This window comes from Pleurodeles waltl, chromosome 6, assembly GCF_031143425.1.
Source record: "Pleurodeles waltl isolate 20211129_DDA chromosome 6, aPleWal1.hap1.20221129, whole genome shotgun sequence".
Classification (NCBI taxonomy): domain Eukaryota; kingdom Metazoa; phylum Chordata; class Amphibia; order Caudata; family Salamandridae; genus Pleurodeles; species Pleurodeles waltl.
Window position 1 is genome coordinate 250,823,308 of NC_090445.1, and position 1,153,433 is coordinate 251,976,740.

At 45.8% G+C, this 1,153,433-nt stretch overlaps 1 protein-coding gene and 1 long non-coding RNA gene across 8 annotated transcripts; one reads left to right on the plus strand and one right to left on the minus strand.

Annotated features, from left to right (window-relative positions):
- Positions 1 to 21,568: 21,568 nt before the first annotated feature.
- Positions 21,569 to 839,183, minus strand: KANSL1 (KAT8 regulatory NSL complex subunit 1). Of its 5 annotated transcripts, XM_069238046.1 has the most exons (16): positions 839,112 to 839,183; positions 802,983 to 803,099; positions 636,737 to 638,120; positions 447,899 to 448,040; positions 380,820 to 380,942; positions 370,216 to 370,313; positions 369,106 to 369,301; positions 346,411 to 346,576; positions 331,332 to 331,517; positions 282,215 to 282,400; positions 245,412 to 245,563; positions 231,787 to 231,908; positions 171,535 to 171,592; positions 139,591 to 139,703; positions 48,054 to 48,306; positions 21,569 to 24,747 (listed from the first exon to the last, which is right to left on the minus strand). In XM_069238046.1, exons 3-16 carry the CDS (start codon positions 638,035 to 638,037, stop codon positions 24,532 to 24,534), a joined length of 3,312 nt encoding a protein of 1,103 aa, XP_069094147.1. In that variant the 5' UTR covers positions 638,038 to 638,120; positions 802,983 to 803,099; positions 839,112 to 839,183; the 3' UTR covers positions 21,569 to 24,531. The 5 variants fall into 5 exon arrangements, with proteins under 5 accessions (XP_069094147.1, XP_069094148.1, XP_069094150.1 ...); XM_069238047.1 differs by lacking the exons at positions 802,983 to 803,099; positions 839,112 to 839,183 and adding an exon at positions 713,050 to 713,069; XM_069238049.1 differs by lacking the exons at positions 802,983 to 803,099; positions 839,112 to 839,183 and adding an exon at positions 654,593 to 655,300 and having other exon boundaries at positions 139,636 to 139,703.
- LOC138299620 (uncharacterized) lies at positions 655,809 to 777,429 on the plus strand. 3 transcript variants are annotated; one of them, XR_011204792.1, is made up of 5 exons: positions 655,809 to 656,097; positions 708,721 to 708,810; positions 711,006 to 711,046; positions 729,991 to 730,151; positions 771,805 to 777,429. It is a non-coding gene; the product is annotated as an uncharacterized lncRNA (long non-coding RNA). The 3 variants fall into 3 exon arrangements; XR_011204794.1 differs by having other exon boundaries at positions 655,809 to 656,035; XR_011204793.1 differs by lacking the exon at positions 711,006 to 711,046.
- Positions 839,184 to 1,153,433: the final 314,250 nt, after the last annotated feature.

Sequence of the window (1,153,433 nt, forward strand, 5' to 3'; positions counted from 1 at the left end):
ACACGCAGCTGGCATTTCCTGGGCATCTGCCCATCTCCGACTTGCTTGTGACTTTTGGACTTGGTCCCCTTGTTCCACAGGTACCCTAGATTGGAAATCCACAGTTGTTGCATTGCTGGTTTGTGTCTTTCCTGCATTATTCCTCTAACACGACTATTTTGTCCTTAGGGGAACTTTAGTGCACTTTGCACTCACTTTTCAGGGTCTTGGGGAGGGTTATTTTGCTAACTCTCACTATTTTCTAATAGTCCCAGCGACCCTCTACAAGGTCACATAGGTTTGGGGTCCATTCGTGGTTCACATTCCACTTTTGGAGTATATGGTTTGTGTTGCCCCTATCCCTATGTTTCCCCATTGCATCCTATTGTAACTATACATTGTTTGCACTGTTTTCTAAGACTATACTGCATATTTTTGCTATTGTGTATATATATATCTTGTGTATATTTCCTATCCTCTCACTGAGGGTACACTCTAAGATACTTTGGCATATTGTCATAAAAATAAAGTACCTTTATTTTTAGTATAACTGTGTATTGTGTTTTCTTATGATATTGTGCATATGACACTAAGTGGTACTGTAGTAGCTTCACACGTCTCCTAGTTCAGCCTAAGCTGCTCTGCTAAGCTACCATTATCTATCAGCCTAAGCTGCTAGACACCCTATACACTAATAAGGGATAACTGGGCCTGGTGCAAGGTGCAAGTACCCCTTGGTACTCACTACAAGCCAGTCCAGCCTCCTACAGAGACCAATAGGGATAGGAATGTGCTCCCCTCCCAAAAGGGAGTGGGCACAAGGAGAGTGTAGCCACCCTCAGGGACAGTAGCCATTGGCTACTGCCCCTGACCCCAACACGCCCCTAAATCTAGAATTTAACCCCGTCGCTGCCAGGCCTTTTCCCCTCCTGTGCCGAGCCTTTTTTTTGGTTATTTCGGGCAGTTTGCACTTAGGCCCTCATAACTTTTTGTTCACATAAGCTAGCCAAGCCAAATTTGCATCCTTTTTTCCCAACATTCTAGGGATTCTAGAGTACCAAGACTTTGTAGGTTCCCCTGAAGGAGACCAAGAAATTAGCCAAAATACAGCAAAAGTTTTGTTTTTTTTAAAACAAATGGGAAAAAAGGGCTGCAGAAGAAGGCTCGTGGTTTTTTCCATGAAAATGGCATCAACAAAGGGTTTCTAGTGGTAAAATCACCATCTTCCCAGCTTTCAGGAACAGGCAGACTTGAATTAGAAAACCCACTTTTTCAACACAATTTTGACATTTCACTGGGACATACCCCATTTTTACTATTTTTGTGCTTTTAGGCTCCTTCCAGTTAGTGACTGAAATGGGTGATAAACCATTGCTGGATCCCAGAAAGCTAAACATTTCTGAAAAGTAGACAAAATTCTGAATTCAGCAAGGGGTCATTTGTGTAGATCCTACAAGTGTTTCCTACAGAAAATAACAGCTGAAATAAAAGAATATTCAAATTGAGGAGCCATTTTTCTCCACGTTTTACTCTAACTTTTTCCTGTGATGTCACATTTTTGAAAGCAATATACCGTTACGTCAGCTGGACTCTTCCGGTTGCGGGTATATATAAGGCTTGTAGGTTCATCAAGAACCCTAGGTACCCAGAGCCAATAAATGAGCTGCACCTTGCAGTGGGTTTTCATTCTATACCGGGTATACAGCAATTCATTTGCTGAAATATAAAAAATGAAAACTAGGTATCAAGAAAACCTTTGTATTTCCAAAACGGCCACAAGATAAGATGTTGAGAAGCAGTGATTATTTGCACATCTCTGAATTCTGGGGTGTCTATTCTAGCATGTGAATTACAGGGCATTTCTCAAATAGATGTCTTTTTTACACACCGTCTTACATTTGGAAGGAAAAAAATGTAGCGAAAGACAAGGGGCAATAACACTTGTTTTGCTATATGTGTTCCCCCATGTCTGCTGATAAAAATAGTACCTCACTTGCATGGGTAGGCCTAGCGCCCGCGACAGGAAAAGCCCCAAAACAACGTGGACACATCACATTTTCACAAAGAAAACAGAGCTGTTTTTTGCAAAGTGCCTAGCTGTGGATTTTGGCCTCTAGCTCAGCCGGCACCTAGGGAAACCTAGCAAACCTGCGCAGTTTTGAAAACTAGACACCTAGGGGAATCCAAGATGGGGTGACTTGTGGAGCTCTGACCAAGTTCTGTTACCCAGAATCCTTTGCAAACCTCAAAATTTGGCCAAAAAAACACTTTTTCCTCTCATTTCGGTGACAGAAAGTTCTGGAATCAGAGAGGAGCCACAAATTTCCTTCCACCCAGCGTTCCCCAAGTCTCCCAATAAAAATGGTACCTCACTTTTGTGGGTGGGCCTACTGCCCGCGAAAGGAAATGCCCCAAAACACGATCTGGACACATCAAAATGATCAAATACAAAACTACCTGTTTTTGCGGGGGGGGGAACCTGCGTTTTTGGACCTGGGCTCAGCAGCCTTCTAGGGAAACCTACCAAACCCAGACATTTCTGAAAACTAGACACCCGAGGGAGTCCAGGGAGGTGTGACTTGCGTGGATCCCCCAATGTTTTCTTACCCAGAATCCTCAGCAAACCTCAAATTTAGCTAAAAATATCACATTTTTCCAACATTTCTGTGTGGGATCATCGCACTGGGACAAAGTTCATACCACCTAATGTTCCCCTCAGTCTCCCGGTAAAAATGATACCTCATTTGTGTAGGTGGGCCAAGTGCTTGTGAAAGGGAAGGGCCAAAAACATGTCGATATTGAGGGGGAACCAAAGGGGGTCCTAACATTTTTAGGCTGACAAGTGCGGCAGAATTTTTATCGGTATAGATGAGACAATGCTGGGTGGTAGGAATTTTGTGGATTCCTGCAGATTCTGGAAGGTTCCATCACAAAAACGTGGGAAAAATGTGTGATTTCTAGCAAAGTTGGAGGTTTGCAGGGGGGAGAACTGAAAGACGATTACCCCTTTCAGTTGGGGTGGGGGCATAACCAGGCCCATACTGTTTGGTAGCCACCACCCCAATATTTTTTTGTTTTTTTTAAATTCCCTGGCATCTAGTAGTATTTCTGCCCCCCGGGGTGTGGATCACGGTTAATTGCCTCATCTGCCCACTGGTGGACAGAACAACTTTAGCCCCATTTATTTGGGGTGGGGGTATGGCCATACCCCCACCCTCTTATTTTTGAAAAAAAAACTTCCCTGGCCTCTGGTGGGCTTTCTGCCCCCCCTTGGGGACAGATGGGGCTTCCAAAAATAGGCCCATCTGCCCCCAAGGGGGGCATATATGGCCAACAGTAATGTGCCCCATGGGGAGCGACCCTTACCTAAGGGGCTGCCCCCCTAAAGAAAAAACACGCATACACACACACCAATCCCTGGTGCCCAAGTGGTTTTGGCCAAACAATAATAGGCCGAAATGGTCTAAATACAATTTGACCCCCAGGGGAGCGACCCTTGATTAAGGGGTAGCTCCCCACCTCAAAAAAAAAAAAAAAAAAAAAAAAAAGAAAAAAAAGAAAAGAAAAACCCATTTTTTTTTTTATTCCTGACGCCTAGAGGTTTTTGCCGCACCTGGGGGCAGAAAAGGGCTAAAATAAATTAATCCCTCCTCCCCCGGTGGGCGACCCTTGCCTAAGGGGTCGCTCCCCTTGCGTGAAATTGACGCAAAAAAAAGATCCCCAGTGCCTTGTGGTTTCTGCCCCCCTTGTGGGCAGATTGGCCTAACAAAAATCGCCGATCTGCTGCCAAGGGGGGCAGAAATGGCCTAAATACAATGTGCCCCTTAGGGGAGCGACCCTTGCCTAAGGGGTCGCTCTCCACCTATAAAAAACAAGAACCCCCCCTAAAAAACATTTCCCTGGCGCCTAGAGGTTTCTGCCCCACCCTGGGGGCAGATCGGCCTAGTAACCATAGGCCGATCTGCCCCCCAGGGGGGCAGAATTGGCCTAAAATACATTTCCTCCCTGAGGAGCGACCCTTGCCTAAGGGGACGCTCCCCTTCTGTGAATTTGGCGTAAAAAAAAAAAACTCCCTGGTATCTAGTGGTTTCTGCAGACTGGCCTCATAAAAATAGGCAAATCTGCCCCAAGGAGGACATAAATGGCCTAAATATAATTTGCCCCCTTAGGCCTAAGGGGTCGCTCCCCAACAAAAAAAAAAAAAAAAAAAAAAGGATCCCTGGCGCCTAGTGGATCGGCCTAACAATAGGGGGGGGGGGGGGGGGAATAGGTGGGGAGAAAAGGCCTTGAAAAATATTGCCCCCCTGGGGTCGCTCCCATTGTGCCAGTTTCCTTTTTATAAAACATCCCTGGTGTCTAGTGGGCATTTCAAAAGCCGGATCACTTTACGATCCGGCTTTTGAAATGCTCTGAGAGACTTCAAAGGGAAGGAAATGCTTTGCATTTCTCTTCCAATCGCGATGGGGAAGTGGCCTCTGATAAGGTCAGCGCGCAAATGTGCGCTGATGTCATCAGACGTCACTGGGGGGGGGGGGGTCAGGGGTAGGGCTTCCTCTTCCATCCCTGCTTCGGGGGGGAGGGGGTGGGAGGGAAGCCCACGGAGGGAGCACTAGCGCTCCCTCCGAGCTCCAGGCCGAGGACGTAATGGTTACGTCCTCGGCACAGGAGCACTGTGCCGCAGGACGTAACCATTACGTCCGCGGCACAGAAGGGGTTAAGGGCCTCCCTGACCCTAGCTCACCAGATTACTTGCAACCTCTAAAGAAGGAGGAGTGCTAAGCTGAAACGCCAGAAGGAAGACAACTGCGCTGGCCCGAGGCCTACAGGCCTGTCTCCTGCTTCAAAGGACCAGCAAGAAAACCAGTGACGCGTCCAGCGGGCCCAGCAACCTCTGCCAACTCCAGAGGACTACCCTGCACCCAAAAGGACCAAGAACTCCTGAGACAGCGGCTCTGTCCCAAATAAATTTTCTACCAAGGACTCACTGCGGATACTTGAGTCCTGACCCCTGTGCACCCGAAGCCTATGGCCCGTGTCCAGGTGGTCCACCCAGCAAGAAAGAGCCCCCAGGCGATTGGGAACAAGAGCCCCCTCTGTGTTGACGTCCTCCAAGCCCCCACAACGACGCCAGCAGAGAGAATCCAGGAGACCCCCCTGACCGCGAGCTCGACGAAGATATCCGACGCTTAAAGGACACACTGCACCTGCAGCCCCCAGGCCTTGGAGAACCTGACCCCCGGTGCAGCAGCGACCAGCTGAGGGCCCTCTGCCCTATCCGAACAGATTTGTGCCCAAGACACCCCCACCCCACCCCACCCCACCCCACCCGCCCCGCCGGACCTCACCTGAAGCCTCTGAGTGACCCTCGGGTCTCCCCATAGACTAGCATTGAAAACTAGATGTCATGTTTCCACCCTGACGCACTTGTGCTGCGGACGGTGTGTGATTGGTGCCTACTTGTGGCACCTACAGTGCTCTTCTAACCCTCCCCTGGTCTGACCTCTGAGTTGGGGGTACTTACCTGCTGGCTGACAATTTCGAGCACCCCCATCTCCATAGGAGCCCATGTTAACTTGGCTCACCTTTGACCTCTGCACCCGACTGGCCCCGTGTTGCTGGTGGTGGGTGTTTGGGGTTATCTTGAGCTGACTACCTAAAACCCAGAGATAGGAACTGTAAGTGGTGTACTTACCTGTTCAATCTTTTCTTCCCCCAGGAACTGTTGAAAATTGCAGTGTCCACTTTTAAAAACTGTATACATTGTTGATTCCTTTCAAAGTTCTGATTACAACTATGCAAAGTACCTTACATTTTATGTACTTACCTGCTAACTGAATCTTGTGGTTCTAGAAATAAATTAACAAAAGATATTTTTCTATATAAAATCCTATTGGTCTGGAGTTGTCATTGAGTGTGTGTTTCTTCTGTTGCTGAGGTGTGTACAACAAATGCTTTACACTACCCTCTGATAAGCCTAACTGCTCAACCACATTACCACAAATAGAGCATTAGTATTATCTATTATTGCCTCTGGGGAACCCCTGGACTCTGTGCACCCTATCTCACTTTGATATAATATCTACAGAGCCAGCTTCCTACATATATTGAGTATGTTGTTGACAATTTTGAATTGTACTGGCTTTTATAAGCCAGTTGTCCTGATATGGGAAGACATGTATATGCTTTCTTCTGAGGAATGCTGCAACTGCCACAAAGCATTTGGTGAATGGCCTTGGTGCTGCTGTTACCCCGAATGGCAGCACCTTGAATTGGTAGTGGTTTCCTGCTATAACAAATCTTAGATACTTTAGATGTGCTGGATGGCTGGGAATATGATAATAAGCATCTTTGAGCTCTAATGCTGTCATGTAATCCTGTTTTCGTAGTAGGGGAATGATGTCTTGTAGAGTGACCATATGAAAGTGTTCTGAAAGGATGTATAGATTGAGGGGGCTGAGATCTAAAATTGGTCTCAGAGTACCATCTTTCTTTGGTATGAGGAAGTATAGGGAATATACTCCGTATCCTTGTTGGGATATAGGCACTATCTCTATGGCTCCTTTCAGTAGTATTGATAGTACCTCCTGTTTTAATAAAGTGAGATGTTACTGAGTAAGTATGCGTGAACGCGGGGAATGTTTGGTTGAATAGAGGAGAGTTCTAGGCAATAGCCATGTTGGATAATTGATAGAACCCATTGATCTTTGGTGATGTACCATTGAAGGTAAAAAAAAATACCAGTCTTCCTCCCACAGAAGATGTATGCTCTGTGGGGATTTGTAAGAAGTCACTGCTTTGGGAGGAAGAGGAACATCTGGGAGTGGCTGATGTACCTCTTTCTCTAGAACTAGAACCTTTATAAGAGCCTCTGAATTAACCTCTGTTATAGAATTGTGGGTCTTGTGTTTGTTGTGAGCCTACGAAAAGTGTCTCTAGTGGGTGTGGTGAATAAGTTTATCTATTGTGATATCAACCTCTGGCCCAAATAAATGTTTATCGAAAGGCATATTTAATATGACTTGCTGGATTTTTGGCTTGAATCCGGAAGCTCTTGTCCATGCATGTCTCCTAAGGATTATGCTGTGTTGACTCTCCTTGCAGCTGTATCAGTTGCATCAGTAGCACATTTAATTGGGTTATTGAAAATAGCCTGCCCTTCTGCAACTATTTGTTGCCCCTTTTTTTTAGATCTTGTGGTGGAAGATATTGTAACACGTCTTCTGTCTGGTCCCAATGAGCCCTATCATATCTTGCTGGGAGTGCTTGTGAATTTGCAATCCTGCAGTGGTTGGCAGCTTGAGTAGCCAACCTTTTGTCTGCTGCATCACATTTTTCACTTTGGAGGAGGAGCATCTCCTGTAGATTGGCTACTGGCTCGTTTTTTAGCTGTACTTACCACTATAGAGTCAGGTGTTAATTGTGCCCTATTAAAAACTGGATCAGAGGGTGCAGGTTTGTATTTGTTTATTAATATATATATATTTTTTTTAAATCAACCCTGGGTGTAATGGTCCTTGCTTTTACAGGCTCTTTAAAAATTTATTCAGCATGTCTACGCGTGCCTGGAAGCATAGGGAGACACTGGTACTTTTTGTGAGAAGATATTAAAGTAGTAATCAAAAAATCCTCAATAGGATCTGTATGTAACTGTGCCCTGGCTATAACCTGATTATAAGCAGTGGTATCTTCAGGCAGAGATGGTCTTGCTGGGTATAAATGTGGGTCATTAGGGAGAATGGGATCTGTGTCATATATATCCCATGGGTCTACCTCTTCTTGAGGATCAGTTAAATTATCCCTATGTGGTGATGTAGATGAGGCCTGTGGAGAGAACTGTTGAATGTGTAGGTGGAGGTGGTGATGGGGTAGAAGAAAGGGAAGGAGAATGTGAAGGCTGAGGTTGTTGCATCACCTTTTGTTTCTCCTTCTGTTTAAGGACTTTGAAAAGTGGAGGCCCAGCATCTAATGACTCTTGAAAAATGTGTTTCCTTTTAATTGTTGCGAGGAAGTGAGGCTATGATCCTTCCTGTTTCTTTGTGTATATGAATTTTTCGCTGTTTAGTGTCCATAACCTCTAAAATAGGTTGCATTTCTGATGACTTCTCAGTAGCTGGGGAGTGTTTACTACTGGCAGCTTTCGACTCCAAAGGTTTGGATACAGAATGCTTGGCTCAAACCGAAAATGCAGGCTCCAAAAGTGCTGTTAATTTTTTCGGTTCCAAGGTGGAAAAGTCAGATTTTCGGCTCTGTACCGAAACAGATGTGGCAGGCTGTTTGGTATATGCCGAAAGCACTTTGGTCTATTGTTTCGGTGTCGTACCCGAGGGTTGGACATCTGAAGATAATTTTTGGGTCTGACCATGGCCAAAAGGCAGTGGAGTACCGAAGACAGATGCAGGACTCTTTTTAATAGTGTCTGTTTGGTGTGATGGGGCTGGTGTACTCACGTACTGCGCTGGTGGTATGGATTAGCTGTCGACATCAGAGTCTCGATCCGAAGCTGCAATGGAAATGGCTACACGCTGTCCTACTTCTTGCGTGTGTTCATCTCCGAAGATGTCTGGTGTGTGTTCTAACGACTTGGACGCCATCTCCATTCGACACGCCCTTCGGTCCAGAAGAGTTTTTTTGGATCAAAATGAGCTACAAGTGTCGCAGTTTTCTTCTCGGTGTTCGGGAGACAGGCAGAGATTACACACCAAATACTGATTGGTGTAGGGAATTTTGGTGTGACACCAAGGACAGAACCGAAATGGAGTCAGTTCCATCAGCTTAACATTGATCGACTACGACGTGTCTAAGTAGGCCCCAAAAGGGCGAGGTCGCCCCTAAGGGCTTGTAATCGAGCCCGACAACTGCAATCAGATCGACTATAAGAGTGGAAAAGCACAATCAAAACTCTATTGGCGTTTATAGAAAATTAGAGGAAAGTTCAGAAGATACCGCACCGAGATGTACCAGAGCGAGAGGGAACATGTCCAAACCAGACGGCGGAAAGAAAACAATCTAACAAAGGACTCGATGCCCATGCGCACTATCACCAAGAGGAGTCACTCGATCTTGTGACTCGAAAAGCTTCTTTGAAGAAAAACAACTGATAACACTAGATGGCGGACTTATGCAAAGCATGTGTATCTACAGCTACACATGCCATCGAACACATACATATGGAAAATGCCACTTACCCAGTGTACAGCTGTTCGTGGCATGTAGTGCTGCAGATTTACATGCTATGCATATCCATTCTGACATCTAGTGTTGGGCTCAGAATGTTACAAGTTGTTTTTGTTTGAAGAAGTCTTTTCGGAGTCACGGGATCGAGTGGTGGCTCCTTTCGGTTCCATTGCGCATGGGCATCGACTCCATTGTTAGATTGTTTTCCCGCAGAGGGTGAAGAAAGGAGTGAGTATGTAAGAGGAAAGAGATGTCCATGTAAATGTATATACAGGGAGTGCAGAATTATTAGGCAAATTAGTATTTTGACCACATCATCCTCTTTATGCATGTTGTCTTACTCCAAGCTGTATAGGCTCGAAAGCCTACTACCAATTAAGCATATTAGGTGATGTGCATCTCTGTAATGAGAAGGGGTGTGGTCTAATGACATCAACACCCTATATCAGGTGTGCATAATTATTAGGCAACTTCCTTTCCTTTGGCAAAATGGGTCAAAAGAAGGACTTGACAGGCTCAGAAAAGTCAAAAATAGTGAGATATCTTGCAGAGGGATGCAGCACTCTTAAAATTGCAAAGCTTCTGAAGCGTGATCATCGAACAATCAAGCGTTTCATTCAAAATAGTCAACAGGGTCGCAAGAAGCGTGTGGAAAAACCAAGGCGCAAAATAACTGCCCATGAACTGAGAAAAGTCAAGCGTGCAGCTGCCACGATGCCACTTGCCACCAGTTTGGCCATATTTCAGAGCTGCAACATCACTGGAGTGCCCAAAAGCACAAGGTGTGCAATACTCAGAGACATGGCCAAGGTAAGAAAGGCTGAAAGACGACCACCACTGAACAAGACACACAAGCTGAAACGTCAAGACTGGGCCAAGAAATATCTCAAGACTGATTTTTCTAAGGTTTATGGACTGATGAAATGAGAGTGAGTCTTGATGGGCCAGATGGATGGGCCCGTGGCTGGATTGGTAAAGGGCAGAGAGCTCCAGTCCGACTCAGACGCCAGCAAGGTGGAGGTGGAGTACTGGTTTGGGCTGGTATCATCAAAGATGAGCTTGTGGGGCCTTTTCGGGTTGAGGATGGAGTCAAGCTCAACTCCCAGTCCTACTGCCAGTTCCTGGAAGACACCTTCTTCAAGCAGTGGTACAGGAAGAAGTCTGCATCCTTCAAGAAAAACATGATTTTCATGCAGGACAATGCTCCATCACACGCGTCCAAGTACTCCACAGCGTGGCTGGCAAGAAAGGGTATAAAAGAAGGAAATCTAATGACATGGCCTCCTTGTTCACCTGATCTGAACCCCATTGAGAACCTGTGGTCCATCATCAAATGTGAGATGTACAAGGAGGGAAAACAGTACACCTCTCTGAACAGTGTCTGGGAGGCTGTGGTTGCTGCTGCACGCAATGTTGATGGTGAACAGATCAAAACACTGACAGAATCCATGGATGGCAGGCTTTTGAGTGTCCTTGCAAAGAAAGGTGGCTATATTGGTCACTGATTTGTTTTTGTTTTGTTTTTGAATGTCAGAAATGTATATTTGTGAATGTTGAGATGTTATATTGGTTTCACTGGTAATAATAAATAATTGAAATGGGTATATATTTGTTTTTTGTTAAGTTGCCTAATAATTATGCACACCTGATATAGGGTGTTGATGTCATTAGACCACACCCCTTCTCATTACAGAGATGCACATCACCTAATATGCTTAATTGGTAGTAGGCTTTCGAGCCTATACAGCTTGGAGTAAGACAACATGCATAAAGAGGATGATGTGGTCAAAATACTCATTTGCCTAATAATTCTGCACTCCCTGTATATGTACAAATGTTAGTAAACAAACGACTATAGGCTCCTGGGGAGGTGGGAGGGTGCATGTGAATCTGTAGCACTACATGCCACAAACAGATGTACACTGGTTAAGTGACATTTTCCGTTCAATGGGATGTGTAGCTGCAGATACACATGCTGTGCAGAGACTACAAAGCAGTAATCCTCCCCAAAGCGGTGGTTAGCCTGTAGGAGTTGAAGTTGTTTGAAATAATCTTCTTAGTACAGCCTGTCCTACTGTGGCTTGTTGTGTTGCTAACACATCTACACAGTAATGTTTGGTAAACGTATGAGGTGTAGACCAAGTGGCTGCCTTACAAATCTGTCATTGGTATGTTACCTAGAAAGGCCATTGTTGCTCCTTTCTTTCTAGTGGAATGAGCCTTTGGTGTAATGGGTAGCTCTCTTTTAGCTTTGAGGTAACAGGTCTGTATGTATTTGACTATCCATCTACCTATGCCCTGTGTGGGGTTTTTGGAAATCAACGAACAATTGCTTAGTTTTACGAAATTATTTTGTTCTGTCCATGTAATACATTAACGCTCTTTTTATGTCTAATGTATGCAGTGCTCTTTCTGCTACAGAGTCTGGCTGTGGAAAGAAGACTGGGAGCTCTACGGTTTGGTTTAGATGAAACGGTGAAATGACTTTTGGTAGAAATTTTTGATTTGCGCGGAGAACCATTTTATGTTTGTTTTCTTGTATAAATGGTTCTTCGATAGTGAATGCCTGTATTTCGCTAACTCTTCGTAGTGAAGTGATGGCTATTAGAAAAGCTACCTTCCAAGTTAAGAATTGGATCTGTCAAGAATGCATGGGTTCAAAAGGTGGGCCCATGAGTCGTGTAAGTACAATATTAAGATTCCACGAGGGTACTGGTGGGGTTCTTGGAGGTATGATCCTTTTTAGTCCTTCCATAAAGGCTTTAATAACTGGGATTCTAAAAAGTGACTTTGTATGTATAATCTGCAGATAAGCAGAGATTGCAGTAAGATGAATTTTGATGGAAGAAAAAGCTAGATTTGCTTTTTGTATGTGTAGTAACTCACTCACAATGTTTTGTATGGAGGCATCTAACGGTGTGATTTGATTTGCTTGGCAGTAGGAAACAAATCTTTTCAATTTATTAGCATAACAGTGCCTAGTTGTCGGTTTTCTTGCCTGTTTAATGACTTCCATACACTCATTTGAAAGGTTTAGATAGCCAAATTCTAAGACTTCAGGAGCCAGATTGCTAGGTTTAGCAATGCTGGATTGGGGTGTCTGATCTGTTGTTTGTGTTGTGTTAACAGATCTGGTCTGTTTGGGAGCTTGATGTGAGGTACTACATAGAAATCCAACAGTGTGGTGTACCACGGTTGGCGGGCCCACGTTGGTGCTATGAGTATTAGTTTGAGTTTGTTTTGACTCAGTTTGTTGACTAGGAAAGGAATGAGTGGGAGAGGGGGAAAAGCGTAAGCAAATATCCCTGACCAATTGATCCATAGAGCATTGCCCTTGGACTGAGGGTGTGGGTACCTGGATGCAAAGTTTTGGTATTTTGCATTTTGTTTTGTTGCAAACATATTAATGTCTGGTGTCCCTCGGCGGTGGAAGTAATCCTGTAGAATCTGGAGATGAATTTCCCACTCATGAGTTTGTTGGTGATCCCGACTGAGATTGTCGGCTTACTGATTGTGAATGCCTGGTATATATTGCGCTATCAGACGAATGTTGTTGTGAATTGCCCAATGCCAAATCTTTTGTTCTAGGAGGCATAGTTGTGACGAGTGTGTACCCCCCCATTTGTTTAGATAATACATTGTTGTCATATTGTCTGTTTTGACAAGAATGTGTTTGTGGACTAGAAGGGGTTGAAAAGCTTTTAGTGCTAGGGAGACCGCTAATAGTTCTAAGTGATTTATGTGAAGTTGTTTTTGTTGATTGTCCCATTGACCTTGTATATTGTGATTGTTGAGGTGTGCTCCCCACCCAATCATGGAAGCGCCTGTTGTAATAATGGCGTGAGGCACTGGGACTTGAATTGGCCGCCCTTTGTTTAAATTTACAGGGTTCCACCATTGAAGCGAAGAGTGTGTTTGGCGGTCTATCAACACTAGATCTTGAAGTTGAGCCTGTGCCTGCGTCCATTGTTTTGCTAGGCACTGTTGTAAGGGCCGGATGTGTAGCCGTGCGTTTGGGACAATAGCGATGCATGAGGACATCATGCCTAGTAGTTTCATTACAAACCTAACAGTGTACTGATGATTTGGTTGTATGCTTGCTTGCTATATTTTGAAACGATTGAACTCTTTGTGGGCTTGGAGTGGCAATTGCTCTTTGCGTGTTGAGTGTGGCTCCCAAGTATTGTTGTACTTGGGATGGTTGCAAGTGAGATTTTTGGTAATTTATAGAAAACCCTAGTTTGTGTAGAGTATCTATTACATATTGCGTGTGGCTTTGGCACCGGTGTTGATTGTTGGGTTTTATTAGCCAATCGTCGAGATATGGGAATACGTGCATGGATGTCTCCTTATATGAGCTGCTACTACAACGAGGCATTTTGTAAATACTCTGGGAGCTGTTGTTATCCCGAAGGGCAATACTTTGAATTGGTAATGTTTGCCCTGTATGACAAATCTGAGGTATTTCCTGTGAGATGGATGGATGGGTATGTGGAAATACGCATCCTTTAAATACAGTGTTGCCATGTATTCTTCCTGTTTTAGCAAGGGAACTACATCTTGTAGTGTGACCATGTGGAAATGATCTGATTTGATGAAGAGGTTTAACGTCCTGAGATCTAAAATTGGTCTTAGTGTTTTGTCTTTTTTGGGAATAAGGAAGTATAGGGAGTAAATCCCTGTTCATTTTTGATGGTGTGGTACTAGTTCTATGGCCTGTTTTGTTAATAGTGATAGCACCTCTATTTGTAGGTCTAGATGTTGTGCTGACAGTTTGTGTGTCCTTGGGGGAACATCTGGAGGGAAATGTGTGAATTCTATGCAGTAAACATGTTGGATAATTGATAGAACCCATGTGTCCGTGGTTATGTCTGACCAATGTTTGTGGTATTTTGATAATCTTCCCCCCACTGGTGATGTGTGTTGGGGAAGTGTGACATTGAAGTCACTGCTTGTTACTGGGGGTCTGCTTGGCAGGCTGAAATTTTCCCCTTGCTCTTGGGTATTGTCCCCTGAATGAACCACGAACCCCCCCTCTGTGGTATTGTGACTGGTAGGTGGGTTTTGTTTGGGAAGTGAATGGCTCTGAGGGTTGCTGTCTAAACCCTCCCCTAAACTGTGGCTTCCTAAATGTTCCCCTATACTGGGAAGAGTAGAGCGCGCCCAGGGCTTTGGACGTGTCTGTGTCCTTCTTCATTTTTTCTATTGCAGTGTCCACCTCCGGGCCAAATAGTTGCTGCTGGTTGAACGGCATGTTTAACACCGCTTGCTGTATTTCTGGTTTGAAACCAGAACTGCGTAGCCATGCATGCCTCCTGATGGTAACTCCTGTGTTTACAGTTCTTGCTGCTGTATCGGCAGAGTCCAGTGCAGAATTTATTTGGTTGTTGGAGATGGCCTGTCCCTCTTCAACCACCTGTTGAGCCTGTTTTTGATGTTCTTTTGGTAAATGCTGAATAATATCATGCATTTCGTCCCAATGGGCTCGGTTGTAACAGGCGAGGAGGTCCTGTGAATTGGCGATACGCCACTGGTTGACCGCTTACGACGCCACACTCTTCCCTGCTGCGTCGAATTTGCGGCTTTCTTTATCAGGAGGTGGCACATCTCCTGATGATTGTGTATTTGCCTGCTTTCTTGCAGCTCCCACTACTACAGAGCCCGGGGGAGCTGCTGTGTAATAAACACAGGGTGCGATGGGGGTGCTTTATATTTTTTCTCCACCCGCAGTGTAATGGCCCTTCCCTTGACCGGCTCTTGGAAGACTTGTTGTGCATGCTTTAGCATGCCTGGCAGCATGGGCAGGCTTTGATATGACGCATGCGTGAACGCCAGAGTATTGAACAGAAAGTCATCCTCCAATGGCTCTGAGTGCATAGTGACATTATGGAATGTTGCAGCCCTGGCTATCACTTATGTGTAGGATGTGCTATCCTCTGGAGGAGATGGCTTCGAGGGATAGCAGTCAGGACTGTTGTCTGAAACCGGTGATCCCAGGGATCTGCATCGTCCTGTGTTTGCACAGTATGTGTGGTTGACTGTGCAGCTGGGGTGCCAAATGGTGACCTTGCCCTTGGCGAATGTGGAGGCGATATTTCTGGTGAGAAATGTGGAGGTCGTGTTTTTTCTCCAGCCACCTTTGCTCTTGGCTGCTCAGTTTGTCTCTGTTTGAAAAGCCAATTTCCTTTTAAATTTAAGAGGATGGATAGTTTGTGTTTTCCCAGTATCCTTCTGGATGTGTAATCTTGGTTGACTTTGGTCAAACTCCTCCACATCCAGCTCCTGCTCAAACCTGGTCCTCTCTGAGTTGTTGGGAGAGCCCATGTTCTTCTGTATAAAAAGTCTTTTTCGGCTCCAAAGCCGTTTTTTTCGGTACCAAAATACCCATGGTCACAGTTGGTCTCTGCTCCGAAAGGCTCTTTGGATTCAACCAGTCGGTGTTGACTCTTTTCAATGCCGGTTTCTTGACTTGAGTCGGAAGACCTCGGCACAATCTTGGCCTTTTTCGGTGCAAAAGATGGTACTTGGTCACCGCTTTTCTTATGGGTCGAGCCATGGCCCTCCGGCAGTGGCGTCCCCAAGGTCTTTTGTTTTTTGGACTGACTTTGGGGCTGGGTTGGGGCAGGAGTACTCACTTTTTGGCCCGCCGTCGGTGGTCTGTCTCTGTCGGAGTCATCCGATTCCGAATCCTGGATCGAGATAGCCATCTCTTCCTCCTCGACGACGAGTTGTGTCGATTTCGATGCCATCTGCAAGCATCTTGCTCGCCGACCTTCGACCGAAAAGCCTTGCAGGCCTCACAGGTATCCTCTGTGTTCCGGTGACAAACACTGATTACAGACCCAATGCTGGTCTGAATAAGGATACTTGCCGTGGCACGCCGGACAGAAACGGAAGGGGGTCCGGTCCATGAGGCTTCGACGATGGGTGTGGTCGGGCCGACCTGGCCTCGGTTGTGTGTGGAAGCCCCGAAGGACCGCCGAAGCAGTTGTCTCGTCGGTGCCGATGTAACTATAGGAAAACCGATCCCGAACGCAACAATACCAACGGATTTTCGATGATTTCTTAAACTTTCCCGATTCGAATCACGGAGCGAAGAGGAACCCGTCCGAACCCGATGGCAGAAAGAAAACAATCTAAGATGGAGTTGATGCCCATACGCAATGGAGCCGAAAGGGAGGAGTCACTCAGTCCCATGACTCAAAAAGACTTCTTAGAAGAAAAACAACTTGTAACACTCCGAGCCCAACACTAGATGGCAGGAACAGTGCACAGCATGTGTATCTGCCGCTACTTATGCCATTGAACATACATATTTACATAAGAAAGTACCACAACGGCTACAGGCTTCCAAGTAGGAAGGAGGGTGCATGTAAATCTGCAGCACTACATACCATGAACAGATGTGCCATATTCTGTTCAATGGCATGTGTAGCTGCAGATGAATATGCTTTGCATTGACTGAAAAGCAGTCCCCTCCTAAAATAAGCATTGGCTAGTCTGTAAGAGTTGGAGTAGTTTGAAATAGTGTTTTAAGTACTGCTTGACCGACATTTGCCTGTTGGTGAGAGAGCACATCCACAAATGTGTGTGGTGTAGTCCATGTGGCTGCTTTGCATATGTCTGCCATTGGTATATTTCCTAAGAATGTCATTGAAGCACCTTCCTTTCTAGTAGAATATGCTTTAGGAGTTACTAACAGTTGCCTTTTAGCTTTAAGATAGCAAGTTTGAATACACTTTACTATCCATCTGACCAATCCTTGTTTGGAAATAGGATTCCATTTATGAGGCTGTTGAAAAGCCACAAAAAGTTGTTTAGATTTTCTAAAATCTTTTGTTCTGTCTATATAATACATGAGAGCTCTTTTGAGATCAAGAGTGTGGCGAGCTCTTTCAATAACTGAATCTGGCTGTGGAAATAAGACTGGCAATTCCACTGACTGATTGATGTGAAATGGTGAAACCACTTTGGGTAGAAATTTTGGATTTGTCCTAAGTACTATTTTGTGTTTGTGACTTTGGAAGAAAGGTTATTCTAAAGTGAATGCTTGAATTTCACTAACTCTTACTAAGGAATTAATTGCTACCAGGAAAGCAACTTTCCACGAGAGAAATTGAAGAGCGCAAGAATGCATGGGTTCAAATGGTGGACCCATAAGCCTTGTGAGTACAATGTTAAGATTCCAGGCAGGAGCTAGTGGAGCTCTAGGCGGAATAACTCTTAAGGCCTTCCATAAAAGCTTTTATGACAAAGAGGTATGCTGTCTGTTTTGGAGCTAGGCTGACATTGCTGTTAAATTAATTTTAATAGATGAATATGCAAGATTAGCTTTTTGCAAGTAAAGCAAGTAACATACAATATCCAGTACCAATGCTTTAAGTGGATCAAAGTTTTTGGGTTGACAGTAAAATACAAAATGTTTCCAATTAGCTACATAACATTGCCTGGTTGTAGGTTTATGTGCTTCTTTTAGAATGTCCATACATTCTGATGGAAGCTGCAGATATCCATTCTTTATGACCTCTGGAGACAAATCACCAGGTTGAGTATACTAGGATTGGGATGCCTGATCTGACCTTTGTTTTGAGTCAATAGGTCTGCTCTTTTTGGGGGCTTGTGATGTGGTACTACAGATAGATCCAACAATGTTGTGTACCAGTGTTGATGTGCCCACGTGGGAGCTATGAGTATCATAGGGAGGGAGGTGTGACTTATTATATTGACCAGAAATTAAATTAGTGGGAGATGGGGAAAAGTGTAAGCAAATATCCCTTACCAATTGATCCATAGAGCATTGCCTTTGGATTGAGGTTGTGGGTACCCGGATGCCATGTTTGGGCATTTTGCGTTTGCTTGTCGCGAAAAGGTCTATGTCTGGTGTTCCCCCAAATGTGAAAGTACCTTTGAATTACTTGTGGATGAATCTTCCACTCCTGTATTTGATGCTGTGTCCTGCTTAGGAGGACCGCTAGCTGGTTGTGAGATGGGCTCACCAACCCATCATGGATGCATCTGTTGTGATTATGGTCTGTGGCACAGGGTCCTGAAAGAGCTGCCCTTTCAATAAGATGGTTTGATTCCACTATTGCAGAGTGTGATAAAACTAGATCTTGAATATGACCCTGTGCCTGAGACCATTGTTGAGAGAGAGACTGATGTAGTGGTCTCATGTTTAGGCGTGCAATGGGTACTATTGCTATGCATGATGCCTTCATTCACCATAGTTTCATGATGAACTTCACTGTGTAAGCGTGGTTGTATTGCAGATGAGATATGAGATTGTGAAAAGCTTAAATTCTCACTGTGTTTGGGTACGCTAATGCAGATTGAGTTTTCAGAATTGCTTCTAGATATGGTTGTATTTGTGCTAGCTGCAGGTGAGATTTTTGATAACTGATTGAGAATCCTATGTTTTGTAGGGTGTCCACTATATACTGTGTGCTGTTGACAGGTTTGAATTGTACTGGCTTTTAGGAGCCAGTTGTTCAGATACGGAAAGACGTATGTGTTTTCTGAGGAATGTTGCAACTACTGCCAGGCATTTGGTGAATACCCTTGGTGCTGTTATCACTCAAAAGTGTAGTACTTTGAATTGGTAGTGCTTCCCTGCTATAACAAATCTTAGACATTTCCGATATGCTGGATGTATGGGAATGTGGAAATAAGCATCTTTTAAATCTAATGCTGTCATGTAATCTTGTTTCTGTAGAAGGGGATTGATGTCCTGTAGAGTGACCATGTGAAAATGTTCTGACAGCATGAACTGATTGAGGGGTCTGAGATCTAAGATTGGTCTGAGAGTACCAGCTTTCTTTGGTATGAGGAAGTATAGTAAATACACTCCCAACCCTTGTTGGGATATAGGTACCATCTGTATGGCACCTTTGAGTAGAAGTGATTGTACCGCCTGTTTTAATAAATTGAGATGTTCCAGAGTAAGTTTGTGAGAGCAAGGGGGAATGTTTGGTGGAGTAGAGATAAGTTCTAGGCAATAACCATGTTGGATAATTGATAGAACCCACTGGGAGGGAATCTGTAAAAAGTCACTGTTTGGTTGAGGTGGAGGAACCTCTTGGGCTGGTTGATATACCTTTCCCTCTATAATTATTTTCTTTGTAATGAGTCTCTGTTGTAAAAGTGTGACCCTTGTTTATGTTGGGATGTGGATGGCTCCGAGGTTGATGGTTTGAAACCACCCCTAAATCTCGATGCCCATGCTCATTATCACTGAGAGTCACTCGATCTTGTGACTCTAAAACCTTCTTCGAAGAAAAACAACCTGTAACATTTTGAGCCCAACACTACATGGTGGACTTATGCAAAGCATCTGTATCTGCAGCTACACATGCCATCGAACATAGGTTTCCTTGAAGCCTATTTTTAATTCTTTATATTTTACCAAACAAATTGCTGTCTACCCGGTTCACAATGAAAAACTGTTGCAAGGAGAAGCCCAATTATTGGCTCTGGATACCTCAGGTGCTTGGTGAACCTTCAAGCCCATATATCCCCACAACCAGAAAGGTCCAGCAGACTTAACGGTATATTGTTTTTGAAATTCTGCCATAGTTAGAAGTTAAATATGAAAACAGACACAAATGGCTGTTTTCACCACAATTTCAATTTTTTTTTTATTTCAACTGTTACTTTCTGTAGGAAAACCTTGAAGGATCTACACGAATGACCCCTTGCTGAATTCAAAATTGTGTCTACTTTTCAGAAATGTATAGCTTTCCGAATCCACCATTGGTCTCATACCTCTTTCTACCACCAACTGGAAGGAGGGTTGAAGCACAAAAATTAGGAAAAATGGGTTATGTCCCAATAAAATGCCAATACTGTGTTGAAGAAATTGTTTTTCTGATTCAAGTCTGCCTGTTCCTTAAAGCTGGGAAGATGGTGACCCACAGACACTGGGTATCTTTAGAATCTCCAGGATGTCGGGAGAAAAAAGGATGCAAATTTGACATGGTTACCTTATGTGGACAAAAAGTAACGGGATCCTAAGCCTAAACTACCTCAAATATGCAAAAAAAAGTATTAGCATTGGGGTGGGGTTGAGGGAAAGTAACAGGATCCTAAGTGTGAACTACACCAAATAGCCCCATAAAGTTTTTTGTGTGTGTGTGTGGGGGGGGGGGGGGGGGGGGGGGGATGGAAGAGAAAAGATGAGGCCCAGCAGCAAAGGGTTCAAGTCTGCCTCCAATGGATTGCTTCACTGTCACTCCTGAGCAGTCATTTGTTACTCTTGGTAGGCTCACTTAATACTCCATTGTTTAATAGTGCCACAATGGGTTGCTCATCTGTAGGTCCTGGGCTGACTTCAAATAATGCTTGATGGTGTTTATAATATATATTAAAAAAAAAAAAGACTTGGCTTTGGAAATGCCATTGGCCGAGTTGCACATACCACAATCAACCTGACAGTTACACATCAAGGTTTCTATGTATGATACTGCTCACCCAAAAAATGTTACATACCTGAATCTCAGGTTTCACTCACGCACTGCATAACCCACGCTTATACGCCACGAAAAAGTGTACAACTACCACATCGACCTTCACTCAACTTATCAACAAGTCCCATACCCGCAAACCACAAAAACCCATTCAACCATGCATTCTGAAGGGCAGCAAGAACCCAATGGAAATCTGAGCACTTGACCTTGCCAGAAGCTAACAGACAACCCAGAAAATTGTTTTGGCCTGTCTGGACATCAAAACTCTCAGCATTAAACTCAAAGGAATCCTTCTCTAATGAGCCAGAAAAGTCAAACTTGCTTGACTGACCATGAACTGCATGATGGGAAGGATGGCAATCTCAGGAATTCTTAAAGGTGCTCGGCTTATCAGAGGCTACATCTTTACTTTACTTAGGAGTATTAATAGGGGTTCAGAACAGTAGTATTTTCAGAAAAATGTACTATAGTTGGCTAATCTGACTTATTTAAAATAAAAGAAAAAGCTTCATTTAGGCATGTTGTTTCAGGGATCATGTGTGTGTGCAGAGATTCATTTAATTCAAGATTAAAGCAATCTAGGCTACCTAGATTGAGGATTGGATGAGCCTCCTCAAATAAAACGGTGAAGTCTTTGCTGACCAGAGCACCAAGCCACCTTTGACACTGGTGGTAAGGCACCAATAACTAAAGGTGTTCATATTAAATAAAAGGGATGCAGTGAGGAAAATAATACCTAAAAAAAACAGAGCATGTAAGTACTACGTGGTCAACACAAAAGAACTGTGGCAGAGGCAAAACAGCAATGGTGTTTACTTACGGTGTACACAAAGCCTCCTAGTAACTACCCATTAAGCACTCATTTCACAATTTTTCTTCCATTCAAAATCCCTTTGTAATACTGACACTCAAAAATCTAATTACAATTTAAAGAAAAGGGAACTTCTATAACGTTCTTTAACATTTTTTAATTTTTTTTAAGTTGTATGTTTCTTTTTATAAGCACCTATTTGTGCTTGCCAACAGAATCAGGACAGGAACAAAGAGCTGCTCTGCACAGAGGAGAAAAACATGTTCATCCACGCAGAGGGGCGCTACAGCTCTTGTCATCGTAACAGTTCAGAGGAAGGTGAGGAAATATTTACAAAATACAGGGATTTCCTTTACAACGCTAAAAGGATGATTCATAATTTTCAACGTTTTAAATTAAAAAGCACTTAATGCATAGAGATATGGTACGCATCTTTTTGTTTAAGTAACAAGAAGGCGAATAAACCACTTAAACTCTCAGTACAGAAAAAAAAAAATCCCTCGCAAAATGTTTAAAGTTGTGAAAAAAAACCCTGACCATTAAGCAGTTTAGCGACTATTTTTATACGATTATAAAATGAAAAAATACAATTAAACTTCTCGCTTTTTGGTGATGTGAATATACAGAAGACAGGCACACTGCTAACAATGAGGCAAGAATGCTCAACATATCTTCAAGGACATTACCGAGGATACAAAACCAGAGAACAATGTGAGAACAGGCTTGGTTTTCTTTTTTCCTCTTTATTGATTTTTTTCTTGAAATTTTAAAGGCCCGTCAGAATGAAGGATTGCCGTCAAACACGGCCTTAAAACTATTAATTTGTTATATAACTGTCTTCATATTGTTACAGAAGTGGAGATTAATCTGTGGTGAAAAGAATTAAACCATAGTCCAATTGGGTGGGGGCAGCTGTTACAGTGCACCACGAAGTAGCCTGAAGGGTATGATGGTAGTTGAAGATCGCCTAGTAACGCCTGTACTAAAAAGCCAGAAGTAAAATTAAATCACTCGAGAGAGAAAACGGCTTCTGAAGCACAGACTATGATGTATTTTGAACATCAGATAGGCCTTGTGAATCATGTTGAATGATGAAAAATGGGCATAAACTAAAACAATGTGAAATGGCACCCTCAAACAAAACCTTACAGGGAGTCAGCTTATAGTTCTAGGGCTGTAACATGATGCCAGGAGAGGTAGAATTGAGGAAAGAAAAGAAAGAATGTATTTAAAATGCCACACAAGTACTGCTCTCAATTAATCTATGCATTTCTTTACCAATGATGCACAAAATCAGGACAATAGGTATTAGGGTAAAATAAATCTCTTAATTTCTTCTTTACACATGTGAAATAAAGGCTAAAGCCACCTGTAGTGCACAGATTTGGTAAGAAGCTTTTCACAAGTATACCATGGATTTAATTAAGTGCTGCCCAAATGAAATTCTGAAGGGGGTATAAGGGATACTGAAGAGGACAAAGGCAAGCAGAAAGCACAGAAAGCCACGATGTGCATGGTACATTGTTAGGTTGGTTACCTAATGCAGACTAGCTATCACCTAATTTAATAATCGAATATCAATATGTAAAGTAATACTGCCTAGATGTACTAAAAAGGTTCACCTTCTAGCATGATGGAAATTTACATCACATAAGCGTGTGGCCAGGACAGTATGGTATTGTCCACAAACCTGGAAGATTTTAAAAACAGTTTAAATTTTTTTTTTTATTTTACCAACTATGTATGTGCAAGTCATTATGAGAAACTTTGCTACCAGGGGATATTTTTATATATTGTGGTACCCTTTGCTGCTCCTTCGATGTACCATAAAATATGCTAAAGCAAATGCGCAACTGATCCTACTAGTAGCAGGCATATATGTGCTGTATAGATTAGGTGAACTGAACACTAAGAGGCATAAATAAAATGCAGATTATGGTTTGCATGGCTATTTATCAATGCAAATCAACAAACTCCATTAAGTATTCCTTTCTAAAGGATTCAATGTCACTAGCCGTACTACACTTTGACAAAGGGTTTTATTACACACCTTTGCCATCTGAAGATGAACCGGTGGTGCTGTTTGAGGTAAGGAGGAGCAGGTTCATCACTAGTGATGTGCTACAGGAATGGAGTCCTGGCTATGTGCACCTACTGATAGCATAAGCTGCACACAAGGTGGCCATTTAACACAAGTCTGCATAGGTTGCTACAGCGATGTCCTCCTTATGTATAAAAAATAGAATACAAATATATCTAAGCTGTGGTCAGCCATGAAACGGTTATGGAAACCGTCACACATCCTGCTATGTACACCTCTTCCTTCTCATTATTTGGAATAAGTAAGCAATAGCACAATATGAACATTATTTTGGAAATCAGGCACTAGCTGTTAGTTTATTAGGCAACAAATATACAACAAAGTTAAACCATTGTTAATGGCTCCTTTTTTGTTTAACTTCCGAGTCAAATAAGCTTGTTTGTGAACATACTGTCTTGCCTGCCCAAACCGTGACTGATAATGTCTCTTTTGACCATCGATTTTGTGGCTGCTGTGCTTTCTATAGCTTTGGACCTCAGAACTAACACAAATGATTATGACTAACAGTAGGGTAACCATACACATAGCAAATGTTGGGGAGCAAAAGGGTGTGTAACAAATTGAGGACAAAACACTAGGAACATTTTGAAAATTCCTTTTCACCACTAATTTCACTCCATTAAAACCTTAATCAAGGAAAAGGGAACAGGAATACAAAATGCCCAACCCTTTTCGATAAAAAAAAATCTCGAAGACTTTAAGTCTGCTAGACTGCTCAACTCCTCCAAGCTAGTCATATGCCTGCACATACGAACAGGGGGAATAGCTCATTGTATCCGTAATTGGTAGTTTTCATCCGTTGATAACTTGGGAGTTTCTTATAAATTTAATTTAAAGGGGCACATGGTGGGTGATTAAGACAAAAAAACAAAACTTGGAACAAAAAACAAAACAGCTTCTAAACTCCTTAAATTCACTAAAAACTGTGAAATATTTTCTCTGAAGGATGTTTGAATATCAAACGACAACTCTCTGAAGCTTTAATGCCAATGTTCATTTTCTTTTTATCTGTGTGCCGGTCGCGGAGTTGCTGGATTTCTACCCTTGGTGTCGGAGATGAGGGGCGAGGTTGGCGAATTCTCCAATTCCTTTGTTGTCTTACTTCCAGATGTGCGGCGCGAGCTTCGGAACATCCTTTCCTGCACATCCAATTGGTCTTCACTTTCTGTTTTGGGGTCATAAGGAAGGGGGAAGTATCTCCTTTCCCACGGCTGTACAGTCTGGAAAAGAAAGGAATTTCCAATGTAAACGACCATCTTTATAAATGCTACTTGTGCTTCTTAATATCAACACTACTAACTATAACACCCGCTGCTGAAAACATCCAGCATTTCTTCACAATAGGTAAAGAGAAAGGATAAACATGGAACAAAGCCAAAAAGTTCAAAAAAATGGGTGCTCATGATTATTAACAGCACTGCATAAGGTCACCTCACATTTGTTGGAAGCCCATTACAAATTCTGCAGCACTTGCACGCTTTAAGACCCATTTGTGATTTTATATTGCGTCACTTACACACCATAGCAGTCCAAAGAAGTGCCAGACTGAATGCAAGGGGCCATAGATACCCTGCGGACCGTGGGTGGAGGCCAAGCAAACCAGGTCAACCTTCCTATCGTGAGTGAAAGAGGAAAGCATGATCCATCTCCTTATTTAAGTACATTCAGCCCATATATAGAAAACGTCACTTACGCAGTGTACATCTGTTCGTGGCATGAGACGCTGCAGATTCACATGCTTTGCACATCCCGCCATCAAGTGTTGGGCTCGGAGTGTTACAAGTTGTTTTTCTTCGAAGAAGTTTTTTCGAGTCACGAGATCGAGGGACTCCTCCCCTTTCGGCTCCATTGCGCATGGGCGTCGACTCCATCTTAGATTGTTTTCCCCGCAGAGGGTGAGGTAGGAGTTGTGTATTATAGTAATAGTGCCCATGCAATGGAGTAAATATGTATGTACATAATGTGGTTTAAAGTGATATTTACAAATTTTCAAGATCAACTTCGAAACGGCTATAGGCTCCCGGGGAGGCGGGTGGGCGCATGTGAATCTGCAGCGTCTCATGCCACGAACAGATGTACATTGGATAAGTGACATTTTCCGTTCGATGGCATGTGTAGCTGCAGATACACATGCTTTGCATAGACTATTAAGCAGTTATCTCCACAAAAGCGGTGGCTCAGCCTGTAGGAGTTGAAGTTGTTTGAAATAAAGTTCGTAGTACTGCTTGTCCTACTGTGGCTTGTTGTGTTGTTAACACATCCACGCAGTAATGTTTGGCTGCCTTACATATTTCAGTCATTGGAATGTTTCCTAGAAAGGCCATAGTAGCACCTTTCTTCCTAGTTGAATGTGCCTTTGGTGTTATAGGCAGTTCTCTTTTTGCTTTGAGATAACAGGTTTGAATACATTTAACTATCCATCTGGCAATGCCTTGTTTGGATATTGGATTCCACGTATGAGGTTTTTGAAAAGCAACGAACAGTTGTTTTGTTTTTCGTATTTGTTTTGCTCTATCAATGTAGTACATTAAAGCTCTTTTGATGTCTAATGTATGTAGTGCTCTTTCAGCTACAGAATCTGGTTCTGGAAAGAACACGGGTAGTTCTACTGTTTGATTTAAGTGAAACGGTGATATGACCGTTGGTAAGAACTTTGGGTTAGTTCGTAAAACTATTTTATGCTTGTGTATCTGAATAAAGGGTTCTTGTATGGTAATGAAAATGTCACTTACCCAGTGTACATCTGTTCGTGGCATTAGTCGCTGCAGATTCACATGTTTAGCACAGTCCGCTGCCTGGTGTTGGGCTCGGAGTATTACAAGTTGTTTTTCTTCAAAGAAGTCTTTTTTGGTCACGGGACCGAAGGACTCCTCCCTCTTCGGCTCCATTGCGCATCGACTCCATCTTAGATTGTTTTCCCCGCAGAGGGTGAGGCTGGAGTTGTTGGCTATAAATAGTGCCCATGCAATGGAGTGAATACGTATGTACATAAAAAAGTTTATAATAATTATTTACAAATGTTTAAGATTTAAGATTTACTTCTAAACGGCTACAGGCTTCCCGGGGAGGCGGGAGGGCACATGTGAATCTGCAGCGACTAATGCCACGAACAGATGTACACTGGGTAAGTGACATTTTCAGTTCGATGGCATATGTTGCTGCAGATACACAGGTTTAGCATAGACTATAAAGCAGTTACCTCCCCTAAAAGCGGTGGTTTAGCCTGTAGGAGTTGAAGTAGTTTGGAATAATGTTCTTAGTACAGCTTGGCCTACTGTAGCTTGTTGTGCATTTAGTACATCTACACAGTAGTGTTTAGTAAATGTATGAGGCGTAGACCACGTTGCAGCCTTACATATTTCGCTCATAGGAATGTTTCCTAGAAAGGCCATTGTAGCACCTTTCTTTCTGGTTGAGTGTGCCTTTGGTGTAATAGGCAATTCTCTCTTGGCTTTAAGATAGCATGTTTGAATACATCTGACTATCCATCTAGCAATGCCTTGTTTAGAGATTGGATTTCCTATGTGTGGTTTTTGAAAAGCTATGAACAGTTGTTTTGTTTTCCTGATTAGCTTTGTTCTGTCAATGTAGTACATTAGTGCTCTTTTGATGTCTAATGTATGTAGTGCCCTTTCAGCCACGGAATCTGGCTGTGGGAAGAACACTGGTAATTCTACTGTTTGATTTAAATGGAATTGTGAGATTACTTTTGGTAGAAATTTTGGATTTGTTCTTAGAACTATTTTATTTTTGTGTATTTGAATAAATGGTTCTTGTATGGTAAATGCCTGTATTTCACTTACTCTTCTGAGGGATGTGATTGCAATGAGAAATGCGACTTTCCACGTTAGATATTGCATTTCACAGGAATGCATGGGTTCAAAAGGTGGACCCATGAGTCTTGTTAAGACGATGTTAAGGTTCCATGAAGGAACTGGTGGTGTTCTTGGTATAATTCTTTTTAGCCCTTCCATGAATGCTTTAATAACTGGTATTCTAAATAGAGACGATGAATGAGTAGTTTGTAGGTAAGCAGATATTGCTGCGAGGTGTATTTTTATAGATGAAAAAGCAAGGTTTGCTTTTTGCAAATGTAGTAAGTATCCCACTATGTCCTTTGTAGAGGCATGCAATGGTTGGATTTGATTGGTATGGCAGTAGCAAACAAATCTTTTCCACTTAGATGCATAGCAGTGTCTAGTGGAAGCTTTTCTAGCTTGTTTTATGACCTCCATACATTCTTGTGTGAGGTCTAAGTGTCCGAATTCTAGGATTTCAGGAGCCAAATTGCTAGATTCAATGATGCTGGGTTTGGATGCCTGATCTGTTGTTTGTGTTGTGTTAACAGATCTGGTCTGTTGGGTAGTTTGACATGCGGTACTAGTGAAAGGTCTAGTAGAGTTGTATACCAAGGTTGTCTTGCCCATGTGGGTGCTATCAGTATGAGTTTGAGTTGGTTTTGACTCAATTTGTTTACTAGATATGGAAGGAGAGGGAGAGGGGGAAAAGCGTATGCAAATATCCCTGACCAACTCATCCATAGAGCATTGCCTTGTGACTCGCGGTGTGGGTACCTGGATGCGAAGTTTTGGCATTTTGCGTTTTCTTTTGTTTCGAACAAATCTATCTGGGGTGTTCCCCAAATTTGAAAGTAATTGTCCAGAACTTGGGGGTGAATTTCCCATTCGTGGACTTGTTGGTGATCTCGCGAAAGGTTGTCTGCTAGTTGGTTTTGGATCCCTGGAATAAATTGTGCTATTAGGCGAATGTGGTTGTGAATCGCCCATTGCCATATCTTTTGTGTTAGGAGACACAATTGTGTTGAGTGTGTTCCTCCTTGTTTGTTTAAATAATACATTGTTGTCATGTTGTCTGTTTTGACAAGAATGTATTTATGTGTTATTATGGGTTGAAAGGCTTTTAACGCTAGAAATACTGCTAACAGTTCTAGGTAATTTATATGAAATTTTGTTTGGTGTACGTCCCATTGTCCTTGAATGCTGTGGTGATTGAGGTGTGCTCCCCACCCTGTCATGGAAGCATCTGTTGTTATAACGTATTGAGGCACTGGGTCCTGAAATGTCCGCCCTTTGTTTAAATTGTTGCTGTTCCACCATAGAAGCGAGAGGTATGTTTGGCGGTCTACCAACACCAGATCTAGAAGTTGACCCTGTGCTTGTGACCATTGTGATGCTAGGCACTGTTGCAAGGGTCGCATGTGTAGTCTTGCGTTTGGGACAATTGCTATGCATGATGACATCATGCCTAGAAGTTTTATCACCAGTTTTGCTTGTATCTTTTGGTTTGGAAACATAGCACTTATTACCTTGTGGAATGCTTGAACTCTTTGTGGACTTGGAGTGGCAATTCCTTTTGATGTGTTGATGGTTGCCCCTAGATATTGTTGTGTCTGACACGGTTCGAGGTGTGACTTTGTATAGTTGATGGAGAAACCCAGTTTGTGAAGGGTTTGTATGACATATGTGGTGTTGTTTGTGCACTTTTTTACTGTGTTGGTCTTGATTAGCCAATCGTCTAGGTAAGGAAACACATGTATTTGTTGTCTCCTGATATGTGCTGCTACTACTGCTAGACATTTTGTGAATACTCTTGGTGCAGTTGTTATTCCGAATGGCAACACCTTGAATTGGTAATGTATTCCTTTGAATACGAACCTTAGGTACTTTCTGTGAGAAGGGTGTATCGGTATATGAAAGTACGCATCTTTTAGGTCTAATGTGGTCATGTAATCTTGCTGTTTGAGCAGTGGAATGATGTCTTGTAGTGTGACCATGTGAAAGTGGTCCGATATGATGTATGTATTTAGTGTCCTGAGATCTAATATTGGTCTTAATGTTTTGTCTTTTTTTGGAATTAGGAAGTACAGGGAGTAAACTCCTGTGTTTTTTTGTTGTACTGGTACCAACTCTATTGCATCCTTTTGCAGTAGTGCTTGAACCTCTAGTCCTAAAAGTTCTAAATGTTGGGGTGACATTTTGCGTGTTTTTGGAGGGATGTTTGGTGGGAAATTGTGGAATTCTATGCAATAGCCATGTTGGATTATTGCTAATACCCAATTGTCTGTTGTAATCTGCTGCCAAGATTGGTAGAATTGGCTTAGTCTTCCCCCCACTGGTGTTGAGTGAAGGGGTTGTGTGACTTGAAAGTCACTGTTTAGGTGGAGGTGTTTTTGGAGTCTGGAATCTTCCCCTACTCCTTGGGAATTGACCCCCTCTATATCCCCTGAAACCTCCCCTTTGGAATGAACCCTGATATGGTGTGGTTCTTGTTTGTTGGCTGGTGGTGTCTGTGGGTTGGCCACGAAACCCCCCTCTAAATGGAGTTTTTCTAAAAGAGCCTCTGCTCTGCGGGGAGTAGAGTGCGCCCATGGCTTTGGCCGTGTCTGTGTCCTTTTTAAGTTTTTCAATGGCTGTGTCCACTTCAGGGCCAAAAAGTTGTTTCTCGTTGAAGGGCATATTAAGGACAGCCTGCTGGATTTCAGGTTTGAACCCTGAAGTGCGGAGCCAAGCGTGTCTCCTTATGGTGACAGCAGTGTTGACTGTTCTCGCTGCAGTATCGGCTGCGTCCATTGAAGAGCGGATTTGATTGTTTGAGATCGTTTGTCCCTCTTCAACGATTTGCTGCGCCCTTTTTTGGTATTCCTGGGGAAGATGGTCTATGAGAAGTTGCATCTCATCCCAGTGTGCGCGGTCATATCGGGCTAGCAGCGCTTGAGAATTTGCGATGCGCCACTGGTTGGCTGCCTGTGATGCTACTCTTTTTCCTGCCGCATCAAATTTTCGGCTTTCTTTGTCCGGAGGTGGGGCGTCGCCAGATGTATGAGAATTTGCTCTTTTGCGAGCTGCCCCTACTACTACGGAGTCAGGTGGTAACTGCGAAGTAATAAACACTGGGTCTGTGGGTGGTGGTTTGTATTTCTTATCCACCCTTGGGGTGATGGCTCTTGATTTTACGGGCTCTTCAAAAATTTGTTTTGCGTGCCGTAACATCCCTGGTAGCATTGGGAGACATTGATATTGGCTATGTGTAGCCGAGAGGGTGTTAAATAAAAAATCATCCTCTATAGGATCGGAATGCAGTTGGACATTGTGGAATTCTGCTGCCCTAGCCAATAGTTGCGAGTATGAGGTACTGTCCTCTGGCGGTGACGGCTTTGTGGGGTATGAATCGGGATCATTGTCCGGCACTGGGGTGTCGTATAGGTCCCAAGCGTCTTGATCCTGATTATCTTGACTTACAGTAGTTTGCGCTGGTGAGTGCATTTGTGGCGGAGTTTGTTCCGGCGATGCCTGTTGTGGTGGAGAGGGGGGAGGCGTGACTTTTTTAACCACTTTGGCTTGTGCGTCATCCTTGAGAAATCCGATCCTTCTTTTTCTCATTATTGGGGGAAGAGTTGATATCTTCCCTGTGTCTTGTTGGATGTACAGTCTCTTTTGTGTGTAGTCTGATTCTACACTTTGGAGCTCTTGTCCAAATCTGTGCATCTGGCCACTTATCCCTTGTTCCTCTGTGTAGGAAGGAGGTGTGGAACTTTTCGGCGCTGAGAGAGAATCTTTTTTCGGCTTCGGTACAGACTGAATTTTTGTGGCTTTCGGCAGTGTGTCTCGGTGCCGATGTTTTTCGGTGCCGGCATCTTGTTTTTGCTTCTCGGAGCCGCTATCTCGGCTCCGAGGTTGCTCCATGGCGGTCCCTCGACCGGAGTCGGGTGTCTTCCCTATGGGCGTGCCCTTTTTCGGCGCCTTCGATGGCTCGCCGGTTTTATGGGTCGAGCCATGGCCTGTTGGCAGTGGCGTCCCCTGGGCTTTTGTTTTTTCGATGGTTTTTGTTTTCGACGTCTTACTCACTGTTTGTTGTTGTTGTTCGACGTCGGAGTCTCCGGATTCTGATTCCGGAACCGAGAATGTTTCCTCTTCGTCGTCGAAACGTTGTTTTGTCGGCGTGGACGCCATTTGTAGACGCCTGTGTATAAGGATACTTACTGTGACATTTTGGGCAGAAACGGAACGGGGTCCGTTCCATCGGCTTCGATGTCGCACGCGGTCGGGCCGACCAGGCCCCGATGGGGGATCGAAGCTACCCCAAAAGTCTTCCGATGATCGGTGTCGATGTACCTAACTATCCCGATACCGAACGGAACAATACCGACGCTTTCTTCCGAGATTCTGACTAACTTTCTGAACCGAAACACGGAGCGAAAAGGAATACGTCCGAACCCGACAGCGGAAAAAAAACAATCTAAGATGGAGTCGACGCCCATGCGCAATGGAGCCGAAGAGGGAGGAGTCCTTCGGTCCCGTGACCAAAAAAGACTTCTTCGAAGAAAAACAACTTGTAATACTCCGAGCCCAACACCAGGCAGCGGACTGTGCTAAACATGTGTATCTGCAGCAACATATGCCATCAAACATGCCTGTATTTCACTTACTCTTCTTAGAGATGTGATGGCAATGAGAAACGCTACTTTCCATGTTAATGAAAATGTCACTTACCCAGTGTACATCTGTTCGTGGCATCAGTCGCAGTAGATTCGCATGTTCTGCAATAGCTCGCCATCTGGTGTTGGGCCGGAGTGTTACAAGTTGTTTTTCTTCGAAGAAGTCTTTCGAGTCACGGGACCGAGTGACTCCTCCTTTTGTCTCCATTGCGCATGGGCGTCGACTCCATCTTCGATTGTTTTTCCCCGCAGAGGGTGAGGTAGGAGTTGAATTGTAGTAATAGTGCCCATGCAATGGAGTGACTAAGTATGCACCTATTTAAGGTTGAGATGATACATATATAAATAATTGAAGGTAACTTCCAAACTGCTACAGGCTCCCGGGGAGGCGGGTGGGCACATGCGAATCTACTGCGACTGATGCCACGAACAGATGTACACTGGGTAAGTGACATTTTCAGTTCGATGGCATCTGTCGCTGTAGATACGCATGTTCTGCATAGACTAGTAAGCAGTTATTTCCCCAAAAGCGGTGGATCAGCCTGTAGGAGTGGAAGTAGTGTGAAATAATGTTCTTAATACGGCTTGACCTACTGTGGCTTGTTGTGCGGATAACACGTCTACACAGTAGTGCTTGGTGAATGTGTGAGGCGTAGACCATGTGGCTGCCTTACATATTTCTTGCATTGGGATGTTTCCTAGAAAGGCCATGGTAGCACCTTTCTTTCTGGTTGAGTGTGCCCTTGGTGTAATGGGCAGCTGTCGTTTAGCTTTAAGGTAGCAGATTTGGATGCATTTAACTATCCATCTGGCTATACCTTGTTTATATATTGGGTTTCCTGCATGAGGTTTTTGAAATGCAATAAATAGTTGTTTAGTCTTTCTGATGTTTTTTGTTCTGTCAATGTAATACATCAATGCTCTTTTGACATCTAATGTATGTAGTGCCCTTTCAGCTACGGTATCTGGCTGTGGAAAAAACACTGGAAGTTCCACTGTTTGATTTCGATGGAACGGTGAAATAACCTTTGGCAAAAATTTAGGATTGGTCCTTAGGACGACTTTATTTTTGTGTAGTTGTATAAAAGGTTCCTGTATTGTAAACGCCTGAATCTCGCTTACTCTTCTTAGGGAAGTAATGGCGATGAGAAATGCCACCTTCCAGGTTAGGAACTGTATGTCGCAGGAGTGCATGGGTTCAAAAGGTGGACCCATAAGTCTAGTTAGGACAACATTTAGGTTCCATGAAGGAACAGGTGGTGTTCTTGGTGGTATAATTCTCCTAAGGCCCTGCATGAATGCTTTAATGACTGGTATCTTATATAGGGAAGTTGAATAGGTAGTCTGCAGGTATGCAGATATTGCTGCAAGGTGTATTTTAATGGAAGAGAAAGCCAGGTTAGATTTTTGTAAGTGAAGCAAGTAACCCACTACATGTTCTGGAGTTGTGTGTAATGGTTGTATTTGATTAAAATGGCAGTAGCAAACAAACCTCTTCCATTTACTTGCATAGCAGTGCCTGGTGGATGGCCTTCTAGCTTGTTTTATGACTTCCATACATTCCTGGGTAAGTTGTAAGTGCCCGAATTCTAGGATTTCAGGAGCCAGATTGCTAGATTCAGCGATGCTGGATCTGGGTGTCTGATCTTTTGGTTGTGCTGTGTCAACAGATCTGGCCTGTTGGGCAATTTGATGCAGGGTACCACTGATAGGTCTAGCAGCGTTGTGTACCAGGGTTGCCTTGCCCAAGTTGGTGCTATCAATATGAGTTTGAGTTTGCTTTGACTGAGTTTGTTTACCAGGTAAGGAAGGAGAGGGAGAGGAGGAAAAGCGTAAGCAAATATCCCTGACCAGTTCATCCATAGGGCATTGCCTTGGGATTGTTCGTGTGGGTATCTGGATGCGAAGTTTTGGCATTTTGCGTTCTCCCTTGTCGCAAACAAGTCTATCTGAGGTGTTCCCCAGAGTTTGAAATAAGTGTTCAGAATTTGGGGGTGAATCTCCCATTCGTGGACCTGTTGGTGATCTCGAGAGAGATTGTCTGCGAGTTGATTTTGGATCCCTGGTATAAATTGTGCTATTAGGCGAATTTGGTTGTGAATTGCCCAACGCCAAATCTTTTGTGCTAGCAGGCTTAACTGCGTGGAGTGCGTCCCCCCCTGCTTGTTTAGATAATACATTGTTGTCATGTTGTCTGTTTTGACGAGAATGTATTTGTGAACTATTATTGGTTGGAAAGCTTTTAGTGCTTGAAAAACTGCTAGAAGTTCTAGGTGATTGATATGCAGTTTTGATTGATGTACGTTCCATTGTCCTTGTATGCTGTGTTGATCGAGGTGTGCTCCCCACCCTGTCATGGAAGCATCTGTTGTTATTACGTATTGTGGCACTGGGTCTTGGAAAGGCCGCCCCTTGTTTAAATTTATGTTGTTCCACCACAGAAGCGAGAGGTAAGTTTGGCGGTCTATTAACACCAGATCTAGAAGGTGACCCTGTGCTTGAGACCACTGTGAAGCTAGGCATTGTTGTAAGGGCCTCATGTGCAGTCTTGCGTTTGGGACAATGGCTATGCATGAAGACATCATGCCTAGGAGTTGTAATACCATCTTTGCTTGTATCTTTTGTGTTGGATACATGCGTTGTATGATGGTGTTGAAATTTAGAATTCTTTGTGGACTTGGAGTGGCTACTCCCTTTGATGTGTCTATTATGGCTCCTAGGTATTGTTGTACCTTGCGCGGCAGAATGTTGGATTTTGTAAAGTTGACGGTGAACCCGAGTTTGAAGAGGGTTTGTATGATTTGATTTGTGTGATTTGAGCACTCTATGAACGAATGGGCCTTGATTAGCCAGTCGTCCAAATATGGGAACACATGTATTTGCTGCCTTCTTATGTGTGCAGCGACTACCGCTAGGCATTTGGTAAAGACTCTTGGTGCGGTTGTTAATCCGAAAGGCAGTACCTTGAATTGGTAATGTATTCCTTTGAATACAAACCTTAGGTATTTCCTGTGCGATGGGTGTATTGGTATATGGAAATAAGCGTCCTTGAGGTCTAGAGTTGCCATGTAGTGGTGTAGTTTTAGCAATGGCAATACTTGTTGTAGTGTGACCATGTGGAAGTGGTCCGATTTGATGAAAGTGTTCACTACTCTGAGGTCTAGGATTGGTCTCAGCGTTTTGTCCTTCTTTGGTATCAGAAAGTACAGTGAGTAAACTCCTGTGTTTATTTGTGTGTTTGGCACTAATTCGATTGCATTCTTTTGCAATAGTGCCTGCACTTCTATCTCCAGGAGATTGGAGTGGTGTGTTGTTAAATTTTGTGCTTTTGGTGGTATGTTTGGAGGGAATTGTAGAAATTCTATGCAATAACCATGCTGGATAATTGCTAGAACCCAAGTGTCTGTAGTGATTTCCTCCCATGCTTTGTAATAATGACCTATTCTTCCCCCCACTGGTGTTGTGTGGAGGGGGTGAGTGACATGTGAGTCACTGTTTAGTAGTAAGGGTTTTGGGGCTTTGAAATCTTCCTCTATTTCTAGGGAATTGCCCTCCTCTATATTGTCCCCGAAAACCTCCTCTATACTGTCCCTGGTAACTGGACGGTGTTGCTTGTGAGGTGCTGGCTTGTGTGCTCTGACCCCGAAACCCCCCTCGAAAGGGCGTTTTACGGAATGTGCTGTAATTCCCTCTGCTCTGCGGGGAGTAGAGTGCGCCCATGGCTTTGGCAGTGTCCGTATCCTTTTTGAGTTTCTCAATCGCTGTGTCCACTTCTGGACCGAACAGTTCTTTTTCATTAAAAGGCATATTGAGAACTGCTTGTTGAATCTCTGGTTTAAATCCAGACGTTCGGAGCCATGCATGCCTTCTGATAGTTACAGATGTATTAATTGTTCGTGCAGCTGTATCTGCAGCGTCCATGGAGGAGCGGATCTGGTTGTTGGAAATGGCCTGTCCCTCCTCAACCACTTGTTTTGCCCTATTTTGTAAGTCCTTGGGCAGATGTTCAATGAGATGTTGCATCTCGTCCCAGTGGGCTCTGTCATAGCGCGCAAGTAGTGCCTGGGAGTTCGCGATGCGCCACTGGTTTGCAGCTTGTGCTGCGACTCTTACCAGCTGCATCGAACTTGCGGCTTTCTTTATCTGGGGGTGGTGCATCTCCAGATGTGTGAGAGTTGGCCCTTTTCCTAGCTGCTCCTACAACGACAGTCTGGTGGCAGCTGTGTAGTGATGAAAATTGGGTCTGTAGGAGGCGCCTTATACTTTTTTTCCACCCTTGGTGTGATTGACCTGCTTTTGACCGGCTCCTTAAAGATGTCTTTTGCGTGCCGGAGCATACCAGGGAGCATAGGCAGGCTTTGATACGAGCTGTGGGTGGAGGAGAGTGTGTTGAATAAAAAATCATCCTCGACCTGTTCTGAGTGGAGGCTTACGTTGTGAAATTGTGCTGCTCTAGCCACCACTTGAGAATACGCGGTGCTGTCCTCTGGTGGAGATGGCTTCGTAGGGTATGCCTCCGGACTATTATCTGACACTGGGGCGTCGTATAGGTCCCATGCGTCCTGATCTTGGTCACCCTGGCTCATGGTGGTGTGAGCTGGGGAGAGTGATGGAGTTTGTGCTGGTGAGACGTGAATCACGGGCGGAGGAGAGGGTGGTGGGGTAACTCTTTTCACCACTTTTGGTTGTGGTGTTTGTTCAGTCTGGAACTCCAACCTTCTCTTTCTCCTAATAGGGGGAAGGGTGCTTATCTTTCCTGTCCCCTGCTGTATGAAGATACGCTTTTGCGTATGGTCCACATCAGTTGCTTGTAGCTCTTCCTCAAACCTATGCTTTTGCATTTGGGAGGTTAGCGAGTGCTCTTCTGTATAAGAGCCTGAAGCTGGGTCGCTTGCAGTTTGTTTCGGCATCGAAACCCTGTCTGCGTGTTTTTTCGGCTCCGAGGTGACTTTTTTCTTTTTCGGGGCCGAAACCTCTCGGCGTCGATGCCGCTGTCTCGGCGTGGAGCCGTGTCCACACCGGCATCTCGGTGTCGAGGCTTGTCTCCAGCACTTTCTCGGTCCCGAGAAGGCTGCGTGCCGGTGTCTCGACCGGAGTCGGACGATCTCGGCACTGTGTGGGCCTTTTTCGGTGCCGACGGTCGGTCACCGAATTTATGGGTGGAGCCATGGCCGGATGGCAGTGGGGTCCCCTGGGCCTTGTAAATGTGTCTCTGTGTGGTTTTCGACGTCTTACTCACGGTTTGTGTATCGTCGAATCCTTCGGAGTCTGAGTCTTGGATCGAGAAGGTACCTTCCTCTTCCTGTTCCTCGAACTCCTGTTGGGCTGTCGGTGCGGACGCCATCTGAAGTCTTCTGGCTCGACGGTCTCGGAGTGTTTTTCGGGACCGGAACGCACGACAGGCCTCGCAGGTGTCTTCGCTGTGCTCAGGTGACAGGCACAGGTTGCAGACCAAGTGTTGGTCTGTGTAGGGGTATTTATTGTGGCATTTGGGGCAGAAACGGAACGGGGTCCGTTCCATCGGCGTTCTTCAGCACGCGGTCGGGCCGACCAGGCCCCGACGGGGGATCGAAAAACTACCCTGAAGGGCACCGGAGCTCTTCGATCTTCGATGCGGTGTGGAATCTAAGTACGCCGATCCCGAACGCAACAATACCGACGAAAATCTTCCGAAATTAGCTAATCTTCCGTTCCGAAACTCGGAGCGACAGGAACACGTCCGAACCCGATGGCGGAAAAAAAACAATCGAAGATGGAGTCGACGCCCATGCGCAATGGAGACAAAAGGAGGAGTCACTCGGTCCCGTGACTCGAAAGACTTCTTCGAAGAAAAACAACTTGTAACACTCCGGCCCAACACCAGATGGCGAGCTATTGCAGAACATGCGTATCTACAGCGACAGATGCCATCGAACATATTGTATCTCACATGAGTGCATGGGTTCAAAAGGTGGACCCATGAGTCGTGTTAAGACAATGATAAGGTTCCACGAAGGAACTGGTGGCGTTCTTGGTGGAATAATTCTCTTTAGGCCCTCCATAAATGCTTTTATGACTGGGATCCTAAATAATGAAGTTGAGTGCGTAATTTGCAGATAAGCTGAAATTACGGTAAGATGTATTTTAATGGATGAAAAAGCTAGCTTTGACTTTTGTAAATGCAGTAAGTAGCTTACGATGTCTTTAGCAGATGCGTGTAATGGTTGAATTTGATTATTATGGCAATAATAAACAAATCTTTTCCACTTATTTGCATAGCAATGTCTTGTGGTTGGTTTCCTTGCTTGTTTTATGACCTCCATACATTCCTGTGTAAGGTCTAGATGTCCGAATTCTAAGACTTCAGGAGCTAAATTGCTAGATTCAGTGATGCTGGATTTGGATGCCTGATCTGTTGTTTGTGTTGAGTTAACAGATCTGGTCTGTTTGGAAGCCTGATATGAGGCACTACTGAGAGGTCTAGTGGTGTTGTGTACCAAGGTTGTCTTGCCCAGGTTGGTGCTATTAGTGTGAGTTTGAGTTTGTTTTGACTCAATATATTTACTAGATACGGAAGGAGTGGGAGAGGGGGAAAAGCGTATGCAAATATCCCTGACCAGCTCATCCATAACGCATTGCCCTGAGATTGATCTTGTGGGTACCTGGATGCGAAGTTTTGGCATTTTGCGTTTTCTTTTGTTGCAAATAGGTCTATTTGTGGTGTTCCCCATCTTTGGAAGTAAGTGTTTAGTATTTGGGGGTGAATCTCCCATTCATGGATCTGTTGGTGATCCCGAGAGAGATTGTCTGCTAACTGATTCTGAATCCCTGGAATAAACTGTGCTATTAGGCAAATGTGGTTGTGAATCGGCCAATGCCATATTCTTTGTGCCAGGAGACACAACTGTGTCGAGTGTGTTCCTCCCTGTTTGTTCAGATAATACATCGTTGTCATGTTGTCTGTTTTGACAAGAATGTGTTTGTGGCTTATTATGGGTTGAAATGCTTTCAACGCTAGAAATACTGCCAGTAGTTCTAAGTGATTTATGTGAAACTGTCTTTGCTGAGTATCCCATTGTCCTTGGATGCTGTGTTGATTAAGGTGTGCTCCCCACCCTATCATAGAGGCATCTGTGGTTATTACGTATTGAGGCACTGGGTCTTGGAAAGGCCGCCCTTGGTTTAAATTTATATTGTTCCACCATTGAAGCGAGGTGTATGTTTGGCGGTTTATCAACACTAGACCTAGAAGTTGACCCTGTGCCTGTGACCATTGTGATGCTAGGCACTGTTGTAAGGGCCGCATGTGCAACCTTGCGTTTGGGACAATGGCTATGCATGAGGACATCATGCCTAGTAGTTTCATCACCATCTTGACTTGTATCTTCTGTTTTGGATACATGGCCTGTATTACATTGTGAAATGCCTGTACCCTTTGTGGACTTGGAGTGGCAATCCCTTTTGTTGTGTTGATTGTTGCTCCTAAGTATTGCTGTGTTTGACACGGCTGAAGGTGTGACTTTGTGTAATTGAGTGAGAAACCTAGTTTGTGGAGGGTTTCTATGACATACTTTGTGTGTTGTGAACACCGTTCTTGCGTGTTGGTTTTGATTAACCAATCGTCTAGGTACGGGAACACATGTATTTGCTGCCTCCTGATATGTGCAGCCACTACTGCCAGGCATTTTGTAAAAACTCTTGGCGCAGTTGTTATCCCGAATGGCAACACTTTGAATTGGTAATGTACCCCTTGGAATACAAACCTTAAGTACTTTCTGTGTGAAGGATGTATTGGTATATGGAAGTATGCATCCTTTAAGTCTAGTGTTGTCATGTAGTCTTGTTGTTTGAGCAATGGGATTACATCCTGTAATGTCATCATGTGAAAGTGATCTGATTTGATGTAGGTATTTAATGTTCTGAGATCTAATATAGGTCTTAGAGTTTTGTCCTTTTTGGGTATGAGAAAGTACAGCGAGTAAACTCCTGTTCCTCTTTGATGAATTGGTACCAGTTCTATTGCATCTTTTTGTAACAAGGCTCGGATTTCTAGTTCTAGAAGATCCATGTGTTGTTTTGACATATTGTGTGTTTTCGGTGGGACATTTGGAGGGAATTTGAGAAATTCCATGCAATAACCATGCTGGATAATTGCTAGGACCCAAGTGTCTGTTGTTATTTCCTCCCAATGTTTGTAGAACTTGGTTAGTCTCCCCCCCACAGGTGTTGTGTTGGGATTTGTGACGTGGAAGTCACTCCTTGTTTTGAGGAGTTTTGGGACTTTGGAACTTCCCTCTACTCTTTTGGAATTGGTCCCCTCTATATTGTCCCCGAAAACTTCCCTGCTGATATTGGCTCTGATAAGTGGGCCTTGTTTGTGAGGTTGATGGTTCTGTGCTTTGTCCTCGAAACCCCCCTCAAAATTGTGTTTTACGAAATGTGCCTCTGCTCTGTGGGGAGTAGAGTGCGCCCATGGCTTTGGCAGTATCAGTGTCCTTTTTAAGTTTTTCGATAGCAGTGTCCACCTCCGGCCCAAACAACGGTTGTCCGTTAAATGGCATATTCAGCACCTCTTGTTGTATTTCCGGCTTGAATCCTGATGTACGCAGCCATGCGTGTCTCCTTATGGTCACTGCTGTATTTACTGTCCTAGCAGCTGTATCCGCTGCATCCATTGCAAAGCGTATTTGATTGTTCGAAATGCTCTGTCCTTCCTCCACCACCTGTTGTGCCCTTTTTTGGAACTCTTTGGGTAAGTGTTCAATGAAATGTTGCATTTCGTCCCAATGAGCCCTATCCTATCTCGCCAGCAATGCCTGTGAGTTGGCAATGCGCCATTGGTTGGCCGCTTGTGCTGCAACCCTTTTCCCCGCAGCGTCAAACTTGCAACTCTCCTTGTCTGGAGGTGGTGCGTCTCCCGAGGTGTGTGAGTTCGCTCTCTTGCGAGCTGCCCCTACTACCACAGAGTCTGGTGTTAATTGCTGCGTTATGTATACAGGGTCTGTTGGCGGTGGCTTGTATTTCTTCTCCACCCTTGGAGTTATAGCCCTGCCCTTCACAGGCTCCTGAAACACCTGTTTGGAGTGTTTTAGCATTCCAGGTAGCATAGGGAGACTTTGGTATTGGCTATGTGTGGAGGATAGTGTGTTGAATAAAAAGTAATCCTCAATAGGCTCTGCATGCAGGGTGACATTATGAAACGCCGCTGCTCTTGACACCACCTGTGTGTAGGCTGTACTGTCCTCAGGTGGCGACGGCCTCGCTGGATAACAGTCTGGGCTGTTATCTGATACTGGCGCATCATAAAGATCCCATGCGTCGGGATCATCCCGACTCATTCCAGTATGAGTTGGGGACTGCATCAGTGGTGGAGTGGCTACCGGTGATGTGTGCGTTGAGTGTGGTGGAGATGGTGGCGGTGTTACTTGTCTTGCCACCTTTGCCTGTGGCTGCTTGTCTTTCTTGAAAGGCAAGTCTTCTTTTCATCCTAATTGGGGGAAGAGTACTTATCTTCCCTGTGTCTTTCTGGATGTGGAGCCTTCTTTGAGTGTAGTCTGGCTCCATTGACTCTAGTTCTTGTCCGAACCTATGTCCTTGCATTTGTGAGGACAGTCCCTGTTCCTCTGTGTAGGAACCTGTTTTCGGTTCCGAGGCCGGATGTTTCGGAATGGAAACTTTTTCGGCTCCGACGACACTTTTTTAATTTTTGGCGTTCCGGTCTCTCGGTGCCACATCGTTTCGGTGCCGCCCTCTCGGTGCCGAACTTGCTCTGACCCGCTGTCGCGGGGTCAAGTCTGCTCTGTGCCGGTATCTCGACCGGAGTCGGATGTCTTCGACACATGCGTGCCCTTTTTCGGTGCCGATGATCGGTCACCTATTTTTCGGGTTAAGCCATGGCCTGCTGGCGGTGGCGTCCCCTGGGCTTTAGTGGTCTTTCCGTGAGTTTTGTGTGTCGACGTCTTACTCACGGTTTTCGGCGTCTGTTCGGGATCGACCTCGTCCGAGTCCTCGATGGAGAAGGTTTCTTCTTCCTCCTCCAAGTGTTTTTGCCCTGTCGGCGCCGACGCCATTTGTAGTCTTCTCGCTCTTCGGTCTCTTAATGTCTTCCTCGACCGAAACGCTCAACAGGCTTCAAAAGTATCTTCTTTGTGTTCTGGAGACAAACACAAGTTACAGACCAGATGCTGATCTGTATAAGGATACTTGTTGTGACATTTGGGGCAGAAGCGGAATGGGGTCCATTCCATTAGCCTTGAAGAGACACGCGGTCGGGCCGACCAGGCCACGACGGGGGATCGAAAACCCCGAAGGGCCACCGGAGCTCTTCAAAATTCGGTGTCGATCTGTTGTAACTAACCCGATACCGAACGTAAACAAAACCGACGATTTTTCCGAGATTCTAACCCTCTTTCTGAACCGAAACGCGGAGCGAAAAGGAACAAGTCCGAACCCAATGGCGGAAAAAACCCCATCTATGATGGAGTCGACGCCCATGCGCAATGGAGCCGAAAGGGGAGGAGTCCCTCGATCTCGTGACTCGAAAAGACTTCTTCGAAGAAAAACAACTTGTAACACTCCGAGCCCAACACTAGATGGCGGGATGTGCAAAGCATGTGTATCTGCAGCTACACATGCCATCGAACATATGCCCTCCCCGCAACTCAGCCTTGTTACTCGGAAAGAGGTCTCTTGAGGCCGCTATCAGCCGTCTCTGCTGCCTTTGACAACGTTCATTGGACCTTGAAGTAAGCCACCTAGCCACTACTATACAATGTAAGGTACACTCATTCCAAGGGGTGGATGTGGCCGAGGTGATAAGTGACCGCACCGCTCTAGGGGACTCTGTATTGGTGTTTATGCAACCACGAGGACTCTGTATCATTTAGCCTCTCCACAGTGGTGATGAGGCGTGTGAACCTGCTGCAGATCATCACCTCCTCCAGAGTGTATAGTCTCGTGGTGTGGGATCCCGATTGTGGCCAACAGTGAAAGGGTGCGTGTTCGCGTTGAGATGTGTGGAGCAACGGGAGAGCGTTATCTAGCTGATGTGAGGGCCGCTGCCGTGCGCAACGCTGTCACGACATGTGGCAAGTTGGGAGGTGAAAGCTTCAGGAAAAGGAGCTTTGGATTGTCGGCGCCGCGGAAGAGCAGTGAGTGGAACGGTACAAGTGAGGGGCACTCGCGAGAAGCGAGCATCGTGGGGAGGGGGAGGCCTTCAACAGACTTGACGAGGTGCTCAGACGCCCCAGGGAAAAGAAAAGGAGGAAAAGAATAAAGGAAGTGAGAGCGGAAAGGGGAAAGAAGTAATCAAGCCAACACCACACAAAAATAAGAAACAGAAAGAAATACATAGGAGAGAGAGCGAGCAAACAAGCAGCAACCTGGCAGCAATTACTCTTCTAACGATAGCCCCACCCTTGCTAGCATAAAAAGGAAGGACAATACTGAAGTCCAAGTTGCTGACCCCACAGAAAGAAAAGAGGCAGCACAGTGCAAAGCGGGAAGGCGGGCAGAGAACAAGCACCAGCGAAAGGGCTCATCACCATGTTGGCGGCAGACCAGGGTGCAGGGAACTCAGACACGTGGCACCCAGTGCTTAATTTGTGCTCGTTGTTTCCGGTGCTGAGCACCAGCACTTATTTTTGAGGGCCGGGGCTTGCTCTTCTGCCACAAGCATTTGCTGCGAGCAAAAGACACAAATGGGAAAGGAGGAGGAAGGGACAAACGAAAAAGCGTCACAAAGGGATTAAACAGCTGCAAGAGTGAGCTGAAAGGGCAGGGAGTGGCTTTATATGGATTGAAGAGGCCCGAGATGGCTTCAGGATTAGGCTGTCTCAGTATTCCGTGTTCACACATTTAATTGCAGCAGCCGTGAGTTTAAGAGGAGGGCTTTGGGCACCGGCACCTTTTTATTTACAAATTAAGCACTGGTGGCACCAATGCGTCAGTCAATTCATTACAACGGTTTAAACAATGCGACGACACAGCCACAGCTGTGCTGCCACTTATAGGCAAGATGTCACTACTTTTGCACAAGAGAAAATGATGGTGCTGTCATGAGGTCAATGATACTGTACATAGGCGGTGAAGAGCTATATGACCTACCAAACGTCAGAGCGGATGATTTCAATGCTGTTGTGGCAGCGCTGAACTGACATTTTGATCCTCAACTTAATCCAGACTATGAAAGGGTCAAGCACCGTCAAGCAGAAGGGGAGTCAGTCAACACGTTTTTTTACATGTCTTAGAAGTTGGCAGGCAAGTGTTCCTGCATCAACAAACATGATGAGATAAGGATGCAGTTGATTTAAGAATGCAGATCCTCCAATCTTCGGAAGTTAATCCTCAGGCAACCTGGCATTTTCCTTGATGATATCCTCATCCTAGCAAGGTCGCCTACACTGGCAGACGCAGAGCAGGGGCCATGGAGTAAGTGTTGACCCGCAGCTTGTCAGGAGTGAAGATCAAGGTGGAGCGAGTGGATACTGTGCAACGACAGCCAGTAAGGACCGTAAGGGTCCCCCTCACAACAAGACTTTTGTTTGGCATGGTTACCCCCACTTTTTGCCTGCTGTCAGTGTGTTTTGACTATATTCACTGGGATCCTGCTATCCAGGACCCCAGGGACTGTGCTCTCTCCCTTCAGACTTGTTTGCTTAGACCACAAACACACCAAATTTGGCATGGGGGGGTGGGGGGGGGGGGGGGGGTGTTTAGGGGGGGGGAGGTGTCTGCCTTTCGCATTCCTTTTTTTTAGTATATGGTTTGGTCCCCCTTAGTGTCTCTGCTGGTATCTGTTATTTCACTGTTTTCTATTGCTTCCTATGCCCATTCCTGATTACTAAGGTGTATATAATAGTGTGTTTACTCACCTGCTAGTAGAGTATTGCTTATACAGTATTTTGGTATTTGTGTCACTAAAATAAAGTACCTTCATTTTTCTAACACTGTGTGGTTCTTTCACGTGTTTAAGTGCTGTGTGATATTGCATAAGCTTTGCATGTCTCCTGGATAAGTCTACCTCTAGAGAGCTTGGTTTTCTAGACACTGACTACACCTCACTAATAAGGGATACCAGTGCTTAATTTGTAAATAAAAAGGTGCCGGTGCCCAAAGCACTCCTCTCAAACATGCGGCTGCTGCAATTAAATGTGTGAACACGGAATACTGAGGCAGCGTTATCCTGAAGCCATCTCGGGCCTCTTCAATCCATAAAAAGCCACTCGCTGCCTTGTGACGCTTTTTGGTTTTCCCCCCTTCATCTGTCTTTCCTATATGTGTCTTTTGCTCGCAGAGAATGCTTGAGGCAGAAGAATAAGCCTCGGCCCTCAAAAATAAGTGCCGGTGCTCAGCACCGGAAACAACTAGCACAAATTAAGCACTGGGGGGATACCTGCACCTGGTATACGGTGATAACACCACAGGTGCTTGCCACACACAGGCCAGCTTCCTACAGTCACCCTGCTAGGTGACCAATCCCCCTTCTTGGGCTATTTAGGGTCTCCCTCTTGGGTGGGTCCTCAGATTCAACGTGCAAGATTCCAGCAGGAATTCTCTCCATCATTTACTTCATCTACTGGTCACCAGGAATGCAACTGGACCCTCAAAGAACCGACAATCTGCAACTCCAGTGACGACTCCACTTGGCAACATTGTTTCTTCGGCTCCTTTCAGCAACTGTAACATTTCCCTGCCTGTGCATTCTCGAAGGGCGAGGAGTCTCCAGCCTGAACAAGAAGGAATCTCCCTTGAAGTGAAGGAGTCACTCCCCTGCATCTGCAGGCACTAACTGCAACGATGACTGGCTGCGTGGATTCTCTCCTCCGGACCTGTGTGGATCCTGCATCACGTGGTCTGGAGTGGTCCCCTTGGCCCTCTCTACCAGCTGACCAACTTGGGAGATGGTGAGCCCTTGCCTTTCCTTGCAGGACAGTAAACCTGTGCACCACAACTCTTGCAGCTACCAAGGCTTGCATATTTCTCCAAGGGATCTTCAGGCTCTGTGTAGTCCTGGCCTCCAGCACTCTTTCCGGCAAAGCACAGACTCCTGCCTGCTGCTCCAGTGACACGGGAATCCTCTCCAGGTGTGCTGAGTGGGCTTCCCTGAAACTCCTGTTCCTGCTGCCTGTGAGTTGCCTGTGGGGGCTGCATCCTCGTCTTCCAATTCTTCTCACTGCTGAGGGTCACTTGGGACTCCCCTCCGTGGGTTGAGTCTCCCTAGACCTTGCTGGTCCCTGGTAGCTCTGCAACTATTCATCTGCGACTTTTGCCTTTGCCAAGGCTTGTTGGTGGTTTTCCAACACCACTGACTGCAACTCTTCTTTTGTCCTGGGACATCGCCTGCATCACTTCTGGAACTCTTCTCCTGCCCCAGTGCTGTACAGAAGACTCTTAGTCTTCCCCGTTGACCTGGTCCTGCATCTCCAGAAGGATGGGTACTAGCTCCTGCCCCAACTGGACCTGGACTTGGTCCCCTTAATTTGCCGGTCGTCTTCTGTCAGGTCTCTCTTCTATTTCTTCCAGTCTTGCACAGTCATTCTACAAAGTATACCTGTGGGTTTGGGGGAAAAGCCAGGTACTTACCACTTCTCTCCTGGTCGCTGGGACGGAACACGGGTACTTACCTTTTGGGGTTCCTAGTTCCTCCAGCTCCCCTCTAGAGATTCCACTTCCTTGGGTGGGGGACTGCCTGTCACATTCTATGTACTTAGTATATGGTTTGGTCTCTCCCAGGGCCTCCATTATTTTCTGTAATTTCACTGTTTTCTATTGCTTTCTATGCCAATTCCGGACTTCTAATGTGTATATAATAGTGTGTTCACTCCTCTTCTAGTAGAGTATTACCTAGACAGTATTTAATATTTGTCTTACCATAGTAAAGTACCTTTATTTTTGTAATTCTGTGGTTCTTTCATCTGTCTAACTGCTGTGTGACTATAGTGGTATTGCATAAGCTTTGCATGTCTCCTAGTTAAGTCTTGGCTGCTCATCCACAGCTACCTCTAGAGAACCCTGGATTCCTAGGCACTGTCTACAACTCTCTAATAGGGGATACCTGGACCTGGTATAAGGTGATAACACCATAGGTGCTCACCACATACCAGGCCAGCTTCCTACAAGGATCACTGGGAACAATTGGCTGTTCTGTGAAGGCAGAGTAACCCAGCGTCTTCCTCCTCTAGCTGCACACCATAGGTCTCTGACTCCCTTTCTTTTAATCAGTGCTTTGCACAGTGATTGGTCATCTGAGGGCGAATGCGTTGATAGGTAGGAGCCAAACCCTTTGTCAGAAGAGTCAGTGTCCAAGTCCTGCCATATGCCCTTATCACCGTCTGGTGACTATCATGGGTTCACCAAATAGTACCTCCTCACCAGAAAGTTCCTTGTGATTCTCTTTCTGTGGTTCTGGAACTGCTGGTGGTTTCCAATCAATCTAGGCCTTCTCTGTCCTACACTCTACTGGCTTCCTAGGAATCCTGAAAGGCTTAAGGGATTTATCTATTTTTTTCTTTTGAGCCCAGCTGACATTTCTGCTCTGAATCACTGTGACTTTGTTAGTGTGTATCTTTTTCACATCAAAGTGGATTTCCTCTTGTTGTTGAAATGTCCTTCCTCTTTTTCTTTCCTCTGACCCCCCTTTTTTGGAGTGCAGTTTGCGTTTGAAGGTCTGCCCTCTTCTGTATCTTTCAGCTTTGATCCGTGGCTCCTTAGTTTTTTTTTCTTCATTCAACTACTTGGTGGTTCTCGTCTAGGACTGTTTGGGGCCTTTTCTGGGGTATTCTGGGGTATTGTGAGCCTAAGCCTGGCATCAGTGGGGATGGAACTACCCACCTACTGACTGGAACCCAAAAGAGAGAGGCGGTGGGGGTAGGGAGGTATAGTGCACAGCATATAAATCCAGAAAAGGAAAAAAATAAACCTTTGCCATAGTTCAAAACAATATTTCAAGTCATAATGGTGTTTCATGGCCTTACAAAGCAACTTTGCTCCTCTATATGGACACCAAACTATGTAGTGACTTGTAAAACCCTTTTTACATACATGTGATGGTAGTGCATTTCGGTAGCGTCCATATTTTTAGAGAGCACTCACCAGTTCGTCTTGGCCCATTTCTGGCGTGGAGCACCTTGTGTCCTCGTTGGAGAGTAGCCTATGGGAGTCGCGGGAAGCTGGGGTTAGGGGAGCTGAGAGGGCATCAGGGCTTATTGGGCTTCGTGGTGACTGGCCGTGCGAAAACTCAGAGAGGCTGTGGCAGTGTCCACCATCTGGAGATGCTGGCTGTGGGGTAGATGGGTTTGCGTTACCTAATTGAGGTGTGGTTCGCCCGTCTGATGATCTGTAGGACCTACAAGTCAAGAGTGAAAAAAAAAAAAAAAAAGGCAAACTTGTATAAAAACAGATTTCAGTGACAATTATTCAGTAAAGTATATTCAAAAGAAAAACCTCCAAGTGATTAGACTCTTAACACATTCAAGTCTACACGTTTGTCAGCTTTACATCATTTCAAGTGTTATTTATTTAATTCTTAGACACTATAATACAACCCCATTCCATGGGAATAGTGCACATAAAGTAAAATCATTCTACTTACAATATTGACCAACAGTATCTGCATCCCAATAGCGATAAAAGAGTAAATTAATTACTATTAAAATTCAATATAACTGTCAAAGGCCTGTCCTTCCATTGCGAGCTATGACCCAAAGTTGGCAGGCGGCCAATGTCAGCAGCACAAAATCTGCAACATAGGTCATGGTGGGTAGCAATGCCACAACCAGCTTTTTCTGCTATCATTTCCAGTCGTTTCTAATGTGCTTTAAGATGGTGGAACCACCAGGATATGTGCGGCAGATTTAGGGAAAACAGACAGTTTTAACGGTGCTGGCAAAACATTTCAGCACCCCGAAGTACATTTCTTCATCCGTTAAACTTTACAGATACCAGATTCTCCATCCAATAAGAAACTGAGGGAAATTCCACTAAGTATATCCCTTTCATTTCCAGATGTATGCTCAACAAACAATGCAATGCTCCTTTTTCAAGAGAAAAATATCAAGGGTTATGGCGACAACAGAATGAATCACACCAAATGTAACCAAAACTCTGCATTCTAATATTGTATTTTTCAAGCGTTGTCATTGAATTTAGCATGCTCCAATCACATGCACCTTTGTTGTAGAACATCATGCAATGACATATCACTCAAACATTGCAACCGGTCTAGTCTTCAAAAGAATGCCGACCTATTGCCTTTGGCTTGCTTTTTTTTTTAATACTTTACAATTCTAAAACGAATCAGATTTGTTTGGAAGGGTAAAGTAAATAAATCATACAAAATGCCAACTGGTGAATAATGAGATGCACAAGTAACAGGCATCTTGAAATGACTTATCCGTTCCAAAACTGCTGCTGTAGGTGTGCATTTACTATGACATATGTGTACACATGGTGACCATCTTGAAATCATTCTTAATGCCAATGTGTGGTAATATAGAAGTAAGAGGCCAACTTTTTATAGGTGTCGAGACTTCGATTAACAAAAACACAGGCGCAGGTCACAACTGTTAAAGGCAGGGCTATTAGCTTTTACACTGCCTTTTTGCAATTGCATGAGCACACAAGAAAACTCGTTCTAAGATTCTGCTGATACTTATACATGACGAAATGTTTAGGTTACTATTGTATTAACACCTAAAAAAAAAAATCAGAAGTGTGCATAAAGTGCAAAAAAGCGAGCGACGGAGCAGCAGTCTAGCTGTCGGGTACAGCTAAACACAAACTAAAAGCAATGACGGAGCGAGATTGGTAGCATTGGATAGTACGGAAGGAGGAATTAAAACTTGAGGGACATAAAACAGGCATGATTTTGACTTAGAGCAGGTTGGACAATAGCAGGCACTAAGAATGAAAAGAAAGCACACTAAGGAAAGTCCTCAAGTATGCAGTGGAAAGAGGTGCTCCTGACTGGTATGTATTTAATACAAATGACCTGCCTTCCATACAGCTAAGACTGTCAGTTGCTGAGACTTATGTAAAAAAAAACAAAAAAAACAAATAGAGGGATGGGAGGAGTGTGTGTAAAGACGGTGGGGGAGAAGGGAGTATACTGTTAGCCAATGCTGGAAGCAAGCTGAACCACAATACCCAATCACTGGAAAAGGCTGTCCAAAATCCTGTTTGCATATCTAAATGTAGGCGTGTGTTGCGTGATGAAATAGATCTCGCCAGACAGCTGCCTGGTCTGTAGGGAAGTTCTAAAATGTGATATTATCAATAAAAGAATATAGCATGGAAGGAGACAAAAGAAGTACCAGAAATACATGTGGAGCACGGCTCCTCAAGTCGAAAAAACATAATAGGCACAATATTATTATTATTGCTTTAAAAAAAATAAAAAATAAATGAACGGGTGAAGGAAACCTCCAAAATGAGGAATAGACCGATTTAAGGGACAGCAACAGCAAATAATTAGTGATATTTGCTCTTCTACCCAAGTGTCAGTTGAGATTCAAGGTCGAAATTAGTTCACAATTTAAAGCTTTATTGTTAAAGTTTTTTGTTTGGGGGGGGGGGGTTGGAGATTTTAACTTGTACATCCAATAAACAAGCAATCACTCTATCAGGGCAAGTTGGTGATTTTGATTTTTAATAACTTGAGCCATTCTTTACATTATTTTTGACTCAGCTAAAAAAAAAAAAAGTACAACAAACAACAAAACAACAACAACAAAACAACAAAAATAAACCGTGATTTCACACATTAATTCATAATAACGGTGAAATGTTAAAATGTTATCAATGGCTGCTGGCTGGAATCATGATTGACTGTTTGCCCTGCAGACCAGATATACGCTAATACAGCTAGAAGGAAAATGTCACTTACCCAGTGTACATCTGTCCGTGGCATTAGTCGCTGCAGATTCACATGCTGTGCATAGTCCGCCGTCTGGTGTTGGGTCGGAGTGTTACAAGTTGTTTTTCTTCGAAGAAGTCTTTTCGAGTCACGAGACCGAGGGACTCCTCCCACTTCGGTTCCATTGCGCATGGGCGTCGACTCCATCTTAGATTGTTTTCCCCGCAGAGGGTGAGGTAGGAGTTGTGTATGCTAATAATAGTGCCCATGCAATGGAATAAATACGTATGTACAAAATGAATAATGTAATATATTTACAAATGTACAAATGTTCAAGATCTACTTCTAAACGGCTACAGGCTCCCGGGGAGGAGGGTGGGCGCATGTGAATCTGCAGCGACTAATGCCACGAACAGATGTACACTGGGTAAGTGACATTTTCCGTTCGGTGGCATGTGTAGCTGCAGATACACATGCTGTGCATAGACTAGTAAGCAGTTATCTCCCCAAAAGCGGTGGTTCAGCCTGTAGGAGTGGAAGTAGTTTGAAATAAAGTTCTTAGTACGGCTTGACCTACTGTGGCCTGTTGTGCAGATAACACATCTACACAGTAGTGTCTAGTAAATGTATGAGGCGTAGACCATGTTGCTGCCTTACATATTTCGGTCATTGGAATATTTCCTAGAAAGGCCATAGTAGCACCTTTCTTTCTGGTTGAGTGTGCCTTTGGTGTAATAGGCAGTTCTCTCTTTGCTTTAAGATAGCAGGTTTGGATGCACTTTACTATCCATCTGGCGATACCTTGTTTTGAAATTGGATTTCCTGTATGAGGTTTTTGGAAGGCAATAAATAGTTGTTTTGTCTTCCTAATGTCTTTTGTCCTGTCAATGTAGTACATTAGTGCTCTTTTGATGTCTAATGTATGTAGTGCTCTTTCAGCTATTGAATCTGGCTGTGGGAAGAACACTGGTAATTCCACTGTTTGGTTTAAGTGGAACGGTGAGATAACCTTTGGTAAGAATTTTGGATTTGTTCTTCGAACGACCTTATTTTTGTGTATTTGAATAAATGGTTCTTGTATGGTAAACGCCTGTATTTCACTTACTCTTCTTAGAGATGTGATGGCAATGAGAAATGCAACTTTCCACGTTAAGTATTGCATTTCACAAGAATGCATGGGTTCGAAAGGTGGACCCATGAGCCTTGTCAAGACAATGTTGAGGTTCCATGAAGGAACAGGTGGTGTCCTTGGTGGTATAATTCTCTTTAGGCCCTCCATAAACGCTTTAATGACAGGTATTCTAAATAGGGAAGTTGAATGAGTAATCTGCAGGTAAGCAGATATTGCTGCGAGATGTATTTTTATGGAAGAGAAAGCTAGATTTGATTTTTGTAAATGTAGTAAATATCCTACTACATCTTTTGGAGATGCATGCAATGGTTGGACTTGATTATTATGGCAGTAACAAACAAATCTTTTCCATTTACTTGCATAGCAGTGTCTAGTGGATGGTCTTCTAGCTTGTTTTATGACCTCCATACACTCTTGTGTGAGGTTTAAGTGTCCAAATTCTAGGATTTCAGGAGCCAAATTGCTAGATTCAGCGATGCTGGGTTTGGATGCCTGATCTGTTGTTTGTGTTGTGTCAACAGATCTGGCCTGTTGGGTAGTTTGACATGAGGTACTACTGACAGGTCTAGTAGTGTGGTATACCAAGGTTGTCTTGCCCATGTTGGTGCTTTTAGTATGAGTTTGAGTTTGTTTTGACTCAATCTGTTTACTAGATGTGGAAGGAGAGGGAGAGGGGGAAAAGCGTACGCAAATATCCCTGACCAATTCATCCATAGAGCATTGCCTTGAGATTGCCGGTGTGGGTACCTGGATGCGAAGTTTTGGCATTTTGTGTTTTCTTTTGTTGCAAATAGATCTATTTGAGGTGTTCCCCAAATTTGGAAGTAAGTGTTCAGGATTTGGGGGTGAATTTCCCATTCGTGGACCTGTTGGTGATCCCGAGAGAGATTGTCTGCTAGCTGGTTCTGGATCCCTGGAATAAACTGTGCTATTAGGCGAATGTGGTTGTGAATTGCCCAATGCCATATTTTTTGTGTGAGGAGACAACTGTGTCGAGTGTGTTCCCCCCTGTTTGTTTAAATAATACATTTTCGTCATGTTGTCTGTTTTGACAAGAATGTATTTGTGGGTTATCATTGGTTGGAATGCTTTCAACGCTAGAAATACTGCTAACAATTCTAGGTGATTTATATGAAACTTTCTTTGATGTACGTCCCATTGTCCTTGGATGCTGTGTTGATTGAGGTGTGCTCCCCACCCTGTCATGGAAGCATCTGTTGTTATCACGTATTGTGGCACTGGGTCTTGGAAAGGCCGCCCTTTGTTTAAATTTGTACTGTTCCACCATAGAAGCGAGATGTATGTTTGGCGGTCTATCAACACCAGATCTAGAAGTTGACCCTGTGCATGTGACCATTGTGATGCTAGGCACTGTTGTAAGGGCCGCATGTGCAATCTTGCGTTTGGGACAATGGCTATGCATGAGGACATCATGCCTAGGAGTTTTAATACCATCTTTGCGTGTATCTTTTGTGTTGGATACATAGCTTGTATCACCTTGTGAAAATTTTGAACCCTTTGTGGACTTGGAGTGGCTATCCCTTTTGTTGTGTTGATTGTGGCTCCTAAGTATTGCTGTGTTTGACACGGCAAAAGGTGTGACTTTGCATAGTTGATGGAGAAACCCAGTTTGTAAAGGGTTTGTATAACAATCTGTGTGGTGTGAACACTTTGTTAGCGAGTTGGTTTTGATTAACCAATCGTCTAGGTACGGGAACACGTGTATTTGCTGCCTCCTGATATGTGCAGCTACTACTGCTAGACATTTTGTAAACACTCTTGGTGCAGTTGTTATTCCGAATGGCAACACTTTGAATTGGTAATGTATTCCTTTGAATACGAACCTTGGGTATTTCCTGTGCGAGGGATGTATCGGTATATGGAAATACGCGTCTTTTAGATCTAAAGTTGTCATGTAGTCTTGCTGTTTCAGTAGTGGTATTACGTCTTGTAACGTGACCATGTGAAAGTGGTCTGATTTGATGTAGGTGTTTAGTGTTCTGAGATCTAATATTGATCTCAGACTTTTGTCCTTTTTCGGTATTAGAAAGTACAGTGAGTAAACTCCTGTGTTCTTTTGTGTTTTTGGCACTAATTCTATTGCGTCTTTTTGCAGTAATGCTTGAACTTCTAGTCCTAGAAGGTCTATATGCTGTTTTGACATATTGTGTGTTTTCGGTGGGACGTTTGGAGGGAGTTGGAGAAATTCTATGCAATAACCATGTTGGATAATTGCGAAGACCCAAGTGTCTGTTGTTATTTCTTCCCATGATCTGTGGAACTGGCTTAGTCTTCCCCCCACTGGTGTTGTGTGAAGGGGTTGTGTGACCTGTGAGTCACTGTTTATTTTGAGGGGTTTTGGGACCTTGAAACTTTCCCCGGTTTCTTGGGAATTGGCCCCCTCTGTATTGGCCTCGAAAGCCACCCCTTTGATATTGTCCCTGGTAGGTAGGTGGTCTTGTTTGTGAGGTGCTGGCTTCTGTGGCTTGACCTCGAAACCCTCCTCTGAAAGTTGTTTTGCGAAATGTGCCAAATGTGCCTCTGCCCTGCGGGGAATAGAGTGCACCCATGGCTTTGGCTGTGTCAGTGTCCTTCTTTAATTTTTCAATTGCAGTGTCCACTTCTGGGACAAACAATTGCTGTTCATTGAACGGCATATTGAGCACTGCCTGTTGTATCTCAGGTTTGAAGCCAGATGTGCGCAGCCATGCGTGCCTCCTTATTGTCACAGCAGTATTTATTGTTCTTGCAGCTGTATCTGCTGCATCCATAGAAGAACGTATTTGGTTGTTGGAGATATTTTGCCCCTCTTCAACCACTTGTTTCGCTCGTTTCTGGAATTCTTTGGGGAGGTGCTCGATGAGATGCTGCATCTCGTCCCAATGGGCCCTGTCGTATCGCGCTAGGAGTGCTTGCGAGTTGGCGATGCGCCACTGATTTGCAGCTTGTGCTGCAACCCTTTTCCCAGCTGCATCAAACTTGCGGCTCTCCTTGTCCGGAGGTGGTGCGTCGCCTGATGTATGCGAGTTGGCTCTTTTACGAGCTGCTCCTACGACTACTGAATCTGGTGTCAGTTGTGATGTAATAAAAGCAGGGTCTGTGGGCGGTGCCTTGTATTTTTTCTCCACCCTTGGAGTTATTGCTCTGCTTTTAACAGGCTCCTTGAAAATCTGTTTAGCATGCCTTAGCATTCCCGGGAGCATGGGAAGGCTTTGATAATGGCTGTGGGTGGAGGACAGGGTGTTAAAGAGGAAGTCATCCTCAATAGGCTCCGAATGTAGAGATCCATTATGAAATTCGGCTGCCCTAGCTACCACCTGTGCATATGCTGTACTGTCCTCAGGTGGCGAGGGTTTAGTTGGGTACGACTCTGGACTATTGTCCGATACTGGAGCATCATAGAGGTCCCATGCTTCCTGATCATCCTGGCTCATGGTGGTATGAGCTGGTGATTGTGGTGGAGTCCGTGCCGGTGATACATGAGTTGACTGTGGTGGAGAGGGTGGTGGAGTTACCCTCTTTACCACCTTTGCTTGTGGTGGCTTGTCTTGTTGTTGGAAGTCAAGTTTCCTTTTCCTTCTGATTGGGGGAAGAGTGCTGATTTTCCCTGTACCCCTTTGGATAAAGATTCGCTTTTGCGTGTGATCTACCTCTGTAGTTTGTAATTCCTCCTCAAATCGGTGTCTTTTTAGTTGGGAGGACAGTGATTGTTCCTCTGAGTAGGAACTGGTTTTTGGTTCGGTTGCCGGGTGTTTTGGCATCGAAATCGTGTCTTTAGTTGTTTTCGGCTCCGACGAGATCTTTCTCTTTTTCAGTGTCTTGGCCTCTCGGTGCCGACCATCTTCGGTGCCGCTATCTCTGTGCCGAGCAGCTTCGGTGCCGCTGTCTCTGTGTCGAGTAGCTTCGGTGCCGCTGTCTCTGTGTCGAGCCTTTTCTGCACCACTCTCTCGGTCCCGAGAGTGTTGCGTGCCTGTGTCTCGACCTGAGTCGGACGACTTCGGCACCAGCTCGCCCTTTTTCGGTGCCGATGGACGGTCACCTACTTCATGGGTTATGCCATGGCCTGTTGGCAGTGGCGTCCCCTGGGCTTTGTCTGTTTTTTCGTGTGATCTTTCTTTCGACGTCTTACTCACGGTTGGTTGCTCGTCGACGTCGAATTCTTCGGAATCCGATTCGCGGATGGAGAAAGTTTCTTCTTCTTCATCCTCCTCGAACCCTTGTTGTCCTGTCGGCGTGGAAGCCATCTGCAACCTCCTGGCTCTTCGGTCCCTGAGCGTTTTTCTCGACCGAAACGCGCGACAGGCCTCACACGACTCTTCATTGTGCTCGGGGGACAAGCACAAGTTACAGACCAAATGTTGGTCTGTATAAGGATATTTACTGTGGCATTTAGGACAGAATCGGAACGGGGTCCGTTCCATCAGTCTCGATGTTGCACGCGGTCAGGCCGACCAGGCCCCGACGGGGGATCGAAAATACCCCGAAGGGTTACCGGAGCTCTTTAAGGCTCGGTGTCGATTTGCCCTAACTATCCCGATACCGAACGAAACAATACCGACGAATTTTCCGTTGATTCTGACTAACTTTCCGACCCGAAACACGGAGCGAAAAGGAACACGTCCGAACCCGATGGCGGAAAGAAAACAATCTAAGATGGAGTCGACGCCCATGCGCAATGGAACCGAAGTGGGAGGAGTCCCTCGGTCTCGTGACTCGAAAAGACTTCTTCGAAGAAAAACAACTTGTAACACTCCGACCCAACACCAGACGGCGGACTATGCACAGCATGTGTATCTGCAGCTACACATGCCACCGAACATAAGTAATTTCTGTCTGGTGGCATTCAAAGACGGTGTCTCTAGAACAACTAAAACAGTATTTAGCAAATGTCGGTGCCCAAGAAAGTATACGATGAGTCAGGACAACTACAGAGCCAGCCGCCAGAGTTAGAAAACAGGCCTGCTTTGTATAGTCTGCTGGACGACAAGTACCAACTGTGTATAATCATGAAAAATCAATATTTCAATCTGGTTTCTCTTAGGGACATGCCATGCCCAAAAAGTTCAGCTCTCTGTAGGATCGTGTTGGAGAAAAGCTCTCTGCAAGTACAATGCATATACCAGCCACAAGCCCACAGTTTTTAACCCAGATTGTAAGATATATCTCATCTTTGGTGTCTAACAGGGTCTGAGCCTGCAACCTGGTACATCCGAGGAGAATGTGAAATTGCTGATGCTGCCAATAAAGATCTAGTCTAGGGCAAACTCACACCTAGGGCATCAACGACCTTCCAGTTTAACAGCTTTCCCCTGACCCCGGCATTGTGTCACGAGTGCACGTAAGGGTTGAGTATCATCTTTTTGTAAACATTTTGTAAATACTCAGGGTGCCAGGGATAACCGTGTTTAGCTGTTGTCTGTGTTGAGTAAGGAGCTTACACTGTGGCCATGCCACACAAGTTAGAAAACTTTGGTGGAATAACACCTGCTCTAGGGATGTGGCACAGAAGTTGGGACAAATTATGAGCTAGGTAGTGAGTGCATATGGACCAATCTCTAGCTCGCTTCTTCACTACATTGACTCTACCCTGGGTGCAAGTCTCTGTCGCCTTAGGATATCGTTTTGGATCCTACCTATAAGGGTGTTAAGACCAATTCCATTATAAGGTCCAATCTCTGCTGAGACGCACACCTAAGTATTTAAGCACCGTTTTCATGCATTTTAACTGGGTGTGCTCAGAGAGGAGCCCTTGCAGTAGTTTGGGACATTGGTAGAGCTTCCCCTTTGCCCCATTTGATTTTATATAAAAATAAAAGCCCCAAACTACATAATTATAGATGTCAAGAAAGTGAGATGCCTTGGGGTGGAGACTTGTTTCAACCAGCCTGCCACCACAGATATGCTTCTGACCCCCAGGAGGTGAGAGCCCGTGCTATTAGAGACCAGAAACAATGCCTGCTCCTGAGAAATGTGTTATCACCTGCTCCAGCATGATGGTTAGTGAATATGCATACCATGGCCAGGGACTTCAAAGACCCTACAGCCTTTTGGTATGCAACCCCCAGCTTACCCATAATGTGAGTTGCTGCCACTCCCCTGCCTTGAGACCCACTTGACACCAGGACAGGCAGAAAAATTAGTTAGGGCATAGGCATTTCCCACCTTTGGGCTAGCCACTCCCCTATGTTGGGCTACCTGAAGTGGACACTTGACGAAGGGTTCCACCATCTTGATTTTGCTGGAACTAGGAATTCTGGGGCAGGGTTATGCCCATTTCCCACAGGAAGCGGTCATACAGAGGGTGTAGTCACCCCAAGGACAAGTAGCCCATTGGAGGCCCATTAGTTACTACTCTAGACTCACCGAATCCCCCCTAAATTGAGTCTTTAGGTGGCCCTTAAACACCAGAAGAACAGATTCATCTGACCCAAGAAGAAGAGGACAAAGAATCGAGAACTGTGGACGACTTGTGGACTTTTGGCACAAAACCCTGCTTGCCCATTTGCTTCTGTCCCGACCATCTCAACATCCCAACACAACCTGAAGCTGTGGGGATCCAAAAGCCTATGAGTTTATCCATCTCTTCGCCAACCTGTCAGCGTCTCTTTCGGAGTGGAGGAGCCACTTTTCTTCCTGCATGCACCAACCGCAATGTTTGGCCCACTGATCTGCTGAGCACCGGGTCCACCAACACAACAGCCACCCACAAGGAGGTCAACATGCTCCGTCCAGTCTCCCAACCAAGAGGATAGACCCCAGGACTAACTGGAGCTGAGCTGCACCAATACTTGGGGTACAGGACCCCTTGCAGTAGTCAAGACTTGTCGGAGTCCAATCTGGATTCAAACAGCACATCCAAAGACCAGTAGTCGAGGGCCATCAGCATCACGGTGGACATCGTCCAGCTGCCTTGCCGTTCTTTTTGCAGGTCCACCAAAGAACAGTGGGCGCCTTCACACAGAAGCACCAATGACAAAGAAGCGCTGCACTGCCCAGGTGCACAACAACAGACGGTGTTCCCATGCTCCCAGGGCCCCCACTGTGCAAGTCCCCCTTTGCAGGATCTTTTTAGAATTGCAACATCTACACATTTAGATACAGGGCTATCACTGCTGCAGTCAAGGGGAGGGGGCTAAAACCTCGTCCCCAACCACTACGGGAGTACTGCATGCTGTAGGAAGCTGGCCTGGTGTGTGGTGAGCACCTGTGGTGTTACCACCTTATACCAGTTATCCCCTACTAGTGAGGTCTAGACTGTCTAGGAAGCCAGGGCTCTCTAGACGTAGCTGTGTATGAGCAGCCAAGACATATCTAGGAGACATGCAAAGCTTATGCATCACAACTACAGTCACACAGCACTTGCACACATGAAAGAACCACACTGTTACAAAAATAAAGGTACTTTATTATCGTAACACAAATACCAAAATACTGTACAGGCAATACTCCACTAGGAGGTGCATAAACACACTAATATATACACATTATAATTCAGAGATTAGCATAGAAAGCAATAGCAAATAGTAAAACAATAGAAAATAGTGAAGACCCTAGGGGGAGACCAAACCATATACTAAGTAAGTGGGATGTAAAAGGCAGTCCCCCATCCAAGAAGGAGAAATCTGTAGAGGGGCATTAGAGGAAGTAGGAATCCCAAAAGGTAAGTACCAGGGTACCCCTCAGCAACCAGGAGAGCAGAGACAAGTACCTGGTGTTTCCCCAAACACACAGGTAAACTTTGGAAAAGGACTGTGCCAGACCCACGCAAGACTGGAAAAAACCAAAGGTGGATCCTGACAGAAGAGGACCTGTAAAAGATGGGACCAAGTTCAGTTCAAGATGAAGTGTCCAGATGGGAAAGGAGCCACTACCCACCTTTCTGGGGGATGCAGGACCAGGTCGACAGTGGAGACAAGGAGTCAGCTGTGCAGCGCAGGAGAAGAGTCCCAGAAGTGAAGCAGGTGATGTCCCACGACGGAAGAAGAGTTGTAGTCAGTCAGTGGTGTTGGAAAACCACCAACAAGCTTTGGCAAAGGCAAAAGTAGCAGATGAAGTGTTGCAGAGCTACCAGGGACCAGCAAGGTCCAGGGGGACTCAACCCAAGGAGTGGAGTCCCAGGTGACCCTCAGCAGTGAAGAGAGTCGGAAGACGGGCATGTAGCCCCCACAGGTACCTCACAGGCAGCAGGCACAGGAGTCGCAGTAAGCCCTACTCAGCACACCTGGAGAGGTGCCCCACGTCGCTGGAGCAGCAGGTAGGAGACTGTGCTTTGCAGGATAGAGTGCTGGAGGCCTGGGCTACACGGAGCCTGAAGATCCCTTGGAGGAGGAACAAACAAGCCTTGGTAGCTGCAAGAGTTGCAGTGCACAGGGGTACTGCCCTGCAAGGAGAGGCAAGGGCTCATCATTTCCCAAGATGGACAGCTGGTAGACAGGACAGAGGGGACCACTCCAGACCACCACCTGTTTTGCAGGCTCCACGCAGGAGATGATCCAAGCAGCCGGACGTTGTTGCAGTTGGTGCCTGCGGATGCAGGGGTATGATTCCTTCACTCCAAGGAAGATTCCTTCCTGCTTTTTGTGCAGGCTGAAGACTCGTCCACTGAGAGGAGGCACAGCCAGGGAAATGTTGCAGTTGCTGGAAGGAACCAGGGAAACAATGTTGCAGAGAGGAGTTGTCGCTGGAGTTGGATTGTTGGATCCTGGAGGGTCCAGCTGCACCCCAAGTGGCCAGAAGATGAAGTAAACGATGCAGATGAGTCCTGATGGAATCTTGCACGTTGAATTTGAAGACCGACCCTGGAGGGAGACCCTAAACAGCCCAGGAAGAGGGGATGGTCACCTTGCATGGTGACCATTTATCAGGAGGGGGCTGTGAAGTCCCATGCCAGACGTGGCCACTCAGATGCTCCCAGGGGCCTCTGCCCACCTTGGATTCAAGATGGCAGAATCAAGTGGCCCCCTGGAAGATCTCTTGGTACCACCCGTGGGGTGGTGATGGACAGGGGAGTGGCCACTTCCCTTTCCATTGTCCAGTTTCGCACCACAGCAGGGGCCAGAGGTTCCTGGACTGGTGCAAACCAGTTTATGGAAACATGGCACCAAATGTGCCCTTCAAAGTATACCAGTAGCTTGGAGAGACTACCCCTCCCAAAGGAAATCCACTGTTCTGCCTACCTATGCTTAAGCTGGTCAAGCAGCACAAGGGCAGAAACCTGTCTGTGGGGTGTCAGCAGCATAGGCTGCCCAGAAAACCGCAGAAAGCTGGCAGAAGCAATGCTGTGGGTCCTCTACGGAGCCCGCAGAGTGCATGGAATCATAACAATACTGGCAATAGCCTTGGGATAGGATTCCGACATGCTGATACCAAACATGCCTAGGCTCAGGGTTACCATTATGCAGCTGGACACAGGTAGTGACCTATATCCAGTACACAGGTAAAATGGCTTACCCACATTTACGAAGTCCAAGAAAATGGAGCTGGAGTCGTAGGGGCACCTCTGCTTATGCAGGGGTGCCCTCACACACAGGTACCTGCACCCTGCCCTCTGGGCTAGGAAGGCCTACCATAGAGGTGACTTACAGTGACCTGGTGCAGTGACAGGTAGTGAAAGGGTGCATGCACCTTTTCACACAGGCTGCAGACACATTTTGCATGGGCTCCCATGGGTGTCACAATGCATGCTGCAGCCCATGGGGAAACCCTGGTGCCTCAATGACCTGAGTACCCATGTGCCATATACTAGGGACTTATATGGGGCACCAGTATGCCAATTGTGAGGTATGCTAAGTCCTAAGCAACCACATTTAGAGGGAGACAGGGGGATCCTGGTTAGCAGGATTCCAGTGAACAGTCAAAACACACTGACAGTAGGCAAAAAGTAGGGGGTAACCATGGCAAAAAGAGGCTACATTTCTACACATGCCACACAGCGTTAATTACACCCTCCACTGACTAAAGAATGACCTGCTATGTACTTCGGTTACTGATGTGCATCACTTCTGTACGCTGATCTCTGCCAGACAATGATTTTGAGATTGCACCCTCAAATTATCAGGCATATCTGTAACAGGCACTCTTGATCACTGTGGTGTAATAGGTGCCATCTGTTTGAAAACTCACAGTCCAACAATGTGTCCCGCAACAGTGCAAGGGGGGGGGGGGGGGGGGGGGGAAATCAAGTGGTAAGGGCTAGCTAATTTGGGGTGGTTGAGTTGAGTGAAAGGAAGGCCTGTCTAGCTGAGAAAATAGCACTGTAGCAGGTCAGCATGGATGAACTATAGGTATGTGTGAATCACAAGTATGGCCAAAATGTATACTGTGGTCTGGATCTCGGCTTCACTAGTTGGGCATCCCTTGCCCACTTAATATTGTTTAAACATCAGGGGGAAGCACCATATATTTAGGACTGTCTCGCCATTGAAGAGGAGACACCAAGCCAGCCAATACTGACTCTTGGCAGTAGGGTGAATGGTTGATTAGGCCCAGGAAAGGAAGGCGGTTTACGCAAGATGTGATTTGCAACTGCCCAGGAGTGAAGTTCGCCCTAGGGTGAGAATGAAATGACGATGGGAGGGAAGCAAAGAAGCAGCAATAACCAGTCAACAAACTGCATGGTTTATATCCATCATTGCGATTGGGCCACTGTATAAGAACCTTGGAAAGGCAGGCCACTTTGAAAGGCATGTGGGGAACATCCCAAGAGAGGAAGGTATTTGTGGCTTTGTCCCTTATTACATACATTAGATAAGTAGGTTGTTGTGTTTCAGAGATCATGAAAAGGGATTTTTCCGGAAAGATCTAGATTTGTCTCTCTCCACTGACATATACAATATCATATGTCAGACCCCTTCTTCTGCGGTTGGATCTTCTCTGACTGAGTCTTGTGTATTTCAACGTCCAAGTCTCCCCCTCTCAGGGTTTCGGCCTCCTCCATATCCTTCTCGTAGTCGCTCAAGAGACGTAGGTGTTGGAGTGATTCCTGTTTTTGGGACATGGCGTGGAGTTCCAGCCTTTGCCTGCATCTTGCCTTTAAAGTCTTTGGCATGAATTCCACACAGGCCTCGCCAGTCTTCATTGTCCTGGTAGGCAGAGGTTGCAGATCTAATGGGGGTCCCTTTTTGCAAACTTGTGGTGGCACTTCTGGCAAAACTTAAAAGGGGTATTTTCCATGGCCCTTACTTGCCTGACCTACCTTAAATTCTCCGAGGGTGGTGGATTCAATCTCCTCCTTCGATTGTTCAGAGTAGTTTTATGGCTTCTTTGTTCTGTCCTCCTACGGCACATGCTTGATTACCTGGTGGCTTCCCCCCGGTAGGAAGCAGCAAGGTCTCCCTTCTTCTCTTGTTGTCTCCTTCAACGTTCTTTGTTGAAGAAAAACTTTATATCTTTTAAAAATGTTTAAAATTCTACGGCACTTCTCCGTCGTGCTTGCAGACCCAATGGCAGAAAAAAGAATCTGAAGATGGAAGCCATGCACAGGAACTTTTGGGGCGCGGTCTGATGTCACAAGGATGGTTGATCAGGCAACCACAAAACAAAACAAAAAAAATATGGCAGGCAGATAACCTTTGAAAGTGCCCATAGCAGTGCCCCGCTAGGTCAGAGAAGGGATAAACAATAGGACCTCAGGGAGAGGGGCAGAAAGGGGGTCTACAGACTTGTTTGTGCACCATGACACTATTTTTCTCCAACAACAGGCTTATCCCGTTGAGGTGGAGGGACGCCTGGCTGCCAAGATCACGTCACACATTTCAGGCAGAAGGGCAAAAGCTTTCACTAACAGCTCAATATCTGCACAAGAAGGCAGAGACAGGACAAGTTCAGGTGGAGAACCCTCCTTTGCTATTGCAACAGAAGATCCTCCCAAAGGGGCAGTCTGATCAGAGGATCAATGACCATGCTTAGTAGCTCAGGAAACCAGACTCTTCATGCCCTGTCCGAAGCCACAAGGATTACTTGACCTCGATCATTCTTGATCGTCTTGAGAACTCTGGGCAGAAAGGCATAAAGTAGGTCTGAGTTCCACTCAACACAAAGTGCTGTTGAGCAATTGCCGCCTTGGAAACTCAAACGTGCAATACTGCTGACATTACATGTTTTCTGCGAAAGGCGAACAGATCTAAGGCCCTCCCCACTGCTGAAAGTGACCTTGCGCCACCTCCAGATGGGGACGGCATTCGTGATCAACTAAGCATTGTCAGCTGAGTTTGTCTGCTCTCTAGTTCAGAGAGCTCGCCAGATGTTGAACCACCTGGAAAATGCCCTGATGTTTCAGCCAAGTCCAGAGTCGCAGAGCCTCCTAACAAAGGGTCCACAAACCCACCAACCCTGCTTATTACAGTACTACACGAGTGTTGTCCGTCAACACCCGCACTAACTTCCCCTTGATAGAGGGAAGAAATGCTTCAATGCTAGTTGGATCGCACAAGCTCCAAAAGGTTGATGTGTAGGCCTGGACTAACCAGCCAGATGCTCCCATTGGCCTTTGCTCATCTTATTTTAAAGATGGCAGAATCAAGTGGCCACCTGGCAGAGCTCTGTGCACCTCCCTAGGGGAGGAGCTGGACAGGAGGGTGGTCACTCCACTGTCCTTTGTGTGGTTTTACGCCAGAGCGGGAATGGGGAGTTCCTGCACTGGTGCAAACCGGTTTATGCAAGGAGAGATCCAAATGTGCCCTTCACACCAGTCTGGTGGGGCTCAGAGGAAACCGCATCCCAGCAACACCTATTTCTATGGGAGAGGTGGTAACAAATCTCCTTTACAGGAAATCCTCTGTTTCTCCTTCCCCTGCTCGAGTTAGGCTCAGCAGCAGGAGGGCAGAACAGTTTCTGGTGTGAGCAGCAGCACAGGCTGGCATGCAGACCCTGCAAGGCTATACAGGCAGACATGAGGGATTCCCTATGGAACCCCTAGAGTACATGGAATCAGTGTGGAGGCATGTTTCCAACATGTTTGATACCAAACATGCCTAGGTTTGGTGAAGCCATTATATAGTTGGCCATCTCGTATTGACCAGTGTCCACTACATGTCTTAAGATGGCTTCCCCGCACTTACAAAGCCCAGAAAATGAGGTCTAGGGTTTGTAGGGACACCTCTGCCCATGCAGGGGTGCCCTCACACTGAGAACCATGCACCCTGCATCCCTTGGGTTGAAGGGCCTATCTTAGGGGTGCCTTATAGGGTCAAAGTGCAGTGACCGTGATAGAAGGTAAACCTTACATCTGGGGTAAAAGGTACACGCACAATTTCACACAGGCTGCAATGGCAGGCCAGTAGTCACAGTTTGCAGGGGCCCCGTGGGTGGCACGATACATGCTGCAACCCATGGGGGACACCTGGTGTACCAATGCCCATGGTACCCAAGTATAATATACTAGGGACTTACATGGGTGCACCAGTATGCCACTTGTGGGGGGTGTGTTACTACTAACAAAATTTAGGGGAGAGAGAGCACTGACACTGGGGTCCTGGTAAGCCGATCCCAGTGTACTAGTTTAAACACTTTGACACCAGGCACAACAAGGGGGTAACTGACAGAAATGTGCTACTTTCTTACAGGGAATATGGAAATAGGCATCCTGCGAGTCCAATGCTACCATCAAGTTTCTTGGGTCTAGGGAAAATAGAACCTGAGCCAGAGTGAGCATTTTGAACTCCTTCCTGAGGAAGAGATTGAGGGACCAAAGGTCTAGGATAGGGTGGAGGCCCTTGTCATTTTTGGTTACCAGAAAGTAGCAGGAATAGCAAACATGACATACTTCTGGCACGGGAACCCTCTCTATGGCTCCCTTAGCCAACAGAGCAATAACTATCTTGGAGAAGCGCCAAGTGATCCTTCGTCATCTGATCATATGATGATGGCATGGATGTAGGTGTAGTCTTGAAGGCGAAGTAGCCGCCCCTTCGGACTATCTGCAAAACCCACGTCTGACGTGATGGATTGCCAGTAGAATTGGTGAAGGTGGATCCTGCATCGGACTGTTGGGGAAGAGTCAGACCAGGAAGGTTTGGAGGTACCTGCAGACTGGTGGTGGACTGGCCGGACCACTGGCTCCCTGATCCACACAGTCACTGGACCACACATCCTCAGCCACGGAGAGGTTGTGGAGCATGCACGGCGGCTGGACAGGAACGGACACAGGAGGGCACCCCTTCCGTATCAACAAAAAGGGTGGAAAGCAGACGGGGGTGGGGGGGGGGGGGGTGGTTGTGTGTGCTGCCACAAGCCCCTAAGACCTGGCTGTAGCACGAGGGCCAAGTCTGCTTTTTCCCTGAAGAGAGGTGCTGTGGGAAGCTGGCTTGCTATATTGTGCGCTAAAAAGAAGTACACATGCAGATTCCGATGGATACCAAATTGTTTGACAGAGGAGAAAGTAGTTAATACGGACGCCTACTTTTGCAGTAATGTGGGCGAGCAGTTAGGCTTATCAGAAGACAGTAAAAAACATTTGTTGTACTTACAAAAGCAATAAACACGCACACACACACACTCAAAGAATAAATCCGAGACCAATTTAGAAAAATAACAGTTCTTTTTAAATAGGTTTTGAAACGAAGAACTCAACAAAAGACTAAGCATATCTTTCAGTATTAATTCTTACAGATAAGTAAAGAGTTCTAACCTGTACGCCTTTAAGCACAATGCAGTCCTATGGAAGGAAAAGTCAATTATGCATAAAGGTAAGTACAGTCTGTTTCAGGAGAAGGAGTGCCCCAAATTCCACCGGGAGCAAGGTGCTGTTAAGGTTGTAGTGGGGCGAACTATGGAGAAAGGGAGTCCAACAGCTCCCAAACGGAGGATGTAGGTCGCAAGGGGTGTTAGAGCTGGCTTTTTGGTTCCGTGGCTTGGATCTGTGCGCAAAGATGCTCCTTGTGGTTAGCAGCCAAAAGCTGGCAGGGACAAAATCAAGAATGCTGGGCCACTCACAAAAGGGGTTCTCAGTGGTGCCAACATCCCTCGACGGCTGCTTGGTCCTGGTGCAGTGGGAATCCAGAACGGACTCTCACTGTTGGTGCTTGTTGTAGGGCGTTCAGTACCCCGGGATTGGTGCTGCATACCTTTAATTGGTCCTAATGTCATCACACTCGTTGGGGAGACTGTCCAGGTTCTCCAGAGCCCGGGTACATCCTCCTGGTCATGTGTGGCATTGGTTGGGCCAGGTAGCTGCAAGACAGTGGACCGCACTCTGTTTTTTAGTGCCAGCAGGGAAGTAGCTCCTCTACTGCAAGGGAAACTGGCGGCGATTTTCGAGATGCTGGAAGGGTACTCCAGGCTTTAATAGTTCTCCAGCTATGCAGGATGAGTCACTCTGTCGCGAATGCAGAGAGAGTTGCGAGCAGGCAGTGACTTCTGTTTTTTTCTCTTGATCTGTTGAATCTGAGTTCTTGCTTTCAGGGTGGGGTCCCCTGAATGCTCAATTTAGAAGCGTTACAGGGAGGGCCAGGCAGCAGCCAATGGGTTGCTTACCTTTAGGGTAACTATACACTCTATATGACCATTTCGGCAGGGAAATGGGCATAACCCTGACAATAGAATACTAATTCTGTTCAAAACAAGTTGGATGAATTTGAAAAGTGGTGTCTGTAGTAAGTTGAGTTCTGATTGTATAACCACCCCGCTTTTTTTTTTTTTTTCATGGTGTCCATATGTCTTGGACTGTAGTGCACTTCGATCCTCCTAGTGCCAGTGCCCTCTGCCCAAATTAGGTTGCTTTGTAACTTTTTACACCCACAATTGGCATACTGGTGCCCCCATGTAAGTCCCTAGTATATGGTACTTGTGTATCTAGGGCATTAGTACACTGCCCCCCCCCCCCCCCCACTCACCCAAATAGGCTGCAGCACATATTGTGCCACCCCTGGGAGCCCATGCAAACTGTGTCTGCAGGCCTGCCATTGCAGCCTGTGTAAAATTGTGCATGCACCCTTTCACCACAGATATAAAGCTTGCCTTATATTCAGGTCACTGCACTTCAACACTATGAGTCACCCCTGTGATAGGCCCTTCAGACCAAGGGAAGGGTACATGTCCCCAAGTGTGAGGGTACCCCAGCATGAGCAGGGTGCCCCTACAGACCCTGACTCCATTCACTGGATTTGTAAGTGAGGGGAAGCCATATTAAGGTATTTAGTGTACACTGGTCAACACGAGTGGTCCAACTGCATAATGGCTTCTCCGAGCCTAGGCATGTTTGGTATCAAACATGCTGGAATTATGCAACTATACCGATTCCAGTGCTCGTTGCATGATACTATGTACTCGGGGTTCCTTAGAGGATTCCCCCAGGTCTACCTGTGCAGCCTTACACTGTCCAGCTGCCAGCCCACTCTGCCGCTGACCCCAGATACTGTTCTGCACTCCTCCTGTGAAGCCTGGCTCTGGCCAGAGAGGCAGAACAAAGGATTTCATGCAACGGAGAGGTGTGTCCACCTCTTCCTGTGTATTAGGTGTCTAAGGGCTTGGGTGGCCTCTGAGCACCACCAGACTTGCTTTGAAGGGCACATTTGGTGCCCTTCTTGCATAATCCTGTTTCCACCAGTTCAGGAACCCCAGATTTGCATTTGGGTGGCGCAAAACTGCACAAAGGACAGGGGAGTGACCACCCCCCTTGTCCTGCTCCTCCCATAGGGAGGTGCACAGAGATCTGCCAGGTGGCTACTTAATTCTGTCATCTTGAAAACAAGATGGACAGAGGCCCCTGGAAGCATCTGACTGGTTAGGCTAGGTGGGTCACTTCAGACTATTACCAACCCCTTTTAGGGTTACTTAAGGGCTCCCTCGCAGGTGGGTCCTCAGATTTGTCGAGCAAGACCCTCCAAGGAACTCTCTGCAAAACATCTTCTGCTCCTGGCCTCTGGGGCTGCTGCTGATCTTGGTTGGAACCAAACATGTCTGCTTCTGACGGAAAGGCTCCCATTCCAGCAATTATTCAGCAACATCCAAGGCTGTGCACCTGGAAGCACAGAGGAATCGCCCTTGGAGTAAAGGAGTCACTCCCCTGCACCTTCAGGCACCTCAAGGCAATGTCTACCGGCTGATGGGATCTGCTGTTCCAAGGACACCGAAAGGCTATGCTTCACAGGTCGCGGGTCTGTGGCTTCCTTTGGGTCCTGCTTTGAGACTGTGGGCCCCTGCTCCTGCCACTGGACTGGAACCCCTGTGCACCGAGCCTGTTGCTCTTGCCAAGGATTGGTGACTCTTCCTCCAGGAGATCTGCAGGCGCTATCAAGCCCTGGCTTCCAGCACTCCGCAACTCAAACACCAGCCCCTGTCCTGCAACTCCTGCGACGTGGGACTTATGTTTTGTTGTGCTGCTGAGGCCTCCTTCTGTCCATCGCCTTTGGATCACTCGTGGGGGCTCCAACAACTTCTGCTGGCCTTCCTGCGAGCAGAGGGCCAGCCCTGACTCCCCCTCAAGGATTGAGTCTCCTGGACCTTGCTGGCCCTCAAAACTCTGCAAATTCCACTGCAGGCCCTGCTTGCATTTTTCAGTTACTGTTGGTGACCTGAGTGGTCACCGAACCACAAGCAATCTGGCAACCGTCGAGGGACAGCTTGTAGGTGTCCCCTGGGATCTTCTGCAGCTCGGGGACCCCACAGCTGGTCTTCTTCCTCCACCGACTTGTAGGAACTTCACCACTAGGATGGATAGTACACCTGGGAACCTTTAAGGGTCCTGGACTCTGCCCCCTTCCTTTTCAGGTCCTCCACGTCCTGAATCCGTCCATGGGTTCCACCAGCCTGGTCCATGGGTCGTGACAGCAGCTGGACAATCCAAGGCTTCCCCTGACTTCAGAGAGGGTCCCTTCTCCCCTCTGCATTGGGTTCCCTGGTACAGGTACTCCTGTCTTCTGGGTATCTTCCGGTGAGGAAACTCTCCAACCTTCCTCGTCTGTTGGCTTCCTCGGGGTCCACTGGGAAGGGTCCTGAATGCCACGAACTCCAACCACTCAGTCTACGGGATGAATGGGTGGGTAACTACCTTGCACCTGGTCGCAAAGTACACTACCCGTACTTACCTCTGGTGTTTCCATCTACCCCCAACCCCTAGCAAACTACCACACTTATCTTGGTTGGGTTCATTTTTTCGCATTCCACTTTTAGTATATGGTTTGGCCCCACAGGGCCCTGTACATGCTGTTTCTGTTGGTTATTTTGTGCATATATTATGTGTAGGTATCACCAAAGGGAGATATACCAATGCTAGTCTAGTAGTAGTGCTGTAATACAGAATCCTTTACTTCTTCAACATTGGTGTGGTTCTTTCTTTGTGAGTAAGTTACTGTTTGACTGTTGATACTGCAAGTGCTTTACACTCCCTCCTGGATAAGCTTCAGCTGCTCACCTCGGCTACCCCTAGAGAGCTTTGGCTATCAGGACACCTATTCACTATCACTAAGGGTTGCCTGGACTCGGTGTAGGGTGCCACACCATAAATTGAGTCAGCCTCCTACAGTGTCCACTTCAGCTGGTCCACCAAGGGGTAGGACTGGCATCAAGTGGGCACACCTCCTAATCTTACTAATTTTCCAGCCTGTCTTGCCACCAAAACGTGGGCTCAAGTCAGGGGGGTAGTCTTCTCCGCCATCTGGAGAGCCCTGGTTCGCATAACAAAGGCAGCTGGTCCTTTAAAGCTTCCTGCCCTGGAATGCCCAACCTGCCTGGACGAGGTAATGATACTTGTGCTCTGAGCAGTCTTTGTGCCTGGCCTCCAAAGGCGCAGAATCTCACCTCAAGAGGTCAGACATCTGTGTAGGGTGGCTGTGCTTGTTTAGACCAGTTAGTCAACACACTAGCAGTCAGTAAGGTTTTCAGAGCCACATATAAGGTGCCCTCAGGGTGGGGCACATCTAAGGTGCCCTCTGGGTCCATGTATTGCACTCTTTTGAGTGAGGGTTTATTAATACGTGATGTTTGATACCAAACAGCCCTGTGTTCAGAGAAGCCATCACGTAGTTGGGAACTCGTATTGATCAGTGTCCGGCACATGTATTTAAAATGGCTTCCCTATCCACTTACTAGGTCTAAGAATCAAGAGACGGGTAAATCTGCTCATGTAGATATGTCCTCACATGTGATATAATGCACCCTGCCTTAGGGCTATAGGCCTGTTGTAGGAGTGACTTACAATTATCACATACAGTGGTAGAGACCTGGCAAACGGGGTTGTTTGACAGGTGGTGTTTTCACTTTTGTCTGCACCAGGACAAGCAGCCTGGGATGGCAGTACTGTGTGCGTTTGGTGAGGGGTGCCTGAGGGTGGAACAATTTGTGCTGCAGCCCTTAGGGACCTTCTTTAGTGCCCCAAGTACAGTTTACTAGGGACTTGCAGAGGGTGCTAAAGGTTGTGCCAATGGGGAGAAAACTGTCAAATTTAGGGAATGAGATCTGGCAGTGGGGACCTGGTTAGCAGGAACCCAGTGCACTTTCAGTCAAAATCACTTCAGATATCAAGCAAAAAGTGGGGGGTAATGATGCCAAAAAGGGTGCTTTCCTGTAGGCGCCATTGAAGGGTATGTCCATATTACTGGCTTGTCGTCCCCCAAAAACCCAGACGTCCTCAACCAGGTGTGGTGCCTGAGGGCCACGGTTGATGAAACCGCCCTGCCCAGTGAGTCAGTCGTGTCCAGTCCACATTTTGGATTGCAAACTTTGCTGACCTGGCCTCCTCCAGGGCCAGAGCCAGCACTTGAGCAACCGTATCCCATAGCTTGTGGGTATAACAGCCCAAAAGGCATGTGGTGTTCACGGACTGCAATGCTAGGCTGGTGGAAGAAAACATCTTCCCAAGTGCAACCTGCCTTTTGGATGCCCTATCCGCCGGTGCGGACGGGAATGTGCCATGAGAAGTGGAGGCATGAATGACAGTTTTCAAGGGTGGGGTGTCACATAAGGAAAATTGGATAGCCTGGAGCAAGGTGATGGCGGTGGGTAATTGTCCTGTTCACAGGAGCTCATGTGCTAGGTTTGGACCAGGTATCCAGTAGGATATCTGTAAGGACTTCATTGAAGGAGAGCAGGGGTTTGGAGGAAGAAGCTTGATGTTGAAACACCTCTGTCAGGAGGTCAGTCCTGACTGCCACACCACCATAAAAAAGAAGCCCCCTCACCAAGGGTGGGGGAGAAACCACACCAGTATCTGGGGAGGTATCCAGTCCACTGGCTTCACCCAAGTTCAAACACCAGTCCACAGGACCCTGGAGCTGGTATTCTTAAGGGTCCAGCGACCCCTACCATTCCTCAGCGTAACCTAGCCCATAAGAAAGGGTTCAGGATCCGACATAGAAGGCAAGGCTCCGGTCGGAGTTAGCTTTGTACAACGTCCATCTGGCGCTGTGTTGAAGTTGGCAAGGAGGATGGGAACGGTGCTGCCCAGGGGTGCCGGCCGTCCTGGATCAAACCATGGGGGCCCCTTTCCAAGGCCGAAGCCACGGGTGCGGAACTTGAAGGGGCCCTTTTTCGACTTTGCAGGGTACGGAGGTGAGCCAGCAGTGTCACGACTGCTCAAAAATGAGGCACATGGCCTCATGGAACTCCCTAAGTTGGGCAGGGGTTGCTCCAGCTCCCAGAAACTCTGGGACGCACAGAGTCGGCCCAGACTCAGGCTACATACGAGGCCTAAAACAACACTCCATCGACCCATAGCCTGATCGGAAGTTGAAGAAAGTTTCTATTTCTTAAACGTCTTCTAGTGCCTCAACTTAGCTGATAGTCCAGAGGACTTGGAGTGGGATGACAATGATGGAGTACTCTGCATCCGATCTCGGGACCTTTCTCTCGACCAGGACCGCGACTTGCGGAGTCAAGAGTCAGGCTGATTCAGGGACAGCTCCTTCAAAGCCTTTGGATGCATTGCCTGACACGGAGCACAACCTCTGGTCGTTCTTCAAACACCAAAGGAACAGAAGGTGCAGCTCCTTCATGGACAATGACAGGATCCACAGGCCTGGAACCCTGTCTTCCTAGATGACATCCTCGATGCACCAGAAGTTAACTCAAAAAAACTTTGACAAAAAGTCTAAAAAGGTAAGCCAAGAAATTACTGCGTAGCAGCTCTCTTTGGATCAGCACTGGCTGACATGGAAAGATACAAACTGACATCATGGTGTGGTGCTCAAATAAGAGCTGCAACAACAATTCTGGCATGGATGCTGCCACCAGACGCAGAAATGATCGACACCACCTAACAGCACACAGGGGTACTGCTTGAGAAAATTCTCTGGATCCAGACTTACGCCTGGGGCAAATTCTATGGTAAAGAATCTGCAATTAGACGTCACTATCAGATTGGGTTGTTATTCTGTAGACACAAACTATTTAATAGACCCTTTTTGGAAAACAAGCTTACTAAATACCTTCTTGAATCTAACTAGTTATTTTACAAAGTAAGTTACCTTGAGATTAGAAAGGAACTGTTTCCAGAAGAAGAAATGCACTAGTCCTGGAAACATCTAGACCCAAACAATTGGTGTAGGTTCTGCAATTACAAGCAGGAGTCCGTTATACACATGTACTGATACCGCCCAGCTTTTAATATTGAACACATTATATTTGAAACCCTCCTTTCTTAGACTACAAGCTGCTCCTCAGTTAAAACAAGCCTGTATTTCAGTGACATAGCTACTGTGTGGTTTCAGCAAATTCATTGCTGTAGTTAATAAGCTTATGACTTTTCTATGCTGATCCACTACAATACATTTATTATGTTGCATACAATGTCATGGATTAGGAGAACTGCCTGAGCTCTCCTGTGACTAACTTTGCTTTTAGGTTGTGTCCGGAGACCAAGACATACTCAGCGGGAAAATACTCTTACTAGGGGACCTCACAGACAGAATTACTCTCTTTAGTCTCTATATCAATGGAGCAGGGCAATGTCAATGTAGACATGATGCCCCCAAGACTGCAGGTGTTCCTATACCGTTATTGTTTGTAGAGGATACCTTAGAACCCACTCAGGCTTACAGTCAGAACTGAATGCTTTTGAAGCCTTTTGTGTTAACAGGAGACGTAGGAAGCTGGCTCTCTATATTGTGCACTAAAATGGTACATTGTGCAGAGTCCAGTGGATCCTTACTTGGTATTGCAGAGGCAAAAGTAGATAAGACAAATTCTCTATTTTGTGGTAGTGTGGGCGAACAGTTATGCTTATCAGAGGGTAGTGTTAAGCATTTGTTGTACCCACAGAGGGAATATTACGAGGCACACACTCCAAGAATAAATCTGAGACCAATTAAGAAAAATAACTGTTAGACCTGGCATCCTTAGGGTGGTCTTACCCCCAGACTTTTTGCCTTTACCTCCTGTTTTATTGCTGTGTCTTTGTTGGCCTTAGGACTGCTAACCAGTGCTAAAGTGCATGTGCTTCTCCCCCTAAAAAACGATGACATTGGGGTATCCCAATTGGCATATTTAATTCACCTGTAAGACCTTGTAAAGAGGTATACCATATGCCCAAAGCCTGTAAATTAAATGTTAGTAAAATGCCTGCAGCACGGATTGTGCCCCCCCACTGAAGTGGGCCTTGTAAACATCTCAGGCCTGCCACTGCAGTGCCTAGGTGCAGTTCCACTGCCACCCGAACTTGCCATTTACTTGCAAACATCTCAGGCCTGCCACGGAAGAGCCTGTGTGCAGTTCCATTGCCACCCCGACTAGGCATTTAAACCCTCTTGCCAAGACCTACACTACCTTTTTCTTACATATAAGTCACCCCTCAAGCAGCCCTAGGGAGCCCATAGGGCAGGGTGCTATGTATGTACAAAGGGAGGACACATACTTTCCAGTTTCCATGTCCTGGTAATGAAAAACCCCTCAAGTGTTTTCATCTCAGTGAAGCCTAACCCTCTCATAGTTCAGCATTGGGAAATTCCTTATAATGCCATTAAGTTGTAATTCCTGATCTGAGAGGAGTGTCTGAGTCATGTTTATTGTAGGCGCTCGCTCTGTATATACTATACCAAAGTAAGGTATAGTGTGCACAGAGTCCAGTGGATCCCCAGAGGATTTACAGACGCTAAAGTAGATGTGCACACAGTACAGAAATGACACTAACTCCAGGCCAATGTTTTACGTATAAAAAATATACTTTGTTATTTTATTTCTAGAACCAAAAGGATCTTTGTTGCAGGTAAGTACAGTTTCAAGAATATATCACTTTCAAGTATCAAAGGCACTTTGTTTAGAATTCACAAGTAAAACAGTTTACAGGAAAGTAATACTTTTCGGTTTCAAAAGTGGACAGTGCAATTTTTCACAGAAAGCAATGCAATCCTAGGGGAGGAAAAGTAACAATTCACAGGTAAGTACTTGACTTATGATCCCCATCTTTGGACGTTAAGGTGTCCACAGGGCAAAGATTAGACAGACACCTAGAGTGCACCACCAGCAACACTGGGGCAGTCACGTGCAGAGGTCAAAGTTGGTGTCGGGCACCCAGCAGAATCCTATGGGGACAGTGGGCACTCTCAAAGAAAACTGCTTTCAGCCAAGTACCCGCAACTTCAGAGCACAGTCCTGGGGGTTATAGATCAGCACTTGGTGGGAGGAGGGACCACAGATCAGCACCAAACACACCCTTGGCGACTGGGTGCAAACAGTGTCTGACCCTCCCCGGCCAAAGAGCCCTTGGTACCACTGGTACCTTTTTCAAGGAACTTAGATGTGTGCCAAATGAGGAAGCAATGGTAGTTGCTGGGGGGCCTGGTTAGCAGGATCCTAACACATACTCAGTCAACCTGGTACTAGATATCAGGCAAAAGGTGTGTGTGTTGGGTAACCATGCCAGAAAGGGGCACTTTCCTACAATTAGTGCCACTGGAATAGTACTAATAAATCTTCTTTACTAGTAAGGTCAGATTTATTATTACTATTTTAGAAATACCACTTTTAGCTAGTGAAACAATTTTCTGCACTCACTGCCCTGTGAGCCTACAACCTCTAATACACATCTGGCTTGGGTTGGGTGACAGTTCCACTTGTGCATTCCCCTTCAGATACACACAACACAGGGTACTTAGCCATATCTGCATAGTGATGGGTATTTTCCTGGGGAAGATCTCACACTTACATCTTAAAGGATAAGAACTGTTTCACACCAGAGGGCTGATTACCTCCCACTGGCAGTCTGGAGCCGAGACTGACTTGAAAGAAGGACCTGTGCGCTTCACAAGAATTCTTTATTGGTCATCCCTCACATCAAAAGCACTGGACTCAGGGGAACCTCTGCTCCAGAGACGCCACTCTTGGTGGGAAACCCGCACTGCACTGCTGCCGCCTCCCTCTTTGGACGAAGTTGCTGCACGGGATTAACCCCGGCCCGGAGGACTTGTTAACACCGCTGCACCTGGTGTCTTATTCAGAGATGACGACACGGGCCCCGCAGAGGCTACCGGTGTACAAGCTGCACCCAGAGCCTGCCTAAGCCATACAGCTAACCTACTCCCGCCTATATCAGAAGCGCTCCCAGGAGTTGCTCCCCTATCCAGCAGCATGATGCGCCTGGGGCCAACTACATTGGGAAGCCGCCGCTATCCTCGTCAGTGACTAATCCCACAACTGGCACCTCCTCCAACACCCCCCCCCCCCCCCCCCCCCCCCCCCCCACAAAACCCCCAACCCCGGTTTCATCTGCCACTCACCTGACCCGAGTCTGAGGAATGGATTCCTTAAAGGAGCCCTTCCTCGATTCCTGCCTCCCTGCAGCCTCACCTGCACCAGCCTTTTCTTCCTGCGGCGCAGGGGAGTGCAGGGCTTCATCCAAGACAACATTCCCAGCCTCAAGTGTAGAGAACACGACCGGATACTACCGTATTAATCTGAGGCAACACGCCTCAACCCATCTCAAATCGTGTGAGTGTGCTGAATGAACGCTGCTTATGACAATAGTACCGAGTTACATATTCTAATACTTAATAATTGGATTACTGCCATTTTTCAGCTTGTTTAAACCTATAAAATATTCTCTTTTTTTCCAACCACTGGAGACTTTTTATGTGGCTTACATTGGGTTACTGTGTGTGGGGGACTGAACAACTACTTTACACATTGCCTTCTAAGTTAAGCCCGCCTGCTCTGTGCCAAGCTACCGGAGGCGGAGCACAGGTTAGTTTAGGTTGCGTATCTGACTTGCCCTGACTAGAAAGGGGGGGGGGGGGGGGGGGGGGGGCTAGGAAGCCAATGCAGGACAACAAGCAGGTATGTGGTAGACTTGGGGTGCTCAGGGATGTGGGTGCACCTTTGTTACTCTTCTCCTGTGCCCAGGGGTGACTTTAGGCATCTGGCTTTTTTGTCCAGGAGCACTCGAAGTTAGGAGTCCGGCGTGCTGAAGCTGCAGGCATCTTTGGGGAGTCCAGCAGGTGTGGATCCGAGCTCAGGGGAGCCAGGGAACATCATTGGCACTAGTGGTCAATTCTGGTGTCGGATTTCCTGGGTCCAGCAGCTGTAGAGGCTTCTTGGAATTTCTTGTTGCAGAGCAGGTCTGCTGCTCACGGGAGACCAGAGTCTTTGTTCAAGGATGGATGAGTTGGCTTCTTGGCCAGAGTCCTTAGACGTCAGCAAGTAGTTCGGCGTGGTCAGCTGCTGCTTCTTTCTCCTATTCTGCGGGTGCAACTCTTCTTTGTCCTCGTAGGTTGTTAGAATATGAGTTCTAGGGTGCCACCAAAAATACTTAATTTAGGGGTGTTACAGGGACTGGCAGGCAGTAGCTAACGGGCTGACCCCCTTTCGGGTGACTACACCCTTCTTATGACCACTTCCGCTGAGAAGTGGACATAACCCTAACGCTAGTGGCCTAGTTTCTTCAATGTAAGATGGAGGAATTTGCAAAGTACTGTCCACTTCAGCTCCCCCACCTTAGGGGTGTGACTGGGACGAAGTGGGCACTCCTCCTAATTCAACTAATTTTCCCACCTGTGCTGCCGTCAAAAGTGGGGTCAGGACAGTGGGGTTGGTCATCTCTGCCACTTCCCATCCTGTCCATTCTGCCTGCGTGAAGTGGTACTGTAGGAAGCTGGCTCGGTCTATACTATGCCAAAATGAGGTGTAGTTGGCATTGAGTCCAGAGGTTCCCCAGAGGCTAGAGTAGATCAAATTAATGTTCTCTTTTATGGTAGTGTGGCAGAGCAGTTAGGCTTATCAGAGGTTAGTGCAAAGGATTTGTTGTACACACACAGTCAAGAAATGAGTAACTCCAGGCCAATGTTTTATATAGCAGAAATATATTTTTGTTACTTTATTACTAGAACCAAAAGGTCTTTGTTGCAGGTAAGTAGAGTTGTAAGTAGGTATCAAGCATATGTGTCAAATGTAAATTGCTTAGTTTTGCAGATAGAACAGTTTACAAGTACATTCAATTTTAAAAGTTGACACTTAGTGCAAGTTCTCATAGGAACCAATGCAATCCTAGGGGAGGAAAAGTGTTAGCACATTTAACATGCAAGTACTCCACTTACGATTACAGTCTTGGGGGGGTTAGGATGTCCACAGGTCAAAGGTCAAGTTGACCCCACGAGTGCAAAACACAGTGCTGACTCCAGACAGCACAAAGGCTCTCACCCCATGGGGTCAGAATCTTGTCTGTTGGTGGCAGGCTGGCACGGACCAGTCAGTTCTACACTAGAGGGTTGAGTAAAATACAGGAAGCATCTCTAAGATGCCCTCTGTGTGCTTTTTACAATAAATCCAACACTGACATCAGTGTGGGTTTATTGTGCTGAGAAGTTCCATACCAAACCGCCATGGAGCTGTGGAGTCCATAACGACAAACTGTCAGCCCATGTACTTAATATGGCCACACAGCACTTACAATGTCTAACAATGGACTTGGACAGTGTAGAGGCATATTGCTCATGCAGCTATGCCCTCACCTGTGGTATGTGCACCGTGTCTTAGGACTGAGGCCTGCTAGAGGAGTGACTTACCTATGCCACAGGTAGTGGTTTGTGGACATGGCACCCTCGGAGGGATGCTATGTCGACTTTACCTTTTTCTCCCCGCCAACACACAATCTGCAATCATAGTGTGCATGTGTTTGGTGAGGGGTCCCTTAGGGTGCACAATACATGCTGCAGCCCTTAGGGATCCTCCCTGGCCACATGGCCCTTGGTACCACTGGCACCTTTTACAAGGGACTTAGCTGTGTGCCAGGGATGTGCCAATGGTGGAAACACTGGTGCTGGGGCCTGGTTAGCAGGATCCCATCACACACACTCAGTCAAGTTCGCATCAGACATGAGGCAAAAAGTGTGTGTCCTGGGGTTGGGTGCGGTTTCTTACAGGTAACATCTCTAAGATGCCCTCGGGGTGCAGTTATTAATAAATCCATCACTGGCGTCAGGGAGGATGTATTAATCTGAGATGTTTGATACCAAACATCCCAGGATTCAAAGAAGCCATCACGTAAGCTGGAGAACTTGTAATGACCAGTGTCCAGCACATGCATTTCAAATATATTCCCTGTCCACTTACTATGTTTCAGAATTGACAGACATAGCAGGGGGATATCTGCTCAAACACCTATGCCCACACATGTGCCTTGATGCACCCCACCTTAGAGGTAACTTACACCTGGCACATGCAGTGATAAGGACCTGGCACGTAGGGGTGTATGGCAGGTTGTGTTTTAAGTTGAGCCTGCACCAACACACGCAGTCTGCAATGGCAGCCCTCTGTAGGTTTGTAAGGGGTATCTTGGTGCTGCAGCCATCAGAGACCTTCCTTAGTATCCCAAGCCCTAGGTACCAGGGTTACCATTTACTAGGGACTTACAGTGGTAGCTAGAGAAATTGTAAATTGTGCAAAAGTACTGTGATGTTTTGGGGGGGAATGAGATCTGGCACTGGGGACCTGGTTAGCAGGGACCCAGTGCACTAACAGAAAAATACACATCAGAAACTAGGTAAAGGGTGGGGTTAAACCATGTCAAAGTGTTCTTTCCTACAGGGGCCTAGAACTTAATTCATCCAAATCAAAGTCTGTGTCACTTAACCCTCACTTGTCTTTTGTTTTGCTGGAAAGATGACAATAGACGGGGCTCCCCTCCCTACAACAGGTTACAAACTTTGATTACCTAGGAGTTAGATTGGCTGCTAACCTGACATGGGGGGTTCAAATGTTAAATAAAATAAAATAATTATATTCTTCATTAGAAGACATCTGCAATTGGGATGAAATATAACCTCTAGGGGATCTGTGTCACCTGCCTCCATGGTATACAGAGCTTCACCGGTGGCAGCAACTATCTAAGGAGCTGAAATATGGGACTATGTAGATGCATTAACTCCCAAAAACTGAGAAAAAATTTATTAGGGCCCTTTTTAATCTTCCTGTGAGTACACCTCTTAAACCCCTGAGATCTGACCTGGCGTTAAACTCCATTCACTTGGTAATTCTGTTCAAACCTTTAATATATTGGGTCTGGTTATTGTCAACTGTAGAGCTAACACCGTATCAGATGATATTAGTGGAGTTAACTGCCTGTGACAAAGATGTATGCACTCCCTGACTGAGGCACATTAAGAAACTGTCCGTTAGTGTGGGATTGGGTGAATTATGGAGTGCCCCAGGTGAAACAGTTAAAGCTGATGCCCAGAAAGTGCAAAAACTGTTTTGGGAAAGTGTTATGCAACATATTTGGAAAGACCACCCAGAAGGGAGTTTAACAGGGCAGTTTATGGACAACAAATGCCTACCCCTGTTTTGAACTATACACAGACAGACTATTTCCCTTTTAAGCAAAATGTTTATATGTTTTGTTCAGATGTGGTGCTCTCCTACAAAAAGCAGGCTGTCTTTCAAACCGCTGCCCACAGGATGAGGAGACAGACACATTTTTGACACCATTAGCTACCCGCTGTAAGAATTTGATTATGGCTGCATGAAAACTTATCGGTGCAAGACATTATTGGGAGGCATTAAGAATTTCAAAAAGTGAATCAAAATAAAGTGTTTGCCGCTTCTTGCTTTCTATACTGGGCATGGAACATTTGAGCGAAAGTCGCCCTATGGACATGAATATTAACTGAAAATGGATGGGCAAATGTACTTTGAGGACTGGGACTGTTCTTAATATGGTTCACTGGAAGGCACACAGGCTTTTATAGGTTGTTAAACATGTCTGAGAGGTTTCATAATCCTGTATCCTAAGGACTGTGCAATGACACCTGCAATAAAGTTGGAACCCTGAGATTTATTATCACTTGTTTAATCCTTTTATGTACGTGTTTTTTTTAACTAGATTTTTACTTGATCATATTTATATCTTTTAATTAATGTGTCTAAGAGATTGATTGTACGACTTATGGCTTTGCACTGAAAAAGTTATAACTACTACTATTTTTTTTTTTTTTAAATCACACATTGATTTTGTCACCATTAGATGCTTGCAGTTTAATATTTTCTTTAAACTGTTTGCATTCTGGGATTTTTATTAACTATTAAATTAAATGAACTTGAATACTGAATTGACATACTGGTGGTGAAGAAGATGGATTATAACCAGTGTGAAACACCACCAACAACAACGTGGTGAATGTAATGTAGTTGTTAGGACATGGTCGGGTAGTATTTAAGACAGGATGGGGTAGGTTTTAGGGTTCATGGTGGGGGGTGGGAGGAGAGGGATGGGTCCGATTTTTACGTTAGGGTAGGTTTTACGGTGGGGGTAGGTTTTAGGACGGGGTAGGGTAATTTTTAGGGTTTAAGATGAATGGTTGGGGTAGTTTAAGACAGTGGGTTATAGGGTGGGGGGGGTTGAGGTAGTTTTTAGGGTAGGCTAGGTTTTAGCATTTAGGGTTGGGGGATCATGGTAGTTTTTAGTACAGGGCTGGGCACGTTTTAGGGTTGATTTGGTGGGTGAGGGGGTGGGGTGTAGGTGGTCAGGGTTGTTTTTAGGACAGGGGCGGGTAGGTTTTAGGTTGGGGTAGGTTTTAGAGCAGGGCAGGGAGCTTGGAGGGTGGGATAGTTTTTAGGAGAGGGCAGGATATGTTTTAGGGCAGGGTAATTTTTAGGACAGGGTAGGTTTTAGGGTTTAGTGCAGGGTCAAGGTAGTTTTTAGGACAGGGCGGGGGAATTAGGGCTCAAGGCAGGAGGTGGAAGGGGTAGTTTTACAGGCTCGGGTGGGTGGAGCATGGTGTCTGGTGTAGGGGGCAGGGCGAGGAAGAATTCCCCACATGTTCCTTTACTAAATATCCCTTTACAATGAAATTTGCTGTAAAAGCATGCGTGGAGAACGTGCAGTCATTGTAGAGACAGTTGTAAATGCATGCGTTGTTCCATCATACATCCATAATCAGTAAGGTTGCCCCAGATCTTGATGCATTCCTAAGGCACATCCTGTGTTGGAAGAGTTCTTTTATGATAAAGTCAGTCATACCATCCACTGTTTTAGGCATCGTTGTGAGCCCAAAGACAGATTTAGTTCTCACCAGGTCCCTGGAAAAAACATAATAATAGTCTTCAGATTGAGTTAAGCATCTGGTTATACTGGAAGTCAAGAAAGCAGATGCACTGGACTCAAGGATGGGGTTTCACACGGAGTTTACTCATCATCAGCACCAAGGGAAGAAGACCTTGCACCAAGCGAGGCAGTAGGTGGACATTACTATGAGGTGTGGCTGCTAGCCATGTGAACTCCCCAAGGGTAAGACAGAGAAGGAGTAGATTCCAGAGAACTACAACAGCAGAAGTCTAGTAGTAGTAGTAGGTGTCATGCATTCTGTTACATAACACTGCCATGGGCTTCAGCAAATGACCGAGGAATACCCTGTCAGCAAATGACAGCGCTCCAAAAGACAACAGCTGCTCAAGCGGTGGGTAGCAGCACATGGGAAGGACCACATCTGATTTGGCAGATACCTGTCAGCAATCAACGTCTAGGATCACTGTGGGGTTGATGGACAATCCTTTCTGCACTCACCAACCCTCCTGTAGCACAAGTCAAAATTCAGTGGACGACTAGACCTACAGTGAGTGCAGCAGGAAGGGTTCATCTAGACTGGCTGCATAAAGAGCCAGGGACCCAGATTTACTGTTAGCTAGAAATTCTGGCCTGTGGGCTATATGACGATGACAGGGCTGCATGAACATCAGAGGTCAGTCTCCTAAATCGAGTTGACTGCCTATATCACTGTTGACACTAAGCATTCCCACATCTCAATCGTATAACTGCATCAATTAGTCTCCAAGATCATCAGCAAGGACCATGGGCAACAAGGAGCAGTATATTGAGGTCATGCAATTGCTGATTCTTGGGGGGGGGGGGCGTGCCACGTATCGGGCAGATGGGTGACAGGACCAAGTTCTGTTACTCCTCTAGAAATGAGCAATGGGTATGTGTGGCATCATTGGCTTAAATTATTTCCCTGGCTGATGACTGCCGGGGACTGGGGCTGGTTGCAGTGCAGGTTATGAAAACCTCTAGGAGTACTAGCCAAGAGCAGCCACCTTGTGTATGGCCAAGCTCCACCTCCCCTTCTAGTTCATTTTATCCTACCAATGAATGCTCCCTTAAGCCTATAATACCACCCCCCATCTTCTTCCATTCACTAATGAACACGCAACTCTACAGCCTTCTATTAAGTTTGAATTCCCTTACCCCTACATGTTTGATCAATTTGCCTTCTACAGTAAGTCCTCTTTTGCCTCACTCTTGCAACCATTGAACTCTTGCTTCCATCTAATCTCTCCCTCAAACACCTATTTTACTAATCCGTGCTTTACTCCTTTCTCCAACCGCAGCTACTTCCCCACCTCTTTCCAACACTTTTGTTTTCTATTCCAACTAACCAACTGTCCTACTAATCTACCACCTACGACTACTCTCTACAAAATCATTCTCAGGAGGAACTGTCCCACCAAGACTACCCACAATATTCACTGTAAATTATAATACATCCAAACACTAGTCTATGGTTCTCCAATGATCTTCCCCGTGCTTCACTTTTTCATTTCTTCTGTCTACGTAGAATCCTGTATTTAAGAACATCAAATTCTGTCACAGAGAATCACTTAAAAGCCTTTTTTTTTTATTAAAAACATTATTTGTAGTTGAAGAACATACACAAATTATTCAACTTATAAACACTGCAGTGATGCCTGGTGTGCTGCTCCCTCATCGCCCTAACCAACCTGATGGCCAGCATGCTAGTACATGGATATAAGTCTTGTCACTGTAACATCATGCCGAGGTGAAAAAAGCCTAACTTTTGCATACTTGAGACTTCATTAACTAGTTTGACAAACCAGATTTATCCATAACCAAATGCCTGCTGCCAACCTCGGAAATGTTAACCTTGTTCAATGGATCTCAGGTCATAGATAACAGTGATGCAATGTTTTCTGCTACTTCATGAGACCCTCAAGAGTTCATGCAGTAACAAAAAAAAAAAAAAACAAAAAAAAAAAAAAAAGACATCACCAAGACTAATTGTTCAACCTACAAAATCTTTCACCAAAGCAACCCACTGCCACAAGTTCCTAAAGAACTATAAGGGAATGAATGAACTGGACCTTCCCAGACAACTACAGTTCACTAGTTCGCCTCCTTGACATTATGCCAACAGACCCCCACAACTTACCAGCATAATCAAATAGTACAAACCTACCAGATCCCTACGATCTGGCACCAGTTCCTTTTAACCATACACACCTATGGTGACCGATCCTTCAATGTGCCATAAAGACATAAAATACCCTTATGTCCCAATTCATGAAACTACTCAATTTAATACTCTCCTTATTTCGTCTACAACATTCAATATAATTTGTATCTTTAGTCCTCATCAGTCTTGCACCTCTGGGCTAGGGGGACCTGCCATAGGGGTGACTTAGTGACCTGCTGCAGTGACCTGTAATAAAAGTGTGCATGCACCTTTTCACGCAGGCTGCAATGGCATGCCTTCTGACGCATTTTGCACGGGCTCCCATGGGTGGCATTATACATGCTGCAGCCCATGGGAAACCCCTGGTGCCAATGTCCCAATGCCCTGGGTACCCACATACCATATATACTAGGGACTTGTATGGGGAAGAAGCCCATGCAAACTGTATCTTCATGCCTGCCACTGCAGCCTGCGTGAAAGGGTGCATGCATCCTTTTCACTACAGGTCACTAAGTCACCCCTATGGTAGGTCCCTCCCCAATAGACCAGAGGGCAGGGTGCAGGTACCTGTGTGTGAGGTTGCAGAGGTGCCCCCACAAACTCCAGCTCCATTTCCTGGACTTTGTGAGTGTGGGGACGCCATTTTACCCATGTACTTGGCATATGTCACTACCTATGCCCAGCTACATAAAGGTAACTCCAAACCTGGGCATGTTTGGTATCAAACAAGTTGGAATCATACCCCAATACTGTTGCCAGTACTGGTTGAATGATCCCACGCACTTTGGGGGCTCTTTAGAGGACCACCAGCATTGCTACCACAAGTCTCGTAGGGTTTTCCGGGCAGCCCAGCTGCTGCCACCCCTCATGCAGGTTTCTGCCCTCCTGCTGCTTGATCTGATCAAGCCCAGGAAGGCAGAACAAAGGATTTCATTTGGGAGAGGGAGGTAACACCCTCTCCCTTTGGAAATAGGTGTGACTGGCTTGGCAGGGGTAGCCTCCCCAAGCCACTGGTTTGCTTTGAAGGGCACATATGGTGTCCACCGTAAATAAACCAGTCCATACTGCTGCAGGGACCCCCCCAGTCCCTGCTCTGGCACAAAACTAGACTTCGGAAATTGGAGTGACCACCCCCCTGTCCATCACCACTGCGGCGGTGCTTGGGTTTGCCATCTTGTTTCCAAGGTTGGCAGGGAACTCGGGGAGCATCTGAGTGGCCAAGCCAGGCAGGTGATGTCCGAGCCCCCTCCTGATAGGTGCTTACCTGGTTAGGTGACTAATCCCTCTCTCAGAGCTATTTAGGGCCTCTCTTTTAGGTGGGTCATCAGATTTGGCTTGCAAGATTCCAGCAGGACTCCTCTGCAACCTCTACTTTGACGTCTGGCCTCTGGAACTGTGACTGGAACCTCCAGGTCCTGACAAACTGCCTCCAAGAAAAAGGGACTCTACTACAACATTGTTTCCAGGGCTCCTGCCAGCTTTGCAACATTTCTCTCGCCGTGCATCCTCAGAAGATTGCAACTCTTCAGCCTCCACAAGAAGAAGAAAGAATCTCCCTAGGAGTGAAGGAGTCACTCCGCTGCAACCGCAGGCACCCAGAGCAACCGACGACCAGCTGCGTGGATCGTGCGTCACAGGTGGTGGTCTGGAGTGGTCCCCTTGGTTCTCTCTACCAGCTGTCCAACTTTGATGGAGGCAAGTCCATGCCTTCCGACGGAGGACAGTACCTCCGTACACCACGTCTCTTGCAGCTTCCAAGGCTTGTTGGCATCTCCTCCAAGGGATTTTCAGGCTCCGTGTAACCCCGGCCCCCAGCACTCTTCCCTGCGAAGCACAGCCCTCTGCATGCTTCTCCTGCAGAATGGGACCCTTCTCAAGTTGTGCTGCGTGGGCGCCTCTGCGACTCCTGGTTCTTCGCCCAGTGAGTCTTCTGTTGGCTGCCTTTTCTTCTGAGGAACTCTCTGCCTTGGGGAGGTTACCCTCCCCCCCCCCCAAACCTAATCTGGATATGAAAGTAGGCATTCTTCAGGTTGAGGGTGGTCATGAGGTCGCCTTACTGGAGTAGGGAGATGGCATCCAGTAGTATGACCCTGTGGAAGTGTTCTGACCGGATCTATCATTTGAACAGAGGTCAACAACTGGCCTGAGGGACCAACACTTTTTGGGAATGAGGAAGCATAGGGAGTAGATGCATCTGCCATGGCTGGCAGGCAGCACTGGCTCTATGGCTCCTTTGGGCAGGAGCACATGAACATTACGTAGGAATGTGAGATGTTCTGGGTTGAGGGTGTGGGTACGAGGGAGAAAGTTTGGTAGGGGTGGTAACAAGTTCTAAGCAATAACTGATCAATGATGGACAAGACCCACCAGTGATCTCCCAGCAGTTAAGAAACCCCTGAAATCTCCCCTAAACAGGTGTGCAAGTAGGTTCTTTGGGACAGAGGCTCCCTTACTGGGGGGCCTGTGCCCCTAGAGCTAATTCCCTTAAAGGAGCCTCACATGAAATCCCTACTACCCTGCTAATGATAGCCTGTTGCTCCCTTTGGTAGGATTGGGGAGTGGCTTGAGTCCCCTCTGGATTGTTGCCTCTGAAAGGTGTTCACTTCCTTTGCAGCAGTATCAGCAACATCTAAATCACATTTAATGTTCGCATTAGAGATGGTCTTGCCTCCCTCAACCAGATCTCTTCCCCTTCTTACGGTACTGATCAGGGAGGTGCTGCAAAAGTCCTTTCGTATTCTTCCAGAGGTCTCTTTTGTACCTAAAAGGCCAACCTAGTTGGTGATGAGTCAATGGGTAGGCGCATCTACCAAAACTTTCCAGCAGCATTGACCTGCTTTCCTACCTTGTCAGGTCAGGAGGCAGAGCATTCCAAGCGACCTGTAACTTTTCTTTAAAAAAAACGTAGTTTAGATGTTTTCTAATCAAGAAGGTAAGGTATGGAAGTATAGTTCTTGACATCTGGTTGGACTGATTTTCCTTGAGGCACCAGAAACAGAAAATCTTCTATGTAAAAGAATATTAAGTTCCAGTGGAAGGATGTCCGGCTTCCCTTAGAATATTCACACAATCTTGTGGAATGACAGTAATGCAGAGTTCATAAGCCAATCTGCAAGTTCAACAATGGAAGGTAGGGATGCAAGATCGGCCCCCTGAATTTACAAAGGAGAGCCGGTCTGCAAGGCAGTTTCTTTTGTGCCCGTTATGAAAGTTGCAGGTCGGTATACTGCCACTGTCATGAAACTCTGGAGTTGAGGACAATCCTTGTCTGATCTTTCACTAATTTGATGAGAACAGATTTAGTAAGACTGTGTGAAAAGCATGGATAAACTTCTTGAATGAACTTCTAAAAAGAGTTCCCCACCTCGCCTGGTTGGTAATACTTTTTACATCTGGCAAATCTCATGTGCAGGAATGTTGCCATTTTGCATCCAATCACGATTCTGTTTAAGAATCCACTTCCGCCTTTTGAATGGCAGGTAGATGGACTCTAGTGATGCGCTCGTTCCTCGCAATCAGCCATGACCAAATCGCTTGGTCATCCAGAGATAGTGTGCTGGGCCACGGACCTCCAAGCATGTTGACGCAGTGCATTGTGTGTTGTACTGTCTGCCTGAACAAGCAGGGATACTGCTCTGAAGCTTGGAAGGAGCAACTTGAGTGCAAGAGGTTAATGTGGTCTTTTCTTTCACAAACTACGTTCTATTGACCTTGGTCTTCTTGCTTCTCCAAGTACAGCCATAATCTTTTCAGATAGCTTTAGGTGTCCGAATTCTATGTCTTCAGGAGCCAGGCTGCTAAGCTTAGTTTTTCTGGTTCTGGATGTAGGACTCTTCTCTTGTCCACAGATAACAGATCTTGTTGTTTTGGTAACCTTTGAATTTTTCTCTTTGCCAACTGGATTAGTTCAGAAACACAAGTTTGCCTTGCCCATCATGGGGCAATTATCTGTTATCCTACTCCTCTTGCATTTGCTGATCACCCTGTGCAAAAGTGGTACTGGGGAGAAGTGTAAGCATATGTCCCTGACCAATTTATCAACAGTGCATTCTCCAGGGACTGGTGGTGGTGATGTCTGAACACGTAATGGCATTTTGCGTTCTCTGGTGTTGCATACAGGTTGATTTGTGGTGTTCCACACTTCTGAAAGATTCTTTTGAGTACTTTCTGATTCAACTCCCATTCGTGTGAGCAGAATGCTTGCCTGCTGAGTTTGTCTGCCTCCACATTGACCTTCCCAGACAGATGTATTGCTGTTAAAGATATTGTCCTTTGTATGGTGCAGTTTCACAGTTCCTGGGCTAATCTTGATAACATCAGGGATTCAGGAACCCCCCCCACCTCCCGGTTGTTGATGTGGAACATTGTGGTCTGTTTGAACTAACACTAATGGACCTGACAACTGCCTCTGAAATGCTTTTACAGCAAGGAACACCATTTTCAATTCTAGGATGTTGATGTGTTGCACTGCTTTCTCCTCCTTTCAAAGTCCTCTCACTTTTAGTGAGTTCATGTGTGCTCTCCAATCCCATATGTGGGACATCTGTTGTTACTGAAGGAGTTGGCTGTTGAAATTTAATTCCCCGTGTTATATCTGATCTGTTCCAACATCTCTGTTTCTACTTTTTCCATGGCAACCACTAGATCTTCCCAGCTCCCTGTTGCTTGTGACCACTGAGTTTTCAACCATTCCTGTAATGGTCTCACGTATTGTATTAAGGAAATGCATGATGCCATTTTTTCTAGTAACTTCCCACATCGTCTTCACTGTCTGAGCTTACCCCTTCCGGTATTGATGAGTCTACGCAATCAATGTTTCTCTATGTTTATTGAGAATTCCAAGGAGAATAGTGTCTTTATTACTTGTTGCAAGTGATTCTTGCATTTTTCGTAAGAGTTTGCTCTCACCAGCCAATCATCCAAGTAAGGGTAGATGGGAATACCCATTCTTCTCAGGTGAGCTGATGGCAGGCATTTTGGGAACACCCTTGGTGCGCTGATGCCAGGCATTCTGGGAACTCCCTTGGTGTGGATTTTATTCCAAATGCCAGTACTGAGAACCGATAGTGAATCTTGTTCACCAATAAGTGTAGAAATCTTTTGTGATGTGCATCTTAAGTCTCTAGGTGCCATGCGGTCTCCCTCTTGTAGTTGAGGGATGACGCCTTGAATTTCTGAGTCTTTATGAACTTATTTATGAACCGTAAATCGAAAATTGGACATAGTGAGGAATCTACCTTGGGAATAAGGTAATACATTGAATAGTTTCCCTTGCTGATTACCTGTTTTGGAACCTTTTCCGTTTCATTTTTTGCTAGCGATTCTTTCACTTCCTCGAGGAGCCGTGTTGTTTCCTCTTTGGTATGTATTTTTCTCCTTGGACTCTTTACCAGTGGATTTTTTAAAACAAAATCTATGCAATATCCAAATTAAATCAAGTGTAAAATCAATTTGCCTGAAGTTAATTTCCTCCGCTCCGAAAGGAATTTTTTAATCTGCCCCTACTTGTGCTGTATGTAGGTAGGACTGTTTGCTGCTTTTTGCCTCGCCTTTATGGTATTTGTGAGAGGCTTCCTGATTAGGCAGAGACTCATGTCTGGAGTATGTCACTCCCCTGTGGGGCTGACCCCTTCCTCTTCAACTAAAAGGCTGTCTCTGCCCTGTCGTCTGACTGGCTCCCTGAAAACTGTGCTGTGCGCATTTTTCCATCTGAAAGCTTCCCCTTCCAACAGGTCTTCGTAATGGTGGTGTTCCGCTATGCACTCCACCCCAAAACTGCAGGGCGTCCATCGATTTTGCTGTCTCGTTATCTGTCTTTAATTGGTTCAGCTTGTCATCCACTGAGCTGCCAAAAAGGTGTTCCCAAGTGAAAGGGCTAGTGAGGATGTTGGACTGTAACCCTGGTTTAAATCCTGAGATTCTTAGCCACGAGTGCCTTCTGAGCGTTACCCCCATCATCTGACAGCTGGATGTATCGGCTGCGCAGAGAGTTGACTTCAGACATATGTTGGCAATGTTTTTGCCATTATCCACCAAGTGTGCAGCCCTCTTTTTGTATTGTTCCAGTAGGTGCTTCATTAACTCTCCAACTTCCTCCCAATGCTGGTGTGCATGGTGGTTGCTAAAATCAATGCTTTTGTGAATGTGCCACTGGTTAGCAGCAATGCTTTCCACTTTCTTCCCCAAGAGCTCTATCTTTTTGCTTTCCTTTTCAGGAGAGGGACCCACTGTTGTTGGTACATTGGCTCTTTTCCTTACTGTTGGGACGATGATAGAGTCTACTGGTACTGATTCTTTAATATAAGCTGGATCCTTTGAGGTCTCGTATTTTTTCTCTCATGTCTTGGGGTTACCCCTCTGCATGTGGCAGGCCCCTGAAATGCTTCCCTTCCCCATAACACTAGGTTTCTAGTCTGTGTTTGTATTAATGTTTCCAAGTAAAGCATGATTGTGGTTTTTCTTCCTCTCCAACTGAACCCCAGATGTATCAGCAGCCTGTTTAATGACTTGGTTGTACAAGCCTATATCATCAGGAGGTGAAGGCTTCAATGGATAAGAGCCTACTCCCTCCTACGGGGAAGTCCGCTTTTAACTCCTGCCACTGATTCATTCACTCAGCTTCCGAACCTTGGAAACTTCCCATGAGTTGGTCTTCCTCTTCTAAAAAAGAAAGATTCTTTCTCCTCTTCTAGAGTGTAGGACGTTGGCCCTGTATGTGCTATTTCAAAGTAAGGAATAGCATGCACAGAGTCCAAGGGTTCCCCTTAGAGGTAAAATAGTGGTAAAAATAGATAATACTAATGCTCTATTTTGTGGTAGTGTGGTCGAGCAGTAGGCTTATCCAAGGAGTAGTGTTAAGCATTTGTTGTACATACACATAGACAATAAATGAGGTACACACACTCAGAGACAAATCCAGCCAATAGGTTTTTATATAGAAAAATATCTTTTCTTAGTTTATTTTAAGAACCACAGGTTCAAATTCTACATGTAATATCTCATTCGAAAGGTATTGCAGGTAAGTACTTTAGGAACTTCAAATCATCAAAATTGCATGTACACTTTTCAAGTTATTCACAAATAGCTGTTTTAAAAATGGACACTTAGTGCAATTTTCACAGTTCCTAGGGGAGGTAAGTATTTGTTAGGTTAACCAGGTAAGTAAGACACTTACAGGGCTTAGTTCTTGGTCCAAGGTAGCCCACCGTTGGGGGTCCAGAGCAACCCCAAAGTCACCACACCAGCAGCTCAGGGCCGGTCAGGTGCAGAGTTCAAAGTGGCGCCCAAAACACATAGGCTAGAATGGAGAGAAGGGGGTGCCCCGGTTCCGGTCTGCTTGCAGGTAAGTACCCGCGTCTTCGGAGGGCAGACCAGGGGGGTTTTGTAGGGCACCGGGGGGGACACAAGCCCACACAGAAATTTCACCCTCAGCAGCGCGGGGGCGGCCGGGTGCAGTGTAGAAACAAGCGTCGGGTTTGTAATGGAAGTCTATGAGAGATCTCGGGATCTCTTCAGCGCTGCAGGCAGGCAAGGGGGGGATTCCTCGGGGAAACCTCCACTTGGGCAAGGGAGAGGGACTCCTGGGGGTCACTCCTCCAGTGAAAGTCCGGTCCTTCAGGTCCTGGGGGCTGCGGGTGCAGGGTCTCTCCCAGGCGTCGGGACTTTAGGTTCAAAGAGTCGCGGTCAGGGGAAGCCTCGGGATTCCCTCTGCAGGCGGCGCTGTGGGGGCTCAGGGGGGACAGGTTTTGGTACTCACAGTATCAGAGTAGTCCTGGGGTCCCTCCTGAGGCGTCGGATCTCCACCAGCCGAGTCGGGGTCGCCGGGTGCAGTGTTGCAAGTCTCACGCTTCTTGCGGGGAGCTTGCAGGGTTCTTTAAAGCTGCTGGAAACAAAGTTGCAGCTTTTCTTGGAGCAGGTCCGCTGTCCTCGGGAGTTTCTTGTCTTTTCGAAGCAGGGGCAGTCCTCAGAGGATGTCGAGGTCGCTGGTCCCTTTGGAAGGCGTCGCTGGAGCAGGATCTTTGGAAGGCAGGAGACAGGCCGGTGAGTTTCTGGAGCCAAGGCAGTTGTCGTCTTCTGGTCTTCCGCTGCAGGGGTTTTCAGCTGGGCAGTCCTTCTTCTTGTAGTTGCAGGAATCTAATTTTCTAGGGTTCAGGGTAGCCCTTAAATACTAAATTTAAGGGCGTGTTTAGGTCTGGGGGGTTAGTAGCCAATGGCTACTAGCCCTGAGGGTGGGTACACCCTCTTCGTGCCTCCTCCCAAGGGGAGGGGGTCACAATCCTAACCCTATTGGGGGAATCCTCCATCTGCAAGATGGAGGATTTCTAAAAGTTAGAGTCACCTCAGGACACCTTAGGGGCTGTCCTGACTGGCCAGTGACTCCTCCTTGTTATTCTCATTATTTTCTCCGGCCTTGCCGCCAAAATTGGGGCCTGGCCGGAGGGGGCGGGCAACTCCACTAGCTGGAGTGTCCTGCTGGGTTGGCACAAAGGAGGTGAGCCTTTGAGGCTCACCGCCAGGTGTGACAATTCCTGCCTGGGGGAGGTGTTAGCATCTCCACCCAGTGCAGGCTTTGTTACTGGCCTCAGAGTGACAAAGGCACTCTCCCCATGGGGCCAGCAACATGTCTCGGTTTGTGGCAGGCTGCTAAAACTAGTCAGCCTACACAGATAGTCGGTTAAGTTTCAGGGGGCACCTCTAAGGTGCCCTCTGGGGTGTATTTTACAATAAAATGTACACTGGCATCAGTGTGCATTTATTGTGCTGAGAAGTTTGATACCAAACTTCCCAGTTTTCAGTGTAGCCATTATGGTGCTGTGGAGTTCGTGTTTGACAGACTCCCAGACCATATACTCTTATGGCTACCCTGCACTTACAATGTCTAAGGTTTTGTTTAGACACTGTAGGGGTACCATGCTCATGCACTGGTACCCTCACCTATGGTATAGTGCACCCTGCCTTAGGGCTGTAAGGCCTGCTAGAGGGGTGTCTTACCTATACTGCATAGGCAGTGAGAGGCTGGCATGGCACCCTGAGGGGAGTGCCATGTCGACTTACTCGTTTTGTCCTCACTAGCACACACAAGCTGGCAAGCAGTGTGTCTGTGCTGAGTGAGAGGTCTCCAGGGTGGCATAAGACATGCTGCAGCCCTTAGAGACCTTCCTTGGCATCAGGGCCCTTGGTACTAGAAGTACCAGTTACGAGGGACTTATCTGGATGCCAGGGTCTGCCAATTGTGGATACAAAAGTACAGGTTAGGGAAAGAACACTGGTGCTGGGGCCTGGTTAGCAGGCCTCAGCACACTTTCAATTGTAAACATAGCATCAGCAAAGGCAAAAAGTCAGGGGGCAACCATGCCAAGGAGGCATTTCCTTACATAGAGGTTCAGGACTCTGTGGGGGTTCCTTTTGCTCGATCCCTTTGTCCCCAAAGTCCGTATGTGTCAAAGCACTTGGTAGGACCCTTAAACCCCAGAAACTAAACTGTAGCTAAACTCCTCCTTTCTTTTTTGTAGGAGTGCTGACATCTTGGCCTACAGTCTTCTTTGCTTCCTCTAGATTGTGGCAACCCGTTCTTTCGGAGTCGAGGCCGGGAGTCTTCCTCTTGTGATCGGAAGAGTCTTTTGATGATAGAGCTTTGGTGGTCCTGTTTTGACCCACTTCTTTTCATTCAAGTGCCTTTATACAGTACGTCTTTCGATGCCTTGTTTTTTTCTGGAATTTTCCCTCCACCTGATTCCACCTCGAGGGATCTGTGGGACTCCTCTCAGGGCATGTCTGCTGGCGGTGCATGTTGGAGATGGCGGCTCCCCTAGACATCTGCGAGTCAAAATTCTTTAACTGGGATGATTTTTTAACGTCTGAACTCCATTATCTCTCTTGTTCTTCGCCGCCTGTTCCTCAAGGTCTATGAACTTCACCTCCGCGTCCGATGTCTCTTCTCCCGCTTACTTGGCAACATTATTCTCTTCTTTGCTAGAGAGGCCCAGGTCTCTCAATGATGGTGTAGTCTGTTGGTGTTGCATGCTGTGGTGGGCCCTTCTCAGTCTCTTCCTTGCCCTCAGCGTTTTTGGAGGTAAACGCAGAGCAAGCGTTGCAGTCCTCGTTTCGGTGATCCACAGAGAGAAAAAGGTTGCAGACTGGGTGCGTACCCTTTTGAGAAAACTTGTGGTAGCAGTTCTTACAAAACCAAAATGTTTTCTCCACCTAGGCCACTTCAGGGAGCCCCCTGAACAGGCATTCACCAAAGTTCTTCTCGAGCTGCTGAACTTTTCTCCCTTAATCTTCCTCTCGGGGTACCGCGCTGGTGTTGAAGGCAAATCCGGTAACCTTTTTCTGTGTTTTTCACCACTTTTTCAACGTAATCTTCAGCAGGCTTCCAGACCTGACAGTGGGAAAAAAATCTGAAGATGGCATCCAAAGGTAGGAGCTGCCGGAGGAAGCACGAGGTAACATTGACGTGCACCAACAAACAAATCAAAGAGGAAGGACTACGCAAACAAAAAGAAATAATAATGAACAGCATATAAATACAGAAAAGATTCAACACTGCAAAAGGTAATTATGTTCATAGCTGTTGGTATTCTGTTGAGATTAAGGATGAAACTACCACTGGTACCTAGTAAAAAAAAATGAATATGCAGTGATCGACGCTGGTTGAGCCAAAGTCTCCTGTAGGCGCCACCAACTGGTAGCTTCTTAATAACAGGCCCCAAAAGAAACAAGGTGCCCTATGACCAGCCTAGTGAATAGTAACTCACTAGTCTAACACATCTTACGTAGACCAGAACAGTTAAATCCTAAGGTGGCAGTTACTTAAAACTTTGGGTTGTGTTTCTAACCAGATACCTGTGACTTGATGCTGGTTTAGTGGTTTGCAATGTGGATTTTACTTTTCTGTGGAGGTAGCATTCACTCATTTTTCCACTTCTGAGCTATTCTGGCACTTGGTCTACAGTTGTGTCCAGAATACCCACATCTATATGCCTTGACTAACTTTCAGACACTCATGCAGGAGTTCAGCTCTCACTATGAACTAGAGAACCTACTTTTCTCTGAACTTCTCCAAGTAGCTCAAACCAAGCTCCATGGGATAACTCTTAAGCTAGGTTTGCACTATTCAATTACAACTGGATACATGCACTGTTATCTCAAATCTAGAGCCCAGCGTTGACAGTATGTGAGTCTCAGAACGTACTATTGCCTACTGTGTATATGTTCATTTTGACTAACTTACTTATTACACAAAGTCCATGCCTACTTCTGAAGTCCTAGGGAATGTGACATTTTTATCCACTCACAGGAATATGCCTTAACAATTCATCACTTCAACCCTAAGAGAGTCAACTGCTTAAAGAGGATCAATTTGGCTATCCTACTGAAGTGCACCATTGCTCTGGCCTTGTGAAACCGGCAAGGGCAGACACACACAGGATACTACCCAGTAAATGAAAATCAGTAAAAGGCCTTACAGACTGAATAAGAAACCACTTTTACATGTAATTATGGTTTTGCAGCTCAAAACTCTTTTAGATGTGCAATCTTTGCACAATTCGATTTACCATCGTTGTAGACAGTGACTTAGTTGTTTTATGGTTGGACCACTTTTAGTGGGGATTGGGCCACTGGAAGTTTAGCGTCAATGTTTAGAACCTTAATTGAGTCTTTCAGGTCAAAGTATATGTTCCCCTGAACTTCCTCTGCCTTGATGCCATCAGAGACACCAATCTCTTCTATAAACTGAGCACTCTTCTTCTGCTTCTCTAACTCAGCCAACCCCGCCATGTCTGTTGTAGCCCAATGTGCTCAAAGGATTTGGGTTAGTGCACAAGGGGTTTTTGTTTTAAAAAGTAAGCATTTGAAACAATCCTCTGAGTAACGGTGTCTAGAGAGGCAAAACATCCAGACAGGGTGTGAGTCTTTTTGGGCGAATTTTGTTTCCGTTCGGGCATAATTGAGATGTTGTGCTCATTCTCTAATATGGCACTGATTAACCTCAGGGATTCCACGTGGAATTAACATTCTTTGACTACATTGAAAAAAGCGCCAAAACCCTGAACAGAAGCATCAATCTTTCTTGAGAGCTTTCTGTGTCTTCCTCAAGGTATTACATTATAAAAGAGGCCCAGCCAAAAGAACTACCACAGGATGGATAAGGAAAAAGGATTTTCCTGTTAGAAAAACCCTCACCCTCCAGGGTTACCCCTCGGTGGCATACTTCATCATTGGGTTTTTTCCCATTCCGCTACGGAGCAGGGTGTGTTACAACCGACGGGATGCGTGGGAGCACTGATGTAGTCTTGTCAATATGAATTACAGGAGGGATAGAAGTTGTGAGGCCGAGTTAGATAAAAATACCGGTCTCCTAGTGATTTCAATGATTTAATAGATCTCTTGGAGGCGGTACGAATTAAAAAGGGGGCTACGGAAGTGGGGTATATAATGTACCTTACTTCCTAGCCTACATGTTTGAGCCTTACCCCTAGGCTCCTCTTCAGGACCAAGGTTGGCTCCCTGGTGCCACTCCACACCCACTAATAAAAGCATTAATACATGTTATGTGATATGGTGCAATTCACCTAACTAATATGGTGTCATGAGATGATACCCATCATTTATGGTGTCCAACAATAAAGCTCAGTAGTATTTGGACTCTCATATCACAGACCCTCCAGGAGGGTGTGCATGGTTGTAGTCATACCTTCCTCAAATAACACTCCCGGCTCAGTACCTAAGGCTCACCCTCCCTGGGTTTTTCAAGGTATTCTCAACGATTTTTGACAAAAAAATTGAATCTTGATAGATGCACAATCATACCAAATGGAAGAAAAAAAGAACCTAACATGTTGGGAATGCATAGGGACACTGGAATTGGGGTAGAAGACATACAGGGACTCCACCAAGGACTCATCCCCTACTCACTAACCAAGCAAAGTATAACTAAACAAAACACTTTTGGACCCAACCATTAGTGTCCTTGTGCAAAGCATGCATATTTAGATTTTTTTATGCTGCAAAAGCATATTGCTAGTCATTGCTTTCGGAGCACATACATATTTTTAGCGAAACCACTATGTAAACAGTTCCATTTAGATCCAGTGTACTTAAATGTATCTTAGTGGGGTATCCTGAATATCTAGCATAGTTCTGGTCCTCCTGGACCTATATCGGACATTTGTGGTCTAGAAGAGCTACCACTGTGCAGCATGGCATGGTTACTCTGAGTTCCTTGGCTGAAAATAAAAAGTTATCTTTATTAATACTGTTTTTGGTGGATACAGAATCTTCAGACAAATTCCTCATCGTATGAATATCCTCCAGGCACCAGATTGGATCTGGAAACTCTTCCCCAACAGCAGCTGCCTAGAGTTGCCAGGCGGTGCCATACAGCCTTAGCTGTGCTTTCCATACGTAGAATGTGGCATCAGGATATATAGGGCACACAGAAGGCTTGGAGACTGAACCAGAAGTCATCCCTCAGCCAACAAGTCATAGGACACTGTATGGTGTGGAGTGCAGACTCGTATCTTTTAGAAAGAGGAAACTCAGAGCTGCTATACGGAAGATTGCACATCACTATGCCCACCACCAAAGTCAACTCATCTTCCAACCAATGAATCACATACTACAATTCCTATTGACATAATGGGTGGCGGTGTTCGGCAATGTTTCCTTATCCACCAAACGGAGTGCCATACCAGCAACAAACACAAGGCCAGGACGTCAAGCAGATTCAGGATCTGTAGAACAAAGATCCCAGTCTGAAAAATCTGAATCATCTCTTAATATCAGCGATCCTCTAAGAACAAAGAAAAGCCTTTCTGCAGGTCGTGTCCATGACTGCCTAAATAAAGGTCAGTCTCTGTGTGACAGAGGACTGCAGGCGCGGACAGTAAAGCCCAAATCATGGAGGTGGGTCAAAGTGCGCTAAATATGTTTATTGAGCAGCAGCACCAACTCGTCCTTGGCTAGCAACTTGTTTACGTATGGACCACATGGATCCAGAAATTTTGTGTGACCGCTATAACTGGCAGCACTTTCGTGAAAAAGTTGGTTAAGGTGTGGTCATCAGTCCACATAACGAAAGTGGTCAGCACTGCCAGCACAGGCAATTTTGTTTGAGGAGTGGCCCAGAAGGCTGACTAAATTCAGCATGATGAGCAAGAAATACTCTGATGGAAGGATGCTGTAAGGAAATGCCTCCTTGGCATGGTTGCCCCCTGACTTTTTGCCTTTGCTGATGCTATGTTTACAATTGAAAGTGTGCTGAGGCCTGCTAACCAGGCCCCAGCACCAGTGTTCTTTCCCTAACCTGTACTTTTGTATCCACAATTGGCAGACCCTGGCATCCAGATAAGTCCCTTGTAACTGGTACTTCTAGTACCAAGGGCCCTGATGCCAAGGAAGGTCTCTAAGGGCTGCAGCATGTCTTATGCCACCCTGGAGACCTCTCACTCAGCACAGACACACTGCTTGTCAGCTTGTGTGTGCTAGTGAGGACAAAACGAGTAAGTCGACATGGCACTCCCCTCAGGGTGCCATGCCAGCCTCTCACTGCCTATGCAGTATAGGTAAGACACCCCTCTAGCAGGCCTTACAGCCCTAAGGCAGGGTGCACTATACCATAGGTGAGGGTACCAGTGCATGAGCATGGTACCCCTACAGTGTCTAAACAAAACCTTAGACATTGTAAGTGCAGGGTAGCCATAAGAGTATATGGTCTGGGAGTCTGTCAAACACGAACTCCACAGCACCATAATGGCTACACTGAAAACTGGGAAGTTTGGTATCAAACTTCTCAGCACAATAAATGCACACTGATGCCAGTGTACATTTTATTGTAAAATACACCACAGAGGGCACCTTAGAGGTGCCCCCTGAAACCTTAACCGACTGTCTGTGTAGGCTGACTAGTTCCAGCAGCCTGCCACACCAGAGACATGTTGCTGGCCCCATGGGGAGAGTGCCTTTGTCACTCTGAGGCCAGTAACAAAGCCTGCACTGGGTGGAGATGCTAACACCTCCCCCAGGCAGGAGCTGTGACACCTGGCGGTGAGCCTCAAAGGCTCACCCCTTTGTCACAGCCCAGCAGGGCACTCCAGCTTAGTGGAGTTGCCCGCCCCCTCCGGCCACGGCCCCCACTTTTGGCGGCAAGGCTGGAGGGAACAAAGAAAGCAACAAGGAGGAGTCACCGGCCAGTCAGGACAGCCCCTAAGGTGTCCTGAGCTGAGGTGACACTGACTTTTAGAAATCCTCCATCTTGCAGATGGAGGATTCCCCCAATAGGGTTAGGATTGTGACCCCCTCCCCTTGGGAGGAGGCACAAAGAGGGTGTACCCACCCTCAGGGCTAGTAGCCATTGGCTACTAACCCCCCAGACCTAAACATGCCCTTAAATTTAGTATTTAAGGGCTACCCTGAACCCTAGAAAATTAGATTCCAGCAACTACAAGAAGAAGGACTGCCTAGCTGAAAACCCCTGCAGAGGAAGACCAGAAGACGACAACTGCCTTGGCTCCAGAAACTCACCGGCCTGTCTCCTGCCTTCCAAAGATCCTGCTCCAGCGACGCCTTCCAAAGGGACCAGCGACCTCGACATCCTCTGAGGACTGCCCCTGCTTCGAAAAGACAAGAAACTCCCGAGGACAGCGGACCTGCTCCAAGAAAGGCTGCAACTTTGTTTCCAGCAGCCTTGAAAGAACCCTGCAAGCTCCCCGCAAGAAGCGTGAGACTTGCAACACTGCACCCGGCGACCCCGACTCGGCTGGTGGAGATCCAACACCTCAGGAGGGACCCCAGGACTACTCTGATACTGTGAGTACCAAAACCTGTCCCCCCTGAGCCCCCACAGCGCCGCCTGCAGAGGGAATCCCGAGGCTTCCCCTGACCGCGACTCTTTGAATCCAAAGTCCCGACGCCTGGGAGAGACCCTGCACCCGCAGCCCCCAGGACCTGAAGGACCGGACTTTCACTGGAGAAGTGACCCCCAGGAGTCCCTCTCCCTTGCCCAAGTGGAGGTTTCCCCGAGGAATCCCCCCCTTGCCTGCCTGCAGCGCTGAAGAGATCCCGAGATCTCTCATAGACTAACATTGCGAACCCGACGCCTGTTTCTACACTGCACCCGGCCGCCCCCGCGCTGCTGAGGGTGAAATTTCTGTGTGGGCTTGTGTCCCCCCCGGTGCCCTACAAAACCCCCCTGGTCTGCCCTCCGAAGACGCGGGTACTTACCTGCAAGCAGACCGGAACCGGGGCACCCCCTTCTCTCCATTCTAGCCTATGTGTTTTGGGCACCACTTTGAACTCTGCACCTGACCGGCCCTGAGCTGCTGGTGTGGTGACTTTGGGGTTGCTCTGAACCCCCAACGGTGGGCTACCTTGGACCAAGAACTAAGCCCTGTAAGTGCCTTACTTACCTGGTTAACCTAACAAATACTTACCTCCCCTAGGAACTGTGAAAATTGCACTAAGTGTCCACTTTTAAAACAGCTATTTGTGAATAACTTGAAAAGTATACATGCAATTTTGATGATTTGAAGTTCCTAAAGTACTTACCTGCAATACCTTTCGAATGAGATATTACATGTAGAATTTGAACCTGTGGTTCTTAAAATAAACTAAGAAAAGATATTTTTCTATATAAAAACCTATTGGCTGGATTTGTCTCTGAGTGTGTGTACCTCATTTATTGTCTGTGTATGTACGACAAATGCTTAACACTACTCCTTGGATAAGCCTACTGCTCGACCACACTACCACAAAATAGAGCATTAGTATTATCTATTTTTACCACTATTTTACCTCTAAGGGGAACCCTTGGACTCTGTGCATGCTATTCCTTACTTTGAAATAGCACATACAGAGCCAACCTCCTACAGATGCCCAGTGTAGTCAGGAGCTTGGGCTTAAACTTTTTTGATCCATGCATTTTCTCCAACAAGTGAAAAGGAGAGGCACTATTCCTGAAGGAAGACTACGATTTCTCATTCTCAAGGTGCATTTTATGTTTTGAGTGGGAAGGTATTTTGGGAGATCATTTGCTGTCAGGATACCAACCTGAAGGGAAAAAGTGAACACTTCAGCATGTCCTGCTGCGTTCCTCAAAAATTGCTTGGCCTTCTATCCTCGGATGCATCAATGAATAATAGTCTTATACCATGGAGTCATGGTTTGAGGACAGACACCACATATACATCTAACGAGCACATCTTTAGGCATTTGAATCAAGATTTAAACCTTGAAATCTTTAAACCCTTGACAGTGATCTGGCTGCTGTTAAAAAAAAAATAATAGAAGAAAAGACTTGGAATTTCACTGATAAAGCACTAGCAGAACTCTGCACTGAAGTACAGAAAAACAGGAACTGACGCTAGTTATCATCTTGGATCTCCTCATGTCACATACTAGGCCAGCCTACATATGGCTGAAGTCACATGGTGCCACACGGCAGCACTGGAGATCTGTTACTGGGGAAATGTTTCTATAGCCAGTCAGGCACTTGGAAGGTATTCATAAGGGGCAGAAAATGTAATAAGTTGTGTCTCAGAAAGTGACATGATAAGGAGCCTAAGTGAACAGTTTCCTTTAAACATTTTCTTCTCTCTGGTAAAACGGTAAGGAAACTTTATTGGAGCATCTTCGCTGTTCCATTTACCTTAAGCCTTACTTTATGCTATTACAACTTTATAAGAATGTATTTGTAAACTTATGTTGCCATGCCCCGTTTTTTTATGTTTTGCCTTATATTTCCTTTAAGTGAACTCTGCAATCCCACTGAAACTGATCCTCCTATTACCAAACTGGTCAGATTTTCTGAAATCCCTGTTCTATCCAGATGGAACTTCTAGCATCTCATGGTCTATAACATACAAAGTTGTTTTGGTAATATATAGAGACACAGGAATAATGTCTTTAGTATAACTGGTTAGTTCAATTTAAAATCTGAAGAGACTTGGGTATGAAGTTTGGGTTAATTGTTAAACTGCCTGTTGCTGCAGCATTCAGGTATAGGCTTGACTCTCACTACCTCTTCTTGCTGACGTTAAGGCTAGAAGTAGAGCAACCTTCTAGGATATTAAATATTTGATTTATGGTTTATGAATAAGCTCACAAAGACTGCATGTTCTGGGAAAGGACCATGTCAGACTAAGACTAGAGGCCTTACTACAGTAGGCAAAGTATGGAATTGTCCTTTCACAAGTTATTTTATTAGTCTACGTGTACAAAGAGATGGTTTAAGTTCTCTTCTGAAACGATAAAGAACAGTTACAGGACCCTTGAATGAAGCATATAAGGCCAGACCGCAAACAGGAAAAAAAAATGAAGTTGCACTGCTGACACTGGATGAAGATTTTGTTGTCCATACCATACACAGAACCACCTCCATTCAGCACAATAAATTGTATTGACTGATAGAAATCTGCTTGCGCTGAAATTGCTTTACAATTAGCTGAAATGTCCCAATGATAATATTCATTGTGTTCAGGAGCCAGGTGTGCTATTTCATTGATGCTGGGTCTTAATGGGGAATCTCATTGAATCTGGTCAGCAGGTGAGTATGTTAGCTGTATCTGGGGCTTTTCAACAGTAGTATGATTTCTATGAACCAAAATTTCCTGGCCCTGTCAGAGATATTAAAATTATGTGGTATGGCTCTTCTCATTTTTTCAATACTTTTGGAATGAGAAGGAAGGGGGAAAACATGTAGGCAAAGGTCTCAGTCCACACTACTGAATGTAACAAAAAGTGGGATGAAGGAATGCATCCCCTCTTTTTTTGCCCACCATGCCACCTAAGATTTGACCCAGACATGTGCAAATCAGTCTTGGCCCTGCTCTAATAGGAACAGTCCGGCCTGAATTGCCCAACTACCTTCTCTCTGTCATACCTTGAGTTTGAAAGACATGCAGTTAAGCCACCTTTGTGCTTCTACACTGCTGCTTCAGTCTACTGTACGAAACCTGTGGTTGCACAATCCACAGATGCATCTATTGCTGCAGAGGCAATTTCCTTCTCACAGAATGGTCTTCGCTTCGATTTTGAATTTAGCCAAATATTCTAGGAGAGGTGTCTGACCACATCTGCCTACCATATAGGCTTAATACTGCAAGTGAGCTGGTTGCTCCGACAGACTGCAGCCATCGCTAAAACTCTCCTAAGTATTAGCCAGGTGTCTAACTGATGGATCAGTACAAGGAGCTGAAATATTTCTCAAACTTTGTGCAGGATGTGTTGCAATTGACTAAAGGTGTGGATGTCCTATTAGGCAAGCTGGCATGTTCTCAAGGGCTTTATTTTTCTGATCTGGTGGAGGGACCACAACTTAAGCTCTTCTCTTTCCATATATGATCAATAATGGGGATGGCCCTAATCATTTTCTAAGCAGCAGCTTTAGAAATCATAGAGAAAGCAATTAATGTTTCAAGGGAATGGGTAACAAAATTGCTTGGACAAACCCTCTATGTAATCTGGTAGAGAATCAGGAGGTAACAGCATAGGGCAGTGGTTCCCAACCTGTGGTCCGGGGACCCCTGGGGGTCCGCAAAGCCTTCTCAGGGGGTCCGTAGCTGCTTAAAAAAATTAACAGATTAGTTCCTCAGGTTTAAGTAATGACTCGTTGGGGGGGTCCCCAGATTCCAATAATGATTAAGTGGGGGTCCCCGGGCTCCAGTTCTGATAATGTGGGGGTCCACAGAAGTCAAAAGGTTGGGAACCACTGGCGTAGGGGATTCCAGGGGTGGTGCTATGCAGTCATCCCATTCAGGAACTCATGGCTTGGTCGAATACTTGTAATTTCTCTCTACTCCTGGTCATCATCAGTCATATGCCCAGCTTTTGCTGGTGATACCGATTGTACTAATTTGAAGTATATTACTGTGGCTACTGTAGGGGAAAGTGTTTTTCCTAAGACGTTTTTGGGCTTGGTGCTGCTATCTGTTGATGTTTCCCCAGAAAGCTTTTGTAATAGTCAGTCTTCATTCTCAAGTCATGAACTAACACAATTGGGATTATCATTGACCGGTAAGAATATTAATCTTCATCGTAGTAGGACTTGTAGGTATCCTGCCACTTATGATGGGAGGGTGGATCTGGGTCTTGGAAAACATCATACAATTTTCTCTGTTCTGGAACAGCTCATGAGCCTTCCACTGGCCTTGTGATGGGATACACCTAACAAGATGACATATGGTGTAGAAGCACTGTGGATAGGACTTCGATTTCACAAATCAACACCGCATGTGATGTCAAGGGTATTTCTGCCATTAACGACAATCGAGTTGACAGTAATCTTGTTGACTGTCATTGATGGAAACTTCCTCGTAGATGCGGATGCTGGTGACTTGAATTTGGTGACTGCTTTTTTGTTACAGATTTTGGAAGTGGTCTGGTTGTTGATGAGGGTTTAAATGGATAGACATTTACTTGAAGATGTTGAGTAGCCAACTATTTCTTGACCATTTACAGTGCTGACATTGATGTTTGCCTGGCCTATGTCGGAGCTAAAATTAGGTGGCATCAACGCTGTCATCAATGACCGAGTGCAGCAAGAGGAAAACGGACAGTGACTTTTGCAGAGATTATGGCACCAGCTATTGACATGGCTATTTAACTACACTGGTTGCATCAGGATATTGACTACATTAACTGATAGAATGCCTTTCCACTTTACTTGTGTTTTCTAGATGGCTCATTAAAAGTAGATAGTTCTTTCCTTTCAGAATCCATTACAGAGGATTTTGTCTTAATGAGTGCAGCATTTCTGTGAGTCAAACAGGAATCGGATTCTTTTGAAGAAACATTACACAGTCTGCAGTCTATGTTTGTGGCCAGGACACAAGCAATGGATGCAGTCTTTACGAGGGTCTTCAGGGAAAAGTCTTTTTCTACAAGGCCCAAAAAGCTCATTTTTGTAGACTCCGACAGATCAGAAAGTCAGTCTGAAGCAAATCATTCAAAGGAAAGTCTGGTGATGCTTTAAACAAAGATGAAAAAAAGACTTGTCTGAGGTAATTTAGCAGAGCGCAAGAGGACTCCCTTCATACACAATAGGTGGTACACATTTGAGGGATGGTTGCTCTTGGAGAGGGTGCTCTTCAGTCTGTTTCAATGATGTGGTTATTCTAGCCAAATGAGTATTTATAGTGCTTGGGCTACATTTATCATCAGGGTGCTAGTACAGTGGCACTATGATCAAAACAGTCTGGATAGAATCTGCTTAGCACCTTGACTAGAAGACCTATGGCCTCCCTCTGGTTTAGTCCAGCAAAGGGGGCATGGGAGAAAAGGAAGTTTCTTACCTGTAATCGTCATCAAAGTCATAAGCACCGAATTGTTCCTTCCATGCGCAGGATCCTGTAGCACTTTACAATATATGTAAATATATGCGTCCATATCTATAGTCTGAAAAGATGGAAAATGTCACTTACCTACTGTACATCTATTTGTAGCATGTAGTGCTGCAGATTCACAAGCTGTGCATAGTCTGCCATCTAGTGTTGGGCTCGGAGTGTTACAAGTTCTTTTCCTTCGAAGAAGCTTTTTCGAGTCACGAGATCGAGTGACTCCTCCTCTTGGTGATAGTGCACATGGGCATCAAGTCCTTTGTTAGATTGTTTTCCCGCAGGAGGGTGAAGTAAGGAGTAAAGAGTTGTATATGTACATATATATATATAGTAAGTAAAGAAGATGTTCATGCGATATATATGGAAAATGTCACTTACCCAGTGTGCATCTGTTCGTGGCATGTTCCGCTGCAAATTCACATGCTATGCACTGTTCCTGCCATCTAGTGTTGAGCTCGGAGTGTTACAAGTTGTTTTTCTTTGAAGAAGTCTTTTCGAGTCACGGGCCGAGTGACTCCTCCCTTTAGGCTCCATTGCGCATGGGCATCGACTCCATCTTAGATTGTTTTCCCGCATAGGGTGAGGTAGAATGAGAATAGTAGAGATGTCCATGCAATGGAATAGATATGTATGTACATTGTGCTAAAGGAATGTTTATTTACATATATATAATTTTTAATTGCAGCTTAAACGGCTACAGGCTCCCGGGGAGGTGGGAGGGCGCATGTGAATCTGCAGCGGAACATGCCACGAACAGATGTACACTGGGTAAGTGACATTTTCGGTTCGATGGCATGTGTACCTGCAGATACACATGCTGTGCATAGACTACAAAGCAGTAATCCTCCCAAAAGCGGTGGCCAGCCTGTAGGAGTTGAAGCGGTTTGAAATAATGTTCTTAGTACACCCTGTCCTCCTGTGGCTTGTTGTGTTGCTAACACATCTACACAGTAGTGTTTGGTAAACGTATGAGGTGTGGACCAAGTGGCTGCCTTACAAATCTCTGTCATTGGTATGTTACCTAAAAAGGCCATTGTTGCTCCTTTCTTCCTAGTGGAGTGTGCCTTTGGTGTAATGAGTAGCTCTCTTCTTTTAGCTTTTAGGTAACAAGTTTGTATGCATTTGACTATCCATCTGGCTATGCCCTGTTTGGATATAGGGTTACCAGCATGGGGTTTTTGGAAAGCGACGAACAATTGTTTAGTTTTACTAAATGGTTTTGTTCTGTCTATATAAGACATTAGTGCTCTTTTTATGTCTAATGTATGCTTTCTGCTACTGAGTCTGGCTGTGGGAAGAAGACTGGGAGCTCCACAGTTTGGTTTAAATGAAACAGTGAGATGACTTTTGGCAAAAATTTTGGATTTGTGTGGAGAACTATTTTATGTTTGTGTACTTGTATAAAGGGCTTTTCGATAGTGAACGCTTGCATTTCACTAACTCTTCGTAGTGAAGTGAAGGCTACTAGAAATGCTACCTTCCAAGTTAAGAATTGGATTTGGCAAGAAAGCATGGGTTCTAAAGGTGGACCCGAGAGTCGTTTAAGTACAATATTAAGGTTCAACGAGGGTACTGGTGGGGTTCTTGGAGGTATGATCCTTTTTAGTCCTTCCATAAAAGCTTTAATAACTGGTATTCTAAATAGTGATTTTGCCTGTTTAATCTGCAAGTAAGCAGAAATTGCAGTGAGGTGAATTTTAATGGAAGAAAAAGCGAGATTTGCTTTTTGTAGGTATAGTAAGTAACCCACAATGTCTTGTATGGAGGCATCTAACGGTGCAATTTTGTTTGCTTGGCAGTAGAAAACAAACCTTTTCCCTTTATTAGCATAGCAATGCTTGGTGGTAGGTTTTACCTGTTTAATGACTTCCATACACTCATTTGGAAGATCCCAAACTCTAAGACTTCAGGAGCCAGATTGCTAGGTTGAGCGTTGCTGGATTGGGGTGCCTGATTTGTTTGTGTTGTGTTAACAGATCTGGTCTGTTTGGAAGTTTGATGTGAGGTACTAAAGAGAGGTCCAACAGTGTGGTGTACCACGGCTGCCGTGCCCACGTTGGTGCTATGAGTATTAGTCTGAGTTTGTTTTGACTCAGTTTGTTGACTAGAAAAGGAATGAGTGGGAGAGGGGGAAAAGCTTAACCAAATATCCCTGACCAATTGATCCATAGAACATTGCCCTTGGACTGAGGGTGTGGGTACCTGGATGCAAAGTTTTGGCATTTTGTTTTGTGGCGAACAGATCTATGTCTGGTGTCCCCCACTGGTGAAAGTATTCTTGTAGTATCTGGGGATGTATTTCCCACTCGTGAATTTGCTGGTGATCTCGACTGAGATTGTCCGCTAATTGATTGCGAATGCCTGGAATATATTGCGCTATTAGGCGAATGTTGTTGTGAATTGCCCAATCTTTTGTGCTATGAGGCATAGTTGTGATGAGTGTGTTCCCCTTGTTTGTTTAGGTAGTACATTGTTGTCATATTGTCTGTTTTGACAAGAATGTGTTTGTCAGCTGGAAGAGGTTGAAATGCTTTTAGTGCTAGGAAGACTGCCAGCAGCTCTAAGTGACTTATGTGTAGTTGTTTCTGTTGACTGCCCCATTGTCCTTGTATATTGTGATTGTTGAGGTGTGCTCCCCACCCAATCATTGATGCATCTGTTGTGAGAATGGCGTGAGGCACAGGGTCTTGAAAAGGCCGACCTTTGTTTAATTTTACAGGGTTCTACCATTGAAACGAATAGTTTGTTTGGTGGTCTATCAACACTAGATCTTGGAGTTGACCCTGTGCCTGCGTCCATTGTTTTGCAAGGCACTGCTGTAAGAGCCACATGTGTAGCCGCGCGTTTGGAACAATTGCGATGCATGATGCCATCATGCCTAGGAGTTTCATGACAAATCTGACTGTGTAGTGCTGATTTGGTTGTATGTTCGGTACCATGGTTTGGAATAATTGTACCCTTTGTGGGCTAGTGTGTGTAGGGTATCTATTACGTACTGTGTGTGATTCTGACACTGCTGAGTGTTGGCTTTTATTAGCCAATCGTCGAGATATGGGAATACGTGCATGTGTTGTCTTCTTATATGGGCCGCTACTACTGCGAGGCATTTTGTAAATACTCTGGGGGCTGTTGTTATCCCGAAGGGTAATACTTTGAATTGGTAATGTTTTCCCTGTATGACAAACCTGAGGTATTTTCTGTAAGATGGATGGATGGGTATGGAAAATGTCACTTACCCAGTGTACATCTGTTCGTGGCATTAGTCGCTACAGATTCACATGCTGTGCCCATTCCGCCATCTAGTGTTGGGCTCGGAGTGTTACAAGTTGTTTTTCTTTGAAGAAGTCTTTTTTCGAGTCACGAGACCGAGGGACTCCTCCCATTTAGACTCCATTGCGCATGGGCGTTGACTCCATCTTAGATTGTTTTCCCCGCAGAGGGTGAGGTAGGAGTTGTGTATGCTAGTAATAGTGCCCATGCAATGGAGTGAATAAGTATGTACATAATGAAGTTTAAAGTAATATATTTACAAATTTACAAATGTTCAAGATCAACTTCTAAACGGCTACAGGCTCCTGGGGAGGCGGGTGGGCGCATGTGAATCTGCAGCGACTAATGCCACGAACAGATGTACACTGGGTAAGTGACATTTTCCGTTCGATGGCATGTGTAGCTGCAGATACACATGCTGTGCATAGACTAGTAAGCAGTTATCTCCCCAAAAGCGGTGGTTCAGCCTGTAGGAGTTGAATTTGTTTGAAATAATGTTCGTAGTACAGCTTGACCTACTGTGGCCTGTTGTGCAGTTAACACATCTACACAGTAGTGTTTGGTAAATGTATGAGGCGTAGACCATGTTGCTGCCTTACATATTTCGTTCATTGGAATATTTCCTAGAAAGGCCATGGTAGCACCTTTTTTTCTGGTTGAGTGTGCCTTTGGTGTAATAGGTAGCTCTCTCTTTGCTTTAAGATAGCAGGTTTGAATACACTTAACTATCCATCTAGCAATGCCTTGTTTAGAAATTGGATCCCTGTATGAGGTTTTTGGAAAGCAATAAATAGTTGTTTTGTTTTTCGAATTAGTTTTGTTCTGTCAATGTAGTACATTAGCGCTCTTTTGATGTCTAATGTATGCAGTGCTCTTTCAGCTACAGAATCTGGCTGTGGGAAGAACACTGGTAATTCTACCGTTTGATTCAAGTGGAACGGTGAGATCACTTTTGGTAAAAAATTTGGATTTGTCCGTAGAACTACTTTATGCTTGTGTATTTGAATAAATGGTTCTTGTATGGTAAATGCTTGAATTTCACTCACTCTTCTTAGAGATGTGATGGCAATCAAAAATGCAACTTTCCATGTTAAGTATTGCATTTCGCAAGAGTGCATGGGCTCAAAAGGTGACCCATGAGTCGTGTTAAGACAATGTTGAGGTTCCATGAAGGAACTGGTGGTGTTCGTGGTGGTATAATTCTCTTTAGGCCTTCCACAAATGCTTTTATGACTGGTATCCTAAATAATGAAGTTGAGTGCGTAATTTGCAGGTAGGCTGAAATTGCGGTAAGATGTATCTTTATTGAAGAGAAAGCTAGCTTTGACTTTTGCAATTGTATTAAGTGTCCTACTATATCTTTGGCAGATGCTTATAAGGGTTGAATTAGATTATTATAGCAGTAATAAACAAATCTTTTCCACTTATTTGCATAGCAGTGTCTAGTGGTAGGTTTCCTAGCTTGTCTTATGACCTCCATACATTCTTGTGTGAGGTCTAAGTGTCCGAATTCTAGGATTTCAGGAGCCAAATTGCTAGATTCAGCGATGCTGGATTTGGATGTCTGATTTGTTGTTTGTGTTGTGTTAACAGATCTGGTCTGTTTGGTAGTTTGACATGAGGTACTACTGAGAGGTCTAGTAGTGTTGTGTACCAAGGTTGTCTTGCCCATGTCGGTGCTATTAGTATGAGTTTGAGTTTGTTTTGACTCAATTTGTTTACTAGATATGGAAGGAGTGTGAGAGGGGGAAAAGCGTAAGCAAATATCCCTGACCAGCTCATCCATAACACATTGCCCTGAGACTGATCTTGTGGGTACCTGGATGCGAAGTTTTGGCATTTTGAGTTTTCCTTTGTTGCAAATAGATCTTCTTTACTTTCGGTGTCGTGCTCTCTCGGTGCCGACCCGTTTCGGTGCCGCTGTCTCGGTGCCGAATCTTCTCTGAGCCACTATCTCGGGCCCGAGATTGCTGTGTGCCGGTATCTCGACCGGAGTCTGATGACTTCGACACCAGCTCGCCCTTTTTCGGTGCCGATGAACGGTCACCTATTTTTCGGGTTAAGCCACGGCCTGTTGGCGGTGGCGTCCCCTGGGCTTTAGCGCTTTTCTCGTGAGTTCTTGGTTTCGACGTCTTACTCACGGTTTTCGGCGTTTCCTCGGGAACGATCTCCTCAGAGTCCGAATCCTGGGTGGAGAATGTTTCTTCCTCCTCCTCGAAACGCTCTTGTCCTGTCGGCGCCGACGCCATTTGCAGTCTTCTTGCTCTTCGGTCCCCGAGTGTCTTCCTGGACCGAAACGCTCGACAGGCCTCACAAGTATCCTCCTTGTGTTCTGGTGACAAACACAAGTTACAGACCAGATGTTGATCTGTATATGGATACTTGTTATGGCATTTTGGACAGAAGCGGAATGGCGTCTGTTCCATCAGCCTTGAAGAGACACGTGGCCGGGCCGACCAGGCCCCGACGGGGATGGAAAAAAACCCCGAAGGGCCACCGGAGCTCTTCTTAATTCGGTGTCGATCTGTTGTAACTAACCCGATACCGAACGCAAACAATACAGACGATTTGTCCGAGATTCTAACTAACTTTCCGACCCGAAACGGAGCGAAAAGGAACACGTCCGAACCCGATGGCAGAAAAAAAACAATCTAAGATGGAGTCGACGCCCATGCGCAATGGAGTCGAAATGGGAGGAGTCCCTCGGTCTCGTGATTTGAAAAAAGACTTCTTCGAAGAAAAACAACTTGTAACACTCCGAGCCCAACACTAGACGGCGGGATGTGCACAGCATGTGTATCTGCAGCTACACATGCCATCGAACATGAAAATACGCATCTTTTAAATCCATTGTTGACATGTATTCTCTGTGTTTTAGTAAGGGGACTACATCTTGTAGTGTGACCATGTGAAAGCGTTCTGATTTGATGAATAGGTTGAGAGTCCTGCGATCTAAAATTGGTTTTAGTGTTTTGTCCTTTTTGGGAATAAGGAAATATAGGGAATAAACCCCTGTTCCTTTTTGTTGGTGAGGTACTAGTTCTATGGCTTGTTTTGTTAATAGTGCCTGCACTTCTGTTTGTAACATTTCTAGATGTTGCGCCGACAGTTTGTGCGCTCTTGGGGGGATATCTGGAGGAAAATGTGTGAATTCTATACAGTAACCATGTTGGATAATTGACAGGACCCATGTGTCCGTGGTTATGTCTGACCAATGTTTGTAGTAAAATCTCGGTCTTCCTCCCACAGGTGATGTGTGTTGGGGGAGGGTGATGGGCAAGTCACTGTTTATTAGTGGCCTGCTTAGTGGGCTGAAATTTCCCCTTGACCTTGGGAATTGTCCCCTGAAGGACCCGCAAACCCCCCCTCTCTGGTATTGGGATTGGTAGGTGGGTTTTGTTTGAGAGGTGGATGCCTCTGAAGGCTGTTGTCTGAAACCTCCCCTATATTGCAGTTTCCCTGAATGTCCCTCTATATTGGGACGAGTAGAGTGCGCCCATGGCTTTGGCCGTATCAGTGTCCTCCTTCATCTTCTCGATGGCTGTGTCCACTTGTGGTCCAAACAGTTGTTGTTGATTGAATGGCATGTTAAGTACTGCCTGTTGTATCTCTGGTTTGAACCCTGAGGATCTTAGCCAAGCGTGTCGTCTAATTGTGACTGCCGTGTTCACTGTTCTTGCGGCAGTGTCAGTGGAATCTAATGCCGAACGTATCTGATTGTTCGATATTGCCTGTCCCTCCTCTACCACTTGCTGAGCCTGTTTCTGGAATTCCTTGGGGAGATGTTGGATGATATCGCTCATCTCGTCCCAATGAGCTCGATCATAACGTGCGAGGAGGGCTTGAGAATTTGCAATGTGCCACTGATTGGCAGCCTGTGACGCTACCCTCTTTCCTGCCGCGTCGAACTTCCGACTCCTTGTCTGGAGGTGGTGCATCACCAGATGATTGTGAGTTGGCTCTCTTTCTTGCAGCTCCAACCAGTACAGAGTCCGGGGGCAACTGTTGTGTGATGAACACTGGGTCCGACGGTGGTGGCTTGTACTTCTTTTCCACCCGCGGTGTGACGGCTCTCCCTTTCACAGGCTCTTGAAAAACTTGTTGGGCATGTTTAAGCATGCCTGGGAGCATAGGCAGGCTTTGGTAGGAAGCATGCATGGAGGCCAAGGTATTAAAGAGAAAATCTCCTCCAATGGCTCTGAGTGCATGCTTACATTATGGAATGCAGCAGCCCTGGCCAAGACTTGGGTGTATGAGGTGCTATCCTCAGGAGGAGAGGGTTTTGAAAGGTAGCACTCAGGGCTATTGTCCGACACAGGGGGATCGTAGAGGTCCCAAGGGTCTGCATCGTCTTGCAACTGCACAGTGTGTGTGGGTGCCTGCAGTGGGCTTGGCAGGAGGTGACTGTTCTTTGTTGTGAATGTGGAGGAGAAAGTTCTGGTGAAAAATGGCGAGTTGGCGATTTTTCCCTGGGCACTTTAGCTTTTGGCTGTTTAGTCTCTGATCGTTCTTAGAAAGCCAGTTTTCTTTTGAATTTGAGAGGAGGGGCAGTTTGGATCTTCCCAGTATCCTTATGGCTCTGTAGCCTTGCCTGCGTTTCATCAAACTCCTCCATTTGAAGTTTCCTCCTCAAATCTGTGCCTCTCTTAGCTGCTTAGAGAGCCCATGTTCCTCGGTATACGAGGCTTTTTTCGGCTCCGAAGCCGTTTTGTTCGGCACCGAAATGCCCATGCTGATGGAAGGCCTTGGCTCCGAAAGGCTCTTTCGAGGCTTTGTCGACGGGTTCTCGACTCCGAAGACTTTGGCACGATTTTGGCCTTTTTCGGTGCCGAAGGTGTTGCTTGGTCACTGCTTTGTTTATGGGTCGAGCCATGGCCTTCAGACAGTGGGGTCCCCGAGGCCTTATGCTTCTTAGGCTGACCGTCGGCTTGGGTCGGGGCAGGTGTACTCACGTGTTGGCCTGCTGTAGGTGGTTGGTCTCCGTCGGAATCGATCCTTGGATGGAGATAGCCATCTCCTGTTCTTCGACGTCGAGGTGCTCTGAACTTTGACGCCATTTGCATCCGTCTCGCTCTCCGATCCCTCAAGGTCTTCTTTGATCGAAAGGACTTGCAGGCCTCGCAAGTATCTTCCCTGTGCTCCGGTGACAAACACAGATTACAGACCCGACGTTGGTCTGTATAGGGATACTTAGCGTGGCACTGTGGGCAGAAACGGAAAGGGATCCGGTCCATTAGGCTTCGACGACGTCTACGGTCGGGCTGACCAGCCCCGTCTGGGCGCGGAAGCTCGGAAGGGCCACCGAAGCTGTGTTTTGTCTGTGTCGATGCAAGATGTTTCCCGATCGCAAACAATACCGACGCTTTGAGGATTTTTTTGTCTTTTTCCGATTCGAATAACGGAGCGAAGAGGAACACGTCTGAACCTGATGGCGGAAAGAAAACAATCTAAGATGGAGTCGACGCAGAGGTGCAATGGAGCCGAAAGGGAGGAGTCACTTGGTCCTGTGACTCAAAGACTTCTTCGAAGATAAACAACTTGTAACACTACGAGCCCAACACTAGATGGCAGGAACAGTGCACAGCATGTGTATCTGCAGCTACACATGCCATCGAACACATTTACATAATAGTACCACAACTGCTACAGACTTCAGGGGAGGGCGCATGTAAACCTGCAGCACTACATGCCACAAACAGATTATAAACTGTGTAAGTAACATTTTCAGTTCGAGGGCATGTGTAGCTGCAGATACACATGCTGTGCAGACACTGAAAAGCAGTCCCCTCCTAGAATAAGCAGTGACTAGCCTGTAGGAGTTGTAGTTTGAAATAGTGTTTAAAGCACTGCTTGACTAACATTTGCTTTTCGGCGAGACAACACATCCACACAACAGTGTTTTGTAAATGTGTGTGGTGTAAGCCATATGGCTGCTTTGCATATGTCTGCCATTGGTATATTTCCTAAGAATGCTATTGAAGCTCCTTTCTTCCTAGTAGAATGTGCTTTAGGAGTTACAGGTAGTTGTCTTTTGGCTTTAGGATAACCAGTTTGAATACACTTTACTATCCATCTGGCTAATCCTTGTTTGGAAATGGGACTACCTTGATGAGGCTGTTGAAAAGCCACAAAAAGTTGTTTAGATTTTCTAAAATCTTTTATTCTGTCTATAATACATAAGAGCTCTTTTGAGATCAAGAGTGTGGAGAGCTCTTTCAGCAACTGAATCTGGCTGTGGAAAGAAGACTGGCAATTCCACTGTTTGTTTGATGTGAAAAGGAGATACTACTTTTGGTAGAAATTTTGGATTTGTTCGTAGTATAACCTTATGTTTGTGGACTTGGAAAAAAGGTTCCTCAAGAGTGAATGCTTGTATTTCACCAACTCTTCTAAAAAGTAATAGCTACAAGGAAGGCGACCTTCCATGTTAAAAATTGAATTTGGCAAGAGTGCATGGGTTCAATAGGTGGTCCCATGAGTCTGGTAAGTACAATATTTAAATTCCTTGAAGAAACAGGTGGTGTTCTGAGTGGAATAATGTTTTAATCCTTCCATGAAGGCTTTGATAACTGGAACTCTGAATAGAGAAGTATGTTGAATAGTTTGTAAGTATGTAGTTATTACAGTAAGGTGTATTTTAATGGATGAATAAGCCAAATTTGATCTTTGTAAATGAAGCAAATAGCATACAATAATTTGTATAGATGCTGTAAGTGGATCAATGGTTTTAGATTGACAACAGTAGACAAATCGTTTCCACTTATTTGCGTAGCACTGTCTAGTAGAAGGTTTTCGTGCTTGTTTAATTACTTCCATACATTCTGATTGAAGATTTAAATAACCAAATTCTCTGATTTCCGGAGCCAAATCGCTAGATTGAGAGCATTGGAGTTTGGATGCCTTATTTGACCTTTGTTTTGTGTTAACAAATCTAGTCTGTTTGGGAGTTTGGAGTAAGGTACTACAGATAGGTCTAATAGTGTTGTGTACCAAGGTTGGCGTGCCATTGTTGGTGCAATGAGTATCATGTTGAGACGTTTTACTTAATTTGTTGACTAGAAATGGGAGTGGGAAAGGGGGGAAAGCTTAAGCAAATATCCCTGACCAATTGTTCTATAGAGCATTGCCCTTGGATTGAGGGTGTGGGTACCTGGATGTGAAGTTTGGGCATTTTGCATTTGCTTGTTGCGAAAAGGTCTATGTTTGGTGTTCCCCACATGTGACAGTAATATTACTTGTGGGCGAATCTCCCATTCGTGTATTTGTTGCTGTGTCCTGCTTAAGAGGCCCACTAGTTGGTTGTGTATCCCTGGGATGTACTCTACTAGTAGGTGAATGCAATTGTGAATTGCCCACTTCCAAATTGTTTGTGCTAGAAGGGACAATTGGGATGAGTGCCCCCCACCCGTTTTTGCAGATAATACATTGTTGTGATGGGTCTGTCCTTATTAAAACTGTCTTGTGTGTGATCTGTGCTAGAATGCTTTGATTGCTAATAACACTGCCAGCAATTCCAAGTGGTTTATGTGGTAAGTCTGCTGGATTGAGTCCCATTCTCCCTGTATTGTAAGGTTGTTGAGATAGGCTCCCCAACCTGTCATTGATGCATCTGTGGTGATTATGGTCTGTGGCACTGGGTCTTGAAATGGCCGACCTTTTGATAAGATGGTGTTATTCCACCCTTGCAGAGAGTTGCAAGTCTGGCAGTCTAACAACACTAGATCGTGAAGTTGAGCCTGTGCCTGAGACCACTGCTGCAGGGGTCTCACATTTAGACATGCATTGGGTACTATTGATATGCATAATGCCATCATTTCCAAGAGTTTCATGATAAATCTTACTTTGTAAGTTTGATTGTATTGGAGTTGCCTTATGAGACTGTGGAACGCTTGAATTCTTTGTGGGTTTGGATAAGCTAAAGCTGACAGTGTTCAGAACTGCTCCCAGATATGCTTGTATTTGGGCTGGCTGAAGGTGAGACTTCTGGTAATTGACTGTGAACCCTAGACTGTGTAGGGTATTGATTGTGTATTGTTCACAAGTTTGAATGGTACTGGCTTTTATTAGCCAGTCTTCTAGATAGGGAAAGACATTTAAGCACCGTCTTCTGAGATATGCTGCAACCACTGCTAGGCATTTGGTAAATACTCTTGATGCTGTTGTTACTCCAAAGGGTAGCACTTTGAACTGGTAGAGCTTGCCTGCTATTACTATCCTTAGGTACTTGCGGTGTGCTGGATGTAAAGGAATATGGAAGTTGGCATCTTTTAGATCTAATGCGGTCATGTAGTCTTGTTTTTGTAACAAAGGGATGACATCCTGAAGAGAGACCACGTGGAAATGCTTTGAGAGAATATATTGATTGTGAGGTCTGAGATCGAGGATTGGTCTCAGAGTGCCATCCCTTTTTGGTATGAGGAAGTACAGAGTATACACTCCTGTTTCTCGAATGACTGATAGGCACTACCTCTATTGCACCTTTGAGTAGAAGAGATTCTACCTCTTGTTTTAACAGAACAATGTTTGGGAGAAAGCCTGCGTGAACGAGAGGGAATGTTTGATGGAGTGGAGATGATTTCCTGGCAATAACCATTGAGGATAATTGACAGTACCCACTGATCTGATGTAATTTGTTGCCAATGATGGTGGAAATATTGCAGTCTTCCTTCCACAGGAGATGTGCACTGTGTGGGGATGGATAGAAAGTCACTGCTTTGATGAGGTGGAGGCAGCCTGTTGAATTTCTGGTTTAAAACCAGAGGAGCACAGCCATGTATGTCTTCTGATTGTGAATGCAGTGTTTACGCTCCTTGCAGCTGTATCAGCAGCATCAAGGGCAGATCTTATTTGATTATTACTAATGGCTTGCCCCTCCTCTACCACTTGCTGTGCCCTTTTCTGGTGTTCTTTTGGGAGATGCTGTATAATATCCTGCTTTTCATCCAAATGGGCCCTATCATAGTGGGCTAGCAGTGCTTGGGAAATGGCAATTCTCTGTTGATTTGCTGCCTGTGAAGCAGCTCTTTTCCCCGTTGCGTCAAATTTTCTGCTATCAGGAGGAGGTGCATCTCCTGAAGACTGGCTATTTGCCCTCTTTCGGGCTGCACTGACTACCACTGAATCTGAAGGCACCCGATGAGTAATATAATATGGGTCAGAAGGTGAAGGCTTATATATTTTTTCTATTCTAGGTGTGATAGTCCTAGATTTTACAGGCTCGCTAAAAATGTTGTCTGCGTGTTTTACCATGCCTGGTAACATTGGGAGACACCGGTACTTGGAATGTGTTGAAGACAGTGTATTAAATAAACAAATCTTCTTCCAATGGCTCTGAATGCATTGTTGCCCCATAGTAAGCTGCAGCCCTGGATATGACCTGGTTGTATGCCGTGGTATCTTCTTGGAGGAGATGGTTTTGATGGGTAAGTATCTGGGTCATTATCTGGGATGGGATCAGGTTCATAAAGATCCCATGGGTCTGCCATATTTCCTTGTGAATGAAATGAGTGTTGGAGAAGGCATGGGTGGAGGGCTGGTGTGAGGTGAGACAGATAATTGTGGACAATGAGAAGTATGAAGAGGTATTGGCTTCTTTTGTTTTTCAACCTTTGCTGGTGGCTGTACAGTGTCCAGTTCCTCTTGGAAAGCCAGCTTTTTTTGTTTTTAAAGGAGGTGCAGTAACAATCCTTCCTGTGTCTTTATGGATGTGTATCCTGCATTGTCTCATCCATCATTTGCAAAGCGGGCTCGATGTCAGACTCTTCCTCAGAGGTTTTATGGGTTTCTCTCAATTTTTTTTTAAGGTCCTTGTTCCTCTGTATATGAGTATTTTTCCGGTTCCAAAGTTTGCTGTTTTTTCGATGCTGAAAATGTTGTGTAAGGTCTTGGCTCCGGAGCCGACTGCTGAATTTTCGACTCCGAAGATTGTTTTTTTTTTTACTGGAGTCTGAAATGGATCCTTTGATAGATTTACTCGACTCCGAAGTCAAAGGAGGAGTGGCCTTTTTCAGCACCAACCCCGAAGGACGGTTGCCGACAGTCTTTTTCGGGCCAAACCATGGCCTTCCGGCAGTGGTGTACCCAAGGCCTTAGAATGTTTTTTGTGCAGGGGTGTAGGGGCAGACATACTTGTATGCTGGCCAGCTGTGATGGGTCTGTCATCCTCTGATTCCTGATTGGAGTCCGTGTCTCGGATGGAGACTGCTGTCTGCGCCTGCTCTTCTTCAGCAATGTCGAGATGTTCACTGCTTTTCAACGCCATTTCGAGTCTTCAGGCTCTGCGATCTCAGAGTCTTTTTTGAACGAAACGATCGACAGGCCTCACAGTTTGGATCCCGATGTTCTGGAGAAAGGCACAAGGTACAAAGCAAGTGCTGGTCTGTATAGGGATACCTCACGTGGCACAGAGGGCAGAATCAGAATGGAGTCTGATCCATCAGGCTTTCCACGCTGGGGAAAGGTGAAAAAAGTAAGTTTCCGACGGTACTACTGGTTCGATGCTAGATGATGAACGCGATCGAACCAATACCGATGAAAAGGAAGGTTTTCCGAATCGAAATCTCAGAGCTAGAGGAACCAGTCACACACCTCTCCTAAACTAAAAGAAACGCAGGCCAATTGTAAATCTCAGGCTATACAGTCAGAGCATTAAACTAACACTATAAAGCTGGTTTCCGATGTGTCATAGTGCAACAGAGGTGACTTAGGTCAGTTCATTTTTAGCACAGAATCACAAACAAATGTAAAAGTAACCATTGTCCAGGGAGGTTGGAGGGTTACATATGACCTTGATGAGGATTACCCTGGATGAGAATCAGGATTACAAGTAAAACTTCCTTCTCTTCCAGGCCACTCTCACCAATAGTCATAAGCACTGAATAGAACAGCAAGCCCTGTCAGACAAGACTAAATACAGATGATTTCACATATCATGCAAAATGATTCTTTGAAGTGGCTTGACCTACTTGTGCATCAGCTCTTGAATCGGAATCCAGACAATGTCTAATAAACGTATGTGCTGATCTCTATGCAGCAGCTTTACATGTTTTTGAAATAGTAATGTTTCTTAAATGAGCCATAGTTGCTGCTTTTCCTCTAGTTGAATGTGCCTTAGGGTAGCCAGTGAGGTGTTTGTTCGCTAATTGGCAATCAAGAGTTATACAAGAAACAATCCATCTAGAAATAGATTGTTTAGAAGGAGAAAAACATTTCTAAAAAGACCACAGTTCACAAGAAGGTGATCAGATTGTCTAACTTACTTTGTGTTATCCAAATAGAATTTTAGTACCCTTTTTACATCCAAATAATGCAGTCTTTTCCGCTGGATTAGAGGGGTTTGGTAAGAAAGCTGGCAGGAAATTGTCTGATATGAAAATATGACATTACCTTTGGAAGTAAAGAAGGAAGAGTTCTCATTACAACCCTGTTTTTATGAAAAATAGTCTAAGGCTCTTTTGCGCATAAAGCTTGAATTTTGCTAGCTTTGTAAATGGAAGTAATAGCTACTAAAAAGGAAGTCTTGTCTTCCATGATAAATGCTGTAGAGTAGCTTTGTGAAATGGTTCAGACTGAGGTCCCAATCTCGAAAGGGGTATGTTTAGCTCCCAAGGAGGAAAAAACTTTTTAATTCCCTTCTAAGAAATCCTTTACTACAGGTATTTTAAAGAAAGGGGTTTGTGAAAGAGCTATGTGCAATCACTGCTGCAAGATGAACTTTTATTAAAGAAGATGAGGCCAGACTTTGCCTAAAGAAGAAGGTATGAAACAAATGCCTCCTCTTGGCAGAAAATGGGTTAATTATAACGAATGAACAATATGCAAAATCTCTTCCACTTGAAAGAATATGATGCTCTAATGGATTGTCTCTTAAAATGTTCATGCAATCTTGTGGATGATGTAAAACAACTATTTTGTAGGAATTCAAGAGCTAAGCTGTTAAGTTCAACGATGGTAGGCTGGGATGTAGGATCTGGCCACACAATTTCTAGAGAAGGTCCAGTCTACATGGCAATTTCCTGTGTGGTCTCTCCGAGCGGGTAAAGATCTCCGAACCACCATTGCAGAAGCCACTTCGGAGCTATTGGGATCATTCTTGTCTTGGAATGCCTAAGTTTGATCAACACTGTTGGAATCAGAGGGATAGGAGAAAAATGTTGAGAAGTTTCCCTGACTATTATCAAAAGGCCATTCCCTATGGATCCTGGTTGGCCATATCTTGAGGCGACATTTGGGCACTTTATCTTGTGTGCATCAGCGAAAATGTCTAACTCCGGGTACTCCCATTCTTTAAATATGTTGTGCAGAATTTTGTCGTTTAGAATCCAATGGTGATTAACCTGGATTATTCAATTTACCGCATCTGCTTGCTGTTGTGCACTCCTGGAAGATGCATTGCTGTAATTGTTAAATTCACTGATAGAAGACATTTCTGTATGGTCTGAGCTTACACTGATAACTGCCTCGAATGTGTTCCCCTGTGTTTGTTATGATAATACATTGTTGTATTGTCCTGTCTGAGGATTGAGGTTATCTTGAATGAAGGGATAAATTATCTTAGAGCAAGATGACCAGCTCTCAATTCCAACAGGTTGATGCTGTAGTAAGCCGGGTTCTGGTTGTAGTACCCCATGGTTTTTGCATGGTGTCAGTATGTTTTTGACTGTGGCATACTGGGAGCTTGCTAACCAGGACCACAGTGCCAGTGTTCCCTCCCCTAAATTTGGTTGCTGATAACCTTTTACATCCACAATTGGCATACAGGCGCACCTATGTAAGTACTTAGTATATGGTACTTACTTGCCCAAGACATTAGTACTCCAGGGGTCCCCCACGGGCTGCAGCATGTATTATGCCACCCATGGGAGGCCATGCAAACTGACTGCAGGTCTACCATTGCAGCCTGTGTGAAATGGTGCATGCACCCTTTCACCACCAAACCTGACCGCTGCACTTAAATCACCACTTAAGTAGGCTCTTCAGCCAAAGGGCAGGGTGCATGTCCCCAAGTAAGAGGGTAACCTTGCATGAGCAGGGTACCCTTGCAAACCTCAGACCTCAATCCCTGGGCTTTGTAAGTGCAGGAAACCATCTTAAGGTATGTAGTGGACAGTGATCAACACAAGTTGAACAACTACATAATGGCTCCTCCGAACCCAAGTATGTTTGGTATCAAGCATGTTGGAATCATTCAACTACACTGAATCCAGTGTTAGTTGCCTGATAAGATGTCCTCTGGGGATTCCCTAGAGGATACCCTAGTTCTGCCTGTGCAGCCTTACGAGGTCTAGCTGCCAGCCCATGCTGCTGACCCCAGACACTGTTCTGCCCTCTTGCTGGAGAGCCACGCTCAGGCCGGAGAAGCAGAACAAAGGAATTCCTGCAAGGGAGAGGTGTGACCACCCCTCCGTGTGTATTAGGTGTCTAATAGGTGGAGTGGCCTAGGAGCTCCACCAGACTGCTTTGAAGGGCACATTTGGTGCCCTCCTTGCTTACTCTGGTTTGCACCAGTTAAGGAACCCCTGGTACCCGCTCTGGTGAGAAACAACAAACAGAGGAGTGACCACCCCCCTGTCCAGCTCCTCCCTTAGGGAGGAGCACAGAGCTCTGCCAGGTGGCCACTTGTTTCTGCTATCTTGGAAATACGATGTACAGAGGCCTCTTGAAGCATCGGATTGGTTAGGCCAGGTAGATGACGTCCCTGACCCTTTCTGATAAGTGGGTCACTGCATAGTGTGATTAAACCCCTTTCTTCTGTTACTTAAGTGCTCCCTCGCGGGTGGGTCCTCAGATTCATTGAGCAAGACTCTCTAAGCAACTCTCTGCAAGACATCTTCTGCGTCTGGCCTCTGGAACATCTGCTGATCTTTGTTCGAACCGATCAAGTCTGCTTCTGGTGGGAAGGCTCCAATTGCAACATTGTTGCTCAGGATCATGCAAGAAGGGGTCAGAAGGACTGTTTGCATGAGGAAGCACAAAGGAATCTCCCTTGGAGTGAAGAAGTCGCTACCCTGCAAAAGCAGGCACCTCAAGACAACATAGACCGGTTGGCAGGGTCTGCTGTCCACGGACATCTAAATATCCTGCAACACGGGTGGCGAGTCTGTGGCCTCCCTCTGGGTCCTGCTGGTCTTCTAACCAACGTGGGAGACTGTGGGCCCCTGCTCCTGCCACTGGACTGGAACCCCTGTCCACCGCAACTGTTGCACTTGCCAAGGCTTGTTGACTCTTCCTCTGGGAGATGTCAAGCTCCAAGAAGCCTCAGCCTCCAGCACTCTGCAAACCAAAGGTCAGACCCTGTTCTAGAACACCTACGTGGGACTTTGGTCTTGTTGGGCTGGTAAGGCCTCCTTGTGACTCCCTGTGTCCAGCGCCTGTGGGTCACTCATTGGGGCTCCATAGATTTCTTTTGGCCTTCCTGTGTGCTGAGGGCCAGCTTTGACTCCGCCCTTCTGGGTAGAGTCTCCTGGACCTTGCTGGTCCCAAACCTTTGCAAACTCTTCTTTAGCTCCTGTTGCATTTGCCAGTGCTTGTTGGTGACCTGGCTGGTCACTGAACTTCCTGCAATCTGTCAAAGGACAACTTGTAAGAGACTCCTGGGATCTTCTGCCCTCCTGGACCCCACAGCTGGGGTACTTCTTTCACCAAATGCAGGAACCTCATCTTCAGGAGAGGGTGTTGCCCACTGCACCACCTGGGCATCTCCAAGGGTGCTGGACTCTGTCCCCTTCCTTTGCAGATCCTCCAAGTCTGGAATCCGTCCCTGGGTTCCACAAGTCATGGCAGCAGTTGGACAATCCGGGGCATCCACTGACTTCAGAGAGTCCTTTCTTCCCTCTGCAACCTGATGTAGGCACTCTTCTCTTCTGGGTATCCTGGGGTAGGGGCACTCTTCAGCTATCCTCTTGTCTGCTGGTTTCCTCGGGGTCCATTGGGAAGGGTCCTGAATTCCACGAACTCCAACCACTACACTATGTGTTAGGTTATGGGACAACTGTGTGGGTAACTATCTTACTCCTTGGTGGCTGGGAGTCACTTACTGTACTTACCTCTGGTGTTACTAACAGCCCCCAGCTAACTACCACACTTACCTTGGTTGGGGGCACTGTTTCACATTAAACGAATTTAGTATATGTTTTGACCACCCATAGGGCCCTGTGTATTTTTATGCTATTTCTGCTGATTATTTTGTGTATATATCTCCAAAGGGCGACATACCAACGCTAGTCTAGTAGTAGTGCTGTAATAAAGTATACTTTATTTTTGCCTGTGTGGTTCCTTCATTTGAGTGAGTTATTGTCTGACTACTGTTGTACTGCAAGTGATTTACACTCCTCCTAGACAAGTTTTAGCTGCTCGCCTCAGCTACCCCTAGAGAGTTTTGGCCATCTGAAAACCTATTCAATATCACTAAGGGTTGCCTGGACTCAGTATAGGGTGCCACACCATAGGTGTGCAACCTCTTACAGATGTGTTAAGATTGTTATTTCAGTCCCTTCAATTTGAAGGCGTTCTATATAAGCACACCATCCCAGGAGAAAAGAGGTTGTTACTAGTTTTAGTAGGAATGTCTTAGTGGAAAGGAACTCCTCTCAGCAAATTAGTCACCTTGCACCACCAAGGGCATGACTGGATTGCTTGCTGGGTAAGCGTCTAGTCCAACTCCGCAATTATTTTTATGGCTTTTAACTAGTTGCAATAAGAAAAACAAACGTACAATCATACAAGCATTTTGATATTAAATATTAATTACCATCAGCAGCATCACTTTTGACATAAGTATGATCAGATGTGAATTGGCAAGTCATGCCTTTCACCGACATATCACAGTTTAATTCAGATATTGCATGCAGCCACTGCCAGAGCAATCTACCAGTTTGCATCTAACTTTCTCAGCATCCTGGAGTTGATCACATAGGTCTCCCGTAATAGAGAAGTTTGAAAAGCAGCCAAAGCATCAAGATGCTGTCCAGTTCTCTTACAGAGCTACCCAGTTTTACAGTACTTAGTCTCCCCCGTCCATCATGCCCAGCACAGCATCAGTGTTGAATTGTTTACAGGGACTGGAAGTTGGTCATCAGTGGGATTGAGGGGTCATCCAAATGTGCGGACAGATAGTTGTGCAATGGTCCCCAAATGTCTTGTGGCCTGGATCCTCCAGGCATTGATGCAATGGTCTCATGTGAAGCATGCAATCTGTGTCAGAAAAATGAATTATGGCATTGATCCCAGCAACAATGAAATTTGTTGCACTGTTGCATGGGGAGTTGTTTTGACATTTCTGTTGGATAAATAAGAGTCTCTCCTCCAAAAGAAACACTTTTGGTGTCTAATATTTCTCCCAAATAGTGAATCCTTTGAACTGGTACGATTTGATTTCTAAAAGTTGATTTTCAGACCTAGGTTAGATATGCACTTCTGTTTGAAAGTGCTCCTTTGCTATGACCGGAAACTATGCCTTTATAACCAGTTGTCCAGAATAGGTATACATAAAGCCACACACAAGGTGTGAGGAGCAGACCTGAGGCCTAAGAGAAGAATTTTGAATTGGTAGTGATGACTTCTTACCATAAATCTTAGGAACTTCCTGTGTTTAGATAGTTTTTGGAATATGGAAAAAGGTGTCCTGCAAGTCTATTGCACAAATTCAATCTCCTTGACGTAACTGAGGTTATGTTTGATATAACACTATTATCCTCTATCAGTCTTTGTTTACACATTTGCTCATAAACTTTAAGTCGAGAATGGGTCTGAACTTTCGTTTTGGAGCTTTTTTTTTCTGAACGAGGAAACAGCAGGAATAAGGAAAATGTTACTTACCCAGGGGACGTTTGTGGCATGTAGTGCTGTAGATTCACATGCTCTGTGTAATTCTGCCATCTAGTGTTGGACCTTCAAAGAAGTCCTTTGAGTCATAAGGTTCGGTGACTCCTCTTGCTGGTACTGCACATGGACATTGACTCAACTGTTAGACTCTTTTCTCCCATAAATCAGTTGAGGATGGAGTGATTTGTAAAGCTATGCAGAGATGGATGCCCATGTGAAAGAGAAAAGTAGAAAAGAATAGAAAGTTTACTGCAACAACCACAACTCTCCGTTGAGGAAGGTGGGCGCATGTGAATCTACAGCACTACATGCCAAAAACCAATGTCTACTGGGTAGATAACATTTGTGGCTGTAGATACACATGCTGTGCTTGGCGGTAAAGCAATCCTCTATAATGCGGTGGGTAACCTGTGGGTGTTGCAGTAGATTGCAAATGTGTACGGAGTACTGCCTGACCAACTCTGGCCTGTTGGTGGGCTAGCACATCCACAGGGTAGTGTTTTGTGAAGGTGTGTGGTGTGGGTTGATAAAGGAATAAAAGAGTAGGGCGGGGGGGGGGGGCAGGGGGGGGTCTGGGATTAACACTTGATGAACATATCACTGTGACTGATATCCAGGTATGAACTTTGGTCACTCCCATGAATTGTGGACAATCAGCTTTGGAGTCATGCCTGCTGTGACGGACACAAGAGAAGAAGTCGTCTCCACTTAAAAAAAAATGCAGCACCCCAACATAAAAAACTTAGAAGACCCAGACCCTGAATCACATTTGGTGTTCGAAAAAAAGACTATAAAAAGGAGAGGTTGAGCCCCCAAAAATGTGCCCTCTACCAAACAGCCAGATGGTTTGTGTGATAAAGGGGAGCTCTGCAAAACTTCTAAACTTCTGCCTGTGTTCAGGACTACCTGCCCCAGAACCTCAATAATCAGCGCCTGCCTGCTTGCCAAGACCAGTGTGCCCTGTGAGTAAGGGGAGAGCACTGGAGGGGACAAGGTCCAGTGAGGAACACAACCATGTGGACTCCTTGTACGAGGTATGAGGATTCGGCTGTGCACCGATTAGGCAATCTTGTTTGTCCAGGATTGTTTTTGGTAACCCCTGTATGACAAGAGAGGGTTATCATAGACTGAGTGGTGTGTTGAGTCGCGTGCAGGTTTTGCTATGCCCATACTGCTGCGGTGTCCCCCCTATACCAGAGGGGGCCATACCAAGACTGGTGACTGTCTAGGCCGGGCGCTTGTGCTGAACGAGCCTGCATAACCATGTACCACGGCCACCCTGTGTGCCAAGAGGGGCTGCTGGAACTAACATTGCAAAATTATTTAGGCTGCTGCCTGAAGGAGAGAATTAAGCTAGGATCTGCTCCCGATTCACCGTAGAAGACTGTTGGAGGTGCCGTGGACAACGCTGCATCCTCACTGGCTCCAGTCAGAAGCTGAATAAAGTATCCAACAAAATCCTTCCACCAGCAAAGTCAGCTTACCACGTCTTCATGCGCAGGGAGCTGCTCTGACATCAGAGTGTGTTCCGGGAGCACCACTCATATGAGAGAGAGAGAGCCTTCACAGCTGGGTGCTGCCGCGAGCAGTCAGACTGATCTGAGGACTTGCAGGTTTGCAAAGAATCAGCCTGCTGCATTGCTGAACTCTTCCTTGCTGAAAGAGCCTGTAAGACAAGACCTGGGCCTGGAATCTGAGAAAGGAGGTAGCAAAGGACAAAACCCCTACAAATTTCCAAGGTAATGCCATAGCTCAGAAAGCTATATATATTTATTTAATTCAAAGTTTTCAGCTCAAAAACTGTACAATCCTTGCACAGAGTAGCGTCATGATCATGAACAGAAATATCCATACCACTTGTTAATTTACTTGCAAGAATGAAGGATTAATACTTGTGGCAAAACCTGAAGTTTTTTCAGTGAAACAATTATGAAAAAAAAAAAAAAAAACTTCATGACTGAGTGAAGGATGGCGAGTTTCCGAAGAAAACATTACTTAACCTCGGTAATTAACTTTTCGATGGATATTCTATCCACATGCAGGTTCCTCTACTTTGAATATCCTCTGCAATGGTAGCTCACTAGCACGTTTAGGTTGGGGCAGTCTCCAAATAGACGTCAGAAGTGGTCCCCGAGACATCACTTGAGCCATAGAGCACAAATCCTGGTGCTCTGACGCCAGCTCTTTTTACCTTAACTTTTAAGGTGGGGATGAGAAAAACTACTATGAGGGATAGTTACAACAGGCAACTATCTTGCAATCCTTTTAGGAGTGGGTGAAATATTCTATTCCACTGGAGGAGTTAGTGGAATTTTGGCAAATTTGTGTTAATCTTATGGCTCAGAGTTCTAGTTAAATTCTGCAAAACATGTGGTGGATTTTTTTTCTCGTGCACGTCTCCAAAACAGTGGATTTTTTTCTTGTGCACGCCTCCAAAACAGTAAGTTGGCGAGTACGATTTGGCGTCCCCTAGTGCGACTTCAAGTTGCTAGGAAGACATCAGACGAGAATTTTCTAACACGGGTGATCACAGGTAATTGTGACGGTCTGTGGTCAGAAGGCTGCCACTTGAGAAGAAAATATGGTCGGGGGCAGCAAAATCAACTCTAGTAGCTGCGCTCTCTGGCGCATCGCATGGGGCCATTTGTGCAGATTTTTCAGGCAGATCGAGCTCCTGTCGCTGAATCACAGCACAACATGTCTAATTCTGCCCAATGGCAAACTCCACAGAATCTCAAGAGGTTTTATGTACCTCTGTGGAATTCTACGGAATCAAATTCTGTGAGCTCTGCCCACCCCTACTTATTAAGGAGTATGAAATGTCCTCAGAACGCAGAGGCAGGAAGGGCTGGTAAGAAATCTGCAATAGAGTTTTGTTAAGTTTTTCAGGTAAGTAAAGCACTTACACAGTCAGTCTCCTGGGCATAGGCAGCCCACCATTGGGGGTTCAAGGCAACCCCAAAGCCACAGCACGAGCAACACAGGGCCAGTCAGGTGTAGAGGTCAAAGGAGGGCCCAAAACACATAGGTGCCTATGGAGAACAGGGGTGCTCCGGTTCCAGTCTGCTAGCAGGTAATTACCTGCGTCCTCGCGGAGCAGACCAGGTGGGTTTTGTAGAGCACTTGGGGGGTGGGGAGGGGGAGACACACAAGTACACAAAACACCCTCGACGGCACAGGGCCGGCAGTGTGCAGTGCGCTAAGTAGGTGTCGGGTTGCTGTAGAAATCAAAGGAGGGACCTGGGGGTCACTCTGGCGACGCAGAGGAGCTTCTCGGGCCAGCCACTGACTGGGCTAGGATGAGGGCCCCCTGCTGGTCACTCCTGTACTGGTAGGTGGTTTCTCTCGGCTCTGGGGGCTGCAGGTGCAGTACTTGGTCCAGGCGTCCGGTTTCTTTGTTACCAGGCAGTCGCGGTCAGGGGGAGCCTCTGGATCCTCTATGCAGACGTCACCGTGGGGGTTCAGGGAGGTCGACTCAGGGTGTCCATGTCGTTGGAGTCGCCTGGGAGACCTTTTTGCGGTGTTGATTTCTCCAAACTCGAGCCGGGGGCTTTGGTGCAGAGTGTGAAGAGCCGCTGTCCTCGGGAGGTTCCTGGTCCTTCAGGTGCAGGTCAGACCTTTGAGTCCTCAGAGGTCGCTGGTCCTGCTGGATGCGTCGTTGTACAGGTTCTTTGAGTCTGGAGACAGGACAATAGGGCTGGGTCCAAGTCAGTTGTCATCTCCGTCGTCTCTGTAGGGCTTTCAGGTCAGCAGTCCTTGTTGTAGGTTGCAGGCATCCGATTTCCTGGGTTCAGGGTCACCCCTAAATACTCAATTTAGGGGGCTGTTTAGGTCTGGGGGACATAAGTCAATGGCTACTTTCCCTGAGGGTGGCTACACCCTCCTTGTGCCTCCTCCCAGAGGGGAGGGGGGCACATCCTATTCCTATTGGGGAATCCTCCAAAACCAAGATGGAGGACTTCTAAAGGCAGGGATCACCTCAGCTCAGGGCACCTTAGGGCCTGTCCTGACTGGTAGGTGACTCCTCCTTGTTTTTCTCATTATCTCCTCTGGACTTGCCGCCAAAAGTGGGGGCTGTGTCCATGGGGCAGGCATCTCCACTAGATGGAGTGCCCTGGGGCATTGTAACAAAAAGCCTGAACCTTTGAGGCTCACTGCTAGGAGTTACAGTTCCTGCAGGGGGGAGGCGTTAAGCACCTCCACCCAGTGCAGGCTTTGTTTCTGGCCTCAGAGAGCACAAAGGCTCTCACCCCATGGGGTCAGAAACTTGTCTCAGTGGCAGGCTGGCACAGACCACTCAGTCCTGCACTGAAGGATTGGGAAAAATACAAGGGGCATCTATAAGATGCCCTCTGTATGCATTTTGTTAATAAATCCAGGACTGCCATCAGTGTGGGTTTATTTTTCTGAGAAGTTCGATAGTAAACTTCCCAGTATCCAGTGTAGCCTTTATGGAGCTGTGGAGTTCGTTTAGGCAAACTCCCGGACCATATACTTAATATGGCCACACTGTACTTACAATGTCTAAGAATGAACTTAGACACTGTAGGAGCATATTGCTCATGCAGCTATGCCCTCACCTGTGGTATAGTGCACCCTGCCTTAGGGCTGTAAGGCCTGCTAGAGGGGTGACTTACCTATGCCACAGGCAGTATTTTGTGTGCATAGCATCCTGAGGGGGCTGCCATGCCGACTTTGCCTTTTTCTCCCCACCAACACACACAATCTGCAATGGCAGTGTGCATGTGTTAGGTGAGAGGTCCCTTAGGGTGGCCCAACACATTCTCCAGCCCTTAGGGACCGTCCCTGGTCACAGAGCCCTTGGTACCTTTTACAAGGGACTTAGTGTGCCAGGGGTGTGCCAATTGTGGAAACAAAGGTACATTTTTAGTGAAAGAACACTGGTGCTGGGGCCTGGTTAGTAGGGTCCCAGCACACTTCTTAGTCAAGTCAGCATCAATATCAGGCAAACGTGTGTGTGTGTGGAGGGGGGTAACTGCAACAGGGAGCTATTTTCCTACAAAAGGGCAACAGGTAGCAAAAATGTCCATCAAAATCTCAATGGAAATGACACCCATGATCAGCGAGATGATTGAGGCGGATGTCCCTTATGCTCCATGAACCAACCAAGTGGATTGTAACCAGCAAAGGTCCATGTTAATTAACAGAGTACGGATCCTTATTGGTTCTTGATCGAGAAGACAAGTCCCTACTATTGTTGATATACCACATTACAGTCACATTGTATGTCAAGATCAGAATGGACTGACCTCGCAGGGCTGGGTGAAAGGCATTGATCCCCAACCAAATATAAATTAGTTCCAGCAGGTGTATGTGCAATCACTGCTCATCTGGTGACCATTGTTCTCAGCTCCAGCTCTTCCAGATATGTACTCCACCCAAAAGACACTTCTGTCACCACCATGGCCAATGCCAGTGGGGGACAAAATTATTCGCTAGAGCCACGCTCTCCCCTGTAGACCATCAAATCAAGTCCACTGCAGTGTCCACAGTGGAATATGCCAACTCTCCCTGATGCTGGAACCACTACTAGCAAAGGCACCAGCAGAGGGCTCTTGTGAATGGGTGACCAGGAGGACGAAAGTAGCCAATTGACTGAGCAGGTGTAATGTCATGACTGGAATCCGACCTTCAGCCTAAACATCAACCACATTCTGAATACTCTGACAGTGAAAAGTGTAGTGGCACCTAGTAAGGTCCCTATGATCAGGAGGCGCCAAAAGGTTCCTGTTGAGATTTGGGGTCTTGGCTTCCTAGACACTGCCTACACTTCAATAATAGGGGATCCCTGGACCTGGTATAAGGTGATAACACCACAGGTGCTCACCACACCAGGCTAGCTTCCTACATTGGTGTCAGCGATTGGATAAGACACTTGCAATTGTCTTACTACTTTTGTCACTGGTGACTTTCCACAGGAAAGCCCACTACTAGTTATTAGGAACACAATGCACTTAGTGATCCGGATCACTAGTCTCAGTTTGGGTAAGTTGTTGGCGTGGTATAGCCCTTTCTCCAAACTCTCATGGAGTCTAGTTGTTAGAGTAGTGAGGTGCATCCACAACACTCTAGCAAGATGTCTTCAGTGGAAAACAACTCCGGTCCCAGACTCTAAATATGTGAGATGTTCTTCTCAAGAGTTGAGGGAGCTGTGTGCTTCCAGGAAGCTGAAGACATCCCAAAAAGTCTAGTTCTGTGGTTACTCCTCCAGGTAGACCAGGACAACTCAGGAAGCCAGGGAGAGGAGGAAGTACAGGATGACACCACAACCTTAGAAAGGGCAGATTTAGTCTGCACTGGGGAGGGTCAGGAAGAATCTGGGGTACACCACACTCCTGTTGGGAGCACTGCAGGTTGTGACGGGGGGGTTGTCACTCAATTAGGCCAACCTTTACTAGTCGAGGGCTGGTTCAGAGTCTCTAGTAGAAGGGATAGGTCCTCCTCTGTCAACATCTGTGTCTCAAGAGTATCTGATGAGATCCTCAGCTCCATCTCAGGGGAAGATTCTCTAGCTAGGGGACTCGGGAAACTGAGGATGGAGGAGGCCAGGCTCAGACTGCAGCAGCAGCAGCTAGCCCTAGATAGAAATGCCTTAGCAGTGGAGAGGGATGTAGGAAGCTGGCCTGGTGTGTGGTGAGCACCTATGGTGTCATCACCTTATACCAGGTATCCCCTATAAGTGAGGTGTAGATAGTGTATAGGAAGCCAGGGTTCTCTTGAGGTAGCTGTGGATGAGTCAAGACTTATCTAGGAGACATGCAAAGCTTATGCAATACCAGACATGAAAGAACCACACAGTGGTGCATAAATAAAGGCATTTTATTATAATAACAAAACACTAAATACTTAGTTCCTCCCAACTGGAGGTAAGTTCACACTAATTATATAAACATTAACAATCAGTAAATAGCATAGAAACAAGCATTGACAGTACTTAGTGAAAATAGTGAGGGCCCTAGGGAAGGGGTCAAACCATATGCTAAGAAAGTGGAATGCAAGATAGTTTCCCACCCAAGGATGTGGAGTTGTTAGAAGGGAGCTGGAGGAACTAGGAACCCTAAGAGGTGAGTACCAGGGTGACCCCCCTGCGACCAGAGGTAAATACCTCGTCTCCCCAAGGAATAAGAGGAGGACTTAGAAAAAGGAGTGTACGAGAACAGGACCAGACGAGAAGAAACCAAAGGTGGATTCCAGTAAAGAAGGACCTGCAAACGGGGACAGAGTCCAGTCCACAATGGAGTTTCCAGTGGGGGCAGGAGCCAATTCCCACCCCTGTGTGGGTGCAGAACAAGGTCTACGAGGGGAGAAGATCATCAGCTGTGAAGCTCAGGATCTGAAGAGGAGTCCTTGAAGAGGTGCAGATGGTGTCCCATGTCAGTTGTTGGGTCACAGATGGTCAATGGTGCAGGAAAACAACCAACAAGCATTGGCAAATGCAAGAGGTGCAAAAGAAGAGTCGCAAGGCTGAAAAGGGACCAGCAGGGTCCAGGGGACTCAAACCAGAGAGCGAAGTCCAAGGAGGCCTTCAGCATTTGGGAGAGCCAACAGAAGCAGTTGCAGCCCCCACAGGCAACCCACTGACAGCAGGAGCCTGAAGATCCCTTGGAGGAGGAGCAAAAAACCCTTGGTAGCTGCAAGAGTTGCAGTGCAAAGGGGTACTGTCCTGGCAGGGGCTTACCGTCTCCCAAGTAGGACAGCTAGCAGAGAGGACCAAGGGGACCTGAGATGCAGGATTCACGCAGTTCCAAAGGAGAGCAGACCCACGCAGCCCGTCGTCGCTGCGGATGCAGGGGAGTGACTCCTTCACTACAAGGGAGATTCCTTCTTGCTTCTTGTGCAGGCTGAAGACTCGTCGCCCACAGATGATGCACAGCCAGGGAAATGTTGCAGTTGTTGGAAGGAGCCAGATAAACAATGTTGCAAAGCGGAGTTGCTGCTGATGTTGCAGAATGTCTCTGAAAAGTCCAGTTGCGGTTTCAGTGGCCAGAAGTAAAAGTAAACGATGCAGAGGAGTCCTGGCGGAATCTTACATGTCAAATCTGGAGACCCACCCTCAAATGAGTCTCTAAATGGCCCTAAAAGGGGGCTTGGTCAGCTAGTAAGAGGACCACCTATCAGGAGGGGCTGTGATGTCACCTGCCTGACCTGGCCACTCAGATGTGCCTGCGGCCCTCTGCACATATTGGTTTCAAGATGGCAGAAAAAAATGGCCACCTAGGGGAGCTCTGGGCATCACCCCTGGGGTGGTGATGGACAGGGGAGTGGTCACTCCTTTCGTCCAGTTTCGACCCAGAACAGGGACCGGTGCAAACCGATTTATACAAGGAGGGCACCAAATGTGCCCTTCAAAGCAAACCGGTGGATTGGGGAGGCTTCCCCTCCAAAGCCTTGTAACACCAATTTTCAAGGGAGAGGATGTTACTTCTCTCCCACAGGAAATCTTTTGTTCCAATTTCCTCTGCCAGAGCTGGTCAAGCAGCAGGAGGGCAGAAACCGGACTGAGGGGTGGCAGCAGTCAGCTGGAGACTGCCAGGAAAACCCTAGAAAATGGGTAGGAGCAATACTGGGGGTCCTCTAAGGAGCCCCCAGAGTGCATGGAATCATACAACTATTACTAGTAACAGTACTGGGGTATGATTCCGACATGTTTGATACCAAACATGCCCAGGTTTGGCATTACCATTGTGTAGCTGGACACAGGTAGTGACTTGTGTCCAGTACAGGGGTAAAATGATTTCCCCGCACTTACGAAGATCAGTGCAATGGATCTGGAGTTCGTAGGGGCACCTCTGCTCATGCAGGGGTGCCCTCACAAACAGGGACCTGCACCCTGCCCTCTGGGCTAGGAGGGTCTACCATAGGGGTGACTTACAGTGACCCAGTGCAGTGACCTGTGGTGAAAGGATGCATGCACCTTTTCACAAAGGCTGCAATGGCAAGACTGCAGACACATTATGCATGAGCTCCCATGGGTGGCTCAATACATGCTGCAGCCCATGGGGAGCCCGTGGTGCCCCAATGCCCTAGCTACCTAAGTACCATATGCTAGGGACTTATATGGGGGCACAAGTATGCCAATTAAGCACATTTTTTTTTAACTGTGTGGTTCTTTTATGTGTGATAAGTTGCTGTGTGACTGTAGTGGTATTGCATTAGCATGTCTCCTAGATAAGTCTTGGCTGCTCATCCACAGTTACCTCTCGTCAGCCCCATCCTCTAGCGCAGGAGAGGTCTCTATCGCTTATGGCTTAGAGAATGACAGGAAGCGCTGGAAAGTCCCAGGAATTTCAGGACACACTGCAGCACTCCTCTCCAAGGCACAGGTGGATAACACCATTAAACGCTACCTATCATCATGGTCTCAATGGTTGGACTGGTGTCACAAGCGACACTTGGATCTGGTGGGGCATAAGTTGTCCATGTTCTGAATTTTATGGACCATCTAGCTTCAGACGGTCTCGCCTATAGATCAATTAACACCTTTTGGTCTGCGATTTTGATAGCCCATACGCCAGTGGGTGATCATCCAGTGGGAGAACATCCTCCTGTGAGGAAACTTGAGAGGTATCTGCTTATCCCTGCCTCCGGGACCCAGATACTCGGAATTGTGGGATGTCAACCAGGTACTTAATCTATCGGTGTCATAGCCAGCCAACAACTATCTTTTCAGGAAGGAACTTTCAGCCAGTGAGGCCACTCTGCTGTGCCTCATCTCTTGCAGAAGAGTATCGGATGTTCTGGCCCTAGACATTACTGGTAGAGTATTCACCACAGACATGGGTTACGTTCCACATTCTGAGACAGACAAAATTCACAGGTGGCATCTTATTCTTCTTTTCCAGGTTCTCCGAAATGGTTTGTGATGTATTAAATGTTATAAAGCTATAACAGTCGATATCCGCCCCCATGGGGAGAGACACTTGTTGACCACTCAAGAAACCCTTTGGGCAGTCTCCGCACCAAAGATTGCTAGATAGGTATGATGGGTGATGCAAGAAGCAGGCATTGAAACAAAACTTTTGAGGCCCATTTGGCCAGGGGGGCATGGCCTCAAAGGTGTTCTCTAGGGGCTCGCCTGGAGAATCTATTCAATGGGACGGACTCATCTTTGGACTTTTCCCCTCAAAAGGTTTTACTTTAAACCAGTTCTTAATATGGCATGGCTAATGGTGGGGAAGTTTTAAACTTGCATAATCCTCGCCTCCGGTCCTGACATGGAATGAAAAATTACCTAGCTATTGTAACAGAAAGTTTCAATTCTATTTAAGGACATGGAGGCAAAGGTTAACTCACCCATTCTGGAATGCCTAGACCTGTACTGAGGGACGTTCTTAGCAACAGTGAGGATAAATTGCATGGTAGTTTTTCATAATAAGTGCCTTTATTCGACTACTGTTTCTTTGCTTGATGATGGTTGGCTGTATTTCTCATATCCTTGTATGTTGTTGAGAGTATGTAAAGTCAATAGAGAAAGTTTTTTTTTCTTCCTTTCACTCAGGATCTGATGGGTCCAAGAAAGAATGAAGACGTGGTTGGTCGATTTCGGTCAAAGGAAGAAAAGGGAGGTGGAAACAGTGACGAAAGACTATCTGAGGGCCATGTAATATTGATTGCCTGTTTTACTGTTGACTGTTTGCTTACCCTATTGGTTATGGGAAATGTTGCTGTTACTGTAATAAAGTGGTGAAGAACAGATAAGCATAATCCTTGCCTGCAGGAAGTTGGCTCTGTATATACTATCTCAAAGTGAGAGATAGTGTGCACAGAGTCCAAGGGTTCCCCTTACAGGTTGATAGTGGCAAAAATTAGATAATTCTTATACTCTATTTTGTGGTAGTGTGGTCGAGCAGTAGGCTTATTAGAGGGTAGTGTTAAGCATTTGTTGTACGCAAACAGGCAATAAATGAGGAACACACACTTAGACTTAACTCCAGGCCAATAGGTTTTATATGGAAAAATATATTTTCTTAATTTATTTTAGAACCACAAGATTCGAGGTAAGTATATAAAATGCAAGGTACTTCACACCGGTAAGTATGGGACTTTGAATTAAAACAGTAGTACACACAAAAAAGGTTAAATGGCAATAAGCTATTTCAAAAGTGGACAGTGCAAAAATCAACAGTTCCTGGGGGAGGTAAGTTTTGTTAAGTTTCTCAGGTAAGTAAAGCATTTACACAGTCAGTCTCCTGGGCATAGGAAGCCCATCATTGGGGGTTCAAGGCAACCCCAAAGCCACCGCACCAGCAACACAGGGCCGGTCAGGTGCAGAGGTCAAAGGAGGGCCCAAAACACATAGGCGCCTATGGAGAACAGGGGGTGCTCAGGTTCCAGTCTGCTGGCAGATAAGTACCTGCGTCCTCGGGGAGCAGAACAGGGGCTGTTTGTAGAGCGCTGGAGGTGGGGGTTGGGCACAAATAGGCACACAAAACACACCCTCAGTGGCACAGGGGAGGCTGGGTGCAGTGTGCTAAGTAGGCGTTGGGTTTGCTATCGGAAGCAATGGAGGGACTCGGGGTCACTTAGGCAATGCAGGCAGGGCACAGGGGAGCTTCTCGGGCCAGCCACCGACTGGGCTAGGAAGAGGTTACTCACGCCGTCGCAGTCGTCTGGGAGTCCTCTCTGCGGTGTTTGTTCTCTGGAGTTCGAGCCGGGGGCGTCGGGTGCAGATGTGTGAAGTCTCACGCTTCCGGTGGGAAGAGAAAGTTCTTTGAAAGTAGCAAAGTTGTTCCTGTTTTTGAACAGTGCTGCTGTTCTCTGGAGTTTCTTGGTCCTTCGGGTTCAGGGAAGTCCTCTGAATTCTCAGAGGTCGCTGGTCCCTGTCGGATGCGTCGCTGTGCAGGTTCTTTGAGTCTGGAGACAGGCTGGAGCCAAGTCAGTTGGTGTCTCAGTCGTCCCTGCGGGGCTTTCAGGTCAGCAATCCTTTCTCCAGGTTGCAGGAATTTGATTTCCTGGGCCCAAGGTTCCTCCTGGGGGAGGGGGGAGGGGGGGAGGGGGAGGGGTTCATCCGTATTCCAATTGGGGAAATCCTCCAATTTCAAGATGGAGGATTTCTAAAGGCAGGCGTCACCTAAGCTCAGGGTATCTTAGCTGCTGTCCTGACTGGTGGGTGGCTCCTCCTGGTTTCCCACATTATCTCCTCGAGCCTTGCCGCCAAAAGTGGGGGTAGTGGCCGGAGGGGCGGGCATCTCCACTAGCTGGGATGCCTTGGGGTGCTGTAACCAAAGTCATGAGCCCTTGAGGCTCACTGCCAGGTGTTACAGTTCCTGCAGGGGGAGGTGAGAAGCACCTCCACCCAGTACAGGCTTTGTTCCTGGCCACAGAGTGACAAAGACACTCTCCCCATGTGGCCAAAAACTCGCCTGGTTGTGGCAGGCTGCCAGAAACTGGTCAGCTTAGCACTAGGAGTCAGACTGGATTTCAGGGGGCATCTCTAAGATGCACTCTGGGTGTATTTTGCAATAAATCCCACACTGGCATCAGTGTGCATTTATTGTGCTGAGAAGTTTGATACCAAACTTTCCAGATTTCAGTGTAGCCATTATGGAACTGTGGAGTTCTTATTTCACAAAGTCCCAGACCATATACTCATTATGGCTACCCTGCACTTACAATGTCTAGGGTTTTGCTTAGACACTGTAGGGGCATAGTGCTCATGCACATATGCCCTCACCTGTGGTATAGTGCACCCTGCCTTAGGGCTGTAAGGATTGCTAGAGGGGTGACTTACCTATGCCACAGGCAGTGAGAGGTGGGCATGGCACTCTGAGGGGAGCGCCATGTCGACTTAGTCATTTTCTCCCCACCAGCACACACAAGCTGAGAGGCAGTGTGCATGTGCTGATTGAGGGTCCCCAGGGTAGCATAAGACATGCTGCAGCCCTTAGAGACCTTCCCTGGCATCAAGGCCCTTGGTTCCAGGGGTACCATTTACAAGGGACTTATCCGTGTGCCAGGGCTGTGCCAATTGTGGGAACAAAGGTACAGTTTAGGGAAAGAACACTGGTGCTGGGGCCTGGTTAGCAGGTCCCAGCACACTTTCAATCATAACTGGCATCAACAAAAGGCAAAAAGTCAGGGGGTAACCATGCCAAGGAAGGCATTTCCTTACATTGTCTTTGTGCCTTTAATAACTGAAACTTTCGGTTACGATAGCTAGGAAATATTTAATTCCCGTTCTCTATTACCACCTAGTGCAAGCTTAAACTACACTATGTATTCTGTGTGGCAACACCCCAAACAAAATAACTTGCTTACAAAATATTGTTTCCTGGAAAGACGTGATACAAGACAGCACCAGCTGCAAATGTTTACCAGTAAATACTTACCACTGCAGGCCCCAAGAAAAGTATCACAAATTCAGTTCTATTACAAATGAACTGTTACCTTTTAGAGAGACACTTTTTTTTTTAATTGCAAATGCACTTACTTTGGTATATTGTGACAGTATCCAGAAGAGATACTGAGTGTTAACGAATAATAAGGAACATCCCATGATTGCAATACAACTTTTTCTCGGGTTCATCAGTGAATGGATCGGATTTTGTGAATGAAAAAAGGTTTGCGGCATACAATACAAGGTCTAGGACCTTACCTGCTCCCTCGTCTCTGAGGGGGCATGCTGGATGTGGACACCCACCTCGCCCGTTCTATTTCTTCACACTTCGCATGGAGGGCAGTAAATGCAGCATCCGACAGATCTTCAATCTGAAAGAAAATAGAATGTACTCCTCAATTCAAGCTCAATATACAATACTGTCAAAAGTAAAGGTGTTTCTCATTCCTAATCCATGCCAAACTGACTGAAGATTCCAGGAGATCTTCTAAAAGCATTCTGCCTTAATGACAATTTTACTGACACATCTGCAGTAAGTAATAGTTACTTTCCTCTAATCGTAGATCTCTTTCAGGGGACCTTCCATTGAAATCAAACACTGAACCACCCCACCAATATGCAGAATCCTGGAATACTTTTTCTAAGACAAAATAATTTGCTTTCACTTTCTTAAAAATGCCACATCTTCTCATTAAAAGTAAAATAATTTAGCAGACTATAAAAAGACTAAACTGGTCAAACCCATTTATTTTTTATTTTTAATTCAATACATAGGCACAAAGGGAACCAGGTGACAAAGAAAAAACATAACAACCAAACAATGTTAAAAGAAACACAGAAATAATTGATAGGGCAATGTGGCCATATAGGCGAAAGACTCAATCCCCAAGCATCCCATCATGCTGCTTCAGTGGCAGGTGTTTGTGTTTTTTTTCTTCTTTTTTTAATGGAGATAGTAGATACTGAAGCTTGCAGCTTCCTTTATTCCTTCCACTGGGAAGGAGCGTGGGTTGTTTACCATTTCAATGAATTACCCTGAAGAATAATCAGCATTACTGATGAGTGACTATTCTTTCTCCCTCAGGGTATTTCCAGTAGTAATCCTAAGCACTGAATATAGTAACAAGCCGATCCCTACTAAATGCTGTGGAATGGAAAAAAGGAAAATAATTCATTGTGCAAAGGTTCAATGGGGCTAGCCCTATTTGGCATCTGCTCTACATTCAAATATCCCCATATCTCTTCCACATAGGCTGCGCTCACCTCCAACAGTACAGAGTTGGGTTTCCACCAGAGACCAGAATCCTCTGATCTCCACCTCTCCTGATGGTCTTCCAAACCCAGCAGTGATTCATCACCGCTACTGTAGGAAAGTAGCATCTTTGACAGTTACCCTCACTTTTTGCCTGGTGTCAGTGTGCTTTGACTGTGGTGCACTAGGATCCTAACCAGGACCCCAGTGTCGGTGCTTTCACCTCTAAAATTTGTTGCTGGTACACGTTTACACCCCACAATTGGCATACTGGTGCACACTAAGTCATCGGTACATGTTACTTAGGTACCCAGGGCATTAGCACACCAGGGGTCTCCCATAGGCTACACCATGTATTAGCCACCCATGGAAGCCCATGCAAGCTGTGTCTGCAGGCCTGCCATTGAATCCTGCGTGAAATGGTGCATGCATCTTTTACTTCAGACATAATACTTGCCTTATATCAGTCACTGCACCTGGACACTAAGTCACCCCTCTGGTAGACCCTTCAGCGGAAGGACAGGGTGCATGTCCCTAAGTGTGAGGGTACTCCTGCATGGGCAGGGTACCCCTACAAACCTAAGACTCCTTTCCCTGGGCTTTGTAAGTGCGGGGAATCCATCTTAAGGTATGTAGTGGATACTGTTGAACAAAAGGGGTCCAACTATATAATGGCTTCTCTGACCGTGGGCATGTTTGGTATCAAACATGTTGGAATCATGCAACTACACTGATTCCAGTGCTAGTGTCATGATCCTGTGCACTCTGGGGGTGACTTAGATGATTCTTCCCCCCCACCACCCACCAGCTCTGTCTGTGCAACCATACATGGTCTGGCTGCCAGCTGACGCTGCTGCTGACCGCAGACACTGTTCTGTCCTCCTGTTGATGATCCTAACTGAAGCAGGAGAAGGCAGAACAAAGTATTTCCTGCAAATAGATGTCTCTGGACTGGGGTGGGTTGGCCTCTGAGCGTCACCAGACTTCTTTGAAGGGCACATGTGGTACCCTCCTTGCATAAACTGGTTTGCACCAGGTTACCGCTCTGGCTGAAAATACACACAAAGGATGTGGAAGTGACCACCCCCCTGTCCAGCTCCTCACCTAGGGAGATGCAGAGCTCTGCCAGGCGGCCAGATGATTCTGCCATCTTGGAAACAAGGTGGCCAGCGGACCTTGGGAGCATCTGAATGGTCAGGCCAGGTAGATGACATCCTTGAGCCCCACTACAGAGAGTGACCAACACCCTTTTAGGGTTACTTAAGGGTTCCCCTGAGGGTGGGTCCTGAGATTCATCACACAAGACTCTACAAGGAACTCCATGCAAGACATCTGCTCCTGGCCTCTCAAACTGCTGCTGGTCTGCTTCTGGAACTGAAACAAGACTGTATCCAGTTGGAAAGGCTTCCACTGCAACATTATTTTTCCAGCTCCTGCAAGATTTCTACAACATCCAAGGCTGTGCATCCTCCAGGGTCACCAGGACTCTGTATACATCCAAGAAGCAAGAAGGAATCTTCCTTGGAGTGAAGGAGTCACTCCCCTGCATCCCCAGGCACCTCAAGACGACAACAACCAGCTGGTGGATCCTTCTGTCCTACGGACCACAAACAGGCTCTGTTCACAGTTGGCAGTTCTGTGGTCCTCTCTGGTTTCAACTTGTCCTCTCACCAACTTGGGAGTCTGTGGACCCCTGCTGCAGCCACTGGAACGTAACCCCTATGCACTGCAACTGCTGCCAAGGGTTGTTGGCTCTTCCTCCAAGAGATCTTCGAGCTCCAAAGAGTCCCAGCCTCCTCCTGCTTTGTTATGCTGCTTAAGCCTCCCTGTGACTCCCTGCTGCCACTGGATAACTCGTGGGGGCTCCTCCGGCTCAGTCTGGCTTTCCTCGCTGCTGAAGGCCTGCCCTGACTCCCTTCCAAGTGGCTAGTACCTTGTGGATCCTCAAAAACTTAAAATCTTCATTGCATCAGCTACTTGAATTTGCCAAGGCTTGTTGGTGGTCCTGCTGGCCACTGACCCTCCCTGCAATCCGTCGACCGAAGTAGGACAGCTTGTGGGTGACTCAAAGATCTTCTGCTTCCCCTGGACTCCGCAGTTGGACTTCTTTCACCATTCTGCAGGAACTTCACCTCCAAGAGGGGTGGGGCTTTGCCTACCTGCACCACCTGGACATCGTGAAGTGGTCTCGACACTGTCCCCTTCTTTTTCAGGTTCTTCACATCCAGAATCCACTTTTGGGTTCCACTGGCCTGGTCCACAGATCACGACAGCAGCAGGACAACCTAGGCTTCCACTGACTCCAACAAGGGTTTCCGATGCCAATTCACCCCTATGCACCTGGGCTCCCTGGTGTAGGTACTGTAGTCTTCTGGGTATCAACGGGTGGAGCACTCTCCAACCTTCTCTGTGCTAACTGGTTTCCACGGGGTCCACTGGGAAGGGTCATGAATCCATAAGAATCCAACCATGACGGTCCTATGTTAGCCTATGGGACACCTGCCTTGAGAACATCTCTGCACCCAGGCGTCTGTGGGATTTCTGGTACTTACCTTAGGTAGTTTTTTTCATCTCCCCAGTCCCTGGGATTCTAACACTTCCCTTGGTTAGGAACCTTCATTCTTATACCACTTCCTTAGTATATGATTCTCTCCCCCCCCCCCCCCCCCCAAATAAGGACCCATGTATTTCTATGCTTTTCCTGCTTCTTGCTAAGCATATATTTTGTGTACAGATATATCTAAGGAGAGATATACCAATGTTAGTTTAGTCTTAGTTTTCCAATAAAGGTTACTTTATTTTTGCAACACCCACACACGCAAACACACACGTAGAAGATGTAGAAGGTGCTCTGGTATCCCAAAGCATAGGCTGGGCTTTAAAGCGCTAATGATTACTGATGATTATACTATGGAAAAGAGCCCCAAATGCAGAAGATGTGCAGAATGCTGCTGTTTAGGATACACTCTGTTTTCTTCTAAGATCCCGCTTTCCTGTTTAACTTAATCATTTTGAATGTCCGATAGGTCAACTGCAGAGACCAAAAGGTTACTGGTTATGATCCACTTCTAGAGCAACTGCGCTTCCCGTGACAGTATTCTGGACTGTGCTTGTTCAAACAGTGCATAGTCGTAATGCCGGTTTCAAAAACAACGGACATGGTAAAAAAATACATGGCAAAAGTGCTTCTTCTTGACAGGCAGCAGGAATTAACTTTTTCTGAATACACCATATGCAAAATCTTTTTTTCATCTGAATAAACATTATGTTCTACAGGATGGAAGTTTAGCTTCTTCTAGTGGGTCCATAAGCTCTCCTTAGGGAGGTGCAAGAGCCCCTAGGATACAGAGTTAGCTTTGAAGGCAGGATGAAATACCTTTAGATCTTTAACGTGATAGGAAATTTCCTGGTAGGACCAAGTCCCTTGAATCTGCAGAAGGCCCATATGAGTAATCCAATCTGTCTCAAGAGCAGCACCACCAATGTAGAGAGTGGGCTGTGAGAAGAGACGGGGCAAGTCTCCCCTCACATATGTCTCAGTACTGGCACAATTTACCCCTTCGTCCAGTGGTTCTTAACCTGTGGTCCAAGGAACCCTGGGTATCCGTGAGGCCTACTCAGTGGGGTCTTTGGCAGTTTTACAAAATTACATAATTACAATGAATACATTAAACTTAATAAAGTACGCACAAATAAAGAAAAACATTTTCTATATTTGACAATTAAACAAAATATTTCACTACTTGAGAATTTGTGTGGTGTATACTTGTTTCTATATTTTTGTATAAACCGGAGATGGTTTTCAATGACGACTCAGTGGGGAGTCTCAAAAGTCAAAAAAGGTAAGAACTGCTGCTTTAAGCACCACTACTATGGTCTCATATAAAGACGGGCATATGGAATCCAGAGTATGCAGTATGCCAGGGAACCCAGAATTCTGCCTCCCCATCAGGTAGACTGTTTTCAGAAGATTGCAACATTTATTAAGTATAGAAAGCAGACTCTCCACTTAAGGATACACGTATGCATTTAGGTTAGAGCATGGACTACACTGTGATTAATGCTGACTTTTTGTGACTGACATATAGCCCATCAACAGGAATGCTAAAGAGCTTCTTCTGGAGCTGGGTCTTTGATCAACCCGCATTTTGATATGGCTATATGAAGAGTTTCTATATCCAGAGATGTGGTACTGTCAAGCATAAAAGCTCCTTGTGCTGACTAGACTGAGTGGATGGATTGATCTTGGTCTGGGAATGTTTGTTTCCTCCAATGAACCTCCCGGGACCTCCAATGTTTCTTTGGAATAGGAGTGTGAAATAAGCAGTCTAATGATTAATGGCACATAGCCACCCTTGCCATCAGAACTGCGAGTAGAGCTGATTGAGTGTTTGCATCCTGAACTTGTCTCCTTTTACATTTATTTCCAGTTTTGGGATCTAGAATGGGTCTGAATTTGTGTTGAGGTTCTTTTTTTTTCTTCACAGAAAGCAGCATGAATAGATTCCCAATACTGTCTGTGGAAACTGAACCAAGAATGCTGGCCTCCTACTGAAAATTGTTCAGAAGGTATTGCTGTGACTTTTGCAAGCACTACCAACAGCGGGGTTGGGATCCTAAGAGCAGTTATTTGGCACAAAATTAAGTAGCCATCAGTCTTTTGAAATTCCCTTCCACTTTTCCAGGTAGTTTGAAACGTTAACTCCCCCCCCCCGCACTGATGACCATGTTGCTGCCATGCCACATTTCTGGCAATGTTGTATTTGCCAGGAAGGCAATCGTTGCTCCTTTTGTGTTGAATGTTCCTTTGGTGCCCCAGTTAAAGGTTCTCCTGCGCAAGATTGGCATAATTAAATTTTTTGGGCAATTCATTTGCAATTGTGTTTTAAGCAACTGGTCTTCCTAAGAAACTATCTGCCAATGATACAAATAGTTATTGAGTTCGTCGTCTTGCCTTTGTCCTTTTTCTGACATACATTCTTGCGCCTAATGTATGCAGAGCTCTTTCAATGTAAGTCTTTGGGTCTTGGGAAAAAACTTTGGATTCGTATACTTTGAATTATGTGAAATGGCAAAATGATCTTTGGTAAGAACTGTGGGTCTGTTCTTCAGACAATTCTGTCTTTGTGAATTTAAAAATAGGGTTCTTGTATTTTAAGTGCCTGCAACTCACTCTACGAAGTGACTAGGAAGGCGGTCTTAAAGGTTAGCATTTGTAAATTAGCTGTGTGCAAAGGTTCGAAAGGATTTTTATTAGTTGAGTACCATATTTAGATTCCATGTGAGGAGCTGGCACCTTTCCTGGTGGTGCTATTCTCTTTGCTCCTTCCAAGAGTTGTTTTATTACCAGCAATGTGTAAAACGTCATCTGAAATGTTCTCTTATATACACCACTAGAGTTGCTGGATGAATCTTTAAGGATGCACAAGTCCCTCTTCTAGAAGGTAAGTTAAATATTTCACTACAGGTTTGTCCTTTGTATTTTTTCTCCATATTCGCTCTTCTAGTTGGGGTATGCTTTCCCTTGAATGAAGTTGATTCTTGGCTTTCCCTTGAATGAAGTTGATTCTTGCTCCCAAGAAAACCTTCTCTTGCTCGGGTTCTGGAGAGGACTTTTCTAGATTCAAAAAGAAACCTAGCATGTAAAGGATCCCTAGTACTTCCTGAATGTCCTGTTTGGACTTGAGGTTGGAGTTTGTTCTTACTAACCAATTGTCGAGGTACGTGTATAAATGTATTCCTTTCCTTTTTACGTTTGCCGCCAGACACTTTGAGAGCACTCTTGGTACAACTTAGATATTTCTTGTGCCTTGCATTCATTGGAAAGGGCAAGTAGGCATCTTTTAAGTCAATTGTTGCCATGTAATCTCCTTGCTGAACCTGCGGTATGACCGCTTGTAAGGCTGTCATCTTGAATCACTGAGTTTTTATATTTATATTAGATCTAGGATCGAAAGCCGTGAATTCTCCACCTTTGAGATCAAGAAATATGTTGAGTAATTTCCCTTGTTGATTTCTTGTTTGGGTCTGTTTGATCAGTAAATCTTTTACCTCTATTAGGAGTCGAGCTGTTTCTTTTTTTGGATAGACCTTTGTCCTTGGTTCTCTCGCTGAAGGAAACTGGTTACTTCTATGCAATATCAGAATTGAATTGTGTTTAGTATCCATTAGTCTTAAGTTATCTTTCCCCACTTCTGGAGAAAGTTTTTTTTATCCTTCCACCTCCAGGTGTTTTGTGTAGGAATGTCGATTGTTCGTCTCTGACTCCTAATGATGAAATCTGTGAGGGTAACATTGTTATTGAAGAGTCGCTTGTCTGTGGGAGCTCAGCCTTCTCTGTGTTTAAGCCCTCTTCCCTTGACTCTACCTCAAAAGGGCTGGCGTCCCTGTTGATGCTGCCAGCTTTGTTTTTTTTGTGATGTTGCAGACTGATTGGTGTCTTGGAATGCTTGATGTGGCTTCCAGCCTGGGAACTTCATCTGATTGCAGGCTTTCTTGATGCAAAGGTGCCCCTTCGCATGGCACACTGAAATTGCAGTGCGCCCACAGACTTTGCTGTTTTGTTGTCTTTCTTCCAGTGATTGAGGCTTTCATCTATGGCGCTCCCAAACAACTGTTCGGCATTGCAGGGACCGTTTAAGATGTTTGCTTGGACTTCCTGCTTAAAGAATGAAGTTCTCAACCATGAATGGTGCCTCAGTGTGAAGCCCATCACCATCTGGTGGCTTGGTGTGTCTGCCGTGTCCAAAGCCGATTTTAAACAAGTATTTGCAATGTTTTTGCCACTGTCAACTAGATGTGCTCTTTCTGTACTGCTCAGGGAGATGCTTCATTAGTTCTCATCTCCTCTCAGTGCTGGTGCGCCCGTCTGCTCAATAACGCAATTGAATTTGCAATTCTCCACTAGTTGGCAGCACCATGTTTAACTCTGTGACCCATTGGGTCCATCCTCTTGCTTCCTTTCCCGGCGGTGGGCCGGAGGTTGAGGGAATGTTGGCCCTTTTCTTGGCTGCAGATTTAATTATTGAATCTGCAGGGACAGTACCATTTATGAAGGTCAGACCCTTTAAGTACTTGTATTTGTTTTTCAGGCCGTGGAGTAACAGCTCTGCAAGTGGCTGGCTCTTTGAATGCCTCCTTACCTTGGTCGAGGACACAAGAAAGCATAGGTAAAAAATGACTCCTTGCCTGGCTGGCCAGCAAAGTCTCCAACAGGATACAAGATTTTGGCTTGTCCTCTTCTAGCTTTCTCAATTTGTCAGCTGCATGCCTGATGACCCAATTATACATTGCAATGCCATCCGGACACGAAGGCCTTGACAGGCGACTCTCGACCCCCTCCTCAGGTGAATCTGTCTTGATGTCTTGACCACTGTGCCTCGATGTCTCCACGCTTGAAACATCCATTCTTGTTATTCCTCTTCTGGAGGAGTGAGCAGGGTTGGCATTCTTTGTCCTCTTCGTCAGTAGCCTCCTTTGTCGAAGTCTTTATCAGGATCCTGAATAACCTCAGACTTTCATCAAACTACTCCTTTTGTAGAAGGTCAGACATTTCGGCCTCCAGTTGCGTCACTTCTTTGCATTTTCTCGAGTCGCTTCTTCTCAATTTCGGTGAGCCGTTCTTCAGGAGAGAGGCTCAGGGCCTTCCTTTTATATGCTGGAAGATTCTTTTGACGACAAATCGGTTGTCAAGCTTCGGTGTTCAGCTCTTGACCTGTCCTTTTTCGACATTCAAGCATCTTTCCCCTTACACCCTTCCATGCCCTGGGTTTTTCTGAAGCTTTCACTCCGCTGGAGTCCCCCTCGAGGGAACCGTGGGGCACCTTTTCTGAGAGCATACCTACAGTCTGCAATTGTTTCGATGCTGAGACCCCCTTCGACGTCCTTGAGTCAGGTCTTTCCGACTTGGATGATTTTTACCTGGTCTCTTTTTTGTCACCTCTTCCTCGACGTTGGTGATTTTGACCTCTTCAGCCAAAGTCTTTCCCCCTACTTCTTCGCCAACATTATCTTTGCTCCTCACTTGAGAGGCCTAGATCCCTCAAGGATGGTGGTGTTTACTGGCTATTCACGCTGTAGTGTGCCCGTCTGTCCCTCCCTTACGCTCAGCGTCTTCGGCCTGGAGGTCAAACAGGCGTTTCAGTCCTCCCTCGGATGTTCGGGAGAAAGAGGTTGCAGACTGCGTGTTTGTCCTTCAGAAAGAACTAACAGTGGCAGTTCTAGCAAAACTAGAAAGGTGTCTTCTCCATCTAGGCCCTTCCGGGAGCCCTGTGAACGGGCATTCTTGAAATGTCCTCCTTTCTTTTCCCAATATTCCTCCGGATGTTCTCTGACAGTGATGTTAACAATGATGATGAACTTTTCGGCGATATCTTGGAACAAAGTTTCTTACCTGTAGGTTTGCAGCTTTAAGATTTTCTGGTTTCATTTACTGTGCATTATTCTGCCATCTCGTGGTTGGGTCTTATTCACACACTAAAGTGTCAATCTTTACCATTTTGCCACATAACATATCCTTGAAACAGGTTTTCTGGCTTCTCTTAGAACAGCCATTGTGTTTTCTGGCAATTTCAAGTGTCCCAATTTTAAGTCGTCAGGAGCCATGCCGTTAATTTGAAATATTCTGGGTGCAGTACTTTTCCATAGACAGCAAATCTTGTCTTCTCGGCAGACACTGGAAATTTCCGTGGGCTAATTCTGTCAGTTATGAGTAACATGTTTGTCTCGCCCATTGTGGCGCTGTTAATATTAGTGTAATCTGGTTTCTCTAGCATTTGTTGATTACTTTGTGTAATAAGGGTACCAGTGGAAAAGTGCATGTAAATGTCCCTGACCAGTCTATCGAAAGGGCATTCCATTCCCCTGAGACTGAAGGTGTGGTTGTCTGGAGGCAAGGTTTTGGCATTTTGTGTTCCAAGGTGCTGCAAAAAATAATTTCTTGAAAATCTTTTGCACTACCTTTTGTTTAAGCTTCCATTCATGTGAGCATGAGGCATGTCAGCCTTGCAATTCTCCTTCCTCTGTAGATAAATTGCTTGACTATATATGCCTCTCTGAACCGCCCATCTCCAAAGTTATTGGGCCAACTTTGAAAGGGGTGGCGATGGAGCCCCTCCCTGTTAACTGATGGAGAACATTGTTCTATTTTCTGAATTAATAATGTATTTCCATGAATGTTCTTTTGTGGCAAGCCAAACCATCTTTAATTCCAGCCAATTGATGTGTTGGACTGCAGCCTGCTTGGTTCATATCCCTCTTACTTATAGTGAGCCCATCTGAGCTCTCCAACTCATATGTGAGGCATCTGTGGTTATGGTTACTGTTGGAGTAGGTTGCAGAAACGTCTTCCCCGAGTAATTGTCTTCCTGTTCAACCATGCCATTTCTTCTTAAACCCTCTGCGTGACAACCACCAGATCTTCCTAACTTCCCGACGCTTAAGACCATGGATTCAGAAGCCATTTCTGGATTGGTCTCATGGGTAGTCTCACATATGGAATGCATGATATCTTACCCAACAATTTAACCAGCGTCCTCACGGTCAGAGCTTGCCAATTCTTTTACAGGAGCATCTCCTTTAACAGGGACCATGTTATTTTCTTGCTGGGAAAGGCTTTTAATTGAATTGAGTTAACTTTTGCTCCCAAGAACACTTTCTCCTGTTCTGGTGAGGACTTCTCTATGTTTAAGGAGAAACCTAAAGTGTGAGTTTCCATCACATCTGAAATATCCTGTCTGCATTTTTTGTAAGTGTAAGAAAATGCCTCCCTTGGCGTGGTTAGCCCCTAACCTTTTGCCTTTTGTTGATGCTAGTTATGACTGAAAGTGTACTGGGGCCCTGCTAACCTGGCCCCAGCACCAGTGTTCTTTCCCTAAACTGTACCTTTGTTCCCACAAATGGCACAGCCCTGGCACACAGATAAGTCCCTTGTAAATGGTACCCCTGGTACCAAGGGCCCTGTGGCCAGGGAAGGTCTGCAGCATGTACTATGCCACCCTGGTGGCCCCTCACTCAGCACATGCACACTGCCTCACAGCTTGTGTGTGCGCTGGTGGGGAGAAAATGACTAAGTCAACATGGCACTCCCCTGTTGGCCCATAGCTGCGATTTTTTTGCATTTCCAAAATTGCGATTTCTGAACCAGAAATCGCAATTTTGGAAATGCAAAAGGCCAGGGTGCTGGGGGCGTAAGGCCCCCTCTCCTGCACCCCAAAAACTTTTTTTTCCAACATGTAAGGTACACACATGCCAAAAGGGCATGTATGCTTTACATGTTAAATTAAAAAATGCAGTTTAACTGCATTTTTTAATTTTGCACCAGGTTACCACCTGGTTGCAAATCACGGTATTTTGCAAGTGCAAAATGCCATTTTTGGAAAAATCGCAATTTGCGATTTTTTCCAGCATAGCCTTGCGACCTGGAATTTGCAAATCGCAAATTGCGACTCGCAATTTCCAGGTCGCAACGCAAAAAATCGAAATTTTAGCGATTTCTTATTTGTGGTCTGCGAATGAATTTCAGTCATCGCAGACCACTGTTTTGCACTCGCAAACGGCCGAATTTACCGATTCGCACCGTTTGCGAGTGCAAAACTTTTTCGTACATCTGGCCCAAAGTCTCTTTCAAGCACAAAGTACCTGGTTCGTGTGAAAAAAAATCTCCACAAAGGGCCGCAGAGGAGGAGAAGCGTGGAAACAAAGGGGAGGGCGTTGATTTCTCGGTCCGCACACAGCCGATGCTTCGTTTAGTTTCCACGCAGGGACAGCTGTGCGTCGATTTCGGGCGCTCGGACGTGGATCCTCTTCGGGTTGCGGGGTTTTCAGACGCCCCGAGGTCTGTGCGTGGAATCCTGGGCTTGTGACAAGCTCTGCGTCGTTCCGGTGGGCCGCGCGGGGAAATTTGTCCCGCATGGCAGGCGCTGCGCTGGTTTCTCTTCTGGAGATCGGGCTGCGTCGTCCCAGGTTGGCTGTGCGTCGATCTGGTGGGCCGTGCATCAAAGTTCTGGGCGCGCCGCAGGCGCCGCGTCGTTCCGGTTCAGTGTGCAGTGAATTTTTCACTGCGGGACAGGCTGTGCGGCTTTTTTAGCAAGCTGTGCGTCAAATTTTCGCTGCACAAGGAGTCCAGATGCAGAAGAGAAGTCTTTTTGGTCCTGAGACTTCAGGGAACAGGACGCAAGCTCTAGCCAAGCCCTTGGAGAGCACTTCTTCACCACAGCCAGGGAGCAGCAAGGCGGCAGGGCAACAGCAAGGCAGCAGTCCTTCACAGAAAGCAGTCAGGTTAGTCCTTTGGGCAGCCAGGCAGTTGTTCTTGGCAGGATGCAGGTTCTGGTTACAGTTTCTTCTCCAGGAAGTGTCTGAGGTGGTAGGGCAGAGGCATTTCTAAAATAGTAATTTAAAAATCCAACTTCACCAGTCAGCAGGATTTTGTATTACCATTCTGGCCATACTAAATAGGACCTTCCTACTCCTTTCAGATCAGCAGCTACCACTCCAACAACGTATGAGGGCAGCCCCAATGTTAGCCTATGAAGGGAGCAGGCCTCACAGTAGTGTAAAAACGAATTTAGGAGTTTTACACTACCAGGACATGTAACTACACAGGTACTTGTCCTGCCTTTTACCCACACAGCACCCTGCCCTAGGGGTTACCTAGGTTTTTTTTGGTATCAAAAGTCTCAGCACAATAAATCCACACTGATGCCATTGTGGGATTTATTGAAAAATGCACACAGAGGGCATCTTTGAGATGCCCCCTGAATACCAGTCCAAACACCAGTGTTAGGCTGACCAGTTCCTGCCACAACCAGATGGGTTTCTGGTCACATGGGGTGAGTGCCTTTGTCACTCGGTGGCCAGGAACAATGCCTGCACTGGGTGGAGGTGCTTCTCATCTCCCCCTGCAGGAACTGTAACACCTGGAGGTGAGCCTCAAAGGCTCATGCCTATTACAGCGCCCCACGGCATCCCAGCTAGTGGAGATGGCCACCCCTCTGGACACAGCCTTCACTTTTGGCGGGAAGTCCAGAGGAGATAATTAGAAAAGCAATGGCGAGTCACCCATCAGTCAGGACAGCCCCTAAGGTGTCCTGAGCGGAGGTGACCCTGCCTTAAGATATCCTCCATCTTGCTTTTGGAGGATTCCCCCCAATAGGAATAGGGCTGTGGCCCCCTGTAAGGAAATGCCTCCTTGGCATGGTTACCCCCTGACTTTTTGCCTTTGCTGATGCTAAGTTATGATTTGAAAGTGTGCTGAGGACTGCTAACCAGGCCCCAGCACCAGTGTTCTTTCCCTAACCTGTACCTTTGACTCCACAATTGGCACACCCTGGCATCCAGGTAAGTCCCTTGTAACTGGTACCCCTGGTACCAAGGGCCCTGATGCCAGGGAAGGTCTCTAAGGGCTGCAGCATGTCTTATGCCACCCTGGGGACCCCTCACTCAGCACAGACACACTGCTTGCCAGCTTGTGTGTGTTGGTGGGGAGAAAATGACTAAGTCGACATGGCACTCTCCTCAGAGTGCCATGCCAAACTCACACTGCCTATGGCATAGGTAAGTCACCCATCTATCAGGCCTTACAGCCCTAAGGCAGGGTGCACTACACCACAGGTGAGGGCATAGGTGCATGAGCACTATGCCCTTACAGGGTCTAAGCAAAACCTTAGACATTGTAAGTGCAGGGTAGCCATAAGAGTATATGGTCTGGGAGTCTGTCATACATGAACTCCACAGCACCATAATGGCTACACTGAAAACTGGGAAGTTTGGTATCAAACTTCTCAGCACAATAAATGCACACTGATGCCAGTGTACATTTTATTGTGAAATACACCCAGAGGGCATCTTAGAGATGCCCCCTGAAAACATACCCGACTTCCAGTGTGGGCTGACTAGTTTTTGCCAGCCTGCCACACACCAGACATGTTGCTGGCCACATGGGGAGAGTGCCTTTGTCACTCTGTTGCCAGTAACAAAGCCTGTACTGGGTGGAGGTGCTTCTCACCTCCCCCTGCAGGAACTGTAACACCTGGCGGTGAGCCTCAAAGGGTCACCCCTTTTGTTACAGCACCATAGGGCATCCCAGCTAGTGGAGATGCCTGCCCCTCTGGCCACAGCCCCCACTTTTGGCGGCAAGGCCGGAGGAGATAATGAGAAAAACAAGGAGGAGTCACTGGCCAGTCAGGACAACCCCAAAGGTGTCCTGAGCTGAGGTGACTGACTTTTAGAAATTCTCCATCTTGCAGATGGAGGATTCCCCCAATAGGATTAGGGATGTGCCCCCCTCCCCACCGGGAGGAGGCACAAAGAGGGTGTAGCCACCCTCCGGGCTTGTAGCCATTGGCTAATAACCTCCCAGACCTAAACACACCCCTAAACTGAGTATTTAGGGGCCCCCAGAACCAAGTAAGATAGATTCCTGCAACCTGAAGACAAAGAAGGACTGCTGACCTGAAGCCCTGCAGAGAAGACGGAGACACCAACTGCTTTGGCCCCAGCCCTACCGGCCTGTCTCCCCACTTCAAGAAAAACTGCAACAGCGACATCCTCCAGGGTCCAGCGACCTCTGAAGCCTCAGAGGACTACCCTGCATCTAAAAGGACCAAGAACTCCCGTGGACAGCGGCCCTGTTCCAAAGAAACTGCAAGTTCGCAACAAAGAAGCAACTTTTAAAGACAACATGTTTCCCGCCGGAAGCTTGAGACTTTCCACTCTGCCCCCGACCCCCCCCGCCTCGACCTGCAGAAAACCAACACTACATTGAGGACTCCTCAGCGACTGCAAGCCCGTGAGTAGCCAGAGTTGACCCCCCTGAGCCCCACAGCGACACCTGCAGAGGGAATCTAGAGGCTCCCCCTGACCGCGACTGCCTGCTTCAAAGAACTCGACGAATGGGAAACACTGCACCAGCAGCCCCCAGGACCTAAAGGATCCGACCTCCAGTGCAGGAGTGACCTCCAGGTGGCCCTCTCCCTTGCCCAGGTGGTGGCTACCCCAAGGAGCCCCCCACCCTGCCTGCATCGCTGAAGAGACCCCTGGGTCTCCTACTGAAACCTATTGCGAACCCGACGCCTGTTTGCACTCTGCACCCGGCTGCCCCCGTGCCGCTGAGGGTGTACATTTTGTGCTGACTTGTGTCCCCCCCCCCCAGTGCCCTACAAAACCCCTCTGGTCTGCCCTCCAAATTCGCGGGTACCTACCTGCTGGCAGACTAGAACCGGGGCACCCCTATCTCCATTGAAGCCTATGCGTTTTGGGCACCACTTTGACCTCTGCACCTGACTGTGTCTGAGCTGCTGGTGTGGTAACCTTGGGGTGGCCCTGAACCCCCAACAGTGGGCTACCTTGGACCCAACTTTGAAACCTGTAAGTGCTTTATTTACCTGAAAAACTAACAAATTCTTACCTCCCCCAGGAACTGTTGATTTTTGCACTGTGTCCAATTTTAAAATAGCTTATTGCCATTTTTGCTAAAACTGTACATGCTATTGTGTTGATTCAAAATTCCTAAGATACCTGAGTGAAATACCTTTCATTTTAAGTATTGTTTGTAAATCTTGAACCTGTGGTTCTTAAAATAAAATAAGAAAATATATGTTTCTATATAAAAACCTATTGGCCTGGAATTGTCTTTTGAGTGTGTGTTCCTCATTTATTGCCTGTGTGTGTACAACAAATGCTTAACACTACCCTCTGATAAGCCTGCTGCTCGACCACACTACCAAAAAATAGAGCATTAGAATTATCTCTTTTTGCCACTATCTTACCTCTAAGGGAAACCCTTGGACACTGTGCATGCTATTTCTTACTTTGAAATAGTACATACAGAGGCAACTTCCTACATCTCCTCCCCTTAGGGAGGAGGCACAAAGAGGGTGTAGCCACCCTCCAGGACAGTATCCATTGGCTACTGCCCCCCCAGACCTAGACACACCCCTAAACTGAGTATCTAGGGGCGACCCTGAACCCAGGAAATCATATTCCTGCAACCTAAAGAAAGAAGGACTGCAGACATGAAAGCCCCTCAGAGAAGACTGAGACAACAGATTTGGCCCAGCTCTACCAGTCTGTCTCCAGACTCAAAGAACCTGCACAGCAACGCATCCAGCGGGACCAGTGACCTGAGGACTGACCTGCACCTAAAGGCCTAAGAACCTCCAATGGACAGTGGCTCTGTCCAGAAACAACAACAAAGAAAATAACTTTAAAGAGAATCTAACTTCCCGCCAGAAATGTGAGTCTTCACACACTGCACCTGTTGAGAAGTGTGGCACAATGGTTAGAGCGGCAGACCCTGATGCAGAGATTTGGCCCGGGACAAGGGTTCAATTCCCGCCTCGGTGGGTTTTGGGCTCAATTCCCTTGGACCAGATAATTCTCGCTTCAGTGCCTAATCTAATTAATGGGTCCCACTTTGTAACTCTGGGCAATAGCTTGCTTAATCTCCACAAAGTCCCTGACAGCGCTTGGGTGCCTGGCTTCACCCTGGGGGTTGTCCAGGAGTGGGTGCCTCACAGGGAAAAGCCAGGAGGGGTTCCACAGAGGTATGCGTACAGCGCCTTGAGACCCTAACGGGTGAGTAGAGCGCTATACAAGTGCAAAATTTACATTTTTCACCCGACGCCCCCGGCTCGAGTTCAGGACAACCAACACTGCAGAGAGGACTCTCAGGCGACTCAGACGTGGACACCCTGAGTTAGCCTCCCTGCACCCCGCCACAGCAATGCCTGCAGAGAGGATCCAGAGGCTCCCCTGACCGCAACTGCCTGGTAACAAAGGGCCAAGCACTGCACCCGCAGCCACCAGGACCAAAAGGAACCACCTACCAGTGCAGGAGTGACCATCAAGCGGCCTTGATCCTAGCCCAGTCGGTGGCTGGCCTGAAAAGCACCCCTGTTGTCCTGCTTGCATTGCCAGAGTGACACCCAGGTCCCTCCATTGTTTTCAACAACAAACCAGACACCTACTTTGCACAATGCACCCAGCCACCTGTGCAGCTGAGGGTGTGTTATGTGTGCCTGCCCCCCCCAAGCCATTAAGTGCTCTAGAAAACCCCCCTGGACTGCTCCCAGATGACACAGGTACTTACCTGCTAGCAGACTGGAACCAGAGCACCTGTTCTCCATAGGCACCTATGTGTTTTGGGCCCTCCTTTGACCTCTGCACCTGACTGGCCCTGTGTTGCTGGTGCGGTGGCTTTGGGGTTGCCTTGAACCCCCAACGGTGGGCTGCCCATGACCAGGAGAATGAACTTGTAAGTGCTTTTCTTACCAGAGAAACTAACCAATACTTAACTCCCCCAGGAACTGTTGATTTTGGCACTGTGTCCACTTTTAAAATAGCTATTTGCCATTTTTATCAACTGTGCATAATACTGTTTTAAATCAAAGTTCTATACTTACCTGTGTGAAGTACCTTACAAATTATGTATTGTGGTTCTAAAATTAAGAAAATAATATTTTTCTATATAAAAAAACTACTGACCTGGAGTTAAGTCAGTTAAGTTAATTAAGTTAAGAGTGTGTGTTCTCATTTATTGTCTGTGTGTGTAGAACAAATGCTTAACACTACCCTCTGATAAGCCTACTGCTCTACCACAAAATAGAGCATTCGTATTCTCATTTTGCCACTATCAATCTCTAAGGGGAACCCTTGGACTCTGTGCACGCACACACTTTGAGATAGTATATTCAGAGCCAACTTCCTACAGTAAGTGTGTGCTCTCACTAGCGATTCGTCCAGGTACTGATACACATATATCCCTTTACTTTTGAGGTGTGCTGCAACCACTGCTAAATCCTCTGTGAACACTCTTTGTGCTGATTTTATTCCAAAAGCCAAAACTCTGAACTGGTAATGCTTTTTGTCAACCGCAAACCTTAGATATTTCTTGTGCTTTGCATTCATCGGGCTGTGCAAGTAACCATCAGTTAAGTCCATAGTTGCCATGTAATCCCCTTTTTGAAGTTGAGATATCACTTCCTGTAAAGTTGTCATTTTGAGTCTTTATGAATTTGATGATGTACCTGAGGTCTAAAATTGGTCGAAGAGACCCGTCCACCTTTGGTATTAGAAAATATGTTGAGTAATTTCCTTATTCCCTTTGTTGATATGTTCCCATGGTACTCTTTCTATAGCTTGTTTGTCTAGCAACCCTAAGACCTCTTTTATAAGGCAATTTGTTTCTTTTCTTTGCCCTCCTTGCAGGTGGAAATTCAATTAATTCTATACAATATTCATGGTTTTATATGTTTAGTACGCATTTGTTTGAAGTTATTCTCCTCCACTCCTGGAGAAATGTTTTTATTCTTCCACCTACTGGTGAGTTGTGATGGAAGTTTCTTGTCTTGTGCTGCACTGCAGTCACTGCTGCATTGAACTTCCTCTTGAAGTTTGACCTCTGCCTCTTGCTCTACATTGAAAGGTATTCCTTCCTTGCTGGTTGTACTGCCAGTTTTGCTGTGAAGCTGCTGGTTGCTTGCTAGCCTGGAACCCCTGGTGTTTACTCCCTGAGTGAAAGGAAACTCTGGAGGGTGGTCTGTTGATGGTAAGGTTCCTCTTCGAAATCTCCCTCGAAACTGAAATGCTCCCATTGAGTTTTGTTGTCTTTCTTCAATTGGTTCATCCACTTGGTTCCCAAGTAATTGCTGCGCACTGAAAGGGGGGTTTACTGTGTTTGTCTGAACCTCTGGTTTGAACCCAGAGATTCTTAACTAAGAGTGCAGCCTTAATGTGACCCCCATCATTACTGGACGTCTGCTGCATCTAAGGCTGATGTTAGGCAATGTTTTTACCACTGTCCACTAAATATGCAGCTCTAATGCGCCATTGGTTTGCTGCACTGCACTCAAAACTTCTGCTCCGTTTTCTTGCTCTCCCTGTCCAGGGGTGGTCCCGATGTTGAAAGGAACACTTGCTCTCTTCCTAGCTTGCCGTTAAAATAGAGTCTGCTGGGTCTGTTCCCTTTATAAACAGAGGACCTTCTGAGAAGAACTTGCATTTCTTCTCTGCTCTGGGAGCTGTTGCCCTACAGGCTGTCAGCTCTTTAAATGCCTCCCTGCCCCGGTCCAGAACACTTGGAAGCATGGGAAAATATGGAATCTTTGCTTGAGTTGGCAGTAGTGTCTCTAAGAGGAAACATGACTGTGGTTTGTCCTCTTCTAACTGCACACTGAAAAGACCGGCTGCATTCTTTTTGATCAGATTGTACATTCCTACGTCATCCAGGGAAGATGGTTTAGAAAGATAATACTCAATATGCTCCACAGAAGAGTCCGCTTCCAGATCTTCCCAATGAGTGCCTGTGCTCTCCTTCCTCTGAAGGTTGAAAATAACTTTGCCCTTCCTCCTCGTCATAATACATATCTTCATCTTCTTGAGGCTCCGGGTGTCAAATTTCTTCTTCCTCTGGCTTGTGGATATCTTTCGACGTCAAGGATTTTTGAGGCATCCTGAATGCTCTCCGACTTTTGTCGAACTCTCTTCTCTTTTGGATTAATGCGGACATCTTGGCTTCGAGCCTTTCCTCTCCATTTTGACCGCCCTGGTCTTCGGGGCTCGTAATAGGTTTCCTTGTCAATCAAGTCAAAGCCTAGTTTGCTGTGCCTTAGAGCTTCTTGGCTTGTGGGTCAAAGGTCATGAATGGGGATGCAGCGTCTTTTGCCTTCCTGTCTTTTGACGACTCAGATTTTTTTCAAGGTCTTCTCTCCTTCAGAAACCCATTCGAGGGCTCTGTAGGATTCTTTTTAGTGGTTTCTGCCTGCGGACGGCAAGCGTTTCGACACCAAGACCCCCTTTTGTTGTCACTAAAAAGATTTCTTAGACTCAAGAGGTTTTACAGAGGTCTGTCTCTCTTACATCCTTGTGGATCTTTTTTGGCACCTCCTCTCCGACCTCCATGACGTCCTGGTCACCCTCCGAAGTACCATTCTCTATTTTTCAATGTCTTTGATGCAAAAACCGAGCAGGCGAGGGTGTCCTCACTCCGCTGGTTGACTGGAAGACAAAGATTGCACATGGGATGTTTGTCTTTCTGTGCATATTAATGGTAGCAATTCTTACAAAATTGAAATGGTCTCTTTTTCATCATGCCACACGGGAGCTCCTCGACCGTGCATACACGACGATCTGTTGGTGAAACAAAAATAAAAGCAGCTGCAGCTCACTTCACCCGCTCTGCGATAGAATTTTTTGCAGGAATTCTCCACCTGTCGACTTCCTTCACAGTCTTTTCGCAATGGATCAAAGATACTCGCTTACTTGAAGACGTCTCAACGAAAAAATCCAGAACCAACAATGGAAAAAAAAAAAAGCTGGAGATGACTAAGTGGGGTGGAGACTATCAGAAGAAGTGGCTCAATGTCACAAGGAAACACCAAATTGAGGTTCTGTTGACTCCTACCAAACAAGTGTCGAGAGAGAAGGACTAAAAACATTTAAGGAAAATAGGAGAAAATCCGGACCCAACCACTAAATGGTGGAATAATGCGCAGCATGTGAATCCAGAAAAGATTCACACTGTAAAATTTTAATCCCAAACTTCTCTGCATTGGAGATCCCTCGATAGGCTTTCAGATCGAACATAAAAAAAAAACCATTTAATTGGACGACCAAAGGTGGAAGCTTCCAGAGGAAGCAGGATGACATCACAGAGGATACCAAATGGAGGTGCAGTCAACACCCACCAACAAACAAAAAACTCTTAAAGAGAAGAATCATATAATAGTGAAGAATTCCGGACACAACCATTAGATGACAGAATAACGCACTTACCCAGTGTACATCTGTTCGTGGCATCAGTCGCTGAGATTCACATGGTATGCATGAGCTCGCCATCTGGTGTTGGGTCGGAGTGTTACAAGTTGTTTTTCTTCGAAGAAGTGTTTTCGAGTCACGGGACCGAGTGACTCCTCCTTCTGTGCTCATTGCGCATGGGCGTCGACTCCATCTTCGATTGTTTTCCCCGCAGAGGGTGAGGTAGGAGTTGTACTATAGTAATAGTGCCCGCGCAATGAAAAATGTAAGTATGTACCTATTAAAGGATTAAGTAATATATATACAAATGTACAAAATTGAAGGTAACTTCTGAACTGCTTACAGGCTTCCGGGGAGGTGGGTGGGTCCATGTGAATCTCAGCGACTGATGCCACGAACAGATGTACACTGGGTAAGTGACATTTTCAGTTCGATGGCATCTGTCGCTGTAGATACACATGGTATGCATAGACTAGTAAGCAGTTAGTTCCCCATAAGCGGTGGTTTAGCCTGTAGGAGTAGAAGTTGTCTGAAATAGAGTTCTTAATACAGCTTGACCTACTGTAGCTTGTTGTGCGGATAGCACATCTATACAGTAGTGTTTGGTGAATGTGTGAGGCGTAGACCAAGTGGCTGCCTTACATATTTCCTGCATTGGGATGTTTCCTAAAAAGGCCATTGAAGCACCTTTTTTCCTTGTTGAATGTGCCCTGGGAGTAATGGGCAGTTGTCTTTTTGCTTTAAGGTAGCAGATTTGGATGCATTTAACTATCCATCTGGCTATACCTTGTTTTGATATTGGGTTACCTGCATGAGGTTTTTGGAATGCAATAAATAGCTGTTTAGTTTTTCTGATGTTCTTTGTTCTGTCAATGTAGTACATTAATGCTCTTTTGACATCTAATGTATGTAGTGCTCTTTCAGCCACAGAATCTGGCTGTGGGAAAAATACTGGTAGTTCTACCGTTTGATTTAGATGGAATGGTGAAATAACTTTTGGTAAAAATGTTGGATTAGGTCGTAGGACGACCTTATTTTTATGTATTTGTATAAAAGGCTCTTGTGTTGTGAACGCTTGAATTTCACTTACTCTTCTTAGAGATGTAATGGCGATGAGAAAGGCAACTTTCCAGGTTAGGAATTGTATTCCGCAAGAGTGCATGGGTTCAAAAGGTGGGCCCATGAGTCTTGTTAGAACCACGTTTAGGTTCCATGAAGGAACAGGTGGTGTTCTTGGTGGTATAATTCTTTTAAGCCCTTCTATAAATGCTTTGATAACTGGTATCCTATACAAGGAAGTTGAATAGGTAGTTTGCAGGTATGCAGATATTGCTGCAAGGTGTATTTTAATAGAAGAGAAGGCTAGCTTTGCTTTTTGTAAATGGAGCAAGTAATTTACTATATGTTTTGGAGTTGCATCTAGTGGTTGTATCTGATTATGATGGCAGTACCAAACAAATCTTTTCCACTTACTTGCGTAGCAGTGTCTAGTGGATGGCCTTCTGGCCTGCTTTATGACTTCCATACACTCTTGGCTAAGTTGTAAGTGTCCGAATTCTAGGATTTCAGGAGCCAGATTGCTAGATTCAGCGATGCTGGGTCTGGGTGTCTGATCTGTTGGTTGTGTTGCGTTAACAGATCTGGTTTGTTGGGTAGTTTGATGTGTGGTACTACAGACAGATCTAGCAGTGTTGTGTACCAGGGTTGTCTTGCCCACGTTGGTGCTATTAAAATGAGTTTGAGTTTGTTTTGACTCAATTTGTTTACTAGGTAAGGAAGGAGAGGGAGAGGAGGAAAAGCGTAAGCAAATATTCCTGACCAGTTCATCCATAGGGCATTGCCTTGGGATTGCTTGTGTGGGTATCTGGACGCGAAGTTTTGGCATTTTGCGTTCTCTTTTGTTGCAAATAAGTCTATTTGTGGTGTTCCCCAGAGTGTGAAGTAGTTGTTCAGAATCTGTGGGTGGATTTCCCATTCGTGGACTTGCTGGTGATCTCGAGAGAGATTGTCTGCCAGCTGATTCTGGATCCCCGGAATAAACTGTGCTATTAGACCAATTTGATGGTGGATTGCCCACTTCCATATTTTTTGAGCTAACAAGCTTAACTGCGTTGAATGTGTTCCTCCTTGTTTGTTTAGATAATACATCGTTGTCATGTTGTCTGGTTTGACAAGGATGTATTTGTGGGTTATGATTGGTTGGAAAGCTTTTAGTGCTTGAAAAACTGCTAATAATTCTAGATGATTTATATGCAGTTTTGTTTGATGTATGTTCCATTGTCCTCTTATGTTGTGTTGATTGAGATGTGCTCCCCACCCTGTCATGGAAGCATCTGTTGTTATTACGTACTGTGGCACTGGGTCTTGGAAAGGCCGCCCTATGTTTAAATTTATACTGTTCCACCATAGAAGCGAGAGGTAAGTTTGGCGGTCTAGCAACACCAGATCTAGAAGGTGACCCTGTGCTTGAGACCACTGTGAGGCTAGGCACTGTTGTAAGGGCCTCATGTGCAGTCTTGCGTTTGGGACAATGGCTATGCATGAGGACGTCATGCCTAGGAGCTGTAGTATTGTTCTTGCTTGTATTGTTTGATTTGGAGACATGTGTTGAATGACTCTGTTGAAATTGTGAATTCTTTGTGGAGTTGGCGTTGCTACTCCTTTTGTCGTGTCTATTATGGCTCCTAGATATTGCTGTACTTTGCTTGGCTGAATGTTGGATTTTGCAAAGTTGACGGTGAACCCTAGTTTGTAGAGGGTTTGTATGACTTGATTTGTGTGGTTTGAGCATTGTGTGAGCGAACTGGTTTTGATTAGCCAGTCGTCTAGATACGGGAACACATGTATTTGCTGCCTTCTGATGTGTGCAGCGACTACTGCTAGGCATTTTGTGAATACTCTTGGAGCGGTTGTTAAACCAAAAGGCAATACTTTGAATTGGTAATGTATTCCTTTGAATACAAACCTTAGATATTTCCTGTGTGATTGATGTATTGGTATATGGAAATATGCGTCCTTGAGGTCTAGGGTTGTCATGTAGTTGTGTTTTTTGAGCAATGGTAACACTTCTTGTAGTGTGACCATGTGAAAGTGGTCTGATTTGATGAATGTGTTTACTACTCTGAGGTCTAGAATTGGTCTCAGTGTTTCGTCCTTTTTTGGTATCAAGAAGTACAGTGAATAAACTCCTGTGTTTATTTGTGTGCTTGGTACTAATTCTATTGCATTTTTTTGCAGTAGTGCTTGAACTTCTATCTCTAGAAGCTGTGAATGGTATTTTGATAAATTTTGTGATTTTGGTGGTATGTCTGGGGGGAATTGCAGGAATTCTATGCAATAACCATGTTGGATAATTGCTAGGACCCATGTGTCTGTAGTTATTTTGTCCCATGCTTCGTAATATTGACGTATCCTCCCCCCCACTGGTGTTGTGTGGGAGGGGTGAGTGACGTGTGAGTCACTGCTTGTTGGTAGTGGTTTTGGGGCTTTGAAATCTTCCTCTATTCCTAGGGAATTGCCCCCCTCTATACTGGCCCCGAAAACCTCCCCTGTACTGACCCTGGTAGGTGGGCGGTGCGGACTGTGAGGTGCTAGCTTGTGTGGCCTGACCCCGAAACCCTCCTCTAAAAGGTGTTTTGCGGAAGGTGTTATAAGATCCTCTGCTCTGCGGGGAGTAGAGTGCGCCCATGGCCTTGGCAGTGTCAGTGTCCTTCTTGAGCTTTTCTATGGCTGTGTCGACCTCCGGACCGAACAGAAGTTTTTCGTTGACTGGCATGTTAAGCACTGCCTGCTGAATTTCTGGCTTGAATCCAGACGTTCTGAGCCATGCGTGCCTACGGATGGTAACCGACGTATTAATGGTCCTTGCGGCTGTGTCTGCTGCATCCATGGAGGAGCGTATTTGATTGTTGGAAATGTTTTGACCCTCCTCAACAACCTGTTTTGCTCTTTTTTGCAGATCTTTTGGGAGATGTTCAATGAGATGCTGCATCTCATCCCAGTGGGCTCTGTCGTATCGCGCTAGCAGCGCTTGTGAATTTGCGATGCGCCACTGGTTTGCTGCTTGGACAGCAACCCTCTTCCCGGCTGCATCGAACTTCCTGCTTTCTTTATCTGGGGGAGGTGCATCCCCAGAAGTGTGTGAATTTGCCCGTTTTCTGGCAGCCCCTACCACCACAGAATCTGGTGGCAGCTGAGAGGTGATGAATACAGGGTCCGTAGGAGGCGCCTTATACTTTTTGTCCACCCTAGGCGTTACTGCCCTACTTTTAACTGGCTCCTTGAAAATGTCCTTTGCATGGCGTAGCATGCCTGGGAGCATCGGCAGGCTTTGGTAGGAGCTGTGGGTTGAAGAGAGGGTGTTAAATAAAAAATCATCCTCTACTTGTTCCGAGTGGAGTTCCACATTATGGAATAGTGCTGCTCTAGCCACCACTTGTGAGTAGGCTGTGCTGTCTTCCGGTGGTGATGGCCTAGTTGGGTATGTGTCTGGGCTGTTATCAGACACTGGTGCGTCGTACAAGTCCCACGCATCCTGATCTTGGTCATCGTGGCTCATGGCGGTGTGAACTGGCCAATGTGACGGGGTGTAAGTTGGCGAAGCTGGAGTTACAGGTGGAGGTGAGGGAGGAGGTGTTACCTTTTGTGCTGTTTGTTGCTGAGAAGTAAACTGAAGCGTTCTCTTTCGTTTGACAGGTGGAAGGGTACTGATCTTCCCAGTCCCCTGCTGAATAAAGATACGCTTTTGCGTGTGATCCACGTCAGTGGATTGCAGTTCTTGTTCAAATCTATGTTTCTTCATTTGAGAAGACATAGAATGCTCTTCAGTATAGGAGCCAGAAACAGGGTCTGATGTCGCTTTTTTCGGCTCCGAAAACCCTGTTGATTGTTTTTTCGGCTCCGAGGTAACCTTCCTCTTTTTCTGTGCCGAAAATTCTTGGCCTCTATGGTCTTCAGCGCCACTGTCTCGGCGTCGATCCGTGTCGACACCGAACTCTCGGTGTCGATGCTTCTGTTTAGCACTCTCTCGGTCCCGAGGAGGCTGCGTGCCGGTGTCTCGACCGGAGTCGGACGATCTCGACACTGAATGGGCCTTTTTCGGTGCCGATTGTTGGTCACCGAGAATTTGGGTGGAGCCATGGCCGGTTGGCAGTGGCGTCCCCTGGGCCTTCTTTCCTTTTTTAAGGTCTGATCTCGACGTCTTACTCACAGTTTTTGTAGAGTCTATCTCGTCGGAGTCTGAATCCTGGATGGAAAAGGATTCCTCCTGTTCCTCTTCTGTCTCGAACTGTCGACGCTCCTTTGGCGTGGACGCCATCTGCAGTCTTCTCGCTCGACGGTCGCGCAGAGTTTTTCGGGACCGGAACGCCCGACAGGCCTCACAGGATTCTTCGCTGTGCTCGGGTGACAGGCACAGGTTACAGACCGAGTGTAGGTCCGTATAAGGATATTTGTTGTGGCATTCGGGGCAGAATCGAAACGGGGTCCGTTCCATCGGCGTTGTTCTCCACGCGGTCGGGCCGACTAGGCCCCGACGGGGTGCCGAAATCTACCCCGAAGGGCACCGAAGCGCTTCGATGTTCCACGCGTCGTTGTATGTGTCTATCTCGAACCGGATCGCAACGATACCGTCGAAAATCTTCCGTTTTCAGCTATCTTTCCGTTCCGAAACTCGGAGCGACAGGAACACGTCCGAACCCGATGGCGGAAAGAAAACAATCGAAGATGGAGTCGACGCCCATGCGCAATGAGCACAGAAGGAGGAGTCACTCGGTCCCGTGACTCGAAAACACTTCTTCGAAGAAAAACAACTTGTAACACTCCGACCCAACACCAGATGGCGAGCTCATGCATACCATGTGTATCTACAGCGACAGATGCCATCGAACACAGGGTTTCCTCAGTGAGTGTACGGGTAAAAGCTGACCCCATAACTGTGCTAATTCTTGAACGGCGTGACCAATGATATTCCAAGCTATCAAGTTGCATTAACTCAGACATGATTTTCAAATCAAAATTAATTTAGCATGTTTTGGTGTGCAACATTTACAAAGTTGCCACTTTGTTACCTTTAGTTTCTTGTGCTCTTAAAGGTTGCACAAAGATCCAGTCTACCGTGACAGCTTTCTGCCCTCCTTGGGGGACATGCTAATGACTTCCAGGAAAGAAGACAATAGAATCCCGGCGTGGTGCTGGAGAGAAGTGTAACCTCTCGCCTGCAAGAAGGCACCTGGGTGATAGCCCTAAACGCACGCCTCAAAGGAGAAGTTGCCTTTGAAGGGCAAATGGTAAACACTTGTGAGAGGGGCTGCTCTATAGTATAGTTAGACAGGCTGGCACTAGGAACAGGGAAGAGGAAACCAGTTGTCAAACCAGTTTCTCAGGGGCATGTAGGCCCTTTGGAGTCACACCTCTGGGTTGGGCTAGGAAGCTCTGGATGCAGAGAGAGAGGGATTCTGCCAGGTTTGAAGTGGGCAGAATAGTGTATCTTGGGATAGCCGGATTCCGCACTTCACAGGACGTGCTCATCGGGGAAGGGCACCTAGTAGTCCATTGGCTACCAACAGCATCCTATCCAGAGGACATTTTCTGACCATAACAGTCCCTTTTGCACCCCAAACTCAGACCTCGACTGGAGTGGAAGGACCAAAGGAGGACTGCTCTGCTGCACTGTGGAACCAATAAAGAGGCTGCACCAACATGGATAGAACCTGCTGATCCTTGTGGCTAGCAAAGGAGAGGGACTATGACTGCTATGCCCTGGTGTAGTCGTTGTCTCCGGAGCCCAGCTGAAGAAAGACACCCAAGTGTCAGATGGTTGACCTGTTTGCAGCACATGGCCAAAACAGCTGAAGAGGCTAGCTGGGACAAGTTGGTAGCCTCATCAAAATGCTGTTTCTCATCGCCATGTAGCACCAGAGACCAGGGTATCCCAAGTTGCACTCACGTCCGCTATACCTGGGAGAGTCATTGCATACAGCTAGGTCGCCCCAATGCCAAGTTATGGCCCAGGAAAGATATGGCTGCTAAAGCGATGTCAGGTGACTGGTAGCCCAGTGGTGACTGGACTTCTGCCAGAATCAATAGGACTTTGACCTCTGTGGCCATGACCATGCTAATGAGTACGTGTACCAAGGAAGACATCCATTGACCACATAGCATCCTACAACATCTCTTATCTTGTATCACTTGCATCAGGACAACTTCAATAGGAACCTACAGTAAAGGGATAAAAGTGCCTGAAACTGACTTAAGACTGTACTTTCAACCATGTGTCAACCTTGCTGGTCCCCATGATGGTAGCCTAAAGAAACTTTAAATAACAGCATTTACAATTGTCCAAAGCTTTTCTTGAAAAAGTTTTTTAAGTGTGAAATTTGTCAAATGTGCCATTGCTTGTTCATGGTTAGGTGAAAAGTAAATATTTACAATAATTTGTAAAATCTATATCTCCAGAACACTCTGATCGATCTTTTTCATTGTGGTGTCTAAAAACACTCAAATTTTACAAATTGCTGCCAGATTTGAGTGTTTTGTGTATTTCTTATTCAATTGTTTTGGTGCGGTTTAAATGCTTGTTCCTTTGTGTAAGCCTTGTTGCTCAGAGCCACAGCTACCTAGGGTAGAACTGAAGGTTTGACAAGAACTACTGGGCTTACAGGAGTTGGAAAGAATGTTACACAGTGAGGTCACACAACCACACCATGTAACACTCCCCATTTCCTCACAGCCATCAATCTGGGGATCATGATAGCAAACATCCTTTCACCCCCAAAAAAATATTAGCTGTCTCTTGTCCCCAGTCAATTTCAATGAGTGGGACCCCGACCACTTGGCCACAGATGACATAAAGCTAAGAAACTGTCTAGGCATTTCAAAGTCCCACAAAACTACAATGTGTGTGTTGTCCACATTAAGACTTTAGCGCAAATCCAAAAGAACAAATAAGCTCAGGTACATTAGATTTAAATAAGTCCGGGCATCCCATCAGGACAGGAAGCATTGTACTTGGGCAACACAATAATATCATCTCTATCCTCTTAACCCTGAAAGGTGATTGCTTTTGAGCCCTGTCACTATCCTTTGTATGCAGATACCACTGCAGAGTTGGGTGCATTGCAAATACCTTTAATGTCACTAAACCATAAGTCATGCAGAATACTAGAAAACAGTGAAGGCCCTGCTTGCATTTTGAATAAAGGGCAGTTGACAGCCTCACAAAACAGAGCTATCCCTGGAGCTACTTGCCTAAATAGGCTGATCCAATGCCTCACACTGCAAAAAAATAGTTAACGGTTTGAGACCTTTTTTATATGCAGTGCAGCAAATGCCAACCCCTGATTGGCTCCTCAGTTTCTAGTTCTTGACCCTGGAGCACAAGTTATCAAATCATTTGAAGGCCTGACTCGTGAAGATTTCGCCATGCTGGCCAACAATGATCTAACAGTCACAAACAGATGGGAACTAACAATACACAGCTTAATACCATGGGAGTTTTTCCTTACGGGCCCTGTCAAATGCTGAGCTTAATTCCATAAAGACCATATGTAAGGCATCTTGCTTGGCAGCTGTATTTGTTTGACAACGAGGTAAAGATTAAGGCATTGGTCAACAGTCCCTAAACAAAAAATGTATTGAACATTAGAGAAAATATTACCTTCTTTGGCCCATATCACCAGCCTAATCAGTACCATCCACCCAATTAGCTTTAGTACAGAACACATCAAACGTATGGAGCGGTAACATCCAGGGTCAGATCTGTTACCCTTCTTAAATACTGGCAATATCACTGATGTTGACTAAGTTTTAGGTAGTGTCATATACATGGGTAATCATTGGGTCCAGAGCAGTACATTAGATTTAAATGAATTCAAGGGCACCCCATCAGGACCAGGAGCTCAGTTATAGATGTAATTTAGATATAATGGACCTGGATTCGAGGTTGAGCCCTGAGGGCTCCAAAGCTTAGCATCTTGTCACTAAATGTGAACAGTTTTAAGAACACTACCTGTGATCCATTACTTCAAAATGATGTAAGCCATCTTAGTTCTAAGTCTTTCACACAGTGAGTGATGCAAAATGGTATCAAAAGCAGAAGTTAGATCTAATAATATCAAAACTATTGCTGCCTAAAATCATGTGCATGTCATCAATGACAGCTAGCACAGCAGCCTTGGTGGTGTGTAATTGTTGGAATGCAATTTGGTTAACGTACAAATGACTGTTGGACTTAATGTAGAAAGATAGGTTTCTGCAGGGGGTTCATCCCCTTCTCCATTATCTGACCTGGAAATGGTTGGAGAAACACCTTTGCATCAGCTGCTGGCTTTTTTTTTTTTTTTTAAGTATGGAACCACCCAAGCTTACTTTTATCCCTGCAGTACTATTATTGATATAAGGGCACAATTGCGTAAGGCGAAGGGCTATTAGCTCCCTTGCCAACTTCAATGCAAGATAAGGGTCATCAGAGGAGCCAAATAAAATCATGTCCATGTAAGGTATAACCTCTTCTAAACTGAAAGCTGAAAAAGGCTCATAGTTTGCGAGTTTTGAGAAGGCTTGCAGAGTTACTAAGATAGCACCATCTCATTGTAGGCCTTAAATGACAATGAAAGTAAAATGGAGCCACCTTTAATCAAAGAACCATGAATATTTTATAGTTTAACACTCAAAGAGGGTGAAAATAGACTCAGGAAAACTAAGACGGCAGCTCAAGTGGTTTTAAACCTTGAAACTTACCCGTGAGTGGTTACTGTTGGATCGGATGGTTATTTATCTTCGCTGACTTACAGGACGTTTTGTACAGCTTCAGTTCAGTGAGATACATCCGTTTTGTCTTTAATCAATAATCCACCCTCAAGCACCCTTCTTATACTTCGCAGTGGTCTTTAGAAACCGTCAATTCTGCAGAGTACTATGGGGCAGAAGTCATTCTCTTAAGAAATGTCAGTTTCTCATGCACCACGGAGCCTAAAGCCATGTTAACTGCATTACCAAATTGCATAACCATGGACTCGCCATCCTCTGGTGGTCCTTCACTAAGCATGTCTGTCTTAAGGCTATCTTTAATCAACCAACACCAAGAGTGAGAGATTAATGGTCTATCCTTAGCAAGGGTCTGAGAACTATTGTTGACTACCATAAAAAGAGAAGTGGAGCCCAAAATGGTCTGTCAAAGAGAAATGTATTAGATGTAATAGAACACAAGTATCAAGTGTTAAGAAAATCCCGTCAGGTAAATGACTCACTTGGTGCGTGAGTAACAAGACCAGTTGTTTTATCCTAAAGGAGTTTAAAGAGCTGAATAGGGCACACACTTTAACAGACTCAAACTCCAGTCAAAGGTTAAAATCACCTAGTAAAATACATTTACTCAATTTATAGAAATAATGCACCCCCAGATCGCCTAAATCTTCGCAAACAATCACAGCAGATCATGGAGGCAATAGACTAAGAAAGGTCATTATAGAGGGGCGGTCACCTGAAGATGGAACTTGAGCATTACAGATGCCTCTGACATGGGGCCCTCAGTCATGCTTAGCTTCACACAAGCTCTTGCGATAATCACCATGTCCTACCGGTTTTCCCCTTAATAATCATAATAATGTTTCCAGCTCTGTCTTCATGTTGCCATTTCCCCATGTGCATGGGAGCTAAACAAAGTGCTGTCTGAAAAAGGAAGACTCAGTATCCTAGGTTGAGCCTATGGCTTGAGGAGTGTAAGACTTAGGAAAGATGATGAACAAAAAGAAACGGAATTGGCCAACATAGCCTTTTGTAGGCTGTTTATTACACATTAAATAAGATATGGCTTTTCTCTGGATCCTACGTTTGGGTAAGACAATTCAGTGCCCGTGATTATCAATGGTGATCCCCAGAAGATTAAGTTTTACAGATATTAAAGAATTCCAAGATTTTTTTTCCAGTTGCAGTGCTCTAAATATTTCACTACTTAAACTAGAAAACACAAGTTATGTAGATGGGAGAGCAACAAAGCAAACAGGATTAAACCAAAAATACCGGCATTTTCTCATGCTTGCTCCAAACATTCACATTTGGTATCATAATAAACACAACATGTGATCACATTTGTACCTGAAATAAAGGAAGTTGCCATCTACTCTGGCTCTTAACAAGACCCATCTGTTATTGGTTTGCAAAAATATTCTACATTTAAAAATCAAGACAAAGAGCATTACCTCTTCATGGTCTTCCTCAGGATCTCCACTGAGAGGGCTAATGTCTACTTCACGCCAGCTGGAACAAACATAATAAATGCATCAGAAAGAGAATCAGAAACAAATATGATTAGGTAACATCCCAGTCTAAAATGGCATGCCTGTTAGCCACAAAGTAGGAACACCACCGAAAGGTGGAGCATTAGAAAATCTCAATGACCAAAGCATTATACAGATATTACTGTTAGATGTTTACTTCTTAAAGGCAAATAGCGAGCAACTTGTTTCTAGGCTTGTACTCCTGAACTTCAATCACCTGAATGTGACCTTATTTTTAGCTGGAGAATGTAAAAATGAGGGCTACTAGAGCCACATCAAAGTAAACAGGAAGAAGACAAATATAGTGGCTTAAAGGGGAGTGAATAAACCCCCAAAGGATGCGGTCTTGAGAAATTAGCTACAATAAACAGTGATGTCTTGGCCAGTCTCAAAAGGTACATTCCTAAACTTAAATCCTGCCCATCTCCATCCTCCTGCGATCCCTGAAATGAAATCTAAAATATCACCGATTGCCACACCAGTCAGAATCCCTAAGTGCTTCTATCTGAAAATCTAGCAGTTATTGAGGCCACTCAACTCTCTTCTGAAGCGAGTCATTGTTGATATTTTAATACCACCGTCTCATTCCAAGTAGACAATCGGGAGCAGTTCTAACTTTCAACAACATAAGATTTGGGTGTTTTCTGCTTTGTCCTTAATAGACTTTCAAGAGGCGCTGTAGTTGGTGACTGAAGGAAGCCAAATATTCTTCCAGAGGCTCCTCTCCAGAAGACCAATGTGACAAGTTGATTTAAGTGCCCTAAACATTTGCTTCACAGCAAAAGATTATTTCCACATTTGTCTGTACAACTGATTTTAGACACTTTATAACTGTGTTACCATGTCATTTTGAAAAGTGGCAAAAAATGAAAAATTCAATGTCATCCCAAGGAATTTGAAAGCTATGGTTATTTCCAAGGTCTGTTTTTCTAGCATCCATGGACTACACATAGTTGTTTGGGGGAAAAAGAAAAAATAAGACTATCTTAGATTTTGTTGTGTTAATTTGCATATTTTGTGCACAGTACTTGTTCACAATTTAACTGTAAGCCCATGATGCTTTTACTTCTTGCAATGATGGAATTGTTCACATTTGGAAGCACAGGAATGTTAGTTTGATTCAATCATTGCATGTAGGTTGAGGCTGACGTTATTGTATCAGACATTTTTACTCATCTATAGACTGAATAACAAGAGCCATAATGCAACTTTGTTTAGTTCCTCTGTTTGCATTAAATGGTTTACTTCTTGTGTCTTAGATGCCTACTCTGACCTGTAATGAAAATGTCACTTACCCAGTGTACATCTGTTCGTGGCATCAGTCGCTGGAGATTCACATGTTCTGCATAGCTCGCCATCTGGTGTTGGGTCGGAGTGTTACAAGTTGTTTTTCTTCGAAGAAGTCTTTCGAGTCACGGGACCGAGTGACTCCTCCTTCTGTCTCCATTGCGCATGGGCGTCGACTCCATCTTCGATTGTTTTCCCCGCAGAGGGTGAGGTAGGAGTTGTGTTGTAGTAATAGTGCCCATGCAATGGAGTGACTAAGTATGTACCTATTTAAGGTTAAAATAATATATATACAAATGTACAAAGTTGAAGCTAACTTCCAAACTGCTACAGGCTCCCGGGGAGGTGGGTGGGCACATGTGAATCTCCAGCGACTGATGCCACGAACAGATGTACACTGGGTAAGTGACATTTTCAGTTCGATGGCATCTGTCGCTGTAGATACACATGTTCTGCATAGACTAGTAAGCAGTTATCTCCCCAAAAGCGGTGGCTCAGCCTGTAGGAATGGAAGTGGTTTGAAATAATGTTCTTAACACGGCTTGACCTACTGTGGCTTGCTGTGCGGATAACACGTCTACACAGTAGTGCTTGGTGAACGTGTGTGGCGTAGACCATGTGGCTGCCTTACATATTTCTTGCATTGGGATGTTTCCTAGAAAGGCCATGGTAGCACCTTTTTTTCTGGTTGAGTGTGCCCTTGGTGTAATGGGCAGTTGTCGTTTTGCTTTAAGGTAGCAGATTTGGATGCATTTAACTATCCATCTGGCTATACCTTGTTTTGATATTGGGTTTCCTGCATGAGGTTTTTGGAATGCAATAAATAGTTGTTTAGTCTTTCTGATGTTTTTCGTTCTGTCAATGTAGTACATTAATGCTCTTTTGACATCTAATGTATGTAGTGCCCTCTCAGCTACGGAATCTGGCTGTGGGAAGAACACTGGTAGTTCCACTGTTTGATTTAGGTGGAACGGTGAAATAACCTTTGGTAAAAATTTAGGATTAGTCCTTAGGACGACTTTATTTTTGTGTAGTTGTATAAAAGGTTCTTGTATTGTAAACGCCTGAATTTCGCTTACTCTTCTTAGAGATGTAATGGCGATGAGAAATGCAACCTTCCAGGTTAGGAACTGTATTTCGCAAGAGTGCATGGGTTCAAAAGGTGGACCCATGAGTCTTGTTAAGACAACATTTAAGTTCCATGAAGGAACAGGTGGTGTTCTTGGTGGTATAATTGTTTTAAGGCCTTCCATGAATGCTTTAATGACTGGTATCCTATATAGGGAAGTTGAATAGGTAGTCTGCAGGTATGCAGATATTGCCGCAATGTGTATTTTAATGGGAGAGAAGGCTAGGTTAGATTTTTGTAAGTGAAGCAAGTAACCCACTACGTCCTTTGGAGTTGCGTGTAAAGGTTGGATCTGATTATGATGGCAGTAGCAGACAAACCTCTTCCATTTACTTGCATAGCAGTGCCTAGTGGACGGCCTTCTGGCTTGCTTTATGACGTCCATACATTCTTGGGTAAGTTGTAAGTGTCTGAATTCTAGGATTTCAGGAGCCAGATTGCTAGATTCAGCGATGCTGGATCTGGATGTCTGATCTGTTGGTTGTGTTGTGTTAACAGATCCGGCCTGTTGGGCAATTTGATGTGGGGTACTACTGATAGGTCTAGCAGTGTTGTGTACCAGGGTTGCCTTGCCCAAGTTGGTGCTATTAAAATTAGTTTGAGTTTGTTTTGACTCAATTTGTTTACCAGATAAGGAAGGAGAGGGAGAGGAGGAAAAGCGTAGGCAAATATCCCTGACCAGTTCATCCATAGGGCATTGCCTTGGGACTGCCTGTGTGAGTATCTGGATGCGAAGTTTTGGCATTTTGCGTTCTCTCTTGTTGCAAACAAGTCTACTTGAGGTGTTCCCCAGAGTCTGAAGTAAGTGTTTAGAATTTGGGGGTGAATTTCCCATTCGTGGACCTGTTGGTGATCTCGAGAGATTGTCTGCAAGTTGATTCTGGATCCCTGGAATAAACTGCGCTATTAGGCGAATGTGGTTGTGAATTGCCCATCGCCATATCTTCTGTGCTAGAAGGCTCAACTGCGTTGTGTGTCCCCCCCCTGTTTGTTTAGATAATACATTGTTGTCATGTTGTCCGTTTTGACAAGAATGTATTTGTGAGTTATAATTGGTTGGAAAGCCCTTAATGCTTGAAAAACTGCTAGCATTTCTAGGTGATTTATATGCAGTTTTGTTTGATGTACGTTCCACTGTCCTTGTATGCTGTGTTGATCGAGGTGTGCTCCCCACCCCGTCATGGAAGCATCTGTTGTTATTACGTATTGTGGCACTGGGTCTTGGAATGGCTGCCCTTTGTTTAAATTTATACTGTTCCACCATAGAAGCGAGAGGTAAGTTTGGCGGTCTATCAACACCAGATCTAGAAGGTGACCCTGTGCTTGTGACCATTGTGATGCTAGGCACTGTTGTAAGGGCCTCATGTGTAGTCTTGCGTTCGGGACAATGGCTATGCATGAAGACATCATGCCTAGGAGTTGTAATATCAACTTTGCCTGTATTGTTTGTGTTGGATACATGCGTTGTATGATCTTGTTGAAATTTTGAATTCTTTGAGGACTTGGAGTGGCTACTCCTTTTGTTGTGTCTATTATGGCTCCCAGGTATTGTTGTACTTTGCACGGCAAAATGTTGGATTTTGCAAAGTTGACGGTGAAACCTAGTTTGTAGAGGGTTTGTATGATTTGATTTGTGTGTTGTAAGCACTTTGTTAGTGAATTGGTTTTGATTAGCCAGTCGTCTAGATACGGGAATACATGTATTTGCTGCCTTCTGATGTGTGCAGCCACTACTGCTAGACATTTTGTAAAGACTCTTGGTGCGGTTGTTAAACCAAAAGGCAATACTTTGAATTGGTAATGTATTCCTTTGAATACGAAATGTAGGTATTTCCTGTGCGACGGATGTATTGGTATATGGAAATACGCGTCTTTGAGGTCTAAGGTTGTCATGTAGTCCTGCAGTTTTAGCAATGGTAACACTTCTTGTAGCGTGACCATGTGAAAGTGGTCTGATTTGATGTAGGTGTTTAGTATTCTGAGGTCTAGGATTGGTCTCAGTGTTTTGTCCTTTTTTGGTATTAAGAAGTACAGTGAATAGACTCCTGTGTTTGTTTGTGTGTTTGGTACTAATTCGATTGCATTCTTTTGCAATAGTGCTTGAACTTCTATTTCCAGAAGTTCGGAATGTTGTTTTGATAAATTCTGTGCTTTTGGTGGTATGTTTGGAGGGAATTGTAGGAATTCTATGCAATAACCATGTTGGATAATTGCTAAGACCCAAGTGTCTGTAGTTATTTCCTCCCATGCTTTGTAATAATGACCTATTCTTCCCCCCACTGGTGTTGAGTGGAGGGGGTGAGTGACATCTGAGTCACTGCTTGGTTGTAGGGGTTTTGGGGCTTTGAAATTTTCCTCTATTCCTAGGTAATTGCCCTCCTCTGTATTGGCCCCGAAAGCCTCCCCTGTACTGTCCCTGGTAGCTGGACGGTGTTGCCTGCGAGGTGCTGGCTTGTGTGGCCTGACCCCGAAACCCCCCTCTAAAGGGTGTCTTGCGGAAGGTGCTGTAGGTTCCTCTGCTCTGCGGGGAGTAGAGTGCGCCCATGGCTTTAGCAGTGTCAGTGTCTTTTTTAAGTTTTTCGATTGCCGTGTCCACTTCTGGTCCGAACAGTTGTTTTTCGTTGAATGGCATATTGAGCACTGCCTGCTGTATCTCTGGTTTGAACCCAGACGTTCTTAGCCATGCGTGCCTTCTAATGGTCACAGATGTATTAATTGTTCTTGCAGCTGTGTCTGCTGCGTCCATAGAAGATCGTATCTGGTTATTTGATATGTTCTGTCCTTCCTCAACCACCTGCTTTGCCCTCTTTTGTAGTTCCTTGGGAAGATGCTCGATGAGGTGTTGCATCTCATCCCAATGGGCTCTGTCCTAGCGCGCAAGTAGTGCTTGAGAGTTAGCGATGCGCCACTGGTTTGCAGCTTGTACTGCGACTCTTTTCCCAGCTGCATCGAACTTGCGGCTCTCTTTATCTGGGGGTGGTGCATCCCCAGATGTGTGGGAGTTGGCTCTTTTCTGAGCTGCTACTACTACGACGGAATCTGGTGGCAGCTGTGTGGTGATGAAAACAGGGTCTGTAGGAGGTGCCTTATACTTCTTTTCCACCCTTGGCGTTATTGCCCTACTTTTGACCGGCTCCTTGAATATTTCCTTTGCGTGCCGAAGCATACCTGGCAGCATAGGCAGGCTTTGGTAGGAGCTGTGGGTGGAGGAGAGGGTGTTGAATAAAAAGTCATCCTCGACTTGTTCTGAGTGGAGGTTTACGTTGTGGAATTGTGCTGCTCTAGCCACCACTTGAGAGTATGCTGAGCTGTCTTCTGGTGGTGAGGGCTTTGTTGGATATGCCTCCGGACTGTTGTCCGACACTGGGGCGTCATATAAGTCCCAAGCGTCTTGATCCTGGTCACCTTGGCTCATGGTGGTGTGAGCCGGGGAATGTGACGGAGTTTGCGCTGGTGAGACGTTAATTACAGGTGGAGGAGAGGGTGGCGGAGTCACCTTTTTCACCATTTTTGTTTGTGGCGCCTGGTCTGTTTGAAACTCCAGTCTCCTTTTTCTCCTAATAGGGGGAAGGGTGCTTATTCTTCCCGTTCCCTGCTGTATGAAAATACGTTTTTGCGTATGGTCCACTTCGGTGGATTGCAGCTCTTCCTCAAACCTATGCTTTCGCATCTGAGAGGACAGTGATTGTTCCTCTGTATAAGAGCCTGGACCTGGGTCGGTTACGGGTTGTTTCGGCACCGAAACCCTGCCTGTATCTCTTTTCAGCTCCGAGGTGGCTTTTTTCTTTTTTGGAGTCGAGACCTCTCGGCGTCGATCTTCGTCGGTGCCGCTGTCTCGGCGTCGAGCCGCTTCTACACCGCTATCTCGTTGTCTCGACCGGAGTCGGACAATCTCGGCACTGTTTTGGCCTTTTTCGGTGCCAATGGTCGGTCACCGAATTTATGGGTGGAGCCATGGCCTGGTGGCAGTGGCGTCCCCTGGGCCTTGTCACTTTTCTTCTGTGTTGTTTTCGACGTCTTACTCACGGTTCTTTGATCGTCGAATTCCTCGGAGTCCGATTCGTGGATCGAAAAGGTTTCTTCTTCCTCTTGTTCCTCGAACTCTCGGTGCGCTGTCGGCGTGGACGCCATCTGAAGTCTCCTGGCTCGACGGTCACGGAGTGTCTTTCGGGACCGGAACGCACGACAGGCCTCGCAAGTCTCTTCACTGTGCTCAGGTGACAGGCACAGGTTACAGACCAAATGTTGGTCTGTATACGGGTATTTGTTGTGGCATTTGGGACAAAAACGGAACGGGGTCCGTTCCATCGACGTTGTTCGACACGCGGTCGGGCCGACCAGGCCCCGACGGGGGATCGAAAACTACCCCGAAGGGCACCGGAGCGCGTCGATCTTCGATGCGGTGTTGAATCTAACTACGCCGATCCCGAACGCAACAATACCGACGAAAATCTTCCGATATTAACTAACTTTCCGTTCCGAAACTCGGAGCGACAGGAACACGTCCGAACCCGATGGCGGAAAGAAAACAATCGAAGATGGAGTCGACGCCCATGCGCAATAGAGACAGAAGGAGGAGTCACTTGGTCCCGTGACTCGAAAGACTTCTTCGAAGAAAAACAACTTGTAACACTCCGACACAACACCAGATGGCGAGCTATGCAGAACATGTGTATCTACAGCGACAGATGCCATCGAACCTTAGAGTCCAAGTAAAGCATAACCATGATTTAAAGGAGGGGAGAGCGGCAACCCTATGTTTCTCTGTTGGGACCAAAGGGGTTACCTATTAACCAGATTGAAAGTTTGTGAGAAGTCATGAAAAGCTGCAAACGGGGATCTCAGAACAAAAAAAACAATGACAAAGACAATATATGGTAGATGGTAATGAGGTCGCACCTAAAGCCTCTCTAAATCAGGCTCATAATGCTGTCAGCTGTTCCAAGATTATTTTAGCGAAGCTTATTTTCCCCATGTCAATAAAGCTTATGGGCAGTAAAGAATGGGATCTGACATCTTGTATTTCTTGCAGAGTGGCACTATTACGCTGGTCTTCCAGGACTCTGGAAATGAAACGTTGTTGGTTATTTAAAAAAAAAAAAAAAAATCATAATCCCTTAGAGGGAAAGGGTGATCACCAGTCTGCATTATGAATGAAGCACTCAGACGAGACCTTATTTGGTAGTGGCGCTTTGTTTTAAAAAAAAAGTGTTTATACCCCCCCCCCCTGTAACCTTTCTATTTTGAACGAGGTGATTACGTTTGCTTGTCTGTCGGTGAGACTGTCAGTGTAAAATTTTGTGCTGAAATACTGTCCATTTCACCACTGGGATACTGCTGTTCACTTGAGAGTGCAATTAGAGACTACAACACCTTAGAATCATTAGGAGCTCTGGCATCCCTGAACAGCAACCATTATCACCCATCACATATTTTACTTGATTTGTTTTTCTCATTATTTCACAAACCACTGAGCTGTTTGATGCCTTTTGCATTACCTATCCTCAGGGCTTATTGCAGAACTGATTTTGCTAGTTGCTACTCTGATCAGCAAGGGTATGAAGCTTTCAAATACCTCAGACTGTAATGACTGCTGTGGATGATGCGACGCAAGGAGTTTATTTACTGCAAGGTTAAACAAATGAACCTGATTGTCTAACAGAAACCTTTACAGAACATTCTGTTTAATAGATTCTCAAAGTAGCCTACTTTTATTTATTATTTAGATGTCTGCCCAGCTTGGATATGCAGCTTGTGTCTCTTTCATGAAGTTTAGAAATAGCCAATTATGGTTGCCCTCTAGATGACAAGGTATGGGTTGGGTCCTCACGGCAGCTGCATTACAATTCATCACCAAACAAGGTTGGGGCTACAGAGGCATGTGCTGGATCTGTATTTGCATTAGACACCAAACAATTCTTGAAAAGGGATTTTTTCAGCACTGGCTCGGAAACCGATGAGGGGGGTAATTGTGACACCCCATGCTCTCCTGGCTTCATCATACTTCTATCCCTGCCCTCTACCTGTTCCTTGTTGTGCATACAATTGCATTGCAGAAGTTTGTCAAAGCTCAAGCGGGATGAACTGCTTGCAGACGTCAATCTTGCAGCTGATCTGCAAGCCTCAGGAGTTTCTCTGAGATACTTGGTGAAGTTTGTATTGCTGAAGAGGCATTGCCCAGAGGCTCCTAGGATGACATGACTCTAGGCTCATGAACGGCAAGGATTTGGACATAAAATAAATGATTAGGTCACCACCCTCTATTTTGCAATCACTGCCAATAATGTTCCTGAAGATTAGGAACCATGCTTTTGCAGTTATCTATTTCTCCCAGAATTTTATATCTTAGTGTCCTAGTCAGGAAGAGACTTTGTAAGTGGGAGAATGCCTTGTTTATCTGGAGAGGGTCTTGGTAGTGGCTCTCTAATGTTTACCATGAAGGCTGGTTGGTTCCTGGGTACATACATTATTTTGTGAGCTTGTCAACTGTGGATTAATAACGGATAGCTGCTGGTTAAACCTGTTGGTGCAGGCTGCTAATTTGCTTGTGGTGCCTCATTACCCTGCAGTATACTACAATTCAATCTTGGATTGTGTTTGAGGAATTGTAATTCTGCTTTGTGAAAGTGTGTTCTGTGATAATGTAGTGGTGGTCATTTAACCGATTGCTTATGTTGGGCTTAAAGATTCAGGTCCCTAATTCTGCTCACTTCCATTATAGCAGTGAAATTAACTGCAGTAGTTCTTTTACAACTTTGTGGGTCCACTACTCGCTTTCTTGGGCTTTAACGACTTGCACCTATGGGCTTCTGCAGGGAGACTGTGCATTTCCTGTCAATTTCTTGTTTAGTCAGACACCTGATTTTGAGCAGGTTTTGAAACTATTATCTGAAAATGGGCAAGAGAGACGCCAGGTCTTCTTCACAAAGCTAATGGGTAAACACTGGCCTTTGCCTACTAGGAAGCAATCTTTTTTGGTGGTCCACTCAGGTATCTGAATTTCATTTACTATTTTTATGTTTTTCCTTAAGAATGTTACTTCTCCAGTTTTTTTGTTAAGCAAATCTAACACTTCTTAATTATTTTGCGAGTCCAAGCTTTCAGGCGTTTTGTTTTTTTAACACTGGTGATATTTAAGTTCCTCTCTGCTTAGAAAGTTGACTTTTAGCAGTGAGTTGGCTGGGCTCCAGAGTTCAGCCCGGGCTGCAGAATTCAGCCCAGTATAAGGTCAGTGTTGTGCCTTAACCACACTGGAGACCACAAAGTTAGGTTCAAAAGAATAAGTTACTTACCTTCAGTAACGCATTATCCGATAGAGACTAGCTGCAGATTCCTTACCTTTGATTTTGCCAGCCGTCAGACTGGATCCGGAAACTTTTGCTGAGCAACAACCCTTGTGGCTCCATTCGTCTCTGCGAGGCATTGTAATTTATGTCACGGCCGCCTATATAGGCACCACTCAGGCGTCAGTTACTTTTACCACAACTTTCCATGCCAGAAGCGCAGAGCCGTGATGTAGGAAGCTGGCTTGGTGTTTTGTGGACACCTATGGTGCTGGCATCTTATAACCGATCCAGGGAACCCCTATTAATGAATATAGGCAATGTCTAGGAAGCCAGGGCTCTCAAGAGGTAGCTGTGGATGAGCAGCCAAGCCTTATCTAGGAGACATGCAAAGCTTATGTAATACCACAGTGTTACAAAAATAAAGGGACTTTATTACAAAGACACTACACTAAAGTACTTATAGGCAGTCCCTTAACTGGAGGTACGTACACACTATGGAAAATGTCACTTACCCAGTGTACATCTGTTCGTGGCATGAGACGCTGCAGATTCACATGCTGTGCATTATCCTGCCATCTAGTGTTGGGCTCGGAGTGTTACAAGTTGTTTTTCTTTGAAGAAGTCTTTTCGAGTCACGAGACCGAGGGACTCCTCCCTTTCGGCTCCATTGTGCATGGGCGTTGACTCCATCTTAGATTGTTTTTCCCGCAGAGGGTGAGGTAGGAGTTGTGTATATAGTAAAGGTGCCCATGCAATGGAGTAAGTATGTATGTACATAATGTGATTAAAAGTGATATATATTTACAAATTTACAAGTTTTATCAACATATAATATATAGTTTTCATCAACTTAAAACGGCTACAGGCTCCCGGGGAGGCGGGAGGGCGCATGTGAATCTGCAGCGTCTCATGCCACGAACAGATGTACACTGGGTAAGTGACATTTTTGCGTTCGATGGTATGTGTAGCTGCAGATACACATGCTGTGCATAGACTAGTAAGCAGTTACTCCCCAAAAGCGGTGGCTTAGCCTGTAGGAGTTGAAGTTGTTTGAAATAACGTTTGTAATACTGCCTGTTCTACTGTGGCTTGTTGTGTTGATAACACATCTACACAGTAGTGTTTTGTGACTGTATGAGGCGTAGACCATGTGGCTGCCTTACATATTTCAGTCATAGGTAAATTTCCTAGAAAGGCCATTATGGCGCCTTTCTTTCTAGTGGAGTGTGCCTTTGGGGTAATAGGCAGTTCTCTCTTTGCTTTAATATAGCAGGCTTGAATACATTTCACTATCCATCTGGCAATGCCTTGTTTGGATATTGGATTTCCTGCATGAGGTTTTTGTAAGGCTACAAACAATTGTTTTGTCTTGCAAAATTGTTTTGTTCTATCAATGTAATACATTAGTGCTCTTTTAATGTCTAATGTATGTATTTCGGCTACTGAGTCTGGCTGTGGAAAAAAGACTGGGAGTTCCACTGTTTGGTTTAGGTGGAACGGTGATATAACTTTTGGTAAAAAGTTTGGATTTGTGCGTAGAACCACTTTATGTTTGTGTATTTGTATAAAGGGTTCTTGTATAGTAAATGCTTGTATTTCACTTACTCTTCTAAGAGATGTGATAGCTATTAGGAAGGCAACTTTCCAGGTTAAGTACTGCATTTCACAAGAGTGCATGGGTTCAAATGGTGGACCCATGAGTTGTGTTAATACAATATTAAGGCTCCATGAGGGAACTGGTGGTGTTCATGGGGGTAAGATTCTCTTTAGACCCTCCATAAATGCTTCGATGACTGGGATTCTAAAGAGTGATGTTGAATGTGTAATCTGCAGATAAGCAGATATTGCTAAGAGATGTATTTTAATGGACGAAAAAGCTAGATTTTACTTTTGTAAGTGTAATAGGTAGCTTACAATGTTTTTTTGCGGACGCATGTAGTGGTTGAATTTGATTATTATGGCAGTAATAAACAAATCTTTTCCATTTATTTGCGTAACAATGTCTTGTAGTAGGTTTTCTTGCTTGTTTAATGACCTCCATACATTCTTGTGTAAGGTCTAGATGTCCAAATTCAAAGATTTCAGGAGCCAGATTGCTAAATTGAGCGATGCTGGGCTCGGGTGTGTGATCTGTTGTTTGTGTTGAGTTAACAGATCTGGCCTGTTTGGTAGTTTAATATGAGGTACTACTGACAGATCTAGTAGTGTTGTGTACCATGGCTGGCGAGCCTAAGTTGGTGCTATTAGTATTAGTTTGAGTTTGTTTTGACTCAATTTGTTTACTAGATACGGAAGGAGTGGGAGAGGGGGAAAAGCGTAAGCAAATATCCCTGACCAACTCATCCATAACGCATTGCCCTTGGAGTGAGGGTGCGGATACCTGGACGTGAAGTTTTGGCATTTTGCGTTTTCTTTTGTTGGGAATAGGTCTATTCGTGGTGTTCCCCAGCTTTGAAAGTAAGTTTGTAGTACCTGGGGATGAATTTCCCATTCGTGGGTTTGTTGGTGATCTCGACTGAGATTGTCGGCCAACTGGTTTTGAATTCCTGGGATGTATTGTGCTATTAGGCGAATGTGATTGTGAATCGCCCAATGCCAAATCTTTTGTGCTAAGAGACACAGCTGTGATGAGTGTGTCCCTCCCTGTTTGTTTAGGTAATACATTGTTGTCATGTTGTCTGTTTTGACAAGAATGTGTTTGTGGGCTATTATCGGTTGAAATGCTTTCAATGCTAGAAATACTGCTAGCAGTTCCAGATGATTTATATGAAGTTGGCTTTGTTGAGCATCCCATTGTCCCGGAATGCTGTGCTGGTTGAGGTGTGCTCCCCACCCTACCATGGAAGCATCTGTTGTGATCACGTATTGAGGCACAGGGTCTTGGAATGGCCGCCCTTGGTTTAAATTTATAGGATTCCACCATTGAAGCGAGGATTGTGTTTGGCGGTCTATCAACACTAGATCTTGAAGTTGACCCTGTGCTTGTGTCCATTGTGTTGCTAGGCACTGTTGTAAGGGCTGCATGTGTAGTCTTGCGTTTGGGACAATGGCTATGCATGAAGACATCATGCCTAGAAGTTTCATCACAAACCTCTTGATAGTGTTGGTTTGGGTGCATGTTTAGTATTACATTTTGGAATGCTTGTACCCTTTGTGGACTTGGAGTGGCAATCCCTTTTTGTGTGTTGATTGTTGCTCCTAAGTATTGTTGTGTTTGACACGGTTGTAGATGTGATTTTTGGTAGTTTATAGAGAACCCTAGCTTGTGAAGGTTTTCTATGACGTATTTTGTGTGTTGAATACATTGTTGCTGAGGGCTGGTTTTTATTAACCAATCGTCTAAGTAAGGGAATACGTGCATGTGCTGCCTCCTGATATGAGCAGCTACTACCGCAAGGCATTTTGTGAATACTCTTGGTGCTGTTGTTATCCCGAACTGTAACACTTTGAATTGGTAATGCACACCTTGGATTACAAACCTTAAGTATCCTTGAGATCTAATGTTGACATGTAGTCCTGTTGTTTGAGTAAGGGAATCACATCTTGAAGTGTCACCATGTGAAAGTGATCTGATTTGATGTAAAGATTTAGTGTTCTGAGGTCTAATATGGGTCTCAGTGTTTTGTCCTTTTTTGGAATTAGGAAATACAGGGAGTAAACACCTGTTCCTTTTTGATGATTGGGTACTAGTTCTATTGCTTCTTTTTGTAACAACGCTTGGACTTCTAGTTGTAACACATCTAAGTGTTGTTTGGACATGTTGTGTGCTCTTGGAGGCACATTTGGTGGTATTTGTAGGAATTCTATGCAATAACCATGTTGGATAATGGCTAGGACCCACGAGTCTGCAGTTGTGTTTCCAATTTTGGTAATAATCTGTGAGTCTCCCCCCCCCCCCACTGGTGGTGTGTGTTGGGGGTTTGTGACGTTGGAGTCACTGTTTAGTTTGTGGTGTTTTGGGGCTTTGGAATTTCCCTGTTGTTTTAGGGAACTGTCCACCCCTATATTGTCCCCTGAAGTCTCCTCTTTGGTATTGGCCCTGGTATGTGGGACTGGCCTGTGAGGTGGAGGGTTCTGTGCTTTGGGCCCGAAACCCCCATCTAAAGTATGGCTTCCTAAAACTGCCTCTGCTCTGTGGGGAGTAGAGCGCTCCCATGGCTTTGGCCGTGTCAGTGTCTTTCTTTAGTTTGTCTATTGCTGTATCCGCCTCCGGTCCAAACAACTGTTGTCCGTTGAATGGCATATTCAGCCCAGCCTGCTGGATCTCTGGCTTAAATCCGGAGGTCCGTAGCCACGCGTGTCTCCGAATGGTGACCGCCGTGTTTACAGTTCTGGCCGCCGTGTCTGCTGCGTCCACAGCCGACCTTATTTGATTGTTGGAGATGGTTTGGCCCTCCTCTACAACCTGTTGGGCACGCTTTTGGAACTCTTTGGGAAGGTGTTCAATGAAATGTTGCATTTCGTCCCAATGTGCCCTGTCTTATCTTGCCAATAGGGCCTGCGAATTGGCAATTCGCCATTGATTGGCTGCCTGTGCTGCCACCCTTTTGCCTACAGCATCGAATTTCTGACTTTCTTTGTCGGTGGTGGTGCATCCCCAGAAGTTTGTGAGTTTGCCCTTTTCCGGGCTGCTCCCACTACCACTGAATAAGGAGTCAGCTGTTGCGTAATGTATACAGGGTCCGTAGGGGGAGGTTTATATTTCTTTTCCACCCTAGGTGTTATGGCTCTGCTCTTGACTGGGTCTTGAAACACCTGTTTGGCATGTTTTAACATGCCTGGTAACATTGGCAAACTTTGGTATTGGTTATGTGTTGATGACAGTGTATTGAACAAGAAGTCATCTTCTATAGGTTCTGAATGCAATGCTACATTATGAAAAGTAGCCGCCCTGGAAACCACCTGCATGTAAGCAGTACTGTCTTCTGGTGGTGATGGCCTTGCCGGGTAGCAATCCGGACTATTAGAGACTGCTGCATCGTACAGATCCCATGCATCTGGATCATACTGGCTCATCCCTGTGTGCGTTGGTGACTGCACCATCGGTGGTGTTGCTACTGGGGACAGATGTGGTGAAGCCGGTGGCTGTGGAGAAAACTGTGGTGGTGTTTTTTTCTTTAGTCACTTTTGCTTTTGGCTGCATTTCTGCCTCATGGAATGCGAGCTTCCGCTTCATCTTATTGGGGGGAAGTGTACTTATTTTTCCCGTGTCCTTCTGTATATGGAGCCTCCTCTGTGTATGGTCTGGCTCTCCCATCCCAAGTTCTTGTTCAAACCTGTGGCCCTGTAATTATGAGGAAAGGTCCTGTTCGTCCGTATAGGAGCTTTGTTTCGGCTCCGAAACTTTTTCTGTAGTCTTTTTCGGTTCCGAAGAAACCTTTTTGGCTTTCGGGGTACCGATTTCTCTGTGACAAGTATATTCGGAGCCGGTATCTCGACCGGAGTCTTATGTCTTCGGCTGCTGTGAAGCCTTTTTCAGTGCCGATGCTTGTCACCGTGCTTTCGGGTAAAGCCATGGCCTGTCGGCGGTGGCGTCCCCTTGGCTTTCATGATTTTCGAGTGAGTTTTTGCCGGGGCTGGTTTACTCGCGGTTTGTTGCCTCGTCGGCTGCTCACTCTCGGGCTCGTCCGAGTCTGGAATGGAGAATGTCTCCTCTTCTTCAATGTCGGGTTGTCCGGCTGGTGTCGACGCCATTTGAAGTCTTCGAGCTCTCCGGTCCCGCAGCGCCTTCTTCGACCGAAATGCCAGACAGGCCTCGCACGTATCCTCTTTGTGTTCGGGGGACAAACACAGATTACAGACCAAATGTTGGTCTGTATAAGGATACTTAGCGTGGCATTTGGGGCAGAAGTGGAATGGGGTCCGACCAGGCCCCGCCGAGGAGTGGAAGCCCCGAAGGGCTGCCGGAGCTTTTCTTTTCTTTGGTATCGATGTGCTATCACTAACCAGATACCGAGCGCAAACAATACCGTCAAATTTTCCGATTGTTAACTAACTTTTCAGAACCGAAACACGGAGCGAAGAGGAACACGTCCGAACCCGATGGCGGAAAAAAAACTATCTAAGATGGAGTCGACGCCCATGCGCAATGGAGTCGAAAGGGAGGAGTCCCTCTGTCTCGTGACTCGAAAAGACTTCTTCAAAGAAAAACAACTTGTAACACTCCGAGCCCAACACTAGATGGCAGGATAATGCACAGCATGTGTATCTGCAGCTACACATGCCATCGAACATATATTGTTTTCCCTGACAGTACTGCTGTGTCGATGGAAGATATAAATCCAATCGAGACAATACCGACGAAAATAGATTTTTACAGAGTTTTCCGAATTGAAATCTCGGAGCGAGAGGAAACCCTTCCGAACCCGAGGGCGGAAATAAAACAATCTAACAATGGAGTTGATGCCCATGCGCACTGGAATTGAAGAGGTGTCACTCGATCCTGTGCCTCAAACACTTCTTCTAAGAAAAACAACTTGTAACACTCCGAGCCCACCACTAGATGGCAGGATAAATGCACAGCATAGCATGTGTATCTGCAGCTACACATGCCATCGGACATATATACACACACATGCAGTAATAATTAGTAACTGGCACAAGAAACAACAAACATTGGTAAGAATTAGTGAAAAATAGTTAGGGCCCTAGGGGAGGAACAAACCATACACTATAATAGTGGAATGTGAAGTGAAGTCCCCCACCCAAGGATATGGAGACGTTCGAGGGAAGCTGGAAGGACTAGCGACAGCAAAAGGTGAGTATCTAATTGACCCCCAGTGACCAGGAGAGCAGAGGTAAGTACCTGGTCTTCCCAAGGGCTAACAAGAGTACTTAGAAAAGGGATTGTGCAAGAACAGAACCAGACTAGAAGAAACCAAAGGTGGATTCTGGAAGCAGAGGACCTGCAAACGAAGGGGTCAGAGTCCAGTCCACAATGGAGTGTCCAGTGGTGGCAGGAGCCACTACCCACCCTTTTAAGGATGAAGATTTGGGCCAACGGGGGAAAAAGACCAGCTGTGGAGCCCCAGGAGCTTAAGAAGAGTCCTTGGAGTGGTGCAGATGGTGTTACGTCGGTCATCAGGTTGCGGATGATCATTGGTTTAGAAAAAGTGGTATAGGCGGAAAGCAGGAGAGTTCCACCTTGGAAACTCCAACGTGCAAAACAGCTGACATTGTGCATCGTCTGCAGAGGTGAACCGATCTAACGAAGTCTTTCCCCACTGCTGAGAGAGACCTTGCGCTACCTCCAGATGGAGACACCATTCGTGATTGGCTGTGCATTGACGGCTGAGTTTGTCCGCTCTGGCGTTGAGAGAACCTGCCAGATGATGAATCACCACTGTAATGCCCTGATGTTCCAGCCATGTCCAGAGGCATAGTGCCTCCTGACAAAAGGTCCAGGACCTTACCCCGTCCTGTTTGTTGCAGTACCACATGGCGGTAGTATTGTCCGTGAACACTTGCACTACTTTCCCTTTGAGAGAGGGAAGTTTTGCTTTCAACGCAAGCCTGATCGCCCTGAGCTCTAGAAGATTGATATGGAGCCCAGACTCCGCCTGAGACCAGAGGCCTCTGATCTCCGCCTCTCCCATGTGGCCACCCCAATCCAGAAACAACACATCTGTTACTATGGATAGATCTGGCTTGGGAAGGGAGAGGGATCTGCCGTGGACCCAATGTTGATTCGAAAGCCACCACTGCAGGTCTTTCGCAAGCCCCTCTGAGATCTGGATCATGTCGGGGAGATTCCCCTGATGCTGCGCCCACTGGAACTTCAAGTTCCACTGCAGAGTCTGCATATGCCATCTGGCATGTGTCACTGACAGGACGCAGGATACCATGAGGCCTAGCAGCCTCAGGGTCATTCTCACCGAAACCCAAGACAGAGGCTGAAAGATCAGAATCATAGCCTAAATATCTCAGACTTGCTTGTTGGGAGGATACGCCAGAAACTGCTCTGTGTCCAGAACAGCTCTGATGAAAGGGAGCCTCTGAGATGGAGTCAGCTGTGACTTCAGCACATTGATAGTGAACCCCAGCATGTGCAGGAGGCTCGCCGTAGCCTGAAGGAGGGAGACTGCTTTCTGGGGCAAGTCTGCCTACAACAGCCGAGGTAGGGGAAGACTGCGAACCCAAACCTGTGCAGGTGAGCTGCAACCACCGTCGTCACTTTCATGAACACCTGAGGGGTGCTGGTAAGGCCGAAGGGGAGCACGGTAAACTGACAGTGCTTGAGACCTACCACGAATCGCAGGTAACGTCTGTGGGAAGGCAGGATGGGAATGTGGAAATTAACCTGCAAGTCCAACGCTACCATCATCCATTCTCCTTGGTCTAAGGCAGACAGGACCTGAGCCAGGGTAAGCATTTTGAATTTCTCCTTCTTGAGGAAGTAGTTGAGGTCCCGAAGGTCTAGGATAGGACGTAAGCCCTTGTCCTTTTTTGGCACCAGAAAGCAGCGGGAATAACAACCACGACCCACTTCTGGCACAGGGACCTTCCCTATGACTTCCTTGGCCAAGAGAGCCGTGGCTTCCTGGCAGAGAAATGCCAAATGATCCTCTGGAAGTTGGTTGTAGGAAGTTGGCTCTGTATATACTATCTCAAAGTGAGAGATAGTGTGCACATAGTCCAAGGGTTCCCCTTAGAGGTTGATAGTGGCAAAATTAGATAATTCTAATGCTCTATTTTGAGGGAGTGTGATCGAGCAGTAGGCTTAGAGGTTAGGGTTAAGAATTTGCTGTACACACACAGGCAATAAATGAGGAACACACACACTCAGACTTAACTCCAGGCCAACAGTTTTTATATAGAAAAATATATTTTCTTAATTTTGGAACCACAGGATTCAAGATTTGAGGTAAGTACATAAAATGCAAGGTACTTCACACAGGTAAGTAAGGAACTTTGACTTAAAACAGTAGTACACACAGTTTAGGTTAAAATGACAATAAGCTATTTTAAAAGTGGACAGTGCAATAATCAGCAGTTCAGGGGGAAGGTAAGTTTGGTTAAGTTTCTCAGGTAAGTAAAGCACTTACACAGTCAGCCTCCTGGGCATTGGCAGCCCATCGCTGGGGGGTTCGAGGCAACCCCAAAGTCACCGCACCAGCAACACAGGGCCAGTCAGGTGCAGAGGTCAAAGGAGGGGCCCAAAACACATAGGCGCCTATGGAGAACAGGGGTGCTCCGATTCCAGTCTGCTAGCAAGCACCTGTGTCCTCGGGGAGCAGACCATGAGGGTTCTGGGGATAAACACAGAGACACACAAAACACACCCTCAGCGGCACAGGGGCGGCCGGGTGCAGAGTGCAAAGTAGGCATCGGGTTTGCTAAAGGAAGCAATGGAGGGACCCGGAGTTCACTTAGGTGATGCAGGCAGGCCACGGGGGGCTTCTCGGGCCAGCCACCGACTGGGCTAGGAAGAGGGCTGCCTGCTAGTCACTCCTGCACTGGTGGGTGGTTCCTCTAAGTCTTAGGGGCTGCGGATGCAGTGCTTGGGTTCCTTTTTTTTCCAGTCAGTTACGGTCAGGGGGAGCTTTTGAGTCCTCTCTGCGGTGTAAGTTCTCTGGCGCTTGAGTCGGTGTGTCGGGTGCAGCGTGAGAAGTCTCACACTTCCAGCAGGAAGGGAGAGTTCTTTTAAAGTTGCAAAATTGTTGGTGTTTTTGAACAGTTTGAACAGCTGTTCTCTGCAGTTTCTTGGTTCTTTGGGTTCAGGGCAGTCCTCAGAGTCCTCAGAGGTCGCTAGCCCCTGTCGTATGTATAGCTGTGCAGGTTCTTTGAGTCTGGAGACAGGCCGGTAGGGGTGAGGCCAAGTCAGTTGGCGTCTGTCGACTCTGCAGGGCTTTCAGGTCAGCATTCCTTCTTTCTTCAGGTTGCAGCAATCTGATTCCCTGGGTTCAGGCTTGCCCCTAAATACTAAATTTAGGGGTGTGTTTAGGTCAGGGGGGCAGTAGCCAATGGCTACTGTCCTGGAGTGTGGCTACACCCTCTTTGTGCCTCCTCCCTGAGGGGAGGGGGGCACATCCCTATTCCTAATGGGGGAATCCTCCAATCTCAAGATGGAGGATTTCTAAAGGCAGGAGTCACCTCAGCTCAGGGCACTTTAGGGGCTGTGCTGACTGGTTGGTGGCTCCTCCTTGTTTTCCTCATTATCTTCTCCAGCCTTGCTGCCAAAAGTGGAGGCAGTGGCTAGAGGGGTGGGCATCTCCACTAGCTGGGATGCCTCTGGGTGCTGTAACAAAAGGCATGAGCCTTTGAGGCTCACCGCCAGGTGTTACAGTTCCTGCAGGGGGAGGTGAGAAGCACCTCCACCCAGTGCAGGCTTTGTTCCTGGCCACAGAGTGGCCAACTCGTCTGGTTGTGGCAGGATGGCAGAAACTGGTCAGCCTAGCACTAGGAGTCGGACTGGTATTCAGGGGGCATCTTTAAGATGCCCTCTGGGTGTATTTTACAATAAATCCCACACTGGCATCAGTGTGCATTTATTGTGCTGAGAAGTTTGATACCAAACTTCCCAGATTTCAGTGTAGCCATTATGAACTGTGTAGTTCGTGTTTGAGAAACTCCCGGGCCATATACTCTTTAGGCTACCCTGCACTTACAATGATCAAAGTTTTGCTTAGACACTAGGGGCAAAGTGCTCATGCACTTATTCCCTCACCTGTGGTATAGTGTACCCTGCCTTAGGGCTGTAGGGCCTGCTAGAGGGGTGACTTACCTATGCCACAGGCAGTGAGAGGTGGGCATGGCACTCTGAGGGGAGCACCATGTCGACTTAGTAATTTTCTCCCCACCAGCACACATAAGCTGTGAGGCAGTGTGCATGTGCTGAGTGAGGGGTCCCCGGGGTGGCATAAGACATGCTGCAGCCCTTAGAAACCTCCCATGCTAACAGGGCCTTTGGTACCAGTGGTACCATTTACAAGGGACTTATCTGTGTGCCAGGGTTGTGCCAATTGTGGGAACAAAGGTACAGTTTAGGGAAAGAACATTTGTGCTGGGGCCTGGTTAGCAGGGTCCCAGCACACTTTCAATCATAACTGGCATCAACAAAAGGCAAAAAGTCAGGGGGTAACCATGCCAAAGAAGGCATTTCCTTACATTGGCTGATTGATAGAGGCATGGCTGGTGGAGTAGATTAGAAGGGGAGGGAACATCCCTTTCGAACTATCTGTAAAACCCACCTATCTGTAGTGATGGATTCCCAGTGGGGCAGGTGTTGGCGAATCCTGCTGCCAACTGGATTGGAGTGAGGGGACGGACTAGGAGGGTTTGAAGGCTGCAGTGGGGGCAGGGATGGACTGGGCAGACCCTGGTTCCCTGTCCCAAGCGGGATTCCGTTTCAACGGCCACGCAGTGGTTGAACAGCATGGGTGGCATGGTGGCTGGGTGGGGGATGCAACAGGGAGCCCCTTCCGTGGCCATGAAAGGCTGACTGTTGGGGGTGAGAGGCAGCGTTAAGGCCAAGGGACCGAGTCATATCCCGGGAGTCCTTGAATCTTTCCGAGGCAGAGTCCGCATTGTCTCCAAAGAGACAGGAGCTATCAAAGAGCATGTGCATAAGAGACTGTTGGGCATCTCCCAAAAAAAACAGAAGTATGCAACCAGGCGTGGCGTCTCAAGGCCACTGTCATAGCAACTGATATGCACAGTCGGTGTTATCCAGCTCACATAGGATCTTGAACTTAGCTACATCTCTCCCATCGTTGACAGCTTGGGAGACGATAGCACGGGCCTCCTTTGGTATCTGCGGCAGAACTTGTGCGACCGTATCCCACAGAGAGTAGGTATACTGACCTAAAAGGCATGCGGTGTTCACGGACCGCAGCGCAAGACTGGAGAAAGAAAACATCTTCTTCCCAAATTGTTCCAGCCTTTCTGATTCCCTATACGGGGGTGCGGAAGCGAATGCCCCTGAGTAAGAGGAAGCCTGGATGACAGGACTCTCAGGAATGGGGTTTTGGGACAGGAATTTAGGGTCATTCGGGGTGGGCTGATGGCGGTGTGCGATAGTTCTGTTCACAGGAGCCCCTGTGTTGGGTTTGGACCAAGTACCCAAGAGGACATCAGTGAGGGCTTCATTGAATGGCAAAAGGGGCTCAGATGTGGAAGCCCCTGGCTGAAGCACCTCAGTCAGGAAACTGGACCTGACCTGTACAGTAGGTAGCACAAGGCCAAGGACCTCAGCCGCTCTACTGACCACCATAGCATAAGTCGCTCCCTCTGCCGTAGCCACAGTAGGAAGAGACAGCATGCCAGCAACCATTGGTCTCACCCAATTCCTTTGCCCAGTCCAAAGATGGGTCACCCCGGTACTCTCATATGGGTCCAGGGACCCCGCCAATCCTTCCCAAATTCGTACCCAGAAGGAAAAGGGTCCAAATCCGACCTGGGGTGAGTAGGGCCCGAAGACACAGCTGGAATAAGAATTAGATCAGCGTCAATGGTGGGCACCACAGACGTCAGGAGCGTCGACAATCGAACCGGGGTAGGTCTCAGTGGTACGATCGATGTTGGTGCGGATCCGTGAGCAGACCCGGAGGGGACCTCAGTGGCTGGAGCTGAAGCTGCTGGCACAGAACCCGAAGGCCCCTCGACCAAACTTCTTGGGCCCGAAGGCACCGTATCAGGGGTCGGTCTGCCAAAATTGAGACACATGGCCTCAAAACTCCTTTAATTGTGCAGGGGTCACTCCGGCTCCTGGAAATTCAGGGAAGCACGGAGGGGACCCAGCAGCAGGCTCCGAAGATGGAGGCCTCGAGTGTCAATGCTCCTCCAGCGTCGCATCAGCTGAGCGACAGGGTGAAGTTGAAGGGCAACGGGACCGCATCGATGACTTTGTCTTACCTGCACCTGAAGACTTGGAGGAAGAGGAACGGTAGTGGCACCACAAACGGTTTTAAGACCTTCCCCTCAAGCGAGACTGGGACCTACGTGAAGTCGAGCGTCGGGCCGACATGAGCTTGAGGGACTGCTCCCTCAAGGTCTTCGGGTCATGGCCCGGCACTAGGAGAACGACTTCAGGTTGTGATCGCGCTCCAAGCACCACAAACAGACCTGATGTGGATCTGTCACCAACATCATGTGGGGAGTTTGCACAGGGCTTGAAACCGGTCTTTGGGGACATCTCGACACACCAAAAAACTCGACAAAATGGTTCAACTACGTCAAAAAGAGACTGGGGTAGCTCTCTCCGGATCAGTGCGTGGCACGGAAAGAAAATCATTGACGTCACTGAGGCAGCGGCTATGTACTACTACCGACATCACGCCATCTACCGACACGCAAGGGGATTGCTCGAAGAAAAAAAACTCTGGATGCAGTCTGACGCCTGGGGGAAAATTCTAAGGTAAGGAATCTGCAACTAGAAGTCTCTATCAGACGTAGAAGTAAATGATGCAGGAGTCCTGGTGGAGTCTTGCATGTCGGATCTGGGGGACCCACCAGCAAAGGAGTCCCTAAATAGCACTAAAAGAGGGTTTGGTGATGTCACCTAACTGACCTGGCAAGTAAGAATCCCCAGGGGCCTCTGCTCATCTTGGTTTCAAGATGGCAGAATCAAGTGGCCATCTGGAGGAGCTCTGGGCACCATCCCTGGAGTGGTGATGGACAGAGGAGTGGTCCCTCCCCTTTCCTTTCTTCAGTTTTGTGCCAGAACAGGGACCTAAAGGTGCCCTTCAAAGCAAATCGGTGGCTTGGGGAGGCTACCCCTCCAAAGCCTTGTAACACCTATTTCCAAGGGAGAGGGTGTTGCCTCCCTCTCCCATAGGAAATCCTTTGTTCTGCCTTCCCCTGCCTGAGCTGGTTAAGCAGCAGGAGGGCAGAAACCTGTCTAAAGGGTGGCAGCAGTGCAGGCTGCCTGGAAAACCTTAGAAGACTGGTTGAAGCAATACTGGGGGGTCCTGTAAGGAGCCCCTAGAGTGTCTGGACTCATAACCACAACTGGCATTAGTATAGGTTTTTCATGATTCCAACATATTTGATATCAAACATGCCCAGGCTCGGAGTTACCATTATGTAGCTGGACACAGTGTTAAGTACACGGGTAAAAGTGCAACTGGAGTACACAGGCACACCTCTGCTCATGCAGGGGTGCCCTCACAGGGACTTGCACCTCTGGGCTAGGAGGGTCTACCACAGGGGTGACTTAGTGACCTGGTGCAGAGACTTGTGGTGAATGGGTGCATGCACCTTTTCACGCAGGCTGCAATGGCAGGCCTGCAGACACATTTTGCATGGGCCCCCATGGGTGGCACAATACATGCTGTAGCCCCTGGGGGACCCTAGTGCCCCAATGCACCATAAACTAGGAACTTATAAAGAGGCACCAGTATACCAATTGTGGAGTGTACAAAACTACCAGGCAATCAAATTCAGAGGAAGAGAGCACAATTACTGGGGTCCTGCTTAGCAGGATCCCAGTAAAGAGTCTAAGCATACTGATAAGCAGGCAAATATTGGGGTTAACAAAGCCAAAAATAGGGTACTTTCCTACACTTGAGAACTGGAGCCTTGTGTGACAACTAGGGCCCTGAAAAGGGGATCACCCTAACCCTAGTAACAAGTGCGCAAAGCGGGAAGGCATGGGTGGGTGTAAGGAATCTGGAGCTAGATAGTTTCTACCAGGTTATGCGTTACTGAAGAGAAGTCACTTGTTCATTTGATAGAGAGTTCCAGCTGCAGATTCCGTACCTTTGATTAGCTACCCAAGCCACATCCTCCTGGCGGTGGGCTGTGGACTCTGTCTTATGCTATAAAGTCCTGCAGTGCCGAACAGGCGCAATGCCCATCCCTGTGGACTTGACTGCCAGGCAGTAGTTCTTTGCAAACGTGTGCAGTGAAGTCCAGGTAGATGCTTGGCAGATTTCCAGGACAGGGACTCCACATGCTACTGCCGTGGTTGCAGCTTTTCATCTGGCAGAATGGGCCCGTAAAGCCCTCGGAAGAAGCTTATTAGTAAGGGTTTATCAGATCTCGATACAGAGAACGACCCAGCACAAAATGGCCCCCTTTTGTACTATCCGTCCCTTCTTTGCTCCAATATACCCCACAAAGAATTAGTTGTTCGCCCGGAACTCTTTTGTGCGGTTAAGGTAGAGAGACCACGCTCTTTTTGGATCCAGCCGGTGGAGTTGCTCCTCTTTCTTAGAGGAATGTGGGGGAGCAAAGAAGGTGGGCAAGGTGATAGTTTGACTCAGATGGAAAGGTGTAACAACCTCGGAAAGGAAAGAGGCACGGGTACGCAACACCACTTTTTCAGGAAATACAGTGAGATACAGCGGTTTACAAGATTAGGCCTGTGTATCATTCACCCTCCGGGCAGATGTTATTGCCACTCAGAAGGCTGTCTTGATGGTGAGCAGCCGGAGGGGACAATTGTGTAATGGCTAGAAAGGAGCACACAAGGTATGTGAGAACCAGACTGACATCCCACTGAGGCATTACAAAGTGGGTAGGTGGAAACATATTTAAAACTCCTTTAGGAAACCCATATACAATTGGGGTTTTGAAAAAAAGAGGGTTGATCAGGAGGCCACAAAAAGGCTGATACAGCAGAAAGATCGCTTTTCAGTGTGCTCAGAGAGGAACCCTGTTGAGCTAGAGAAAATAAGAATATTAGATAGAGAAGCAGAAAGAGGATAAGAAGCAGAAAGACTTCTCCGTGCAATATTTTGCCAAAGGCAGGCGTATACCGTCCTTGTGGAGGAATGCCTGGGTGCGAAGATAAAGTTACAGACTTTGGGAGGAAGGTGAAAGCTGTCAACCTCTGCTGCTCAATCTCCACGCATAAAGGCACAGAGTTGACAGGTTCGGATGGAGAACCCGCCCCTGCTGAAGCAACAGAAGGTCCTCCTCAAGGGGCAGCCTGACTGGAGGATCAATGCTCATATTCAGAAGCAGAGGATACCAAACCATCTGTACCCAATCCAGAGCCACGAAGATTACTTGGGCCCGGTTATTCTTGAAAACTCTAGGCAGAAAGGGGTACTGGAGGCCTGAGCTCTACTCGCAATGAAAAGATGCTGAGCAAGTGCCACTTGAAAGACTCCTACGCACAATATTGCTGACATTGCGAATCCTCTTCTGAGACAAAGAGAACCAACCAAGGCTCTTCACACTGCTGAAAGAGTCCTTGCGCCACCTCAGAGTGGAGACACCACTAATGATCCACTATGCATCGACGGCTGAGAATTTTCAGGCTCTGAGTAGTCTCAGCCCCCAGCACTCATTCCTGACAAGCACAGTCTCCTCTCTGCTAATCCAGCGATGTGGGACTCCTCTCCCTTTGTGCTGACTGGGCCTCACTGCGCCTTACTGTGCCTGTTGCCTGTGGGGGCTGCGGCTGCTTCTGTTGACTCTCCCGACTGCTGAGGGACACCCCGGACCCAACTTCAGGGGTCGAAACCCCTGGGCCTTGTTGGTCCTCTTCAGCCTTGCAACTTTTCTTTTTCTCCTCTTGTATTTGCCAAGGCTTGTTGGTGGTCCTCCAACTCCACTGACCATCTGCAACATGACAACTGACCTGGGACACCATCTGCACGGCTCCAAGTATTCTTCAGCTCCTGGGCTCTACTGCTGGTCTTCTCCTTCCCCTGGAAGAAGGGTGGGTAGTAGCTCCAGCCCTCACTGGACACTCCATAGTGGACTGGACTTTGTCCCCTTCTTTTGCAGGTCCTCTTTTATCGGAATCCGCCTTTGGTTTCTTCTAGTCTGGTCCTGGTTTTGTACAATCCTTTTTCCAAGTCCTCCTGTCAGTCCTTGGGGAGACCAGGTACTTACCTCTGCTCTCCTGGTCGCTGGGGGTCACTCAGGTACTCACTTCTTGGGATCTCTAGTTGCTCCAGCTCCCCTATAACAACTCCACATCTTTGAGTGGGGGACTATAGCTTGCATTCCACTTTTAGTATATGGTTTGGCCCTCCCCTAGGACCCCCCCTCCCTTTTTTTTTTTTTTGCAAAGTATTGCCAATGCTTGTTGTTTCTATGCTAATTGCGTATATAATTAGTGTGTACTTACCTCCAGTTTGGGGGGTGGGGGGGAGAGAGAGAGGGAGAACGGGACACGACTGCCTATAAGTATTCTAGTGTTGTGCTGCTATAATAAACTATAGTTATTTTTGTAACACTTTGTGGTTCTTTCATGTGTGATAAGTTGCTGTGTGACTATTGTGGTATTGCATAAGCTTTGCATGTCTCCTAGATATGTCTTGGCTGCTCATCCACAGCTACCTCTAGAGAGCCCTGGCTTCCTAGACACTGCCTACATATCTGGTATACTTGGTATAAGGAGACAACACCATCGGGGTCCACCACACAACAGGTCAGGTTCCTACAGTGTTGTCCGTGAACACTTGCACTAACTTCACACCTTGACAGAGAGAAGAAATGCCTTCAATGGCAGTTGGATTGCACCGATCTCTAGCATGCTAATGTTGAGCCTGGATTCTGATGAAGACCCGAGCCCTCTGATCTCCATCTCTCCCACACGGCTGCCTCATCCCAGAAGTGACGCATCTGTCACTACTGTGAGATCTGGTTGGGGAAGGAAGAGGAGTCTGCCTCTGACCCTCACAGTTTGTTCACCACCACTGCAGGCAGAGATATTTCCCTGATGCTGCGCCCACTGAAACGTCAGGTCCCACTGCAGAGCCCGCATATGCCATCTGGCACGTTTTACCAACAGGATGTAAGAGGCCACAAGTCCCAGCAGTCTGTCATCACCGAAATCCAGGGCAGAGGCTGAAACATTGGTATCACAGCCTGAATATCCTGGACTAGCTGTGTGGAGGATAAGCCCAGAACAGCATTGTGTCCAGAACTGCTCCGATAAAATGGAGCATCTGGGAAGGAATCAGGTGTGACTTTGGCACATTTATAGCGAACCCCAGGAAAAGCACGAGGTTTGTCGAAGTCTGAAGGAAGTCGACAACCTTGGGCAAACTTGCCTTCAACAGCCAGTCGTCAAGGTAGGGTAAGACAAAGCCCTAACCTGCACAAATGAGCTACGACAACCACCATCACTTCAGTGAACACCCGAGGGGCACTGGTAAGGCCAAATGACAGCACGGTGAACTGAAAGTGTGTGTGGCCTACCATGAACCACAGGTAGCACAGAATTGGGATATGGGAGTACGCACCCTGCAAGTCTAGTGCTACCAACCAGTCTTCTGGGTCTAGGGAAGACAAGACCTAAGCCAACATAAGTATCTTAAATATTTTCTTCTTGAGGAAGAGATTCATGGTCCACAAGTCTAGAAAAAGTCTAGAATATGGTGAAGACCCTTTTTTTTGGCATCATAAAGTAGTTGTAATAACAACCACTGCCTACTTCTGACATCAGGACTTTTTCCATGGCTCTCTTGGCCAAAAGAGCTGAGACTCCCAGAGAAGATTTAAATTATCCTCTGTCAGCCGTATGAACTAAGGGGGGATAGGAAGAGGAAAGGATTGAAAATGCCTCCCTTGGCATGGTTACCCCTTAACCTTTTGCCTTTTGTTGATGCTAGTTATGATTGAAAGTGTGCTGGGATTCTGCTAACCAGGCCCCAGCATCAGTGTTCTTTCCCTAAACTGTACATTTGTTCCCACAATTGGCACAGCCCTGGCACACAGGTATGTCCCTTGTAACTGGTATCCCTGGTACCAAGGGCCCTGTGGCCAGGGAAGGTCTCTAAGGGCTGCAGCATCTATTATGCCACCCTGGGGACCCCTCACCCAGGAGATGCACACTGCTTCACAGCTTGTGTGTGCTGGTGGGAAGAAAATGACTAAGTCGACATGGCACTCCCCCCACTGCCTGTGGCAGAGTTAAGTCACCCCTCTAGCAGGCCTTACAGCCCCCAAAGCAGGGTGCATGAACCATTAGGCGAGGGAATAGTTGCATGAGCACTATGCCCCTGCTTCACACCTCCCCCTGCAGGAACTTTAAAACCTGGCGCTGAGCCTCAAAGGCGCATGCCTGTTACAGCACCCCAGGGAATCTTAGATATTGGAGTTCCACGACCCTCCGGACACAGCCCCCACTTTTGATGGCAAGTCCAGAGGAGATGAGAAAAACAAGGAGGAGTCACCCACCAGTCAGGACAGCCCCTAAGGTGTCCTGAGCTGAGTTGACCCCTGCGTTAAGAAATCCTCCATCTTGGTTTTGGAGGATTCCCCCAATAGGAATAGGTGTGTGCCCCCCCTCCCCTCAGGGAAGGGGCACAAGGAGGATGTAGCCACCCTCAAGGACAGTAGCTGTTGGCTACTGCCCTCCAGACCTAAACACACCCCTAAATTTAGTATTTAGGGGCGACCCTGAACCCAGGAAATCAGATTCCTGCAACCTGAAGAAAGAAGGACTGCTGACCTGAAAGCCCCGCAGAGACGAAGGAGACAACAACTGACTTGCTCCCAGCCCTACCGGCCTGTCTCCAGACTCAAAAAACCTGCACAGCGAAGCATCCAGCGGGACCAGCGACCTCTGAGGACTCAGAGAACTGACCTGCATCTAAAGGACCAAGAACCTCCCGAGGACAGCGGCTCTGTCCAGAAACAACAGAAAAACAAGCGAATTTAAAGAGACTCCAACTTCCCGCCAGAAGCGGGAGTCTTCACACTCTGCAACAGACGCCCCAGGCTCCAGTTCAGGACAACCAACACCGCAGAGAGGACTCCCAGGTGACTCCAACAACGTGGACCCCGAGTCGACCACCCTGCACCCCCACAGCGACGCCTGCAGAGAGAATCCAGAGGCTCCCCCTGACCGCGACTGCCTGGTAATGAAGGAACCAGACGCCTGGACCAAGCACTGCACCCGCAGCCCCCAGGACCGAGAGGGACCACCTACCAGTGCAGGAGTGACCAGCAGGCAGCCCACATCCTAGCCCAGTCAGTGGCTGGCCCGAGAAGCCCCCCTGTGCCCTGCCTACATCACCAGAGACACCCCGGGTCCCTCCATTGTTTTCTACGGCAACCCAGGCACCTACTTTGCACACTGCCCCTGGCCACCACTGTTCCGCTGAGGGTGTGTTGTGTGTGCTTGTGTGGGTCACCCCTAGTGCTCTACAAAACCCCCTTGGTCTGCTACCTGAGGACGAAGGTACTTACCTGCTAGCAGACTTGAACCGGAGCACCCCTGTTCTCCATAGGCGCCTATATTATTTGGGCCCCCCCCCCCCCCCCCCTTTGACCTCTGCACCTGACCAGGCCATGTGTTGCTGGTGCTGTGGCTTTGGGCTTGGTGCTGCCTATGCCCAGGGGACTGAACTTGCAAGTGCTTTACTTACCTGAGAAATTAACCAATACTTACCTCCCCCAGGAACTGTTGATTTTCGCACAGTGTCCACTTTTAAAATAGCTTATTGCCATTTTTGCCAAAACTGTGTGTACTACTGTTTTAAATCAAAGTTCTATACTTACATGTGTGAAGTACCTTACAATTTATGTACTTATCTAAAATGTGAATCTTTTGGTTCTAAAAGTAAATTAAGAAAATATATTTTTTCTTAATAGAAACTATTGGCCTGGAGTTAAGTCGTTGAGTGTATGTTCTCATTTATTGCCTGTGTGTGTACAACAAATGCTTAACACTACCCTCTGGATAAGCCTACTGTTCGACCACACTACCACAAAATAGAACATTAGTATTATTTAATTTTGCCACTATCAACCTCTAAGGGGAACCCTTGGACTCTGTACACACTATCTCTCACTTTGAGATAGTATATACAGAGCTAACTTCCTACAAGTGCAAAGTGGGATGACGCAGCAAGTAACTGGTGAAACTCTGGGGCAAAAGGAAAGTGAGAAATGTATGAAATCGAGAATAGGCTGAATTTGGGAGAAAAAAAAACAATGTGAGAATGAGCCACAATTAAATGAAGCTTTTCAAATCTGAAAAATAGCTGTTGAATCAACTGAAGCAGTCCGTATTAAGATATTAAGATTCAAACAAAAGCCAGCATTGAGGAAAAGAACCAGAGGCTGGAACCTCCTGCCTACACAGAAATCAACTGCATCCAAAAAAGGACTCCGTGGCCAAGCTGGCCCACCACTAACCTAATCAGAAAAGTAATGCTTCACCACTCTCAAAGTACAACCTAAATCAGCAGGTGCCTCAAGTTGACGAAAACCTAACACCCGCAAATGCGCCCTTAGGACTCGAGAGAAAACTAAAATCCCAGAGAAAAAGACCCTGGGTAGCCTGGGGTAAGGCCATACGCACTGAAGGGAGAAAACCTACTCAGTGCACCAACACCCTGAAAAAGCAAGAGACAATCTCACCGTCTCCAGCAGCCGCAGGGGGACCAAACCTCCAACTCCTTCAGAAATCACCAAAGCACCAAGATGCCAGACCCTCAGCGGGCGCTACACCTTCCTTTTGCAAGCAAACCTGGACCACTTCTCTCAAAGCTTGGACATTAACATAGTACTGAGGAAGACAGTGAGCCTTCGAAAGCCTGAGAAAGAGAGACCTATCAACGGGCATAAGTGCAAGACCACAGTCTTATAGGAGGGGGACATACTGGTATGTGTCCAAAAAGGACAGTTCAAGAAGAGAGGATGGAAGAGGCGGCTGGAAGGGTACCTGGTGCACTTGAAGATAACAGCTAGTGAGATCTTGGTAAAGCAACAATTCCAGAAGGCCACACAGCTTCCCTCACTTCACCGGACTTATCAAAATTGTATGTCTGTCTCCTAACCTTAAACCAGAGACCCCTTTTCAGCTATGTCCCTTCACAAACACTTTACAAAACCTATTTTAAATACAAAAAGGTTTAATATGGACTGCTTCAGTTAATTCAACAGCTATATTTCATATTTGAAAAGCTTCAGAAGATTGTGGACCTTTCACATGTATTGAGCTTTTTTATAAATGCAGACTATTATTCTTGATTTTGTGTTTCTCATTTTTGCATTGCACCAATTTTTCACAAATTACTCTACACACTTTTTGCACTGTGTTCTTGTAATTTATTGCAATTTATAAAGTCTCAATTTATGCATTTAACTTTGTGATTGTACTCAAACCCTAATTTATGTACTTACTTGTTTGGTAATACACTATTATAAGGCACTGCATTGTTAGATCCTTGGACCTCACACAATATGCAGATCTTGGCAAATGTGCGATGAGGCTTACATTAGTCACACTACCACACTCCCTCAATTCACTTGTTCAGGAACCTTAAGGCCATTTGCCCCTAGCACATTTTAAGAGGCCCAGTGAGGGTTTTACAACCTGATTCACATTGGTGCACTAGGAAAAAGGGGGAGAAAGATTTATTTAACTCTCACCCTAGCCGAAAGCCACAGCAGGACAGTTTAGAGAGATGAAGACCCACAGGATTACAGCAAACTAACCAGACGTGAGTGATGCGCCTATACTCAATAAACACTATCCATATCAATTATGAGTAGAAATGTGACAACAGAACCAGCAGTAAGAAAGGATGAGGAAAAGCTGCTCAAGGACCTATATGGTCTCGTCCAGAAGATGGTGCAGGCAGTGAAAACTTCTGCCAAGCTACAACAATCAGAGAATCAATATGTGGAACTCCAGTCTTTCCCGAGTACTAAGTCTAATGTTGACAAAAATGTTAAGGTAAAAGAAATATTTTCAGTGAGTACAGTAGTGCTGAGCTTATGAAAAAAAAAAAAAAAAAAAACACCAACAGCTGACCAGGCATGTACGTCCCTTATCAAAGCTCTCACAACCCTACTCCTCCCTTACTCCAGGCATCTGACCAGAAGCTCTCAAAACAGGCCTGATCGCCGCTCTTAAAGAAGTTTATACTATACCCTGTTGACCTTGCTGTAGGAAGTTGGCTCTGTATGTGCTATTTCAAAGTAAGGAATAGCATGCACAGAGTCCAAGGGTTCCCCTTAGAGGTAAAATAGTGGTAAAAATAGATAATACTAATGCTCTATTTTGTGGTAGTGTGGTCGAGCAGTAGGCTTATCCAAGGAGTAGTGTTAAGCATTTGTTGTACATACACATAGACAATAAATGAGGTACACACACTCGGAGACAAATCCAGCCAATAGGTTTTGTTATAGAAAAATATCTTTTCTTAGTTTATTTTAAGAACCACAGGTTCAAATTTAACATGTAATATCTTGTTTGAAAGGTATTGCAGGTAAGTACATTAGGAACTTTGAATCATTTCAATTGCATGTATACTTTTCAAGTTATTCACAAATAGCTACTTTAAAAGTGGACACTTAGTGCAATTTTCACAGTTCCTGGGGGAGGTAAGTTTTGGTTAGGTTTACCAGGTAAGACAGACACTTACAGGGTTTAGTTCTTGGTCCAAGGTAGCCCACCGTTGGGGGTTCAGAGCAACCCCAAAGTTACCACACCAGCAGCTCAGGGCCGGTCAGGTGCAGAGTTCAAAGTGGTGCCCAAAACGCATAGGCTAGAATGGAGAGAAGGGGGTGCCCCGGTTCCGGTCTGCTTGCAGGTAAGTACCCGCGTCTTCGGAGGGCAGACCAGGGGGGTTTTGTAGGGCACCGGGGGGGGACACAAGCCCACACAGAAATTTCACCCTCAGCGGCGCGGGGGCGGCCGGGTGCAGTGTTAGAACAAGCGTCGGGTTCGCAATGTAAGTCAATGAGAGATCACGGGATCTCTTCAGCGCTGCAGGCAGGCAAGGGGGGGGCTTCCTCGGGGAAACTTCCACTTGGGCAAGGGAGAGGGACTCCTGGGGGTCACTTCTGCAGTGAAAGTCCGGTCCTTCAGGTCCTGGGGGCTGCGGGTGCAGGGTCCTTTCCAGGCGTCGGGACTTAGGTTTCAGAGAGTCGCGGTCAGGGGAAGCCTCGGGATTCCCTCTGCAGGCGGCGCTGTGGGGGCTCAGGGGGGACAGGTTTTGGTACTCACAGTCGTAGAGTAGTCCGGGGGTCCTCCCTGAGGTGTTGGTTCTCCACCAGCCGAGTCGGGGTCGCCGGGTGCAGTGTTGCAAGTCTCACGCTTCTTGCGGGGAGATTGCAGGGTCTTTAAAGCTGCTCCTTTGGATAAAGTTGCAGTCTTTTTGGAGCAGGTCCGCTGTCCTCGGGAGTTTCTTGTCGTCGTCGAAGCAGGGCAGTCCTCAGAGGATTCAGAGGTCGCTGGTCCCTTTGGAAGGCGTCGCTGGAGCAGAGTTCTTTGGAAGGCAGGAGACAGCCCGGTGAGTTTCTGGAGCCAAGGCAGTGGTTGTCTTCTGGTCTTCCTCTGCAGGGGTTTTCAGCTGGGCAGTCCTTCTTGTTGTCGCAGGAATCTGATTTTCTAGGGTTCAGGGTAGCCCTTAAATACTAAATTTAAGGGCGTGTTTAGGTCTGGGGGGTTAGTAGCCAATGGCTACTAGCCCTGAGGGTGGGTACACCCTCTTTGTGCCTCCTCCCAAGGGGAGGGGGTCACAATCCTAACCCTATTGGGGGAATCCTCCATCTGCAAGATGGAGGATTTCTAAAAGTTAGAGTCACCTCAGCTCAGGACACCTTAGGGGCTGTCCTGACTGGCCAGTGACTCCTCCTTGTTATTCTCATTATTTTCTCCGGCCTTGCCGCCAAAAGTGGGGGCCGGGCCGGAGGGGGCGGGCAACTCCACTAGCTGGAGTGTCCTGCGGTGCTGTGACAAAGGGGTGAGCCTTTGAGGCTCACCGCCAGGTGTTACAGCTCCTCCCTGGGGGAGGTGTTAGCATCTCCACCCAGTGCAGGCTTTGTTACTGGCCTCAGAGTGACAAAGGCACTCTCCCCATGGGGCCAGCAACATGTCTCTAGTGTGGCAGGCTGCTGGAACTAGTCAGCCTACACAGATAGTCGGTTAAGTTTCAGGGGGCACCTCTAAGGTGCCCTCTGGGGTGTATTTTGCAATAAAATGTACACTGGCATCAGTGTGCATTTATTGTGCTGAGAAGTTTGATACCAAACTTCCCAGTTTTCAGTGTAGCCATTATGGTGCTGTGGAGTTCGTGTTTGACAGACTCCCAGACCATATACTCTTATGGCTACCCTGCACTTACAATGTCTAAGGTTTTGTTTAGACACTGTAGGGGTACCATGCTCATGCACTGGTACCCTCACCTATGGTATAGTGCACCCTGCCTTAGGGCTGTAAGGCCTGCTAGAGGGGTGACTGACCTATACTTGCATAGGCAGTGAGAGGCTGGCATGGCACCCTGAGGGGAGTGCCATGTCGACTTACTCGCTTTGTTCTCACTAGCACACACAAGCTGGCAAGCAGTGTGTCTGTGCTGAGTGAGAGGTCTCCAGGGTGGCATAAGACATGCTGCAGCCCTTAGAGACCTTCCTTGGCATCAGGGCCCTTGGTACTAGAAGTACCAGTTACAAGGGACTTATCTGGATGCCAGGGTCTGCCAATTGTGGATACAAAAGTACAGGTTAGGGAAAGAACACTGGTGCTGGGGCCTGGTTAGCAGGCCTCAGCACACTTTCAATTGTAAACATAGCATCAGCAAAGGCAAAAAGTCAGGGGGCAACCATGCCAAGGAGGCATTTCCTTACACAACCCCCCCCCCCAAACGAAAGAGGATGAGACTAACCTTTCCCAAGAGAGTCTTCATTTTCTAAGTGGAAGAACCTGGAAAGGCCATCTGCATTGGCATGGGCAGTCCCAGGTCTGTGTTCCACTATAAAGTCCATTCCCTGTAGGGAGATGGACCACCTCAACAGTTTAGGATTTTCACCTTTCATTTGCATCAGCCATTTGAGAGGTCTGTGGTCAGTTTGAACTAGGAAGTGAGTCCCAAAGAGGTATGGTCTCAGCTTCTTCAGGGACCAAACCACAGCAAAGGCCTCCCTCTCAATGGCACTCAAACGCTGCTCCCTGGGGAGTAACCTCCTGCTAATGAAAGCAACAGGCTGGTCAAGGCCATCATCATTTGTTTGGGACAAAACTGCCCCTATCCCATGTTCAGAGGCATCTGTCTGCACAATGAACTGCTTAGAATAATCTGGAGCTTTTAGAACTGGTGCTGAGCACATTGCTTGTTTCAGGGTGTCAAAGGCCTGTTGGCATTCCACAGTCCAGTTCACTTTCTTGGGCATTTTCTTGGAGGTGAGTTCAGTGAGGGCTGTCACAATGGATCCATATCCCTTCACAAACCTCCTGTAGTACCCAGTCAAGCCAAGGAATGCCCTGACTTGAGTCTGGGTTGTTGGAGCTACCCAATCCAGAATAGTCTGGATCTTGGGTTGGAGTGGCTGAACTTGGCCTCCACCTACAAGGTGGCCCAAGTAAACCACAGTTCCCTGCCCTATCTGGCATTTGGATGCCTTGATAGAGAGGCCTGCAGATTGCAGAGCCTTCAAAACCTTCTTCAGGTGGACCAGGTGATCCTGCCAGGTGGAGCTAAAGACAGCAATATCATCAAGATAAGCTGTGCTAAAGGACTCCAAACCAGCAAGGACTTGATTCACCAACCTTTGGAAGGTGGCAGGGGCATTCTTTAAACCAAAGGGCATAACAGTAAACTGATAATGCCCATCAGGTGTGGAGAATGCGGTTTTCTCTTTCGCTCCAGGTGCCATTTTTATTTGCCAGTACCCTGCTGTCAAGTCAAAGGTACTTAAGAATTTGGCAGCACCTAATTTGTCTATGAGCTCATCAGCTCTAGGAATTGGATGAGCATCTGTCTTGGTGACAGAGTTGAGCCCTCTGTAGTCCACACAAAACCTCATCTCTTTCTTTCCATCTTTGGTGTGAGGTTTGGGGACTAAGACCACTGGGCTAGCCCAGGGGCTGTCAGAGCGCTCAATTACTCCCAATTCCAGCATCTTGTGGACTTCCACCTTGATGCTTTCCTTAACATGGTCAGACTGTCTAAAAATTTTGTTTTTGACAGGCATGCTGTCTCCTGTGTCCACATCATGGGTACACAGGTGTGTCTGACCAGGGGTTAGGGAGAAGAGTTCAGGAAACTGTTGTAGGACTCTCCTACAATCAGCTTGCTGTTGGCCAGAGAGGGTGTCTGAGTAGATCACTCCATCTACTGATCCATCTTTTGGGTCTGATGACAGAAGATCAGGGAGAGGTTCACTCTCTGCCTCCTGATCCTCATCTGTTACCATCAACAGATTTACATCAGCCCTGTCATGGAAGAGCTTAAGGCGGTTCACATGGATCACCCTCTTGGGGCTCCTGCTTGTGCCCAGGTCCACCAGGTAGGTGACCTGACTCTTCCTTTCTAGCACTGGGTAAGGGCCACTCCATTTGTCCTGGAGTGCCCTGGGAGCCACAGGCTCCAGAACCCAGACTTTCTGCCCTGGTTGGAACTCAACCATTGCAGCCTTTTGGTCATACCAAAACTTCTGGAGCTGTTGGCTGGCCTCAAGGTTTTTGGTTGCCTTTTCCATGTACTCTGCCATTCTAGAGCGAAGGCCAAGTACATAGTCCACTATGTCTTGTTTAGGCTCATGAAGAGGTCTCTCCCAGCCTTCTTTAACAAGAGCAAGTGGTCCCCTTACAGGGTGGCCAAACAGAAGTTCAAAGGGTGAGAATCCTACTCCCTTCTGTGGTACCTCTCTGTAAGCAAAAAGCAGACATGGCAAGAGGACATCCCATCTCCTTTTGAGTTTTTCTGGGAGCCCCATGATCATGCCTTTTAATGTCTTGTTGAATCTCTCAACTAAGCCATTAGTTTGTGGATGGTATGGTGTAGTGAATTTGTAAGTCACTCCACACTCATTCCACATGTGTTTTAGGTATGCTGACATGAAGTTGGTACCTCTGTCAGACACCACCTCCTTAGGGAAACCCACTCTGGTAAAGATACCAATGAGGGCCTTGGCTACTGCAGGGGCAGTAGTCGACCTAAGGGGAATAGCTTCAGGATACCTAGTAGCATGATCCACTACTACTAGGATGTACATATTTCCTGAGGCTGTGGGAGGTTCCAGTGGACCAACTATGTCCACACCCACTCTTTCAAAGGGGACCCCCACCACTGGAAGTGGAATGAGGGGGGCCTTTGGGTGCCCACCTGTCTTACCACTGGATTGACAGGTGGGGCAGGAGAGGCAAAACTCCTTAACCTTCTGGGACATATTGGGCCAGTAGAAGTGGTTGACTAACCTCTCCCACGTCTTGGTTTGTCCCAAATGCCCAGCAAGGGGAATATCATGGGCTAAGGTCAGAATAAACTCTCTGAACGACTGAGGCACTACCACTCTCCTAGTGGCACCAGGTTTGGGGTCTCTGGCCTCAGTGTACAGGAGTCCATCTTCCCAATAGACCCTATGTGTTCCATTTTTCTTGCCCTTGGACTCTTCAGCAGCTTGCTGCCTAAGGCCTTCAAGAGAGGGACAGGTTTCTTGTCCCTTACACAGCTCCTCCCTTGAGGGTCCCCCTGGGCCTAAGAGCTCAACCTGATAAGGTTCAAGCTCCAAAGGCTCAGTTCCCTCAGAGGGCAGAACTTTTTCCTGAGAAGAGAGGTTCTCTTTTTCTGACTGTGTTGCAGTTGGTTTCCCAACTGACTTTCCTTTTCTCTTGGTAGGCTGGGCCATTTTTCCAGACTCCAGCTCTACTTTTTCACCCTGTGCCTTGCATTGTGCTCTTGTTTTTACACACACCAGTTCAGGGATACCCAGCATGGCTGCATGGGTTTTTAGTTCTACCTCAGCCCATGCTGAGGACTCCAGGTCATTTCCAAGCAGACAGTCTACTGGGATGTTTGAGGAGACCACCACCTGTTTCAGGCCATTGACCCCTCCCCATTCTAAAGTTACCATTGCCATGGGATGTGCTTTAGTCTGATTGTCAGCGTTGGTGACTGTATAAGTTTTTCCAGTCAGGTATTGGCCAGGGGAAACCAGTTTCTCTGTCACCATGGTGACACTGGCACCTGTATCCCTCAGGCCCTCTACACTTGTCCCATTAATAAAGAGCTGCTGCCTGTATTTTTGCATGTTAGGGGGCCAGGCAGCTAGTGTGGCTAAATCCACCCCACCCTCAGAAACTAGAATAGCTTCAGTGTGGACCCTGATTTGCTCTGGGCACACTGTTGATCCCACTTGGAGACTAGCCATTCCAGTGTTACCTGGATTGGAGTTTGGAGTGGAACTTTTCTTGGGACAGGCCTTGTCTCCAGTTTGGTGTCCAGACTGACTACAGTTTCGACACCAGGCCTTTTTGGGATCAAAGTTTTTACCCTTGTACCCAGGATTGTTTTGTGAAGAGGCTCTGGGCCCACCCTCCTGTGCAGGTTTTTGGGGGCCTGTAGAAGACTCTTGACTATTTTTATTTTTGGCTGTCTCACCACCTTTCCCCTGGGGAGGTTTTGTGACCCCTTTCTTTTGGTCACCCCCTGTGGAAGTTTTGGACACCCTTGTCTTGACCCAATGGTCCGCCTTCTTTCCCAATTCTTGGGGAGAAATTGGTCCTAGGTCTACCAGATGCTGATGCAGTTTATCATTGAAACAATTACTTAACAGGTGTTCTTTCACAAATAAATTGTACAGCCCATCATAATTACTTACACCACTGCCTTGAATCCAACCATCTAGTGTTTTTACTGAGTAGTCTACAAAGTCAACCCAGGTCTGGCTCGAGGATTTTTGAGCCCCCCTGAATCTAATCCTATACTCCTCAGTGGAGAATCCAAAGCCCTCAATCAGGGTACCCTTCATGAGGTCATAAGATTCTGCATCTTTTCCAGAGAGTGTGAGGAGTCTATCCCTACACTTTCCTGTGAACATTTCCCAAAGGAGAGCACCCCAGTGAGATTTGTTCACTTTTCTGGTTACACAAGCCCTCTCAAAAGCTGTGAACCATTTGGTGATGTCATCACCATCTTCATATTTAGTTACAATCCCTTTAGGGATTTTCAACATGTCAGGAGAATCTCTGACCCTATTTATGTTGCTGCCACCATTGATGGGTCCTAGGTCCATCTCTTGTCTTTCCCTCTCTATGGCTAGGATCTGTCTTTCCAAAGCCAATCTTTTGGCCATCCTGGCTAACTGGATGTCCTCTTCACTGGAGTTATCCTCAGTGATTTCAGAGTTGTTGGTCCCTCCTGTGAGGGAACCAGCATCTCTGACTATTATTTGTGGAGTCAGGGCTTGAGAAGCCCTGCTCTCCCTAAGTAGGACTGGAGGGGGGGAATTTCCCTCCAAGTCACTATCTTCATCCTCTGAGTTGCCACCCTCAGAGGGGTTGGCCTTTTCAAACTCTGCCAAAAGCTCCTGGAGCTGTACTTTGGTAGGTTTGGGGCCCATTGCTATTTTCTTTAGTTTACAGAGTGACCTTAGCTCTCATCTGTAGATGGAGGTAAGGTGTGGTGTCGAGTTCCACCACAGCCACATCTGTGCTAGACATTTTGCTTCTAAAAGTTGGAATACTTTTTAAGAATCTACAACTAGTTCTAGGTTCTAATTCAAACTTTTACAAACTTTTAAACTCTAAAAGAAATGCTTAACAGGATCTAACACAAGGCCCTAGCAGGTCTTTTAAGAATTTAGAAAACTTTTCAAATTGCAAAAATCAATTTCTAATGACAATTTTGGAATTTGTCGTGTGATCAGGTATTGGCTGAGTAGTCCAGCAAATGCAAAGTCTTGTACCCCACCGCTGATCCACCAATGTAGGAAGTTGGCTCTGTATGTGCTATTTCAAAGTAAGGAATAGCATGCACAGAGTCCAAGGGTTCCCCTTAGAGGTAAAATAGTGGTAAAAATAGATAATACTAATGCTCTATTTTGTGGTAGTGTGGTCGAGCAGTAGGCTTATCCAAGGAGTAGTGTTAAGCATTTGTTGTACATACACATAGACAATAAATGAGGTACACACACTCAGAGACAAATCCAGCCAATAGGTTTTGTTATAGAAAAATATCTTTTCTTAGTTTATTTTAAGAACCACAGGTTCAAATTTAACATGTAATATCTTGTTTGAAAGGTATTGCAGGTAAGTACATTAGGAACTTTGAATCATTTCAATTGCATGTATACTTTTCAAGTTATTCACAAATAGGTACTTTAAAAGTGGACACTTAGTGCAATTTTCACAGTTCCTGGGGGAGGTAAGTTTTGGTTAGGTTTACCAGGTAAGACAGACACTTACAGGGTTTAGTTCTTGGTCCAAGGTAGCCCACCGTTGGGGGTTCAGAGCAACCCCAAAGTTACCACACCAGCAGCTCAGGGCCGGTCAGGTGCAGAGTTCAAAGTGGTGCCCAAAACGCATAGGCTAGAATGGAGAGAAGGGGGTGCCCCGGTTCCGGTCTGCTTGCAGGTAAGTACCCGCGTCTTCGGAGGGCAGACCAGGGGGGTTTTGTAGGGCACCGGGGGGGGACACAAGCCCACACAGAAATTTCACCCTCAGCGGCGCGGGGGCGGCCGGGTGCAGTGTTAGAACAAGCGTCGGGTTTGCAATGTAAGTCAATGAGAGATCACGGGATCTCTTCAGCGCTGCAGGCAGGCAAGGGGGGGGCTTCCTCGGGGAAACCTCCACTTGGGCAAGGGAGAGGGACTCCTGGGGGTCACTTCTGCAGTGAAAGTCCGGTCCTTCAGGTCCTGGGGGCTGCGGGTGCAGGGTCCTTTCCAGGCGTCGGGACTTAGGTTTCAGAGAGTCGCGGTCAGGGGAAGCCTCGGGATTCCCTCTGCAGGCGGCGCTGTGGGGGCTCAGGGGGGACAGGTTTTGGTACTCACAGTCGTAGAGTAGTCCGGGGGTCCTCCCTGAGGTGTTGGTTCTCCACCAGCCGAGTCGGGGTCGCCGGGTGCAGTGTTGCAAGTCTCACGCTTCTTGCGGGGAGATTGCAGGGTCTTTAAAGCTGCTCCTTTGGATAAAGTTGCAGTCTTTTTGGAGCAGGTCCGCTGTCCTCGGGAGTTTCTTGTCGTCGAAGCAGGGCAGTCCTCAGAGGATTCAGAGGTCGCTGGTCCCTTTGGAAGGCGTCGCTGGAGCAGAGTTCTTTGGAAGGCAGGAGACAGGCCGGTGAGTTTCTGGAGCCAAGGCAGTGGTTGTCTTCTGGTCTTCCTCTGCAGGGGTTTTCAGCTGGGCAGTCCTTCTTCTTGTTGTCGCAGGAATCTGATTTTCTAGGGTTCAGGGTAGCCCTTAAATACTAAATTTAAGGGCGTGTTTAGGTCTGGGGGGTTAGTAGCCAATGGCTACTAGCCCTGAGGGTGGGTACACCCTCTTTGTGCCTCCTCCCAAGGGGAGGGGGTCACAATCCTAACCCTATTGGGGGAATCCTCCATCTGCAAGATGGAGGATTTCTAAAAGTTAGAGTCACCTCAGCTCAGGACACCTTAGGGGCTGTCCTGACTGGCCAGTGACTCCTCCTTGTTATTCTCATTATTTTCTCCGGCCTTGCCGCCAAAAGTGGGGGCCGGGCCGGAGGGGGCGGGCAACTCCACTAGCTGGAGTGTCCTGCGGTGCTGTGACAAAGGGGTGAGCCTTTGAGGCTCACCGCCAGGTGTTACAGCTCCTGCCTGGGGGAGGTGTTAGCATCTCCACCCAGTGCAGGCTTTGTTACTGGCCTCAGAGTGACAAAGGCACTCTCCCCATGGGGCCAGCAACATGTCTCTAGTGTGGCAGGCTGCTGGAACTAGTCAGCCTACACAGATAGTCGGTTAAGTTTCAGGGGGCACCTTTAAGGTGCCCTCTGGGGTGTATTTTGCAATAAAATGTACACTGGCATCAGTGTGCATTTATTGTGCTGAGAAGTTTGATACCAAACTTCCCAGTTTTCAGTGTAGCCATTATGGTGCTGTGGAGTTCGTGTTTGACAGACTCCCAGACCATATACTCTTATGGCTACCCTGCACTTACAATGTCTAAGGTTTTGTTTAGACACTGTAGGGGTACCATGCTCATGCACTGGTACCCTCACCTATGGTATAGTGCACCCTGCCTTAGGGCTGTAAGGCCTGCTAGAGGGGTGACTGACCTATACTTGCATAGGCAGTGAGAGGCTGGCATGGCACCCTGAGGGGAGTGCCATGTCGACTTACTCGTTTTGTTCTCACTAGCACACACAAGCTGGCAAGCAGTGTGTCTGTGCTGAGTGAGAGGTCTCCAGGGTGGCATAAGACATGCTGCAGCCCTTAGAGACCTTCCTTGGCATCAGGGCCCTTGGTACTAGAAGTACCAGTTACAAGGGACTTATCTGGATGCCAGGGTCTGCCAATTGTGGATACAAAAGTACAGGTTAGGGAAAGAACACTGGTGCTGGGGCCTGGTTAGCAGGCCTCAGCACACTTTCAATTGTAAACATAGCATCAGCAAAGGCAAAAAGTCAGGGGGCAACCATGCCAAGGAGGCATTTCCTTACACTTGCCAACTACAGATTAATCACTCACCTAGCTTTCATCTGCAAAATCACTGTAAAAGCAGTTTATGGTCAACTCCAATATCACATGAATGCTAACCATCACCTGCACAACTACCAGATCACGCTGCAGCACAGAGCTTTCTTCAACATCATACACTATGCCCTCTTAACTACAGATGAAGATGACCCTGCCTCCCGTTATTGCTGACCTCCCCAGCTGCCTTTGACACAGTCGACCCCATCCCACCCTTATTCACACTCAAGCATCTTAACTAGGATTCACAGGCGATGCCCTTCATTCGCTCTCCTATCTTTCCAACCAACACCAGTTTGTTCACAGGAGCACCTCCAGGTTCCACAAGATCCTTACCACCTGCAGAGTCCCCCATGATTCACATTTGTCATCATAAACCTCTGCATGGAGTTGCTTGGTGCTGTCCTCTCAGATAACAAACAGCAACAAGATTCACCAATATGATGATACATAGATCTACTTGAAAGCCTCCTCTCCCACACATCCATCATCTCAACTATTGTCTGCACATCATTCAGACTAGATGTCCAGTGCCTAACCAAAGCTCATTAAAGACAGAATGTCATTTGCCAAGAAACAGTACAAACATGGCTCAATGACATGAAGCAGTCATTTGGATTCAGCCTGGACATAGAAACACACAATTCACTGAAACACACAAACCTGACATTGTGTTTCTAGGGGAACTTGAGCTGACACTGTAGAAAAGTGACCCTTTTGGCATGGGTAGCCCCTCACTTTTTGCTTGAGATCTGATGCTAACTTAACTAAGTGGGTGCTGGGATCCTGCTAACCAGGCCCCAGCACCTGTGTTTTTTCCCTAAAGTGTACCATTGCTTCCAAAACTGGCACACCCCTGACACACAGCAAAGTCCCTTGTAAAAGTTACCAGTGGACCAAAGGCCCTGTGGTCAGGGAGGGGCTCTAAGGGCCGCAGCATGTATTATGCCACACTAAGGGACCCTTCACCAAACACATGCACACTGCCATTGCAAGTTGTGTGTGTTGGTGGGAATAAAAAAGGTTAAGTCGACATGGCATCCCTCTCCCGGTAGCATGCCCACAAACTACTGCATGTGTGCATATGTGCCACCCCCCTAGCAGTCTTTACAGCCCTAAGGCAGGGTGCACTATACCCCAGAGGAGGGCACAGCTGTATGAGCAATGCCCCACTACAATGTCTAAGTCCATTCTTAGACACTAAATGCAGTGTGGCCATACTGAGTACATGGGCTGGGAGTTCGTCATTACGAACTCCACAGCTCTATGGTGGCTTCACCAAGTTTGGTATCAAACTTCTCAGCTCAATAAACCCACACTCATGCCAGTGTGAGATTTATAGAAAAATGCACGTAGAGGGCATCTTAGAGATGCCCTGGGTATTTCACTCAACCCTCCAGTGTAAGGCTAACCAGTCTGCCAATAAAAGACAAGTTTCTGACCCCATTGGGTGAGAGCCTTTGTACTCTCTGGGTTCAGGGACAAAGCCTGCTTCACTCCTCTCCTCTTCCCCCCCCCCCCTTTCAGGAACTGCAACACTTGGCGGTAAGTCTTCAAGGCTCCTGCCTTCTGTTACACTGACTGGGTATCCTACCAACACCTCTAAGAAAGACTCCACGAGTCCTGTCCACTTTGCACCAGATACCCATGGCCTGTGTCTAGGTGGTCCACCGGTCCAAAAAAAAGCCCCCCAGGCAATGCAGGCCTTGAGTCTACCCTGGGTTGACCCAGCTTGACCAACACGACGACACCTGCAGCTTAAATCCAGAGGACCCCCTTAACCGCTACAGTGAATGTTTCTTGACGTCTAAAGGTACCCCTGCACTCACAGCCCCCTGGGCCTTGAGGAACCCAACTGACGGTCCAACAACGTCCAGTGGGCTCTCTATTTACCTGCCCAGCCGGTGGTCTTCAGCCGACTCCCTGGACCAAGCATGCAGCGCCTCTGTGACCCCCGGAGTCCTCCCCATTGAAAAGCATTGGGCGCCTGGGATTGTTTGCACCCTGCCCCCCACCCCCCTGTGCAGATCTAAACCCCCCACCGCCCCCTCCTCCCCCCATCTGTGCCTTGAAGTCACAGGTACTTACCTGCAAGCTGTTTCTTTTTAAGTGCCTCCAGTTTCCATAGGATTCAACTGAGCACCCAATACCAACTTTGACCTCTGCACCTGGCTGGCCCCATATTGCTGGTGGTGCACTCTTGGTGTCTTCCTAAAAACTTTCCGCACGTGGCCACTCTAACCCCGGAAGACTGGGATTGTAAGTCAAGGACTTAACTGCAAAGTGTGGCATTACTTTTCCTCCCCTAGGACTGCATTACTTTCTATGAGAAATTGCACTGTCTACTTTTGAAAGTGAAAAGTATTACTTACCTGAAAACTGTTTTATCTGTGAATTCTAAACAAACCACATTTGATACCTGAAAGTGATACATTCTTGAAACTGTACTTACCTGCAACAAAGATCCTTTTGGTTCTAGAAATAAAGTAACATATAAAAAACATTGGCCTGGAGTTAGTCATCGAGTATGCACCTCATTTCTTGACTGTGTGTGTACAACAAATGCTTAGCATTACCCTCTAATAAGCCGAACTGCTCGACTAGACTACCACAAAAGAGAACATTAGTATTATCTACTTTAGTCTCTGTAAAGCCTCTTGGGATTCATTGGACTTTCTAGACACTATAACTTACTTTGGTATGGTATATACAGAGCCAGCTTACTACAGACACTTCTTCTGGCCCTGATATGGTTCTGGCTATTCCAGCAGGATTCTCCAATTTCAGAGCAGACAGAGTATGCACATGGGAATTATTGCCAATTACTAGTGATTATTTACCCCAACCAAATCCCTGCTTCTATCTCAACAGTACCCACTAACCCGGAGTGCGAAGCAATTCTTTTAAACTAGAATTAAGTAAAAAATTATACTTTTAGAGGATTGTTTTCTTTCTCCCCACCAAATGTCCTCCTTTGTGCTTCCACTGCTGGAAACAAGTCCACCTTCACAGTTTTAAGGACTAATTTATCTAGAATACACTGCTGATTAAGAAACAGAACTTCTAGTCAACACTATGGCCAGTCTTGGTCTTCTCCAGCAGGTGAATATACCTACATATGTTGAGGCCATTTTTACAGTTCAATGGCTCATTACTCCTAACATGTTTGGATCATAGAGCAGTTATTTGACATTAAGTTACCTTGTTCATCTTTGAGAGGCACAAACTTAATTTAAGAATTCAACATGGCACTGGCTAGCTCTAAGCCAACTGATGTAAAGGATTTTAAATTGGCCATCTCAACCTACTCCTTAAGGGTAGGTTCGGCTGAAAAGGTGTATACGAATCAGAGAAGCACACCATCAGAACCTTCGTTCTCAGACAAACGTAGAGCACAGAAACCGCTCTGCAGGAGACATGATCTTAAGTGATTCTAGAGCAAAGATTCTTCCAAAGACCTTTTCAGCACAATAAAAAACTGTCCAACTTGCCAGAGAAATGCAACAAGTATTGTAGCCAAGATTTTGGTACTACTTTAGCAGGACTGTTCATGCTATGGTGAGTGGCATTTTTGATGAGTTTGGGGCTAATAAACATCAAACCTTGGATTTGCAAGAAGAGAAGGGTCTCCATGCAAGCCGGGCAATCCTTAATACTTTTCCCACCTCTCACTACTGAGCAAGTATTAAGCCTAATTAAGCTCACTAATTCTAGTTCCCACTTGGACCTGTTTCCACCAAAGATCTTTCATCTTGCCCCGGAGACCATAAGCACACACCTTGTAAAGAAATGGCTCCCTGTTGCAGTTACCCCCCACTTTTTGCCTGATACTGATGCTGACTTGACTGAGAAGTGTGCTGGGACCCTGCTAACCAGGCCCCAGCACCAGTGTTCCTTCCCCTAAAATGTACCATTGTATCCACAATTGGCACACCCTGGCATTCAGATAAGTCCCTTGTAACTGGTACTTCTAGTACCAAGGGCCCTGATGCCAAGAAAGGTCTCTAAGGGCTGCAGCATGTCTTATGCCACCCTAGAGACCCCTCACTCAGCACAGACACACTGCTTACAAGCCTGTGTGTGCTAGTGAGAACAAAATGAGTAAGTCGACATGGCACTCCCCTCAGGGTGCCATGCCAGCCTCTCACTGCCTAGGCAGTATAGGTAAGACACCCCTCTAGCAGGCCTTACAGCCCTAAGGCAGGGTGCACTATACCATAGGTGAGGGTACCAGTGCATGAGCACTGTGCCCCTACAGTGTCTAAACAAAACCTTAGACATTGTAAGTGCAGGGTAGCCATAAGAGTATATGGTCTGGGAGTCTGTCAAACACGAACTCCACAGCACCATAATGGCTACACTGAAAACTGGGAAGTTTGGTATCAAACTTCTCAGCACAATAAATGCACACTGATGCCAGTGTACATTTTATTGTAAAATACACCCCAGAGGGCACCTTAGAGGTGCCCCCTGAAACTTAACCGACTATCTGTGTAGGCTGACTAGTTTTAGCAGCCTGCCACAAACCGAGACATGTTGCTGGCCCCATGGGGAGAGTGCCTTTGTCACTCTGAGGCCAGTAACAAAGCCTGCACTGGGTGGAGATGCTAACACCTCTCCCAGGCAGGAATTGTCACACCTGGCGGTGAGCCTCAAAGGCTCACCTCCTTTGTGCCAACCCAGCAGGACACTCCAGCTAGTGGAGTTGCCCGCCCCCTCCGGCCAGGCCCCACTTTTGGCGGCAAGGCCGGAGAAAATAATGAGAATAACAAGGAGGAGTCACTGGCCAGTCAGGACAGCCCCTAAGGTGTCCTGAGCTGAGGTGACTAACTTTTAGAAATCCTCCATCTTGCAGATGGAGGATTCCCCCAATAGGGTTAGGATTGTGACCCCCTCCCCTTGGGAGGAGGCACAAAGAGGGTGTACCCACCCTCAGGGCTAAGTAGCCATTGGCTACTAACCCCCCAGACCTAAACACGCCCTTAAATTTAGTATTTAAGGGCTACCCTGAACCCTAGAAAATTAGATTCCTGCAACAAGAAGAAGGACTGCCCAGCTGAAAACCCCTGCAGCGGAAGACCAGAAGACGACAACTGCCTTGGCTCCAGAAACTCACCGGCCTGTCTCCTGCCTTCCAAAGATCCTGCTCCAGCGACGCCTTCCGAAGGGACCAGCGACCTCGACATCCTCTGAGGACTGCCCCTGCTTCGAAAAGACAAGAAACTCCCGAGGACAGCGGACCTGCTCCAAGAAAAGCTGCAACTTTGTTTCCAGCAGCTTTAAAGAACCCTGCAAGCTCCCCGCAAGAAGCGTGAGACTTGCAACACTGCACCCGGCGACCCCGACTCGGCTGGTGGCGATCCAACACCTCAGGAGGGACCCCAGGACTATTCTGATACTGTGAGTACCAAAACCTGTCCCCCCTGAGCCCCCACAGCGCCGCCTGCAGAGGGAATCCCGAGGCTTCCCCTGACCGCGACTCTTGGAATCCCAAGTCCCGACGCCTGGGAGAGACCCTGCACCCGCAGCCCCCAGGACCTGAAGGACCGGACTTTCACTGGAGAAGTGACCCCCAGGAGTCCCTCTCCCTTGCCCAAGTGGAGGTTTCCCCGAGGAACCCCCCCCTTGCCTGCCTGCAGCGCTGAAGAGATCCCGAGATCTCTCATTGACTTCCATTACGAACCCGACGCTTGTTTCTACACTGCACCCGGCCGCCCCCGCGCCGCTGAGGGAGAAATTTCTGTGTGGACTCGTGTCCCCCCCGGTGCCCTACAAAACCCCCCTGGTCTGCCCTCCGAAGACGCGGGTACTTACCTGCACGCAGACCGGAACCGGGGCACCCCCTTCTCTCCATTCTAGCCTATGTGTTTTGGGCACCGCTTTGAACTCTGCACCTGACCGGCCCTGAGCTGCTGGTGTGGTGACTTTGGGGTTGCTCTGAACCCCCAACGGTGGGCTACCTTGGACCAAGAACTGAACCCTGTAAGTGTCTTACTTACCTGGTAAAACTAATCAAAACTTACCTCCCCTAGGAACTGTGAAAATTGCACTAAGTGTCCACTTTTAAAACAGCTATTTGTCAATAACTTGAACAGTATACATGCAATTTTGATGATTTGAAGTTCCTAAAGTACTTACCTGCAATACCTTTCGAATGAGATATTACATGTAGAATTTGAACTTGTGGTTCTTAAAATAAACTAAGAAAAGATATTTTTCTATATAAAAACCTATTGGCTGGATTTGTCTCTGAGTGTGTGTACCTCATTTATTGTCTATGTGTATGTACAACAAATGCTTAACACTACTCCTTGGATAAGCCTACTGCTCGACCACACTACCACAAAATAGAGCATTAGTATTATCTATTTTTACCACTATTTTACCTCTAAGGGGAACCCTTGGACTCTGTGCATGCTATTCCTTACTTTGAAATAGCACATACAGAGCCAACTTCCTACATTGGTGGATCAGCGGTGGGGTACAAGACTTTGCATTTGCTGGACTACTCAGCCAATACCTGATCACACGACAAATTCCAAAATTGTCATTAGAAATTGATTTTTGCAATTTGAAAAGTTTTCTAAATTCTTAAAAGACCTGCTAGGGCCTTGTGTTAGATCCTGTTTAGCATTTCTTTTAGAGTTTAAAAGTTTGTAAAAGTTTGAATTAGATTCTAGAACCAGTTTTAGTTTCTTAAAAAGTATTCCAACTTTTAGAAGCATAATGTCTAGCACAGATGTGAATGTGGTGGAACTCGACACCACACCTTACCTCCATCTACAGATGAGAGAGCTAAGGTCACTCTGTAAACTAAAGAAAATAGCAATGGGCCCCAAACCTACCAAAGTACAGCTCCAGGAGCTTTTGGCAGAGTTTGAAAAGGCCAACCCCTCTGAGGATGGCAACTCAGAGGATGAAGATAGTGACTTGGAGGGAAATTCCCCCCCTCCAGTCCTACTTAGGGAGAGCAGGGCTTCTCAAGCCCTGACTCCACAAATAATAGTCAGAGATGCTGGTTCCCTCACAGGAGGGACCAACAACTCTGAAATCACTGAGGATAACTCCAGTGAAGAGGACATCCAGTTAGCCAGGATGGCCAAAAGATTGGCTTTGGAAAGACAGATCCTAGCCATAGAGAGGGAAAGACAAGAGATGGGCCTAGGACCCATCAATGGTGGCAGCAACTTAAATAGGGTCAGAGATTCTCCTGACATCCTAAAAATCCCCAAAGGGATTGTAACAAAATATGAAGATGGTGATGACATCACCAAATGGTTCACAGCTTTTGAGAGGGCTTGTGTAACCAGAAAAGTAAACAGATCTCACTGGGGTGCTCTCCTTTGGGAAATGTTCACTGGAAAGTGTAGGGATAGACTCCTCACACTCTCTGGAAAAGATGCAGAATCTTATGACCTCATGAAGGGTACCCTGATTGAGGGCTTTGGATTCTCCACTGAGGAGTATAGAATTAGGTTCAGGGGGGCTCAAAAATCCTCGAGCCAGACCTGGGTTGATTTTGTAGACTACTCAGTAAAAACACTAGATGGTTGGTTAACTGGAAATGAAGTGTGTGACTATGTTGGGCTTTATAATCTGTTTATGAAAGAACACATTTTAAGTAACTGCTTCAATGAAAAGTTGCATCAGTATCTGGTAGACCTAGGTCCAATTTCTCCCCAAGAATTGGGAAAGAAGGCAGACCACTGGGTCAAGACTAGGGTAACCAAAACTTCCACTGGGGGTGACCAAAAGAAAGGGGTTACAAAAACTCCCCAGGAGAAAGTGGGTGACACTAGAAACAAAGAAAAAGAGTCCTCTGTAGGCCCCCAAAAACCAGAACAGGTGGGTGGGCCCCAAGACACAACCCAAAACAAAGGTGGGTACCAGGGTAAGAACTGGGATGCCACTAAGGCATGGTGCCACAACTGTAAACAGTCTGGGCACCACACCAAGGACACTTCTTGTCCCAAAAACAAACCCCAGAACAAGATTCCAGGGGTAACCAGTGTAGCCATGGGAGATGACTCCTCAGATGAGGAGGTCTTCATAGCCTTCAACTGGAAACAGGGCCCAACAGGTGAGTTGGAGATTCCAGAGGGAAGTAGACACTTCCACCACCTAATGGTGAATGGAATCCCAACCACTGCCCTGAGGGACACTTGTGCCAGTCACACTATTGTGCATGACAGGCTGGTGCTCTCAAACCAGTACATCCCAGGTGAGACTGCCAGGGTAAGAGTTAGCCTAGACAGGGTCACTAAGAGGCCTGTGGCTTTAGTGCCCATAGAAGTGGGTGGCACTCTTAGCTGGAGAAGGGTAGTAGTCAGTACAGACCTCCCCCTTGATTGTCTCCTTGGAAATGACTACCCAGAGGTTAGTCAGAGCCTAAGAGAAGAACTGGTCCAGGGCCAGTCCTCTCCCAAGGATTCTGGAGTGCCTGCCTCTGCAGTAAATGCAAGCAGACCCCAGAAGAAGAAGAAAAGAAAACAGAGTAGGAAGGGTGGACAACCTTTAGCCAAGGTTACAGCAAGCCAAGGAGATTCTGCTCCAGTAGGGGAGAACTCCAAAAATGGCCCTGATAAAGTCCAACCTGACCCACAAGAAGTCCTGGCTAGTCAGGCAACTGTTAAACCTGAGTGGGTGGCTCCTCAGCTAACAGAAGAAAGAGTGGAAGAAGGGTGTTTACTACAAGATGTGGTAACCCCCCACTCTAATACAGCAGACAGGCAACCTGAACCCAAAGAAGCCTGTAACTTAGCCCCTTCCCTTTTAGGTGAAGAGCTAAAGGTGTGGTTCTGGGCACTGACAGCTGTCAGTGGCCTCTGCTGGGTGTTAGCCTTTATGGCTGCACTATCCTTGGCATGGTGGTCTGACCCCATGCCAAATAACAAGTTAGGCCCCCTGACCCTGTTGGTCATGGTGGGGTTACTCCAGCTCTGGGTAACCTCTTTGGGTAAGCTAGGGGTGACCCTGGCTAAGATAAGATTAGCAGAGGTGGATACCTCTGACCTCAAAATAGAGAGAATGGGTGAAGACATAAAAAGCACAGACAAGAGGCAGTTCAGACTAGGTCCTATCACTGTGGAAGTGGGTCAGTTCCCCAGAGGGAATGACCTGAACAGGAGGATGTAAGGCAGAGTAGGCCCTGCAACAAACCAGCCATTTCCTCTACTCTTCCTCGCCTGACAGACTAGGAAGACTCTTCCAGCGTTGGCTGAGTCTCCTGGCCTGTGGGCTGGGGGGGGCTTGTGTAAAGAAATGGCTCCCTGTTGCAGTTACCCCCCACTTTTTGCCTGATACTGATGCTGACTTGACTGAGAAGTGTGCTGGGACCCTGCTAACCAGGCCCCAGCACCAGTGTTCCTTCCCCTAAAATGTACCATTGTATCCACAATTGGCACACCCTGGCATTCAGATAAGTCCCTTGTAACTGGTACTTCTAGTACCAAGGGCCCTGATGCCAAGAAAGGTCTCTAAGGGCTGCAGCATGTCTTATGCCACCCTAGAGACCCCTCACTCAGCACAGACACACTGCTTACAAGCCTGTGTGTGCTAGTGAGAACAAAATGAGTAAGTCGACATGGCACTCCCCTCAGGGTGCCATGCCAGCCTCTCACTGCCTAGGCAGTATAGGTAAGACACCCCTCTAGCAGGCCTTACAGCCCTAAGGCAGGGTGCACTATACCATAGGTGAGGGTACCAGTGCATGAGCACTGTGCCCCTACAGTGTCTAAACAAAACCTTAGACATTGTAAGTGCAGGGTAGCCATAAGAGTATATGGTCTGGGAGTCTGTCAAACACGAACTCCACAGCACCATAATGGCTACACTGAAAACTGGGAAGTTTGGTATCAAACTTCTCAGCACAATAAATGCACACTGATGCCAGTGTACATTTTATTGTAAAATACACCCCAGAGGGCACCTTAGAGGAGCCCCCTGAAACTTAACCGACTATCTGTGTAGGCTGACTAGTTTTAGCAGCCTGCCACAAACCGAGACATGTTGCTGGCCCCATGGGGAGAGTGCCTTTGTCACTCTGAGGCCAGTAACAAAGCCTGCACTGGGTGGAGATGCTAACACCTCTCCCAGGCAGGAATTGTCACACCTGGCGGTGAGCCTCAAAGGCTCACCTCCTTTGTGCCAACCCAGCAGGACACTCCAGCTAGTGGAGTTGCCCGCCCCCTCCGGCCAGGCCCCACTTTTGGCGGCAAGGCCGGAGAAAATAATGAGAATAACAAGGAGGAGTCACTGGCCAGTCAGGACAGCCCCTAAGGTGTCCTGAGCTGAAGTGACTCTAACTTTTAGAAATCCTCCATCTTGCAGATGGAGGATTCCCCCAATAGGGTTAGGATTGTGACCCCCTCCCCTTGGGAGGAGGCACAAAGAGGGTGTACCCACCCTCAGGGCTAAGTAGCCATTGGCTACTAACCCCCCAGACCTAAACACGCCCTTAAATTTAGTATTTAAGGGCTACCCTGAACCCTAGAAAATTAGATTCCTGCAACAAGAAGAAGGACTGCCCAGCTGAAAACCCCTGCAGCGGAAGACCAGAAGACGACAACTGCCTTGGCTCCAGAAACTCACCGGCCTGTCTCCTGCCTTCCAAAGATCCTGCTCCAGCGACGCCTTCCGAAGGGACCAGCGACCTCGACATCCTCTGAGGACTGCCCCTGCTTCGAAAAGACAAGAAACTCCCGAGGACAGCGGACCTGCTCCAAGAAAAGCTGCAACTTTGTTTCCAGCAGCTTTAAAGAACCCTGCAAGCTCCCCGCAAGAAGCGTGAGACTTGCAACACTGCACCCGGCGACCCCGACTCGGCTGGTGGCGATCCAACACCTCAGGAGGGACCCCAGGACTATTCTGATACTGTGAGTACCAAAACCTGTCCCCCCTGAGCCCCCACAGCGCCGCCTGCAGAGGGAATCCCGAGGCTTCCCCTGACCGCGACTCTTGGAATCCCAAGTCCCGACGCCTGGGAGAGACCCTGCACCCGCAGCCCCCAGGACCTGAAGGACCGGACTTTCACTGGAGAAGTGACCCCCAGGAGTCCCTCTCCCTTGCCCAAGTGGAGGTTTCCCCGAGGAACCCCCCCCTTGCCTGCCTGCAGCGCTGAAGAGATCCCGAGATCTCTCATTGACTTCCATTACGAACCCGACGCTTGTTTCTACACTGCACCCGGCCGCCCCCGCGCCGCTGAGGGAGAAATTTCTGTGTGGACTCGTGTCCCCCCCGGTGCCCTACAAAACCCCCCTGGTCTGCCCTCCGAAGACGCGGGTACTTACCTGCACGCAGACCGGAACCGGGGCACCCCCTTCTCTCCATTCTAGCCTATGTGTTTTGGGCACCGCTTTGAACTCTGCACCTGACCGGCCCTGAGCTGCTGGTGTGGTGACTTTGGGGTTGCTCTGAACCCCCAACGGTGGGCTACCTTGGACCAAGAACTGAACCCTGTAAGTGTCTTACTTACCTGGTAAAACTAATCAAAACTTACCTCCCCTAGGAACTGTGAAAATTGCACTAAGTGTCCACTTTTAAAACAGCTATTTGTCAATAACTTGAAAAGTATACATGCAATTTTGATGATTTGAAGTTCCTAAAGTACTTACCTGCAATACCTTTCGAATGAGATATTACATGTAGAATTTGAACCTGTGGTTCTTAAAATAAACTAAGAAAAGATATTTTTCTATATAAAAACCTATTGGCTGGATTTGTCTCTGAGTGTGTGTACCTCATTTATTGTCTATGTGTATGTACAACAAATGCTTAACACTACTCCTTGGATAAGCCTACTGCTCGACCACACTACCACAAAATAGAGCATTAGTATTATCTATTTTTACCACTATTTTACCTCTAAGGGGAACCCTTGGACTCTGTGCATGCTATTCCTTACTTTGAAATAGCACATACAGAGCCAACTTCCTACACACCTGGTCAAAAGTTTCAAGGAGCCTATTTTCCTGTAGGATGGAAAAGAGCCTCCCTTCTCTATAAAAGAAACCTAGTCTTAATCCACAGGATCCTTGTATTTACAGACCTATATGCCGCCTGCCCTTTCCAACAAATATTGTAGCGAAGAAGATTCATCTTGAAGTAACTTCATTTATAGATGTTAGCAATCTTTTGGATTCTACACAATTTGGTTTTAGAGGTGCTCATAGTACCGAATCGGCTGTAATCATGGACTCAGAAGAACTAAGGGCCACACTGGATAAGGGAAGAAAGTCACTTTGTTCTTGTCGGATCTTCCTGCAGCCTTTGGCACGGTCAATCATGACATTGATTGACAGTCTTTTCAACCTAGGTACAAGAGATACCGCTCTCACACTATTAAAATCTTTCCTTCTAAGAGGGAACAATTCGCAGCCATGGGTGAATTTCTTTCAGATGTATTTCAACTGTCAAGCGGGGTGCCACAGGGCTCTTCTTTGAGCCCTACCCTGTTCAATTTATGTCACCCCACTGATTAGGCTCATCAAATCCTTCTGCTTCGCAGTCATCTCTAATACCAACTATACACAAATTGTAGTGTCACTACATAGCAATCCAGACGATACAGCGATCAATTTAATAGCTGCATGAAGCCAATGGATAACTGGATGATAACCAATTACCTCAAATTAAACTCTGGGAAAACAGAGGTTCTTTTGGTCACCTAAATGGTGGTCGCAAGGCCTAGGCCCACTGTCAACCACAGTGAACTAAGTGAGGAATTTAGGAACAACTTCCTGACAATAAGGTGACTTTTGGAGACCAGGCCAGTAACCTGACCATGTCAGTTTTCTTCACCTTGAAGATCATCAGGAAATTCTATCCTTTTATTTCTGAGTATCTTTAAAAAGCTCTAGTGATATCACTAGCCATATCTAAATTTGATTACTGCAATGCTCTCTTCTTGAATTGACAGCATAGATGTCTCTGAAAACTACAAATATTGCAAAATGACTGATCGTCTGCTACTGGGGATTCTCAAGTTCAAATCTGCATCTCAGACATTAGGTAAGTGTCGCTGGTTGCCTATAAAGAAGCGGATAGAATTTAATGAACTTTGCTTGACCTTTAAGGCGTTACGTAATGTTGGTCCAGAATATTTGAGGCATAAGATTGCATGGCATACCTCTCCCAGAACACTCCACGTTTCCTCTGCCTAACTGATGGCGGTTCCCAATTTAAACAAGCCTCTTTTTAAAATTATTTTTATTTTGGGTGGGATGGGAGGGAAGTGCTTAATAACGAGCACCGCTAAACTGTGAAATGCTCTTCCTCAAGAACTGAGGGAAAGCTCTAATATCCTTTCTTTGAGGAGATCCCTAAAAACCTAGCTTTTTACTCAGTAACTTTCAGCTTCACTTTAAAAAATAGCAGCGCCTAGACGCCTCCGGACAGTAGAGCTTTACAAACTACAATTACAACCTCAAGGAACATACAGCCAAAAATACCAAGACGGACGGTACCAACTATCTTCCGAAGAAAGTGAAACCATTTCTTCTACAAGCGATTCTGAACTGCTGTTCAAGTCCTCATACTGTTGCATCTGGATAGTGGTAACACTTTGCACTATTACCTCCCTAGCTCCACACTGGTACCCTTAAGAACACATCCTACATTCCACAGCACGCCTAATTTCTAGGGTCTAAAGAAATCACATCACAGCCATCCTGATGAACCTCCACTGGCTCCTCTTGCTGGCCCACACTATCTTCAAAACCAACTGCATCATTTTCAAAGCCATCACAACTGGCACCACCAATTATCGGGCAGACAAGTTCATCTCAGGTGGTTTTTGGTACACTTGCAGCCAGGACCACATCAGTCTGCAGACTAAGAAGAATACAAAATAAAACACACAAGGCAGACGTCTTAGGAAAAAGCTGAAGATTCAGCTCACTTGTTGTCTTTATGCAGGTCTTTGGCTGTAGAGCGCTCCACTACCTTTTGGCTAAGTTCACATCACAGAAGTACCATATACATACAGGGAGACACTACTTGTCAAAAGCCATACCAGGGATGTTTTTTTTAATCATTTGGGCCATTCACCAATTTTCACAATCAACTGAACAAGCTAGAAATGTGTTATGTTTAAATAGTCCCAAGATGTTATGTCTAGTAGCTGAATTTCCCTTGCTACACTTTCCCTACAATTACAAACATCACCTTTGTTGAACACTATGTTGGCATCTTCCACTCAGAAGAGACTTTCTGATGCACTGGTGAAGACTGAAACTCTATATTTTCAATCAATTGTAGGGATTAGTATACAATGTCCTGCAGTGCATCCTTTCCGACCACAAAGCAATTTGAATCAGTCAACAAGCTTTGATTTGACTCTGAAGCAACCAATATTAATAATGTGGTCAGATTTAGTGAGGAGGTTCATTAATCTTGGCATATTCCATTTCTAGGACCTTTACTGGACAGTTTTTCATCCGGCTCTAGCAATCTTGACAGAAATTGGTTGGTATGCTAGACAAACCAGACACAAATAGCACAGAGTGCTAACAGGTGTGAAAGGAATATGGCAATGCATGATAAACCACCTTCAGAGACTGTGAAATGTTAACACCAAACAGTATGTACTACTGCCTCATTAGCAACACCTGTGAACTGTGTCAGTTTGTGAATTTTCACAGAACTGGAGGAACAGTACTTGAAAACCTGCAGTTATAACATGGGGCAAAAACGCTGACAAAATCAAACTAACAGCCGACAGTGCCTGAACTCCATTATGTACAGGTAGCAACTTACAGTCTGAGAAGGAATTGAAAGACCTTCGCTTAGACTAGTCCTTTGACATTAACTGTATGAAGATGTCTTCAATATAATATCTAGATACCCTGGTGTAGAACAGACAACAGCTGGTATGCCTGAACACGACCATCTTGTTAAACCCACCACCTTTATTAAATTAATTAATAATGGTATGGGCAGCTGGCTGAAGCCGCTGTTTTTGTCTACCCAAACATAGTATTGGAGACCCAAGTTTCAATTGTAATTATTATAAGTTAACACCAAAATATGAAAAAATGTAACTTTTTTTGAACAGGTTAATTACATTTGTTTTTCACACCCACTTTCCCTCAAACCATAATCCTCATATGTCATGTTTGTACAAAACCCTCTTCTGTCTTTGTAAAGGAAGGCTCCTAAGTTTTCATAGGATATCAAAAACAGTCATGTCACAAAACGTGCAGGAATCCCTAAAGAAAATTAGAAATACATCTATAACTTTCTCTACAGACTCTCACTATTTCATGTCTGGAGAGCAGCTGCTGTGTCCATAGTTAGTAAGCTTCCATACCACTACTAGTCACTTGCCATCACTGCATTGTGGCTCAAGACACTGCTGGCCAATCAAAGTTTGGCAATAGTAAGTACATCATAAACAGCTGATGAGCTGAAGTCCCTCACACTTTCTTAAAGTTATATCACTAAATTGGTTCATGTGGTTTAGACACAGATTTCTTCTGTTTGCTTGACAACATTTTTGGGATGCAAACATTGCAACTTTCAGACCCGGATTTTTGACAGAATTCACTGTGGCATGCGCTAGTACGCTTGAAGGACCACCAAAGGAGGATGGTTTCACGGGCATAGGTGGCAAAAGACGAGACTTTGCATTCATTACATGGGCTTACAAATAAACTAAAGCTCTAAGACGTACACTGCTTGCAGAGAGCCTAATTTGCCATCCCTGTATGAAAAGCGGAAGGAGCAACATCATTTAAGCGCTACGGAAAATATAAGGAAAAAGCTTAATGCATGGTTGCCGTCCAACAGAATTTGATACCTACATCAGCAATGTCCCAACCTAAAAGGATATACTTCAGTTGTTTATACTTGGCATACCAACCCAAGACCTATCAAGACACTAACAGGTAACTTATTTCAGATGAGCTATATTACAGGGTGGTGTTCCAATTTTGTGACACGTGGCATAATACAACGTTCAATCTATAACTTGTAGACTGCTCTCTGAATAGCTTCTGGTAATAAAAAAGGGAAATGGGCAACACACTTGACATCAAAATAGGTGTGATAGTAAATCAAGATTGTTTATAGGGGAAAGAAATCATGCCAACTAAACTGGTACTTCAGTACACTCCTAAGTGATGCAAGAGAATTCCTGGTAGGTGAGGGACGCATTTGGTTCCAACAAAAAGATCCGGCAGTGCAGAAATATGGCAGGATTTAAAACTGCTGGGTGGAAGGTGAGCTCGGAAGTGGTAACAGATGGACAATGGTTGCGGTTTGGGACTTAAATCCTGAGAAATACTGAAGAATGAAAGACCCTGTCTTAAAGACCTTATGTCTCAAGTTGGACTGTTTAAAAGTTACTAAGCAATATGAAAATCTATCACTGAAAGCTGGGGTACCAAAGGAGACAGAGGACCTGCTAATAAGGTGAGTTTTGTTACTGCTGTCATTATCTGTAACTCCTCATACCCTTGACAAAGTTTGAAGGTAATCTAGAGAATGTCTAATAAAATACTTATAGTTCACAGCTTAAAAAAACACACGTTACTCCAGTTAAGGAGAGACCAGCAAGTAAGCATACAAATGCTTAAAAGAAAAGCCTTATGAAAAGGTAAGCATTACTCTGCAAACGAGTTTGCGTTGTGAATAGTAAGCAGCACAGAAGTAAAATAAGAAAAAACGTATGGAAATAGTATACCTATTAAAGAAGTGATGAGCTATGGATGGATTAATCTGCAGTGGAAGCCCTTGAGATTGTGGAGGGGAAAAGGAGAACGGATGAACTTGGTTGTACTTACATGCCTTAAAGTTGCTATATAAAGCAATTAAGAATTACTGTCCTGAGAAAGCTATAACAAAGCGTATGGATGCTGTTAAACATACAACATCCAAGGTCAAATATCAATTCAATCTATCAATGAAACCTGTGTGACATAGTACTCTATGCTGTAATCAAATAGTCAATAGAACAATATAGTATGTCTTGGACCAGGATATTGACAGGGTGAACAGGCGCTATTAGCAGGCTTTTTTAAATTATTCCAAATGTTGTTTGCCACTCAAGTTCAATATTCGGTATTACGAAAGTCCTACCAGAACAAGTGAAATTCACTTGTATTTCTAAAACGGCTTAGCTGATGAAATGTTTTTGAAAACAAATATTATATATTAGTATTTGTAGTCAATGACTGAGCAAAACAGTACCTCGGGGTGAGAATCTCCTTATACTGCAGCTTCTCCACACGAGTAGTGGCAGCAACAGACATAGGGATGACAATGTTATTAATATCGAAGGAACATTCTGGCCGCCGTCTCCTCATTGCCTGCTGGAAATACAAAAGATTGACAACTTGTGAAACTGATGCTTTATAAAGAATACTAAAACAACCAGTAGCACCATCAACATTGACAGGTTAAAGAATCTAGGGTAAAGTAGTAACACGTGCAGACAAAACGTTACATCAATAGAACAACACTGGCCTAGGTTACTTTATGACAGTTTCTATAAGTGGGAGTGGCAGGTTTACCGGAGTAGCGTTTCAGGTACCCTCTTTGGTCATGCAGAGGTCACAAATACTTGATAACACAAGTAACAAACCACAATTAATACATGTTTTCATCTCTATGCAGGGCATTTTTGAGGACAACCTATATAGCACATCAACACTTCAGCACACTGTGGAAAATGCTGTTTGCTAAATGTAACGCACTCACTTATTTTTAAACCATGTCACTTGAGTCCGTTTCAATACGAGCCATCAGAGGCAGTTGTATGTGAGAAAACAACGCTACAAAATACCATTTCACTGGTGAGACATAACTAGAAAACCAGAACTATAATTAAGGGAAAATTATTTATGTGCTCAAATGTGTTTTCATAATTTTGTAAATGAGATGCCGCCATGCATCTTTTTGCACTTAGTGCCAAATTCAGACTTGATTTTATACCATTACATACGTGTGTGTTTTCTGCGCATCGTCATTATTTTGTTCGCAGGAAGAGTCCAGACTGAATGTGTGTGGATTTTGACCACCTCAAGCTACATAGTCAGAGGTAACTGCTTTAGAAACATGATTCTTATAAAGATTCACATGATGTTCATAACGTAACATGTATTAAAAATGTGAGTACAAAACTGAAGCAGTTTTGAATCCTTTTTCAAACTTCACTGTAGGTCTTCCTAGTATCAGCTCCGTTCCTTAACACTAGATGTATACTGTGAGGCTATATAGTGAGACTCAGTGGCAGTGACCAGGGAGCTTGCTTTGCCCTACTCCAATGAAATAAGGTTGTTCGCCACCAGTGTTGCATGACCACAATACTCTTGCATTTAATCTGAAAAGCCCAAGTACTCACTTTTAGCACTAACTCCCTCTTAGAATAGCAAGACAAACTGTCAAGGCTTATTCTAAGAGATTAAGCAGTTTACACAATCGCATGTAACCAAATAAATGGAATATCTCACTGGTAAGACCACTCTGGAATCAGAAAAGCAAATAGTACACTGAAGCTTATGTAACTGTAGCCGCTATATGCTAGAACTCTATTTCGCACTGATCCCTATGGCCATGCTGTGCTCTAGGTGCCTGCCTGACAAAGACGCAATGTTTCAAATCTGTAGGACATAACACATCTAGGGCAATGACAGACTGAAGGCTGCAGAACTTAGGGAAAGTAAACCTACCACTGAAGAAGAGCAGAATCACACTCTTAGAAAAGGTTTTTCTAAAAAAACAAGGGGTGCTGCGGTGTGGGTGCAAGAAAAATGGCAGCTCATGAGCTCTGACACCTCCATCACATCTCAGTGTTTTCCTGGAAGCAAACAAGATCATTTCACCATTCCTGTATCATGCATATGATACCACGGTGAAAAACGGGAGCATGCTTCGGCCCCCCGCCATATGGTAATGAATGGGACCACATAAAATTATGATCTACTGAACAGCGTGGGTTCACAAAATGGCATCAATCACTTCTCTCTATGCTCCTACCCTCACACCCACGATTTTTCACATGGGTGACTGCACAGTGACACAGTGGAGCTGTGCAAATAACTGGAGGTATATCGGATGAGAGAACATTTGGTGGTGACAAAGGGACTCACCTACCAAGCAGCACGGAGCTTTGAAAGCCATTAAGGGTCATGGCACCGTCTGAGATCCAGTGTGGCAAATTTTAAGGGTTGCAAGAAACAACCAACTGTCATCTAGCCCCACCCGCTTCCCATGGTGCTCTCGTAGTGCGTCCATTAACGTGGGCTCTATCACCAGTCACTACAGTTTGATCATAGACGCATTATGATAAGACCCACCAACAGTAAAGCCACTCCACGTGCTTCCCTAAATTTCTTGATTACTCTCCCTCGTGTGACTTTGGTGCCATAGTCCAAATCATTATGAACCCCTGCATAAGGTACCGACTATAGGGCATCAAGGTTCATGTTAGGATGCTTAAATGTGGTAAGTGCTGCAAAAAGCTTCGGAGACGCTCTACCATACCTTCTGTGATCACTGCAAGTGTGGCTAATCTGTGTATACTGTAATCTAAAACTCTTCCCTGTGCTACAAAACATTTACTGAGTAACTGCAAAGTAATACATCTGTGTAGAGGTGTATCTACTCTAGAAGTTGTCTCATGTTTGGCTACACTACTTTACTGCAAAATTGAGTCGTTTTAAGGTGGTGCTTTCTAACACTAAGTCTGTCTGGTTCTAAGCAGTGCTGTAGGCCGGCTGATCACGGCTTAACTGCAAGCCTGATTATAGCACCTAACATACAGTCTTGTGCGGCACTCACATATCAGTGCAAGCACCTAATTGATATAGCTATCTTTTGGGGACACAATACCATTGTTTACATGCAGTGTTTTACCCAGCAAATACGATCAACTGACCCCTTCTGGGGCAATCTGCTGCTTACACACAGCTATCTGTATTCTGTCAAGATGGTGGAATTGAAAGAGGCTAAAGATTAAGAACCCAAATCTGATCTGAAGCAGAACAGATACGAGCCACTTAGTGCACCCTGCCTTAGGGCTGTAAGGCCTGCTAGAGGGGTGACTTCTCTATACTTCATAGGCAGTGTGAGGTTGGCATGGCACCCTGAGGGGAGTGCCATGTCGACTTAGTCTTTTTATCCCCACTAGCACACACAACGCTGGCAAGCAGTGTGTCTGTGCTGAGTGAGGGGTCCCTAGGGTGGCATAAGACATGCTGCAGCCCTTAGAGACCTTTCCTGGCATCAGGGCCCTTGGTACCAGGGGTACCAGTTACAAGGGACTTACCTGGATGCCAGGGTGTGCCAATTGTGGAAACAAAGGTACAGGTTAGGGAAAGAACACTGGTGCTGGGGCCTGGTTAGCAGGCCTCAGCACACTTTCAAATCAAAACTTAGCATCAGCAAAGGCAAAAAGTCAGGGGGTAACCATGCCAAGGAGGCATTTCCTTACAAGGACTGACTGGTCTGTGCCAGCCTGCTGCTGAGAGATGAGTTTCTGACCCCATGTGGTGAGGGCCTTTGTGCTCTCTGAGGACAGAAACAAAAGCCTGCTCTGGGTGAGGTGCTTCACACCTCCCCCCTGCAGGAACTGTAACACCTAGCAGTGAGCTTCAAAGGCTCAGGCTTCGTGTTACAATGCCCCAGGGAACTCCAGCTAGTGGAGATGCCCGCCCCCTGCACACAGCCCCCACTTTTGGCGGCAAGTCCAGAGGAGATAATGAGAAAAACAAGGAGGAGTCACCCACCAGTCAGGACAGCCCCTAAGGTGTCCTGAGCTGAGGTGACCCCTGCCTTTAGAAATCCTCCATCTTGATTTTGGAGGATTCCCCCAATAGGAATAGGGATGTGCCCCCCTCCCCTCAGGGAGGAGGCACAAAGAGGGTGTAGCCACCCTCAAGGACGGTAGCCATTGGCTACTGCCCTCCCAGACCTAAACACACCCCTAAATTCAGTATTTAGGGGCTCCCCAGAACCTAGGAAACTAGATTCCTGCAACCTAAGAAGAAGAGGACTGCTGAACTGAAAAACCTGCAGAGAAGACGAAGACACCAACTGCTTTGGGCCCAGCTCTACCGGCCTGTCTCCCCCCTTCTAAAGACACTGCTCCAGCGACGCGTTCCCAGGGTCCAACAACCTCTGAAGCCTCAGAGGACTACCCTGCATCTATAAGGACCAAGAACTCCCGAGGACAGCGACTCTGTTCACCAAAGACTGCAACTTTGCAACAAAGAAGCAACTTTGAAACAACAGAACGTTTCCCGCCGGAAGCGTGAGACTTTGCACTCTGCACCCGACACCCCCGGCTCGACTTGTGGAGAACAAACACCACAGGGAGGACTCCCCGGCGACTACGAGACCGTGAGTAGCCAGAGTTGACCCCCCTGAGCCCCCACAGCGACGCCTGCAGAGGGAATCCCGAGGCTCCCCCTGACCGCGACTGCCTGCTTCAAAGACCCGACGCCTGGTAAAGACACTGGACCCGCAGCCCCCAGGACCTGAAGGATCCGACCTCCAGTGCAGGAGTGACCCCCAGGTGGCCCTCTCCCTTGCCCAAGTTGTGGCTACCCCTAGGAGCCCCCCCCCCCCTTGCCTGCATCGGTGAAGAGACCCCTTGGTCTCCCATTGATTTCTATGGCAAACCCGACACTTGTTTGCACACTGCACCCGGCCGCCCCGTGCCGCTGAGGGTGTACTTTCTGTGCTGACTTGTGTCCCCCCCCCGGTGCCCTACAAAACCCCCCTGGTCTGCCCTCCGAAGACGCGGGTACTTACCTGCTGGCAGACTGGAAGCGGGGCACCCCCTTCTCCATTGAAGCCTATGCGTTTTGGGCACCACTTTGACCTCTGCACCTGACCGGCCCTGAGCTGCTGGTGTGGTAACTTTGGGGTTGCCCTGAACCCCCAACGGTGGGCTACCTTGGACCCAAACTTGAACCCCGTAGGTGGTTTACTTACCTGCAAAAACTAACAAACACTTACCTCCCCCCAGGAACTGTGGAAAATTGCACTGTCTAGTTTTAAAATAGCTATATGTCATTTATGTGAAAACTGTATATGCTATTTTGCTAATTCAAAGTTCCTAAAGTACCTACCTGAAATACCTTCCATTTGAAGTATTACTTGTAAATCCTGAACCTGTGGTTCTTAAAATAAACTAGGAAAATATATTTTTCTATAACAAAACCTATTGGCCTGGAATTGTCTCTGAGTGTGTGTTCCTCATTTATTGCCTGTGTGTATGTACAACAAATGCTTAACACTACTCCTTTGATAAGCCTACTGCTCGACCACACTACCACAAAATAGAGCATTAGTATTATCTCTTTTTGCCGCTATTAACCTCTAAGGTAAACCCTTGGACTATGTGCACTCTCTCACTTTGAGATATTTACAAAGCCAACTTCCTAAAGATGTGCATTGGGTACTATTGCTATGCACAATGCCATCATGTCCAACAATTTCATATTAAACCTTACTGTGCAAGTGTGATTGTATTGTAGCTGAGATATGAGATTGTGGAAAGCTTAAATTCTTTGTGGGTTCAAGTCCGCTAATGCTGATGACTGAGTGTTGAGAACTGCTCCCAGACACATATAGGATGCTTTCTGAGTTATGCTGCAACCAGTGCTAGGCATTTGGTGAATACCCTTGGAGCTGTTACCACGAAGGGTAGCACTCTGAACTGGTAGTGCTTGCCTGTATCACAAATCTTAGGTATTGCGATGTGCTGGATGTATGGGAATGTGGAAAAAAGCATCTGTTAGATCTAATGCGGTTTTCTAGTCCTGTTCTTGTAGTAGGGGAATGACATCCTGTGACCATGTGGAACTGAGAGAATGTATGACTGAGGGGTCTGAGATCCAGGATTGGTCTGAGTGTACCATCCTTTTTTGATAAAAGGAAGTATAGAGACTATATACTCCTGTCCCTTGTTGAGGTATTAGTACCATCTCTATTGCACTTTTGAGTAGAAGTGATTGTACTTCTTGTTTTAACAAATTGAGGTGTTCTAGAGAAAGCCTGTGTGAGCGGGGGAAATGTCTGGTGGAGCAGAGATGAGTTCTAGGCAATACCCATTTTGGATAACTGACAGCACCCATTGATCTGATGTAATGTTGTGCCATTGTTGGTAGAAAGTTTGCAGTCTTCCTCCCACATAAGATGTATAATTTGTAGGGATGTGCACAAAGTCACTGTCTAGTTGAGGTGCAGGCACCTCTTGTGGTGGTAGACTACCGCTACATCTACATTTTTTTCCCTTGTAGGATCCTCTGAAAAAACCTCTGGTGTAATATTCTTGTCCCTGCTTTTGCTGGGATGTAGAGGGCTCTGATGTAGATGGTTTAACACCACCTCTGAACTGGGGCTTACCCCGAGCAGGTGTAGTACAAAGGGCACCCATAGCCTTAGCTGTCTGATTCTTTTTTCAATTTTTCTATGGTGGTATCCACCTCTGGGCCAAATAAGTGCTGAAGTTCGCAACCATCCATGCCTTCCGATGACCACACTAGTGTTAAATGCCCTCTGCTGCGGTGTCTGCTGCGGATGTAATTTGGTTGTTGAAGCTAGCCTGGCCCTATGTAACTATCTGCTGTGCCCTTTTTTGGTGTTCTTGTGGAAGGTATTGTAAGAACTCTTCCATCTCATCTCTATGAGCTCTATCACATCTGGCTAAAACAGCCAGAGAGTTGAATTCTCCAGAGATTAGCAGCTTGAGTTGCTACTCTTTTCCCTGCTGCATTAAACTTGCGGCTTTCTTTATCTGGGGGAGGAGCACCACAATGGACTGACTATTTGCCCTTTTCTTGGCAGCACTAAAAACAGTAGAGTAAGGTAGCAATTGTTGTGTGATAGTGTGGGGATCTGAAGGTGCAGCTTTGTATTTTGTGCCCACCCTTGATGTTATAACCCTAGCCTTTACTGGCTCCTTAAAAATGTCATCTGCATATTTAAGCATGCCTGGTAGCATTGGTAGGCATTGATACTCCTTGTGCGCAGAGGATAGTGTGTTAAATAAAAACATCATCCTCTACGGGATCTGAATGCAACTGCACATTGCGACATGCAGCTGCCCTAGCAATGACCTGATTATAGGCAGTGGTGTCTTCAGGTGGAGATGGCCTAATGGGGATTAAATCAGGATCATAAGATGGAATAGGGTCTGGGTCATACAAATCCCATGGGTCTACATTGTAAGGAGTGTTACCCAACTCATCCCCATGTGAAGAAACGGGGGATTGAGGAGAAAACTGCAGGTGAAGGTGGTGGAGTATTAGGTGGTGGAGAAGCAGGAAGCAAAGGAGAATGTAGTGGTGAAAGACTATGTACTGCCTTTGGTTTCTCCTTGTGCTCGAATATTTTTGCAGGTTGAGATCCAGCTTCTAAAGTCTCTTAGAAAGAGAATTTCCTTTTTTGCTGTAGGAGGCAAAGCAATAATCCTTCCAGTATCTTTATGGATTTGGATTTTGAGCTGCTTAGTATCCATCACTTCAAGTATGGGCCTGATTTCTGAAGATTCCTCTGTAGTTGGAGCATATTTCCCTCCCACAGGTTTTAGCTCCGAAAGTTTGGAGACCAAATGTTTTAATCAGGCCGAGAATATTGGCTCTGAAATGGATGGTAGTTTTTTTCTGCTTCAAAATGGATGATGGATGTTTTGGCTCCAAGGTGGAAGATGGGTGTTTCGGCTTTGATGCCATCTCTAACCGAAGCGCTCTTCGATCCCAGAGTTTTCTTGGATTGGAAGGATTGACACGCTTCAAAGCTTTCCTCCTTGTGATCGAGAGAGAGGCAGATGTTGCACACCAGTGTTGGTCAGTGTGTGGGAACTTGGCGTGACACCAAGGGCAAAAGCAAAACGGAGTCCAATCCATCAGCCTGACATCATTCGACAACCACAAGTCGAAGTAGGCCCAAGAAGGGCGCGGTCACCCGAAAGTGTGTTTAATCGACCCGGACGATACAATCGGATTGCATATAAGTGAGAAAACGCGATCAAAAAATGATACAGATGTTTAGAGAAAACCAGAGAAGTTCAGTTAGGTCCAAACTGAGATCTGCCAGAGCAAGAGCAAACAAGTCTGAACCCGAAGGCGGAAAGAAAACAATCTAACAAAGGACTCAATGCCCATGCGCAAGAGGAGTCACCACTCGATCTCGTGACTCGAAAAAGCTTCGAAGAAAAACAACTTTTAACACTCCGAGCCCACCACTAGATGGCACACTTGTGAAAAGCATGTGTATCTGCAGCAACACATGCCATCAAACACTAAAATACTAGATAGTCAACTCTCCAATAGGAGGTAAGTAAACACTATTGTATGTACAAAAGCAATCAGAAATTGCCATAAAAATCAACTGAAAACAGTGAAAAGCAATAGGCAATACTGAAGGCCTAGGGGGGAGAACAAACCATATACTAAACAAATGGAATGCAAATGTCGAGTCTCCACCCAAGAAAGTGGAACCGGTAGAGGGGAGCTGGAGGTACTAGGAAACCCCAAAAGTACTAGAGTGCCTCCCATCGACCAGGTGGAAAGAGGTAAGTTACTGGCTCTACCCAAACCAACCCACGTCTTCAGAGAAGGATACTGCAAGACCTAGACAGGAATGCAAGAAACCAAAGGTGGATCCTAGAAGAGGAAGCCCTGGAAAAGAAGGGTACCAAGTCCAGTTCACGTTGGAGTGTCCGGTGGTGGCACAAGCCACAACCCACCAGTCTGGATACAGGAGTTGGTCGACAGTGAGACGAAGACAAGTCAGCAATGCAGCACTGGAGCAGATGAAGAGTTCCTGGGTGATGAGGTCGACGTCCCACGCTGGATGAAGGATTGCAGTCAATCTGTGGTGTAGAAAAACCACCAACCAGCCTTGGCAAAGGTCACGGTTGGTGGAAAAGTGGAGCTGCTGGGGACCAGGGGACCAGCAAGGTCCAGAGGGACTCAACCCACGGGAGAGTCCCAGGCGACCCTCAGCAGTGTAGAGAGTCCGAAGATGATAAGGCAGCCCCCAAAAGCAAGGAGCCCGGGAGTCACAGAAAGGCCCAAAAACCACACCTGAGGAGAGGCCCCACATCACAGGAGAAGCACGCTGAGGTCTGTGTGTCAAAGGAAGGAGTGCTGGGGCTGCACAGAGCCTGAAGATTCCTTGGAGGAGATGCCAACAACCCTTGGAAGCTTGAAGAGACATGGTGCACGGGGGTACTGTCCTGCGTGAGAAGGCAAGAGTTTACCTCCACCAAAGTTGGATAGATGGTACAGAGGACCAAGAGGACTACTCCAGACCACCAACCGTGATGCAGGAACCACGGGAGGTCCAGGAGATTCACGCAGCCAGTTGTCGTTGCAGTTGGCGCCTGCAGATGCAGGGGAGTGATCCTTCACTCCAAGGGAGATTCCTTCTTCCTTCTTGTGCAGACAGAACACTTGCCGCCCTCAGAAGATGTACAGCCGGGAAAATGTTGCATAAGCTGGAGGGAGCAATGTTGCAGAGTCTTCTTCATGGATGCAGATTGTCGGTTCCTGGAGGGTCCAGTCACGGCTCCTGTGATTAGAAGTTGAAGCAGAGATTGCAGAGGAGTCCTGCAAGCTGAAACTGAGGACCCACCCCAAAGAAAGACCCTAAATAGCTCTGAAGGGAGGATTGGTCACCTCGCCAGGTGACCAACTATCAGGAGGGGACTATTATGTCACCTGCTTGACCTGGCCATTGAGATGCTCCCAGAGGCTTCCGACCATCTTCGATTCAAGATGGCAGAATCAAGGGGCCATTTGGAGGTGCCCTGGCACCACCCCTAGGGTGCTGATGGGACTGGGGGATGGGGTGCTGGTCACGCCCCTTTCCATTGTGCAGTTTCGTGCCAGAGCAGGGACTGGAGGTCACTGAACTGGTGCAGACTGGTTTATGCAAGGGGGCACAAAATGTGCCCTTCAAAGCATACCAGTATCTTGGGGAGGCTACCCCTCCCAAGCTATAACACCTATTTCTAAAGGTATATGTTATTACCCCCTCTCCGAAAGGAAATCCTATGTTCTGCCTTCCTGGGCTTGAGCTAGTCAAGCAGCAGGAGGGCAGAAAGCCGTCAGATGACAGCAACGTGGGCTGCCCGGAAAACCCCAGAAAGCTGGTAGGAGCAATGCTGGGTGTTCTCTAAGGAGCCCCCAGAGCGTATGGAATCATACAACCAAAACTGGCATCAGTACTGGGGTAGGATTCTGACATGTTTGATACCAAATATGCCCAGGTTAGGATTACCATTATGTAGCTGGACATAGGTAGCGACCTATGTCCAGAACACGTGTAAAATGGAATCCACACACTCGCAAAGTCCAGGAAAATAAAGCTGGAGTTCATGGCGGCACCTCTGCTCATGCAGGGGTGCCCTCACACACAGGTACCTGCACTCTGCCCTCTGGGCTAGGAGGACCTACCATAGGGGTGACTTAGTCACCAGGTGCAGTGACCCGAAGTGAAAAGGGTGCATGCACATTTACACGCAGGCCTGCAGACGTTTTACATGGGTTCCCGTGGGTGGCATAATACATGATGCAGCCCATGGGAAACCCCGGTTTCCCCAATGCCCTAGGTACCATATACTGGGGCCTTATAAGGGGTCACCAGTATGCCAAATGTGGGGTGTTTGTGGTCTAAGCAACCAAGTGTAAAGGGAGAGAGCAGAGTCACTGGGGTCCTGGTTAGCAGGATCACAGTGCACTCACTCAAAACATACTGGCAACAGGCAAAAAAGTGGGGTAACCATGCCAAACAGAAAGAGGGTACTTTCCTACACTTAAATTCTCTAATCGCAAAGGGTGTCAGATTTAGGGAAAGACCTGGCGCTCTGAGATCTTGAGGAAAGTAAAAGAACAGACGCAGTGTCACACATGGTGCACTCCTGGGGGGCTACACCCCTAACCCTTTAACTAAGATAAACAAACAGAAAATTTGCATCCAAAATAGGAGGCACTCAGTGAATATTATAATAGTAATTCAATGAATATAAACGTATTCTATATAGTCTCTGTAGTTTTCTTTAGAGGAAGACAAACACCAAACTTAAGTATCATTGGATGGTGTAACACGTAATCCAAAATTGAAGAGGCGTGGCAGTCTCCAACGTAGTTCCAACAATCTAAGTATTATTTTTTTTTATAGATGTTCAAATCCAATCAATCAGTAGTAAATCTGTCAATCATCTTGTCCACGATGTCCATAATTATGTTCAAACCCCACAGCCAACACCTGTTTCGTCCAGGTACCACCCCATCGACTTCATCAGGGCTGCAAGTTTAATCTACCCTCAATCCTTAATTTTAATTATTATATTCAGTAAGTCTCCTATTCGTGCGTCATTTTAGTATTTCAATCAAACATCGTGTTGGAGGATGACACCCAAATCTGGGATGTGAGTCTGTGAAGAACGCCACCGTAGTGGCGTGTGTATCTGAAATATTCTCCAGTCGCGAGTACGCCTACACTTGCCTACTGCGGTGAATGGAAGGGAATACTTGCAGCTGGAAGCCCCTTTCGTGGCCACGAAAGGCAGATTGAGGATGACGAGGGGCCATGAAAAGGCTCATGGACCTGGGTGTAGCCTTGCTGGCTCTGAATCCGCATTGTCTACAAAGAGACAGGAGACATCAAAGGGCATGTCCATGAGACACATCTGGATATCCGCAAAAAAGTTCTCCTCAATTAGGTGTGGTGCTGTAAGGCCACTGTTGATGAAAGGTCTCAGAGTCAATGGTATCCAGTCCTCAGTTATTTGTCACCTTAGCTGCATCTCCCCCGTTGGCAACAGCATGGTAGAGTAAGGTCCTGGCCTCCTCAGAAACTGCTGGCAGCAACTGCGCAGCCATATCCCACAGAGCCTGGGAACAGCGGCCCAAAAGGCATGCTGTGTTCATGGATCACAGTGCCAGACTAGTGGAAGAATACATCATCTTTCCCTAAGTGTTCAGCCTCTTGGTTTGCCTGTCCATTGGTGCAGTAGGTGATGGCCAGAATTTACATGGGAGGTAGAGGCTTGAACCACCAAGCTCTCCAGTGTAGGGTGCTGTGTGAGGAAGCTAGGGGTCTCTGGGGGTGGGGGTGAGGATCAAATCATCCTGTGCATAGGAGCCCCTGTGCTGGGCTTGGACCACATCCCAAGCACAATATCTTTAATAGCTTTATTAAATAGGAGAAGACGTTCTGAGAGTGGATTGTACCGGCTGAAGCCCTTCTTTTAAGATGTTTGTCTTGACAACCACTGAAGGCAAGCTAAGGTCCAGGACCTCAGCTGCCCTACTCACCATTATTGCAAATGACAGTCCCTCCTCCAGAGTCACAGTATGGAAAGAAAGCATACCAGTATCTGGAGCTGTTCAGTAAGCTGACTTTAGCCAGATCCTCAAATGAGTCCACAATTGTGTCATAAGGCTGGTATTCTTCAGGGTCCAGTGACCCCTCCCAATACTCCTGAATCCTAGCCCATAAGAAGAGGGTTCAGGCACGAGCCTAAAAGGCATGGCTCTAGTTGGTGCTGAAGATGATGGCAGATAATGCCCCTCCAGCTCCATGTCGGAGATCAGAAAGGGGATACCGTCACCAGTGGATGCCAGGAGCATTGACATCGGGATCAGTGCTGGGGAAGGTCAAGTGGGAACGATCGGCATCGGACCGGAACCACAATAGGATCTGAGGAGCCTGCTTGGCGCTGCTGCTGGAGCCACCGGTGAGGATCCATTGTGGACACCTCTTGAATCCTTGGGCTCCTAAGGTGCATCAGAGGGAACACGCCATCCTAATATGAGGTGAATGGCCTCATAAAATTATTTTAGTTGGGCGGGGGTCGCTCAAGCTCCAGGAAACTCGTGGAGGAGCAGAAACTGCACAGGTGCCAGCTTTACCATGGATGTGGACACTCCCTCATCTCATCACCCAACACGATAAGGTGAAGTCAAAGATGTCTCAGATGACTTCATGTGGTGGGACATCCCTGAACAACCCGCATGACTGAGTGTGCAAAGGATCTCGGATTCCTTGATTGCACCAGGGACCATCCTCTCAAATGGGATCTTGATCGTCGCAGTGTAGCACGTCGATCCGGCAGGACCTTGGAGAATCACTCCCTCAAAGCATTTGGGGTCATAGAGCAACAACTGGAATAGGCCTTCAGATTGCGGTTGCACTTGAGGCAACAAAGCCATATAAAATGTGAGTCCGTCAGTGACGGAGCAGTCACAGGCGCCGCAGGGTTTGAAGCAGGCCTTCCGAAATAACATCCCCGCCGCACCAGGAGGAAAACCTCAAAAAGACTTCCACAAAAAGTTGAAAAAAGTTCAGTCACAAAGTGACTAAAAGGTAACTCTTCTCCGGATCTGTGTTGGCATGAGAGGAAAAAAAAAAGAACTGACATCAGCGCGCTAGTGTGCCACCTATATAGACACCAAGTGGAGTTTAATACGACCACCTACAGGCATGCAGGGGGTACTGCTCGCAACTAACTTCCAGATTCAGTCTCACGCCTGGAGATAATTCAAACAAAAACTAATCTGAGGCTAGAAGTGTATCAGATACGATGAATCATTACTGTCAAGAGACTTGTTGTGGCATGTGCTGTAAAAATATTTATTTGTAAAAATGTGTGCTTTTATGTGCTTACACAATGCAGATTAAACCATGGCAACCATCAGCAAATTAATCTTTGTTACCCACAAATGCAACTTTTGGTATTGGCAAGCTGTCTGACAGCATGTTCTATTTCATATCATTTCCCACACGAGACACAACCAGGTGCAAACATTTTCAAGCTTACAAGAGTGAGAAAATGAACAGTTTAAATAACTCACCAAAATACTGTATGCACTCTGCACACCAGTGTTTGCCTGAAGGGAATTTTCTGAAGCTGTTGAGTGCTGTCGAACAAGAGGACTGTGGGAGGAGGGGTGTGAACTGGCCGAAAGGAAGCACTGAGTCCCAACATCGCTGTGATGCTTTGACACTGCAAACCCACAAAAATATAAAATGCTTAGATTTAGAAAATCAAGTGCTATAAATGGGCTACATAGTGGCTTCTGTAATGTTGCCAGACTTATCTAGTAGTCATGTTTGCGCATCACTGACATCCACTGCCATACAGTAAAATGTAATTTCCAATTAACTGCTAAAATTCATTTTTCTTTGTGTAGTGCCTTAACGTTTACTCTCAACAATATCAATTCTGATACAAATTTGAATAGGCAGATCCTGTTTGTTAATTGATAATTAACTACTAGACTATCTGATCATGGAATTAGTACATATCAGATTACATGAAGAGGACACCTGCAACAGATTTTCAACATTAAACAAGTTGCATTTATTTTTCTGAGAAGCTGCATTCTTAAGGCTCCCTAGGTCTATTAACACCTTTAATGAGTGAGAATTATCGTACTCCATGTGGTCAAGGAATTTTGGTTTCATTCTATGGCCAGAAGACATTGCCAAGATAATACTTAACACATGGTTGCCACTCTAGACTGAGTGATCCAAAAGGGAACATTTCTTGTGACCCCCAAGTCTCCATCAAGGGTATTTTCATTGAGTTAATGTGCCTCATTGCATGAACGTGCAACTCTTCACAAGCAGGCAAAAGACACTGTATTGACCTTTAGTCCTACAGATTGCAATTGTATCATAGGAAAATTAAAGTCCTAAACACATGATGTAGGAAGCTGGTCTGGTTTGTGGTGGGTACCTAAGGTACTTACACCTTCTACCAGGTCCAGGTATCCCCTATTAATGTAGTGTAGGCAGTGTCTAGAAGCCAGACTCTCTAGAGGTATCTGTGGATGAGCAGCCAGGGCTTATCTAGGAGACATGCAAAGCTCATGCAATACCAATGTAGCCACAAAGCACTTACACATATGGAAGTAAACTCAGTGTTACAAAAATAAAGGATCTTTTAGTGACAATTACCAAACCATGCTAGAAAGGCAATCCTCCAATAGGAGGTAGGTAAAACACTAGATAGGCACACTAGTAATCAGAAATAGGCAGAAAAAAAGATAGAAAAATGTGCAATTGGCGAACAGGCAATAGTGACCCTAGGGGGAGCCCAAACCATACACAAAAAAAAAAAAAAAAGGAAGGCAAATGCAGGCCCTCCCCTCCTAGGTAAATGGGATGTGTACAGGGGAGCTGGAGGAACTAGGAATCCCCAAAGGTAAGTACCACAGTGCCCCCCAGCGACTAGGAAGAAAGGAGTAAGTTACTGGACCCAAAACAGCTAAAAGGAAGAAAATGCAACACCCAGACAAGACTGGAAGAAACCAGCGGTGGTTTCCTGAAGAGGAAGACCTGTGGAAGAAGGGGACCAAGTCCAGAAGTCACAGAAGAGTCCGGTGGTGACAGGAGCCACTGCTCACCAGTCTGTGGATGCAGGAGTTTGCCGACAGCAGGATGAAGACTGTTTTTAATGCAGCCCTGGAGCCAGAGAAGAGTTCCTGGAGGATGTAGTCTACATACCACACAGGATGGATGTTTGCAGTAGTCAGTGGTGTGGAAAAGGCACAGAGAAACCTTGGCACAGGCAAAAGTTGTGGTGAGGTAAAATTGGAACTGCCGGGGGCCAGCAAGGTCCATGAGGACTCAACCTATGGGGGGGGGGGGGGGGGGAGCTTCACAGAGCCTGACGATCCTTTGGAGGAGATTCCAACAAGCCTTGGTAGCTGGAAGAGACACAGTGCACAGGGGTACTGTCCTGCGTGAGAAGGCAAGAGCTTACCTCCACCAAAGTTGGATAGCTGGTACAGAGGGGGGGGGGGGGGGGGGGGGGGGGGGGGGGGGGAGCTTCACAGAGCCTGACGATCCTTTGGAGGAGATTCCAACAAGCCTTGGTAGCTGGAAGAGACACAGTGCACAGGGGTACTGTCCTGCGTGAGAAGGCAAGAGCTTACCTCCACCAAAGTTGGATAGCTGGTACAGAGGACCAAGAGGACTACTCCGGACCACCAACTATGATACAGGTGCCAGGCAGCTCAGGATGAGAGGAGATCCACGCAGATAGTCGTCGTTGCAGTTGGTGCCTGCAGATGTAGGGGAGTGACTCATTCACTCAAAGGGAGATTCTTTCTTCCTTCTCGTGCAGACAGAACACTTGCCACCCTCAAAGAATCCACAGCTGGGGAAATGTTGCATAAACAGGAAGGAGCCGTGGAAACAATGTTGCAAGCAGAGTCTTCATTGTGGATGCAGATTATCTGTTCCTGGAGGATCCAGTCGCGGCTCCAGTGGTTAGAAGTTGAAGCAAAAGAGTCCTGCTGGAATCTTGCAAGCTGAATCCGAGGACCCACCCCAGAGGAAGACCCTAAATAGCCCTGAAAGGGGGATTGGTCACCTTGCCAGGTGACCACCTATAAGGAGGGGGCTCTGACGTCAAATGCCTGACAGGGCAACCCGGATGCTCCTGTCCACCTTGGATTCAAGATAGCAGAACATAGGGACCCTCTGGAGGAACTCTGGGCACTAGCCCTAAGGTGGTGATGGACAGGGGAGTGGTGCCTCCCTTTTCCATTGTCCAGTTTCACATCAGAGCAGGTGATGGGGGTGTAGACTGGTTTATGCATGGAGGGGACCAAATGTGCCCTTCAAAGCATACCAGTAGCTTGTGGAGGCTACCCCTCCCAAGCCATGTAACACCTATTTTTAAAGGGAAAGGTAGTTACCCTTCTCTCCCAAAGGAAATCCTTTGTTCTGCCTTCCTGGGCATGAGCTGATCAAGCAGGAGGGCAGAAACCTGTCCGAGGGGTGGCAGCAGCTTGGGCTGCTTGGAAAGCCCCAGATGGCTGGTAGGAGCAATGCTGGGGGTCCTCTAAGGAGCCCCTAGAGAGCATGGAATCATACTTGCAGTACTGGCAACAGTATTGGGGTATGGCTGTGACATGTTTGATGCCAAACATGCCTAAGTTCGGAGTTACAATTATGGTGACCTATTAGGTGGTGACCTATGTCCAGTTTACGTGTAAAATGGCCTCTGCAATCACGAAGTCCATGAAAATGGAGCTGGAGTTCATGGGGGCACCTCTGCTCATACAGGGGTGCACACACACACACACACACTTGCACCCTGCCCTCTGGGAAAGGAGGGCCTACCATAGGGGTTACTTACAGTGACCTGGTGCAGTGAAAAAGGTGCATGCACCCTTTCACGCAGGCTGCAATGGCAGGCCCGCAGATACACTTTGCATGAGCCCCGCATGGGTAGCATAATACATGCTGCATGCAGCCCATGGGGATCCCCCTGGTACTCCAATGCCCTGGGTACCAAATACTAGGGATTTACATGGGGGCACCAGTATGCCAAATGTGGAGTGTATGTGGTTCAATTAACTAAGTTGAAAGGGAGAGAGCATAATCACTGGGCTTCTGGTTAGCAGGATCCCAGTGAATACAGTCAAACACACTGACAACAGGCAGAAGAAAACAAGTTACTTACCTGTAACTACAGTTATCCAGTATTGGTATCTTTCATAAATTCACATGCTTAAATCATCCCCGTCGAAGTGGGAGTCCCACGGTACATAAAATAGCAATAAATAATATTTTTTTTTTGCCATAGGCTATAATGGAGTCAGAGCTTGCTCATATAGCCTATCCATGTCCTTTTGTGAAAGGACCCAAACCTGCCTGCTGTCCAATCAGGCACCATCACCCTCTAGAACCTTCTCCAGAGAAGCTCCCTTCCTCAGATTTTCCAGCACGAGACTGAAAAATTAAAACCTGAGAGGAATGCGAGCATCAAAGGGGAGGCGGGTGGGTCGCATGTGAATTTATGAAAGATACCAATACTGGATAACTGTAGTTACAGGTAAGTAACTTGTTTTCTTATCCAGTATTGGATCTTTCATAAATTCACATGCTTGAATCTGAATAGACAGCAGTATGGTTGATAAACATTGTATCCAGCGTGGGTGGAGGGTGCGAGCATGAAGACCCTCTATCTCAATTATAGTTAATAATAATCATAATAATAATAACATTTATAGAAAACTCATATATTTCTGAGCGTGAGTTACGAAGGAATACAGATACATACACTTTAGATGTTTCACCAGGAAGCACAATAGAATGAAAATGTCACTTACCCAGTGTACATCTGTTCGTGGCATCAGTCGCAGTAGATTCGCATGTTCTGCAATAGCTCGCCATCTGGTGTTGGGCCGGAGTGTTACAAGTTGTTTTTCTTCGAAGAAGTCTTTCGAGTCACGGGACCGAGTGACTCCTCCTTTTGTCTCCATTGCGCATGGGCGTCGACTCCATCTTCGATTGTTTTTCCCCACAGAGGGTGAGGTAGGAGTTGAATTGTAGTAATAGTGCCCATGCAATGGAGTGACTAAGTATGCACCTATTTAAGGTTGAGATGATACATATATAAATAATTGAAGGTAACTTCCAAACTGCTACAGGCTCCCGAGGAGGCGGGTGGGCACATGCGAATCTACTGCGACTGATGCCACGAACAGATGTACACTGGGTAAGTGACATTTTCAGTTCGATGGCATCTGTCGCTGTAGATACGCATGTTCTGCAATAGACTAGTAAGCAGTTATTTCCCCAAAAGCGGTGGATCAGCCTGTAGGAGTGGAAGTAGTCTGAAATAATGTCCTTAATACAGCTTGACCTACTGTGGCTTGTTGTGCGGATAACACGTCTACACAGTAGTGCTTGGTGAATGTGTGAGGCGTAGACCATGTGGCTGCCTTACATATTTCTTGCATTGGGATGTTTCCTAGAAAGGCCATGGTAGCACCTTTCTTTCTGGTTGAGTGTGCCCTTGGTGTAATGGGCAGCTGTCGTTTAGCTTTAAGGTAGCAGATTTGGATGCATTTAACTATCCATCTGGCTATACCTTGTTTTGAAATTGGGTTTCCTGCGTGAGGTTTTTGAAATGCAATAAAGAGTTGTTTAGTCTTTCTGATGTTTTTTGTTCTGTCAATGTAATACATTAATGCTCTTTTGACATCTAATGTATGTAGTGCCCTTTCAGCTACGGTATCTGGCTGTGGAAAGAACACTGGAAGTTCCACTGTTTGATTTAGATGGAACGGTGAAATAACCTTTGGCAAAAATTTAGGATTGGTCCTTAGGACGACTTTATTTTTGTGTAGTTGTATAAAAGGTTCCTGTATAGTAAACGCCTGAATCTCGCTTACTCTTCTCAGGGAAGTAATGGCGATGAGAAATGCCACCTTCCAGGTTAGGAACTGTATGTCGCAGGAGTGCATGGGTTCAAAAGGTGGACCCATAAGTCTAGTTAGGACAACATTTAGGTTCCATGAAGGAACAGGTGGTGTTCTTGGTGGTATAATTCTCCTAAGGCCCTCCATGAATGCTTTAATGACTGGTATTTTATATAGGGAAGTTGAATAGGTAGTTTGCAGGTATGCAGATATTGCTGCAAGGTGTATTTTAATGGAAGAGAAAGCCAGGTTAGATTTTTGTAAGTGAAGCAAGTAACCCACTACATGTTCTGGAGTTGTGTGTAATGGTTGTATTTGATTAATATGGCAGTAGCAAACAAACCTCTTCCATTTACTTGCATAGCAGTGCCTGGTGGATGGCCTTCTTGCTTGTTTTATGACTTCCATACATTCTTGGGTAAGTTGTAAGTGCCCGAATTCTAGGATTTCAGGAGCCAGATTGCTAGATTCAGCGATGCTGGATCTGGGTGTCTGATCTTTTGGTTGTGCTGTGTCAACAGATCTGGCCTGTTGGGCAATTTGATGCAGGGTACCACTGATAGGTCTAGCAGCGTTGTGTACCAGGGTTGCCTTGCCCAAGTTGGTGCTATCAATATGAGTTTGAGTTTGCTTTGACTGAGTTTGTTTACCAGGTAAGGAAGGAGAGGGAGAGGAGGAAAAGCGTAAGCAAATATCCCTGACCAGTTCATCCATAGGGCATTGCCTTGGGATTGTTTGTGTGGGTACCTGGATGCGAAGTTTTGGCATTTTGCGTTCTCCCTTGTCGCAAACAAGTCTATCTGAGGTGTTCCCCAGAGTTTGAAATAAGTGTTCAGAATTTGGGGGTGAATTTCCCATTCGTGGACCTGTTGGTGATCTCGAGAGAGATTGTCTGCGAGTTGATTTTGTATCCCTGGTATAAACTGTGCAATTAGGCGAATTTGGTTGTGAATTGCCCAATGCCAAATTTTTTGTGCTAGCAGGCTTAACTGCGTGGAGTGCGTCCCTCCCTGCTTGTTTAGATAATACATTGTTGTCATGTTGTCTGTTTTGACGAGAATGTATTTGTGAACTATTATTGGTTGGAAAGCTTTTAGTGCTTGAAAAACTGCTAGCAGTTCTAGGTGATTGATATGCAGTTTTGTTTGATGTACGTTCCATTGTCCTTGTATGCTGTGTTGATTGAGGTGTGCTCCCCACCCTGTCATGGAAGCATCTGTTGTTATTACGTATTGTGGCACTGGGTCTTGGAAAGGCCGCCCCTTGTTTAAATTTATGTTGTTCCACCATAGAAGCGAGAGGTAAGTTTGGCGGTCTATTAACACCAGATCTAGAAGGTGACCCTGTGCTTGAGACCACTGTGATGCTAGGCATTGTTGTAAGGGCCTCATGTGCAGTCTTGCGTTTGGGACAATGGCTATGCATGATGACATCATGCCTAGGAGTTGTAATACCATCTTTGCCTGTATCTTTTGTGTTGGATACATGCGTTGTATGATGGTGTTGAAATTTTGAATTCTTTGTGGAGTTGGAGTGGCTACTCCCTTTGATGTGTCTATTATGGCTCCCAGGTATTGTTGTACCTTGCGTGGCAGAATTTTGGATTTTGTGAAATTGACGGTGAACCCGAGTTTGAAGAGGGTTTGTATGATCTGATTTGTGTGATTTGAGCACTGTATGAACGAATGGGCCTTGATTAGCCAGTCGTCCAAATATGGGAACACATGTATTTGCTGCCTTCTTATGTGTGCAGCGACTACCGCTAGACATTTGGTAAAGACTCTTGGTGCGGTTGTTAATCCGAAAGGCAGTACCTTGAATTGGTAATGTATTCCTTTGAATACGAACCTTAGGTATTTCCTGTGAGATGGGTGTATTGGTATATGGAAATAAGCATCATTGAGGTCTAAAGTTGCCATGTAGTCGTGTAGTTTTAGCAATGGCAATACTTCTTGTAGTGTGACCATGTGGAAGTGGTCTGATTTGATGAAAGTGTTCACTACTCTGAGGTCTAGGATTGGTCTCAGCGTTTTGTCCTTCTTTGGTATCAGAAAGTACAGTGAGTAAACTCCTGTGTTTATTTGTGTGTTTGGCACTAATTCGATTGCATTCTTTTGCAATAGTGCCTGCACTTCTATCTCCAGGAGATTGGAATGGTGTGTTGTTAAATTTTGTGCTTTTGGTGGTATGTTTGGAGGGAATTGTAGAAATTCTATGCAATAACCATGTTGGATAATTGCTAGAACCCAAGTGTCTGTAGTGATTTCCTCCCATGCTTTGTAATAATGACCTATTCTTCCCCCCACTGGTGTTGTGTGGAGGGGGTGAGTGACATGTGAGTCATTGTTTAGTAGTAGGGGTTTTGGGGGTTTGAAATCTCCCTCTATTTCTAGGGAATTGCCCTCCTCTATATTGTCCCCGAAAACCTCCTCTATACTGTCCCTGGTAAGTGGACGGTGTTGCTTGTGAGGTGCTGGCTTGTGTGCTTTGACCCCGAAACCCCCCTCGAAAGGGCGTTTTACGGAATGTGCTGTAATTCCCTCTGCTCTGCGGGGAGTAGAGTGCGCCCATGGCTTTGGCAGTGTCCGTATCTTTTTTGAGTTTCTCAATCGCTGTGTCCACTTCTGGACCGAACAGTTCTTTTTCATTAAAAGGCATATTGAGAACTGCTTGTTGAATCTCTGGTTTAAATCCAGACGTTCGGAGCCATGCATGCCGTCTGATAGTTACAGATGTATTAATTGTCCGTGCAGCTGTATCTGCAGCGTCCATGGAGGAACGTATCTGGTTGTTGGAGATGGTCTGTCCCTCCTCAACCACTTGTTTCGCCCTATTTTGGAAGTCCTTGGGCAGATGTTCAATGAGATGTTGCATCTCGTCCCAGTGGGCTCTGTCATAGCGCGCAAGTAGTGCCTGGGAGTTCGCGATGCGCCACTGGTTTGCAGCTTGTGCTGCGACTCTTTTACCAGCTGCATCGAACTTGCGGCTTTCTTTATCTGGGGGTGGTGCATCTCCAGATGTGTGAGAGTTGGCCCTTTTCCTAGCTGCTCCTACAACAACAGAGTCTGGTGGCAGCTGTGTAGTGATGAAAACCGGGTCCGTAGGAGGCGGCTTATACTTCTTTTCCACCCGTGGTGTGATTGCCCTACTTTTGACCGGCTCCTTAAATATGTCTTTTGCGTGCCGGAGCATACCAGGGAGCATAGGCAGGCTTTGGTAGGAGCTGTGGGTGGAGGAGAGTGTGTTGAACAAGAAATCATCCTCGACCTGTTCTGAGTGGAGGCTTACGTTATGAAATTGTGCTGCTCTAGCCACCACCTGAGAGTACGCGGTGCTGTCTTCTGGTGGAGATGGCTTTGTAGGGTAGGCCTCCGGGCTGTTATCTGACACTGGGGCGTCGTATAGGTCCCATGCGTCCTGATCTTGGTCACCCTGGCTCCTGGTGGTGTGAGCTGGGGAGTGAGATGGAGTTTGTGCTGGTGAAGCGTTAATCACGGGCGGAGGAGAGGGTGGTGGTGTAATTCTTTTAACCACTTTTGGTTGTGGTGCTTGTTCCGTCTGGAACTCCAACCTTCTCTTTCTCCTAATGGGGGGAAGGGTGCTTATTTTTCCTGTCCCCTGCTGAATGAAGATACGCTTTTGCGTATGGTCCACATCAGTTGCTTGTAGCTCTTCCTCAAACCTATGCTTTTGCATTTGGGAGGTTAGCGAGTGCTCTTCTGTATAAGAGCCTGAAGCTGGGTCGCTTGCAGTTTGTTTCGGCGTCGAAACTTTGTCTGCGTGTTTTTTCGGCTCCGAGGTGACTTTTTTCCTTTTCGGGGCCGAAACCTCTCGGCGTCGATCTGTTTCGGTGCCGCTGTCTCGGCGTCGAGCCGTGTCCACACCGGTATCTCGGTGTCGAGGCTTGTCTCCAGCACTTTCTCGGTCCCGAGAAGGCTGCGTGCCGGTGTCTCGACCGGAGTCGGACGATCTCGGCACTGTTTTGGCCTTTTTCGGTGCCGACGGTCGGTCACCGAATTTATGGGTCGAGCCATGGCCTGGTGGCAGTGGCGTCCCCTGGGCCTTGTAAATGTTTCTCTGTGTGTTTTTCGACGTCTTACTCACGGTTTGTGTATCGTCGAATCCTTCGGAGTCTGAGTCTTGGATCGAGAAGGTACCTTCCTCCTCCTGTTCCTCGAACTCCCGTCGGGCTGTCGGTGCGGACGCCATTTGAAGTCTTCTGGCTCGACGGTCTCGGAGTGTTTTTCGGGACCGGAACGCACGACAGGCCTCGCAGGTGTCTTCGCTGTGCTCAGGTGACAGGCACAGGTTGCAGACCAAGTGTTGGTCTGTGTAGGGGTATTTATTGTGGCATTTGGGGCAGAAACGGAACGGGGTCCGTTCCATCGGCGTTCCTCAGCACGCGGTCGGGCCGACCAGGCCCCGACGGAGGATCGAAAAACTACCCCGAAGGGCACCGGAGCTCTTCGATCTTCGATGCGGTGTTGAATCTAAGTACGCCGATCCCGAACGCAACAATACCGACGAAAATCTTCCGAAATTAACTATTTTGTCCGTTCCGAAACTCGGAGCGACAGGAACACGTCCGAACCCGATGGCGGAAAAAAAACAATCGAAGATGGAGTCGACGCCCATGCGCAATGGAGACAAAAGGAGGAGTCACTCGGTCCCGTGACTCGAAAGACTTCTTCGAAGAAAAACAACTTGTAACACTCCGGCCCAACACCAGATGGCGAGCTATTGCAGAACATGCGTATCTACAGCGACAGATGCCATCGAACACATGGTTATCTGCATCTTAAACCATATGACAATAACTAAGGAAAGGTCTCACCTTAATGAAAGAGATGGCGTAGCACAGCTTGTCCTACTAGAGAGTCTGTTCTTTGTGATGACTCCAAACAATAGTGCTGCGTAAAGGAGTGTGTGGTTTTCCATGTTGCAGCCTGGCAAATTTTTTCCAAGGGCAATACCTTGGAACAAAGCAGCCGATGTGGAGACAGCTCTTGTAGAGTGCGCTCTCGGGCGTCTAATCAATGGTTTTCCTGCCTTGGTCTGACAAAATTGGATTGTGGAAGAAATCCATCGGGCTATAGTGGCCTTGGTTACTCCTGTTCCCTGACGTCCCAGAGAATAAGATACTAGGAGTTGGTCTGATTTCCTGATGTTCTTGGTACTTTGCAGGTAAAATTTTAGGCATCGTTTAATGTCCAAAGAATGGAGAGTTCTCTCTATCGTAGTAGGGTTCGGAAAAAAGGTTCGTAGAATAACTGGTTCATTGAGGTGGAACGAAGAAGGAACTTTGGGAATATATCTGGGATTGGTTCGGAGCATAACGAAATCCTCAGAAAAAACTAGAAAGGGTTCTTTAGTAGTGAACGCTTGTATATCACTGACTTCTGGTAGAGGTGAGAGCCAGCAATGTTGACACTTTCCAGGTGATGTACTTGAGTTCAGCTCTATGGATGGGTTCAAAAGGGGCTTTCATGAGCTGGGAGAGAACAATATTAAGGTGCCACTCTGGCGGAGGTAAGCGAACTGGAGGAAAGGTGCGGAACAGCCCTTTCATAAACTGTTTGATGACTCTGGTTGAACCAATAGACGGCATGTTAGCTGATCGTCTGTAAGAGGCTATAGCTGCTAGGTGAATCTTGACTGATGCATAGGAAAGACCAGCTTTGGAAAGGGAGAGCAGGTAAGGAAGAATTTGCTCAGGATTGATTTGAAATGGGTGAAAATTGTTCTGAGAACACCAAACACAGAACCTCTTCCATTTTAATTTGTATGTCTTATTCGTGCTCTCCGCACGCGCTTTAGATAATATGAGCCTACATTCTTGGTCGATGTTCATATCTTGGAACTCTCCGAACTCAGGAGCCAAGCATGCAAGTGCAGTGAAGTTGGGTCGGGATGTAAGATGAGACCCTGATTCTTCGATAGAAGATTGTGGTTGCAAGGGAGACGGACTGGATTGGCTATTGACCGGAGGAGGAGCTCCGTGTACCAGTACTGCCTCGGCCACTTGGGGGCTATGAGAATGATCTTGCAGCTTTCGGTCTTCATTTTCCTGAGGATTCTGGGAATCAGTGGAATGGGGGGAAAAGCGTATGGAAAGATCCCGGACCATCTTATCAAAAAAGCATTACCCCACGACCCTGGGAGTGGGTATCGACTGGCATAAAACTGGCATTTGGCGTTCAGGTTGGTGGCGAACAGGTCTAGGATCGGCCGACCCCATCGTTGAAAAATGCTCTCGAGTATGGTCTGGTTGAGTTCCCACTCGTGACAGTTGTCGTCTGTCCTGCTGAGAGAGTCCGCTAGAGCATTGTTGACCCCCGCCAGGTGCTCTGCCCTGAGGCGGACGTTGTTCCGTGTGAGCCAGTTCCAGAGAGACTGAGCTTCCCTTGAGGGGGAGAGGGATCTTGTTCCTCCCTGCTTGTTGATGTAGAACATGCTTGTTGTGTTGTCTGTTCTGACTAACACTGATGATCCTGCGATGCGTGGCAGAAAAGCTGAGCGTAAGATGAATCGCCTTCAGTTCTAACAGATTTATGTGCATCTCTTTTTGGAGCTTGGACCATCTGCCTTGAATGCGCATGTCCTGTAAGTGGCCTCCCCATCCTTCCAGGGAGGCGTCCGTGGTGATAACGAAATCTGCTATTGGTGCCAGAAAGGTTAGACCGTGGGAGAGGTGGTTGATGTGGGACCACCATTCTAACGTCTGCCGAATCCTTGGTGTGATAGTTATTAAATCGTCGAAGGATCCTTGTGACTGGGTCCATTGGAGTTGTAGTTCTTCTTGTAGAGGTCTCATCTTGAGTCTTGCCAGCGGTACTAGGACTATGGCTGAGGAAATCATGCCCAGAAGCGATTTGAATAGTCGTACTGAAACGAAATTTCTTGCGGAGATTGTGACAGCCAATTGGGTCAGCTTCTGCTGCCTTGCTAGGGTAAGATATGCCTTGTTTTGGATAGTGTCCAATTCTGCTCCCAGGAAAACTCTCCTGCGTGCGGGGAACACGACTGACTTTTGTAGGTTCACTGTTAGACCCAAACTGTTGAATAGTCTTAGGCAGGCATCGGTGGCCTTTGAGGCTAGTAGAGATGACGGAGCTTTTATGAGCCAGTCGTCCAGGTAAGGGAACACCTGGAAACCCTTGCTTCTGACGGAGGCTGCGACTGGGGCAAGGCATTTCGTGAAGATTCTCGGAGCTGATCTGAGGCCAAATGGCAGGACTCTGAATTGATAATGGGCACCGGCTACTGTAAAACGGAGATATTTACGATGTTTTTGGTGTATTGGAACGTGGAAGTAGGCGTCCTGGAGATCTAAGGTTGTCATAAAATCTCCAGGATTCAAGAGGTGCAAGATATCTGACAATGTGATCATCCTGAAGGATTGTTTCCGAAGGAACTTGTTGAGCTTCCCGAGGTCTAATATAGGACGCCACTCTCCAGACTTCTTCCTTATGAGGAAAAAACGGGAGTAGAATCCGAGACCTCGTTGCTGCAGAGGAACTACCTCTATAGCCCCTTTGGCCAGAAGGCTGAAGACTTCCGCTTGAAGCAGACGAAGGTGGAGAGATCTGCCTGATGTTGGTGGGTGAAGCGGGGGCTTTTCTGTGAACTCCAGGGTATGACCTCTTGTCACTATATCTAGCACCCACTTGTCCGATGTTATCTTCTTCCACTCTTGGATGAAGTTGGAAATGTTTGCTCCTATTTGTTGATGTTGCGGGCATTGAGGGAGCATAGCCGGTGCCTGTGGAAAATCATTGCTTTCTGGGTTGATCTCTGGATTGTGAACCCTGTCTTCGTTTCCCTCCCTGTCTGGTATAGGAGGCAGTCGATGATTGCCTGTACTGCTGATGGTATGAAGGCCTGTACTGGGATTGCTGGTACTGTCTATGAAAGGAACCTCGAAATGAGGTGAAACCTCTCCCTCTAGCCCCTCGAAAGGGCTGCTTCCTGTACTGTAGGGTACCCAGGGACTTGGCCGTGTCTGTGTCCGTCTTAATGGTTTGAAGTGCGTCATCCACATGTTTGCCAAACAAAGATTCCCCATCGTAAGGCATGTCTAGAATTCGGGACTGCACTTCTGGTCTGAAGGATGTGGCCTTGAGCCAACCTTGTCGTCGTAAGACAGCGGCGCCCGCTAGTTGGCGGAAACCAGTAGAGGCTATGTCCAGTGCGCAGTCAATAATCTCTTCCGACGCACGCTCACCTTCCTGTAGGATCTTTCGTGCCTCTTCTTGCTCATTTTCTGGGATGAGGTCCAGGAAAGGTTGCATGTCGGACCACATTTGACGATCATATCGGCCTAAAATTGCTAATGAATTCGCTGCCCTGACAGTGATTGCAGACATTGAGGAGAATCTGTTGCCTATATTATCCAGTCTGCGACCTTCTTTGTCTGGAGGAGTGGAGATAGGCGTTGATGGATTTTTGGAGCGCCTTTGAGCAGCCTGTGAGATGACCGAATCAGGCTTTGGATGGCCAGTAAGGCATGCCGGAGAATCTTGGGTCGCCTTATATTTTTTATCTAGTTTTTGTGGAACTGGAGGAACAGTAGCCGGATTCCGCATAATCTTTGTGCCCTCGCTCCAAATGTAATCAATAATCGGAATGGACCGTATCGACTTCCGTGATTGCTCTTTGAAATCATGCAGGAAACATTCCGATTGGGAGACCGATGTTGGTAGGTGGAAACGTACTGCGGCTCTGTCCATAAGATTATGGAAACCACCCATGTCCTCGGGCGGAGAATCAGAGGGGCGAGGAGGTGGTGGAGAAGGAGTGGGGGCCAAATAATCATCCCATTCCTCTGTAGGATGTTGTGGAGTAGAAATTTCTCCTTCTTGTTCTTCTTCCCCTGAAGTGGAACCTTCATCTCTGGGGGGTGCAGCTAACACCGAGTGTGATGTTGATCTTGGAGTAGCTGGAGGAGGAGGAGCATTACCTGGCGTCACCGTAGGGACCGGCGCCGGTGGTTGACCTTCCGCTGGAAACCTTCTCCTATAATCCTGAAGCATGGATTGTAAATCCTGGATTAAGGAGGAAGGCATTTCTACGGTGTCTGTGTTGAGGCTCCCGTGTTTCATAGTATTGGTCCTGATGAGTAGTATGGTTGATACTGTTCATACTCATTCTCTTCATCGTCGTCTTGATATTTGACATGGAGCTGCGATGGGCTATGTGCATCTCCAAAAGGGCCTTCGTCCGATTCCTCCCAGTCAAGAAGATGACTGGGTAGTAAAGCCGACACCTTGTTTGGAGATGTGTCGGTTGGATAAACGTCCTGTGCAGGTAGACTTCTGATGCTGACCATGGCTCGGAGAGCTGGAGACCTGGAAGAGGTAGGAATGGCCTCAACGTGTCCACTAGGCATCACTGCTGTCGATGGCGTGAAAGTTGATGCAGCCGTGGATGGTGCAGATTTTTCCGTCGACGGTGGTCTCGTCGACGGTGGAGTCACCGACGAGGGTTTAGTCGACGATGATGATCTCGCCGACGATAATGTTGTCGACGGTAGTTTCTTTGACCCCGTTGATGGCGATAGCGCCGATGAGAATGACGTCGCTGAGGTTATAGTCGACGGGGCAGTCGTCGACGGTGCCGATGGAGTCTGGAGAGAAGAGATCGGACCCCTTACCGTCGATGTTAGGGTCGTCGACGCTGACGACGGTCTCGTCGACGATGAAGTGGAGACGGAAAATGTAGATACCGTCGTCGTCGTCACGGTCGTCAACGGTGTTGTCGTCGTTGTTCTAATTCTCAGTCATTTTTCCAGAAGTGGGAGGCTCTGAAGAAGGAGATAGATGGTAAGACTCCTTCTTTTGAAGAGGAGAGGAAGGCTCAGAGGAGACTGAAGTCTGTAAGCCCTTCCCATGATGAGATTTCTGCCTCTTTCTGGATTTCTCTATGTGGCCTAGGTCCTCAGATCTGGACCTTTTATGTGGCCTCTCTGACCCACTCTCCTCACCTGAAGTACAGGATTTGGCCTGTAACCATTTCAGGAGTCTGCCCTCCCGGTCTCTGAGGGTCTTTGTGGAGAAGGTGCAACATATTTTGCAGTCCTTAACCTGATGTTGTGGGTAGAGACAGTACAGACATTCTTTATGTGGGTCATCCACATGGAGCCTTTTCTTCCCACAGGTCTTGCAAGGGCGGAAAAGGCCTTTTCTAGAAGAATCTGACATATTTGAAGCTTTCTTGAGAGAAAAATCTCTGAAGTAGAAGAAAAAACTGAGCAGAGCTCAGGGAGACTCCCTTCACACGACGTGCGGTAGAAAATCTGAGGAAGGGAGCTTCTCTGGAGAAGGTTCTAGAGGGTGATGGTGCCTGATTGGACAGCAGGCAGGTTTGGGTCCTTTCACAAAAGGACATGGATAGGCTATATGAGCAAGCTCTGACTCCATTATAGCCTATGGCAAAAAAAAATGTTTTTATTATTTATTGCTATTTTATGTACCGTGGGACTCCCACTTCGACGACTGGGATTATTCAAGCATGTGAATTTATGAAAGATCCAATACTGGATAAAATTAAGGTAACCATGTGAAGAAAGAAGGTACTTTCCTACAGATGAACAGTCTGTTTGGAGCATGAACCTTAACTTTGATGTCTTCAGCACAGGAGAACAAGAGAACTGTAGCTGGATAGGCAGAAACAATAGAAAGCAGACATTTCTTGCTCTTTCAAGAAGCAGCCAGCTTTCATATTCACCTTGCTTTGTACTAGCACATGATTCAGTTCCTTTTGAGAAGGGCTAATAGATACTCACCATAAATCTTATCTGTTGCAAGCTGTCACCGGGGAGGGGGTGGTAGCTTGATTGGGACTTCAATGAAAATACTTATTATGTATATCTAGTATGTCAACAGCATATCTAGTGCATGTATTAATAAATCCATCACTGGATTCAGTGAGGTTTGGTAATACAAGAGAAGACACCCATTTGGTTATCAGCTTTGGAGTCTACGCAGTAACGTTTGGTCACAATATAATCCAATCTCCATACAGGTACTTTGAAGAAAAAAAAAATTCAATGATTGCACCATTCTTTAGTAAATCTTAAATGACTCCTTTACCTTTTGCTGGCTAAGCATTTGGCTTACATATCATCCACAACACTCTGATAACATAGCATTAGATATTATATAGTTTGACTCAAAATGGTTTAGACAGACATGCCATTTGTAATGGAACCATAAATTATAGGATTTCCTGAGACACCACTATTACGGGTGTTAAGATGTTCTATATCACATCACTCAAATGTTGAAAGTACTACACTAGCTCCCTATCCAGGCCCTATCATCTTTGAGACCAGCTGCATTACGTACAAAACTATCTGAAATTATACCCTGACATACCTGACAAAGAGGCTATCAACCTCCGGTGCACTACACCACATCAGGAAACAGGTCATTGCAAGACCAATTTGGAGATAAAAAGGGGCAAAAAAAGAAAATTAAACATAAGGTAGGTCCTTCCCCATCTATACATCAAGGACATGAAACAATATCCCTATGGACATCAGAATGGCCCAAACCTTCCAGTATTTCAGGAAGAAACCTAAATGCTCCTTTCGAAAGAGCAATACCCACTCCCCAAAAATCAGATGGTAATATCTGTTGTCTGTCATTAGTTATGAAATTTATTATTACCTAGCCTCACGCCCTTGCTCAGCACTTTGTTGCTTTCCAAGCAAGGGTTGCACTTTAAAATACCCCCTACAAACACCAGGAGTACCTAAACAACTTTTCTGCTGGAGAGGTTCGATTAAAAATAATACTGGTAAGTAAATATTTTATTCACATAAAACGTTTGGGGGGGTGGGGGGTGGGGGGGGGGGTGGGGGGGAAGGGCGCAACTACTAAAAAACTGTTTTCCAAGACATATGCTATGTGGCTTTGTGCAAAAGCTCACAATGGGGATCAATTACATTTAGCTCCTAAGGAGGAGGGGAGGTGCTGTTGGTGACACTAACCTTCTAAATAAGAGGAACAGTATAAAATAAAAAAAATTAAAAAATCTAAGAAGGACTGTGTGCAACAATCCCTTCAATGATACCCTGAGAAATGAACAGTCAAACAGACTGCGCCTAGTTGTAAATATGGGAATATTACCTCTTCCTAGTAAAAAAGAAAAAAAAAAATCTTTGGAATTCCTTTGCTGACAACACATGTACGATCACTTTAATTTGAAAGCACAGGAAGATATGGTACATTTGTTTTGTTCTCCTTTAAATAGCTGGATAGCAAGGATACAGGAGTCATGGATAGTAGGCTGAGGTGGTATATATAGCCTTGCAACATGCAAAACTAACAGTAACTGAAATGCCTTGTTTGGTGTGATGTGAAGATCCATGTATTTTGCCACTCCCTTCTCCATTCTGAAACAATAAGTCATAATGCCTCAGCATGATCGAGGTAGTTGGAATTACAGGGAGTGTAAAGAAGCATACGAAATGTTCCTGATTCATTCATCAAAAAAAGCAATGTCTATTACTTCCAATTCTTGCAATCTGATTACATTTTTGGAGCATGCAAAATTTGAAGAAATCCCGATTCGTGAAGGACACTGGTTTAATAGTGACTCATTCAATATCACGGCATCCACTCGAACTTTGTCAGTGCATTGTAGGTGTATGGCTTTTATTAACTAGTTTCCTGGAATAAGAGGCTTCCATATTTATTGAATTTTCTGCAACAGTTTCTGATCCGGTCTCCCTTATTTGTTCAAAACATACCTGGTGGTGATATTGCCCACTTTAATCAGTACCTGTTTCATCTTCATAAATTGTAGAAAAGCCAAGGTGCCCTCCCCAACCGGTACACTGTTTCACTGGAAATATACTGGTGAACAGAACACCCCTTAAGAGATTGATCTGAAGGCATGACGATGGAATATACATTAGTCTGTCTTCCTAGTTGCCTTTCAATTGCCTCCACTGTTCAAAGCCTTTCCAACGAGGTTTCTGTAGGGAGCTGTTCTCTATACAGTGCTGTAGGAAGTTGGCTCTGTATGCACTATTTCAAAGTAAGGAATAGTATGCACAGAGTCCAAGGGTTCCCCTTAGAGGTAAGATAGTGGCAAAAAGAGATAATACTAATGCTCTATTTTGTGGTAGTATGGTCGAGCAGTAGGCTTATCCAAGGAGTAGTGTTAAGCATTTGTTGTACACACACAGGCAATAAATGAGGAACACACACTCAGACAATCCCAGGCCAATAGGTTTTTGTATAGAAAAATATATTTTCTTAATTTATTTTAAGAACCACAGGTTCAAATTTTATATGTAATACTTCAAATGAAAGGTATTGCAGGTAGGTACTTTAGGAACTTTGAATAATCCAAATAGCATACACAGTTTTCAAATAAATCACATATAGCTCTTTTAAAACTAGACACTTAGTGCAATTTTCAACAGTTCCTGGGGGGGAGTAAGAGTTAGTTAGTTTTTGCAGGTAAGTAAACCACCTACGGAGTTCAAGTTTGGGTCCAAGGTAGCCCACCGTTGGGGGTTCAGAGCAACCCCAAAGTTAACACACCAGCAGCTCAGGGCCGGTCAGGTGCAGAGGTCAAAGTGGTGCCCAAAACCCATAGGCTTCAATGGAGAAGGGGATGCCCTGGTTCCGGTCTGCCAGCAGGTAAGTACCCGCGTCTTCGGAGGGCAGACCAGGGGGGTTTTGTAGGGCACCGGGGGGGGGGACACACACAAGTTAGCACAGAAAGTACACCCTCAGCAGCACGGGGGCGGCCGGGTGCAGTGTGCAAACACACGTCGGGTTTCCAATGTAAATCAATGGGAGACCAAGGTGTCTCTTCAGCGATGCAGGCAGGCAAGGGGGGGCTCCTCGGGGTAGCCACCACCTGGGCAAGGGAGAGGGCCTCCTGGGGGTCACTCCTGCACTGGAGTTCCGATCTTTCAGGTCCTGGGGGCTGCGGGTGCAGAGTCTTTACCAGGCGTCGGGATCTGGGAGTCAGGCAGTCGCGGTCAGGGGGAGCCTCGGGATTCCCTCTGCAGGCGTCGCTGTGGGGGCTCAGGGGGGACAACTCTGGCTACTCATGGTCTCGCAGTCGCCTGGGAGTCCTCCCTGAAGTGTTGTTTCTCCACAAGTCGAGCAGGGGGCGTCGGGTGCAGAGTAGCAAGTCTCACGCTTCCAGCGGGAAACGCAGTTGTTTTAAAGTTGCCCCTTTGAAACAAAGTTGCAGTCTTGGGTGAACAGGGCCGCTGTCCTCGGGAGTTTCTTGGTCCTTCTAGAGCAGGGCAGTCCTCTGAGGATTCAGAGGTCGCTGGTCCCTGGGGAGAGCGTCACTGGAGCAGTGTCTTTAGAAGGGGGGGAGACAGGCCGGTAGAGCTGGGGCCAAAACAGTTGGTGTCTCCGTCTTCTCTGCAGGGTTTTTCAGCTTAGCATTCCTCTTCTTCTTAGGTTGCAGGAATCTGAGTTCCTAGGTTCTGGGGAGCCCTTAAATACTAAATTTAAGGGCGTGTTTAGGCCTGGGGGATTAGTAGCCAATGGCTACTAGCCCTGAGGGTAGGTACACCCTCTTTGTGCCTCCTCCCTGAGGGGAGGGGGGCACATCGCTAATCCTATTGGGGGAATCCTCCAGCTGCAAGATGGAGGATTTCTAAAAGTAAGAGTCACCTCAGCTCAGGACACTTTAGGGGCTGTCCTGACTGGCCAGTGACGACTCCTTGTTTTTCTCATTATCTCTCCTGGACTTGCCGCCAAAAGTGGGGGCTGTGTCCAGGGGGCGGGCATCTCCACTAGCTGGAGTCCCCTGGGGCATTGTAACACGAAGCCTGAGCCTTTGAAGCTCACTGCTAGGTGTTACAGTTCCTGCAGGGGGGAGGTGTGAAGCACCTCCACCCAGAGCAGGCTTTTGTTTCTGTCCTCAGAGAGCACAAAGGCCCTCACCACATGGGGTCAGAAACTCGTCTCTCAGCAGCAGGCTGGCACAGACCAGTCAGTCCTGCACCGAACAATTGGGTAAAATACAGGGGGCATCTCTAAGATGCCCTCTGTGTGCATTTTTTAATAAATCCAACACTGGCATCAGTGTGGGTTTATTGTTCAGAGAAGTTTGATACTAAACTTCCCAGTATTCAGTGTAGCCATTATGGAGCTGTGGAGTTCGTTTTTGACAGACTCCCAGACCATATACTCTTATGGCTACCCTGCACTTACAATGTCTAAGGTTTTGCTTAGACACTGTAGGGGCATAGTGCTCATGCACCTATGCCCTCACCTGTGGTATAGTGCACCCTGCCTTAGGGCTGTAAGGCCTGCTAGAGGGGTGACTTACCTATGCCACAGGCAGTGTGAGGTTGGCATGGCACCCTGAGGGGAGTGTCATGTTGACTTAGTCATTTTCTCCCCACCAGCACACACAAGCTGGCAAGCAGTGTGTCTGTGCTGAGTGAGGGGTCCCTAGGGTGGCATAAGACATGCAGCCCTTAGAGACCTTCCCTGGCATCAGGGCCCTTGGTACCAGGGGTACCAGTTACAAGGGACTTACCTGGGTGCCAGGGTTGTGCCAATTGTGGAGACAATGGTACATTTTAGGTGAAAGAACACTGGTGCTGGGGCCTGGTTAGCAGGGTCCCAGCACACTTCTCAGTCAAGTCAGCGTCAGTATCAGGCAAAAAGTGGGGGGTAACTGCAACAGGAAGCCATTTCTTTACAAGTGCACTAAAATAAAGCACACTGTAGGGGGTCCAGTGGATCCCCAAAGTTTTTCAGAGGTACAAATAGACAGATCTAATGTTCAATTTGTGGTAGTGTGGGCGAGCAGTTAGGGGGGGTTTGTCACAAGGCAGCACCCAAAACTTACACTGTCAACGGCACAGGGGTGGCCAGGTGCCGAGTGGCAACACAGCGTTGGGAGTCCAATGTTATCCAAAGTAGATCAGTTCAAAAACTGTCTGCAGGTTCTGGCAGAAGGCTAGGCGAGGGCAACCTACAGCTACCTAGGTAAGTAAAGATGCCAGGGTCGGAGGGGCATCGACGGTCGAGCTACCCAAGGCCCAGGGGCTCCAGGTGCAGGGGTGTCTTAGCATCAGAAAGAGCTTACCGGGCAGGTCGCGATCAGAGAGACACTTCGGATTTATGCTGCTGGCGTCGCTGTGAGGTCCAGCAGGGATCAGCTCACGGTGGATCCTTGTTCAGATGCACTGGACAACCTTCACCGGACTGGTGGGTCACCTGGACCTAGTCATGGGTGTCGAGTGCAGAGGTGGTTCCAGAGACCGTTTTGCAGTTTCTCTGGCAGGCAAATTCTTTGAAATTTGTTTCTTTTGGACAGGCCCACTGTCCACAGGGGTTCTTGGTCTCTATCGAAGGCAGGCAGGCCTCCCAAGGAATTGGAGGTTGCTAGGCTGCGGGACAAGTCTTTTGAGAGCAGGTTCATCAAGGGCTGTAGACAGGATAGTCAGTTGGTGTCTTGAATGAACTCTGATGGTGTCACTGTGGTGTCTGGATCTTCTTAGGGCAAAAGGAATCAGTTCTAAGGTTCAGGGGTGCCACGAAAATACTGAATTTAGGGGCATTATAGGGAGTGCCATTTGGCAGATAATGGGCTACTCGCCTTTAAGGTGACTACACCATTATTATGACCACTTCATTTAGGAAATGGGCACAGCCCTAACACTACTAGCCTAATTCCTTTCAAACAAGATGGAGGCATTTAAAAAGGAGTGTGCACTTCAGCTCGTTCATCCTAGGGGTGGGATTGGCTGGAGGCAGGCACTCCTAATTTAACTAATTTTCGTTCCAGTCCTGCTGCCAAAGGTGGGGTCAGCCTCCTCTACCATTTCGAAAGGCCTGGGTCGCATTTCAAAGATGGCAAAGCCTTTGTCCATTCTGCCTGGGAGATGTCACACCTCTGCCCAGAGCAGGCCTTTGTTCTGAACCCCAGACCTTTGTTCTGAACTCTAAGGTGGCTGCACTGGTTTTGACCAGCCAGTGAACATGCTATGAGTTGGTAGGTTTTAAGGGGGCACCTCTAAGGTGCCCTCCTAGTGCATGTATTAATAAATCTATCACTGGATTCAGTGAGGTTTAGTAATTGTAGGAAGTTGGCTCTGTATGTGCTATTTCAAAGTAAGGAATAGCATGCACAGAGTCCAAGGGTTCCCCTTAGAGGTAAGATAGTGGCAAAAAGAGATAATACTAATGCTCTATTTTGTGGTAGTGTGGTCGAGCAGTAGGCTTATCCAAGGAGTAGTGTTAAGCATTTGTTGTACATACACAGACAATAAATGAGGTACACACACTCAGAGACAAATCCAGCCAATAGGTTTTTGTATAGAAAAATATCTTTTCTTAGTTTATTTTAAGAACCACAGGTTCAAATTTTACATGTAATATCTCATTCGAAAGGTATTGCAGGTAAGTACTTTAGGAACTTCAAATCATCAAAATTGCATGTATACTTTTGAAGTTATTCATAAATAGCTGTTTTAAAAGTGAACACTTAGTGCAATTTTCACAGTTCCTAGGGGAGGTAAGTTTTGGTTAGTTTTACCAGGTAAGTAAGACACTTACAGGGTTCAGTTCTTGGTCCAAGGTAGCCCACCGTTGGGGGTTCAGAGCAACCCCAAAGTCACCACACCAGCAGCTCAGGGCCGGTCAGGTGCAGAGTTCAAAGTGGTGCCCAAAACACATAGGCTAGAATGGAGAGAAGGGGGTGCCCCGGTTCCGGTCTGCTTGCAGGTAAGTACCCGCGTCTTCGGAGGGCAGACCAGGGGGGTTTTGTAGGGCACCGGGGGGGACACAAGTCCACACAGAAATTTCACCCTCAGCGGCGCGGGGGCGGCCGGGTGCAGTGTAGAAACAAGCGTCGGGTTCGCAATGTTAGTCTATGAGAGATCTCGGGATCTCTTCAGCGCTGCAGGCAGGCAAGGGGGGGGTTCCTCGGGGAAACCTCCACTTGGGCAAGGGAGAGGGACTCCTGGGGGTCACTTCTCCAGTGAAAGTCCGGTCCTTCAGGTCCTGGGGGCTGCGGGTGCAGGGTCTCTCCCAGGCGTCGGGACTTTGGATTCAAAGAGTCGCGGTCAGGGGAAGCCTCGGGATTCCCTCTGCAGGCGGCGCTGTGGGGGCTCAGGGGGGACAGGTTTTGGTACTCACAGTATCAGAGTAGTCCTGGGGTCCCTCCTGAGGTGTCGGGTCTCCACCAGCCGAGTCGGGGTCGCCGGGTGCAGTGTTGCAAGTCTCACGCTTCTTGCGGGGAGCTTGCAGGGTTCTTTAAAGCTGCTGGAAACAAAGTTGCAGCCTTTCTTGGAGCAGGTCCGCTGTCCTCGGGAGTTTCTTGTCTTTTCGAAGTAGGGGCAGTCCTCAGAGGATGTCGAGGTCGCTGGTCCCTTCGGAAGGCGTCGCTGGAGCAGGATCTTTGGAAGGCAGGAGACAGGCCGGTGAGTTTCTGGAGCCAAGGCAGTTGTCGTCTTCTGGTCTTCCGCTGCAGGGGTTTTCAGCTGGGCAGTCCTTCTTCTTGTAGTTGCAGGAATCTAATTTTCTAGGGTTCAGGGTAGCCCTTAAATACTAAATTTAAGGGCGTGTTTAGGTCTGGGGGGTTAGTAGCCAATGGCTACTAGCCCTGAGGGTGGGTACACCCTCTTTGTGCCTCCTCCCAAGGGGAGGGGGTCACAATCCTAACCCTATTGGGGGAATCCTCCATCTGCAAGATGGAGGATTTCTAAAAGTCAGAGTCACCTCAGCTCAGGACACCTTAGGGGCTGTCCTGACTGGCCAGTGACTCCTCCTTGTTTTTCTCATTATCTTCTCCGGCCTTGCCGCCAAAAGTGGGGCCTGGCCGGAGGGGGCGGGCAACTCCACTAGCTGGAGTGTCCTGCTGGGTTGGCACAAAGGAGGTGAGCCTTTGAGGCTCACCGCCAGGTGTGACAATTCCTGCCTGGGGGAGGTGTTAGCATCTCCACCCAGTGCAGGCTTTGTTACTGGCCTCAGAGTGACAAAGGCACTCTCCCCATGGGGCCAGCAACATGTCTCGGTTTGTGGCAGGCTGCTAAAACTAGTCAGCCTACACGGATAGTCGGTTAAGTTTCAGGGGGCACCTCTAAGGTGCCCTCTGGGGTGTATGTTACAATAAAATGTACACTGGCATCAGTGTGCATTTATTGTGCTGAGAAGTTTGATACCAAACTTCCCAGTTTTCAGTGTAGCCATTATGGTGCTGTGGAGTTCGTGTTTGACAAACTCCCAGACCATATACTCTTATGGCTACCCTGCACTTACAATGTCTAAGGTTTTTGTTTAGACACTGTAGGGGTACCATGCTCATGCACTGGTACCCTCACCTATGGTATAGTGCACCCTGCCTTAGGGCTGTAAGGCCTGCTAGAGGGGTGTCTTACCTATACTGCATAGGCAGTGAGAGGCTGGCATGGCACCCTGAGGGGAGTGCCATGTCGACTTACTCGTTTTGTCCTCACTAGCACACACAAGCTGGCAAGCAGGGTGTCTGTGCTGAGTGAGAGGTCTCCAGGGTGGCATAAGACATGCTGCAGCCCTTCGAGACCTTCCTTGGCATCAGGGCCCTTGGTACTAGAAGTACCAGTTACAAGGGACTTATCTGGATGCCAGGGTCTGCCAATCGTGGATACAAAAGTACAGGTTAGGGAAAGAACACTGGTGCTGGGGCCTGGTTAGCAGGCCTCAGCACACTTTCAATTGTAAACATAGCATCAGCAAAGGCAAAAAAGTCAGGGGGCAACCATGCCAAGGAGGCATTTCCTTACACAACCCCCCCCCCAAACGAAAGAGGATGAGACTAACCTTTCCCAAGAGAGTCTTCATTTTCTAAGTGGAAGAACCTGGAAAGGCCATCTGCATTGGCATGGGCAGTCCCAGGTCTGTGTTCCACTATAAAGTCCATTCCCTGTAGGGAGATGGACCACCTCAACAGTTTAGGATTTTCACCTTTCATTTGCATCAGCCATTTGAGAGGTCTGTGGTCAGTTTGAACTAGGAAGTGAGTCCCAAAGAGGTATGGTCTCAGCTTCCTCAGGGACCAAACCACAGCAAAGGCCTCCCTCTCAATGGCACTCCAACGCTGCTCCCTGGGGAGTAACCTCCTGCTAATGAAAGCAACAGGCTGGTCAAGGCCATCATCATTTGTTTGGGACAAAACTGCCCCTATCCCATGTTCAGAGGCATCAGTCTGCACAATGAACTGCTTAGAATAATCTGGAGCTTTTAGAACTGGTGCTGAGCACATTGCTTGTTTCAGGGTGTCAAAGGCCTGTTGGCATTCCACAGTCCAGTTCACTTTCTTGGGCATTTTCTTGGAGGTGAGTTCAGTGAGGGCTGTCACAATGGATCCATACCCCTTCACAAACCTCCTATAGTACCCAGTCAAGCCAAGGAATGCCCTGACTTGAGTCTGGGTTTTTGGAGCTACCCAGTCCAGAATAGTCTGGATCTTAGGTTGGAGTGGCTGGACTTGGCCTCCACCTACAAGGTGGCCCAAGTAAACCACAGTTCCCTGCCCTATCTGGCATTTGGATGCCTTGATAGAGAGGCCTGCAGATTGCAGAGCCTTCAAAACCTTCTTCAGGTGGACCAGGTGATCCTGCCAGGTGGAGCTAAAGACAGCAATATCATCAAGATAAGCTGTGCTAAAGGACTCCAAGCCAGCAAGGACTTGATTCACCAACCTTTGGAAGGTGGCAGGGGCATTCTTTAAACCAAAGGGCATAACAGTAAACTGATAATGCCCATCAGGTGTGGAGAATGCTGTTTTCTCTTTTGCTCCAGGTGCCATTTTTATTTGCCAGTACCCTGCTGTCAGGTCAAAGGTACTTAAGAATTTGGCAGCACCTAATTTGTCTATGAGCTCATCAGCTCTTGGAATTGGATGAGCATCTGTCTTGGTGACAGAATTGAGCCCTCTGTAGTCCACACAAAACCTCATCTCTTTCTTTCCATCTTTGGTGTGAGGTTTGGGGACTAAGACCACTGGGCTAGCCCAGGGGCTGTCAGAGCGCTCAATTACTCCCAATTCCAGCATCTTGTGGACTTCCACCTTGATGCTTTCCTTAACATGGTCAGACTGTCTAAAGATTTTGTTCTTGACAGGCATGCTGTCTCCTGTGTCCACATCATGGGTACACAGGTGTGTCTGACCAGGGGTTAAGGAGAAGAGTTCAGGAAACTGTTGTAGGACTCTCCTACAATCAGCTTGCTGTTGGCCAGAGAGGGTGTCTGAGTAGATCACTCTATCTACTGTGCCATCTTTTGGGTCTGATGATAGAAGATCAGGGAGAGGTTCACTCTCTGCCTCCTGATCCTCATCTGTTACCATCAACAGATTGACATCAGCCCTGTCATGGAAGAGCTTAAGGCGGTTCACATGGATCACCCTCTTGGGGCTCCTGCTTGTGCCCAGGTCCACCAGGTAGGTGACCTGACTCTTCCTTTCTAGTACTGGGTAAGGGCCACTCCATTTGTCCTGGAGTGCCCTGGGAGCCACAGGCTCCAGAACCCAGACTTTCTGCCCTGGTTGGAACTCAACCAGTGCAGCCTTTTGGTCATACCAAAACTTCTGGAGCTGTTGGCTGGCCTCAAGGTTTTTGGTTGCCTTTTCCATGTACTCTGCCATTCTAGAGCGAAGGCCAAGTACATAGTCCACTATGTCCTGTTTAGGCTCATGGAGAGGTCTCTCCCAGCCTTCTTTAACAAGGGCAAGTGGTCCCCTTACAGGATGACCAAACAGAAGTTCAAAGGGTGAGAATCCTACTCCCTTCTGTGGTACCTCTCTGTAAGCGAAAAGCAGGCATGGCAAGAGGACATCCCATCTCCTTTTGAGTTTTTCTGGGAGCCCCATGATCATGCCTTTTAATGTCTTGTTGAATCTCTCAACCAAGCCATTAGTTTGTGGATGGTATGGTGTAGTGAATTTATAAGTCACTCCACACTCATTCCACATGTGCTTTAGGTATGCTGACATGAAGTTGGTACCTCTGTCAGACACCACCTCCTTAGGGAAACCCACTCTGGTAAAGATACCAATGAGGGCCTTGGCTACTGCAGGGGCAGTAGTCGACCTAAGGGGGATAGCTTCAGGATACCTGGTAGCATGATCCACTACTACCAGGATATACATATTTCCTGAGGCTGTGGGAGGTTCCAGTGGACCAACTATGTCCACACCCACTCTTTCAAAGGGAACCCCCACCACTGGAAGTGGAATGAGGGGGGCCTTTGGATGTCCACCTGTCTTACCACTGGCTTGACAGGTGGGGCAGGAGAGGCAAAACTCCTTAACCATGTTGGACATATTGGGCCAGTAGAAGTGGTTGACTAACCTCTCCCACGTCTTGGTTTGTCCCAAATGTCCAGCAAGGGGAATGTCATGGGCCAATGTTAGGATGAACTTCCTGAACAGCTGAGGCACTACCACTCTCCTAGTGGCACCAGGTTTGGGGTCTCTGGCCTCAGTGTACAGGAGTCCATCTTCCCAATAGACCCTATGCGTTCCATTTTTCTTGCCTTTGGACTCTTCAGCAGCTTGCTGCCTAAGGCCTTCAAGAGAGGGACAGGTTTCTTGTCCCTTACACAGCTCCTCCCTTGAGGGTCCCCCTGGGCCTAAGAGCTCAACCTGATAAGGTTCAAGCTCCAAAGGCTCAGTTCCCTCAGAGGGCAGAACTTCTTCCTGAGAAGAGAGGTTCCCTTTCTTTTGCTGTGTTGTAGTTGGTTTCCCAACTGACTTTCCTGTTCTCTTGGTAGGCTGGGCCATTCTTCCAGACTCCAGCTCTACTTGTTCACCCTGTGCCTTGCATTGTGCTCTTGTTTTCACACACACCAGTTCAGGGATACCCAGCATTGCTGCATGGGTTTTTAGTTCTACCTCAGCCCATGCTGAGGACTCCAGGTCATTTCCAAGCAGACAGTCCACTGGGATATTTGAGGAGACCACCACCTGTTTCAGGCCATTGACCCCTCCCCATTCTAAAGTAACCATTGCCATGGGATGTACTTTTCTCTGATTGTCAGCGTTGGTGACTGTGTAAGTTTTTCCAGTCAGGTATTGGCCAGGGGAAACCAGTTTCTCTGTCACCATGGTGACACTGGCACCTGTATCCCTCAGGCCCTCTATTCTAGTCCCATTAATTAAGAGTTGCTGTCTGTATTTTTGCATGTTAGGCGGCCAGACAGCTAGTGTGGCTAAATCCACCCCACCCTCAGAAACTAGAATAGCTTCAGTGTGGACCCTGATTTGCTCTGGGCACACTGTTGATCCCACTTGGAGACTAGCCATTCCAGTGTTACCTGGATGGGAGTTTGGAGTGGAACCTTTCTTGGGACAGGCCGTGTCTCCAGTTTGGTGTCCATGCTGTTTACAGCTATGACACCAGGCCTTTTTGGGATCAAAGTTTTTACCCTTGTACCCATTGTTTTGTGAAGAGGCTCTGGGCCCACCCTCCTGTGCAGGTTTTTGGGGGCCTGTAGAAGACTCTTTACTATTTGTAGTTTTGGCTGTCTCATCACCCTTCCCCTGGGGAGTCTTTGTGACCCCTTTCTTTTGGTCACCCCCTGTTGAAGTCTTGGACACCCTTGTCTTGACCCAATGGTCCGCCTTCTTTCCCAATTCTTGGGGAGAAATTGGTCCTAGGTCTACCAGATGCTGATGCAGTTTATCATTGAAACAATTACTTAACAGGTGTTCTTTCACAAATAAATTGTACAGCCCATCATAATTACTTACACCACTGCCTTGAATCCAACCATCTAGTGTTTTCACTGAGTAGTCAACAAAGTCAACCCAGGTCTGGCTCGAGGATTTTTGAGCCCCCCTGAACCTAATCCTGTACTCCTCAGTGGAGAATCCAAAGCCCTCAATCAGGGTACCCTTCATGAGGTCATAAGATTCTGCATCTTTTCCAGAGAGTGTGAGGAGTCTATCCCTACACTTTCCAGTGAACATTTCCCAAAGGAGAGCACCCCAGTGAGATCTGTTCACTTTTCTGGTTACACAAGCCCTCTCAAAAGCTGTGAACCATTTGGTGATGTCATCACCATCTTCATATTTTGTCACAATCCCTTTGGGGATTTTTAACATGTCAGGAGAATCTCTGACCCTATTTATATTGCTGCCACCATTGATGGGTCCTAGGCCCATCTCTTGTCTTTCCCTTTCTATGGCTAGGAGCTGTCTCTCTCTAAAGCCAATCTTTTGGCCATCCTGGCTAACAGGAGGTCATCTTCACTGAGAGCATCCTCAGTGATTTCAGAAATGTGGGACCCTCCTGTGAGGGACTCACTATTTCTGACTAACACAGTTGGAGACAGGACTTGAGGGGTCCTGTTCTCCCTATTTAGGACTGGAGGAGGGACATTGGCCTCCAAGTCACTAATTTCTTCCTCTGTGAGGTCATCATCAGAGGGGTTGGCTTTTTCAAACTCTGCCAACAGCTCCTGGAGCTGAATTTTGGTAGGTCTGGAGCCAATGGTTATTTTTTTGATATTACAGAGAGACCTTAGCTCCCTCATCTTAAGATGGAGGTAAGGTGTGGTGTCGAGTTCCACCACATTCATCTCTGTATCAGACATTATTTTGCTAAAAGTTGGAAGACTTTTTAAAGAATCTAAAACTGTTTCTAGAATCTAATTTCAAACCTTTAACAAACTTTTAAACTCTAAAAGACAATGCTAAACAGGGACTTAACACACAAGGCCCTAGCAGGACTTTTAAGAATTTAGAAAAATTTCAAATTGCAAAAATCAATTTCTAATGACAATTTTGGAATTTGTCGTGTGATCAGGTATTGGCTGAGTAGTCCAGCAAATGCAAAGTCTTGTACCCCACCGCTGATCCACCAATGTAGGAAGTTGGCTCTGTATGTGCTATTTCAAAGTAAGGAATAGCATGCACAGAGTCCAAGGGTTCCCCTTAGAGGTAAGATAGTGGCAAAAAGAGATAATACTAATGCTCTATTTTGTGGTAGTGTGGTCGAGCAGTAGGCTTATCCAAGGAGTAGTGTTAAGCATTTGTTGTACATACACATAGACAATAAATGAGGTACACACACTCAGAGACAAATCCAGCCAATAGGTTTTTGTATAGAAAAATATCTTTTCTTAGTTTATTTTAAGAACCACAGGTTCAAATTTTACATGTAATATCTCATTCGAAAGGTATTGCAGGTAAGTACTTTAGGAACTTCAAATCATCAAAATTGCATGTATACTTTTGAAGTTATTCATAAATAGCTGTTTTAAAAGTGGACACTTAGTGCAATTTTCACAGTTCCTAGGGGAGGTAAGTTTTGGTTAGTTTTACCAGGTAAGTAAGACACTTACAGGGTTCAGTTCTTGGTCCAAGGTAGCCCAGCGTTGGGGGTTCAGAGCAACCCCAAAGTCACCACACCAGCAGCTCAGGGCCGGTCAGGTGCAGAGTTCAAAGTGGTGCCCAAAACACATAGGCTAGAATGGAGAGAAGGGGGTGCCCCGGTTCCGGTCTGCTTGCAGGTAAGTACCCGCGTCTTCGGAGGGCAGACCAGGGGGGTTTTGTAGGGCACCGGGGGGGGACACAAGTCCACACAGAAATTTCACCCTCAGCGGCGCGGGGGCGGCCGGGTGCAGTGTAGAAACAAGCGTCGGGTTCGCAATGTTAGTCTATGAGAGATCTCGGGATCTCTTCAGCGCTGCAGGCAGGCAAGGGGGGGGGGTTCCTCGGGGAAACCTCCACTTGGGCAAGGGAGAGGGACTCCTGGGGGTCACTTCTCCAGTGAAAGTCCGGTCCTTCAGGTCCTGGGGGCTGCGGGTGCAGGGTCTCTCCCAGGCGTCGGGACTTTGGATTCAAAGAGTCGCGGTCAGGGGAAGCCTCGGGATTCCCTCTGCAGGCGGCGCTGTGGGGGCTCAGGGGGGACAGGTTTTGGTACTCACAGTATCAGAGTAGTCCTGGGGTCCCTCCTGAGGTGTCGGGTCTCCACCAGCCGAGTCGGGGTCGCCGGGTGCAGTGTTGCAAGTCTCACGCTTCTTGCGGGGAGCTTGCAGGGTTCTTTAAAGCTGCTGGAAACAAAGTTGCAGCCTTTCTTGGAGCAGGTCCGCTGTCCTCGGGAGTTTCTTGTCTTTTCGAAGTAGGGGCAGTCCTCAGAGGATGTCGAGGTCGCTGGTCCCTTCGGAAGGCGTCGCTGGAGCAGGATCTTTGGAAGGCAGGAGACAGGCCGGTGAGTTTCTGGAGCCAAGGCAGTTGTCGTCTTCTGGTCTTCCGCTGCAGGGGTTTTCAGCTGGGCAGTCCTTCTTCTTGTAGTTGCAGGAATCTAATTTTCTAGGGTTCAGGGTAGCCCTTAAATACTAAATTTAAGGGCGTGTTTAGGTCTGGGGGGTTAGTAGCCAATGGCTACTAGCCCTGAGGGTGGGTACACCCTCTTTGTGCCTCCTCCCAAGGGGAGGGGGTCACAATCCTAACCCTATTGGGGGAATCCTCCATCTGCAAGATGGAGGATTTCTAAAAGTCAGAGTCACCTCAGCTCAGGACACCTTAGGGGCTGTCCTGACTGGCCAGTGACTCCTCCTTGTTTTTCTCATTATCTTCTCCGGCCTTGCCGCCAAAAGTGGGGCCTGGCCGGAGGGGGCGGGCAACTCCACTAGCTGGAGTGTCCTGCTGGGTTGGCACAAAGGAGGTGAGCCTTTGAGGCTCACCGCCAGGTGTGACAATTCCTGCCTGGGGGAGGTGTTAGCATCTCCACCCAGTGCAGGCTTTGTTACTGGCCTCAGAGTGACAAAGGCACTCTCCCCATGGGGCCAGCAACATGTCTCGGTTTGTGGCAGGCTGCTAAAACTAGTCAGCCTACACGGATAGTCGGTTAAGTTTCAGGGGGCACCTCTAAGGTGCCCTCTGGGGTGTATGTTACAATAAAATGTACACTGGCATCAGTGTGCATTTATTGTGCTGAGAAGTTTGATACCAAACTTCCCAGTTTTCAGTGTAGCCATTATGGTGCTGTGGAGTTCGTGTTTGACAAACTCCCAGACCATATACTCTTATGGCTACCCTGCACTTACAATGTCTAAGGTTTTTGTTTAGACACTGTAGGGGTACCATGCTCATGCACTGGTACCCTCACCTATGGTATAGTGCACCCTGCCTTAGGGCTGTAAGGCCTGCTAGAGGGGTGTCTTACCTATACTGCATAGGCAGTGAGAGGCTGGCATGGCACCCTGAGGGGAGTGCCATGTCGACTTACTCGTTTTGTCCTCACTAGCACACACAAGCTGGCAAGCAGTGTGTCTGTGCTGAGTGAGAGGTCTCCAGGGTGGCATAAGACATGCTGCAGCCCTTCGAGACCTTCCTTGGCATCAGGGCCCTTGGTACTAGAAGTACCAGTTACAAGGGACTTATCTGGATGCCAGGGTCTGCCAATCGTGGATACAAAAGTACAGGTTAGGGAAAGAACACTGGTGCTGGGGCCTGGTTAGCAGGCCTCAGCACACTTTCAATTGTAAACATAGCATCAGCAAAGGCAAAAAAGTCAGGGGGCAACCATGCCAAGGAGGCATTTCCTTACAGTAATACAAGAGGATTGATACCAAACATCCCTATTTTCATTGAAGCCATCATGTAGCTGGGAAACTCGTAGTGACCAGTGTCCAGCACATGTACTTAAAATGGCTTCGCTGTTCACTTACTATGTCAGACTCGACAAAGATCTAGCAGGGGAATATCTGTTCATGCAGGTATGCCCTTACATGTAATATAATGCACCCTGCCTTTCGGGATGAAAGGCCTGCTAGAGGGGTGACTTACATATTTGCATGCATGCAGTGTAAAGGGGACAGGACATACAGGCTGTGTGCCATGTCCTGCTTCGATTTTAGTTCTGCACAAAGACACGCAGCCTGTGAAAGCAGCACTGGGTTAGAGGGTCCCCGAGGGTGGCAAAATTTGTGCTGCAGACCTCAGGGGTTTTCATTTAATACCCCATGCCCTAGGTACCAGGGGTACCATTTACTAGGGACCAACAGTCGTAGCTAAAGGATTGGCAATTTGGAAAAATGACTACACAGTTTTGAGGAAACATCTGGCACTGGGGACCCGTTTGGCAGGGACCCAGTGCACTTTCAGTCGAAATTGCATCAGAAACCTGGCAAAAAGGGGTGTGTGTGGAGGAGTGTGGGACATGTCAAAAAAAGAACTTTCCTACAGCTTGATTCATTTTATGCTTTGAGCTAAGATACATGACGACCTGAAGCCTTAATTTTAGGAAAATAGCAAATTTCTGACAAGTCACCCCCACTTTTTGCCTGGTGTCAGTATGTTTAGACAGTAGTGCACTGGGATCCTGCTAACCAGGACCCCACTGGGTACCTAGGTACCATATACTAAGGACTTACATGGGGGGAGCAGTATGCCAATTGTGGGAAGAAAAAGGTAGAGTTTAGAGGAGAGAGCAAAACTACTGGGGTCCTGGTTAGCAGGAACCCAATATACAGTCAAACATACAGACAACAGGCAGAAAAATGGGGGTAACTATGCTAAGAAAGAGGGTACTTTCCTACAGTCCCCTTCCTTTGTAGGTCCTCTTCTGCCAGAATCCACCTTTGGGTTCCTCCAGTCTTGTCTGAGTCTTACACAATCCTTTTCGAAGGTCCTCCTGTTGGTTTTGGGGGAAACCAGGTACTTAACTGCTCTCCTGGTTGCTGGGGGTCACCCTAATACTCACCTCTTGGGGTTCCTAGTTCCTCCAGCTCCCCTCTAACAATTCCACATCCTTGGGTAAGGGGCTGTTTCTCGCGTTCCACTTTAGTACACGGTTTGGCCCTCCCCTAGGGCCTGCACTAATTACTGTTGCTTTTACCAATGCCTATTCTTTTTATGCGCTTTACTGATTGCTAATGTGTATATAATAATGTGTTTACTTACCTCCAGTTTGGGGTAGGAGGGCTGCCTAACAGCATTCTAGTGTTTGTGTTACTATAATAACGTACCTTTATAATTCAGTGTGGTTCTTTCATGTGTGATAGTGCTGAGTGACTTTATGGTATTGCATAAGCTTGGCATGTCTCCTAAATAAATCTTGGCTGCTCATCCACAGCTACCTCTAGAGAGCCCTGGCTTACTAAACACTGCCTACACTTCATTAAAATGGGATGCCTAGACCTGATATAAGGTGATAACACCATAGATGCTCCCCACACACCAGACAGTTTTGCATGGGCCCCAATGGGTGGTACAATACATGCTGCATCCCAAGGAGGGCCCCTAGTGTACCAATGCCTAGGTTCCCCAAGTACTAAACACTAGGGACTTACATAGGTGCACCAGTATGCCAATTGTGGGTGTTAACATATTACCAGAACCAAACTTAGAGGAGAGAGCACATACACTGTGGTCCTGATTAATAGGATCCCAGTTTACTACAGTCTATACACACTGACATCAGGCAAAAAGTGGGGGTACCCCTTGCTAGAAAGGTGGCACACTTCTACAGGCGGGTCCTGTGAGTTGAGGATGCAGTGGTCATGGGGGAGTTCGGCAGGGGTGGACTTGAGATCTCATGAGTCGGGGGCGTAGTTGGCACCCATGACCCAAATCAGCTGGGGTCCGGGATCACAGGTGCAGTGGTTGCTGTAGGTGTTGCGTTTTCTCTCACTATCAGGCTGTGGGAGAGGGGGCCTCCGTGCAGGGGCTACAGGCAACTTGGGTGAGTCCAAGAGGAGTCACATACGGGTGGACTCTGGCTCAGGACAGCTGGGGACACTGGCTGGCACAGTCGGTGGGCTTCTCACTGGGTAAAGGTCGTAAGGTGCAGAGATCACTTCAGGTGTCGGGTTTCCAGGTTGCAGAGTCCTTGTTGGATACTTTGTTGCTGAGCAGGTCCGCAGCTCAAGGGAGTCCGAGTCTTTTTAAAAGGCCGTCCGGATTCCTGGATTTCTTGACGCTGCGAGACAAGTGTTTTTGTGCAATCTGGTGAGGTTAGCAGGCAGGCCTGAAGGGCTGGTACCAGGTCAGCTGCTTCTCCTTCCTCTTCTTCTGTGGGGTCGACTCTTTGTCCTTTTTTTAAGGTAGTCAGCATCCGAGATCTAGGGTTCAGGGGTGCCACCTAAATACACAGAGTGCCAGGCGGTAGCCACTGACTGACCACCTTTAGGGTGACTACACCCTTATGACCACTTCCGCTGGGAAGTGGGCATGGGCATAACCCTAACCCTAACCCTAGTGGTTTAATTCCTTTGAAACAAAATGGAGGAATTTGAAAAGTAGTGTCCACTTCGGCTCGTCCACCATAGGGGTGGGACTGGCATGAAGTTGGTACTCCTAGTTTAACTAATATTCCGGCCTGTGCTGCCCCCAAAAGCCCTGCTCGTCAAGGGAAAAATGAATAGAACCTCAGAAAGCGGCAGCATGCCAGAAATCTTTACTAACAGGCATATAACATTTTAGTGGAGGGACCCCAGGCTGCCAAGATTATATTACAGACTTCAGAAGGAAGGTCAAAAGCTGTCAACTGCCACTGCTAAATCCCCACTCAAGAATGCGGGGAGTGGACAGGTTCGGGAGAAGAACCCTCCCCTTCTGACAGAAGATGCTCCTGAAGGGGCAGTCTGACTGGGGGATAGATGGACATGCTCAGCAGCTCGGGATACCAGAGTCTCCATGTCCAGTCTGGAGACACAAGGATCTCTTGGACCTTTTCTTTATTGATCTTCTTTAGAACTCTGGGCAGAAGTGGTATGGGCAGAAAGGCGTACAGGAGGCCTGAATTCCACTTGGGACGAAAAGCGTATCTCAGCGATTGCCACCTCTGAATCTCAAAAGCGCACAACTGCTGACATTACGCATTCTAGGCAGAGGCGAACAGCTCAATTTAAGGCTCTCTCCACTGCTGAAAGACCTTTACGGTACCGCCAGATGGTGAGGCAATTTGTGGTCCACTAGGCCTTTTTGGCTGAGTTCATCCGGTCTGGCATTCAGAGCTTGCCAGATGTTGAACCACTAGTGAACCCCTGTGAAGGAAAGCACTCTTGGACATGGTCAGCCTCCACTTTTTGCCTATCTGATGTGATTTCAGCTGAAAGGGCACTGGGTCCCAGATAACCAGGTCGTCAGAGCTCTTTCCCAAAACTGCACAGTTCTCCACAAATGACACAATCTTTAGCACCCACTGTAAGTCCCTAGTAAACAGAAGTCCTGGAACGGCGAACCACACTGTAAAATTAACCATCTGCACCTAGCATTAAAGCAGATTTCAAAGAAGGCGGCAGTATATTCTAATTAAATATTCTTGAGCAGACCAAGTCTTTCAAGTAATGTTTTACTGCAGTTTGGGGGAGAGGGCTTTTCCTATCGAGAACTTTTCTCATTAAGGTGCAGGTTAAGTGTGGCTATATAAACTACTGTATAGGTATTTCAATGCTGGTACTCCAGATTTATTAAAGGAATCTGGGATACTACTGGTCTCCTACCTTCACTTCTCTCCACCGAGTGCTCCCGCTGTCGCTTCTTACTGAAGTTCCGGTCGTGAGCTGAAGAAGGGATGACTGCCCGCTCCGGCCTTAGTGCTGGTGTTCGTTCAACTTTGGACACAGTCACTAAATCGTCTAAGTGCTGTCTTGGTGACTTGTCTGGGCGAATCTTGTGATGAGATAATTCTGAAAATGGATAAGCCGGTGGAAAAGGAGAAAAATGTGAGAAGGGGAGCAGAAGGCAAGATAAACAGAACAGATAAAGTTTGAAAAACATTACATATTAACATGCTGCATGAATGCCTTTACAATATTAATATACAATATGGGAATTAACATGCTACAAACACACAAACTTTTACAATCTGCTGATGCACAATGCCCTGTACTGACATGCTGTCCAACAGACTCCTGCCTTCATGTCAGCTGACCGCTTATGCTGTAAACACCGAGTTCGTAAAGTCTTTCCACTTAATCTTTAGTTTACGCCCTTGCACAGCGAAGTAAATTCACAGTGCAAAATGTGTAATTTTAGGGCTTCCCTGAACGAAGCACAATTCAAATTCCACAGCAAGAACATCCCTTTTCAGCAGGAAACTGGTCTTGACAGACAAAATTTGAAATGACAACCTATGTTGCAAACCAGTCTTCTATTTAGTTTCTTTATACTTATGTAAAGTAAAAAACGTTAAAATTTTGACAAAATTGATGGCAGCACTTAAATGAAGGTAACAGTTGTCTAAAGCCTCCTAACCCAGTTTTCTCCCCTTAGGCTTTACTCAGTGCCTTCAATATACTGACTGAAGCACTTATGAATGAATGAAGTTTGCTTATATAGCACACAGCTACTCATTGTGTCCCGGTGCTCAAGGTATGATCACAGGGAAGTCGTAACAGCCAGGCCGGTTTACTCAAGCTTAAACAAAAATGTCTTCAGTTTTTTCCAAAATTTCACCAGAAAGTGACTCGAACAAACTAACGTACATACATTGGCAATTGGTTCCATGCCTTTGTCGACCAGTACCATGAAGAAAGGACGTCCACTACGCTGTTTTTTTTTTTTTTTTAAAGCTTGGGACCATCAATAAGCTTGCAGTATTAGAACGAAGAGGACGTGCTGGACAGTAGTCCAACAGCCTCTCGTTAAAAACGTTGGGCCCGGTTTGCGAAACGCCTGATGTGCCAGTGTCAGTGCCTTAAACAATGCGTTGCGGCACCAGTAGATGTCATGGTCAAGGGTATTGAAAGCAACTGACCGGTCCAACAGCACCATGGCAGCATTAAGTTTGTGGAGGGAAGTCCAAGACAGCCACCTTCATTTTGTGAGCCCTGCATTTTCCCTGTGCCCTAATACAGCCCAGTGATCAAGGATTCCTAAAACACCTAGGTAAAGAGCCCCAGAATTCTGGAAAATCTTGTTATTTCTTTAAAAGTGTTTTTTTACTGCTACCCGTGCCTGTTTACCGTGTTTCAGGAAGCTTGGCCTTTTAAAGAGGTGTTTTTTTTTTTTTGCTGTGACTGTGTGAAATTTCCCATCCAGTTTGTGGCACAAGACTGCATGAAAGCCCCCCTCTTCTTTCTACGTAAAAAGGATACATACATCTTGCAGAGTGTGTTTAGGAGACCGCGTAATCGGTTTCTGTGATTTGAATTGTGTTTAGAAATTGTCTGCATCCTGTTTTTTGCCTTAAAAAAGCCACACGAGTGTGCGACAAGCAGTATTTTAGTGTGTTTTTAACAATCTCTCCCTTATCTGGAAAATAGACTCTGCTAGTTTGGAAGTGTGGATTCAGTCTGTTCTGTATCCAAAGAGATTCCAAATAGAGGAGCAGCTACCTCATCCGTTCCCACAGGGACTGGCCTTCAGTTTACTTAGCCCTTATATAAGTTTCTATTGGTTGTTGCATACGGTGTTGATAGGTTGTTGGGGGCTGGTCTTTCTACTGGCTTAAGGATTAGAGCTGGGCTTGTGACTGGTAGTAGGGCTGAGAATCTGATTGGTTCCTGGTTCTTGGGACTGGGCTTGTGATTGGTAGTAGGGCTGGGCTTGTGATTGGTTCCTGGTTTTTAGGGCTGGGCTTGTGATTGGTTGTCAGGATTAGAGGTATGATTGGTGATTAGGTCTGGGTATCCCATTGGTTGTTTGAAATAGGGTTATAAATCTGATTGGTTAAGACTATGTTTCTATTGGCCAATAGAGCTATTTAAGCCTAGGGCTCAGGGCGTCTCAGCCCAGGCGTCGTGGTTAAGTGCTGAGAGGACAAGGGCAGTTGCCTGCTTGGGCCTGTTCGGGACTGGTAGAGCCTAGGGCCAGAATTACTGCCCAATTACCCATTTACCAAAAAGGACTTTACACCCTACACATCCATCAACATGCAAACACACTATCTACAAAGACATCCAACTCCTGTATCACAAACTGACCACATACAGATTGCAATGTCCCATCATCCAACACAATACCCCATTTACAACACCTATACACATATCTACCACAACTACAACAGTAAAATACCTTCACTTTCACAGCAAACACTACTCTGTCCACTAACACAACCTGCCATCACCCACACAACACAAAACCACACTATACATTACTTTCAGCCTTCCAGATACACACTCCCTGTTCATACAAGCCAACAACACTATCCTCTATTTGCTACACACATACCACCTTTCATCATGACAATTCGTAAACCCAGCCTTCCAACACACCATCTACAAACGCCCTTCCCCTCTCCATCAATTACGCTCAACCATACTATCCTCACACTCCACTACACATTACCTCTTCAGTCACAACACAAGCTCCCCTGACACACATCCATCCCCTCTTACACAACTCATACATTCATCTCCAAAACACATCAACACCCCTGTAATACTTTAATTCCACTCACCAGCACTAACTCACATACAAATCTCTCACCGAAAACAACTACATCAATATCCCCTCTTGCTATTGCACAAAAACAATACAGACCACACACATCATCACATCCAGTCAACACAAACTTTCATTATACTTCTCGTCACACCCACTCCCACCCTCATGACTACACAAAGAATACATATCCCCTCCAATCTTTACCCCTACATTCTCACTCTTCACAAACATCTACCACAATCACCCCAACCCAGCAGCTTTCACTCACCCGCCTCTCAACCATTGCACAATTTAGAGCCTTACATCATGATCCACATGCTCCTCCACCACCCCAACCCATACTCCATCCAAACTAAACATACGCAAACAAAAACAATATGCCACTCTTAACTTTGCATCCCCTTGTCTATTACATAATAAGGCTACCCTACAAAAAACAGTACATTCTGCATGTCTCTCTCAGCCACCAAGTCCACCACCCACACACACACACACACACCCAACAAAATGCCTCCTTAACCTGCTGGAAGAGGAACACTTTATTGAAAAACAAGACTATTGTGACCCTCACACAGTAATCACTACTAACACACCTGCTACAAGCTCAAAATATACTGCTTCCCCTTCTCCTAAGCAAAACACCGCCACTAACACTTTTTCTAAACTGCCAGCTCATAAATGCTCGGTCACTCTAAAAATACAAGCACCACATCTACGACCTATTCACAGACACACAACCTGACTTACTATTCATAACAGAATCATGTTTGGGAGATGACATGGCCCCAGTGTTGCATGAAGCCCTTCCTCCGGACTATCAAACCATCACACAAAACCGTATAGGTAAGAGAGGAGGTGGACTAGCTATTATATTCAAACAGGCAATAAACCTCAGAAAAACAGACATTTCCATACAAGGTTGTGAAGCCCTCCTCACCAGATGCCACCCTACTCCAGCTTCCTCCTGTAACTTTCTCCTCCTTTACAGACCTCCACCTAACAACTCCACATTCCCAGACGCTTTTCTAGATACAGTCACAAACCTCATTACATTATACTCAAACCTATACATTCTTGGTGACCTAAACATTTGGTTTGACAAACCCAATATGCCCCATCCAAAAGCTATCACCACTGGCCTAGTCACATTGAACCTACATCAGATTGTACACAATCCCACACACATCGCTGGACACATCCTAGGTGTCATTTTTCCTAAGCCTGAACTAGTTACTGTTCATAGCATCACATCAATCACATGGTCAGACCACCATTTGATAACTTTTCAACATAAAACTCCACAAATCAACACACCCCACAACTACTTACATACATGCACCTATCGACCTTGAAGCAAACTCAATTTTGATAACTTAAGAAACAAAACTAACAGCCAACACAGATCTAGATACAATTAATTCTGTGCCAAAACTTTATGAGTGCCTACAGGAAGCTTTTGATACCCTAATACCACTCAGAAAAACTAAACATGACAAAATAAAAACAACACCTTGGAAAAAAACACAGAACTTAAAAAGATAAAGCAACAAATCAGAAAGTTGCAGCGGACCTGGGTCAAAACACCCAACAGTCAATACAAACTGTAGCTACACAAATTTAACAGAATACACAAATCATCAATCAAAAAAAGCTAAAAAAAGGTACTACTCAGACAGAATTCAAAATGCTAAATCTGCAGCCAAAGAAATGTATAAAATTCTCAATGAATTAAGAAAACCTACATGCATGGAAGGAAGTCAACTCACTACTCAAGATTTCACAAACAAACTGGCAACTCATTACACAACCAAGGCAGACACATTGGACTCCCTATTTAAAACAGAAGAAAACCATCAGCACCAACCCCTTTCCTAAAATACCCTCTAAGAATAAACCAACCCAGCCTCTACAGTCCATCAAACAAATATCACCTTTCGGTTGCCCTTCTTACCCTTGCCCACCACACATCTTCAAGAACATTCTTTTATCTACTTCTGATGCCACACCTGTAAGAAGAATCAACAACTAACTACAGGAACTTTTCCTGAAGACCTGAAAAAGGCATACATACAACCGTTATTAAAGAAAACAAACCTAGACCCGCAAGGCCCAAACAACTGCAGACCAATCACAAATGGCCCTTTCCTGGGCAAACTGATAGAAAGAGCATCATTCACCCAGATGTCACAATTCATTGAAGACAATTCCATACTTTCAGACTTCCAAACTGGATTCTGCCCAGGAAGAGGCACCGAATCGGCACTCATAACAATCTGGGATAATCTTAAAAACAGTCGACCGCAATGGAGTTGCTGCACTATTTCTCTTGGACCTCTCGGCTGCCTTGGATACGGTTGACAATGACACCCTAATGCAAAGGCTCCACAAAGCCGGCATAGAAGGGACTGCTCTCGACTGGATTACATCTTACCTTCAAAAAAGAACTAATCATCTATTTGCCCACCTTCTCATCCAAATCCTAACTCACAAAAGCAAGGGTCCCAAGGATCAATCATCTCACCTTTGCTTTTCAACATCTACATGATATCATTACCAGAACTGATCAATGATTTTCATCTCACATGATACAACTATGCAGATGACACAAATACTACTTAAATTAGAATGCCTCAAAAACATTCAAAACTCACCAATCTTCAGTTGCCTCAGAGCCGTTGATCAGTGGTTGACTTGGAGCCATCTCAAACTAAATGCCTCCAAAACAGACATACTCATATGCGGTGACTAGAAAAATTATGATCCATTGTGCGCCTGGCCTGACTATCTCGGACCACCTCTTCAATTATCCAAGGAAGTTAAAAACCTTGAACTCACCATGGACGCCAAGTTAACAATGAATGCTCAAGTGGACAAATTAGCACAATCAAACTTCATCACCTTGAAGACTCTACGACACATCTTCCCCGCACCTCGGATTTCCACACAAGGTGAAGCTACTATCTCGCTTGTACTATCTAAACTAGATTATGCCAATGGTCTCTACTATGGATCTTCTCTATCTATTATGAAAAAACCAACGTATTCAGAACTCTGCAGCCAGGCTACTATTACATGTAAAGCCACAAGCCCATATCTTCCCTGCCTTGAGAGCACTACACTGGTAACCCGTTGCCAGAAGATGCTCCTTCAAGCTGCTCTGTGTGAACCACAAAGCTATACATGGAACAGGACCGCTTTTTATCAGAAACAAAATAACCAAATACATTCAACAAAGAAACCTCCTCTCAAGATTGGCACCCTGCCTTAGAACACCACCATACATGAAAAAGACTATAGGTGGTACAGCCTTCTCTGTTCAAGCAGCCAAACTATGGAATTCATTACCCCCAACTATAAGAGCCACAGATAACTACCATGTCTTCAGAAAACTACTCAAGAGTAGGCTCTTTCATTCATAACCACCATATTGAAACAGCTATGGACTGCATATGCCTATGTTGATAAATATTTTTTATCTGTTGGTGTATAGTCTAGTTATATATAGTTCTTTAGAAAATATGTATCGCTACTATGTCATAACAATAAACTACATACATACTCTTTAAACCTGTTTAACTAATGTATATTTACTCATGGTTTAAATGGAAAATGTCACTTACCCAGTGTACATCTGTTCGTGGCATTAGTCGCTGCAGATTCACATGCTGTGCACATCCCGCCATCTGGTGTTGGGCTCGGAGTGTTACAAGTTGTTTTTCTTCGAAGAAGTCTTTTCGAGTCACGAGACCGAGGGACTCCTCCCATTTCGACTCCATTGCGCATGGGCGTCGACTCCATCTTAGATTGTTTTGCCCGCAGAGGGTGAGGTAGGAGTTGTGTATGCTAGCAATAGTGCCCATGCAATGGAGTGAATGCGTATGTACATAATAAAGTTTTAAGTAATATATTTACAAATGTACAAATGTTTAAGATCTACTTCTAAACGGCTACAGGCTTCCGGTGAGGCGGGTGGGCGCATGTGAATATGCAGCGACTAATGCCACGAACAGATGTACACTGGGTAAGTGACATTTTCCGTTCGGTGGCATGTGTAGATGCAGATACACATGCTGTGCATAGACTAGTAAGCAGTTATCTCCCCAAAAGCGGTGGTTCAGCCTGTAGGAGTTGAATTTGTCTGAAGCAATGTTCGTAGTACTGCTTGGCCTACTGTGGCTTGCTGTGTTGTTAGCACATCTACACAGTAGTGTTTGGTAAATGTATGGGCGTAGACCCTGTAGCTGCCTTACATATTTCTGTCATTGGAATATTTCCTAGAAAGGCCATGGTAGCACCTTTCTTTCTAGTTGAGTGTGCCCTTGGTGTAATATGCAGTTCTCTTTTAGCTTTAAGATAACAGGTTTGAATGCACTTAACTATCCATCTAGCAATGCCTTGCTTAGAAATTGGATTTCCTGTATGAGGTTTTTGGAAAGCAATAAATAATTGTTTTGTTTTGCGAATTAGTTTTGTTCTGTCAATGTAGTACATTAACGCTCTTTTGATGTCCAATGTATGTAGTGCTCTTTCCGCTACAGAGTCTGGCTGTGGTAAGAACACTGGTAATTCTACAGTTTGATTTAAGTGGAACGGTGATATGACTTTTGGTCAAAATTTAGGATTTGTTCGTAGAACTACTTTATTTTTGTGTATTTGAATAAATGGTTCTTGTATGGTAAATGCTTGAATCTCACTCACTCTTCTTAGAGATGTGATGGCAGTTAAAAATGCCACTTTCCACGTTAAGTATTGCATTTCACAAGAGTGCATGGGCTCAAAAGGTGGACCCATGAGTCGTGTTAGGACAATGTTGAGGTTCCATGAAGGAACTGGTGGTGTTCTTGGTGGTATAATTCTCTTTAGGCCTTCCATAAACGCCTTTATGACTGGTATCTTAAACAATGAAATTGAGTGCGTAATTTGTAGGTAAGCAGAAATTGCCGTAAGATGTATTTTAATGGAAGAGAAAGCTAGGTTAGATTTTTGCAAATGTAGTAAGTATCCTACTATTTCTTTTGCAGATGCGTGTAAAGGTTGAATTTGATTATTATGGCAGTAATAAACAAATCTTTTCCACTTATTTGCATAGCAGTGTCTAGTGGTAGGTTTTCTAGCTTGTTTTATGACCTCCATACATTCCTGTGTGAGGTCTAAGTGCCCGAATTCTAGGATTTCAGGAGCCAAATTGCTAGATTCAACGATGCTGGATTTGGATGTCTGATCTATTGTTTGTGTTGTGTTAACAGATCTGGCCTGTTTGGCAGTTTGACATGAGGTACTACTGAAAGGTCTAGTAGCGTTGAGTACCAAGGTTGCCTTGCCCATGTTGGTGCTATTAGTATGAGTTTGAGTTTGTTTTGACTCAACTTGTTTACTAGATATGGAAGAAGTGGGAGAGGGGGAAAAGCGTACGCAAATATCCCTGACCAGTTCATCCATAGTGCATTGCCCTGAGACTGATGTTGTGGGTACCTGGATGCGAAGTTTTGGCATTTTGAGTTTTCTTTTGTTGCAAATAGATCTATTTGTGGTATTCCCCACATTTGGAAGTAAGTGTTTAGTATTTGGGGGTGAATCTCCCATTCGTGGATCTGTTGGTGATCCCGAGAGAGATTGTCTGCTAACTGGTTCTGAATTCCTGGAATAAATTGTGCTATTAGGCGAATGTGGTTGTGAATCGCCCAATGCCATATTTTCTGTGTTAGGAGACACAACTGTGTTGAGTGTGTGCCTCCCTGTTTGTTTAGGTAATACATTGTTGTCATGTTGTCTGTTTTGACAAGAATGTGTTTGTGTCTTATTATGGGTTGAAATGCTTTGAGCCGCCCTTGGTTTAAATTTATACTGTTCCACCATTGAAGCGAGGTGTATGTTTGGCGGTCTACCAACACCAGATCTAGAATTTGACCCTGTGCCTGTGACCACTGTGATGCTAGGCACTGTTGTAAGGGCCGCATGTGCAACCTTGCGTTTGGGACAATGGCTATGCATGAGGACATCATGCCTAGGAGTTTCATTACCTTTTTGACTTGTATTTTTTGATTTGATTACATTGTGAAATGCCTGAACCCTTTGTGGGCTTGGCATGGCAATCCCTTTTGCTGTGTTGATTGTCGCTCCTAAGTATTGCTGTGTTTGACGCGGCAGAAGGTGTGACTTTGTGTAGTTGATTGAGAAACCTAGTTTGTGGAGGGTTTGTATGACATACTTTGTGTGTTGTGAACACCGTTCTAGCGTGTTTGTTTTGATTAACCAATCGTCAAGGTACAAGAACACATGTATTTGCTGCCTTCTGATATGTGCAGCTACGACTGCTAGGCATTTTGTAAAAACTCTTGGCGCAGTTGTTATTCCGAACGGCAACACCTTGAATTGGTAGTGTACTCCTTGGAATACAAACCTTAAGTACTTTCTGTGTGAAGGATGTATCGGTATATGGAAATATGCATCCTTTAGGTCTAGTGTTGTCATGTAGTCTTGTTGTTTGAGCAGTGGGATTACGTCTTGTAATGTCACCATGTGAAAGTGATCTGATTTGATGTAGGTATTTAATGTTCTGAGATCTAATATAGGTCTCAGACTCTTGTCTTTTTTGGGTATGAGAAAGTACAGAGAGTAAACTCCTGTTCCTTTCTGTTGGTTTGGTACTAATTCTATTGCTTCTTTTTGTAGCAACGCCTGAACTTCTAGTCCTAGAAGATCTATATGTTGTTTTGACATATTTTGTGTTTTCGGTGGGACGTTTGGAGGGAATTTGAGAAATTCTATGCAATAACCATGCTGGATAATTGCCAGGACCCAAGTATCTGTTATTTCCTCCCAATGTTTGTAAAACTTGCTTAGTCTCCCCCCCACAGGTGTTATGTGTTGGGGATGTGTGACTTGTAAGTTACTGCTTATTTAGAGGAGTTTTGGGACTTTGGAACTGTCCCCCTCTATATTGTCCCCGAAAACGTCCACGCAGATATTGGCTCTGATAAGTGGGCCTTGTTTGTGAGGTCGTGGGTTCTGTGCTTTGCCCTCGAAATTGTTTTTCTAAATGTGCCTCTGCTCTGTGGGGAGTAGAGTGCGCCCATGACTTTGGCCGTGTCAGTGTCCTCCTTAAGTTTTTCGATAGCAGTGTCCACCTCCGGCCCAAACAACTGCTGTCCGTTAAATGGCATATTGAGCACAGCTTGCTGTATTTCTGGTTTAAATCCTGATGTACGCAGCCATGCATGTCTCCTTATGGTCACTGCTGTGTTGACAGTTCTAGCAGCTGTGTCTGCAGCATCCATAGCTGACCGTATCTGATTGTTGGAGATACTCTGTCCTTCTTTAACTACTTGCTGTGCTCTTTTGTGGAACTCCTTGGGCAAATGTTCTATTAAATGTTGCATTTCGTCCCAATGAGCCCTATCATATCTGGCCAAAAAAGCCTGTGAATTTGCAATACGCCACTGGTTTGCTGCCTGTGCCGCCACCCTTTTGCCTGCTGCGTCGAATTTGCGACTTTCCTTATCTGGAGGTGGTGCATCTCCTGAAGTATGCGAGTTTGCTCTTTTGCGAGCTGCCCCTACCACAACTGAGTCCGGTGTTAGCTGTTGTGTGATGTACACGGGGTCTGTTGGTGGCGGTTTATATTTTTTCTCCACTCTTGGAGTAATGGTCCTTCCTTTTACATGCTCCTGAAACACTTGTTTGGAGTGTTTGAGCATCCCAGGTAGCATGGGAAGACTCTGGTACTGGCTGTGTGTGGACGACAGTGTATTAAATAGGAAGTCGTCTTCAATGGCTCTGCATGTAGGCTGACATTATGAAATGCCGCTGCCCTCGACACCACTTGTGCGTAGGCTGTACTATCTTCTGGTGGCGACGGTCTAGCTGGATAACAGTCAGGACTATTATCGGACACTGGTGCATCATAAAGGTCCCATGCGTCAGGGTCATCTTGACTCATCCCTGTGTGGGTCGGGGATTGCATCATAGGTGGAGTGGCTACCGGTGATGGTTGCGGAGAGCATTGTGGAGATGGTGGCGGGGTTACTTGTTTAGCCACCTTTGCCTGTGGCTGCTTGTCTTTCTCCTGAAAGGCAAGTTTGCGTTTCATCCTAATAGGAGGGAGAGTGCTGATCTTTCCCGTTTCTTTTTGGATGTGGAGCTGTCTTTGTGTGTAGTCCGGCTCCACTGCCTCTAATTCCTGTCCAAATGTATGTTTTTTCATTTGTGAGGACAGTCCTTGTTCCTCTGTGTAGGAACTTGATTTCGGTTCCGAAGCCGGATGTTTCTGTATCGAAACCTTTTCGGCTACTTTTTTTGGTTCCGACAAAACCTTTTTTGTTTTCGGCGTCGTGGTCTCTCGGTGCAGACTCATTTCGGTGCCGCTGTCTCAGTGCCGAACCTGCTCGGAGCCACTATCTCGAGCCCGAGATTGCTGTGTGGCGGTATCTCGACCGGAGTCGGATGACTTTGCCACCAGCGTGCCCTTTTTCGGTGCCGATGATCGGTCACCTATTTTTCGGGTTAAGCCATGGCCTGTTGGCGGTGGCGTCCCCTGGGCTTTTGTTGTCTTCTCGTGAGTTTTATGTTTCGACGTCTTACTCACGGTTTTCGGCGTTTCCTCGGGATCGAGCTCGTCCGAGTCCGATTCATGGATGGAAAAGCGTTCTTCTTCCGCCTGGAAACGCCCTTGTCCTGTCGGCGCCGATGCTATCTGCAGTCTTCTTGCTCTTCGGTCTCTTAATGTCTTCCTCGACCGAAACGCTCGACAGGCTTCACAGGTATCCTCCTTGTGCTCTGGTGACAGACACAAGTTACAGACCAGATGCTGATCTGTATATGGATACTTGTTATGGCATTTTGGGCAGAAGCGGAATGGGGTCCGTTCCATCAGCCTTGAAGAGACACGTGGCCGGGCCGAACAGGCCCCGACGGGAGGTTAGAAAAAACCCCAAAGGGCCACCGGAGCTCTTCAAAAGTCGGTGTCGATCTGTTATAACTAACCCGATACCGAACGCAAACAATACCGACGATTTTTCAGAGATTCTAACTAACTTTCCGACCCGAAACACGGAGCGAAAAGGAACACGTCCGAACCTGATGGCGGAAAAAAACAATCTAAGATGGAGTCGACGCCCATGCGCAATGGAGCCGAAATGGGAGGAGTCCCTCGATCTCGTGACTCGAAAAGACTTCTTCGAAGAAAAACAACTTGTAACACTCCGAGCCCAACACCAGATGGCGGGATGTGCACAGGATGTGTATCTGCAGCTACACATGCCACCGAACATATATATATATATATATATATGTGTATGTATGTTATTCTATGCTTAACATGTTCATAGGTCATTGCATAACTCCTAGATAAGTTGTTATAGTAGATACTTCTGAATCCCTGCTCTGATTTTATATCACACTTTGTCTACCCATCACCATAAATCATGTCTAACAATCTATCCTCCATTCCCACTCTGACTCATCCCAAATCCATTCTACTACTTTCATCTCCTAAATAACCCTGCCTAAGCTTTTCCCTCCTCTTCCACGTCTAACTCAACCAAAACCTCACTTTACTACCATGATCTCCCAATCAACCCTACTTAATTCTCCCTCATTTAGCTCACTCTGCTACTATGATCTCCCCAATCCTTTACACAGACTCTTCCCTCCTCCATTCCCCCCATTACTCATCCCAAGCCTAAATCCTATTACCATAAACTCCCAATTAACACTTTTGGATTCTTCCCTCCTCCACCCCTCATTACTCCAGTCAATCCAACTAACAAACTCACATATCCGCAGCTCAAATTAACTCTTAATAATACTAAAACTGTACTTGGGTTCCGGAGTAGCGTGCTACTCGCCAAAACGCGCTTTGACGCCAACTCGGGGGTAGTAAGCGCTATATAAATACTATTACAATACAGTTAAGGCCAGAGTCCAAACAATCTGATGAACTCGGAGATCTCAAGTAAGGCTGCCTCAGTGCTGTGCCTGGCTCTAACTCCCAGATTGTGAAGGGTGAAGCAAGCTATCTTCCAGAAGTGGTTAGCTGCTAATTCACCAGTCTTTCCAGGATCATAGCCCACCACTGGCAGTCGGGACAGGTCTAAAATTTGACAGTGAATCAGGGTCGGCATTGGCCTTTTTAAGAAGAGGGATGACATTCGCCTGTTTCCAGTTCTATAGGAATATCCCATCCCAGAGAGAGGCATTAAATAGCTCATGAAAGTCCAGGCCAGTAGTATCTGTTACAGATTTTGAAACATGTTGTATAATGGTAACAAAAGGTTTCAATAAAAGGTTACTTCAATCTGTGTCCAGAGATTATCAGGTAATAAAGCTCAGGACTTAGCTGCATGATTAGACAACCTAGTAGTGTCCCATTTTTCATGTGACTTCACACATAGCAAACATTTTATCTGATCCAATATGAGCTTGTTAAATTACATTTGTTGTGTGTAAAGATCATAATAAATCTTTCCCTACGCCACTGAAGAAGTTCCATCCTCGGGTTGAAATACCCAACGAATGCATCCAATAACATTATCACAAGCCTGCAGCCCCCTACCCACACCTCTTAAAACTACAATTACCACTGGGCAGGCCCCCAGGAGGTGGATCGCACCACAATCAAACTGCCCACGAGTTTTCCCAAACTCTATTTATGTTACATTGATTAGCACTGCCCCACTATAGGAACTTAAGAGGATCTTCTAAAGTAAGGTCAGAAACAAGGCAGAGTAAGCCCAGATCAACAGATTTCAGACATGCAAAGCAAAGTTAGCAGTTATAAAAGGCCATCACAAGGACGAAAAAAAAAAAAGAATTCTACTCAAAGCCTGCAATGACACTTGTAGCTCAGGTTTAGCTGTCAGAATAAGCAGAGCATCACATGCCTTCTTAGTACCTTCCTACAGCACTGTAAAAATTAACTGAGCAAAATATTTTTATTAAAGGGGCTACGGGATGGATCATGTCATGTATCAAAACGAAAGAAGACAATCAAAAAGATAAACAGTTTAGAATGCTAATTGTTGGCGATTGTTGCCAATGCAGGATTTGGAGAATAGAAATGTTCCTTTCTCTACACAGGATGGTTCCTTTAGCAGTTCTCTTTAACAAGTTCTTCATTACTAACAATTCTCAACAGTAAGCAGTCTTGAATCTTTGTTTGATATCTTCTTGAGGTACAATATCAGATAGCCTCATTAAGCAAATCAGAAAAGGCAAAATGTCTGTTTTTAACTAAACATATCTACTGGACAAATAGATGCATCGTTTGACAACTTTAAACTCTCACAAGGCTATATATATTAATTGTACCCTAGGGATAAGTACCCGAGTCATTCAAACACGAAGTGCCCATGTCACCACAACTCATACTGATCCATGTAAGCCACATTCTGAATTTTTCTTTGGGTTTTTAAATTAATGGATCTCGCAGTGGAATATTTAACCTAACATGTAATCTGCAGTGGACAAGATGCATCATCAGATCCTGCTCCCTGGGGAAGATAACAAAATGGTTACTTACCAGTTGGAGTAGTTTTGCAGCCTGAAGAGTTTTCTGGATTCACATGCTGTGCATTATTCCGCCGTGTAGTGGCTGGATCCGGAATTGTCTTTTTTCCTCTTTTTTTTCCTCTCTTTTTGGGTGTCGTCCACCACCATATGGTGCTTGGTCTGTACCCTATATGACATCAGACGGCACCTAGGAAGTCAATATACGAGGTAGCCATCTCAGATTGTTTCCATGATCCATCGTATGACAGTCCCCTTTGTGATAGGGGATCCTTTACTGGATTTGGCATACGAAACAGTTGGATTCCTTTGCAGAGCAGTTTGAACTCCTCCAATGAGACCAATGTATGTGGTCTTCTTTCCAGTTGTGTTTGTGGGTTCTCAAAGAAGACTGGCAACTGTATTGTTTGGTTGACATGGAATTTGCTCACCTCTTGAGGTAGGAATTGGGTGTTTGCTCAAATAACTTCCTTGTCCTTTGCATGTATGGTTCCTGTATTGTTAGTGCTTGAAATTCACTTACCCTTCGTAGTGATGTGATAGCTATGAGGAAGGCAGTCTTTAGTGTAGCAAACCGGAGTTCTGCTTTGTGCATGGTTTCAAATGGCTTTGACACAAGTTGTGTTAACACTGTGTTTAGGCTCCACATCGGGGCTGGTGCCCTTCCTGGGCTGGCAATTCGTTTGGATCCTTCCAGAAACCTTTTTGTAACAGGTGTTGAAGAAATCTTTATACAACGCTCCTCTGGTGTAAGCCACGACTGCTGCCAAGTGTACTTTGAGAGATGAGTAGTTGCTCCGCTGTCTAGCAAGTGTGTGAGATAGGTATTCACTGTTTCCTACATGAACGTTGCTTCTAGGGTATTAGTTCCTGTGCACCATATGTGTATCTCTTCCATTTTGATGTGTAGCATCTTCTTGTTGTTGGTTTTGTTCTGCGGGGTAGATTTAAGTGTCCGAATTCTATGTATTCAAGCACTATGTTGCTAGGTTGAGTGTTGCTGGTTCTGGGTGGAGTACTAAACCCTTCTGCATTGCGAGTAGGTCCTGTTTCCACTTTGATCTTGATCTGTCCCTCGGACAGCTCGAGGAGGTTGGAATACCATGCTGGTCTGGCCAGCTGAGGGGCTATGAGGATGTTTGTCCCTGGTTTCCTGACCTTCTCTACTCTTTGCTATTAGGTGAATCAGCGGAAAGACGTAGGTGAATCTCCCTGACCAGTTTGGTGACAAGGCACTCCCCTTCTGACTGGTGGTGTGGAAACCTGGTGTGTGATGTTTTCCTGTCTGCTCAATCTGTGCCTCTATGTTGTCCTTCCCTGGTAGGTGGACTGACTGTCATTGATCCCCTGTGGTATTGGCCAATTCCATATTTCCTGGGCAAGCTTGCTTAAGGTGAATGACTTAGTACTCCCTTGTTTGTTCAAATAAAACATTGTTGCTGTATTGTCTGTTTGGATTCGTACTGTCTTTCCTAATATATGCATGTGAAATGGTTTCAGGGAAAGTAACACTATTTTCAGCTCTAAGAAATTGATGTGTTCGATCACATCTGTCTTGTTCCATTGGCCCGATTCTTAATTTGCCTGTGTGCTCCCCATCCCTTGTGGGATGCGTCTGTTGTGAGGGTCACTGAGGGATTTGCGGTCTTGAAAGGTCTTCCCCTGGTTATGTGTTTGGATGTTCACCATTGTGTCTCCTGCATTTGTTCTGTTACAACCACTTGCTCCTCCCAACTCCCAGTGGTTTGTGACCAGCTGTTGGTCAGCCATTCCTGGAACAGTCGCATGTGGAGTCACATGGGGTTTGAAGGAAATGCAGGATTCCATTATGTACATCAACTTCATTATTGTCCTCACTATCAGAGATTGGCCCTTCTGGTAAAGGCAGGTTTGCTCTGTGATCGTTTGCATTCTTGTCTGGACAGGGTAACCGGGTTCTTTCCTTGCATCGAGTCTCCTAGGCTCCTACAAAGATCTTTTCCTGCTGTGGTTATGGGAATGATTTTTTGTGACTTATGCTGAACCCTAACTATTGTAGGGTTGGGATCACTGTTTTCGTATCCCTTTGAAATTTCTCCTTTGACTGTGCCTTTATAAGCCAGTCATCCAGGTAAGGGAATATACGTGAACTCCCTTCCTTCTTCGGAATGCTGCGAATGTCGCTAGGCATTTTGTGAAAAACTTGGTGCTGACTTTACTCCGAAAGGTAGGACCTAGCACTGGAAGTGAGCTCCTTCGAGTACAAACCTGAGGTATCTTGTGTGCCTAGATCTTCGGTGTAGAAAAGTGACACTATTCATATGGTCAACCCTCTTCTCCCCCCCCCCCCCCCCCCAATCCCTTCCCCCCTTTGACATTTTTGCCTAGTGTTGATGCCAACTTTGATTTGATCGAAAGTGTGCTGGGATCCTGCTAACCAGGACCCAGCACCAGTGCTCTTTCCCAAGATCTGTACCTTTGTTTCCACAACTGGCACACCCTTGGCACACAGTTAAGTCCCTTGTAAAAGGTACCCACGGTACAAAGGGCCCAGTGGCCAGGGAAGGTCCCCAAGGGCTGCAACATGTATTATGCCACCCTAGGGGACCCCTCACCAAGCACATCTACACTGCCTTTGCAGCTTGTGTGCGCCTCCAGGGAGGAAAAGGCAAAGTCGACATGGCACCCCCCTCAGGGTGCCATGCCCACAAACCAATGCCTGTGGCATAGGTAAGACACCCCTCTAGCAGGCCTTATAGCCCTAAGGTAGGGTGCACTATATCACAAGTAAGGGCACAGCTGCATGAGCAATATGCCCCTTCAATGTCTAAGTGCATTCTTAGCCATTGTAAGTGTAGTGTAGCCACATTGAGTATATGGTCTTGGAGTTTGACATTACCAACTCCACAGCTCCATAATGGCTTCACTCAATACTGGGAAGTTTGATATCAAACTTTTCAGCACAATAAACCCCCACTGATGCCAGTGTGGGACTTCTTGAAAAATGCACAAATAGGGCACCTTAGAGATGCCCCCTGTACGTTAGCCAAACTCCTAGTATAGGACTCACCTGTCTGTGCCAGCCTGCCACTTTCAGACAAGTTTCTGACCACATGGAGTGAGAGCCTTTGTGCCGTTGGTGGTCAGAAACAAAGCTTGTCCTGGGTGGTGGTGCTTCACACCTTCCCCCTACAGTAACTACACCTGACGGTAAGCCTCAAAGGCTCAATCCTCAGATTACAGTGCCACGGGGCACTCCAGCTAGTTGCAACTGTCCTTTGACCCCTAAAATGCCCCTAAATCTAGGATTTAAGGGCCTCCCTGAACCCAGCCCACCTGATTCCTGGCGACCTGACAAGAAGGACTGCATAGCTGAAACCCCAGCAGAGAAAAAGGAAGAAGACAACTGATTTGGCCAAAGCCCTACCGGCCTGTCTCCTGCTTTAAAGAACCTGCAAAAGAACAGCAACACATCCACTCTAAAGGACCGAGAACTCCTGTGGACAAGGGCCCTGTCCAAGAAGAAAACTACTAAGGACTCCCATCTCACTCTGAATGCGCGAGTCCTAACCATTCTGCACCCAATGCCCACGGCCCGTGCCCAGGTGGCCCAACCAGCTAGAGGATCCCCAGAGAATTCTGAGCAAGTGCTCACCCTGGGTTGAGCTCACCAAGATGACACCTGTAGAGGGAATCCTGAGGACCCCCCCACCCCCCGACTGCGAAAGCTCTGGACGAACATATCCGATGCCTAAAGACACTGCACCCGCAGACCCCAGGGCTAGGCGAACACGACCTCCAGTGCAGCAGGGTTCAGCAGCAAGCTCTCCTCTCTGTTCAGCCTGTGGTTTGACTGAAACGACCCCCTAAGACCTCGCCTGCAGCCTCTGAGTGACCCTCAGGGTCACCTCAGAGAATCATAGGAGACCCAACATCTTGTTTGTATCCTGCACCCAGCCGCCACAATGACACTGAGGGTGTATGTTTGGTGCCTACATGTGGCCCCCTTAGTGCTCCTCTAAACCCCCCAGATCTGCCCTCCGAAGACACGGATACTACCTGCCTGCAGATCTGAAACAGAGCGCCCCCAGTCTCCATAAGAGCCCACGTTAATGTTGCCTACACTTTGACCTCTGCAACCGGCCGGCCCCTTGTTGCTGGGTGTTTGGGGTTAGCTTGAACCCTGACCTGTGGACTACCTAAACCCCGGAGACTGGAACTTAAGTGTTGTACTTACCTGTAAAACGATCTAACTTTTCTTCCTCCAGGAACTGTTTCTGAAAATTGCACTGTCAAGTTTTAAAACAGATTATTGCCAATATTTAAAAAACTGTATAACTTATAGATTTCAAACAAAGTACTATTGATAAATGTGTGAAGTATGAATCTATTAAAGTACTTACCTGCAACTTGTATCTTGTGGTTCTAAAAATAAATTGAGAAAATATATTTTTGCTATATAAAAAACATTAGTCTGGAGTTAAATCATTGAGTGTGTGCTTCTTCTATTGTCTGTATGTGTACAACAAATGCTTTGCACTAACCTCTGATAAGTCCAACTGTGCGCCCACACTACCACAAAATAGAGCATTAGTCCCATCTACTTTTGCCTCTTCAATACGAATTGGGGATCCACTGGACTCTCTGCATAACGCACCTTTTAGAACACCATACAGAGAGCCTGCTTCCTACATGGTGGAACTGAGGCAGGGTCTGCAACTTTGCATTTGCTTATACTGCCTAGTCAATAAGAGACTACACAAGTTAATCCTGAAATTGCCTTTAGATAAATTGCTTTTTTTTTTTAATTGGGTACTTTTTCCCCAATTTCTTAAACATAACTGTTAGGGCCCTGGTTAGGTCCCTGTAGCTTAGCAGTTTACAAATCTTAAAAAGGTTATTTGATTAAGAATGTAAAATCTGTGTTGTTTTTTTTTCTAGCTCCAAAAAGGTCCCAACTTTAGTGTATTAATAAGTACCTCAGAGAGTGAGGATAAGGAGCTCGACCTTACCCTTTACCTCCAACTTTCTCATAAGCAGGTAAGGGCCCTCTGCAAAGGGTACAAAGTTGAAACAGGAACAAATCCTACCATTGTAAAGCTCCAGAAACTATTGGCAGGGTATGGGCAGGCCCATCCCACTGACAGGACCACTTACCCTGTAGATCAGGGCAGCTCAATTGAGGAGGAGGAGGAGGATCTGGACTCTCCACCATTTGAAAGAGAGGAACCTTCACCCTACAACCCGAGGTGTCTAGAACACTCCCCTCTAGTAAGGATGGCTCAGGTTCCTCAAGGTCCAGAGAAGAACTCTCTTAAGAGGAGATTATTTTAGAAAGATTTGATCGAAGAATTGCCCTGGAGGACATGATACTGACCATAGAAAGGGAAAGAGCAGAGATCAGTTTAGCACCCATTAATGGTGCAGCAGCTTTGTAACTAGGGCCAGGGTAGGGCGCTCAGACCCTAAAATCCCTAAAGGGACTATTCTCAAATATAAGGCTGGTGATGATATCACCAAGTGGCTTTTAAGAGGGCCTGTGTTTCCAGAGAACTTAGAAAACACCGGGGCTCCGATGCTAGGTCCTAATACCTCATGAAGGACACCATGAATGAAGCCTTTCGGCTTACTCCTGAAGAGTACAGAATCAAAGTCATGGAGACTCAAAAAATGCGGTCAGTCCTCGGTATATATTGTGGACTTTTCAGGAAAACAAAAAAACACTAGGTGGCTTGTTAAAGGTTAACACTGTGCCAGATTATGAGGGGCTTTACAATTTATTGATGAAAGAACATCTGATGAGTAACTGTACAGGAGAAGTTACATCAGTACCTGGTAGACCAAGGTCCATTTTCTCCTCAAGAGTTGGGGAAGACAGCAGAACTTGGGTCATGACAAGGGTGACCAAAACTTCAAGTGGAGGCCAAAAACGGAAAGAGGGTAACCAGAACAAGGATATAAGCAAAGACTCTTACAAAGGCCCATAAAAACCTGCACAGGATGTTGGGGCCCCATGACTCTTCACAATCCAAGGGTGGGTACTAAGGGAAAAACTGGGATCCCTAAAAGGTTTGGTGCCATGACTGCATGGCTCTTGGACACCAAACCTGAGATCCTGCCTGTACCCACAAAAAGAATGCCTCTAGTGCACCTGCAGTAAATGCAGTGATAAATCTCCAGAAGGGTTTCCAGGTAGGCCCTGCCCATGTCAGTAAAGCACCTCTGGTCTCTGAGAGTGGAGTGGATATAGCTGCCCTGGCTGTCTGACCCAGTAATCTGGGGAGAGACAGACACCCACATATTTATGGGATTAGGGTTAAAGCACTGAGAGACACTGGTGCCAGTGTCACCATGGTGACTGAGCAACTGGTGTCCTCAGATCAATACTTGACTGACGAGACATATACAGTCCTCAATGCTGATAATCAGGCTAAGGTACATCCCATTGCAATGGTATTCTTAGAATGGGGAGGGGTTACTGGCCAGAAGAAAGTTGTGGTATCTCCTGCAATACCTGTATAATGTCTGCTAGGCAATGATTTGGAGTCCTCTGCATGGGCAGAGGTCGAAAGCAAGACCCTTGCAGCTATGCTGGGTATACCTGAATGGGTGTGCATCAAAACCAGAGCACAGTGCAAAGCCCAGGGTGAAAGAGTAGAGTTAGAGTCTGGAATAATGGCCCAACCTACCTCGATAACGGGCAAGAAGTATGGGAAACTAGCTTCCAAACAGATGCCAGATCAGGTCCCCTATCCGCAAGGTGAAGACCTGTCCGCCCCAGAGGTAACTAAGCCCAAGTAACTTGGGCCTTACACAGCTTACGGCCTTCGGCTTAGTGCAATTTCAGAGTTCTTCAATGTTGGCCTAGGGAACGAAAAAATATTCAGCAAACAAACACTTTACGCCAACTCACAAGACCAACCTTGTAGACTTAAGGGGAGTACTGGGGAAGGGTCAGGACCACACCAACAGTTGCTGGGGAAAGAGGTGCACCTTTGGTCCTCTTCAACAGGGCTCTGGGCGATGGATGTACTGGTGTCCTTTGGAGTCAGGTTTCCTGGTCCTGGAGCACTCACAGATGGGAGGTCCTGTGGTCTGTGGCTGCAGGCGTTGTTGTGCAGTCCAGGAGGGATAAAACCACAGTGCACTCGAGCCAAGGACAGCTAGGAGACCTTGCTGGCACCAGAGGTCCACTCCCACTCGAGTCAGTGACAAAAGGTGCAGTGGTGACTTCAGGCGATGGGTCTTGGTGGCTCTGGAGGCTGCAGAGTCCTTTTCTGTTTGGAGAGCAGATCCGCTGCTCACGGGAGACTTCAATCTTTTTCGAAGGAAGGCAGTCCTCCCAGGATTTTGGAGGTTCAGCTGAAGGATGTGGTGTCTTCTTGCACAGAGAGACCGGCAGGGTTGATACCATGTCAGCTGCTGCTGCTTCTCCTCCTCTTAGGGTGCATCCCCTCTTTGTCCTTTTCTTGTTAGGTCTGCAGGTTCTGAATTCTGGGGTTCAGGGGTGCCACCTAAAAACTCAGTTTAGGGGCGAAAGGGAGTGCCAAGTGGCAGCTAATGTGTTGCCCACCTTTAGGGTGACTACAGTCTATGAATACTTCTATTGAGAAGTGGACATAACCCTAACCCTGGTGTCCTAATTCCTGCCAAACCAAGATGGAGGAATTTAAAAAGTGATGTCCACTTCAACTTGTCCACCTTGGGGGTGGGACAGGCAAGTGGGCACACCACCTAATCTACTTAATTTTCCCACCTGTCTTGCTGTCAAAAGTGGGGTCAGGACAGGGGTGTTAGTCATCTTTGCCATTTAGAGAGACCTGTTTTGCATAACAAAGGCGGCTAGATCTTTGAAGCCTCCAGCCCTGGAAAGTCTATTCTGCCTGCAAGAGGTGTAAACACCCCTGGCCAGTGCAGGCTTTTGTCTCTGGACTCCTAAAGCTCTCACCTCAGGGGGTGGTGGTGTGGTGGTGGTGGTGGTGGGGGAAGGAGTTAGATCAGAAACATGGCTAAGATGGCTGAACTGGTTAGGACAACTCAGTTAAAACACTAGCAGTTGGTAGGTTTTCAGGGGGCACCCCTAAGGTGCATGCTGAGTGCATGTACAGGGAGTGCAGAATTATTAGGCAAATTAGTATTTTGACCACATCATCCTCTTTATGCATGTTGTCTTACTCCAAGCTGTATAGGCTCGAAAGCCTACTACCAATTAAGCATATTAGGTGATGTGCATCTCTGTAATGAGAAGGGGTGCGGTCTAATGACATCAACACCCTATATCAGGTGTGCATAATTATTAGGCAACTTCCTTTCCTTTGGCAAAATGGGTCAAAAGAAGGACTTGACAGGCTCAGAAAAGTCAAAAATAGTGAGATATCTTGCAGAGGGATGCAGCACTCTTAAAATTGCAAAGCTTCTGAAGCGTGATCATCGAACAATCAAGCGTTTCATTCAAAATAGTCAACAGGGTCGCAAGAAGCGTGTGGAAAAACCAAGGCGCAAAATAACTGCCCATGAACTGAGAAAAGTCAAGCGTGCAGCTGCCACGATGCCACTTGCCACCAGTTTGGCCATATTTCAGAGCTGCAACATCACTGGAGTGCCCAAAAGCACAAGGTGTGCAATACTCAGAGACATGGCCAAGGTAAGAAAGGCTGAAAGACGACCACCATTGAACAAGACACACAAGCTGAAACGTCAAGACTGGGCCAAGAAATATCTCAAGACTGATTTTTCTAAGGTTTTATGGACTGATGAAATGAGAGTGAGTCTTGATGGGCCAGATGGATGGGCCCGTGGCTGGATTGGTAAAGGGCAGAGAGCTCCAGTCCGACTCAGACGCCAGCAAGGTGGAGGTGGAGTACTGGTTTGGGCTGGTATCATCAAAGATGAGCTTGTGGGGCCTTTTCGGGTTGAGGATGGAGTCAAGCTCAACTCCCAGTCCTACTGCCAGTTCCTGGAAGACACCTTCTTCAAGCAGTGGTACAGGAAGAAGTCTGCATCCTTCAAGAAAAACATGATTTTCATGCAGGACAATGCTCCATCACACGCGTCCAAGTACTCCACAGCGTGGCTGGCAAGAAAGGGTATAAAAGAAGGAAATCTAATGACATGGCCTCCTTGTTCACCTGATCTGAACCCCATTGAGAACCTGTGGTCCATCATCAAATGTGAGATTTACAAGGAGGGAAAACAGTACACCTCTCTGAACAGTGTCTGGGAGGCTGTGGTTGCTGCTGCACGCAATGTCGATGGTGAACAGATCAAAACACTGACAGAATCCATGGATGGCAGGCTTTTGAGTGTCCTTGCAAAGAAAGGTGGCTATATTGGTCACTGATTTGTTTTTGTTTTGTTTTTGAATGTCAGAAATGTATATTTGTGAATGTTGAGATGTTATATTGGTTTCACTGGTAATAATAAATAATTGAAATGGGTTTATATTTTTTTTTGTTAAGTTGCCTAATAATTATGCACAGTGATCGTCACCTGCACACACAGATATCGCCCTAACATAGCTAAAACTAAAAACAAACTAAAAACTACTTCCAAAAATATTCAGCTTTGATATTAATGAGTTTTTTGGGTTCATTGAGAACATGGTTGTTGTTCAATAATAAAATTAATCCTCAAAAATACAACTTGCCTAATAATTCTGCACTCCCTGTATTTGTGAATCCAACACTGGCATCAGTGTGGGTTCACCAATAAAAGATGTTTGATACCAAACATCCCTATCTTCAGTGAAGCCATCATAAAGCTGGGGATCTCATAGTGACCAGTTTCCAGTAATGCATTTAAAGTAGTTTCCTTGGTCAGTTACTATGTCTGAGAATCGACAAAGGTATAGCAGGGGTCCTTCACATGTAATATAATGCACCCTGCCTTAGGGCTTTAAGGCATGCTAGAAGGGGTGATTTACATATATTACATGCAATGTTAGGTGACATGGCACACAGGCTCTGTGACATGTTGGGTTTTCACTTTTGTCTGCACCGAGACGCGTAACCTGCAATGACAGCCTGCCATGTGCTTGGTGAGGGGACCCTTAGAGTGGCACAATTCGCCCTGCAGCCCTTAGGGACCTTCTTTAGTACCCCAAACCCTCTGTACTATGGGTACCATTGACTAGGGACTTAGAGAGGGTGCTAAAAGCATTTCCGATTGGGGGAAATGGCTGTGCAGTTTTAGGGGAAAGATCTGCACTGGGGACCTGGTTAGCAGGAACGCAGTACGGCTTCAGCCAAAATTAAATCCGCTACCAAGCAAAAAGTGGGGGCTAACCATGCCAAAAACAGGTGCTTATCTACACACCATGAATGCCACTTCTGGCGTGGATGCCGACAACGTCACAGAGCAGAACGGCACATACCAGTACACAGGGGTACTGTTCAGGAAAAAAAATCCAGATCTAGTATGACACCTGGGTACCATTCTGAGGTAAGTAATCGGAGGCTAGAAGTCTCTATCTATAAAATATTTGGCAAAACGCTCCTTTAAAACCACTTTTTAGTGATAGCCTAACAAGTGTCCAGAAGCAGCCCAACACAGCATGAGGTGCTCTCCGTTAACAGCATAAACCCTGTTAAAAGTATGTACTTGTCAAATTACATTTAATACGACACGTGTAGAAATCTGTAGCAAAAGTCCTTCAACTCCAATTTTCATATTACCTCATTACTAGACATTTTGATAACGAGAAGTACAAAATCAGGACTATACAGATTTTAGTGGCCATGTTACTGTCAACAATCTAAACCACAAGCCTATACCTTTATGAGCAAGTTGATATGTCTGATGTAATTAAGATCATTCTGGAGTGTGTCAATAAGGTCATTCTATGCCGCAGCCATTCGACGTTTTGCGTAGACCTTGAATTTCCTCTTGGCGCAGTGCCACTAATTCCGCCACAGCCAACTGAAGCAGTACAGCCTGCCAGTGCAGAGCTTCCTACTTCATCACAATTACTCATTGGGGAAATGTGTGTCAAATCAATACATCTTGTGATGGCTCCCCTGGCCCATCGCCTTTTTGTAAAGACCCAGAACAGCCATCTACACTGTTCAGTTCTTATCAATCAGTGACTTGAGAGAGTATCTCGCAAATAGTCCCAAAAGGCTTTAGCAAACAGGCAACTTCAGAACATGTGTAGATCAGCTTGCGGAGCATGGCAGTGAGGGTATCCAGGTGTCCCCGTGGGGTATCTTCTGTGGAGTCTAGTTGGTCTCAGATAGGCCCTAGCAAGGATTTTATGCTGTATATATTGGAATCCGGCATTGTGAGAGATTTTACTTGGGTATATTAGTGTTCTTTGCTAGTCTTTATTGGTCATACGTCGTCCTAGGTCTTGCCCCCATTGCCAGTGTAAGCCAACAAGGGAGCCCGTGGTCTTCAAGAATGGCTTTCGCTATTCAGGACATGAGTCTATGCCCTAATTAGGTATACAGTGCTTGGGTTAGTGGGTGTGCGGGCAGTTCTATTGTAATGCCCCAGTGGGTGTCCAGTGCGAGGACCAAATGTTGATGTGTTAAGAACTACCCTGCCGGGAGGCCTATCTTCTCCAACAGAATCAGGTTGCCTTCTTGGAATAGGTCATTCAGTATGCCTATTACCAGGTACTCCCACAGCTATGCTCCCTCCTGACCAGTCATCGCCCGGAACTCCACCACTGACTATTAGAGGAGATTTATGGCATATTAGTCACCACATCTGGAGAAATACGCAGAGCTTGCTGGTGGCTCGTGAGCACCACTTAGAGTAGGGTGATGGTGGCCTTAAGCAATGCCATCCCGGGGAGACACAAGGCATGTATACTTTTCAGTGGATCTTGGTAGACCGCAGCCAACACCTCTAGAAAAGTTGAATCCGCTAACCAACAATGCTGCCCATTGCAGCTGGGCTGCAAGATTGCATTGTTCAAAAATCGGAGCTCCCAGTCCACCGCTCTGTGGGCAACTGCATTTTGGAGATAGCAAATGTCTGCTCGTATTCCAAATCAAGTTATCCAGCATGCAGAACACTGAGGGGGACGGGGATGGATATCTTCGCAAAGTAACAGTGTAATCACGGGACCACCAAATCCTGGTGAGCGTGCGGCCCAACCCTGAACAGAAAGAGGCAACGATGTCCAAAATACAATTTGAGGGGAGATGGCTCTCATCAGATTGCCCCCAAGGAGATCATAAGTGGAGTGGTCATTTACCCCCAGGTATTGGAATGTGTGGTCTTTCCATTTGATGTGATGGGTATCCACCATGATGGGATAGGCGAGGCACACTTACAGCGCAATGGAAACAAGTTCTAGACGAGTTGACCCCTAGACCTGACATGGTCTTGAAAGCTCTCAGTTCATGCACGATATCATCCACACCACTGCAGACATGCTGGAAATAAAAGCACAATGGCGTATAATGACACCAAATGTGTTTTGCCCTACAGGGGTTCCCTTTTAGCATCAGAAAAAGTGGTCTAGAGTAGAAATGCATCACTAGGTTCCAATCCACAATGGTCGGCAGGGAAAAGGACCCAGTAACTGTGCTTAAGTGTAAAGTTCTGTTGTAACACATACACAGATGCATGCATATAGTGTGCAGGCACACAAAGCAGATTTAATGGACATCAGTCCTTCATTACATGCTGATCTTAACAAGGAAGAAGGAATGACCATATGGGAATCAACAGTAAATCCAGAACAAAAAAACATTCTGCAGCAGAACTATATTTGATCCAAAGGTTGTGTGCAGACCAATTGGTTCTACATTGACTTGAGCAATTTTACTTCGCATTAGTATTAATTTGTTTTTCTTTATTATTTCAGTCTTTACTTAATTTGTGTACGTTTTGAATCTTTGCCAAGATAGTCCTTTCCCCCCCCCCCCTTACTGGGTTCTTTACTATTTTAAATTTACTTTTTACTTCCTTTTGTCTTATCACCCTTTCACCCACTTTGCTCAAATTTTGCACTCTGTTTCCTCTTCTTGTCCCCAAACCACCCCCAATCTTTTCCCCCTTGTATTTTCTTGGTTTGATTCCTATTTTGTTTTTCAACTTCTCAAATGCATACTGTATGGATTCTTTCTGTGGGGTCAGGGGGAATAAAATGTAATCTAATTTCGGTGGTGTGGCCTGGCAAGATGGCCATAGAGTTTGGCTTCCAATCCGTCCAGCCTAATTCCTGTGGAGTCCTACTTGTAGGAAGGAGCCCTCTTTCTTGGCATGGTTGCCTCCATCTTCTGCCTGACAGTGTGTCTGAATGTGTCTACTGGATTCCTGCTAACCAGGACACCAGTAGTTTTGCTCTCTCCTCTAAATTGTACCTTTTTCTTCCCACAATTGACATACTGGTCCCCCCATGTAATTCCCTAGTATATAGTACCTAGGTAGCCAGGGCATTGGGGTTCCAGGGGATCCCTATGGGCTGCAGTAGTTATTCTGCCATGCATACACAGCCCATGCTAAGGGTGCTGCAGGCCTGCCATTGTAGCCTGTGTGAAACGGGTGCATGCACCACGTTTCACTACAGGTCACTGCACCAGGTCACTAAGTCAGCCCAGAGGGCAGGGTGCAGGCACCGGTGCGTGAAGGCACGACTGCAATAGCTGAGGTGCCCCCACGAACCTTAGCCCCATTTTACTGGACTTCGTGAGTGCAGGACATACGTACTGGACATAGGTCAGTACCTATGTCCAGCTACATAATGCTAACTCTGGGCATATTTGGTATCAAGCGTGTCGGACTCACACCCCAATACTGTTGCATGTACTGGAAGTATGATTCCATGCACTCTGCGGGCTCCTTAGAGGACCCCCAGCATTGCTACCACCAGTCTTACAGGGTTTTTCCGGGCAGCCCAGCTGCTGCCACCCCCTCAGACAGGTTTCTGCCCTCCTGTTGCTTGAGAAGCTCAAGCCCAGGAAGGCAGAACAAAGGATTTTCTATGGGAGAGGGGTGTTACACCTTCCCATTTGGAATGAAAATGTCACTTACCCAGTGTACATCTGTTCGTGGCATCAGTCGCTGGAGATTCACATGTTCTGCATAGCTCGCCATCTGGTGTTGGGTCGGAGTGTTACAAGTTGTTTTTCTTCGAAGAAGTCTTTCGAGTCACGGGACCGAGTGACTCCTCCTTCTGTCTCCATTGCGCATGGGCGTCGACTCCATCTTCGATTGTTTTCCCCGCAGAGGGTGAGGTAGGAGTTGTGTTGTAGTAATAGTGCCCATGCAATGGAGTGACTAAGTATGTACCTATTTAAGGTTAAAATAATATATATACAAATGTACAAAGTTGAAGCTAACTTCCAAACTGCTACAGGCTCCCGGGGAGGTGGGTGGGCACATGTGAATCTCCAGCGACTGATGCCACGAACAGATGTACACTGGGTAAGTGACATTTTCAGTTCGATGGCATCTGTCGCTGTAGATACACATGTTCTGCATAGACTAGTAAGCAGTTATCTCCCCAAAAGCGGTGGCTCAGCCTGTAGGAATGGAAGTGGTTTGAAATAATGTTCTTAACACGGCTTGACCTACTGTGGCTTGCTGTGCGGATAACACGTCTACACAGTAGTGCTTGGTGAACGTGTGTGGCGTAGACCATGTGGCTGCCTTACATATTTCTTGCATTGGGATGTTTCCTAGAAAGGCCATGGTAGCACCTTTTTTTCTGGTTGAGTGTGCCCTTGGTGTAATGGGCAGTTGTCGTTTTACTTTAAGGTAGCAGATTTGGATGCATTTAACTATCCATCTGGCTATACCTTGTTTTGATATTGGGTTTCCTGCATGAGGTTTTTGGAATGCAATAAATAGTTGTTTAGTCTTTCTGATGTTTTTCGTTCTGTCAACGTAGTACATTAATGCTCTTTTGACATCTAATGTATGTAGTGCCCTCTCAGCTACGGAATCTGGCTGTGGGAAGAACACTGGTAGTTCCACAGTTTGATTTAGGTGGAACGGTGAAATAACCTTTGGTAAAAATTTAGGATTAGTCCTTAGGACGACTTTATTTTTGTGTAGTTGTATAAAAGGTTCTTGTATTGTAAACGCCTGAATTTCGCTTACTCTTCTTAGAGATGTAATGGCGATGAGAAATGCAACCTTCCAGGTTAGGAACTGTATTTCGCAAGAGTGCATGGGTTCAAAAGGTGGACCCATGAGTCTTGTTAAGACAACATTTAAGTTCCATGAAGGAACAGGTGGTGTTCTTGGTGGTATAATTCTTTTAAGGCCTTCCATGAATGCTTTAATGACTGGTATCCTTTATAGGGAAGTTGAATAGGTAGTCTGCAGGTATGCAGATATTGCCGCAAGGTGTATTTTAATGGAAGAGAAGGCCAGGTTAGATTTTTGTAAGTGAAGCAAGTAACCCACTACGTCCTTTGGAGTTGCGTGTAAAGGTTGGATCTGATTATGATGGCAGTAGCAGACAAACCTCTTCCATTTACTTGCATAGCAGTGCCTAGTGGACGGCCTTCTGGCTTGCTTTATGACGTCCATACATTCTTGGGTAAGTTGTAAGTGTCCGAATTCTAGGATTTCAGGAGCCAGATTGCTAGATTCAGCGATGCTGGATCTGGATGTCTGATCTGTTGGTTGTGTTGTGTTAACAGATCCGGCCTGTTGGGCAATTTGATGTGGGGTACTACTGATAGGTCTAGCAGTGTTGTGTACCAGGTTGCCTTGCCCAAGTTGGTGCTATTAAAATTAGTTTGAGTTTGTTTTGACTCAATTTGTTTACCAGATAAGGAAGGAGAGGGAGAGGAGGAAAAGCGTAGGCAAATATCCCTGACCAGTTCATCCATAGGGCATTGCCTTGGGACTGCCTGTGTGGGTATCTGGATGCGAAGTTTTGGCATTTTGCGTTTTCTTTTGTTGCGAACAAGTCTATTTGAGGTGTTCCCCAGAGTCTGAAGTAAGTGTTTAGAATTTGGGGGTGAATTTCCCATTCGTGGACCTGTTGGTGATCTCGAGAGAGATTGTCTGCAAGTTGATTCTGGATCCCTGGAATAAACTGCACTATTAGGCGAATGTGGTTGTGAATTGCCCATCGCCATATCTTCTGTGCTAGAAGGCTCAACTGCGTTGAGTGTGTCCCCCCCTATTTGTTTAGATAATACATTGTTGTCATGTTGTCTGTTTTGACAAGAATGTATTTGTGAGTTATAATTGGTTCGAAAGCCCTTAATGCTTGAAAAACTGCTAGCATTTCTAGGTGATTTATATGCAGTTTTGTTTGATGTACGTTCCATTGTCCTTGTATGCTGTGTTGATCGAGGTATGCACCCCACCCTGTCATGGAAGCATCTGTTGTTATTACGCATTGTGGCACTGGGTCTTGGAATGGCCGCCTTTTGTTTAAATTTATACTGTTCCACCATAGAAGCGAGAGGTAAGTTTGGCGGTCTATCAACACCAGATCTAGAAGGTGACCCTGTGCTTGTGACCATTGTGATGCTAGGCACTGTTGTAAGGGCCTCATGTGTAGTCTTGCGTTCGGGACAATGGCTATGCATGAAGACATCATGCCTAGGAGTTGTAATATCATCTTTGCTTGTATTGTTTGTGTTGGATACATGCGTTGTATGATCTTGTTGAAATTTTGAATTCTTTGTGGACTTGGAGTGGCTACTCCTTTTGTTGTGTCTATTATGGCTCCCAGGTATTGTTGTACTTTGCATGGCAAAATGTTGGATTTTGCAAAGTTGACGGTGAAACCTAGTTTGTAGAGGGTTTGTATGATTTGATTTGTGTGTTGTAAGCACTTTGTTAGTGAATTGGTTTTGATTAGCCAGTCGTCTAGATACGGGAATACATGTATTTGCTGCCTTCTGATGTGTGCAGCCACTACTGCTAGACATTTTGTAAAGACTCTTGGTGCGGTTGTTAAACCAAAAGGCAATACTTTGAATTGGTAATGTATTCCTTTGAATACGAACCGTAGGTATTTCCTGTGCGACGGATGTATTGGTATATGGAAATACGCGTCTTTGAGGTCTAAGGTTGTCATGTAGTCCTGTAGTCTTAGCAATGGTAACACTTCTTGTAGCGTGACCATGTGAAAGTGGTCTGATTTGATGTAGGTGTTTAGTATTCTGAGGTCTAGGATTGGTCTCAGTGTTTTGTCCTTTTTTGGTATTAAGAAGTACAGTGAATAGACTCCTGTGTTTGTTTGTGTGTTTGGTACTAATTCGATTGCATTCTTTTGCAATAGTGCTTGAACTTCTATTTCCAGAAGTTCGGAATGTTGTTTTGATAAATTCTGTGCTTTTGGTGGTATGTTTGGAGGGAATCGTAGGAATTCTATGCAATAACCATGTTGGATAATTGCTAAGACCCAAGTGTCTGTAGTTATTTCCTCCCATCCTTTGTAATAATGACCTATTCTTCCCCCCACTGGTGTTGTGTGGAGGGGGTGAGTGACATCTGAGTCACTGCTTGGTTGTAGGGGTTTTGGGGCTTTGAAATTTTCCTCTATTCCTAGGGAATTGCCCTCCTCTGTATTGGCCCCGAAAGCCTCCCCTGTACTGTCCCTGGTAGCTGGACGGTGTTGCCTGCGAGGTGCTGGCTTGTGTGGCCTGACCCCGAAACCCCCCTCTAAAGGGTGTCTTGCGAAAGGTGCTGTAGGTTCCTCTGCTCTGCGGGGAGTAGAGTGCGCCCATGGCTTTAGCAGTGTCAGTGTCTTTTTTAAGTTTTTCGATTGGCGTGTCCACTTCTGGTCCGAACAGTTGTTTTTCGTTGAATGGCATATTGAGCACTGCCTGCTGTATCTCTGGTTTGAACCCAGACGTTCTTAGCCATGCGTGCCTTCTAATGGTCACAGATGTATTAATTGTTCTTGCAGCTGTGTCTGCTGCGTCCATAGAAGATCGTATCTTGTTATTTGATATGTTCTGTCCTTCCTCAACCACCTGCTTTGCCCTCTTTTGTAGTTCCTTGGGAAGATGCTCGATGAGGTGTTGCATCTCATCCCAATGGGCTCTGTCATAGCGCGCAAGTAGTGCTTGAGAGTTAGCGATGCGCCACTGGTTTGCAGCTTGTACTGCGACTCTTATCCCAGCTGCATCGAACTTGCGGCTCTCTTTATCTGGGGGTGGTGCATCCCCAGATGTGTGGGAGTTGGCTCTTTTCCGAGCTGCTCCTACTACGACGGAATCTGGTGGCAGCTGTGTGGTGATGAAAACAGGGTCTGTAGGAGGTGCCTTATACTTCTTTTCCACCCTTGGCGTTATTGCCCTACTTTTGACCGGCTCCTTGAAGATTTCCTTTGCGTGCCGAAGCATACCTGGCAGCATAGGCAGGCTTTGGTAGGAGCTGTGGGTGGAGGAGAGGGTGTTGAATAAAAAGTCATCCTCGACTTGTTCTGAGTGGAGGTTTACGTTGTGGAATTGTGCTGCTCTAGCCACCACTTGAGAGTATGCTGAGCTGTCTTCTGGTGGTGAGGGCTTTGTTGGATATGCCTCCGGACTGTTGTCCGACACTGGGGCGTCATATAAGTCCCAAGCGTCTTGATCCTGGTCACCTTGGCTCATGGTGGTGTGAGCCGGGGAATGTGACGGAGTTTGCGCTGGTGAGACGTTAATTATAGGTGGAGGAGAGGGTGGCGGAGTCACCTTTTTCACCATGTTTGTTTGTGGCGCCTGGTCTGTTTGAAACTCCAGTCTCCTTTTTCTCCTAATAGGGGGAAGGGTGCTTATTCTTCCCGTTCCCTGCTGTATGAAAATACGTTTTTGCGTATGGTCCACTTCGGTGCATTGCAGCTCTTCCTCAAACCTATGCTTTCGCATCTGAGAGGACAGTGATTGTTCCTCTGTATAAGAGCCTGGACCTGGGTCGGCTACGGGTTGTTTCGGCACCGAAACCCTGCCTGTATCTCTTTTCGGCTCCGAGGTGGCTTTTTTCTTTTTTGGCGTCGAAACCTCTCGGCGTCTATCTTCGTCGGTGCCGCTGTCTCGGCGTCAAGCCGCTTCTACACCGCTATCTCGGTGTCGTTGCTTTTCTCCAGCACTTTCTCGATCCCGAGAAGGCTGCGTGCCGGTGTCTCGACCGGAGTCGGACAATCTCGGCACTGTTTTGGCCTTTTTCGGTGCCGATGGTCGGTCACCGAATTTATGGGTGGAGCCATGGCCTGGTGGCAGTGGCGTCCCCTGGGCCTTGTCACTTTTCTTCTGTGTTGTTTTCGACGTCTTACTCACGGTTCTTGGATTGTCGAATTCCTCGGAGTCCGATTCGTGGATCGAAAAGGTTTCTTCTTCCTCTTGTTCCTCGAACTCTCGGTGCGCTGTCGGCGTGGACGCCATCTGAAGTCTCCTGGCTCGACGGTCACGGAGTGTCTTTCGGGACCGGAACGCACGACAGGCCTCGCAAGTCTCTTCACTGTGCTCAGGCGACAGGCACAGGTTACAGACCAAATGTTGGTCTGTATACGGGTATTTGTTGTGGCATTTGGGACTAAAACGGAACGGGGTCCGTTCCATCGACGTTGTTCGACACGCGGTCGGGCCGACCAGGCCCCGACGGGGGATCGAAAACTACCCCGAAGGGCACCGGAGCGCGTCGATCTTCGATGCGGTGTTGACTCTAACTACGCCGATCCCGAACGCAACAATACCAACGAAAATCTTCCGATATTAACTAACTTTCCGTTCCGAAACTCGGAGCGACAGGAACACGTCCGAACCCGATGGCGGAAAGAAAACAATCGAAGATGGAGTCGACGTCCATGCGCAATGGAGACAGAAGGAGGAGTCACTCGGTCCCGTGACTCGAAAGACTTCTTCGAAGAAAAACAACTTGTAACACTCCGATCCAACACCAGATGGCGAGCTATGCAGAACATGTGTATCTACAGCGACAGATGCCATCGAACATACGTATTACAGGCTTGGGAAGGGTAGCCTCCCCAAGCCACTGGTAATGCTTTGAAGGGCACATTTGGTGCCCTCCTTGCATAAACCAGTCTACATCAGTTCAGGGACCCACAGTCCCTGATATGGCGCAAAACTGGACAATGCAAAGGGGAGTCACCACCCCCTATCCATCACCACCCCAGGGGTGGTGCTCAGAGCTCCTCTAGAGGGTCCCTGGGGTCTACCACCTTGATTCCAAGGTTGGCAGGGAACTCGGGGAGCATCTGAGTGGCCAGGCCAGGCAGGTGACATCAGAGGCACCATCTGATAGGCAGTTACCTGGTTAGGTGACCAAGCCCCCTCTTTGGGCAATATAGGGTCTTCCTCTGGGGTGGGTCCTCAGATTCGGGTTGTAAGATTCCAGAAGGACTTCTCTGCAACCCCTTCTTCGACTTCTGGCCTTTGGAACTGCGACTGGACCCTCTAAGAACCTACAAGCTACAGATCCATGATTTCCTGCCAGCTTTGCAACATTTCCCCGGCCGTGCATCCTCAGAAGACTGCAACTCTTCAGCCTGCACAAAAAGAAGGAATCTCCCTTGGGGTGAAGGCATCCCTCCCCTGTATTTGCAGATACCTGGCTACATCGACGACCGGCTGCGTTGATCCTGAGTGGCGTAGGTCCTGCATCACAGGTGGTGGTCTGGAAAGCTCCCCTTGGTCCTCTCTACCAGCTGTCGCACGTTGGTGGTGGTAAGTCCTTTCTACCACACTCAAGACAGCACCCCCCCAGAACAACGTCGTTCGCAGCTGCCAAGGCTTGTCTGCTTCACCTCGAAGGGGAACTTCAAGAGACGTGTAGCTCCAGCCCCCAGCATTCCTTCCCCCCCAACCCCCTGTAAATATTGGGCCTCTGCGTGGTCCTCTGCGTGGCCTCCAGTGACGTGGGAGCAACTTCTGTGGTGATACGTGGGCTGCTTCAGCGACTTGTGTCCCTGTCTTGTGGGGCACTTGTGGGTGCTGCCTCTGCTCCTGTGGGCCTTCTGTGACGCAGAGGGTCCCCTGTGACTCCCTTTTCTGGGTAGAGTCCTCCTGGGCATTGATGTTCCCCGGCAGCACATCTTCAACCTCAAATTTGCCTGTGCCAAGGCTTGCTGGTGGAAATCCTTCAGACACCAGTCTGCAATCCAGCTTCCAGCATTGGACACCTTCTGCACGCCTCAGGAACTCTTCTCTAGCTTCTTTGCTGCAGTGCTGACCTGTGTTCCTTCTTCGTCGACCAACTCCAAAAGGTACCAGTGGGTAGTATCTCCTACTCCCCCTCGACTCCACAGACACTTTTGTACTTGGTCCCCTCTCGTCACAGGTCTTCATCTTAAGTAATCCATCGCTGATTTCTTGCAGGCTGTTCTGGGTGTCTTTCTTCTTTTCATCCTCTGGGGTGGTTTTGGGGAAATCCATTGTTATACTCCTTTATTCCTGGTTGCTGGGAGGCACTACATTACTTACCTGTGTGGTTTCCTGGTACTCCCAGCTCCCCTCTACAGAATTTACTTACCTAGGTGGGGACCCTGTGTTCATATTCCATTTTCTTAGTATATGGTTTCGGCCCCCCCCGGGCTACTAGTGCTTATTGCTAATTTACACTGTTTTCTAACCTTTTTATGTCTCTTACTGTTTATTAGTGTATATATAGTGTTTACTTAGCTCCTATTGGAGGGTTGTCTCTCTAATATTTTCCGATACTTTTTTGGTGATCCCAAAAATAGTACCTTTATTTTTGTACAACCAAGTGTTTTCTTTCTTGTGTGTAAGCACTGTGTCACTGTAGCAGTATTGCAAGAGCTTTGCATGTCTCCTAGATAAGCCTTGGCTGCTCATCCACAGCTACCTCAAGAAAGACACTGCCTACACTTTAATGAGAGGGGATACCTGGTATAAGGTGCAATTACAATAGGTACCCACCACATACCAAGCCAGCTACCCACACTACTGCTTTGCTGCCTCTAGCCAGAGGCGATCATTATCCTGTGCCCTGTAATCCTGGCTGCCAGCAGACATGGAGATAGTGCCCGCTGGGGAGGCTGTGGATGCTCTTTCTAGTAAGGCCTTGGGGTGAATTAGGACAGCTTTACAGGCCTGCACGGTGCGAGCGGGTGCCATGAGCAGCCTGTGTCGTGAGCCTGGTCTGGCATTGGGAGCAGTGCAGCGCAAGGGGGTCTCGCTGGAGGTGTGCCACAGCTTATTGAGGCAGAAAATTTTGAGCAGGATACCACCACAGTGTGCTGCCGAACACACTGGGGACATGTGAAGGTTGTAGTGTCCTGCTGGACACGTTCTAGTGTTCCCATCAACCACTCTGCTGAGGGCGGGCTTCTACACTCACCCCACACCCATCCATCAAACAATCACAGACGTCACCAGTCATTTGACCCTGCTAATATATAAAAAGCCAGGTCCATGTGTCAGGGGCCAGATTTACATGCACCCTCACTATGTGTCTGTCACCTCATTTAAGAGCATGAGGGACCAGGGTCCCCAACACTACAGAGGCATCAGGACTTCCGCTGCCCGGCCTTGGAGGAATAGCTGCCTGGCTGATAAGTCAGAGTGCCTCCTGGACATTGGAGGGCTGGGGTGACTTCACTGTAAGAAGCTGCAGTGGAATTTGGTCATTGTGGGCCAGTGGACTTGGGTAACTAAACTGCTTCTGGGATCCTCTGAGAAGAGGGAGACTACTGGAATATCTGGACTTGTGGTCCCTGATTCATTGGAGGGGCCTGGCAAAGAAAAGTGTGCAGTAGTGATCCTGCTGACAACTGGACAGTGCACCGGAGAGCCTGAGGCCTGTGAGCATAGGGGTCTTCTTACGGACTTGGAGATAGATGTGTCCAGGCAAGATACCGCTACCACCATAGCTAAGGCATTAGAAAAGCAGTAACCATCGACTGTGTGATTCTGGCTGGGTAGGGCCTGCCTAACAGAGCAATGCGCCACGGGCCCTTAGGAATCTAACCAACCTGGGTCCCGTTGCTTGCCCTGTGCCTCCGAGAGGATTTGGGCCATTGAACAGACGACAGACACACCAGCTTAACTCGTGCCTGCTGGATCCTTTGCAGATGCCCCACACTTTTTGCCTCTTTTTAGAACTACTAGATGCCGACTGTCGATTTTGACAGTGCACTGAGGCCTCCTAAACAGCTCAGTGCCAGTATGTCTAATTGCTCGCAACTGGCACAGGACTTTAGCATCTCTGTAAGTCTCTAGTAAATGATATCCCCGATACCCACGGCATGGGTACTAAAGAGGGTAAGTAAGGGCAGCAGCATATCTTTTGCCACCCTAAGAGACCCACCGACAAATTGCTTTCTGCCTGCATCCCAAACTGTGTGCAGAACCTGAGTGAAAACACATTTGATTTTTGGTTTTATATAACGCTCAAATGCCCTGGGTGTATTGGTGCACCTGCTGTCATAGGTAGAAGCAGTGGCAAAAAAGAAAGAATTCCTATAGGACAAGAGATCTGGGCAGATCTTTAGATTCATGGGGAGACACTTCCACAATTTAGCCGTCCTCAAGAAGAAACTCCTACCTCCCCATGATTCTCGTTTGGCCCTGGCCAGCACTTGTTCTGCAAGTTTGTTTGCTTCCAGAATGGGGTGTACCAGATAATTCTGTCCTGAAGATAGCCTGGGCCAATGTTGTGCAGTGCTTTAAAAGCTATACATAGCTTTAAATTCTATTCTCTTTGCCACTGTAATCAACTGTAGCTTAATCAAGGCTTGACAGACTAATATTTTGGAACTCTAAACAGGAGCCGGGCAGATGCATTCTGTAGAATCTGAAATGGACAGAGAAGTAGTTTCTGGGTCCCATAAACAGGGCATTACTGTAGTACACTATGGCAGGAGTGGTTACCACTATTTTTTGGAGGTCTGGGGAATGGACAGATTTTCCTAATAATTTGTGAGGTAAAAAACTGATTAAACCAGGGTATTAACCTGATCTTCATATTTAAGTTAATTGCAAAAGACAATCCCCAGGTCTTCTCTTTCTGAAATGGAAAAGGAAGTGCCCCCATTTCCTGAGGCCACCAACCTGGAGACCAAAGTGAGTTGTCTTTGCCTAGGACCTCCGTTTTAAGCTTTAAACAGTTTAGCCTTATCCACCTGCCTATCCACATACAGAAACTAAATCTTGAGGCAGTGTACTCCGGATTACTGGATACTGATACCACTATTTGAATAACACTGGCATATGACACAACAGAAAATCCAAAAGATTTGAGGAGTCTTGTCAGTAGGCTGACGTAAAACTTTAAGTGAGTAGGGGTCAGCGAAGAACCCTGTGGCACCCAGCACATCAGCCAAAATTGGTCAGAAATGAAATCACCAATGGCCACATGTTGCACTCTTACCGTTAGGAAGGATTTTATCAAAATGAGAGCAAGACTACCTATTCCCAGCACAGCGAGCCAGTCAATCAGGATAGTTTGATTGACTGTATTAAAAGTCACCGAGAGAACCAGTAATATCAGTGTGGCTTTGCTACCTCCATCTAAAATGGACCTCAGCTCCTGTGATGCGGCCACCAGTGCTGCCTCCGTACTGTGTGCCCTTCTAAATCCATATTGTGTGCAGTCCAGCAGGTTGCTGGTATCAATGAATGACATAAGTTCAAATTAAACACCCGCCTTATATAATAACTTAGCTGGAAAAGGTAACCTAAGAATTGTCCTGTAACTACTAGGCTCTTGTAGATCCAAATTGGCTTTTTTTAATTAATTTTTTAATAAAGATAGAACGGAGGCCGCCTTCCAATGGAAAGGGAAGTAACCAGTATTCATTATTTCCTAATCCTGTCGATTGAAATCTTAAAAATCATGGGACAAGATGCACAATTTTTGGAGGACAGGAGTCCAAAGGAGATCCAGATTTGGTAGATTTCATTAAGTTAGACTCCTGCTCTGTACTGAGCAATAAAACCGTATCAAAGATAGCAGGTGAAGGTCATAAGCCACTGGGTGCCAGATATATACGCAATGTTTGATTGTTAGTTACAAAAGGTGTCTAAAACTTCCTTTACTTTAGAAAAACTCTTTTGCAGAGTTATTAGACTGTAGCATCTTCTTGGAAAAGTATTTGTTTTTTCCTCTGATATAAGCTTTTTTATACTCTGCAATGGATTGCTCGTAAATATTTGTCCTGAAGATCTCATTGTGTGTCATAGTAAAGTCATTGCATATATTATATTTAAGTCAAACCCTACAGCAGGCCTTAAGAGCCCTAAAGCAGGGTGCATTATAATACATCTGAGGGCATGTCTGCGTGAGTAGATATGCCCCTGTGATGTCTAGTTCTATTACTAGATACTGCAAGTAACCAGGCAGCCATACAAAATCCATATTGATTGGAGTATTGGATTAATTATGACATGCACACAGAGGGCAAAGTAGATGTGACCTCTGAAAACCTACTAGTTCTTAAGTGTGCTGGCTGACTGGTACCGACCACCCTGCAACCACAGTTGAGTTTCTGACCCCCTGCTCTCCAAGGTCAAACAATGCCTGCTCTGCCAACAGCATGGCTAGTGAATCTGCATACCAAGGCCAGGGACTTACAAGTCCATGCCGCCTTTGGTATGCAAACCCCAGCTTCCCCCAGACATTGGAGAGGCAACCGGCAACCCCTTGCTCCAAGACCAATTTGGCACCAGGACAGGTGGGAATATTAGCTATGCAGGAGGCGTAGTGCACTGCCAAGCTGGCCACCTCTTTGGGGACCAGCCTGAAGTGAACACGGAGTTAGGAATTCCACCATCTTGTGTGCGGTGGAATTCGGGGACAGGAATTCGGGGACCACCACAGCTAAGGCATTAGAAAAGCACACAAAGAAAGTGGCCATTTAGAGGGTGTAGAGACCACAGGATCCCCTTAATGCCCCTGAATTGAGTATTTAGGGGACCCCCAATACCAAGACTTCAGAGTCACTAGGATAAAAAAGAAGGAACTGAAGAGCTACAAAAAAGCAAGAACTGAGGCGCAGCACTGACTTGGCCCGAGCCTGCTGGCCTGCCTTCTGTCCTCGACAATTGTGCCAAAGACCACTCATCTTGCAGCTCTTCTACCTCCAAAAGCCTGGGGGGACTGCCAGCACTTCGAAAAGTAACCAGAATCTCCCATGGAGATGCGGATCTGCTTCCCTGCAGGCACCCAAGGCGGCTCACGAGGACTCTGGACTGCTAACCTGAAACCGAACAGCATCACTGCACCCGTGCCCCTTAGCCCGAGTTGAAGTGGGCCAACTGCGCCAGCAAGGTGCCCAGGCCGTCCAGAGCCAAATCCCACCTTGGGTTTGCCAATAGAGGAATTCCCAACGCCGTTACTGCCTCTTTCTGCAGGTCCCCTTCAACTACAATTATTCTCTGCATTGGTACCAGACTCCAAAAGACACCACTGCACCCAAATCCAATAGCCTAAGGATAAGTGGGCCAACATTGTCCCTATGTGCCCAAGGATCTCAATAGGCGAGTCCTCTTGTTGACTCCCCAGACTGGTCCCCTAGTCCATGCTTGCAATCACTTTCTAACCAGACTAATCTCCATTTAAGTGAATGGGACACCCAACACCATAACACCTCTGCACCCGGATGCCCCAGAGCCCCACGAGGTGACTTTTTGGTGTGGCCTTGGACCTTACCCCATTAGTCACCTCAAGTGCAGAAGAACAGTCCCATAAATCTTTTACAAGTACCTGTATGCAGTGTGTTTCTTTCACGAAGGATAACATTGGGGCACCCAACACTGAAAAGCACCTCTGCACCCGGACGCCCCTGTGCCTCCTTGTAGGAAGTTGGCTCTGTATATACTATCTCAAAGTGAGAGATAGTGTGCACAGAGTCCAGGGGCTCCCCTTAGAGGTTGACAGTGGCAATAATAGATAATACTAATGCTCTATTTGTGGTAATGTGGTCGAGCAGTAGGCTTATTAGAGGGTAGTGTTAAGCATTTGTTGTACACAAACATAACTGTGAACCCACACTCAGACTTAACTCTAGGACAATAGGTTTTTATACAGAAAAATATTTTCTTAATTTATTTTAGAACCACCAGATTTAGAATTCAACTAAGTATATAAATTGTAAGGTACTTGGCACAGGTAACTATAGAACTTTGAAGGAAAACGGTAATGTACACAGTTTAGCATAAAATGGCAGTAAGTTATTTTAAAAGTGGCCACTGCAAAAATCAACAGTCCTTGGGGGGAGGCAAGTACAAGTTAGTTTAGCAGGTAAGTAAAGCACTTACAAGTTATGTCTCCAGGGCATTGGCAGCCCACCGTTGGGGGTTCAACTCAAACCCAAACAACCAGCACCAGCAACACAGGGCCCGTCAGGTGCAGAATGAGGGGCCCAAATAACATAGGCACCTATGGAGACTATGAAGGCTCCGGTTCCAGTCTGCTAGCAGGTAAGTACCTGCGTCCTCGGGGAGCAGACCAGGTGGGTTTTGTAGAGCACTGGGGTGTCCCAAACAGGCACACAAAATACACCCTTAGCAGCACTGGGGGGGCCGCGTGCAGTGTGCAAATAAGGTGCCGGGTTTTGTGTTGAAATCAATGAAGGGACCTGGGGTCACACTGGCCATGCAGGCAGGGCACGGGGGGCTTCTCAGGCCAGCCACCGAATGGCATAGATGAGGGCCGCCTGCTGGTCACTCCTGCACCGGTAGTTGGTTGCCCTCGGGCCTGGGGACTGCGGGTGCAGTGCTTCTTCCAGGCGTCTGTTACCGGGCAGATGCGGGCGGGGGGGGTGGGTGAATCCTCTGGATTCTCTCTGCAGGAGTTGCCGTGGGGGTGCAGGGAGGTTGTCCCAGGGTGGACACGCCGTGGGAGTCACCTGGGGGTTCTCACTGCAGTGCTGGTTTCTCTGAACACAAGCCGGGGCATCTGTGCAGGGTGTTGGGGACTCGCGCTTCAGGAGTGAGGTGGGAGTCCCATTTAAAGATGGTTTCTTCTTGGTTGTTTGGACAAAGCCGCTGTCCACTGGAGTTTCTTCGTCCTCTGGGTTTTGCAGGGCAGTCCTCTGAGTCGGCAAAGGTCGCTGGTCCCAGTGGATGTGTCACTGTTGCAGGTTCTTTGAATCTGAAGACAGGCCGGTAGGGCTGGAGCCAAAGCAGTTTTCGTCTCCTCTGGCTACTGTCTCTGAGGGTGGCTACACCGTCCTTGTGCCCCCTCCAGTTGAGGGGGGCACATCACTATTCCTATTGGGCTAAATCCTCCAAAGCAAGATGGACGATTTTCTAAGGAGAGGGTCACACCAGCTCTGGTCACCTAAGGGATGGACCTGGCTGAGGGGTTGACTCCTTATTGTTCTCATTATCTCCCTGGACTTGCAGCCAAAAGAGGGATCTGTGTCCGGGGAGGGAGGAGCGGCATCCCCACTAGCTGCAGTGCCCTGGGGCATTCTAACACGAAGCCTGAGCCTTTGAGGCGCACTGCTAGGTGTTGCAGTTCCTGCAGGGGGGCGGTATGAAGCAACTCCACCCAGTGCAGGCTTTGTTTCTGGCCTCAGAGAGCACAAAGGCTCTCACCCAGGAGGTCAGTCCCTCAGTGGCAGGCTGGCACAGACCAGTAAGTTCTGCACTGAAGGATTGTGTAAAATAAAGGGGGCATCTCTAAGATTCCCTATGTGTTCATTTTGTAATGAATCCAGCACTGGCATCAGTGTGGGTTTATTAATCTGAGAAGTTGGATACCAAACTTCCCAGTATTCATTGTAGCCATTATGGAGCTGTGGAGTTCGTTTTGACAAACTCCCAGACCATATACTTAATATGGCCACACTGTACTTACAATGTCTAAGAATGGACTTAGACACTGTAGGGGCATATTGCTCATGCAGCTATGCCCTCCCCTGTGGTATAGTGCACCCTGCCTTAGGGCTTTAAGGCCTGCTAGAGGGATGACTTACCTATGCCACAGGCAGTATTTTGTCTGCATGGCATCCTTAGGGGAATGCCATGTCGACTTTGCCTTTTTCTCCCCACCAACACACACAGCCTGCAATGGCAGTGTGCATGTGTTAGGTGAGGGGTCCCTTAGGGTGGCACAACACATGCTGCAGCCCTTAGGGACCTTCACTGGTCACAGGGCCCTTGGTACCACTGGTACCTTTTACGAGGGACCTTTCTCTGTGCCAGGTGGTGTGCCAACTGTGGAAACAATTGTACATTTTTAAGTGAAAGAACACTGGTGCTTGGTTAGCAGGATCCCAGCACACTTCTCAGTCAAGTCAGCAGCAATATCAGGTAAAAATGTGTGTGTGTGGTGTGTGGTGTGTGTGTGTGTGGTGTGTGTGCGTGTGGGGGGAAGGGGCAACAAGGAGCCCTTTTCCTACACTCCTGAATTGACACATTGGTGCTTCTTTGGACCTTATCCCATACTTACCTTAACTACAGAAAAACAGTTCTGTAAGTCATTAAGAGCCAGAATTTAGTATGTTGTTTCCCCATAGGATAACATTACCGCTCCAGAAAGTACACAGTCAACTTTTAAAACCTATAACAATTCATATCCTGAAAAGTACTTACCCGATTCTGATAATCTTGGTATCTTAATTCATATAAAAATGTGTTACTTCCATAAATTGGTCTCAGACATTTTTTATTGAGTGTGTGTCTCACTTACTGGCTCTGTGTGTGTAATAAATGCTTAACACTATCCTCTGATTAGCCTAACTGATCGCCCACACTACCACAAAAGAGAGGTTTTAGGGTTATTTTAATCCCTGTCAGTCAATAAGGGTCACCCTGAATTAACGGCATAGTGTCCCTTTATATTGGTACACTACATAGATAACACAACATCACAAAACAAAATAAAATGATGGACGGAGTGTTGAAGCTTTTCAAACACTCACCGTGGCAGGGTGAACAAAAGATAGATGGAGTAAACCCGGATCTGTAACTGGGGGTGAATGTTTGCATTGGTCAGCACTCCGTCCATCATCCTTTTGTGTTGCTTAAGTTGCCTTAAGTGGGAAGGGTATGCCCAGCCGTGGGTCCCTTGCTCACTGTGCCACTGGATTCAAGCTAGCCTGGCTGATCAAGGGTGATACCATGAAACCGGCCCCAGGATGCTTGTTTACGGTCCAGGGAGGGCCTGGCAGTTCGGGACGAACTGTTCCCATGAGGAACAGGGTCAAGACTGATTTGCATATGGCTGGGTCCAAACTGGGGTGGCATGGTGAGCAAAAGAACGATGGATTAAACCCAGATCTATGACTGGGGGTGAGTTTTTGCATTGTTCAGCACTCCGTCCATCATCCTTTTGTGACACTACATAGATAGCCAGCTTCCTACACTAGGTAGCTTGCAGTTTCCTGAAGACAGTTGAATGCTTGTGGGGGATGTTTTGCAGTAGCTGGGAACTGCGCTTTACTGGAAATGACAGGCCCGCACACTTGTACGCTAGCAACAATATTACTCAATACACAACATGCAACCATCCCAGTGGAAAAGCTGGTTAGGAGGGTGGGGTTGGATGCAGACACTGGGGCACCTGCCTAGAGCAGATGAATGAACCCAAGCATGCATATTTGCTGGTAGCGATTCGAGGATCCTGGATGGCATTTGACCATGAGATTGAGACAGTTTCTATTGATGTCAACTTGCTCAGGGGCGAAATGTGGAAAGTTGCTGACAAGGTGACGGCGGCACAAGGTTAATATTGAGAGTTTGCAGGGGGATGTCTCTGCTAAGCAAATGACCAAAATAACTACTATTACCCTGAAGTTTGAACTTAGGGTGATAAGTGTGGAGGGTTGTAACTGCTGCAATAATATTCAGGTGCTGGGAGTAAGAGGCTGGCTCAGTTAATTGTGTTCACCTACGGCGTGATAACCTATATCGAGTCCAGGCAACCCTTAGTGATAGAGAATGGTGTCCAGACAGCAAAAGCTCTCTAGGGGTAGTTGAGGTGAGCAGCTAAAGCTTATCCAGGAGGAAGGTAAAACACTTGCAATATTGTATTGTAATTGTATTGTAATCGTATTTATATAGCGCTTACTACCCCTGACGAGGCGTCGAAGCGCTTTTCGATGAGTAGCACGCTACTCTGGAACCCAACAATTAGCGATGGATTAGTATCGGGAAATTATGAGTACAGTTTTAGTATTATTATGAGTTAATTTGAGCCGCAGATATGAGAGTTTGTTAGTTAGATTGACTGGAGTAATGGAGAGGTGGAGGAGGAAAGAAATCCAGAAGTGTCAATTGGGAGTATATCCTTCATTTACTCAGCCCAAAGGCTTGGGATGAGTAAAGGGGGCTGGAGGAGGGAAGAGTATGTGGAAGGGTTAGGGAGAGCTTAGTAGCAGGGCGAGATAAATGCGGAAGAATTTAGTAGGGTTGTGTGGGAGGTCACAGTAGTAGAGTGAGGTTTGATGAGTTAGATGTGGAAGCGGAGGGAAGAGCTTAGGCAGAGTTATTTAGGAGATTAAAGTAGTAGAAGGGATTTGGGATGAGTCAGAGTGGGGATGGAGGATAGTTTGATAGAGACATGATGATGAGTAGATAAGTGTGATAAGATGAGAGCAGGAATTCATAGATATCTAGTATAACAACCCACCCAGGAGCCATGCAATGATCCACAAAACATGCCAAGCACAGAAACATATACACATATATATATATATATATATATATATATACACACACACATACATATATATATATATATTCACATATACACACACACGAATACACATATGCACATACAACACAATTAGAACCATGGGTAAAAAATACTTAGTCAAACAGTTTTAAAGAGTGTGTGTGTATTTTATTGTTATGACATAGTAGTGATACATATTTTCTAAAGAAACTATAAATAAATGGAAATACACACAATCTGAAAACATTTATCAACATAGGCATATACAGTTCATAGTTGTTTGAATATGGTGGTTATGAAGGAAAGAGAACTCTTGAGTAGTTTTCTTAAGACAATAAAGTTGTCTGTGGCTCTTATAGTTGGGGGCAATGAATTCATTAGTTTGGCTGCTTGGATGGAGAAGGGTGTCCCACCTATAGTCTTTTTCTTGTATGGTGGTGTTCTAAGGCGGGGTGCCAATCTTGAGCGGAGGTTTCTTTGTTGGATGTATTTGGTAATTTTCTTTCTGATAAAAAGCGGTCCTGTTCCATGTATAGCTTTGTGGGTGATACAAAGCAGCTTGAAAGTGCATCTTCTGGCAACGGGTAACCAGTGTAGTGGTCTCAAGGCAGGGGAGATGTGGGCTTGCGGCTTTACATGTAATAGTAGCCTGGCTGCGGAATTCTGGATTCGTTGTAGTTTTTTCATAACAGATAGAGATGATCCATGGTAGAGGCCATTGGCATAATCCAGTTTGGATAGAACAAGCGAGATAGTAGCTTACACCTTGTGTGGAAATCCGAGGTCGGGGAAGATGCGTCGTAAAGTCTTCAAGGTGATGAAGCTTGTTCGTGCTAATTTGTCCACTTGGGCATTCATAGTTAACTTGGAATCCATGGTGATTCCTAGGTTTGTAACTTCCTTGGATAATTGAGGAGGTGGTCCGAGATCGTCAGGCCAGACGCACAGAGGGTCATAATTTTTCCAGTCACCACATATGAGTATTTCTGTTTTGGAGGTATTTAGTTTGAGATGGCTCCAAGTCATCCACTGATCAACGGCTCTGAGGCAACTGAAGATTTGTGAGTTTTCAATGTTTTTGGGGCATTCTAATTTAAAGTATGTGTGTCTCATCTGCATAGCTGTAGCATGTGAGATGGAAATCATTGATCAGTTCTGGTAAAGATATCATGTAGATGTTGAAAAGCAAAGGTGAGATGATTGACCCTTGGGGGACCCCTGCTTTTGTGAGGTAGGGTTCAGACGAGAAGGGGGGCGAGTGGATGATATTCGATCTTTTTTGAAGATAGGAAGTAATCCAGTCGAGAGCAATCCCTTGTATGCCGGCTTCGTGGAGTCTGAGTTAAGGTGCCATGGTCAACTGTATCAAAGGCAGCTGAGAGGTCCAAGAGAAGTAGTGCAGCAACTCCATTTCGGTCGACTGCGTTTTTAAGATCATCCCAGATTGCTATGAGTGCCGATTCAGTGCTTCTTCCTGGGTGGAATCCAGTTTGGAAGTCTGAAAGTATAGAATTGTCTTCAATGAATTGACATCTGGGCGAATGCTGCTCTTTCTATCAATTTGCCCAGGAAAGGTCCATTTGTGATAGGTCTGTAGTTGTTGGGGTCTTGCGGGTCTAGTTTTGTTTTCTTTTAACGGTTGTATGTATGCCTTTTTCAGGTCTACAGATTCATCCTCATTCTCCAACACACAACTTTAAATCTCTGCATTTAAACCAGAGGTGCAACACCTTAATATCCCTTTTGATGAAGAACATTTGTTCAACCAAATGTTAGAAAAATGTAAAAAGGATACTGACACCGGCTAAGGTCACGAGGCTTTTCAAACCGCTAGTCAAAGGAGGTCTTTTCGCAGGTAGTATTATTGTGCAGTTTCTAAGACCATCTTCCCTACAAGCAAGCTCCTCATAAAGACAACAGCAGAAGAGGCAACCCTATCAGCCTTAAACCGCTAGAGGTTACACAACAGGGGGATATGGGGTAACAGCACAGGAAAGCCAAAGGAGGTTCCGGTCAGGCCACCTTCACCACTGCAAAACATTGACTGCCTACAACTCACACCCAACCACACAAGTCTTGCAAAAAAAAGGATTCCTCATTACAGCACTAACTACTAGACTAGCATTAGTAAATCTTCCTATATGCACCAAATAAGCAGAACTATCATAAAATATACAGGGCCCTATGGGGTGGGGGCAGAACCATATACTAAGTAAGTGGAATGCAAAATAGGGAACACAACCAAAGTAAGTGTTGTACTTAGCTGGGGAAGGATGAAGACACCAGAAGTAAGTACACCAAGTGTCCCCAGCAACCAGGTGCAGTGTGGTTACCTACCCAGTTGTCCCATAGACTAGAACAGGGAAGTAGTGTTTGGAGTTTGTGTGTTTGGCTCTTTCATGTTATGATGCCATTTACAGTCTTGGCATGTGTTAAAAAACAGTCCATATTTCAATTTTACAAGAACACCCAATGCATACATAAAATCATGAGCAACAATAAAACCAACTATTACAGAAATGACAAATTATGTCCTGTGATGTACTGTGTTAAAAATAATGTAATAGAAAAAAAAAAAAAAAACGAAAATCGTATGGCAGAATACTGCACGCTCATTAAGAACACATAGCTACCCAAACGTTTTCATGTTTGAGTGTTTAAAATGTGTCTTTTATGCCTGCTCATACTTGATATAATACAATGTGAGTGTTCTCATATGTAACTGTTTATCAAAAATTAACTCTTATACAAAAAATGTGGCAAAGTCTACGTGAAAACAATAAAATATGGTTTCTTTTTTTAAAAGTAAATAGACTAAATTAGCGAATGCAGCCTTTTTTTAAATAAGCTTTTTAAAATTTCTAAAATAAAAGTGTATTTATAGATTTATATGTCAATACACTTCAGTGCTTAGGACTAATAATGAAGATCCACTGCAAAACATTAACCCTACCAAGAGCAGTGACACGACCAGCATCTGGGATGCAAAGATATTTGCCCTAGAAAATGGAGTGGGACCTCTCACTCATTTTATACGACCAGAAGTACATCATGGCCTCAAGACAGGATCAACCGCTGAGATGTTTTAAAAAATAAAGTTTATATGGAAGCCATCACCTAAAGCAAAAACAAGATGCACTCCACCAAATGGTCCTTTAAATTGATGTCAGAATACCTTCAGATGTGCATACTTTAAGCTGCAATCACTTATTGTCAAAGGAAGAGTAAACTTACTGGCTGATGTGAGGAATGAGTTGGCCAGTTTGTGGCGGTCTTTGCGGTTGGGATCTGGCAGATTGCATGGTGGTGTTGGCGTTTTATGTTTCTGTGAAGGTTTTTTGGGAGACTTGAGCTTCTCAAATGGCCGGTTCTGCCACTGAGATTTAAGAGATGCCTGGAAATGCAAACTTGATGGGATATCTGTGAAATAAAATAAAGGGAAAACATTTCCAAGCAGAAAAATACATTAATTACACCTTGTAGTAGTAGAACAAAACCATAACACCTAGAAACAGTCAGGAGTGTAAAATTCCACAGCAATTATACTCCCTTCTCAATTAAACACATGGCCGTGCCGCTTCCTCAAATATGCAACACTCCTCCCTCAATTTTATAAATTCTTCAGAAATAAAACTGCCCACTGAGACAGTAGATGTTGGGCTGCAAGGAGTCCTAAGGACATCATTACTACAACAACCTAATAAAGTGCATTTTCTGTGTCCATGCATGTGGAAATTTTCATTGTTCATAACTGGACACCTTTAGCAACACAAAAGGATGATGGACGGAGTGTTGAAACTTTTCAAACACTCACCCCCCAGTCACAGATCTGGGTTTAATCCATCGTTCTTTTGTTCACCATGCCACCCCAGTTTGGACCCAGCCATATGCAAATCAGTCTTGACCCTGTTCCGCATGGGAACAGTCCAGTCTGGACTGCCAAGCCAGGTCCTCCCTGGACCGGAAACAAGTATCCTAGGACCGGTTCCAGGGTATCACCCTTTATCAGCTAGGCTAGCTTGATTCCAGTGGCACAGTGAGCAAGGGACCCACATCTCCATGGGGAACAGGGTCAAGACTGATTTGCATATGGCTGGGTCCAAATTGGGGTGACGTGGCGAGCAAAATAACAATGGATTAAACCCAGATCTGTGACTGGGTTGAGTATTTGAAAAGTTTCAACACTGTCCATCATTTTATTTTGTTTTGTCATGTTGCATAACTGGACACCAACAGAAGGGAAAGTAAATGAAAAGGATCAAGAGTACTCACTAAAGATACATTTTAAGGACTGTTTACCAAAAGGCATCAGTTATTAAAGACATCCAAATAGAAACTAGCATTAGCAAATCAAATAGCTCATGTGATGGCAAGCTACTGCAACTTTTTATAAAATATATATTTTTTTAAATCGCCATTTGCCACACACACAAAAGAAAATATATGCCGCCACCTAAACACGGACACCAAATACTTGCAATACAACAACATAAACAGGAGCAGATATTCACAAGGTGGATCCCAAATGTCACAATGTCTGGACATGGGAGGAAGTAGCTCAGCATATAAAGACACTTGCTCATTACAGTAAATGAGATCAGTAAGCCATTCCTTAAATTTTGACGCCCTCCCATGCCCCCAGTGACAAGTGACTGATTAGCCAGTAACAGAGCAAGCGCTATTTATTTCCTGAAGCCAGTCTCAAGCTTGCCGATATGTCCCAAATGCGGCAGAAGTAGGGTCAGTGCTAGGGCTGGTCCCACTATGAGAGTGGGCAGCCCTAACCTCACACTAGAAGGTCCGCACCAGCCCACAGGAGCATGCAAAGTGAAGTACATGAGCTCTGGCCCTCCAACATCTGGTACACCCATCATCTGGTCGATTTCATGTAGTAAGCTGGGTTCTGGTTACAGTACACACCAATTTTTAAGTAGAGTGTGCAAGAACGTTGACCTGTTGTAGGAAGTGTTGGCTTTTATCCATGCCCACCGCCCGCCCGTCACTTTCACTCGTTCGTAAGCTTGCCTTTCAAAAATCTTTTATCATCATTGGTAAATCCTTTACATTTGCGCCTCTACTTGGGGAGGTTTTGTTACTGCCTTGCACTTGCCTTGACCCAGTTACATGGATAATCGCACAAATACGTTAGACGGTTAGTGAACTTTTTTGTTTTTGTGTGTCTCCTTTGCGCTCATGGCGGCCATGATGCTTTGAATCGGCTTGCTTATGTCAACTGTTTTACTTTTCATTTTCAAATTAAGTGCCAAGAAAAGTTAGGAATTTACAACGTTAACAGCTCTAACCTGAGCAAATGCGAGACCCATTGCATTGCAAATGCTTGTTTTGCCTGGTGTTAGTATGTTTTGGGCTGTAGTGCACTGGGACCCTGCTAGCCAGGACCCCAGTGCCAGTGCTCTCGCCCCTAAATTTAGTTGTTAACCATTCACACCCACAATTGGCATACTGGTGCACCCATGCAAGTTCCTATTATATGGTACATAGGTACCCAGGGCATTGGTACACCAGGGGTCCTCCATGGACTGCAGCATGTATTACGCCATCCATGGGAGCCCATGCAAACTGTGACAGCAGGCCTGCCTTGAAGCCTGTGTGTTTCACTGCCAAACCTGACCCCTGCACTTAAGACATTATAAGTTGCGCCTCTGGTAGCCCCTTCAGCCCAAGGGCAGGGAGCAAGTCTCTAAGTGTGATGGTACCCCTGCATAAGCAGGGTAACTCTACAGACCCCAGGCCAATTCCTGGACTCTAAGTGCGGGGAGCCATCTTAGGGTATTGTAGTGGACACTGGTCCACACGAGTGGTCCAACTACATAATGGCTACTCCACACCTATGCATGTTTGGTATCAAACATGTTGGACTAATGCAACTACATTGATTCCAGTGTTAGTTGCATGATACAATTTACCCTGGGTATTCCCCAAGGGATTTCCCAGTTCTGCCTGCAGCTTTACAGGTTTAACTGCCAGCCCACGCTACTGCTGACTCCAGACACTGTTCTGCCTTCCTGCTGGTCAGCCAGGCTAAGGCCAGAGGAGCAAAAACAAGGGATTTTCTGCAAGGGAGAGGTGTGACCACCTCCCCCTGTATATTAGGTGTCTACGGGCTGGGGTGGCCACCACACTGCTTTGAAGGGCACATTTGGTGGCCTCCTTGCATAACAGAGTTTGAACCAGGTCAGGTACCACTGGTTCCTGCTGTGGCGTGAAGCTACACAAAGGACTGGGGAGTGACCACCCTTCTGTCCAGCTCCTCCACTAAGGATGTGAGCAGAGCTCTGCCAGGTGGCCACTTGATTCTGCCATCTTGGAAACAGGGTAAGAGGAGGCCCCTGGGAGTATTTGACTGGTTAGGACAGGTACATGACGTCCCTGATCCCCTCTGATAGGTGGGTTACTATAGTGAGTGACCAAACCCCTTTTAGAGTCACTTAAGGGCTCTTACACGGGTGGGTCATCAGATTCGTCAAGCAAAACTCTTCAAGGAACTCTCTGCAAGACATCTGCACCAGGAACCACTGCTGGTCTTCGCTGGTACAGAACAAGTATGCTTCGGGTGGAAAGGCTCCCACTGCAACATTGTTTCTCCAGACCCTGCAAGAATTCTACAACATCCAAGGCTGTGCATCCTCCAGGGTCACAAGGACTGTGCACCAGGAAGCACAACGTAATCTCCCTTTCAGTGAAGGAGTCACTTCCCTGCATCAACAGGTACACCTCAAGACAATGTCGACCAGCTGGTGGGGTCTACTATTCACAGACATCTGAAGATCATGCAACACAAGTGGTGAGTCTGTGGCCTCCTCTGGGTCCTGCCTGTCTTCCATCCAAGTTAGGAGACTATGGGCACTTGCTCCTGCCACTGGACTGGCACCCCTGTGCACTGCGAATGTTGCACCTGCCGAGGTATGTTGTCTCTTCCTCCGGGAGATCTTCAGGCTCCAAGAAGACCCAGCCTCCAAGCACTCTACCTGCAACTTTTGCAACGTGGGACTTCTGTTTTACTGGGCTGGTAAGGCCTCCTTGTGACTGTGTCCAGTGCTGTTGAGTCACTCGTGGGGACTCCACTGACTTATGTTGGCGTTCTGGTGTGCTGAGAGCCGGCTCCGACTCCCCCTCCTGGGTAGAGTATCCTGGACCTTGCTGGTCCACAAAACTTTCCAACTTCTCCTGTAACTCCTATTTGCACCTGCCATTGCTTGTTGGTAAGCTGGCTGTTCCCTAACCCTCCTGCAATCCAGCGACCGTCAAGGGACAGCTCAGACAACTCCCAGGATCTTCCACAGCTCCTGGACCCCGCAGCCGGACAACTTATTCCACTGACTTGCAGGAACTTCCTCTTCAGCAGGGTGGGCATTACCACCTGCACCACCTCCAAGGGTGCTTGACAATGTCACCTTTCTTTGCAGGTGCTCCATGTCTGGAATCCGTCCCTGGGTTCCACTGGCCTGGTCCATGGGTCGTGACAGCAGCTGGACAATCCGATGTATCCCAGTCTTCAGAGAGTCCCCTTCTCTCTGCATCAGGTACCTAGTGCAGATACTCCTGTCTTCTGGGTATCCTGGGGCAGGGGCACTCTACCTCCATCTTCTTGCCTACTGGTTTTCTCTGAGTCTGCTGGGAAAGGTCCTGAATTCCACAAACTCCAACCACTATACTCTGTGTTAGTCAATGGGGCAACTGGGTGGGTAACTGACTTACTCCTGGCTGCTGGGGGCACTTACTGTACTAACCTCATTAACTGCCCCTAGCTAACAATCACACTTACCTTGGCTGAGTCACTATTTCACCTACCACTATCTTAGTATATGGTTTGGCCCTCCACTAGGGCCCTGTGTATTTCTATGCTATTTCTGCTGTTTATTTCATGTGTATATTGTATGTAATAGCTCCAAAGGGAGATATACCAATGTCAGTTTAGTAGTACTGCTGTAATAAAGTATCCTTTATTTTTGCAACTCTTGAGTGGTTGTTTCTTGTAAGTCACTTTGACTACTGTGGTATTGCAGGTGCTTTACATTCCACCTGGATACGCTTTTGCTGCTCACCACAGCTACCCCCTAGAGAGCATCTGCTATATGGACATCTGTTCACTATCACTAAGAGTTGCCTGGACTCAGTATAGGATGCCACAATATAAGTCTACACCATAAGCTGAGACAGCCTCCTACAGTCCATATCTACGGAGATGAGCCAGAGTATGATATATTCTGAAAAGGAATTTGTAAAGGATAATGCAAAGCCTACTACTGGGAGCTACCTGATCCATTTGCGCACATTTTCACTGCTCATCTGTGAGGACAGTCGCAATATCTGCTCCCCACTGCCCTCATTCACAGCCCTGTGAACCAGGATATTCTGCTTGAACAGGGCGATATAAAAGGAATACTAGGTGCTGTGGAGTATCATCATGGCAAATGATGCGCAAGGTGTTAAAATTAGGAGACTCAGCCAGGAAATCTGGCGTGGCTGCCTTCACGTTATGTCTCAGTAGGAAGCATGTAAAGATTTCTAGTGGGGAAGCCAGAGCCTTGATTTAGGTCTCCCCACTGTTTAAAACCACAAACGTTTCAGCAGAAATCTGCATTAAGAATCATGAGTGACTGATAGTAATGGGTTTTGAGGGAGAAGTATTAAAGGAGAATAGGAGTGTCAACCATTTTGCGGCCTAAGCTATGTAATGTTTTTGATGTACAGACCACCGTGTAATCAGTAATAGAAGGGGTGTCTGATGAGGTGCCCAGAAGAGAGAAGAGATCGTGCCATGTCCCATTGCTTTACTACCAGGTGAGGAAGAAATGGTGTGTGTATATCAATGAATGGTGTGGGGAGTCTGAGCATATAAATAATATAGCTCCATATCAGAGGCTTCAAATCCCCCTTTAAAAAAAGATAAGATCAAGATTTCCCAGTGCAGCTGACTGTTTCCCTACCCATGCCAACCAAATCAATTGTGTTTTCAGCCCTTGAAAGAAGGAGCGAGTCGATGGCAGGGGTGTATTTAAAGAAAAAATGAATGATAATTTGGGCAGGTATCACCATTTTCATTAGGGCAATACGGCCCGCTAACAACAGTAGAGAATACCATTGATTTATGTGATTGTGAGGAAAGACCATGCCGTGCCATTGCTGGAGTGAATCGCCTCCACTCTGTCCCGAGATATCACAACCCCCAGATTTCGGAGGTCTGTCTGAAACCACTGCAATGAAAAGTACAGGTTTAGTAGCAGGTCTAAGAGGGAAAAAACTACAATTTCTCCTAGTTTATTTTAACACCGGAGAGCCCGTCTAAATGTACAAATTCTCAGACGACTGTTTACACTAAGATGGGGATGGCATAGAAAAAGGGTCATGTTGTCAACATAAAAAGATCAAAAGATGCCGACTAGGGTATCACGGTGTGTACTCACTATGGTGTTGTCTCAGCTTCGTGACAAGGGGATCTAAACACCAGAGCAAAAAGTGAGGGCAATAGCAGGCAACCCTGACACAACTCGCATGATTTCAGAAGGCAAGGGGATTGCCCAATTAACGCAAACTCTAGCGGCAGGATTGGAGGAAAGGAGCACAAACCATGACTAGAAAGATTTAGGTAGGTCGATCTGCAGCAGGATGTTCATTATAAAGTCCCACTCAGTGGAGTCAAAGGCTTTGGTAGCATCTAAAAACACTGCCACCATGGCCAAATCTATCAGTCTATGTCCTGCAGAACCACTAACATGGTTTGCAGGTTGTAGGAGGTGGAATGGGCAGGAATAAAGCCAGATTGATCTGCGCGAACAAAAAACGTCACAAGGAGACACAAGCAACTGCAAGCGCGCTGGCCAAGATGTTAACGCAGTTAATAAGGGAGAGAAGCCTACAGGACTAAGCAGTGTAATGATCTGGGTGTAGGAAAGTGCCACTGTTGGCATGGTTACCCCCTAGGTTTTGCCTGATATTGATGCCAACTTTGAAACTGTGCTGGGATCCTGCTAACCAGGCCCTAGAACCAGTGTTCTTTCCTAAAAATCTGTACCTTTGTTTCCACAACTGGCACACCCATGGAACACAGTTAAGTCCCTTGTAAAAGGTACCATGGTACCAAGGGCCCTGTGGCCAGGGAGGGTCCCCAAGGGCTGCAGCATGGATTATGCCACCCTAGAGGACCCCTCACAAAGCACATCTACACTGCCTTTGCAGCTTGTGTGCGCCTCCAGGGAGGAAAAGGCAAAGTTGACCTGGCACCCCCCTCAGGGTGCCATGCCCACAAACCAATGCCTGTGGCATAGGTAAGACACCCCTCTAGCAGGCCTTATAGCCCTAAGGTAGGGTGCACTATATCACAAGTAAGGGCAAAGCTGCATGAGCAATATGCCCCTTCAATGTCTAAGTGCATTCTTAGCCATTGTAAGTGTAGTGTAGCCACATTGAGTATATGGTCTTGGAGTTTGACATTACCCCAACTCCACAGCTCCATAATGGCTCCACTCAATACTGGGAAGTTTGATATCAAACTTCTCAGGACAATAAACCCACTCTGATAACAGTGTGGGATTTATTGTAAAATGCATCCAGAGGGCATCTTAGAGATGCCCCTTGTATGTTAGCCAAACTGCCAGTGCAGGACTGCCCAGTCTGTGCCAGCCTACCACTTTCAGACCACATCGGGTTGGAGTCTTTGTGCTCTGTGGCCAGAAAAAAAGCGTGATCTGGATGGAGGTGCTTCACACCTCCCCTCTGCAGGAACTTTAACACCTGGCAGTGAGCCCCAAAGGCTCAAGCCTCAGGTTACAGTGCCCCAGGGCATTCCAGCTTGTGGAGTTGCCGCCCCCCCCAGACAAAGCCCCACTATCGGTGGGATGTCTGGCAGGAATATTAGGGAAATCAGAGCGGAGTGACCACCCCAGCTAGGACCACCTCTAAGGTGTCCGGGGCTGAGGTGACTACCCCCTCCCCTGCAGAATCCTCCATCTTGGTTTGGAGGACAGGGACCAATAGAGTTAGGTTTGTGTCCTCCTCCCCAAAGGGAGTGGACACAAGAAGGGTGTAGCCACCCTCAGGGACAGTAGCTGTTGGCCCATATCAATTCGGCCTAGTGGGAACGGGTCCAGTACTGCTGTCAGGGATGGGGTTTTGGCAGTCTGGAGCTCTCGTGGGACATCTTTGGTGCCTGCAGAGGGTAAGGAAGCACCTTCGCTACTCCTCTGGAGATGGTTACTTCTCGAAGTGCTGGCTGTACTCCCAGGCTTTTGGAGGCAGAACAGCTGTAGGACGAGTCTTCCTTGGCACAATTGTCAAGGACAGCAGGTAGGCCAGTGGGGTTAGGGCCATGTCAGCTGCTGCTTGTAGGAAAGCACACTTTTTGGCATGTTATCCCTCACATTTTGCTGTGTAGCTGACGTAATTTCGATTGAAAGTGAACTGGGCTCCTGCTAACCAAGTCTCAATTGCCAGAGCTCCTTCCCCTAAAACTGCACACTTGTTTCCCTAATTGGGAAAACCTTTAGCACCCTCTTAAGTTCCTGGTAAATGGTACCCCTAGTACCTAGTGCTTGGGTTAGTACGGCGGTCCCTAAGGGAAGCAGCATGAATTGTGCCACTGTAAGGGACTCCTCACCAAGTAAATGACAGGCTGCCACTGCAGGCTGCATGTCTTGGTTCGGACCAAAGTGAAAACATGACTTGGCACACAGCCAGTGCATCATGTCCCCTAACACTGCATCAGGGGTGTGGAGTTCCTATAGCCTGACACCAAGGACATATTGTTTGGTGTCAAAGACAACACGTTTTCATGTTTACTTTGTCCCTGGGACAAGAAGGCCCAACCCCAATGAGACTGCTGCCATAATTTGTAGCTGCACTACATGGCACCAAAGGGACCAGAATAATTTTTCAAACAAAAAGTAGATTTATGAAGCAACTTGTCCTATGGACAAGTGGGTATTTTATTAAATTCCACACCCCTGCTCAAAGTAATATATGAAGTCACCTTCTAGTAGGGTGCATTATATTACACGTGAGGGTATATCTGCACGAACAGATATGCCCCTGGTATGTCTATCGATTCTCAGACATAGTAAGTGAACAGGGAAGCCATTTTAAGCACATGTGCTGGATACTGGTCACTACAAGTTCCCCAGCTACATGATAGCTTCTCTAAATATAGGGCTGTGTGGTACCAAACATCTCAGATCAATAAACCCTCATGGATGCCAGCCAGCGATTTATTAATACCTGCACCCACAGGGCACCTTAGAGGTGCCCCCTGAATACCTACCAGCTACTAGTGTGTTGACTGACTGGTCCTGACCAGTATAGCCACCTTAGACATGTTTCCACAAAGACTCGGACTCGAGTGAGTAGCGGATCTGCTCTGCAACAAAGTCTCAAGAAAGGACTCTGCAGCCTCCGGAACAGCAAAGACCCGACACCCAAAGTGATCAATGTGCCCAACGTCCACGACCTGAGGTAAAGCCAACCACGGTGTCAGCAAGATTCCCCAGCTGTCCAGTCCGAGTGCACTCAGGTTTCACCCCTTGGACTCCTCCAAGTTGCCTACATCCTCAGCATGTAGGCCCCCTCTCTGCGGCATTGTGGCGAGAGAAAACCCAACACCTCCAGCAACCACTGCACCGGTCGCAGACGACCCAATCTGAGGTGGGTCACTGGTGCCAACATCATCACCCGGCTCCCATGAGCTGGAGCCACCCTGATTTCACCCCTGCTGGACTCCTCAATGACCCCTGCAGCCTCAACATACAGGACTCCCTGATTGCTAGGGCTCCTGGACGAAGAAACCAATGCCTAAGGACACCCCTCCATCCATCACCCCTGGAAAAAAGGACTAAAGTTGTACCCAAGTCCCTGAGAGCCCCAAGTCTACAACCTACCTGTTTATTGTCCCGGACCGGCTTCCTAGACAGAGACTGCAGCAGGTCTTTCCAAGGACCAAATCCCATAGAAAATCATTTAGTACCAGACGTCTTGCTGCACCCTTGCACCCGACCACCCCAGTGCTGCCTGGAGTGACCTGCTGGTGTGTTTCTGATCAGTGCCCAGTACTTAACTCTCTGAGATTGGCCTTGAAAGTTGTTGATAACCCTGTGTTCTAATTTGGTCTCAGATTTATTTTTTGAGCGTGTCTCTTATTTTTTGCCTCTGTCAGTACAACAAATGCTTAGCACTACCCTCTGATAACCCTAACTGCTCATCCACACTACCACAATATGGAGCATTAAACAACTACTTTTGCCTCTGCAAACTATGTGGCGACCCGCTGGACTCTGCATGGTGTACTTCTTTTTAGTGCACCATATAGAGAGCCAGGTTCCTACAACAGGTCTTTTAGCAGAATGTGTAATGCTCCCAACACTGCGGGACCGGGACACACGCTGCAGACACAGGAACCAATCAATCAGTATGAATGCTTAGAAAAACAGTCTGCTCGAGGATACACTTGCCTCATTGCCCAGCAGATGGCGATGTTGCCTTAGGTTCGAACAAATGCGACCTTCGAGCACCCACACATATTCCTTTTCAACAAGCCTACGTCATCAGCATATTTCCATGAACGTCAATTCACCAAAATTAAAGGGGTAGCGGAAGTGACATCACACGCCCTTTGACTTTCAATTGCATTCATACACCTGCTTACATATACTCACATTCACATCTACACACTCGCATAAACACACCCTCAACAGTACGCACACAACATACAAACATGTTTTTACTTCAGCTACAAGGGAGGGCCGTAGTCCAGCCAACTGTACTCAGTTTTGTACTAAACGTATAGAGAATAATTAAACATTTTCTGTTAGTGAAATAAAAAAGTGAGCGAAAACGAGAAAGGAGCCCCAAGTCATAAAGGCTTGCGGCCACTGTGTTCCTGGTACCGATTTTGCAGCTTCTGAAGCCAGGGATCGCAAACAAAACGCAAGGGGGTCGCAGGGCAACTCCTATATGACGTCCATACGCATTTCCCGTCTGATATAATTTTGCAGAAGATACTAGGGTAGCATGAAGACAGATGCAGCACTAGAGGATACAATAAAAAACAATCCATTTCAGCTGGTGGCACATGTCAACGTATTTTTTTTTTTAAATCAACTATTTTTTTGATGTGAGTGTTACTTTAACATTTTTGCCTTGTGTTTTCACTGTCGAGCCCAGGCTGCGTCTCTTAGGCACGATCCCTCTTCAAACAATCCCGGGAAAACAAGACCACCACTGGGGCACCGATAATAAACACAGACTTCTTGCGCACAGCCACGATGCATTTACTCTTGAAACCACGCAATAATCTTTCAGTATAACCAAGCATTCTCCGGGGGATACTGTCTGTATCGCTCCTACAATGCGCCGGGCCGTTAAATGGCGCTTAAAAATACCACCATTTTCAACAGAACTGTCCTTTCGCCACAGCTTTAAACTAAACTGGAGGGGTCCTATAGTCTGGAATCTGGATGTGGCTTAAGGCATGGCCTGTCACACTATCGATGTGCCCTAAACATGTGGATTAGTATACTATGCCTCTCATACACAGCTACATGTTTCCTTTGAAGGAGAATGTCTGGACTCAAGCACCACTACGTTTCAGTTCGTATAATATACCCTTTACCGGGTCATTAGTAATACATCTGACAATATTTGTTAACATTTTAGCCCTATGCTTTCAAATTAAACTCATGTGGAAATCTGACAGGTCCAATTTCACCCACAGTATTTAAAGGGGTAATCACAACCCCTTTATTCTTTAGCTAAAATGGCGTCTGCGGAATAGCCTTCATTATAATTTCTACAAAAGATATCCGGACTAATTTTTATTTTCCCTCCACCTAACATATTGGTAATTCTAGCGATGCCTGGGGTTTATGGATTTCCATGGAGAGAACCGAATAAACAGCTGAAAACTCAACATTGAGGTTTTCCTTTTATGAAAAACAGAAAAAATGCTGTGCAACTAAGCATAAAAAAAAAACCAAAAAACCCTCACACCAACAAATGGTTTACGGTGCAAAGAAGACCGGGGGCAGCAATGGGTTTAAGGGTTGGACTAGCCTATAGGGCAATCATGCAGTGCCCGATTGGCTAGTGTGGCAAATCAGTGTGTAGGCCATTTTTTTTAAGCAGTTATGGTTCGGTTTATGACCAGGTGTGCTTTTTATTTTTTTGTTTTAACTGTTTATTTCCCTGACAATACTACTTTTGCTAGGGGGGCACTTCTATTTTGGTGCTTGGGTCTATTTTTTGTTCCAGTCCTACGGTACAAGACGTTTGCTGCCTCCTACATTTTCAAAAGTCAGGGCTGGCTAACACACAGATTGGGATACAGTCAGCTCCTCTAAAGGCATATATGGGGAACAGGGAATACCTCTGGCTCTTTAAGAGCCCTGCTATACATACTTTCATGGTCATCCTTAGGTGTGTCATCCCCCACTAGAGTGCCGTCTGCCCCAGTCTTGAACTTTATCCCTATCATCACCCGAGTCATGGGGCTTCTCTTAAAGCCAAAGGACTCTTACACTTTGCTGTTTATTTCCGTAAGGTCTTCGTCCTTACAGTGATAATGTCCTTTAGGTGTATTAGCAAGCTACAGGCCCTCAGACTATAAGAGCCTTTCTTCCATGTGCATGATGACAGGATTGTCCCCGGAACTGACCCCAAGTTTCTGCCTAAGTTGGTCTCCACTTTCCACCCTAATCAGACTATTGAGCTCCTGGTCTTCTTAACCTTGCCTGACACGGCAACAGAGAGCACTTCACACATGTGATGCAAGGGGCTCAACACCAGACCAGAGGTGACTGTGCTCCGCCTCAACGCGTGGCTGCTTACGTGTTCTGGGAGTTTGGGTGGAAGTCTGAATGTAACCATACTCTAGCATCTGGCCATTGTACGAGGTCTGGAGTTGGCTGAGTTTTAGCTCACCTCTTCCTCCTCCTCTGATTCTGGAGTCAAATCAGATCATCTTGGGGCTTCTTTTAATGTGTCTGGACCTCCTCTGTATTCTTCCACTTCTATGCTGAGTGGTTCATCTTGTTGTAGGCTCAGAGGTGGTCTTGCTGCTGCCAAAGAGTATTACTGCTCCAGAACACTGAGCAGCAGGTGATGGTGTGCTCGGGGGAAAGGCACATGTTAGACGCTGTGGAGGTTGGCCCAAGGATACTTTGAGTGCTACTGAGGGCATCTCTTGAAAGCCGTCTGTTCCGTCATCTTCTGCGCATCTTCATTCTACAGCAACAATAAGGAAGATGCGCCCCATGGAAATTTATTTATTTGGATTTATAATCTTCCTGCATGTTCTTCACGTTGGAAATTATGCATTAGGCTTCACACTGGTCTGGATAACTTTTCCCCAGCAGTAACACCTCAATGCTGCCAAGTGGCGTAATACAGCTTCACTGTGACTCCATCTCCAGATATCCTACTGGAGTATACTGGGTGTCAGCTGATACGTTGTGGTCCTAAAACTGTTTCCTCACCACCCCCCACCCAATCGAGGCATGTGGGCAGGTACTGAAAAATCGATGATAGCAACAACCATATTTTCATACCTAGGGACCTTACTAACCATGATACTACCGCACAGGGGAGTAGCAAAGACAGGGAGCAATCACTAGTTAGTTGCACCAATCAGAAGCTTTACCTATGGTAACTTATTTGTCTGATGAGGACATCTTCCCACAATTCCCTACCTTATCAATGGATGGCAAGATAAAGTACTGCGAGGTAATCCAAGAAGTCATGCAACATAACGTGGCAGCTGGTAAGAAATGGGCACAAATACCTTTCAGATTATGTTTCTTGGTAAGGGACCATGATATATTGGCTAGACCTAAGCAAAACAGTGGGACTAGAAACAGATGAACTACAAGCGATGATCATTAACTGCCTTGCAGGCAATCAATGTAAACTCAAATCTGGGGTCCAGGCTGGGCAAACGCTACACCCTCCATGGATGGACAGGAAAAAGGGGCGGGGGGGGGGGGGCTTTGGGGGGTCAATATAGGGTTTTGGAAGAAAGATGGAAAAGCAATAAACTGGCCAATATGAACTACAGACACGATCGGGGGCAGACGTTTAAGCAGGAGCATAGGATTAAATTATTCAGGTAGAAAATCTGTTAAAGGTGGAGAAACCGACAGGGACTAATACTCTCTTGACCATAAGCTGAAGTTATTGCCATCAACAAAACAGTCTTCAAGCTAGGATGCTAAACGCTGCAATTGTGAACTGGCTTGAAAAGAAATGCCATCAAGAAGGTTAGCACAACACAAATAGCACAAAGGAACAATACATGGTATGGGAAGAAACGGGTAAAGAAAACCTTTCATAAAACAAACCACTAGAGGCGATCTAAAGCAGGAAGGTTGTACAGGAAGACATGATCGCAGACAGGGCACTCAATTATCACTCACTAGTAACCACTGCCAGAACCTGCTGTGCAAGGAACAAAACACAAAAAAACAAAAGTATCAAACTAGATGCATCAAACTGCCTTTTAATGTCAGACCTCATACTGCCAATGTAGGACCAGATAGCAATGGTAGCTTTTTGATATTTTACAACTAACCACAGTTCATAGCGTCAAACCTGTTTGATCACATCAACAACCACTTGTATTTATAACACTTGTCATAATATGTATGTGCATGAGCACCTGTACCTATAACACTCCTTGCTTATGTATCATATCACACCAGCAGACTGTGCACTGTACACAACCCCACAAATTAATGAAAAACTACAAACACTACAGGCTCAACAATACACTCAAAGGGTGCCCAGGAAGCCAGAGCAAATCCAAATGCTATATGAACTCATTAAGGCTAAGACACTGTATGAAAGATACATTAAAAGTAGCTTCTTAATTCATAAAGAGCTTCAGGCCTCTCAAGGAGCATTCAAGTTCTACACAAATAACACTGAAATACAACTTCAAAGCTCATATCTATGGGGAAGGTACTCCTACTACACTGATCTTCAACCTTCCTTCAAGGTCTGTCAACTTCCGGTTTACTCTTGCCTCCAACTTTTTTTCTTTTTAGACTTACCAAAATACTCTTCACGTGTCCAACACACCTACCTGGTGACATCCTCCATATAAATGTACCATGCTACAGGCTCCTCTACCTCACCCGGTTTTACCAAACTCGTAACTAATCCTTAACAGGTTTTCAAAACAGAAAGAGATTGTGTCTGAGGCATGTAATCAATCTATACTATTTGCTAGAAAACAGCTCCATAATGCAACTACTCAACTGGTAACGACATTCTGTTGCAATGCTCATGATTGCCTGAGAAAGATTCTTACCATCTGGGAATGATAAAACAGGGTGAACGCAGGAATCGAGCTGGGCGAGACGTTCAGAAAGTGGAGCTTCATAAATGATTTCTGGTGAGACAGAACTTCGACAACCACAAAGTGCACATGCTGAGTTTACATCACAGCTGCTCCTGGTCGTACCAGCACGCTGCACCTGCAAAAGGGGAAAAAAAGGATTCACTCATGAAAATTTCAATCTTGAAGTCGCAAGGCTAGTAAAACAATGAATCCATCCAAATTCAAGAACATCTGTAATTGCTGGAGCAAATCGACTCTTTACAAGTAGAACCTAACAAACAGTGTTCTTTTCTTCCTTTATTAATGCCTTAATTTTTTTTCCCCACTCATGCCATTTTGGCTGATCAATTTTCAACCTATTATGGAAAAAATGTAGTCTGTAGGTAAGCACTGCTCCCTCTGTAAAGTGAGGACAACCTTTTTTTTGATACAGTAATCATAATCCTAAAGTTAACATTATTCTATTGTAATTTAGAACCACCTGGAGATAAGATAGTTCTCAAGTATGTAGCACATGGAGGTCAGTGCTTCACCTTCTACCGAAAGAAAATGAGTTACTTACCTGTAACTTTAGTTCTCCAGTATTGCAATCTTTCATAGATTCAAATGCTTGAAACATTCCCTGTCGAGGTGGGAGCCACCGGTACATTTAACCAAGTAGTGTTGACAAATATAACCTAAGGGCCTAATATAACAGTCTATCAGAGTCATTTTAAGAAAAAGGACCAAACTTGAGCTTCCACCAATCAAAAAACACCACCCTCTAGAACCCTCCTGAGAAAAGCTCCAGTACCTCAGATTTTCAGAGCACAAGTGCGTATAACATGACAAAAGAAAGATGTAAAGGTGAGCTTCTCCGGGGAGGCGGGTGGGTCGCATGTGAATGCATGAAAGATTCCAATACTGGAGCACTAAAGATACAGTTAAGTAACTAATTTTCTTACTCCAGTTTTGGAACTTTCATATAGTCACATGCTTGAATCAGAGTAGCGAGCAGTATCTATGCACAATTAAACACACTGGCAATTTATTCAAGATACACACGGAAAACATGTTAATATACGCAAAATTTCAAATCAAATTCTGCCTGTTCCCCATCTTTTTTTTTTTTATTATAATCAAATCACCATAAGCATTGGATCTGAATCCAAAACTATTAGCCATAAACAATGTGCATACCTGACATCAGGATGGTGGGATGAAAGAGGTGGCTCACTTCCACTGGAAGAGGTTCCTGAGGACTGCTTGACCCACCGCTACCTCTCCTTGAGATAGTGCTTTCAAGCAGTAATGTCTTGTAAACGTATTGGCAGCTTTTCTACGTCTCTGCTCTACATATGTCTTACAGCGGTACCCCAGCAAACATCGCAGCGGAGGAAGAAACTGCCTGCATAGAATGTGCACGAACAGATGAATGCAGAGGCTTGCCCGCTGCCTGATGGCAGAATTGAGTTGCTGAGGAGATCCATCTAGATATGCTCGGTTTGGAAGGCGGTTGACCTCGCCTGGGTGCACTGTAAGCCACAAACATCTGATTGGACCTGCAAAAAGATTTAGACCTGTCCAAATAGAATTTAACACACCTTTTAATGTCTAAAGAGTGCAAAACTCTTGCCGCAGGATTTGACGGATCTGGAAAAAATGTCTTGAAAACTAAGGGCTCATTCAGATGAAAATCCGAAGGGACCTTCGGGATAAAATGCGGGTTAAGTGCACAAGATTAGTCTGTCTTGTTTGATGTGTAAAAACAGCACTTGTATGGAAAGAGCCTGTATCTCACTGACTCGTCTGGCTGATGTGAGGGCCACAAGTAAGGCAACCTTCCAGCAGAGGAATTTCAGAGAAGCTCGATGAATCGGCTCAAACGGGTGCTTCATCAGTTGCGCAAGAACAATATTCAGATTCCACGAGGGAGGAGGAGGTCTGAATGGAGGAAAGACTCTGAAAAGTCCTTTCAGAAATCGTTTCATCAATCTAGAGGACCATAACGAAGGTGAAGAGTCTGAACACCTGTACGATGCAATCGCTGCTAGGTGCACCTTTACAAAGAGGAATGCGCAAGTCCTGATTGCGCTAAATGCTGTAAATAAGGCAATATTTGCTCCGGCGATGAGGAAAGATGATCAATTTGCAGATGGTGACACCACAAAAAACCTTTTCCACTTACCAGAGTAAGCCTTATTGGTGCCAGCTGCTCTGGCCTCGAGACAGGAGGTCTCTGCACTCCTGTGGAATATTTAAATGTGCAAATCCCTGTGCTCAGGAGCCATGCTGATAATCGCATCGACTGAGGATCTGGATGCAACATATGCCCTCTGCTCACTGTCAGCAAGTGCGGAGATGGTTTCAGTGGGATGTGAGGTTTCACTGACAGAAGAAGCGCTGCAAACCAATGTTGGCAAGGCCAGTACGGAGCTATTAATATTAGAGTGCATGGTTCCCTCTTCATCTTTGTCAGGACTCTTGGGATCAATGGTATTGGAGGAAAAGCATTTGCAAAGATTCCTGACCAAGCTATGGAAAAAACATTCCCCCATGATCCTTTTTGGTGATGCCAGCTTGCGAAGTATTGGCATTTGGCGTTCAACCAGCTGGCGAATAGGATGAATTTGGGACTTTCCCACACAGAAAAAATGTGGTAGACTGGATTGGTCGAGTTCCCATTCGTGATACATCGATTTTTGCCTGCTGAGCGAGTCTGCTATCCTGTTCTGTATAACTGGAAGGTGCACCACTGTGAGCCTGATGCCTTGCTGTGACACCTAGATCCATATTCTTTGAGCTTCCCTGGAGAGGGTAAGAGATCTTGTGCCTCCCTGTTTGTTGAGGTAATGCATCATAGTGGTGTTGTCCGTTCTTATTGCAACCTCTGATCCGGCAATCTTTGGGAGAAAAGCCTGTAAAGCCAGATAAACTGCTTTGAGCTCAAGCAGATTGATGTCCTCAACTCTAGTGGCCACTTGCCACTCACTCATAGGTCTTGCAAAACAGCTCCCCAACCTTCCAGGGAGGCGTCTGTGGTGATAGTCCATGGTGCTGGGCGATGGAGAAATGATAGGCCGACAGACAGATGATGCTTCTGAGACCACCATACCCTTTGACTATTGCTGGGGTTATGTTTATCTGATCTTGAAAGCTTCCTGAAATCTGGAGCCATTGTAGATTGAGCTACTCTTGCAGGGGCCGCATCTTGAGCCTGCAGAGATGAACTAGAGGTATGCATGATGACATTATGCTCGGTAAAGATTTGAAGAGGTGAACTGAAATGTAGTCTTTTCTCTGAATCGAATTTGCTAGAGCTAACATTTTTTGTTGTCTCTCCACAGTGGGACATGCCATGGTGGATTGAGTGTCCAGTTTTGCTTCTAAAAAGGTGATCCTGCGTGATGGTAGGGGTTTGGATTTCTCCCAGTTGAGGGTCAGGCCTAAGCTGTTGAGCAAGGAAACGCACTTTTCCAGTTTTGGGAAGAGCTCTGGCACTGGGGACCTGGTTAGCAGGGACCCAGTACACTAACAGTCGAAATTCCTTCAAGTACCAGGCAAAAAGTGGGGGGTTAACCATGCCAAAAAGGGTGCTTTCCTACAATAGTGAACACGTTACTTACCTTTAGTAATGCTGTATCTGGTAGAGACATATTCTAGCTGCAGACTCTTGACCTTAGAATTTCCCCGAAGCGTTAATCTGGTTCCAGAGATTGTACTCTAGGAGTACCCCGGCGCGCCGTGAGTCATCTCTGCATTCACCACCACCCCGGTGCGCTGACGTCAATTTTTAACGACTTTCCACGCCAAAAGCGCAGAGCCAAGAAGAACACTGACCACTGGTGCATCAAAACTAGGACCCTGAAAGGGAAGTTCCTGTCCCTAGAAATCAGATCCTGGAGCAGGGATGATGGGTGGGCCGGTTTAAGGAGGTATGTCTCTACCAGACTCTAAAATAAGTCTCTACCAGATAAGGCGTTACCAAAGGTAAAGCACTTTTTCATCTGATAGAGACTTCTAGTTGCAGATTCCTTACCTTAGAATTGATAACCAAGCAATACCATCCCTTACGGAGGGGGTCTGTGAACCAAGATCATATTACGAACTTCTTCAGGACCGAACAGGCAAAGTACTTGTAGGAAAGCACCCTTTTTGACATGGTTAGCCCCCACTTTTTGCCTGGTTTCTGATGTGGCTTTGACTTTTAAAGCACTGGGTCCTTCTAACCAGTTCCCCAGTGCCAGATCTCTTTCCACAAAACTGCAAAGTTGTTTTGCACAGTTGGCAAACTCTTTAGCTACCACTAAGTTCCTAGTAAATGGTACCCCTGGTACCTAGGGACTGGGGTACTAAGAAAGGTCTCGGACGGCTGCAGCACCAATTGTGCCACCCGCACGGACCCCTCACCTAACCCACACAGTGCTGCAATTGCATTTAAAATGGCTTCCCTGTGTACTTACCATGTCTTAGAATCGACAGACATAGGGGCTTAGCTGTTCATACACATATGCTCTCATGTGTCTGGATGGACCCTGCCATAGGGGTAATTAGAAACCAGGTAAAAAGTGGGGGCTAACCATGTCAAAAAGGGTGCTTTCCTACACTGGCCTATACCTGAACTGAATAGCAGGGGTCTGCCTATTGTGTGGATGGTAATCCTCTTGGGAGACTGAGGAGCCAGCGCCAGCAGACTGTCTCTTGTGTAGTATGGGTCCCATAAGGATCATGACTGGAATGCCCTCTACCCTCCTTGGGCTAAGTGTGGTTTATACAATGACCCATACATCATTTGGACAACAGTTCAGATGTAGTGCTGTGCCTTAGAGAAAGAAACTGGCTCCTGGGCTGGCAACTTAAGTTAGCATATCATGTACTGCATATAAAAGCCTTGGAGAAAAAAGTACAGATTATACGGGGTACAAAGGCTGATTAAATGTGCAGCTAGAACCTTGCCTTCATAGAAGCAGCAGCTGATAAAATATGTAAAAGCAAATGCTAAAAAGCAGGCTTGGTAAAATATGAATAAAAATGTGTGTAAAAGTAAACCAAGGTACAAGACGAGAAACTAAGCTAAGACAGGATTCCTCATAGCAACATCTAAGTTGTGTAGAGCCCTTTCAGCAACTGTTAGGTTAAATAAAGCATACAGGTAATTCAATAAATTGATTAATGTGGAATTGCTATACCACCTTAGGAAGATTAAGTATTGGCACGTAATACCACCTTAGTTCTATGTAATTGTAAGAATGGCTCTTCCAAGGTTAATGCCTGAAGCTCACTGACACATTTAAGTCAAGTGATGGACGCTAGGAATTATACTTTCCAGGATAAAAATTGGAGGGCCAGGAGTAGAGGGACTCAAATGGAGGGCCTGTTAACCTTTTCAATACAATAATGTGATACCAGGAGGGAGAAGGTGGCACCCTAGGTGGAATGACCCTTTTAAGACCTTCTAGGAAGGCTTCAACCAATGGGATCCTTAAGTAAGCATACTGCCTAATTTTGCAGATATGAGGCTACTGTGGCTAGGTGCAACTTTGATAATGTAAAGGTTAGACCAGAGGTAAGTGAAAAATTAACAGGCAATATCTTGAACATTGGGTTGTAAAAGATCAATTTGTTTGTAATGTCTCCCACCACACCCTGATACTCAGACTTCACGAGGCCAGCATCAGAGACAAGACCCTCGACTGGATCAGATCTTTCCTCTCCGGCAGAACTCAAAGGGTAAGACTCTCCCCCCCCCCCCACCCTCCCTCCCTCCCTCTTCCTCTCAGATCCCACACCTACCACCTGAAAAATTCCCCAGGGATCCTGCCTCAGCCCCACGTTGTTTAACATCTACATTGCCTGCTAGCCGCCATAGTCAGAAACTACGGACTCAACATCGTCTCCTATGCTGACGACACCCAACTCAAACTATCCCTATCCAACAAACCCAACATAGCCAGACATAACTTTCGCGAAGGCATGGGAGCAGTCGCCAACTGAATGAAAAGTAGCTTTCTACAACAACGCAGACAAAACTGAAGTACTCATCATGGGCCCTCAACCCAACACCTGGAAAGACCCTTGGTGGCCCCCTACCCTCAGAAGCCCGCCCACCCCCACGACCCAAGCCCGCAACCTTGGAAATCATCATGGACTCCAAACTCAACATGGACGGCCAAATCAACTCAGTTATATCCACCTGCTTCTGCACCGTCCGCCTCCTAAGCAAGACATTCAAATGGACCCCACCCCCAACACAAAGACCATCACACACGCCAGTAGACTGGATTACGGCAACACGCTATATATCAGAATCAACAATAAACTCACCTGCAAACTACAGAACATCCTGAACGCCGCCACCAGACTGGACCTCGACCTACCTCAACACTGTCACATCTCCCAGCACCTGCACACACTACACTGGCTCCACATAGAGAAAAAAAAATTACCTTGAAGATCTTCACCCACACACACAAAGCCCTCCACGACACCAGACCAGCCTACCTGAACAGGCAACTCAATTTCCCCGTACCCCACGCTCAACCCAGCTCTCTCGCCCCTAAGTACCCTGCATCAGAAAAACAAGAACAGGGAGACGCTCATTCTCCTACCTCGCCACCACAGCCTGGAAAGCCCTACCGCAGACATACTACACCCCTTGTCAACTTCACTAAAGAGCTGAAGACATGGCTATTTGAAGAACCACCGCACTGATGAACGCTCCACACCCCTCCCCCCTCCGCACCTTGAGACCCTCACAGTTGCGCTTAAACACTGATTGATTGACAGTAGTGTACCAATCTTTCCTACTTTGCTGTATAACAAGCATGAGTAGTGGGCCTGCGTGCTTCTTTAAGAATGTCCATACAAGGTTGTGTTAGGTTCAGATAACTAAGCTCTAGGACCTCAGGTGCAGACCGCAAGATTGAGTGATTGGGGTCCAGGCGGGTGACTACTAAGAGGTCTAGGAATGCGCTGAACCATGGTTACCATGCCCATGTGGGAGCTACTGGGATGAGGGTGAGATGTCTGCCGTAGTCTGCAAACCAAAGACGGAAGCACTGGAAGATGTGGAAAAGCATGAGCAAATATCCCTGACCAGTTCATCCATAGTGCGTTGCCCATGAGACTGCAGGAACCTGGAGGACATTTTGCATTTTCTGCTTTAGCAAAAATGTCAATTTCTGGGTGATCCTAACACCAGAAAAATGGGAGGAGGACTTGCAGATGGAGCTCCCATTCGTGTACATATTGGCGTCTTCTGCTGAGATCTGCAAAGTTGTTGTACGCTACTCCCCTAACAAGTGAAGCTTGTATCGGAGAGACCCTTTAGTCAGGACTAAGCGAGAGCCTCAGGGACTAGTGCCCTCCTGCTTTCAGAGATAGTATACTGCAAACATGCCTCTTTTGATCAAGACTACGTTGCCAATGAGGTAGGAAAGGAAGGCTTGGCTCTCTAGATGCTAGCAACTCTAGGTGACTGACATGGAGATGTTTCTGACAGAGTGTCCAGAGTCCCTGTACAGTGAGACTGTGACCTGGTCAGTTAAGTGCTCTGCCTCCGCATAGCTCCACCTGCAAGTGACCTCTGTCAGAAGTTCGAGGCCCTCTTCCACTCGCAGGCTTCTGCCTGCACCTCATCCACGGTGTCTAGTGGGAGAGCGCTGCTCTTCTGCTGGGCTGCCCTCTGCCTCTTCTCTTTTCTCCTCCTCCTGTTTGTGTGCCATTTTTGAGTGCCTTTGATAGAAAAAGCAACCTCACTGACCTGGTGCCTTGAAGTGCTCTGCCTCTGCATAGCTCCACCTGCAAGTGCAAGCCCTTACCGACTCCAACTCTGACCTCTGTCAGAAGTTTGAGGCCCTCTTCCACCCGCAGGCTTCTGCCTGCACCTCATCCCCGGTGTCTAGTGGGAGAGCTCTGCTCTTCTGCTGGGCTGCCCTCTGCCTCTTCTCTTTTCTCCTCCTTCTGTTTCTGTGTGCCATTTTTGAGTGCCTTTGATAGAAAAAGCAACCTCACTGACCTGGTCGGTGAAGTGCTCAGCCTCTGCATAGCTCCACCTGCAAGTGCAAGCCCTTCCTGACTCAAACTCTGACCTTTGTCAGAAGTTCGAGGCCCTCCTCCACCCACCGGCTTCTGCCTGCGCCTCATCCCTTGTGCCTAGTGGGAGTGCTCTGCTCAGCTACCCTCTGCCTCTTCTCCCCTCCTTCCCTCTCTTTGTGCTGTTACTGAGTGCCTTTGCTTCAACGCTTTCCTCCTCCTCTGCGTCTTTCCTCTTTTTCTTTTCTTTAGTGTGCCGTTACTGTGCCCTTTTCTCTTTCTGTGCTCTTTCCCTCTTTCGTCCCGCCGCTGCTGCCCCACCCCCTCTCGCATTTTCCCTGCCGGTGCTGCCCCGCTTTTTTTCACAACGTTCCCACCCGCTCCCTTCTGCCAGCTGTCCTCTCCTTCCCCCCTCCCTACTTAATGGCAGCCACTGCGCGGCCTCGCCAAAGGCGCGCCTGATCCAAGCCCGTGTGCACCCGTCCGCGACCAGCACCAGGACCTCTCACCCACCACCGATACACACCAGCAGCACTCATTGCACTCAACCCAGGACACAACAACTGCAAGAAGGCATCTCCAAGCAACACCAAGGGACCCTTCACCTGTTGCCACTGCAGATTTACCAGCCTCCGTCACTCAAGCCCACCCCCGAGGACCCTCAAAGCAGAACACAGCCTCAGATGTATCCTGATCAACATTTGCTCCATCCACAAGCACTCCATTGAACTCTGGAACCTCATCGACACTACATCCCTGGACGTCACCTTCCTCACGGAAACATGGCTCAACCCCTCCTCAGCTCCATTGCAGTCTGCTACAAGATCATCCGCAGAGAACGCACTAACTGCCCCGGGGTAGGCATCACCATCATCCACAGAGAGTCCCTACGCCTATCCACCAGCACCGAAGACTCTGCAACCAACATGGAACTCCTCCACTTCCAGATTGGAACCAACACCACTCTGTAGGGCACCCTCATCTACAGGCCGCCAGGCCCCCCCACCCCCCTATTCTGCGACACCATTGCTGACATAGCCTCCACCCACACCCTTGCATCCAAGGACTACATCCTACTGGGGGACCTCAACTTCCAGCTGGAAAATTCAAACGACAATAACTCCACCACCCGGATCAAAAACCTTGCCAACATCAGACTGAAGCAACTTGTCACCACTGCCACTCACTTGGCCGGCCACACTCTTGACCCCATTTTCTCTGCCCATTTTCTCAGTCAGCCACACCACTGGACTCCAATGGACTGACAACCACTGCATTAATTTCACCTTCAACAAACCCACCGAAACTGGAACAATGTCACTGAAGCCCAGCTCACTGCCAGCCTCAACTCAACACCCCCCCCCCCCCCAAGTCGATGATTACACCAACACCGCCGCACACAAAACTACCAGCCCATCCCCCTGCTTCCCTTCCCGGCCAAAGTCATTTAGAAAGGCAGTCAACAAAAAACTCACCGCTTTCCTGGAAACCAACAATGACCTGGACCCCTCTCAGTCTGGATTCAGAAGCAACCACCCTCCTTGCCGCCACAGACTACATCCACACCCTCCTCGACAGAGGCAAAACCATCGCCCTCATCCTCCTGGACCTCTCTGCCACCTTTGACACCGTCTCACACTACGCACCCACCTCCACGACGCCGTCATCCAAGACTCAACAATGGCTCTCCTCGTTCCTCTCTGGCAGAACAGAGGGTCCCACTCCCCACCCCCCCTTTCTCTCAGAAGCCACCAAAATCAGCTGGGTCGTCCCCCAAGGATCCTCGCTGAGCCTCACCCTCTTCAACCTCTACATGACCCCACTAGCCGCCATCGTCAGAAGCCACGCACTCAACGTCGTTTCCTATGCTGACGACACCCAACTGATAGTCTCCCTCACCAACAACCTGGCCACCGCCAAAAACAAATTCCATTAAGGAATGACAGCTGTCGTCACCTGGATGAAAGATAGCTGCCTCAAACTGAACTCAGACAAAAAAGAAGTCCTCATACTCGGCTCCACACACTGTGCCTGGGCAGAGCCCTGGAGGCCCGCCGCCCCTCAGAAACGCCGCCACCGACCACACTCGCAACCTCCGCATCATCTTAGACTGATCGCTCTCAATGGACCGACAGGTGAGCGCAGTCTCATCGGGTTGCTTCCACACCCTGCCTGCGCATGCTTCTCAAGATATACAAATGGATCCCCACCGAAACCAGGACAGTCACCCAGGCCCTTGTCGAGGCGGCTGCGGACTATGGCAATGCTCTACGCTGGAACCACCACCAAGACCTGGAAAAGACTGCAACGCATCCAGATAGCCTCTGCTCGGCAAGAACGCCCCACGACACAGCCACACCTCCATCCTCCTAAGAGACCTACACTGGCTGCCTATCCACAAGAGAATCTCCTTCAAGCTCCTGACCCACGCCTAGAAGGCCCTACACGACAGCAGACCAGCCTACCTCAACCACAGACTCTCCTACACTCCCGCCAGACAACTCCGCTCTGCCGACCAGACCCTCGCCAAAGTCTCCCGCATCCAAAAAACCACAGCCGGCAGTAGATCCTTCTCCCACATTGCCAAGACCTGGAACACCCTCCCCATCCACCTCAGGCAATCTCCCACCCTGTCTTAGTTCAGGAAGGACCTCAAGACCTGGCTCTTCGACTGATCCTTGTAACCCCCCCTTTTTTTTCTCCGCAGCGCCTTGAGACCCTCACAGGTGAATAGCCATGCTCTACAGTCCCTGCTTGATTGAATGAAACCCCAGCCCATGAGGGAGGCGTCCGTTGTTATGGTTCTCTGCGGAACTGGGTCAAAGAAAGTCCCTCCTCTCAATAGACTGTTGGTGTTCCACTGTTGCAGAGAGTAGAAGTTTGATGGCTGGCCAACATTAGATCCTCCAATACACCATCTGCTTGAGGCCATTGCTGCATTAAGCACTCTTGCACTAGACATGTTGAGTCTGGTATGAGGTACTATGGCTAGGCACGAATCCATCATACCAAGTAGATGCTTGTTTTTACTGTTACTTGCTGATGGGGCTGGAACAGAGGAATAAGAGTCTGAAAGTATTTAATCCGGGCGGCATTGGAGTTCGCTATACCTCTTTGTGAATCAAGGATGGCTCCTAGGTATGGTTGTATTTGGAGAGGCTGGAGATGGGATTTGACTGCATAGAGGGTAAATCCTAGCTGATGCCGTAAGTTTATGGTGGCCTGTGCGTTGGAAGCACTGTTGACTATTAGCGCTTTTGATAAGCCAATCATCAAAATATGGAAAAACATGTACTTTTTGCCTCTGCAAGTGGTCTGCTACTACTGCAAGACATTTGGTGAAAACCCTGGAATCGATTGTGATCCAAAATGGGAGTACCTTGAATTCGAAATGGTGGCGGTTTATTACTAATCTGATGTATCCGCAATACGCCGGGTGAACAGGAATGTGGAAATAGGTATCTTTCAGGTCAAGTGCTGCCTTGAAGTCGCCTTGTTGTAGTAGTAATGGGATGACATCCTGAAGGCTGACCATGTGAAAGTGCTCTCAAAGGATATATTGGTTTAGGGGTCTGAGGTCCAAGACTGGTCTCAAAGTCCTGGACCTTTTTGAGAATAAGGAAGTATAGTCAATAGACCCCTGTGCCTTACTGGTGTGTTGCCACTTGTTTTATGGCCCCCTTTTTTCATAAATGCCTGAACTTCCACACTGATCAAGTTTTGAGGTTCTAGTGAAAGCTTGTGTTTGCAAGGTGGAATGTTTGGCGGTGTGGAAGTGAGCACCAGACAATGAACATGTTGGATAGTATCCAACACCCACTGGTCAGAGGTGATGTTGCGCCAGGCGGGGATGAACCCTTGCAGTCACCCATCAACCCCTTCCTTCCCCTTGGCAGGTGTGCGTGATTGGAGAGGATGGTTGGCAAGTCAGGGTTTGGTGGAGGTGGCAGAGGGCTTGTTGAAACCACCCTTGGCTTTACACCTGGAATTATTGCCCCAACCGCTGTACCTATGATGATGTGACAGGTATTGGTGTCATCTGGGAAAGATGGTTTTTCAGATACAAATCAGGGTCTGAGTCAGTAGGTGGGTCCATTTTATAAGTATCCCACGGGACATCCGGAGGTGGAATCAAGTACTGATATATCATCCCCTTTTACCCTAAAGGAATCAATAGAACCTTCTGAGAAATATGATGCTTGTGCAGGAGGCAAGCGTGGTGCAGCAGATGGTGGGGAAATAGTATGCACAGGGCTTATCGCCTTGTCGGTCTTTTTCTGTGCTTCAGTGGCACAGGGTATGTCCAAAGCCTCTTCAAAACTATGCTGTCTCTTTGCTGGCTGTGCACCAGTATGAAGAGGTCTAGCCAGGATACGGCCAGTGTGCATGTGGATGACTAGATGTTTTTGGCGTAGGTCTATTTCCTCCTGCATCAGTTCCACTGTCAACGCCAAGCCTTTCAACTTCTAAGCTTTTCATGTAGAGGATTTTGGGGCGATGGGTAATTTTGACGCCAAAGTGGAGTGTTGTTTCAGCACCAACACTCTGGAGTACATGGTCAACTCTGATGAGTCAATTCCAGATCATGTGTCTAACTATTTTTTCGGGGCTGGGCGTATCCGACACAGCAGTTTGGTGCCGATCATGGCCCGAGGGCAGTGGTGGCTCAAGTGAAGATGACCCACGCGAAGATTTTGGTCGGTCCAGGGTTTTTGTAATGAGTTGCTGGTGTCGGGTCCAGGATGGAGGGCACACTGTACTCACAGGTTGTCCCGGCGTGAGGTCCTGCATTGCAAGCTTGGAGCATGAGCTGTATCCAGAAAAAAGGAGCCCTCATCTGTTGGCAACATCTGGGCTTGGGCCTCCTACTGAGGGTCTTCGGCTACAAAAAGGTCCGATGTGCCCTTGACACTGCGTCAAAACATATCAAGTCGTCAAGCTTGTCGATCCCAGAGTGCCTCCTTAGACTGAAAGGATCTGTAGGCGTCACAGGTGGTCCAGAAGAGAGGCACAAATTTCACACCTGATGGAGATGGCTGCACAGGTTCTTGGTGTGGTATCTGGGGCAGAATCTGAAGGGTGTTCATTCCATCACCAGGTGGGCATGGTGTGGAGGGAAAATCCTCCCTGAAGAACGAAGGCCCACCAGGGCCACGGTCGATTTGAGTTGCCCCAACAAAGTCTATATTGATGGAGAGACTTAACAGATTTGCGAACAAAAACAATACAGAGTTTGTAAAGATCAAACAACAGTGTTGAAAAGGAGCAGAGGAGCACACATCCTAACCAGGTGGTAGAAGAAAACAATCAAACAATGGAGTTGATGCCAATGCCCATTACTCAACTTCGTGACTCAAAAAGCTTTATTCGAAGACAAACAGCTTGCAAACTTCCGAGCCCAACACTAGATGGCAGGATTATGCTCAGCATGTGTATCTACAGCTGTGCATGCCTCAAACACATTGCTTTTAACTCACAGTTCACAAGTAACAAAAAACGCAGTGACATGTTGCTACACAGTGGAAGACCTTTTGCAAGGGTAATCTTTCTGTTACCTATTGCTATATATTGGGGTTATACTGGGCCCATTAAGGTGCAAACAATACCCAGAATGTTAACACGTAAAAATATCAAAGTAATGAAGTTATACTATGACAATGTGTTGCATTACGCTAAATTAATGGCCTTTTCTTGCTGCATCACTTACTCAACCCTGCCCTCCACTACCCCTTAATTCCAGTGGCCCTGTAAATGCTAAACACTGAAACATTACAACAGGCAGACCTCTGAAACAACCAAATCCCTTGGTGACCATCACAACAGGCACCTCTTACAGTTTCCTTAACCCCTAAAGCTTGCCGCGCACAAGTAAAGGGGAAAGCTGTGCTTAGACAGAAAGGCAATGCACTCTCTCGAAAAATGAGTATTTAAGTCACAAGCACTATCAAAATTAGCCAAAGATATTTGGAGATGGACCATTCAGTGGAAACTAATACTAACAGCCACACATCTGCCATGTGTTGTAAATATACAAGTAGACAAACTAAGCAGGCATATTACATGAGTGGGAACTAAAGAAAGGCAGTGTGGAAAACGTCTTCAGAAATTGGGGCCCACCACAAGCATTTTTGCAAGACAGGAAAATGCAAAATACCAAAACTTCACATTCAGATACCCTCACCACCAGTCATAATGGTATGCCCTACTGAAAGACGTTAGAGGCATTTGCACAAACCTTTCGGCTAATACCATTAATACCATGAGCCCTAGCACACCCATCACATTGATATTAATAGCACCTCAGTGTGCAAGTGGCATCTCAGAACTTATGGAGCTGGCAGTGTGACAAGCTTGCTTCATCATCGGCTCATCCTGGTCCCTAAACCAGAGTGGGCTGAACCTTATCTCCAGGAACATTTCTGATATTTACAGACTGGGATGAAAAAGAAATAAAAATACCTCAAGGGAACCCCAGTTTCTCTTTATTTTGAGTCATCCTTGTATGATCCTTTTATTTTGAGTCATCCTTGTATGACTGTCTGTCGATCCACTCTATGGGCAATAATATCACATCCAGATGGATTGTTACTTACCTTTTAAGCATCTATCCGCTGCATTTAGTGCTGTAGATTGAAATGCTGTGCACACAATCTAGTGTTGGGCTTGGACGTTTACAACTTGTTTTTCTTCAAAGAAGTCTTTTGAGTCACAAGATCCAGTGACAACTCATTTTCAAAGCAACAAGCATGGTCATCGGTTCCATCTTCGGACATGGGGACCCAGTGTAGTGGCGTTGGATAGTGTTCATAATGATGACAATGCAGTGTCACTGAAAAGTGAAGAGTATCAATTCTATAAGTGTATATTATCTGGAACAATCAATAACTTCCACGGAGATCGGTAGGTGCATGTGAATCTACAGCGCTACAAGCAACGAAAATGTGCTGGCAAGGTAAATAATTAAACGGATACTTACCGGCAGGAGTAGCTTTGCAGCTTGAAGAGTTTTCTGAATTCACATGCCATGCAATATTACATCATCTAGTGGAGGTCAGTAATTGTCTTTTTTCCTGTGGCCGTCAACCACCATCTGGTGGGCTGTCCATCCCCTCTATGGAGTTAGACAGCACCCAGATGCTCCTGTGTGCTACCTTCGGATTTTTTTTTCTCTCTCTTTTTTTTGTATACTTCCTCCTTTTCCTCTTTCCCACCTGGTTGCATCTTCTCCCATTTTCGGGGAGGGAGGTGGATCGCATGTGAATCCATAAAATTCTTCAAGACTCAAAACTTCTCCTACTTTTAAGTAACACTTCGTTTTGCAGCATGAATTTGTGGATTCACATGCTGTGCATTACGACATGTAGCGGAAGTGTCGACAAGTGTTGTACCTTCGGTCTCAACTGTCCCTCCTTGTTTATCTGAATGCCCACACAATGTTTTGTAAAGGTACGCAGTGACACCTATGTCGCTGCTGCACAGATTACGTCTATAGGTATGTTTGTTAGCAAGGCTAGAGTTGCACCCTTTTCCCTTGTTGAGTGTGCTCTTGGGAGTGTGGGCAGCGTCACTCCCGTCCTAGAATAGCAAGTTTGTATTGTTTCCCCAATCAATCTTGAGATTGTTCCTTAGTTACTTGGGAGCCCTTGGATGCCTTGGCAAACAAGACAAACAACTGTTCTCCTTTGCGATCCTTTTTAATTTCTTGCACTTAGTATGATAAAGCCCTTTTTACATCTGTGTGTAGGGCTCTTCCTGTCGGTGTCCTTAATTCTTTGAAGCAAAGATGGTAGTTGACTACTTTGGTTGACATGAAAGTGGACTACTGTTTTCGTGTATCTGCAGGTATGGCTCTTGCCTGCACCTCGCTCACTTTACCTCATGATGAGATTACAATTAGGAACGCTGTCTTGAGTGTGAGTGATTTAAGATCTGCCTTGTGCATAGGTTCAAATGGCTTTCTCATGAATTGCATTAGCACAATGTTTAAGTTCTACAATGGAGCTATGACTAACCTAGGTGGTGCAATCCTTTTTGCTCTCTCCAAGAATCTCTTCACAGTGGTGATATGAAGAAGCTGTTCCCTGCAGTCCCCCTGGCTACTATTGCTGCCAGGTGTGCTTTTAAAGATGGATAGGTTAACCTTGTGTCTAATAGATGAGTAAGGTACATTTACATAGTTTCCTCTTTTGTCCTTGGCTCCATTTTTATTTTATTTGTGCACTAGTGAATGTATTGGTTCCATTTAGTAGGTTAACATTTTCTTATGGTCGCTTTCCTTGCTTCAAGGATTTACATTGTCCTGGGCAGCAACTGTAGAAGCCCGAATTCTAAGTATTCAGGAGCCAAACCGCTAGACTGAGGGTGGTTGGTTCCGGGTGTAACATTCTCTCCTCCTGTATTGTTAGCAGATCCAAATCTGCCTTGACTGCGACCTTTTGTTTCCTGGACATCTATATTAGGTCCGGGTCTGTCTGACCCATTGTGGAATTTTGAGGATGAGCCTAATCCCAGGTTGTCTGCCTTTCTCCAGTACCTTTAGTGTCAGGGGAATCAGACAAAAGGCGTAAGGAAATCACCCTAATCAGTTTATTGGCAGTGCATTCCCTTCTGACAGGTGGAGTGGAAACCTGGAGGCATTTTGCAGTCCTCTCTGCTGCAAACATCTATTTTTGGTCTCCCCAGACATAGAAAATTTCTTCCAGTGTATCTTGTTTTAGTTCCCCTTCGTGGAAGCTGTTTTTCTCTATGCCTCAGAGTTTTGTTTTCCTGGTAGGTGGACTGTTAGCAGGGTGACCTTTCCCGGTATCACCCATTTCCATATTTCTTCTGCTAGTTTGCTCAGGATGAACAATTTTGTACCTCCCTACTTGTTGAGATAAACTATGGCTGTTGTGTGGTGTGTTTGGACTAGCACAGTTTAACCTGTTATGCCCGATTGAAAATTCTTTAGGGCTAGGAAAACTGCCAGGTAAATGATGTGTTTCAGCGCATTTGTGCTTTTCCACTGTCCCCATACTTTCAGATTGTCTGTGTGTGCCCCCCAACCTTTGGGGGATGCATCAGTTGTGATGGTCACCGTTTGCAGTGGTGTACTTAAGGGACTCCTTTGGGTAAAATTTTTAATCTCCTCCATTGTATCTCCCTTTGTACCTTTGGTGTGACAACCACTAGATCCTCACAACTCCTTTTGGCTTGTGACTACCTGTTGCAGATCCATTCCTGTATTGTGCGCATTCTGGCATGTAATATTAGTATGCATGATGCCATCTTCCTGCCCATCAGTTTCATGATTGTTCTCACTGTCAGAGACCGACCCTTCTGGTAGAGGTAAGTCTGCGCGGTTATCGGTTTTGTTCTTTTTAGGGCTGGGTATGTTTGTGCGGTCCTTGAGTTTAGGGTTGTTCCCAGTAATACCTTTTCCTGTTCCAGCTTTGGTGATGACTTTTTTTGTGGTTTATTGTGAAAGCCAAGCATTATAGTGTGGCGATCACTACGAGTATCCCTGGGGTACTTATCCTTCGCACATGATTTTACCATCTAATTGCCCAAGTACGGAGAGTCATGGCTTTCTCATCTTCTTAGGTGTGCTGCTTTTAATGTGAGGCACGTTGTGGAGGTAATTTTTGTGCTTTTGGTTCACAGATGTATAGACAGATGTCCTTTAGATGCAAGGTTGCCAGAGAATCCAATTTCTTCATGAGTGAAGTCATCATCTTGAAGCGTTGTGTACGAAATAAGTTACTTGTGAATCTGAGAACTAATATTTGTTTGATCTTGTTAGTTTGGAACCAGAAAATAGGGTGAATAATTCCCCTTGTTTACTTTCTTTGTTGGTACCCTTTCAATGCCCTTCTTCTGCAAGAGTTCTTTGACCGCTTTCCTGAGTTGCAGGATTTGTCGGCCACCGCCTCTTCAAATAGCGCATCTTCTATGAACAACATATTAATTACTGTGGCTAATACCTCTGGTTTAAAACCAGACACTCAGAGCCAGGCATGCGTTGTTCTGGTGCACATCTGCCTGCTGGCAGTGTCTGCTGCGTCTTGTGCTGACTTTAGACAGGTGTTTGCTATGCTTAAACCCCCCCCTACTTTGCATCACTGCCCTCTCCGAGGTGTTGTATGAGGGATTCCGTCTAATCCCACTGTTGATGTCTGTACCAATTCAAGAGGGTCGTTGGAGTTAGCAGTCCTCTACTTACTTACTGCCCTATCCTCATTCATTTTTCTTTCCATCAGGTCCAGTTTTTACTTTCCTTCTCTGGTGGTGTGCCTGTAGATGTATGCACGTTGTTTCTTTTCCTGACTGTTGCAGCAATTACGGAACTGACTGGAGCATTCCCCTGTATCTACACTGGAGTAGCGGGTTTGTATTTCTTCTTTACTCTGGGTTTTTACAGCACTTGGAATGGTTGGTTCCCGGAATGCCTTCTTCTCTTGATCCAAAATGCTGGCAAGCATGGAAAAGTATAGGCTTCCCTGGTGGGAGGGCATCAAGGTCACCAGGAGAAATCGGGAATATGCCTTCTCCCCCCTATCTGGATCCCTTAAGTGTCAGCAGTGCTCTTGATGAGGCTGTTAAAGACTGAGAGGTCGTATGGCGGAGATGGCCTCGAGGAGTAGTTTTCCCCTCCCTCTTCGGGGACTCAGCCTCGAGGTTGTGCCACGTCTTTGTCAAACCCTGGAGCTTTTTCAACCTTCTTAAGTTTGTTCAAGGGGTTCTGGAGTTGCTGGGGCCTCCAAAGCAGACTGGTCATCTTTGATCGCGTACAACGCAGAGGTCTTGATAGGAATTCAAATTTCCTTTGAGAAGTAGACAAACTTTCTTCCTTTGCAAGAGTTTGGCCATGAGCCTTCGTTTACTGCATTTGACTTTCTGCTCGGCGGTAAGCTTCAGTGAAGGACTCTTTTTTTCAACAATGGCAGGTCTTCCATCTCCAAAACTAAATGGTTTACCTTTAGAAGCAGTTTTACAGCTTGAAGAGTTTTCTGGATCCACATGCTGTGCATTATTTCCGATCCCCTGCCCCGCCCCTCAAGTTGGATTTTAAGGCCTCTTGTCCTTTGAGGGGTCCAAAGCCTTCGGTCGGTATCCACTGGGTTGCAAAGGACTGAAACTGGTGTCTCTTCCTGGGCAGCTAGGCTAATCCACTCCCGGGTATGGCTCCCCAAAAGTCCTGAAGTTGTGCTTTGTGTGTATTTGAGCTGGAGAGGCAACAGTACTCACGACCTGTAGCATGGTATTCAAACCTGTGGGAATCACTAGGTCAAAGTCTGGACTCCATCGAATGGAAAATCGCTCATCTATAACTGGCTCCAGTGTCGACTTTGGATTCACGTAGTGTGGGTTACCTATCGAGATATCGCCCTCATACGCGCCTTCCTAATCAGTGCTGATGATTTCCTCTCCCTCTGAGAGCTCTACTCCGGCAGCAGTCTTCATGCTGTGGACAAGGCGATAAGTAAGACAGTACCTTAGAGTTGTCATGGATTGAAACTGTTGACACTTTAAAGTCCTGGCTGCTGTGTTCTGAAGACAAACAATTTCAGACTATGTGTTGGCCTTTATGCAGGTACTTTGTGTTTTGTACTGCAGGCACCTTTAAAATGGTGTCGTTCCATCACACCCCCCAGAACATTCTTAAGTATCGATGGAAGGTGCAGAGTGGTCATGAAAGCTATTTTCCAGCGACTAGTTCCAGATATCGTCGATGAGTGGGTAATCGACAATTATAACAGCTTCTCACTTTCAAGTAGGCTTTGAGAAGGGGGTCAACAGTATGCTACAGTACACACGCCCAAGCCAGATGGCAGAGAAAAATTAAATTAGGATGGAGCCAATAACCATGTGCATTGCCTCAGAGGAGTTGTCACTGGAACCTGTGACTCAAAAAACTTTTTAAAAGAAAAACAAGTTGTAAATGTCAGAGTCCAACACTAAATGGCAGGAATGTGCAAAGCATATGCATTTCCAGTCACACATGCTACAAATATACTATACGTTTAACAATACTATCCGGGTTTTAGAGACTAGGATGACATCCTAACAGTGCGTGGGACTTTAAGAAAAAAAAGAAAATATTTTTCTGCAGCTACCATTTTCCAGTCTGTGGGATCTCTTGATCGTGTTATACAATACCATTTGTACTTATGATAAAGAGTGGGAGACAGTATCCTCATTTTCCTCTTGAAATTCTCACGCCACCTCCCCCAAAGAAATACAGTTTGCAGAAGTTTGTGATGGAGTAGCGTGATGAACTCAGCCTATCAGGACTTGCTAAGAATACAGAAGGGTCAGGTGTCTCACCTGGAAGCAGCTACCTTCAGCCTGTCAGCGTGGCTCCCTAACACCTAGAAATGTGTCAAAGCTACATACAAATTTTAAGGGGAGCAGGATGACTTACCACACAAAATTACTACTCCATCTCATGGGATAGATTCTACCACTGGTTTAACAGGTAAGGCCAAAGATTCACCTCTTTTATGAAAACCTCTCCTATTCTAAAAGTACATCTGTCAGCATTAGTGGAATACACAGATGATACTATACAAATACATTTTTATAAAACACCAGTCATTAAAATATTGTTAGGAGCCAAGAAGGTCGCAGCGGGCAGCATCGAGGAGGGGAGCATCACAGAATCGTCGTGTTGCAGCATCGTAGAATACAGTGGCCTAGATTAGAGGGACACAAAGTGTAGCACCATAGAGTTTTGTGGCATAGACCAGTGGTGGGTAGTAGCAAAGTGGGGCAGAGTAGAGTGCGGTGGCATGGAGTGCTTCAGAGTGGTAAAGAGTGCAATTGTGTAGAGTGATGTAGCATAAAGCGTAGCAGCCTAGAGTGTAGCAGAGAAGAGTAGTGTGGAGTAGAGATGTATAGAGTGGGCTGTTTCTGACTAGAATGAATGGGGTAGAGTGGAATCCTGCAGGGTAGAATGGCAGAGTGGAAATGTGCAGGGTAGATTAGAGTGGCGTAGAGTGCAGTGGCACAGAGAGCAGTATTGTTGAGTGGCATGGAGTGGTACAGAATTAAATGACCTACACTGGAGTGGCATAGAGTGCAGTGGTGGCATAAAGGAGAGCAGTAGCCGAGTACAGAGACGAAGAGTGAAGTGGTGTACAGTGCAATGGCGTAGAGCTGAGAGGTGCAGAGTAGAGGTGGGCCCAATGACAAGGAGTAGCGTATGCATAGTGTGGTAGCACAAACAACAAATTTTTTATTGAAATGACCATTACATTTGTACAGACATACTCAAAAGTATACAGCACACAAACAAACAATAACATATGGAAATATTAGTGCATTTATTGATTTCTTTTGATTGTATTAAGATATTTATTTCCACCACACTTCAGAATTACAAATGCGCTTCATTTGTGCTTTCCAGATTCTGAATTATCTCCACAGTTCATTTATATACATTTAAATTTTGTTGTAAGAGAAAAGCCTTTCTTTTACAGCAAGATTGCCACAAAAATCCTCTCACTTTTAAGTCAGAAAGAAAAGTAAACAGTAAGCTTCCTCAAAAGACAGATGCTGACATTTGACCTCTGTCTTTGAACGAACACCAAATGTGGCAAGATAGCAACAAGATTTAAAGGCCCGTTTACAGAAAACAGGCACTCAGTGGAAGAATATAGTAAATAGCGATTGCACCACGGGAGGGATGAACTCATGCTGGACAGCTTAAAACAAATTAAGCCCAGCAAACAGAAAGCAAGCAAATCTGAGTTCCAAAACACAAAGCACAAAGTCAATGGTAAGCACTGGGCAGCATACATTCCAAGGGAAGCTTTCAGATTGTCCTTAAGATGCCTACAGCAAACCAGACAGCTGTGTTGTCTGGTAGGGTTTGACTGAAAAATAGTAGTACCTGAAAAAGAAGCAGTGGAAGGACACAAGTAATGGGCCTATATGCCAGGAAAAAAAGAAATCAACTAATACGTAAACAAATGAAAGTGACTAAGACAATCAATGGTAAGCAACAGGAAAGGGGGGGGGAGGGGGGGGGAGGGGGGTGGTATGCGTCTTATAAGATGCATGTGCAGCCTTAAGCAAGAACCTAAAAAGAATCTCAAGATGGGTACCATGCAAATGGGATTCTGGGGCCTACAGCTGATGTCACAGGAGAAAAAACATGCCACTGAAAGGTCTGCGACACCAAAGGGGGAAAAATAAAGAAGGGTCTACAAAGAAGCATTACCTGGACCCACCAACTGGAGGGCAGAATAATGCACATGTAAAACATATGAACCAGGAAAATTCAATAAGCTGCAAAACTACCCCAACAGGTAACTATTTTGTTGCGACCTACAGAATGCAGTCCATTATTCCAATCTTAGGAACAGCCCCTAAATGCCACATATAAATAAAAATAAAGCAACTGGGGTGGAGTTATCTAAAACTAATTTGTACTGAAGAAAACATTCATTTATAGTCACTGACATAGGCCAAACATATACAGCCACATTCTATAGTTAAGTACAATTCCTAGTTTTTTGTTACTAGAAAATCTAACAAATGCAGTGATAAAGCATTTTTTAAAACACAGTGAAATAAGCTTTCAATCTCATAAGGAATGTGACACGTTGTACGTTTTGGAGAACACTGGAAATTTGTGTGCAAAGTACCTCTTGAGAGAAAAAAACTCACCTTTTTAGAGAGTGCTACAACAGTGCTTGGTCGCACTAGCCGCCTTTTCTTGCAGCTTAGGACAGGCCGAGTACGAGCTGCCACACAACTGCCATCTGGAGGAGACTGGACTAGGTTTAACCTCTGTTTTTTCTGAGAAAACTCATCAGCTTCACAGCTGTCTCCTGCAGTCCTCGATGCTAGCCCAGACTGAAGACTAGAGAGGAGTAGATTAGAACAACAATTAATGATAAGAATCTAGTATTTTTGCTACCAACTGTCACCTCTGACCATCTTAACTTCACAAATGTGGTAGAAATAGGTTATGTAAAGCAATCCAATATTTAGGGTCACTTAATACAGCCTATCTAGAAGATGAACAGTAAGTCAAAGTTTGTTTCATATGCGTCACTTCAAAGTTCATACACATGGCAGAGCTTCAGCCAAAGTCCAGATTTTAAAAGACTTCACACCCTGCTTCATGTTGAAGAGTGCAGGATCCACAAAGTTATCTTGGCCAAATTACCAAAAACCATGACCAAACATTGTTTTTCCACTATGCTTGCTATAATTGCTCCTTTTCTACTGTAAGCAAAGGGAACTACCATCTTACCTCATCTATACAAGGTGACATTCTCTCCCCCACCCAGAAAACAAAAAAATATGATTTTCTTTTCTTTAGAATTCTATTAATATTAAGGATTCCTAGGTAAAGGCAAGATTATGACTTTAATGAAGTGCTAAAATGGTCTCTTCTTGGGGTTGGTGACGTTTGGCAACTGGAAACAAAACCCTTTAATTAGGAAACATTTTACAAAAGAGAAAGGTGTGTCTGGGTGCCTCTACCCTCAGGGCTTTTGTATAGGAACAATTCTCATGTGACAGTAAACTATGCTTCGAGGACTTGAAGTCAGAGGTAAGTGAAAGATATATTTTGCATGCTTCAATCAATGCATAGGTAACACCTCAGCATTTATGTAACATGTGGCTAAAACAAGTGCTTCAAATCAGTACTCGACCCCCAAGTAATAACTGCATGCTCAACTTGACAAGGAAGTGAACTTTCTTTGGAAATACGTTTTTTTGATTAGGAGTTTTAAACACATGGCAAGCTCTTAGATCACAACTTACGCATTGATAACACCGTTGACTGGTCTTGGTGCGCCGCAGGGTTTGGAGGAGGCAGACTCTGATTTTGGACAGGCAGCTAAACTGGAATTGGTAGCAACCTGCACAGAAAACATTTAAACAAAAAATACGGCATGTAAATGGCTCCTGCTTTTTCATTATTTCTTCCGAATAATAGAATAGTGCGTACAGAAGGACTCAAGTATTCAAAGATGTTTTTGGACAAGAGCCATTGACAGACATCAAGAAGTATCTGCTGCTTTCGGTAGATTTACTTTAGAACTGCAAGAATTTGTTGGTATTGGGTGACCGGTGACTGCACTCCACAATACAGTCCTCTCCTACTAATGTGGTTCCCCACTTTGAATACATTTTGTAGAATAACGATTTCAGTAACCAATATTAAAAAAATATGAATCTATGAAAAATGCAAGTTAATGAAAGAACGCCAACTTTGGAGATCCATTTTCCTAGTAGTTTCTTTCCCTAAGATCAGCTACTTTTGTATTGAAATGACACCTACTTTAAAGCTGGTTAAATAATGAAATCAAAAGTTTTGATATGCTTGAGTGGACATGAAATGCACATTAAAATGAACTAATTACGGTCCATCATAAACCAGATGAGAGAACAGAAATCAACATCTTTAGAAATACCCTTTACATTTCAGAAACAAAAACAGAATAAACCTATTGTAGGAATATGGTTGTTTTGAATGCACGAATTGCAACAAAAACCAACTTCACTGCCATAAATGCCAAAGATAATGTTCTTTTTGCTTTAACTATTGAAGGAAAGCGCCACTTGTAATTCTTTTTTTTTTGGCCACAGAGCACATCGAGTAATAGAAAGCAGCAGTCCAACTAATCTTTACAATGCTTTGTAAGATACCCACTGTGCCTATGCAAGGTCGATGGCAATTGTCCTTTAAAATGTTTAGTAATGTCCGACAGTAATTGTCGTATGCTTATACCTAGTAAAACTCATGATGTCACAAAGATTAAGGCTACATCACAGGCACTTAATTTCTTAATTCTGTTCGTTTACAACTGATACCAATGCAAATGCCAAATTAGAAGTGCCCCTAGACAATTCATGCAATTCTTTCACGCTACCAAGGAAAAAAATAACTTGCTTAAAATCCTGGTTAAAATCCTGGTTCTTCATTACCTGAGTTCACACAAACTGAAGTGGGAGACCTCAGAACACTTTAATATACAGACGTTACTAAACTGAAAACAATCAAGAACAGCCTGTAACTTAATTTTGGCATATAAACTAATTAGAAAAAAAGCACTCAAAACAGAAAACTGCAACCAAACAGAAAAGAAGCTGGCGACTAACCAGACTAAAAGCAGGCCCATGTCCCCATAGGACTGGTGCTGTCCCATCACGGGCAGCATATTCTGTAAGGCAGTTCATTTCTGGAGGTCAGACAGAGTTAGAACTTTGAGAGAAAAGGCATGACAAGAAACAAGGATTACAACAGAGTAATTTTTCCATCATGGGATTCAGTTTTATATTCATGAATGGAGAGTACCAAGCTTACCCCTACAACGAGACTTACAACAATGAACATAGGAAAACTCTTAATGTTAAGAGGTGGTGAAGGGAGCCTTCCCAGCGAGTTTGTTACCCCTCCCCTCTCCAGTCAGTATCAATGCAGTAGTGGTTTCTAAAGATATAAACCGATCATCAAGTAACGGCAGCTGCAAGTGACTGAAATCAGTATACTCCTTTTTAAAGCAAGTATCTGTTTCTCCCCTATCCGATCAAGTCTTGGAAGAACCAATTAGGGTTCAATTAAAGCTTTTTGGTAACATGCATCAGTGGACAAAAATTCTGCTTAGTTAGCTGTAGGTTCAGAAATATGTGCCGTAAGTATTCAGCAGGCCCATATTCGTTATCTGTGCCTGAAGGGAAAAAGAAATTTGCAAGACATCCTGGGGAGAAGATCTTGCCTGTACTGAAGCCTCCTGGGCATGCAAACTGATGAAGACCTAGATACCAGCACTGGTAGGGCCAATCTGAAGGAATGAGAAACATTTAGTCTTCCACTCCATGAGTGTTATGTCCATCTTTGAGAGTAACAATTTATTAAGAAACATTCTTGAACAGTCAAGGAGACATTCAAATTGGATCAAGGCAATGACAGCTCAGTTCTTGGAGTTTCAGATTTCTGCGTATTACAGAAGATATAGTCCAGGCGTACCTTACAAAGAATAAAAAAAAAAAATGACCCGTTCTTTAGCATTTACTTGTCAGGCATCATGGGAAATAACTCGTCTACAAGTTCAGACAGAATACTCAAAAGAAGAACTACTGTAATGCAGATGCAACTCGCCAAAAAGGAACTACACTGCCAATTTCAAGGAGAATCAGGACACATTTGATGTATCAGAAACGAAAGCAGTGCTGGATGCAGTATTACTGTATTCTCTGGAGTCTATTTTCCTTTCAATGTTTCAAAGATGTAAGCCTATCAATGACAAATCTATGATGAAGAATTGAAACAATGGCTGTCAAAGAAAGAAATCTGCCATACGTTCTTTCAGCAGGCCCTACTCAAATTTGAATACTCAGAACTAGAAAGAGGTGCAATGCCATCAAGGTCAAAAGACAGGAGACATGGTAATTAGGAACTAATATTCGCATTGCATACAAACTGCTATTCACAAAAATGTTCTTTGTGGTAGCAAGAAGGTTTACCGTAAAGTTTCTAATCTGTAGGTGCAGATTTGCAGCTTGAAGAATTTTTTGGATTCACATACTGAGCATTATTCCACCATCTAGTGGTTGTATGGAATTTCTACTACTTCATCCAAAAACTTCCCTTTCTACGCCTTTTTGCTTGTTTATGTCGATGGATCCTCCATTTGGTGTCTCCTTGTGATGTTGTCGTACTTCCTCTGCATGTTCTCACCTTTGGTCGCCGTCTTCAGATCCTTTCCCCGCCCCCTCTCCTCCCATCTTCCCGGAGGAGTTGGGTAGGTCGCTTGTTAATCCAGAAAATTCTTCAAGCTGCACAACTACACCTACAGGTAAGAAACTTTACATTTTGCAGCATGAATATTTTTCTGGATTCACATGCTGTGCACCCACTTCAAAGCATTGTTTTCTGCTTTGGTGGCTGGGTTGAAGATAGGCACTGACTTGTAAATAAATGTCTTAGCACCTTCTGTCTTACTTTAGCCTCCTTGATCATCTCAATGTCAACGCAATGATGTTTTGTAAACATGTACACTGATGGGCAAGATGCTGCCATACAGATTCCTTGTAATTGAGTATTTGAAAAAAAAGCAATGGTTGCACCCTCCTGCCCCCCCCCCCCCCCCCAGAGTGAGCTCCTGGTGCTATTGTTAATGCTTCACCTGCATAGGTGTGACATAACTGAATTATTTGTGCAATCCATCTTGCTACTGTGAGCTTTGTAACTGGTTTCCCCAAGTAGCTAGTTGAGAAAGATACAATTGCAGAGTTCTCCTGATGTGTTTTTCCCTTTCAATGTAAAACATAATAGAGCGTCTTCCCTCTATAGCATGACTGACTGGTTAATGCTAAACTGTGAAACCACCTTTGGTTTAAACTGTGGATCTGTTCTCATAAGTTTGTCCTTGTGGATTTGAAAATATAGTTCTTGAATTGTGAGTGCCTGCAACTCACTAACTCTGCGCAGGAAAGGAAGCACTCTTTAGAGCTATTATATGTAAAATGGCCTTGTGTATTGTTTCAAAAGATTTCTTCATGAGTTGTGTAAGAATTAGGCTTAAATTCCATGTGGGTGCTGGTACCCTTCTTGATGGTGCTAACATCTGTGCACCCTATAACAATCTTTTAACCACTGGTGCGGTGAAGGAACAACTTCCCATTTGACCTCTTGTAGGGGTCACAATTGCAGCCAGATGGACCTTTAAAGATGCGTATGTTAGACCTTCTTATAGCAGGTGTGTGAGATATTTTAAGACTCTTTTCCCTTGTGATCTTCTTGCTCATTTTATTTTTAGCACACCAAGAGGTGAATCTTTTCCATTTCGCCATTTAACATTTTCTGGTTATTTGCTTCCTAGCTTCTCTCAAAACTGCCATTTTCTTTTCTGGTAATGTCATGTGCCTGAATTCTAAGTCTTCAGGAGCCAAGCCATCCGCTTGAAGTATTCGGATTTTGGATGCAGTACTTTTCAGTTTTTCATTAACAGCAGATACAGACATCTTGTCAAGTGTTGGAAAGGTTACCTGTGCTACTTGTACAATTTCTGAGTACCACGTCTGTCTTGGCCACTGAGAAGCAATTAAAATCAAAGTCATTTGAGTTATTCTGCATTTGGTGATGACCTTGTGATTCAAGGGAATTGGTGGAAAAGCGTATGCAAATGTCCCTGACCAGTTTACCAAAAGGGCATTCCCCTGAGACTGATGGTGTGTGGCTGCCTGCAGTCAAAGTTTTGGCATTTTGTGTTCCAAGGGATTGCAAACACATCTATTGGTGGTGTGACCCGTATCTTGAAAATCCTTTGCACCACCTTTTGATAGAGCTCCCATGTGTGTGAGCACGAGGCCTGCCTGCTCCGTTTGTCTGCCTCACAATTTTCTTTCCCTGGCAGGTGTATTAATTGAATCTGTTTTGTTGAATTGCCCATTTCCAGAGTTGCCGAACTAGTTTTGAGAGGGGTGGACATTGAGCTGAAGGAGTTGGTTGCTGAAATAGTCTTCCCTGTGTAATGTTCTTTCTAATGAACCATGCAATTTCCTCCTGCACCTTCTGCATGACAAACACTAGATCTTCCCAACTCCTTGGTGCTTGAGACCATTGATTTTGAATCCACTCCAGGATTGGTGTCATATGAAGTCTCACATATGGAATCAAGGGAATACATGATGGAATCAAGGGAATACATGATGCCATCTTTCCCAACAGTCTCCCCTACAGTCCTCGCTGTCCGAGCTGGCCCCTTACGGTAACAGAGGACTTCCTACAAGAGGGACTGTGTCCTTTTTAGGGACGAGCCTGCAGCGCATGTGCTTGCGTTTCGCTAAGCGAGGCGCTTTAGTTATTAAAAAGGGCTCGGAGCCCCGTCCACGTCAGTGTGTCATTGGTTCGTGGGCTTGCCTGTTAGAATCTGCTTGATTTCATTAGTGGAAGGCATGCATACGTCATGCCTTTTTCAGTGAACTGGAAGCAGGGATCAGTCTCTTTGCAATTAGGAAATATGTTGGGTAATTTCCTCTGTTAATTTCTTTATTTGGGACCTGTTCTATTGCTCAACAGTTCTCTGACCTCCTTCAGACGCCGATCTGTTTTTTTTTTTTTTTGAATGTCACTTTCTTTGGCCCTTTTGTTGGAGGGACTTTGTCTAGTTCTATGCAATATCCGTACTGTATTGTGTTTAGTATCCATTTGTCTGAAGGTAAATTTCTCCACTCCTGGAGAAAACATTTTGTAGTCTGTGCTTTGTAGGTATTGTAAAGGTTTTCTTTTTCCTGTCACTGGTTGTTTTGTGACCTTTAGTGCTGATGCAATGCAGTCATTTACTCGTGGGGGTTGTCCCTCCCCTAGCTGATTGACCTCATCCTTTGGTTCTTCCACGAAAGCAGCCCCTTTCATGTTATTGGTACTGCCAACCTTGTTGTGATGCTGAGGTCTGAGCACCACTTCGAAAGGTCTGATGAAACTCCCACTTGAAATGTTCCCCCAGAGGCTGATCTCCTTGATGCGAAAGACCACCCTTGAGATTCCTCCCCGAAACTGTAATGCCTCCATGGACTCAACAGTTTAGTCTTTTTTTAGTTGGTTGAGGTTTTTGTCACCTGTATTTCCAAACAACTGCTGTCCGTTAAATGGTGCACTTATTATGCTTGCTTGAACCTCTGCCTTGAAACCCGAAATTCGTAGCCTTGAATGTCTCTTTAAATAACACCCATCATCAATTGGCAGCTAAATGTGCCCGCCCCATCCAACGCAGATTTTAAACAAGTGTTAGCTATGTTTTTCCTGCTCTCTACCAGATGATTGGGCCTTTTTTTTGTACTGTTCTAGGAAATGCTTCATTAGTTCTTCTATCTCTTCTCAGTACTGATGTGTATGTCTGTTGAGTAATGCAGTGGAATTTGCAATTCTCCATCCTGCAGTCCATAAACGCCATCCTTTTACACTCTTTGTCCAGTTGTGGTCCCAATGTAGATGATGCTCGCCCCCTTTCTTACCATGGAATTTATAAAGGAATCAGCTGGCATGGTTGAAAATGTGTATATTTATTCTCTGCCCTTGGTGTTACAGCTCTGCAAGCTAATGATTCTTTAAAGGCTTCCCCAGTCCCGATTCAGAATGCTTAGTAGCATGGGAGTATCTCCCCATGATACCCTTTTCTTGTCTGGCTTGGCATCAGAGTCTCTAAGCAGAAACATGATTGGTATTTCACCTCCTCCAGTTGATCAAATCTTTCTGCTGCATTTTTAATCACCATATTATAAATGTCAATATAATCAGTGGAAGAGGGGTTTGGAAGGCTAAGTTTCTACCTGCTCCTCTGGTGAACCCCCTCCAAATCTTCCCACAGCATCTCCACATATTCACCTTCCTCCGATGGTTGATTTGTTGCCTATTCCTCCTTATCCTCATAAAAGTATTCTTCCTCTTGAGGCTCTGGTGGGGGGCAGGGAGGACAGGGAAATGTCTTAGACTTCTGTCTCTGAAACCTCTTTCGACCTTGGATCCTTTGATGGAATTTGCAACCTTCAGACTATCGTCGAATTCCCCCCCCCCCCCCCCCCGCCCCCCAAAATCAGGGTGGCTATTTCAACCTCAAGACTCTTTCTCATCTTCGATATCAAGGGTTTTGTCTTTATGACTGGTCATGGGATGTACCCTCTTCACAGAGAAACCCACTTTTCCAACTGTTTTGAGTTGGCGCTGCGGAGAACCCTTTGAGGTCCAGGCTTTGACGTTGATGCATCAATCGCCTCCCCGTCTTATGTTGACAAGTGTTTTTCCAGAGTTCTTTCTCCATCTGAGACCCCTTTGAGGTTTCCATGTGACTCCTTTTCGTAGGACGTGCCTGCAGACGGTAAGCGTTGACGCTGAGGTTTCCTTTTGCACCCACAATTTTTTTTTGTATTTTTTTTTTTTTTTTTTAACTCTGGCGTCTTAGCGGAGGTGGCAGACTCATCTCATTCTTGCTCTTCTTCGCCTGCTCTTCCTCGACCATCTCACGATCACCCTCAGAGATCTCTCCATACGCTCCCTCTGCTACATATTCCTCATCATAGCTTGAAAGTCCCAGATCTTTCAGGGATGTTGTTCACTTCTGACCTTGCACTGAGTGATGGGCCATTCTTTGCTCTCACCCTCAGCATAAAAATGGAACAGGCATTACAATCTTGGCTCCGGTGGTTGACTGGAAGGCAGATTTTACACACTAGATGCTTGTCTTTCTGTGCATACTTGAAATGGCTAATCTTGCAAATTTGAAATGGTGTTTTCTCCATCATAACACGCAAATGTCTTGAGTTCGTTGATCCGGAGGGAAGGCTTAAAACTGCACAGTATCCAGAACAGCTTTGATGAACAGGAGGGTCTGAAAAGTGGCCAGGAGTGACTTAGTCACACTAATCATGAACTAAGGATGTTTGGAGGATCACAGTCATCTTGAGGTGGTCTACGACAGACTGTGGTGAGCCCGCCTTCAACAGCCAGTTTAAGGTAGCGTATGACTTGTGTGTCCAACCACAGAACATGTGCTGCAACTGGCATCACTTTCATGAACACCTGAGAAGCACTGATAAGGCTAAAAGGGAGTACAGAGAACTGAAAATGCTCCTGACCCACCTTGAACCAGAGTTAAACACCTGTGGGACTGCGGATCAGGAATGTGAAAAATCGGCATTCTGCAGGTCCAGTGGTACCATCAAGTCTTCTGGATCTAAAGCAGATAGAAGAGTTAATGTAAGCATTTAGAATGTGTCCTTTGTCAGGAAAAAAAGGCAAAGATCTAAAATTGGGTGAAGGCCTCATTCCTTCAGCCCGACAAAATAATAAGAGTAACATCCAGTTCCTGTTTCGATGCAGGCACCCCCTCTATGGTTCCTTTGTCCATAAAAACTTGGACCTTCTGCTGCAAAATGGCCGCACCAACAAAGGTGAAATATGCAGCAAACTGAAGGTATGGTAAGAAACATCCTTGCTGGATTATCTGGAGCACATATCTGTCAGATGTACTGCTCCACCACCAGTGAAAAAATATTTTATCTTGCCTCCAAAGGGATAGCCATGTGTCACTGCAAGCAAGCTAAAACAGTCTTGAGGTGGTGGCAGGAGGAGCGGAGAAAGTAGCAGATCACTGTCCTTGTTGGCCTGGACACTGTCTGCTGGATCATAGGCCCCAGCCTGGAAAGGACTGGGGCCCAGGTGGTTCTTTGTTTATGTGGAGGTGGCCCTTCACGATGTCCAAGCCAAACCCCCAGTCTGAAGCACAGAAAGGGGCAAAACTGAAGGGGATACTCCCACAGTCACAGAAAGGGGAAAGGAGCGATCTGTGGCCCTATTTTCTGTGAGTCACTCCAGGCAGAGTGAGGACGTAATCAAATGGCATGTCCATTTTTAACACCTGAATGCTGCCCGACAGGCTTACAGATCTCTTCCATGCGATGCCGAAGCACCACTCTGGAAAAGAGTGCCCTCCCCAAGCTCTCAGTAGTGTCCAGCCCAAGAACAGATGACTTTCGCTGCATTCTGACAATTTTGAATGGTCTAAGTCAAACTAGCTCTGAATTCCTCTGACACTGCCGGAAGAACTTCAGTGACAATCACATATTGCAATCAATTATTGACAAAGTAACTAACAAAAAATGCTGAAACCCAATCTATTTCAACTTTAAGGACTCTGGCATACCTGATGAAGTCTGCCGCCCCTTCACCTGTTCTTGATGGCAAGCACTGGGACACTCACCAAATAGCCGAGCGCTATACAGGAGTAATTTTTTCATTCAAGTGCAGGTTGGCTCTGATCAGAGTTGCTGGCGTACTAGAGGCCAGGCTATAGGCAAAGGCATTGTATAGCTCGAGTCAGAAGGAAGATGTGCTGGGAATGTAGCAGGTGAAATTATGCACAGCTGTATACGAGGTCAGGTAGGATTCAGTCTGGAGTCAGACAGAACTATTGGCTTAATGTCCTCCTCCAGTGTTGGCGCCGGCATCAACGTAGCAGAATCTGGGGCATATTGTGACACCACGCATTGTATTGGCACCAGAGTCAAAGCTGGAGACATGTTTTAAAGGCATAGCTAGTGCTGATTAAGCCCTGCCGGCAGTAATTCAGCTGAGACCCTCTGCGGGACATGAAGGTTCATCAAAAGGAACCAATAGGGTGCCAAAGGTGAGAAGCATGGCATCCTTAAATGTTTTAAGTTACTGCAGAAACACCGATGGGCCCAGAAAAACGGAGTGCATCTGAAAAATCTGTAAAATCTGTTCCTCTGCAAGGGACCAGGAAAGCGATCATGGGGCAGCGTGACGTCCTGGCAACTTCTCAGCAGGAGAGTGACGAGCAAGCATGGGCCAAGGTGTGCTTGTGCTTCAAGTGTTTTTTCTTCGATTTGGATTTATCCAAAGGCTTGAAATGTGGCCCAAGAACGGGAATGGGTCTCAATCCTCTACTTTGGGCATAAGCAGCCTTTTCATGATTTCTGCCAATGCTTGGTTTTGAAGTTCTGGATCACCTACAGATTCATCAGGGCACATTCCAACACAACTTTAGAGCTGTGGCATGACCCTAGACAGCAGATGTAGAAATCAGTCACAGATAACTGTTTGTGACTACTCGCTCCAGATCTGTACCAGAAGGTACGGGAAGAAAAACTGACCTCAGGGCTAAGAGGTGTTTTTATGTGGCTTTGGCATTACTTCCGGGGCATGACAGTCGACAACGAGCCACACTTTCTTTGTAGCTTAAAGACTTAGGGACTTAATCTTACCAAAGAAAAACCATGTGGAAGCCCAAAAACATAGCGATACTCTTTGCTCTTCTAACATCTGAATGCCTAGCTTGTCTGTCAATTTACACGCTTTGGATAACATCTCCCACACAAAGACTGCATGCACACTTTCAAGCCAAAATGCATGCCTTAGCCTGCAACCGATCGAACAGGATTAAGGCTAAGAAGCCAAAGAAGCAAGTGTGCACTAAACAAATGGCAATTATAAGCAAATTACCACTTCTTCCAACCATGGTAAGCAAACTACTGATTCTAAAACTACAAATGAAAAACATCTGTAGAATTATTTTTATACACATCCAAATCATAAATCCATATTTTTTTTTTACAGTTCTTTGAGCATTAAAAAAATGTTTGAGGTAGAGAACCTCTCCGCTGTTTTCTGCTAATCTCCATTATTTCTAACTGAGTAACTGAGTTCCACAGTACCATATTCACTGCACTTCAAAGAGGAGGGTCACTTAATCAGAAGATGTGTCCTACCACATTGATAAAATGTAAGTTAAGCAATACAGGCTGTTACTTCGAAGTGACACATAATGGAAGATAGATGTGAATACAATATCAACTTCCTGCCTACACCCTGTTCACCTAATTCCCTCTGTCACTTCTAAACTTACCAGTCTGTCTGCACCAACAGGCAATGTCAGAGCGCTCTCAACTTTAGCCTCTGTTCCAAGGAGCTGTCTGCGATGATCTGTTAGCGTATCCTGTGGAGGCGCCTCTCCAAGAACAATCAAGCCCTATACAAAGTGAGAGAGGAAAAGCTTTACTACTTATAAAACAAATCAATGCCTTAAAAGCGTAATGGTCCATTCCGCAGAACCCGCTCAATTTCCTTTCACTCAGCCCCTTGTTAGGGGAACGCAGACATTACAGTTGGTTGTTCTCAATAATGAGAACAGTTTACCACTTGCACAGATTAAGTTTTCCTTCAGTTTGCATGTTTTTAAAAAAAATTGAGTAGTTGATTTTTCACAAGGATCTTTAATGATATCAAAAAAGTAAAGTTCTAGAATGTTTACTGTCGATGACTGTTAATGGTATGGGACTGTATACAGAGAATTTTCTCTACACTGCATTGTCTCGTCAAAACTAGAATTTTATCAGCTTGACCCACACACAACTGAGAAACAAACCCTTGCAATGTAGTCAAAAGTATGAGCAAAAAGTGCAATTTTTCATGTAACAGGATCAATGGCCAAGAACGGACAAGCGTAAAGCATTTACCAATGAAAGGATTATTGAAGGGCAAGTCCGTGAACAAGCGATAGTGATGGGTGTGGCTAAAAGCCCAAAAAGATAACTCGTAGGAAAAGCAGCGCTTGCACGCTGCTTTGCTCTACCTAAAAAAAGAATAGAAGAATTACTATGTGCAACTATCCTTTGGTTTTCTGCTTACTCTTTAGGCAGACTTAGAAATGCTTGTAAACTGGTTATATGGCAGTAACAGCTCAGAGTTTAAGCACAGCTTAAGGGAAATAATGGACAGCCTGGAAAACTAAATAGATGTCCAACACACCCAGAAAGTGGATATTTTTATGGAGTGCTACTGAAAATTCCTTTACTATGCGTAAGTGAGATGGAGTCTGCACCTATGCTACCTGCCATACAGCAACTGAACACTGTAGTCTGACACAGCCCACCAGTACATCTTAAATTCACAGGAGGGCTTTGCTTTTGATCGCATGGCCCGAACGATGTTTAAAACTAGTATCGTTTAATAGATTTATAAAGCGCATGGCTACCTGAAGGCCTCCCACCGCTAAAAAGGACAGAGGAACCACAGTGGTATTTTATGATGGAAAACAGAGTCTTCAGTTTACTTCGAAAACAGAGTTTGGAATTGTCCAGTGGGAGGGAGTTCCATAGGTTAGCTGCTCTGAACGGGAAGGACCTACCTCCCCATCTTACTTTAACACAGCAGGTGTTAAGGCAGCAGATGAGGCTCTAAGGGATCTCTGAGGAGTGTAAGGTGTGATCATTCGCTTGATAAGAGAGTCCCCTATCACATAGCTTTAAAATGTATCCTTTGCTGGAAAGGAAGCCAATGAAGCGAGACTAAGGCTTGTTTGGCCGTTGCAGTTCTAGGGAGGTCCATGAGAAGGTGGACCGCTGCGTTCTGCACTATCTGCAGTCTCCTTAGTATGCAGATGGGAGAGCTCAGAAACAGAACATTCCCATAATCCAGGTGAGATAATATAAGGGCTTGAATAATTAAGTCTTTTGGCGAGAAAGGGAAGAAATTTGAAGATTTTTCTAAGCAATCTTAGAAGATCGAAGCAGGAAGCCGCTTTTTTTGCATGCTGTTCCATCGATAGACGGGAGTCCAGCCATACTCATAAGCTTTTTATAGTTTGCTTTGGGGGGGGCGGAGAGGAGTTCCTTCAATTCTTCTGGAATTGAGATGGGGGATTTAAATAGGGGAAAAATGCAGACCAACATTAATTCTGTTTTCTCATCATTTAGTTTAAGCTTGCTGTCTGACATCCAATTAGCGATGTGTGAGAGACAGGAGGATATCACTCCTTGGTCAAGAGTTTACATTGGTGCTAAAAGAATAAACCAACTGAGTATCATCAGCATAAGATATTAAGGAAAGACCATAAGGTTCTACAATTTTAGCCAAAGGGGACATATAAATGTTAAAAAGAGTGGGGCTCAGAGAAGAGCCCTGAGGAACCCCACAGCTAAAAGAATGGATGTCAGAAAAAAAAAAAAGACCTATCCAAAACCTAAGAAAGGAAAAGGCTCCCGCTTACTGTATCAGCCTGGATATTTCAGAACTGACAAAGGAGGACTATTAGTAAAACTCAAAATCTAAATATATCTGCCAAAGAGATTAATTCAGTCCACTCAAACGTGTGGAAAGTGGGTGCAGAGTAAACGAGGAAAGACAGTACAAGTGACTAAACCAATAGAAGCTTTGAACAGAAGCTTAACAGAATACATGCTATTGGCTACTGTAGAAGAGGCCATAAGAGTGAATTCAAGCACCATCAATGCAGTGGAGAACAGTGTTAAGATCCCACTAGTTGAGAACGTATCGATGCCAAACGACTGCATGAATCACCAAATACTAGGGATAGTGACAAGTTGTGCAGTCACTTCTGTCTGATCAGGGTTCAAACTTATCAAATGTAGCATACTTATGTGCCACAACTAAGAGGATGTGATTCAGCCAGATCCTGTTAACTCTAAGCTTAAGTCTAAGGAGCCCATGGCAATATGTTCTGTCAGTCTGGGTCCTTGCGTTACCACTAAAAATTGGGCTGAACTGTATGAACATTTTCAAAAAATAATGCGGTTATCTGCATTACCATTACTAAGTTTTCTTTCACTTAATATATCTTTGAAAGCAAAGCACCCTGCTAAAGTTATGCTAAGACCATGAAAGATGAACCTCAAACAGTTCAATTACCTTTAAGGAGGGGGGGGGGGGGGACATTAGTAATTATAAAATTAAGCTAATTTCATTAATCATGAAGGATACCAGACAGCATGGACACTAGAATTCGTGAACTGGAAAGTTAGAGCCCACTATAAATTTCACCCCAACCAGAGAGAACTATTTTTCGGCACCACTGCTAACAGACTTTGTCCATCATAGGAAGATGACATTTATTTGGATCAACTAACTGCACTTCAACTGTCGCATGCAAAACAACCAACATTGATCAGAACATTGCACACACACCCAAAACAGATAAGCCACAGAGGCGTGGATCAATATGTTCACAATAGCACTGCCCACCAAGCACGTCCATACACCAACATAAATGAATACCCAAATCTGAATATCCACTCACCAAAGGCTGAATATGCAATTAACTGGCTACAAAAGCATCCAACAGTACTAACATTACTTTCACTCGATACACATTTTCTAAACGAATTGGTACCTTTACCAATTGTCCAAATATGTTATCAGTTTTGTACAACCCTGCGCTGTCACCCACCAAAAACACAGAAAATAAAAATATATATGTATATACATACGACATACTTCCACAAAATTTAATTGGACACCATTATGCAGCCAAAATGTTTCAAAAGTCATACCCAGGAATAACGAAAAACCTTGCAATGCCATTCTTAAGTTAGGTTGTAAATCACACAAATGCTTATTCACAATAACAAAGGAAACAAATATAATGCACCTGGAATACAGATTCACAAGGAGTTCAACTTCCTCCTGAGGCTAGGTTGTCCTCATTCTACAGTTGTGGAAGAGTACACTCCACTGGGAAATCAAACAGTCTGCTGGGACAACCATTTGGTATAAGTGAAATATTTGTGGGCTTTCGGCTAAGAAGAGTTTCCAAATCTAGCTAATCTTTCATGTATGAAAGAAGTAGGAAGGGATCCATACTGTGCAGATCTTAAGGTGCTTAAAATGAGCAAAGTGATCAGAAGATCAAGACTTTTCGGAGGCTGACTTCTTACTGAGGTGAGAAAGATGTCTATTACATCATAGATGTAAGTCATGTGGAGGGTAGCCTAGCGGGTGACAGTGGACTTTAGAAATCTGCATAACCTAATATTGCAAGGCTTGTCCATCAATTCTGGACTTGCAAGGAGAAGGTGGGCATGACTAGAAGCAGGTCCCTTAACATTACAGTAAAGGCCATCACAAATATATATGGGTACCAGTCACTGCTGGAGATGAAGACTGCACTTTTGTGGGAGCATGTAAATGTGTTGCGGGCTCGCCAGGTCTTCTGCCCCCCCCCCCCTCCCCCAACCAAACGGGCCAACCGTGCCAATTCCTTGGTAACTGGGACAATCAGAAGCATCTGAACTTTCTCTCACTGGCATACATATAGAAATCAATTAGGGCAAAAGGTGTTCATTTATGGCACATCTGCATCCATTCCTGGCATAATCCTGAACCTGGCATTACGGTGATTTATCTTGACATTTTGCAAAGTCTTGCTACAAACATGGACCGCCACTGGCATTCCTTCGGGACATCCTCAATCTAGCTGTAGCCACCCCTGGCGTAACAGTGTGAAGCCTAGACATAATGGTGCTTCACCCAATATACTCTGGATATGCTTGACATTACGGTAGCCATCTCTGGTGTTATGTAGGGTTCCCCAAGAAGTGATGGCAGGACATGGGCTTATAAGGCAGAATCTGTCCCTGAGAATGCGTGACTTCATTTAATTACAAAAGCTGTTTGGGACTGTAGGAAAGTGCCAATATTGGCATGGATACCCACCACTTTTTGCATGATACTGCTACCAACCTTGATTGAAAGTGTGCTGGGATCCTGTTAACCAGGCCCCAGCACCAGTGTTCTTTCCCCAAATCTGTACCTTTGTTTCCACAATTGGCAATCCCTTGGCACACAGTCAAGTCCCTTGTAAAAGGTACACATGATACCAAGGGCCCGTGGCTAGGGAAGGTCCTCAAGGGCTGCAGCATGCATTGTCACCCTGGGGGGACCCCTCACCAAGCACATGCACACTGCCTTTGCAGCTTGTGTGCTGGTGGAGAGAAAAAGCCAATGTCGACATGGCACCCATCACAGGGTGCCATGCACACAACCCACTACCTTTGGCATAGGTAAGTCACCCCTCTAGCAGGCCTTACAGCCCTAAGGCAGGGTGCACTATACCACAGGTGAGGGCATAGCTGCATGAGCAATATGCCCCTACTGTGTCCAAGTCCATTCTTAGACATTGCAAGTGCAGTGCAGCCATATTAAGTATATAGGCAGAGTTAATCATTAGGAACTCCAAACCTCCACAATGGCTTCACTGAATACTGGTAAGTTTGATATCAAACTTACCAGCACAATAAACCTACACTGATGTTAGTGTGGGACTTATTGTAAAATGCACCCAGAGGGCATCTTAGAGATGCCCCCTGTATGTTAGCCAAACTGCTAGAGCAGAACCGACCAGTCTGTGCCAGCCTGCCACTTTCCAGCAAGTTTCTGACCACATGGGGTGAGAGCCTTTGAGCTCTTTGGCCAGAAACAAAGCCTGTCCTGGGTGGAGGTGCTACACACCTCCCCCTGCAGGAACTCTAACACCTGGCAGTGAGCCTCAAAGGCTCAAGCCTCGGGTTACAGTGCCCCGGGGCACTCCAGCTAGTAGAGTTAACAAAGCCCCACCTTTGGCTGCAAGCCTGGTGGGAAAATTAGGGAAAACAGGGAGGAGTGCCCATCCCAGCTAGGACCACTCCTAAGGTGTCCAGACCTGACAAGAAATAAGGACTGCTAAGCTGAACCCCCAGCAGAGAAGAAGGAAGACGCAAATTGACTCGGCCCCAGCCCTAATGGCCTGTATTCTGCTTCAAAGAACCTGTAACAAGAAGGCAAAGCATCCTGCGGGACCAGCGACCTCTGCCAAGCTCCAGAAGACTGCCCTGCACCCCAAAGGACTGAGAACACCTGTGGACCTGCAACAAGAAGGTGACGCATCCTGCAGGACCAGCGACCTCTGCCAAGCTCCAGAAGACTGCCCTGCACCCTAAAGGAAAGAACTCCAGTGGACTCCTGTCCAAGAAGAAACTACAACCAAAGGACTCCAGAGTCTCCCCGGATCCTTGAGTTCTGACAAACCTTCACCCGACGCACACAGCCGGTAACCAGGTTGCCCAACTAGCTAGAGGGAGTCCCAAGGCGATTGTGAGCAAGTGCCCAACCTTAGTTGACCTCTCCACCCCTCCACGATGACACCAGAAGAAATCCCAAGGAAACCGCTACATAATGGTAACTCCGAACCCAGGCATGTTTGGTATCAAACATGTTGGAATCATACCCCAATACCGAAGCCAGTGTTAGTGGCATGATTCCATGCATTCTGGAGGCTTCTTTGAGGACCCCCTAGTATTGCTCCTACCAGTCTTCCAGGGTCTGGAAGCAGCCCATGCTCCTGCAGCCATTCACAGAAATCTGCCCTCCTGCTGTTTGATCGGGTTCAAGCAGGGCAAGGCAGAACAAAAGATTTTCTGTGGGAGAAGGGTGCAAACTCGTCTCCCTTGGGAATAGGTGTTACAAGGCTGGGGAAGGGTAGCCTCCCCATGCCACCAGCTTGCTTTGAAGGGCACATTTGGTGCCCTTCTTGCATAATCTGGTTTATACCAGTCCAGGGACCTCGCCCAGTCCCTGCTCTGGCGTGAAACTACACAAAAGTAAGTGGCGTGACCACCCCGGGCTGGCGCCCATAGCGCCTCCAGATGGCCACTTGATTCTGCCATCTTGAAACCAAGATGGGCACAGGCCCCTGGGAGCATCTGAGTGGTAAGGTGAGGTCAGTGACCCCCTCTGATCAGTCTAATAAGGGACTCCCTTGCAATTGGGTGCCCAGATTCTGCATCCAAGACTACACCAGAACCCATCTGCAACGAACTCTTCTGATCCTGGCCACCGAAACCACAGTTGGATATCACAGGAACCGAACAAGACTGCAACACCAACACAACCTCGTCCTGCAACATTGTTTCCACAGCTCCTGTCAGCACTTTGCAACATTTCCACAACTGTGCATCCTCTTGGGTTTGTAAGACTAACTGCACCAAAGAAGCAAGAAGGTATCTCCCTTAAAGTGGAGTCACTCCCCTGCATCTGCAGGCACATAAGGCAAAGATGTCCAGCTGTGGAGATCTGCTGTCCTCTGGATCTGCAAAGATTCTCCAACACAGGTGGTGGTTCTGAGGGATCCTCCAGGTCCTCTTTGCCTTCTGTCCAACTTTGAGGACAGTGAGCCTTTGCCTCTTCCTCAGGACGTAATCCCTGTGCACCACGACTGTTGCAGCAACCAAGCCTTGTTGACTCCTGCTCTAAGGGATCTTCAGGTTCCAAGTAGCCCCAGCGCTATACCTCTGCAAGGAGTCACCTCTCTGCTGCTCCAGAGACTCCTCTTCAGAAGTGCTGCCTGGGCCCCACTGCGACTTACTGTGCCTGTTGCCAGTGGGTTGCTCGTGGGGGCTCCAACTGCTTCTGCTGGCTCTCCAGTCTTCCTAGGGTCAGCACAGACTCCCCTCCAAGAGTAGAGTCCCCAGGATGTTGCTGGTCCTCCCCAGTTCTCCAAATATTCTTCAGCTCCAACTTGCATTTGCTTGTGCTTGTGGGTGGTTCTCCTGACCACTGACCCACCTGCATCCCGGCAACTGTCGAGGGACAGCTCTTGGACGACTTCAGGGATTCCTCTGCAGCTCCTGGACTCCACAGCTGGCCTTCATCCATCACAGACGCCCCGATCTTCACCCACAGAAGGGTGGGCACTGCCTCCTGTCCTACCTGGACACACCTACGTGGACTGGACTATGTCCCCTTTTGTTACAGGTCCTCTTTATCTGGAATCCACGTTTGGGCTCTACCAGTCCGGTCCTGTTCTTGCATTGTTCCAATTCTGAGTCCCCATGTTAGCCTATGGGATAGCCAGGTAACTTACCTATGCTGTCCTGGTGGCTGGGGGTCTTCTAGGTACTCACCTCCTGAGGTCATACTCTCAGCCCTTGGCTAACTACTCCACATTCCACTATTTTAGAATATGATTTTGCCTCCAATATGGCCCATGTTATTTTTTTCTAATGTTTGTATGCTAATTCCTAGTACTTACCTGTTTATATTTTGGCTGTTCTTACCTCCAGGGAGAGGGAATTTCCTACAGTATTCGAATTCAGTGTCACTATAATAAAGTACCTTTAATTTTGCAACACTGTGTGGTTCCTTTCATGTGTGATAAGTTACTGTGTGACTACTATGGTATTGAAAGTGCTTAACACTCCTCCTAGAAAAGACTTGGCTGCTCACCACATCTACCACCAGAGAGCCCTGGCTTCCTAGACACTAACACTTACTAATAAGGGTTGCCTGGACCTGGAATTAAGTGCCAAATCCATAGATGCCCACCACTCACCAGGCCAGCCTCCTACAGGACCTCACTTCAATTATTTTCCAGAAAATGGGTTATTTTGACTATAAAAATATTGTTTTTGACAGAATGCAGAAACTGAAAAGGTGATTTTTGGACATATTTCACACCCAAAATGTATTTAAAATGTATTCTGAAAAAGAAGGTGGAGTATTGAAGACACTGCAGATATTTTCTTGGAGCCAGGAAACACTTGTTTCTATGGCAATTTTTTCACTTCCTATGCGGATACAATTCACACTAAAAGCTTTTAGCACATATTATTGGTACTCATGACTAAGGTGGGGTGATGGTTATTAATGGCAATCACTTTCTTATTGTGTCGCTACTGTGAGCTACAGGAACGGTTGCAAACCCCTCATCTAGCACAAAGACCGTCCAATCAATAAGGACCTTGCAACACGAAATTCTTTAACTATGTGTCCCAAGAGAGACATGAAAAAGGTTACTCACAAATAACAATAGTTCTGTAACTTAAATACTTTTCTGAATGGATATGTTGTTCATTATTCTGCCTTCTAGTGGTCAGGTCCTGAACACTCCCTATTTTCCTTTCTCCAGATCCTTTCAGGTTTCAACCAGTGAGTAGTGCCACCACCCTATTACTCGACCCCCCCAACACCATGACATAAGATATACAGTGAGTAATCACTATCTTCAGTTTCTTTTTGCTCTGCTTGGGAACCTGTGCTGCCTTAAGACTTAATATCTATTTAGTGTATTGTTTTCTCACCCTCTGCTCAAATTTTGGGGGACCTGGAAGAGTTGCATGGTCAGCCAGAAAAATCTTCAAGCAGCAACACTACAGTTACAGCTAAATAACCATTTGAAACAGGAGTATTTTCCGGATTCACATGCTGTGCATATATTAGTACATAGCAGTATTATCTCCATTTGGGAGGCTGGAACGAATAAATAGAATCTGTGCTGTTTGCCACAAGGTGTCTCAATACCTTATGATCCACCTGCACCTCACTATTAGTATGCATACCCAAATAGTAGTGACAGTGTGAACCTACTGAATGACGGCCTTGTGGCTGGCAAGCAAATGTCATTTATGGAGACGTTGGCTACGAACACTAGCGTTACTCCCCTCCCCGGGACTGTGGCATGTTTGTATTGTTTGCACAGTACATGATGGTTCCTACTATGACTGAAAACCCCATTTCCCAGCCCGAATGAGATAAGGAACTGGATTCCTGCCCTACAAAGTTTTATTCCCGGTGGGTAAGATATCCTGACAACAACTGTGTGCAGTGCTCCCTCTGCCTGCGTTTTTGGAAAAGGCTGGTCATTTTATCAATGGGTTAACTTGGAAGTCAAACACCACTTGCAGGAGGAATTTTGGGTGAGTTCTCATGACCACCATTGTCCATGTGTATCTAAGTATGGTTCGTATACTGTGCTTGCTTTACAAACTTAGGTGGCTACAACCAGAAATGTCGCTTCATAGTCAGGAATTTTGAGTCCTGTTTTGGGCACATGCTTGAATGGGGCCTTTTCTCAGCTATATTTTAGCTACATTATCACCAGGTTAAGGTACAACATAGGTGTGGGTTCTGACCTCTGTGGCACAGTCCTCTTTACCCCTTCTAAGAATCTTTTGATTATTTATATGTAAAAACAGCTTTATCCTATAGTGCATCTGGAGTGTGAGTATTGCCGATAGATATAGTTTTGCATCTAGTAGTGTATTAGGTGTCTAGTTAGGGTAGTGCCCTCTGACAGTTTGTATGTTAAGTTCTTTTCTTAACCAACACCAGCATTGGTATGATTTTGGCCTCCTAGCCTCCCTCAATACTTCCATGCAGCTGCGAAAGTAAACCTAGGTGAACAAACTAAAATTTCAGGAGCCATTTTGCTAGACCGAGGCTGGCTGGACATACCTGGCCCCTTTTAATTTTCAACAGGTTGTAATACACTGGTATCCATATAACTCATCTTGTGCTATTTGCACTAGTTGTGAAAAACATGTTTGCCTTGCTTCCTGTGTGGCTATCGTCTTCACAATTATCTCCTTGCACATGTTAACTACTACAGGCATTAGTGTAATCAGAGGAAAATGACAGGCATGGAAAAGGTGGTGTGGTTAGCAAATAGATGTATCTGTGCATTCCCAATAGTTTTGGTATTAGTTCCTACTTGTATAAAATGCTTTCTAGCCTGCAGAATCATTCATGCCTCTAGGTTTTGTAGGCCTGGCAGGTTTAGGACTAGCACTGCTACCCTTCTCTGTATGCCTACTGTCATTATGTCTGTGTGGATCTGTACTATTCTCCCTTTGATACGTTTGTGAAAGACTTTTAGTACTAGGAAGACAGACTTGACTTCTAGCACATATGTGCTGGTCTGTCTCTTGTGGAAATCAGTCTGATCTTCAGGTTTCCCCTATGTGTAAATCCATCCCACAATGGATACATCTGAAGTAAAGCTCAATGAAGGTGGAAGGTTTCTGGGAGGTATGCAGACTTTGATGTTTTCTACCTTCCTCCACTGGATCGCTTTCCGTGCTCTGTTAACCACTAGCTCCTCCCAGTGCCCTGTCAAGTATGACTATTTCCTCTACAGCTATCCTTGGATTCGTCTCACATGGATTCTAGCAAAGGGAATTATAGGAACGCACAAGGCCATCATAACCATCAATGTAATCACTGTTTTCGCTGGCAGGATGTCCTTTTTGGTAGGGGTAAACTTGTTTTGTCAATGACACTCCTGCATCTGGAATCCTTTCATCGTCTACACATTCAGTGATGCACCCAAGAATATTTTTCTTCTCAGGTAAACCGGGATGGTGTATTTATGTTCAGGGAAAACCTTAATTTGTAAAGCATTTGCATTACTGTCTGTCCACATTCTTGGCACTGTATTAGTGAGCTTGCCTATAACATGCAGTCATCCTGGTAGGGGTACACATGTATTTTTTAACCTCCTCAAATGAGATGTTACCCCTGCCAGACATTGTATAAACACTTGCAGAGCTGATTTTATCCCAAATGGGAGCACCTTGAATTGGTAATGTGAGTGTTTCACCACAAACATGAAGTATTGCTTTTGCTCAATTATCGAGATAGGAAAGTAGGCATTCTTGAAGTCTATAGTCACCATGTGCTCTCCTTGCTTTTAGCAGTGCAAAGACTTCATGCAGTGCGATCAACTTGAACCTTGGTCTTAATTAAGCTGTTCAAGAACCTGAGGTCTATGATGGGTCTTAACGAATTGTGCCAGCCTAAGGGACAACTCACCAAGCACATGACAGGCTGCCACTGCAGGGAGCATTTCTTGGTGCAGGCAAAAGTGAAAACACAACATGGCACACAGTCTGAGTGCTATGTCCCCTAACACTGCATACAATATACGTATGTCACCCTTTTAGTAGGCATTATAGTCCTAAGGCAGGGTGCATTATATTACATGTAAGGGTATATCTGCCAAGCAGATATGCCCCTATGTCTTTGTTTATTCTCATACTTAGTAAGTGACCAGGGAAGCCATTTTAAATACATGTGCTAGACACGGGTCCCTACAAGTTCCTCAGCTACATGAGCGCTCTCGGGGTCCATAGACAAAAGCCTGCAGTGGCCGGAGATGCTGACAACTTCCCCAGGCAAGATGGACGTTCCAGCGTGGGAACCTTCAAAGGCCGTGTCACCTTTTGACTGCAACCCAGGTCTCTCCAAATGGCAGACATGACCAATCCCTCCTGTCCTGATCCCACTTTTGGCAGCAAGACAGACAGAAAGATTAGGCAGATTAGGTGGACAAGCTGAAGTGGACACCACTTTTTAAATTCCTCCGTCTTGGATTGGAAGGAATTAGGCCACTAGGGTCAGGATTATGCCCACTTGCCAACAGAAGTGGTCATAGGAAGGGTGTAACCATCCTAAAGTTGGGTAACCCATTGGCTGCGACCTGGCACTCCTTTAACACCCCTAAACGGAGTATTTAAGTGGCACCCCTGAAACCCAGAACTGAGATCCTGACTACCTCAGAAGAAAAGTACGAAGAAGAGACATACCCACAGAAGAGGAGAAACCGCAGCAGCTGACCTGGTACCATCCCTGCCGGCCTATCTGCCCTCCTCGACGGACTCTGCATCAGAAGATGCCTTGTTCTGCAGCTGAACCTCCAAGAACCTCAGTGGACTACCTGCCTTCAAAAAAAAGACACAAGCCTCCTGTGTGTAGTGGACCTGCTCTCCAACCAATTCAAAAGAAAGGATTGCAGTCTCCGAAGTGTAAAGATCCGACATCTGAAGTCACCACTGAACCCGCTGTCCCCCACCCAAGTGGGAATGTAACTCCAGTGCCATCAAGGTTCCCCAGCTCCCCAGAGTCCGAGTCTGTCGTGGTTTCACTCCTCCCGGACTCCCTGAAGTCGCCTGCAGACGCTGCATGCGGGCCCCTCTCCCACAGCTTCTGTGGTGAGAGAAACCAGACTCCTCAAGCAACCACTGCACCCGTTACCGCCAGCCAGAGTTGAAGTCAATACTTAATGTCAACAATATCCACCAGCTCTCCAGTCAAATGTGGTTTCACCCCTCCTGGACTCCACAACGACACCTGCAGCCTCGAACCACAGGATGCCCTCCCACCCCACAAAACCACCAGTGACCCTGGACAGGGAAACCCAACACCAACAGACACCCCTGCATCCGTCAGCCCAGGTGAAGAGGAACAAAGGAGCACCTACGTCCTCGAGCACCCCAGGTTTGCAACTTACCTGTTGGGTTGTCCCCAACTAGCCCCACCAGCCAGAGCCTGCAGCCTAAATCCACAGGGACCAATCTCTATTGAAATACATATGGCACCCAACGCCGTACTGCATCTCTGCACCCGGCAACCCCAGTGCTGCCCTGTGTGACCTGTTGGCGTGGTCCTGACCCTTGCCCAGTACTTACCTTATGTCTACAAGATTGGTCCTGTCAGTCGCCGTAAAGTGCTTGTTTGCTGAATGTGTTTTCCTTCCATAGGTTAACATTGAAGACCTCTGAAAATTGACTGTTTTTTGCAAGTGAAAATAATTTATTCTTCAAAACGTACTAACTTTATAACGAAGTTCTTGGGTTCAAACTATATATAAAAAGAAGTGTTATTTTGCTAATTTGATCTCAGATTTATTATTAGAGTGTGTCTCTGATTTATAGCCACTGTGAGTAAAACAAATGCTTAGCACTACCCTCTGATAAGCCTAAATGCTCACCCAAAATTGAGCATTAGTCCGATCTACTTTTGCCTTTGCAAACCAAGTGGGGGGGGTCCACTGGACTCTGCAAGGTGTACTTCTTTTGAGTACATATATACCATATACACCATTTAGAAATCAGCTTCCAACACACTCCTTTTTCTTTAACTTATCATTAGGTGGGATGTCATCTAGCTCGAAACAGTGGCCATGTTTTATGATGTTAAGCACCCATTTGTCTAAACTAATTTCTTTCCACTTGCTGTAGGAATCCTACCCATCTGCCCCCACGAAGTTGTCTGGTGCCTCCTTTTTGAGAGGCACTTGGTCGAGGCTGATCCTCTGGAGGTTTGCCCTTTCCATCTGGCCCAGCCTCAAAAGGGTTTCCTCCGTGTTAGCTACTGACATTGCATGCTTATGCCTTGAACATGGACTGCTGTGTGCCCTGGGTGTTGTAAGCCGAGCAGGAAACCTCCTGTCTCTTGGATTCCCAGTGGGGCAGCTCCTCTTCTAAAGGATTCCCTAATTTTCAGTGTCCTAATCACCTTGGCTGTAGTGTTACCCTTCTTCAGAGACCGACTTATCTACTGCTGCTTACAACAGACAACTATGAAGGGCATATTTATTATGGCAACCTGTAAGTCCTGTGTACACGCAGGGAGCCTTAACTAGGCAAGTAGCAGTGTCTACTGGCCGTGTCTGCTGCATCCAGGGCTGATTTTAGACCATTTACTTTTTTCTTTTATTGGTCAGGGAGACGATTCATAACATCTTCTATTGTCTCCCACTGTTGATGCTCATACCTATTTAAAAGGGAGCTGGAATTTTCTATGCACCGCTGAGTAGCAATGGGTCTCTCCACGACCTCTACCTTTTACTAACTGGTACAGATCCTTTGGAAGTTGCAGCAGTGGCCCTTGTCCTAGGAGTCGAAACAATAAGACTGCACTGAAGAATTGCCCCTGATGTTTACATGATCTGGTGTGGGGTGCTTATATTTCTTCTGTGCTCTCTAGGCATCACTCCCTTAGAAGGTGCTGGGCCTTTGAGAACATCCTTGCCCTGGTTATTAAGGCTGGGTAGAACTTATAGGAAGGAGTATGCTACTTACCCCATAAGCATTTGTTAGTGACATGCAGTGCTGCAGATGTACATGTTTTGCACACTCCTGCATCCAGTGTTGGATCGAGACATGAGCAGGTTGTTTTTCTCCAAGAAGTCTTTCGAGTCACCAAGTAGAGTGACTCCTACTTCTCTGTGATACTGCATATGTGCATCAACTCTATTAGATTGTTTTCCAGCAGGCAGGTGAGAATGGTGTGTTCAGTAAGTGAAAGTAATGTAATATGATGTGCATGTGAAAATGTTGAAAAGAAAAACTGCAACAGCCACAGTTGTTTGGGGGGGAGGGGGCATGTGAATCTACAGCACTGCATGCCATGAACAGATGCTTACAGGGTAAGATATATATATATTCCTTTTGAGGCATGTGTGGCTGTAGATACATGTGCTTTGCATAGTCAGAAGCGGTGGCTAACTTGTGGGTGTTGCATTTGTTTGAAATCAAATACGTAGCACTGCCTCACCTACACTGCCTTGTTGGTGTGCCGAACATCCACACAATTATGTTTTGTAAAGGTGTGTGGTGTGGACCATGTAGCTGCCTTACATATGTCAGCTATCTGGATGTGTCCTAGAAAAGCCATGGATGCTCATTTCCTCCTAGTAGGATGTGTTCTAGGATGTGCAGATACGGTTCTTTTGGCTTTAACATTTCATGTTTGAATGTACTCAACGAAATGGTTACTTACCAGTAGGAGTAGTTTTGCAACTTGAAGAGTTTTCTGGATTCACATGCTGTGCATTTCCCGCCATCTAGTGGTTGGGTCCAGAAATGTCTTGTTTCGAGATTTTTTTCTTCTTCTCTTGGGTGTCGTTGACCACCATTTGGTGCTTGGTCAGTCCCCTGTGTGATGTCAGACGGTGCCCCGGAAGTTCCTGTGCGTGACAGGCAGCTTCAGATTCGTTTTGCTTTTTTATTGGTTATAAAGTGTCTCTTTTCGACATGTTTGTATTGTTCTCATTACTGGGGAGGTGGGTGGGTGTGAATCCAGAAAACATTTCAAGCTGCAAAACTACTCCTTCTGGTAAGTAACAATTTAGTTTTGCAACATGAATCCTTTTCTGGATTCACATGCTGAGCATTAGATTATATAGTGTTTTCCCCTTCGTTGGGTTGGATGGAGTGAAATGAGGCCAAATTCGCAAACAGGTACTGTAACACTTGCTGTCCCACCTGGCCCTCTTTATGCATTTGGATAGCCACGCAATAATGTTTGGTGAATGTGTGTGGGGATGCCCATGTTGCTGCATTGCAGATAGCATCTGTGGGTACATATACCATGAAAGCTAGAGTTGCATCCTTACTTGTTGTGTGTCCTTTAGGGCGAGAAGGTGGAGTTTTCCTCCCTGTGCGGTAACATGTTAGTATTGTTTCCATAATCCATTGTGCAATTGTATCTTTTGTGACAGGCAACCACTTGTTAGTTCTGGCATATGAAACAATTGATTCCCTCTATGTAACTGCCTAGTCTCTTGTAGATAATATACTAGAGCTATCCTCACAAAGTGTGTGCAATGCATTTTCCAGTTGTGTCTGTGGGTTCTTTAAGCGCCCTGGTAGCTGAATGCTTTGATTACCATGAAATGTGCTTATTACCTTTGGTACAAATTGAGGGTTTGTTCTGAGGACTACCTTTGTCCTTATGAATTTGCATGTATGTTTATTGATTTTTTAGTGCCTGGAGTTTGCCAACTCTCCCTAGTGATGTGATTGCAATCAGGAAGGCAGTCTCTAGGGTATTCTATCAAAGCTCTGTTTTATGCATGGGTCCCAAAGGACTGGTCATTAGCCGTGTTAAAACTGTGTTCAGGCTCCATATTAGGGCTGGTGCCTTTGTTGGTCAGGCTATTCTTCTTGCGCCCTCTATGAATCTTTTGATTACAGGAGTTGTGAAGAAACTTTTGCACAATGCTCCCTTAGTATAGGCCACAATTGCTGATAAGTGGACTTGGAGATGAATAATTCCACTGTCTAGCAGATGTGCGCGATAGTTCATATCTGTTTCATGTGTTGATGTTGTCTCATAGGTATAGTTTTCTTTATTCATTCCCATTTAGCCACTAATCGTCTTGTTGGTCTCCTTGCTTCCACTAGTATTTCCATGGTCTTCGGTGACGGCCAGAGGTACCCAGATTCTATGTATTCAGGCGTCATGTTGTTCGATTGAGTGTTGATGGTTGTGGGTCAAACACCTGTCTTTCCTTCTTTGTGAAAAGGGCCAGTCCCACCTTGATTTTGATCATCTGCCCCCTGGACAGTTCGAGTAGGTCCAAGTACAATGTTTGTTTGGCCCATCATGGGGCTCTGGGGATGAGATTTGTTCCCAGTTGCTTGGTCTTTTCTAAGACTCTTGGTATCATGGAAATCAGTGGAAAGGCGTAGGCGAATCTCCCTGACCAATTTAGTGACAAGGCATTCCCTTATGACTGGCGATGTTGAAACCTGAAGGTGAAGAGTTGGTATTGTTTGTTTTCTGCAGTCGCAAACAGGTCTATTTTTGGTGTGCCTCAAAGTCTGAAAATCCCTTCTAGGCTTTTTTGCTTTAGTTCCCATTCATGAGAGCTGAATTCCTGTCTCCTCAGTCTGTCCACCTCTGTATTCTTTCCTTGGTAGATGGACTGCCTGTAGATTGATCCTTCACTGTATTGTCCATTTCCATATCTCTTGGGTTAGCTTGCTGAGGGTGTATGACTGTGCCCCCTTGCTTGTTCAGACAGATCATTGTTGTAGTATTGTCCGTCTGGATTAGTATGGTCTTCCCTGTTATCTGTGTTTGGAAGGCTTTCAGGGCTAACTTAAGTTCCAAGAAGTTGAAATGCTTTCCTGAGCCTCTGTTGTTCCACTGACCCCAGATTTTCAGCGTTCCTGTGTGTGCTCCCCAACACTTATGGGAAGCATCTGTTGTAATGATGGAGTTGCTGCCATAAAGGGTCACCCTATGGATATGTGTTTTGATGCCCACCATTGTACCTCGTCCACTATTTCCGCTGTTACAACCACTAGATCTACCCAACTCCAGGTGGCTTGTGACCAACTGTTGCATAGCCATTCTTGGGATGGACAAATGTAGAGTCAGCATGAGTTATCAGGGGAATACATGATGCCATCATCCTCATCAGTTTCATGATTGTCCTCGCCGTCAGAGATCGTCCCTTCCAGTACAGGTGAGTTTGGTTTGTAATAGCCTGTACTCTCCCCCAAGATAGGGATGCTCTTCCTTTCTTCCCATCCAGTCTTGCTCCTAGGAAAGTTTTTCCCATTTGTGGTTCCAGTGATGATTCTTTTGAGATTTATGAAAAAACATTTGGGTTGAGATCACTGTTTGAATGTCTTTTTGGCATTTTCCTTTCTTTTGGCCTTTAGCAGCCAATCTCCCAAATAGAGGTAGATGTGGAGTCCCTTTCTTCTTATGAAGGCTGTGACTGTAGCTAGACACTTTGTGAAGACCCTTGGTGCAGACTTTATCCCGAAAGGTAAGACTTTGAATTGATAGTGTGCCTTCTTGAGCATGAATCTGAGGAACTTTTTGTGCGCATGGTTTATGGGTATGTGCAGTTAGGCATCTTGTTAGTTTATGGTTGCTAAGTAGTCCTCTCTTATGTCATTTTGAAATGTTGCATGCAGTTTAATTTATTGATGAATCTGAGGTCCAGGACAGGTCTCAGTGTGAGGTCCTGTTTTGGCACCAAACAGTAAAGGGAGTAGATTCCCTTGTTTAATTCCTTTGGTACTCTTTATATTGCATGTTTGTGTAGGACTTCTTTTACCTCCTTTCTTAATTGTACCAGTTCTATTTCCTGATACTTCTTTCCCTTTGGTGGTTTTGGGATTGGCTTGTTAGTTCTTTACAGTAACCATGGTGTAACACGTTTAAAGCCCACTTGTTGGTAATCTTGGTCCATTCTTGTGGGTAATATGCTATTCTGCCTCCCAATGGTGGTGTGTGTTGGCCTGAGGCTGCGATTGAGTATCTGAGGTTCCTCCACTCCTCTAGGGGTTTGGCCTCTAGTCCTCCCACTACTACAAAAAGGCTGCCTTGCAATTGCTGACCATCCAGTCTGCTGACCATCCCGTCGCTGACAAGACCTTGGCATTGTTGCTGCTGTAGTGCTGTTGGGAAAGGTCCTCTTCCCAAGGGTCTCCTGGGTGTGTTTCCTCTCCTGAAAGTAGCCCTGTATTGTAGAGCACCCGTTGCCTTTGCCACCTCGTCATCCTTGTTGATTTGTTGCAAGAACTGGTCTACTTCCTGTCCGAATAAGGCCTATCCTGTGAAGGGCTTATTAATAACTGATGCCTGGACTTCAGGTTTAAAGCCTGAGATCCTGAGTCAGGTATGCCTTCTGAGGGTTGTGCTGTACACATTTGTCTGCCTGCAGTATCTGCTGCGTCCAATGCGGATTTTAAACAAATGTTGGAGATATTTTTCCCCTCCTGAATAATAGTTTTTGCTCTTTTCCTGTCCTCTTCTGGCAGGTTTTTCATTTGCTCCTCTGTCTCATTCCACTGTTGAGGAAGGCAACAAACTAGGCTATACGCCATTGTGTTTCTACTTCTCTTTCCATTTTTCTCCCTTTCATGTCCAGTCTTTTGTTTTCCTTCACAGGAGGTGGTCCTGTGGAGGTATGGCATTACTCCTCCTTCTGGCCATAGTGACAATGATGGAGTCTGCCACAGTGTTTCCTTGGATGTATTTGGGATCCTTTGAAAAAGGTTTGTACTTCTCTATTCTCGGTGCAATGGCCTTTGTTGGAGGCAGGCTCTCTGAAAGCTTCCTTGCACTGTGCCAGAATTCTAAGTAGCATAGGAAGATAAAGGTTTCCCTTACTGGTTGACATAAGGTTTTCTCGGCGGAAACACAAGTCTCCTTTCTCCTCCTCAAAGGGTACCCCATAAGTTTCAGCAGCTCGTTTGATGAGGCCATTGTAGTAAGTGATCGGAGTTTGGGGTGAAGGCCTCGAGGGGTAGTTGTCGACCTCCTCTTCAGGGCTTTCTGTTTCGAGGTTATTCCAGCCTTCTTCGAAAGCTCCCATTGCTTCCTTCCCTTCAGGGTCAAAGAAGTCTTCCTCAGTCTTACTCATGTGGTTCTGGTGTTGCAGAGGCTTCTTAGGCAGTCTCCTCCTCTTCGGGAAGGCTTGCTTGGGATTCTGAATTCCTTCACTGTCTCATTGAATTTCTTCTTTCGTTGAAGTAGTGCTGCCATTTCGACTTCAAGCCTTTGCCTTTTCTTCACCTCCAAGGCCTTTTCGACATCCTGCGTTGAGGATGCCTTCTTTTTTCGGAGCAGATTGTCCTTCTTCCGAAGGTCTCCGGGTCGCTTTCGAGGGTTCTCGATCCACAGTGGGTTTAGTCTGTTTCAACTTTCTGCCGTCACTGGTCTCTCTGTGCTTGGAACCGTGGGCCTCTGTTTTGCGGCTGGCCCTAGATCGCAGTTTTCTTGGGCATCTAGGCTGCTTTGTGCGACTTCTTCTTGGGGAAGGGGTCTCCAAGGGCTTCTATGGTCTTCTTACCTTCCCAAGTTTTTCTCAGCGTCCTTCGCTGATTTTTGGCTGTGCGTTTTTTCTGGGCTTCCCTCTTGAGGATTTCTATGCCTGACCTTCCGTGGGTTGAATCTGCTCCTCAGGCCTGTTCCTCGTCATCACTGGAGAGGCCTAGGTCCTTCAGGTTGTGTTTTCTGGCTGAACATCGCTGCATTTTTTCCCACAAACTTTATTGCATTTTCACAGTAGCAGATATGTCAAATTACGTAGTGAAACATTAAACACAGAACATTACATCATAGAGTATCGGGTTAGAGAGCACTCAGTGGTAGCAAAGACACAAATTAATATACCCTGCTGCTTTTACAATAACTCCCCCCCCCCCCCCCCCCCCCCCACTTTGCAAGCAAGTGCAGTCCACTATCATCTACTGTTTATATCATGGACTATTCAAAGGACCCCGTCACTGGGGGGGGATTCACAGGACAGAGAAATTATGTTAGCAGTAATACGAAGCATCATATGCATATTAGGAGCGGAGATTCTCAGGTATGAGTGTTTTCTGTCTGGCATGTACAGCACCTTTCAGGCTGACTTACCAAGGAGTAGGGCGGAGGTCAAATGGGTGTGACTACATTCCCTTGGTATCATGTACTCACGTTAGGTAACTAGGTGTGTATATCAACATTCTCCTACGATTGTCCCTTAAATCTTTCCAAATACATATCCCGTTCCACTGAGATGGGTGTTCTACACAATCCTCTATATTCTTCTCTTCGTTCCACTCTCAGCCAAACCCCACTCTATCATCTTCGCCCACCAGTGTATTAGTTGTTGAGGTGTTGGGGACTTCTAACGCCTCGTCATGGAGCATTTGGCCAGCAATAAGGACAAATCTGTGAATCGTGTGGACACCTTGGCTTTCTGGGGTAAAGAATAAAGGCCCATTTATGCAGGTGTCCGGTGTCTGCCAGGAGGAGTGCCCCATCAGGTTTGCGAGGAATTGCGTTCTCTCTGACCAGTATGTTGTGAATACTGAACAAGTCCATAACAAAAGTAGATTATCGGCGCCAATCTGGCAACACCAACAGTATCTCATTTCTGCACTCAAATATTTTATTTAGTTTGTGCAGAGTGAGATATGCTCTGTGAAATACGGAAAATTGAATGAACTTCAATCTAGAATTTCTTGATACTACTTTGGGGACTGTGAGCAGAAATTTCCATTTATTATCAGTGAATTTACCACCCAGTTTTGTCTTCCATTTAGTGCAAAGTGTTTTTAGCAATGTTCCCAAGTGCACCCTCATGCCTCAGTACAGCCATTGGACCAAATGACTGTCATGGCCCATTTAGTGTACTGGTCAGAGGAATTCAAATATAGTTGGTTCTGTTCCTTCTGGAGCCCAGTACTTACAAATATATATTGTATTATTCCTGCACGTTTTCAAAACAAGGAGTCTGGGAGCCCATGTTTATGAATAAAATCTGTAGGTGACATCAGTGTTCGGTCTGTGAATAGCAGACAGTCAGCGTTTCAGATTATTCCCAGGGTTCTAAATGCTGCGTCAATAGTATTCCTACTGCGAGAGGTAGACCCTTCAGTGGTATGTTTGGAGCATATGAGATGGATGTGTGTATATCACCATCCGTATGTCAATATGTTAGTGCCACTTGCAATAATGTAGGGGTGCTTCCAGGGGTTGGCGTGCCAGTGAATAGCAATGTGTGCAGCTGTCCATTTTGCACCTGAGTGGAAGTGAAACCAGTTTTGTGTAGGCTATAACCCGCTAGCCAGTAGGCCAGCCACTGCAACTGGCCAGCTACACAGTACGGTTTTGAATCTTGGGGACTCATTCCACCCCCCATTACTGACAATTGTAGTTTTGTCAAGCTTACTCTGTGACGACCAGGCCCCCCCATGTCAGTTCAATCAATAATGCTTAGCATTCGGAACATCGAGGCTGGGACTACCACCGGCAAGTTGACAAAATGGTCAAGGAGTCTAGGAAAAAGGACCATCTTTGCCAGTGCTAACCTACCAGAAACAGAGCGGGCAGTGTGGTCCAAAAGCTAAGTTGGGGCTCAAGGGACTCTATTTACTGTGTAAGATTACCTTGTAACACATCCCGGGAGTCACAGTATTCCTAGGTAGCGGAACATGTGTCACCACTGGGATAGAGGAATCCCCAAACTCCAACATCTCACGACCCAGGTTTGCCAAGAGTGCAAAAGCACAAGACTTATCAGCACTGACCTGAAGTCCAGAAAGACTGCCAAACTCAGTCAATTGTCCAGCTGTGCCAGAGACAGATCCCTCAGGTTCAGAATCATATCCGCATGAAGTGAAAAAGCCTGGGTCACACCTTTTTTTACTGGAAAACAGCTTTTTGGAGCCCCCTGATACAGCAGCTGTGCTAGAGGCTCAATCGCTAGTACAAATAACAGAGACAATAGCCCTGAAGCATACCCCAGGAAATCATGTAGGGGTCTTAAATGCAGGTGCCTGTTTTTGCCTGCACTGTGGGCTGGAAATATAGGTGCAGCACTCACTTGATGTAGGACTCCGGCATCCCGTAGTGCGTCAGTGCAGTGAACATAAAATCCCAACCTAGGGTGTCAAACACATGGCGGATTTCTAAAGACAGACAGCCGGACTGTGGATACTGGTCTTGAGTGATGTCCATTATATGGAATAAGTGGTGTATATTTAACAAAGTATTTCATTTTGGAACAAAGCCACTTTGGTCCATGTGAAGAAGCTGTGGCAGATGAGGAAGCTGGTGTTGCGCTAAGATTTTGTCAGGATTTGTACTCTGTAATCAAGAGGACAGCAGTCAGTAGAAAGACAACTCTAGGATTGGTTGTTTCGGTTTTAACAGGGATGTGACTATGGCTTGTTGCATAGTTGGGGGTAGGTTTCCAGTCCGTAATGATTCTAAGTATAATTCTTCCAGTTGTGGCTCCACCGTGTCCACATGTTATATGAAACTCAACAGGGAGTCCATCGGAGCCTGGAGTTTTATTACAGGTCATCTCCTTAATTGCTCCCTTAATCTCTCCTGCCATAATTTTAGCACCAAGTACTTCTTGAGCTGGTGCTGCTATTCTGGGCAATCGTATTCTACTCAGACAGGAAGACGGTGCTGAGGCAGTTGGGGGGCGAGTGGTCAAGCAAGGGTCAGAATAAAACTCTCGAAAAGCTGTATTTATATCCAATTGCATGGTGACTATGCCCTGAGTTAGAGAGTTTATGGAGAGTACTGGGGTTGGGGATTTGGTGGGGCATATTAAGTGAGCTAGTAAAGCAATGGGCTTATCAGCTTCTGAGTGTGTCTTTTGAAGGTAAGTTCTAAGGTCAATTATTCTCAATCTGTCCAGCCTCTACACATGTTCTATTCTTGCCTCTTGTGGTAATGTAGGGCCTGCTTCACCCCTGGCCACAACCGGTTTTATTTGGGTCATTTTATGTTCCACTTTCCAAAGAGTATCCAGAGCTTCGTGTCATTTGCCCACCAATGTCATAATGGAGACGTGACAAATTACTACTTTGAAAGCTTCCCATTCTTGGAGTGACGGCGAGGACATACCAGTGTTTTCTTCAAAGCATTTTTCTGTGGTTTTCGCAAGTGATTCTCTGAAGGAGCGTCTTCTAGGTAAGTAGGCTGTAGTCTCCAGGTGGGTACGGGTGTTGATATTTTGCCCCATCGTGGTGTCATCTCCAAGAGGTTATGATCGAAGAGCGTTTTCGCAAGATAAGTGATGTCTGTTATGTCAGACAGGAGCTGCAGGGAACACAGAATCTGTCAATGCGTGTATGAAGCGTATGTGGATTAGAGTGTAGAAGGAATATTCCCGTAGCTCTATAGTACGGGCTCGCCAGACTAAGGAACATCCCGACATCCATTGTTGTAGGGTCGCAGCTTGACGTGTTGACACAGCACCAGACAGAGGAGGGTGGGAGCGGTCCAACAAAATATTCAGTACTGCATTAAAGTCCCCTCCCAAAACCCATGGGTATTGCACCTAATCGGCTAGTACAGTTAAGTGTGCCCAGTATTTCTCCCGTCCGTGTTAGGTGCACACAAACAACACAGTATCAAGGGTTTCCCATCTTGTATACCCTTGATGAGAACTTATCTGCCCTGCATGTCTACTTGTCTCTCTTCTGCTGTGAAAGGGACTCCCGTCCGAAGCCAAATTGCAGCACCACGGGCATAGGTAGAATAGGACATGTGAAAGAGTTGTCCTCTATTTCTTTTGCAGCTTTTGCGCCTCAGTCGTCAAGAGGTGTGTTTCATGCAAGTAAACTATCTGTGCTTGTCTCCTATGTAATTGGGCCGGTAGTCTGTTTTGTTTATGCAATGTGCCCAACCCTTTCACATTCCAAGTAAAAAAGGTTTTTTACTTAAGGCTGTACCCGCTGCCATAGCATATCATTTAGTGTCCATGTGGTAGGATATACCCTGATCTCAGCTCATTGTTTTTGAAGTCTAGTAGTGGTGTCTGCAACTTGCATAACAAACATAACCCAAATCTCGGTCCTGCGCTGTGTTGTCGTTCAACCAAAATGTGAATTCAATCCAAACATTATATACATCAAACAACTCGCACCTAAGCACATGTGGGGGACGCAAGCAATCGGTCTCTCGGCAGGCAAAGTTTGCAGACTTTGTGCAGGTCACGCTGTGCAATTTGTGGTGGCAGTTTGGGGAAAACTTAAAAGGGTGTTTCCATGACACCTACTTTGCTTCATTCTCTGGCCATGTGGAAAAATCCAGAGGGGCCTCCCACGGGGGTGTGCGGGTGGAGGTTGTGGGTGGGGTCGGGGGTGTGTGTTCCCTTTCTCCTGCACTCTCTTCCTTCTGTCTTTCAACCATTTTTTTGGGAAACTCCTGTTTTATTTTGGATTCTTTGGCATAGTGAAAACTTCAGAGCTTCTTCTAATGCTTCCAGACCAAACGGCGGAAAAAAAATCTAATGATGGCTACAACGCACAGGAACTAATGGGGCGCCATCTGTCATCACACAGGGGACGGACCGAGCACCAAATAGTGGTCGATGGAGCCAAAGAGAAAAAAAATTAAAACAGAAAAGACATTTTCAGACCTAACCACTAGATGGAGGAATAATGCACAACATGTGAATCCAGAAAAGGATTCATGCTGCAAAACTAACCATTTAGCTATGCCTGATTTGGAAACAGGGTCCCCTTATACGGGAGGTGAGAAGCAACAAACAGTTGTTTTGTTGTTCTGAAAGTTTTAGTTCTATCAATGTAGAACATAGGGGTCCTTTTCACATCCAATGTGTGAAAAGCCCTTTCTACAACTGAATCTGTTTGTGGGAAAAATAAAGTGGTAACGATTGATTAATGTGAAAATAGGAAACCACTTTAGGGAGAAATTTAGGGTTGGTGCGTAGAACCACACTATTCCTGAATAATTGGGAGAAAGGTTCTTGCTAATTTAAAGCCTGGAGCCCACTAACATGCCTAAATGAGGAGACAGCAGCTGAAAATGCCACTTTAAAAGAATTGAAGGGGGCATGTATGCAATGGTTCAAATACAGGGCCCACAAGGCGTTTAAGATTCCATTAGGGTGCAGGTGGTATCCGTGGGGAATAACTTTTGAGCCCTTCCATGAATTCTTGGACGACTGATATTTTGAATAAGGAGACATGTTGCCTATTCTGAAGGCAGTTAGCCATTGCAGCAGGATGTAATCTTATGTATGTAAAAGCTAACCCAGCTTTCATAAGATGAAGCAAGTAGACAACGTCTTGTACATTGGCTTTGAAAGGGCCAGTGTGTTTTGAATGACCGTATCAGCCAAATCTTTTCCATTTTGCTGTGTAGCAACCTCTAGTGGTAGGTCGTTTGGCTTCTTCTAGAATGGTCACACATTTATTTTGCATATTAAGGTAACCAAACTATGACCTCAGGAACTAGAACACTAAGTTGAGAGCTTTTGGATCTGTGTGCCTGATTTCTCCATGGGTCTGAGTGTGACGGTTCAGTCTTTTGAGGAGCTTCTCGTGGGGAACTACAGAGGTCTAGTAGTTTTGTGAACAAGCACTGGAGAGCCCAGGAGGGAGCTATCAGGATCAACGTGAGAGATGTTTGCCTGAGCTTTCAAACCAGAAATTGAAGGACAGGGACAGGAAGAGAAGCATAGGGAAATATCTCTGACCAACTCATTCTCAGTGGATTGCCCTTGGTTAGTGGGTGTGGGAACTAAAGGCAAAGTTTGGGCATTTTGCATTTTTCAGCGGATGCACTAAGGTCTATCTGAAGGGATCCCCCATCTGTGGAAGTATTGGAGGAGGACTTGCAGGTAAAGTTACCACTCGTGGGCTTGTTGCTGCATCCTGCTTAGCAAGTCTGCAAAATCGTGATCCGTGCCTAAGAGATTCCACTAGCAGATAAATGTGGTGCTGTAAAGTCCATTTCCAAATGGTCTGACAGATCGGATAGTTGCAGAGACCATGTCTCTTACCCCTCCCCCTCGTTTTTGCAGATAGTACATGGCTGTAATATTTTCAATCTGGACTAGGACAACCATGTCAATGAGGTGGAAAAGGAAAGCTTTCAAGGCTAGGTAAACAGCTTGAAGCTCGAGAAAGTTGATATGGAGACCCTGGTGTTAAATGTCCCATATGCCCTGTATTGTGAGGTCCTTCAGGTGTGCACAGGATCTCATAAGTGATGCATCCGTTGTGAGTTATGTGGGGAACAGGGTCAAGAAAAGGCCATCCCTTCAACATGTTGGTATTTCATGAGTAGTGAGTGTTAAGTTTGGCAGTCTATCAACACTAGATATTCTAACTGACCCTCTGAGTGAGACCACTGGCACGCTAAACATTCCTGTAACAGACGCATGTGTAGTCACAGTGCACTAAGACAATACAGGAGGGCATCATCCCTTGTAGGTGCAAGACTGATTCCCACTGTTAACTGCATAGTTGTTTGAAATGTATGTAAGTGTCTGTAAATTCTGAAATCTTGCAGAATTGGGGTAAGCTAGCCCCAACTGTGTTTGGGATGGTCCCTAGATATGGGTGTACCTGCAGTGGTTGTAGATGAGACTTAAGAACTCTGAATCCCAAGTGGAGTAACAGATCTATTGTAATCTGAGTGCACTATTAACACTATTGGAGCGTGCAGCCTTTGATAAGCCAATCGTCCAAGTAGAGAAACGCACATACCTTTTGTCTGCATTGATGGGCAGTCACTACTGCCAGACACTGGTGAATACTACTAAAGGTGCGGTAGTCACCCCGAATGGAAGGACCTTGAACTGATAATGTTTCCCACCTACCACAAAAGCCTGAAGTATTTGTGCTTGGTGTATTGTAAAGTTGGAACAGGCCTCTTATTTTGAGGGCTGCAGATATCTGCCCTGAGTGGCATCACATCTTCGAGAGTGACCATATGAAAATGCTTTGACAGGACGTAGTGGTTTAGGGGCCTTAAATTTAGAATGGGACTTAAAGATCCGTCCTTTTTGGGGATTGGGAAGTATAGGGAGTATACTCCTGACACTTGATGTGGTAGCGGGATAGGTTCTATAGCTCCTTTGAGAAGAGCTTGAACTTCCTGTTTCGGAAGTGTTTGATTTTCCAGTGATAACTCCCGTGGGTGTGAGGTGGGATATTGGGAGGTGTTTACGACCTCCAGACGGGAACCATGTTGGATAATTTCCAACACCCATTGGTCTGATGTTATTGTCTGCCATGTCGATAGAAAGGTCTGTAAACGACCCCCTACAGGTGTTGTGTGGTCAGCGGGAATGTGATGGAAGTTATTGTTTGGTTGTGGGAGTTCCACTGCATGGGGAAAAAACTTTGCCTCTATCGTTGGCATTGTTACCCCTGTAGAAGCCTTTATAGTAACCACCAGAGGAGGAATATTGATTCTGTCCACATTGGTAGGAGATGGAGGCTTCCGCAATGGTAGTTTTGGAACCCCCACGGAAGCAGCTTTGAGGTGCAGGTGTTTGGAGGTATGTAGCCGTTTCAGTGTCATTTTCTGAAGGACCTCATCGACTTGGACCCAAAAGGAAAATGTTACCAGTACACATCTGTTTATGGCATGTAGTGCTGTAAGTTCACATGCTGTGCATAAGCTCGCCATCTAGTGTTGGGTTCAGAGTAATACAATTTGATCCAGTGACTTAAACTTGCTTCGAACAAGAGCAAGTGACTCCTCCTCTCTGTAATACTGCACATGGGCATAGAGTCTTTTGTTAGATTGTTTCTCTGCAGGCGGGAGGGTGAAGTATTGAAAAATAGGTAGAAGTATAGAAAAGATGTCCATGCAATGTTTGTACATCTACACACGTTTATTTATTTTTTGGGGGGTGGGGGGGGGGAATGCCACAAATAGATGTCTACTGGTAGGAAACATTTTCCGTTCTATGGCATGTGTAGCTGTAGATAAACATGCTGTGCATAGACTGTAAAGCAGTTCCTCCATAAAAGCAGCGGCTAGTGTGCAAGTGTTTCAATTGCTTGAAAAAGTGTTTTGAGTACAGCTTGTCCAACATTTGCTTATTGTCTTGCAAAGACGTCTACACAATGTTTAGTAAATCTGTGTGGTACAGACCACGTTGCTGCTTTACAAATGTCTGCTATAGGTACGTTACCCGAAAATGCTATGGATGCAACTTTTTTCCTAATGGTGTGCTCTAGGTGGTACAGATACTTGTTGCTTAGCTTTAGTATAGCAAGTTTGAACGCATTTGACTATCCATCCTGCTCCAGTTGTTTTAGATACAGGATCTCCTTTGTGTGGTAAGGAGAAAGCCATAAAAAGTTGTTTTGTTTTCCTAAAATGTTTTGTTCCATTTGTATAGTACATAACCGCTTTCACCACCTGGTGTGTGTAGAGCGCTTTCTGCAACGGAATCTGGTTTTGGGAAGAAAACTGGTAATTCTATTGTTTGATTAATATGAAATTGTGAAATTACCTTTGGAAGGAATTGTGGATTTGTTCTTAAAACAATTTTTGGATTAGATTTAAGTACAACTTTGTGTTTGTGAACTTGGTAAAAAGGTTCTTCAAGAGTGAATGCTTGTATTTCACTAACTCTTCGCAATTAAATTAATGACCACTAGGAAAGCAACTATCCATGTTAAGAATTGAATCCCACAAGAATGCATGGGTTCAAAGGGTGTGCCCATTAGTCAGGTGAGTACAATATTGAGATTCCAAGTAGGAACAGGTGGTGTTCTAAGTGGAATAATACATTTTAGTCCTTCCATGAAGGCTTTGATAACTGGGACTCTAAAGAGAGGTATGTTGAATAGTTTGCAAGTATGCTGATATTGCAGTAAGATGGATTTTAATAGATGAGAAGGCTATATTTGACTTCTGCAAATGAAGTAGATAGCATACAATATCTTGTATGATGCTGTAAGTGGGTCAGTATTTTCAGATTGACAATAATAAACAAATTAATTCCATTTGGTAGAATAGCATTGCATAGATGTAGGCTTGCATGCTTGTTTGATAACTTCCATGCATTCTAATGGAAGTTGTAAGTATCCAAATTCTATGACTTCAGGAGCCAAAGTTAAGAGCACTAGGATTTGGATGTCTGATTTGTCCTTTGTTCTGTGTTAACAAATCCGGTGTGTTTAGAAGTTTGGAGTGAGGTACTACTGACAGGTCTAGGAGTGTTGTGTACCAATGTTGTCGTAACCACGTTGGAGCTATGAGTATCATGGTGAGAGAGGTCTGATGTAGTTTGTTGACGAGAAAGGGAAGTAGTGGGATAGGGGGAAAAGCGTAAGCAAATATCCCTGACCAGTTGATCCATAGAGCATTGCGCCCTTGGATAGAGGATGTGGGTGTTTGGATGCAAAGTTTTGGCATTTAGCATTTTCGTTTGTTGCGAATAGGTCTATTTCTGGTGTTCCCCAGTTTTGTAAGTACTGTTGAAGTACCTGAAAGTGAATCTCCCATTTGTGTATCTGTTGGTGTGTCCTGCTTAGGAGATCCGCTAACTGATTGTTTATTCCTGGAATGTATTCTGCTTGTAAATGAATGGGACTGTGAATTGTCCATTTCCATATTGTTTGGGCTAGAAGGGACAGTTGAGATGAATGTGTCCTGCCTTGTTTCTTCAGGTAGTACATGGTTGTCATATTGTCATTTTTTATCAAAACAGTCATGTGTTTGAGAAGGGGTTGAAACACTTTAAGGGCAAGGAACACAGCTAATAATTCTAAATGGTTTATGTGATAATTTAGCTGCTTTGAATCCCATTCCCCTTGAATGGTAAGGTTGAGATGAGCTCCCCAACCTATCACTGACGCATCTGTTACTGTGGTCTGAGGCACACGGTCTTGAAATGACCACCCCTTCATTAAATTGCTGAGATTCCACCATTGAAGGGACTTGTGCGTTTGGCCGTCTACACCACTAGATCTTGCAATTGACCCTGTGCTTGAGACCATTGCTGTGAGAGGCACTGTTGTAGTGTTCTCATGTTTAGTCTTGCATGCTGTACTATTGCTATGCAGGATGCCATCATTTCCAATAGTTTCATGATAAATCTTACAGTGTATTGTTGACTTGGCTGCATTTGTGGTATGAGATTTTGGAAAGCTTGTATCCTTTGTGTATTTGGATAGGCTAAGGCTTTTTGCGTGTTGAGAATAGCACCTAGGTAAGGCTGTGCCTGCGCTGGTTGAATATGGGATTTTTGGTATTTGAGAGTGAACCCTAGTGTATGTAGGGTCTCTATTGTGTATTGAGTGTGTTGTTGACATTGTATAAAATTGCTTGATTTTAGTAGCCAATCGTCTAGATATGTAAAGATATGTGTGTTACCTTCAAAGGTAGGCTGCTACTACCGTTAGACATTTTGTGAATACCCTTGGAGCTGTTATGCCGAATGGTAGAACTTTGAATTGATAATGTTTTCCAGCTATCACAAACCTTAGGTATTTTCTGTGAGTTGGCTGGATAGGTATATGGAAATACGCATCTTTGAGTTCTAATGCAGACATGTAATCTTGTTTTTGTAGTAGTGGAATGACGTCCTGCATGCTTACCATGTGAAAGCGTTCTGACAGGATGTATAGATTAAGGGATCTGAGGTCTAGGATGGGCCTGAGAGTGCCATCCTTTTTGGGAATGAGGAAGTACAGTGAGTATACGCTTGTTCCTTGTTGAGAATGTGGGACCAATTCTATTGCCTGTTTTAGTAGCAGCAATTGTACTTCTTGTAACAGAACATTGTGTTCTGGGGACAGTTTGTGATAACGTGGAGGAATGTTGGGGGGGGGGAGTGGGCTAGAAATCAATTCTAGGCAATAGCCAGTGCGGATAATTGACAATACCCATTGATCTGTGGTGATATTTTGCCATTGGGAGTGGAACTGCTACAGTCTGCCCCCCACAGGAGATGTGTGGGGCTGAGGGATGGTAAATAAGTCGCTTTTTAGATGGGGTAGTGGCTTGTTTTGAGGCCTGGAACTTGCCTCTGCTTCTAAAGTACTGGCCTCTATAAGAACCTCAAAATGCCCCTCTCTGGTACTGCTGTTGCCCTTGTTTGCCTGGGAGGTAGAAGCCTCTGTGGATTGTGGCTTGAATCCTCCTCTAAATTGTTGCCTACAAAAGGAGCCGCTGTAGGGTGTTGTATATACGGCTCCCATTGCTTTGGCCGTGTCTTTTCTGAGTTTTTCTATGGCAGTGTCAACCTCAGGGCCAAACAGGTGTTTTTTTATTAAAAGGCATATTCAGCACTACCTGCTGTGTTTCCGTTTTGAAGCCAGAGGAACGTAGCCATGAGTGTCTGTCTATAGTGAGGGCAGTATTCACGCTTCTAGCTGCTGTATCTGCACAGCACCAAGGACAGACCATATTTGGTTGTTACTTATGGCCTGACCCTCTTCAACAACCTGTTGTGCTCTCTTTTGGTGTTTTTCTGGCAGGTGTTGTAGGAGTTCCTGCATCTCGTCCCACTGGGCTCTATCACACCTTGCTAGCAAGGCTTGCAAGTTTGCAATTCGCCATTGGTTAGAAGCTTGTGTTGCTACCCTCTTACCAGCAGCATCAAATTTTCTACTTTCTTTGTCAGGGGGAGAAGTATCCCCTGACGACTGGCTATTAGCCCTCTTTCTGGCAGCACTCACTACCAGAGTCTGGAGGAACTTGGTGGGCCATATAATCAGGGTCTGTAGGTGCAGGTTTATATGTTTTGTCAATGCGTGGTGTTATAACCCTAGCTTTGACAGGCTAATTGAATATTTGTTCGGCATGCTTAATCATGCCAGGTAGCATTGGGAGGCACTGATATCGTGAGTGTGTGAAGGATAATGTGTTAAAAAGAAAATCCTCTTGTAAGGGTTCACTGTGCATAAGCACCTCAAGGTACACTGCTGCCCTAGAAATAACCTGCATGTATGCAGTAGTGTCTTCTGGTGGAGAAGGTTTGGAACGGTATAAGTCCGGGTCATTGCTAGGAATAGGATCCGGATCAGAGATCCCAAGGATCAACGGTATCACCATGAGAATATTGTGAATACGTTGGTGAAGGCAAAGGTGGTGGCGAAAAAAAGTTGTGGTGAATGAGGGGGAGAAGTATGGATAGGTAATGGCTTCTCCTTCCGTTTATAAATCTTTGCTGGTGGTGGAGCAGTGTCTAAATGTTCTTGAAAGGCCAACTTTCTCTTGATCTGTAGAGGAGATGCAGTAATTATTCTGCCAGTCTCTTTGTGGATATGGATCCTTGATTGTCTTTCATCCATGATCTCAAGGATAGGTTGGATCTCAGTGCCCTCAGAAACATGATTAGAAGGTCTATATGACTGTTCATCCAGTGATTTTGAGCTCTGTTTAAGATGGCGTAAAAGTCCTTGCTCTTCCGAATAGGACTACTTTTTTGGCCCTAAGATGGTAGTTTTTTCAGGCCCGAAAATACATACGGTTGTTCCAGCTCCGAAGCAGGGCATCGAGGCTTCGACTCCAAGGAGTGAGGACGCCTACTCGAGTCGGAAGTTGAACTTTTGATGGAATTACTCGACTCCGATAATTGACGGAGTGGACTTTTTGGGCGCCAAACCCGAACGTCGTGGACAGAGTCTTGTTTTGGGTCGAGCCATGGCTCTCTGGCAGTGGTGTACTAAGGTCTTCAAGAACTTTTTTTTTTGTAAGTGGGCGTAGGGGCAGTCGTACTCACGTGCTGGCCATCAGTGATAGGCCTATCTTCTTCCGATTCTTCTTCGGAATCGGTGTATCTGACTGAAACTGCAGTCTGCGCCTGTTCTTCCTCCATGGTTTCGAGATGTTCTGTACTCTTCAACGCCATTTCCAGTCTTCGTCTTCTGGCTCTCCGATCAAGCAGGGTCTTTTTCGATCGAAACGATAGACAGGCCTTGCAATCCTCTCCTCTGATCGGGAGAAAGACACAGATTACATACAAGGTGTTGGTCTGTGTATGGAAATTTCACGTGGTATCAGGGACAAAATCGAAATGGAGTCCGACCCATCAGGCTTCTACGTTCTAGGCCCGAACAGGCCATAGTCAGGCGCACACGCCCAGAAGGGCGAAATTTAGTTTGACAGTACTATCAGTTCGAGGCTAGGTGGGAACGCGATCGAAACAATACCAGCAATCAAGCACATTTTCTAAAGTTTCTGATTCGAAATCTCAGAGAGAGAGAGGAAACAAATCCGAACCCAACAGTGGAAAGAAAACAATCTAACTACAGAGTCGATGCCCATGCGCAGTATTACCAAGAGGAGGAGTCACTCGATCCTGTGACTCCGAAAAGACTTCTTCGAAGAAAAACAACTTCTAACACTCGGAGCCCAACACTAGATGGCGGAATAATGCATAGCATGAGTATCTGCAGCTACACATGCCATCGAACATACATGTATATAATCTGATGGAGAGGCTTTATATTTTCATACACCTTGGGAGTGATAATTCTAGCCCTAACAAGATCTTTGAAAATGTCTGTGTGGCGTACGATTCCTTTAATGATAGGTAGGTTTTGAGAGACCCTCTATGTAGGTGACAGGGTTTCAAAATTTAAATCCTAGTCTAGGGATTCCTTGTAGAACTACACGTCATAGAAGGCAGCAGACTTACCTATTAACAGGTGAATCATCAGGAGGGGATGGATGTGCGAGGCATAAGTCTGGATTAGTGTCCTGTGGAGGATCTACATTATGGGTGTCCCAGGGGTCACTAAGTGGTGACGTTCCAAAGTGTCATCCGCTGCAGTCAGATGTTTTAGGTGATCACAGACTGTGGTGGAGATGGTGAGTCGGCTGGTGGTGGTGGTGGAGGAGGAGGAGGAGGTGGAAGCGGTAAAGGACTAGTGGCTTTGTCCATTTTCTACCTTTTTGGTGGAGTAGGGGGATCAAGTGCCTTTTAGAAAGATAGACCTTTGAAGATGACGGTACTGTATCCAGAGGCTTTGTCAGAATACGTCCAGACTGAAGATGAATATGATCAAACGTCACATTTTTCATGCAACTTATGGAGAATAGACAACTATTTTTTCTGTGGGATTTTTCAGAGTCTGCCTCAAAGCTTTTGGATCAGAGCCGTACTTGTGTTTCGGTGCCGAAGTTCCTCTCAGTGTCAAAACAATGAATGTAGACAGTTGGACCAGCACCAATGGGCAGGTAACTGCGGAGGTTATCGGCGCCGAAGGCTTCAGCTCTTTCAGTGTCGAGACAGAGGGCGTATAGTACTCACTGTTCGCATCTCCAGTGCTACATCAGTTATCTCAAATTCAATTTCAGGGTCAGATTAAGAACTGTCCTCAACAGAGAACACCTCTTCTACCACTACCAAAGCTTCAGGGTGGTGTTCTTCACGGACATTTTCCTGCTCAAAGAGGTCTGAAATGTCCCCTTGCTCCTCAGCTGCATCGTGAACCGGGGTGCCCGATGGTCTTCAAGGGTTTTCTTTGAGCGGTGGGAGCAACAGGTCTCGCAATCTGCCTCTCTGTGTGCTGGTGACAAACCTGATGGGAGTCACTCGGAATATCTGGCGTGGCAGTGAGGACAGAAATGGAAAGGTATCCGTTCCATTAACAGAAGGACATTTTATAGAGGACCTATTGGAGCCTGAGTCAAAGTCCCGAAAGGCAAAGAACCGTAGGGGCTGCTGTCAAAGTGTATTGACTCGAGCGATTAAACCCCTATATGCAGCAAAGTTTAGCGCAATCAAAAATAATACTGGCAAGGGTTAGTGTATATTCAGAACTGAAGAGACCTGTGACAGTCTGGACCAAAAGCACAGGCGCACACAAATCCAAACATGGCTGAAAGGAAACAATCTAAAAACGGAGTTGATGCCCATGCACAATCTCACAGAAGGCATCACCGCTCTCAATGATTTGAACGACTTCAAAGAAAAACAACCTGCATGCATCCTAATACAATACTAGATGGCAGCAGCATTCAAAGCGTTTTTATCTACAGCCACACATGCTTCGAACCATTTTTGTCTTCGGGGCTCAAGTAGAGCCTCCAGCGGGAAGCATGCTGCCGTTTCTCCCTTTCTCTAGAGAAATCACAATGTGTGAGCTGGCCTCTTTATGACAGCATTACATAATGGAATTTAATTTGGAGGTGACAGTTAAGAGGGGTAAGAATTCAGCCCATAGTCTGCTGTGTTTGTATCCAGGACCTGCCATAAACCTTCACCTCTCCCCACTGTGTCAAGCAATGGTTGTTCATACTGTTGCTCCTCATCATAGAAGTGCTCTTGCTCTTCTTCCTCAGGTTGAGGGGCTTTTAAGGGCTCTAGCCTGTTCCTCCTCTCCAGTGCTACAATCCTCTGTTCTTACAGGTACCCTAAAGAACTTCAGTCATTTGTCAAACAGCTTATTTTTCCAGATGGCTGCCTCAACATCTTCCACCTGTTCAGCATCAAGGCAGTCTATTTTCAATACCACAGTGTCTTTTTCCTTCAACTCCTTTCCTTCCTCCAATCTCGAACACTAGGAGTATGAAGGTTTGTAGCCTTTGGTGCATGTATGCTTCAAGCCTTGGGGAGGGGGGGGGGGGGGGGGGGGTTGATTTTATCTTCCTTTTGACAGCTGGAGGTTTCAGTTTGAGAGTGGTTTCGAGGACTTACACATTTCTGGCTCACTACTGCATTATAGAGCTCTTCTTGAGGATGAGGAAATACAGGGGGCAGACTCCTTTTTTGTATTGGTGGACAGATACAGGCTCTATGGCTCCCTTGCAAAGGATAGCCTCTATTTCCTCTTCCACGAAGCACTGGTGTTCCCTAGAGAGTGAGTGCAGAGTGACTGTTTCTTAATCTTTTGACTCGTGACTCAACTTAATTAATGAAATCCAGGGACCCTCACTGAATCATTACTGGAGGACCCCTACTAAGTAGTTATTGTAATCTGGGGAGCCTGGCATAAGCAATTTTGAGGATTTCAACGCTTTAAACATTTCAGTTTATATTTTGCTTCTTCATTGAAGTACAATTTATTTATCAGTTACTATTTAATTTTATGAGTGCGCAAACCCCTGAGGAAAAGTCAGGGACGCCCCAAAGGTCCGGAACCACGAATTAGGAAGCACTGTTCTAGTCAGCAGCCTAGCTCTTTGAGAAATCCCACAGATTGGCTGTGATGTTTTGTTTCACAGCCGAAAGCCCTGACGTTTTCCCAGGCAGGTGTAGTGTGATCTGGGAAAAGGAATATCACTTTTGGCATTGGCAGCTCCCTTAGCAACTCCGCCTTTCCCTTGACCTCTTGAGTAGTTTCCTCTATAATCTCCCCTTGGAAACCTCTGTGAAGGGGGTCTGCTGTTACTTGGGCCTATGATAAGATGTGGCGGCTTCAGGGGAGATGTTATTGGCTCCCCCTCTGTACTGGGACCCCCAAAAGGGACCCTAGGGAGAAGATGCTTGGAGAGCCTTTGAGATATCTGACTTAAGGATTTTTTTTTTTTTTAGCATCTGGTCAACCAAAGAGGTACTCCACATCAAATGGCAGGTTAAGCAGCCAGACATGGCAGTGAATAAGAACACTGAAATTAATACCTCATGCTGCAGTGCGCAGCGGTCTGCTTATCTACCACATTTATTTTCCCACTCTCTGTCTGGGGGGGGGGGGTCAATCTATGTCTGCTTGGAGCTGTCTTTTCAGTGCCAACCATGGACATCAGGCAGTGGCAGACGTCCAGCCTTATGCTTGGCTAGAGGGCTCGATGTCCAACCCCCTCATGGGCAGTGCTCAGCCTCAGCTAAGTGACTGGAAGCTGGAGGAAGTGGACTGTGTACTCACAGTCGATGTCTCCGGCTGATCCTTGTCAGCTGGTTATTCTTTAGTCTCAGACTCAAAATGTGATCAGGGCTGTCAGATGAGGTGCCGGGCTACAGTTCCTTCTCAATGCACTTATCTCCAAAAAGGTTGCGAGTGTCCTCTCTCTTGCCGGAGAACTAAGCGAATTATAGATCAACTATAATGCAGTGTTATCTTTGAACAAAAAGTGAGGAAGGTGGAACAGGCGGTCTTGTTGTATTTCGTGGGCAGACAGAGGTTGCAAACCTGGTGGAGGTCTGAATATAGATGCATCTCTCAACACTGTTAAGTTCTGGAATGGTTTTCTCTCCATCACAGTGTGACAGTTCTCAGGGAAGTTGTTTAAGAAGGATCCAAAAAGGGAAAGAGGCCCAGAAGTAGGCAACAGGTATTTTTCATTAGCCAAGATTTGCAACGCTACAGAACCTGTAAAGAATGCATGAATTGTCTAACCTATGCATCTGTAAAGTTGACATAGCCTGGAGAAGATACCAAAAGGCACTGGTCCAGAGCTCGGCAGCACCTTAAAGGTGGGTCCTACTATCTAAGGACCAGTCATAAGTAGCATCACCATACCTCCGGACTCAAAAAATCTCTGAAGGATAGCAAATAACATACATCTGAGCCCAGCACTAGATGCAGAGGTATGCACTGCATGTGCATCTACAGCTCCACATGCCAGACACTTTTCTGATTTCTCAGCAGCATATCACCAATATGCTAGCATTGACCACCTCTTGATGGACAGCGAATGAATAAAGTCAGAAGTGTTAAAAGGCCATGGCAAGGTCAAAGCTATATTCCAATGGAGATCATAGGTGAAAGGCAGATAAAGTAGCCTGGAGATGATTTCCTCTCCTTTGAATGACATGGTCACAATAAGAACCACAGAAAAGCAAATTCAGAAATGTTTAGTCACCAGTAATGGTGAAGTTAGTAAGGCGATAGTGACCGACACTGAGGTCAATGGTCAGGGAGAAATGTATTAAGGGACTGCAAGGCCAACAAATAAGAAATGCTTATGTAGACATTTAGACAGGCACTGCCGGAGGCCAAAGCTAAACAGAAACCAACACATCCCAATACATTACCCACAAAGTGCTAGCACTGCAAGACAAACCCAAGCCACTGGAACTAGATGGGGCCATTTCACAAACTAGACATAGTACTACAAAGCAGAACTCAAGGCAAAAAAAAAACAAAAAAAAATAAAAAATCAGGAATGCCCTCTACTGGTGAGTCAGGTTTACAGAGATACCCATAGTCCGTCAGTTTACCCCAGATAGGAAAGAACTGCAAGACATCCAGAGCACAAAATCAGCAAAAGCACCAGAATAGGATAATATTCAGCCCGCTGTTGCAAACAATTTAACCACAGCTGCTCTGCATATTAACATACCTGATGAATGAGCTTGCAAAAACACATTCTTGCTCCATCTAACACAGATTTCGGTCTCTGAAATTTAAGCTGTGCAAAGACCCTATATTAAGTACTTTAAAAAAAAAAAAAACATATCACTTCTCCACGTGGATGCAACATTATTTCCAGAAGTACTAGAAAAGAAAAAGAAAGGCTACTCCCTAAATGAATTCATCTTAATCCGAATGATTTAGAAACTGCAAAAAAACATTATAGAACAAGAAAGCCATTTACCCCATAGATATTGATTGATAGGAAAATGTTCAAGGTGGCATTTATCCTATAACTGAATGCTATAAAGACATCCAGTCAAAGTACAACCTTGTAGTCCTGGCAGACACTCAAGAGTGGTGGGGTCTGCGGAACATATAATAACCCCAATACTCCAGGCATTTAGATCGGAAAGGACATCTTCAAACTCTAAACGTTCACTGGCCATGTTCTATGGTGTTGACTGGGCCAGTAACCTCAACAGAGGTTTTTAGAGGAGAACTCCAAGTCTTGAGGTTGGGTCTGGAGGTTCAGTGAACTACCCACTACATAAAACTGTGTCTAACCCCCATGGTCACAGGTTCAAATCACAGCAGGTCCACTCAGACGTTTATCATTCTAAAATTGACAAAATTAGTTCAATAACAATAACTATCTGTTATATAGGTACCAATATACCTTTTGGGGGTTAACCTACGTTTTACAAATACACCTTATGCAGAGGTCGTGTGGTCTTAAGTTTTACAATTAACACATCAGAATAGGAGGGTCTTAAAGTAACTGACAGAAAATTAAAGTCTCAAGAGTCCAAACTGTACAGCAAAACTCCTCAGTTTGCCGCTTTGGAATGAGCAACATTCCCTTCCGACATGCGAATAAAAACACTCTTGCAGCACATATTGGTAAAAACGTTGTAAGTTATTTCATTGCTGTCCTGGCGGATGTAACAAAAACCATTAAAAAAATAATTTTTTTAAAGTACTAAATTTTGCCTTCGCTCTCCTAGGCCTTAACTTCCATGTTCCAATAGAACAATGAGTGGATGGATGCCACTGGATGAACTGCTGGCCATGAAGAAGCAAAAAAAAAAAAAGAGTTTTTCTTAATCGTCTGCTATTCAATGTCAGAGGAATTTGCATGAACCGTTGGAGGATGAGGCTTGTTCCAGATGGGCAGACATACATACATAGCTTGTAAAGCTCAAGATATAGTCATAGAAAAAGGCCAATAGCTGCAGAAAGGAGCTCAAACAGGTGAAATTGTTCTTCAGGTTGGAGATTAGGAGGGAAAGTAAAGAGAAATAGGATACTATTAGAACTTTAAGGGGCTATTCCTAGTCATTTTTAGGTCGAGCGTAAGCGTGCAACCTCTTGTATACTTTTTAAGTATAATTATGTGGGCGCCCAGTTTCTCATTTGTTGGTTTGTGTAATTTAAAAATCCTTGCTTCCTAGTGGCAGTCATGCGTCTTTGTCCCGCCTTCTGTGTTGAAGCAAGGACAAACAACTGTATAAATATGCTTTGTCATGTTTGTTTGGTCTGCAGGGGACTTTTTTTTTTTTTTTTTTAAACTGTTTCATGCTCCTCTCCAGAAAAGCTTCCCTTTTCATTAGCAGGGCATTCTTCCTCTAAGCTTAACTGTAAATAAGACTATAAACCAGGTTATCTTGGTCACATTTGGTCTTTGTGGGCTCTCTGCACCCGCTCAGCTGCCTGTCTTCTGCCCTTCCTCGGCTTGGATATTCTTCACCAAGTGTGCCTGCCTGTGTGAGGAGAGCAACAAGGGTGGATAATCTCTTGTAATTGCTTATAGCCTAGGTACCCAGCTTTACCAGGGCTCCACAATCCTTCGAGACAGTGGCAACTCCTACTCCATACTGGGATCCCACTCTCAGCTCCAGCAGTGCACCTTAGTTCACACACTCCAAGAACTCATTTGTGCCAGTAACCACACAATTGCAGTCTGCGAGAGCACCTCAGTTCTCGCAGTCATAACACTCTGCTGCTCCAGTACTGGAATCTCGGGCACAGCTCCATCAGTGCACCTCAGTTCACACACTCCAAGCCCTCAGAAATGCCAGTGCCAGGAACCCCACACATACTGTCTGCCAGAGCACCTTAGTTCTTGTAGTCAGTACACTCTTCTGCTGAAGTACTGGAACATAGGATGCAGCTCCATCAGTGAACCGCAGTTCACAAACTTCAAGCCCCCAGCCATGCCAGCGCCAGGAACCTCACACACGCGGTTTGCCAGAGCACCTCAGTTCTTACAGTATTTACACTCTTTCCAGTAGTGGCTCCATCAGTGCACTTCAGTTCTAACCCGGAGAGGTCACTTCCTTTCCTATACTGGGACCCTGCTCACATACTGTGCCATTACAGCAGCTCAATTCTAATATTCAGTCCCACTGCCAAGACAATACTGGACCCGAAAGAGCAAAACACAACTCGGTAAGTGCACCTCAAGTGTAACATCGAGCCCCACTGTTGATGGGAGCCACCACAGCTCTGCCAGAATCCATCAATTTTAACATTCAGTGCACATTTTCTCTGAGTACTAAGGCTCACACACATGCCCTTCAGGACTCCTCGCTTCTGTGGTTCAGAGGCAATGCCACTCCGATATTGGGCCTCACTTGCAGCTTCACCAGGGCACCTACAGGCTAACACTCGGGAACACTGGCACATCAATACTAGGTTCTACCCATAGCTCTATTAACATACCTCACTTCTGACCTCGTGTGCCCGTTAGTATTCCATTAATGCAGCCCACATACAACTATTAGTACACCTCAACCCTAACCTGCAGCACTCCATTATTCCAATACCAAAATTACATGGCGCTCAGTTTCTCATTCCGCACCCCCTAGCCTTTGTTATTCTTCCAGCACTGGGCTGGGACACAGCTGTCTATACCTCCAATCCTGATCTGAATATTGCTGTACTGGAGTTCACATACAGCTTTGCTTATGCACCTTCTTCTGATCTGCAGTGCCCCTGCTGTTCCATACGCTGACTTCTGATTGAAGATGTGGGGGAACCAGTTAATTCTAAACCTAGCTACCATCTTTATTGATGAGGGTCTGTTTCACTTATCTCACTCCGTTCTTTCCCTTACTGTTTACTCTCAATGTTTTCTTTCTCTCCCACTTATCTCTTTCCAGCTCTTAAATTTCACATGTTAACAGTTTTCCTCTTTCTTTCAACTCTATTTCTACACTTCTCCCTTTACTTACCTCTTGCTACCTCTTTCAAACACGCAAAAACGTGGTTATTTCTTTCCTTGATCGTTCCTTTTTTTTTAAATCTGGCGTTCATTCTTTCACTATTTTTTTCCCTCTTCCCTTCATTCTTTCTTTATCTTATTTACTCTTTCCTTTGACCCAGTATGCATCCTTTCACTTTTTTTTGGATCTTTCATCCTTCCTTTCTCTGGTATTTTTCTTATCTTCATCTGTCAATTTACGTTTTACTATAAATCCCTTTTTTCCCCTCTGCATGTGGAAGCCACAAGTTACTTCTCAGGACCCGAAGTGTCAAAGTGGTTTTCCGATTGTGTCCTTGCATACATGCCCTGACCCTTTCGCTGCTTGTTTCTCACCATTTCTTTTTTTCTCTAATATTAATTTTTCTCTTTTCACACCTTTCATTATTTTTTCCTCCATCTTTTGTTCACTAGCTTCCTTTTCTTTCTCTTTTTTTTCTGACACTTTCTTAATTGTGTTTTCATTTTCTTATTTCTTTCCCTTCTATTATTTCTTTGAGACCCCATTCTCTTTATTCCTTTTGTCTGTTGCATTCCTTTCACTTCTTTTCCTGCCCCATTCGCTTTCTCTCTTGAGGCCTAGCTATCAATGGAGCAACAGGTGTAGTGGCAACAGGCCCAGAGATCTATGAACCTCATTCAACTCTAATTACTGCTGTATTTTCCTACCGAAATTGCAGTCAACCATTTTCCTACCTTACTTCAGGGCCCAAGACACCGTTACTACGCCACTTGTCCTCTTCATCTTTACTCCCGGCTATCTCTTTTCTTTCACCCTCCAATCCGTCCCAAATTATATTTTTGTTATAGTGTTTTGAGAATTACACTCTAATGCCAAAAGTTTAGTTCTGATAAAGGTTTATATGATAAATGTATATGTTTTAAGAGAGAGGAAGAAGGGAAATGGAAGTGATTTAGTTAAATGTTGGGCCACTGGAATTATATGGCAGGAAAAGACGGAATTATGAGACAGGATTGACCAATTTATGTAGCAAGAAAAGTGCAGTTATGAATTTACAATGCCAATAGCTCTAACTCAAGAAAATGCTAGACCTAATGCATTGCAAATGCTTGTTTTCTTTTGGTTGTTGTTTATGCCTAGAGCAGTGGTTCCCATCCTTTTAACTTCTGGGGACCCCACTTTTTCATTACTGGAGCCCAGGGACCCCCACTAACTCTTTCTTGTAATCCAGGGACCCCACCCACTGAATCATTACTGAAAGCTGGGGACCTAATCTCTCAATATTTATTTTTCTAAGCAGTTACGGACTGCCTGCTGAGGCTCTGCGAACCCCCTGAGATCCCAAGACCACAAGTTGGGAACCACTAGCCTAGAGTACTATATTTGTAACTTCTTTTTAATTGTATCTGGATAGCTGTGGTCCTCACAGCGGGAATGGTTTGTGATGATCTGTAAAACTAAAAACTCTTAAGAAATAAAAATAAAGAGCCCACCCAATAAGAATCAGAGGAGTGAAAGTGGGATAGTAAAAGAATGATTAAAGATAAGACTGTACATCACAATTCCGACTACAGCTAACTTACAGAGGCAAACATGGAGCCTGCCCATATCTGGTTTCAGGACAATTGTGTATCCAGTTGATAGCAACATCAGGCATTTAACGAACTAGGGAAACAGTAAAAGTCCACAATTTTCAAGGTTCAAAGCAAGACAGCTGTTGTGGACCCGTTTAAACCATTTTCCAATCATTTGTCTTAATCGTCGTGTCTTTTCCTTTACCCAAACTGTCAGAAAGATGGTTATTTGCTTGAAAGGAGTTGACACTATTGTAGGATAATATCCTGTTTTTGGCATGGTTACCCCCACTTTTTGCCTGCTGTCAGTATGTTTTGACTGCTTTCACTGGGATCCAGCTAACTAGGACCCTAATGACTGCTCTCTCCGTCCAAATTTGGTTGCTTATGACTCTGCACACCCTACAATTGCCATACTGGTGCTCCCATATAAGTCCCTAGGAGATGGGACTCAGGAACCCAGGGCACTGGGGCACCACAGGTTCCCCATAGGCTGCAGCATGTATTTTGCCACACTTGGGAGCTCATGCAAAATGTGTTTGAAGGCCTGCCATGGCAGCCTGCATGAAAAGGTGCATGCACCCTTTCACTACAGGTCACTGCACCAGCTCACTAAGTCACCCCCATGGTAGGCCCTCCTAGCCTAGAGGGAAGGGTGCAGGAACTCCAGCTTCATTACACAAACGCTGAACCTGGGCATGTTTGGTATCACACATGTCTGAATGATCCCCAAATACTGTTGCCAGTACTGGTTGTATAATTCCATGCATTCTGGGGCCTCCTTAGAGGACCCCCCAGCACTACTCCTACTAGTCTTCTGGGGTTTTTGGGGCAGCCAGCGCTGCTGCCACCCCTCAAGACAGATGGGACTTGAGATAATTGATCCTGAATCCTTGGAGTGTGTAGGAGACTGATTGTGAGTTAAGTGTGATGTTGGCATTGTTGTAATGTGCTGGCTTTGATGAGCCAGTCGTCCAAGTAAGGGAAGGCATGAATGTGTTGTTGTCAGAGGTGTGTGGCAACTACTGCAAGGCACTTGGTAAATACTCTGGGAGCAGCTGTGACCCCAAAAGGTAAAACCTTGAACTGGTAATGTTTTCCTGCAGCCATGAATCTGAGGTATTTGCGGTGTGCTGGATAAATGGGAATGTGAAAATAGTAATCTTTTAGATCTAGTGCTGTCAAAGTTGCCTTGTTGGAGAAAGGGAATAACATCCTGAAGAGTGATCAAATGGAAGTGCTCTGATAGAATGTAGTGGCCTGAGTAAAAGGTCCTTTTTGGGTCTAAGAAAGTACATGGAGTATACTCCTGCATCTTGATATATTAATGCAACTGGCTCTATGGCACATTTGAGAAGAAAAGACTGCCCTTTTTCCTTGAGAAAAGTGAGATGGTCCTGTGAAAGTGTCTGAGGGGGTATGTTTGGGGGAAAGAAATGAGCTCCAGACAATAACCATTTTGGATAATTGAAGGAACTCATTGGTTGGTGGTGTCTGGCCACTGTGGTTATAAAAATGTTAAAGCCCCACCCTCCCCCCACAGGAGTAGTGAGAGTTGGTGGAACGTGGAGGCAGTCATTGTGTGGAAGCCGAGGCAGAGCATCTCGAAGTGGATGGTTTTCCTCTGCCCTGATTATTGTTCCCTCTTTCAGAACCTCTATAGAAACCTCGGGTGTAAGATTGACTTGGCTTGCGTGGAAGACTGGTCTGTAAAGGATGACCTAAACCCTCTTGTGAAACATGGGCCACAAAAAATACCAAGTTTTGGCTGTCTCATCATCTTTTCTTTATTTTTCTAGTGTGGTATCAACTTGTGGGCCAAAAAGGTGCTCTTTAAACCCTGAACACCTGAGCCAAGCATGTCTTCTTTTAATGCCACTAGTATTAATGCTGGGCACTGCAGTGTCTGCAACATCCAGCGTACAACAAATAGAATTACTCATAATAGCTTGTCCTTCTGCAACAATTTCACAACTCCTTTTACGATGCTCCTCAGGAAGATACTGAAAGATCTTCTGTTGCATCCCAATGAGCCCTGTCATAGCATGATAGCAACACCTGTGCATTAACAATACGCCAGTGGTTGGCTGCCTGAGTTACAACACTTGCATGCTGCATCTAATTTATTTTTTTACTTTCCTTGTCAGGTGGGAGAGTCTCTCCTGTAGATTGACTATTTGCTCTTTTATGTGCAGGTGATTTGACAACAGATTCAGGAGACATCTGACCCTTTATAAACAAAGGATCTGTGGGTGCAGGCTTATATATATATATATATATACATATATATATATATACACACACACACACATACATACATATACAGGGAGTGCAGAATTATTAGGCAAGTTGTATTTTTGAGGATTAATTTTATTATTGAACAACAACCATGTTCTCAATGAACCCAAAAAACTCATTAATATCAAAGCTGAATATTTTTGGAAGTAGTTTTTAGTTTGTTTTTAGTTTTAGCTATGTTAGGGAGATATCTGTGTGTGCAGGTGACTATTACTGTGCATAATTATAGGCAACTTAACAAAAAAAAATATATACCCACTTCAATTATTTATTATTACCAGTGAAACCAATATAACATCTCAACATTCACAAATATACATTTCTGACATTCAAAAACAAAACAAAAACAAATCAGTGACCAATATAGCCACCTTTCTTTGCAAGGACACTCAAAAGCCTGCCATCCATGGATTCTGTCAGTGTTTTGATCTGTTCACCATCAACATTGCGTGCAGCAGCAACCACAGCCTCCCAGACAGAGAGGTGTACTGTTTTCCCTCCTTGTAAATCTCACATTTGATGATGGACCACAGGTTCTCAATGGGGTTCAGATCAGGTGAACAAGGAGGCCATGTCATTAGATTTCCTTCTTTTATACCCTTTCTTGCCAGCCACGCTGTAGAGTACTTGGACGCGTGTGATGGAGCATTGTCCTGCATGAAAATCATCTTTTTCTTGAAGGATGCAGACTTCTTCCTGTACCACTGCTTGAAGAAGGTGTCTTCCAGGAACTGGCAGTAGGACTGGGAGTTGAGCTTGACTCCATCCTCAACCCGAAAAGGCCCCACAAGCTCATCTTTGATGATACCAGCCCAAACCAGTACTCCACCTCCACCTTGCTGGCGTCTGAGTCGGACTGGAGCTCTCTGCCCTTTACCAATCCAGCCACGGGCCCATCCATCTGGCCCATCGAGACTCACTCTCATTTCATCAGTCCATAAAACCTTAGAAAAATCAGTCTTGAGATATTTCTTGGCCCAGTCTTGACGTTTCAGCTTGTGTGTCTTGTTCAGTGGTGGTCGTCTTTCAGCCTTTCTTACCTTGGCCATGTCTCTGAGTATTGCACACCTTGTGCTTTTGGGCACTCCAGTGATGTTGCAGCTCTGAAATATGGCCAAACTGGTGGCAAGTGGCATTGTGGCAGCTGCACGCTTGACTTTTCTCAGTTCATGGGCAGTTATTTTGCGCCTTGGTTTTTCCACACGCTTCTTGCGACCCTGTTGACTATTTTGAATGAAACGCTTGATTGTTCGATGATCACGCTTCAGAAGCTTTGCAATTTTAAGAGTGCTGCATCCCTCTGCAAGATATCTCACTATTTTTGACTTTTCGGAGCCTGTCAAGTCCTTCTTTTGACCTATTTTGCCAAAGGAAAGGAAGTTGCCTAATAATTATGCACACCTGATATAGGGTGTTGATGTCATTAGACCACACCCCTTCTCATTACAGAGATGCACATCACCTAATATGCTTAATTGGTAGTAGGCTTTCGAGCCTATACAGCTTGGAGTAAGACAACATGCATAAAGAGGATGATGTGGTCAAAATACTCATTTGCCTAATAATTCTGCACTCCCTGTATATATATATATATATATATATTTTTTTTTAAATCGACTCAGGAGCAATAATGTTTGCTCTTACTGGCTCCTTAAAGACAATCAGCATGCCAAAGCATGCCTGGGTGCATGGGAAGGAACTGACTTTCCTTATGCGTTGTAGCAAGGGTGTCAAATAGAGAGCCTTGCTTGATAGGGTCAGTGTATAGTGGTAAATTATGGAAGGCTGTTGCCCTGGCTATAATATATATATATATATATCCCACCGATCTGGGTCATCTAAATCAGATGTGGGTACCGAAGCACTGTGTGAAATTGGTTGGGTCGATGCCAAAGCACTGCCACCAGAGCCCGAGATCGATGCAGAAGATTTTATCTTGGATTTGTTTCGGTGCAGAGCTGAAGGGTGGGGCATCCGAATCGGTTTCTCGGTTCAGACCATGGCCGGGAGGCAGTGACAGACCATTTATTTTTGATGTGTTTTTTACAGTCTTGGTAGGGGCAACAGGGACCTTTGTACTATTAGTTTGTGCAGACTTCAACGGCAGGCTCTCGATGTTGGACTGGACATTTGAGTTGGAGTCTTGGCTAGAGAAGGCCTCTTGTTGGTTTGACTCCTCTTGGGCATGCTCCTCCCCGAAGATGTCTGGTGCGCAGTCTGGAGTCCGAGACACCATTTCCAGTCCTCAAGCTCTTTTACCTTTAAGTATCTTCTTCGACATGTCAGATTTTCTCGTTATGTTCGGGGTTGGGGGGCACAAATTACAAACCTGATGTTCATAAGTGTGGGGGAATTTTGAATGGCATCGAGGGCAAAAGCGAAATTGAGTCGAGTCCATTCCATCAGGCCTGCAGAGCGGGATGTCATGTGAAGGATGTAGGCCCGAACACACGTCCAAACCAGACGGCAGAGAGAAACAATCTAACAAAGGACTCGATGTCCATGTGCAGTATCACCGAGAGGAAGAGTCACCCGATCCCATGACAGCTTCTTCGAAGGAAAACAAAATGGTTACTTACCAGTAGGAGTAGTTTTGCAGCCTGAAGCGTTTTTTGCATCCACATGCTGTGCATCATTCTGCCATGAAGTCGTAGGGTCCGGAATTGTCTTTGGGCTTTTTTTTTCCTTCTCCTGGGCGTTGTCTACCACCATTTGGTATTAAGTGACAATTTTGTTTTGCAGCATAAATCCTTTTCTGGATTCACATGCTGTGCATCAGATTGTCTAGCAGTTTCTCCAATTTATTTGGGTTGGTCAGGTGGAACTGGTGAACTTGCAAACAGGTGTTGCAATACTTTTTGTCCAACCTATGCTTCTTTATGCATTTAAATGTCCACACAATGTTTTGTGAATGTGTGAGGAGATGCCCATGTTGCTACTGCGCAAATGGTGCCTATAGGCACATTAGTATGAATGCCAAGGTTACACATTTTTTCCTTGTTGAATGTGCCTGTGGGGTTGTGGCTGTTTTCCTGCCGCTGCGTAGCATGTTTGAATTTTCTCCACGATCCATCCTACAATGGTCCCTTTGTGACGGGGTTCTTTTGATGCCTTTAGCATACGCAACAAATAATTGATTACCTTTGCGAATTCGCTTGGTCTCTTCCTTCTTATGTCCAGTGTATGCATTGTTTTTCTCCATTTCGCTTTGTGGGTTATTGACGAAAACTGATAACTGTATAGCTTGATTCATGTGGAATCTTGTGACCACCTTTGGAGGGAAGTGCAGGTTTGTTCTGAGAACTACCTTGTCCTTCTGTTTTTGCATGTATGGTTCTCCTATAGTTAAGACTTGGATCTCACTTCGTAGCGATGTGATTGCAATTAGGAAGGTTGTTTTTGGTGTGAGAAATGTTAAATTAGCCTTGAGCATGGGTTCAAATGGTATTGTCATGAGCTGTGTTAGTACTGTATTCAAGCTCCACATTGGGGCAGGTACATTTGTTGGTGGGTCAATTCTTTTAGATCATTCCAGGACAATTCTTTTACATCCTTCCAGGAACTTTTTTTTTATTTGCGGGTGCTGTGAAGAAACGTTTGCATAATGCCCCTCTGGAGTAGGCCATGATTGCTGCCAGGTGTACCTTGAGAGAACAGTAGTTGCTTCAGTTGCCCAGTAAGTGTGTGAGAGGTTATCACCTCTCCTGTCTAGTTATCGTTTGATGTGTATTGTTTCCTTTGCACCATAGGAGATTTTTTTCCCATTTTGCTGCATAGCATTTTCTTGTAGGTTTTCTTGATTCTTTTACTATCTCCATGGTTCTGTGTGGTAGGTTGAAGTGTCCGAATTCTTTGTATTCAGACGCCATGCTGTTAGATTGAGATTTGATGGTTCCGAGTGGAATTCTGTCCCCTTCTGTATTGTGAGTAGGTCTCGTTCTGGTTTGATTTTTATAAACTGTTCCCTGGATAGGTGGAGTAGGTCCGAGTATCATGCTTTTCTGGCCCATTGTGGTGCTATGAGGATGAGATCTGTTCCCGGCTTCCTGGCCTTCTCCAGTACCTTTGGAATTAGGGGAATCAGTGTAAAGGCGTAGGCAAATGTCCCTGACGAGTTTAGTGACCGGGCATTCCCTTCTGATTGGTGGTGTGGAAACCTGGAGAAAAATTGTTGGCATTTTGTGTTCTCTGCTGAAGCTAACAGGTCAACTGTTGTAACCCCAAATTTTGAAAATTCTTTTGAAGGTCCTTTGCTTTATCTCCCATTCATGTGATAAATCAAACCTGTTCTGCCTGCCAGTAGTTTGTCAGCTTCTATGCTGTCCTTCACTGGTAGGTGTATAGTTTGTAGGCTGATCCGTGGGGGTATCATCCATTTCCATATTTCTTGGGCCAATCTGTTTAGGGGAACGATTGTGCCCCCTTGTTTGTTCAGATAGAACATAGTTGTGCTGTCTGTATTAGAACTGATTTTCCCACTATTTGCGATTAGAATGTCTTCAGGGCTAGAGAGACGGCCTTCAGCTCTAGAAAATTGATGTGTTTGACTGCATCTTCTTTGTTCCATAGGCCCTGTATCTTTAGGCTGTATGTGTGTGCTCCCTACCCCTTGTGGAATGCATCCGTGGTGATTGTCATTCAGGGAGTGGTGTTGAAGGGCCTTCCTTCGTTTATTTGCTTGGATACCCACCACTGTATCTCTTTTTGTATTGTCTCCATTACAGCCACTAGATCCTCCCAACTCCCTGTGGTTTGTGACCAGTTGGTTAGCCATTCTTGGAATGGACTTGTGTAGTCTTGCATGGAGGGGAATGCAGGATGCCATCATATACATTAGCTTCATGACTGTCCTCACTGTCCGATACCACCCCTTTCAGTGAAGGCGACATTGCTGTCGGCCTGCATTCTTTTTTATGCTGGGTAAGCCTGTACCTCCCTGATATTGTCTGGCCCCTAGGAAGACCTTTTCTTGTTGAGGTAGTGTTCACGATTTTTTGTGGTTTATGCCGAAACCCAGCTTTTACAGGTTTGTGATGACAGTTTTGGTATCCTTTAAACATATCTCCTTTAAGTGCGCTCTTATGAGCCAGTCGTCCAAGTAGGGGTATACGTGGACTCTCTTCCTTCTTCTAAATGCTGTGACTGCAGCTAGACATTTTGTGAAAACCCTTGGTACCAATTTTATTCGAAATAGTAACACCTTGAATTGATAGTGCACTCCTTGATGTATTAGTATGTGTAGATAGGCATCCTGAAGGTCTATGGTTGCCATGTAATGTTCCTTTTGCAGGAGTTGTATGACCTCTTGAAGCGTGGCCAGCCTGAAACGCTTTTTGCGGATGAATTTATGAACCAGAGATCTAGTATTTGGTCTTAGTGAAAGGTCCTGTTTTGGCACCAAGAAGTAGAGTGAGTAATGCCCTTTAACTCATTCATTTGAACTTTTTCTACTGCTTGTTTCAGCAAGAGTTTTTACTTCCTTCTTCAGTAGCGTGAGCTCTGTTAATTGTAACCCTTTTTCCTTGGTGGATGTAATGGTGGTGTCTGTTAGTTCTATGCAGTAGACGTGACGTACGAAATCTAGTATCCAATTGTCCGTGGTAATTTTTTACCACTGTTGTGGGTAACGTGCTATTCTTACCCCTACTGGTGTTGTGTGTGTGTGTGTGTGTTTTGGGGGCTTGGGGGCACTTGCATGTCATTTGGCTGTTCCCCCCTCTTCTGGGGGTTTGGCCCCTTGCTCTTCCTACACTCAGAGGATTGTCCGGTGGGGTGTTGCCATTGTTTGTATCCGGTATGTTGGTTACCCTGTAATGTATAACCCTGGGTTGTCTGTTGTTGCTGCTTTGAGGTAAACGTTCCACTTCCTGTGGGCCTTCTGATGTTGCTTTCTCTCCTGAGGCTCCCTCTGAACTGTAATGCCCCCAATGCCTTGGCTGTTTCATTGTCCTTTTTTAATCTGTTGCAAGGACTTGTCCATGTCTTGTCTGAATAAGCTATCTCCATTGAAGGGTTTGTTAATTATAGAGGCCTGTACCTTTGGTTTAAAGCTGGATATCTTGAGCCATGTGTGCCTTCTCAGAGTTGCTCCTGTGCATATCTGTCTGCTTACTGTGTCTGCGGCGGATTTCAAACATGCATTTGCAATGTTCTTTTCTTCTTGTATCACAGCTTTTGCCCTCTTTTTATGAGTCTCTGGAAGCTTCTTCATGAGCTCCTCAATTTCGTCCCACTGTTGATGACCAAATCTGTTGAGGAGTTGGCTATGCGTCACTGTGTTGCAGCCTCTCTTTCAATCTTTCTCACCACCATGTCCAGTCTTTTGCACTCTCTCTCAGGAAAAGGGGTTGAGGGGATAGGGGGAGCAGGTGGGGTGGCCTGTGGAGGAGTGTACATTGTTCCTCCTTCTGGCAGTGGACACTATGATGGAGTCCACCACTGCATTACCTTGCATGTACAAAAGGTCCTTTGTGGAAGGTTTGTATTTCTGCTCCACCCTGGGTGTGACCCCTTTGGCTGCTGTTGGATCTTTGAAGGCTTCCGTACCTTGATCCAGTATACTTGGTAACGTAGGAAGGAATAGGTTCCCCTTGCTTGTTGGTATTAGTGTTTCTAAGAGGAAACAGCGATCCCCTTTTTCTTCCTCGACTGGTAGCCCTGTACATGTCTGCTGCTCTCTTCATGCTACTGAAGTGATGTCATCAGGGGGTGAAGCTCAGTTTCAAGGTCCTGCCAGTCATCCTCAAAGCTTCCTGTTGCCATTTCCTACCCGGGGTTATAGGAAGACTCCTCAGCCTCCTCTTCATGTAGTTCAGGGGTTGTTTAGGCTTTAAGGGTGGCTTCATCCTCCTCCGCTTCTGCATCTGTGGAGGTCTTCGATGTTCTAGGTGGGATTTGATACTGTCTCATTGTGTTGACAAATTATTTTTTCTTTTGTAAGAGTGCTTCCATTTCAGCCTCCAGACTGTCTTTCTCTCCACCTCCAAAGTCTTTTTGGCGTATTGTTCAGCTGAAGTTTTTCTTCTCGGTGTGCGTTCTCCCGATACCCTCTGGATTTCTTTCCCCGATGTCTTTGGCACCTCTTGCCACCTGATGTCTCGTCAGTCGGTCCTCTTCGGTATCCCTGGTGTGGGATTCGTGGGGCTCTTTAGTTACTTGCTGACCCTGGATTGTCCTTTTCTTTGACATCGGGGCTGTCTTGATGTATTGCCTTTCGGGGGCTTCTCCCCCACCCCCCCCCCCTTCCAACCAACCTGAGGTCTTTGGGGACCTTTTGCTATATTCTTGGTTTTTTTTTTCCGACGTCTCTTGCAGTCTTCTTTTTCTGTACCTTCAAAGAACTCTAAGTCAGACTATCCGTCGGTGGACTCTGCACCTCCCTCGCTTGTTCTTCCTGTGTGACGCAGCGGACTACCGAGGCATCTCTCAGGCCGGGTCTCGGGTCGCCAGAACCGCTGCGGCCAGTCTTGTCGTCTGTCTGTCTTTTCATGCGGCGATGCAGCCCAGGACTCTCGTTTCACGCTCTGGGTCGTGCAATGACCCTTGGCAGCCTCCCTGACCGCCCCCTCCCTCCCGTTACCTACTCAGTTTTTTCCTTCTTTCTCTTCTTCTTGGGTCTCCATATTTTCTTCTGTCATGGTTGTCTTCCCAGCATTCATTGAGTCTCTTTCTACTTGGATTTTCTTCCCATTCATTTCTATGAAGCCTTTCCCAATCCAAGATGGTGTCATTCGTTTTCCTGTTTTGTCACTTCCTTTTTAATGGAATATAAGCACTGCATTTCCTTCTTTCTTTGCGTTGCCAACACTTGTGTCTTGGTGGTAATCCTCGCTCCTGTTTCCAGTTTTTCTACTTGCTCATGCTTTTTCCCTGCGGAATTGACTTCTATTTTTTGCCTTCTTCATTTTTTTTTTTTCCTTCTTTTTCAGGAGTTCTTGTGATAGAGGTTCTCCCCCCATTCCCTGGGTCTTTCCTCTGGTACTCCTTCTGGAGGGTACGGTCTGCCTTGGCATTTTGTTCTAGTCAGCAGCACTATGGCTACTAGAAGGTGTCACCTTTATCTTGGCCAGTCCAGAACCAGTAAGAAACCAGGAATCCCTCCTAGCACTGCAGCCTATGGCGGTAAGACGTGCAGACCGTGACATGTTGGAAAGTCCAAATTCCTTCAGCGACTCCTGTATTCAGCTCTGCATCGCCTCATGGTGTTCCTCCCTCTGCTTTCGGCATACTTTGAGCATATTTGGAACTAATGCTGCGCAGGCTTTGCAGTCCTGGTCTCCATGATCTCTCGGAAGACAGATTGCAGACCCAACTGCAGAAAAAGACAATTTTAAGATGGCTACTACGCACAGTAACTTCTGGGGCGCTGTCTGACGTCCTAACGGGACAGAACTAACACCAAATGGAATCTTAGAAAAGGATTCATACTGCAAAACAAGTTGTACCACTCCGGACCTAACACTAGATGGCGAGCTTATGCAAAGCATGGGTATCTACAGCCACACATGCTATCTAACACATGGTTTAGGAAACGGGTGGGATGAACTCAACCTGGAGAGCCTAAAGCAAATAAAGCCAGCAAATAGAAAGCCAGAAAGTGTACGTTACAAACCACAAAGCCAATGGTAATGAATGAGCGGAATGGCTTCCTAGGTCAACTTTTTATAAGTCCCCAAGATGTCTTTAGCAAACTCGACAGTTGTGCTGTCTGGTAGGCTGGATCTAAAAAGGAAATAGCCATTTTCAGCATCTTGAAGATGGACAGTAAACAAACTGGGTCATGTGGTGTTGCATGAGTATGTGGTGGGCTCTGGCACGAGAAAGGGGTTGTTTGTGCAGGTCCCTTTTTTCAAAGGTTTTTAGCTGTACATCTTTTGAAGGAGCCTTTTTTTTAATTTCTAGACAGTTGAGCCTATATACTGGAATAATCTTATATCTGACTTTAATTATCTGCTTAAACCACTTAGAGACCAAATGGATAAACTTGAAGGGAAGGTGGGGAAAATAATGGCAATGTGTCAGAATTTTTCTATGCCCCTGGTGGCGACTATCCCCCTAACAAGTGTTGTACAGAATGTTGCACAAAAAAAGTTAAGCCCCTTCAGCTACATCACAGGGCATAGAGCCTCTAGACTAAGCTGGTTTAGTACCGAGCCCTAGGCGGATGCATTATTCTATAGAGAAGCGAAGGGCGGCCTGTGGTGAAGGCCAACCTAGTGAGCAGTATACAATTGTTAGTAAGAAGCCATACGGCTTGCCACCAGATGGCTTAAGATCTACTACAAATTGTAGAGCACCTTGTATGTCTCAGTCAGGCAACATCTTGAATGTAACGAATACTGTGTCAGCCCTGTTGCAATTGAGGGAGGATCCTCCAACTATTAATTTACCACCAGAATGTTGCAATTATGTTATTATCATGGCTAATGTTCCTCCTTTACGGCCTGGTCAGAGGGTACCCCAAGGGACTCTGAATAACAAAGTATTGCATTGGTTCGTCTAAAACAATTTATTTGCAATAGATAATGCCCACCAGATTATCCTAACTCGAAGAGTAAGTTGAGTAGGACCGTTAGAGAAAGAGTGTGGGGGAAATTGTATAATTATTAACTTTAGGAGCCCTAGACTTGAGACATTTTATTTAGGGCTAATTTTCACACACATCATGCCAATACTCCATCATTGCTCCTGTTGATTGCATTCTATTGACACTTGCAACCTGTACAATCAGGGGACCCTCTGGCACACAACTATTCTAAGCTAGTTATAAATGTACACCACATCCCCTCAGTACCACTAAGCAATAGATATCAGGCCTTGAGTACACTTTCGGATAATGATTGACAAAATTATGGGGGGCACGTGGCTAGTTTAGTGAAAGGGCCCAGTATGGTGGGGATAACTGAAAAGATAGTCTATTGGTTTGATCTGTGGCCAAAGGGTAAAGAAATGCAGGAGTTTTTATATCCATAATACGGAGATTACTACTGTTAATTCTTTTAGTTATATGGGTGTATTTTTCTCGAGCAATGGGAACATATTCACTCGGGAAAGGATAAGTTAAGAAGGCATTCTTGCACTAGCTTTAGATTTGCCAGTAATTCAGTGAGTCGCCCCATATCCACTATGGTAAACATCTATAGGGCTAGAGCATTATCCACGGTAGTGTATGGAGCTGGTGTACGGGGGTACACAAAAAGCACCCCTTTACAATTAGAGGAAATTTGCTTTTGAAAATGTTTGCTATGTTTAATAACTTCAGCATCTAATTGGATTGTACATCAAGAGGTGGGTCTCCAATTTTTGGAGGGCGTGCTGCAGGTGAGCCTCTTGCTCCTATGGTGTAGTATTTGGTGCAAGGAGGAAACCGTTTTCACTAAGCAAGTTATTCTTGATTGTTTAAAACGGGATAATGCTCTCCGTACTCCATGGATCACCTTTATCGACTCTTCTTTCAAATCTGTATTCAATATAACTATAAAACCAGACCCAGAGAGTGTTGATATTATCAAAGAAATTTATAAAGGACATTTTCTTGCAATACAGGGTTGACGACGGAAAAACAAATGAATCCATAAAATCCACTGTTGATTATATTTATATATATCATGTGTCCTTTTCACTGGAGGCAAGTACAGAAGGATACCAACTTGGTGTTACTAATATGCAGCATCGGTTTATTCTGACAAGATTAAGATTGGGAATAGTGCATCATTTAGTAGCATTTCCTAGTATGAGGTCTTGTCCTCACAAGACATCCAGTTGTCCCTGTGATGGGATAAGTAAACAAAGCACTTTGCGATTTTGCAAGTCTTATGAACATCTTAGAATTTTTTTTTTTTATCCTAAACCTCTTTTTAGGAAATACAGTAAAATAACTTATCTGGTGGCACTGGAATTTTTAACACTTAATACACGTGTTATAGGGTGGCATTATTTATTTTAAATACCATACAAGTCAGGAAAAGTCTTGTTTTATCTCTGGTGAATCTGGATAAGTGCAATAAACTAGCTTTTTATTATTCCTTTTTATCAATTGTTACTTTGATTTTTGGGTGCGGTGGGGGGGGCGGGACCTGTGTTAATATTATATATTTATGTTTTTATTATGGTCAGCTAGTATCTGTATTATGAATTAGGATAGGATTGTGTTAAAAATGTGTTTATATTTATGTACTTTGTCTATTTTGTATTGGCCAAATAAAGTTTTTGATGATTCAATCACACAAAAGGTGACGGTAGGAATGCTTTCATCTGGGCAGCATTTCTACCCATCATTTCCCACCTTATGCAAATAAGTACTGACGCTACTTCTTATGGGAACCGTTTATCCCAAACTGCCAGGCAAGGCCCTCTCCAAAAGGGAACACAAGCAACCCCAGAGGGCCACTGCCAATCAGACTATTTCAAAGCATTCCTACCGTCACCTTCAATGTGGTTGATGTCATAAGAATTCAGGGGAATGCCCAGACAAGGGTCATTGCTCGCTGTGCCTTAGGATTCATGCAGCCCTAACAATGCTGAAACTGGTCTCGGGTTGCATGTGTTCCCTTCTGGAGAGGGCCTCCTCTGGCAGTTTGGGATTGCCTGTTACCATGGAGCGCCAGTTAGTACTCATTTGCATAAAGCAGGCATTTAGAGTGGCACAATGGGAGAAAAACGATGGGTTGGACTGCTACCATGAGGGATTGCAGGTGGGTATGTGTTTGCAAGCATTCCTCCCCTCACCTTGTGTGATTGTTGGGTCAGCCAGTAGCTACCACAAAGCTTGCAGTGGTTATCTATGCACAAACCAACCCACAAAGCAGCTGAATATACAAAGTAAACCAGACGTGACAAAATAACCAAGAAAGCATCTTTACATATAATTTTCCATTCAGCATGTGCGTTCAAGATATTCTCAGTAAACAGAGCGTCAGTCAAATCTTAAGAAAAAGTTGTACTAAGTTAGAATTAACGTTGACCTTCATTGCTGACAAAGCTGATAACATTTCTCACAGGAGACCCGGTTAACTCGCTCTGCAGTCATTCACAAACAGAAGTATCTAATAGTACAAATGCAAATCTTGCACAAAGCAAGGCTTAAAGAAGGATCAGTTCCTAGGAATAAAGGTGGAAATAGGCACACGAACCGTGAGGTGATTTAGAAGGGCTGTGGTCTAGTATATAAGGCAGCAGAACGAAGGACAATGACAGACAGCAGGAAATGCTTCTGCAGTAACATACCATATCAACCAAAGGTAACAGAGGGTGTGTGTGTGTGTGTGTGTATATATGGTGAGGGACAGGGCGAGCTGGTAAGAAACCTAACTGCGTGGATACGTAATACAGCGCCTGTAGCACGGTTTCACACAGACAGCTGCTGACTAATGTTACCTATTTTTACTTAGTCCATAATTCAATTCACGTCTTTTCTTCAAAATGCTCCTATTAAAATACATTTAAAAGTAAACTAAGATTTTGTACAGGCAAGTTCCCTGGTGAAGGAATTTATTCTTGGGCTTCATGCACAAGCCAGAATCAAAAACTCTTCAAGAAATAATCCTCCAAGAAATTAAGAAAAGTTAAAAAAGCTACGGTCATGTTAACATTCAGAAAAGTAGGAAACGCACAACACATTCGCAGTTAAGTCAGACAACATCAAACAAAGAGAAACAAATGAAAAAAAGCAACGTTTTGAAAGCTCAGAATAACCAGACTAAAGTAGCCGCCTTCTGGAAGAAGGCAACATGACCTCCCAAAAAAACATAAGAAAGCAGTATTCAAAGCAACCCGAGAGCTCAATATTTCAGCAGCTATACTCAAATCAGAACAAGCAAAGCCCTCCACGGGAAAAACTCAGCAAAGTTCCACATGGCTACACAAACGTATGTAGGAAAATACTCAACTAAGACAAAGCATTAAATAATGGTGCAATTTAGCTAGTTTTACTTGCTACGGCTATTATTTTCAGGTGGCTGCCTGCTTCAATTCGGCAAATTCTACTTTGTCTCCAAACAGGCCTTAACCTCAAACTAAGATTAATTCCACCCCCTCAACACGTCTGATTACTCTTCCTTTAATTACTTCCTCAGGTTACACCTAAACCAGTCTTTAGCCCCACATCTCTATACGTAACCCCATTCCTCATAATTACATGCAGCGCTAGCCCCCTAGTCTTTCGATGAGTTGAAGCTAACTGTGAGCTTATATTAAAAACACCGTGTGCGATTATAAATGAAAGAACACTTTTGCACATAATTTATGTAGTTAAGTGATTACATAGTTTTGGTTATCTTACTGGAAATCCAGGTATAAGCAGAGAGATTTAAGTAGCTGTCCTGTTGGTGGTATTAAACCAATGTGCCTTAACACTTTACAAATCATTCACTGGCTGCCACCTTATTCTTTCTTTTCACGTCACGCTCCTGACAAGTTAGAGCGAGACCACAAAGTGGCCCAGCCCTGTCTGTTGAACCCTTATAAAACCCCATTCTGGTCTCACCCCTGTCCCCTTGTGCATCGAGGCACTATACCATGGAGGAAACCAGTCCACCTACGGTGGCCCTTACTGCAAAAATCTGCACACCAATTATTTCATAAGTGCACTATTAGAGCTTTGTTCCCTCTATCTCGCCCATCCTAGAGGCGATCTGGTCAGCTGCACTGCTGTTGCAATAAGTTCACATCCTGAATAGAACGTCAATGGTATGTAAATGTCGCCTTCAAATCATCTTTGTCTCTCCTCAACTTTATAGGTCAATGTTCTTGGCTCAATCTTCACAAAATGTCTGGTGTAGACCATGGGCCACAGTTTAAGTCACCCAATGGCTGCTCTCTGCAATTCTTGGTTTTCATTTCATGGTTTGATTCCAAAAATTCAAGGTATGGAAAATATTTATGGCCTAAAGAACAAAATCCGCTCCTACAGCTCAGGTGCTAATGCACTGCAAAATATTTTCACGTCTGTGGCTTGCTGTGACAGGCCGGTGACTACTCATGACTATAAGGCCTGTTGTGAAGATTATGCTCAATTACTCTTTTAGTTCATGTGGTAACTAGGCTGGCACTGGTGCAGTGATGCTTACCCAAAAATGCCTGTGCATGATCCGTGATGAAACTTTGGATCATCTGGTTGAAATAATTCTATAAAGTAGTAGTCTGTTGACAAACAAGTCAGAGAACATAGGCGGCCACGTTATTAAGAGAGATCTTTCAAAAAGATTTTTAAGAAAGTCTTCCAGCACTAACCTATTTTCAGAAACAAACACCAACATTCTGCAAACTGCAAAGTATGTTAACTTCGCAAGCAAAGCTACGATTTCGCACTTTTTCAGTTTAGATATAGCAGCCCTTTTCAGCAACAAACATGCTTGCTCTAATAAATTACACTGTTCAAGTGGCGTTTTAATCATCTCAGGGCACCGGAGCTCTTCGATCTTTCGACGCGGTGTTGAATCTAACTACGCCGATCCCGAACGCAACAATACCGACGAAAATCTTCCGAAATTAGCTATCTTTCTGTTCCGAAACTCGGAGCGACAGGAACACGTCCGAACCCGATGGCGGAAAAAAAACAATCGAAGATGGAGTCGACGCCCATGCGCAATGGAGACAAAAGGAGGAGTCACTCGGTCCCGTGACTCGAAAGACTTCTTCGAAGAAAAACAACTTGTAACACTCCGGCCCAACACCAGATGGCGAGCTATGCAAAACATGCGTATCTACAGCGACAGATGCCATCGAACCAATAATTATCGTCTTTCGTGAAGACTGAATATTTCGGATCCAGTCAATACCCTATTCTAGATCTGGCATTGTTAACAGACCAAGCTTTAAAATAAGTTAAATTCTAATCCAATTTAGCTAGATTGAACTGTAGAGTTGCACGGCTCTGGAGCTCTGTTGAGTACAAATGGCAGCAATGTGCTAAAAGCTTAATGCAACATTTTTATCTTGTAATCTACTAAATCATGACATCATACGTGTCCTAACTTTAAAATTTCATTGTTAAATGCTGCTCGAAGATAATAACGAATTTGTCACATTCAAAATAATAGACTTGCTTGCCCCGATTAACCATCGGGAGGCTATTGATTTCAAGATAAATTGCAGCGAGTTACTAATTAGCATAACAGAATTCAAGACAACTTGCTGGATCTCTGGTGTCAGCAGGGCAATTTAATGGCTCTTTACCCATGAGCAGTCATTTTCATCATCACTTGTTTCACATGATATCCACACTTACCTACAGTCTAAACTTCTTCTACTATCACTCTTTCCTGGATTGGTCTTGTGTAGCCTCGCATATGGCATTAATGGGATGCGGGAAACCATCATGCCTATATTTTCTCCACTGTCCTCACTGTCAGACTGGCCCTTGCCGTAGCAGCAAACTTGTTGCATTACTGCTCGTACTCTTGTTGCCTGGAACACGCTTGCGTTGTATTATAATTGTTTCTCCTAGGAAGACCTTTTCCCCCTGTGGTTTAGGTGTTGATTTTTCCATGTTTACAGAGAAATCCAGTCTCTAAAGCGTTTCTATCACTGTTCAGATGCGGTCTAAGGAACTGGAAACAAGAGTTCGCCTTCACCAGCCAGTCTAGGTAGGGATGCACACGTGTTCCCTTTCTTCGTATATGCACTGCTACGGCCGCTAAGCATTTTGTAAATACTTTGGGTGCTGATTTTATTCCAGATGGTAGTATCCTGAATCAGTAGTGTGTTCTGTATATTACAAAGCATAGAAACGTGTTGCGTCTGTAGTTAATTAGGATGTGCAAGCAGATGTCCTTCATATCTACAGTTGCCAAGTATTCTACTTCCCTGACTAGCAGAATGACTTCTTGCAACCTTGTCATCTTGAATGTTTGCGTTTTTTAGCTTATTTAAGAAGCAGAGGTCTAATACTGGTTGCAGTAACTTGTCTAGTTTTGGAACGAGGACGTTTTTTGAGTAGTTTCCTTGGTTGACTTATTTTGCGGGTACTCTTTCTATTGACTGTTTCTGCAACAGCTCTTTCATCTCCTTATGTAGATATGACTTTTCCTTGCCCATTTATGTTCTTTCTTTACATCCTACATGAACAGCAAAATAAAGTTAGCCTGGATTTCATTTCTGAACCCTGACAGCCAAGCATGTCTCCTCACTGTTGGGCCTGACACCAGTTGTCTGCTTGCTGTGTCAACATCATCTACTGCTAATTTTAAACATATGTTGGCAATATTCTCGACTTCCTCCTCATGTTTTTCCCCACTCTATTATTCTGGCAGGAGCGTATGGAGTTCTCCCAACTCTCCCCAGTGCTGGTGGACATATCTGTTGAGTAGGGCATTAGAGTTGGTGATGCACCACTATGTAGCAGCTCCCCTTTAGAAGTCGTCCCCACCATTTCCATTCTAATATTTTCAGTATAATGGGGTGGCCCTGCTGAAATTGGCACGTTGGCTCTTTCTTGGTGGTGTGGTCACAATGATGGAGTCCATAGTTCTGTTTTCCCAGATACATGTCAGGTCCCCCGAGGAGTGTTTGTACTTTTTTCTACTCTTCGAGGCGTTTCCCTACATTCACAATGTCAGGGAGCATTGGTAGATACTGGCATTTGTTTTGAGGGGAGTAGCATTTTGAGTACGAAGCCTGTCTGGATGCCATATTGGTTTGCTGCTTTCTTTATGACCATGTTATTCATGGCGATGTCCTAGATGAATATGCGTCTACTCCCGCTTCTGTTGAGTGCCTCGAGATCTTGCCATTTTTGTTCCATGTCTTGGAATGCATCCTGGCTTTCTAGGTCCTTCTCTTTAAAGAAGAGTTTCTGTTCTTTGTCTTCTTGAGTCAGAGGGGGTAGTGGTCGTTCCAAGTCCAACGTATGTCTGTCCCCCTCCCCCAATCTCCGCCTCAAACCACCTGTTTATCTTTATCGCCCGCTCTCTGACTTCAAGTCCGCTCGGTGAACTCATTTTCTGAGTCAGTATTTCGTCTTGCATTTTCTTTGGCCTCTCGACCATAGTCGTCCTTCAGCACAGTTTACTTTTCTGAGAATCATTCTCCTGCAGTGTCCTTGGTATTTCGACCTCGACTTGCCTTCGGGTGTTTCGGCACTTAGGCAGTTTTTGGTGTTGGAGTCTAATGTTCTTGGCTCAGTTGACCCTTGCTTTTTTATCATTATGTGTCAGCGCTTTTCTATTTCGCTTGTGCTCTCGTACAATGTCGACTGTACCTTTTTCAGTGTCTGAGCCTTCTTATTCGGCGATGTCCTCTTTCTCGCTCGAAAAGCCAAGGACTCTAACAATGGATTTTCCTTCTGTACCACCATAGCGTAGTGTACCTGTCTTTCTCAATAGCTCTCTGCCTCTTAGGTTTGAACCTGGTGCACAACTTGCAGCCCTCTGTCTTGTGGTCTCAGTAGACAAAGGTTTCTCGCCTGGTGGTTGTCCCTCTGTGCAAAATTATGTTTTTATTCCAGGCAGAACCTAAAGGGTGTGTTTTTCCATCTCCCCCAGCACAGGGGCCCCTTGGCTATGCATTCTTTGACCTCCTCCCGCTGGTTCCCCCATATGCAACATCACACAATAAAATGATGGATGGAGTGTTGAAACTTTTCAAACAATCACCCCCAGTCAGAGACAGGGTTTAATCCAGTATGGGTTTAATCCATCATTATTTTGCTCGCCATGTCACCCTAGTTTGGACCCAGCCATATACAAATCAATCTTGACCCTGTTCCCCTTGGGAACAGTCCAGCCTGAACTGCCAAGCCAGGACCCGCGTACCCCCATCTGAAAAACAACCCCTCCCCCTTTCTCAACCCTAAAACATACCCCGCCCTGTCCTAAAAACTACCCTGACCCCCCCACCCGAACCCTAAAACCTACCCCACTGTCCTTAAAACGACCCCAATCTCCCCCTCAGCCCCGAACCTGAAAATCTACCCCACCCTAAAAACTACCCTGACCCAACTGCCCGGCCTATACCCTAAAACCTACCCCACTCTGTCCTAAATACCCTCCCCGCCCCCAGCCCCACTTACCCGGCCCACTGCATTCCTCTCCTGGCAGTCACGCTGTATTTCTTAACCACACATATGCATGGTGCCTTAATGCATTTCTGTGGTTCTGGCACATGCGTGGTACAGGCAAGCGTGGTACGCTTGAGTGGTTACAGCCTGCATGGTTACGGACGCATAGGAAAAGTTGTTTCTCCAAGAAACAAGCATCCTGGGACTGGTTTCGGGGTATCACCCCTCATCAGCCAGGCTTGCTTGAATCCAGTGAAACACCGGGGGGGGGGGGGGGGGGGGGTAATCGTCCACTGCTGGACTGAGGATTGACTCATGTTAAGGCATTTTAACCACTGCTGCCTACACCTTCCGTTTGAAACCTAACACTCAGCCAGGCATGCCTCTTGACTGTGGTCCCTGTGTACTGTCAGTTTGTTGTGTCCGCATCATTCAAGCATGTGTTGTTTATTGGGTTTCCCTCCTGTACCAATACCTTCCCACCCTCTTCTGATATTGCTCACATAGGTATTGGAGACGAGTCTTCATCACTACCCACTGTTGGCGGGCATACGTATTTAGCAGAGCGTTGCAGTTTTCCGTTGGATAGCTGCAGAGCACTCCATTTTCTTGCCAATTAGGTTTGTCTGTTGGCTCTTTCTACCTGGGGGTGGACCAATAGATGCTGGTTAGTTAGCCCTCATGTGGGCTGTGGACATATTAACGGGAGACAGCAACCACTGACCACCCACCCCACCCCTCCAATGTGGGCAGGGCACATTGTGGAGCGGCTATTTTCTCTCCACAAGTGGATTAACAGACTTTAGGGTGGAATGCTGTCTAAAAGCTTCACCCTTCCCTGATCTAATACACTTGGAAACATTGGGAGGAATGGCTTTTTTGTTAAAAGGGTAGCATGGTGCCAAGCAGAAGCAGGCTTCCCTTTGTCATTCTTCCAGTTTGATGTGCCTTTCACCACAGCATTGTGCACAGATGCTGTTCAATAGTGAAGGCCTACAGACGTGTATGTTCACCTCCTCTTCTGGCGACGGTTTTGATGTAGGGTTTCCGGCGATCCTCGATGTTCCTGTGTGTTAGGTTTTCCTTATTGTTGAAAAGGTTTCAGTATTTTAAAATTTTTAAACTGCAAAAGCTTCTTCTCCATTCCATCCCAGAGCTTAATCAGCTGCATCCAAACCCAATGGTGTAAAATATAATCTGAGGATGGCAATCACGCAATGGAGCTTCCGGGGTGCACGTCGGATGACAGAACTCAACAACGCATTCTTTAAAAAAAAAATAAAAGTAGAGACAATTTCGGAACCATTACATGGAGAATAATGCATACCACATGAATACAGGAAGATGAACGCTGCAAAAATGTTGTTGCCCAAGTTCCCTCTATAGAATATCAAGTGCACAAACTGGCTATCTCAGCCAATCTGCTGCATACCAGAAGACTATCGCAATAGTAATTGATTAATGGATTTTTTTTTATAAATACATTTAAAAAAATTAATAAATTGAAAAGTGCTGCAGAGAAGACTACTTTCATGCTCTCCTATAATCTCATGGGGCAAGAATATTATCACATTAAGGCAGCCAAAAAGCTTGACAAATTCACAAAGCAACAAAGTGGAGGCTAATCCCACTATTCAACCTTTTTCTGTCACGAATAGAACTCATGCTATAAGTTTCACATAAGAATGTGGAACCACTGGAAGTCATCGGGCCTTCTTAGCTGCTGCTGAGGAGATTTGGAGGGGGTAGAGGCAGAGGTGCAGGTTTGGTCTTTTCGTTGAAGCTCCTAAGTTTAGACTAGGGCTTCCTCTAAGCAAGGAAGCAGCTGACAGAAGCTTTGCAGTGAAAGGAGGTTATAGCTTGAAGTCTGATAAATCTTAGTCAGCAAACACGAAATTACTAATCTGGCTGGTGTTGCCTGCATATCATTAATATGTCCATGCACTCTTTATGGGTGGTGGAGAGCTCTACCAGATTCTGCCCATAGAACAAGAAGGTGATTTACTTTTCTGTTTTCTACTGGCAGTGTGACAGTGACCCGCTGCACGCCCAACCAACACTTCTCCAAACAAAGACTGGCAAATATTTTGCCATGGCACTTAAAGGTTGGGACCACAATAAACAACACCTACAGTCATTAAGCTCTATTTTCATCAGCATGTTTCTAGAGTTAATAGAGCAGGTCTACTGGATCCCATCACTAGCACTGAGGTAGACGTGTTCTCCCTCTCTGGTCAAGGCTGTGGCAAAACACCAAAAAACCTAATTTGGTGGTGAGACTTAACCTGCTAGGTAAGCAAAGGTGCTGTTTGTTTCTGAAGCACAATATAGCACACAATGCACAAACGTTCACTAGAGGACTGTTCCCTAGACAGGAGATGCTGAAGCTACTGTTCACGACTGCAGAAAGCAGTAATATGAACGACTAAAATGGAGCACTGCAATATTAGCTTCTCGAGCTAAAAGGACAGTAAGAAAAAAATGAAAAACTGTTTATATAAGCAGAAAAAAATGAAAGTCAAAATCGATGAAGGGAAAGGAAGAATCTCCAAACAGTGTATATCCACATATGTGGTACCAGCATGGGCAAAGCTGTATCGAAGAGCTATAGGAGTGACTCCCAGTACCATCACAAGGTAGCGGGATACCTCGAGGATGAAAATGGGAGAGCAATGATGTAGGAGCAAGTATACATAACAAAAACTGGGCAAAGGAAAGCCACTATGGTGAGCACGCAGTTGTATTATCTTTTTAAGGGAGAGGAAATTGGTTTTATATTACAAACACCCCAGGTGGATTGGAGTAAAACGCCAACTGCCTGTAAAGAAAATCAACCATCTTTTTACAATACATTTCCTTTTATTGTTTGACGCCCAACTTTACAAGTAGTGGCTCATTAGTTGCCTTCTGCACATCACTGGATTATTTCAGGCTTTTTAACAAGTAGGATAAAGGTATTAGCGAATCACGCCAGAAAAATTGCTGATTGCGCGCAGCCACTGTTAGTTTAGGATCCCTGAACAGCACAGCTCTCCTTTGGATCATTGAGACCGCATACAGGCAAGTATCTTAAAACATCAAAATCAAAAGTCAGAAATGCATTAAACCCATATACTGTTAAATAGTATGATGTCTCCACCAACAAAACCCAAATAAGTTCACACTTCAGAGCTTTTAGACATCATACATGCAAATTTGGAAAAAGCGTTCAGTCTTTCGCTTACCTTGTTTGCACGAATCTGCTTGTAAATATCAGTCTGTTGTCGGATCCGATATTCCAAATCTGAAACGTGTGCTTGGAGCCAGTTCCAGCGGCTCACAATAGCAGCGCGATCCACTGCCCACTGCCAGTCTGGTCGCCGAGTCCTGGTTTATAGAAAGCGTTGTTTAAGGTCTGAGAATAGGCACAGGCACAGATAAGTGCATTGAATCTACTCAAATGACCGTCAGACTACGCTTGGCAAGTTGCCCTGTGCTTATTTATTAAGAAATATATTTAAAAATCAACAGCATAAACACATTATATGTAAAGGTAGCAACAACACCTTCTAAAACGTTCACCCGCCTAAACAAGGCCTTCAAGAAAGTGAAAATAATGGAAGCAGGTGAGCAGCACAGATGATACTTGACTGAAGCCAAAGTATCTGCGTGAAAAGTACGTATTGAATGTAACAATACAAAGGGTTTCCAGTTTTAGCATCCACACACTAAGGGGGGGAAAAACTCCCATAAGCTTCTATGTGACTTGCATAAAGCCAGTATAGGCCTTTGTTTAAGTTACTAACAAAAGAATGAGGAAAGTCTGTAGACCGCACACATGCAGGTCAGAGCGTTAACGGCCCCACCAAGGCACAGCACTCAACTACTCACTGCAGTCTTCTGGGGGATTTGGCAGTCTGCCAAAACATAGGAATCCATAGAGCCACATGCTGATCTGTTTATATCCCCATACATACATTTTCCAGGTGACTATAGTGGCTCCAGCACTGACGAGCAACATGGATGCACGCATGAGGTGCATACATAGGGAATATTCAGCTGCCATCCTTATGAGACACAGACTGGGATATAGGATCCTTACTGATAAGTAAATCAGTTTAAGATTCATCAGAACTAAAAACACCCAAAGTGTAATTCAGTCTAATGACTTCAGTCAAAAACATATTTTCAGTCTTCAACCACTATTTAAAATACAACTTCATCCTACCAGATCAAAGCCCCTTCCATGAACCTTCTAACCAAAAGGATATGCAGGCAGATTCTAGAAAAGACAAGCATCCAAGTTTGTTGAGTTGGATTTCCGGAGTTATTTTAACTAATTTTTGCAAACACTCCGCTGTTTGACAGCGGTACCTCTAAAGCAGGTCCCACTGTCAAACAGAGCTTTCATCTCTGTCCCCTCATGCAGGAGACAGATGAAATGCTTCAGCAAGCAGGGAGCTGCTGTTAAAGAATAAAAATAAACGTAGAAATTGATTGAAGAAAAAAAAAAAAAAAAAGGGTACAGGGACGTTATATTTAGGTTCAGAATTTAACTGTACAAAACCATAGAAATTCAGTAGCTATAGTTCGAGTTCTCTCAAGTAACTATAACTTGTGCCCTAAGGTAACTAACTCGCGCCTACATCATGCACAGCTAAATATTCCACATATTATATCATTGATGACATCTACTCCATCTTTCATATTATCACTGCAACATTTGCAATCAAATTATTGATGAGAACTGTGCATTGCGAGGGCGCAAGTTATAGTTACCTTAGGGCCCGAGTTATATTTACCTGAGCCTAACTATAGCAACCCGGTAACCTTTGTTTTTTTCAGTGAATATATTACCTAGTGGTGGTCACCAATAAGTAGTTATAGTTAGGACCTACTTTCTATAGAAAAAGCATTGTTTTTTTTTACTTGCCAATATCTCTGGCACCGGTTGACAAATCTTCACAAGTTTTTTTAAACCAATGTGACGCTCACGTGAGCTTCTGTCTGGAAAGTTTCAGGGTGATTTGTCTATCGGGGGCAGAGAAAAGAAAAGGGAGGGGTGAGAGAATTAGGGTTGGGGGGGGAGGGGGTGTCTCAAAACACTTTTTCCCATTTGTTTTTCCATAGACATTTTGAACAGCGATAGTGCCCGAACCACTGGACGGAAATGTACCAATTTTGGCATAAAGGTAACTCTTGGTCCAGAAAGCACCCTTTATTTTGATTTTTTCAATATGGTGTAAATCTGTTCAGTAGTTTTATAGAAATTAAATAAAATCAAATTTTGTATATATAGGGATGAGAACGCTCTGCGAACACACTCAAGCTTGTGCTGAGAGCTGATTGGCTGCCAACACTTCAACAAGGAAGTGTTGGCAGCCATGTTGGGACTTCGCTTCAACTGAGTCCCTGAAATAAAGATGAAATAAAGAAAGACGGGGCCAGGGTAGGGTAGGGACACCCCACCCCCCTCACCCCATGAGCAGATAAAAAGCATTAAAAAAAACAAATTGGCATGAGGCCGTGGCAGATCCACTAAAATGATCTTAAAAACAAACAAGTGCAGGCTCCCATGCTTCTTTTAGTGAAGACACCAATTGGGCCAAATCCTGGGGGCCCCAGGGGACCACCACCCTGGTCCCACACCTTATGATGTGTGTGCCTGGGGGCCACCACCTCCCCAAAGCTATTGATGTTGGAGGCAGCCAGCTGGTGCTGGGGTGCCCTTCCCAAAGACACAGCTTTTTGCTGCGACTTGGCAAGAGCTAGCTCAGAACTCCCACCAAGTTACAGCAAGCACACTGCTCACACTCAGGGAGAGCTGTCAAACAGCTCTCACTCAGTATGAGAGGAGGTTTCCTCTGTTTCCCTGCCTGCAGAGATGCAGGCAGGGAAACAGAGGGAACATTGCCTTCAGAGAGGGAGCTGCTTTAGCAGCTCTGTGACAGCAATGCCAGCTCCCACAGGAGGTGGGGAGCTGGCTGAGACCACAGGGGCCTTCAGGCTCTCCCCGCAGTCCCCAACATTGTCACTGTGTGCCTAGGGGGCACCCAGGGCACATGGTCAGGCTCTGGGGGATGGGGTCCCTGGGGCAGAGATCAGCCTGCGGAGAGAACCGCATCTGAAATTTGAAGAAAAAAAATAATTCACTTAAAAAAAGATTTTTTTTTTTTTTTTTTAAACACACCAAAGGTTTCGGTGACATAGATAGGCTCACATTTTTAATGTACCAAACCATAGAAATTCACCCGTTATAGAGTTCTCAAGTAACTAACTCGTGCCCACACCACGCACTGCTAATTACCCCATAAGTTACGGCACTCATGACATCTTTGATAACATCATTGATAATATCAATATAATATTTGCAGGAAATTATTTGAATAAAACTGTGCATGGCAAGGGTGCCAGTTACAGTTTACTTAGGGCACAAGTTAGTAACTTGAGATAACTATAATGGGTACATTTCTATGGTTTGGTATGTTTGATGAATTAAGAGGTTGTAACGGAGTGTGCCATGCAAGCCAACAAATGGTAAGCAGGCGAGCTTCAAATCCTTTTTGTTAACAACATTGTCTCTCAAGCAAGACGCATGCGCTAGCACATGCTCTCCCTCTCTCATCCTTAAAAAAAAAAAATACCAGCGGCAGACATTTAATAGCCTGCACTCTTTCATTACCTCCTTGCCAGCACACACAACATGAAACAAGGATATGTCAAATCTTTATTTTGATCTTTCAAATGTGTAATGAAAGTGGTTGACAACATGCTTTTTTAGGTCTCGCCTACACAGGATATTTGCCGGTTCGGAGAAATGCATTTTTTACTATTCAGTGGGATTGTAACAGGCCAGCAGCACACCATTAGTTGTTTTCTTTGTCACTCATCTGCAATCTGTGTATTGCTTAGCTCCCATAGGTTTCTCTTACTTTCTTGTCTTTACTCCTACCTGGAGCATGGCTCAACTAAATGTGTTCTTCCTTGTCTTTGTTCTTCGTATGCCTTTTACAATGCAATATATATAAAATATATATTTAAAAATAATTTAACAGTATTTTTTCTGGATCTGCAATTAGCTTGCCTACTTTTTACTAGGCATACAGCTTTTTTATGTTGCTTTTACCCAATTTACCATTTCTATTAATGCTCGAGTTACTAACAACTGAACAAAAATACTATTCTATACCACTTCACTCCAAGCCACTATGCACCACTGTATACCCTCTATACCACTGATTCACTCTGGGTGATGCCAATCTACTTCATATTAATCTACTTTGTACTATTCTACTCCACTCTACACTACTGTGCCATTCCATGCCACTCTCCTCTCTGCCACTAAATTACCATGCTGAACAGCAGCCACATGGCTAAAGGACATCGGCAAAGCCAATAACTCTCGCACAGGCATGAGTTATTGGCTTTGCCAGTGCTTGTTTTAACAGCTACTACAATTCAAATATCTAAGATATGCCCTAACACCATGCCAGCAGCTTAAGTAGTTTTTGTTTTTTAAATGGTGGCTGATAGGCCTGGTCCAAGGCAGATTGACAAAAAAGCAGAAAACCAAAGAATGGAAGGTGTTCAAATTACTCAATCTTCCAAGGATCAATACCATTCAATTTGCAGTTTATTTTGACTTATGAAAACCATTCAAATAAAAAAATATATATTTATTTTGCAAATGAAATAAAAACTGGTTACAAATTTACTGTGAATAAACGTACAAGAAAATAACTTATCTTCTTTGATATACTAGCATCATAATTGTAAGTAAGCTTTTCATATTAGCCAGAATTTGTTAAACATTAACTTCTTTGTTTTGCAACAAGTTAGTTCAAATAAGGCTGTCTTGATTGCAGATAACAAATACCTTACCATGCTAACGTACTCCCTCTACAGTCAATAGGACACCAAAAATGAAAACGGGTATTGGCAATTCTGAATAGCTTCTGCAAAGTCTGAAGTTAAGCGCATTATCATTAAGGCCTTACCACAAACTCTCAACCTCTAGTACTTGAAGCAACCAGAAAAGGAAAGGAAACACACATAGCTACCAGTACCAAATTAATTTATCTTCCAGATGGAGGGATGCAAACCACCATTGTTTTTTAAATTATTTTAACATTTTAGTCCCAAGATTATATTTAATGGGGGACATGGCCTGGCGGTCACCATGATGGCTGCTCACTAAGCGGGCTCCTGCAAGCTCGCAACATAAACCCCACCATCGGACATTAATCTGTGCGCATCCAGCACTGGGTGTGCCCCTGAAGACTTTGGCACCTGATGTGCCCATGGAGGATTGCACTGAGGCAGGCCTCTCCCCTTAGACAGCGGCAGAGGGCAGGAGAGGCCCAGGGCTTATAGGTCCGAAAGGGAAGCAGTATGTCCCTGGACTCAGTGAATTGGGAGGAGGTGGCCCCAGCAGAGGCAGCAATGAGGAGAGAGTGGGTCGACAGTGCCAACGGTGATGGCGGGACAGGCCGAGGGCAGCGCACAGTGCAGTGACTATCATGCAGCCTGTCCGCTCGTACAGCGGAGACGTAAGCACATCCCGGCCGTCTTGGAAAGAAACATCTGGCACTGAGTGGAGCGGGAGTCCCAGGTGAGGTGGAGGTGACCCTCCCAGAGGATAGAGTTGGTGAAGGGCCCCCATATGGACACTTGGTGACAGTGGTGAGCAGGGGGAGACTGTTGCTGTCGGTCCCCCCCACACCCTTTGTTTCCTCTAGGAATAAGTTGCATATACCTCGATGTGTCGGGCATTCTAGACAGCGCTCCCAGGGAAACATGCGTGGCAACAGGGTTTGGGGGCATAGGGGGTTGGGTGGGCGACTGGCGTACCACATCTCCCCTGGTTGCCCAACTCTTGGGGTGGTGCAGTGCCCGGGACCTCGATGAGCAATGAGAGACACCGCCCCTCAAAAATCATTGGATATTGCCGGATCAGCAAGAAGTAAGTGAGACGATGAAATCTAAAGGAACAGGCCTGATCCAATCCAATACAATGTACAAATATGCAACAACCAAATAGTCAGTGGTGCTGCCGAGTGGGACGACGGATGAACCCGGGGCGTCGGAGCCATCATAACAGCGATTCAGGACCTGAAAACCTCCCCGGAGCCCAAACTAGATGCAGTAACCATTGATGTCTGCTGCAGGCCGATCTACAGAAGATGTCAATAAAGTCACATCAGCGGAATCGCATATCAACCTGCTGCAGTCTACGTCCAAGAAGTTGGAAGAGCAGATCCAGTGCCTCACTCGTCGGCGGGAGCTTATGGCCACAAGACTCAAAGACCAGGAGGGACGGGTGAGAAAGAATAATCTCCGAGTGCTTAGGGTCCAGGAGGGACCTAGTGCGAACCTTTTTCTGAAGGACTCAATAGTTAATACCCTCCGCTCGAAGCATCTGTTGAAGTTCTTTTCTACAGAACGGACGCATAGGGCACCTGTACCGCTGCTGAAGCTGGGGGCCTGCCAAGGACAGTCATTGTCAGGGTGTTCTACTATCGCCATCGAGACGCCATCCTACAAGTGGCCCGCTCGCACTGAGACAATACATACGAAAATGCCACAACCAGTTTTTCCCCCAGATTTTACATTCGAGGTGCAGCTAAAACATTGCAGCTTCGATGAGGTCAAAAAGATGCTGCACTCCAAAGACATTAAGTACATGATGCTCTTCCCGGCGCGACTGTGGCTGCTGGCAGAGGGACAGTCATGGCACTTCAATACACCTTCGGAGGCCTGGGGCTGTGCTGAGGGCTGGCATACCCCCTCAGCCCCAAAGAGGAGCTGTGTTGTGGAAACTCTGGAGAGCATGCTGGAGGAACTGCCGCCCAAGTCGGTAATGGATTCGGCCAAGACAGAAAATTGACTCTGGTCGTCAAATTGAGTACTGGCTCTAATTTGGGGCCAGCGCAATCAGTGAGGCAGTGTGAAGGTGATGTGCCTTGGGCGAGACAAGATACCACTCAACACAGTTTTGCATGACCGGGCACCCCGGGGCAGGGGAAAGCATTACTGCTGATCAATGTGCTGAAACGGGGAGAATAGTTTAAACTGACTGTGGGTTGGGAAAGGAAATAACCAACCTACCTGGATGGTTAACCTAAAATGCATAACAGGGTATTGTGTACTTGGGACAGCAAGTCAACTTATCTGGTGATGCCAGCCAATCCTTAACTGGTTAAATGGTTCAGCTCGGGCAACAGGCACTCTCCAAGTTTGAGGGGCAATCTTATGCCTACCGTGCAGGGTAGCAGGAAGGGGGGAGTTTGGAGGGAATTGTTGTTTGAAGTTGTTCAAATGTTGAACAAATGTTTAAAGTGTAAATGCTCAGCGATGTCATTTCCTCCTGGTCAGGGATGTATGGAGGTCAGATGGGGCTAGGAGCGAGGAGGTTGTCTTGGGTTGAGATTAGGTGATGCAATTGTTATTGCAATAGAATGTCCCTACACAACTCTGAGGTGAAGGTCAGGACCTGGAAAGTCAATGGCCTTGGTAACATGATCAAACGTACCATAGTCCTTCAGTACATCCGTAGACACTCACCAAACTGTCTTACTGCAGGAAACCCATCAAAAGGGTAACCGAAACAGGGCATTATACCAAACGGGATACTCCCTCCTAGCACATTCCAGCTTTACCACCAACTCCAGGGGTGTTGGTATTTTGGTTAGGTCAGCAGTCCCGTACGCACCAGGTATGACATGGGCAGACCCACACAGCAGATTTATGGCACAGACATGCACTTCTGAGGGTCAGACGATTAATCTCTGCTTCATATATGTGCCGCAAAGGCTCCACGCGGGCACCTTTCAGGTGACTGCTGAGGTCTTGTTTGCGTTTCTTACGGGAACACTTGTATTGGGTGGGGATATGAATGATGCACTGGACCCTGAGAGGGACAGGCTTTCTGGAACCAGGGGGGAGGACTGAGGTGGGCCCACTCAAAGTGTTTGTGGACGCTCTGGGGCTAGTAGACTTGTGGCATGAACACTACCTGATGGATAAACAATATACCTATTTTTCACACGCACATAATAGTAATTCCCGTCTGGACTACATATTCAATCAGTCTACACAGACAGATCATTTTCATTGGGCGGACTATGTGCCACAGGGCTTCCAATCCCCAGCAGCAGTCACACAGATGGGTCCTGGACCGGGGCAGACGCTGCTGCACAGGACAGACCCCTGGTACTTGAAAGATAGATCCTTCCAAGACAAGCAGCTGGAACAGACGACCCAATACTTCTGAGAAACCGAAGGAACAGTTGCCTCACAATGCATTCTCTGGGAAGCCTTCAAGGCGGTCCTGCGTGGTCATACACAGGCCTCGATTGTTGGCATAAGGAAAGAGTGCATTCTGCAATGCCCAGCTATAAACAGACAGTACTTCAGCCTCTAAAGTGGCAATGAGTTTGGGGCAGCATAGCCCAGGTCAGAGCCATTTGAGCTGATGTTACTGATCGAAGAGCCAGGTCTTGAGGAGTCTTCTGAAGGTGAGTAGGTCCTGGGTCCGTCGTAGGTTGGTAGGGAGCGTGTTCCAGGTTTTGGCGGCGAGGTATGAGAAGGATCTGCCGCCTGAGGTTTTTCGTTGGATGCGGGGGACGACGGCGAGGGCGAGGTTTGCGGAGCTGACGGGTGGGGGTGTAGAAGCGGAGTCTGTTGTTCAGGTAGGTTGGTCCGGTATCGTGGAGTGCTTTGTGAGCGTGGGTGAGAAGCTTGAAAGTGATCCTCTTGTCCACGGGGAGCCAGTGAAGGTTTCTCAAGTGGTGGGAGATGTGGTTGCGGCGGGGTACGTCGAGGATCAGCCAGGCGGAGGCGTTTTGGATGCGTTGGAGGCATAGGTCTTTTGCTTGGATGCCTGTGTAGAGTACGTTGCCATAGTCTAGCCTGCTGCTGACGAGGGCCTGTCACCGTTCTTCTTGTTTCTATCGGGATCCACTTGAAGATCCTACAAAGCATGCGGAGTGTGTTGTAGCAAGAAGAGGAGACTGCGTTGACCTATTTAGACATGGTGAGGGAGGAGTCGAGGACGAAGCCCAGGTTGCGTGCGTGATTGGTTGGTGTCGGTGGGGCTCCTAGAGCGGTAGGCCACCAGGAGTCGTCCTAGGATGAGGACCTCTGTCTTGTCCGAATTGAGTTTCAGAAGAGAGGGTGACGCACATTACCCAGGAAGCCATAGGAGATGCTTTTGCCACGTACTATGAACAGCTTTATAAGTCCCCAACGGAGGAGTGTGTGGATCTTTTGAAAGATATCTCCGTTCAGGTTCTCTGATGGGGCTGACTGAGGAGGAGGTTGACAGCGCAATTAGGGAACTCTAGAACAGGAAGGCGACCAGCCCCAACAGATTGCCCATAGAATTATATAAAAATGTGTGGCTAAGGACGTGGCAGGGCACATGCTAAATATGTTCAGGGAAGCCGGAAGGATGGGGATTCTCCCAGTAGACCAAAGAACGGCTACGATCGTGGAGATACCAAAAAATAATAATAGTCCAGGCTCTTGGAGTTCATACCGGCCCATTTCCCTCCTAAATGTGGAGGCCAAGGTATTGGCGAAGGTCTTGGGCAATAGACTTTAAAAAGTTATTACAATTGTGAGCCATCCAGACCAATCTGGATTCATGCCTCACAGAAGTACGAGGCTTAACCTGAGACAGTTGTACAGGGTCATGCATATGACCAGTGCACCTGGCCAAGAAGACTCAGTTTTAACGTCACTGGGTGCACGAATGGCATTTGAACGTATTGAATGGTCGTACATACTCGCTGCTCTCATCCGGATAGGGTTCGGCCCCTCCTTTTGTGGATTAAGCTCTTATACCAGGGTCAGAGGGTGAGAGTGCGGTGAACGGGGTGACTTCCCATCCCTTTGCCATGCAGAAGGGAACGAGGCAGAGGTGCCCTATCTCCCAAATGCTTTGCTGCCCTTGCACTGGAGCCACTAGTGGCCTAGATAAGTCAGGACCCTCTAGTGACATATCCCTGATGGGGAGCAACTTCCTGAGTCTGCACAGTTCGAGGATAGGCTCTTTTCAGAACCCATGCCGACTAAGGTCATCTCCCTGATCTATAAGAAGATACGTACTATCTCTCCTGAGCCCCTGCAGAACCTCCAGGGGAGGGTAAAATTGGACTGATCGAGAACGACTGGATGGAGGCAATTCAAAGCCTCAGGGATATCACCATAAGGGTCTATTTTAGATTAATATAACTCAGAATCCTACACTGGGCATACTACTCGAGGTCACTGCTGCACCAATTGGGGAGGTGTGCATCTGATGGTGTGAAGTGGTGTAGAGTGCAGTGGTGCAGAGTAGTTCAGTGGCATAGAGTGGATTAGCATAGAGTGGTAGAGTAAAGAGCATTGGTGTAACGTGTATTGGTATAGGGTGCAGTGTTGTAGAGTGGTGTCCAGTACAGTGGCATAGAGTAGAATTATGCGGAGTAGTTTGGTGTGGCCTAAACTGGAGTGGTGTAGAGTGCATTGGCAAAGAGTGCAGTTGTGAGGAGTGGCGAAGGATGCATTGGCAGAGTATAGTGGTACAGGGTAGTGTAGAGAGGCATAGCGTGAAGTGGCACAGAGTGGTATAGAGTGCAGTGGTGTAAAGTGGAGTGGTGCAGGGTAGAGAGCAGTGGAGCGGAGTGGCACAGAGTGGAGTATTCATGGTGTGGTAGCATTACGTGGAAAAGAACAAAGTAGTGCCTTAATTACCACAGGAGCAGCGGAGGGGCACTAAGTTGAATCAATCAGTGCTTGGTCCCTGCTCCACGGACGGGAATAGAAATTACATCAGGCTTGCCTTGACGAATAACCAGGCTGTAAAATAGAGTGCCACGCAATCCAACAAACGGTACGCAACAGGCAGACTCCAAGCCCTTTACTGTACACAACAATGTCTTGCAAGCAATAATCATGCGCTAGTGCATGCACTCACAGCTTCAACCCTGATAAAACTATACAGTGCACAAACGAAAACATGTGGAAATTGCATCACCTACTTTACCGATTGATTTTGATCATATTAATATATTTGTTTCCAACACCCAATAACAAAAAGCGTGCTTTATTTGTGCATTCATAATTCTGATGATTTCCGGAATATCTACAGTTTATTTAAATGTTGCTGTGTGATAGGAAAAAAACTTTCCTGCCTCCAGTATCCAGCAAGATTGTCACATAAATCCTTTCACTTTGAAGTTCGAAAAAGAAAAGTAAACAATAGCCCTTGGAAAACCACACCTGACATTTGACCTTGGTCTATGAATGCATTGCAAATATGACAAGACAAGAACAAGACCAAGGCCTGTTAACAGCAAGCTTGTTTGTGGAAGGATACAGAAAATGTAGTTAAGGCAATGGAAGGGACAAACTGAACCTTGAGAGTCTAAAGCAAATAAACACAGCAGATAGTGAGTTACAAACCACAAAACCGTTGTCCAGCTGTCTTTAGCACACCAGACAGCTGGACAACCAAACCAAACATTTGCAATGCAATGGGTCTTGCGTTTGCTTAAGCTAGGGGTATTAGCATTGTAAAAGCCTAACTTGACTTTTCTTGCCACAAATTGAAAATGAAAAGTAAAACTGTTGACATAACTAAGTCAATTCAAAGTGCCACAGCCGCCAGGAGCATGGAGTTATTGACTCTGCATGAATGTCTAGAAAGGATCGCTGCAGGGATGAAAGGCAAACCGAAACCGGGGGAGGGGGTCATCACATGCTGTAATAGGAGGAAGCATGACAGTCTGATGGCCAACAAAAATGTTCACTTGATGAAATTGCCTGGGAGGAAACTCGGCACACAAAGGAGGGACATTTCACAAAATGCACCAATAAAAACGAAGCATTTAAGAAATACACAACAAAGATTGAATACCAAGAGTGGGAGCGGTTAAAAGCCTACAGAGATTAAAACAGGCCAGAACACTAGCGCGCTCGACCCTAAAATAGAATAGGAGTGCAGTAAAGTGGGTGTGAAACAATGCAAATGCTATTTAGTAAGAGTACTGAAAAAAAGTTGAGGTAGCAAGCACTTAGGTGTTACGAGTTGCGTGGCAGCTGAAAGCAAAACAAAAAAATCCTGGCAAAGTATGCACAAGAAACATTGCTTTCTATCTGGGAATGTCTGCTTTTAGATTACTTATACTGGCATTTAGCAAAGAAGCAATCATTAGATTCAAATGACATATTGTAACGTGTGGCTTGGGGTTGCACCCAAGACTAATTACTTAAAACTTAATGAAAGCAAATATAATGAGAGATAAAATCAGAAAGCATGCCAATTTGTCCTGCTACAGACTTTCACATTTTAAATACGGACGAACCAAGCAGTAGAAATATAGTATGCAGATTTGCAGGGAGTAGTTTTAAGGTGACAAAACCAGACCCACTCAGGCCGGTGAAAAAAAAAATATATATATATATATGTACACACACGCATATATATGCGCACACAATTTATAAATATATATAACTATGGAAAAAAAATTGAGTACCCAAGAGCTAGCAAATGTAGAGGAGACTGAAAAGTCCATAAAGAATACTGCGTGTTTATGCTTTTGGTACAACTCGAAGTGGATCCCGAAACAAACTGATGTTGAGTTCACCCTTTAATTTGCAGATGGATATTCCGAAAGCATTGCTAAACGATTTCTAGTTTTTTTTTTAAATGTCTCTAATATATCTGAAACCATAAATAACCCACAGAATGAAAATGTCACTTACCCAGTGTACATCTGTTCGTGGCATCAGTCGCAGTAGATTCGCATGTTCTGCAATAGCTCGCCATCTGGTGTTGGGCCGGAGTGTTACAAGTTGTTTTTCTTCGAAGAAGTCTTTCGAGTCACGGGACCGAGTGACTCCTCCTTTTGTCTCCATTGCACATGGGCGTCGACTCCATCTTCGATTGTTTTTCCCCGCAGAGGGTGAGGTAGGAGTTGAATTGTAGTAATAGTGCCCATGCAATGGAGTGACTAAGTATGCACCTATTTAAGGTTGAGATGACACATATATAAATAATTGAAGGTAACTTCCAAACTGCTACAGGCTCCCGGGGAGGCGGGTGGGCACATGCGAATCTACTGCGACTGATGCCACGAACAGATGTACACTGGGTAAGTGACATTTTCAGTTCGATGGCATCTGTCGCTGTAGATACGCATGTTCTGCATAGACTAGTAAGCAGTTATTTCCCCAAAAGCGGTGGATCAGCCTGTAGGAGTGGAAGTAGTCTGAAATAATGTTCTTAATACAGCTTGACCTACTGTGGCTTGTTGTGCGGATAACACGTCTACACAGTAGTGCTTGGTGAATGTGTGAGGCGTAGACCATGTGGCTGCCTTACATATTTCTTGCATTGGGATGTTTCCTAGAAAGGCCATGGTAGCACCTTTCTTTCTGGTTGAGTGTGCCCTTGGTGTAATGGGCAGCTGTCGTTTAGCTTTAAGGTAGCAGATTTGGATGCATTTAACTATCCATCTGGCTATACCTTGTTTTGAAATTGGGTTTCCTGCATGAGGTTTTTGAAATGCAATAAAGAGTTGTTTAGTCTTTCTGATGTTTTTTGTTCTGTCAATGTAATACATCAATGCTCTTTTGACATCTAATGTATGTAGTGCCCTTTCAGCTACGGTATCTGGCTGTGGAAAGAACACTGGAAGTTCCACTGTTTGATTTAGATGGAACGGTGAAATAACCTTTGGCAAAAATTTAGGATTGGTCCTTAGGACGACTTTATTTTTGTGTAGTTGTATAAAAGGTTCCTGTATTGTAAACGCCTGAATCTCGCTTACTCTTCTTAGGGAAGTAATGGCGATGAGAAATGCCACCTTCCAGGTTAGGAACTGTATGTCGCAGGAGTGCATGGGTTCAAAAGGTGGACCCATAAGTCTAGTTAGGACAACATTTAGGTTCCATGAAGGAACAGGTAGTGTTCTTGGTGGTATAATTCTCCTAAGGCCCTCCATGAATGCTTTAATGACTGGTATCTTATATAGGGAAGTTGAATAGGTAGTCTGCAGGTATGCAGATATTGCTGCAAGGTGTATTTTAATGGAAGAGAAAGCTAGGTTAGATTTTTGTAAGTGAAGCAAGTAACCCACTACATGTTCTGGAGTTGTGTGTAATGGTTGTATTTGATTAATATGGCAGTAGCAAACAAACCTCTTCCATTTACTTGCATAACAGTGCCTGGTGGATGGCCTTCTGGCTTGTTTTATGACTTCCATACATTCTTGGGTAAGTTGTAAGTGCCCGAATTCTAGGATTTCAGGAGCCAGATTGCTAGATTCAGCGATGCTGGATCTGGGTGTCTGATCTTTTGGTTGTGCTGTGTCAACAGATCTGGCCTGTTGGGCAATTTGATGCAGGGTACCACTGATAGGTCTAGCAGCGTTGTGTACCAGGGTTGCCTTGCCCAAGTTGGTGCTATCAATATGAGTTTGAGTTTGCTTTGACTGAGTTTGTTTACCAGGTAAGGAAGGAGAGGGAGAGGAGGAAAAGCGTAAGCAAATATCCCTGACCAGTTCATCCATAGGGCATTGCCTTGGGATTGTTTGTGTGGGTATCTGGATGCGAAGTTTTGGCATTTTGCGTTCTCCCTTGTCGCAAACAAGTCTATCTGAGGTGTTCCCCAGAGTTTGAAATAAGTGTTCAGAATTTGGGGGTGAATTTCCCATTCGTGGACTTGTTGATGATCTCGAGAGAGATTGTCTGCGAGTTGATTTTGGATCCCTGGTATAAACTGTGCTATTAGGCGAATTTGGTTGTGAATTGCCCAATGCCAAATTTTTTGTGCTAGCAGGCTTAACTGCGTGGAGTGCGTCCCCCCCCTGCTTGTTTAGATAATACATTGTTGTCATGTTGTCTGTTTTGACGAGAATGTATTTGTGAACTATTATTGGTTGGAAGGCTTTTAGTGCTTGAAAAACTGCTAGAAGTTCTAGGTGATTGATATGCAGTTTTGTTTGATGTACGTTCCATTGTCCTTGTATGCTGTGTTGATCGAGGTGTGCTCCCCACCCTGTCATGGAAGCATCTGTTGTTATTACGTATTGTGGCACTGGGTCTTGGAAAGGCCGCCCCTTGTTTAAATTTATGTTGTTCCACCACAGAAGCGAGAGGTAAGTTTGGCGGTCTATTAACACCAGATCTAGAAGGTGACCCTGTGCTTGAGACCACTGTGATGCTAGGCATTGTTGTAAGGGCCTCATGTGCAGTCTTGCGTTTGGGACAATGGCTATGCATGAAGACATCATGCCTAGGAGTTGTAATACCATCTTTGCCTGTATCTTTTGTGTTGGATACATGCGTTGTATGATGGTGTTGAAATTTAGAATTCTTTGTGGACTTGGAGTGGCTACTCCCTTTGATGTGTCTATTATGGCTCCTAGGTATTGTTGTACCTTGCGCGGCAGAATGTTGGATTTTGTAAAGTTGACGGTGAACCCGAGTTTGAAGAGGGTTTGTATGATCTGATTTGTGTGATATGAGCACTGTATGAACGAATGGGCCTTGATTAGCCAGTCGTCCAAATATGGGAACACATGTATTTGCTGCCTTCTTATGTGTGCAGCGACTACCGCTAGACATTTGGTAAAGACTCTTGGTGCGGTTGTTAATCCGAAAGGCAGTACCTTGAATTGGTAATGTATTCCTTTGAATACAAACTTTAGGTATTTCCTGTGCGATGGGTGTATTGGTATATGGAAATAAGCATCCTTGAGGTCTAAAGTTGCCATGTAGTCGTGTAGTTTTAGCAATGGCAATACTTCTTGTAGTGTGACCATGTGGAAGTGGTCTGATTTGATGAAAGTGTTCACTACTCTGAGGTCTAGGATTGGTCTCAGTGTTTTGTCCTTCTTTGGTATCAGAAAGTACAGTGAGTAAACTCCTGTGTTTATTTGTGTGTTTGGCACTAATTCGATTGCATTCTTTTGCAATAGTGCCTGCACTTCTATCTCCAGGAGATTGGAATGGTGTGTTGTTAAATTTTGTGCTTTTGGTGGTATGTTTGGAGGGAATTGTAGAAATTCTATGCAATAACCATGTTGGATAATTGCTAGAACCCAAGTGTCTGTAGTGATTTTCTCCCATGCTTTGTAATAATGACCTATTCTTCCCCCCACTGGTGTTGTGTGGAGGGGGTGAGTGACATGTGAGTCACTGTTTAGTAGTAGGGGTTTTGGGGCTTTGAAATCTTCCTCTATTTCTAGGGAATTGCCCTCCTCTATATTGTCCTCGAAAACCTCCTCGAGACTGTCCCTGGTAACTGGACGGTGTGGCTTGTGAGGTGCTGGCTTGTGTGCTTTGACCCCGAAACCCCCCTCGAAAGGGCGTTTTACGGAATGTGCTGTAATTCCCTCTGCTCTGCGGGGAGTAGAGTGCGCCCATGGCTTTGGCAGTGTCCGTATCTTTTTTGAGTTTCTCAATCGCTGTGTCCACTTCTGGACCGAACAGTTCTTTTTCATTAAAAGGCATATTGAGAACTGCTTGTTGAATCTCTGGTTTAAATCCAGACGTTCGGAGCCATGCATGCCTTCTGATAGTTACAGATGTATTAATTGTCCGTGCAGCTGTATCTGCAGCGTCCATGGAGGAGCGTATCTGGTTGTTGGAGATGGTCTGTCCCTCCTCAACCACTTGTTTTGCCCTATTTTGTAAGTCCTTGGGCAGATGTTCAATGAGATGTTGCATCTCGTCCCAGTGGGCTCTGTCATAGCGCGCAAGTAGTGCCTGGGAGTTCGCGATGCGCCACTGGTTTGCAGCTTGTGCTGCGACTCTTTTACCAGCTGCATCGAACTTGCGGCTTTCTTTATCTGGGGGTGGTGCATCTCCAGATGTGTGAGAGTTGGCCCTTTTCCTAGCTGCTCCTACAACGACAGAGTCTGGTGGCAGCTGTGTAGTGATGAAAACCGGGTCCGTAGGAGGCGGCTTATACTTTTTTTCCACCCTTGGTGTGATTGCCCTACTTTTGACCGGCTCCTTAAAGATGTCTTTTGCGTGCCGGAGCATACCAGGGAGCATAGGCAGGCTTTGGTATGAGCTGTGGGTGGAGGAGAGTGTGTTGAATAAGAAATCATCCTCGACCTGTTCTGAGTGGAGGCTTACGTGGTGAAATTGTGCTGCTCTAGCCACCACTTGAGAGTACGCGGTGCTGTCTTCTGGTGGAGATGGCTTTGTAGGGTATGCCTCCGGACTGTTATCTGACACTGGGGCGTCGTATAGGTCCCATGCGTCCTGATCTTGGTCACCCTGGCTCATGGTGGTGTGAGCTGGGGAGTGTGATGGAGTTTGTGCTGGTGAAACGTTAATCACGGGCGGAGGAGAGGGTGGTGGTGTAACTCTTTTCACCACTTTTGGTTGTGGTGTTTGTTCCGTCTGGAACTCCAACCTTCTCTTTCTCCTAATGGGGGGAAGGGTGCTTATTTTTCCTGTCCCCTGCTGAATGAAGATACGCTTTTGCGTATGGTCCACATCAGTTGCTTGTAGCTCTTCCTCAAACCTATGCTTCTGCATTTGGGAGGTTAGCGAGTGCTCTTCTGTATAAGAGCCTGAAGCTGGGTCGCTTGCAGTTTGTTTCGGCATCGAAACTTTGTCTGCGTGTTTTTTCGGCTCCGAGGTGACTTTTTTCCTTTTCGGGGCCGAAACCTCTCGGCGTCGATCTGTTTCGGTGCCGCTGTCTCGGCGTCGAGCCGTGTCCACACCGGCATCTCGGTGTCGAGGCTTGTCTCCAGCACTTTCTCGGTCCCGAGAAGGCTGCGTGCCGGTGTCTCGACCGGAGTCGGACGATCTCGGCACTGTTTGGGCCTTTTTCGGTGCCGACGGTCGGTCACCGAATTTATGGGTCGAGCCATGGCCTGGTGGCAGTGGCGTCCCCTGGGCCTTGTAAATGTTCCTCTGAGTGGATTTCGACGTCTTACTCACGGTTTGTGTATCGTCGAATCCTTCGGAGTCTGAGTCTTGGATCGAGAAGGTACCTTCCTCTTCCTGTTCCTCGAACTCCCGTTGGGCTGTCGGTGCGGACGCCATCTGAAGTCTTCTGGCTCGACGGTCTCGGAGTGTTTTTCGGGACCGGAACGCACGACAGGCCTCGCAGGTGTCTTCGCTGTGCTCAGGTGACAGGCACAGGTTGCAGACCAAGTGTTGGTCTGTGTAGGGGTATTTATTGTGGCATTTGGGGCAGAAACGGAACGGGGTCCGTTCCATCGGCGTTCTTCAGCACGCGGTCGGGCCGACCAGGCCCCGACGGAGGATCGAAAAACTACCCCGAAGGGCACCGGAGCTCTTCGATCTTCGATGCGGTGTGGAATCTAAGTACGCCGATCCCGAACGCAACAATACCGACGAAAATCTTCCGAAATTAGCTAATTTTCCGTTCCGAAACTCGGAGCGACAGGAACACGTCCGAACCCGATGGCGGAAAAAAAAACAATCGAAGATGGAGTCGACGCCCATGCGCAATGGAGACAAAAGGAGGAGTCACTCGGTCCAGTGACTCGAAAGACTTCTTCGAAGAAAAACAACTTGTAACACTCCGGCCCAACACCAGATGGCGAGCTATTGCAGAACATGCGTATCTACAGCGACAGATGCCATCGAACCTACAATTTCATTTGCTTTGGGATACTGGTAATTCTAATATTTTAGGATATTCATAAATTAGGATCTTGTCATAAGGCCACAAAAAGCATCACTGATAAAACTAACTTGCAACTATCTCGCACACAGTATATAGTGATCAGTGGGCGGACAGACTTATCAATAGCTCTGAGTCAGTGCGTGTTCTAGTGTCAAACTGCTTGCAGATGCATACCTATGTACCATGGAAAACAAATTTCACCACTGACAAGGCCAGAGTGAAATCAAACTCGGCTCTACATGCTCAGAGAGCACCAAGAATGATGTAACGTAATCTAAACAGGCTTCCAATATAAGTTAATATCAGCAGTGACCTCAAACCCTGTCTGAACTTGTTTTTGTTTAACTATGACAAGCTCTCCACTGGCTCCCAGAGGATACGAGAATCAAATTAGTTAATTTTTAAGGCCTACTGGAACAATGGATAGACATGTCCACACAACTGGCCGCGCATTACATTCTCACAGGGAACCTTGACTGTCGCGCAGCACCTTATCCCACAAAATGCACATACACGTGGCTAAAACACGGCTTTGGGAATTCTAGGTTTCAAACTACATCAACGTTTCCCTTCCCGCCAACCCCTTTTTAAAACGAATTTAACTCTTAAAAAAAGAATTTACCTAAATCTATCATTTCCAGTTATCATAAGCCAAGAACTAAAGCCAGCTGTTCTACCCTCATCCTGTTGGACTCAACGACTCCCTATTTTGGTGCATTTGATAACTTCGTTGCACTAATTGTCCAGTTATCTCACTACAAACAATGCCATACCATAAATCGGTATCTGGAACTAATGCGATTATTTTCAAATACAGACGTGTGTTTTTTTTTTGTTTTTAGCATAAGCCCTAAATAAGTGTAAAGAAATCAAAATAATACGTAATGTCTAAAAAAAAAAAAAAAACGCCCAAGCTGTTTCAGTTATGCAAATATTATTTAAAGATCAACTGTGGAAAAAAAATGTTACTAAGGAGAGAACGTTTGCTCACAGACCTAGAAAAATGTCAACAAGAAAAAAAGGCTTTTAAACGGTAAACAGAAGCGGCTCACAGCAATTATGAGTCACAAATGTGTACTAAACGTTACCACGATCCCACACGACTTAGCTCTCGCCGGCTGCGCAAATACTTGCAGAGGACACAGAATAAGTTATTTTGTAGTGCTTCTTAGAAAAAGAAAAAAAAAACACTTCCAGGGTGGAGTCCTTCCAAGACCAGTCTTTCGGCTGACGTCATTACAGAACAAAAAAGCCACAAGGTAGGGCAGCTTCACGGTCTGTAGAAACTAGTCACACACACACGAGGTGGAGTTTTTAAACCTATGCTTTCACAATGTCGGGCTACAATGGGTACGGACGATTTTTAAGCTGCAAGCAGATGGCGCGGTTCTGTAAACAAGGAGGGCAGAATTAGCAACGTTGCATAACAGCCTGCTTCGACGAGCTACCACATTTAGGAAAAAGGGGGAGGGGGAATTCGACGAGAAAGGAAGCGGGATGAAGGAAAAGCAGCAGGGATTCTCCATTCTTACGTAAGGCTATAAACCCAGTTCCGAACCTAAGGCCTGTTTAGAAGGGATATTGCCATCAATTCCAGAGTCCCATCTGCGCACCAAAGCCGTGGCAAGGGTGAGTGAGAGTGAGAGTGAGTGTGTGTGTGAGAGTGTGTGTGTGTGTGTGTGTGTGAGTGTGAGAGTGTGTGTGTGAGTGTGAGTGTGAGAGTGTGAGTGTGTGTGTGTGATTTTGGATTGTAATTGGGGGGGGGACACAAGGGGACCTCCCCCTACCCCCCCCCCCCCCAATTTGATTTGCAGGGCCATTATGCAAAGCTACCTATAACGGCTCCGCACTTGACCTCCTTACCTACACCAGTGATAAAGATGTCATAGGAGAACACCTAGTCCAGCTCCCCTTTTGATTGTCCTGTTAACAGTTGCCCCATTACGCACCTGTGAGAGAGGAGACAGTGTTTGCTGATTGCTGCCATACCCCCACCTGCGCCTTGAAGACCAACCAGCCCTGCGGGACAATGTGGAAGAAGTAAAGAGGAAGGAGAGTCCCACTCAGCCTGCAGGCTAGAAAGGAGACTGTGAAATGCAGTATTTGCGGAAGATCACATCATCAGAGGGCTAAATGATGTGAAAGGGTTGACTAAATTATGCGACAAGCAGAGCCAAATTATACAGCATGTGATAGTATTTCATTATTTTGCCATTTTTGCACTTGTTAACACTCTCTGGGCTTAGGCTACACCTCATTAGTACCAGTTTCACGTACAAGTTACTTACCATCGGTAACAATACATGGTAGAGACATTCTAGTTGCAGATTCCTTACCTTTGAATTCCACCAGCCGTCTGTCTAGATCCAGAGATTTTTCTTCAAGCAGTACCTCTGCTTTTCGTCAGTCGACTCCGTGGGCGTCATTGGTGCACCAAAAGTAGGGCCCTTAAAACGAAGTTACCGTTCCTGAAGGTGGCACGGCTGGAGGTGTCACAAAGGGGAGGGAGTAGCCCCTTCGGACAATCTGGAGAACCCACCTGTCTGAGGTAATGGATTGCTATTGGGGCAGGTGATGGCGAATCCTGCCACCAACTGGTTCCTGGTGTACTTGTGGATTAGGAAGGTTTGGAGGCTGAGGAGAGGGCAGGGGTGGACTAGGTGACCCGCTGGCTCCCTGATCGCCAGGGGTGTGGGATCCCACAGTCACGCAGGAGCTGTACAGCATGGGCAGGTCGATGGCCAGGGGGAAAAGAACACAGTTGGGTGCCCCTTCTGTAGCCACAAAAAGGGGCAAAAGGTGGACTGCTGGGGTATAGGCGCAGGCACAAGGCCAGGGGACTGGGCCGTAGTTCAGGAATACTTGAAGCACTCTAGCGCTGAGTCTGCCTTGTCGCCTAAGTGGCGTGTGCCATCAAAGGGCTTGTCCATCAGAGATTGCGGTACATCCCCAGAGAAGCCAGATGCTCTCAGCCAGGCGTGGCGTCTTAATGCCACAGTCTACACAACCGATCTGCCCAGAGAATCGGTCGTATTCAGTCCACAATGAATCATCAACTTTGCTGTGTTCCTCCCATCTGTCATGGCTTGGAAAACAGTCTGGGCCTCCTCCGGAACTCTAGGCAGCACTTGGGCGACCGTATCCCAGAGAGTATGGGAATAGCGGCCCAAAGCCATGCGGTGTTCACGGACCGCAGCGCTAGACTGTTATAAGGAAACAACTTCTTCCCCAACTTGTCCAGTATTTTTGGTTCCCAATCCTGGGATGCCGCAGGGAATGCGCCGATTAATAGGAAGCCTGGATGACAAAGCTCTCAGGGGTGGGGTGTTGGGTGAGGAATTTTGGGTCTGTCGGCGCAGGCCGATGACAGCGGGCAATTGTCCTATTCACAGGAGCCCCTGTGCTGGATCTGGACCAAATACCCAAAAGGATGTCCGTCAGTGCCTCATTAAAGGGAAGAAGGAGTTCTAATGTGGAAGACCCCGGCTGAAGCACATCAGTTAGGATATTAGGCCTAACCTCCACAGAAAGTGGCTCAAGGTCCAAGCCCTTAGCCGCCCTTCGCACCACCATGGAGTATGAAGCGTCCTCCTTCGTAGCCACAGTAGGAGTCTAGACTACTGGCATCACTCAAATCCTGCAGCTAGTCCATTTGGGGGTCAAGCTGGTATTCTAAAGGGTCCAGCGTCCCCTCCAAACTCTCTCCGTATCCATAACCATCAGCATAAGGGTCTGGATCAACCCTGGGCCCCGGAGAACCCGTAGAGAATGGAATCATTGTCGAGTGACATCGTTCCGGGTGTTTGGTTATGAGAATGGGATCAACGTAGATTGTGGGCCAAACTGACATGGGGAGCGTTGACGTCTGACCCGGCGCTGAGGAAGGCCGATGTGGCACGACCGGCATCGGGACGGATCAGAGATTAGATCCGGAGTAGACCGTGGCCGAAGCGGACTACTTCAAACCCAAGGGGGCCCCCACCAATCACCTGTGCCCGAGGTTGCAGAAGGTGGGTCCAGTCTACCCAAAAATGAGGCGCATTACATCATAAAACTCTGAGCTGGGGTGGATCCACCTCCCGGCAAGTCGGGGAAGCGCGGAGCGGACCCAGATGAAGGCTCGGAGGATAGAGGCCTAGAGCGCTGACGCTCTTCCCCCACCGCATCATCCGAGCAAGTCGAAGGATAAGCGTTTTTAGACTTCTTTTCTTATGACCCGAATGTCCTGATGGCTTTAAGGAAGAGGAGTGGTGGTGGTGGCCGGTCTCGAGACCTTCCTCTCGAACGAGCCCGTGAGCACCGCGGAGTCGAGTGTCGGGCCTCCATTAGCTTTAGGGACTGCTCTCTCAAAGCAGGTTATGATCGCACTCCTGGCACCAAAGACACACAAGGTGTGGATCCATCACCGACATCATTCGTGACAGAAGTAGCAGAGCTTAAAACCGGTCTTGTGGGACATCCCTTGACGCATCCGTGACCTTGTCAAAAAGAATTCTATAAAAATGTCGTAGTCAAAAAGTGACTGAGGTAGGTCTCTCCGGGTCTGCGCAGAAAGAAAATAACTGACTATATACGATCTCGGCGTCATCACGGCAAACTTGATGCCAACAACGCCCGCGGAGTCGACCAACGCCACTTGACGGCACGCAGAAGTACTGCTCGAAGAAAAATCTCCGGATCCACACTGACGCTTGGGGGAATTCAAAGGTAAGGAATCTGCAACTAGAAGTCTCTATCAGATACCTAAATAAAGCAACAAGCAAAAGAAAGTTTACAAGTCAACTTTTGCAGAGGGGCCTTCCACTGTGCAGCAACTGGTGTCACTGTGTTTTTAGTAACTTTTGAACTGTTTTTGTATTAGAACATTTTTTGCTTAAATCTGCAGATTCAGTAGATAATTATGGATTTGCCACAAAATCCATTATTATGTACAAAAACATTGCAGAGCGCCAACACAATTCCAGTGGCCCTGTTGATAACCAACCAAGCCATCAGCAACACAGTATTCGTTTCATTGCATTAGAATAAATTTGCAAACATTTCACAATGTTACGAGAAAATACAGTGAGTGAAGACCATGCCCATTAAAGCACGAGTAAAAGGCCCTAAATAGCAAGGTGCAGTTTGACTATTGCAGTGGTTAGACGGCATATTGTATTCTAGTCTGTCAGACATCCGAGTAATGGCAGCATTTCATGGGCATCGAATCTTTACTCTGATATGTGGGTTAGGCTAGAGTAGGTTAATGGTCTACATCGTCGTCTTCAGAAGAGTGGAATAAAAAGGTACATGTCAGACCTCGAATGTCTTTGGGTCTCAAAGAAGGGAGTGGTAGTTCCACATATATTTTTATCTTTGTTAAAGAGAGTAAAGTACCTCAGCCAGTCTTCTGATGTGTATCATGAATGATTCATAGTGAATGTTCCATTTCACACAGCACCCCTCCAAGTGATGTAGGAGTGGCAGATGGTGCAGTTACGGGAGATGGGGGCATGGAGGTTCAGAGTGCAGGTTCACCCAGCCTTGCATAAGGTTATAACGTGAAGTACACAGTTCTGATTATAAGGAACAAACTAACCCCTTGCCATATATTATAAGGAGTTCCATAACAATACAGAAGCACAAGGCCAAAGGCTGAGTTAATTAGGTTGAAGCCTACCAGACCGTACAGCTGAAAGAAATTTAGGGGACATTTAGAAAGCTTTTGTGGTAATGCATTCCTCCAATTGCTTACCATTGGCTTTTTAGTTTGTAACTCACATTTACTTTGTTTCTATTTGCTAGCTGTATTTGTATTAGAATGTCAACTGAGTTTGTCCCCCCTGGTTTACTGTATCCTTCCACCAGTGTTAGATTTCTGTAAACAGGCCTTTAAATCTTGTTCGTATCTTGTCACATTTGCTGTGCATTCAAAGACCAAGGTCAAATGACAGCTGTCTTTCCATGGAGCTTGGTGTTGGTCTTTCTCTGGCTTCAAACTGAAAGGATGTATATGATAATCATCCTGGCTACAGGGGATGGGCTGGAGAATGCCATTTTTTCTACCACACAACAAAATTTCAAAGTCTGTAAATGAAATGCACAGATATTTAAGAATGTGTGTGTGGAAACATATCAAAACAAATCAATACACTAGGTAATGACATATCTACACTAACATTTATGCGCTGTATGCTTTATGCAGTAAAACTATTTCTGTGCAAATGTAGTGGTCATTTCGATTGAAGATGTGTTGTCTGTAATGGCAGTGCACTACCACACCATGCATACACCACTATGCCACTCCAATCCACTCTACACCACTCCATGTCACTGCACTCTAGCCTGCACCACTCCACTCTAGGCCACTGCACTCTACGCCACTCTCGTCCACTTGGTGCTATTCTATGCCACTGCACTTTACCCCAATGCAACCTATGCTGTACCACTCCACTTTACACCTCTACACTATCCCACTGCAATCTACTTTATCCTACTGTAACCAATGCACACTACACCACTGCACTTAATGCCAATGCACTCAACCACTTTACTCAAAACTAATGCACTCTACGCCACTGCACTATATGGCAGTCTTTTCTGCACCACTGCACTTCGCCACTCTACAATACACCACTCTACCCTGCGACCCTCTAATCTGCAACTCTGCACTCCACACCACTGAACTCTATGTTACTCTAATCTGCCCACTGCACTCTATGCCACTCTAATTTACTCTATACCACTCAATTTTAGGGCACTTCACTACTCTGAAACCATCTACTGTACACCACTGCACTCTACACAACTCCACTCTATGCTACTCCACTCCAATCTACCTTGCAGCACTCCAATCTACTCTGACACTTATCTACTTTGCGACACTATCCTGCACCACTCTATGCCAATGCACTCTACATCACTATACTCCCCTCTTCACCACTATATTCTACGCCACTTTATTCTACTCTGCACTAATGCATTCTATGCCACTGCCTTCTACATCACTCTACAACATTGCACTCTAAGACCCTCTACTCTGCAACACTGCACACTACGCCACCATATTCTGCTCTGTACCATTCCACGCAACGGCACTCTACACCAATGCATTCTATACCACTCCACCCTACTGCCCTTTACGAGTCACTACCCTGCAACACTGTACTCTTTGCCACTGAACTCTACACCACTCTACTCTGCTCAACTCTATGCCCCTTCCCTGCACCAGTGACTCTATGCTACTACACTCTACATCAATGCATTCTTCCCCACTGTACGCTATGCCACTCTACTTTGCACCACATCATTCGACCACACAGCACTCTGCACCACTTCACTCTGCCACTGAAATCTGTGTAATGCTACTACATTCTACTCTTCACCACTCAAACATATTGCACTCCACTCTAAGTGCACTGTGCACCAATGCACTCTACACCAACTACTCTGTACCACTGTGCTCTACGCCACTTCACTGTAGACCATTTTTCTTCACTCTAGGACACTACACTCCTTGATACCACACTCTGAGACACTACTCAAATATGTACTCCACTCAGTGCCACTGTACAACACTTTACTCCACTCTGACTCTCTACGAAACTCTCTAAGATACTTCATGCTACTTTACTCCACTCTAGTCTATGGTCCACTTCTCCACTCTGTGCCACTCCACTATATGCCATTACAATCTACAATAGTCTACTTCACTCTACGCCACAAAACTTTGCCACTCCACTATACAAACGTCCTACACTCAACTACGCCACTCCATGTTACTTTACTCCACTCAACTCTTCTTTATACCTCTCCCCTCTACAACACTGCCATTCTACTCCACTCTATGACACTACTCTACAACACTCTACTCACTCTGTACCACACCAATCGATGACACTCCATGGCACACCATTCTCCTTTATGCCAATACCTTTTAGCTATGCTGAATAGTGGCCACACTAGTGTGCACATGGCTAAAACACACTGGCAAAGCCAATAGCTCTTGCTTAGGTGAGACCTATTGGCTTTCCCAATGCCTGTTTATAAGGTATGGAAATCCGAGATGACTTGCAATATTCCTATTATGAACGCCACGGAGGTACTTTATTCCATATAATACATGGTCACACCATCAACTTTCCCACAAATCACTTAAAACCTTAAGTGCATAGCTTGTGTCATTGTAAGCTACTAAAACAGAGCAGAAAAATAAAAAAAAACGTTCCGTGACCTGACCCGCCTTTCACCTTGGCTGCTGGCTCTGGCAGAAGGCACTGCAACATCAGAACTCAACTGTAATAACATAATACTCGAGTTCTGACGTAATTTCATTATAATCGGTGACTCAGTGCATCACAAGTAGCAGATTATCATTAAATTACTGACTGCTGTTTATACAGGGAGTACAGAATTCCATGTATTATATAGCTTGTAACATCGAGCTTCTTTAGTGTAAATGCTCCAAGTTTTGACTGATGTGGCACTCAGCTGCCCCAGATCACAAAGAGGAGTAGAAGTGGTACTGGATCTACCGTTTCAGAGCAGAGTTTACAATTGTTGTACCTGATCGCTTTTGATCTCTCCAGTGCAGTTTTAGTTTGCACAAGGCGAAGGGCACGACTGATGCAGGGCACAAAGGGTTTGTTCTTCCTTTTTTCCCCATCTACCTTTATTTGCTTGACGCATTAAGAAGCAAGGTTAAAACACTTTTTTTTTCCACATTTGGTCTAATTACTTTGAAAATGTTTTTTTGTTATTTACATTCACAAACTGTGACAACATGCCTTCCTTTCTCCCTATTTCAAGTCCAAACTATAAGATGTGTATTTTTATAGGAGCCTGTAGTTCGTAAACAACGGGCGATTTGTATAGGATCAATAGAAAAGTCCCTAAGGCTGTCCCTGTCCCCCCCCCCAGGAATCCATTGCCTATGCCCCTGGGCGCAGTGGTTCTTAACCTGTAGTCTGGAAACCCAGGCGGTCCATCTCTACTTAGAAAATGAAATATGAACTTACAAAGTGTATATAAATAAAGGAGCAACATTTTCAATTTAAAAATTTAAACATTCTGTAAACGTGAAGGAATCTGAAAGAGAACACAAAATTAAGTTAGTACACTCAGACTGATTCGTGGTAGCAGTGCATCAAACAGAATATAGTATGGACGATGAATGCCCTCAACCAAATTTAGAAAAACTACAATCTTCCCATAAAAAAAATATTTTTTATATTTGTGAATATTTAATTTGTATATTTAGCAGTTAAATTCTGGTTTCTGTATTTTACATTTATTGTTTTGCAGTCCAGTAGTGGCTCACTGGATCTCTCAGGAATTGAATAATGTTTCAGTGGGAATTTCCAAGTTCCAGTAATGAAGTTCCTTCCCCACAGAAGGTATCCACAACAAATTTGCTTCCTTTTTTCCCCCAACACTCTGGGGAATCCAAAGGTATCCAGGGTTTGTGTATTCTCTTCGACGTGAATGAGAACATAGCCACAAAATAGCAGAAGTTTGGGTTCTTTGGGAAACACAGAAAAAAAATACTCCATAAAAATGTACGTTCTTGCCTAAATATGGTTTGTGTTAGTCACTTTTTTCCCGTGCTTTCAGTAACATGCACAGCTGAATCAAAAATAACCTTTTTTAACCACAGTTTTGGCATTTTTCAGGGAGATAACTCATTTTTCATGCTTTCAACCTACTTCCAGTTTGTGATGGAAATCACAGTGAAACCCAGGGGTGATCCTGAAAGCTACAGACTTCTGGAAAGTCGACAAAATTCTGACTTCAGCAAGGGTCATTTGTGTAAATCTCACAAGATTTTCCTACAGAAAGTAACTGTTGAAATATATATATATATAAAACAAAAATACTGAAAATGAATAGGAAAATAAACTGCGATTTGTGACATTCATTTGTAACTTCTTGTCACAATTTATCAAAATGTCTTCTTTCCTACACACTGCCTTACAATTCGAAGGCACAAAAGCAGAGTAAAACAACTGGTAATAACAAATGTTCTACTATTCTGTATTCCCACATGTCTCCTGATATAAGTGGCGTACCTCACTTGTGTGGTTAGGTTTAGCACCTGCAACTGGAAATGGCCCCACACATCTACATGGACACATTTTCCACTGAAAACTGGCCTTTTTCTGCAGCACGTCCACCCAAGAGGTTAAATTGATTGCTACAGTTGGGTAAAACTTATGTAAAATAATATTTTAAACGTTAAAACAAAATGATAGGCACAAATTATATTTGACTCAAGTAACTACATCCTGCCTCACCATGCACAGTGATGTCATTAACGAGGTCATTCAGTTGTTAGTAATGTTATTAATGATATCATGGAAAACATTGTAAGTGTTGTGATATATAAGTGTTGTGATATATGAGGTCATAAGCAGTGCACTGCAAGGGCTTTGTCAACAACAGTAAACACTGTTAGGCTTTCTTGTACACTCCTCATGCCACATATAATGCAACCATACAAACCACAAGGTCAACTGCAGTCTTCATTTGAAAAGCAAACACTACAGCTTGAGGAAAGCTTGCAAACATAATTAACTTTCACTGGGGTCAAGTTCTACAGACCCCAGCAACCATAAGGTTACTTTAAAAAATGTTTTATGGGGCTGCTGCACTACCTGTAGCCCTCCTCTATACTTTTCCGACATACTGGTGCTGCCCCTTCCCAGACTGTGGCACCAAAAAGCACAAAATATATGCTAAAGGTCATTAAGGGGCACTGCTGGCCGGGAGCAATGAATAAAGAAAGGTCGCCAGCTTCTTATTCAATACTGTTTTTCTAGTACTTCAATTTTTGGGACGCCCGGCAATGTCAAAGCTAATTATTTTGTGCAGCAATAGAATGTGTGTCAATACATCTTTCTCAGCTGTATGTGGAAGCAAGGGGTCACTATGTAGTCGATCATAGTAACAGAGATGCCATGTTAGATGGGATCGGTCAGTAAGAAAAAGGTGATAAAGAAAAGAGGATCTATCCTTAGTTTTTGTTTTAAAATGTCATGCAATGCGGCATTTTTGTCCTCTGTAGTGTCATATTGGTAACAATGTAGAGCCACATTTACAACAACATTTAGCCTCAATGTATTTAAAATTGACTAACCCCAACTGCATCGAATATTTCTGTAGCAATCTAGCAATTTTAGGCAACACAAGTGTTATATGGTCACCCAAAATCAGTTGTCTGCAGGTGTTGGTAAATAAACATATCCAATAAACCTCTAACTCTTTAGTTCGGGAAGTGAGCTATACCAAATGTCAGACCCATTTGGTTTAATAGACAATGTTGCTTCACATAAAAGAATCACATTTGGCATATATGCATGGCAAATGACTAACGGATGGTTTGCTGGTTAAGTCATGACAAGATAATAAGTGCACAAACAAATGTTTATGTTTAAAAGGTATCATTGTCAATCAGTGTGTCATGTATTAAAGGTGAAACATTTGGATGTTGAAGATATAACCTATTTTTTAATTTGAAAGTACCATATTTTTCATGATTTTCATGCAAAATATTGTGTTGGTTCGACTCATCTCTTATTACTCTAACTCATATGTCTATAGATATGCACGCTTGCCCAGCTCTAAAGAAGCCATATCTGGCATTTAAATAGTGGGGCATTGAGCTTTCTGAACAAGAGGTAGTCTAAGAACAGTATCATAAGGTCATCAAATTTCGTTTTACACATTTGCTGGAAATGGTGCCCTGTAAGTTGACTACGTTCCTAGAAACTGTGCCACACAATGGAACAGCAGGACTGACTTAAATCTATTTTTCTACAGCTGGAGTTGTCACATTGCTCAGGTTATCAGACTTGTGCACATTTTAGCTTTGCACATTATGCTACTTTTATTCGTGGATTTGTAACTGTGAAACCAAAAAATTAGTACCAGAAAAAAACAGACCTCAGGGAGCCACTTTCATCTGACATGGGAACCCCACACTGTGGGCACGTGAACAGAAATGTGCATTTTACAATGACGTCATCTGGCCTGGCCTTGGGAAATTCCAAAGGTGGCAATGGGCTTCTGCAATGTAAAAAGGGCTGGTAATAGGGGCTGAGGTGTGCTGACTCCAGCCAGCCTTTTAGGCTTTCCAGAAGTAAAAGTCTTCTGAATTTGTATCCCCCCTCCTAGGAACTCCATTTGTAAGAGGCATGAAGAGTAGACTGATAATCCACATCTCTTAACTGTTTTACTATAACTAGGAGTAAGATGTGGATTAGGTTTCTTATGGATTTCCTCCTGGCTGAACAGTCTCATGCAATCAGCTTCTCCTGCAGCCTTGTCAACGCTTGAAAGGTATCTCAATCCAAGTGCTCCAGAGAAATGTCTATAGCATACAGATCATACATTCAAATCCTGATAAGTCTGGCCAAATCTTTCACCATTCTTGAAGTGACATTTCTAGCATAGATAGTGCTGGGTAGCAGTAATGCTCGCTATTTAAAATGCTTCAGATCAGGAGCATTACATGTGACTAAAGCATGTTCACTCGTCTTCATCCGTCTCACGTTTGCAGTAAGAGTACCATTCAGTTATGGAATATTAACTTAACTAGTGGAAGATGTAAAGCTGCTTTGATGGCTTATAACCAGGGCCACTAGAATTATGTGGCGAGGGAGGAACAAATAATACAGCAGCGCTAACTAAATTATGCAGCAAGAAACGCCAATTCATGGTGTGTAATAAATCACATTTTGTGATAGTATTAAATGTGTAATTTTGCCATTTTCCACAGATTAACATTGGCTGAGTAAATGGTTCACCTCTTTAGTACCAGTATAAATATGCAAATACAATAATAAGCAACAGAAAGGTGACTAGTCAAAGTTTGTGAAGAAACTTACAAGGCAACACGTCAAAAATGTTGATAAAATCTGAAGATTACGCGGCAAATGTGTTGAATTCTTAGGTATACAATAAGCACCACGGCTGTAAAATCGCATAATTTCAGTTATTTTTCGTAGAACAAAATGTCAAATGTTAAAGGTCATAGAAAGCAGTATGACTGAAGAATTACAAATTAAGATATCTTCAGTGGAAATAATTAAGCTGGAGCTTTGAAAACAATATTGAATGAAATCATTTCCAAGGCTACTTTCTAATTTAATAGAGTGGTCCTAGAAAAGAATGTGGCTGTGAAATGTAGGCATGTGTCTTGGGTGCTTTCACTCCCAGAACTTGCTGGTTGAACAGACTCCTTGTATTTTCAAAGGACACCAGTATGCCATTTCTTCTTCATGATAGCAAAGCTTACATTCAAACCAACAGCACCATTCTCAATCAGAAAACTCACTATTAACCTAAAAATAAATAGTTGCAAAGTACAGAATTGCTTGCGCAACTCTTGAAACATACCATCTCTGATGTAGTTTAACTATTTACATATTTTTGCATGGAACATTGCTCAGAAAGGGTCCCCCCGTGCCAACAAAGTTCATAGTGTTGCTACTTTCATCATTACATTTAATGAATTGAGAATGAGGGTTCATGCTGATCATTTCTTTCTGCCCGACATGAAGGTGAAAGCAGGGCAGCCATGCATCTTAGTGGGATCTCTTGTGGCCCATCCCACCTAGCCCCACCCGGCTCAAGCACAGTCCCATTCCTGTTAATTAAATATTAACCCCTTTGCTGCCAGGCCTTTTCCTACTCAGATGCCAGGCCTTTTTTGGCTGTATGAAGCAGTTTGCGCTTAGGCCATCATAACTTTTTGTCCAATTAAGCTACCCATGCCAAATTTGCATCTTTTATTCCAACATACTAGGGATTCTAGAGGTACCCAGTTTGTGGGTTCCATTCGAGACCAAGAAATTAGCCAAAATACAGCAAAAATGTTTATATAAAAAAAAAAAAAAAAAAAAAAAAAAAAAAAAAAAAGGAAAATGGCATCAACAAAGGGTTTGCAGTGCTAAAAATCACCATCTTCCCAGCTTTCAGGAACAGGCAGGCTTGAATCAGAAAACCAAATTTGTCAACACTATTTTGGCATTTTACTGGGACATCTCTCATTTTTACTCTTTTTTTTGTTGCTTTTAGTCTTTTTCCAGTTAGTGACAGAAATGGGTGTGAAACCAATGCTGGATCCCAGAAAACTAAACATTTCTGAAAAGTAAACATAATTCTGAATTCGGCAATGGGTAATTTGTGTACATCCTACAAGTTCTTCCTGCAGAAAACAGAAACAAAACAAAAATATTGAAATTGGAGGCGAAAAAAACAGCCATTTCTCTCCACTTTTTACTCTAACCTTTTCCTGCTATGTCAGACTTTCAAAAGCAATATACCCCGTTACGTCTGCTGGACTCTTCTGGTTGCGGGGATACATAGGGCTTGTAGGTTCATTAAGATCCCTAGGTACCCAGAGCCAATAAAGGAGCTGCACCTTGCAATGGGTTTTCATTGTACACCAGGTATACAGTAATTCATTTGGTGAAATATAAAAAGTGAAAAATAGGTATCAAGGAAACCTTTATATTTCCAAACTGGGCACAAGATAGGGTGTTGAGAAGCAGTGGTTATTTGCACATCTCTTAATACGGGGCTCCCCATACTAGCATGTGAATTACAGGACATTTCTCAAATACACTTTTTTTTTTTTTTTTTTTTTACACCTTGTCATATTTGGAAGGCAAAAATGTAGATAAAGACAAGGGGCAATAACACTTGTTCTACTATTGTGTTCCCCCAAGTCTCCCAACTCAAGTGGGTAGGCCTAATGCCCACGACAGGAAAGAACATGGACAGATCACATTTTCCCAAAGAAAACAAACCAGTTTTTTGCAAAGTGCCTAGCTGTGAATTTTGGCCTCTAGTTCAGTCGCACCTACGGAAACCTAGCAAACCTATACATTTTTGAAAACTAGACACCTAGGGGAACCAAGGATGGGGTGACTTGTGGGAATCTCACCAGGATCTGTCACCCAGAATCCTTTGTAAACCTCAAAATGTGGCAAGAAAAACACATTTTCCTCACATTTTGGTGACAAAGTTCTGGAATCTGAGAGGAGCCACAAGCGTCCTTCTACCCCGCGTTCCCCCAGGTCTCCCAATAAAAAGGGTACCTCACTTGTGTGGGTAGGCCTAATGCCTGCGACAGGAAATGCCCCAAAACACTGTGTGGGCACATCAAAATTATCAAATACAAAACTACCTGTTTTTACAGGGGGTGTGTGTGGTGGAGACACTTGTGTTTTTGGTCCTGGGCTCAGCAGCCATCTAGGGAAACCTACCAAACCCAAACATTTCTGAAAACTAGACACCTGAGGGAGTCTGAGGTGGTGTGACTTATGTGGATCCCCCAGTGTTTTCTTACCCAGAATCCTCAGCAAACCTCAAATGTAGCTTGAAAAAAAACAAAAAAAACAAAAACAAATTTTTCCCACATTTCTGTGTGGGATCACCGCACTCGCACAAATTTCCTACCACCCGTTCCTAGTCTCCCATTAAAAATGATACCTCACTTATGTAGGTGGCCAACTGCCTGTGACAGGGAAGAGCCAAAAACATGTCAAAAAGAAGGGGAACCAAAGCGGGTGTAAAAAGGGCTGTTTGAAGAAAGAAAAACTTTTTTAGGCTGATAAGTGGGGCAGGATTTCTGTCGGTATAGATGTGACAGTGCTGGGTGGTAGGAATTTTGTGGATTCCTGCAGATTCCGGAAGGTTCCATAACAAAATCGTAGGAAAAATGTGTGATTTTCGGCAAAGTTGGACGTTTGAAGGGCATTGTGGGTAAGAAAATGGCGCAGGGTGCATGTTAAGCACACCACCCTGGACTCACTCAGATGTTTTGTTTTCAGATGTGTCTAGGTCTCGTAGATTTTTCTACATGGCAGCGACCCAAAGTCCAAAAAGTGCAGCCCTCACCATTCCAAGTGGGACCATTTTGAGAGTTAGACAAGCTCTCATGGCCCAAATGTAAAACCAAAACCCAAAATAATAAAATGTCCTTGTTTGCCGTTGGGATAAGATCTTGGCCTTGCCCAAAGGGCTGCCCCCCCTCCCCAAACAAAACACACACACACAAATCTCTGATGCCTAAGTGGTTCCTAATAGAAATAGGCCAATCAATATATTTGTCCCCCAGGGAAGCGACCGTTGCCTAAGGGGGTCGCTCCACATCTGTAAAATAAAAATCTCTGGTGCCTAATGGTTTCTGCCCCCCTTGGGGGCAGATAGACCTAATAGAAATAGGCCAATCTGCCTCAAAGGGGGTGGGAGCATGGGTGGCAGAAAGCGACCCTTACCCAAGGGGTCTTTATGGCAATTAAAAAAAAAAAAAAAAAACAGCCCTGGTGTATAGCGGGCATTTCTGCAGCCTGATCGCTTTACGATCAGGCTGCAGAAACGTTGCATGCCTCTGCTTGCCTCCACCTCCAGGTCGGAAGATAAATTGTAATAGTATTTATATAGCGCTTACTACACCTGACGAGGCATCGAAGCACTTTTCGGCGAGTAGTACGCTACTCTGGAACCCAACAAGAATCAATGAAGGATTAGTATAGTGAAATAGAAGTACAGTTTTAGTATTAATATGAGTTAATTTGAGCCGCGGGTATGAGAGTTTGTTAGTTAGATTGACTGGAGTAATGGAGGGGTGGAGGAGGAATGAATCCAGAAGTGTTAATTGGGAGTACATGGTAATAGGATTTAGGCTTGGGATGAGTAAAGGGAGGATGGAGGAGGGAAAAGTCTGTGGAAAGGGTTAGGGAGATCATAGTAGCAGGGTAAGATAAATGAGGGAGAATATAGTAGGGTTGTTCGGGAGATCATGGTAGTAAAGTGAGGTTTGGTGAGTTAGATGTGGAAGATGAGGGAAGAGCTTAGGCAGAGTTATTTAGGAGATGAAAGTAGTAGAATGGATTTGGGATGAGCTAGAGTGGGAATGGAGGATAGATTGATGGAGACATGACATATGGTGATGGGTAGATAAGTGTGATAAGATGAGAGCAGGGATTCATAAGTATCTAGTATAACAACTTATCTAGGACTTATGCAATGACCTATGAACATGTTAAGCATAGAAAAACATATATATATATATACACACACACACACACATATATACATATATATATATATATATTTATATATACACACACACACATATATGTACATACATATACATTTAAACCATGAGTAAATATACATTAGTTACACAGGGTTTAAAGTGTGTGTGTGTAGTTTATTATGACATAGTAGCGATACATATTTTCTATAGACCTATATATATCTAGAATATACACAATCAGAAAAAAATATTTATCAACACAGGCATATGCAGTCCATAGTTGTTAGAATATGGTGGTTATGAAGGAACGAGCCAACTCTTGAGTAGTTTTCTGAAGACAAGAAAGTTATCTGTGGCTCTTATAGGTGGGGGTAATGAATTCCATGGTTTGGCTGCTTGAACGGAGAAGGATGTACCACCTATAGTCTTTTTCTTGGATGGTGGTGTTCTAAGGCGGTGTGCCAATCCTGAGCGGAGGTTTCTTTGTTGAATGTATTTGGTAATTTTTTTTCTGATAAAAAGCGGTCCCGTTCCATAGCTTTGTGGGTGATACAAAGTAGCTTGAAAGTGCATCTTCTGGCAACGGGTAACCAGTGTAGTGCTCTCAAGGCAGGGGAGATGTGGGCTTGTGGCTTTACACGTAATAGTACCCTTGCTGCGGAGTTCTGAATACGCTGCAGTTTTTTCATAATAGATAGAGATGATCCATGGTAGAGGCCATTGGCATAATCCAGTTTGGATGGTACAAGCGAGATAGTAGCTAGCACCTTGTGTGGAAATCCAGGGGGGGGGGGGGGCAGATGCATCGTAGAGCCTTCAAGGTGATGAAGCTTGTTCGTGCTAATTTGTCCACTTGGGCATTCATAGTTAACTTGGAGTCCATGGTGATTCCAAGGTTTTTAAATTCCTTGGATAATTGAGGAAATGTGATTTTCTTTTTTGGAGGTGGGGGGAGGAATTCTATTTTTAATGTGAGGCTCATGGCATGCCTCCATCTCGGTCTTCATTCAAGCCATTTCATCATCTGTATGACTCCTAAACAGAGTGTTACTCTGGGTGAATGAATAAATGAATATATATATATATATATATATATATATATATATATATATATATATATATAGACACATATACATACATATATACACACACACACACTTATATACACATGGGTACTTGTATACACAAATAATGATCGTGTGTCAGTGACAGTGTCATGATTGATGTGTGATATGTGAGGTCATAAACAGTACACTGCAGGGGGGGGTAAATTGTTAGCTTAGGTAACTAACTGCTGATTTTCTATTGTTTGTGTGCAAAATCTGAACCGAACTAGAACATCCTTCTAAACTTTGTTTAGATCAGTAATTTTATTTCCCAACTACACCGTCCCTGTAACCTTTAATTTGTAATTAATTTTACTGTATTTTTTTTTTTTTTAAGTAAACAGTACTAATTCCATTTTATTTACACATTCACTGTTCTAAGAAATTTTAAAACTAAAAATTAAAACTAAAAATTAATAATTAAGGTAACTTATGTAGGCTTCCTATAAATGCAATGCACCAAGGATTTATTTTGTTTTTTTATTTTTTTATTTTAATGATCCGCAAATCCATTGCTAACCTTCAGACAAACAAGGGTCCTGAAGGTTATACTGCAGGATAATCCACAGCGGATCCAATCCCAGCCAAAAGCACACATTCAATAGAAAAACACATTTAATATAAGTACATGCTACTATAATTTCTGTAACTGTACCACTGCCTCTGTGTGTGAGTAGCTGTGAAAGATTAAGGGAGGGCGAGTGTGCGAGGTGTTTGAGTGGCTATTTCGGTGAATGGTTTTGAGAGTCGAGTGGCCGTATTGCTGAGAGTGGCGGTCTGGGCGCCTATGAGTTGGTGTGCGAGTGGTTGACTGAGCGGCATTGTGGGTGGCTATTTGAGTGGCTGTGTGGTTCCACTGTGTTTATGGGTGGGTATGCACATGGGTGTGAGACAGGTGTGTGGGGGAGTTTAGGCAGGTACATGAGCAGCTCTGTGGGGGTCTGAGCATCTCCGTGGGTCTGTGAGGTGTGTGTCAGAGTGGATGCGCGTAGTTTTGTAGGTCTGAGTGGATGTACGAGTGAATTGGTGGGGCTGTGAGTGGCTCCTTGTGTACTTAAAAAAAAAAAACATGTTTTGGGCAATTTCTTGTCCGGGGGAAGGGGAGACTTGACTTCATCAGTCCCATGGGGTCAGGCACCTCTTCACTGACCTCTTCTATCACTTCAATTTGATCCCTTACCCCCCATACATACACACACATAGGCTAATGGATAAGCACATGTACATAAATACACATATATATACATATATACACAAACACACAGTGCCATAAACACACCTGTATTCTGGATAACCACTTGTCAGACAAATAAACCAAAGCACAAGGAAATCTAAATTGTATAATTAAACATGTATATTGTTTTTATTATAAATCTGCAAACATACATTTAACCTAAGAAAACATTTTCAATACATTTTAACTTTAATTTATAATCGCATTACCTACTTTTATTAACATAGCAAGTCATATATACACATACGTATACACACATGTGTATATGTATATATACATACATATATATATATATATATATATACACATACACATAATATACAGTTGAGTAATATTTTAATGACATACTTACAAGCTGAAACTCTCCCAAAAGTAATGTAGGAATACTTACTCTCTCAACTTACAGTGATTGCATAAAAGGCTGCTGAAAAACGATACAATACTATATGGAGTAGCTCACGGTGTCTGTTGCTGGGTGATTTATTTTCAAGATTGAAAGAATCCTGGTGAAGCGTCACCAGACAGTAAATGTTAAGGTTAAAAAAAAAAAAAAAGATCTCTGGATCAGGCCAGCGAGAGAACTAGTGCCACTATGCAGAAAAGGTTAATTAATCCAATTGGGGAAATGCACAGTGTAGACAGTGGTTTGTAGTCAGAAAACGAAACATCCCAGTTTATTTTTCACCATGTCAGTGTGACTGGCGTCATGAGGAATACACATGAGAAGTTTTGACATTAAGCCAATATTATATGGAAGCAGTAGATGAAATACTGGAATTACAATGAGCAATTACAAGATTGTTTGCCCGAAATAAGTTGTAATTGGTGAAAGGGAAAAAACGCATTGACTCTGGTTGTGGCGTAATAAAAAAATAAAAATAAAATAAAAAGATTATTAAACCACAAATGGGACATTTGTTTTTTTGTTTTGTTTTTATTACAAACTACCGTCTTCATTGTGCCTTTCCCGAGCTGAATGAATGAACAATGTCTACACTGGGTTGCAGTGGTATTGTGAGCAGCTGACAACTGGGTAAGAAACACCTGAGAGCAGCAACCATGTAATAGGCTAATCTGGGGTGTACTGGGTTCGCTATACCACAGCTGCTGAATGTGTACTAGTACACTAGGCCAGATGACACAGACTGAGGAGATATGGAAAGATGAATAGATGTTGAAACAACAATTTTGGTTCAGATAAAACTCTTAAAGAGCGAATGCAGCTAGCATTTTGCCCATGAAAAATATTGTGCAAGGTGCAAAGAGCCTATAGGTTTGCTTATTCACCTAGCTGAAGTTACAGCCTCCATTAAAGCAGTCTTCCAAATACTTTTTGGGCAAACGGAGGCCACTGGATCAGAAGATTTGTACCTAGGTCTAGCTAGGACCAGTTTCACAACCCCCTGGATCATCAGGACAGTGTACCGAAAGGAAAGATATATTAGTCCTGACATATGCCACTTGATAGACCTAAAACACTCAAAAAAGAGGAAATACTGTAATCCACCAACACTGTGCCAGTCCCTACAGTAAAATTAACAGTTGCAAATAATGAACCAGATCCTGACCGAGATACCCAGGGAAACTGGTGTTGCATTCAAACTGAAATTATGAGTATGCGGCATAGACATGAATACAAGCCCATGAAACGTGCAATAAATTGGTATGATTTTATAGAAGGTTAAAACCCTCATCATTGAACATCATAGTAACATTCGGTTTGGCAAACTGACAAGTGACAGTTTTTGTATGGGCAATTACTTGAAACCTTGAATAAGAGGAGCTGGGTTTTCAGACTCAAAACCCACAAAGAGGGTTGAACAATGAGACTGAATGGAATTATATCTGACATCGTATTAGAAGATCCCACCATGAAGGGAATTTTTCTGTTTTCTTACAGAAGGCATCAATAGCGAATCTGCATGGATTTTGGTTACTGAGTTGCCATTTCGGTGACCTGGTGAAATTTTATTTTCCTCACTGCAATAATTGCTCCATTAATAATGCCTTGAATAAAAAAAACTTGAGGATTACCTACAGACTACACAGAGGAATGAATATACACTGTTAATTATTGAGTGTTCTTGCACACAGTAGTAAATCGGTCTTACCTTGTTAATTGAACTGATTTCATTTCAACCTTTCAGCCTACATAATGCTGGAAATAGCCTCATTTTAACTTTAAATCCTTTTTAAGTTTTAATTCTTAAGGGACAACAACTTTCCCTCTGTTGACCACCTCAGTATAGCAGATCCACAAAGCCTCCCTGATACAGGTACACTGGCTGTCAGGAGCATGTCCTACGAAGGCACACGAGAGATCACGCGATAATGCAGGCTCAACCTTCTGGTACATCATGCTTGAGTGTCTGAAGATCAGCCCCTCCAGAGCCATTTCACCATGTGGTGAATGAGTGTATTCCTATATGCGGTATCCAGATATGTGCTTTGCATATTTTCAGAGCATCTGACATTGGTACGCCTCCATTTTACTGATCATTACACAGGTACCTTTAGGCACAAGTCTCAGCTTAGTGGCTCCATTACTAGCCAATACCGATGATCTCTTAGACTAACTGTTTTTACCCTATTTCACCACTGGGTAAGGGCTGTATGTGTTGGTGGTGCACTACTTTGTGTGCAAGCCGCAGTGGTCTCTTGTGATATAGACAAACATAAGCATGATCCTAATTGTTCCAGTTAATTTCAAGTACCAGGAATATAACGTTAACCGGTGGTATTTTAACAATGGAATTATTTTGCTGTTTCCTTCTCTTCCATAGATTGGGGGACCATAAACTTGTCCAGTGCATAAATTTTTCCTTCTTTTGTCACACACTGCAAGCTTTACAGGGCATTGATACTCCAAAAACTTTTAAAGAGGATATTTGTAATTTTGAGGTAGCGTCACTTCATCTTTTCATGAAATTAGATCACTTTTTTTTCTTTTTTAGTTTGGCACCAGAAGTTCTTCCATTTAAGTGCATAGTACAAGATTGTTGAGATGTTTTCCTTCCTTAAGTAACTTGATGCTTTCACAAGACATATTCAAATGTCTGTACTGCCAGACTTCAGGAGCAAAGCAGCCAAATTCAAGGATTGTAAACTCTTGTGTTGGATTTGACCACAACAATGTCCGAAAATCTGGATTGCTAAGTAGGCTTCTGTGTTGACACACTGAAATTTTTAGCTCTAATTTGGGGCTATTAGGAACATTTATATTTCTGATTTGCGTAGCTTATTAATCATCAGTAGTATGACGGGGTACCAAGGAAAGACTCAGACAAATGGAGTTTGACTAAACGATAGAGCATTGCCCACAAAGTTCCATTGTGGTGCCAGGGATGCGAAATCTCAGCATTATTTTTATTTTGTGCAATTGCGACTAGGTCTAGCGTTGAAAATCACCATTCTCAGAAGACATTTTGTACAAGTTTGCCGTTTGTGATCCATTTATAGTTTCTCATGTCAGTTGATAGTCTGCTTCCTGGTTCCAAATCCTGGGAAATGTAATGTTGTCAGTGTGACCCCCGATTTCGCAATACCTTCCAGGCAGCAATATCATGCTGGCATTCTTTAAGTGTGCTGATGCTGTAGCACACTTTTTCTTATTTGAGTAGTGTGTGTTATCTTTCTAGGGAAACAGCCAATTCTCCAGCCGATGAATGCTTAGGCCTCACTGCTATTACAAAAAATGAATCAGGTCTAGGATCTATCTAAATAAACCCTGGGCCTTGATTAGGAGTTGTGTATTTTTCGTAGATGTGTGGTTACTGCATTCACAGTGGCTGGGGTATTACATTTCTCTTGAGCCATATTTGGCAGACCAGGTACCGGAGGTAATAAAAGTAGGGAAGCTGACCTTGGTTGAAGGATCTCTAATATTAGACACCATCTGTTGTGGAGTGTCCAAAAGAATATTACAAGAATATTACTTTCTTACTCCCTTCACAAGTTCTAAATGAAAAGTGAGCTTATCCACTGGTGACACTCCAGATTGGGATTGTTACTGAGAAGCGGCAGTGTACGATGGGTGGGATAAGTTACAGTCTGAGCAAGGGGAGCGAGACTGGGTTTATGATCCGTGTCTTCTGCTAATCAGGGCGCTTTGTGATGAAGCAGTTCTGGTTGTCTGAGATTCTTCCAGAGATGGTGGTTTCCACTTTCTTATGGGAGAGACAGAATTTACCTTTGAAGTCTCTCCAGGTTGCCAATGATATAGGGCATCAAAGGTGTCTGCACTGGAACCTCAAAAGGAATGGTTAGCTTAATCGGACCATAAGGTAAAGGTCTATGGTGCAGAGATGATGCACCATAGGAACTTGCCTCGTCCCTTTGTCTCTCTTAGGGAGAAGCTCACACTTGCTCCTGTGGAGAGGCCAGTCCAACACGTGAAGATGCTGGATGGATACAGTCGAACAGCTGAAGGTGATATTGACAACATTTTGACAGAAGTTGACTTCTGATAAGAAGATCTGGTTGACGGCGATGGGTCTCTTCGATGTTTGGTGTAATCTTGGCTCCCTGGTTGTCAACACAGTGAGCTGACATCAATCTTGGCAGTCTTCAATGTTGACTGTGATGACACTCTTCGATGTCGACCTTTAATGCCAAGACATTGATAGCCGGGCATATTTTCTGTGCTGACCTGTAGCCACTGTGATCCATCTTTCACTAGTGGGCAGTTGGGCGCAGAAGCTCTCAATGAAAATTTCAAGGACTTAAACAGCAGTCTCCAGAGATGACAAATGGAGGTGTCTTTCCCTGCTACTCAATCTCTCCCTAGACTTCCCTCTGAAGTGGTCTTCCTACGGAGCTGGAAATGTCACAGAGGCAAGTTGGAGACTGACTTTTCTAGCCTACTCTCTCCCCTTATGTCTTCTTAACATGATTTCCTCTATATTCAAGGTTGTTTTGTCATCTTGCTGCAAAACAGCCAGTAAGGCAGGAGAACAAATCATGCATACCTTGTTGGCATCCATGGCAGTTTTCTCTCTCCCTCACGAGGGGTAGTTAGTGAAGAGAAGCAGATAAATAAAAATATATTTTTCTGACAAGGAAACCAATGAAAAATTCTGAGGTGTGAAACCTTTTGTGTTCCAAGATGCATCTCATAAACCAGAAAAAAAAAGTACTGGCTCTGGGAGGAAAGTGCCAGTATAATGCACTCGGGGAGGCCATACCTTCCAGCTCCTTAAAGGGGTAGTCTCCTTTTTCTCGATTTCAATGTACACCTGCATTTTTACCTTCATGTTCTCTGTCTAAATATGGGTTTTCGTGCATCTGAATGCTGCAATGCAGTTCTCAGAGAATATGAAGCGTTCTTTTGAACATTCAGGAAAAAAAAGTAGGCCTTTGTTAGGCTTCCATTCCAGAGAAATACATATGTACTCATGGTCAAAGACAGTCTATGATGCTATTTCCATGAAAGAAAAGTATGCACAAGGTGTTCTAGGTCTGGGCACACAGCCAGGAAATATTCAAGCACTTATGGCTTCAAAGATAATTCCCACAATACAGAACATGAGGTTGCTCACAAATATGGCAAGGCTAAGAGCTACTGGTCAAATGTAATACAAATAGAGAATTCAGGATACACAAAAGAATGAAAATGTCACTTACCCAGTGTACATCTGTTCGTGGCATCAGTCGCTGTAGATTCGCATGTTTTGCATAGCTCGCCATCTGGTGTTGGGCCGGAGTGTTACAAGTTGTTTTTCTTCGAAGAAGTCTTTCGAGTCACGGGACCGAGTGACTCCTCCTTTTGTCTCCATTGCGCATGGGCGTCGACTCCATCTTCGATTGTTTTTCCCCCGCAGAGGGTGAGGTAGGAGTTGAATTGTAGTAATAGTGCCCATGCAATAGAGTGACTAAGTATGTACTTATTTAAGGTTGAAATGATATATATATACAAATAGTTGAAGGTAACTTCCGAACTGCTACAGGCTCCCGGGGAGGCGGGTGGGCACATGCGAATCTACAGCGACTGATGCCACGAACAGATGTACACTGGGTAAGTGACATTTTCAGTTCGATGGCATCTGTTGCTGTAGATACGCATGTTTTGCAGACTAGTAAGCAGTTATCTCCCCAAAAGCGGTGGCTCAGCCTGTAGGAGTGGAAGTAGTCTGAAACAATGTTCTTAATACGGCTTGACCTACTGTGGCTTGTTGTGCGGATAACACGTCTACACAGTAGTGCTTGGTGAATGTGTGAGGCGTAGACCATGTGGCTGCCTTACATATTTCTTGCATTGGGATGTTTCCTAGAAAGGCCATGGTAGCACCTTTCTTTCTGGTTGAGTGTGCCCATGGTGTAATGGGCAGCTGTCGTTTAGCTTTAAGGTAGCAGATTTGGATGCATTTAACTATCCATCTGGCTATACCTTGTTTTGATATTGGGTTTCCTGCATGAGGTTTTTGAAATGCAATAAATAGTTGTTTAGTCTTTCTGATGTTCTTTGTTCTGTCAATGTAATACATTAATGCTCTTTTGACATCTAATGTATGTAGTGCCCTCTCAGCTACGGTATCTGGCTGTGGAAAGAACACTGGAAGTTCCACTGTTTGATTTAGATGGAACGGTGAAATAACCTTTGGTAAAAATTTTGGATTAGTCCTTAGGACGACCTTATTCTTGTGTAGTTGTATAAAAGGTTCTTGTATTGTAAACGCCTGAATCTCGCTTACTCTTCTTAGGGAAGTAATGGCGATGAGAAATGCAACCTTCCAGGTTAGGAACTGTATTTCGCAGGAGTGCATGGGTTCAAAAGGTGGACCCATAAGTCTAGTTAGGACAACATTTAGGTTCCATGAAGGAACAGGTGGTGTTCTTGGTGGTATAATTCTCTTAAGGCCCTCCATGAATGCTTTAATGACTGGTATCCTATATAGGGAAGTTGAATAGGTAGTCTGCAGGTATGCAGATATTGCTGCAAGGTGTATTTTAATGGAAGAGAAAACCAGGTTAGATTTTTGTAAGTGAAGCAAGTAACCCACTACATGTTTTGGAGTCGTGTGTAATGGTTGGATTTGATTAATATGGCAGTAGCAAACAAACCTCTTCCATTTACTTGCATAGCAGTGCCTGGTGGATGGCCTTCTGGCTTGCTTTATGACTTCCATACATTCTTGGGTAAGTTGTAAGTGCCCGAATTCTAGGATTTCAGGAGCCAAATTGCTAGATTCAGCGATGCTGGATCTGGGTGTCTGATCTTTTGGTTGTGTTGTGTCAATAGATCTGGCCTGTTGGGCAATTTGATGTGGGGTACTACTGATAGGTCTAGCAGCGTTGTGTACCAGGGTTGCCTTGCCCAAGTTGGTGCTATTAATATGAGTTTGAGTTTGTTTTGACTGAGTTTGTTTACCAGATAAGGAAGGAGAGGGAGAGGAGGAAAAGCGTAAGCAAATATCCCTGACCAGTTCATCCATAGGGCATTGCCTTGGGACTGCTTGTGTGGGTATCTGGATGCGAAGTTTTGGCATTTTGCGTTCTCCTTCGTCGCAAACAAGTCTATTTGAGGTGTTCCCCAGAGTTTGAAATAGGTGTTCAGAATTTGGGGGTGAATTTCCCATTCGTGGACCTGTTGGTGATCTCGAGAGAGATTGTCTGCGAGTTGATTCTGAATCCCTGGTATAAATTGTGCTATTAGGCGAATTTGGTTGTAAATTGCCCAACGCCAAATTTTTTGTGCTAGCAGGCTTAACTGCGTGGAGTGTGTCCCCCCTTGTTTGTTTAGATAATACATTGTTGTCATGTTGTCGGTTTTGACAAGAATGTATTTGTGAACTATTATTGGTTGGAAAGCTTTTAGTGCTTGAAAAACTGCTAGCAGTTCTAGGTGATTTATATGCAGTTTTGTTTGATGTACGTTCCATTGTCCTTGTATGCTGTGTTGATCGAGGTGTGCTCCCCACTCTGTCATGGAAGCATCTGTTATTACGTATTGTGGCACTGGGTCTTGGAAAGGCCGCCCTTTGTTTAAATTTATGTTGTTCCACCATAGAAGCGAGAGGTAAGTTTGGCGGTCTATTAACACCAGATCTAGAAGATGACCCTGTGCTTGTGACCACTGTGATGCTAGGCACTGTTGTAAGGGCCTCATGTGCAGTCTTGCGTTTGGGACAATGGCTATGCATGAAGATATCATGCCTAGGAGTTGTAATATCTTTGCTTGTATCTTTTGTGTTGGATACATGCGTTGTATGATGTTGTTGAAATTTTGGATTCTTTGGGGACTTGGAGTGGCTACTCCTTTTGTTGAGTCTTATGGCTCCTAGGTATTGTTGTACCTTGCACGGCAGAATGTTGGATTTCGTGAAGTTGACGGTGAACCCTAGTTTGAAGAGGGTTTGTATGATCTGATTTGTGTGGTTTGAGCACTCTATTAACGAATGGGCCTTGATTAGCCAGTCGTCTAGATATGGGAACACATGTATTTGCTGCCTTCTGATGTGTGCAGCGACTACTGCTAGACATTTGGTAAAGACTCTTGGTGCGGTTGTTAGTCCGCAAGGCAATACCTTGAATTGGTAATGTATTCCTTTGAATACAAACCTTAGGTATTTCCTGTGCGATGGGTGTATTGGTATATGGAAATACGCGTCTTTGAGGTCTAAAGTTGTCATGTAGTCGTGTAGTTTTAGCAATGGTAACACTTCTTGTAGTGTGACCATGTGAAAGTGGTCTGATTTGATGAATGTGTTTACTATTCTGAGGTCTAGGATTGGTCTCAGCGTTTTGTCCTTCTTTGGTATCAGAAAGTACAGTGAGTAAACTCCTGTGTTTATTTGTGTGTTTGGTACTAATTCGATTGCATTCTTCTGCAATAGTGCCTGCACTATCTCCAGGAGATTGGAATGATGTTTTGTCAAATTTTGTGCTTTTGGTGGTATGTTTGGAGGGAATTGTAGAAATTCTATGCAATAACCATGTTGGATAATTGCTAGAACCCAAGTGTCTGTAGTGATTTCCTCCCATGCTTTGTAATAATGACCTATTCTTCCCCCCACTGGTGTTGTGTGGAGGGGGTGAGTGACATGTGAGTCACTGCTTAGTAGTAGGGGTTTTGGGGCTTTGAAATTTTCCCCTATTCCTAGGGAATTGCCCTCCTCTATATTGTCCCCGAAAACCTCCTCTGTACTGTCCCTGGTAACTGGACGGTGTTGCCTGTGAGGTGCTGGCTTGTGTGCCCCGACCCCGAAACCCCCCTCTAAAGGGTGTTTTACGGAATGTGCTGTAATTCCCTCTGCTCTGCGGGGAGTAGAGTGCGCCCATGGCTTTAGCAGTGTCCGTGTCCTTTTTGAGTTTCTCAATCGCTGTGTCCACTTCTGGACCGAACAGTTCTTTTTCGTTAAAAGGCATATTGAGAACTGCTTGCTGAATCTCTGGTTTAAATCCAGACGTTCGTAGCCATGCATGCCTTCTGATAGTTACAGATGTATTAATTGTCCGTGCAGCTGTATCTGCAGCGTCCATGGAGGAGCGTATTTGGTTGTTTGAAATGTTCTGTCCCTCCTCAACCACTTGTTTTGCCCTCTTTTGTAGGTCCTTGGGCAGATGTTCAATGAGATGTTGCATCTCATCCCAATGGGCTCTGTCATAGCGCGCAAGTAGTGCCTGAGAGTTAGCGATGCGCCACTGGTTTGCAGCTTGTGCTGCGACTCTCTTACCAGCTGCATCGAACTTGCGGCTTTCTTTATCTGGGGGTGGTGCATCTCCAGATGTGTGGGAGTTGGCCCTTTTCCTAGCTGCTCCTACAACGACAGAGTATGGTGGCAGCTGTGTAGTGATGAAAACCGGGTCTGTAGGAGGCGCCTTATACTTTTTTTCCACTCTTGGTGTGATTGCCCTACTTTTGACCGGCTCCTTAAAGATTTCTTTTGCGTGCCGGAGCATACCAGGGAGCATGGGCAGGCTTTGGTATGAACTGTGGGTGGAGGAGAGGGTGTTGAATAAAAAGTCATCCTCGACCTGTTCTGAGTGGAGGCTTACATTGTGAAATTGTGCTGCTCTAGCCACCACTTGAGAATACGCAGTGCTGTCCTCTGGTGGAGATGGCTTCGTAGGGTATGCCTCCGGGCTGTTATCTGACACTGGGGCGTCGTATACGTCCCATGCGTCCTGATCTTGGTCACCCTGGCTCATGGTGGTGTGAGCTGGGGAATGTGATGGAGTTTGTGCTGGTGAGACATTAATTACAGGTGGAGGAGAGGGTGGTGGAGTAACCTTTTTCACCACCTTTGTTTGTGGTGTTTGTTCAGTTTGGAACTCCAATCTTCTTTTTCTTCTAATAGGGGGAAGGGTGCTTATTTTTCCTGTCCCCTCCTGTATGAAAATACGCTTTTGCGTATGGTCTACGTCAGTTGATTGTAGCTCTTCCTCAAACCTATGCTTTCGCATTTGGGAGGTTAGCGATTGCTCTTCTGCATAAGAGCCTGAAACTGGGTCGGTTGCAGTCTGTTTTGGCACCGAAACCCTGTCTGCATCTTTATTCGGCTCCGAGGTGACTTTTTTCTTTTTCGGGGCCGAAACCTCTCGGCGTCGATCTTAGTCGGTGCCGCTGTCTCGGCGTCAAGTCGTGTCTACACCGGTATCTCGGTGTCGATGCTTGTCTCCAGCACTTTCTCGGTCCCGAGAAGGCTGCGTGCCGGTGTCTCGACCGGAGTCAGACGATCTCGGCACTGTTTGGGCCTTTTTCGGTGCTGACGGTCGGTCACCGAATTTATGGGTCGAGCCATGGCCTGGTGGCAGTGGCGTCCCCTGGGCCTTGTAAATCTTCTTCTGAGTGGTTTTCGATGTCTTACTCACGGTTTGTGTATCGTCGAATCCTTCGGAGTCCGATTCGTGGATCGAAAAGGTTCCTTCCTCTTCTTGTTCCTCGAACTCTCGGTGGGCTGTCGGCGCGGACGCCATCTGAAGTCTTCTGGCTCGACGGTCTCGGAGTGTTTTTCGGGACCGGAACGCACGACAGGCCTCGCAGGTGTCTCCACTGTGCTCAGGTGACAGGCCCAGGTTACAGACCAAGTGTTGGTCTGTATAGGGGTATTTATTGTGGCATTTGGGACAGAAGCGGAACGGGGTCCGTTCCATCGGCGTTCTTCTGCACGCGGTCGGGCCGACCAGGCCCCGACGGGGGATCGAAAAACTACCCCGAAGGGCACCGGAGCTGTTCGATCTTTCGACGCGGTGTTGAATCTAACTACGCCGATCCCGAACGCAACAATACCGACGAAAATCTTCCGAAATTAGCTATCTTTCCGTTCCGAAACTCGGAGCGACAGGAACACGTCCGAACCCGATGGCGGAAAAAAAACAATCGAAGATGGAGTCGACGCCCATGCGCAATGGAGACAAAAGGAGGAGTCACTCGGTCCCGTGACTCGAAAGACTTCTTCGAAGAAAAACAACTTGTAACACTCCGGCCCAACACCAGATGGCGAGCTATGCAAAACATGCGTATCTACAGCGACAGATGCCATCGAACACAAGGTTCACTTGGTAACATGCATTATAAACTTGAAAGGAGAAGTTGAGAACATGTAGACAGTTTCAATTTTTGAAGGTACAGTAACTGAAAAGTAGAAATATTTGGCTTTGTATAAATAACTTTCCTTAGCGCCACTGACAAAGCATAGTCAGTGTATGTACACCAGTGTACTGCATCATCGGCCGGCACTCAGTTGAACTACTTGAAGGAACTAAGTCTACAAAATATCAAGAGCGGTAAACAAGTGTTATGTTGGTTCATAGTGTCGTATGCCAGTCTGTGGGTTTAGAATATCTATTATTAATGTTGGGATGGAAGATGTTGTAGATTAAGCAGACAACAGCATAGATAGCCCAAATATAGTTGTGCTTAAGATCCTGACTGGTCACTGCAGTAATGTATTTTGGGGAGTATGCTCCAGATACTGTAGCACTGCAAGATACTGGACAAGTACAAAGCTGTTTACAACAAAGAAAAAGTGAATACTTGGGGTAATGAAGCAACAGTTAACATTACATAAAGTGAACCCCCTGGAAACACAGGATATCTGTTCATTTAGAAAATGTACCACTGAATTCATCACTGGACATGACAACCATCAGCGACCTAGGCATATGGGTACTGAAGTTTAATGACATCTGTCAATAGACTTGATTGCGGTGTATTAAATATTTACTGAGTAACGCTGTTGTGTACAAACATTGTGTTAATGTTTTAAAAAGCCATGCAAGCAAAATAATATTGACCATTTCTTTAATTGAGGAGAAAATCTCCCTTATAAACCATTGAAAATGGCAGGCAGATTGAAAATGTGCACAGCGCTGTCATGACTACTAATGGTTTAGACCAGCGGTTTTTCACCTATTAACCTTACTGAACTTCCGAATCTCCGTTGCTTCTTCCTACCTATGAGTTGGGCAAGAAATGCAGGGGTTAAGGCCTGGGTTGCGTCACTTGACATAGAAAAAGCATTTGATACATTGGGCTGGGAATATCTGATGTCGGTATCAAAAACAATTGGCATCGGCCCCTGATTCCTTAAATGGATCGCCCTTCTCCACACCAGTGGCACAAGTGAAAACAGGCACCCAGATATCAGACCCGTGGGACCCACCAGGGATGTCCCGTCACCACTGCTCTTTGCATTGGCAATGGAGCCACTGGCACATGCCCTCCCGATACATGCGCCTGAATGGGGCCTACGGGTGGGAGATAGCTGGCATATTATATCGCTATACGCTGCTGATGCTCTAGTATATCTCTGCAAAGAGGTCAGGGCATTGAACCAACTGATAACTATTACATCATTTTGGCAGGGCATCTGGCCGCGGGTAACATAGGAGAAATCCTGTTTGTTTCCCCTAGTGCCCCTAACAGAAGAACAATAGGAACGATTACCATTGGCTCCCCTGACGTGGGCCTGCGACACCATTAAGTACTTGGGGGTCAGAATATACCATTGCAAAAAGGACCCTATAGGCGCAAACATTGGTAGGGCTTTTAACAGACATGAGGTTTCACAGCAGTTTTGGACATTCCTCCCTCACTCACCAATGGGCAGAATTGCTATCTTCAAAATGTTAGTGCTTCCTAGGCTATTATATTACTTCTCAGCCATCCCTTACTTCCACACAAAATGTTCACTGAAATGCGCCCTATACTAATAATGCTGATATGGAGTATGAGAAGAAGATGGGTGGCAATAGACCAGTTGTACACGCCACTGAGGGGGAGGGTCTAGGTGCACCAAGTTATGAGCACTACTGCGCGGCCCCCAGCTTCAATGGCCTATGCACTAGCTGGTAACACAACCTGCATGAATTTGGTAGCAGCTACTTAGACTGTTCCCCCACTAAGATACTGAGGTGGATCATGCAACCTGACCCATACACTTCAGGGGAAGATGCTAATGTATTGATGGGAAATTCCCATATACACTGGGAGCGCGACTGTGGGTACTGCCAGGATGTGCAGGCATGAACTCTGGGCCGGGCGCAACCGCCTGGGAGAGCGGGCAAAAAAGAATGGAAAGACCTATATGAGGATCAGACTTTAGTCACGTTTGATAGTCTAGTCAACGATTATGGCATACCTTCAGGCACTTTCCAGACATATGCCGCCACCCACCTCCGCTCCAGATATTACTGACTATTAAAAGGGGGGGGGGGAGGGAGAGAATTTTTACACAGCGAGCTGTCACTAACATATATAGTGCTATACTCATCTCATGGACAAAGAACAACCCCCACTTCAATAGCTCAGGGCCCACTGGGAATCATCTTTCCACATACCGCTCACAGATACAAAGGTCGCAGGGCCTCATAATATCTCTTACGCCAGGCTCAAATATACACAATTTAACTACCTGCACCACACTTACCTCACCCCCACAAGACTGGCAAGTAAGTACCTGGGAGGGCATATGCCCGAGATGTCAAACACAGATTTATTTATTTTTTATTTTTTTAAACACATGGTACAGACAGGCACCCATGTGATCAACTACTGGGAGTCCATAACTGAAATTTTAAACACAATTATAGGAGGGCAACATAAGGAAGGCACACACTACATATTCGGATCACGATTCACACAATAAAACGCAAACCTACCAACAAATGTATAGACCTTGCGCTGATCCTGGCAAAACACAGTCTAGCAATGTGCTGCAAATCAAGCACAGCTCCACCGGGTGGTTATCTAACCTGTGGACAGGGATACTTGCTCAACAGCAAGTGGCGCAAGCAGCTACCACACACAGCAATCCCTAGACCAGGCCACCAAACTGGACGAGACTAGTAGAAGAAGTCGAAAGACATTTGATCACGCAAGGGAACCGGATGGGCACATTACACAGCAGACCCAACACAACACAAAGCAACCTCCTTACTGCCAACTCCATGCCACAGCATTATACACACAGTATTATTCAATTGTAACCCCTAACACACACACTCCAAAGTTTTAGGTAGAAAGTATTAGTTACTGAGGTTAAAGGAACATATACATAGTTAAGTTGGTAAAACTCAGCACCACAGCACACACTGATATGGTGTGAAGTAATATCATATGTATTACAAATGGGATGTATACCGCAAATAGACAGTCAATAATAACGTGATTGTAAATTACCGGACATGTATAACTTTTGTGACAATGGTAGAAAATATTATCTCCTTCATTATGCACCCTTTTGATTTCTTAACACAAAAAATACTTTTTTTGATTTGTTTTAAACACCTAATTGAATTACTACAGGAAAGCTAGGGTCCCTCAACCTGGGCACTTTTTATGATTGACAGTCGAAAAAATACAAAAACAAGTATGAAACATTAAATTATGAATACTTCAATTCACAAATAAAAGTACAGCAATCCAAATTTTAATACAAATGTCGGATCTTTTGAAGATCTGGTTTCAATTCTAAAGCACGAAGCAATACGCTCTAGCACAAGGTTTGGTCTTTTTTGCTCCTAATGCCTGGTGGTCTTGTTCGTGCAAACCAGTGTCCACCACAAGTCCACCAATTGTCCACAGAGTATACTGCAAGCTTCTCTTGGCTACTTGCGCTGCTTCCACAACTCAAGCTAAGGATAGAAAATTATTTCATTTCAAATTCCTTCACAATTAGAAAGCATTTTAAAATCTTGAATTTTGCATTTAACTTTATGTATATACATTTTATTAATTTGCATATTTTCTAATCTGTAGCGGGTCTCCTGAGTAGGCACTGTTGGCCGTACGTTAAGATCCACTGTTTAAGAAATTGCCAAGAGTCTGTTACTTCAATAGACTGCCATGGCATAAAGAGATCATGTTATATGCATTTGAAGTTCACCTTTGTTACTATGACACAATAGCACTTTCTTGCACTGAACACCCTCACTCTACGCTGCAGGTATTTCCATTTATAGGATGTGCAGGGTTGGTTGATTGTGTGGCTATCAGATATTTGTCAGGAGTAATTTACTAATTACTTATGAAGTTTGTGTGCATGGGGCATTGTGCTGAAGGACTTAGTTTCTTTTTTAGCCTGTGCAGGCATTTTTGAGCAAGGTAGATAGCATTAATCTGAAGAGAATATGAGGAGTTGAATGTAAAAAATATTTGTATGTGAGGTGGCGAGTGCTGCTAAAGTAACAGCACTTTCGCCACCATATGAAGCTGGTGCCCTGTTTTGCACATGAGGGTGCCAGGGTTTTAACATGTTCAGTTTGGGAAGTTATTATTGGGTGTAAAGAGTTGATGGTTATCAGGTTACCAGATTTTGGCATATCAAACTATAGATTGTGTTGTGTATCCCTAAATCTGCACCTTATTCCGAACAAGTGGGGTTATATGTAAATGGAGGCCAATTGAAAGTTGTCTTGCACTGTGGGAAAGCAGCAAGGCAAGCAGTACAGAACAGCACATATTTTAAAATCATTAGTGCATACCACATAATTCGACCCAAAAAAAACCAATTATAAAATAGTGCAATGTTAACTGTGCACTGCTGATAATGAATAATCGTTTCTGAAAACACATTGTGACATTTGTTTTATGCTATGATGAGCAAACAGCTGGGCTGCAAACTCAGTTCATTTATTGAGCGGCACACCATTTAAAAAAAAAAATGTTTTACAAACGAGCACTAGCAGTCCACGACATGAGCAGGTTGAAGGTTAAAAAAAACTAGGGTCTAGATTGTGTTACTGGAGAAGAAAAACAAATTAACTACATTGTACACTGTGGTTCTCCTGCATCAATATCTTTCATATAGGTTCACAAGCTTAAATCTTCCCCCATCGTCATGGTGGGAATCCCACTGTAACAGCAATAAAAAAGTAGTGCGAATAGAGAAGCCTTAGAAATCCAATTGAAAATGAACACTGCTAACCAACTGATATTTAATCCCTTAGCTGCTTTGTGCTTTTAGCCTCCTTCCAGTTAGTGACAGAAATGGGTGTGAAAGCATGCTGGATCCCGGAGAGCTAAACATTTCTGAAAAATAGACAAAATTCTGAATTCAGCAAGGTGTCATGCGTAGATAATATTGAAATTCAGGTAAAAAATTAAAAAAAGCAATTTTTCTCCATGTTTTACTCTAACCTTTTCCTGCCATGTCAGATTTTCAAAAGCAATATACCGTTACGTCTGCTGGACTCTTCTGGTTGTGGGGATGTATAGGGCTTGTAGGTTCATTAAGATCCCTAGGGACCCAGAGCCAATAAAATAGCAGCACCTTGCAATGGGTTTTCATTGTATACCGGGTGTACAGCAATTCATTTGATGAAATATAAAAAGTGGAAAAATAGATCAAGGAAACCTTTGTATTTCCAAAATGGCCACAAGATAAGGTGTTGAGAAGCAGTGGTTATTTGCACATCTCTGAATTCCAGGGTGCACACAATAGCAAGTGAAGTACAGGGCATTTCTCAAATAGATGTCTTTTTTACAAACTGTCTTACATTTGGAAGGAAAAAATGTACAAAAACACAAGGGACAATAACGCTTGTTCTGCTATTCTGTGTTCCCCCAAGGCTTCTGTTAAAAATGGTAACCTCACTTGCGTGGGTAGGCCTAATGCCGGCGACAGGAAACGCAACATGGACATCAAATTTTTCTAATGAAAACGGACGTGTGTTTTGCAAAGTGCCTAGCTGTGGATTGTGGCCTCTAGCTCAGCCGGCACCTAGGGATACCTAGCAAACCTATATATTTCTGGAAACTAGACACCCAGGAGAATTCAGATTAGGGTAACTTGTGGGGATCTCACCAGGTTCTGTTACCCAGAATCCTTTGCAAACCTCAAAATTGGGCAAAAAAAAACACACTTTTCCATCAGATTTCGGTGCTGCAAAGTACCGTAATCTGAGAGGAGCCACAAACTTCCTTCCACCCTGCATTCCCCCAAGTCATATGATAAAAATGGTACCTCACTTAAGTGGGTAGGCCTAGTGCCCGCGACAGGAAACGCCCCAAAACTCAACATGGACACATCAAATTTTTACATTGAAAACCAACATGTTTTTTGGAAAGTGCCTAGCTGTGGATTACGGTCTCTAGGTCAGCCGGTCCTGAGGAAAACCTTCCAAACTATGTGCATTTTTTTTTTTTAAACTAGACACCTCGGGGAACCCAGGATGGGTTACCTTGTGGCGCTCTCACCAGGTTCTGTTACACAGAATCCTTTGCAAACCTCAATATTTGGCCCAAAAAAACTTTTCCCTCACATTTTGGTGATAGAAAGTATAGAATCCGAGAGGAGCCACAAATTTCCTTCCATCGAGCATTTCCCCAAGTCTCCAGATAAAAATGGTGCCACACTTTTGTGGCTAGGCCTAGTGCCGGACAGGATTAGATCACACAACGGTCAATGTTGGTCCTAACAGGAGGGAAACTGTTGACCCTGGGGTGATCCATTCCGGACGCAGGCACTAGGTACAGGCACTCAAGTGGGGCAACATTTTTATCTGGACAGGTGGGGAAAAACTGGGTGGTAAGAATTTTGTGGATCCCAGCATATTCCTGAATGCAAGAAAACATTTAGTTTTTATATAACATTTCACCTTTGCAGGGTATTCTGGGTATATAAACTTTGGGGAATCCACACAAATCACACCTCTGTAGACTCCTCTGGATGTCTAGTCTCCAGAAATGTCTGGGTTTGGTACGCTTCCCAATATAGCCGCAAAGCCCACAACCAAAAGTGCAGGTGCCTGCCTTACAAAAGCATGTTTTGTGCTAGATAATTTTGATGTCTCCACAATACGATTTGTGGTGGTGGAATTTGGGGCTGAACTAAATTGGGGAGCTCCCAAGAGAGCACTCTCTCTGTGCTTGCTGCCGCATGCACTTGCTCTTTGGGTTGGGCTAATCAGCTATTGTTCTGCTGCAGAGACTGTGCTTGCAAAGGGACAGCAGGACTCTCATCACCTACCTCATAATCAATGCAGGAGGAGTTATCGAATGGGACTCCTCCGACTGAAAAAATCACTCCGAGTCTGAGCCATTGTCCTATCCCTCAGATGCTGTCTCAGTCTCTGATCCTACGTCAGACCTGTTCTCTATAACCCGAGTGACGGCTCGAGCAGCAGTCATCCAACGAGATGCCATCTCTGCTACTGGCTAAACTGTTGCTCTAAAACACTAGTCTATGTAGACAATCACAAAATCGCTGGTGGGCGTGTGTGTGATATGTGCAACAGTAGAGGTCATCTTACCTTCTCTTCTTCCCTCAATCAGCACGTTCTTTCAAAAAACTAAAAAAGAACACTATTACATTACCTTGTCATATACCAATCATCAGTCTTTAGCACCTCTAGCGCCCAGTCCAACAATTACAGCACAGGTAATGGCTGACTTTACTAATCAACTCAGTTATTCACATAAAATACAGATTTGATCTGTGCAGTAGGGATGGGCATATAAACCTTCTGCGCTACTTTATGGCATCAAAACTGCCACTAGACAAAAGTCAGATCCTTTTGAGAAGAAACAATCACAAGACTTACTTGACTTTTTATTGCTGCCTAAAAGCTACAGTTGAAATGCGCCAGTTGAATTATGTGCAATATATATATATATATATATATATATATATATATATATATATATATATATATATATATATATATATATAAAAATCACTTTTATATGTGGGGCAGTTTTCCTGGGGGCCGATCACAGCTCCCAGGGAAACCACACGTGTTAACAAAAGTGATCGCTATATATAGATCTATATGTATAGATCTATAGACATCTATAAATATATGTGGACATATCTACATAGAGATCTATGTATTTTTTTTTAAATAGCTGTATGTTTCCTTGTGGGCCATAGTGGCACCCAGGGATTATTGCCCAACAGAGGGTCGCCCTGCTCACGGGTGACCCCCTGTCAATTTCATTTCTTGTTTTTTAATTTAAAAATTGTTTAAACCCCGGGCACAAGTGTATCATAAGAACTAATAAGAGGTATAACAATGGTGAGCCTTAACGGGGAGGATGGCAGGTCGCATGTGAATCTAGGGAAAAAAAAATGTCAATACTGGAGAACCACAGCGTACAGGTAAGTAACTTGTTTTTCCTCCAAGTTTCAAGTTTGAACCAGACTACCAAGCAGTATTAAGAGACCCATAGGTCAGTGGCTCCCATCAAATGGCGGTTGCTGTGATGGATATAATTTGGGGAGCATGACCCGTTCGCCCCTATGCAAGTAATAGGATTTACCCTGATATTTTCAAGTGTGGAAGTGAGCAAGGGATACAAGAGGGGCATTCTTCCATCTTGTCGATCCTAGACTTCTGACATCCGAAGAGACATTTAATTAACTGTGGCAGCATTACACATATGCATGAGTATGGATTTCAAGATTTTTAAGTTACTTAGTAGGCTTGCCTTTCAAGTTATGTGGTCATCCTATTGCGAGTCAATTTTTAAGAAATTCACTTTTGAAGACAAAAATAAGTGACTGCAGTGGTCTGACACTACTGAGCATTATAATACTGCACTGCAGCCCAGAGAAGCATTTGTTCACACTCCAAGTGCATTCTGGTTATTGGATCACTTTATATATCTTGGTCATACGGCAGCCCAGGCTCAAAAGCATGTGATTAATTGATACACTAGATCTGCTTGCCTGTGATCAATTATGTGGAAAGCCAAAACCACCTTAGGAAAACTAGTGCCATAACAGTTATGAATGAGACACCCTGCAAGATGCTGTCCGTGTTCGTCCACAAAGACACGGCCAACTTCATCTTTGATGTGACTGCAACTGTATTGTCGAAGGTGCCCTGGCACTGAGCCGATTGCTCGTCCAGTTGTTCCTGCAATGGTAGCATACCAAGATAGCAGTTTGGAATCAACAGGATGCAGGATGACATCCCAAACAATGAATTGTACTTTCGTACAGAAGTAAACATTTTGCTGACAGAGATGCTATTTCCTTTAGTCAATGAATCCGTTCCATTGTAGGGAAGGCCTTGTCTTCTGATATCTACAACTACTCCCAGAAATACTGCTGACCTGGACAGAATTCGGGACTATTTCTCCTTGTTCAGTTTCAGGTCTAGACTTATGAATAGCTTCAGTCAGGCATGATTTGAGTTTCTGTCCAAATGAGAAGTGGATCCTTTTAGGAGCAATCTGTCTAGGTAGGGGAAAACCTGGTGTCCTCGTCGCCTCAGAAAAGTGCCACAGGAGCCATCCATTTCGTGAAGACCTTAGGAGCCGAACGTAGCACAATACTGGTAATGGCACGCTGCCACCACGAACAGCAGGAACTTTTGATCCTTGATGTGGATGGGGACATGGAAATATGCACCTAGCTGGTCCAGAGACGTCATTAAATGCCCTGGATCTATGAGCTGTACAATCTCCTGTAAGCACAAAACCCTGAAGGACTGTTTATTGATTAATGTGTTTAAGAACATTCAGTCCATTACTTTGCCTTCATTTGCCTAATTTCTTTTTGATGACGAACAAGTTGGAATAAAATCCAGATCTAACGGAAATTCCCTTATTTAGTTCTTGAAGAAGTAAACTGACTTCCTGCTCCAGCAAAGCAATATGTTGGTGCAATGCTCTGCGTGGTGGAACTTTGAAAAATTCCAGGGTCTGCCTGTGTTGGATTACATCTAACACCTAAAAATTTGGAGCAGGAACTGCTGAATTGCTGATGTGTGAATTAGGTGACCAATTCCTAGAACACATCATTGTCTTCTAGAAAAATCCTGTAACTTTCTTCCAGCCAGAGGATGTGTCCGGGCTGGCTGCATGTGGTAGGTAGATCTTGCAGTAGTCGTGTGTGATATCTGAAAGATATGCTGACCTAAATTTCTGCTGGGCGTAACACTGGTACCTGTACTGTTGCTAAGGCGGACGAGATGCAAACTGACATCTGCCACCTCGAAAAGATTGAAAATGTTTCTGCTGAAGTGTCTAATTTTATGGACTGCAGGGCATCACCCACAGGCTTTCCGAAAAGATTTAAAAAGATTGAATGGCACGTCAAGAATTTTTGCTTGAATTTCCAGTTGAAATGACATTTATTTTAACCAGCCCTGACTGCATAAGACCGCCGCTCTTGCCATTTGACGAAAAACAGTAGAAGAGATGTCCACTGTCGTATCTATGATCTCCAAAGAGGCCTTTCCTCCCTCCAGCAGCATCTCCCTTGGCTCTTTTCTTTGTCCTTTGGGAGATATTCTAGAAACACCGACATGTCAGACCACATCTGCTGGTCGTATTTCCCCAAGACAGCCAGAGTACTACTGATGTTGCTGCCATGCAAGAGAACCTCTTCCCTATATTGTCAAGTCTGCGACCCTCTGAGTGGTGGGACCAAGCAAGGAGAAGAGGGATTTTTATCCCGTCGTTATGCCACCTGTATTATAACCGAGCCAGGTCGAGGCTGACCTATATGGCATGTTAGTGCATTGCCAGGGGCTCTATATTTCTTGTTCAGTTTCAGAAACACAGTAGCCACTCATGCCGGAGCTTTCACTAGATTTAAGCCCTCTTGCCAGATGAATACCACAATGGGTATAGATCTTACTGCACGCTTACCCGAATCTTTAAAATCAAAGAACACACACGGTTAGCTAAGCTGGGAAGGGTAGAACGAAACGATTGGACGCTTGTTTCAAGAGTCATGGAAGCCACCGATAACCGCTGTTAGGGAGTCTGCTGGAGGTGGGATAGGTGATGCACGTAAGGGAGTCAAGTAGTCATCCCATTCCAGGTTATCCCCAGTTGAATCAAAAGGAATTTCTCCTTCCTCAGGTTGCTGGTCACCACCGCTATCCACAAAGGCATCCCTGATAGTAATGAGCGGTGGTACAGGTCGGTAAAAGAAGCTGCCTCTCTGTATCACGGTATGCAGGGATGATATATTGGCGTCAGGAAATCGTTTATTATAATCATCATACGCAAGTCTACAGGCAGAGAGACAGGGACTGCAATAAGGGATCCTTGCCCCTGATGTGCTCTCTGGCTCATCGTGGGGTTATGCTCTTGGAAGGTATCGTAATCCTGAGCTGACTCCAGGCCTCCGTCTTAAGAGAAAGCACTTTCCAGATTTGGGGGGGGGGGGGGGGGGGAGAGAACCTTGGTCAGCATGGTCATCTTCAGTCTCCTGGCACTTAATATTTAGTTGACAGGGACTGTACACAGGACCAAACAGACCTTCATCCCTTGATTCAAGCATCTCCAGGAGCTATACTAGAGGCAAAGTTGACACTTTGCAAACGTCAGCTTGCAGACACACTGGAATGCCTTTCTCTGACATGTAGACCGCATCTTTTCCTGTCGTCAGCGGAGGCATCGACGGTGCCAATGAGGTAGTCTACAATGTCGACCCAGAAGGAATCTTCATTGACAGGAGAGGCAAGAGAATGGTTGACAGTGTGTCCCCTAATCCTCGAGTCGACGCCAGTCTAACCGAAAACACCATAGTCGCCGTTATTGCTTTTGTCGACAAAGAGGTGGTTGTCATTCTGCTAGTAGTGAGCGTCAACGTCACTTTGGTCACTGGTGTAGGAGCTACCTGCATCATCGACACTCGTCAACGGAGCGGTCATCCACAGGCTGATCCTAGTCAACAGGCTGATCTTAGTCGACGGATGTCAAGGGACTAATTTTCTTAACAAATTGTTCATTAAAGGGTGTGACAAGACCCGATGCAGGTGACGGAGATGTACACGAGAGGGTCCAGTCTGATCCTTGCTACTCAACCCTGGTTTCCCTGCTATGGGATTTTACCTTCTTGAAATCATTGTCAGATGAGGAAGGGCCCTCAATTTCTGCAGTAAGAACTCTGAGGTATGGTGGCAGGGAATGATTGTTTCAGGGTCTCTGCAGAGACTGGCTGAAGTTTGGATGCATTAAAACTATGTCAATAGGTTAGCAATGTCTCTTGTTCTCAGTAGGATTTCTAAGGCCTATCAATAAACACTTTTATTGCTGTCTTATTGCTGTTTCCGTGGGACTCCCACCATGACAACAGGGAAGCATGTGAACCTATGAAAGATATACTGGAGATCATGCTGTTTAGACATACAAGAAATGTACGGAGAGCTGTACAAGAAAACAAAACTGCTGAGGTTCATATATAAAGAGCTTAAAACCAGTCAGACATCCATTAATACAAAATAACAAACATTAACGATGTGTGAGGTTTATGAGATCAGGAACAATCTGGTCTATCAGTGCCAGGCGTGATTCTTTACAGCAGATGAAGGGACTGGCCTTGATGTAGAAAGACGGTTCAAGTGGAGGGGGCCCAAGGAGGAAGACGGGCCTGAATCTCTAAGAAGCTAAAGGTGGTTTGGGTGCAACCAGAAGATTCTGTTTGGCAGATAGTAGGTTAAGGTAAGAGTTATGGCAGGCAACTGGAAAAAAAAGACAGTAGTAAAAGTTGCAAAGTGGAGAGTAGCTTTAAAGCCAAGTTTTATTAACTTAGAATACATGGGATTCGGCAATCCCTGTATAAACGCCTATTTAGTGTCTTTATAATCAGTGACTTGTGACGCACCCAGCCACCAACAGAGAAGACAGAACTCAACTGCAATAAGTTATTGCAGTCGAGATCTGATGTCACAATGCTTGCTGCCAGCAGGCAAGGTGAAAGATAGGTCAAGTCACGGAGCAGCTGTTTAAAGCAAGTAAGATTAAACGTCTAGCATGAAGAACATGATTGTTTTTGCATTCCTTAGTTAATTATGGGCAAAATCATTCTGCATGTTTCTACACATACTGAACTACTGCAGTTTTTTTTTTTTTTAACTTGTATTGAACTGTTTCTATTATCTTCTTGCAACACGTTTTGCACTAGAGGTTCTATTTTTATAATTCATGTTTGGAAACATGCTCTCACTTTGAAAGAGCTACGAACCAAGGTTTTAAGTGGTTTGTGGGAAACGTGATTGTGTGACCATGTATTATAAGGGATGAAGTGGCCTTCTTCTGCACTTAAGGATATTGCAAGTTATTGAAAGTTTCTTGGGGCTCACTCCACTACATGGCAATGGAACTCCTCAGTGACTTGCAATATCCTTATGTACGGCAGGGGGTATTTTATCCCTTAGAACAAAATTCTTCAGAAGTATGACTTTACTTTGTGGAGCAAAGGGATACTTAGGAAGACACACGAGCGGGGGCTGGGGGGGTTGTATGCACACTACTTGCGGTTGCTGGGGTAGTGATGAAGCATTCCTATTCTCAAGACTGCATTGCAAAGGGGAGCAAGATTTCTAGCACTTGGGGGCAAATGTTATGAAGTCATGCGAGAAACTGATGTGAAGTGGTAAGCAGACAACAGCCCCAGAGAAACTAAAGCAGAAGACTGGCATCTGACTAGAATTCAGCATAAGTATTGAGGAATTAACCCCTTGGGTGCTAAAGATAAGATTGTTTCGTCCTGAGCACCACTGGGGTTGGCTGCGCTAAGGACAAGACCATCTTAATCCTTAGCACTCAAGTGGTTTTTGAGAATAAAGTTTAAAATTGACTTCATAAACGCTGAGAGGTAATGTAATTGAGCAGTTACTCAATGAGCTATTATTTGAGAGGCGTTGATCACTGATTTAGTGCCTGGCTGTAAAGGAGCACATGGCATAAATGAAGAGGGGAAGTCAAAATATACAACCAACCCCAATATACAATGAGGTGTAGATCACTTGTATGTAGATTATAACAACCCATACAAAAATGGCAATTATTTGTTTGCCATGTAAAACCAAGTCATCAAGTGAAATGTCTATGAACTAAAACGACCAAACATCAACCAATATTTGCGCTGTTGACAAATGATGCTCATGTGTATTGACTAAACTTAATATTTATTATGTCTACACCTAAAGGGTCTCCACATTTAGTCAATTTTTTATTTTAAGTTGCTGATACAACTGTCTTGCAAAATTCTTATTTTGTTAAGGATTTTCAGACATCTTATGGAATGTGTGGGTAGCATCAGGCCCTTTCTGCTCCATAGGTCTGCATTTGCACAGGCTGCAGAAATGAATAAAGACTATTTTACAGAAGCTATAAATGCAGAAGAACATCTCCATGTTCTCCTGTGGCCAACCTTCACTAGTGACTTGGTAGCATGATCTACTTCAAAACCAGACAAAGACATAAATAGGGGTGGGCCACTGCCATCTCTATCCTGCTTCCCCAGTCTTTCCACTGCTAGACCGGGGACACAGCAAACTAGTTTTACAGACAGTATTTGTTTCAATTGCAGTATTGTATGGCAGTCTTCATACATATGCCAGGAAAACTGATTCGCAAATACTGATCATGTACAGTCCTTTCAAAAATCAAAACTGATCACTATTCCAGCCATATCTGGGCTGGTTATCCCTGGAGCTTCATATTCACACCAATGTACGCAGTCTAGTTTAGAAGCTGCTCATGTATCTGGAATAAAAAATGCTCAAGCTGAACCAACTGATGATTTATGCCTACCCAAAGTGAACAATGGCAAAAAATTATTGAATTTAAATAAGATGAAAAATCGGTTGTGCGTCCATCATACCACCTTACCATACCCCCTTACAATAAGAAACTCGTAGCAGGCACTGCTTTCTCAGTGCAATCATCCAAGTTCTGGGCCTCACTAACATTCAACATTATAAGCACCCAGGACCATATGTACTTCCAAAGACAGTTGAAAAATTTTTCATTTCCTAGATAAACGCACCACCCACTCCTCAGCAACAGAGCCCTGCAGAAACTTTCACCCTGAAATACAATGCTCACCTTCCAGCTCATGAAGCCAGAAAACTGCTTTCGATGTGCAGATAAGCCAAGGCGGCCTGCCTATGGTCTGTTGTGGCATAAATGGTAGAAGGGAAGGAGATATTCCAGCAGCCTTCAGTAGACAGGTGTTTACTGGTCTTTCTTTACTGGATTATATCATAACCAGCTATGATCTATATAAATAAAATACAGCTTCTCAAAGTAGAATTTGTACAAGGAAGTGACCATGCATTAATTTCTTCAGAACTTGTGCTAAATCTACATAAATCTTTGTCATGGTCTTTAGCAGATGGCAATGAAGAGGCCAGTAAACAGGGCAGAATTATATGGAACACCAATAATGTATCCAAGATGAGCGTACCATGCACCTGCAGGAAGCACTCCAATTCTATTTTTTGAATAGTTTATCTCTGCAGCGGTTCTTATGCTCCAGAGGCATTCCAGACCTCGTAATTACATGTCCCCTAGGAAAAATGGGTCTCAGTACTTGTCATTTCTTACAAACAAAATTAGCTAATTCGTCATCAATTTATTTGCTTCTCAGCCTCAAGGGGCTAAGAAATCCTGGCTTTAAAGTAAAAGAGAAGGAAAATTAGCTGGTCTTATAAGAGCTTCCATGGCTAAAAATTAAGCAGAACTGCAGCAAGTAGCGTCACAAAAAAAAAAAACGTTTTGGAAGCTTATTTCTAGGTTCACGGGCCGCAAGAAAGACATCTGCAATTCCTATCCAGCAGAAGGGTTTAATTATTTTTCCAAACTGTAAGTGTCGAACCTCGCATTACCTGAGAAGCCCTCCATAGCTTTGCCAGTTTTTGAGTTAGCTCAGCACGTAATAGCCCTCAATGTGAAACAGAGTGAGTCACATATTGGAAAGAGACCCTCAGCAGCAATAGGCACTGATAAGATTCCTGTCAAAGAACTGCAGGATGACTCTAAAGGTTGGAGCAAGTTTCTCTACCTGCTTTTTTCTTACGGTTATGAAACAGGATGCATCCCAAGCTCATAGTCTGGTAGCATAGTGGTCCCCCTCTGCAAAAAAGGCTCTCAGCTATCTCCTTGCAACTACTGTTAAATTGCACTTCTTGGGGGCAACAGGGATGACCTCTGCCTTTAGTGTTTTGGACCATCTTAAGCGATGGACCTTCTCCAGGGGCCTCATCCCTACAGTCAAAACGAGCTATCGGTCCAAACACTCAGTGACAGATAATACTGCCTTACTGCAAATGGTAATTGATGAGTATCTGGTAATCAAATCGCAAGTGGGTTATTGTGTGTGTTTTTCTGCTGCATTTGATAGTATTGATAGACCTACCCTAGGAGGAAATTAGTGAAAATTGCCAGTTCTTTGCTATGGATAAAAGTGACCGTGCACACATCCACTTGGTGTAGAGTCCTTATTGGGGGGGGGAGGGGGGGAGGGGGGGGGGGCAGGGAGTAGAAAAGGGATTGACCCCTAGGATATCTATCCCAAATTTTCCTGAAGAAGGGATACACTTCCTTCCTTTTTCCTTATTTCTTAGTGATTTACCTGCTTGTTTTTCAAAAGTAAATAACTCCCCCCAACAAAACATTGCTTCTCAAACTGTACGTTTTAATGTATGCTGATGGCGTGGTCATTTTTGACCTCACATCCTGAAGTCCTCAGTGCAATATCGATATGCTTTTCAAGTATGCAGAGAATAATTTCTTCAAAGTAAATATAGCCAAAACTAAGGTGGTACCTTTTAGAGAAAAGAAATGCTATCACCCCTATAACTGGAAGATGGGTGAAAGGCCAGTTGAGGTTGCAGGAACACATTTATTTAGGGAGAGTATTCTTCCAGTCATTAGAATGCACCTCTCACTTTTCTCTCATCAGGCTCAAGGATATTGCCCATGTAGTGCTCTAAAAAAGAGGCCAAGATACCACACCTATCCTCTCTTATGCACTCAAATATATCTCTGCTAGTAAACAGTCAATCTTAAATTCATTTGAGGAGGGCTCCTCAGCAAGATCACATCTTTGAGCCAAGCCACCCACATACAAGCACTATGCCTAGAGTTCTCCTTACCGAGTACCTACTCTAGATCTCTGACAAATGCTATAAAATGGGCTAACAACTTCCTGATGTATCTGAAGACTCTGAGCGCGCTCTTGAGGAAGGAAAATTTGGGGAGGTAGAAAGCTGTAGACTTTTAATAGCAATCTCACAAGTGCATTAGAGAAATTCCAATTTTCAATCGTCCACCTGCAATCATGGACACAGGCTCATTTGAAGCGGTTTTTGAAAAATATGATGCCAAGATTAAGTTTATCTCTGGATATCATGCATTGCATCCAGTTGGGCTTCTTATAGACAATTGTATCTCAAAAATGTCTGGGGTTTACATTAGATCACAGCAATAGGCAGCGTATAATTATGCTATGTTTGGGCAATTTAACATTAAATAATGTTACAAAGCACTGTAAGTACTCTATACCCAAGTCAGGATTGTGTGATCTATGCTGGGTTGGGGGGATGGAGTTGGGATTCAAGATACAGAGCACGTATTATATACCTGTACAGCAAGGAAGAGGTAGACACAAGGAACCATTTTTTAAAACCCCAATATTTTAAATATAGCATTTCTAAAATTGATTGGATTGTTCTTCTAAGGTCACCTCTCGATGAATTTGTGTGTATTAATTTATAGACATTTTTTAATCTTTTTGTAAAATGTTGTGACTGCAATTATTGTTGACCTCTGTTGAAGTCTAAATCAAAAACTGAATTGAAGATTGTGGCATTACATAGTTGTTGTGTACTTGCATAGATAACAGCTGCAGCCCACGATAATGCTAAGCCCATAATATGCAGCAGTCAGCAGCAAACACAGACCTCTTAAATTCACATAAAATTCACATAAGACATTTGTCAAGGGTGGTCCTTCATAGCAGCACTGTACAGCAAAAATCCAAATGATCAACCAAATGAGCAGGCACGGAATAAATGAAGAGATCGGTCACATATTGCTGGACAATTAGCAGGACTTTACTATAGTCCAAAAATGTATACAATCTGCTCTTTTTTTTTTTTTTTTACATCGCCCAAAAACACTCATATGGGATGATAAAAATGCCCATCACAACAGATCTCTCCACTAGTCTCTCCATCCAACCATGCCAGCTCAGGACCACAATGATATTTGACAAGCAAGAGCAGTAACCAGCTAAGCAGACTGTCATAAGAACTACCATAATGGGATCTTCAGAGCAGTTCAAAGCTACCAGCAAACTGAAAATTCTAAAGGTGTGCCTATCACAGTCCATCATACACCACACTGCACCCTGTAACACGATACCTGCACCCCAGTGGTCATTAAGCAGGATATAAAAACCATCCCAAATAAAGTCAAAACAAAAACAACATCCTTGCAAACACACACCCTTCACAGTGTAGTGTACCTGTGTTTACAAGCACCTTAGCACATAACACGGGGGTAATAAGCGCAATAGAAAAAGATACCTCCAGAGACAACTCCTCAACAAAACTCCTCAGGAAGAGCAGTTAATTATGCATGAACTACCACTAATGAATGTGATGATGTGGGATGAGAAGAACTCTGAAAACCCACACCACACTCAAGCCCCAAGATAGATCCAGCCACAGTAATACGATGAGCAAGGTGGAACTGACAGTGAAAGGTGCACTCGAAAGGCTCACTGGCCTATGGTTCCAAATGAACGGAAAGATCCATGACAGTTTGCAAACTTGGGAAACACACAAAGAAAGTGCGCCTCAAGAAAAAGAAAAATAGCTCAAGTGCCAAGATGTACAAAAACAATCCAGTGTGACAGAAAAAGGCAAAAAAGACAGTTACTGCAAAAACGGTGGCAATAAAGGCTCTCCAGAATGAGAAGACTGAGTTGGGGATCCTGGAGGACATACAAAACCATAAGTGGCAGCAGAGAAGATCAGAAACATGTAACAGACATGGGGCCCTTTGGTGCAGGAACCCAATAAGTTTAAAATGTTGGTAAGTGAACATGAAAGAAGGGAAAGAGAAAGGAAATGGCTGAGAAAGGTAACAGCAAAGCATCAAGTAATAGAACTAATTTCAAGTCCAAAGGAATCTTTGCTACAACAGAAGCACAGAAATGACTGAGCTTCAAGTTGAACACATGATAGATAAGAAAGAGCAGATAGTACTAGTATTCTGGCGTAAGAAAAATACTACTACTAGTAGATCCTTTCACAGGAAACGTTTTCCTTAACCACAACCTTTACTGATAACTAAATTCCAGCTTGATGCAAGTATTTCTCAGCTAAACTCCAGAAACACCTCTTGGGCTCGCAGGTGTTAACTTGTGCCATGCACTTTGCAACAGGGGTAGCAATTGGTGGTTAGTCAAAGCACGCAGGATTCTATGCAATTTCAATTGAGGACTTGGACAATAATTGTAGAATGTTTTCTACACTCAAATCCCTTATAAGTAGTGCATACTACCTAGCAAAGAAAAAATCTTTGAATTTCGAGTGCAAAAATGGAAGTCTATAAACATATTCTAACTCAAAATGTCATTAAAAGGCAACTAAAAAAACATGTTCTCACAAGTGAATCAGGATTGTGGACATTGGTGTAGATTGGCCTCAGTAATTTTACCCTCTTTGGGGGTTTTAATTGAAGTATTTTAATCGTTTTGCATCTGTCATTCTAATATGTACTGTGTTGTGCTTCAAATAAGTGGTTTTCGCCTTGAAGCAGTTTTGAGCAATGTTTTTCACTTAAAAAATAAATGTTAATTTCAAAAATGTTGCAGAGGGATAAGGCTGACCTATTGTGGTGTCAGTAGGATGGGTTAGGGAATTACATAATGTGGGAGAGGATAACTGTACTGAGGAATGTGAGAATCGGGTACTAGGTATACATGTGATGCGGTGGGGATGTGTATCAACGATGTGGAGAGAGAGGATCGGGTACTGTGGTATACAATGAAGACGTTCTATGTATCAGGAGAATGTGGTGAGAACACTGGGACATACTCTCCCCACAACAATCCTTTGGGGTTTAACGTTATACAAGAGGATGATGTTGAGTAAGAGAATATAGTTACACACAGGACAGTGGTGAAAGTGGATTTTGTTACCGCAATATGCATACGATGTTGGTGGGTATGGGGAGGGAAGCAGGATTGAAGCAAACACAGGATATGCTTTTGCAGTCTTTGGCAGCAGCCTACTGTACTTAACTATGAAAGAAGCAGAAGTAGCTAAAAGCCCTCAAGGGATTATTTATAAATCTGCACACCATTAATAAGACATCATGGTGCAGTCACTGGATCCTAAATCAGAATAAGAGCAGCCTATAGAACGTCTGACACTACGATTAAAACAAAGATGGCAATTTTGTTTTGATGTTCTAGAGCTGTAATGCTTACAGAATGACACTACACTGGTTGAAAATCAATAACCTATTAAAAGCAATACCACCAACTCAATGTTCAGTAATACCTCAGAGTACCAACAGTCTTTGTACACCTCCTTCATTACCTACATTACCGTCAGAGAAAGAAACTAAAGGGTTAACATATTCTTATTTCTTGATCATGTTGAACAAAACATCCAAAAAGCAGTGCTGAATAAACAATGCTGCTGTGACCAAGGCCTTGAACAGTTCTGTGGTGACATGCACACTGTTTGAAGATTCTACTGCACATGGGCTAAAATGCCAAGGAGGAATTAGAAATAGAGCACTGGCTATATTTTCCAATCCCGACTCCTCAGTCGGAAAGCAAATACTTCCGATGTTCCATTGGCTAGATTCATTTCTAACTTTTGGAGAAGAATTAAAAACACAAACTAAACACACAGACAACAGTCACCAAAAGTACATAAGCAAAGGCGTGATTGGAACTGACCACAGTGCAACTTAAAGAACAAGTTACTTACCTTAGGTAACGAGGTATCTGGTAGAGACTATCTAGCTGCAGATTCCTTACCTTAGAATTCCCTGGCGTCAGCTTCGAATCCGGAGTTTTTTCTGAGCAGTACCCTGCGCGCGCGCACCGTCGGCGTTCGGATCCACATGCGTTGTCAGCATTGTTGGAGCCGTCTATGACGTCACGGTTGTCTATATAGATGCTGTCTCGGCGTGCGTACGTCAGTTCTTTTCCACAACTTCCCACGCCAGAAGCGCAGTCATGGAAGAACCAACATGCATTTAACCTCTTTGACTGTTTGGAGTAAAAACACTTTCATGCCTATAAGAAAGGCAAAAGTTGCTAAAATCAAAAATATACATATGTACACACAAAACCATATATACATATATATACACATATCCACATGAGAAAAAATTTCCCCAGAGCGGGGAGGCTTGGGCGGGTGTAAGGAATCTGCAGCCAGATCGAGTCTCCACCAGATACCTCGTTACCGAATGTAAGTAACTTGTTCATCTGATAGAGACTTCTAGCTGCAGCTTCCTTACCTTAGAATAGATACCCAAGCTATAACCCATGGCGGAGGGTCTGAAGGAGATTATTTTTTTTAATTTATTTTTTTTATACTAGGAAGTCCTGCAAGACAGAACGGGCAAAATGCCCCTCTCGTCTCACCTGGCTACCCAGGCAGTAGTGTTTCGCAAATGTGTGTAAAGAAGCCCACGTTGCAGCCTGACAGATGTCCACCACCGGTACGCCACGTGCTAACGCAGTGGTAGCAGCTTTCCCCCTAGTGGAATGAGCTCTCAAGCCCTCGGGAGGCCGTTTCTTCGCCAAAGCGTAGCATATTTTTCTACAGAGAACGACCCAGCGCAAAATGGTTCGTTTCTGTACTGCCCGACCCTTCTTTGCACCAACGTAACCCACAAAGAGTTGGTCGTCCACCCGGAACTCTTTAGTGCGGTCAAGGTAGAACGATAACGCTCTTTTTGGGTCCAGTCGATGGAGACGCTCCTTTTACTTAGAGGGATGTGGTGGTGCAAAGAAGGTGGGCAGGGTGATATTCTGACCCAGATGGAAAGGGGTCACCACCTTGGGGAGGAAAGAGGCACGAGTTCTTAACACCACCTTATCAGGATATATCATGAGATAAGGTGGCTTAGAAGATAAAGCCTGCAGCTCACTCACTCTCCTGGCAGATGTAATTGCCACCAAAAAAGCTGTTTTAATAGTGAGCAGCCGGAGAGGACAGTTACACAAGGGCTCGAAAGGAGCACACATAAGGAAGGTAAGAACCAAATTAAGATCCCACTGGGGCATAACGAAAGTCACAGGCGGGAACAGATGTACAAGCCCTTTCAAAAACCTCTGTACTATAGGTGATTTAAACAGAGATGGTTGATCAGGCAACTGAAGAAAAGCCGATAAAGCTCCATGATAGCCCTTGAGAGTCCCCAAGGAGGAACCCTGCTGGGCGAGGGACAAAATAAACAAAAGGATGTTAGAGAAGAAGAAAGAGGATCAATAGACCTTGCTGAACAATATGAAACAAAACATTTCCAAAGGCAGGCGTAGATCGACTTAGTAGAGGGACGCCTGGCTGCCAGAATGACATCACAGACCACGGGAGGGAGGTCATAAACCATCAACTGTCGCCGCTCAATCTCCACGCATGAAGGCGCAGAGTTGACAGGTTCAGGTGGAGAACCTTCCCGTGCTGCTGCGACAGAAGATCCTCCCGAAGAGGCAGCCTGATTGGAGGACCGATGCTCATTTTGAGAAGCTCTGGATACCAATCCGGAGCCACAAGGATTACTTGGGCCCGGTCGTTCTTTATTTTCTTGAGAACTCTGGGCAGAAGTGGTATAGGCGGAAAAGCGTACAGGAGGCCTGAACTCCACTCGCGACGAAAAGCGTCGCCTAGCGATAGCCCCCTTGGAAACTCCAACGCGCAAAACTGCTGACATTGAGCGTTCTCTGTGGAGGCGAACAGATCTAACCAAGGCTCTCCCCACTGCTGAAAGAGTCCTGGCGCCACCTCCGGATGGAGACACCATTCGTGATCCTCTAAGCATTTTTGGCTGAGTTCGTCTGCTCTGGCGTTCAGAGAACCTGCCAGGTGTTGAACATCCAGGGTCATGCCCTGCTGTTACAGCCATGTCCAGAGACGTAAAGCCTCTTGACAAAGGGTCCACGACCCCACACCGCCCTGCTTGTTGCAGTACCACATTGCGGTAGTGTTGTCCGTGAACACCTGCACCACCTTCACTTTCACAACAGGAAGAAATGCTTTTAATGCTAGCCGGATCGCCCGAAGCTCCAACAAGTTGATGTGGAGCCCGGATTCCGCCGGAGACCAGTGACCTCTGATCTCCACCTCCCCCAGAAGGACGCCCCATCCCAGAAGTGACACATCTGTCACTACCATTAGATCTGGTTGGGGAAGGGAGAGGGGTCTGCTCTTGACCCACTCGCAGTTCACTAACCACCACTGCAGATCTTCCGCAGTCCTCTCCGAGATCTGAACCACGTCTGTAAGATTTCCCTGATGCTGTGCCCATTGGAACTTCAGGTCTCACTGCAGAGCCCTCATGCGCCATCTGGCATGCTTGACCAACAGGATGCAGGAAGCCGTGAGTCCCAGCAGCCTCAGAGTCTGTCTCACCAAGATCCAGGATAGAGGCCGAAACATCAGAATCATAACCTGAATATCCTGAACCCGCTGATCGGGAGGATAAGCCCGATACGGCACTGTGTCCAGAACAGCTCCGATGAAAGAGAGCTTCTGAGAGGGAGTCAGGTGTGACTTCAGCACATTTATAGTGAACCCCAGCGAATGCAAGAGGTCCGCCGTCGTCTGGAGGTGGGTGACGAGAGCCTGGGGCATAGGAGCCTTCAACAGCCAATCATCCAAGTAGGGAAGACTGAAATCCCTGACCTGTGCAAATGAGCTGCCACCACCGCCATCACCTTTGTGAACACCCGAGGGGCGCTGGTGAGACCGAAAGGAAGCACGGTAAACTGAAAGTGCTCGTGGCCCACCTTGAACCGCAGTTAACGCCTGTGGCTTGGCAGGATAGGAATATGGAAATATGCATCCTGCAAATCCAGCGCTACCATCCAGTCTCCTTGGTCTAGGGCAGACAAAACCTGAGCAAGAGTGAGTATCTTGAATTTCTCCTTCTTGAGGAAGAGATTGACGTCCCTTAAATCCAAGATAGGGCGAAGGCCTTTATTCTTTTTGAGAATCAGAAAATTGCGGGAATAACAACCACTGCCTACTTCTGATAGCGGGACTCTTTCTATGGCTCCCTTGGCCAAGAGAGCTGTAACTTCCTTGCGGAGCAAAGCCAGATAGTCCTCCATCAGCCATTCCTTTGTCGGAGGGATAGAAGGAGGAAAAGACTGGAAGGAAGTAGCTCTTCCTTATGATTTGCAGGACCCACTTGTCCGTGGTGATGGAAAGCCAGTGAGGGAGATGAAAACGAATCCTCCCTCCAACTGGACGGACATGTTCCCGCAGAATCACACTAGGAGGGCTTTGGCGCAGTGGAGGGGGGCTGTGTGGCAGCCGATCTCTGGCCAGACCCTCTGGGTCTGATGGTACCACGACCACGTCCTCTTCCGGGATGCAGTGAAGCCTGAGGACGGTGGCTAAACTGTGGCTGGCGTGGTACCACGCCCCTCCGGAAGCCTCGGAAGGGGCGAAAGACAGACAGCTGTTGTGCCGGCGCTGAAAGGCCCAAGGATCTGGCCGTGACTCGAGAATCCTTGAACCTCTCAAGCGCGGAGTCTGCCTTTTCGCCAAAAAGGCGAGAGCCATCAAAGGGCATGTCCATCAAGCTGGACTGGACATCCCCTGAAAAACCAGTAGAACGTAGCCAGGCGTGGCGACGTAGTGCCACTGACGATAAAATCACTCTGCCCAGTGGGTCGGTCGTGTCCAAGCCACACTGGATTGTAAACTTGGCTGCATCTCTCCCATCCTTTACAGCCTGGGTGAGAGTGACCCGTACGCCCTCCGGGACCTGGGGCAGCACTTGCGCCACCGTATCCCATAAAGTATGGGAATAACGGCCCAATAGGCAAGAGGTGTTTAGACACCTCAAAGCCAGGCTGGAGGAAGAAAACATCTTCTTCCCAAGCTGATCCAGCCTCTTGGATTCCCAATCCGGGGGAGCGGAAGGGAAGGCACCACGGGAAGTAGAGGCTTGGACAACCAAGCTCTCAGGAGTGGGGTGTTGTGTCAGGAAAGAAACTAGGGTCGCTGGGAGCGGGTCTATGGCGGCGGCCGACCATCCTATTCACAGGAGCCCCTCTGCTGGGTTTGGACCACGTACCCAGAAGGACGTCAGTAAGAGCCTCATTGAAGGGCAACAACGGCTCCGATGTTGACACCCCCGGCTGAAGCACTTCCGTCAGGATATTCGTCCTGACTGGCACCGTAGGCAAATCTAGGTCCAAGACCTCAGCTGCCCTACGCACCACCATAGCGAAAGAAGCCCCCTCCTCCATTGCCACATTAGGAGGAGAGAGCATACCAGTATCTGGAGACGAGTCCAGTCCACTGGCCTCCCCTAGATCCTCATACCAGTCCTGCTGCAATCCGGATTCTAAAGGGTCCTCAGACCCCTCCCATTCCTCTCCTGCGTCTGGCTGTTCCAAATAATGCTCAGACAATGATCTGGGCCGAATCGGCTCCATCGAAGTCGACGTCGTATGACGTCGCTCCGGATCATCCGGAATAAGGATGGGGCTGCCAACGTGGGCGCCGGTGTCAGAATCGTCGACATCAGACCCGGCGCCGAAGGAGGCAGACAGACACCGGCGCCGGTCCAGATCCGGTATCGGATCCTGAGGTCCACAACGGTGCCGAAGCCACCGAATCTGAAGGGGCCCCTGCTGAGCGGGGGTCGATCCAGTCCCCGGAAAGGGGGGGAAGACGCGGAGTCGACCCTGGCGTCGGCTCCGCAGAACCGCACTCGGAACATAGACGTTCCCTAGACGCCTCGTCAGTCGAGGCGAAGACGAAGTCCACTTGGACTTCTTCTTCTTTGTGCCTCTTACCTTCCGATGACCTCGAATGCGAGGAAGAGGACTTGGGGCTCCGGGAGCTCTGCCGCGACCTCCTCCTACTGCGAGACCGTGACCTCCGTGGAGTCGCGCCGACCGAAGACGAATGTCAGGCCGCAAGAAGCTTAAGGGATCTCTCCCTCAAGGCCTTCGGCGCCATGGCCTGACAATCGGAGAACAAGGTGGAATCGTGGTCCTTGTCCAGGCACCAAAGACAAACTCGGTGCGGATCCATCACCGACATGGTGCGATGACATGCACCACGCGGCTTGAATCCTGTCTTTCTCGAAGACATGACTCCAAACAGCCAAAAAAGCATTGACAAACCGTTTAAGCAGGGTAGCTCTTTCCAAAACTGCGCTTAACTGGCTCGGAAGGAAAAGAACGGACATACTAGACAGATCTGGTCTGTTTGGTAGTTTGACATGAGGCACTATAGAGAGGTCTAGTAGTGTTGTGTACAAAGGTTGTCTTGCCCATGTTGGCGCTATCAGTATGAGTTTGAGTTTGTTTTGACTCAATTTGTTTAACAGATATGGAAGGAGTGGGAGAGGGGGAAAAGCGTAAGCAAATATCCCTGACCAGCTCATCCATAACGCATTGCCCTGAGACTGATCTTGTGGGTACCTGGATGCGAAGTTTCGGCATTTTGCGTTTTCCTTTGTTGCAAATCGATCTATTTGTGGTGTTCCCCAATTCTGGAAGTATTTGTTTAGTATTTGGGGGTGAATCTCCCATTTGTGGATCTGTTGGTGATCCCGAGAGAGATTGTCTGCTAACTGGTTCTGAATTCCTGGAATAAATTGCGCTATTAGGCGAATGTGGTTGTGAATCGCCCAATGCCATATTTTTTGTGCCAGGAGACACAACTGTGTTGAGTGTGTCCCTCCTTGTTTGTTTAGGTAATACATTGTTGTCATGTTGTCTGTTTTGACAAGAATGTGTTTGTGGCTTATTATGGGTTGAAATGCTTTTAGCGCTAGAAATACTGCCAATAGTTCTAAGTGATTTATGTGAAACTGTTTTTGCTGAGTGTCCCATTGTCCTTGGATGCTGCGTTGATTGAGGTGTGCTCCCCACCCTATCATGGAGGCATCTGTTATTACATATTGTGGCACTGGGTCTTGGAAAGGCCGCCCTTCGTTTAAATTTATACTGTTCCACCATTGAAGCGAGGTGTATGTTTGGCAGTCTACCAACACCAGATCTAGAAGTTGACCCTGTGCTTGTGACCATTGTGATGCTAGGCACTGTTGTAAGGGCCGCATGTGCAACCTTGCGTTCGGGACAATGGCTATGCATGAGGACATCATGCCTAGTAGTTTCATCACCATTTTGACTTGTATCTTTTGTTTTGGATATATGGTCTTTATTACATTGTGAAATGCTTGAACCCTTTGTGGGCTTGGAGTGGCAATCCCTATTGCTGTGTTGATTGTCGCCCCTAAGTATTGCTGTGTTTGACACGGCAGAAGGTGTGACTTTGTGTAGTTGATTGAGAAACCTAGATTGTGGAGGATTTCTATGACGTACTTCGTGTGTTGTGAACACCGTTTTAGCGTGTTGGTTTTGATTAACCAATCGTCTAGGTACGGGAACACATGTATTTGCTGCCTTCTGATATGTGCAGCTACGACTGCCAGGCATTTTGTAAAAACTCTTGGCGCAGTTGTTATTCCGAATGGCAACACCTTGAACTGGTAATGTACCCCTTGGAATACAAACCTTAGGTACTTTCTGTGTGAAGGATGTATCGGTATATGGAAATATGCATCCTTTAGGTCTAGTGTTGTCATGTAGTCTTGTTGTTTGAGCAGTGGGATTACGTCCTGTAATGTCACCATGTGAAAGTGATCTGATTTGATGTATGTATTTAATGTTCTGAGATCTAGTATAGGTCTCAGACTCTTGTCTTTTTTGGGTATGAGAAAGTACAGAGAGTAAACTCCTGTCCCTTTCTGTTGGTTTGGTACTAATTCTATTGCTTCTTTTTGTTGCAATGCCTGAACTTCTAGTCCTAGAAGATCTATATGTTGTTTTGACATATTGTGTGCTTTCAGTGGGACGTTTGGAGGGAATTTGAGAAATTCTATGCAATAACCAGGCTGGATAATTGCTAGGACCCAAGTGTCTGTTGTTATTTCCTCCCAATGTTTGTAAAACTTGGTTAGTCTCCCCCCACAGATGTTATGTGTTGGGGATTTGTGACTTGGAAGTCACTGCTTGTTTTGAGGAGTTTTGGGACTTTGGAACTTCCCTCTATTCTTTTGGAATTGTCCCCCTCTATATTGTCCCCGAAAACTTCCCCGCTGATACTGGCTCTGGTAAGTGGGTCTTGTTTGTGAGGTTGTGGGTTCTGTGCTTTGTCCTCGAAACCCCCCTCTAAACTGTGTTTTTCAAAATGTGCCTCTGCTCTGTGGGGAGTAGAGTGCGCCCATGGCTTTGGCCGTGTCCGTGTCTAAGTTTTTCGATCGCAGTGTCCACCTCCGGCCCAAACAACTGCTGTCCGTTGAATGGCATATTCAGCACAGCTTGCTGTATTTCTGGTTTAAATCCTGATGTACGCAGCCATGCATGTCTCCTTATTGTTACTGCTGTGTTGACAGTTCTAGCAGCTGTGTCTGCAGCATCCATTGCAGACCGTATCTGATTATTGGAGATACTCTGTCCTTCTTCTACTACTTGCTGGGCTCTCTTTTGGAACTCCTTGGGCAAATGTTCTATAAAGTGTTGCATTTCGTCCCAATGGGCCCTATCGTATCTGGCCAACAAAGCCTGTGAATTGGCAATACGGCACTGGTTTGCTGCCTATGCCGCCACCCTCTTTGCCTGCTGCGTCGAATTTTCGACTTTCTTTATCTGGAAGCGGTGCATCTCCTGAACTATGTGAGTTCGCTCTCTTGCGCGCTGCCCCTACTACAACTGAGTCCGGTGTTAGCTGCTGTGTGATGTACACGGGGTCTGTTGGTGGCGGTTTATATTTTTTCTCCACTCTTGGAGTAATGGCCCTTCCTTTTACAGGCTCTTCAAACACTTGTTTGGAGTGTTTTAGCATTCCGGGTAGCATAGGAAGCCTTTGATACTGGCTGTGTGTGGACGACAGTGTGTTAAAAAGAAAGTCGTCTTCAATGGGCTCAGCATGCAGGCTGACATTATGAAATGCCGCTGCTCTCGACACCACCTGTGCGTAGGCTGTACTATCCTCTGGTGGCGACGGTCTAGCTGGATAACATTCAGGACTATTATCTGACACTGGTGCGTCATAAAGGTCCCATGCGTTAGGGTCATCTTGACTCATTCCTGTATGAGTTGGGGATTGCATCATTGGTGGAGTGGCTACCGGTGATGGTTGCGGAGAGCATTGTGGAGATGGTGGCGGGGTTACTTGTTTAGCCACCTTTGCCTGTGGCTGCTTGTCTTTTTCCTGAAAGGCAAGTTTGCGTTTCATTTTAATCGGAGGGAGAGTACTGATCTTCCCTGTTTCTTTTTGGATATGGAGCCATCTTTGTGTATAGTCTGGCTCTATTGTTTCCAATTCCTGTCCAAATCTATGTGTCTTCATTTGTGTGGACAGTCCTTGTTCCTGAGTGTAGGAACTTGTTTTCGGTTCATAGGCCGGATGTTTCGGTATCGAAACCTTTTCGGCTGCTTTTTTCGGTTCCGACGAAACCTTCTTTACTTTCGGCGTCGTGGTCTCTCGGTGCCGACCCATTTCGGTGCCGCTATCTCGGTGCCAAACCTGCTCGGAGCCACTATCTCAGGCCCGAGATTGCTGTGTGGCGGTATCTCGACCGGAGTCGGATGACTTCGCCACCAGCGTGCCCTTTTTCGGTGCCGATGATCGGTCACCTATTTTTCGGGTTAAGCCATGGCCTGTTGGCGGTGGCGTCCCCTGGGCTTTAGTGGTTTTTTTCGTGAGTTTTGTGTTTCGACGTCTTACTCACGGTTTTCGGCGTTTCTTCGGGATCGATCTCATCCGAGTCCGATTCCTGGATGGAGAATGTTTCTTCCTCCTCCTCGAAACGCTCTTGTCCTGTCGGCGCCGACGCCATTTGCAGTCTCCCTGCTCTTCGGTCTCTTAGTGTCTTCCTGGACCGAAACGCTCGACGGGCTTCACAAGTATCTTCCTTGTGTTCCGGCGACAAACACAAGTTACAGACCAGATGCTGATCTGTATATGGATACTTGTTATGGCATTTTGGGCAGAAGCGGAATGGGGTCCGTTCCATCAGCCTTGAAGAGACACGTGGCCGGGCCGACCAGGCCCCGACGGGGGATTGAAAAAAAAAACAAAGGGCCACCGGAGCTCTTCCAAAGTCGGTGTCGATCTGTTGTAACTAACCCGATACCGAACGCAAACAATACCGACGATTTTTCCGAGATTCTAACTAACTTTCCGACCCGAAACATGGAGTGAAAAGGAACACGTCCGAACCCGATGGCGGAAAAAAAACAATCTTAGATGGAGTCGACGCCCATGCGCAATGGAGCCGAAATGGGAGGAGTCCCTCAGTCTCGTGACCCGAAAAGACTTCTTAGAAGAAAAACAACTTGTAACACTCCGAGCCCAACACCAGATGGCGGGATGTGCACAGCATGTGTATCTGCAGCTACACATGCCATCGAACATATATATATATTATTTGCCACCAGTTGTCTTGCAGTTGCAGCTTACGTCTTCAAAGCAGTGCACAAACTTCAACTGGCACATTTCAACAGTAGCTTTTAGGCAGCAATAAAAAAAAAAGTCATGTAAGTCTTGTGATTGTGTTTCTGCTACAAAAGGATCAGACTTTTGTCTAGTGGCAGTTTTAGTGCCATAAAGAAGCGCCGAAGGTTTATATGCCTTCTGCAAAGGGCAAACCTGTATTTTATGTAAATAGACGAGTACATTAGTAAAGTCAGCCATTAACTGCTCTATAATACAAATGAAATGTATGTGCGGGATGGGGGGCGGATATGGAGAGATGAAAGGCACTTTTGCTGGATGGTAATGAGGGAATCCGAGGAGGAGGACAAGGGAGTGGGAGCACCAATAATGATTGTTGGACTGGGCGCAGGAGGTGCTAAAGACTGTGACGAATGGTATGTGACAAGGTGTTTGAGTGTCTTGAAAGAACGTGCTGGGGGCGGAGCCAAGCGCTGTGGAAGATGGCAGCTCTTCCTTAGAGCCGAGCAGAATGGAGACGGGGAATCGAGCCAAAAGTTACTTCTCCGGCATCAAAACCTTCAAAAAATAAGAAAATACTTCATCGGAAACCTAACGGATATTTCTGAACTTATAATCCACTATCCACTTGCCCTGCAACTCCTTTAGAAACGATATAGAGGAGAGTAGAGCCGAATGCCGTGGAATTTGACAACGCTCACTTAAAAAGTTGGATGGAACGGAGAATTGAGCCAAAAGTTACTTCCATTACAGCAAAGTCTTAAAACAAAAAAAAAAAGAAAATACTCCATCGGAAACCTAATGGATGTTACTGGTCTTAAAGTCCATAACCCATTCGCTCTGCATCTCCTTTAGCAGCGATGTAAGTGGATTAACGTAGTGGAATTTGGCGACTCTCCCTTAAAAGCCGAATTAAACGAAGACGAGGAATTGAGCCAAAAATTACTCCAAAGACTGCAAAATCCTTTAAAAACTAGAATATACTTCATTGGAAACCTATTGGATGTTATTGGTCTTAAAACTTGCAATACACTCGCTTTGCATCTTCTTCAGAAGCGTTTTAAATGAACCAAGGTCACGGAGTTTGACAATCCTCCCTTAAAAGACGAATGAAACAGATGAAGAATCGAGCCAAAAGTTACTTTAACGACAGCAAAATCTTCAAAACAAAAAAACTAGAAAATACTTCATAGGAAACTTAGACGCTACTGGACTTTAACCCGCAATCCATCCGCTCTACATCTACATTGGAAGCAAGTAGAGCCAAACGCCGGGGAATTTGAAGACGCTCCCTTAAAACTGAAAGGAATGGAGAGGAGGAATTGAGCCAAAAGTAAAAGCAGTGTAAATGAACCAACGTCGTGGAATTTGACGACTCTCCCTAAAAAACCAAATGAAACGGAGACAACGAATTGAGCCAAAAGTTCATAAAACTAGAAGAAACTTCATCAGAAACCTAATGGATGTTATTGGACCTATAATTCATGTTCCAATTGCTCTACAACTCCTTGAGAAGAGAGATAAAGTAGTAGCGGAGGTAAAAGCCGTGGAGTTTTAAGATTCTCTCTTTCAGACGAATAGAATGAAACTGAGTAATTGAATCAAAAGCTAATTTTCTGACAAAAAAGAAGAAAAAAAAATCTCCCGGATATTAATGGATAAATAATCAATGATCCATTTGCTTTGTAATTACTTAAAAAATGATGTAAATGAGAGCAAAGCCAAATGCAGTGGAATTTGACCTCTCTCCCTTCAAATCGAGTGGAATGAAGATAGGGAAACAAACCAAAAGTCTTCTATGTCAGATCCTAAAGTTATAAGACAACTGTCATAGTGCAGCCTTGCAATCTACACCAGTTACCACTGAAACCAAGCATACAATGGCTGACCCTACTGAATCACCTCCAACGGCTATGGATACTATCTTAAAAGAACTACTAGCCATAAAATCTTCCATTGCCTCTTTGGAAAATACAGTGTCTACTAATACTATGGACGTTCAAGGCTTGAGAAATGAAGTGGTCAAGTTTCAATCTCACATATTGAAATCCGCATAGATAAGTCACCTGATAACAGTCAAGATATTTTATATCTTCAGCAAAAAATGACCGATTTAGAGGACCGGAGTAGAAGGAATAATCTTAGAATTATAGGTCCTCCAGAGCAAACAGGGAAAGACAATATTCTAGACTTTTTGACTAATTTTCTCCCAACTCTGACGAATATTACTTTTACAGTACCATTAGAATTTCAGAGAGCTCATCGCATTCGCACACGTGGAATAATCCAATCCACAAGACCTAGACATATTTTAGCTTGCTGTTTACGCCATCAACAAGCCTGTCAGATTATCATGGCTGCCAAAAAAACATGGTCCATATGAATATGAAACATCTCAGGTAATAATCACAGCAGATTATTCAGCACCTACAAATCTCAAAAGGAAACAATTCTTAAATCTACTCAACAGATTAAAGAAGAGAGATATGAATTATGGATCCAGCTCTTATGATTGTGACTTTTCAAGGGAAAACTAAAGAATATTCAGAACCACACGACTTGGAATCCTTTTGAATGACTTAAATGACAAAGACTCCGTGATGGAGCATAAGACTTCTTCACCCTCAACAACTAAAGAATTCTCATCTCCTACCACTCCAGAGGACATAGATCAAGGAGAATGGGAGACTGTTCAACGACAATGGACACATGGTGGTAAATTTAAAGCATGGAAAATATATAAACCGAGAGATAAATCTTGATCTCCCTTAAAAACTTGAATAGAGTGGAAATATTATTACTATATCTACTCTCTATTCAATGTACTTCTCATTACAAGATAATTTTTATGATGTAGGTTATTTCATATTGTATATTTGAAATGGCTTTATTTTCTCCCTTCTCTATTCTCCTCTTCATGACTCTTTGGCTTATATCCCCAGATAAAAGTTTAGGTGTTACGTGTACAAAATTGTCTTATCACTTGTGTTGGACTAATTTATTTGATATTTGACAATTTTAACAAGTAATACTTTCCTTTCACTAAATATATAAGTCACATTGATTTTTAAAAATTCATCTAGAATATAATTACTTATTGACAGTTGAAACTTTATAATTTATATTTTCTCTTTCTCTAATTCTCTTTATTATTCATCTACTTATATTCCTTCTTTCTCCCTTATTATTAGAAATTGGATTGAGATAATTGTTAGTTTTCACATGTCCATTAATAAGTTAAAACCTTTAAATGTTATTTCTTTGAATGTTAATGGTTTGACACATTTTATCAAGAGAAAGAAGATAGTTAATTTTCTTGGACAACAAAAAACAGATATAGCTTTAATACAAGAAACACATCTTAATGAACCAGAAAGTGAAAAATTGAAGAGAGATGGGGTTGGTCAAGTTATACATGCTAGCATAACGCAAAATAATTATAATAACGATGACACACCTATTCGGAAACGTGGAGTAGCTATTCTTTTTCATAAAAATTTACCATATAAAATTATTCAAATATGGTTAGATGATGAAGGCAGATATGCATTTGTTAAAATTTGTATTAGAAATTCTTTCCTGATTATAGGCACAATATATGCACCCAATGATTCCAAAATGATATTCATTTCAAAGATTAGTAGATTATTATCTTCCTTTGGGTCCACAAAAGTACTGATTGGGGGAGATTGGAATGTTACTATGGACCCATTTATTGATAAGTCTGGTAAACCAGATACTCATCATACAAATGATAAACATATCCTAAAAGATCTTATAGATGATTTTGCACTACAAGACCCATGGCGTCTTTTACACCCAAATGACAGATTATACCTTTACAACTTGCGCACACTCAATTCGTTCAAGAATAGATTATTTTTTAACCTCCCCCGCAATGATACAGTCAATAACATCTGCAGGAATTGTTCCTTGTAGCCTCTCAGATCATGACTTAATAAATTTACATATTAATATTGGATTAATACAATCCCCCAAAGCTAATTGGAGATTTAATACTTCTATGTGTAAGACACCTCAAGCTACATTGAATCTCTGCCAACATGTTGACCAATTCCTCGTAGAGAATAGAGATTCAGTTACAGATGCTAGTATATTATGGGGAGCAGGCAAAGCAGTCATTAGAGGAATGATTATGAGAGATACATACCTTCTAAAAAAAATAATAAAAAAAAAAAATGAATGAGGAATTTACTAGAAAAAGAGGTTATATCACTCTCAAAAGATTACAACAAATCTGAATCATCTGAGATTCTAAAAAATCTGTTATCAATTAAATTCAGACTTAATAATCTATATACCTCTCAAGCTGAAAAATGTTTACTCCTAATTCGACAACGTCACTATGAAAGAGGGGAGGAAGCGGGATGTCTTTTAGCCTATCAATTACGCCAACAGGAATCATCCAGAGCGATACCTATTATTAACAATTCTTCAAACAAATTATTTACCTTACCCACACACATTATTACGCCATTCCAAACTTATTATGAAACACTTTATACATCACTGAACTGCGAAGATACAAAGGAGGATGATGATTTTTTCACTTACCTAAAGATTCCAAGACTAACTCAAGAACAACAATTAAGACGAGAAGGACCTACATCAACAGAAGAGATAGCAAAAGCTATTGATTGTTTAGCTACAAACAAAGCTCCTGGAGAAGACGGCTTTCCCATTGAATTTTATAAAATCACAAAAGCCCAAATTATCCCATTGTTACAATCCTTTAATGAAGCTTTAAAAAAGGGTTGCTTTTCCCCAGAATTTCTACGAGCACGTATTACAGTAATTCTCAAACTGGATAAAGACCCACTGGAATGTTCCAGTTATAGACCTATTTCTTTAATAAACTCGGATATTAAAATGTTGGCTAAAATACTTGTAATAAGATTAAACTCAGTCATCACAACACTTATTCATCCCTCCCAAGTAGGTTTTGTTCCATCTCGATCCTCCTTAAACCATCTTTGAACAATCTTACATTTATTATTGCAGCAACGTAATAAAACAGAAGAAAATATAGTATAATCCTTAGATGCCGAAAAGGCTTTTGACAGAGTAGAATGGGGATATTTATTTCGAACTATGAATAGAATGGGTATTGGTACCGACTTCATTACATTAACTAAGGGAATGTATCATCTTCCTACAGCCGCGATCACATGTAATGGTTTTACATCTCCTTATTTTAAAATTTTACGAGGTACCCGACAAGGATGTCCACTATCCCCTTTGCTATTTCTTATTGCATTAGAACCCTTAGCCATCGCAATTAGACAAAATACTAACATACAGGGTATTACTACTTCAACAGGCAAGGTTAAAGCTTTTTACTATGCAGATGATATTTTACTTTCATTATCTAACCCGAACTCAGTCAAAAACCTGATTAATTTATTAAATCAATTTGACATTTTCTGGTGATAAGATTAATTGGTCTAAATGTGAAGCTTTGCCAATGAACAATAATACTACTTCATCCGTATTAAACGATTTCTCTTTTAAAAGGAAATCACCACATTTGAAATATCTTGGGATTCTACTTAATACAGGGTTAAAGAATATTATGATGGATAATTTGAACCCCATAATAGATAGACTTGAGAGATTTCACTAGATGGTCTCAATTGAATCTATCATTATGGGGAAGAATACAGATTATTAAAAAGAATACAATTCCAAAATGTAATTACGTCTTCGGTATGTTATCACTTCCTATTACTTCTAAATTTTTCAAAAATACAACATCATTGATAACTCGCTTTATTTGGGGAGGTTCAAAATTGTATTCATCCTCTTTAAAAGGAGGCCTTAGACTGCCACACTAAGAAAACTATTGGATAGCACAACAACTATCATACACAACTTATATGATATCCATGAACGAAAACACACCCATATGGGTGAAAATGGAACAATTCTTACTGAAAACCACTACCCCCATGGCTATCTATTACACTAAATGTCCAAAATTCTCACAACTCTCCAATCCAATCATTTACTCCTCCCAAGTGGCTTGGCAAAAAGCACAACAAATTATAAACTGTAATATTCATATACATTTAAATGCTCCAATATGGAATAACTCTGCAATTATGTATAAAGTTAAAGAACTTAATTGGTTTGTCTGGAAAAGTCATAAAATTAATAATCTAATAGACAGATACACACGGAATAATTCCTTGAAATCATTTTCACAACTACAAGATACGTATAAATTACTGCAATCACAATTTAATTATGTAGTATTAATGTCAATTCTTAATCCTATAACAAACTCGAATACAGATTCTATGATACAGTTACCCATTACCCATTATATCTACATGTGGAAAAACTTCAAAGGCTTATATTCATTATTGATAAAACTTTTTCAGATGATACATCTAAAAAATTTAAATTATGGTGGTCTACAAGACGTAACATTACTTACTCAGACAAAGAATGGTCTAAAGTACTAGAAAATTACAATCAGGGCCTTCGTGATACAGGGTAGAAATTTAACTATTTTAAAATTCTATATAGATGGCACTGGTCACCTTCGAAACTATGCTCTGCCAAACTTAGTAATACCTCTGACTGCTGGAGATGCTACCAACCTAACCGCGATATCGTACATATCTTATGGGAATGTACTGAAATACAACAATTTTGGTCACAAATATTACAATATTCGAGAAAAAATGTCCCTAATATTACATCCCAGCCGTCTCGTTTAATTTTACTACATGACACTCATGGCCTAGGTAAGCTCTCCTCACAGATGTTTAGATGGTTGTCTACATTGATCGGTGTAGCAAAAATTAACATATTAAGTTTTTGGAAATCAAATGCTTTGCCAACTTTCCAAACTTGGTTTAAAGATATGTTTGAGATTGCACAATTCGAAAGAATGATATATAAACTAAATGATAACCTACAACAGTTGGAACATATATGGAATACTTTTTTAAATAATTGAATTCTTCTACCTTCTTTTCATTTTATACAAAGATCAATGGAAAAAATTGTTCTTTCTTAAAAATACTTTCTTCAACCCCGATACTTATTTACAATCGTTTATTCAATTATCGATCTATGTCTACCTCATTGTTTTGATGTGTTATAGGATTGTGTAATTCAAAGACAATTTGCTTAAATATTTTGTAATAATATATTTCATGTCCATTGATATTCTTATTAGTTTCATACAGAACATTTAATATAGAATTGTTATGGAAGATACTTACCTGTTTTCCTTCCTTAGTTTTTTTTTTTTTTTTTAAAGTACACTAGATTTTCTTATTTTTTTATCTCTTTTCTTTTCTCCTTTATTTTTATTTTTTCTCAATATTACTGTACAATTTATATTGTTAAAGAACACTTTTTTAATAAAGAATTGAAACACGAAAGAACGTGCTGATTGAGGGAAGAAGCGCAGGTAAGGTGGCCTCTACTGTTGCACGTATCTCACACACACACCAGCAATTTTGTGACTGTCTACGTAGGCTAGTGTTTTAGAGCAACAGTTTAGCTAATAGCCGAGATGGCATCTTGATGGATGACTGCTGCTGACGCCGTCACTTGGGATATAGAGGATAGCTCTGACATAGAATCAGAGACTGAGACAGCAGATACGGAGACAGCATCTGAGAAATAGGAAAATGGCGCAGACTCAGAGTGATTTTTCAGTCGGAGAAGTCCCATTGGATAATTCCTCTTCCAGTAAATTATGAGGGAGGTGCTGAGGACAGTCCTGCTGTCCCTTCGCAAGCACAGTCTGTGCAATGGGGCAATAGTGGGTTACCCCAACCCAGAGAGCAGGTAAATGAGGTGGCAAGCACAGAGAGATAGAGTGCTCTCTTGGGAGCTCCCCAATTTAGTTCAGCCCTAAATTCCACCACCCAAATCGTATTAAGGAGACATCAGAATTATCTATCACAAAACAAACTGGTTTTGTAAAGCAGGCATCTGTGTTTTTGGTCCTGGGTTTGGTGGCCATATAGGGAAACATACTAAACCCAAACATTTCTGGAAACTAGACATCCAAGGGAGGCACGAAGATGTGACTTGTGCAGATTCCCCAAAGTTTTCTTACCCAGAATACCTTGCAAAGGTGAAATGATGAATAAAAACTCAATTGTTCTTGCATTTGTCACACAAACTACAGGAATATGCTGGGATCCACAAAATTCCTACCACCCAGTGATTCCTCACCTGTCCTGATAAAAACACTATCCCACTTGAGTGCCTATGCCTAGTGCCTGTGTCAGGAGTGGATCACCCCAGGGTCAACAGTTGCCTCATGTAAGGACCAACATTGACCGTTGTGTGATCTATTCCTGTCGCAAGCACTAGGCCTACCCACACAAGTGAGGTACCATTTTTATCGGGAGACTTGGGGGAACGCTGGGTGGAAGGAAATTTGTGGCTCCTCTCAGATTCCAGAAATTTCTGTCACTGTAATGTGAGGAAAAAGTGGGGTTTTTGGCCACACTGAGGTTTGCAAAGGATTCTGGGTAACAGAACCTGGTGAGAGCCCACAAGTCAGCCCATCATGGATTCCCCTTGGTGTCTAGGTTTAAAAAATGCGCAGGTTTGGTAGGTTTCCCTGGGTGCCGGCTGAGCTAGAGGCCAAAATCTACAGCTAGACACTGCAAAAAACATGTCAGATTTCAGTGTAAAAATGTGATGTGTCCATATTGCCTTTCCTGTCGCAAGCATTAGGCCTACCCACGCAAGTGAAGAACCATTTTTATCAGGAGACGTGGGGGAACGCAGAATAGCACAACAAGTGTTCTTGCCCCTTGTCTTTCTCTACATTTTTTCCTTCCAAATATAAGACGGTGTGGAAAAGAGCTGTCTATTTGAGAAATGGCCTGTGATGCTAGTATGGGGAACCCGGAATTCAGAGATGTGCAAATAACCACTGCTTCTCAACACCTTATCTTGTGGCCATTTTGGAAATACAAAGGTTTTCCTGATACCTATTTTTCACTCTTTATTTTTCAGCAAATTAATTGCTTTTATACCTGGAATAGAATGAAAACTCATTGCAAGGTGCAGCTCTTTTTTTGGCTCTGGGTACCTAGGGATCTTGATGAACCTGCAAACCCTATATATCCCTGCAACTAGAAGAGTCCAGCACACAACGGTATATTGCTTAATAAAATCTGACATTGCAGGAAAAAGCTACTGAGTAAAACGTGGAGAAAAAGGGCTGTTTTTTTCAGCTCAATTTCAATTTTTTTTTTATTTCAGCTGTTATTTTCTGTAGGAAAACCTTGTAGGATCTACACGAATGACCCTTTGCTGAATTCAGAATCTTATCTACTTTTCAGAAATGCTTAGCCTTCCGGGATCCATTATCGGTTTCACACCCATTCCTGTCACTAACTGGAAGGAGGCTGAAAACACCAAAAATAGTAAAAATGGGGTATGTCCCAGTAAAATGCCAGAATTGTGTTGAAAAATGTGGTTTTCTGATTCAACTCTGCCTGTTCCTGAAAGCTGGGAAGATGGTGATTTTAGCACCACAAACCCTTTGTTGGTGCCATTTTTAGGGAAAAAACCACAAGCCTTGTTCGGCAGCCCTTTTTATCTTTCTTTTTTTAAACAAAATTTTAGCTGTATTTTGGCTAATTTATTGGTCTCCTCCAGGGGAACCCACAAACCCCTAGGATGCTGGAAAAAAAGGACACAAATTTGGCATGGGTAGCTTATGTTGACAAAACGTTAAGAGGGCCTAAGTGCGAACTGCTCCAAATAGCCCAAAAAAAGGCCTGGCACCTGAGGAGGAAAAGGTCTGGCAGCGCAGGGGTTAATGATTTCTCAGGAGAACTGGAATCCAAGGGAGAAAATTCAGGTCTACTGTTATAATACTAGTTCAAATTTCAACAAAGCAAATCTGTTATAATTCAATGCATTAAGAGCATCATACGCATCACAAAATCTCAATGTTTAATTCTAGAATCTTTTATAGGTGCCAGAATGATACAGCTGGTGATTAGCGGCATATGGTAGGAATTTGTCCTACAATTACACTCTATTGGGATCAAATTTGTAATTTTCTAGGCTCTCAAATGGTCTTATTAATTTAGATCCTCATCCAAGTTATTTGGCAAGCAATCTATCATAATGAATTAGATATGGGAGAAGGAGATTTATTTATTATCACTTAATTGCCTGCTCTGATTATGCAGAGTGTGAGCCACCCCCCCCTCCCCCCCCCCCCCCCAGTGTTGGAGTATTGACAGCCCAGTGCATGTCAATAGGCCGCAGCCTGACGAGAGATCTCTGCAGGAGACCCAAAGCACGGCATAGAGACGCTGTCGGCCACACTAGGCACCTTGAAATAACTGAAGGCCCACCCGCGGACTAGACACTGACACCCCTGCTCCCGCGACTTACCTTGGCGACTGGAAGGGGAGCATTCTGAAGAAGGTTAGCAGGAGGGAGGGGCGATACCATGCACAGAGCTTCTCAGATGGGGGCCAGGACCAGCCTTGGGAGATACATCAGAAGGGCTCCCTCCCCCTAAGACGTAGCTGATTTATCCGGAGGGGCCCTCTGTAGGGTGAGGCCCACCTACCTGCCTACATCGGAGAGGTGCCTGAGATCCCAGTCAGTCAGGCCCATCAAGGTACCTTATCGAAGTTACCACATCCCCACCCTCTATTCCTCAGCCTCAGTTACGGCTTGGTGACTGGAGTTGGGCCCCAACATCAGACTGGATTGGCCCCGACAAACCTGGAAGAGGGGTTACCTACCGAATTGCCTGCGTTGGGAACTATATCTGTTGATGCCAGACCCTACCACCGAGGGTTATATTTCTCCCGGACCCACCCTGCCTGGTTGGTTCCGCAAGATAGCAACAGTACTGGTGGCCTTGATGGCTACGCCAAAATCATTAATGATCCTTTAGTAGAATCAGGATTCAGCAGCTACACCTTCACCTGGTGATTTATTTGTGGGTCTTTCGCCACCCTGGGGCAATGCCAAGCGGGAAGTCCTCTGGAAAACACTCCCGCCAACTGCTATTCTCCGAGGCCATTGCACAACCAAAAATCATGGCGACGCAGACGCCCCCCCCCATGTCCAGCACCCTTGCCAGCCGACTCTCACTCAATGGAGGCGACAGACCGCATACTACAGGAGATCGCTGCAGTGGGGCGCCGTCTGGAGACAATGGATGCAAAGATCTCAGACATGACAGTGGCCTCTACCTCTATACGGGCTGATATTGCCAGTTTCCAGGACACTGCGACCGACTTGGACCGCCACCTTACGATGGACGGCCATCTTGCAGCGCTGCCAGAACAAGAGATAGAGTTAAGATCGCTGCAGGTGAAGGTCACTGAATTGGAGGATAGGAGTTGCAGAGACCTTTTTGGCATACCGGAATATAAGGAGGGCTCCGATATTAAAACTTTTCTAAAAAATCTCCTGCCTGAGCTCATGGGTCTGGTTTTTTCACCACCGCTGGAGTTCCAATGTGTCCATAGGATTGGCCCTCTACATAAAGCGACCCCCGACAAGTCTCGTCCCATCATTGCTTGTTTCCCGCATCATGAACAGGCCCGTCGGACTATCTCGGCAGCCAAGTCCCAAGGCAAGTTTTCTCTGGAGGGTCACGAGATTAGGGTGGTGGCAGATATCTCCAGACTAAAATGAAAAACGGAAGGCATTCCTGGCCCTCCACCCGCAACTCAGGAACCTGGATGTTAAATATGCCTTTTTAAACCGGCTAGCATGTGGATCACATATAAAGGCAAATCCAGAGACTTCACTGAACCGGCAGACCTCAGCTCCTTCCTGGACAGCCTGGTCTCCCACCCCATGGACCTCACTGCAATGCATTTAGACCCGAATACCCTTGCGCCTGGAGATCTTTCCTCGGCTTTGCCCCCGTTGCCTTAGTGTGCAGCCTTGCCAAAGAGGGACAGGGTCTATGATCACTCGCCCAAGTCGTAGGAGGGTCGTGATCGAGCCCTCCAAGCGGTGATAGATCACACTCAGGACCAGGGTAGAGACATGTCCCACTCCCCCTTGAAGCCTACACTCGAGGAGCACACGTAAAGATGGACCACACAATGCTTTGAGGACTTCTTGCTCTATACTCGGCTGGAGGACATTTCTCATCGGACAGCTAACTTGTACTCTTACTGTCATTGTTTTTCCTTTTTGGTTGGGAGGAGCCGGGCGGGGGTCGGGGCCAGCACAGTACATTGCTTCCACGCTTAGGTTGTGACTAATGTGGCTCATCTCTGTTCTGTGGCCTGCTGTGCAGCCAGCCTCATTGTGCTCATTCTGCCGTCTTGGGGGCAACATTTCATAGTACGAAACACTGTATAGCAGCAGATATTAAGGATCTGTTTTAGGGCTATACTGTATGTATCGTGATACAGCCTGTCTGGAGTTCATTATTCGTTATTTCATTTTCTTATATAACATTGATTACATTACGTACCTCCTATACTCTGCCTTAGGCCTTAGGCCATGGGCTATGATCTCAGTCAGACCCTTTCAGCTTTTTTTAGTACATTGCCTCACCCCTGTACCTCCGTTCCCATCTACCTCGCGAATACATGACCGTGGATGGAGTGCCACTGCGAGGCATGACCCCAGAGGACTTCCGGTAATCTGCATGCCCCGGGCTCCGGGGAGGTTTATGTCCAATCCTATTTTATTCTCCCCCACTCGTTAACCTGAAGAAGGGAGGCTTTGTCTGCTTCAGTCGGCCTCTCTCCGTGTTCTTTTCTCCGATGACCATCTTTTTTTCCCCCAGGCACTCCCCAGGACATACTGCACGAAGGTCCCGGTCCCTGTGGGTTTCGGGGCGCTCGCTCTGCCCCTTTGATGCTTCCGACAGTGGCTACCATGCTTTTCAAGGCCCTCTACTTGGGCCCTGTTGGCGGTGAAGGCCCCTGCTACGAGTCAACAAGGTCATCCCCCTTGTTATTTGGGAAGGAGCTGGGAACTATTTCACGTCCCTCTACGTGGAGAAGGAGAGACTACGGCCCTCCCCCCCCAGTTAGGCCCGACACGTCCTGCCCTCTCCTACCTCGAGCCCTCTGTCTCACTCCCTGCCGCTCAGTGTTATTGGTCAGTGGGGCTCCTTGGTGGCCCAATCAGATTACGGCCCAATCAGATTACACACCAATCCCTTTGCTCCCCACCTGCCTCCCCTTCACTCACCCAGCGCGCGGATTTCACAGGTCCCGACACGCAGTTTAGCAGGACCTTTGGTGGCAAGATACTTTCTCGCTCTTTACAGTTCTCGTTTTCTCTCATTTTCTCTATATTCCTTTATTCTCTTCCCTTCTTTTCATTCTTTCACCTCCCTTCCGCTCCCCCTGAGGCAGTCCATCTATACATTTTCTCTCTCTACCTAGGGGCTTAGTTTCTCTCTCTCTCTATTCTCTCCACAACTACTCCTGCATCTCTATCTCCTCCCCTCCTTACTTTTCTCATTGTTAGATTCTGTTCTATTTTTGTGGCCTAGGGTCCCCCCGTATCCCCTTCTTCCCTTACCTATTTGTTCCTTCCTAGTGCACAAGAACGCATACCTTTGCTACTTCTAGTCCATTCTTCCAATCTTTGTATCAACGATCATGGGGCCCCCGCTTGAAGAAGCTCATATTACGCTTCATAATGGGATCAACAACCCCGGTGGGTGTGACACAGAGGGGCGTTATGTCTTCGTCAAGCTTGCCCTAGGCTCTTCTACAATCTGTGTTGGTGCTATTTACACTACACAGGCTCCAAACGTTCTTTTTTCCTTTCTTAACCGATTGCTGACTGAGATAAGCGCCTCCCATTACCTGCTGGACGGGGACTGGAATTTGGAGCAGGATATCATCTTGGACCAGTCAAGCGGTCTCGATCCGGGCAACAATGCACAGCGGGCCCTCCTACGCGACATGGTCTGCTAAACCACTGGCGCCTTTCTGATCCATCTGGTAAGAAATAAACCTTTGTTTCTACAGTCCATGGGACTCAATCCCGACTGACTACTTTTTGATCAGTCAGCGGTTATTACAGTCGATTCGAACAGCTAAAATCCTTCCGGCCGCACTATCTGATCATTCTCCGGTATTGATGGCCCTGGAACTGGGGCTGGCCTCACCTGGTCACAAGCCTTGGCGTCTTAAACCCCAGATATCGAACCCCGAAGGGTAAGGAACAACTTAGATCCCACTTCTCCACATATCTTCAGAACAATAAAGGCTCGGTCCCCTCGCCTCAGCTATTATGGGTGGCGGCGAAGGCAACAATTAGAGAGCAACTTATGAGGGATGCGGCCATCTCCAATGCCCAAAGGAGGGGATCAACAGAGTAAGCTGGAGGACTACATTGCATGGACCACCCGGGAGCACACCCGATCACCCACCCTGCCCATCCGCTGCCTTGAACTAGCCAAAATGGAGCTCAATTCTCTTTATACATCGTGGACGGAATATGCCTTGCAGCAGCTGAGAGGTCGCCATTGTGATCACGGGGAGAAGGCGGGTCGCTGGTTAGCCGCTCAACTCCGTCAAAGAGGCGGCACTGGCTATACCACCCCTACGCAGACCCAACGGCACGTTCATTACCTATCCGCAAGACATTGCGAAGAGTTTGGGCGTTTCTACCAAACGCTATACACTCCAGAAATGACTGAAGACACCAATCGCCTGGATGCCTTCCTCAATAGGACAAATATACCATGTCTTTCGGATGAGGGTAGGACGCTTCTGGAGGGTGACATCAGCAAGAAGTAGATACAACAGGAGATAGCTAACCTACTGTACCACAAGGCGCCCAGGGGAGGATGGCTTCACGTCAGAATTCTAAAGGGGACGGGTACAGACACTGTAGATGCCCTCCAGGAGGCATTTCAAGGAGCTGATCAGACGGGCTCTTTACGTCCTCTCTCCAACAAGGCCTCCATAGTCGTTCTGCCCAAGCCAGGTAAGGATCCTCTTCTTTGTGGAAGCTACCGCCCCATATCACTCCTCAATGGGGATATCAAGATCCTGGCGGGGATCTTGGCAACCTGTCTCAAAAAGGTCATCCCCACTCTGGTTCATCAGACTCAAGTTGGCTTCGTACCAAGTCGCTCATCGAGAAACCATCTCCGTACACTACTTTACGCCATCTGGACAGCTCGTGAGTCACAAGAGGAGGCCCATGCGCCCTTTCGCTGGACGCTGAGAAGGCGTTTGACCGAATAGAATGGTGGTATCTTTGAGGTATTAAAATGTTTTGGCCTGGGGACTAGCTTTGACAGAGTTCGCCTGTTGTATGACTCCGCATCGGCCCAGGAAAACTGTGGAGGGTACTTCTCGGATACCTTTGCCGTCAACAGAGGGACGCGTCAAGGATGTCCTCTGTCCCCATTACGGTTTCTTTTAGCCGCGGAACCCTGAGCGGCAGTAATTCACAATTCCAATTTTATATCCGGAATATTAGTCCCAGGAAGCAGTTCCACGATCTACTTAAATGCAGATGACATTCTACTCACTCTCACTGACTTATCCACCTCTCTTCCCGCCCTCAGAGATATTCTTTTAGAATTTGAGCTTCTTTCGGGCTATCGAATCAACTGGGATAAGAGCGAAGCGCTGCCCTCACCCCAGTAACGGTAAGTACTTCAGTTCAGGGATTCTCGGTTAAGTGGAAACAATCACGTCTTCATTATTTGGGCATTGACATTAACAGAGGTTTGGATAAAAAAGGTGACAGGCAACCTGGACCCATTACTTAGTAGTATGAAACGAGATTTTGAGAAATGGTCCCATCTGGCTTTTTCTATGTGGGGCAGAGTACAGGCAGTACGAAGGGTGACCTTACCACAATTTCTGTATATCCTGGGCATGTTACCTTTACAAATACCCTTGTCACTCCTCCGAGAGATAGATCGTGTTCGAGCTTTCGTTTGGGGGACTATGTGTCCACGACTACCTAGAGCAGCTTTACTTGCCCGACGTGAGTATGGGGGTTTGTGTCTCCCCTCTGTGGAACATTACACCTTAGCATTAGACCTTTCGCAGATTATCTTCTTACTCCGGGGAATACCGGATCTGCTGCTATGGGTGAAAATAGAGCAGACACTCGTGCGCCACGTCAGGGCTCCAGGTGCTCTACATGCTGCAGGTCCGACACCCCACCGAACCACCAATCCCATGATCGGGCCATGCGACATGAAGGCAGACCCCCAAATGCATGATAGGGCACCCATATTGGGCAATAAAGGTTTTTGGATTGGGAAACAGACTATTTTTTGGAAGGAGTTGTACTCAAGAGATCTTGAGAGGGTAGATCAGTTCCTAATAGGGGAAAGACTGAAATTGTTCACGGAACTCAGAGAGGAATTGGGACTTCCCGGGCACCACTCGTGGTGCTTTCTTCAGCTTAGGCATTGCCTGGTGGGGGGTCTAGGACCCCACCCCCCAAAGCGACTTCCGCAATCCCCGATACTTCATTATCTGGAAACCTGGGGCCGTCTGAGGGGGGCTGTATCGGGACTGCAAGCATTGCTTAATAAACATCTCTTTTCACTCCTCCTTCTCATTTCCCTCCAAAATAAATGGCAGGCGCACCTACAAGTCGATTACGAACTGGAAGACTGGGCAGACTTAATTGAGACCAGGGACTGTGGGGCGCAGGAGGCCCGCTTGAAATTCTGTCTTTTTAAAACGTTACATGACTCTCCAGAAACTGCGCACCGTAGGGTTATTGTCTTGCGCTTCATACTGGAGATGCCCTCACACTTGCTGTGACCTGCCACACATCTTGTACGACTGCCCGGTCTTTCAGCCTTTTTGGGTGATCAGTGGGGGGACACCCTTAGGGAGGTGCTTCCCTTACCGTCATCTCTCACTCCCCCCCTCCTATTGCTGCACAATACCGGAGAGCTCTACGACCTCTCCTGACCGCAACATCGCCTATTACACACTGCACTGGCTAGAGCTAAGGTGTGCATTCTCAGGCACTGTAGCGCGGCAACTTACCCCTTGCACGGGGAAATCGATCACTGCAATGTATCAGGCAGCTTCCCACGAGCGCCTCCTATATGACTTACAGTATAGAGCGGACGTGTTTCTCCAAATGTGGTCGCTGAGCTGAGGGTTCAGTGCAGATTGCAGCACACCCAGTCGAGGGGGATCACGTCAATCTGGTGTGTTTAACATCAGATTCTAGTGTGTTACTGCCTCTCCCTGTCTGATCTCAGTTTAGCACGGGCACTCCTCACCCAGCCTTTATTTGGGCCTATCGAGATTTCACCCATCTATCCCCCCAGCTTCTCTCTTGGTCTATCTTGTTCCCATCAATCCTCCTTTGTAGCGCCTCCTGTTCCCCCCCCACTCCGCCTTCCCATCTGTGTTATTCCCTCCCCCGCCCCCCTCAACCAGTCACCACTACCATTCTTACTCAAACTCCATTTTAATTCTCATATTTGTCTTAGCTCCCTCCCTACTATTACTATTATTCTCTCTTGTCCCTCCCCAACGTTTTCCCTCTCACTGGTATCCTCTCCTTTTTCCGTCTCTCTCCCACTCCCTCTTATTGTTCGTTCCCAGCTGGGTTTTTCCTCTCTTTAGTTGTTTCATCAGCCTTATCTATATCTTATTTTTTTTTCTTTCTCAGATCTTCCCTCTAATATTAAGATTTAGTCCACGCACATCCATACGGATACGCGAAGGTACCTATCTTCCTTATTCGTGTTGCTACTGGTGGAGCCTCATCTCAGTCCCGTTCCCCTCCCTCCCCAACAATAGACCAGACTTCGTTCCCTTTAAAGGCTGTTGTTCCTCGCCTCCAGCTTGTGTGTCCTCCTTGGCGAGCCCATCGTGTTATCTTTTATCTATAACTTATTATTCGTGAGTGACATCTCAGTACTCTTCACCCTCTTACCTTCAACCCATTAAAGGAGTACTTGCACTTTGGATTACCTAGAGGAGAGGGGCTTAGAATGGCAGGTTTGTGAGTTTATTAGGAATGTTCGCAATCAAGTTTGCTGACTGGACCGGGGGAGGGGCAGGGGGGCACCACTGTAACATCTGAACACGGTTTTATTATTAAGTTATCCACTTAGATATATCTTTGTATCATCGCATTACGATCAGATGCTATTGCATTAGTGTATCCGTGTGTTATAGTGACTTTTTGTGCTTGTTTTTAGCATAGGCCATTTGGCCCAGACACGGACTCGAAGTACCAAGGACTTTCAAGATGTTATTCTACCTCTAAATGTCTTTTTCATTCTGTGCGATATTTACAGATGTAAACGGTATGGTCATCTTGATGGCTTATTCTTTGCTCTGTCTGTTGTTCTAGAATGTGGAAATAAAAAATTACAACACAAAAAAAAGATTGGTAAGATCAAAAGTAAAGCAAATTAAATTGTTTTGTGCTATCAGAATGAAAGATGAATGAAATGGGTTTTTAAATTTGTAATTTAACATAGGTACTATGTTTTCGATACTAGCACCAACTAACATTTGGATTTTAAATACATTTCCATTTATAAAAAGTAAAAAAAATTGTTTAACATATTTGGTATACCACCTGTGCTCTTCCTGTCAGGCTCTCTTGCTTGCTCAGTGACAAGACTTAGACATTACTTGGTATGCTTGTTTTTTGCCTATTGATGTTGGAACTCTTGATAAAAACCAACTGGTAAACCACGAACATTCATATAGCGGCAAACCATCAAATCATGGCTCTACGAGTCAGAGCTTAGGTTCTTTAGGAGATTGACAGATGGGATCTACTCAGGAATAAAGGATTCAGCTTAGTGATTTACTACTGGTTGATAAACAAGGTAGCTGAGGATCGTGGCTTTACACCATGGTCTTCTACCACATTCAAAGGCAGGCATGCAATATATTCAACACATTCTTTCAGCAGAAACGAAGATGAACTGAAAACATCCTCACAGTGGAAATACAAGACCACCACTGTCAATTTAGGATCAGAACCGGTCTGAGGGTTCTGCACTCAGTGTGACATGTATGGTATATCAAGTGGTGTAGTATGATGCACTATGCGCACTGTACAGTGGTATCCAGTTAACAGGAGAAGGCATTTGCAATGAAAACAGGCTTCTGGGGAGGAGGGGAGGATCATGCAAGTCTACAGCACTACAGGCTAAAAACGGACGCTAACAGGGACAGGAACATTTTCTGTTAGTAGCATGGGTGCCTGTAGATACACATGATTTGAACAGGCTAAAAAGCAGTACCCTTATTTAAAAAATAAAATAATATTTAAAAAAAAAAAATTTTTTTTTTTTTTTTTTTTTTTTTTAAAGTGGCTATCGTGTTCAATGCAGATGTCTGAAAGTCAACAAGTCTGTTTTGCCAGCCAGTTTATCCACAAATAGTGTTTGGTAAACATGTCGGATGGAGTGACTAACAGACTGACCAATAAAATCCACGGTTGCCCATTTCTTATGGATGGAGTGTGCCTTCGGGAACACCGGTGTAGAATGCTGCTGCCAGTCTTCGAAGTAACCTCACAAATTTCAGCCTGCCCGACAAGCGCCAAAGTCGCTACAGTGGCTGCCGGTTGCTCAAAGAATAAACTTTAAATCCCTATGTATTGCTCGCAGATCACTCACCCAGACAGGAACCAAGATTGGGAATGCATAGATCACTCCTTATATACCTACAAGACGCTTGCTTTCTTCCAACGTCTGCCTAGGTATGGTTCCGCTGATCCAGAGTGAGAAGAGGTGGACGATCCTTCCGGTACAATGTTTCCAAGCTATGGACTTTTATGTCTACTACCTTGCGGACTGCTGAACTGGAATTGCCACTCTGCAAACAGCTAAAGATTTGGCTGTTCGCCCAATCTTGTTGATCACCTAGCTCTGATGGCAGATGTTTAACATCGTCACGACTGTGTATTGTGTAGTACACCACAGCGCTGGGATGCCCTACGGTAGCTATGTGCTCTTTAAGTGCTTAATATAATACAACAGCTAGGATTCATTTGGCATTGTTGTAGCAGGTTTGGGTACACTTGACCACCAGCCTGGCTATGTCACCTTTGGAGAACAGGGAGCCTTTGTGAGGGTTCACAATGCTAATATAAAGCTGGTAGACTTGTGACTAGACTGGCGCCCATGTAATAAATTAAAGTGGAAAGGGGGGTGGTGGGGGGGGTCGAAGGTGTTTGACAATTCATCCACAGTGCATTATCCATTTACAATGGGTGTGTGTATCTGGAGGCAAAGTTTGGCATTTTGCATTTTCCTGGACTTTGTTATGCATCCTCCTGAGCAGGTTCATGCCCACTTGGAAGGTGTTACGCTAAAAGTTGAATACCCTAGCGAATCACCTAAAGCCAAATTCCCTCTGCTAAAGATGAGATGGCGAGCATCCCACCCCCATTCTGTAGGTAATAAACAGAGGTAGTGTTGAGCATCTTGATGAAGACTACCTTCCCTCAAATGAGCTGGAAGGAAGCTTTGAGGACTAGTTGTATGGCAAGCAACTCTAGATAATCTATGTGGCAACCCGAATACTCAAGGGGTTCACACACTCCCTTAACAATCATATTGTTGAAATGAATCCCTCCCGAAATAACTGTGAAAAAGCCATCTGTGGTGATGGTCACTTGTGGAATGGATTCTGCAAAAGGCCTGCCCTGCAACTGATTGCTTGCTGTTCCACCTATGGAGAGAGTGGGAACTCTTTGCTTTAACTAATGCTAGATCTTCCCAGACTCTCCACCTGTGACCACTACCAGACTAGGCATCAATTGTGCCACAAATGCCAGCATTGGACATGTCATTGCCTCTTGACACTCCTCTGGGAGATGTCCGACATGGATGGCCCTGAATCTCCTCCCGATGGGACTTGTTACATATGAAGAGGAGACAAACAGACTTGGCAACCTGCCAATACACAACTGTTCAAAATACCTACTCTTGTGATAGATCTTAACAGATAGTCTTCAGAGGAGGAGGTCTGTATTTTCGGCGATATTTCATATGTCTAAAGGTTATATGGTGGGATCTGTGTGCAAGACTTTTTTTTAAATTGAGTTCAGCATGTTACCAATCTCTCAGCTTTCTTGGGTGCATCGCTGGGACTAGTTAAGCCTACTACTTTCTGCAGAACCCATGTGCTATTCAGTCTGTAGAACCTAAATGTTTTGCAATGTTTTGTCTGAGTGCATTACTGTTTTCTCTCTTTCTTTTTTTGTGTGCTCTCGTCCGGTGTACGTTTCCTATCCAAACATGCATACTTGGCTGTTGGATCTTTGGGTCCTATCCTAGGATAGCTGCTCTCTTGTGCACTACTTCATACCATTGTCTTTATATTGACCTTCCTTTCTGTCTGGACATCTGCCAAAGATCATGTGCTCCAATTAACGCATGTGTGTTCATTTAGCTTGCCAGAAGGAGGTAAGCACGAAGAGGGTGTCGAAAGGATGTAAAGAAAACATGGTAAGACATGGGAGGAAGAAAAGTGAACAAGATTCAGGGTGGGGGAGCAAGCAAGGGGTTTAAACTAGAGGGAATGGGAAGCAGTGTAAAAAAAAAAACAAAAAAAAAAAAACAGGACCATCTCTCCCCCATTTGTATACTCCTCACAGTTTTGTTGTTTCCAGTAATTGTCTCCTGAGTTTGAGGAGACCATGTCCTGAAAGGTGTGCCTTTTATGTGGTTCCATGCAATTGAGAGTTAGCAACCAGTGGGTTTTGTTTACCCTATAATTTACCTACATATATCGCAAGCAGTTGCTATAAAGTTCTTGTTAGATATGGGGTCTCTAGTTGGCAGTGGTTCGCAGACCCTGTCCAATTAGGGGCCATCACTGTAGTCAGGGTAAAAGTTACACAGTTAAGATAACCCCTGCTCACATCCTTGGTAGCTTGGCACAAGCCATCTGGCTTTCCTCAGAGGTAATGTGCAAAGTATTTGTACATGCATGCACAGTAACAGTGAAAACACTAAAAAAAGGACTCCACACCAGTTTAGCAAAATAGACAATATTTACTGGAGTGATATAAGACAAAAAAAAAATCCAATATGCACAAGTCAAGATATTGCTTTTTAAAAGTTTTAATACATAGTAATCAATGGCTGTATCTCTTTAGCACAAAGTACCTGGGATGCATCAAAAACAGACTATATGGGATGCAGGGTAGGTGAGGTGCTGAAAAGCAAAGCGATCCGTCGGTTCCTTACTAGGCAGAGGAGGTGATGCGCGATTCTTTCCTCACAGGAGAGGCAATGCATCAAATCCTTACTGGCAGGGGAGGCGATTTGTAGATTCTTTCCTCACGGGAAATGTGATGCGTTGATTTATGGGCATGCAGCCTCGGTTCCATACTGCGGTGAGAGTCAATGAGAAACTGACGCCCCGGAGACAAAGTGTGGAAAATCCAGACGTGCTGTGTTGATGGAGCTGTGGTGAAACGTGTGCTGCCTCGATTATGCAGTTGAGACGGGCACTGTGTTGACTCGCCAGGCGCTGAATGAATTTCAGGCGCATTGGTGCGTGGACTTTCTCCTTCAGGTCTCCTTCAAATCACCAGCTGACACTTGCAAGGGCCCAAGGACTGGAAATTGGCTCCACTTGTCTAGTCAGGACTCTCAGGAAAACTCAACTCAGACAAGACACATCCTCGTAATAGGCTCCACCCCTTTTGCTTGGAACGATTGCTGGTGGCCCACCGCACTGGGAAATGCCCCCATCCCCGCAGACCACACACGCAACCTGGGCATCATCCTGGACTCCTCTATTCATGAACCGCGAAGTCAACGCCCTCTCCTCATTATGCTTCAACACCCTCTGACTCCTGAGGAAGATTTTCAAGTGAGTTCCCTCCGATACAGGGAAGACAGTCACCCACGCACTCGTCACTAGCAGACTGGACTAAGGCAACACACACTATGCCGGCATCACCAAGAAACTTCAATCAAGATTCTAAAAAATCCAGAATGCAGCAGCCAGACTCACCCTGGACATCCCCCAACACAGCCACATCTCCTCCCACCTGAGACCCCTACACTGGCTCCCAGTCAACAAGGGCATCACATACTAACTCCTGATCCACACCTACAAAGCACTGCACAACAGGCAACTGTTCTTCCCAGCTCACCCTGGCAGCCGTCCAAGATCTTGGTAAAGCACAGCAGGAGAAACATCCTTCTCCTACCTCGCAGCCCGGACATGGAACACACTACCTCCCACAAGCTCAGGAAGACCGCATCGCTGAAGCAGTTCAGGAAGGCCCTCAAAACCTGTTTCTTCGACTGAGCAGCACGCCTACAAACAGCACCTTGAGACCCCTATGGATGATTAGCTGCGCTCTCCAAATCTGAATGACTGAGCAAAAGAGCACGGAAAATGGTAGATGAAGTATTTGATGTTCCTAAGTCTTGAGATGCAAGGTCAGTTCAAGCACTGCTGACAGTCAGGGAAGGTGGGAGGGGAACGCAAGTTAAGGTGAAAGGGGATTTGGAGCGGCAGGAGCTATGCAGAATGCTTAAGGCCTTTGCCCCCACATCCTTACAGGGTTTTTACTCACCTCAGCAGTGGTCCTCAAACTTTTTACTGCGACATCTTTCCCCTTGCACAAAAAAAACAAATGCTTACCATGCTGCTCTTTGCTCTTTCCTTCAATTATATCTTTGCTGATACATCAAATATATCCGATGGTAACTTCTTCTCTGAGGTCACGTGAGACTCAGTGGGACAATCCACAGATGAAGTGCTGGCTTGCTCTGCTAGCTTCAAACATGTGTGTGTGTGTGTGTGTGTGTGTGTGTGTGTGTGTGTGTGTGTGTGTGTGTATGTGTGTGTGTGTATATATATATATATATATATATATATATATATACACACACACACACACACACACACACACACACACACACACACACACACATATATATATATACACACAGATAGATATTTGCAATTGGAGGCCTATGAGGCAGAGATGACTGCAATTCTTGTACTTAAGCACAGCAAAGGGTTCTGGCCTGGTGGTTTGTATTTATTTATTTCGGTTTTGTTTTTATTTACAAGTCTGACTGCGGCGGCCTGAGTGAGAAAAGGCTCAGCAGCCAATTTTACGTAACCTGGAACCAAATGAAGTGCTATGAAGGGTGGCCGATGTTGCAGGTAGAACAGGCATGTATATGGTGATTAGTTGCTACTATGATAAGAACCTCATAAAAGGTTAGTATGTTATCTACTGGGTGAAAACAGAGCAGGAAATTGATCTGACCGTGTTGGGGATTAAGTCTGAGTGGATGAACAGGAATATATAGAGAGTGAGACTGAAGAGAAGATCAGGATCTTATAAAATATCTCAAGCATCTAGAATGAGACCATCTCGAATAGCTTCTCGAAAGTGAACCATACCTTCTACATTGTTAAATCATCTGTGGAGTAATCACAATTAATTGTGTCAGTGTAACAACCAATGTTCCTGGAGAAAGAAAGAGGAGAAACTAATTGTGTTGCAGAGAAGCAACTTGACAGACCTGTGTGGTGAGGGAATAGCCAAAAGCTGGGCCAAAGAGCTTACTTAGAGGGCAAGAAATAAGCCTTAGAGCTGTTGGAGTCTGAGGTGTTGAGGTTTCTCTTCAACTGCAGTATCCACTCAACAGTATGCATTGATCTTGACAACTTCCCCTGTGTGTAAACGCTGGCACTGAAAAGCAAAGGACAGAAGTTCTCAGCGTGAACAGTAGCCTTGACAGTGAATGGCTGATGAATCTTAACCTCAAACATCTGGTGGTCTTCAATACCAAATAAAGCCTTGCAGACATACGATGCTGTAACACCGAACCCTTTCATGGAGCAGCGGTGAGCATATTGCTATTGTGCCCAACTAACATCATGGACCTTTTGTCAAGCTGGAATGATGCAGTTTCCTATGATAATGCCTCTCTTCATAACATTCTCTCAGGAAGTCTCTGGACAGGGTAAGAGCAGGTTTTGAATAGGGTCCCATTTTTCCTCACCCTCTTAACCTTCCAAAGTGGAACCTTAAAACACGTTTTGTAGGTTATGAAGCCTGATTTTCTGGCTGTCCTTTAAAGTCCTCCTGGACATCTTCTGACCATGTGGAGAGTCTTTGTGGTTAAAGTTCCCAAAACAGGTGTATCATGGTAATCGGATTTGCCATTCTTGCCACAAAAGGGTGTTTTACAAAAAGCGAAAAAGCAAAGGCGCTCCATGAACAAAAATAAATAATTTCCTGTTAAGAATTGAATAAGTACTCCCCTATCCTCACAATACATTGAGTCAACTCAGGAATTAAAGGGTTGGAACGGTTTCTTCTATTTAAAAATAATAATAATCTCAGAGCTGCAGGGTTCTGTTCCCAGAAAGAAAAAAAAACTGACCTGTCACCTGTGGGGTTTTCAGAGTACTCTGGAGGAGGGCGATTCCTGAAAGTGACAGTTTTTCAGACTATATGCAAGGGAGCCTATCTACTTGAATACTTGAATTGCCCTGATATTCGTTTTTATTGCCATAAAAAAAATATATATATATATATATATATATATTTTTTTTAAACAAAAGCCACCAAGATATTTCCCAACAGATGCAATGGTCTTCAGCCAGATACTTGACAAGGAAGGGGCTGCGGGGTTGGTTACTCCAGGAGACCGTACAAAACAGCATATTTTCCACTGAGAAAGTAATAGGCGCACTCACAGGAGATTAAATGTTAGGTGGTTATTTTCTGCGAAAAACCCCCAAAAAGTCCTATGTGTTTCGACCTCACGAGGTCAAAACGCATAGGTGTTTGCTTTCTGCCAAAATAAAAAGCTGTCAAGCATTATAACTCCTGGTGAATGGGCCAATTATTTTCTCAACGAAAAGTCTATGAAAGATACACACACATTTAAATATCAACGTCCATATTTTGAAGTGCTCCATGACCCATGCAGTGGTAGGACAATTCAATGCTCATGACCATCTCTGCTATCTGAATGCAGAATGAGAGTAATGGATCAACTTATTCCCTCTATCACATGTTCTATTTATTTCAATATTCATATCATATGGGTCCCTTCTTAAAAAATAAAATAAGCCTAAAAACATAATATAATCAAACATAATATAATCATACTGTACATCAGATGTGTTGATATTCTATAACTGCCAAAACACGGCATCTTTAGTCAAAGCACTAGTCCATGACCTTCTCATATAAGCAATTAAGAGAATACCTCTGATAACGAGCAACACACGCAGAATCACCTCTACTAAGAAACCAAACATTTTTGCACAAAAATGAGACCCAAGGCAATTTTCTCCCTACAAATCTGTGCATTAGCGTGTAGTAGCACATTCTTGATAACCCAGGTGTTGGAACGCCACCCGCCATGCATTCCTATAATTATTATAAGCCATCACTATTATGTAACATTTTGGCATGCACAATCTATAAACAGACACTGCTACCATCAACTCCTCAGGTAATAGAACAATTTACAAATATCTGCAACTTTCTTGTTGTTGTTTTTACCATGACATGGACAACGGGATGACTGAGTGCCAGTTCATAGGCAGCTAATGTTCACTATAAACTGCACCATTTTCTGCATCATGATTCTCACCGCTTCATTTCAGTCCCATAGTCTTCATCATAGAGGATGACTCAAAGAGTGCACTAATTCATGGACAATACAGAATATATATGATATTGATAGCCGTCGTGGAAATAGGAGTGCTGCAACATAAAACGGTTATCACAGGTTTCAGTCCATCAGCCTCCTATTTGCTTCTCTGCTTGCATTTTCATATTGCTGAGTAAGAAGCATACCTAGATGGAAGCATACATGGTGGGCCAACTCTGGTATACATAATAAAACATTAGCTAATTCGGAGTAAAAACGTTCCTTGTAAATACATTTATAACCTGCTTAGAACTAAGCATTTTATTTACCATTCGCTTAGACAACAGGTTTCTGGGCAGCCAACACACATCACAGCAGCAAAAGATACATTCTTGAAAATAACTTAAATCAAAACAAATTAAAAAGTAATTACCACTGTTTGCGCAGGACCTACAACTTAGCCCATATGTATCCTACTGAGAAACCTGTAGCTTGTACAATCAATAAGGCCTCCCCAAAAGCAAACATCACATCAGTAGTAATCTACAGCTTGTTTGAAAAACGAAATCAAGCAATGGCATTAAATGAAACACTTTTTTGACAAGTCCTGAAGAATATCAGAGTAGTATTGTCAAGGTGGAAATGCTGCTTATGTTTGCTTAAATGTGGACTTTTAACAGCTAATATCTAAAAGGGTTTCTCCGTTAGACCTAAGCTCCTCAAGGTCAACTCACCCTCTCCCAACCACTAGACCCCTCCTTTCACTGTTTTCATGTCATCTGCTCCACCATCTTTCACCTTGTCCCCACACCTGCCCATCTAGCTGCCCAGGGATGGCTCACTAAATGCATTTATTGAGATGCTGACATTTTAGGGAAGACCACCCAATCCATTGTTGTAGGAAATGTGAAAAAGAAATGCATTACCATGAATAAAACAATGTGAAAACATTGCGCAATATCATGCATCAATCGAGACTACACTGCTGTTCACAATCAAAAAGCAGTTTAGGGCAAACACCCACATTGACAGGCGCAAGGTGAAAGGTTCATTCAAGGATGTAACTGAGTAAGAAATATGAAAGGGTCACCTGTTAAAGACCAACTCATGACTGATCAACCTGCAGGTATTTACAACATTAGCAGAGGAATCCCCAACACACTCTCCGTGCCTACAAACAGATTGCGTACCGATTAGATACTGGGCACTAAACTGAATTAGGCCAAAGCACACAGGTACGCGATTTACAATGGGTGCAAGGAAGAAACCAAATTTCAAACACTCTGAAGTGTCATACCCACAATGCTGTCAGCACACACTTGAAATAATTAACATTCTCAAAAGCGCACGTACACATTCATAGGTCAAATAATGCTTAGTCATAAACCTTTGACGAATGCATCACAAAGACCAAGTAATGTCCTAACCTAGGAATTCGAGGTTATGGACTGCATGGTTTTGAGTTTTTTCTGTGTTAATCTGTAAACTTACAAGTTATCAATTGAAAAACGTGTAATAAATTATTGTATTGATTTGTATACAAGAGCATGTCTGAACAGGATTTTGAGAAAAACCGTAGAGGCAGGTCATGCAGGGCTGAGGTGCAGTCCGCATTGTTGTTCCCCCTGTTGCGACAGCTACTAAATACAGTCTAGGGAACTGCCAAGAAGAGTCTGCGTGGCCATTTCTGAAGTTGCTTTAGAAAAGGGACACTTCAGGGAGGATACTTAGGAAACAAGTGTCCAATGAAGAGATGCAGGAAATGCAGGGTGGAGCAACCAGGACTGTAGAGACGGCAGGACAACTTGAATCCCAATGAAGGGCACATGTACCGAGAAGGACTGAAAGTAGTCTGCCACCTTGGCAGACGGAGAGGGAAGGCATATAAGTCTCCCGAGAGCGTGCAGGACTGGTGATCATGCAGTGAGTACAGGAGAGAGAGAAGTGAAGTAAGGAGAGAAGGGAATGAATGACTGACTAAACAGAGCAAACTCAGAGGAGCCTTGGGAACCTAGCAGACACAATGAAATCCATACACCTGTGAGTGGAAAGCATGGGTGAACTCCTCAAAAACAAAGAACCAAGTCACCATATTTGCAGTTTCAAAGAAAGACATTCATTTATCTAGATAGTGGGGAAAATGGAGACTTCCTAACCCAATTGATACAAGGGGAAGAGAACGAGATGCAACCCCTAGAAGCAGGAATCCCTGAGCAACAGAGCTTGAGTGGCTACAATTAAAAAGCTCCCATGGCTCAGCTGGACCCCAGAATAGGATCAAATGAAATAAAGGGACAGGTGACTCCACAACATACCAAAACAGCAAACGAGTGCACAAGCAAATTCACACAGCACAGGTCTCACCCCCCAGTGAGACAGTCGTTGAAGGAGAAGATAGTCAGCATTTCGTCATGCCATTTGTAGACTGGACTAAATAGATTGCTCCACGGATGAGCCCCTGGCCAGAAGAGGGGTCCTTATGACATACCAGACAGCTTAGACAACAGTGGCACTGAAAGCCAATCCTTGGATTGAAATTCAAGCACACATCATCCATTTCTGAAAGAAGAAGCAGGCAAAGAAGAAAAGTAAACGGGAAGAAGCAGAGAAAGCGGCAGCCAAGTTAGAGATTAGAGAAGGTGCTGTAGTGGCAGCAGCCACTCAGATGACTGCAATACCAGCAGGAACAGTCCCAGAGGTCACCCAATGACAGTACTCACAGCAGCAGGACGATATAAAAACACCGGGAAATAGTAGCGAGGGTGAGGAAGAAGAGGTAGGATGGGTTCTCCATGAAGGGACCAAGCATATTATTGTCAGAGGTTTGGACATCTTAATAAAGACTAACATGAGGAGATGGGATCAGCAAAATGGAAGAATGAGAAATTGGTCCATCCGGAATATGATAGTGCAGACTCAAGGGAATTCACAGATCACATATATAATCCCAACACCCCCCACAAATTGTACAGTCACCAGGAATGCCCCAAGCATAGCAAGCACTGCATCAGCAGAGCAGTTAAGTACCCTCTACAGAAATTCCAACCAAACCTTGACAAGGAGGGGTGGCAGTTGGGGGGTAAGGTTGAGGGAAGGGGGGAGAAGGTGGGGGGACAGGGGGGCGGGGAGGAATCCATTCAAGGTGAACCCTGCAGGAGGAAACAGAATGAGGATGCCCATAGATTTCTGTGTGTCCAGTCTAGTCAGTGACACGCAGGTCAGATGAGGAACCCACAACTCAAGCCATCATCTTCCCGGAGTTTGTGGTGAAGACTGTCAAGGCCTCATAGAGAAGGCCTTCTCAAAAACTACCCAAAAATCAGACGGGAACTGTGCTGAATGGTGGACAGACAGTCCACGTGTCTCAGGCAAATTGCACGAATAGAGGGGCTCTTCTTGTCCTTTATACAGGCCATCTTTTCGCGACCTCTACACTATCGGACTTTAAAACACCTGAAGGCTTTTCACCCTTATAAGGGAATCGCCTATTCTCAGCCAGTCTCCTTATTGGACGAAGCCCAAGAGAATATGAGATGGTGGATTGGCCACATGGAAGCATGGAATGGGCGGACCATCTTCAGGTCCCAACCGAATCTGATTATCAAATGAAATGCCAGGGGCACAGCCTGGGGGAAACACAATTTGGGGAATTCTCCAGAGGAAAATGGTCCTCAGACGAAAAATCCCTTCACATCAACTACTTCAAATTGATGGTAGGCTTGTTCGCGGTGAAGTGCTGGACAAAGTACATGATGCAATGTTGTGTGCTTCTAAAGATGCACAACATGGCAGTGGCTCAATATATCAACCATCTGGGAGGCACAATATCTTGACTGCTCTCAGACTTGGCAAAGAGCTTCTAGGACTACTGCCTCAAGAACCACGTCTCAGTGACGGCAGAACATCTCCCAGGGAAATACCACCAGGCTGACAATCCCAACACTAGCAGGAAGCGAGCCTATGAAAGCTGGACCCTCTAGTTTCCAGACATACTGGTCCCGGTGGGGTCCATTCATGGTAGAACTCTTTGCTTCTCACCTGGACAGGTACTTCAGCTGGAGGCCCAAAACCCAATTTGGTGGTGACCAACGCCTTCCTACAGGATTGGCAACAGGGATATGCTCACCCCCCAATCCTTCACAAAGATAATGTGACTATCTGCGCCACTTTGCAGACAGAAGGCAGACCTAGTGGTAATGACCCCAACGTGGAGATCTCAAGTGTGGTATCCGGTTCGGATGGAACTTTCTTGGGATTCTCCAAACCATCTTTCCCAGTTTCAAACTCCCATCTGGGACCCCGCACACTTCATCAGTCTAATGGCATGGAGTATTACCAGGAATGCCAGAAAGTCCGAGGCCTTTTGCAACAGACATGCTGCGTCACTCCTCTAAGGCATGGGTGAACAGCACAATTAAGTGGTATAGATCCACATGGTCGCCAGGGTTGGGTTGGTGTTAAAGACTTCTGGATCTTGTGGGGACAGCCCTTGTCCATGTCCTGAATTTCCTGGCCTCCCTCGCCTCAGAAAACACGGCACAGAGGTCCATTAACACCTTCAGGTCAGCCATTTCGGAAGGACCCTCATATTGGAGATCAGCCAGTGTGTGAACATCCTCTGGTCTGCAAAGGATTCATGGGTATCTGTTTATCTCTTCCCCGGGAACCGAGGTATTTCACTCTTTGGGATGTTAATAAGGCTCTTTATCTTTTTTCTCTCCTGGCCTTTCCATAAATACACCAGTAAGGAAATGTCATCAAAACTAGCTACATCTCTGTGCCTAGTGTCTTTTGTAGGAGAGTGCCTGATGTCAGAGTCAGGTAGAGTATTTACTCCAAAGGGGTAACTTTCCAGGTCTCCAAAAGAACAAAATATAATTCCTGTATTGTGTTATAACCTGTTTTCCCTGATACTCCCTAACTTTGGGTGGTTCACAACATTAAGGCCTAGGAGGCCTTGACAGAGGATGTATGCCCCCCAAGGGAACGGCAACTGCTCATCGCTCTTAGGAAGCCCCACAGGGCTGTCTCCTCCCCAACTACTGCGCAGGAAGCTGGCATTGACACAAAGGTGTTTGGGGTGCCCTATCGGAATCTCACCTGGATTTTCCGCAAAGACAGGTCACAATGCAAGTTCCCAACCTCCCCAACGACGGAGATGACTCAAGAAGGGAAGAGAAAACGTCAACCGATGACGGCTGCAGGAGGTGTGTATTGAGACCCATCCAAGATTCTCCCTATTGTAAATAAAATCGCAAAGTGTGTCTGAGAGACTATAATGTATCTCCAATTCTTCCTGCAAAGTATACATGGCAAAGAATAACCCATTACCTACCATCTTGGTGTTGGAATAACAAGGTCAACTGGTAATACCATATATCTAAAGATAAAAGATACTAATGAACTTTCTAAATTATCTAGTGTACATTAATCATAGCATACCTCTTGTATTTAATATTGTCTTCACACATTAGGCTCGTAGGAAATGGGTGTAAAATAAAATAAGTAAGGAGATATATGAGAGAAAGAAATAGATATATTTAAAAAAAAATATCATAGACACACTGGTTCAATGCAATACTTGCAGGCACCTAGGTACTGAGCCATTTTAACAATGTTTAAACAAAAAACAAAACAAAAGGTCATGATGCAGAGTCCAATGCACAGATCAAACCCCATTTGACTATAATGTTTCTCTGTGTTTCCTCTAGATAAGAAAAACAAAGGTTTCCTCTTTGGTCCAAAGTAGCAGTGCACAGCGGAGAGTCAGATAAGTATACACTAACAAGGTGGTCTTTAAAATGCACGCATAGTGCTCTAGCGTGTTACCCAGACAATGTAGTAGTGACTTGATGTAGGTCTTTTTACCCCAGGTACACCTGAGGAGAATTACCCAAGATCGAGGAGAGTGCTGAAGAATCCACTGAGGAGAAGCCTCTAAAAAACACCACAACGGAATTCCAGTCCCAAGACAAGATCCGATGACACCACAATCTACGAGGGAGAAACTGGAAGTATAGGCAAGGAATATGAGGGGAAGATGCTGCAGACCCCCCACCAAAAAAAAAAAAAAACTCAAACTAAAACGCCAAGCAGCATCCTGCCCATCTGCACAGTCTTTATCCTCTGCGCGCTTCGCCCCCACCGCGCTCAGAGGATGGCTCAAGGCATCAGCAGCTGCAACATCCATTCCCCATTAGCGGCACAATGGTGTCAAAGGTGCTTACTTTGGGAGCATGCCCGGAGAACATCCTAAATGCGGTCGAACCGGTCATCAGATTTTACTTTAAACCAATCCCTAGCATTGCAGCGCCGTTGGTGGATAAGCTTTGAACTAGCGTAAACCTCTCTTCCGGTCCTGACACAGAATGGGAAATATCCTAGCTATTTTAACAGTTTCAATTTGATTAAAGACAAGGAGGTAAGGATTAGCTCACCCCACGCCCCATGGTCATTTATCTCACCCGAATAAACAGAGATTATGCTTGTTACATGCAAGTCATTCTTTCTTATGCATGTGCATGAGCCACTGGTGTGATTAATACCCTAATTCTAGAGTTATGGCCTTTGTACAAGACGATTAACACTTTCCTGGTGTACTCAGGACTGAACTCTTGGATAATTGTGCATCTGTTTTCCGTAGGAACAGACTCTTCTAAACAAAAATAAAAGGTCAGAATTGCCACCTTTCATGGCAGGAAGAAAGTGAAGGCAGGAGCTTTTTTCAAGCAAGGATAAAGGGGAATTCTGTCTGCTGACTGGATAGACAATGTTTTTTTCTCTACCAATGGTTCACAGGAAATGTCCTTTGATTATTATAGTATAATACGACTGCTGTAATATTAAGTGAAGAAAGAACACAGTAATCCTCACTTCCGTGTCCTTTATAGATTTGAAGCTTTCCATTACAATAGCTATGACATTTTTCATCCCTAATAAGTACATGAAAACCCAGAAAGGTATAGTGAAAGTAAAACACAACAAGCTACAGCCGAAATATTAGATCCTATAAAGAATATGTGTAGCTAGAGACTAGCTTTCAACATTGAGTTAATATTTACATTTTATTTTGAAAAAACAGCTAAGGTGAAACTAGCGTTTGGGTTAGATATGGTGCCAGGCATCAGCACTTTCCCAGTGTATATAATGTTACAAGTAAACATTTGTACTTCGCGGTAGAATACGGGCCTTCCCACAAAATAGCAGAATGTGAGGTCTTATTTTACAATTCAAGTACGTTGAGTTCTACAAAGTTTCCAGCCTCTCAATAAGGTGGGGTAAGAATACAATAAAATGTATAAACCACACAGCTGCTTCCAAAGAAGCTTCCCAGCGCTAGCGGCAGAATACCAAAACGACCCAAAAACCCTTGAGAAGTGGAAGCCTAGAACCTAGGCAACGAAAAGTAAAGTCTTCAGATGCTTGCAAAATATAGATTCATAGGGGGCCAAGCACAGTGCAATAGGAAGGGGGTTCCAGAGTTTGGTAGTTAGTGCAAAGGATCTTCCTTCCCTTCTCACCCTGAGCACCCTCGGAACTTGCATTAGCATCAGTGCATTGAAACACACGGCTCTGCTCGCATTAGCATCAATGCACTGGAACAAAAGGATCTGCCCAGACAGAACACTTTCAGCCTTCTCCTCAGATACAGGGGTCCTTTCAGGTGAAAGGACCTGTACACAAATTAATGCTTTAAATTTGATGCGCCCACTTATGGGCAGCCAGTGCAGTTGGCGCAGGGAGGCAGAAACTTGATAGGTGTGCCGGAACCTTCAGTGTAAGACGTGCTGCAGCATTTGATATGATCTGCAGATGATGCAGAAGGTAGGATGGCAAACCCAGGTACAAACAGTTCAACTAGACCAGTTTGGACATCACAAGAGCATGGACAGAGGTCTTCCTATTAATTTCAGGCACTAGATGAAGCATTTTCTTAAATTATTTCAAAGTGAAGAAGCACCTGGCAGAAACAGCCTTAAGAAGCATTGGCAAAGCCACTATGTTTCACCTATGCAAGAACTATTGGCTTTATCTATTTTGTAATTTTTTTTTTAAGACACGTTGCACAGCTACGCGGGCTGCAAGGGAGGTGTGGAGAGCAGAAAAGGACAGCAGGGGAGGTGAAAGTGGGAGGGAGCACTAACATTGGACAGACTGGGGAGGGAGGTGGGAGCAACATGAGGGAGCAAGAGGGAGGTACATGGATTGCAGACCTGTCCAAAAGCTTTTAAAAAGTACCTGAAGGAGCCTGCAGCCAGGGGAAGGGCAAGGTGTGCTAGGTAAGTGTTCCAGGGCAGACAATGCTGAACACCCCCAAGAGAAAGCAGGAAGGAGCAGCAGGCGCTGACCAATCAGAGGTAAGGAACTGAGTGACGTGGAAGCCAAGGAATATTAAGTAATGGGTGGGCTCTAAGTTTGCAAGTAGGCAACATCTAAAAAAGGAGACCCCCTCCTAAAAGAGAAAACGTGCTTATCCATGGTAGGTTAAAAATGCTCAATCACAAAGTAAACAATAAGATTAGCAAACATACAGACACTTAATTGGAGGCTGGTGTGCCAAGGAATCATTCAGAATGATACAAAGATTGCACGTCTAAGCGCTCAACTGCAGTGAAATGCACAACAATGAATCTCTGAGAAACAGGAGGATTAGTCAACATTTAAGGCACACACACTATCCAATATAGTAGTATAACCTGCAACTAAGATGGCTACAACTGTTCCTGCAGGAAAATAGACATTAATGTAATTTCTTACAAGACATCAGCTATGAATAACAAACCATATGCTGTACACAGGCGCTATGGGTAATGGAATCAAGGTAGCAGCGTGATGTTAAGGTTAGGTGAACATAGGAGGAAGAGTGGAAGATAGGTGAAGAGATGACAGAGGGAGATGGAATTAAGCTACTGCTTGTAAAAACAGTGACTGCAGATAAAAAAGTGAAGATAAAAAGACTAAAGATGGAAGAGTATCACCTATTCAGCAAAAAAAGAAAGACCATAAATGATGGTTAGCTTTGGTGACTGTTTTTACACAATCTCACTCAACACTTTACAATAGAACTTCAGCGTATAGTTCACAGTAGTTTATCGTATCTGGTCATAAAGACGTTTGCAGTTAATCGGTGGTTCAGTAAGTGAAGGTTTCAGCCACAACAGGTGTGGAGATGGAGTAAAAGGGAGCCTGCAACCAAACAAAGTAGGCCTGGCCTAGAGACCATTTTTGCAACCCGCAGCCTCCTGTAATCAGCAAGCTTAGCAAGCGCCAATAGGCCTGGCTTTAGCATGCTGGTGCAATGGTTACGCTTTTCTTTTGCAAGCATTTTATGTTGCTAAAAGAGAAAGAACATACTACCACCGAAAATGTGGCCAGAATATCCTTACAATAAACATGTCAAATTAAAAAAACATACTGATGTTGCTATATTACTAGTAAATTGTTATTTCTAAATAAACAAGTATTTTAGCTATGTTAAGCATTTTACCATTATTTTTTTTTACAAAGGAAACAAGAACAAGAATTTTAAACAACCATTTGCAATACAGTGGGTCTTGTGTGTGCTCGAGTTAGAGCTATTAACGTTGTAAATTCCTAACTGGACTCTACTTGCCACATAAATTGAAAATGAAAAGTAAAACAGATGACATAAGTGAGCCAATTCAAAACGCCATAGCCATAGACGAAGTAGAAACACAAAAGGAAAAAAGTTCATTAGCAGTCAAACATATTGGCAAACCTGCAATTATCCATGTAAAAGGGTCGATGGGCAAGGCGGTAAAAAAAATTGTTCCAAGGAGGGACAAACGTAGATCATTTACCAATGATGATAAAGGATTTTTGAAAGGCAAGCCTATGAACAAGTGATAGTGATAGGCGTGCGGACAGCGTCGTTAAAAGCCCACAGATAGATTACAACACGTCAGAGCGCTTGCTCGCTTGACCTGAAAAAAAAATATTAAAAAATAATTTAAAAAGTCCAGAAATCACTATCTAAATGGGCACCAGAAAAGCAAGTGAAAAACCCTTTAAGGATAATATACAAAAAATAAAAAGCTTTAAAAAGTATGCTATAAAAAAAGCTATGTTACTTAAGAGAAAACTATTTTTAAGCGAATGTCAACATTGTGTTCAGACTCTGCAGTTACTCAAAGTGAATGGAGCCAATCAGTAAAGTAGACTAACCCATTGCACCATGCGGTATGCTGTATTTGGCGGAAGCAAAATGTGGATGACAATTTAACAGACCAATAGATGAAGTCAGCTAACCAAATGTCCCTTTATACAGCATTGATGTGAAATGTTATATCTCCCTGCCCAAGGGATGAAATGCTTCAGAAATATACATGCCCTATAGAAAGAAAAAATGTTTCCCTTTTGATATGAACGTCAATTTACCAAAAGGCCAGGGGAAGCGGAAGTGACATCACGCCATTTGACCTTTACATTTGTTCTCTCACTCATGCTTCCGCTTCTGTATACACGTACGATCACCGATCCACACACACACTCACCTGCAAGCATCTACACAGCATACACTTAAAACTATGCATTACTTACGTCAGCTGCTAGGAGTGTCATATTTCAGCTATTTGTACTCCATATCTGTTACACTAATAGAATAATAAACATTGACAAAAAGCATGGAGAGCAAAGAGACTGCAGCCCAACCGATGTCCATGTGGACGAGCTGCTCCTGCGTTTCTAGCAATGATTTTGCCACCTCGGAGGCTCGAGGTCGCAAATGCAGTGCCAGGGCTCGCAGTTGCAAGTCAGGAGTTGCAGCTGCCACCCCCGGCGACCCCTAAATGATGTCAATGCCTTTTGATCAAATGCAATGAGGTGACAAGTAATAGCAGCATTCACATATTGGAACTCTGATAACATCCTTTATGATTACGGTAGGGTTCATATTATATCACAGTTGAGTTATCAGCAAGGGCCTGATTTCGCCACCTTGTAAGCAGATGGTTAGCAGTAGTTCTAGGATTGTAAAGCCCGGAGAATCTGCGCACATGCACAAACTAACAAATTTAAGGGTTCACTTTTTTCTCTCCAATCTCTTCCTACACTGAAAAAGGCTGGAAATTTACACTTGCCAAGGACAAGAGAATCTTTTTCTCCAGAGTGGGAAAACAGAAGAGGTGAGAAAAAGTGCATCACCCATTACTCTGCAGATTTTCACATCGTGAAGTACGTGTATGCTTGCTCATTAAAAAAAAATGGAATTCACAAAAGTCGGCCATTAACACTGTTTTCAGGGCAAATCCCTGAAAATTGTATAAAGTCGTAAATTTACACCATTGTAAGGACATACATGTGTGGTGCACTTTTGCAAATAAGACTCCGGCTCCTATTTATGTCTACGATGCCATGTTAATAATGGTTACACATCGATTCTCCATTTATTATTCCATTTTTAAATACTATCCTCCAAGCAACATGGTTTAATAAATTTTGCCATGGAAAAATATTATTTAAGGTTGCATCATAATTTAGCAACACTTTTTTTCAAGATGCAATTTGTTTTGTGTACATTTTATTTTAAAATCAATTACCCTCCTTGCTTTCATGTCTCTGCATTTTTTTGCATACAACCAAGAATCCTTCTAGGAGAATTATTAAAGAGCGTAAAATTGTTTAACTCTGCAACTGTAAGTAATGCAAGCTGAGCTCATAGCTCCTTGCATTTATTTACAGTGCTCCCTCAATACTAAAGGTTTTGCAAATGGTTTGTATTGAACCACATGAACTAATTAGAATAACTTCTATATATGGATACAAATGTTTCCTTAGTGGTAGACTATGCTCTTTCACGGGAGTATAATGAGGTAGAATAAAGGGACAGCCAAAGTGCTTCTGGACGTTAAACCATAGGAATTTCACACCCCTGCTTTATGTATATTATGCATGATTTTTTTTGTTCTAGGCAGTAGTCTGGCGAGAAACCCCTAAAAAAAAAAAAAAAAAAAAAAAAAAAAAAAAAATCAGAAAATAAACAGTCCGAGGCGCTTTGAGTCAGTCGCCTTCTTCTATTAGTCGTATTTTGCTTCCACAAACTACAGCATAGGGAAATAGCCAAGGGCTCTTTTGCACTGTCAGTAATGGCGTTTTCCATGAAAACGTGAGTGTCGGTCTAAAAAGAAGGGCACTCTCCAGTCTGCACTTCAGACAGTTGCATCCGGTGTAATATTTTGCACAGCTTAAAAACCATATCTTTGAAAAATGCTTTGATGTGTTGAAAATATTTTTTTTTAACTGCACTTTTAGTTCCATTAACAGTCGCAACGGCAGGCTCGACTAACTTGAAAAGGGCAAGAGTTTGGGTCTAGCCTTTCTTTCCAAACGCAACCTCTTAAAGCTAACATACTGTATGAACTTGAGCGCTTTAGTTTCGCAGTAACAACCGATGACAAATTCTAATAAGATTTTACCTTTTAAAGGTTTCCAGTATTTTCAGAGAAAGCCTCAACTTCATCACTCATAACATTACTGACCCACAATCTCACCAAGCAATATTTTTCTACTCCACAAAGAGAGCAAGAACTTCAGTCCATCCAAAACAAAGTCTGTACTGTTCGATTTTTTAATGATGAAGTAGTTTGATATCCCACCAATATCCATAACCAAGTGAAGTTTTGTTACCTACGGATTTGAATAAAAAGCTAAATCTGTCATTTTAGGCTCAAGGACTGAACTAACCTTATAGCATTTTACAATGCAGGGCACATTGTTGCCAGTCTTTGGCCATAACCTAACCACACGGCTCAGTTTCGCGGAACGGTCACCATGATGGTTTAAAAACACATTCAGAAGGTTTTTCACATAGCTTTCACATCAACCAATAACGGCATTGTAACAAGCAAAAAATTAAATCAAAAAGTAAGCAATTGTGGCCACGTTTTAGTGAAAATACGTTCGGAAGCAGGTAATTTGTCAGAATAAACATCCATTTCAATGGATAAAGGGGTTTCTTTGAGGCGCATGAGGCATAGTAAAACATAAGACACAGCTACAAACGGCAAGAGCTCAACAAAGACAACAGAAAAGAAAAAACAAAATAAAAATAGTACCCCAATTACACAGGGATTAGCAGAAAGACAACAATCCAGCTGGAGTAATAATTACTTGGTCTACGCTCCAACCAAAAGAAGATGAAGAGAAGTCACCATGTGCTGGCCAATTAGAAGGCAGAAAATGAGTGACAACAAAGACAACTAATGTTAAGCAATCAGTTGGCTGCATGCCCATTGTTATATAAAATATCTCTTGCAAGACTAAATAAAAATCCCATGGCTGATTGGAAACAAGTTATCCAAAGGAATATTTCGTTTATTTTTTGTTGTCAGTGCAGAACCCATACTGGAATTAGGTGCTGGGAAAAACAGGTGTTACTATACCCAATTTGATGTTATCAAAACCTACTGGCTTTGAAGGATGTGAGGTCTCCCAAATCACTCGGTGCGTCACAGAATTGACTCCCCTAACATAGCCTCCCAGTGAGGAGCCAATAGCAAAAGGTGGCAGGGAAAACGAGTTGAAAACTACTTTAAACAGTTGTTTTCAACTCCTTTCAGAGGTTTTTAAGTGCTAATGTCCATTCATGGGTGTGAAAACACCACAGAACATTGGCAGCAGCTTTTAAGGAGTGGGTTTGGGGTTGGGATGGGAGCAAAATTGCCTCTTAGGTGCGTCTCAGCAAAAGACCACGCCCCCTCCAAGGCCTCACCCCCTGCTCACACTGAGGTTTTTGGTTAAGCTGGGACGTCTGATAAGAGGCAGCGTTAGCCCTGCTAGTATTCAAACTAATGGTTAGTGCAGATGTACTTATAATTCACTTCAACAAGAAAATGTTTCATCTGGGCAGTTTAGACAGCAGCTATGGCAGAAAGGTAGTGTTTACACAAATCAGTTATTTATAATGCCTAGGTTAACTAAGTACATTATTAATAGATACATACACAAAAAAAAAAAGAAGTCAAAAGGTTCCATTTTCTCTCAAGAACCCAGTAACGGAACCCGAGCCACTTAAATTCTTACAGGTTTCTTGAATAATCCTTTCTAGCAGCACATACAGGCAATCCTTTCACAATGCGTGGAAACTATTTTTTCAGGAACCAGACAATTTTAGAGATACGAAGTGATGATACAGTCAGAATCTGCCCCTCCCCAAGTATTACAGAAAATGGAACATAGGGTAACAATCACAGAGCTAAACATAATATAAATATTTGCTGCAAGATGTCTTTCATTGGTAACAAAAATCTGATTTTTAAGAGGTCAATTGCTTACCACCAATTTGCTCTGCTTCAAAAAATAAAAAAATAAATAAATAAATAAAAAAAACTCTCCAAAGAGCAAATCTTTGAAACCTTGGAATGTAACTCCAAGAGCAGGGCCTGAATATGACATGGCGAGCTACTACTCTGCCTTGTAAGGGGTTGTGATGGAACCACGTTTTCGGCAAACCACGCTGGTTTATGCAGAAATTACCATTCATTGCCCTAGTGATGGCGTCTTAAATCATCTCGCTGCAACTAGTAAAGATAGGTTTCCTTCTTTCAGAAAGTCATAATTAGAATTCCTCTGTGCAATTTCTAGCATTGCCTAGGCGGTGTCACTTTTTTTTTTTTTAAATGAAGTATTTTAGCGCGAGACCTTACTTTGATATTCTTACGTTTTTCTAACTTATCCAGAACAAAAGAAGACTTAAGAGCAGGGCCCCTTACATTTTCTTAAAGCGACCAGGACCGCACTAAACAGGAATATTGCTCATCTTTTCATTGAAAGTTTTTTTTTTTTTTTTTTTTAAATAAATCAATTATGGGGGAAGAGGGAGAACTCCTTCTAGGAAAAGGAGAAAGCACAAGAAAAAAGGAATTTACATATTTCCACAGGCAGAAAAAGGGTACTGCCTTGGGTAGGGAAAAACAAAACCTGTGTTGGGGGACTGTCTGGTCTTATAGTAACCACATTCTATTGGTGAAGCTTTTCAGGGCTAGACTGTGGTTGTAAGCAGAAGAGCAATACACAAGAATCCTTTACATCGCCATGCACTAAGAAAAAATAAATATGTTTTATTTTAATTTCATATTTAAATAAGTATATCAGAGGTAGTGAAAACAGTAAATTGAAAGAAAAACAAAAATCATTGCAAAACCCTTTTTGCTGTTCAAGGCTTAACCCCTTAATGCCAAAACTCCTCCAAATTAGGGTTCTAATGAGGCACCCACTATGGGAAGAGAAAAGTCATGAAACTTGAACGGAAATATTTATAGAGCAGCTGCATAAAAACAAGGGTCTAGTCTTTGGGCTTAGCTGAGTTATTCCGCTTGAAAGCTACTGATGGGTAAGCAACAGAACGACCAATGAACTGCCAACATTTCTTTCGGGGGGGGGGGGGGAGGGGGGGGGGGCAGAGAGCTGAATTTTGCTTACTAAATTATTTTAACTCTTTACAAAGGATATTACGCGTCTTTCAACTGGCATTAACAACGACGTTCTGACCAAAGCCTGCATAGAGGTGCAAGTATATATGGAAAACTTAGGATGGCCTAAGAAAGGTAGAAAACGAACTCTTTACCTGGAGATAAGCTTTGAATATAATTCAAATAAGCGAGATGACACTGCAGCAGTTACCTCTAGCAACCCTAATACTGGTAAATGGATTTCTTGGACAACAGCAATATGGCTACTGAAGTCCAATGGACTTAGTGCCAAGACTGTATCCAGAATCTATAGCTCATTTATTTTTGCACATCTCCTAGTAAGCCACATTAAAATGCAAACTGTACTTTGTGGGTGTTCAGTGTATTAAAATATCGAGGAACAGAGACCATTCTTCAAGTTTAACTGTACCCAGAATACTGCTCCCTTTCTTTTTTACTCTGAATCCCGTTGTCTGGTCAGTTAGATAAAATGACTGCTACGACAGATAAAATTGGTGCTCAATTGCTTTTACAGGAAAAGGTTCCTTAAGGAAAGGTCAGAAACATTTAAAATATTTGGGAAAATCAATAATAGGTGTACTCTCATACTATCACAGATACACTAGTTTCTGCATAGTTTTATAACTAGACGCTGTTTCAAATGAAAGTGGCAGCACTCCAATAAACCCCTTATTTACAGCCCAAGCATTTGGTAAACCTCTACACATGTACACCTGCTAAAAGTTCCACCAAATGGGGTTTAACTGGTGTCTTCGAAAGTGAAGGTCTGGCCTTTAACTTGACCTTGCCGTCAGTGTAGGTAGATGAACTTCAATTGATGCATGGTTCACTATCCTCTTGCAGAATACTTTTTATCTGGCTGTTGGTCTCCTGGCCTTGGGATATTATCAAAGCTAGGTTTTCACATTCTCAGTATTTCTTGTTCCACCTGCTTGCTAATACATCTGAGAAAACCAACATACCCTGGAAAAGACGTGCATAGTCTCTTAGACTAGTTTACATTCTTGAAGGCAATTGCTTCTCAGCTCAATGAGTCTACTATGTCCTCCTCTTCTGGTACATTTCTGCAACATTTCTGAGACAGAGGATCTTCTCATCGCCCTCCGAGACATAGGATCTTCATCTCTCTGTTCAAGTAATACTTTTCAGTGTAAGAATCCGTACTACCTTGTTGTGCTACGGTGTCTGAAATTATCTTAGTGCCAGCCCCACTAGATTATGTTGATGTGTAGCTACCACTCCAGTAGGCTTCTACTTGCCTTTAACATTAGGGAGCATCAGTGACAAATCACTTGCGCTACAAGGCAGAGGAATAACCTGCCCACAAGTTGTTCTTGTTTGTTCACCATTTTCAAAATTCTGTACACGTGCGTTACAACCACTACATATACCACTGTACTTTCAAACCTTTGATCATTGAGCTATTTTAGAACGTGCTCATCTGTAAAACAAGTGATGGCACCAAGTGAAAACAAGATGCGGCTATACCCAAAGATTTATTTCCATTTTCAATGCCATACAAACCAGGATACTAGGAAAATGACCTTCAGAAATGCAAGCTAGGGTGGCTGGTGCAGTGTGTGGGGGGGGGGGAGGAGGGGACCTAGCCTGGCAGTTCATGCTGCACTATTGCTACTGGAGAAGGATCAAGGCTAATTTGAATGTCTGAAGTGGCATCCCCTTGTCTATTACATAATAAGACTACCCTACAAAAAACAGTACACTCTTCATGTCTCTCTCTGCCACCAAGTCCACCACCCACACACACAGACCCAACAAAATGCCTCCTTAACCTTCTGGAAGGGGAACACTATATTGAAAAGCAAGACTATGGTGAGACTCACACAGTTATCACAACTAACACTCCTGCTTCAAGCTTATATTATACTACTTACCCTTCTCCTTAACAAAACAACACTACCACTAACACACCTTTTTTAAACTGCCAGCTCATAAATGCTCGATCACTCTCAAAAAACAAGCACCACATCTACGACCTGCTCACAGACACAACCTGACTTACTATTCATAACGGAATCCTGGTTGGGAGATGACATAGCTCCAGAGTTGCACGAAGCCCTTCCCCCGGGCTATTAAACCATCACACAAAACCACATAGGCAAGAGAGGAGGTGGACTAGCTATTATATTCAAACAGGCAATAAACCTAATTAGAACATTGGAATGCTGGAAGCTCCATTGAAAACAATGGAGTGCTGCGGGCTTTTACTAGCCGGTAAAAGCCCGGAGCGCCAACATTCCAATGTTTGCTTTGTTCACAGCAACAGCTGTGAACAAAGCCTCACGGAGCCCGAGGGGATTTTAATCCCCTCGGGCTCCGTGAATTATTATTTTTTTTTTTAATAGAACATTCTGCCCTGAGTGGGAGAATGTTCTAATAGCCTTATAACCCGCCGTAGCGGGCTCTACCGGCTTTTAAAGTCCCTCTCCCTTGTTAAATGCCCTCGGCTCGGGCATTTAACGCGGGGAGCGGGCCTTTAATAGCCAGTAGAGCCCGCTACGGTGGATTCTAAGGCTATAAAAAAAAACAGACAACATTTCCATACAAGGTTGTGAAGCCCTCCTCACAAGATGCCACCCTACTCCAACTTCCTCCTATAACTTTCTCCTCCTTTACAGACCTCCACCTAACAACTCCACATTCCCAGATGCCTTTCTAGATACAGTCTCAAACCTTATTACACTATACTCCAAACTATGCATTCTTGGGGATCTAAACATTTGGTTTGACAAACCCAATATGCCCCATCCAAAAGCTATCACCACTGGCCTAGTCACATTGAACCTACATCAGATTGTACACAATCCCACACACATCGCTGGACACATCCTAGTTGTCATTTTTGCTAAGCCTGAACTAGTTACCGTTCATAGCATCACGTCAATCACTTGGTCAGACCACTATTTGATAACTTTCTGACATAAAACTCCACAAATCTACACACCCCACAACTACTTACACGCACCTATCGACCATGGAGCAAAATCAATTTGGATGACTTCGAAACAACTAACAGCCAACACAGATCTAGATTCAATTAATTCTGTGCCAAAGCCTTATGAGTGGCTACAGGAAGCTTTTGAATTCCTAATACCACTCTGAAAAACTAAACACGACAAAAGAAAAACACCTTGGAGAAACACAGAACTTAAAAAGATAAAGCAACAAATCAGAAAGTTGCAGCGGACCTGCCTCAAAACAAACGGTCAAGACAAACTGCAGCTACACAAACGTAACAGAATATACAAACCATCAATCAAAAAAGCTAAAAAATAAAATAAAAATAAAAATAAAGGTACTACTCAGACAGAATTCAAAATGCTCAATCTACAACCAAGGAATTTTGTAAAATTTTCAATGAATTTCGATAACGTACATGCATGGAAGGAAGTCATCCCACTAATCAAGATTTCACAAACAAATTGGCAACTCACTACACACCCAAGGCAGACACATTTGACTCCTATTTAAAAACAGAAGAAAACCATCAGCACCAACCCAGCCTCTACAGTCCTTCCAACAAATATCCCAAGGTGAATTTATGGACTTTGTCAAAGCACGCAGACCTTCTGGTTGCCCTTCTGACCCTTGCCCACCACAAATCTTCTATCTACCTCTGCTGCCACACCTGTAAGAAGAATCATCAACAACTCTAACTACAGGAAATTTTCCTGTAGACCTGAAAAAGGCATACATACAACTGTTATTAAAAGAAAACAAACCTAGACCCACAAGACCGCAACAACTACAGACCTATCACAAATGGACCTTTCCTGGGCAAATTGATAGAAAGAGCAGCATTTGCCCAGATGTCAATTCATTGAAGACAATTCTATACTTTCAGACTTCCAAACTGGATTCCGCCCAGGAAGAGGCACTGAATTGGCACTCATAGCAATCTGGGATGATCTTAAAAACACAGTCGACCACAATGGAGTTGCTGCACTACTTCTCTTGGACCGATCGGCTGCCTTTGATACGGTTGACCATAACACCCTAATTCAAAGACTCCACGAAGCCGGCATACAAGGGACTGCTCTCGACTGGATTACTTCCTATCTTTAAAAAAGATCTAATATCATCTACTCGCCCCCCTTCTCGTCCAAACCCTACCTCACAAAAGCAGGGGTCCCCCAAGGATCAATCATCTCACCTTTGCTTTTCAACATCTACATGATATCATTACCAGAACTGATCAATGATTTCCATCTCACATGCTCCAACTATTCAGATGACGCAAAAATACTACTTAAATTAGAATGCCCCAAAAACATTGAAAACTAAGAAATCTTCAGTTGCCTCAGAGTAGTTGATCAGTGGATGACCTGGAGCCATCTCAAACTAAATACCTCCAAAACAGAAAATACTCATTTGGGGTGACTGGAAAAGTTATGACCCTCTGTGTGTCTGGCCTGACGATCGCAGACCACCTCCTCAATTATCTAAGGAAGTTAAAAACCTTGGAATCACCATGGATTCCAAGTTAACTATGAATGCCCAAGTGGACAAATTAGCACGAACAAGCTTCATCACCTTGAAGACTCTAAGACGCATCTTCCCCCACCTCGGATTTCCACACAAGATGCAAGCTACTATCTCGCTTGTACTATCCAAACTGGATTATGCCAATGGCCTCTGCCATGGAACATCTCTATCTATTATGAAAAACTACAACGTATCCAGAACTCCGCAGTCAGGCTACTATTACATGTAAAGCCGCAAGCCACATCTCCCCTGCCTTGAGAGCACTACACTGGTTACCCGTTGCCAGAAGATGCACTTTCAAGCTGCTTTGTATCACCTACAAAGCTATACATGGAACAGGACTGCTTTTTATCAGAAACAAAATAACCAAGTACATCCAACAAAGAAACCTCCGCTCAAGATTGGCACCCCGCCTTAGAACACCACCATACAAGAAAAAGACTATAGGTGGTACATCCTTCAAGCAGCCAAACTATGGAATTCATTACCCCCAACTATAAGTGCCACCGATAACGTTCTTGTCTTCCGAAAACTAATCAAAAGTTGGCTCTTTCCTTCATAACCACCATATTCAAACAACTATGGACTGCATATGCCTATGTTGATAAATATTTTTTCTGATTATGTGTATTTCTAGTTATGTATAGTTCTTTAGAAAATATGTATTGCTACCATGTCATAACAATAAAATACACGCACACTCTTTAAACCTGTTTGACCAAGTATATTTAGTCATGGTTCCAATTATGTATTGTATGTACATATATGTGTGTGTATTCATTGTGTGTTTGTTCTGTGCTTGTTATGTTCGTGGGTCATTGCATGGCTCCTGGGTGGGTTGTTATACTAGATATCTATGAATCCCTGCTCTCATCTTATCACACTTATCTACCCATCATGTTATGTCTCTATCAATCTATGCTCCCTTCCCACTCTGACTCATCCCAAATCCATTCTACTACTCATCTCCTAAATAACTCTGCCTAAGCTCTTCCCTACGCTTCCACATCTAACACACCAAACCTCACTCTACCATGACCTCCCAAACAACCCTACTAAATTCTCCCTCATTTATCTCACCCTGCTACTATGATCTCCCTAACCCTTCCTAACTCTTCCTAACTCTTCCCTTCTCCATCCCCCTTTACTCATCCCAAGCCATTGGGATGAGTAAATGAGGGATATACTCCCAATTAACACTTCTGGAATTCTTTCCTCCTCCACCCCTCCATTACTCCAGTCAATCTAACTAACAAACTCATATTGGCTCAAATTAACTCATAATACTAAAACTATACTCATATTTCCCGATACTAATCACTCACTAATTCTTGTTGGGATTCGGAGTAGGTGCTACTCGCCGAAAAGCGCTTCAACGCCTCGTCAGGGGTAGTAAGCTCCATATAAATACTATTACAATACAATTACAATACAATGGTGGGGAAAAACAATGGACTGGATTGCGGTGCAGAGCAATTGCCAATGAGCAATCATTAAATATGCCCATTACTTATTTGCTTTCTTCTCTAAAATATCCAGACAGCTTGCAGCACCAACTTGTCTTAGATTATCTTCTTCCAAACCCGATTGCAGTTGACTGGGTGCCTCTTCTGTGTGAGGAGTGCGGAAGAGCAGTCATTACTGAGATCAGGGATCACCAACATCTTCTATAATAAGAGCTGCTTTTGAGCAATAAAATTCCTCTTGAAGGACTATTAACTGTTACAGTAATGCCCACGTCGGACATGGTCAGCAACTTTAATTCTCCTTTTTTATTTTATTTTTAGTTTAACTCCTGCGGTCCCACACTTGACGTACTCTGCTCTTCTTTACTAGACCGCAGCCAACACACAATGGGCCTCAGTGCTGGGCCCCATGTCACTACTCGATTATGATTGCTTATGATGCAGGTTTCATGCTGTCAATCACACAGTACGTATCCGAGCATCAGATTTTGTAACAGGTTAGGTTAGCTGCCACTTCTGGGGTTTACAACTTAGGAGGCTGCAAGGTGCTTCAGATCTACAGAATTACATATATATCTGGGCTCTGTGTTTAAGAGCTACCTGCTCGCAGCTGGTGAGCTACTGGTAGCTCTCAAACCAACTGTTAGAGATCCTTGATTTAGATGGCTCAGGACACTAAAAGGGTATGTTAGTTAACAAAGCATGCAGAATGCCAACTAGAGCACATCCAGTAGATTTGCCATAAGCTCATCAACAGTGTGCAAAAGGCATTGCTGACCTTTCCTAACACCAGTGTTTCCTCTGGCTGGTTCCATTTCCAGGACTTTGGTCAGCGAATATATTTGTAGGAGTCAGCTTGTCCATCACCTCATGTTAGGAGTGGGGAGGATGTGGGCCCTTCTAAAGTAATAAGTATGCAACCTTTCATCCACTGGAATCCAAGTACCCCGTTCCAGCACTCAACTCAGAGTACAGAGACAGAGCAGACCAAGGCCTATTCAGGGGAGGTGGAGTAGCCAGGTACCAGTCTGCAGGCATGCAACAAACATCCAATAAATCCAGTGCAGTCAGTGCTTTTACTTATAAGGAAGAAACATCCTTTGTTACACACAATAAGTACTACAAGTTAATTTACAAATCTATTCACGATGGCAGATGCGGACATCCTTTTAACTTTTCAAATACCTAGTGAGCCCTGATCCCTATAACCACAATACATCCCCACATATACTGAACAATACAGCATGTTTTTTTTTTAAAAGGCAGGCCTTATCACTTTGTCAGGCTGTCACCACATGATAAAAGCAGTAATGTTAAATAGAAATCCATAATGACTGCGTCCCCCTGCAGACCCAGCCCACAGACATTCCATGAGAACCTTTCTTCTCCTGTGTCTTCAAGCAGTTCCATCTTTCTACTGTCCCTCAACAGAAGAGGGGCAATGCCGCTGGCCCTAGAGGGAAAACAGGGCACCCTGGATGGGACATTGGAGTCACCCATCCATAAGAAGGAAGAACAGGGATGTGCCCTGGGATATCACTCATAATTTAGGCAAACCTTTCTAAGTGGAGCCCATCCACTTACAAAAGACAGATGCGTAGCAACTAAATACAGTATTACAAGAAAATGCACTTTGCACAGTGCACTCTTTGTATAAATCTACGTGATAGAGTACATGACAGCAGTTAAATGGATCTATTTCTTGAGATACAAAACCAAACAATTTTCACTTAATAGCACCACTAAACGAAAACTCTGAAAGGACTCTAGTAGGCAATATGCTTTTATTAATGCTGTTTCTTGTCAACTTATGTATGCTTCAATTGTGAAGCCTTTTAATAAAGTTATCAACCAGTTATCATGCAGGCCACACGTGTCACTACAAGCACTTCTATTCAACTGCATTGAATTTAAATTCACTGGATTTTGATGGAGGTGTTTCTGGAAAAAAGAAAAAAAAAAAAGGGGGGGGATTCTTTGGGGTAGAATTATTAAATTCTAGAAATACTATGAAGGATGTTACGGGCGTTCGCTCCGATTCACAGGCATCTTAAGAAATACTACAGGGGCTGAAGACAATTTGCTTCGATAAACTAGATGAACACGTTACTTACGTTCGCTATCGTCTTCTCTGATAGACGCTCCAATTGCAGACTCTTCACCTTGTGAACTCAATATGACATCAGAGACACTATAGCCACGAAACCTCTGCACACTGTCAGTTTCTTTCTGACTGCACCAGCAGACATGAAGCCTAAAGAAATCAGATGCCAGTGTGCAGATCCCCACATTGGAACGTTATATATGGATTGTAGGTGTCCTTTCCACAAAATGGGGAGGATGGTGGGTCGGCGAGAAATCCAAGGTTAGAGTCCCTAACAGAAAATCCATAACCCAAAGGTAAGTAACTTGTTTTTCTGTTAGAAACGTCTAAGATTCTTCACCTTAGGAATAGATTCCAAAGCACACAATGAAAGTGGTGGGTCTGAGGAAGAACTCAGACAAGGAAATCTTGCTGAATAGAACGCGTGAAGTGCCCGTCCCACCATACCTGGTTGTCTAGTAGATAGTAATCTGTGAATATGTGGCAAAACGTCAGTGTAGCAGCCTGGCAGATGTTTAGGGCGGGCAAACAGTGAGCGCCAAAACGGTGGAAGTCAGCCTATGGTCTGATGGAATGAGAGCAGGGCTAAAAAAATCTAATCACCACTCACTATGGCGAGTTTATTTTATGAGGTAGAGCTATTTTTAGATTTCACGTGACCCTTCTGGGAGTGGACAAAGGTGTTCTGTTTATTTAGAAACGGAATTAGCAATTAAGATGCATTTAAATACTAAATACTTCTGAGTGATGAAAAAAAGTCAGAAGACTTTACTGGTGATGTGCAAATGTTTTCTGAAACCCAATTTTCACAGATTGTTAATACAATATATAGTTATCATCAGTAAAGCTGCAAGTTATTGGGAATGTGTTAGTAAATTTCCTAGAAATGTCCAGTCTGTAAATGACAGTGCGCTACCACATTATGCTTTAGTAATATATTTATTTAAAGTGAGCGCTTAAACAAAATGAGAAATGATCCTGCTCTGATGGAATAGCTAATGTTTATCCTATATGTGGGTTAGATTTATTACACATGGAGGAAACGTTTAGTGTATTTAATCAAACAAGAGGATTTTTTTTTTTTTTTTACAGAAGAAATGCTGAACTCACATTGGAAGAAGCACTCATGTGAGAATGAAGAAAAAGGCATCTGTAAAATAAAATATTTGCCTAGGATCACACAATTTGAGACCCGTTTCTGGGTCAAGTACATTACAGTTAGGTTGAGTAGATTATTCAAGCTACTTGACCTGCAGGTCTAGTAAAAAGTTTGATTTTTCGAGGCCTGGAGAGCACAAGCCTTCTGGAGCCTGCTTCTTGGCTAGCCCATAACCGATCATTATGAAGAAATTACCTACAGCAAGAAAGTCCCTCTAGTCTGAAGGGGCAGTTTATTTGGAGAAAAAAAAAGCGCTAGATATGGCTGGTGAACGGACAACCCCTAGGGTTTTCACTCACTGTGCAGAGGTGACTGGAATGAACACTGTTTTTATGTTTAGCAAACAGAGAAAAGTTGAGCATTGGTTCAAAATGAGACCACATCAAGTGAGACACCAATTCAAGGTCCCACTGAGGCATTGTAGAAGGGGTTGGTTGGAGCATATGGGTCAGCCCCTTTTGAAAAATGCATAATAGGTGACTTAGAAAGGGATGGCCGATAGGGCAACTGTATAAATGCCAAAAGGGGTGAAAGATAATCATCTGTAGCCACACTAAGGGCAAAACAATTAAAATGCCAGGAAGCTTTACCTGTAAAGGGTGAATAGCACAGTGGTAAAAGCAGACAAGCTGATCCCAGTTTTAGTGGCAGGACGCCTGGTTGCCTGAAAGACACCAATTACATCAGGATGGACAAGCTTCTGCTGGAGTCCAGATATAGTTCTGAAAGGGTGGGTGGGTATGAGAGAGGTCTGCTGTCTATCCAGTTGCAGTCAAGCAGCCACCACTGCAGATCGCTGCAGTCTCATCCAACACCTGAATGATGCCCCAGAGGTTCCTTTGGTTCAAAGCCCATTGAGACTTCAGATCCCACTGCAAAGCCAGCATTTGCCACCTGGCGTGATCGGCTACCATGAAACAGATGGTCAAAAAGCCTCCTGAGTCGATCTCACTGAGACCCAGGTCAAATGTTGAAACTCTGGAGTTCTAGCCTGAATGTCCTGGACTCGCTGGGGCAGAGGGAAGGCTCAGAAGCACACAGTGTCTGGGAAAGCTCCAATGAAGGGCCATTGTTGTGAATAAGCCAGTAGTGACTTCAGGACATTAATAGGAAAGTGCAATGATGTCAACCGTCATCCAGAGGTGGTTTATGACTGAGGGGAACCCAGTTTCAGTGACAAATCATCAAGGTACAGGAAGACTGGAATTCCCAACCTGTGCTGATGGGCTGAGACCACTACCATTACCTTTATGCACATCTGAGGTGCAATGGTTAAGTCCAAAGGGGAACAGAGATAACTGAAAGTCCTCTTGCCACACAGGAAACAGCAGGTAACGCGTATGGAATTGCAGGCCAGAGGTATGGAAACAGGCATCCTGCAACTCCAACACCACAATCCAGCCTCTGGGATCCAGGGCACATAGAATTGAGGCCAGGGTGATTATACTGAATTTGTCCTTCTGGAAGTAGTAGTTCAGAGGGCTAAGAAATAACAGGAGTAATAGCCAGTCCTTATCTCCAATGGCAGCACACTCAATTACTTTATTGACCAAGAGCTTAAACTTCCCTCAGAGTATGGACAAGTTGTCCTCCAGGTGGTGTTTTGCTGTTGGTGACATATCCAAGACAACTGGCAAAGGGTAGGGAGTAATCGTGTTCCACAGTCTGGAGTACCCACTGAATGGATGTAATGCTTCTCCACCTGGAGAAATGAAAGGTTACGCAACCTCCAACTGGACAATTTTGAGCTGCCAAGGGCAACAGTGGTTTTGTGGGAGGGGTGGGTGGAACTTGGGTAGAGCACTGACCCTGGGGAAATAGATGCTGGCTGCCTGTTTCCCTGCCTCTACCTTGCAAGGAGTGAAAGGCCAGTTGTTGATGTACATTCTGGCATTGCCTCTGTAGCCTTCAGAAGTCTTGAAAAAACAACGGCAGCGCAAATCCAAGAGAGCTGGTGCCTTCCGGTCCTTTAAATGCTCTCGGGCTAAATTAGCTTTGTATCTGAAGAGACTGGCCCATCAAAGGTGGTCAGATCGTTGGACGTCGCAGGAGAAACACATGGAGCGTATCCAATAGTGGCACCTAAGCACCACACTGTTGGGGTCGATCCTATGGTGTACTTTGCAGTGTCTTGGCCATCTTGAATAAGGCATTGTATATTTGGCCCAACGTTTTCTGGGACAGCTAGCAAAATATCTGCCAACCTGTCCCACATCGTGTGCTAGTCTTTCCCCAGTGTTGACTGACCTTAGTGCAAGGCTGGCTGAAAAAAAATCTTGTTGCAAAGGTCTCCAAATATTCTGACCCTCTAAATGGCAGGGTGGTTAGAAACACGCTGGGGTTAAATAGGGCAGTGGTTGTACCAGATGAGGGGTGTTGTAGAACAGTGGTTCCCAACCTGGGGGTCCGTGAAGCCTCCTCAGGGGGTCCGCGACTGCTTGGAAAATGCAATAATATTAATAGATTAGATCCCCAGCTTTCAGTAATGACTCAGTGGAGGGGTCCCTGGATTCCAATAATGATTCAGTGGGGGTCCCCAGGTTCCAGTAATGATAAAGTAGGGGTCAGCAGCAGTCAAAAGGTTGGGAACCACTGTTGTAGAAGGAAGGCAGAGTCGCCAGCGCAGGACTGTGCCACCTTGCAATCTGCCTGTTGACTAATGGGCAAGATCCTCGGTTCGACCAGGTGTCTAACAGTGTATGTTGATGCCTCAATGAATGACAGGAGAGGCTCTTGCATGCTTTTCCCTGGGTGTAGTACCTCAGTATGAACATTTGTCTTGACTTCAGTCAATAGAACTATCAAATCCAAGATGTCAGCTGATTCCTGATCATAGTAGCAAAGAAGGCAAATTCCTCAGCAGCCATATCAGGCAAGGACTCTAAGCTGCTGGTGAGCTGCAAGTCACACAATAGGTGTTCATCATCGTACAGAGGTGACTGATCGTGATTGTCATATTCAAGGAGGAGGTGTAGAAGTGACTTAGTCAGATATTTAATATGGGTGGATTCTGTGAAAGCTGCCATGAGTTTGGTTCATAGTCCAAACAGACTATCAGCTCCCTCTACAGTGAAGTTATGTCAGTATCAGTGGTCGAGGCTGCTACATGGCCTCTGCTGTCACAATAGGTGTGGCACTGAACTCAAACTCAAAACAGAAATCAGGGTGCGGTCCAGTGGCACAGTCTGCATAGGGGACTAACCCCCCAGCAGCAGACTGACTCGGCGAACCTCAGATGCATTGGACCCAGAGATTCTTCAAAGGGATCTTATCCATAACCAAATATTCGGTCCATGGCCTCTCTTGTAGCAGTGTCACCCTGGGGCCAAGGATGTCCAAGAACAATGGAAACAAGACCAAAAATCGCTTAAGGGGTCAGAGAGAGTTTGAAACACTAAATGCTGCACCAAATCAGAATGGCAAAAGTGGCAGGATGAAGTGGAGCTGTGATTGTAATGAAGACCGGTCACAAGCACAGCCACAGGAACACATCCGCACCCTTGACTTCAAATGAGATCCTTTCTGCGTTTAAAAAAAAAAAAACATTTTTCAATGTTTCACAATGTAGAGCTGGTTTTGTGTCAAAGTTCATTGATCATACAAAGGTGGAATCCTGTGTGAAGCTGAGACACCAGAAACGGACCTCGTGCAGGTCCATTACTGACATCTGATTACGGCAATCCTTTTGCAGCTTCCACACTGCCATTTTAGGTGGGAATATTTCTCTAGCATACTTGTAGAAAAGAGAAGGGAAAGGGACAGACGTCAGAATGCTGAGGTGGTAAAGCTATAGTGGTCCCAATATATCTAAAGTGGGACAGACTGCCAATTCTGCCGCACAAAGCCACCTACTGGCCCACAGGGGAGTTGCTATGAAAACTGTTCTGATCCAGTCTGGCGCCAGGAAAAATTCACGAGAAATCTCTATCATAAAGAAGTGGTGGTCCTCTTAACTGCAAACTGTACCGATATCCAGCTACAGATCGTAGTGTCCTAAAAGGACAACAGTTAAGCCATTTAAAAATGTCTAACAAGGTAAAATGCACACCGTATTTTGAATATCACTTGTATTAATACTAGAGTAACGTAATTCAAATTGAGGATACAGATCATTAACTAATGAATGACATACATATTCAGTACAACAATACTAAGAATTTTGTTGTTCTAGTCCAGCCAGTCATGGGGTATATCACACCAGACATTTTATTTCAGACCTGGTATCATCTTAGACAAAGGCATTCTTAAAGACCGCTGTTTTGAGCCGTTTCCAGAATCAAAGTAAGATCAGCTTTACCCAGAGTTGGGGGTCCAGGGTATTCCAGAGCTTTCCTCACCAACAAAGATTGAGCTCTGTCTTTTGAATGGGAGGCAAGGCACCTGTCAAGGTGTCACTCATAAGAGGTTCTCTGTGAGATTAAGGAGGGACTGTGGTAAGGGGCCAGATTTATTTCAACAGGAAGGAAGTGAAGCTTGTATCCAAAGAACACTTTCAAATTCTGCATACTCGTAAACCTAAGGCCTATAGCCACATCTTACAACGATTATGGTCTTATCCTCCTCTTTCACCGAAGTACTCTCTGGAGAAATTCTCTTACCCCATTTATCATTTTCAGTAAAGGCATCTTCACAGCTCTAAAGATAAGCCAGGCCCTCCGACTCATTAAGAAACCTAACAGACCCGGATGACCTTTCCAACTACCGACCTACCACTCACTTACCATTCATCAGAAAGATAATTGAAAAGGCAGTCTATTTTCAACTCCTGCATGACTATCAGTGTCTTCCGGTCACACTGCAACAGAGACCACTACCTTACATAAGCAATGCCCTCGACAAAGACGATGACACTTCCCTCAAACTCCCTGTTTCCTAATACTGATGGATCTCATATCTTCAACAAAGTCAACTCATACCACCCTTAGTTTCACATGGAATTCGCTTCCAAAGTCCTTTAATTGATCAATCAGCCACACCGTACACCAGGGTTCCATTCAGACTGCCACCTTCAACCTTTACATAGAGCAGATTGGATTGTTTATACATGTATTTTGTGTGTGTGTGTGGGAGGGGTGGGTGGAGGTGGGGAGGGGAAAGGTGGGGGGTGGGGGGATCTTTGCTGGGCACCAAGGCTAAGAGCTCAGTGTATCCCCCATCTCGGCTTCTTTTCTCTATTTTTAACATTTCCTTTAGAGCCTCAGCAGATGCAGGCTAAGCCTTTTTAAAGCATTGGCAGCCAATCTTTGCACAAGATCTGTAGTATTCGCGAAGACTTTGTGCCTCTAGTTATACAAATTTGGTTTTCTTTTTTAATATTTCAAAAGCTACTGAATGGATTTACACCAAATAACTAAAAGCTTCTCTTCTGCCAAATTTGGCATAGTTCAGTCCTTCAGTGCGGGCTGTATCGGATTTACAATGGGAAATGCACTTTTAGACACTTTTTTATTTTTATTTTTTTACCTCAGCCCTGCTGGATGGATCACCCCCCCCCCCCCCCCAAAACTTCCTGTGTACAAGATTCTTGGACACACCCTTTCTGGAAAATTGTGAAGAATCGTCAAACGGTGCCAAAGACATAGGCAAGTCAAAAAACAATTTCAATGGAAAGTCCTAACCATAACTACCTACTGGCGGTTGCATGTATAATCTGTGGCATGTAGCGCTGTAGATTCACATGTTCTGCATACTCCTGCCATCTACTGTTTGATTGGGAGTGGTGCAAGTTGTTTTTCTTCGAAGAAGTGTTTTGAGTCATGGGTACGAGTGGCTCCTTCACTCTGTGAAATTGCGCATGGGCATTGACTCCTTTGTTAGACTGTTTTCCCCTCAGGTGGGTGAAAAAGGAGTGAAAGGTATGTGTAAGAGACAAGATGTCCATGCTAAATATAAGTGTGTGTGTAATATATATATATATAAATATATATATATAATGTCACTTACCCAGTGTACATCTGTTCGTGGCATGAGACGCTGCAGATTCACATGCTGTGCATTATACTGCCATCTAGTGTTGGGCTTGAAGTGTTACAAGTTGTTTTTCTTTGAAGGAGTCTTTTCGACTCACGAGACCGAGGGACTCCTCCCTTTTGGCTCTACTGCGCATGGGCGTCGACTCCATCTTAGATTGTTTTCCCCGCAGAGGGTGAGGTAGGAGTTGTGTATATAGTAAAGGTGCCCATGCAATGGATTGAGTATGTATGTACATAATGTGTATAAAAATAGTATATATTTACAAATTTACAAGTTTCATCAACTTATAACGGCTACAGGCTCCCGGGGAGGCGGGAGGGCCCATGTGATTCTGCAGCCTCTCATGCCACGAACAGATGTACACTGGGTAAGTGACATTTTCCGTTCAATGGCATGTGTAGCTGCAGATACACATGCTGTGTATAGACTATTAAGCAGTTATCTCCCCAAAAGCGGTGGCTTAGCCTGTAGGAGTTGAAGTTGTCTGAAATAATGTTCGTAATACAGCCTGTCCTACTGTGGCTTGTTGTGTTAACACATCTACACAGTAATGTTTTGTGAAGGTATGAGGCCTAAACCATGTGGCTGCCTTACAGATTTCTGCCATAGGTTTATTTCCTAGAAAGGCCATTGTGGCGCCTTTTTTTCCTAGTGGAGTGCGCCTTTGGCGTAATAGGTAGATCTCTTTTTGCTTTAATATAGCAGGTCTGAATACATTTCACTATCCATCTGGCAATGCCTTGTTTGGATATTGGATTTCCTGCATGAGGTTTTTGGAAGGCTACAAACAATTGTTTTGTTTTGCGAAATTGTTTTGTTCTATCAATGTAATACATTAGTGCTCTTTTAATGTCTAACGTATGTAAGGCTCTTTCGGCTACTGAGTCTGGTTGTGGAAAAAAGACTGGGAGTTCCACTGTTTGGTTTAGGTGGAATGGTGATATGACCTTTGGTAAGAATTTGGGATTTGTAGGGAGAACCACTTTATGTTTATGTATTCTTGTATAGTAAATGCTTGTATTTCACTTACTCTTCTAAGAGATGTGATAGCTATTAGGAAGGCTACTTTCCAGGTTAAGTACTGTATCTCATAGGAGGGCATGGGTTCAAATGGTGGACCCATGTGTCGTGTCAATACAATATTGAGGTTCCACGAGGGGACTGGTGGTGTTCTCGGGGGTATGATTCTTTTTAAACCCTCCATAAATGCTTTGATGACTGGGATTCTAAAAAGTGATGTTGAATGTGTAATCTGCAGATAGGCAGATATTGCTGTGAGATGTATTTTGATAGAAGAAAATGCTAGTTTAGATTTTTGTAAGTGTAATAAATAGCTTACAATGTTTTTTGCGGAAGCATGTAGTGGTTGAATTTGATTATTATGGCAGTAATAAACAAATCTTTTCCATTTGTTTGCGTAACAATGTCTTGTAGTAGGTTTTCTAGCTTGCTTAATGACCTCCATACATTCTTGTGTAAGGTCTAAATGTCCAAATTCTAAGACTTCAGGAGTCAGATTGCTAGATTGAGCGATGCTGGATTCGGGTGTCTGATCTGTTGTTTGTGTTGAGTTAACAGATCTGGTCTGTTTGGTAGTTTGATATGAGGTACTACTGACAGGTCCAGTAGTGTTGTGTACCACGGTTGGCGAGCCCAGGTTGGTGCTATTAGTATTAGTTTGAGTTTGTTTTGACTCAATTTGTTTACCAGATAAGGAAGGAGTGGGACAGGGGGAAAAGCGTAAGCAAATATCCCTGACCAACTCATTCATAACGCATTGCCCTTGGACTGAGGGTGTGGATACCTGGACGCGAAGTCTTAGCATTTTGCGTTTTTTTTGTTGCTGCGAATAGGTCTATTTCTGGTGTTCCCCAGCGTAGAAAGTAATTTTGTAGTACCTGGGGATGAATCTCCCATTCGTGTGTTTGTTGGTGATCTCGACTGAGATTGTCGGCCAACTGGTTTTGAATCCCTGGGATATACTGTGCTATTAGGCAAATGTGATTGTGAATCGCCCAATGCCAAATCTTGTTGTGCTAAGAGACACAGTTGTGATGAGTGTGTCCCTCCTAGTTTGTTTAGGTAATACATTGTTGTCATGTTGTCTGTTTTGACGAGAATGTGTTTGTGGGCTATTAGTGGTTGAAATGCTTTCAATGCTAGAAACACTGCTAACAGTTCTAAATGATTTATGTGCAGTTGTTTTTGGTGAACGTCCTATTGTCCCTGTATACTGTGCTGGTTGAGGTGTGCTCCCCACCCCATCATGGAAGCATCTGTTGTGATCACGTATTGAGGCACTGGGTCTTGGAATGGCCCCCCTTGGTTTAAATTTATAGGATTCCACCATTGAAGCGAGAAGTGTGTCTGGAGGTCTATCAACACTAGATCTTGAAGTTGACCCTGTGCTTGTGTCCATTGTGTTGCTAGGCACTGTTGTAAGGGCTGCATGTGTAGTCTTGCGTTTGGGACAATGGCTATGCATGAAGACATCATGCCTAGGAGTTTCATTACAAACCTCACTTAATAGTGTTGGTTTGGGTACATGTTTAAAATTAAATTTTGGAAGGCTTGTACCCTTTGTGGACTTGGAGTGGCAATCCCCTTTTGTGTGTTGATTGTTGCTCCTAAGTATTGTTGTATTTGGCACGGTTGTATATGTGATTTTTGGTAGTTTAGGGAGAACCCTAGTTTGTGTAGTGTTTCTATGACGTATTGTGTGTGTAGAAGACACTGTTGCTGAGTGCTGGATTTTATTAACCAGTCGTCTAAGTTAGGGAATACGTGCATATGCGGTCTCCTGATGTGAGCAGCTACTACTGCAAGGCATTTTGTGAATACCCTTGGGGCTGTTGTAATGCCGAATGGTAATACTTTGAATTGGTAATGCACGCCTTGGATTACAAACCTTAAGTATTTCCTGTGTGAAGGATGTATGGGTATGTGGAAATAAGCATCCTTGAGATCTAATGTTGACATGTAGTCCTCTTGTTTGAGCAAGGGAATCACGTCTTGAAGTGTCACCATGTGAAAGTGATCTGATTTGATGTAAAGATTCAGTGTTCTGAGGTCTAATATGGGTCTCAGTGTTTTGTCCTTTTTTGGAATTAGGAAATACAGGGAGTAGACACCTGTTCCTTTTTGATGGTTGGGTACTAGTTCTATTGCTTCTTTTTGTAACAGTGCTTGGACTTCTAGTTGTAACAGGTCTAAGTGTTGTTTGGACATATTGTGTGCTCTTGGAGGCACATCTGGTGGCAATTGTAGGAATTCTATGCAATAACAATGTTGGATAATGGTTAGGACCCATGCATCTGTTATGTGTTCCCAGTTGTGGTAATATGTGGTAAGTCTCCCCTCCCACCCCCCCACTGGTGTTGCGTGGTGGGGGTTTGGGACATTGAAGTCACTGTTTGGTTTGTGGGGTTTTTGGGCTCTGGAATTTCCCTCTTGCTTTAGGGAACTGTCCACTTCTATATTGTCCTCGAAACCCTCCTCTTTGATACTGGCCCTGATATGTGGGTCTGACTTGCGAGGTGGAAGGCTCTGTGGTTTGGGCACGAAACCCCCCCCGCTAAAGTGCGGCTTCCTAAAAGTGCCTCTGCTCTGTGGGGAGTACAGCGCGCCCATGGCTTTGGCCGTGTCCGTGTCTTTTTTCAGTTTTTCTATTGCCGTATCCACCTCCGGCCCAAACAATTGTTGTTCGTTGAAAGGCATATTCAGCACAGCCTCCTGGATTTCTGGCTTAGATCCAGAGCTCCGTAACCATGCGTGTCTACGAATGGTTACTGCCGTGTTCACTGTCCTTGCCGCCGTGTCTGCTGAGTCCATAGCCGACCTTATTTGGTTGTTAGAGATAGTTTGGCCCTCCTCAACAACCTGTTGGGCACGTTTCTGGAACTCTTTGGGAAGGTGCTGAATGAGATGTTGCATTTCATCCCAATGTGCCCTGTCGTATCGAGCCAGTAGAGCTTGAGAATTGGCAATCCGCCATTGATTGGCTGCCTTTGCTGCCACCCTCTTGCCTGCTGCATAAAATTTCCGACTTTCCTTGTCCGGCAGTGGTGCGTCTCCTGAGGTTTGGGAGTTTGCCCTTTTTCGGGCTGCTCCCACTACCACCGAATCAGGAGTTAATTGTTGTGTGATATATACAGGGTCAGTTGGGGGAGGTTTATATTTCTTCTCCACCCTAGGCAGGATGGCTCTGCCTTTTACTGGGTCTTGAAACACTTGTTTGGCGTGTTTTAACATGCCTGGCAGCATTGGCAAGCTTTGGTATTGGCTGTGAGTAGATGACAAAGTGTTGAACAAAAAGTCGTCCTCTATGGGCTCTGCATGCATTGCTACATTATGGAATGTAGCTGCCCTTGAAACCACCTGCATGTATGCAGTGCTGTCCTCAGGTGGTGACGGCCTTGCCAGGTAGCAATCAGGACTATTGTCTGAGACAGGTGCATCATACAAGTCCCATGCATCCGGGTCATCTTGAGTCATCCCCGTGTGTGTTGGCGACTGCATCAATGGTGGGGTTGCTACCGGGGACAGATGTGGCGAATGTAATGGAGATTGCTGTGGGGAGAACCTTGGTGGTGTTTTCTCTTTAGCCACTTTCGCTTTTGGCTGCATTTCAGTTTCTTGGAATACAAGCTTGCGTTTAATCTTTATTGGAGGAAGAGTTTGAATTTTCCCTGTGTCCTTTTGTATATGCAATCTCCTCTGGGTATGGTCTGGCTCTCCCATGCCCAGTTCTTGTTCAAATCTGTGCCCTTGTAATTGTGTTGAAAGGCCGTGCTCTTCTTTATAGGAGCCCTGTTTCGGCTCCGAGGCTGCATGTTTCGGCACCAAAGCTTTCTGAACAGTTTTTTTCGGCTCCGAAGAAGCCTTTTTGACTTTCGGGGTGCCGAACTCTCGGTGCAGAGTTGGGTCGGAGCCGGTATCTCGACCGGAGTCGGATGTCGTCGGCTGGTGGGAGGCCTTTTTCGGTGCCGATGTTTGGTCACCGTGTTTTCGGGTTAAGCGATGGCCTGTTGGCGGTGGCATCCCCTTGGCCTTCATTATTTTCGAGTGAGTCTTTGCCGGGGCTGGTTTACTCACGGTTTGCTGCATCTTTGGCTGCTCACTTTCCGACTCGTCTGAGTCTGAATCTCGAATGGAGAATCTCTCCTCTTCTTTGACGTCAATGTTCTCGGCAGGTGTCAACGCAATCTGGAGTCTTCGAGCTCTTCGATCTCGTAGTGTTTTCTTGGATCGAAATGCCCGACAGGCCTCGCAAGTATCCTCCCTGTGTTCAGGAGACAAACACAGATTACAGACCAAGTGTTGGTCTGTATAAGGATACTTTGCGTGGCAGTTGGGGCAGAAGCGGAAGGGTGTCCGGTCCATGAGGTTTGAAGATTGACGCGGTCGGGCCGACCAGGCCCCGGTGGATAGTGTAAGCCCCGAAGGGCCGCCGGAGCGCTTCTTTCTTCGGTGTCGATGTGCTAACACTAAACCGGTACCGAGCGCGAACAATACCGTCGAATATTCCGATAACTAACTTTTCCGAACCGAAATACAGAGCGAAGAGGAACACGTCCGAACCCGATGGCGGAAAGAAAACAATCTAAGATGGAGTCGACGCCCATGCGCAATGGAGCCGAAAGGGAGGAGTCCCTCGGTCTGGTGACTCAAAAAGGCTTCTTCGAAGAAAAACAACTTGTAACACTCCGAGCCCAACACTAGATGGCAGGATAATGCACATCATGTGTATCGGCAGCTACACATGCCATCGAAGAAATATATATATATAAACACATATACACACACACATATACACACATACACATGCCACGGGCATCCAGGGAGGAGGGACAGTGCACGTGAATCTACAGCACTATATGCCACGATCAAATGCTTACAATCCGTTCGAGGGTAAGTGCAGTTGAAGATACACATGCTCTGCTGTAAAGCAGTTACTCCTTAGCAGCGGTGGCTAGCCTATGGGAGTTGCAGTAGTCTGAAACAAACTACGTAGCCCTGCCCGACCTATACTGGCTTGTTGGCAAGCTAAAACATCCACACAATAGAGCTTGATTAATGTGTGTGGTGAATACCATGTAGCTGCTTTACAAATGTCAGCTGTGGGAATATTTCCAAGAAAAAACATAGTAGCTCCCTTTTCACTAGTTGAGTGTGCTCTAGGAGGAACAAGCCTTAATGTAACATGTTTGAATACATTTAACTATCCATCTGTTTGACTGATTTGGATAGGGTTGCCATTTTGGGGAGGAGAAAAGGCTACAAAGAGTTGTTTAGTATTTCTCAAAGTCTTAGTTTTATCTATGTAAAACATTAGCCCTCTTTTGACATCGAATTGTCACTCGATCTTGTGACTAGAAACTGTAAGCACTTCTACGCAGAAAACAACTTGCACCACTCCAGACCCAACATTAGACGACAGGAGTAGCAGAACATGTTCAATGGCATGCTCTTCATACTCCTTTCATCTAGTGTTGGGTCTGGAGCAGTGCAATGTGCAAGTTATAGTTACCTTAGAGAACGAGTATAGTTACTTGAAATAACTAACGATAACTGCAGAATTTCTGTGGTTTTGTACATTTAAAATGTAAGCCTAACTATAACATCCCTGTAACCTTTGTTTTTTTCAATTGAAGTGTGTGTGTGTGTGTGTGTGTATATATATATATATATATATATATATATATATATATATATATATATATATGGAAAATGTCACTTACCCAGTGTACATCTGTTCGTGGCATTAGTCGCTGCAGATTCACATGCTGTGCACATCCCGCCATCTGGTGTTGGGCTCGGAGTGTTACAAGTTGTTTTTCTTCGAAGAAGTCTTTTCGAGTCACGAGATCGAGGGACTCCTCCCATTTTGGCTCCATTGCGCATGGGCGTCGACTCCATCTTAGATTGTTTTCCCCGCAGAGGGTGAGGTAGGAGTTGTATATGCTAGTAATAGTGCCCATGCAATGGAGTGAATACATATGTACAAATGTAGTTTAAAGTAATATATTTACAAATATACAGATGTTCAAGATCAACTTCTAAACGGCTACAGGCTCCCGGGGAGGCGGGTGGGCGCATTTGAATCTGCAGCGACTAATGCCACGAACAGATGTACACTGGGTAAGTGACGCTGTGCATAGACTAGTAAGCAGTTATCTCCCCAAAAGCGGTGGTTCAGGCTGTAGGAGTTGAAGTTGTTTGAAACAATGTTCGTAGTACTGCTTGGCCTACTGTGGCTTGTTGTGTCGTTAACACATTTACACAGTAGTGTTTGGTAAATGTATGAGGCGTAGACCATGTAGCTGCCTTACATATTTCGGTCATTAGAATATTTCCTAGAAAGGCCATGGTAGCACCTTTCTTTCTAGTTGAGTGTGCCTTTGGTGTAATAGGCAGTTCTCTTTTTGCTTTAAGATAACAGGTTTGAATGAACTTAACTATCCATCTAGCAATGCCTTGTTTAGAAATTGGATTTCCTGTATGAGGTGTTTGGAAAGCAATAAATAATTGTTTTGTTTTTCGAATTAGTTTTGTTCTGTCAATGTAGTACATTAACGCTCTTTTGATGTCTAATGTATGTAGTGCTCTTTCAGCTACAGAGTCTGGCTGTGGGAAGAACACTGGTAATTCTACTGTTTGATTTAAGTGGAACGGTGATATGACTTTAGGTAAAAAATTTAGGATTTGTCCGCAGAACTACTTTATGCTTGTGTATTTGAATAAATGGTTCTTGTATGGTAAATGCTTGAATCTCACTTACTCTTCCTAAAGATGTGATGGCAATTAAAAATGCAACTTTCTATGTTAAGTATTGCATTTCACAAGAGTGCATGGGCTCAAAAGGTGGACCCATGAGTCGTGTTAAGACAATGTTGAGGTTCCATGAAGGAACTGGTGGTGTTCTTGGTGGTATAATTCTCTTTAGACCTTCCATAAATGCTTTTATGACTGGTATCCTAAATAGAGAAGTTGAGTGCGTAATTTGCAGGTAAGCTGAAATTGCTGTAAGATGTATCTTAATGGAAGAAAAAGCTAGCTTTGACTTTTGCAAATGTAGTAAGTATCCTACGATGTCTTTGGCAGATGCGTGTAAGGGTTGAATTTGATTATTATGGCAGTAATAAACAAATCTTTTCCACTTATTTGCATAGCAATGTCTAGTGGTAGGTTTCCTAGCTTGTTTTATGACCTCCATACATTCATGTGTAAGGTCTAAGTGTCCGAACTCTAGGACTTCAGGAGCCAGATTGCTAGATTCAGCGATGCTGGATTTGGGTGCCTGATCTGTTTGTGTCACGTTAACAGATCTGGTATGTTTGGTAGTTTGACATGAGGCACTACTGAAAGGTCTAGTAGTGTTGTGTACCAAGGTTGTCTTGCCCGTGTTGGCGCTATTAGTACGAGTTTGAGTTTGTTTTGACTCAACTTGTTTACTAGATATGGAAGGAGAGGGGGAAAAGCGTAAGCAAATATCCCTGACCAACTCATCCATAACGCTTTGCCCTGAGACTGATCTTGTGGGTACCTGGATGCGAAGTTTTGGCATTTTGCGTTTTCCTTTGTTGCAAATAGATCTATTTGTGGTGTTCCCCAACTCTGGAAGTAAGTATTCAGTATTTGGGGGTGAATCTCCCATTCGTGGATCTGTTGGTGATCCCGAGAGATTGTCTTGCTAACTGATTCTGAATTCCTGGAATAAACTGTGCTATTAGGCGAATGTGGTTGTGAATCGCCCAATGCCATATTCTTTGTGCCAGGAGACACAACTGTGTTGAGTGTGTCCCTCCCTCTTTGTTTAGGTAATACATCGTTGTCATGTTGTCTGTTTTGACAAGAATGTGTTTGTGGCTTATTATGGGTTGAAATGCTTTCAGCGCTAGAAATACTGCCAATAGTTCTAAGTAATTTATGTGAAACTGTTTTTGGTGAGTGTCCCATTGTCCTTGGATGCTGTATTGATTGAGGTGTGCTCCCCACCCTATCATGGAGGCATCTGTCGTTATTACATCTTGTGGCACTGGGTCTTGGAAAGGTCGCCCTTTGTTTAAATTTATACTGTTCCACCATTGAAGCGAGGTGTATGTTTGGCAGTCTACCAACACCAGATCTAGAAGTTGACCCTGTGCCTGTGACCACTGTGATGCTAGGCACTGTTGTAAGGGCCGCATGTGCAACCTTGCGTTTGGGACAATGGCTATGCATGAGGACATCATGCCTAGGAGTTTCATCACCATTTTGACTTGTATTTTTTGTTTTGGATACATGGCCTGTATTACATTGTGAAATGCCAGTACCCTTTGTGGGCTTGGAGTGGCAATCCCTTTTGCTGTGTTGATTGTCGCCCCTAAGTATTGCTGTGTTTGACACGGTATAAGGTGTGACTGTGTAGTTGATTGAGAAACCTAGTTTGTGGAGGGTTTTTATGACATACTTTGTGTGTTGTGAACACTTTTCTAGCGTGTTGGTTTTGATTAACCAATCGTCTAGGTACGGGAACACATGTATTTGCTGCCTTCTGATAAGTGCAGCTACGACTGCCAGGCACTTTGTAAAAACTCTTGGCGCAGTTGTTATTCCGAATGGCAACACCTTGAATTGGTAATGTATCCCTTGGAATACAAACCTTAAGTACTTTCTGTGTGAAGGATGTATCGGTATATGGAAATATGCATCCTTTAGGTCTAGTGTTGTCATGTAGTCTTGTAATGTCACCATGTGAAAGTGATCTGATTTGATGTAGGTATTTAATGTTCGGAGATCTAATATAGGTCTCAGACTCTTGTCTTTTTTGGGTATGAGAAAGTACAGAGAGTAAACTCCTGTTCCTTTCTGGTGTTTTGGTACTAATTCTATTGCTTCTTTTAGTAGCAATGCCTGAACCTCTAGTCCTAGAAGATCTATATGTTGTTTTGACATAGTGTGTTTTCGGTGGGACGTTTGGAGGGAATTTGAGAAATTCTATGCAATAACCATGCTGGATAATTGCTAGGACCCAAGTGTCTGTTATTTCCTCCCATTGTTTGTAAAATTTGGTTAGTCTCCCCCCCCCCACAGATGTTATGTGTTGGGGATGTGTGACTTGGAAGTCACTGTTTGTTTTGAGGAGTTTTGGGACTTTGGAACTTTCCTTTATTCTTTTGGAATTGTCCCCCTCTATATTGTCCCTGAAAACTTCCCCGCTGATACTGGCTCTGGTAAGTGGGTCTTGTTTGTGAGGTTGTGGGTTCTGTGCTTTGTCCTCGAATCCCCCCTCTAAACTGTGTTTTTCGAAATGTGCCTCTGCCCTGTGGGGAGTAGAGTGCGCCCATGGATTTGGCTGTGTCAGTGTCTTTTTTAAGTTTTCCGATCGCAGTGTCCACCTCCGGCCCAAACAACTGCTGTCCGTTGAATGGCATATTCAGCACAGCTTGCTGTATTTCTGGTTTAAATCCTGATGTACGCAGCCATGCATGTCTCCTTATTGTTACTGCTGGGTTGACAGTTCTAGCAGCTGTGTCTGCAGCATCCATTGCTGACCGTATCTGATTGTTGGAGATACTCTGTCCTTCTACTACTTGCTGCGCTCTCTTTTGGAACTCCTTGGGCAAATGTTCTATAAAGTGTTGCATTTCGTCCCAATGGGCCCTATCGTATCTGGCCAACAAAGCCTGTGAATTGGCAATACGCCACTGGTTTGCTGCCTGTGCCGCCACCCTTTTGCCTGCTGCGTCGAATTTTCGACTTTCTTTATCTGGAGGTGGTGCATCTCCTGAAGTATGCGAGTTCGCTCTTTTGCGCGCTGCCCCTACTGCAACTGAGTCCGGTGTTAGCTGTTGTGTGATGTACACGGGGTCTGTTGGTGGCGGTTTATATTTTTTCTCCACTCTTGGAGTAATGGCCCTTCCATCTACAGGCTCTTCAAACACCTGTTTGGAGTGTTTTAGCATTCCGGGTAGCATAGGAAGACTTTGATACTGGCTGTGTGTGGACGACAGGGTGTTAAAAAGAAAGTCTTCTTCAATGGGCTGAGCATGCAGGCTGACATTATGAAATGCCGCTGCTCGACACCACCTGTGCGTAGGCTGTACTATCCTCTGGTGGCGACGGTCTAGCTGGATAACATTCAGGACTATTATCTGACACTGGTGCGTCATAAAGGTCCCATGCGTCAGGGTCATCTTGACTCATTCCTGTATGAGTTGTGGATTGCATCATTGGTGGAGTGGATACCGGTGATGGTTGCGGAGAGCATTGTGGAGATGGAGGCGGGGTTACTTGTTTAGCCACCTTTGCCTGTGGCTGCTTGTCTTTTTCCTGAAAGGCAAGTTTGCGTTTCATTTTAATCGGAGGGAGAGTACTGATCTTCCCTGTTTCTTTTTGGATATGGAGCCTTCTTTGTGTATAGTCTGGCTCTATTGTTTCCAATTCCTGTCCAAATCTATGTGTCTTCATTTGTGTGGACAGTCCTTGTTCCTCAGTGTAGGAACTTGTTTTCGGTTCCGAGGCCGGATGTTTCGGTATCGAAATCTTTTCAGCTGCTTTTTTCGGTTCCGACGAAACCTTCTTTACTTTCGGCGTCGTGGTCTCTCGGTGCCGACCCATTTCGGTGCCGCTATCTCTGTGCCGAACCTGCTCGGAGCCACTATCTCGAGATTGCTGTGTGGCGGTCTCGACCAGAGTCGGATGACTTCGCCCCCAGCGTGCCCTTTTTCGGTGCCGATGATCGGTCACCTATTTTTCGGGTTAAGCCATGGCCTGTTGGCTGTGGCGTCCCCTGGGCTTTAGTGGTTTTTTCGTGAGTTTTGTGTTTCGACATCTTACTCACGATTTTCGGCGTTTCTTCGGGATCGATCTCATCCGAGTCCGATTCCTGGATGGAGAATGTTTCTTCCTCCTCCTCGAAACGCTCTTGTCCTGTCGGCGCCGACACCATTTGCAGTCTCCTTGCTCTTCGGTCTCTCAGCGTCTTCCTCGACCGAAACGCTCCACAGGCTTCACAAGTATCCTCCTTGTGCTCGGGGGACAAGCACAAGTTACAGACCAGATGCTGATCCGTATACAGATACTTGTTATGGCATTTTGGGCAGAAGCGGAATGGGGTCCGTTCCATCAGCCTTAAAGTCGCACGTGGCCGGGCCGACCAGGCCCAGACAGGGGATCGAAAAAACCCCGAAGGGCAACCGGAGCTCTTCAAAATTCGGAGTTGATTTGTTCTAACTAACCCGATACCGAACGCAAACAATACCGACGATTTTTTCCGAGATTCTAACTAACTTTCCGACCCGAAACATGGAGCGAAAAGGAACACGTCCGAACCCGATGGCGGAAAAAAAAACAATCTAAGATGGAGTCGACGCCCATGCGCAATGGAGTCGAAATGGGAGGAGTCCCTCGGTCTAGTGACTCGAAAAGACTTCTTCGAAGAAAAACAACTTGTAACACTCCGAGCCCAACACCAGATGGCGGACTGTGCACAGCATGTGTATCTGCAGCTACACATGCCATCGAACATATATATATACACACACACACACACACACACACACACACACACACAGGTGATCGCCAGTAGATAGTTCTAGTTAGGGACTGTTTACATTAAAAAAAAACATTTTTTGACTTGCCTATATCTTTGGCACTGTGTGATAAATCTTCACAAAATTTTCCCCAAAAAAGTGTGCTGGTGATTATGGTTGTGCACGGAACGTTTCCGGGTGATTCGTCAAGCAGGGATCAAGAAAAAGGGGCAGTGAAAAAAATGTGTGTTTCACATGTTAATTCCCATTGGATTCTTGAAAACGACTACAGCCTGAACAACTGGACGGAATTACACCAAATGTGGCAGAAAGCTAGCATTCGGTACTCAGATTGTGTTTTCACTTATTTGGTTTAAATCCATTAAGTAGTTTGAGATATTAAAAGGGACATACATTTGTCTATCTAAGGCTGCAGATCCATCGCAGCGCTTTTGCGAATATCGCAGCGAACGCATGCAAAAGTAGGAATGCTGTGATTGCAGGCAGCCAATCTAACCAGAAAGTTTCTGCCGCCATTTTGAGAACTAGGACATTGTCCTATGGGGTGAAAAATAAAATCAAAAGTGAGATAAGGGGTCAGGGTGGCGGTACCTTGACCCCAGGAAGGTGATATAGGGGTGTTTGAGGGTCAAATTATGGGTCTAAAATGCCTTTTTTTTACCATGCATGATAGTCACGAATAATCAAGAATATTTGCCAACATTCTCGAATATCCTCAAATATTCGAGGATATTCAGGCTAATTGAGGATATTTGAGAAACTGCAAAAAAAAATAAAAAAATAAAAAAAAAATCACACTCATTCATACATTAATTAATTCGCTCATTCATACTTGCACTCTGACTCATGCACCCACTCACACCCCCACTCAAATCTCATGCAGCCACTGAGACTCACACACTTTCAGACCCACACATGGGCCCGCTCACAGATCCACCGACAGACAGGCCTTGTGGCCAAACCCCCACTGTTAACAGCCAAAGGCTGTGAGCAGTACGGGCTTGGGTGGTTGTAGGGACTTAGCTGCAGGGCCTGGCTACAGGCCATGCCCTGCGGCCAACCCCTGCTGCACCCAGCCAAAGGCCGTGCACAGCGGTGGTTGGATTAATGTATAGGAATTTAAATTACTTTACGTTAAAAACCATAGAAATTCACTGGGGGGGGGAAAAAAAAAAAAAAAAAAAAAACAGGCAATAGGTACGTTATAGTTAGGTTCTGAATTTACTCATACAAAACCATAGAAATTCAGCAGTTAGTCATTTCAAGTAAGTATAACACGCACCTTCGCCATGCACAGCTAATTACTCCACATATATCATTGACATCTTCTATGGCATCTTTGATATGATCACTGCAACATTTACGATACAATTATTGATAAGAAAACTGTGCATGCAGAGTGCGCGAGTTATAGTTACCTTAGGGCCTGAGTTATAGCTATTTGAAACAACTAACTATAACTGCTGAATCTCTATTGTTTTCTACGAGTACATTCAGAAGGTGATTATAAAGTTCCTGTACCCTTTCTTTATTTTCAGTGAATTCATATGCACACACAGATATAGATATATAGATATCTGTATATAATTACCTTATACTTAGCATATCGTCGTACAACCCAACCAAGAAAGAATCCCTATTTGCCAAGAACATGCAATAGTGCAAACATGGCTCAATTACATGGAACTTGGCTTCTTAAAGTCCAAACTTTCATCAAATGCCTAGTCACTTTGTATTTTTGTCTGTGTGTTTCCTGAGGGTGAGTTTGCTGTCCAGAGTGAATGATAGACTGCCTGTTAACACCTCTCCTTTAGAGAAAAGAAAACTGTTTCTTCCAGAAGGTACTTCTGAACTGCTGTTCAAGTCCTTGTAGTCTTGCATCTGGATGGCGGAAACACGGTGCTTAATGGCCTCCCAGACTTCAAACTGGTGCTCTTTAAGGGCATCCTAAACACCGCAGCATGTCTCACCTGGGCCTTGAAGAAATATCATGTCACCCCCATCCTGATAAGACTCTAATGCTATCTTCAAAACCAGCTGCATCATTTACAAAACCATCATGTCCAGCCCCCCATCCCCTTTTCCATCTTGAAAGTAAGTTTATCATTTCTGGTATTCTTGACACATTCACAGCCACCACACCATCGGACTGCAGACTAAGAGGTTTAAACACACATGGCTGCAGCAACACTGACATTTCTGAAAGAGAATAAATCGGACCGGTGCTGCTGGTACCAAATGCCTATTAGGGAGTATCTGTGGTAGGTACTGTAATTTAACAGTCACAAACTAATGCACACCAACTACGGTTACTCCTTAGGTGCCCATCTCTCCATGTGTAGTGAGGTGGATCAGTTGAGGCTTTCTCTAGCAGACAGGAGGGGAGCAGTGGTCTTCCAACTTTTTAATGCCCCATCCCCTGCCCATGGGGGAAAAAACAAAATATATATATATATATGGAAAATGTCACTTACCCAGTGCACATCTGTTTGTGGCATGTAGTGCTGCAGATCCACATGCTATGCATTACTTCAGCGATCTAGTGTTGGGTTCGGAGTGTTACAAGTTGCTTTTCTACAAAGAAGGCTTTTCGGAGTCACGGGATCCAGTGACGACTCCTCCCGGTTACAGGGCACGCATGGGCATCGACTCCGTTGTTAGATTGTTTTCCCGCAAAAGGGTGTAGGAAGGAGTGATAGAGTGTAAGAATATAAATGTTCTATAAAATAGTAAGTAAAAATAGATGTCCATGCAAATGTAAATGTATATGCATATGTACAAATAAGAAAACTGCAACGACTACAGGCTTCCGGGGAGGATGCATGTGAATCTGCAGCACCACATGCCACGAACAGATGTACAGTGGGTAAGTGACACTTTCCGTTTGATGGCATGTGTAGCTGCAGATACAAATGCTATGCATAGACTATGAAGCAGTTCCTCTCCCCAAAAAACACGGTGGCTAGCCTGTAGGAGTTGGAGTTGCTTGAAATTATGTTTTTAAGACAGCTTGACCAACACTGGCCTGTTGCTTTGAAAATACAGCTACACAGTAATGTTTTGTAAATCTATGTGGTATAGACCATGTGGCAGCTTTGCATATGTTTGCCATTGGTATGTTTCCTAAAAATGCCATAGATGCACCTTTTTTCCTACTGGAGTGAACTTTAGGTGTGATTAAAAGTTGTCTTTTTGCCTTAATGTAACATGTTTGAATACATTGAACAATCCATCTAGCTAACCTTTGTTTAGAGATAGGATTACCTCTATGTCGTTGTTGAAAGGCAACACAAATCTGTTTAGTTTTCCTAAATTATTTTCTTCTTTCCACATAATACATTAGAACTCTTTTAAGGTCAAGAGTGTGAAGGACTCTTTCTGCAGTTGAATCTGGCTGTGGTAAGAAGACTGGCAACTCCACTGTTTGGTTTATGTGAAAAGGCAGTACAACCTTTGGCAGAAATTTTGGATTGGTTCTAAATAGGACTGTTATTGAAAAAAAAAAAAAAAAGAAAAAAAAAAAAAAGAAGGTTAGTGCTTGTATTTTACTAACTCTTCTCAATGAAGTAATAGCCAATAGGAAAGCAACTTTCCAGGTTAAAAAAATTGAATCTCACAGGAATGCATAGGTTCAAAAAGGGGGGCCCATTCGTCTTGTGAGGACAATATTCAAATTCCAAGCTGGAATAGGTGGTGTTCTAGGTGGAATAATACGTTTTAGTCCTTCCATGAAGGACTTAATAACAGACTCTAAAGAGTGAGGTATATTGTATAGTCTGCAAATATGCTGATAATGCGGTAAAATGAATTTTAATAGAACGCTAAATTTGACTTTTGTAAATGAAGTAGGTAGCATACAATGTCTTGTACTGATGCTTTAAGTGGGTCAGTATTTTTAGACTGACAATAATAAACAAATCATTTCCATTTATTACCATAGCATTGTCGTTGTAGGCTTGCATGCTTGTTTGAGAACTTCCATACATTCTAATGTAAGTTGCAAGTATCCAAATTCTCTAAATTCAGGAGCTAAATCGCTAAGCTGAGAGCACTGTAATTTGGGTGTCTGATTTGTCCTTTGATTTGTGTCAATCCGGTCTGTTTGAAAGTTTGTAGTGAGGTACTACTGAGAGGTTTAAAGTGCTGTGTACCAATGTTATCATGCTCACGTGTGGGCTACCAGTATCATGGTGAGAGTAGTCCGACGCAGTTTATTGACCAGAAATGGAAGTAGTGAGGGGGGGGGGTGGGCGTAAGCAAATATCCTTGACCAGTTGATCCATAGAGCATTGCCCTTGGACAGAGGGTGTGGGTGTCTGGATGCGATTTCATTTGTTGTGAATAGGTCTATTTCTGGTGTCCCCCACTTTTGAAACTACTGATGAAGTACCGAGCGTGAATCTCCCATTCGTGTATCTCTTGATGTGTTCTGTTTAGGAGATACACTAGCCGAGTGTGTATTCCTGGGATATAATCTGCTAGCAGATAAATGTGATTGTGAATTGCCCATTTCCATATTGTTTGGGCTAGCAGGGACAGTTGAGATAAATGTGTCTCGCCTTGTTTCTTTAGGTAATACATTGTGGTCATATTGTCTGTTTTTATCAAGACAGGCATGTGTTTGAGAAGTGGTTGAAACACTTTTAGGGCAAGGAACACAGCTAATAATTCTAAATGGTTTATGTGATAATTCAGCTATTTTGAATCCCATTCCCCTTAAATGGTAAGATTGTTGAGATGAGCTACCCAACCTACCATGGACGCATCTGTGGTTAATGGGGTCTGAGGCACAGGGTCTTGAAATGACCGCGCCCCTTCATTAAATTGCTGAGATTCCATCACTGAAGGGACCTGTGTGTTTGGCGGTCCAACACTAGATCTTGCAATTGACTGTGCTTGAGACCATTGCTGTGAGAGGCACTGTTGTAGTGTTCTCATGTTTAGTCTTGTATGCAGTACTATTGCTATGCAGGATGCCATCATTCCCAATAGTTTCATGATAAATCTTAGTGTATTGTTGATCTGGATGCAGTTGTGGTGTGAGATTTTGGAAAGCTTGTATCCTTAGTGTATTCGGATAGGCCAAAGCTTTTTGTGTATTGAGAATAGCACCTAGGTAAGGTTGTACCTGTGCTGGGTGAAGATGGGATTTTTGGTAGATGAGTGAATCCTAATGTATGTAAGGTTTCTATTGTGTATTGAGTGTCTTGTTGACATTGTATTAAATTGCTTGATTTTATTAGCCAATCGTCTAGATAAGGGAAGACATGTATGTGTTGTCTTAGGTAAGCTGCTAGTACCGCTAGACATTTTGTAAATACTCTTCGAGCTGTTATGCCAAATGGTAGAACTTTGAATTGATAATGCTTTCCTGCTATCACAAACCTTAGGTATTTTCTGTGAGCTGGATGGATGGGTATATGGAAATACGCATCGAGATCTAATGCAGTCATGTAATCTTGTTTTTGTAGTAGTGGAATGACATTCCTGCAAAGTTACCATGTGAAAGTGTTCTGATAGCATATCTCTCTTTTTTTTTTCCTTCAGGGGCCTGAGATCCAGAATGAGTCTGAGAGTGCCATCCTTTTTGGGGATGAGAAAGTATAGTGAGTATACGCCTGTTCCTTGTTGAGAATGTGGGACCAATTCTATTGCCTGTTTTAGTAGTAGCGATTGTACTTCTTGGTGTAATAGAACATTGTGTTCTGGAGACAACCTGTGATAACGTGGAGGAATATTTGGAGGGATAGAAATCAATTCTATGCAATAACCATAGAATCCTCCTCTAAATTGCTGCCTACGAAAGGAGCCTCTGTAAGGTGTTGTGTATATAAGGCTCCCTATTGCTTTGGCAGTGTCCGAGTCCTTCCAAAGTTTTTCTATGGTGGTGTCAACCTCAGGACCAAACAGGAGTTTTTGGATTTAAAAAAAAAAAAAAAAAAAAAAAGGGATATTCAGCACTGCCTGCTGTATTTCTGCCTTGAATCCAGACTGAGTATGGTGACAGCAGTATTCACGCTTCTAGCTGCTGTATCTGCAGCATTAAGGGCAAACCGTATTTGGTTATTACTTATGGCCTGACCCTCAACAATTTGTTGAGCTCTTTTATGGTGCTCTTTTGGTAGGTGCTGTAACAGTTCCTGTATCTCGTCCAAGTGGGATCTATCATACCTTGCTAGCAAGGCTTGTGAGTTTGCAATTCGCCATTGGTTAGCTGCTAGTGTAGCTACCCTCTTGCCGGCAGCATTGAATTTCCTACTCTGACAGGAGGAGGGGCATTCCCTGATGACGGACTATTGGCCCTTTTCCTGGCGGCACTCACAACCACTGAGTCTGGAGGTACTTGGTGGGTAATGTAAGCAAGGTCTGTAGGTGCAGGCTGATAGTTTGTCAATGCATGGTGTTAAAACCCTAGCTTTAACTGGCTCACTGAATATCTCATCCACATGTTTAATTGTGCCAGGTAGTATTGGGAGACACTGGTATCGTGAGTGCTTGGAGAATAAAGGTATTGAAAAGAAAATCCTCTTCCAAAGGCTCACTGTGTGTAAGTACCCCATGGTACACTGCTGGCCTAGAAATAACCTGCGTGTATGCAGTAGTGTCTTCTGGTGGTGAAGGTTTGGAAGGGTATAAGTCCAGGTCATTAGCAGGAATAGGATCTGGATCATACACATCCCAAGGATCAACTCCATCACCATGAGAATATTGTGAATGAGTTGGTGAAGGCAAAGGTGGTGGGCTAGTGGGTGGTGGTGAAAAAGAAAGTTGTGGTGAACGAAGGGGAGACGTATGCATAGGTAATGGCTTCTCCTTCCGTTTGAAAATCTTTGCTGGTGGTGGAGCAGTATCTAAATGTTCTTGAAAAGCAAACTTTCTCTTGGTCTGTAGAGGAGGTGCAGTAATTATTCTGCCAGTTTCTTTATGGATATGGATCCTTGATTGTCTCTCATCAATGATTTCAAGAATGGGTTGAAACTGTGTCCTCAGAAACTTAATCAGATGGGTTCATTGATTCAGATGACTGTTCGTCAAATGATTTAGAGCTCTGCTTAAGACAGTTCAAAAGTCCTTGTTCTTCTGATTAAAAAAACATTTTTGGCTCTGAAGATTAGTTTTTTCAGGCCCGAAAGTACAGCCGGTTGTTTCAGCTCCGAGACCGGACGTCGAGGCTTCGGCCCCGAAGAGTATGGACGCCGGCTCGCTTCAGAAGTTGAGCTTTTGGTGGACTTGCTCAACTCCGGTATCGACAGAGGTGTGGCCTTTTTCCGTACCGAACCCGAAGGTCGGTCAATGAGAATTTTCTTGCGGGTCGAATCATGGCTAACTCTGGCAGTGGTGCACCCAAGGCCTTTAGGAGTGGGCGTAGGGGCAGTCGTATTCACGTGCTGACCGGCAGTAACAAGTATCTTCCTCCGAGTCTTCTTCGGAGTCAGTGTCTCTGATGGAAACTGCCATCTGTCCCGGTTCTTCCTTCATGGTGTTGGTATACTATGTATTCTTCTACGCCATTTCCAGTCTCCTGGCTCTCCAGTCACGCAGGGTCTTTTTGGATCGAAACGATTGACAGGCCTCACAATCCTCTTTTCTGTGATCGGGAGAAAGAGACACAGATTACATACGAGGTGTTGGTCTGTGTACAGAAACTTTACGTGGCATCAGGGACAAAATCAAAATGGAGTCCGATCCATCAGGCTTCGACGTGGTAGGCCCAAACAGGTCCGAGGCGGGCGCACGCGCCCAGAAGGGCGAAATTTCGTTTTCAACTGTACTATTGGTTCGACTCTGGGTGGAAACGCGATCAAAACAATACCTACAGTCAAAGAAACGTATGTAAAGTTTACGATTTGAAATCTCAAAGCGAGAGGAAACACGTCTGAAAACCATCTAACAACGGAGTAGATGCCCATGCGCACTGTAACCGAGAGGAGGAGTCACTCGATCCTGTGACTCCGAAAATACTTCTTCGAAGAAAAACGACTTGTAACACTCCGAGCCCAACACTAGATGGCAGAAGTAATGTATAGCATGTGTATCTTCAGCTACACATGCCATCGAATGTCTGTCTGTCTGTCTCAGCAGGCCCCCATCCGAATTTTTCACAATTATTATTATTATTAAATTGACAATGTTAAAATGTCAACACTTATTTAAACATTGCAGTTTAGGTCTTTTACTGTTTGAAAATTGAAGTTAAATACATTATGCCAAACATACTATTCTGGTCATGCGGGCCTTACTGACATGTAAAAGTATCCAAGGTGTGATTACTAGAAGGGTGGGTGGGGGTTTTGAAGAGTATTTCGCGCCCCTTCCCTTTTGACACATACTCCCAGCTTGGATATGAAGACAAAACATGTTAGTGATAGTCCATTACAGAGCCGTTTACTGCTGCTCATTTTTTAAGCATAAAACAAGCCCCGTTATTAGCATAATGCTTGTTTTGCCCAGAGCCTGGCACCCCCCTGGATTCACTTGAGGGCCCCCATAGGGGGGGGGGACTGCCCCCCAGTTTGAAGACCCCTGGGTTAGAGACTCATTATGCCACGATATAAAATAGCATTAAAGCTGAATGTCCAGTCAAGTGTTAGAACATTAAAGAAGGGTGATACTTTACGTACAGATAGGTAAAATCGGGACTTAAAGCTAGGAAAGTAAAGAACCACAAATTGTCACTGAGAATTGCATCCCCAACCGTACTTATAAGTGTTTATATGGCAGGCACTAGATTACTTTCATCATTGAGCCCTATGCAAATGCTACCCTATGGGACAGCATTTAGGATTTAAGAGCTTTTTGGAGCTTGTTGAACTAACGATTCACTTTTTCCATAGTTAATACGGCAAAGGTGCCAGACAGCACAAATCTAATGATGGTGTGAACACAGTAAATTATTAGAGGTAAAAATTAAACTGTGTTCTCATTGCCCCTCACTCTCATGTAAACTGGTCCTAGACATCTAGGTTCAATTTAGTTCTGAAGCTCTAGATGGTCAAACAAGGTTCTTCCCTGTTTAAAGTCAGCATTCTGGCGTCTCCTCAAGGTTTTCTTCTTCAGTAGCATGACTGTCAAGAGCACTCAAACATAAAGAACTTGATGGTAAAAAAATAATAACGTAAAACAGAGTATGTGCCCTGGTACAAAGTGGGTTTCAGGGGGAGGCATCACAAGTCACCTCGAAACAGCTTCTTTGAAGAAAAATAGCCTGCAATGTCCAACGCTAGACTGAATGCACAGCACCCGATCTACAGCAACATGCCGCAAACAATGTATTTGCTGTTGCCCATCAGACCATGTGGTTCAAGGTCTGTGGCTCAGATTGTAGCAGTTTCAAGTTAAACAGTCCCAAAGCTGCAATAAGCTCAAACACCAACTAACATGCAAGCAGGGCTTCCGACATACGCCAGTTTCTGATGCCAAAGGACACTTCAGTCTCAGCTTCAACACTGTCTTGCTGGACACAGTTCAAGACAATTTATATCTGCCTTTTTCAATGCTTCATTAGGTACCAAAACAACGTAAGCGGGCTAGTCGCCACATACCTTTCCCAAGGTTTATTGGGCTGCATCTCAAACCAATACTACCACTGTTTCTTAGCTAGCAGGCACACCAGTGAAACTACGACACATACTGGACCCTCGGGCTCAACAAGTTTAAGGAGGTAACTGAAATTTGAGGGTTATGTCCAAGTTTAATTCATACAGTACATACAGAAATTAATATATCGCTCCCTATTCAACCATTTGGGATAGCCCCACATCATGAAACAGTATAGTTTTACACCAATAATCCACTTTGCCGTTCACTGGCATCCAAGTTCTCCTGAACAATTCTAAGCATATCCATTATAAAAGATAATATACTACCTAATTAAGTTGTCAGGAATCAGAAAACCCCACAACGATGCAGTGTTTTGACTGAGTACACTTATCTTGTACAAGTAAGGAGAGGTTTTGTGTTCTCATTGTTGAATTCACTTAAGATCCCCACTTTATAGGAGCATCCACCACCTCTTACAATATAAATCTTTCAAAATTCTGATTTCTTTTCAAGTTTATGAAACAACTATGTCCATCAGATTTTAGGCCTTTCATTTTTATAGCTTTCTATGAAACATAGATCACAAATAAATGGCCGTATGACTACAAATTTAGGAGGCCAGCTCTAGAGACTTAAAGCTGTTGTTTTAAACCAAGACAATCAAAAAACAAGCAGATGGTCATTACAGTCTTCAGGCTTAGGAACGTAAAAAATTGTATTGTGCATAAAAGGCCTAGACCAGTAATTGGTTGAAAGTATACTGTTCCAGGATTTAGTCAACTACTATATAAAAGCAGTAAAACACTAATTGTAAAATCCTTTGCCCTATATTTGCTGAACCACCGGTTATAGGAATAGTTTCTTGGCCCCGCCCCTCCCTTTAAAGGAGGTAGAGGCAGAATTCAATGATACAGAATATAAAGAATTCCCTGGTATTGCATGTATTTAGTTCCCAGTAAGAAAAATACAAAAATAACAGGTTTTTTGTGTGTGTTTTTTTTCTTTTCTTTTTACACACAGGTGAAACTAAGATACCTATCTACTGTAACAAGTCAAGCTAACTTTGGGGGTATAAGAGTGGCGGCAAGGGCGAGCTTGAGTTTACCATCGACCAGCTCTATTTTCTGGACGAGGTGTCTTGACCTAGGATTTGAGCATGTGATTGACAATAAACACAGTCTCATCTTTACAGACTGACAAATGTTCTTAGAAATGTTCTTCACCCAAAACAAAGGCCACCTATCCTGTACCCACTTGCCACAACACTCATGAGCAGATGGAGATGTGTGCCATCAAACACGACATCTTCAACCTAACATCGCCTTTTTTTTTTATTCATGAAGGATGCAGAACTGAAACCGTTGAGTGCGAAAGATTGAGAAAGGGACAGGGGGAGAGGGAGGGTGAGAGGGGGACACTGCAGTCACCACAACAGACTACGCTAGTAGAACTGTCCCCATGAAATTAAGATATTTTCTGCGTGTTTAGCAGTATTTGGCTAAGTTGCCAAATATGAACACTGTTCAGCATCGGCCTCCTTCCAAAACTACATAGCCTATTCCTGCACTAACACCTTCAATGTGTCACGGCTGCACCAGAAGTCACTGCAACGCTCAACTAGTCAAGGATTCTTTTTGGCAAGTTAAAACTAAGTTTTCATTTTACCAAAAGGGGGCATGTGGAAAAGCAGCAGGGATGGGTACAAGATCATTAACAGTGGATGCAAGTAAAGAAAGTAAACATACAATTACAAATTACTAACCAATTCTCAGAAGGCTTCAAAAACACAGAATTGAAATATTTTCTAAACTACTGACCCACTGTTTGAAAACATCCAATACAATGCTGACTATTTGGAACGCTTAATTTTACAGCTCACACAAAAACTAAAACAAGGGGGTGTGAGGATTGTGAGCCACCTGTAGCACTTAATCTATATAACCAAAGATGTATTTTGTCAGGTGCCCAATGGTTTACTTTTCTTGGATTTAAGACTGTCGATGCTTTCTTCCTGTCAAGAAAACATGAAAGGCACGGTTGTGGCGGCAAGCAGTTTAAAAGCTGGTGTGGCCGATTCAAAAGGCGTCTATCTTTATCTAACACATACAACGTAAAGATCGGAGCCCGGGGGCATATTTAAGCAAATTGAGGACTACTGGCTCGGTGCAAACGGGATGGAAAACATTACCATATTCTCTTAAAATTATAAGATTTCAGCATGGCTCTGTTGGATCCTTGATCACGGATCTCGCAATTTAATTTCGGACTGCGCTGGGCCTTTATTTAGCTTCACAAACACGGTGGGACCGCTCAGGGATTAAAACCAATGCGCGAGGCGCTTGCTTGCTATGTGCACATAAAAGCATACCGATCCTAGCCTCACTAAACACAGCAATGCGCATGCTCTGGTCTGCTCTTTGTCTTCAGAGCTTGCATAGCTATTCCCCTCCCCCAAACGTTCTGAACCAAACTAAAGACAGACCGAAGCAGATTTCACAGGAGGAGGATTCGGGTAAGTAAGTAGAGGACCTTATTTCGATTGGGGGGGGGGGGGGGGGGGGGGGTAGTTCATGTAGTGTGCTAAAGCCACCCTATACTATTATATATGAACGGATCTCGTTTCTGCTTAAAAAAAATAAAAATAATGATAACCGGCGCCAACTAAATAATATGCCGCGGAGCAGCCTCGCTGTGACAACTGCGCTGTACAGCAAGACAAGCCAGTAGGCCACCCTGTAACACCGATTAAAAAGATGCCAACATACCCCCCCCCCTTACAACACCAAAATGTGCAAATCATTTTTTATCGCACCCAACACCGGTAAGTATTACCAGCTGCCTGTGATATGATTTTGCCAGGCAACTGACACAAAATAACATAAGCAATATTTGATCTATCCCTGTTTCACTAATAAAGTGATAACTCAATAAAACGGACGCAATTACCCAATAGGTAGACTCATTTTCAAAAGAAAATCACTTCAGAGAGGTATGATAACTCATGTTACAGACCCCGCTGACTCCTAATTAATAAAGGGGAAAAAAAACCCACACAAAATCACCAAAAACGGGGAGGAAACTTTCATCCACTTAATTTCCTTATAATTCCTGCTGATTACCATGTTATCATACCCTACGCTGGAGGACTTCACCTTTATGGATGGAAAAGCCTCACCCACATAACAGTGGCATGCTTCGTCATCGGCTAGTCAACTGTGTACTGGACAGCAGCAATTCTACAGAGCGGCCCGACCTAGGTGCAAGAACGGGGGGCGGGGGGGTTCCCTTTGAGGAAAGTGTGACAATAAGGGAAACTCCTCTCCTAGAGACTGGTAAGGCGCTTCCCTTACAGCTGCAGGGAGACAAAGGACACAGGTAGGAACTAGTCTTACCTTTGTTGAATGCTGGATATAATAGACATGCTAGCAGACAGTAGGGCTTTGAAAACGGTTTGCCGTGAAGAAGGACGGAGGAGCAACGTCTTGAGAAATATTTTTCCTCGCAGGTACCTCCTGGATGGTCTAAACATGTTGACAGAATAGGTAAGGTCAACAGTGTTTCATTCTTCTATGGTGAATAAAATAATTGGGCAATGCCGACATCCACCAATTTCTAAAATGCCAGACCATGGAATGAAAAAAGTATAAATGCATTTGGCACAAGTGTACATGCACTGGACGTGAAAAGGTTGCTGAAACGAGACATGGCACCTTTACAGGGTTTGGAATGAAGGCATATTCTGTTAGACCTAATGGTGGTGACTACATATATTGGAACAGTAAGCAACATGCAGTGCATTCCCTTCAACGCTACTTTGCCAAGTGAATGTGAATGAGGTTTGCTCAGATCCACTGATTGGGATTCTACAAAACCTTCAAGCTGCACCTGCCAAACTCCTAGAGCTGAACCAACAGAACAGAGGAGCTCATGAAATCCTACAATGAAAAGTTATGTTTTATCCTGCAAAATCACAATACATTTTTAGACCATGTTCTTTTAGCTAAGGGTTTTTGGAGGCTTTTCAATGTTCGACTTCCAGAATAGTTTTTTTTTTACTGCTATAGCACTCTCAGAATCTTTCGTTTAGATACCCGACTACTGTCAGAAATAGAAAATGAGATTTAAGGCTACCAGAACTTATTCTTTTGAACGGTTTGGTATGTCGCTGCATTTCCAGAACAAAGTCTTTTAGACATTCTTTAGAACTCACCCACCAAGCTATTCAAAGTGTCTGCTTGAAGTCCTGCATAAAGAGTATAAGGCTTTTCTACTAGACGAGTCAGAGAATAGATGTTCTAGACCACCCTGCTCTAAAACTCTGTTTGGAGTCATCTGAATGCTTCACAGTATAACAATTAATAGCTACAGCAATTCAAAGCAAAGCTCAGTATAAGATCTTATGATCTGAAGGCAACATTACATTGACCACAACCATTAGAACAGAGCGAGTATTGCGAGATCCATGGTTTACCGGCACCACGGCAGAATGATATTTTTACTGTTACCTACAACTGTCCCTCACAGTTTGCCCCCTAGTTCAACACATTTGAAACGTATAGGCTGAAGGGTTCCCAGGACCAATTGTGCTTTCAATTGGTGTTGCTTGGATCTACCTACTTTTAATGTTTTTACTGTACGATTCTGTAAACTGGCTGAGCCTTGAAGCAGATACCACAAATCTATTAATGTTACACGCCTCCAGTTCTACTTTTTTAAATGACTTTCATATTCACTGGTATTCAATTGTGCAACCTGCTTTGGGAAAAAGACGCCACAAAGAATCTTAGGAAATATAAAAAAATGAAAAAAAAGGATCACCGCCCTAAATTGAAGGAGCTACTTTCTAGAAACAGAGGCAGGATATTCGATTTAGTGGCACTGTTTTACTTTTAATCAGGCATGTTACAAGGAAAATAAGAAATTTACAATAAATCTCGTGCTGACTTCATGAAATTGTACAAACTCGAGTTACCATAAGAGATCGTGCTAGCTTCACGCTGCTGTCATTTCTTTAAGACGTTAACATTCAGATGCAAGGATAAGTGGACATACTCCTCCCCATAAAGTCAAGGAGAGAGGACGTTCCTCCCAATACAATGTATTCGCTGGTTAAAGGGCAAATCAATGCACGGACAGTGCAATCAAAAGGAGTGTAGAACGACGGAAAACATACAACATGGAACAGAAAAATGGGAAAAAACAATTCAGTCTGAAAAAGATAATTATATCAAATTCAAAACCGAGTAAATCCATAGTTTTCTTCATCAGCCTTCTCTATCTGGATGTGGAAAGGCAATTATCTGCAAGTGAGGGTAGTAATCTGGCATAATTTGGAGAAATGTGCCACATGCCTTGAAGTCAAATAGATCTGTTGTCTCTGTATAAATGTAGATTTTCTGTACCTGAGCTTCGCGGATTGAAAGTTCTAATGTTAGTTTGCCATTTAGTTCAGAATCCATTTAATGCCAGACATCCAAGACTAACATACAAAACAGAAGGGACAAGTAACCTGGGTGACCCAACACCTGACACAGTAATCCCGAGCCCTAATAATTCAGCTGCGAGAGAGCAAAGAAAAATAGGTCAAGTAAGGGTTGACTTTAGTGGTCAATAAATTAGTGTTCTACATATCGATAGAAAATGTAGTAGCCTGACAGATCCTTCGATCACTAACATCGTTTTGAACCTGTACACTGCACAAGATGGAAGAATTATTTTTCTTAAAACTTGCCCATACAAGAGCAATCCTTGTACCTTAATAAATGTGCTCCTTTCCAAGTCTAACCGACTGTTCTGCTTTTAATTAATACATGCCTTAAACTGGCCTTTATTTGTCCCGTTTCCACCGCACCACAGAAGGCGACTCCCATACACATTTCAGCCCAAAGTAGTTGACAAATGAGCAGTAATAAGAAACTACCTATCAGAGCAGGTTTCATAAGTAATTGGCAGCAAAGGAGGCAAGGACCATGGAATGCAAGAATAGCTGTCCAACAAATATTAACACACTACAATGTGGAGAGCAACCGAAATGATCTCATACAGTGACAAAACCTCCAGCTGAATGGAGCATGGGGCAAAAGGGAGACAGACAGTTGAGTGACAGAGTGGAGTGCAACAGAGTGGAACAAAGTGTCAGAGTAGAGTGGTATAGAGTTAAGTAAAGTGGCATGAAGCATCATGGAGTGTCAGAATTGAGTAGCCTAATGTGAAGTGGCCTTACAGTGGAGTGGAGTGTGGTAGAGTAGAGCGGAGAGGAGTGTGGCACAGTGGAATGTGGTACAGCAGAGGGTCGTGTCATGGAGTAGTCTCAGTGGAGTGGTTTAGAGTGGAGTGGAACAGAGTGGTGTGGAGTGGCATAATGGTAGTATGTGTGGTAGCTCACTGCTATTACAGACAACATATTTTCAATCAAAATGGCAATTACATCTGAACACAGTTTTACTGATAAAATTATACAGTACACTAAGTGCGAAAATGACATCACCTAGTGTACGGATTTGTTTTTATCGTATAAACTACTTGTTTCCATCACACTTCTAAATTACAAAAAATAAATTCCTTCATTTGTGTTTTCGTAGTTCTCATATATTCAGAAATATTTGCATAGTTTTTACAGATATTTAAATTGTGTACAAAGAAAAGATTGTCACACAAATACTCTCACTTTGAAGTCAGTGAAAGAAAAGTAAATACCCAGCTCGCTTGGAAGACAAAGCCTGACGTTTGAGCTCGGTCTTTGAACACACAGCAAATGTGACAAGACAAGAACATAATTTAAATGCCTATTTACAGAAAGAGAGGACTCGTGATAGAATACCAGGAGCGATGGGGAACAAGGTTTGCTCCACTGGAGTGACGAAGACATGCAGGACAGCGTAAAACAAATAAAGCCAGCAAACAGAAAACAAGAAAATGTGAGCTGCAAAGCCAATGGTAAGCTATGGGAGCAATGCATTCCCAGGGAAGGTTTCAAAATGCCCACAGTAAGTCTTTTCACAATCACATAGGCTTCGACCTAAAAATATAACACTGTCCTACACTTACATTACATTTTACTAAAATATAAATAAGCAGAATGTTTGCAAATACATGGATGTATTAACTCCATCTCATAAACGGATTTATTTTTAATTGTAAAGCCAAAGGAAAACCAAAGTGCTGCCCAAGTTGCCTATGTGAGAGGACCAACCTTCTTACAATCCAAACTTAGATCGCACAATAAAACGGGAACCCTCTAATAATCATTATGTACACTATTAATAAAACATCTTTTTAAAAAATGTTTTTTTTTTTAAAAACTACAACACTTGCACTTCTCCTCAGTACAGAGTCAAGCTGTGGAATTTACTCCAAAGCACTAGAAACCATTAAAAGTCGTTGCTATTAAAATAAAGAAAAAACAAAAACCAATTCCAAGCATCAGGATCCCAGGCACCCTCAATCCGGTCGGACTACATACGTAGCTTGCAAAACTATCTTCACATTCCTTTTAGCTAACCCATTGTTTAGACGCTCTTACATGACCCAACGTTACGCCTGAGCCACACATCTGTGCCTCAAGTACAAAACCATAGCACAACATTAACAGATGACACTTCAACAAACATCCATCCACCCTCACTCCCACATCGGTGCATTAAGGAAGAAGTTACCATTCAACTTACCAAAGGAAAGTGCTAAGGGGGATCGACGGTGGCAGCAAAGAGCTAAACAAGTGCTACAAAACAACGCACATAATGTCCTTCACTCTTGAATTTTCAGTGAATGTAGTACGTAAGTAGTTATACTGTCTGCATCGTTCCCACACACGATACCCCTATCACCCACAAAACGTCGACATACATTCAGCAGGCTATCTTGGAGTGCCTGAATGCACTCATCACAAAGAAACAACACAAACGCTCAATAGGACACCTTGGACAAAATCACGGAAGACCAGAACAGGTCATGTACGTTACATAGAATGCTATCGGCTTCTGGTACCGATGGGACTCTCCTAAGTTTGGAAATCAGTCAAACTTCCAACATCACAGCGTTGTCACACCAATGGTAGGGCACAAGCTATACAACTGCCTCAGAGACACAAAATATAAACTGGATAGCTATTTTACCACTGGTTGTTAGCAGCAAGAGAGCCGCAGGAGATTTCATAACTCTCTGGTCTGCCACTGTTCCATAGGAGATCCGTGCAGTACAGGACGCTGAATCCATGATCTAATCCATCAGTCTGTGTAATGCCACAGTACAAAGTAGCTAAGCAGTCAGTCATGTGATGTGCTGCACTAAGGCCAGCTGTGCCCGTATTTCAGCAGAGATTAAGATTAGCAGAATCTCTCATTTTATGCTGGAGCACAAGGTAGTACAGCTTGGAGTCTAAGAGTACAGATCCAGGAATCTCATGACGTATGCATAAGGTCCTTGGCTCAGTCTATCCCGTTAAAAATAGTTGTCTAGCTGAATTCGGAAAGCTCTCTCACGACCAAGGACATCAGATACTAAAAACAATATGATTCAAACGCATGGACTTCTTTCTCTCGGTTTTTTTGGCAGTTAAGAGGATTCTGGTTCAGTAACCAGCAGCCTGTCTGCTGTATTCCAAAGCAAATTGTACAAGCGAATGAGATCAGGCTTTTCAGTTTCGATATGCAACCTGCGGATTTCCCCCAAATTCACTTATTAGCACACCAAAAATCTGATTTTTAAAAGAACGTGGCGCAAATTGAAAATGCTGTTGTAAAGTGCCACAGGTACTGTTGGACACGCAGGCTACTGACGCAACTAAGTAAGCAAGCCGGACAGAGAGGCTGAAAAAGCACTAGAGTGCTAACCGATCTTCGCAGTCACTGACTATTTCTGCAACTGATGAACTGATAACCTTTCCCCTCATCCAATAGTTCAACAACAATTTACTAATTTCCCCAATTCTGCAGGCAGTGTAGAGGTGGTGATGAGGCAGAAGCGCATCAGAGGCAATCGACATTATAATACTGTGATTTCCATCAAACACAACTGCAGAAGACATGAAAAGACTAACAACGGTGACTTACAAAGGTAAGCTACAAAAGGTCAAAGTGATGGGAGAAGGTGGGGACCAGCATGTGAGCCCGTTATGGAGAGAATAGGACTCCCTCCCACCCCCCGCCTCCCTGAGCCTTATGGACATGAACAAGATCAAGCAAGTGTGCAAAGGAAAACAGAGTGAGGCTACTGAAAAAGTACAATCAAGTGTTTGAGAAATGGAAAACGGCAAGTGACAACAAAAAGGCAATCAGCAATCAGAATGCTGGGCTGTATACAATGTTATTCAGCTAAAACATATGGTGAAAACAGTCCAGCAAATTCAATATAACTGAAAATGTGAAAACCTAATACTTTCTTTAGGAACATCTCTTGCATCCTGAAAACACCTGGGCCCGTTAGCAATGTGCAACATTAAATTGAGCAATGCTGCTACATCTTAGATACCTATTCATCAGTAGGTCACAAATGGGGAGGGGGCAGGGGTGTATTCGAGTCAGCGGCTCCCTGTACTGGTAACGAGCTACTGCCGGGTATACACTGTACACGTGTTCTAATGTGATGCAAATGCCATTAACAGGCGGCTGCTGCAAACTTCTGTATTATAATCAAGCAACTCGGTTTTACACTTTTAGAAGGACTTGGAATCCTTCACGCTATCGCGTTTAATGTATTTAATTTTTGTGACGCCCTACTATCCTCAGGGGACTGAGAGCCTTAAGGTTGTGGGTATTTATAAAGATTAGCTATTAACAGGACAGTGCTCTGCAAAACTTGATAATGCAGAATACAATTCATCTAGCAAGAGCGGAGGGGGATATGGACACTATACACCAGATCACAGTCTAAGTACAAAGCAGCCCTGTATTGCACAGATAAAAAGGAAAAAAACAAGGAGGACCATAGATTTAATATCTAGAAGCGAGCTGAATTATCCATAATGATGTGAGAACTGGCAAGTTTAAGAATTTTCTGAATTTGAAAAGTCATTATCAAGTCTCAGATGGTAAGGTATTGCATAGGGAGTAGCCATAGACCTCAAACGTTTGAAAACCAAGCTTCTTCTACCTAGCCTATGAATAGTCAGGAGACATCAATACAGATCAGAAGCCTCTGGTCTACCAACAGAAGGGACAAACAGATTAGTAAAATAGTTCAGAGTGTGTCTCACAAATTATGCTGAGAGTTTTGATGGTGCTCTTTTTCAACTCGGATCTAATAGATGGGCACCAGGGCTAGACCTAAAATCGGCCGATTTGCCCCCAAGGGGGGCAGAAATGGTCTAACTACAATTTGCCCCCCAGGGGAGCGACCCTTGCCTAATGGGTCGCTCCCCATCTCTTAAAAAAAAAAAAAAAAAAAGAAATCAAATCCCCAGTGCCTAGTAGTTTCTGCCCCCCTTGGGGGCAGATTGGCCTAATTAAAATAGGCTGATCTGCCCCCCTGGGGGGCAGAAATGGCCTAAAATAAATTTGCCCCCCCCTCCCCCAGGGGAATAACCCTTGCCTAAGGGGGCGCTCCCCTTACATGAAATTCACAAAAAAAAAAAAAAAATCAAATCCCCAGTGCCTAGTGGTTTCTGTCCCCCTTGGGGGCAGATTGGCTTCATAAAAATAGGCCAATCTGCCCCCAAGGGGGGCAGAAATGGCCTAATGAAAATGTCACTTACCCAGTGTACATCTGTTCGTGGCATCAGTCGCAGTAGATTCGCATGTTCTGCAATCTGCAATAGCTCGCCATCTGGTGTTGGGCCGGAGTGTTACAAGTTGTTTTTCTTCGAAGAAGTCTTTCGAGTCACGGGACCGAGTGACTCCTCCTTTTGTCTCCATTGCGCATGGGCGTCGACTCCATCCTCGATTGTTTTTCCCCGCAGAGGGTGAGGTAGGAGTTGAATTGTAGTAATAGTGCCCATGCAATGGAGTGACTAAGTATGCACTTATTTAAGGTTGAGATGATACATATATAAATAATTGAAGGTAACTTCCAAACTGCTACAGGCTCCCGGGGAGGCGGGTGGGCACATGCGAATCTACTGCGACTGATGCCACGAACAGATGTACACTGGGTAAGTGACATTTTCAGTTCGATGGCATCTGTCGCTGTAGATACGCATGTTCTGCAATAGACTAGTAAGCAGTTATTTCCCCAAAAGCGGTGGATCAGCCTGTAGGAGTGGAAGTAGTTTGAAATAATGTCCTTAATACAGCTTGACCTACTGTGGCTTGTTGTGCGGATAACACGTCTACACAGTAGTGCTTGGTGAATGTGTGAGGCGTAGACCATGTGGCTGCCTTACATATTTCTTGCATTGGGATGTTTCCTAGAAAGGCCATGGTAGCACCTTTCTTTCTGGTTGAATGTGCCCTTGGAGTAATGGGCAGCTGTCGTTTAGCTTTAAGGTAGCAGATTTGGATGCATTTAACTATCCATCTGGCTATACCTTGTTTTGAAATTGGGTTTCCTGCATGAGGTTTTTGAAATGCAATAAAGAGTTGTTTAGTCTTTCTGATGTTCTTTGTTCTGTCAATGTAATACATTAATGCTCTTTTGACATCTAATGTATGTAGTGCCCTTTCAGCTACGGTATCTGGCTGTGGAAAGAACACCGGAAGTTCCACTGTTTGATTTAGATGGAACGGTGAAATAACCTTTGGCAAAAATTTAGGATTGGTCCTTAGGACGACTTTATTTTTGTGTAGTTGTATAAAAGGTTCCTGTATAGTAAACGCCTGAATCTCGCTTACTCTTCTCAGGGAAGTAATGGCGATGAGAAATGCCACCTTCCAGGTTAGGAACTGTATGTCGCAGGAGTGCATGGGTTCAAAAGGTGGACCCATAAGTCTAGTTAGGACAACATTTAGGTTCCATGAAGGAACAGGTAGTGTTCTTGGTGGTATAATTCTCCTAAGGCCCTCCATGAATGCTTTAATGACTGGTATTTTATATAGGGAAGTTGAATAGGTAGTCTGCAGGTATGCAGATATTGCTGCAAGGTGAATCTTAATGGAAGAGAAAGCTAGGTTAGATTTTTGTAAGTGAAGCAAGTAACCCACTACATGTTCTGGAGTTGTGTGTAATGGTTGTATTTGATTAATATGGCAGTAGCAAACAAACCTCTTCCATTTACTTGCATAGCAGTGCCTGGTGGATGGCCTTCTTGCTTGTTTTATGACTTCCATACATTCTTGGGTAAGTTGTAAGTGCCCGAATTCTAGGATTTCAGGAGCCAGATTGCTAGATTCAGCGATGCTGGATCTGGGTGTCTGATCTTTTGGTTGTGCTGTGTCAACAGATCTGGCCTGTTGGGCAATTTGATGCAGGGTACCACTGATAGGTCTAGCAGCGTTGTGTACCAGGGTTGCCTTGCCCAAGTTGGTGCTATCAATATGAGTTTGAGTTTGCTTTGACTGAGTTTGTTTACCAGGTAAGGAAGGAGAGGGAGAGGAGGAAAAGCGTAAGCAAATATCCCTGACCAGTTCATCCATAGGGCATTGCCTTGGGATTGTTTGTGTGGGTATCTGGATGCGAAGTTTTGGCATTTTGCGTTCTCCCTTGTCGCAAACAAGTCTATCTGAGGTGTTCCCCAGAGTTTGAAATAAGTGTTCAGTATTTGGGGGTGAATTTCCCATTCGTGGACCTGTTGGTGATCTCGAGAGAGATTGTCTGCGAGTTGATTTTGTATCCCTGGTATAAACTGTGCAATTAGGCGAATTTGGTTGTGAATTGCCCAATGCCAAATTTTTTGTGCTAACATGCTTAACTGCGTGGAGTGCGTCCCTCCCTGCTTGTTTAGATAATACATTGTTGTCATGTTGTCTGTTTTGACGAGAATGTATTTGTGAACTATTATTGGTTGGAAAGCTTTTAGTGCTTGAAAAACTGCAAGAAGTTCTAGGTGATTGATATGCAGTTTTGTTTGATGTACGTTCCATTGTCCTTGTATGCTGTGTTGATCGAGGTGTGCTCCCCACCCTGTCATGGAAGCATCTGTTGTTATTACGTATTGTGGCACTGGGTCTTGGAAAGGCCGCCCCTTGTTTAAATTTATGTCGTTCCACCACAGAAGCGAGAGGTAAGTTTGGCGGTCTATTAACACCAGATCTAGAAGGTGACCCTGTGCTTGAGACCACTGTGATGCTAGGCATTGTTGTAAGGGCCTCATGTGCAGTCTTGCGTTTGGGACAATGGCTATGCATGATGACATCATGCCTAGGAGTTGTAATACCATATTTGCTTGTATCTTTTGTGTTGGATACATGCGTTGTATGATGGTGTTGAAATTTTGAATTCTTTGTGGACTTGGAGTGGCTACTCCTTTTGATGTGTCTATTATGGCTCCCAGGTATTGTTGTACCTTGCGTGGCCGAATCTTGGATTTTGTGAAATTGACGGTGAACCCTAGTTTGAAGAGGGTTTGTATGATATGATTTGTGTGATTTGAGCACTCTATTAACGAATGGGCCTTGATTAGCCAGTCGTCTAGATATGGGAACACATGTATTTGCTGCCTTCTGATGTGTGCAGCGACTACCGCTAGACATTTGGTAAAGACTCTTGGTGCGGTTGTTAATCCGAAAGGCAGTACCTTGAATTGGTAATGTATTCCTTTGAATACAAACCTTAGGTATTTCCTGTGCGATGGGTGAATTGGTATATGGAAATAAGCATCCTTGAGGTCTAAAGTTGCCATGTAGTCGTGCAGCTTTAGCAATGGCAATACTTCTTGTAGTGTGACCATGTGGAAGTGGTCTGATTTGATGAAAGTGTTGACTACTCTGAGGTCTAGGATTGGTCTCAGTGTTTTGTCCTTCTTTGGTATCAGAAAGTACAGTGAGTAAACTCCTGTGTTTATTTGTGTGTTTGGCACTAATTCGATTGCATTCTTTTGCAATAGTGCCTGCACTTCTATCTCTAGGAGATTGGAATGGTGTGTTGTTAAATTTTGTGCTTTTGGTGGTATGTTTGGAGGGAACTGTAGAAATTCTATGCAATAACCATGTTGGATAATTGCTAGAACCCAAGTGTCTGTAGTGATTTTCTCCCATGCTCTGTAATAATGACCTATTCGTCCCCCCACTGGTGTTGTGTGGAGGGGGTGAGTGACATGTGAGTCACTGTTTAGTAGTAGGGGTTTTGGGGCTTTGGAATCTTCCTCTATTTCTAGGGAATTGCCCTCCTCTATATTGTCCCCGAAAACCTCCTCTATACTGTCCTTGGTAACTGGACGGTGTGGCTTGTGAGGTGCTGGCTTGTGTGCTTTGACCCCGAAACCCCCCTCGAAAGGGCGTTTTACGGAATGAGCTGTAATTCCCTCTGCTCTGCGGGGAGTAGAGTGCGCCCATGGCTTTGGCAGTGTCCGTATCTTTTTTGAGTTTCTCAATCGCTGTGTCCACTTCTGGACCGAACAGTTCTTTTTCATTAAAAGGCATATTGAGAACTGCTTGTTGAATCTCTGGTTTAAATCCAGACGTTCGGAGCCATGCATGCCTTCTGATAGTTACAGATGTATTAATTGTCCGTGCAGCTGTATCTGCAGCGTCCATGGAGGAGCGGATCTGGTTGTTGGAGATGGCCTGTCCCTCCTCAACCACTTGTTTTGCCCTATTTTGGAAGTCTTTGGGCAGATGTTCAATGAGATGTTGCATCTCGTCCCAGTGGGCTCTGTCATAGCGCGCAAGTAGTGCCTGGGAGTTCGCGATGCGCCACTGGTTTGCAGCTTGTGCTGCGACTCTTTTACCAGCTGCATCAAACTTGCGGCTTTCTTTATCTGGGGGTGGTGCATCTCCAGATGTGTGAGAGTTGGCCCTTTTCCTAGCTGCTCCTACAACAACAGAGTCTGGTGGCAGCTGTGTTGTGATGAAAGCCGGGTCTGTAGGAGGCGGCTTATACTTTTTTTCCACCCTTGGTGTGATTGCCCTACTTTTGACCGGGTCCTTAAATATGTCTTTTGCGTGCCGGAGCATACCAGGGAGCATAGGCAGGCTTTGGTAGGAGCTGTGGGTGGAGGAGAGTGTGTTGAACAGGAAATCATCCTCGACCTGTTCTGAGTGGAGGCTTACGTTGTGAAATTGTGCTGCTCTAGCCACCACCTGAGAGTACGCGGTGCTGTCTTCTGGTGGAGATGGTTTTGTAGGGTATGCCTCTGGGCTGTTATCTGACACTGGGGCGTCGTATAGGTCCCATGCGTCCTGGTCTTGGTCACCCTGGCTCATGGTGGTGTGAGCTGGGGAGTGTGATGGCGTTTGTGCTGGTGAAACGTTAATCACGGGCGGAGGAGAGGGTGGTGGTGTAACTCTTTTCACCACTTTTGGTTGTGGTACTTGTTCCGCCTGGAACTCCAACCTTCTCTTTCTCCTAATGGGGGGAAGGGTGCTTATTTTTCCTGTCCCCTGCTGAATGAAGATACGCTTTTGCGTATGGTCCGCATCAGTTGCTTGTAGCTCTTCCTCAAACCTATGCTTCTGCATTTGGGAGGTTAGCGAGTGCTCTTCTGTATAAGAGCCTGAAGCTGGGTCGCTTGCAGTTTGTTTCGGCGTCGAAACTGTGTCTGCGTGTTTTTTCGGCTCCGAGGTGACTTTTTTTCTTTTCGGGGCCGAAACCTCTCGGCGTCGATCTGTTTCGGTGCCGCTGTCTCGGCGTCGAGCCGTGTCCACACCGGCATCTCGGTGTCGAGGCTTGTCTCCAGCACTTTCTCGGTCCCGAGAAGGCTGCGTGCCGGTGTCTCGACCGGAGTCGGACGATCTCGGCACTGTTTGGGCCTTTTTCGGTGCCGACGGTCGGTCACCGATTTTATGGGTTGAGCCATGGCCTGGTGGCAGTGGCGTCCCCTGGGCCTTGTAAATGTTTCTTTGTGTGGTTTTCGACGTCTTACTCACGGTTTGTGTATCGTCGAATCCTTCGGAGTCTGAGTCTTGGATCGAGAAGGTACCTTCCTCTTCCTGTTCCTCGAACTCCCGTTGGGCTGTCGGTGCGGACGCCATTTGAAGTCTTCTGGCTCGACGGTCTCGGAGTGTTTTTCGGGACCGGAACGCACGACAGGCCTCGCAGGTGTCTTCGCTGTGCTCAGGTGACAGGCACAGGTTGCAGACCAAGTGTTGGTCTGTGTAGGGGTATTTATTGTGGCATTTGGGGCAGAAACGGAACGGGGTCCGTTCCATCGGCGTTCCTCAGCACGCGGTCGGGCCGACCAGGCCCCGACGGAGGATCGAAAAACTACCCCGAAGGGCACCGGAGCTCTTCGATCTTCGATGCGGTGTTGAATCTAAGTACGCCGATCCCGAACGCAACAATACCGACGAAAATCTTCCGAAATTAACTATTTTTTCCGTTCCGAAACTCGGAGCGACAGGAACACGTCCGAACCCGATGGCGGAAAAAAAACAATCGAGGATGGAGTCGACGCCCATGCGCAATGGAGACAAAAGGAGGAGTCACTCGGTCCCGTGACTCGAAAGACTTCTTCGAAGAAAAACAACTTGTAACACTCCGGCCCAACACCAGATGGCGAGCTATTGCAGATTGCAGAACATGCGTATCTACAGCGACAGATGCCATCGAACATATAATTTGCCCCCTATGGGAGCAACCCTTGCCTAAGGGGAGGTGGGGGGGGGGGGGGGGAGGGAACAGAGGGAACACTAGGCTCCCTCTTGGCTCTGTGCCCAGGATGTAATGGTTACGTCCTGGGCACAGCAGCACTGTGCCTCAGGACGTAACCATTACGTCCTGGGCACAGAAGGGGTTATTGTAAGTGTTTGTGCACCTCCCTGTCTAAAGCAAAACACATTACAAGCGTTGACAGATGTCCTCCTAGACACGGATACCTCTTTTCATATAATAGAAGGGGATTTCAATGATGTCATAACCACACTTGATAGGTTAAATATATCCCACACGAAGGGGTCGGACATGATCACGTCGCATATTCAATCTGTAGAGACACTAAGACTGACTGACCTGTGGCATCGACTCCACCCAACTAAACGAAGTTACTCCTACTACTCTGGGGTTCATTGAGTATTCTCCAGACTGGACTACATATTCAGCATTGATGGAGGTGGTACAGCGTGCATAATATCTGGCACGAGGGCTGTCAGATCACTCACTACTCAATGACAGTGAACCTATTCGACTCTCCGAAATTTAGACAGCTAGAGACCTTGAGGTCCGAATATAATGAAAGGGCCACTAGAGAGGGGAGTACTCATCAGTTAGCAGTGCAACATCACCCTATATGATACGGTTCACAAGGCTGGGAAGTTACTTGCATGGCTGGGCCATAGGGAATTTGAGGCGGGATGGATGACAGACACGAAGGTGCTCTATGTGACAGATAAAAAGATATGCAAATATGACTGGTTTTATGAGACGCTCCACAGGGTGCGCCCTCAAGCCGACCAGCACCAAATAGAGGAATACTATAATGCCATGTGTATTTGCCCACCGACTATCTTGACCACCGACTCCATTTTGTGTTTAGCTTCAGGTGCCGTCACAGCAGTTTTTTTCCCACACCAAGCTTGTTTTCACACACAGAATATGTTTAACGCTCTTCTCACCAGAAAAGGAACATAACATGGGGACGTGGAAGGTAGGCATGATAGAGTCTCAGGCTGGGAATGTTTTCATCAAGGAAAAGTACAGTTCTGTCTCTGAAATGAGCATTGGGACAGGGCCCATTCCTTTGCGTGTTTTCAACACAGACCAAGTACAGCCAACGCTTGAATTTCATAACCGAAAGTGTGTGTTTGTGTGTGTGTGTTTGTGGGGAGGGGGGGGTCAATGTACTAGAATCTTCCTTTTAGTTAGTTTAAGGTATATAACATGGGGGAAACTTGGCACGGAGGGAGAAGCTCGCCTGAAAGTGGACACACTTTTCAGGATCCCATTTTAGGGACGTTCTCCTGCCTCAGCCATTCAGGGTTTCTCTGCTTGATGCTGGCAAGGAAGATAGATTCAATCCCTATGGTGATACATTTTAATTCTTAATTATGTCACTTGATTATATATTCACTGCATATATTTACAGCTGATGTATTGCACATTTTTTGCCTATCATTGTTTAACTGCTGTGGGTATTGTGACAAATACAAGTTTCACTGCATTCAAGTTATAAGCTTATATTCTTTTTTTTTGTGTGCTTTTATTTGATATCTGGAAAAATGCCTCAAATTCATGGCTCAGACTAAACATTTCTTTGACATGGTTTCCTCTTAGTTTAAAGCAGAACACCACAAATACATAGACAGTATTCCCCTCTCAGTGCTACTGACAGCAAGACCCTAGACGCAGAGATATCTCTAGAAGTAGTTAAGGCAGCAGTGGCAAAGCATGCCGCAAAAAAGTTTAAGGAGCAGATTGACTTATTCTTAAGGTAGCATTGAAGAAGGGGATTCTGCCTCTTGACCTACGTAGAGCCACAATAGTGGTCATTCATAAGCCTGGGAAACCCCCCGCAGAATGCGGCTCATACCGTCCCATCTCATTGTTAAATGTGGAAACTAAAGTCCTTGCTACAATACTTGCCACCAGACTTTCAGGAGCCATCTCCTCTCTCGTTCATCAGGACCAGTCGGGGTTCGTGCCAAAGCGCTCCACCAGAGGCAACCTAAGGCGACTCCATAATTGGATGTCGGTAACTGTGTCCCGACCAGGCCCACTTTAATTGGTGTCCTTATATGCTGAAAAGGCCTTTGACAAAACACTGGCCCTTTATGATGGTCACCCTTTGGGGACTGAATTTCGACTGATATTTTGCGTGGGTGGCACTTCTATACAAGGAACCCTATGCAGCCGTACAGGTTAATAATAAGCAGATATCAGCTGACTTCAATATCCAATGCGGTACATGTCAAGGATGTCTACTATCACCCTTTCCATTTGCTCTCACTTTAGAACCCTTAGCCTGCAACATCAGTGGTAACTCCCACATATGTGGATTTCAGGCCCAAAACTCTGCCCTAGAAGAGAAGATATTGTTATATGCATACAATATTCTTCTATTCATATCCCATCCACTAACTTTACTCATAGCTTTATTTCAGGCTTTTGACAACTATGGTCAAAACTCTGGCTATACCATCAACTGGAATAAATCAGCCCTTTATCATAATCACCGGACCGAGACAATGAGATTCTCACTGAGTGACCTCACCAGTCGCTTAAGGGTGTCCAAAGAGGGTTTCCAATACTTGGGCATTTGCACGATGCGGGATGCTGAGCACAGTATTTGCGTCAACGTTGGCAAAATACAGTCAGACTTTACCATGGATGCAGAGTGTTAGAAAGTGCTCCCCCTTACTATCATGGACAGAACCACCATGTTTAAGATGATTACCCTCCCCAAGTTTCTTTATGCTTTACAGAATTGCTACTATAAAATGCCAGGCGAGCTTTCGCTGCAAATAGATAGAGAAATAAGGCGATTTCTCTGGCAAGACACACAACCAAGGATCAGTTTAAAGGCACTGCAGAGAAACTGCTACAATGGAGGGACTGCTCCCCCTGACCTCGGGTGTACTATTGGGCATCCCATCTGTTGGTAATAAATGATTGGGCTTGTGTAGATGGGTCCCATCCCACTTACACATTGGAAAGAACGCAATTCCAAATCCTACTGACATCACTGTTACGGGAGCAGAGCAATGAGACGTCTCTTACCAGCAACCCACACGTGGTGATCAATGTATGGCATAAAGCACCCCGATCCATTGGCTGGGCTGATAAAAATCACAACAGACTCAGTTATGGGCAGGAAACTTGCTTAAAGAGGTCACTAAATTCAAAGGGTTTAGGGACAAAAACAATAGGAATCTCGAAGGTGGGAGATCTATTACTAGAAGGGGAATCTGATGCCTTTCTCTGTCCTACAGCAGGAGTATCTCCTCCATGACACAAAGTATTACTGATTTCTCAAACTACAGCATGCATGACGGGCTGAATCTATACCGACTGAAATACCACAGTACTCACCCTTAGAGGGCACATTGCTGATAGGATAAATATCTGAGAAAGCGGTCTCAGTCATATATAGAACATATAATAATAACATGCCAGATACACTTCCAAAACTAAGGTTCACTAGGGAAGCAGCAGTAGACGAATGAGAGGACAGACTGAGGCAGCTCTTATGTTTCCTAGAGAAGTGGCAATCAAATCTTGCTCACGCCTCATTCAACTTAAGATACTGCACCGTATCTACTGTGACAGGATGCACCTCCGTACTAAAGGTCACGCAGCCTCTCTGGCCTGTTTGAGATGTGGAGACTGCAGGGGTGACTATTTCCATACACTTTGGTCTTGCCCGTTAATACGCAATTACAGGAGACTCCTTCTTACTGGGGTGGGAAATGTACTAGACAGTACTACTGGAGGACCCCAAATATATCCAGTTTGGACTCACTGGAGAGACAGACCTCTCTCACAAGAGACTGACACTCTGTAACCTAGCCCTGGCAATTGCAAAAAAAAAAAAAAAAAAAGAGACAGCTAAAAACTGGGGGGCTCTGGAGGCCCCCCGACAATGACTGAATAGCAGAGGGGAATGGATATGTACATGGCTGCGGAGAGGGTGGTATGTTTGTCCACGTCAATATCATTCAATATGGGACCCCTGGAGTGCATACTATGACCTGGATTCATGAGCAAATGCCTGATGTGATGACCACATCTAATGAGTCTACTACACCGACCCTATATATCAAATATAGTGACAGAGCTGTTATTCCCTTTAATGGATCATCTATAGAGGAGTCCTGTGATGTTTACTACTTTATCACATACACTCTCCACCCCCACCTTATTTTTCTGGATGTGTGACAATGATTCGCTGTTTTACATTGTTTAAAAAAATATATATAATATATATAACACACACACACCAGAAAAATAAAAGAATGACAGGAGACTGACTTAATGGCCAAATTAAGGGACTAGCATGTTGAACGATCAGCTGGGACACAATTTTCTACTAATTGGAGAATAATCATTGGGTAGAGGTGGATGAATCAATGTTTGATTACACTGGGACAAATCGATTTTGAGCCTCTGAACTGTGCCCACATGGCGTGGCAACAGAAGGGAATGTTCTATGCCATTATCTCTACAGACCTGCAGAAGAGAAATGGTAATAAATGCAGAGTCTGGGAAATGAGAAAAATATAGAATAGAAGGGACTTTTCCCATCTAACAGTCTCATTTCACCTCCTTTACAACCTCTCATACCTTGTCTCACGAAGGATCCAATAAGATATTTAGGGGAAAGGATTCTCCAATGACCTTCCACAGGTGGATGCGAAGAGCCCATCAGTATGAAATTTGGTTGAACAGCTAGATCTTTATGTATCAAATATTCCAAGAATGGAAGCAAGGCTTTCTAAACATTGCCCTAATCAACAGGAAGATAATGTGTCTCTCTCAGATAAGCAGCAACGAAACATTAAGGTAAATCTTAATATGGAATATCTGAGCACTGCCATGAAGCACAACAAATGACAATTTCCATCACTGACAAAAGCCAATTTTTTATTTTTTTTTATTTTTTTTTATTAAAGCACAAAATATGCAGCACCACTACAATTGTGTGAAGTAACATGTCGCTTGAGGCCCAATTATACAAACTGAAAACAGACCACTTAAGTACTACTGACGCACCACTGTTCTGACATTTTAGAAAGATGTTTGATACCAGATTTTATGAGTTTTCAGTGTAAGTGGGAGATGTGAGGACTAAGTGAGGCAACCAGCGGCATTTCCCGGACTACACTGCAGCATAACAGCGCAGCAGCAACAGGAAGGGGAAAACAAAGAATGAGAGGTGAGTGGCAGAGCGAAGTAGCAGGTGCAAGGGATATACCACCTCTCGCTTGAAAAAAGAAACATAAGGGTATGGTAGTGGCGACTCCCCACCCTCCCCGCTCAAGAACAGAAGAGAAAAAAGAAAAAAAAAAAAAACACACCACAGCAAGGTGGCAGGTCCAGAAGCTTATCACAGCTTCATATCTGGGTCACTGTCTGCACCCTTAAGTGTTAAAAAATAATAATTAAAAAAAATGCTTCAGGAGAAGAGTAGAATTATTTAGAAAAGAATATAAGGATAGCCACCTGCAGCGCATGTGCAGTTGTATTTCTCATTGGCCAAGCCTTAGAATTGTATTGGGAGTTAACAGACGGATCTAAAAATGGGTCCAATGACCGACTTCAGGCGAGTTTATGGACAGTTGAATACATTACAGATGAAGTGGGCTCCATAGTCAAACTGTCAAGACTGGTTTGACCAAAACTTTTTTTTTTTTTTTTAAATATAAAGTAAAGATTATTTGACAGTGTAATTCATGATCATCCCTGCCACCAGTGTATTTACTATAAACACTGCTGTGAAAACTTCAGTCTCTAAGGGACTGGAAAAACTAATGCTTAATGTAGTCACCAAGCGCAATAAAAATCACTTTTAGCAGAACCCATCTCGTTTTCACTTCCCCCAGTCACAACAGGCGTCAGACACTGCTATTTGTAAGTCTACACACTTTGACCAATTTTTTAGATTTTTGCGTGTTTTTTTTTTTTTTATGTTGATAGACACTGCAATGAAGGTAAAATGCCGTGCATATAGTGAATAAATACACAATAACTGCACTATATTTTTAATGCATTGGCTTACTTGTGCTAAACACTCCATTTTGTTTTTTAATTGTACTGTTTTACATAGAGGCGCAGGAGGATCTTCCTGACTTTGGCCAATTGGAGGTTAAATTCCTAAGGGGAGAGTTGCGTGACTGTAAGATCACCCAAATACAGCACACATTGATTGCAAATGCAGGAGATTCCATTAATAATTTCAGCACAGCTTGGGAACATTAGGGAATCATACACAACTCAGTACAAACTGGGAGGCAGCGTTGGCCTGCTTGTGGGAGGTTTTGGGATAGTTGCTAAAAGCAAACCCTAGGTTAGCCCTTCTGCATGCGACTGAGAACCTGGACTCCTTCACTCAAAAAGATATAAACTGGTTCTACTATGGGTTGAATTAGTTGTAGCAAAAATATATATAGCTCGTCATTGGAAAGATAAGGACCTATCCACCTTGGAAAAATGGAGCAGAGGTATGTATCAATGTATGGGCCCAAAATCACAAATTTAAGAGGTGGTGGTGGGGGAGGGGAAAGAGATGGGACCAACACTGTAGACTTGCTATAGATCCGAGTGGATTTTTTAAGCAGGGCCTGGACAAAGAAATGTATACATACATCTTTATGCCTCTGACGCTGGGGCAAGTCACTAGCCACAAGAGACCCACTAATGTTTGCCCTCCCGATTGCACTCTTGATTATGATGGCGAGGGTGAAAAGCACAGCCTTTTTGGAGCATGTGGCTGCTTATTTCCTTATGTATCTTTTACACTGAAAACCCAATAAAATATGTTTTAAAAAAAGATTACTGAATCCACTTGAGAAGTTATGACAGTTAAGATGTCGTCTAAGGAAGCATGCAAAGGGGATCAAGGGAGTTTCAAGAACCCAGTGGTGAAAGCGGAGCCATTTTCTCCTACATTCACATTAAAATACCTTCCCGACACCAAAGAAAACAGCAATGTTACCATCTGATAAACTTAAGTGCTCACAGACTTGATACTCCTGATCCACTCTCACTCTGAATAATGGTAGGAAGTGACTAAGAACCAATTCACTCGACTCAAACAGAAGATATCAGTGTGACTGTATGCAGACAATGAGGTTCTACTTGGTAGAACCGCTTTACAGTGGCAACATCTATTGGATTATTTTGATGCTTTTATGACTTATTTGAATTGAAGCACAGATTATGATGAATCTCGTGTTACGGGAATCAGACACTGATCCACAAAGTAAAGATCTTTTCAAGCTCAAGTCTGTGAAAATAACAGGGCAGATTTGTTTTCATACCTGGGGGGCAGGAGGTATTTTTCTATGATGTGTGTTTTTGGTCCCTTTAGTTAATATAAATCTTTATTTAAGGTCCATCGCAGCATGTTTTGACTCTGTGGCTGGATTGGGCAATAAGTCCCTAAAAACTATGCTCAGGCTAGATCAGTGGTTAAGTGTCTGCCAACTGTATCGTATGGAAGAACTATTTGGGGTTGCGTTGGAGTCTTCTCCTTACATACCACAAAAGATCAATTAACAAGACATTATTGTCTTTTACCCACAAGCATGCTGCCCTGTATATCCCACCTAGAATTACGCCACAGACATGTTATAGATATATTATCTCTTCCGCCCATTTTACAGTGGATTAAAATACAGCTTTAGAAGGTAACATCAGGTTATTATAAAAGGGACTAAGTTTTGCATGAAAACTTTTTTCAACCCTGAACGCCCAAATTTCAGCACCGAAGACCAATAATAAAAATCACTTGTCTTAAACTAAAAATGTTTTTTTTTTTTTTTTTAATCATCCACCAAGATGATTGAGAATCACTTAAACAGAATAAACCCTCTGAACTAGATCTCACTTTTGTTATTAACAGGAACCATAGTTTTTTTAAGGCAGAGCGCGCAAAGTGCTCTGTCCCTGATGTAATCTCTCCACGGGCTTGTAACCACGCCCATGACTTTGGTTGGTTTGTGGACTTGTTTTTTTACAATTCGCTTTATTTCATTAAGGAAAGGCATGCATACGTCATGCCCTTTCCGGTGTTTAGCCCTCCTCGAGCGCTTTTGCAGAACATTGACCCTGTTAAATGGATAATTGTACTTTTGACCGGTTACATGGATAATTGCACTTTTGCTGATAAGTTTCACTGCGAGCGAACTTCAGTTTCCTTTTTGTCTCCTTCACGCTCATGGCGACCACCGGCTTGCTTATGTGAGACTGTTTTACTTTTAATTTTATGTGGCAAGAAAAAACGGGTTTTGAGTTTACAACGCTAATAGCTCTAACTCCAGCAAACACGAGACCCACTGCACTGCAAATGCCTGTTCCTTTAGTAACAAGGTTTAGGCTAATCATGTTACACTGGTTACTTGCGGAACCAAAAGGATTGTTAAAAACCAAGATCCATGTGGTTGGTTTCTCCACAGAATACCCTTCATTTTATCATGGTCTGAGAGCTTTATAGGCATCTGCGCAGGTACTTCATAAAATCACTCCTAAAAGTATTACATTTTAATCATGTGCAGCTAGCTTTGGGGCATTTGCAATTGTTACACGATGAACACTTGCCTTTTTTTTTATTGCATTTTTTCAAATAGAGATGTGAAGAAAAGAGCCATTTGATGCCCAATTTGTGATGATACATATGTTTCACTGAATTTGCTCATTTATGGATTTGTAAAAATTCGAAATAAAGATTTTATGAGTAAAGATCCAAATTTCTCGGAGTCAAAAGGAGTTATGTGGATCATCTCAGTTGTTTCAACACTGTACATTCTAGATAGTCCTGTAACTATGAGGAAGCTGGCAGTGAAGACTTGTGTAATTTAGTCAACCATGACAAAATAAAAGCATCCTTAAGAAATCCTTTCCTCTGCCAAGAAGGCTGCCACAGATAACACTATTCACCCCTCATAAGCCCTCTGCGACACACTATTGGACTACTTTCACCACAAGATCACCAACATCTACAGAAAATTCAACTCCCAACCCACTGTCTTTGACCACCCCGCATCTCATCCTACTACAGGATCACCGAATGGTAGCAGCTTTCTAGCGAGGACACCCTGTCCATCATGGCCTCCATCCACTTGGATCCTCTGCAGACCCCAGCCCGCACCATATCTACAACCTATGAAGAGAAACCATCTGAGCCGCACTCGCAAAATTCCTCAACACCCCCATCTCCACAGCCACAGTCCCCGGCTCCTGGAAGCAGGCCAAGGTCAAGCTCCTCCTCAAGAAACCTTCAGCAGACCCCACGAACTCGAGAACTACCGCCCCATCTTGTTCCTCCCGTTCCTCACCAAGGTCTTGGAAAGGAACATCAACCACCAGCTCATGGACCACCTCAAACACAACAACCTGCTTGACCCATCCCACTCTGGATTCACAGCACCAAAACCACACTGAACGCAGCCATAGACGACAGACACCTCCTAGACCAAGAAGCCTCATCCTCCTTGACTTATCTGCAGCCTTCGACGCCGTCTCACACCACACTCATCTCCTGACTCCACAATATCGCAATATCGGCATCCAAAGCAATGCTCTGGGCTGGATTGCCTCCTTTCACCCCAGCCAAGCCTAGAGGATCCTACTCTCTTCATACATCTCCACACCCAAAGACATCATCTGCGGCTTCCCCCAGGGCTCCTCCCTCAACCCCACCCTCTTCAATATCCACATGACTCCACTGGCAAACATCACCCCCTCCCCCCCAATGACTCCACTGGCAGACACCACACATCCCCCAACAGACTCTACAGTTTCCTACGCCAACGACATCCAGCTCATCCTCTCCCTCTTGAACAGTACCACACGATCCAACTTCCAGAACTATAACTGGCATTGCCTCCTGGATGAGGAACAGCTGCCTTAAGTTAAACTCAGACAAAACAGAGATCTTCATCTCTGGGAACAAACCCCCCTCCTGGAACGACACATGGTGGCTCTCTGTTCCCCACCCACTCCCATTAACAACGCACACAACCTCGGAATCATCCTGGCCACCCAACTGACCATGGAGAAAGAGATGAATGTAGTTTCCTCCACCTGCTTCCACATCCTTTGCATCCTACACAGGATTTTCAAGTGGATTACCATCGCCACCCAAAAAAATGGACGGCCAGTCCATCAACTCCAGTCGACTACTACGGAAAAGCATTAGATGCCGGAACCACCAAACGGACCATGAGACGCCTCCAAACAATCCAGAACGCAGCAGCAATTCTTGTCCTCAACCTCCCCAGAAGACCCAGCATTATCCCTCACCTCTGGTCCCTCCACTGGCTCCCTGTCTAGCAGAGATGACTCAAGCTCCTTACACATGTGAACAAAGCCCTCCATAATGTCTGACTGGCCTACATCAACAACTGCTTCTCTTTCCACCAACCTACCAGAGACCTCCGCTCTGCCTCCCTTGCCCAGGCCCACGTTACCCACATCCACTGTGAGCACTACAGAGGGCACTCCTTCTCCCACCACGCCTCCAGATCATGGAACAATCTCCCCCTCCAACATTTCGCTCCCAAGTCGAAGGCCATGGTGTGGAAGTGGTTTCGAAATTTGTTATCAAATCTCACATGGTTCATGAACTGAGAAAGTTCCTCCTTTCTTAGACACATAAGACACTGATATTTGTTTTTTTTCTGTGGGCAACTTTTGAAATTACTTCAGCAAATGAATAACAACATTAACAGATTTTTAGTAAGTGTCCTGTTCTTAGCTGACCACATTCTCGGTGTATTCAAATGCTGGTTGGTATGGAGATCCCCACTCACTGAAAATTATGTTCTCATGGTAATTTGAAAACTGGAGTCTAAAAGGTTTGACCCTTGTAAGGGTTAAATTCTTGATCCACAGAGTAGCAGACAGTGCCTTTTTGCAGCACCTGTGCCTCACATAGCTGGTCTCTATACAGGGTTGTGAGGCCCTGCTTTTCAGACACGCTAGGCTTGCTCAAACTACAGATTTAAAGAATAACTTGGTATTAATAATGGCTTCAATTCAAAATCCACGAAAAAGATGGTGATTATACTGATGCACTGTTCTCACTCCTTTGACCACAGTATTGTGCTTTTTTAGATTCACTGCAACAGTCAAGGAATGGCACGCAACGAGTTTCCCAACTCCTCACAATCCAAACTTTGATTATTTCAGGCTATCCATTGAAACCTCACAAACAGAGGTAAAGATGTGATAGGACTCTGGAACGAGTTGGACTAAACCTCCACAAAAAATAATTCACTGAGGGACCATCAAGTTTCGTTAGTATGTTCCCGAGAGGGAGATTGGGCTGGTTCAGTAGAGTTCCAAGGAATGAACTACACCCCAGAATAACGTCTCCACCGTATTGGGCTTTTTTTTTTTTTTTTTTTTAAAAACAGAAGAACCCAGGTTTTGAGACTGAGTGTTCCAAAGCCCTCAATGCTAGAGCTACTCAAATTATTACGGCTGGAGAGTTTACCGACTTAAGAAGCAGTTTAGTGCCCCAGAATGAGCATCAACACTTATACTAGTCAAGCTAGATGTATAAACTGTTCTCAATTGCTCTAGTCCAGACACATTCTTAAACTTTTGTCGAGATCATCTCTGTCATGTACTCAGTCACATTAAAAAAAAAAAAAATTGTGCTCAGCCATCTTGTATTGTTACCTCCGCAATAATCAGATAATTCCACTACAGACAGCATGCTGGCCTTGGGAGGATGTCTATCAAAGTACTCAAATGTACACGCCACAAAGAAAGTACTCAGTACCTCCACTTCCCTAGGCAGTGGGAATATCTCCCTACCAAGAAGGGTAAACATATGATAAGCATGAAGTCTTTCACACCAAAATTAAGATAGAGAATCATAAAGCTACAAGACTCAGCCCTCCAACTAGGTATAGGGCTAGAATACAAGTTACAAAACTCATCAACTCAAGCTGAAACGCATCTCAAAAGCATGTACAAAAACTCATGTCAAATACATTACGAGGCTATACCAATGGCAGAACATGCAGTGTAGAAAAACCAAGTAACATCACCTTCAGAGAACCGAGAGCGCCTTGATGGCCGTTTACAAATGTACGCAGAAAAATTGAGACAATTCATAGCAAAAACTGAACAGTAAAACACCAATACGAAGAGCTGAAGTTAGGAAAAATGGCCCCAAAAAAACGCCATGAGCTGCTCTTTCCTACCATCTACTAGCAGGTGGGAAAAAAATAGTCGGTTAAAAAAAGAAGAGCGGATTGTAACACTGGCAGAGTTGCATGAGATAGGGACACTCATCCTGGGTCCTCGTGCTAAACTTAAACACTTAAAGCATAATTCTGAAGGAGGTATTTGTGGCCCTAAGTGAAGAGGAGGCATGCCTCGCCCAGTCCGGGAGGGACAGCAAGACAGATGAGTGCTCTATAAAGTAGCAAACACAGAACAGAGGACTGAAATCTTAGACTGCTCAAAGCAGCATAGCAGCTTTGGCTATGAAGATACCTAAAATCAATATATATATATATATATATATATATATATAAAAAACTTTAATTGCTGGCACAAATAAATCTACACAACCAGAAACCTACTATCTTCCAATAAAAGTGTTTTGGAATTTACTCAAATTATGTTGACAAAAAAAAAGAAAATCTCACCATACGTCCTAAAAAGGAATATATATGTTTCCAGAAAGAGAAACTCTAGCAAATTAATTTATCTGCATTACACGGAAACCGAAGGCACACAGAGGACATGATTCTCCAGCATCAATCAGTATGTTTGATCGGCTGCCCAGTATTAATTTCCAAAATGGTTGTTTAAGGCAGTACTACTGATTTTACTAAGACTATGAAGAGACAATTCAAACCATGAATGCAGGTTTCAAGCAATCAATTTCACTTAACTCCTTTCCTACGACTACAGCTTATGCCAAGCGAAACTTGTACATCCCTTGTACACAATAGGTATTGTTAGAGCTCATAGGACCAAAGCATCACTAGGCTTCTTTCATTGTATTTGATCAAGCTACCAAAAAGCAGGTGCTATGCTGATGATTTCACAGCAAGGTTCATGGGAAGGACAAGCTTTCCTTCGTTCCTTTGACCTATACTCCTTGCATCCTCCTGTATCAATTAGGAGCTCAGGCAACTTATCGCATATAATAGACAAAAAGGCCCTGGGTAGCTATAAATGATTCAACAATTTTTGCTAAGTACTCACAGTGGAACATGGCGCTGCTCAAGATCCACTTTGGTCAGTTCCTCTTCCTCTACGTCAGACTCTCCTCCTGAGCTGCTATCTGTGACATCAGAATCAAATGCTCTTTCACTTGACTTCAGTGTTGCCATTCCACTTGCTGTAAATTTTTCCAGTTCTGTGGTGACAGAGTCACTTTTTAAAAAGGCATCAAGGTCCTCAGAGGTGCCTCCCTCACCCCCAAGCTTGCGGAGCGTTGCCTCTGCCCTGCGTGTGAGCATGAGCTGGTTACGGTGCCGGAAAGCATCCAGGCTGGGCAAGTGACTCAGAGTTTTTTCTAGGAAGCCACCCATCTGCTGCTGGATGTGTCGCTCTACCTGCTTTGCCTGCACAACTTGCAAGCGCTTCTGAAGGCGCCGAGCGCGACTCTCAATGTCACTCTGTCTCCGCAACAAAGCCCGCATTCTCGCATCTGCATCTAGTGTGCTGGAAAGGCTTGCCTGCAAGGGCGATTTAAGGTCCTCTGCCTTGCCCCCAAGATCACTGCTACAAGGGTGTGGCAGAACTCTGTCCCCACCTGCACCATGAGGCCCCTGCTTAGTGGAATTAAAAGACAACTTATTTGAAGTGGGTGCGCTGTTGCTGAAGACCGTTCTCTGTTCCACATCAAGGCTTCTACGTGAAAGAGTGCAATTGGTGTACCCTACCTTTAAGTCCCTGGAAGAGGAACAGCTTGCAGAGTTACTTTCTGTGCTCTGTAACGCAACAGAAGAGGTGGGTGCGCGCTTCCCCCCATTGAGAGAGCCAGCCACCTCAAGGTCACAGCCAGAGCTTTTTGACGTTTTTTTAGCAAGGCCATTAACTGGGGCCTGAGGCAAAGTGGGCTGACTCATTGTATTAAGATTTTCCAGAGAGAACTCCAGAGCTGAATGTTTCCCTAAAAATTCAGCTCGGATTTCACTAGATTTCAAGAAGGAGTGGGAAAGGAGTGGGTGAGATTTCAAGACTGTCTGCTTGCTGAAGACCCCCTGTAGAGTTATAGGCTCCTTAGGAGGAACAGAAGTCACATCCGAACATAAGTATGATGCCACCAGTGGCTGCAGCTTTCCCAAATCGTCCTTTGAGTTGTTTCGAAAATCTAGACTGGGCTCCTCTCCCACAATGGATTTTCTCTTGGTTTTATTGGCTGCAATAAGGATGTTATTGGCGTTACCGTTGTTCTCGGCACTGCCAGGCGACAAGGTGGAGGATGGTGGAGCCAGTTTGAAACGGATGTGGTGAGCTTCAGTGGTGGCGTCAGTGAGAGCGGGAGCCATTGCAGCCATTCAGCATGAAGGGACAGGTCGTCCTGCCTCTCCTGTCGTCGAGGCCAGCTCCCCTGCCTCTTAAGGGCTCGGCAGAGCAGAGCCTAGGAATGAGAAAGAAAAGTAATGGTAAGTTACTGAATAACACATTCTTGTTTTTCATCAACTGAAGGCACTGAATGTTAACCAAGAAAAAAAAAAAAAAAAAAAAAAAACCAGAACAATATCATCTAGTTTTCAATACGGCAAAAACAATGCTGAAACACCTTTTTCTTTAAAAGTCATTTAAGTATGTGCATAAAATAAAAACAGATGAGCAATAATATCATGGAATAAACTTGAATGACTTTCTCCAGCGGTATAGAAACTGAGAAAAGTGTTACTTAACCTAGATTGTTATTTGGTAGCTCCTTCTAACACTAAGGAAGGCAACTGATCTATCTGACATCTTATAAAGAACATGGAAAGGATTTGTACCCTCTTTCCCAGCCCGTTAACATCAATCTACTTAATTTGCCCTCAATGCCTGGACATGAATCTCAAGTAAATTGGAAAAATTCCTTCCACCTATTCTGTGGCAAAGCAGTAAAAAAAAAAAAAGAAAAAAAAAACTACATTTAGCACATGACTAAACAAGCAGAAAATAAATAAATAGTTTAACATCTCAGAACCTACTGCTATCAAATGGCTAATATTTAATGCCAAAATCATTCATAAACCACTGGCTGGATTCAAAAGAATGCATTTGCCAAATATAATTTCGATCAGAAATGCTGAAAGTAAGACTATCTGTGATATGCAAGTGGAATGACTTGATACAACCTAAATATGATGAAGATGAGCTGCAACAACGATGAGCAGGCCTGGAATAAGGGGTGTGTTCAGATTGCAGAGGAAGTGAGTTCCAGATGAGTGGTAGAGTATTAAATGATCGAAATCAAGATGTAATACATGAAGTTTAGCGATTCTGACTGATGGATCTTCGAGGGAGTGTAGCTGGTTTTAAACCTGCAACAGTAATCTAGGGATAAGTGATTTAGATCATTGAATACAGTGATATACAGAGGGTCCCGTTTTCGGCAGACATCAATGGTTAAGGGAAGGGGAGGTAGGCGTTAACTAAGGGAAGTTGGATAAAGTTCAGGTAGCTACACTAACAACCTTATCCAACAGGAGGAAAGTACTGTGAGAGCACTCCTAGCATTATTAGAAGTCTAGTAAAATGGCAAAAGTAAATTGGTCAGTGCTTTGGCTGTGTAGACTGCCAAGTTGTAAATCTATGCAAGATCTGTCCTGTTTCAGAGAGCTGCCACGGATGCACTGGTTAAAGTTTAAGAGATAATAAAGGTTAAAAAGAAAAGAAAAAAAAAAAAAGTGAAAAAATGTTTGCCAGCTCGGTTTGCTCCAACACACCTATGACAACGGAGTCTGCAGATTTTTTCAGTTGTCCAGTTTCACCTAGTCATCAGACTTCTTAAGACCAAAACAATCACCAGCAAAAAAGCAAATTAACGGAAACAAATTCAATGTAATAAATAATTTACTAGAGCAGGTCGTCCTCTACTAATCCTCTCCAAGCTAAGCAATGTTTCAAGAGCCGATTTACTCCCAAGGAAGTGCTGCATAAAACAATAGCATAACAGCAAACAGAAACGTGCTACCGAACAACTCCGTTAAACATTTTTTAAAGTTCGATGGATTCATTGGATATTGCTCGCTCTCTTAGTTTGCTAGTAGGACCAGACATATTAGCAGGGAAGCACATAATTTCAAACAAGGGGAATCTGTATAAAACGGAACAATTCAGAGGATTATAACTCTTGGAAAGAATCCTATCCGGACTGGGAAGTGACAATTTATCAATGATCTGAAAATATAAATCAGTATTTAACTTTTGCTGCACACCTCAATTCCATGTATGCTCAAATAGCTGGAATATATTTTGATGCAATTTATTCACATAATGTTTAGACCATACTGCTCGAATTACTATTTTACCAGAAGATTCTATTGCTAAGCTGATACACTGGAGTGTGACCAGGAAAATGTCTTCTCTGTAGACTTATGTACTTTAAGGCTACAAGGATCAGTGCTGCCACTAAATGTCCATCAGAGGTGATATTCTTACACCCTTTCCAGAAGTTATGGACAGACTGGAGGATTTATTTTGTAATGTTCCAGAGTGCTACCAGGATTAGTTGGATACAGCGATAAAAGAAAGTACACTTTAAGATTGTAATGACTATTCATATTAATATATACCCAGCCTCATCTCGACCCAACCAAATCATTACATAAATGTAACCACTCTGACACATTTCACTTTGACATCAGTGTTAAATCCCCTTTCGCAAAGATTTGACAAAGCTTTCCTGTCATTTTCAGTTTGCCTGGACAAAATCTCACCCACTACTCCGTACAAAACAGTTTTAACTCTTACTTTTTGATTGTATTTGTTTAGGCACAGCTCAATCTAAGTGCTGCTACTCCATCTCAAAGGCTTGAGTGGTGGAATATAATTTGGCTATTTACATGTACCTGTTCTGCTTTTCAAACTGTAGGTTTCCTGATTAGTTTTAAAGTAAATATTCTCCTGTTGTATGATGCACTTGCTGCTAAGCTTTAGCTGATTAATAGAGGAGCTTACATTTTCTCCTAGAACACACGGATAACGAGGAGGAATTCACGGTCGACTCGATGTCCAGGACCTGCAGTTGCAAAGCAGGCCCAACCCACCTATGATAAGTGGTACTTGTTTTTAGCAAATCTTGTTATTGTGCATTATTTACACAACACCACTGGTCTCATTTGTCCAGCACACACTTTTACAGAAGTCTTCATACATTTTGGTTTATTTTTGCAAAGCAAATCTAAACCGTGTAGCAATCGTTTTACTGTTGAGAATAATTTTTCGCATGGCTACACTTTATAAAAAATAAAAAATAAATTAAAAAAAAAAAAAAAAAAGGGAGGAAGAGAGTTCGCAAAAGTCTAAGCCACTGGCAATCGCATGGGCCGTGTTAATGTTGCTAAGTGTGCTACTTCAGACCGATCAACTACATACAAGTCAATCGTGCAGCTGCAAAAAGTAAAAAAGTAAACATTCCAACATGAAATTACAAACCATACCCATTCTGAAAAGGAATGCAAACTGTGGGGTGCAGCTTAGGTCCGAAACCAATACTTTTTTTTTTCAGCTTTCCCTAATGGATGAATCATGAATTCCAGGGATTTCCTTGTTTGCAGAGTGTTAGCGGCTTGGCTAGACCTCGGGTGGATATCAGATTTCAGGGGCATCCTATGACCTAAACTGGCTAGGGAACCCTCTCCTGGGTAAATACTTACCAGTCTTGAGCTTCCTCCATTTGCAAAGACTTTCTCTCTGTGGAAATTTTGGACTTCACATCGTTTGGAAGTGGTTTTTATAACCCTTCCTAGACTTATGAGCAAAAACAGTGACTGAACTTTTGACCTAGACATGCTAGGTCACACAAACCTGTATGGTAGAGAAAGAAATGACCAGGTTTGGGATTTTATAAGGGGATAACAGTATTTCTTGATGAAAAAGTAAACATGTTCACTTATTTGGTAACACCAGATTGATTCCCATAGTGTCTTAAGAGTGACGGATTTTTTTGTTCCATAAAACGACAGTGACATTTGTGTTTACTTTTTGTCAGGTGTAAGATTTAGCTGCTGTTATGAATTCGTGAAAATAATAGATTAATTTGTAAAACGCAGTTTAAGAGGAGTCTTTAATATGGCAGTGAATTATTCGACAAATGAATTCTTGCCGGTTAGTACCTCAATCACTAACTGCATTCTTGATCCAATCTGGAAAGTCTATCACCATAGCCTCGAGTAACTGCACTACTGCAACTGCCTGCCAAGTTTGACCTCCAGGCCAAGGCCCTAGTGATAGCAATCGTTCTCAGCTGCATGTCAGACGAATCTGAATGCCAGGTTGTTTTCAGGGCAGTAGTCTCTGTGAAGCAATTTCTCAGTTTTGTCAGAAGCCTTTCCTAATAACTGATCAGATCCACTGCTGTTACTATGCACACTGCAGGTTAATCTCCGGTAGTTTAACTCATTTTGGTTTCTTAACCCAGAAGTAGTGGTCATGTCCGAATCAAGATACCCAACCAAAACAACACGATTTATAACGGATACTGCAGTTTTACCACTGTAATAGTTCACTAAATTTTAAGGAACTCAGTTTATTGATTGATAAATGGGTAAATCAGCCTGGCAGGCCTAGCACAGATGTTAGCAGAGAACAGCTGCTACTACACAAAAAAATCTGACTGGGTTCATGATCAGTGGAGCACTTCCACACAAGGACAATGCGACCTGAATCACTCAACGGAGACAGACTGAGGTCTCCCTTCTCTAAGTACAATTATTTTGTCTCTTCTGGTACTAGAAAAATCTATCGGACTTCCTAAACACAGATGCTAGAAAACAGGCCAGTCCCTTCATAAATCGTTTCCCGTTTAGGACAAAATCTATGCGAGATTCTTGAGGTTTAAAATTTCCTGCAAGAACACCCCTTCCCCCACCTGCTTACAACAGGTGTACCAGAGATCCGTCTGCCATCTTACCGCACTAAGAAGTATTCTTTGAATACAGGTATATTAAAAAAAGATCTGGAACACCAGACAGTCATCCGTGCATAACTGCAGCAGACCTGACTAGTATACTGGGCCATCCTGGCATTAATGTGCTCTGACAAAGATGTTTGTTATTAGGCAAGGGCAACTTAGGAAACATGTCATTCACAGAACTAGGACCACACTACACTTCTCTAAACTGCTGTCCTGAACAAATGGAGTGCTCAAGACAGTTTAATCCTATCTGTGCGGGACAAATCCTATCGCTTGATTAGCTGGTGCACCTTCTTAACTAAAAAAAAAAAAAAATATTCAAGCGTAAGTCACGTGTCCAATGTAAGCAAAACAGTAAGGGGAAATAAAAAGAAATTAATGTACCGGTTTGCTTTTGTATACAACCGCCCCAAGGCACTGTGATTCAAAAATTACATAATTTTGTATTGCCCTTGCAAAGACCAGCTCCTCTCTGCTATTGTCAACATTTAGATTTTCACTCTAACTATCCTTGGTAACTGGGTACAACCAGGCAACAACTCGACATAACTTCCAACTTACTGCTCCAAATACCAGGGAACAACTGGCAAATTACATCAGAGTCCTAATATCTGCTTGCTGGTAAAACGTCCGTTAAAATTAGAACTGTAAAAACAAACATTAAAGTCGCCAATCTAAAACCATAAGGCTTCGTTTTAAGAGTGTAGAACAAATAATTAAACAAAAGTAAATTTGACAGGCATAATCAACTCTTTCCTTTTTATCCACCAACACATCTGATGTTGTAACAATGTCACATTCAACCATTGTAAAAGCCACATAGTAGATAGCTATGTAACGGCAGGTGGTGTACAGTTGTACCAAGTAGTCTTCCTGTCTGCGCAAACACTACACATTCCGGCGAGCCATACTTCTGCTTCACACACCAAGTAGTCCAAATCATTCTTTTATTGTTTATAGAGAGTTAAGAATAGAAATAGGAGATGAAGTACTTAAAAAGCGCTGTCAAGGTAGAAACAGCCCCACATCGTTCCACCCTTTCAAGAACCTAGAAGTGCTGTTTCCGCTATTCCCAAATAAAGGCTTTTTTTTTTTTTTTAAATAAAGTTTGGCTTTTGCTTTACTCCCCACTATTTGGTGATAGAGACAAATATTTTTGTGCCAGTACCCATAAACACCAAAAACACATAACCTTTACATGTATCTTGGTATGTCAAATGTTTGTGATTCAAGCAGCACAATTACAAGAGGCAGCACATGCATTGTGATGCTGGCTGGACAACACTACTCAGTGATGGTTTCTTGCTGCTGACTCATCACTGGGAAGATATACTTGATGGAGGGGTGTAGCATGGTGTGGGTCCATGACCCACATTAGACTTCAGCACTATTCAGTACTATCTGTGCGAGGATCTCCCCTCTGTTTGGAGAGCACCAGAGTCTACTGATTCCCAGCTTAGGTGTTGCGGTGCGGCGGGGAAAAGGCAACAGTGCAGCAATCAGTGAGGCTTGCGGCTGAATGCCCAGGCTCCTAAGTTTCTGGTGCACCTGCTTAACTTCCCAACCACCCCAGCATTCAGATACAGGTTTGTGGCTCGAGAAGAGGAATCCAACTGGACTTTCGATTATTAAGATCTAGAGAGGTAAGGTGTGCATGCTGTCTGACCACACTTGTACTGCTCGAGGCCCTGCTGATCCTCACAGTCAAACTTGTTGAAAGCTGCCAAGTTGCTCAGCTGCTTTCTATGCCACTTGTGTTCACCCATGTCCACCGTTTTTTTGACCCTGCAAGTCCCACAACTGGTTCAGTCTGATATAGACCGATATAGCCTGATACAGTCAGGTCACAGATACCGTTAGCTGAGAAGTAGTTCTCAGAGGCCCCGAGAAACCCTTTCCCACCCTTTGGTTGCCCCCATTGCTGCATTTCTTACTAATAGGTGTAGGTGGACTAATCCACCTACAGATCTGCCGACCCACTGTGTTACTCATAGGTTTGTGTAGATACGGGGGGAGGGGTAGGGTGGTGTTCCACTTAGCAGCATCTAATCTCATACTACTCATCACAGAATTTAATCGGAAAAGTGGACTTAGTGAAAAAGCGTAGAAGTAGACTGACAGTAGACAGCAGCATCCATCTTTACTTCTGCATGGCCTACTGCAGGTGCCACTGAGCCCTCACCAGGCCGTACTAGCAGGGGTGGCTGAAGCGTTATTGGAAAAGAAAATCAAAAGGTTAGGCAAGATACCCAACCATACTAGTGGTTGGGTCAAGCTAGTACACAAAATGAACAACTTACTAACCTTCGGTAACTGTGTATCTGGTAGAGACAGAACCTAGCCGCAGATTCCTTAACTTAGAATATTCCCCAGGAGTCAGCCTGAATACGGACATTTTTCCCCCAGTATGTCTGGGCGTCCACAGAGGGCGTTGTGCGACTCCGTAAAGACGCCCACCAGATGTGACACCAACAGAGTCCATGTAACTCCTCTGCCCAAGTGTTGACGTCAGTTTCTTCCATGACTATTTTCTGTGCTCAAAACGTGGAGCCCCAATAGAAAATGGTAATAGAAACAGTGTGCTTCAAATAAAAGACACCCTTGTGTCAATTATCACCGAAGTCTTAAACCTAATTGTAGTTTTCAATATGAAATCTACAAAGACCAGAGGAACTCTGTTTACAGAGCAAGGAGGCTGGGGGTGTTAAGGAATCTGCGGCTGGATCCTGCCTCTACCACATTCATCATTACCGAAGGTAAGTAACATGTTCATCTGATAAGGAATCTGCGGCTAGATGTCTCTAACTTAGAATCCAATACCAAAGCATAAAAAACCCCGGAGGGGGGGCTGCAAACGGAGACTCTCGAAAGTGTCTAAATGTCATGAAACCGGTCAGGAACAAGAGTAAAAGACCGGAGAAGGGGAAAAATGAGGGAGAGTATTAACAGTCAACGACATTCTAACCTTTGGAAGTAAGCACAGGTGAATAACACCATAAAACAGGACAGCATAAAAAGAAGCTCATCCATGTTACAGCATAGAATAAACTCAACCACATTAGCATGTCAATAATATGTCATAAGCAACTTAAGCCCAGGGGAAGCAGAAGCCGTTTATGCAGAAGGAAAGCTGATTTAGTACTGGAAAAGAAGACTAAGTATACGAAAAAAATACCCATGAGGAAGAACATCCTCATTAGGAGAAAGAAATGGTGAAAATACCAAGAAAATGGATACAAAAACATGGTTAAAACAAACAAACAAACAAAAAAAACACAGTTAAAATTGTGTTCGATACCCTAAACAATTATGTTCCAAGGACAGAAGCGGTCTAGAAAAATGTGAAGAGACCGACATATTGCACTACCAAGGACTCCACAGAGGAACCACTGATTAGGAGTAAGGAACCGTAACAAACATGGAATGACGAAAGCTATGTGAACATGAGTTATCAGTGTAAAAGGTGGACAGCAGTACCCAAGATAAAGTTACTCACTCCTTTAAAAGGAGTGAAAAACTATTTATGGACCGAACACTAAGACTGGAAATGACCACAGCATTGTGATCATAAAGACAAAAAAAATATGGTTAATAAAGACTCTCCGTGGTTCCATGATAGTAGCAACAACTGAGCTAGTGGATATACATCTATCCATTTCTAGATGTACACCGTAATTGCAGGTACCACGCTGTTGGAACACAGAGTAGCATAACTGGCCATTGAAGCAGAACCTCTCACCATGGAAAAGTATATACCAATCAGACCTACATCAAAATGAAAACATAATAAAGTAGCTTGTGCAGACAAAACAGACAGATGCCCCCAATTAAGAGAACAAGACTAATCATGTGGCATATGAAATACTTTACACCAAGGAAAAGTAGCAAATAAAAGAAAAACATCATCAAGATGCGTAAAATACACCTTTGCTGACATACGAAGAAATAACGCCTATGTAATATCAAGCATATATGTGAAGATGTGCACACAACACCAATAAATGTATATATGTTTGTCACTGAAAGTGATAAAAAATAAAATAAAAGAATGAAAATAAAAGTTAAGTTAAGGCAAGGAGGGCCTTGGTGTAGAGGTGGAAACAGAGGTCACTATAGGATCAAAGTATGTAGGAGAAAGACCACAATGGTGAAACTATGAAACAGACTAGATTCTTAGGAAATTATCAGTCAGAATTTAATGAACACATCCAATAACACAACTCCAAGTGTGAGCTTAACTACAACAATAGTCATGCAAAAAGAAAGCAATTGTACCTATGAGGTATCAATAATAAACCTTAGCAAATAGGAGAAATATAATATCCTCATAAAGAAAAAGTACCCCCAAAATGGGGCAAAATCCTTCCATAGGAAGCAAGTCTTGCACAAAAGGGCAACAAATGTAAAAGTAATCCAAAGAGATAAACAGAAAGTCTACACAATAGACTAAGCAAAATGTTTGACAAGGAGGTACATGTCTATGAAGACGTATTATGGACTGACTGAAGTCAGGAAAATAAATAAGAATGTGCAAAGAATAGTTCGACACTATAGAAAAGTCGACAACAAAGTGAAGAAAATACATAAACTGCAAAGAATAAGTAAGAGAACCCTATATGACCAAAACAAGGTCTGAAAATCCTGAAGAGTGATATCAGAGGAAAAAGATAAATGTATGTGTCAAAAAGTGAAGCACAACGGCTAATCTACTTGACAGTACATGCAGACATAATAACCAATACTCTCAGAACATACAAAACCCTAAGAGCTGGTAATATCATCAAGTTCTCCATGAGGGATACTAGTAAAATGGCATTAATGCACAAGTTAGAAAAACTGTCTCTCATTAGAGGAAATGGAGAAAAAAAAACATGAAATGTGAACCCAGGTGTAAAATATATATATATATACCCCCCCCCCCCCCCCAGACACATTATAGACTTCAGCGTAAGCTGGTCTTCAGAGTGAAGCAAATAATATCACCTTACATGAGGTGGGCTATAAATGATATCCTCCAATTGAGCAACACTAACCAAACTAAAAAGCAAAAATCATTACTTTAGATCAAGTAGTAATGAACGAAAGAAGCCTGAAACATCAGGCACAAAAAAAAGTCTATACGGTGTCAGAGCACCACATTATGGCAATAACAAACCAGGGAAAATCAGCACCTGGCAAGAAGGAACACCCCACCACGCATTCCAATGAAGCATAATGGGATAAAAAGAAAGCCTCACGTCCATGCAGAAGCAAGAGTGGTGTGAGGACCACTGAAGAACAAGTAACAGCACAGTAGATATGAAGTAAGTGTGTGTGTGTGGGGGGGGGGGGGGGGGGGTGGTTCTGGTGGAAGTAGACATGATTGAGCCAGCAGACTCCCTTATCGTAAAGGAGACTGAATTGACCCTCCTTAGCCATTTTGGCCCACCTTAGGAGATTAGTACGAGCAGAATTAATAAGAAGGGCACCATGGGGAACTACAATCGGGTGTCATGCTTTAAGGCATCCTGAAAACTGACCAGAGAAATGTCTAGGCTGTAAATCATCAAAAAGCATTTTCCAGATGTGGTCACGGAAGAGCCAGATGTCCCAGAGGTGCAGATGCTGTATGGTCATCTGAAGAAACCTCTTCCTGTTATCAGCAGATATGCCTCAAAGATGTACGCATGCACTTGCAGAATTGAGACTAAAAACAAGATGTTCATCAGAGCAAAGACAGCAATTAGGCATGGTCAGACGCTCAAATATAAGACCTTTCAAATGAAGCTTTTTTCATGCATTTCTCCCAAAATACATGAATCAAAGGAAACATCAATTGGGTCGTGGGTTTTGCAAAACTGCAGCAAACGCAGTGCAATAAAGCATGTTTTACAAACCAATACGACGACGATTAAGATACATACAAAATGAAGAATTGAAAGTTTTGGCTCAAGATAATAAAATTAATTTTTGGGAGAAAACAAAAAGGACCTGGATAAAACTAGTTAGCTAACATCAGGGAAGCTAGTGCTCTTGGTGAAAGGCAATCAACTCAGGATGAAACTAATGTACTTCCAGATGATGGACAACGGACAATTATACTGTCCATACCATAGGCTCTGTCCTAGCCATGACTACAACAGCCTATCACCCAAGAAGCAGCCACTAAATACACAATGTAATAAAATGTTTGTCGACGATAACATACATTCATAGTCAAAGTCTGATAGCTTACTGAATTTTTTTCATGTTTGTATGATCTGTTTCAACAAAAAGGGAGGGGGCAAGGCGGGACCAGGGGTGTGGAATTCCTATAGCTCGACATCCAGGACATTGTTTAGGGCCAACAGCAACAAGCTTTACAGTTTATATTGTCCTTGCGACAAGTAGGCTCAACCCCCTGCAGCACAAACCCTTTGGCTGCCAGTTTACTGTATGGAGGAGGGAGGGGGGGAGGAGGGCATTGCCTGCAGTTAAGGTAATTATTTATGTTCATGTGTTAAATGCTGTTCAAACTTTTATTTGTGGTTCCTTATTAGGGTGAGTGCTCTAAGGAAATAATATAAGCTCAAACTGCAACACTGACAGGGGTTCCAGTATAAAAATGTTTACATGTTTCCAAAGTTTAAAAATATGATGCTACATATAATGCACCCAGAATACATTCTGATAATGTGCGAATATTTGCAGATGCTGAAAGCAAGATTAATGATTCTTTGCTTTCAAAATGTTCTAAAAAAAAAAAAAAGCTTCTAGGAAAAAAAAGGTTTTGCTAACCTTGTTAAATTTTATACACCATTTCTTTGAAGCAGCATTTAGTAAAATGGGTTTATACATGCCAGCATTTTTTAAAAAGGATGTTCGTAATGGAAAATCAGTTCATCCCGTTTTAACAAGATAATGGGAAATATTAAAATAAACAAGCATTGGCTAAGACAATAGGTCTAACATTAGTGGCCAGCCTTTGGTTTTGTCAATGTGTGTTTTGTTTTTACATAGTTTTGTAAAACTATGTTGTGGGACCTGCCAAGCCCTTGCCATTTTAACAAACATTAGCAAAAAGCAAAAACATTTTTTGGTCTCAAGAAGTACACATTGCCACAGACGTTCCTGGCACTGAAGAAAACTGTGTGCTGATATCCTCCTTATGAAAGGGAAGTATGCTGTCCAGTAAAGCCAGCAGATAAAGATTTTTTTTTTTATAATTACAAAAGATCTTGATTAACACCAGACCACATGAGATGCCCAATTCCTAATGTCAAACGTGCACCAGTGGTATATGTCCTTGTGTTAGTGCGGATTTATGGCTTTCATGAATTCACAGGAATTTTTATTAGGCCAGGAAATCATACTCCTAGAACATTTTTGTGAACCCTATTTTAGCACAAGCAAATATGCATATGTAGTTTCGCTTATGCGAAAATCTGTTGAGCAAGTTCAAAGTTCACTTTCCCTCCAACCACTTTTTTTGTTAAGTCTGGAAGACATTTAACTTCTGCCATTGTCAAGGAGTACATTTCCAACCTTTTCGAACATACGAAGAGATTAGAGAACAGCTGGGGAAAACCCCTAAAACAAAATTATTAGGTTTGCAATATGCTGAAAAGGGCACTCCAACCCTGGAGCTGCTGCTTACTGCTACCTCATGTTAGCAGATCTGCGGAAATGTGGCAAAATAAGGGAATTGCTAGTATCTAAGCCCTACTCTAGTATGAGCCCTGGCATAATCAGAGAGGCTATTAGCAGAGCTCTTACATAATGAGATTGCTGCCATAATGTGTCTTCGCACGCACTACAAAGGGACAAGTGGATTTTGTTACAGGACAAGTAGATTTATAAAGCAAAATGTCCCATGGGCAAGTAGATATTTTATGAAATCACAAACCCCGGGGGGGGGGGGAGTGTTGATCGTTCTGTCCAGATAAGTTTTCATTATGGAACAATGTTGTGTGATTATTTCCAAATATTTTTCACACAGAAGAGTAAAAATTCTATATCAAAGGCAGGTAAGTAATTAGAGCATTTCGGGAGTAAACTATGCATTAAACTAAAATTTTAATTGTTGAGTGGTGTTAAACTATTTTGTGCTGTTATGTCTAAGGATAGAGGACGCACCGGGCAAAAAATGATGCAGTACAACTCAAAAAAGGTGAAGCAAATAAAAATGGTCAATGTGTGATTAAAAAGAAACTCAATGCCTGTTTCGGTAAGTGTCAGCTACAAGATAAGCGTTTTTCGCCATTAAACTAATTCATGATAAAATTGGGTACAAATATGGTAAACTGACTTTTCAGTCCTGAACGTCAATTCAGTGGGGGTATTCTTCAGGTGAGCATAAATTTTAAGAGGAAATGTAATTGTTACAACCCTGTTGTGGACTGGGCTGGGTGGGGAAACGAAAGGCATCAACAGTCGAAGGTGAAGAATAAGCCACTTTTTGTAGTGCTCTCCACTTAATCGACTGAGCTACAAGAAAAATGCATGCCTGTTTGTGCTTCACACCAATGCTGCTCTAGCTGCAAGGCCCCAAAAAGGCAGCTCAAAGGAGTTCAAAATATGAGCTGATGCAGCATAGACGAATGTCTTTCCCTTGATCTCTGAGCAGCAAGAATATAGAGGTAATTCTGTTGATACAGTCTGTTATGAACCAGCAGGGTTGTCAGCAAAGCAGGCAAAAGAAAATGTATAAGACTTATGGTAAAGTTGAAAAAATAAACAATAAACACTCTCTCAGAGAAAGTGCCCACTGTGTAGGCAAAAAATGGAGTCCTCTGAAACCAAAGCTGTAGGGAATAATGTAAGTGAAAGTTAAAGCACAAATTAAATAATTATATTAAATCATGTTTGCTGGTTTACAGCCTGAATGTAATTAAAACGTAACCAAGATCAAAAGTACACAATTCCAACGGACTGTGTTAGTCCAAGCCTTCAGTCAGAAAGGGTGCAGCTAGTAATGAACAGACTGCCAACCACACAGCGACAGCGATCAAAATACTGGAATATAAATATGTTGTAATAAGGTACTCAACCCTGGGTTGGAAGGGAGAAGATTAAAAGGTTATGACATAGAGGGGCAGATGAAAATAATATTAAATCTCAAGCACAAATCCTGGTACACTAGAAGATATTTCTGCTCAACATTTGGTATTCTTATCAAAATGCGCGATGCCATTATGTTCGCCAATAGTGTTCTATTAGATCATGCAGTGAACGTTTCACACAGAATGGAGCATTTAAGCAGAAATGTTGAGATTATGACTGAAGTGTTGCTGTAGCATGTTCCTGTGGGTAAAGGAAGCGAGCTGTACCGTAGTAATAAATGTACTGTTCAGGCCATGACAACTAAGGAACTATCGTTTCGTTAAAATGACATTCAACTCGAGTCAAAAAGTGCGATTATCCCCCAGTTTATGTGCGTACCGCGCGCGCAATTTGCGGTTTAAGTACTACATTAAGTGGTTTGATAAGCAGAAGTCAAAAGGACCCTAGTTTCATTCTAGCCATTTCACATGTAAACAAGGAAGGCTGATACAAAAGCCACTTATGATTTAACCACGCAGGGTAGAACTTAAAATCAATCTCTGATGCAGATGAGTGACAGAATTATTGTCCAAGTTAGGTGTCAATGCCACTTAAACCCTTGTAGGTAGTAGCGGGGGGGGGGGGGGGAGGGGGGGGCACCATACTAGCTGGGTTCGAACAATTTTGGTTTACCAGCAACCTGACAAGATTATCAATGTCACAGCACTCGTCATAAGGAGTCTACTTGTGTCGTGGATTTTACCATCTAGATAATGGCCGTTTTCAAAACTATAATTCAACACAAAAATCATAATGGTCATTCAAGTTGATTGCCTACATGCAGCATGGAGTCGAGTGCAAGAGACTGTCACCACAGCTTCTGCCAGTCTGCTCTCTCATTTTGCTCAATCAATGTTAGGCCTGTTACCCGCCAAGAAGATGCTGTTTAAACAAATTAGCAGTTGTGGGATATGTGTATCAGTTTTGTGTTTCACAAACCTAATATACGGATAAGAAAAAAAAACGCGATACTGTCTCCACCTTTCACAAGTATAGTTACTGAAACCTCGAAAGCATCAAACAAGGCGAGGAAATTAACAAAAGCGCCCCGGTAATGGCCATTTGATGTTAAAGGGCTGGTTGGTTAACGAATATTACCAAGTAAAACCCACCCTTCCCCTTCAAAGAGCCTACCTTATACCTCATTTTATTTTTAGCTGCGAAAACCGCACGTTACGTTGCACACAGCATCACATGACATGTTGCAACTGCTAGGACGAAAACCGCCTCTTGAAATCAGAAGCACGCGAAGGGGGACAACAGTAGTGGAAGGACACGTGTCCCGTGTGTAAAATGTGCCCAAGGCTCGAAGTGTGTACAGATGTTCACAACTGCGTGCTAAATTAACGGTTGTTTACATACATCAGAAGAGCAAAACAGTTTGTGTTGGGCATATTCTCAGTCACTCGGAAAATTTAGGACATCTCAAACATAAACAGACTTACTATTCCCTTTCCCCTCCACCCCATGTGTTATGGAAACTGGTATGAACGCAAGTCCCACACGTCTGTCATTTATACATAGCTCTGAGAACACTGTAAGCTAACTTTCAGGGCAGTCTGTGGTAGAAACAAGATAGTAGGCTGTGGCCAGAGAATGGATGAAGGCAAGATGGTGAACCAGAAGGCTGCGTTCGGGGGTATTGATGGGTGAAAAATGCTCACAGGAGCAGGTCAGTGTATAGAAAGAACAGACATAGCATAGAAGTGGGTGGGGCATGGCTACGGGAAAGACTACAACCGCCGACTGCGTCCACGGTATGGCTAAATGAAGAACGGTCAAACGGTGAGCGATAGATGAGGCTATCCAAGAGCGTGCCGAGTCCAGGAGACGGTAAAGGGGATGACCAAAAGCAGCTTTGCAAAGAGGCTAGAAAGAGCATACCGTATAACAGGGAGGATAAATGAAGACCTTTTAAGAAAAGAGTCTGCGCAAAAGCCGAGCAGCATCTGAAGGTGACAGGGAACACTCCGATCAGACTTAGCAAGACACTGCATCCAAAGCTAGTGTTTAAAGAGACGCAAGCATCATGCTGACGAGACTACGTTTACAGAGTAGGTTAAAACACAGGAACCACTGGCCCGAACAGGTTTCCGTTTCAGAGAGCACCGATGTATAATGTATATAGTTACTGATGTCCCCACCTCCTCTCTCGTATGATCATCCAAAAAATAACACAAGAGGATGGAGACAACCTACTCATAACGAAAATGTGGGCTCAAAAACAGAATTGCTTCAACGGCCCCAAGCACACAAAAAAACCTTTGGGTGTGCAGGCGAACTATATGATGTGTCGAGAGAAATATGGGATGACCCTGCTTGCCTTAATTTATCCGCTTGGGGGGGGGGGGGGGGGGGTGTTGTCGAGGAAGTATACGAACCACCAACCGAGAAGAAACCGTGCCCACCCCTACGTACAAGATTTTGTACATCCAGTATTTACACGTGTATATTTCTGGTCTTGGGGCAAGGAACCTACGGAAGAAATTTGTTGCCGCCTCTAAAAGAGGGATGTGTATCCGAACACGTGAGGGAGCTTCCAATAAAGTCAAAATACCATAATCACCCCGCCCCACACACTATAAAACGGACTGTGTACCAGGATGTGTCAGCGGGGAAGGGGTCTCTTAAAGCAGTGTCAAAAAACTACACTCGTCCCTTTATAACCAATCATTTACACATACAGCATGTGTCTCCAAAGTGTGCAGCACCGGCACAGAAACTAAAAGGAAACAGGCATACCAGCCGACAGCCCCCCCCACGCAAAAAAAAAAAAAAAAAAGAGCATGGTTAACGAGACTGGAGGTATAAACATTCCACCCGTTGTGTGCGTGGGGAGCGGGAGGGGGCACGAGAGCACACCATCCCTCCACCCAGGTGCAGAGAATAAAGTGAACAAAGAAGACACTTACCGCGTAGAAAGACCAACGGGGGCACCGGCTGACCGGACGGGGGGGGGGAATCCAAGCGGGCAGGCGTTAAACAGGATACAGGGCACTGAGGATCGAGAAGTGGGTGAGACGGAAGAGGGGGTGGGGGTGAGTGAGCCAAGAGGGCGGGAGGGGGGCAGATGAGTGAGGAATGCAGTGGGTGTGAAGCAGTGGGGGTGACAAGGAAGACAGGACAGGGGGGGATATAGAGGCAAAGCAGGGGATGAGGAGGGGGTGGAGGGAGGCACAGAGAGGAAAAAAACAGAGACAAACCGCAGAAGGGGCTGTAGTGGATATTAGAAGGGAGGGGGGCGCGGAAAGCTCGGTGGGGCTAAGAGTCCGGTTTTCGGGCTTGCTCAAAGCTAGCCCTCGGGATGCCCCGGCACCCCGCCCGCCGGTCCCCCGGTGCCGCCTACCGAGCTGCGGGGCGCTGTCCGGCGGGAGGTGGAGGGGCGGCGGGAGTCCATGAGCCTCAGCCCCGGGCGGGGGCCGGGCACAGCTGAGTGGGGCCGCTCATGCGCGGGTTGTTAGTCTCGCAGTGGTGGGGGTATGGTTCCGTGCTCTATAAGCCGCTCTGGGCCGTGCGGAGCAGCGCGCGCTGCAAAAATGGCGGCGACGGCAGCGGCTCCTTCTCTGTCCTCAGCCTCAGTGTGCCGAGCAGCTCCCGCCCTCCGAGGAGAGCTGGGGAGGAGGCGCAATGCACCGAAGGCCAGGTAGGGGGAGCCAGAGAGCTCAGAGAGGCGACCGCAGTGCCTACGACTGGTGGGAGGGGGAGCTAGCATGTAAACGGTCTTGGACATGGAAGAAGGCGTAGTGCCTCCAACAGACGCTAGAGGATACTTTGCAATACTGCAGCCAAGGAAGGCTGCTCCGGATAGCTCTAAGGGCGACTCCAGCAGGGGGCGCCATTGCGCAAACTCGTTTTGCATCACGCATGCGGGTATCTGAAACACGGTCCGTGGGAAACAGTTTTGAGTGTTCGTGCTTGCGACTGCCTACCTACAGTGCGCATGCACAGCGATCCTGTGTGCGTCAGCATCATCGAACGTGTTCGGCGGCCATGTTGGGGGCAGTTACCAAAGAGAGTAAAGTGCAGTACGGCTAATAGAATACCATAGAGCCGCGTGCCCTGTGTAGTCCGCCACTGGAGGGGCGCGGCCATGTTAGGACTGCAGTGAGACTCGGCAGCATTAGGAAAACCACGTACAGCGTAACATGGCTGCGATGTACAGCCCGGGTACTAAAACATTATCTGTTTGGTAGGCAGTTACGGGAAGGCGAAGTGGCGAAAATCTCAAAGAATTAGGACGAGGAACGCCGTGACAGAAAGAGGCAACTCCCGAGTTAAAAGCAACACTGCAGCGGAAGGAGAGGGACGCTCAATGCAGGGAGTCGAATATTGCGCATCACAGTCTGACAAACAAGGTCGGAAAAGGGGACACCTCATTGGAGAGAAAAGGGTTGGATGGAGGCTCTGGGGCAAAATGGTATGGATGAGTATGGTCTGGAAACAGGTGAGGGGATGTGCAGAGGATGGGGCAGTACCGGTTGGGCTAGTGTGTGTGTTTGTGTGTGTATTTTATAAACACTATCAACTCGGCTTTAAAAACCTTTCATCCTAAAAGCTAAAGAATAGTCAGGAGAATACATTTCTCCATTTAGAACCTGAACTTCTTTTTGTGGGTGCCAAATATTGCAGATGAGCCTCACCACAAAAGGCGCACTTAATGTGCAGAACTAACAGATATTCATTAAGCAAAACTCCTTTTTAATCTAGTTTTGTGAGGATTTGTTCATTATCATGTATTATATAATTAACTGAACTGATAGGCCAGGGACGAGCTCAGCATTGCCCTAATTAGGCCTGTCACTAATACAAACACGAATTCAGAAAATCTGCTATCAAAAGTACAAAAATGTCAGACCCCAGGTAAAGACAAATAGTTAAATTCCTCTCACAATGATAATAGTTTACAAAAGAATAGTAGTTTTGTCGAGTAACAATATGTCATAAGCACTTTTAAAATAAGCATTTGCAATGCAATAGGTCTCACATTTACTTGATTTGGAGCTATTGGCATCAATCAATCAAAGCATTTGTAATGCCCACTACTCACCCATGAGGGTCACAAGGAGTAAATTGTAAATTTACAACTTACTTTTTTCCCACATAAATTTTTCAACCCTGTCTTTCTGCTACCTAATTCGAAAGGCCCTGCATTTAACTAAAAGGCTAGCCCACTGGAATATTTTTTTCAAACAAGGCCCTTGAAACACAAACTACTCCCAAACACAAAACAAAAGTTCCAGCCACAAGAGAGCTTACAAATACACTGAATGGTTGGATGGGTTATTATTTTGGGATCCCCATTAACCTAGTGTGGGGACCCAGAAATTATCTAAACAGTAAGAGCACATTGTGTTAACATGTTTTGAAGGTGGTCCCATTGTCCTGGGACCACCATAGGCTGAGTTATGAGTAAAGATATTTTGTAAAAGCTATGTCCTGCAAAGCATCATGGGGCGAGTTTCTGGGTGTGCAAATATTGTAGTATGTGGACTGTAATGCTTAGAACAGCTCCTAGGGGACACCACAATAAAAATAGCATTTCTGAGAAACATGCTCATGTAACCATAAAGTTAGCCCCTAGAGGGCATAATCACATGAAAACAGAATGGGTAAAACGAATGCAGTGCAAGCATATATTTTTCTCTTAGAGAACCTAGTGTATCACACATTTTCAGGGCTGGCAGACCTACTGCAACAATGTTACAAACAAGGCCCTTAAAACACAAACTACTCAGCTGTAAAACAAAAGTTCCAGCCATGAGAGAGCTTAAATAGACACCGGCTGGTGGGAGGGATTGTTATTTTGGGGTCCCCACTAACCTAGTGTGGGGACCCAGAGATGACGTAGCCAGAGAGTGCACCGTGCTGAATGTTTTGGTGGTGGTTCCAATGTCCTAGGACCACTACAGGCTGAGTTATGGCCAAAATATTTTGGTAAAAGAATGTTTGCAAAGCATAAAGGGGTTAGTTTTCCTGAGTGCAGTGAATATTGTAGTATCAGCTCTACCACTGTGTCAGGAGAGCCACTTTCAGGATTTTATTTTTTTATTTTTTTCGTAAAGTATTTATCTAATACAAGTGTTTTTGTGAAAGCTATGGAACATGAAGGGGAGAGCCAAAAGAAATTACTCTGATGAGGTAACAGTGTGAACAATGTGATCAGCAATTAAATAACGCAATGGAGTTCGCGGTGTTCTGCATTGTGAGCACCATGAAGCACAAAGGGGAGAGACAGAAGAAAAAAATAGTTAAACCCCCTGAAGTATATCAGCAATCTTGCAATAATTTATGTAACGGGGTCAGTCTGCAAGGCGGTAACAAAACCGCTCTAAGGCAGGACAAACATAAAGCATTTACCAATGGCATAGAGGAATTTTTGTAAGGCAATCCCACGAATGAGTGAAAGTGATGGGTGTGGTTAAAAGCCCACAGAATACTTACAACAGGTCAAAAAGCGCTTGCGTTCTCAAACTAAAAAGGTTAGTCAGAAGCAGATTGCTAGTTAGGACGGAACATGTGTTAATGTGCAGTCACGTCTTTATACAAGCTCCAACGGATCCGCATCGCCAAGCGCGCCCACTTCACGAACGCATCAACAACAACGCCCACGACTGCAAAGAACTCTTCGGCATCATGAAGGAACTCTCCAATCCCAAAGCCAACTCCAACGACATCCCGCCCTCCCAGAAACTCTGCGACGACCTCTCCACCTTCTTCCACCAGAAAATCGCTACCATCCACGACAGCTTCAACACCGGTCCACCGCCAGACCCCACCCCCGACGTCTCCTCCCGCGACTACCGCCTCACCGCCTGGACCCACGTGGACGAGGCAGAAACCATAACAACCATGAACACCATCCACTCAGGCTCCCCCACGGACCCCTGCCCCCATCATGTTTTCAACTCAGCCAACGCCACCATCGCCCCCGAACTCCGCAAGATCATCAACCTCTCCTTCACTTCTGCCACCTTCCCGGACAGCTGGAAACACGCAAAAATCCAACCCCTCCTCAAAAAACCCAAGGCCGACCCCAACGATCTCAAAAACTTCCGTCCGATCTCTCTCCTCCCTTTTCCAGCGAAAGTCATCGAGAAGATCGTCAACACTCAGCTCACCCACTTCCTCGAAGACAATTCCATCCTGGACCCCTCACAATCCGGATTCAGACGAAACCACAGCACTGAGACTGCTCTCCTCGCCGCCACAGATGACATCAGACATCAAATGGACAACGGCGAAACCTCCGCCCTCATCCTCCTCGACCTATCAGCCGCCCTTGACACAGTCTGCCACCGCACCCTACTGACCCGCCTCCAGGAAGCCGGCATCCAAGACAAAGCCCTCCACTGGATCTCATCCTTCCTCTCCGACAGAACGCAGAGAGTCAGTCTCTCCCCTTTCCGCTCCAAAGCCACCAACCTCATCTGCGGCGTCCCCCAAGGATCCTCCCTCAGCCCAACGTTGTTCAACGTCTACATGGCCCCCCTCGCTCAACTGGCCCGCCAACATCATCTCAGCATCATCTCCTACGCCGACGACACCCAGCTCGTCCTCTCCCTGACCAAAGACCCGCTCACCGTCAAAACAAACCTCCACGAGGGACTAAAATCCATCGCCGATTGGATGAACAACAGTCGCCTGAAACTCAACTCCGACAAGACGGAAGTCCTCATCCTCGGGCGCACTCCCTCGGCCTGGAACGACTCATGGTGGCCCTCTGTCCTCGGACCCCCGCCCACCCCTGCCAGCCACGCAAGAAACCTCGGCTTCATCCTGGACTCCGCCCTCACCATGTCCAAACAGGTCAGCGCCGTCTCCTCCTCCTGTTTCAACACCCTTCGAATGCTCCGCAGAATCTTCAAGTGGATCCCAACAGAAACCAGAAAGACGGTGACCCAGGCCCTCGTCAGCAGCAGACTTGACTACGGCAACGCACTCTACACAGGCATCCCAACCAAAGACATCAAACGACTCCAACGCATCCAAAATGCCTCCGCCCGACTGATCCTCGACATACCCCGCCGAAGTCACATCTCCCCTCACCTAAAAGAACTCCACTGGCTCCCGGTAGACAAGAGGATCACCTTTAAACTCCTGACCCACGCTCACAAGGCACTTCACAACACCGGACCCTCCTACCTCAACACCAGACTTAACTTCTACACTCCAACACGTCAACTCCGATCCGCCAACCTCGCCCTCGCCATCGTACCCCGAATCCAGCGCAAGACATCCGGCGGCAGATCCTTCTCCTTCCTCGCCGCCAAGACCTGGAACTCTCTCCCCACATCTCTTCGCCAGACCCAGGACCTCCTCGCATTCAGAAGGCTCCTCAAGACCTGGCTCTTCGACCGCTAAATCAGCAGCGCTCCCCCCCCCCCCCCCCCCCCTCTCAGCGCCTCAAAACCCTGACGGGTACATAGCGCGCTTTATAAATACTATGATTGATTGATTGATTGATTGATTGAGCTAGCAATCAGCTTTTGACAAACATTTTTGAAGTGCTTATAATTTTACAAAAAAAGAAATGTAAAAAATCTCAGGCACGTGCGCATGGGTACTCGCAAACATTTTCCCAGGGACCAAAAAGTTTGGTTTGTGATGTGCCAGAGGGTCGCACTGATGCCAGCATAATGGCGATGGGGCAAGGGGGTTGGGAGGACTGGCGGTTAGGTATGGGTAGGTGAAGAGAAGGATATACATCTAGTGGTTGAATTAACCCCTTCGCTGCCAGGCCTTTTCCCCCTCCTGTGCCAAGCCTTTTTTTTTAGCTATTTGGGGCAGTTCGCGCTTAGGCCCTCATAACTTTTTGTTCACATAGTCTACCCACGCCAAATTTGCGTCCTTTTTGTCCAACATCCTAGGGATTCTAGAGGTACCCAGACTTTGTGGGTTCCCCAGAAGAAGGCCAAGAAATTAGCCAAAATACAGTGAAAAAGGGGCTGCAGAAGAAGGCTTGTGGTTTTTTCCCTGAAAATGGCATCAACAAAGGATTTGCGGTGCTAAAATCACCAGCTTCCCAGCTTTCAGGAACAGGCAGCCTTGAATCAGAAAACCCAATTTTTCAACACAATTTTGGCATTTTACTGGGACATACCCCATTTTTACGATTTTTTGTGCTTTCAGCCTCCTTCCAGTCAGTGACAGAAATGGGCATGAAACCAATGCTGGATCCCAGAAACCGCAACATTTCTGAAAAGTAGACAATTCTGAATTCAGCAAGGGGTAATTTGTATAGATCGTACAAGGGTTTCCTACAGAAAATAACAACTGAAAAAGAAAAATATTGAAATTGAGGTGAAAAAAACAGCAATTTTTCTCTACGTTTTACTCTGTAACTTTTTCCTGCAATGTCAGATTTTCGAAAGCAATATACCGTTACGTCTGCTGGACTCCTCTGGTTGCGGGGATATATAGGGCTTGTAGGTTCATCAAGAACCCTAGGTACCCAGAGCCAATAAATGAGCTGCACCCTGCAGTGCGTTTTCATTCTATACCGGGTATACAGCAATTCATTTGCTGAAATATAAAGAGTGAAAAATAGCTATCAAGAAAACCTTTGTATTTCCAGAAAGGGCACAAGATAAAGTGTTGAGGAGCAGTGGTTATTTGCACATCTCTGAATTCCGTGGTGACCATACTAGCATGTGAATTACAGGGCATTTCTCAAATAGATGTCTTTTTTACACACTCTCTTATATTTGGAAGGAAAAAATGTAGAGAAAGACAAGGGGCAATAACACTTGTTTTGCTAATCTATGTTCCCCCAAGTCTCCCGATAAAAATGATACCTCACTTGTGTGGGTAGGCCTAGCACCCGCGTCAGGAAACGCCCCAAAACGCAACGTGGACACATCACATTTTTTGAAAGAAAACAGAGGTGTTTTTTGCAAAGTGCCTACCTGTAGATTTTGGCCTCTAGCTCAGCCGGCACCTAGGCAAACCTACCAAACCTGTGCATTTTTGAAAACTAGAGACCTAGGGGAATCCAAGATGGGGTGACTTGTGGGGCTCTGACCAGGTTCTGTTACCCAGAATCCTTTGTAAACCTCAAACTTTGGCTAAAAAAACAAATTTTTCTCAAATTTTGGTGACAGAAAGTTCTGGAATCGGAGAGGAGCCACAAATTTCCTTCCACCCAGCGTTCCCCCAAGTCTCCCGATAAAAATGATACCTCACTTGTGTGGGTAGGCCTAGCGCCCGCGACAGGAAATGCCCCAAAACGCAACGTGGACACATCACATTTTTTCATAGAAAAAAATGGCCTAAAATAAATTTGTCCCCCCCCCCCCCCAGGGAGCGACCCTTGCCTACAAGGTCGCTCCCCTTGCGTGGCAGCGCAAAAAAAAGATCCCTGGTTCCTAATGGTTTCTGCCCCCAACGGGGGCAGAAATGGTCTAAATACAATTTGGCCCCCAGGGTAGCGACCCTTGCCTAAGGGGTCGCTCCCCACCTAAAAGAAAACATAACAAAAAGAAAAGAAAAAAAAATCCCTGGTGCCTAGTGGTTTCTGCCCCCCTTGGGGGCAGATCAGCCTAATCAAATAGGCTGATCTACCCCCCAGGGGGGCAGAAATGGCCTAAAATAACCCCCCCCCCAGGGAGCGACCCTTGCCTAAGGGGTCGCTCCCCTTGCGTGAAATTCACGTTAAAAAAAAAAACTCCCTGGTGTCTAGTGGTTTCTGCCCCCCCTGGGGGCAGATTGGCCTCATCAAAATAGGCCAATCTGCCCCCAAGGGGGGCAGAAATGGCCTAAATATAATTTGCCACCTAGGGTAGCGACCCTTGCCTAAGGGGTCGCTCCCCACCTAAAAAAAAAAACATAACAAAAAGAAGAAGAAAAAAATTGATCCCTGGTGCCTAGAGGTTTCTGCCCGGGGGGGGGGGGCCTTCCCAAAAAAATGCCCCCCCCTGGGAGCGACCCTTGCCCAAGGGGTCGCTCCCTTATGTCACTTTCAAAAAAATCCCTGGTGTCTAGTGGGGTTTCAAAAGCCGGATTGCAAGCAATCCGGCTTTTGAAACCCTGGGAGAGATTTCAAAGGGAAGGAAATACATTTCCTTCTCTCTGAAGCCTCTCCGGGCCTCCCCCACGGGATTGAAAGAGAAATGCTGAGCATTTCTCTTTCAATCGTGCTGGAAGCAGAGCTTCCAGCGCGATGGGGGAGACCCTGTGACTAATCAGCGCGCGCTGGCGTCACAGGGGGGATTAGGGGGGTTGGGCTTCCCCTTCCATCCCTGACTGGGGGGGGGAACCCCACAGAGGGAGCTAGCGCTCCCTCTGGGCTCTGTGACCAGGACGTAATGGTTACGTCCTGGGCACAGCAGGACTGTGCCTCAGAACGTAACCATTACGTCCTGGGCACAGAACGGGTTAAGCAATATGAAACCAGAAATCTGGGATTCATCTCAGCTTCCCCATTTTTCCAAATTGTGTGATCCAAGGCAATTGCCTAATTTCACTTTAGCTTTTCTTTCTTCTTTTTTTTCTTTCTTAATCACATATGAGGACAGGGAAATGTTAGGGACTGCAGTTTACAAATCTTCTCCTGTGTTTGATTTAATCAACTATAATGATGTTCATAGATAATAGGAACCCAATCCACTCAAAAAGTACACATAACACCTGACTTGCCTCTTCAATTTACTATTGACATATTTGTTAGGGAAGGAGTAAGAATTATTGTTTCTAAATTCATGTTAGAAAACTGTCACTTTTAAATTAATACTTCACATTGCACTGACATACATATGCTTAGGTGAAAAGGTTCTGCATGTTAACTCAATACACTTTTTTAATTTTGAAGCAACTTATATTTTTACACTTATGCTGCAAGATGTGATAAAAAAATTAAAAAATTCTAAAGTGAAGCTTAGGACTCCCTAGTTACTTCGTTTCCCTAAAACCAGTTAACCTTGAAATACATGATTGCCTCTCTATTTAAGATAGTTTTATTGTTAGAGCTGAATCGAGTGAACAGCAGCCTGGTACTTCTGTTGCCCAGGGGGCTGCATGTGGACCCCGGGCCGTACTCTGAGTATCCATGTTCTAAAGAGACAGTGGTATAAGTGATCTATGCAAGGATATACACTTAGACTGCCAAAATGGCCCCATTACACATACAATACTTTACATGGGCAGGCACTCACAGATTCCAAACACCTACACTTCTTGTTTTGGAAAAAACACATACATGCACTTCTCATCAGCAGTATTTTTACTGTCATTTCACAGTAGGCAGTATGTACTCTAGCATATATCCTTCTGGCTTTCACACGGTCACTGTCACCTTTAAACACAAAGATCCTACATGGTCTTCAGCTTTGCCCACACCAAGCTCGATTGGTGTCCATTGTCATTCAAAGTACAACATCAAGTCAATTACTTCTGTACCACCACATCTGCCAAGAGCTCTGATTTCACATGACTGCCTTTTGATTTAAGAATATGTCCTGAATTATATACCGATGTATAGTCACTGTCATTTAAATATGTAGATGTGCTGAGTTCATATAGTGGGTGTTTTTTTTGCATACTGTTTAGGTACAAACTGTAAAAATGGCTTGGAGGCCACTGTACTAGATGATATAGTGCAAGAAAATGCTTCACCTGGAAAGGTCAAAATTCACAGTAACCAAAATGTTTAGTAATCATTATCTTGTACATCTGCACACAGTTAAAACTCTTCATCAATACAACTAAGAACACTGCTTGACATCCTGCTAGTCATAAAAAGGACTGAAGACCCGCCTTTTTAATATTCGTGGGATGATGTTTCTCCAGGACTAGAATGAGAAATGGCAAGTTAAAATGGCTACACTCAACTGTTTCTAGATACGCCACTAGAGCCACTGTCTCCCATTATTCATATAATTTACCATCTGCAATCTTTTGCACCTTGTCTCTACTTAACTCTCTCAAATAGTATGAAATTGTACTTAATCATTCTTTGTAAAGGACTTTCCAGCTGCACTACAGGAAAAAAAACCAAAAGTTACACAGTAGTAGTTGTTACAGATTGAGATGCCCAAGCCTAGAAAAGTCATAAAAATGTTGCTAGACCTGCAGGTCGAGTATGTTGAATAATCTACTCAACCATAGCTGGAATCATGTATTTGACCTGTAACTAGGTCTCAATTGACCATAATATTTTACTTTACAGTCACCTTTTTCTTCTTTCTCGCATACAAGTGTACATTCAAATACGTGAGCTCAGCATTTTCGGTGTACAAAAAAAAATCTGTTTGACTAGATGGACTAAACCAGCGGTTCCCAATTTGTGTGCCACAAAAACTAGCCCAGGACGCTAAACAGATACACACCAACCTCACAGTGATACAAAAATACATCCCGTGGTTTATGCCCTTCAGTTCAAATTGTGTTTATTCCCTGCAGTGTATCTTTGCTTCCTTCTGTTATGTTCACGTAAGTTACACAAGACAAAAGTCTGAAGGCAGTCTGGTGTGCATGCCTCTCGTTCTTGAGGCTGTGTCTCATACACCAAGGACTGTGAAGCTTAGCAGAATTAGCCAGATCAGCCAGGTAGTGTCAGATGAGAAACACTTTCACATTTGATGACTGGACATGCTGCAGTTGAAAAAGAAATTGTGTCGGTGGGCTTTAATTTCACCTAATATGAACAAAGATGCATTGCATTACAACGTGACACGTTTTAAGATTGTTGAGTTTAGAAAGTATATGTTTGTACTCTGTTAGCGCCGACTAATTATGTATTCTTTGCTCAGTGAACCACGGATCGTTTTTGAGCCTCGTTTTATTTGTGAGTACTTGTGAATAAATACAAGGGTGTCACAGACCAAAACATTCTACCTTTTCTACGAAAAGTGGTGCCTTATGAAGAAGAGCTCGATAATAAGGAACGGGAATAAAAGCATCACCCATAAAATCAATGAGGTAAGTGGGTGGTGCTGCATTCCTAGAGCAGAGTTAAATTAATTCCCAGCTGTCTGCTTACTAAGACAGAGCGATAGCTGCTCGCAGCAATACATTTGTCATCCTTTCTTGGTCAGGAGCATCCCGACTATATACCTAATGTCAGAAGGAACTTCATCTTAGATTGTATATTTTTGATGCTGTCAATATTCAAAGTTACTCTTTACAGAATGACATGGCATACAGTCTTCTTCATCTCAACCATTAAAAGCATGACTGTCGGAAAAGCTTACAGGTTTTTTGCTTAATAAATCACAGGCTTTGCTAAAAAAAAAAAAAAAAAAGCAACTGGAGCACTAGGAGCATTATAGAAAAGCAGACAATCACATTTAACTGCAACATAAGGTTAGTTTACAAAGTACATTCAAACAGAAGGCATTGGATCATATCAGTAGTATGAAAAAGACAGACTACACAAAATATTTCTGAAAGAACCCAGAATTTAATTCCTGCATAAGTGATGTATGCCAAGGGGCAGTACAGAAATTTGAAGGCAAAGAATGTCATAAACCCTCCTTAAATGACCTGTGTTCACACCTGTATCAGAGATTTTCCTCCCCTTACTGAAAATATTCCACCACCTCTGTTTGCAGTACCCACAGACATATTGCACACTGCATTACATTAGTTCGCCGTTAATATTCAAACTGAAATACGGACGATAATCACTAAGTGAGTGACTCTTTGGCAAGCAATCCACTGAGCCACCCAGCCAGTCTGTATAGTCGTGAAGCACCCTGAAAGCCTTTGGATGAGGTTGGTGCTAGAGAGTTGCAAAGGAGTGGCGGTGTGGACAGTTGTTTAATGTTGCTTTTGAGTAAGTTCTCCCTGCAGGGCGAGGTAAGGCAAGGGTCCCACTGCAAGCTCGCTGGATAGGGCCATCTCATTCCCTTGCTAAACAGTAAAGGAACATCCATAAACGAAGTGCACTGGGACCGCGCATCCATGCGCCCCTTTCCCACTGCACCTGCTGCACAGTTGCTACCTACACTCCTATCACCAAGTACTACTGACGGTACAGCACTCATCCTTTCATTCCTAGCTGGTATTTGTTATTTCATGTTTGTGTCTAGGCAGAAACAGAAGCTAGAGGGCCTCCTTGCAGCCATGCAGGAGGGCGTTGTGCTTTTTCCAGGTGTTCTGTTGAGTCTTTTAGTGATTCTGTTTGGGCACATGCCACCATTTACTGCTGTGATGTAGAATTGCTAAAGCCTGCACACTCCTTGCACCATTTATCTAAATGGGCCAGATCGTGAGACTACCTGGCACTCGGGTCACCACACTGCCCTTCAAACCGTCCTATGCAGAATCAACTCACCTAGAATAATTTGATCTAGCTCTCTTAAATAGCTAAACACAGAGGAAGTGCTTTAAGCCATTTTCTGTAAATAAGTAGAGTTAAACCGATATTCATAAATATATTGTGATAAATTACTGGACTGAAGTGTACGAATGGGACACTGTGGAGTAAGTGGCTCTTCAAAAGTGGAGGAAAACTACGTTTTGCGTTCTATATAACACAAAGTTAGCATGTCATTTTAAAATATGCAGCGTGCGAGGAGATGCTTTTACCTTTTTCATTTTACAGAGTGTAGGGGTGTTTAGATTTCCTTTTTCAGAGTACCATTTTGAATTTATTGAATGGATCCCTCAGTACATTTTCTGGTTACTAGACAGAACTGCATCTTATGGGTAGGTCTGTCTTGACTGTACAGCTGTCAAGCAAACCAACTGCTGCTTACAATACAGATGGGACTTTGAGTCTGCCCCGTTCAAACATTTTTTCTTCTTCCAGCCCCTTTCAACCATCGGCTGGGTAACTTGTCAATCACGTCTTGGCTCAGCCGAAGGGACTGTTCACTTCTCGCATAATGCTCCTCATTTTTTTAAAATTATTATTAAACAACTGCTATTTTTATTTTGTTACATCTGTGATTATAGTAAGTTCATTGTCTTCATCCTAATTATTTTCAGGAGTACTCCTGAGGCCAGGCTTACCCCCCCCCCCCCCCCCCATCCACCGAAAAAAGTAACATTATGGGGAGCTGCGGCCAATAGGTCAAGGGTGCCATGGGTCAAAAAATTTGGGAACCACTGGACTAAACGTTTGCTCTAGGTATAAAAAGTATCTAGCCCACACATAGTGGGACACATTATCCATTACTTGCCTCTTAGTTGACTAATAGCATTGCTACCAGGGCACGTTTACATAAATAGTTATATAATAAATATATTATTAAAGCATGATGTGGTCGCACACTGTCATTTACAGAGAGAAAATTTCCATGAAATGTCCAAAAACCTTCCTACCAACTTGCAGCTTTACTGATAAAACTAGATAATGTATTAACAAATCTGTGAAAAGCGGATTTCAGAAAACGTTTATTCTTTGCACATCACCAAATAAAGTAATCTGATTTGCTTTCATCCTATTAAAATATTTTTATATCACACACAAGTACAAACAATGGGATTTCACAACTACTGAAATTTATTTTGAAATGTTGGTACAGTTGACTTAGCTATTTAAATGTTGTGTTTTAGGAAAAAACTGACGAAATCCTGGAACTTTGAGGTCAGAAGGAAAATAATTGTAAGACAAACTGACCTCTGTCTCAGAGCACAGAGCAAATGTGACAAGAATATGATTTAAAGGCCTCCTTCACTTTCTGACTGAACAGAACACCTGTTCTTTGTGCACTCACCAGAAGGGTCGAGTAGGTCCTAAAAATAGCTGGACCTGATAAACTCGCCATAGAGTGGGAGAGTAGAATTGTCGAGGCCTGGATTCCGTCTGAACCACCACTGCAAACAAAGCACTTTTTTCCTTTGGTGGCCCAGGTTGCAAGTGTAGCACAATTTCAGGGAATGTATCGAGTCCACTGGCGTTTGGTAGGTGTCAATAAAAAGAATCCTTACCCGGGACAGTGGGGAAAGTGTCTTGAGAGCCAAAACAGCATAAATCCCCTAGCGGTAGTAATGTAAGGGCAGGGGCACTCTATTAGAATCTGGCTGTATGACCACCAGTTGTGCTTCTGCAATCTCATAGCCCAACATAGGACTTAACTGGGCCAACGTCGGTTCAAGGGAATAAATCAGCATTGTTTTCGGATAATCAATCTGCACTTGTTGCGACTGAGTCAGTACCAATGTGGAAGGAACCAGTGTGGACGTTGGTGCAGAAGTCCGTGCCAGAGTCAGTATGGGCCTGGCAATGGGTCACTTCGTAATAAGGTGTGGTGGGTGGAACCACTGGTGAAGGTCAACTTGGAGACACGGTCGACTCTGTAGGGACCTAAGGTGTGCCAGAGGGAGCCAGAATCGAACCAAAGATTTCCTGCATGGGTTCCCTGAAGACCACTCTTTGTTACAGGTCTGACAGGCCAGGAAACTCGCAGCATAAACCCTATCCAACTACAGGATCGGTTCTGATTCAGGAGACCTTTGAGGAGTGCCAACACTATTGTGATATTCTTGCACCTTCACACTAGACCACACTTATGAGAATGAGTCCCGCTTGCGTTTCTTGGGTTGATACATGGACTTGGATGAACTGGAAGACAAACAGATAAGTCAAATTCTCGCTGAAACAGGATTACCCTCATGAGGTTATTGAAAAGCCATAAAAAGTTGTTTAGATTTCATGAAATCTTTTGTTCTATCTACATAATACATAAGAGCTATTTTGACATCAAGTGAAGAGCTCTCTCAGCAACTGAATCTGGCTGTGGAAAGAAGACCGGTAATTCCACTGACTGACTGATGTGAAATGGTGAAACTACTATAGGTACGAATTTTGGGTTTGGCCTAAGTGCTATTTTATTTTTGTGAATTTGGAAGAAAGGTCCTTCTAAAGTGAATGCCTGAATTTCACTAACTCTCTTTAAGGAAGTAATTGCTACTAGGAAAGCACCCTTCCATATGAGAAATTGAAGAGTGCAGGAATGCATGGGTACAAATGGTGGACCCACAAACCTTGTAAAACCGATGTTAAGATTCCAGGAGGGAGCTGGTGGAGCTCTAGGTGGAATAATTATTTTGAAGCCTTCCATAAAAGCTTTCATGACAGAAATCCTAAACAGAGAAGTATGCTGTTTTGTAGGTAAGCAGCAACTGCTGTTAAATGAATTCTACTAGATGTATGCAAGACTTGCTTTTTGTAAAGTAAGCAAATAACAGACAATATCCTGTACTGACACTTTAAGTGGATCAATGTTTTTGGGTTGACAGTAATATACAAAACGTTTCTATTTAGCTTCATAACACTGTCTGGTTGTAGGTTTGCATGCTTCCTTTAGAATGTCTGTACATTCTGTTGGAAGCTGTAAATATCCAAACTCTATGACCTCAGGAGCCAAATCGCCAGGTTGAGCATACTGGGATTTGAATGCCTGATTTGACCTTTGTTTTGAGTTAATAGGTCTGTTTGTGATGTGTTACTAGAGACAGATCCAACAGTGTTATGTACCAGTGTTGACGTGCCCACGTGGGAGCTATGAGTATCACAGTGAGGGAGTTGTGACAGATCTTGTTGACCAGAAATTGAACTATTGGGAGAGGGGGAAAAGCATAAGCAAATATCCCTGACCAATTGATCCATAGAACATTGCCCTTGGATCAAGGGTGTGGGTACCTGGATGTGAAGTTTGATCATTTTGCGTTTTCGCTTGTTGCGAAGAGGTCTAGGTCTGGGGTTCCCCACATGCGGAAGTACTGCTGACTCACTTGTAGGTGAATCTCCCATTTGTGTATTTGTTGCTGCTAAGAGGTCAGCTAGTCTGTTGTGTATCCCTGGGATATATTCTGCTAGTAGTTGAGTGTGATTGTGAATTGCTCATTTCCAAATTGTCTGTGCTAGAAGGGACACCTGAGATGAGTGTGTCCCCCCCTTGTTTTTGCAGATAATACATTGTGGTCATCTTGTCTGCCCTTATCAACACTGTTTTGTGTGTGATCTGTGACTGGAAAGCTGAGTGCTAGGAACACTGCCAGCAATTCCGAATGGTTTATGTGACACGTTTGTTGAATTGGGTCTCATTCTCCTTGTATGGTAAGGGTATTGAGATGGGCTCCCCAACCTATCATTGATGCATCAGTTGTGATTATGGTCTGTGGCACAGGGTCCTGAAATGGCCACCCACTTTGATAAGTTGGTGTGATTCCACCATTGCAGAGTGTTGTAAGTTTGGGGGTCCAACAACACTAGATTGTGAAGTTGACCCTGTGCCTGAGACAATTGTTGTGAGAGACACAGTTTTTGGGGTCTCATGTTTGGACATGCATTTGGGTACTGTTGCTATGCACAATGCCATCATTTCCAAAAGTTTCATGATAAAACAATGCGTAAGTGTGATTGTGTTGTAGTTGAGATTTGAGATTGTGGAAAACTTGAATTCTCAGTGGTTTTGGGTACGTTAATGCTGATTGAGTGTTCAAAATTGCTCCCAGTTACGGTTGTATTTGCGCTGGTTGCAGATGAGATTTCTGGTAATTGATTGTGAACCCTAAATTGTGTAGGGTATCCACTGTGTACGCTGTTGATAGGTTTGAATGGTGTTGGCTTTTATGAGCCAGTCGTCCAGATAGGGAAAGACATGTATATGTTGCCTTCTGAGGTATGCTGCAGCGACTGCAAGGCATTTGGTGAATACTCTTGGTGCTGTTGTTACTCCAAAGGGTAGTACTTTGTACTGGTAGTGCTTGCCTGCTATCACAAATCTTAGAAATTTGCGATGTGCTGGATGTATGGGAATGTAGAAGTATGCATCTTTTAGATCTAATGTTGTCATGTAGTCTTGTTTTTGTAGCAGGAGAATGACTTCCTTAAGAGTGACCATGTGGAAATGCTCTGACAGAATGTACTGATTGAGGGGTTTGAGATCTAGGACTGGTCTGAAAGTACCATCCTTTTTTGGTATGAGGAAGTATAGAGGATATACCCCCTGCCTCTTGCGATATAGGTACCATCTCTATTGCACCCTTGAGTAGAAGTGATTGTAACTCTTGTTTTAATAAATTTAGGTGTTCCAGAGAAAGCCTGTGCGTGCGAGGGGGAATGTTTGGTGGAGTAGAGATGAGTGCTAGGGAATAACCATTCTGGATAACTGACAGCACCCATTGATCTGTTGTAATGTTGTGCCATTGTTGGTAGACATTTTCCAGTCTCCCTCCCACAGGGGATGTATGCTGTGTGGGGATGTGCAGAAAGTCACTGTTTAATTGAGGTGGAGGAACCTCTTGAGGTGGTGGATTTACCTCTAAAGTTATTTCCTTTGTAAGAGCCTCTGAAAGAACCTCTGTTGTAAAATAGTTGTCCTTGTTTCTGTTGGGATGTGGATGGCTCTGAGGTTGACGGTTTAAAACCACATCTAAACTGGGGCATACGAAAAATTCCCTGAGTGAGGGTACTGTAAAAGGCACCCATAGCCTTAGATGTATCAGAGTCCTTCTTTAGTTTCTCTATGGTGGTATCTACTGCTGGGCCAAAAAAGTGTTGCTTATCCAAAGGCATATTGAGTACTGCCTGTTGTATTTCAGGTTTGAACCCTGAAGTTCTTAACCATGTGTGCCTTGTAATAATCACACTGGTGTTGATACCCCTTGCTGCTGTGTCTGCTGCATCTAATTTGGTTATTAGAGAGAACCTGGCCCTCCGTAGCTATCTGATGTGCCCTTTTCTGGTGGAAGGTACTGTAAGAACTCCTCCATCGCATTCCAATGAGCTCCATCGTATCTAGCTAACAGAGCATGAGAATTTGTAATCCTCTAATGATTAGCAGCTTGAGTTGCTTCTCTTTTCCTCACTGCAACAAACTTACAACTCTCCTTGTCTGGGGGAGGAACATCCCCCTGTGGATTGGCTATTTGCCCTTGTCCTCACTGCAGTGACAACTATAGAGTCAGGTGGCAATTGTTGAGTAGTGGATGTGAAGGTGCAGGTTTATACATTTTATCTACCCTTGGTATGATAACTCTAGACTTTACTGGCTCCTTGAAATTGTCGCCTGCGTGTTTAAGCATGCCTGGGAACATGGGTAGACATTCATACTCCTTGTGAGTGGATGTTAATGTGTTGAATAAAAAGTCATCCTCAGTGGGATCCATATGCAACTGCACGTTATGATATGCAGCTGCCCTAGCTATGAGCTGATTGTAGGCAGTGGTGTCTTCAGGTGGAGATGGCCTAGCCGGGTATGAATCAGGATCATTGTAAGGTATGGAATCTGAATCCTGAAATCCCATGGCTCTAACTCGTAATGAGTATCACCTAAATCATCCCCATGTGTAGAGATAAGGGATTGTAGAGAAAATTGTGTAGGTGGTGCAGTATCTGGTGGTGGAGAAGCAGGAAGTAAAGGAGAATGTGGTGGTGAAGTCTGTTGTGCCTTTGGTTTCTCCTTCTGCTTAAATATTTTAGCAGGTTGGGGCCCAGCTTCTAGCCTCTTGGAAAGTTAACTTTCTTTTTGTTGAAGTAGGAGGATAAGCAGTAATCCTTCCAGTCTTTTTGTGTATATGGGTTTTGCTCTCTTTAGCGTCCATTACTTTCAATATAGGCCTTATTTCCGAAGACTCCTCGGTAGTACGAGCATATTTTCCACCCACAGGTTTCATCTCCGAAAGTTTGGAGACCGAATGTTTTAGTCGGGCTGAGAATGTGGGCTCCGAAGTCAATGGCAGTTTTTTCGGCTCAGAGGTGGAAGTCTCTGCTTTTCGACTCGATCCCGAAACAGGTGTGTCACGCTGTTCGGTCGGTGCCGTATGCACCTTGGTCTTAATTTTCAGCGTCTAACCCGTGGGTTGGTCATACGCATGTGTTTTTCGGGTCCGACCATGGCTGGCAAGCTGTGGTAGACCAAAGACCAGTGCTGAAGTCTTTCCGGTTGTCTTTGGGTGATGGGAAGGGACTGATGTACTCACGTACTGCGCCGCTGGAATAGGTTGACTGTCCCCACCCGAATCTCTATCCGAATCAGAGTCTGCGATGGAAACTGCACCTGAGTGTGTTCTTCTCTGAAAATGTTGGGCGTTTGTTCCAACGACTTGGACCCCCTCTCCAACCAATGAGCTCTTCGATTCCCTAAGAGTTTTCTTCGAACTGAAGGATCGACAAGCTTTACGGCTTTCTTTTCTGTGATCCGGAGAAAGACAGAGGTTGCACACCGAGTGCTGATCGGTGTATTGGAACTTTTCGTGACACTAAAGGCAAAAGCGAAACGGAGTCCATACCATCAGCCTGACATTGTTCGACAACCACAAGTCGAAGTAGGCCCAAGAAGGGCATGGTCGCCCGAAAAGGGTGTTTAATCGACCCCAACGATTACAATCGGATTTAATGTAAGTGAGAAAACACGATTGAAAACTATACCGACGTTTATAGAAGAGAGAAGTTCAGATAGTACTAAACCGAGATCTACTGAAGCAAGAGGAAACTGGTCCAAACCAGATGGCGTAAAGAAAACAATCTAACAAAGGACTCGATGCCCATGTGCACTATCACCGAGAGGAAGATTCACTCAATCTCGTGACTTGAAAAAGCTTCTTCGAAGAAAAACTATTTGTAACACTCCGAACCCAACACTAGATGGCGGACTTGTGCATATGTGTATCTGCAGATACACATGCCATCGAACACACACACACAAAAATATATATATATATATGCTCCACACATCTAGTTGAATAGTACTGGAGTCCCTTTGGCTCTAGATATATTAAAATCTGATCCAATTGTAATGCGAGCGGATGTAGACATTCATTTGCACACCATACTGTAAACAGTTCCCATTTAGCCCCATATTTATTTTGGCATAAGATTGTGCCAAAATCCTTCTACACTGCTAAGAAATGTCCATCTGTCTGAACTCGTCTTGGTCAAGAACTAAGTAATGATGCTTAATTACTTGCATGTTCTTTATGGCAGGGAGACTAGGTGGGTTTTCACTGTAATTGGTGGGTGCAGAGACAGGTGTAACAAGTCCATGTTCTAAAACTGACACAACAATGTTGGTGCAATGAGGTATCAGAGTGCATCGTCAAAACAAAGTCAGATGGCACGGTCTTTTTACAAAAGTCGGCAGCCATTCAGACAGGAGCTAAGATTTTTTATTTTATGATGAGATCTCCAGAACCAGGTACCAGCATACATGAACCACCACCTGAATTTCCACCAACCATCCAGAAACCGGCTCTGCTGCCCTGGCACAGATCCCACGCAGCCACCAGAGCCACAGCAGAGGACGCCCCTCCTCCAACTCCGCTGCCAAGTCCTGGAACAGCCTCCCCCTCCACTGCTGAATATCACCCACGCTGACGGATTTCAGGAAGAAACTCAAGACCTTGCTCTTCAACTGAACCCATCAACCCAGTCACGTTCTACAAATATTGACTGATTGGTTACAGCAACAAGTAGGTTTTCTTCCAACTGTCTCTGTCCCCGAGCTTGAAACCACACACTGACATTCCATTTCATCATTTACTCAGCTTTCCAGAGACCAGCTTATACATACAAGGAATGAGGGCACACAGGTTAATACATACCTTCCTTTCTAAAAAAACAACAAAACATAAGTCATTCCCTTGCATTTAACATACAGGCATAATCATTCACAACCACTGAATCCCCTACATGTCTAGCTTACACATTTATCCAACAACATCCTGTTAAACTCTTAAAAGCTCATGCAGACACACACACACAGACAACAAATTGTGTCACAGAAACTGCCATAGATAAAGACATGAGGCTCCCTACTCTTTGTCAAACAAAGAAATAAGAAAACAACAAGGTTGTGACTAACACTGCACAACGAGTCAAGACACACATCTTGTAGCCACCTCCGGCTTGATGCGCAGATGTCTGCACACTCACAATGGCACCATACAACCTTTATGTATTCACCTAATTTAGACAGCAAGGGCACATAACCCACCAGCTTCTTTCAATAAAGGTTTAAAGTCATCCCCTACACATGCAAGACACAAAATACAAATGGAAAGTTTAATCCTATATCACTTCAACTCAAAATTCCCTAGGCTAGACTCAAACATGTGTCATCACACACAATGTTCAGAGATACCAACATAACTTTACTAAAATACACAGCACTAGAAACTCACACCTTTCCCATCTTATCCAAATAACAAAAACATCCCTACAAGGACATCATGCTGCAACACACAAAAGTAAAACTCAGCACTCCAACATACACTACATGTCAAAGAAAGCAGTTAACCTGTAGTCAGAACTGCACCCTCTGGCAATTGGATAAGAAAGTTGGGATGCCTTTAAAACACAAATATTACCTGAAGTATACACATACTAAAAGGAAAATGTGACAACCCAAGAATCAAACACTAGAGCAGTCCAGCAATACTACACCAGAGCTACATCAAACGCTACCGTTCAGACACAACTCTGACCAGTACGATTATACACAAACCGAATAAAGCGTGTCACAAACCAATCACAGACTTACTCTGCACAAACACAGTCACATTTTCTGATATGTGCCGAATGACAACTCTGGTGAAAAATCTGCAGCTATTGTCCAAAACACCCGAGTGTACTCTACATTTTCATCCAACATGGTACTTATCTTCTCCCACATTGCACGTACTGGGTACCCATCATGCATCTTCTCACAATAAGTTACTTTTCAACAACTTATTATAGCACAGGGTGCTCTCATACCAAGTCTCCTGATAGGGCACTGCACTTTCCCCAACTTTGCATACCACTGGGGTAGTCCCCCACCCCTCTAATACAACCTGTAGCGACAATAGAGCTCTTTCCCCAGTTTGTGCCAACACTACATTTGTGTGTCTTGAAACAGTACTAATCTTTCCCATATCCACAACACCATGGCAAGCACAACCAGCACATATCTACACAAAAGCTCACTGATGGATACTACACTCTTTTCTGTGAAACTGGTAGGCGAAAGTAAATGCTCACCCAGTAATCTCTAACCAAACTATAGGTAGATTAAGCTGCCAAACCTCTTTTGTAGCGCTAAGCTTTTAGTGCACCACAACCATAACAAACTGCAATTTCCAATAAAAGTAAGTCTACTCACCTAGTAACTAACCAAACACATGAATCACCAATAAGGTGGAAATGGGACATGTCAGTACGCAAGAATCACCAACTAAAATGTACCTCAACTTAATGCACCCCACAGGGGGAAACAAGGCACTTTTCTTAACAAAAGCACAGAATAATAGAAACTCAATGAAAGCCAAATACCATTAATTAACTGAATGTCATATTTAGAAATCACAGCTGGACAAATGGCAGGCGATGTTTCGACTTACCATACCTTCAGGGCAGAGCATACCCACGAAAAACAGTAATTTCTATCACTGATGTCCTTAGAGATAGTCCTACGTCTTTTTTTAAACTAACCAAAAGGGCTTGGGTAGTCTTTCTTTAATGTCTCCAGACCTCACTCAATCAAACATCAACTTACTGCAGTATTCCTAATTTTGTGCCATCAGAGAAGGTCTTTTTCCATTTCAAATTTATTACTTCTCAACCCTTCCTAAAATATTTGGAGAATTTACAACTTTCCTTAAAATATTCCAGGGCTGGAGTAAGAATAGTTAATAAATATGGAATAGTTGGGGAAAAGTTTCTCTTTCTCCAAATATTCCAAGACTGGAGTTAGAATATTAAATTTAACCTTCAGGTTTCTGCCTTGTCCACTGCTGCCTTGAGGGCACAGTTTGGGCCAAGAAACATAAACAAGCGCTTACTGCCTTCCTACCTGAGGTCAAAGCCTACATAGACAGCACCTCTACTCTGTCGACCAGGTCTGGAATCTAGGACATTGGGAAGTGTCTCACAAGCAAACACTGTACACTCTTCTTCCAGGACCAACTAACTCACACTGGAGAAGAAAGTTGCCTGTTACTTGTTGCTGCACAGTCTCACAAGACCTGTCCGTTGCCCTGCCCACAGCGCTAGCAGGACCTGCACCTTTCCCAGCTACTCTGTTCTGGGTGCTACAGTGCTCTTAGATCATGCAGACTGTCCTCCTCAAACTCAGTGGGGCCTGTTGTGCTCACCAGGGTTGTTGCTGATCACGCATTCTCCCCCCCCCCCCCCCCCCCCCCCCCAGTTCCAGCAATGAAGCCAGCCCATGCGTGACACTTAAATTCAATAGGGCAATGTGTAACCATCTCAAAATCTCATATAGTAACACCAACCGGGCACACAGGAGCCACCAGCCTGTGCCAAAGTCACCTTAACTGGGAAATCATACTGCACACATGCCAACTCTTCTCATTATGTTACCGTCAGTGTTGAATGTATAACTGTCTGAAGCTCCATGGGTTATTTCAGAGTTACACTTTCTGTTATGGAAATTTCCAACTGTCTCACAAGGGCTGTTCTTATAACATTGACTAATTATACACATGAACTCTTAAATCACAAATCGCCTCTACCAGTAAAGACAGTGGTAGACATAATCATCCAACTCTTGCGGCTGTCCAGCATTTGATGAATGCATTAGGGCTACCTGATAGTTGCAGTATAGTAGACTACACACTCCTGGATTTGCATTTTATTCCACCTCTCACAAGCAGTACTCAAGGACAGATCTGGAGTATGTTGGGTAAGGGTGGGAGGGGAAAGAAGAAATAGTAGCTCAATTCCGGTGTGAGAAGCAGATGTGCACTAATTAACATCAACCAATCTGTCCTTGGTCCATGCTCTTCATAAAGGAACAGAAGTAACACTTGGCCAATTTAGAGATGGCAAAGGTGACAGTGAAGCCAATAAAAATGGTAAGCAGTGGCGCCAAGCCATTTATTGTAAACAAAAGCATCTCGCAAGCAACGGCGCCTTGTGCTGTTGCAGACGCAACCTAAAAAACTAAATAAAATCGGCTAGCTATAAACAGTCCTGCTATCAATTTACTTTCGTTCTACTTTCTGGCTTACCTTATATTTTTCATCATCCAGTTAACTCAGCACCTTTGAGCCAACTGGAGATGTTTCATGTTGTTTTGTGTTGCTTTACCAGCAGACTACAAGGCTCTGCATGACTGGGAGTTCACCTCCAGTCATCCTTTGTACAGGGCATCTGCTGCCTCTTTACCAGGCCAAAAAAAAGAGAATAACTGGAGAAGGAAAATAATCTGACCACATTTACTTACCCCAAAGTTGCATCCGCACTTTAGTGTGTGCCTGTACATAACTAGATGTACAAGTGTTGTGAGGATGGAGTCCTTCCTGCAGACATGAGGACTGCAGAAAAAAAACGTCATTATGCCATCTTAGAAACGACGTACTTCAGTTAGGAATCCAAATACAATTAATGTCAGACCTGCTTGGTTAGTCAACCTGCAAATCTGTCCAGACCAGGGATCTCCAACCCTTTCCGTAGTAAGAGCTACTTTTGTTAAATGAAAATCATCCAGCACTACTGTTATTATTCTTATTACTATTGTAATAGTGATGTCATCAAGGCAGGATTATATTCGTGGCCACTTCAATTCCGCAGGTAGGGTTGCCAGCAATAATGTAAACAAGCATTTGAAATACAATGGGTCTCACGTTTGCTTGAGTCAGAGCTAATAGCATTGTATTTCTTAAATTGACTTTTCTTGCCACACAAACTGAAAATAAATGTAAAACAGTTGACATAAGCGAGACGATTCAAAGCACCACAGCCGCCTTGAACATGAGTGCAAAGGAGAGACACAGAAGGAAGTTCGCTCTCAGTCAAAGTCATCAGCAAAAGTGCAATTATCCATGTAACAGGGTCAATGGCCAAGGTGGTAACAAAACTGCCCCAAAGAGGGCCAAGCGTAAAGCATTTACTAATGATGATAAAGGATTTTTAAAAGGCAAGCCTACAAACGAATGATAGTTATAGGCGTGGGGTGGGCGTGGTTAAAAGCTCAGCTACATACCAACACGTTGGAAAAGCAGCGTTGCTATGCTCAACCTAGTAATGTAAAAAAGGATTTGTCAATGAGGCATGCCTCTACATCAGTAATGCATAACGGACATGGCTGCTATGCCCATGGCGAGAAAACGATCCCCGAGACAGGCCCATTTGGGAGTATATAGAAGGTGAGAGTACTCTGTTGCTGGTGTGGGCAATGCAAATGACCAGGTAATAAAAGTGCTTAGTACTGCATCAATGTCTGTATGGTAAGGAGAAATATATTGTCATAGTTACAGACCCCCAGCAATGGCACTTTCTTAAAAAGACAAGAGATCAGAGCTCGAAAAATCCACTCCACCGCTACTTGTCCCTTCTGGCGAGTTGACACTGAACAGGTGTTCTGTTCAGTTGAAAAGTGGAGGGGCAATAAAAGATGCCTTTAAATCTTGTTCTTATGTCACATTTGCTGTGCTCACAGACAGAGGTCAAAAGTCAGTTTTTCTTTTAATTAATTTTCCTTCTGACTGTAGATTTCCAGGACTTTGTAAGGTGAACTGTGTGACCTGCTGCTTAGAATGTAAAATAAAAGGATATCGGGTGTCAGGTTTTTCCTAACACAACATTTAAATGACTAAGTCAACTGTGCAAACATTTCAAAATATATTTCAGTAGTTGTGAAAGCCATTTTTGCATATTTCTGTGTGATAAAAAAATATTTTAATAGGATGAAAACAAATCAGAATACTTTACATGTTGATGTGCAAATGATATGTTTTCTGAAACCCAATTTTCACAGATTCTTAATACACTATATAGTTTTATCAGTAAAGCTGCAGGTTAGTGGAGAGGTTTTTGGACATTTCTTGGAAAGTTACTGTGTGTAGATGACAATATGTTACCGCATCATGGTTTAGTAATATATTTATTAGAATTGAGTGTTTAAACAAACTGAGAAACACTCCTGCCCTGATGGCAATGTTGTTAGTAAACTAAAAGAAGTCCTGGGTTATGTGGGCTAGTCCTCATGAGTATGTGGGCTGGATTCTTGTGATGCATGCAGCAAACTTTAGTCTACTTAATCAAACAAAAGAGGTTTTTTGTACTGCAGAAATGCTGAGCTCACATATTTGAAGGTGCAATCATATCTGAGAATTAAGAAAAAGGCAACTGTAAACTGTTTGACTAGGATCACACAATTTGAGGCCCGTTTACGGGACAAGTACATTACAGTTAGGTCAAGTAGATTATTTAAGTTACTCGACCTGCAGGCCTAGTAACTTTTTTATGATTTTGCGAGCTCTGGAGATGTTATTCATCAGGTACAGGCCTCAATCTAGCACTCAGATAACTAAGGGTTGTGTACATTTTAAAGACTGTCCTAATGTGTCATGGAGTCCCACTGGAAAGACTTCATAGTGCTTTGGACGGTCGAGCAACTGTGAATGTAAAAAAGAATGTAATAACTAGTCTTATTAATTTTACGGTTAGACAGGAGGCTAGCATTACGCATAAATCGTTTTCCTTTATGTGAGCAGTATTTACAGTTTTAATTGTTTATACATTTTATTTCAAACCCAGTTTATGGGTTTATTTTCGTAGTATATGTGCTTTTCTGCCTGTTGGTTTAAAATTACTATCTAAGGTAGCCAGGACTAAGTTTACTTTTTTGAAGGCTAAAACGTTTACATATCCAGATTACATACAGTATTAGAGAAATCACGCCATGAATGTTTTAAGATCGGATTCACTTGCCGTTTGAGGCATTTCTGTTCACGAAGGCTTGTTGCAGGGCTTGGGCACTTTTTGATGAGTGTTTTCAAGGCACTGAAACATTTACTGCAATGCGCCGCAATTTTTGGTGTGGGTGATGCATTGCGTGAACCACTGGGAGAATTCTGTAGGTTTGGTGCATCTAGCGTGTTGTCGGAGGCCTCGTTTTTTTTATTAGGAACAGCTTTGCTCATGCGAGGCATTGCACGCTTTCTCATCAGCTGTTTGTCTCTAAGTGATTGGCTTTGGCAACCAGCATTTCTGAAGCAATTCTAGCAATCGTGTTTAAATGTGAAAGAAAGCCATTTACATTTTTTATTTTTAAAGTAAAGAAAGGATTCAGAGTCATTATTAAGGAGGGAAAAATATAGTCAACTTTTTTCCAGTGCTCACTTCTGTTGCATGAATGTCAGAGCAGGAGACTCGGGTGTCACAGGAGGACATGAAAAGGAAAAGTCTCTCAGGGACTGCAGCAGCAGTTAAGGAGACTGTAAGAGAAGTTTTAAAATCCAAAAGGTCAGTTAGGAATCAAGATGAAGATGAATATTTTTCTTTGTCTGATGGTGAAGGAGAAGGTCACAGAAGTCCTGGAAGAAAATGTGTTAAAAAGTTTAAACACTTGATGAGTGGTTATAAGAAAGATGCAGCTCAAAAAGATCAGGTGTCCAAAGCAACATACAAGATGGACAGTCAAGCAATGTGGAGGAAACAGTCTTTAAGAGTTTGAAAAATTTGATGGTAGACAGGATGATGAAGAATATATTTTGGAAATGAAGTTTAAGGATGGTTTGGATGAGATCAGTGAGAATTAAAGCCAAAAGGAAAAGAGAAAGAACATGGTTTATGATCCAATGGGTGAACAACTATTTGGCCTGAAGGAGTTTAAACATCCTAGAAGTAAGGGCACTTGATCATGTGGCAGATTACATAAAACTGTGGCAGAGAAGGACTTTAGAAAATAATGAGGAATGTAATGAGGGCAGAATTTTCTAACCCTATTATAGATAAGTTTACTATGACTCCTAATATAGACCCAGAAATGATTACCTATTCAAAACAGCTAACGATCAAAAGAAAAGTTTGGAGAAGTCCTGTCAGGAGAAAGTTTAGGACATTCGTGGCCCAGTGACAATTTTTGACTAAGTAGAGGAGGCACATATGAAAGGAGAAGATGTAAATGTATATTTAAAACGAGGTTAGTGCCAAAGGGCCATATGTTTCATAGACAATGCCACTGCTAGTTTGCTAGCTGAAAGGGAAAAAAACATCCTGATGCGTATAAACCCGGAACTGAGAGTCCACTGATAAACCAAAAGGTCTTCTATTTGGTGAAGGTATGGATAAAAATATTGGAAAGTATGTACACACTTTAACAAGCCTAGATAAGGCACAATTTTCTATGAAGAAAGTTTTCCAAGGGAACAATTTTTGTGGACATGCCAGGAAGAGAGGGCAACCTTCTAGCTATGGATATTATAAGACCCAATTCTCAGGATACCAGGGTGGCCTCCAAAGTAGAATCTATAAGCAATCCTCTGATTTCTATCTCCGGAAAGGGAGAGGAGGAAGAGGTTTAGGCTCCAGAGCAAGAGGTCAAGGCCAGAATTCATCCATAAACAAGTGAGTATGAGGACAGATCTCGTTCTATCCAAAAACAGATGGTTTGTGGAAAAAGATTACAGATGATCCATGGGTAATATTAACAGTGAAAGTTTATCAGATGGATATAGATTTGGAACCTTATAGCGAAGAACGAACAGAATTGAGTTTTCAAAAACATTTGGAAGACATTGTGACACAAGAGGTAGAGCAAATGTTGGCAAAAACACAATTGTGCAGATAGTGTAGAACCAAGTAGACTTTGTCAGTACTTTTTTGGGTGAAAAAAAGACCAAGGGTGGAGACCAGTGATAAACTTGAGGGATTTCAATGAATTTGAAACATACAGACATTTCGAGGTGGAAGGTGTCCATCTTTTGAGAGATAGGTTATTGGAAGGCGATCGGATGGGGGAAATTTGATATGAAGCATGCATATTTCACTGTTCCAATTTATCAGGAAAGTCAAAGATTATTACAGTTAAGATGGAAAGGGCAGCTGTTCCAATCTCAGTGCCGTCCCTTTGGTTTATCTTCAGCCACATGGTGTTTTACAAAAGTAATCCGACCAGTAGTGGGTTATTTAAGACAAAGGGGAATAAGACTGATAATTTATTTAGACAATATGCTAATGCTGAATCATTGTGTCAAAAATTTGAAGATGGATTTGGTTACAGCTAGGGATCTTCTGGAATCACTAGGATTTATTGTGATTATGGAAAAATCTGTATTTATTTAGAAGGTTTTGCTGTGGGAACAGTGAAGTTCCAGTTAAAACTTCCAGTGAGGAAAATAAAGAGGATAAGAGGGGAGAGACGGAAAGTTCTAAACGAAGAGCATATACTTTTCAGAGATTTGGCACAGGTGACTGGTCTGCTTTCTTCTTCAATTCAGGCTGTTTTCACCGGTCCTTTGCATTAGAGGGCCTTGCAGAGACTTGCTTTGGCAAGAGGCTTTTGGTATGGGGACAAGATTTCACTAAGTGCAGAGGCAATGGATGAGTTGGAATAGTGGTTGGAGAATTTAAAAGCCTGAAATGGCAATGCAATTTGGGCACAACACTGGATTTTGTACTACAGACAGATGCCAGTTTGTCAGGCTGTGGGGCAATTTGCTCAAGTCAAGAAACAGGTGGATTTTGGAGCATGTTCCAGAGGAAGGAATACATCAATTGTTTAGCAAATGGAGAGACTGTCAACTGACTGAAAATAGACAACATAACAGCTGTGACTTACATCAACAAACTAGGTGGGAGCAGACTGAAGAGATTAACAGACGTAGCAGTAAAAATGTGGAATTTTTGCTTGGAGCACAAGCGTGCTTTAAAAGAGGAGTATTTTCCTGGAGAGCATTATCTGGTGGCAGACTGCGATTCAAGGAATGTAGAGGGAAGATATTTCAGAAAAATAGAGGAATTGTTGGGTCCACTGGAGGTGGATCCTCTTTGCGTCCATGTTAACCTTTCAGCTGAAAGATTATTATAGCTAAAGACCGGATCCAGGAGCAATGGCAATAGATTGTTTATGCAGGACTGGGAAGGGAAAAAGGGATATGCGTTTCCACCTTTTTCAATGATACATAGTATTGTTGCATTGCAGGAGACAGGAATGTCAGAGTTGGTGACACCTTTTTGGAAAACACAGGCATGGTTTCCAACAGCTTTGGAGGTCTTATTTGATAAAGTCAATGAAAGGTTTATTAGTAGAAACAGAAGAGGGAGAACACCCTAATTCTATCTGGTTCTCTCAACCTTTTAGTTTTAGAAAATCTGGAAGATACACAAAGTTTTTGGAGTCAGCTTCAAGATTGCTCAATGAGTCAGGGCCCCCAGAAACTAATAAGAGATACAGAAGTGTGTGGTGAATTAGGTTTCGTTGGTGCATGGCAAGGGATTTGGATCCCAAGAGGCTGATGAGATAGAGGTGGCTATTTTTTTTTGGCAGAGCTTTTTGATTAAGGACTTTAATACAGAACTATATTTTTTTGTTATTCAGCAGTAGTGGCAGGTCATTCATTATTTAAGAGAGTTTCAATTGGAAGGAGTCCTCTCATTTCTTGATGTCCGAGACCTATGTATCAATCTCTATGGGACTCAGATTTGATTTTAAAACTGTTTCAACAAGGGCCAAGCATTACATTTTTAGGGGGTAAGTGAACTCTCTTAGCAAACGACAACTCTGTTGTGTTGAACCTCTTTTAGAAGCGTATCAAACAGGTTCTATCAATCAACAAGGGTATCTTTTAAAATATGGAAGAGAACAAAGACAGTGTCAGCTTCCATTTTTTCACCCAATTTTGGATAATCCACCTAAATTGTGTGTGTGTGGCGAAATGTAATAGAGTGTGAGTGTAGAATGAGGGAGAAGAAGTGCTGGAGTGGATCAGTTATTGGTTTTGTATGTGATACTATTTCAGGCAGTTACAAATGCAACCATTGCAAGGTGGGTGAAATGCAAAGAAGAAACAGGTATTGATTTGACAACATTTAGGGCACGTTCAGTAAGGGGTGCCATGGGAAGTAAGACATTTATGTCCAGTGGAAGGTTAGATGAGATTATGAAAGTAGCAGATTGGTCTAATGCTGACACATTTAGTACATTTTATTTTAAACCTATAGAGCATGTCTCACGATGTGCTTTGAGAAACTTCAAACATGCATAATGCTATCCCTCCTGTCTTTCCATAAAATGATGATTGTAATAGGTTTACTATCTAAAGAATCACAATTTTATTAAAGACCAGGAGAATAGCATTATCCCAACACACCCTCCCAGTTTTTAAGTGGCTAGATAAAAAAAATACATTTGAGTGTTTGGTATACTGATCAGTAGACGATTGGTGATTCAAAAGTGTAGTACAGGATGAAATGAAATTCACAAACAGAGGAAGAATGTGGAGGACAGGGCAACTTATATGGACTTGAGAGTTCTGTTTTATTATGATGTAGTTGTTTTTTCTGATCTACTTAGGAACTTTTAATGTGATGCTTAGAGGGAGTGAATAAAAGATTTATGCATATTGCTAACCTCCTCTTTAATAAAATAATGACTCCTTATGCAGTTAACATACAAGAATCATTTCCCGTGATCGCCTCTGAAATTCCGTTAAGTGGGGACGTTTTCTTATATGAGCCGTTAATTATGAAGGAGTTTACTTTTCAAAAGGTGCTACACCATTTGCAGCTTGGGCCGGGGTCACTGGTTAAACTGGAGCAGACTGATAAGTGTTAGGAGGTGTAATGTGGCCTTCTTTTTGAAAGGTTTGTTGTGATTTATCAAACGTAAGCATATTCTGAAGCTCAGTCTTAGTATCCATTAAAGGAAGGCTAGGTTTGAGGTTTCACTGATGTTTAGATTACATTTACTGTCCGCCTTATAAAAATACTTTTAAACAAAATATATTTTTATTTCAAAACATAATTTCTAATCTTTAGCGCTCTAACATTGTTTTCTGGCAGCCCTCTTTGTGATATGTTTTGTGTAATATGAAGTCAGCAGAAACTAGAGACAATAGATTTCCTCATGAGTGCTATATAAATAAAATAAACAAGGTACATGTATCCCTGAATAGCGCATAAACCCAGCGCTATAAAACCTAGATGGAATCGGTGTTCTCCCTTTTGTCCTGTGCTGGAAACTACCTGGAAATGTCAGGTTCCACTTAAAATCCAAGAAAGGTTTCTTGGAATACAGACAGCATTGATTAACTGGTGCCCTCTCACTCCTCTTTTGTGGTGAAAGATCAGGAAGATTTGCTCGCCTATGGTCTGGATTTTGACCATGTGACACCTTACCATTGGGCCTGGTTTTTCCCCAGATTTCCTCTAAACCGAATAAGAAATAGCCTGGTAAGATCAGTTCTTTTCACTCATCTGGACTACAGCAGACGTTCTACAGCACCAGGGTGGTGAAAATTTCATCTTGTGTCCCCTATTGCCATCTCCACCTTCTCCTGCTTAGCCAGGGAAAAACCCTAGGCCATTACAAGTGGTGTGCTGCTCTGCCATGTTGGAATTAATGGAGGTGTACTGCCATGGCAAGGAGACGAGAGGTTGACATTTAGAGCAAAAAAGCCCAGTTCTTTGAATCTGCTTAACGGTGACACAAAGAACCAAGCTTACTTGGGACCCAAGGGAGTCTGTATCCAACTGATAGCATCCAGCACAGGGCATCTGCTTCATTTTAGGGTCAGGTATGTACTAGGGCCATCATATAGATTTGTGGGCACCTGTATCACACAGTTTATAGTGTATCAGGGAAACAAGGATTTTTTTCCTTTCATCCTAGAACATGGTTTTCAAAGTGTGTGCCATTCTCTTAGAGCAGTTATGCACCAGAAAACGTACAGGGACTGAAAGTCCTAGAAGGAAAGCCGAGGCCCATGCCTTTCACTATTGTCCTTGAAAACCAAGTATTTTGCCAAAATGTGTTCTAAACAGGAAAACTAAGAGGAAAATAAATATAGCTCAGGGTGCAATCCAGCCAACTGTGAGGTGCCGTATAACATTGGGATCCTTCTGGATGCACTGCTAATTAATTTAGCAGCATTCATGAAAACACAACTATTGTATTTTCACAAACTCTGCCACCACTTTCTGCCTCTGCTCCAAGATACAGGTGACAGAAGGAGCAAGGCGGGGACTGCAGAACAATCTATCTACAGACTTTTGCTTAAAAATGCAGCACTCTCTAAATGAATACCTGGATTGCGCATGTGAAGAGTGTAGTTCCACTAAAATCTCCTCATAAAGACAATCCATTTTATTTAGCAGACATACTGCGTATACCTCAAGCAGCACAGTACATAGGCTGAAATGGGTCTGTCAGAGCGCACATCAATGCATCCCTGAGGTCAATGAGTAGCCACACAAAGAAGCAGGGGCAGGATCATCAGCCCTGCCCCAGCTTCCTATAGGGCTGTGCTTCCAATCCCATCAAGAAGCACAGAGAGCTGGAGCTGGGCCTTCGTCACACAAAGAAGCAGGGACAGGATCATCAGCCCTGCCCCAGCTTCCTATAGGGCTGTGCTTCCAATCCCATCAAGAAGCAGAGAGAGCTGGAGCTGGGCCTTAGTCTTAATTCTGTCTCACGTTGGGAATCACGGCTTGCTGGTTCCAACATCCCGCACCAGATTCCTGCTCTGCTGCAGTCATGAACCCTTTGAGTTGCCAGCAAAGAATAGTGTTGATTCTCTGTGCATGTGTGCGAGTGAAAGTGTGTTTGGGAAGGGATTGAGAGTGTGTGTGTGTGTTAATTTAGTATGCTTGAGTGTGTCCAGGAGAATGGAAGTGTGATAATGAGCGAGAAAGAGTATCAATAAGAGAAAACAAGGGAATGAGTAAAGCAGTGTGAATGAGTTAGAATGTGAGAGTGAGAAGGGGGAGATGGCGTGAGTCAGGAATGCTGCTGTTAGTGGTGCAGCAGGTGTAGTTGCACCAGAGGCCTGAGAAGCCTAGTGAAATCTTTTAAAGCAGAGCATCTGTATCCCAGTCATTCAAATTAGAGCCCCTGTACACCAGCAGTTATGAGTGAGGTTCAGTAATTGTGACTTCGGTCACGAAGTCGCATGGATGAGGAAACAAAGATGATGCACGGAGTTAGGGAGATGAAGAATTGCTGGAGCCAGTGAGGTGTTGGTGCCGTACTACTGCTACTGGAGAGATGAGGCGTTAGTTACCAATGCTAGACAGGGGAGGTGAGGCATCAGTTGCTTATGATTGACGGGGAGATGATGCAGCATCGGTGGCAGGGCATTGGTTCATTAAGACAAGGCGGAGATTGATGAATCCAGCAGTTCAAAACATGAGGCATCAAGTTAGCAGTGTTGTGATCACAACACAGGGCTACAGGTGCTGTGGTGGAGTTGGGCATCACAGACGGATGTGACATGGCACCAGGGACTCCCACTCTGCTGGAACTTCAGAGGTGCTGGGATGGAGTTCGGCCTGTGTTCTAGGTCACAGTTGTTGCATTCAGCAGGGACCACGGCTCTGGTGCAGGTGGTGGTGGCGGTGCAAGATCAGAGAGCGGCACCGGTTCCGAAGTTACTCTGGAGTCGACATGCTTACCTTCTTCTTAGTTGCACCAGAGCTCACTTCCAAGGGCCCAGGAACTGGATTTGGCACCCATGGCAAGTCAGGACTCTCAGCAAGACAGCCCAGGTGCTGGCAGGTGAAGTCTTTGATGGCCCTGAGACTTAACAGGAGGCAAGCTCAGTTCAAGCCCTTGGAGGACCCTGGAAAGCAGGATGTAGAAAGTAAAGTCCAGTCCTTTCACTCCCAAGACAGAAGCAGCAGGCCAGCACAGCAAAGCAACTGGCAGTCCTTCCTACAGCATCCAGCTCTTCTTCCTGGCGGAATGTCCGCAGTCCAGAAGTGTTCTGAAGTTGTGGTGTCAGAGGTCCAGTACTTATACCCATTTCTGTCTTTGAAGGAGGCAAACTTCAAAAAGATGTTTGTGTAGTGCACAAGACCCTGCCTGTCCCTGCCATAGCCCCTAACACATTCCAGGAGGTTGGAGACTTTGTGTGAGGACAGGCACAGCCCTATTGAGGCGCAAATGTCAGCTCCTCCCACCACTCTAGCTCTGCAAGATCCATCAGCCTGGTGATGGTCCATCAGGATATGAAGAGCACACTCCAGCTCCCTGTGTGTGACTGTGTAAAGTCAATACACAAACAGCCCAACTGTCATCCTGACCCAGACTTTTATCCAGCAGACAGGCACAGACTTGTTAAGCAAGAAAATGCCCACTTTCTAAAAGTGGCATTTTCAAACCTAAAATCCAAAAACCAACTTCACCAAAGGATGTTTTTGATTGTGAGTTCAGAGACCCCAAACTTCTTATATCTATCTGCTCTCAATGGGAAATAGTGAACATCGAATTTAGCAGTATTTCACTATCAGGACATGTAAAACACACCAGCACATGCCCCACCTTTTAAATATATTACACCCTACCCATAGGGTTGCCTTTGGCCTACCTTAGGGGTGACTTACATGGGTGCACTTGCCAGGTCAAAATGGCAGTTTAAAACTGCCCACACAGACACTGCAGTGGAAGGTCCGAGACATTTTACAGGGCTACTCATGTGAGTGGCACAATCAGTGCTGCATGCCCACTAGCAGTATTTGATGTACAGGCCCTGGCCACACATGATGCAAAATATTAGGGACTTACTAGTTAATCACATATGCCAATTGTAGGGAAATGCCTCCCTTGGCATGGGTACCCCCTACCTTTTTGCCTTTTGTTGATGCCAGTTATGATTGAAAGTGTGCTGGGACCCTGCTAACCAGGCCCCAGCACCAGTGTTCTTCCCTAAACTGTCCCTTTGTTCCCACAACTGGCACAGCCCTGGATCACAGATAAGTCCCTTGAAAATGGTACCCCTGTTACCAAGGGCCCTGTGGCCAGGGAAGGCCTCTAAGGACTGCAGCATGTATTATGCCACCCTGGGGACCCCTCACTCAGCACATGCACACTGCCTCACAGCTTGTTTGTGCTGGTGGGGAGAAAATGACTAAGTCCGACATGGCACTCCCCTCAGGGTGCCATGCCCACATCCCACTGCTGTGGCATAGGTAAGTCACCCCTCTAGCAGGCCCTACAGCCCTAAGGCAGGGTGCACTATGCCAAAGGTGAGGGCATAGTTGCATGAGCACTATGCCCCTACAGTGTCTAAGCCAAACCTGAGACATTGTAAGTGTAGGGTAGCCATAAAGAGTATATGGTCTGGGAGTCTGTCAATTACGAACTCCACAGTTCCATAATGGCTACACTGAAATCTGGGAAGTTTGGTATCAAACATCTCAGCACAATAAATGCACACTGATGCCAGTGTGGGATTTATTGTAAAATACACCCAGAGGACATCTTAGAGATGCCCCCTGAATACCAGTCCAACTCCTAGGGCAGTTGCCAATGGCTACTGCCCCCCAGACCTAAACACACCCCTAAATTTAGTATTTAGGGGCAACCCTGAACCCAGTAAATCAGATTCCTGCAACCTACAACAACAAGAAGGACTACTGACCTGAAAGCCCCGCAGAGACGACTGAGACACCAACTGACTTGGCCCCAGCCCTACCGGCCTGTCTCCAAACTCAAAGAACCTGCATAGCGACGCATCTGACCGGACCAGCGACCTCTGAGGACTCTGAGGACTGCCCTGCACCTAGAGGACCAAGAAACTCCAGAGAACAGCGGCACTGTTCAGAAACTGCAACAACTTTGCAACTTTAAAAGCATCTTTCAAAGAACTCTCACTTCCCACTGAAAGCGCGAGACTTCACACTCTGCACCCGACGCCCCGGGTTCGAGTTCGGGAGAACCAACACCGCAGAGAGGACTCCCAGGCGACTCCAACGACGTGGACACCCTGAGTCCACCTCCCTGCACCCCCACAGCAACGCCTGCAGAGAGGATCCAGAGGCTCCCCCTGACCGCGACTGCTGGTAACAAAGGAACCCAGTGCCTGGACCAAGTACTGCACCCGCAGCCCCCAGGACCGAGAGGAACCACCTACCAGTGCAGGAGTGACCAACAGGTGGCCCTCAACCTAGCTCAGTCGGTGGCTGGCCCTAGAAGCCCCCGTGCCCTGCCTGCATCTCCTAAGTGACCCCCGGGTCCCACCATTGCTTTCAATAGCAAACCCGACACCTACTTTGCCTACTGCACCCGGCCGCCCCTGTGCCGCTGAGGGTGTGTTTTGTGGGCTTGTGTATGTCGTCCCCCCTCAGTGCTCTACAAAACCCCACTGGTCTGCTCCCTGAGGACAGACTAGGACCGGAGCACCCCTGTTCTTCATAGGCGCCTATGTGTTTTGGGCCCTCCTTTGACCTCTGCACCTGACCAGCACTATGTCGCTGGTGCGGTGACTTTGGGGTTGCCTTGAACCCCCTACGGTGGGCTGCCTATGCCCAGGAGACAGACTGTGTAAGTGCTTTACTTACCTGAGAAACCTAACCAAATTTACCTCCCCCAGGAACTGTTGATTTTTGCACAATAAGCTTTTAAAATAGCTTATTGCCATTTTAACCAAAACTGCGTGTACTACTGTTTTAAATCCAAGTTCTATACTTACCTGTGTGAAGTACCTTGCATTTTATGTACTTGCCTCAAATCTTGTGGTTCTAAAATAAATTAAGAAAATATATTATTCTATATAAAAACTAGTGGCCTAGAGTTAAGTCTTTGAGTGTGTGTTCCTCATGTATTCCCTGTGTGTGTACAACTAATGCTTAACACTACCCTCTGATAAGCGTACAGCTCGACCACACTACCACAAAATAGAGCATTAGTATTGAGAAAATGTACATAAACTTAATCATACACCATAGCTGCTAGGCATCTGTTTATCTTTATTATGTTGCCATGTGCTCGACAAACCTCCTGAACTTTGATGATTGACCTTGTGCTCGCAGCCTTGGGCTGCAATCTGCTTATCGCTGTAATTTACTTGTTCTAACCGTAGTTCCGAGAATGTTTGTGCTTAATCAGTAACTGCCAGAACAGGTTCGTACAGGTCGTTGCCACCTCCTGCCAGCTGCATCTGTACCTTCTCCCACCACACGTGTATCCCTGAAATATTCTGAAGGCCGCAGAGGACCTTGAATACACTAGGGGTGGAGTTGTCCTCTGACTAAGCAGTTTTGTGTGTATATAAGGTTGGGTGCCCCAGAGTGAAGGGGCAGCCTCCGTAGGATAATCACTTGACTGTCCTGGGACTCTGTATTAGCTCGAGCTATAATCCATGTAATAAACTTCTCTTTATTCCTCCAGTTGGTGACTCCGCTTGATTTGTGTACTCTCTGCTAAACGGACCCTGAGGACTAGGGTGTCCCTCCACCGCTGGGAAGGAGACCCCGGGTGGGGATTCTATCTTTCCTGGTTCCTCAGTATTATCTAATTTTGCCACTATCAACCTCTAATGGGGAACCCTTGGACTCTGGCACACTGTCTCTCACTTTGAGATAGTATATACAGAGCCAACTTCCTACACCAATCATGGATAAATCAATCACGAATACATTTTCGACAGACAGCATATGCACTTTGCACATTTTACCACTGCTAACCAGTGCTAAAGTCCTAAAGCCAACAAAAATAGCTAAGAAAAGTTAGGAGGAAGAAGGCAAAACGTTTGGGGATAACCCTGCAAAAAAGGGCCAGGTCCTACACCTTATCTGCTTTAGCCATCTGAGAGGTCTGTGGTCAACTTGAACAAAGAAGTGAGAGGCAAACAAATATGGCCTCAACTTCTTCAGGGACCAAACCACAGGAAAGGCTTCCGTCTCAATGACACTGCAACACTGCTCTCTGGGGAGTAACCTCCTGCTAATGAAAGCAACATGTTGATCATGGCCATCATCGTCGATTTGGGATAGGTTGCACATACCCCATGTTCAGGGGCATGTCTGCACTATGAACTGCTTGGTGTAATCCGGAGCTTTTAGAACAGGAGGTGAGCACAGTGCTTCTTTCAGGGTGTCAAAGGACTTTTGACAGCTCACTGACTGACTGACTACCTTTTTGGGCATCTTTTTGGAGGTCAGTTTTGTGAGAGGTGCACAATGGTGCCATATCCTTTCATGAACCTCTTGTAGTACCCAGTGACTTGGATCTGCGTTAGTCGAGCTACCCAGTCCAGAATTGCCTGGATCTTGGGTTTTAGTGCTTGAACTTGGCCTCCACCCACAAGGTGACCCAAGTATACAACCTGGCCCTGTCCTATCTGGCACTTTCTTGCATTGATAGTTAGGCTTGCACTTCTCAAAGCCCCTAGGACCTTTCCAAGGCAGATCAGGTGATCCTTCCAGGTTGAGCTAAAGACAGCAATGCCATCAAGATATGCTGCACAAAGGTCCTCCAACCCAACAATGAATCTATTCACCAAGATTTCGAAGGTGGCAGGGACATTCTTCAAACCAAAGGGTGTAACAGTAAACTGGTAATGCCCATGAAGAGTGGAGAATGCCAATTTCTTCTTTGCTCTAGGGGTCGGACCTATCTGCCAGTACCCTGATGTGCAATCAAAAGTACTGAGATATTTGGCTGCTACTAGCCTGTCAATCAGTTCATCAGCCCTAGGAATTGGGTAGGCATTGGTTTTGGTCACAGCAACTGAGACCCCTATACTCCACACAAAACCTCATCTCTTTCTTTCCACCCTAGTAATAAGGCTTGGGGCCTAATACAACTGGGCTGGCCCAGGGGCTCTGAGTGCTCAATGACTCCCAATTCCAGCATCCTGCAGCGCTGAGGCTCTCTTTGACATGATCAGAATGTCTATATATTTTATTCTTGACAGGTAAGCAATCCCCAGAGAGCACATCATGTGTACACCAGGTAGTCTGACCAGGGGCTCAACATACTGATGCAAGACTTGCTTACAGTCAGTCAGTTGTTGATCAGTGATGGTGTATAAAAAGACCACTCCTTCAAGTGAGCCATCTTTGGGGTTGCTGGAGAGGAGATCAGGGAGAGGTTCACTCTGAGCTTTCTGTCCCTCATCGGTGACCATGGTCATCTTAGCTCTCTTGTGGTAGGGTTTAAGGCGACTGACATGGATAACCCATTTGGGGTTCCTGCAAGAGCTAAAATCCACCAGTAGGTGACTTCCCCTTTTCTCTCTAGGATAGGGTAGGATCCACTCCACTTGTCTTTGAGGGCCCTAGGCGCCAGAGGCTCCAAGACCCACACCTTCTGCCCTGGTCGATACTCTACCAGTGCAGCCTTCTGGTCATACCAGAGCTTCTGGAGGGCTTGGATGGCCTCTAGGTTTTAAGATGCTTTTTTCCCATGTACTCAGGTATTCTGGAGCGAAGTCCAAGTACACAGTCCACAGTTTTCTGTTTAGGTTCTCTGAGACATCTCTCCCATCCCTCCTTCACAAGACAAAATGGTCCCCTTACAGGATACCCAAACAGACGTTCAAAGGGGGAAAAACTTACTCCCTTCTGTGGCACTTCCCTGTAAGCAAAAGCAGGCATGAAAGTAAGACATCCCATCTCCTCCTGAGTTTTTTAGGGAGTACACCAATCATACTTTTCAGTGTCTTGTTGAATCTCTCAACAAGGCCATTGGTTTGTGGGTGATATGGGGTAGTGAACACTTACAGGTCACACCACATTCAGCCCACATGTGTTTCAGGTAGCCAGACATGAAGTTGGTACCTCTGTCTGGCACAATCTCCTTTGGAAACCCCACTGATAAAGATACCAATGAAGGCCCTAGCTACTGCAGGGGCAGTAGTAGTCCACAGGGGAATTGCTTCAGGATACCTGGTTGCATGAACCACTACGAGTATATATCTGTTTCCTGATGCAGTTGGAGAGTCAAAGGGGCTGACAATGTAAATCCCTACCTTGTCAAAGGGAACCCCAACCACTGAAAGTGGAATTAAGGGGGCCTTTGGGTGGTCACCTGTCTAATCACTGGCTTGACAGGTGGCACAAGAGATATAAAACTCCTTCACTTTCTGGGACATATCTAGCCAGCAGAAGTGGTTCACCAACCTACTCCATATTTTAGCCTGGTCAAGATGGCAGCTAGGGGAATATCATGGGCCAAAGTGAGGAGAAATTCTCTAAACTGCTCAGGCACTAACACTATCCTGGCTGCACCAGGCTTGGGGTCTTGGCCTCAGTGAAAAGGAGTCCTTCCTCCCAATAGGTCCTGTGGAAGCCACTGATCTCCCATCTCAGGCCTTCAAGAGTGGGTCAGGTCCTCTGTCCCTGGCACAGATACTCCCTAGAGGGTCCCCTTGGGCCCAAGAGCTCTGCTGTGTAAGGTCCAAGGTCCTAGGGCTCAGTTCTTTCTGGGGCTGACAGGTCTTCTCCCCGAGGAGAGGGCACCTGATTTGGCATCTGTTTGGAAGCTGGTTTCCCAGACTCCTTGCTCTTTCCCTTGGTAGGTTGGGCCATTATTCCAGACTCCACCTCTACCTATTCCCCCTGGACTTTGCTTTGTGCTCGGTTTTGATGCACGCCCATTCTGATATACACAGCATAGCTCTTTCTTTCTACCTCAGCCCAGGCTGAGAACTCCAGATCATTGCCTAGCAGACAGTGTACAGGGATTGCAGGTGATACCACCACCTTCTTCGGGCCAGTAACCCCTCCCCATTCTAAGGATACCATCGCCATGGGATGTACCTTAGCCAGATTATCAGAACTGACGACTGTATATGTTTCACCAGTCAAGTATTAATCCAAGGACACCACTTGCTCAGTCACCATGGTGATACTGGCACCAATATTTCAACCCTGATACCATTAATATGTGGCTGAGGTGTGATTGTCTCCAGATTACTGGGCCAGACAGCCAGGGCAGCTACATCTGCCCCACCCCCTTAGACTAGAGGTGCCTACGTAGGTTCACTGACATGGTCAGGGCCTACCTAGAATCCCATCTGGACACTTACCACTGCATTTACTGCAGGTGCACTAGAGGTGTACTTTTTGTGGGGGGCAGGCAGGGTCTCCAGTTTGGAGTCCAAGAGCCTTGCAGTCATGGCACCAAGCCTTTTTGGAATCCCAGTTTTTCCCTTAGTATCCACCCTTGGATTGTGAAGACTCTCGGGCCCAGCCTCCTGTGCAGGTATTTGGGGGCCTATAGAAGACTTTCCTTTTATCCTTGTTCTGGTTTCCCTTGAGGGGAGAGGGGTGCTTCTTTGGCTTCCTTTTTGTGGTCTCCTCAACCAGTTAATGTTTTGGTCACCCTGGTCTTGACCCAATGATCTGCCTTCTTCCCCAATTCTTCAGGAGAAAGTGGACCTAGGTCTACCAGGAACTGATGTAGCTTCTCTTGAACATAATTACCCAACAGATACTCTTATCAATAGATTGTAAAGCCCCTCATAATCATGCACATTGTTACCATTTAAACAGCGTCTTTACTGAAGAGTCTACAAAATCTACCCAGGACAGACTCTGGGTTTTTCAAGTCTTACTGAAATGGATTCTGTACTCTTTGTAAGTGAGTCCAAAGCCCTCAATCAGGGTATATCCTTCATGAGGTCATAGGACCTAGCATCTGCTCATTCAGTGTCAGGAGTCTATCCCTGCACTTTCCTGAGAACATTTCCCAAAACAGAGAGTCCCAGTTCTGTTTGCTAAGCTTTCTGGAAACACATGCCCTCTCAAAGGCTGTGAATCCACATATCAATTCCATCCTCATATTTGGGGACACTAGAGGGAGATGCTCTAGACCTGGGTTGTCTGTCTGGTGCAGGCTCCTCTCTTTCAAGTGTTGGAGGGTCCAGATCCTCCTCCTTACTTGAGCTGCTCTGATCCACAGTTTCAGTGGCTCCATCAGTAGGAGGGGCCTGATCATAGTCTGCCAACAACTTCTGGAGGTTTATAGTGGAAGGGTTTGAGCCTGTTTTAATTGTGTACCCTTTGCAGAGGGCCCTTAACTGTCTGTGAGAAAGCTGGAGGTAAAGGGTAAGGTTGATCTCCTTATCTATACCCTCTTAGGCATTCATTATTGTACTACATTTGGGATCTTTTTGAGCTACACAAAACACCCTAACAGATTTTACAGTCCTAACTAAAGTACGTTATTATGATTTTTTTTATTTTTTTTTTACAAAGATTTTAAACTGTTAAGCTACAAGGACCTAACCAGGGAGCTAACAGTTACTTTTTAGAATTTAAAAATAAAATGCCCAATTCAAAAATGCAATTTAGCTAAAGACAATTTTTGGAATTATTCATGTAGTCACTTATTGACCAGGTGGTATAAGCAAATGAAAAGGCACAGATCCCACTGCTGCCACCAATGTAAGAAGCGGGCTCTCTATACGGTGTACAAAAAGGAAGAACACTGTGCAGAGAGTCCAATGGACTCTCCAATGGACCACCGTCAAAACCAACCTACACGCTGCTCTCCTCGACACCGCCACCTGGATGACCACTAACCACCTCAAGCTAAACTCAAACAAAACCGAGATCATCATCTTCGGCCCCAACAAAACCACATGGGACGACTTGGTGGCCCACCGCCCTAGGCCCCGCACCCACCCCCGCAAACCACGCACGCAATCTCGGCATCATCCTACACCCCTCCCTCGCTCCCTCTCCATGACACAGCAAATCATTGCTCTAACCTCCTCCTGCTTCCACACACTCCGCACTCTAAAAAAAAAAAATCCTTCAAATGGATTACCCCAGAAACCAGGAAGACAGTCACCCACGCACTCATCAGCAGCAGACTGGACTACGGTAACGCCCTCTACGCTGGCACCACACTCAAACGCAAACTCCAGAGAATCCAGAACACAGCCGCACGTCTCGTCCTTGGCCTCCCCCGCCACGAACGAATCTCACCACACCTCAAATCCCTTCACTGGCTCCCCATAGACAAGAGAATCACATTCAAGATCCTCATCTACGCACACAAATCCCTCCACAACACCGGCCCAACCTACCTCAACAAAAGAGAGAACTTCCACACGCAACCTCCGATCATCCGACCTCGCCCTAGCCACAGTCCCCTGCATCCAACACACCACCACAGGAGGCAGGTCCTTCTCCTACCTCGCCCCCAAAACCTGGAACTCCCTCCCAACCGACCTTCGCAAAACCAAAGACCTCCTGGTCTTCAGAAAGAACCTCAAGACATAGTTGTTCGATCAATGACCCTCCCTGCCCCCCCCCCCCCCCCCAGCGCCTTGAGACCCTCACGGGTGAGTAGCGCGCTCAAAAAATCTTTTTTGCTTTTTTTGATTGATTGATTGATTGATCCCCAAATTGGTTTGCAAATGCAAAAGTAGACAGGACTAATGCTATACTTTATGGTAGTGTGGGTGAGCAGTTAAGCTTTTCAGAGGGTAGTGGTAATAAATGAGACATACACTCAAAGAATAAATCCAAGACCAATTTAGAAAAATAACACTTCTTTTTTTTAGATATACTTTAAACCCAAGAACTTCGTTATAATGTAAGTACATTTTTAAGCATAAAAACTTTTCACTTGCAAAAATCGACACAGTGCAACTTCAGAGTTCTTCAATGTTAACCTATGGAAGGAAAACGCATTCAGCAAACAATCATTTGAATATTCACAGGACTAATCTGGTAGACTTAAGGTGAGTACTGGGCAAGGGTCAGCACTACAACAACACGTCACTCTGGGCAGCACTGGGGCAGCCAGCTGCAGAGGTGCAGTACGGCACTGGGTGCCCAATTATTTCAATGGTGATTTGTCCCTGTGGATGTATGTTGCAGGCTCTGGCTGGGGGGCCAGTCGGAGACAATCAACAAATAAGCTGCAAACATGGGGTGCTCTGGTACGTAGGTGCACCTTTTGTCCTCTTCACAGGGCCCAGGGCGACGGATGCAGGGGTGTCCTTTGTTATCGGGTTTTCCTTGTTGAGGAGCACTAGCGGTTTTGGGTGGGGGCTGGGGGGGCGGGATGGGGGTGCTGTGATCTGAGGCTGCAGATGTAGTCATGGAGCCCAGGAGGGGTGAAACTACAGTAGACTCGAGCTCAGGAGAGCGGGGGATGTCATTGACACCAGGGGTCCACTTCAACTCAGGCCATCGGCAACCGGTGTAGTAGTTGCTTTAGGTGTCTGGTTCCTCTCACCTCAGAGGCTGCTGGAGAGGGGGTCTGCGTGCAGAGGCGACTTCAGGGAGTCCATGAGGGTTGAACCACGATAGACTCGGACCCTGGACAGCTGAACGACCTTGCTGGCACAGGAGTTCTACTCCCACTCGGGTCGGTGAGGGCAGGTGCAGTGGTGACTACAGGTGTCCAGTCTTTGCAGTTCCGGAGGCTGCAGAATTCATTCCTTCGAATTGTCTGGATAGCAGGTCAGCTGCACACAGGAGACTTGAGTCTTTTTTTAAGGCAGGCAGTCCCGGAGGTTTCTGGAGGTTCAGCAGCAGGACAAGGCATCTTCTGATGCAGTCTGTCGAAGAGTGCAAACAGGCTGGCGGGGTTGATATCAGGTCAGCTGCTTCTTCTTCTGTCCTTCTGCAGGTGCTAATCGTCTTTGTCCTTTTCTTCTTAGGTCATCAGGCTCTGAGTTCTGGATTTCAGGGTGCCATCTAAATACTCAATTTAGGGGCATTACAGGGAGTGCCTGGTGGCAGTCAATGAGGTGCCCACCTTTTGGGTGGCTACACCCTTCTTATGACCACTTCTGCAGGGAAGTGGGTATAACCTTAACCCTAGTGGCCTAATTCCTTCCAAACTAAGATGGAGGGATGTAAAAAGTGGTGTCCACTTCAGCTCGTCCACCTTAGGTGTGGGTCTGGCACACCTCATAATCTGCCTAATTTTCCCACCTTTCTTGCTGCCAAAAGTGGGATCAGGACAGGGATGTTGGTGATCTCTGCCATTTGTAGAGACCTGGGACGCACTACAAAGGGGGGCTAGGCCTTTGAAGTTGCCTCCCCATAGAATGTTCATTCCGCCTGGGTGAGATGATAACACCCCCACCCAGTGCAGGAATAGTAAGTTAACACACTAGTAACTGGTAGTTTTTTTTTTGGGGGGTGCACCTTTAAGATGTCCCCTGGATGCGGTTATTAAAAAAATCCCTCACTGGAATCAGTGAGGGTTTTTTAATCTGAGATATTGGATACCAAACATCTCTATTTTCAGAGAAGCCATCATGTAACTGGGAAACTCGCAGTGACCAGTGTCCAGCACATGCATTTGAAATGGCTTCCTTGGTCACTTACTGTAGGAAAGCACCTTTTTTGACATGATTAGCCCCCACTTTTTGTCTGGTTTCTGATGTGGCTTCGGCTGTTTGTGCACTGTCTCCCTGCTTACCAGGTGCCAAATCTCTTTACCCAAATTGCACAGTTGTTTTGCACAATGGGGAACTAAAGAAAGTCTCTGAGGGCTGAAGCACCAGTTGTGCCACCCTCAGGGGCCCCTCACAAAAGCCCTCTTAGAGCTCGTGACTTGTCACACTCCCCTGTGTGCCAGGTCCCCTATCACTGCATGTGCCAGGTGTAAGTCACCCCTAAGGCAGTGTGCATCCAGGCACATCTGAGAGCATATATGCATGCTGTAACCAAAACAGATGCACGCCTAACTGCTAGGGCTGATGAATTAACAGGTATGGGGCAGCCAAATATCTCAGTACTTTTGATCTCAAATCAGGGTACTGGCAGATAGGTCTGCCCCCTGGAGCAAAACAGAAATCGGCATTCTCAAACCCAGAGGGGCATTATCAGTTTACTGTTATGCAGAATGTGCATTCCAGGGCGAGGAGCTTCAAAGGCCCCATTGGCTGCCACCAGTCACTTCCCTTAACTTCCCTAAATTTAGTATTTCGGTGGCACCCCTGAACCCCAAAACTCCAATTCGATGAATCAAGAGAAGAAGGACGAACAAGGGCTAGGCGAGAACAGCAGAAGAACAGAGTACTTTTAGGCTATACCCTGCCTGTTCGCATCTCTCTCAACAATCGTGACAGAGTGACTCGATCTGCAAGCTGTAGAACTAACAAAGCCTCAGATAGCCTGCCAACACTTCAAAAATCGCTGCCAGCCTCCTTTGGAGTAGAGGAGCTACTTCCCTGCAGTCCACAAGCTCCAACAAACTGCCTTGCAGCTCCCCGGCCGGACTGACGCTGCAGCCAACCAGGAGAAGGTACTCGTGCTCTGGAGGACCAGATCTCACTACCCGGTGAGTGTGAAGGGACCAGGACCCACCAGAGTCGTGCAGCACCAACGCCTGGAGTACCAGACATCCTGCACCAACAGTGAGAGTCCAATCCAGAGTCCCACTGTACCATGACCAAGCAGCCATCGCGGGATGTCAGCATCACTGAGACCAACTTCATGAGTGGCCCAGTTGTCCTTATTTTGCCCCTGCCAGCTGCCAGTCCCTAACAGCAAGGAGCATCTTTGCACACCAGCCCAGCCACCGTAACCACTCTGCACCCACGCCACGCTGCCTGAGTTTTGAAGAACCGGCTGTGCCTACCTGCTCCAAGATCCCTTGCGAACCAAGCCCTCATTTAGGAGCTTTCAGACTTGTCCCCAAGTCCCCCTCTGCAGTCTTTTTTTCCAGTGGCCCCTTTCACCGTAGCGTTCCCAGCTACAACCTCACCAGCACCCTACGAAATCTGTGAAGGTCCAGAAGAACTGTTGGTAGTACTTTAGACCTTGGCCCACTACAACTCCATACCCCGAAAGTGAACCCCTGAAACCGATGGTAACTATCCTTATGAATTTCTGACTTTTCTTTCTATAGTATTGCATCTTGTATAAAAACACACAGGTTTCAAATTTGACTTACCTGTGAAAATTCATAACAAAAACAGTAGTTACTTTTGAATTAAGTTCTTCGTTTTAACTAAATTGGTCTCAGATTTATTCTTTGAGCGTGTCTCTCATACTGCCTCTGTCAGTCGAACAAATGCTTAGCACTGCCCTCTGATAAGCCTAACTGCTCGCCCACACTACCACAAAAGAGAGCATTAGTATTATCTACTTTAGCCTCTGTAAACCAATTGTGGATCTATTGGACTCTCTGCATGGTGTTTTTTTTTATTTTTTAATAAACGTCTTCTCATAGTACATTGTATCCCCCATGGAATTTCACACTGAGCAATCAATGCCATTCTTGATGTTGTTCATTGACATCAAATGTCACAGGACCCCCCTCCATTCACCCAACACCTTAAGGTATTTAGCTGGGCATCCCCTCATTTCATAGAGTTGCTTTTACTGCTGGGCACACCAGTCCACCCCTCGCCTCCACCAGGCAATTGTGGGCACTGCTTCCGTTCTCCAACTGGCAGCTATGTCTCATATGGCCACCAGATATGCTGTTCCCAGAAAAGCACGATTCACCCTGCTGTTCCTCGCTCCCTCCAGGACACCCAAAAGAAATGGCAATGGGGCCATCTCCAGCTCAGTCACCAACAATCTGGATATTTCGGTAGTCACTGCCCACCAGTAGTAGGCCTCTATACATGGGCAGGTCCACACCATGTGATAAAAGTCTGCATTAGTCTGTGAACAACAGGGGCAGGCAGAGTGTGGCTGAAGGCCTGCCTTCTGCATTTTATCTGGGGTGACGTATGCAGATAGTATGTCTGTACTAAGCGGGGGCGGGAGGCAATGGCAGGCCCCTTGGGCCATGAAGGCATCCCGCCAGTCCTCCTCCTCCATCTGCCCCAGCCAGCCCTCCCATCACTCTCGGAGACTCGGGCGGCTTCATCCTGTTTGTGACCAAAGTTTGATATATTTGGGAGACCCCACCTCTACCCAAGCCACCCATCAAAACCTTTGCCTCTGCTGGGCTAAACTCTGGGATGACCATGCCAGCCTGCATATGGGTGCTCAGTGCACGTCGAAGCTGTAGGTATTTGTGAAATTAGGTCTTAGAGAGTGAGTAACACTGCTGCATTTCCTGAAAGGGCAGCGTCTTAGTACCCGCCAAGACATCTCCCAGGAGCGAGATTTCTATTGTATCCCACCTGCGCAGCCCCTGCAGAGCGGAGACCTCTCAAAGCCATGTCCCCTGACACAGTGGAGTTTGCTGGGTAAGGCGCGTCCATAACCCTGTTTCTCATTGTACCACCCTCCACACCACAAGTACCATCTTTGTCACTTCGGGAATTTCTTTAGACAAGGGGGCTCCCTCCATATAGTATCCCAGTGAGCTTAGGGAAGCCCATTGTCAGTAGTTCGAGCTGGTATGCTGGGTTTGACCCCCCAACCAGTCATTAAGTACCAAAAGTTGCATAGCTAAGTAGCAAAGGTACAGGTTAGACATTCTGAGCCCTGGCATTTGTACAGCGCAAGTCACGGGTGGGAGTTATACCACATAAATTGACGTGCTACAGAATCCATTTCCTTATACCACCGCTTGGGGAGCTGATAGGGAAAGTTCAGAAGAAGGTAAAGGAAGTGAGGCAGTATCATCATCTTGTATCGGGCAATCCTTCCCAGCACATTTAGGGGTAGGGTTTGTCACCTCCTAAGGTCTTCCTTCACCTTCTGGGTGAGCAGTGAGATTTTAAGAGACCATGCCAGCTCAGGCAATAGAGCAACAGTGATACCCAGGTACCGGAAGCTATTATGTCGACAGGTATATTATCGTGCCAGTCGTAGCAATCCCTTGCGGGGTCTAACAGGACCAGTACAGATTTATCAGGGTTCAGCACTAGGCCCGAGGCCTCAGAGAACAATGCCAGCAATTGCAGACACCGGGGCCCGTTAATGGCTGGGTCTGTTAGGTAAACAAGAATGTCATCGGCGTACAGGGCAATGCAGTCCTGTCGTTTGGTGGGCCAAGCCCATGCGCTGAGTTATGGGTCTTCCCTTATGATTTTTGCCAGCAGTTCAATCGCTAGGGCGAAAAGGAGTGGGGATAGTGGGCATCCCTAGCGGGTCCCTCAGCAAATGGGGAAAGGGTCTGAGATCACTCCATTCACCTGTACTCTGGCAGTTGGGTTGGAAAAGAGGAGCTGCACCATCCTTCGATACCTAGGGCCAATCCCTGCTTTGCAAGCATGTGAAAGAGATATGACCAATCAACTGTATCAAAGGCTTTTTCAAAATCTGAGTAGTAGTGCCAACTGTGGGGGTAGAGAGTGACTGCAAGCCAGCACTGTGTGGAGCTGCCGAAGGCAGTGTCGAGTGCTTCTGGTTGGCATGAACCCACACTGATCTGGGTGGTTCAGGGAGGGTAGTACTCTTGAGCCTGGTAGCACGTATGGTAGAAATATTTTAATTTCGGTATTTAAAAGGGAGATGGGACGGTAGGCAGAGCATTGTGTGGAGGGCGGGTGGGACTTCGGAATTACGACAATCATGGCTTGGTCGAGGTCTAAGGAAAAGTTTTCGGCTTGCTCAGCTTCAGTATACAGATTCAACAGGTGCGGGGCTAAAAGGTCTCCACACTTGCTGTAAAGCTCTGCTGGGAACCCGTCTGGTCCCGGAGTCTTACCCGGGGCCAGCGTCAAAATAGCCTCCTTGATTTCCTCTATTGTTATGGTTTCATCGAGGTCCTTTTTTCCCATGCCATAAAAGGCAGGGGAGGGACACGTCACACACTAGCGGCGTTTCTTGCTCCGATTGGGGCTGCGGACGCTCTGCATATAACCCAGTGTAATAGGTCGCAAAACTCCAGGTGATCGTTTGGGCTGCTGTATAGGAGTTGTGCGAAGTGTCTATAATTTCTGGGACAATTCTACCAGCCAGGGGCTGGGATGTCAGCCAGCCGGGATGCCAGCCAGTGCAGCAATTTCCCGTTCTTGCCCCCATCCATAAATTTGGGCAGTTGAGGCGTGTGTATGATGTGCCGCTGATGTGTGCGTGTATTGCCTCACTCTGGCGTGCCAGATCCGCCACACAACACAGAGGCCCAGACAGTCAGCCCAACGAAACAGTTGCTTGGCTCGGGAGCTCCAGTGCACCGGTGCTGTCAGCATCTGAGTACATGTCAGCATTAAAGTCACCCCCTAAGATGGTCAGTCGGGGGGGAAGTTGTGCTAATATCTCCTGGAGGGTCACCAAGAACCATTCCAGTGTACTGGGGAGTGTACACACTTAGAAGATTAATCTGTTAGCCATACAGCGTTCCCGCCACTGCGACATATCGACCTTGTGGGTCTAGTTTAAACATGGAAGTCATTATGGGTGTCAAGCGATGCAGCAGTATCGCCACTCCCCTAGAGCCTCTAATTAAGTCTGCATGGTACACCCTGTCGTATCGCCCCGCAATAGCATAGGGTACAGAGAGCCCTGCAGGTGTGTTTCCTGGAGCAGTAATATAGAAGGGGCAAAGCGGAGGATAGTGCCAAAAACTACATCACATTTGATTTTATCTAGGAGCCCGTTTAAATTCCAGAATAAGACTGCCCTAAGGGGCCCGAAGTGCATGTGGGAATAGTGTTGGAAGGCATTTAGAACTGTGTATGCATTTCGGTCCTCATGGGAGGAGGCTCGCAAGCAAAAAGCCCCCCTAGGAGGAGCCATGCGCAGAGAGTAAATTTAAGGGAATGACGTGACCACCTGAAATTGAAAACATTGTTAACATGCCTGAAACAACTGCAATAGGTCTACTGAAACTTCATCCAACCCCCACACCCCATTCTTCCGAAGCATCTGTTGCCCAAAAACACAAGTGTCTGTAGTTGGTGTGGAGTGGTGGACCCCTCCATATAGTCACAGTTCTGCAATAAAGCTCCCATGCCGCTCCCATTGCTTATCGTGAGATCTCGCTTTCTTTTTTTCAGGTCTCACTAGGGAGCAGTGTTTACTTTATATTTCATATGAGGGAGGGAGATTGACTAAGGCGGTCAGTTACTTGAGTCCTAATGTTCTGCCCCTCCTCCGAAAGCCAGCCCCAGTGTACTTCTTTTAATTGCACCATATAGAGAGCCAGCTTCCTACAGTGAGGCATTACAGATAGGACAACTCCCTCCAATGCTACGAGAAGTGATAGTGATTACATTGCTCAAGTCAGGTAACCCACGTGATTTTTATGCACCACTGTAGACAATAAAATCTTAGCAAACATTTTAGCAAATGTGTTCCTTCTGTTAATATAAAGTTAGTGCCACTATACAAATCTTGTTTTATACCAGGCAGATCCTCACCAGATCACCCGAGATCATGGTTTGGCTTAACGCATCAGATTAAGCCAAACATTTAGGTGGCTGCTGTATTCTTAGACACTACTAAATCATTTGATTCCGCTTCATTGGCCCTTCCTTATTCACACTGCTGGAAAAAACATGCATGGGTAAGTGGAGAATGAGCTTGATAAGACTTTTATACACTAATTCCAATGCTAAAATAAGAAGAACCAACTTTTCAGAAACATGCAGACTGCAAGAAGCACTTAGCACGGCGGTCTCTTGCACTCTTTGCTTTTTGACCTTGATATACAGCCACTGGCAAGCATACTCAAACAAAGGTTTAAAATCTGGATCAGGTAAATTGCCAGTATCACTGTAACGGTTGATATCCACCTCTTGGTTAAAGATTTGAACTAAACCCAAACTGAATTATACGAGAAACAATTCGGTGTGGAAGATGATCTGGACTAACTATTAACTGGTCCGGACACTGATGCCATTTTCAGAAAGAAAACCACAGCCCACACTCCTGATAAAATGATAGTAATTCCAGTCAGGTACTTAGATATAGAATACCACTGGAACACAGAATTGGCATTAGGAGAACATTATGGCACTAACATGGTGAACATAGGGAAGTTGGGTGACAGCTGGATCAAACTCCCAATAATAATGGCTGGGTGCCCAGCATTATCAAAAATGGTCATGCTACCCAAACCTTCATATCTATTCCAATCTTCTTAAATCACAAGTGTGTTGATCAATTAAAAATGCAAATGATAAAAGTAGCCTTGGCCAGGAAAGAACAAATAGTGAATTAATAAAATAATCAGCCAGTGTAAAAATAGAGGTTTTGCAGCATTTAACTTCAATATATATTATCTGGTTTCACAAGCACAACATGCATATCACTTGTTACATAATATGAGGTGTTTCCTGTGTGCTAAAATGGAGAAAGCTCTAGCAAGCCCAGATACTCTGAAAACAATGATAATGAAGAAGAAAACAGAACTAGTAAAGAATTAAATATAACTTATTGCACATAATGGGCCTGATGGAAATTAATAAAACTGACATTATATATTCTCCATTTTTGGAAATAAAGATAAGACCCAGTAGCCCACTATAATGGAACCCTATGTTATCAAACATTTGCAGACAAGGATTGTATATAGACCAGGGGACTTATATATATATATATATATATATAGACACACACACACACACACACACACACACACACTGAACAAAACAAAGGTTAAAGTAGTGATGTTATAATTAGGAACTGTAATATGCTACTTTACATTAGAAAAAAAAATTAGACATTCACTGAAAAAAAACACATGTTAAAGAGATGTTATACTCAGGTGAAAATGTCAGTTAAACATATTGTTTTAAATTTACAAAAGAATTGGCATTCACCATCTATAGACATCTTAACTATAACATCTGTCCTAAAGTAACTATAACTTGTGCCCCCCACCATACAGTGTTGTCATCAATTATGTCATTTTAGATGTTGCAGTGATGTCATCAACAGTGTCATAGAACATGCAATGAGTGATGTAATATGTAGTTGAGTAGCAGTGCATGGCGATGGCATGAGTTAGTTACTTTAGGGCATGTATTATAGTTGTTAGATATAACTATAGTGAATTTCAATGGTTTTAGGAAATTAAAATGTAAGTTTGTCACTAAAATTTTCATCCAACTATAACGTTACTTTAATCTTTAGTTGTTTCAGTGGATATCTAGCGTTTTTTATGTAAATTAATATTTTATTACCATATGTAAACCAACCCTCAGCCAACCCCCACCTCTCTCCAGTGGGCTGCCAGCCCCCAGCCCCCATCCCCCTACCGCTCATGGTGTTCTGCCAAGCGCAGCATGCAGTTGGTCTCGCAGGTCCCGGCTGCACTCAGGAAGACTTGCTGGCTTTGTTAAATATGTAAAATATGCATAAAGCAGATCTATCGTCTTTGTCCACAAAATCATAAATATGTTTAATCTAAAATGTACTTCAGTAATTCACATAATGCAATGTTTATCAATATTGATTATTGTGAAAATTATAAAAACGTAATAACAAATGTCTGAGCCGTTCCTTTAACATAGTTTTTATTATTACACTTTGTGGGTGAAAATGCTAAAATATTTAATCAGGTACATATTGCTTTAAAAAAAATATTACTAATAAATAATACCAACATGTTTCAGAATTTTTTTTTTTTTTTTTTTTTTAAACATTTTGGTGCAGAAAATGTAATCCGCAAAACAACCACAAGAGGGCTTTGCACTCCAGCTGAACTGCATAGAGCTCCAGCAATCAGTCCTTTAAAGAAATATGGTAAGTTCCCCCTGGTGTCATGAATTTAATGACCCAGTAGACTTACTGTTTTTTTTATTATGTTGCTAGAGTGGCTGGATTCCCTGTAGCCCCAACAACATTAAAACAAGCATTTGCAATGATATAGGTCTCGCACTTGCTCGAGTTAGACCTACTGGCGTCGTAAATTCATAACCAGACTTTTCTTACCACATAAATTGGTCAACCCTGCCTCATAATTTGGTCTTTTCCTGCCACATAATTCCAGTGGCCCTACATGTAACTAAGCACTTTCGTTTACCTTCTTCCTCCATCTGCAGCCAAAAATGAAAATGTTGCCATTTAGCATCCTTATTTAATCTGCCATGCTAATTCCAATAGAATACCACTTTCATAACCCCACCATCAGAGTTGCTGGCTAACACAATTCTCAAAAAATAAATGCAAGACAGCCACGGAGGAGTAAAGAGAACAATAAACTAGAAGGATAACCCAAAAATAGCAAGAGTGTTCAAACAGTCATAGTGTACTAAGGATGTTAAGTTGGCATGAATAATAGTCATCATTGCAATAACGAGAGATTAATAAAACATATACAATTTTCATGTAAACCTAATAAAAACCTTTATCAGAAATGAACTTCTGGCATTAAACTGTAATGCTCAGAACAGCCCCTAGAGGACACCACAATCAAAATAGCATTTGTAAGAAACATGGTCATGTAACCATATAGTTATGCCCCCAGAGGGCATAACCAGATGAAAAGAAAATGTCAGAAAGTAATGTACTGTAACCATGTACTTAGCCCCTACAGGACATAGCTCGTTACATGTTTTTAGGGCTAGAAAGCCTACAGTAATATAATTACAAACAAGGCCTTTAGAACACAAACTACTCCCAGCTGTAAAACAAAAGTTACAATCATGAGAGCGCTTATAAAGACACTGAATGTTGGTAGGAGTTATTATTAACATAGTATGGGGACCCAGGGATGATGTAGGCAGAAAGAACATGTTGTGGTGAATGATTTGAAGGTGGTCCCCATAGTCCTAGGACCACCACAGGCTGAGTTATGAGCAAAAAATGTTTAAATGCCCTGCAAAGCCTTATGGGGCGAGTTTTCGTGCTTGCAAATATTGTATCACATTGAATGTAATGCTCAGAACAGCCCCCAGAGGACACCACAATAAAAATAGCACTTGGAAGAAACATGGTCATGTAACCATATAATTAGCCCCCTAGTGGGCATAACCACATGAAAAGAGAGTGGCAGAAAGTGATGCAGTGTAACCATATAGTTAGCTTTTACAGGATGAAGTGCATCACACATTTTGAAGGCTAGCAGGCCTACTGCAATGACATAACAAACAAGGCCCTTAAAACAAAAATACTGCCAGCTGCAAAACAAAAGTTTCAGCCATGAAAGAACTTAAAAAGACACTGAATGGTGGGAGTGGTTCATATTTTGGGGTCCCCGCTAACCTAGTGTTGGGACCCAGAGGTGATGTACACAGAGCACGTTGTAGTGAATGTTTTGAAGGCAGTCCTCATTGTCCTAGGACCACCACAGGCTGAGTTTTTAGCAAAAATGGTTAGTAAAAGTAATGCCCTGCAAAGCATTAGGGGGCAAGTTTCTGTGCTGCAAATATTGTACCATGTTGATATGTTGGCTATAATGCTTAGAACAGCCCTTAGAGGACACCACAATGAAAAAAGCATTTATAAGAAACATGGTCATATAACCATATAGTTAGCTCCTGGAAAGCATACCCACATGTCAGAAAATAAAGTAGTGTGACCATATATGTAGCCCTAGAAAGCATAATGAATTACAAATTTTTTTGAGCAAATAGGCCTCCTGCAAAGATATTACAAAGCCCTTAAAACACAAGCTACTCCCAGCTGTAAAACAAAAGTTTCAGCCATGAGAGAGCTTAAAGGGACATAATGGTGGGAGATGTTATTATTTTGGGGTCCCCACTAAGCTAGTGTGGGGGACCCAGAGATGATGTAGACAGACCACGTTGTTGTGAACGTTTTGGTGGTGGCCCTATTGCCCAAGTACGACCACAAGGTGAGTTATGAGCTTAACTCTTTTGTACATGTAATGCCCTCCAAAGCATTATGGAGCGAGTTTCAGTTGTGCAGTGAATATTGTAGTATCTGCTCTCCCACTGTGTCAGGAGAGACACTTTGAGGATTTCTGTTTTTTTTAGGTAAAGCATTTACAAGTGTGTGAAAGCTATGGAGCGTGAAGGTAAGAGCCAAAAGAAATGTCTTGGATTAGGTAACAATGTAAACAACGTGACCAGCGCTTCAATACCGATGATGGAGTTTGTGCTCTGAGCGCCATGGCCGCTAGCTTGCCCACCCTGAAGTGTATCCGCAATTGTGTAATAATCCATTTCACAGGGTCAATCTGCAAGGCAGTAACACAACCACCCCAAGGGACAAACAAAGCATTTATCAATGACATCAAGGGATTTTTGAAACACAAGCCCAATAATGAGTGAAAGAGATGGGTGTGGTTAAAAGCCCACTGAATACTTACCACAGGTTGAAAAGCGCTTGCGCACTCAACCTAAAAAGGCTTGGTGGTGCCCCTGCCTATTTTAAGGGTAGCACAAAGCGTAAACAAATATACAAAAAAGCCCTCATAGGGCATTTTGGGGCTCTTAACGTTACACAAGTGTGGCTACTAGATCCCATATTCTTGCATCAGAGAAAAAAAGTAATTGACAACCCAGAACATGGACATTAGTTCTGTGTCAGCTAGAGGGTATGCCTACAATACTAGCTACCATATGCAATTGAGTTACCCATTACAGGGGTGCATGCTGTTTACCATTCAGGGGACATTCCTGTCCCACCAGGGGCGAACAACACATTACAATATCATGTCATGATACAAATGTATTTGCCATGAATATGAAAAGGGCTTCTATTCTATTTAATTCAATAGTGCATCCACAGAAACAGTAATGTACCAACATACTATAGTCAATAATGTATCACAGTATTTAAAAAAGAATGTACTGTGCCTTCTGACGTTTGAAATGTCATCATATGTCCACGGAGCTAATAAAAATACCCCAGTCGGATGTACAGGGACGTTGAATCACTATAATGTAAAGAGTATCAAAACTATCATCATGCGCCACCGACCCCACAAACATCAGATAGATTCCTACCCCTTCCCTTAGCTCGTTAACAGGCTGCTTGCTGCGAAGGATTTTTGGAAAGTGGAAACTGTATAATGTAATCACAGCCATACGAGTCTGTTTACATTCTGCTGCTGAAGGTACCTTCGGGACCCCTCAGATGAGAGGCGGGTAGCAAGGGCAGTGCCCGGAGCACGGAAGGTCAAGCAAAGAAAGCATGCAATGCTTCTGGCCGTTAGATGTCCATGCAGAAGTACTAATTTGGCCGTGCCCTTCTGAAATACTTGTTTTTGTATATTAAGTTAATTTCGATATGAAATATTCGGCCTAAAATTGCGTTCTCGTGCCCTAGTCATCGTCATACTGAAAAGCAGTGACCTACGTGTGCTAAACTTCTAACAACTCATATTTCTAACAGCTACGTATAGGCTCCATCTCAAAGGGTCATCACTAGAATTATACTGACCACTGTCCCAGTCAAATATTTCACTGTCACATGCTATTGCATTTTGTGGCTACAGCTCAGAGAGCGGTTTCCGAGCCAAGGCGACTAAAGCCGTGTTTTACAAAATAAGTCTTTGATAAAAGAAAGATGCACCCTGTTCCGTGCATGGAATTTATTTATACAGTACGAACTGCATTTTTTCCCGAAACACTTAAGCAACCGCCGCTTTATCTAACGTCTATACATGCAAACAAAAAACACAATTCAGGAGTACTCTAAACAATATCAGTACCTCTTAAATTTACGTTTGTACAGGTCAACAATCTGAAAAAACACACTGCAGCACTGCGACCTCGCGCACGTATCCCCATGAGAGCACACATTAGCAGAGCACAGTGCTTGCCGTGTGGCTGCTGACAGCCAAAGCTGTGTATACTGATAACACAACAACGCACCACCATAATAAAGCATTCAATTCTCTGGGCACGCGTTGCTCCTCCCACCCAGGCAATTTAAAGCTATAACTCCGCGACAGCCGAAATAAAAAGAGTCAGTGAATCGTACGTGAAAACTAGCCGCAACAGAACTCCGTGGCGCTACGTGTCCCCAAAAACAGTGTGTACGGGCTTAGGGCCACCTTTAAAATTGACTTACAAGCCGGCCTCCAGCTCTGCCCTGCTGCTGGAGAAGCCTTTTGTGAAAGTAACACGCGATCCATGGACTGTTGGCCTGGCCCCTCCCTTTGAGTCATGTTTTACAAACAGCTAACACGCACGTAGGGCACTCCCTTCCTCCCCTCCCACCCCCCAAATCTTTAGTGGTTCAGTCCTGCTCTGACTACAGATACGATATCTGGCAGGATTCTGGCGTGCTGCTCGACAATACGCCACCGGATGGCGCTCGAATGCTAACGAGGGTCCTCGCCGCAACGTATCATTTACCCTAAGGGTGATAAAGGCAAATTTCGGACACGAGGGGGGGGAAAAAACAAGTTCTATATCTACCCCTCCGGGAAACAACAAAAGCAAGGGGTTATTGTCTGTATCAGGGCATTCTTTAATCTGCACATTTTTAAAGGACGCCTGTAAACCTTAGCATATGTCGCAGGCTGCTTACATACTGGTTATTTAGAAAGCAATAAACACGATTAATGACCTGTAACAGATTCATCTAAGCCATTTTCGACCTAGAAACAATAATTCAAGCCACAAGTATTAAATGCAAGCAAAAAACTACCGACAGCATAATCAGAATAACCCCCGAATAAAAACCACCACCGAAGTGAGAAGGGCAAGCTAACGAAAATCATAACATATAAGGAGAATACAGAGCAACTTGAAGTCCAAAACCCATAACAGTAGTTAACCAAAATAAAGTTAGGACCATAACAGTGCAAGAATGATTCAGAACAGAGCCATGAATGGTGCAACCACAAGCGGAACAACGTTAGGACAAGAAGACTGCTCGAGCAAATCAGTGCCAGAACTTGCGTATATGTGGATATGCAGACCATCTAGACCCTGCCGTGCATATTATATATGTCTCTTGTGTCTCGTCCATAAATCTGAGATGGCATTATTATACTGTGGTTAAAAAATCCTCGGATAAATACATTTAAAATAAACAAAAATGCATGCACTTGTTAAACCAGAATATATGACACCACTAGAAATACTAAACCATACAAGCATCACAACAAAAACGTGTAAGAACCAGATCAGTACCTCGAGAAAGGTCAACACCCAGATCAGTGCTTTATTTATTAAACTCTTTTTACTAGAGTAACTTAGAAATCACAACTGTAATAAAACCGCAATAGCAGTAGAACCAGAAAATGCCAACAACATCGTACTACAACAGTATCAGAGCTTATAAGGCGTACAGTGGCAAGCTGGAGCAGAGGATGATCGGTCACAGTCACTGAAAAGTTACAAAAATGTCACAGTACAACAGCAGCAAAACCAGACCTGTGGTACAACCATTAACACAAAATTAAGAGAGCTGCACAATTTCTAGACCGAGCAGTACAAGAAGAGTTCTGACTCACTGGTGTCAGAACTCAAGACACCTTTTAAATCACAAGTTCTGGAATAATAAGCAACAGAACCAGAACAATAAAATGGCAGAACCGATCACTGCTAAGACCAGAACATTTGAAAATCGTAACTGTGCCAAACATAAAACTGCTGTAAAAAAAATACTGGCAACAGAATACTAGAACCAGAGCAATACCAGATCCAGAAACAAAGTGAAAACCACAACAGTGCTAGAACTGTCAGAACCAGTAAAGTGCAGAATCAAGAGTATCACCTGAACCAGAGCAGGGCCAGAAATAAAGCAGCGTTTGAGCCTAACCCCTGACAGAATGGAACATAAACAGAAAGGTACAGCACTCTGAAACCCAGAAGGGTGGAGTTCTCGCTTTAAAACAATAACTAAATAAACCATACAAGAAAAAACAACACTTCTACAAACATCAAATCAAAACAGGATTTATAAAGCGCAATTACTCTAATGCTCTATTTTGTGGTAGTGTGGTCGAGCAGTAGGCTTATCAGAGGGTAGTGTTAAGCATTTGTTGTACACACACAGGCAATAAATGAGGAACACACACTCAATGACTTAACTCCAGGCCAATAGTTTCTATATGGAAAAATATATTTTCTTAATTTATTTTTAGAACCACAAGTTCAAGATTTGAAGTAAATACATAAAAGGCAAGGTACTCCACACAGGTAAGTTAGGAACTTTGAATTAGAGCAATAACATATATAGTTTTTGTTAAAATGGCAATAAGCTATTTTAAAAGTAAAATCAACAGTTCCTGGGGGAGGTAAGTATGGTTAGATTGTGAGGTAAGTAAGACAATTACAAGTGTCAGTTCCTGGGCATAGGCAGCCTATCGCTGGGGGTTCAGGGCAACCCCAAAGTTACCACACCAGCAGCTCAGGGCCGGTCAGGTGCAGAGGTCAAAGAGGTGCCCAAAACACATGGGCACCTATGGAGAACAGGGGTGCTCCGGTTCCAGTCTGCCAGCAGGTAAGTACCCGCGTCCTCGGGGGCAGACCAGGGGTGTGCTGGAGAGCACTGGGGGGGGGGGGGGGGGGGGGGGCACACAAGTAAGTACACAAAACACACCTTCAGCGGCCGGGTGCAGTGTGCAAAGCAGGCGTCTGGTTTTGAATACGTTTCAATGGAGGGACCCGGGGGTCACTCTAGCGGTGCAGGCAGGCACGGGGGGGGCTTCTCGGGCCAGCCACCACCTGGGCTAGGCAGAGGGTCGCCTGAGAGTCACTCCTGCACTGAGGTTCAGTTCTTTCAGGTCCTGGGGGCTGCGGGTGCAGTGCTTGGTCCAGGTGTCGGGTCCCTTGTTACAGGCAGTCACGGTCAGAGGGAGCCTCTGGATTCACTCTGCAGGCATCGCTGTGGGGGTTCAGGGGGGTCGTCTCAGGCCACTCACAGGGTCGCAGTCGCCGGGGAGTCCTCCCTGTGGTGTTTGTTCTCTGCATTTCTAGCCGGGGGCGTCGGGTGCAGTGTGTGAAGTCTCATGCTTCCGGCAGGAAGAGTGAGGTCTTCAAAGTTGAAGAAAAGTTGCAAGTTTGTTGCAGGTTGTTGAGCAGAGCTACTGCTCACAGGAGTTTCTTGGTCCTGGGCGGTCAGGGCAGTCCTCTGAGGCTTCAGAGGTCGCTGGTCCCCGCTGGATGAGTCGGTGGTTGCAGGTTTTCGACTCAGGAGACAGGCCGGTAGGGCTGGGGCCAAAGCAGTTGTCGTCGTCCGTCGTCTCTGCAGGCTTGTAGGTCAGCAGTCCTTCTTTGTAGTTCAGGTTGCAGGAATCTGATTTCCTGGGTTCTGGGTCGCCCCTAAATACTCAATTTAGGGGTGTGTTTAGGTCTGGGGGGCAGTAGCCAATAGCTACTGTCCTGGAGGGTGTCTACACCCTCTTTGTGCCTCCTCCCTGAGGGGAGAGGGGCACATCCCTAATCCTATTGGGGGGAATCCTCCAAAACTAAGATGGAGAATTTCTAAAGGCAGTGGTCATCTCAGCTCAGGGAACCTTAGGGGCTGTCCTGACTGGTGGGTGACTCCTTGTTTTTCTCATTATCTCCCCTGGACTTGCCGCCAAAAGTGGGGGTTGTGTCCAGGGGGCGGGCATCTCCACTAGCTGGAGTGCCCTGGGCCATTGCAACACGAAGCCTGAGCCTTTGAGGCTCACTGCTAGGTGTTGCAGTTCCTGCAGGGGGGCGGTGTGAAGCACCCCCACCCAGAGAAGGCTTTGTTTCTGGCCTCAGAGGGCACAAAGGCCCTCACCCCATGGGGTCAGAAACTCGTGTCTCAGCAGCAGGCTGGCACAGACCAGTCAGTCCTGCACTGAAGGATTGGGTAAAATACAGGGGGCATCTCTAAGACGCCCTCTGTGTGCATTTTTAAATAAATCCAACACTGGCATCAGTGTGGGTTTATTATTCTAAGAAGTTTGATACCAAACTTCCCAGTATTCAGTGTAGACATTATGGAACTGTGGAGTTCGTTTTTGACAAACTCCCAGACCATATACTTAATATGGCCACACTGTACTTAAAATGTCTAAGAATAGACCTAGACACTGTAGGGGCATATTGCTCATGCAGCTATGCCCTCACCTGTGGTATAGTGCACCCTGCCTTAGGACTGTAAGGCCTGCTAGTGGAGTGACTTACCTATGCCACAGGCAGCATTTTGTGTGCATGGCATCCTGAGGGGGATGCCATGTCAACTTTGCCTTTTTCTCCACACCAACACACACAATTCACAATGGCAGTGTGCATGTGTTAGGTGATGGGTCCCTTAGGGTGGCACAACATGTGCTGCAGCCCTTCGGGACCTTCCTTGGTCACAGGGCCCTTGGTACCACTGTAACTTTTACAGGGGATTTATCTGTGTGCCAGGGATGTGCCAATTGTGGAACAATGGTACATTTTTAAGTGAAAGAACACTGGTGCTGGGGCCTGGTTAGCAGGGTCCCAGCACACTTCTCAGTCAAGTCAGAATCAATATCAAGCAAAAAGGGGGGGGTTACTGCAACAGGGAGCCATTTTCCTACACAGAGGGTTTCAGGAAAGCACACAAGACGCTCTAAAACAATACCTCAAAGACAGGTGGAACACTGCATCCTCTCGCACTGTGGAATGGGAGGTGCTCAAGGCAGTAATGCGTGGTCGCTGGATTGACACAGCAGTGGGAGAACATGCAACGATACACAAGGAGTTAAGGTCACTAGAGGCTAGGCTCTGGGAACTGGAGTTACAATCACAGCACTCCAGAGAGGACAGAGACCTATTGCTTGCAGCCCTGGAAACTCATGCCCATCATAGAGCAACTCCGCTGTCTTGACTTCAGGGTGAACCAGGCGCGGATGCATGCAGAGGGAGACAAATCAGGGCACTTACTGGCATGGCTACTGCGCAGCTCGGCCCCCACACCGCAGACCACAGCAATTAGGCTGTCTTCCCACACAGTTACTTACCAACCAACTGGACATATACAACGCATTTACTGCCTACTACCATGACCTATATAATCCACCACTGCTGAACAGAGTCCAGGCAATACAGAATTTTCTGCAGGACGTGACCTTACCAAAGCTACGACCCACTGACACAGAGGCTCTAAATGCACCTTTAACAACTTAGGATATCTGTGAAGCTGCACAGACGTCTGCCACTGGACAGGCTCCGGGGATGGACTGCTACCCCACTGAATTCTATAAAGCCTATTTACCACTACTAGCGCCTAAATTACTAGAGGTGTATCAGTCGGCGCTGCAGGAGGGTAGACTCCCCCAGACATTAAAGGAATCCTTAATTATATCTCTACCCAAGCCGGGAAAGGACCCGCAGGATATGGCTTCCTATCGTCCCCTGTCAATGCTTGAGTCGGACTACAAAATACTGAGTAAACTTATAGCCTCTAGGTTATTGCCCCGGCTGATACACTCAGGTCAGAATGGATTTATCCCGGGCAGATCTACAACTCTCAACATACGCAGATTATACCGAATCATGGAACAGGCCCTGAAACACTGGCCATACTCAGCATGCTTATTGCTGGACTTGGCAAAAGCATTCAGTACACTGGATTGGAACTACCTGTTTGCCACTATTACTGCCTTTGGCATAACTGGCCATCTGTATAACCTTATACAACTTTTATATGCACACTCTACGGCCTGTGTAAAAGTAGGGCAGTGCGTCTGTAACCCCCCCCCCCCCCATCCCAGTGACGAGGGGGACGCGCCAAGGGTGCCCTCTGTCTTCACTGCTATTTGCCCTGGCCATTGAGCATCTGGCTCAGAGGCTCCGACAGCAGGGTGCCAAATGGTGTATTCCACTGTGTGGCACCATGCATGTGGTTTCCTTGTATGCGGATGACATACTAATCTACATTCAGGATATATGTAAAGGTGTAACTACCATATCAAAGATATTAACTGACTTGAGGACAGCGTCGGGCTTCGGAGTCAACTGGTCCAAGTCTTGCCTCTTCCCTTTACGTTCAGGCTGTCCACCACAGCATCTCTGGGGGGAATCACAAGAAATACGCTGGGAGGCTACCACAGTTCACTACTTAGGCATAAACATACTACGCCACGCAGGATCTGTTGGATGGAAACCTCACACGTGCTATTACAGCCATACGCTCATAGATGTCCTTCTGGACTACACTGCCACTTACCGTTCAAGGCAGAATTGTGCTATCTAAAATGGTTGTATTACAGCGCCTGCTGTACTTTTTTCACAATCTCCCTATAGACATACCTGGGAAGGTATTCCACATGTTACATGCTGTGCTGGGGGCCTTTCTGATGAACAAAGGCAGATGCCGAGTGGCGCTTTGTAAGTTACAACTCCCGTTCGAGAAAGGGGGGCTGGCAGCCCCAGATTTTGAGTACTGTTATCTAGCAGTACAGCTGCAGTGGCCAGCATATTGTTTGGCAGGGAGACTGCTGGACGAGCTAGGGCAGCGTACTAGTGAAGATGCGCAGCGTCTGGCCTGAGAAACTTTCCTATCATCTGCTGCACCCACATCACATGGCGGTGCGTTATCAGTAACATATAGAAGTTACAAACGTAGCATTTAAATAATGCCTGCATTGCAGACGTATTCCCCAGAAATTAAACTTGCGGCGTTCAGGCCCTTCCGGACAATGATAGGCCTGGCAGGCATGCAGAGGTGGGAGGTGACAGGGGTGGACACAGTGGGAGCATTATTTTATGATAAAGTACTTAAGCCCTTTGATCACCTGCATAGCGAAGAAGGAATACCGCGGGCTCACTTCAGAGCATACGCTAGACTAACTGGCCTACTGTCTAGACAATGTCGCATACCTGACCTGGAACCAGACACTTACCCGTTGATACATGCGATTCCCGTGGTGGGAAGCGGGAAGAACTTAGTCACTTGGCTTAACCGGGCATTAGCGCACACTGCCACAGACCCCCTGCAGCTGCTGCTGCGCAGGAGATAAGAATAAGATGGAGAGAGAGAGCTCAAAGATAAAGAATGGGATAAAGCCCTGACCATAAAAAAAAGTTATCAGAAATGCTGAATTCTATACATACAACACAATATATTGCAGAGGGCTTATATAACACCAGCATCACTAAGTAGTATGTTTGGGACTGCGTCAGAATGCCCTCGGAGCCATGAACCAGGCACCAATATGCGCCACATATTTTGGTCTTGTCCAGAATCTGCCCGCTTCTGGACACAAATACTGGATGTCATCACAGAGCTAACCCAACGTTTGGACCTGTACAAAGCAGAAGGCGTCCTGTAGGGCCTTTTTCACCACTCTGAGCGAGCAGCTGTAACAAATCGCTTCATCGACCTGGCCCTCATTATAGGCAGAAGAGATATTGCCAGGAGTTGGAAATCACCCATGCTCCCGACACTCTCCCACTGGGGTGCTGTTCTGATCAAATGGAGTAAAGGAGAGGAAACGGCACTCAGACGGGAAGAGTCTAGAGGATTACGGAGGGTCCCCGTAGCAAGTGGCTGGGGTAGGTATGTGCAGGAGCTGCAAGAATACTGCAAACGTCTAGTGCCTTAGGGGAGGTACCATCATGACTGAGAAAGGGAGTACTGAGCCCTTACTGGTAAAGATAACGTCCCCCCCCTTGCTTCCTGGTGCCCCCCCAAGCCCCTGCCACCCCCTGCAAGTCGCCCCCCCAAGGTGGCACCTACGGACGAAAGTAGCTCCACCGTTACGGACCATAAATGTAATGAACTAGTGCTCAATAGACATCACAAAGGTGCAACTATACTACCACACCATTCTAGTAACATATAGATCTATGTGAGACTATCCGCTCCATCCCTCTTATGCAATGTAATATGCCTGTTTATAACACTGATATCACTCATAGCTATGTATCTTTTGGTTTGTTTGTTTTGCATATGTTAAAAGCTGTCTGAAAGTTCAAGGTTAGAACCAGAAACTCCTGTCTCCATATAGCAACATGTATGTGCATCTCCCTATGCATTGGTATATTGAGTATATGCTTTATACAGTATTACTACAAATGCATTACATGCCTATTCTGAAAAACAATAAAATGGTTCAAAACTAAACTTAAGGTCCTGCCTGAATTGGGGTAGCGATGGTGACTGCCTGAGGTGCAGGGTGTTTCCGCTCTTTGCCGCAAGGTAGGCAAAGGATCTCCCATCAGCCTATGTCTTCACTATGCAGGGTACGCTGGCTAGTGTTTGTTGAACGCAGAGGTCTGGTGGGGGAGTAGAAAGTGATGCAGTGGTTGAGGTAGGCGGGTCCTAGGTCGCAGAGGGCCTTGTAAGCATGGACAAGGAGCTTGAAGTTAAGTGGAGCTCTCTTAGGTGATTGGAAATATATATGTGGCAGAGAATGTCTAGGATGAGTTTGGGGGAGGTGTTTTGGATGTGCTGTAATTTTTTTAAATGTTCTTCTGGGTAGTACTGGCGTAGAGGGTGTTGCCATAGTCAAGTCTGCTGGTAACCAGGGCATGGGTTACAGTTTTGCGGCAATCCTTTGGGATCCATTTGTAGATTTTCCGGAGAAGTCTGAGTGTGTGAGAGCAGGAGGATGTGACTGAGTTGACTTGGCGGGTCCCTGTACTGAAATAAAAACAGTGCTTAAACCAGAACCATGCTAGCATCAAAGCAATATCAAAGGTGTTGTAGGAAAGTAGCATCTTTCTAGCATACTTACCCCCACTTTTTGCTTGTCAGTGTGTTTAGACTAACCAGGACCCTAGTGTCAGTGCTCGCTCTTCCTCTTAATTTGATCACATGGTAACTTTTACACCCCATGATTGGTATACTAGTGCACCCATGTAAGTCCCTAGTAGATGGTACTGAGGTACCCAGTGCATTGGTACACCACGGGTCTCGCATGGGCTGCAGCATGTATTATGCCACCCATGGAAGCCCATGCAAACAATATCTTCAGGCCTGCCATTGCAGCCTACGTGAAAAGGTGCATGCACCTTTCATTTTAGATTTAAGGCTTGTCTTAGATCGTGGTCACTGCACTTGGACACTGTAAGTCACGCCTATAGCAGTCTCTCAGCCCAAGGTTCTGAGTGTGAGGGCACCCCTGCAGGAGCAGAGGTACCCCTACAAACCTCAGACTCAATTCCCTGGGCTTTGTAAGTGCCAGAAACACATTTTAAAGTATGTAGTGGACACTGGTCAAACACAAGTAGACCAACTACATAATGGCTTCACCAAACGTAGGCATGTTTGGTATCAAACAAGTTGGAATCATGTACCAACACCGATTCCAGTTTTAGTTGCCTGATACCATGTACTCTGGGTGTGCCTTAGAGGATCCGAAAGATCTGCCTGTACAACTTTTCAGGGACTGCATGCTAGCCAGTGCTGCTGCCGACCCCACACTGTCTTGCCCTCCTGCTGCTGAGCCTAACTCGAGCAAGGGAGGGAAGAACAAAGGGTTTCCTGTAGGAGGGAAGTGTGACCTCCTCTCCTTTAGAACTAGGTGTCTCTGGGCTGGGGTAGGGTGGCCTCTCAGCACCACCAAACTCCTTTGAAATGCCATTTGGTGCCCTTCTTGCATAAACCGGTTTGCACCAGTCCAGGAACCCGCAATTCCCACTTTGGTACAAACCCACAAAGGAAAGGGGAGTGACCACCCCTGTGTCCAGCTCCTCCCCTAGGGAGGCCCACAGAGCTCTGCCAGGTGGTCGCTTGATTCTGCCATCTTGGAAATAAGATGCGCAGAGGCCCCTGGAAGCATCTGACTGGTTAGGCCAGGTGGGTGAGGTCCCTGACCCCCCTCTGGTAGCTGGGTCACTGCAGATAGTGTCCAACCCCTTTTTAGGACTACTTAAGGGCTCCCCTTAGGGCGGGTCACCTGCTTCGTCAAGCAAGACTCCACAAGGAATTCTCTGCAAGACATCTGCTCCTGGCTTCTGGAACTGCTGCTGGTCTGCCTTAGGACCTGAAACAAGACTGTATCCAAGACTGTATCCAGTTGGGAGGGCTCCCACTGCAACACTGTTTCTCCAGTGCCTGCAAGATTTCTGCAACATCTGTGGCTGTGCATCCTCCCGAATCACAAGGACTCAGTTTGCATCAAGAAGCAAGAAGGAATCTCCCTTGGAGTGAAGGAGTCACTCACCTGCATCGGCAGGCACATTAAGACGACAATGACCGGCTGATGGATCCTGCTGTCCCATGGACATCGAAAGGCTCTGCAACACAGGTGTGGTCCTCTCTGGGTCCAACCTATCTTCTGACCAATTTGGGAGACAACAGGCCCTGGCTGCAGCCACTGGAACAGAACTCCTGTGCACTGCAACTGTTACTCTTCCCAAGGCTTATTGACTCTTCCTACAGATCATCTTCAAGCTTCAGGAAGCCCTAGCCTCCAGCAATCTGCAACTCCAAGTTCAGCTTCCACTCCGCAACTCCTGCGGCGTGGGACTCCTGCTTGGTTGTGCTGCTGAGGCCTTCCTGCAACTCCCAGTGCCTGCTGCCAGTGGGACACTCGTGGGGTCTCCAACGATTCCTGATGGCTCTTGTGTGCGCTGAGAGCCAGCACTGACTCCCCTCCAAGGGTCGAGTGTCTTGGACCTTGCTGGTCCCCAAAAACCTGCAAACTTCTCTGCAAATTTTCCTGCGTTTCCCAATGCTTGTTGGTGGTCCGCCTGACCACTGACCCTCCTGCAATCCAGCCAACAACATGAGACAATTCGTGGGTGACTCCAAGGATCTTCCGGAGTCCCCTGGACCACAGAGCTGGACTTCTTCCTTCCTTGACCTGTAGGAACTTCACCTCTAGGAGGGGTGGGCATTGCTTACCTGCATCGCATGGACATCTCCGATTAGTCTGGACTCTGTACCCTTCTTTTTCAAGTTCTTCTTTTCCAGAACCCACCCCTTGGTTCCACCAATTTGGTCTACGGGTCACAACAGCTGTTCGACAAATGAGGCTCCCACTTACTACTACAAAGGTTTTCTAACATCACTTCACCCCTATGCACCTGGGCTGCCTGGTGTAGGTACTCCATTTTCATGGGTATCCAGCGATGGGGGCACTATCCAACTTTCCTTAGCCCAACTGGTTTCATCTGGGTCCTCTGGGAAGGGTCCTGAATCCTGAAAATTCCAATTGCGACTGTCCTGTGTTAGCCTATGGGACACAGACTTGATAACAATTCTGCACCCAGGCGCCTGTGGGATTTCTGATACTTACCTCTGGCAATTTCTTACTTCCCCAGACCTTGGGATCCTAACACACTTACCTTGGTTAGGCACCTTTATTCTTATACTACTTTCTAGTATATGCCCCCGCTCAAAATAGGGCTCCATGTTTTCCTATGCTTTTACTGGTTGTTTCTAAGTATATATCTCCAAGTGGAGATATCCCAACGTTAGGTCAGTACTAGTGTTATAATAAAGAATACTTTATTTTTTTTAACACTTGGTGTGTCTCTTTCTTGTGTGGTCATCACTGACTCAATGAGGTATTGTAAGTGCTTTACACTCCTTGTTGATAAGCCTGAGCCGCTCTCCACAGCAACCCCTAGAGAGCTAGGCACCAAAACACTATAACTAAGGGTTGCCTGGGTTCAGTATAGGGTGCCAGACCACGGGTGTACACCATAAACTGAGCCAGCTTCCTACAGGTGTTACAAGAGCCACAATTGGTGCCGCCACCAGGCTAGAGGGAAAACCAAACCAATGTTAGAATCAGAACTATGTCAGAACTGTACCACACATAAGACAGAGTCCTAGTAGTTCCAGACAATACCAGAACAGTAAAGTCAGAACTGCATTAGCACCTTTTCAGAATAGAGCTGCAACCCCAACATCTTTCAGGCTATATTAGTCTAAGTAGATCTGTGCTAGAATTGAGCCCATGTCAGAAACAAATTGACATAAGTAGACTATCATCAGAATCTCATTTTATTTACTTGCTGTTTTATTAAGAGCAAACTCCAGCCAACAGAGTGCAGTACAAAGGATGGTGTAAGAAATGCTAGACAATTTATATTACAGTGTTGGTCAGAAATTAAACAGATTACAGTACAAGGAGCATATAATGTAGCTAACGAGATATATAAATAAAAAGAGGTAACTTGGTTAGCAAAAGACAGTAAAGATACAGCACCATATGTAAACAGAGAGCAACAATCTGCGTATAATACATTGGTCATGCAAGCTGTAGCCTATTAGCAATAGATGACTCCCTATTAAAAGATAAGGATGAGCGACTGTAGGGTAAGGCCCTGAATAACGGAGGCGGAGAAGCTTAAAGTGCATGCAGAGCAGCCAAAATGTTGTGTTATGCATTTATAACAAACATACTGAACCTGAATGAATCTGAGGTGCTGCACATTGGAAACCAAGTGCAGAACACGGTATGAGCATACAGCAACTGAAGAAGATGTTGTAAAAAGTGGGAATAGACAGGCAAGTTTAGACATCCTCAAGGAAGACCAGTGGTGAAATACCACCCATCATATTGAGCAGGTAGCTCTAGATGATCCGGGGAACAACAATTGAGCATTCCACCACACTCTCATAGAACGGAATCTATGGACTCTCTAGTAGATGAGAAGAAAGTCCCAAAGTTTTGTAATTTCACTGGTGTTGTCGAAACCTTTCTTGTTTGTATATTAAAGATATGATTGATCTGTTCCAATCTACGGTATACACTCAACCATTCACATGTAAAAATATGCCAATTTCCACTTACATTTTAGAAATAGTTTGTACCTATCCTCATTGCTTTTCTCACCCACTTATTTGCAAGTCCTACATATTGGTCTAGTTTGCCCTACCAAAGAAGATGCTGTTATAACCCCCACTATGCATGCAACCTTTCCTTATCAGGGAACAGAAACAAAATTGTGACAGGACAAAACTGTGACAGAATCCGAACCCTGTCATAAACTCATCATTAATAACACCACAGTAGTGCTAGAAACAAGAGCAATGATAGAACCAGAACAATAATGGTGCAAGGAAAATCTAGCCAGAAGCAAAGGATTCAATAAAACCAATAACTAATCAGGGCTTAATGCAAAAATGTATCAATTTGTTATGGACCAGAAGAGCACCAAGACAAAAATACAAGTAGACACAACCAGGAGGCGAATAAGAATGCATCTAGAAGTTGGATCCCAAGTTGGATAGAAGCAAACCTATACAGAGAACATATTGTAAACTAGAAGCAAAAAAAAAAAATACATTAATCTTACTACTAATCTTGAACTGAAGCAATGTTGGAAGTAGAAACCAATGAAACACAAGCTAATTGTTAGATTATACTGTACATATATTAGCACAGATCACTGGTGATTAAACGCCTTTGGTTAGACTGTAACATCCGGTAGGTAGCTATAGCTAATTTGGTGAACTGGTCACCTACATGGGATGTATAGGCATTGAGCCTATATTTTCAAACAAGATCAAAATTACATTTAAAAAATCTTTCTGTTTATCAAAACCTCAGGCAAAGTTGCATCGCCCAACCCTGGCAGCCTTCACGCTCTCCAGTATAAGAGTTGATAGAACAAATCACAGAAATTTCAGTGTTGCAAAAAACACATTTACAGTAAGACAATACAAAATACTCTTCTGTTCACACTAAGCCCCCAGTCTTTATAACTGAATAGTTATTTTTCAAATAATAAGTATGTAACTCAAATGCATTGTATATTAGAATAAAGGCAGCCACAAAAACAGACCTTGTAGTAAAAAGCTATATATTAATAACTACATTTTAAATGGAGCTTTGTACATTTTCAAGAATATCAATTCCTTAGTTGCCAGATTTATTTCGACTAAGAATAGACAATGTTGAGGAGTTTGGAATTAATTCATACTTATTTTAGTCTCATGTTATAGGCAGAAACGTTTGAAAATGTCAGCACTGTCGTGTTTCAACTCTTATGCTCCAAATTCACTGCAAAATATGCAAACATAAGCAAAAGGATCGTTTTGTATTTACTAGTGAAAAATTTTACTTTGGGCACAGTACTTTGTCAAACTGTCATTTTATTCCCCTTTTTGTGATTTTTGTTAATGCAACATATCAACTGTTTTTTGCAGTATTAGATTGCATTTAGTTAATTTCTGTTTAGGGCATTTGTTCTGTAATAAACCCAGTGACAGGTATCCAAGATCTGACCTCTTACAACCAGACTACCATTTCAACTAAATCTAGTTTCTGGGAACTGTGAAAATGTAGTTTTTCCGTAAGACCACAGGGTTTTGATCCCGTCTAAAATCGTTAGGCATAACCCATCCCCACACTCTTCCACTGTTAGGTGTGGCACGGGGTGGGGAGGTACTATGCCAATACAGAAGATAGAAAGCATGTGCTTCCTAATCCAGCCTGGTGTCATTTTTCTCAAATTTATTTTACAAAATCGGCAATGGCGACTTTGTAATTTTGATTAAATTGCACTTTCAGATTAGTTTTGATATATCATTTTTTCGTAAAGATCTATCAGGAGGGGTACAAAGAATTTTTATTTAAAGTCACAAAAGAATTACTACTTTCCATTAAAGCAAAAAAATGCTGAAAGCAATTATTTAGTTACACACATCATATTTGACTTCAATCTGCCTTGCTATGCCCATTTTTGGAATCGGGTTCTCAAGAAGGGCTTGTGAGAAAGTTATAATTTGTTATTTTGTCTTTGTAATGAACTTAGTTTTGTCTACACAGAGCTTCAATGCTGCCTTAACATCCGAAGAAGGGGACTCCAACGGGTAGCTCTGGAGCTACCAGTTGCACGGCAGCTGTGAGTAGGTAGCTTTTGACAAGCAGCACTGCGTAGTACATAATTCAGTGAATCTGAAACTCGGCCTTGCTGCTTCTTGCATTGTCCAACTAATCTCAAAGTCCACTGCACTGTAACTCGCAATGCCAATAAAAACCTATACACAAAAACGACTTTAACAGTTAGGAGCTCAAAATGATTGCCATTGATCAAAAGTAGCTCTCCTAACAGAAGAGGTTTGAGATTTCTGTTATCAAGTGTGTAAAATCCTTTTCACCTCTGACTATGGCTGTGGCCGAAAGAAGGCCAATCAACCGACTGATTAACATGAAAGAGAGAGCTGACATTTGGGAAGAAAAGAGAGAGTCCTGAGGAAAACATTGTCTTTGTGTACCTGTATAAAAATTGCTTCCATTGCTCCCGGAGGCATTGCCGCTAGAGGATCGGCTTTTCATGGAATACATTCCGAATAAAGCGATCACAGTTATCCATCGAAAACTGGTCTTCAATTCCCCAGACCCGTTAATGAAGTTGAGAGAAGCATGGGCAGGAGACCTGGGTGATTTTGAAGACGAGAAATGGTCTGAAGCAATTCAATTAAAAGATAAAGCGATACTGACTAAAAAAATACACTTTCCAAGTTAGAGCCTGCAGTGGACAAGGATGCAGGGGCTCAAATGGTGGCCCCATAAGTTGCGTAAGGCTAATTTCAAGGGTTCATGACGGGATACGTGGTGGCCTAGTGGGACTGACCCTTTTAAGTCTTTCCATAAAGGCTTTAAAACCTGATCATTTTGAAAATAGTTTGACAGCGTCCATTTTCTAAATAGGCCACACTAGAAAATAAGGCCTGTCCTGATTTTCGCTGGCGGACTACATAACTACATAACATACAATGTCTAGTAGGGTAGCTTGCAATGGTTGTGGGTTACAAGCAGTACTGCACTGGACAAAACCCTTCTATTTGTCAATGGTACATGCTGTGGCAGGTTTTCTAGCCTCCTTCAATATTTGCATGAACTCATTATGAAGTTGCAAATACCTAAATTCTACGATTTCATGAGCCAGAATGCAGGACTGAGTGACTAGGAATGAGGGTGCAGCAAATGTTGCCTGACAAAGTCTGGATGCAGCAGTAGCTTCTTGTGAGGATGTATAGAAAGCTCAAGAGGAAGATTACACCATGACTGCCTTGCCGTGTTGCCCATGTTTGGCGATAAGAATAAATGAATGGATGTTGGTCTAATTTTCTTGATAACAAAAGTAATCAGAGGAAGTGGGGGAAAATGTATGCCAGTATCACTGACCAACTGATTCATGGGGCATTTCTCCAAGGACTAGCGCTGGGGCTACACCTGGACTTACACATTTGGCATTTTGCATTTACGTAAATGGCTATGCTCCAACACTGAAAGTACTGATCTAGCATCTATGGATTATCATCCACTTGTGCTTTTGCTGATGACTCCTGCTGAAATTTGCAAAATCACTCCGCTAACAAATGTATCTGATGTCAGAGAACTGTAAGACCAGGCTAACCTGAGAGAGTCAAGTACAACAATGGGATACTTTGTTCCCAGTAGACAGAAGTTTGAGAACTTATTGATCCCCCTATCCTTTGCAACAAATACCCCACTTTGATATAGTAAGCTAATAATGAACTGTTGCTCTTCCTGTCAGAAGGTAGAGGTCCTAAGCCAAGCATATTGGCATGAAAGGATGCTTTTGTAAATCTGTCTTAAGGTTGTATCTGCAGCATCCAAGGCATGAAACACACTGCTCATCCTCTTCTAGGTAAGGCCATATGTACTAGGACTCAAGGGTGTACTTTTGTTTCAGTGCCATATACATATCAGAAACCTCTTGAATTCTAGCACCAAGAGCTTTTTTCGAGGCCAAATAACTTTGACATAGTGGAGGGTGCTGTAATGATATCTGTATTTAACCACTGCTCCATCTTGACCACTGACTCCATCTTGTGCTTAACTTAGCTTTAGCCACAAACAAGTTTGAGGTGCAGAAGGTGCAGGTATTTTTCCACGCACAAGTTATGCAATGTGTTTTTCGCTCTACATGTTCTCTTCTCACCAATGGCTGGGACATAATTCGGGGGGGGGGGGGGGGGGGGGGCGAAAGGAAGAAAAGGATGTAACAGGAGAGTGTTTATGGAACGGCAAGGAACAGCTTGGTTTTGAGAACGCACCTTGGGATGTGGCCAGTCTCAAAGTTTTTTTCTCAAAACTGACCTGAGGTAGCCAGCGTTTGAGCAGCAACTCATCAAATGTTGGGGATTTCTGGAATTCTCCTCTTCGGCTTGTTTAAGGTATATAAGAGACGGAAGCTGGACGGCTGTGGAAAAAGATTGAACTCGGGCAGGAGAGGACGCTCTGCCTGCCATCACTCCCTCGAGGGTACATGTCTGTCTTTCTCCATGGTTGACTGGGTTCACGACCTGGCAAAGACATGAAGCAAGCAAGCCCCATGGTAATGTATTCTTTTTGATTATTATTTCTAGTTTTGCATTGTGTATGAATATATAGTCACTGTATATGCAGATATATAATCCATTGTTTGTTCTATGCGTATTATTATTATATTGCTGTGATTTTTGGAGGTGTATTTGTGTTGCTGCATTTGACCTACATAACTCCTCTTTTCGAACCTTAAACAGTACTTTAATACATTTATTATTCAGACTAAGAACTTTGCATTGTTGGAAGTCCTTTTATTCGTGTTTCCTCTCAGTTTAAAGTAAAGCAGTACACTTTTATTTCACTGCCGTGATTTTCTTCAAATGTGCAACTGTGTTGAACACCATTGACCTTTCTATTTAAACCTTGCAGAGTGCCTTGATAAATGTGTTTCTCGTACTCAGAGGGCTGCATGCCAGAAATTCCTTTCAGTATTTCGACTTATTCTGTAGTAACACAAAATACATTAGCGTAGTCCGGCAGTGAAACAGGAAGTATGAAGTGTAACATTTTAAAGTGAAAAATGTTTGGCAAAAAGTCAAGGGCAGCACCACAAACCATTTCTTAAAACACATGTGAAATTCCAGGATGATTGAAAGAGCCACATAATGTTTTAGCGAACAAGTTCTCTTGTTTATCAGGACTCTCTGAATTTTGGGACAAATGTTTGGGGGAGGCAGAACTCCAAAATGTGGTCACATGTTTTAAAAAAAAAAAAAGTACCTTTTGAACGGAAAGATGACGTTTCTGTTCTTGCAGACGGGGTTGGATAATTCTGTCTGCATACAGGAAAATGCATGAGAAGTGCAAGAAGTTAGAAGAAGAAAAAGGAGCACTTAGAAAAACAACTTGTTGATACAAAAAATACCATAACTATACTGTCTTGTCAGAATAAGTTATTACAAGACAAAGCGGACAACTACCAAACCGTAGTTCAGAGGGCTGTGGTTAAGGTCACCCAGAACAAATTCCGTGAAGGAAGACGAAAAATAAATCAGAAAATAATTCATTTAGCCATTGCTAAAGCCGGTTCGGACTGGAGCCCAGATTTATGGGACACAAACATCTGAGACAGTAGTGATTTTTCAACCTCTAGTGATGAAGAGGTTAAAAAATGTGGGGGCCAGTGTGAGCCAAATGAACAGACTAAGAACATGGTTCGCGCACAGCCAATATTTATACAAAAACTGCAGAGCAGTCCCCAGAATCCAGCAGGAATTGCTACATGCATTAGAAGATTATACTCAGCAAGAAATAAATGACATATTAGATAGATTCAAACAGCGAACGGGGGAGTCATTACTTACCTGGGTTGTGAGACTCAACACAGAACTTTAGGAGTGATGTTCGATACAGGAGACCCTCGTAAATTTTCTACTCTCAGTTCTAACCGAGTAATACAGGAAAGGTTTAGGGGTTTCCAAGGGCAACACCAGACTAATTTATTGCAACTAGCAGTTGATGGTTGTAATCTGAAGTATCCTACAGATTCAGAGTGGCTAACCAATGGCAAACCCTGGTATATCTTGTGAGACGCAATGCAGAGAATTATAGGAGGCAATGAAACCTGCCATTTTCCTGGGTTCTGCACACCAACCGCTTACCATAAAAGTAAGAAACAAAATCATTTGCCTTGCTCCCCCTGCCTATAAGCAAGTAATACTGACTCTCTCAATTAATCAAATAGGGCAGGCTTTGAAAGATGTGCTAGAGGCGGTCAGAGAGTTAGGTGAGGTTAATTAGGTGTCTGGGAAAAACCCGAGAGATCTTCAAGGTCTGAGGGTCGCACAGATAACAACAGAGTATCTAGGAGAGATATGTTCATGACATTACTGAAGGGTGGTGTCAGCAAAGAGCAGATTGATGGGATAGATACTAAGAGCTTATGGGAGATGTACAGCAAAAGAGGTTTGGATCGTAAGGAAGGTAACAGAAAGGTAAACAAGCAAGGTAATAAACGTGCCACTCCGAACCAGCCACAGGTGCAGGAGGATGGAAAGGAGAAGGAAAAAACTGTCTCTTCACTAGGGAAAGAGGAGGAAGGGCTTGACAGCGAGTGGTTAACTTTGGAGAACAGGGACGGAGGAGAGTCTACTCGCAGATATGAAAGCATATATCCAGTTCTGACTTGGGGAAAAAGCTGACCGGTTTAAATCAGACTACGAAACTGGACAAGCTCCAGTACAAAGTAGGACTCGTAAAGATAACAGACCCCATGTTGATTTAGAAATACACAGGAAACATAGAAATGTGCAAAAAGTTTGAGCATCAGTCGATACTGTGGCAGAGGCCTCTTTAATTGATGAAAATCCTAAAACGTTTTCAGGTCAGCACTACACCACTACAGGGCTAGAAGGAAAGCAGACCCTGCCGTGCAAACTACTGTGCAAATTAAACTAGGAAGAACACCAAATACAGAATATACAGTTTTAATTGTGCCCCTTCTGGAGTACTTACTGGGAATTGACATTTTAAAAGGAATGACTTTGTATTTGGATGATGGTTGTTATAAGTTTGGGTCAAAAAGATACATTTCAGTGGCAGCCATGAGAGAAGGCCATCTGAAGATACCCCCAGTGAAAGTGCCCCCAGCCACTAAGGTAATTAGTTTGAAGCAGTAAAGCATTCAGAGAGGGCATGATGAAATAAATGAAACTATAAAAGATATGATTGAAGCTGGTGTAATAGCTTGACCTACCACTGAATGGAACAATCCCCTCTGGCCCGTTCATCGACGTGACGGGCGCTATAGAATGACGATTGATTACTGCGAGCTGAATAAACATACACCTCCTTTGACAGCAGCAGTCCCAGACACCATCACTTTGATTGAACAAATATAGAAAGATAAAGAGACATGGGCAGTCATTACAACATTGGCGGTAAAAGGCGCTTACCGCCGTGCAGAAGACCGCCAACACACCGCTGCGGCAGCGGAATTCCGCCACAGGTATTATGACCCACATCTTGGAATCCGCCAAAAGTCAGACACCCACACAAGTCCGCCACACCAAAGGTCAGTGATAAACTGGCGAAAACAAAACCGACACCGTCACGCCAACAGAAATACGCCCACACTATCACGACACACGAATCCACGCGGCGGTCTTTCAACCGCAGTATTCCATTGGCGGTACACAGCGCCGCGCTCAAAATACACACACCTGATACACATACACACACCACTCCCACACACCCATTACAATATAAAACACACACCCACATCACCCACAAACCCCTAATACCAAAAATTCCGAAAGAAGGTCAGAGCAAGAACAACCGCATCCACAGGCACACAACACCATCACCCACACAACTTGCACGCACCTCACACAACGCACCACTACATATCACCACACACTCCACCCCACACATCACCTACACCACCCCATGGCACGGCAAAGACACCACAGGTTCTCAGAGGAGGAGCTCAGGGTCATGGTGGAAGAAATCGTCTGGGTAGAGCCACAGCTATTCGGATCACAGGTGCAGCACACCTCCATAGCTAGGAAGATGGAGCTATGGCGAAGAATAGTGGACAGGGTCAACGCAGTGGGACAACACCCAAGAAATCGGGAGGACATCAGGAAGAGGTGGAACGACCTACGGGGGAAGGTGCGTTCCATGGTCTCAAGACACCACCTGGCGGTTCAGCGGACTGCCGACGGACCCCCACCTCCTCCCCCACAACTAAAAACATGGGAGGAGCAGGTCTTGGCGATTCTGCATCCTGAGGACCTCGCAGGAGTAGGTGGAGGAATGGACTCTGGTAAGACAAAGCTTTACTATTACATCCCCCACCCTACCTGCATGCTATCACATACCCCCACCCTCACCACCAGCACCCCAACTCCTCACATATGTCCCAACATCACAAACCACACATCCCAACACCAAGCCCTGCATGCAACAACAACAAAGCATGGACACCCATCACCAAAGCATGCCCACTGCACATACCCATATACCCCCTAAACCATCACCACACAAGCTCCCACACAGGAATGCTAGCACTGGGGTACACGGTCACCCACCCACTGCACACCATTACACACACAGATTTAATAAACATCCTTTTATACCCCTGCAGGACCCCTACCCAACGTCACCGGACAGGAGGGTCCACACAACCAACAGAAGAGGCCCACCTGTGATGACAGCACCTCTGTCCAACTGGATCTAGATGACCAGCCCGGACCATTGGGGACCTCGGGACAGTCAGTTACCCTCACACAGGCACAGGCCACCACAGACCTTCCCCCCTCTGGAAACACCAGCACAGCACCCACCCAGCGGGCCCATACCTCCGTCCCCAGGACACGTCAATCAGCTGTGTGTCCACCACTACAGGGAACCCAGGATAACCCACCACCCCAACAACAACAGGGACCTGGAGTCAGTGGTAGTGGGCACACGGTCCAGGGGACGGAGGCCCAGGAACACAGGGGAACTGGGAGGGCTGCTGTGCGAAAGGGGGTGGACAGGCCAAGGGAACCCACTCTCCACGAGGCCCTTTCCTCCATCGTAGCAGCCTACCACCAATCCCAGGAGACGATGGCAACGGTACTGGCCAAGTTTCAGGAGAACCAGCGCATGCAGGAGGAACAGTATATGGGCTTTAGGGAGGAACTCAGAACCATCAGCTCCACCCTGGGCACCATCTTAGGGGTGCTGAAGGAAGTACTCAACACCAGGAGGGACACTGTGGCACTACAACGGGCCCCTGACACTAGCATGAACGATGAACTGCCCACCACCTCCGCCGGCGCTAGTGGACAGGACGCCCTGCCACAGGACCACCACACCAGCACCCCACCCCCTGCAGAGGGAGAACCACCCCGCAAACGGTCCCTGAGATCCAGGACAAAGACAGAGCACAATGCCAAGACCCCCAAGACCACCCTGATTGTCATCCTACTGTCCCACTTTGTCACCCTGTCCATAATGAAACTGCCCCAGCTTCACTTCCATATGGGCAATGCACCTCTGAGACTAATAGACTGGACTCTGCCATGGACACTCATCCACCATCACCCCTCACCATTTCACTACCCCCTCCAATATTGAGCATTTAAATAAACACACCTAAAGCACAAAATGATCTGGAGTCTGTCTGTGATTTTGAAATAGTGTATTAGCAATTACAATGACAAAATGTTTTTAAAATAGTAGTGTCAACATACCTATGTCACACAGCTCTAGTCCATGAGGAATCTAAGCAGATGTCACACAGTGGGACCCACATCTGTGAAATCGTAAGGGAAAGTGACAACTCAGTGACCATACACTGGGTGAAAACGACAGACAGGAGAGAGGTAGTAGTGTCAAAGTACATGTAGTAGGCAGGTTTGTATTCCTATCTGTGTCTCACTGGAAATATTGCAGGATCACTGAGTCCCTGTTGTGCATGACTTCTTCCTCTGCTTCCTCCTCATCACTGTCCACAGCTGCAACAACACCGCCATCTGGACCATCCTCCTGCAGAAAAGGCACCTGGCGTCGCAAAGCCAAGTTGTGAAGCATACAGCAGGCCACGATGATCTGGCACACCTTCTTTGGTGAGTAGAATAGGGATCCACCTGTCTTATGGAGGCACCTGAACCTGGCCTTCAGGAGGCCGAAGGTCCGCTCGATCACCCTCCTAGTTCGCCCATGGGCCTTATTGTAGCATTCCTCTGCCCTGGTCCTGGGATTCCTCACTGGGGTCAGTAGCCATGACAGGTTGGGGTAACCAGAGTCACCTGCAAATGGCGAGGGGCAACTGTTAGACACACACTAACCTGGAGGGATAACCCCAGACCCAGACAACCATTCCCACTGACTTGCTTCCAGGTGCTCACCTAATAGCCGCACACGGTGCCTCTGGAGTTGACCCATCACATAAGGGATGCTGCTATTCCGCAGGATGTAGGCATCATGCACTGAGCCAGGGAACATGGCATTCACATGGGAGATGTACTGGTCTGCCAAACATACCATCTGTACATTCATAGAATGATAACTCTTCCGGTTTCTGTACACCTGTTCACTCCTGTGGGGGGGACCAAAGCCACATGGGTCCCATCAATGGCACCTATGAGGTTGGGGATATGTCCCTGGGCATAGAAATCACCTTTCACTGTAGGCAAACCCTCACCTGAGGGAAAACGATGTTGCTCCGCATGTGTTTCAGAAGGGCAGACAACACTCTGGACAATACGTTGGAAAACATAGGCTGGGACATCCCTGATGCCATGGCCACAGTTGTTTGAAATGACCCACTTGCAAGGAAATGGAGAACTGACAGCACCTACACTTGAGGGGGGATTCCTGTGGGATGGCGGATTGCTGACATCAGGTCTGGCTCCAACTGGGTACACAGTTCCTGGATTGTGGCACGGTCAAGCCTGAAGGTGATTATCAAATGTCGCTCCTCCATTGTCGACAGGTCCACCAACGGTCGGTACACCGGAGGATGCCGCCATCTCCTCACATGTCCCAGCGGACGGTGCCTATGAAGGACAACAGCGAGCACAGAGTCAAACAACTCAGAGGTACGTACCCACAGTTTACCCAGAACACCAATCATACACAAAAGGTGGCCTGTATGTGTGTTGAGTCTAGGCCTAGGTATGTATGACGCAGTTGAAAATGAAGCCATGTGGGCCCCTGAAATGGCGGCTGCCTGACCTCTAAAGTGGGACAATGGGATGTGAGGTAACTGCGCGGGCGTTGTACACCGTTGCGGTAGGCGGTCGAAGACCGCGGCACAATGCTGCATTGGTTAACATTGGACCCTATGGGTCCCAGGAGCCAATGACGATGTACGCCGGCGGTGACGGTACGCACCGCCGCGGACGTGACCGCCATTTTCTATCTGTTCAATCACTTGATACCTGATCTTCGACAGACGAGGACCTACACTGCAAGTGCTGCTGTGACCTCGGTCTGGAAGAGACAGTGGCTTGTGCATCTGGGGAAAGGGCCCCTGCCTTCACATCGGAGGAGTTGGAGAAACTCGTGGATGGGGTCCTCCCCCAGTACACGCTACTCTACGGTCCTCCAGACAAACAGGTAAGTACACAGGGAGCGGGCTATGCCTGTGTGGAGAGGGCTGGATGTAAGAAGGAAGGGGGCAGAGTGCTGCGTGCATGAAAGACGGTGAATGCATGTGCCACATGACAAGGGTAGGGATGGGGGCCAATCACTTTGACGGTGCAGTTGGTAATGACTTCTCTTCTTCCCCTGTACATTACATGTAGGTCAGTGCCCACCAGAAGAAAGATATTTGGCGTGCCATCGCCAAGGATGTCCGGACCCTGGGGGTCTACCACAGACAGAGCACCCACTGCCGGAAAAGATGGGAGGACATTCGCCGCTGGAGCAAGAAGACGGCGGAGGCTCAGCTGGGGATGGTCTCCCAACGTGGGAGGGGTGCCCGTCGCACCATGACCCCCTGATGTTCAGGATCCTGGCGGTGGCCTACCCGGAGTTGGATGGGCGCTTGTGGGCATCACAGCAGACACAAGGGGGTGAGTACCTCATTCTGCTGACTTTGCGCGCAGTGGAGTTGTCTGGGTGGGGGAGGAGGGCTGTGGGTTTCCCTAGGCCAAGGCGAGTTCCGTAGGCAAGGCCCCTCCGGAAGGCAGGCCATGTGGCACCCCAGCCCACCTCTGTAGAGTGCCAAGTACAGCTATTCATGCCCCTGTGTCATCTATGTGTGCAGATGTCGTCCATAGCCTTGTAGGCCATTTCCCAGGAATTGAACAGTGGAGCCCAAGAGCACGGCGTAGTGCAGGGGGCTTCTGTGCCCGTCGTGTCCGCCAACTGTAGCGGTAATCCATGCACTCAACATGTCTTTCTTCTGTCGTTCCCCCCCCTTTTTGTGGTCTCCCTGTTCTTGTGTGCATTAGCATCATCAGGCGGAGGAGCAGTGGCACCGGAGCAGGAGGGAGCTGCCTCCCACATGGCCCTGGAGGGCGAGACTACGGACTCAGAATTCACCAGTGGGACGGAGGGCGAGGGGAGCTCCACGGCGGGGACAGGAGCTGACACCAGCAACACAGACTCGTCCTCTGATGGGAGCTCCCTTGTGGTGGCGGCAACATCTGTGCCCCCCGCATCTACAGGTAGAGCCGCCACCCCCGCACCAGCACCGCCCTCCCAGCAGCCCCTCAGCCTTCGCCCCGTGCCCGCTCACCCAGGAGGGTGGGCATCACCTTCGCCCCAGGCACCTCAGGCCCTGCCGCAGTCACCCCTGCTGCCCTCAGTGAGGAGGCCATTGACTTCCTCAGGTCCCTCACTGTTGGGCAGTCTACCATTTTGAATGCCATCCAGGGTGTAGAAAGGCAGTTGCAATAAACTAATGCATTCCTGGAGGGCATTCATTCTGGTCAGGCGGCCCTTCACTGAGTTTTTCAAACTCTGGCCTAAGCACTGATGGCAGCCATTGTCCCCGTCTCTAGCCTCCCCCCTCCAACTTCCTCCACCCAGACCCAATCCCCTCTACCTTTGCCTATCCCAAGCACACCATCAGACCAGCCTGCACACACCTCAACACACAAGGGAAGCTCAGGCAAACATAAGCACCACACATCCCACAGGCACTCATGCAAGCAACACACACATGCAGACACACCAACATCCACTGCCTCCACTGTGTCCCCCTCCTCGTCGTCTCCCTCCCAGTCTCGTCTACACTCAACCCTGCATGCACTACCTCTGCAGCCACTACGTCCCTCACCAGCACACCCACCAGCACACACTGCTCGCGTTCAGTCACCACCCCCACTACCATTTACACATCCACTGTGTCCTCTCTCCCAGTGTGTCTGTGACACCCCCCCCAAGATACACAAACGCAGGCACACACCCACCCAACAGCCATCCACCTCACGACAGCCTCCAGCGCATGCACCTTCACCCAAAGTCACCAAACGTACACCTCCTCCTACTACTACCACCTCTTCCTCCACTCCCAAACCCCCTCCAGCTACCCATCCCAGTGTGTCCCAAAAACTTTTCCTGTCCACCCTTGACCTTTTTCCCACACCTCCCCCACCCCGTCCATCTCATAGGTCCGAAGTAGCACCTCAGCCAAAACATCTCCGGGACCAGTGGTGCCTGTAGTCACCGGTATGTGGAGTGCACCGGCCACCAGGACAGCCAGTGAGGGACGGAGCCACAGCACAGACAGTCCCCAACCTGTGAAGCATCAGAAGTTGGCCAGTGCCCGGCGGGAGAGGGGGAAGACTCCAGCCACCAAAGCCGCTCCCAGGGGTCCCGTTGGGAGTGTGGAGTCAGCTGTGACACCTTCCAAGGTGGGGAAGGGCCACAAGAAACCCGGCAAGTCTGGGAAGAGCTGCACAGCGGAGAAGACCGCCATCATCCCCGCTGCCCAGGAGGCCACCGCCAGCCCCAGCCCAGCTGCCCAGGAGGCCACCGCCAGCCCCAGCGCAGCTGCCCAGGAGGCCACCGCCAGCCCCAGCGCAGCTGCCCAGGAGGCCACCGCCAGCCCCAGCGCAGCTGCCCAGGAGGCCACCGCCAGCCCCAGCGCAGCTGCCCAGGAGGCCACCGCCAGCCCCAGCGCAGCTGCCCAGGAGGCCACTGCCAGCACCAGCCCCGCTGGGCCATGAAGGACCGCCAGCAAAAGCCCCGCTGGGCCATGAAGGACCGCCAGCAAAAGCCCCGCTGGGCTATGAAGGACTGCCAGCAAAAGCCCCGCTGGGCCATGAAGGACCGCCAGCGCAAGTCCCGCTGAACAGGGCACCGCCAACTCAAGCCCCGCTGAACAGGCCACCGCCAACTCAAGCCCCGCTGAACAGGCCACCGCCAACTCAAGCCCCGCTAAACACGGCACCGCCAACTCAAGCACCGCTAGCCTATGAGCAGCAGGGGCACTGACGCAACTGGGTCAGTCACGGGGTGAGTGATGCACTCTGGGCACCATGCCCCCTCCAGAACCAGTGAAGACATCCATCCACTACCTCTGTCCTAAACAGGATGAAGCACTCTGGGCACCATGCCCCCTCCAGAACCGGTGGAGACTGTTATCCACTTGAGAGACTTTGGCTTTGCACTCCCCAGGATTGAACAGTGGGCAAACCACCCACTGTAGAGATTTGAGAGACTGTGGCTTTGCACTCCCCAGGATTGAACAGTGGGCAAACCATCCACTGTAGAGATTTGAGAGACTGTGGCTTTGCACTCCCCAGGATTGAACAGTGGGCAACCCACCCACTTGTGAGACTTGAGAGACTGTGGCTTTGCACTCCCCAGGATGGAACAGTGGGCATGTGGCCCCCTCGTGGATTTGGCATTGTGCACTCAAGTGGCTGAGGTGCCCCCCCTTTCCCTCCCCCTGAGGTGCCTGTTTTCTTGCTGTCTGATGCCCCTGCAGTGTTCTCTCCGTCATCGTCGGGGATCTTGTGTGGGCCTCGCCCATACCGTGTGGTCTCAGTGTTCCACGGACTTTCTTTGTGCAGTACCTGGACTACTATGCCTGGTATATATTTTGACCAGGTTTATATATATATATATATATTTCTGCCTACTTGTTTGTAATATATTCCGATGGTTACACTCATTTTCTTTGGTCTTTGCATTCTTCCGGGGGTACTGGGGGGTGTAACTGTGATGTATTGATATGCATTAGTGTGTGTGTGTTGTAGTGGGTGAGGGTGGGGGTGTTGCGTGTGTCTGTTTTTTGCCTCCCCCCTCTCCTGTGTCGTAGGTGCAGTACTCACCGTGGTCTTCGCCACCGCCATTCGTGCTCCTGGTAGAGGAGCAGGAAGACTATCGCAGGTAGGATTTGGAGTTCCTGTTCCATGGTGTCCTCGTTCCTCGTGGAGTGTGTAGAGGTGAGCGTTTTCCCTTCGAAATTCCTGTTTCCGCCGTGTTTTTATCCGCGGTGAATCCGCCCCGGAAAAGGTGGCAGATTGGCCTGTCATAATAGTGTGGGCGGTACATTGTCTCCCGCCGCCTGTCTGTTGGTGGTGACCGCCGCGCTGTTTGTTTGTACCGCCGTGGCGGACGGAGTGTTAAAGTGGCTGTCATTGTTGGCGGTTTCAGCCACGGTCGTAATTGCTATTTTTTTACCGCCGGCCTGTTGGCGGTCTTACCGCCGATTTAACACCGTCCGCCAGGGTTGTAATGACCACCATGGTATGCAAGGAAAATGTCACTTACCCAGTGTACATCTGTTCGTGGCATTAGTCGCTGCAGATTCACATGCTGTGCATAGTCCGCCGTCTGGTGTTGGGTCGGAGTGTTACAAGTTGTTTTCCTTCGAAGAAGTCTTTTCGAGTCACGAGACCGAGGGACTCCTCCTCCTTTGTTTCCATTGCGCATGGGCGTCGACTCCATCTTAGATTGTTTTCCCCGCAGAGGGTGAGGTAGGAGTTGTGTATGTTAGTAATAGTGCCCATGCAATGGAATGAATAAGAATGTACAAAATAAAGGTTAAGGTAATATATTTACAAATGTTGGATATTACTTCCAAACGTCTACAGGCTCCCGGGGAGGCGGGTGGGCGCATGTGAATCTGCAGCGACTAATGCCACGAACAGATGTACACTGGGTAAGTGACATTTTCCGTTCGGTGGCATGTGTAGCTGCAGATACACATGCTGTGCATAGACTAGTAAGCAGTTATCTCCCCAAAAGCGGTGGTTCAGCCTGTAGGAGTGGAAGTAGTTTGAAATAAAGTTCTTAGTACAGCTTGACCTACTGTGGCTTGTTGTGCAGATAGCACGTCTACACAGTAGTGCTTAGTAAATGTGTGAGGCGTAGACCATGTTGCTACCTTACATATTTCATTCATTGGAATGTTTCCTAGGAAGGCCATTGTGGCACCTTTCTTTCTGGTTGAGTGTGCCTTTGGTGCAATAGGCAGCTCTCTCTTTGCTTTAAGGTAGCAGGTTTGGATGCACTTAACTATCCATCTGGCTATACCTTGTTTTGATATTGGGTTTCCTGTATGAGGTTTTTGAAATGCAATAAATAGTTGTTTTGTTTTTCTAATTGGTTTTGTTCTGTCAATGTAGTACATTAGTGCCCTTTTGACGTCTAATGTATGTAGTGCTCTTTCAGCTATTGAGTCTGGCTGTGGAAAGAACACTGGTAGTTCTACAGTTTGATTTAAGTGGAACGGTGAGATAACTTTTGGTAAGAATTTTGGATTGGTTCGTAGAACTACTTTATTTTTGTGTATTTGAATAAATGGTTCTTGTATAGTAAACGCTTGAATTTCACTTACTCTTCTTAGAGATGTAATGGCAATGAGGAATGCAACTTTCCACGTTAGGTATTGTATTTCGCAAGAATGCATGGGTTCAAAAGGTGGACCCATGAGTCTTGTTAAGACAATGTTGAGGTTCCATGAAGGAACAGGTGGTGTTCTTGGTGGTATAATTCTCTTTAGTCCCTCCATGAATGCTTTAATGACAGGTATTCTAAACAGTGAAGTTGAATGAGTAATCTGCAGGTATGCAGATATTGCTGCGAGATGTATCTTTATGGAAGAGAAGGCCAGATTTGATTTCTGCAGATGTAGTAAGTATCCTACTACATCCGTTGGAGATGCATGTAATGGTTGAATTTGATTGTTATGGCAGTAGCAAACAAATCTTTTCCATTTACTTGCATAGCAGTGTCTAGTGGATGGCCTTCTAGCTTGTTTAATGACCTCCATACATTCTTGTGTGAGGTTTAAGTGTCCAAATTCTAGGATTTCAGGAGCCAAATTGCTAGATTCAGCGATGCTGGGTTTGGATGCCTGATTTGTTGTCTGTGCTGCGTCAACAGATCTGGTCTGTTGGGTAGTTTGACATGAGGCACTACGGACAGGTCTAGTAGTGTTGTATACCAAGGTTGTCTTGCCCATGTTGGTGCTATTAGTATAAGTTTGAGTTTGTTTTGACTTAATCTGTTTACTAGATATGGAAGAAGAGGGAGAGGGGGAAAAGCGTACGCAAATATCCCTGACCAATTCATCCATAGAGCATTGCCTTGAGACTGCGGTGTGGGTACCTGGATGCGAAGTTTTGGCATTTTGCGTTCTCTTTTGTTGCAAATAGGTGTATTTGAGGTGTTCCCCAAATTTGGAAGTAAGAGTTTAGAATTTGGGGGTGAATCTCCCATTCGTGTACTTGTTGGTGATCCCGAGAGAGATTGTCTGCTAGCTGATTCTGGATCCCTGGAATAAACTGTGCTATTAGGCGAATGTGGTTGTGAATTGCCCATTGCCATATCTTTTGTGCTAGGAGACACAGCTGTGTCGAGTGTGTTCCCCCCTGTTTGTTTAGATAATACATTGTTGTCATGTTGTCTGTTTTGACAAGAATGTATTTGTGGATTATGATGGGTTGAAATGCTTTTAACGCTAGGAATACTGCTAACAATTCGAGGTGATTTATATGAAGCCTTTTTTGATGTACGTCCCATTGTCCTTGGATGCTGTGTTGATTGAGGTGTGCTCCCCACCCTGTCATGGAAGCATCTGTGGTTATCACATATTGTGGCACTGGGTCTTGGAAAGGCCGCCCTTGGTTTAAATTTATATTGTTCCACCATTGAAGCGAGGTGTATGTTTGGCGGTCTATCAACACTAGATCTAGAAGTTGACCCTGTGCCTGTAACCATTGTGATGCTAGGCACTGTTGTAAGGGCCTCATGTGCAATCTTGCGTTTGGGACAATGGCTATGCATGAGGACATCATGCCTAGGAGTTTTAACACCATCTTTGCATGTATTTTTTGTGTTGGATACATGGCTCGTATGACTTTGTGAAAATTTTGAACCCTTTGTGGACTTGGAGTGGCAATCCCTTTTATTGTGTTGATTGTCGCTCCTAAGTATTGCTGTGTTTGGCACGGCAGAATGTGTGATTTTGTATAGTTGATGGAGAACCCTAGTTTGTAGAGGGTTTGTATGACATAATCTGTGTGGTGTGAACACCTTGTTAGGGAGTTGGTTTTGATTAACCAATCGTCTAGGTAGGGGAACACGTGTATTTGCTGCCTTCTGATATGTGCAGCCACTACTGCTAGACATTTTGTAAAGACTCTCGGTGCAGTTGTTATACCAAACGGCAACACTTTGAATTGGTAATGTATTCCCTTGAATACGAACCTTAGGTATTTCCTGTGCGAGGGATGTATCGGTATGTGGAAATACGCGTCTTTTAGATCTAAGGTTGTCATGTAGTCTTGCTGTCTCAACAGTGGTAACACGTCCTGTAGCGTGACCATGTGGAAATGTTCCAATTTGATGTAGGTGTTTAGTATTCTGAGATCTAAGATTGGTCTCAGTGTTTTGTCTTTCTTTGGTATTAGAAAGTACAGTGAGTAAACTCCTGTGTTTCTTTGTGGACCTGGTACGATTTCTATTGCGTCTTTTTGTAGTAATGCTTGAACTTCCAGATCTAGCAGGTCTAAATGCTGTTTTGACATCTTTTGTGCTTTTGGTGGGACGTTTGGAGGGAATTGGAGAAATTCTATGCAATAACCATGCCAGATAATTGCTAAGACCCAAGTGTCTGTTGTTATCTCCTCCCAAAATTTGTAGAACTGGCTTAGTCTTCCCCCCACTGGTGTTGTGTGAAGGGGTTGAGTGACTTGTGAGTCACTGTTTGTTTGGCGGGGTTTTGGGACCCTGAAATTTTCCCCGGTTTCTAGGGAATTGTCCCCCTCTGTATTGGCCCCGAAAGCCTCCCCTTTGGTACTGTCCCTGGTAGGTAGACGGTGTTGTTTGTGAGGTACTGGCTTGTGTGGCTTGACCTCGAAACCCCCCTCTGAAGGTTGTTTTACGAAAGGTCCCGAAAGTGCCTCTGCCCTGCGGGGAGTAGAGTGCGCCCATGGCCTTAGCTGTGTCCGTGTCTTTTTTCAATTTCTCAATTGCCGTGTCAACTTCGGGTCCAAACAATTGTTGCTCATTGAACGGTATATTGAGCACTGCCTGTTGTATCTCGGGCTTGAAGCCGGATGTGCGCAACCATGCATGCCTCCTTATGGTTACCGCGGTGTTAATTGTTCTTGCAGCTGTATTCTCTGCATCCATAGAGGAACGTATTTGGTTGTTGGAGATATTTTGTCCCTCCTCAACCACTTGTTTTGCCCGTTTCTGGAGTTCTTTGGGTAGATGCTCGATGAGATGCTGCATCTCGTCCCAATGGGCTCTGTCATTACGCGCTATGAGCGCCTGCGAGTTAGCGATGCGCCACTGGTTTGCAGCTTGTACTGCAACCCTTTTCCCAGCTGCGTCGAACTTGCGGCTCTCTTTGTCCGGAGGTGGTGCGTCGCCTGATGTGTGCGAGTTGGCCCTTTTACGAGCAGCTCCTACTACAACTGAATCTGGTGGCAGTTGTGATGTGATAAAAGCAGGGTCCGTGGGCGGTGCTTTATATTTTTTCTCCACCCGTGGAATTATCGCTCTGCTTTTGACAGGTTCTTTAAAGATCTGTCTTGCGTGCCTTAGCATTCCCGGGAGCATAGGCAGGCTTTGATAGGTGCTATGGGTGGAGGAGAGGGTGTTGAAAAGGAAGTCATCCTCGACAGGTTCTGAGTGTAACGACACGTTATGGAACTCTGCTGCCCTAGCTACCACCTGTGCATACGCTGTGCTGTCCTCAGGTGGTGAGGGCTTGGTAGGGTACGACTCAGGACTATTGTCTGATACTGGGGCGTCGTATAGGTCCCAAGCGTCCTGGTCATCTTGGCTCATGGTGGTATGAGCTGGTGAATGTGACGGAGTTTGTGCCGGTGATGTATGAGTTACAGGTGGAGGAGAGGGTGGTGGAGTTACTTTCTTCACCACTTTTGCTTGTGGTGTTTGTTCTTGTGTTTGGAACTCGAGTCTCCTTTTCCACCTGATTGGGGGAAGAGTGCTGATCTTCCCTGTCCCACTCTGTATGAAGATCCGCTTCTGGGTGTGGTCTACGTCAGTGGTTTGTAACTCTTCTTCAAATCTGTGTTTGCGCATTTGAGAGGACAGTGATTGTTCCTCTGAATACGAGCTGGCAGTCGGTTCGGTTGCTGGGCGTTTTGGCACCGAAACTGTGTCTTTGCTTGTTTTCGGCTCCGAGGAGAATTTTCTCTTTTTTATAGTCGAGCCTTCTCGGCGTCGATCATCCTCGGTGCCGCTGTCTCTGCGTCGAGCAGCTTCGGTTCCGCTGTCTCGGCGTCGACCCTTTTCGGCAGCACTTTCTCGGTCCCGAGATTGCTGCGTGCCTGTGTCTCGACCCGAGTCGGACGATCTCGGCACCGGTTCGCCCTTTTTCGGTGCCGATGGACGGTCACCTATTTTATGGGTTGAGCCATGGCGTCCCCTGGGCCTTGTCTGTTTTCCCGTGTGGTGCTTGTTTCGACGTCTTACTCACGGTTTCTTCGACGTCGAACTCCTCCGAGTCCGATTCATGGATGGAGAAGGCTTCCTCTTCTTCTCCTTGTTCCTCGAACCCTCGTTGTCCTGTCGGCGTGGACGCCATTTGCAACCTTCTGGCTCTTCGGTCACGGAGCGTCTTTCAGGACCGAAACACACGACAGGCCTCACACGTTTCTTCCTTGTGCTCGGGCGACAGGCACAAGTTACAGACCAAATGTTGGTCTGTATATGGATATTTACTATGGCATTTAGGACAGAATCGGAACGGGGTCCATTCCATCGGTGTCGATGTTACACGCGGTCGGGCCGACCAGGCCCCGACGGGGGTCGAAGTTACCCCGAAGGGCTACCGGAGCTCTTCACGATTCAGTGTCGATTCTATCTAACCCGATACCGAACGAAACAATACCGTCGTAGTTTTCCGAAATTCTGACTATCTTTCCGTCCCGAAACCCGGAGCGAAAAGGAACACGTCCGAACCCGATGGCGGAAAAAAAAACAATCTAAGATGGAGTCGACGCCCATGCGCAATGGAAACAAAGGAGGAGAAGTCCCTCGGTCTCGTGACTCGAAAAGACTTCTTCGAAGGAAAACAACTTGTAACACTCCGACCCAACACCAGACGGCGGACTATGCACAGCATGTGTATCTGCAGCTACACATGCCACCGAACCTATTGACATAGCCAATGCATTCTTTTCTATACCACTGGCCACTGAAATTCAAGATCAATTCAGCTTCTCTTGGAACGGCAAACAATTCAGAATGCTAAGGCTCCCCTACGGGTATTTACATAGCCCCACCATCTGTCACAGGCTGGTGGCAGAACACCTGGATGAAGTATCTATCATTCCAGGCATGCAATTGACCCATTACATTGATGATGTGATGATTCAGGGAGAGAGAGAAGAACAGGTGCAGACTCAGTTGGAGCGGGTTGTGGAATTCTTGCTGAGTAAAGGGTGGATGATTAATCCAGACAAGACACAAGGACCCTCTCAAAATGGGAAGTTTCTAAGGATTCAGTGGAATCAAAGACATAGAGAGGTATTGCTGCAAGCAAAACAAAAGTTTCTGGAGTTTGCCACTCCCCGCACTAAGCAGGAGACAGCGATTCATTGGATGGTTTGGTTTTTGGAGACAGCATATTCCTCATTTGAGTCAGATCTTAGCCCCTTTGCACAAAGTGACAAGAAAAAAACATGAGTTTGAATGGCGTGAAGAGCAGCAGTGTGCGTTTGATTTGGCAAAGGAGGCAATTCGACAAGCTTTAGATTTGTGGTCAGAACAGGATGGAGACATTGAGATGCATGTAACGGTTCAGGGGCAACATGCAAACTGGAGCATGTGGCAAAAGCAGGGAAGAACAAGAGTATCCCTGGGGTTCCGGACTAAAAAATTACCTGAGGCTGGGGAGCAATACACTCCCTTTGAGAAACCGTTGCTAGCGTGTTATTGTGCTCTAGAGGACATTGAGCAAATAACCCTAGGTCATAATGTGATTCCAAAAGCCGAGATTCCAATAATGAAGTTGGTGATGAGTTCACCCAAAACACACCGCATCAGGCGTGCACAAGAAGCTAGTATCATACGCTGGTAATGGTACATTCAAAATAGAGCTCAAGCGGGACCAGCAAGCAACGTCGCTCTACACCAACAGGTGTCACAAACCCCAGTGCAGGATGAAGAGAGGGTGCAGGAGGTACTGTCGTGCAGGTTTTCATTAACCTAATGAGACTACTGGATTCGGGCAGCAGAATCGCTTGTATTGAGGGGGGATTGTATATTTCCGTAAGCTCAGTATATTAGCAGCGAACCTCAGCTACTGTCAAGGTTGCTGCCTCAGGGTGCAGTGTAAATGTGGCCCACAAAGGCCAGGTAGGACCATCATTACTTAGAGGACCTAACCTAACATGCAAGACTGTATGTGGTAGGGCGCCATCAAGCCAAATATTATGGTCTTGATAAGATAGAGGTATTTCTAGATATGCATATGCTCTATATTGTGCATGTATATTTGAAGGTGTGTAATGGTGACATTTATTTATGTTCCCATCGGCTGCTGGAAATGTGATCCAAGAATAGAAAATGTCCTTTCTATATGCTGCATGAGCTTCAACAACAAATTTAACAGGACCCCCCTGAGCCGTTAGGCCATGTCTTAATATAAGTGCAGTAAAGGGTGGTCGCATATTGACTGCAATTGCTATGCGCTGCGGGTTCACCATCATGAATGGTAAATTTTGTTCAGAGATGAGCACACCAAATGGGGATTCCTTTTTAGAGTTCAAGCTTGAACAACCTACAGCTTTAGTTAGGTACTCTGTACTTAGCTGAGGAGGAAAAAAATCCTCAATACCATAGACGTTTCTGTAAATAGAACGGAGGTGTCTTTGCATGTAGTGAGACAGAGATACTTAGGAGGACCCGAAAACTAGTGCCTGACCAAAAGTTTGCGGTGCCATGTTGCGTAGGTTCTCATTATCCTAATGAGACTACTGGATTTGGGTGGCAGAATCGCTTGTATTGCTGGGGGACTGAGTCTGATCACGCACTATGTGACACCTGTCGGCCTAATCCGGGTTTTGTTCTGCCTAACTAGCAGTGCCTCATCTCCACCCAAGAGCAGGGATAATTGGGGCAACCGGGCGCATGACATAAATGACTCCTCAGGGGAATCTTGGTCACTCGGATCTCATCCGTTTCTCTCAGTTACATTAGTCTCACATATGCAAGGACAATCAGCGTGTATGTTTCTGTGAACATTGGAGACAAAGCGCACCACTTTTCCCGGCAACCCATCTTACTGCAGCCTTGAGAAAAGCACAGAGTGAAATGTCTTGTTTAAGAATGCAGTGCTGACCTAGGCGAAGAACAGCTAGATAGAGAAAATAAAACAAGACCGCAAATGTGGCTACTGTTAAAATAATATAACAAAGCTAAAATAAAACATATCTAGGTTAAAGTGCACAGCCGCAGGCCTAGTTTGCTAAAATAACATGTATAAAACTATAGCTAGAATGGGTACACAACAGTACCACGGATAAGAGTCACCAGTGAGATGGTGTGAGCCATTTGAATCCTTGTCCCCGAGGATAGGAAGCACGCATGGTTCACTGATGGTCCAGCCAAATATGTGGGAGCTAAAAGACATTGGAAAGCAGTGTCATATAATCCAGTCACCAAAAAGTTGTTGACTGGATTGTATGTTGTGTATCAGGCGCTGAAACAGGAGCTGCCTAGAACTTGTCATATTTACACTGATTCTTGGTCCACTGCCAATGGGTTAGGCACCTGGCTTCCCACATGGCATGCTCATAACTGGCAAATTCATTCAAAGGAAGTGTGGGGCAACGAGTTGTGGCAAGAAATTTGGGAAATGCTGGAGTAAAGTACAATTACTGTATATCATGTAGATGCTCACTGCCCCATTGATTCACTAGAACGCTGGTTCAATTCCATTGCAGACGACAAAGCCAAAATCTCAGAGACAGAAGTGGCAACACAGGATTCTGACTTGGTGTGGATGGCTAAACGGGTGCACCACAAATGTAGACACCTGGTAGAGAAAGGCACTTACAGGTGGGCTGAGGTTAGAGGTATGCACATTCCCCTACATTTGATAAAAACTGTGATATTGCAAAGTCCTTTTGGTCAGCAAACCCAATTAGGATCTGTCCCGCAAACTGTCGTCAATTGGGAAGAGGAAAGTTACCGGGGCAGATATGGCGAATTGATTACATTGGGCCACCATCAACTAGTCGTGGGTGTCAATACGCTTGCACCGTAGTAGACACATATTCTGGTTACCCGATTGTTGTCCCATGTTAACGTGCTACTCAGTACAATACCATCAAAACTTTGTACCTGTTAATGTTATATTATGGAGTACCACTTCAGGTCCAGAGTGACAATGGGTCACACTTAAAAGGAAAATTGGTACAAGACTACTGTGTACAACACAATATTGAGTGGATTTACCTCATACCATATTATCCACAAGCCTCAGGACTGATTGAGAGAATGAACGGCTTGCTAAAAGCCAGTTGTGAAAATTATCAGATGAAACTTTGAAAAACTGGAGAGAGCACTTAAATGAAGCCCTCCAGATTCTGAATAACAGACCACTAACAAATGCTGAGACTCCCCTGATGAGAATGTTAACCCCCACATTGCAGATACAACCCCATGTGGCCACCAACACCATCATGTACTGGGAAATAAAACCTGGAGCCTCAGCTCCTTACAGAGCCACACCAGAATCTGTAGGTCTTCACTTACATGCTTTAAAAGCATACACATTGACACCGAGAAACATGGCACTCTGTGAAACAGGTGTTGGAATACAGATTCCCCCAGAGCATTTCGGATTGATGCTCCCAGATCTGGGTTAGCCCTCAAAAGTATTCAGGTCTTGGCGGGAGTGATCAATGCAGACTACCAAGGAGAAATTAAAACTAATCTTGAATAGTGGAGATACTGATTTGATAATACATGCTGGAGATAGGATCACACCAGTCGTGATTATCCCGGTGTATGGAGGAGTAGTGAGAAAGAGGACTGGCCCAGCCTTTCTTACAGTACGTGGGAGGGAGGTTTTGGTTCAACTGCAAAGAATCCTGGTGCTCAAGTAGAATCCCCGAACCATCAGAAAACATGGCTAAGGGCCCGGACAACGTCCTTTTAATTATGAAACTAGAAAAGGAAAAATGGAAGCACATCCCAGCTGACACATGTTATTTGCAAGAATGATCATACTGGTTTCTTTTACAGATCATACTACTACATGCCTCTCCTGGGAGTGTGCTGTGTGGTCTCCTTCTGGGCCTGTGGGTTCGGGAGGAACCCAACTCCCCCAACTCCAACCTGATTGATTGACAACGTCGAGGGACACCACTGCTGCACTTGACATAGAACATCTGAACCCATTTAGCACGAGTTGTGCTCAACAGATCAGCCCTCTGCATGGCAGCTATGCAGAGTACATGGATGTTCTATCAACCTGTTTGATTGCAATACCTACACCAAGTGTCCTGTTAGAAATTTTTAATGCCACCACCAGGATGGTGATGTTGAAGAACATGATGTGAAATCTCATTTCAGTCCTTACAAATATTGTTGGGACAGTCAAGAAGCAACCAATGAGAAGTGGGATAATCTCACTCAGATAATTGTATCCAATATCACCACAGACGATCTTGGTTACCAGATGTCGTGCAATTCTTGTAATGGCGGAAAATGTGTTTATCTACGTTTGGAAGGCACAACGGGTCTTCTCAAAGATCCCGTGGGAACATCAAACCATGTTCTTTTGCCGCACAGATCAACATTGCAAAAACGTGACCAATCACATGGCTTGTCATTACTTGGTGCCAATCACATCAAACACGTTAAATTACCAGTAGGATGGTTGTTCTCGTGTGGACACATTACTTTCACCTACATTACAGCTAATATCACGGGTGGACCTTTACACGATTAGGACTCATGATGTTTCCATTTAACTCTGTACATCCCCATTTTCCTAGGGATGCAGTTCAATTAAGTGAGGACGGACTGTGATTCGGACAGTCAATTATTATCCCAATCAGAATATCTAAGCTTGAGTCTTTCTATTGTAGGCGTACCCGCTTAGCCGTTTATAATACTCAAATGATTAATAAGTTGACATGCTTAATGGTTAAAAATATGAATCACACTTCTATTGCCTTATCTGAATTTGTGCTAAATATACATGTTACTAGGAAAAACTACATTAGCAAATAGGGCTGCTATAGATTATTTGTTATTAAAGCATGATCACGGGTGTTCAGACTTTCAAGGCATGTGTAGCTTTAATCTGTCAGACCACTCCAAATCCATCCAGTCCCATACTGACGCTTTACATGAATTGGTAAAGCAGTAAAACAAGATGTAGATAAGGGGTGGTAGGATTGGTTATTCCAGTGGTTGCCTGATTTTGGACAAGTACGAAATGTATTGGGTGGGATACTCGTGGTAATTTCTATAGTTAAGATGTGCTGCTGTTTACAATGCATACCAAATTTGCTTGCAATGTTTAAACCAAAAAGAGTTGATTTTAGACCTGTATGATGTGAGAGTCATTGGTCAAAGGGTGGAGTGTAATGATATCTATATTTAACCACTGCTCCATCTTGACCACTGACTCCATTTTGTGCTTAACTTTGCTGTAGCAGAAGATGCAGGTATCTTTCCGCGCACAAGTTATGCAATGTGTTCTTCGCTCATGTTTTCACTTTACATGTTCTGTTGTCATTAAGGGCTAGGACCTAATATGGGGGAGCGAAAGTAAGATAAGGATGTACCAGGAGAATGTTTATGGTATGGTTTATGGTATGGCAAAGACCAGCTTGGTTTTGAGTATTATTATTATATTGCTGTGATTATGTTTGGAGGTGTATTTGTGTTGCTGCATTTGACCTACATAACTCCTATTTTCAAACCTTAAACAGTACTTTAATAAATGTATTACTCAGACTAAGAGCTTTGCATTGTTGGGAAGTCCTTTTATTAGTGTTTCCAGTTTAAAGTAAAGCAGTACACTTTTATTTCACTGCCGTGATGTTCTTTGAATGTGCACCCGGGTTGTACACCATTGACATTTCTATTTAAACCTTGATAAATGTGTTTCTCAGACTGAGAGGGTTGCATGCCAGAAATTCCTTTCAATATTTGTGTATTTCTTAGTCTGCAGTAAAGCAAAAGAGGTGCCAACTGTCAAGACTGCCAAGTTCCTTGTTCACTACAAATCAGTGGTGGGGCCGTTGCTTGAGTTGACGTTTAAGCTCAGTTTGATGTTAAAGCCCAGATGGAGGATCCTTAGAACCATCTGTGGCCTTTTGTATCTTAGGTTCTGTGGAAAGCGGCCTCTCTGCAGTGCTGATTCTGGAAATTTGAGGCACAGACTTGGTCCTGGGTGTGGTTTTATGAAGTCCCGACCTGAGTCGTGAGAGTGGACATACATTGGACTATGCTATTCCATGGCTTGAGTGCTGCAGGATGAGCCTCTCCTCTGGTCACTAAAGTGCTCGCCTTCAACGGCTTTAGCACCAGCAGTGGATGGGGACTCTGCATCATACATACACCCCGTCACTCATCCTTGAAGTCATGTGTCTCTTTAATGTATGAACAAAGTTTTTCATTCACCCACAATAAGACACAAACTCAACAAGCATAAGCAAGATATATTAAAAGAATAAAAGTATAAAAAAGGCAAATGCCACCACGTAATGCTGCAAGCATGTACTTGAAATAAAAAATATTAGTAAACAAATAAACACCAAAGTGGAGATTAATTTTGGAATTTTATTGTGCATACTGTAATAATCTTTTAAACCGGACACATTTAGAAGCAGCTTGCTGGACATTCAAAAGCTGTGTTTTGCCTTGCCAAGAATTGTTTGGCCTTTTTTATCGTACGTTTCCTTGCAACATTTGGCAAGCCAGCTAGGAGTCCCTTTTTGCCCTCAGCTGATTGCTGTCACCGGATTACCATCTACCCTCGCTGCGTAGATCTTTGCGTATCTCTGATGAGGTGAGCAGACACCATGTTCTCCCTAAAGCTCTGCCTATTCATGGGGAGATTAGAATCCAGCGATCGCCATCTTTTAAGGTGAGGATAGATGCAGACTTCGTTCCATGTTTGTATAAATTGCATGACTTTTCTCTCTGGCAATTGTAAACACAGGTGTAATATAAATGTAAAATGTAATGGTACTGCATGCAAGATTGTGTACATGTGTTGTACAATATTAAGTTAAAGCGCTGCACAGCTGGTTGAGGGTTTTCCCAATGTAACAGTTGGATGTGGTCTATGTCAGTGATTCAAAGTTAGGTTTCCAATATGTGTTCCAATATTTCACATAGAGAGACGGCTGAAAAGTCCATGACATTAAACTTTACTTCCAAATACAACCTGAACACTAAAATTACCATCCTGGACCAGGCAAGGTGATGAATATATTGTTCGTAAGGACTTGTGTAAACATTTTTAAAGGAGACATATTGAGTAGACAGATAAACATATGGAGCCAGATGTAGCAAAGGGTTTTACCCATTCTATGTCTATGGGAAAATGTGTTCGTACATATGGCCCTAAACTACAAAACCCGTTGGAAATACCGGGGGACTATGGAGATTCCTTTAGAGCATATGCTTTCCAAGTGACCAGAAAAAATTACAGAAATATTGTCAAGAGTGGTTTTAGGCTACTCAGAACTATACATATCCCTGGCAAAAGGAAGGGACATTTGATGACAAAATATTAGAGCATACTGTGACATACCTTAAGAGCAAATATGCAGCAGGTATATTGCAGAAACAAGACGCAACCTTAGCCTTATGGTGATGTTTTTGTGAGAAACCTAAGGACTCCTCAAATGTTGATATTCCTAGTACCCTATCCGTTCCCCCACCTCCCTATGACTCAATGAGTACTTCCCCTAAGGTACCTGGTGTTCACCCACTGACACAGCTACAGGAAGCCGCAGTAAGATTTGAGAATCCCAAAATTGAGACCCTTTCACATTCTCCAAAGGAATTCCCCAACGTTACCCCGCAGATGTCAAAGCCAAGACATAAGAGTAATCCAAGACAACAAGTAGGGGAAGGTAATTCTCAGTGTTCAGGACAATTAGAAGCAAAGTTCACACTGCAATTAGATCCAGCTTCTCCAGAGGAGGATAGAAGTGAAGAGCAGGGTTCAGGAGAAAGTGACAATCAGTTGCCTGTTTCATCAGCAACATCGCACCTATTACAGAAGAGAGGTGTAACAGGAAGAGTAGTTAGGGAACAAATATATACACTGCAATAAAGATACACAGATGATGCTAGATGTAATGACTATGCAGACAGGCCTGTTAGTAAAAATGCAATGGCCAGTATCCCAAGAAAGAGATGAAGATTTTAGGAGAACTGAAGATAATCTACCACTGAAGGAGAAGGAGAATGGAATAGTTTCACCAGAAAGTGTTCAGGAATGGGTATCACGAAGTGAGGATAAATGGGATGCGAGAGAAACAACGAGAGAAGGATATTAGGATAATCTTTCAGGGCAGATTGAGGGATATTTTGGGAGGATGCCAAAAAAAGAGTAGAGTCAATACAAAGGTGTGAAGATAATGTAGGTAAAATACTTCAATCTCCACAGGCTAGGCACTCTACTTATGATATTAGTATTTAAGAAAGGCCCCTTATTGAGCTTGACCAAGCAACGGGAGCAAATATATACATCCCCTTTTAAAGTGCTCTTGACCTAATCCTCCACATCGCCATTAGGCATCATGAAAATGCAAAAACCACTAGTTGCCTTTTATCAGACCTGATACTGCTATTAGAGAAAGAGAGCAGGGGATGGTCTCTAGAGCTAGGAAATCCCGAGCGACTGAGCTTGAGGGGTTACGGTTTCAGGGAACGCTTGGCCAGCCAGACCCGAAGATGGGATCTTGTGATGCTACTGGAGGAGTGACACTACATGATAAACCAATGCAGCAGATGAGTGTTTAATCATTTTGCATAGCACTGATCTCACCCCTAGTGAGATAGTTGCTGAAGAAGAAAATAGTTGGTACAATGTTGTACCTTATGTGGATAATTTGGCAGGATGGAATAAAGGCTTAGCTCCAAGTGACATGGCAAATGCTGAGGATTGTATTCTTTATGGAGAGCGAGATCCAGGCTGGGATTATCCCTACATGGAGAAATATTTGAATGTCCGGAAAAACTATGCCAGACAGCACAACGTCCAATATTCTGCCACTCCCATATATCAGATGCCCCTGGCACCTCATTATGTTCCTCGGCCACAAATGGACAAGGAGAATCTTAAAAAGTTGTTATCGCCACTTATAGAGGGAGCAGGGAAAAGGATCAGGACTTCTGAAAAACAAACTGAATGTCTCACCCTGGCAGTAGGAGACAAAGAGTTTACTCAGCTATCTTATAGGACATGTGATAAATACGGTTCTTCAGAAAGCTGGAGTGAGAAATGTGACCCTCACTGAGACTAAATATGATGGCCTCTCATTAAATTTAGTTCGGACAGTAGTTTGGGATCAGTTGAGGAAAATGTATCCTGACAGACCAGATAATAGGTCCCTCATGGCTCAATCAGTGCAGCCAAATGAGAATCCTGCTCAGTAGGATGAAAGAAAAATGGACTCAAAAGGAGGTCAGGGTTGGGATGTAACTGGGGAAAATGCTATGTACGCAATGTAGTCAAAAAGGGTTTACCCTCTGACATTCACAACAACCTTGATAACATAGTGGCATTGGAAGCCAAGTCCTGGACCGAGAGACAGGCATGTATAATTCATTTCTGTAAAGAGAGAAGAGAAAGATAGAACCAAGCAGGAGGCGACAGAGAAAGCAGTAGCCAAGTTAGTGTAGCAAACCACAAAATCTGGTAAAGAAAGAAGCAGTGGAAGAAGCAGTATTAGCAGCCACCACTCGGATGACTGCAATATCTGTGGGATTGGTCCCAGGGACCACAACAGTACCCACAACAGCAGAATAATGTAAGGGCACAAGGAAGTAGCAGAGGAGGACGAGGAGGCAGGATAGGTCCCTAAAGGATGGATCAAACATATCATTACAGTCACAGATGTGGACATTTCATTAGAGAATGTAGGACTAAGAGATGGGATGAACAAAAGGGAAGGACAGATGTTTACAATCAGCCAGGAAATACAGCAGTGCAGCCACAGTCAAACCCTCAAATAATATATGTATCTCAGACGCCACCACAAAATATGCAGCAACCAGCAATGCCTCAGGTGCAACATATGTCACAGTACCAAAGTCATTAAGCACCCCCCAATGGCACCTCAAAGTGGACAGGGAGGTGTGATTGCGAGAAGAAGAAATCCTTTCCAGACAAATGATGTAGGAGGATACACACAATGAAGATGCCCAGAGAGTAGTTCCATGTGTCCAGTATTGTCAGTGACAAACAGGCCAGATGAGGAACCCACTGTGACAGTAGCTATTAATGATAAGAGGTAAGCATTACTCAGAAATAGAGGAGCAACCCAAACTTGTATTAGAGAGGGAGACCTTCCAATTTCTAATAGATCAATGGATACACAAGGATTCTCCTCCTACAGATCAAATCAGAGCTCGACCTGCTAATATAGAAGCATTCATTATACACTAATAGCAGACACACCACAGTTATTGGGAAGAAAGGTCCAGTTACCTAAAGAGTTTCTTTTCTGGCAACAAGGACACAATTCTTGGATACCTGAAAATGAGCTGATATTACAAATAGAAGCCTTAGAGAAAACACAAACCTGTGGCGCTCTGACAGCCTGTGATCATAACCATGTCTTGTGGGCATGTGTTATATTTATTGAGCAGGTAAAATGGTTAAAGCAATACTGGATGATCAACTGTTTGATGATGATTCTCAAAAAACAGTTGTAGCGTTTAAAGATGACATACCACTAAGAACAGTACTGGAAGTAAGAACGCCTACACACGGTAGAGCTTTTGATTCTCTCAAGGATGTGGATCTTTCCCAAGTACCATACACTTGGTGGACTAAGGGTCCCCATGATGTAGGTCTTATTCATACTGCTACTCCATTTAGAATTATACTGAAGGAAGGTGAATTATTACCTAGGGTGAGACAGTATTCTCTTTCTAAAAGAGCAGATGGTGGCATTGCACCTACTATACAGGCGTTTCTAGAGCAAGGAATAATTTACCAGCGAATGTCGCCTTGCAACACTCATATTTATCCAGTTAAGAAATCTAAAGGTAATACTTGGCGTACAGTTCAAGACCCTTCCATTATTTTGACAAACAATTCTCAGGATGCTAAATATATCTGTTGTAGAATGCAGTTTTTTTTGTTTTTTTTAGCATCCCTTTTCATCCAGACAGCCATTATTTGACAGTGTTTTCCTATTGCAGCACTCAGTATTTGTACTCTCATTTACCTCATGGGTTTTGTTAGTCTCCTAGTATTTGTAACAGAGTGGTGAAAAACAATCTGTCAAACTTCCAGTGTGACAGTACCTTGTTGCAGTATGTTTATGACATATTAGTTTGCAATCCTACAAAACAGTGTAGAAAAGATACCACACATCTCTTTTGGTTACTCTCGCACAGAGAGGATATAAGGTAGAAAAAGACAAAGGCCCTCATTATGAACTTGCGGGCAATCACCGCCGACCGTCGTGCTAACGGTGAACAAAAGACCACCATTGGCGGTGAACTGCATACCGACCACTGGCGGTACAGACCGCCACAGCCAGCAATGGGACTGAACTAAACATCACACAAGTCACACACACAAAAACACCACCAAAACTCATACATTGCACACCCACCATCACAAGCCGCACACCCACCATCACAAGCCACACACCCAACCACACAACAGCAACCTCACCAACACACCTACAACACACCACACACCACACACCACCCACAACCCACAACCCACACCATGGGACCCCTAAGCACCCCAGGTTCACCGACAGGGAGTTAAGGACCATGGTGGATGAAATACTCAGGGTCGAGTCACACCTATTCAGAGCACAGGTGCAGCAGACACCCTTGGCCAGGAAGATGGAGCTATGGCAGAGGATAGTCAACAAGGTCAACACAGTGGAAACCATCCACACACAAGGGACGACATCAGGAATAGATGGAACAACCTGCGGGGGAAGGTGCGTTCCATGGCATCCATGCACAACATTGCAGTACAGAAGACTGATGGTGGCCCCCCCCCCTTCACCCGAATACACCGACTGGGAGGAGAAGGTCTTGGCTATCCTGCACCTGGAGGGCCTCACTGGAGGACTGGACTCGGGTAACTCAATTATAATACAGTCACCACACCTGTAATGCATGTATCACCCCATCCCGCTCACTACCACCAGGACCCCATCCCCTACCCAGTCCACAACACCCACACACTCATATCCATGTCACCTGCATGCCCACAATCCCCCATACAAATCACCATCCAGCACCCTGTGCAGTCACCAACCCATGCATGTAATCTCAGGAGCATCACAACACCCACAATGCACCATCTCCCCTCAATAAATGCATCAAAGAGAACGAAGGAACCCTGCATGCCACTACATGGGAATTCAAACACCGATTACTGCTGACCAGTGCTGCAATTGACAATTTCCAGGACACCCACATCTCAACTCTCTCACACACAGGCACCACTACCCATGCCACCCGGACGGAGACGTTAAGGAGTGCCAGTCTTCCACCTGAAGACGAATGCCCCACTCAGGAGAGTGCAGATGGATGTCTGGACACAGAAGAAATCTCTGACCCATCCCACACCCTTGGACAGTCACCCTTCAGGACACCATCAACACCGCTACCAACCAGTCAACACAATCAGCTCTGGCCCAACTCCCCCACACCAGTGTCCCCAGGCCACAGACTGGTTGCTGACATGTACAGACACCCGAGTCCCCACCCACCACCACACAGGATGATGAAGGGCCCATTTCAAGTGAGACTGCCAGACTTGTGCAGGGGACACAGGCACAGGGGACTAGGGCCAGTGGGAGGGTATCGGTGGCCCAAGGAGGGATGCTGCTGCCCAGGAGGCCATTGCTGAGGTACTGGGAGCATACCACCGTTCCCAGGACAGGATGGGCCAGATCCTGGCCACCTTGGAGGAGGGATGCTGCTGCCCAGGAGGCTGCAGGTAGCACACAACCGGGAGGCCATTTAGCAATTGAAACAACTCAATGCTACAATGGCCACCATTGCAGGGGTGCTGCAGTGCCAGACAAACATCTAGCCTTAGTCCTCCACCCACCTGCATGGCCCCTCCACTAGCCAGGACACTGCCCTGCCATCTACATCTGCAGCAGCTACAGGACTGGTGGAACTGCCAGAGGACTCACAGAACACCATCACCCCTTCCCCTGCAGCCCAGCTTCACCCTCGCAAATGTGGCCTCAGACCCAGACAACCCACTGAAACACCAGCCAAGACCAAGCCCACTGCCAGGAAGTGACTCTGCCCTAAACTGTCTCCCTTGGGTACCACTGAGTAACCTTGTTGACATGCCACTGCCACTTCACCATCTTCCAATGGCCCTATGGACTGTGCCCCTGTGATACCAACAGCTGTGCAAATGTACCTGAGAATGTTGTTTACCATGTGCCCACTCCCTTCCACTGTCCCATCACTCATGGATGTTTTGACTTGGAATAAATACACTTGTGCATCCTAAAACTCTTTCCTTATTTATTATGAGCAATCAAATGTGATTGTGTGTGCAATAGCCAGCTACCATCATGATGCCGCTTGCATTGCAGAAGGGCGTCTAACTATAGTGTCCGAAGTATGTCACACTGTACATTCCATAGCGTTAACTCACACCTGCCACTTCAGTCATGATTTTGCTTAATCACTGGTAAGGGACACCACAGCACTTACTGCATGAGTCACCCTGAAACAATGCAGTGAAGCCATCAGCATCATAGGAAATGTACCTGAGAGTCACTGGAAGTATAGCCAGATTAGCTGGGTCCTGGAGTTGATGTTTTCGCCTCTTCTTCACCATCACCCTCATCCCTCCTCTGAGGTGGCAGGGCTGGTTGGACAGCATCCTCCTCTTCCAGAAGTGGAAGCAAGTGCAGCAAGCCACCACTATCTTACACACCTTGTCACGGACATAGCACAGGGATCCTCCAGAGAGATGCAGGCAATTAATTCTTGCCTTCAGGAGTCCTAAGGTCTGCTCAATCACCCTTCTAGTTCGACCACGTGCCTCATTATAATGCCTTTCTGAATCTGTCCTGGGATTCCTCACAAGTGTTAGGAGCCATTGCATGTTTGGGTAGCCAGAATCCCCTCCAGAAGTAGGCGAAAGAGGGTTGAAACACACACTATCTACTTGCATACAGGCTGCCTGTCAGCTACGTAACTGATCCAGTGTCATATACACTCACTTATGAGCCAAGCTCTGTCCCTCTGTAGCAGTCTCATCATGTGTGGCTCACTGCTGTTTCACAGGACAAATGAATCATGGACTGATCCTGGGAACCTTGCACTGACATGTGAAATGTACTGATCAGCAGTACACACCAATTGGACATTCATGGAGTGATAGCTTTTACGATTCCGAAACAACTGTTCATTTACTCTAGGGGGCATGAGGGCTATGTGGGTACCATCAATGGCACCTATAACATGGGGGATATTTGCAAAGGCATAGAATCTAGATTTGATGGCGTGAGATCAGCCCTTTGGGGAAACTGGACATAACTTTGCAGGTGTTAAACGAACGCATTCAGGAAATTGGACAGGATGTGGCTGAACACTGGCTGAGATACCCCTGCAGCCATGCCCACTATCACTTGGAATGAGCCTGTGGCCATAAAATGGAGCACAGATAGTACCTGCACAGTTGTAGGTATGGCATGGTGATTTCTATTAGCTGGCTTCAGAACAGGCTCCATTTCTGCACAGACTTGAAGGACTGTAGCTGTATTCAGGCGGTAATTTATGATGATGTGACGTTCCTCCATGGTGGCTAGATCTACCAGGTGTCTGTAAACAGGTGGGGCTCTCCCTTGCCACATGGGTCTGTACCTCTGGGGGGGGAAAGGAAGACACATTGAGTTGGGACATACACTTTAATCACATGGTGACAGAATTCATGTTTTACATGCGACACAAATGTACCGCACACAGACACAAAGAAGGAGGTAATCCTATCAGGCTGTGTGGTAAGGTGTTTCAGTCATAATGGCATCACAGTGTAGACACACTTCCCACCATTCCATTTGGAGGACCAGTACTCATGTCAGTACTCAACGAAGATGAGAGGGAATGGAGCCATGGATGAGGCCCTGGCCAGGTTTTGGAGGTGCGGTGGATGCAAAATGGCAGCCTCCTGCCTTACAGGTTGTGTAGTGTGGAAGTGACTTAATTCCGCTGGCGTTACTCGTCATGGCGGTAGGTGGTGTTCACCGCCGTGCACCTGATCATGGATAACAAGGTTGTCAATGGGGAAGCTGGGCCAAGCATGATCCCCGCAGGCGGTGACAGTGCACACCGCCGCAATATCTACCGCCCTTTTGACATGCTCTTGACGCTTGACTCCTGCACCACGAGAAGGGAAGAACTCCACTGCTTGTGCTGCTGTGTCCTGACTCTAGTCCCTGAGATGGCACATGTTACAGGGGAACGGGCCCCGGCCTTCACCGCGGAGGAGCTGGAGAAGCTGGTGGACGGGGTCCTACCCCTGTATGCCAAGCTGTATGGGCGACCAGAGGAGCAGGTGAGTTGCTATTTGTCCTCCTTAGATGTGTATGAATGTGGAGGATGCCTGTATGCGTTTTTGTTCGCTGTGTGAATGCTCATCTGTAGTGTGTCTGGCGTTTGTGAATGGGGCACCCATACTGACGTCTGTTCCTTTACTCTGTGTCCCATGCAGGTCAGTGCCCATCAGAAGAGTGGACTGTTGCAAGCCATCGCCAAGGAAGTGAGGACCCTGGGGGTCTAAACCGGTGAAGCACCCACTGCAGGAAGCGGTGGGAGGGCCTGAGGCACTGGGCCAGGAAGACCAGAGAGGTCCAGGAGGGGAAGGCCTCCCAACGAGGGATGGGTGCACGCAGGACCCTGACCCCACTAATGCTCGCATTCTGGCAGTGGCCTATCCAGATTTGAAAGGACACTTGAAGGTAGCACACAGCCACTATGATGAGTGTACTTAGGTGCTAAGGGGTGCATGCATAGTAGTGCCAGGCACATAGACAGGTGTGTCTCTGCATTCCTGCCCACCTCCACGTGTCCTAGGTAGTTTTTGCTGGTCTGTAGGCCTGTAGGGGGTCCCCTGTTTGGGCCATTGTATTCAATATAGCCTCATGGACTTGCAGATGTGTTGGCTTGCCATCGTCTCTCATTGGTTCAGTTTACAAAGTGTATCAGAGGAGTGGGGCAAGATGGGAATGTAGTGTACTGTGGGGTCATGCCTACCAGTCAGGGGCACATTCATAACATGTGTTGTGTCTGCTGAGGGTTAGTGCCTGAGCTGGGTGGGAGTGTATGTGTCACAACATGTACATATTTCCTGGAATTGACATACGTCTTTCTTGTTTTGTCCGCCCCCTAACCTCTTGTGTCCTTGTGTACATTAGCATCATCTGGCGAGGGAGCTGAGGCACCGGCGAGTGGGGATGCTGCAGCCCACGGGACCCATGTGGCAGAGTCCACCTACACCAAGGGAACCAGTGGGTTGGAGGGCGAGGGGAGTACCACGGGGGAGTCAACTACCACTGGAGGTAGTGACTCCGATACCTCCTCCGATGGCAGCTCCTTGGTGGTGGCGGGCCCTACTGGGCCCACCCATTCTTTGCCATCTTCCGCCACCCCACATACCATCACCGCCCTCCTAGTAGCTCCCCAACAAGTTGCCCATGCCCACTCACCCAGGAGGGCGGGCGTCTCCTTTGCCCCAGGCACCTCATCCCCTGCCCCAGTCAGCCCTCCTGCCCTCACAGAGGAGGCTAGTGACCTCCTGAGAACTATCTCTGTAGGGCAGACAACCATCATGAATGCCATCCGAAGGCTAGCATCCCAGATGCAGCAATGCATACCTGGAAGGCATTCACACGTGCCATGTCTGGCCTACAGAGATCTTTTCAGGCTCTGGCCTCCTCTTTGACGGCAGCCAATGTCCCTGGTCTTTCCGTCCCCACTCCCACCACCACTACCCTTTCCAACACCCCACACCCTTCACCCATCCCAAGCACACATACAGACACCTATGCACACAGATCTACACACAAGAAGCACAAAGAGAAACACAAGCACCACACTTCCCACCAAAGGCAGGCACACACCCAACATACCAAAACACACACACAACATCCACCTCCCCCACTATGTCAACTCCCCCGCCTCCCTGTCTGTCACCTCACCATGCACACACACATGCACTGCACCCTCAGTCACTGCTCCTGCCCCCATTCTTGCAGTCACAACAGCTAACATCCAGTCAAGCACCACAGACACCACACCTGCACTCACCACGACTACATTCACAGACACTTGCAGCACACTTACCAGACCTGCAGACACCCACACAACATCCATATACACTGGCAACATGTCTTCTCCCACTGTGTCCACCCCACCTCCTCCCAAAACACTAAAACGCTCACACTCATCCACACCACACACATCCACCAAACATAAGCAGACTAAACAGGCACCTGCATCCATGTCCAGCACACCTACACCTCGTACCACCACTCCCTCAACCTCTACTCTCGGGCCTGGCTCCAAAACCCCTCCTACTGGACCTAAGAAGTTTTTCCTCTCCTGTGCTGACCTGTTTGAACACACAGGCCCACCCCGTCTTGTCCCTAAACGTTCCCATGCCCTAGCCCAGTCCACTCCTTCCTCTTCAAAGTCCTCAACAGTCCACCCTCCCATTCATGTGCCCCTTCCCCAGGGAGGAAGAAGCCTGTGTTGCCCACTTTCTCTCTACCACCCCCAGGTCCAGGCCCACTCCTCCTCCTTCCAAGGGCAAGCCCAAACCCTCTCCGCCTCCACCTCCTAAGCCTAAGACCCCCCCCTTCCAATCCTGAGTCCCCACCCCCATGACCCCCTGCCCCTGATGTGCCCGGATGCCCCATAGATGCCCCTTCTCAGTGAAGTTTCCTTTGCCATCATAGGAATCAAGTGTAGCCTATATTTGCCCTTCTGGGATTTGTTCATATGGACTGGCCTATGGTCTTGTTTGTACATTTGTTTTCAATCAAGTTGTAGTAAATGTTAGTGCCTAGCAGTCCTGTTGGCACAATATTAACCCGTTGTGAAGCGTTTCACTGTGGGGATGTGGTGTGCACTGGTACAAGTATTTGTTGGCTTGTGTCTGGTAAGTACATCTTGTTATGGTATGTATGTCTTGGGATGGTGTGAGGGGTTGGAAGTGTGTTGGGGTGTGGGTGGGGTGGGTGGGTGTGTAACTGTGTCCTTTCCTCCCATGTGTACTAGGCTGCGGTACTTACCGTTGTAGTCTTCTTCGTCAGTCACGGTCCTGGAGAAATATGGCAAGGAGAAGCAATGGGATTATTTCTAACTCTTGCTCCATGTCGGTGTCGGCGTGTTCTGTGTGCCTCCGGCGAGTGTTTCCCTTTATATGGGTCGTTTCCGCCAAGCTTTGCGTGGCGGTGGTTCTTGCTCTGGAACTGATGGTGGTGTCCTGTTTCATTATTTGGTGGGCAAGTAGGGAATTTCCGCCGGGCTGAGGATGGCCTCCCCCGCTGTCGGCGGGACAACCAAAATGGTGGTGGGTGGATGGCCCCCAGCCTGTTTCTCATGTGCTTCATTATTTGGAGGTCTGGACCGTCAGCCTGTTGGCAGTAGTTACCGCCACTGAAAGCGATGCAGTGTTTTCCACCATGTTCATAACAACCACCACAGTTCAGTATTGTCAGAAAGAGGTCCACTATTTACAACAATTACTGTCAGCGTTTGGTTGACGAGTAACTCCTGAAAGAGCACCATGTATACGTCAAATGACTGAGCCAGAAACTGTTCAGGGAATGCAGATGTTTCTTGGTCTCTCTCTAACTATGTGAGGAAATGAGTTTTTGATTACTGCACTTTAATACCACCTTTGGTGGCTTCCATTAACCTCTTCGCTGCCAGGCCTTCCCCCCCCCCTCCTCAGGTGCCAGGTCTTTTTTGGCTATTTGGAGCAGTTTTTGTTTAGGCCCTCATAACTTTTTGTCCACATAAGCTATCCACGCCAAATTTGCTTCCTTTTTTTCCAACATCCTAGGGATTCTATAGGTACCCAGAGTGTGTGGGTTCCCCTGGAGGAGACCAAGAAATTAGCCAAAAAATAGCAAAAAATGAGTTTTGTTTTTCAAAAAAATTGGAAAAAAGAGCTGCAGAAGAAGGCTTGTGGTTTCTTCCCTGAAAATGGCCTCAACAAAGGGTTTGCAGTGCTAAAATCACCATCTTCCCAGCTTTCAGGAACAGGCAGAGTTGAATCAGAAAACCACATTTTTCAACACAATTTTGGCATTTTACTGGGACATACCCCATTTTTACTATTTTTGGTGCTTTCAGCCACCTTCCAGTTAGTGACAGGAATGGGGGTGAAACCAATAATGGATCCCGGAAAGCTAAACATTTCTGAAAAGTAGACAAAATTCTGAATTCAGCAAGGGGTCATTTGTGTAGGTCCTACAAGGTTCCCCTACAGACAATAATAGCTAACATAACAAATACTGAAATTGAGATGGAAAAAACAGCCATTTCTCTCCATGTTTTACTCTGTAACTTCTTCCTGCCATGTCAGATTTTCAAAAGCAATATACTGTTACGTCTGCTGGACTCTTCTGGTTGCGGGGATATATAGGGCTGGTAGGTTCATCAAGACACCTAGGTACCCAGAGCCAATAAATGAGCTGCACCTTGCAATGGTTTTTTTTTGTATACCGGATATACAGCAATTTATTTGGTGAAATTTAAAAAGTGACAAAATAGGTATCAAGGAAACCTTTACATTTCCAAAATGGGCACAAGATAGGGTGTTGAGAAGCAGAGGTTATTTGCACATCTATGAATTCCGGGGTCAAATAGACGTCTTTTTTTACACACTGTCTTACATTTGGAAGACAAAAATGTAGAAAAAGACAACGGGCAATAACACTTGTTCTTCTATTCTGTGTTCTCCCAAGTCTCCCGATAAAAATGGTACCTCACTTGCGTGGGTAAGCCTAATGCCCGCAACAGGAAACACAACATGGACACATGGACACATTACATTTTCCCAAAGAAAACTGACCTGTTTTTTGCAAAGTGCCTAGCTGTGGATTTTGGTCTCTAGAGCAGCTGGCGCCTAGGGAAACCTAGCAAACCTATACATTTATGAAAACTAGACACCTAGGGGAATTCAGAATGGGGTGACTTGTGGGGCTCTCACCAGGTTCTGTCACCCAGAATCCTTTGCAAACCTAAAGTTTTGACAAAAAAAACACTTTTTCCTCACATTTCGGCGATAGAAAGTTCTGAAATCTGAGAGGAGCCACATATTTCCTTCCACCCAACATTCTACTAGGTCTCCCGATAAGAAATGGCACCTCAATTGTGTGGGTAGGCCTAGTGCCCGCAACAGGAAGTGCCCCCAAAACACCATGTGGACAGATCAAAATTCTCAAATACAAAACAACCTGTTTTTGCAGGGGGTGCGCACCTGCGTTTTTGGTCCTGGGCTCAGCAGCCATCTACGGTAACCTACCAAACCCAAACATTTCTGAAAATTAGACACCCGAGGAAGTCCAGGCAGGTGTGACTTGCGAGGAACCCCCAGTGTTTTCTTACCCAGTATCCTCACCAAACCTCAAATTTAGCTAAAAAATAAAAAAATAAAAAACTAATTTTTCCCACATTTCTGTGTGGGATCACCGCACTGGCACAAATTTCCTACCACCCAACGTTCTCCTCAGTCTCCCTGTAAACATGATACCTCACTTGTGTAGGTGGGCCAAGTGCCTGTGACAGGGAAGAGCCAAAAACATTTAGGCTGACAAGTGAGGAAGAATTTTTATCGGTATAGATGCAACAATGCTGGGTAGTAGGAATTTTGTGGATTCCTGTAAAATGTAAATTAGCACTTGTATAGCGCACTACTCACCCGTTAGGGTCTCAAGGCACTGTACTCATACCGCTATGGAACCCCTCCTGGCTTTTCCCTGTGAGGCACCCACTCCTGAGCACCCCCAGGGTGAAGCCAGGCATCCAAGCGCTGTTGGGGCCGTTGTGGAGATTAAGCAAGCTATTGCCCAGAGTTGCAGAGTGGGACCCATGAATTAGATTAGGCACCGAGGCGAGAATTATCTGGTCAAGGGGAATTGAGGCCAAGACCTGCTGAAGCGGGACTTGAACCCTGGTCTTGAGCCAGATCTCTGCTTCAGGGTCTGCCGCTCTAACCATTGAGCCACACTTCTCCACTGCCTGCAGATTCCGGAAGGTTCCATCACAAAAATGTGGGAAAAATCTGTGATTTCCAGCAAAGTTAGAGATTTGCAGGGCATTGTGAGTAAGAAAATGGTGCATGGTGCATGTGAAGCCCACCACCCTGGACTCACCCAGGTGTTTAGTTTTCAGATGTGTCTAGGTCTCGTAGATTTTTCTACATGGCAGCATCCCAAAGTCCAAAAAGTGCATCCCTCACCATTCCAAGTGGGACGATTTTGAGAGTTAGATACGCTCTCATGGTCCAAATGTAAAACCAAAACCCCAAATAATCAAATGTCCTCTTGCTTGCTGTTCAGATAAGATTTTTAGTGTGTGTTGGTGGGGGGAGAGAGCTGAAAGACTGCTATCCCCTTCAGTTGGGGTGGGGGCATAACCATGCCCACACTGGTTTGTAGCCAGCACCCCATATTTATTTTTTTTTATTCCCTGGCATATAGTAGGCTTTCTGCCCCCGGGGAGTGGATCGGTGGGCGGAACAAATTTGTCCCCATTTATCTGGGGTGAGGCCATACCCCCACCATCTTTAAAAACAAAAAAAACAACATCTTGCTTGGTCTCTGGTGGGCTTACAAAAATAGGCCGATCTGGCCCGGGAGGGGGAGGGCTGGCCAGAAATGTTCAGCAGTACTGCGCCCCCATGGGAAGTCACCCTTGCCCAAGGGTCTGCCCCCCCCCCCAAAAAAAAACACACACACACCAATCCCTGGTGTCTAGTGGTTTCTGCCCCCAGAGGGGGGCAGAAATGGCCTAAAACAAATTTGACCCCCAGGGGCGCGACCCTTGCCTAAGGGGTCGCTTCCCTTTAATGAAACTGTCATAAAAAAAAAATCTGTGGTGTCTAGTGGTTTCTGCCCCCCTTGGGGGCACATTGGACTAAAACAAATGGCATAAAAAGATGCCCCCTCCCCCCCTCCCCCCCCCCCAGAGGAGCGTCCCTTGCCTAAGGGGTCACTCCCCACATCTAAAAAATAAAGAAAAACAATTACAAAAAATTATCCCTGGTGTCTATCGGCCTAATTACAATAGACCAATCTGGCAGAAAAGGCCTTAAAAAAAATGCCCCCCTGGGAAGCAGCCCTTGCCCAAGGGGTCGCTCCCCTTCTGCCAATTAGAAAAAATAAACAAGCATTCCTGGTGTCTAGCAGGCATTTCTGTAGCCCTATCGCTTCACGATTGGCTTGCAGAAATGCTTAGAGACATGAAAGAAAAGGAAAGGCCTTTCCTTTCCTTTCCTTTCATGCCTCTGCCTGCCCCCACCTCCCGGTTGGATGTATCTCATAGTATTCATACCAGTTTATTAGACATGATACCAGCACGTGGGATATAGGTTCAGCTGAGCTTCCAGCGCAATGGGATGCAACCTCGGATGAGGTCAGCTCACGATCATGTGCTGACGTCATCAGACGTCACAGGTGGGGGTGGGGGGCCAGGGGTGGAATGGGAAATTATCCCCCTTCCATCCTTGCCCTGTGGGCGAGGCTAGCGCTCCCCCCCCCCCCATGAGCCGGTCCAAGGTCGTAACCGTTACGTCCTTGGCGCCGCAGCCAAGGGCGTAACTGTTACGTCCTTGGCTGCGAAGGGGTTAAAACAGGCAAAAAGACAGAAACGATCAGATAACATGGACACCAGAAATGAGGGAGACTTTTCAGAAATTGAAGACTGAGAGAACAAATGCCCCAGTTTTTAGGATTCCTGATTACACCAAGGAATTTTATCTCTTTTGCAATTGCAATAGCCTAGTGACAACAGCTGTCCTTACGCAGAAATATCCCTTAGGACACAAACCCATTGTAAATTTTAGTGGACAGCTGGATTCAGTGAGGACATTATCCTTGTGAGCAAGTTCTAGCCACTGCAGTATTTGCAGTGCAGAAGAGCACCCTCATTGTTATGGGGGAAACTTTGATGCTCCATGGAGAACATGCAGTGTTTGCCACCATTCAGAAGGTTAAAACTACTCTAACTACACAGAGCATCAGGATATGAGGTGATACTGTCACTACCATCTTTGATGGTTGTAAAGTGTCATACTGTGAACGTGGTGACATTCTTTGCTCATCCTATATTAGACTATGAGGATGATGAGCATGACCGTGCAACATATATAGCGAATAAATCTTGTCAAGCAACAGAGGATCCTATTCCAGGTAGTACTATTTTGTTGATGAGATAAGATCGGAAAGCTATGCACCACGTTGCATAAGAGGTGGTTGTATTGCTTGCCGTTAGCACTCTTCTCTATTAGGACCTTAGAACACACCTATCTGTGATCATCACTTGACACCCCATCAAATAGTGACAGGGAGACTTATGAATATGCAAATACCTGCCACCAGAAGGTACAGGGAGAAAGTACAGCTGAAATTATTAATGATGAAATACATGTTTATCGCTCTGAATTAACCAAAGCAGTAAAGTTAATTTCCAAACCGGTAACAAAGGTAAAGGAGAAGCACGCCACTGCTGAGGTCAACCTCCCAGTTGTGCACATAGGCAATACAGTTTTTGTTAGGAATTTTGTTCAAAAATGGAGAGCCAAGGTGCGATGGACCTTTCACCATGACAATGATTACTCCCCACTTTCCTCAATGTAGATGTCAGGATGGCTTGGATTCATTTTATTGGACATTCGATTGAAACATGCATCATGCAAAAAACTGCCAGGGATGTAAATGGAACAAAAGTGGGGAATTAATCTGTGACTATAAAGATACCTCCTCTCCATTTCTGCCTTTGGATAATTATTTGCTTTTGACAATATTTTGAACCAGAAGTTATGTCTTTTTGTTTTCCTTTTCCTTTTTTGTCTCTTATTACTATCACTCCTACTATAGCTTTTTCATAGTAATGTGTATTCTAGTTCTACTTGTTACATCATACAATGGCATAGAGAATTTTCTACATATGATAATGTATCTCATAGTATTCATCCCAGTTTATTAGACATGATAACACTGCAGAATAGATACAAATGGTCTTAGGTTTAGGGTTTTTAGGAGAGATATGCCCGACCACTGAGTGCAGTAGTTAGTTAGTAAATCCTTTACCTCCGGATTTTGTGCGTAGGCCAGGATTTAGAATTACTGAATCAGTTTATGCTCATGATCAATGTCATTGTGATGCTGAATTTTCCTGTAGGGTTATGTCATTATGGAATTGAACTGAATTAGTCAGAATGCACTAAAACAGTGTGCGAATATCTGTGACCACAATGTTGCTCGTTACACTTGGATAGATAGTACAGTAAGTCCTCAGACAATCATGAAATTAACATCTGTTTCTTTATGTTCCAGAGGAAACGCCACCATTAATGTAGGCAGAAATATCAACTGGAGTGCCACAATAAATAACGCCGACATGCAGGTGGGGCACATCCAGCCCCAAGGACTATTATTGGCAGTGTGGAGAACTACTGTATGCTCAATTACCACCACATTTGAATGGCCCATGTACCATGGTCACCTTGCACGCCCCTGTTTAGGTGACTCCTGAAGTCAATTTCTCAATGCTTCATGAACATCCCGTGAGCCATCTAACAACCTTGTTAAATCATCACTGAAGGAGAAGAACTGCAGAGTATTATGGCACTACCACTTGGAATGATGTCCCCAAGACTACCGGTTGATTAATCATGCACAGTTGTTCTTGGAAGTATACTGCCATTTGTTCAGGCAAAGGCAACTGCTCGATGGCTACAGATAACTCAATGGGAATTAGCTCAGTGGGTGTTTTTTTTTTTTGTTTTTTTTTTTAACTACCATCCTGGATGTTGGGACTGTTGGGAGACATCTTGCCAGCTCTTGTGGCTTTGGTATTCAATTATTTTAGCATGTTGTAGAAGGATTACTACAAAGGTGGGAGGAATGTTTCCAGTTAGGACACCAACACAAGTAGTAGATGCTCGGGACATTAAATATCACCTAGTGCAGACCAATGTTTAGATTCATTAGTTGAAATATCAACTAGAGGGGGGGAATGTTGGAGAGGAAATGAAATGTGAAGGAATTACGCAACATCAGTAGCAAACTATATATAATTATACGTGGTTAAAGAGCAGTATAAGCCTAAACTTTGTGTTGATGTCAGAGAGGTGAAGAGTTCACTTGAAAACAGAATGCATGACCAACAAGGTCTTAGTTAAAGAAAAAGCCATGTTTGTGAGTCTATAGGAATTAGTCAGCATCACACAGGCACATAATCGGTTATCTCAATAAATTAAGAACAAGATTGAAGAATGGTAGCAGGATACTGAATTAGCCTAGGTAATACAAAAACTGATTAGAGATCTTAGAAGCAGAGTGATAAAGCACATACACAAATACACATACATTCAAGAGTAGTAACTAGTTTGTTTGATAAGCATTGTTAGAACTGCAATAAAGGATGTCTAAGAAGTAGCCAAAAGGTTAAGGGACACTGGTGATGTGATTTCGCAAAAAGTATACAATTGCTAAACTTAACGATAATTTTTTTTGTATTGTTCAATTTACTATATAATTGGCTGCCTGTGAAGCAGCAAATTGAGACCAGCTGTACCTGTATGGAGATAACTAGTCTCCCTGCCACAATAGTGAAAGGCTGTGTTTTGCCTTGCCAAGAGGAGTTTTTTCATATTTTAAGTTTCCCCGAAACAGTGCACTGCAGAGGAAATTAGCAGCAAGCAAGTAGCTCAATAGAGTGCTATTGAACTGCTTGCTTGCTGCTCTGGCGATCTTCCGGTCACCCTTAAAAAAAAAAAAAAATCTAATAAAAACAGAGAAGCAAAGAAACAAAAGAAGACTTATAAAAAGAAGACATTTTTTATCTGAAGAACTGGCCCACCAGTACCGCACAGAACTTGAGTTATTTTCAGATGGATGTTGGCATGTGATAAGACAAATACTGCCACTCATCGGACAACAGGGAAAATGCCTGAAGTGGGCAGGCTCATTGCCTCATGCTGTGCTATTACAGACGGAAACGGAGCGTAAATTACACTGGAACACACCAAAGGTTAAAGAAGGTTGACTAAAAGACCATTTATGTATGTATTGTTTTATGAATTTACTTGACTAAGAATGCCAGATAGAAAGCTCAAGGTGTTCATGTAACAAAATACATGTCTACTGGCCTACAGTATTATAGTAATCCAACCAAAAAGGCTTATTAGCTGTAACATATGTTTTTTACATTAAGTAAGTCAGATCTACTGCCTAATTCATAACTTTTCAAAACAAAGAGATCTATCAAGCTGGACATAACTTTTCATAGTGAAATAATCAGGCATATGGCCTTGGTGACTGACTTGTCACTATAGCCAATGGAGATCGACTGTACTGAATACTTCCTGCAAGGCAAAACTGCAAGACAAGTATTGTTTTTCACAGGAAGCACACACTTTCTACACACTCAAAAGCTTGAAGAGAAGAGCAACGTGAAGAAGCCTAAATCCACTGTCACTACTGATTCTTAAAGCTCACATTAAGTTAATGACTGCTGTGCTGTCAAGCCAGACATAAAAAGTTTCCCAACATCCTTGTCACAAGGCTGTGGAAATCCTATTGCGTCAAATTTACTAGCCAGTAGACTTTGAATTTTTCTTGAACACTTTATGTATAAGAGCTCAATCAATTGTTTCTGGAGATACACAGGACCTACCACACAATTCAGGCCCCAAAATCCAAGGTGTCTGATCCGGTCTAGATAAAAAATATGCCTGCCATCATGTCATCTGCACAGAACTGTTCTTAAAGTGACATCTCTCTTTCAACAGACACTATTCAAAACAATAAATAGGTTTCTCCGGAAAACTACAGCCGACAGTGGCAAGCATACCCCTTTATTATTACGCATTATATGGAATTGCTAGCAGCCCACCCCTTTCTGTAAAAACCTCAAGTATCACTTTGGAAAGCGCACACTTGCCTTTACGACATGCCGCAAAATGCAATAACTATAAGAGAGCTGACTGTTTGCTTTCTTTCTAAAATGTATCCAAAAATATCGGGAAAAAACAGCCAAATGTTGCAGTCGGTTTGGATACCCCATTGTGCATTTTTTAAACACCTCTAAATTATAATGGATTATACAATTAAAATGTGTTTGGTGCATGTTAGTATTTGAAAGATCAACATAGATTATAACATTTTGGACAGTTTATCTACTTGTAAGCAGTGCATTCTCAGTTATTAATACATTACTTGTTAAATGCCAATGGTTTTAACAAACCAAGAACATGAAGCACAGTGAGATGAAGGGGCTTACCCGTGATGACCCAATGTCTATTGAGAAAATTGAAAATGTCAGACTGAGACCGGAATAGTTACTATTAATATTAGTTTGTTATTTATAGCACATTGTTCAGTTAGCCAGAATGGACTGCCACCATAAACAGAAAAATACTCCCAAGTATACATTAGGTTTATTTAGAGTAACACAATGTAAAATGAATTAACTGTGCAACAGCAAACGTGTTCCCATTACCAAGCCAATTCACAAGGTCCTAACATAAGAGAGAGAGCCAGGGAATAATTAGAACACTGACATACCAATAACTTTGCCATAATCAAAGTCTTACATACTAAAATGCTGGCATTTGGTGTCCTGTGGTGATCAAAAATGTTGGCCAATCAGGGCCCGTACATAAGCATAGCTTCTGCAGAGATTGAGCAATATAGCTGTTGAGGCCTATACCAGCTGTTAAAGGCCCTGTACTCTAGTTATAGGCCCAGGTCGCAGGCAAGGGACTACAAAGAAGGCGAGTGCCTTTAACAACACGTATAACCGTGGCATAAGAGTTGCAAGGCTATTAGAACATTCCACCCAATTACAAAGTGATAAACATGAAGACAAACATTGGAATGTTGGAGATTGGGGCTTATACCAGCCATTATAAGCCTGGAGCTACTCCGCAGTCTTCAATAGAGCTCTCAACATTTCAACATTCTAATATAGCCTTGCAGCCTGACAAAACAGACTATACCGGTCATTAAAGCCCTGCTCCAGGGTTAAAGGGCAACAAGGGAGCAGGCCTTTAATGGCTTATATAGCCCAATATGGGAGTCTATAAGGCTAAGGCTATGAGAACATTCTGCCCTTTGAGGGTAGAACGTCCTAATTACAAAAACAAAGACCTCTCGGTGCTCGAGGGGGATGACATTCCCAAGGCTGTGAAGCCTCTGAATTACAGCTGTTGCTGTGACTGTTCAACTGCAAACAGCCACACGCAGGGCAATGGCTGCTAGTGGTTGAACATTCACAGCAAGAGCTGTGAAAGGGGGCTGAAGTCTGCCCCTGGTTCTCCCATGGCTTGGCTAAATTGCTTTTCCTCATTCAACTGAGCCAGGAGATCCAGGAGCTGAACAGCATTCTCCCTCCCTCCTTCCAAGGTTCAAGTGATTCTGTTAGCTATAGGAGGAGGGAGTGGGAAGGCTCCGGTATGTCCTGCAGCACAGCCTCTGCCTTTCCCTTGCCCACTATATATATATGTGGAGAGGCAGGGGAAAGAGAAAGGCTGAAGATATGGATTAGAACACTGAAATATTGAGAGCAGCGGGCCTATGTCACTTTCTATAGGTCCCTGCTGCTCCATTGACTTCAAAGGAGCTCAACATTCCAATATCCTAATTTATTATCTCAATAAAGAATACACATTAGGCCAAATGGGTTGTTCATACTTCTTCTGTCCATTCTCACATTGTGAACTCTAGTTCTAAGGGCACCCTTTGACTGAAACATATATGTCTCTTCTACCACATCTGTTGCTTTTAGGATTTTGGATGTTTATCATATTACTCCATCTCTGATCTATAGCTACATTCTAATATATTTTTACAAACTATTGTTTATATTACCCATTTCCAAGCTTTCTTTACGTGTGCAGGTATAGGTTTAACTGCACACAGTACTGCAGATGAGTCATGTCCTATAATATGTGTAGTGGTAGGTTCTGCTAAACACATTTATGTTGACCCCCCAACTTATGAACAATTTGACTTGCACTCCACACAACTATGAAACATTGTTTGGTTATTGTATATTATGGCACAAAGTATTTTTCTCAAGAGGAAGAGGTGACAGTAATAATACAACAACAGTTTCATGCAGAAATACAATCAATAATTGCTGGCTAACACTATTTTGAACAGTATGTGCTAGATCCAAGAGACCTTCCTAGCATATGAGCGATCTACAAAACGTATATAACATAGCTACTGAATGTGTATAGTTTTCTTTCTAAAAAAAAAAAAAAAGAAAAATTGCATTTTCTAAGTATTTAAATCCATTGTGTTTCAAAACCTGTGTGCTAATACGTCATAATGGCTTGATAATAAAGCCAGAGAACAGGACATACATTTTCTTGACACACACAATATATTGCAATTCACCTTTTCTTGCAAAAAAATAATTAAATACATATTAATGCCTGCTGATAAATTTTGCCCTTTAATGCCACTTATTTCTAGTAGTCCTTGTTATATTTGGATGATTTCAATTAACTACTACAGGATTTAGAGAGTACCATAATCTGAAACTTGATATACCCTTTGCACTGACTAAACACTGAACCTGTCCTCCTATTAAGTTACGCTGGATTATTGCCCTGTAAGAGCATAAATGAGATATTGAACAAATGTCCTTCATTTTGTTGTGATTTTATGAACCGTGCAACTGTACAAACCCTGTTTTTTGCGGTTAAGACGAGGAGGGTAAAAATCCATGAACTGTTTATTCTTGTCAGCCTCTCCTTGTGTTTCAGAACTAAAGGATTAGGTAGATAAGAAGGGACAATAAGTAGCAGATGTAAAAACCTGCACCGGGCCTCAGCATTGTGAGTATGCATTTGTGCTTTGATAAGATTCCTGTCAATATTTTACTTCAGCTTAACTTGCATAATCTATTATATGCATGCATATCTGACTCAGATATTTCAATGATGTTCAAATGGTATAAGTAGATTGCACCAGCTGTGTCTAGTAGAGTTTACTTTGAAACCTGAACGCTATGTATCTCTCAAGCTTAAGCTTAAATAATATACCTCCCCAACTGTTTGGTTGCTGTCTCTCATTAACAGACAAGCATACCTGATTTGTGCGTGCACAAAGTGGGGGTTCGACCGGAATCCACAAAGTCAATCCAGACCGACCAGAAGGAGCTGTGGTCAAGGGGCCGGTTGGTGAACCGACTGACTTCGAAGTACATACCCACAAAGAGGACTGCATTTCCCATAGTTGCAGTCTGAGGGGGGATCACTGTTATCCCGAGGAACAAGGTTAACTCAGCTGGATCCAAAGAACTCAGAGGCAACAGTAATACAGACCTGGTAAGGAGTACCATGGATGACTAATGATGTGAAATGACATGAGAGAAGTGTAATGATAAATATGGCCATAGGGACAGTACACTGCGTTGTACTTTGTTATGCGCCAGTCCCATAAGCTTTTTAAATGGCTAGTGGTGTAACAGGAAGCATTTGCATGGTGAAAAAGAAGATTCACCATCACAGCATTTTATCTTATAGAAATAGTGAAGAATGGGTAGTTGTAGCAAATTGTATTATGTAAAGAAAAATGATGTAGATGAAGTACAGCCATGTCTAGAAGAAGGAACTCCAGCATGGGAGATGATGACAGTTTTTGCATGTATGGCATGAATATACTGAAAATAATTCCTCATTACAGTTTTCATTGAAGGGCACTTTTGATAATGATAAATAGAATTATCTAAGGGAATGTATGTTTGAAAAAGGAAAGAGGAAAGTGGTGCTGTTACAATTTGATGTGCTGAATAGGTGGGAAAAATAAGCCAGGAAAAAACATATGAAGAAAGTAATGAAGACGGAAAGAGAGAAAGCAAGGGAATATGATAGAAAGGAAAGGGCTGTAAGTGTGCTGAAGAGATGAAGGAACATAATATGAAGGAGAGTAAGACATTTGTGGTATATAAACCAGAACAGATGGCCCCAGGTACTTCTGGAGGACCATATAATTGAACCCATTTTCACTAAAAGAGCGCACCAGCCACCCTATCAAGCGGTCACAGATCAGTTCAGACAAACACAGGGCACATCAGAAGCCTCTGCTTCCAATTTGCCTGCTTTAGAAGAACAGGGAGACCCAATAGAGGATGCCCCTCCTTTTACTTTTCCTCCTTCCAATTTGCTGCATGTTGGAGGGACCTCCTCCAGGTGAAAAATTATTAAGAAGCACCAGAAATTAGAGTTCAAATAAAAATATATGTTCAGAACTGCATGAAACATGGCACTAAGTATTATGTTGATGAGGAGGATAGGAATTTGAACATCTGTGAAAATAGAGTGAAAAACTGTACATTACAAGAAATGGGAAAGTTTATACATCTCCTATGCATTAGTTATAATTCAGTAAGACTTTTTTTTTTTTTTTAAAGGGTCACCCGCTTGATCCGGCACTGCCCAATAAACCCATTATCAGAGACATTTAGCCTGATGGACACTGAATGTAATACTGTGCTTGCCCTATATTTTGAATGGATTGACACGTACCAATCCTTATGTGCCTCTATGATGGCCCCTATGCATGAAGTACCAGGTTTTGAGGCCAGTAACCTCCTTTATAATGTACATGTCCCCTGGACTAGGACAACTCATTGCCTTTTCCAAAGACTATCCCGAGATAAGGGAAAGCCCTGATGAATAGTATAACAGAACGGAAAAGATACTGTGCACAGGCCAGCTAACATTGAATGACACAGACTAAATGTTTTCCTGCATTCTCCCATCTGATATATGGAAGAAGTACAGGAAAGAAAACTTTGAAGATGTTGACTGGAATAAAATGAATGCTACAGAAAATGCCAAGAAAGCTGATGGTGAAGGCAAATTAATTGTTAGTTTGCAAGAAGTAGTGCCCCGTAAGAGACTAGATTGGACAAAATTGAACAACTGCAAACAAGAGAAGGATGAAAATGTAGCAGGTTTCTTGCTGAAAGAATTCTTTCCACGCTTTGGTTTGCACCTGATGATTTCAAGTGACAATGGGGTGCACTTTGTTGATAACTTAATTAAATTGGTCTGCAAGCCAATGGAGAACACCACAAGTTTTACTGTGTGTATCGCCCTGAAGCAGCTGGTGCCACAGAAAGATAAAATGGCACCCTGAAAGCTAAGATAGCTAAAAATATGTGCACAAGCCACACTGACAAGATTAGATGCCTTGCCACGCTTGCTGCTTGCACTTATGAGTATGCAAACTACTCCGGATGTTTTAACACCTCTCAGCCCACATGAAATAGTGACTGGACTGCCCCTCACCTGTTGGGGAGTCCCAAAAAAATTGCTAACAACACAAATAACGAAAAATGTCCTACCTGTAGGTGTAGTTTTGCAGCTTGAAGAATTTTCTGGATTCACATGCTGTGCATTATTCCACCATCTAGTGGTTGGGTCCGGAATTCTCCACTGTTTGTAGTCTTTCTTCAATGTTTATTTTGTTGTTTGGTGGTGGACGTCGACGGAACACCATTTGGTGCCCTCTTTTTGACGTAGTTCTACTTCCTCCGGATGTGATCATCTTTGTTCTCAATCTTCACATTCTTTTTTCATCTTCCTGGTGGAGGTGGGTGGGTTGCCTAGGATTCCAGAAAATTCTTCAAACTGCAAAACTACACCTACAGGTTAGAAACATTTTCTTTTGCAGTGTGAATCTTTTCTGGATTCACATGCTGTGATTTGACTTTAAAGCGGTATTTATTCTTGTGGTGCTTGGATTGAAGATGGAACCTGATTTGAAAATAGGTGTTGTAGAACCCTTTGTCCAACTTCTGCTTCTTTGTTCATTTGAATATCAAAACAATAATTTTGTAAAAGTGTGTATAGAGGACCAGGTTACTGCCTTGCATATTTCTTGAAATAAAAAAGCAATAGTTGCATCTTTTTCCTGGTTGATTGAGCTTTTGGTGTTCCTTGTAAACTTCCTCCTGCATTTTCGTGACGCAACAGAATTGTTTTGCAATTCATCTAGCTATAGTGTTTTGTTACTGGTTTCCCCGAGTAAATGTTTGCAAAAGACACAAATAATTGTTGATTTTCCTGTGAGGTTTTGTCTTTTCAATGTAGTACATCATAGACCTTCTTGTGTCCAATTTGCAGGGTAGCTTTGTGTACAGGTTCAAATGGTGCCTTCATGAGCTGTGTTAGTCCACACTGAGGTTCCATGCTGGCATTTTAATATGTGGTGCTATTTTCTTTGCTCCCGCTAAGAACTTTTTCACTATGGGTGCTGTGAACAAACTTCTCCTGGTATACCCCCTTGTATGTGCTACTATCGCAGCAAGATGTACCTTAAAGAATGCATACTTTTTGTAAGAGATGTATTAGGTATTTTATAACTGTTTTTCCCCTGTGTTCTTTTTTACACAACCCTTTCTGAGTATCTTTTCCATTTTGCTAAATAATACTTTCTGGTTATTGTTTTATTTGCGTTCTTTAGTGCAGTCATTGTCTTTTTTTGGTACTTGTAATTGTCCAAACGAAGTCTTCAGGAGCTAGGCTGCTAAGTTTAACAATTCTAGCTCTCGGTGTAACACTTCCCCCCCTACCATTGACAACAGATCCTGATGTCTGAGTAGTCTCAGGACTTCTCCTTGAGCTAAATGAATTATTTCTGAGTGCCAAGTCTGTCTAGCCCATTGAGGAGCACCTAATATCAACATCATCGGACTTCTCTTGCATTTGTTGAGTACCCTGTACAACAATGAGATTGGTGGAAAAGCGTATACGAATGTCCCTGACCAAACTTATCGAACAGGCATTCCCTAGAGACTGATGGTGTGATTGTCTCGAGGCACAGCCCTGGCATCTCTTGTTCTGAGGTGTTGCAAATAAGTCTACTGCTGGAGTTCTCCATTTGTTGAATAGTTTTTGTACTACTGACTGTTTGAGTTCCCACTCGTGTGAGCATGAGGTGTGAGCATGAGGCTTGTCTGCTCAACCTGTCTGCTTCCACATTTTCCTTCCCTGACACATGTATTGCCTGAATTTCTATATTTCTCCGTATCACCCATTTCCAGAGTTGCTAATAATGGTGGAGATTGTGTCTCACCCGGTTTGTTGATGATTAAGATGGTTTTTCCCCCAAAGGTGTTTCTGGAACGCCTTGAGTGCTAGCCTGACTGTCTTCAATTCCAGGAGATTGATGTGTTGTACTGCATCCTCCTCCCTCCATACACCCCTCACTCTTAGGAGTCCCATGTGTGCCCCCACCCCATATGAGAGGCGTCTGTTGTGATTGTCACTGATGGAGTTGATTGCGAAAAAAGTCTCCCTTGCACAAGGTTTTCCTTGTTTCACCACGCAATTCCCTCTTGTATTCTCCGAGTGACAAACACTAAATCTTCCCAACTCCCTGTTGCCTGTAACCATTGGCTTTGAAGCCACTCCTGTACCGGTCTCATGTGAAGCACTGCATATGGGATTAATGGGATGCGTGAAGCTATCTTTCCTAGTAGGTTCCCCACCATCCTCACTGTCAGAACTTGTCCCTTGTGGTAACGGTGAGTTTCTTCCAGCAGGAATTGCGTCCTCTTCTTGCTGGGAAAGGATCTCACCTGTATTGTACTGTAGCCTTTCCACCAGGAAAATCTTCTCCTGCTGTGGCACTGGGGAACCTTTTTCTATATTTAATGAGAACCCTAGGGTATGCAGTGTTATCATTACCTCTTGGATGTCTTGCTTGCATTTTTGGTATGACCCCGCTCTGGCCAGCCAATCATCCAGATATAGATATACATGTGTTCCCATTCTCCTGAGATGTACTGCTACTGCTACAAGGCATTTTGTAAACGCTCTTGGTGCAGACTTTAGCCCGAAGGCTAGTACTGTAAATCAATAGTGTGTATTTTGTACCACACATCTCGGGTATCTTTGGGTTTTGCATTCATTGGGATGCGCAAATAAGCATCTTTTAGGTCTATTATTGCCATGAAATCTCCCTCTTGGATTTGTGGTAAGGCTTCCTGGAGGGTAGTCATTCTTGAATTTTTGGGTGTTTATGAATCTGTTTAAGAACCTGAGGTCTGGAATTGGACGTAACGATCTGTTTGGTTTTGGAATTAGGAAGAAGTTGAGTAAATTCCCTTGTTGATTTGTACTTTTGGTACCAGTTTTATTGCATTTTTGTCCAACAATTCTTCTACTTCCTTGAGAAGTTGACTTGTTTCTTCTTTTGAGTATCATTTTGCTCTTGGTTTCCATACTGGAGAAAACTTTGTTAGTTCGATGCAATATCCATATTGTATTGTGTTTAGTATCCACTTGTCTGAAGTGTTTTTCCTCCACTCCAGGAGGATTTTTTTTAGTCTTTCACCCACTGGAGATGTGTGTTTCAAGTTTTGATTTGTATGCACTGTTATTTGTGCCATTTTTCTCCTTTATATAGTCTCTTATTTGGAGTGTTTGTACCTCCTCTGTTTGACTGACTTCTTCCTTCTTGGTCTTCCTCGAAAGGAACCACGCCCCTGTTGTTGGTAGTGCCAGCCATGTTGTGTTGGGGTGCCCTGATGTCCACTTTGAAATGTTTGACGTGAACACCCCATTTGAAAACAACCTCTTGAGGTGGATCGTCTTGATGTGAATGTGCCCCTTTTTATTCTTCCTTGAAACTGTAATGCACCCATGGACTTTGCTATTTCGTTATCTTTTTGGAGTTGATTTAAATTTTCGTCCACTGAGCTACCAAAGAGTTGTTGGCCATTAAAAGGAGTATTGATAATATATGCCTGTACCTCAGGTTTAAAACCCGAGATTCTCAGCCATGAGTGCCTCGTGAGTGTGATCCCCATCATTGTTTGTCTACATGAAGTGTCCGCTGTGTCTACTGCGGACATTAGCCATGCATTTGCAATGTTTTTCCCACTCTCAGTTAGATGAGCTGCTCTTTTTTTGTATTGTTCTCAGAGGCGTTTTGACAATTCTACCACCTACTCCCAATTTTTATGTGCATGCCTATTGAGCAGTGCATTTCACTTAGTGATGCACCACTGATTCGCCACACTACGCTCCATTCTCCGTCCCATGAGGTCAAGCCTCTTGCTCTCTTTTCCTGGTGGAGGCCCCAAAGTGGATGGGATGGTTGCTCTTTTCCTGGCTGTGGAAGTAATAATGGAATCTGCAAGTACTGTGCCCTTAATATACTGTGGGTCTTTTAACAAGTACTTATATTTATTTTCCGCCCTTGGAGTCACTGCTCTACAAGTGGCTGGTTCTTTAAAACAATCTCTCCCTTGGATGAGTGCACTGGGGAGCATAGGAAGGAACTGATTTTTGCTTGGCTTGCAGTAATGTTTCCAAAAGGAAACAGGCTTGGGGCTTATTTTCCTCGAGTTGAACATTAAACCTATTTGCCACATTCTTTATCGCCATATTTTACATCCCAATGTCGTCTCGTGGGGATAGTTTTGAAGGGTACAACTCAACACTCTCCTCTGGTGAGTACGTCTCAGCGTCCTCCCATTGCTGTTAGATGTATTACCCTTCATCAAAAGCCTGGTATATGTCTGCTTGTTCCAGGTCTTCATCAAAGAAGACCTCTTCCTCATCTTCCTGGAGTTCACGTGTTACAGGGGACTGTATTTTTTTACCTCCATCTCTGAAGAGTGTCTTTTTGCCAGAGCTTTATGGGGAATCCTGAATTCCGTTAAGGCTTTCGTCAAAATCTTCCTTTTGTTTTAGGAGCGCTGTCATTTCGGCCTCGAACATCTTTTTTTTCTCTGTCTCCCTCCTAGGTACTTGTGGTACTAGATTTCAATGTCGAACTATCCATTGACGATGATTCAGTCTTCGAGCTTTGGTGACTGGCTCTTGATTGTTCAGTCTTCAACGCTGAAAAATCTTTTACCCTTTTGTCCTTTGATGTTTTGGGCTTTTTCTGTGTCTTGCTCCTCCTGGAGTCCCCTTCAAGGTTTCTTTGTGATTTTTTTTCAAGGGTATTGCCTACGTGTGGTGAGTGTTTCGACCAGAGGCCCCTTTTTGAGCTCGCAAGTCTGATTTGTTTGACTCAGAGTTTTGAGGAGTGTCCACTGTCTCTTACCTCCAACTTTCGTCTTTTCTTGTGTATCTGCTCCTCCATATCGATGATGTCTCGATCCCCCTTCGATGTTTCGCCTTGAGCTCCCTCTGCGACTTTCTCCTCTTCATTGCTCCACAGGGCCAGATCTTTCAGGGACTCACTTGCCTTCTGGTCCTGCAATGCAGGGTGGGTCAGGCGAGGAGAGAGCGGAAAAGGAAGTGGGTGAGAATAGAGGAGTGGTGGAGAGATGAGAGGCTGGAGTTGAGGAGAAGCAACAGTAAACAGCGAGAGGAGGGTGAGTGGGGCTAGGGGGCTGAACCAGCTTTGAAAAAAGCAGTCCTTTTTTTTTTTCCTCACATAGTGAAACGGAGGTACAAGTTTGTAAACTGATTTGCCCTGCATCACACAGTTTGAACGTGTTGTGAGCCTCGCAGTTACTTGTCTGCGGGAAAATCAATGGGCCCATGGCCGATGTTATGTCAAAAGGCATTGGTAATTAAAATAAAGATAGATTTTGAGCCTTGAACGCTACCAGCCTGATGAAGATGCAAGAACTAGGAATGTATTTATGCACAAGAGATCTTTCGGTGATTCTTTATGTAGGAAGTTGGCTCTGTATATACTATCTCAAAGTGACAGATAGTGTACACAGAGTCCAAGGGTTCCCCTTAGAAGTTGACAGTGGCAATAATAGATAATACTAATGCTCTATTTGTGGTAGTGTGGTCGAGCAGTAGGCTTATCAGAGGGTAGTGTTAAGCATTTGTTGTACACACACAGGCAATAAATGAGAACACACACTCAAAGACTTAACTCCAGGCTAATAGGTTTTTATACCGAAAAAATATTATTTTCTTAATTTATTTTAGAACCACAAGATTCAGAATTCAAGTAAGTACATAAATTGTAAGGTACTTGGCATAGGTAAATCTGGAACTTTGAAGTAAAACAGAAAGGTACACAGTTTTGGCAAAAATTGTAATAAAGCCATTTTATAAGTAGACATCAACAGTTTCTGGGGGAGGTAAGTACAAGTTAGTTTAGCAGGTAAGTAAAGCACTTACAAGTTCAGTCTCCAGGGCATAGGCAGCCCACCATTGGGGGTTCAAGACAACCCTAAACAGCCAGCACCAGCAACACAGGGCCGGTCAGGTGCAGAGGTCACAGTAGGGCCCAAATAACATAGGCGCCTATGGAGACTAGGGGTGCTCAGGTTCCAGTCCGCTAGCAGGTAAGTACCTGCGTCCTCGGGGAGAAGACCATTGGGGTATCTTAGAGCACTGAGGGGGATGTGGGGGGGGGGGGGGGTCACAAACAGGCACACAAAATACACCCTCAGTGTCACACGGGCGGCCGGGTGCAGTGTGCAAAGTAGGTGTCAGGTTTAGTATTGGTTTCAATGGAGGGACCCAGGTGTCACTCTGGCGATGCAGGCAGGGCACAGGGGGATGTCTCAGGCCAGCCACTGACTGTGCAAAGATGAGGAATGCCTGCTGGTTACTCCTGCACCAGTAGTTGGTTTCTCTCTGGCCTGGGGGCTGCGGGTGTAGTGTTTCTTCCAGGCATCGGGTTCTTTGTTACCAGGCAGTCGCGGTCAGGAGGAGCCTCTGGATTCTCTCTGCAGGCGTCGTCAAGGAGGTCGTCTCAGGGTGTCCACGTCGTGGGAGTCGCCTGGGGGTCCTCGCTGCAGTGTTGTTTTCTCTGGACACGAGCCGGGGGCGTCGGGTGCAGAGTGTTGGGGACTCACGCTTCAGAAGTGAGGTGGGAGTCCCTTTAAAGATGGTTTCTTCTTGGTTGTTTTGGACAGAGCTGCTGTCCATGGGAGTTTCTTGGTCCTTTGGGTTGCAGGGCAGTCCTCTGAGTCACCAGTGGTCGCTGGTCCCGCTGGATGCGTCGCGGTTGCTGGTTCTTTCAGTCTGGAGAACGGCAAGTAGGGCTGGGCACAAGTCAGTTGTTGTCTCCGTCTTCTCTGCAGGGCTTTCAGGTCAGCAGTCCTTCTTGTTAAAGTCGTCAGGAAATCTGGTTTCCTGGGTTCAGGGTCGCCCCTAAAAACTAAATTTAGGGGTGTGTTTAGGGCTGGAGGACAGTAGCCAAAGGCTACTGTCCCTGGGGGTGGCTACACCCTCCTTGTGCCTCCTCCCTTTGGCACATCCCTAATCCTACTGGGGGAAATCCTCCAAAGCAAGATGGAGGATTTTCTAAGGAAGGTGTCACCTCAGCTCAGTATCTCCTCTGGACTTACCGCCAAAAGTGGGGGCTGTGTCGGGGGGGGCGGGATCTCCCCTAGCTGGAGTTCCCTGGGGCGATGTAACACCAAGCTTGAGCCTTTGAGGCTCACTGCTATGTGTTACAGTTCCTGCAGGGGGAGGTGTGATGCACCTCCATCCAGGACAGGCTTTGTTCCTGGTCACAGAGTGCACAAAGGCACTCACCCCATGTGGCCAGAAACCCGTCTGGATGTGGCAGGCTGGAAGAAACTGGTCAGACTTTCACTAGTAGTTGGGCTGCTATGCAGGGGGCATCTCTAAGATGCCCTCTGTCTGCATTTCGCAATAAATCACATCCACATCAGTGTGGATTTATTCTGCGGAGAAGTTTGATACCAAACTTCCCAGTATTCAGTGTAGCCATTATGGAACTGTGGAGTTTGTGTTTGACAAACTCCTAGACCATATACTCTTTATGGCTACCCTGCACTTACAATGTCTAAGAATTGGCTTAGACACTATAGGGTCATAGGGCTCATGCAGCTATGCCCTCACCTGTGGTACAGTGCACCCTACCTTAGGGCTGTAAGGCCTGCTAGAGGGGTGACTTACCTATGCCAAAGGCAGTGGGTTGTGGGCATGGCACCCTGAGGGGAGTGCCATGTCGACTTTAGGCATTTTCTCCCCACCAGCACACGCAAGCTGTGAGGCAGTGTGCATGTGCTGGGGGAGGGGTCCCTCAGGGTGGCATAATACATGCTGCAGCTCTTAGAGATCTTCATTGGCCACAGGACCCTTGGTACCAGGGGTACCAGTTACAAGGGACTTACCTGTGTGCCAAGGCTGTACCAATTGTGGAGACAAAGGTACAGTTTTAGTGAAAGAACACTGGTGCAGGGGCCTGGTTAGCAGGTTCCCAGCACACTTTCAATCATAACTAACATCAACAAAAGGCAAAAAGTTAGGGGGTAATCATGCCAATAGTAGCATTTTCCTACAGTTTACATACAAGCTTTTCTCTCATTGCGGTTTGGGGGTTATGCCTGCTTTTAAGCTATAGAACAAATACAAGTCAGACGCTTTAGCAATATTCACATCCATCAGGATGACTTTGAGAGAGGGCCTGCTATTAATCTTTATTGGTGCTGTTGTGATCGAGGCAGCACGGATGCTGCCTGTGTAATCATTATGAACATTACGAATAAAACTCGAGTCCTGCGCAGCTGTGAGACGGTGCTGCGCTGGGGCAGGAACAATGTAACAGAGCTCGGAGCATGGTGTTGTGATTGAGGAAGCACAGATGCTGCCCTTGTAATCATTAAGAACATTACGAATAAAACCGGGGCCTTGTGCAGCTACAGCAGAGAAGATGCCGCACTGGGGCAAGAACAATATAACAGAGCTTGGAGCAAACCAATCAAAGAAAGAAAGAATAAAAAGAGTTTGACAAAAACAACAGATAAAGACAAAAGTGTAAACATACCGTAGCTAGGCGGTGCTCCGTAGGAGTATACAAATGACGACGAGGTGGGACAAATAATAAGGAGTAACCACTGGCAAGCAAGGGTTTTTGAAGAACAATCGATGTGACCAATAAAAAGCCAATGGGTGAGCTGTAAGCCCATACAATGATTACAGCATTTTGAGAGACTGAGCATGCATCAATTGTATGCTAAGATTTATGTTTAAATACACTTTGTTTACTAGACGTTTTATTACCAATGAGACACTTGGCACCACCAAGTGTAAACAGACTGAGTCCAGGTTGCCGTGCACCAACACGCAAATGGGCTTGGTTCTTTTTAAAAAAATATATAAAGAAATTGATGCCCAAGGGGCTTACACGCTCTTGCTGAGACATACGATGATCAGGAGGTAATGAGTTTAATAAATTGCAACTTCCATGGTTGCACGATGGTTAAACGACTAATAGGTATTATTATAACATATAACCAGTTTACAATTACAACAAACATTTAATGGTTTTTAAGTACGACTTCTGTCAGGGTGGTTATTTTGTAGCCAGGAGTGAGACTTATTTTTAAAACATATACAGTTTTACAGTCTTTATATTTCTGCCTCAAATAAATAAACAACTTGATTGTCAGAAGGGTCGCTATACTGGTAATGTGACGGTAGTGGCATTTCTCCGCAGAGTTGCTTTACACCCTTGTGTCTCTCAGTAGGTGGTATCCCAATCCACCCTCCACTCACTTCCGTAACAAACTAAACGTCACTGTCCCTTCTCCTGTATGTCGGCTGATGACTGTGAAAAGGCTTACATGTCATGCTATGGCCTTTGGGAAGGCAGTTCTGATGTATATCATTTTCGACCAGCTCTCAGTCTGCAAACTCAAGGGTGTGCCAATTGTGCTGGCGTGCGTTACTGGCCTCCGTTACTGGCCTCAGAGGGTGTGTCTCACAAATAGTGCACCTGCGGGACACCGAAATCCAGGCACAGAGAAGCAACATTGCCGTTTTTAAAGTGTTTAAATTGATACTTTGCTCACTAAATATCACTAAAGTGTACAAATTATAAATATTAGAAAACATTCACAATTGACGTTCTGTATGTTGCTTAACTACATTGGGGTGGCATAGAGAAATGTCCTGGCACAGAGAAGTGTACAAGGGAAACAACTGAATTAAACATGCACTCTCAAGGAGAGATTTGGGGAAAAAGAAAAGGGTTTCAGAAAAGGTACATAAAAACCATATAAAATGCCAAAATAACAACATTCCTATTCAAAGGCAATCCTGAACCGAGTTTAACAACAGATATAGAGTTCCACATCCATGCAGCCTCAAAACATTTATACATCAGGTATTAAAAATATTTGTAAGAAGAAACAATAGGAAGCTTATTGTGTAAATCTCAAATGAGGCAATTGGCACAGAAACAGTAGGTGAAATCTTCAGGGAAATGTGAGTTATATCACCAGTTAAAGCACCAAAAAATGGAAACGGTACCAAAACTTTTAGACTGATGTCTGAATATTTAGCCACATTTGACAAATCGAAACAAATTATATGAGGGGAAAAAAACGAAATCCAGCAGTTATGTGAAAACCGAACAAATAACCTACTTTTTGTCTGATACACTTATTAATGTAAAGGGAACAAATGGGCTAATCTATACAAGACTAAGCAAAATCCGGATATCCCCATCACAGACTGAACACAAGATATTAATCAAACGAAAGGTGTATGTAAAATCAGGCAGCCAAAGGCCTGGTGCGAAGATCTGAGCGCAACCTACATATCTCACCTACAAATGTCCGCGAAGAGGAAAATACAATACTCAACATTCCCCAATGATATGAGGTATTTTCCACTGAAACAATGGTAATGGCACTAATAACACCACATGCAATAAACGGAGTAAACTTTACAGGCATATATGCAGGGTCCAGCTGAACACACATGCATACACAAATTATTCTAAACGGAAACAGCACTTAAACTATTTTAGCTTGCCAAGAAATAAGGATATGCCAGGATTACATGGGACCGTGATAATAAAATAAAATCAGATAATATCAGAAATAAACATATCATTTTACTGATGCTCGAGAGAAATAAATAACACTGTTTGGGCTTTGGTTGCACCTCATTAGTACCAATTTAACGCCAAAATATAACAATAAGTGACAAAAAGCTTTGCGAATTGCCTTCCACCATGCAACAACATGTGTCACTGCATTTTTAGTAACTTTTGAACCGTTTGAGCTACTATTTTGTGTTCTCTAACAATGCAAAAATCCCCACTGCCTCACAATCGCATAATTCCAGTGGCCCTTGCTACAGGATATTTCTTTTCAACTCCTTGCTAGGAACTTCTAGAATTAGGTTTGGAATTACTCTATGGTTATTTTCTTATTTAGAGGATGTATATAGAGGGTAGAATGCAGGTTTTGGGTTGAAGCCTGACAAACAGTGCAGCACTCTGGTTGCAAAAGAGTTATTATGAGACATGTTGATAATTGACATGGAAAGCAACTTCACCCACTGCTCTCTACTGTAATTTTTGTTAATGACTTTTACTTTCATGCTTTCTATTCAATGTCTTAATTTGTTTTAACCTGTTTAGTCTTTGTGGAGCACTGCCCGTTTACCATCCCTCTGATTGGCACATTCTTTTCCTTTCACAAGTGTCTGCTTTGCGTGAACTTTTATTTTTCTAAGAGCACTCCATGACAGGGCGTGCCTTTTCCCCTTTCTCCATGTTTTTAGGTCGAGCCTGGATGACATGCACTAGCACATGCTCTTGATCTTGTGAGACCTGTTTTCTATATTGGGCTTGGAACCCACCATTGCTTACCATTGGTTTAGATCAGTTGTCCCTCTTTTTTCGTGCCTTTTAATTGGACACTGCTTGCCATGACATCCTTTAGTTCTGATGGCGCAAAGGCCAAGCACAGATTATGTAACTTCAATTAGTGTCCCTCTGCTGCTCGCTCTGTGATTCAGGTACTTTTCCTGTTAAAAAAAACAAAGCACTATGACACAGTCAACGCTAGCAGCGTCATAGCGCTTTCTTTTATCTTCTCCTCACCCCATCAGTTTCTTCTTTAAAATCTTGTTTTTCCTGGCACATCCTGTTTTTTTTTTGTTTTTTTTAAACAGCGCAAATTCGGACCGAGGACACTGCAGTGCTTTATACGAGTACCAGATTACTTTTTACTTTTCACATTTCACTTTTTAATTTTTTTTTAAATCGATGTTGAAGAGTGCCTCGCATAGCTTTAATCTGAAACACTATAAGCACATAAACTTGTTCCTTATCAAGGGCCAAAGTAAAGTCCGCCTGTGTTTCAGATCATTGCGACATCATGTACGGGTGCCTGCGCATTCTCCAACACATATGAGGACTGCCTAGGCCAGTGGGAACCTAATCCCAAAATTAGGGGCGTCAGCCAAAAATCTCTTTGCGGCTCGTGTGCTGGTGGGACTTTTTAATACATTAATCCCTTCCGTCGAACAACCCAGTAAGGGCTTTCACTTCTTTGGTGAGCATCAGTTCTCTCAAAAGAGAGAGAGTATCTCTCTGCCTCGGAACACCAGTGCATAGTAGAGCAACTTGCCATACCGTTGCATTCTGGAAACATTTCTTTGCTAAGTGAGGCAAAAAGCACCATTATCATGAAGGTGTAAGGCAGCTGTTTGATTGACCACACGTCTTCTTTGTGGTATAGCTTGAACTCTAGTTCGGAGCCCAGCAGCTCGTCACCAGAACAGTTTGTCTTCCGAACAAATATGACTTTCACCTCAGTGTTTTCTGGCCAGGTTTGCGCTAAATATTTACAACATACTTTTTAATGCTCCGATGGGAATAACCATGGTGAGGTGACACCTGCCATGTCCTCAGCTTCTCCCTAGTAAGGTGGTTTGAATAGTGTGTCATCTCCAGTTTGTGTACACAACGGTGCGCACCTGACGGGCATTTTCAAATAAATAAGTTTAACCCACAGTTCCAATATTTTCTACGACAAAAGTAGGTCTTCGTAATTGTAGTATGTGTGCTTTTCGATGAGAATTACAATAGGATCTTTGGGAACACATTTCATAACTTATAAATGTTAAAAGTGTGTAGCCACTGGTAAATAGTGATTATCATTCAAATATCTGAATGAAGTAAGGAGTGAGACTTTTTCCTTTAAATATGCTTCCAGTACAAAAAGAAGAAACAACTCTTGCATTCTTTTTATGCACACTTGGGGCGAACACCTACAAAATGCCACAGCCGGCCATGTAGGTTTTTTCTGTTTATTAGCCATGCTGCACATCAGCAAAGATGCTGTGGAGCATGACTAAAATCAATGACAAATCCAATCAGTCTAAAAGGCAAGACCTATTGGTATTGCCAATGCTTGCATGTTTAGTCATTGTGTTAAGGGTTGAAGACTTCGTTTCGGTGGTGGTTCTGTTGGAAGGATGCAAGACTGTTTGGGAGAAGATGCTGTAACGAAGAGAGTGTATGCGCGATTACTGCTTTTGTTGGGTAGTTTTTCTGTATTTAGCTCCAATGTGAGGCTTCTCAATTGTTCTGAGAATTAACAGTGTGTGTGTGTGTGTGTTTTAGTTTCAGCAGGTAACTATTTTGGTACAATCCTATTTTTTTGGAACACTGGCAACAGATATGGACTAGCATTGAGATTGTGGGTTCTCTAAGGTTATATAATCTCCCTAGGACTCTGAAATCGCATGTATAGCCACATTCTTAGGCTCACCACAGAGTTACCCTTTGACCCCTTTCCAACAGCTCTTGTAATGTGCACACGAGGAACAGCAATACAGTAGCCTGTGTACCTTTATCTAATAGTCTAGTCTTCTGTTGTTTTGACATCTCCCAGCATGAGATTCCTAATCCTGACAGTTTCTCACTGTTTTTCTAGTGCTTGGAACTTTTATAACGTTATTACTGTCAGAATTTCGGTGTAAAGTGTTTTTAAATCTGGGTTCTGTTTCTGTGAGTCATTTATCATTATAGACCTGACGAGGTACCGCCCAACAGCCCTTCAATAATGTAACCTTTGAGGTAGAGGAAGTAGTTTGTCCTCCAAAATACTAACAATATTCCAGTTGTGCGTCTAGGCCTAACCACTAAAACGGAAAAGGCCCCTAAAGTGGTAAAGGCCCCCATAGCAACATGGAGACATCAAAATGTTTGCCTTGCAAACTGACCCATTATGGCGATGTGCCTAGCTGTGGAATTTGAGCCCAGGCTCATCCGCAACCCAGGTAAATCTATTAAACCCAAACATTTCTGAAAACTAGACCCCAAGGGAAGTCCCCGGGGTATGATTTCTGTGGATCCCACTACGTTTCTTAACAAGAATGCCCTGCAAATCACAAACTTTCGAGAATATCAATAATTTTTGTAACATTTCTGTGACGGAACATTCTTGAATCAGAGAGGAACCACAAACTTTCTATCACAGAGCATAACTACACTTCTGCAGAAAGAAACAGTACCTCAATTATGTGGCTGCCCCCATCACCCTTGAATGGAACTGATCAAAACTTATAGTATGCAAAGTTAATGTGGTGTTAATAATGTCTTCACATGGTTACAGTTTTGGTCCGTTCCAATGGCACGCATTAAATGCACCCACACGCTGGAGGCAGCGTTTCAATCAGAAGACTGTGAACAGCAGTCTTAAGTCTCCGGACACTGACTGGAAGTGCTCACGTTTTTGCTTTATACATATGGAAAAAACAGCCTTTTGTGATACTGGGATGTTTGCAGGGCATTCTAGGTAATAAAAAAAAAAAAAAACATTTTTAAAAAAAGGATGCTGAGGTCTACACAAGCCACATTACCCTAGATTTCCCTGGATCTCTTGGTTTAAAAAATGCTGGGGTGGATAGCTTTTACTGATTGGTGGTTGACCATGAGCCCAAATAGTGCAGCCATTCTCCATGGAAAGTTTGTTTTGACCATTTTTCACTGGTGCCTGATGGGCAGAAAGTCTGCGAGGTCTGTTCTGGGATGGGCCTATGGGTCGACGTTTAGGCACATTCCCTCCAGCCCTTCTTTTTTTTTTTTTTTAAATACCTTTTCCATTGTGCCTTGCAGCCTTTCTACCTTCCCTTGAGGGGGCAGATCACAGGTAAAAACTTCCAATCAGCCTCAACTAACGAGGGGTGGGGGGGGTTTGGGGTTTAATGGGCTTGGGTCCTTTAGATACGGGCCTAGTGACGACTAGTGTGATTTCTGCCCCAAGAGGACAGATTGGGGGTAACCACTTGCTGACCTTGCCAACTCCTTCAATCTTACATGCTTCAATTACACAGAGGATGCAGAGATAATCCTACTAGAAAAACAGTCAGAACTCCGGACTTGGCAAATTCACACTGGCATTAGACAAAATGATGCTAAAGAACTACTTAAACTTAATCATCATTTGTTGACCCTGGACTAATTGCAACCCTTATTAACTTAAAACTACGTTTGCCACCAACCACAAAAAACGGAGGTCAAAAACCTTGGACTGGTCATGAATTAAAGTGATGAAAGATGCTCTCTATACCAAGAGAACATTAGGTAGTATCTTCCTTTACCTGTGCCTATTGAACAGTATTCTGGGATAAATAACAACATCAATCTATAATTAAGGAAAGCTATTAGGAACATAATGTTTCTAACGCCACGATTTAACAGTTTTGCAGACCCATGAACATTCTGGTAGGTATTCACTAATTGTAGTTCTGTCATTTACACCGCTTTCATACCACTTCATAAGTAAGACAGGCTGCTGCATCAAATCTGGAGTACATCTTTAAGCCTCACACAGGATAGTATAAAACATGTCATTCGTAATCCACACATCAACAAAACATTCACCAAACCATGCACAAGAAACAGAGTAGCTACTTGCTCAACCTACTGTAGAGTGTTTTAGGGCCCACCAGGGGGTATGAAAGCACTATAAAAAAAATGCTATAATACAATAACAATAAAAGGTGACTTTTTAATTAAAAACTGTTTGTTCTGCCTGCATGTTTTAGCAGTAATTCATTTCTGTGGGGTTTATCCCTCCTGACAGCGGCTAGGCTTTGATTAGGAGTCAATAGATCTTGCTTTTTTAGCAGGAAGATTGGGAGGAATAATCACAAACCACTTTTCCTGGGAAGTGCCAGAGGGGACTTGACAAGGACACAGACATAGTCCTAAGAAAACAGACTGGGGCCTGACACTTTTAATGTATTTACGCTACAGAAAAAACCTGCCTAGTGTAATGAAGGCTTTTGAAACGAGATTGCTCACAACCATCCTGGCAATTAGGAGAACCTGTTTCCAGAACCAGTAAAGGAAAGTTTTGAAGGAGTGGATCATCTTTTGAATAAATCACTCTCTGGGTGGAGCTTTGGTGCTCTGGACATTAAGACAAATGGTCCACCATCTTGAAAAAACCCACAGCAGGGTACTCTGTAAAAGCTTGCAGGAAATTATTAATAAGTAGGTTGAGTGGAATAGAAGTTGTCACCAATCACTAGCACGTAGCAGCTATACAATCGTTATCTTTCCAGCCACCCCTCAAAACATAAATGGACCTGGCAAAGAATAAGAAAAAACTGTGTCTCAATCTAATAGTGAAGAGCAGAGAGGTGTGACTGCTCCCCCCTTTTTCCTAGGGACTGGAAATGCTCTTGAATGGTCAATTGCCTGGCCTCCTGTTAGCCTCAGAGGGAGGCAAGGATGACTGTTTTGCGTGGCGGAACTAGCAAACCAGGTAAGAAAGGACTTCACATAGGGGACCTTATTGGATCCCTGACTGGAGTAAGACCTAGTAAAAAGGAACCTCCCCTGGAAGTCTAGAGACCTTATAAGTCATTCAGAGAAATTTTTCTAGCTCCAGCAAAAATTGGAACGCAATAATTTTCAGACCTCCAGAGAATCATGACAATGTGCATGAACAAGATTTGCAGGTTCGTCCTGCCCAGTGCTTTTTGCTATGAAAAAAAGGCTTCAGCAGGATCTCACAGTAAACATTTACAACGCTCAGCTTAGCATAATACATGTGGATTTCGAGCTCCAAAAAAGAGATTTGAAAGATAGGTGAGAGACTTTGCCCTCCGACATCAGTGGAGACTCTGGCTCTGCTCTGCCACTGTCCGCAAGGTGGGAGGACCACCTACCCTATCTAAAGATCCCAACCCAGCCACTTTTTTAAAAAGCAACAAACCACTGGGGCAAACTCACCTTCATCACTAGTGAGTGCTGAGCAGGCGCTCATGCTTAATCAACCCGCTCTACATTCTCTTTTGGCTTTCTAGTTTGTTTCATTTTTTTAGCTACATCACTCACCCACCCCCAAAATAAGGATACTTTAATAGTCAACCATCACCTACTAGACCAAAGAAGGCAAGTTACAATATAAAGTTATGAAGACAAAATCAAGGTTTATCATGCTTTGAGTATATACATACAACTCACGTGTTGATAGCAACTGGCCACATTGATTTACAACAGTTCCCACAGCTAAGCATTCAGAATCAGAATAGGTACTTCATTTGACAAAATAGTTTAACGGCTCAGCGGGCAAAGAGATAGTTTGAGTTAAATTTGCTGCTTATAATAATCTAGTTAACTAGATTTCGGACCTGAAATAGTTAAATAAATAGTAACAGCATTAAAAAATTTTAGCACCCCTGGCCTCAACAATGTATGGGTGTAGTGATAAAAAGAACCTTATTCTGTCAAGTTTAAAAAGGAATTACTGCTTATTCCATTTCATATCTGTTGGACATGACAGCCTTAGGGTGGTCTTCCCCCAAACTGTTTGCCTTCTCCCCTCCTGTTTGTTAAAATCTAAACTCTAAAGTCCTTGTACTCATGCCTTTAAACATAGTGAAATTGGCTTTCACCCATTTGGCACATTTAATTTACCTATAAGTCCCTAGTAAAGTGGTATTACCTGTACCCAAGGCCTGTACATTATATGTTGCTAGTGAGCCTGCAGCACTTATCGTGCCTCCCACTTAAGTAGCCCTTTAAATATGCCTCAGGTATGCCATTGCAATCTGTGTGCACCTTTAAACTGTCATTTCAACCTTGCAAAACAAACCAACTGTCAGGCTTAAACATTCCTTTTTAATACATACCACCTCAACTGCTTCACCTGTCTGACTCTTGTTCCCACCAGCATATTGTACATAATTGATAATCTTACTTGGTCAACTGTATACCCTTTCTATCATAATTACAGTATATCCTCACAGTCATTCACCTTAGAAGGACAATGGCCAGTACATTCTGCTGCTGAAATATCTGACTCACAATTTATCACAAACGTATTTCTCCTATGGCACACAACAACTTAGTACATAACAAACTCATATGGTTAACATACCATAGGAGATATCGTTTTTCAAATTCCATCCTTCCATCCAGAACTAAAACCTCAACAACAATATAATTACTTCTGTCTATTAGGTAATTATGATCACACTCTGATCAGCAGATCTTTTAAACATTGCTCGTTTCGCCTCTTTTCACACATTGGTTTGGATGCATTCATCTGTTGCTTTTGAACAAAATAATTAATTTTTGCTCTTTGTTTCATCTTTTGGGAACAAAGAAATAAGATCTGTAGGAACTTCACACTTTCATGTGAAGCATTGGTAAATTGGGTCTGGACTCAAATCTTTCTACTCATATACAATACAATGTGTTTATAGAGCACACAACTCCCAAAAAAGGTGTCCCAGCGCTAGGAGTACATTTTAACCAAGGAACCCAAAGTATCAGCATGATGCAGAATCAAGCAGTTGAATTTTTAAACCCTTCCTGAAGAGCTGCTCTGAAGTGCAGCATCTCAAAGACAAAGGCAGAGTATTCCACAGTCTGGCCACCAAGAAGTAAATGGAATGACCTGGACTTATTTATCCTAGGAGGTGAAAATAGTTTGAGATGACTGGAGTGCCTCGCTAGTTTAAACGGTTCCTAAGGTACCCAGAGCCATTAGAATTAGAAACTCAAAAGGCAAAAGTAAGGACCTTGAATTTTATCCTGCTCTTAACTGAGAGCCAATGAAGTTGACGCAGATGGCTGGAGACTGAAATCCTGGGGGGAATCTTAAGAATCAGGTGGGCAGCTGCGTTTTGTATAATATGCAGGCATTAAATCAGACAATCAGAGAGGCTCAGTTAAAGACTGCTACAATAGTCCAGCTTGGAGGTAATTAATGCATGGTCAATTCTTTTGATCGGCCATTGGAATAAGGTGGAGCATGGGTCTAAGCAATCTCAGAGTGAAAAACAGGAACCCAACAACACCTTAATCGGAGGCTCAAAAGTAAGCTTGGAGTCAAATTTGATTCCTAGATTCTGAACTACACCCGCAGGGCTGGTAAGAGGTCCAAACTCAGGGGGCCACTACCGACCAGACTCTGGGTTGGATTTGGTGCCAAAAAAAGTACCTCCGTCTTATCTGAATTAAGTTTAAAAAAACTGACATTCATCCAGTCCATGACAGATTTAAGACAGATTTTAAAAGAATCCAAAGTTGATAGGACTTTTTCTTGAAAGACCAGGAAAGGTTGAGTGACATCAGCATATGTGATCAGCCTTACTCTCAGCAGCTCTACCCGTTAAGCCAGGGATGCCATTTAAAATTGAAGAGAGTAGGGCTAAGGGCAGAACCTTGGGGAACACTGCAGCACAGCGGCTTAGCCTCAGATGTAAAAGGAGGGAGAATAACTGCTGGAGAGTGATTGGCCAAAAAAGACTTAAACCAACACAAAGCTAAGCTCGTGACACCAATGGTTTCCAGTCTTTCCAGCAAAACAGCATGTGACACCATGTTTAAGGTCGCTGAAAGATCTAACAGCACCAGCATCACCTGAGAATTTACATCACAGTTAGCTGTGATAAATTCTAAAACTTCAAGAAAAGCCATCTCAGTGCTACAACCTGGCCTGAAACCAGATTGAGAATCATGGGGTAAGTTATTGCTCTCCAAAAAGGCAGACAGTTGCCTGTTGACATTTATTTTGCACCATCTTGCCATAGTGGGGAGCAGTGAAATGGGTCTGAAATTACTCAATACAGATGGGTCCCCTGCCGGCCTTTTCAGCAAAGAGAGTAAGAAAGCCTTCTTCCAATTCAACGGTACAATAGCCTGTTCCAGCTAGTCATTCAAGAGAGCATTAACAATTGGGTTGATAACCCATGTCACTAGCTTAAGAATGGTCAGAGGACATGGTTCAGATGGGGAGCCTGACTTACAACTGGCCAAATCCATGGTTGATTCTTCAAGTGAGATTGGGGCAAAACGTAACAGAACAGGGTCAGGGGTCAAGAAAGGATGGTGGCCTGTTAGAGTTGAAGGGGACTGACTAAATGAGTTCTGAATGGTTATAATTTTCTCATAAAATAATTGGATAGAACTTCACACAATTGTGAGGAAGGAAACAGCATATTTTTACAAGATAAAGGAGTCAGAAAGTTACTAAGCACTTAAAACAATGCTCGAGGAGCATTATCTGCTTTCGAGATGGAAATAGCGATAAAAGCTTTCTGTGCCTAACAAAACGCTCTCTGTTATTCCTTAAGGGCGGACTGATACCATTTTTTGGCATCATCATAACAAATTCTCCAGGTCCTTTCCAGCTTTATGCAGCTGGATTTCTGTAGTCTGATAGCATTGGAGAACCAGGGAGGACCTGTGAAGCTTTTTAGGAGCAATTACATCAATCTCCTCTTCCACCCAATTATCAAATGAGCACACATCCTGATCTAATGAGCCTGTCAGAATGAATTATTGCATAAGACTGTAGGGCTTCTATCAAGATTGAGTAAGTAACTTTGTGCCAGGGTCTAGAAAGCGATTTGGTTTAACATGGGGCAAACACAGAAGAGGGTAGCGGTACTTCAAATGGAATTACTGCATTGTCGGACCAGACCACGAAAACCACAGGTTGAATCTTAACAACACGGGGATTGGCCAAAACCAAATCAATGGTATGGCTAGCAGTATGGGTAGGGACTTTAACCAGCTGTTTAAGGTTGAAACCCTCAAGAGTATTCACAAACTGCTGTGCCAATTTATTACGAAGATCATCCACATGAAAATTAAAACCTCCCAGAAGCATAATAAGTGCATAGTTGTCCCATAGTATCTGTACAACTTCCTAATGAAGTAGGGGTAGCATCAAGCGGACGACAAATCAAGCCGCCGAACACCAAAAAAGGCAGAGATACAGTGATTGAAAATTACATACCCTCATTATTGACCATGTTTGTTAGATTTACTGCAGAACAGTGCAGTGAGGAACGGTGTATAATTGTAATTATGGAGCCTCCAGATTCGTTGTAACGGTCAAAATGTTTGACAGAATGCCCCCGGGGAATAGCCACGGGAATATCAGCTGCCAAACTAGCTTTTAACAAGGCCTCAGTAAGAAATAACACATCCCAATTATTATCACTCAGAAGATTAAATACCTCTAGAGCGTATTTTGGTAAAGAGCTACAGTTTAGGAGGCCAGCCTTGAAACATTTTTTTCTTTGGACAGAAAGAGTTGGATTAATAATGCTTTTATTCGGGCCAGTAGGGTTAGAGAGATTCTGAAGAGAGCTAAATAATACTTTCCAGCATTATCACAAACTTATATCGGGGGCAGACAAAATTGGATTCTAAATTAGCCATGCAGGGGACATCTGAAGACTGGCAACACTTGAGACATAATGTGAGTGATTCATTCATAGAAAACTTTGTAGGCAAGGACATTTGGTTAAACTTACTAGCAGCATGACTGGCGCTGGACGCGGCTGCCGGGATGCAAACTTTATTCTTATTCTATCTTCTAGTGCTTTTTGGTACCTTTTTCCTTCTATTATAGCAAAATTATGTAGTACTGTTTTTAAAATCATAATCCTAAACAGTTGAAATATTTTGTTAATAGCATTAAAACGAATTATGTACTGTACAAATCCTGAGGACGAAACACGTTGTAATGCAGCTGCATTTTCACCTCTCCCATTTAAGTGGCTCACCAAATCTTTAAAACTCAAAAGAACTGAAAACATTTTTAAAAACTGAAAGATAATTTTTGTTTGAGAATTACATGTTTATGTAACTGATATTGTTCCTCTGTTGCCTTTCTACTGACAATGACTTAATTCCTTAGAACAAGGTGGCTTTAAGCCAGGAACCAGCACCCTGGATCTATGCATTTTCTCGGTTTTGTGTGTCCTGGAATTTGGCAGTGACAAGCAGGAGTAATGTTTATTCCAGCTTCATCGAACTCGACAAGGCCTCTTTTGCAGATGAGTGGAGGGTTTGATGGCGTACATTTCAGGGGTTGGGAATCCCTAGAAGCTTGCCATTTATGACTAGTCAGCTGCACAATCCTACAAGTGTCCTGGTGCAATACAACCAACAAGGCCACATAGCTGAATGAAGGAGGGGTCCATTTTGGTATCTTTGAAAAATATTTCCGAGTATTTCTCTTATTCCCATGCCCCTCAAGAGCCTGCAGAGCAAAGCCTCAAAATGTGAGCATTCTGTTAAGGTATTTTTACACAGGGAGACCCTTATGATCCTTGAGCGAACCAAAGTGGGTTTGCAGCACCTATTAAACATACTCAGTTAATGCTATACTGCAAACAGACTTTTAAATAACGTGTCAAAACTCAAAGATAGGTTTTCGAGAAACCCAGGAAAAAGAAGATATGGTTCTTGGGTAGTACAAAATTGCTTAAAGTTCATCTCTGTGAATACTTTCTTGTGCCATTTACAAGTTCCTCAACATAGAAACACCTCAGAGAGTTTAGGGTTAATAGAGCCTTTACGACAATGGAAGGTCTAATACATTTAAGTACCTCAGACACTGAATTTGTCAATAAAGTTTGAAGCTTAGAGTGGTAATGACTTCTCTTTGACTGTGGGATAAGCAAGACTCACATTTAGGTGCTTTAGAGAACTATAACTATGCTGCAGATTGTCGGGTCAAAATTATTAGCTAGTCATTAGAATCAATTAACTATATTTCCTGGATGCTGAATAGAGGAATATCTTACTTGGATAACTGCTTAGACTTCAGTTTCAGGTACTCAGAGAAAGCAAGAGAACCAGAAAATAAATAAGGTTGGGTGCAGTTGTGGTAGAGACTAAAAGTTGGTTTGTGTCTTTTTATTTAGAACTATATATCTGAAACTGGGAAGACTGTATTTTATTTACATCCATTGTTTTACTCAAATTCTATCTGAACTTGAAGCTGATATGAATTGTGTTTTAACTTTAGATAACCCCTCAAAAGTGCTGACAGTAGCATATTTTAAAACAATTATTACATGTTTTTAATACTGTAAATGTATGAGCTGCAAAAGTGTTATATTGCTGTTATTAAGTGGCTTGCTTTTTATTTTATACAAACTATAAACTTCACACTTGAACTTGAAAATACCACCTGCATAACCAGTAATGGAAGCCTATTCTGCTACTTTATGATTAATGGGATTTTTATGTAACACCATAAGTGGAACCAATGACCACTGACCATCTATTGCTTCTGCTAGAAGATATAGACAATGCTGACATCATTAATCCACATTCGTGATCCATCTTAGAGGAAAGTTCATCGCATGTTCTTCCCAGCAACTCAATTCATACATAACAGCAACAACAATTCTATTGTTAGTGTGACAGTCTGCCTATTTCATATATGATGCCACATCATACAAGCCACATTAATACATAGATGCAGAAACAATGAGAACAACCAACTGTAATACCTTCCAGGCCATTGGTTCCAATATCATGATGTCCAGGGGGAAGATGATTGGATGGAGCCTTGCAATGATAGATCCAACAGGTTTACCAACAAAATCCAAAGCTACCTCAATAGCCACCTGAAATAAGGGAGAAAAATAATCATGAGCATTCTACAAAACTCACAACTTTATATATGAAAATAAATGGCCTTGTTAGTTAGTGATCTATATAGAGTCAATACTAAAAAATAAACGTCAGAACTAGGTTAGCCTTTTCTCAAACTAACCACTCACTTTCATCACACTGAATGTTTAACTTGGTCACCAGCAGGAAAGTAAATTAGATATCTATTAAATAGACCATCTTCTTTTTGCAATATCCAAGTCCCACCTCTTTTAGGGCCACTTCCAAGCCACACAGTACTCTCTCAGAGCCAGGGGTGCAGTGGATCAGACCTCAGAACCAATGCCACACATACAATACTGTCAGTACACTTGAATTATAATTAAATTAATAAAATGATAGTTAATAATGGTCATCATCCAACCGAAAACGTTGAGTCCAGCAATTACTAACACTGTTCAGAAACATTTAATAGGCACATTTTATCCATGGTCTAAGGACCTCAAATTATGGTATTGGGGAACAGTTGTAATGTGTTAAAGGTGAAAATACAATTTTACAACCCTTCACTGGATTTTTAAATGCAATATTTTTTTTCTTAACTAAGCTCATCAACATCTTGGAGGCGCTCAAGCCTCCCTCATTATTTCTTCTGAAACAAGGTTGAAGATAAAGATAGACAACATTTCATTCTTCTGAACTTTTCACAAAATGTTTTCTTCCGACACGGCCATATGATAAACATAACTATATCAACTCCATGGACTGGCGTGTCTATTTACCAGTGCTTAATTTGTGTAAAAAAATAATAAGTGCCAGAGCTCTCGTCACAAGGCCACCTCAGCTTGCACCATATATTGTCACTGTCAACGGCAGTACCTAGACAACTCCTAACCATCACATTACTGCAAGCGTGACAGTTCCTACTGTTCAATGCCCACAGAGGTTTTAAGAATGCATTAATAAACAACTATTGTTCTGCTCATCTTTAAATTACAAAAAAGACAAAAACAGTGCCAACATGTGGCAGCCATCAGGTGAAGGCAGTTAAGTGCCAGTGCTGAGCACCAGAAACCACCGGCTCAAATTAAGCACTGCTGCATACTTAACTTTCTCTGAGCATTGGGTTCTCTGTGTCAGTTAACATTTTACAATTTGACATACTTCATCCAATTTGACCTGTATGTATTTTGGTGACTGCAATTGTCATTGTTTGTGATATTATCAAAGTAGGTATTAGGAAACACTTGTAGTATCCTATAATAAGCCTTGCAAATTTACAGTGGATGGCACCTGTGTTGCTATCCTTATCCATAATGCTATTGTTTATGACAAAATAAAGACAACAATGATTTTCAGAAATGAGCTGGTTTGCACTGCAAGTCTTGGGGACCCCTAGGATCTTGAATTAGATGTTTTGATAGCCAAACACTTCTTGCCGCGGCAACACTATCACCAAAGGACACTTTGAAACTAGGGTACATACTATGAGGGCACAAGGTTCAACACACAATTACTATTGCTGTAAGGAAAAAACTAAGTTTATTTCAAATTAATTCAAACATCCAGCTTGTGACTAACCGTGGCAATGTCAAACATTTATTTTCGGAACAGCTAATTCCTTTATTTTTTTCTTCTTTTTTTTTTTTTTTTTTTTTTTAACATGCCAATTTTCACACAAGTCCTCTTGTAGAACACATCATCTGCTGTAACTGTGAAACCATCTCATTGACCCACCGGCGAACACCAAGATAGGAGGACGCTGACCTACAAAAACAATACAAGTCTCAGTTTCAGGCAAGTCACTGAAGGGGCACATCACATTCTACCCATAAAGATTCTGTGATCAACAATGCCCATGCACACCATAAACCTAATACTAGGTGGGGCTCAATAATAGTTAAATATTGTGTGTCTTACAAAAAAGTGTTAGGCATTCCAACAAGAGGGACAGAAAACATTTATTTTCACACTATGAGGTATAGGTTGTTTTTTGGTCCCCTGTAATCCTCTTTTTGCTACAATATATACATCACAAAGTAATGAAAACATATTAGTGTGCTCAGTACACTAAAACCAGGCACCGTGAAGCAAGATTTCCTACAACTTTGAGCCTGCCTGAAAACTGCAGCAAGAACATTTGCACTGTTGTTGCTGCTTCTATTGTACAAAACGGCCTATCAGGATGTGTCCAAACTAACCAAATATATGAACAAAAATGTTAAAGTATTTTATGTATTCACATAATCAAAATCTAAGCAATAAAGGTATTCTCTACTTTTCAAATGTAAAAGATTGGACTGCTTGATTCATTTTTTTAAGAGGTCATCTACGCAGTCTACTAAATAACTTAGATTTATTGCAGGGGCTGCGGTTCCCTAATATTGAACTTTTAAGTCTTGCAAGAAACAAAGTTCTGAATTCTAATTATTGCTACGAGATTAAAATGTTAACCTGTTTAGGGTGGGTTCATGATGACCCTGTAAGAGTCATGGGGGATTGATGACATCAATGGAATCAATGGGAGAAACAGTTGAAAGGACCGGAGAAAGGTAAGACCACATTTAAAGAAGAAAAGTTAATTCATCAAGAAGGGATGCATGTCTTGCAGTTAAAACAGTATTAAAATGTTAGATTAAAAAATAGAAACTTACAGAAGTTCATTTAATTTTTAGAAATCAAGTGATTAAATCATGGTGTCTCATAACTCAAGTAAAAGTTTCTTATTGGATTTCAATAATCATACAAAATTCTAATTGATAAATACAATGCTTCCGTAATAATTATAAGTATTCACTCCAAGTTGACCCCAACAATTCACAAAACAACTGGTGTTCCAGTGATTTCATGTCAGTATTACTTATCTGACAGAGTAATCTAATGGAGAGCAAACTACTCCATACCCATATAACCCAGAGTACAGATAGATAGTTAGACCTTATCCTCATTAATTTAAGATATTTATTGGGGCATTTTAAGATTTTATACTGTTAAGCTTGAAGTCTGTCCATAAAATATTCCTAATACCTACAGTAAATACTAAAGTATGCTAATGGCTGGGGGCGTGGCCTAGGAACATGGCTGGCAGGACGTGAGCCCTTCAACTCCGGGCCAGCCAGACCGCAGAATCCCCCTAATCCTATGTTGATCCTGCTGACTATTGCTCCTTCGATGTCCCTGCAACTGCCAACTGCCCCAACTACACGAAACTCAATACGAAGCCAGCGGGGGGACGTGGAAAAGGTCCCAGGTGATTGCTGCCTACATGGGCCTGGAGGCATGAGTGCTGATACCTCGCAGGGCTGAAGCCAGAGCTCCGGAGCCAATGTGCAGGAGGCAGTGACTCTACAGCGTCCACATAGTCGATTGGCTGGTGAAGACTGCTGCAATTGCTCCGAAGATGCCTTCTGCCCAGGGGGATGAGGTGAGCCGGCTCATGAGGCTCTACAGCGGCCACGGCTGCGCCCACCCACAATAAGGGGAGAGCCGAGGCTTGAGTGCGCTGGGCCTTGCGTGTCTACTTGGGTGCAGCGGACTGCGCTAGCAACTCTCCCCTCAGCCTGACTGCATCGGGAGACAGACGGAGTGCGGTGGGGCAACTCTATGTGGTCGCGGAGCTGAAAATTGAGCCGCACACACCCGATACTTTGCCACTAATTAAAGGGGGGGGAGTAATGAGGCCTGGGGGTCGCCCAGTCTACGACCCAATTACAATTGAGACCGATGCCCCGATCTCCCTCCTTCATTCAGAGGACTTCACAAGGCGGCCCCTAGCCTGGATACGTTCTGGATTGGGGGATGGGGCTGCTCTGTACAGCCTGTTGCAGTGATTGCTGTGCCTGGTAGGGGCACCCCTAGAGGCATATTGGTTGGGCATTACACCGCTGATGTTGCAGGCCCCACGATATGCAAGGAGAGCCCAACTTGGACAGCGAACGGCACCTGACAAAAATAAGTAGCTCTTCTGTGACCTTGTCCCCCCCAATCAAGATGTTGCCCGCTTGGTAGGTCACCCGGTGTGAGGGAGCCGGGGTGCAAAAGCAAGTGACCCCTGCACCGCATATAAGCACCACATTGCACGACATGCTCACCCTTGAGGACACAATGGGGCTGCCCGTGCCGGCCTGTGCGTCATCCTGGGACCCATTCTGCTGCAACCTCGCCCCGGAGACACTGCCAATTTTTCACCCCCTTCCACTCATTGACTATTGACTTTCACAGGCCTTGGCTAAAATCTTCCTAGCCACACCCAGCTTGCGTTGTGGGAGATGCGTGCTGGGTTGCTTGTCTGGGGCGTCCGGACTGCACTGAGTGCATCCTTAAATAGTCACAATCAGGAACTGTGGGAATCAACAAGGGATCTGTGCCATCTAAGCTGCTGCTCATTCCCTGGGGGTCCTTCACACTACCCTGCCCCAGAGGTTCTGGGGTTATGGTTTGCATGCTTGTGAGGTGACCATCTGACCAACGCAGTTCATACCTGGCTAATTGACGTAGATCCCACTGTCCTGCATCTCTGACCCGATGCAGCTGGGTCCAGCACTGCACCAGAGGTCATCATGGCAAAGGATAAATCCTCTCGCCGCACGCACTCCTCCAACACCATCACACAGTATACCACACCTCATCAGCCTACCCAAAGGCTGACAAGACAATCAGGTATGCTGGGCGGGAGTGATGCCCTCGAAGACAACGTGGAGCCGACCAGGGCTGAATTGATGGTGGCAATACAAGGCTCTTGTAATGCCCTAGAGCACCAAATTGAAACTGTTTTATCTATCGACGTCAATTTCCTATAAGCTGACCTTTGTATAATGGCAGAAAAGGTCACAACAGCGGAAACGAACATCACGACTCTACAGGAAGAAGTGGCAACTCTAAAATGACAAATGGCAATGATGAGAACTAGTACAGCAGAGCTGAGCAGGCGAGCGGAGGATGCTGAAGGCTGCTTCTGCCGAATATTGGGCATTCTGAAGAATCGGAGGGATCCTCCACAGAGCAATTAATTGAAGACTGGGTGCGAACTGTATTGAAGTGGCAGGGCCTCTCTGACCAGTTTGGGGTGGAAAGGGCACATAGGGCCCTGGTTCCTCCTCCTCGTCCAGGGGGCCCTCCTAGGGCCATTTTTGCTAAAGTCCTTAACTATCAAGTTAGAGACTGCATCCTGACAGCAAAACGTGAGCAAGAGATAACACACCTTGGAAATAGTAAAATCACGGTATATCTGAATTACACAAAGCAGGTACAGGAAGGGTGGAAAACCTTCCTTACTGTCCAACAGAAACCCAGAGCCCTTAATCTGTGCTACATGCTACTGTACCCAGCCCACCTGAAAGGCATTTTTAATGCCAAAGCCAACTTTTTCAACAGTCCAGAGGATGCATGGGAGTGGCTGGAAATCAGAGATGAACCATCGGTCCCAAGACCTGGAGGTAGCAAGCACCTAACGTGGGGAACACAACCCACCAGGGGTGCTCGCCATCCCCACAATGGAAGTGACAATCCAAACGCATTCCCCAGTCACTCTATATGGTTCAAATTGGTGACGATAGCACCATGCACGTGTCCACAGTAGCCCTGCCAGCAGAGGAGGGTGCTACCCCCGTTCAGGTGTCTCTGGGAAGCTCCCTCTCTGAGACCCCAAGTCCCACGACAGACATGATACCAGACACCTTCACGGCTAAGGGCAGGGAATAAGGTCGGGCTGATATTAAAATGTATTGCCCTACTGTTTATGCCACAATTGGCGAAACCCTTGAGGGCGGATGTCATTCATTTGTTATGCAGTTCTTGGTGGGGATCTGGCTGTTCTGACCTAGCCAGTGGGTCTGTTCACATGCTGTATTGAGTGGTCCCAGATGGGAAGTTGGGATAGCTGTGGTTCTCCCGTCACATGGTTGGGATGGGCATCAATTGAAAGCTGGTTGATCTGTGTTTGCCTTTGGAGGGAGGGGTGATGGGCGGTTTGGGAATGTTTGTGTTTGGATGGTTTGTGCACTGTAAATGACTGCTAGTTTCTACAGCAGAGTACAAGTATGTGGATGGCATGATGGGGAGGGGAAGATGTCAACTTATACCCCATAGATGATGTGGGTGACTATTGGGTACTCACTTGCAATGTCCGAGGACTGGGTACCTATACTAAAAGATACAGAGTTCTTTCCTTTCTCAAACAGCATAATATTGATATTGCCTGCTGCCAATAAATGCACATGGACGCTGAGGCCCTAAAATTAGCTAGGCAGTGGAGAGGAGAGATCTTTCACTCCTCATACTTGACATATGCTAGAGGTACCTTCATTTGGGTGTCCCTTGGGATCCCATTTTCCACCACCTACGTGGAGGCTGACGTAAATGGCCGATATGTCTTCATGAAGGGCACGCTGGATGGCAGACAGGTAGCTATTCTAAACTCCTATGCGCCCAATAATGATGATCCAAGATTCTTTTATGAGATTCAGGATCTGAGGACGCCTGACCTAGACTCCTCCCTGTTCTGGATGGGAGACTTTATTTGTATCTTGGAACCCCATCTGAGCAGAGCACCACAGAAGGCAAGGACTAAACTTCATATGACTAAAGCCCTTCTTGAGGTGATGCAGAATCTAGGTCTACATAATGTCTAGAGGCTGTCACATCCTATAACGCATGCATATACATTCTACTCCCTAACGCACAACACACACATCAGACTGGACAGGGTGCTGGTGGGGGATTCTTTCCGACTTGAAGACGTAAAGGTCACAGTTAGACTGGTTTTTATACCATCATTCCCCTGTGTGCTGCGCACGGGTCTGGCAGGATAACTCCCGGATGGGGAGACACTGGCGGATGCCGACTGATTTCCTTGAAGATACCGTGGGTCGCCAGACTTTGGGGAGGGTTCTCATTAAGTACCTGGACCGAACTGGGGATCCACTGCACATAGGTGATTAGAGTGGGACGCATACAAGGCAGTTTTACAGGGTGTCTGTCTTGGCCTCACATGTGGGGTACGGCGTCAGTTCAGGTGGACATATGCAGAGAGGAGTCTCAACTGTAAGCAATACAGGGGGCACCTCCGGATACTTTGGATTTACAGAAATGTGAAGTCCCAAATCTTAGACGGTTGGGGGACCTCTGGGACTGACTTGACAGATATACCCTGCGTCAGTACCGTCAGAAACTTTACAGAGAGGGAGATGAGTCAGGCAAATTCCTAGCCTGGATATTGTGCAGGGAGCAAGCCCGGTCACAAGTCACTCATCTAAATGCTGAGGGAGGTGTCAAGGTCACGTCTATAATGGGCATAATAAAAACATTTCAGCAACACCTGCAGCGGACTTATGCAGCAGATCAGAATATTGTTCCACAACAATATGACACTTTTTTGGCTGAAGTGGGACTGAGGCCTTGGAAGCCTTGCTGACTCTTGAGGAACTCAGGACGGCACTATGTGCTGTCATGCACTCAAAGGCCCCTGGTGGTGATATCTTTCTGCTCGAGCTATACCAAACCTTCTCTGAGTACCTAACACAGAGACTCTTGGAGGTCCTACTAGAGGCCCATGAACTGAGTATGCTCCCTCAGTTCATGAGAGAAGGGTAAATTTGCATGCCTCTTAAGCCAGATGGTGATGAAGCAGCCTCCCCAACCTTTAACAATGATAAAGTCTGACACGAAAATACTATGTAAAGCGCTCATTACACATTTATAGACATACATATCTAGCCTTGTGCATGAAGATCAATGTGGTTTCAACCCAGGACGCAGCACCAGTTTGAACCTGCAGCGAATAACGCATGAACTTCATTAGGTCCCCCTTCGGCTGAAACAGATGGTGCTAGTAGCAATAGATCTGGAAAAGGCGTATGACACCATGGATTGTGGCTATCTCCTAGAAGTCCTTGGTGTCATGAGCTTTGGGCCACAGTTTTGTGGTTAGGTACATCTTATGTAAACTGAGGCTAGGGTGAGTGTGGGGCAATACTGCTTAGAGTCGTGGACATAGGGTAGGGGGACACAACAGGGCTATCCACTCTCCCCACTCCTGTTTATACTGGCGATAGAACCATTAGCGATACGGGTGCGTTGGGAGCTGCAGGAATGGGGAATCTGCACAAGAGGCAATAGTTATATGCGGATGACGTGCTGTTCTATCTGACCTCCCCTCGTGAGGCCATGCCTGCTCTGCTGCAGCTGTTGGGAGGGATTGGTAATATCTCCGGGCTGCGGCTCAACAGGGCCAAATCCTTGGTGTTCCTGCTTGCCACGCTGGTGTCCTCACTGACTGAGCAACTTCCGGATGTGGGCCTGCACTCTGAGATGTCCCATTTTCACTACTTAGGGGGTCAGAGTGGCACATACGCAGAACTTTCAGCTAAGCCTCAACTTGGGGAGGGTCATCGAGAGCTTGCAGGAATCAGTCCATTTCTGGAATACATTACCTCTCTCTTTGATCGGTCGCTTAGCCATTGCTAAAATGGTCATGGTCCCCAGGTGCCTGTACTTGTTTCAGAACTCCTTTAATCTTATTCCGCGCAGGATCTTCCATCAGCTGGACTTTATCCTTATCTCTCTCCTGTGGGCAGGCAGGTGCAGCAGACTTGCACTGTCGACACTGACGAGACAGTATGAAGAGGGGGGGGATTGGATGCTCCACAGATGGATCTGTACTATCTAGCGGCCCACCTGCAGCATGCAGCTCAATGGCTGGACCCAGCTGACAACTGGGAGAAGCCCCTACTGGCAGGAACAGTGGGCACGGACAGCATGCCAGAACGTCTGATGGAGGGCACAGGTATCACAGCAGACACCCCACAAATAGTCAGACAGACTGTGATCCTTTGGCACAGGTTAATTAGCACTGTTCTGAAGCATGCCACATTTTATCGAGAACTCTGGATTTTGAACCCAGTTATGCGGATGGTGAACAATATGTCCTTTCTTCAGTGGCGATAAGGGGGTGCAAACTCCTCGGGACTTATACCCAGGTGACACTTTCCTCACATTTGAGGAGGTTCAGGAGGCCTTCTCCCTTAGACCAGGCCATTTCCTGCAACACACGGGTCTAGTGTTTCCCTCGCCAGCAACTTGGCCTACTTATCAAGCTACCCCTAACACAATCACATACCCTAAGGCTAGTCTTAAGTTGTGGCGTGGGCAGACATCGGATTTCATTACTATACAAAGCCAGGTGTTCTGATGCTAAGGCCACCGTGGGTTTGTATCACCTGAAATGTAGATTTAGACTCCCCACTTACTGAACTTGATTTGGTATGAGTCAATAACCTCACACACACAGTCTCCTGCAATGCCTGCTTTAAATTGGTACATTATTATTTTCTCCACAGGACATACCTCATGTCAAAAGGCTTACATCGAATAGCCACCCTTCGTTCAGAAGCTTGCCCCAGATGCGGCAGTGTGGGGGCGAACTTCTTACACTTAGCATGGCACTGCAGGGAAGTAAAGAACTTCTGGACTCAGTTGGTAGCGGAGATATAGAGGATTGTAGGGATAATCTTTACACAGATGCCTCAGTGTTGCCTCCTACACAATAATCAACACCCTAAAGGTAGGAAGATGGCACACAGGTTCTTGCACCCAACGCTGGTTCTCGCCAGACGACGGATAGCCATAACATGGACGGGACAAAGAGCACCTGAATATGCTCAATGGCGTGCCGATGTGCCAGAATGGTCCATAGCTGAGGAACCATATATGAGACTTAGTCGACAAGATAAAGTGATGGGGGATATAACTGAATGGAAGGAATTGTGTGATGTTTTTCTGGACCAGAAGATGGAACTGGCTTCTTTAGACAGCGAGGAAGCTGAGGCTTGAAAGTGTGATGAAGAATTAGGAATTGGGTGGTAGCCTCCTAATAGGAAGACATTGCATTGTGTTGTGTTGTCTGGTTATATGCAATTGAATGATTATGTACAAGGGTCTGGGAGGGGACAGAATACTCTATCAGGATAAAGGAACTGTTGTTATGTTTTCCTGAACTACTAATGCCTACCTGAATGCCGTTTCTTGACACTCATTATTGCTGTGATGTTTAGGATTAAACTGAACAATAAAGAAAAAAAAGGTATGCTAATGGTCAAACTACTGACATGACTGATTACCTTTTAATAGACTCCTCAGCCATCATCAAACATGCGAATTAAGATCCTGAAAAGAGGTCTCACATTCCACACAGATATCATAATGCTTACTATCGCCTCTAGCCTCGGTCATCAATTCTTGATGTAGAAAGGCACTGTATTTGTTTTTATTTGGCTTTCTTTAAAGCTAGACCGCAAACTAAAACCAACCTTTATTGTTAATTTTGTGACTATTATATAGCCAAAGCATCTTTACTATTGTGATTTGCTAGAAGCTTGAGTCCTTGTAGTTTAAAGTCTGAGCGTTCTACACCAAAACTGAAATTATTTGAACTAGTATAAATCATCTAATGGATGCACGAATAGTGTCAATGAAAACAAAAGAGTGCTTGGATGGATGGAGTAACTCTGTGCCAACGAGTGTCCTCCATTTACAAACCCTGTAAAATAGACAATACTTGTGTAAAAGGTGCCCATCAGTAAACCAGAGCCCAAAAGTGCTCCACCCAAAATACATAACCAAGTTTTTGATCTTATTATTTTTCAAGACATTGTTTAGTGCATTTTTGGACCGTAGGTTTAAAATATGTTGAAATCCAAGTGCAGTCCAGGTCCACAGCAGCGCATCATCTAGGTAATACAAGTTGCACACTTAGTGTGAGGTGCCAAGATCAGGAGGAAATATTTGGAAGCTTAACAGAGCTTCATAAAGATCACAAAGAGTGGCATGTATGCTGATTTTTCTTTTTGATTTTTTTTTACAAACATCGCACATCCTGAACCAAAACACTTTCCTATAACTTCTAGCTTTGTCTTGAACATGGTCAGCTGGAATCCATCAGTCTAGCAGAGCACCTTGCATAGCTTGACAGCAGGTGTCTTATTTCAGTCTAGGATACATGGCTATAGAAGAACAAATATGATAATGTGATGTGTCCTTTTGCCAATGGCTGCAATTATTTTTAAAAAGGGCAACAAAAGGGCACACTGGCAATCCCCATAAAAAACAGAGATTTTCCCGAGGTAGAAAGAGATCAACTTCCACTAAACTTAAGATGGTGACATAATGACGCAGGTTATAAATGAAGAGGTCACAATATTGTATTGACAGTGTTCAATCGAAAAATTCCTCATAAAACTCCTGATTGTAAGATTGTAGAAATGTGCATTATAAAGGAATTATTTTCAATCATCCAGAAGTTTATATGCTGCCGGTGCCTGATTACAACACAAAAACGTGATGATACTGCGAACAATTAAACTTTAGTTGTATTCAATGAACTTTGAAGAATACCACCTCCAATCTTCCTGAACTGAAGTGAACTCATATTTAAAGAGGGATACAGTTACTGTAATTGGAAAAAAGATTTTATCAGAATAGTGAACAGATTACAGGGAATTAATTACACCCGGGAACTACCTACACAGATCAGTAGATGAAGGTAAGCATTTCTCATTCTACAATTACTCTCAGAATAGCTACCATTCTTCACTGGAATGTTCTTGAAATTTCAATGAATGCAAGGCAGAAGACAAAATTGAGTAATGATTAGTCAAAGAGGAGTGTCACAATAACAATTATACTGTCATTCTAAAGCTCCCACCAAGTGGTCTTCAGTTAGTGATTCTACAAAAACAGTGCAATTAAAAATGACTTAAGGTTCTGTCAATATTGTTTTAAGAGATTCTACCTCTCTAGATCCATAGTGCATCGGAGAGGCCTCAAGGTAGAAGTAAAAAAACAAAACAAAAAAAATTTAAAAAACGTAATGGAAAGACTGACACTGTTGAGCGATTTGTTTTGTTAATTAGGTTGATTATCCAGTTTAGTGATCCTAGTGGCATGGCAAGGACTTCCATAAAGGGAACCAGTCCACTCACCATTATTTGTCATTTGAAGCCTATCAGACAGCACAGCTGAATGGATTGCTAAATACTTCTTGAGGACATTCTGAAGGCTGACACAAGAATGCATTCCTCTCATTGCTTAACCATTGGCTTTGTGTTTTGTAAACCACATTTGCTTGCTTTCCTTTTGCTGGCTTTATTTGTTTTAGGGTGTCCTCTTGTGGAGCATAGCCTGTTTACTGTATTCATTCACAAGTGTTTACTTTCTGTAAAACAGGCCTTAAACTTTTGTTCTTATCTTGTCACATTTACTGCGCCTTCAAAGACAGATGTGAAATTTCAAGCTGTTGCTTCCGAGGGATTAGGGTGTGAAAAGAAAGGCTTTTTTTCTAACACACAACAAAATGTAAATGCCTGTAAATGAACTGTGCAAACATTTCAGGCTATATCAGAATTAGGAAAGCACAGATGGAGCACATTTTTGTAACTGCTAGAAACAAATATTTTAATACGATTAAAACAAATCAATACACTTGTTGATTTCATTTCCACACATCATCGTTTGTGCACTATATAGGTTTATCAGTAAGACTGTGTCTCTGTGCAAATGTAGTGGCCATTTCAATAGAAAATGGGCTGTCAGTAATGACAGTGCACTACTACACCATGCATAGTCTGCACAATACTTTAATTCCGCTATATGCCATCCACTCTGCGACACTCCACAACCCCTCTACTCCACTCCTCTCTAAGACACAGCTCTCTACGATATTGTCATCTATGCCACTAACTTTAAGGCATGCTGAAAAGCAGCCAGACCGGTATACTACACTGGCTAAAACACACCTCCAAAGCCAATAGTTCTTGCATAGGCGAGACATATTGGCTTTGTCAATGCTCATTTAAAGATATTATTTTAATTAATCTAGTGCCAATTGAATATGGATAATGTTATTTATGAGCATTATTATGAATAACTTCACCTCTTCGATTTTATATTACCTTTTTATTATATGGAGCAGAAATGTAAAACAGTTCAAACATTTCAACAGCTGCATTTTAAAATATTTAAATCCCTCACTGAAAAATGAATAAAGATGTGACCTGCATGGATGTGGACACACTGTTTGCAATTATTTCACAATCAGAGTTCTGAATTTCTGTCCTGTTGAATCTCTATATATATATTAAGATGCAACAACCTCAGCCTGCACCATTCCCTATTACATAGATCAAATCAATAAAACCTTTGGTAAATGTAGTAGTGCCAAAATACCCAGTAAGTACAAACTGTACATAATATGCCCAGATAAATCTACAAAAAGCATGCAGTAACTGATTAAAACATTTTGGAAAGGATGAGTGTGTAGCAGACATAAACTATATATGCTTATAACAAATAATCTAAAGCTGTACACACTGTTCCTGGGAACAAAATACATTTGGGCTGGTACAAAACCATAATACCAATCTGTAGAAATCATGACATAAAAAAGTAAAAAGTACACTTAAATGGTATGGCATTAAAAAATAATTTTAATTGGACTGGAGTGATGTTGATTGAAATGGGGTGGGTGGATTGGGGTGGGGTGGACTTCAGTGGGGTGCACTGCATTGAGGTGGGGGTGAACAGATTGGGTGAGGTGGACTGGAGTGGAAAGGGCTGGAATAGATGGAGGGTACTGGAGTGAAGTAGATTAGATTGCAGTGGGTGGACTGGATTGGAGTGAGGTGGAGTGGATTAAGAGGGGTGCAGGCCTCGGAAAATCTATTTTGAGTGAAATGTTATCAGATCAACTTATTTTTAGGACCTACTGGTCCTTTCTGGCCAGTGAAGTTGAGCTGGAAACAACAGGTGTTCTGTTCATTCAGAAATGAATGAGCAATAAAGATGACTTTAAATCTTGTTTTATCTTGACACATTTCTTTTCTTTTCATGGACAGAGGTCAAACGTCAGTTTGTCTTTTTACTAAGTGCTGCTTGTATTATCCTGAAAAATGATGTTTACTTTTTTCTTCTTTTTACAGTTGGATGATTTTGTAAAGTGAGCTTTCTGACAATCATTGTGAAACAAAAGGCTTTAGGATGTCAGTTGTTTTTTATTACAACAGACATTTAAATAGTTTGTAAATAAATAATACAAATATTTCAAAATATATCAGGAATTACAAATGCACTTTTTTGTAATTCAGAAGTGTGATGCAAAGAGTTAAATAGCAGCAAACAAAACCGAACACTTTACTTGGTGATGTCAAAGATTTCCAAACATTACTGCTTGTGCGCTATATGCTTTTATCACTAAAACCGCATGGCAACTGGACACTTGTGTGGCTATTTCAATGTAAAATGTGCGGATTGGAAAGGACAGCACGCTACCACTTCATGCTTTAGATACATATTCATTAAACCATGATTAGAGAAACAGTCTTGCCCCGCCCCGATGACAATGCTGTAATGAACTAAGAGCAGTGCCACTGGAATTATGCAGCAGTAGAGATCCAAATTATGTGGCAGGGTTGAGTAAATTATGTGCCAAAAAAAGGCAAATTATGCAGCATAACGCATCACATTTTGCCATATTATTACTTCTTTATTATTTTTAAACTTGGTACCACAACTGGGCATTGTGCGCACCTCATGCGTACCAATTTAACACCCAAATATAGCGATAAGCAGCAGAGAGGCAGCCAGTCCAGTTGTTCAAAGGGCCTTTCACTGCACTGCAGGACATGTCATCACATATTTAGTAACTTTTGAACCGTTTGAACTAGAAACAACATTTTTTGCAAAAATATGTATATTATGTGGCAAATAATGGATTATGCGTCAAATCTATAATTATACGAAAATCGCCGCAGCCACACAATCTCATAATTCCAGTAGCCCTGAATAAGAGGCAAGTCAGGGGTCATGTGTATCTTGTATGCGGCTAGATTTTTATTTTATATGGAACAAATATTTAGTCTATTAAACAGGAGTTTTTTGTACAACAGTCATGCTGCACCATATTTAAAAGTGCTATCATGTGTGATAATGAAGAAAATAGTGGTTCCATGACTAAAATTATTTGCCCAGAATACATACTTTGAAACTAGTTTATGGGTCAAGAGCATTACAGTTACGTCGAGTAGATTATTTAAATCACTAGAACTGTGGGTTTTGTAACATTTTTATGATTTTTGGAGGCCAGGGGCGGATTGGAATGGACTGGACTGAGGTGGATTGTATTGGAGTGGATGGATTGGAGTGAGGAGGATTGGAAGTGGGGTGGATTTGTCTGAAAGTGGGGTGGATTGGATCGGAAGTGGGGTGAATTCTATTTGGCTGAAATGGGATGGATTGGATTGGTGTGTGGTGGATTGGACTAGAGTGGACTGGATTGGGGTGACGTGGATTGAGTTGGGGTGGGGGGATTTGGTTGGAGTGGGGTGGATTGGAGGGGGCAGATTGGAGTGAGGAAGATTGTTTTGGATTGAAGTGAATCAGACTGGAGTGGGGCAGACTGTTTTGGTTTTGAATGGGGCATATTGGAGTGAGGCAGACTGATTTGGATTGCAGTGGGGAAGACTGGAGTGGGGTAGATTGTTTTGGATTAGAGTGAGGCAGACTGGCTTGTGCAGATTATTCTGTGTTGGAGTGGGACACATTGGAGTGGGGTAGATTGTTTTGAGGCCAACTGGAGTTGGCTCGGCGGATTAGAGTGGACAGATTGTTTTGGGTTGAAGTGGGACAGGGTGGATTGGGGTAGACTGTTTTGGATTGGAGTGGGGCAGATTGTTTTAGAATGGATTGGAGTGTGGTGGAATGGATTGGGGTGGATTAGAGTGGGTGAAATGGATTGGGGTGGATTGGAGTGGGGTAATTAAGATTTGGCTGGGTTGGATTGGATTGGTGTGGGTTAATTTGGTTTGGGCTGGAGTTGGGTGGATTGTGGTGAATTGGAGTGAGGTGAATTGGGCTGGAGTGGGTGGCTTGGGGTGAGGTGGATTGGACTGTTTTGGGGCAGACTGTATCAGGGAAGACTACAGTGAAGCAGATTGGAATGGGGCAGATTGTTTTGGATTGGAGTGGCGCAGACTGGAATGGGGCAGATTGTTTTGGATTGGATGGGGTGTAATGCTATTTGTATTTAACCACCAGCTCCATCTTGACCACTGGCTCCGATCTGTGCTTAGCTTCAAACACTGTCACATTGGTGGTGCAGGTATTTTTTCGCGCATAGCTTGTTGACCTGTTTTTGCTTTTCTCACCAGGGAAGGGCACATAACATGGGGGCGGCATTACTGATAAGGGTGTACTAGGCGGAGACTCTTTATGGTAGAGCAGGGTACAGATCGATCTTGGAAATACGCTATGAGATTTGGCCAGTCTCTAAAATGTTTTCTCAACACGGACGGCTAGCACGAGAATTTCACAACTTACTTGAAGGGAAGTGGGTTTCTAGAACCTTTCTCTTAAGTTTGTGTAAAGTATATAAGGTGGGGAAGCTTGACAATGAGGTAGAAGGAACTCATCTCTGAGGGTGGACGCACTGCTCAGAGTAAATCCCTTTTGGGGGTGTTCTCTTTTTGTCTCAGTCATCACGGGTTCTACAACTTGACGCTGGCAGACAAAGGATGATGTCTGGATTCAAGCCCCATGGTGATGCATTTTTAATTCTTATGTCTAGCTTTGCTGTGTGCATGCATGAATACGTAGTCACTGAAAATACATATTAAATTCATTACTGATGTATTGCATTTTCTTTGATTATTATTCCACTGCTGTGATTATTTTAAGAGTTCCACTGTGTTGCTGCATTCATATTAAGTGCTCACGTTATTATCTTTGTGTACCTGAGAAGTGCCTTCATAACTACATTACTCAAACTAAGAGTGCTGCATTCTTTGCATTTCTTTCACTTTGTTCCCTCTTGGTCTGAAGCAAAGTAGAACAAATTGACGTAGTTGACAGGACGAGAGTGGAAGGTTGAAAAAGTGTAAGATTTAAAAGAGAAAAATGTTTGGCAAAAAAGTCATAAGCAGCTTCCCAGGTTTCACATAAGATTCCAGGGTGGGATACAGAACCTTATAATGTCCTTGCAAACAAATGGTCTTTTGGTGCTGGTTTATGCAAGAGCTGGGACAGATGTTTTAGCAATGCTAAGCCAAAAAATGTTTTAATGTGTTTACAGAAAGTACCTTTAGAACGAGGATCTATTGCTTTTTAGGCAGAAGAGGCTGGATTCCGTTATCTGCTTATAGAAAAATGCAAGCAGCTGGAACAAGAAAACCAGCAGTTAGAGGCAGCTGGTTGAAACTAAAAATAATGCGAGCATGCTGCCTTGACAGAATAAGTTATTGCAAGATAAGGTCGATACTTATCAGTCTGTTGCGAAGAAAGCAGCTTTCAAAGTCGCTCAACACAGGTATCAGAAACAATGGGGTAAAATCAATCAAAAGAAAGTTTGTTTAGCTATTGCTAAAGCAGGGCTAGACTGGGACCCCGAAAAATGGGATTTAAATATCTGGGACTGATTTTCCAAATTTCAATGATGAAGAAGTTAAAAAAGGTAGGGGCCAGCGTGAGCCAGGCAAGCCCAAAGGGGCTCGTACACAGCCAATATTTAGACAGAGGATACAGGACACTCCACAGAACCAGGGTGGAATTGAGATGTACTCTCTAGAAGATTACACCCAGCAAGTAGTCAATGATATTGTAGACCAGAGGTCTTCAATCTGGGGGTTGCGACCCCACGGGCGGCCGCGGAGTCCTGGAAACGGGGTCTCGTATTCCCCCAGCCAACTATTAAAATGCCTGAGGTGAACTTTGATTTACTGAGTCTCTTGTGCTGTGAAAGCCGCACAGACAGCTAAGAAGGCCTTCATACCAGGGTGCCTGCTTCCTGCATGAAATGCAAATGTGCTCTACGAGCTGATCTAAAAATGTAAAGGGTAATCTGTGACTGTAAAGGATGTTTAGGAGCTGATGAAATCACAAAGCTTTGTGATGACAAACATTTATTCTTTTTTAGGGTAAGTGTAAAGAGTTAGTAAGCATGTGTGCTTTTAATTGATAGTGGCCTATGGTATACTGTGTGTAAAGCAATTATAAAATAATGCCTTACATATTTGCAGTGCTTTCTGTCACAGGCTGTGCCCTCGTGGCACTAAAAATACACGTCACTATTCTCAACTGCACCAGCCAGTATTTAATTCTGTCGCTCTCCGATTACACACAGACCGCTGCAGTGCATTAACTATTAGAGGTATCATAATGCACTGCAGTGCATTTGCCACTGAGTAACAACTTTCTTTTATTTATTTTTCATTTAAGCTGGCTGTTATTTTATATGTAGGTACCTCATGATGAAAGACTTTAAAACAACATATAATATGTTGGGGTTTCATTTATTTTGAAGCTTGCGCTGCTGAGGCATTACTTTTTTTTGACGCTCCAGTGGCACAAGCCTCTCAATCATACGTATGAGATGACGCAAAGCCACCCTGTGTGGCCTCACAGATATAGAGTAAGGCAAAGCAGTGCAAGCCACTGCATTGCCTTACTTTGCGTCAAGGAGGTGTTCCATGGTCATTGCGGTTGGTGTTCCCACACAACACCCAGGGATTTTGACACTGCCCCAGATTTACAAAATCACGTAAACTGGAGCAGTGCCAAAACCTTACGCCTCCCAAGAGCAGGCATAATGAGGAGAAATGTTTTAATTTCTCCTTGTTTTTCCTCTTTCCATGTGCACTGCTATCTGCCACACATATAGAAAGCTATATAATGCCTCTCTGGATTGTTTTTTGTTCCTGCACAAAACTATTCTGCCTACATTGGCGCTAGGCAGCAGTTTGTGCGCTAGCGCAGAGGGGAAGGACAGAAATGCACTCTATTTCATAGATACGGTCCATTCCTGCCCTTTTGTATTGGCATAGGGCAGTGTAGCAAGAAGACTTGTGGCACTGCCATACGCCAAATCCTCATAAATGAGGACCTTTGTTTTTAGTTACACCTTTGACGACGCACCCACAGTCACTGACCTTTCGTTTGCTAAACACTGTTTAATATTAATATTATTTCCTCATCATACAAATTATTTGCTGTGGGAAAGGGGGACATTTATTATTATTGCTGATGAGGAGTACCAGGTTCTAGAAATGTGTGACAGGTGGGGTCCTTACACCTAAACATCTTTGAGAGGGGATCCCGGCATCAAAAGGTTTGAAGACTTCTGTTATAGACAGTTTCAAATAGAAGTATGGGGGAAGCATTGCTTATGTGGATGGTGAGGTTGTTTGACACAGGTGCCTCTGGAGTGGCACTAGATGAGGGAGATTCAAGGAAGTTTTGTACTCTTACCACTGACCCCATAATAAAAGAACAATTTAGAAGCCAAATAATAAGCCTTAGTACACGTTGAGAGATGCTATGCAAAGAATTAAAGAAAGTATGGAAACTGCTATTCTCTTGGATGAAGCTGACAATTTGTTAGATGCCCCATTGACAATTTCAGTACGAAATAAAATTATTTGCCTTGCTCCCCCAGCTTACAAGCAGGTAATAATGACTCTCCTAATTAATCAGACAGGGCAGGTATTGAAAGCCGTGCTGGAGGCAGTTCACAAGTTAGGAGAGCTGGGAGACTGGAATAGACCTGAGAGAGTCTCGAGGTCTGAGGGTACCACAGATAATAACAGGGTATCTAGGAGAGACATGTTTATGGCATTACTGAAGGATGGTGTCAACAAGGAGCAGGTTGATGGGAAAGATACCAAAAGCCTGTGGGAGATGTACCGCAAGAGAGGGTTGGACCGAAAAGAAGGCAGCAGAAAAGTTAACAAGCTAAATAATAAACAAGTGAATCAGAGCCAGCCACAGATGCAGGAGGACGGAAAAGAGAGGGGGGAAAACGTTTCTTCAAGAAGGAAAGAGGATGATGATTTGGACAGCGAGTGGTTAACTGCTGAGAACAGAGAAGAGGAGGAATCTGCTCGCAGATATTAAAACATATATCCAGACCTGCCTTGGGCAAAAGTTGACATGTTTAATTCAGATTAGGAAACAGGCCGAGCTCTGGTACAGGGATGGCCTCGTAAAGATAATAGACCTTATGTTGATTTATAAATACAATAGAAACACAAAAATGTTCAAAGGGTCCAGGCATTAATCGACACCAGTGCGGAGGCCTCTGCAATTCATGTAAATCTAAAAAGGTTTACCAGTCAGCACTACACCATCACAGGGTTGGGTGGAAAACAAACCCCTGCCGTGCAGACTGCTGTTCGGATAAAAATAGGAAGAACACCAAAAAGAAAATATATTGTTCGGATTGTGACCCACCTAGAATATATACTGGGAATTGACATTCTGAAGGGGATGACATTGTATTTGGATGATGGCTGTTATCAATTTGGATCAAAGAGATACATTTCAGTGGCAGCAATGAGGGTGGGGCATCTGAAGATACCCCCAGTAAAGGTGCCCCCAGCAACCAAGGTGATTTGTTTAAAACAGTATTGTATTCCAGGAGGGCATGAGGACATAAGTAAGACTATAGAGGAGTTGATTGAGGCTGGTGTGGTAGCTCCAGTCACCACCGAATGTAATAATCCTCTGTGGCCCATGCCCCGACCTGACAGGTGCTATAGAATGACAGCTGATTACCGCGAGTTGAAGAAATATACCCCCCCTTTGACTGCTGCGGTCCCCGACACTATCACTTTGATTGAAAGAATACAGAAATATAAATGGACTTGGTATGCAACAACTGATATGGTGAATGCTTTATTTTCTATACCATTGGCCCCTGAGAATCAGGAGCGATTTGTTTTTTCACATGGTGGCAGACAATTTAAGACATTATCTTTGCCTATGGGGTTTGTACATAGCCCCACCGTCTGTCACCAGATGGTGGCATGTTTTGCTTGACTAATGACCGAGCTGAAACACTCATGCACTGACAAAAATCTCTGGAATGCGATTCTTAGTTTAAAGAAGACATTTATTATTTCACTTCGCAAGGTTCGTAAAGGAAGGTCAGCATGCTGAAAGCACACGTTTAAAAATGGCCACAGCAATGAAATGAAAACATGTACAAATGATTCTCCACTGCAATATACACAGAAAAATATGTGTATCCATATTATAATGCAAAGCAAATAATTCAAAAATATGCATCACCATGAGGCAAGGGCACAACTGCTTCATCTTCCTCTTATCAGCATCAGATCGCCAGATCCCAGAATCAATCAAGGAGAGAGAGATCAATTATCCTCACGGGAAGGATGAAACACCCCAGCATCCTGGGCATGTCTGAGATCTGAATCACTCCGGTCCATCTGGTCTCAGCCTCTTATACTTTGAACAAACAAAAGAGGTAAAATTCTAGAACCTCCCTCTCACTGCAGAAGTTTATTATTAAAAAAATGCTGATTACTTTAGACCAGCTGTGAAAAGAACACGCCGGGACTTGGCCACAATCCCAAGGTGCCCTTTCAAAACAAGACCTTTCCCTGCCGCCTCAGTACAATCTTATCAGCCTAAGCCCTTGGTGGGAAAAGAACACAAAAAATAAGAACATGAGCACATTGTACAATGTGGAAAATTACTTACAGCTTTTAACGTGGCAGTGGCTAATGCTAAAGTAAAGTCAATAAGCAAAATGAATCTTGTGGTCACTATTGTGACGGTGTGCTGCCAGGCTATGTGCAACATGGAGTCAGTGGTCAAAACACCAATATCATTACATGGCAGAACACCTGGATGACTATCTGTCATTCCAGGGGTCCAGTTGACCCATTCCATTGATGATGTGATGATTCAAAGAGACACAAGAACAGGTACAGACTCAATAAGGTTCAGGTTGTGGAACTCTTGGAGAGCAAAGGGTGGATAATTAATCCAGATACAACACAGGGACCCTCTCAAAATGTGAAGTTTCTAGGAATTCAGAGGAATCAGGGACATAGAGAGGTGTTGCTGCAGACGACACAAAAGATCATAGAATTTGCCACTCCCCGCACCAAGCAGGAGACACAGCGATTCATTAGATTGTTTGGTTTTTGGAGACAGCATATCCCTTACTTGAGTCAGATTTTGGCCCCTTTAACAAAGGGGCAAGAAAAAAACATGAGTTTGAATGGGGTGAACAACAGCGTTTGACTTAGCAAAGGAAGCAATTCAACAGGCCTTAGGCTTATAGCCAGTACAGGAAGACGACACTGAGTTGCATGTAACCGTTCAGGGGCAATATCCAAAGTAGAGCATGTGGCAAAAACAGGGAAGAACAAGGGTGCCCCTGGGTTTTTGGACTAAAAAGCTACCTGATGCTGGCGAGTGATATACTCCCTTCGAGAAACATTTACTTGATAATGGGCTCTAGTGGATACTGAGCAAATGACCATAGGTCGTAATGTGATTCTGGGACCAGAGTTTCCAATAAAGCAGTGGGTGATGAGTTTACCTGAAACTCACCGCACATGACATGAAAAAGAAGCTAGTATCATACATTGGAAATGGTACATACAGGATAGGGCCCGAGTGGTATCAACAGGGACAGCAGCTCTGCATGAACAAGTATCACAAGCCCCTGTACAGGATGATGAGGGGGTGCAGGAGGTATCACAGATAAGAGAGTCACCAGTGAGATAGAGTGAGCCATTTGAATCCTTGTCCCGAGGATAGGGAATATATATGGTTTATCAATGATTCAGCCAAATATGTGGGGGCCAAAAGACATTGGAAGGCAGTGTCATGTAACCCAGTCACCAAGACTTGTTATCTACTACAGGAGAAAGGAAGAGTAGCCAATATGCAGAATTGTGCGCTGTGTATCAGGCACTGAAACAATAATTATCTGGGACTTGTCACATTCATACTGATTCTTGGTCTACCACCAATGGGTTAGCCACCTGGCTTCCCACATGGCATGCACATAACTGGCAAATACATTCTAAGGAGGTGTGGGGCAAAGAGTTGTGGCAAGAAATTTGAGAAATGCTAGCGCAAAGTACCATTACTGTGTATCATGTAGATAGATGCCCACTGTCCCACCGACTCACAAGAACGCTGGTTCAATTCCTTTGCAGACTATAAAGCCAAAATCTCAGAGGCATAAGTGGGGACACCAGATTCTGACTTGGTGGGGATGGCTAAGTGGGCGCACCAAAAATGTGGACATCTGGGAGAGAAAGCAACTTACAGGTGGGCAGAGATTAAAGGGATGCACATTCCCCTAGACTTGATAAAAACCGTGATTACGCAATGTCCTATTTGTTAACACACACACAAAAAAGAGATCTGTCCCGTAAACAGTCAAAGGTCAGTTGGGGATAAGGAGGTTGCTGAGGCAGATATAGCAAATTGATTACATTGGGCCACTAGCGACTAGTCACAGGTGTCAATATGCTTGCACAGTAGTGGACATTTATTCTGGTTACCTGATAGCCGTCCCTTGCAAACGTGCCACCCAGTACAACACCATCAAGACTCTGGACTTGTCAATGTTCTATTACAGAGTACCACTCCAAGTCCAGACTGACAATGGGTCACATTTCAAAGGACAATTGGTACAAGATTATTGTTCACAACACAATATTGAGTGAATTTATCACATTCCATATTATCCACAAGCTGCAGGACTGACAGAGAATGAACGGCTCGCTAAAAGCCCAATTGTGAAAAATATACTAACAAAGATGGAGATGTTCAAGGAAGCAATGTGTTAACTCCTTTTAGTCCCTACGAATACTGTAGATTTGGCCAAGAGGTAAGAGATGAAAAGTGGGACAACTTGACCCAAGTGATTACTTACAATATTACCCCTGGTGATGTATGTTACAACATGACGCGAGTCTCACAAAATCGGAAAATGTGCTTAACTGCATCTAGAGGCAACAAAGGGTCTCCTCAAGAGATCCCGTGGGAACAACGAACCAATAAACATTGTAAGGCAATGAACAATGGCATGTCTTGCCTTCACATCGTAACTGCTACTAGTAATATCAAGCTTGTCAAACCACCTGTGGGATGATTATTTGATTATTTCCTTGTGGAAATTCCACCTTTACATACATTCCAGCTAATATAACTGGTGGACCGTGTACCTTTACAAGATTAGGGCTCATGATGTTTCCATTTCACTCTGTAAATACTTGCTATCCAAAGGAAAAAGTTCAATTAAGCGCAGACTGTGACTCTGAAATTCAATTATTATCTAAATCAGAGTATGTGAGTTTAAGCATTTCTATAGTAGGAGTTCAAGGATTAGCTATTTATAATACCCGAGTTATTAACAAGTTAGCATGTTTCATGGTTAAGAACATCAACCGTGCTTCCATTGCTTTCGCTGGATTATTACTAGATATTCGAGGTACTAGAAAAGCTACATTGCAGAACAGGGCTGTTATTGATTATTTACTGTTAAAGCACAATCATGGCTGCTCAGAATTTGATGGCCTCTGTTGTTTCAATCTATCAGACCACTCTAAATTCAATCAATTCCATATGGAGACTTTACATGAATTGGTGAAAGGAGTGGTGGGACTTGTTATTTAGTTGGTTGCCTGATTTTGGGCAATTACGCAATGTTTTAGGCGGGATACTTGTAGTGATTTGTATTATAATAATGCTATGTTGCTGTGTACAATGCATACCTAACCAGGAAAACAACACTTTGGACCCGTCCCAATCTGGCTTTTGCTGCAATCACAGCACCGAGACCGCACTCATCGCTGCCACCGACGACATACGGACCCTCCTGGACAAAGGAGAAATCACAGCCCTCATCCTCCTTGTCCTCTCGGCCGCCTTTGACACCGTCTGCCACCACACCCTGCGCACACCCCTCCACAACGCAGGGATCCACGACAAGGTCCTGGACTGGATCACCTCCTTCCTCTCCGACAGAAAACAGAGTCTGCCTCCCTCCATTCCTATCTAAAGCCAAGACCATCTCCGGCATACCAAGGGCTCCTCCTTCAGCCCGACACTTTTCAACGTCTACTTGGCACCGCTTGCCAAAATCGTCCGATCTCACAACCTCAACATCATCTCACAGAGGTCCTTATCGGCCCCACCCACTCAGCTTGGGACGCCTCCTGGTGGCAGCCCATGCTGGGAGCCGCACCAACGCCCACCAACCACGCCCGCAACCTGGCTTTCATCCTTGATTTATCGCTCTCCATGACCCATCATGTCAACTCCGTCTCATCCTCCTGCTTCAACACCCTCTGCATGCTTTGCAACATCTACAGGTGGATCCCTACCGAAACCAGAAGGACAGTTACCCAGGCCCTCATCAGCAGCAGACTGGACTACGGCAACGCTCTCTATGCAGGAACCACGTTGGATCTCCAGAAAAGACTGCAACGGATGCAGAACGCCTCCGCACATCTTATCCTCAACATCCCCCACCACAGCCACATCGCAGCCCACCTGAGAGAACTACACTGGCTTCCCGTCAACCAAAGGATCACATTAAAACTCCTAACTCACACCCACAAAGCACTCCACAACGCCAAACCTGCATACCTCAATGATCGTCTCACCTTCTACACCCCGAACCGCCAGCTCTGCACCGCCGACCTCGCCACCGTCCCACGCATCCACAGGGCAACAACCGGCGGCAGATCTTTCTCCTCCCTCGCTGCCAAGACCTGGAACACCCTCCCCTTCCACCTACGGCAGACCAAGGACCTACTGACCTTCAGGAGACTCCTCAAGACCTGGCTGTTCAAGCAGTAGAAGCTCCTACCCCCTCCCAAGCGCCTTGAGATCCTCACAAGTGATTGATTGATAGGGTGGAGTGGATTGAGGTAAATTAGTGGATTTGATAGAAGTATAATGGGAAGAATTGAACTGAGTGGGGTGGACTGAAATGGGGTAAGATGGCTAGGATTGATGTGAATTTGAGTAGGGTGGATTGGATTGGGGTGGACCGGAGTTACTGGACTGGAGTGGGGAGGATAGGATTGGACTGGAGTTGGGTGGACTGGATTGGGGTGGGGTGGATAGAATGGAGTGGGATGGGCTGGAAGGATTGTAGTGGGATGGGCTGGAAGGATTGGAGTGGATGGGCTGGAAGGACTGAACTGGGATGGGGTGCGGTGGATTGGATTGGAAAACAGTGGGTGGACTGGAGTAGAGTATAGTGGATGGAGTTAGTGTATTGGACTAGGATGGACTGGTGTGGTGTGGTGTGGGTGGATTGGCCGGCAGTGAGGTGGACTTGAGTGGGTGGTTGGATTGGAGGGGGGGTGGATCAGGCTGGAGTGGGGTGGATTCAACTGAGGTAGGGTGGATTCACCTGGAGGGAGGTGGATTCAAGTGGGGTGGGTTTTTCTGGATTGGGGTGGATCTGACTGGAGTAGGGTCGATTTGACTGGAGTGGATTGGGGTGGGGTGGATTGGATTGAGGGGAGTCGAGGTGTATTGGAGTAGGGTAGACTTGGCTGGATTGGGGTGGTATGGGTTGGTGTGGGGTGGATTGGAATGAGCTGGATTGGGGGTCGACTGGATTGGAGTGGGTGTACTGGGGTGGATTGGAGAGGAGTGAATTGGGACGACTGGGGTGGATTAGACTGGGGTGAGAGACTGGATTGGTGTGGGACAGATTGTTTTGGATTGTAGTGGGGCAGATGGGAGTGGGGCAGATTGTTTTGGATGAATGTAGGGCAGATTGGAGTGAGGGAGACTGGAGTGGGGTTGATTATTGTGGATTAGGGTAGGGCAGATTGTTTTGGATTGCAGTGGGGCAGATTGTTTTGGATTGGGGACCAGCAGATTGCAGTAGGTCAGATTGTTTTGGGTTGGGGCAGATTGTTTTAGGGTTGAAGTGGGGCAGAATGTTTTAGATTGGAGTGGGGCAGATTGTTTTAGGGTTCGAGTGGGGCAGATTGTTTTGGATAGGAGTGGGGAAAACTGGAGTGGGGCAAACTGGAGTGCTGCAGATTAGATGGGGTGGGTTGGGAGGACATGGGTGGATTGGGGTGAGTGGAGTGGACTGGTGTGGGGTAAGGTGGGGTGGACTGGGGTGTACTGCACAATTACTTGTTAAAGCATCACTTCAGAAATTACACATAATAAAGAAACAATGTCACTTTGCGATATTTCGAACAAGATAATTGTCATCTTTTGCGAAGAGCGCCCACAAGCAAAAAAAGAAAAAAGAAAAAAAATGAGTGGCAAATGAGAAAAGACGACCTGGCAAAATAAAATAAAAAAGAGTTAGCTATTAAAAAGATAAAACTTTGCAATGATGTTTGTCCTGCGGGCATGTTTTTACTAGTCACAAGCCTTCTGTTTGCAGGGCACTAGAAGTTAAAGTACAAAATAGTACCTCAATCACGTTGGGAGCAGCAGACGGACACTGATTAAGCTGAATCAATCAGTGCTTGGTCCCAACTCCACAGAGAGGAATGGAAATTATGCTTGTCCTGCAGTGACGAATTACGAGGCTGTAAAGAAGAGTGCCATGCAAGCCAACAAATGGTAAGTGACAGGCAGACTTCAAGCCCTTTACTGTACACAACAGAGTTTCACATAGTCATGCACTCGCAGGCTCGACCCTAAAAAGTAGAATACCGACATATTATAGTGCATTAAATCAGACTCCAAACAGCACTATAGACAGGACATAAATTCACGGCACAAAGAATGCACCCTCACAGCCTGCACACTACTTAAACAAAACAAACACATAACCCACACCCCTCTCAACACCAACATGTGTAACCAATATTTTGCATGAGACTAACATTTAACATTAGTGAACAGTACACAGAAATAAAATACAGAATACACTCTGCTCCATTAAACCCCCAAAAAAAGACGATGTGCATGCAAAGCACACCACCATAACAGTGTCCACATTTCTACTTGCAAAAAAATGTATCCATAACTTAATCGAACGGAATACAGTCAACCAGTGTAAGCAGAGATGAAGAACATTAAATTGTAATAGACCGCCAATGCCAAGGAACACAATTAGAAAACCATTTACACTGCAAACATTGGCAGACTCACTCTAAATGCCAGTAGCAAATTTAAACTGCAAAAAACGAGTAAGCACTAACAACATTTCTTTCAAAAGAATTCGGCAGACATCACACAATAATGAATTCTTAGTCCTCCGTCCATGTCATGGACTTTACAGGGAACCATGTTATGGTCCTTCTTCTACTACCTCAATGCACTAGAAAGTAAGTACTTTTCTTAGTCTCCCGTTTGACATTGTTCATGTCTCACAGCAGCAGTCATTCCTCTTTGTAAGTAAATGCAAAACTTCAACACTAGTCAGAAGATATCCAAAGTCTGCAATACCACCAACTGACACTAACAGGTTCAGGCAGACACTACACGATGTAGCTGTTCCTCCTTTAGGACATACACTGTCACAGCTGTGTGCCTGTTTCTCTGTAAGACACATTCTAAGTACTCTTCCCTTGATGGAAAACGCAAACCTTTGCCATGTGACAGAAATCTCCTTAGGTTGTTGGGCAGCTCACCGATGTCTTGTGAGTCTTCCTGACACCATGCTCGGCTACCCAGTTTCACAATCTAGCCAACGGATAGAGGACATCATAATCAGACCACAAGCAGCACTGGCAGGCTTCAACATTTTAACAAATGCAGCACCAAGGTTGGGATTGCACAGTACCTAATACACAGGCATTCAAAACCTTTTCAAAGAGCCTAGCACCTGTGTGCCAGTCTACAGCATAGTTACCTGAGCCGTATCTATGCTGTTCCAACAATAATGACCTATTAGGTAACAGCTTGTTCTCAATACATGGAAAACCAAACAAACAACACAAAGAGCAGGCCTCTGAGTAATCATGGCAGGGCTTTGATAGAATATCTCCTAAGTAAAACTGCTGTCAGAACTTGCATATTAACTCATTCATCGACCTATATATTCCTCTCAACGATTTGTCTACAAGCTAAATAAATGTCACTCATGCCTTAAGTGTACATGTTCTGCGAGTGATGAAAGTTAGTACTATTCTGCCCTGCTGGATCTGCTCTGTATGGAATGGAAGTCGCCAGTTGCTGCTTTCTGTGAGCGAGGGAAGATTGCTTTTCTACTGTCATGCTGTACCAGTTTTGCGAGGAGGCAAAACTTACAATGCAACTGTACAATGTGTGCCTGCCTTGTGATAGGGAAGGCTTGCACTGATGCTGTCCTAGCTGTACATGTCCTTTGAAGGAGCAAAACTTGTAGTGTTTCCGCCCAAGGTGTACCTGCTGTATGAAGAAGGGCGTTTTCCAATGTTGTTGCCCAATCTTATGAAAAAAATTAAGGATACATTTGATATACTGAACACACTTGCATAAGTCATCCTATGAACCAGGGTCCTTCACAATATTTGATATGAGATACCTATTTTCCAGAGTAAGGCACCTGACTCCGTTTGGACAATATTTGAGTGCTGAAACACAGACTTAAAATAGAAGCGTGGGTCCAATGCTGGAGCCACCTGTTCTTAAAGCTGTGGTACAAAGACACCAGTCAAAACACTTTTAGCTCAACCGCACAGTTTTAAGGTAGGTCTACCAATTAAATAAAGCGAAAACGTAAATGTGGACATTACTTCACCTAAACAAGGCAACCCAGAACTCAGAGACTGAACAACTTCTGAAAATTAGTACTTTAGGATGCTTCCCAATGCTTAAAGTGGAAATCAACTAACAAAGCATACAATTCTAGGTAGGTAAGTAATAATCATTATATATGAGTACATGAATGTATGCCAATTTGGTTAAAGGTTTGGCTGTTTCTCCAAGAGTTCTGTTCTAATGTCTATTTAAGGAGCGCCTAAAACAGTCCTTTATTTCCTTTCACTACTACTGTGTTTGCTTTTACTGAATCTGCCCAGTATATATGGGAAAAAATGATGTTCCGCCTGCTACTACCACCTGACCTTTATGTTTTGTTTTGGGGAAGGCTGTGTTGCTGTTGGCCATGTTGTACTTTTGTTGTGTTGTGAAGCTTGGTACAAAACATCTTTCCACTTCCAAACAGAAACAGATTTGCACTGCCAATGCTAGTTTTAAATGCATGATGTGAATGAAAAAGTGAACTCTCACAAAGTATGCAAGCAGGGCTTTTAGTTTTGCATGTGAAATAAACAGTATTTGAAATGAATTAAAAGTCTCTGTAAAATTTGAAAAAGTGGCTCTGTGTTATCAATAACAACTTAGGATGATTATGGCATTTTAGCCAACATCGCTTTACGTTTTGAATTCATAATGAAAAACTGTTCAAAGAAAAACTATAAGCACGACAGTGCACCATGCTGTTAACTGAAAGAACCGTGATGGCTGATGGTATCATATGTCATAGTGCAACTTGGCAGATTTGTCAAAATGCAGCATAAAATGTAGTGTCTGGATTTCTGCCTTTATTTCTTGTAGGCAATCAAAGGCTAAAGAGAAAAGGGGAGTTGGGCAGTGACAGCATTTGAAATGCAAACATCTCAGTGCTAATGGGCTAACATTTCCATTCCTTGAAAAAGCAAACTACATGCTAAAACAAGCATTGGCAAAGCCAATAAGTCTTGCAAGAGCTATTGGTTTTGCCGATGTGTTTTATCCATGTTGTACACTAGAGTAGCTGCTGTTCAGCATGGCTTAAAGTTAGTGGCATGCAGGAGAGTGTCGTAGAGTGGAATGGCGAAAAGTGAAGTAGAGTGTTGTAGAGTGGAGTGGCAGAGAGTCTCGTATATTGGAGAGGCATAGTACGGAGTTGAGCAGAGTGGCATACACTGGAGTGCCATAGAGTTGAATGGACTGGTGTAGAGTGTATTTGCGTAGAGTGTTGCAAAGTATAGCGGCGTAGAGTGCAGTGGTATTGAGTGCAGTGGCAATTCATATAGTGGCGTATTTTACAGTGGTGCCTAGTACAATGGAGTGGTCAGATAAGAGTTGAGTGGCGTAGAGTGCAGTGGTGCAGAGTGGTGTGGCTTAGAGTTTAGCGATGCAGAAGGCAGTGGCGCAGAATAGAGTTGAGTGGCATAGAGTGCAGTGGGGTAAAGTGCAGAGTAGAGTCAAGTGGCATACAGTGAAGTCACAAAGTGGTGCAGAGTATAGTAGCATAAACTGCAGAGCACAGTACAGTGTCCCAGAGTGCAATGGCATAGAGTGGAGTAGAGTAGAGTGGTGTAGAGTTCAGTGGCTTAGAGTACAATGATGCAGAGTAGAGTCCAGTTTGGCAGAGCGCAGTCACAGGGTACAGTTGTCTAGAGTGATTTGGCATAGAGTGCAGTGGTTAAGAGTAAAGTGGCAAAGAGTGCAGTGGCATAGAGTAGATTGTTTCAGAGTAGAGTGAAGTGGTGTAGAGTGGAGAGGTGCAGGGTAGAGTGAAGTTGCATAGAGTGCCATACAGTGTAATGGAGTAGAGTAAAGTGGTGTAGAGTACAGTGGTGTAGAGTACAGGGGCATAACGTGCAGTAGTGAAGAGTAGATTAGAGTGGAATACAGTGGATTGGCGCAGGGGCATACAGTTGAGTGTTACACAGTATAGTGCATTGGCGTAGAGTGTACTGGAAGAGAGTTCAGTGGCGTAGAGTGCAGTGCTGCAGAGCGGCTGTAGGAAGCTGGCTGTCTATAAGGTACACTAAAAAAGTATACCGTGAAGAGAGTACAGTGAATCCCCAATTAGTTTGCAGAGGAAAAAGTAAATAGGACTAATGCTCTATTTTGTGGTAGTGTGGGCGAGTTAAGGGGTTTATCAGATGGTAGTGCTCAAAGATGCAATAAATGAGACAAACACTGAAAGAAGAAATCTGAGACCAATTTAGAACAAGCATTTGCAATGCAATGGGTCTCGCGTTTGCTCGAGTTAAGAGCTACTAGTGTTGCAAATTCCTAACTTTTCTTGCCATATAAATTGAAAATGAAAAAGTAAAACAGTTGGCATAAGCAAGCAGATTCAAAACGCCATGGCCGCCATGAGCGCGAAGGAGAGATACAAAAAGAAAAAGAAGATTGCTTGCAGTCAAACGTATCGGCAAACGCGCAATTATCCATGTAACAGGGTCGATGACCAAGGCAGTAACAAAACCTCCCCTAGGAGGGACAAAAGTAAAGCATTTACCAATTATAGAAAAGGATTTTTGAAAGGCAAGCCTATGAAAGGGTGATAGGGATGGGTGTCGGGTGGACATGGTTAAAAGCCAACAGATAGATTACAACAGGCCAGAGAGCTTGCACGCTCAAACTAAAAATAACAGTTCTAAACCCATGAACTTCATTATAAGGCAAGTATGCTTTCAAGCATAAATACGTGTTAGTGCAATTTCAGAGTTCTTCAATGTTAACCTATGGAGGAAAACAATGTTCAGCAAACACACAGGGTTAACAACGACTTACAAGGCTACTCTCAGACAATAAAGTTAAGTACTGGGCATTAATCAGAACCACACCAGCATGTCACTCCAGGTAACACTGGGCCGGCCAGGTGCAGGGATGCAGTAAAGCATTGGGTGCCCAATGGTTTCCAATGGAAATCGTTCCTCGTGAAAACAGGCTGCAGGTTCTGGCTAGTGAGCCAGTCAGGGATAACAAGCAGCTAGGTTACCAACGAGGGGTGCACGGGAAGGTTGGGGCACATTTGGTCCCTTCCTCCAGGGCCCTGGGGCAACAGAGGCAGGGATGTTCTTGGGCATCAGGTTTCTTCGCCCGGGATCTCTCGTGGTCAGGGTGTCCTGCGTGTTGAGGCTGCAGATGTCGTCGGGGTGTCTAGCAGAGGTGAAACTAGGGTGGATCCGAGCTCAGGGAAGTTGTTGGAACAGGTGACCCACCTCAGATTGGGCCAGAGGCGATGAGTGCAGTGGTTGCTGGAGGTGTCTGCTTTTCTCTCACCTCAAGGCTGTGGGAGAGTGGGCCTGCGTGCAGAGGCTGCAGGCAACTGGGGGGTGTCTAAGATGTGTGAGACCACAATGGACCGAGATCCTGGATGGCTGAAGAACCCTGCTGCCACCGGTGGTTGGGTTCACCTCAGATCGTGGACGTCAGATGCAGTGGTCACTTTGGGTGTTTGGTCTTTGCTGTCCTGGAGGCTGCAGAGTTCTTTCTTGAGACTTTGTTGCAGAATAGATCCACTGCTCACAGAAGTCTGTGGAAGGCAGGCAATCCATCTGAGTTTCTGGAGGCTCAGCTGCAAGACAAGTCATCTTTTTGGGCAGGGTCCACCAAGGTCAGCAAGCAGGCCAGTGGGGTTGGTGTCAAGTCAGCTTGTTCTTCTTTTCGTCTTCTGCAGTTGCGACTCCTCTATGTCCTTTTCTTTATAGGTCATCAGGATCTGACTTCTACGGTTCAGGGGTGCCACCTAAATACTCAATTTAAGGGGTGTTGCAGGGAGTGCCAGGTGGTAGCCAATGTGCACACGACCGATAGGGTGACTACACCCTTTCTATGACCTTTTCTGCTGGGAAGTGGGCATAACCCTAACCCTACTGGCCTAATTCCTTCCAAACAAAGAAGGAGGAATTTAAAAAGAGGTGTCTACTTCAGCTCATTCACTTTAGGGGTAGGACTGCCATGAAATGGGCACATCTCCTAATCTGCCTAATTGTCCCACCTGTTCTGCTGCCAAAGGTGTGGTCAGGATGGGGGAGGGGGTTAGACACCTCTGCCATTTGGAGATACTCGGGTCACATTTCAAAAGCGGCCAGGCCTTTGAAGCTTCCCTCCCTGGAATGTCTATCCTGCCTGGGTGAGGTGCTAACACCCCCCTCCCAGTGCAGGCTTTTGTCTCTGGCCCACTAGAGCGCTGGCTCCCACCTTGGGAGGGCCAGAGTCATGTCTAAGGTGGATGGACTGGTCATGACAAGTCAGTCAACACACTAGTAGCTGATAGGCTTTCAGGGGGCACCTCGAAGGTGCCCTCTGGGTACAGCTATTAATAAATCCATCATTGGAATCACTGAGGGTTTATTAATCTGAGATGTTTGATACCAAACATCCCTACATTCAGAGAAACTATCATGTAGCTGGGAAACTCATAGTGACCAGTGTCCAGCACATGCATTTAAAATGGGTTCCCTGTTCACTTACTATGTCTAAGACTCACCAGGGACATAGCACGGGGCATGTCTGCTCATGCAGATATGCCCTCACATGTGCCCTAATGCACCCTGTCTTATGGGTGACTTACACCTGACAGATACACTGGCAGGTGACCTGGTACACAGAGGTGTGTGATAGGTTATGTTTTCAATTTTACCTGCACCAACACACGCAGTCTGCAATGGCAGCACTATGTGGGTTTGGTGAGGGGTCCCTGGGGTGGCACAACTGGTGCTGCAGCCCTCAGGGACTTTCTTTAGCAACCCAGGCCCTAGGTACCAGGGGTACCATTTACTAGGAACTTACAGTGGGTGCTAAAGAGTGTGTCAATTGTGCAAAACAACTGTGCAGTGTGGGGAAAGAGCTCTGGCACTGGGTACCTGATTAGCAGGGACCCAGTGCACTAATAATCAAATTTATCTCAGGTACAAGGAAAAAATTGGAGGGTTAACCATGCCAAAAAGGATGCTTCCCTACAGTGGCATAGAGTACAGTGGCATAAAGTGGAGTTGTGCAGGATGCAATAAAGAAGACTACAGTGGTGTAGAGTGGCAAAGAGTACACTGGCGTAGAGTGGTACAGGGTAGAGAAGAGAGATATAGAGTGCAGTGGCATAGAATGGAGTGGTGCAGAGTGTACTGGCATGGAGTGGTGAAAAGTGGAGTGGTACAGAGTAGAGTGGAGTGGCGTAGAGTGGAGTATTCATGGTGTGATAGCACACTGCCTTTACAGACAACACATTTTCAAATGAAATGCTGATTACATTTGCACAGACATACAGTTTTACTAATAAAACTATACACTGCACAGACGAAAATGTGTGGAAATTGCATCATCTAGTTTAATGATTCACTTTCATCATATTAAAGTATCTGTTGCCAACAGACTTGAGAAATAACTAAAAATGTCTTTCATTCTTGCATTAATTCTGATATTTTCTGAAATACTGACAGTTCATTTAAACGTTGCTGTGTGCTAGAAAAAAACTCTTTCCTACCCCCAGTATCCAGCAAGCTTGTCACATAAATACTTTCATCTTAAAGCCAGAGAAAGAAAAGTAAACAAGGGCCCTTGGAAAACACTGTCTGACACTCCTTCAGTCTTTGAATGTGCTGAAAATGTGAGGAAATAAGAACAAGATTTAAATGCCTGTTAATATAAAGCAAGTTTGTGGAAGGCTATAGAAAACATGATTTAGGCAATGGGAGGGACAAACTGAACCTGGAGAGCCTAAAGCAAATTGAAAACCACAAAGCGTGAGCTGCAAACCACAAAGCCAATGGTAATCAATACATTTCTAGGTCAACTTTCTGAAAATCCCCAAGATGTCTTAAGCAAACCAGATAGCTGCGTTGTCTGGGAGGCTGTGACCTAAAAAGACACACGTGGGTAAATTAAAGAAGCGATTCACAATTACGCAGATTATCCCATAGGAGCTGCTGTCACTTCCCAAGATCCTACTCCTCTGTTACTCCCAATAGCCTCCAGGCTTCAACTGAAACCTCACACAATTATATATCGTATAAAATAAATACATCGTATAACTGCACAGCATACTAAACAAGATAAAGCAGCTATGCTTTCCATCCCGACTTCCCTGCCTCGGTTTTGCAAATCCCATCCTATGTGAAACGCCTCACAATCCATTTAACGATAAAGGTATCGGCCCTAGAACCACACTATATACTGAATGCGGCGTCTCGGACTGGTGCTAGAGATAATGGCGCAGAGACGCCTCCGAGTAGGACTGCTGTAGGATTTGCTGAAACAGATAACGCTACACCCAACACGCACCATAACCTCGGAACTAAGAAAAGGAGCCCCTACGCACATCTAACCACATCCGAACTCTTGATATTACTGCAGTCACCCATTGGATGCTACTCAACAAACACCCGGCAACGAGCACAACTCACGGGTGATGCTTCTACCAACCCGGTGTCCTAAGAACACTTCACCCATTACTTGGGTGCTGGTCCTTTAATGTGTGCCCTGTACAATACTACCTAAGGTACCTGTCCGCTACTTACACACAAGCCGTCCGCAAAGTCCCGTTGTCCGTTATTGATCTTTTCACTAGTAATTGATTAGTTCAGTACTTCCGGGTCGTATCACGGCCAATCCCATGGCTGAAAATATTCTGGGAGTGGGAGGGACTAGAAATGTAGACCATAACCTAGGATTGGAGCATTGTCGGGACCTTAACCAATCCTAATGCGAAGGCGAAATTCCGACGTGCTTTATTAGCTGTGCCTCTGAGATGCAGAGACAGTATCTGACCCGTTGAAATTTAGTTGGATGGTGAGCTTCAGAACGGACGTGAGCGTGACTAAGCTGGGTGATGTCCTAAAACGAGTCAACCACGGATCCTACAGCACACTTTTAACTGTGCGACGAGCACTGGTCTCGGCCGGGATAGGCCGTGATGCCGCCACCTCCATAAGAAAGGTTGTGTAAGGTGGTGCGGCGCTTAACAGCAGCATCCTTGCCAACCTTCTTAGTGGGCCGGGAAGTTATTTCACAGGTTGAAATTAGACTCAGTTTCGCCCAGCAACCTAGTCGCAGGTTGACATTAAAATCTTAATCGGCCAGCATCATTTTTGCAGCATTTTATATAAAGCATATTCTTTCGACTGTATATTAAATAATGGAACCCGTCCCTCCGCAGTGCTTAATTTGTGCTTGTTGTTTCCGGTGCGGAGCATCGGCACTTATTTTTTAGGGACGGGGTTTATTGTTCTGCCTCAACCATTTGCTGCGAGCGAAAGAGACATATGGGAAAGACGAAGGAAGGGAAAAACGAAAAAGCGCCATAAAGGGAGAATGCTGAAAGAATGAGCTGAAGGGGCAGGGAGTGGCTTTATTTGGATTGAAGAGACCCGAGATGGTTCAAGGATTACGCCGCCTCAGTATTTCAGGTTCACACATTTAATTGCAGCAGCCGCGCGTTTAAGAGGAGGGCTTTGGGCACAGCACCTTTTTATTTACAAATTAAGCACGGTCCCTCCGTCATTAGTTATGTTCATCGTAATGAATGGAGCACTCCTTTACACTACCAGTATGTAATACTTGCTGAATAGGAAAATCAAATTGGCTCACAAATACTTTTGATGTTCTTCAAACACTCCACATTTACCTACACAAGGTCCATGGGGTTTCGCCTGCTCTGACAACAAAACTTGGGCCCACAGTGCCACCCTTCCAATACAGTCATATGGATTTCTACATTAATATGTACCTAACCTTTTTCTCATGAAGATTAGTTTGGCTCACCAATATTCACATTATTCCTATGAAAGGGACGGTACAGTTAATGAATAAGTACTCACTATTACCCTAAATGAAAAGCAAATTAGCTTACAATTATTTATTTTGTTTTTTTAAACACCCACATCCCTCCTTCAAGTTCAATGTGAATTTATCCAGAGCCAAGCAACATTCCCACCAAAACATAGGCCATCTGTGCCACCCTCCAGCCAATGTATTCCTCAGAAGGTATAGATGAATAAGTAACCATCCTTTCTCTCATGAAAATCAACTTGGCTCACCAATATTCATATTGAGCCTAACAAAAGAGGTGTCCTTCTACACTACCATTATGTAAAGTATCTGAATCGAGCAAAATATGTCATAACACTGTCACCAAAACGGCTCACCCCCATTTAAATGCTTTCCAGTGCAGTTACCTTCGCATAAGTAATCATAGGAAAATCACATTTGCTCACAAATATATATGTTGTTTTTCAAGCACATCTCATTCACCTGCAAGGCCCATGAGGTTCTAGCTTGAGCCAAGCAATGTTTTCACTAAAACGTGTCCAATGTGCCACCCTCCATATCCATTCTCATGGACATATGTGTGAGTAAATAACCTATCTTTCCTTTATAATAATCAGCTTGGCTCACTTGTTTGGTCTATTTTTAATAATTGATGTGTCCCTCTACACTTCATTTGTGCAACTTTCCAGATCCAAGCAAGACTTTTCTTGGCATCTGAAAATGTCACCCTCCGGTTACTGAATTGTATGTACCTCTGTACAAATAAATAACATTCCCCTTCCGTTCTGAATATCCTCTTGGTTCATTAAAGTGTAAATTGTTAGTTTTAAAAGTGGCATCGTTCTACACTTCTGATATGCAGTTTGCCTGAAACCCTCTAACCACTGTATTCCTAATCTTTTTACGTATGAATATTCTTTCCTTTATGAAGATCAACTTGGCTATAAAGTTACTCAGAAATCATACTTCCTTTTACACTACATCTGTGTAGTCTGACCCTAGCAGGATTTGTCACATAACCTGGCCCCCATGAATGACATGTAATTCATTGTATTTTCATGCATGAATGTCCAAATAAATAACTATGATATGTCTACATAAATCAGATGTAGTTCAGTTCTTATGTTGTTCATGCACATCACACCCAACATGACCCATATGGATTTAGCCACAGCCGAGCAATATAACACCTAATCATATTGCGTGATTTGCCAAACTCAAGTTCATGCACCCAAGCTATATCTGAATCCTAACCATCATTTTCGTGAAGAAGATTAACTTGGCTCATAAACAGAACACCTGTCTGCGCTACCTGTGGGCAATGAGTCCGAGCCAAGCAGACATGTCACGAAATACGGCACCAAATCTTTGACACTTGATCGCCTGCATTTCAATGTTGTTTTGCTTCAATAAGTAATAATACTTTCCCAATGTGATCGTTACGTTGGCTGTGAGACTGAACACCCCTGTAGCCATGTCAGAATCTTCTAATGACACCTGAACAAGTTAATGCCCCAAATCCAAGACTGCACACCTGTTTTTTTTTTTTTTAGAGAAAATTAGTTGCCTGACCAACCCGATACATTCTATGCTTTGTGTTGCTCAACTAAATAGAACCTAGAAGCACAAAGTGAAAACAACACTTCGAAATGGATGTCGTGGAGATGTGGCACATTGAGATACAAAATACGGATTGTCCTGATTGATTCCCCTCAGATGTTTGGTATTACAGGGAGTGCAGAATTATTAGGCAAGTTGTATTTTTGAGGATTAATTTTATTATTGAACAACAACCATGTTCTCAATGAACCCAAAAAACTCATTAATATCAAAGCTGAATATTTTTGGAAGTAGTTTTTAGTTTGTTTTTAGTTTTAGCTATTTTAGGGGGATATCTGTGTGTGCAGGTGACTATTACTGTGCATAATTATTAGGCAACTTAACAAAAAAAAAAAAATACCCATTTCAATGATTTATTATTACCAGTGAAACCAATATAACATCTCAACATTCACAAATATACATTTCTGACATTCAAAAACAAAACAAAAACAAATCAGTGACCAATATAGCCACCTTTCTTTGCAAGGACACTCAAAAGCCTGCCATCCATGGATTCTGTCAGTGTTTTGATCTGTTCACCATCAACATTGCGTGCAGCAGCAACCACAGCCTCCCAGACACTGTTCAGAGAGGTGTACTGTTTTCCCTCCTTGTAAATCTCACATTTGATGATGGACCACAGGTTCTCAATGGGGTTCAGATCAGGTGAACAAGGAGGCCATGTCATTAGATTTCCTTCTTTTATACCCTTTCTTGCCAGCCACGCTGTGGAGTACTTGGACGCGTGTGATGGAGCATTGTCCTGCATGAAAATCATGTTTTTCTTGAAGGATGCAGACTTCTTCCTGTACCACTGCTTGAAGAAGGTGTCTTCCAGGAACTGGCAGTAGGACTGGGAGTTGAGCTTGACTCCATCCTCAATCCGAAAAGGCCCCACAAGCTCATCTTTGATGATACCAGCCCAAACCAGTACTCCACCTCCACCTTGCTGGCGTCTGAGTCGGACTGGAGCTCTCTGCCCTTTACCAATCCAGCCACGGGCCCATCCATCTGGCCCATCAAGACTCACTCTCATTTCATCAGTCCATAAAACCTTAGAAAAATCAGTCTTGAGATATTTCTTGGCCCAGTCTTGACGTTTCAGCTTGTGTGTCCTGTTCAGTGGTGGTCGTCTTTCAGCCTTTCTTACCTTGGCCATGTCTCTGAGTATTGCACACCTTGTGCTTTTGGGCACTCCAGTGATGTTGCAGCTCTGAAATATGGCCAAACTGGTGGCAAGTGGCATCGTGGCAGCTGCACGCTTGACTTTTCTCAGTTCATGGGCAGTTATTTTGCGCCTTGGTTTTTCCACACGCTTCTTGCGACCCTGTTGACTATTTTGAATGAAACGCTTGATTGTTCGATGATCACGCTTCAGAAGCTTTGCAATTTTAAGAGTGCTGCATCCCTCTGCAAGATATCTCACTATTTTTGACTTTTCGGAGCCTGTCAAGTCCTTCTTTTGACCCATTTTGCCAAAGGAAAGGAAGTTGCCTAATAATTATGCACACCTGATATAGGGTGTTGATGTCATTAGACCACACCCCTTCTCATTACAGAGATGCACATCACCTAATATGCTTAATTGGTAGTAGGCTTTCGAGCCTATACAGCTTGGAGTAAGACAACATGCATAAAGAGGATGATGTGGTCAAAATACTAATTTGCCTAATAATTCTGCACTCCCTGTAATTTCAAACTCGACTGACCAGGATAAAATCTGCTACTGCAGCATACTCAGTTTCCACCTTTCACTTACAGAATTTCTACTTACATGTGTTTAGAATGGCAAGACCTAGAGCCAGAATAGTTGTCTCCCTTAAGGGTTAAAGGCTATACCCCAAGCTAAGAGGAAGAATATCTTTGCTTCTGAGCCTTACTGAAGAATGGGCTAGACTGCCTTAAGAACTGAAAACCTTCCTTGTTGAGCCAGAGCATGAAATCCAATTAAGCCTCTACTGTTGTGAAACACTTAGTGCTGCCACATCAAACTGAGGACAAAGCTACTACAACACCGACTAGTCCGACTAAAAGAAGCTCATTTTAGGGAGTGTATACCAACAATTTTTGTAGGCATGCATCTGCATTAGTGGTGTGGCACCTTTGCCGTGGTGGTTCTTCACCCCTTGAGTCCAATAACCTGAAGGATGGTAGTCCCATCAACGGGAACCCTGACAGGCATGAGGCTGGTGTGTATCCCTGTTATGGCAGATAGTCCCATCAAAGAGAACCCTGACAGTAATGAGGCTGGTGTGTATCCCTGTCATGGCAGCCAGGAGTGGTGGTCCACAATCTATAAGTCCTTGCACCCTGTCTGCGCTCAAAAGCTCACACCCAATGGCCAACTGCACATGAGGCCCTTGTGGCACCTGAGAGTGGTGGTCCATCATTACTGTGAGCCACCACATAATGACCACAGCCATATCCTACAGCCAGGATATCAGGCATGTAAGGCTCTCACCTGGGCCCCTGCAGTACTGTCTGGCAGCTATTGCAATTTCCCCACCTTTTACAACAGAACACAAATGCTTTTATAAGAGACTCTGTTGACAGGAAGAGACACATATAACCGATGCCCTTGAAACAGGTACTGTACTTGAACATGAGGCTAATTACAAATCTACCTTGTATTCATTTTTTTCTACATGCAGCCCACCTGTTGAACAGAGTAGTCCAACACATATGTTGTGATTGCACAGAAGTCAAATAAGTCTATTGTTATGTTATTAAAAACATTTACAATTTTAGAAAAAGTAATAAAAGGGAATTAGGCACCCAATAGTACCAGTGAAATATCAACTGTATACTCCAGTTAAAAAAAAATGAACAGCTCACAGTAGGGTCCAGATTTATAGTAGAGAAGAAGAAAATGAATTCATCACAACACCACTGCTCAAGACACAAAGGTAACTCATAGTACAGGTTGAAAACAAAACTGTAGGAAGTTGGCTCTGTATATACTATTTCAAAGTAAGAAATAGTGTGCACAGAGTCCAAGGGTTCCCCTTAGAGGTAAGATAGTGGCAAAAGTAGATCATTCTAATGCTCTATTTTGTGGTAGTGTGGTCGAGCAGTAGGCTTATCAGAGGGTAGTGTTAAGCATTTGTTGTACACACACAGGCAATAAATGAGGAACACACACTCAAAGACTTACTCCAGGCCAATAGGTTTTTATATTGAAAAATATATTTTCTTAGTTTATTTTAAGAACCACAGGTTTAAGATTTACATTAAACACTTTAAATGTAAGGTTACTTAGATACTTTAGAAACTTTGAATGAAAACAATATCATGTACAGTCTTTGTAAAAATGGCAATCAGCTATTTTCAAAGTGGACACAGTGCAAAAATCAACAGTTCCTGGGGGAGCTAAGTAAAGGTTAGATTAGGAGGTAAGTAAAACACTTACAAGTCTCAGTCCTGGGGCATAGGCAGCCCACCGTTAGGGGTTCAAGGCAACCCCAAAGTTACCACACCAGCAGCTCAGTGCCAGTCAGGTGCAGAGGTCAAAGAGGTGCCAAAAACACATAGGCGCCTATGGAGAACAGGGGTGCTCCAGTTCCAGTCTGCCAGCAGGTAAGTACCTGGGTCCTCGGGGGGCAGACCAGGGGGGTTTTGTAGAGCACTGGGGGGACATAAGTAGGCACACAAAACACACCCTCAGCGGCACAGGGGCGACCGGGTGCAGTGTGCAAAGCAGGCATCGGGATTTGTGTAGGTTTCAATGGAGGGACCCGGGGGTCACTCTAGTGGTGCAGGCAGGCACATGGGGGCTTCTCGGGACAGCCACCACCTGGGCAAGGTACAGGGTCGCCTGGGGGTCACCCCTGCGTCGAAGTTCAGTTCCTTCAGGTCCTCGGGGCTGCGGGTGCAGTGTTGGTTCCAGGCGTCGGGTCCCTTGTTACAGGCAGTCGCGGTCAGGCGGATTCTCTCTGCAGGTGTCGCTGTGGGGGCACAGGGGGGTAGTCTCTGGTTACTCACGGGCTTGCAGTCACCGGGGAGTCCTCCCTGAGGTGTTGGTTTTTTGCAAGTGGAGCCGGGCGCATCGGGTGCAGAGTGTAGAGTCTCACGCTTCCGGCGGGAAATGTGAAGTCCTTGGAAGTTGCTTCTTTGTTGCAAAGAAGTAGCTAGTTTTGAACAGGGCTGCTGTTCACAGGAGTTTCTTGGTCCTGTAGTCCAGGGCAGTCCTCTGAGGCTTCAGAGGTCGCTGGTCCCTGTCGGATGCGTCGCTGGAGCAGGTTTTCGAAGTTGGAGACAGGCCGGTAGGGCTGGGGCCAAAGCAGTTGTCGTCTTCCTCCTTCTCTGCAGGCTTGTAGGTCAGCAATCCTTCTTCTTTCTTCAGGTTGCAGGAATCTGATTATCTGGGGAGCCCCTAAATACTGAATTTAGGGGTGTGTTTAGGTCTGGGAGGGCAGTAGCCAATGGCTACTGGCGCTGAGGGTGGCTACACCCTCTTTGTGCCTCCTCCCTGTGGGTAGGGGGCACATCCCTAATCCTATTGGGGGAATCCTCCAAACTAAAGATGGAGGATTTCTCAAGGCAGGGGTCACCTCAGCTCATGACACCTTAGGGGCTGTCCTGACTGGTGGGTGACTCCTCCTTGTTCTTCTCATTATCTCCTCCAGCCTTGCCGCCAAAAGTGGGGGCAGTGGCCGGAGGGGCGGGCATCCATTAGCTGGGATGCCTTGGGGCGCTGTAACAAAAGGGGTGAGCCTTTGAGGCTCACTGCCAGGTGTTACAGTTCCTGCAGGGGGAGGTGAGAAGCACCTACACCCAGTACAGGCTTTGTTCCTGGCCACAGAGTGACACATGCACTCTCCCCATGTGGCCAGCAACATGTCTGGTGTGTGGTAGGCTGGCAGAAACTGGTCAGCCTACACTAGAAGTCGGGTATGTATTCAGGGGGCATCTCTAAGATGCCCTCTGGGTGTATGTTACAATACATTGCACACTGGCATCAGTGTGCATTTATTGTGCTGAGAAGTTTGATCCCAGTTTTCAGTGTAGCCATTATGGAACTGTAGAGTTCGTGTTTGACAGACTCCCAGACCATATACTCTTATGGCTACCCTGCACTTACAATGTCTAAGGTTTTGCTTAGACACTGTAGGGGCATAGTGCTCATGCACATATTCCCTCACCTGTGGTATAGTGCACCCTGCCTTAGGGCTGTAAGGCCTGCTAGAGGGGTGACTTACCTATGCCACAGGCAGTGTGAGGTTGGCATGGCACTCTGAGGGGAGTGCCATGTCGACTTAGTCATTTTCTCCCCACCAGCACACACAAGCTGTAAAGCAGTGTGCATGTGCTGAGTGAGGGGTTTCTAGGGTGGCATAAGACATGCTGCAGCCCTTAGAGACCTTCCCTGGCATCCGGGCCCTTGGTACCAGGGGTACCAGTTACAAGGGACTTACCTGAGTGCCAGGGTTGTGCCAATTGTGGAGACAAAGGTACAGTTTAGGGAAAGAACACTGGTGCTGGGGCCTGGTTAGCAGGGTCCCAGCACACTTTCAAATCATAACTTAGCATCAGCAAAGGCAAAAAGTTAGGGAGTAACCATGCCAAGGAGGCATTTCCTTATAAAAACCAATCGGGTTTTATCGTTGTAACAAATGTCTCAATCTGGTGTTTTAAGAAGTTTTAATAAAGTTAGCATCTGTAAGTCACATATTAATACTTGCTGCGGTTATAAGGAATGGGCACCAGAGATGTTTACAATATGAACAAAGTATACCGGACAGCAACAATTTAGATTATCCGTTACCTCTTTCTTCTAGCCATATAGTGTACCACAGTATCATGGGAAATCTAAATTCTACTACATCATATGGAAATTCTTTTTTGGTGCCATAAGAAGCCTCACGTGGGTGTTTAACCAAGAGAAGCTGGATTTCTCAAAGCTGGCCTGATGTAGGTATAAAGGTACGTAATGTAAAATCGCCCGTATCTTTGTCCCAATGTCCATCAATTTCCCTTCAAGGAAGGCTAGGTTAACATTCTCCTTTAGATCTTTTTTTAAATTGTAAGGGCAATTGTAGCCCTTTGGCATCCTTCTGTTCCACCAGGGGGTGTGCAGGTTATGACCTTGCAGAGCCAGGACCATGTTTAATTTAACCTCTCCACAAACATTTTTCGCTAATTAAAACAAACTCCCAGTGGAGTTTTTTTTGTCTGACTTAAAAGCAAATTACCCCGATGGGTAGGACCTTACCCTTCCTTTCAGGGCTAATTAGCATTTTGCCTACCCATTACTATCACATCTCACCATGCCACAGTCGTCCTGCCCTCAACAGGGCAGGTTGACCACCAGAGTGACCATGCAATTCTGTGGCAGTTTGGCAGATGGGTTAGGGTTGACTGCAAATGAAGTCAAGAATGGTTCCACTGATGCTAACCCAGACATTTCTTTGACGGTAAATAGAGCTGGGGAATTACAGGTTTGACGGGATAGGAGGACCACCAGTTTATGCTCCTTAAAAGCCTACTTAAATCCATAAGTATTTTAGACCTGCAAACCAAGACACATAAATAGTCAAATCTATTAATGAGTTTAATAACTAACAAGGCCATTGGTTAGAACCACGTGAATTGTCATTATAAAATAATCTACCTTGTACTAGGGACACTGTACATTCAAGGCCATATTGTCAAAAGTTAATTTACCTTTATATGCTTGTCAGGAATCCACAAATGGTTTCCTAGCAGGCAGAAATCCATTTACTAGTGCAGATTCCTCCACTTTGAAATCTGCAATAATAAATTGCTTTCGAGGTGTGTTGAATTGGGCAGTCCGTTGTCTGCCTTGGACGTTTTGGCACAGCCACAAGCATTATATTGTTGGAATTCCCAAACTCCGATCTGACCCTTTCCCCCTAAATGCTGGAGTAACTCCCCTTCCAGCATGCAAAGGAGAACATCCCAAACTTGATTAGTATTTAGAGGAAGGGCCTTTTCCACAGGGAAAGTTGTTTTCCCTGTGGAGGAAATAAAGTGCATATGCACATGAAGCTTCTATTGCTCCTGTGCAGAGTTATCTGCTATGAAGAAGCCTGAATAGGGGAAGAGGCGCTGTGGGAAAAGTCATATGAAGTATACAAAAAAGTGATGGGTAGAATGATTGAATTAATGTCCGGCACTCAGGGCCACATTCCACTCCATCAGTGTTTTGCACAGCGACTGAAAATCAAGACAAACTGATCTTAGGTTGCATGTAAATGGTTCAGGGAGGACTTGGCCTGGCAGTTCAGGCTGTACTATTCCTATTGTAGCAGAGTCAGGACTGATTTGCATAAGGCTGGGTCCAAACTGAGATGGCATGATGTGCAAAATAACGATGGACTGGAATGCGCCACAAGTAATTACCAGTGGCTGAGATTAATACAAGCATTCCACCACCCATCACTTTTTTGTATACTTTAGTGCAGCATCCTAAGTGCAACAGGTATGCCCAAACGTGGGACCCATGCCCAGACATGGGTATTGTGCCACTGATACCAAGCTACACCTGACTGACGAGCCTAAACAGGGAAAAACCGTATTGCTTGTGTTCTGCTTCAGGAGGGCCTGGCCTGGTAGCTTAGGCTGGACTGTCCCTATTGGAGAAGGGTCAAGACTGATTTGCATATGGCTGGGTCCAAACCGATGTGGCACAGTTTGCAAAATAACAGTGGACTGGGATGTGGTCCAAGTAATTGCCAGTGACTGAGATTAATTCTACCCATCACTTTATCCTATACGTCAGTGGGAAAAGTCACAACATTACCAGAAGTATGCCTGGAAACCTGTGCCTGGTGCAACTTTCCAAGGAGTACTTTGGGAATGTCCTCCACCTGCCAGTGGTTGGCAGGATATAGCACTTGACCCCAGTGCATCAACACTCACCTGCCTAGGCAGCAGGCACAAACTGTGCCAGAATGCCGGTCCTGAGCGCTGAAAACGTGCCAGTGGAGAGGTGCAAGATGCCTAACCATTTAATTAATTCATGAGACGATTGTCTGTAGAATCCTAAGCAGTGAGAACACACTTCGTAGTCTCTGCTGGGTTTCTTGCCTGGAATTTTCGAGCCATACAGTTTCTCTATCTTCCCTTGTTGCTCCAGTAGCCTTCCATTTACGAAGTCTTGCCACCCGTAGTTGTTCCTAAATGTTAGAACACTGTCTGTAATGGAGCCAGGATCAACCACAGAGAGTTACGTGGCAGGACCTCTCAGGCTTTGTTCTAGAATGCACTGCAGTTTAGAAGGTCTTTTGTCTTTAATGGGGAACTAGCACCCTTTTGTGCCTAAACCAAAATCCTCAACCAGAGCCCCCACTGAGGACCTCTGCATGTGGACTGCTTTTCCAAGCTCCCCTGTTGGACCAGGGAAAGAGCCCCAGGCTAGGTCTGTGCCTTGGGTTCAGTGCTGGTTGAATGGTGTTTTCTAGGAAGGAACTTGCCAAGAACGTCCTAACCATGGCCACTGCCTCGGCCTGTGTCCCAACATGCAAGAGGGGAGTCAGACCCTGTTCATGGTTGCAGCTGGGAGGCAGTAAAGGACAGCCGTGCCCCATTAACAATTCTTCTTCAGGTTCAGCTACAAAAATATCTGTTGGACTTTTACTTGCTCTAGTAAAATTTGAACCTTGGCCATTGCCAACCTCAGTGAGGCTGAGCCATGAACATCAAGTGAATCATCCAATCTCAGGTACAGATGGGCGGTATCTACAAAGAGCATGAATTCAATTCCTTGGCTCCCCTACTGGAAATTAGATGTCGTAAAGGGGCATTGTCAGGGCACTCTCATGAGGTGCGGGGTTGGCACACGTTTTTTTTAAAAATTTGTTTTGTCCCTCCCCGACTGGGGACAAACTCCTCCTGGTGACTTAAGTTTGCCAGTTCCCAATACCTTCTGGGCACTGACAATCTACTGAATAAGGCAGCCCAGTACTGACATCAATACAGCCTCATTGATATGCTTGTGAAGTCATGAATGACGGCATACACATATTTGAAGGGCCTGGAGGGACACCCTACCATCGAGCCGGTAGGTAGGGCTCCATGATGGGCATAGCACAGCTTTTACTGCCCTATCTCTTCTCTAGCCAAACCCACCAGCTTGATCCGCTTTTTTCTGTGGGTTATAGAAAGGTAAAAGAGAAGGCAAGAGGAAAAAAACAAGTTCCAATCCTCCTCTCCCTCTCTGTAGCATGACCTCTTCCGCCCGGGATCTTACCTGATGCTCCGGTGAGGGATCCTTCAGTGGGGTCTCTGTTGTGACAACGGGAACAAAAAGAGAAGGGCAATGAGGGAAAGACCAATCCTAAATTAGTTTTTTTCTTACCTATTTTTTTTGTTTTGGACGCCTGTTTTTTTTTTTTTCTATCTGGATGTTATTTCGTTTTCACCTGCATGGGGAATGCTAGGGACACTACCCACATGGTGCTGCACAGCTGGTGTCCGGTAGAGGCAAAACTCCTGTTTTGGCCATTATACTTACCACGGATACTCTCTCTTTTTCCTGAGAACCTCCGGCAGCAGTCATTGCTCTGAAAATTCCACACCTGTAAGAAACAGAAGAAAGAAGAGAAGATTGCAACCTCATTCAATGAAAACCCTCCCAGACTTCAGACCCTATCCCAAACTGTGGAGACAATCAATCAGTACAACCCTGGCCGTATCTGTTTTTTGAAGCACAGAGGTCAATAAAAAACAGCCACAATTTCTCAACACATAAAGCCTCAGAAGTTTTATTTCCAACCCCGTCTCCCACACTCTCATTAACCCACCCATTTCACCAACAGAAGAGTGTAACCAAGAGGTGGGAATTAGAAAGGGGTGGATTAGGATTGTTCCTAATCCCTCTCTTCCAGTTCCTGATGCCTCTATCCCAGTCCCTTTTTTAAAACTCTTTTTATTGCAGTTTGTTGGTTAATAAACAACAAACAAGAACAGGCACAAGGGCATCTGGGATTGCCACTTTGTAATACAGTGTTAAAACCAAGCCCTATGGATACAAGTCAACTAGGTGACACCTCAGGTTCCTGAAACATACCAGCTTTGATATCATGACAGTGCATCAAGAAAGTGTTCCATCCATTTGCCTGATTTGTTTCTGTGTATCTTGGAGAACCGTGGTTTCTGCTAGTGCCCATGGTCCATACTGAATAGCCATTCTGCCAGTGTGGGGGCTACCGGTGAGCTCCAGTGTCTCTTTTTGTAACTAGGCAACCAATATCATACAGTATCTTGTCTCAGTTTGTTCCATACCACCCTCGGTGTAGTCCCAGTATCGCCCTGCAAGGTTCATGTTCCATAGGGTAGCTTAGAATACTGTGGGAGGGATTCTAGTCCAGTATTTACAAATCATTGGGCAGTCCCAAGTTATATGTAGCAGGGTTCCTGTCGTCGTGCGATAGCAAGTACACTCAGCGATCAGGGATTTATTGATTTTGTGTAATTTCTCACCATATTTTTGTACTTCTCTGAATTGTACCAGGTGTAGCCTAGAGGAGTTGGTCTGTGTCCTTGATGCCATTTTGGCATCTCGCCAGTCGTCTAAGTCTCCCACGTGGGCCACCCATTGCTCCCTGATGTTCTAAGCAGGTCTAGGGAGTTTATCAACAGTATTCTGTATAGCTTGGAGATCCCTTTCTTATCCTTTATTCTGAGTGTCAAGTGGGCCTTGAGTGAGTTGTGGTCCGGGATGGGGTTGACGGCTTTCCTATGTTTCACCGGGCTAGGTCTTAGTTAGAGGAACCTGAAAAAGTGCAATCTATAAAGGTCAAAATAAGCCACAAGCCCCAAATTTATATGTGATGCGGCCCAGATGTCCCCCAATGTCTTTATGTCTATTTTGCCCAATGCCCTGAACCCAGAGAGTCATGGGATTGAGGGTAGCTAGTCAGCCACCCATAAGGAAGTTGTCTGCGTGGGGGCACCTAATCCACTTAATGTTTCAGGACCTTCAGCCAGCACTAAGTTGTCAATCTTGTGGTGGGGGAAGATCCACCAGTGTTTTGGCTCCCTATAGGAGTGCTAGCACCCCATATTTATTTTTACTTCCTGAGCTCTAGTCGGATGGTGAGCTAGTCCATGTGAAACCAGTTATTGATAGGGAGCATGTGGGCTGCCCAGTAGGACAGTTGTATGCCTGGCATTCCCAGACCCCCATCCCATGGCGACTGCACCACTTTAGAGAAGGAAACACATGGGGCCGCTCTCCCACACGTAAACTGTAAAAGAACTTTGCACTTGTATAGCGCACTACTCACCCGTTAGGGTCTCAAGGCGCTGTACTCATACCGCTGTGGAACCCCTCCTGGCTTTTCCCTGTGAGGCACCCACTCCTGGACAGCCCCAGGGTGAAGCCAGGCATCCAAGCGCTGTGAGGGCCTTTGTGGAGATTAAGCAAGTTTTGCCCAGAGTTACAGAGTGGGACCCATTAATTAGATGAGGCACCGAGGCGAGAATTATCTGGTCCAATGGAATTGAGCCCTGGTCCTGGGCCAGATCTCTGCATCAGGGTCTGCCGCTCTAACCATTGTGCCACACTTCTCTAGGTGGAGAGAGTGGCTCAGAGTCCACTGAAGAAGGCACGAGGCAGTAGGTATGGGTAGTTTTGTAGTATATAAAGCAGTTGTGGGAGGGAGATCATTTTTTTGCAGGGCCACTCGTCCCATGATCGAAAGTGGGAGTCTACCCCAGGCTGAAAGTTGTTTATTCAGCAGCCATTTTACATTTAGCTCCCAACAGTGATCTGGTCTCTACAACACAAGTATTTAAAGGCGCCGTGTGATTGTCAGAGGATTGGCTCCTTGGGAGGACCACCTTGTTGGTCGCCCCCACCAATGTAAGAATAGATTTATGCCAATTGACTGCGAGTACTGAGGCCTTTCCTTAGACACTCAATAGCTGGATGATCAGGAGGACTGATAACTGCAAACGTTCCAGGTAGAGAAGTACGTTGTCTGTATAGAGAGAAATATGAACCTTCTCCATCCACCCCAGTATATCCCATACCTGGGCATCTATAAGACTCAAAGCTGCAAGTGTTTCAATCATTAGGGCGAATAGGAATGGGGATAGTGCGCAACCCTGTTTCATTCCCTGTTCGATTGGGAAGGAGTAGGAGAGAAGGCCATTGATATGGATTCAGTCCTAGGGGGAGCAGTAAAGGAGCTGTATGTATGCTAGGAACCTTGGGCCAAAGTTCTTTCATGTAGCACTCGAAATAGGAAGGGCCAAGACACCGAGTTGAACACCTTTGTGAAGTCTAAGGCTAATAACACTGCCAGTCTAGGAGACTGGTGGAGGAGGTCAAAGACCAAATGTAGACTTCTGATCCATAATCTGGTGCCACGTGTTGGCCTAAAACCATTCTTTCCAGGTGGACCAGAGTAGAGATGACCCCAGACAGCCTACAAGCCAGTACTCTAGTCAGTATTTTCACCTCTGTATTGATAAGAGAAATAGGATGGTAAGAGGAGCTGTCCCTGGTTTTGGGATAACCATCACTGTTGTCTCCCAAAGGCCCCTTGGACAGTTAACTGTTTGAAGTGATCAGTTGCAGAGTGCTGATAGTGGGTTAACTATTAAGCTGGCAAAGCGCTTATAAAATGTGGACCAGGGGTTTTCCCTGAGGGCGTTGGATTGATGACTGCATATATTTCTGTGTCAAATATTGGTAGGTCTAGGGCATCTCTTTCTTCTGGTTATAGCATTGCAACTGGGATATCATTTATTTATAATGTTGTTGTACTCCGCTGCAAAAATAGGGGACGCTTTGTACAGCTTGCTGTAGTAATCTACAAATGTGTCAGCTATGTCTACAGACTTAGGGCTTGATTTAGATCTCGGCGGAGGAGTTACTCCGTCGCAACGGTGACGGATATCCCATTGGCTGAAATTGGATTTCGGTGGATGGGATCTCCTTTACTGTTACAATGGAGTATCCCCTCCACCGAGATCTAAATCAGGCCCTTAGTCACCAGTGTGCCTGAGAGGTCCTGGATACCAGCTACCACCCTGAGTTCCTGGTCTCTGTGCGCTAACCAGTATAGGGATTTCCTAGTATTATCCTCATTTCATACAGACGATGATGGGAGGAGACCCAGCTTCTCCTGACCTTCTCTAGTAGCTTTTCCCTGAGTGTCTGTCTGATGGCCTCTGTGCTGTGAAGTAGGTCATCTCCCTTATCATGGTATGGTGTATCTAGGTTTGTGAGCTCAGTGGTCCTCTCAATGATGTCCTTACCTTCACCTCTACCATGTCCTATAGCTATCAGTGCCAGCTCCACCATGGAGTGGTCAAAGTGGCACCTGGGGAGAATGTGAGAGGACGGAACCTTCGGTCGCAAGAAGAAAGAAGTGATCTAGCCTGGAGTGTGAGTCATGTGTGCCGGAGTAGTATGTGTATTTCTGTGCGTACTGGTGCTGTATCCTCTCCATGTCTGGAAGCCACATGGAGGAGGCTCAGTTCAGTAAGGAGGGTGGTGCGGACACAGTTGCTCAATGTCTGGACATTTAGGGTTGGGACCTTGATTGTGGTAATCAAGGGGAGCTCAAGGATCCAATCAGAGCATATTCATATATGTACTATCTTTAGTGCTGGGGGCACATAAGTACTCATAAATGACCAGGAGATACCTTTTAACTGTCCTGACACACATATATGGCAGCCAAGGGGGGTCTGTATATGTTGCAGTGATTGTGAAAGGAAATGAGTGGTGTATTAAGACCGCCACCCCTTTAGAGCCTGAGGAAAATCCTGTGTGGTACACCCCGGAGAAGCCATGCCTCCCCAAGAACCACACCTCATACCCAAGTGGGTTTCCTGGAGTAGTATCAGACGGGGACTGAGTTTTTTGAGGTATTTCAGCAACACACCTCCTTTAATTTTGTTATTCAGCCCATTGACGTCCCAGGAAAATATTTTCAAGTCAGCCAATAAAGGCTGGGCAAGGTTGTGATTCATAGCAGGGCAATCTACTGATCAGATTGTGACCTCGTACCTCTTGTAACTGGGTTAAATACAAATTCCCTCCCTTGTCCTCCTAACTGCCTAATGAGAACCATCTGACACATGACTAAACTCAACTGAGAGGCTTCTCTCTGGTCCCTTGCATGGCCAGTTAGGCCACTTAAGTGGATGAGTGGTCATACAGTCTGGTGGACCTGTTATTTATGGGGCAGGTGCTTAGGTACAGTCTGCTGTGTCCCATGGCTCCTCCATCCTCCCTTCCACTCTGACTCTCAGGCTCCCCACCCACACCCTCCCTCCCTTTAGTAATCCCCACTGGATTCATGGGAACCTGAGACTGCCTCCTGCTCCCTCAGCTTGTTGTGCCCAAGTCTCTGCCACTGCTTACTCCTTGGGCGGAGGTGGCCTCAGGGTCTCTACATGGTCATCTGGTGTGAGTTGCTGTGGGCGAAGATTCTCTGCTGTAGTTCCTGGGTGGCATGCCTCTCCTCAACCATCCCCAAGCTCTTTAAAGGTTAGTCAAAGAAATGGGTTTTCCACTAGAATTTTACTAGAGTACTGACGTTGCATAACTCTCAAGCTTTGTTTTACCGCCATAAAGGACCAGCGCTGTTGCTGCGTCTTGGCTGTGTAAGCTGGGAATAGTAGGATTGAGGCAGAGGACCTCCATTCTGTCCCGTGACTCCCTCTGGATAGAATCTCTGTCCGCATTGTTCAGAAGGCGGATGTCATGGGGCGAGGAGAGGTGCCAGATGAAGGTCTGGGCCTTAAAGCACGGTGGCCATGTTCCAGCACAAAACAGGGGGAAGGGCCCATGGTGGTACCCAGTATCAGAACCATTCAGTCAGGAATGTCTTTGTGTGCCCTCCTGGTCCTCAGGCAGTCCCACCAATCGGAGGCTACTATGGCGCAGTCAGACTTCAGCGTTGCACGTAGTTCCAGCTCTGGTTTGCTTGAACTGGTTTAATCAGCAGCAAGAGTGTGCAGCTGGTCGTTTACAGAGGATATGCAGTCTTTTGTCTCTTTGGTGCAGTCAGACAGGGTACACAGATCTTGCTGCAGCAGGTATACCTCCACCACCACACCACTTATGCAATCTTCCAGTGCAGTCCGAGATGTTTGGATTGCCTGGACGATCATTTCTGGGGATACCTGTTCTGGTATTAACCCTGCCTCTTCTCAGGGCCCACCTGTCGCATTAGTGGGCATGGCCAATCTGGCTAGCTTAGCCTGCTGGCCTGAGTCTATATGTTTGCCTTGAACCATTTTGGCTAGACCGCTGTGTTGTGGAGGGGGCACTTGTCAGTGGTCGCACTCAACTTGGAGAAGGAGGGAGTCCTGGTGAAGGGGCTCAGTCTGCGCGGCTAGGTCTGTGGGGTGCGAGGGGGCTGGATATATAAATATATATATTGGGGTCCCAGCTTACAGCAGTGATCATCTGCCACACAACCCCTCCAGGATCCATGATGTCCCACGTCGGTATCTGTTGTGTTGCTGCCTTGCTGACCCCTAAGGACTCTTGTCTGGCTGATACCTGGCTTTATTATTTGTGGAGGGGTGCTCAGGCTCAGCGGGGTTTGAGGGTTTCACTGTCTTCCTCATCCCATGTAATGCCGGCCTGAAGAAGTAGGGACTCCCAGCATGCCCCTGAGGTCCTGTGAAACGGACATGTTGCACCTCTTCTACCGTGCACATTGGGTCTGGACCACATTTGTGATCTGGTATTTCATTTGCATCACTGTAACATGTAGTTGGCAGGACACGTCCCTACGGTACACACAATAATTGAAGATCTAAGTTGAACTTATTCAGAGTTTAGTTGCATTTGTGTGCATATCACATTTATTGATAGTTATTGTCTCACTATCTCATGACCTGCACCCTCATTTGTTAAACATGTCGTTTGAAGCAATATCCAGTATCACAGACAACAGGTCTGACACCAAAGCATAAACAACTGAAAAAGCTGCTGAGATCTTTTCTTTGATTAAAAAAACCAAGATATCAGCTGTTCTAGGGGGTCCATCACTCATCAACTTAAACATTTGGAATTTTTATTGCATTGTGAGATCAGTCAGAGATTACATGCTTCAACGCTAATTCAATATCACCGAGCTAAGCACATTCCACATGGTTTACCTTAGCTATCAAACCAATGTTATGCAATTCTTAATTAGTGCTAGATTTAATTTGACTTCTCATTGAAGAATTATCTAAAGTCCTTCGTGAATTGGAGGAAGAGATCTACAATTTGAAAAATCTGTTAACAATTCGCATGGAGCCTGACATTTAGCAATTAACACTGACGGGAATAAACGACAAATTGAATGAATAAATGAATGAATTATTTTCTATTACAAAAATATACTATATATTATCATAATAAAAATCACAATACTCCAATATAAAGTACATAAATATTACGCTGTCTTAAAAAAGAATACAATTTGAAAAGCCGATTTCGCTGAGGTCCAGACATTGGCTCAACCTTTAACAAGACTCATACAGCAATTACTTCAGATTCGATAAGTCTTATTGCCCACCATCCTGCTGCAGCAGAGAATGTGTCCTCTGATTTATTAAAATTTTCTTCTCTGCCTGCTTTAGAAATTTCACCATACAGTAGTTCAAAATTGGATCATCTGGTTTTAGAAATGCTATCATTGCTTGTCTGCATGTTCGTATGCCACGTTGATTAAAGAGAGATTTTAACAAACATCTTCTTTCTTGCAGCAAGGATGGGCAAAAACATAAGAAATGTATCAAATTCTTTCTTCCCATACTTACATAATCTGCAACGTTTCTTCAAGCGCACCCTTTCTCCTAAGAAGTTACTCTTATCATCTGGCAGCTTCCCTAATTGAAAATGCAAGAATCCTAATTTTGAAACGAAGGATCAGCTGACTTCAAAATACTGCTGATGTCGAAGGAACTCATAATCATTCAACACCCCCCATGCATGTGATTTTTTGATAATGCTTCTTTATCTTTCAGTAAAGATAGCCTCTTTATATTGCTATTTACTACTCTCTTAAAACATGTTACCGATAAATCACCTTCCCAGATTTCATGCAACCCTGAATCATTTATTGCCAGATCCAAATAAAGAGAGGCAGGAGTCCTGCTATTTCTTTGAAGTTATTGCCACAACACCTGGCACAGATCATTCCTCTTATTCGTTTTTATTCTGTACCAGATCTTCACGTAGACCCCTTTTCTGGCTATTATCTGGTTTACTAACCCAAACTCCAAACGTATTTGTGCCAGAGATGCGTTTAGCGTTAGGAAAAACAGCTGCCTATACAATTTTATTATAATGTTATTTAAACATACTGTATCGCGTCTACACACAGCTACAGTACCCTAATTTAAACTAGGTGCCAATTTGGCTGATATCACTTTTAGTAATGGTAAGATGCTAGAGCCATTCTAGGATCTTTTTAAGGATGAAAATACTAAATCCAGTGGTGTGCCCTTTCTTCTAAGTTCTTTCTTATGTTGGATAAAACATCCACAGTCATAGAATAGTACTCCCAGATATCGATAAGGTTGTACTTGCTCCATCTGTTCTCCATTTAAAAACCATCTATACTTTTTATTTATCCTCTGGCTGCATTACGTCTTATTTAAATTTCCTAGAAGCCTAGTTTTCTGCAAATAATCGGATAACCTAACTAAGAGTCACTGTAGCCTAATCCATGTTTGGCTTATAAGAATAACATTATCTGCATAAAGCAAATTAGAAATACACATCAGGCCTAGCCTAGATGCATGTGAGTTTACTACTTTAAGTTCGTCTAACAAATCTGCTAGAAACAATTTAAATAAGTAGGGTGCCAGGACACAGCCTTGTTTTAGTCCTTGAAAGGTATATATTTTCCTTGACAAGACAGATCCGTCCAAAATTTGTATCCTCACCCAAGTATTAGTGTATAGGAGCTGAATAGCTTTAAGAAGACCAGATGGAATACCCAATGCTGTAAGTTTTTTCCAAAGCAAATTCTGATTCACAGAATCGAAAGCCGGTTTAGAATCGACAAAGCAAAGATACATTGGTTGCTTCTTTAGGATATGCTTATCTATTAGCGGGGACAAGGTCAATCTTCATTCCAACTCCTTTTGTAAACCCTGTTTGGTTTAATGGTACGATTTTCCTATCTATTGCCCAGTCACTCAATTCACCCAGTTGTAAGCTAGCAAAATACTTTGCTTCTGTATCTTGGAGAGTAATCAACTGGTAATTTTCCAGTAAATCCCTGTTACCTTTCTTATATATAGAGTTTATTATTGACCCCCGCCATGAATCTGGCACTATCTGCTGCTGTAACACACAGTTATAGGCTGAAGTTAGTACTGGTAAAGTTAGTTCACACAATTACAGACTGAAGTTATTACTGGTATAAATCTATATTAGATGAGTACAAGGCTTGAGGGCGGGGCGCCATCTTGCCTGAAACGTAACAGTATTCTCTTTATCTGATTCTCCGTAAAGCTATCAATAACAGAGACTTCAGTTTCTAGTCCTCCCTTCCTGCAACTGTTGTATATAAGTTCTTGTTCTCGCATACCAATTAACGATAGTTTAGATAGTTCTTTTATAAAGTTTACCCATGTCGGTTCTGTTATATTAGAGTTGACTATTGGGCTTTGGGAGTGATTTATCCTATTTACCACTTTCCAAAACTGCCTTGAATTCCTTTGTTTTAATAAATATAGCACCTTAACCCAGAAAATATTGTTTGCTTTCCTTTTGTCTTCCCAGACCAATCTTTAAAAGCTCCTGTTTAGTTTCACAAAGGTACAACGTAGGTCTCTATTTAGTGGATCTTTCCTAATACTCTTTTGCAGTTGTTTTCGCTCTTTACTTAGCCTATGAGGCAAGATGGCTAATTTTATTTTGTCCCTATTTTCCTGCACTGACCTTCCTAGAGGGAGCTTTCGGCGCTCTTTCCTACTTCTTTTTCCATTATTCGATTCAAGAAATTCGCCCATATATGCCAACTAAACTTTCAACTAGCTCCTTACTTTGGACGTCCAAATTACTAGACCACGTCAGCCTTCAATAATTTATTGTAGTATCTTCCCCGAACAACAAGGGTACCTGTTGGTGATGCTGTACTTGCGCTGAAAGCACAATTCTTTGCTGCCCATGGTCACTACTCTGTGTTTTTTTTATGCAAAAAGATTTTACCCTGCAGCAGAGAGTTAGCGTAACCACTGTGTAAACTATTATGGAGCATGCCGTAGTCAAGTAATAAGTCCACTCTGGTGGGCTATCTGATTGAAACCTTCGCATTCCTAAAGATTCAAAGGGGCATACTTAAGATCCCATTGCGCCTCATTGTGCCACATTTGTGTCATTTCTTTAATGCAAATGTGGCCTAAGGAGGCCAAAAAAGCCACTCCATGTTTACAAAGTGGCACAATGCTTGAATTGCGCCACTTTGTAACCCCTTGCGCCACATTATCCGTGCGCCAAGCATAATGTATGTAAGGAGGGTGTCCTGGCGCTGGGGGGGTCGTAAAAATGGCGCTAAGTAATCTATGAAATTTCTTTGCGCCATTTTTATCAGCATGTTTTAATGCCTGCTAAGTGCAGGTGTTAAACAGAGGCTCTCATTGAATACAATGGGCCTCTGGGTGCTTTGCAGGATTAGCGTCATCATTTTTTAACCTAATCCTGCAAATCGACAGACTAGCATTAAAAAGTATGATGCTACTCACCCTAACTACCGCCATGGTGTCAGAGTCACCAGATCCTCAGGGTGTGTGCACGTTCCCAACACTTCCACCACAAGACAGCTCCAATACTCTGATTAGAATTGTCACAGAGTCTAAGAGAGTCCAAGTGGGGAAAAGGGGTTTTAGGAAGGGAACAGCTGGGAAGGAGATCTGTAGGAAGCAAAAAGGTAAAAAACCACACAATATCAAAATTACATCATATGAATATCAATACTAGGCTATGACTCTAAGCATTGTCATTCTGAAAACATGGACAACCTAAGCATAGACTTAAAATGATTAGGCTTCAAGATGACTGGATACCTGTGAGGTAATCAAAAAAGGTTAAATGCAATTTTCAAATTCAATAATTATCATTTACATGAGGATCAGGAAAGAATCTGAATGATTTCTAAACCATCATATGAATCGTGTTTGAGAAACATATTAGGAACACACAACATTACATCTAGAAACCTGGTTCTCTGTTCTCTGTTCTCTCAAATTGCTGAAACATGACTTGCGCACATTGCAGATCTTTACATAGGTAGTAAAAATATCATAGGCTGATTGTGCACCATGAATAACACAAATTAGACTCGAGAAATAATTCATGCAACTTGCCAACCCAAGAAGCCACCAAGTAAATGTCTTGAAATGGTAGCGCGTAATGAACACCGTGATTTTAAGCACAGGAAATGAATCGCGCGTCTTGTTGATTCGAATGCCACCATGTAACTGACAAGGAATGGTAGCGCACAATGAACATCATGAATCAAGCACGAGAAAACGAATCGCACACCCTGCCGATACGAATGGCACCATGTAACTGTCAAGGAATGGTAGCGCACAATGAATATCAAGGGTTAAAATACAAGAGAACGAATCGCGCGTCTTGCCGATTCGAATGCCACCATGTAACTGTCAACTGCCAAGGAATGGTAGTGCACAATGAATAACATGAATTAAGCACGAGGAAAGAATTGCGCGTCTTGCCGATCCGAATGCCACCATGTAATTGCCAAGGAATGGTAGCGCACAATGAATAACATGAATTAAGCACGAGGAAAGAATCGTGTGTCTTGCCGATTGAATGCTACCTTTGTAAATGCCATAAAATGGTAACGCACAATGAATATCAAGAGTTAACACACAAGAAAACGAATTGCGCATCTTGCCGATTCGAATGCCACCATGTAACTGCCTAGGAATGGTAGCGCACAATGAATAACATGAATTGAGCACGAGGAAAGAATCGCGCGTCTTGCCGATTCGGATGCTACCTTTGTAAATGCCATAAAGTGGTAGCGCACAATGAATATCAAGAGTTAACACACCAGAAAACGAATCGCTCGTCTTGCCAATTCGAATGTCAGCATGCAGATGCCACGAAACTACCAAGCGCACATTCACACGCACAAGAGTACTTTAGATTATCATGCAAAGATTAGGCCCAAGAACTCGAGAGTTTTCGATAATGGGGTTGAGGGCCCAGCCCGACCTCTGTCTTACCGCCCTGATCTAGGATCACCAATGAAAGTGAAAAAAGGGCAAGGCCTGGAGGATCAAAGTAGGCAGCCGGAACAGGAGCTCAGGAAGTTGCTGCTGCTCTGCACCGGGACCTCTGAATAGTGAGCACGTGGAGCTGGGCTGGCCCCCTTTTTATAGAATCTTAGCCCAGCCCACCAACCACACCCAGGCATGCTGCAGGGAAAGCTTCTAGAAGGCCCTGGAAAGGGACCACAACCTGACACAGTCTGAAAGCCTGCAGCAGTACATTACATGAGAACAGTATTTATGTGCATGCTGAACATAAATCCTCAGGATTAAACTCTGCAATGCAAAAGGTTAAACAACATCATATCAGCACAATGCATAAATTATGTTAGCTTGAAATTATTTGGTTTATGCGTTCTAGTTGCCCGTAGAGCGCGCACTGCCCTGATGTTGACACATGGTGCTACCATGGTGGTTTTGGGGGGGATGCTAAGGGGCGCAAGAAAAGTGGCGCTGCACTATGTGCAGTGCCACTTTTCATAAATCTGCCCCCAAGTCCTTTACTATGCTGTTTGCTCTTTTATCATGTGTTTTCTCGTAGGGTACCTATTTGTTTGCGGGGGAAGTGACCATGTGACATTTTGCTGGGTTACCTGATCTTCGCTTTCAAAAAGGTATATCAAATCCATATTAAAATCCCCCGTTATTAACATATCAGGTAGATATGGCTCTTGTAACAGAGCCATTATCACATCAAAAAGTTCAGATACTATTCAACACTTTATTTTTGCGTTTGTAGGAATATACACATTTATTATATATAAATAAGTGTTAGTATCTTTTAACCCCTTCGCTGCCAGGCCTTTTTCCCTCAGGTGCCAGGCCTTTTTTTGGCTATTTGGGGCAGTTCACGCTTAGGTCCTCATAACTTTTTGTCCACATAAGCTACGCATGCCAAAGTTGTGTGCTTTTTTCCAACATCCTAGAGGTACCCAGAGTTTGTGGGTTCCCCTGAAGGCGACCAAGAAATTAGCCAAAATACAGCAAAATGTTTTTTTTTTTTTCAAAAAGAATGGGAAAAAAGTGCTGCAGAAGAAGGCTTATGAGTTTTTCCCTGAAAATGGCATCAACAAAGGGTTTGCGGTGCTCAAATCACCATCTTCCCAGCTTTCAGAAACAGGCAGACTTGAATCAGAAAACCCAATTTTTCAACATAATTTTGCCATTTTAATGGGACATACCCCATTTGTACTATAGTTTTGTGCTTTCAGCCTCCTTCCAGTTAGTGACAGAAATGGGTGTGAAACCAACGCTGGATCCTAGAAGGCTAAACATTTCTGAAAAGTAGACAACATTCTGAATTCAGCAAGGGGTAATTTGTGTAGACCCTACAAGAAAATAACAGCTGAATAAAAGAAATATTGGAATTGATGTGAAAAAACAGCAATTGTTCTCCACATTTTACTTTTTCCTGCGATGTCAGATTTTTTAAAGCAATACACCGTTACGTCTGCTGGACTCTTTTGGTTGCAGGGATATATAGGGCTTGTAGGTTCATCAAGAACCCTAGGCACCCAGAGCCAATAAATGAGCTGCACATTGCAATCGGTTTTCATTCTATACTGGGTATACAGCAATTAATTTGATGAAATATAAAGAATGAAAAATAGGTATCAAGAAAACCTTTGTATTTCCAAAATGGGCACAAGATAAGGTGTTGAGAAGCAGTGGTTATTTGCACATCTCTGAATTCCAGGGTGCCCATACTAGCATGTGAAATACAGGGCATTTCTCAAATAGACGTCTTTTTTACACACTTTCTTACATTTGGAAGGAAAAAATGTAGAGAAAGACAAGGGGCAATAACACTTGTTTTGCTATTCTGTGTTCCCTCAAGTTTCCCGATAAAAATGGTACCTCACTTGTGTGGGTGGCCCAGGTGTCTGCAACAGAAAAAGGCCAAAAACCTGTAGAGATTGAGGGGATAGCACAGCGAGTTCATAAGTACATATTTTTCTTTTGTACATCTTTAGGATGACTCTGCTTTGGGAACCCACACAAGTGAGGTATAATTTTACTTGGGAGACTGAGGGGAATGCTGGGTGGTAGGAAATTTGTGCCGGAGCGGTAATCCTACAAAGAAAAGCGAGGAAAATATGCTTTTGTAAGCAAATTTTGAGGTTTGCAGAGGAGTCTGGGTAAAAACATGTTGGGGGACCCTCGCAAGCCACACCTCTCTGGACTCCTTGGGGTGTCTAGTTTAAAAAAATGTCTGGGTTTGGTAGGTTACCCTGGATGAAGGCCTCACCCGTGACCAAAAACGTAGGTGCCCCCGCCCAAACACAGGTAGTTTTGAAATAGATCATTTTAATGTGTCCAGGTACTTCTGTGATGCTCCAAACACTAAAATTGTGAAAAGAAGCACACTAAGGGTATGTTAAAAAAGACACCCTCACCCACCAACCAAGTTGGTTGGCATGCTTCATCATCGGGGTCCCCCCCGAGATACCTAGCATGTCATGGGTGTGCTGCGATGCAGGAGCAGGTTTTGTAATTTTTACCACACATACTGGTTGGATTTGGCACGAAAGTGAGTAATGATTCAGTAGATCAAACTTTATTTTATAAACAAGAGATTGCACAAAAATGACATGCACTGTTAATTATTGAAAGTCCAAAAAACTGAACCAATGACTCACAGTTTGTGAGCTGTAAAGCTGCAATATGGCACCAACCGCTTTACAGTCCATTCACACGTCTTTCATACATGACATGCACAAGACCATTCATGCTTGCAGCCATAGGCTCAGCACATTACAACACTCGCATCGACAGACAGTGCCACTCAAGGACCCATCACTTTCATACGCCCACATGCCTGATACTGCAATCACATCAGCTGATGGGAGTGTGTGGCACCGCCAGCCAAGCGCCACTCCACGCACACTGCCAGCCAAGCGCCACTCCACGCACACTGCCAGCCAAGCGCCACCCCACGCACACCACCAGCCAAGCACCACTCCACGCACACCACCAGCCAAGCACCACACCACGCACACCGCCAGCCAAGCGCCACTCCATGCACATCGCCTGCCAAGCACCACTCCACGCACACCGCCAACCAAGCACCACTCTACGCACACCACCAGCCAAGCGCCACTACACGCATACCGCCAGTCAAGCGCCACTCCACACACACCGCCAGCCAAGCGCCACTCCACACACACCACCAGCCAAGCGCCACTCCACACACACCACCAGCCAAGCGCCACTCCACATACACCACAAGCCAAGCGCCACTCCATGCACACCGCCATCACTTTTTTTTAAAACAGAGAAACCACTAATTATAAATAAGTACACAACTACAAACACAGAAGCTCTAACTGAATACATGACAGTAATGCCAACCGTGAAACTGAACATATGAAAATTTAAAACAGCAGTTTACACTCACTGTAGTTCCCAGTAATTCTTCTGTGTGTGGTAACTCCTGAAATAGCCAGTAACACACAGCCCAGGCTTTGAAGGACAGTCCAGGCAGTACATCCAGCTCTCCCTTTGGATACCTCTTTGGGCACAGACTCTACATTTCTTAGTGGGGAAGTCTTTTTTGGGAGCCGGAGGGATGTGATCAGGAAAGTGGTGATCTTTCAATCTAGCCACATCCTCCACCACTGCTACTCTAGGAACTCTTGCATGTTCCACCACTATAAGGCTCTCTATCGCGGACTCCTGAAATTTAACAAGTTTCATCCTTAACTCAGAGAAACGATCTTTGAACACAATAAAAGCGTTAAAAGTTGCCAAATGAAACAAATGGATGGCCAGCTTTTTATACCACACGTACGACTTACAAAGAACTGTGTAAGGTTCCAACCTCTGATCTACTCTATCAACACCACCCATGTGTTTATTGTAGTCCAAAATGCACGCAGGTTTGCGTACTACCGCAACCTGACCCCAAACAGTCACAGGGGAAGTACTCTCATCATGGATGGTAGTTAGACTGTACACATCCCTCCTGTCTGCAAATTTCAGGGCTAGCAGCTCATAATTCTGCAAGGCACTGCACTGTCCCATCTCAAGTTTTTTACATACAAGCTCCCTTGGATATCCTTTCCAGTTAGAGCGGATTGTGCCACCAGCAACAGTGTCCACTCTGAACAATTCCTTGAAAAACTGAACTCCAGTGTAGAAGTTATCTACATACAAATGGTGACCTTTGTTAAACAGTCGTCTACCAAGTTCCCACACAATTTTCTCAGTAACTCCAAAAGTGGGCGGACAACCAGGGATGTCAATACTGGAATCCCTACCAGTGTAGACCCGGAAATTATAAACATATCCTGTACTACTTTCAGACAGCATATACAGTTTAATTTCATACCGTGCCCTCTTGCTAGGAATGTACTGCCTTAAAAACCAAATGACCCTTGAACAGGACCAAAGACTCGTCCACACTTATTTCTTTGCCTGGAACATAAACCTCTGAAAATCGATCTACAGAATGATCAAGGGCAGGTCTAATCTTAAAAAGATGGTCAATATCAGGGTGTTCTCATGGCAAGGCTGAAGCATTGTCAACAAACTGCAGCATCCGAAGAATAAGCAAATACCAATTGCGAGTCATGGCTGCAGGAAATATAGCCGCTGCCATCAAGGGACTAGTAGACCAACAAGAAGCCAGTAAGGGCTTCCTTATCAACCCCATCAAAAAAGTCAAACCCAAGAACTTTTTCATCTCTTCCAGATTTTGGGAATCCACTGGGTAGCTCTAGACTGAGGCCAAAGTCTGTCAGCGTTGTCCCTCAAATACTGCTCCGCATACAAATTAGTCTGCTCAACTATCTCTTCCAAAAATACATCATCCATAAACTCTCAATGAAATTGACAGGCAAAAAGTTTTCCATATTTACTCTACACCCTGGGAGACCAGTAAAAGCAGGCAACTGTGGCTACTCCTTGTTTGGGGCAATCCAGGTGTCAGGTCTTCCAATGGGAAACCTTTCAGCCCCAAGCTACTGCACTATTGGCACACCAGTGTCCTCCTCTAAAACAGGCCCTTCATCTGCACTCAAAGTAGCTTCCTCTTCAGAAGATTCCTCTCGGACAGAAAACTCACTGCCAGAATCTTTCACTTCCTCCTCCGCCTCAGATGCAGAGTCAGTGTCATAATCATGGTCAGAAGACGACTCAAAAAGCATGCCAACAACCTGCTGAGCGGTCACTCTGCGGCTAGCCATGATCCTTTCTAAGAAGTGTAACTTGACAAATGCGCTAACAACCAGCACTGTCTAAAATAAGTAGTAAACATAGTGTGGCTTTATCAAAGGAGTTATGTACTCAAAAACTATACCAGACACTTGCCTGAAAAAGCTAGACTCACCAGCAACTACTCTGCACAGACACCGCAATCACCAATGATATCCCACAAAAAAGAAAAAGAAAATTAGACATAAGACAACACAAATATCATTGTGCACAAATCTAAGGACAATTTCACACACAATCCTGCATTTATTACACCACCTACAAACGTGTCATTCATGCATGACAGCATTACTCCTTTGGAGTAAACTGTTTTTACTTACCTAAAACATGCAACTACACAAACCACTACAGAAACTGCAAGGAGCCACAGCAAAGGAAGCAAAAGCTTTGATCTAGAACAAAAAGAAGAAATAAACTGTTATAATCACAAATGCAAAAGTATTGCCAGTTGACAAACACCCCGCCACCAAGAATTTTGAAATTTTCCATGGTGCCTAAGTGGATTCTGCTCCCCTTGGGGCACATGGGCCTACACAAAAAATGTCGATCTGCCCCGAAGGGGGGGGGGGGGCAGAAATGGCCATTAGTAATGTACTCCCTATGGGGTGGGCAACCCTTTACCAAAGGGGCTGCCCCACCACACAAAACACACAGACACACACACAAGATCCATGGCGCCTGAGTGGGGGGCAGATGGGCCTAAAAACATAGGCCGACCAGCTCCCAAGGGTGGCAGAAATGGCCAACAGTTCTGTGCCCCCTTTGGGGTGGTGACTCTTGCTAAAGGGGGCATCCCTCCCCCTCCCCAAAAAACTAAGGGAAAAAAAATCCCTATTGTCTTGGTGGTTTCTGCCCCCCTTGGGAGCAGATGTGCCTAAAAAAATAGGCCGATCTGCTCCCAAGGGGGGCAGAAATGGCCAACAGTTCTGTGCCCCCTTTGGGGGGGTGACCCTTGCAAAAGGGGGCAAAAAAAGGAAGAAAAAAAATCACTGGCATCTTGGTGGCTTCTTCCCCCCTTGGGGGCAGAAATGGCCATTACTAATGTGCCCATTTTGGGGGGTGACCCTTGCCCAAAGGGTGCCCCCATGACACAAAAAAACCCACTAACACACACACACAACAGAATCCCTGGGGCCTAGTGGGTTTTGACCTCCCCCCCACCCCGGGGTGAGATCAGCGGAAAATATGGCTGATCTAGCCCCAGGGGGGGCAAAACATATAAAAAAAATATTGCCCCCAGGGCAGCGACCCTTGCCTAAGGGGTAGCTGCCCTAAAACATTACCTTTCACATAATCCCTGGTGTCTAGTGGGGTTAAAAAAAAAATGGCCAATCTGCCCCCATGGGGGGGCTGAAACACGGATATAATTATGTGCCCAGGAGGGCAGATAGGCCTAAAAAAATTGGGGCCAGAAATGGGCATCACTAATGTGCCCCTTTTGGGGGGTGACCCTTGCCCAAAGGGTGCCCCCCATGACACAAAAAAAACACAAACACACACACAACAGAATCCCTGGGGCCTAGTGGGTTTTGACCCCCCTGGGGTGAGATCAGCGGAAAACATGGCCGATCTAGCCCCAGGGGGGCCAAAACATATAAAAAAAATATTGCCCCCAGGGCAGCGACCCTTGCCTAAGGGGTAGCTGCCCTAAAACATTACCTTTCACATAATCCCTGGTGTCTAGTGGGGTTCGAAAAAAATGACTGATCTGCCCCCATGGGGGGGCTGAAACACGGATATAATTATGTCCCCAGAAGAGCGACCCTTGCCTAAGGAGTCACTCACCAAAATAAACTAAAACGAACATCCCTAGTGCCTAGTGGTGGATTCCTGAGCCACGATTGCGGGCCTCACCCGCGATTGTGGAGCAGGAATCCATTGAAAACAGGCACAGGGGAAAGGAAAAAACTCTTTCCTTTCCCCCTGTGTGTCCCCCCCCAAAAAAAACAAGGAGAAGGACTCACCTCGTTTGTGTCCTCTCTCCTAACGTGCTGGAAGCTCGTGGCTTCCAGCGCGTTTCCGGCAGCATTTGATGATGTCGGCATGCTGACGTCATCAGATTGCCGGGAGGGGGGGTCAGGGGTGGAAGGGGAAGCGATGGGTGGGAGGCCTAGGGGGGAGCGCTAGCGCTCCCCCGTGGACAGGGTGCAGGACGACCTGGTCTCGTCCTCCGCACAAGAGCAGCGTGGCCGAGGGCAAGACCAGCTCGTCCATGGCACCCAAGTGGTTAACCAATTACTCAGCTTTAGCACCAGAATGTTATTATTTCCTAAAGGTACCTGGGCTACTTCAATTTTGAATGCTATTTCAATAAAGATTGCTAACCCTCCTTTTGGCCGCCCCTGATTTTTTTGTTTTAACTGCTGGTCTGTAATAACCGACATACCCTACTACATTAAAAACGTCAAGCACCCATGTTTGTTTCCTGGAGGCATATTATCTGACTTCTTTCTAACAACAAGGCAATATCTTTCTTCTGTGACTTTGTTTGTACTCCATTAGTATTTCACAAACTGATGGATAGCAAGTCATTCTTTCTGTTTATAACCTTACCCTCATTAGGTCATGTCCTACATTTGCCATGTAATGCCTCTGTTAGCCAACCTACATTCACTTGTGTACTTCTTTCATTCTCCTGTAATCGTAGGGGATGGTGAAGCTCCTCAGGCTTCTCCATCCTTCCTCTTGCAGATCTGAAAATAGTTGATCCCCTCATATGGGATCACATTTATTTTAGCTTTTGCCAGCACAAACGGTACTAGATACAAATCTTTTGGGGATAAAGATAATTCTATCCCCCTAGCTGCCAAAATATTTTTTTCTTGCATTACTGATTGTGCTAGTAACTTATTTTGAAAGAAAACCATAATGGCTTCATGCACCCTCCCCTCAGCATGGCCAGAAACTCAATTGACACTATGGGCCAGATGTACAAAGCATTTTTCAAGTCGTACACGGCGAATTGGGCTGTTTGCGACTTGAAAAATGCTATTTGGGATGTACAAAGCCCAAACTGCGATTTGGTAACTTGTTACCGAATCACAGTTTGGGTTTTGCAATTCGGTATTAGGAAGGGGCGTGACAAGGGTGTCCCTTCCTGATACCGAATCCAGATGGTATGTATGGTTGTTTTGTGACCGCGAACGCGGTTGCAAAACAATCACAGTGAGCGCCAGTTTCAAACTGGTGCTAACCCATTCGCAACCGGGAAGGGGTCCCCATGGGACCTCTTCCCCTTTGTGAATGGCTGCGAAAATATTTTTTCAGAGCAGGCAGTGGTCCCACGGACCACTGCCTGGTCTGAAAAAATGAAAAGTTTTCATTTTTGATTTTGAAATGCATCACGTTTTCCTTTAAGGAAAACGGGCTGCATTTAAGAAAAGAAAAAAAAAACGGCTTTATTTAAAAGCAGTCACAGACATGGCAATCTGCTGTCTCCAGCAGGCCACCATTCCTGTGAGGGCGGCCATTCCCAATGGGGTCACAAACCTGGGAGTGAAGATTATTTTACATGATAAGTTTAGCTGCTGGGTAGCAAAGTTCCAGTCCACTTTTTCTACTGATGTTCTAACTTGACAGTTACTCACAGTTCCTTCAATATTTCCTCAATCTCCTTCGTCATCTTAGTCCAATTTGACACTGTCGCGTAGGGTCTCATTATCCTAATGAGACTACTGGATTTTGAGCGGCAAGATCGTTCACAGTGTGGGGGACTAACTCTGACCCACGGTGGAGGACCCTTGTCACTCTAAATCCGGGTTTTGCTCCGGCTAATTAGCAGTGCCTCATCTCTCCCAAATGGGAGCGACAATTGGGCAGCCGAGCGCATGACATCTTAGCACTTCCCAGGGAAGTCGTGGTTACTCAGGTCACAACCGGTTCTCTCATACACAGTACAGTCTCATATATAAATGACAAAGGCAGTTTAAGTTTTAAAGATTGGTTTAATAAAACAACTGCATTTTAGATAGCAAAGCGTGAGCTACAATAACCACAACTACACAACACAGTAGAATTAAAATAGTAATGATGAGAGTGAAGCACAAGAATAAGGCAATCATAGTGCTGCTAGATTATTTTCTCTCTAAGTTATATTTCGAGCACAGCATGTGAAGCTCTAAGCCTGCCTTTCAGGTTCCCCCGTGAGGACATCAACCCTCATACCTGAGCAAAGGCCTGTAATCTGCATCAGCATCTGCAACGGGGGATTCAGCATCTAGTTGTAGGTTCCTGGCCGGAATCTCCCTCTTGACGTGTACTAGGACTAGGAAGTGTTTTTATAACTAACACGCAGATGTTCTAAGAAAATGTCCCTCCGTAAGGATGTGTATTTTCTACGAATACTGGAGACTAAACTTCTACCACGTTTACCGGCAATGTACCAGACTGTAGCCTTGACTGAAGCACAGGGTGATCAAGAATGCATTATTTGAGAACACAGTGCTGAACTTAGCTAAACAGTGTGATAGAAGAAATTAAAACACGACCATAAAACTGGTTATTGTAAAATAACAGTGCGAAGTTGAATAAAATATATCTAGGGCAAAGTGCACAGCGGCCTAGTATGCTAAATTAACGTGCATGAAGCTATAATAAAAATGGATACACTACAACACCTCATATCTTTTTTCATTGCACTCTGTACCTCTGAGATATATTCAATTGTATCTGAAGGTTGCAGTTTCACTTTATTGTTATTCACAACACCTGCTGTTGATAATTGTTATCTAGATTTCCAGAGGCTCCCACACTATTAAATACTTCTATTTGCTGCCTTTTCTGGTCCTGGGTCCCCTGTTTAGCACTATGACCCTCATTAAAACCTTGGCAGCCGCAATCCCGCCGGCCGCATTACGACATCCCCGCTGGGCCCGCCGTAACATTGGAGCCGGCTCCTAATGGAGCCGGCGGTGTTGCGGCTGTGCGACGGGTGCAGCTGCACCCGTCGTGCTTTTCACAGTCTACTGTGCAGACAGTGAAAAGCAGGGTGGGGCTGTGCCTGGGGGCCCCGCAACTCCCCTTCCCACCAGCCTTTTCACGCCATGGACAGGCTGGCGGGAAGGAGAGTCGTAATCCCCTGGGTGCGGACAACCATGCCGGGAAACAGCCGGTCCCGGCGGTGAGACCGCGGCGCTACCGCCGCAGTCCTAATATGCCAGATTGTACCGCCAGCCTGTTGACGGTACAATCCCCAAAACAGCCCTGGCGGTCTTTGACCGCCAAGGTTGTAATGGGGCCCTATATTTTCCCCATCATTTAGAGGCACTGCTGTTGAAAGCTTATCTACTTTCATTGTACTTTTTGCGAAATTAGCACCCTTAGTTAACTTTGCATTTGCTGACTTTTAGGCATCATCATTGTAGGAAAGTACCATTTTGCCTGGTATGTTACCCCCATATTTCACTGTATATATGTTGTTTTAGTGTATGTGTCACTGGGACCCTGCCAGCCAGGGCCCCAGTGCTCATAAGTGTGCCCTGTATGTGTTCCCTGTGTGATGACTGTCTCACTGAGGCTCTGCTAACCAGAACCTCAGTGGTTATGCTCTCTCTGCTTTCCAAATTGTCACTAACAGGCTAGTGACCAATTTCACCAATTCACATTAGCATACTGGAACACCCTTATAATTCCCTAGTATATGGTACTGAGGTACCCAGGGTATTGGGGTTCCAGGAGATCCCTATGGGCTGCAGCATTTCTTTTGCCACCCATAGGGAGCTCTGACAATTCTTACACAGGCCTGCCACTGCAGCCTGAGTGAAATAACGTCCACGTTATTTCACAGCCATTTACCACTGCACTTAAGTAACTTATAAGTCACCTATATGTCTAAACTTCACCTGGTGAAGGTTGGGTGTTAAGTTATTTAGTGTGTGGGCACCCTGGCACTAGCCAAGATGCCCCCACATTGTTCAGGGCAAATTCCCCGGACTTTGTGAGTGCGGGGACACCATTACACGCGTGCACTATACATAGGTCACTACCTATGTATAGCGTCACAATGGTAACTCCGAACATGGCCATATAACATGTCTAAGATCATGGAATTGTCACCCCAATGCCATTCTGGCATTTGGGAGTTTCTTTGTCATTTGGGTTGCAGGGCAGTCCTCTGAGACAGCAGAGGTCACTGGGCCCACTAAGCGCATCGCTGTTGCAAGTTCTTTGATTCTGAAGATAGGCCGGTAGGGCTGGGGCCAAAACAGTTGTCGTCTCCTTCTCTGCGGGGTTTTTAGGTCAGCAGTCCTTCTTGTTAGGTTGTCAGGAATCTGATTTCCTGGGTTTAAGGGTTGCCCCTAAATACTAAAATTAGGGGTGTGTTTATGGCTTGAGGGTAGTAGCCAATGGCTACTGTCCATGAGGGTGGCTACACCCTCCTTGTGCCTCCTCCCTTTGGAGGTGGAGGACACATCCTTAATCCTATTGGGCTAAATCCTCCAAAGCAAGATGGAGGATTTTCTAAGGAAGGGGTCACCTCAGCTCTGGACACCCTAGGGGCTGTCATGGCTGGAGGATGTCTCCTTGTTTTTCTCATTATCTCCTCCGGACTTGCCGCCAAAAGTGGAGGCTGTGTCCGGTGGGGGGTGGGGCATCTCCACTAGCTGGAGTGCCCTGGGGCTTTGTAACACCAGGCTTGAGCCTTTGAGGCTCACTGCCAGGTGTTACAGTTTCTGCAGGGGGAGGTGTGAGGCACCTCCACCCAGGGCATGCTTTGTTCCTGGTCACAGAGTGGACAAAGGCACTCACCCCATGTGGCCAGAAACTAGTCTGAAGTGGCAGGCTGGCAGACACCGGTCAGCCTAGCACTAGCAGTTGGGCTGGCATGCAGGGGGCATCTCTAAGATGCCCTCTGAGTGCATTTCTCAATACATCTCACACTGGCAACAGTGTGGATTTATTGTGCTGAAACGTTTGATACCAAACTTCCCAGTATTCAGTGTAGCCATTATGGAACTGTGGAGTTTGGGTTTGATATGGTCCCAGACCATATACTCTTATGGCCACCCTGCACTTACAATGTCTAAGAATTGGCTTAGGCACTGTAGTGGCATAGTGGTCATGCAGCTATGCTCTCACCTGTGATATATATTTTGACTATAGTGCTGTGAAAAAGGTCAAGCATATCATGGGTGGTGTTGAACAGGGTAGTCTTTGTGTAATGCTCAATCCCGGCAATGTTCATCTGGTTCTGCTGGTGGATGGTTTTGAAGACAGTATGGAGAATTTATTGTTCAAACATGCTTGCATGTTTGAAAAATGTATTGGATGTCGTAGGAAAATGCCACTGTTGCCATGGTTACCCTCTGACATTTTGCCTTTTGTTGATGCCAGTTATGTTTGAAAGTGTGCTGGGACCCTGCTAACCAGGCCCCAGCACCAGTGTTCTTTCCCCAAAAATGTACCTTTGTTCCCATAATTGGCACAGCCCTGGTACACAGATAAGTCCCTTATAAATGGTACCCCAGGTACCAAGGGCCCTGATGCCAGGGAAGGTCTCTTAGGGCTGCAGCATGTCGTATGCCACCTTGGGGACCCCTCACACAGCACATGCATACTGCCTCACAGCTTGTGTGTGCTGGTGGGGAGAAAAAGACTAAGGGGGTCATTACGACCCTGGCGGAACAAGTCCGCCAGGGCCGTGGGACGCGGTGGCACCGCCGACAGGCCGGCGGTGCCCCGCGGGGCATTCTGACCGCGGCGGCTCAGCCGCGGTCAGAGAAGGGAAACCGGCGGTCTCCCGCCGGTTTCCCGCTGCCCCAAAGGAATCCTCCAAGCCGGCGCAGCATGCTGCGCCGGCATGGGGATTCCGACTCCCCCTCCCGCCATCCAGTTCCTGGCGGTTCTCCCGCCGGGAACCGGATGGCGGGAGGGGGAGTCGCGGGGCCCCTGGGGGCCCCTGCCGTGCCCATGCCTATGGCATGGGCACGGCAGGGGCCCCCGTAAGAGGGCCCCTAAAAGTATTTCAGTGTCTGCAAAGCAGACACTGAAATACGCGACGGGTGCAACTGCACCCGTCGCACCTTCCCACTCCGCCGGCTCTATTACGAGCCGGCGTCATCGTGGGAAGGGAGTTTTCCCCTGGGCTGGCGGGCGGTCTTGTGAAGACCGCCCGCCAGCCCAGGGGAAAACTCGGAATACCCTCCGCGGTCTTACGACCGCGGAGCGGTATTTCGGAGGGGGGAAGCCTGGCGGGCGGCCTCCGCCGCCCGCCAGGCTCGGAATGAGGGCCTAAGTCTACATGGCATTCCCCTCAGAGTGCCATGCCCACCTCTCACTCCCTGTGGCATAGGTAAGTCACCCCTCTAGCAGGCCTTACAGCCCTAAGGCAGGGTGCACTATACCACAGGTGAGGGCATAAGTGCATGAGCACTATGCCCCTATAGTGTCTAAGCAAAACCTTAGACATTGTAAGTGCAAGGTAGCCATAAAGAGTATACGGTCTGGGAGTATGTCAAACACGAACTCCACAGTTCCATAATGGCTACACTGAAATCTGGGAAGTTTGGTATCAAACTTCTCAGCACAATAAATGCACACTGATGCCAGTTTGGAATGTATTGTAAAATACACCCTGAGGGCATCTTAGAGATACCCCCTGAATACCAGTCCGACTCCTAGTGCTAGGCTGACCAGTTTCGGCCAGCCTGCCACAACCAGATGAGTTTCTGGCCAATTGGGGTGAGTGCCTTTGAGGAGATAATGAGGAAAACAAGGAGGAGCCACTCACCAGTCAGGACAGCCCCTAAAGTGCCCTGAGCTGAGGTGACTCCTGCCTTTAGAAATCCTCCATCTTGAGATTGGAGGATTCCCCCAATAGGAATAGGGATGTGCCCCTCCTCCCCTCAGGGAGGAGGCAAAAAGAGCGTATAGCCACCCTCCAGGACAGTAGCCATTGGCTGCTGCCCCCTGACCTAAACACACCCCTACATTTAGTATTTAGGGACGACCCTGAACCCATTAAATCAGATCACTGCAACCTACAACAACAAGAAGGACTGCTGACCTGAAAGCCCCGCAGAGACGATGGAGACAACAACTGACTAGGCCCCAGCCCCACTGGCCTGTCTCCAGACTCAAAGGACCTGCACAGCGACGCATCCAGCAGGACCAGCGACCTCTGTGGACTCAGAGGACTGCCCTGCACCCAAAGGACCAAGAACCTCCCAAGAACAACGGCACTGTTCAGAAACAGCAACAAACTTGCAACTTTGAAACAACTTTAAAGAGACTCCCACTTCCTGCCGGAAGAGTGATACTTTTCACTCTTCACCCGATGCCCCCAGCTTGAGCTCCAGAGAAATAACACCGCAGAGAGGACTCCCAGGCGACTACGACGACGTGGGTAACCTGAGTCGACCCCCCCCCCCACAACCAGAGGATCCAGAGGCTCCCCCTGGCCGCGACTGCCTGGTAACAAGGAACCCAACGTCTGAACCAAGCACTGCACCCGTAGCCCCCAGGACCGAGAGGAACCATCTTCCAGTGCAGGAGTGACCAGCAGGCGGCCCTCTTCCTAGTCCAGTTGGTGGCTGGCCCGAGAAGCCCCCCTGTGCCCTGCCAGCATGGCCTAAGTGACCCCCGGGTCCCTCCATTGCTTTCAATAGCAAACCCGACGCCTACTTTGCACATTGCACCCGGCCGCCCCTGTGCCGCTGAGGGTGTGTTTTGTGTGCCTGTTTGTGTCTCCCCCAGTGCTCTACAAAACCCCCCTGGTCTGCACCCTGAGGACGCAGGTACTTATCTGCTAGCAGACTGGAACTGGAACCGGAGCACCCCTGTTCTTCATAGGCACCTATGTGTTTTGGGCCCTCCTTTGGCCTCTGCACCTGACCGTCCCTGTGTTGCTGTTGCGGTGACTTTGGGGTTGCCTTGAACCCCCAACGGTGGGCTGCCTATGCCCAGGAGACTGACTGTGTATGTGCTTTACTTACCTGAGAAACCTAACCAAACCTACCTCCCCCAGGAACTGTTGATTTTTGCAGTGTGTCCACTTTAAAAAAATAGCTTATTGCCATTTTAACCTAAACTGTGTATACTACTGTTTTAAATCAAAGTTCTATACTTACCTGTGTGAAATACCTTGCATTTTATGTACTTACCTCAAATATTGAATCTTGTGGTTCTAAAATAAATTAAGAAAATATATTTTTCTATATAAAACCTATTGGCCTGGAGTAAATCTTTGAGTGTGTGTTCCTCATTTATTGCCTGTGTGTGTACAACAAATGATGGCTGTTTATTATTTTCTCCAGTTGCCCCAGCTAATTTATTATCTGCTCATTATGAGGGTGCTGGGCAGGGGGCAGTGTAGGGGATCCCCTGTGGCATGCAGTGCCACCCTGGAAGATTGCAACCTGCACCTGCCGTCAGCCCGTAAGGATCACCAGTCCCGATGAAGACGGTGGTCCCTGGGGGTCGGACCACAAGGGTTGTAATATGGCGGTAAGATTACCACAGCAGCAGTGGTCCAGCCCGCCACTGGAAGTCTGACAGTCTAGTGACCGACAGAATCGTAATTAGGCTGTAAGTATTTTTCCATTATTGATCTGAAGAATGCTTTCTTTAGCATTCCTCTTTATCCAGACAGTCACTACTTGACAGCGTTCTCTTATAACAGGACTCAGTATTTGTATTCTCGTTTGCCCCAAGGGTATTGTGAGTCACCGAGTACTTTTAACAGAGTGGTAAGAAATGATTTGTCAAATTTCCAGTGCGATAACACATTGTTGCAATATGTCAACAACATACTAATTTCTTGTCCTACCAAGCATCAGTATAGAAAGGACACTATGGGCCTCATTACGACTTCGGCAGTCTTACTAAAAGACCGCTGAAGCCGCGGGTGCCACTATACCACCAGTGCTGGCGGAATATGTGGCTCCCTATTATGACTTTTCTGCTGGGCCAGAGGATGGAAACAGGGTTTCCGTCCACTGGCCCAGCGGAAAAGTCACATCAACATTGCAGCCGGCTCATAATAGAGATGGCGGCAATGTTGATGTGCAGCGGGTGCAGCAGCACCCATCGCGCATTTCAAATGCGCGACTGGGCTGTGCCTGGGGGCCCCTGCACTGCCCATGCCAAGTGCATGGGCAGTGCAGGGACACCCAGGGGCACCCCAAGTCCCCCTTCCCGCCAGCCTTTCCATTGCGGTGTTTACTGTCATGGACAGGCTGGCGGTTGGGGATTATGACCGACTGGCGGTCAAGTGGAATGGCCGGCGGTATGGCCGTGGCTAATGCGCCATGGTCATAATACACCGGCCTATTGGCGGTGTTACCGCCAGTGAACCGCCAGCCGCCAGGGTCGTAATTAGGCCCTATATTTCTCCAAGTTCCACAAATAGGATACAAAGTAGAGAAAGACAATGTACTGTGTTGCTAGGAGGAAGTTCATTACTTAGGACAATTGTTGTCAGCTTCTGGTCGACGAGTAATCCTTGAAAGAGCAGCATACATTCGTCAGATGACAGAGCCAGAAAATGTTAAAGGAATGCAGAGGTTTCTAGGTCTTTGTAACTATGTAAGACAATGGGTTTTTGATTATAGTACGTTTGTTAGCTTCTATCAAACAGGCCAAAGACAGAAATGACAAGATAACATGGACATCAGTGATGAGGGAGGCTTTTCAGAAATTAAAGACCGAAAACACAAATGCTCCAGTCCAGTTTTGGTTATACCAAGGAATTTTATTTATTGTGCCATTGCAATGGTCAGGTGATGACATTTGTCCTTACGCAGAAATATCATTTGGGACATAAGCCCATTGTATATTTCAGTAGACTGTTAGATCTAGTGATGAAAAGCACATTATCCCTGTGAACAGGTTCTAGGCATTGCAGTTTCTGCAGTGCAGAAGAGCACCCCTATTGTCATGGGAGATCTTTGACACTATGCAGAACATGCAGTATTTGCTATTGTTCAGAAGACTAAGGGGGTCATTCCGACCCCGGCGGGCGGAAACCGCCCAAACACCGCCCCGCGGTCAAATGACCGCAGGGACCATTCTAACTTTCCCGCTGGGCCGGCGGGCGATCTTCAAAAGATCGCCCGCCGGCCCAGCGGGAAAGCCCCAGCAAAGATGAAGCCGGCTCCGAATGGAGCCGGCGGATTTGCTGGGGTGCGACGGGTGCAGTTGCACCCGTCGCGATTTTCAGTGTCTGCCAAGCAGACACTGAAAATCTTAATGGGGCCCTGTTAGGGGGCCCCTGCACTGCCCATGCCAGTGGCATGGGCAGTGCAGGGGCCCCCAGGGGCCCCACGACACCTGTTCCCGCCAGCCTCTTCCTGGCTGTGTAAACCGCCAGGAACAGGCTGGCGGGAAGGGGGTCGGAATCCCCATGGCGGCGCTGCATGCAGCGCCGCCATGGAGGATTCCCCCAGCCGGGGGAAATCCGACGGGAAACCGCCGGACCCACCTGGGCGACCGCGGCTGTAAAACCTGATGTAGCACCGCCAGCCTGTTGGCGGTGCTACCTCCGGCCTAATGAGGCCCTAAGACTCCTCTGACTACACAGAGTGTGTCAGGATATGAGGTGATACTGTCACTACCATCTGTGAAGGTTGTGTAGTGTCACACGCTGAACTCAGCAACATTCTTTGCCCATCCAGTATTAGATTTTGAGGATGAAGTGCATGACTGTGCAACGTACATTTTCAATGAGCCTGGTCAAGCAGCAGAGGACCTTATACTGGATAGCATTGTCTATTTTGTTGATGATTCTTTTACCATTGACCAAGATACAGGGAATTAGATACACAGGTGCAGCAGTGGTCACAGCACAACAGCATGACTCTTCTGATTGTACTCCATACAGTGATTATTGGTTATATGTATTTGTACTCTATGTTGGGCTCAACACATATTTTGCAAATAGTCATCTATTAGTTGACGTATGCAGTTTGAAAGTACTTGCGGTTGGAGGTTATTCTATGATGCCAAGACCTGCGTTGACTGCTGTGCCATGCACCCCAAAGCCTTGATGGAGCAGTCCCTCAAGCTCCTCAATGTGCAACACTGAAGATCTTGGTTGAGAGGAAAGTCCCAAGATTGTTTGCAAGCCATTCCAGGTCCTCATTCACTCCACAGGGTAGGGAATCCAAAAGGCTGTATACCTTTGGGAATAGTATGTCCTCTTTCACCAGCCTGGCACTGCAGTCAGTGAACACTGCATGCCTTGGTCCTTGGACCTTGCCATGGCCCCTCACTAACACCAGTTCACCTCCCGCCCCTTTCATGGTCACAAAAAGGGCTTCCAACTGCGTATTTTCACACCCAGCCACTCCGGCCAGCAAACCACACAGTCCTTTTGTGGCCGAGGACACAGTTTCCACAGACCACATGGGACAGGCAGCCAGAGGACAAGCCAGTCTCACACTTTCTCTGAAGTTTAGTATGCCCTCTGAACATCATGGGCATCCAGTGGGGAATGGAGGGGGGAGCAGGATACACCACTACCTGTTCGACTGGAGGTCAATATAATCAGGCCGTTGGGTTTTGCAGCTCATCCAAAGAGGTTACTCCCTCCCCTTTGTTACCAACCCCCACCCATGCAATCTGCTTGTGACAAGCTGACGAAGGGCCACCTCTTCTTGCTCCGTCAGGAAGTATTAGCTCTCTTGTCCAAGGGTGCTATAGAGAAGGTACCAGCACTAGAAGTAGGTTGTGTTTGCTATTCCCTTACCTCACTTTCTGGGGCCCAAGAAGGCTGGAGGCCTTCGCCCTATTCTAGACCCATGCCTTCCAGGAGACTGGACTGTGTCACTGGACTTACAGGATGCTTATTTTCACATCCCTGTCCTGTCTGCCCACAGACATAATCTGCCCTTCACAGTAGGCCAAGAGCACTTTCAGTTTGCTGTGCTCCCCTTTGGCCTTACAATGCCCCTCAGGTGTTCACACAAATGATGGCGGTGGTTGTAGCTCATCAGTGGGGATCAGGAATTCTACTCTTTCCCTACCTCGACAATGGACTGTTGAAGGTACACTTGCCCTAGGCAGTTGTCTCCCATCTTCAGACTACAGCAAACCTTCTGCACTTGCTGTGGTTCACTATCAATGTGCCAAAGTCACACCTGACTCCTTCTCAAATGTTCCCTTTTATTGGAGCTGTTCTGGACCCAGTGCACTTTCAAGCCTATCCTTCTGAGCGGCGAATCCAGGATATTCAGGCTATGATATCGATGTTTCAGCCTCAAGCCTGGATTTTGGTGAGACTGACTCTGAGGCTGTTGGGCACATGCCCGTTGGCATCTGAAAGCTCTGCAGTGTGATCTAAAGTTCCAGTGGGTACAGCATCAGAGGGATCTCTCTGACTTGGTCCAGATCTCGCAGGGAACTGCAAAAGACCTGCTGTGGTGACTAACGAACCATGACTGTGTCAGTGGAAGACCCCTCTCCGTTCCTCAAACAGAGCTCACTGTAGTGACAGAAAAATAATTTTGGCTGGAGCGACCATCTGGGAGAGGTAGAGTTCAGAGGACTCTGGTCTCTGGAGGAATCCAGTCTCCACAACAACCTGTTGGAGCTCTGAGCAGTCTGGTTGGCATAGAAGCCCTTTCTTCCTTCAATCAGGGAAAGGTTGGTACTGGTGTTCACAGACAACACCACCCCCATGTGGTATTGCAATAAACAAGGCAGAATAGGGTCATGGGACCTTTGCCTCTGGAATGTCAGGTCATATCCTTGGTGGTTCAACACCTGGCGGGCTCTCTGAACTCCAGGACAGACAAATTCAGCCAGCTATGCTCAGCAGATCACAAATGGCGTCTCCATCCGGAGGTGGTGCAATGTCTCCTCAAAGAATGGGAAGAGTCTTGATTGGATCTGTTCGCCTCTGTCGAGAATGCGCAATGTCAACAGTTTTGTACGCTGGAATTTTTAAGGCTGTTCTTACTCGGAGACACTTTTCGTCTTGAGTGGAGCTCAGGCATCCTGTATGCCTTTCTGCCAATACCACTCCTGCTGAGAGTTCTCAAGAAGATCAGAAATGACCGTGCCCAAGTCATTTTGTGGCTCTGGATCGGGCACGGAGAGTCTGCTATCCCGAGCTGTTGAGCATGAGCACGGGTCTTCTGATCAGGCTGCCTCTTTGGGAGGATCTTCTGTCACAGTAACAGGGCAAGGTTCTGCACCTGAACCTGAAAATGCTTCACCTTTGTGCATGGAGACTGAGATGCAACAGTTGAAATTTTTTGACCTTCGCAGAAGTCTGCAATGTTACCTTTGAAGCCAGGTGTCCCTCCACCAAGACAGGATAAGTCTGCTGTTGAAGCAAGTTTGTGGCATGGTGTACAAATAAATATGTTGACTCCTGTTCTATACCTCTTTCCCAGTTTCTTTTTTTTATTCTTACCCTAGCCCAGCAGGCCTCTGCCTTGGGCACACTGAAAGGTTATTTGTCTGCCTTTTTGGCATTTCTGCGGTTGCCAGATCAGCCATCCTTTTGCAAATCCCCTATTGTAAATAGGTTTCTCAAAGGTCTTTAACATATGTTTCCACCAGCACCTTTTGAGCCACTTCACAACTGCACTCTCAGGCTCCTTACCTTAAAAACAGCCTTCCTAGATGTGATAACATCTGCCTAGGGTCAATGAGCTACAAGCACTGTCTTCACAGCCTCAATACCTTACAATCCACCCAGATAAACACCCAGAGCATCCTTCCAACCAAAGGTGGTAATGCCCTTCGATGTAGGTCAGTCCATCACTTTGCCTACATTTTACACTCCGCTTCACCCCTCTAAAGAAGAAGTGAGACTCCATTGGCTTGACCCAAAAAGAGCGTTGTCATTCTACCTTGACTGCACAAAATAGTTCCAAGTGGATGATCAACTCTTTGTGGGGTATGTCCGAGCCAAAAAAGGAATGCAGTGCAGAAATGGACCATCTCATGATGAATAGTGCTCTGCATCAAAATATGTTATGCACTGGCCAAGAAACAACCTCCTGAAAGTTTGCAAGTTCATTCTACCAGAGCCAAGCATGCGACCACTGTGTTAGATTGCGAAGTATCTGTGAGGCAGCAACGTTGGCTTCTCTGCATATGTTTACAAAGCACTACTGCCTAGACAGTCAGAACCAGTGAGATGGGCATTTTGCCCATTTGGTCCTACAGGATTTTCTAGTCTAATCCATGTCATAATCCCACCTCCAGGGAGGTATTGCTTGGGAATCTATTCTAAGGTAAGGAATCTGCGGCTAGAAGCCTTTATCAGAAGAACAAGTTACTTACCATTGGTAACGCCTAATCTGGTAGAGATTCTACCTAGCGGCGGATTCCTTACCAGCCCACCCATCCTTCCCGCTCTGTGAGTGAATTTCAGAGTTAAGGCAGTTTCCCTTCTAAGAGCCCTACTTTAGCACAGCAGTGGTCAGTGGCCTTTGTGATTCAGCACTTCTGGCATGGAAAGTTGCAAAAAAAAAACTGACATCAGTGTGCTGTGGTGTGTCTACATAGGCATGGAGCACGTCACTTCTGGTGTGCATAACGCCAATGATGCCATGTGGAGCCGAACAATGCCACCTACCAAAGTGCAGGGGCACTGCTCACAAAAGATTTCCAGATATAGTCTGACGCCTGGGGATAATTCTAAGGTAAGACATCTACAGCTAGGTAGAGACTTTACCAGATAAGGTTTTACCGAAGGTAAGTAATTTGTTGGCAGTTCAGCCTAATACAATACCTGTATTCTTCACAGACCAAATAAGTTATTCTACTAAATCACCACACACTGCACTCCTCTGGTATGCATATGTGCCGCAAAACAGTGAATGCACATAAAAGCCAAGGTGCCCAAACAACCCATACGCTTCATGCCTCATCTCATAAAAGTGGCTTGTGATGAATGTTATCCACAAGGTGGCGTAATAGCAGAAGATGATAGTCCACACACAGTAGCTCGTTTCTGCCAATCATTGCCTGACATGGACATCAAATTCACAATCTTGCAAGTAATTATTTGCCTAGCAACTGCAATCAGACAGACCATGAAGGAAATAGTGGTACAGAACAAGAACTTCTGGTAATCTGCTGGCAATTCATCATAACTACAAGTCCTCCGATGAGGCCATTCACAACTGTGGAACGTGGTATGTCGGCTCTTGAACACTAAAAAGTCTGTAGCTGAACTACACCTCCAGATTTGGCTGAATGCATGCGGTGTGATCCAGAAAAACCTGCTGCCAAATATGTAGCAAGTTGAAGGGCAATAAATAAAATAATTGGTAGACTTAATTACACAAGGAAGAGCCCAACAACTCACATTCAAGCACACGTGCTCGAAGCTTCAACTGTTAACAGATCTGAAACTTTAATCCAGGAATCCCACAACGACATTGGGGCACATTACAATAAGCCTTCATAGCAGCGCAAAGTACAATATAATAAATAAAGTAAATACAACAGTATAGGAGGAAACATACCACTATTCTCCATACAACCACACTTTTCAGACAATAAAGGACCAAGAAAGTGGACTTGGAACAACACATACAACAGCTTAATGCCAAACATGAATAAACCTGCTTCCGTAGACAAAATAAGGAGTTACCGAAGGTCCAGGGCAAGTATGAGAGAATTTTGATGGGCAGAAACTGCCCGAAGGATGCTCTGAATGAAACACCTCTACTACGAGAAAGGAGAAAAAGCAGGTCGACTTCTGGCATACAAATGAACAAGTTCCTTACCTTCAGTAACATCTTTTCTGGTAAAACCTCTATCTATTCCCAGATTCCTCACCTCGTGATTTTCCCCCATGTGCCATATTGGATCCGGAAACTTCAAAGCAATTCCCTTGAACGTCGGTAGGTGGCATCATGCAGCTCTGCATCAGCTCTGTCCCACCTCAGATGTGACATCAGGACTCCTATTTGTGTGCCATCTTCACGCGTTGACGTCAGTTTCTTTTTGATCTATGTCCGTGCTGTTGAATGCAGAGCCATGAAAATTAGATAGATCTGTGTGCAGGTCTTTTTTAAGTTTGGCATCTTATTCAAAAGACAATGTGAGTTTATTCCTCAGAACAAGGAGGAGGATGGGTCGGTGAGGCATCTGAAGTTAGATAGAGACTTCTCCACCAGAAAAGGTGTGACTAAAGATATGTAACTTTTTTTCTTGAGAGAGACTTATATCCACAGATTCCTCAGCTTGGGCATACATACCAAAGCAGTACACCTCCTCTGGGGGTGAGTCTGTGAAATGGCTCAAACCAGGAAGTCCTGTAACACTGATTGTGCAAAGTGTCAATCTCACTGGACTTGTTATCCAGGCAGTACTGCTTTGTGGAGAGAAGCAATCTGAAAAATGTCCAGAACTAGCACATTATGTGCCAGCACAGTGGTAGCAGCCTTCACTTTAACAGAATGAGTATGTAAGCCTTCTGGGAGCTGCTTCTTGGCTAGTCCATAGAAGATCTTGATGCTTAGCACAATCCCTCTTCAGATGGTCCTTTTCTGCAACTCTTTGCTTTTCTCAGCTCCAAAGAATCCAACAAGAAGTTGGTCATCCTGTCAGAAGTCTCTGGTTCGGTCCACATAGAAGCTAAGAGCCTGTTCAGGGTCAAGACAATGATACAGGTTTTCCCCTTGGAGGGATGAGGTGGGGCTAACTACATTGGGCAGAAATGGGGCTTTATTCTGGATGACTAATTCGGCCAGTAACAAATATGTATAAGGGGGGACCACGGAAAAATGCTTGAAACTCGCTCACTTGCCTAGCTGATGTTATGGCGACGAGGAATGCTGTCCTGATGGCAAGAAGGCAAAGAGAACAATTGTGCATCGGTTCGAAGGAAGTGCACATCAAGTAAGTGAGTACCAAATCATATCGCACTGCTTCGTGGGTAATAGAGTTGGTGAGAACATAAAACCAGCCTTTTAAAAAAACACATTATAGCAGGTGACTTGAAGAGGGGTCTCTGGTCAAGTAGCCATAAGCAGGTCAAAAGGGCGAAGAGAAAATGCTTATCTGTTGCCACAAAAAGGTTTTGCTGGGCTAGTGGAAAACAGAACAAGAGAACATCCAATTACTACTCTTTCAGAGGTTGTATGTTTCAGAAAGAGCATCAAACAACAAACTGCTCGCAGCATCTAGCATAGATCGATTTGGTAAATAACCTGGAGTTCACTCACTCTCCTGGCTGATGTTATGGCGATAAGGAAAACTGTCCTGATGGTAAGAAGGCATAGAGAACAACTATGCTTGGGATCAAAGGAACTGCACATCAAGCAGGTGAGTACCAAATTATATTCCACTGCTTCATAGGTAATGGAGTTGCCGGGTACATATAAACCAGCCCCTTCAAAAAATGCATTGCAACAGGTAACTTTAAGACAAATGGCTGGTCCGGTAACTCTAAGGTTGAAACAGCCAAGGGAATACCTTTAACTGCTTACACAAAAAAGGCTTTGCTGGGCTAGTGACAAACAGAAGAAGAGAACATCCGATAACTGCACTTTCAGAGGTTATGTTTTGGGAAGAGCACCAAATAAGAAACTTTTCTCCTCATCCATCATAGATCAATTTGATAGATAGCTCGACTGTCAATTTGACACCGACCACTTTGGGAGGAAGATTGAAAACGATCAACTGTCTTGGTTTAGTCTCCACGCATGGAGGTGTAGATTGTGCAGGCCCAGATGCAAGACTCTGCTCTGCTCTTACAACAGGCGATCCTCCAGAAGGGGCAGCTGGATCAAAGGAGAAATGTAATGGTCTAAAGTTCAGGCTACCACTAGGATTACTTAGGCTCTGTCTCTCTTGATCTTTTTCATTACCCTGGATAGAATGGCATATAGGAGCACCGACCCAGAGTGCAGGCAGAAGGCATCTCCAAGGGAGGACTGCCTTGGGAACTCTTAACACTGTGCTTTCCCTATTGTGGTGAATATATCAAGTAAGGGTTCTCTCCATTGCTGGAAGGTGGCATGAGGCATCTGAGAGAAGCTGACATTCATGATCCGCTAGGCAACATTGGCTGAGTTAATCCGCACTGCCAAAAAATCGCTTGCAGTTCCAGCAGGTTAATGTGTAGGCAAACTTCTGCCAGAGACCAGAATCCCCTGATCTCCACTTCTCCCAGTACAACTCCCCAACCCAGCAACAATGCATCCATTATGACCATTAGTGGGTGAGGGAAGGAGAAGATTTTTGCAATCTCCGTCTACACCTGCATGAACTGTAATAGGCTCCCTTGGTGCAGAGCCCACAGAGATTCCAGATCCCACTGCAGAGCCCACGTGTGCTACCTTACATGGTTTGTAAGCACGATGCAGGAGGCCAAGGGGACTAGAACTCTTAAAGCTGTTCTCACTGAGATCCAGGTTAAGGGTTGAAACATTGAGATCTAGCCAAACGTCCGTGGCTGAATGAGGTGGAAGGATGGCTCAAAACAACCCTGTATCTAGCATAATTCCAAAGACAGGAATCTGTTGCGTAGGAGTCAAGTGTGACTTTTGCGCATTGAAGGAAAAGCCCATCAATGTCAGTAGATCAGCGGTCATCTGGAGGTGGCCTAAGCCTCTTTGAGGCAAGCCAGTCATTGAGGTATGGAACGACTGGTATTCCCAACCTCCGCAGATAGGTGCAACCAGCACCATCACCTTGGTGAACACATGAGGTGCACTGGTACGGCCAAAAGGGAGCACAGAGAATTGAAAGTGCTTGTGACCTACAGGACTACAGGACACTGCAGGTAACACCTGTGAGACTGTAGAACGGGGATGTGAAAATATATTTGTCATGGAAGTCTAGTGCTACCATTCAGTTTCCTGGTTCCAGGGCAGAGAGAACTTGGGCCAGTGTGAGTGTTGTGAACATGCCCTTCTATAGGAAGAAGTTCAGGAAGCAAAGATCCATGATAATGCAAAGGTTTTCATCCTTTATAGGCACTAAAAATAATGGAAGTAATAACCAGTCCTGATTTTTGACGCCTGCACCCCCTCTCTATTGCTCCCTTGGCGAAGAGAGCTTTACGCTCACAACGGAGTATGGACAGTGGGTCCTCTGGTTGGTGGTTTGGTATAAGAGCCATGTGTGGTTTCTTGACCTCCAACTGGGCAAGTGTGCACTGACGGATACATTTAAGTGGTTTCACGGTGGCTGCAGGAATGGGGGTAGAGGTTTGTGTATTATATTGTCCATCGGGTCCTGGACTCTGTTGGACTGCTCCCAGCCCATGCTGTAGAAAGGGATGGGAGGTCTGTTGATGCTGAGGAATGCACTGCTGTTGTCTTTGTTGGAAAGCCCTATCAAAGCCACGAAAGGGACACTGTTGTGGGGAGGGAATTACAGAATAGGCTGTGATAAGCCTAGAGAGTGGCTGTACTCTAGCTCTTTTTAAATTGCTCGAAGGTTGAGTTAGGCTTTACTGCAGACAGTCTAGAGCGGTTAAAGTGCACTTCCATTGGAGACTGTTGTACGTCTGATTAAAAACCCTGTTGAGCAAATCCATTTGTGGCAGCACAACGCTTGATCTGTCTATTCAATAAGGCAGGCAGTACCGGTACTTCGCTGTACATTGGACATCAGAAAAAAGATGATTTAAGGTGGGTTTGATGTCTTCTAGGATAGCTAGAAAGATGTCCACCACCCTGTTCAACAGCATGTGCGGGTACCTTCCCAAGGGGGATGAGGTGTTCAGAGACCTAAAGCAAGACTGGCACTGGAAAACATTTGTTTTGCAAATGCTTCCTTTAAAAAAAAAAATCTTTAGGAAGGGCCTTAGGGAAGGCATTGGGGCTCTGGCAGCTGGTAGATAGGAGCACCACTTAGCTCTCTGGGGGGGTCCTGAAGGAGGAAATCCGGGTCCCCGGGAGCAGGCCTCTATTGTCTTGGTACTTGCCTCGTCACCGAGGGGGCTGGAAGGGGGCAAGATACTGATTTTGCCCAGGTGTCCACCAGGACATCAATAAGGGCTTCATTAAAAGGCAATAGAGGTTCTTGGTTGGTCTGAGCTGTGTTCAGAAGCTCAGTCAGGACATTTAATTTGACTTCTTGCATTGGTAGGTTGCAATCTAGGACCTCTGCCGGCCACCAGAACACTGTGATGAAGAAGGCAGAGTCTTCTGTAGCCACAGATGGGTTTGGGGAGGATAACCCAACATCTGGTGAGGTATCCAGACTTCTAGCATTCTGAAGGTCTCCAAATAGCTTTCCTTCCTCATATAAGTTATCCCCGTAATCACCATCATCCGGATCCTATTGGTGAGACCTGTCTAGGTTGGATTGTGTGTACTGCCATGGTCTAGAGGGTAGGAGCAGAGCCTCGGAATCCAACAGAAATATCGGATACATGTTCTACGTCAATGAAAATGGTACTGGTGACAAGGCTTGAGCTAGTGGTGTCCGTCTTTGTGCCAGTCTAGTGCCATGCTCAAGGAAGTGGCTGACCTCGACGGAGGTCAAGTGTTATGGTCGGGGACGGATCCGCTAATGTGGTCCAGACGAGCAGCCACTTCATATTCTTGCAACCCAAAGGTACTCCAGCGGGAACCAGTGGGGTATCAAAGATTTTCTCTGCAGCTTCTTAGAATGACATAGTTCGTCTGCTGTTTCAGTCCACTCGAGGGGGTCAAGAACACTGCTGGAGTCCGTTCCGTGGAACGATTCCTCAGCTGAGAGGTTCCTGGGGCATTGTGCGACTCCAAGCAGCAGGATGAAAAAGATCAGTGTTTCGACTTCTTGTGCTTTTAGTGGGATCTCTTTGACTTAACTAAATTCTGCAACTTCAATTTCAAACGTCTTAGGAACGAGTGCAGGTCTGTGTCCTTGACCAGGACTGATTCTTTTGACAGAGTTGGTGATGGCTAACTTGGCTTAGGCTTTGTAATTCATCTTCACTCAGCATGGACACGGCTTTGAGTCAGGTGAGGTGCTGAGGTGCCAGAGGCAGATGTCATGGGTGTCTGTCACCGACATCTGTCAGTGACATTCACGGCATTGCTTGCAAGCAGTTGTTTTAGGAGAGGTGGCATTACTACTTTCCTACCTTTCTTAGCTCTGGAAGCGCACTAAGTAATCTGGCACCTACAATGCAAAGACCCATATAGATATGCACAGTTAGGTCATTGGGCAGGGCAGAGAGAAAGAAAAACTAGCAAGGACAAGAGACTTGACATCCGTCAAAACCCCGCTGAAATAATACTGCACTAAAAGGTTTATATCATGACTGTCCTGTTTTCAGTGTTTATTTTTTGAGGATTTCAGTGGTATTTTCTCAGTGTCGTTTATTGAGCTGACTATCCCCAAAAATATAAAACACAGTCTATTTCCTGTGTTTTTGAAGTGATTGTTATAAAGTGAAAATGTAATTTATAGGATATGTTGCAGAAGGTGTGTAGTGTCTTCCAATTGGCTGTGTGTCCAGTGGACTTGTGTTAAACTGTTGTGAGCATAGAAAGTCTGCATTGCACGTTCTTTCAGACTCACATCTCATTAGCCTCTCTCATATCTCATTACCTTTCACACTTACTCTGTTAGGACTCTGGTTTGCAGGACTAATAATGGATTAAAATTTAAGAATGTTATTTGCAAATATTTTAATAAGCACATTCCTGGACAGAGTTGGGAGCAATTCAACTACTCTTTACTGACTAATATGACATTGTAGGGGTTGTCAACTCTACAAACAGCATACTGCATTGTGAAACCTTTAACATTTTGAATTACACCATGTAAATGCATAGTCCTGCATTCTAAACACCTGAAACGTAGTGCTTTAAGCATGCTTGCTACTGCTTTTCGGCATTCTTTACCCAACTACATTAAGCTGGTGCTGCTGTTCTGTTGGCATTCATAGATGCCAAGCGTCCCCATGGCAGAGGCCTCACCAAGGCAGTCCTGACCTTTTAACAGACATACCCTAGTGTTCTGGAACTTGAGATTTCGCTGTTAACATTGTAACTACTGACCCAGCAGTAAAGTGCAGTTGGGTAAACATCCAGGATTAGCTGAAAATAAATGGGGTACATTGAACATTGCAAATGGGGCACATTGCAGCTCTCAATTGTGTTGGTATGTGGAAAGTCTTGTCTCATTTTTTCACCACTATCCAATGTGCATGATGACAGCGCCCTTCACAGGTACCTGTCACTAATCATTGCATTAGATGTGTAAAGCCTGGAGTGCTTGGCAGTTGACTTAGTAGAAAAGGGGGGTGAATGTCTCAAAGGGTTTTACTCATTGTGTGGTCAACAGTATTGGCTGGCAGGCAAGAGTAATAAACTGTTTATTAATTCCTGAGGACAAATGGGTGGACTACCTGGCCGACATCTTTTTAAAACCTCTCTCATCTGAAGTAAATCTGCATCTGAAGGACTCTGTAAACCCTAGAGCCGTCCGTCAGAGCGATGCTGGATTCAGTGCCAAAGCAGTCTCCCTAGCAATCAGGAGGGGCCGCAGGGATGGGGCTCACGTCCCCTATGGTCTTCCACAAGCTATATTTAAGGCCAGTCCTGAGTACTGGTCAACCACACTGTCAACCTTATATACTGAAGTTGAACGTAATAGAACCATCCCAGACAGTTGGAGAGGATCCATTATCAATCCAATATTTAAAGGGGGTAATAGAACAAGCCCAGCCAACTACAGACTGATTGCGCTAATCAACAGTGAGGCCAAATATTTTACCACCTTAATTTTGGACGACTTGCTCAATTGGTCTAACTCAAATAACTTTGTTCCCTCTGAATCAAACTGGTTTCCGGAAGGGTATTGGCACAGTGATTAATATCCTCACGTTAAGTGACATCACAGACAAAGCAAAATGCTTTAAGAAAAAGTTACATTTATGCTTTGTGGACTTCAAAAGTGCCTTTGATCAGGTGGACAGAGCAACTCTGGTGTAAACTGCGAAGTTGGGACTTGCAAGAACGGATTCTTAGGAGTATCGAAATGCTATTGACAAAACGTGGGTGCAGATCAAGGTAGCAGATGGCTCAAAAATTTCAAGGAAGATACCAACAAATATAGGTTTAAAACAAGGCTGCGTTCTGGCCCGCACCTCTTTAACCTATTCATGGTGGATCTCTCCCCAAAGCTTGACGCGAACAACTCACACTGTCCAAGGATGGGAAGTTTGTCTATATTGCACCTTTCGTATGACATCGTTATATTGAGCCACACAAAAATCGGGCTGCAGCGGCTGGTCAGCACCCTGTGAGACTTTGCAATGACAAACAAATTAGAAATCAACACCACAAAGACTAAAACTATGTCTATAGGATGCCCTTCCAAGTTTGTAAACAAAATAAAGTTGAGCAGCCTTACTCTTGAAAGGACTCACTGCTACAAATACTTGGGTTTTACTATAGACAATAAGGCTATGCCACAAAAGCAGTACATTGCGCAGAAGTGTAAAGCCCTGGCGGTCGCCTTCTGCGCTCTAGCCAAAAGGTTAAACGGGACTTTGTACAAACCATTACTGTCTGTCATGTCGGCCAAATTCCTCCCAGCTATTACATATGGAAGCGCAGCCCTATACGGGAAAGACTCCTTGCTTCTGGATCAGAAACAAATAAAAACTTACAAGCAAGTCTTTAATCTTCCTCGTACTGCTCCCCCTGTACAGGTCAGGTTAGATTTTGTCCTTAAATGACAGAAGCTGGACAGGAAAGCTCACAAAATAAAGATCTGGTATAAAATAAGCAGAAACACTGCTAGCCCTTTAGTTGCGGCTTTATGGAATTCAGTGAGTAATAATCCAAAGTCAGTATACAATAGGTATTTGCAAAATTCCCTGCAAAAGACACAAATGATGCACCTATGGGACTCTGATATCTCATATCCCCTCTTGTGTCGTGTGTTAAAAAAGGAAATAGGTCTGCAATCCTTTCTAGATGACAAATCAAAATTTGCACGCCTGGTTTCTTATGCACACTTACACTGCCCTGGCACCATCGCAATACCTGATTTAAACTTTTGCAGTTCACATCAAACATCGTCTGCTTGCGCTCCGTTTAGGAGCTCTACCATCTAGAGCGGATCAACCATCATGGAAGAATGGAGGTGAGACGTCTTGCAGGCTATGCAATGGTGCCAAGGAGGACAGGGTCCACTTGATCTGTATTTGCCCGGCCTTAAAAGAAGCACGTCAACAACTGCTAAAACAAGTTTTCAAGAGGAATGGGATTCGTTCGTTTCCGCCAGCAGTGATGAAAATGTTTGACTCAACCGATCCTCAAACAATCTGCAGACTCATCAAATTCTTGACTGCGCACACCACAAGCGTAAACTTGCTATCTGGGACGCACATTTAATTGATAAGATCAAAGAGTTTTGCATTTTACAAGTGTTCAGTTACTTTTATTAATTGCTTTTATTAATGTCTTAGTCCGAATCTTTTTGTTTTCTAATACTATTTTATTATTGTTCTTGTTGCTAAGATTTTAATTAATCATGCAAATAAATAAATAAATAAATATTTGTCGTTGTGGGTAAATGTGATGGTATATACTCGCTATGATTTGTATGGACCATTCATTTCACCAATCTATGAAATGATTAAACAAGGTCAAAAGATCCAGAAGGATTTAAAATTTCCAGATCCTCTCTAGTGTATACAATAATTGGATCAGACCTAACACATGCTTCTAGCCCTTGCACTTTTGATCCAAACACACACAACTTGAAGAAACAAAAGGAAGAAGAAATAATATTTTAGTGACATCCCTAAACAACAAAGCTCAAGTAGAATATTCTTCACACAGTTTTTCTTGCTAATACCTTGTATAACAAAGTTACACTGTGCTGGCTGCCTCCGGAAGAAATATAAATTACTCACTCTCTCTCACTTTCCTTTCCTTCAATGGGATTGTAATCTGTGGTTCTGAAAGTGTTTATCAGGGTTTATATGTTGACACTGATGAGGGCTGTTTCCATCTCGGTGGGGTTTTACCAATCATTGTATGTTTAAACCTAAACCTAAAATAGGATAGCCTAGTTATATCCCATTTATAAACTTGTGAGGATATCTTGGGAAACACCCCCAAACCTTTTTATGTCAACCTGGGAAACCAAACTAGTCAAGGAAATCACAGATGACTCCTGGTTGAATATTTGGCTTAATGCAGTCACTACATTGATATGTTCTCAACATAAAGCTATGTATAACATTGCTAGAATATTTTTATGCAGTGGTATCACTCAAGGCTCCATAGAATGTATAGTTCACGATCAGCACACTGGCGTTACCACTGGGAAAGCTGAACTATAACACACACAGTGGTTATACCAATGCTTAATTTGTTGCCTGACCCAAAGTGTTCATTAGAAACGTCCCACTGGCAATACTAAAGGTCAGGGTTATTGAAAATTAGGGCTGTATAGTCTTGATTCCACCTCATGCCACTTTTATCTGTAGGCACAATGAACCCTGTATTTCGACACCCCAAAATGTATCTCAATCAGAACACCCACATTTTGATCAGAAAATACATTCAATTAAGTAAAAGTGCCCACTCAGTAACTGAGTTATAGAACAGCGGACTAGTTAACGGGTTTAATTACAAAATCCAAAAGTAAGGTGATACAGAGTTAATGCCATGAAGGCTCTCAGTAAATAGTGCATTACAAAGAAATTTCAAAAAAATTAATACAAGTCCCAAGTGGGCAGCAAACTCAAGTGTGAAACAGACAGCATCCCTAGCAGCATCCAAGTCTCCAGGAAAGTCTACTGCCTCACCACCAAAATCGAGGGTTTATTTACATTATTTTCATATATTAAATTAACCGCACCAGAATCACGGTGGGGTGAGCAAAAATATAATTTCTTTAGCAAATCAAAGCAATAACAATGGAAATAAACATTAACAAATCTGCTTGACTGTGTGCAGGAGAAATATCAAGCAATGTAATGTACAGCATGAAGAACAGGATAACATCCATTGACATGCATTTTGGAAAATATGGGTTCTAAGCCCTAATTGAGTCCGAGTTAACATAAGTCAAGAAAACACAATTCTATACATCCTAGCATATTCATATAAAAGACAGAGCAGCGTTAGGATTGTCCACAGGGCAGTCCGGGAGCCCCGTGCCTTGTGGAGCAGAAGAGCAGTGATGCAAATGCGGCGAGATTCAGGTAAGTTTATTTATTTATTTTTTTGTTTGTTTTGTACCCCCGTAGGAAGTTGGCTCTGTATATACTATTTCAAAGTAAGAAATAGAGTGAACAGAGTCCAAGGGTTCCCCTTAGAGGTAAGATAGGGGCAAAAAGAGATAATTCTAATGCTCTATTTTGTGGTAGTGTGGTCAAGCAGTAGGCTTATCAGAGTGTAGTGTTAAGCATTTGTTGTACCCACACAGGCAATAAATGAGGAACACACACTCAAAGACAAATTCCAGGCCAATAGGTTTTTATATAGAAAAATATATTTTATTAGTTTATTTTAAGAACCACAGGTTCAAGATTTACAAACAATACTTTAAATGAAAGGTATTTCACTCAGGTATTCTAGGAACTTTGAATTATCACAATATCATGTACAGTTTTGACAAAAATGGCAATAAGCTATTTTAAAAGTGGACACTGTGCAAAAATCAACAGTTTCTGGGGGAGGTAAGTAAATGTTAAGTTCACAGGTAGGTAAAACACTTACAGGGTTCAAAGTTGGGTCCCAGGCAGCGCACCGTTGGGGGTTCAAGGCAACCCCAAAGTTACCACACCAGCAGCTCAGGGCCGGTCAGGTGCAGAGGTCAAAGTGGAGCCCAAAACACATAGGCTTCAATGGAAATAGGGGTGCCCCGGTTCCAGTCTGCCAGCAGGTAAGTACCCACGACTTCGGAGGGCAGACCAGGGGGGTTTTGTAGGGCACCGGGGGGGACACAAGCAGGCATCGAAAGTACACCCTCAGCGGCACAGGGGCGGCCGGATGCAGAGTGCAAACAGGCGTTGGGTTTTCAATGGGGAGACCCGAGGGTCTCTTCAACGATGCAGGCAGGCACAGGGGGGCTCCTCGGGGTAGCTCCACCTGGGCTAGGTAGAGGGTCGTTTGGTGGTCACTCCTGCACTGGAGTTCGGTTCCTTCAGGTCCTGGGGGCTGCGGGTGCAGTGTGGTTTCCAGGCTTCGGGTTCCTTGAAGCAGGCAGTCGCGATCAGGGGGAGCCTCTGGATTCCCTCTGCAGGCGTCGCTGTGGGGGCTCAGGGGGGTCAACTCTGGCTACTCACAGGCTCGCAGTCGCCGGGGAGTCCTCCCTGTAGAGTTAGTTTTCCGCACGTCGAGCCGGGGGCGTGGGGTACAAAGTGGAAAGTCTCACGCTTCCGGCGGGAAACGTGTGGTCTTTAAAAGTTGCTTCTTTGTTTCAAAAAGTTGCAGTTTCTTGAACAGGGCCGCTGTTCTCGGGAGCTTCTTGGTCCTTTAGATGCAGGGTAGTCCTCTGAGTCTTCAGAGGTCGCTGGACCCTGTTGGATGCGTCGCTGTTGCAGTTTTCTTCGAAGTAGGGAGACAGGCCAGTGGGGCTGGGGCCAAATCAGTTGTCGTCTCCGTCTTCACTGCAGGGCTTCAGGTCAGCAGTCCTTCTTCTTCTTTAGGTTGCAGGAATCTATCTTCCTCAGTTCTGGGAGCCCCTGAATACTCAATTTAGGGGTGTGTTTAGGTCTGGAAGGGCAGTAGCCAATGGCTACTGGCCCTGAGGCTGGCTACACCCTCTTTGTGCCTCCTCCCTGTGGGGAGGGGGGCACATCCCTAATCCTATTGGGGGAATCCTCCATCTGCAAGATGGAGGATTTCAAAAAGTAAGAGTCACCTCAGCTCAGGACACCTTAGGGGCTGTCCTGACTGGGGAGTGACTCCTCCTGGTTTTCCTCATTATCTCCTCCAGCCTTGCCGCCAAAAGTGGGGGCAGTGGCCGGAGGGGCGAGCATCTCCACTAGCTGAGATGCCCTGTGGCGCTGTAACAAAGGGGGCGAGCCTTTGAGGCTCACCGCCAGGTGTTACAGTTCCTGCAGGGGGAGGTGAGAAGCACCTCCACCGAGTACAGGCTTTGTTCCTGGCCACAGAGTGACAAAGTCACTCTCCCCATGTGGCCAGCAACATGTCTGGTGTGTGACAGGCTGGCAAAACTAGTCAGCCCACACTGGAAGTCGGGTATGTTTTCAGGGGGCATCTCTAAGATGCCCTCTGGGTGTATTTCACAATAAAGTGCACACTGGCATCAGTGTGCATTTATTGTGCTGAGAAGTTTGATACCAAACTTCCCAGTTTTCAGTGTAGCCATTATGGTGCTGTGGAGTTCGCGTATGACAGACTCCCAGACCATATACTCTTATGGCTACTCTGCACTTACAATGTCTAAGGTTTTGCTTAGACACTGTAGGGGCATAGTGCTCATGCACCTATGCCCTCACCTGTGGTATAGAGCACCCTGCCTTAGGGCTGTAAGGCCTGCTAGAGGGGTGACTTATCTATGCCATAGGCAGTGTGAGGTTGGCATGGCCATGGGGAGTGCCATGTCGACTTAATCATTTTCTCCCCACCAGCACACACAAGCTGGCAAGCAGTGTGTATGTGCTGAGTGAGGGGTCCCCAGGGTGGCATAAGACATGCTGCAGCCCTTAGAGACCTTCCCTGGCATCAGGGCCCTTGGTACCAGGGGTACCAGTTACAATGGACTTACCTGGGTGCCAGGGTTGTGCCAATTGTGGAGACAAAGGTACAGTTTTAGGGAAAGAACACTGGTGCTGGGGCCTGGTTAGCAGGGTCCCAGCACACTTTCAAATCATAACTGGTCATCAGCAAAAGCAAAAAGTCAGGGGGTAACCATGCCAAGGAGGCATTTCCTTACACCCCCCCATCCACACCCTCTGCGCCACAACACCATTTTGCCCCACCACCAGTCGCAACTGCTTGGGCCACTCCAAGAATACTCACATCCTGAACAGAAATGTCCTATTACTAGCACCCAGGAAACAAGGGCCACTCAAATACCACAATCAGGATTCTCCCCTGCTGTTACAAATGCAGGGATGGAATTTTGAAGCAGTAAAAACAGAACTCGGAGGTCTCTAAAGATAAAATACGAGATGCTGTTCCCTGCAAAGCTACATGTTGTGGCAGAGAACAAGAAGTGAACATTCCAGATGCCGGAGGAGGTCTGGCAGTGGATTGGAGGTTTGGCAAGCGGTTCCCAGAACACATGCTCCTCTGTGCTCCAGACTACAGCTAACGAGAAAAGAAAAGAACCCATCAGAAGAATTTTCAACGGATGACAAGAAAGAAAATGAGTCACTTGTGAAATTCCCACAGTGGTATGCAGATGAAACTGGAGAAAGGCAGACAGGAAAGGGCGCTGAGGTGACAAAGGTAAGAGATATTCTGGTGGTGCCCATTAACACAGGTGTGGGTGTTATGTGAGAGGGGAAAACACAGTAGATGATGTGGGGAGGAGGCGACATGAACAGACGACCAAACACCTGAGATAGACTGTCAATATTGGTTGACCACTGTCTCTAAGGTTCTGTAAGTGCCACAACGGTGAAGAGATACCAAACTGCAAAAAGGAGAGGGGGTGGAGCTAGTGTAGAGATGAAGGGCCAGATGTACGACCGTTTTGAGCCGTCACAAACGGAGATTTGGCCCGTTTGCGACCGCTGAGATGGGCATTGGCATGTAGAAACCCTATTTTGTAAGTCTGTAACCTATTACTAACTTGCAAAATAGGGTTTGTGAGTCGCTATTAGAAAGGGGCGTGCCAAAGGCATCCCTTCCTAATAGCGAGTCACAGGGGGATGTATGATTGTTTGGTGACCGGAATGCAGTTGCAAAACAATTTCAGTTTACCGCCTTATTTAAAAGCAATCATAGACATGGTGGTCCGCTGTGCCCAGCAGACCACCCTCCCTGTGTTATTGCCCATTCCCAATGGGTCAGAAATTACGACCTGCCTCATGAATATTGATGAGGCAGGTCAATTGCTACCCCATTGGGAAACGCTAAAATGTATCTGTGACACATTAGTGCATTTCCTTTTGCGAATTGCAAGTTGCAAAAGGAAATGGTCCTACATCTGGCCCGAAGTGAAGTACAAGCAGAAGCAACTTCCTGGTTGGGAGTTTTTTTATAATGTAGTTTGCTTCTTTTCACTAGCTTGGTCTTGGCCATCCCCGGGTAATGAGATGGGGTTTTCGGGGCGACAGGCTCCCTACGAATTGGGCAATTGAAGGCTGGCAACGCAAGATGGCAGGTGAGGAGAGGTGAGTTGAATTGTGGGGTGCGTTTAAATACTACTAGTGGGTTGAAGCACTGTTTGTGCCACTCGCTCCAGTAGCACTGCAAAACATGTCTGCGGGTGTAGCACTGCAGCTTGGGTGGCACTTTTAAGCTGCCATTTCGACCTGCCAAAAAAAAAACTTTTGCCATGTTGCAACTTTCCTTTTTAATACTCAACATCCACTAGATAGACTGGGCTCCCCTCTACATTGGGGCCCAACAGACCTTCTCCGGTATTTATTATATTGCCACACAAAGATACTCCCTGGGTAGATGTGCTGCTTACTCTCTGGCCAGGGGAATATCAGGCTATTTGCCACTGAGAGTAGATTTTCAAGGAGGGAAATATAATCACACAGTGGATGGAAACTTGATGCCTTTGCGCTTAAAGATAGAGACTTAAGCAGCAATTGAGGGAAAGTTAAGAGCTATAATTTAAAGAATACACCACGACAGTTGAATCCCAAGTGACATTTTGGGGATACATACGAGAGTGGGGGAGGGCAACACATTGGGTTCCTACACACAATGAAACAAGAATATCAACACAGTGAGAGAGGCATACCAGAATCATTATCTAGCCACTCAGAAGAGACCGTTTGATGTTGGGAACAAGGCCGGGAAACTAACTGCCTGGCTAGCGAAGCAAACAGAGATTAAGGGTGTAATTTGGTTCAGAAGTGCAGTGGGGCAAATTAAAATCCAAAAGAATGAGGACACAGCAACCACGTTCACAGAAAATTACAAGAATCTCTATTGCAGGAAGACCAGGGCAAGAATACACGAAACGTAGTTTTTTCTGAAAGATGGTAGTCCACCTAGATTGTCAGGGGATAACAAGAGAGAGTTAGAGGCAGGGCTCATGGAAACTGATTCAGGAAGCCATAAAGGACCTTCTATCAGGAAAGGCTTCATAGTCACAACAGTCTGCCAGTTTAGCTCTACCAGGCCGTAGCTAGTAAACTGCCCCCCCCCCCATTGGACATATGTTTGAAAGGTGTTTGAAAGAGTCAGAAAATATGGGTTTCTGCCCTCTGATCTTCAAATGACTACAAGAGCCGTAATAGATAAGAGGCAAACCTCGTGATGAGTGTGAATCATAAAGCCTGATATCATTACTAAACATAGAAACTAAAATGCCTGCCACCCAGTTGCGTAGGCTAATGAAATCACGAGTACATCCATATCAGTCCTTATTTATGCTTGATAGAAGTTACTGCCTCAATCTGAGGCACCTCTTCTGATGCTTGCCATATATGAGAAATGTACAAAACAGTTGTTAGATGCCACAAAATCATTCAACTGCCTGCAATGGTCCTATATGTTAAAAGTGCTGACCCGGATGGGATTCATCCCACAATATTTGCTGTGAGTAAGGCTGCTATATACTGAACCATTAACCAAGGATGCTTTCAAATCCAGTCATATTGGGAAGAGGGATGAGGCAAGGGTGCCTGTTGTGCCCAATGCCATTTACTTTGTCTTGGAGCCTCCGACCTGTTGGATACAGAGAGATGCATTAGTAAGGCCAGGGCAGTTGGTATACAGAGAAATTCAGACTAATGAAACACCAATGCAAACAAATAGAGCACAAATGGAGAATGAGCCAGGACAATGCAGACTGGAGGATATTAAAATCTGCTGTAAGACGCTGCCACCAAATGATCCGGACTACAAAACTCACTGCCCTGGTGGACCGCATCAATACCAGCACCAACAAAAGCACAGAACTCTTTGTCATTGTGAAGTATTTCACCTAACCATCAGCCACCTCCAACTCAATCACCCCTTTGCAGGCCCTCTACAACAATTTCTGTCAATTCTTCAGCAACAAAATTGTCATTTACTGCAACCTCAGGCCACAACCGGACTTAACAGACCTCGCCAAACACCTCCTGAACTTATCCTAAGAACAAATGCTAACCACATGGCCCATCATTATCCTGGAAGAAACCGCTGCCACTATGAAGTCCATCTACTCGAGCCCCATCAGATCCTGCCTCCACCACACCTACTTCAGAGGACTGCAACCCATGACAGTCATGTGTACACTCATTTTGAGTGCCTCCACCTCTTCTTCTACTTTCCCAGACGCTTGCAAACCTGTAACTGTTCTCCCATTGCTAAATAAACCATTGTCAGACCCTTCAAAACTTGCCAACTACAGACCGATCTCTCTGCTACCATTCCCAACCAGCATCTTAGAGAAGTTAATTAACAGACACCTCAGTGAATACCTCAGAACTACCAACTCATTGACACCACTCGGTCTGGTTTGAGACCCAACTACAGCATGCAAACTGCCCTCATCAATGTGATGGACGACATCTCCATGATTCTGGATAGAGAAGGCATGGCGGCCCTCATTCTCCTCAGCCTCTCCAAAACATTTCACGCAGTCTCTCACTCCATCTTCATCAAACACCTACATGACATCGGAATCCAAGGGCACACGCTTCAATGGATTTGCTCCTTCCGGACTGGAAGGACCCAGTTAGTCAGCTTGGCACCGTACACCTCAGATGCCCGTGACCTCATCTGCAGAGTTTCGCAAGGATGTTCCCTGAACCCGACCCTCTTCAACACATACGTGATCCTCATAGTCAGCATCATCTGCTCTCACAACACCAACATCCTGTCCTACAGCGTCCACATGCAACTCATCTCTTCCTCAAGGACAAGATGCTCAGTACCTGGATCAAGTTCAATGCCTGCATGACTGAAAAAGCCCACTGGATGAATACCAACTGTCTAAAGCTAAACACCAACAAGACCAAAATCGTGATCTTTGGTTAAGAGCATATCACCACGGGATTCCATCCAGTGTCTATGATCGGCACCTGTGGGAAAGTGCCATCTTTCTGCCATAGTTACCCCCACTTTATGCCTGCTGTCAGTGTGTTTGGACTGTAGTTCACTGGGATCCTGCTAACCAGGACCCCTGTGACAGTGCTCTCTCCCCTAAATTTAGTTGTTGGTTACTGTTCACACTCACAATTGGCATACTGGTGCACCCATGTAAGTCTCTAGTATATGGTACCTAGGTACCCAGGGCATTGGTGCACAGAGGTCTCCTATCGGCCGCAGCATGTATTATACCACCCATCGGAGCCCATGCAAATTATGACTGCAGGCCGAACCACTGCACGTAGACTCTACAAGTCACCCCTCTGGTAGGACCATCAACCCAAGGGCAGGGTGCATGTCTCTAAGTGTGAGGATGCCCCTGCATGATGAGGGCACCCCTACAGACCCCAGGCCAATTCCTGGACTCCTTAAGTGAGGGCAAGCCATTTTAACATATGTAGTGGACACTGGTCAACAAGAGTGGTCCAGGTACATAATGGCCACTCCGAACCTAGCCATGTTTGGTAACAAACATATTGGAATCATGCAACTGCACTGATTCCAGTGTTAGTTGCATGACACCATGTACTCTGGGGGTTCCCTAGGTGTTCCCCAGTTCTGCCTGTGCAGCCTTAAGAGGACCTGCCGGCAGCATGTGCTGCTGCTGACCCCAGGCACTGTTTTGCCCTCCTGCTGATGGCTGAGAATCGCTAGTTTTTCGGGTGATATCCAGGCCTCGCTCATAGACTTGCCCTTCGATGGCTTTCAGTTGTTTGGAGGGAAGGTGGACTCTGCACTTGAGTGCTTTAAGGATACCAGAGCTACGGACAGGTCCTAGGGCCTTTCCATGGCCCTCCAATCAACCCAGTCCACCTTCTGCCCCTTTTATGGCCTCAGAAGGGTTTTCCAACCTGCACAATTGTTTTGTGGCTGAAAACATGGTCCCCACAGGCCACGTGGGATAGGCAGCCAGAGGTCGAGCTAGCCCACTACCCCACCCCGGCAGCCATAGCCTCCAAATCCCTTTAGTGTGCCCTTCCACCATCATAAGCATCACGTGGGGAGCAGGATATGACATCACCTGCACCACTGGAGGTCGATAACATCCGACCGTTGGGTTTTGCAGCTAGTCCAAAGGGGCTACTTTCCCCTCTTTGTGACCACTCATGCTACCTAATTGCAACAAGGGGGACCACCTCAACTTGTTTTGTCAGAAGGTGTTAGCTCTCTTGGCCAAGGGGGCTATAGAGAAGGTGCCAGCATCAGAAATAGGTTGTGGTTGTTGTTCCTGCTACTTTCTGGTGCCCAAGAAGGACGGAGGCCTTCATCCTATTTTAGACCTGTGCCTTCTCAATCTCTTCCTGAAAATGAAAACATTCAAAATGCTCAGACTTGCAAAAGTCCTGTCTGCCCTGGACCCAGAAGACTAAATGGTATTGCTGGACTTACGGGATGCTTTTTTTCACATTCCTGTTCTGCCTGGCCACAGGCGGTACCTGCAGTTCACAGTCGGCCAAGAGCACTTTCAGTTTACCATGCTTCCCTCCAGCCTTACTAGTGCCACTCAGTGTTCACAAAGGCGATGACGGTGATTGCTGATCATCTGCAAAGGTCAGGGATTCCAGTCTGTCCTTATCTTAACGATTGGCTGTTGAAAGCGGGCTCCCCCCATGCAGTCGTCTCCCACCTTCAGCCTACAGTGAACTTCCTGCACTTGCTGGGGTTCACTATCAACATGTTAAAGTCGCACCTGACGCCTTCTCAGATGCTCCCTATCATCAGAGCTGTTCTGGACACAGTGTAGTTCTGGGCCTTTCCTCCTGTGCAGCAAGCCGAGGATATTCAGGCTATGATATTGATGTTTCATCCTCTATCCTGTATTTCGGTGTGACTGACTCTGCGGTTGTTGGGCCTCATGGTTTCCTGTATCCCTATCATTATCCATGCCCACTAGCATATGAGAGCTCTGCAGTGGTACCTGACATTCCAGTGGGCACAGCATCAGGGGAATTTCTCTGACGTGGTCCAGATCTCTGAAGAAACTGCAAAAGCTCTGCAATGGTGGCTAACGAACTTGATTGGGTCAGTAGCAGACCCCCCACCCTTCACCAACTAGAGCTGATTGTAGTGATAGATGTGTCACTTCTGGAATGGGGTGGCCATCTGTGGTGGGGATCAGATGACTCTGGTCTTCGGCAGAAGCCGGACTTCACATCTACCCATTGGAGCTCCAAGCTATCTGGCTGGCATTGAAGACCTTCCTTTTATCAATCAGGGGAAGACTGGCACAGGTGTTCAAAGACAACCTTTGTCAAGAGAATCTGCACCTTTGGACATGGCTGGAATGTCAGGGAATATCCCTGGTGGTTCAACACCTGGCGGGCTCTTTGAACACCAGTGTTGACAAACTCAGCTGTCGATGTCTAGTGGATCATGAATGGTGCCTCCATCCGGAGTTGGTGCAAGATCTTGTCCAAGAATGGGGAGAGCCTTCGTTGGATCTGTTCGCCTCCGTCAAGATCGTGCAGTGTCAGCAGTTTTGCACGCTGGAGTTTTTAAGTCGCTCATGCCTCCTGCACGCCTTTCCACTGATACAACTCCTGCCCAGAGTTCTCAAGGAGATCAGGAACTACCATTCCGAAGTAATCCTTGTGACTCCTGATTGAGCATGGAGAGTCTGGCATACCATGCTGTTGAGCATGAACAAGGGTCCTACAATCAGGCAGCCTATTTGGGATGATCTTCTTTCACAGCAAGAGGGAGGGCTGGGTTCTGCACCCGAACCTGAAAAAAACTCACTTTCATGCATGGAGATTGAGCTATGACATTCACCCTCCTGCCCGAAGTCTGCAATGTTATCTTGGCAGCCAGATGATCCTTCACCAAAAGGGTACATACCTGCTGTTGGAGCATATTTGTGGCAAGGTGTACAGACAGACAAGTTGATCCACTTTCTGCACACCTTTCCCAGGTTCTGTTGTTTATTCTATCCTAAGCTCAGCAGGTCTCTGCTTTGGGGACTTTGAAAGGCTATCGTTCGGCCATTCCAGCATTTCTGTGGTTGCCAGATCAGCCATCCCTCTTGTACTTAGGTTTTTGAAAGGTCTCCAGTACGTGTTCCCGCCTGCACCTGTCATTATGCCAGAGTCGGATCTTAATTTAGTATTGTATTGTATTGTATTGTATTGTATTTATAAAGCGCATTCAGGCCGTAGCATCAAAGCGCTAGGGAGAAAGCAGTAAGTCAAGGGGGTCCAGATCCAAGAAAAAGATCACAGAGAACGTGCGAGGAACCTACTGCCTAATGAGAAAACAGCCAGGTTTTAAGTCGTTTCCTAAAACGGAGGTATGTCTCCTCCTGCCTAATAAAGGGTGGAAGAGTATTCCATAGTCTTGCTGCCACCTCTGAAAAAGCTTTGTCCCCCCATCGAGCCCAATGGTAGCGGGGTACCGAGATCAGCTGCAGGTTAGCCGATTGAAGCTGGCGGCACAGCTGATAGGACTGTAAAACGGAGCTCAGATAAGAGCAGCCCTTCTGGTGATAAGCCTTATACGTAAGGCACAATGTTTTAAACGTAATACGTTTTTCAACAGGTAGCCAGTGGAGCCATCTAAGGCTCCCACTGGCAGATGCAGCGCGAGGTAGATCTAAAACTAGGCAAGCCGCTGCATTCTGAATGAGCTGTAGTCTGTGTAGGGTGGCCTTGCTGATGTCAACATAAGAGCGTTGCAATAATCCAGTTTAGAGATGACCAGAGCTAAAATAACAGTAAATTTAAGTTCCTCCTGAAGAAAAGGGAATATTTTCTTTAGCATTTTCATAGACCAGTAACATGGTTTAACCGTCTGGTTAACTTGTTGCTCAAACAATAATGTTCTGTTAATTGTAATACCAAGATTCTAACTAGGGACTGAGCGATCGTTGGAAGATGTAGGCCACCAGCATGAGCTCCATGGACTAGTGTCCATGCCAAAGAAAAGAAATTCAGTCTTGTCTCCATTCATTTTGAGCCAGTTGTGGCTCATCCAGCTATTGATCCTACACATGCAATCATGGAATCTGTCTGCCACCTCCTCCCAATTCTGGTTCACCGGAATGATTAACTGAGTATTGTCTGCATATGATACCACTACAAACCAAAAGAGCGAACCAATTTAGTCAAAGGTGCGACATAAAGATTGAACAAAGTGGGGCTGAGCGACGACCCTTGTGGAACACCACAAGGGAGTTGAAATGGCGTAGCCTTAAAATCGCCACAGCTCATCATGATGGATCTATCCGTCAGGAGAGATTTCAAAATGTCAAGCGCCTTGCCTCTTACTCCAGCTTGATCAAGCCGCTGGAGCAAGAGTTGGGAGGATATGGTATCAAACGCCACAGAGAGATCCAATAAAACAAGGATGGCTTCTTCCCCCAGATCCACTTTTCTCCGAATAATATCTGCAGAAGATATCAGGGAGGATTCTGTGCTATGAGCTTGGCGAAACCCATGTTGAGAAGGGTCAAGTGCGCCACTTGCCTGGAGAAAAGCAGCCAGTTCGGCATTCAGGTGTTTTTCTAATATCTTGGCAGTGGTTGGTAACAAGGATATAGGGCATACATTTGTCAAGTCATTGGGTTCACCGCTGGGCTTCTTAATAAGGAGGATCACAATGGACTCCTTCCAAGTGGGAAGGAAGAACCATTCCCTTAAAATATCTGAATAGACCGGTTCCAGAGCAGCAGAAACCAACTTAGACACTAATTTTAATATCCTAGGGGGGCAAGTATCATTAGGTGAGCCAGACTTAACCCCTTCCAATAGTTCAGAGATTCTACTGGCTGTTAGAGAAGAGAAATCAGTTAACATAGCACTGAAATCAGAGGGTAGAGTGCCCTCCGCGTCACCTCTGTCACCTTCAGGGGGGAGAGGGACAAAGTGCGAGTGCAGCTGAAGAATTTTGTTCTCAAAGAAGTTTGCGACTCTTTGGCAAAAGGTGGGAGAGTTCTCAAGCCAGGAGGAGACCGGCGGGTGGGTCAGAGTGTGAACCACTTTGAAGAGTTCCTTAGCTCCATTCTGTGCTTCCCTAATTCTACTAGAGAAGTATTCAGTTTTTGCCTTTTTAATGGCAAATTTATAGTTCTCGAGAGGCCCTGAGCTTAGCTCTCTCCGCTACAGTTTTATGGGCCTTCCATCTACGTTCCTGATGACAACAGAGTCTCTGTAGGTTCTTAAGTTCCTCTGAGTACCAGGGTGAGGAAGGGGTCTGCCCCAGCCTGGGATTTAACTTCACCAAAGGGGCAAGCCTATCAATGGCAGCCCAGAGCCCAGAATCAAAGCTCTCCAAATTGGAGAGGCCCCCGCTCTTTAGCATGGTGCCATCCAGACTTCAGGGCCAAGGCCAGACTTTGCTCCTCCACCTTATGCCGTTTCCTGCCTAACCTAGAGACCGCAGGCGATTTAATATCAGCTGCGGGCCAAGCTGCCCTAAAGGTCAGCAAATGATGGTCTGGCCAATCCAAGGCAGTATTATCTAGGCCAGTCAGGCTATCATGTCGTGTAAAGATGCCATCCAGCTTCAGGCCTGCGCGATGGGACGCGGTCAAATCAGTGAGAGACCAGTCCAAGTTAGTCATAAAATCAAGAAACTCCCTTGTTAATGGGTCCTGATTATCCTCTAAATTAAAATTAAAATTGCCCAGTACAATGGCCTTAGATATCAAAGCAATAGGTTCAATTATGGCCGGCCAAGAAGCAAGAAAGTCATTCTTGGGGCCAGGAGGGCGATACATTAAAAGGGCCTCAAAGAGTATGGTGTAATTAAAACGAAGCTTAAAATATGCTCCTTCACAGACAGCTGATTTGACAATGATGTCATCAAATGAGCAATTGAATTTGCTCCTGGTAATAGCTGCAAGCCCCCTCCCCTTTTACTCGTCCTGTCGAGTCTGGAGAATGAGTAGCCAGGGGGTGAGGCGGCCAAAAAAATCAGGATTAGAATCTTCACATTCCTAATGTGTGCTTCTTTTGAGCAGTTACAAATCTGTTCTATCAGACTCTTTACCATCAAAACAGCCTTCCTAGAGGTAATAACATCTGCCCAGAGGGACAGTGAGCTGTTGGCCTTTTCATCTCAGCCTCCGTATGTCACTATCCAAACAAACTGGTCCTTCGGATTAGAGCATCCTTCCTGCCAAAGGAACTCCCTTTTATGTAGGCCCGTCCATCACACTGCCTTCCGTTTACACTCCAGCTCACCCCTCTAAAGAAGAGGAGAGACTGCAGGAGCTGGACCCAAAAAGAGCATTGCTGTTTTATCTTGACCTCACAAAAGAGTTCTGGGTCGATTATCAACTTTTTGTGGTGTATGTCAGAGCCAAAAAAGACAAAGCAGTGAAGAAGTGGAGCATCTCATGATGGATAGTGCATTAAAATCTGCTACATTGGCCAAAAAGCAACCTCCTGATGCATTGCGTGGTCACTCCAACAGAGCCAAGGCTGCGTTAGCTTGCAGAGTACCTGTCCTGGATATCTGTCAGGCAGCAACATAGGCCTCCCTGCACACGTTTACGAAGCACTGCTTCCTGGACAGCCAGGTCCAGTGACACAAGCAAATTTGCCAGTTCAGTTCTAGTGGATTTTCTCGTATAAATTTGTGTCGTTAACCCAACTCCCAAAAGGTATTGCTTGGGTATCTAGTCTAAGGTAAGGAACCTGTGGCTAGCAGTCTCGGATGAACAAGCTGCTTGCCTTCGGTAATGCCTTATCTGGTAGAGACTCTGGCCGAAGATTCCTTACAGACCGACCCATTCACCCTTCTCTGCAAACTGATTTCAGAGTTAGGAACTATTCCCCTTTTAAGAGCTCGTGTTTCACTCACCAGTGGTTAGTGGTCTTTGTGGCTCCACGCTTCTAGTGTGGAAAGTCGCAAAAAGAAGCTGATGTCAGCACGCTGGGTGGTGCCTATATAGGCACCGCGCACACATCACTTTCAGCCTGGATGATGCCAACAATACCACACGTAGACAAACACCACCACCTACCGGTGTGCAGGGGTAATTCAAACGAAAACATTTCCCGATCCAGTCTGATGCCTGGGGATTATTCTAAGGTAAGGAATCTGCAGCAAGATAGAGGGGGTCATTACAACCCTGGCAGAATGCGTAAAACCGTCGGTAAGACCGCCAACAGGCTGGCGGTCTTACTGTGGTGTAATATGACCATGGCGATTACCGCCATGGTCATCTGCCGGTTTTCCGTCCCACCCGCCAGGGCGGAGATGACCGCCGGGCTGGAGACCTGGGTCTCCAGCCCGGCGGCCGTCAGTATACCGCTGGTGGTATTTGGACCCGGCTTACCGCCGTGGATTTCCAGCGGTTTCAACTGCCATGAAATCCATGGCGGTAAGCACTATCAGTGCCAGGGAACTCCTTCCCTGGCACTGATAGGGGTCTCCCCCACCCCGACTCCCTCCCCTACACCCCCCACCACCCATGCCACCCCCCAAAGGTGGCAGGGCCCCCCTCCCCACCCCGACCCCCAACATAACATTACTCACACACACCTGACACGCATGCAGGCACCACCAACACACACACGCACACACCCCGACATACATGCCTACATCCACACACACAGTCATACACGCACACCCACATTCAAACATACAAGCACACATCCATACAGACATACCCACAGACATACACACACTCATTCCCATACACACAACACCCCCGCAAGCATACACGCACTCACACCCCCCCTCGACATACACACACGCACACCCCCATGCACGCACACAACACCCAACACCCCCTCACCCCCCTCCCCTAACGGACGATCGACTTACCTGGTCCGGCGATCCTCCGGGAGGGGACGGGAGCCATGGGGGCAGCTCCGCCGACACCACACCACCAACAGAACACCGCCGCGCCGAATCACAGGATGTGATTCGGTGGGCGGTGTTCTGTTGATGTGGCGGTGGAGGTGGGGCAACCTCCACTTCCCCGCCGCCCGTCACTATGGCTGTTGGCGGCTCTCCGTCGGAATAACGACGGAGAGCAGCCAACAGTCATAATATGGCGAGCGGCAAACTGCCTGCACAGGCGGTCTTCCGCACGGTGGTCCCTCGCCGGTCTTGCAAAAAGACCGCCGAGGTCATAATGACCCCCAGAGTCTCTCCCAGATAAGGCGTCACTGAAGCTAAGTATCTTGTTCATATATACGCTACTCTCTGTGCAAACTGATATTAAAAAAAAAAACATTACTCGGCCTCTCAGATGGTGAAAATAAATGAGTGGGCTTTCCTAACATTGGGCGAACCCTCTTTAAGAGTAGGAGTATAGATAGATAGACATGCAAAGGACCCGAACGGCTCTCTAGCCATCCATTACACTTGAAAAAGCCAAGTCTTTCCCTACCTGATGACACAAAATCATTGCTGAAAGTATGGGAAACAAAACAACCAGATACCTAAATGGGAAAGAATTCTAACGAAAAGAAAGTCCACTATGGGGCAACAATATATTAAAAGAGGTGGGCACTCTGAAGGAGTTCCAAAAATGGGACATGGTAGAAACTAGTAAACTGGGAGATGACTGGAGAGGACTGGGACTTGTTACACTTGACGGCTTAAGGGAAGAATACCAATTGGCAGACAAAGAAACGTATTAATACAACTACCACATGATTTATCGGCCGACATTCCGAAAGAAGCCCAATTAGAGGATTGCACCCCATTAGAAGACAGGATCGTATTACAGCCACTCTTCCGACTCCAGGGCCCATGTGTAGTGTGAATACCACCCCATATAAGGATTGATAATACGTATAAAATTACACTCTGCATCAAAAATCACAAACTCAAAGTTATAGTGTAGGAGTTTCTTGTACATATGCATTGTAATCTGTAAAACCTGTGCACTTTTGGTACATGGAAACAAGCACACCATTGCGAAAAGCAGCATAATACCCCTTGTGTGGCAGGTCCCCTTAAAACGGGGAAGGCGACGAATGCTGTACAAATACGAATATTGTATTTTATTTTGGGTGAAGTTTGAAACTACAGCACACTCATTTTAGCAACAACAAACTAAGGAGTTCAACAATATCTGATGATGCCCAGCCTTGCTCCCTTCCCAAACTTTCCTCATGTGAACATGCCTAGTAGTGAGTAGTGTTAAAGCGTAATACATATTCACCAGTTTTATATGATGTAAGAAAGATAGGCGCATACAAATAAACCTTGTGGGTCTAACAGCTTGGGGTAAGAATGATACTTTCACAAACATCTAAATAAATATTTAATTTAAAGTGGTGCATTTATACAGTATCAAAACCAACTTGTAACTTTATGTATGGTGGTCTCTGCTGTACTTTTATCTATACAACTTCCCGTTGGGGAGGGCCAGTGCTCAGCTAGAAATACATGAAAGGGTCTTACATCTTTATACAATCTACTGTAGTAAATATCCCATTTAAACACAAATAAAAAGCACCGAGAAATCACTTATATTATGCACTAAGCTAAGCACTAACCAGCTAACCAGGTAGAGGTCCGAAGTGGTCTTTTATTGGTGAGGACTTTCATTGTTTCATCCCAAGGTGTGGGCCAGTTTTACCCTCCTCAGCCTTTCCTTTTCGCCTATTTACAACACCATGATTTTTTGTGGGCCACATTCCAATGACAGCCATCCATCTCGTTATAGAGAGGGCACCAAATGTTTATTTCACTGTCTGCTCTTCCTCCAGTTCAAAATGTAGTCATGTAGCGCCTTGAACAATACAGTGACCCAGATTTACAAGAAGTGGTGTGCCAAAAGATTTTACGCAGAGGAAGACATTTCCTAGTGCCTTGTGTGTGCCATATTTACAATGTGGTGCAACATCGCAATAAGGAAAGCTGAGTGCCACAAAAAATGGCCCTAATCAAAATGGCACCATAGCTGAAAAGGTAGCACTAAGGGGATTTGTGGCATGTTATATGACGCTAATCGTAATAGTGTCATTTTTCAGCTAAAAGTGTCCAGGAAAAGCACTCTAAACTGCCAAAAGTAGCCTCCAAATTGAAAAAATTGAGAAATTGGGATAGGAGAGACCCCGTAGAGACCCCAGTGAGCCAGGTACTAGTCAGGATGCCCATGTAGAATCCCAGGAGAAGGGGAAAAGGAAGAGGAAATGTCGCTTCAGTCAGGAGGAAAATAACATCTTGATCATAGAGGTGATAGAGCACCAACACCAGCTATTTATCACCTCTAAGTTGCCATTAAGTAGGAAGGAGGCAATTTGGCAGTCCATAGTAAATAAAGTCAACAGTGTAGCAGTGTAGATTGTAAGAAGCGCTGGCACAATCTTAAGCACAGAACTAAAGAAAAACTGGCTAGCAACTGAAAGGCAGCACTGCAGACTGGAGGTGGGAGTCCGGCACTCCAGGAGCAGCTGGATGAGCTAGAGGAGATGGTGGCAGCGGTCATCCTGGATGAGCTGATGGAAGGAGTCCAGGGACAGGACAGTGCGATGGCACAGGAGCAACAACAAACACAGGCTAAGTTGAAGTGGGAGTCAATGTTGTAACTCACAGATGACCTAAGGGGGAGGCACATTGGAGGCACTGTATGCATGCTAATGGGTTGCATTGGGGCACACTCAAGGCTAAACATCAAATGCATATAAAGTCCACCGACCCCAAGCCCCGTATGCACAGACCACTTCACTACCTTCCCACCACTACCTCCACTGTGTCAACCGTACCATCTAGCCACGTCTAACTCACAATGGACAGCACATACCAGGCATGTTGCACATGGGGGGCACCAAGGGCTAGGAAAGGCCTGCCTGTACCACTGGGAATGGGCACTAATGCAATGTACACACAACAAATGGGGCTTAACTGTCATCACCATCTGTGCTGCTACACATTTTGGTGCCACATGCCTACGCAGGCACATCTGCATCATACTGCAAGGGGGCCTGTGTTGAGTGGATGATTGCTGCTGTGCATGATGGGACACCTTCCCGCATAATAGTAGGTACAAGTACTGTGTTTGTTCCACCATGTGTTATGCACATAGCAACACACGTGGAAATTTGAAAAACACTAGAACCAACAATACTGTCACAAACACGTCATCTCTGGGGCGGAAGCTATACATGCAGCAATCCCGGTCATGCACATGTGTGAAGGCATCAGTAGTATGCTTGGCTCTATCTGTGTTTATTTGAAAAGCTTCTGTCAACACACATGGAATGCCATCCACATGCAGTGTCAAGTGTCAATGGTGCACAAAAGTACCAGGCAGTGAAAACGCATGCAGGGCACCAACCTTAACCTGGTAAATACAGGGTGGCACACTGCACCACTGGATACACATTTACACATTATGCTCTGGTGGGGCAGTGTGCTATCAATGTCTGGGACATGTGGCCTAATAAAGACCATGTATGTTGAAAGGATACAGTGCTGTGTTGCATCATTTGCAATGTGCAGGCATGTCTAGTCCTTACAAACATACATTGCTTCCCTGTAGTATGATTGGTGATGTGCCACAAACTGCAGTCCAACACCAAAATAGCCACACAATGGTAATGATATAGGAGTGCATCTATACCAGGTCTGATTGCACATGTTCAGGGAGGGACCCATACTGCAACATCAACATTCAGAAATGCATTCTTCAATCCTCCAATGTCTGTTGCAGATTGTGACACACATTGGAAGTTGCAAAACACGGGACCACAACTAAGTCAGTCATGTGTAGCCCCACTGCAATGGCACCCCTGAGGCAATCTAGCTATCTGATACACTGACCTATCATCAAGTTTGGAAATGTGTCCGATCCCTATGCCACCCCACATGTGTTGTAAGAGTAATGCAAGGAGCAACTGTCAGTGTGCATCCTCCATGTTACCTTGTTTTGTGTGCATCATTCTGCACCATCCATAGTAAGATGCACCCACCTTGTGTGTATGTGTCCATACAAGAAGGTCTACCTTCATTCACAACAACACTTAGCCCAACAATGCAGACATCCTTGCACCTATGCTGTATTGCCGCATGCAGTGTTGGGCTGTGTGCTGTTGTGCATGAAGGGACAACTCCTTATATGGACACATACATACAAGGTGGATGCATCTCCTATGAATGGTCTAGGATAATGTACACAAATTAAGAGGTGACATGGAGGTTGCATGTTGACAGTTGCGCCCTTGCATTACTCTTACAACACGTGTGGGGTGGCATAGGGACCTGACACAGTCCCTAAAATAAAGACCTGACAATGCAATTGAAACAGCATGCATCCATGAGTGTTGCATGGGAAAATCACCACCAACACTCATGGCATGCAATAGCCATGCAATGTACTGCAAGAAATGGGTCATATGCATATGCCAAGAAAACGCTGTGTAAGAGAGATGTGAAGTAGTTTTGGATATGTGGGCTCACACAATGTGTCACCTGAGGGTCATCAAAATACATGCCCTGGTAGCGTTCTGTACAGCCAGGTGCTCGTGAATGAGGGACTTGATGTGTGGCTCAGTGCCATGAAAATTAGGCAAAGATGATTGTGAAATAAATGACAAATCAGAATAGCTAGTACAGGTCAACAATGACATATCTCTATCTCATTGTAGACACTGCAGACATATCTGTTGCCCAGCCACTTGTCCTGGATTTCCAAGATGACCTAGATAACAAGATGCCAACCATCAATCCAGACATGTTAAGTGCAAGCCACTCAGCAGAATTCCAGGTGTTTCGATGGGGTGATGACTATTCCCCAATCCCGGTGAGGAATAACGTGACCGTGATGAAGAGTACATTGCCCTCTCACAAGTCCTCACTAGGGAGGGGGTTTTGGGAAAAGAAAAAGAGAAAATACCAGCTTCTGCTTCGTGGACTGCAGATTCGAACTGGTTGACCCCGGACTGTAGATTGTGTTGGGCATCAGGACTTCTGATTTCTCAAAATACTGGGTTCTTGGTTTATAGTATTCTGGGCTGCAAAATAATTCGTTCATTTATACATTGAACTTGCATAAACTATTGCACATTGCATAATGTCAGTTATTGTTGACACAATGGCATACGTTTCTTTAAGGCTGAACAAGTCTCTTTCTCTTTTTACAATATATTCAGAGTCTCTGAAGCAATATCCAAACTCAAAAACAATCAACTTGACTAAAGGGCTTCTTTGTGTTCTGGCGTAATCTCTTGCCAGTAATAGTTTTGATAAACTTGCGCTTGTTACAGGAAATATGTCTTTTAATATCTGTTTAGCTGTATCTTGGATTCCCACTCAAACGATAAATCACTCTAGTTCTGATTGTCATAAATCAATTAAAAGACAGAGCTCTGTTTTGGTTTATTTAAGCAAATAATCTTTCTTTACCTTAAAATGAAATTACTTGCTTGAAAATTTCAGAAGAACACAAACTGGGTTTTTTCACCTTTCTTATTTTCTCTCTTTTACAGGAAATATGGAATCATCTGCAAAAGATAGAAGAGGAGAGCGGGGACTTTGCAGAAAGCTGACCGGAGGGTGAGGAGAGCCGGAATCGACTAGAGGCTGTCCGGAGGACGAGAAATGCTGGAACTCGACTGGAAGTTAGTTGGAGAATGAGGAACACTGGAACTCGAGTGGAGGCAGGGTGGAGAACAAGGAACTTGCACTGAACTCGACTGGAGGCAGGCTGGAGGACAAGAAACTTGACTGGAAACAGTTGAGCAGGGCAATAGGTAAGAAGCCAAGCAAGGCCTCAGACTCACATGTATCCTTAAATAATCAAATGTGCACATGTACCTTTTGGCAGTTGATTTCTTGTTAAGGAAATGAGCAATTATCCTTATAATTGTGGCATATGTTCAATACAGATCACATTGTGAAGAGCACATGTTTTAGCAGTTACAGTTTGAGCAGGTGGAATACAATGTGCATAATCAACAATCATTGGTTATAATAAATGAGACATTTAACAAACATTGGGTATTGCAAACTTGATATTCAAGGATATAATGAATATACCCAAATAAGCCTGAGTATTGTAAGCCACAGTAAGTTAATAGAATTGACCATTGGACGTGCAAGTGTAACCACAACACGTCATCACAGCGAACACGATGCCAACGACACCCGCGGAGTCGACCGACGCCACCTGACGGCGCGCAGAGGAACTGCTCGAAGAAAAATCTCCGGATCCACTCTGAGGCCTGGGGAAATTCAAAGGTATGGAATCTACAACTAGAAGTCTCTGTCTGAATGTTGCATCTTACTGTAATAGAGCTCTTGGATGTGCTAGTGTACCCACAACAAGACACTCTCCAGCAGATCCTGCGTTTTATCAGGACACCACCTCTGGTTGCAGGGAGGACACACAGTGTTTCTGTGACTCCATATGACCCACCCAACAGAGCACATACAACACCTGCCAGCTCACCCAGAGCTCTGGACTCCGCAGACCCAGTTATCAATTGTTAAAGTCCAGCGGTAGGAGTCTAGCGGGAGTTGGCACAACATGTGCGGCTAGGGATGGAGACCATAGCGGGCAGCCTAGCTGAAGTAAGCGGTGCCTCAGTCCCAATCGGGACAACTCTGCTGCCATTAGTGGCACCCACTCCCCGCTGCGTGGACTGAAGCAGTCCCTGGCTGACATCGCTGGCGTCATGAGACACAGGCATGAACAAATGCCATACCAAAGGGGCGCCAGCGATGTTGCCAAGAGGCTGGGGGAAATGCACACTTGCATGCAGTCCATGCAGCAGGAACTGGTATCCATCAAGAAGTACTTGGCTGCCTACCACTGTGATGTTGCTGCTGTGTTGAGTAGCCAGCAGTTCCTCCTTGCTGAAGTGATGCCTCACATCTTCTCACAGATGACAACTACTGGGACCTACCATTCCACTTTTTGTGGGTCTGTCTCCCTCAGCTTCAACACCAGCACAACCCCTGGCACAGGAGGTACCGCAAACATCAGAGGATGAAGATGTGGAAGAAACATCTCTTACTCATAAAAAAAGCCATGTAGCTACAGTCTGTGGGGAATGGACAGTTACTCTTTGGCTTTGTGTTTCACACCGTGCCCGTTGTGCAAAAGACTATCTACATCCCCACTTCTCCCTCCCACTGTTGACAATTTAGACCTATGGACTTTCAATGTGTCCCAACCTACATAATGCCAGTGTGATCATCTCCTGACTGAAGCACCCCTCTCCCACACATGTCTTATGACATGTTCCCCAAACCCTGGAATCTGTTTGTGCATCTGATGGATTGGGACCTCTACTGGGACCTAACTCCTGATCCATGCACTGACTCCACATTTCACAATAAAACATGTAAATAAAAGCACTGTATAGATGATCTGAATCACATCTGTGTCTGAGGATGTAACAAAATTAACTGAATGTATGTGGTGAAGCTAATACATTGAGGGGAATATGCACAAAGAAACGGTGCAGTGCATTTACATAAGTGAAGTTCCTACACTGAGGTGTGTCATTCCTAAAGTGCAGAGTAGGGGCGTATGGAAAAGAGAAATGACAAAGTGTGTGCTCACAGGTGCAATATCCACAGACTAGTCCCAATGCAGGAATCCTAGCACCAAGCTGCAATGTGTGGCAGTGTTGCAGGTAAAAGTTGTTATGTCTGCAGGAAGGTGTCCCTTCCAGATAAAAATCAGTCACCAATGTATACTTGCCCTTTATATGTGTGTTGTGAAATTGTACACACATAGCAAAAGCTAAGCTGTGATGCACGGAATGTAAAAACCGTAAATGTTTCCATGCAAACCCCACCCCTGGCCAGGTGTCAGTTCATGTCACATTGCCTCAGGTACACGTATCATTGGATATGTGATGCAGCATCAAACGCAATGGGTCTTGCATGGGTATGGCCAAAGCAACACCTATTGAATGTCCCTCTGCTGCATTACCATGCTGCAGGGGAGCCAGTAGTCAACTTTGGCATAGAGGCACCCAAAGTGCGACAGTGACAACTCGAACATTGGTGAAAGAAACCATCAGCACTGTATTGTCACAAAAAATGATGGCATGGTTGCGGTTTTGTATTGTACATATGCCACTCGGTACCCTCCTAAGGGATTTGGGTGTCTTTTTATCTGGCACAATGCCAATTATACTGACTGCAACCTGGTTAGGGTGACTGAGAACTATGATGAGACCCAAATAATACCTAAGGCTTTCAAGCATGGCATGTGTCATGTAGCATGGGTGTATTGTGATACCTGATACCAAGTACAACACAAGGGGCTAGGCCAAGCAAGTCTTACAACATTACAACATCAGTACAACAAAGACATAATGCATGTGAGAATATGAGGGGTAGGCATGAGTGACTGTACCAAAAGCTAGGTTCAGAGGGAGTGCATTGTCAAATTTGGTTCAGACAGTGCAGTGCAAGTTGTAGGAAGCTGGCCCTCAATGTAGTGTGGTGTGCAAAGCTAAGCACATTGTGCAGGCGGTCCAGGCAACCACACGTTGATTTACATTGGTAAAAACTAGATCACCTAATGCTCTAATTTTTAAGGTAGCTTGGTCGAGCAGTTAGGCCAATCTTTGAGAAGTGCAAAGCATTTGTTATACTCACAGTGTATCAATTATGCAACTCTCACACTCAAAGGAATAACTCAAGACCAATGTATAAAAAAGCTTCTGATTTTAAAATAAGTTTTAAGACCAAGATTATTAAAATTGGTTAAGTACTTTTTGAGATATGACATTTTGACGTTTAATAAAAATAGCCTTTTTGTGCGTGTAGGAAGTTGGCTCTGTATGTACTATTTCAAAGTAAGAAATAGCATGCACAGAGTCCAAGGGTTCCCCTTGGAGGTAAGATAGTGGCAAAAAGAGATAATTCTAATGCTCTATTTTGTGGTAGTGTGGTCGAGCAGTAGGCTTATCAGAGGGTAGTGTTAAGCATTTGTTGTACACACACAGGCAACAAATGAGGAACACACACTCAGACAATTCCAGGCCACTAGTTTTTTTATATAGAAAAATATGTTTTTTTAGTTTATTTTAAGTACCACAGGTTCAAGATTTACAAACAATACTTTAAATGAATGTTATTTCACTCAGGTGCCTTAGGAACTTTGAATCATCACAATAGCATGCACAGTTTTGGCAAAAATGGCAATAAGCTATTTTGAAAATGGACACTGCAAAAATCAACAGTTCCTGGGGGAGGTAAGTAAATGTTAGTTTCACAGGTAAGTACAACACTTACAGGGTTCAAAGTTGGGTCCAAGGTAGCCCACCGCTGGGGGTTCAAGGCAACCCCAAAGTTACCACACCAGCAGCTCAGGGCCGGTCAGGTGCAGAGGTCAAAGTGGTGCCCAAAACACATAGGCTTCAATGGAAATAGGGGTGCCCCGGTTTTAGTCTGCCAGCAGGTAAGTACCCACGACTTCGGAGGGCAGACAAGGGGGGTTTTGTAGGGCACTGGAGGGGACACAAGCAGGCACAGAAAGTACACCCTCAGCGGCACAGGGGAAGCTGGGTGCAGAGTGCAAACAGGCGTCGGGTTTGTAATAGGATTCAATGGGGAGACCCGGGGGTCTCTTCAACGATGCAGGCAGGCAAGGGGGGGGCTCCTCGGGGTAGCCACCACCTGGGCTAGGAAGAGGGCCGCCTGGGGGTTGCTCCTGCACTAGAGTTTGGTTCCTTCAGGTCCTGGGGCTGCGGGTGCAGTGTGTTTTCCAGGTGTCGGGTTCCTTGAAGCAGGCAGTCGCGGTCAGGGGGAGCCTCTGGATTCCCTCTGCAGGCGTCGCTGTGAGGACTCAGGGGGGGTCAACTCTGGCTACTCATGGGCTCGCAGTCGCCGGGGAGTCCTCCCTGTAGAGTTAGTTTTCCGCAGCTCGAGCCGGGGGCGTCGGGTGCAGAGTGGAAAGTCTCACGCTTCCGGCGGGAAACATGTGGTCTTTTAAAAGTTGTTTCTTTGTTGCAAAGTTGCAAGTTGGTTGAACAGGGCAGCTGTCCTCTGGAGTTTCTTGGTCCTTTTAGATGCAGGGTAGTCCTCTGAGGCTTCAGAGGTCGCTGGACCCTGGAGGATGCGTCGCTGTTGCAGTTTTTCTCGAAGTGGGGAGACAGGCCGTTAGGGCTGGGGCCAAAGCAGTTGGTGTCTCCGTCTTCTCTGCAGGGCTTCAGGTCAGCAGTCCTTCTTCCTCTTCAGGTTGCAGGAATCTATCTTCCTCGGTTCTGGGCACCCCTAAATACTCAATTTAGGGGGTGTGTTTAGGTCTGGGAGGATAGGAGCCAATGACTACTAGCCCTGAGGGTGGCTACACCCTCTTTGTGCCTCCTCCCTGTGGGAAGGGGGTCACATCCCTAATCCTATTGGGGGAATCCTCCATCTGCAAGATGGAGGATTTCTAAAAGTCAGAGTCACCTCAGCTCAGGACACCTGAGGGGTTGTCCTGACTGGCCACTGACTCCTCCTTGTTTTTCTCATTATCTCCTCCAGCCTTGCCGCCAAAAGTGGGGGCAGTGGCCGGAGGGGCGGGCATCTCCACTAGCTGGGATGCCCTGTGGTGTTGTAACAAAGGGGGTGAGCCTTTGAGGCTCACCGTCAGGTGTTACAATTACTGCAGGGAGAGGTGAGAAGCATCTCCACCCAGTACAGGCTTTGTTCCTGGCCACAGAGTGACAAAGGCACTCTCCCCATGTGGCCTACAACATGTCTGGTGTGTGGCAGGCTGGTAAAACTAGTCAGCCCACACTGGAAGTTGGGTATGTTTTCAGGGGGCATCTCTAAGATGCCCTCTGGGTGTATTTCACAATAAAATGTACACTGGCATCAGTGTGCATTTATTGTGCTGAGAAGTTTGATACCAAACTTCCCAGTTTTCAGTGTAGCCATTATGGTGCTGTGGAGTTCGTGTATGACAGACTCCCAGACCATATATTCTTATAGCTACCCTGCACTTTCAAATTCTAAGGTTTTACTTAGACACTGTGAGGGAATAGTGCTCATGCACATATGCCCTCACCTGTGGTATGGTGCACCCTGCCTTAGGGCTGTAAGGCCTGCTAGAGGGGTGACTTATCTATGCCATAGGCAGTGTGAGGTTGGCATGGCACCCTGAGGGGAGTGCCATGTCGACTTGGTCATTTTCTCCCCACCAGCACATGCAAGCTGTGAGGCAGTGTGCATGTGCTGAGTGAGGGGTCCCCAGGGTGGCATAAGACATGCTGCAGCCCTTAGAGACCTTCCCTGGCATCAGGGCCCTTGGTACCAGGGGTACCAATTACAAGGGACTTACCTGGGTGCCAGGGTTGTGCCAATTGTGGAGACAAAGGTACAGTTTAGGGAAAGAACACTGGTGCTGGGGCCTGGTTAGCAGGGTCCCAGCACACTTTCAAATCATAACTTGGCATCAGCAAAGGCAAACAGTCAGGGGGTAACCATGCCAAGGAGGCATTTCATTACAGTGCGTAATTACAAACTATAGGAATCAATGGAAGATCACCTTTAAAAATACATAGAAAATCGTACAGTTGGTTTACCAAATTCTTTTTTTGCAGGTTGGTTGAGGTCATTGATGGGCACACTGTGCCAGCTGGAGAAAATCGGATGGCTCCTGGTTCTGGCGGGAGCAGCGATGAAATATCTCTGGAGCTGGTGCAGGGTCACTGCGGGGACCACTTGGAAAAGCACTACACAAATAAGTTTAAAGATGGTTCCTTGGGGTACCCTTGGACTGTCAAGGTCGGAAGGAGAGGAGGACCCTTAAGGCACAGCAGGGTTTTTGCTGCAGGGCACAGGGTGGCTGGGTGGAGAGCGAATCGGTGAGCTGGGAGTTGTGCACAAGGATGCTCTCTGGAGCAGGAGGTAAGTTGGTTCAAAGGTTGTTTGCAGGACAACGGGGGCACTCTGGGGGGAGGTTTGAGGTGTTCCTGGAGTCGTTCAACCGGGGCATCCTGCTGGTCCTTTTTTATAGCTGGGCAGGTTGGTTTTCTTGGTTCTCGATATTAGCTGCCCAATACCCAGGGTATAGATACGGTTTGACCACTGGAGGGTGCAGTGCCACCAAACTTGCCACATTTGGAGGGTTTGTCCTCACGGTCATCGATGTATTGTTGGGTCTTGCTTCAACTTCCGGTTCAGGAGTTAGCGGCTAGTCAGTGAAGTGCCTCTAACTGGTTTGTTGGTTTCTTGTTGTTGTAGAGTGGTACCTCCACTCTGGAGGGATATCAGTGGCAATGTTCGAGGTCCTCAGGGGTTCTTTAGAGTTTTTCCAGCTGTCCAGCAGCTCCTCAGAGGCGTTTGTCAGGTCCTGGGTGCAGCAGGCAGGGTTTGGCACCTTTTCTTTGTTGCAGCAGGTCCACAGTTCTCGTGCCTTGGATCTTCTTGGTGCTGATCTTCTTTTGTCCATTGAATCTAATTTCCTGGTTTAGGGGTGCCCACTAAATACTTTATTTAGTGGGCGTGTTCAGGCAAACCTGGTAGTGACCAATGGATCACCTACCTTTGGGTGGCTACACCCACTAAGGTGACCACTTCCTGTGGGAAGGCTCATGTCCCTCTTCCTGATTGGCTATTTTCCTTCCATCCAAGATGGAGGACAATGAAAAGGAGTTCCCACCTCGCAAGCAACACCTTAGGAGTGGTGCATGCCAGGTGGGGCCACTCCTCCTACTCTTTCTGTAGATTCCCGCCTTTGCTCCCACCAAAAGTGGGGGTCTGCAAATGTGGTGGCCATCTTCTGCTAGCAGCAGGCCGGGGGTCGAGTTTCAAAGGCAGTAAGCCCTTTGAAGCTCGCTGCCAGGGCAGTGCACATTCCTGAGGGATGGGGTGTTAGCACCTCCACACAAGAAGGACATTGTTCTACGAACCAGAGAGACAGATAGAACCAGACTGCTGGATAGGACCAGTCAGCAACAATGCCAGGGTAGTTAGCTTTTGAAGGGGACACCTCTAAGGTGACCCCTGGGTACATTTAGGGATACATCCAATAGTGGTACCAGGATGGGTTTATCACTCTGAGTTTTTTGATACCCGACAACCCATGGTTCGGAGTAGCCCTTATGTAGCTGGGAAATTCGTGCTGACCAGTGTCCAGCACATGTATTAAAATGGCTGCTCTGTTTACTCACTATGGGCCAGGTTTATCAAAGCTTTTTGCATTCGTAAACAGTGTGAATGCCCGTTTGCGAATGCAAAAAGCCATTTCAGAATGTATCAAAGGCATTCTGAAAGCAATTTTAAGGAATTGCTAAAATAGCGATTCCTTAAAATTGTGACCCTGTTTCGAGAGCCGCAAATTGCGACTCTCTAAATAAGAAATCGCAAATAAGGATTCCTTATTTGCGATTTCTAAAGCACATGTAAGAAGCAATTCCTTAATGCGAATTGGGCATTAAGGAATCGCTATTTACCAACAAGTTGAACTTTGTGGTAACCATGTGCAAATTTTAAAAATGCATTTAAAATGCATTTTTAAAATGTACATGTAAAGCACACATGTCCTTTTGGCATGTGTGCACCTTACATGTCCTAAAAAACTTTTTGGGGTACAGCAGAGGGGGCTTTAGGCCCCCAGCACCCTGGGGTTTTGCATTTCCAAAATTGCGATTTCCAGTTATGAAATCGCAATTTTGGAAATGCAAACAATTCGCAAATATGGGCCTACAGGCCCATAGGTGCGAATGGGGCTGGTATCGCAATTTGCGATTCAGTAATAGCATTTGCGATTTTTAAGAAATCACTATTACCGAATCGCAAATGTGATACATTGCATTTTGCAAATCAGAAATAGCGATTTCTTAAAAATCACTGTTTCCGACTCGCAAAAGGCATTCTTGATACACCTGGCCCTATGTCCTAGGTTTGACAAGGACACAGTGGGGGCATACTGCTCATGCAGCTATGCCCTCACATATAATATGGTGTACCCTGCCCTAGGGCTGGAAGGCCTGCCAGAGGGGTGTCTTATCCATAGTGTATGCAGTGTATGGTGGACTCGGCACATAGACAGTGTGCCATGTTGAATTTGTACATACTATCACCAAGACAATAGACATGGTGGAGAGCAAGCTGTATGGTTCAACAAGATTTATTCAACTATATACTCACATCTAAATAAACAAGAACTGGGGGCGTGGCCTCGGGCGTCAAGATGGCGGTCGCACTCTGAGAGTGCTCTGGACCCCTCCGTCATCCGCCCATAATTAGCACAGTCCAAGGGAGCTGAAAGACACCGATTCGGACACCCCTGTGACCCTGGGTCTCGCGGGGGTCGCGCACGCCGAAAAAAAACGGAGACCCTGCACTCTATGCCCGCGCGGAGATCGGGCCGATCCCGGGAGGGAAAACAAGATGGCGATTGCGACGCGCCCGGCCGGGCCGGGGCCAGGCCGATAGCTGAGCTGATGACGTGCGTGGCAGGCTGAAAGACCGGAGAGAGTCCCTGGGGGGCCTGGACCGGGCCCCGGCGGCGGATCCCTGTAGGCGGGCGGCCGAGGAAGAAGGCACCAGGTGAGCGGCCCCGCCCTGTGCACTGACCTGTGGGTGCAGGCCGGGAGGCCTGGGACCCCCCATCCATCCTGCCTGGCTGCGAGACGGAAGTGAAGCGGCCGGGCGTGGACGAGAAGACCGCCGCCGCTGCTTGTTCCCCCCGCGGCCCCCTCCTGGTATGTAATAGGGGCTGGGGCCACGCGGGGGTCGGGTCTCGACTGGAGGTCGGGCGGGTCCGCCCGGGGGGACGGAGACGATACCCGGGGCCCGGGAGTGGAGGAGAAGGAAGGAGAGGGGGTCGACGAGTCGGAAGAACCCCCCCTCCCCTGTCATTGCTACGGTGAAGGGGACAGGCGGTGGCCCACCTCCGGATCCCATTCAGATCTCCGTCAAGAGGGGATTGGCCAAGGACCACGCCAAGAGCTGGTAGCAGACCAGGTTCCGAGGAGTGGAGACACACACCCTGAAACAGCCTGAACTCCAAGGCCTCGAGTTATGGACAATTGACCCTTGTAGAGACAGATCTGAGAAGTGGAGGCCAGCGTGTGGCGAAACGGGGCCCTTTACGGAAACACCAGATCCTGGGTGTGGTGAGGCTTTGAGCCCAGAACTATAGTGAGTCCCTTTCGCCTGGGAAGAGGGTGAGAGGAGGGGAGCTACCGGATGGGAGCCAACGATTAGATCTTTCAACGATACCGGCAAAAGATGCTTCCATAGAGCCCAAGAAAGAGTAAATTAGTCCAGACAACGCCCCTGAGACAGTGACACCCCGCCATCCCTGCGCGGAGCGACGCGGCGGTACCTTCCCTGGTCCAAGACACCGGAAAACAAATTGAAAACCTGGGCTTGAAAACATAAATACAGGGAGTGGGACACACCCGGCTCCCGCCCCGGACACCACGATGGGAAATGACAAGGCAAACAAACAGCCTCCACCCTCCCAACAAAAAATCGATCAGTTCACGACGACGGCGGGCCAGCGGGGAGGGGGAGACGCAGCCACCGGGGGCCCGACCCTGGACGGAGTGAGCGCCATTCTCCAAGCTATTCAGTCATCGCAGGTAGCCGTAGAAACCAAAATCGGAGAAGTACGAGTGGATATGGGCCTCATCAGACAAGACCTTAGAAACGCAGTAAACCAAATCACTGAGGTGGAATCCCGAGTTTCCCAGAATGATACTGATTTGTCTGACCTCAAAATCAAAGTGGCCCAACTGCAGACCCGAACCAACGAGCTTCACCGCCGTGCAGAGGATGCTGAAAACCGGGCAAGACGCAACAACCTACGCTTTATCGGCTTCCCCGAGGGTATAGAAGATGACAGGGCCTCCGAGTTCCTAGAGAGATGGATCAAAACGTGGATGCCGGACCAATCCCTCTCGCCCCTGTTCGCAGTTGAACGAGCCCACAAGGCACTCGCACCTCGCCCCCCCACCGGGCGGCCCGAAGCGCCCAATGATCGCACGTTTTTTTAATTTTAAAGATAGAGACAACATCCTTAAAGAAGCGAGGAGGTTGGAAGATCTTCAATGGGAAAACCACAAAATCCTAATTTTTCCGGACTACACCAGAGAGGTCCAAACCCGCCGCAGGTCGTATGAGCAAGTTAAGCAAAAACTCAGGGCAATGCAACTTTCATACATGCTCCTCTTCCCTGCTCGCCTCAAAGTTCTCATGGCTGGGAAAGCATACTTCTTCGAATCACCTGAGGAGGCGTGGGACTGGCTGACGGAGGAGGGCGTTGGGGCCCGGAGGGGTCCATTGGGGGCTGCCGGGAAAACCCCTTGTGTCATACCCCCCTCTTCAGAAGGACCTCGGAGGAGCAGGCGACGCACCAGATCTCGAAGACCTGAACACTCCTGCGGACGGTGAGACGGCCCAAGACTCAGGCTCACAGACTGAGATCACGGCGGACGCTCTTCCGGGGCCTCAGACACCGGCCCTAGTGACAGAAGATGGTCGCCTGAGTCAATCTCCGGTGCTCGGCTGACAAGTCGTGTGCGGCCCCCTCGTTGGACGTGGGAAGAGACTGGCCGCACCTGATGTGCTCGGGCAGGCCCCAGTGGGACTGCCGTTGTCGACACCAGAGACCTTTTAAAATATGGTGTTGAATGCTCGTTTTGCGACCGCTAATTGCAACTGATCCGAAAGAAAGGAGGGGTCCACCACTCCACCCCAACGACAGCAATGCTGGCTGTCTGGTTTTGGTTGGGTTTTTGGGCGACAGATGCTTCCGGGGTGGGAGTATGGGGAGGAGGGGAGTTTCAGGGGGGGGGGGAGTTTGAGTTGGGTTTAAAGGGCTACGAGTTAGTCAGCCTGGTTTGTAACTTTAAGATTTCGCCTAATTGTTGGAAATGGTCGTCCCTGGGTTTACACCCACACACTAAATCTTGCGTAACACCTACACACCTCACGCTTGGCCCTTGATGACCCAAGTCCTTTCCTGGAATGTAAATGGCCTATTGGACAAGATCAAGAGATCAGCAGTATTCCACACTCTCCGTAGATATTCCCCCTCCGTGGTCCTCCTCCAGGAGACCCACCTCCTGGGATCCAGATGCCCTATGCTCGCGCGAGGAGGATATGATAGAGTATACCACGCAGGGTTCTCCAGAGGCTCTAGAGGGGTGGCTATCCTACTGCACCGATCTTTACCCATGGTGATCACAGCCACGCAGTCCGACCCACAGGGTAGATTCGTAGTAGTCACAGGGACTCTTCAGGGACACCCGTTAAACCTTGTATGTGCCTATGCCCCTCCAGCGGGGCTTGACACCTTCCTACTTTCGCTCCACCGAGTGACCTCAGGACTTCCCCAAGGGACCACCCTACTGGGGGGCGACGTCAATGCGGTCCTTGACCCAACTCTGGACATATCTGGGGAAATCACCACCAATAGATCTCAGAGGGCTTCAGCCCTAAGCAATTGGGCGGAAAGCCTCGGCCTGTGCGAGGTGTGGCGCACCTGGCACCCCAGAGAGCGCCAGTACACGCACACGTCCGCGGCCCACCAGACGCAATCCAGAATAGACCTTGTGTTTATGCCCGCTCTGGACTTCTTAAACATCACCGGGGCAGAGATTCTCCCCCGAGGGGTCTCGGACCATGCGCCGATAAGTATCCGACTAGGCGGAGTAGACCCCACCAAACGGCCTATGTGGCGCCTGAACGCTTGGCACCTGCAGGATAAAGATTACATGCAGGAGCTCAGGAATCACCTCAGTCAATATTTTGAACTTAACGTAGGTTCGGTTCAATCCCCGGGAATAATATGGGCCGCTTGTAAGGCTACTCTTAGAGGGCACGCCAAACACATTCTTCGGTCCCGTGAGCGGGACCAGAACTCCCAGATCTCTGTAATGGAAACCGAGGCTCTAAGACTGGAACGCCAGCATGTAAACTCGGCCTCGGCCTCTACCATGAGGCGACTGACTAGGGTGAGAGAGGATATCAAACATATGATGCTGGAGTCGGCCAAACACATGTGGAGAGCCTCAGCAGCCCGAATATATGGATGGGGGGATAAAAACGGGAAACTGCTGCACTGGCTAGCCACCCGCCCCATGGCTGGCAGAATTATACCCGAGATCCTAGAGGACTCGGGCTCCCTTGTTAAAACATCTGCAGAAATTGCACAGAGCTTCGCCTCCTACTATACGCGTCTATATGCCAAGCACCCACGCCCCCCCATTGAGAGAGAGACCCCACTACTAAACGATATTACCCTTCCAAGGGTGTCCCCAGAGGCGAGAAATAGAATGGAGGAGGCCATTACCCTTGCTGAGATTGGCAGTGCAATATCTAGCCTGGCAACGGGCAAAACCCCAGGCCCGGACGGCTTCCCAGCAGAACTATATAGTAAATGCAGGGACATCCTGGGTCCCCACCTACTTAATATGTACCACGAAGCTGAAAACCAAGGCCGCTTCCCCACTGAGATTGACCAAGCGATAATTGTGGTGATCCCCAAAACCCAGCCCCCTTCACGACACTGCTCAGCGTACCGGCCCATCTCGCTCCTAAATGTCGAAATTAAGGTACTCTCCTCGATCCTTGCCTCCAGACTAAAGGAGGTAATGCCCACTCTGGTTCACCCTGACCAATGTGGCTTCATGCCTACCCGTAGTACCAGGCACTGCATCAGGCGGTTACATCTGGCTTTGGCGCACCGCCAAACTCTGTCACACAAATACTTGGCACTACTTCTACTTGATTTTGAAAAGGCCTTTGATACGGTGGATTGGTCTTACCTCGAACAGGTCCTGCATAAAAATGGGCTCGGACCGAAATTCAGAGGACTAATGAAACTCCTATACTCTAATCCGACTGCCCGAGTCCGGGTGAACGGAGTAGTCTCCGACCTGTTCCCCATTGGCCGTGGAACGCGACAGGGATGCCCGCTATCCCCTCTACTTTTTGCGCTAGTAATAGAACCCTTGGCGATACTACTGAGAAACGACCCATTGATTGAGGGCTGGCACTGGCCCATCGGTTCGGAAGACCGAGTGGCATTATACGCAGACGATGTTCTTCTGTATATCTCCAACCCACCCAAAAGCGGCCCGCGCGTCCTAGAAATCCTGAGACTTTTCGCAGAAGCCTCAGGATTGATCCTGAACCCAGCCAAGTCCCTGCTAGTCCCCCTACACCGCTCTCGCGACTGTATAGACTGGCAACGAAACATCCCAGTTCGGAGAAACAGCTTCAAATACCTAGGAATACATATCTCACTTCTTCCCGAGTTAGCATGGGAACTTAATATCACGCCACTAACAAAGAAAATCAAGCTCGACCTCCTGCGCTGGAAGGTGCTTCCCCTGAATCTACTTGGCAGAATAGCGCTGTACAAGATGATGATCCTCCCCAGGCTCCTATACCTCCTACAGAACTTCCCACTTCCCGTCCCCAGGAAATGGTTCAGAGAGATGGATTCCTTAGCGCGCCAATTCATATGGGGCGGAACTCGCGCACGATTGTCACTTAAAACATGTCAGAGAGACATATACGAGGGGGGCTTAGGCATGTCTAATATCCAATACTACTATCTAGCGATGCACACACTTGTAATTAATGACTGGGTGGTAGGTGGTTGGTCAGACCCCGCATACAAACTAGAACTACAAACAATGGGCTACCCACAGATCTTCGGCACCCTTTATGGGAATCCGATCCCTCGAGATACCCCAGATGTAACCCAAGTGGTGCTACAGGGATGGCGGACAGCTCAGAAAGTGACGGGGTGGTGGGGACGCCTTACCCAACAGACCCCGCTATGGCACGGGAGGCAGTTGGAACATGTGGCAGGCCTAGAGGGCCTTCAGACCTGGGACAACATAGGTATCTCCACTCTGGGTGATATCTGGGAAGGTCACATATGCGGTCCTTTCAGGACCTCCAGAAACAATACGCCTTGAACAAGACACAGTTCTACCGATACCTTCAGTTGCGCCATGCCCTACTAGTCCACATACAGTCTGGAGACATCATCCCCGAGCATAGCCCCATGGAAGCCAAAGCTCTGATGGGAAACCTGGGCAGAGGAGGGGTTTCCCAGATATATCGCACCCTAACTACCGTCGCGGCGGGCCTCCTGGGAGGACTTCGCAGGAGGTGGGAGGATTGGGTGGGTCCCATGGAGGACACGGATTGGACAGAAGCACTGATGGCCCCGCGCTCCCTTACAATGGCCACTCGCCTCCGGTTAATACAAACCTACTTTCTGCATGACGCATATCTCACGCCCGACAAACTACACAGAGCGGGCCTCCGCTCCTCGGCGGAATGCACACGTTGTGGGAGCCCCACAGCTGACTTCTTCCACATGGTATGGGCATGCCCGATAATAGCGACCTACTGGGGGGCGGTTGTGCAGGAGATTTCTGGGGTCTTACAAGAGGAGGTGGAGAGGTTGCCAGTGCCCCTCCTCCTGGGGGTCATGGGTGACACTGGGCTGAGAAGATCAGACCGGACCTTTTTAGGGATGGCATGCCTGGTGGCCAAGAGGGATATAATGACAGAGTGGAAGGCAAAGAATGCGCCGACACTGATTAAGTGGAGACGGGGGGTGGATTGGTGTGCGTAGCGTGAGAAACTTATATATGAGGCCAGAGGTTGTTTGAATAAGCATAACAAGATATGGGGGAGGTGGGAGGGCACGGCAGGCTTTTAGGTTTTAGGATTTTATATTGTATGTATCAACAAAGTGTGGGGGGGACCTAGGATTCGACCATCATTGTTTAAATGCCCGTTGACATCATGTTGATTTGTATTTACTACTGTTTTCGTGCAAAATCAATAAAAATTTCTTTATCAAAAAAAATAAACAAGAACTAAATTACCTAACTAAACTATGCTTTCCTACACTAACTTATCCTACCTTATTACTACAACTACCTTATCTAATCTTTAACCTATTCTAAACATCAGACGCCACAATTAAACATCAAACCTGCCCCCTTTTAAATATATCCATTGACAAACAGCTACAGCTAAACATTTACTAACTACACATATAGGCTCACAATTATATTTTTTTTGTATTTAATACAATTTTTATTTATTTATTTTAATTACATATAACATAGACCTAAACATCACCCCACCCCTCCAAACTAAAGCACATATCACCACCAAACCCACCTCCTACCATGATACAAATATGTCCTAACCCTAACTACACTATGCTAACTAAATTAACCTAACCTATCTAACAACCTCATCTATGATGTTTAAAGTCTGAACAAGGGGAAGGTAAGGGGGTGGTAAGAATTGTCCAAAGTGCCAAATCGTCCACCTCACTGCTTCCTTTTTCTGGCCTGGATTTCCCTCACAATAGTCAATATCTGATCGAGTTGATGCTCCACCTGAGCAATTCTATATTTTTGATTGGCCAGTTCACCTCTTAGTTCCTGTACATAGGGTGGCTCTACACAGTGCTGGCCTGGCTGGAATCCTGCAGGTGCTGGTTGAACAGAAGGTGGCATGGGTCCAGGTGATGGTCCTGCTACTGAAGGTCCAGTAATGTCTGCTCTAGCTGACCTGCTTGCTGGGTGAGTGGCATAAGCAGCATCTTCTCTTGTATGTCCCTGAAACAGGAATGCACTCCAGGTTCCTGAGGCCTTTTGCCAGTCAAAGAGAGCCTCCATGCGCCTGTACCCATTGCGGACTAGCTTGATGTGGTGATAGCATTCCCCACGTCTGGTAAATTGTCTTTTTTTCCTCTGGGGTCATGTTGGCAGCTGTATGATAAATAGGACATGTCAGGCAACTGTCTGTCAGGCAAGTGACCAACAGGCATGCATCGAAAGCACCAACTGCTAACCTTTGACAGTGACACACAGATTTCATGATGTTGCTCTTATGGGCAAGGTGTACACAAATTGCCCCATTTTCAACTTCCCCAAGAATGGGACTTTTGCAAGGTGCCACAGCAATCCACTGTAGTACATCGCCAAATCACCATCCCTGAACATCTTCTAAGACACCATTGACTACTGTTGTCATACACATCATCCATGTGACCATTGTATGTCATTCTCATCATGTTGGATTGTTCATCTCTGTCCCTTATTCATGCACCGTAGACCCCTGCTCTGATTGCATGTACAAAATCCAACTGAGATAGGAGCTCTACTGAAAGGTAGGCCCACAACAGTTTGTGCCTGCTATGAAAAAGAGAGTGTCTGACAGCATTGGTACATGGAAAATGATTGTGACACATATGAAATTGAAGATTGATGGGAACAGCAGTCACCCATGTCACACAGAGGAGGTTGACAATTCTAATTTCCACACTGCTGTGTACCACGTTAATTGTGCCATAGCTGAAGGAAGAGTCCAATATTAACTTTATGTGTAGCACAATGTTGATCATACTATGTATACAAATTAAGGACAGATGAGCTGTGCCACCATCTTATATGTGGATGCACACATGTCAAATACCTATTCTGCCCTGGGAATTTGGTACAGCAGTAACTAATGCTGTACACGGTGTGAGGTTGTTAGCATCACATCATGGCCACCTAAAGAACCACCACTATCTGAGAATGTTTAAATGATGACAATGTTGGATAGACATCTCACAGCCCACACATACAGGTCAAGCTCTCTCAGGATGATATGTGTTGTCAATGTAGTGACTCACGACACTGAGTATGGGGTGTGACACCTCTATGGTGGTTGAGACGTGGACAAATCTGAATTGTTATACATTGCCCACTATACAGCATAATGAGAGAGGTAATCACATGGTGAAATATCTCACCATGTACAGAGATGATGTGTGGTACGTGGGGCACACAGTGCAGTCACATGTTTAACAAACAACAGATTCACAAAATCCATACACGTCTGACCTTCAACAGCAAGCACATTTCATAATAGTCAACACTGTTATTGGAACAACTCAAATACCATGACACATATTTTCAAGGCACTTTCTGTACATGTTGACTCTAGTGCATTTTTTAGTTGGGATTCACATCTTAAAACACATGCAAAAAATGAGCCCACATCCATGTATTGCATATGAGGACTGCAATGGCATGCATGCAATTGTTAAATGGCATCACAGATCACCATAGCGCATCTCACACCATACTTCAACCACACATGATGTATAGGTATTAACACTTACTGGCAGATTCGGCGTTGGCAAAAGTGGAGACCTTTCCGCTGGTATAAGGAGGGCGGACACCTGCAAGAGTGAAAATGTGACACTGAAATGTAAATGTTGACCAATGAACAGCATGGACACATATTGCACATCACACACATTTTCACACTGTACATAGGGGACTTTGGTTGGTGATTACTCAAAAAGACCAATTGAGATGTATTTGTGACATACACTGGTAGGTCAGCTTTACATGTCCACATATATGCAGGGACAATACATTCATGTCTCAGCCACTTTATCCACATGTTGCAAATCAGTGCATCATTTTAAGACTATAGACAATTGTCATGTCACTCCACATCCATGGCTCAAAGGACACACTCAGGCATGATTTTCGTTACTCCTCCATCACTTCTAACATCACATGTACATGACTATGCAACATACGACATCTATTATTCCCTTAGTGGACAAGGACATATCTTCATGTGAAAGGTTTTCTATACAACCATGGCACAGTTGTGCTAACATTGCTACACATCATATTTGTGTCATAAAACCATGCATAACATACTAGGGATTAGGTGAGGGCTGTCCCAGTTAACTGTAGTACAGTACTTCACTGGTCTCTTCATGGATGCATACACTTTCAATTAGACAATATTAACTAGTCTGCCCTCGTGCTTAATTTTGTCAATTTTGGCCTATATCATACAGACATGAACTCGCATTAGCACAACAGGAGTCAACCAGAAACTTTTTGTACTCACCAACAGTTCCGTCGACCTCAATACCAAGGAAGTCCAGCAGCTCACTTTCCTGTGCAATTAAGTCTGCCTACCGATGTTTTAGTTGCCGGACAGTCCTCTCCACCTTGAATATCCTGTTCATATGGGACAGAACCTTGCCCCAACACAGCTTTCTGGCCTCTGTCCTGTACCATTGTAGGGCCCTGGCACCCTGGGCCACCATGTGGGGGCAGAGGGATAGTGAATGACCAACCAAATGAATGCCCCCACCTCCTCAGAAACTAAAGTGACGGGCCCTCACCTTCCCTCACATCCTACTCTACCACAGTATTGTAAACTCTCCCCCAAAAATAAAGCCTGACCTAACCCCAACTGACCCAACTACCTAACTACCCCAAAAACAAATACCCCACAATACAATGACCAAACAGTACAACAATACAAATATTAAACACCAGATAGACACAATGAATGGTACGAGACACAACACAGCACAACATACCACTCCAACAGTACTCCAAATCTCAGCTCCAAACAACACAACCTCCCTTCAAGACAGACAAAAAAACTGTGAGTTGAAAAAGAAAGTGAAAGTAAGTTTGCAGTTCATGATTTGTAGCATTGCAGATCCATTAACTCACTTCCTGTGAACATGTGGCACGTTTTGTGCAATGTGTCGTTTTTGTTGATGCTACGCTTAAATACATAATTTTTGCTTGTCGTACCGATTTAGAAACATGGCAATGATATAAAAAAAATACATTTGGACTATGTCGATTTTTTGGTAGAAATGTGTATAAAGTGTGTTTGGACATGTATGGTGTCTTGTTATACACGTCAACATTTTCTCAGGCATGTGGATTGTTTTCCTCCTTTTGAAGGTCGTATATATGTCGCTATTTCTCCCTACACATGTGTCTAATGTATGTGTCATCAGTTGATAGGGGTGATGGTACATGCCTCACAGGGATAATGTAATGCTAAGGCAACATTTACTATTATTCATGTACAAGTAAACAACAGGAATTTGCTTCATGTGCAAACTTTGTGTTGTCAGCTCAATCCAATGCCCATATGACCCCCAGGGATGCCATGGACTTGACATGGATTGTGGTCTGTATGTCTACAGGTAGAATTGCCCACGTCTTAGAATGTGTGCAACATCCCAAGGTGCAATGCAGGCTATCGTGCTAGTGACATGTTTTGGGATGTGGTAGACAGACATTTTTAAGGGTACATGTATTCTTATCCTGATATGTATGTGGGTGGTATTTGTCATTTATGTGTTTTTATCTTCTGCAAACTAAAGTGGTGTGTTCTGGGATGTCACTTGTACAATCCTTGTACTCATTGATGGGTCAATGCAGTCCTTCACAGCACTGCCTTCGCTCATGTTGTCCTATGTTGAAACATCTATCCTCTACCTAAGTGTGAACAGGTGGTTTCCTCATACACCAGGCCCGATGATGCATCTTTGCATTTGCCCAAATTCAAAGTTATGATACACACAATGCTGAGGCAAGTAGGGGGTACAATGACGTGGTAATTTGTGAATATGTTCCTTACATATACACTTCGACTGTGGACTTCCTCTCCATGGTTTATTTCAAAGGTATACTTTTTGCACACACTCTGCATGGCAGGGCAGTTGTCAGGCTACACAGCAGTGCAGACAAAAGTGCAGTAACACTAATGTTTGCTCCACTCCCCTGCCCTATTATCTACTAGGGACTCACAGGTCAATTGGTATCAGCCTTGCCCTATTATCTACTAGGGACTTACAGGTTGTTGGGCTAGCAGACAGGGGGACTTGCAGATAGTGTAAGTGTGGTGTAAAGTACCCTAGACAATGGTTGAGCTTCTGTGTGGGCCTACATGGTACAGTTTTGACTTGTGCCCTGATTTTGGAGATTTTGAAGTGTTTCCCACACTTTGCAGCTACCTTATGTACTGTAGTCTTCAGTTTTCACTTGGCTGCCACTGTTTGCAGATATTTTATTTGTATGCATGTTACAGTATTTGTTCCAAACAATATTTACTCATCCACTTTGATTCATCTACAGGCCTTTACCTATTTGCTGTTGCATTTCCATTGTATGCAGGATTGGAGACTGACTCCCACACATCTACAGACTTCTGCAACAACACTTGCACAGTCTGTGAGTGACTTCCACAAAGTGGCTGGGCCAGTTGAGTACAGGATTTTTTCAGTTATCCTTCAAAAATGTGTGTGTTTCACATACGTTCTCCCACACAGTTGCAGCTAACATCCTTTGTCAGATGCACAATTAGTGTGGGTTGATTTGTAAAACATGCATGTGGTAATATTTCTGTGTCCTGAATGCCAGATACATATTTCTTAGGTTTTGAGACATGCTATGTCATTGCGTGACATACATGCAAGATGACAACTGATCTAAGTGTGAAGGTGCTGGACAGGAAGGTGCTGAGTCCTCTGTATTTCACTCACTATTTGTCATACATGTGAGTGCCACTGATGGGTGTGTTGATAGTTTTCACCGCTGATGGTGCCAGTACACATTGCTTTGTCACATGGCTCACTGTGACCCACTGGTGCTGGCACTGCCTACTGTTATCCTACCTATACTTAACATATGGATGGCATTCCTCAATTTGATATACATTTTTTCTTTTATAATATTTAAATTCGACAGACTTGTGTGACATAAGTGTAGCTATGTGCTATCGACGTGCAACTGGCTATGCATACATTTCACTAGCACCTTCCTTCCTCAGTGCATTGAGTGTGATTGTACTAGAATAGTGGGTGATTTGATGTTGCATCCTAATGCCAAAAATACCCCAAGACAGTTGTGTGGATAAGCTATTTATTTGCAACAATGGTACACAGTGGCTAATTGCTTATAACGTTCATGAAAAAGCTTTTTAACTATATTTGCCTTTCTGTGGGCCCCAGCAGCAGTATTGAGCAGTCCTCTCTTGTGTGAGGACCCTCATCTTCCTCCCTAGGGTCCTCCATCTGTTCTTTCAAGGAGACATTGGTCCTCACACAAATGTGCAATATGGCACAGACAAGTACACTTTTGCACACAGCTGGTGGTGAATACATCAGTTTGCCACCAGATATATCAAGGCATCTGAAGCAGGCCTTGAGAATGCCAAATGTCCTCTCCACTAGATTCCTGGTCTTTTTGTGTGCGTCATTTTATGCCTTCTCTGGGTCCGTTTCTGGGTTGCAAATTGGGGTCATCACCCACAACTGGATGCCATATCCTTGCTCCACTGTATTGTAAGAGGGGAGACAGTGTTAGACTTGCCCTTGTATATCTTATTAACTGGCCTGGCGTGGTATTCGTGTATTAATGAGGGAATCAGACTTTCATTCTACATAGTGTGAGTTCCTGCATGCATACATGATTATATAGGTGTATTGTGGCACACCTTCCCGTCAAGTGTGCAGCCTCAGGAGCATTGGTGATTGTTTGTTTTGAATAGCATGACAGTTCACCCATGCAGAAAGTGTGTGATGTTGACGAATATGGTGCTAATGTCTTAAAACAAATTGTAGGAATGTACCCTCTTTTTCGCATGGTGATCGCCACTTTTTTCCTGCTTTCAGTGTGTTTTGACTGTTCTCACTGAGATCCTGCTAACCAGGACCCCAGTGAATGTTCTCTCTCCCTCTAAATTTGGTTGCATAGGACTTTTCACAGCCCACAAGTGGCATACTGGTGCCCCATATATGTCCCTAGTATATGGTACTTAGGTACCCAGGGCATTGGGGCACCCATGGGCTGCAGCATCTATTGTGCCACCCATGGGAGCCCATGCAAAATGTGTCTGCAGGCCTGCCATTGCAGCCTGCGTGAAAAGGTCACTACACCAGGTCACTGTAAGTCACCCCTATGGTAGGCCCTACTAGCCCAGAGGGTAGGGTGCAGGTACCTGTGTGTGAGGACATCCCTGCATGAGCAGAGGTGCCCCATTGAACTCCAACTCCATTACACTGGACTTTGTAAGTGCGGGGAAGCCATTTTACCTGTGTACTGAACCTGTGTCTAGCTACACAATGGTAACACCGAACCTGGGCATGTTTAGAATCAAACATGTTGGAATCATACCCCAATACTGTTGCCAGTATTGGTTGTATGATTCCATACACGCTGCAGGCTCCTTAGAGGACCCCCAGGATTGCTTCTACTAGTCTTCTGGGAATTTCCAGGCAGCCCAGGCTGCTACCACCCCTCAGACAGGTTTCTGCCCTCCTGCTGTTTCACCAGCTCATGCAAAGGAAGGCAGAACAAAGGATTTCCTGTGGGAGAAGGAGGTAAAATGCCCTCCTTGGGTTGAGTCCCCTGGAACTTGCTGGTTCTCTTCAGCTTTGCAAAACCCTTTTCTGACTCTTGCATTTGCCAAGGCTCGTTGGTGGTTTTCCAGCCCCACTGACTGACTGCATCAGGACTACCGATGTGGAACATCATTTGCATCACTTCTGAAACTCCTCTTCTGCTCTGCTGACTTTCTTCATCCACTGTCAACCTGGTCCTGCATCCACAGAAGGGTGGTTAGTGGCTCCTGCCACAACTGTACACTCCAATCCAACTCAAACTGGACTTAGTCCCATTCTGTTGCATGTCCTCTTCTGTCAGGATCCACCTTTGGTTTCTTCCAGTCTTGTCTGGATCTTGCACAATCCTCTTCCAAAGTCCTCCTGATGGTTCTGAGGAAAACCAGGTACTTAGCGCTCTGCTCTCCTGGTCGCTCTGGTACTCACCTCTTAGGGTTCCTAGTTCCTCCAGCTCCCCTCTACCAATTCCACTTCATTCAGGTAGGGGATTGCCTTTCACATTCTACTTCTATATGATTTGGCCCTCCCCTAGGGCCCTCACTGTTTACTATTGCTTTTACCAATTCCTATTGCTTTCTATGCTATTTACTGATTGCTAATATGTGTATATAATGGTGTATTCACTTACCTCTATTGGGGTATTGCTTATACAGTATTTTAGTATTTGTGTTACCATAATAAAATACCTTTATTTTTGTAACACTGCGTGGTTCTTTCATGTGTGTAAGTGCTGTGTGACTACAGTGGTATTGCTTAAGCTTTGCATGTCTTCTAGATAAGGCTTGGCTGCTCATCCACGGCTACCTCTAGAGAGCCCTGGCGTCCAAGACACTGTCTACACTTCACTAATAGGGGATACTTGGTCTTGGAATAAGGTGATAACACCATAGGTGCTCACTACACCAGTTCAGCTTCCTACACATATGACCTATCAAAGAGCAATTTTGTGTGAAATTGATCATTTTCTTTCTGTTTCATTGCAGGAGACAGCTGTTGTGCCTTTGTGTAGCCTGTACCTCCCCACCCACCCTGACCCAGACATGGTACTCCTCCCTTGCACATATGTCATTTTTATATTTGCAGACTTACATGCATGCATGTGTGTGCATCATGCAAAGGGTATTATTGTTGCTTGGAATGGATTGGAATGTATGTGGATATAATGGTAGCCCCTGTGGCACAGGATGTGGCATGAATTGTCTTGCTGCACCACCCTGCACCACTGGGACATACCAACAGTGTGCCATGATTACTAGGTATGGTGCATTGCTGTCCTCACCCACTGCGCAGAAACTTACTCAGCTGCCAAGTTGCAACATAGGCACCCTGGCACCTTGGTAGTATGATGCCTGCATTGCAGGGAGGATTGCTTAAGTGCATGAAGGTGTCCTTTTCTGCACATGACATATCAATGTTGGTGATTTGATATTTCTATGTGTGCTGTGGACTGCCATACGCATTGGGAGAACAAAAGACAAGTAATGTGTGGAGTATTTCTCCTCTTTGCACAATAGTGATTGCACCTCAATGGTGTGCGTAATTTTGGGTACTGCCACAGGTGTACAAATTGCTGTATATGCGAGCCAATGACAACAGGCAATATGTTATGTGGTGGCACAGCCACATCATGACCCAATGTACAGCACTTCCACATTCAGTGATGCAAGTGATAAGGCAATATTGACAAAGCTGCGTTGCCGCTAGAGTTGCTGGACACCGCCTTGTGAATGCACAGCAGGCACTGCTATATGGGAGCATCATGACACATGACACTCCTTTGGCACTAGGGGCCTTGACAGTGGTCCCTGTGTGTTTGAGATACGGATTTGATTTTTGCAGTGAAGCATGTTGCATATGCGTTGCTCATTGTTTCCCCACGTGTCCCTATCAATATGTGGGGAGTGTTTTGTGTATATTGTTTGCACCATGGGTATTGTGTGTTGTATGTGTTACATAATTGCCGTATGCTTACCTACGAGTAGGCTATTGCCATACTGCTCATCCTGGAAGCACTGGCTGATGATGGAATGGCAAAAGATGTAGGCATCATGCACACTTCCAGGCTACTTGGCCAGCACATTGCTAAATAGTCCGCAATGGTCCACAATGGCCTGCACATGTGAGAACCCAGCAACTGCTTAAAAACCCTGTTTAGCCTTCTGTTGCAGTTGCTGTTTGCTGAGGAAAATTATGTGAGGCAGATGATGGCATCCAGCTCAACTGGCAGTAAGGCTGAAAGGGAAAATCCACCCATTTCTGCCACAGTTGACTGGAGTGAGCCAGAGGCCAGCATGTGCAGCACAACCGGGAGCTTGGTCATGGTTGGTATGTTGGTTGAACTACGCATCCAGGGTGTTATTGCTGGTGCAATGTGGTGGAGCAGCTGCACAATGGACTCTGGCTTCAGCCGGTAGTGCCTTATGATGGTCTTCTCTCTTTGGCCAAGGATGGATGCTCATAGTCTATATATGTATTAATTCCTCCTGTGCTGCCTTTGTAGTTGGTGTAATGGTGATGGAGTTGCTGCGGTGATGTTGTCAGTGCTTGGTGATGTTGCATTCTTCTTCTCCGCATGCCTAGCTGGAAGAGTAAGAGGTCCATATTGCCCTGGTGGTTGCCAGAATGCTTAATGTGTGTTTTCCTTTTATACCTGTGCTCCACAGGTATAAAACGTTGACACTATTAGGAATTAGTGCAGTTTTTCCATTACGTGCAAGGCTTGTAATTATGGAGTTAGCTGTCTAGCATAATTTTTTAGTAGGGAATGCCTTGCTAGCATGTCATTTTCGTTAAACAGCGCAGGGTTAGACAGCATTATTAAAAAATGGTCTAAACTTCTGTAAAGTCGCGCTAGACAGGTCTAGCTCACTCTGTAAATATGGCGTTCATTTTTCGCTGTCATTGCACCAAAAATTGCGGTACAATGGCAGCACTAAATCCTTGTAAATCTGGGCAAGTGTGTTTTAAAAGATGACCTTTATCTTCACAAGTAGACTGGAAAGATCTGAGTGCATGGGTAATGTGATCACGGCCATGGCATTTTAGTCTCAATATAATGTGAGAAACAGTTTTGTACTCACTGAAACTTGGTGATGGATGTGTAGAGACTATTATATAATTTCACACCGTACAAAGCCATAGCGAAGATCAAGGCGAGTTTCTCCAGGACGTTTAATATCGTTAGAATCCCTTCCAGTTGGCAAAGGTGGACAATACAGATTTGCAAACCAGATTTATCTGTGGCAAGAATGCAAAGCCACTGTTAGTTGTTTTTGTGTGGAAGGGGCCCATTTTGCTTTGATGGGTATAAGTTTGCAAAAAAGAAGGAGAGCCATACCAGAGCAATACCTTTAATATCAGCTAAGGAATTCAGTCTATGATTTAGCACCTGGTGAAGGATGGTGTCAAATGCAGCAGAGAGATCACGTGGTGTCAGAGTGCAGCGGTGGCCCTGGTCATGGGCAGAGAGAAGCATACTGGACACCAGATGGATGATTGCTGGCAAGAAACAACAGTTTCAAGTACCTTGCAACAGAGGAGAGGATCGAGACAAGTTTATAATTGCCAAGAATATAGGGGTTTGCTTTTGGTATGTTTAGGATGGTTGTAATGATTGAATGTTTAGGGGCCTGGGGGATTTCCCCACTGGCTAAGGAGTTATTTACAAGGTTGGTCATGATTGATAAGAGTGCTTGGAGGCCCATATTGATAACTTTCGCGTTGCAGGATTTCAGGACTAAGAGGAGTTTTTTAAAAGATCGGTAGAGTCAGTAGCCACATTGTTTGGAAAACTGATGTTAGCTCCTTGAAGATGTGGAAATGTTGCCTGGTGAAAGATACGGCAATGAAAGACTTGTAGTTTTCTGTGTTGTTTTGCCCTTGCAAATACAGATCTGTATCCTCAGGTGTGTATGCAGTAGTCTGAACGACCAAATGTAAGTTTGGTTTAATTCTTCCTTCTAATGCTCTTCCTTGCTTCTACATTGACCGCAGGCAATTCTTTAAAGCAAGGTGACTAAAACCTCCTTTCTTGAACAGAGTTCTCAACAGTAGGACCGGAAAGCGTTAAAACAGTCTAGCTATCATATATACATTACAGTCTTTGCCAGTACCGTGCTACGGAGGAATATTAAAAAAGCGATGAGTGGATTGCTTGAAATAATCTCTGCCGCAGGTACGTACTACTTTGTGATACAAACCAGTCCAATTTGTTTTGCCCACCTTACCACCTGAGATAGGAACTAGCTATATACAAACCTTCCTTGCTCCAATAAGCTGTGTTGCAGCAGCGGCTTACCTACCATTCGCTGTCCTCTCCTGCCACCTCGCTTGTCCTCCTTTCCTGTTCTGGTGTCCCAGCATCTGCTGGGACACCAGAACAAGCTCCCCAGCAATCCTGGTGTTGCTTTCATGCTAAAGCTAGCATGAAAGCAGCACCAGGATTGGTCTGAGCGGCAGTGAGTGCCGCTCAGACACAACCCTGGGCGATGTGCTGTTTGTCCAGCCCAGTTGTGTACTCAGGCGGGCTGGAGAAACCTAAGTGCACATGTGTGTTTGAATGGCTGTCTTAGGCTGTCCAAACACAAATGAGCACTTAGTGCACACAATTCCTAATCCCCCCTCACACCTCCCAAGGCCCAGCCTCGCCCCTTCCTTCACATGCTGGCTGAGATAGCAGCAGAAAAATAAAAACAATATTCAAGTAATGTTTTATTTTTCTGCTGCTGGCTCTTAGCCAGTGGGGCGACGCTCCTCCGCCATTGCAGATAAACTGCCCCAGCTGTATTGTGATATGGGATTGCCCTGTGTTCTCAGAAACTGGGACAGTACATTCTATCACTCGAATGGAGGTTCTGTCGGAAATGATGACTGTATATCATGCACTGACAATGAGTAAGTACAAATCATTGTATGAAACTGTCAATCTTTATCGTAAATGATTCAAACACACAGATAATTCAAATCAGCAGTTACATTTCACTCAGTAAGCAATATATCTTTTTAGGGTGGTCCATGCGCAGTGCAAAGGTGCTTGTGCTGACAATAAGTGTGCATGCAAAAATATATACAGTGTGAATCAGATAACAGTCTCTCAAGTGTGTCCATTCCCTGAGTTATTAAATTTTTGACTAGGCAGGTTCTCCATGGCCCTTAAATTAGTGGTCAGCTGAATTAAATCGTACAGACACTCATTCGTCGATGTTTTGACCCCAGCCTTGAAGTGTGAGATTTGTTCATCACAATGGGTCTTCAGGACAGCGTGTGGAGATACCATGCATGGTATTGATATGAGACTGTAAACTTTATTCTTTGTGTGATTCTCATTGGGAAAAATCAGAGACCTGGTAATAACCAGGCCTCCACCTTTGCTTGTGGGACTGTCGAATTGCACTCTTTCCGATGCGAGTTGCCTTCGTATTAAAATGTGGCTATGAATCAAAACACGTCATTCCCAGGAGCAGAAATTTGGAAGTCAAATTAGGTTTCACACTCACTCATATGAAGCTGAGAAAAGTTCCACTGTCATCTGGTTTTTCTTCCTATAAATCCTGTCACTGATAAGATGATGGTCACCAAATCCACCTACCAAGTAAAAATAAACTGTGTAAGCAACATGGTATATAGTATTAGGCGTAAGAAAACCTACTCACCATTAATGAGGTCCGAGGTAGGTTCGTTTCAGTTAAAAAAATAAGTTGCATCCACCAGCAGATTTTTCTAAACAAAAATAAGCATGAACAGAGTGAATAAAGTCAAAAGGACTAAGTCCTAGACTTTCTTTCTTTTTTTGTGCGAGTCTGATGCTACTGTGGCCAGCGAGCTGGAGTCCCCCCCAAGATAAGAGATGTCAGGGTGCCTGCAGCTCGGGAAGTAATTCAAAGTATCACCTTCCATCCACCAAGACGCCCGCTGGACTCCAGTGTACTAGTGTTTCCGAGGCAGCTCAAATATTGCAGGTGTGCTTGAGCATGTAATGTGACCTGCGGTCAGGGTACGTGACACATCCTATCAATTCCAACAGCTTCCATAATTGTAAGGATGCTAAATCAAATATGTGACATGCATCAAGAATTTAAACAGTACATAATTGCCCGGCATGATGACTTAGATGCCAGTTTTCATCTCAATCAAAATAGTTACCAAAGAGCTTAAGAGAGGGTTACTCAAGGAAATCTCACGTTTTATGTAAGGGCTATGCGATATTTTTTACATATGCTCTTTAGTGTGTACATCATGGCAATCACAAATAAACTTTGCGTCATAGAAAGGACAGCACAACTTACATTGTATGACGCTGATGTTCTATACATTGTGTACATCATGACAGTTGTCTACTAACAGTCCATAGTGCAGGACAGGAACCAAACAGGGTATATTTATATGTTGCTGATATTGCCATTTAATGATTAGAACAATCAGTTATTGATAAAATGGACCACTTGCCTAATGATGTCTTCATATTCGTTCAACCCTCTGTAAAACGTATCTAGCAAGTGTATCCATTTGCATTTTCCAATATTTAAGGTGGCATTGATATCTCCACCCTCTGGGTTCTGTGTGACTTCTGTATTTCGATAGCTGAAAGTGTTCCACTAAAGATGCACTCTGCGTCCCACACCATACCTGGCAGCATTGTTGCAAATCCTCTTTTTCTCTTTCAGTCTGGTCTGGCCGACATATGTTAAATAACAAGTGTATTTTAGCATGTAGAACACATCTGTGCTGTTACAGTTAGTGAAAGATTTGTGAGTGATCTTATGATCTCGGAACTGAACCTCATTTGTTTCCTCTTTTAGGTCACAAGCTAGTGGGAACAGAGTGCTTTTTAAGTGGTGCCTAGCCCAATTTGAATTTGCTGACATTTTTTGTACATCACCTTTTTAATTTCATTGCTGCTATTACTGTTTTTTTTAACACATACTAATCTGTTACTGTTGCTCTCATAAGCCCTGACTTCGAGTAATGCTCTCTGTCAGGCAGTACCAAGCCCTCTTCCTAGCATGTCTGCCTATATCCTGTAATTTATCAATGAGTATGTGTGATTCCGTAAAGTAATCCCCTCTCAGGGCATAATTCTTACGAATGCGCCAATGCTCCAGTCTGAACTGCCACATCAAGTCCCCTTCGAGCACGGACAAAAGCAACCACAGACAAGTTTTGGTGTAATTGTGATCCATCAGGAGGGTACAGCTTAAGTCCTATGGCACAGTGACCAGTGACACCACATCTGAGTATAGCCCTCAAACTTAGGGTATCACAAGGAGAAATACAAAAAGTGACGGCTGGATAGCTTTTATTGTTCTAGGGCACTGGTAATTCCTCTGGGTGGTAAACCAGTCCATTGTTTTTTCCCCATAATACTATTATACTGCCACAGATTGTGACAAGGTCTTCCAGAATTTCCGAGGACAGCAAACAAAATCTTTCAGCTAATCATGTTGAACAGCTTTTCCAACTCGATCAGCATCACCACTGGACATGATAGATTAGCTGGAACCACCTCTATCACTTATGAGAGATATTCATTGTTTAAGGAGGTGTTACACCCTAGTGTAAACCCATTTTGATCTGGATGAACATGCTATGGAGGAGTGCAGGCAATCTTACTGCCAGAACTTTGTTTAAAAATCTTGTAGTAGATGTTTAATCAGCTGCAGCTTGTCCTTACGAGCAGATATGTCACGCCCCCCCCACCTTTTTTCTGAACAAGAAGAGTGTCTGTAAGGCTGTGCAAAGGTCAACTAACACACACTCTCCTTGTTCCTGTCACGCAGCCAGGAGCTACCCTTGTGGTAAATGTGCAGACTTCTAGCTGGCTGAGCTGATCTTTGCCGGGCTAAAAATGTCACATCTCCTGTGGATGTAACTTTGAGGCCCTCTCACCTCAAGGCCCTCCCTTATGTGATGAGACGGAGCATCAGTGATAGCCTTGGACCTAGGTGCTTCAGGTTTAAGCCCTGGATTCAGTTTCAAGCCCTGGATTGCCCAGAGACGAATGTCTATCACTGACACCTAGTCAAAGACTGGGGTGGGGTCAGCAACTCTCACTGACCCCCATCTTACTCTTTGATCAGGTAGGGACTGCTGCCTCCTCTCATTGGCTTACCTTAGGTCAAGCCAATGAGAGAAGGAGGCAGTCCCAAACCTCCTGGGATCTCCGAGGCTTCCCTTCCCAAGGGCTGCAGCAGGTAAGTGTAATGATTGGATTGGTAATGTTTGGTGCATGCATGTCTATGTATGAATATTTGGGAATGAATTTTTTTAATCTCTGTGTGTGTGTGAATGCGCGCGCATGTGTGTGTGTATAGATATATATATATATATACACACACACACACACGCATGGTCGTGTGTGTGTGTGTGTGTGTGCCAGCCACCCACCCACTCCCTGCTAAAAAGTACCAGCCCAGACTTCAAATTCTCAGGTGCATAACAGTCGGCATGACCACCATTGAAGGAGCTGTTGCACCTCAGTTGTTCATTGCTGTCCAACTAGTTTGGAACCCACCTCCCCTGACCATCAAGGCGAATTTCTACAACTTATGTCAACTCTGTTGACCTTATGACCTTTTTATTAAAGGCAAGTTGGGGGTGAATGTGTTTGCTCTCTTGAGTGGGCTGCTGAAGTCACAGTGACTGTTAGACGCTGCCTGTGTGGTGACTAAACTACTCATCATGCTAGGCTTCACAAGGATCTCACTGGACTTCAAAATCCTTAGTGCATACCTCCTGCTGCTCTGTACTTGAAGTGGTACAAGCACCATAAAGTCTTGGCAGGACATCTTTCCCTTAATTACTCTCTGCTGCTCTCCTCATCTCTTCTGGCTTATTCCTTCTGACACCCTGCTAATTTGTATATCCAGGGTCCCTGTTGCGGGGCTGACTGACTATTGTGGCTAACTTGAATAGACTGCTGTAGAAGAAGTGGCTGATTGATCCTTGAATTGGAACACTTTGATGACAGCACATCTTTTTTCTAACTATTTTATTGAGATTTTAAGGCAATACAACAAAAAATACCAATACAAAACGTTGATACTTGGAATTGTAAGGAGCTTAGGGAGTACAACATACAGGTAGAGGTAATACAAAAGTACATAATTTGGCTGTAGTTGACATAGTAAGCTGAGATAAGTCCTTTTTTTATACAATGTGGGTCACAATAAGTACAAAATTGAGGACAGTATCATTTAAAAAAGACAACAATTAATGTACTCCCTGTCTGGCGTCATGATTGACTGTAGAAGGCTGGCCTGGCTTATAGTGGGCACCTGATGGTACTTACACCTTGTACTAGGGCCAGTTATCCCTTATTAGTATATTAGTAGTGTTCTAGCAGCTTAGGCTGATAGAGGTAGCTATAGCAAAGAAGCTTAGGCTGAACTAGGAGACATGCAAAGCTCCTACTATACCACTTATATCATATCAGTACTATATCATAAGAAAGACAATACTCAGTTACTAAAGAAAAAGTTACTTTGTTTTAGTTACAATGTGCCAAAAATATCTTAGAGGATATACTCCCCTAGGAGGTAAGTAAAATACACAAAATATAAACACAAACCAAAATCAGGTAAGTAAAACAGTAAGAGAGTAGTGTAAACACTGTAGAATACAATAGGATGCAATAGGCCCAGGAGCAACACAAACCATACACCAAGAAAGCGGAATGCGAACCACAAATGGACCCCTAGGCCATTTTAGTGTGTAGAGGGTCGCTGGGAGTGTAAGAAAACACTGAGGCCCATATTTATACTTTTTTAGTGCCGCATTTGCGTCATTTTTTTACGCAAAAGCGGCACAATCTTACAAAATACAATTGTATTTTGTAAGTTTGTGCCGCTTTTGCATCAAAAAGCGGTGCAAATGCGGCACTAAAAAAGTGTAAATAGGGGCCTAAGTGTGTCCAAGATACCCCACCCCAAGACCCTGGAAAGTAGGAGTAACAGACTGCAAAGCACTGAAGACGGATTCCTGGATCTGAGGACCTGCAAAGGAAGAGGACCAAGTCCAAGAGTCGTGAAATTGTCCAGTGGGGGCAGGAGCCCACTAAACCCCAGATGAAGGTGCAAAATGTCTGCCTCTGGATGGAAGAAGCTGAAGATTCTGCAACAACAAAAGGTGCTAGGAACTGGAAGATGTCCCATGGAGTGCTGGAGGATGCAGAGTTGTTTCTTTGGCAAAAGACGGCAAACAAGCCTTGCTACCTGCAAGAGTCACGGTTGAAGAAAAAGGGTGCTGCCCGGGCCCAGGAAGGACCAGGATGTCACCACTTAAGAGAGGACACAGAGGGGGCCCTCAGCAATGTAGAGAGCCCACGCACAAGAAGGTAGCACCCACCAAAGCACTTGAACACGGGTTCAAGAAGTGTGAACACGGCGGTTGTCTCAACACTGCAAAGGAGGGTCCCACGAAGCCGGAGATCAACTCAGGGAGCAGAGCATTGCAGGACAGAGTGCTGGGGGCCTGGGCTTGGCTGCACACAAAGGATGTTGTGGAAATATGCACTGAAGCCCTAGCAGCTGCAGTTCACGTGGTGCACAGGCTTACTGTCTGGAGAGGGGAGGCAAGGACTTACCTCCTCCAAATTTGGAAAGTTGGACCACTGGACAGTCTGGGTCACTTGGGTCCACCATCTGTGTTCCAGGGGCCATGCTCGTCAGGATGAGAGGGGTCCCAGAGTACCAGTGACGCTGAAGTTCGGTGCCTGCTGAAGCAGGGGAAAATTTCCATCAACCCATGGGAGATTTCTTTCTTCGTGGCTTCCAGTGCAGGATGAAGGCAGGCAGCCCCCAAAGCATGCACCACCAGGAAACAGTCGAGAAAGCTAGCAGGATTAGGCGCTACAATGCCACTGGTAGTCTTCTTGCTACTTTATTGCAGTTTTGTAGGTGTCCTGGAGCAGTCAGCAGTCGATCCTTGGCAGAAGTCGAAGAGAGAGGTGCAGAGGAACTCTGGTGAATTCTTGCAAATTGTTATCTGAGGAAAAGCCCACAGGAGAGACCCTAAATAGCCCTCAGAGGAGGATTGGCCACCTAGTCAGGTAAGCACCTATCAGGAGGGGTCTCTGACGTCACCTGCTGACACTGGCCACTCAGAGGCCTCCAGAGTGCCCTCACACCTCTGGATCCAAGATGGCAGAGGTCTGGGACACACTGGAGAAGCTCTGGGCACCACCCCTGGGGTGGTGATGGACAGGGGAGTGGTCACTCCCCTTTCTTTTGTCCAGTTTTGCACCAAAGCAGGGTTCCCTGAACCGGTGTAGACTGGCTTATGCAAGGAGGGCATCATCTGTGCCCTTCAAAGCATTTCCAGAGGCTGGGAGAGGCTACCCTTCCCCAGCCTTTAACGCCTATTTCCAAAGGGAGAGGGTGTAACACCCTTTCTCAGAGGAATTTCTTTGTTCTGCCTTCCTGGGACTGGGCTGCCCAGACCCCAGGAGGGCAGAACCCTGTCTGTGGAATGGCAGCAGCGGTAGCTGCAGAGAAAACCCCAGAGAGCTGGTTTGGCAGTACCCGGGGTCCATAGTGGAGCCCAAGGAATGCATGGGATTGGCACCCCAATACCAGATTTGGCATGGGGGGACAATTCCATGATTTTAGACATGTTACATGGCCATATTCGGAGTTACCATTGTGAAGCTACATTTAGGTATTGACCTATATGTAGTGCACGCATATAATTGCGTCTCCGCACTCACAAAGTCCGGGAAATGGCCCTGAACTATGTGGGGGCACCTTTGCTAGTGCAAATGTGCCCTCACACTTAGGGCCAGATGTATCAAACGATTTTGCATTCGCAAACGGTGCGAATCGCAGAAATCGGTCGTTTGCGCATGCATAAACGTGGTTTGCGATGCATGAAAAGCATTTGCAGGCCAAAAACAAGGAATCGCAAATTTTGCGATTTTTTGCGATGCGACATGGTTTTGCGTGTCGCATTTTGCGTCTCGCAATTTGCGACATGAAATACCGAATCGCTATTAGCATATCGCAAATTGCGAGTCCGAATAGCGACTCGCAAATACAGATTCGGTATTTCATGTCGCAAATTTTCGAAGAATGGCCTTTTGCAAATGCAATTTGCACGGATAGAAACCAGGTGGTAACCAGGTGCAACCTATATAAAGATGCCCAGAATGCCTCAGACTCTTTTCCACAATGGGTGCACTCTACGTCATGGCGAGGAGAATGAGGATCTTGGCAGGTTTGAGGAGATGGAGGAGGAGACAGGAGTGCATTTTCAGAGTGCGCATTACCCTTTTTGACCAGAATGAGGAGGAAATTTTTGATAAGTACAGGTTGAGCTTAGCCATGATACTTGACCTGATAGCTGAGCTACAAACCATACTGCAGTGCACAACACACAGGACTAATAGCATACCCACCCATGTGCAGGTATTATGCCCCCTGCACCTACTTGCCTCAGGAAGCTATCAAGGGGTCATAGCAGCAGCTGGAGGGGTATCACAGAGTGCACTCTCTAGATTTTTCAACGCATTTCTAAACGGCATGCTGAGCAGGATACACCAGTACATCAGATTCCCCAACACCCCCACAGGAATTACAGCAGACAAAAATAGATTTCTACCAGATAGCACAGTTCCCCCACGTCCTAGGTGCCATAGATGGGACACATGTTGCGATCTGTCCACCATCGGCTCCAGAGTATGTGTACCGCAACCGTAAATACCAACATTCAATGAACATACAGGTGATATGCAATGCATCCTACATCATAACTGATCTCATGACCAGGTACCCAGGGAGCACACATGATTCGTACATCTTTCGCCACAGTGGGATTCACACAAGACTGCTAGCTAGGGAATTTGGTGAAGGATATCTACTAGGTATTTTCCCTCTGTACAATGGTTTATTGATGGCAGTTTGATGTCAGATGGCTCAGCTACTCATTATACCCTCTGTTCCTTCCAGGAGACAGTGCCTCCGCAGTGCGCACCTACATGATGACGCCCTACCTAAACCCAGCAACACCAGCAGAGCAGAGATACAATTCAGCTCACAAGGCAACCCACAATGTTGTGGAGCTCACCTTTGGCCTGCTGAAGAGTCGCTTCAGATGCATCCACAAAAGTGGAGGGGCACTACAGTACAGCCCGGACACGACCTGTAGAATAGTGGTGACATGTGCGATCTTGCACAATATAGCTACCACCAGGGGCATACCTGTGGAAATATCAGAGCCAGACTCAGATGAGGATGATGATCCCATACCACCCCTACAGCCAGCAGACAGGACCAGTGCAGCAGAGGGCAGGCAAAGGCGTGCTGACATCACGCACAACCATTTCAGATGTAAGTCATGACAACACAATCTCACTGACATGTATTCCGGTAGTTAGCACCTTTATTACCTTGACTTCAGGTAACATCTGTCACTAGGACAAAGCAATACACGAGTCATACATGAGCCACTAACAGTGTCGCACTATTGTCATCATAGTTTACTGTAATTCTACATGTGAAGTTAGTCCCCTGTGGCCATCAATGTCACTTTTTACAACCACGCATTCCACTTGAGTGCGCAGTGGCCTCGCCGGCACCTCTTGTATCAGGCTCACAGGCAGTACTGTGCCTGGCACTGCGACGCCTAGGATGCATCATGGGCACTGCAAGGCTGCTGAGGCTAGATGACTAGTCAGTATCCCCAACTCCCAGTTCACTGGGTGCAGCACTGCGTGTTGCCAGCATAGCATCCAGAACGTTGGTAATTTGGACCAATCCCTGGGCAACATCCCGACTGCTATGTGCTGCCTCTACCTGTGCGGCTACAGCACGCCGTGATATCAGGGCAGTAGATGTAGCTATACAATTTACTGATCTACAAAAGCCACTGAACATTCCCATGAATTGCCTTTCATGCCTGCGGCGGCTAACTCGCTCATGCCTGATCTCAGTACAGAGTTCCTTTATGGCATTGGTCAGTTCCCTGGTGTTCTCCGCAGCTGTTTGCTGTCCCTCATGCAGCTTGCAGATGTTTGTATTCAGACACTCCAACTGCTTGTGCAGCCCCCCATATTGGCATTGTGTGACTGCATCTGCCTGTGCATTGCCCTCATGTTTTTGTTTGGCAGGCGCTGCACTTTGAGCATAGATGCTACCAGGCCACCGAAGAATGATGGGCCCTCACCTACTTCCGTGTGCTGTGTGCCTGCATCGTGAGGCCTCCTGCGGGGAGTTGAGTGATGCTGGGGCAGGGACTGCTGCCTTCCGGTGGATCTGGCTTCTGGGGATGGAGTGTGGCCTTCATCCCGCATGTCATCAGAGTCCAGGCTGAAATCAGGGAGAGGTAACACCCTTGCGCCCTTGCCCTTGTCTGATTGGCACGATACACAATGACTCGCTGGTGTTGTAGTCGGACAGAGGCTGTGTTTCTGCATCCCCCACAATGGCACATTCTGCTGCTGGGCCTGAGCCATCTGCAACGACAATGTACAGCATGTCATTTATGTATGTATCACCAAATGTGGCACAATGGTAATAAATGTACACTTACACGTATCACTATGTACTGGGTGTTGTGTTCTTCTGGGTGTCGCTCTACTTAATTGCATTGTATGTGCTAATTTCATCTCTTAAAAATCGCTATTTCCGATTCGCTAAGGTTTTTTTTCATACATCTGGCCCTTAGTAACTTTGCACCAAACCTTCAGCAAAGTGAAGGTTAGACATATAGGTGACTTATAACTTACTTAAGTGAAGTGAAAATGGCTGTGAAATAACCTGTGCGTTATTTCACTCAGGCTGCAGTGGCAGTCCTGTGTAAGATTTGTCTGAGCTCCCTATGGGTGGTAAAAGAAATGCTGCAGACCATATGAATCTCCTGGAACCCCAATACCCTGGGTACCTAGGTACCATATACTAGGGTATTATAAAGGTGTTCCAGTGTGCTAATTTGAATTGGTAAAAATGGTCACTAGCCTATAGTGACAATTGTAAAGGCAAAGAGAGCATAAGCACTGAGGTTCTGGTTAGCAGAGCCTCAGTGACAGAGTTAGTCACTGCACAGGTATACACATTCGGGCCACAAACTATGAGCACTGGGGTCCTGGCTAGCAATATCCCAGTAAGACAGGCAAAAACAAACTTTTTACATGAAAAAATGGGGGTAACATGCCAGGCAAGATGGTACTTTCCTACATTGACACAAAGAATACAGACAGCAAAAATAAGAGGGCAAGAGGAGGAGGAAGAGTAAAAGAAAAGAGAGGAGCCACATGAAGCGGTGGGTGGTCTGACAGAATTGACGCTAAATGTGATGCATATGCAGGGGTAGCAGGACTAGGGGGACCCTCAAGGGTGCTAGAGATTGTGAGTGAAGGTGTTTAGTGTTTCCCATCTGGGTCTGACATAACTGGGTTGCTGCTGCCATGTGATTGGGCTATATGTGTGCTCCTAAGATAAGTGATCCATGCCCAAAACATATGGGAAGAAATATTGTTAAAGGATTTCCAGTCTATCAGTACAACCTTAAGAGCAATAGTAATTAGCAAGTCCAAAAGGGTGAGGTCTGGGAGCTCAATAGGTGGTAGGCTGCCTGTGGCCTGAGTATTATCAGTGGGAAGTTCAATAAAATGGAAGTTTTGAAGATTTTATTTAGTTAAGAAGTAATACACTCCCAAAAGGAGGTCAAGCATTGGCACGAGAATAACATATTCTCAATGTCGCCGGATGCTGATTTACAGGACCAGCAGGTGTCAGATTCTATTAGTTTTTGATTAACAATTTTAGATTTTTTTTAAAGAGTTTAGCAGAGGTTCAATGGAGGAAATGAAATACAAAAAAACGTTGTTTATATTAGTGAAGGGATCAGATTGTTTTGAGGTAGCCTGGGGCACATTTTAACCAGGTTTGTGCTGCAAGAGGTGGTGTACGCTTTAGCGGAGAAATATGAAGACCATTTGTTTGTAGGGCGGGGTTTTGTTGGGAGGTGGTTTTATTTGATATCTTGTAGATCTTATATGCTACGGGGCTGCCTTTTAGCAGGAGTTGAATAGTGGGGAAAAGAGTTGTTTTTAGAAGTCGACCTAGCTTGGAGACTTGCACTTTGAGTTGCAATAAATCATGTAAGTGGTATCAACTACAAACCAATGCTCCCCTTGTGCTGCCAGAAATGCTGTTTGGTAATTGACCAAATTCAGAAAGTTGTATCCATCATCCTTAGAGTTAACCCTTAGTTTTTTAAGACTTATTTTAGTCTTTTTTGCACCAAAGGAAGTTAGAGGTAAGTTTATCAATAGTTTAGAAAAAAGTTCTGAGACAACCGAATGGCAAGCATGCTAGCCAGGACGTTGACTAATGGGGACACCATAATTTCTATAGATTCTAGCCTCCCCCACCATGAGATATGTTTAGGATCCCAAGCAACCAGTAGATCTATAATTTTTTGGATTGTTTTCAGTTCATTCTGGGTTACCGATTCCGAAAGGTCACTGCAAACCAGATACCTAGGTATTTGATGAATTTGGACTTCCACTGGTAGTTAGGATTACAAACACAAGAGGGGTAACAGTGTACAGTTAAGGATAAAACTTCAATTTTTTCCTTGTTCAGAGAGTACCCAGAGAAACCGGAGAACTGATTATTAATATTCAAGATTGCCAGGATTGCTATGTCTGGGTATTTAGTAAAAAATAATATGACGCCTGCATATAGAGCTGGTTTGTAGACCACGTCACTAAACCGAATGCCTCATATTTCAGTGGACTCATTTAACAGTAATAGGAGGGGATAGATGGCTAGCAGAAATATACGAGAGGCAGCCCTGACGAGTACCCTGTTGTAAGGCAAGAGGGTGACAAGGCACCACTGATTTTAATTCTGGCTCAAGGATTGCTATACAAGGTCATGGTCATTCTGAGGAAGGAATCACCCAGGTTATGTGTGGATAAGGCGGCTTCTGTATACGACCAGGAAACCTTATTAAACAATTTCTCTGCATCCAGAGCTATAACAGCTGCTGATGAGGAGAACGAGGTAGAGGAATTTTAAATTACACAGCAGAATAGGTGAATATTATCACAGGCTAATAGACCCTCAATAAAGCCCGTCTGAGTAACATGGACCAGTTTTATGATCTGGAGTGCAAGCTGTTGGGCCAAGAGTTTGGCATTAGTCTTTGCCTCTATATTTATTATCTAGGTGAGTCTGAAATTCTTAGGGTCAGAATGGTTTTCCCTTCTTTTGATATAACTACGATATTAGCCTCGGAAGCCGTATCAGACACTTTACCTGAGGAGGCAAAATGATTTAGGACAAACTCCAAAAGATCCATAATCATGGGAATGAAGGTTTTATAAAAGTTGATGGGACGGCTGTCCAGGCCTTGGGCTTTATAATCTCCTTTCTCTCAATAGGTTTGTTTAGTGTGTTTGCTAGTGGCAGAGATCGATTTTATTGGGAGGCTCTAAGGGAATTTGAAGCATGCCCGTTTAGGAGTGGTTATAGCAGATATGTATAGATCAGCGTAGAAGGTCTGCAAGGCTCTGAGAATATCTTCGGTTGTTGTCTGTTATCTACCATGATAGTCCTTAATCCTCTGGATCATTGTAAAGTTTCTTTTGAACTTCAGATATGTTGCTAAGGACTTACCTGCCTCGTTCAAGTAGAACAGTTTCTTGCCTTTCTGGATATGCACCCATAAGTGTGCTTGTTTACTGACAATGGTGATATATCCATATTTAAGACATTTAAGAGCAGCCATGGCTAATGAATCATTATAATGTCTATACAGAATTTCTTTAGCTTTAATCTCAGCAGCCAGTTTGTCCAGAGAGTTACATGAGCTTATCATTTGGCCTCTGAAGAAACACTTCAATGTATCCCAGAGTATAATGGATGCAAGGCAGAAGCTTTGTTTACCTGTACAACCAGAGCTAATCAACTCAATTCAATTTTTTATTCATGATTTGGAACTCAGAAGAGGTCCACAAAAAAAGAAAAAAAGAGAAAGAAATAAAACATTACAGTTCATAAAATACAATACCAGTACTGAACGTAAGAGCAGATTACTCCGTAATAAATAATAAATATCTAAAGTGGCTCTCCACCCGATATAGCAGCAGACATTATGTGCAAATTACTCTACAGTAAGCAGCCAAAGGAGTCCCCTCCCCAGCCATATCAGCCACCCTTAATCCAGATTAAAACTAAATACATACAACCTTTAAAACATTTAAGGAGTTAATGGCTAAATCAATTCAGAGAAACCAGAAATAGTAAGCTTATATGCAAATACTCCCAATACATTTCTATAGAAGTTCTCCCTCAGGCATAACAGCACACATAATGTGCACATTTACTCTATAGAAAACAAACACACAGTTCCCTCCCCAAACAAAGCAACAAGCCTAGATACAAATTAAAACAAATTCATAAAACCTTTGAATTTTTTTTTGTATAAATTACTTCATTCTTTGGGTGGAAAAGGAGCTCTTGTGCTGCCTCTACAGAAGGGACATTGTTCTGTGAAAACATTGGCCATAAGAGGTAGTGTCACAGAGACAATAATGCTGGACAAACAAAAAGATCATGGTTAAGATCCGGTATCCCTAGATCACAAGTTATAGCCTTTCCCTCTTTACCCAGAGGCGGCCCACTTTGCCGTTAGGTCATTTAACGGTAGCAAATTACTTTAAAATAATGTCATAAAACGGGGAGGACCATCATCTAAATTCCAAGCCAGTTACTTCTGGACAACCTTAGGGGCGACTAGTTAAAGCTATCCCCTCCAACCTTTTCTTCATAGTACAATACATAATATCACTTTGGTAACTGATAGTGCTACTGATGCCTTTTAATTGCTTTTTTAGCTCTAGTGGAGAGAGGCATATCACCACCTCTTCCTGTGAATCAAAATAACATAGCACCTAGGCAAAATCTAGAGAATAGAGAATTTGTCCAGGTCTGAGCCAACTATTTTATGAATTATGAGGCCCCTTATGGAGTCCTTTTCACTGTTCTTCAGCTGATAGCCCCACCGAAACACATTGGCTAATCCTTGCACATAGGAGCTTGTCAGACCAAACTCCAACCTAATTGCTCGATACAGATGCATTAGTTTGTGTAGAATTTGTCCTTCTGTTTTATCTAGAAAGTCCCATTTTATTACATTTTTAGATTCTATAGCATATAATAGAGTTGGTGGGACTTTCACGTTGAAAACAGATAGCAGAGTGCCTTTGCCCCATTCCGTTATAAAAGGCATGTAACGCATTTGCATGCGAGGAGGCTTTGGAGGAACAATATTCTATATGAGCTTTATCCAGTGGATTACCATTTACAACTTTCCCTAAAAAGAGATATGACTTTGCGATCTCCAGTTTCTCTGAACTTATAGTCGAAACATAATTACTGATCCTCCCAGGCAGGCTTTCTGCTTTTGAAAATCAATATCTTGCTCTTTGAGACATTAATCTTCAAAAAGTTTAAGGCAGTATATTGTTGGAGGGACACCAATCTTTTTTTCAATCCCTTGGATGTTAAATCCACGATTATAATAACATCTGCATACATCTGACAGGGAAAGAGGCGACCATCTATCTTCAGAGCATGACCCATATTAGGTGCAAAACAATTAGCGAGGTCCGAATCATACAAAGAGAAAAGCAATGTGGCCAGCAGACATCCTTGTTTCAGACATTTTTGGGGAGGCATTTCGGAGGGTAGTCCTCGCCTGACCCCCTCCCCCAAAAGCAGTTGTCATCAAGTAGGGGAGTGTAGGGCAATTATTAATGACAGTAGGGTATCAGGCATACCCACCTTCTTTAGTTTTTCCCAAAGTGTTGGCCGTTGACAAATCTATGAACGCCACGTAAATATTGGCCCCTCGAATTAAGGTGTATATTTCAACTATGAGTTTCAGCATACAGATGTTATCTAATGTGCAGTTATTTTTCCTGAAGCCTGCTTCTTGGATAGGAAGGATTTTCTTCACCACCCACTCAGTGAGGTGCTCCAGAATGCCCCTAGTGAATACTTCCCCCACTGCATCTAATGCTGCTATTTAGCGATAATTGCCATGGGGGTTCCTAGGTCTCTTTTTGTGAAGCGGAAATGCTTTCAGACCAGGAAGTGGGAGTAACCCCATGCTAGTAACAGAAAGCAAAAATGAGTGTGAGATAGGAGGTCTACAACAAGGGCTCCTTTTTAATAACTGTCTTGAGGATTTCATCTGGGCACATAGCCCCTGAGGGTATCATTATCTATCTATCTTATATATCACGCTCACAGTGGGAGCATAACATAGTGAGGGAGAAGCGGGTGCCACTGTAGGGGGAGAAAGCAGCCAGACAGAATCAATGTTTTCAGAGTAAAGTTCTTTAAGATATGTTCTACATACTTATTTTATAGGAACCAGAAGCGACTTTGATCTTGAACTTGCCCAACAATGTTGTCACATCTCCATCCCCTTCTTCTACACCTATGTGAGTGCCACCGACAAACTTCACCTTCTACCTTTACCGAAATACACCGGAATGTCTCTACCTCCAGTACAACGGCTATAGAAGGATGGGGCAGGAAGCGCTACCACCACAGTGGAAGAAAAAACTGTACCTTCTAGAGAAGAGGAGTCAAACTATACTTTCTGGGAATAGGCACTTAATGCTGAGGTCATACGTCATGAGCATTTGGGCTGCTCTCATGGCTAGAAATAAGAGTAAAACTCAGTTTCTTAGATGATGAAGAGAAGGAACTTGTCCACAAATATGTCCTTAAATAACAGCCATAAAAGGACCCAGCGAGTCGTTATAACAATGATAATCCACACTTCTATGCCACATGAGGGCCACCATATATCCACTTGGCTGAAGGCTGAGATGAGGCAAAGTTAAGGCAGGAATCACAGTTGGTGGCACAAGACGGGTCTAAAACTGGAGGTGCAATGAGGAGTGTGGTGTGGTGGCCCTCCGTGGGAGCAAGCCGCACCGACCTAATGCTGGCCACTTCCCCGCAAACTCAGAGGGACCCACTGCTCTAGGTCTTGTCTACACTCCTGGATCTACTCTTGCCATGTCTTGCTACTTCTTGTGGTCACTTTGCACCACGTCTGGCAGAAACGGAGGTTGGAATAACACTGCTCTTTCCCACCAGAAAGACAACTTGCCGCAGGAACTTTTGCCTAAACTAAGAATCAACTGTAGACGGGACGGATACCGTCACATTCTTTTCAAAAGTGACACATAAATTAATCACCTGAGTGTCCTATATTTCTTTACAGTCAATTTATTATAGCCTCAGTTTCTATTTATACAAATATCTATTGCCCCTATATTCACATACAGATTTAATATATACACCTCAATTATTCATCACTTATTCAATATCACTACATGACATAATACAACATATACATGAAACAAAAACAAATGCTTTTTTAAAAAACAGGTACCACAGAAAAAAGAGAAAGTTTCCCATTGAATTCAAAATGGCTGCTATATGTGCAAATCACAAAGCAGTGAAATCCTTTGATGGAGAAAATAGAAGTGTCCAGTACAGATGGCTCTCATGTCATCCTGATTCATTCACATGGACTCATCTTTTTACTTTTTTGTCCAATTTATACATTTTCATTTCTCCACAAGGATCTCTGTCTGTCGACGCGTTTCGGCTGCACTTCATTTAGAGCCTCCTCAGGACATAGGGAAACATTGATACCTAGATATAAAATCACACTCAAAAGTATTCTAAAATCTAAACAAGTGTTTTTTCTGAAATCTAGAAAAGTGACAAAGCAACACCAGGGTTACATTTCACCCTGTTCACCAAGACATGACAATGCCTTTCTACCACTGGAACACCTAGTGATTATTTAAATTTGTCTCTGATATAAGCTATTCATGCAACTTTTACGCAATGCTTCAAATGCTGGTGCTCAGCGCCTTTAACCCCGTAGTATAGTACCAAAGGTGAGGCTGTTTGCAAAGACTATGTGCCACCAAATCACAAGAACCAACTGGCAAGTAGTATAAAAACACCATATTGTCAGGTTATTTTAAGGAACCAAGTTAACGATTCAAGAAATGGTATGTACGTTTCTTAACGGCTGCCCAAAAGTAGTGGCATATTTGAAACAAACAACTTCTGATTCAACCTACAAAAGTAAACAGAATACTCATGGGACATGCAACCGAAAAGACTCTATGCACACGATATTGTGTGACACGTTTGTAATCCTAGTCTACTATTCAGCTAGTCTCACCTTATTTAAACTTGAACATGAACGGGAAAATCCTTCGTTCCGACAAGTGATTCTCAGGGCATATTTCACGCATCCGAACGAATCCGCATTTAAACGCTATCAAGTTGCCCTTTGAACTTAAGTGTCATGATCAGGGAAACCCGGCATACCATGCACTTCTCATCTTCATCAAGGGCAATGCCTGAACACTAAGGCAGCCATTATTGAAGGAAGTTCAACGGACTCCAAACTGAAGGGCTGTTATTCTAACTAGGGACTACTAATCAAAACAAATCAAAAACACTCTCTAATACAGTTATCTCCAAGGATGCAGAATGACATTGCATGCACCTGTTTCAATATGAGACCATTTATAAAACCATATACATATATGGCTACAGCTGGCGTTACTATTTTAAAAGGAAAACTTTCACCTCTGATTTCTGTCACAAATTAAATAGTCCAAAAATGTCGTTCTCTTTATGATTCTCTTTAATAAAATGATCTACCATTGGAGTGCCATGAACCCTGCATTTAATCCTGGAACAATGTTGCAACACCTGGGATTTCACTGGTTGTGTAGTTTGTCCTACATATGCCAGTTTACATGGACATGGTATGCTATAAATGACATTCCTTGTATTACAATTAGAGAACCTATATTGTTTATGTATTTTACCATTAATCACCACGCTATTATGGTTGGTAGTAAATTCACACGCCATGCATGTGTTACACCGAAAGTGACCAATTAATGGCGGAAGTGAAAGCATATCTCTAATATCCTTTTTCTTTGTGTTTATTAGCAAGGCATGTACCACAAAATCCTTTATATTCCGTTCTCTTTTAAACGAGAACAGTGGTTTTGGTACTTTTAAGGAGGAAAAAACTCTCCAATTCCCCTCTGTTATTGAGCGTATCTTATTTGCTTTTGTATGGAATGTCATAACACAAGTGAGTGGGATCTCTCGAGGTCTTATCTTAGGCATGAGTAGATCCTCTCTTGATGTATACCAAGCCCGCTTGCATGCATGTTTTTACAAGTTTCCTTGGGTATCCTCTTTGTATCAGTCTAGGTATTAAATTATCTGCATTTGCAAAATAATTGGAACAATTTCTTCAGATACGGAGGAATTGTCCATATGGTAGGTTCTCTTTAAGACCCCGTGGATGGTTGCTTGAAAAACACAGTAATGTATTTCTGTTAGTAGGTTTAGTGTACAAATTCACCTCAATCAATCCATCAATTGATGTTATCCATAAGTCAAAAAAATGGATCTGTCTGGCATCAGAATTCATTGTGAACCATAGGTCCACTGTTCGTCGATTCAACCAATTCTGAAAAACTGCACTGAGCTTCGGTTCCTTCAGGTCCTGGGGGCTGCGGGTGCACTGTTAGTTCCAGGCGTCGGGTCCCTTGTTACAGGCAGTCGCGGTCAGGGGGAGCCTCTGGATTCTCTCTGCAGGCGTCGCTGTGGGGGCTTAGGGGGTCGTCTCTGGTTACTCATGGGGTCGCAGTCGCCAGGGAGTCCTCCCTGAGGTGTTTGTTCTCTGGATCTCGAGCCGGGGGCGTCGGGTGCAGAGTGTGAAGTCTCACGCTTCTGGTGGGAAAAGTGCAGTCTTTGAATGTTGCTTCTTTGTTGCAAAGAAGTAGCTGGTTTTGAACAGGGCCGCTGTTGACGGGAGTTTCTTGGTCCTTTAGTCCAGGGCAGTCCTCTGAGGTTTCAGAGGTCACTGGTCCTTGTCGGATGCGTTGGTGGAGCAGGTTTTCGAAGTTGGAGACAGGCCGGGAGGGCAGGGGCCAAAGCAGTTGTCGTCTTCCTCCTTCTCTGCACGCTTGTAGGTCAGCAGTCCTCCTTGTTTCTTCAGGTTGCAGGAATCTGATTTCCTGGGATCTGGGGAGCCCCTAAACACTGAATTTAGGGGTGTGTTTAGGTCTGGGAGGGCAGTAGCCAATGGCTACTGTCCCTGAGGGTGACTACACCCTCTTTGTGCCTTCTCCCTGTGGGGAGGGGGGCACATCCCTAATCCTATTGTGGGAATCCTCCAAACTCAAGATGGAGGATTTCTCAAGGAAGGGGTCACCTCAGCTCAGGACACCTTAGGGGCTGTCCTGACTGGTGGGTGACTCCTCCTTGTTTTTCTCGTTATCTCCTCCAGCCTTGCCACCAAATGTGGGGGCAGTGGCCGGAGGGGCGAGCATCTCCACTAGCTGGGATGCCCTGGGGCGCTGTAACAAAAGGGGTGAGCCTTTGAGGCTCACCGCCAGGTGTTACAGTTCCTGCAGGGGGAGATGAGAAGCACCTCCACCCAGTACAGGCTTTGTTCCTGGCCACAGAGTGACAAAGGCACTCTCCCCGTGTGGCCAGCAACATGTCTGGTGTGTGGCAGGCTGGCAGAAACTGGTCAGCCTACACTAGAAGTCGGATTGGTATTCAGGAGGCATCTCTAAGATGCCCTCTTGGTGTATGTTACAATAGATTGCCCACTGGCATCAGTGTGTATTTATTGTGCTGAGAAGTTTGATACCAAACTTCCCAGTTTTCAGTGTAGCCATTATGGAACTGTGGAGTTCGTGTTTGACAAATTTTCAGACCATATACTCCTTATGGCTACCCTGCACTTACAAAGTCTAAGTGCTCATGCACTTATGCCCTCACCTATGGTATAGTGCACCCTGCCTTAGGGCTGTAAGGCCTGCTAGAGGGGTGACGTATCTATGCCACAGGCAGTGTGAGGTTGGCATGGCACTCTGAGGAGAGTGCCATGTCGACTTAGTCATTTTCTCACCACCAGCACACACAAGCTGTGAGGCAATGTGCATGTGCTGTGTGAGGGGTCCCCAGGGTGGCATAAGACATGCTGCAGCCCTTAGACGTCTTCCCTGGCATCAGGGCCCTTGGTACCAGGGGTGCCAATTACAAGGGACTTAACTGAGTGCCAGGGTTTTGCCAATTGTGGAGACAAAGGTACAGTTTAGGGAAAGAACACTGGTGCTGGGGCCTGGTTAGCAGGGTCCCAGCACACTTTCAAATCATAACTTAGCATCAGCAAAGGCAAAAAGTTAGGGGGTAACCATGCCAAGGAGGCATTTCCTTACACTCCCCCATACCAGCACCACCATCCCAGCAGCCCCTCAGCATTTTGCCCGTACCCGCTTACCCAGGAGAGTGGGCATCTCCTTTGCCCCAGGCACCTCAGGCCCTGCCCCAGTGAGCCCTGCTGCCCTGAGTGAGGAGGCTATTGACCTCCTGAGATCCATCTCTGTATGGCAGTTAACCATTGTGAATGTCATTCAGGTGCTGGCATCCCAGATGCAGCAATGCAATGTATTCCTGGAGGGCATTCACAGTGGATTGGTGGCCCAACAGAGATCGATTCAGGCTCTGGCCTCCTCTCTGATGGCAGCCATTGTCCCTCTTTCTAACATCCCCCCTCCACCTACCACTTCCCAGTCCCATTCTCCTCAACCCCAAACCATCCCAGGCACACATACAGATGAGCATGCACACAAGACAACACACAAGAGTAGCACAATCAATCAATCAATAATTTGCAAAGCGCGCTATTCACCCGCGAAGGTCTCAAGGTGCTGGAGGGGGTGGGTAGGGGAGCTGCTACTGCTCGAACAGCCAGGTCTTGAGGTGTTTCCTGAAGGTCAGTAGGTCCTGGATCTGCCGCAGGTGGATGGGAAGGGTGTTCCAGGTCTTGGCAGCGAGGTGGGAGAAAGATCTGCAGCTGGCTGTTGTCCAGTGGATGCGAGGGCGAGGTTGGCGGAGGCGAGCTGTCGGTTCGGGGTGTAGAAGGTGAGTCATTCATTGAGGTATGCTGGTCCGCCGTTGTGGAGTGCTTTGTGAGTGTGGGTGAGGAGCTTGAAGGTGATCGTCTTGTTGACGGTGAGAAAGTGCAGGTCTCCCAGGTGGGCTGTGATGTGGCTGCAGCGGGGATGTCGAGGATGAGGCGTGCGGAGGCGTTCTGTATGCGTTGCAGTCTTTTCTGGAGATTGGCCATGGTTCCCGCATAGAGAACGTTGCCGTAGTCCAGTCTGCTGCTGATGAGGGCCTGGGTGACCGTCCTTCTGGTTTCAGTGGGCATCCACCTGTAGATCTAGCAAAGCATGCGAAGGCTGTTGCAGCAGGAGGATGAGACAGCTTTGACTTGCTGGGTCATGGAGAGGGATGAGTCCAGGATGAACCCCAGGTTGTGTGCTTGGTCGGTAGGTGTCGGTGTGGCTCCAAGTGTGGCCGGCCACCAGGAGTCGTCCCAGGCGGAGGGGGAGGAGCCAAGGCTGAGGACATCTGTCTTGTCCGAGTTCAGTTTCAGGCAACTGTTCTCCATCCAGTCGGCGACGCCTTCATTCCTTCGTGGAGGTTAGTTTTAGCGGTGGTGGGGTCCGTGGTGAGGGAGAGGATCAGCTGGGTGTCATCGGCATATGAGATGATGTTGAGGTTGTGAGATCGGACGATGTTGGTGAGCGGTGCCATGCAGACATTGAAGAGGGTCGGGCTGAGGGAAGACCCTTGGGGTATGCTGCAGATGGCCTTGGTGGCTTCAGATCGTAAAGGAGGGAGGCAGACTCTCTGGGTTCTTCCGGTGAGGAAGTAGAGATCCAGTCCAGGGCTTTGTTGCGGATCCCTGTGTCATGGAGGCGGTTGCGTAGGGTGTGGTGGCAGACGGTGTCGAAGGCGTCCATGAGGGCGGTCTCAGTGCTGTGGTTGCTGCGGAAATCGGATTGGGATTTTCCTCAAGGAAGTGGGTCAGTTGCCTGTTGACGATCTTCTCAATGATCTTCACCGGGAACGGGAACAGGGAGATGGGCCAGTAGTTTTTGAGGTCTTTTGGGTCTGCCTTGGGTTTCCTCGAGTACGGCGTTGATCTCAGCGTACTTCCAGCTTTCTGGGAAGGTGGCGGTCTCGAAGGAGCTGTTGACAATCATCCAGAGTTGGGGGGTGATGATGGAGCTCGCTTTGTTGAAGACGTGATGAGGGCAGGGGTCGGATGGTGAACCGGAGTGAATGGTGTTCGTGACTTTGATGGTATCATCGTCATTGATGTGGGTCCAGGAGAGCAGGAGGTTGGGGTGGCTGGGGGGCGGTGGGTCTGATGTGTTGGTGACTGTTGGAGGTAGGTCTTGGTGTTAAAGCTGTTGTGGATGTCTGCGATCTTGCGGTGAAAGAAGGTGGCTAGGGAGTCGCAGAGGTCTTGCCAAGGTGGGATGTCGTTGGAGCTGGGGTTGGAGAGTTCCTTCACGATGTTGAAGAGCTCTTTGCTGTTGTGTGCGTTGTTGTTGATGCGTTCCTTGAAGGAGGATCTCTTGGCAGTCCGGATGAGCTGGTGGTGGCTGCGGATGGAGTTCTTGAGGGCCGTGTGGGTGACCGGTGTCTGTTTGCGGCGCCACTTCTTCTCGGGTTTTGGGCACATCTGTTTGGAAGCCTGGAGGTCGGCGGTGAACCAGATGGCCTTTCTGTCAGTGCGGTTGTTGGAGGGTTTCTTGATCGGGATAGAGCGTTGGCGCAGTCGTCAATCCATTGCCTGAGGTTGCGGGCAGGTGTGTCGGTGTCGGCTGGTGGGGCTCGGGCGAGGGCGGTGATCAGCTGGGTCTTTAGTGACCTTGTTCCAGTTGCGGCGGGGGATCCGTTGCGGATGATGGTGTGTGGTGGGATTCTCGAAGGTGAAGTGGATGCAGCGGTGGTTGGTCCAGTGGAGTTCGGTGGTGTGGCTGAAGGTGACGTGGCTGCTGACAGAGAAGATGGGGTCAAGCGTGTGTCCAGCGGAGTGGGTGGGTGTCGTGATGAGCTGTTTGAATACGAGATTGGCGAGGTTGTCGAGCAGGGCAGTGGAGTTGCTGTCATTGGTGTTCTCGAGGTGGAAGGTCAGGTCTCCAAGGAGGATGTAGTCTATGGAAGCAAAGGCGTGCGTGCTGACGACGTCGGTGATAGAGCCACTGAACTGCAGCCAGTGTCTGGGGGTCTGCAGACGAGGGTTCCTCTGAAGGTGGGTTCCTCTGAAGGTGGTCTGGGATCAATGTGTATTGACCCCAGACGCCATTAAGAAGGGAAGGTGGGAGGGAGGAGCAGCTGGGAAGTGGGAACGAAGCGCGAATGAGCATGCGAGAGGTTTGGGGCCACAGGGGATGCAGCAGTGGGAAAAACGAAGGGGGAGCTGGCAAAAGGCAGGGGAAGGCAAAAGGAGACACAGAGAGAGAAGCAGAAACCGTGAAAAGCAAAAAGCAGAATACAGTGAAGAAGGCCGAAAAAGACAACAGCAGACACAAAGGCAGACTCAAAAATTACTTACAGGCTCACAACTGGCCACCAGGGATGAGGCACAGACGGGAGCCTGCGGGTGTAGGAGGGCATCTAACTCTCAGCAGCAGCAAGAGCGGGGAAGCAGACACATGCACAGTCAGGTGGAGCTGTGTGGCATGGGGAGCGATCCGACTTCAAAAACAGGCAAACACAAGCACCACACTTCATCACACAAGCACTCACACAAACACCATACAGTTGCAGAGACGACAACATCCACTGCCTCCACTGTCTCCCCCTCCTCCACCTCCCTCCCAGTCACGTCCACACACACACACCTGCATGCAGTACATCAACATGCACCACCAGCATCACCAGACCAAGCAGCACATACCCCTCACTAGCAGACAACTCCACAACAGCCATTCAGGCGTCCCCTTTGTCCTCTCCCTCCCTGTCTGTCCCCCCCTTAAAGGACACAAACGCAAACACTCACACACCCAACAGCCATCCACCTTACATCAGCATATAGCCCACTTACACCTCCTACAACCACTCCCTCAACCTCCACTCCCATCACTCCTCCCGCTCCACCGTCCCTAAAAAGCTTTTCATTGCCCAATTGACCTCTTCCCTCCCCCCGTCCTGCCCGTATGAGCAGGGTACCAAAGACCCAGCCCAGCACCTCAGCCAAACAGTCCATAGGGACAGTGTTGGCACCACCTACTTGTGGTGGTAAGGATACCACACCTCCATCGAAGAAGGGGAAGGAGCCTTCACCTTCATCGAAGAAGGGGAAGGAACCTGCACCTCCATGCAAGAAGGGGAAGGAGCCTACGCCTCCAGGCAAGAAGAGGAAGGAGATTCACCTCCATCCAAGAAGGGGAAGAAGCCATCCACCCCTGCCAGGAAGGGTAAGGAATCCACACCCCATGTAATGGAGGAGACAAAGCCCTCTACTCCAGCAGAGGCTGTCAGGGTGACACCTCCAACACCACCAGTTGTCACGGGCCCCCATCGCCAGCTGATGAAGTGCAGCCATCAGCAACTGCAGAGTCTGCCCAGGAGGCATCTCCATCCACCACCACACTGTAGCCATCAGCAACTGCAGAGGCTGCCCAGGGGGCAGCAACTGCAGAGGCTGCCCAGGAGGCACCTCCATCCATCACCACACTGCAGAAATCAGCAGCTGCAGAGGCTGCCCAAGAGGCACCTCCATCCGCCAACACACTGCAACCGTCACCGCCAGCGGACTCCATGTAGCCCACCCTCCATGGGCTGCTGTACAAGGGGCCCCCTCCAGAACCAGTGGGGGAGTCACCCACCTGCGACCTGAGAGACTGTGGCCTTGCACTCCCCAGGAAAGAGCAATTGGCATGTTGCCCTATCCAGAACCAGTGGGAAAGTCACCCACCTGAGAGACTGGCTTTGTATTCCCCCAGGACAGAGCAATGGGCATGTTGTCCCATCCAGAACCAGTGGGGGAGTCACCAACCTGAGAGACTGTGGCCTTGCACTCCCCAGGAAAGAGCAATGGGCATGTTGCCCCATCCAGAACCAGTGGGAAAGTCACCCACCTGAGAGACTGGCTTTGCACTCCCCCAGAACAGAGTAATGGGCATGTTGCCCCATCCAGAACCAGTGGGGAAGACACCCACTCCAGGGACTGTGGCCTTGCACTCCCCAGGATAGAGCAATGGGCATGTTGCCTCATCCAGAACCAGTGGGCAAGTCACCCACCTGAGAGACCGTGGCCTTGCACTCCCCAGGACAGGGCAATGGGCATGTTGCCCCATCCAGAACCAGTGGGGAAGTCACCCACCTGAGAGACTGTGGCCTTGCACTCGCCAGGACAGAGCAATGGGCATGTTGCCCCATTCAGATCCAGTGGGCAAGTCACCAACTCCAGAGACTGTGGCCTTGCACTCCCCAGGACAGAGCAATGGGTTTGTTGCCCCATCCAGAACCAGTGGGCAAGTCACCCACTCCTGAGACTGTGGCCTTGCACTCCCCAGAACAGAGCAATGGGCATGGAGTCCCCTCCAGAACCAATGGGTTTGTTCCCACATCCAGCTGAGGTGCCCACCCCCCCGAGGTGCCTGCCCATTTACAAACTGATGCCCCTGCAGAGTACTATCCGGATGAAGTCAGGATTCGAGTTGGGCCTTAGACTGTGCCTTGTGGGCCCTTTGAACATTGGACCGGGCAGTGTCCCTTTGTGTACATGTGTACATATCTGTTTCATTATCATCACTAAAGGTGTGGGGTAGTAGGAACTGAGGGTGGGCCTGGGTTGATTCTCTCCGTGCACCGTATTTGAATCGTTTTAGATTCTAAATTGGGGAAGTCATGGTAGGGAATTTTCAGGTCAGGGGGTGCTATGTAGTTCTACAGGTGGAGGGGGGGAGTTCCCTTACGGACTAGGTGGTCTCACACACATAATAGTGTCTTGCTTCATCTTTTGACCACCTAGCCCCACCCAAGTAAGATGATACTACTTGGGCGGACTCAACCTCTTGGTTAAAAGAACCAGAGGGAGTGCTGAAATTAAACTAACTGGATAATTACAGAGATCCAGATGGGGTGAGAAATAAAATTACCAAGCAAGTCACCAATTACTACTGCTAGTTTTAATGAGGCTGTATGCTGGTAAGGTTAAGAACAAGGGGGAACAGAAGGCTCGTTCGAGGATAATGTCTCTTAGAGTCTAAAAAGGAATACGTAAGACCAACATGTTTCTGCCCTCACTAAGTGCTGGTAGGTCAGGGGCATTCGTCAGGGTCGGAGCACACGCGGTAGGTGAGGTGCTCAAAGTGAAAAATGTATGACCTACCTAAACAGGTAGTTTCACGGTGGGGTAGGTCTAAAATAGCCCGTAGTCGGGGGCGATTTGCCCCTGGTCTGGCTAGTGCCGGGGGTGGGGGAGGGGGAGTTTCCCTTGTAGTCACATTCACTCCAAAGGGAATACCATAGGGGGGTACCTAAATGCCGGAGCCAGGCTGCTCTGTTTCATTGACAAATCCATTACGTGTTTTAGATGTTGATTTGATTACAATCACTTTTGTCCATTTCTATTGTTCTTGCATTATTCTGCCGTGTATAGGGGGCAAATTGTTTTTCGTGTGCAGTTGGTTGTGTGTAGGGTGTGTGTGTGAATGGTGTGTGTTGTGCATGTGTGTGTCACTCTTGTTTTCCTCCCGTCTATCCTTGTGTGCTAGGTGGCTGTACTCACCGTCGTCATATTTGTCGGTGTTGGTGTTCCAGGTGGAGCATAACGTAGAAGATCATAGGGAAGACTTGCAGTTCGGGTTCCATGGGGGCATTGTTCTTCCCTGTGTCTCCAATGGTGAGTCCTTTCTCTTCTGTGATGCATTTCCCCCAGGCTTTAGATGGTGTTGGTACCACCCTGGAAACGGTGGTGGTGTACTGGGTCATAATATGGTGGGAGGTACTTTGTCTTCTGCCTGGCTGTTGGTGACTCCCGCCGTGGTGATTGTTGTTTCCGCCCTGCCGGTTGGTGTGGTACATTGGCTGTCTATGGTCATACTTTGTTGATACTTACCACCAGCCTGTTGGTGGTATTACCGCCACTTTATCACTCAACGTCAGGGTCATAATGAGGGCCAGAGTGTCTATCTAAGGTGATGTAAATCAGGAGGTTGAAATCACTGCTGTAGGGGGCAAAAGTGTGAGTTTCGGTGATAATTTGTCCCAAATTGTGGATCATCTATAGAATATGGTTACAGCATATATTTCTGTTACACTGCTTTGAAGACATGTGATCAACCATCTACCACTATCGTCTTGTTCAGACATAATAATAGTGATACCAGAGTTCCTTGAGATTAAAGTGATTGCATTTTTATTAGAGACTTCAGCAGAGCAGGCTATTTCTGACACCCAACCGTAAGGCATGGAAAGTACTTCTGTATAGCCAATCCTGATTTTTTTGGAGGCAGACAAGGTCACCCATAATTGAGTGGCAGTAATCAGCAAACTTCCTACATTTTCACTGGGTGGTAAAGGCCTTTAGTGTTAGGGTAAATAACTTTGAGCGAAGGAGTGTGGTGGTCAGTCATTGGAGTGGGAGGTAACTATTGGATGTGGGGTGTGAGATGGGCCCACTCCATGTGGCAAGTCAATAGGAGGGTTAATAGTATCCTATGGCTCAGAAGAATGGCAAGTAACAGAGTAGAGGAGAGAAAGAAAGAAAGTAAAAGTCATAACATATTTAAACTCAAACTTCCCCGAGGCCATGGGGAAGCCTCTAAGAGACAAAGTAAGGGGTATCACGCACATCGAGAAAGAGAGAGTGCCCCCAGCATCCAACAATATAAAGGGTATGTAAATACACAGCCAGGGTGTGGACTATAATTGAAAGCTATGCCTCATGGAGTCTAAACACTATATTTAATCACAAAATATGAAGAATATGATGAACTGGTAAATTAGTTAATGGCAAACCTACCAGTCTTTAATTCCTGTGAAGAATTGGAGATCAAATGGTTAACTCAAGGGTTAATATTTGATTCCGGGTCATTTATCAATATAGGCTGCTGCCAGAAAGGGTTGTATGATGCAACCACGCATACCTTGACCACGCATGCCGTAACAATTAATTTCGTTTTAAAAGCATATGTGGTAAAGAAATATGCGTGGTAAATTCCACCTGCTCTAATACCAGACACTCCTGCCCTGCAATGCACCCCATTCCTGTACTTAAAACTACCCCGACCCTCTCCACCTGTCCTGCTCTTAAAACTGTCCCAACCTCCGCCGCCCTGATCCCTAAACCTAAAAAACAACCCAACCCCCCCCCCTCGACTCCCCTGCTCTTAAAACTACACCACCACCCAACCTGAGGCCTAAAGACACAAAACTACTATGACCCCCCTGCCCCTGCCCTTAAATCTACCCTGATCCCCCCGCCCTAAGCCCTAAATTGCCAAAACTACCGACCCCGTGCCCTGAGCTCTAAAACTGCCCACATACCCCTAAAAACAAGCTCCCCTCCCCAAACTACCCAGACCCTTCTGCACTGAGCCCTAAATCAAGAACCCTGCCATCCACCCCACTCCTGTCCTTAAAACTACCCCGCGCCCCCACCCTGAGGTTTAAATCCACAAAACTACCCCAACCCCCCACAGCCCCCTGCTTTTAAATCTACCTGACCCCCTCTGCCCTGAGTCCTATATTTCAAAAACTACCCTGACCCCCCGCCCTGAGCCCTAAAACCTCCCACATACCCCTAAAAACAACCTCCCCTCCCCAAACTACAGAGACCTAAATCCACAAAATTACCCTGACCCCCCCAGCCTGAGCCCTAAAATCCCCACATACCCCTAAAAACAACCTCCTTTCACCAAACTACCCCACACCCACACCCTGAGACCTACATCCACAAAACTATGCCAACCTCCCCCCCCCGGACCTTCTGCCCTTAAATCTATGCCGACCTCCACCTGCCCCAAGCCCTAAATTCCAAAACTACCCCGACCCCTCCACCCTGAGCCCTAAAACCCCCTACACACCCCTAAAAACAATTGCCCCTCCCCAACTACCCTACCCCTCAGCCCTAAATCCAGAAAAACTATCCCTAAAAACACCCCAAGCCCCACTTACTTCTCCCGATCCTTCTCCCTGCTCCTTCCTGCTTGCCCACCCATCTGCACAGCTCGACCGCTTCCTGAACCACTCATATGCGTCCTGCCTTAACCACACATATGTGTGGTTAAGGCATGTTCGTAGTTCAAGCAAGTGTTGTTCAGCTTGTGAGCAAATGGCAAGCGTGGCTGAGCCCGAGTAGTTTAGGCTGTCTCCGTACAGGTTTGCTAAGGTGGTGAGTGAATTATTACACTGTTATTACAATGCGTTTATTACCTGTTAACATCTGCATAATGTATACCATAATACAAGCAAACAAATAAATTCCTATTGAGTGATCACATGAGAGAGCAGTTGTTGAGGGTAACATACAAAGTAAACAGCTCTAAGGAGAGGCCTTGTCTGATAAATCTAATATCCGAAATAGGGAAGGAAAAAGGTTAACAACATTAACATCAAACCAGTGGAGTTAATGCACTCTGGTAGATGGGAATCAATAATCAAAGACGACCTTGTATAAACAGTTGTATTGTCTATGGTCAATTTATCATCAGTATGAGGAAACAATAAATTTCCAAGGAGGTGTTTGAATCGCAATATGACTTTAGGTATAGTCAGCTAGGATGACATCATGCGTTTAAATCAATAGTATTACCGTTAAGTCGCGAAAAGTCTCAACTTTAAGTGCATGTACTTGGCATTATTAGCAAGTTAGATCACTGGAATGATAGGGTAAAACAGGACCAGTTGCGGGGGTAATCCCAGCAAATAAAGGTTTCCTCAAAGTGTAACCAAACAGCTCTAGTTAGGCCAGAAACCCTCTGGGGGGCTTACCAGGGTTACCGTGTAAGTCATCCATTCGTGATTCAAAGTCACCAGATCCGTGGGTTCCAAGAAAACATGTTTTTGACCTTTGTAGAGGATTATAAAACTTGATGTGCCAACATAGGAGTGCTGAATTGATCTCTCTGACAATGTTTTCCTGAGTGTCAAGATGCCTTTCCTTCAAAAATAGAGCGTCTCTGTCAAAATCCTAGGAGATTTCCTAAGAGATGGAGAATCTAGTGCCTTGCCAAGAGAGCAGTTTAATTTTCCTCATGTGCACCAGAATAAGTTTAGAGTGTTGATAGTGCAGTGGTTTAAACATCAGCACTTGTGGAGTCATGGTATTCTTTGGTTTGTAAATGGGGATCCGGTGGGCCCGTTCAAGCTAAAGGTCTTTATTGAACGTGATGTCTAGAGTCACAGGGATCCAGGATGGCAACCACAGAGGGGGGGCGTTGTCCACCAGCCCCCCTGGCAGACTGAAAATTCTTCGATTGCCTCTTCTATTGCAGTACTCCAGTTCAGTGATTTCTTATCTGAGGTATGTCAGCATAAAATAAGTTTTAAGGAGATGTTTGGATTGTGCTGCTATACGATCTTTTGCCATTCTGATTCTTCCCTCACATTTGCCACTCTAAAGTTCAGTTCTTTGAGGTCTCCCCTGATCCTGGAAACCTCCACTTGCAGGATATCCATGTTTGTTTTTGTGTTTTGTGCTGTATCATGGACATTGTTTCATTTTTTGAGGATCGTTTAAAATGTGGTGAGGTTTTCTTTCTTTTCCTAACTGCCGTTTCGGGGAGCGATGTTTCCTATTTGGATCTTTTCAGGTTGCCTTTCCCCTCTTTTTGCTCTTTAAATTCCATCATTCTCGTTAGGCACAACTGACTCTGCTGTTGTTAAATGGTGGTGAGACAGCAGAGCTGCATGTCTCATCTGATGGTTGCAGGTAGTAGCAGGTCGCAACAGGACACTATATCGAAGGTTGGATCACAAGTTGATCTTACCGGCTGAGTAGGTGGTGAAAGGACGCTATACCGAAGTTTGGATCACAAGTCGATCACACCAGCTGACAGTGGGTAAATGTGAATGCAAGGAAACAGGCTCTTTGCAGGTTCCCCCCACTTTTTTGCTCCCCATTTGAAATACTAGCTGCTGATTTTTCGACTCTGAGAATGCCCAGAGGCCTGCTGTCCAGATCCCAGTGACAGTGTTCTAACCCTATACAAATTGCATGTCGAATCGGATATACCCAATTGGCGAGGACTGACTGACTTATCCATAATATATGGTACACAGGGCATGTAAGGCAGAGTGTCCAGCACTGTTTGTGCCACCCTGTGTGGGACAAAGTACACAGTGGCTCCCAGCCTGCCACTGCAGACTGGAAGGACAGTGTTTTCCCTGCCAGTTCCCACTTTGCCATTAAAACATCGGCAAAGCCACCACATCCCTTAACATTATATAGGTCTCCTCTTAGGAAGGCCTATGGCGCCCTTGGCAGGGAGTTGTATTTTGTTAAGGCATGTTTTTAATATGTTTTAACAGCAACACATCAAAATTGTTGTTTTGCTGTGGATAAAGTTAGTAAACCTCATTGGATAATCCAGGGTTACCGGTTGGCACCCCAACACAGCTAGCTCCTGAGGGGGCTACCAAACTGGGTCAAGTAAGGTATCAAATTAATTGTGGCATTAAATGCAACTTGATGGGCATAGTGACATTTACGTCACTTTTAAAGTTACACAACTTTTATAAAGTTGCCACTCTGTGCCCCAGCTAGTCCAGTGGCCTCACAAAGGCCCTGGCTCACAGAAAGCTTTCTGACCACCTGGGGAGACGTGTGAATGACTCCCAAGTTCAGGAACAAGCGCAGTTGCTGCAGAGTGAAGTACGACCTCCTCCTCCAGGATGGCCACTCAGGAGTGTTAGCCCAAAAGGAAAGCTTCAAAGAGGAAGCCCCCTTTGAAGGGCAAAAGGTGATAACACTCCTGAGGAAACCCAGTGTCAGAACCAGTTTTACCATGGGCGTGTAGCCCTTAAGTAGCCACACCTCTGGGGTGGGCTACCAAACTCCTGACGACCAAGAATGGGTTGTGCCATTTTTAAAGGTACATGAATGTGGCATTCTGGGATAGCCAGATCCCACACATCACATGACCTTTGTCACTAGGCAGGAGAAGACCCAGTAGCCCATTGGCTAGTGACCACGTGGTCCCCTCAGGGCAGTTTCTGGGATAAATATGGCAGCCCTGGCATCCTGACCCTCAGATCACGCTGGAACCAGAAAAATGACCAAAGAAGGACTGCCCAGCTATCCTTGGACCTGCAGAAAGAGTGGCTCCATGCTCAGGAGGGCTGCACCTGCTGCACTTTGGGATAGCAAAGTTTGAGCTATTCCTACAGCTTCTGGTTCAGAGAAAAGTTGATTCCTGGCATCCAACAACAGCAGTGACTCCAAGAATCAGTTAGCAGATCTCCTGGCACCAGCTCCAGGAACACAAGAGCTGAAAGAGCCCAAACTGACAAGCTGGAAGCTACTGCAGGGCTTTAGCTGCTGCCAGTTACTGGGTACCCAAAAGGACAAATCTGAGATAGCCAAAAACTGCACCAGAGTCTGCGGGACCTGGGAGTGCTATCAAAGTCCAGAGTCGCCATACCCAAGGGACACTAGCCCCTCCACCTGAAGATTTCACCCTAATCGAGGTGTAAGCTTATCAGTAGCCCAGCATCCATTGGCCTGCTACTGAAACGTAGAGGACTTCAAGGGACCCCGTCTTCTGTGGCCAAGTTTGCCCAACTTCACCCGTGGACTGAGGCAGAACCACAAAGGCACCCCCGATCGATGGCACAACAAATGGAGCATCCTTTGAGCACCTTTTTTGCCTGCATCCTTCACCATCCGGATCACTGCATTGATTTCTACGGTGGTCATCCTGTAAAATTTGGATCTTGCTTTAAAATGCTCCAGTGGCCAGGTAACTGTCCAGAGTATTATTTCAGCCACCTAGACCTCTGTCCTACTGGACTTGGTTGCCCAACTTGGTTAGGAGTTGCTGAACTAACTGTTTCCAACTCTTGAAAAGTTTCCAAACTTTTTGTTGGCCAATGCTTGTTTGCCATATAAATAAGTTATTTATTCATTCTAAGATCTGTATCTCCGGAACCCTTCAGTGGATTTTGATGAGGTCTCTAAAAATTAATAAATTATTAATTTCTATGAATTGGTGCCTTATTTCTTTCATGTACTGCACGATAAGGCCTCCCAGCCTATTCATTTAGTACCCCCAAAACTGCACAGTGAAGATTGGCAACACAAAGTGCAGAGCAGTGCTAGGGTAGATTTTTGGGCTATTAACCCAAGGTAAAGGCAGTTGCAGTGCTGACGGCAGTTTAAGCGGACTGACACAGAGGCAGTGATTAGGTGGTGCGACATCAGGTACAGGACACACCATATGGGCGTTTAGGGCCCTGGCGAGTTTTCAAGGGTAATCACCCATGTGTACTGATTTGACGGGGAGGAGCATGGTAAGGAGTGTGAAGTAATAATACCAAGGAGGCCCAATGTTCCCCTCCTTCCTCAAAGCAGATCACGCTGTTAAACTTCGCCAGTGTGTCCGGGGTCGGTCATCTTGAGTGATCTAGGAGGCTCAAATGGTACAGCAGAAAGAGCTCAAAATTATCATTAGCCCAACCCTGAAAAGCTGGGGTTAATATAGGGTACCTGGCAGTGATGAGTAGTTGAGATTGCACCAGTATTCCACATTAGTAGGCAGATAGGGGAATTAGCAGGCCACCAGCACATCCAAGACGCCACCATCTTGCCCTACATGCAGTGTTCCTCTCCCAGTGTGACATGGCCGCATCCGGGGAGGGCGTCACTTGGCACACACGTTCTCAACCCTGTTTCTGATTCTGCAGGATGTTGCCGTTTATGTCAGCAAATCTTGCTGTTCAAATGCTTCCTGTTGGCTGTGCAGGATGCAGAGTGGTGTAATGGTCGCACTGGAGCTCAGCAAGTAGCAATCTTGTGCAGACGCTGGCTATGCCCCCATCTGATGACAACACTTCTAAATAGGATTACTGCCCTGTGAATTTTCAGAATGCTGAAGGAAAAGGCAGATAGGAAGGCCAGGCAATCAAGAAACACTGCACTGGGGGGCAGTGGACCATTTATGAATCCACGGAATAGCCCTGATATTGATCCACTTCTTCCTCTCCAGAACAACTCAGAGGGTCACGCTCCCTCCCTCCACATCTAAACCCACAGGAGTCAGCTGCAGCATTCCCCCAGGATCCTCCCTGAGTCCAACTCTTTTCAACATATACATGACACCACTCGCAGCCATCGTCAGAAGCCATGGAATGAACATCGTGTCATACACTGATGACACACAACTCATCATTTCACTCACCGAAGACCAAGACACGGCCAAAAGGAATTTACACTCCGGAATGGAAGCCGTCACCACCTGGATGAAAGAAAGCTGCGCCAAGCTCAACTCTGACGAGACAGAGCTCATCATCTTCAGAAACGCCACCTCAACATGGGACGACACCTGGTGGCCCACAACTCTCAGCACCACGCCTTCACTGACTGAGCACACCCGCAACCTAAGCATCATCCTTGACTCCTCCCTATCTATGACCCATCAGGTAAACGCAGTCTCCTCCTCCTGCTGGCACGCCATCCGCATTCTCTGGAGAATGGATCCCAGCAGACTGCCGCAAGACAGTCACCGACGCCTTAGTTACAAGCAACCTTGACTATGGAAACGCTCCCTATGCCGGCACCACGAAAAGAAACATCAAAAAGCTGCAACTTATCCAGAACACTGCCACCACACTTGTCCTCAACCTCCCACGCCAAGAACATATCTTCCAGCACCTGAGGACCCTCTACTGGATCTTGACAGGAAAACAAATCACCTTCAAGCTACTCACCCACACGTACAAAGCCATACATAACGTCGGACCAGCCAACCTGAACCACAATGTCTCCTTCCACACCCCGCCAGATCCCCCTGCTCCACCCAGCCACCATGCCACGCATACGGCAAACCACAGCCAGAGGAAGGTCCTTCACATACCTTTCAGCAAAGACCTGGACAACCTACCTCTGCACCTCAGACAAAGCCCATCGCTCACCATCTTCAGGAAGGAACTCAAGACGTAACTCTTCGAATGAGGCTCTGTCTCCCCCCTTTCCCTCCTAGCGCCTTGAGACCCTCACAGGTGAGAAGTTGCGCTCTACAAAAACTGATTGTTGATTGATTGATGTCCTCAAGACAGCTGATACTAGGTACATTGGGGCAAGTGGGTGTTTAGCATTTTATAGGCTGATTTAACTGCTGGGATTACCACTTTTCCCTGGAGAATTTTGTTCCTATAGGACCATTTTCTTACATTGATGGAAGAAGGGGACTTGGTTGGATCACATTTTACTGGAGTGAATTGTGCTGTTGAGGAGGAAGAGGAATCACTAAGCCTGTGGCTCACTAAGTTCACATGGGACTCTTTGATGGGCTACTGCGTGTGAAAATATTAGTTGCATTCAGAGAAACAAATAGCTATGTTGAGGGGGAAAGAATGGGTGCCTGCCATTCACATCACAGAATACAAATTGCAGGCGATGCATCCATGATTTGGAAAAGGTGGCAAAAGGTTGGGTATATTGATCGTACAGTTGAATCACACATTTTGAAGGACTAATAGTTCCACATAGTTAGTACTCTTCTGTTAGTATTTTCAAATAGGTATTACTGCATCCCTCTCAGAGGTACTGGAGGAGAACCTGAAGATGGCCATCAGGTAAGTATCTATTGTAAGAGGTGAGCACACTGTTACAAGCATGTGCTGACTTATCTTTTGTGGTAGTGGGGTACACCTAACATCCTACACCCCAAAGACACTTCTATAAAATGTCCATAGGTGGGTGGATTTGGAGCAGTGTTAAACCTCAGTTTTAAGAGGCAATGTGTCACAAGATAAGCTGCAAATCAGCATAACAAAAATACACTTTAGCAAGAAAGGCCACACACAATATGTGAGTTCTAGGAATAAATTAGAAAATTATAAACATTCATTACAAACATTTGAAAGGTACAATACAAAAATTGTACAGTGCAAATGCATGGGTCATTTACATGAATGCTCCTAATAATAAGGCAATACAGCATAATGAGCAAAATCAAAATTATTTCAGTCCCGAATGAGCAGCAAAATCAGTAAGAAATCAGACAGCATCCCTCGTAGCATTACAAATGTCTCACAGGACTTTTGGCTAACCCAGATATTTGAAGGATTATACACGAAGTCTCCACATAGAACAGAATGGAAAGTGCTGATTCATCATGGTCTGAGCAAAATAATTACAATTCCAACACATTAGAACATGGAATTAAAGAGCATCCCTCAACCTTAACCACCTAAGCACCATCCCACTGCATGAATATTAATTCTCCCCAGTGAACTTTTATGAATGAATGCAATAATTTGACCATGCGGAAGAAACCTAGAAAATTTACCATTACAGAGCCCATGCTAATGAGTCTTCTTCAATAACAACATAATTTGGAAATAAACAAATATTACTTAAGTATGTGCAGAAAAAATAATAAACAGTGAACGATCACAGTGCGACATACATTTCAAACAAGATGACTTTGAAGTGTAACTGAGGCCTATGTAGCATAATCCAAGAAAATATATACTAACAAGTCATAGCAAAATGGTTTTAAAGGCAATAGCATCATATAAGTGCAGATATGTATATGAGTGTAGGTTACTATTCTGCTGCACATTGTTAATTGTGCACAAATAATATTCGACTCACAAAAACCTTTTTTTGCAGCTGATGCTTGTGAGTAGTATGCAGTCAGAAAAATGATGTGCCAATGCTGAGATCCAGGTGGTGGTCAAATCAGAAGGTACCAGGATTAAAGCAGAGCACCACAGCAAGGCAGCAACTTTAAAGGCAAGTGGATGGTGCTTTCTGTGCATGGCTTATGAAGAGAGGCAGCACCCAGAATACAAGAGCAGTTCTTCCCTCCCTCAACCAAGTACTTCCATTATGCTGTGATCCAAGGGATACCTACTCTAACAATGGAAATGTGTTTGGGGTGCTCCCACCAACCACCTTATAAAATAGGGTTAACAAAAGAAGGCATGCATGAAGAATAGCTACCTTTGTGCATCTTGCACATAGTGTCCAAAAAGACCACACCTATCACTCAATAGATGGGAAACACATGCCACATATACACATCTTTTGTTCATACCCCCATATGACGGACCATGTCTAGTGGCTCAGTGGACCAGTGCATACTCTCCAGGAATCTGTTTGAACGCAAAGTTACAGGTTCCAATCCTGGTAGGTCCACTCAGCCTTTCATCCTTTGGAGGTCAATAAAGTGAGTACCATTGAGCCGGGTAACAATAAACATCTATTCTTCAGACCAAGATATTCAATGGTGTGAATATGTGCTTTATAAATACACTTGTTACTTTAAGAAACTTAATGGCCCCAGTTATGTTGAACGAGTGGACCTTAATTAGCGAGAACCATTAGGTGTTCTCCCACCGGTACGCAAATGGAAGAGGCCTGTGATCGTACACAAACAGACGCTACCAGTTACCATCTAGTCTAGGATGAGGAGGCAGTAGCCACCATCACTCATGAGAACTGACAGTTACTGTGCTCACTTAAGAAAAAACAGAAACCCAGTCAAAAAAGAAGGCAGCGGGAACAACTATTTCAAGTCAACGAGAGGTATTTCTTCCAAGCATGGTAGTAGTAGATTGCTCTACCAACTACCATCCAAAGCTGCTGATGCTGAAAGCAGTACCATATAAACAGCATAAAAAGTGAAGGGCAGAACGCTTAATTTAATCTCAACCACTGCCAATCACTCTTGGCCACTTTCCATCCAACTGTTTATTACCTAATATGTGCCATTGCAGCTAGGGATCAACCTTATGTAAATCAGTCTTAGTCCAAATTAAAAGGGAAGAGACAGCTCAAACTGCTGAACCATGCCCAATAGTACGAGAAGCAAACCCATACCCATGTTGGCCTCGTTGGGTTTCTTCAGTGAAGTACCACTCAAATCCTATGGGATAGCACCCTCCAGACCGCTGTCTGGTCATATCCTTTCTACTTCTGGACACTGGTGTAGGCAGCAGAGAGAGTGACGGATTGAAAAGCTGAATTCAACACAGCCTCAGGTAATTACTGGAATGAATTCTGTTCTATTGTTTGTTATCTCTTCTGTGACATTACAGGCAAGGACAAACCATATGAATTTTAGCCAATGCCACACAAATGATGGTCAACCCCAACCACTAGGCATAAAATACTATGGACTTTAGTGCGGCTCATAGTTGTTAACAGTGGCTAAAATGAATTCAATCACTCCACTCATTCCCTTTGTCTTTTTTTTGTTGTAATCCGAGGTTTGATGGGAATACCCAGATATGGACCACTCTCCATAGATCACTGCCAGAGGATTCAAACTGCAACTTATTGATGGGCCCAAATAATAACGATATACATATTTTCCTGTGTTCCTGTACTGAGGGGACTCGGCCTGGCAGTATGGAGTGGAATGTTCCACTTTGCAGCAAGCAAAACTGAAAGTTGGGGGTGGAAACCGAAGACAAAATGTAGCTCTGCAGCAGTGTTACTTTCCGTACAGGACCAACTTGTTACCTGGAAGACTTCCACAAAGATACGTGTTACTACTGAACAGGTTCCTAACTACCCTTAGAATTACTTGTTGACTGTCTTTGCCTTTGACACTGTACAGCACTTTGCAGTCTTTCCTGTACAAATAGTGCACACTCTTATATCTATAGCCTAGGGAAAAAGGACTTGTTGAAGTCTCCGTAATTAGAATGGAATGGAAAGTTTTTCCCCCAGCAATAGCTCTTCGGCATCGCTAGGTAGGGCCTTGCAGTTCCATCCACGACTCCATTTCCGGACATGACGAAATCGGAGGTTTTTTAACTGCCGACCTGGTGACAGTCCCTGAACTTTTCCTGCGCCCCATGGAGATGTGCAGCGAGAAGCCTAGAGACAGACAAATACAGCACACAATATATTTGTATATCGTGGGATCTTGTTAGTCATGGTACTAGCTCCTGAAGGTAGAAACGCAGGCGAGGAGGAATCTGTGACACGACTGTTTATTCATCAGAAGTATTGTTACTAAAGGTTGGTAACTTTTACTTTTACTTCTGATTGATACATCTTCCCACAGATTCCCCACGTTATGAATGAATCCCCAAGCAATACCAGTTAGCCAAGGAAGATGAGCAACACAGCTCTGTCTAAGTACCACTCATTGCTTGCATGAGGCATCTGGCAGTAATGCTTGGCAGCAGTAGGTAAAAATTAACATGTAGGCACCTGGCAAATGTCAACAATAGGGATATCTCTGAACAGTGCCATAGATCCAACCATTGCTCTAGTGGGATGGGCATGTCATGAATGCCTTCTGGAGGGTGTTTTTTGGGCACGGCATAGCAGATCTTAACACAGAGCATGGCAGTGCAAATGGATGTGTTTGGCCACTTCTCCGCCTTTCTTAACTCTGGTAGAGCCCAAAAAGAGATGACCATCCACTCTGCCCGAGGTATTAAGATTTTTTTTTAATCATCATCAGCATAGCTACCCAGTGCCTCCATATCATGTGCGGCACTACCAGCTAGCTGTTCCTGCCTTTTTTTTAGCGAGTAAACTATTACATTCTGGGACTTGTGGTTTTACCTCTGTAGGAAGTTGGCTCTGTATATACTATCTCAAAGTGAGAGATAGTGTGCACAGAGTCCAAGGGTTCCCCTTGGAGGTTGATAGTGGCAAAATTAGATAATTCTAATGCTCTCTTTTGTGGTAGTGTGGTCGAGCAGTAGGCTTATCAGAGGGTAGTGTTAAGCATTTGTTGTACACACACAGGCAATAAATGAGGAACACACACTCAACGCCTTAACTCCAGGCCAATAGTTTTTATATAGAAAAATATAGTTTCTTAATTTATTTTAGAACTAAAAGATTCAAGATTTGAAGCAAATACATAAAATGCAAGGTACTCCACACAGGTAAGTAAGGAACTTTGAATTAGAGCAGTAACATGCACAGTATAGGTTAAAATGGCAATAAGCTATTTTTAAAGTGGACACTGCAAAAATCAACAGTTCCTGGGGGAGGTAAGTAAGGTTAAGTTTCTGAGGTAAGTAAAGCATTTACAAGTTCAGTTTCCTGGGCATAGGCAGCCCACCGTTGGGGGTTCAAGGCAATCCCAAAGTCACCGCACCAGCAACACAGGGCCGGTCAGACACAGAGGTCAAAGGAGGGCCCAAACCACATAGGCACCTATAGAGAACAGGGGTGCTCCGGTTCCAGTCTGCCAACAGGTAAGTACCTGCGTCTTCGGAGAGCAGACCAGGGGGGTTGTGTAGAGCACTGGGGGGGGGGGAACACAAACAGGCACACAAAACACACCCTCAGTGGCACAGGAGTGGCCGGTTGCAGTGTGCTTAGTAGGCATTGGGTTTTCTGTAGAAATCAATGGAGGGACCCGGGGGTCACTCTAATGATGCAGGCAGGGCACAGGGGGGCTTCTCGGGCCAGCCACCGACTGGGCTAGGTAGAGGGTCGCCTGAAGGTCACTCCTGCACCGGAGTTCGGTTCCTCTCAGTCCTGGGGGCTGCGGGTGCAGTGCTTGGTTCAGGCATCGGGTTCTTTGTTCCAGGCAGTCGCAGTCAGGGGGAGCCTCTGGATCCTCTGCGCAGGCGTCTCTGTGTGGGTCCAGAGGGTCATCTCAGGTTACTCATGTGGACGCAGTCGCCTGGGAGTGTTGGTTCTCTGGAGCTCAAGCTGGGGGCGTTGGGTGCAGAGGGTGAAGTCTCACGCTTCCAGCGGGAAGAGTGAGTTCTTTAAAAGTTGCTTAAAAAATGCAACAATGTTGCTGTTGGTGAACAGTGCCGCAGTTCTCTGGAGTTTCTTGGTCCTTCTGTTCAGGGCAGTCCTCTGAGGCTTCAGAGGGTGCTGGTCCCTGTCGGATGCTTCGCTGTGCAGGTTCTTTGAGTCTAGAGACAGTCCGGTAGGGCTGGGGCCAAGTCAGTTGTTGTCTCTGTCGTCTCTGCAGTGCTTTCAGGTCTGCAGTCCTTCGTTTTTGTGTAGGTTGCAAGAATCTGATTTCCTGGGTTCTGGGTCACCCCTAAATACTAAATTTAGGGGTGTGTTTAGGTCAGGAGGGCAGTAGCCAATGGCTACTGTCCTGGAGGATGGCTACACCCTCGTTGTGCCTCCTCCCTTAGGGGAGGGGGCACATCCCTAATCCTAATGGGGGAATCCTCCAATCTCAAAATGGAGGATTTCTAAAGGCAGGGGTCACCTCAGCTCAGGGCACCTTAGGGGCAGTCCTGACTCGTGGGTGACTTTTTCTCATTATCTCCTCCAGCCTTGCCGCCAAAAGTGGGGGCAGTGGCTGGAGGGGCAGGCATCTCCACTAGCTGGGATGCCCTGGGGTGCTGTAACAAAAGGCATGAGCCTTTGAGGCTCACCGCCAGGTGTTACAGTTCCTGCAGGGGGAGGTGAGAAACACCTCCACCCAGTACAGGCTTTGTTCCTGGCCACAGAGTGACAAAGGCAGTCTCTCCATGTGGCCAGAAACTCGTCTTGTTGTGGCAGGCTGGCAGAAACTGGTCAGCCTAGCACTAGAAGTCGGACTGGTATTCAGGGGGCATCTCTAAGATGCCCTCTGGGTGCATTTTACAATAAATCCCACACTAGCATCAGTCTGCATTTATTTGCTGAGAAGTTTGATACCAAACCTCCCAGGTTTCAGTGTAGCCATTATGGAACTGTGGAGTTCGTGTTTGACAAACTCCCAGACCATATACTCTTTATAGCTACCCTGCACTTACAATGTCTAAGATTTTGCTTAGACACTGTAGGAGCATAGTGCTCATGCACATATGCTCTCACCTGTGGTATAGTGCACTTTGCCTTAGGGCTGTAAGGCCTGCTAGAAGGGTGACTTACCTATGCCACGGGCACTGTGAGGTGGGCATGGCACTCTGAGGGGAGTGCCATGTTGACTTAGTCATTTTCTCCCCACCAGCACACACGAGCTGTGAGGTAGTGTGCATGTGCTGAGTGAGGGGTCTCCAGGGTGGCATAAGACATGCTGCAGCCCTTAGAGACCTTCCCTGGCATCAGGGCCCTTAGTACCAGGGGTACCATTTACAAGGGACTTATCTGGGTGCCAGGGCTGTGCCAATTGTGGGAACAAAGGTACAGTTTAGGGAAAGAACACTGGTGCTGGGGCCTGGTTACCAGGGTCCCAGCACACTTGCAGTCATAACTAGCATCAACAAAAGGCAAAAAGTCAGGGGGTAACCATGCAAAGGAGGCATTTCCGTACAACCTCCAAAAATTATAATTAATTAAAAAAAGTCAACATGAAAAGGTTTTTTGACTAAAAAGCAAATTGAGGGTGTCACTCGTATAGGTGATAATTTGCTGCTACGACTGAAATAGGTTAAACTGCTCAATAGGGGAATTGTTTTGTGGGTGTGGTCGCTTCCAGGATACCTGAAATTTAATGTAAAATAGATTAAGTGTGATGTGTTCTGCCTCAGATTTGTATTGCTGTATATCTTTGACTGGTGATTCCTATTTTCCAGGGATTAAAACTCTAAGGCCTGTATAAATGAGCTGTGTGAATCTGTAGTATTAAATAATTCTCATTGCAGATGTTTCTCAATTTAAAAAAATAGGGCTTTATGTTGCTGTGTATCTATTTTTAAGTTTGGCGATTATTTTGTCATCAACAATATGTGGGTATGCATACATGTGCAGCGGGAAGATTTCAGGTGCATCTCTCTTAAAAAAAAAAAAAAAGGCAACAGAACTTGCAGGGATGTCAGAAAGGGGGATCTCAGCTCTAAAAAGGCAGAGGAATGCGGGAAACTTCTTGAAGCACGAGTCATTAAAAAAAGATTGGGGAAAAGCTAATATCGCATCACGATGGGTTAAAATCCCTGCTTTCCTCTACAGGATGCACTATCTTGTCATTTTGCTGTGCCACATTCTATTACCTGGGTGCACACACGGCGGAGTAAGTTGCAGACACACAGATTCAATTTCTGCACACAGAGTAAAATTGGAAATAACATTCCAGACAAGTGTGGGTAATGCAGTAAGAGAATGCTCATTCGGAGTCCAGTCTATGCTGTCGCTTATTCTCCTTAGCTGGATGTGGACGATGGAAGAAAAATAGGAGTGTAATAGACTGAGCCATATGAAACCCAGAAATCACCAAGTGAAAGAATGATGGGATGGTGGGGCAAATTGAGTTATTTGGGTAGAAAACTAAAAGATGGACCAAGGGATGGGGCCTGAAATTCTCTCACCTTACAGTTTATTGCCACCAACAAAAATATCTTAAAGACAAGAAGACAAACCGGAGAACTAGGCATCTGCTTGAAAGGGAAAGATATGAAGAAAATCAAAACGAGATTCGGACCCCATTGAGGAACAAAAATGGAGTAGGAAGAAAATTGGAAAGGAAACCTTTCAGTTAATGCTCCACTAGTGGTGATCTAAACCGAGACGGTTGATGAGGCATACAGGGCTGCCAGATATGTCTTAACTGTAGCCATCACTAGACTCTGTTGTGAAAGGCACAGCACAAATCACAAGACATCAAAAAGGCAAGAGTTAAAGTGGCTGATGGCTATGGACTCAAGCCACTGAATGTAATTAGTCCAGCAGCATGTGCAGATGGATTTGGTCATGGGCTTCTTGGCCTCCAAGATGGCCTCTGTGACTTCATCAGAAAGACGCACGGGTTCTAATTGGCATTGTTCAATCTCCACACATGCATGCACAGCATTTGCGAATTGGGGTGAAGGGCTCGATTATTCTGTTGCAAAAGCAGGTCTGCTCTGCATGAGAGAGGAAGGGGCAGTCAAAACCTGAATACACATACAGCAGGGCTTGAGACCAGGTCAACCTGACTGCCCCTTGCAGGGAACCATTTAGATGAAAGTGGGTGGCACAAAACTGAGTACAGTTCCTGTTCTGGATCATGGTGGAGGGATCCACACATGAAAACCCCAATTTAGAGATCGCCTCTCTCATCTCAGGGTGTAGCTTGCACTTGTGGTCCTCAAGTGAAAGGTGACAGAGAACATCCACACCTCCTAGTTATTTGATACAGGGAAAATTCTCTGTCTTGGAGAATATTTACACGGGCGAATTTCCTCACAAAGTAGCATCCATTAACGCACATTTCACTGTCTGTTGATATAATGGCCGGTGGTGGTATTGTCCAACAACATCTGGATGATGCTCCCTGAGAAAGAAGAGAAAAATGTCTTAGTTGCAAGACAAGACTGCTTGGACATTGAGCACATTTATGTGCAGCCACTGCTCAAGTGGTGGCCAAAGAGCCTGTGCTATCACATTGACCAGATGGGCACTGCAGCCCTGTGATGAGGTGTCCATGGCTAAGATTGCCTATGCCTGCAGAGGGCTGAAAGGATGCCCCTACCAAAGGTAGAAGGGGTTCATCCACTTGTGCAGATCTAAACTAGGAGATATGCACCTCAGCTGTGAGGCTCTCAATATCTTTTTAGGTGTAGCAGCTGGTGTCTGTGGAGGCACAGAGTTAGGCGGTATTAGGGTCAGAGCTGCTGCAGTCACGAGCCTTCAATGAATGTACTCTCCCTTGGGGGGTGCTTTGCAAGAGCAGGAACTGGTTTGAACAGATCCAACATAGGTCTTAACCTGCAGTAGGTGGGACGATAAACAGGAAACTCCAGTCTCATCTTTTAATATCAGGATCTTATCTAGTAATGTAGAATAGTACAATGTCAGGGAATGGCAGCAGGACTGCAAACAATCCCACGAAGAGGGCTTCTACTTCCTTTGGCAAATGTTATATTTTGTGCTGGGACATCTTTTGGATGGTTGTTCCCCTGACAGGTGCCAAACAGGTGGTTAGGTGTTTCCCTACGGACCTCAGCAAGAAACAATTTGGCCCACACACTAATATCCTTGGAGGCCCAGGAACTACAGGCTGCCTTGTTGTCATACAATCTGACACACCACATGTGGTTCTCATGTGGCTCTACAAGGGACATCATCTTGAAAGCTTTGGAGGAGACAATTGACCTGGTGCTGAGTAATTTTAATCATGAGATATAGAGTGTGCTTCACAACCAAGTACATTAGGCATCTGATATACTCCATTGTCATCATGTCCAGAGATGGAGGCAGCTACAGCCACATGGCACTACCTGGCACTGGAGAGCTATTACTGGGGAAAAGCTTTCTGGACCAGTCTGAAACCTGGAAGGATAGTTCTTAAGGTGAGAAATCTGTGGGAGGATCTATCCATCGAAGATACCTCTAACGTGTATGCTGTCCATATCTGTGGTCAAAACTATAAAAAAACAAAAACGTGCAGGTCAAAATGAAATCAAGGAAACACTAATGGGCCTGTAGCTGTACAAGCACAGAAGCAATCTAAAGGTAGCCAGTAGGGGGCATTTACGTGTTCTGTAAAATGTAGATTGTAATCTCATTAAAATGGCAATACACTGATGTGCAAATAATAACGGACCAATAACAGGCATTACACTAGAGATAATATCCAGGTCATTAAGTGTTCATTCAAATGAGCGCGTCAACATTTCCAACATTCTTCAATCGTTGATCCTGAAGAAAGTAGAGGTATTACTTTGGCTCTCAGTTGGAGGTCTGCAGCGATGCAAGGTTTAGGACCCAGGACTCCCTGTGTTCTTTGAGACATATACCAAGAGCAGGTGTGATGATGCTGGACAGAAATGTATAATTGGAATGTGATCTGGGGCAGTTTTGTAGGCAAGCAGGGGCTTTAATCAAGAAGGTCCTGATGATAATGTAGACTTGCTTACACTTAAGTCTGTGAAGGCAATACAAGACTTTCAGAGCAGGTCAAATGTTCAAAGTTACATAAATAATTCAAGCACTTCTTTGAAGCTTGATTTTGGAATCTCAGCTACAGATTAATCAAGTTCTTTGGCAGGCTTGTATAAACCGATTTACTTTAGTCTATCTGAATCAAACAAAAGATTTTATTATTTTAATTCAGTGGCCGAACTGAAGGAGACAGAGGATGGTGCAAAGCAAATAAAGTTGCATCCTGGCTCCTTTGACTATGACATTAAAGATAAATTACAGATTCAAGTTAAAGAATATTTCTCCATGTTTTTAGATATTTTTGTGTAACAGCTGAGGAAGCAGATCACAGACTGATGAGCCAGGCAAATAGAAGAAAAGAACTATTCTAACTACCTAATATTTTGATTTGTGTGTTAGCTCTGTTTCACAAAGAAAGCTTTCTCTCATCCTGTGTCGTATATTGCTTAGACAGTTGGTGATGTTGTTGTGGGTGTCCAAATTGTTGCCCAATTGGATGTGGATGTGAGTATCATCAGCATACATGTGATACTGGTCAAGCAGGTGAGAATGGAGAACAGGTAGCACTGAAAGTTGAGTGGGGAGAAAGTGGGGACTTGTGATCCACCACACGGTTCTTGAGAGGTTAATTCTGAAGGACATGTGAACTTGCTGAGTGTAGTCCTGGAGGAATGCATTGATCTGTTTTAAATAGTAATACCAGAAATTGTGGGCCACCAATGATCAAGAATGTCATATGCTGATGGGAAAGAGATCCTGCTGAGAAGAGATCCTGGAGAATCAAGTCTGCTTGCTGGCATTAGAGTATGGCAAAGAATACCTGTCATGTCAGCCATGGCTGACATGCTGATGAAACTATGGATATAACGGATACCTGGTGAATGCAATGCAATTGTAGAGGAAAGACTGGGACCATGTCATGACAATACTGGTCTTCTTTGTCCAGTCCAGGTCTTTTGAGAAGAATGCTGTTGTCCATCATTTCACACATTGTGGAGGGATCTAGAAATATGATGGTGGCCAGGTTAGTTTAATTTCCCCTCAATGGTCCAAGCCCAGACTGTTGGTCATGAAAGACAATGTTTTGCTCAAAGTGTTTCTGTAGATGTCTTTTCACCCCTTTTGTGCAGTTGTGCAGGAAAAGGTTTTTAATATAAAATAATTCTATTTTTATTGTCTTTACCAACCAGTTATTAAAACCAAACCATGAACTGCGGTACCTAACACAGCAGATCGTATCAATTATTACATGCATTATGTATATGACCAAGTACATTTATACAGCATGTCATTACATAACATCTCAGGTTACCCACCCTGCCCATTTTCCATTATCTACTAGGACTAAAGTAAATTCTATAAAAAATAATTCAATTTGATTAACTATAATTTACAGGGAATAGCTACTACCCAGGCTGCCATCCTGGCCTCCTGTCATTGATTATTCTCCATTTCTCCCACTTTTCAAGCATCTCTTACTTCCTGTAGTGAGTAAGGCCATTTAATAAGAGGGATTTGCACAGCTTTGATATACCCCTTTTAACTAGTGGTCCATGGTTAATTTAACTTCAAGTGGGTTGTAGTCAGCTAGAGCATTAAAGTCTGTACAGTAAGTGTCTAATGCATGGTTCAAATGGAGATAACTAAAATGGTATTGGTGAGTTTGGAAGTCTTCTTTTAATTTGTCAAATTAGAGCATATGGTCAAATTCCCACACTTCCCCTAAACATGAAATACCAATTAAGTTCCATCGTCTAATGCCTGGTAGCTCTGCACAGTTAGGCCCATATTTATACTTTTTTAGCGCTGCATTTGCGCCACTTTGTGACGCAAAAAAGGCACAAACTTTCAAAATACAATTGTATTTTGCAAGTTTGCGCTGCTTTTGAGTCAAAAAATTACGTAAATGTGGCGCTAAAAAAGTATAAATATGGGCCTAAGTTTGCCCATCCATTTAATGTGTGTTATTGCTGCATAGTATCAGGCTAGTGGATGCCGAGTGACCCAGGGTAGGGAATGTAGTGGGGATTAACAATATAAGAGGTCTGGAATTCATGGGTTTGCTGAACTCCAAACACTGTGAGAAGTTCTGCCAGTCTCCTTTCTGTGCCATCTGTGAAGCCCAATAGTATCATTTAAAAAAAAGGAGACTTTTGGAACCTTGCCCGCCCAAAGGAATTGGGACATTACTGTTTACAAGTCTGTGAAGAACAACTGGGGAATCACAAATGGGTAGTTTTGAAGTAAATAAAGGAAGCAAGGGAGGATCATCATTTTATAAACTGTTATTCCTCCCAATAAATGTAGGGGCAATTATGAACATGCCTTCAAGTCCCCCTCAGTGCCTGTGTTTTAAGATAGGGGATATGTTGGTGTCCCATGCCATTTGAGGATCTCAGGAAATGTATATACTCAAGTATCAAAATCCATGATCACAAGACTTCTGTCACAAAAGCTCCAATGAACTGATCTAAAAAATTTCAAAGAATGAAAATGACCTGAGGGAGAACACAGACACTACCACAACGTGTACCCTAACCACCACAGAAGAAACACCAATAACTATTCATCAATCCATACTTTTGATAGCCTGTATCAAAAAGATTTGCAGCCAGACTACCAGGATCACTATCAGAACCAGCACCGCCAAGAATCTTTAAAGATATCCTATGCTCAACCTGTGCAGGAGAGGTAGCCAGATGCCTACTTAACAAGTCCCCGAAACAAGGTTCATTCCCACCTGAGCTGAAAACCTCCTATATCAGACTTCTTCTCACAAAGAAAAACCTAAACCCATTGCATCCAGCACACTATAAGTCCATATCAAATGGACCTTTGTTAAAAAAAAAACTTTTGATAGAGAAGTGTTTATTTAAATCTTTAATTTTATCAAACATAGCTTATTGTCAAACCAAAAGCCTGGGTTCTGACCAGGCTGAGGCACAGTCAGCTATCAAATCCATCTGGGAAGATCTACAACTCACAGTGGACAAAAACGGAGTAGCTGCCTTCTTACATCTGGCTTTATATTTGACACTGTCCATCACCACGCACTACTGCAAAGACGTCACAATATTGGAATCTGTGAAAATGCTTTAAATAGATTACTTCTTATCTCACAGACAGTGTAATCTACCTACCTTCTTTTCCATCACGTCCTCACACACAGCACTGTGACGTTCCTCAGGGGTCCATCATATCCTCTCTATTGTTCAACATATACCTAACCCTTCTTACTAAATCTGATTAGACCATAAATCTCACCTGTTACAACTAAGCAGAGGACACCCAAATCATTTTAAAAATGGATAGCCCCAAAGATCTCTACAACTTAAAACTCAATGACTGCCTTTGTGCCATAAACGCATGGATGATGAATAACCATCTAAAACTACAATATTCTAAAAACAGAGATTATGACATGGGGACAATGGTAAAACTACCAGCCTACCACCATGTGGCCCAAGGAATTTGAGGTCCTTCCGACAGCATCAAGACAAGTTAGAAACTTAGCAGTAACAATGGATTCAGACCTATCTTTGATACCTCATACTAACAACATCATAAGTAGAGCCTTCTACACAATAACAACACTATGTTGCATCTTCCCTTACCTTACATACCAACAAACTATAAGCCTTCCTCACACATGTCATCTCCAAGCTTGGCTATGCCAACAGCCTATATCTTGGCGGGTCTGCATTCATTATATGCAAAATACAACTCATCAAATATGATGCTGCTGCAAGACTTCGTCTCTGCCTTCACCCAAGAGAGTGCATGACCCTAGTCCTGCAAACTATCAATTGGCCACCTATAGCTAGAAAGACAACATTCAAAGCACTCTGTTGTCCACATAGCCTACCAAGGAAAATGACCGCTATATCTACAAGTTAAATTCAAGCAATACAAACCAAACAGAAACCTGCACTTCTACCGCTTTTCATCACACCGTTACCATAAGAAATCTGTAGAAGGCAATGCTTTCTCAGTACAAGCTGTCAACCTCTGTAGCTCACTGACAGCCTTGATTAGAACCTCCCTGGAGCATATACACTTCCAAAGAAGGTTCAAAACTTGGTTACACCACCAAATGAACAGGCATAGATTAACTGAAGAGATCAGTCACACATTACTGTACAATTGAGGACTTTAATATAGTCCATTCACCGCAGGTCCCAAATATTTATACAATGTGACTGCTTCTTTACATCTCACATGGACACTCAGATATGAGATGATAGTAAATATGCTGAATCCTACAGATCTCTCCACCTCTCTCTCCCTCCTACCGTGCCACCTCAGGGCCACAACTATACACAATATCACAGATTGGACAACACAGAACAGTAACCAGCTAAGCAGACTATAACAAACAAAATACCATAAAGAGACCTGCAGAGCTGTTCAAAGCTAACAGAATACTGAAAATCATAAAACTGTGCATCTCTGTTTCTTGCCCTTCATCATCCAAGACACTGCAATGCACAGTGTCCCATAATACGATAACCGCACCTCAGTGGTCATCACTCACGACATGTAAACACTTCCCACGTAGGATCAAAACAAAAACAACATCCTTCCAACCATACACCCTACATAGTGTAGCATGCTAGTTAGGTAGGCAAGTGCTTCAGCGCCACGCATATATAAATGTTGCAACATAATACAACACAATAAAATAAATATGTAGACTTTTATCAATTACCAGACAATACAGAGACATCCCCATTTATCTCTACTATATGTGCCAGGCCTGGAAGTGAGCTTTCTGGGTGTTGCAAATGAAGGAGCATGTCATCTCATACTGTGACACCTTTTCCTCCGATCCATCCGGCCAAATAAACCTCGATTGTGCATCCCTTCTGATCCACTTCATTATCGGCTCTATTTCAAGAGTGAAGAGCAGGAGCGAGAAACGGTATCCTTGTCTCATGCCCCACTGCATGGTGAAGGAGGGGGAGAATACTCCATTGATTCTAACATGGGAACTTGGGAGTTATATAGGACCACGTATCTTGGGTTAATCTGTTGGAGGACCTAAAGCAAACAAAAATGCAAATGTATGGTGTCAAACGCTTTTTTGTAATCTAACAGGAATAATGTCAAAGGGCCATGCAAGTAATATAAGTGGACCACTGCCACGTAGAGCCTACGTTCTCAGCATCTTGTGCCCCTTTTTGGCAAGAAGCTGCTTTGGTCTTCATGACTCAAGAACCTCACACTCCTTGACAGCCTTGTGACCAACAACTTGATGGGTATCTTAACCTCAACACTGAGAGGCAAGATGGGATGATAGCACACACATTCCCCTGGTGGTTTATCAAGCTGAAGTATCACAGGGATCATGGTGCAAAGGAAGTCAACCAGTAAGAAGCTGGGGTCACCCACAGCATTGAAGAAGTTGAGCAACTGAGGTGTAACAAGTGCCAGAAACCACTTAAAGAACCATTTCGGCTTGGAGTCTTCCCTGAGGAAGGCTGCAACAGCTGTCTGGACCTACTCTTGTGTTAGAGTTGTGTCTAGACCTTTGCTGCTGAGAGAGCCCGAAGTGGGAGATCTGTAGCTATGGGTTTATTTTCTCATGAGTTGGTGTAGGTCACTCCTGGTAAAGCTATGTGTAATACTCTGAAAAGGCCTCAACTATCTCTTGTGACCTAAAGACCAACAGTCCTTCAGCCCTACAGACTGAAGGGATGATTTCCACCCCTTTCTCCTGTGCCAACCAATTTCAGAAGCTTTCCTGCTTTGTTTCCTTGTTCATAAAGTCTGTATCTGGACACAGCCCAAGCAAATTTGGCAGGATCCATTAGGTTAGTTTATGTCTGAGGTTCTCCTGAATCAGAAAACCACATATTTGAACACAATTTTGTCATTTTACTGGGACATATCCCATTTTTACTATTTTCTGTGCTTTTAGCCTCCTTCCAGTTAGTGACAGAAATGGGGGTGAACCCAGTGCTGGATCCTGGAAAGCTAAACCTTTCTGAAAAGTAGATAAAATTCAGAATTCAGCAAGGGGTAATTTGTGTAAATCCTACAAGGGCTTCCTACAGAAAGTAACAGCTGAAATGAAAAAATATTGAAACTGAGGTAACAAAAACAGCATTTTTTCTCCACATTTTACTCTGTAACTTTTTCCTGCGATATCAGATATTTTAAACCAATATACCATTACGTCTGCTGGACTCTTCTGGTTGCGGTGATATATAGGTCTTGTAGGTTCCTCAAGAACCCTAGGTACCCAGAGCCAATAAATAAGCTGCACCTTGCAGTGGGTTTTCATTCTATACCGGGTTTACAGCAATTAATTTGCTGAAATATAAAGAGTGAAAAATAGGTATCAAGAAAACCTATGTATTTCTAAAATGGGCACATATAAGGTGTTGAGAAGCAGTGGTTATTTGCACATCTCTAAATTCTGGGGTGCCCATACTAGCATGTGAATTACAGGGCATTTCTCAAATAGACATCTTTTATACACACTGTCTTATATTTGGAAGGAAAAAATGTACAGAAAGACAAGGGGCAATAACACTTGTTTTGCTATTCTGTGTTCCCCCAAGTCTCCCGATAAAAATCGTACCTCACTTGTGTGGTTAGGCCTAATGCTCGCGACAGGAAATGCAACATGGACACATCACATTTTTACATTAAAATCTGACAAGTTTTTTGCAAAGTGCCTAGCTGTAGATTTTGGCCTCTAGCTCAGCTGGCACCTAGGGAAACCTACCAAGCCTGCACATTTTTTGAAACTAGACACCTAGGGGAATCCAAGATGGGGAGACTTGTGGGGCTCTCAGCAGGTTCTGTTACCCAGAATCCTTTGCAAACCTCAAAATTTGGCCCACAAAACACTTTTTCCTCACATTTTGGTGACAGAAAGTTCTGGAATCTGAGAGGAGCCACAAATTTTCTTCCACACAGCGTTCCCCCAAGTCTCCCGATAAAAATGGTACCTCACTTGTTTGGGTAGGCCTAGCGCCTGCGACTGAAAATGCCCCAAAACACAACATGGACACATCACATTTTCCCAAAGAAAACAGAGCTGTTTTTTTTGCAAAGTGACTAGCTATGGATTTTGGCCTCCAGCTCAGCAGGCACCTAGGGAAACCTACCAAACCTTTACATTTTTTTAAACTAGACACGTGGGGGAATCCAAGATGGGGTGACTTATTGATCCCTCACCAGGTTCTGTTACCCAGAATCCTTTGCAAACTTCAAAATCTGGCCACAAAAACACTTTTTCCTCACATTTTGGTGACAGAAAGTTCTGGAATCTGGGAGGAGCCACAAATGTTCTTCCACCCACCGTTCCCCCAAGTCCCCTGATAAAAATGGCACCTCACTTGTGTGGGTAGGCCTAGTGCCCACAGCTGTAAATGCTCCAAAACACAATGTGGACAAATCATATTTTCCTAAAGAAAACAGAGCTGTTTTTTGCAAAGTGCTTAGCTGTGTATCTTGGCCTCTAGCTCAGCCGACACCTAGGGAAACCTATCAAACCTGCACATTTTTTAAAACTAGACACCTGGGGAATCTAAGATGGTGTGACTTGTTGAGCTTTCACCAGGTCCTGTTACCCAGAATCCTTTGTAAACCTCAAAATTTGGCAACAAACAACAACTTTTTCCTTACATTTCAGTGACAAAGTTCTGGAATCTGAGAGGAGCCACAAATTTCCTTCCACTCAGCGTTCCCCCAAGTCTCCCGATTAAAATGGTACCTCACTTGTGTAGGTAGTCCTAGTACTCGTGACAGGAAATGCCCCAAAACACTATCTGGACACATCGAAATGATCAAATACAAAACTACCTGTTTTTGCACGGGGGCACCTGTGTTTTTTGGTCCAGGGCTCAGCAGCCATCTAGGGAAACCTACCAAACCCAGACACTTCTGTAAACTAGACACCCGTGAGAGTGCAGGGAGGTGTGACTTGCATGGATCCCCCAATGTTGTCTTACCCAGAATCCTCAGCAAACCTCAAATTTAGCTAAAAAATCAAATTTTTCCCATATTTCTGTGTGGGATCACCGCACCGGGACAAATGTCCTACCACCCAACGTTCCTCTCAATCTCCCGGTAAAAATTATACCTCACTTGTGTAGGTGGGCCAAGTGCCTGTGACAGGGAAGAGCCAAAACATGTTGAAATTGAGGGGGAACCAAACCGGGTCCAAAATGGCAGTTTGGAAAAAAAAAAATTAAGCTCACAAGTGCAGCAGAATGTTCAACGGTATAGATGAGACAATGTTGGGTGGTAGGAATTTTGTGGATTCCTGCAGATTCCGGAAGGTTCCATCACAAAAATGTGGGAAAAATGTGTGATTTCCAGCAAAGTTGGAGGTTTGCAGGGCATTGTGGGCAAGAAAATGGTGCGGGGTGCATGTGAAGCACACCACCCTGAAATCAACCAGATGTTTACTTTTCTGATGTGTCTAGGTCTTGTGGATTTTACTACATGTCAGCGTCCCAAAGTCAAAAAAGTGCACCCCTCACCATTCCCCAAGTGGGACGATTTTGAGAGTTACCAAGCTCTCATGGCCCAAATGTAAAACCAAAACCAAAAATAATCAAATATCCTCTTGCCTGCCGTGGGTTAAGATGTTTTAGTATGCGGGGGGAGCTCAAAGACTGTTACCCCGTTCAGTCGGGGTGGGGGCATAACCAGGCCCATACTGGTTGGCAGCTACCACCCAACTATTTTTAATTTCCTGGCATCTAGTAGACTTTCTGCCCCCTCGGGGTGTGGATCGGGGGTCATTGCCCATCAGAACAAATTTGGCCCCATTTATTTGGGGTGGGGGTATGGCCATACCCCCACCATCTTATTTTAGAAAAAACAAGTCTTCCCTGGTTTCTGGTGGGCTTTCTGCCCCCCTTTGGGGGAAGATGGGCCTTCCAAAAATAGGCCAAGGGTGGCAGATATGGTCAACAGTAATGTGCCCCCATGGGGAGCGACCCTTGCCCAGGGGGCTGCCCACCTAACACAAAACACACACATACACACACACCAATCCCTGGTGTCTAGAGGTTTCTGCCCCTAATTATATTAAGCCAATCTGCCTCCGGGGGGCAGAAAAAGCCTACAAATATTTCCCCCCCCTGGAAAGCGCCCCTTGCTCAAGGGGCCGCTCCCCTTAAGAGTAAGTATAAAAAAAAAATCCCTGGTGTCTAGTGGTTGCTGCCCCCCCCACCCCGGTGGCAAATCGGCCTAATTATAATAAGCGAATGGCCTGAAAACAGTTTGGCCCCCGGGGAGTTACCTTTGCCTAAGGGGTCGCTCCCCAAACTTAAAAGAAAAAAATAAACAAAACAAAAAATGTTTCCCTGGTGTCTAGGGGTTTTCTACCCCCGGGGTGAGGGGATGGGGTGGGCAGAAATGGCCTAAAAATTATTTGGCCCCCTGGGGACCCTTGCCCAAGGGGCCGCTCCCCTTATTCAACATAAAAAAAAAATCCCTGGTGTCTAGTGGGCATTTCTGTCCCCGATCACATCGCAATCGGGCAGCAGAAATGCTTTCAGAGACATAAAAGGAAAGGCCTTTCCCTTCATGTCTCTGCCGGCCCCCTCCTCCTGAGCGGAAGAGAAATGCAAGGCATTTCTCTTCCCGCATCCTGCTGGAAGCATGGGAGTTGACCTTTGATAAGGTCAGCACGCGATCGCGTGCTGATGTCATCAGACGTCACTGGGGAGTTGGGGGTGGAAGAGGAAGCGATTCCCCTTCCAGCCCTGACCCTTCAGCCCTCGGGGGGAGCGCTAGCGCTTCTCCCGACGGCCGGTACACGGACGTAATGGTTTAAGTCTGTGGTGCCTGAGAGGTGCAGCAACGGATGTAACCAATACGTCAGTGGCATACAAGGAGTTAAATGCACTGCAAATGTGACAAGGTAAGAACAAGATTTAAAAGCCTGTTTACCAAAATCCAGTACTGGTGGAAGAATACAGTAAAAAGGATTTGGGCAATGAAAGAGAAAAACTCAAGCTGGGCAGCCTAAAACAAATAAAGCCAGCAAAATAGAAATCAAGCAAATGTGAGTTACAAACGGCAAAGCCAATGGTAAGCAATGAGCAAAAGCTTTCCGAATGTCCCCAAGATATTGTTTGCAAACTAGATAGGCTTCAACCTTAAAAGGGGGGGAAAAAGGTCAACAGGCTTTCAACATGGGTTTGCGATTAATCAAATTGAACAGTGCCTTATAGACTTTCATTAAACCCTCTAGGAGTGCTCCTTAGTTGCCCCACCTACTGGGGAGACTCAGTGGCTTTTATTGTCTGTGTCCATGAGGTCTGTCTGTGGCCCTTGTTGCACTTTGCTGGGCCGGGGATCCATTGTAAAGCTTCCATTCTCTACCGTGACCTGGTGTCTTTGTGGGCTTTTCCTCCACTCATTTGGCACCACTTGGTCTGGTTAGATTAAAGATGTTCTGTGAATGACTTTTGACTTGGTTGGACATAGAAGCATATATTTGATCTCCATAGCATATAGTTTTAGCTTTATCTGGTCAAAGGACTCTCTTTGTCACTGCATTTGCCTTTTGTAGTCAGGGAAAATCAGGATCTTAAGGGAGCCATAATGACTTCTATGGAATCCCCTGCCAAGTGGCAGTTTATGAGTGAAGGCATGGTGGGTGTACTCAGGAAGCATGAAGAGACATGATTAGTCGACAAAAAAGCTATAAGCCAAGTTTCTAAAACTTTTTAGGGTTACTTTCCCTTGCATACCTTGGAGATTGATTGCGCTTGAAATGGTCCTTCGCATCCTTGAGGTGGGTTGCCATTTCACCAGTGCTGCATTTTAAATTCTGTAACGTTTGTCAAAGGACTGTTACTATTTCTTTAAGAGTGGCATTGCTTTGGTGACCCGACTAGTGGTGTTACATAGGAGGGCCACATACGCAGCCACCTCTCCAATCAGTGCCAAGTGTGACAATGAAATGGCCTGTAAAATGTTGTCTGTGTTTGAACTGGTGACCTTGGCACCTATCTTTCTGCAATGCGCCATTTCCCTTGTTTGGGAAGAGCTTTAGCTTTTGCCATGGTGAGGGCAGTATGGAGCTAAGTGTTTCTATGTAATGGTGAGCCCAGATCCAAAATGGCTGAGATCCAGACCCCTTGAAACAAGTGAGTGACACAAGTGCATTCACTACCTTAGGTCACTAGAAGAAATGGGTGGGAGTCGGTGGGAGGGGGGTGTTGGGGTAGGCGCCACCCAACGGTCGTATCTCCAGTTCCTCACAAGTAGGTGACATGTAAAATCCATACGCACTCTCAGAGCCGTATCCCCACCCTTGTGGCCTCTTGTCCCCAAATCATAGCTCAACACACTAGGCCTAGTAAATGAAGGGCACTCTCCTCTGGGGTCGTTACTTCTCAAATCAAAGTCATCAGTTTATTGTGTTACCAGAAGGGAGCCGTCCCATTCTTTGAATATATTAGAGGAGTCTGTGATCCGGTATAAATCAGCCCCACATGGAGATAACTGCAGCCATCCCCCGGTGCCCCTGATCTCTGTCAAGTCACCAGACTGCCACAAGCCAAGGGACTCGACTACCTGGCCCCAAGATGAGACATTCACTGTGAGGGTTTCTTTTATTTGTTTGTGGCTGTGCTGTGGATTTAAAAGTGCTTCCTGATTCTCTGAGGCCTGCTACTACCAGGGTGCTTGCTCCAAATTCAAATATAGGTGTAATGTTGGCCCAAGGGAGGTGATACTATGCCATGACCCCAGGGAGGGGGGAGGAAGAGGAGTGTTTTCCCCATGCATATAATGTATTCTGTTTTGCCTAGTGCATCCGTCCATTTGGAGAATAAAAGTGGCGCCAGGGAAACGGGCGGGGTCAGTAAATTAAGGCACAATTCCAGTAGCACTGTGTCGTCCTGATCCGACTCTACACTGGTAACGAGAAGGCAGCGCAACTCGACACGCGTGCCTCCACATCACCTTGTTGACCTGCTGTGATTGTGCCTTGGCCTCCCCTACATGGCCATCCAGCATGGGCTGTCTCACCCCGACACAGTACCTTGGCCACCCGACATTGTGCGTCTGCCTCGCATATGGAGCCAATCGCAGCCCCATTGCTAGCACAGCTGCTGCCGCCAGACCCCAGCAGCCTACAAAACCCACGACCTACATGCATGCCTTATGACTGGCTGTGAAGTGTCCTCCTTTGACTTGCCCTCAACTAGCTGAAGCCCGCCAGTCAGCTTCCGAGAAGCCTCGAAGTGAGTAGGATGCAGGCAGTCGCCCGGCAACGCCCGCCTGACTGCTTCATCCTTGGGCATGACAGGCCACACAGTGCTTCAGCCCACCAGGCCCCTGCCTCTTTCTGACATGCAAATGCTAGGCCCAAGGTTGTGGCTCTCACCTGCCAGAAGCCCTGCCCTGTTCCTGTAAGCATGCCTCACCATCTAGAATCCAAATCCTGCATCCCACAGAGGGGCATCTGTGCCAGACCACGAGGCAACCTCCGGGTGGCCCCAACGAACTTGAGGTAGGATTCAAACTAGTCTTACAACCGACACTGCACCACTGTGAAGGACATCCCACTCACCAGCTGGCTCTGCCTTGGCACCATTAGATGCTCTCATGTCGACCATCCTAGCCCTTGAACCCTTCACAGTAAGTGGGGCCCCACCTACACAAGCTGCCCCGTGGAACGTAAGGGTTGAGAGCCTAGAGACCTATTTTGACTCCATTGACGCTGCTGCTGAAAGGAACGTCCCCTGCTTTTACACTTAGGAGCGACAGACATCCACAAAATATCTAAGATGGTCATCAGAGAGAGGCCACAGCACACGTAAACAATGCTAAAAAATTCCATAACTGTACACTTTGAGCTAACGCCAACCCAGATTATGAATGCTTCCTGCCACGGAAGGCACGCTGTTAAAAATGGGATCTCTAGTTGGCAGTCAGTTTACACCCTGTCCAAGTAGGGGACCCTCAGTCTAGTCAGGGTAAGGCGTCACACACCTAAGATGACCCCTGCTCACCCCCTTGGTAGCTTGGCTCAAGCAGTCAGGCTTATCTCAGAGGCAATGTATAAAGTGTGTGTGTACACACACACACACACAGTAACACAGTGACACAGTGAAAACACCACAAAAGCACTCATTAACAGTTTAGAAAAACAGCCAATATTTATTGGAGTGAAACAAGACCAGAACGATGAAAATCCAACATACACAAGTAGAGATATTCCTTTTTAAGGTTTAAAAGAGTATTAATCCTTAAGAATCAATAGTTGTATCCGTGTAACACACAGTACCTTGGCTGCGTCAAAAACACAGATGATGCAGGCCCCAAAGGAGGTGATGCGTCGGAAAAGCAAGTGATGTGTCAATTCTTTCCCACAGGACGGGCAATGCGTCTATTCTTTTTCCACCGGGTTGGCGATGCGTCAATTCTTTTCCTTGCAGGAAAGGTGATGCGTGGAATCCTTACTGGGGTGCAGAGCAGATAAAGAAAATGACAGCCCAGTGCATGGGTTTATCTTCAGGTGACCAGTTTCCACTTCCAAGGGCACAGGGACTGGATTTGGCACCACTTGGCAAGTCAGGACTCTCGACAGACGAACCCAGGCACTGGCAGATGAAGTCTTTGATGTCCCTGAGACTTTTTAACAGGAGGCAAGCTCTTGGAAAACCTTGGAAAACAGGATGTAGAAAGCAGTGTCCAGTCCTTTCACTTCCAAGACAGAAGCAGCAGGCTAGCACAGCAAAGCAAAATGTAGAGTGGAAGTACCTCCTACAGCATCCAGCTCTTTTCCCTGGCAGAATGTCCTCATTCAAGAAGTGTTCTGAAGTTGTGGTCTCAGGGGCCCAATAATTATACTAATTTCTGCCTTTGAAGTAGGCAAACTTCAAAGGAAACTCTTTGTAGTGCACAAGACCCTACCTTTCCTGCCCTGGTCCTAGAAACACCCCAGGGGGTTGGAGACTGATCTGTGTAAGGACAGGCACAGCCTTATTCAGGTACAAGTATCAGTTCCTCCCTCCACTCTAGCCCAGGAAGATTCATAAGGATATGCAGGGCGCACCTCAGGTCCCTTTGTGTGACTGTCTAGAATGAATTAACAACTGTCAAGATGACAGCCCAACTGTCATCCTGACTGTAGGAAAGTCACTCTTTTTGGCATGGTTACCCCCACTTTTTGCCTGTTGTCGGTGTGCTTAGAATGTTTTCACTGGGATCCAGCCAACCAGGACCCCAGTGACTGTGCTCTCGCCTCTGAATTTGGTTGCCTTGGTACCCTTTACACCCCACAATTGGCATACTGGTGTACCCTTGTAAGTCCCTAGTATATGGAACTTAGGTACCCAGGGCATTGGTACACCAGGTGTCCTCCAATGTCTGCAGCATGTATTATGCCACCCCTGGGAGTCCATGCAAACTGTGTCTGCAGGCCTGCCATTTTCAGCCTGCTGGTCACTACACCAGGTAACTGTAAGTTACTCCTATGGTAGGCCCTTCCAGCCCTGAGGGCAGGGTACAGGTCCCTGTGTGTGGGCACCCCTGCAAGAGCAGAGGTACCTCTACGAAATCCAGGTCCAATTCTCTGGACTTCTTAAGTGCAAGGAAGCCATATTAGCCATGTACTGGCTATAGGTAAGCCATATTAGCCATGTACTGGCTATAGGTCACTACCAGAGGTCCAGCTACATAATGGTAACTCCGAACCGAGGCGTGGTACCTCTACGAAATTCTCTGGACTTCTTAAGTGCGAGGAAGCCATATTAGCCATGTACTGGCTATAGGTCACTAACAGAGGTCCAGCTACATAATGGTAACTCTGAACCGAGGCGTGTTTGCTAGGTTGTTTGTTGGAATCATACCCCAATACTGATGCCAGTATTGATAGTATGATTCCATGCACTCTGGGGGCTCCTTAGAGAACCCCCCCAGTATTGGTCCTACTGATCTTCCAGGGTCTGCAAGCAGCCCACGTTGCTGCAGCCACTCAGATAGGATTCTGCCCTCCTGCAGCTTGACCAGCTCAAGCGAGGGAAGGCAGAACAAAGGATTTCCATAGGAAAGGGGTGCAACCTCCTCTTCCTTGGAAAGGAAGGTAGACTCCCCACACCACTGGCTTGCTTTGAAGCGCACATTTGGTGCCCTCCTTGCATAATCTGGTTTCCACAAGTTCAGGGACCCCCAGTCCCAGCTCTGGTGCAAAACTACACAAAGGAAAGGGGAGTGATCACTCCTCTGTCCATCATCACCCCAGGGGTGGGGCCCAGAGCTTTTCTAGGTTGCCACTTGATTTTACCATCTTGGCAGAGGCCCCTGGGAACATCTGAGTGGTCAGGTTAGGTAAGTGATATCAGTGACCCCCTCTCATAGGTTGCAAAGTGACCAAGCCCCTTTTTGGGCCCCTTGCGGTGGATTTCCAGATTCAGAAGGCAAGACTCCACCAGGACACCTCTGCAATGACCTCTTCTGCTCCTGGTCACCGGAACCGTTGCTGGTCTTCACATGAACCGAACAAGGCTGCAACACCGAGGCAACCTTGCCCTGCAACATTGTTTCTGCGGCTCGTGTCGTCCCTTTGCAATATTTCCACAGCCGTGCATCCTCTGGGGTCGGCAAGACTTCAGCTGCATCAAAGAATCAAGAAGGAGTCTTCCTCGGAGTGAAGGAGTCACTCCCCTGTATCTGTAGGCACTTAAGGCAACAACGTCCGGCTGCTGAGATCTGCTGTTATCTGGATCTGCGAAGATTCTCCAACTTAGGTTGTGGTTCTGAAGGGTACTTTGGAATCTCTTTGCCTTCTGTCAAACTTGGGAGATGGTGAGCCTTTGCCTCTTCCTCCAGGACGGAATCTCCATGCAATGCGACTGTTGCAGCAACCAAGGCTTGTTGATTCCTGCTCTGAAGATCTTCAGGCTCCAAGTAGCCCCGGCCCCCAGCACTCTACCTCTGCAAAGAGTCTCCTCTCTGCTGCTCCAGCAACGTGGGACTCCTCTTCAGGTGTGCTGCCTGTGCCTCACTGTGACTTACTGTGCCTGCTGCCAATGGGTTGCTCATGGGGGCTCTGACTGCTTCTGCTGGCTCTCCTGTCTTCGTAGGGTCAGCCCGTACTCTCCTCCAAGGATCGGGTCGCCAGGACCTTGCTGGTCCTCTCCATCCCTGCAAATCTTCTTCAGCTCCAACTTGCATTTGGTTGTGCTCGCTGGTGGTCCTCCTGACCACTGACCTATCTGTATTCTGGCAACCGCCGAGGGATAGCTCCTGGATGTCTTCAGGGACTCCTCTGCAGCTGGCCTTAACCCCTCACTGTTGTCCTGTATCTTCACCCACAGAAGGGTGGGCATTGCCTCCTGCCCCACCTGGACACTCCTGCGTGGATTGGACTCTGTCCCCATCTTTTACAGGTCCTCTTCATCCGAAATCCACCATTGGGTTCCACCAGTCTGATCCTGTTCTTGTATTGCTCCAATTTTAAGTCTCCAAATTTTAAGTTCCCATGTTAGCCTATGGGACGACCAGGTAACTTACCTCTGCTCTCCTGGTCGCTGGTGGTCTTCTAGATACGCAACTCTTGGTGTTTCATACTCTCCCAACCCTTAGCTAACGACTCCACATCCTCTGGTGGAGGACCCATTCTACCATTCCACTATTTTAGAATGTAGTTTGGCTTCCCTTTGAGGCCCTTGCTATATCTAATGTTTTTATGCTAATTCCTAGTACTTACCTGTGTGTATTTTGTGGGTGCTTACCTCTAGAGAGGTGGGGGGTTGCCTATAGTATTCTAGTTCAGTGTAGCTATAATAAGGAACCTGCGTGGTTCCTTTCATGTGTGATAAGTTAATGAGTAACTACTGTGGTATTGCAAGTGCTTCACACTCCTCTTACATACGTCTTGGCTGCTCACCACACCTACCACTACAGAGCCCTGGCTTACTAGACACTGTAACACTTACTAGTAAGGGTTGACTGGACCTGGTATAAGGTGCCAACGCCATAGGTGTCTACCACACACCAAGCCAGCCTCCTACTCTGACCTAGACGCGTATTCCATAGAAAGGCAGAGGCACAGAATGGTTAAGCAAGAAAATGCCCACTTTCTAGAAGTGGCATTTTCAAACTTACAATTTAAAAACCAATTTCACCAAAAGATGTATTTTTAAATTCTGAGTTTAGAGACCCCATACTCCATATCTCCATCTGCTCCCAATGGGAAATTACACGTAAAAGATATTTCAAGGCAATCCCTAAGTTATCCTGCGGGAGAGATAGTCCTTGCAATAGTGAAAACAAAGTTTAGCAGTATTTCATTATCAGGAAATGTAAACCACACCAGTACATGTCCTACCTTTTCAATACACTGCACCCTGCCCATGGGGCTGCCTTGGGCCTACCTTAGGGGTGACTTGCATGTAGTAAAACAGAAGGTTTGAGCCTGGCAAGAGGGTAGTTCAAAACTGCACACACAGACACTGCAGTGGCAGGTCTGAGACATGTTTATAGGGCTATTCATGTGAATAGCACTATCAGTACAGGCCCACTAACAGCATTTGATTTACAGGCCCTTGGCACACATGGGGCACTATCCTAGTGACTTACTGGTAAATCAAATATGCCAATCATGGATAAATCAATCACCAATATAATCTAGACAGAGGGCACTTGCACCTTAGCACTGGCCATCAGTGGTAAAGTGCTCAGAGTCCTAAAGCAAAAACTAAATACAGCACAAGATTAAAAAAACAGGAGTTGTTCTCACATGCCAAAAAGACAGGGGAAACTCTGCAGAAAGCACCATTTCAAACACATGCGAAAGGTCAGATGAATCAACTGATGTTTTCAATAGCCGTCTGAAGGAACTAGCGAGCACCAGTAATGTTCCAAATGAAGATGATGAAATTCAGACAAGGGTGAGCATCATCCAAATTCCACAAATGCATCCTCCAAAAACCAAACATGGCCATGAGAGACATCTTATCTCTCCAACGATCCAAAGAATTGTCCAAAGAAGTGCAACACACATGTATCCAGGGCAGCCACCCCCTGTCAAAGTCGAAGCCTTCAGCGCCTTCCACCAAGGCAATAGCTAGTCCAAGCCTGAATGTCACAGGCAAAAAATGTGAAACTGGCTGTCAGCTGGTGTGGGGGCTCCCTCCCCCACACATTTGACTACCCTGAGCGTGGGAAAACCTGAAGTGCTTGGGGCAAGCTAAACCACTTCTTCAAAGTGTGCCCCTCCACACCAAAACCATCAGTGACGTCCTCGAAGAAGTTGGTGAAGGATCTCACCACTCCCCCTACAGTATTGACAGTCAGCGACATGGACTCTGATGACCAGGAAGTAGTCACTTCCCACGTGGCATGTGGATAGAGAGATCGACCCCTGCAGCAACACCCACTGCTGTCTCCCTACATGTCTGGTAGCCATGCAAGGACAACACTTTTCGGCCCAAATAGACACAGGAGCATCTACAAACCTCATGGCCACCAAAAGTACACCACAATCTGCCAAATCCACCAGTCCTAAGAGCCACAAGAGTTCAAGTCTATGCATTTGGCAACCACTCATCCCTCCAACTAGCCGGCATGTTCACTGCAAATATCACCCATGACTCTACAAGCCTCAGCTCCAAGATATATGACCCCCTGGAAGGGTCAGGTCTCCTTCTTATTTGACAAACTGCCTTAACCTGGTGCAATTCACCTTCAGCGTACATGCCACTGACCTCAACAAACTAATTAGGGAATTCGCACCCCTCTTTGATGGCATAGGGTGTTAGGCTGGCCAGTTCGTCCGCCTTCACATCAATGACTTTGTCTCCCCTGTAGCACTTTAACACCAGTAAATAGCCTTCCACTTATGCCCCAAAGTCGAACGTGAGCTACAACTTCTGGAACAATCTGGCAACATCAAGAGGGTTACTGCCTGCACACCCTGGGTTTCCCCAGTCATAGTTGCCAAGAATCCAAAGTAGCCAGATGCAGTGTGCATCTACGTTGACATGTGGCTACCCAACCTAGCCATCAAGAGAGAGTGGCATTTAACCCCAACAATAAATGACCTAATTAATTTACGTTCCAGCTGAAAGTGGTTTTCTAAAATGGATCTTCGATCTGGCTCTCAGCAGATCCCATTACACCCAGACTCTCGGCCTATCACAATCTTCTTCATGGACACTGGTCTTTGGACATAAATTTGGCTGAACTTCATGAACTCTAGTGCCGCCAAAGTATTCCAGCACATGATTAAAGAAGTTCTACGTGGTCTCCCAGGTGTACTAAAGGTGAATGATAATATCCTGGTACATGCCCCGAAAACACAGAGGAGCCACCACTCTTGTCTCCGAGCTGTGTTCAACTGACTCTTAGGAACACAGCCTGACTCTCCACCAACAGAAGTGTAAATTCCTGAGAAATTACATCTGTTTCTTTGGTTACCGGTTCTCAGACCGAGGAATAGGTCCGACCAGAAAAAGGTCAAAGATATCCAGGACGCTCCCATCACCATGCCTGGTGTCCGCAGCTTCCTATGAATAGTGACATACTGCTGACACTTCATGAAGAACTTGACAGACCTCACAGGTCCTCTCCACGAACTAACTAAGAACTCCAGCCCCTAGGTGTGAGGCGAAGAACAAATACAAACATTCAAGAAGACCAAGGAAGCCTTGTCAGCCAATACAACTCTCGTATACTTCAACCCCAAGCGAGAATCCCAACTAGCAGTGGATGCCAGCCCCAGAGGCTTAGGAACGGTGCTGGCCCAACAACAAGGTTGCGTTGAATGGATGCCAGTCGCCAATGTCAGGAGAACTCTCACACCTACCAAGCAAAAGAACAATTGAACAAGAAGCCATTGCAATTCATTAGGGGTGTCGATACTTCTACATATACCTGTTTGGCCCACCCTTCACCATTCTCATAAACCACAAGCCACTGATACCACTGTTTAAAGGATCTTCATCTAAACCACCCCAATGCATTGAAAAGTGGACCCTGCAGCTGCAAGAATTCAACTTCACAGATGAATACCAGCTTTGGCACGCGCAACTCCGCAGATTTCCGATCATGGCATGTTCACCTTCTCACCCCCATGGAAGCCCAGGAAGCTTAAGACAGAGAGGAATATGTCCGGCTAGTGCTGGACAAAGCAAGGCCTATCCCCATGTCACTCTTGGATGTGGTTAAAGCAACCAAACATTATGACTGCATACAGCTTGCCATCCAAGCTATCCTATCAGGAGATTAGCAACCCCTCTAGTGCCCAGAGGCGTACCACACCGCTGAAGCCAAGATAACTTTGTAATCATTCCACCACGTCCAACACGAATTGTCTGTCATGGAAGAAGGATGTCTCATGGGTGGCCCACGCCTGGTTCGCCCTGACAGCCTGAGGTGGAGACGTGTCCTGCTAGCACAGGGCGCCTATCAAGGGGTGGTCAAGTCCAAAAACAGGCTTTACGAGCAAAGTGTGGTTTCCCAACCTTGACCAGCATGTAGAGGAATGTGTCAAAAGTTACCCTGCCTCCCAAACTAGCGGTCAACCCTTAGCAACATGTCAGTGTGGATTATGGAAGTCTTCCTGATGGTGAACATATGCTCATCGTGATTGATGGTTTCTCTCAATATCAGGAAGTGGATATTGTCCCGACCAAATGTGCGTTGGAAGTCATCCCGAAGATAGAAAAAATGATGGCCACACATGGTCTGTTTGAAGAAATATCTTTGGACAATGACCCCCCCCGATGAGCACAAGCAAGTGGAACGGTTAAGCATTTTGTACAAACTATGACACAAGTCATCGCTGTGGCAGGGGCCTACAGTATTGAAAGAGCATCTACAATTTCCTTTGAGAATTTGGACTCCCACCTCATTCTACTACCCACATTGGCCCCAGCCAGTTGTCTTTTGGAACAACAGTGACTGACTGCATCCCGCACAAACCCTTCTGGGTTGAATAGAGTTCAGAGTCAAAGAGAGCACATAACAATGAATACACCTCACAATGACAGATAGCCAAACAGAGTGCCATACAGTTTGACAACACCGTATTTGAGCCAAACAGGTGGAAGGTGTTGAATGCTTTTTGACACTGACCCATGGACAGTCACTGCAGTCAAACGCACTAAATTGCCGCAGGGAGAGGAACAGACATAGTCATCAGGACCATGTCCCAGTTCAACAGAGTGCCAAGGTGGTCATCTGAGGGCTCAGCATGATGAAAACTGGGGTAGTCCGCACAATTGTGAGAGAACTCATAGTCAAATCACATCAAGCGCCCCGGAACCCAAAAGGAGATCTGAATCCAGCCAGGATGCCCTGTCGCCAACCTCCAGGCCCCAGTATGAAGAGTCCCGCCCTACATCAACCAAACCCCCAGGAGCAGAAGGGTCTACCGTTGAGTCTTCAGCAAAGAGTGACCAAGGGCAGTACTATGTTGAGCCAACTGTAGCCTGTTAAAGCACTATACTGACTTCCTGATTGACTGAAATTGAGTGACCAGTGAAACTAATCCTGTAGCCGCCCAGGTGGCCTGGCTTCACTAATACTCACTAGTTGTTCATTTGAGTTGACTGTTAAAACATTAAGGCCCTCAATTTGACATTGGCGGTAAAAACCACCTCCTGCCACGGTGACGGCTGGCAAAAGACCGTTGCCGTGGCTACCAGCCGTCCACTGTATTATGACCACAGCCGGATTTCTGCCACAAGAATGGCGGAAATTCAGCTGTGGCCATGCCGGCAGATGCCGGTAAGGTGGCGCTGCTGCCACCAGCAGTGCCATGCCAGTAGACCGCCGCCAGCCTTATTATGACCAATAAGACAGCCTGGTGGTGTTCTGGCAGCGCCCCGTTCCCTGCCGGAGGACCCCCTGAACACAGGTAAGTCGGGTCTCCAACAGGGGAGGAGAGCATTGTGTGTGTGTGGGGGTGCAAATGTTTGTGTGTGCGTGGGTGTGTGTTGCGTGTTGAATGCGCATGTGCATGTATGGAGGTGTGAGTGTGTGAATGTTGTGTTATGTGAATGCGTGTCTGCATGTATGTTTGGAAGTGTGTGCGGATGTGTGTGTGATTAGATGTATGCATGCGTGGAAGCATGTGGGAATCGGTGTGTGTATGCATGTGTGTCTGTGAAGGCGGGCGTGAATGTAGGGGGGTTGAGGGCTTTGGAGAGGTAAGGGGGTTGGGGAATACCTGGAGAGGAAGGGGGGGGAGACCCCGCCATGGAAACCATGGCAGTAGGTGGGGTCATAATCCCAGCCTGGCGGTTGTTACCGCTGTGGCGGTCGGAGTGGTACATTGGCGGGCTGGCTTCAGCCAACCCGCCAATGTCATAATATGGCGGTACATACCGCCAGCCTGTTGGCAGTACTTACTGCCATATTAACCTTGACCGCCGGGGTCGTAATGACCCCACCTATAGTAGTTCTGACATTGTGTCCTCTGTTTTTCAATGCTAAGGCAAAGGAGGAATGTAGTGTAGTCCCATGGGAGGTGATACCACCACATGATCCCGGGAAGAGGGACGAGGAGCGTTTCCCCCATGTAAGTAATGTATTTGATTTTGCCTACTACTTATGTCCGTTTCGGGGAAAAAAGTTGCATCCGCAAAACAGCCGGGGTCAGTGAATAACGGCACCTTTCCAATAGCACTGTGTCAGCCTGGTTTGTCACCCTGCTGTACCAGTGCGACTTTACAGTAGGGTCCAGGAAGAAAGTGGCAGGCTCCGCACGACCTGGCTCGTGGCCTATTCACAATTCCCAAAACGGGCTGCCTCCTCAGCCGGTTTTGCCCATCACTCTCCTCCTAGTGGTGTCGACGGGCCTCTGTACCTGAGCCCTCCCACACATTGGGTCAGGTATGACCCCATAGTGCGGCACTCCAGTCCCACTCGTTGCCTCTCTGGATGATTCTCTTCACCTCCTCCTCCAGGTCAGCTTCTTGTCTGCTGCCTCTGCTCCAGCCCAGGTTTGGCGTCACATAAATACATAATGATTGGAGCTGGCCCGGACTGTTGTGGTTAAGTGACCGCCATCATGTGCTGCTTGCCAAGGCCCTCCCAGTGGAAGACATGCTTCCAGGATTTGAGGATTTTTCAAAAGCGGTGCAACGATTGCATGTTTCAGTGAGCATGAACTACATCAATCAAGATTTGTGCACTGATTAGATGTGTGATGTTCGCTGGAAAGAATAACATTAAACCTAAGCTGTACAAAGTTCATTGGAAAACAGTAGTTTTTTATTTTTGTGCATCAGCTGATGTAGTACCCGATTGCCACAGATCTTAAGAATGTGAATTTGTTTAGATGCTGGTGATGGACGATGGGACAAGATTCAGGTAGAAGACTAACACTAAGTAAGAGGTCCATAGCATTATTGATATATTTGATTAGAAATATTGAAGATCCTATCAGTGTTGCTAGGAAGTGGTGCGATGGTTTTTAATCCATGTGGGGTTGGCAAGACCTCTCAAATTATTAAAGATCGTTTGGTTTGAAGCTTAACTGGCATGTTAGGCAAACAGGTTTTGTTTAGTTCTTTTGATACCCTTAAACATAACTCCTTTTATCTGTTTTAAACTAGGGCGTGTCAGTTCCGAACTACAATTTTGATCTATTTATGTTTTAGTTCTTTTCTTAAAAATTCTAGTCACTCTTAATTGGTCCACACATGTTCTTAGCCTAGGGCATTTTTTTGGTTTTTAGTTTAATTGGTTGTCAGACCCTTCAATATGATTATAGTGAAGATAATTTTTATGGTGCTTTGGTTTTCCAATGCAACATTTTTGCAGATGTTGAAGAGGATACAGTAAATTTGTGTGATAAGGCATTGTTAGAACACATTTTTTGATGTATTTCGTTATCTGTGGGTTCAGCGTTGTGTGAGAACAACTAGTGGGGTGTGTGAGGAGCTGGGTTGGGACTTAGCTGCATCTCTCCCACCTCTCACTGCTTGGTAGAGTATGGCCCAGGCCTCCTCTGAGACCTGAGGCAGCACTTTTGCAACTGTGTCCCAATTGGTTTGGAAGAAACAGCCCAAAAAACATGAGGTGTTCATTGATAACAGTGCCAGGCTGGTGGAAGAAAACAACTTCTTCCCAGGATGGTCCAGCCTCTTGGATTCCCTCTCTGGGGGAGCGGAATGGGATGCGCAATGGGACATAGAAGCTCCCAGGGGTGGGGTGTTGGCTGAGAAAGCTAGGATCAGCCGGAGCGACAGGCAATCATCCTATTAACAGGAGCTGGACAAAGTTCCCAGCAGGACATCTGTAAGTGCCTCATTAAAGGGCAAAAGGGGTTCAGGAGTGGAAGCCCCAGGATGAAGCACTTTTGTCAAGATGTTGGTCTTGATTGCCACTGAGGGCAGTTCGAGGTTGAGGATCCCGCTGCCCTACGCACCACCATTGCATATGGTGCTCCCTCCCCTGTGGCCACAGTAGGAGGGGAGGAGCTGGGGGGGGAGAGCAATCTAGTGTCTGTAGAGGTGTCCAGACCACAGTCCTCTCCTAGCACCTCATACCAGACCATGGACCTTTCCAGCAGGTGTTCTAAAGGGTCCAGCGTCCCCCTGCCTCTTCTACCATGCCTGACATTGTACAATAAGGGTCAGGCAATGATCTGGCATCTGTGGGACCCGTCTGCACCAGAATCGGCGTCATGCTACACTGTTCCGGCTACCGATCATTGTGTATAAGAATGTGGCTGGTACTGCTGGTGTGGTGACCAGCGCTGGGGAAGGTGACCTGGGCACGACCAGTGTCGGTCCGGATCCAGAGTCAGATCCCTGAGACTCTACCAGAGCCAAGGCTGAAGCCGCTGGTGTGGATCCAGAGGGAGTCTCATTTGACCACACGGGGCCCAAAGGCGCGCCAGAGCAGTCAGTCCACTCAAATACACGGCGCATGGCCTCGTAGAAGTCCTTTATTTGAGCTGTGTCGACCCGGTCCCCGGAAAAGGTGGTAGATGCAGAGTCAAACTGACTAACAGATCTGCAGAACCGGGCCGGGAACGCCAATATTTCCCACTCATCTCGTCAGCTGATAGACGAGGTGAAGTCAAAGTTCTCTTGGACCTCTTATTCTTCTTGTGCCTCTTTTCCAAGTGTCTGGAGGACCTTGAATGGGAGGAAGAGGACTTGGGGCTCTGAGATCGGTCCTGCGACCTCGTTCTCAACTGGAACTGAGACCTTTGCGGAGTCATGCGTGCCGGTGTTGCCGACTGCTGGGCCTCAAGCAGCTTTAAGGACCACTCCCTCAAAGCCTTCGGCACCATGGCCCGGCAGTCCGGGCACGAATTGGAGTCGTGGTTGCACTTAAGGCACCACAGGCAAACGAGATGGGGATCAATACCCGACATGGTGCGGTGACCACGCGGTTGGAACCCAGCCTTCCTCGAAGACATTCTCAAAACACTTATAAAAAAAACTTGACAAATTGTTGAAAAAGGCCTGTCAAAAAAGCAGCAGAGGGGTAGCTCTCCCCAGATTTGCCCTAACTGGCGCAGAAAGAAAAGAACTGACGCCTGCGTGCCTGAGTGGCATCTATATAAGTGGCTGCGGCATCATATCCGGTGCCAACAATGCGACATGGAGCCACCTGACAGCTTGCACAAGGGATATTGCTCAGCAAACGTTTCTGGATCCAGCCTGCTGCCTGGCAAAATCAAAGGTAAGGAATCTGCAGCTAGACGTCTCTAACAGATACATCCTTTATTACGCCTGAGGGGGCATTCAGATATAAGAGAATGCCATTTGGATTAAGATATGCATTCACAGTATTTCAGAGAGTTATAGGTAAGTGTAGGAAGCTTGCCTGGTGTGTGGTGGACACCTATGGTGTTATCACGCTATACCAGGTCCATGTATCCCCTAATAGTGTGGGCAGTGTCTAGGAAGCCAGGGCTCTCTAGAGGTAGCCGTGGATGAGCAAGCAAGACTTATCTAGGAGACATGTAAAGCTCATGTAATACCACTATAGTCATGCAGCACTATCACACATAAAATAACCACACAATGTTACAAAAATAAAGGTATACTTCATTATAGTAACACAAATACTAGAATAAGGAATACACAATCCCCCAACTGGAGGTGAGTAAACACACTCTTATATACACATTAGCAATCAGTAAAGCGCATAGAAAGCAATAAGCATTTGCAAAGTATAGGTAAACAGTCAGGGCCCTAGGGGAGGGCCAAACCATATACTAAAAAAGTGGAATGTGAAAGTCAGTCCCCTTCCAAGGAAGTGGAATCAGTAGAAGGGAGCTAGAGGAACTAGGAACCCCAAGAGTTGAGTACCAGAGTGACCCCCAGCGACCAGAAGAGCAGAGGTGAGTACCTGGTTTTCACCAAAACCAAGAGGAGGACTTTGGAAAAGGATTATGCAAGACCCAACCAAGACTGGAAGAACTCAAAGGTGGATCCTGACAGGAGAGGACCTGCAAAGGAAGGGGACCAAGTCCAGTTTGTGATGGAGTGTCCCGTTGTGGCAGGGGCCATTACCCACCCTTCTGTGGATGCAGGACCAGGTCGACGGTGGACGAGAAGGTCAGCAGTGCAGGACAGGAGATGAAGAGAAGTCCCAGAAGTGGTGCAAGTGATGTCCTACGTCGGCGGTCAAGATGCAGTCAGTTAATGGTGCTGGAAACCACCAAGAAGCCTTGGCAAATGCAAGAGACAGAGAAAACATTTGCAAGGCTGAAGAGGACCAGCTAGGTCCAGGGGACTCAAGCCAAGGAGGGGAGTCCAGGGTGAGCCTCAGCAGCTTGGAGAGTCACAAGAAGAGGAGGCAGACCCCACAGGCAACCCACTGGCAGTAGGCATAGGATTCGCAGCGAGGCCCCCTCAACACACCTGAAGAGGTGTTCCACGGTACTGAAGCAGCAGGCAGGAGACCATGCTTTGCAAGAAGGAGTGCTGGAGGCTGGGGCTACACAGAGCCTGAAGATCCCTTGGAGGAGGAGCAAACAAGCCTTGGTAGCTGCAAGAGTCGCTGTGCACAGGGGTACTGTCCCGTAAGAAGCAGCAGGGGCTTACCGTCTCCTAAGTCAGACAGCTGATAGGACCCAGGGCACCGCTTTAGACCACCACCTGTGATGCAGGAGCCACACAGTTCAGGAGGAGAGCAGATTCACGCAGCCAGTCGTTGTTGCAGTTGGTGCCTGCAGAGGCAGGGGAGTGACTCCTTCACTTCGAGGGAGATTCCTTCTTACTTCATGTGCAGGCTGAAGACTCGCCACCCTCTTAGGATGCACATCTGAGGAAATGTTGCAGTTGCTGGAAGGAGCCAGAGAAACTGTGTTGCAGAACAGAGTCATCACTGTAGTTGCAGATTGTCGGTTCCTGGTGGGTCCAGTTGCAGTCCCAGTGGCCAGAAGATGAAGTAAACGATGCAGAGGAGTCCTGTTGGAATCTTGCACGTTGAATCTGAGGAACCACCCAAGAGGGAGACCCTAAATAGCCCAGAAAGGGAGATTGGTCACCTAGCAGGGTGACATCTAAGAGGATGGGGCTGTGACGTCACCTACCTGACCTGGCCAGTCAGGGGCGTTTGCCTACCTTGGATGGCAGGCAGTTGGTGCCTGCAGATGTAGGGGAGTGACCCCTTCACTCCAAGGGAGATTCCTTCTTACTTCTTGTGCAGGCTGAAGACTTGCTGCCTGGCCGTGGAAATGTTGCACTTGCTGGAAGGAGCCAGTGAAACAATGTTGCATAGAGGACTATTTCCAAGGGAGAGGGTGTTACCTCCCTCTCCCACAGGAAATCCTTTGTTCTACCTTCCCCTGCCTGAGCTGGTCAAGCAGCAGGAGGGCAGAAACTTGTCTGAGGGGTGGCAGCAGCGCAGGCTGCCTGGAAAACCCAGAAGACTGGTAGGAGGTAATGCTGGGGGTTCTCTAGGGAGACCCTGGAGTGCATAAAATCATACAACCAATACTAGCAACAGCATTGGGGTATGAGTTCGACATGTGTGATAACAAACATGCCCAGGTTCAGAGTTACCATTATGTAGCTAGACGCAGATAGTGACCTGTGTCCAGTACACAGGTAAAATGGCTTCCCCACACTTACAAAGTCCAGGGTGATGGAGCTGGAGTTCGTAGGGGCACCTCTACTCATGCAGGGGTGCCCTCACACACAGGTACCTGCACCCTGCCCTCTGGGCTAGGAGGGCTTACCGTAGGGGTGACTTACAGAGACCTGGTGCAGTGACCTGTAGTGAAAGAGTGCATGCACCTTTTCAAGCAGGCTGCAATGGCAGGCCCGCAGATACATTTTGCATGGGCCCCCATGGATTGCACAATACATGCTGCAGCCCATGGGGAATCTCTGGTGCCCCAGTGACGTGGGTACCTAAGTACCATATACTAGGGGCTTATATGGGGGCACCAGTATGCCAATTGCGGGGTGTGCAACGTCCTAAGCAACCAAATTTAAAGGGAGAGAGCACAATCACTGGGGTCCTGGTTAGCAGGATCCCAGTAAAAACAGTCAAAGCATACTGACAGCAGGCAAAAAGTGTGTGTGGGGGTGTAATCATGCCACAAAGAGTGACTTTCCTACAGTAAGGCTCCCAGTTTTCACTTTTTACGGATTTTTGCAGATAAATATAGACAGAAAACAATGTGATTCCTGCCTGTATTTATTTATTTATGCAGTTTTAAATGAACATACAACAAAGATGCCATTCGACCTATGCAACATTAACGCATACATAGCCCCAACAGTGCACAACAACGAAGGCGTCTCCAACAGGTCACAAGAGGAAGGGTATCGGGAGGAAGTGTCCCCCCACTCAGTTCAAATACATCAGAATCCAACAATAATACAAGAATATCAGTCCTCAGGAAGCGTGAACCCAAGGCCGCTCACAATAAATGCTCACGCTTGAAGGGCTGAAAACAGATCTACAACTAACAGAGATATAAAGAGGACAGCAGGTAGGTGGCGTGGGCAGCACGATCATCTATCACCACAACCATCAGCAGCACACAGGAATGGCAACACAAAGCTAATTCCCAGATGCGTGGCCAATCGGAATGAGCACCCATCACTTAGTAAGCGGTCTCCAAAAAAGAGCGCAGAGGCGCCCAAATGTCTCGCGCCTGAGAGCCCTCAGGAACCAGCTCCCAATAAATCATCAGTTGTTCTTAACAGAACGCGGCGTCACACAGCCAGTCAGAAACACGAGAAGGCTGGCCCCGCCCCCAACAGATCACGACCCTGTGCTTAGCCAAAAGCAGCAACATGCCCACTAATCTCCGCAGAGCTATTGTCACTCCATCCACCCATCCTAGCAGCACCGACACAGGGGAAGGGGCCAACGCTAAGCCAGTCATCTCCTCAATCGCATGCATTACTTCCAGCCAAAATTTGCGTACTTCCCCACAGTGCCACGCCAGATGGAGAAAATCGGCGTCCGGGGCGTGACATCTTTCACAGTTAGCATCCGCACGCAGCCCCATAGCATATAAACCTTGAGGAGTGTAATATAGACGATGTAAAAATTTGAAATGAATGAGTCGCAGCCTATAGTTCGGTGACAGTGCCCTCATATGCGCACAGCACTTCTTTCATGCCTCATCTGAAATGGCCTCACCGACATCCGCCTTCCACTCTGCTTTAGCAGACATTGCAAACTCACCCCCTTGTTCCTGCAAGCAGCCATACAACTTGGTGATGAGCTTCCTTGGCGACTGTGCACTCCATAATACCTCCAGCGCCCGTCATATCAGCGGGGTCTCCGGGAGACTAGAATAGCACGTACGAAGCATTGCACACACACGCAAGACATATAGCCGATGCAACGCATTATCAGTCTCATCTCCAAGCGCCACCTCCGGAGAGATCAGCCGCCCGTCCACAAACCAGTCCCCCAATAGAGACAGGTCCGAGTCACAAAGATAGCTCCGCAGCAGCGAATCCCAGAACATCCTCTCATCAGCAACAGCAACCACCGACATCGATGGCGCAAAGGGCTCACGTACACCACATCGCTTCAATAAAGCCATCCATGCCCTTATAGTGCACACCACCGTGTCCACTCCCCAAGACCTGGGCCGAGACAAGCTCCCGAGAACACGCGTCAATCCGCCCGGCCATACCGCATCGCTCTCAGGGGCGAGATGCAGCATGTATCGAACAGGGAGGATCCAGTAATATGCGAAATGGGCTTGTGCACAGTGATAATAGAGCTCCAGGTCAGAAGCAGCAAGGCCACCCAATTTGAACAGCAACGTCAATTTCTCCCATGCAATTCTAGGCTGGCCACCTGCCCAAACCAGTCGAATCATAGCGGAGCGGAGGCGTTGCAAAAAACACGCTATGAGGATGAGAGGACTTCCTGTATTTATTTTTAAAAGCGGAAAAATACTGAAAGTTGTGCTTTTTTGTGAAAGACTCTTCATTCTGTCTTTCATGAATTCCAAGCACAAGCAGAGCAAATAGATATGGAGTTACAAAACAGGATCAAATTTCCTAAAATACAGGCACATGCTAACATACATTTGTAGTATAAAGGTAATATACACCTATAGGTGTAGTGTTTTGTTATATGTACACGTCTAAGGGTTAAAAAATTGTGGAAAGGTATCATTTTACGACTCCATTTATTCTTAAAACACAAGATAAATATGGATAAATACCAATAAGACGGTCAAAAAATAAATATGGATAAATACAGACAGAAATGTAAAAAAAAAAAAAAACTACCATAAAACCGGGAGCCGTAGGCAACATATTAGTATTTGGCAAGAGAAAAAAGAACATGCAGAAACTCTAAGCAAGGTGTTAACCAATCTGTTGGTTATTTAGGTCACAATAGTGGTAAACACAGTATATCTCCAAAACTAATTCTTGTTGAAGCCACTGAAGATACACCTGAGCCACAAAACAAAGATCAACTAAGTTAATTTTTGGGGTTGGCAGAGTATTATGCTGCGTTTATTTCAGCATTAGCAGACAAAACTAAACACATGAGGCAAATAATTTAGAAAGATCAACAACTTATATGGAAAAGTGAATGTTCATGTGAATTCAGTGAGTTAAAGTCATTGCTTGTGCATTGTCATTGTCTGTTTTTGACACCAATTGTGTCGCTACAATGTCGATGGTAGTCTTCTTGCTACTTTGTTGCAGTTTTGCAGGCGTCCTGGAGCAGTCAGTGGTCTATCCTTGGCAGAAGTCAAAGAGGGAGATGCAGAAGAACTCTGGCGAGCTCTTCCATTTGTTATCTGAGGAATAGCCCACAGGAGAGACCCTAAATAGCCCTCAGAGGAGGATAGGCCACCTAGTCAGGTAAGCACCTATCAGAAGGGGTCTCTGACATCACCTGCTGGCACTGGCCACTCAGAGGCCTCCATTGTTCCCTCACACGTCTGGATTCCAGATGGCAGAGGTCTGGGACCCACTGGAGGAGCTATGGGCACCACCCCTGGGGTGGTGATGGACAGGGGAGTGGTCACTCCCCTTTCCTTTGCCCAGTTTCGCGCCAGAGCAGGGGCTTGGGGAATCCCTGAACCGATGTGGACTGGTTTATGGGAGGGCACCATCAGTGCCCTTCAAAGCATTCCCAGAGGCCAGGAGAGGCTACTCCTCTCAGGCCCTGAACACCTATTTCCAAAGGGAGAGGGTTTAACACCCTCTCTCAGAGGAAATCCTTTGTTCTGCCTTCCTGGGACTGGGCTGTCCAGACCCCAGGAGGGCAGAAGCCTGTCTGTCTTTTGGCAGCAGCGGTATCTGCAGTGAAAACCCCAGAGAGCTGGTTTGGCAGTACCCAGGTCCATGCTGGAGCCCCGGGGATGCATGGGATTGGCACCCCAATACCAGATTTGGCATGGGGGGACAATTCCATGATCTTAGACATGTTACATGGCCATATTCGGAGTTACCATTGTCAAGCTACATATAGGTATTGACCTATATGTAGTGCACGTGTGTAATGGTGTCCCTGCACTCACAAAGTCCTGAACTATGTGGGGGTACCTTGGCTAGTGCCAGGGTGCCCTCACACTTAGTAACTTTGCACCTAACCTTCACTAAGTGAGGGTTAGACATTTGGTGACTTATAAGTTACTTAAGTGTAGTGAAAGATGGCTGTGAAATAACGTGGACGTTATTTCACTCAGGCTGCAGTGGCAGTCCTTTGTAATATTGGTCTGAGCTCCCTATGGGTGGCAAAAGAAATGCTGCAGCCCATAGGGATCTCTTGGAACCCCAATACCCTGGGTACCTAGGTACCATATACTAGGGAATTATAAGGGTGTTCCAGTGTGCCAATTAGAATTGGTGAAAATGGTCACTAGCCTGCAGTGACAATTTTAAAGGCAGAGAGAGCACAAGCACTGAGGTTCTGTTTAGCAGAGCCTCAGAGACACAGTTAGGCACTACACAGGGAACACACATTCAGGCCACAACTATGAGCACTGTGGTCCTGGCTAGCAGGATCCCAGTGAGACAGGCAAAAACAAACTGATATACAAGTAAAATTGGGGGTAATATGCCAAGCAAGATGGTACTTTCCTACACGCCTCCACACCCCCAAACGAGGGACAATAATGCTAACCTTGCCCAGATGAGTCTTCATTGTCTAAGTGGAAATATCTGGAGAGGCCATCTGCATTGGAGTGGGTACTCCCAGGTCTATGTTCCACTGTATAGTCCATTCCCTGTAGGGAGATGGACCACAGCAACAATTTAGGGTTTTCACCTTTCATTTGTTTAAGCCATAATAGAGGTTTGTAGTCTGTCTGAACAATAAAATGAGTAGCAAACAGGTATGGCCTCAACGTTTTCAGTGCCCAGACCACAGCAAAGGCCTCCCTTCCTATGGCAGACCAACGCTTTTCTCTAGGGGTAAACCTCCTGCTGATAAAAGCAATAGGTTGATCCTGGCCCTCAGTGTTAACTGTGATAGAACTGCCCCCAGCTCTAATTGCAAAGCATCAGTCTGGACTATGAATTTCTTGGAGTAGGAAGGGCTTTTTAGGACAGGTGCAGAGCACATGGCCTGTTTTAGCTCATCAAAAGCCTTTTGACAGCTAGCTGTCCACAATACCTTTTTAGGCATCTTCTTATAGTGAGGTCATTAAGAGGTACTGCAATGGAGCTGTAGTTCTTAATGAACCTCCTATAGTACCCTGTGAGGCCTAAGAAGGCTATCACTTGGGTTTGAGTTGTAGGGGGAGCCCATTCCACAATAGTCTGGATCTTCCCCTGCAGTGGTGCAATCTCTTCTCCACCTACCAGGTGGCCCAGATAAACCACTTTCCCCTGCCCTATTTGGCACTTTGAAGCTTTGATAGTGAGGCCTGCCTTTTGCAGGGCCTCCAAAACTCAGGTGCTCATCCCAGGTGGAGCTAAAGACAGCCATATCATCAAGGTATGCTGCACTAAAAGCTTTCAACCCTTGCAGGATTGTGTTCACCAAGCTCTGAAAAGTGGCAGGTGCATTTTTCAAACCAAAGGGCATAACAGTGAACTGATAGTGCCCTCCAATGGTGGAAAATGCAGTTTTAGGTTTAGCATCTTCTGACAATTTAATCTGCCAATACCCTGCAGTTAAATCAAAAGTGCTGAGATACTTGGCAGAAGCCAGTGTATCTATTAGCTCATCTGCCCTGGGTATAGGGTGAGCATCAGTTTTGGTTACTTGATTGAGACCTCTGTAGTCAACACAAAACATCATTTCTCTCTTACCATCTTTACTGTGAGGTTGTGGGACAAGCACCACTGGGCTAGCTCATGGGCTCTCTGAAGGTTCCATCACTCCTTGGTCCAGCATTTTCTGTACATCTTGTTTTATGCAGTCTCTGACGTGGTCAGGCTGCCTATAAATCTTACTTTTGACAGGTAAACTGTCTCTAGTATTGATTGTGTGCTCACACCAGGTAGTTGTACCTGGGATTAGTGAGATGAGGTCAGAGAATTGGCCTAGGAGATTTATACAGTTGTCCTTCTGCTCAGCAGTAAGGTAATCTGCAAGCACCACTCCCTCCACTAAGCCATCATCTTCAGTGGTGAAGAAGAGGTCAGGGAGAGGGTCACTCTCTTCTTCCTGACCCTCATCAGTTGCCACGAGCAGGGTTAAGTCAGCCCCGTCATAGTAAGGTTTTAGGCGATTGACATGGAGCACCCTAAGGGGACTCCTGGCAGTGCCCAGGTCTACCAAGTAGGTAACCTCACCTTTCTTTTCAACAATGAGATGGGGTCCACTCCATTTGTCCTGGAGTGCTCTTGGGGCCACAGGCTCCAATACCCACACCTTCCGTCCTGGGTGGTACTGGGTCAGGACAGCCTTCTGGTCATGCCATTGCTTTTGGAGCTCTTGGCTGTCCTGAAGGTTTTTACTGGCCTTTTTCATGTACTCAGCCATTCTGGATCTTAGGCCAAGTACATAGTCCACAATGTCTTGCTTTGGAGCTTTTAAAGGTTGTTCCCAACCCTCCTTCACAAGAGCAAGGGGACCTCTTACAGGGTGTCCAAAGAGAAGTTCAAAGGGGCTAAAGCCCACTCCTTTTTGGGGTACCCCCCTGTAAGCAAAAAGGAGGCATTGCAACAGGACATCCCATCTCCTTCTGAGTTTTTCAGGGAGTCCCATAATCATACCTTTTAGAGTTTTATTAAACCTCTCAACCAGACCATTTGTCTGTGGATGATAAGGAGTTGTGAACTTATAAGTTACACCACACTCCTTCCACATAGCTTTGAGGTATGCAGACATGAAGGCACTATCTCTGTCTGACACCACTTCCTTAGGGAAACCCACTCTGGAAAAGATTCCCAGGAGGGCTTTTGCCACTGCAGGAGCTGTAGTGGTCCTTAAGGGAATTGCTTCAGGATACCCAGTCGCATGGTCCACTACCACAAGGATGAATCTATTGCCTGAAGCAGTTGGAGGGTCAAGGGGGGCAACTATGTCAACCCCTACCCTTTCAAAGGGCACACCAACCACAGGAATTGCAATTAAGGGGGCCTTAGGTGTGCCATCAGTCTTGCTACTGGCTTGGCAGGTCACACAGGAGCGACAAAACTCCTTAGTTTCTTCTGACATGTGAGGCCAGTGAAACAATGGAACAAGTCTGTCCCAAGTTTTACTCTGGCCCAAATGCCCAGCCAAAGGAATATCATGTGCCAAGGTCAGAAGAAACACCATATACTGCAAAGGGATGACCAATCTCCTGGCAGCTCCAGGTTTAGGGTCCCTTGACTTAGTGTACAGGAGGTTATCTTCCCAATAGACCTTATGGCTATCAGTGATATCCCCATTCTGCTGTTTGACAGCTTGCTGTCTTAAACCCTCTAGTGTAGGACAGGTCTGCTGTGCCACACTCAGCTCTTCCCTGGCAGGCTCCCCTGCACCCAAAAGCTCAGCAGTATCTGCTGCCAGCTCATCTGGTGTAGGTTCTGCACAGGGAGAGGATTCCTCTTCCTCAAAAGGGGAATCGTCTGGAGAGGGAGGGATAGTGGGCAAGGATTTACCCTTTCTACCCCTAGCTTTTGGGAGCACTTGGTCCATTGTTCCAGGATCCAAGCTTCCCTGTCCTCTTTGCTTCTGGGCCTGAGCCCTGGTGAAAGCAAAGCTATGCCCAGGAATGCCCAGCATTGCTGTATGAGCTTCCAACTCCACTTTAGCCCAAGCTGATGTCTCCAAATCAGTGCCTAGTAAGCAGTCTGCAGGTAAATCAGTGGCTACTACAACTTTCTTTGGGCCAGTAACCCACCCCCTCCCAGTTGAGATTCACAATAGTCATGGGGTGGCTAAGAGTGTTGTTATGAGCATCTGTCACTTGGTACTGCTGACCAAGTAGGTATTAATCAGGGTGAACCAGTTTCTCAATCACCATAGTGATACTGGCTCCTGTATCCCTGTAGGCCTCAACCTCAACACCATTTATTAGGGGGAGTTGCTTGTACTTACCCTTATTAAGGGGACACACAACCAAGGTGGCAAAGTCAATACCACCATCAGAGACTAAAGTAGCCACTGTGGTCTCCCTAACAAGACCAACCCCAACTACATTACCAATGGTGAGCCTAGCTATACCCTTTGATTGGCTATTTGTAGTAGACTTCCCGCCACCACTGCTATTACTAGGGGCACTAGAGAATGCAGTTGGGGTTGTGGTAGTGGGAGCCTTGGTGTTTTTCTTTGGACAAGTGGAATCACTTGCCCAATGGCCTTTACTTTTACATAAATAACACCATGGCTTCTTTTGATTGTGAAAAGAGGATTTGGACCCACCTCCCCCAGAGGATTTTTGTGGGCCTGATGAAGACTCAGAACGTTTTTTATCTTTGTCCCCACCATTGTCAGAAGACTCACCATCCTTCTTCTTGCCATCCTTGTAACCACCTGTATGAACTTTCTGTTCACTCTTGTTCTGATCCATTTGTCTGCCTTCTTGTCCAATTCTTGGGGAGAGGTCAGATCTGAGTCTACCAAGTACTGATGTAACAAGTCAGACACACAATTATTCAAAATATGCTCTCTCAGGATTAGATTATATAGGCTTTCATAGTCAATCACCTTACTGCCATGTAACCATCCCTCCAAGGCCTTCATTGAACAGTCTACAAAGTCTGTCCAGTCTTGAGAGGACTCTTTTCTGGTATCTCTGAACTTTATCCTGTATTGTTCAGTGGTTAAGCCAAATCCATCTAGGAGTGCATCTTTCAAAACTTTGTAGCTATTGGTGTCACTTTCTCTGACAGTAAGGAGCCTATCCCTACCCTTTCCAGTGAATAATAACCACAAGATAGCAGCCCGCTGCCTTTGAAGGACCAACTATACCATACAGGCCCTCTCAAGTGCAGCAAACCACTTGTTGATGTCATCCCCCTCCTTGTAAGGGGGGACACTTTTGTGCAGGTTCCTAGAATCTTGTTCTCTTACAGGATTACTATCAAGAACACTGCTGCTGCCAACATGGGGAACTAACCTCAACATCTGCCTTTCCCTCTCTACATATAGAGATTCTCTGTCTAAGCCCAACTGCTGCTGTCTCAGCTTCAGCCTGGCCTTTTCCAACCTCAACTTTCAGAGTTCCCTGTCTAGGGTGTTATCCTCAGGGTGGGAGGCTTGGGAATTCTGAGACACAGAGGAAATATGGGACTGTGCAGAAGTGAACCTGTCTAACTGGCTGGACTCTAGTTACCTGGCCTTTTGGAGTGAAAGGTGCCCTACTGATGAGTGACCCACCTCCCACTAGCAGCTTCACTAGATGGTCTGTTAGCTGACGGGTCTTGGGAGGAACCCTCACCAGAGTCCTCAGGGCCCTCCCCGATTCTTGCTGGGTCCCCCCTCCTCTACCTCCTGATCCTGGGATGGGCCAGACTGGTTCTGGTCACTTTCTAGGAGAAGGCTGAGGAGAAGATCTTTGGTAGGGTTCTTACCAATGCTTAAACCTCTTTCTATGCAGAGACCCCTCAAACATTTAAATTTAAACTACCATAGGTTGCCTGGACAACTGTGGGAGTGAGCTCTACTGCAGACATAGTTGTAAGAAAGAGTTTAAGATAGAGAGAAAAAAGTTTAGAAACTTTTTAAAGAAAAGAGGAAAACTTTTCAAACGTTTTCAAAACTTTTGAAAACATTTTAGAAACTTTTTAGAAAGAGTTAAACTGTTTAGGTTAACTGTGTATATTTTTAAGTAATTGGAATATGTTTTTCTTATGAAAAGCACCAATGACAAAGTGGTAAAGCAGTTACAAGTACTTATCCCACCGCTGCACCACCAATGTAGGAGGCTGGCAAGATCCAGTTATCCCTTGTTAGTAGATTAGTAGTGTTCTAGCAGCTTAGGCTGATAGAGGTAGTTATAGCAGAGCAACGTAGGCTGAACTAGGAGACATGCAAAGCTCCTACTATACCACATATCATAGAGCACCATATCATAAGAATCACAATACTCAGAGTTACTAAAAATAAAGGTACTTTATTTTAGTGACAATATGTCAGAAAATATCTCAGAGGATATACTCCCTTAGGAGGTAAGTAAAAAACACAAAATATACAAACAAACCAAAATCAGGTAAGTAAACAGTTAGAAACTGTAGAATACAATAGGATGCAATAGGCCTAGGGGCAACACAAACCATATACTAAGAAAGTGGAATGCGAACCACTTAGGAACGCCTGGCCTAGTGTAGTGTGTAGAGGGTCGCTGGGAGTGTAAGAAAACACTAAGGGTGTCCATAATACCCCACCCCAAGACCCTTAAAAGTAGGAATAAAGTTACCCTACTTCCCCAGAAACACACTAAAGTCGTGATAGGAGATTCTGCAAAGACCACAACTGACTGCAAAGCACTGAAGATGGATTCCTGGACCTGAGGACATGTAAAGAAAGGGGACCAAGTCCAAGAGTCACGCAAGTGTCCAGGGGGGGCAGGAGCCCACTAAACCCCACATGAAGGTGCAAAATGGCTGCATCCGGGTGGAAGAAGCTGAAGATTCTGCAACAACGGAAGAGGTCAGGAACTTCTCCTTTGCACAGATGATGTTCCACGGCATGCTGGAGGATGCAGAGTTGTTTCTTTGGAGAAAGACCTCAAACAAGCCTTGCTAGCTGCAAAGATTGCGGTTGAAGAAAATGGGTGCCCGGGCCCAGGAAGGACTAGGAGGTCGCCACTTGGAAGGGGACACAAAGGGGGCGCTCAGCAACACAGAGAGCCCACACACAAGAAGGCAGCACCCGCAGAAGTACTTGAACACGGGTTCAAGAAAACTGAGCACGGCGGTTGTCTCAACACTACAAAAGAGGGTCCCACGAAGCTGGTTGTCAACTCAGCGAGTTGAGCAATGCAGGGTGGAGTCCTGGGGACCTGGGCTGTGCTGTGCACAAAGGAGTCCTTGCAAAAGTGCACAGAAGCCCTAGCAGCTGCAATTCACGCAGTACACAGGATTACTGTCTGGCGAGGGGAGGCAAGGACTTACCTCTGCCAAATTTGGACAGATGAACCACTGGACTGTCGGGGTCACTTGGATCCAGCACCTGTGTTCCAGGGACCACGCTCATCACAACGAGAGGGGACCCAGAGGACTGGTGAAGCAGAAGTTTGATGCCTGTGTTAGCAGGGGGAAGATTCCATCGACCCACAGGAAATTTCTTCTCGGCTTCCAGTGCAGGGTAAAGGCAGACAGCCCCCAGAGCATGCACCACCAGGAAACAATCGAGAAAGCTGTCAGGATTAGGAGCTACAATGTCGCTGGTAGTCTTCTTGCTACTTTGTTGCAGTTTGGAGGCGTCCTGGAGCAGTCAGCGGTCGATCCTTGGCAGAAGTCGAAGAGGGAGATTCAGAGGAACTCTGGTGAGCTCTTGCATTCGTTATCTGAGGAATAGCCCACAGGAGAGATCCTAAATAGGCCTCAGAGAAGGATTGGCCACGTAGTCAGGTAAGCACCTATCAGGAGGGGTCTCTGACATCACCTGCTGGCACTTGCCACTCAGAGTCCTCCATTGTGCCCTCACACCTCTGGATTCAAGATGGCAGAGGTCTGGAACACACTGGAGGAGCTCTGGGCACCACCCCTGGGGTCACTCCCCTTTCCTTTGTGCAGTTTCGCACCAGAGCAGCGACTGGGGGATCCCTGAACCGGTGTGGACTGGTTTATGCGAGGAGGGCACCATCTGTGCCCTTCAAAGCATTCCCAGAGGCCAGTAGAGGCTACTCCTCTCAGGCTCTTAACACCTATTTCCAAAGGGAGAGGGTGTAACACCCTCTCTCAGAGGAAATCCTTTGTTCTGCCTTCCTGGGACTGGGCTGTCCAGACCCCAGGAGGGCAGAAGCCTGTCAGTGGGTTGGCAGCAGCGGTAGCTGCAGTGAAAACCCAGAGAGCTGGTTTGGCAGTACCCGGGGTCCATGCTGGAGCCCCGGGGATGCATGGGATTGGCACACCAATACCAGATTTGGCATGGGGGGACAATTCCATGATCTTAGACATGTTACATGGCCATATTCGGAGTTACCATTGTGAAGCTACATATAGGTATTGATCTATATGTAGTGCTTGCGTGTAATGGTGTCCCGCACTCACAAAGTCTGGGGAAATTGCACTGAAGTATGTGGGGGTACCTTGGCTAGTGCCAGGGTGCCCTCACACTTAGTAATTTGCACCTAACCTTCACTAAGTGAGGGTTAGACATATAGGTGACTTATAAGTTGCTTGTGCAGTGAAAAATGGCTGTGAAATAACATGGACGTTATTTCATTCAGGTTGCAGTGGCAGTCCTGTGTAATATTGGTCTGAGCTCCCTATGGGTGGCAAAAGAAATGCTGCAGCCCACAGGGCTCTCCTGGGACCCCATAAAGGTGTTCCAGAGTCTCAATTAGAATTGGTGAAAATGGTCACTAGCCTGCAGTGACAATTGTAAAGGCAGAGAGAGCATAAGCACTGAGGTTCTGTTTAACAGAGCCTCAGTGACACAGTTAGGCACTACTCAGGGAACACACATTCAGGCCACAACTATGAGCACTGGGGTCCTGGCTAGCAGGATCAGAGTGGGACAGGCAAAAACAAACTAATATACAAGTAAAATTGGGGGTAACATGCCAAGCAAGATGGTACTTTCCTACAAGCGGCCATTGTCGGGACTCTGGTGCAGGAAGCAGGGGCCTTGGGGCCTCTTCTAGTGCAGCAGGTCTTCTGTTATCGCCCTGTCGGGTTCTTTGGTGCTGTCTTCTTTTCTTCCTGATGAATCAAGTTTCTTGGTCTAGAGGAGCCCACTAAATACTGAATTTGGTGGGTGCTTTAGGGGGAACCTGGTAGTGTCCGATGGGACACTACCAGGTTCCAACATGGAGGAAAATGAAATGGGGTTCCACTTTGCCTGGAACCCCCTAGCGGTGTTGCATGCTCAGTGAGACCCCTCCTCCTACTCTTTGTGTGGTTTCCCACCTTAGCTCCCACCAAAAGTGGGGGTTGAAAAAGGAGAAAGTCATCTGCTGCTAGCAGCAGGCCTGGGGGCTCAAGTTTCAAGGCGGTAGCCCTTTGAAGCTCACCGCCAGGAGAGTGCACATTCCTGAGGGAGAAGGTGTACTTTAAATGGCTGCTCTGTTCACTCACTATGTCCCAGGTTTGGCAAGGACACAGTGGAGCATATTGCTCATGCAACTATGCCCTCACATATGGTATGGTGCACCCTGACTTAGGACTGAAAGGCCTGCAAGAGGGGTGACTTACCCTTAACATATATAGTGTAGGGTAGACATGGCACCCAGTGAGTGTGCCATGTCGAATTTGTCTTTTTAGGTTTGCCCCAGTACACTCAGCCTGCAATGGCAGTGCTGGGTGCAGGGCCCTAGAGGGTGGCACAATCAGTGCTGCTGCCCTCAGGGGCCTACCCTTAATACCCCATGCCCTAGGTTTATGGGTATCCATTTACTAGGGACTTACAGTGAGAGTTAAGAGTGTATCCAATTGTGCCAAGAATCAGAACAGATTGAGGGAAAGAGCTCTGGCCCGGGGAACCTGGTTAGCCTGGGCCCTGGGCACTACAACTTCCAGAACACATCAACATTAGGCAAAAGGTATGGGCTAACCATGCAAAAAGAGGCCTCCCATCACACTAGTGCCAGTAGTTGGTAGGGACAGCCTACTCAAACTTGAGGATGAAAGCAGCACTGAACTCCTGGGACTAACCCATGAAGAGCATAGGTAGAAGATGAGCACAATAGAGAAGGGGGCAACACAGACATGGGTTGATCAAACTGATACTTCAGTTAAGTCACTAGATTGCTGAAAAAAGGGCAACAAAGACACATTTGAAGGGATCTACAATTTGATTATCAAAAAAGCACATTTTAACAGATTGCCATTCACAAAAGTTGCCCACTTCTCTGGGGACTCTAAACTGTTTAACCCCAGAGAACTGGGGAAGACAGCTGATGAGTGGGTTCATATCAGGGTCCTCAAGAAGTCCCGGGGCGGTGACCAAAAGAAAGGAATTCAGGCATCCCTTCAGGGGAAGAGGGGGGTAAGCATAAAAAGGATAGCCCCAAAAAGTCCCCAAAAGATGCCATTAGGGATCGCGGGGGGAGAAGCACATCTCAATCCAAGGGGAGGGTGTATCAGGGAAAGAAGTTTGACCCTTCAAAGGTCGGGGTGTGTTTTGACTGTAAGCAGCCAGGCATACGATTCAGATTCAGTGTGCATCAAGAAGGCACATACTGGTGATCAAATCAAATGGTTGGCTAGTGTAGGAATGAATTGGGACGTTGCCCCAGAGATCCCAAAAGTTACACAGAAGCCACCTTGGTGTCCATGAATGGGGAGAACATTGAACCTTCGGCTTATTGCTCTCCTAGCATGGAGAAGTATAGGCAGCAGTCGAAAATCAATGGTGGGAGGCGAAGGCTCCGAGTAGACAGGTCCCAGTGTAACCATGGTAATAGCTAAACCGGTTTCCCAAGACTAGATCCTTCCAGAAGAGGTGCACCAAATTGATGACAATGAGACAAAGTTGCTTCCAGTGGCTTTGGTGGACTTTGAGTGGGGAGGTGTTACTGGACTAAAGAAAGTAGCTCTATCCCCTGCCACCCCAGTAGAGCATTTGCTAAGCAATGACCTGGAAACCTCTGCATGGGCAGAGGTGGAAAGAAGGGCCCCTGCAGCATTGCTGGGTCTTCCTGATTGGGTGTGTGTTGCCACAAGAGCACATAAGGCCCTGAGGGACAGTCAAATGATTGTGGAGCCTGAAAAAATGAACCAGGTCCCTAAAGTCAACAGGATGGGCATGCAGGCTGGCCACCCAGCTTCCAAGAGTCCACAGGGTCAGAAGGAGCCCAACCCTCAGGGGGGGAAGGTCTGGTACCCGAAGAAGGGACTACTCCTGGTGACTTGCCAGACCTGGAAGAATCCCAAGGAGCAGGGGGAACTCTCTAGAGAGGACCTGAGTAATAGACAGAGGACATGCCCTACTCTTGAGGACCTTTGACAGCGGTCAGACAGGAACAAGGGGATACCAATAGCACCCACAAGGTATACTGTGAGGATGGAGCGAGTCAAAGGACCTCCGGACAAGGTGATCCAAAAGAATAGTGATCCCTCAGCAGTACAGGGAGTTTCTACTTAACCTGACCTATGAAATCCCCTTAGCTGAACACCTGGTGAAGACCAATACCTGGGAAAGGCAGAGCAATCACTTTTACTGTCCCCTGATGTCTGAGAAGGTCAAGGCGTTTTGTCAGTTCTGTGTAATCTGCCAGGTAGGGGGCAACCCAAAGGCTCTCCTGGTAGCATTTTTAGTTGTGACATTGTTGGTCCCTTAGACCCCAATAGTCTCAGGAAGGAGATGTTTACTGGTGACAGCGGACCATGCCACCATGTATCCTGAAGCTATTTCCCCTAAGACAGCCACTGCGCCTGCAGTAGCTAGGGCCCTCCTTGGAAACTTCACCAGATTTGGGTTCCCTAGGGAGGTGATATCAGATAGAGAGACGCATGTTATGAAATTCTATCTGAAGGCTACATGGGATGAGTGTGGTATATCTTAAAAGTTAACCACCCTCTACCATCCCCAAGGAAATGGTTTAGTTGAAAGATTTAACAAAACCATAAAAGGTGTGATCATGGGTTTGCCTAAAACACTCAGGAGGAGATGTGATGCTCTCCCCCCGTGCCTGTTCGAATATAGGGATGTTCCCCAAAAAGGAGTTGGCTTTAGTCCCCCTGAACTACTCTTTGGACACCCTCTGAGGTGTCCACTGAGCTTGGTGAGAGAGGGTTGGGAAAGAGCCCACAAGGCGCCCAAGCAGGACTTAGTGGACCATGTGCTTGGCCTTCACGCAAGGATGGCTGAGTACCTGAAGAAATGGCGAACATCAATTTGGTGACCAGCCAGGACCACTGAATACCCCCAGCGGCCATGTGGGCAGAGATAAGTTATCTAGTCGTCCCATAGGCTACCATGGGGACTTATAAATGGAATATTACAAAAGCAGGACCGGGGGGGGGACCCAACGGTGGATTATGGATGAAGAGGACCTGCAAAAGAAGGGGACAGAGCCCAGTCCACACAGGAGTGTCCAGGTGGGGCAGGAGGCAATGCCAACCCTTCTGTGGGTGAAGATCCAGGTCAACAGTGGTGGATGAAGTCCAGCTGCAGAACTGTAGAGGAGTCCTTGAAGTCACCTATGAGCTGTCTCTCGATGGTCGCTGGATTGTAGATTGGTCAGAGATCAGGAGGACCATCAACAAGCACAAGCAAGTGCAACTGGAGCAGTTGTAGATTTACCAAGCTGAAGAGGACCAGCAAGGTCCTGGGGACTCGAACCTTGGAGGGGAGTTCGGGCTGACCCTCTTAAGAGAGGAGAGCTAACAGAAGCTGTCGGAGCCCCCACAAGCAACACACTGGCAGCAGGCACAGCAAGTCACAGTGAGGCCCAGGAAGCACATCTGAAGAGGAGTCCCACGTCGCTGAAGCAGCAGAGAGAAGACTGTCCTTGCAGAGGTAGAGAGCTGGGGGCCAGGGCTACCTGGAGACTGAAGATCCGTCGGAGCAGGAGTCAAAAATCCTTGGCCGCTGCAACAGGTTTGTTGCACAGGGGTTCTGTCTTGGAGGAAGAGGCGAGGGCTTACCATCTCTGAAGTTGGAAAGAAGGCTGAGAGGACTCAGAGGACCCCCTCAGAACCACCACCTGTGCTGGAGAATCTTCACAGGTCCAGAGGACAGTAGATCCCAGCAGCTGGATGTTGTTGCCTTAGGTGCCTGCAGATGCAGGAAAGTTACTCCTTCACTCCAAGGGAGATTCCTTCTGCTTCTTTGGTGCAGCTGAAGTATTGCCGACCCTAGAGGATGCACAGCCATGGAAATGTTGCAAGTTGCTGACAGGAGCTCCGGAAACAATGTTGCAAGTAGAGTTCATCTCTGGGTTGCAGTCTTGTTCGGTTCCTGTGAAGTCCAGCAGCAGTTCCAGTGGCCAGGAGCAGAAACGGTAATTGCATAGGAGTCCTGATGAGTTTTGCACCCCGAATCTGGGGACCCACCCGCAAGGGAGTCCCTAAATAGCCCAGAAAGGGGCTTGATGACTTTGCAAGGTGACCACCTATCAAAGGGGGTCACTGATGTCATCTGCCTAACCTGACCAGTCATATGCTTCTAGGGGCCTCTGCCCGTCTTGTTTTCTAGATGGCATAATATAGTGGGCACCTGGAGGCGCTCTGGGCACCTCCCTTTGGGTGGTGATGGATAGGGGAATGGTCACTCCCCTTTCCTTTGTGCTGTTTCCTGCCAGAGCAGGGACCATGGGTCCCTGGTCTGCTGTAAACCAAATTATGCAAAGAAGGCACCAAATGTGCCCTTCAAAGCAAACCAGTGGCATGGGGAGGCTATCCTTCCCCAGCCTTGTAACACATATTTCCAAAGGAAAGGAGGTTGCACCCCTGTCCCACAGGGAAACCTTTGTTCTGCCTTCCTCTGCTCAAGCTGGTCAAGCAGCAAGAGGGCAGAATCCTGTCTGAGGGGCTGAAGCAGCTTTGGCTGCTTGCAGACCCTGAAAGGCTGGTAGGTGCAATACTGGAAGATCCTCTAAGGAGCCCCCAGAGTGCATGCAATCATGCCACCCATACTGGCATCAGTATTGGGGTATGAGTCTGATATGTCTGATATCAAACATGCCTAGTTTCAGAGTTACCATTATGTAGCTTGTCCATAGGTAGTGACTTGTGGCCAGTGCATAGCTAAAATGGTTTCCCTGCAATTACAAAGTCCAGGAAATTGGAACTGGAGTTTGCAGGGACACCTCTGCTTCTGCATGGGTTGCCCACACACATGGGGCCCTTCCAGCTACCCTTAGGGCTGGAGGGGCCTACCATAGGCGTGACTTACAGTGACCTGGTGTAGTGACCAGCAGTGAAAGGGTGCATGCACCTTTTCACGCAGGCTGCAATGGCAGGCCTGCAGATACAGTTTGCATGGACTCCCATGGGTGGCATAATATATGCTGCAGCCCATGGGGAACCCTTGGTGTACCAATACCCTGGGTACCTAAGTACCATTTACTAGGGACTTACAGGAATACACCAGTATGCCAATTGTGGGGTGTAAAGAGTACCAAGACAACCAAATTTAGAGGAGAGAGCACATACACTGGGGTCCTAGTGAGCAGGATCACAGTGAAAACAGCCTAAGCACTCTGACAATAGGCAAAAAGTGGGGGTAACCATGCCAGAATAGGGGCCTCCCTACAAGAACCCCTGAAGCTCACTCACTCTGCCTGAAGCTCACTCACTCTGCCGGAAGATGCAATCTCCACAAGGAAGGCTGTTTTCAATGGCATTTTTGGCTTAATTCGTCCGCTCTGGCATTCAGAAAGCCTGCCAGATTTTGAACCACCAGGGATATGCCCTGCTGTTCCAGCCACATCCAGAGGTGCAAAGACTCCTGAAAAAGGGTTAATGCCCCCTCCCCGCTCTGCTTGTTACAGTACCACATGGCAGTGTTTTTGTCTGTGAACACTTGCACCACCTTAACCTTGACAGAGGGAAGAAAGGCTTTCAATGCCAGTCGGATCCCAAGAGCTCAAGTATATTTATGTGGAGTCCCGCTTTCGTCAGAGACCATATTCTGCGGATCTCCACCGCTCCCAGATTGCCGTCCCATCCCAGGAGTGACATCTGTCACTTCTGTCAGATCTGGTTGATAAAAGGTCTTAGATCTGCCTTTGGCCCAATCGCATTAACTACCACTGCAGATTACGCTGCACCCACTGGAACAGGATGCAGGAAGTCATGAGTCCTGCAGCTTCACAGTACCTCTCACTGAAATCCAGGATAGTGGCTGGGAAATCAGTGCATAGCCTGAAAACCCTGGGCTCGCCCTCTGGAGGAAAAGCCCAAAACTGCACTGTGTTGAGAACAGTGCAGTTCAGATGAAAAGGAGCGTCTTAGAAGGAGTGAGCTGTGACTTCTGCTGTAGCCTGAAGGTGTGAAAGGACAGCATGGGGAGAGCTCACTGTCAACAGCCAGTCGTTGAGCTAGGAGAAGACTGATACCCCTGGTCACCGCAGATGAGCTGTAACCAACTCCATCACCTTGGTGAACACCAAAGGGTACTGGCAAGGCCAAAGCAGAGCACTGTGAACTGAAAGTGCTTGTGGCCAACCTTGAAGCACAAGAAATGTGAGGGAGATGTGAACATAAGCATCCTGCAAGTCCAAAGCAACCATCCAGTCTCCTGGGTCCAGGGCAACAAGACCTAAGCCAAAGTGAGCATCTTGAACTTCTCCTTCTTAAGGAAGAGATTAAGGACTCGTAGGTCTAGGATACAGCAAATACCCTTCTTTTTTTGGGGACCAGAAAGTAGTGGGAATAGCAACCACTGCCTACTTCTGGCACTGGAACCCTCTCTATGGCTCCTTTGGCCACGAGAGCCACAACCTCCTCACAGAGAAGGGCCAAATGATCCTCTGTCATCTGATCGTAAGATGGTGGCTTGAATTGAAGGGTAGTCTTGAAGGGAAGGAATTACCCCTTTGGACTGTTGTGTAGCCATTTTAGTTATGGCGCCATGCATGTTATTTTAACACACTAGGCAGCTGTGCACTTTAACCTAGATATATTTTATTCAGCTTTACATTGTTATTTTTACAATAACCATTTTACGGTCTTGTTTTATTTTTCATCTATCTAACTGTTTTTGCTTAGCCCAGCACTGTGTTCTCAAACAAGACATTATTGATCACTCTGTGCTTTATTCAAGGCTACAGTTTGGTTCATTGCCGGTGAACGTGGTAGAAGTTTAGTCTCCAACATTCATAGAAAATACACATCCTTACGTAGGGACATTTTCTTCGAACATCAGCTGTGTTATTATAAAAACACTTCCTAGCCCCATTACACGTTAAGAGGGAGATTCCCGCCAGGGAACCACAACTGTATGCTGATTGCTCAGTGCTTTGCTACAGATGCTAACGCAGACCACAGGCCTTTGCTCAGGTATGGGGTTGATGTCTTCCCAGGGGAACCTGAAAGGCAGAATTAGAGCTTAACATGCTGTGCTCAAATTATAGCCTAGGTAGGAAATACACCCTCGACTATAGTGACAATATGATAGCTAAGTTTTTATGCTTCACTGTTCTCTTCACCATTTTAATACTATCATGTTGTGTCGTCCTGGTTATTGCAGCTCACACTTTGCTATCTAAGATGCAGTCATTTTATTAAACTAATCATTGAAACATATACTGCTTCTGTTTGTCATTTATATACGAGACTGAATTGTAAGTGAGAGAACCAGATGCAACCTGAGTGACCACGACTTCCCTGAGAAGCCTAATATGTCATCCGCTCGGATGCCCAATCATCACTATCCCCTGGTAGAGATGAGGCACTGCTAGTTGGCCGGAGCAAAACCCGGATTTAGAGCAACAGGTGTCACCCACAGTGGGTTAGACACAGTCTCCCACACCGTGGAAGATCTTGCTGCTCAAAATCCAGTAGTCTCATTAGAATAATGAGAGCCTACTCGACAGGACTATCTGCAAACCCCACTTGTCTGAAGTAATTTATTGCCATGGGGCAAGTGATGACAAAGCCTGCTGCCAACTAGTACGTGGTGGGAGAGAGGCAGACTACGGAGATTTTGCTGCAGACGGGGGCGGTGGACTGACCAGACTACTGAACACCAGACCCATGAGGTCGGTGGGTCCCTTCCTCATGCAGAGGCTGGGCAGCATGCGTGGCATGGTGGCTGGACGGGAATTGGCATAGTTGGTAGCCCCTTCATAGCACAAAATTAGTGAAAGGGCGACTGGGAGGGATGAGGGGCCTCCATAGGTCCCAAGGACCAGGCCCTAGCACGAGAATCCTTTAAGCACTCGAGTGTCAAGCCTGGCTTGTCTCCAAAGAGATGGGTGCCATTGAAGGGCATGTCCAACAGGGAAGCTTGGATATCCTCCGAAAAAGCCAGACGTCCTCAGCCACGCGTGGCGCCTCTACTGTCATAGAAACCACTCTACCTAGCAAGTCGGTCATGTCCAGTCCAGAACAGATCGTGAACTTCGCTGCATTTCTGCTGTCAGCAACAGCCTGTGATGGGTTTGGGCCAGGTACCCAGAAGGACACCAGTGAGGGCATTATTGAATAGGAGCAGGTGTTCTGAGGTGGAAGCTCCTGGTTGCAGAACCGGTCAAGAGATTAGTCTTGATGGCCACTAAGAGTGGCTGAAGATCCGGGACCTCAGCCGTCCTCCTCACCACTATTGCATAAGAAGCTTGCCAGTGCAGAGGAAGCATGCCAGTATCTGGAGATGTATTCAGTCCGCTGGCTTCACCCAAGTCCTCACGCCAGTCTATTGCTCCTTCATATGGCTGGAATTCTAAAGGGTTCTGCGACCCCTCCCATTCTTCCCCGAGGCATAACCCAGTGTAATGGGGCTCAGGATTGAAATGAGGAGGCAAAGCTCCTGCCAGCAGCTGAGTCGGGTGACGACCATCCGTCTATGTGTTGGAGTCAGGGATGACAGTGGGGATGTTGCCCCACTGGGTGCCTGGAGCATCAGCTTCGGGAGTGTCGGCATCAGGACCAGTGCTAGAGAAGGTCAAGGTGGTATGACCAGTGCCGGTCTGGATCCAGGACTGGATTCATGGGAGCCTGTTGGCGCAGAGGCCAAATGCCGCTGACACAGAACCCAAGGGCAACTCCGACCCCGTAGGGCCTGAAGGGGCTCCAGCAGCGTTGGACTGCCCAAAAATGAGGCACATGGCCCCATAAAACTTTTTCAGTTGGACAAGGGTCGCTCGGCTCCCAGAAATACAGGGACACACAGTTGGCCCAGGCACAGGTTCAAAAGAACAAGGCCTAGAATGACAATGCTTCGTCGTCGCGTCAGCCGATGGATGAGGAAAAGTAGAATAGCGCTTTGACTTCTTACTTTTTTTTCCTGTGCCTTGACTTACCCGATTGCCCGAGGACTTAGAGTAGGATGCCGACTTTGGACTGTGTGACCGGTCACAGGACCCTCCTCTTGAGCAAGACCTCGACCTGCACGGAGTTGCGTGCCGGGCAGCCATCAGCTTTAGGGACTGCTCCCTCCAGCCTATGAGATCATGGCCTAGCACTCGGAGCATGGCTTCCAGACGTGGTTGTGCTCCAGACACTACAAGCACATGAGGTGCGGATCTCATGCCCCAGAGCCCTCAAACACACCAAGCAATATTAATGGGAGAGAGAGGAACTTCCCACCCAAGGACACCTGAAAGGTCATGTATAACCTTGGTCCAATAGTTCGTCACCACTGAGCAGGACCATACCATGTTGGAGAAATCTGCTGAATCACTTCCACACCGGGGGCAGGAGGGGTTGTGGCGAAAGCCCACCGTGTACATACGGGTTGGGGAGAGGTAGACAGAATAAAGGTAATATGTTTGGACCAACCGTAGTCAAGAGGAAATGGTCCATAGCCAGCTCCGGACAGACCAAGTTGAAGAAAGCCCCAGTACACCATGTCAAAGGCCTTTTCAAACCAAGGAAAAGTAGTGCTAAGTCGTGAGGCAGACAATGGAAGTGGGCCAGGGCCACATGGAACCGTTTGAGGCAGTGGCTCTAATTACAGGTCAGCGTAAAGCCACTTTGATCCGGGTGCATCAACATAGTGAGGACAGGCTTGCGATGGTTGGCCAGTATAGTTATGAAAATGTTGACCTCTCCGTTAAGGAGTGATATTGGATGATAGCCCTTACAAGATGTAGAGGGGGGATGTGTCTTGGGAATTACCACAACTGTGGCCAGGCCCAGTTCTGGAGGAAAGGCTTTGACACTTCTCTATACAGAGATAGAAGGTAGTACGTGTAGGAAAGTATCCTCTTTTTGGCATGTTTACCCCCACTTTTTGCTTGCAATCAGTATGCTTAGACTGTTTTCACTGGGATTCTGCTAACAAGACCTCATTGATTGTGCTCTCTCCCTCTAAATGTGGTTGCCTAGGACTTCGTACGCTCCATAATTAGCATACTGGTGTCCTCCTATAAGTACCTACCATATCCTATAAGTCCCTACTATATGGTACTTAGGTACACAGGGCATTGGGCACCAGGGGTCCACATGGGCTGCAGCATGTATTATGCCACCCATGGGAGCCCATGCAAAATGTGTCTGCAGGCCTGCCATTGCTGCCTGTGTGAAAAGGTGCATGCACCTTTTCACCACAGGTCACTGAAACAGGTCATTGGAAGTCAGCCCTATGGTAGGCCCTCCTAGCCCAGTGTGTGTGAGGGCACCCCTGCACGAGCAGAGGTGACCCTGCAAACTCCAGTTCCATTGCATTGGACTTCTTAAGTGGGGGAAAGCCATTTTACCCATGTACTGGACACACCTGTGTCCAGCTATATAATGGCAACTCTGAACCTGGGCATGTTTGGTATCAAACATGTCGGAATCACACTCCAATACTGTTGCCAGTATTGGTTGTATGATGATTCCATGCACTCTGGGAGCTCCTTAGAGGATCCTCCAGTATTGTTTCTACAGTCTTCTAGGGTTTTCCAAGCAGCCTGCGCTGCTGCGACTCTTCAGACAGGTTTCGGGCCTCCTGCTGCTTGACCAGCTCAGGCAGGGGAAGGCAGAACAAAGTACTTCCTGTGGGCAAGGGAGGCAACACCCTCTCCCTTGGAAATATGTGTTACAAGGCTTGGGAGGGGTAGCCTCCCCAAGCCATTGGTTTGCTTTGAAGGGCACATTTGGCGCCCTTCTTGCATGAACCAGTTTGCACCAGTTCAGGGACCCCCGTTCCTGCTCTGGTGTGAAACTGGACAAAGGAAAGGGGAGTGACACTCCCCTGTCCTTCACCACCCTGGGGGTGGTGCAGAGAACTCCTCCAGGTGGCCACTTGATTCTGCCATCTTGAAACCAAGATGTGCAGGAGCCCCTGGGAGCATCCGAGTGGCCAGGTTAGGCAGGTGATGTCACAGCCCCTTTCTGATAGGTGGTCACCTTGCTAGGTTAAAAATCTCCCTTTTAGGGCTATTTAGCGACTCCCTTGTGGATGGGTCCCCAGATATGACATGAAAGACTCCACCAGGATTCCTATGCATCGTTTACTTCAACTTCTGGCCACTGGAACCACAACTGGACTCTTCAGGAACAGACAATGCTGCAAATCCAGCTATGACCTCACCTTGCAACACTGTTTCCCCGGCTCCTTCCATTAACTGAAACACTACCCAGGCTCTGCATTCTCTGGGGTGGCAAGACTTCAGCCTGCACCAAGAAGCAAGAAGGAATCTTCCTTGAAGTGAAGGAGTCACTCCCCTGCATCTGCAGGCACCTACAGCAATGACATACGCCTGCGCGAATCTGCTCTCCTCTGGAACTGCGTGGATCCTGCATCACAGATGATGGTCTGGATTGGTCCACTTGCTCCTCTTTGCCAGCTGTCCAACTTGGGAGATGATGAGCCCTTGCCTCTCCTTGTAGGACAGTACCCCTGTGCATAGCGACTCCTGCAGCTACCAAGGCTTGTTGTCTCCTGCTCCAAAGTATCGTCAGGCTCCGATTAGCTCTGGCCCCCATCACTTATCTCTGCCAAGCACAGCCTCCTCTCTGCTGCTTCTGTGATGTGGGACTCTTCAGGTGTGCTGACTGGTCCTCACTGCGGCCTGCTGCCAGTGGGTTGCCTGAGGAGGCTGCAACTGCTTCTGTTGGCTCTCTCGACTGCTGGGGGTCACCCCAGACTCCCCTTCAAAGGTCGAGTCCCCTGGGCCTTGCTGGTCCTCTTCAGCCTTGCAACTCTTCTTTTGCTCCTCTTGCATTTGCCAAGGCTTGTTGGTGGTTCTCCAACACCACTGACCATCTGCAACCCGACAACCGACATATGACACCAACTGCACCACTCCAAGGACCCCTCTTCAGCTCCTGAGCTCCACAGCTGGGCTTCTTTTTCCCCTGTCGATCTCAAGAAGAGTGGCCTCAGGCAGGCAGTTTCATCAATAATTTTGGGTATCATCCGATTCAGCTGTTGATGGGAGGCTAGCCAGTATTACAGCTTCCCACTTTTGATCCCCCTCCCCCCCACCCACAAGTCCTGGACGTTGTGGCCTGCCAAAGGTGTTTGGTGGCTTCCAGGGAGTACTAACTGATTATTTCGCGGATCAGTCCTAACTGACGAGAGATTAGTCATGAGGCTTTGTTACAAAAAAGAGCGCACAATTCTAGTTGGGTACTATCACGTTTCTGGGACCGAATAAGACTGAAATTATCCTATCAATGGGGCGGTTTAGCCGCCCCAGACTTCGAGCTCTACTACTGTTGTGTTCAAGCACACTTCGCACACTTTTGGTACTGACCCCCTCCATATATGACATCTGCCTATTGAACATGACAGTGGTGATCAAGTGCAAATCCCACCCTGATGGAGCTGCTATTGGGGTGATCAGTACAGTGACATGAAATCAAACAGCGTGGGAAAATATCTGCAGGAGAGTCAAACTTTATTCCTTAAACCAATACCTTTAGAATTTCTAGGCATCAGCTTTGAATCCAAAACTTTTCCCTTTTTGGATTGGTTTACACCGCCAGGGAAAGGCTGGCGGAATGAGTGACTCAGGCCCCTTAGGGCCCCTTCACTGCCCATGGACTTGGCCTGGGCTGTGCAGGGGCCCCCATGCACAGCTCCGTCATGCCTTTCACTGCACCCGCTGCTGCCCCCGCTGCACTGCCACATTGCCAATGTTCAGGCCCTGTTTCCAGAAGGGCCGGCGGGCTGAAACACTTTCTGCCCGCTGGCCCAGCTGGATGTTCTTTATGTGGCCGGCGGGGGGTTCTTCGTGCTGGTGGTTTTCTGTTGAGTTTCAACGCAAATTCCTGCTGAGATCGTAATGCCCCCATCCCCCAAATATGGGAAAAATGGCCAAATAAGCATGAGGTGTTTACCAACCTCAATGCCAGGCTGTTGGAAGAAAACATTTTCTTCCCATGCTGGTCCAGCTACTTGGGTTCCCTAACCGGAGGTGTGGAAGGGGAGGCACCCTGGGACTTGGAGGTTTGGACTACCAAGCTCTCCCAGGTGGGGTGTTGGGTGAGGAAACTAGGGTCGCCAGGAGCTGAACGATTGTGGCGGCCAATTGTCCTATTTACAGGAGCCCCTGTACTGGGTTTGGACCACGTCCCCAGCAGGACATCAGTGTGGGTTTCATTAAAAGACAGCACTATTTCCTATGTGGAAGCCCTCAGCTGGAGCACCTGTCAGGAGGTTAGTCCTTACCTGTACTGAGGAAAGTTCAAGGTCAAGGACCTCCGCTGCCCTACACACCACAATTGCATATGATGCACCCTTCTCCATAGCCACGGTAAGAGGGGAGAGCAGGCCAGTATCTGGGAAGGTATCCAGTCCACTGGCCTCCCCTAGCTCCTCATACCAGTCCAAAGGCTCCATACGGGTTTCTAGAGGGTTCAAAGACCCCCCTCCCATTCTTCACTAGTGCCTGGCTTATCGAGCAAATGCTCAGACAATGATCTGGCGCCGTTGGCTCCAAAATCAGTGTTGTGCAATGCCGTTCCAGCTCATTGGTGATGATAATGGGGCTGGCGCCACACCAAAGGCATACCTGATAGGGATTCGTCACCGACCTGGTGCGATGGCAGGTGCCACACAGCTTGAATCTCTTCTTCCCCAAAGTCATCCTTCGGACAGATGAAAACACTCAACAAAAGGCTGAAAAAGGCCTGTCAAAAAAGACAGAGGGGTAGCTAGATTATGAATCTGCGCTTAACCGGCACGGAAGGAAAAGAACTGACGTACATGCGCCTGAGTGGTTATAGGCAACCGTGACATCACAGATGGCAGCAACGATGCCAAGCGGATCTGAACTACGCCACCCAACGGTGCGTGCAGGGCTATTGTTCAGCAAAAGCTCTGGATTCCAAGCTGAAGCCTGGAAATTCTGAAGGTAAGGAATCTGCCGCTATAAGACTATCAGATAGTGATTTTCATAACTTGAGAGTTTGGGGCTCATTATGAACACAGCAGGGATCCCTGCTGTGTTCATGCTGGTGGTCTGAACACAGACCGCCAGCCTTTTGAGGACCCCGCCGGCCCAATAAAGAACATTCTGCAGGGCTGGTGGGCGGAAACAGTGTTTTCGCCCAGCGGAATGCTGGGCCTGGACATTGCCGACAGCTCCACATGGAGCCGTTGTCAATGCCGCAGTGCGGCGGGTGCAGCAGCACCCGTCGCGCATATCACTGCCAGTAAATCGGGCATTGACCTGCGTGATGGGGCTGCATGCAGGGGCCCCCAGGAGAGCCCCATAGCACCCCTTTGCCCGCCTTTCCCTGCCGGGTGTGACCACCAGGGAATGGCTGGCGGAACACGGGTTCTTTATCCGGAGGGCAGCGCTGCTTGCAGCGCTCCCCTGTCGGATAGAGAACTCTGCCATCGTCAGGTTGCCTGGCGGCGGTAGCCTGGCGGTGGCAGAGGGCCGCCTGTGGCGGTCCCCCTTGTGTTTATAATATGGCGGTCGAGTAATTTCCACCACTGCTGGTGGGGCGGTCTGGACCGCCGTGTTCATAATGATGCCCTTTGTATCGTGATCGCTTTTTGTGGTTGTTGATAGTAATTTGGGAAGGTGAGCTCTCTCTTCTTACTTTCTTTATTGGTACACATACATACTGGTTGGATTTGGCATGATGGTTCAGTATATAAAATGTTATTAACAAGAGATTTCACAAAATGAAAAGCACTGTTAATAATTGATAGGCCAAAAAACTGAACCAATAACTCACAGCTTGTAAGCTGTAAAGCTGCCTTAAAGCACCAACCGCTTTACGGTCCATTCACACACCTGACATACATGACACATACAAGACTATTCATGCCGCTGGCCCATCACATTACAACACTTACATCAACAGAGGGTGCCATTCAAGGGCCCATCAGTTTCATATGCCCACATGCCTGACACTGAAATCACACTGGATGACGGAGTGTGTGGACTGGCGTTTGGCTATCAGTGTGTGTAGTGACCAGCAGTAAGTCACTATTCACACCGCCAGCCAGGCGCCAGTCCACGCACACTTCCAGCCAAGCCCCAGTCCATGCATGACCCCAGCCACGCACTAGTCCACGTACACTGCCAGCCAAGCACCAGTCCATGCACACCCAGTCATATATATTTTTTTTTAACAAAAAATAAAACACAAACCACAAAACTACAAACACAGAAGCTCTAAATACATTACACTAATGCGAACCGTGAAATTGAACAAAAAATATAAAACAATACTGATCAGGCAGTTCACTTTTACACTCACAGTTGCTCCCAAAAACTCTGTTGCATGTGGTACAATATAAAACATGCAGGCACATACAGCCCAAGTTAAGGAGGACAATCAGGGCAATGCATACAGCTCTCCTTCCGCATCCCTCTTTGCATACAGACTCTACATCTCTTACAGGGATTGGTTTTTTTTTGGGTGTGGGAAGAATGCCACCAGTCAAGTGGTGATCTTTCATTCTCTCCACATCCTCCTCTGGGAACACTTGCCTGTTCCACTACAACAAGGCTGCCTATCACAGACTCCTGTAACTGAACAAAAGTAATCTTTAACTCTGGAGAACAATCATTGAACACAACAAAAGCATTAGAGGTTGCTAAATGGAACAAATGTATAGCCAACTTCTTATACCAAATGTAAGCCTTACAAACGGCTTTCATCATGGATGGTAGTCAGCATGTAGACATCCCTCCTGTCTGCAAATGTCATAGCTAGCAGTGCATCACTATGCTAGGCACTACACTATGCCCTCTGAACACCGAAGTTTATTTTTTTTGTACTTTATACAAACAAGCTCCTTTGGCTGACTTTTACAGTTAGTGTGGTCTGTGCCATAAGCAGCAGTGTCCACTTTGAACAATTTCCTGAACAATTGCACAACAGTGTAGAAGTTATCTTTGTATTAATGGTGAAATTTGTTAAAAAGTCTTTGTAAGGAAATGCCTCCTTGGCATGGTTACCCCCTGACGTTTTGCCTTTTGCTGATGCCAAGTTATGATTGAAAGTGGGCTGGGACCCTGCTAACCAGGCCCCAGCACCAGTGTTCTTTCCCTAAACTGTACATTTGCTTCCACAATTGGCACAGCCCTGGCACTCAGATAAGTCCCTTGTAAATGGTACCCCTGGTACGAAGGGCCCTGATGCCAGGGAAGGTCTCTTAGGGCTGCAGCATGTCTTATGCCACCCTGGGGACCCCTCACTCAGCACATGCACAGTGCCTCACAGTTTGTGTGTGCTGGTGGGGAGAAAATTACTAAGTCGACATGGCAAAACCCTCAGAGTGCCATGTCAACCTCACACTGCCTGTGGCATAGGTAAGTCACCCCTCCAGCAGGCCTTACAGCCCTAAGCCAGGGTGCACTATACCACAGGTATATGTGCATGAGCACTATGCCCCTACAGTGTCTAAGCAAAACCTTAGACATTGTAAGTGAAGGGTAGCCATAAGAGTATATGGTCTGGGAGTTTGTCAAACACGAACTCCACAGTTCCATAATGGCTTCTGGGAAGTTTGGTATCAAACTTCTCAGCACAATAAATGCACACTGATACCAGTGTGGAATTTATTGTAAAATGCACCCCCAGGGCATCTTAGAGATGCCCCCCTGAATACCAATCCGACTTCTAGTGTGGGGCTGACCAGTTTCTGCCAGCCTGCCACAACCAGACGAGTTGCTGGCCACATGGTGAGAGTGCCTTTGTCACTCTGTGGCCAGGAACAAAGCGTGTTCTGAGTGGAGGTGCTTCTCACCTCCCCCTGCAGGAACTGTAACACCTGGCGGTGAGTCTCAAAGGCTCAACCCTTTTGTAACAGCGCCACAGGGCATCCACGCTAGTGGATATGCCAGCCCCTCCAGCCACTGCCCCACTTTTGGCAGCAAGGCTGGAGGAGATCATTAGAAAAACAAGGAGGAGTCACCCACCAGTCAGGACAGCCCCTAAGGTGTCCTGAGCTGAGGTGACCCCTGCCTTTAGAAATCCTCCATCTTAAGTTTGGAGGATTCCCCCAATAGGATTAGGGATGTACCCCCCTCCCCGCAGGGAGGAGGCACAAAGACACAAAGACAGCCATTGGCTACTGCCTCCCAGAAATAAACACACCCCTAAATTTAGTATTTAGGGGCACCCAAGAACCCAGGAATTCAGATTCCTGCAACCTGAACTAAGAAGACGGACTGCTGATCTGAAAGCCCTGCAGAGACAACGGAAGCCGACAACTGCTTTGGCCCCAGCCCTACCGGCCTGTCTCCTGACTCGAAAAACTGCAACAGCGACGCCTCCAACAGGGACCAGCGACCTCTGAAGCCTCCGAGGACTGACCTGAACCTAAGGACCAAGAAACTCCAGTGAGCAGCGGCTCTGCTCAACAAACAGCAACAATATTGCCACTTTTCTGCAACTTTCAAAGACTTCACTCTTCCTGCCAGAAGTGTGAGACTTCACCCTTTGCTCCCAACACCCCCGGCTCGAGATCCAGAGAACCAACACCACAGGGAGGACTCCCAGGTGACTGCGACCCAGTAAGTAGCCCGAGACGACCCCCCTGGACCCCCACAGCGACGCATGCAGAGAGAATCCAGAGGCTCCCCCTGACCGCGACTGCCTGTAACAAGGGACCGATGCTTGGACCAAGCACTGCACCCGCAGCCCCCAGGACCAGAAGGAACCGAACTTCAGTGCAGGAGTGACCCCCAGACGACCCTCTGCCTAGCCCAGTTGGTGGCTGGCCCGAGAATCCCCCCTGTGCCCTGCCTGCACCGCTAGAGTGACCCCCGGGCCCTTCCATTGAACCCAATACAAAACACGATGCCTGCTTTGCACACTGCACCCAGCCGCCCCTGTGCCACTGAGGGTGTGTTTTGTGTGCCTACTTGTGTCCCCCCCCAATGCTCTACAAAACCCCACTGGTCTGCCCCCAAGGACACGGGTACTTACCTGCTGGCAGACTGGAACCGGAGCACCCCTCGTCTCCATAGGCGCCTATGTGTTTTGGACCCCTCTTTGACCTCTGCACCTGACCAGCCCTGAGCTACTGGTGTGGTAACTTTGGGGTTGCCTTGAACCCCCAACAGTGGTCTGCCTATGCCCAGGAACTGAGATTTTTAAGTGTCTTACTTACCTCACAATCTAACCAATACTTACCTCCCCAGGAACTGTTGATTTTTGCACTGTCTACGTTTAAAATAGCTTATTGCCATTTTAGCAAAAACTGTATATGTTATTGCTCTAGTTCAAAGTTCCTAACTTACCTATGTGGAGTACTTTGCATTTTATGTATTTACTTCAAATCTTGAACTTGTGGTTCTAAAAATACATTAAGAAAATATATTTTTCTATATAAAAACTATTGGCCTGGAGTTAAGTCTTTGAGTATGTGTTGCTCATTTATTGCCTGTGTGTGTACAACAAATACGTAACACTACCCTCTGATAAGCTTACTGCTCGACCACACTACCACAAAATAAAGCATTGGAATTATCTAATGTTGTCACTATCTTACCTCTAAGGGGAACCCTTGGGCTCTGTGCACGCTATCTCTTACTATTGAGATAGTATATACAGAGCCAACTTCCTACAGGTCTCTACCAATTTTCTCACTAACTCCGAAAGTGGGCAGGCAACTAGGGGGGGGGGGGTCAGTAGTGGAATCCATACCAGTGTACACCCAGAAAATATAGACATATACTGCTTTATTCTCAGACAGCATATATATCCTAATTTAATAATGTGGACTTTTGCTAGGAATGTACTGCCTACAAACCAAACAGCCTTCAACAGGACCAAAGACTCATCAACAGCTATTTCTTTCCCTGGAACAAAGATCTCTTAAAATCGATCTACAAAGTGCTCAAGGACAGGCCTAATCTTAAAAAGACGGCCACAGTCCGGGTGATCTTATGGAAACGCTGAAGTATTATCAACAAAATGCAGCATCCGAAGCAGAAGCAAATATGAACCACAACACATGATTGCAGGAAGTATGGCCATTGCCATCAAGGGACTGATAGACCAATATGAAGACAGCAACAGCTTCCTTACCAAGCCCATCAAAGAAGTTAAACACAAGAAATTCTACATCTCATCCATATTTGTGGGTGTCCACCAGGTAGCTCTAGAGTGGGGCTGGCACTGTTTGCCCTCAAATACTGCTCAGGTTACAAATGAGTCTGTTCAACAATCTCATCCAAACATACATTGCCCTTGAACAACTGAAAGAAATGTATAGGCAGCAAGTGTTCAGTATTCATTCTTCACCCGCAACACCAGTAAAGGCAGGCAACATCTGCTGCACCATGTTTCGGGCAACTCTGGCAGCTCTTCCAATGGGAAGCCTTTCAGTCCCAGGCTGCAATTGAGATGCCTCTTGCTGCACTATAGGCACATCAGTGTTCTCATCTGAAACATGCACTTCATCCGCACTGAGAGTAGCTTCACATCATCAGACAATTCCTCACAGACAGAAAATTCACTGCCAGAATCATGCAGTTCCTCCTCTGCCTCAGATACAGTGTCAGTCTCATAATCATGGTCAGAGGAAGATTGAAAAAAGAATACCAGCAACCTGCTGAGCAGTAATTTTGCGGCCAGCCATAATCCTTACTAATAAAAGTAACTTGACAAATAAGTCAACAACCAACACTGTGTAAAATAAGTTATAAACAAAGTGTGGCTTTATCACAAAGACCTGTGTACTCAAAAACAATACCACTCACTTGCCAGACACAGATAGACTCAGCAGCAAGCACCATAGATATCCCACTAAAAAGGAAATACAAAATACAATTACACATAAGACAATACAATACACATCATGCACAAATCCAAGCAGAACTTCACACAGAATAAAACATAAGCTAAGTATGCTGCTATTATTGCACCATTTACAAAAAACTCATTATTCATGCATGGCAATGATACTCATTTGGAGAAAACAGTAACAAATTTTTCCTTACCAAACACATTCAACTATGCAAACTGCAGATCTACCAGAGCCGGAACCACACGCAAAGGAATCAAAAGCTTTGCACTACAATAAAATGAAAAAATAAAAAACTTTATGATCACAAAAGCAAATTATGCGCCAGTACACTCATACCCGCCATCAAACATATAGAAAATGTCCCTGGTGTCTAGTGGTTTTCTGCACTTCTTGGGGGCAGATGGGCATAAAAAAACCTCCAGAATATGTGCTCCCCAAAGCAGACCCTTCATCAAGGGGCCGCTCCTCAAACACAAAAATAATGCTCCTATTGAAATTCCTGGTGTCTAGTGGTTTCTGCCGCCCCTTGGGGTATATGGGCCTAAAAAAGAAAAAGAAAAAAGGCTGATCTGCCCAGAAGGAGGGCAGAAACGGTCAAAATATGTGCTTCCCAAAATGGAGGGATCCTTGCTCTGGGGGCAGCTCCCCAATAATGCCACAACAAAATCCCTGGTGTTTATTGGGCATTCCTGCTGCACGATTGGGCACCCATGTGCAATCATGCAGAAGAAATGCTCACAGGGACATAGGAGGAAAGGAAATCCCTTTTCTTTCCCCTGATGCCTCTCCATAAAAAAATAAATACTCTGGGCCACATCCAGGATAAACTTCTAATTACTTTGGTGTGTGGTGCATGCTGATGATACCCATCCCTGGATTTTGGGGGGGTGCAAAAGGTCAGCCCACGGGAAGAGCACCAGCGCTTCTCCCATGGGTGGGTGCCAGGACATTCAGGAGCCATTTGACGCAGAAGCCCACTGTGTTGGATGTCTCCCGGCTGTCTGACGCATGAAAGGATTTAAATATATTTATTGAGTAGCACTATTTCTTCACAAACAGAAAACACCCGCTTTGCTAAGTGCAACATGCCAGAGGCAGGCTTCCTGCCCCTGGAGTGGGAATGCCTGGCGGTGGCCCGGTACTGGTGTTGGGTGGGCTGCGTATTGTTGGATAGGATAGGTAAAGATATAGTGCTATCCCTGAAAGTGCCACTGCTAGGATATGCCAGAGATGTGTCACGCCCTGGAAGACGATCAGCTAGAACTCTGCTATTTTATGACCCCCCAGATCCATAGAGGAACATATGGCACCCCTTACAAGCTAAATCCTGACATTGGCTATGTTGATGCTGCATGAGCGGGGGTGGAGGTGGTTACTGAAAAAAAGTGCAAAACTATACCTGTTCATGCATGTCATTCACGGGCAACAAATGTCCCAGTTGGAAATGGGTAGATGACTTGTGTCACCACAAAAAATGCTCTACTGAGTTGAGAATATGATATAGGCTGATTAGGGGTGGCTCTAATAACAGACACAATGTAGGACTATTATTTTATTTATAGGTATGTTGGTATGCTGAGTACTATATTCCATATACTGCTGGTGTGTGCTTGTTTGTATTGAACTTTATCATCAATAAAAGTTACACAAAAAAAGTGTGACGGCAAATGACAACACTGGTGCCAAACGTCCGCCTCATGGAATCAGTGGTGGCCAAGCCACTACGAATTGTAAACTTGGCAGCATCCTGATCATTCTGGATGGCCGGGGCAAGGCAGGTTGGTGGTCTTCTGGGACACCAGGGTAGACTCTAGCCACTTTGTCTCAAAGGGCATAGGAATAGCATCCAAGGAGAAAGCTGACATTTACTAAGCAGAGAGCCAAGCTGGCAGAAAAAAAACTACTTACTCCCTGTAGGAAATAGCCTCTTTCTAGCTTGGTTACCCCCACTTTTGGCCTGTTTGTCAGTGTGTTTGACTGTTCACTGGGATCCTGCTAAACTTGGTTGCTGGAACTGTATTTCATCCCACAATTGGCACACTGGTGTGCCACTGTAAGTCCCTAGTATATGGTACCTCGGTGCCCAGGGCATTGGAGTTCCAGGGGGTCCCTATGGGCTGCAGCATATATTTTGCCACCCATAGGAAGCCCAAGCAAAGGGTTCTGCAGGACTGCCATTGCAGCCTGCATGAAAAGGTGCAAGCACTCTTTCACTGCCACTTTTCACTGCACTAGGTCACTTTTAAGTCACCCCTATGGCAGTCCTTCTAGCCTAGAGGGCATGATGCAAAATACCTGTGTGTGAGAGCACCGCTGCACTAGCAGAGGTGCCCCTCCGAACTCCAGGCCCATTTTCCCAGACTTCGTGAGTGCGGGGACGCCATTTTACATGTGTGCTGGACATAGGTCAATACCACTCTCCTGTCCATCACCACCCCAGAAGTGGTGCTCAGAACTCCTCCAGAGGGTCCCTGGGTTTTGCCATCTCGGATTCAAGGTTGGCCGGGAACTGTGGGAGCATCTGGGTGGCCAGTGCCAGCAGGTGACATCAGAGCCCCCTACTGATAGGTGGTCACCCAGCTAGGTGGCCAATCCCCCTTTCAGGGCTATTTAGGGTCTCTCTCTTGGGTAGTTCTTCAGATTCGGATTGCAAGACTCCAGCAGGATTCTTCTGCAACCTCCAATTTGACTTCTGACTGAAGAAACTACACCTGGACGGTCCAGGGCCTGACAAGCTGCAACAAAGAAGCAAGAGGCCTCCTGCAATATTGTATCCACAGCTCCTTCCAGCAATTGCAACATTTCCCCGGTCGTTCATCCTCTGAATACAGCCCGTCTTCAGCCTGCATCAGAAGGGAGAAGGAATCTCCCCTGGGTTGAAGGAGTCACTCCCCTGCTTCTGCAGGCACCAACTGCAATGACGACCGGCTGTGTGGATCCCCTCTCCTGCTGAGCTACGTGGATCCTGCATCACGGGTGGTGGACTGAAGTGGTCCCAACGTTCCTCTCTTCCAGCTATCCAACTTGGGTGGAGGTAAGCCCTTGCCTGCCCACGCAGGACAGTACCCCTGTGCACTGCGTCCTTTGCAGCTGCCAAGGCTTGTTGGCATCTTTTCCACGAGATCTTCTGGCATCCTGAGGTTCCGTCCCCCAGCACTCCGTCCTGCGACACACAGATCCCTGAGTGGTTCTCCGGCAGCGTGGGAGCCTTTTTCGTAGTGCTGCATGGCCCTCTTCCTCGACTTGTGGGTGCTGCCTGGGCTTCTGTGGGCTCTTTGTCTTGCTGGGGGCCCCCTCTGACTCTCCCTCCTGGGTAGAGTCCCCCTGTTCCTTCTTGGTCCCCGTCAGCTCCACTTTCCATTAACCGTGAGTTTTGTGTGTGCCAAGTCTTGTTGGGGGAACCCAAAGACGCAAACCCAACTGCAATCCTCTTTCCGGCGTAGGACATTACCTGCATCTTCCAGGAACTCAACCTTGGCTCCTCTGGTGCAGTGCTGACTCTCCTTCTTCACCAACGACTTACCTCTTGCACCTTCAGTCTGGTGGGTAGGGGCTCTTGCCCTTCCTGGACTCTGCTGTGCTTCTTGGAATTGGTTCCCTTCTTCCACAGGTCCTCTTGTCCAGGAATCCACTGTTGGTGTCTTGCAGTCTCTTCTGGGCTTTGCATTCTTTTTCGTTTCTTCTCAGGTGTTCTGGGGAATTTACAGTGGTTTACTCCTGCTTTCCTGGTCGCTGGGTTGGGTTGTGGTACATACCTTTGGACTTTCCTAGTACTCCCAGCTCCCCTCTACACACTCCACTTACCTAGTGGGGGACCAACTTTCACATTCCATTTTTTTAGTATATGGTTTGTGCTCCCCCTAGGGCTATTTCTCTCTATGTGATTTTCACTAATTGCACTGTTTTCTGTTTGTATGCCTATTTCTGCATACTAGTGTACATAATTTGTGTATTACTTTCCTCCAAAGCGAGAATAGCCTCAATGGTATTTTTGGTATTTGTGTCACCAAAATAAAGTACCTTTATTTTTATACAACTGAGTGTTTTCTTTCCTGTGTGTGAGTACTGTGTGACTACAGTGGTATTGCCTACACTACACGAATAGAGGATACCTTGACCTGGTATAAGGTTTAAGTACCATAGGTTCCCACTACACACCAGGCCAGTCTCCTACAATCCCTAAACATTTCTACTCACTTGGATTCCCTTTTGAATGGGAGTAATCAGGAAAATATTTGGAATTAGAATGGCTTGTGGATGCCTGCACTACCAAACTTTTCAGGGAAGGGTGTTGAGAGAGGAACACAGAATCGTTCGAGCAGAAGGATGGCATCTTGCTTTTTGTCTATTGATAGGGGACCAGAGCAGGGATTTGCAGAGGGGTCAAACAAGGTATCTATCACTACCTCTTTAAATGACAGAAGGGGTTCAAAAGATGTTTGCCTCAGCTGGAGGCCTTCCATTAACACATTAGTTTTGAGCTGGAGTTCAACAATTTCAAACACCCTACGCATTATCATGACAAAGGAGGTGGATTACTCTGGCTGGGCCATGGGTTGAGAGAAGAGCTCCTTCAGGGAAGGTATCGAGACCGCTGGCCTCCAGTAAATCATACCAGTTGTGCAGGTCTGAGCAAACCCATCACCCATGTCATTGTCAATTCTGCTTGCCTTTCTTTGGAGCATCTGCACGAGGTATGGATTTCTGGGATCTCTTCTGGTTGTAGTGATGTATGTTAGTTCGTCATGTCACACAATTATTTTCATATACCAGAGATTCAGTTATCTATAAAATATGTGCAATGATTATCACATGCTCTAATGTACAATAAAACAGTTTCACATTGCTTAACTCTGGGTTACTTCCAAATGTCCAAATTAAAACAGAACGGCATAACGGTAAATTCCACTTACCGTCATGCCGATTGCTGCTAACATACCGCTGCAGTGGCAGATATCTGCCAACCATATAATGACACACACATACCAATCCGTCACTATAGAGCTACGCCAGCCCAAAGGTCAGTTATAAGCTGACGGCATCCAAACCCACACTGTTACGGCAACAGAACTACACCCACAACATAATGACCCACGAATCACCGTGGCGGACATTCAATGGCGGTAAACCATTGACAGTACATACTGCTGCGCTCAAAATACACACACACAAACAAAACAACACTACATTGGTCAATTCAAACTACACACACCAGACACCTATACACACACTACAGCCACACACCACTATAAAACACACACTCACATTACCCCATCCCTTTATGACTACTAACCATTGCCAACAGAGAGAGAGACAGCAAGAGCACCCACATAACCAGAGCCACATACCACCATCACCTGTACACCACCCACGCACCTCACAACACACACCCTAACACATCACCCTACACACCCTCACTCATACCACACTCATGGAACCACAATGACACCCCAGGTTCTCTGAAGAGGAGCTAAGGGTCAGGTGGAGGAAATCATCCGGGTAGAGCCACAGCTATTTGGATCACAGGTGCAGCAGATATCCATTGCTAGGAAGATGGAGCTATGGCGGAGGATCGTGGACAAGGTCAACGCCGTGGGACAGCACCCCAGAACAAGGGACGACATCAGGAAGAGGGTGAACGACCTACAGGGGAAGGTACATTCCATTGCAGCAAGACACCAACTAGCTGTACAGAGGACTGGCATGGACCCCTACCTCCTCCCCCACAACAGTTACATCCCCAGAGGTAACCCAGCCAATGTCACCGGCGAAGAGGTGCCAGCAACATCCAGTCCCCCCACAGAAGAGGCCCACAGTGATGACAGCAGCTCTGGTCGCCTGGATCTGGATGATCAACCTGGCCCATCTGGGACCTCCGGACAGTCGGTTACCTAGGCACACTCTCACACCACCACAGAGCCTACCCCTCAGGAAAGACCACAAAAGCACCCACCTGGAGGGCCTATACCCCTGTCCCCAAGACACCTCAATCAGCAGTGTGTCCAATACTACAGGGATCCCAGGGCACCCCACAAACACAGGACAATCAGGGACCTGGAGTCAGTGGAGGTGGGCACACGGTTCAGGGGACAGAGGCACAGGACAACAGGGAAGCTTGAAGGACTGCTGTGCGACAGGGGGAGAACAGGCCCCACTCTCCAGGAGGTACTCACCGCGATCCTGGGAGCATACCAACATTCCCAGAATACGCTGGGCCAGATTCTGGACAAGTTGCAAGAGAACATGCGGCTGCAGGAGGGACAGTACCCGGGGTCAGGGAGGACTTGAAGGAGACCACCCTGGTCTCCATTGCATGGGTGCTGGCAGACATGGCAAACAGTATGAGGGAGGCAGTGGCACACCACCAGGCCCCTGACACTAGTCAAACCACTGAACAGCACTCACCTCAGCTGCCGCTAGTGGACAGAAGACCCTGCCACAGAACCAACAGGCCACCAGCACCCCTCCCCCTGCAGAAGGAGAACCACCCCGCAAACGTTCCCTGCTATCCAGGCAGAAGCCAGAGACTATTGCCAAGACCCCCGCCAGGAAATGAGACTCTCCTGATTGTCACCCTTGTGTCCCACTCTGTCACCCTGTCCACCTGGAACTGCCATTGCTCCCCTTCCTATTCCCCCTTGGACAATGCACCTGTGATACAAATAGACTGGACTCTAAACTGGACTGTCCTCCATCATCACCCCAGACCATTGCACTACCCCCTCTTCTTCAGAGCACTGAAATAAACACATTTTGATAAAATACAATTATGGTGAATGTCAAATGTTTTCAAAATGTATTGGTTTAACCAGGTTCAAACATTGCAATTCAACTGTACAGTAATGTTTACATTGGAGAGACCTGTAGTTGGCTGCACTGACCACACCAGGAGCAATAGTGGGGCACCAACATCTGCAAAAAGAGATGCCAAAGGGTACAGTGAGTGGGCATAGAAGTAGGAATACACAGCCTGCCAGTGACAATGTCACAAATCAAACTGTCAATGAAATGTGTACTAACACTGTCTTACCGATGTCTCAATGGAAGTTTTGACGAATAATTGCACTTCTGTTGTCCTCATCCTCTGCCTCCTCATCTTCACTGTCCACAGGATCCACTGCTGCCATACAGCCATCTCCAGCCGCCTCTTCCTGCAGAAAAGGCACCTGGCGACACAAGGCAAGGTTGTGCAACATACAGCATGCCACGATGATCTGGCAGACCTTCTTGGGTGTGTAGCACAGGGATCCACCTGTTAGATGGAGACAACAAAACCTGGCCTTCAGGAGGCCGAAGGTCCTCTCTGTAATCCTTCTTGTTCACCCATGTGCCTCATTTTAATGTTCCTCTGCCCTTGTCCTGGCATTCCTCACAGGGGTCAGTAGCCATGAGAGGTTGGGTTAACCAGAGTCACCTGCAAATATCGAGGGACAACTGTTAGCCACTCACTCACCCTTAGGACCCACACCATACCCGTACACCAACATTCACTGGGTGGGAACCAGGGCTCACCTATTAGCCACACTCTGTGCCTCTGGAGTTGGGCCATCACATTTGGGATGCTGCTATTTCTCAGGATAAAGGCATCATGCACAGACCCAGACTACTTTGCATTGACGTGGGAGATGTACTGGTCCGCCAGGCACACCATCTGGACATTCATGGAATGAAAACTCTTTCGATTTCTGAACACCTGTTCATTTCGCCAGGGGTGGGGGGACAAATGCAATATGTGTTCCATCTATTGCCCCAATGATGTTGGGGATATGTCCCATTGCATAGAAGTCAGCTTTCACTGTGGCCAAATCCTCCACCTGGGGGAAAACTATGTAGTTGCACATGTGTTTCATCAGGGGAGACAACACTCTGGTCAGCACTATTGAGAACATTGGCTGTGACATTCCTGCTGCCAAGCCCAATGTCACTTGGAAAGAGCCACTTGCCAGGAAATGGACCACTGATACGACTTGCATAAGAGGGGGGATCCCGTTGGGGTAACGGATAGCAGATATTAGGTCAGGCTCCAATTGGGCACACAGCTCTTTGATTGTGGCCCTGTCAAGTCTATAGTTGAGGATAATGTGGCTGTCCTCCATTGTTGTCAAGTCCACCAGGGGTCTGTACACAGGGGGATGTCTCCATCTCCTATTCATCCGCAGCAGTTGCAATCTATGGGGCAAAAGAGTGAGCAGCTGGTCATTATCTCTACATTCCAATCACTGCAGTTCAATGCATATTGTAACATTATTTTGTTGCAGATGTCCAAATAGTGCAGTTGTGTACTGTGACGCAGTTAGGAACCATGGCCTGCACCCCCCCTGAAATGGCATCCGCCTGTCCTGTATGGAGGGACAGGTGGAAATAAGGGAATTCCGCTGACGTACACCGTTGCGGTAGGCGGTCGAGAACCGTCGTGCAATTCCTCATTGGTTATCATTGGGCCCTATGAGGTGCAGTGGCCAATGGTGATGTACACCGGCGGTGACGGTACGCACCGCTGCAGACGTGACCGCCATTTTCTAGCTGTGCACTCACTTGCAACCTGACCTTCAACAGGAGAGGACCTACACTGCAAGTGCTCCTGTGACCTGTGTCTGCAACCGACCATGGCTCGTGTTACTGGGGAAAGGGCCCCCCGCCTTCACCTCAGCAGAGTTAGAGCGACTGGTGGATGGGGTCCTACCCCAGTACCGACTGCTGTATGGGCCTCCAGACCAACAGGTGAGTATGATGCATGGGGCGTGAGTGCATGGAGTGCTGTGTGTGAAGGCCTCATGTGGTGGGGTTGGTGGATGGGCCCTTAGCAGCGTACAGCATGTGCGGTGGGCCATGTCTGTGCTAATGGGGATGGGAAGGGGCATGGTGGGCCATGAGTGGTACAGGCAGGACGGTGGGACTAATATCTTTCCCTGTGTCTATTTCCCTGCAGGTCAGCTCCCATCAAAAGAAGGGTATATGGCGTGCCATCGCCAAGGACTTGCGGACCCTGGGGGTCTACGGCAGGTGGAGCACCCAATGTTGGAAACAGTGAGACGACCTGAGACGCTGGGCATGGAAGACGACGGAGGCCCAGCTGGGGATGGCCTCCCAACGAGGAAGGGATGCCCGTCGAACCCTGACCCCCTTGATGGCCCGCATACTGGCGGTGGCCTATCCGGAGCTAGATGGGTGCCTGGGGGCACCACAAGGGGGTGAGTACAGTGTCCTAATTTACAACTTACGCCTGGTGGTGTGGTATCCAGGTGAGGGGGTGGGCCCTGTGGGTGCCCCTAGGCCAGGCCTGGCATTGCAGAGTAGGTCCCATGTTGTGCAGGATTCTGATGTGAAAGTCCTTCAACCAAGCTAGTAGGCATCCACTACTGGGCAGGGGTCTGTGGGTCTCAGGTATGCTGCAATTTGCGTTAGATGTCCCTATCCATGGGCTGGTGATTAGCATTGTGACTAGTAGTGCATTGCCTAATGCGTAGGGCTGCTCCCTGTGTGTGTGTTGTGTATGCCAACGGTGGTGTTGGTGTCGCCATTGACCAAGTGTATCCTTTGTCTCTTCCCCCCCTTTTTGTCTTGTCACCCTGTCCTTATGTGCATTAGCATCATCTGGCGGAGGAGCAGAGGCAACAGCGACAAAGGGAGCTGCATCCCACAGGACCCAGGAGGCCAGTCCACCGATGGTGAGGGCACCAGTGGGACAGAGGGCAAAGGGAGCACCACGGCAGAGACTGGAGGGGACAGTTCGGACACGGATTCCTCCTCCAACGGAAGCTCCCTGGTGGTGGCGGACACCTCTGTGCCCACCCCAGCTACAGGTACAGCCGCCATCCCCATACCAGCACCGCCCTCCCAGCAGCCCCTCAGTGAGTATCCCGTGCCCGCTCACCAAGGAGGGTGGGCATCTCCTTTGCCCCAGGCACCTCAGGCCCTGCCCCAGTTAGCCCTGCTGCCCTGAGTGAGGAGACTATTGGCCTCCTGCGATCCATCTCTGTTGGGCAGTCAACCATTGTGAATACCATCCAGGGGCTGGCAGCCCAAATGCAACAGTCCAGTGCATTTCTGGAGGGCATTCACACTGGCTTGGTGGCCCAATAGAGATCAATCCAGGCTCTGGCCTCCTCTCTGATGGCAGCCATTGTCCCTGTTTCCACCCTCCCACCTCCAACTTCCTCCACCCAATCCCATTCCCCTCAACCCCAACCTATCCAAGCACACAGGCAGATGAGCAGGCACCCAGGACAACACACAAAAGTGGACATGGCAAACACAAGCACCACACTTCATCCCACATCCAGAATCAGACATACCAACATCCACTGCCTCCACTGTGACCCCCTCCTCCTCCAGCTCCCTCCCAGTTGCGTCTACACTCACACCTGCATGCACCACATCCTCATCCATTACCACCAGCACACCTATCAGTACACACCCCTCACTGGCATTCACCACCCCCACATCCATGCACACGTCCCCTGTGTCCTCTCTCACTGTGTCTGTGTCCCCTCCTCCCAAAGTACACAAACACAAGCACTCAGACACCCAACAGCCATCCACCTCACAACAGCATCCAGCCAATGCACCTGCACCCAAACACAGCAGACTGACACCTCCTACCACCACTCCCTCTTCCTCCACTCCCAAACCATCTGCCTCTTCCCACCCCAATGTCCCTAAGAATCAACACTGACCTCTTCCCTAGCCCTCCCCCCGTCCCACACATCAGGGTGGTCAAAACCCAAGCAAGCATCTCAGCCACCCAGTCCATGGGCACAGTAGTGTCCCCAGCTACTCCAGGTGGGAAAAGATCAGGCCACCAGCCAGCCAGACGTAAAGGGTGCCTGCCCCAAGTGCATCAAGGAAGGGCAAAGAGTCAGTCCCAGCTGCAGGAAGGAAGGGCAAGGAGGAAGCCCCAGCTGCTGGAAGGAAGGGCAAAGAGGCAGCCCCAGCTGCTGGAAGGAAGGGCAGGAGGGAGCCCCAGCTACTAGAAGGAAGGGCAGGAGGCAGCCCCAGCTACTGGCAGGAAGGGCAAGGGGCCTGCAACAGCAGGCATTAGAGGCAAGGGGCCTGTTGCTGGGACTCAGTCAGAGCCCCCACCACCAACCATGATGGTGCAGCCCTCCGCGGCTGCAGGGGATGTGCTGGAGCCTCCCCCCAGCACCGCCACCAGTAGAAGCAGCCCCAGTGGGCAGCTGTCTGAGGCTGCAGGGGATGGGCTGGAGCCTCCCTCCACGGCCACCAGCACCGCCACCAGCAGCTCCAATGGGCAGCTGTCCGAGGCTGCAGGGGATGGGCTCGAGCCTCCCCCCACCACTGCCAGCACCACCATCAGCAGCAGCAGCCCCAGTGGGCAGCCATCCAAGGCTGCAGGGGATGTGCTGGAGCCTCCCCCCACCACTGCCAGCCCCGCCACCAGCAGCAGCAGCCCCAGTGGGCAGCCATCCAAGGCTGCAGGGGATGAGCTGGAGCCTCCCCCACCATCACCAGCAGCAGCAGCCCCAGTGGGAGCCGTCCGAGGCTGCAGGGGGTGGGCTGGAGCCTCCCCCCACCACTGCCAGCACCGCCAATACCAGCAGCAGCCCCAGTGGTCAGCCATTCGAGGCTGCAGGGGATGGGCTGGTGCATCCCCCCACCACTGACAGCACCGCCACCAGCAGCAGCAGCCCCAGTTGGCAGCCGTCCGAGGCTGCAGGGGATGTGCTGGAGCCTCCCCCCACCGCCACCAGCAGCCGCAGCCTAAGTGGGCAGCCATCCAAGGCTGCAGGGGAGGGGATGGGCTGGAGCCTCCCCCCACCACTGCCAGTACTGCCACCATCAGCAGCAGCAGCCCCAGTAGGCAGCCGTCCGAGGCTGCAGGGGATGGCTGCAGGGGATGGGCTGGAGCCTCCCCCCACCACTGCCAGCATCGCCACCAGCAGCCCCAGTGGGCAGCCATTCGAGGCTGCAGGGGATGGGCTGGAGCCTCCCCACCACTGCCAGCACTGCCACCAGCAGCAGCAGCCCCAGTGGGTAGCCGTCCGAGGCTACAGGGGATGAGCTGGAGCCTCCCCCCACAGTCACCAGCACCGCCACCAGCAGCAGCAACCCCAGTCAGCAGCTGTCCGAGGCTGCAGGGGAGGGGATGGACTGGAGCCTCCTCCCACCACTGCCAGTACTGCACCATCAGCAGCAGCAGCCCCAGTAGGCAGCCGTCCGAGGCTGCAGGGGATGGGCTGGAGCCTCCCCCCACCGCCACCAGCAGCAGCTCCAATGGGCAGCTGTCCAAGGCTGCAGGGGATGGGCTGGAGCCTCCCCCCACCACTGCCAGCATCGCCACCAGCAGCCCCAGTGGGCAGCCATTCGAGGCGGCAAGGGATGGGCTGGAGCCTCCCCCACCACTGCCAGCACTGCCACCAGCAGCAGCAGCCCCAGTGGGCAGCCGTCCGAGGCTGCAGGGGATGGGCTGGAGCCTCCCCCCCACCACTGCCAGCACCGCCACCAGCAGCAGCAGTCCTAGTGGGCAGCCGTCCGAGCCTGCAGGGGTTGAGCTGGAGCCTTCCCCCCCAGTCACCAGCACCGCCACCAGCAGCAGCAACCCCAGTCAGCAACTGTCCAAGGCTGCAGGGGAGGGGATGGGCTGGAGCCTCCCCCCACCACTGCCACTATCACCACCAGCAGCAGCAGCCCCAGTGGGCAGCCGTCCGAGGCTGCAGGGGATGGGCTGGAGCTTCCCCCACCTCTGCTAGCACCACCACCAGCAGCCCCCCCAGTGGGCAGCTGTCCGAGGCTACAGGGGATGGGCTGGAGCCTCCCCCCACCACCACCAGCACAGTCACCAGCAGCAGCAGCCCCAGTGACCAGCCGTCTGAGGATGCAGGGGTTGGACTGGAGCCTCCCCCCACCACTGCTAGCACCGCCACCAGCAGCTCCTCCAGTAGGCAGCCGTCCGAGGCTGCAGGGAATGGGGTGGAGCCTCGCCCCACCACTGCCAGCTCCACCAGTGTTATGCCATGAATTGTGTTTGACCACTGACTTTGTGTTTCACCACTGCGCATATTAGTTGTTCAAAGTTCATCAGTAGCACATTACATGTTGTATTCAGTTTAGCTGCCTATTGGCTTTAACGTGGCATTAGACATTACATTTTGTATTTAGGTTAGCTGCCTATTGGCTTTAACGTGGCATTAGACAATACATTCTGTATTCAGTTTAGCTGCCTATTGGCTTTATCGTGGAGTTCGACATTGCAGATGAGATGTGTTTTTCCACATGGTGGACCAAGCTGTGTTTTTCATATTTTATTCACACGGAACCCTAGTGTGATAAGAGAGCGTATATTTTGTGTTTTCCTCTCTACTCAGCCTTGGGAAGGAGCGAGGTTTAGGAGATCTGGCCAATCTCAAATGGCTTGTTTTCTTCCCAACTCTCCAACTCTACATGTTTTGACTATTAGAGGAAAGGGCCTGTTTCATTATAAGGGGTGTCCCTGGGCAGCAGCAAGGGGAAATTTTCCAGCACACACAACAGAGATCTGTCCCACAAACAGTCAAAGATCAGTTGGGGAGAGGAATGTTACCAGGACAGAGATGGCAAATTGATCAGGTTTTAGGGGGAGTGATTGCTGCAGATTAACAAGGAGAAATCCAAGTTATTCTGATTACTAGAAGAGAATCTGATTTATATATACAGATTGGAGACAGAATTGCCCAACTTGTCATAAGTGCAGTGAATGGAGGTTTTGTAAGAAAGGAGTCTGCCCCAGCCCTCCTGACAGTGCAAGGAAAGGGAAGCTGTGGTGCAGCAGATCAAAACCTCAGTGCTAAGGTGTGGGTTGAATCCCCAAATGACCCACCAGAACCTGCAGAAATCACAACAAAAGGCCCCAATAACGTCCTGCTGATTATAAAACAAGGAAAAAAGGAAGAAGAAGGGCACATTTCAGATGACAAATGTTATTTGCAAGAAAAGTCATACTTTTTTCTTTTTCAGATCCTACTACGACTCACCACTGACCATGAGTGTGCTGTGTGGTCTCCCTTCGGGTGTTTGCGTGTGGGGTCGGGGGAGGGACCGCACCCCCAACCTGACCCTGATTGATTAAAGTACAAACCCCATGGATCGATTTTGCGCAGCTGGCGCCGTCAGTTCAAGTTCTACATGGGATCAATATAAAGTTTGTCAACTTGTTTGATTACATTCTTCCACTGGAACTAAGCAACATTGCCAGTTAACTGTCTGTTTTTTCGTGTGGAAACTTGACATTCACTTAAATTCCAGCAAACCTTTTAGGTGGACCGTGTACTTTTACATGGGTAGAACTCATGCTACATCAACTTGCTGTTTTAGAGACATTATTCAATCAGGTATTATTCCAATCAGAGTATATAAGCTTCAGTCTTTTCATTGTAGATGTATCTGATTTGAAAGGTTATGAGATCAATATGTTAATCAACTTCCATTGCTTTACAGTGATTGCTTTTATCATTCAAATCTGATTTGCATATAATGTTTTAGTTTTTTGTTTAGAAATGTAAACAAAAGTCATTGGTCATAGGGTGGATATGTTATGCCATTAATTGTGTTTGACCACTGGCTTTGTGTTTCACCACTGCGCATTTTAGTTGTTCAATGTTCATCAATAGCACATTACATGTTGTATTCAGTTTAGCTGCCTATTGGCTTTAAAGTGGCATTAGACATTACATTTTGTATTTAGGTTAGCTGCCTATTGGCTTTAACGTGGAATTAGGCATTACATTCTGTATTCAGTTTAGCTGCCTATTGGCTTTATCGTGGAGTTCGACATTGCAGTTGAACATTGCAGATGAGCTGTGTTTTTCTAAATGGTAGACCAAGCTGTATTTTTCGTATTTTGGTCACACCAAACCCTAGCGTGATAAGAGCGTATATTTTGTGTTTTCCTCTCTACTCAGCCTTGGGAAGGAGCGAGGTTTTGGAGATCTGGCCAATCTCCAATGGCTTGTTTTCTTCCCAACTCTGCATGTTTTGACTATTAGAGGAAAGGCCCTGTTTCATTATAAGGGGTGTCCCTGGGCAGCAGCAAGGGGGAATTTTCCAAGACTTCAGTCAGGAGCGGATGTCAGCTGCCTGACCTCCTGTTTGGGTGGAAAATCTCTTTCTCACAGTTGAAAAGGAGTCATCAACTTGCAGGCATGAGAAAGATGACGAGCAGTGATAGGCCCTACGGTGATGAATTTTGACTTTTATTCTTTGCTTTGAAGTTATGCTATAATATAATCACATATATTTGCTGTGTACCTTACAATTGAGAAGTACTTTGATGTATTTTCCTTTCATTGGGGTGACTACTTTTAAATGTGTGCTTCCAACCTACTAATCACGTCTCTCAGGACCCTTTTGGTGAAGTAATAATAAATGTCTTCTTTAAACTAAGAAGTGCATTCCAGAGAAGTTTTGTCAGCTCGGTCATAAAATAAGGAAAGCAAAACAACCAGCCACCACTGAGCAGCCGTCACCGCCAGCGGGCAGTGTGCAGTCCTGCATCCAGGGTCTGTTGTGCGGCCTGGCCCCTGCAAATCCTGTGGGTATGGCACCCAGGTGAGAGACTGTGACTTTCGACTCCCCAAGATCTGCATCACAAGGCATGATGCCCCATCCAGAACCAGTGAAGAAGCCATCCACTCACCCCATCCACCCCAGGATGAAGCTCACTGGGCACAATGCCCCCTCCAGAACCAGTGGAGAAGCCATCCACTTACCCAATCCTCCCCAGGATGAAGCTCACTGGGCACAATGCCCCCTCCAGAACCAGTGGAGAAGCCATCCACTCACCCAATCCTCCCCAGGATGAAGCTCACTGTGCACAATGTCCCCTCCAGAACCAGTGGAGAAGCCATCCACTATCCCCATCCTCCCCAAGATGAAGCTCACTGGGCACAATGCCCCCTCCAGACCCAGTGGAGAAGCCATCCACTCACCACATCCTCCCCAGGATGAAGCTCACTGGGCACGATGCCCTCTCCAGAACCAGTGCGCAAGTCCCCACTTGAGAGACTGTGGCCTTGCACTCCTCAGGACCAAGCACAGGGCATGTTGCCTCCTATAGAGCATGTCGGCAAGTCATCCACTTGAGAGACTGTGGCCTTGCACTCACCAGGACCAAGCACAGGGCATGTTGCCCCCTCCAGAGCATGTGGGCAAGTCACGCACTTGAGAGACTGTGGCCTTGCACTCCCCCAGAACAGAGTGATGGGCATGTTGCCCCCTGCAGGACAAGTGGCATTGTACCATTTTCTGGCTAAGGTGCCCCCCCATTCCCCATCCTCCTGAGGTGCCTGGCTATTTTCGACCTGATGCCCCTACAGTGTTCTCTCCGTGTTGTTGCAGGAGGGGTATGGGGTGAATATGTAATGTTAGCGCATCTGCTTGTGTGTATGGTGTTGAGGGTGGGGGTCTTGCGTGTGTGTCACTCTCTTTTTCCTTCCCCCTCCCCTGTGTGCTAGGCGGCAGTACTCACTGTGGTCGTCTTCGCCAGCGTTGGTGTTCTTAGTGGAGCAGAACGTAGAAGAGCATGGGGCACACATGCAACTCGGGCTCCATGGCAGCGTGGTTCTTCCTTGAGTCTCCAGAGGTGAGTTGTTTCTCTTCTGTTCAGTGTTTCTGCCAGGCTTTTGATGTCGTTGGTACCGCCCAAGAAAAGGTGGCGGATTGGTGTATCATTATACAGTGGGTGGAACATTCTCTTCTGCCTGGCTGTAGGTGGTTACTGCCGTGGTGCCTGTTGGTGTCGCCATTGACCAAGTGTATCCTTTGTCTCTTCCCCCCCTTTTTGTCTTGTCACCCTGTCCTTATGTGCATTAGCATCATCTGGCGGAGGAGCAGAGGCAACGGCGACAAAGGGAGCTGCATCCCACAGGACCCAGGAGGCCAGTCCACCGACGGTGAGGGCACCAGTGGGACAGAGGGCAAAGGGAGCACCACGGCAGAGACTGGAGGGGACAGTTCGGACACGGATTCCTCCTCCAACGGAAGCTCCCTGGTGGTGGCGGACACCTCTGTGCCCACCCCAGCTACAGGTACAGCCGCCATCCCCATACCAGCACCGCCCTCCCAGCAGCCCCTCAGTGAGTATCCCGTGCCCGCTCACCAAGGAGGGTGGGCATCTCCTTTGCCCCAGGCACCTCAGGCCCTGCCCCAGTTAGCCCTGCTGCCCTGAGTGAGGAGACTATTGGCCTCCTGCGATCCATCTCTGTTGGGCAGTCAACCATTGTGAATGCCATCCAGGGGCTGGCAGCCCAAATGCAACAGTCCAGTGCATTTCTGGAGGGCATTCACACTGGCTTGGTGGCCCAATAGAGATCAATCCAGGCTCTGGCCTCCTCTCCGATGGCAGCCATTGTCCCTGTTTCCACCCTCCCACCTCCAACTTCCTCCACCCAATCCCATTCCCCTCAACACCAACCTATCCAAGCACACAGGCAGACGAGCAGGCACCCAGGACAACACACAAAAGTGGACATGGCAAACACAAGCACCACACTTCATCCCACATCCAGAATCAGACATACCAACATCCACTGCCTCCACTGTGTCCCCCTCCTCCTCCAGCTCCCTCCCAGTTGCGTCTACACTCACACCTGCATGCACCACATCCTCATCCATTACCACCAGCACACCTATCAGTACACACCCCTCACTGGCATTCACCACCCCCACATCCATGCACACGTCCCCTGTGTCCTCTCTCACTGTGTCTGTGTCCCCTCCTCCCAAAGTACACAAACACAAGCACTCAGACACCCAACAGCCATCCACCTCACAACAGCATCCAGCCAATGCACCTGCACCCAAACACAGCAGACTGACACCTCCTACCACCACTCCCTCTTCCTCCACTCCCAAACCATCTTCCTCTTCCCACCCCAATGTCCCTAAGAATCAACACTGACCTCTTCCCTAGCCCTCCCCCCGTCCCACACATCAGGGTGGTCAAAACCCAAGCAAGCATCTCAGCCACCCAGTCCATGGGCACAGTAGTGTCCCCAGCTACTCCAGGTGGGAAAAGATCAGGCCACCAGCCAGCCAGACGTAAAGGGTGCCTGCCCCAAGTGCATCAAGGAAGGGCAAAGAGTCAGTCCCAGCTGCAGGAAGGAAGGGCAAGGAGGAAGCCCCAGCTGCTGGAAGGAAGGGCAAAGAGGCAGCCCCAGCTGCTGGAAGGAAGGGCAGGAGGCAGCCCCAGCTACTAGAAGGAAGGGCAGGAGGCAGCCCCAGCTACTGGCAGGAAGGGCAAGGGGCCTGCAACAGCAGGCATTAGAGGCAAGGGGCCTGTTGCTGGGACTCAGTCGGAGCCCCCACCACCAACCATGATGGTGCAGCCCTCCGTGGCTGCAGGGGATGTGCTGGAGCCTCCCCCCAGCACCGCCACCAGTAGAAGCAGCCCCAGTGGGCAGCTGTCTGAGGCTGCAGGGGATGGGCTGGAGCCTCCCTCCACGGCCACCAGCACCGCCACCAGCAGCTCCAATGGGCAGCTGTCTGAGGCTGCAGGGGATGGGCTCGAGCCTCCCCCCACCACTGCCAGCACTGCCATCAGCAGCAGCAGCCCCAGTGGGCAGCCATCCAAGGCTGCAGGGGATGGGCTGGAGCCTCCCCCCACCACTGCCAGCCCCGCCACCAGCAGCAGCAGCCCCAGTGGGAGCCGTCCGAGGCTGCAGGGGGTGGGCTGGAGCCTCCCCGCCACCAGCAGCAGCAACTCCAATGGGCAGCCGTCCGAGGCTGCAGGGGGTGGGCTGGAGCCTCCCCCCACCACTGCCAGCACCGCCACCACCACCAGCAGCCCCAGTGGTCAGCCATTCGAGGCTGCAGGGGATGGGCTGGTGCATCCCCCCACCACTGACAGCACCGCCACCAGCAGCAGCAGCCCCAGTGGGCAGCCGTCCGAGGCTGCAGGGGATGTGCTGGAGCCTCCCCCCACCGCCAGCAGCAGCCGCAGCCTAAGTGGGCAGCCATCCAAGGCTGCAGGGGAGGGGATGGACTGGAGCCTCCCCCCACCACTGCCAGTACTGCCACCATCAGCAGTAGCAGCCCCAGTAGGCAGCCGTCCGAGGCTGCAGGGGATGGGCTGGAGCCTCCCCCCACCGCCACCAGCAGCAGCAGCAGCTCCAATGGGCAGCCATCCGAGGCTGCAGGGGATGGGCTGGAGCCTCCCCCCACCACTGCCAGCATCGCCACCAGCAGCCCCAGTGGGCAGCCATTCGAGGCTGCAGGGGATGGGCTGGAGCCTCCCCCCACCACTGCCAGCATCGCCACCAGCAGCCCCAGTGGGCAGCCATTCGAGGCGGCAAGGGATGGGCTGGAGCCTCCCCCACCACTGCCAGCACTGCCACTAGCAGCAGCAGCCCCAGTGGGCAGCCGTCCGAGGCTGCAGGGGATGGGCTGGAGCCTCCCCCCCACCACTGCCAGCACCGCCACCAGCAGCAGCAGCCCTAGTGGGCAGCCGTCCGAGCCTGCAGGGGTTGAGCTGGAGCCTTCCCCCCCAGTCACCAGCACCGCCACCAGCAGCAGCAACCCCAGTCAGCAGCTGTCCAAGGCTGCAGGGGAGGGGATGGGCTGGAGCCTCCCCCCACCACTGCCACTATCACCACCAGCAGCAGCAGCCCCAGTGGGCAGCCGTCCAAGGCTGCAGGGGATGGGCTGGAGCTTCCCCACCTCTGCTAGCACCACCACCAGCAGCCCCCCCCAGTGGGCAGCTGTCCGAGGCTACAGGGGATGGGCTGGAGCCTCCCCCCACCACCACCAGCACAGTCACCAGCAGCAGCAGCCCCAGTGACCAGCCGTCTGAGGATGCAGGGGTTGGGCTGGAGCCTCCCCCCACCACTGCTAGCACCGCCACCAGCAGCTCCTCCAGTAGGCAGCCGTCCGAGGCTGCAGGGAATGGGGTGGAGCCTCGCCCCACCACTGCCAGCTCCACCAGTGTTATGCCATGAATTGTGTTTGACCACTGACTTTGTGTTTCACCACTGCGCATATTAGTTGTTCAAAGTTCATCAGTAGCACATTACATGTTGTATTCAGTTTAGCTGCCTATTGGCTTTAACGTGGCATTAGACATTACATTTTGTATTTAGGTTAGCTGCCTATTGGCTTTAACGTGGCATTAGACAATACATTCTGTATTCAGTTTAGCTGCCTATTGGCTTTATCGTGGAGTTCGACATTGCAGATGAGATGTGTTTTTCCACATGGTAGACCAAGCTGTGTTTTTCATATTTTATTCACACCGAACCCTAGTGTGATAAGAGAGCGTATATTTTGTGTTTTCCTCTCTACTCAGCCTTGGGAAGGAGCGAGGTTTAGGAGATCTGGCCAATCTCCAATGGCTTGTTTTCTTCCCAACTTTCCAACTCTACATGTTTTGACTATTAGAGGAAAGGGCCTGTTTCATTATAAGGGGTGTCCCTGGGCAGCAGCAAGTGGGAATTTTCCAGCACACACAACAGAGATCTGTCCCACAAACAGTCAAAGATCAGTTGGGGAGAGGAATGTTACCAGGACAGAGATGGCAAATTGATCAGGTTTTAGGGGGAGTGATTGCTGCAGATTACCAAGGAGAAATCCAAGTTATTCTGATTACTAGAAGAGAATCTGATTTATATATACAGATTGGAGACAGAATTGCCCAACTTGTCATAAGTGCAGTGAATGGAGGTTTTGTAAGAAAGGAGTCTGCCCCAGCCCTCCTGACAGTGCAAGAAAAGGGAAGCTGTGGTGCAGCAGATCAAAACCTCAGTGCTAAGGTGTGGGTTGAATCCCCAAATGACCCTCCAGAACCTGCAGAAATCACAACAAAAGGCCCCAATAACGTCCTGCTGATTATAAAACAAGGAAAAAAGGAAGAAGAAGGGCACATTTCAGATGACAAATGTTATTTGCAAGAAAAGTCATACTTTTTTCTTTTTCAGATCCTACTACGACTCACCACTGACCATGAGTGTGCTGTGTGGTCTCCCTTCGGGTGTTTGCGTGTGGGGTCGGGGGAGGGACCGCACCCCCAACCTGACCCTGATTGATTAAAGTACAAACCCCATGGATCCATTTTGCGCAGCTGGCGCCGTCAGTTCAAGTTCTACATGGGATCAATATAAAGTTTGTCAACTTGTTTGATTACATTCTTCCACTGGAACTAAGCAACATTGCCAGTTAACTGTCTGTTTTTTCGTGTGGAAACTTGACATTCACTTAAATTCCAGCAAACCTTTCAGGTGGACCGTGTACCTTTACATGGGTAGAACTCATGCTACATCAACTTGCTGTTTTAGAGACATTATTCAATCAGGTATTATTCCAATCAGAGTATATAAGCTTCAGTCTTTTCATTGTAGATGTATCTGATTTGAAAGGTTATGAGATCAATATGTTAATCAACTTCCATTGCTTTACAGTGATTGCTTTTATCATTCAAATCTGATTTGCTTATAATGTTTTAGTTTTTTGTTTAGAAATGTAAACAAAAGTCATTGGTCATAGGGTGGATATGTTATGCCATTAATTGTGTTTGACCACTGGCTTTGTGTTTCACCACTGCGCATTTTAGTTGTTCAATGTTCATCAATAGCACATTACATGTTGTATTCAGTTTAGCTGCCTATTGGCTTTAAAGTGGCATTAGACATTACATTTTGTATTTAGGTTAGCTGCCTATTGGCTTTAACGTGGCATTAGGCATTACATTCTGTATTCAGTTTAGCTGCCTATTGGCTTTATCGTGGAGTTCGACATTGCAGTTGAACATTGCAGATGAGCTATGTTTTTCTAAATGGTAGACCAAGCTGTATTTTTCGTATTTTGGTCACACCAAACCCTAGCGTGATAAGAGCGTATATTTTGTGTTTTCCTCTCTACTCAGCTTGGGAAGGAGCGAGGTTTTGGAGATCTGGACAATCTCCAATGGCTTGTTTTCTTCCCAACTCTGCATGTTTTGACTATTAGAGGAAAGGCCCTGTTTCATTATAAGGGGTGTCCCTGGGCAGCAGCAAGGGGGAATTTTCCAAGACTTCAGTCAGGAGCGGATGTCAGCTGCCTGACCTCCTGTTTGGGTGGAAAATCTCTTTCTCACAGTTGAAAAGGAGTCATCAACTTGCAGGCATGAGAAAGATGACGAGCAGTGATAGGCCCTACGGTGATGAATTTTGACTTTTATTCTTTGCTTTGAAGTTATGCTATAATATAATCACATATATTTGCTGTGTACCTTGCAATTGAGAAGTACTTTGATGTATTTTCCTTTCATTGCTGTGACTACTTTTAAATGTGTGCTTCCAACCTACTAATCACGTCTCTCAGGACCCTTTTGGTGAAGTAATAATAAATGTCTTCTTTAAACTAAGAAGTGCATTCCAGAGAAGTTTTGTCAGCTCGGTCATAAAATAAGGAAAGCAAAACAACCAGCTACCACTGAGCAGCCGTCACCGCCAGCGGGCAGTGTGCAGTCCTGCATCCATGGGCTGTTGTGCGGCCTGGCCCCTGCAAATCCTGTGGGTATGGCACCCAGGTGAGAGACTGTGACTTTCCACTCCCCAAGATCTGCATCACAGGGCATGATGCCCCATCCAGAACCAGTGAAGAAGCCATCCACTCACCCCATCCACCCCAGGATGAAGCTCACTGGGCACAATGCCCCCTCCAGAACCAGTGGAGAAGCCATCCACTTACCCAATCCTCCCCAGGATGAAGCTCACTGGGCACAATGCCCCCTCCAGAACCAGTGGAGAAGCCATCCACTCACCCAATCCTCCCCAGGATGAAGCTCACTGGGCACAATGTCCCCGCCAGAACCAGTGGAGAAGCCATCCACTATCCCCATCCTCCCCAAGATGAAGCTCACTGGGCACAATGCCCCCTCCAGACCCGGTGGAGAAGCCATCCACTCACCACATCCTCCCCAGGATTAAGCTCACTGGGCACGATGCCCTCTCCAGAACCAGTGCGCAAGTCCCCACTTGAGAGACTGTGGCCTTGCACTCCTCAGGACCAAGCACAGGGCATGTTGCCTCCTATAGAGCATGTCGGCAAGTCATCCACTTGAGAGACTGTGGCCTTGCACTCACCAGGACCAAGCACAGGGCATGTTGCCCCCTCCAGAGCATGTGGGCAAGTCACGCACTTGAGAGACTGTGGCCTTGCACTCCCCCAGAACAGAGTGATGGGCATGTTGCCCCCTGCAGGACAAGTGGCATTGTACCATTTTCTGGCTAAGGTGCCCCCCCATTCCCCATCCTCCTGAGGTGCCTGGCTATTTTTGACCTGATGCCCCTACAGTGTTCTCTCCGTGTTGTTGCAGGGGGGGTATGGGGTGAATATGTAATGTTAGCGCATCTGCTTGTGTGTATGGTGTTGGGGGTGGGGGTCTTGCGTGTGTGTCACTCTCTTTTTCCTTCCCCCTCCCCTGTGTGCTAGGCGGCAGTACTCACCGTGGTCGTCTTCGCCAGCGTTGGTGTTCTTAGTGGAGCAGAACGTAGAAGAGCATGGGGCACACATGCAACTCGGGCTCCATGGCAGCGTGGTTCTTCCTTGAGTCTCCAGAGGTGAGTCGTTTCTCTTCTGTGCAGTGTTTCCGCCAGGCTTTTGATGTCGTTGGTACCGCCCAAGAAAAGGTGGCGGATTGGTGTGTCATTATACAGTGGGTGGAACATTCTCTTCTGCCTGGCTGTAGGTGGTTACTGCCGTGGTGCCTGTTGATTTCGCCCTGGCGGTCGGTGTGTTAAAGTGGCTGGCTGTCCGAGCGGTTTCCGCTGTGGTCATAATTTCATATTTATTACCGCCACTATATCACCGACCGCCAGGGTTGTAATGAGGGCCCTGGGGCCAGATGTAGCAAATGTTTGCGAGTCGCAAATGGGTTGCATCGCTATTTGCGACCTCGTGAAATGGGAAGTACAAATCCCATTTCGGAGTACCAAATAGCGATCCGACCCATTACCAACTCGCAAAATTTGCGACTCGCAATTAGGAAGTCGCAAATTGCGAGTCGCAAACCGAATGCAAAAGCCAGTCGCAAATTGCGACTAGTCGCAAAAAGCCCGTTTTGCACACCCAGATTACCACTGATTCAGAACAGGTGGTAACCAGAACCAGAGTATAAAAGGAGATCCAGAAGGCATCTGGGTTACTCAAAATGGCTGCACTATACATGATTGCATGCAGGACGAGAGTCCAGGCTGCCCAGCAGAGGAGGAGGAGACAGAGACAGGAGAGGATATACCGAACTAGGCAGACACTATTCCAACAAACTGAGGACGAGATTTATGATAAATACAGACAAAGCAGCGCTATCATCCTAGAAATCATTGAACTGCTGAAACCTCAGCTAGAACGCCAGACAATGCGCGGCAGCGCCATCCCCACACATGTGCAAGTGCTATGCTCACTGCACCTCTTGGCCTCGGGTAGCTATCAGGGGGTGATTGCAGTGGCAGGTGGGGTATCCCAAAGTGCCCTCTCAAGATGCTTCAGACGTTTCCTAGATGCCATACTCGCACACATGTCCAGATATATATATACCTTCCAAGGAATGAGGCAGAAATGAACAGTACCAAGTTGGATTTCTACAGAATTGCCATCTTCCCACATGTAATAGGATGTGTGGACGGGACACATATACCAATTTGCCCACCAGCAAATCTGGAATATGTGTTCCGCAATAGGAAATGTACCCACTCACTAAACATCCAGGTGGTATGTGACGCCCATAATGTCATTACTAATATTGTGGCTAAATATCCAGGGAGTACACATGGTGCATACATATTCAGACACAGTGGGATACACCAACGCCTACGCCTAGAACGTGGGGAGTTTGGAGAAGGATATTTATTAGGTACTGGCGACCTGTGATGCCCTGCTAAATTCGCCTCTTTTGTCAAACATGTGACAGTGCATATGCCCTAAGACCATGGATACTCACCCCATCCCTAACACCTGGCAATCAGAGTGAGAGGCGATACTACAACATTGGACATCGGCGAACCAGAGTTGTAATTGAGAGGACTTTCAGCTTGTTGAAGTCACTATTCAGATGCCTGCACAAAAGGGGAGGAGCACTTCAGTATGCCCCAGAAACAGCATGCAAGATAGTTGCCACCTGTGCCATTCTACACAACATTGCCACCAGATGTGGGCTATATCTCACCCCTGACGAGACAGATTCGGAGGATGAGGAGCAAGAGCTACCACACCAACAGCCTGGGGATGGAAGCATTGCAATGGAGGGCAGACACAGACGGAACCACATAGCAACCCACTACTTTGGCAGGTACGTAACAACCGTGACAACACTCACTAATGTAAGACACACATTGCCCAATTGTGTAGTTCAACAAATTAACCCTTTTATTGCAGGACTATAATGTGGAAACAACAGTCAACTACACTACAGAATGCAAAACTAAAGTGTAGTCTGACACATTACGTGCATGGGCCTCTGTAACACCACATATCAGTAGTTCACAGCCTCCTGCGACTGCGGCCACCATGGATCACTCCAGGTTGGTCCCCTGATCCCTGGCGTGCACTGCTACTCCGCAACACACATGCATCAGTGGCAGACACACTACTGACACTGGAGACCTCCTCACTGTCCTGCGGGGTATCCCCAGTGCCCCTTGCTGCCTGTCTGGTCTCCAGCAGGTCCACCGCATGGCTGATGCGGCCAAGTCCTTGAGCCACATCTCCTGCAAAATGGCCTAGTTCCACTTGCAGGCTGACAGTGTGCCTTGACAGGCAGGTTGCAGTGGTAGCCAGGTGCCCTATAGACACACCTAGCCTGTCTAAACGGCAACAGTGTTGCACTCCCTGCGCTGTGCTTGTGCCCTGTCGGCCACCATTTCCCTGACCAAGTTGTCTATGGAGGTAGTCAGGTTACCCAAGAGAGAGTTCATTGTAGTGAACTGGTTGTCCACATTCGCAAGCCCATGTGTGAGTGTGTTCTGCAGTCTTGAAGGGTTCCGGTTCATTAACCGCATTTGTCTATTTTGCAGCGGTGACTCTGCAGTAAGGATGCCTCCAGTACCAACAATTCCTCATCAGTAACATCCTCCCTACGCACAGACTGCATTGTGCATCGTCGTCTAGGCACCGAGCCAGCTGATCCCCGTGGTTGACTCTCCCTAGGCATTGGCCCCGGTGTCACAATGGCTGCCTCTATACCCAGAGCAGGATCATCCATGTTCTCTTGTGCCGATTGGACGGGTGGTGTTGTCCTGCACTCCCCTGCGGTGTCTGTGGCAGCCTCCTCCTGTGTGTCAGTGCCTTGATCCTCTCCCTGCACAGTGGCGCTGATGTGGGGTCCTTGTGGGAGACCTGTGGGATATAGGGGATACACTGTCAGTGTCTCACATATGTTTGATGCCTCAGAATAAACATTTCCCTATATTTGGACTACTGTACTACATTCCCATAATGCACTGTTCTATAGGTTGAAAACTGGGAACGGGGCTAATCTGGAGGTGCATGCTGATGTGTACTGTGATTGTGTGCATGGTGCATAGGCTGGTGTAAATACGTACATTTTGGTACTTACTTTTTGATGTTTCTGGTGTTGAACTGTCTAGGTTTCCAATGCCCAGTACAGCCTCCGGCTCCAGAGTGGTCTCCACCATGGTTTGAATGACTGTAGGGGGTGGGACAGTAGATGGCCCTCCCCCAGTGCCAGGCATCTCCCTCATGCACTCTGCCACCCTTTCCTTGGTCCTGGAGCGAAGGTCATACCACCTTTTGCAGACCTCATCCAGGGTGCGGTGGCTGACACCGATGGCATTTATTTTGTTGAGGATGTCCTGCCAGATCTTCTTTTTGTTGCTGTCAGGGATACTCATTGCTGCCTTGCCAAATAATTCCTCATGGTGCAGGCAGCACTCCTCAGTGAGCACCTCCAACTCCTTCTCAGAAAAGGAAAGTTTTCGTTTTCTGCCTCCACTGGGTGTCTCCTTCTCCTGTGTAGCCATTGTTGCTGCAGCTCCTCTCACCTGGGTGTGGCTCTGCAGTTTGGACTGGGTGGGCTCCTCCCTGTTCCATGGGGTTACTACCTGGTTCTGATGTCATCACTTAGAACCAGGAAGTGGGTTTTTCAAACGTTTAATTTTCACCTGCGTGCAATTTGTGAGTCAGTCGCAATTTGCGACACCGGACCACACCCTTGTGCAATATGTGACCTCGCAAAATCCGAGGTCGCAAATTGCGGTGCGACTCCACACCGAATCGCTATTTGGTATAGTGATTTTTCCTGGCATATCGTTTTGCGAGTCAGAAATAGCGATTCGCATGGAGTCTAATTTTTGCGTTCCTACATCTGGCCCCTAGCATCTTATTTCGTTCCAAAGGTTTTCCTTAACACCCAGAATATGCACTGATAAGGAGCATGTTTGGGTTCAATTTGGCTTTCTTCTTCCTGGGTCAACAAACTTTATTCATTTAAAAAAAAAAAAATACAGTTGTCTTTTATCACTGAGTTTTCTGTAGTACAAACTGACACGTCCTTTACGGCTCTGAGAAATGTAATGTTGGATTTACGTATTTGTTCAGATCTTCACCTTTCTTTTGTTTCAGTGATTGCTTATTCTGTATTACAGGCTGCGTGAAGAACAAGGCGCCTAAAGCTGACGAAGGCTACAAGGCTATAGGTGAAGAGCGGATCTGGAATCTTTCAAGTCCAGTTTCTTCAGTGTTGCGGTTGAGTTCTTTAGTGAGCCGTCTCGAGGCAAAGTAAAGATCGGAGCTTAAACGCAATTTAATACTAGCAGCGCCCAAAATGGCTACCAAGATCTCCGCAAAACTTGATGAACACAACTGAGACCATGGCAAATAATCCAAAGGAAGTACAAGACAGTGAGCGCTTGCGGCTAAGTCCCAAAGACACAATGTCCATCGGGACCCATTCAGTGACACAGTCCGTTTAGTGTAAAAGGCCATTTTTATTTAGGACAGGATTGCAGTTTATACATAACTTTGAAACTTTCAATAATAACCCCAACTTTGGAACTGCACCCTTATAACATTTTCTTTGATCATCCTTTCCACTCTCCCCTTCACTTTTCACTTCCATTACCCCACACATTCCCCTTTTCCTTTCATGCCCTACCTGTTTCGGGCATCCCCCACACTCTCATCCTTCACCTGCTTCTTTTTCCACTGGAAGGGTAACCAGGCCCAGATCTGACTCTCCACCCTCCCCCATCTACTGTCTCGCACTTAGTCACAACCTGCCCTAACTTGCATTCTAAACACTCACCCCACACGCTCTCCTCCTGTTGTTAAAAACCACATGACTCTCCTCCAAAGACCTCATCCTTTTGCCGGGTGGGTGGGTGGCTAAGCTCTTGACCGCCGAAGAGGCCGGTCCCTCCCCTTCAACCCTTACTAAACCCCCTCCCATGTCCCAACCCCACGTACCTGTAATCCAATCCTGTCACTGCCAGGTCACTTCCTCTCCCGAATGTTCCCATGGAGAGACTAGACCGTGTCTCTCTCCACGGGACCCTCCATCTGGACCCATTCAGTGACACAGTTTGTTTAGTGTGAAAGGCCATTTATTTAGGAGAGGATTGCAACTTATACATAACTTTTAAACTTTCAACAATAACCCCAACTTTGGAACTCCACCCTTTTAAACTTTTCTTTGATCATCCTTTCCACTCCTCCCTTCACTTTTCACTTCCATTCCCCCACACATTCCCCTTCCTTTCCATTCCTCCCTTCACTTTTCACTTCCATTCCCCCACACATTCCCCTTTTCCTTTCATGCCCTATCTGTTTCGGGCATCCCCCACACTCTCATCCTTCATCTGCTTCTTTTTCCCCTGGAAGGGTGGCCAGGTCCGCATCTGACTGTCCACCCTCCCCCATCTACTGCCACTCAGCACAAACCCTATTGGTGTTTTGCTGCCCCACCACGAACACTACTGCAACATGCTGTCATTACACCTTCTCTTTGAGCCAAATCTTTTCACCCCACAAATCACCTACAAGTAACCTAAGATCCGTAAGGTATTATGCATTTCCCAATTTAGACAGGTGCACACCATCCGCCCTGAAAAGCGCTTCATCTTGCTCTGTGATGTCCTAATGACTTAAAACTTTGATATCATGAGCCCAACAGAAAATCCTCATAGCCCTATTGAGCTTCCTTCGAGCCCGTTCCACGGCTCCCTGCTTGATAGCCACTCTCTATGTTCGACGAGGCACAAACTCAGTCCAAACCAAGCATGTGCTGTGTAGTTTCTGCTTGAGCAGCTCCAAGTCCCGCTGCAAATGTTGCAGTAGTGTGAGCACCGACAGTTTCACCAGATCATTTTCCCTAAGATGAATCAATAGCAAGTCAGGACAACCCCAGGTCGGCAAAATAGATGTTATGAATGGAAGCAGATTACCCCACCTGATGCTACTCTGCCCCCACAAGAATACTTCATGTTGTTAACTAGGCAGTCCCAGAGCACATCCGTAAATCTGCTTCTCTGCAAATTTTGTGCCCAGTAGATGAATGAATGCCCCACCAGCCATGTGACCATTTTTTCTTTCCTCGGACCGGACAAACAACCTGAAAATAAAACAAACTGTAATATCGTCTTGTATCAACCTTCCCTTACAAAAAACAGAAAAAAATTCCCCTTTTTGTCAGCTAACTTGCTCAACATTTCAATACCCACCCTCAAGGCCTCATGTAACGCTCGCAGCACCTAGACTTCAGTATGGCAATTCTCCTAATCTGTGCCCAGTCCCAACCTAGAAGCGCCGCAGCTGTAGCCGCCCCAATTCTAAATGAATGTGTGCCAAAACCCGAAGGCCCGTCCACCGCAAAGCCATTTGTAACACCTGCAATAGCTGGAAGGCTGTAAGCTTAGCACCAGTCTCATGAGTAAATGCCCCACTCCCCCCTCAAAATCCGAAAATTCATCCACTCCAAAACTGGGCATGCAGCCATATCACCACCTTTCTCCAACCACACTCATTTCCCTTTTCCTAGATGAGCAGTTTTGGAGCGCCTGAGCCAAATGCTCAAACGTTCCCCTTGCATTTGAACCTCCTCAATCTTCACTCCCACAGCCTTACCAAATCACAAAAGCTCAGACACTCGAAAAGTGCCAAAAAACATCCACACCATGCCTAAACGGAAAAGAGGCAACTCATACGAGTCCACACAGCATACTGGCAAAACATGCAGTATCTCAAGCAACAGCTCAAACGTAATCGGTTCCCTGACCGCCTTAACTGACCCTACTCTAAACCGACCCCAACCTTTCAACATCTTCCCCAAAAGGTCATTCTTAGCTGGATCGCAACCAAAAAACAGCTTCCCATAAAAAGAACTCCCTGCCAATTTGCCCCCTATATTGGCGGGCAATGAACCCTTTTTTATCAGGAAAAGTACAAAACGCAACACGCGCAACTCAAGCTCTGTCACTCTATAGCCAAAAATTGCCCCAAAAAACTTTCATAACTCTGAAACTCCAACCATGCCAGGTGGTAACTCTGCTGTGTGGATTGCGCTAAAGACATCTCCACCAGCCCAGTGATCATCAAGCCCCCCACTCCCAAATGTCGCCAGGACCGCTGTCTTGGTCTGTTCTGCTTCTGGTGCCAGGGTGTGAAACCGTTGCCACTGTGAACAAGACAGGGAATCTGCAATCTCATTATACACCCCAGGTATGTGTGCAGCTTTGAAAATAACATTCAAGGATAGACATCTAAGCAAGAAATGCCGCAATAAACGCAGCACCCTGAGATCTTTCGCTCTCTGCCGGTTCACTAGCTCTACAATTGTCATGTTGTCGACATGAAAAACTACAGTCCTGTTCGCAAGCTCTTCACCCCATACTGCCAGAGCCACCAGAAGCAGAAAAAATTCCAGAAACGCAATGCTCCTACCTTGCTTAAGCCATTGCCTTGGCCATGTCTGTGCACACCATCTACCATCCCAAAAAAGCCCAAAACCTGTGGCGCCTGCCGCATCAGAGAATATCTGCACCTGCGAAACCACATCTTCCTCACAGAAATACATGGAGACACCATTGAAATGTGTAAGGACTGTTTCCCAGACCTGGATGTCCTCCCTCAGTCCCATGGACACACGTATCCTGTGGTGTGGAAGAGCAACCCCTGACATGGAAATCCCTATCCACCTACAAAATGTCTTGCCCCCCCTGCAAAACCCTACGACCTTATGCGCCTCAAAAATTCTAGAATCTCTGCCACTTTACTGGCTGGTAATCTCTGTATTAAGGCTTCAGCAGCCAGTTCAATGCCCAAGAATGTCAGTAGGCAATGCAGCCCTTCTGTCTTCCCAGGAACCAGAGGTACCCCCATCTGTTGAGACAGTCTCTGAAAGGAAAACAGGGCCTGTCCACAAGTCCCAGAAGTCTGTCAACATAGATTGCCCCATCCAGCTGCATACCCAGCAATTCAAAATCATCCGGGTGTATGGGCAGCAGCCTGAAAGACGTTTGAATGTCACATTTTGCCAACTCTGAACCACTGCCACACCCATGGTCTAGTTTAATGACATCATCCACAGAGGCATACACCACCTTAGTGTCCTCTAGTGCAATAAAATCATTTGCTAAAGCACCCTCCGGCCATGACAAGTGATGCATCAAGCGAAACTCACCTGGCGCATTTTGGGGACCACGCCTTTTTTGGGCCCAGAGATCCTGAGTTGGCCAATCGTAAAACGGGCCCACAATTCTGCTCAATGACACTTCCTTGTCTATTTTGTCCCTCACTGTTTGTGGCATATCTTTTGCAGACCGCAAGTTGTCTGCCCATCTCATTCTCGCGCCCTGGTCGCTTACCCTAAAACCTTCTCTGAAACCCCATTCTAGTTTTCAAGCCATGTCCGTATCTGGGTAACTATGCAGCCAGGGCAGAAGAGCCTTCAGCCTAATTGGCGTAGGAGCCCTTTGGCGGAGGAGCACCTTGCATGCCTCTTCCTTTGGTCGCCCTCCTTTGCTCGGATGGGGTAGAGCGTGAGAAACATTGAGTGACTGGGTGATGACCCCCGCATTTGGAACAGTCATGTTTAAATTTACAGGGCTGTCTGAAACAAAAACCTTTATTGAAGTTCCAGCAGGCTCCTGTTGTGGCCACCGGGGCCTGTTGACCCACACCCGCCCCTCCTTGGGCGGGACGGGTATGAAAAGGCTTGTAAAGTACTGGTAAGCCACTCGCAGTGTGCGTAGAGGCTGTGGACTGTGACTACGACATCCACTGCATCCATAATTCAGGGTCTACATCCCTCCATGGCTTGTCAGGATTAACACTCACTCTCTCCCTAAACTCCTCGTCATAGCTCAACCAGGCGAAACCCCCAAAAAGTATCTGGGCCTTTTGTATAATGTCCATGTACTTAAACAATGATATAGCCCTATCTGGGAACTTCTCGCAGTAAATACTAGCAAATATCAAAAAGGCCGATGTCCAATTATCCATAGTTATTGGTACCTGTGGTCGGCGAGACAGCTCCCACTCCTCTTCCTTAGAACCTTCCTTAGCCTGCATGTCTCTATGTAAGAGCTTGAAAACATCCACATACTCGTGCTTCCATATCCGTGCCTTCGTTTTCTCCGCTACGTGGGAGCCTAGCGGCATTGCCAAACCCATGTAAGGAAGCCTCTTCTTGTGTCCCCCCGCATCCTTGTCCTCAGACCCCCTGTCCTTTCCAGTTGCCTTAACCCCAGTCTTGGTCACCAATGCCGCACCTGCGCCCTGCGTCTTTGAGTTGTCATCTAGCATCACCCCAACTGCAGGGGTCTCATTAACTGAAAATTATGGGTGTGAGTCCCACCCATTCCTTTTCCTTCCCCCGACACTGACCACCATTCGGCCTTACCTTTGCCTTGTGACACCAGAGGCCGCAATCCTTTCCCTGTGACCACGTGCCAGTCCACGAAGCACCTCTTGTGGTTCACCCCCAACCTTGCGTTCCTGCAAGATAGAAACAGAAGAAGGGGTTGCACCGCTACTGCACCCTCTCCCCCTCCCTCTACCACTGCTCACCTCAGGCTCGCGACTCTCCCCGTCCTCCCATTCAGCCATCTCCTCATAATTGAGCTCAACCACATCCTCATCATCACACTCCCACCTGCTGTCATCTCCACCAGTCATCAGTACATTGGTTGACTGATCTTCTGCATGCCCACAATGGCACAAATCATCTCTACAATGACCCCATTCCTGTGTCATAGAGAAGGCCGCTGAAGACCCCTCTATTGCTTCTGACCAACGTCCTGAGGCTGTGTTGCGCCCCGTTGGCAGCACCTTTCTGCCAGTCTCCACCACTGGCATTGACTATCCACGCCCTTCATGGCCGTGTGCGCCACTCATGCTCATCGCGCTGGAAGACCCCTGGCCACACAAGCCTCTCGACCCCTCCTCACCTCTACCTGTGGCAACCATACCCAACCGCCTCGCCCTGGTGTCTCAGCCGGGGGCCCTGTCTCACCCACTAACCCTGCTGACCGCTTCAGTTGCTTGATCCTTGCTCATGTCCCGTCCCTATCGCTACACAACTGTGCCCATCTCTCCTCTGTCTCTGCCACAATGCGCCTCTGCTCCTGCATTCTGGCTTCCAAATCCCATGTATCCCCAACATCAAACTTATGCCGTCGTGGCCTACCCACCTCTGTGCCCTCCTGTGCTGGCCCAGGAATAACCCCAGCCTGCCCTACCTGCCCACTCACACCCTTAGGGGGCACTCCTCCCCCCCACTCCTGCACTCCTCTCCTGGTTGTCCCCCCCGCTTCCTTACTAGTACTCTTGGTCTTCTTCTTGGAAGGGGGCTCCCCTGCCTTGCACATACCCTGCCAACTCTTGGGCAGTGAGAGGACCAGTGGCATCATGCCACTGGGCCAGGTTGTCCACTACCACCAAAGCTTCAACCTCAACTAACTTTCCTTCAGGGCATGCTGAACCATCCACCACGAGGGCCTCACCCTCCTCTCCCCTATCTGCATCCGCCCCATCCTGGCTATCTTCAACTTTATTTAGTGGCCCCTGGGGGGTGGATGCACTGCGCGCCCTCCTCCCGCATATTTTTTCTTTTTGGGTCACTCTGGTGACCCACACGTGGCTACAACTGGCGCTACTCTGCCCGACATGACATGCGTTGGGCGCGTCATGCTGACCCAGGCCAGGTCCAAAACACCAGGCCTGAGCAAATCGGCCCAGCTGGCTTCATCTAGCACGCGAAGTGCGGCCCTCACAGCCTCCACGTCGTGGCTGGTTGCCATGGCACTGAGGGTAATGTGCACAAACAAAAAACTTGCCTGATTGAAAAACTCCCCGGGGACCGGCCAACTTCTTGACTGCGCGATGAGCAGCGCGGAAGAGGCCAATCCCTCCCCTTCAACCCTTTATAACCCCCCCTCCCCTGCCCCACCCCCACTTTCTTGTAAGCCAATCCTGTCGCTGCCAGGTCACTTCCTCTCCCAAATGCTCCCGCAGAGAGACTAGACCATGTCTCTCCGTGGAACTCTCCACTCCAAAAGGGGGCCCACGATGGAAGGTGCTCAGGGCTGAGACGTATAGGAAACAGTGCATTCTAACTTACCATTGCTAAACACAATCATAGCACAAGATATCAGTAGTAACATAACCCTTCCCATGAGGCTCCCAGTCAAAGTACCAGCAGCAAAGAGACAAGTGGTGTAGCGAATTAGGGCAGTGTTGAAATCATGATGAGTGCAGGAGGGTAAAAGGAGACTCCGGGCTGATCGTACCAGTTTTGGATCTCCTCGCCTAGCATCTATGGATTTGGCACCGGTGTCGAGGTTCCAGAAACCACTGTGGATCTAGGTGTCAGAGACTGACAAGCTTGCAGGGTGCAAATGGCGCAAAAGGACAACCCACCAGTGGTTTGGCAGGTAGGGCTGTGGGGGGGGCAGTGACCTTGACCACTGGGTCAGTAAGCGAGTCATGGACTCGAAGTGGCTGGGCACCTTGATGAGGCTGAAGTGGTTGGGGTACCCTCTGCCAAAACCACAAAATGAATGATCGGGCTGCTGCCAAGTTGGGGCCGATAAGCCTACAGGCGTGGTGTGGTCCTGCTCTCTTTGAACCTATCCAGGGCGGAATCTGCCTTTTCCCCAAAGATGCAAGTCCAAAATCAAAAGGGACGATTGAATATCGCCTGAGAACCTCTTTGATTGTAGCCAGGCATGGCAACAAATGGAGACACGGGTTCCAATGGCTCTCTCAGTGGAGTTGATAGTATCCAACGCACAACAAATTGTGAACTTTGCTGTTTCACAACCGTCCTATATGGCTTGGGTCAGAAACGGTTAAAGATATTCCGGGACACATGGGAGGAGTTGAACCATCGAATCCCAAAAAGAGTGGGTGTATGGCCCATGAAACAACTGGCATTAACAGACCTGAGGGACAAACTAGAAGAAAATATCCTCTCCCCAAAGGTCTCCACTTTTTGGGATTCTGTATCAGGGTAGCTGGAAAAGTATTTGGGTTCTCTGACTGGTAGATATCTGCCCCACCCAGCTTTCAGGGCAGGGGTTCTAAGACAAAAATACGGGATCAGATTGGTGCAGTCTTGCAGTTTGGCACTTGACTGGGGCGCCAGAGCAATGTTTGACCTAGGCCCCTTAGAGATTATCTGTGAATGCCTCATTGAAGGGGAGTAAGGGCTCATAGATGTTTACTCTGGCTGGGGCACTTCCGACAAGACACTAATTTACACTTCTAAATTGGGAAGCAGAAGGTCAATGTAGGAAAATGCTGTTGGCATGGTTACCCCCCACATTTTTGCCTTTTGTTATGCTAGTTATGATTGAAAGTGCACTGGGACCCTGCTAACCAGGCCCCAGCACCAGCGTTCTTTCCCTAAAACTGTACCTTTGTCTCCACAATTGGCACAGCCCTGGCACACAGATAATTCCCTTGTAAATGGTACCCCTGGTACCAAGGGCCTTGTGGCCAGGGAAGGTCTCTAAGGGCTGCAGCATGTATTATGCTGCCCTGGGGACCTCTCACTCAGCACATGCACACTGCCTCACAACTTGTGCATGCTTGTGGGGAGAAAAAGAATAAGTTGACATGGCACTCCCCTCAGGGTGCCATGCCCACAACCCACTGCATGTGGCATAGGTACGTCACCCCTCCAGCAGGCCTTACAGCCCTAAGGCAGGGTGCACTATACCACAGGTGAGGGCAAAGCTGCATGAGCACTATGCCCCTACAGTGTCTAAGCCAATTCTTAGACATTGTAAGTGCAGGGAAGCCATAAAGAGTACATGGTCTGGGAGACTGTCAAACATGAACTCCACAGTTCCATAATGGCTACACTGAATACTGGGAAGTTTGGTATCAAAGGTTTCAGCACAATAAATCCACACTGATGCCAGTGTGTGATTTATTGAGAAATCCACACAGAGGGCATGTTAGAGATGCCCCCTGCATACCAGCCCAATTACTAGTGCTAGGCAGACCAGTTTCTGCCAGCCTGCCATATCCAGACGGGTTTCTGGCCATATGGGCTGAGTGCCTTTGTGCACTCTGTGACCAGGAACAAAGCTTGTACTGGGTGGAGGTGCTTCACACCTCCCCCTGCAGGAACTGTAACACCTAGCAGTGAGCCTCAAAGGCTCAAGACTGGTGTTACAGCGCCCCAGGGCACTCCAAGTAGTTGGTATGCCCGCCCCCCCGGACACAGCCCCCACTTTTGGCTGCAAGTCCGGAGGAGATAATGAGAAAAATAAGGAGGAGTCACCCTCCAGTCAGGACAGCCCCTAAGGTGTCCTGAGCTGAGGTGACCCCTGCCTTAGTAAATCCTCCATCTGGGAGGAGGCACAAGGAGGGTGTAGCCACCCTCAGACAGTAGACACTGGCTACTGCCCTCTAGCCCTAAACACACCCCTAAATTGAGTATTTAGGGGCGATCCTGTATCCAGGAAAACAGATTTCCTGATGACCTACAAAGAAGGAGGACTGCTGACCTGAAAGCCCTGCAGAGAAGACAGAGACAACAACTGACTTGGCCCCAGCCCTACCGGCCTGCCTCCAGACTCAAAGAACCTGCAACAGTGACGCATCAAGCGGGACCAGCAACCTCTGCCAACTCAGCGGACTGCCCTGCAACTCAAAGGACCAAGAAAGTTCCAAGGACACCGGTCTGTCTGAACACCCAAGAAGAAACCATCTTTAAAGGGACTCCAGCCTCACTCCTGAAGTGTGAGTTCCTAACACTCTGCACATGACGCCCGGCTCATGTCCAGAAAAACCAACACTGCGGCGAGGACCCCCAGGCGACTCACGACGTGGACACCCTGAGACGACCTCCCTACACCCTCTACGGCGACGCCTGCAGAGAGACTTCAGAGGCTTACCGCGACTGCCCGGTAACAAAGAACCCGACGCCTTGAAGAAGCACTGCACCCACAGCCCCCAGGCCCAAGAGGAACCAACTACTGGTGCAGGAGTGACCAGCAGGAGGCCCTCATCCTTGCCCAGTTGGTGGCTGTCCCAAGAAGCCCCCCTGTGCCCTTCCTGCATCACCAGAGTGACCCTGGGGTCCTTCCATTGCTTTCAACACAAAACCCGACCACTACTTTGCACGCTGCACCCGGCTGGCTCTGTGCCACTGAGGGCATATTTTGTGTGCCTGTTTGTGACCCCCCTGTGCTCTACAAAACCCCCTGGTCTGTTCCCCAAGGACGCAGGTACTTACCTGCTAGCAGACTGGAACTGGAGCACCCCTAGTCTCCAAAGGCACCTATGTTATTTGGGACCTACTTTGACCTCTGCACCTCACCGGCCCAGTATTGCTGGGGCTCGGTGTTTGGGACTGACTTGAACCCCCAGCGGTGGGCTGCCTATGCCTCTGAACTTATAAGTGCTTTACCTACCTGCTAAACTAACTTGTACTTACCTCCCCCGGGAACTGTTGATTTTTGTAGTGTCCACTTTTAAAATAGCTTATTGCCATTTTTGCCAAAACTGTGTACCTGTTTTACTTCAAAGTTCCATATTTATCTATGCAAAGTACCTTACAGTTTATGTATTTACTTGAATTCCCAATCTTGTGGTTCTAAAATAAATTTAGAAAATAATATTTTTCTATATAAAAACCTATTGGGCTGGAGTTAAGTCTGAGTGTGTATTCTCATTTATGTGTGTGTACAACAAATGCTTAACACTACCCTATGATAAGCCTACTGCTCGACCACACTACCACAAATAGAGCATTAGTATTATCTATTATTGCCACTTTCAACTTCTATGGGGAACCCTTGGACTCTGTGCACACTATCTCTCACTTTGAGATAGTAAATACAGAGCCAACTTTCTACAGTCGATAACTATGGCTGCCCAATGCATGACCATTGTGAAAGATAAACTCTCCTCAGTGGAGGGGCCTCGGGTGAGAGTAGTTCAGACTCAGGTAAAGTGTCAAGGTCAGCAGCTTCTTGGAGGTCATCACACCAATTTTCTTCAGGGTATGGTTAACCCAATTCATCACTCGCATCATAGCCGTAGTCCAAATCCGTACCAAATAAGGAATGTACCGAATGGGTTTTTCCTTATAGAGGTGGTATTTCAAGCGGAGGAGGTTGCACTTTGACTGGAATAGAGCGCGTCCTCATTCGAGACTGTAGCGGCATGAACACAATGGGCACCTCAACCTCCAATGTCGAAGAAGTCTGTGTTGAGGCTCTGGATACCGGCATGGAGTGTGGTGCTGAAGGGAGAGCCTGTGCAGGAGCCAGGGGAGGCTCAGTGGTGGATGTAGAGGGTCAACTGGTGGCAAGGACGAATCCGCCACTGGTATCACAGATGGTTGGCCTCTCGGTTCCTTGGGGCCTGCAAGCGTGCCAGAGGAGAAGGTAAGGATCTGAAGAATCAAAGCGTAGCAACTTGTAACTCTTTCATCTACCTCAGTGTCACAGGCCACCCTATAAACTGGTTGTGCTGGAATAAGTTGCAGGGTGGGCTCAGACATCAACCAATTTCAGGAACAGTGATTGAGAGGCATGATGACACCCACACACTCCTTCTGAGTATGTGAGTGGTGGGAAGGGGCAAAGTCCTGCTTGGACCTTTTATGGATTTTTTTGTTTTTGTTTTTTTAAACATATCTGAAGGCTTGGAGTGCAACGTGACTGACCTTGGGAAATATTCTTGTGGACCAGGACAGACCCTTTGACTTGGGCCTCCCTGTCTCACCACTGGGTCTTCCGGTGCCTGGTGGCACAGTTTTGCCTCTTTGTCTCGTATGGGCTCCGGGTTCATCAATCTGCAATCACAGCAGGCATTAGAGTCATGGCCCAACCCCAAGCACCACAGGCAGACCTGATGAAGATCTGGCAGAGACATTTGTTTGCAGCAATCCTTACATGGCTTAAGACCTGTTTTGGAAGGTGACATTTCCCTTTCACACAGAAAAACCCTTTCAGGTAAATTGTCTCAGAGTCTAGCTGTACCTCCATATGCACGTCTGGTGCATGGAAAGAAAGGAATTGACGTCAGCACATCTGACTGGTGCCTGTAGAGACTCTGCATGTCATTGCCAGAGCAAAACTGGAGAATATGAGCCTTTAAATACAGTGACATAAGGTGGCAGAAACTCTGGCAAGTGTCTACCATGATGGCATATTACAGATCTATGCACACTAAACTGGTTTAATCCTGAGGCAGTAAATTGCCTGCCTCACTGTCCTAACTTTCATTATCCTTTCCGAAGCCGTGAGGAGACCAAATAGGAAAGGATAAATGCTCCAAATACAAACCAAATAAATCTTCCATCCTATTCAGATATTGCTGTCTGGAATTTGTAGTATCTGAAAAACAGGTCTCTTAAGTAAGGCCAGTTTTCTTTCTAACATTCTCAAAATGTATTTAGAGATCTGAGTTGGATCAGACTCCAAGACTAGCTGTCCTAAAGAACCGACAACCTTTAACCTCTGCTCAAGAGAAGAGGAGACAAGCGCTGGCAGTGCATCAGATGCCATGGCTAAAACGTGCTTTGAGCATAGCCCCGTCAAAGAGGACATAGAAGCAGACAAACACTGCTTTTTATTAATGTCAACAGGCAGCAGTGGTAACAGTCCTGGAGGCTCTGAAAGGTGCACCAAATGCCACTTGGTTGACTTCTTAAAATCCTTCAGCTGCTGATCCAAGGAACCCTTTGGTGAAAAACCTATATTTTGTACAGGCTATACAATAGGGATTGCAGAGTAGTGATTACCTTTGAAGATGAGGACATTTTTTTGTAAAAAACTTTTCTGCCTTCTCTGTTTGGATCCATTTACTTCCTCTTCTTCCTCTTATGTTTCCAAGGGATAGGGTTCCTGCAGCTCAACAGGTTATTGACCTGACCCCCAACCTGGATGGAAACCTCAACTCATATGAAGCCATAAGTTGCTTAGCTTCCCTAGCTCTCTCTCAAAGTTTTGGACTGCATCATGGAAGGGATCATAGAGCACCACGTCATGTGACCTCCCTTTCTTAATACTACAAACAATGTAGCACTATGAGACTAATGAGGTAACACAGCACCAAAAATGTATATCTTCTTAACAAAGACTGGTTACTTTTTGAAATATTGTTCTAGAAGGTGCGTGTCTCTTCTGTTTAGTCTTCACACAAGACTGTCCACCATATGAGTCCCAGAGCACCAGGATGAGGTACTGAGTAGTGCAGCTTAAACAAGGATATCATGCAACATGTGTTACAAAGTACCCATCGCTCTGCATCAAAACTGCCAGAGCGCAATGATTAGCAAAAGGATGCAGAGAAGATTAAGTGGCCGCCCAGCAAGCAAATTTCAGCCACAAGGTGTACCTCAGAAGAACCCTGGAAACCGCTGTAGGAAGCTGGCTCTGTATATACTATATCAAAATGAGATATAGTGTGCAGAGTGTCCAGGGGTTCCCCACAGGCTTAATAGAGTCTAAAGTAGAAAATCCTAATGCTCTCTTTTGTGGTAGTGTGGTCGAGCAGTTAGGCTTATCAGAGGGTAGTACAAAGCATTTGTTGTGCACACACAGTAAAGAAATAAGGCACACACCCAATGACTAATTCCAGGCAAATGTATTTATATGGGAAAATATATTTGTTACTTTATTTCTAGAACCAAAATATTCTCATTGCAGGTAAGTACAGTTGTAAGTTTGTATCAAGCATATCTACCAAATGTACTTTGCTTAAGTTTGGCAAATAAAACAGTTTACAGGCAAGTAACACTTTTCACATTCAAAAGTTGACAGTGCAATTTTTATAACAGTCCTGAGGGGGGGAAGTGTTATTGCATTATTGAGGTAAGTACTCGACTTACAGTTCCAGTCTCTGGGGATTCGGATGTCCACTGGTCAAGGTTCAAGATGACCCCAAACATACACCCCCAGCATCAAATGGCCGGCCGGGTGCAGAGGTCAAAGTTGGTGTTAGATTTAGGATGGGATCATACAGAGATTGGGGGCACTTGGAAACAGATCTGCTGGCAGGGAAGTACCCACGTCTTTGGAGGGCAGACCTGGGGGGAGGGGTTTAGGTGAGCACTGGGAGGGCAACAGGTAAGCACCAAACACATACCCTCAGTGGCACAGGGTGCAAGCATAGCGTCAGGCTCCCAATGCTTCTCAATAGGAGGATCCTGGGGATCACAAAGATGCTGCAGGCTGGGTCCAGGGGGTCGGTTCCTGAAACCTAAAGGCAGGACAAGGAGGAGGGTTGCCTGCTGGCCATTGCTGGATTGTCGGTCGGATTCTCTAAGGCCAGGAGGCTGCAAGTGCAGGGGTACCTTTGGGTGTTGGGTATCTTCGTCTGGTTCTCTTGCAGTCAAGGAGGATCCTCTGGATTTGGGCTGCAGGCGTCATCGTGGTGGCCAGGAGGGGTCAATCCAGGGTGGACACAAGGTCAGAATCGCCTGGGGACCTGCTGTGCACCAGTGGGTCACCTGGACTTGGGCCGTGGGCGTTGGGTGCAGAGTGGGCAGGACTCGTGGATCCAGGGTGGTTCTGAAGTCCTTCTTGGAGTTTCTTGTAGACAGGGCTGCTGTCCTCGGGAATTCTTGGTTCTCTGGTGGGAAGGCAGTCCTCTGGAGGTTTGTAGAGGTTGCTGGTCCTGCAGGATGCGTTGCCTTTTTGTAGCAGGGCTTCTGAAGCTGATGACAGCCCGGTAGTGCTGGGGCCAAGTTAGTTGATGTCTGAGGTCTTCTCTGCTGGTGTCGGCTTAGCAGTCCTTCTTCTTGCTTCTTTATTCTTTTCTTCTTGAGATCACCAGGCATCTGGTGAGCTAGATCTCAGGGGTGCCCTTAAGAAATGATGGTGGCTACACTCTTCCTGTGCCCACTCCCATTGGGGAGGGGGACACAAACCTAACCCTATTGGTCCGTGCTCTCCAAACCAAGATGGAGGACTCTGCAGGGAGGGGTCACCTTAGGCGTGATCCTAGCTGGAGTGGTCACTCCCCCCGTTTTACCTAATCTTCCCACTGGACTTGCCACCAAAAGTGGGGCTTTGTCCGGGGGTGGGCATCTCCACTAGCTAGAGGGCCATGAGGCACTGTAACAGGAGGCATAAGCCTTTGAGGCTCACCACCAAGTGTTGCAGTTCCTGCAGGGGGGGAGGTGTAAAGCATATCCACCAAGAGCAGGCTTTGTTTTGGACTCCAGAGGTTACAAAGGCCTCATCCCATGGGGTCAGAAACTTGTCTTTTAGTGGCAGGCTGGTACAGACTGGTCAGCGTAACACTAAAGGGTTGGTTAGGATCCAGATCTCTGCTCCCACTGTTGGTAGTTGTTATTGATCCCCCTAAAATGAAATCTAGTGTGCAAGGGAACAGATGTTGGACACAGACTTGGACAAAGTGTGTTTTTTTGTGTTTGGGTTAGACTCCAAGGTGTGCAATGATCGCTCCATCATGCACCCAAATGTGTTCCGGGACCACAATACGCCGCTGAATGTTGCTAAGCACAGGAGGAAGTCACAGGCCTCGCTTAGGTCCTGCTTCAAGTTGAGGGAATGGACCAGAGGCTGCCATTCCAGCACAAAGCCGTCTCCATATTTGAAGTCCTCCGGGAAGTCAAAGTCCAAGAGGAAGCATGAGAAAGCAAAGCAGGATAATACCCTATCCCACTACTCTCTATCAAAAGAGAAGTGAGGATGTTAAGCTACTAATTGATCTCATATCTGATCGCAGACTCAGGAGTCTATTCTGTAGTTTATCACAATGTGCCCGCGTTTCCTGGACCACTGACAATGCTGCAGCTGGTTGAAGCCTTTAGGAAGGTCATGCTGCATATCTTACAGCTTCCTCATGTGTACCTTTGAGCATCAAGGACTCTCAACTTCCCAGCCAGATTACAGCTGCTGGATTCATCCTCCACACTGTGTGAACCCCTAGGACCAGTCAAGGGTTCTGCACGCCTCCAATGCAGACTTCCATCCCAGCTCGGAGACCTGCATTGGTCCCTCCTACGACGCTGCTGACACTGGAGAAGAATTTGGTACAGACTCTGATGTCCGGCTTCCAAACCAGCATCAGTTCAATACCAACAGACATCACAGTCTGAATCCATTACAATACACCCAGTTCCTACAAGCCGGAGTCTGATCCTATGCTACCACTTCTTCAGAGGCTTGCTTGGAAGCTCCTCTGTGTTTCTGACTCAGACTCTCATCAGAGCTTGACACCACTCAGATGATGGTGGAAATGGGGATAATTTACCCCCACCCCCCGACTGTGATGATGACAGCCTTTCTATCAGCCTGATACCTCCCCTGGCAGAGGGTTGAATTCGCCTCTTGTGCCCTGTAGGAAGTTGGCTCTGTATATACTATCTCACAATGAGGGATAGTGTGCACAGAGTCCAAGGGTTCCCCTTAGAGGTTGATAGTGGCAAAATGAGATAATAATAATGCTCTATTTTGTGGTAGTGTGGTCGAGCAGTATCAGGCTTATCAGAGGGTAGTGTTAAGCATTTGTTGTACACATACAGGCAATAAATAAGGAACACACATTCAAAGACTTAACTCCAGCCCAATAGGTTTTTATGGAGAAAAATATAAATTCTTAATTTATTTTTAGAACCACAAGATTAAAATTTGAGGTAAGTACATAAAATACAAGGTACTTCACACAGGTAAGTACAGAACTTTGATTTAAAACAGTAGTACACACAGTTTTGGTTAAAATGGCAATATGCTATTTTAAAAGTGGACACAGTGCAAAAATCAACAGTTCCCGGGGGAGGTAAGTATTGGTTAGTGTAAGGAAATGGCTCCCTGTTGCAGTTAACCCCCACTTTTTGCCTGATACTGATGCTGACTTGACTGAAAAGTGTGCTGGGACCCTGCTAACCAGGCCCCAGCACCAGTGTTCTTTCACCTAAAATGTACCATTGTTTCCACAATTGGCACACCCCTGCCACACAGATAAGTCCCTTGTAAAAAGTACCAGTGGTATCAAGGGCCCTGTGACCAGGGAAGGTCTCTAAGGGCTGCAGCATGTATTATGCCACCCTGGGGACCCCTCACTCAGCACATGCACACTGCCTCACAGCTTGTGTGTGCTGGTTGGGAGAAAAAGATTAAGTCTACATGGCATCCCCCTTAGGGTGCCATGCACACAAAATACTGCCTGTGGCATAGGTAAGTCACCCCTCTAGCAGGCCTTACAGCCCTAAGGCAGTGTGCACTATACCACAGGTGAGGGCATAGCTGCATGAGCAATATGCCCCTACAGTGTCTAAGTCCATTCTTAGACATTGTAAGTACAGTGTGGCCATATTAAGTATATGGTCTGGGAGTTTGTCAAAAATGAACTCCACCGCTCCATAACGGCTACACTGAATACTGGAAAGTTTGGTATCAAACTTCTCAGAATAATAAACCCACACTGATGCCAGTGTTGGATTTATTAAAAAATGCACACAGAGAGCATCTTAGAGATGCCCCCTGTATTTAACCCAATCCTTCAGTGCAGGACTGACTGGTCTGTGCCAGCCTGCTGCTGAGAGACGAGTTTTTGACCCCATGGGGTGAGGGCCTTTGTGCCCTCTGAGGCCAGAAACAAAGCCTGCTCTGGGTGGAGGTGCTTCACACCTCCCCCCAGCAGGATATGTAACACCTAGCAGTGAGCCACAAAGGCTTTGTGTTACAATGCCCCAGGGCACTCCAGCTAGTGGAGATTTCCGCCCCCTGGACACAGCCCCCACTTTCGGCAGCAAGTCCAGGGGAGATAATGAGAAAAACCAGGAGGAGTCACCCACAAGTCAGGACAGCCCCTAAGGTGTCCTGAGCTGAGGTGACCCCTGCCTTTAGAAATCCTCCATCTTGATTTTGGAGGATTCCCCCAATAGGAATAGGGATGTGCCCCCCTCCCCTCAGGGAAGAGGCACAAGGAGGATGTAGCCACCCTCAAGGATAGTAGCCATTGGCTACTGCCCTACCAGACCTAAACACACCCCTAAATCTAGTATTTAGGGGCACCCCAAAACCCAGGAAATCAGAGTCCTGCAACCTGAAGAAAGAAGGACTGCTGACCTACAAGCCTTCAGAGAAGGAGGAAGACGACAACTGATTTGGCCCCAGCCCTACCAGCCTGTCTCCAACTTCGAAAACCTGCACCAGCAACGCATCCGACAGGGACCAGTGACCTCTGAAGCCTCAGAGGACTGCCCTGGACTAAAGTACCAAGAAACTCCTGTGAACAGCGGCCCTGTTCAAAATCTGCAGCTTCTTTGCAACAAAGAAGCAACTTCCAAGGACTTCACGTTTCCCGCCGGAAGCGTGAGACTCTACACTCTGTACCCGACGCTCCCGGCTCGACCTGCAGAAAACCAACACCACAGGGAGGACTCCCCAGCGACTGCGAGCCCGTGAGTAGCCAGAGATGACCCCCCTGGACCTCTCAAGCGACGCCTGCAGAGAGAACACAGAGGCTCCCCCTGAGGGCGACTGCCTGTAACAAGGGACCTGACGCCTGGAACCAGCACTGCACCCACAGCCCCCAGGACCTGAAGGAACCGAACCTTTGCACTGTGTCCACTTTGAAAATAGCTTATTGCCATTTTTACAAAGACTGTACATGATATTGTTTTCATTCAAAGTTCCTAAAGTATATAAGTGAAGTGCCTTACATTTAAAGTGTTTAATGTAAATCTTGAACCAGTCGTTCTTAAAATAAACTAAGAAAATATATTTTTCTATATAAAAACCTATTGGCCTGGAATTGTCTTTGAGTGTGTGTCCCTCATTTATTGCCTGTGTGTGTACAACAAATGCTTAACACTACCCTCTGATAAGCCTACTGCTTGACCACACTACCACAAAATAGAGCATTAGAATTATCTATTTTTGCCACTATCTTACCTCAAAGGGGAACCCTTGGACTCTGTGCACACTATTTCTTACTTTGAAATAGTATATACAGAGCCAACTTCCTACAGTTAGTTTTTCAGGTAAGTAAAGCACTTACACAGTCAGTCTGCTGGGCATAGGCAGCCCACCGTTGGGGGTTCAAGGCAACCCCAAAGCCACAACACCAGCAACACAGGGCCGGTCAGGTGCAGAGGTCAAAGAAGGGACCAAACCACAAAGGCGCCTGTGGAGAACAGGGGTGCTCCGGTTCCAGTCTGCTAGCAGGTAAGTACCTGTGTCCTTGGGGAGCAGACCAGGGTGGTTTTGTAGAGCATTGGGAGGGACACACACAAGCACACAAAAACACCCTCAGTGGCACAGGGGCGGCCGGGTGCAGTGTGCAAAGTAGGCATCGGGTTTTCTATTGAAAACAATGGAGGGACCCAGGGATCATTCTGGCGATGCAGGCAGGGCACAGGGAGGCTTCTCGGGCCAGCCACCGACTGGGCTAGGTTGGGGGCGGCCTGCTGATCACTCCTGCACTGGTAGGTGGTTTCTCTCGGTCCTGGGGCCTAGGGGTGCAGTGCTTGGTCCAGGCGTCGGGTTCCTTTGTTACCAATCAGTCACGGTCAGGGGGAGCCCCTGAATCCTCTAGGCAGGCGCCGCTGTGGGGGTGCAGGGAGGTCGACTAAGGGTGTCCACGTCATTGGAGTTACCTGGGAGTCCTCTCTGCGGTGTTGGTTGTCCTGAACTCGAGCCGGGGGCGTTGGGTGCAGAGTGTGAAGACTCACGCTTCTGGCGGGAAGTGAGAGTCTCTTTAAAGTTGCAATTTTGTTGCTGTTTTGGACAGAGCCGCTGTCCTCTGGAGGTTCTTGGTCCTTTAGCTGCAGGTCAGTCCTCTGAGTCCTCAGAGGTCGCTGGTCCCGCTGGATGTGTCACTGTGCAGGTTCTTTGAATCTGGAGACAGGCCGGCAGGGCTGGGTCCAAGTCAGTTGTCGTCCCCGTCGTCTCTACGGGGCTTTCAGGTCAGCAGTCCTTCTTCTTGTTGTAGGTTGCATGAATCTGATTTCCTGGGTTCAGGGTTGCCTCTAAATACTGAATTTAGGGGTGTGTTTAGGTCTGGGGGGCAGTAGCCAATGGCTACTGTCCTTGATGGTGGCTACACCCTCTTTGTGCCTCCTCCTTGACGGAAGGGGGGCACATCCCTATTCCTATTGGGGGAATCATCCAAAATCAAGCTGGAGGATTTCTATAGGCAGGGGTCACCTCAGCTCAGGATACCTTAGGGCCTGTCCTGACTTGTAGGTGACTCCTCCTTTTTTTTCCTCATTATCTCCTCTGGACTTGCCGCCAAAAGTGGGGGCTGTGTCCGGGAGGTGGGGGGGGGGCATCTCCACTAGCTTGGATGCCCTAGGGCGCTGTAACAACAAAGACACTCACCCCGTGTGGCCAGAAACTCGTCTGGTTGTGGCAGGTTGGCAGGAACTGGTCAGCCTAACACTAGGAGTCAGACTGGCATGCAGTGGGCATCTCGAAGATGCCATCTGTGTGCATTTTGCAGTAAATCACACACTGGCATCAGTGTGCATTTATTGTGCTGAGAAGTTTGATACCAAACTTCCCAGATTTCAGTGTAGCCATTATGGAACTGTGGAGTTCTTATTTCACAAACTCACAGACCATATACTCATTATGGCTACCCTGCACTTACAATGTCTAAGGTTTGGCTTAGACACTGTAAGGGCATAGTGCTCTTGCACCTATGCCTTCACCTGTGGTATAGTGCACCCTGCCTTAGGGATGTAAGGCCTGCTAGAGGGGTGACTTACCGATGCCACAGGCAGTGGGTTGAGGGCATGGCACCCGGAGGGGAGTGCCATGTCGACTTAGTCATTTTCTCCCCACCAGCACACACAAGCTGTGAAGCAGTGTTCATGTGCTGAGTGAGGGGTCCCCAGGGTGGCATAATACATGCTGCAGGCCTTAGAGACCTTCCTGGCCACTGGGCCCTTGGTACCAGGGGTACCAGTTACAAGGGACTTATCTGTGAGTCAGGGGTGTGCCAATTGTGGGAATAAAGGTACAGTTTAGGGAAAGAACACTGGTGCTGGGGCTTGGTTAGCAGGGTCCCAGCAAACTTTCAATCATAACTGGCATCAATATAAGGCAATATGTAAGGGGGTAACCATGCCAAGGGAGGCATTTCCCTACATGCCCCCAATGGAAGATACGGATTTGTAGTGAATCCTAGTTTGTTTTAATGGGATAACAGGAGTTAGCTTAGCCTTTGGCTTGCAGACTCGTGCCCCCGTCACCTAGTGACTTTTAACCTACTTAGCTTGCTCTGTCTTAGCCCATTTAATTCTTTAATTCTTCTAAGATGGCTGCCTTGTTTATAGTTAGGCCACTTGTTATGATTGACATTATCAGTGCCACAGCGTTAAGGCGTCAAGATCAAGTGACAAAGAACAAACAAACATTAGGTATTCACACTTAGGGGCTTTCCCTCTCCATGCTTTTGAGGGAATTGTTTATATTAATTGCCACCCCAAGCATGCCTGTTATCTATTCTTTGGGAACACACCTACGTCAGGGGTCCAAGTAGATCTGTATATCACACTTTAGACAGATAATCAGAGGGATTGCGACCAGAGGGCATCGCTACCATCGCTGATATCGAATCTGCACGTCCTCTTGACGCTGACGGAGTCTGAGATAGAGACCTCATTCCAAGGTAACGAGGGTTGGGGGCTCCTCTCATGGACTTGGCATTGGCAGATTAGGTTTAACATACCCAGCTCTCCTTTAGGTAGGAGGTTAGGCCTATCATGATAGGGTATTAGGACATATTACACACTATGGGAGTCATTACCACCCTGGCGGACGGTGTTAAAGCAGCGGTAATACCGCAAACAGTGCGACGGATAAAAAAATGGAATTATGACCCTGGCGGAAACCGCCAAAAAAGACAGCCACTTTAACACACCGCCCGCCACGGCGGTACAGACAAGCAGCGCGGCAGTCACCGCCAACAGACAGGCGGAACCCAATGTACCGCCCATAGTATTACAACCCGCCAATCCGCCACCTTTTCCGGGGCGGATTCACCGTGGATAAAAACACGGCGGAAACAGCTTTTGCAATGGGAAAACGCTCACCTGAACACATCCCACGAGGAACGAGGACTCCATGGACCCGGAACTCCAAATACTCCCTGCCCTTGTGTTTCTGCTCCTCTACGACCAACATCTACGTAGGCGCCGAAGACAACAGTGAGTACTGCACCTACGACATGGGGGAGGGAGGAGGCAAAAGTTAGGGGGACACCCACCAAACACCCCCACCCCCACCCCCACCCCCAACCTCGTATAATACAACATACACACCAATGCATTCACAAAAATCACAGTAACAACCCACAACCCCCCGGAAGAATGAAAAGACAAAGCGAAATTCGGTCAAACATTGTAATGTGGCATAATACATGTCATACAAAAATATACAGAGATATATATGAAAATCAGTCATAAATATATACATTATGAGAAGTAGTGCAGATATGTACATAACAATGTCCGTGCACCAACAGTCCAAAAATGCATGGGCGAGGCCCACAAAGGATACCTGACCACAATCGGAGAGAACACTGCCGGGGCATCAGATAGAAATACTACAGGCACCTCAGGGGGAAGGGAAGGGGGGGGCACCTCAGCCGGATGACTGCAAAGCCAGATCCACGACAGGGCTCCATGCCCATTGATGTATCCTGGGGAGTGCAAAGCCACAGTCTCTCAAGTCTATACAGTGGGTGGGGTGCCCACCGCGCCATCCTGGGGAGTGCAAAGCCACAGTCTCTCAAGTCTCTACAGTGGGTGGCTTGCCCACTGTGCCATCCTGGGGAGTGCAAAGCCACAGTCTTTCAAGTCTCTACAGTGGGTGGGGTGCCCACCGTGCCATCCTGGGGAGTGCAAAGCCACAGTCTCTCAAGTCTCTACAGTGGGTGGCTTGCCCACTGTGCCCTCCTGGGGAGTGCAAAGCCACAGTCTCTCAAGTAGATGCAGGTCTCCACTGGTTCTGGAGGGGGACTGGTGCCCAGACTGGATGAGTCTCCCCGTGAAAGTACCTGTCCTGTCACTGTCCCAGCTGCACATGGGATAAGGATGCCTGATGTGGCGGTCTATTCATTCCTACCCGGTGCTTGCCCTGTTCAGCGGTCTTCACCATGGCGGTCTTTGCCCTGTTCAGCGGTGCTTTGCCATGGCGGTCTTTGCCCTGTTCAGCGGTGCTTTGCCATGGCGGTTGTTGCCCTGTTCTGCGGTGCTTTGCCATGGCGGTCGTTGCCCTGTTCAGCGGTCTTCACCATGGCGGTCTTTGCCCTGTTCAGCGGTGCTTTGCCATGTCGGTCGTTGCCCTGTTCAGCGGTGCTTTGCCATGGCGGTCGTTGCCCTGTTCAGCGGTGCTTTGCCATGGCGGTCTCTGGACTGTTCAGCGGTGCTTTGACATGGCGGTTCTGGACTGTTCAGCGGTGCTTTGACATGGCGGTCTCTGGTCTGTTCAGCGGTGCTTTGACATGGCGGTCTCTGGACTGTTCAGAGGTGCTTTGCCATGGCAGTTCTGGACTGTTCAGCGGTGCTTTGACATGGCGGTTCTGGTACGGATATTGGTGTGTGGCATGACGTTCCCTAGACTGGGCATTGGTGTGTGGCATGACGTTCCCTACACTGGGTATTGGTGTGTGGCATGACGTTCCATTATAGCCCACCTGGGCTGTGGCAGCCGGGGCCCTCCTGGGCAATGACTCCGGCGGTGGCGGTGGTCTCTGGACCAGTGACGATACTTGGGCCCTCCTGGGCTGTGACTCCGGCGGTGGTCTCCTGACCAGTGACGATACGTGTGCCCTCCTGGGCAATGACTCCGGCGGTGGTCTCTGGAACAGTGACGATACTTGGGCCCTCCTGGGCTGTGACTCTGGCGGTGGTCTCTGGACCAGTGACGACGGTGCTGGTGGTTGTGTCTTGACCGCCGGAAATGATGGCGCACTTCTCCGCCATGACACTCACAACAGGCTGGGCAGACTTCCTCTGGCCCTTCACCACCTTTGGGGGAGTCACAGCTGACTCTCCAATCCCTTTGGAACACATGTCAGTTGTTTTCCCACCAGGAGTCTTCACACGGTCCCGTCGTCCACTCTCCAATTTCAGAGCCTTTATAGGGGGTGGGCTGCCAGTGCCTTGGCTCCGGGTCATACTGCCTGCCCTGGGGGCCTGTGCACTCCACAAACCTTGAACAGGCACCACTGGTATTGGAGGCTTTTTGGCTGAGGCGCTACGACGGACTGATTAATTGGAGGGGGTGGGGGCAAAAGGTCAACTTTACAGAGGGACAGTTTATGACGAACACTGGGATGGGTAGTTGGAGGGGGCCTGGGAGTGGAGGAAGAGGAGGTGGTTGTCGGAGGTGTCACTTTAGGTGTTTTGGGTGCAGGTGCAGGTACTGGAGGCTGGCGTGAGGTGGATGGATGTTGGGTGAGTGATTGCCGGCGTTTGTGTACTTTGGGAGGGGGCGTCACAGACACACTGGGAGAGGACACAGGGGACGTGTAAATGGCAGTGGAGTTGGTGAGTGCAGGTGAGCGGCTTGTGGTGCTGGTGTCCTTGTGCGATTCATGGTGCCTGTAGATGTGGTGCATGCAAATGTGTGTGTAGACGAGACTGGGAGGGAGGAGGGAGAAGAGGAGGAGGGGGACACAGTAGAGGCAGTGGATGTTGCTGTGTCTGTACATGGGTGAGGCTTGCGTGAGTGCCTGTGGGTTGTGTGGTGCCTATGTTTGCTTGAGCTACCTGTGTGTGCTGACTTGTGTGCATGCTGGTCTGTAGGTGTGCTTGGGATGGGCTGGGGTACAGGAGATTGGGTCTGGGTGGAGGAGGTCGGAGGGGGGAGGCTGGATACAGTGACAATGGCTGCCATCAGTGCTGAGGCCAGAGATTGCAGGGTTCGCTGAAGGACAGCCTGACCAGAATGAATGCCCTCCAGGAATGCATTACCGTGTTGCAACTCTCGTTCTACACCCTGGATGGCATTCACAATGGTAGACTGCCCAACAGTGAGTGACCTGAGGAGGTCAATGGCCTCCTCACTGAGGGCAGCAGGGGTGACTGGGGCAGGGCCTGAGGTGCCTGGGGCGAAGGTGATGCCCACCCTCCTGGGTGAGCGGGCACAGGGCGAACGCTGAGGGGCTGCTGGGAGGGCGGTGCTGGTAGGGGAGGTGGCGGCTGTACCTGTAGAAGTGGGGCGCACAGATGGTGCCGCCACCACAAGGGAGCCCCCATCGGCAGACGAGTCCGTGTCGCTGCTTGGTGATCCGGTGGCCGACGTGAAGCTCCCCTCGCCCTCCGTCCCACTGGTGCATTCTGAGTCCGTCGTGTGGCCCTCCATGGCCATGTGGGATGCAGCTCCCTCGTGCTCCGGTGCCACTGTACCTCCGCCTGATGATGCTGATGGACAAAAGGACAGGGAGAGCAGAAAAAGGGGGGAGACAGTAGAAAGAGAGTTTTAGTGCATGGCATACCGCTACCGTTGGCGGACAGGACAGACACAGCAGCCCCCTGCATTACGCCGTGCTCCTGCCCTCTGCACATGCAATTTCTGGGATATGGCCTACATGGCAATGGTGGACATCTGCGCACATGGATGCCACAGGGGCAACTATACCTCGACTTGGCACTCTGCTGAGGTGGGGTAGAGTGCCACATGGGCTACATTACGGAGGGGCCTTGCCTACCGAACTCGCCCTGGCCTAGGGACACCCACAGCCCACCTCCCCCACCCAGGCCCCTCTACTGCGCGCAAAGTCCGCAGAATGGGGTTGTACTCACCCACTTGTGTCTGCTGTGATGCCCTCAAGCGCCCATCCAACTCCGGGTAGGCCACCGCCAGGATCCGGAACATCAGGGGGTAATGATGCGATGGGCACCCCTCCCACGTTGGGAGGCTATCCCCATCTGAGCCTCCGCCGTCTTCTTGCTGCAGCAGCAAATGTCCTCCCATCTCTTACGGCAGTGGGTGCCCCGTCTCTGGTGGGCCCCCAGGGTCCGGACTTCCTTGGCGATGGCACGCCAAATGTCCCTCTTCTGGTGGGCGCTGACCTACATGACATGTACAAGGAAAGAGGAACAGTCATTACCAACTGCACCATCGTTGTGTGTGGCCCCCTCCCTACTCTGGCCATGTGGCCCATTCATTCCCATGTATTAATGTTCTATGAACTCTGCCCCCTTCCCTCTTCCACCCAGCCCTCTCCACCCAGGCCTAGCCCATACAACGTGCTCCCTGTGTACTAACCTGTTGGTCTGGAGGACCGTAGAGTAGCGTGTACTGGGGGAGGACCCGTCTACCAGTTTCTCCAACTCCTGTGCAGTGAAGGCAGGGGCCCTTTCCCCAGACGCAGCAGCCATTGTCGCTTCCAGACCGAGGTCACAGCAGCACTTGCAGTGTAGGTCCTCTCCTGTCGAAGGTCAGGTGTCTAGTGATTGAACAGATAGAAAATGGCGGTGACGTCCGCGGCGGTGCGCATCATCACCGCCGGCGCACCTGTTCATTGGCTCCTGGGACCCATAGGGTCCAATGTTAACCAATGCAGCATTGCGCCGCAGTCTACGACCGCCTACTGCGACGGTGTGCAACGCCAGCGCAGTTACCCCACAATCCCATTGTCCCAGTTTAGAGGTCAGGCAGCCGCCATTTCAGGGGCCCACATGGCTTCATTTACCTCTGCGTCACACATAGCTAGGCCTACACTCAACACACATACAGGAAGGGTTTCGTGAGTGGTGTAGTCTTGTGTGTAACTGTGGGTACATACCTGGAGGAATTATGACTGATTCGTCGCTGTTGTCCTTCGTAGGCACCGTCAGCTGGGACAGTTGAGAAGATGGCGGAATCCTCCGGTGTACCGACCGCTGGTGGACCTGTTGACAATGGAAGAGCGACATGTCATCGTCACCTACCGGTTTGACCGTGCCACAATCCAGGAACTATGTACCCAGTTGAAGCCAGACCTGATGTCACCAATCCGCCATCCGACTGGAATCCCCCCTGACGTGCAGGTGCTGTCAGTGCTCCATTTCCTTGCTAGTGGGTCTTTTCAGACAACAGTGGCCATGGCATCAGGGATGTCCCAGCCTATGTTTCCCAACGTCCTGTCCAGACTGCTGTCTGCCCTGCTGAAACACGTAAGGAGATACATCATTTTCCCTGAGGTGGCAGATTTGCCTACAGTGAAAGGTGACTTCTATGCACTTGGACATATCCCCAACGTCATAGGTGCCATTGATGGGACCCACGTAGCTCTGCCCCCCCCCCCCCCCCCCCCACAGGAGTGAACAGGTGTGCAGGAACAGGAAGTGTTATCATTCAATGAATGTCCAGATGGTCTGTTTGGCAGGCCAGTACATCTCCCAGGTAAATGCTATGTTCCCTGGCTCAGTGCATGACGCCTACATCCTGCGGAATAGTAGCATCCCTGATATGATGGGTCAACTCCAGAGGCACCGGGTGTGGTTATTAGGAGACTCTGGTTACCCCAACCTGTCCTGGCTATTGACACCAGTGAGGAATCCCAGGACCAGGGCAGAGGAACGCTACAATGAGGCCCATGGGCGGACTAGGAGGGTGATCGAACGCACCTTCGGCCTCCTGAAGGCCAGGTTCAGGTGCCTCCATATGACAGGGTGATCCCTATTCTACTCACCGAAGAAGGTGTGCGACATCATCATCGCCTGCTCCATGCTTCATAATCTGGCTTTGCGAGGCCAGGTGCCTTTTCTGCAGGAGGATGATCCAGATGACGGTGTTGTAGCAGCTGTGGAGCCTGTGGACAGTGATGAGGAGGAAGCTGAGGAAGAAGGCAACAGGGAGTCAGTTATACAGCAATATTTCCAGTGACACTCAGGTGAGAACATTTTCATGTTTGACATTACATTAACTTTCACAGGTCTACCTCTATCCTGTCTGTCGGTTTCAACCACTATTTGGTAACTGAGTTGTACCTTTCGATTACTGTTTCACAGGTGTGGTTACCAACGTGTCATCTGCTTGCATCCTTCAAGTACTTGTGATGTGTGACATAGGTATGTTAGCTTTACAATGGGAAATGCATTATAACACTGTCATTGCTAATACACATTTTCAAAATCACAGACTGACTCCAGATTGTTTTGTGTTTCAAGGGTGTTTATTGAAGTGCTAATTATTGGTGGGAGTGGTAAAATGGTGATGGGTGATGGTGGAGGAATGTCCATGGCAGAGTCCAGTCTATTAGTCTCACAGGTGCACTGCCCATCTGGGCATAGGAAGTGGAGCTGGGGCTGTTTAAGTATGGACAGGGTAACAAGGTGAGACAGTGGGATGACAATCAGGGTGGTCTCATTTCCTGGCGGGGGTCTTGCCATCTTGCTCTGTCCTGTTCCTGGATCTCAGGGACCGCTTGCGTGGTGGTTGTCCGTCTGCAGGGGGTGGGGTGCTGGTGTGGTGGTCCGGTGGTGGGGCGTCCTGTCCACTAGCGCTGGCGGAGGTGGTGGGCAGTTCATCCTCCTGGCTAGTGTCAGGGGCCCCTTGGAGTGCCACGGTGTCCCTCAAGGTCTGCTGTATGTCCTTCAGACCGTTGAACGCACCTTCCCCCGTAGGTCGTTCCACCCCTTCCTGATGTCCTCCCTATCTCTTGGGTGCTGTCCCACTGCGTTGACCCTGTCCACGATTCTTCGCCATAGCTCCATCTTCCTGGCTATTGATGTGTGCTGTGCCTGTGAGCCAAATAGCTGTGGCTCTACCCGTACGATTTCCTCCACCATGACCCTGAGCTCCTCCTCGGAGAAGCGGGGGTGTCTTTGGCGTGACATGGGGTGGTGTGTGTGATGTGTGGGGCAGTGTGAGTGTTGATGTGTGTGGTGATGTGTAGTGGTGTGTGGTGTTTTGTGCGTGGATGTTGTATGGGTGATGGTGTTGTGTGCCTTTGTATGGTTGTATTGTCTTGGCTGTGCAGTCTCTCTGGCCTTCGTCTCTAATTTGTGGTCGTAGGGGTTTGTGGGTGATGTGGGTGTGTGTTTTATATTGTGTTGGGTGTGTGGGAGTGGTGTTTGTATGTGTGTCAGGTGTGTGTATTTTGAATTGTCCAATGTGGCGGTGTTTTGGAGATGTGTGTGTATTTTGAGCGCGGCGGTGTGTACCGCCAATGGAATACCGCGGTTGAAAGACCGCCGCGTGGATTCGCGGGTCGTAATAGCATGGGCGTGTTTCTGTTGGCGTGGAGGTGGAGGTTTTGTTTTCGCCAGTTTATCACTGACCTTTGGTGTGGCGGACTTGTGTGGGTGTCTGAATTTCGGCAGATTCCGAGATGTGGGTCATAATAGCTGTGGCGGTATGCCGCGGCAGTGTATTGGCGGTCTTCTGCACGGCGGTAAGCGCCTTTTAATGCCAATGTTGTAATGACCCCCTATGTCTTTTCATTATATTGCAAGATGGTGGGGGTCTTTGCAATAATGACTCTTGCCTTTACAATTCTGTTTCTTGCACTTTTCATTATCCTAATCATTGCAGCCCATGCAAGTTATCGCAGATTGCAGTTGTGTTAAATAAAAACTGTTGAAACTTTACTGCAGCGTCGTTATTGCCTGTGTTTGAATGAGAAAGGGTAATCTCCGTTTAACCACGACACTCCCTGAGATGTCATACTTTCGAGTGCATGCGTAAAGGCTGCCACAAATCACCTTTTACTGTTTGGGTTTTTGGTGAGGTGCTGCTAGTGAGCCAGAAGGGTTGGGACGACAGCTGCGACTCGTAGGATAGGCATAGCCTCCTGCAAACATAAGTACTGTCATCCTTAAACCAGCAGTCTTGCCTAGAGCAAGAGTCCAACTACGACAGATTGATTTGCTGTGGTAATTCCTTTGCTGTGGTAATTAGACAAGTTGCAGTCTAGAAAAATTCCCTTCCTGAGGCTTTGTCACCTGGGGCAGCTTCACCTGAGTGATCTCTTTGGTTCAAACCATGTTCATGCCAGCCAGTGAATAGGCAGGTGGCCAGAAGCCATTCAGGGCTCCTGTAGACCCCTCTTTCCTTATACAGCATCCTACTGCAGAGAGTCTGGTGGTCCAGGGTTCCACCAGCAAGATAGTGAATTCCAAGAAATGTTCAATTAGACCCACCCACAAATGGAGTCGAAGAGGATTGAGTCATTTGAAAAACACATTTTCTCATTGATCAGCCTAGCACTGAGGTAAGTTGATGGTGTTTATTTGACCAACATGTGCACAACCTATGGGTCATGGCCAATAAGATCTTGCTGGTGTTCCCAGAAGAACTGGCGGCCTATTTGGCTCAGTTCATTCAAGAGGGTCAGGATGCAGTCAAATACATGTTTTGCGCTGGTCTTGATACTACTGATTGTCCAGGACAGGCAGTTGACTGCAGTGTGGTGGTCCATCGAATGTATGGATGAGGTCCAGGGTTTCTCAGAAGTTGCGCAGGCCTCCCTTTTGGATGTCTTTCAATGACTCACATCTGTTTGTTGACAAAGCTGATTCAGCTCTAGAATTCTTTAAGAAGAGTAGGACCACAGCATGCTCTCTGGGCCTTGCAGCCCCTGCCTTTTTCCTCACCAGTTCAGGATGTTCCAAGGCTACGCCAGTGGGTTGACATACACACATTTCTCCAGCCCCCCCCCTCTGCAGACACCCCAGTTCTTTAATGGCAGAGGATGTTGATCTGGTAGGCAACAAGCAGGTCATCCGAGACATCAGTCCACTCAGCCCCCCCATTCACAATCATCCTATGGAAATGAAAATCTAGGACTTTCTCCCAGTGCGGTGATCCATAACACATGACAGACTGGTCCTCCAGATTGTTCCGCATGGTTATGCCCTACTCTTTCATTCTGTCCTACTGCACCTCCCTCCCACTCAGAAGAGTACCTGTCCATTCCAATGCAGAAGGTATTAGCTTTACTCACCAAGTCATCAAGTAAGTTCCAGACTCTGAAACAGGGACTGGTTATTACTCTCACTATGTTCTAGTACCCAAAAAAAAGGATGGAGGGCTTCAGCCCATCTTTTATTGCTGCACTCTGAATGCTTTCTTAGGGAAGGACAAATTAAAAAAGTTTGCGCTGGTTCTGTCTTTCCTGGAACTGGGTGGTGGCATTAGACCTGCAAGATACATACAGGGAGTGCAGAATTATTAGGCAAATGAGTATTTTGACCACATCATCCTCTTTATGCATGTTGTCTTACTCCAAGCTGTATAGGCTCGAAAGCCTACTACCAATTAAGCATATTAGGTGATGTGCATCTCTGTAATGAGAAGGGGTGTGGTCTAATGACATCAACACCCTATATCAGGTGTGCATAATTATTAGGCAACTTCCTTTCCTTTGGCAAAATGGGTCAAAAGAAGGACTTGACAGGCTCAGAAAAGTCAACAATAGTGAGATATCTTGAAGAGGGATGCAGCACTCTTAAAATTGCAAAGCTTCTGAAGCGTGATCATCGAACAATCAAGCGTTTCATTCAAAATAGTCAACAGGGTTGCAAGAAGCGTGTGGAAAAACCAAGGCGCAAAATAACTGCCCATGAACTGAGAAAAGTCAAGCGTGCAGCTGCCACGATGCCACTTGCCACCAGTTTGGCCATATTTTAGAGCTGCAACATCACTGGAGTGCCCAAAAGCACAAGGTGTGCAATACTCAGAGACATGGCCAAGGTAAGAAAGGCTGAAAGACGACCACCACTGAACAAGACACACAAGCTGAAACGTCAAGACTGGGCCAAGAAATATCTCAAGACTGATTTTTATAAGGTTTTATGGACTGATGAAATGAGAGTGAGTCTTGATGGGCCAGATGGATGGGCCCGTGGCTGGATTGGTAAAGGGCAGAGAGCTCCAGTCCGACTCAGACGCCAGCAAGGTGGAGGTGGAGTACTGGTTTGGGCTGGTATCATCAAAAATGAGCTTGTGGGGCCTTTTCGGGTTGAGGATGGAGTCAAGCTCAACTCCCAGTCCTACTGCCAGTTCCTGGAAGACACCTTCTTCAAGCAGTGGTACAGGAAGAAGTCTGCATCCTTCAAGAAAAACATGATTTTCATGCAGGACAATGCTCCATCACACGCGTCCAAGTACTCCACAGCGTGGCTGGCAAGAAAGGGTATAAAAGAAGGAAATCTAATGACATGGCCTCCTTGTTCACCTGATCTGAACCCCATTGAGAACCTGTGGTCCATCATCAAATGTGAGATTTACAAGGAGGGAAAACAGTACACCTCTCTGAACAGTGTCTGGGAGGCTGTGGTTGCTGCTGCACGCAATGTTGATGGTGAACAGATCAAAACACTGACAGAATCCATGGATGGCAGGCTTTTGAGTGTCCTTGCAAAGAAAGGTGGCTATATTGGTCACTGATTTGTTTTTGTTTTGTTTTTGAATGTCAGAAATGTATATTTGTGAATGTTGAGATGTTATATTGGTTTCACTGGTAATAATAAATAATTGAAATGGGTATATATTTGTTTTTTGTGAAGTTGCCTAATAATTATGCACAGTAATAGTCACCTGCACACACAGATATCCCCCTAACATAGCTAAAACTAAAAACAAACTAAAAACTACTTCCAAAAATATTCAGCTTTGATATTAATGAGTTTTTTGGGTTCATTGAGAACATGGTTGTTGTTCAATAATAAAATTAATCCTCAAAAATACAACTTGCCTAATAATTCTGCACTCCCTGTATTTTAAATACGAGCCCTGCTGTCCCACAGATATTACCAAGGTTTAAGTTAGGCAAGGAGCATTTCCAATTTGCTGTGCCTCCCATGTCAGATACAGCAGGTGGCATATGGGGGCACTGCAGTGGAAGCTTAAGTTCCAGTGGGCTCAGCACTAGGCAATCCGTCAAATGCAGGTTTTGGAAGTGACTGCACATGATCTGCAGCATTGGGTGCTTGATTGCAACTGGACCAGTGGCAGACTCTTATCTCTTCCCACCAAGAGCAGAGTGGAGTCACTGCTGTGTTTAGGAGGAAGGTCTGAGAGCCCATTCTACCAAGAGTAATGCTGATACCACTGCATAGAGTGCCCGTTCTTTATATTTGCCAGGCTGCAACCTTGAAAGGGGGGGGGGGGGGGTAAAAGAAGAAGAAGAGAGGTTTTCATTTTTTTTTTATCAGGTGCATGCATTGAGACGGCCTTTGGTTGGGCCACAGACACCACAGATGTCGATGATGTGACAAAACCATCGTTTTTCAACATCTGACCTGAACACGTTTAAATGTTATGAGTGATTTCAGTAAGGCCCAGACAAACAGTAACTGATGCCATTGCACCAGGCAAGCGATGCCATGAACATCATGGACATCTAATGCTAGAGAAGGGTTTTCTGAATCTAATCAGGAGTCTTAGAGATATGCATAAGGTGAGGAATCTATGGACAGGAGTATGGACAGGTGAGGGGAGGGTAAAGGGAAAGCAGCAAAGACGGCCAAAGAATGCAGCAGAGAAGGAAGAGGAAGGCAGCAGTGGGGAAGGTTAAACAACCGAATGAAGAATGTGAAGTATCAGAAAATAAAAATAAAACATCAGACACGAAGGGGTTTTAGAGAGGAGGGTAATGACTTTTAGAACATCTGTATCTAGACATCAGAAATGTGATTATCTTTCAAATTCCAGTCTACCTTTTGCATACTAAATTAAAACATAAGTGGATGTCTACTGAACAAATAATTCTTCACCAGTCTACCTACAACCAAATACACGCCACCTGTCTCAAAGTCAAAACAAAGCAGGACCTGAAAATTCACTAAAGTGCCACTAGAACCGTAGGTTTAGTGATCTAATCACATATATTGGCACTTTAAAGTCCCTATTGAGCCTTTGTTTTCTTAAAGTAGGTGTACTTTTGGCAAATGTTGTATAATTTGTCAAAATTATTGTAATGCAATAGTGCTATGATATATAGTCAGTCATGTGAAGGAGTGTACTTGGAACTAACTTACCCCACCTTATCACCCGTTTCAGATGTAACTCTGGCACATAAGAGATTCTTTTGAAACAGCTGCCAAGTTTCCAAGCTCCCTGCGTGGTGTGCTACTCCAGTCCATGTTTTTTTTCTTTGAATTCTGGAACTTGTAGTCCTGTTTTATAATAGAATAAATATGACTACAAGTCCCAGAACTCAAGTAAACACCTGAACTGGAGCAACACATCATGCATAGACCTGGAGAACTTGGCAGGGCTGCATATCATAATGAAAAAAGAAAAGGAAAAAAAAAAAGAAGGATCTATGATGTGGACAGCGCTGACCAGGTCATTGTGCTTTTTTTAAATATTTTGAGAGAGGCTGCTGAGTGATTTCAAAAAACTATTGACAATACCATTACATTTCGTAGAGCGGGAACCTATTGGCTTTGCCAGTGCTTCTTGTATTTTGCACTTTTCTGTAGCCCAAATTCCACCATAAAGTATTTATGTTAGCACCAATTACATAAGGTTGCATTAATTTATTTTTATATGCACAGGGAGATTAATATTTGCCCAGAATCAGAGAACGTTGAGACTGGAACTCTGTTCCCCAATGCCAAAGTGAAAGCTGTGACCATGGAGCCAAAATCTCTATCCTTCCACGTCTGGCGCGGTTTAGAGTACAGACTAGAGTAGACTTTGTGTGAGGCGGATGGATTATTGTAGGATGCTTGAATGTGTGTGGGACAGATTGACGGATGTACAAGGCTTGCATCGCGCACTATGCATGGTTAGCCATCTTAAGGCACTGATGTAAGCTGTTTCTTCTTCCGTTGTTCAATTGCACAGTCAGAATACAGCTTATCCCGCGCTCTGCTCCTGCTGTTGTACACTTCCGTCACATCTGCTGACATCAACAATAAGGTGCAGTGTTGATGCACAAGTTACTTACCTTTGGTAACGCATTATCTGATAGAGACAATCTAGCTGCAGATTCCTTACCTTAGAATTTCCTGGCTTCCACTTGGAATCCAGAACTTTTGCTGAGCAGTACCCTGTACATGGAGTCGGTTGGCGATGTTCGGATGCATGTGGCGTCATCGTTGGAGCTGTCTGTGACATCACGGCCACCGATAAAGGCACCACCCGGCGCCAGTACGTCACTTCTTTTTCCAAAGAACTTCCACGGCAGAAGCACAGTCATGGATAGAAGCAACAGTTCGTCTGTGCAAAAACTAGGGCCCTGAAAGGGATAAACCCCAACTCTATTAGACATATCTGCAGGCATGGGTGGGTGTTAGGAATCTGCAATTAGATAGAGTCTCTCCCAGATAAATTTTACCAAAGGTAAGTAACTTGTTCATCTGATACAGACTTCTAGCTGAAGATTCCTTACCTTAGAATAGATACCCATGCCATAACCTCCTGGCGGTGGGATGCAGATAGATTTTCTCACATTAGAAAGTCCTGTAGGACCGAACCGTCAAAGTATGCATCTCTCCGGACCTTATTGTCCAGGCAGTAGTGTTTTGCAAAAGTATGCCAAGATGCACACGTTGCTGCCTGACAGATATGCAGGACTGGAACACCTCGTGCTAGCAGTTTGCCCCTGGTTGAATGAGCCCTCAGGAGGCTGCTTCTTGGCCAGTGCGTAGCAGGTCTTAGTGCAAAGAAGGCTGTCATGATAGTGAGCAGCTGGAAGGGAAAGTTGTGTAAAGGCTCAAAGGGAGCACACATGAGAAACATGAGGACAAGATTTAAGCCCCACTGAAGCATAACAAAGGGCATAAGTGGAAACATATGTTCAAGCCCTTTAAGATATCTATGTATAATAGGAGACTTGAAAAGTGAAGGCTGATCAGGCAGCCGAAGGAATGCCGATAAGGCAGAAAGATAGCCCTTGAAGGTACCCAAGGCAGAACCCTGCTGGGCAAGGAATAGTATAAAGAGAAGCCCATCAGAACGAGAAGCCGAAAGAGGATCAATTGATCTTTCTACACAACAATATACAAAACGTTTCCAACAGCAGGCATATACCGTTTTAGTGGAGGGGCGCCTGGCTGCCAAAATAACTTTACAGACTTCAGGAGGAAGGTCAAAAGCCATCAACTGCTGTCGCTCGATCTCCATGCCTGAAGGTGCAGAGTTGACAGGTTTGGGTGGAGAACCTTTCCCTGCTGCTGCAACAGAAGATCCACCCGAAGGAGCAACCTGATTGGGGGAAATCGATGCACATTTTCAGCTCGGATACCGAACTCTCCCTGCCCAGTCCGGAGCCACTAGGATTACTTCGGCTTGGTCGTTCTTGAGAAGTCTGGGCAGAAGTGGTATGGGCACAAAGGCATATAGGATGCCTGAACTTCACTCGCGCAGAAAAGCGTCACTGAACGATTGCCGCCTTGGAAACTCCAATGCGTAATACTGCTGACACTGTGTGTTCTCTGCAGAGGCAAACAGATCTAACCAAGGCTCTCCCCACTGCTGAAAGAATCCTTGTGCCACTTCTGGGTAGAGACACCATTCGCGATCTGCTAGGCATTAATGGGTGAGTTCACCCACCCTGGTGTTCAGAAAACCTGCCAGGTGTTGAACCACCAGGGTTATTGTAGGAAGCTGGCCCTGTATATACTTTATCAAAATGAGATATGGGGTTTCCCAAGAGGCTTGACAGAGGCAATAATAAATAATACTAATGCTCTATTTGTGGTATTGTGGTTGAGCGGTTAGGCTTATCATAGGGTAGTGTTAAGCATTTGTTGTACACACACAAGCAATAAGTGAACACACACATTCAATGCCTCCAGGCCAATAGGTTTTTATATAGAAAAATAATCTTTTGTTAATTTATTTCTAGAACCACAAGATTAATTTAGCAGGTAAGCTCATCAAATGAAAGGTACTTTGCATAATAATACTTAGGACTTTGAATAGATTCACTATTGTACACAGTTTTCTTAAAAATGGCTAAATCAATTTTAAAAGTGGACACTACAATTTTCAACAGTTCCTGGGGGAGGGTAAGTGAAGTACAGTTTCTGAGTTAAGTATCACACTTACGGGTTCAGTCTCTGGGGCATAGGTAGCCCACTGTTGGGGGTTCAATGCAGCCGCAAACACCCAGGATCAGCAACACAGGGCCGGTCAGGTGTAGAAGTCAAAGAGGAGCCTACATAACATGGGTGCCTATGGGGGGTACTCCGGTTCCAGTCTGCTTGCAGGTAAGTACTTGCATTGTCGGAGGGCAGACCCAGGTGGTTTGGAGGAGTACTGGAGGGACCCCAAGTAGGCACAAAAAACACACTGTAACCGTGTGGGGGTGGATGAATCACTCTAGATCGCGTTAAAGTCTTGGAAAAAGGAATTTTATTGATGATATTGGATGTGGTATGAATCAGGTGAGTATATTTCAGTCTTTGGTTACTGGGTTTTGGTGGTGGGATGTTCTTGAGGTTTGGTCTTCACTCTTCTCTTTCTGTCTCCCTTGTTCACAGGTCGTCCCCCGGGACTCGCATGTGGAGAGAAGAGAATAATAGCAGTAAGTGAACGTGATCCTTGTATCTATTTTGTTTCCTTATGCTTTCTTTGTTGTCCCTGTCTCACTGTTCTTGTCAAGGTTACATTTCTCAACTGGTTAAGGTTAGTATGTGCTTTCTTCCATCTGTCTATTAGGGGTGTAACTCCTGTCCTTTCTGTCTTCTTATTTTCTTTCAGCGCTCAACCGTTCCTGTGCGCGGGTCTTGGCTGGTCTATTTGTGGAGACAGTGCTCTACGGTGCCCGGTGGTAAGTATGTTATCTCTCCCTGTTGGTTCTCTCCCTCGCTTTTGTCCGTTTCTCTTTTCCACCCCCCCTTCCCCAGTGCCCGTGGTTTTGTGTTTCCCGGTGTTGTCCTTCCCCCTCCCTTCTCTCCGTGTTACCCTTTTTCCCCTTCCCCCCCTTCTCTCACTCCGCTCTTTTCCTCTCTTTCTCACTCACTCGTTCAGGGACGTGGTCCCACGCACCTGAATGGCCACGCTTCTCCTGAAGTGTGGCGGGATGCTGCACTTCATCCTCCCGGTCACCTGGAACAGGGTCTTCCGTCACTCGTCTTCCGCCTTCTCCTCCGGTACTCGGACGGTACCGCTGTCTCCAGATCTCGAGTGGGCTCCGCTCCTCTTCTTCCTCGTTCGTTTCACTCTCACTGGGTTTCTCCTCCTCCGATGGCTGGTTCACGGCTCCTGCTTTCTCCTCCCAACCTCTGAACACCGTAAGTGCTGGCAGCGGAACATTTGACCTCCTGGCGTCCCGCCACTGCTGATCTTCCCACCAATCACGGGCAGAGAGACCAGGAAGTCTCGGATTAAGAGGGGCAGCATCAGCACAAGTGAGAGCCATGTGCGGGCGAACTGGTTCCAGCCCGTCACATACACTCCCCCTAGAGAGCGGCCTGTTGAGACGCTCCAAGACCGGATAACGGGAAAGAAAATCCGTGGTCACCATATGTTTACCCGGAAGATGCTGGATCCGAAAGGAGAAAGGCTGTAAGGAAAGGAACCAGCGGAGAACACGGGAATTAGTAGTGTCCTTATGATGGGCGAGCCAGGTAAGAGGAGCGGGATCAGTAATCAGGGTAAAGGCCCTGCCGGACAGGTAATATCTGAGAGATTCAATCGCCAAACACTCCTTCTCTATAGCTGTATAATGGAATTCCCACGGTAGAAGTTTCCTGCTGATGTATAATACTGGGTGGAGAGAATCATCCTGCGGTTGGTATAACACAGCCCCAAGACCCACGTCTGAGGCATCGGTTAGCAATACAAAGGGTTTACTAAAATTAGGACAACATAGCACAGGTTCAGATGTGAGAGCGGCTTTTAACTTATCAAAGCTACGTAATGCAGTCACAGAGGGAGGACCAAGGGTGTTGTGATAGGTGTTTTTAGCATATTAGTAAGAGGTTCCGCAACTGTGGAGAAATGGGGAATAAAGTGCTGATAAATCCAAGGAAAGCCCTAATGTCTTTTTTTCTCTTGGGGAAATCCATTTTAGAGATGGCTTCTACTTTTTCTATTTGGGGGCTAATCCGACCGCTCCCCACAATATAGCCAAGATATTTGATACTAGTCTGTCCAAGTCTACATTTTTCAGGATTGGCGGTTAACTGGGCCTTTCGGAGAGCTTGTAATATGGTATCTAGGTGTGTCATGTGCTCATCCCAGGTCTTGCTATAAATGACAATGTCATCGAGATAGGCAGCAGCATATTGCTTAAAAGGTCGTAGGATTTAGTCCATGAGTCTTTGGAAGGTGGCGGGGGCCCCGTGAAGCCCAAAAGGGAGGACAGTAAAGTGATATAATCCCGAAGGGGTAACAAATGCTGTTTTTTCTTTGTCTTCCCTTCTTAGGGGTATTTGCCAATAACCCTTTGTGAGATCTAGGGTGGATAAGTACTTGGCTTGGCCTAATCTCTCAATAAGCTCGTCGATTCTAGGCATGGGATAGGCATCAAAATAGGTTAAGTTGTTGACACCCCTATAGTCTACACAAAACCGAGTACTGCCCTCTGGCTTGGGTACCAACATGACTGGAGAGCACCAAGGGCTGGTTGAAGGCTCTATGATGCCAGCTGCCCACATGGCTTGGACTTCTTCTTCAATAACCTTTTGTTTTGCTTCAGGGATGCGGTATGGCCGCTGTCGTGAGACAATATTCATTTTCAGGCGAATGGGATGTTGGACTAGGGTGGTTCTACCTGGATATTTAGAGAAGACATCTTGATTTTGATGCACTAGGTGGGTTAGTTGATTGCGATACGACTTAGTAAGATCGGGATTGATCCATGGTTGTACCTGGTTGGACAGGTCATGGGGAGGTAACCTAGGATATGGGATGTCGTCAGTAACATCGGAGTTGATAAAGTGAACAGAATAGTCTCCTGTGGGTTCTAGCCATTTTTTAAGAAGATTGATATGATATATCCGTTCCCTACCACTTCCTTGGGGAATGGCCAGCTTATAGCTGGTGGGGTTGATCTGTGCTATCACTTCAAATGGTCCCTGCCATTTGGCCAATAACTTATTTTCAGTGCTAGGGAGTAAGACTAGAGCTTTGTCTCCTACTGTTAGGGTGCGAACGGCACTTCGGGTATCACATATTTGCTTTTGCTTATTCTGTGCTTGCTGTAGGGCAGTATGGGCTTCTTCCCATACTGTATGAAGATTCTCTCTTAAATCTCTGGTATAGGTTAAGAGGTCTTTTACTTCCTCTTCTGTGTCCTCCCACTGTTCGGCTAACATATCTAACAGTGTGCGTGGTTGTCGACCGAACAACATCTCAAAAGGGCTATGGCCTAAGGATGCTTGTACGTGGGTACGGATAGCATATAAAACCAACGGTAGTTTCTTTTCCCAGTCCTTACCAGCCTCAGATATACTCTTTCTTAGTAAGGATTTAATGGTTTTGTTGTATCTTTCTACCAGCCCATCTGTTTGCGGATGATATACTAAGGTACGAATTTGTTTCACCCCTAGCAATCGACATACTTCAGCCATTAACCTACACATAAAAGGAGTCCCTTGGTCAGTCAATATCTCTTTCGGGAAACCCACCCTGGAAAAGAACTCTATCATTGCCTGGGAAATAGCTTTAGTGTGTATACTGGGAAGGGGAATGGCCTCGGGATATCGTGTGGCATAGTCCACCAAGACTAACACATATTGTCTACCCCGAGTGGAAGGAGTGAGGGGACCGATAAGGTCCATTCCAACCCGGGTAAATGGAATATCGATAATTGGAAGAGGTTGAAGGGGGAACAGGTTTTTGTGGAGAGGGGTTGTACAACTGGCATTTGGGACACTCGGAACAATGCTTGCGTATTTCGCCATAAACCCCTGGCCAATAAAATCGTCTAAGGACCGCTTCCTCAGTTTTCTCCCTTCCCAAGTGCCCTTCCCCGTTATCCCCATGTGCTAATTGCAACACTTGTTGGCGGTGACTTTTAGGCACTACTAATTGTAGATCATTTCCTCTTGTGGGTGTGGGATTTCTGTATAATAGTTTATTATGAATCAGGAATCTGGGACCTACCCCTTGTGCTGTCCCGGACTCGGCCTGCTGCCATGCGTCTTTTAAGGTAGGGTCCTCATTCTGATTCTGCCGGAAATCCCCGGTGATTGTGCAAACCTTCCCAATACCAATAGGACCGTCTTGGGATGGGTAGTTCTGTATAGAGGAATGCCCTCTTTTTTGTCTCCTGCTGAGGGTAATTCGTACCCGTTTGGGTTCCTCTGTAATCATTCCACTAGGTGCTTCCGTCCACCCATCCTTCAAAAGGTGCTTTTGTCCGGCTTTCTCTAATAAGGAGGGAAAATCCTCGTAATCTGTCCCGAGGATTATGCCCTCATCGAGGGTGGAGAGCACCCGTACCCGGAGGTTCTCGTTTCGTTCTCTCCATTTCAACCTTATAGTAGCAATTGGATAATACCGCTGATCACCATGTACACAGGTGATGAGGACCTGGGTTTCTGTATCTTCCTGCCCTGGTAATACTAAATCTCCCCTGATCACGCTCTGGCTACATCCAGAATCGATTAGAGCCATTCTTTCCACTTCATTGACGATGATAGGGAGGGTATATTTAGGTTTCTCCCCTCCAGTCCAGAACACTCTTCCCTTGGTCAGGCCTATCTCCATGGGCTCCTCTGCGTCTTTTTTATGTGGGCAATATCGGGCAATATGGCCCCAGTCTGAACAGTTGTAGCACTGGGGACCAAGGCCTGCATATCCAAAGGGACCCGGGCCCGCTGGTTGTTATCGGTCAGCTCCGGGATTTACTACCGGCCGAGGCAGATGTATTCTAGGTATGGCCGGTCTGACCGGAGGTGGAGGAGCCCGACTAATGGTAGCCCAGTAGTCCAAGCCTCTATGATAAGCACTGGCAAGATCTACGGCCGTCTCATTCGTGAGTCCAGGATGTTGTCGTACCCAGTTCCGGGTGGTAGGTGGTAAAGCATCCAAGTATTGTTCTAAGACTATGATGTCAAACATGTCTTCCCTTGTTTTCTCCGTGGGATGTAACCACCTCCCGGCTGCATGTTGGACTCTATAATATAAGGTACGGGGGTTCTCCTGATGCTGCCATTTCATTTGTCTAAACCTGGTGCGATAACTCTCACTATCCAAACCTACTCTTTCTAAAATGGTTTTCTTAAGGTCTTTGCATGGAAGGTTACCACTCGGATTAATAGCTTGGTATGTTGTTTATAAGTGGCCGGTGAGTAGGGGGGCGATATACTGACCCCATTTGTCCTCCGGCCAATTAGCAGTACTGGCCACTCTTTCAAAGTTTGTGAAGAAAGAGTCTGGGTCTTCCTGCTCTTGATAACGTTGCAACACACTACCTGGTACCGTGGGGTGTACTTTTGTATGGGCGATGGTATCGGTAAGCTTACCCAGTGCTGTCTCATATACCAGTTGGTTATTGGCCATAATCGTTGCCTGGCTTGAGTGCTGTTTGCAACGCCTCCCGTTCCTCTTTGGCTTCTTTCATTTGTTGTTCCCATATCAACTGGAGATGCCGTTGCCCTTCTGCCAACTGGGCGATTACATCTGCCATTGTTGCCTTTTCTTCCATGGTGGTGGTTTCTCCACAAATCCCTCTTCTGACACCACTTGTAACCGTGTGGGGGTGGATGAATCACTTTAGATCGCGTTAAAGTCTTGGAAAAAGGAATTTTATTGATATTGGATGTGGTATGAATCAGGTGAGTATATTTCAGTCTTTGGTTACTGGGTTTTGGTGGTGGGATGTTCTTAAGGTTTGGTCTTCACTCTTCTCTTTCTGTCTCCCTTGTTCACAGGTCGTCCCCCGGGAAGCGCATGTGGAGAGAAGAGAATAATAGCAGTAAGTGAACGTGATCCTTGTATCTATTTTGTTTCCTTATGCTTTCTTTGTTGTCCCTGTCTCACTGTTCTTGTCAAGGTTACATTTCTCAAACTGGTTCAGGTTAGTATGTGCTTTCTTCCATCTGTCTCTTAGTGGTCTAACTCCTGTCCTTTCTGTCTTCTTATTTTCTTCCAGCACTCAACCGTTCCTGTGTGCGGGTCTTTGCTGGTCTATTTATGGTGACAGTGCTCTATGGTGCCCGGTGGTAAGTATGTTATCTCTCCCTGTTGATTCTCTCCCTCGCTTTTGTCCGTTTCTCTTTTCCACAACCCTCGGGTGCTCGTGGTTTTGTGTTTCCCGGTGTTGTCCTTCCCCCTCCCGTCTCTCTGTGTTACCCTTTTTCTCCTCCCCCCTTCTCTCACTCCGCTCTTTTCCTCTCTTTCTCACTCACTTGTTCAGGGACGTGGTCCCACGCACCTGAATGGCCACGCTTCTCCTGAAACGTGGCGGGATGCTGCACTTCCGTCACTCGTCTTCCACCTTCTCCTCCGGTACTCGGACGGTACCGCTGTCTCCAGATCTCGAGTGGGCTCCGCTCCTCGTCTTCCTTGTTCGTTTCCCTCTCGTTGGGTTTCTCCTCCTCCGATGGCTGGTTCACGGCTCCCACTTTCTCCTCCCAACCTCTGAATGCCGTAAGTGCTGGCAAGCGGCACTTTTGACCTCCTGGCGTCCCGCCACTGCTGGTCTTCCCACCAATCAGGGGCAGAGAGACCAGGAAGTCTCTGATTAACAGGGGCAGCGTCAGCACAAGTGAGAGCCATGTGCGGGCAAACTGGTTCCAGCCCGTCACACACACCCTTCAGAGGCACAGGGGCAGCCAGGTGCAGTGTGCAAACAGGGTGTCAGGTTCTCGATAGAACTCTATGGAGGGACCTGGGTCACCTAGGCACTGCAGGTAGGGCATGGGGGCCCTCTAAGGCAAGCCACCAACTGGGCAAGTGTGAGGGCCGCCTGCTGGTCGTTGCTGCACCGGTGGTTGGTTTCTCATGGGCCTGGGGACTGTGGGTGCAGTGCTTCTCCAGGCGTCGGTGAGCTTAACACCGGCAGTCACGGTCAGGGGGGTCCTTGGGATTCCCTCTGCAGACGTCTTCGTGGGGGTGCAAAGAGGTCAGTCCAGGATAGACACGTCATCGGAGTCATCTGGGGGACCTCTCTGGATAGTTGGTTTCTCTGGACACGGGCCAGGGGCATTGGGTGCAGAGTAGTTGGACTCATGCTACTGGAGTGAGGTGAGAATCCCTTTAAAGTTGATTTCTTGAGGATTTCTCAAGGAGGGGGTCAATTCAGCTCTGGTAACCTTTGGAGTGAACCTGGTTGGAGGGGTGACTCCTCCTTGTTTTTCTCATTATCCCTTTGGACGTGTTGCCAAAAGTGGGGGGAGGGAGGGGGTGTCATCTCCACTGGTTGGAGTGACCTGGGGGCATTGTAACACCAGGTCTGAGCCTTTGAGGCTCACCGCCAGGTGATACAGTTCCTACAGGGGGAGGTGTGAAGCACCTCCACACAGTGCAGGCTTTGTTTCTGGCCCCAGAGGGCACAAAGGCTCTCACACCATGGGGGTCAGAAACTCGTCTCTCAGGGGCAGGCTGGCACAGACCATTCAGTCCTGCACTGAAGGATTGGGTAAAATACAAGGGGAATCTCTGAGATGCCCTCTGTGTGCATTTTTAATAATCCCAACACTGGCATCAGTGTGGGTTTATTATTCTGAGAAGTTTGATACCAAACTTCCCAGTATTCAGTGTAGCCATTCTGGAACTGTGGAGTTTGTTTTGTCAAACTCCCTAGCCATATACTTAATATGGCCACACTGTACTTACAATGTCTAAGGTTTTGCTTAGACACTGTAGGGGCATATTGCTCATGCAGCTATGCCCTTACCGGTGGTATAGTGCACCTTGCCTTAAGCCTGCCGCAGGCAGTGTTTTGTGTGCATGGCATCCTGAGGGGGATGCCATGTTGACTTTGCCTTTTTCTCCCCAACACACACAATCTGCAATGGCAGGGTGCATGTGTTAGACCAGGGGTCTCTTATGATGGCACAACCCATGCTGCAGTCCTTAAGGACCTTCCCTGGTCACAGGGCCCTTGGTACCACTGGTATCTTTTACAAGGGACTCATCTGTGTGCCAGGGGTGTGCCAATTGTATAAACAATGGTACATTTTTAGTGAAAGAACACTGGGGATGGGGCCTGGTTAGCAGGGTCACAGCATACTCAGTCAAGTCAGCATCAATATCAGGCAAAAAGTGGGTACCTGCAATAAGGAGCCATTTTCCTACAGTTATGCCCTGCTGTTCCAGCCACACCGAGACCCAGGACCTCTTGACGAAGGGTCCACGACCCCACAACGCCCTGCTTGTTGCGGTACCACAATGTGGTAGTGTTGTCCATGAACACCTTCTTCATCTTCCCTTTTACAAAAGGAAGAAATGCTTTCAATGGCAGTCAGATCGCCGGGAGCTCCAGTAAGTTGATATGGAGTCCGGATTCTGCCGCAAACCAGAGGCCCCTGATCTCCACCACCCCCAGATGGCCGCCCCATCCCAGAAGGGACGCATCTGTCACTACTGTGAGATATGGTTGCGGAAGGGAGAGGAGTCTGCCTTTGACACAATCGCAGTTCACCAGCCACCACTGCAGGTCTTTTGCAGTTCCCTCCGAGATCAGAACCATGTCAGTGAGATTACCCAAATGCTGTGTCCACTGAAACTGCAGGTCCCACTGCAGAACCCTCATATGCCATCTTCCATGTTTGACTAACAGGATACAGGAGGCCATGAGGCCCAGCAGCCTCAGTCTGTCTCACCGAAATCCAGGATAGAGGCCGAAACATCAGTATCATAACCTGAATATCCTGGACTCGCTGTTTGGGACAGTAAGCCCAAAACTGCACTGCATCCAGAAAAGCCCTGATGAAAGGGAACTTCTAAGAGGGAGTCAGGTGTGACTTCGGCATGTTTGTAGTGAACCCCAGCGAATGCAGGAGGTTCACTGTAGTCTGAAGGTAGGTGACGAGAGCCTGGGGCGAAGGAGGCTTCAACAGCCAGCCATCAAGGTACGAGGAGAAGACTGAAATCCCTAACCTGCACAGATGAACCACCGCCATCACTTTTGTGAACACCCGAGGGGCACTGGTGAGATCGAAGGGAAGCACAGTAAACTTAAAGTGCTCGTGACCCATCTTGAACTGCAAGTAATGCCTGTGGGCAGGCAGGATGGGGATGTGAAAATACACATCCTGCAAGTCCAGCGCTACCATCCAGTTTCCTTGGTTTAGGGTAAACAAGACCTGAACAAGAGTGAGAATCCTATAATTTCTCCTTTTTGAAGAGACTGACGTCCCGCGAATCCAGAATGGGGCGAAGACGCTTGTTCTTTTTGGGAATCAGAAAGTAGCAGGAATAACAACCACTGCCTACTTCTGACATCGGGATGCTTTCTATGGCTCCCTTGGTCAAGAGAGCCATAACTTCCTCTCAGAGCAAGATTAAGTGATCCTCCATCAGCTCTTTTAGTGGCGGCATAGAGGGAGGGAAATACTGGAAAGAGAGGGAATAGCCCTTCTGTATGATCTGCAAAACCCATTTGTCCAATGTTATTGACCGCCAGTGAGGGAGATTAAACTGAATCCTCCTTCCAACTGGACGTGAGTGGCCTTGCAGAATCATACTAGGAGGACTTGGGTGCTGTGGAGGAGGGGGGCTGGGTGGTGGCTGACCTCTGGCTAGATCCTCTGGGAGAAGGTACCATAACTACATCCTTGCCCTGGATGTTGAGTTGAAGGTGGCGGATTTGTGGGTGGCGTGGTACCACACCCCTTCCGAAGCCTCAAAAGGGGCTAAAGGCAGATGACTGGTGAGCAGGCGCCAAGAGGCCCAAGGATCTGGCCATAGCCTGACAGTCATTGAACCGCTCAAGTGCAGAGTCTGCATTTTCTCCAAATTAGTGCAAGCCATCGAAGGGCATGTCCATAAAGTTTGCCTGGACATCCCCCAAAAAGCCAGACGTACGTAGCCAGGCGTGGCGATGAAGGGCCACTGTCGATGAAATTGCCCTACCCAACGAGTTAGTCGTGTCCAAACAACACAGTGTTGTAAACTTTGCTGCATCTCTCCCATCTTTAACAACTTGTGAGAGAGTGTTCCGTGGGACCTGGGGCAGCACCTGTGCCACGGTATCCCATAAAGTATGGGGAAAATGGCCCAATAGGCATGAGGTGTTTATGGACCTCAATGCCAGGCTGGAGGAAGAAAACATTTTCTTACCAAGCTGATCCAGCCTCTTGGATTTGCTGTCTGGGGGAGCAGAAGGGAAGGCATCATGGGAAGTGGAGGCCTGTACCACCAAGCTCTCCGGGGTGGGGTGCTTGGTGAGGAAACTAGGATCATTAGGCGCTGGTCAATGGTGGCAGCTGACTGTCCTATTTACAGGAGCCCCTGTGCTGGGTTTGGATCACGTCCCCAGCATGACATCAGTGAGGGCTTTGATACAGGGTAACATTGGTTCTAATGTGGAAAAACCTGGCTGAAGCACCTCGGTCAGGATGTTAGTCCTGACTGGCACCGTAGGCTAATCCAGGTCCAAGACCTCAGCTGCCCTACGCACCACCATAGCATATGAAGGTCCCTCCTCTGTAGCCACAGTAGGAGGTAAGATCATGCCAGTATCTGGAGAAGTATCCAGTCCACTGGCCTCCCCTAGTTCCTCATGCCAGTCCATATGCTCCAAACCATTTTCAAAAGGGTCCTGAGACCCCTCCTACTCCTCACCTGTTCCTGGCTGATCACAATAAGCATCAGACACTGATCTGGCCCCAGTCGGGGCAGTCAAGTTGGAATCGGCGTCGTAGAACGTCGTTCCGGATCATCAGGAATGAGGATGGGCCTCGCACCACCGGTGGAACGTCGATGTCGGGAACGACTGCGGAGGAGGCTGACTGTGTACGCTCGGTGTCATTCTGGATCCGGGAGTCCCCAATGGCCCCAAGGCCGAAGCCGCTGGTGTGGAATCCTGTGGGGCCTGAAGGCACACCAGCAGGGGTAGACCTCTCAAAGACAAGGCATATGGCGCCAAAACTCTCTGAACTGAGTGGGGGTCGCTCTAGCTCCCGGAAAGGGGGGGGGGAGGCTCGAGCCTCTTCCCTGAGTGCCCAGAAAACCATGAGTGCGAAGAAGAGGACTTAGGGCTCCTGGAGCAGTCCTGTGGCCTCCTCCTCCTCCATCGGAACGGTGACCTCCTAGGAGTCGCGACAACCAAAGTAGACTGCAGGGCCTCCATGAGCTTCAGAGACCGCTCTCTCAAAGCTTTCGGGACACTGCCTTTCAGTCGGAACACGACTTCGAGTCATAGTCTCTGCCGAGGCACCAGAGACATACCTGATGGGGGTCCATCACTGATATGGCATGATGGCATGCACCACACGGCTTGAACCCCATCTTTCTCAATGTCATCCTCACACAGACTTCAAAAAGATTTGACAAAAAGGTCAAAAAAAAGGCAGAGGGTAGCTTGAATCTGGACCTGCGCTTAACTGGCACGGAAGGAAAAGAACTGATGTAGGCACACCGGGGTGGTGCCTTCACAGACGACCGTGACATCACAGACAGCTCCAACACCACATGGATCTGAACGACGTCACAGGAGGACGCGCGCAGGGTGCTGTTCAGCAAAAAATTACAGATTCCAAGCTGACACCAGGAAATTCTAAGGTAAGATATCTGCAGCTAGAAGTCTCTATCAGATAGCATCAATAAACACATCACTAGTGTCTCACCAGTTTTATGGCAAACATCCTGAGGTTGTTACCTTCAATACTTTACACCCACATATGCATCATACAATATGGTGGCCATAGTAATGTAAGCACCTTCCCATCCCAAGTCCTACAAAGTGTCTAACACGTCTTTTGAGTCCTTAAGCCGGTGCTGAGTGAAGTGAGGGAGCAGCCACTCGAATAGGAAAAGGATGACCCTCCTCAAAGCTTCACCTTCAGTTGTATGCGCTCCCAAATATATCATCAGTCCTCACAGTCTGTCAAACCATTTCTCTACAAACTTTAACTCTTTTTATTGTCTACGATCAAGTTACGTCAAACTGACAGTGAGTCACACAGGAGATGACGATGGCTATGAAACACAACAATGCATGCCAATAACACAAGAGATTAAGCGAGCAGCAATGGTGTAATCATATTTGGTACCTTGCTGAAAATCCCAATATAAGCAATTCTAATTTAGCCCTTTAAACCCTTTCTTCGTAGTTAAACCTTTTAAGGCCGCACAGCTTACCGCAAACGTATCTCTGACCAACCATCTTCGAAACACCAAATATATATTTTTTTTTAAAAGTACCTTCCGAAGTGGAAGAGCACTGGTCAGTAGCCAGTGACAGAATGATGGCATGGATGGCAAAGCACAGAGCAGGCAGTCAAAGCATACAGCGTGTTGGCCAACGAGAAGCACATAATTTAGAGTGACGTCTGAAAAAATGAAAACGGTAAGATCAGGAAAGTCAGGTGCAGGGTTTAAGCCCCTTTTAAGATCATTTTTACTCACAAAAGATTTTGCAAGCACAGCTTGCTGGCGAAACCTAAATTTGAACCAGCCCTACAAGCATTTCAGAGGCAAATTCTGCCATGCGAATGACACTTAAAGAACAAGTTACTTACCTTTGGTAACAAAATATCTGGTAGAGACATATTCTAGTTGCAGATTCCTTACCCTAGAATATCCCCCAGGTGTCAGTCTGGATCTGGAGATTTTTCTTTGAGCAATACCTCTGCACGCAGTTAGGTGGCGTTGGTCGACTCCGCGGGCGTCGTGCTCGCCATGGTGATGTCGTGGTTGAATATAGACACCACCCTGGTGCGCTGACTTTTACGTCTGTCGTTGCCGTCGTGATCTCCGGATATGTCGTCACGGGTCATATATAGGCACCACCCCTGTGCAATGGTGTCAGTTTCTTTTAACAACTTGCAACTAGAATATGTCTCTACCAGATAATTTGTTACCAAAGGCAAGTAACTTGCTCATCTGATAGAGACTTCTAGTTGGGGATTCCTCACCTTAGAATAGATACCCAAGCAATACCACCACCAGAGGAGGGTCTGCGAACCAAGATCGTACTAGGAAGTCCTGCAGGACCGAACAGGCAAAGTACCTGTCCCTTTGGACCGGACAATCCAGGCAGTAGTGTTTGGTAAATGTGTGCAAGGATGCCCACATTCCTGCCTGGCAGATGACCAGGACTGGACTATGTGTACTAACACAGTGGTTGAAGCTGTTGCTCTAGTAAAGTGAGCGTGCATAGCACATCTTAATGCAGAGAACAACCCATCTAGAGATGGTTCTTTTCAGCACAACCGGGCCTTTCTTAACCCTTTTTGGGTCTAGGGGTGGAGTTTCTCCTCTTCCTTAGAAGGATGTCCGGGTGTGTAAAAAGTAGGTAAAGTGATGGATTGGCCTGATCTGAAGGAAACAGGAATTGTGCTTTCACTTGGTACATATGTTGAAGGAAATGAGGTGGGGAGGGGGGGCAAGAGACCTCCAAAATGTGAGATTCAAGTTTTAGGAAGAGAGTTAAATCTCATGGTAGATTCAGATTCTCTATGGACGATAGTAACTGAGGAATATTTTTTTGATAAATTCCCCCCAAAAAATTCTGTTGATGCGCTACAGGAATCTGATGTAACTCAAAGCTTTGATGGGTCGATTATAATTCTTATGGGGTTTGTTCCTGTTGAAGTGTTTTTTAAAAGTGAGGGAAGCATCTATTATACTATGTGGCAAAGAAGGGTGTAAATGTTTTGGGATGGAGGGATCAATGGAAATGATGTATTACTCTAGAAGGGAGTTGACCCTCTTTACAAGGATCTTGTTTTAGAAGTGGATGAACAAAATGATGCTACATATATTGTGTCGAAATTTCCTGATGATGTCACTGACAGTTTAGGACAACTTAAAGGGTATGTTCACTGTATTAACTTAAGCAAGGAGCAAAACCTGTTAAACAGAAACTTAGAAATGTACCTATGAACGTGCAAGATGAACTTAAAATTATCTTGGATGAGATGTTAAAAGGGGAGATTATTGAAGGACAATCTTCTGAATGGGTTTCGCCCATTGTCTTAGCATGGAAAACAGACAAGTCTTTGAGGCTCTGTGTTGATCTTAGGGCATTGAAATAAAAGTTATTTACCTACTGTAACAATATATCTGGTAGAGATAGATTCTACTTGCAGATTTCTTACCTTTGAATGTCCCCAGGCGTCAGTATGGATCCAGAGATTTTTCTTTAAGGAGTACCTCTGTGTGCTATCAGGTGGCGTTGGTCGACTCCGCGGGCGTCATGCTCGCCATGGTGATGTCGTGGTTGTATATAGACACCACCCTGGTGCGCTGACTTTTTCAGGACATTCCACACCAGTAGCGCAGAGCCATGAAGAACACTGAGTGGTGCGCCAAAACTAGGGTCCTTAAAGGGAAGTCCCTGTCCCTAAAAATCAGTTCACAGTGACGGGGAGGATGGGTGGGTCGGTAAGGAATCTGCAACTAGAATATGTCTCTAACAGATTTACCTTTACCGAAGGTAAGTAACTTGTACATCTGATAGAGACTTCTAGTTGCAGATTGCTTACCTCTGAATACTTATCCGAGAAATACCATCCCCGGTGGTGGGCTGCGAACCAAGATCACACCAAGAAGTCCTGCAGGACCAAACGGCCAAAGTAGCTGTCCCTGCAGACCTGACTGTCCAGGCAGTAGTGTTTGGTAAAAGTGTGCAGAGATTCCCAGGTTGCTGCTTGACAGATGTCCAGGACTGGAACGCCCTGTGCCAGCGCTGTGGTAGCAGCAGTAGTTCTGGTGGAGTGGGCACGCAAACCTTCGGGGGGTTGCTTTTTAGCCAGAGCGTAGCACATTTTGATGCATAAGAGTATCCATTGTGAAATGGTCCTCTTCTGCAGCGCCTTCCCCTTCTTTGCACCCACATATCCCACAAAGAGAAGATCATTCACCCGGAAGTATTTGATACGATCAAGGTAGAACGCCAACACTCTTTTTGGATCCAGACCGTGGAGTCCCTCCTCTTCATGAGAGGGATGTGGGGATGCATAAAAGATAGGCAAGGTGATGGACTGTCCGACATGGAAGGGTGTCACTACCTTAGGTAGAAAAGAAGCCCTCGGACAAAGCACCACTTTGTCAGGATGTATGGCAAGAAAAGGTGGCTTAGATGACAGAGCCTGGAGTTCACTAACTCTGCAGGTAGAAGTAATGGCAATTAGAAAGACAACCTTTATAGTTAGGAGCCTTAGGACTGAGGACAGTTGTGAAGCACTTCAAACGGGGTACACTATGTATGTTAAGACCAGTTGAGATACAATTGGGGCATGATGAATGGGATAGGAGAAAAAGATGTGTGAGGCCTTTAAGAAACCTCCCAACTATGGGAGATTTAAATAAGTAAGACTTATCTGGTAACCTCAAGAAAGCAGAGAGCTATCCCTTAAGATTACCCAAGGTGGAACCCTGCCAGGCAAGGGAAAGAATAAAGGGAAGAACTTGAGAAAGAGGAGCAGAAAGAGGATCAACAGTATTGTCGATGCACCATGCCACAAATTTCTTCCAGGGACAGGCGTATACAGTTTTAGGTGAGGGACGCCTAGCTGCCAAGATAACGTCGCATACTTCGGGGGCAAGTCAAAAGACGTCAACTGCTGCTACTCAGTCTCCACGCATGAAGCCGCAAAGTTGACAGGTTCGAGTGGAGGACCCTCCCCTGCTGCTGCAACAGAAGATCCTCCCGAAGGGGCAATCTGATCAGAGGAACTATGGCCATGTTCAAAAGCTGGGGATACCAGACTCTTCGTGCCCAGTCCGGAGCCACCAGTATTGCTTGGGCCCGGTCTTGCCTGATCTTCTTCAGAACTCTAGGCAGAAGTGGTATAGGCAGAAAGGCGTACAGGAGGCCTGAATTCCACTCGCGACAAAAAGCATCACTGAGCGAGTGCTGCCTTGGTAACTCCAATGCGCAAAACAGCTGACATTGCGCGTTTTCTATGGAGGCGAACAAGTCTAACCAAAGTTCTTCACACTGCAGGAAGAGACCTTGTGCCACCTCCGGGTAGAGATGCCATTCTTGGTCGACCACGCATCGTTGGCTGAGTTCATCTGTTCTGGCATTCGAGGAGCCTGCCAGGTGTTGAACCACCAGAGAAATGCCCTGATGTTCCAGCAAGTCCAGAGGCGAAGGGCCTCTTGACAAAAGGTCCATGACCCCACTCCGCCTTGTTTTTTGCAATACCACATGGCGGTGTTGTTGTCTGTGAACACCTGCACTGCTTTCCCCTTGAGGGAGGGAAGAAATGCATCAATGCTAGTTGAATCGCTCGGAGCTGCAGATTGATATAGAGCCTGGTATCTATGGGAGAGAAGAGGCCTCTAATCTCTGTCTCTCCCATGTGGCCACCCCATCCCAGGAGTGAATCATCTGTTACTACTGTAAGATCTGGTTGGGGAAAGGAGAGGGATCTGCCTTTGAACCAATCCTGATTCGTTAACCACCACTGCAGGTCTCTCAGAGTTCCTTCTGAAATCTGGACCTTGGAGTCTCCCCCTATGCTGCGCCCAGTGGAACTTCAGGTCCCACTGCAGAGCCCGCTTATGCCATCTGGCCTTTTGAACTAACAGGATGCAGGAGGTCATAAGGCCCAGCAGCCTCATAGTCATTCTCACCGAAATCCAGGATAGATGCTAAAACATCGGTATCATAGCCCGAATATCCTGGACTCGCTTTTCAGGAGGATATACCTGAAACTGCACTGTATCCAGAACAGCTCAGGGCAGCCTGAGAAGGAGTCAGGTGTGACTTCGGCACGTCGATAGTGAACCCCAGCGAAGGCAAAAGGTTCGCCGTAGTCTGGAGGTGGAAGACAACTGTCTGGGGCGAGTTCGCCTTCAACAGCCAATCGTCGAGGTAGGAGAAGACTGGGACCCCTAACCTGCCCAGATGAGCTGCTACCATCACTTTCGTGAACACCCGAGGGGCACTGGTAAGGCCAAAAGGGAGCACAGTGAAATGAAAATGCTTGTGACTTACCACAAATCCTGGGTAACGTCTGTGGGCCGGCAAGACGGGGATGTGGAAGTATGCATCTTGCAAGTCCAATGCTACCATCCAGTCTCCGAGGTCCAGGGCAAATAGGACTTGAGCCAATGTCAACATTTTGAATTTCTCCTTCTTGAGGAAGAGGTTGAGGGATTAAAGATCTAATATAGGACAAAGACCCTTGTCCTTTTTCGGCACCAGAAAGTAGCGGGAATAACAACCACGACCTACTTCTGGCAGCGGAACCCTCTCTGTAGCTCCTTTGGCCGAAACGGCTTGGACTTCCTCGCCAAGAAGCGCCATATAATCCTCTGATATGCGATTGTATGAAGGTGGCATGGCTGGAGGGGCTGTCTCGAAGTGGAGAGAGTAGCCCCTTCGGACAATCTGGAGAACCCACCTGTCCGAGGTAATGGATTGCCATTGGGGCAGGTGATGGAGAATCCTGCTACCAACTGGTTCCTGGTGTACCTGCGGACTAGGAAGGTTTGGAGGCTGAGGAAGGGGTGGGTGGCGACCCTCTGGCTCCCAGGTCCCCGGGGGTGTGGGATCCCACATCCGCAGCCGTGAAGGTGCTGTACAGAATGCGCGGGTCGATTGCCGGGGTGGGGGGGGGGAACGTGGTTGGGTGCCCCTTCCGTAGCCATGAAAAGGGCAAAAGGTGGACTGCTGGGGTCTAAGAGCAGGCACAAGGCCAAGAGACCAGGCCGTGGTTCGGGAATCCTTTAAGCACTCAAGTGCTGAGTCTGCCTTGTCTCCAAAGAAACGTGTGCCAAAGGGCATGTCCATCAGAGATTGCGGGACATCCCCTGAGAAGCCAGATGTTCTCAGCCAGCCGTGGCGTCTCAATGCCACCATTGAAGCAACCGATCTGCCCAGAGAGTCGGTAGTATCCAGTCCACAACGCATCATGAACTTTGCTGCATCCCTCTTATCTGTCACGGCTTGGGAAAGGACAGTCCGGGCCTCTAGGCAGCACTTGCGCAACCGTATCCCAGAGAATATGGGAATAGTGGCCCAAAAGGCATGTGGTGTTCACAGACCGCAGCACTAGACTGTTGGAAAAAAATTCTTCTTCCCCAAGTTGTCCAGTCTTTTTGACTCCCTATCCGGGGGTGCGGCAGGGATTGCGCCTGATGAAGATGAAGCCTGGATGACAGGGCTCTCAGGCATGGGGTGCTGGGGGAGGAACTTTGGGTCTGTCAGCGCAGGCTTTTGGCAGCAGGCAATCGTCCTGCACTGGACGCCCCTGCGCTGGGTCTGGACCAAGTACCCAAAAGGAAGTCTGTCAGTGCCTCATTAAATGGAAGAAGGGGTTCGGATGTGGAAGACCTCAGCTGAAGCACGCTGTTTAGGATATTAGGCCTAACCTCCACAGAAGGTAGCTCAAGGCCCAAGAGCCCAGCCGCCCTGCTCACCACCATGGAGTATGAGGCGCCCTCCTCCGTAGCCACAGTAGGAGAGAGCATACCGGTGTCAAGGGAGGTGTCTAGATCACTGGCATCACCCAAATCCCGCAACCAGTCCATTTGGGGGTCAAGCTGGTATTCTAAAGTGTCCAGCACCCCCTCCGAGCTCTCCCCGTATCCATACCCGTAAGCATAGGGGTCTGGATCAACCAGGGCCCAGAAGAGCCCATAGAGGATGGAATTGGAGTTGAGCGACATCGTTCCGGCTCCAGGTCGTCAGGTCTGAGAATGGGATCGATGCTGATTGTGGGCCCAACCGACATCGGGAGCGTCAACGTCTGACCCGACGCTGGGGAAGATCGCTGTGGCACGACCAGAGTCTGGATGGATCCAAGATTGGATCCGGAGGAGCCCTCCGGAGTCGTGGCCGAAGATGACGACTTCAAACCTGAGGGGGCCACCACCAACTCACCTGTGCCCAAAGGCGGGTCGGTGGCATTTTCCTACAGCTATTTTAAAAGTGGACACAGTGCAAAATTCAACAGTTCGTGGGGGAGATAAGTACAAGTTAGTTTAGCAGGTAAGTAAAGCACTGTAAGGAAATGCCTTCCTTGGCATGGTTACCCCAAGGTTTTTTGCCTTTTGTTGATGCCAGTTATGATTGAAAGTGTGCTGGGACCCTGCTAACCAGGCCCCAGCACCAGTGTTCTTTCCCTAAACTGTACATTTGTTCCCACAATTGGCACATCCCCTGGCTCACAGATACGTCCCTTCTAAATGGTACCCCTGGTACCAAGGGCCTTGTGGCCAGGGAAGGTCTCTAAGGGCTGCAGCATATCTTATGCCATCCTGGGGACCCCTCACTCAGCACATGCACACTGCCTCACAGCTTGTGTGTGCCGGGGGGAGAAAATTACTAAGTCGACATGGCACTCCCCTGAGGGTGCCATGCCCACAACCCACTGCCTGTGGCATAAGCAAGTCACCCCTCTAGTAGCCCTAAGGCAGGGTGCACTATACCACAGGTGAGGGCATAAGTGCATGAGCACTATGCCCCTACAGTGTCTAAGCCAAACCTTAGACATAATAAGTGCAGGGTAGCCATAAAGAGTATATGGTCTGGGAGTCTGTCAATTACGAACTTCACAGTTCCATAATGGCTACACTGAAATCTGAGAAGTTTGGTATCAAACTTCTCAGCACAATAAAGGCACACTGATGTCAGTGTGGGATGTATTGTAAAATACACACAGAGGGCATCTTAGAGATGTCCCCTGAATACCAGTCTGACCAGCTTCTGCCAGCCTGCCACAACAGGACGAGTTTCTGGCCACATGGGGTTAGTCCCTTTGTCACTCTGTGGCCAGGAACAAAGCCTGTACTGGGAGGAGGTGCTTCTCACCTCCCCCGGCAGGAACTGTAACACCTGGCAATGAGCCTCAAAGGCTCATGCCTTTTGTTACAGCACCCCAGGTAGTGGAGATGCCCGCCCCTACAGCCACTGCCCCCACTTTTGGTGGCAAGGCTGGAGGAGATAATGAGGAAAACAAGGAGTCACCCACCAGTCAGGACAGCCCCTAAGGTGCCCTGAGCTGAGGTGACCCCTGCCTTTAGAAATCCTCCATCTTGAGTTTGGAGGATTCCACCAATAGGAATAGGGACGTGCCCCCCTCCCCTCAGGGAGGAGGCACGAAGTGTGTAGCCACCCTCAAGGACGGTAGCCATTGGCTACTGCCCCCCAGACCTAAACACACCCCTAAATTTAATATTTAGGGACGACCCTCAACCCAGGATTCCTTCAACCTACAACAAGAAGGACTGCTGAACTGAAAGCCCCGAAGAGACAACTGACTTGGCACCAGCCCTACAGGCCTGTCTCCAGACTCAAAGAACCTTCACAGCGACGCATCAGACAGGGACCAGCGACCTCTCTGAGGGCTCAGAGGACTACCCTGAACCCGAAGGACCAAGAAACTCCTGAGAACAGCAGCAGTGTTCAAAAACTGCAACAACTTTGCACCTTTAAAGCAACTTCCAAAGAACTCTCTCTTTCCGCCGGAAGCATGAGACTTCACACTCTGCACCTGACGCCCCCGGCTCGAGCTCCAGAGAATCAACACCGCAGAGAGGACTCCCAGGTGACTACGGCGACGTGGGTCCCCTAAGTCGACCCCCCTGGAGCCCCACAGCGACGCCTGCAGAGGAGATCCAGAGGCGCCCCTGACCACGACTGCCTGGTAACAAGGAACCCGACGCCAGGACCAAGCGCTGCACCCGCAGCCCCCAGGACCGAGAGGCACCACCTTCCAGTGCAGGAGTGACCAGCAGGTGGCCCTCTTCCCAGCCCAGTCGGTGGCTGGCCCGAGAAGCCCCCCTGTGCCCTGTCTGCATCGCCTAAGTGACCCTCCATTGCTTTCTATAGCAAACCCGATGCCTACTTTGCACACTGCACACAGCAGCCCCTGTGCAGCTGAGGGTGTGTTTTGCGTGCCTGTGGGTGTCCCCTCCAGTTCTCCACAAAATCCCCCTAGTCTGCTCCCGAGGATGCAGGTACTTACCTGCCAGCAGACTTGAACCGGAGCACCTCTGTTCTCCATAAGCGCTTATGTGTTTTATACCCTCCTTTGACCTCTGCACCTGACCAGCCCTGTGTTGCTGGTGCTGTGACTTTGGGGTTGCCTTGAACCCCCAATGGTGGGCTGCCTATGCCCAGGAGACTGACTGTGAAAGTGCTTTACTTACCTGAGAAACCTAACCAAACTTACCTCCCCCCAGGAAGTGTTGATTTTTGCAGTGTCCACTTTTAAAATAACTTATTGCCATTTTAACCTAAACTGTGTACACTACTATTTTAAATCAAAGTTCTCTACTTACCGGTGTGAAGTACCTTGCATTTTATGTACTTACCTCAAATCTTGCTCCGGTTCCAGTCTGCTAGAAGGCAAGTACTTGCGTCCTCGGGGAGCAGATCAGGGGGGTTTTATAGAGCACTGGGGGAGTCCCAAACAGGCATTCAAAATACACCCTCAGCAGCACAGGGGCGGCCGGGTGCAGTGTGCAAAGTAGGTGTTGTGTTTTGTATTGGTTTCAATGGCTGGACCCAGGGGTCACACGCTGGTGATGCTGGCAGGGCACAGGGGGGCATCTCGGCCAGCCACTGACTGGGCAAAGATGAGGGTCGCCTGCTGGTCACTCCTGCACCAGTAGTTGGTTCCTCTCGGGCCTGGCGCTGCGGGTGCAGTGCTTCTTCCAGGCGTACGGTTCTTTGTTAGTGGGCAGTCAGGGGAGCCACTGGATTTTCTCTGCAGGCATCTCCGTGGGGGTGTAGGGAGGACGTCTCAGGGTGGCCACATCGTGGGAGTCGCCTGGGGGTCCTCGCTGCAGTGTTGGTTTCTCTGGACATGGGCCGGGAGCATCGGGTGCAGAGTGTTGGGGATTCAGGCTTCAGGAGTGAGGTGAGCGTCCCTTTAAAGATGGTTTCTTCTAGTTTCTTTGGACAGAGCCGCTGTCCATGGGAATTTCTTGGTCCTTTGTATTGTATTGTATTGTATTGGTTTATTTATAGAGCGCATTCCGGCAAAAGCATTGAAGCGCTAGTCAAACCAGAGACACAGGGAAAAAAGCACAAGCTACCCCAAAAAAGTCTAATTTGCAAAAAGCCACGTTTTAAGGCTTTTCCTAAAAGCAAGATGAATCGACATTTGATGGAGTGAGAGGGGCAGGCCATTCCAAAGGTTGGCCGCTTCCACCGTGAACGCCCGGTCTCCCTATCTGGCCTTGTTACAACGAGGCACCTTGATCATAAATTTGGAAGAGGATCTCAAATATCTCGACAGTTGATAAAGACGCAGAGTAGACTTCAAATCGTCACATCCCTCCGACTGTAATGCTTTCTGAGTAAGGCAGTGTGTTTTAAAGATAATTCTCTTCTTAATCGGGAGCCAGTGAAAAGATGAAACACATCTACTGGCTGATGTAGACTGAGGGAGATTCAAGGTTAAATGAGCTGCCGCGTTCTGAATAGACTAATTTGTCTAAAGAAGATTTGTTCGCATTGAGCAGCAATGAATTACAATAGTCAAGTCTAGAAGTGACTAACGCCAGCACCACCGGCCGCCTTAAGTCATCTTCTAAAAGAAGTAACATTTTCTTAAGTGTTTTTAATATCAAAAAACAGACCTTGACTATAAGATTAGTCTGTAACTTAAAGGAGAGTGTGTCATCAAAAATAATACCTACATTTTTTGTGATGGGCACGGGTGACGGGCAACCCCCACACGCCGGGGGCCACCAACTGTTGTGCCAAGGGGAATTATTACACCCAAAGCACATAATCACCGTCTTATCCCCATTAAGTTTAAGCCAATTGCTGGCCATCCAGTTGTTAATTGCTGTCAGGCAGTATTGAAAATTCTCCTTCGTGTCCTCCCAGTTACGAGAAACTGGCACAATCACCTACGTATCGTCTGCATAGGAGACAATCTGGAAACCAAATGAACGTACCAAGTTTGCCAGAGGCGCCATATATAGATTGAAAAGTGTCAGACTGAGGGAAGACCCCTGCGGAACACCACACGGAAGATGGAAAGAAGAAGCACAGTGGTCACCACAGGCCACCGCGATTGTTCTATCCATGAGAAAGGAGCTAAGAAGCTGCCAAGCCTTCCCTCTCACTCCAGCCTGGGACAGACGATTAAGCAGAAGGATAGGAGAGATAGTATCAAAAGCTGCTGACTAATCTAGCAGAACCAGAATCGAACCTTCTCCCAAATCGCCTCTACGACGAATAATGTCAGAAGTAAAAATAAGTGCTGTTTCCGTACTATGAGCACCACCATAGCCATGCTGAGATGGATCCAGTTTGCCATTCTCTTGAAGAAAAATAGATAACTCATAGTTGAGATGTTTTTCTAACATTTTGGCCAGACCCGGTAGTAGTGAAATCGGGCGAAGATTTGTAAGGTCCGCAACATCTTTTCCCAGTTTTTTAGTCAGAGGAATCACTGTGGCCTGCTTCCAAACTGCCGGGAAAATCCCTTCCTGAAGAATCTCTGCAAACACTGGCTCCAAGGCCTCGGCCATCAGCTGAGGAACTAACTTTAAAATGCGGGTGGACAGAGATCCATGGGAGCGCCTGATTTTAGTGTCATGAGCAGATCACAGATTTTGTTAGCAGAGAGAGATTGAAAGCTATCCAGTGCATGCACTGGTTCTACATAACACGAAGAAGCTTTGCCCTCTAAATCAAGGAGGGGAGGACTAAAGTCCGTTAGCAAATTGGCAATTTTAGTTTTGAAAAAATCTGCCACAGACTGACAGAATTGAGGGGAATTTTCTAGCGGTGAGACTGTTGACGAAGAAAATGTCAAAGCGTGAACTGTATTAAACAGTTCCTTAGACGAATTCAAGGCTCCTCTGATTGCTTTAGAAAAATGCGAAGTTTTTGCTAGCTTAGTGGCTGCTTTATACTTCCCCAGGGCTTCCCTAAGTTTTCCTCTTTCTAAAAGGGATTTATTTAGTAGCGATTTACGCTCCTACCTACGATAAGTTCTTGTAGATCTTTCAACTCCTCCAAAAATCAAGGAGCCGATTGAAGCCGTCGAACTTTAGGAGTTATCACGACTTGTGGTGCAAGCGCATCAATGGCCCTTTTCAAACCCTGGTAAAAAAATCTCAAGCTGAGAGCCTACTGCTAGCTTAGCCTGGGCCCAGCCCACTTTCAGGGCCTGAGGAAAATTAAATTTATTGATTTTATGCCATGGTCTTTTTTGGGCAAAGCTGGGAGGAAGTTTAGGTATAGGAGGCAACCGAGAAAGCATAAAAGATAATAAAAATTGGTCTGACCAGTCTACCTCCCTATTGCCATTCCTAGAGATCAATCCTGATCTTGTAAAAATGGCATCCAACATATGGCCAGCCGTGTGCGAAGGAGCAATATCTCCAAAATGCCAATCCAAACTCTGCATGTAGCTAGTAAAGTCCACCAAGGTAGGATCCGATAGATCATCTAAGTGAAGATTGATGTCACCTAATACAAAAGCATTCTTAGCTAGAAGCAATGGTTCCAACATTGCCGGTCAGGCCACCAAAAAAGCATTCTTGGGGCCTGGTGGTCTGTATAAAAGTAGGCCTTCAATAACCAGACTATTCTGAACTTTAATTTTGAAGTAAGTAACTTCACATATCTGGGGGCTGCACTTAAGTACCATTAAGGAACAGCTTAAATCGTTTAAAAAAAATGATGGCTCACACTCCTCCTCTTTTTCCTTTTCTATCATATCTAACAAAGGAATAGCCAAGGAGGTGATGCAATTAAGAAATCCGGGTCAGAGTCATCTCTGGCCCAGGTTTCCGTAACAAAAAGGCAGTCCAAGTTGGCTGACTTAATTAGTTCATTAATTTCAAGGGCGTGTTTAATCAAAGAGCGGGCATTAATCAAACCCCATGTTGTGCTTTGCTTGGAGAGCTTCCCATTGCTGAGTGAGTCTAAAACATCACCTTCTTCCAAATGGGGCGAGGGCTTCCAGTAGCAATGACTGCAAACGGCACTCATATCAACTGCCGGATCTAATCGTTTGCAGCGGTCATTAGCAGGGGCTTTATTTAAAGAGAGTAAATCCTGATTAAGATAGGAAATACTATGTTTAGCGGCATAATGCCCGGCCCCCGGCCTCTTCAGGACACGGACGGGCGCAGACGGGCTTGCCTTTGGCACGCCCGCTGCACGCGTCAGCTTCCGCGACAGCATATATAGTAAATGCCCCCCAGAAGCCAAAACCAAAGCGTCAGCAAGCAACTGGCCTGACGACCTAAAAATCCACTCAAGATGTCTGCCGCTTGATGCCGTGAAGGAGGTGGGCTCTAACAGGCCCTAACCTCGAGGCAAGCGGCAGACCTGCAGCCAAAAAAGCACTGCCAGTGATCAGGGAGAGAGCCCCCAAAATATGACCCCAAAGGGTGAGCGCTAAACGAATATCGATGAGCCAATCAAATTTTGGTTGCAGGGCAGTCCTCTGTGTCAACTGGATGCGTCGCTGTTGCAGGTTCTCTGAATTTGGAGACAGGTCGGTAGGGCTGAGAAAAGCAGTTGTTGCTTCCATTTTCTCTGCTGGGTTCCCAGGTCAGCAGTCCTCCTTTTTCTGGTCGGCAGGAATCTGAAATCCTGGGTTCAGGGTCACCCCTAAATACTGAATTTAGGGGTGGGTTAGGGTCACAGGGGAGAGGAGCACATCCCTATCCCTATCCCTATTGGGCTAAATCCTACAAACCAAGATGGAGGATTTTCCAAGGGTGGGGGGGGGGGGGTCACTTCAGCTCTGGTCACCTTAGGGGTGGACCTGTCTTCAAGACGACTCCTTGTTTTTCTCATTATCTCCCCAGACTTGACGCCAAAAGTGGGAGCTGTGTCCAGGGGGAGGTGGGTGGGGGGAGCAGGCATCTCCACTAGCTGGAGTGCCCTGGGGCATTTTAACACTAACACAAAGCCTGACCCTTTGAGGCTCACTGTTAGGTGTTACAGTTCCTGCAGGAGGGGAGGTGTGAAGCACCTCCACCCAGTGCAGGCTTTGTTTCTGGCCCCAGAGAACACAAAGGCTCTCACTCCAGGAAGTCAGAAACCTGTCTCTCAGTGGCAGGCTGGCACAGCATTCTTTAATAAATCCAACACTGGCATCAGTGTGGGTTTATCATTCTGAGAAGTTTGATATCAAATTTACCAGTATTCAGTGTAGCCATTATGGAACTGTGGAGTTCGTTTCTGACAAACTCCCAGACCATATACTTAATATGGCCACACTGCACTTACAATGTCTAAGAATGGACTTTGACACTGTAGGGGCATAATACTCATGCAGCTATGCCCTCACCTGTGGTATAGTGCACCTTATCGTAGGGCTTTAAGGCCTGCTAGAGGAGTGACTTACCTATGCCATAGGCAGTGTTTAGTGGGCATGGCACTCTGAGGGGGATGCCATGTGACTTTGCATTTTTCTCCCCACCAACACACACAATCTGCATTGGCAGTGCGCATGTGTTAGGTGAGGGGCCCATTAGGTTGGTACAACACATGCTGCAGCCCTTAGGGACCTTCCCAGGTCACTGGGCCCTTGGCCACTGGTACCTTTTACAAGGGACTTATCTGTGTGCCAGAGGGGTGGCAATTGTGGGAACAGTGGTACATTTTAAGTGAAAGACCACTGGTGCTGGGGCCTGGTTAGCAGGATCCCAGCATCAATATCAGGCAAAAATTAGGGGGGTAACTGCAACAAGGAGCCATTTTCCTACAGGGTGCAAGTGTGTTTTTCCACATTAGATTTAAGATCGGCCAATCATCAGATAGAACTTACTAAAAACTCCAGAAATTTAACTGCATTCATCACCCCACAGGGTTTGTTTCAAGTTAAAACGGTGCTGTTTGGCCTAGCATCTGTAGAATCTGTTTTCCAAAGAGTTATGTTTCACATTTTTGGAAATATAGAAGCACTTGTCAAATGTTTTCAAAATGATATTCTGATGTTTATGAACATTGGGAACATTTAAGAATGGTGTGTGAAGTTTTAAAGAGTAATGGTCTTACCCTTAAGGCTTCGAAGTGTAGATTGTTCCAAAACGCAGTGGAGTATTTAAGTCATATGCTTTGCAAGGAAGGTATAATTCCAAAACTATCGCTAATTGATGCTATTGTGAAGGCACCAGCACCCAGATAATAAGGAAAAATTATCATTTTCAGGTCTGTGTGAATATTATAGCAAATTTATCATGGAGTTTGCCACCAAGATGGAACCCTTGAGAGAACTTACTAGGAAGAACAGAGCTTACCTGGACAGAAATACAACAAAATGCTTTTGTTCAGATTAAGAAAGAAATGATGTACGCACCCACATTGAAGCCTTTTCATGTGAATAAAACATGCATCATTACCGTAGATGCGAGTCCATATGGCCTTGGGAGTGTTCTATCACCACAGTGTAGTGGTAAAGAGGAATGGAACGTTGCTATTGCTTCCCGTACACTTAAAGTCACTGAAATGCATTATGCAATTATAGAGAAAGTTACTGGCATGCATATGGGCAGTTGAGCATTTTCGTAATTACATTTGGTGATCTATTTTTTGGTTAAGGACTGATCATAAACCTTTAGTTGGAATTGTATCACCTGGTGGAGGTAGGAATGCTACTGCTCGTATTGCGCGATTAGTGTCAAGATTGCAGGAGTATAGTTTTGTTGTAGAATATGTTCATCTAAGTTACCCTGTGGTATGAGTGAGAATGTAAATTATGTAGAGGAAACTGAGGTAACGGCAAGTGTCACAGAGTTGGTTCTTGGAAAACTTGAGTTTATCACACAAGAAATTTGGGAAGATGCCATAGAAAAAGATAAATTAGTCATGCAGCATCTCAGAGAGGGTTGGCCTCCACGGAGGGAAATTTCTACTGAATTGTCCCCATTTTGGAAAATTTCACAAAGTTTGGAGACTGAGAGGAACATGTTCCTTAAAGATGGAAAGTGTATACCCTCCTGTCAGTCTGAGAGCTCACATCTTATCTGTTCCCCATGAAGGACATTTAAGTATGTCATCCATGAAAAGATTAACCCCTTCGCTGCCAGGCTTTTCCCCTCCTGTGCAGAGACTTTTTTGGGTGATTTGGGGCAGTTCGCGCTTAGGCCCTCATAACTTTTTGTTCACATAAGCTACCCACGCCAAATTTGCATCCTTTTTTCCAGCATCCTAGGGATTCTAGAGGTACCCAGACTTTGTGGGATCCCCTGAAGGAGACCAAGAAATTAGCCAAAATACAGTGAAAACTTTTTTTTTTTTAAACAAATGAGAAAAAAGGTCTGCAGAAGGTGGCTCCTGTTTTTTTCCCCTGAAAATGGCATCAACAAAGGGTTTGCGGTGGCAAGATCGCCATCTTCCCGGCTTTCAGGAACAGGCAGACTTGAATTAGAAAACCCAATTTTTCAATACAATTTTGACATTTTACTGGGACATACCCCATTTTTACTATTTTTTTTGTGCTTTCAGCCTCCTTCTAGCTAGTGACCGAAGTGGGTGAGAAACCAATGTTGGATCCCAGGAAGCTAAACATTTCGGAAAAGTAGACAAAAATCTGAATTCAGCAAGGGGTCACTTGTGTAGATCCTACAAGTGTTTCCTACAGAAAATAACAACTGAAATAAACAAAATATTGAAAGTGAGGTGAAAAAAAACAGCCATTTTTCTCCACGTTTTACTGTAACTTTTTCCTGTGATGTCAGATTTTTGAAAGCAATATACCGTTACGTCCACTGGACTCTTCTGGTTGCGGGGATATATAGGGCTTGTAGGTTCATCAAGAACCCTAGGTACCCAGAGCCAATAAATGAGCTGCACCTTGCAATGGGTTTTTATTCTATACCGGGTATACAGCAATTCATTTGCTGAAATATAAAAAGTGAAAAATAGGTATCAAGAAAACCTTTGTATTTCCAAAATGGCCACAAGATAAGGTGTTGAGAAGCAGTGTTTATTTGCACATCTCTGAATCCCGGGGTGCCCATACTAGCATGTGAATTACATGGCATTTCTCAAATAGACGTCTTTTTTACACACTGCCTTACATTTGGAAGGAAAAAATGTAGAGAAAGACAATGGGCAATAACACTTGTTTTGCTATTCTGTGTTCCCCGTCTCCCGATAAAAATGGTACCTCACTTGCGTGGATAGGCCTAGCACCTGCAAAAATAAATTCCCCAAAACACAACATGGACACAACAAATTTTTTCCACAGAAAACAGGTGTTTTTTTTTTTTTTTTTACAAAGTGCCTACTTGTGGATTTTCGCCTCTAGCTCAGCCGGCACCTGGGGAAACCTAGCAAACCAGCATATTTTTGAAAACTACACACGTAGGGGAATCCAAAATGGGGTGACTTGTGGGGCTCTGACCAGATTCTGTTACCCAGAAACCTTTGCAAACCTCAAAATGTAGCCAAAAAAACACTTTTTCCTCTCATTTCGGTGACAGAAAGTTCTGGAATCTGAGAGGAGCCACAAATTTCCTTCCACCCAGCGTTACACCCAAGTCTCCCGATAAAAATGGTACCTCACTTGTGTGGGTAGGCCTAGCGCCCACGAAAGGACATGGGCCAAAACACAACATGGACACATCACATTTTTTCACCGAAAACAGAGGTGTTTTTTTTTTTTTTTTTTACAAAGTGCCTACCTGTGGATTGTGGCCTCTAGCTCAGCCAGCACCTGGGGAAACCTAGCAAACCAGCGCATTTTTTTAAAACTAGACACCTAGGGGAATCCAAGATGGGGTTACTTGTGGGGCTCTGACCAGGTTCTGTTATCCAGAATCCTTTGCAAACCTCAAAATGTGGGCAAAAAAATGTTTTCCTCTCATTTCGGTGACAGAAAGTTCTGGAATCAGAGAGGAGCCACATCTGCCCACATGGGGGCAGAAACCATTTAGGCACCAGGGATTGGTGTGTGTGTGTGTGTATGCGTGTGTTTTCTTTAGGGGGGGCAGCACCTTGGGTAGGGTCGCTCCCCATGGGGGCACATTACTGTTGGCCATGTGTGCCCCCCATTGGGGGCAGATGGGCCTATTTTTGGAAGGCCCATCTGCCCCCAAGGGGGGGGGGGGGCAGAAAGCCCAGCAGAGGCCAGAGAGGTCAGAGAGACTTCAAAGGGAAGGAAATTCCTTTCCTTCCCTTTAAAGCCTCTCAGGCCTCCTCCACGTGATCAGAAGAGAAATGCTGAGCATTTCTCTTCCGATCGTGTTGGAAGCAGAGGAGGAGGCCTCTGTGATAGCGCGCAATCGCGCGCTGACGTCACGGGGGGGGGCCAGGGGGCTGTTAGGGGTGGGGGTGGAAGGGCTTCCCCTTCCATCCCTGCGTTGGGGGAGGTGTGGGGGAACCCCACAGAGGAAGCGCTAGAGCTCCCTCTGGGCTCTGTGCCCAGGGCGTAATGGTTACGTCCTGGGCACACGAGCACTGTGCTGCAGGACAGAACCATTACGTCCGCGGCACAGAAGGTGTTAATAAGGACTGTATTTTGGTGGCCTGGTCTTGACAGGATAGTTGATGGGGTAGTGAGTGTGAGACGTGGCTAACGGGAAGAAGATGTTGAAAGGGACACCTGCACCTTTGATTCCTGTTGAGAGGACAACATTTCTGTGGCAAAAGGTTGGTTTGGCTATTTCAGGCCCTCTCTATTTTTTTGCAGCAAGATTGTAGATTTGCCATTGTTTTAATAGACTACCATTACATGGCCTGAAGTAAAGTTTGTACCTAAAATCAACACTGCATATGTTATTGAGTTTTTAAAAGAGCTTTGCGCCAGAGAAGGATATCCCGAAGTTCTTGTTACAGACAATGGAGTGCAATTGAAGTCAGTGGAGATGGAAAGTTTTCTTTAATTTTCCAATATTCACCATTCTATCACTGCTTTATATAAACCTCAAAGAAATGGTCAGGTAGAGAGATTCAAACATCTTGTGAAACAAGATATATTGAGGGCTCAGGAGTTTGGACCAGGATGGAAGGATAAACTCGAGGAAAAGTTATATTTGTATCGCTTTACACCTCATACTACTACTATGGTGTAGGAAGCTGGCTCTATATATACTATATCAAAATGAGATATAATGTGCACAGAGTCCAGGGGTTCACCAAGAGGCTTGACAGAGGCAATAATATATAATACTAATGCTCTATTTGTGGTAGTGTGGTCAAGCAGTTAGGCTTATCAGAGTGTAGTGTTAAGCATTTGTTGTACTCACACAAGCAATAAGTGATAACGCACACTCAATGACTTAACTCCAGGCCACTAGGTTTTTATATAGAAAAATATACTTTTGTTAATTATTTTTAGAACCACAAGATTCAGATTGCAGGTAAGTACGTTAAATGTAAGGTACTTTGCATAGTAATACTTAGAACTTTGAACCAAAACAGTAATGTACACAGTTTTTCATAAAATAGCAATATGCTATTTTAAAAGTGGACACTGCAATTTTCAACAGTGGCTGTGGGAGGTAAGTACAGTTTAGTTATTACAGTAAGTAAGGAACTTACAAGTTCAGTCTCCGGGGCATAGGTAGCACCAGCAACACAGGGCTGGTCAGGTGCAGAGGTCAAAGAGGAGCCAAAATAAAATGGGTGCCTACGGAGACAGGAGGTGCTCTGGTTCCAGTCTGCTGGCAGGTGAGTACCCTCGTCCTTGGAGGGCAGACCAGGGGGGGGTTTAGTACAGCCCTGGGGGGGGGGGGGGGGGGGGAAGAGAGAGGAGGGCAAGTAGGCACACAAAGTACACCCTCAGAGGCACAGGGTGTAGGTTTTCAATAGGATTCAATGGAGGGACCCGGGAGTCACTCAGATGTTGCAGGCAGGGCACGGGAGGTTTCTCGGGGCAGTCACTGACTGGGTAAGGGTGAGGGCCGCCGCTGGTCACTGCTGTACCGGTGGTCGGTTTCTCAGTCCTGGGGGCTACAGGTGCAGTGCTTCTCCAGGCAACAGATATCTTCGTCCCTGGCAGTCGCAGTCAGGGGGGTCCTCAGGATTCCCTCTGCAGGTGCTGTCTTGGGGATGCAGAGAGGTCAGCCCAGGGTGGACACGTCAGAGTCTCCTGGGGGTCCTCTCTGGGTCATTGGTTTCTTTCGACAGAGGTGTCGGGTGGAGAGTGGTGGGAATTCAAGCTTCTGGAGTGAGGTGAGAGTCCCATTAAAAATGGTTTCTTCTTTCTTGGTTGGACAGGTCCGCTGTCCAAGGGAGATCTTGATCCTTTTTCAGTGCAGGGCAGTCTTCTGTGTTGGCAGAGGTCGCTGGGCCTGCAGGATGCGTCGCTCGTGCAGGTTCTCTGAAGTAGGAGACAGGCTGGTAGGGCTGGGCCCAAAGCAGTTGTCATTTTCCTTCTTCTCTGCAGGGTTTTTCAGGTCAGCAGTCCTTCTTCTTTGTAGGTCGTTAGGAATATAAAAACCCTGGGTTCAGGGTCGCCCATAAACACTGAATTTAGGTGTGTGTTAGGGTCACAGGGCAGTAGCCAATGGCTACTATCCTTGAGGGTGGCTACACCCTCCTTGTGCTCCCTCTCTTTGGGGAGGGGAGCACATACCTATCCCTATTGGGCTAAATCCTCCAAACCAAGATATAGGATTTTCCAAGGAGGGGGTCATTTCAGCTCTGGTCACCTTAGGGGTGGACCTGGCTGAGGGGGTGACTCCTCCTTGTTTTTCCCATTATCTCTCTGGACTTGCCGTCAAAAGTGGGGGCTGTGTTCAGGGGATGGGCATCTCCCTAGCTGGAGTGCCCTGGGGCGCTGTAACTCCAGGCTTGAGCCTTTGAGGCTCACCACCAGGTGTTACAGTTCCTGCAGGGGGAAGTGTGAAGCACCTCCACCCAGGAGAGGCTTTGTTTCTGACCACAGAGTGCACAAAGACAGTCACCCAAAGTGGGCAGAAACTCGTCTGGAAGTGGCAGGCTGGCACAAACTGGTCAGTCACACACTATCAGTAGAGCTGGCATTCAGAGGGCATCTCTAAGATGCCCTCTGTGTACATTTCTCAATAAATCCTACACTGGCATCAGTGTGGGTTTATTGTGCTGAGAAGTTTGATGCCAAATTTCTCAGTATTCAGTGTAGCCACTATGGAACTGTGGAGTTTGTTTTTGACGAACTCCCAGACCATATACTCAGTATGGCTACCCTGCACTTATGTCTAAGAATTGGCTTAGACACTGTAGGAGAATAGAGCTCATGCAGCTATGCCCTCACCTGTAGTATAGTGCACCCTGCCTTAGGGCTGTAAGGCCTGCTAGAGGGGTGACTTACCTATGCCACAGGCAGTGGGTTGTGGGCTTGGCACTCTGAGACGAGAGCCATGTCAACTTAGTCTTTTTCTCCCCCATCAGCACACACAAGCTGTGAGGCAAGTGTGCATGTGCGGAGTGAGCGGTCCCCAGGGTGGCATAATACATGCTGCAGCCCTTAGAGACCTTCCCTGGCCACAGGGCCCTTGGTACCAGGGGTACCTTTTATAAGGGGCTTAACTGTGTGCCAGGGCTGTGCCAATTGTAGAGACAAAGGTACAGTTTTAGGGAAAGAACACTGGTGCTTGGGCCTGATTGGCAGGGTCCCAGCATACTTTCAATCAAAGCTGGCATCAACAAAAGGCAAAATGATAGGGGGTAACTATGCCAACAGTGGCATTTTCCTACATATGGTTAGTTCCTTTAAGTTGCTTAAAGGTAGGGAACCCATGTCCAAATTGTGCTCTTGATGGTTTGTGAGAAGACAAGGTGAAAGGGTTGATGGTGTAAGCCAAAAAGATATAGAGGGAAGGGTTAACAGAACAGAGGATATGTTTAAACAGGCCTATGATTCTAAATGCAAAGTCAAGATACCTAACTTTGTCGTGGGTGATTGGGTCAGGATTCGGCAGCCTGGGTTGCCAGCAAAAGGAGAACTTGAGTTTGGTAAACCTATACGTGTGGTCAAAGTGAATCGTAATGGTGTGGTCACTCAAGATTTTAAAGTGTGGAATGTCAGGAGAGTGACCAAAAGCAAAAGTTACTTTTAAGTAGAGTGTATATGCCATAAAGACTTAGATATTACTGTTTGGGATTTTTCAGAGTGCTATATATAGACATTGTTTTATTGTATTTTCTTTAGTGTATATTTCTCTTGTGTTATTATTCCCTTTTCGTTATATTGTCTTCTATGTCTTTATTTATTTTTCTCTTAAGGAGGGAGATGTGTCACATTCTGGTATTTTGCCTTTTATTTCTATGTGTCATCATTCAGCTGTGGCATGCGCCGCCAGTTTATTATGTGTATTCTGTTTGGAACTCTGAGGAGAATGGATTTAGATGCCTGAGGGTCCAGTGATGTACCGTGTTGCCTCCAATAAATCTTGTGGAAATGTTTATACTGCGGATCGTTATTTTCAAGTCACTATTGCCTATTTGCTATTGCACTATTTTTCATTGCTATTTATGTATATTTCTGATTAATAGTATACATATCTAGTGAGTTACTTACCTCCTATTGGAGGGTTGCCTCTCTAGTACATTTTGGTTATTTTGTCAGTAAAGAACAAGTTACTTACCTTCGGTAACGCTTTTTCTGGCGGATACACTAGCTACCTGTGGATTCCTCACCTTATGAATTCGTCCTTGCGCCAACATCCGACGGAAAGTCTTCTTCCTAGCTGTCCACGTCGACAAGGACGTCATAATGGCACGGGGCTCCACGTGACTCCGTCTGACGTCACCGTGCCAATAAGAGGTCCTCGTCGGCGTGCTGATGTCAGTTTCACCCCATTTTTTACGTGCCTTTGAGGCGAACAGGTGAGAACTGACCCATAAAAAACGTAAAGAAAAATACATATACACAAGAACACTTCCCATAACTGCATATATTCACATTAAATAAGTATCAGATTACACACAAATATACATATATATATATATACATAAATACATATAAACTTTTGCAAGATATCTGTGCAATCAGGCAGGCAACGGGGAGGCAGGAGGGACCGTGCGGAATCCACAGGTAGCTAGTGTATCCACCAGAAAAAGCGTTACCGAAGCTAAGTAACTTGTTCTTCTGATGGATACAACTACCTGTGGATTCCTCACCTTATGAATAGAGTCCAAAAGCCGTACTGCACTCGGTGGTGGGTGCCCGCCTGATTACACCAAGAAATCCTGCAACACCGAGCGTGCAAAATGGCCATCCCTCCTCGCCTCAGAATCCAAACAGCAATGTTTTGCGAAGGTATGGAGGGACGCCCAAGTTGCTGCCTTACAAATGTCCACTGATGGAACCCCTCTTGCTAGGGCCGAAGTGGCCGACTTAGCCCTAGTGGAATGGGCCCTGATACCCTCAGGGGGAACTTTCTTCGCCAGTGAGTAACAAACTTTTATACACAGGATGACCCACCTGGAGATTGTTAGTTTCTGGACTGCTCTGTCCTTCCGCTGTCCAACATACCCCACGAACAGCTGATTATCCAGATGAAAGTCTTTTGTTCTCTCCAAGTAGAAACTAAGAGCCCTTTTAGGGTCCAATCGATGGAGCCTCTCTTCATCTTTAGAGGGGTGTGGAGGAGGGTAGAAAGAGGGAAGGGTAATAGTCTGTCCCATATGAAAAGGAGTGACAACTTTTGGCAGAAAAGCTGCCCTGGTTTTCAGCACCACTTTATCAGGGAAAAACATGGTAAAGGGGGGTTTAACGGAAAGGGCTTGAAGCTCCCCAACCCTTCTAGCAGAGGTAATTGCAATCAAGAAAACAGTCTTTAGGACTAAGTATCTTAACGGGCATGAATGCATGGGCTCGAAAGGCGAACCCATCAGAAATGTCAAAAACAGATTTAGATCCCACTGAGGCATGAGAAAGGGCGTGGGAGGAAACTTATTAACTAATCCCTTAATGAACCTATTTACAATCGGAGATTTGAATAAAGAAGGCTGGTCCGGAAGGCAAAGAAAAGCCGACAGAGCCGCTAAATAGCCCTTAACTGAAGCTATCGCACAGCCTTTCTTTGCTAAATCAAGAGCAAACAAAAGAACATCTGAAAGGTGGGCCTTTAAGGGATCTTTTTGATTCTCTCCGCACCAAACCACAAATTTTGCCCACCTACATATGGATTTAGTAGAGTGCCACCTGGAGGATAGAATAACATCCACTACATCCATTGGGAGAGTGAAGGAACTCAGGTTGCCCCATTCAATCTCCAGGCATGAAGGTGCAGGCTCTGGAGGTGGGGGTGTAGAACCTGCCCCTGCGACTGTGAGAGGAGGTCTGCCCTGAGTGGGAGACGGAGCGGAGGGCACTGAGAGAGTTGAAGAAGGTCTGTGAACCACACCCTTCTCGGCCAGTCCGGTGCCACCAAGATGACTTGGGCCTGGTCTTGACGAACCTTCCTCAGAACACGAGGAATCAAGGGTATGGGGGGAAACGCGTAGAGCAACTGGCCACTCCATGACATCTGAAACGTGTCTCCCAACGCTCCTTGCAACGGATACTGGAGGCTCCAAAACAACGGACAGTGCGCGCTCTCCCGAGTGGCGAATAGATCCACCTGAGGCGAACCCCACATCCCGAAGATGTAGCGGACCAGGTCCGGATGGAGACGCTACTCGTGATCTACTTAGTAGTGACGACCGAGACCGTCCGCACGTACATTCAGAGCTCCAGCCAAATGATTTGCTATTAAGCAAATCTGATGGTCCTGAACCCAGGACCAGAGTCACAGAGCCTCTCTGCAGAGAAGGTACGACCCTACCCCTCCCTGCTTGTTTATGTACCACATCGCGGTAGTGTTGTCCGTCAGGACCTGAACCGACTGACCGCGAAGGGAAGGGAGGAAGGCCTTGAGCGTCAAACGTATTGCCCGCAACTCCAACAGATTGATGTGCAACATCTGTTCCGCTGGAGACCAATAACCCTTGATCTCCAGGTCCCCCAGATGAGCTCCCCACCCTAGAGTGGAAGCATCCGATACCACTGTAGCCACCGGCGGTGGCAGCGAAAACGGTTTTCCTTGGGAAAGGTTGCCATCCACCAATGAAGGTCCGCTGCAGTGTCACTGGAGATACTTATCGAATCCCCGAGATCTCCTTTGTGCTGGAACCACTGCCTGCGGAGGCACCACTGAAGAGCCCTCATATGCCAGCGTGTGTGAGTGACCAACAGAATGTAAGAAGCAAACAGACCTAGCAGGCGTAAGACTTTGAGGACTGGAACTGCCGCCCCATTCTGAAACATTGGAATCGGCGCCTGAATGTCCTGAACCCCCTGAGGCGGGGGGTAGGCCCGAAACAATGTTGTGTCCAGTACTGCCCCTATGAGCAGGAGGCGTTGAGAGGGCTCCAGGTGAGATTTGGGTACGTTTACCGAAAAAGCCAGATCGAACAACAACTGGGTTGTCATCCGCAGATGAGACAGCACAAGCTCTAGAGACTTGGCTTTGATCAACCAATCGTCCAGGTAGGGAAATACTGCTACCCCCTTCCTTCTGAGATGTGCTGCAACCACTGCCATCACCTTCGTAAAAACTTGAGGTGCTGAAGTAAGTCCAAACAGAAGGACCGCAAACTGGTAGTGTTGCTACCCCACCACAAACCGGAGATACTTCCTGTGCGACTTGATTATCGGAACATGAAAGTACGCATCCTGCAAGTCGACAGACACCATCCAGTCTCCTTCGTTCAACGCCAATAGCACCTGCGCTAGGGTCAGCATTTTGAATTTCTCCTGTTTGAGGAACAAATTCAAAATCCTCAAGTCCAGGATCGGTCTTAGACGACCGTCCACTTTGGGAATCAGGAAATATCTTGAATAACACCCCTGACCCCTTTCCTGCACCGGCACCAACTCTATTGCGCCCTTTGATAACATGGTCAGAACTTCCTGTTGTAACAACTGAAGATGGTCTTCTGAACAAAATGAAGGACGGGGGGGGGAAAGAGAGGAGGGTACTCCTGAAAGGGGAGAGCATATCCTTTTTCTACAATCCTTAACA

Bases quoted from the DNA above. Each gene is read 5' to 3' on its own strand.
- KANSL1 (XM_069238046.1), bottom strand. From the start codon at position 638,037: ATGGCTGCAATGGCTCCCGCTCTCACTGACGCCACCACTGAAGCTCAC. The intron at 380,943-447,898 runs GTAAGCGAAAGA...CACTTTGTATAG, and splicing joins AGCAGATTCGTGCAAACAAG to GGCTTGATTGTTCTTGGAGA. The intron at 369,302-370,215 runs GTAAGTTGTGAT...ACTCCTCTCTAG, and splicing joins GTCAACGGTGTTATCAATGC to TCTTCAGTCTGGGCTAGCAT.